Source organism: Anser anser, assembly GCF_964211835.1.
Source record: "Anser anser genome assembly, chromosome: Z".
In the NCBI taxonomy this organism is placed as follows: domain Eukaryota; kingdom Metazoa; phylum Chordata; class Aves; order Anseriformes; family Anatidae; genus Anser; species Anser anser.
Window position 1 is genome coordinate 76,886,468 of NC_139723.1, and position 1,112,233 is coordinate 77,998,700.

A 1,112,233-nucleotide genomic window follows, 5' to 3' on the forward strand; every position below is an offset into this window, starting at 1 on the left:
ATGAGTTAAATGAAAGCGTATGTAAGCTGCTCTAATATTTTTAATTAAAAAGATAGTACAGTGTGCTATACAATACTATGTGGGTGGCAGGCATTAAAGCAAAAGCAGAGAACAGAGTTAAGCAATTCAGGTAGTGAATCAGATCTGCTTTGAATGACAAAAGTTTTGGAGGAACTCTTTGAAAATACGCCTATCACAGGCCTATATAGTGAGCCTTTTAAAATCAGACTTCTTCCAAAGTCATGACACTTGGGCCAGGACTGGAAATCATCCAAAGTGTTTCGGTACTGTGCTCCTGTATGATTCAATTTTGTAAAGAATTAGAGGTTTTTGGAGGGACTGTAACCACTTCTGGAATGTGGTAAATTAAATCCTTTGTTATGTATAGCCAGAAATTACAGGGGTTACAGAAGTGCAAGTCTCTCTCCATTTCAGACCTTGCCACTGGATACTTTCCACTTGGGGAGGGAGGGTAAAGAACATGACGGGGAGACAGGTGTCTGCTGGGCACTTGAATCCAAGCACCCGGGTCCTGCTTTTGCTCCTGTTATCTCAGAATTGGACAGATTCTGGGAGAGATTCTGGGAGATCTGCATGAGAGACAGAGCACTTAGTCCTGTGCGAAACACCCGCAACTCTTGCAGGCTTCAAGACAGCAAATCCTGTCTTTGCTTACTCATTATTTGTATAAAGGAAAAGAAGGAAGGAACTATGAAAGAATAAACATTTAAAACATCATATCAACAGCAACAACAAAACCGGGGGTGGGGGGAAATCTGGCATACAGAGCTCCCTTGCTTAACTGAGCACAGACTTAGAAAGAATATTCAGTGGCACTTAGAGCAGAGAAATGGCTTGTATTTGGCAGTTCACAGTGCATACAGCAGACCACAATGACAGCAGATGTTCCACAAGTCCAGGAAAATTTCTGAGAAACCCCAGAGTTTTCCCAATAAGAGTCCATTGATTTATTGTTGTCTTCTGAGTACTGGACAATGTACCAAAGGGATTAACAGCTTAACTGTAGCCAAATAATTGGTGGGGATCTGCATTATTATTACTATTATTAACAGTAGTAATAAACTATTTCAGTCTTCTTGTTACAGACAGGGGAAACTGAGGCATGGAGGGGATGAAGTGACTTGTTCAATTACTCCCCACGACCCAACCAAAAATAGAAGGCAAGTGGCTCAAGTCCTCTTACACCCCAGTATTCTGTGATGGTTTAGTACAGAAATTACAGTTTGTTACTTGCATACCCCTGGCTATTCTGGCTCATAATAATAATATTAATAAGTGAGTACATTCTAGCTGTAAGATGAGGCTGTTCATGCTACAGGTGAAAGTGATAGTAAGGCTGACTTGCAAACCTTATCTCCCCAAAGCCTTTAGTATTTGTAGGTAGTTATGTGATGATCAAAGCCAATGCGTTGGCCAAAGACTTTGCAAAGGCATCACCGCTTTGCAGGTTTTCTCCCCTGGTTCCTGGCGATTTAACCATTAAAGCAGGATATGATACAACAGGCCAGGGGTGGCGTGCTATTTTATCCAAGTCTATCGCTGCTCTTCTCCTTTTCATGAATGGCAGGGAAGCGGCAGCCGTACACAGGGACAAACAGCCGTCGCAGCAGCGATGCTTTGGACCCCTCCGTTCCCTCGGGAGACAGATTTCAGATAAAGCCCAGTCTGGAAAGTACCAGTGCCAGTGCACCGAGCGCTGCCACCCCCGGGACCGGGACCTTCCCCTTCCCATCACTTTCCCTCCCTGTATTTTGTCCCCCCGCCGCCCCACACCTTCCCCCGCGCTCCCCGCACCCGCGGGGCCGGGAAGGGCAGGGGGTTTGTCCGACTCCCCCCACCGCGGCGCATCTGCCGCGGCCCGGCCCCGCCTCGGGGCCGCATCTGGCGGCACATCTGGGCGGGCGCGGCCCCTCCCCGCGGGCACATCTGGCGGCGGCGGGGGGCGGCCCGACGCCGGGGCGGGAGGAGCGGCGGTCGGCGCAGCCCCGCCGCCGGCCGGGGCGGGCAGAGCCGGCGAGGCGCGGAGGGGAGAGAGAGGCGGCCCGATGGGGCGGCCGGCCCGCAGCCTGGCCCCGCTGCGGCTGCTGCTGCTGCTGGCGCTGGGGCACGCCTGGACTTACCGGGAGGAGCCGCAGGACGGCGACAGGTGGGTGAAGTCCCCTCGATGCGGAGCGCCGCGCTCCTCTGCTCGTCTCCCTTCCGTCCGCCGCCTCATCTTATTAGTAGCTTTTTTCTTCTTTCTTCTTGCAGGGAGGTTTGCTCCGAGAATAAAATCGCCACCACCCGCTACCCCTGCCTGAAGCCCACGGGCGAGCTCACCACCTGCTTCAGGTGAGCGTGGAGCCGCGGGGGGCACGCGCGGGAGCTCCCCCCGGGGCTGAGCGTGGGCGACACACGCGTGGCGGTGGCGAGCTGCTCGCCTCTCTCCTGCCCCAGCCCGGCGTGCCCACCGCTGGGGAAACGGTGCCGTGGTCGTGTCCCTTTCGCGTGTGGCATCCCCGAGGGGAAGGGGTTAGGAGCGCGCTGCAAATGTCACGGCAACGGCACCGCTGGAGGGGGTGCGAGGGGGTCTGGGTGCCCTGTGCTGCCTGACAGTGGCTGATTCAGTCCCTGAGAGGGGCTTCCTTCACTTGGATGGGTAGGTACATCCAGGAGGGCGGTTGAGCTGCATCAGTTATGGGGTAATCGGTGAAATCAGCTGGGCTCGTCCCAGCCGGAGGGACGTTTACGTTAGGTATAGATGAATCAGCCCTTCAGAATGAGCCAGTGCTTCAGCAACCAGCTCTGGGGGAGACTTCGTTAGAGGCCTCTCAAATTAAGTAAGTTGAATCCAGCCGTGTGTTTTCTATCTTTCCTTTCCTTTTTTTTTTTTTTTTTAAACTGTGTATTTGAGAAACATCATCTGTTTTCAGAAGAATTTTAAAACCATTTTAATGATGATAAATGTCCCAGAACACTTGACAGTATAGATGTGCTTGTGGAGAAATATACACAAAACATGAGCACACACGTATCCCTTTACTGATGTCCTCTGATTAGTCCCATTCACACAGATGAGATGTTTCGTCTACGAAAGCTGCTTCTTCCAAGAGGTTGCATTGTGGAGTTGACTGTGCACTGCTTGTGTGTGTGTGCATGTGTGCGCCAGGGAGCCAAAAATGCGATAAGGCACACTGGTGCTCGTGAGAAGTGTTGCAGAGATCTTTTATTTATTCCCATAGTATTTTATCTTTGGCGTAAGTACCTGAGAGCTTTAATTTCATGGTGCAGCAGCATTGTGCCTTGCCCATGCACCCACCTGGGAAAGCGTTACAGCACTGCCTGTTGTTCAGCACCATTTATATCCTTACAGCCCATCTTTCCCTGCTTCCCTTTTCTGCTTTCTCCCCGTCCTGTGAAGGTGAGGTAGAAGCCACTTGTAAGCAGCTCTCCAGCACGCGGCACTTTTTGGAGAGAGGCAGCGTGTAGGTCTTGCAGGGAAGGAAAGTGCCTGGTTGAACCTCCAGCGTTTCTCTGATTCGGGAGCATAACACTGGGGTGGGGACGAGGCTGTGCTGAGAGAGGGGGGAGCTGCTGAAGGAGAAAGCTGGCACAGGAGCTGCATAAGTACAGTGCATTCATGGGCATCCTGCTGTCACATCCTCGCTGCTGCGTGTCCCCAAACCCATCCCTGCAAAGCAGATCTGCTTTGTGCGGAACTGAGGAGGACCTCACAGGCTCCCCCAGCTGCTGTGGGTCACCATGCGGAGAAAGCACAATTCTGTCCTGCTGCCAGGTCCCGCTTGTAATGCCATTCATCCTTGCTGAGGTACTGCTGACCTTTGGGCTCTGCTTGTGCCGAGCCTTTCCCGGCTCCCTCCCTGTGTGTTCCCAAGCAGCATTCGCCATCCCAAATCAGCACAGACAGTGAACAAGAGTTTGCAAAACCCTGTATTGCACTCTAGGTTGTTGTGGTTCGTGTTTTAATAGTTTATCAATGTCTATGAGTACTAGGACTTGCCTTTAAAATTTTTTTTGATTTCCACACAGTGACACATTTCCAGGGTCCAGCCTTTAGGATCGGGTGAGGAAGGCTCCGTCCCCATCACTGTGAGCTCCTTCATGATGTCTGTTTGCACAGGAGCAGGGCAGCATCTCCCAAACGAAAGCAGCAGAGCAGCTTTGCACAGAGGCTATTTTAATTTTATATTAATTGATATTGGGAGGTTGGAGCTGATAGTGAGATGAAAGGAAATATGCAAGTGTTGACCAAGCCTGTGCTGTCCCAAGGTGGGTTTCATTTCACAGGACGTTCAGGTGCCTTAGGATTCAGTTTTGGCATCTGGGCATGACAGTGGACAGTTAAAAAACTTTAGCTGGGACAGAAACTCAGCTTTGGCTTTAGGAAACTTTCACGTCAGATTTCTGAGGAACTTGATTTTGGTGGTCCAGTATTTATTCTTACCAAATCTCATTTTTTGTTTTCCTACTCTGTTTTTTACCATCTCACAGCAACTATAGTTATACATCATATAGTAATTAAATTGTTAGAGAAAGTTTAAAGAGATACTTAATGTCAGCTATTTACAAATGACATGCACATCTAATTTCTTTCTAGGTCAAAGTGTTTTTTCTGTGTAGAGATTAAACAGAATGACACAAACTTCTGTTCACGTCATAACACACCAGGCACAAGGCAGCATGCACTGCTACTGATGATCTGCTGTACAAGTAGTTAAGTAAAAAAGGAACACATTTTAAGTCAGATGTCAAAATTCCTGAACAAATGTAGTTTTTGAAAGCATGAGTTCTTGACTCAACACAATTTTATCTTTTTTCTTGCTCCTGTTGGAATTTTTCAAGAAAATCAGCATGTTTGCACAGCACTTCAATTAAAAAAAAAAAAAAAAACTTACTTCATCATAAAAAAAATATTTCTTGAAAATTTCTTTGACGAGATTTACTCGTGAATACAAATGATCCAAATGCAGGGCCAAGCCAAAAGCAGGGCCAAGCACTGAGAATACGTTGGCATTTTTCCCTGTGGTCATAGCAACCTTGTACATAATTAGATGTATTTTTCCTTTTTGAATGTGTGCAGTCTGGCCCTTGGCTTGGGTTTATTTGTATTTTTTTAGATGTTCTCTGTATTTATTTTCATAAGAGTACAGAGGAACAGATGCAAAAGGCAGTTGGAGCAGATAGACTACTGAACAACTCTGCTGGCATGCTAAATGAGATGAATGGTGCTGCAGCTTTCTTCAGTGCTTCCACGTGCTGTCACGTGCGTGTGACAATTCATTTTGTGCATCCTAACTGTAGTCCTTCTCGCGACACACAATTCCAAGTTCAGGAGGCCCATCAGTTTATTAATTAGAGGTGCCTCCTCCTTAAGAACCAGCAAAGCCTGATCACTTTGTTAACTGTCTTATAGCAGGAAAGTTAAATATTACATTTGGAGAGAGCAGTGAGTGTGTTTTGGAATGACAATATCGAGACTTAGCAGAAACATTTGCTGGTAGGAAGCTATTTGTCAGTCACCACTGGTAGGAAAATTGAAGCATGAAACAGATGGGACAATGAGAATATCTGTGTCACCAGACTATGTAAATTCCTTTGTATGCCAGACACTTAAATATTGCTGTAAATTTATTTGAAATAAATAGCTTTGCTCTTTTTCAGAAATTGTGGATAAAAATAAAGGCCCAAATTAACAAAAGCAGTATGCAGATTGTGATAGTGCCCTGTACGCTTGGCTGGCCTTTGCCCTGAATCAGGCAGGTGGAAATTTGAACCTGGATCTGCATATCTTGGAGGAACACTTCAGCTACTGCCTTCTTGGGCCAACAGAGGTGCTTTTTCTTTTATTAAGCTTAAACTGTTCATTTAATTCCTGCTCAATTTGCATATCAAATTGACTAAACTGATTTCTTTTTTTAAACAGACAATTGAGCTGGTGAGAAAAATTATCCATTTTGCTCTGAGGTCATGGTGAGCTCTCTCTATTCTGTGCATCTTTTGCTAAAAGTGAAGGGCGCAGGTTCCTCAAGGAGCTGAGTATAATCCTGTTCTGCACATAGTGACTGAGGCCATCCTTCTGCAGGACCAGCAGAGAGTAAGAGGTTGTCAGAGATTTAGAGTTGTTTTTTTTTAAACAGGACGAACATGTTTCTGTGGAGGCTGTCAGCTTCTTCACCTGATAATTAGCAGCTGAGAGTATTTTACAGAGGCCCTCCCTAAGTGTGAGATTTTAGATTTTGCAATGAAAGGTAGTTCTATGCTTCGTAACAAAACAAAACAAAAAAAAGTCAATCATACTGCAGAAGAGAATACATGTATACTTATGCCCTGCTTAATTCTGATGCTAACCAGAGATCGCGTGCCTTGAAAAGCATTTCTTTTTACTCTCTTGAATGCTGATATTGCTGATGGAGCCTACTATTTTTATAGACTGTATCATTTTGCACATTCTTATAAGATAAAAGTAATTGCAAGTAAGTTGAGTGTAGCTGTTTCACAAAGAGCAGCACTTTCACTAATATGCCCTTGGGGACTGTATGCAATTCCTTGTTCCCAGATACTCAGTGAGCGTGCTCCAGAGCTTCCCAACAGGAAAAATAGAAATGTGGTATATGATTTTGAAGCTTTCAGCTGTAGTAAACAAGGATAACATTTTGTCATCTTATCTCCTTGTTTTTCTTTTTAGGCATTTCTTATTGCTGCTGTTGTTTGCTCTCTGAAGTTTTGCTGATCATTTTAGTTTTAATAGATTTGCAAGAGCCCTGATTAACATTACAGTATAACATTGTAAACAATAAATTTGTCCGATTAGAGCACAGTACTGCTTAGTCTCCAGTTATCTTCCAGGGTAATGCACTCCATGGCAGAATTTTGCTGAAAATTTAAGAGTGGATAAGATTTTGAATTTTGTTTTTGTTTTAAGAAAAGCAAACATACACAACAGCTGTAATTCCACAGCTGCCAAAAGAGTTTCCTTATGTTTCCATAAACTAAGAATTCTTCTTTTGCACGTAGTTCAGTGGTGAAGTGCCATGAGCTGCTAAGTCTGCACGTCACTCAGGGTAGCATCACAGCATCTGAAATGTGCCAATGCATCCTGCTACTGCTGCTGAGAAGAGCTGCAGTTGTGTCACTTGGGGTTTGGATCGAAAACGAGGAGTGTCAGAATTTATTATGTTAATCTGTTCATCCTATGAAGCAGCCTGTGATGTGCAGGTACAGAGCTTTGAGCTCTGTACCAAACCACCACCACGAAACAAGCTGCTTGGCAGCTCTGCGATGTGGCACAACCCTGCCAGGTGTGCTGTGCTCTGCCTCACCTGTACTTGCTCTGGGCCAGCTGGCTAGCACACTGTTTAGGAAGAGATGCAACAAGCACAAGTGTTCTCTGAGTTCAAAAGTTTTTGTTTTTTTATATATGTAAAACAATCTTACTGTAAGTTGCTGTCACAGGTAGACTTTTGTGCGTAGGAATAAATAAAATTCAGCTTTGGTAAGTTGCTTCCTGGCAAAACAGAATATTCTACTATGATGGTAAGACATCTGTCTCAGCTCCCCCAGAATTTTTTTCTCACTGTTGCACAGAAAGTAGCAGGTTAAGGCATCACAGTTGTGAATGCAGTCAGTCCTTGTTTTGCCTTGATTCCCTTGGCTGCGAGTGCTGAGGAAACGGGCTGCTCTCAGGTACTGAGATACGCTGTGAGTATCTGCTGGATAAGAGTAACACCGCAGGCATACACCTACCTGTGGGCTGTCCTAGGTCCTACAGCTAGAGATCTTTATTCTTCCTGAATTTTGGTGAGATTAGGGATGCTTTGCTCACCTGAGATGTCAGGTATGTGCGTCGTTGGCTGTAGCAAAGCTTCCCGCAGTAAAACACGGTGGTGCTGTGGATTTACGGGGTGGTGTCTCCTTGGTGCAGTCAGTTCACTCCCAAATGAGGCAATAGAATTAATGATCCTCCAGAACACTGCCTAATTACCTAGAGTGGTGCCCTTAGGTAGATAGTGCTACAATTAAAGGATGAGGTCTGGCAGCTAGCTGCTCGTGTAGTCCGGAAGTTTTTCATGTTCACTTCAAAGCACTTTGGAGAGCTTTAAAACTGGCGAGCCGAGAGCTGTGTCTGAAGTGCCCTCCTTGGTGGTTCGATCGATAATGAAATCCAGGTGCATCGCATTATGGTTTGCATCCACAGAATATAGGGTTAAACATGAACTGACTTTCCTGGGCATGGCGTCTAGCACAGAGGCTCCAGACGAACAGAATTGTAGCCCCAGGGCCTCCCGTGGTTGATACAAAATATGTAATAAAAATCAGCCGCCAAAGGGAATATGACTTTTGTAATTATCCTGAGTATTGTATGCACTCCCTAAGGTCAGGCTGCTTTGTCCTTACAGGCGTGATTGCAGTCGCTCTTGCTAGCAGCAGGACGTAATTAATACTGGTATTACTGCTCCCACCGAGGCAGAGACCCCTTGAGCTGGATTGTTCTGCGCTGGTCATGGTCAGAAGAGATGAGGCGGAAGAAGGAGGGATGGGAGGATAAAGATATGGAGCAACAAGGAGGAGAAAGGGGAAAAAACAGGAACAGATAGAAAGAAAAATGGGTAAAGACACAAAAAAATAGAGAAATTCCAGCTTGCTGGTAGCTTGTGCGACAGATACGTGTGTGTGATAGAAGGGAGGTAATCACTTCCCAAAGACGTATAATTTAAACGCTTCCAGACTCCATCTGTTTAAGCAGAACCCAGACAAACAAAGCATCAGCTAAAAACAAACAAAACCACACTCACGCACCCTGGGGAAATGCCTGTTCTCCTGACTGCACTTGGAGCTAAGCTACGGGAGCGGCTGCCTCATCCCTTGGCTGCCTCTCCTCCTCTTTCTTTCCTTGGTTTGGGAAATCTCTGTCCGCTCTTGTGGTGTGCAGGTCTGTGGGACAGCAGGAGGAGCATGATGCAGGCAGGTGTTTAAAGAAGTCAAATGTGAAATATTTAAACTACCCTCGGTGAAATAGGTAAAGCTCGTTAGACATCCCAGATGAGAGGGGACAGCCCATATGCTGCTGGGAAAGCCACTGCCCCGTAGGAGGAGCATTCAGGGGACAGGTTTTTGGGACTTTTAGCGGCGCCTGCCTTTTTTTGTGTCGTTGCATGTTTGGGACAGCAGTTGCTGTGCAACCAGATCACGCAAAGCAGATGTGTGCATTACACCTTACGTGGTGCATACGGCTGATTTAAAGATGTGCAGGGAAACTTTACCTGGGATGTATCTCATTTCAGATTATGGTAGTTTGGGGAATACGTGATATATGTATTCTTAATTTCTTTCTTTCTTTTTGTTGATAATGTGCTGAATTCTCCTATCCTTGAGTTTATTCTTTTATTTTTGTCTCAGCCTCAGTGCCGTGAGTCCTAAGATGACTTTTCTCTTGTGTGAATCATTGCTGAGTGTTTGGTATCACTGCCACGCCAGCTGGAGCTGCTGGGGTCTGAGGGATTGCAGTGGGCTTGCTTTGTCATGGACAGGGAGAAGATCTGTGCTGGTACCTTTGGCTTGCATTGCTTACGTCTCCTACAGACCCCCGTGTGTCACTACAGTGCTTCTGTCTTTAAAATTCACATTTACTAAGAGGCAGACACTTGAGCATCCAAGTAAACAGAGCTGACATTTGATTTAGAGTAAAAAACCTCCCCTCAAATTCTGACTAGATTTTTTTTTCTGTTGCTCAGTTTCAGTTTTCAGACTGTTGTTGGCTTCTTTTGTAAACCAACAGTAGCAAATGTCATTCTGCTGGTATACTTTGCCTTTTCTTCTATGTTCCAATTATATGCACAAACAATGGAGAGCTGAATCCATACGGTGCTGACTCAGTTTCTTTTTGGCTTAGAAAAAAAAAAAGCAATTCGTTTGAATCTCCTTGAGGGTTGCTCTGTTTAACAATTGAAGAGAAAAACAATTTCAGTTGCAGACAGTATTCCCAGAGTTTAATTGCATTTGGAAAATCCTTCTTGCTTAAAGAGTGTTTTCCACCATGCTGTGTTGATTTTGTTGTTGATCCTGGTTCAAACAATGAGGTACGAGTCCATAAAAAATTTAGCTTACATCCAGCTATTGCAAGCATGTACTTCTGTGTGTTTTTGTTGTTGTTGATGATGAACTTAAGATCTAACCACATCCATTTTAATTGATAATCTGCACTGGAATTTAAATAAGGTGAAATGTACAGTGTCTATATTCAGTGTATTGATATAAGCAGCCATTCAGTAGTAAGCACACATCAAACAGTTTTTATTCCTTTCTTTTCAAATGGGCTGGGTGCTAAGGCAGTGCGTACACAATGTTTTAAGTGAGCAAGGGAGAAAAAAATCAAAGCTATACTCTGAATATTTAAAGGGATTGTTCTTGGAGAATGAATAGGCTTATTATAAATCAAGGGTAAGTTAGAATAGAGAGAGTTTGGAGAAGTAGAGGACAATATTCATCTGGGCTAGCAAGTGTATGAAGAACAAAAGTCTTTCTATGGAGAAATTGGTGTTGCATAGCTTCCAATGTAAAACAGCAGTTGTCACATTGGCTTGATAGACTCATTACCCTCCCTCAAGGGGGAAAGTTGACAGCTAATTCTCTGTACCAAAATGCCCAAGTCCAAAAAGTCAGATGGTGAAGCTTGCAAAATGACTGAAGAAGTACACAAACTATTACAATAATATTTTACGAGCGATGGGTAAATGCTGACAACTTAGAAATTTGTGAAAACACACACAAAAAAGTATGCTCAGAATTATTTTTGTAAAAGAGCAAATTGGATGCATTATTTCATTGTAAATAACTTCCTGCCTGGAGCTCTGATGTCTCAGTGGAATGTTAATATCTTTATGATCACATTCAACACATTTAATATGTTGTAAATCTGACATCTTGCCTGTTCAACAAGATGCTATTATCATACACAATTTTCATTGTGTAGTATGTTGTTGTAGCTGCATCAAAAAGCAGTGTTGTTTCCTAAACATTGCTCTCTGGAATTCTGACAAAACCCTTAGCTTAAAGATTATTGCCTTTGAAAGTTGAAATGAGTTATAATTCAAACAAAAATAGACAAGGGGAAAATTATTTAATCTTTATAATAGCATCTGTGGGAAGAGAAAAAACGGGTGAAAATAGGGTTGAGGGTCTTTGGTAGATGTTAGCGGTTCAGAAGTGGAGGCTGAGAGAGGGACTTGAAGGACCAGGGGTCACTGGAGCTACTTTTGGTGAACTCTTGATCCTGCTGGGAATAGGCAAATCCTTTTAACTGAAGCTTCCTAAGGCAAGAGCAAGGAACAGCAGCAGCCTTGCGTGCTTGTAGTCTGGGCTGGTCTCTGCCCACGGCTTGGGAATTGGTAGCACGATGATTCCAGCCGTGGTGAGGCTGGTCGTCTACATGATGGCCCAGACAGTCTACGGGTAAGTGTTGTCTCAGACTGTGACTTCTGTGGTGCCTCAGATGTTGACTTGGTATATTACATAATGTGCTGGTTATATGGAAAATAGTATATTTGCTTAGGCAGATGGAGAAATGTTGTTTTGACGTATAATATATTTGGATAAAAAGCTCATTAGGTTTTGGTTGTTATTTTTCCCTTCCTGAAGAAACTCTCTCCTCCACAGGATGTTTTACTCCATGGAGTCTATAAAATAGAATAAAATAGTTTGGTTGGAGGGAACCTTCAAAGATCATTGAGTCACACTACCCGACCTCTTCAGGGCTAACCAAAAGTTAAAGCAGTTACTTGAGGGATTTGTTCAAAAATCACTTGAACGCTGACAGGCATGGGGCATCTACCACCTCTCTAGGAGGCCTGTTCCAGTGGTCGACCACCCTAACGGTAAAGAAAATTTTCCATATATTTGGTGTTAACCTCCCTTGGTGCAGTTTTCTGCTGTTCCTGAATGTCCTGTCATCGGTTCCCAGGGAGAAGAGACTGGCACCAGCCTCTTCACTTCTTAAAATGCATATCCACAGAATAATTGGTGAAACTCCTTTAAATCTCAAAATTGAGAAATGAAAGGGCTTATAGAAAATAGGTTGTTATTTTATTTTCTGGAATCTTCACAGAAAATTTCTCGCTTTAAGCTTTTCCACTTGTAAAATAACCACGTGCCACCTTGTGCTTCTTTAAAAATGGAGAACGTGGGATAAGTTGTTATTCTACCTTGTCCTGCTTGCCTTCCAGCTTGTGTAATAGTAAAAGAGAAGGTATTAAAATGTTACTCCTGAATGTGTTTCCCCGGTTCCTCTCACCCATCAGTTTCTCCCATTCCTTTCTTCCAGACTAAAGCTATCAAGCCAGGGTTGAGAGAGCTAAGAGAGGACAACCCGACCCTTCCCAGATTTCATACTTTTTCATTCTTTCAGTCTTGTAAGAGTCTGCTTCAGGAGTTCAGGTTCAGCCAGCGTTCGCAGTATACAGTTGGTGGGGAGAGAGGGAGAGAGTTATCCTTTAGACCAAGTTAACATGTCCTCTTTCCTCTTAGTTTTGAAACTTCTTGTAGAGAAGCAAGAGTTTCAGTGATACAGCTTTAGTGAAGAGCTTTTTGCACAAACTTTTTTTTTCCTGTTTATACAGACCTGCAATCCTGGCCACTCTTGCAGGTTCAAAGTAGATTCAATGTGCATTCAAACCCTCTCCTTGCATCTGATCTTAACTCAGCTTCTTTTCCTGCAGAAATGTTTCAAGCTGACCCAGGATCTCATGAAATCTACTTGGCATTCATGAATGTATGTAAAATGTATTTGCAGGGCAGGTCGCTTCTAGATTATTCTTGGAAGCCAAACTTGTGTCAAAGGATCCCTCTTTTGGTCCCCTGAGTGGGTACTAACAGTGCTGTATACAGTATACAGAACAGTATTGCAGGGGTTTGCATATACTTAGCTCTACAGTCTTCACTGGGCTTATGCCAGATAGCATCAGTTTTGGAATTCCTCTTCATAATTCTTGTTAGCATTCCATGAAAAGAGAACACAAAAAGTTGTTAAAGCAAATCAAATGCATCTCACCAGAGAAGCAAGTCTTCTGCTATGACTTTCCAAGCTGAGTTTATTGGACAGGTTCTTGTTTGTGCTGTTTCTTGTCCTCACGCTGACCTGCTGTTGAGTAGCGGTTTTGTTGAGCGTGCCTGGAAGGGGCCTTTTCCACACCCCTCCAGATTTACATCAGTGGAAGGCACTATGACCCTGGGAGGCAAGGTTTTTTAACCTTAGGATGGGCTTGCCAGGATCTGAGCTGTACTCCTGGATCCTGGGCTATGTTTCCATGCTCCTCAATGAGCTGTATCATGCCAAAGTCTGCCTTCAGTTACCCACTAAGCTTTACTCCACGGTTTCAGTGTTGGCTATTTCTCCAGCTATAAAATGAAGGAAAAAAAATAATTTATGCGTTGCAGAAAAAAAAAATGTACTTGGTAATTTACCCCTAAGATGTAGCATTCCTGCTAAAGCAAAGAAGGTCGCTGTAAACTGAATCTTCAAATAACTCACTGGTCTTTGTTTTCTTAGGATGATTTTGTCATTCCAGTTCAACAAAATGCTACTGTTTGAGATAAGAAAAAAAAAAAAAAAAGGTCCCTTTTAAGTGTATTTTTTAATATCCACTGAGAGACAAATTAGATTTTTGTGATGTTTTCTTATGTTGCAAAAATATCCCGAGTATTTCCACAGTGGGAATAAGTTAATGGCACATCACTGGAACATCTCCAGTGAAAATAGCTGTGGCAGAGTGAAAAGAGCAGGAGAAAACAAGTAGTCAGTAGCAGGATGGCTAATGTACACATATATTTATTTACACATCCTAGTTTGCAAATACGGTCTGCTGGATATTTTTGAGTACCGGGGTAAAGAGACTTCAAACATTTCCATTGACCTTAGAGCCATTACAGTTATAAATTGTTCCAATGAAAAGAAAAGTGTTCCAAGAAATTTTCCTAAAGGAATTGACAAAGAGTTAATGCAGGACAAATATATCTTCAGGACAGAAATAGAGAGGAAATTTTCCTGTGTTCAGATCCTCTTAATTGCATCTTAGGACTGAAGACTCTGGCTACATTCCACATTGTCCAGTTGGTGCTTTGCTCTGTAGTACTTCTTTTTTGGAAGAAAGAATCAAAATAAACATAGTAATCCTTTCATTAAATGCCATCTTGACCTTTGTTCTTGGAAATACGATGGCCAAGAAGATGAAAAATTACAGAAAATTGAATCTGTTTCAAAAGATTCAATGTCCTGTCTGTTACAATGGGATGCATGTGGAAAAAAAAAAAAAGCTGCAAAGCAGGGTCAAACAACTGGAAAAGCCTGTGTAGTGTCTCGCTCTGGAGACACAGGATTGGTGTTTGCAGGACGTGCTGGAGAACATGAGCTTCAGGAATGGTCCTAATCAAATGCTTCCATCCCTGAGTTGCTGTGTTAACTAAACAGGGCTGCTGTGGGGAAGACCTGGACCATGAATGCTCTTATATCATTCCAAGCTGCCTGTTAATTACGACAGAGAATCAGAGGTTTCTAATATTTGAGTCTTGAACAACCAGTCAAGTATCAAATGAGCTCTCTGCAGCTGGATCTCAATAACTAAAGGAAAAGCCACTTTAGTGTTTGTTTATGAGGAAGGCTTCTTTAGAGGAGCGTGATAAATACAGAAGTACATGCTATATTCTGTTAGAAATGATTTTGTTGTTGTTTAAAAAATGTCTAAACGGAAGACGTTAAATAATTTCAAGTTCATCCTTATTACTGGAGACAAAATAAAGTTGACTGTCTTTGAGGATGCCTTTGTACCTTTTACCCAATAACTGGAAGACATTCAGATTTCTTATCTCCAAGAAACCTTTTGTGATATCTTTATGAAATGTAACTGTTGGTCTCTTGGAGAGAATCACTTCTTTGGCACCCTTTGTTACTGAAGCGTGAGTCTTAAAATTAAATGCATTTTTTCTAATTTTTAATTATTATTACTATTACTTGGTAGCACCTGTAAAAATAACAAGACACATAGAGGACAGTAGCTTATTTGCCAGGCTAAATCAGACTAAATATATTACCTTTAAAAAACTTTGAGGGACACAGAAAGCTACTTTTTTTTGTTTGTATCTTTTATAGCAAGCCTTTATTTCTTTAGTTTTCAAAATCATTTTTTTAAATGTCTTTCTTAAAAAGTAAATTTTTCACAATGTACTATTCTGTTAAATGCTCTGAGGTAGTTCATTGGCTACAGCTGGATGGTCAGTCACTCCCTTTGTAAGGTGTTTAGAATACTAGCCATAGAACCCTTTGTTTTTCATTTTACAGCATATAGCTGAAGGTCATAACAAAAGAAAATTTTGAATAAGCTTAGAATATCAACTGATAAAGTTAAAAATATCCTAACAATGCCTTATATATCTATAATGGTAAAGCATGGATTTGCTTGGAAGACAGTTGGGTTGAGATATGACAGTACATACACACAAGTGCTAAATAAATCAGTCTTATCCAAGACAGCAAGAATACCTCTTGTTTGTTTTCTACTGCCTGTGAAGAGACAAGTTAGCCAGGATCAAAATCTGTTTTGCAGCACCCATGCAGTTTGGATGTAGCTCCATTGTCTTTGGTTGAACTTCTCCAGATTTATGTTGCTGTAAGAGATGGTGAAAATGGGATTTAGCCTGGTATTCATCTTTTGTGCAGTGGCTCCCAGTTCCCTTCAGGATGAAGTAATATGATTGTGTTTTACAAGGAATTGTCTAACTCAGCAGTTGTTGCATATGAACAATTAGGTTCTGTTTTTTTAGCACTTTTCTGTCTCACCATTGATTTTTGTTTAATTTTTGGTTGTGAGTAACATATTGTTATTATTTTTAACAAAAAACAGCTTGATTCTCATATAACTTGTTTGGATAGTCAGCAGTTCTGGGCTGCTTATAAATAAATAGAAGATGTGCAATTTTATAAAATCTTGGAGATCCACAGCGGGCTGTTGTGTCTTCACTGGAAACTGCAAGCAGCCCTTCATATTTATAGCCCTGTGTCTTCAAGATCTGGAATGGATGTATGGAATATAGGGCCCTATGGAATATAGGGCTGGTAAGGATTGGGTAATTCTTGTGTGTGGTAGCACTTTGTAACTTACATGAGAAAAAAAAAATCACATCTCATTTTAGAATACAGTCAAGACTTTGACAAGCCAGCTAGGCTGATCCTCTGTATTCCCTCACCTTCAGGTCAGCCTCTCTGTTCTTCTGCATCCTCCTGCACTTATCAACATCCTCAAATTGTGGAGACCAGAAAAGATGCTTAAGTTTAGAGTCATGTGTGCTATTTCTAAACACAAAAACAGAGCCTGCCCTCTCTTTTCCCTTATTAGTTATCTAAGCATCTCGTCAGTAGTTTTGACCAAAGGGCTGCATGTTTCCTTCCTAGATGTGTGACTTTAGCTCTCACACAGTTCTGTACAGATCACTGCAAAGTTGCCTTGAAGTTTTTCTTCATTTGCCTGCAAACCTTTTAACTTTGTTAAACAGGGCTGCAAGTAAGCATAGAGGTAGGAAACACTTCAGCCTGATCAGGAGACTGGAGAGCACATCTAAGTCTGTCAAAGCAGGAATTGGATATGTCCAGAGGGGAGAAGCAGCCATCAGCAGCATCCCATGGCAGGCTCACGCTGTCCTCCTCATAGACCTTTGCACCGTGTCATGTGACGTGATGCAATCTGATGAGCCTAGAGAGAAAAGCAGAGAGATGGGTCTGATTGCATATGTAAAGATGCACAGATTTTTTTTGAAATATTCAGCCAGGAAACGTAGCAGCTGGCAAGAGGGCTATGGAAACCCCAGCCTTACAGGATTAGTTTTCACACTGGGACAAGCAGAGTTGGAAATGCAAAGGTGCAGGATGAGTCTTCCTGAAACATCCAATCTGCCAGAGCATGGTGGTGAAGAGGCTACACAGCCTGTTAACTGTAATAAATAAGGGAAAAGCTATGTCATTGAAATCTCTAGATTTTTTTCTAGAATTTAGAAAGAAACCGAGGTGAGCTTTCCCCTGAGGAGTCAAGCACCATAGGGAGGTGCTGAGAAATGCCCCCACCATCATCTGAGAAAAGCCAAAGGGGAGTGCAAAAACTCTCTGCTTTAGAAATGTCACCTCAGTCAGACTTTTTCCAGTATTCCCCGCAGGAATAGATGCAGTCACTGGAATATTTGTGCTTTTCTAACACTCTTGCTTGGTGGATCATTGCCTTTGGTACTTAGATCTTCAGGAATGAGAGAAAATAAACAGTGGTCAAAACTTGGCAGGAATCAGTCCCCGGCAGGGATTATCTAAACTGTTGTTCCGTATATCATTTAAAGAGGTAAGGTAGATCTGTCTGGACCAGTGGGATGACTGGAGCAATTCTCTCTAACAGGAGATGATGCTGGAAGTGAGAGGCTCATAATCTGGCAAAGGTCTCATTATGGGAAAAACAGGAACTGGAAATGAGACAGGCAAGAGTGGTGCTGAAGTGTATCTGGTGAAACACTACTACTACTTTGCAAATTGGTGGTGAGACCTCAGCTGGAATAGCCTGGTCATCCACTTTCAAAAATGAGGAGTGACCTGGGACCAGTGAGGAGGAGGGCTGCCAAGGCTTACAGGACATGGAGAGCCCATCTGATGGGAAGAGGGAAGTGGTTCCTAGGTGGAAAGGAGTGGTGTCCCTTCTGGAAAGGTATGAGTCAGTCCTACTTAGAAGTTGTACAGCTATTTTCATGACGGTTAATCTGAAGTACCGAGCTTTAAGACATTGGTCTTGTTAGATGAATTGTAACACGGAAATATGGCTTCTGGATTTGGAACTGGTTTGCTCTGGGAAGTCTGGGCATGGTCATGGCTTCTTGCAAGCATCTATATGCAAGAACCTACCTTGGAGAAGTTCTCTTCCCTGCTACATAGGTCAGATTCTTTCTAGCTTGCAGAACTGTGTGCAGAGTAATTTTCTTCCTTATGTATGCTGCACATCCAGGTGTCTAGTTGGCTAAGTTGATTCCTAGCTCACGTGGGCAGTACTAGTGCCACCCTCATCTCAAACAAGCCAGCCATCCCCAGGCTGTGGTTGTGCTTATGAGGTACCTGGAAGTATTTGGGGTTGTGACAAGCAGGCTGTCAAAGACACCAGCTCTATGCCTTGCACTAGGGCATGTGATTTTATGACTGAGTTCTGCAGGCTTGAAATCATCAGTCTCACAAATCATGGCCTGGTGCCTCAGTATCGGGTGCTCCTTCCTCTCTGGTGCTCTGGCTGGGCTTTCAGCTTTGTTATTGAAAGCAGTGAACGTGGGAAATCTTATCTCTTGTCTGAATGACTTCCATGGCTGTGCTCAACATCCTGTGATGGTGCCGTCTCTTTTTGATTGTCCCCCTCGTCATTGTTAACGTGGAACAAATATCCCTGGAAACAAACAAAACAAGGAAATATAGAAAATATTTGCTATAAAGCAGAATTGTGTTTAAATTGAAGGTTTTCTCAAGGAACATATTCATACAAGCTTGGAGCAGAGCATGCTTTGTCTAGCCCTCAGTGTTGACTTTTCCTTCTGAATGCTAGTAGGATAATTTTTATTTATTTTTTTAAAAGTTAGAGCCTCTTACATGTACCTAAATCATGATAAGTCTTTTGTACAGCGTGATTTAAAAGCTGAAAGAGAGTTACAGCCTTGGTGTTACCAGTGTGCAGGAATTCTTGGAAAAATAGATTTTAATGGTATTTTATTGCATTCTTTTTTGAGAGTGGACAGAGATGTTCGAGTGTGTTTTTCTCAGTACCTGATCCACAGATCTGAGCATCAATCATAAAGTATCTCCAGGGATACAATTGTGAGGAGTAGCCCATGGCGTTGTTCAAAGAACAGAAAGTTTGCTCTTTATTAAGTTGTTCAAAGTGGCAGTTCTGGGATTAGATGGCTCAAGACACATATAAAAAAAAGAGAAGCTTTTGTCTGCCTGCTCCGATCCAGTCTAGAGGCTGCTGGTTTACAGGTTGGGATACTTTGGATTTATTTTCTTTTATTAGGAGGGTGAAAAGTTGTGTTGTCTTGTTCTGTGAGTTTAGGTGACTTTCACAGATGCTTGTTTCTGAATAGTAACAGGGCAAAGAGCTGACCTGGAGGTTGACTCTCCAGTGACCCTTAAAGCTGGAATAACTGAGAAAACAGCAGTTACACCAATAAAAGGTTCAAATGAGCTGAGGGCTGAGGAAAGGGAGATTGTTGCTTATAGGAAGAACTGAACCGATGCCAGCAGAAAGCTGATACAGGAGTGACATGAGCGATATCATCTCCCGAACAGACGTGACTCTGTTCCAGAGGCTGCAAGGTCAGACCCGGGGTTTGCATAGGAGTGCGTGAAGACAAAATACATCCTTTCTCTACTACTGTAAACACGGATCCTGAAAGGACAATTAGAACTATTACAATGAGGTCTCTTCTTGGTGGAACTTCTCCATGTATTTCTCAGCCAGGAGGAATAAAAGAGTCTTTGAAAAAAAAATAACCTGCAGCAAGTTTGAAATGATTCAATGGCCAGAGAGGGAAGCTATGACTGTACTTTCCACTGTGTGTAGAAATTGCTCAATTGTGATGACTTTTACTCTGAGTAGGACTTTACTATGCAATGAGGATTCACAGGATGAAGTCAAGGCAAACATGTCCCAGCCACTCACTTAACTTCCAGCCCAACTTTTATAGCTGCTTTCTTCTGACCTTCTATATTTAAGGGTCATTATTATAAAATATCAGAAGTTTGGAGTCAGATTCCACCTTCTTTTATTATTTTTTGAAGTTCTTGGGACCTGAGTGAATGACAGCTCAATTGTGAGTCACCGGATTCACAGTGGCAGATCATCCCCAAAGGCATTCTGATCACTTGACAGAGAGAAGTCCAAGCTTGCCAAATATTTGAGTTACTGACACATTTAGTTCTAGATAGGGTCACTAACAGCTCTTTAGAAATAGCCACCCACAAGAGTTGGTGAGTGGTAACTAACTGTGAGGAGGGCTCAGAGGTACTGACAGATAATTTTAGAGTGACGCAGTCACATGGATACTTGGCCATGTGCTGCGTGGGGACTGTTCTGTAATTTTTATACATGTAAACAAATAGAATGAAAAATATACAAGTAAAATGTACCAATGACTTTTTCCAGATCCTCATGGAACTGGTAAGTGAAATGTAATACTCTGCATCAATTTTACAACCTGACAAATGTAGTGTTTGAAAGTAAAATGAGCTAGATCAAACATTTGACACCGTACCAGAAGACATCCTTGTCTCCAGATTGGAAAGATGTGGATTTCATGTATGGACCACTCAGTGGGTAAGGAATTGGCTGGATGGTCGGACTCAAAGAGTAGCAGTCAATGGCTCGATGTCCAAGTGGAAACCGGTGATGAATGGTGTTCCTCAGGGACACTCGGAGCAGGTACTGGGACCAAAGCTGTTTAACATGTTTGTCCGTGACATGGACAGTGGGATCAAGTGCACCCTCAGAGTGTTTGCCAGTGCCACCAAGCTGAGTGGTGCTGTTGGCACACTGAAGGGAAGGGACCATCCAAAGGGACCTGGAGCAGGCTTGAGAGATGGGCCGGTGAGAACCTCGTGAGGTTCAACAAGGCCAAGGGCAAGGTTCTACACTTGGGTCAGGGCAATCCCAAGCACAAACACAGGCTGGTAGGAGAATGCACTGAGAGCAGCACCAAGGAAAAGGACTTGGGGGTATTGGTTGATGAGAAGCTGGACATAAGCTGTCAATGTGCACTTGCAGCCCAGCAAGCCAACCGTGTCCTGGGCTGCACCAACATAGCATGGGCAGCAGGGCGAGGGAGGGGATTGTCCCCCTCTGCTCTGCTCTTGTGAGAGCCCTGCACGCAGCTCTGGGGCCCCCAGCACAAGGAGGACACGGAGCTGTTGGAGCAGATCCAGAGGCCACGAGGATGCTCAGAGGGCTGGAGCACCTCTGCTGTGGGGATGGGCTGAGGGGGCTGGGGGTGTTCAGCCTGGAGGAGAGAAGGCTCCGGGGAGACTCCAGGGAGACCTTACGGCAGCCTGCCAGTGCCTAAAGGGCACTACAGGACAGGTGGGGAGGGACTCTGTTGGGTGCAGGAGTGCTAGGACAAGGGTGAATGGCTTTAAACTATAAGAAGGGGGTTTAGATTAGATATTTGGAAGAAATTCTTTACTGTGAGGGGTGGTGAGGCCCTAGCACAGGCTGCCCAGAGAAGCTGTAGATGCCCCATCCCTGGCAGCGCTCAAGGCCAGGCTGGATGAGGCTTTGAGCAACCTGGTCTGGTGGGAGGTGTCCCTGCCCATGGCAGGGCGTTGGAGCTAGATGGTCTTTAAAGTCCCTTCCAACCCAAACAGTTCTGTGATTCTATGATTTTAGAGGAAGGTAAACTAGTGAACTTTATCTTTTGCAGATTTTTTTGTCTGCATGCTTATTTTTCCAAAAAAATAGGATGCTGACATGATGAAGTTACTTGCTGTGTGTCAGTGTGTTTCCAACTGTGATGCTGGACTAAATCCAATCCCATACCTAAACTCTGTGCTATAAATGCCTGAGCTTCAGTAGGGCTACCTCACAACTTGTGGGAATGCAAGCCAGCAGCAGATGATGTGCTCGGTGCCACCAGGGTGCCTGGCCACCTTTTCAGATGGATCAAGTGGCCCAAAACACTTTCCAAGGTTGCATCCTATCTGACCCTCCAAACACCCCTTCCCCCACCCCCCCCTTTTTTTTCCCCCTTCCATTCTGTTTCCCAATACAAAAGGAAATATTCATATTCCATTTATGAATATGGCACCTACCAAAGAAGGTTAGAAATAAACCAAATCTCTTTGTTAGAATTATTTGTTATGGGTTAAGAGCAGTTATTGTGTCTTCAGGATCTGAAAACATAGTTCCAGTCCTAAAGCCAATAACCATATCTCATGCTGTTATTTTGGCTCAGATCTCCAGAGTGGGGGGTACAATCTAACATAAAATGGGTGGAGATCTCAAGAAACTTTAACTTCCTCAGAAAAGTCTGAACTGACCTATATGATGGGAAAGATTGTAAGAACACAAATTGGCTCAAATCTCTTGAGGGGTATCAGAAGTAGGGTGTTTACAGGCTATATATGATCTCTCATATCTGTCAACTGAAATGAGAAATCCAAATGTAAGATGAATATTGGGAAGCACTTTGTAGAATATGACATTCCTTGATAACTATAATTTATACAGGGGTTACAGGGAAGTGTGAAATGGTATTTTAAGCTGTGACAGCTGTAAGCTTGCTGTCATTTTTAAGAAAAGGAGGAAAAAGTCATAATTTTATTGTGCTTTAGGCTGTTCCACTTGTTTTTAATGTGGTCTCAGTGCACACTGTTAAATGGCATCAACACAGTAAGCTTGTGCTCTAAGTAGATACTAGGTACATTTTAGTAAATTCCCAGTGACTGCAGGATTTGGGGGAAGGGAGAGGAGAGAGATCACTCTATTGCTAATTGGTTTAAAACAAAATAAAAATAAGCTTGTTTGTTCCTTCCATAGATCTAGATGAGTTTTTACCAGCTCATAGGCTAGTCCATATGAAAGACTTCTAGACGCTCCTGTGGCATTCATTCATTTGTTGGGTGGTGGTTGTTTTTTTGTTTGTTTGTTTTGCCCCAAACTCAGCTGATAGTTTTATTTCTTTATTTATTATATTTGAGAGGCCTTTTTCACAACAAATGCCATCCAGCTGTCAGAGGGGTGCTGTTGATGTGGATGGATGGATGTCAGTTCATGTGGAGGGAGTGTGGGCTGTTGCACTGCAGACCCAGCAAACTTTCAGTTTTCTAGCTCAGTACTGACACTGTTTTCTTTAAAATTGTCAGAAAAAAAAAATCCCTATTCTTGACTTATATTTGACTGACTTATTTGGTTAACCTTGACAATATTTATCAACCCAGTAGTAAGATTTATGGATCATTGATTGAAAAGACTGGCATTTTTTTTGGTTGTTACTTTTGTAATAAGCACGTTTTGAAGCCAATGTCCTTGGACTTAGAGTGTATCAAGATAACAAGTTAGGAATGGGCTACTTTCTGCTATGAAACTAAGCTGTAAAACCTGGAATGAACAAACAAGGAAAAAAAACACACCATCAAATCAAGTCTTCACTGTGCTGAAGGAAGGTTTACTATGGGTCACTAAATGAGTAATTAAGATCCTTGTTCCAGGGGCTGTAAGTCCTATAAGAACGACGCTGTGAACACACTAACTTGTAGTTTGGGGACAACTGTCCTGAACCTCCCTAAATATAAGCTCTAGCCCAGGAATAAAGAGCAGCCCCCCCCCCCCCCGCTTCGTCCCCAAAGGCTTTTGCAGCTTCAGAGTGTGTGGGCAGCGATGGGGACTGGATGGGTCTCAATATTTTTCTTTCTTAAGCAACATGCCTAGACCATATCTGTGCTTTAAAAACTACTGTGCCTGGTAACAGGAGCCAGCTCCTACTATAATATCAGTGTCTCTCATCAGCTGGCGTTAAAACTTATTGGGTGGGGAAGAAATGGGTAGGAGGTTATGCTAAGCGCCCGCAAACTTCAACAGTGATTTGTTTTGAGGAACAAAGCGATATTTACTGTGGGATAAAAACCTAAACTGCTTACATATTTACTGACATTTTGCCAGTGGTGTTTTAATGCTCAGACCACACAGGGAAAATGGTTTTCCAGGACATATTGCCTGCTTATAGAGAGACTTTGAGACTATGACTTAATGTTTATAATTGTAAGTTATTGAGAGTCAATCGAAACTACAAAATTCCCAAGTGACTACATTTATCACTTGTGTGATTAGCATGCTTGTGGAGTATAAACAGCTAAACAAAACCAAATGGTTGGTGTAGTTCATCAAGGGAAAGAAAATTTAAAATATGCCAGATATTATTGACACAGTAAGCAATGCATGATTTCTAGCTGTATATAGAGAGGATGATGGAAGATTTTTTTAAAAGAGCTTTTAATCCTCATTTAAATTTGCTTGTCCCCATAAATATCTGGGGAAATACAGTTTACTTTGAAAGTAATAGGAATATTAATAGCATCACTGTATCCAGTGGGATTTTACACATTCATACAGGAAAACTTGCCTTGTGGAGTACTCCAGAGAAAGTATGGTTTTGGCAAAATGCTCGTAAGACAAGTTTTACTTTTAACATATATATGTAAAATATACTACTATACCTATAAATATAATCTTTATAATGTATATAATAAACTCTACGTATGTATATATGAAGATATAAGTATTAAAATACATATATAAAAATAAATTCTCTTATCCTTCCCTAAAGCACCATTTTAGAGCATTGCATTTGTGTGCATGCAGCAACAGTTTCTCTAGGTGAAATTACAGTTTGAAGTCTGCAGCATCTTGAATACTATTTTTTTAATCAGATTTCAATGTATATAGTTGAAATCGTCATACCTTGAATGACAGAAGAACAGATAAGTTTGGAAAATCCTGGGAGACCTGCTTTGTTGTAGATGAAACAGATTTCTGCATGCTAGTTGTATCTTACTTTTACATCTTTGTTGGCTTGAGAGAGAACATTAAATGAATTATTTTTTTGAGCTTCCTTTCAGAAGGATTTATTATTTTTAGGTTTTGGCTAAGGTTAACATTAAGGATTTTTCCCAGCTTACTCCATTTCAGTGCGCCTGAGTCCTGGAGAAAGTATCTGGAAAAGGAGAGGAGAAACTAAAAGTGTAATTACAACTGAAAATTTCAGATATCAAGGAACATGAAAGTTATGTTGACTTTGTAACAAGTTTTGCTTTGTACTGTTTTATCCCCTCTTGATTGCATACCATTTTTAAGGCATGACAACATTTTTTTTTTAATAATGAGGGAAATCGTAATGTGTTCTTCTTTTAAAGATCTCATCTGCAAAACAATACTTATAAAGTTGGCTTATTGGTGGTAACCACTGCCAAAGTTATTATCCCTCCTGCTATAAGATGTGAAAGTTTCATGAGCGGTGTCTCACCTCTATTGCTGCCTTCACTCATTTGTGCATGTAAATCCTGCTGACCCAAAAACTGCAAAGATGTCCACGAGGCCTTAGTTGGAGACTTGGGCTGGAAGGTGCTTATCCAGGGGGCAGCTTCGAGGCAGATTTATGCAGCTTTCTGCTTGCGTGCAGATGGAGCTAGCCGAGAGGTTAGGAACGCTGTTTTTATTGGGTTTGTTCTGTTTTTTCTTTTGGCTGACTTTGCTCGTCTTCGTTCACTCAGCCCCCAGAGTGCACTGTGGTTGGGACCTTGCACTTAATTCACGTCAGGAGTTTCAGTAAACACTTAGTAAATAATAGATTGCACGCTTAAAAAATATATGATTTGGGATGTGTATTTTAACAGCTTTAACACCTGTATTGTTGGCAGTTTTTAGCGATGCTGTGTGTCGGCGACTCGGCTGAAACCCATGCTCTGTCCATATCCGTTCTGGAGACACAAATCCCATGGATGGAGATGTTCCCGGTGTGATCTGGAGCTTGCAGACCTCAGGAGCCTTTTCCATCCGCTCCCTTCAGCAAACACCGGATCTGCCTGTTGGCACCGCTTACATTTCGGATGACTTTTTTCCTAACTCTATGGGTAATCCAGAGTCAAATGCCTTGCCTGCCGATTTGGATGGCCCTGGCCAGCAGTGATTTCGGCTTTCTGCTCAGGCAGCCCCAGCCCTGCTGCTCGTGCCCACCTTCTGTGCCGAGAGCCACCCTGCCTCTCCCAGCCGTGACTCACGTCTTCCCTGCGTGGCTTACGGTTTGTGCTTCAAACCAGCCAGACATTTATTTCTTGTAAATGGTCTGTAGCGCTGTGAGAGCGGCTTGGCTCGTCCGCTGCAGCTTTTGAAATCCTAATGACCATTTAATCAAGTAAATGTGAGATAAACTGTGAGCTAGAGGAGGTTGAATGTCTCTGCTTGCACTTAGTGGCATCATGGTCTTCAAACAATAAGTATCCTAAAGCATTAAAACATCCCACTTGTTGATGGCGTTGAGCCTGTTTTACAGTCTATCTGTATATCCACATTTTGGTGCAAATCGACCTGCAGTTGGGAAAGCCACAAAAATCCATCCACACTCTCCTTCATTCCACAGCTTAATGAGATTTCTGCCTCTTTTTTAGGAAACCTGCATGGCTTGCATACGTGTGATAGTCACTTTATTCTTCTACTTCCACGGTGTCCCCATGCTTCTGAGATCCGTGAAACAAAAACAAGGATCCATGCAAAGATAAGGAGTAGGGTAATGAAGAGTAAAATATTAAAACAAATGCCAGTATTATATCTCCATACTGCTAAAAAGTATCTCAAAGAACAGCGGGAAGGCAGACACTACAATTTTTTTAGCTTGTTTCCATGTGAGCCCCCAGGTAATGCTGTGTAGCTGGTGGTGTAATTTCTGGGCTAATGGCATATGCCCAGCAGGAGATAATTACCTTTCAAGGCTGCCTGACTTCTTTCTAGGGACTTACAGTAACCGGCCAGCAGAGCAGAAATTGTTCCAAAATCGTGTGCTTGGGAAGAGATTTTTTCTAAACTGCGGGCTTTATCAAGAACAAATGAGATATTAAATAAATGTGCAGGAAACTGCTTAAAATCTGACTAAAAGAAACTGCTGCTCCAAACAACACAAAACTACAGAAATGTGTTTCCTCAAAGTCAGAACTCACTGAATTTAAATTTCTCAGAGCTGACTGCTCTACCCTTCTCATAGAGCACATATTTTACCATTTTCAAACCCTCTAGGTCTGGAGCGTACACAGCCATCATTGAGAGAGGGGTTTGATCAGGCGACTATGATCAGGCATGTATAAGATCCCTAAAAGGTTTTGACTAGTTTACAGTTGTCCTGTGAAAAACAGTTGGCTATCAAATTAGATAGAAATAGAGAATCAACGAGGTCACATAAAATTACAAATGACTTTTATCCTCATATTTGCAATGGGGTGTGAATAGTTTCTTCTGCAGTCACTCGACTGCAGCTTGCATTTTACTTACTTTAACAAAGCTCTGTGTGATTGCTTATTATACTGATATAGTATCTGATATTATACTGTGTATTTTGTATCTCCTTCCAGGACAGCTGCAAATACCTTAGTTACAAAACAACAACAAAAAAAACCAAACCATAGAAAGGTAAATGCATTGAACATCAAAATTATAAACTCCTTGAAGATGGTGAAAAAAATGTGCTCAAAACCAGCATCCTTGAACCATTTTGTATTTGCCTCTTCTCAAACACTTTGTCATTTGTGATTGATAAGAAAGCACAGGCTAATTAGTTCTAAAGTTGTGATTTGAAATTATGTTATTTCTATGGATTTTAAAGTGAGAAAATATTTAAAGAAATTTAGTACTTTCAGAGGTTGCTGTGGCCCAGAAACTGGGAAGAAAATGTGTTTCTCTACTTATAATGCACCATGCACAACCACAGTACAGCCCAGGCAGCCAGGCCGGTTTAAAAAATAAAATAAAATAGTTTTGAGCTGGTACAGGTCTAATACACTGTGTGTGTGATAAGTTTTACTATACTCAAGACTTTTCTATGGAATTGTATTATTTTCTTAATGTAGGGATCAGTACATTTGCAGTCTGCATAGTATTTTGAATATAGCTGCGTAAAGGGTGGGTGGTTTGCTTCTTTATTTCTGTCCAAAGCACAGTGGGTGCTTTGTAACACCTGGTTTTGTTTTTGCGGTGATAAATGACTGCCTGGCCGACATTTGTGATAGGAAATATCGCTGTGTCGCAGACAAGCCGGGACATCCTCTCCATGGGGATAACGGAGGGCTGAATTCAGGCAGGAGGCTGGTCTTTCCTGGTAATGCTGAATTAATGCAGAGTTAAGCCCTTGACTAGGAGATTTCTGTATGAGCAAGAACTTTATGGTTTCGAATATAGCCACAGGAAATGAAATAATTGTTAATGAATTTAGAGTCGATGAGTATGCAAGCCGAAAACCAAAGAGGACCCCCTGCACTGAAAATGTTACCCAATGCTGGGTATGAAACTATTTTGTGAGGTCTTGGGGCACACTGGAAGTTGCAACATAAACTTTTGGCTGCTATATTGTTACCCGGAGGGCTTGCTAATACCGCTGCTTTTTACTTTTTTCCTATGCAAATTATGTTAGTCTTCCTATTTTTGGATAAGATTATGTCCTTTACATAATCACTTTTCCTTCTGGAGGGAAATCTTCAGACACTAGTGATCTCTGGGGAGTTATTTCTCATGCAAATTCAGATTACGTATTTAAAGATGTTTGTAGCCTGTAATGTTGCTGGTGTTTGGTAAAATGACACTACAGGGAGGAATACAGACTATCCAGTGCCTACCCTAAGACCGTACGGATGCCTACAAGCCATTTTTACACACTTTGTAGCCTGAGGCCTGTCTTTGGTCTATGAGTTAATAAATCTGGTATGCCTTTCAGACTTATTTGTCTTAAGTTTTGACAGTTTGTTTAGGAAAGTGGTTGCATGTGTAGATCAAGAGTAAAAACCATTCAACGCTTTCAACACACCAGCAGTTAAGCATCAGTACTGTGGCTGGCTTATCAGGAACAACTGGATTTTTTTTTCCTTTAATTGGTCTCAAGGTTTGCATTTGATTACACGTCTCTCAGGGTTTCACAGCTCTAAGAGAGACCTCAGCTATGCCATGGGCTGTGATGGTTTGGTGTATCACTGAAGGTGAAAGAACAAATCTGCACTACCAAACTTAACGGGTTCCTGAAGGCATTTTATGGAGATGAGAGAAGGACACGGTATGAAGACAGCTCATGGTGAGAAGCAGCTTTGGCAGCACAGTATGTTTGACCCCAGCAGAGTTTTTTATTATTTTTGTTTATTTATTTATTTTTCCTATTGATTTACCATAAGGCTGAGTTGTTGCTGGTGTTAGTGTGGAGGTTGCAGCCTACCTCACAAGAGCAGCATCCTTGCAACTGTGGATTTTTTTCCCAACTCCTGTAAACACTGCAGGAAAGCAAAGTGCCTTGCCCAAAGCTCTGGATCTGCTCTGGGGAGAGAAGCCTCAAAATTAAATGCACAGCTCTTGCCTCTCTGGCATCAAACTGCCTTTTTGGAGCTATCCCCAAAGTATAGAAAAGGCAGAAGCATCAGAGCGTGTTCCTAGACACTTGTCTTAAAAGTATTCCCCTTGGTGGTGGTGTAACTTGTAAACTGTCCGGTGGCACGGAGACATTTCCTACTCAATAAAAGGAAAGAGCATCAAAATAGCAATAACTCAGCCATTGATACAAACTAGAGACTTCTCTTTGATTATGGTTTAGTGGTAGTATTTGCACCAAAGGCTTTTATCAGTGTTTGGAGGGAGTGGGGACAGCTATCAGAGTATAATTAAACTCAATTTAGAAGGTTTAATTTGTTCTTTGGTGCTGAGGGAGTCATTCCAAAGCTTAGAATTATAGAGGGGATTTAATCATAAAAGATTAAATAAAGCCTAGCTGTGTTTGACAAGCATTTCACTCTTGACTAAGTCATATGATCCATAATTATTCTCTAAGAGCCCAATTAGCTCTGTTCCTTATTTAAACTGTGTAGCTTCAAAAAGACTCTTCCTGTGTTGCTCGATCTGTGCTGCCTTTTTGATGCACGCTTCCCTTAATCAGGCTTTTCAGCCAGCCTGTTCCTCAGCCCCTGCCTGCCGTGAGGTCCATCTGTCATACACCCAGTTCAGCAACATCTTGTAGACGCCTTATAAACCGTCCTTAGAAAGCCTGTGTGGCAAAGTGCCCCAGGGCAAGCGATAGCACAAGTCAAAGGCCAGCCCGATGTAAAGCAGAGTGATTTAAACCTGTCTGAAGAAAGCTCTAAAGGAGTTTTTGCTGGAGGCTTTCATTCCACCTGTTGCCCTATGACCTCCTCCTCTGGGACAGAGACACGTTTTATTCTCTTCATGGAAACACCACTTATCTTCTAAGTTCTCGCCGTTTTTTTCTTTTTTCTTTTTTACCCCCCCCCCAACAGTGCTTATAGCAAGAGAAACTTGGGGAACATCGTGCCAAGATTGATACCATTCCAGTAGCATACTGGGTGTGTGTCGTTCTGCCAAATGCACATACTTGGCTCAAGAAAAAATAAAATGTTTTACCTAATCAAAAATTCCTCAACAATAGCTCAGCAGGAGTGCATGAACTTTTCCAAATACTTGAAATTATTAATGGAGATTCCTTCTGAAGTGTAATAGCAAGCCTGCACTTTCCTGTAAGTGGATATGCAATCTGTTCACATCTGATAGAGCTAGGGAAAAACATTTGTCAAGGTTCAGTTGGCTACAATTATCCCCCTTTTTCCCTTTAAAACTCAGTTGCAGAATTTCCCAAGTACTTTCTGGCAAACAACAGCAAAGACATAAAGGAGCTCTCACGCATACTAATTGCTTGCATGTTTTGCCCAAAATCTGTAATGGGAGGCTGAGCTGTGCAAATGCTGTTTCCTCTGCATCAGGCACTGGTTTGGAGCTGGAGGTGAGATCTCGGGGTAAAAGCCCACTTTTCAACTACTAAATTTCTTAACTAAATCCAAGGAACTCTTTGTAAAGCCTTTCCATTACGCTTGATTTCACTGATTAATCATGTCCTACTGATTATTTACTTATTTAATCTTCTGTGGTGCTCCAAGTAGATAAAAAATCATGTGGGCATCTAGAAAACCAAGCCAAGTGTTACTGGGGGAAAGTGTGCAAAATGGGGAAGGGCTTGAGGTGTCAGGGACTGGCATTGGATAATTTTTTTCCATTTTGTCTCGTAAGATTGATTATGGGCAGTGCAGTCCATGCTGGTGTTGAGGCAGTCTCTGACCTGACTGCAGCTCTGACCAAACCAGGACCAGGGTAATCGCCATGAGATGGAGATCTGTGTTGTTGGGACTGAAGAAGACAAAGCTTTTTAGCAAAGCCTCATGCAGGAGGAGCCCCCTCAGCAGTGGTTTGGGAATTCAGAGCAGTTGTGTGCGTGGCCAGCTCTCTGTGTTGATTTTTTTTCAGGGTATAATTCCTGATGTTTCTGTCCCAGTCTCCTGGCTTCCAGGTGGCATAATTCCTGCAAGCAAAAATCTCATTCAGCATGCACCAAGTCATTCAACAGTGGAAAGATTTCTTAAAATAGTTCTGCACTCTTGGTCTTTGGCATAGGCAGATTTCCCAGGCGGCCATAGCAGATGTCGGATGTTTTGCTTCTAACATATTCACAGTTTCACCCTTCCTTAAAACACAAGGATGCACCAAGTTATTATTTAAATTGGAATCCATCTGAAGGGTGACCTACTTTGCTACATTTCTGCAGCTAAAATGTTTCTCTGTGAAGGTGTGATAGGAAATCAGTTATAAACTATTTATTAAAAAAATAAAGAAAAAGAACAAGTCCTATAAAGGTGAACTGTCCTAAAAAAAATAAAAAAAAAAAAAAGTCTGAGTTCTGAACCTGAAGCAGTCAATGGCACGCAGAGATGAATTTTTCTTCAGGTTCTCTTTGTTATCCCATCACATGTACTTGGGACTGAACACAATAAAATGCACAGCCAGACCTGCAGATGAGATATATCAGTGAGGAATAAAGAATGTTGGCTAATTTATCTGAAGACAATTTGTTACAGGATTTTCTAACAACAGCTTTAAATGTGCCAGAAATTAAAACACATTTTGATGTTGAGGGAGGGGTGTAAAAATAGTAATAATAAAAAAAAAATCATTCAGGCAATATTTTGTTTATACAAAGCCACGGTAATGCAGAGTGCAACTCTTGCTGTGCCAGGCCTGATGCCTTTGGCAAAGATGAGGAGCCAAACCCGTGGAGGGAACACTCGCCATCCGCTCCGCTGTAGCTGGAGCCACCACGGGATGCTCCTCTCGGTCCCTGCCACTGACTCCATGGACCAGCCCCTTCATTTCCCTCCATCCTCTGCTGTCATTACTCCTCAGCAATGAGAATCCTCTTAGCCAGCCTAAATTAATGCCCTCTGAAAAAAAGAAAAGAAGTGTAAAAAAGAAGCTGAGTATGAAGTATGAGGGGCAGGAGAATTGATGGCAGAGAATGCAAGTTCTCAGCTCAGGAGCAGCGTCCCCACAGAGGCTCTTTGCTCCCTTGTACCTTCGCAGCTGTGGTTTAGCTCCACGAAACTTGAGGTCTTTCCAGGATTTCAGAGCAGCTTTCTTAATACAAAGCCTTTGTTTGACCTTTTCCTGTAATCCCCGAGTGCAGTGCAGTGTTATTTAATCAAAAAATAGTAAAGTCACTATCTTGCTAATAATTACAATGTGATTTCTTTTTCACAATTTTTGAACTAGCACTCATTTACAAGAAAATGGCTAAGATAGTTACATGGTTGAGGCAGCCTTTATAGAGAGGTGAGCCTCTGGATGCCCCAGTTCTCCACGTTTTGTTCCCTTTAACACACCAGTGTGGCAAAAAATGGCTCTGTTGGACTTGTGGAAGCCACCTTCTTGGGATATGTCCCAGCGACTTTCTGCTGGAAGAGGGGAGGAATGCAGGAGCAGAACCACACAAGGCTTGGCCATTTTTAGTGCTCTTTCCCTAAGCTATTGCTGGAGATGGGGCTGGGTTAGATTTTTTTTTTTTTTTGGCCTACCTATGTCAATTTTCTGGTCTTATCAGTGCTGGTTATTTATGTTGTTTCTGTGTCTAATAATTTCCTGAGTAGTCTTGTTTTACAGTATTTTATCTTTCTGGGCATTTGGAGCACACATGTATGTACTTAGCAAGACGATGGTTTATTTCCCCAGTAACTTGAAAATAAAATATACCTCTTAAAAATCACAAAATATTTGAAGAGCCAGAACGCTACACTTAAAAATGGCAAAATACTCTGAAAATTGCTTTAACAGTTTGGATTCACTAACACATTCCTTTTATCCCTTCTAAACTTCTTGGCTTACTTAAAAGATTCCTATCCAGATTGTCTCTAACAAATTCATCCTAGAGACAGATTGCACAATTAAAACCGACCTTATTTTTCTTTTTTAGGCTTTCTGTGTTATTCTCAAATTCTGGATTGATCGTTGTTTTCTAATCTTAATTATCATGTCATTTAAAGAGCACAGAGGGGCTTTAAAAATAATTTGAGCTGGGATCATGCCGAAGCTGCATCTGGATTCCTGGAGGATGAGGGAAGCTTTGAATCAAACAGCTGACAAGTTTGCTGGACAGGGAAAGGCCAGCAAAGCACTCTCAACCTGTGCAGATATCAAGGGGAATTCTTGGCTGCTGTGGTGGTAGAGTTGCTCAACCTTGTGGCTTCATTGGGAAATCTTGTGTCCGAGGCTTTGCTTAACACCTGAGCCGCTGATACCTGACGTCCTGTGAAAAATCTCTGCTGGTGGGTTGGATTTTATTTCATTTATTTAAATTATTTTCAAGTACTTGTTGCTAGAAAAAGAGATGATCGCATTGTGGATGGTGTCATCATGAGCATCCCATCAGAAATGCCGTGTTTCTTACTCTGCTTGAACATCCTGGTGTTTTCAAGCAGTTTCGCCAGGAGTTTCATGAAGCAGAACACTTGGTGACCATAAGTATTTGAAGGATCCCCCCCCCCCTTTTCATGGTGTCTCCCCATCCCTGGCGCTCATCCCTGTGCCACCCTGCCTCAGCTTTGCCTGCACAGTGGCTCCAGGCAGACACTGAGAATGGAATCAGGGATGGATCTAGCTTTTTTTTATTGTTGGTGGCAGCTTTTTTCCTTTACTTTGCTTCATCGCGTTTTTAAGCCAGAGAAGTCCCTAATGTAGCTAATGGGGTGTCACTGGCTACAGAAAGCTTTCTGAACAGTGTGAATTTTCCCCTAAACGATACATGTCTAGTTCCACTCTCCTTATCCCAGTCCTAAAGTGAATGAGACAACTGAATTCATTCCAAATCTTAGCAAAAATGTTACCTTTGGGGTGGCAAAGCAACAAGAATATGTCATTGTAGGAGCTGCCAAGGCTAATAATGTACATTTAGGGAAAGTGTGTGTGTATGTATGTGTATGTTTATATAGCACATTGTATGCTAATGCCAGAAGGCACTCGGGAAGTTGGATGAACTTCCTGCTCTTAATACCAAGAAGTACTCTCCCTCACCCCCAAACAGCAGAAGTGTTGGCATATTTAATTTCAGACTTATGGTTGTCATGCAAAAGTTGAATCTGAAATACTTCCCGAGTTTAAAAAATTGTTGTCATATCTTTTTTTTTTTTAAAAAAAAAAAGAAAAAAAAAAAGAAAAAGAAAAAAGAAAACAATAGCTTGTGCCTGACAGTGCTTATTTATAAAGACTTAAAAAGCAAAAGAAGAAGAAACAATTGAGTTTTTGTGACCTGAGCCTTTGGCACCCATCCAAACCCATTTGCATGCTGAGTCCCTCCATTATACATTTTGTCAAATCTCTTATATAATCCCAGTGTCTCTGGTCTTAATCTTAAAAAAAATAGGCCTTTGTTTTGTGTTTGACTCTGGAGGATAAAGAATAGGAGACTGTCTACAGCGTTGTCAAACATGGGTGGGCATTTCAATGCGCCTTATACATTTTTCTATTGTGTGAGGGCTTTTCCCTCTGCGTGCGTGAGTCCGCTGGGTGTCCATTGTTTGTGTCCTCCCCTGGCGTTATCTTCCAGTTCCTCCTCTTCTCCAAGGGAGCAGATTTCTGCACAACAGCTCTCCTCCCAGGCTCAGAAAAGCCGCCTTCACGGGGCTGCTGGCAAGCTGTGTGGCTCCGGCACTGCTAGGGGGGAGCATCCTGCAGGGCAGAACCTAGATTAAGCTGTTGGAGAAATAGCAAGAAAATTGCAACACCTGGGGAGGGAGGGAGACACGGGGCTGCGTGATCAGGAACCAATTCTCAGCATAGACCAAAATCTGCAGCTTCCATTTCCACTTTGATTTTATCCTATACTTCACGAACTTCACTGTTACCGGTTGTAGAGGAGCGCCTGGGCTGCAGTTGCTGCAGCAGACTGTGTGCAGCTGGTTTTTGCTTCTTGTTGATGCAATTTGTGATGTCAGGTCCCAGTCCGTATCTTTGCATCTCTTGGGAGAGCAAGACACATTCAGCTGTCAAAATACCAGATTTTGGTGGGGAGGGAAGAAAAGGCAGCATTTTGTCTTGGGTTTGTCCAGGCTGTTGTTTGTCACCTATCCCCTCCATTTTAGCTCACAGCTCAAATAGCCTCCCCGCGCTCCCTGTGGTGCAGAAAAAAGATGGAAGACCTTAGATGCTCTGTTATTTTAAGATTAAAACAACATTAAGCTGGCCCACGTTATGCAACTAAGAGCCCTACTTCATAGTTTAGTGAGGTTTTGTACTGTTAACCTCTTTTTAGCTAATCACATTTTTGTTGTGTTTGCCAGATGTTTGTGGCTAAAGGGCTATGCTTGCTGATACCATTTGTCATGTATTGGGGAAATATTCATAATTCTGGTCAGAGTGCTGTGGTGGTGATAAGAGATGGGTTTCTCCATGGCAATGTCTGTCCAGAAAATTAAATGGCATTGTCTGGTTGTCTGCAAGTCTCTTGTCAACTCATTATAGATGTTTCTTTTCTGCATAACATAATTTCTGTTCTTTCCCTCAATAACACTACTGTCATTATGACAGCTGAAATCTTTTATCCCTGCATCTGATCCCTGGGATCAGTCTAGGATCTGTGTTTAACCACCTCCCTGTCATTAAGCCACTTAGGGGCAACATTTTAGTCCTACTTCCAGGCCTTTTCTAGGGATGCCTGGTAGAGGAAAACTTGCTTTTTTGATGCAACGAAACAGAACTGCAATGTGAAATATTGCCAGAAAGTATGTGAATATTGAGACCTGAACAACAAGAAAGCCAAGCAAGCTGTGACCATGGTGGCTTGCTGCACTTCACCCTGATGAACAGTGATGTTGGGTTAGGATGGTTTTACTTGTTTAACTGGAACAGGTTATTTGTCCCTTGAATATGAGGGTGTTTCTCAGGAACGATTGTCCGTGCATGTTAGCCCATGGATCCTCCAGCTCTCCTCAGTAAACATGGATGTGATGTGCACAATGGCAATATTTCTTCACTCTGCACTTCTGGAACCTCCTGCCCACCGAGCTGCAGTGCCTAAAACACCACCTAAAGACACCAGGATCATCGGGCTGGGTGGTGCTGGCACCTCACCTCTCCCAGTAACTCATCTTCACGAGTGGCCAAGGTCACTCTCCTCAATATTCTCCTCCTGCTTTTCCCCAGCTTTCAACCGTTTTCAACTCAGAGACTTGCAGAGCAAGATATAACTTCTGTGTATTTAGTAACTACAATAGATTTCTCTTCTGCGAATTTGTCCAGTTTGCCCTTGAACAGATGAAATCTTTATCATTCCTTGGCATGGACCCCACCGTTCAAATAGTCATTGTTTGCGTAAAATTCATGTTGTACTTGATTCTTACTAGCTTCATTTGATGCTCTCTGCTTCTTGCAAAGGGCATACTATGTGACATTGCATGGTACAGCACAGTTTTGCATTTTTAAGGTTGTCAGCTTGGCAATCTCTGATATATTTTATAGACATTTATTTGGTAAAAGTTATTCCAGCACAAAATTTCCTCCTATAAAGTCTCATTTCTAATCCCTCATGTTGCTTAAATCTGATTTCTGGGATAAACATCTCTTAAAATATATTTTCCATTAAGTAAAAAAAAAAAAAAAATCATTTGTACTTAATTAGGGAGAAATTATTGAGCGATTCACTTCTATTCTGGAGATTGCCTGTGTGTGAAAGCAGGGAGGAATGGTGGCCAGATCCTGCACTGACAGCTCTGCATTTCCAGAACTTGGGGTTTGTTTCTGCCAGCACAGTGATGGATGACCACTGCTGGACTCCCCAAAACCTCCTTAGCTGCCCGGTATGGCACTGATACAGCTTTGAGGTACATTTTCCAGCTTGGAGAGACGGGGCAAGCCTGTGGGTGCTGCAGCCCTCCTGGGGCTTTGCCGCAGGCATTGCCCTAAGGTGACTTATTTAAACAGAATGGGGATCATGGGATTTACTGATAAACTGTGGGAAAGGGAGAGCTGGTGAAATGAAGGCTGCTTATCTCTACGTGATGCAGCATGCAAGCCGGGATATAAATTACAGTTTTCACCAAGTACTAATGGAGAGGCTGTTCCGGAAAAGCAAAGGTAAAGCCTGTGAAGCATGCTAAGCAGCTGCTTTTTAACCAAACTACTGGCAAGTGGCCCTTCAGAAAACTACTTACCTTGAGTCCCTGTAAACTCTGAGTGCCATTCAGGTGGGAAATGTGGGTAGGCTCAAAACAGGGCTGATTTCTGTGCTTTCTGGGATGTCCTTGGGGTGGCTGTGGGAGCAGACACATCCTGGATGCTAATGAGTTCAGCAGCTGCTCCATTAGTCATTTTCCCACTCTCAGCACAGATGCTGAGTTGCCAGGCTGGGTGTTTCTAAGACAATGGATGCCTACTGTCTGTTGCCAATGTTCCTTCAGTCTTCATTGGCTTTTTGTCTTGGTCTATTCTAAAATTTAAACCAGTTCGGCTCTTAAAGAGTGTAAAAGCAGTGTTCTTATGAGTATTTGAAATCATAGGCATAAACTGCCTTTTTTTTCTTTTTTTAACCTCTTGATTTATTTGAAGCATCTCTAAAATTCTGTTAATGCCCTGTATTGACCTTGCTAGTGGATTGTTATCCCAGTCCCAGTTCTCAGGGCACGGTCCCATGGACATGGGCTGCTGCCCCTATGGGGACCTGCACAGCAACTCTCACTGGGCACCCAAAATTAGCAGTCTATCTTTTGTGTGACTATTGTCCTTCAGAATTAAAATGGACAAATATCCCTCAGCAGAGCAGGTTTTCCAAGAAGCTCAGGGACAGGTCTCAGTAGATGCAGCTGAACCAAGCCCTCCCCTAAGCAAGAGTTAGCTTTTATTATTTCTGGAGGTCTAAGCCTACTGCTAGGACACTAATACTGCTGCTTTATCTTTCCTGAGGCAGTTTAATATTTTCTTGGCTACATAACCCATCTTCCCGTGCAGTGAGCAGATGTTTTCACTGGATTCCTTGCATCTCTGAGGTCTCTTTCCTGGATGTTTTGCATTCAATTAGAATTTATGAATGTGTAGAAGCTCCTTCTGGGATGTGCTGCGTTTCTTCCCAGCGAGTTTCCCAGGGCACTGGGATGTCTGTTGCCTTTTTGGGGTCTCTTGTACTTGTGTGAACATAACTCTCCAGAATGCTTTGTCAGCCAAGGGTCTTGCCACCTTCTGCAGCTGATAATTAACAGGCATGAATCTGTTAACAGCTAAGGCAGGTTTCTGTCCTACTATTTCACTTCCTTCACATGGGAAGCTGCCAGCTTTTCCATTCTGAATGTTTTGTTTTCTCTCTTTTTTAACTCTCATGCCGTGAAGTGACATCCTGCAACTACAGCAGATCCTTAATCTCTGCATCACAGTGCATGTGAAATAATGAAGGTTTGCTGCTTTTCGCTGGTCCTTGGTCTTTCAGCCTTGCTGCTCCAGGACCTGTGGTTTCTGGCAGCCATGAGCATAGTTCTGTCCCTCTGGCTCTGTCTTGGGTTGCTTCCCTTCAATTTGAGGTTCAGTTTTTTGACAATGAGTGCCTGTCACCTGCATGGAAAAGGTCTGATGTACCTGCACTGTCCCCGAGCCACTGCAAAGCACTGCAAGCACTTACCAAGCACTGCAAACCCTTGCTTGTTATTATCGGCCTTTCCAGTTAAACATAAGTGAATAATTTGAACTGAAACTTCGGCTTGGCAATAGCTGTGTAATAGCTCTGCACATGGGATGAAACAGTCTGCCATTACGGGATTACCTCATGGGAGAACTCCTTCAATTCTTTCCAGTTTGGCCTCCAAAATACATTCTGGTTTAGCTGGTGAATTTCTAAAAATGAAGTTAGGACAACTTGGGCATGGTTTAGACAAATGATTAATGAGCACTGATCCAGTTATAGCTGTTCTGTGCAGCTTTTTTCATTATTCTATCTACGGAATAAAAAGAGAAAAAACATTCAACTGTTGTTTCACAGCACATGCCCAGAAGTAATTCTTAACCTTCCTGATTTAAAAATAAGTGTTGAGCTCTTGTGCTTGCAATCAAATCTGTCTTTCAAAGGTGAGTTCCCTGCCTGTCTTCTCTGAGCCTTATTTCATCCCCTCTCTTTTTCTGGAGGAGATTGAAATAGATGCTATGGAGACCATTTCTCCACCCTGACACGTAAGCAGACCTGGCCAAGGGAGCTGTGGGCTGCCTGCAGTGCCTGCACACAGAGGTTCTGCCACGTGCTGCCCCGTTCCCCATCGTTTATCTTCCTGGTTGTGCGGTGCAGGCCCCCAGCTACCAGGCCGTGACATTTAAAGCAGCCAGCCTGGGAGCTTTTTAGGATTCGGACTTTGCATTTCATTTTTTGGAACTCCTCAGCACCACTAAATCCCAGTTTGGAATCAGAAAGAGAAGTGCGTGCTCGGTGCTTAGAGGATGGGGTGCATCTGTTCCTGTATTCAGGAAAGCATTACGTGCCCCGTTAAGAAGGGGAAGGCCATTTGGTGCAGCAGTGGGTCCTTCAGACGCATTTGGAGAACTTGGATCTCCCTTGGCTTAGCTACAGCTGCTGGGTGTCATCAGGCTCGTCTCTCTGGGCTAAGCCCAAAGGGATTTTGGTATTGCAGTGGCTGACTTCTAGGCACCCGGCCACCTAATGCGATCCAGATCCCGAAGTCAGACATCCAGACACATCCAGGGAAAACTAAGGGCCTGCAAGAGAGAGCCCCACAGAAGCACAGGATGCAGGGGAACTGTGTAAGGTCAGTGCCTTACAGGCTGGTAGCAGCTCCTCTCCTGGAGCGAGATGCTTAGGGCAATGCCAGCATCTTACTTTACATATATATATATACACACATATATATTTTATTTTTATTTTTATTTTTTTTTAACAGAGAAAAGCACAGAGGCCCTTGGGACGAGCTATGTGTGACAGTGAGTTCCCTTGCTCCAGAGGGACTCAGTGCTGGGGGGTTTGGTGGAGGACGTGCCCCAGCAGAAGACCTGGGGGCACGGGGCACCTGCAGGTGCAAGCCACGGTGTTGCCTATGTCAGAGATGGTGGGAGTTTGTGTTCTCAGCCCCTCCATTTACCTCATCTTTAGTGCTTTGCAAAGGACTGGGCTGGGTGGAAACGAGGTAGATATTCATAAATCAGCAACTAGTTACTTGGGCTGCAAAGGTGTTTTAAAGAAACCGTCTGTAACACGTTACATGCACCACCGTTTCAGAAGGCTAAAATACCTCTCCAAATAAAAAGCAGCAATGCTGGCAAGCAGTCTTCAAAGGTAGCGCAGTAATCCCTAAGGGGAGATCTGCTTTTGTGAGGAATTCCCCCCGCAGACGGCTGGGAGCTCTTAACAAACCGGTCCTTTTAAACTGCCGTGCACTGTGAAGCTTGAGCGAGCACTCATTCATGTGGCACAAAAAGCAACAGCAAAGTGGGGGGGCCAGGGGTGGAAGGGCTTAGTCAAGGTGAACACTACGTTGGGTCTTTACCCGAAGCCATTGTGGGTACAAAGGAATGGCTTCAGTGGAGGTAATAAAAGATATGTTATCCCACGTTTAATAAAAAGCAACAGTGAAAATACAAAGGGCTCGTTTCAGGCTCTGGTTATCTGATGCCCTGTTTATTGTGCACAGCCATAGCTACCAGGATGGAGACCCATGAAACGCATTGCCCTTGGACGTGTAGGCTGTATAGCCACATGGTATCCATCTGCTTTTTTTTCCTTTTGGAATTGCAAAATCTCCTTAGGACAATCCACATCCATACTCCCTGGTGGCAGAGAAGGCTGCAGAGGGCAGATGTGCCCTGGGGACAGGGAGAGCCTGGAGGAGGACATGGGGTGAGCAGAGGCTGGGCTGCAGAGCATGCATGGTTTGCAGTAGGAGAGGGATGCAGGGCAGAATGAGTTTCTGTTTGAATATAAGTACAACCTGGTTGTGATTTTTTGCTTATCCTGCTAGTTCTTTCAATTCGTGTTTGAAGCCATTGTGTTATCTCTAGTGGTTAGATCATGGTATTGAGAAGAAAAAAAAAAAGTTTCTTGACAGTGCATTTCCTGCTAACTAAGATAATAAAATCTGGGGAAGGATCCCCACTAACGTCAACAGGGTTTGACTGGGGCCATAGTCCACTTCCAGACAGTAATAAACACTGCACATTTTTCCTATTAAAAGCAATTATTTTTCAGCTCCATTTCACTGGCTGAGAAGTTTACCTTTGTAATGCCATATAGGAAAAAAACATCAGGGGACTTGGATTACAGTCATGTTTAAATTTCTGTGTATAAAACAGCAAAATACTTTCAAAGCTTATGTTACAAAATATTTTGTTTTTTTTGCTGATGCATTTTGCACCAGCCTTATGTTTGTCAGCAAGCCCAGAAACTTCAAGCAAATGGAATGGATTAAGATAGACTTTTTCAAGGAGTTGTACTGGGACAGTTCTTAAAATAACAGCTTTCCTCAAAAAGTAGATTGGTGTGCTATGATATCATTGCGGAGTCATGACTTTGTGAAACAAACTTATTTATATTAATGAAAAATATTTCAGTTGAAAACACTGTCAAAACAATCTCCAGGAAAGTCATTGTTGTGGACTGGAAAGAATGCTACTTCACATGTGTTTAATTATTGGGGGAAAAAAATGAATCTTGCCTTGCATCACAAAAATCAATCTGCAATAACAGGAAATCCTGAGCCATTTATGTAGAGGTTCCTCTTTCATTGTAACTGGCAATTGGTTCCAGCTTCTAAAACCTGTCTAATTCTCGACAGCTACAATAATACTGCCTGCACCGAACTGTTACACGGCAACGTTCTGATGGTGAGTCTGATTTAGTGCTGTAAATCAAACAACAACAACAAAAAACAATGGAAATGACTCGTTGGTATGCGGTGATGCTCTATTAGTTGTTGGTTATGAACACAGAGGTCAGCAAAAATAGGGAAATGTCCAAATTCATGAGCAAGGAGCTGATTATTCTCCTTCCTTCCTCAACCTGTGAATGTTTGTGCTTACACAAGCTGAGGAGATAAAAAGTGAGATCTGGCCTGCAGCTATTTGTGCTGCCCCAGAGCCCTGCATTCCTGGCCCTGCAGCAGCATGCGGTTGCATTAGTTACCACACAGAGCAGGAGGAACAGCCCTCGTGCTCAAATATTTGTGATTTGGGATGCAGATCAAAGCAAAATGTGTGGATGCAGGATGACAGGGTGGTGCAGGGAAGCCACGCGATGGTGTTAGCAGCATGTCAGCAGCACAATGCTGCCAAGCCTTTGGTGCACGCAGCAGCAAAGGATGCTACTGAGGAGCAGCCACTTCCGCCTGAGTGTTGGACACTATTTTTTTCATGCTGCTTTCTCTTTATGTTCCTTGCTTTTCACTTTCTCTGTGCGTTTTATCCTCCTTCTCTGATCCATTTTTCCACCTGTCACTCAGACACTTACAGAAAGGGCATGTGTTTAAAACAAGCCCACCAAACTAATTTATTGGGATCCTGCAATAGGCTTGCACAGGGAATCAAACCTCTCAACCAGGAGAGCCAGATGCTGTCCAGGCAGTGAAAGGAGGCTGCATTGCAGGGCTCCTTGCCGTGGCACCATCAGCAGGATCAGGTGAGGCTGCCCAAATCCCTGTGCTGCTCAGTTGCTATCATCCTGCTGGCCATGCTCAGCGCATGCCTGATCCATTGCAGGCTGGGGTGGAACTGGATGATCTTCAAGGTCCCTTCCAACCCAAGCCATTCTATGACTCTATGACTTTATGTCTACTTTATCTCTTTTCATTTGTTTAGTATCCAGTTGGTAAGTAGGAGAGAAAGCAAGGGAAGCAGCAGGCTCCTCGTGTTACATCCAACTGTACCTAGGATGGCTCCGAAAGAGGATGATCACTGGCTGCTTTATTTTTCAGATTCATTATGAAACAGTTGCGAATGGCAAGCCATGTCCACATCATTGTGTGCTTTTCCAAAGCCTACAAAGGTCATGCTCTGTATCAGCTGCCACGTAGCTGATCTTGAAAGACCATTCTCCAGGTTGCAGTGTGACCCCCCACAAGATTTCTCCTTCAGCTGAACCAATTCCTCCAGCTCAGTGCTTGCAGTTCATTTCCTCTGATAATATTTGTACCGTGTATTTAGTCAGAGAAGAATATGGCTATCTCCACGTTTCCTACGCGTGAAAGCATTCCCCTTCTGCAGGGATTTTGTGAGGAGCAATCTTGCACTTACAGGGAATGTCTTGTTTTCCTATACTATGCCAAGGAGTGAATAGACTAAACAGAAGCAGACACAGTGCTGAGCACTGATTTACACCTGTCCGTGCTAGTAGATTGTTGGCATTGTGTCCTTGGCATGTTTTTGGCCAAGGCTATGACAATTCCTGGATGTGTTTCAGGGACACTAGGATGGGACTTTTCCTGGGAGGTAGTATGGATACAGCATATCATGTGTTGGAAGACAATAGGTTTTGTCATATAGGTAGGAGGCTGGGTGTGCCAGATAGCTTCAGGGAGACACACTGGTCCCTGGCATGGTAGTATAAGTATGGATGGAGTCACAAGGTGAGATCCTGCCTCTTTTCACTCTTAAATACCTCTTAAGATACATACTTGTTGATAAGAGAGCTACTGATGGAATAAGATACTAGCCATGGGAGCAAAAACCCGATCAAAGGATCTTTCAAGTTGTAAGGGACCGTATGAGGTCTCTAGTCGAGGCTCCTGCTCAAAGCAGTGTCAGCTATGAGGTCCAACCAGGTCATTGAGGGGTTTATCCAGCCTGGTTTTGAAAGCCTCCAGGGCTAGAAATGGTATCATACCCTCAGGTGCTGTAGCAGGATGGCAGCTTGCTGGTGGCTCAAGGTGAATATAGACTCAGTCAAGCACTTAAGGTCAGACTTTCTCACATACATGTCAATGCCTGTTTTTAAATCTTGTTTCCTTTATTTGTTAACTTTGAACATGTGTTTACAGCATAATCTTGGTTGCATTGCTCCTTTTGAAAATAGTAAGTAAAACCTCTGCCATGCACAGTAGAGGCTGTGGTTTATCATTAATAAAAAGGAAACCCTACAGGGACCCTGGCTGTAGGATGCCAAGCCCTTTCCCGCCTCGGGGCAGGCTGGGGACTTGGTACAGAATCTGGGGCACTTGGCACTCTTCGTTTCTCAGAGTGGGCAGGAAGATGACACGCCTTCCAAAACCCAGCTTCTCATGCTGGTAACTGAATAGTTTGGCATTTTCCTGCTCAGAAAAGAGATTGTCTAACATCTGATCAACCCACAGACTGCAGTGGTTTGGAGAGCTAAACTGCTTCTAACTACTGCTCTAAAGAGATCCCAGCAGAGCTTGCCAGATTTCTTTATTCATCATTAAATTACATATCCCCCTTTCTAATATTCCGATTCTGTGCTCGTTTACTCATGGGTTTATCGGTTTATTTGTGCCATGAGTCACTGCTCTCTGTTTGGAGAGCAAATACGCACTGTCCTGCAGCCTTCCCCCAAATGGACATGGTTAACTGTATGGGGATGGTGGGGCAGTTAGGGGCTGAGCTTCACCAACAGCTGGTAGCACTGAGCAGTTTAATGCTTTTTTAATGAAAATATGTTCACAGACCTACTTAATTACAGGTCATAAATTGAATGCACCGTATCTGTCCATATTACCCTAAGCTTTTTTGTAAAAAGCCTGGGGTAACTTCAATTATTTCCATGTGAATTTATTAAAATTAAAATGTCCTTTCATAAGCAACATTGAGAAGCTGGAGACATGTTTTCAGTGCTGTAAATTTATCTAATCGATGTCCTAAGGAGTACCATTCCTTGGTGGTTCCCTGCTGCTCTTCTCTCGTGTTCGAAAACCAAGTCAGAAGCAGGAGCATGAAGACAAATGGGTGATTGCAACGTGTAAATGAAGCACTGACAAGCTAAAAGTAACCCATAGGGGCAGAACACTTATTTACATTGTATGTAAAAGTAAATCATAGCAAACAACTTGCCAGATTGGTGATGGAGAGCACACAGACATTTTATCTGAAATCAGTGTGCGAGCTCACAGCTAAATTACAAGCACTGCACGTAGCAGGAAAATAGATTTTTTTCTAGAAAACAAATGCTTACGTTACTCAGGTTCTTGGAAACAGAATGAAAGATATCCATTATAAATAGAAAAACACGGCATTCAATCACAAGTTCATTTCTTAACCATTGCCATCGATGTTGTCTGAGACACTTGGAAGCGCTACGCACCACGAGCCTGGCTGCACTTGGTAGCGGTGGCACGTTCTTGGTTCTCTGGAGAATAAGGCCATCGTTCATCCTAGTGGGATCAAACCCAGGCTATTTGGGATTGGTTGTGTACTGAAAGTCAGGAGTAGAGGCCAGTCTTACAGAGGGCTTCACAAACCAATGTGCCAAAACAAACAAACAAAAAAGGAAATAACAGCACTTTGGGCATGCTTTCTTCTGGAATGAGGTAGAAATAAGAATTTCAAAATATTTTGTTGCCTGGAATTTTTTTGTATGTATAAGAAAATTCTACATGCTCTTCAAATTTTCTCCAATTCTTTCTATTGAAGGTGTCATCAAAATTGACACAGTCATAGAAGACATTTACATTATGGTTAATCAACATTTTCCAGTGCCAAATGAGTCTGCATGGAGTTTTTGGCCAGGCCCGCTGGAGTTAGAGATAAGCCAGCTAGCAGGGAGCTCATGAGAGGTACTTAAAAAACTGGGATTTTATTTTCAAATTCCATAGCTTATATATGGTGATGTGAAGGCTGAGTTCGTCTGATAAGTTTCTCGCAGTTAATCACTTAACCATTTCAATGAATACATACATGTATTTCTCTATTTATATTGCATGAGGATCCAATTACTCTGAAAATTAGTAGAGCTGAGCTAATTTGTTTCACAAAATAGCATGGCATGAAGCCTCACCACTTTGTGGAATACAGCTACAGCAAATATTGAACCAACTCCATCCTCTTAGTTATTGCACGTGAGCCCTCCCTTGACATGACTGAGCATGCACCAGCCACATAGTGGGGAATTACCATGTCTGGTTCAAGCAACAAATGAAGATGCTGGTGAAGAGAGGCTCTGCGATATGGCATGAGAAGGTAGTTTGGAGCAAAGCAAGCTGGACAACATCATTGTAAAATTCCTGGGGCAGGAGCCAAGCCAGTGCCTGTGAGTTACTCTGCCTACCACATGCAGAGTAGTCTCCGATCTCAGCATCAACAAAGCGCTATTAATAATTTTCCTGGGAGCCTGGAATATGCCATTGTTCTACATAATGAAAGGAAAAGTAAATAAAATAATTCCTATTGTAGCTATTTTAAAATACTCAATCCGTGGAATGCCGCCTTTTAAAAATATTTTGGTTTGGTTTGCTCCCTCCATGTGGACTGACTCTGGTGCTTAGATAGTCAGTGCTGTACAATCAAAAATACAGTACTGATAGAAAAGAGGCAGTAAGGGTAAGCCCTGCCCCGCCGTAATTCCAGTGATAATAGCAGAATTTTGTCACGGATAGCTATGAAATTTAACTTTTCGTTTTAACTGATGCATAGGATGAGGCATTAATCAGTCCTTGAATATTCTGCGGGGTTGTGTGTACTTTGAATAGTGTTCAGGTGCTTCCCCCTCACTTTTTGGTGATAATGCTTGCTCAGAAGTAGTTGCAGTCCTGATGACATTGTCAAGAGTTCTTCAGATGAGATAGAGATACTAAAATTGCACCCTAACATCTTTGAAAACAAAGATGGTGCACAGCATCATTAGTCTCCAAAGAAACAGTGGGTAACTGACAGTTAGAGTAGGATGAGAAAGTAGCATTTTTTGGCAACCTCCGACATGATTGAAAAAGTCTGTGTGTTCACCAGAAGCTCAATCCTTTTTTATTTACTATTTTTACTCTGTTATTTATAAAACATCACAGCAACATAAATATCCTACATGAAAAACTTATTGCATCCTGTTTAAAATAGTTGTTTTATTGCGTACAGGCCATATTTCCTGGACACTTAAAAACGAATTTGCTGGCCAATGTTCCCCAGTGCTCGTAGGAAGATTTATACCAGCGAGTGCAGACAAATGTGCATGCATGTCTGTTAAGTGCCTGTGGTGCTCGAGCCTGGATAGCAAAGTACCTTCGCTGGGAATTTCCACTGGGATGCTGCTCTTTGGGACTCCTGATTGACTCTGCTGGATTTTGCAAAATTGTAGTATTGTGAACGGTGCAGGAAGGCTGCCCCTGAGTGTGTGATATTACATGGGTTTCCAAAGAACCTTTCTGCTCGCCGCAGTGCTCGCTTTGCCTACCTCCTGGAAACAAGCACGGGAACATTTTTTCGTGGGGGGAAAAGAACAGAGTGTTTTCAGAGACGTATCATAATTTGTCCCCTAAGGGTTCATTGAAGAATATTCTTTAGAGTAATTATCTTTCATTGGGATAAGAGAGCCTGTAGGATTTTAGATGTTGTGTGGGTATTGGAAAAATCCCAGCTAGTGAACAAACTTTCTTTTCTCTTTGTGGTAAAAGCTTATTATTCACAGCAAAGAATTCAGCCTGACAAGAAGCTCAGATCTGGCTTCCATTTTAATAGCCCTCCTCCCCTCTCCTCTCCTCCAGCAGACTTTTGTGTTTGTTGCAAAGTTTTTCATTTTACCACAAGTGTAATTCCAAGATGCAATAACATTGTTCCCTTTATTGGGTTGTTTTCAGTTGTTACTTAGCTGGTAATGCAGGCTGGCTCCCTCGGCACATGCTGTGACTCACATCAGAGGAATGCCCTGAGTTTAGCTTTGTCCAGCATGGGCAGCGGCTTTCCAGCCCAGACAGGGCATTGCAAGGTGGTTTTACCCTTTGCCGCAGCATCCCTGGGACTTGGGGTTCACCTGGTATTTGGTGGATAAGGGGCAGATGGATAAAAAGCCTCCAGAGCTGGAGGAACACCTGACTGGATACATCAGAAATGGAAGAATATATATATATTGGAAAGGAGGTGGCTTTCATCTTGTATTTCCACGGTAGTGACCTGAACCGAGTGGGAGGAGGCAGCCCAGCTGTGATGGGAGGGACACGTGTCCCATTGCATGTGGGGCAATCACCCCTAGTTGCTGCTTTTTCAGCCTCCTGTGTTGCACAAAGTCACGTTTTCGTGGCTGTCGCACACCCTTCGGGCAGCGCGGCTGATGGTCGGCACTCGTTAATCGCAGCTGGGGAGGAATGCCGGGGAGTGAGCTGTTGTGCGGCTCCCTCTCTCGTGTCCTTGCTGATATGAGGTCTTCTCGCCTTCTGGTATTAAAAACATGAGTCCCTCTTTATCACTGTCTGCAGACAGGGTACAGCTGTGGCCGGCAGCGCCAGCCCTCCACAGGGGCAAACATTTTCTCCATCGCGGGTGCTGAGGACACCCCATGAGTGATGCCATGGCTTCAGCATCCTCCACCTCAGGTATCCTGGCCCAAGGAACAGGGAGGGGAAGCTGAGGTCACACACACAAACAAATAAATAAATAAATAAATAAAAGGCTCCTCGTGCCTCTGCAGCGTTGGAGCTGGGAGTTTGCCACGATGATGCTGATTTCTGGGGGTTAATGAGAACAAGCAGGGGGGTGAACCCCATGTGGGTGTCCGCACGTTTTCCCCTCCACCTCGCCAAGTGCACGGCTCCCCACAAGATTGGGCCCTGCCGTTAGTAAACACAGACAATAAGACTTTTTTTAATTATTTTTCCCCCCTCTCTAGTGTTTTCACTGCCAAAACTGAACTTTATGCGTAACAGATGGAGTCAGTCTGCAAACTCCGAGAGCCTGCTCATCTCCCAGGCTTGACCTTCACATGCAGAAAATGGCAGGGAATTCATACCAGTTACTTTAGCAATCTCTGGCAGCTTGATTGATTTTTAAGTGCTACAAAACATGTTTTTCATTTAAAACAGAGTTCATTAGAGTCACTGGGTTTGCTTAACATTGTGGCAATATGTTTAAAAAGAAATCTAAAGAGAAAACCAATAGTATAGCTGGCATTGTGGCTCTGCCAGAGATTCCAAAAACTATGAAATTAGATAATATTCTAGCACAGAGGAAACTGCTAGACTTCAAAGCAGGACCTTATTTGAATTTGTAGTAGGGTATTGGTTAGTTTACTGAGCTTTTAAAGCAGAAATGAAAAATATATTCAGCTGTTGCCTTGCAAGACACGTCATTGATGTGAGAAGCTACTTTCCTGACTTACAATCCTCCTATTTCCAATAATGTGACAAAATTAAAAAAGGAGATGAGGAGCAGTGCCTGGCAGTCCCCTGCTACCTGCCTGGGCCCTGGGTTGGCATTTGCTGCGGCAGCGAGCACTCACAGCTGCACCCAGAGTCAGTGGGAACCAGGATCTGAGCAAGCAGAATGGTGTAAAAGCCCTGAAAACTCTGACTTTTGTGGTCACAGATTGCTCTGAAGCAAGTGGAGAGGTTTTGTATCTTGATCTCCCTGTGTTCAGCTCCTTACCTGGCAAAGAAAGGAGGACTCCTCCTTCACAGGCTCGTCTTATTTCTATGTGTATCAGGGGAAGCGTGTACCCAGCTCGCTACAGAAAATTAGCTGTATAAAAAGAAATAGCTAGTCATTAGAAAACAGCTCTTGGACAACTCATTCATCTTTCCAGTCCCACTGATCACATCCTGATTCTGAGTAGTCATGCTTTGCCTTTTGCTCTCAACGTGGTGTTTCTAATCCTGTAATCTTTCCTCTTGGCTTCAGTTTCTGTTCTCTGAGCTGAATCCTATAAAGTGGCTTTTGGAAATGTAGGCGCGTTGCTGGAAATGTATGCATGTTAGTAAATTTTCTTTATCTCTCATAGCAGCAATACTTTCAAAAAACTCTGTGGCACAGATAAGGACGTGCTGCACATGAATCTGTCCTTAGCTGACACGTGGTTTTGAAGTGTTTTCTTAGCCCACTGGTAAGAGCACTTCTCATGTTTCCTTTGCATCTCCTTGCGCTTGGTCAAGAATTTATGGCAAAAAGTTGAAACGTCTTTTCCAAAAATGCAAAAACTCATATCTCCAACTGAATGCTGCAGAGAAGTCTATAAATACAACACAGATTATTTAACTGAAAAAAATGAATGAATTGTTCGATCTCAGTGATTTCCTAATGGATGTAGCTCTGCAGGCTTCTGCATCCTAAGTGCAGAATTTCCTTACTTTTCTGAAGAGCAGCAGCGTGCACTAGCCTCCTGCGAATGCACATGTGAAAGAGTGCAAAGAGACGTGTGTTGTGCACGGGGGTGTGCACAGCTATCATGCTTGCAGAGCACTGGCACCAGGGCTGGGCAGCACTGCGGAGGACCTTCATGATGCAGAATAAATAACAGAAATGCCATTTTCCCAGTGCCACGTTCTCTGCTTGCTTCAGGGGTCCTTTTTTATGTGCTCACTGCCCTGGGCAGGGTTGTGCTTTTGTGGGCTCATCCTATCGCAATCCTGAGGCTGTTTTTGTCACGTAGGTCCAATAGTGAAGCACATGGCAGTGACCAGCAGTGCTCCTGCCTCCTTCCTTCCTCTGGCAAATCAGTCCTCGCTTGTTTGTCCTGCCCCTGTCCAAATTTTGCTTTTGTGTAGCGGAGTAGATAACACAATCTTGCAAAATGTTTTCAGTTCGGGGGAAAAAAAAACAGCAATGCTCCTCTCCCTTTCACATGCAACTTTCCGTGTACAGAGCATTGTGGTGTGGAAATCACTGTGTCTCTTACAAGCTGCTAGAGTATCTAGAGATGCTCTGAGCCCTTGAAAGAAAAGAAATAATAAACACCACCTGGAATTAGAAATGTGGTGGTCATGGCAAGGCTGCTACCTGCGGGGTTAACAATTTTTATCTGTGTTTTTCCATCTGGATGAAGGGCAGCCCCAGCACAGCCCTGTTTTCCTTGGCTGCTGCACTGTTGCGGAGCTGTGCTTCTTGCCAGCGTTCTCCCACGATCCAGCCCCATTGGTCTTGTGGGTCCGGCTGTTTTTTGAAATGGTTCTCCACTGATGATACTTATATGGAGCTATGTGCTCAGAAGAGACTCATGGAGATCTATATCCTGTCATTTAAAGCATGTTTTTGGAAATAATGGCATAATTGACTAAGAAAGCCACTCCCTTTTGCAACAGGACAGCCTGTCATTATGTCTAGCACAGTGACCCACGGACGCTGGCAAAATTTTAGCTCTTGTAAAATGACTGCTGTATGTATGACAGAGGAAAATCACCCTGCGTACCTACATTAAATTAGCAGTGGTTTATTGGAACATAACCACTGCTAAACCTGAAAAGGGTTTCAGCCCAGCTGTTAGTTCCTCTGATGCTTGAATGATTTGCCTTAGAGTGATGCTTTATGGATTCTTCCTTGATGTGGATTTCTGAGTATGATGCTGCTAAAAGCATCCACACTTTTACTGTAATTTACAGCATGTTGCATGCTCAAGCATGATGAAAGCTGGAAATCAGTTGGGAAAACCATCAGTAGCTGGGGGCATTTCAGCTGACCGGGCTCTGGGGTTGAGAAGCACTGTGTGCAGCAGTTTTTCAGACACCTTCACGTGAGCATTTGCCACACAAAGCGCTTGTCAGTGAGGGTGCTTTTGCACCGTCTTCATCACGGTGCTCACTGATCCATGCTGCTTTGCTCCTCCCAGTACCGAGAGGCTGGTGGCTGTGGGTGTTGGGAGGGGATGGCTGTGTCTGAGGGCAAGGGTTTCGTGCACGTGCCTGCTGTTTCACGTCTGGTGAGGGCGGGAGGTCCCTGCTGGAGGGATTTCTTTGCAGGGAGCCCTTTGATCATAACCGCTTTGTGGAGGAGCAAAACCCTGGCATCGTGTTGCATGTCTTGTGTGCAGGAGTTTCCCTCTGTCAGCTGAGTTTTCTCAAGGAGAGACTTGCCTGTTTTCTTATGCGTTTATTTATGCCTGTGATTTCATGGCCTGTGTGGGTACACGCTGCTCCCTACTTGGGGGAGCTGCTGGAAGAGACGTGCAAACCAGGACTTTGGCTTTAGTCTCCCTCCTCTCATGCTCTCTCTTATTCCCTGTTTACTTTACCCAGTGCTAGCAAAGCCAATAACCAATGCTTTTTGCCAGCTGCTGCATTGCCACCACTGGATGATTCTGCGACTTGCTGCCAGCCCTAAAATTCCACGGGTGCCGTGCCTGGAGGTGGGAGGATTTGTTTCCTCCTCTCCAGGGAGGAAGCACAAGCCAAAGGCCAGTCCTTGTGTAGGATGCCCACTGGCAAGGTAAATGCTGCAGCAATCTCCTAAATCCCCCTTTACTTCTCACCTAGAAGTTGAGTTACTGGGTGCAACATTAAGAAGGGAACCCATCGCTTGCGTCGCATGGTGCCTGTTGACAGTGAAACGGCAGAAGCAGGTTGATATCCATCCCTGCTGGAAACATTCACAGCGAGGTTTCATTCCAGAAAAAAAAAAAAAAAGTGTTTGGGCTGTTCTGTAAACGAAAGCTGAGCTGTTCCATAACCTTGGGTTTGGCTATGCCAGGGAAAGGTGCAGCGGTTTGGGGGAGGCCTTTTCCACCCCCCGCGCTGCAGAGTGCTCTGCGGGTCAGGTATGGTCCAGGAATGCAATGGTAATCCTCCTTTGGATAGGGGAGACCATTTAGCTTGCAGGGTGACATCGGAATTATTACTCCTTTCACGGGAGAGAGATTATGGCCATGTGGTTTTCCTTTCAAATTTAGGTTTTGGTTTCCATTTACAAGCGGCTCTTGTAAACAGAGCCTCTCTGCTTCGTTTTTGCTAAGAGGCTTCTTGTCATAACACTTGGAGGGCTGCTTTATCTTCCTCCCCACCAGCCCAGGTAGCTGGGCAGGCTGAGAGCAAGCTGCTCTTGCTCGACAATCCCATCTGCAGCAATGGCTTGGAAGTAAATCAAAGCAGAGCCTGTAGCCGTGGGCCACTGGCGTTCGGCTGATAGCAATTTCTAAGAGGCTGAAACTTAGCACGAGTTTATACGAAATGTTAGCAGGCAGGTGCTGGGTGCTGGCCAGGTGGCGTTCAGCTGAGGATGAGGATGGGGTGCCCAGGCTGTGCCCTGCTCTTTGGGCACCCCCCTCTGTGCTATGGGGCTGCTGGCTCCAAGCAGCTCAGCGCTGGGGGAATCAGGTCGCGGCCGGGAGGGAGCAGCTCCGTGGTGTCACCCCATGAGGGCCGTCCCGCTTTTGCAAGACAGTGCCATCCGTTCTTAGGTCCTTTGGGAATGCTAGGGAAAATAAAGTCAGGCAGAGGCTCGGGAGCCATGTGCGGTCATGCAGGAGGGAGATGCCGAATTTCCGTGCAGAACAAGACCTGCCTTTTCAGCTCTTCCTGCGTGTTCTCCCTTGCTTTCAATTCAACACCAAAATTCAGCGTCGCCTTTGCTTTTACTCCCCCTGTGACCTTTCTTTGGGGATCTCATACCAGACCCTCTCTCCTTGCTGTCCTTTCCCTCTTCTGGCCTGCAGGGACAAATCCGTGCAGGGGGCAGCAGATGGGACCGTCCAGCACATGCTGCTCAGTGCAAATTCGGAGCTCTCCCTCTGTGTCCAATGCACATTGGCTCACCCAGGCTCTGCGGACGGTGGGGTCTGGATGTGTTTCCTCATCTATTTAGGAAGCCCAGCTATCTGAACGCCCTGCCGAATCCAGGGCAGGCGAGTCTCTGGGGCATCGTGCGTGCAGCGCAGTCCAGCACCGCAGAGGTTTGTTTTTCAGCCGCTCTGTTGATCCTTTTGTGTTATATAAGGGTTTTGGCCACCTCTGCGTGTTTTCGTGTGAAATGGTGCCATTCTCTCAGCTTCGCTTTCTGGATTAGATGTGCCTACATCAAAATGTGCTCGCTGAGCGAGAAGCCATTAGCGTTTCCAGAGATGATCCTCAGTGCATTGCTGACTGATGCATTTGTTCTCTCCTCCTGTGCTTCCAAGTAGCAAAGAATGTATAAGTAAATAATGATTTGGGGAGAAATCGGTAATGGAAAAAATAACTTGAACAAGATTTGATAAAAATGCTCTGTTTTGATTCAAACTCACGGGTTACAAGCATTTCCTGCAGGCCAGTGGGAACTGGAAAACTGTCTTTGTGGGACTTTGAAATCTTAGAAATTTCAAAAGTGAGACCATCTCTGTGCCTGTTACAAAACATCCAACAGCAGTCAAGTTATATCTGAGAAAGCAGCTATTTTAGGTAGTGCAAGCAGCAGAACAAAACCCAGCCTCTCTCTTACAGAAGGGCCAGAGCAAGAGTATAATGTTTGTTAACCTGCCATTGCTTTCAGCAGGTTAATAGGTTCTCAGCTTGTGGATTTTAAATCTGTAGGGGGGTTGCTGTGATCTTTTAACAAGCCATGTTAACGAGAGGAGATTAACCCCTGTTGTTAGGAGTTGAGCTAAATCTGGGGTGAAGGCATTAAACTGAAACAAAAATCTGTGCTGCTGGAAAAGTCCACGAGTAACTCCCTAGTTGGCAAAATTGTCCATTGTGCTCAGATCTAAAACAGACCTGCTCTTCTCTGTCTTTTCCGTGAGATGCTTTCCCCTTGCTGGCTGAATGATGGGCCAAACCCAGCAGTGGTGGGATACCCAGCATCCCATGTTTTGGTTTTCATCCGAATCTCTGGTTCTTCCCAGCTGGGGACACTGTGGGCATTGCTGGCACTTTTCAGGGCTCAGAGCCTGAACTGGGAAAAAATAAATAAAAATCAAGGAGTGCAATTTAGGTTTCCCCCAAAACACCTGTGCTTGGGGGTTCGGAATCTCCTTTGTGCCTTCCAGAAGCAGTCACTTCTGATTCAGAAACACTGCTTCTCAACGAGGAACTGAAACGCTTTGACACAGGTTCTTTTCATCTTTTTTTCCTTATAATCAGTCATTTCCTGAAACAGTACTATTGTTAGTTATTCCCCCATACATAGCTAAGTGTTTTTCACAAAAAAAAAAAAAAAAAGAAAAGAAAAAAAGAAATTCCCGAGCTCAAAGCCCGGTTGCCCTCGAGGCCGGAGGAAGAGTCACGAGGTTGACTGCGGCTGGGAGATGCGCTCGCAGATCAGCTGGGTCCAGCCTGGTGCTCCCAGGCTGCTCGGTCGGTCACGCTTAATTGCTAATTAGCTACCTCCAGCCCTTTCCCTGGGAATTATGATAATGAACATAAAGAACTGTTTATTCTAAATGAGACTTCCTGAGGGTAACAGCCTCCTCGGTGGCTGGAGAAATGGAAAGCAAGCCCGAGGAAACACCAGGGCGCTGTGTGGTTTTTGGCAACAGATGATAAACATTTCTTTGTGGATGGAGCAGAGCATGTAATTTACTGCCCAGCTCTAACAAGAGCTGTCTTGACCATTTTGCTCTTCTTTGCCATCGCTGTCAAAACGCGACAGCTAAATCTCCTCAGAAACTGTGCAGTTGGTGTTTTTGTAGGTAGCAGCATAAAACTTACCGGGCTTTATCTGTAGAAAATGCATTCATCATTTTTATAAGATCTCAGCTATTCCCTGAATGGCTTCGTTGCTCGTGGAGGGGCAGGCATCCCCTGCCCATCCTTCTGTAGAGGAGCACGGTGGTGGGATCAGGTAGCACCCCGACAGCCCTGAGGATGTGTTCCAGGGCAGGAGGTTTCTGTCGGACTCCCTGCTAGCTTTGCATTGCACAGGTAAAAGAAGATAGTCTAAAGCCACAGGGCTTGCTCATAAAGCACAATCACCAGTCACTTTTTATCAGTCCCCAGCAGCTTTTACTTCCAAGACCATCGTTGGACAAGAACTGGTCACGGTCACCACTTAACTGCTTTTTGGTGACATCCCACAGGGGATAGAAGTCCTCTTGTCCCTATTTCACCCCCAAAGCCATAGGACATGGAGAATGCATCAACACAGAGCAAGGCCAAGCAGTGCCTGAGCAGAGCTGCAGGCAGTTGTCCCGCTGCCAGGCCCACACCAGAACACCCCACAGTAGCTCAGGTGTCTTTGAATTAGCTGGAAAAAACACAGGGGAAGAACGTCATCCCCGAGAGCTTCAAGGAGCACTGAAAGGAATTAGGTGCGCTGGCAATGGTGATCAATATAAAGCACTGCTGCACACAGCAGTGACCTTATAAACGTGCAAAAGGTTCAGCACTTGCAAATTAAGAAAAGCCGGTGGTAACGCATGCATACATAATTGTCACTGGACTTTTGTGGTTCTCTATTATGATTCAGCCTTTAATTACATGATTGCAGTCTGCATTTTTTTTTCTGGCTTTGCTTCTGGAAAGGTTTCCTGCGTGGTCCAAAAGCAGTGAAGTTTTGACGTTGCAACATCATCCTGGTTTACAAAACACTTTAATCCACAGGGAGGGTCTCAGGAGATACCCAGCTGAGGGGGTGGCTGCCCTTGTCTGCGGCTCTGCAAACAGAGCACCCCTCTACAAGCTCCCCCGAGGCTGACCCTCCTCCCCAGGAGCTCTTGGCTCACCACGCTTGGCTGTCAAACCCCCAGATCACCCCCATCCTGCCATGCTGGGTGATGCAGTTGTGTGTGGGGATGCTCTGGTCGTCTCCCTCAAGGACGGGCCTCGACAGTGTCTCTCCACCGTGTCCCACCCCATTGCAGGAGGAGGGCAGCAGGCTGTGGCTGGAGAACGTGAGCAAGAATGCAGATTTCTGTGGGTCATTGTGGTGCAGATCCTCCCCCTTCCGTGTCCTTCGATTTCCCTCCCTGTGCACAGCAGGGAAGTGGTGACATAGACAAAAAAAAAAAAAAAAATGGGATAACCCTGCTGAACCCACTTGGCAGAAGTGTCTGTCCCTCTCCTTTGAGTACAGAGGTATCTGTGCACAACCAGCCCCTTGCCACGCACACTAGTGTGGTGAATTCAAGATGAATTTCACCTTCTTCACAGAAAATCATGTGTATGTATAGCAAAGGATGAGATGGCATTGATTATCCTGCACTCACAATATGCTGATGTGGGAGACTGTCCTGGTCCATGCATATCTGCCCTCCCGTGCCCTGTCTTAGCTCAGGTTTGAAAATGCATAGGGGTTGGGGGTTGTTGTTTTGGCCAAGGTCTGCATAAAGACTTGGGATTCAGGTCCTTGCCAGGGATGCTTTGTTGTCAGTCTAGTAAAAATATTTTTCTGCTCTGAAAGCTATAAAGTTGTGCTCGTTTGGTAGTAAATCTAAGGACTTATATAAATGAGAAGTCTGGGAAACCTAAGTAAGGGACTGTCAGTTTTCTTGGACATCTCCTGATGTTAAACATAGCTTCTATTTGCAAACCTCATGCTATAGTGGTTAACATCATGGAAGTAAAAACATATTATTACTGCTACCAGTAATAATTAGGAGTGTGGAGAGGTCCAGAAATCCCAGTCAGATTAAAAAACATGTAATACTACACATTTCTAAATGAAGGTGTAGGTTTTATTTCAAGGGAAACCGTGGGGTTTTGTGCCAGAAAACACCATGGGAGTTCTCAGCAGAAGCCACAAATTCAATGTGTAAGCAGGAGAGAGGGGGGTTGTTTCACGTTTACAACCCCCCTGCACATGATGATTGCTGCTGAACGCCAGGGCTGTGGATTTTGCTGGATCCTTCAAAGAATGAATAGAAACGTAAGCTTGGGGTGACCTCCTGCTGTTGCTTTGTATCTCTGGAACTCAGTTTGTTTTGGTGCATCACAAAATAATAACTGAGGGCTGCATGTTTCTCTGCTGTGCATAATGCAATCTGCAAAATTCATCTGTGATGAAGTATTCTGTGTTGTAATATCCTACCTTACCTTTCATCGGATTTTTATTAGTACAATCCAGGAGATTCATCCACAGAAGTGTCTGTGTGGGCAACAATAAAAAGCCCAAGATAAATTTATTCTGAGTTACTATCTGCAGTGATAGATAATAGATAGTAGATTTCTGTTAGTGTTGTGATTCATTTAAATAAAAACCATATGCCTGGAGTCAGAGCCTTGGAGATAAGTCAGACATCTGGCTGAGATTCCATGTTTAGGAATGTAAATGATGCAGATGGTGAGAATGCAATACACACTGTGCCCATCAGGTTGTAACAGTGATGAACAAGCACTTCATTAGGTGGAAAAGGGGGGGAAAACCCAAACGAAGAGGTGCAATTTCTTGAGGAATGTGGTGATATTCATTTCAGTTTGGAGTATGAGGCCCTCCGTGTATATGTCTGGGGGAGTCTGCTTTACACCACAAACCTTTATTCCAAATATATTAGCGTGCCAGATATAATATAACACTTTCAAACAACTTTGCGGAATCAGATTGATATCTCAGGCTGTAAAAATGTTGAGTGCTTTGGGAATAAAATGTCTTCCTTTGAGTGCTTTGGGAATAAAAACCAACTTGTGAACAGGGTAGGAAACAGAACAAATTGTTTCTCTTACTCTTCATAAAACGTTACCTCCATATAAGTGTATTTACTGGTGTGAACTGTGGAGTGGATCAAAGATATCACACAGGTATCAGATGGAGATAAATCGGTGGGAATTTAGCAGCAGTACCAATCGATGCAAATTGTGTGTTCTGAGAGGAAGAGGAGTCTTGCAGTGCTAACACCATCTTTGCTGATACTGTTTTAGCCTCAGATGTATATTTAACATTGTCTCCGAAGGGTAGCACAAACTCAATGCTGATGTGTTCACATGAGGTGTCACTTTTTGGAGACAACGTGTTTTTAGGGAGAGCTATTAACTCAGGGAGAGCCGAAGTGACTGTTGCCAAGGTCACACTGGTCAGGACAAGCCAGACAGAAAAAAGTACACTGCTACTCCCTTATCTTCTAGAATTCCTTAGCAGTCAGTCTACATTACACTTATTAAAGTAAAGCATCAAGCTGAAAATGTCTGAAAGTTTAGTAATGGTGGTCACAGTGTGAAACATGTCAGAAGACCATGAATTAATAGAAATAAATCACCCAAACTTTACCCAGTTGCTTGTTTTAGATGAAGGTGATGACTCTTGTCTATCATCAGGGTTGTGATTCATCCTGGGCAGTCCATAAGTGTAGCATCTGCCACTGCTTGTGAGCAGTGACTCTGCCAAGGCCACAGCCATAGTTTTCTTGCTGCAAAAATCTCTTAGTGCTGTCACTTGTTTCATTTGGAAAAGAGATTTCAAGAGCCTGAGCTATTTGATACTTCCCCCGTAATTAATCTCAGATAAAGAAGTCTTTAATACCATAGTTGACCATAGGTTGTTGCCAATGCAGTTGAGGTGGCCAAGGCAGATGAGACGTGTTGAGGTGTGTGGCAGCCTGGGAAGCTCCTCATGAAATCAGGACGTACCTACAGCATGCATAGCAAGCTGGATGAGTACTCGCCTATCCATGCACCCAGTGGTGCTTGGACCTCCTGAGGAGAGGGGCATGGCTGGAGATGTCCTATAGCCTTTGTGCTAGTAACCTCAAGTTTGTCAGGTTTATTGGCAGACGTCAGGGTAGTGAGACATTCACACCATAACGCCTCAGCTGCACTCACGGTAGTGGTTTTGTCCACGTGCACCACATTTAGCCTACCAAAAAAAAAAAAAAAAAAACAACAACAAAAAAAAAAACTGTCCTTGTGTCAACGTGCTGAAAGCCCAGGGGAGAGCTATGGCGAGTGCTGGGCTCCCACAAGGAGACATGCATAGGGCTGGCAGCAAGCGTGTCTTAAAGCTGACACCCAGCGGTATGCTTACCTTCGTCATGGCTCACAGAAATAAGGCAGACAGAGCCAAAACCAATATCCAGAAGAAAACAAACATTTGTGTGTGAGCTGAAAAGATCCTGCAATGGATGAAACCACTGAGTGCCACAATTGGGTTGTTAAGGAGGTTAACGCACAATGATGGGTTAAATTGGTCAGGAACTCTCATCCTGATCTTGCTCTGGTTGCACATATTTATTTATTTATTTATTTATTTATTTATTCCCTTCTGAGTCCAAATTCTGAGCCTGTATGTACGCTTCAAATGCCAGAGTCCCTCCAGTGATCTCAGCACTTTTTTGCCTGGGACTGGAATTGATCCATCAGCTCCAGCAGATTCAGCCCTGGCTTGCACTTGTTTAAGACAGGGAGGATTAGTACAAATTAGACATGCCTGCAGGCACTATTATCTGAAAACATGACTATATTTCAATGGTGATACCCAATTAGCACAAGTCTAATTACACAATATGGCAAGACAACAACAACAACAAAAGGTTTTTTGTTTTTGCACCAATAAAACCAAAATGACAGCTAGAAGCATTGCTTGCTACTTTGCAAAGGCCTCAACAGAATACTAAGATTATACAAATTGTAGGAGAAAGCCATGCTCTACTTCTTTACATGTAAATACGTATTTCTTAATAGGTGAAGTGAGACTAAAGCTTATCAAGCAATAAAAAAAATGTTTTCCAGGTGAAGCAAATGCGTTTGGTACCAGCTGTACTATGGGCCAAGTTCTTGTGCCTTGTTTTTTCTGACTAAGGGGCTAACCCAGCTAAAGCTGCCTTTTTCTTCCCAGGCTGCACAAGCTTGCCAACATCACAGACCCTGACTGTGCAATTTTCCTTTCACAGGGAAGGTCTGTTTTAGATGAGCAATGGATTTGATATTTTTAAAGATGGGAGGGATGGGGTTTGCTTGTTGTTTTCCAGCATCAAGTGTGAGAAGTTATGCAAGCTTCTTCCCAGAAGTCAGCACACTCGAGACCCCCCCCATGCTTTCATCAGAAGTAATCCCCACCAGCACAAGACATTTTCACTGGCTGGCTGAAGAAAGGCCAGGTTTGGGTTTGTGACCTCCCCTCTTTGTCTCCCAGAGGTGTTTTTTTTTTCAACTTCAGGTCTCTGTTCCAGCAGCAAGGGCTGTCGCACTGCAGCTCCACTCTTCCTTGGGCTCATTCCACCCATTTGCTCTGCATGTTCCATAACTGGCCATAGAAAAGTGCCTCTTGCTCCCATCTCAGGCCATCCAGGCATCACACATGGAAGCAGAGCCCATCCCCATTTTGGGGGCAGTGGATCAGAGAGAAGGCTGCAACTGGAGCATGGTTTCAGCATGGCTGCATAGTTGCAACCTGCTGAGCATGCAAACAGCAAGCAGGCAGAGCGGGTGGCTGCACCCTCAAGCACCAGAGTGCGAATGGATTTGATAGTGTTTCATCACAAAAACCTTGGGTTCAACATCAGTAGGTTATTCGGGGGTAAAATCATCTTCCAGTGTCAGGATGGGGAATGCAAGGGGAGAAGCAGAAGCTGGTGTCAATGCAGTTAAATTAGGCAAGTAGACTCTCCACTGGGCTTGGGCTGCGGTTTGCTTGGTTAGGACGCGGCGCGGTTGCTCATGCAATTAGTATGTGGCTGATGGGCAATTGACACCGTGTTCAGGCTCCATCTGGTTTGCAAGCTGAGCCATGTGTGGGACACTGCGCTGTGAACAAGTTTCTGGAAACTTTGCATTTATTTTTAAAAATGGCCTCATGCCACCCACTTGCCCACGAATTAAAGAAGAGCAGGATGCACTGTCATTTGGAGGGTACAGCAGGCCTGGTGCGCTCCGTGCTTTGGACCCTGCAGCCCCTTTGTTGGCAGGAAGAAGTGCCAGATTGCATTCCTAAGCCTGCCATTTCTAACGGAGGAGCTAACCAAACTGCCACATCAAAAACGCTGCTTCGTGAACTTTCCATCATCCACGGACTGCAGGATCTGAGCTCTCCAGGCGGGGAGACCAGCGCCGACCCCGGCACCGCGTCCCAGCGGCAGCCACAGCAGATACCAAGCGTTCTCGTGACACCATATAAATAACAGCTCGCTCCAGTAATGCTTGTCTGCTTAGCAAATTGTTTCAGGATTTACTCCATCCACGCTCCCCTGCAAAAAATAACCTGCAGATGTGTGCCTCTAAAAATAATTCTTGGCGCTGGGGCCGCGGTGCAGCATCACTGCATAATTCAGCAAACTTTCATGCTGTATCCTTTTAGAAACAAATCTTTTCTGTGTGCTGGAAGCGGTTCATGGAGACAGATTCTGCCCTAACGGAGACTGCTCTGTATACATAGAGTATTTTGCTATCATATCTGTGGACAATAGACATGGATCTGGCTTGTGAACATGTTATGTTAAGAATTATTTCTTTCCTTGTCCAATTCATTAAGTCTGTATACTTAATAAGCAGTTTCAGCTTTTACAGGGTCTTCTCTGGGAACAATAAAAGAGAGGGGAAAAGGAGAGAAACATCTGGATCAGTAAAACGCTCTTGAAATAATATCTTTTTTAGTGTCTTTGTAGAGATTTCCAAAGCCTTACATTAAGAAGTTAATTCCATTGCTGCTATTGATGTTGAAAATATATTAGAAGCACAATTTTGACTTGGTCTTATTGCTTAGATAGCGATCAGAGTTGGCCAGCTCTTTTGTTTGAAATTATTGTCATGACAAATAGCTTTGTATTTCATTCAAGATTTACTGCTTTTTTTTTTTCAGTTTTTCTCCTTTTAAAATTTTATGGTGAAAATGGAGGGAAAGGGGGGAAGAAAACAATGAGAGGAGACCAAAGCTGCAATTGCATTGCAATTTAGCAAATCACTTCCTTCCTTCCTTCCTTCCTTCCTTCCTTCCTTCCTTCCTTCCTTCCTTCCTTCCTTCCTTCCTTCCTTCCTTCCGTCCGTCCTTCCGTCCTTCCGTCCTTCCGTCCTTCCGTCCTTCCGTCCTTCCGTCCTTCCATCCTTCTGTCCTTCTGTCCTTCCTTCCATTTGTTTTCCAATTATCTAATCTGTTTTAAATATATATATTTATTAGCAGATATAATAAATGTCTGCTAGTGATACTCTTTGGTTTGGTTGCCTACAGTTTTGCACGCTTACCAGCAAACAGAGCTCAGATGCTCAGGGGCTGGAGCAGATTGTGCTAGAGAGGAGCCCCTGGGAGCTGCAGAGGCTCCATCTGGAAAAAAGGGAGCTCTGGGGTGAATTTAATTGGCATGTCCAGCTACCTAATGAAGAGCTAATGAAGAGAAGACAAAGCCAGACCTTTATCAGAGGTGCACAGCTAAAGGACGTGAGACAAGCACTGCGGGTGCAGCAAGGGACATTTTAAGTCAATATAAAGGAGGAAAATACACAGTGAGTGGTTAGGCACTGGAAGAGAGTCCCAGAGAAGTGGGACAATCTCCATGTAAGAAGACGTTCAGAGCGCATCTGGATGAGTCTCTGAGCTGCTCGCTCTGCTGCCAGACGCACTTGGATCGGATGATTTCCAAAGGGCCCTTGCAACCAAAATTATGTTGTAAATCTGTTATTCCAAAATTATGTATTGTTTTGTTTGGTTGTTGTTTGTTTGTTGGTTGGTTTTGATTTGTTTTGTTTGTTTGTTTGTTTTCCTATGATTTCTATCTGCTGATTATAGGATGGCTGAAGACTTGACTTGAAAAATCCCCATGGCTGCACTGAAGCAGGGTCATGCCCTGTGACTCCAAGCCAGAACTGGAAGGATAAAAATCCTTTAGTATAAGTGGCTGTTAAGCACTCTTGTGTGATTCATAATACATAAAATTAGATGGCTATGCTTTTTGCACTCTTATAAGGCACATGCTTTAAAGATAGGAGCCATTTAATACCCTTCATCTGTAGATGGGATAGACAATGTCCAGGAAATGCCTTGCAACCTTTTTCTTGCATGGAAATAGCAAGGTGGTGGCTAATTACTGTGATTTCCTTTTAAAAGTGTTTATTGTTGAGGAGGCGAGACAGGCTTTTGGATCGCAGCCATTTGATTCATCAGCTTTTTGGCTTTGATGAAAGCAGAGAAGTGGAATTTTATTGCCCCTTAACTTTCAGGCATTGAGGTTATCAGAGGAAAAGCTCCCAATGCAGTGTGATGGTGATACAGGCTTGAATGTATCTCAGATATCAGACTGGAGAAAATTTGCCCATGAGGTTTTGGACCAGAACAAGTGATGCATGGGAACCAGAGGGGTGGCATCCCGTCTCAGAGCCTCTGCAACGCCATGCCTTTCCCTGCTGGATACAATACTTTTGTTGGGGAATACGTGGAGGAGTTTTTACCTCCCAGTTGTGCTTTTATCTGCTTCTGTTTTTTGCTCATCTGCAGTGCTGCCAGTATCAGTGGGTGGTTTCAGAGCACCATGACCAGCGGTGATGTGCTCTTTGTTCAGTTTTGCTTTCATCACCAGGAGGATGAAAGGGAACGACAACTGAGCATTGGGTGAAATGTTGGGTTTGGTTCTCCTGTGCACCATGAAGAAGCCAATAGTGCGAGTCAGGGACAGGCTTGTGCAATGTCGTCTTGTTCAAATGGCCCTGTCCATTCTGTTGGACAGAAACACAAGACATCTGTCTTGCTGAGGTGACTCTTAGTTTCTTTGTTTTTCCCCGTGATCTGGGACGAGCCCACCTCACCTTCCACTCCTGCATGGTGAGAGCTGTCATTTCTGTATGAGGTATCCACACCAGAGAGGCAGAGATGGCATCCAAACATGGCCATCATCTTCACACCCACACTCTGTTGGCATCATCTCAACATTGTGGGTACCCAGTGTAGAGAACGAGATGTTCGGAGCTGCGTCTTAAATTATTTTCCATGGTATTTGACTTTCCTAAAAGCTGATGGCTTTGTGTCTGGCTCTTCCCAGTTCCAGACTCTTTAAATCACAGGATGAAATTATTTGCTCGCTTTCTTTACAGAGCTGGATTTCAGAAACGATCACAGATCTTCTTTTTATGATTGAAATCAAATTACTGTTTCTAAGATACATATTTTTAATGCTTCATATGAAAAGCCTGGGTTATATCTGTGTTTGTCTGTGGGTATAGGTGGATCTATGGGGGAGCAGACTTCAGTCAAATCCTGGACCCACCAAAATCAGAAAGAGGTTAGCATCTGTCTGCAGCAACAAATGTCATCCAGAATTGGTTAACTTTATACCACGAGTGATTGTCTACAAATGTTCTTCATAAGAGTGATATTATAGCCCACCCTCAGAGCTGAGCACGTGCCTAAGCATTATCCTGAATCTTGGTCGATGAGCCCGTTTCCCACCTGGTTCGTGTTTGTGGCAAAGCTGCCAGGGATTTCTGCAGAATCAGGATCAGGCCCTTCGGCAGCAGCTCACCCCTGAGTGAACGTAGACCTAGTTACTAGCTTGTCTCCAGAGGTTGGTTGGGATTTATGTCCTGTTTGGAGACCTAGCTTTAGAAATCTTCTTCCTTGCATAGTTTCTACGATGAGCTTTTCTGTGTGTGCGTGTGTAGAAGGCGCTTGCCTTCCATTGTTTATCAAAAGGAGTTTATTAGGCATTGCTTATGCAGCGTTTTCATGATCCCGTTGATGAAAGATGCTATATAAACGAGGCTGGGTTGGACTGCACTCAGCCAGGCTGAGCGCCTGCCAGCAATTTATTGCTGTTTGACTCCAGTGACAGAGCAAGAGCCCAGCAGCCAGCCAGCGCAGCTCCTGCGGCACGGCGCTGGCTCTGCCTTCCTTTCTGAAGGAAATTCTCTCTCTCTGTCTATCTCACATGGATATTTGGTCGGGAATTGGAGCCACAGAATGAAGAGCCATGGAAGCTTAAAAATCTGAGGGGCAGGACAGATGTGCTGCGATGCATCCTGTACTCTGGCTCACCTTTGTGCAGATCCATCACTGAGCGTGTGCCGTCAGTGGGACACGCTATTTATGGACCTGGAAGGAAATTTGGCCAACAGTCCTCTGGTTGGAAGTCAGAGGTGATGGAAAAAAAAAAAAAAAGCCTTTGTGCTTGCTTTTTTTTTTTTTTCCTTTATATCTCAAAGCAGTGAGTTACTGTAAAACACAGAGCCAAATTTTAGATTGTTTTAATCAAGGTGTAGAAAACTATGTGTTTTTATAAATTCAAACATATTAATGAGGATGCATTGTACTTTTCCAGTTCACTTGATTATGCAGCAAATGCAAACAGTGCCATCTTTTTATAAAATTCTTTTTTTTTTCTTCCCATCAAATTTCACACCTGTCAAACATCAGTTTGATTCTGTAAAATCCATGCCAACTTCACCTGAGAAACCAAACAAAATCATTTTCTTGGTAGAATGCCAGAAAATAAAAGAAATTTTTAAGAAAAGAGAGCAAGACAAAGCTGACAGCATGTATATAAAGCTGAGTCTAAGCAGATGAGAAACATCAAAAGTCTTTTATTTAATCATTCTGCTATTTTTGACGTGCTGTGTAGCGATAAACCACATGAACATTCCCTTGCATTAGGGGAACAAAAAAAAAAGAAAAAAGAGAGAAAGAAAAATCCAAGACAGAAGAGAACAAATCACTATGTGATTTTGAGGATGATGTTCACATGCATGTAAAATATCCACCAAATGGCTTTTCCAGCAGCTGTAGGGTAATTGCTGGTTGCCAGCAGTGCTGGCTGGTCCATGCTGTGCGTTGTTCAGTGCTTAGGTCAGGGGTTTGTGGCACCAAGGTGCTGGTTCAGCAACACTCGGCAATGTTAGTCCTGTCCCTGGGGCACAGCATTATGACTTCCACCAAAATTTGAAGCCTCAGTCCACTGGTTTGAAGTGGAATCCCCAACGCAACCTTTTTCTTTTGAGACAAATTGGAAGGAAGGTTTGCAGGAGACATCTCCTAAGTCTGTATTCTGCCCAGAAGAGCCCCAAATGCTTGTTGGTTTGTTTTTTTGTTGTTTTGTTTTGGTTTTTTTTTTTTGCTCCTTCCCTCTCTGGTGAGCAGAAGCTCACGAGCAGTGCTCTTCTTGTGGGGCTGCCTGCAGAGTTTTCGTATCCCTACCCTTTCTCCTGCATCCCCAAAGTCCTAAAATAGCCCAAATGCAGTGATCTCTGGGGACTGCTGATCTGCTGACACCATGGAGATGTGTTCAGGGAGGGGGTCTGCCAGCCCAGACTTGGTTTGGACACCTCCTGGCACAAAATTTACTTAACAAAAGCACCAACCCCAGCATAATGCTCTGTGACGGGGGGACAGAGGCCCAGGGACTGCCACAAGAAGGACGTAGGACAGACCGTTTTGGTGGTTAAACTCCCCAAAGCTGTGATGTTTTGCTTTTTGTGCAGTCTCGGGTTTCACGCAGCCTCTCCAAGCCCCACTGATACCCCCCTGGTGGTGCAGGGTTTCTTGCACCTCTTCAAGTCTTTTTTTCTCCTTGATAGAGGAACGTGCTCCACGCGTTCACACATGGCATGCTCTGCAGGGGCTGCAAATCACCCTATCACCATAAAACTCCCCCTGACCATCAAAAAGATGACATGAAACAGGACTTGGAGCAGCTGGGAGAGGAGTCTGTTAACAATACCTTACAACAAGGAGCAGCCGAGGAGCATGTCTGAGAGCATCCGAGAGCATCAGCCAGAGCCTCCTTGGGCAAGGCCTGGCACGGTTCCCCAGAGCAGTTCAGCGTTTGCCAGAGGAGGAGCTGGTCCCTGGCTTCTGCTCACGGCAGAGGAGCTCAGGAATTGTGAATCTGATCAAAGACTTCCCAAAAGCAGTAACTGGAATGAGACTTCATTTCTAGTATCTGTCTTAATAACCAGATCTGAGCAAAAAAATAAAAGCAGATAGCAGGACTGTGGGGTTGTTGTTTTTGTTGTTGTTGTTGTTTTTTAAGAAAAAGAAAACAGTAATATATGAGTAAAGTTATTTGACTGAGGAAGCTGATGAGAAACATGACTTACACTCAGGCAGTTACTGAAAATCTGACCTTCAGAAAAAACAAGTGGCTGCAGTGATTTACTGTCAGAGGTCTGAGCTCCAGCATTGCTGGTGCAAGTGGGTCTCTGTGGCTGTTCGGTCAGATCCTGCTTTATTCAGTCAGTTAAGAGAAAGAAAGCAGTGCACATATATCTACTGTGGTCCTAGGTGCTGCTGCACCTGGTAGGCAATGCAAAACCTTCACCGTACGCTGTGTTATTCACTCACAGCTGGGACGGTGACTGGAAGGGCTAGAGCTGGCCTTGACCCTTGTGTCACACCCAGGGTGAACATAAATCATCTCTTTACAAAACCGTGAAACAGGACTAAGTCTGGAAATCATGGCAAAGTGTATGCTGAGCGAGCGTCTGCAGCGAGGCCATCCTCTCTTACTCAAGATTTCGGTATGCATCCCACGGAAAGGCAAATAAAAATAAAGCGTGTTGCTTCAGTTTTACACCATCTTGCAATAAATCTGCTCTCTGTGTGTAAATTACGACAAAACTGCATGTAACTACTGAGCTACTACTGCCTAAATGCAACTGCACTGCAGATGGGCTTTGTCTGTGCGTGTTTTGGCAGACAGACCTGGCCCACATTTGAATTTTACATAGAATATGAAAAAAATATATATATATATTTTTTTAAGGTACCTTCTTGGCTTGCTTGGACAGCTGACCATTTTTGGAGGTTAATTGCTGTATTTTCTATTTGCATTTTGGCTGCGCTGTGTATTTCTGAAAGTCAGGATGATCAAAGAGGAACACCAGGCAGACACAACAAGAAGCCACTCCAACAAAGTCTGCATTGTGCAATTAAACACGGCCGTGCCGCAGCCTTTGCTGACTCAGGACTTCAAGATATGGCCCCAGTTCTTCTGAGTTCACATTATAACATTGTGTCCGTAAAAGTCACATTATTTTTTTTTCTAGCTTTTCCCAATAGGAAATTGGATTTCTGATTAAATATGTTTGTCAGGAGAAGTGTTGGCTTTTCATCAGTTGGCCTGTCTTTGTAACCGCCAGCACCAAATGGAAATATTGTCAGGCAATAAATGATGTTCTCTGGGTTCTGACAGTTGGATGCTGAATATTTTCTGGATTCACTTTTTTAATGAAATATCAAACCCTATGCTGGCACTTGCTTCTCATGGTGCAGGCTTTCTCACGTTTGGTTTGCTTTTTTGACACAGTTCTGAAACATAAGAGATGAAGATAGGAGAGTTTTTTGCAATGACAGCTTGACTGTATTATCATTATTTTCTCATAAGAGTTAAGCAGCTCTTATGGCCCCTAAGCTGCAACTCTTCTGACATTGGTAGGTCAGAAATATTGTGTCAGACAGAATGGATTTGACCTGCCCGACCACCTACTGAGCTGCTGCATCTTCCAGGGAAGACATCTCACTGCACCTCTGCCCGAATTGCTTTTGTCTGGGTGGAGCCACCCCAAAGGTTCCGTGTCGTAAGGAAAAAGTAAGGATAATATTTTATTGTAGTAATTCACTTTCTGTCTTGGCATAGGGATTTCTGTGTCTGCTTTGCTCCTAGGAGACAAATATTTCCTAGAGCGGACTCTCCTGTTTCTGCTTTTGACATCTGTAGCAAGAGACTCCTTGACTTACTATGTTCATTTGAAGCCAATATAAAACATCGGGTTTTTCCTTCCCTGCCCTTCCCTTCACGTTTCCCCTTCCCATTTTTTCGGTCTTTACATGGCCATCATGTATCTTTTACAACATGATTATTGTGATAAAGCTTAGGAGTTGCCCTTTCTGCTGAAGTTAACAAAAACCTGTATAACGCATTGCAAAGCTCCGTTTGTCACCTGCCAAGTCGCTGCCACGTTACTGCCGGCAGACAAAGGTTAATTCTCACTTTAATTCACTATCCCGCTATTATTTGCATTTCCAAGGCACTCCGGCTGTTGCAGGACCCAGAGACCCCCCTGTCTATCTCCCACAGCCCAACTTTCCCAGCTCAGAGCCACCGGTGTCCTGGCTCAGACCCGGAGCTGGGCTGGGGGTGGCGGCAGCCCTGCGCCAGGTGGGAACAATTATGGGAAGGAGTCCTGGCCCGCGCTGCTGATAGCTCCCAGATAAGCTAACTTAATAAAGTCGTGGCTTAATGAAGCCACATTCTTTGCATCTTGCCTTTCGTCCTGCCTGTCTGGGGCGATGCTATCAAGCGGCTACCCGGGGCTTGGGGGGGGCCGTGCCGGTGCATCGCTGTGTGCTGGGCACGGGGAGGGGACACGCAGAAAGGTCAGCTCCCCTCCCAGCCTGTAAGGCAACAGGCCACAAAAGCCTGCCACAGGGTTTTTTATTGGTATCACATGCTTGACCCTAAATCAAAAGTTGCTGGGCCGCTCTCCTATTTCTAGCAGCTGAAGCACCCTCTTAAAAGCTGTAACAGATACATCGGCCAAAAGCTTCTTCTTTTGGAAACCAGACCCAATGTTAATGAATCGATTTAATTTCCCTGTGGATCCAGATTTTAGAGGTTGAGCTTCTTGCCCAGCTGCCTGTTTTTTGGTGTTTGCTGCATGCTCACACGTACGGCTGTGCAGCAACTGTTGAGCTGAAAGTTATTCAGTAGCTAAAATTATCGGTAGGGACCCCCCCCCCCCTTTCCTCTCATTATGTATAACGAGATCGCTGCTGTGCAACATTGATTAGACATGTCAACCTGCAGCTGGATCTCTGAAAATGAGTATTGCTATTAAAATGCCTTTGCTAATGATCAGCTTGTGTGTCCATCATTTTGACAGATTTCTCCTCGGGAATGTGGAAAGCATGCAAGAGTCCCAGGGTTGCAATGTAATGTTTGGGGAAACCAGTACTGGCATATTGTATTTCCTGTGCGTTAACCCTAAAGTGGCAGTTTCCCTGCCAAAATCATGCTGATGGCTGAAGCTTGCTGGTGAGTGTGGACTGCACTAAAAGAGATCCACAACCGTGAGGTGGGAACCAAGTGTCATAGGGAATTGGTTTCTGGAGTGTGAGTCTGAGGGCAGGGCATCCGTCCTCTGTACCACTTCTTTTGGTGTGATTTAAGGCTTTCATCAAGTGGAGAAATCTTCAGGTAGCTGGAGAAAATATTTCCAGGTCTCCTTACCAGTTAATCATGGAAAAATTGAATAAAATTGAATGGGAGGCTCAAAACAAGGAAATAATTTCTCAAGAACATCTCATTCCCTGTGGAATTCATGCCCACAAGATGCCATTGAGGCTAGTGATTTTGTAAAGAGTTGGACGTTTGCTAGGACAGCATGATTTTTCCAGTTGCCTTGCCTAGAGTGAGCCCCTGTTCAAGTCTGCACTTTGGGAAGCTAATTTCATGGCCACAGCTCAGCATGTGGCAGGCTCCTGGGTGCTGCTGCTTTCCCAAAATCACCTGCTGTCCCTCAGGTGCATGGGGACTGACTGCGCGGGGACTTCCCTCCTGCCATGGGGTACAAGGAGCCACGTGCTTGCTCTTTCAGCACGTGTTGTAGGCAGGCAAGATGTGGCAGGGAGGTTTGAATGGGGCAAGCTGTCTGGCTACCAAAAGAATCCAGGAAGACGTAAAACCTTAATTTAGGCACAAGAAAGCCAACCCAAAAGCTGGGCGATTTAAGAGGAGAGGGGTGGCTCTGCAAGGCACCCAAGGGTGAGCCCTTCCCCAGGAGCAGGCTGCGTGCTCTGAGCTTTGCCTGTGCTGCCCAAGCTGCTTCAGGGCTTTTTAGGGGGCTAAGCCTGGAAATCAGGTGGGAGAAGAAAAGAAATGGTGAAAGCTTCTGTTCCCCTCTTCTTTGTTTGGTTCTGGCTGGCACAGCCCCACAGCCCAGCATCTCACGGTGGGGATGCCCTCCTCTCCTCTCCCATCTCCCCTCTCAGGCTGGGCTGTGTCTGCCCCCAGAGAGCAGCTACGGGCAAGCCGTTATCAGCCTCCCCTCTTCTGCAGACAGAAGGAGATGAATGTGCACTTGGAAAGCCTTCGGCGTGGCTCGCAGCGTATGAGCAGCCTCCCCGATGCACCTTTGAACCCATTCCTCCTGCATTTGTTTGTCTTTCAGATAAAACTTCACAGCAGTGTTTGGAGAAAAGTCTAATGAGGGACCACTGTTTGCATAACAAAGCGAGGCTTCCTCTTCAGATGTTCAACCTTCATTAGGCATAATTTATATTCCAGCTAATCTTTGGAAGTGGATAAAATATGAAGCCAAAGTTTGTTTTTACATAGTTTGGAGTAATGCATTGTTTGTTTTAAGTGGTCAGTTGCAACTGACAGTTGATTTATATTCAACATAATGATGATTTGTGATGGCTGAGGATTGTCGCGGGGAGTGTTGTGTCATTGACTGCCATGGCTTTAGCACTCTTCTACGTCAGTTACTGAATTAAAAGATAAGACTGAATGGGTGGTTTCTCAGTATTGCAGATATTTCAGCACAAATCACACAAAACTGTGAATCTGTAAAACATACTTTTTTCTTTTTCCTCCAAAACTCACGTTAACTTGAGCCTCTGCAGTGGGTAGCTCTCAGGGTGATAGGGGACACTGCAGCCTTGCTGCAGTTTGCTGCCTACAAAGCAAACAGGCTGATACATCTGAACACCTACGGGTCATTACAGGCCATTGTGTAAGAAATGAATTAATTTCTCAGCACTTTGACTTTGTTCGTATGTTGAATCTTCACTACGGTTTTTGAATCTTCACTTATACTTCACCTGTGTAAGATATCCTCTTTCACTCCAAATGAAATACCCAATATATTTCACTTATCACCTTCCAGGTTTATTAAAAGATGAGAAATGACTGATAACATTTATCTTGTGTGAACTCCTAGCTGAGGCTTACCCCTTTCTGCAAGTTTACATTGTAATGACAGATGTTTGAAAACACCCTTCAGCATATCATGAAAATTATGACCTGGCTTGTGTATGAAGACAGGGCCAAGGTATGCTGCATCCTTTCAACACATGAAAACAGGGTTTTCAAATGTCTGTGGTCCTCTCTCTGGTTCCCTGAGCAGAGTCGCAGAGCTATCAGACGGCTCATTGATCAAGTGGTGGCTTCCCACTTTATGTTCTTTTATGCTGGGATACCTCCAGCTGCAAAGCTTGGGATCCTGAGCTGGTTTCATTCATCTCATCCATAACAATAGTCTATCCTTGACTGTTTTTAAAGACAGCACCAGCCTTTAGAGAACACATTTATTTATTCATTTATTTATTTTATTGTTTTTCAGGAAAAAATGCTGTAAGGGTTATAAGTTTGTTCTTGGACAGTGCATCCCTGAAGGTATGTGATTTCGCTGTTCTTACCCTTTGAATCCCCGTGCATTTGTCTTTCCCTGTCTGCCCTGTTCTCTGCACTGCTGGTTTGGAAGAGCATCCTGATAAAACCACAGGCTGGGCTGTACCTCATGTATCAGTGGGGGGACTGCTTCCAAGAAATGGTTGGGAAAATAAAAAGAACCAGCGTCTTCCAAGAGTTTCGCTTAGCATGCCAAGCCTTGATCCTCCCCTGAGTACATGTGGCCGCACAGATCTTGTAACCTGACCTGGTGCAAGCACAGGGCTACATGCTGCTCTTGGCTGTGCATGCAGGGGCCGTCCATGTGTCCAGGAGCACACGCTCCCTGGCTACCCCATGGTCTGGCACAGCTGATTTTTGGCTTGGAAGTGCACAGGGTGACTAGGTGGGTCAGTCCTGCCTTTGGTCACCTGTTTCCTGAAGATACCAGCAAAGGGAGAGCATCGCCATAGGGCATCTCTCTTCCACCTCTTCTCCTGGTCGTGGGCACAGCCTCCGTGTCACCAGGGGCACAGGGAGGCCAGAAATTACTTGGGGTAGTTCATGCCATGGTGAAAAGGAAATGTTTCCCTCCTGACAGACTGCCCAGGGGCTTTGCAACTACAATAGCAGGGTTCCAATGCTCAGAGGCACTGATAACATCTGTCTTTTAGGAAAAAGGCTGAGGTCTGCCTGCCTTAACCATGGTGGAGACCTCTGTTTGGTCTGCCCAGCCAGTGGCTCCACGTGAGTCGTCATTCCTAGCACTTTGCCCAATTTGGATGAAATTGATTCTGAAGTTATGCGGAAGGAGGAACTGTCAGGCAGAACAAATGGTCAGGGACAACAAGCCAATAAACCTTGTTTCCTCCAGAAAGCAGGTTAAGAAAATGGTTTGTGGTAACACATCCTTCTATTTGATGACATATGGAAAACCTCATATTGACTCGAGACTCTTGTCAGTTTGAGACAGTGATGTTTTGGAAAGAAAAGTGACAAATTAACATGCTTGGGAGAGTCAGATGTTTTTTGGGTTGCAATCTCCAGCCAACAGGGATCATAACCCAATCCCCAATCCTGCTGTTTTTTTACTTTGTACTTTTACTTTTGGCTGGAAACACTTGCAGACTGGTTGCAAAAAATAATAATAACAATAATAATAATCTCAAAATAGAAACTGTACATTTGCTGGTTCCATAAAGAAGAGCTCACAGTGCCAACCCAGGCACTGGGGAGCTGGATAGGATTTGGGCATCACTGGTGCTCACAAGGATGTCCTTGGCCCACACTTTTGCAGTGAATTTTGTCTTGGTGTGTGCAATGAGAGATGATGGCTCCAGTATGAGATGGACACGTGGAGGAGATGGTTGTGCTGGGCTGAACGAGGCTGTTCATGCGTAGGAGGCAGAAGCCCTGAATCTTTTCAGGGTGGAAGGAAGCCAGGTCTCTACAGCCTGGCCTACAGCTTTCCTATCGATTGTAACATTTTTATATGCTGGTTCTTCACTAAATATAATGGATACAGCAGGAGAAGTAATAGGAGAAAAAATAAAGTGAGAGCCATGGCAATAAATTACTGTACACTTCTAATTTTCATCTCTTGAGGTTTTAGGTGATTATGAAAGCAGCTTTTACTGTGTACCCACTGACTTCACTTAATCCTGCCTAATAACTGCATCTCAGTAACCCGAGAGTTTCTGCCATTAATTGGATTTCTCTGCTGGCTGTGGCTTCCCTCCCTTTATATCTCTACCCCCCTTTTTCAGCTCAATCTATATTTTGCCTTGAACTTCACAGGCCACAGCAGTTGTAATAACATCTGAGGCAGTCTGGGCCTTCGGTGTAGGGACTAGAAACATGATTCAGTCAAGCACTCGTTTCGTTTACTCTGCTACAATACATCACTTGGCTCTTCACACATTGTTTTGGCATAATCTTGACAGAGGAGCTGTATGAAATGCATATCTCGACACAGGCACATAAATACATTGCAGATGTGAGTTTATTAGAGCACATCTGCACCTTTTAATCCAGTGCTGGCAAGTCCAAGCCTGGAGAAATGATCCCAGCCTTGTCTTCTCTGCCGTTCAGCAGTGGCTGCCAGGAGGAGGATTGGGAGAGAGCTAGGGGAGAGGACCACCAGTCTCCTCCTCAGGCAGCTGTTATTTGAACAGACTCTTTCGCCAAAGGTTATGTCTTTCTCTGTGTCCATCTTTGGTTTCTGTCCTGTTATTTCTTGTCTGCCTTGAAGAGCAGCAGCGACCAGTGCAGTCCAGCGAGCCCAAGTCCGTGTCCCCAGGTCCTGTATTTCATTTGCCCTCAACACACAGCATCTCACTTTGGGTTTCTGTCGCAAGAGCAGGGAGCAACGATCCTCAGGAAGCACAGAGAGTTTGCCTCTTGTTTCTGATTTCTGCTCTGCTTGACCAGCAAAGCAGGTCAGAACAGAGCATCTCACCCTTTTCCTTCCTCTTTGCTTTGGAGACCGACAGCTCCAGCCAGCTCCTGTCTTGCAGCGTCCCCCAGATTAAAGCAGAGCAATAGTCTGAAGCAGCTTCCTTTGGAGTGTAGCCTCCCACCAATGGTTTGTTCATTGAGTGTTTTGGCTGTGGATTAGTTCACAGCAAACTACCCTACGGCAGGCAAACGCTAATCAGATCTGCTCTTTCCCCACTAATGCTATTTCAGACACTTCCTTGGTGCAATCTTCCACGTTGCATTGCCATTCCTGAATACACTGAAGCATACATAGGGACATTTCTTACTCTGCTACAGTTTTTCATGTTATCTTAAAGCCTGAAACTGCCTGATCCTCATCATGTGGCTCTGATTCATCCTCAAACCACATTTCTTAGGCTGGGCTGGCAGAAAAGGGGCTTGGACGTGGGAGGGAGCCTGCACCCTCGGTTCAGCAGACCACGCAGAGGTGCTGCAGCAGAGCTGAGAGCTGCAGCAACTTGTGCCCGATTTTGCCCTAGCAGTGAGAACTGTTCCCAAGGGACTCACACTCCCTGGGACCAAAGCCCTGGGGACACACAGCTCGGTGACCTGGGACCTGCCACAGCCGCTGTGTGGTTCGGGTTAATGTGTGCGAACAAGTGGCAGGGAGTTCTTGGGAGCATTTCCAGCTCCTGTGCCCTTCCCTAGCTTTGTATGAGCATAAATGAAGCAAATGTCTTGATGGAAGTCTGCTGAGGTGGATGCAAAAACCATACTTAAAGAGTATTTACATGGAAAATGGTGAAAGAGAGAAAATTAAAAAGAAATGGTGTTGTTTAGTCTAGAGAAAAGAAGGCTGAGGGAAGATGATAACAGTTTTTAAGTATGTGCTGCAAGGGGGAAAGTAAATGCTTCTTCATGGCCAAGGAGAGAAGGATAAATGGCTTTAAGGGGAATTTGGAACAGACATTGGCAAAAAAAAAACCTTTCTATCAGTGAGGCTATTTCAACTCTGGAATAGACAGCATGGTGGTGGGGTGCCGCCATCCCTGAGGGCTTTCTATGCAGGTTACTTGGATGTCTTAGGACAGGTTTACACGTAGCTAATCCTGCTTTGGGTGGAAGATGGTTCCTTCCAGCTCTGCCTTTTTTTTTCTGATTTTGTTAGTGCACATCTATTCACAGAAACCCAGCAAGGATGGAGTTAATTTTGCCTCTGCTGTGAACAGGCTGAATGGGCCAAATTTTGGCGTGGGCCAAATCTGGCATCTGTGTAAGCAACTGGCTATGAAGCAGGCTTGTTCAGCTCAGTGTGGGCATTGAGCAAACTCTGCTGCACTGAGCCATTCTTTTAAATCAACCTATTTTATGTCAGTGGAAAATTAAAATTGAAACCACACCCAGGTGAAAACACACCATGAATCCTTTATATTTGTGACTACTTACTAGTGCCAAACGAAAGAGGAGTTTGCAGCCCCAGCACTACCAAAAAAGCCCAAACTAGCCCCAAGGTTGGTCATATTTGAAGGCAATGGCCATGTTTTTCTTCCAAGCTTGGGCAAGGCTCTGCACTATTCCACCCTGGCTGCTGGCACTGTGGTCCCACTGCCATCCCCACCGCAGCACCGCAGACGTGGCAGGACTTGAAGCCAGCACGGTTGTGGAGTGCAACAGAAGGAAAGGATGCCTGTTACTCAGAAAGTATCAAGCACCAGGGGGGAAATGCCTGGCACTGGTACAACAGTATTTTTTGGTCAAATGGGCTCTGGTGTGACACAGGGGTCCTGGCACCACAGGTGCCTGTTAAGCCCTGTTTGGCACATTTCTGTGCCCTGGCACGCTGTCACTTTTGCCCCCAGTGCTCCACGTGTGTTCTAGATCCTCCATACGGCAAATGTGGTTTCACTTGCTTTTCCATCTATTAGTTCATTGTAATTGTTTGGAAAAAGTCATCATACCCAGAGAAGTCTGCTAGTCATTAGCATGAGTCAATAATGAATTTGGGCTTTAATTATTTTATATCATGTGTATGGAAACACAGTGCATTGCTGGGAATTCAGTCGTAACACGTAAGTTTGTGTTAGGTCTGGATCAGGGACAGGATCCTTCTGCTGTGGCCTCCCGGTGCCTCATCACCGGAGGGTGATGCTCACCAGCAAACAAGGTGGGTCACTGTGAGTGAGATGACGTTCCTCTGAAATGGTCACATAAACAACCACTGGATTTCACATAAAAACTGACCTTCAGCAAGCTTTCCTGTGCTGGTTCAGAGGCTGGATGCTACCTCAGCCCCTTTCTTCTCCTGGAAAATGTTCCCCGTGGTTGCATGCAGGCTTGGGGCTGTGCCAGCTTAGCACCAGGGGCCGGATCCTGCCCCAGTCAGGACAGGGGTAAGGGTCAGACCCTGTTTTGCTCCATTGTCCATTTCTTGGCCTTCAGCTCTGCTGCCGCATAATGGTGAAATCAGAAACAGACAAACAGAAACAGCCCTCCTTGGGGTTTCAGACTGGGACCTCAGAAAGTCTTTTGGGAATTCACTGAGCAGCCTGGCCAGCAACTTATCATATCGTCATATTGCTGCTATTAAGAGTGATGATGGTTTTGTAACAGTGTTCCTTGCTGGGAGGATTATAGCTGGGTTAGGACAATTACTGTGTGATTTTAATTAACTTTTCCTCATGATATACTTTCTGCCTGGATTTGGCAGTTAGCCTCACAGTGTTTTACAGTACTTTTGCGTAGGAAATGTTGATATCAGCGCTTAAAAATTCGTGAATAAAACAGCAAAAAGCTTTTAGGTAACAATATTTCTGAGAAGAGCTCTTAAATTCTGCCAGCTGGGAAAGTGCCCCTTGCTTCAAATCCGATTTTAAGAAATAGTTCAACTACCGTGAAGCAGTGATGAGCAATTACAGTTTTACTGTAATTCTCTGCTTATGTCTTGTGAGCGTTTCATTTCTAGGTTTCTTCAGTCTTTAAAAACAATGTAGCATGATTTTATTAATTAGCAAAGACAGAGGTGAAATATTTGCTGCCAAGCTATCATCAAGCTGCTGCCACTGGTGTTTCTCCTAACCACGTCTTTCTCTCTCCAGACTACGATGTCTGTGCTGAAGCTCCTTGCGAACAGCAGTGCACAGATAATTTTGGACGGGTCTTATGCACTTGCTATCCTGGGTACCGCTACGACCGGGAGAGGCACAGGAACAGAGAGAAGCCGTATTGCCTGGGTGGGTAGAAGTGCTTATCTCTGGTTAATGATGCATCTCTCCTTCTTCTTCAGGTCTTTTAGGAGCCAGTTTAGATTTGAAGCCTTTCTCTTTTTCTTTACTATTATAGATGAAATGTGGTTTTTAACTATGCTAAGGATCGGTCCCCAGAACTAAGATATCTAAATCCCCTTGAAATTATTGGCAGGTAGTACTTAAAACAAGCCATATGCACCTAAGCACTTCGAAGCATCATGCTGATGTAATTTTCCCTTTATTAATTCCTCCTGTGGGTTTTGAGCAGTATTTGGAGCTTTGGCCTGAGAAGAGGGACATGATTTTAACCAAAAGAGCCTCAAGGCACTATAACCTTGCCTGATTAGGAAAATAAATCCTTGGGGTTTGATTCGGATGGCAAGTATCTGATATAGGACAGTCCATTTACCTGTGCTGCTCGCGTGGCTAGTATCCCCTGATTCAGTAGCCATGCTCTGCACGGTTTGCTGGGCCAGGGAGCCAAGGTCTGCGGGATCGAGCTTTGCTTGTGAGCTATTTCATGCAAAAAAACTGTCACATGGATAAAATGCCAGGTGAGTTAATAACTGTGCTGTTTGCACAGAGCTCCAGCCTGAAGCAGAAGCAGTCCTGCAATTACTCATTTATTTAAACCCCAAATCTCCTGAGAGCTTTAAAGGAAGTCTTTTATTGTACTTGAGGTCTGAAACATCCAGCTTCAGGACATTTTCAGCTCTTGCTCCTCTCCAGATATCGACGAGTGTGCCACCAGCAACGGGACGCTGTGCTCTCAGATCTGCATCAACACCATGGGCAGCTACAGGTGCGAGTGCCATGAAGGCTACACCCGTGGGGAGGACGGCAGGACATGCACCAAGGGAGATAAAGGTATATGCTAACGGGGATTAAAGGTCTTGGGCCAAAGGGCATTTTTCACAAGAGTTTCCATCTGAACATCAGGAAGCATTTCTGTACTGTGTGGGTGGTGGGTCACAGGTTGTCCAGAGAAGCTGTGGGGTCTCCCTCCTTGGAGATCTTCAAAAGCCACCTGGACATGGTCCTGGGAAACCTGGAAAAACCTGGGAACCTGGGAAACCTCCTTTTTCCGTGAGCTGCACACACACAGTAAGGCAGAAGTCACATCTATAAAGAAAAAGTGGAAATACTCTGAAGGCTGTGGAAAGCATCTTGCCCTCAATAGGCAGAGTGGCTAAACAGTGAAAACTGCCTTTACAGCTTTGGTTAGACCATTTCTCCTGCATCACACAACAGCTACAAGCCTTATTTCACTCCCAGATCAATTTGGACTGTCACAGTTCTGGATAGCCCAGAGACACAAGAGGAAAATTTGCCTGGTGCTGGCCCTTCATTAATTTAATCCGATAACTAAATTAATTTCTGTGAGTTTAGTTTGTATTTGCATGCCCACATCTGAGATCAGCAAATGGCCATGGGTTGGGTGGTTGGTGCCTCTGAGCACTCACGCATTCATAAGAGGAGTGCCTGGGAATTCCATGTATTTTTAAGCATTATTTGAACCAATAGCTGAATTGTGTTGAGTAACGCTTGAATTCTGCTGACCTGCAATTAGTTTGTGTCTCTCGTAACTGCGGTCAGATTTTTTTTTTTTCTACTGAAAGTGATTTGCAATGGAAAAGGGGTGAGAGTGAGGGCTTGTTCTTCCTTTCCACTTGGTTTCAGAGTATAAATGTGTTCTGTGTGTAAATGATTTTAAAGTTGTTGACCTCACCCCAGTTATTAAATTACAGCATTTATAGTCCTGCAGATTAAATACTGATAGGGTAATTTAAAAAGGAGGGAGGAAGAGAACAACTTGTGCTCTGGAAAAAAACAAAACAAAAAAATGCGCTTTTGATGAATGGCAACTTACCATAGGTTCATATATTATTGCCTGAGCACATATATCACTGGGTGCTCCAAATCCCACTGGATGGCCAAAGCAATTTATAATTTTGATTTTCCTCTGAAAATGTGTATCTCAAGCCACTCCATTAACATTAGTCGTTTCTTGCTGTTTTCATTTTTTTTTATTATTTTTTTTATCTCTTATAAGTATATGGGGGTCATTAAGGAAATAGGCATAACATAAATAACCGTCTTGCAAATAGTTTTTTTAGCTAACTTTTCTTCTTGCTAGTTCAAATTTCCTGACAGGGTAATGTCCAAAGTATTCCAGATAACCAGCCATTCAGGACATTTTAGAATGTGGAAATCATTCTAGTATTTGAAAAAACAGACATTTTACACTACACGGGCCATAAAAACATCAGTCCCAATAGCTAACCTGGAATAAAATGCCCCCCATCTCTGCAACCATCTCCCAGATTGGCTGTGTGGAGCGGAGAAGGGCACCCTCAGCCACCCTGCTGGGCTCCAACCATAACGATACCAAGGCTGCCAGCATGCTGGTGCAAAAGGATGAGGAGCACAAAGGGACGAGGAGCACGAAGGGACGAGGAGCACGAAGAGGGACGAGAAGCCTGCCCGTCGCCGTTCCGCAGGGCTTGATGCTGGCTTTGTGGCACCGCCTGCTGGCCTGACCACTTCCAAAGCCGCACATCGTTTGCTTCTCGTGGCGGCTGGGACAATTAAATTTTATTTTGTGATTTAGTGCGAGAGACACGCAGGGTCTCTCTCTCTCTCCAGGTTTACGCGTGCTGCTTGTTTCCTGGGGGATTATTACTCACGTGTTTGTCCTGCCTGAAGGCTGCAGTCCAGGCTTTTTTTGACTCTGAGCTACAAGAAGTGGGCTCGAGTGAGTACTTTGGATTTGTTAGCGGACTACTAGAATAGGGAACATTCTTCCCGCATCCGCAGTCATGTTGCATTTGACAGAGACAATACAGCTACCCGCTCAGAAGTAGGCAAATTAAACCGTCTCAGCAGGCTGAGCACAGATAATACAACACAGATGATCCACTAAACAGCCTCCATGCAAAGACTGCCGGCGGCACAGCTCCCCGCAGAGCTCTCCCCCGCCAGCATCTCCTTCTCCTCCGGCACCAGCAAGCCAGAGCCTTTGAGCAGAGGAAAAGAAAGCACACCGCTGCCCTGAGCCTCTCTTATCGATAGGCGCCACGGGGCTTCATATCAGCGCAGGAGCATCACCCGTGATGCTTCGGAAACCCTTCCTAAAATGAGGCTGGTTTCAGCCTTCTCTGAAATAATTTTAGTTTAGGGCAATGAAAACAGGTTATGTAAGTGTCTTGCTCAATGCTGGCCTGGTAGGTGACCTCAGTATCTGCACCGCGCGTGGGAGGCCCTCGTCTAATTGCTTCCTGCCCCCTCTGGCCTGTCCTAGGTGGCTTCTGGCTTTATCTGTGCCTTATCCTGGCTTTATTTGTATTTTGGTCCTGATACAGGATCGGATGGGGGCAGAGCGAGTGTTTGATGGATGACTCCTTCCCTGAGCAAATCAACACTTCTGTCTGGTACGAGTTAGGGGGATTCCACCTCTCTCCTGGGACGCAGCTCACACTTGCTTATGTGATGCCGTTGGACTTCTTCCCCAGATAAATCAGTCCAACTGGGGTTGCAGAAATCTCACTGGAATTATGTTTTCCAAACACTAGCTGAGTCCCCCCCACACACATGTTCACCTCCATGGGTTGTTACAGCCCTGTTTTATCAACAGACCCGTGTATCACATCCTTCTGGAAGGTAAACTGGATTTTGTAATGAAACAAGAGGCCAAATTCACCGCTCCTTAATCTGTATGTTATTCTACTGATTCTAGTGGGATTTCCTAACGTTTAAAGCAGCAGAGGCTCTGGCAGTTTTTCCCTATGACTGCATGTTGCTGTCAGCAACATTTCCTAACACAATGCGTGTGTTTTATGAGGGACCTTGTTTGGTAAGACACCTATTAAAAGAAATTTTGGTTTAAACTAGTACCAAAAACAATCTGGAGGGGAATTTTTTGAAAAGGACATTTTTTAAATGTCTTTCTATATGTGTCACTGTAAACCCTACTCAAGTCCAAAAGTGAACATGTCAAAACACAAATATTTTAAAAGAAAGCTGAAAAGTTGGAGATGGGTGAAGAACTCCATGAGAGAGCCACAGTACTGATTTGTGGTCAAGAGAAGACTTACCTTGTAGAAATATCAAGAAGTGTCTTAATTACGGCATCAAACAGCTCTTCACTAAGGGGGAAAAAAAACAGAAAAAAAAAAACTAAATGCTGTGGACTCTGTTCTATCAGAGATGGTCAAAAAGGCTTTGGAGGAAGTAAAAGTCAAAATAATTAACATTAGAAATACATCAGTGAAGAAATGAGCAGGTGCTGTATGTTCAGATATTGCCATATGAAGTTTGGAGTCCCTCTGGGAGATGCTGTAGCCAAACAAATGATCTTGGAGCCAGCATAGCTTTAATTTGGTGTGATTCTATTAAATTTTATGTAGAAGTCATTGGAAAAGCCCCAGGAGTACCTTTTAACAATAAACTTTGGGCCATCCAAACAAGGTACAGAAAGCTGTTCAGGTATTTAACAAACCATGTGCTATAAAGAAGGGCTGGGAAGCTCAGAAAGCAGCAAACTTACTGTCAGACATGCTAAATAAACTATGGAGGATGGTTGTGGATTACTGTAATGCCATTGGACTGCAGTTTTAGGAGCAGGTAGTTGATTTTTTTTTCCTAAATTTGTGCATTGGTGACCATCTGATGGCTGCAGTGTTCCTTACTGGACCCTGTAGACATTTAAAGTCAAGTACCACATCTTAGGTATTAGAAAATTATGTTTGTATTCAAAATGATGCAGATGAAAACCAATACACACTTAGGGAAAGATGAAGTGTAGACCCAAGAAAGAAATACAACATAATATCTAAGTACATTGTAGTCAATACTTTTTGAAGAGTTTGAAGATTTATTGGCTTTAACCAGAAGGACCTGCAGAGTTTTTCCATTACAGGACACACTCCGAAGGATCCGTGTTCAAATGTGTCCAATAACCCTTACAGGTAACATCATGCGAGGCCAGGCATCACATGCAGAGCCTTGGTATGCTTTATGCTTCTCAACAACTATATGTGAAAGAAAAAAAAAGCTTATCTAGAGTTTGCGGGTACACGCCACCCTGTGTTTTGGAAACCACATTTCTCTTTAAACTGATATCTGTTAAAACAGTGCTTGTTTGTTTATGGTGCAGACGTGATCCCCTGTGCATGGGACTGGAAAAAAGGGCAAAAAAAACCTTTTGCAAGATCTCTTACAATTTGAATCATTTCAAGGATTCTTGAAAAGATCCCATTCTTGTGGACTATCAACTGGTGTGACCTGTTCTCTCATGTGGATTTAAATCCTGATCATTAACCTCACTCCCCATCTCTGGTCAGGCTGCTTACATCACATGGAGGGATAACCAGCAATGATAAAGAACAGTTTGTGCAAAGTGAAATGAAAAGACCACGTTGTGAGGGGGTTTACCGTAATTTATAGGGTATGAAAATTTGCCCTTCAGGGCACTGTAAATCAGTTCAGATCTGTAGGAATAGCCTACCCTAAATGCAAAGATAAAAGAAAGGGTGTTAACTTTTTCAGGTATTAAAAAAAAAATAAAAAAATCTTTAGGAACTATTAACTGGAAACAGCTGCTTTAAAAATGAGCTCAGAGCTGTCCCTGCAAAATTGCTCAGCCTTACACAGCAACTCACAGTCAGAGCATTAATAATGGCAAGACTGCCTCTTCTTTTCACAGTCTGGGGAAATGCAACAACCTTCAAGACTCCAGTTGCTTTTGCAATTACATTATGAACTTTCTTTCCCTTGGATCTTTATATTTGTATTGGAAACTGCTTTCTTTCAGCTGGGCTTCCTGAGAAATCTGAAAGTGTGGCGAAACCAGGGACATGCTGTGCCTCTTGTAAGGAGTTTCATCAAATAAAGCAGACAGTTTTACAGCTGAAGCAAAAGGTATGAACATTGATCAGTCGTGTCGTTATGAGACCTCCGTGTTTTACGACAACTGAGTTTTAGTGTTCGGAGCTGTCACTGCCATGTGGCTCTTCTGCCCATAAAGATGATGGCAGCATGATTCAAAATCGTGTAGGAATGTCATCTCTTCCTTTTGCTTCTGCATTGCTTGTAAGCAGATTGCTAACCAAGCTCACGGTAACAGGGTCTGGCAAACACCCTTCGCAGCCTGAGCCCAGGTTTCTTGGCAAGCTGCGTTGTCCTCAGCTTTTCATTCATTCTGAATGCAGAGGATTTTGGACTCCATCCACCTTTAGTATATGTAAGTGCAAGACGTTCTGCTGATGAGGGAACGTGGGAGAACATGATTTTGCACTACCAGGGTGTTGATACAGGATGTGTGCCAAATAGGAGGTGTGTGGCTAGACAGAAACATCACTAGCAGACACATTAGCTTTGGTTTTTTAGAAAAGAAAAATCCCTCAGCCACAAGGCTTTTTTTTTTTTCATTTGTTTTTATCTGTGTCTGTACAAGCAGAGTATGTAATGCACCTTAAAACTTCCCCTGACCTTGAACTTTATTTGCCCCTGTATGTGACCTCCTTTTGCACTTTGGTAAGATTGAAATAACCCGGAGACCCAGCCCAGGGTTTTGAGAGCCAAGTGCAGAGGTGCAGGTGTAATGCCCTTTCTGGTGACACCTCCTCTGAACACTCAGGTTCTCTGAAATGGAAATGCTCTGCATGAACATTCTAAGCAATTCATGTTGACAGGCTGTAATCATTTCCCCTGGGCTGCTCATTTAATTTAATTGTATAAAAACACGATTTGGCGCCACCTGTTGCATATAATATTGTTCATTAATGTGATTTAAAACCAGGAGAAAGGAATCTGCTTCATATTTTCCTTCTGTATCAGTACGGGGACAAATGTGGACGGAAATTCACGTGTGACAGAAATTCTGCTTTTCGAACAGCCCCTGCTAGTGAACAGCAGACGGGTTAAAGCGGAGCGGTGCTGCTGAGCGGCTGCTTGTCCAGCCGCAGGCAGTGAGGCTGAGCAGGCTCACACCGCTCTGGGATCTGGGACCACACTGTTGGCCAACTAGTTGGCTGCAAGAATTTTTAGAGACTAATGGCCTGGATTAATGGAAAGTTTTATGTGTCTGATTTCCACCGTTAGGTGCCTGTTATCCAGAATGCAGCCGTGGGAGCCTAACGCTGTCGGTACCTGTTGCTGTGTGCACTTGGTGCATGGTGTCTGTGGCCATGCCAAGCAGTTTGCCCTTGCCTCTCAGCTAATTCCCGTCATGGTCCATAGTCTAAATTTTCCCCAGGTATTTTCCTAGTGGGACTTGATCGATTTGGCATCCTCAGAGGAAGCCCACTGGGTTGTGCCTCATGCAGACAGAGCTGGAAGAGACAAATTCCCAGATGCATTCAGCATCTTTTACCCCACAGCAGGGAGAGCTTTTGCCCATGCAGGGAGGAGATCTGGCCTCACCCTGCTCCTCAGCCCAAGGAGACACAAACCCTTGTGTTTCACCAGCCACTCCCTGTGGCCAATTTCTTCTGCGGAGGACACCTCTCAGTATCTGTGGTTGAAGCTTTTCTGTTTCGTACAGAAAAATTCATTACTGTCTGCCAGAGAGACACTTTATGGGAATAAGTCTTTAGTCTTGTGGTTAAGGCTTTGGGATTCTATGAACTTTATGTGAAATTATGTTTAGCGGAAGAGCCTGAGAAGGATCCAATCCAGCAAACCCTACAACTGGAAATCAGGGTGTGCTTCTGGCAGTGGGAGGTGTAGTTTTGGGTCTCCTTAGGAAAGGAGGGGGTTGAACTCAAGTCCCTGCCACCTCTGGAGAGCAGACTATCTATCGTATTAAAGGAAGGAGGGGATGGCAACAATACCATCACGGGGTGATTGCACCATCAATTCCAAATCCAGCGTACGGTATTTCAAGGATCAAGAACAGAAAGTCAACTTGTTTGGTTATCCATGGGACACACTCTCCCCTGGATTTACAGGGGGCTGGGGGCAGCCCTAGACTGACCTCAGACCTTGCAGGAAGGAGGAAAAGCAGAAGCTGGAAAAGTAGGGGAAAGATATCTGGCATGTTGACATGCAGCCAATGATTTTTTAAAAAGTCAAGTAAGCAGTTCAGCTCTTGGAGTTGGAGCATTGCTAGATCCTATTGCACAGATGTGTTTAAACATCTTAATTAGAAATCTGTGGTAAAATTCCACAACTCTCCTATCAAGCTCTGTCAAAGTCATCTAAACCACAGATCTCCTAGAAACCACCCAAAATACCAGATGCAACATCCAACAGCGAACTTATGGGAATCTTGTTTCTAGCACTGTCTTTCTTTAAAATTTAGTCTCACTAATATTTGCACGCACATGGAAAAACATTATTTTTCAAGGGCCATTAAGATTTGGAGCTGTGGACGGAGAAAGCCAAGGTCAGTCTGGATCACGATCCTGGTTCAGTTAAAAGGTGAAATAGAAATTAGGCTAGTGAGTATAGCCAATCCCTGAGAGGATGTGAGTCAACATCAAAAACACATGGTTTGGCCCCACTGTATGTAACAGCCATTTTCTGGCCAGAAAATATCAAAGAGCAGTGAGCTAGACCAGAGCCTGGGTATTTTGGCACTCATAGTGTATGCCTTAAGTCCAGCTGACTCAGTGGGGAAACATGTGTAGATGCTTTCACAGCAGCTATGTGACTTTTTATTTTTTTTTTAACTTACTAAATTATTTGTTGAAACAGCCTTGCTGGCTGGAACAAGTCAGTACCTTATTTACGAAACAGAAAAGAATACACTCCGAAATCATTTTCACAATGAATCCTTGCTACTAAATGCATCTTTTAAATCCAGACTGGCCATTTGCAATATAACCTGAGGAGCTGTTCAGAGCAGGGGCTATACAGTAAGAAAAAGATCCCCCAAGTAGGATCTGGGCCAAAATTTTCATACAAGCTCTGGAGAGGAGATCAATTAATCTGCCACCCCCAAGGAGAAACACTTATTTGTTCTTCAGCTTGAATAAGTGTTCCTGCTGGGGAAAACTGGAAGAGATGAAGTGATTCTTGCCTGTTTGAGTCTCACCGATGACACCAAAAATATTCTCACAAAAAAATATATATTTTCCCCCAAAATATAATGTTCTCAGGATCTCACATTTGTGGTGTGCTGACCAAAGCTGGCCATGGGACCTCCTCATGCTGGTCCCTGGCCAGCGCAGCTGTGATAGCCCCCAGCTGCTGAATTCCGTGCAAGGTGCTGTGACCCACGCAGCGGCCCTTTAGCTGCAGCAGTCCCACGCTTCAGGCTGAGGGGTCATTGGTAAGTGGAGTTTTTTCCCTGGAAAACCCAAGATGACAGCGCAAAGGGCCCACCCCCAAAGCAGTAGATATGCTGGAGCCCAGTTTTCTGTGTGAGCAGAAAGTAAGGAGTTCCACTCCTGTGAGCAAGCACATAAAGCTCACCCAGTGGGGCTTCTGTGAAGTGCTGAGCTCATCCAACCACAGATTTCAGGGGAGGTAGAGTGAATCTACCAAATTCCTGTGAGACTTGCATCACATTGCCTAATTTCTATATAGTGCAGTCATCTTGCCCTTGGAACTGCAATGCTTTCCAAAGCCCAAGTCACAAATGGATGATAAATCCTTCTATTCCTGTCATCACATTTTGTATCCCAGTCTGAAACATCAAGCCAGTGTTTCAGAAGTGCCACCAGGAACTGTCTTAGTGTTTCCAGTGTTCTTTCCTCACTTTCTCTTCCTTCAGAACTGTACTGGTGCATCCAACCCAAAGCTGCAAGCAACACTGGCTGCCCTTTAAAGTGCAGTTCTTCACTAATAAGTTCTTTCCCAAAAGAAATTTGCCCATTTACACTATGTATTGCAAGTGCATGGCTTTGTTATATTTTCAGTGCTTTACAAACGTTAGGCTTGCAATAAGGGCAGGAGGACATATATCAAATAATTACAGAAGCAAGTAGGAGCCTTGAGAACAGTCCAATGAAGGGAATTCCAAATAGCTAATTAAAAGCACTACCAGACAACAGGAGTCATCACGTATTTTAGTTAACGCAGCTCTTCTACGCACATGTTGCAGAATCCACTGAGCCAAGTTTATTCAGGGCAGCAACAAAGCTGACCCAGATCTGTCCTGGTATTGCTGAAATATCCTTTATCTGTTTGGCAGAGGAAAATTCCCAACTGCACATGCAGCCATTCACTATTAATAAACTTCTTTCCTCGCTGTGGACTGGTCTTCTGGCTTGTTGTCTCCCTTCAGCTGTCTCTGCAGAGACTAAGTATTTGCAGAATATTTTAAAATGTGTTTAATTATTAAATACATTCAATCTGGGCAAGCAGGATCTGATATTTAATGGGCAATGACATTTTAAACCACAGTATGCAATTCTCCTTGCATTCTCATTTGCTTGTGCCTTGTGTCTTTATGCAGAGCAGATGCAGACATCCATTGGGTTAAATGGTATGGTTACAGGGCCAGATCCACAAAGCATTTTGGTCTCTTATTGAAACCTATGAAAAGTTAGGGACTTGTGCAAGCAATTGGGAACTTAATATCTGAGAAAATGTTGGCCTGAGGAAGAACAGTAAACGAATAGAGGAAAATTCACATAACAAAAAATAGGTTTTCTGAGAAGATCCAAGCAGTTATTAGCCTTCAGTTTTTGGTAACTTGTTGCTGTATCTCTCCTGAATTTCTCCTGCCCTCCATTTGGGTAGACTTGCAGTATTTCCATGATGACTTGAAAGGTGAACAGCCTCATGGGAAATATCAAGGTTTCTAACATGGTACTAGCTCCGTGTCCCAGGGGAAAGAAAGTACTAGAAGGTATGAATGCCTTAAAATCAAAGGGTGCCATGTTTTTCACATGGTATCTCCCAAGCCTGGGCTACTTCCTAGGTATAAGATGCATGAAGTGTGGATCACTTCTAGGATCCCCCATCCAGGTTTCATGTTGTGTTTTACCTTATGAGGCAATTCATCTGCATGCAGCCACACTCCAGTAGCGTGCCCATACATATGAGCTGGGCTCATACTGGGTTCTTTTACTGTTATGAGGGAAAAATGGTTGTGGTGTTGTGTTGGTTTTTTTTCTCCACACATTGAGTTGTTTGACATAATGTGAAGTCCAATCCTAACAGTGGCTCCAGAACAGTGTTAGTATAAATGCAGATATTGATAAAGACTTTACATTTTCCTGAAGCACTTAAATTTGTCCACATTAAAGTTTAATCAAGAATGCAATTTATCCAGATGAATAATGGAGGCCTTACTGTGATTTTTGGTTTTGGCAGGTTGCTTTGCTACCAAATAATGCTGCTGATCTTAGCAAACACATCACTGGTGAAAAAGTGCTTGCATCTAACGCATATATCCCTGGCCCCCCAGGCCAGCCTGGCCAACAAGGTCCTCCAGGTAAGATACAGACCAGAGGGATGTGAGTGTGAAATAGTGCCATGAGTAAAAATAATAAGCCTCAGTCTTTCAGTAAGATAGGATTTCATGTGTTACATAATTTGATTGCTATGATTATATTTGCATTTGTAATAAATCGAAAAACTCTGCAGTCATTATTCAGTCAGCCTCTGCGAACTGTCTAACATCACTCCATTGTGTTTCTTAGTCTCAATGTATTTCTTGGCGTGCAAGCTGTGTTTGTCCTGTACATGTTAAAGTTCTCCCTCTCCCAGGGATATCTCACCTGCTTCAGATGTCATTTCCCATTTCTTAACTGTGTCTTAAACACTCTCCATTTCATTTCAGAAATACCTATTACTTTAGCTCACTGTCATTAGTAGAGCAGAAAATGTGCTTTCAGTTTGCGAAGGTTTGTGCCAACTGTTTTATTTTCCCTTGTCTTGTTCTGCAAGGATTCATTTCTTGGTTTTATGTTGTGTTCTAGATTCAAAGGAATCTGAAAAGAAAAGTAAAACTCCACTCACACCTTCTGCACTTTGTTAAGGTATAGACTGAAACAATGAGAAAAGCAATGACTTCCTAAGGCTCTAGCTTAAGCCAGACACCCTGCAATCTGCAGCCAGTGATAGTAAAAGTTTTGCTAAATCCATTGATTGCAGATCTGATTTGGGGTTAGTGATAAATGTAATGAATTTTACTATTGTTCTGAGTTTCTGGAATACTCTTACAGAGGACTAGCTGGTATTTCATACCAGGTTTGATTTGCTACCTACTGAACTGCCCTCCATTTATCCCCACTTTTGCAGTCTTGCTTTGTTTTTTGAGTCTTTATCTCATTTTCTTGGAGGATGACTATCTTCAGTCTTCAGTATAACATAAGTGCAAGGACAATGTGGTTAGAGATTCTGCGTCAGACTCTGAAATGTACATTGTGCCATCTTGCAATCTCTCTAACATAGGCCTGACTCTGCATTTCTTCCATCTGGTTTCCCCATGACTGAGCTGTCCAAGGTACTGTAGAATTCTCTGTTCTGCTTGAAAACCATCCCCGCTGACCTCTTCCCCTGCCCCACTGTTTGCAACAGGATGGCCGGGTCTTCAGGAGGAGTCTGAGAGGTTCATCGCTGAACTTGATTTTACTCCTTATGAATACCCTAGCTGTAAATATTCTGTCCTGCTGAACCATTTTTGCCATCCGCCTTTCATTTCCTGTGTCTTTCACGTGCCTTCAGTATGAAGAAAAGTGCTCCCCCCTCTAATTAAAAAGCACTTCAGCCAGTGACGCTTTAATGATCTTTATTTTGTGTAAATTCTGTTTCAGGTGCCTTATTTTGTGTTTTGCTTTTCATAGTGTTTCCCTTGATATAAACCTCTGCTTTGCTGCCTGGTACCTCGTAAAAACTAACATTCTTTGCTGAACCAGCAGAAGCTGAAAAGGGTATAAAGTGAAATGCAAGAACAGAGCCTTTCTTGCCCTAATACGTTGGCTGCTGTCCTGGGAAACAGAGAGGTGCAAAACACTGCTGAAAAGGGTTTGCTTCTGTGCCAGTCATGTAGATGGCTTTGACCCAACATTTCCATGAGTTTTCTGAGGCTTTCTTTTTATGAGATGTTTCTCAGATGTGATTTGTTCTTTCTCCCTTTTTTTCTTTGTGTGAAGATGAGGCTTTTCTGCTTTTCTTTTCACCCCTGGTCTGTGTCCCTAACTGCTTGGCAGTGGAGATCTTGGTTTCTTTGAACACACAATGTTTAATTGTTTCGTGAAGATCTCTTGTACCCACTGTGACAAGGAGTAATGTCTCAAATGACTGCTGTGTTGCTTGTGTTGCTGTGGATTTGTGGATTTGGGTGTGTTAAGGCAACAAGCCCATTGGGTGGTTCAAAAAATAGTCAGTCACCACTGCTTGTGCTGATGAAATGTCCTGAAGGCTTTCCCTGGCAGGTAACCTTTGCTGTCAATTGCAGGGGCTCCAGGACCGAAAGGGAGTCAAGGAGTTCCTGGGTCACCTGGACCTCCCGGACAGCCAGGCCCCCGTGGATCAATGGGACCCATGGGCCCATCTCCAGACATATCCCATATTAAGCAGGGCAGACGGGGCCCTGTGGTCAGTATTCTCACCTCCTGTCATGTGCTGCATGGTTGGCCTCAGCTCCACAACCTGTCATGTCCTTGTGAACGCTTTCTTTTCTGTTACAGGGCCCACCAGGAGCACCGGGGAGAGATGGCAGCAAGGTGAGGAGAGGTACTGTTTTCCACAAGGCAGGCACATCTAGTCAATGCACTTGCAGTCACACCCTTTTACCTCCACATTTCCTTTGCTAAACTGAAAATGTCCCGTTGTCCTATCACCTCTTGCCTTTCTTCTCCAATTTTGTGCTTCCCATTCCTTAAGTCTTGCAAATAATAGCACTGCCAGGCTCTCAAGCAGCTTTCTTTCCTTTGGTGTGTTAGCCCATTTCATTAGACTGCTCTTTTGTGAATTTCTCCTCTTAACTGGTCTGTTTGTTACTGTCTAGGAGAAATATCAGAAGCACCAGACTCTGCTCCCACTAGAGCCAGTGGAAATTTCCTGTGTTCTTCCTGATATATTTGTTCCTACTTCATTTTCTTTTATTTTCTTTTCTTTTTCTGAGCAAGCAAAGTTAGCAAACGCTGATGATTCTAGATCCGTAGCCAGTGAGTCTGCAAAGGTAAACTGCTATTTCGGTTTCCTTTAGTCACAGCAAACTAACTGAGGTGGTATTGATTACAGGGGGAGCGAGGTGCACCAGGACCCAAGGGGATACCTGTAAGTATTGCTCTCAGCAAGCAATTCCACAGCAAAGTGATGTTGGCTACTAACAGGCCAGCTAAAAGAAAGAAAGAAAGAAACAAACAAACAAAAACTTTCCTTTGTCAAAATCACAGTGAATGACACTTTACATGCCCAGAAAAGGTTATTGGAAAGAAAGAAATTACCCTTTTTCATCCAAGCTTCTTTCCCTCACACTTCCTCCCTCGCTGGATGCTACACCAAAGGCAGTAAGTGCCCCTCCACCGTATGGCAGTGGTGGGACACGCTCAGGAGGCAGAAGCATGAGAACCCATGCCGAGTGGTAGTTAGTGCGGTTCAGTCTCCCTACTAATGGGAGTATGATCTCTGAAACCTTTTAAAATCCTACCTCTCTTCTCTCTCTGGGACTTTGAGCAAATCACCAAGAGAAGGATGAGTATTTACAATCTGTTTTTAGGTGAAATCGATTAAAATGTTGTTTCTCATTGGCGGAATGGATTTTAGGAAGGTGTCCAGTGGGTGTTCTCAGTGTTAAATAGTGTACTTTACTGTGTGAAGACAGCTAAAAAGAAATGATGATTTTCTGAAATTAGATAAAACACAGGGTATATTCCCTACATCGTAATTACCAATAAATTTAGTAAGAGATCGACTGCAGTGGGGTTAATGTATTGAAAATTATCTTCCGGACATCAGCATTCCCCAGATAAATGTAATAAATATTAATAATTATAGATTAATTATTTTAAGAACGTCATTTCTATTATTTTAATATGAAGCAACACATGGAACCAAGATTTCTCTCCTCTGTTCCCATGAGGTGTTGAGACACTTTCAGGAGGCAGATATAGCAAAGAATTGTTAAATAACAAAGAGCTGAGAATCTAGTAAATACAGGTTCTGTCTGCATTTGCCTTTTGAAGTGTTTCCTGATCAGGTTGATTTGAAAAGAGGCCTTTAATTTCTGGCAATAGTTATGATGAAGCAGTATTTTACTGAATTAGCCCTGCAAGGGCAGTTATATTGACGTGTTTGAAAACTGTAAGAGTAAAGTGGAATGTGATTAATGACCGTGCCTTGTGGCTGCAGGGCCCACCAGGTTCATTTGACTTCTTACTGCTGATGATGGCAGACATCAGGAATGACATCGCTGAGCTGCAAGAGAGAGTGTTCGGACACAGGACTCATTCATCAACAGAGGAGTTTCCATTACCTCAGGAATTTACAAACTATCATGACACAGTGGATTTTGGATCTGGAGAAGACTACAAACCGCGGACATCACCCAGAGACTCCAGGATACAGAAGGCAGCCCATCCTTAGCTATGCCTACTGACAAATAGACCCCCCTTTAGAGTTCTTCACTATAAAAATGCACTGACAATGTAAAATATATATATATATTATTTCTCAGTTTTCTCTTTGCTTTTCCCCAATCATGCTGCCTGTACTGTAACTTTCCCAGTTCATGGTGGCCTCCTTGCAGTAATTCCATACCGTCAAGCCTGCACCGTGCATTGTATCTAGACTATCAGGAAAACCTTCTCAGTGTATTGGGCTAGCAGGATTAAGGCATACACTAGTTAATGGGGCAGACCACAGCATCTCATCTGCCTACCCTTGGTTCTGTGTCCAAATGACCCAGTACCTAGATTTTGCAGGGGTAGGGGAGTAGCTGAACATCATCCCTGAAAGACATCAGAAATGGAAACCTAGGTACACGGTTACTTTATACATGTAAATGAATTATACCACTGAACTCAAGTCTCCAGGTAGTGTCCCCGGGTTTAGGAGAGTGTGAAAAGTGGATCTCTGTTTCACAGCAGAGGTCAGCTTTATGTGAATTGTCTCCTTCTTTATGCCCCACTTTGGCACAAAACATGATGAAGCAATGATATAAAGATACTGCTTGTTGATCTAGAAATGATTTGAGGGGATCTAGTGACCTTCTAAAAGGCATTCACAGAACTGGAACGCAGGAGTTACAGTGTATTTGGCTGGGTATAGGAGGAGTGGTAGGTGCAGGAGTGCACATGATGAAACATTTCAAGTGGTACGAGCATAGCTAAGTTGAGGTACTGCACATGGGATCCTGTACTTCTGAAGAGGGATAAAAGGGAGTACCCTTGTTTTTTACACTGGAAAATTGGATGCACAAAGTTAGACCATACCTCATGAATGATGTATGTTAACTTCTTTTTTTTTTCTTTTTTTTTCTTTTTTTTTCTTTTTTTTTTTTTCTTGGATTTCCACAGCTGCTGAGGACTTTGCCATGCTTAGAAGATAAAGGAGAATATTAAGCACAAAACTGCAGTGTTGTATCTGTGTAGCTGCTGTTTCTACCATATGTTTAGTACTGGGTTCTATCCATGTTACAAATGCAAAGAAAACCTTATTTTGCCATGTTCTCCATGGCTTGCATGTTCTAGTAAAATAAATACTAGTAAAAATATAAGCAGGCCCTTTTTGGATAATATGGAAAGGTTTGGATCCCTTTCCATATTCTCTGGGCCAAAAGATAGTTGGTGTAATCCCTACCACACCAGAGCAGGTCATGTTGTATAAACAGCTGGCTGTCTAGACCTTTTATATCTTTTGTATATTATCTTAAGGGGATATGTTAATTCTTGTAATTGTTTCCCAACTCCTCACTATCAGTATGCCACAAGCAAGGGCATTAGCTTTAAGAACACTAATGTTCTTTATTCCTCTTCACGTTACACATACATCAGTATTTACAAAGCAATGACTAAGTCACTGGTAAAGCTTAGAAAAAATGATAGTGCTCTCACCCTATGATCTTTGGGCTTCTCCTCTGGAAGGAGCTCACCGAGCAGCTACAGATCCAAGTAATCTTGTGAATGAGGTAAAGGGGAAATCAGTGAGACTTGGGGAAGGAACTTGTGGCCAAAGGAAGGATGGTTTTATACAGAGCAGACCAAAAAGGAAAAAAAAAAAATCTCTAAGGCAGCAATCTGAGGCATGTATGTGTTATTTTCTTAATTTTAAACAGGCAACTATGTATAAACAATATAGTTCATGAATATGCAATAAGTACATTTGTCAAATTATGTATTTGTAATCCTTGCAAATTATGTAACTCTTGGCTGCGTTTACCACCACCACCCATGACCTGCTGAATCAGGTTGATTTCCACAACAGAACTAGCAGCTGCAGTTATCTGGACCATCAGACACTAAATAATAAGTTAAACAACTCGCTTCCTACATACGGACTGCATTTTATTGCCCTGTGCCCACAGGGAAAATGTGTTCTAAAAAAGGCACTTACTTGCGTTCTAAACTCTGCTTTTCCACAAGTACCAAATGAGAAGTTTCTACATTGAAAGCTTGACCATTGAATTCAGGGGAAGGCAACAATATCCTGCTTTGCATAAGTATTTAGGGAACTTCTTAGAGTGGATCAGAAAAGTAGATAAAATACATGCCTCACTCTGAGTGCAGGAAGCTGTCCTACAGACTTGCAAACATAAAATAGGGTGCATTTTTACATGCCTGTTTGAATGATGAGCTCAATAACTTCCCTTTCTGGAGTCTGCAAGTTTTTTCACAGCCCAGAGCTGTTTTTGTTTTTGTTTTCCAGCAGACATGTTTCCTCCATAAAAAGGTGAAGGAAAGAGCTCCTTGAATTTGTCCTTGTGCTTCACACTCCTCTTTCCACAGACTCCTTGCCCCAAAGTGCTGTTGGCTGAGTCCCGGCAGCGGTGAGAGGACAACATGGTAAGGCCAAATCCACCCCACAAGACACAGGAATTCCTCCAGCAGGGAGAGCCCCTCTGAGCACAGCTATCTGGGAATGTTCAGCCTTCTGTCTGCATCCGGCTAAGATCTTTGTGTAGACTTTTATAATTTTATTTCTCATTAATTGTATGATAGCTTTCATAACATATTGTATCAGAAACATTTCACTACAATTTCTAGAGAAATACACACAGACATTCAGATAGAAAAAAATTATGATTTCTTCAGCATACCCAAAGTTTTATAAAGCCAGACCAGAGGAGTCGTTTCCAATTTTGAGCCTGGTTACCAGAGAGAGGGAAGTCATTACCTTGTAAATTATTTATTACTCTGTGGCTCCAAAAATAACTACCCAAGAATCCAAAATAAGAATGTAGAAACATCTACATGTCTAGTCTTTACTAGGCTCATGCACATGACAACTTTTTTTCATATAAATACTATGTATAATTTTATTAGAAAGAAATATTATTTTGATGTTAAGACATCAAGTTATAAGCAGAAGGATAATAAAGAGTTTGTTATTTTATTAATATTGGAAATATATTTAATGGAAACATTTGCAAGAGTGTGTAGTGATGGGAAAATACTGGTTGTTAATAAGTTTAACAGAATCATAAAGCTTGGAAAATGTTCTTTCAACACTGTGCCAGGTACATACAGGATTAGTCTTTCTTGCAAAGCTGAAATACTGACACGCAGAAATTGCTATATGGTCAGGGTAAACCAGGAAAAGGATTGGAAAAGTGATTGTAAATGGAATTACAATAATCCCTGGAGTTATTGTTGGCATCACAGCTTGAGTAACGTTCTTCCGAGAAGTATTTCAGAGTTAATATGTTAAGCCCCAGAGAAGCAACAAAAGATGAGGTGGGGTCCAAGAATTTGTTAATTTCACATTAAAATCCGTATGTTTGTTCCTATTACACATTCCAATAACCATACAGGCCATTTTATTTATATATGAAATACTAAAATATGTATAAAATGATTGTGATTTTATGATGTATTCGTAACAACAAAGCTATTTTTTCTTATGCTGTTGGTAGTTGCTTTTGTTACACATCCTTTCGCTTGCGGACGAAAACGTTGGGTGGAAGAAATGAGTGGGAGGAATTATGAAGCTGCAGTTTAGGATCTGTTTTGGAGCTGGCCTGTAGAGCCGGCCACGATCAGGGATAAGGGGGCATGAGGTACTGCAGGATAGGGTGGGTTTGTGTGTGTGGAAATGGGGAAAAAGCGGGATAAACGTGGGGGCTGTGCACGGTCTCTGCCTCCCAGCTCGGTCCTGTGAGGGCCGCGGGCGCCGCCAAGCGGAGCAGGCAACGCGGCCGCTCCCCTTCCTCCCCTCAGAGCCCACCCCCGCGGGCTGGGACGGGAGGCGGCGCCCCCGTTGCCTCACAGGCGGCGACGGAAAATGGCGGCGGGGGGCGGCGCGGAACTACAACTCCCGGCATGCCTCGCGCGGCCTTCCCCCCCGCCCCCATAGGGACGCCATTACCGCTTTAGGCGCGCACCGCTAACCCGTCACAGGGGCGCGACGGCGAGGCGGGCGGGATGCGGCTGTCGGTGGCGGCGGCGATCTCTCACGGGCGCCTGTACCGGCGCCTGGGGTCGGGCCCCCGGTCCCGCGTCGACCTGCTGCGCAACCTGGTGACGGCGCTGGTGCGGCACGAGCGGCTCGAGGCGCCCTGGGCGCGCGCCGACGAGATGCGGGGCTACGCCGAGCGGGTGAGGGGGCGGGACGGGGCTGGGGGGGCACACACCGGGCGTTACCGGGCGATAACGGGCGCTGCTTCCCCTCAGCTCATCGACTACGCCAAGCGGGGGGACACTGACGAGCGAGCCATGCGCATGGCGAATTTCTGGCTGACGGTAGGCACCCCCCTTCATCCCCTTCCCCCCCGTTCCCCTCATCCTCTTCGTGTCCCCCCCGGTCCCTTCTGTGTCCCCCCCCAGTCCCAGAGCTGAACGTGCCTCCCCGCAGGAGAAGGACCTCATCCACAAGCTGTTCAAGGTGCTGGCGCCCCGCTTCCAGCCTCACCCCGGCAGCTACACCCGCCTGCTGCAGATCCCCAGCCGGGACGGCACGGACCGCGCCAAGATGGCAGTCATCGAGCTGAAGGGGAACCCCTACCCGCCGCTCATCCGCCCGCGCCGCGACAGCGAGAAGACGCTGCTCAACCAGCTGCTGAAGGGGTACAGGGAGGACAGCCGGCGGGAGGCAGCCCCGCGGCTGCCCGAGGGCACGCCGCTGTAGGCAGCCCCCTGTGCCCCAAGGGGCATCCCACAGATTTACGGGGATGGGGTTTGCCATAAGCTGCCCGCGCACCGTGCAGTGGGTTTGCCCTCTGGGAGGAGATGCCTCAGTGCTCTTCTGAAGCACGGGATCAAAAGATGTCCCAAGAGGTCGCAGGGCTTATTCCTAGCCTTAAATTGTCACAACAGCAGCACAAGCTCGAGGTTTACTTGCCCCTTCCTGTGCTTGCATACTCAGCAAGAGAAGGAAATCAAGCTGGGAGCCCTAATGATTGATATTCGCTGTGTAAATAAACTATTTAGAAAGTGAGTTTGCTTTTATTTGAATTATATTCCTCTGCACATGCATTAATCTTCCCCCAAAACTGAGTTTATTACATCTTCTGGTCCTACACACTGGGATAGTGTCTCCGCTGTGATAGAACTGAAGTTCTCTAGAAGCCAGTGTGCAGGCCTTCAGGGCTGCAAATACAGTGAAAAATCAGCCTGGTTGTACTGTTGCAGCAGAGCTGAACACAAATTAGGATGGTACCACTGAAACAAGTTTTAAAAGCAGCAGTACCAATGAGACTTGGGTTATAAGGCTGGCAACATGGACAGGAATAAGTTGATACTCTTGAGCTTGGTAAGACACCTCAGCTACAGAGTTGCAAGAAATCTCTGTATTGTTCTCTTAGAGCAAAAAAGAGATAGTGGCAGAACTTCTTCAGAGAATAACGCAAATGCAGATATGAAACTTAAAGTGCTGGCTTTACCTTTGATTCGTACTTGACAGTTGTAGCTGCAGCTTATGAGTGTAAAAAAAAAATACATTTTTCCAGAGACTGAACAAGACAGGTCATCAACTGTAAGGAGTGCAATTGCACTGCTCGCAGTTGATGACCTACGGTCTTGTTCAAACAGGTACTTTATCCTTAATGGACAATATGAACCAACTGCTGTTGCTGCATAACTTCTACATTATTAGAAGTCCATGTTGAGGCTTCAATACTTAATTCTCGAGAATAATAGCCTAGTGCTGCTGTCAGGTGGTCTTTCCTCTTAGTAAAGAACTTGAGTGCATTACCTGCAATCTGATGCCCCAAAATGATAACTGTAGCCCTGTGCAAATTTCCAGAGTGCTTTCGGAGCAGAGGTGCTGCCTGGGCATTTCAATGCAGTTTTGGTGTGATAAAGGTACTGCATACTTTGAAGGCAAAGGATAGCGTTTCACCTGCATAGTCTCTTTGGATTCAGATTAGAAATGTGAACCCTGGTTGGTAAGCATCAGACTATGTTACCTATTAGTTCATTTCAGTTAGTTCAGTAGATTAACTTTTGCATAGGATTGATGAGAAACAGAAGTAGGATTTTAAGCACTGAACTGTTTTCCCTTGATCTGCTCACCTGTCACTTTCTTAGAGAAAGAAGGGCAATAACTTTCAAACTATTTTGGTTGAAAACTGAAGGGTATGATTAAAAATATGTCAGGGGAGGAAGATTCTGTGGCCCTGTAGCACTAGCAGAAGTACTGTGTTATGCCTGTGTTATTGTTAGCCAAAACACCCTTTCTGATCAAAGGACTTATGAGCCAGAAGTAAGAGAAGGTAAACGTACAAGTGTGAAAATGCTGATTTAGAAAGACAGGTAGATAAAAAAAACATTTAATGAGGGAAGGCAAATCAAGGTTTCTTCTAGTTGTCCTTAAGTTAACCATCAGGAGAAAAAGTACAGGAAAGCTAGAAGCTTCTAAGCTAAATTGGGGGAAAGGCTTAATACAGATTCTTAATACACAAATTCTGAATGTATATACACGTTTTTTTGCCATATCAGCTGACAAAGCATAATTTCACAGGCTTGGTGTGTAGTCCCTCTAAATGCAACTCTCCTACTATCATGTCCTTGACCATGTCCTAAAATTATGTAGCTTTCTATCGAGAGGGATGGTTGTCCTGCCAGTTTGTTCTCAGATGGGTCAGGCTTTCAGACGCCTGTTGAGAAAAATGAAGGGAAAGTACACTGTTAATATATGAGGTCCGTTATTATTCCCTTGCCTCCTGGCTGTCAGCCAGGTCTCCTCTATCAGCCTTATAACCACAGAACTGATGAAAATACCCGTGTCCGTATGATTGTCCATATGACTGTTCTACCCCCACTTCCTCTCCACCTCTGGAAGATAAAGGCCTACCTGACTGCAGCTTTGAGACTCTGATACCAGTCATTAATATCTTGCTGGTCGCCGGACATCAACAACAGTGTCTTGTGTGGGAAGGAAAGCTGAAAGACAAACAGAATTGACTTGTGCCTGGATGCTGATTTCTGCCATTTTTTGTCAGTAGTTAGGGAAGTTTAGCATTGATACTGGAGGAAGCCAGGGTCCAGATGGTACAGAGCAAGTGCCAGATGTCCAGCTACAAATGTCAGCGTGCTTTGACTTAATGAGGTGTTTGGAAGTCAGCAATGCCACTCCGCATATGCTGTCCATCCATTTTTCTGCCTTATTCCAAGCTGCCTCTAGAGGTCCTTCCACTACCACCAATGCAAATTCACAGTTTAACCGAGTTCTTTTCCATGGCTTGCAAGGAATGAGCCAACACAGCCCCCCACGTGCTGCAACCTGGAAAGACCTGAACTTGAAATCCCCACCGATGGCATTAGTCTCAGAGACCCTGCAGCCCCCAGGGAGTCGGATGCACGAGCAATGTCCATTATGATAATACCACCACCTCTGTTTTCTCTGTTCTTTGGGATTTCCTGTAAGCTCATCCCACAATCACTAATGCTGTGTATTGCTCATCATGTGTCTGTAGGGCTATCCCCAAAACATGTTCTGATCACACCCTCCTCACATGACCCATGTGGAACAAGCAGCAGCCCATACACAGTGCTCAGAAGGCCCACACCGAAGGGAAAAGGACAGCCTACATCACCCAAAAAAGAGAAGAGTTGCCCTAACTCGGACTAGCTCTTTCATTTACCATTGTCACCACTTGTCGTCTCAGTCCTGCTGCTGCTGAGACAGCTAGAGACTTGCTTTGCAAGTCTGACCCCCTGATGCTGCTGCCAGGAATACTTACACTGAGGAGCCCTCCCTGGCTCTGTGTGTGGCCAAACACTTTATCCACCACGCACTGGTGAAGTGGGTAGACAGCCGTGCATGCAAATTTGTTCGAGTTTAGCAGGTGGAGTGGGTGGCAGGGTTTTGTTGCAACAAAGATATCAGAAAAAAGGAAGAACATCCTGCGCTTCAGTTCTTCTCCCTTGGAAGGCACCACCAAAAGCCAGCCTTCTCGGATATACCAGCGCCCTAAGCATGGAAGGAAAACAAAGACAGTTGTCAGACAATCATTGGCACAAAAAAAGGATGTAATACTACAAAAAAAGAATACAATGAGTTACCCTGAGGCTACCAGGCTCTATATCCATTCCAGCCACCAGAAGGCGCTAAGCGTCAACTGGAACCTGCTCATCAGCACCCACGACAAGCAGAGATCACCCAAAACTTTTAATATACGAGGAACAGACTCGAGTTCTTATAAAGCTAGTATGTCAATTAAGAGGATACTATTATATGCAGATCTGTTCAAAGAGAAACAAAAAAAACACTCATGTTTTCAAAATGGTATGCATACCTTTAAGTTAACATAAACTGTTGGAAAACATGCCATGAACAGCCTTAAATGGTGTCACCCAATTGCTTGTCATTAACAGCAAAACAGAAGTTAACCTAAACTTTGAACATTTATTATTCTTCCCCAGTTTTGTTTGCTTGCGCATGCTAATTAAAAAAAAATCATTTCAAAGATCATCTAACTATATACAGTTCTGTAGTAAACAAATTACAGAATGGAGATTGCTGTAACGATATACAGCAAAGCAGAGACAAAATGTTATTAAATGAAAGGCTTGAATAGGCAACCTTATTAACCTTCTCTTACAGAATAGGGTCCAGTATCACCTACCCATGAAATGACCTGCAATGAATTAAAAGGTAGAGAAATCAGCAGGAAAATGCTTAAAAAAATAATGAAAAACCTAGATGTAGGTGGTAATAAAAGAAAATGGCATCTACACAAAATGGAGTAATTAAAGCAATGCCTCCAACCCCAAGGATTATTGTACAAATGGCCATCAATTCACGGGAATCACAAAGACACCTGCTAGTAAGAAGATAATCTATAAAAATTCAAAGCCAGAATATGGTATCACCTGGTCTGGGAAACACTTCCCAGAAAACTTCAGCCATTTTTTTGTGCCATAGCATCTAGCTGAGCTAGTAAGTACATTTCACAGAACTGCACAATTTTAAGTATGGATTGTCATATCTGAGTATGCTACAGTTACAAAATATAGAGGCAAGTGAATTGCTGCTTCGCTTACTCCGCAGGAACTATGTCTCTTACCTGAAAAAGAAACTGAGGGAGAGGAAAGTGAGGTGAAGGGATCAGTCCAAATTTAAAAAACAAATGGAAGGAAGGAGTAAGCAGTGTGGGACTGGGAACTGTTTCCTTCAGACTAAGTAAACTGTGATCAAATTTGCTAGCATACAGATTGAGCTAGACTGTCCTGGAAGTCTTGAGATATGGATCCACTTTCAGGATTCCCTGGGACACATAGTTTAGAAAATTCTTGTGAAAGAAGGGCATGGAAGCATCCCCAGGGAAGCTAGGGATGGCAGAACAGTGTGCTATGTTAAAAGGTGATTCTAGTTAAGATAGTTTTTGCCCTACGTATGGAAGGCAGCAAGAAGAGCAGGGTCTCCTTACATTGGGAGCATCAGACCTCAGTGATACCTGACTCCAAAACTCCAAACAAGCATTTTGATTTTTCATCTCTTCCCTCCTAGTAATAGGATGCAATCTTCAAAGTTCTGTAAAAGCTAGTTTGTTTCTGCAAAAGGGAAGTTGTTGAGCTGGCTCAAAACTAGCAATACCCAGTTGCCTCTGACAACTCCTCTCCTCCCCCATTCCCAAACGCACCTATTTTACTCCAGCTAATGGAAAACATAACAATCACAGTTCTCTGTCCTAGATAATGGTAAGTTGTCTATAGACCCTTAGTATTAGTTTTAGTACATCTCTCAGAATATATGGAGACAAAAAAAGTAGATCTTAAGCTTTCTAGCAATGTCCATTTCTGGTCTAGCTATACTGTTTTTTGCATTTGTTTTTCCCTTGGGCTTATCTTATTAATTCTGTTACCCAAGATAATTGATTTACGTTTTTACTTATGTACTATCCGGATGTGTCCAGGCACCCCCACACACGCACGATGCTTAGTATAAGCAGAGCACACCTGTGTTAGCTCTCTTTCTGCTAGCATCACCAAAAGGATTCTAAGCAGAACTAGAAACAGAATTGTAAATCAATTTGTGTATTGACTTAACATCTTGAAGAATGATAATCTGTGATAGCCTTTTTTTCTACTTTCACCCCAAAATCCACATGTAGAAAGTAAAAAGTACAACCAAATTCACAGATACCTGGAGGTGCATCTTAGAAACCTTTACACACCATGACTTCAGTGCTCCAATTGCCGCATTGTTTCTAGATGACCTCTAAAACAGCTGTGTTTATTGAGGGTGTGCAGGCATGGGTGAAGCCTAAAGTGGCCATTTCGTAATTGTCCAGACCAGACATATTTCTCATAATGTTCGTATGTAGCTTGGAGCACCTCCCACCAGCCCAGGTTGCCCAAAGCCCCACCCAGCCTGGCCTCGAGCACTGCCAGGGATGGGGCAGCCACAGCTTCTCTGGGCAGCCTGTGCCAGTGTCTCACTGCCCTCTGAGTAAAGAATTTCCTCCTAACATCTAATCTAGACCTACCGTCTTTTAGTTTAAAGCCATTCCCCCTTGTCCTATCACCCAACCCCCTGACAAAGAGTCCCCCCCCAGCTGTCCTGCACCCCCCTTTAGGCACTGGCAGGCCGCTGTAAGGTTTCCCCGGAGCCTTCTCTCCTCCAGGCTGAACACCCCCAGCTCCCTCAGCGCATCCCCACAGCAGAGGTGCTCCAGCCCTCTGAGCATCCTCGTGGCCTCTGGATCTGCTCCAACAGCTCCGTGTCCTCCTTGTGCTGGGGGCCCCAGAGCTGGGTGCAGGGCTCCAGGTGGGGTCCCACGAGAGCATAGCAGAGGGGGACAATCCCCTCCCTCACCCTGCTGCCCATGCTGCTTTTGGTGCAGCCCAGGACACGGTTGGCTTGCTGGGCTGCAAGTGCACATTGACAGCTTATGTCCAGCTTCTCAACAACCAACACACCCAAGTCCTTTTCCTTGGAGCTGTTCTCAATGCATTCTCCTACCAGACTGTGTTTGTGCTTGGGATTGCCCTGACCCAAGTGCGGGACCGTGCACTTGACCTTGTTAAACTTCACGAGGTTGAGGATGCTCTGGGCTTGGAGAGTACCCAGTCAAATAGGAGATCCTAAAGAAACCTCATTATCTAATCAGATGAACTGACATGCCAATGACTGTGACTTTATATATCTCAACTATCAGCACAAATACTCTGATTTCTGCCACGGCTTAACCCTTTTGGTAAGAGATGTTTCCTTTCATGTATAGGGTGTGAGCAGAAGTCTAGGGAATTCGCAACTCAAAATTAAAACAAAACCAAAAACAACATATTCCTCAGGAACTGAGACGAAGGCAAGCCTACCTCCAGATGAAGGCAAGCCTATCTCCAGTTATTTCAGCTGAGATGAAGGCAAGCCTATCTCCAGTTAACTTAGCTGAGCAGAAGGAAAGCAGAGATGTCTATAAGACCCACCTGGAGTCAACACCTGGGTCTTCCGTCCTTTGAGGAGCTTCTGAACACGAAGTAGCTGCAGTGAGTTCTCTCTCTTACGAACAATGTCCTGGACCCATTGAGACACCTCAGAAGCAGATTTCACAGTCTCTGAAACAACAGCAGGTTATCACAAATGAGCATGCACTACTGCTCATCTAACTCGCCGTGAAAAGATAAGATGAAAATAGGAAGCAAATCTTTTAGAACAAGTATCAATTAACAAGTTTATTCATTAATTTCAGCAAGAGATTGCAATAGATGACCAATCCAATAAGTTTCCGAATCAGTCACTCTACATTGCTATTCCCTCTGTGTTCTCAGGGGTATCTTTTGAGCAAGATGGTGAAGGAAAATAGTAATGCACTAGAAACCCCGATAGATAAAGATTTTTCTTCCTGTAGAAACAGAAAAAATATGCAAATTGAAGTGCCAGCAAGGAAGCTAACACTGATCAAAATGCCAGCATTCACTGGAGAAATTAAAGCAGTAGCATTTACAGACAAAATCATACTTGCAAGTTTCTGGTACTCAGCACTGTCTGGGCTGGTGTTCTCCAGCAGGTCTCTGAGGAAATGCTTGTACCTGAGAGAGAAAGAGCAGTTTCATTTCACAAAGACACACCAGGAACAGCAGCATCTCCTATTAGTGACAAAATGACAAATACTCCATCAGGAAATGCAGTACACACCTTTAAGTGTAACCAAGCAGCTTTTGCTAACATTTCTTTGATCACATTCATTTTATCTTCAGATTTGTCAATTATATTATACCACATATTTTATACATTTGCAAGCCTTTGGCATTTCCTGGGGAGCTGGTAAGAACAACCTCACATATTCCTTAAGTTCATGAGATTCTAGAAGACTTCAACATTCACATAACGTCTTCAATAAAAGACAAATTGAACTCTTTGAACTATTGTGTGGTGTGTTTTTTTTTTTTTTGTCTGAATGGAAGCATTCATACCATATGTTCTCTGCCCACACAAGAAAATAAAGGCATTTCAATAACTACCGGGAGACGCCTTTTTTATTTTTTCCTCTCCAGTCGTTACCAGAAAGGATCAGATCTCTGCAAATGCTTTCTCCCAATAAAGCAAAACTATTTTCAGTCTGAAATGACAGAAGAAATACCACATGGAACAGATGCATAAAATGGCAGAAGTCTTATGACCCGCAGTATACGTAACAGAGTTCTGATGAAACTTGAATATGAAAGAGCTAATTAATGAAAAAAATTAAACCTTCTGTTAAAAAGCCACCATTTTTCCAAACCGTTGGATAGCAACAAATATACTGCTGTTTTATGTATTCAAAGGAATTATCCAAAGAATTACAGTAATAAAGACAGCTTACATTTGTATCTGCCAAGCTGATTAAAAACATTGAATAAAGCTATCTGAAAAACTGCACTATTCTCATCCCCAGTTATTTTCAAAGAAGCAAGGCTCTCAATCTCTTAATGGTGCTTTAGCACGAATAAGGCCATGATTAGAGAACAGTTACTTGACTTACAGCAGCAGCATCCAGGTTCCCAGCAAACTACCCAGGCTCTGTATTACCCTCATACCCTCCCCAAAAAAAGTAGCCACTGAGTGCATGCAGCACTCTCCTCATGCAGTCAGCCTGCCTCTTCAAAGGACGCTTCAAGCAGAATGCAGCAATCCAGACTGGATCTGTCCAGGCTCAGACAGTTGTGACATGCACCAAATATGAGGAAAGCATGCAGTCAGACCCGATAACCATACATGGGGGTAAGTTCCCCTGACTTCATTAATCTTATCTCTCTCTAAAATCAACCATCCACAAGAAGAGTCACAATGCTCCACATCAGCAATGTGCACAAAAGCAAAGCAAGACCTTCTCTAGCTGAAAGCAGCACTTCTGCAGCGCTTCAGACAACCTGCTTTTGTTTAGGTCCCAACTTCAGTCACTTATTGAGATGCCAGACAGCCTTCACTTGAATTCTACCTGAGAATTAGTTGAAGATCTTACGAGCTTAAGAGCCAGAGCTAAACACAGCTACCTCTCCGCATCATTTTCCATCCACATACACTGATTCCATTTTACAAGCACATCTTCAGGACTGTTTCACTGCAATCTATATGCTCCAATTTGGAGATATATGCTATTAACAACATACTATTATCTGCCTTTTTCCCTTCTCATACTAACACCTTGAATTACTTGCTTACTGGTGCAACCTCTGCAGAGGTAAAGGAAGCAAATCCTCTAGCTTCTTTCCTTGAAACTGAGGTCGAGTCTCTTGGAGCTTCTTAAAGCGTCGAAATGACTTATTTCTCCTCAACTGCTCCTGTGTGCAGCAGAAAAGGTATATTGCTTTGAGAGTACAGGAATAAACACGCATTCTAGTTTGCACTAGAGCTTAGAAAACAGAACCTCAGTACTAAGCACAAGCATCAACAAGGTTTTGTGGCCATGGACAAGCCATTTCCTTTTTTCTAACAACCATTTCCCAATGGGTAATTTAAATTATATCCCCTCTTCATATATGCACAGAAGTATAAAACTAGTATACTCAGCATATGGAAAGAAAGAACAAGAAAGGTTTACTCAGGAGAAAAACAAGTCCACTTGTGGCTTTTTGCCATTCATTTCAAGACAAAGCACTACAGTCCCACACTCTTATCACTTAAAGACAAGTATCCAAAATGGCTTCTTTTATCTTGGGATGTGAGTATGTATGCTTACAAGCAGAACAGAACAGAAATATCCTAGTACACCCTGCAGCTGGAAACATGCACTGACAAGAACCTCAAGTCAGGTGGTTTAAACTCCAGATACAGCTTTCAGGACTTTGAAATAAAGATACATCTTTCTGAAATTTCTTGGGAGATAGACTATATGTGGAAAGGTAAGTGGGAGGGAAAACAATTTCATCTGCTGTAGAAAAAAAAATGGGAAGAAAAAAGGAAATCCCACCATTATGATACACTTGGTGGTAGTGGGAAAGACTGGGAGACCTGATAACTCTCCAGAACGAGACCACTGTCCCATAGTGTTACCACTGCAAACTCTCCAGGCTTGCCAGCCAGGGAAGAGTGGGAATTTAAACAGAACTCTTTGAGAAAGCTCTGCTTAGTGTGTGTAAACGCACACTCACACACGAAACATGCTCCAAAAATTTGAAGCTCTATATAAAGAGAGAGGTTCTCACTACTCTATTATGGCTAAAAGACTGAGAGAACAGCAGCAGCCCGGAAAAAGAAAGACAACTGACCACTCCGGACACATAATTAAGTAAAAGGGAAGGATGTAGTTGTTTCAAAGAATTGAGAAACGGAAGAGAAATCAGGAAGAGTAAAGGAGATATTTACCTTCAAGGTTTTATTTGCCTGTTCCAAGTTCTCAGCATAGTGGCCATAAAGCTCCAATTTCTGACAGAAATTTTCCAATCCCAGCCCTAAATTTCCTCTCTCCAGGTGAAGCGACAGAACCCTGTGCACAAGGAAGAAAGATAGGTAGGCATGGGTACATTATTGATACAATTTTCCCAGCTCCCTTTGGTCCACTCCTATGCTGGCCTTCATTTGTCAGTCTCCACCTCACATCCAGTTTGTTCAGAATATCTGCTTAGTGGCCAGAGTGAGCTACAGAAAACAACCTGTAAAAATACCATACAGCAGTCTTACTGCGTTTAAACCACTACCCAGAGAACAATGGGGTATCCAGATAAGTGGATACAGATCAGCAGTTTCCTGTGTATTTCTGCAAGTGCCAGCAAGGCTTGCAGTGTTAGAAGTGAATGCCTGTCTCACAAGATGCTAGCTTTATTCCCTGAAGTCTTACTTTCTCATTCTCTCCATATCATTACAAGAGTAATTGCATCAGACTGTTCACTTACTGGCTGGCCGAATATATGGATTCCAGGGGTCCAAATATGGTTTCAATTACAGCAGGTTTAAGCGTCCCTTTGGCCTTTAAAATTGTCACAAAGAACTACGAAGGAAAGAGAGAATTTCAAACAGCTAAGATTCACAGGTCACTCAAAGGTCATTCTTAGCACACTGCGGAAGAAAGAAGTTGCAGCCTAGCCTCTCGAGCTCCAAAGGATATCAGGTATCATGGGCACCCACCTAAAATTCCTATCACCAGATGTAAGCCATCTTGTTAACTTTGACCATAACTGTAAACACATGGAGCAGCACTACATTGACTGAGTCTATTTCAGTATTCCTAGATGCAGCTGTTTTTAACCACCTGGTTTGTAATCTATCTTTGTCTCCGCTGTGCTCCTATGTTTCATACATCGCAGGCATCTTAAGCCAAGTCCCCTGTACAATCAAAACTTAAAAACGTGTGACTGGGTAAGGACCAAAGCCAAGGGGATGGAAAACACAAGCTATCTGATGTTGCAGAGGAAGTAAAAGACAGAGGGAAAAAAAAAAAACAAACACCACCTTTCAGCCTCAGCAATGTGAAAATGTGAAGAGCTGGGACTTGTCCCTTGCTGTAGAGATGCATCAAAGTCCTGCTCTGTGACCCTTCCCTATGACACCAGAAATACGTATGTGCTGTCTGAAGGTACCCACATATCAGAAAGGCCCAGATACTCACTGTGACCACCAAATCCAGCTGCTCAAGGTATTTGTGCTCAGTTTCCAGCAGCTCCTTGGCTGTCCGGCTGCGTTTTCTCTCCCAGCGAGCCCTCTGCTCTTCCACAGTGTTTGCTCCAGCCATAAGTAGCAGGGGTGAGCCACTCATGGTAGTCTCAGAGCTGATAAACAGAAAGATAACCACTCCTGAGAGCCAAGAGAGATGGACACACAACAAACATGCAACCTAGGCCATAGGGTAGGATTCTGAGCTCTGTGCTTTACTGTGGAAGGAGGGAAGCCAGTTACCAGTAACAGCCATTAACAGTTTCCTTGTACATTTCTATTTGTGCTACAGCAGCCCCCATCAACCAGAGGAACAGTGACAGTCAGACCAGACTGCAAAAGCAAGATAAGTAGTACAATTCCACCCGCTTTCCTCACCCACAAGCCACTGCTTCCTGTGCTTCATCCAACTCTTCATGTGAAATTCTCAATAAACCCACGGAAGTTGGTGGGTGGAAGATGTACTGTGCATAGGAGCAGAAAACAGCCCTAAAATGTTTGTTGGGGGAGGAGGAGAAATGGAGGGAAAGCACAGAAAGGGGGGAGTGTAGAGTGAAAGCACACTCTTGTTCATTTTCCCCTGGAGGATCCCCCAAAAAGTGAGTGGCTTGCATTGTTATTTTCCAACAGCAGTTTGTGGTTTCAGAGATTAGCATCTGCTGTGAATCACACCATCCACAACTGGCTTCGCTGCTGCTCTTCTCTTCTGCAAGAGTATTGCAGCTACATTAAACAGAGAAACAGCTTCTTTTATCACCCTCTCTCAGAGAAAGAAGCATGCACTACCAGAGCATTGCTTAAATCTTCCTCTTTCTTTTGATGAAAAGGCAGAGCAGCCTGTTGCACACTTATCACAGCATGAAGTCTGTGGTTTCTGAGGAAGTTTGCCTCCCTGTATTCAGCTACCTTCACAAGAGTTCAGGCTCACACACATTCAAGCTGCACTAGCACAGAAAGGTAAGTTGTCTGTGAGAAGTGAATCTGTCAAATACAGTCTTCCAGTGACACTTCAGATACCTGAATCAATAAAACAAAAGTTTTGCACAAAAACGGTATGGAGTCTCATTTAATATGTTCGCAAAAGTCCAGATAGCTGAGGGACATGCAATATTTTATAGTAGCAAGAATTTCTCCAGAGGTTTATTCTCACATTTGTTCAGAAAACAACCACAAGCCTATCTGTGGCCAGGTCTTTGTCAAGACCAGACACTGCTAGTAGCCGGAGAGATAGCACTAAGCTACAGCTTAGCATTAGCAGGCCGCTGCAAAGTACTCACAAAAAAAAACAGGCTAAGATGCTACCATTCAAAGAGTATTTTTAGCTAGTGTAAATTGCAGTCCCGACTGTGAAGTGTTTACCTTTTGCAGCCCACTTCCTTAAAAAAAAGAAACAAAAAAGAAACAAATCCACACCACGCTTGACCATCTCTCAACTTTAATATATTAAATTCCGACTCTTTCAAGTCTATTGGGTGAGAGTTGTCTGGAACCTCCGCGTAGACTAGAAAATACTTCACATACAAGTAATCTAAGCACATCAGCTTGCTTCTTTCTTCTCAAACTCAGAATAGAAACTATTGAATAGCTTTTTTATAGAATTAACTACTTCATGATGCTCTGCTAACAATCAGTGACGTTTCTAACTTTACTATTTATAACATCCTCAAAACAAATCTCTCTTTGTTATCTCACACTAGCCACTCTATATTTCTCTGAAGTGTTAGCAGCCTAGTGGGTCAGATGCATGGGCCACAAGGTCCTTGCATCCTGTCTCCAAGGACAGTGACGTTCCCAGGTGCTTGTGCTCCACAAGCACCATTTCCTTACTGCTGCATCTCCACCAGCTAGAAACCTGTGGGTTTTTTTTTTGTTGTTGTTGCTGTTTTGTTTTTTAACCTCTGAAAAAGATTGAGGAGTCCTGGCAGACCATCTTGCAATTAGGACTAATTGCAAGGCCCACGAGCTGCAGAGCAGAGCATTCCTCATGCAGCTCACAGGATCCCTTGATTTGGACTCCATCTGTAGATCACGGTGAGCTCGTGCCTGCATGCAGCCCCTCCTCAGGCTGCTCCGGAACCTCTTACAGAGCCCCTTTGTATCTGGACTCCCTCCCTCCAAGGGCGTGGGAAGCTGCAGGACTGTGCTACCAACCTCTTCCTGGCCCAGCCAGGACACCGCCAGGGTGAGATGCTCGAGCCTTCGCCCTGCCACATGCCCACTACCACTGGGCAGTGTCCATCTCAGACACCTTCAGGGCACCCAAGGGCGCGTTGCTCCACACCCTCAGACACCTTTGTGGCACCCAAGGATTCCTCACCCTTCTCCAGCTCTCTATTTTCACAGGTTTTGACCTGCTCGTGGTCACCTCCTTCCTTCTGCTCCCCAAGAAGGACAACTCCACAAGACTGGAAGAGGCTGCGGGAAGGCACCGTCTTGAAGAAGCCCCGCGCTTCTCCAGCCCCACCACCCCACACCTTCATCACTTTCTGCAGACTAACAGCCCTGGGCATGCCCCCAGCGTGGCAGCACAGGTTACTCTTATCTCCACTCTCCTTCTGCTCTCAGTTTGGAGCTGAAGCCCCCATTTTGACACCAGGACAGGGCGATCTTACAGCCGAGCTGCTGTCAGCCGAGGGCCGACAGAGCCCTCCCCAGCCCCTCAGGCTGGCTGGGGGGGGACACTTTTGTCCCCCCAGCTCGCCCCACAGAACCCCGGGGGCTCACTCCACACACCCTCGGGCTCTCCCCACAGCACCCCCGGGGGCCCTCGGCGCCCCCATCCCCTCAGCGAGACCCCCGCGGCCGCCTGATGCCGGCCCCCGTCCCCCCTCGCCTCACGCGGCGCTGCCAACCGTTACCTACCCGGCCCCACAGCCACCGCCCCGCGTTCAAATGGCGGCCCCGCCTCGCAGGGCGGCCCCGGGGCGGAGCGGTGGCGGCGGCGGGGCGGGACGAGCCGGGCCGGGACGGCTTCGGGAGGGGGGCCGGCATGGTGTCGCCCGGGGAGCGGGAGCCGCCGGCCGGGTCGGCGGGGAACCTGGCGGCGCTGTCGGAGCTGGACGAGGCGTCGCTGCTGCGCGGGCTGCGGGAGCGGTTCCTGAGGCAGCAGGTCTACGTGAGTGCCGCCGGGGCCCGGGGTGGGGTGCCGGGGCGGCGGGACGCTGGGCTCACGGCTCTCCCCTCTCGCCGCCAGACCGACGTGGGGGACATCCTCATCGCCCTGAACCCCTTCCAGCCCCTGCAGCTCTACGGCAGAGAGGTGAGTGGAGCATCCCGGACTGGGAGCCCCTTCCAGGGGTGCCTGGCTCTTCGCTCCTTCCCTCCTCAAGGCCCCTTTTCCCCCCCCGCAGGTCTCCGAGCAGTACCGGTGTCACGATGAGGGCTCGCTGCCTCCACACATCTTTGCCGTGGCCGACCGGGCCTACCACGCCATGCTGGGCCGCCGGGGAGCCCGTCCACAGAGCCAGTGCATCGTCATCAGGTGAGGCGCGGGCACCGGCACGGCCCTCGAGGGCACGAAGGAGCCCGACGCAGGTGGGAGACACAAGCAGGGAGCAGCTCACGGCCGTCATGGAGGCTGGGGTGCTGCCACTGGTCTCCAGCAGCAGTCATCCTGTCTGAGTTTGGTACTAAGCTCATCTTGAAAGCTTTGGGTGAGTCAAAACCTGGCTCCGTTAGCAGCACGTCTTTGTTCGCCATCTCGATGCTTTCCAGGCAGGAAAACAGATTGCAATCAAAGATGTGTGGCAGACGAAGGTAGGTTTTGTGGACCAACTTGGCTGCCGATGCTGGTAACAAAGCTAAATGTGTCGGGTCTGAAGGGGTTGGTTCTGTTGGGCATGTTGGAAAGATTAACCAGCGCTAACAGGTTGCTTTTCTTTGGTGAAACGACTCGCAGTGTAACTTGTGTAATAAAGGTTGTAAATCATGGAGTAGACCTGTTTTCACAAAGTAGTGTTTCCCATAAATAACTAAAGAACAGAGGAAAGAAGAGCAGCTTCTTAGCTGTAAGACCTTTAAGAATCTGGTCAGGGAAAATCATATGGCCGTGGGAAGTTATATGCACTAGAAGGAAAAAAAGTGAGCTCTTGTAACCCCACAGTGTACCCATATAATGAGCATTTCACTCCATGATGTCACTGTTGTTTTTTCTGAAACTGGAGGGCAGCAGACAGCATCAATGCAGAGAAAGCATCAAACAGCATCATCTAGCAGCGAAAGCCTCAAAACACCAGCAACTCTCAGTTCTGGTGATGGTACAGGACAGTTTAAATGTCATCTGAGTTGAAATGTCTATTGCTAGCTATTTGATTTAGTATTTCCTGCTTTATACAGGACTTCAGATCATTTTCATTCAACGTGATATGGAAATAACTTACTGAATCACTGGTGAGCATTGTGGTGGGACTGGGAGCCAGTGTTGAGTTCCAGCCCTGCTCATTTCTTTAGCCTGCAAGCCGTCAATGCCTGTGCTTTATATGTAGCAATCTCAGAAACGCTAGTGGGCATGGTGGCCACGGAGTCAGCAGGTGGAAGAGGTGTGCTGGTAGTGTTCTTACATATGGAGAAAAGTCATAGAATTGTCTAGGGAGATGGAAGACAAAAAGACCTGTAGGCGTTTCCCGGGAAGAGAGTGGTCTCACTTTTTTTCTGACAGCAGTTTGTGGTGCCAGAGATGACAGCCTGAGCTACTGCCATGCATCTTGCAATCCTATTAACCAGTCTGTGCTAGTATAACAGGAAGTTCATGGTTTTACAATCTGCAAGTGGTAAAACAGTCGGTAATGAGATTACCTGTTTTGAGCAAAGTTTGGGTGATGAGGTGGAAGTTCTTCCTGTTAGATCACAGTTTATCAGAACAGCACGGGGATGCACTATGTTCCACTGTTCTTTGTGCTTTGGGTGCCTACTGGTAAGAAATATCCATCTCCAGCCAGGCATGAACCTTTATGCTTTTCTCTGGGAAACAAATATTGCCTTCCTGCTTTTCGTGTTCTCTATTTGGTCTCTGTTGGTTTCCCTAACTTCCTCTGGGAGGTCTGGATGTCAGGTTTCAGAGGCTACAAGTGATGTTGAACACAACAGCTGCCCTCAGGTGATAAAAGCTCATTGCAACCAAGTTGTCCTGTGCTGCAAATTCTACTGGCTTGTCTTTCCTTCCCAGCTAATGTTAGTCACAGCCTCAGTATGCTGTGGTACAACACGTGGGTCTCTGGGAGGTGACTTTGCTTTTTTTCACAGCCTGGGGCAGTTACACACCCACAGCTGGAGAGTGTGTTTGCAGGCCCTGGCAGACCTTTTTTTGGAGTGTGCAAGAGTGAGCTTGGATTGTGGGAGTACTGACGGATAGTGCTTCTGTGGAGGAAGGAAGTCACTGAAAACCAAAACATCATCTTATATATTTGGCAGGGATGCTGTCTGGATTGCTTATTTCTCAACTGGCAAGTGGCTTTGGTTGTCCATATTCAGACCATGATGGCCTGATCTGTGCTTGTGATCAGGTATCTGTCATAGAATTTGAGGTATTTAGCAGCCTATGACAGGTAGCTGATCACAAGCATCGAGCCACTGGGAGCTACAAAGCAGAGAAGCCACACCTGATACTCAAAGGTCTTATGTGTAAATGGAGACCTGCCCTCATAAATACCTGCAGCGTTTCCTGCATTTTTTTTTAACTGCATATGCTGCGTGTGTTTTCTGCCAATATGATGCCATCGGTCAAGGACACGTTGTCCCATTGTCTGTACATTTCCCCCTCCCAGTAGTCGGGAAGCTGTGCTTCCCAAGTGCTACTTGTTTGTCTTGGAGGCGGAGGTGCTGGGCGTATGTGATGCCAGAATGACGTGCAACGCTGCTGCTGTAGGTGTGACGGCAGCTCTGCAGCGGTAAACCAGCATTATCAATGGGCTGCAGCATGTGTGTGTGTGAAGAGCCCGAGATTTGAGATTGCTGCAGTATTGCATGATCAGTACTCAGTTCTGGATATAAGATGGATGGGGTAAATCTCCTTGTAGAAAGAAAAAGCTGTCAACCCCAGCATATGTGGAGGAATCAGAACACTTTTGAAGGAGGTAGTTCTCCAGAGGTTAGATATGTTTTCAGTAAGAAGGAGATCAAATCGACTGTCCTGTGCACTCCATCCAGAAATGACAGCATGGAGTACGTCTGTACTCCCTGGTAGATGGAGAAAAATTCCTCTAGGGGGGTATCAGAACCTTGTGGAACCCACTGTTTGTATTCATACACAGCATAACTGAAAAAGTTGTTAAGCTTTTGGATTGCAGAGCACTCTCCCAAGTGATGGGGCACCGAGACATGAGGGTCAGAGCAACTATACTTTATGGCTGCTGGAGTTTCCTTTATTTTTTCTTGGCAGTGGAGAAAGCGGTGCAGGGAAAACAGAGAGTACGAAGCTACTGTTGCAGCACATAATGAACCTATGCAAAGGCAACTCGCAGCTGGAGCAGCAGATCCTTCAGGTAGGTCATTGCAGGGTGGTGCTTGCAGATGCAGAAGCAACACTGCTGCAGGGCAGCTTGCACGAGGCACCGGGAGCCTCTTGATGAATCACCACTGGAAACAAGGGAGCAAATCATAAGATAAGTTATAAGAAAATAGTGGGTAAGGATGATGAAATAGCTGACCACAAGTTAGCAGAGTTGGTAGGGTCAGTAATTCTGTTTGCTGGGAATGTAGTGGTTTGATTCTTAAATGGCAGAAAACTATTGTGATCGTTTAGCATGTTTGCTGTTACAAGGGATCAGGGGCTTTTTCTCTGAATCATTTCCTGTTTGAGGTAGAATAGGGAGTTTTATTGGAAGAATGAAGTCTTGATTTAATGAAACACAGGGATGGAGAATCCACACAGCCTTCAGTAACCTTTCATTGGCTTGTTACACTTACTGTCAGGCACATACATGCTAACTGTCTGACTTAATCTTTTCTATTTTCATATACTTTTGCTAGCTGATTTTGAAACATATTTGTCTCTTTGGTCTTAAGTATTTCCACTTGACTTGCTCCCCGAGGAGTTTTTATTTTGAGCAAATCATATCCTAGCCTTCCATGTGATAGATTAAGTGGAATAAGTTCTTGGACTGTTTCATTTTAAAGCCTATGTTTCAGGTTTCTTGCAGACTCAAATGAAATGTTCTGTATTATTGCATATTATTTCAGTTTAGTGACATCCATGGTGGATCTGAGGTGAATGCCTGGGTTGTATTCTCTCTTGTTGGAACAGGGCATTTGTATGCCTGCTGGCTCTGCTTAGGGGTGGCACGGGCTGTACTGCTGAGCTGTTTCTGACTTTAGCAGGCTTAGGAAGCAGGATAGCTGTGTTTGCTCAACATTGTGCCTGGCCTAATGAGCCCTGATGGGCTTGATTGGCAATGCTTGTAACCAGCCTGTATTTGCTCTATTAACAACAAAGTTCACATCCATCCAGGTGAAGTGCCCTTGGAGCATCTAGAGGTGACTGTGAAGAGTCATTTTCACTGTAGTAATCTTACTTGGTTCCTGTAGATATATTCAAAGACTAGGTTAGCTCTGTCTGTGTCATGCTGTAAAGCTGTGTTCTGCAGGTTACCCAGCAGGTTACCCAGCAGGTGCCCCAAGTCATCATTGTTCCTGTCAGCAGGCATTCTTTGCTCAATTATGGAAAAATTGTCATTTGAACTTGTTTGCATATGGTTTGCCAGGCTGGTCTTACTGTTCTCTTAGTTTCTTTATAATTCACTGTCCTGATCATTATGCTGTCTACAAATGTCATTAGGTAATTTATCATGATTGCATTTATTAAGTGCCACTTTTACTTTGCTTATTGTTGTAGTTTAGCAGTAAATTATCTAGTGATGTCACATTAGATGTACGGAGAAGTTTGTTATACCAACAGTGTCTTTTAACAAATAAATGGATGGTCTTACTGAGATCAAGTAAGACCATAATTCACTTCAATCGTGCTTATTTTCAGTAATTTCATGCTGCTTAGGCTTTGTCATATTTGGTCTTGCAGTTCTTTTTTCCAAGATATGGGAAAACAGGTGCATATGGGCAGAGTGGTTCTTATTCCATTGGAACAGTAAATAGCAAATGCTGAAGTTAAGCTTTTCCAAACAAGCTGGATTGGGTCACTTAATTTGAAGAGTGCTTGTTCTATCTGTATACCTCTTACAGGTAAATCCGTTGCTTGAAGCTTTTGGCAATGCCCAGACTGTGATGAATGACAACAGTAGCCGCTTTGGAAAATACATACAGCTGCGTTTCCAGAACAATACAGGTAAAGTCAAGGGCAATATTTGAAATTACTGCTTTGGGGGATGGTTAGGCACTGGTGGGAATGGACTGAGTAGCCAGAACTTAAGGAGGGTGAAATTTTGTTACTTGATTCTCCGTGGGAATTGTGTGCAAGTAAGGAAAATAACAACAGCAATCATGGCTTTAAGATAAGGCCTGGGTTTGGATGGTGTGGGAGTATGGGAAGGATATGAGAGTGATGGTGCAGGGGAGGTATCAGTAATGCTCAGTGGTGCCTGAAGTCTTGGTTGCTTTTAAAGGAGGTGAGCAGATACAATATGGGAAGCATCTAGAAGCCCACTTTCAGAGTGATGGGCAGCCTAGAGTGCGTTGTACACAAGACAGTTGTTTTAGACAACTCCGTGCTCCTGTCACTAAAGTAGAGATGTGGGGCAGCTCAGTCAGCTTCATGTCTCCAAGTGCAAAGTTTACCCTGTCGCCTTCTTGTGTGCAGTGCGAGGTGCAAAACTGAGTGAATATCTGTTAGAGAAGTCACGGGTAGTGCAACAAGATACTGGCGAGAGGAATTTTCATATCTTCTACTACATGTTTGCTGGACTGTCTTCAGAGGAAAAGGAGATGTATGGGCTGTTGGATCCTTCACTCTACAGGTACTTCCAGGGCAGACCCTGATTTAGTCTTCATGATGGGGGGTAGAGAGGGAAGCAGCAAAACAGAGCTTATTATTCTGCCAGTGGGGGTAGAGCCTGGTACAGGTAAACAGTTGAATGAAAGCTAGAGTGGGGTCTGAATGGAGCTACACGAAGAGATCTTATGGATCATGATGAAAGCTGGTAGGTCTGTAGTCTCTTCTTTGTTGCATTTCCTTGGAAAAGTTTCCTTGCCTTTCACATCTTCAGTGCTGCTGATCTGCTTCGTTTATTTGGGGTAGGACTGACTTGCTATGCTGATTGCATGATGATTTTGTATGGGGTATGCACTTTCTCAGGTACATAAGTGGACGGTTTGGTACAGAAGACGTAGCTCAGCGCTGGAAGCAGAAATACCAAGAGGTGTGCAATGCCCTTGACATGGTGGGCTTCCAAGAACAGGTCAGTTTGGGGATCGCTGTGTTTCTGAGTTTTCCATGGTGTTTCCAAGCCACCTGAATCTGTCAGACTTTGTTTAGATCCTTTTCGCACAGGCTGCCCGTGTCTTTCCTTCACCTCTTCACCATCTGGCCTCTCCATATGTTGTATGTTATATAGTAGTAGGTTTTCAGTCACCCCTCTTGTGTGTTTTAGGAACAAGTGGACATGCAGGCAATCTTGGCTGGCGTATTGTCTCTGGGCAATGTGACCTTTGAGCCTCCGGAGAGCAATGGGTCTCTAAAAATGAATGAAGCCTCCCGGGGATGGCTGAAGGCTGCAGCGGTGAGTCACAAGAAGAGCTGACAGACACCTCAAAGATATGATGCTGGTCCCCACTGGCAGTGTAACTGCAGGAGCTGCTCCTGCCAGAGATGGCAGAGGATGTTTCTGCCTGTTAGTATGAGGACTCCTGAAGAACAAGTTGTTTTCAAGTATGGCCCCATGCCTGCCTTTGTGTTCACTGCTATGTGATGCCCAAAGAGACAATTTACAGCTTCTCGTTCTTGTTTATCTAGGACCAGTGTTTTGCATCTGGTGATATTACACGTGCCTTGTTGACTTCACATAATGTAAAGTTTTTAAAAATCAAAAGCTGTATGTTACTAAGTGTGATGCATTGGAGAAATTCAGGTGTGCAGTTCCTGAACACTAGCTTTGTGCTTTTACACAAATCCTGGCCACTTTAACTGCTATAATTTTTGTTGATAATCCTGAATTAAACTTTCTACTACTTTGAGTGAAATTGTCATCAGATTTAAAAGTATATATTCCCCAGGACTGTCCCATTTCTATGGTATGGGATGGATACATTATCCCACTTTGTTAACAACTTGGAACAGAAAAATGTAGTATATTTGTGCTTTTTCTCTGTCTTTTGATTTTGTCTCTTTGAAAGCCCAGCAACCTTGGTTTTGTGTTTCACTCTCATCTCCTTGCCTGTATCCCTCCTACACCATACCTGAAACAACCACATACATCTGTTCAGCAGCCAACTTCTTTCTGTCTGTCTTTTTAAAATCTGCTCCTTGGTTTTTTTGCCCACAGGAGGGGAATTCCTGTCAGAGTAATTACTGAGGAGTTCAGTTACATCTGTTTGTTTCCTATTTCTTTTGGGTTCACGTGACTGATGTCTGCTGAAGCTCAGACACCTCAGCACCATGCACAGTCACCTTGGTGTGGTGCTATTCAATAAGTCATTAAACCATTCAGCAGGGACTGGTGTGGCTCCCAAAGAAGGTGACAGGTGGCAGCATTAGGAGATCAAAATGGAAAGTAGAGGGAGTGCAAGAGTGATCTTATTCACTGCATGGGATAACGCACATCTCAGAGCATGCATTTGACAGCGCTGTAAGATGTTAACAGTAACACTTATTTTACAGTTTAGCTCAAAGTCATCTGAAGACGCTGGAAACTGAAGTCATGGCCCCATTACACTGGATGTTCTACAGACATAGATACAATCCCCATATGGGTTCAGTATAGAATATGGGTACAGTATCAACTCCTTACTCATCTATTTCTTCTCTCCCAGGGTCAGTTTGGAGTCCAGGAGGATGAACTGTTGAAATGCCTCATTTGCACAATGTCGGTGACCCGAGGAGAGCAGATTCAGCGTTTTCACACCCAGCAGCAGGCAGAAGGTAAGAAACACAATTAATTACAGATGCGCTGGCTTTAAAGACTGACTCATATTTGATGGAAGAGTGTCCCTACACATGTGCAACGTCTTAGGAACAAGGATGTCTGTCTGTGACGCTTGCTTGTTCCATTTGCACAGAGGCAAGTATATCGAAGCTTATCTGCTTAGTTTCTTACTGACGCCTAGGACCATGAATGCTGCTTTTGTTTGACCTCCAGAAGACTGAAGAGATTAAGTGAGAGATGAAAGAATTATCCTTGCTTTCTCTGTGATTCAGCCTAGAAGAAAACTGTAATGGTCTGTGCAAGAGAGAGGAAGGCTACTGCTGCAGAGTGCTGGCAGTGTGCAGAGCTTTAGGTAGTAGTTGGAGAAATAACTGAGAGAATCAGTGAGATGGCACAGTATCAGGGAAGGAGTTAGATAAAAGGGAAGCGTGTTAAAGTAACCAGTGCAAGGTGTTATTTTCCCTTTCAATAAGAAAAATATAATAATCCAAGATAATCTTCACAAATAGGTTCAGTTAAAATATGTTTTTTTAAAAATAAACATGAAATCCCAGCATTTCTAAATTATTGCTTAAAAAATGGACGAAAAAAGTGAAAATAGAGAATTATCTATTTCTGTTTCCGAAATTCTTCTCTTACATCTATCTAGGCAATAAAATAAACATCTCCTTTCAGTAGGTGCCTGTTGATTTAGTCTCCCTCTTCTTACAATATCAGTAAATTTTTCATCACTTGGATCTTCCTCTTGCCCACTGTGTTTCAACACTTTTGGTAGTAGCTATTGGCTAGGAGAAATTTCAAGTGTTTGCAGCAGAACCATTCAATTTTCTAGGAACAACTTGTATCCTCTAGCTTGTTTAATCTTGACAGTATCCTTACCCACTTGATGGGCAGCAGGGAAAGCAAGTCTCTGGATATTCTAAAAAGTGGAGATGAACATTTTCCATTTTGTATGGTCTCACAAGTGCCCTAGTATGCCATGTCTGATCTTGTAGAAAGGTTGTGAAGATTTCAGAATGGAAGAGCTCTCTGTGAGCTTGCAGAAGGCAGAGATGATCAGGCAGATACCTGTTCTTTAAAACAGCTGTTTTTTAAAATAGCTTCATAAATCACAAGACATTGTTACTAGAGATGAATGTAGTGAGCCAGCTTGTGTGCTATATTCCCTACTCTCCTCAGAACCCTTCAGTGTGTTTCCTCTCTGTGCAGATGCTCGGGACTCCATTGCAAAGGTGGCATATGGACGAGTATTTGGCTGGATTGTTTCCAAGATCAACGAGCTGCTGGCTGAGAACGTGGATCCTGAAGTAGAGCTGAGGGAGATAGGTGAGTTCTGCCTGCCTTGCTCCTTCTGTCCTCAAACATGCATCCCTCAGCCATGACGAAGGAAAAATGCCATGTGAGCTGTCACAGGGATTGCATGTAGGGCTCCAGTTTCAAAGACACGATGCTGGAGGTGCTAGTGAGCAGGATGAAGTCTGCATGGCAACAGCCACTCTAGTGGTTGGTTGGTCTGAAGCAACTGTGAGGCTGTAGTTCTGGGCACTCTGGCTTTGCAGAGGAGCTGGGGGTTGGAGTGGGTCTTCTCCAAACTGGTTGTCCAAGAGGAGTTATGGGAGGGCTGCCACTAGCTACTTGGCCAGGAGTTCGTGTGCCACAAGAGCTGTGTGATGGGAGATCTGGTTGTGTGTTGGGGTCTGCAGGCGCCGTGGTGTGCTCATTTCCCTTCTTTTAGGTATCTTGGATATTTTTGGATTTGAAAACTTTGCAGTGAATCGTTTTGAACAGCTCTGCATCAACCTGGCCAATGAGCAGCTACAGCACTTCTTCAACCATGTAAGTATGCTGTGGGTGATCTCACCTTGCATGGCAGGGCAAGCAGAACACTGATCTACCTAGCATATGAAGGAGAACTTGCTAGAAAACAGGTCTGTTGCCTGGAAGGCAACAGCAGGGTTGAAAGCAGCAGCCTTCTCTGCTGTGGCAGAAGAGCCACTGGTGCAGGGAGAGTAGGAGTAGAAGGCTCAAGGAATAACCAGAGATGGCAGAGCAGGGATGCTTAAGACTCTGAGAAGTGCTTATGCTCTATGCAGCACCACCAGTGACAAACTTACGGATGAGTATGCAGAACAGCGGCTTCATCTTGGGCCTCTGATGCCATGGGTAAGAGAGCCATGCCTCTGTCCTCTGCTCACGGTCAGAAGGAAGATGTTCAGGGTTGTCTAACTAAGTTTGCTGGGGGCTCCAACCTCTGTTTTCTCTGTCTCAGCACATTTTCCAGCTGGAACAGGCTGCCTACAGGGAGGAAGAACTGCCTTGGGAGACTATCACATTCAACAATAATGAGCCTATTCTGGTGAGTGAGAGAGGACTGACAGAAGAGAGTCACTCCATCCAGCCTAGAGAGGAGTGTTGCTCTTTCCATCTCAGAAGGAGGAGAAGCATCTGGGAAGGACCTTTTCAAAGGGTGGTGTAGGTGACAGTGGATACCCTGTACTGCTTTAGATGTATATAATATCTCTCTTTTCCCTACAGAATCTGCTCCTGGCCAAGCCACTTGGGCTGCTATCTCTTTTGGATGAGCAGAGTGCATTCCCTCAGGTATGCATGGGATATGGGACAGAAAAAATGATGTGGGGAATGTAACAATAAGTCTCTAGGATGCAGAGAAAACTATGTGTAGGTGTGTGAAATAGCAAGATGAGTAGAGGGGTCCCTGTGTGTGTCTGATGGAACAGGACAGTCAGATCAGGGACAGTCCAATAATACTGGCGTCACTATGGGAAGTCAGAGAGAGCACAAAACTGCTGCAGAGCCAAGGCCACTTCCAATACTTTGTTTTGCTTCCATGTGCCCTGATCATGTCTCTGTTGCAGCTGTATAATTTGATTATGAAATCTGCTTTCTTGCAGGCAACTGATAAGACATTTGTGGATAAGCTAAACAGCAGTTTTAAAGGGAATTTACACTTCCAGCCGGCCCGAGGACGTGTTTTGGGCTTCAGCATCATTCACTATGCTGGGAAGGTAGGTAATGTTTGTGGGAAGACTGTTGTTGTAATGTAGGAAGGGGGGAAATGAGATGCTTGACAAATAAGGCTTTGAATTCCCTGGGTGCTGCCTTCTAGGATTCCCTGGAAGCTCTTTAGAAGGTATAGGAAGAAAGTGGGACTTCCTCTGGGAAGCACAGGGCATTAGAAGTATCTGTCATGTCATCAATCTATTGGAGCTATGATCTTAAAATAGTCCTTTATAAAGTAAAAGCCCTGCATCCGCAGCCCCGGAGGAGAGTCTGATGGTTTTGCCTTTACCTATTGGGGTCCAGACTACAGCAGTCAGTATTGCAAACACTGAGGAACTCAATGAAAGCAGCCAGGTAATCAATATTTTGATGGAGGCACTTATTAATATACATAGTTGGTAATTAAGCAGCTAGGTTTTTAGGACTATTACATGTAGCCTTACTGCCACAGCTTTGAAAGCATTGGCCCAAATATATCAAATTGATTTGACCTAATTTTTGGAGCAGGGTCAGAGATGAAAATCAGGTCATTCTAATATGTAATTTAGTAATCTAAGCTGTTGACTATGTTATTACTTGTGACATTCATTATTACAAACATTAACACTAGCATAGAAAGGGGAGTGGCAAACTGGAGATGAGAAAGGAAGGGAGCAAGAGAAACATTCCAGGCAGGATGAGAGCCTGTTCAAAAGGAAGAGGGAGTAAGCAAGGAAAAGAATGAAGCATTAACCTAAAGCAAATGAAACTTCAAAATCAAGGAAAATTGAACAAGAAAAGGTAAATGTCTCAGTGTTATTTTACTGTCCTGTGGTTCTAATGCATCTGAAGGGGATGTATGTGCATTTACAGAATTCACCTTTGAGCCACTATACATTCAGATTAACAGTTGCTCCTGGCAAGCTGTGGAGGTGGCTTTTGCAGCAAGTTTGTGAGCATCACTGCCCTTTTCCCTAGGTACAATACACTGCTGGTGGCTTTCTAGAGAAGAACAGAGATACCTTGCCAGCTAATGTCCGTGGGCTCTTCATCAACAGCGTCACCCCCTTGCTCAGTGTGCTGTTCACAGGCAAGTCCCTCTGTTATTATAGGGTGTCCCACATGAATCGGGGTCCTCCTTGGCAAGAGCTAAGCGTGGGGATGAGGCTTGTGTGCTACAAATGTTTTTCAGAGCTGACAGCCTCAGCGAGATTCTGGGAAGGCTGCAGCCTGGAGTAGGGCTGCTGGCATATACTGAGCTGTCTGAGCTGTTCTGTTCCCCTTGGTACATGTGCATGATAGCAGGAATATCTGGAGGTGTTCCTCCTGTGGAATTGAAGGAACATTGCATATGCATAGTTCTGACCAGAGGCCTGACCATCTTTACAAACACTAGTTACAGCAGAGCCTGCTCTTTCCAGGCATCCAGGTTTTGGTTGATTGCTGTCTTTGCTGAAGCAGGATGTTAGTCTTCCTGTCAGCAATACCTCCTGAGATCTTCCTGGTAGATTTTCTAGCCTGCACCATTTGTTTTGACCATGGCTGGAAAGCAAGGAAGGTTGAATCCTCTCACAGAGATATAGCCACTGCTTAGGTGCTCTGTTCTTGTCTAGAAATGAAGCTGGATAAAGCCATAGCTCCTAACTATTCACATGGTAAATAAAGTGGTGTTGAGACAGTGCAAACAACGGGGGTAAAGAAGATCCTTTTAAAAAAAAATTAAGGTACAACTTGTTAAAAAAACATGAGGTTGTGTGCATTATTTCTCTCCTACCACTATACTCCCACTTTTCCAGTTACTAGTAAGTCCTCAGAGTCTCCACAACTTCTGAGAAAGTAAAGGTTTAAAGAAAAGTCAGGTAGATGCTTCATTGTAATTTGGCTGAATACAGTGCTTCTGCTGCAACTTTTTTTTTTTCTTTTTTGATCCTGTTCATAGAATCATGGAATATCCTGAGTTGGAAGGGACCCGTAAGGATCAGTGAGTCCAACTCCTAGCTCCACCCAGGACCACCAAAAATTCAGACCATATGTCTGAGAGCATTGTCCAAATGCTTCTTGAACTCCCGCAGGCTCAGTGCTGTGACCACTGCCCTGGGGAGCCTGTCCCAGTGCCCGACCACCACTTCAGTGAAGAATCTTTTCTGTCCAACCTGAACCTCCTCTGATGCAGAGACCCAACTCTGAAAGTTCATAAGCACCAGAGAAAACCTGTTCTCAGTGGAGATTGCTTGTCTGGTCCTGGGCAACCGGCTCTAGGTGGCGATGCAGAGCAGTGGGGTTGGACCAGATGACCTCTAGCAGTCCCTTCCAACTTCAGTCATTCTATGATTGTATGATTCACATGACGGTATTGCATCAAGGGTGTGCAAGAGTGTCATTAGATCCTTCAGTAAATTCAACTTCCCCGAATTTTTCATCTTGTCACTGAATTAATTTTATGTTATCTGACTATATATGATCTCCCCTCTCGCATGTTGACCATGAGTGGGTGAGCTTTCCATTTGCTATCTGTACTTTTTTCTGCATTGTTAGATGCCTACTATTGATGATCTTTCTTTTGAAGGCCGTTTATGGTTGCTCAATTACTCCATTGCCTTGTCTTCTCAGTGACAGAAACTAATATTGCCTGGATGGTGTGCTTGCTATACTTGCATTTTCTTCTCACCTTCTTTAGCTCTTTCATTATATTTCCAGATAGTGAAATCTAAAGTACTGCCTGTGATTTAGCATGTGTGGGAAAATTTGTGTATGAAGTAAGTTTTGAATGTTTAGGAATGGTTGATTGTGAGCAAAGGTACAAAATTAACTATCGTCTCTGTTCTTCCAGCCACTATCTCCAGGACAGGGACACTGATGCCGCATGTGAAAGCCAAGGTATTGCATTTGAGATCCACATGGAAATTGATAAAAGATGATGTAGCTAACTTATGTTTATTATTGGCTGAAAATAGGAGCAAACAATCTGATGGCAACAATTTCTTCTTTGTTTTGTACAGGGTTTTCTGGTTGCCTCTGTTGCAGTGTTTTATTTACCTTCCTGCCCCTGAAATCCATTCTCTCTTCTTTTAGTCATCTGCTTTCTGGCAGAAATCTTTGGACAGCAATCAAGCACTCCTTCCAGCGGTGACCCTTTTGCTTGTGTCTGATTTCAGATCATACCAGAAGCAGACAACAAGTTCAACAGTACACGAAAGCAGTCTGCTGGAGCTCAGTTCCGGGTAAAGTATTGATGCCCCGCAGTGCCCCTTGCGATGTGTGCTGTAATGTTTTCTTGAGAGCTTCCAGGCTGCTAAGCGTATTTAAAGCATCCAGCTTGTAGACAGAGTTTTTTTTCTGGGTGCCAGGCCCAGCTGTTAGCAGTAACTTGGCTGTTGTCAGAGCCTGGGCTGTTGCTGTTACAAGAGCCTGAATTAGTGGCATGGGAAGGCAGTTCTCAGCTGCAGGGTATAGCACTGGCAGTGCTCTGGCTTGCCAGGCTGTTGATCTTTCTCTGCCCTCACCAGCATTCCCTGATGGTTCTCATGGAGAGGATGTATTCTGCAAACCCACACTTCGTGCGCTGTATAAAGCCCAACAGCCAGAAGGAGCCAGGTGTTGTGGACAACCAGATGTTGCTACAGCAGGTGAGGAAAAGCAGTTTCCTTTGCAGGTACTTCTGCCAAGTCTCAATGGGAAGTGGAGCTAAGGCAGTGAAGGAGTAGATTTAAGGAAGGGAAGGTCAGACACTACTGAAAAGCAAGAGAGATAGCTAGAAGCTTACTGGTCTGACTCTCCCCTTGCAGGAGAAAGAATGGGCTTGCTTTTTGTGTGTGTAAAGATTCTGGGCATTTGGTAGTTTTTGTGACACATTGCTATGTTCAGGTTTTACAGTCTCCTCTCCCCTTTCATTTTCATGATTGCAATGAGATCTGCTTGTCAGGGACTAGGGTTTATCTTTGCATTTTCTGGATGGGGACTGGTACAGAGAGTACCTCTCCAGGGCAGCTCTGAACAGGAGCCAAGATGGGATTGCTCTGATAGGAGCTGATGTGTGCTGATATAACTTTCTTTGGATATTGTGTCAGGTCTGAGATCCAGCCACTTTAAAGAATATTGAAAATGATCTGAAGAGTTCAGAAAGCTCTGTGGCCTCTTTGGTGTATGTTTATGTATGTATATGTATATGATGTGTAAGAAAGGTTGGGATTAAGAGTGAAGTTGATATGTGCCTCAGGGTACTTCTTTGTACAGATTTGGAAGCAGAATACTATCCTCTGAAGGACAGGGGCAAAGTAGTGCCCATGGCTGGAAGGTGAAGTTATTTCAGTTGTTGGTTTTTATGGTTTCTGAGAGTGGTTAATGACGAGAGTTGCAGGATGTGGTAAATTCAGTCTTTAGCCAAGGAAACATTATCAGAAAGAAACCTTTTTATTTTTTGAACTAGAGAGGTTTGGGCTGCAGATGGACATACTGATGCCCTACTGACCTGTTCTGGCCTGTGTCTGTTTCTCTGATCCTGTCTTTGTGGTGCTGCTTTAGCTCCGGTACAACGGACTGCTGGAGACTATCCGGATCCGAAGAGACGGTTTCTCCTGGAGACCTTCATTTGAGGAATTTGCTGAAAGGTATGTTAAAACCTCTGAATTTTCCTTGTTAGATATTGTTAGAGAAGTGACTCTGGTAACCAGATAGGGGCAGGAAGTGAATCTACTTTAAAGGTCGTGCGCCTGAAACCATGGTGTTGTTTGCTGTGGGAGACCTAGTGGGAAAGACTGATTTATCGTTGTTCGCTGTGAGGGTGACATGGATCAGCACAGCACGTCAAGGATGTGGCTTTTATCTTGCTGAATTGGTTTGCTTTTCACAGATACGGAATTCTTCTAGTTAAACCAGATGTTTCCCTCACCAAAGAAAGGTAGGAACCTTTCCTTTGTTGTGTGTAATCCAGTTTGTTCATCAGAGACTTTTGTTGTCAGGCTAGAATAGCAAACTGAGTAGAAAGAACAAAGTGAGGACGCGTTTTTGTGGTGATGGGGAACAGAAATTCCTAGACAAAGACAGCTAGTGTTTAGAAGGCATTTGGTGCAATGATGAATGAAATCTTTCTTGAATTACTGTGTAAGCAATTCAATTCAATTTTAAAACTTTACTACCCTCTGGAATTTGGACTTGCTAATGGACTCAATCTGGGGAGTCATGGTAATGGTTAAGGGTGTCCACAGAACTCAGTATGACAAGACTCGGCACAGCTGCCAGCTGCCTCCCCAGGTTTTTTCCTGATGGTCTCATGAGGTGAAGAAGATAAAGGCAATGCTGACTAAGCAGCCAGCACTGAATGTCTTCCAGGCTAGAAACGATGTTTCTGGTCCAAGAATTTTTTATGTGTACAGGCACAACATACCCATAGCACTTCCAGAATCTGATTGTTCCTTCCAAGTGTAAATGTTCCTCCAGCTCTGCAGTCTCACCCTGTTAGCTGTTTCCTTCCTACATGTAGGGCAGCAACTCTCCACCTCCTTGAAGTTATTGACAATACTGAATTAATAAGAACTGCAAACCTAAATGACGTTCAGAGAGAATCATATGGATGAGATGATGGTAGACAGGCAGCACAGTGTGTTATCACACAAAAATCATAGGATGAGTTTGGGAAAAAAAAGCACCTTGGATGTAGTTCCTGGCACAGCAGAAGTTGGTTGAGATAGAAAGGAAATCATTTCTGTTTTGCTATGCAATTTACTTGTAAAAAGTGCCACTATAGTTTCCCAGCCTTTGCAAGCAGAGATTTGCAAGCAGAGATCTGCAAACAGAGGGAGGAAGCTGTGTAACACAGCTGGAGTACTGCTTTCATTCCAGGCATTGCAGAAACTTTCTAAGCAAACCAAGTTTTATCACCAGAGCTTGCAAAATGAAACTGGAATTGGAAAATAGACTTTCTCCAGGAAATCTTGCCTTGGTGAGCCTGTAACTTCTGTACTTCAAAATTGCATAGAAATGAAATGAGGAAAAAGGCTCTGTGGAATTGCTTCCCAGAAAGCAGAAGGAAGTCTGTATTTGGGAGCCCCTTTGACAATGTTCACAAATGCAGTCCTCTCCTAGCTGTACCTCAAGGAGTGCAATAGATTGACAGCTGGTTGCTGAGTGTCATCAGGTGACAGGACAGAGAATGCAGTGCAAAAATACTGAGGCAGTTTCTCCCTCTTTCGGCACCTAAAAGCACTGGCCACAGAGTGGTCAGTCTGGGTGGAAAAATATTTATTTCACTTTTCTTCCTGTCTTTCAGCTGCTTGGAGATACTACAAAGTACAGACCTGACAGGCTGGATATGTGGGTAGGTGTGGATAACTCTTGCTGGGAGTAAGGTCCTGAACTGCAGAGACTTTATACATGTGAACTGTTACCTGGTTCCCTTCAGAAGAACTTTATGGCTGTAGGAAATGCCTGTCCAAAGGGTGACTGGATACAAATTTAGACAAACAGTATTTCTCAATACTTCCTTTTCTCCCCTACCTCACAGAAAGTCACGGCTTTTCTTTAAATATTGGCACCAGGAACAGCTGGCAAAGTATGTGGAGCGACTGGAGAGAGCAGCAGTTGTCATACAGAAAGGTGAGCACTGGGGCAGGAGGATCCCTCAACTCTGGTCACATACCAGGGCAAGGAGGAACTTTTCTCCAGTCCCTGCTTCGCTATTGCACCTTCTCAGGTGACAGGCAGGCCGTCTCCATGTCAAGGCCTTGTGGAGTCAGAGTGTTTACTGCCTGTGTCCTCAGTGATTACCCTCAATAGGGAAGAGCCATCAAGCAGTCTGAGCCTTGGAAAGGGAAAGTATGTGTGCAGGGGAACTGAGCTGAGCAGGACAAGCATATGATTTGGCTGTGTCCCGAGGACTGGCTAACTGCCCTCTGGAGTGAGGGCTTGTTTGTGAGTTGTGTGAGCTGAGGAGGCAAAAGCAGATGAGCCTGAAGCAGATCTCATTCCTACTTTCAGGGACAGGCAGAAGGGTGTGGGGTTTCTTGGGTTGGTTGGTTGGTTTGGTTTGTTTTCCTTTTCCCTTCCAGGTAGTGTCTGCTCTTGTTTCTTCAGAGCAGAGCACAATGGGCAGTCTGGTGCTTCCCCCTGCACGGGCTCCAGGAGGACTGTGCAGTGAGGAGGAGCTGTCACCCTGCCTGGTCCCTCCCTGTTGTGCTTCTCTTCCGCATGGGTTGCTGCACGGCAGTGGCATCTGAGCAGCTTCCAGCCGTGCACCGCACAGTGACAGACATCAGTCACGTGCTGCTCCTTGTCTTCTGTGGGGAAGATGTGTGGGTAGTGTCCAGAGGGGAATGAGAGGGTGCTGCTTTCAATTCATGTACTTCAGTACTGGTAAAGGAGGCACAATAATGCGATGTCTCTAATCCTGTGGGTGAACCCTGTAATGAGAACTTAAGGGAAAGGTTATCTCATGGACTGATAGCAAGGAAATCCCATCTCCTAAATAGAAGAGCTTTGCTTTTATTAAAGTAGTGTCTGAAGGGTGCTGAGTAGATAGATAGCTAACAGCAGCCCTTCTGTGAGACTGTTTTTTAGGCATCCCGTGCCTTGGCATTAGCGATGAGGGCTTAGGTCTGTAATTTGATGTTTTAAATCTGTGATCTGGCAGCTTAGAGAATAGAAGACAGTTCTCACATGGTTTTGACTGCCTGCTCACAGCAGAGTGTCTGCATCGCGCTTTTGTTAATGTGGTTCAAGTGTTGAGGGTTTTGCACTGGGTGAAGGAATATCATCCAGTGGGCTTCCCCCAGGGAATGAGAGAGGCATGACCAGCATTTTTCTTTCCTAACCACAGCTTTTCTCTGAACAGTTTTCAGGGGATTCCGATGCAGGAAGAGTTACCTGAAGCTGGTGGCTGAGCTGAGAGCTCAGGCACAGCGGCAACAGGAAGAGGCAGAGAGAGAAAGAAGCCGACAGCAGGCAATGGAAGCAGAGGCCCAGAGTGAGTCACTCCCACTCCCACTGTCCCGTGCACAGCCACTTTGTAAGCTCTGGGTGCTGACGGCCTGCCTTAGGCTCTCGTGGGGATGATGGGGCGGGCAGAGAGGTGCTGACATTTCCACCCTTTGAAGGTGAGGATTTCTCTGTGGGGAGCGGAAGCAGCGTGGTGAAGGTCGTTTGCCTGGCTGTGTTGGGAGGAGTGCCAAGCTGTGGCCTTCCCACCTGCTCTGTGCAGGAGAACTTTGATCATAGCTTTGCACCTGTATGTAGCTTTCCTTGTGGCATGCAGAGTGGGAGTTGACAGTGATTGTGAGGCTGTGCTCTTTGCCTCTTTTGCCTCTTCCCAGTCTCAGAAGCCTGGCTGAGGAGAGATGGGAAAGGACTAAGCTCCACAAACATGTTCTTGATGATCCCTCTTCCTGCTGTTGCTATTGTGTGCGCTGGAAAGACAAAATCTTTCCTCTCCTCCAAGGGTGACAGCATGCCTGGGAGGATGGATCCCATGGATCTTAGGTCTTAGATTTCATCTACTTGTTTCCTCTTCTTGCAGAAAGAATCTCCTTTCCAATCCCTGTGCCACGGAAGAGACTCCCTAGGCCTTGTCCCCATCCTCAGACTGCCCCTGATATGCCACCACAGCCACCGGTGCCACGGCCACGCAGCAAACTAACAGAGGTAGCAACCTTGGCTTTGGGGTCACTTATCCAGGTGTGCTGGTTTCCTGCTCCTTACACATGTTCTTCTGCACGTGGTCAGGAGAGCATCATCTTTCTAGTAATCAGAAGAGAGAGTCCTTTCCTAGTGTCATTAGTTAAAAAGTGTGGTCAGGACCTTTGAGGAACTGAAAGCAGCACATGATAGTTTGTGACTGATCTTGGCTTAAGCATTTAGGAAGGGGATCTGCCAAAGCGATTCAAAGGGCCCCTGTCTGACCTTGCTTTCATTCCCACTTTCCCCCTCTCCCCATTTTCAGTTCACTCCTTTTGATAACTTCCTTCATCCTACTGGGCCTCGCCCTGCTCTGGGGACAGAGGAACAGACTGGAGAAGAGGCAAAAATGAGGCAACTCAAGAGAGGAGCAACTCTCCGCTGGTTCAGAGAGACGCAAGCCCAGAAGGTCATGCAGGATGACGGGGCCTTTCCGAGCTGGCTGCATGGAATGATCAGCCGGAGGTGAGTGTGCTGGGCACACGGGCCACAGTTTGGGCTGCGGCAGGCAGGCAGGAGCTGCGGTGTCCTTAGGAAGAATGTGTAAGTTGGATTCCCCTGGATTTGCTTCCTTGAGGAATGGGAGTGACGTGCATCACCTTTCGCTCTTAGGCTGGAAGCTTCAAACCATTAGGGGGAAGCTCGGAGCGCTGTGTCACAGGATGCAACTGCTGAAGCTTTACATAGGTCCAAGGAAAGACTGTGGACTTTTCTAGTTCGTAGCAAATAAATTCCCTGTGGGTTCCTAAATACAGCTCCGGTGCGCAAAAGGGAGGCTGGGGACGTACGTGAGGAAATACATATATGTGCTTGCCATGTTCAGGACCATTTGCATAGATGTGGTATTGAATGAAGTTGGACTTTTTGTCTGACTCATTATGACTATTCTCACATTCTTAGTTTAGGTGAAATTACAGCAGAAGAATAAAGAATTCAGTATTCATTTATTCCTGAAAGTATTAAGAAAGGGTTTAGTGGGTACCCAATGACAAGATTCACCAAAGTCCCCAGGTATGGAAATAGAAGAAGGCTTTTTTGTTGATACTTTTCTTCATCTAAGTGCAGTATAGGTGGAATTTACATCCCTTTAGGCTGGGAGACACATCCACAAAGCCCTACTTTCTTGTAGAGATGACTGAACTCTCGTGCTTTTTTGGAGAAAAAAAGAAAAAAAGCCTTTAAATTAATGTCTCAAATTCTGCTACTGAGTAGACCTCACACTGTACTCTCTTGGCTGAGCCAGGCACTAACTCTTTCCAAGCAGTGTGACAATCAGGGAAATGCTGATTATACCAGTGATCAGATAGGAGCAAGGCAGTGGGGTTAGCCAGGTAGATGTCAGAGTTTCTGGCTACAGTTTTCCCTGGGTTCAGATTAATCTGTAGAGTTGCAAGCTTGCTAACTGCTGGTGTCCCTTACTTAGGGGGACTTGTGTGGGGGCTCTGGTGCCAAATATGCCTTTCATTTGAGCACCCTTGTCACCTTTTTCCAATTTGTAACTTTTTTTTTCTGTTAAAACTGCAAGTCTCCTTTGGTTTTATTAGATTACAAATTGCTAGATTTTGTTGGCTTATCAGGGCGAACATTATTCAGAGGCATTACACAGCATGTTAGCTTAGTAAAGAGCACTACAGTAGCTGACAGCTCTTTGGTAGCTGCATTTTTTTTAAAACATAATTAACAAAGCCCTCACCTGCATTACTGCTTTGTCCACAAATTCAAGAATGCGTGAAAACAGCTAGTGCCTGGGAGACAAAACAACTACTGCCTGGGAGTTCAAATGTAGGCTAGCTATGAGTGCTTCACAGTGAAGGACAAGGCAGGTTCTCTGCCTGCAAATCCTTCCCAAAGACACTGGGGTTTTAAATATTTTTTAAGTGGTGCTCTCTGGTGCTGAATTTAAGTCTCCATGCAGTAGCATAAGCTCAATCTCATTTAACGGAGCAGTCAGAGCAATCCCAAATTGCACTGGTGACTTACAGTCACCTTTAGCCTAGAGCAAGGCACATGGCAAGCACAAAGCACTGCTTTGTCCTTTGGGCAGAGAGGGGGAAGACCTCCTTCCAGCAGGAAGTAGAGAGGCAGTGGGGTAAGCACACTTGGTGTTTTTCCACCTTGTGCTGAGCAGCACTAACCTACACCATACTGAGTTCTGTCAGCCCTGGTGCCTTGGAGAATGTGCATGTGCCCAACCTCCTCATCTCAGCGATGCTTTGTTATGTGATCTGTGCTGGAAAGCAGCTGTTGCAGTCAGCAGACTGCTGGAGTAGGTTTGGAGCAGCGCTGCTTGGAAGGGCTTTGTCTGAGCGTACTGTGCCTCCCGAGTATGCTAATGTATCCCTGCTCCAGCAAGCCTGAGACTGGAAACCTCTAGCTGGGAACACATGGGGCAGATGTTGGCCTCCCAGTGGACTGGGATCAGTGCCATGGGAGCAGATGAGATAGATTGGGAATCTCTGCACAGAGGCAGCTGCTCACTGTCTGCTGAAAAATTCTTTCCTGCTTCCAGGGAAGCTGAAAACCTGCTGATTGATAAGCCTTTGGGTTGCTTCCTTGTTCGGATCAGCCAGAGCCGACCAGGCTACACCCTGACGTACAGGTAATGAACCTCGCAGAGAAGAAAAGTTAAGGTCCTAAACTGAGCTGTGCATGGATGGAGGAGTTAGCCTTCTCCACAGAAGAGTCCATTAAGTATGACATTCAGCCTCCCCTGTTGTGGGTGACTCAGTTTGGAGTGGCAGACAGAACCCTTGCAGTCTGTCCCTTGCCGTGGTCTTTGTACAGCATCAGGCAAGGGGCGGGGCAAAGCTGTAGTGTAGATAACAGGCGTGGGAAGCAGTGTAGTCTGCTGGGGTTTGGATGCAGCTGCCTGTGTTCTCCTGTCACTGACTCTGGGGAAATTGCTGCTCCTCCTGTGACTGTTAGCACACTGTGTGTCGCTTCAGCATGGAGGATCTCCTGCATCTTTGCAATATTTGCTACTTTGGCTTCTGATCACAGCTGGGCTCTTAAGAGCAGAAAGCAATGACTGGATCCTAGAGAGACGTTGTGGCCCCATGCCATGACTGTTTCTGTCTGTCCATTTCCCCAGGGGCGAAGGCCGCTGCAGACACTACATGATCGAGATGCAGCCCAATGCACGGTATGTGATCCTGGGGGAAGACCGCGCTCACACGTCGCTCACCGAACTGGTTCGGTATCACCAGACTGTGGGCATCCAGCCCTTCATGGAGAAACTGACTGTTCCCTGTGGGCAGGTGAGTACTGAGGATTTGCAGCAGGAAAAGGATGTAGGGCAAGGACTGTGCCCTGCACTGAGAGTCACTGCGGCACTCTAGTTTGGGTTCCTGCTGGGGGTATCCTGTGCTAGCCAGGCAGCTTGGCCTCTTCTGCATGCACCAGGGAATGTGAATAGCTGGGCACTGGGGAGTCCTGGGGTGGGGAGAGGCCCTGGCTGATTGGTGTTGCCCGCCTGCCCCATGTTTGCCAGCAGTGATCATAGCTGGGTTTTCTTCGGGGCTGTGCTCTTTGGGGGGCGTGGAGCATCTGCAAGCCATTGCTGAATCCACTCTCCTCTCCCTCAGAATAGCAGCGAGAGTTTGGATTACGAAGACCTGGAGTCCCTCACACTGACCCCCACCGTGGCGGCAGAGGAGAGGCCCCATGAGGAGCAGCCCTGTCCCAGTGGGTCTCTGGCTGGCAGGACCACCCTGAAGGCGGGAGCAGCCGCAGTTCTCAAGTCCATGTGGTTCAGGAGGAGCAAGAATTGCCAAGAGCGACAGAGCCTGGACAAGAGCAAGACAAAGTCAAGCCTGGGCAAGGAGAGAGGCAGCCAGCGGGCCTTCCCTCGCCTTCACTCCTCCATACGCCTGGCAATGAAGGAAATCCAGCAGGTGAGCAGGGGCAGCTCCGGTCTTCCAGTGCCACAGCCATGCCACACACAGTCACCGTGGGGCATGTGGAGCTTATTTCCACAAGTAGTGCTCCTGGGTCACAGGTTTTATTCAGTGGCCTTGGGATCGAGACTGTGTTCATTGAAAGTGCTGGGCTGGGGAGAGCCTGGGGAGAGGCTCACTAAGATGCCTAAAGAGAAATCCACAACATGTGGGGCTGAGAAGTGTCCAGAAACCCATTTGGTGCTACCCTAATGCTGTCTGTCTGCTTCTCACTGCAGTTCTCTTCCATTCCCTTGAATGGCTCCTGTAAGGAGCTCCAGTCCAGCCCTCAGCGTTGAGGATGTACAGCCGAGTGACATGGTAAGAGGAGACCACACGCAGGAGGGTTAGGGTTAGGGTTAGCTTCCCCAGGAAATTGAGGTGCAGTGGGGCTCCTTCCTGTCCTACGTGCTCCACCTGGAGCAAGTCTTGGACATCAACTGCTTAGAAATAGACCAGGAAAAATGGAGGGCAGCTGCCAGCTTCCATTCCAGGGCTGCAAAGAGACCAGTGGCAGAGGGAGGCTGGGAAAAATGGGAACAATCAGCATCAGGTTGGGTTCCTAGCACCTGTGGTACGTGGTGTGCTTGCAGTACAATAACAAGGCTGCTGGAGGGAGCTCACAGTTTGTTAGAGACTGAAGTTCAGGGGCCTGGGGCTGGAAGGAGTACTATCGGAAAGCATATCTGCACACTACAGTAGTCAGCTGCAATGGCTTAATGTTGTGGAGAGAGGCACACATCAGAAGCAGGTGCTGGGCAGAGAGCCCTGGGGGGTAGCAGAGGCAATGAGCCAAAGGCAAGGCTGAGAACATAAGGAAAGGCAGCAACCTATGAGGACCTCTATGAGGACTTTAAGTAAGGCCTTTAAACAAGGTCTCAGCAGCTAGAGACACAGCCGGTTACCGAGGCTGTAATGTACTGGGTGGATTATAGGAGTATATGGAGGGGGCCAGGAAGGGCCTTCTGGCACAGCTGGCTGTGCTCGATGTGTTAGTTGTCTGGAGCATCTAGTGGGTGCACAGCTCCCCTGTGCAGCCAGCGGGCTCAGTCCCTGCCCCGTTCAGTTGCTAAAGCCAGGATGAAGCAGTTGTGGGGCTGTTGTACACCTGTGAAGAAATCTGGGTTTGTAACAGCTGGGAGTGAGAGGGATCGGACAAGTGTGCTGTTGGCTACAGACTCACTGCCTTCATAGGGACAGCAGGGTTTCCTGCATGGCTCAGCTCCATGAATTCGTGTTGGAGCAAAGCTTTTTAACTGGGGCCTGTCTTGTCTTCCTCTTGATGGCTGAGAAAGGCCTCTCCCTGAAGGGCTTGACTCACTTGCTTCATTCCTGCCTGTGGGTATCAATGTACCCAGAGGATGTTTCTTGTGCTTGAGGTTAGGCAGAAGCCAAGTGAAACCTGTGGGATCTGCACAGATGATTGTAAACGTGTTGTGTTGGGACTCCTGAATGGAGCCCTCCTCTCATGTCCTGCACTGAGCTGTGTTTCATGACTTTTTGCAGGTCAGAGTGTCTCAGCCCTATCCTCTTCCGGTGCTGCTGGGCCTTGCGTAACTGGGTGAACATATCCAGACATACAGTAGTCTTCTTTTTTACCATTTTTTGCTGCACCCAGCTGGCCCTGTGCCCTTGGACTGGACTCCTGCAGAAATGAATGTTCTTCAGCACTCGGACGGTCTCAGTGACTGAGACTTTGGCATCTGGATCATCCCGGCAAAGAGGAGAGCACGGGAACAGTCACACTCTGCACAGATCCTCAGTGCCTGATAACCTGCGTGTCAATACCTAAATGTGCCTGGAGACCCCTCACCTCGCGCTGTTAATAGTCACAAGCTGGATATTTCACAACAACGTGTTCACTCACAGCTGCCTCTACTGATTTCCTACCTGTTTCTCCTCAAGTCCACTGTCTTTCTTTTGGTCCTTTGGACCTGCTGCTCTGGGTGCTAAGGAAAGCTGTGCTCAGGCTTGGGAGGTGAGGAATGAAACTTCTGTGTTCTTTTTGTTGAATGCAGGAATACTTGAACAGGAGCTGAGACAAGGGATGAGAAGATCTTCCTGCCCCTGCAGGAATTTCTGCCCTTGCATCAGTGTTGTCCTGGCATGCTGCTTCCCATCCCTCAGCCAGAGCTCAAGTGAGGGCACCAGTGCTGAAACTTCCTGGTTCGTCTGCAAGTCTGGGAGTCACTGCAACTCCAGGCTACAGAACATGCTTCTTTACACTGAGGGGAGAGGGATTGGGAACATACAGGACCATGCTACTTGTTATGTATTTTCTACCTTTAATAAAAAATACGTTTTCAATTAAGTTTTTCCTATAAGAAGTTCAGTGTTTTCTTTGTGCTTATTACTTGCAGTCAGTTTGGCCATGGACTGCAAAGAGAGGAGAGCACCTAACATCTCCTGTGAACAGTAGACACAAGATCTTCTCAGGACACAGGATCTATTCCAAAGTCCAGTAACTGCAGCAGGATTTGACCTCTGAGGAGCTTAAAACCAACCTGTCCATGCCTGCGTAATTGCCAGCACCCGCCCACATGTTGATGGCCTCTGAGATGCGGGGCTGCTTCCAGCTGCTGCCAGCAAGCACCAGGGAGCTTGCCCCTCACGTGTGGCCATCGCAGGGTCCTGCCAAAGGCTCCCATTTGCCTCCTCTGGGGCGTTAGGAGAGGTGACAGCTATGACATGGCCAACTGAGTCCATGCCGGGTGGCACGTGTGCAGCCCCTCAGGCAGTGCTTTGCTCCAGCTTGCCTGCCATGGCCTGGGCATTTCCAGCGCGGGGCTGTCCTGCGCTGATGTACCCTTCAGCGATGCAGCTGCCAGCTCACCAGGGACTGGAGTCACGCACTGTTGGGTTTTATGTTGGGACAAGCAGTGTTAAAAAGCAAGCAGGTTGCTGCCTGGGTTTCCTGAAGGAACCTGGGAAAAACGTACAGCCCCATGGAGCTGAGCCAGGGACAACTATCACAGACCTTTGCTTCCTCCCTTGCGCTGTGCGCTGCAGAGGGCTGTGGTTTCAGGAAGGGGCAGTGTGGTTTAAAGGCTTGGCCACGTTACCACTGCAGATTACTTCTGAACATGCAAAGTGTCGCAGTGGGAGAAGCTAAAGGTGGTGGGCCAGTAATCCTGATGTACAACTGCCACCAGTAGTGCTCTACCCCCCCTGCAAATTCATCTCCCCACATGTGCCCCGGGTGGGAGCACCCTGCACGGAGCCACCTCGGCGCTTCCGCAGGCAGGAGGACACCCCCGTGCAGCCTGCCTGAGGTGTGAGCGCTGCCCCATCCCTGTCGCTCAGGCTCCAGCTGCCACCAGGGAAGCTTGTTAATGTTGTACAGGGTGCTTGTGTCTCTGCCTTTAACCTCGGGGCTATTTCTCTTCCCTTCCAGCAGGTTTGAGCATTAGCACCGAGCTGCACTGGGTCACAAGGGAATGTTGCTGGGAACCAGACAGGGAAATGGTGGTTGTTTCAGCTTGATGTCCTGGCTCTTCCCAGCAATGCCTTGGAGCATTAACACGCCTTTTCTCTTCCTCATGCTGGGTCTTGGCAGCTGCTTTGAGGCTGTTCAGGACAGAACTAGTCCAGGCAGTCCAAGGCTGCTGCTTGCAGAGTCTTCCTGACTAAGCCCAGGGGCGTTTTCTGGGCAGCCTTGGCTCCTGTGCCAGTGTTCTCCTTGGCTTCGTCCACCGCTGGGCAGCTGCAAAGCCTTCCTCCTGGGCAGCACGTAGAGCTGCCTCGTGGCCCAGACATTTCTAAGAACTCTCATGCACAGAAATGAGACATGAGAAATGCATTTCAGGAACTGAGCTGCTGTGTAACTCTTTCCTAGTTACCATGCCACAGAGAGTGGTGTAAACCCAGGGCTAAGATCCAGCTGCAAACCACTCCTGGAGCTCAGCAGGGATAATGCTGATCCAAGGAGGGTGACGAAGAGCTTTCCCACAGCAGCTGCCTCCAGTGCTTCCTAGGAGCTGCTGCAGGCACAGCTCACAAGCGATGCTGGGGGAAACAACAGCAGGGGAGGGCCAGGACTCTTCTCCGCTGCCTGTGTGTGACATCTCCTGGTACACTTCCCAAAAACAGAGCAGATGGATCAGACTCCTTTTTCCCCTGGTTTCACTGGTGGGAAGTAGAATCACAACATGGGCAGCCAGGGACCTAGCATGGACCTGAGCAGCGTGCCTGGCTGGTGGGATGGCCTTCTTCCACCTGTGTTACATCTGCTCTTTCTGTGACGTGGTGGGAGGAAACCAAGGGAAGAGGAAGTTGAGAAGCTGCTAGGCTGAGGAGGTTATGCAGCACTGGAGGCATTGGGGTGATTGCTACGAGGCTCTGGTTTGCAGGAGCAATAGCATGTACTTGATGATGTGCCTACATGCAAGGTCTAGCCAAGCTTGTGGGGAGCTGTCTGACAGGTGCTGGCCTCTCATGGGGAGAAATGTATGCCAGAAATGGGGAAAAGCTGGGAATACAGCAGGTTGCTGAAGCAGTAAATACAAATTTGACATCTCTAGCACTGTCTTTGCCTGCATGCTTCCAGCTTGTGGCCAAAGTCAAGCACTGGAGCTTCAGCTCTGTGTAAGGGGGTGAGTTAGCCTGATGATTTCTTTCATCTACTCCAAGAAGGAGGTCTTCTCCATCAAAGAGGAGCAGCTGAACTAGCAGCCCTATCTCATTTCCTACTGCAGCAGCTTGCCTTGCATCACTTGAGAAGTTATATCTTACAAAAAGCAAAGAGCAAATTGTGTAAGGCAAAGTGGTAAGGCTGTTCACATCACGTCATGTTATAGTTCAGCTGATGTGTGGTGGGCTGCATGGGATGTACTCACATAAAAAGCAAATACCAGGGCTGTGTCAGGCTGTGTGATTAGGAGCAGCCCCCAGATCCCCCAGGCACTGCATTTCATGCCCCACCGGACTTGAGGTGAGCTCAGAGAGGAAGGATTGGAATGGGTGCCCAGGGGTGGGGAGCCTGCAGAGCCTGCACCTGGGGAAGGCAGGGAGAGCAGGGAGAAGATCTGCCGTCCGCAGGAGCGAGAACTAGAAGTGCTGCAGGGACCTGTGGGCTTGGAGAATGGGGAGGAATTTTATCTCATAATCTGAATAAAGGAGAGAAGGTGAATAGAGACAGGCTGGTGGAAGGGGGTTAATGTCCTCAGTCTGAGTTAAATTCAGAAGTTGGCTTGTGCAGGGGCTGCCTCGTACTCTGTGCAGCATTCAGACTCTCAGGTCCTGACCTCAACAAAGGTCCTCACCAAGCTTGGATTTCCATGAGGCTAAACTTCATCTGAACTGGAAAAAGGACCTGAGTTATCCGAGCCGGCAGCTTGGATAATTTGCAGCCCTTGTCAGGACGCAGCACTGCAGAACTAATGGCACAACTGGAGAATGCATGACAGCACCACCTGGTAAATCTTAGGTTGTACTTGCTTCAAAAGGGAAGAAAGAGTGCCTGCTTGCATTAGATACATTTTTTTTCCGTCTTTTCTGCCATATTCGAATCTCATTAAACACCTGGTAACTAAACAGGTGTTTGCTTACGTATTGCAGTTCACCCCTCTTTGCAGTAAGCTATGCACAGCATTTAGTTCTCTTTCACGTCAGAGCCTGCCATTTCCAACCCATAAATCATTCTCAAAGCTCTTCTCCTGCACCTCCTCTGTGCCCTGTCAGACCCCTGCCTGGAGGCAGGACCCCCGCAGCTGTTTTCCTGCACGGAGGCAGATGAGCCTTGGTGCAGCAAGCTCCCCACGGCTGGAGGAGCTGGGGGGTCCCTGTCTGAGCCTTGTTACTGTGCTTCAGTGTGCTCCCTGCGTCCTTTAGAGAGCTCCCCTAACCTGCCCCCCTGATTTTGCAGAAGGGTTTTGTCTCCCGTTTTTATCTCCCCCAGTGCTTTACATCTGGATGGTCTTGGCTGCAAACATTTCAGCTCATCTCCTCTAGGCTAAGATCTGTCTCGGTCTGGCCAAACTGGGGCTCTGGCATCTCTTTGAGTTTTTTTTGGCCAGCAACTCACCATCAGGCTAGCTAAAACAGAGACTTTCCTCTCCTTCCATTCTCAACCCTTCTTGCTCCCTCTTCTCCCAGCTCTGCCTTCTCCTCACCTCTCACTGGCCTGGCCATCGACTTTAAGGTAGCTCTGAGGTTTGGGAACATGAACGTCTGACTCAAGAACCAGCACAGCTTGTAATCTGTTTTCACAAAACCGGCAGCCTTGGTGGTGTTTGCTTTCTTCCTGGAAAACGTTATGGTGTATGTTGACATGTGTCCTTCCTCAGATGTGTTTTAAAGACCCATTTGGCCCTCCGCCCAGAAATGGCTCTCCACAGTGCCCTCAGTCTCATGCTAGGTTATGTCAAGTGCCTGTGGAGTGTTGTAACAGCACCTCTGAGATATGTATGGTCTTCCCCACCTTCTAGTCAACGCTACTGTGCAGACCAGGTGCTTGTGAGGTGTGCCATTGCTTGGCAGCAACATTTAGGTCAGGCTAATTGCTTCTCACGCATCACAAGAGCATAGAAACCGCTGTCTGGGATGTAGGGGTCAAACCTGACATCGATCCGGGCTGCAGCAGTGGCCAATGCGGTACGCCTGGAGCAGATTGGAGGCTATAAAGCAGTGCTTCCTCTGGTATGCTCTTCCAGCAATATCCGCATTAGTCATACTCTGAAAAAAGTACCCCTACCTCTACGCTTACCTCTTACCTCTCCTCTAGGGACCTCCAGGTCCCTTTCTGCGGGGCTGCTCTCCAGCCTCTCGCCCCCCAAGTCTGTACATACAGCCAGGCTTGTCCTGCCCCAGGTACAGAATCAGGCACTTGCTCTTGTTAAACTTCGTATTGCTGGGCACTGCCCAGCTCTCTCATTTGTCAGGATCTCCCTGCAAGGTCTCAGCTCTTCCTAATTTAGTGTCGTCAAATTCCTCAGATTTATGACTTACAGTGAAGGAGTACTTAGATCTGTTTGGTTTTTAAGAGGCTATATAATTATTAAATCATTATGCCCTGGTTTCTGTGCTATATAACACCACAAATGTTTTCAAAACACCTCCCTCACTGCACATGATCTTACACACATCTGTTTCTCTCCTCTGGTTGTCTTCTCTGCACAGCTCCTGGTGGGGCAGCGCTGGTAACTTTCCTCTGTGTTAAGCACTGACCATTTTCCACTTGCTATCTTCTGCCCGTTATAAATGATGAGAAAGAACATGCTGTGGAGAAGAGGGATTAAAAACATTGGGTGGATGACCTTTCTGAAAGTGTTTTGAGCATCCAGGTACAGCACATCCATCTGCCCAGCCACAGCCTTGAACAGGATCCCTGACTCCCCCAAGGAGTGACTTGACTTCTTCCCCAGAGCGGGGTTGTTTCTTCCCCCTTCATCCCACTTCTCCGCATGCCCAGGAGTGCTGTTCCTAATTCCCAGCATGGAACTCAGATTTAGAAGACACAGATCCCTAGACCTACCTGAAGCACTTAAAAAAAAATAAAAAATAAAAGCCCAACCCTGGCATCTCGTTTGCCTGCCGTCACTCCTCTGGTTTCAGGCTGAGTTAAGCAATAGGTTGCATGACCCAGAGCAGCTGAGAGATCTGTTTGGGTTCCTCCAGAGCTCTTGGATAAATGCCATCTATGTCACTCGCTGATTGTGTTATTAATTTGTTTTGAAACATATCTGCCAACGCTTTTGCTTGAAGCAAGTTGTCACATTCGTCCCCATAAGAAGAGGTCTCAGTGTGGGAATTTCCCTCAGCGCTTTGATAGCGTGGATAACTCGCTGTGTGTTTCCGCTGTGCCTCTATCTTCTCTGAATGACTCTTTCATGTCTCTGTTATCTGTTGACTTACTGGCAGCCTTCCAGTGTGAACATTTTTGTGTTGTTTTGAAGTGTGCTTTTTTTAATTATTATTATTATTTTCAGCTTTAGTAACTTATCACTCTAACGGACTCTGTTATGGATTTCCATTTAGTTTGCTGTGGTTAGTCTCCTTCAGAGAATCGCAGGAGGTTTTGAGATATGACAAAGGGCACATTGTCTTCTGAAGTATGTCTCATTTATTCTTTTGCGTACTAATTTGGTTCTTTAGTACTAGCCTGGAGTTTGCTGGAAACCCACGAGGAAATCACGTCCTGTTTGCCACCCTCCAGTCTCTTGCAGACAGCTTTACGTGGCATGGTTACACAACACTTAACATTTCACCTTGAAATGCAGTTTCACCTTGAGCTCCTTTAGAGATGTTTTGGAAGAGGTTGGGACATGAAGCATCCAAAGGAGGTGCAGGATTAACGTTTGCACCATGGCCCAGCACCCAGCAACAAGATTATGGCCAGTCCTCAGCCCTTTCTGCAGTGCTTTCACACCCAAGTGAGGCTCTGGGCATTTACTGACCTCGCTGTCATTGCATTTTGGGATGCAGTGACTACAGACCTGCAGCAGGGACCCTGGAGGAAGCATCATGTTTCTGAGGCTCACAGCTGCTCTGGGCCAGGGCAGGCTGGGCTGGAGGGTTTTCAGCCTGGGTTTTGGTCTGTTCATTGAGCTTACTGTGTCCAGGGCGGGCTCTGAGCATCACAGATCCTGGCAGTGAACAGCCTGGGGAACCCTGGGTGACCATGGATTTTGTCCCCAAAGCTACTTAGCTTCCTGTGAAGCGAAAAACATTTGGCAAATTAGGATTTTGGCAAATCGGGAAGAAAGACCGCTTCACAGTGTCACGAGACTTGAGGGAGAGTTTCCAAGGGTTTCTCCTGCTGCTTTTGTGCCTCAGAGGTGTCTGCCAGCAACAGAGCCCTGGCCTGTGTGGTGGGCATCAGCACAGCTGCTGAACCTCTGCCAAAGGCATCGTCTCACCCAAACATTGTCCGGCTGGAATGACAGCAACCGCACGGCAAGGGCTGGCCGGGCTGAGGGTGCGCCAGCCTCACCCAGCAGCATGACTGTGCTGCAAGGAGGAGGAGGATGAGAGCAGGGGAGATAAAATCCCTAATGCTGAAGTTGCACAGGGCAGGTGTGAGCGTGGGCGCTGCTCCAGCTCCGAGCCGGCTCTGCCTCACCGCTCGCATCGGCTGGGAGCAAGGGGCAGCACGTGGCCTCCGCGCAGGGGGCATCTTGGTGCACAATCCCCCTGCTGATGGGGATTTGAGATGGAATTGCATGGAATTGCTTCAGCTTGCAGGTTTGCTCAAGCAGGTTCTTAACTTACTTATCTTGCTCAAGTAGGCTCTTGTGAAAAAAGCAGCTGGGCTTCTTCTGTCCTGGAAACTGTAAAGATGTTTATGTGCCTTGGGTGTGGGTAGAGTCACCTCTGCATCTCCGCATCCGCCACATGGTTAATCTACAAACCATCCTCAAACAAGGCAGAGCTGAAGGTTTAGAGGGGACTTTGTAATTGAGATCGTTCTTTCAAATGTGACCCTGTGTCGTGGCCATTCGCTAACATGTGCCTTTAGCTTTCAATTTCGTTTTTGTCCAAATTAAGGTGCTTCCGTTCTCGTTCCCAGGAACTAAGCGCAGGACTTCAGGCTCGAGCCCCACTTCTCCGTAACTAAATTTTCCATTCCTCTGTAACCTATTTTGGAGGAAGAATGTAGGAAGCCTCTCTGGGAGCACCAAGGCGGGTGCGATCAGCCCATCTCGCACGCGCATCCTCCAGCTCTGCAGCTCCTGCGACGTGCTGCGAGCGCCGGCCGTCCCTCCGCCGGGGCGGAGGAAAGTTGGCCGCCTCTCAGCCCGGTGGCTAGCGGCTGGGACGGCAGCACTCACACTGCATCATAGGCTTAGTGAATTCCAGAATCATGTGCTCCACGTGACAGCGCTAATGCCCCCTTCAGCGGCTCACTTGGGTTTCTGTTAAAAGCACGGATGTCTGACAAGTTCCCAGAGCTCGTTACCGCTCTTTTGATCCTGCTGTTCCCTCGTGGTTCTGCTGTAGCAAAGAGAGAGGCCGGGTCATCAGCTCTGTGCGGGGCTCAGCAGGACCCCAGCTGTCCCCTGCCATCAGCCGGACAAGGATGCGGTGCCACCAAAGATTCCCCACCAGCAGGCAGCTCCTATGGGACCCAGCAGTCCTGGCTTTGCTGTTCTTTTTCCTCTTTTTTTTTTTTTGGCTGGTCTTTGCTACATTCAGGTATTCTCTGACAGATTTCTATCCTCCGTGGAGGATACATTTTGAGAAGGAAGCTGTTCTGCAGTTTAATAATGAATGGCCCAGGTTTCTCTGCAGTCCTGCTGAAAAACAGCAGTTATGCGGGTTTGGCACACAGCACCTGGTGCATTCTGCCCACATTGGCCAAACTCAGTGTGATAAGTTTTGCAGACCTTTTCTACTTGCTCTTCCCGTACATTTATACATGTACGTGAAATAGTGATGTTGTTCTTCGTTCTTTCTGAGTTTCAGTGATGAACATCTTTGTTCAGGTTTATCTCTTCCCCGTGTTCACGCAGGTTTGTTTTACGCTGTGCTAGAGCAATTCCCACTTGGATGAGTCCCTCCCCTGCCTCTCCCCAGCACAAACCAGTTGAGCTGCTCTTCCTTTGCTCCCGACATTTGAAACGTATCCCTTTCTGCAGGGACTTCTGCCCAAGGAGATGGCTGGTCTAGTTGGATTTGAGTAGGAGAGGAGCGTGTGCTGCTAGCAGAGGGCTTTTCATAGCTAGTTGGGGTCTGCCTTTAGGTTTTGGCTTGCAGCATCCTTCCCCAGAGCCTATCTCTGCCTGCGTGGTAGGAGCTGAAAGGTCTGGAGCTCCCTGCAAGGAACAGTGTCAGGTTGGATCAGTTGGATCAAAAAAAAAGGGTGTCCATTTCTCTTGAGTGCATATAATGTCCAGCACGGGTGGCGGTTGGAAATAGCACCGAGGAGCTCTTCTGCAGGAAGCACTGGATAAATGAGGTTCTATGATTGCCTGACTTAATGACACTTAATTTGTTATTGCAAAGAAAATGGGATCTAAGAAAATGGGATCTGATGTGTCAGACAAATAAAATGCTGGAAAACTGATTGTGGGAGGAGGGAATTACCGGCACCTCGTGTAAGCAAATCCATGTTCTCCGCATTCCTGCCGTAATTACACCTAATAGAGAGGAGTCTCTGTGTAACAAGAAGCTCTACATTGCCAGCAGGAAAGGAGTTATCAGTCCACGGTGTTATCAGCTAGCCCTCAGATGGCCCAGGGGAAGGCTTACATGCAGCCCTCACGACAACGAGCACGGCTTCCTCCGGGGCTGGACTGTGTCCTTGTGGCCAGGCCATGCTTGTTGGCTCTGCTGCTATCTGGTGGCTTGTGGCATCTCAATCTTCTGCCCCTCAGACTCAAGGCCACGAGCAGAGCCCTCTGTGGCAGGCAGATGCTGAAGACTTGCCGCTGCCAAGAGTTTGGAGGCTGGTTTGCTTTCAACATTTAAAATTGTCATTGTAACACAAGTTCTGCAGGGGTTTAACACCAAGGCACTGAGGTCAAGGTGTTCAGCCGTAGGGCTGGGGGCCCTGTGCTCCTGCTGCCATTCTCCATGCAGCACCTTCCAGCTCTTCTGGGCTGTTTTGGCGGTGCCGCAGCCTACGCCAGGTGCCCTGGGACACCTCCTTGCTCAGGGACAGCCTCCTGCCTCGGTGGCTCCGGGCTGTCCTGGCATCACTTGAGCGGCAGTAGGACCTGGCTGCTCCTATGAGCACTGTGCAGAGCATCTGCCCTACTTCTGCTGCCCTGGGCAGCCGTGTGCCTACCACCCACATGCCTCTCCTGCGAGCACGTTGCTACAACACCTGCAGAGATTTCCAGTCTCGATGTTTGCAGCTTTTCCACTTGCCTGGCAGGTCAGGGCAGGTGGACGCTGGTGTCATGCAGAGCCGTGTGCTTTCTCTTGCTGCCCCTGATTCCCTCCATCTCGTCTCCCTGCCCGGGGCAGCAGCGTTGGTTATGTTTGCCACAGTATGCTGCAGCGTGCTCCGAGCCCCAACGCACACCTCGTCCACGTGAGCTGCTGTTGTCCTTGCACACGTGGAGATGCAGTGACAAAGCATCCCAGAGGAGGCTGGTGCCTGCTGTTGGCATTCAAAGCAAGGGATGCCTGGTCTGGAGCACGTCGGCAGATAAACTGATGCTAAAAAAAAAGTCACCAGAGGTTATGAAAGGTTTTAAGTAAGAAAGTTCTGGGAAAACACTGCACTGAGAGCTGCACTGGGTCACGTCCCCTGGTACTACATGAGAGCTCTCCTAGTGCATTCTGCCAGCAGCATCAGCTTCCTTGGGCATCACATGTGCTGGGAGTCAACGTGACTGGAGAGGAGATCCAGGTAGGACTGGGTCAGAGACATGCAAGGGCCAGCTTGCTTCACTGAGACTTTGGTGAGCTTAATAGGGTTGTAGGAGGGTTTGTTAGGGAGTCTCCAGTTCTGCAGGAGGGAGAAATACTGGCTGGTCTCTAGCACCATGTCGGGGTACAGGTAGGTGCCCCAAGACTTTGCTCTGTGGCCCTGTGCCTCCAGTTGAGTCCCAGCTGAGCTCTGCAGCCCTGGGGCACCCCAAGGCCTTGCTCTCAAGGGCTGCTTCCTGCAGCTCAGGGTCAGCGCTGCCAAACAACATCCCTTCTGCCTTGCGCTGCTGCCGGCCAAAAGGCATGGATTAGGGTAGCGAAGGAACCTGGTGCATGTGATGTCAGGGCCCTGCCAAGAAACCTGGGAAACAAAACGATTTTGCCAGAGCACCTTGGCTGGGCAGTGCTTGTATGCCAGCACTAATTGCAGATCTTAAGCCCAGGAAAAAGCAGGAGGAAGGCAGGAAGAGGCAGAACCAGCTCGGGAAAAAAAGCAACTTGCAAACAGGTGCTTGGGTGAACTGAGACATCCTCGCTCCCTTGGGAGGAGCTCCTCTCCCTCCCAGGAGTCATCAGTGCCATCAGTGTTGCTTGGCTGTGAGTAGGAGGGAGACAAGGAGCAACTGGATCCGAGGCTGCCCCGCACCCTGTGTCCTGCTCCTGTTATCATCCAGATCCCGTGCCAGCCCCTCCACCCCTTGCTTTCAGGAAGATGCTCTGCAGACGTTGTGCAAGGGCCTCTCCAGGAACTGCAGCCCTTACTGCTGTCTTTGCTACCAGCAGCACGCTTCTATAAGGCTTTCCTCCCCCAGCTCCTCACCGTCTCAGCTCATGCTGTGCCGCTGATCACGTCCACCCCAGCACCCCGCTGGCATGGTTATCTGTGGGTTTTATCGCCCAACAATGCGTGCAATGTTATTGTGCTAAAAAGAAAACAAAGCCTAATCCATTTTAAATTAAAACAGCGCCCCAGTGTCATGCAACGGATGCAAACACAGTCTGGCTGCTGACTCCTGCGTGTGACCCGAGGGGCTCACCCCAGAGGGGCCCCCTCTGCTCCCGGCGGACAGCAGCCACAGCCTGCAGACAACAGGCGGCTGGTTGGTGCAGGACCCCCCGGTCCAAAGCCTCTGGGCTCTCCGAAAGAGCTGCATCACTTGGGGTGGGAGGCGAAGCATTGCCATGTGCCAGAAATTAGCAGCGGATAGAAAACAGAGAGGATAGAAATGCATGGGATCCTTCTGTTGTGGTATAAGGCTGTCATAGAGCCTTGGCCAACCCTTTATAAAGACTCTAATGGTCTGAAGAGGAGGGGAGCAAAGGGACAACATTTGCAAAGCAGGGTACCTTTGGCCCAAGAGACCATTTTTTTGGTTGTCATGCTTGTGTTGTAAGAAATTTGAGCGATGATGGCCGCTCCAGCAGCATTTGTGCCCCCTGCCAGCCCTTCTCCAGGGCATTTTGGTTCCAGCTGATCTGTGCATGGGCGCTGGCCACAGATGTTGTGTGGAGTAGATCCGTGGTGCCCTCGCTTGGGGATGGGTAACACTTCATGGCCATGATAAGAAGCCCCAAATCCTCTTCTCTTCTGAATGTAGCAAATTGAGAAAAACTTAATCCCACTGTGGAGGGGACCATGCCCTGTCCCAGCCACCTCCCCGTGCTGGGCAGAGCTGCTTGATCTACAGCTCTTTTCTTTCTCTTTGCGCTATTGTGCAGCCATCATGGGTCCGGGCTTCACCCAGCAACAGCCGTGTTGCAGCAAGCCTTGCCGGGGGGGCTTTGCCTGCAAATCCCTCCTGACATCCCTGCCCGTCCACTCTCGCTGCTTGCTGCTGTGTGCAGGAGGGCCTGGCCCCCTTGATCTGCAGATCAAGGCCAGCACGCACTGATGGGACTTGAGACCTGCTACCTTGCTATGTTTTTATAAGCAACTAAGCCAGGTGGCAATGAGTGAAGGCTCTTTAGTTTGAGCGCCGCATCTCTGTGCACCTGCCCAGCGCCCTGTTGCAGCCGCGTGTCTGCAGCTGGCCCCATGGCTGCAGGGTGGGCGCTGGGCGGGCGGCTGGAGCCGTGCACCCCGGGGTGCGAGCGTGGTGCTGTGCTGGCTCGGCACGTGGCAAAGCCTCATGACCTCTGTGCTGCTTGCTGGCTGCACTCTTGGCTTTCCTCTCCTGTGTCAGAACACGACACGCGTCATTTATGAATTTGACTTCCTTTTCCCCAGCCCGTTTTGCCAGCTCATCTCCGAAGATGATGATTAAGAATGGGGATGAAGCAGCACCAAACCTCCCCTGACCCCGCCGTAACACTGCCTGGCTACGTGCTAGAGAAGCCTCCTGTTTTCTGTCTGCTGGCTTCCACACAGGCAGCGGCTGAGCCCGGCTCAACCTGTGCTGACTTTTGGTGATGGGAGGGCTGAACGTTTACCTCCCCTTGTGAAACCTGCTGCCCGGCTGCCGGTCAGGAGCTGCTGCTGGCTCTTCCGCAGAGACCGCTTCTGGCTGGGGGCAATCTCCATTTCGGAGGTTAGTAAACGAGGCCTCTGGCGAACCCCCAGCTGTGCTCGAAAGCTGGCTAAGTGATGATTAACTATGAAGCCTGAGTGACCTGGTTGTCTTTGAAAGCACGGCCGGTGAAAGCCAAGCATGAGGGTATGGGGCAGGCTTAGGGAATGAGGGAGTTTTTCCTGGAAATCCATGTGCTGGAAAATGATTTGGGGTTCTGAAAGCAGAATGGCATTAATTACTACCAGGATGTGCCAGGAGCTGATGTTTTTCCAGACAACGATCCTGCACCAGTAAGTGGCAACAGGGCAGAGATTCTGCCTTGGCGTGCAGTTTTGGTGAGGCTGAGGCTGACGTAAAGGTTCTCTTCTGGTGTCCACATTTGTGAAGTAACTTTACTGGAAAATTGGAGAGAGCACAGGAAAAAAAATTACAGACTGCTCTACGGCCAGGAAAGTGCCCTCTAGAGAGAAATTTAAGGGGCTTCAGGCAATGAATTTATTAAGGTGGCTACTGAGAGGTTCTTTGGTTAGGATATGGGAAAATACACCGGGGCCGTTCAGGATCCTGAACTAACACCAAGGCAGAACAAGAACCAACGGCTCGGTGTTACAATTGGATTAAAGAAAAACAGACCCGAAGCACGTCACTTCAACACCGAGGGAGGCTGCGCATTGGAGGAGATTTCTAAGGAATTCCTAAGTGAACGCCTCCCTGAGATTTTGGAGCTCTGTCATCTGAAGGCTTCTGATGAAACTGGCTATTTCCCGCAGGCCGTGTCTTAGTCACACACCAAACTACTGGGCTCTGTACCAGGGGTGACTGCGTGTGGCGATGCACAGCCAGGCAGAATACTCCAGTGAGTCTCCTTGCAGCTGCAAACCCATAGCTGTAAACTCCCCTGCTTGTTCTGCAACAGGAGAACATCCTGCCCCTCATCCCAGGTGCTTTGTATTGTGTTTAAACTGATTTAGGTCAATAAGACTCTTTCAGAGGAAATCGAAGTTGGTATTTTTAACTTGCTGCCCCACGAATTTCCCTTCTTTTAGATGTCTGGCTTGTGGCCGCATGGTCCGAGGGGAGGTTTTGTTAGTTCATCTCCCTTTTTGGAGAAGAGTTTTAGGAAGAATAATTCATCATGCAGGACAATGCCAGTGATCTGAGTAGCTCTAACCATCACCAATCATCCCCCAAGTAGTGAATCATGTTTGGTTTTTAGGGTACTTTGCAGATCTGGGGAAATGTTTACCAGGAAGCATTTCGCAACTTTCTGTGAATTACAGGCAAGATCCTGAACTCTGCTCATTTCTTATTCATTGAGACATCATTTCTCTTTCCCTAATGCCAGTTCACAGTGGGGCAGCAGAAGTGGGAGAAACACTCCTCTAAGGCACTCCAGAGTTTGCTAGTTGCTTCAAACACAAAAAAAAGCTGCTTGCATCAGGCGCTGCTCGCTCAGTTTAAACATCCAAGACACCAGCCAGAGTTGATGGTCTTTGTTTCTTAGTTGGGCTGTAATGGGAAGTTATTGTATAAAAGGTGCTGACTGAAAATAACCTTATATTGAGTGATAAAAAATAAATAAATAAATAAAGCAGAAGGTTAAAAGTGTTTACAATCACGATTCTTAATTTCAAGGACAGCAGCTAGAGGAAGAAAATATGAAAACTATGTATGAAGCCACCTGGATTGAGATGCGTGAGGAGGACTTGGCACAGAATAAAGACTGGCATGGAGTTTATTTGTTCACTTAGTACAGAAGATGTCTGAAACTTGTATCCTGAAAAATGTGTAAATATTTTAGGGGGTGACTGCAGCCCCCAGTGGCTGTGTAACTACAGTGAATGGCACTGAGAATGAACAAAGGATCAGCTAGCAGTAGTAAAAGCGGTGGATCAGCAAAGGAGGTACTGGCTTGGTGGTGAGGATGTGCATGGAAAACCTGGGAACCGTTCCCAGTCAAGACCCTGCAGAGGAGACTCTAACGCACCACAGAAAGGTCTTTGGTAGTATTTGAAGGGGACTGGGGGGAAACAGAGTGGAGATGGCTACTGTGTAAAGATTAAAAATTAAATGTCAGCTGTGACTCCAGAACAGAAGGTGTTTGCCTCCATGTTGCTAGGCACAGGGACAGAAGGAGAGGTCCCATCAAAAATCAAGTATAAGAGCAGACCAACCCACCCAGAATAAAGCTCAGATGGGTCAAATGGGTGTTCAATTGGGTCAGAGTTCACAACCCGGGAGCTGAAAGAACCAGCAATCAGCTTGCAAGTCTGGTGTCCAGCTGGAAGCTGTGCCACAGGAGGAGAGAATAACAGATGTACCTCACTTTCAGTGGGGAAAAAGGATCAGATCATATCAGATGAGGGGAGGTTACAGAATAAGCAGGAAGAAAGATAAATTGCAATACAGATTTGCTAAAATAATTTTGTACCAAACTAGCATTTTTTTTTCTGGCTGAAGGAAGCTTTCTGGGTTACTTTACCAGGATTTCAACAAGTTATTTGCTATAATTTCAGGTGTGAGCATTAATGAAAGTGAAGAGGATAACCTTTACTGTAAGCATTTCATAAAACAGGAAAACCAGAGGTTATCTCAAGAAAAGAGGCATCCATCAGTGAAAAACATATTACTGAAGTTCCTTTTGGACCCACTTTTATAAATAACATCATTAAGGACCTTCACAAAGTGCAAGAATAAAGCTGGGAAACTCTGCCACTGCAGCTGAAAATCAAACTATTGCAGCAGGGTTGTGAAGGCTGCACAAAACCTCATACTTCTGAGTGCTGATGAGCTGCTAATGAGGACTCCTGGTATAAACTAGTGTAAGAAAAAGAGAAAGAAGAGCAGGCAAACCACTTGTTCACATGCTTATTATGAGCAGTTCCACATTTGGCAGGATAAGCATTATCCATATAAAGTGCATGTGTAATTTGGGATGTGTGTTTTCAGAGAAGGTCAATTAAAACTTGAAGAGGTGCAAAGGGTTAAAGTGATTGGGAGAAGAAGAGGCATCTATTTTCTGATAAGCTAAGCTTGTTTGGACTTCAGTTTAACCTTTCAAAACGGGGTTTGAGGAGGGATAGAATTGCTGTCTATAAATACATCAGAGAATAAATGTTACCAAAAGGGCAGCCCTACATAGGAACAAATAAGTACAGTTTAATGGAAAAATCAAAGAAACACAAACACTGAGGCTATACAATAAACTCAGAGAAGTACAAGGCAGGAGGCGGACCACGTACGCCTGCACCAAGCCGTGGGGGAGGCCACGGAGCTGCTTTTTCACAAAGGGAGATTGGACTCAGCGCCCGGGCAAGTGCTGTCAGTCGTAATTTGCACACAGCTATAGGTAAAATCTTTTTCTGATTGCTGTAATTAAAGAGTTTGGCTTCGTCACTGCTTGAGAGAGATCGCGGTGCAGCTGATTGCTGTTGGAAGCGTTTTCCAGATGGAGTCTCCACGTTTTGATCCTGCTGCAGCTGGTGTTTGCCAGCAGCTGCTGGGGTTGCTGGCCAGCCCGGACACAGGGGGTCAGAGGCTCCTGTGTACACCTTGCCTGAAGCCAGGCTTTCTAGTTGCTGGAAGTTTTGCTATTTTGAAGCTCAGATTTGGGAGAAAATCTCGTAAAATTAAAGCCAAATCCAGTTTCTCATCACTCCAGATTTTTTAGGTTTTACCAATAAGTAATAACAGAGGTATAAATATTATAATTTTATATAGAAACAAAAGCGTATATTTTTAACCAATCCCTAGTAGAGCTGCTGGAATTCATAGCTGCAAAGCAGCTGCCACACCAGAGGGGTGGCCCTGGCCCAGGAAATCCCAGGGCAAGCGGCTCCTCTGGCTACCTGCTTCCTACAGCCTGGTGGCAGTGACCAGCAGAGCACTCCAGGGACTGACTCCAGACGGGGTCCAGCATAATCTGAAGGCGCTGAGGTTACTCTGGAATTAGGAAATTTTATCCTAGAAAATGAGGAGATGTCAGCAAGCTAATTAGCACTCTCGCCTCAAAATGTTTCTCGCCATCCTACCCTCGGCACTGCAGGCTGGTTATTTGTTGGAGATGGAGCAGTGGTGGAGGGTTTGCGGGGTGATCGCGAAGAAAAATGAACGTATAGCGTGACAGAGCATTTCCTATGGGGATGCGCTGGGTTTCCCGTGTAACACATGTCAGGGTGGTCCCACTCTTTTGGTGAACGTCAGCAAGCTGTACACTTTTGCAGCTCGCGCTAACTATCCTGCCTCTGTGATGGAAAACATACCTGCTAGAGCAGTTGTTGATCGCTGGTCCTTGGAAGTATCTCTCCGTGTAGCCTAGCCACTGTCAGACCTTGTTTTAACAACACACACAACAAGAGTGGTCACCAGGCCATTCCTGTTAGGAAGGTGGGTCTGTGTGTTCCCGTTTTCAGCAGGCTGACCCTTGTGCTCACTTTCCCAAAAGGGATTTCGGCATAAAAGCGAGCAGCTTGTGAAGTCTGAGCAAAGTCTTTTGGGCCTGCTTGTCCTTCAGATGCCAACAAAAGGAAAGGTATAGGGATGGAAGTGAAACAATTGGAGGGAAACATTTTGTGCAACTTTTGCGACTGCAAAGCAGAGTTTAATATCACATTGAAAGAAAGGTTGTTTTTACAACTATTTTAACCAAATCTCAGCAACAGAATGCAAACTGCAGGTGCCAGTGTCCAGGATTCACCCCAGTGAGTGGCATAGATCAGCCAGGTTTAATCTGGAAGTCATCCAGTGAACCCCTAAATCGTGAAGAGGCACAATAGCACTGATGAACCGGTGCCTGCTGCCGTTACATTAAAAGTAACAGACAATCAGCCTGCACAAGAGCTCAGGAATTCATTTATATGTCCCGTGGGAAAGGATTACTGCTATAAATTTGAGTCAGGCACAGAGTCACAAAGTTCTCCTAGGGATCCAAGTCTTTCCTTAGCAAGAGTTAATTTTCCTAGGAGTGACGTCTTTTTCCTAAGAATTAATCCTTTTACAAGCATTTAGAGGTTATCCCTCCCCATGGCACTGCAGCTAAAACAAGACCAGGCAGCATTTCCAAAAGCACATCCACTCTAGCACAGCCCCATCCATCTTATGCAGCTGAGGGTCGGAGAAGCTCCCTGGTACATCGTTACTCTGTGCCTCAGACTGGATCCACGCTGAGCAGAGCAGAGGACTGATGCTGTGCATTTCAGGAGACCCCACGGCAAGGAAAGGCACAGAGCTGGGGCCTGAATCCAGCTGGCCAGGTCGCCTCTGACAGAAGTCTGACAGAGTCTGACAGTCCTTTTTTTGAGGACCTTGTGCAGGAGGACAAACACGATGCTCTTCTGCAAGGCTGGTGGGATGGGGCCGTGATCTTCAGCCCCCAGCGCTCCCTGTAGACACATCCAGACAAAGTGCCCAGATCACGGGGTCACCTTTCACGCTAACGGTGTCTCCAGCTGCCGAGTATCATTGTCTCAACAAAAAGCTGACGAAGTGTAAGAGATGATAGGTGGAAAGGAGACACATGCAATTACGGCTTCTGTGATATGATACATGCAGCCTCAAAGAGTAACAAAGAAGGAAGACGGTGAAACTTAAGACAGGGCAGCAGAGGTGACGGATCCATGGCTTTGCCACCTGCACAGAGTGTGAGCAGGGAACGCAGGGTGAGCTGTCTGCGGGAGCGAACATAAGGGCTATGCCCACGTGTGAGGTGGGAATTGCATGGGGCTTGGCCTGAAAAGGGGTAGACTGATCCTCTCCTTGCCTAACCAGACTCCTTCCTCTTCATTCATGCTAACACACATTATGAGGACCATTAATAAGACAGACTACAGGAATGTGAGAAGGAAAGGTGTTGGAATTGCATTTTATGGTTTGTTTCCCCCCTGCAGTCCTGTTTACTTGAGCTTTGACAAATGAATGTCTTCCTATCTGATGGTTCAGCTTATCTGGTGTTGGGAGGAATAAGGTGGATCAGGATAAAATCTGCAGGTTGGGAGTGCATTCATCCCACCTGCAGGTCATCGCCGGTGGCAGGGCTCACCAGAGCCCCCAGGTGCAAGGCAAGGCACCTGGCAAAGGGGAGAGCAGGAGCCCACCATGCCAGGTTGCAAAGGATTGGCACAGCAGCTTGCTTTCCTAGCTGTCAGCTTTTTGAGAGAGCTTTCTCCTGCTCAGCACAAAACCCAGGCCCTGCAAGAGCTCCTCTACCCCATGGCAGGTCTTGTGCCCCATCGCAGTGACAGCAATGTCTGCGCTCAGCAGATGCTGAGCATGTTCATATAGAAAGGTGCCGGGATGATCGAGGATTTGGGCTGGGAAACAGCTGGGCAAACTGGTTTAGCAGAGGTGTGGGGCCCATGGGGACATGGCACAGAGCTGGGACGCTGGCAGCGTGGAGGAGAAATGAACCCATTAACTTGTATCTTCTTGCATGGGCACAACGCTGCCCATACATTTGAGGAAAGGATTTCCCCCATTCTCTTCTGCAGTATGTGTAAAGATATTTTTCTGGTTGGCCTCAAACTTCCTGCTAGTTGATTTGGGTTGATTGTGCCGTAAATCCGCCACCCCAGGAGTAAATACAGGTTCCCCACTCCCTGTTCCTGTACAAGCTGGGGGGACAAAGCCACAGACTTCACCTCTCCAGGCTGGGAAGCCGTGCTTGCTTTGCTCCTTCCTTGTGTGGAAGCCACTCCTGCCTCCAAACAGCCCTGGGGCCCTGTGCGTGCTGTTTCTGCTTCTGTCCCTTTTGTGATGGGAGAAACAAAACCGTGGGTAACAACCGAGAGGAGGTTTCACCAAAGATTTATACAACAGCAGTATGTGTTTTTCTGCTGTTTTGTTCTTTGTTTCCTTCTTGATAATCCCTGATGTTTACTTCGCTTTGTCTTGGCAAGCAGTCAGCTGTCATCTCCACGACTCTCTGATCTCTTTCTGCGAATGGCAACATCTGATTTAAATCCACCCTCGTGCAGTGTGCCCTTGCTTACACCGCCTGTGTGTTCCTTTGCGGATACCAAGGCAGACTGCAACCTGCTGCAGTGCCTGGCACTGCCATGGCCTCCTTGAACTCTTCGGGGCAGCTTCAGTCTTTTCCTGCCCTAAATTAGCATCGCAGCTAATTCTGTCCTGTCACTGCCCGGGCACTTTTCCAGACCATTGATGAAAAACACTGAAAGCCTGAGTTGTAGCACAGTGCCCAGGGAGCCATCGCTGGCACCTCTCTGCACCCTGAGAGCTGGCCTGCCCTGCTGCCCCCCATCACCTGCCTGATCTCCTGCTCCTCATCCATGGAGAGATGGAGACCAGCATGAGGCTGGATGAGGACATTCGGTGCAGGTTAGAGGGCTGGGGCATGGGGCACACTGCAGGCAGGGCCTTGGTCACAGCCCTATGCTTCCCACCTCCACTAAAGATCAGCAGCGGGGCATGGCTTCCTCCAGGAGCAGGGCTGAGTGCTCCCCTGGACGTGATACAGAGAAATACTCTCCTTAACTCTGCCCATCTCCAAAGGCTTACAAACCTGCAGCCCCCCCAGAAGGGCATCCCACCTCATCTCATCCACCTCTTCCACTCCTCAGGTCCCAGGCTGAGTTTAGGCACCTCAATTAGGCTCGTCCTCAGCTCCTGACCTCAGGGAGATGCCACCCCAAACCCCAGCGAGCACTCTGCCACCCCTCTGCTGGGGGATGCCCACCACTGAGGGGCGGCTGTGAAGATGCCTTTGCTGAGGGGTCTCTCACCTCACTGCTGGGGGGGTCTCTCAGCCTGATACTGAGGGGTGGGACACCCAGTGTGGACGCGGTCCCTCAAGCCCCTGCTGAAGGGGGACACCTAGAGCTCAAGAATTCCCTCACCCTATTGCTGAGGGGGTCTCTCACCCCGTAGATTAAGACAACCCTCACTGACAATGGGGGATGAGGGCGTCCCTCAGCCCAGCACTGGGGGAAGACACCCAGCGCTGAGGATGTCCCTCACCCCATTGCTGAGGGGGTCCCTCACCCCATTGCTGATGTCCCTTACACCCTCACTGAGCACGTCCCTCAGCCCATTACTGAGGGGGGGGTCTCTCACTCCCTCGCTGAAGATGTCCCTCGCTGAACACGTCCCTCACCCCATTATTGAGGGAATCCCTCATACCGAAGTTCAAAACGTCCCTCAGCCCCTCACTGAGGGGGTCTCTCACCCTGTCGCCAAGGATGTCCCTCACCCCATTATTGAGGGGGTCTCTCACCCCCTCGCCGAGGGGGGACAGCCATACTGAGCACGTCCCTCACCCCATTATTGAGGGAATCCCTCACCCCGAAGCTAAAAATGTCCCTCGGCCCCTCACTGAAGATATCCCTCACTGACGACATCCCCCACCCCATTACTGAGGGAGTCCCACCCCGTTACTGAGGGAATCCCCCACCCTGTAGCTAAAAATCTCCCGCAGCCCCTCACTGAGGGCTCCCCTCGCGCCCCCACCACAGGGACCCGAGAGGGGCGCACGGGGCCTCCCGCCCCGGCCGCGCAGGGCCCCCCGCAGGTGCCGGCGGCCCCTTGCCGGGAGCTGCCCCCCGCCGCCGGCCTCCCGGGGGCGCCGCGGGTTCGAGTCCCGGTGCGGGGGGCGGCGGCGGCGGCTCACCTGGCCGTGCCGGGCGGCGGCAGACTTTGCCTCCAGCCTCTATAAAAGGTAACGGCGGCGTGAGTCAGGGCCGCCTCTTCCCCCGCCCGCTCTCACGTACGCGCGGCCGCCCGGGCAGCGCACGGAGCCACCGTCCCGTCCCGTCCCGCAGCGCCCCGCAGCGCCCCGCACCGCGCTCCCCGCCGGAGATGAGGCTGCGGGTCTCCCTCCCGGTCCCGATCCCGGTGCTGGTCCTGATCCTGGCCGCCACGGGCCGTGCCGCCGCCGGGCACGGGCACGACGACGACGACGAGTCCCTGCACTCCGAGGAGAGAGGTGAGCCGGGGGTGCGGGGCTGCGAGGTGGGGGTCCCCGGCTGCATGGGGCACCCTCGCACGGGATTTAGGGTCCCCGATAGACGGGGCACCCCTGTGCTGAATTTAGGGTCCCCGACGCACAGGCTCCTCAGGGCGTGGAGCACCCCTCTGCCAGATTTAGGGTCCCCGACAGAGGGGCACCCCTTATACACGGTGTGCCTTTGTGCCGGATTTAGGGTCCCCAATGCACGGGCACCCCGATGCACAGAGCACCCCTGTGCTGGATTTAGGGTCCCCAATGCACGGGCACCCCAATGCACGGAGCACCCCTGTGCCGGATTTAGGGTCCCCAGTGCACGGGCACCCCGATGCACAGAGCACCCCTGTGCTGGATTTAGGGTCCCCGACGCACGTGTGCCCCGATGCACGGAGCACCCCTATGCCGGATTTAGGGTCCCCAGTGTTTGGAGCGGGGGTCCCCAATTGCTGGCTGTAGGGGCTGCCGTGCCTCCCCCGTTAGGGGCCCCCGGTGGGGCCGTGCCCCTCTGGCATCGCGCAGCCCCGCAGCTGCACGTCCCTGCCTTTGTCCCCGCTCCCGCCAACTCCGGTGCGGCCACGACCCCCGGCAGGAGCAGCCCTGTTCCCCCCCAGATCCCGTTCCCACCCGCCTGGGGGGCTCAGGGCTCCCAGCACTGGGTTTCAGCCTCCCGGAGGGGCCGGTGCTATGGGGCAGGTGTGGGGCTGCCCCATAGCCGGGGATGGAGCACGGGGCTGGGCGCTGCTGGGTGCCTCCCCCCGCCCTTAGGGAGCTATGTCCTGGGTGGTAGAGGTTGCTTCCAATTTTTGGGGTCTCTCTTTTAGCGAGGGGAATGCTCGATCCCTTTGGTCTCAGTCCCTTTTCTGACCCGGAGGCTGTGGCGCTGCCAGCGTTCAGCAGGGATTTTGGGGCAGTGCCATGCCTTAGCTCGCCCGGGGCAGAGCACGGCGCGGGGACGTTCCTGTCCCAGCCTGGCCCGTGGGTTTGTGTTTCCCAGGCTCAGCCTCGTAGCGTGTCCTTGGTTTTGCCTCTGGTAAGAGTTGCCCTGACCTGTACGGGGACGGCTGCCATGCGGCACGGATCGGCGATTGTTTGGTGCCAGGAGCTGCTTTTGTTGCTGCGATGAATCACATTTCTCACCACAGCCTCGCCGGGCTGCGCGTGGGGACGGGGACGCGGATGCTCCTCGCCGCAGAGATGAAGTAACTCCGGCTGCAGGGCAGGAGGGTGCCAGGAGCCGACTGCACGGGGATGGAACTGGGAATAGGGGGGCGGGTGGCAAACAGGCACCCCGGCTCCCCTGAAGGTCTGGCTGGAGCCCCGTGGGGGTGTGGGGTTTGGTTGGGACCCAGGAATGCCCCAGCATGGTGCTGGAGCTGTGTGCCGCAGCAAGGCTGGCTCCTTTCCTCCTCCCAGCATGGGCACTGGGTATGGCCGGTGGCACCTGGCACAAGCTGCGGGTTGTCCTCGAGGCTGTCCAGCTCTCTGTCCCCTTCTTGCTCATCCCCGATGCCTCCTTCCTCCGGTGGAGCCCATTTCTTTAGCTTAACCCACTTTCAGTTACCTCATTCCCCGGCCTCAAGCCCCACTCTGCCCCCTGGGATTCCCCATTTTTCTCCCTCCTGCTGGCACGGCCCTTTTTGCCCAGGGCCCTCCAGCTGTTTCCTTTTTCCCCAACACTCACCAAGGCCACTTGGGTTCACAGGGAGCAGGAACAAGCCGTGGTGATTCCTGCCCTGTGCCTCCCCCATACAAATAACTTGTTCCTCTGTGGGATGCTGGCTGCATCTCGGGGCCCCGCAGCCCCCCAGGAGCACAAAGAACAATCCCTGTGGCAACCTGAGCTGCCGGTGGCAGATTAAAGGCTGATCCCCAAGGCTTGCGGTTGGCCAGGGTTTATAAACACAAAAAGGAATTTAACGCAGACGGGCTCGGGCGAGATCAGTGCACGCAGTGGTTGGAAGGGCATGGGTGCTGCGTGGGGCTGTCTGGGGGGGGAAAACTGGGGCTGTGCTTGTGGGGCAGGGCTGGGGGCTTGCTGCTGTCCCGTCCTGTGGGGTGCAGAGGTTCCCTGTGGGATTTGGCAGGAGGATGCTGCCCAGACGCCGTGCCAGCCCCAAACCCCGTGCCAGCTCTGTGCTCACTGCAGATAGGCTCAGGGAGCAGGCCGTGGGTAGCGTGAGCACGGCGGCACAGCCCATGTACCTTGATCGGGTTATTGCTTGCGAGGGGAAAGGTGCCTGGATGTGTCTGCTAGGCTGGGACTTGTCTGCAGGGGCTGGTCGCTGCTTTGAGACTTTCCCTCTGTGCATCTCTGCACGTCCTGGTGCCCCCTGGCTCCCTGAGCACCGCGAACACCCCCCTGTCCTCTGCTCCGTGGTCCCCCAGCCTGGGACTGGTCCTCAGCAAGGTGGTCCTGCCATCACCCCACAGCCTTTGGCCAGGGTTTGGTTCAGGGCTGGGTGTGAGCAGAGGCTGTGGCAGGATCCCAGGGCTGCCTGTGGCTGAGCACAGGGCATCGTGTGCCCGGCCGATAAGGGAGCAGGATGTCCGAAGCTGTAAACTTCTCCTCCTGTCGGAGCTCAAGGCGTGGAGGCACCAGACAGCCCTGCTGCCATCGGATGGCATCGGCACCTGGCTGCCATCCCGCATTTGGGCATCCTCAGGTGCCCTGCAGGCTGTGCGTCCCCTGAATTGCAAACAGCTGAGGGCAGAAGGGGCATCCCCCTGTTTTCCCCCCATTGCCCGGCTCTGCCGAGGGTGCCTCTTGCCCTGCACAATCAGCCATGGGTGCGTGGTCTGTGCCCACGTCCCCGCAGCGTTTCCTGGGAGCAGCCTGCTGCTTCGGTGCCCTTCCCCTGCTGCTAGCAGCAGCCCCTGCTCCTGCTGGCCCCTCACCGTGCCCGAAGCTGCTCCTGCCCTCACCCCCAGGCTGCAGGACATGCGGAGCAGCACGCTGCTAATGGCAGCGCCTGCCCGGGCTCGGCAGGAAAGTGTTGTTGGATGGTGTTGGATGTCAAGGAGCGAGCGCCAGGATCCCGAAGCGGGAGGGAGTGAGCAAAGTACATGTGTGTGCGGGGGGGGGGGGGGGGAGAGCACTGAAATGGGGAAACTGTGCTGATGTTGTGTTCCCCCCAGCTCAGGGAAGGGGGCGGGTTTGGTGCTAGGTGGGAGCAGAAGGGCTCCACGTGGCTGAGCACAAAGGCTTTTAGTGCCTGCAGCAGCCAGCTCCTGCTGGTGCCCCGTGTTTGTTCCCTGCTGGGACCCCACCGAGCAGTCCTCTCCTTGCACGCACTCTCCCAGTGCACTCATCAAAGTGCTGGGCAGCAGCTGTGTTTCTGCTCCCCCCCCCCACACACACACATTTTTGGGAGTGCTTTGCAGCCCCTGTGCATGCTCGGGGTAGGGCAGGGCGTGCAGAGAGCTGCAGCACCTCTGTTGTGGTGCGCGGCAGCGGTTCAGCGGTGAGGGGAGCTGGCCCCGCGCGGTGCTCGGAAGGAGAAGACGTGCTCCGGCGGGGAGCGTGGGAGGGAGGCTGAAATTATGCAAATCAGGGTTTGCGCAGGGCGGTGGGGTAATGTTCGTGACGAAGGGTCTGGAGAGTTGCAGGGCTACGCCAGGGTGGGTGCTGAGGGCTTGATCCCACCGCCGGGCTGGGCTGGCCTCGGTGCTCCCCTACATCGCTCGGGGCGTGCACCAAGGGACCCGTCCCCGGTGCTGCGCCCAGCTCCATGGGTGGGGAAATGCTCTCAGGTGGCCTCGGTGCGTGGGTGGGTGCTCGGGTACCAAGGGACCCCCGGGGGAATCTTGTACCCTGTGTGCAGCTGCAGCCTTCAGGCTGTTTGATCCCCCTCTCCCTATAGGGGCACTGAGTGGTCTGGGGCCGCGAGCCCCTGCGGAGCCCCACCAGCCGCAGGAGCAAGCACGGGGACCTGGGAAGCCGGGGTGGGTGGCACGGTGCTGATGCAGCAGGGCAGGTGCCAGCACCGTGCTGTTGCTCAAACTTCAGGTGTCAAGGCAGAGTTCCTGGAGGTGAGCAGAAAAGCAGGGTGCCGGGGCAGGCTGTGCCGGTTGAGGCATGTGCAGAGCACCCAGGCATCGTGTGCCAGCCCCGGGCTGCCGCCTGTTACCTGCTCCAGGCCCGCCACCCTCGTGCTGCGGGAGGGGAATCCTGCCTGGGAAAGCTGCTGAAGCACCTCTTGGGGGTCCCATCTGTGACCACTGCACCCCCGGCACAAAGTGCACACGCGTTCCTGCCCCGTGCAGGCAGCTGCATCGTGCCCAGCCCTCTGCGTACACCTCCGGGAGCACCCCACGCCTTGGGCGAGTGACTCCCGAGCCTCTGACGAGCTGCAGAGATATCACCACCGTGCTGGAGGCAGCCCCGAGGGCCGTTCCCATATCCACGGCTCCGGTGTCCCCAAGCATCCGCGGCCACCAGGGCTGCGGCCGTGCCTGGCTCCTGGCTGGGAGGAGGGCAGGATCCCGCTGGGCTCGGGGCCCCGCATCAGCTGCCTGGGCCTGGGAAAGCGTGCCTCTTCCTTTCTCACCCGTGAGCTGGAATCCGCTCCTATTAATAGCAAGCGGCTGTCGGTGGCCGTTGTCAGTGGCAGGGCCGGGGACCAGCGCGGCACTTGTTGGCCCCTGCAGCACCCCATCCAGGCTAATGGGCACTTGCCCTAGCGAGGGATGGAGATGTTTGGGGAGCGGCCTGTGCCCTGGGGAGCTGAGGGAGCAGGGTGGGTGCTCGCCCCAACCTCTCCCACCCTCGCGTGCCGGGATGTGCCAGCCGGGGGTAGCAGCACCATGCCACCAGGAGCACCCCGGTGAGAACAAGTCCAAGGAGGTGAATTACCTTTGTCTTGGTGCAGCTGGAAGAGCATGGGCAGAGCTGCTCAGCGTGAAAAGCCCGTATCTGTGATTTATTTTTTCCCATTATAATGATGATAACAAAGTGTCGAGCCCCGGAGTTTCCCCTCGGGGTGATGCACGCAGGCCTCCCTGCTGGGAGAAGGCAGTGCCCTCCGGGAGCATCCCCAGCTGTGGGGCAGGAGGAGGAGGAGGAGGAGTGGGGAAGCGAAGGCTGGGAGGGAGCTGAGGGTGCAGTGGGAGCCCTGGGACCTGCTGCCGGGGCTGTGAGCACTGCCTGTCTGTGTTTGCTGCCAACCTTTCCCTTCCATTCATGCTCTTGTGTTTTGTCTTTTTTTTTTTTTTTTTCCCCTTTCTTTCTCAAGGTCCTGGTGACAGCCACTGGAGCTATGAAGGTAAATACCCTGCAGTTACTCCTGCTTTCCCCCACCACCCAGCGCACGCTGGGCTCGAGCCAGCCGTGGTTAATGATTACAGGGCTCCTGTGCGCACTCAGCGGCTCGCCCTTCCCTCCTGCCTGACCCTGACGGTTCAGCGGTGCCCGAACCCGGGCACGGGTGGGCTGGAGAGCCCGGGGTGCCCCCATTTGGGGGGGGCAGCAGCAGCTCTGCTGGGGGATCCCCCAAACCCTCATGTTGGGGTGCCCTTGGGGCCAGGCTCCCCCCCCCGCCCCAGACGGGTGCTGGCCGCATCCTGTGCCAGGCCGGGCTCCCCAAGGCTGGACTTGCAGCCTGTGCTGGGACTTTGACCTGCCCAGGGATTAGCTTGTGTCCTCACCCCTGTCCTCTGTCCCCTTGAGAGGGGTGGGCTGGGGGACAGCCCAGGCTTGTGCTGACCCGAGAAATGCTAGAAGCAGCCCCCTGCAGTGCGAGGGGAGGTTTTGGGGACATCAGCCGTCCCTTCGTGGGGCTGCAGGGCACAGCTGGGGGCCGGCACCTTGCCGCCTGTGGCTGCGGGCTCGCGTGGTCCTGGTGGCACCATGCTCGAGGGGCTCACGTAGCAGTGGGAGAAGCAACAAGGCTGCGCCCGGCAGCAGCAAGCGTGTGACGAGCTGCAGGCTCCTCCGCCTGCCAAGTCCACTTGTAAATGATCTTCTCGCGCTCTTCCCAAACACCCCTAAAATAGACTTTCCTGGCAGCTCACCGCGCTCGGAGCCCTTTCGTGGCACAGCTGCGCGCCGTCACGCGGCAGCGGGGAGCTGCTCCCGAGCTAGCTTGGTGGAAACCAAACCTGTGAGCGTGGTGCACTGCCCAAACCGCGCCTGCCCCTTCCCTCCCACCCACCCCAATCGCCCCGGGGGTCTCCTCGCCTGGCTGGCCTCACCGCTGCTGCCTCCCTGTTGCAGAACCAGAGCGCTGGGGCGAGCACTACCCGGCCTGCTCGGGCACCATGCAGTCTCCCATCAACATCGAGACGGAGAAGACCATCTTCAGCCCCCAGCTGCGGCCCATCCAGCTCTCCGGCTACAGCCTGCCCGCCAGCAAGAAGCTCAAGCTGAAGAACAACGGGCACACAGGTGGGTGCGGAAGGTACCGGCCTCTCCTGGCAGGGCCAGGCTTCTCTGAAACCCTCCCCGTGGCTCTGGGAGGGCTTCGCTCGTGTCCTCTTTGGGGCTGCGAGGGGAACGTCAGGCTGCCAGGCTGGTACGGACCCAGGGGCTTTCCTGGCTGGAGGGGAGAAACCAGGAGATGGAGAGCTCACAACTCACTGCCTTTGGGTGGTGGCTCCGGGAATTTGTTATAATCCATGTTTCCTCTAAAAACATGCCCCTAATACTTCTGATGTAAGTTTGCAGCCGTTGTTTCCACTTTCAAAGGACTGGTTGGTCCCTGGTGTGACTTAGCCCTTAAGGTACCTACCCATCAGTCTTCTAGGAGACACAGCTTTGGCCAACTTAAAGCCCGTGCTTCGAGATGCTATCTCAGGATCTTAAGGCACTTTAAGAAGTTGTTTATTTCCCTTTTCCAGTTTTAGAAGGGCTTTTTCTCCCAGCATCTGGCATGGTGAGACTGATACTGCGGTAATGTAAATGGATTCTGTCCCAACTTTCTGGGGGGGGACAAAAAACCTCTCCTTCCTGCCCTGCAGCTGGAGATGGCAGCTCCTGGCTGCCACCAGGTCTTTCCAGGAGCGCCTCGCTCATCCTGTGCGCGCCGGTGGCTGCCAGTTCCCAAGAAAAGCTGTTGGGGACAGCAACGTGTCGAAGGTGTGATAAGACAGCCCCGTGACCTGGTAGCTAGATGGAGTTGATGCAGCAAACTCGACCAGTCGGACTCGCTGCGTGCCCAGAGCTTTACTTTACAGCCTCCCGCCCTGGCGTGCCTGCATAGCTGAACGGGTCGAGCTCAGTGGTTGCTATTTTAGACACCCTGGCATCTGGTGTTGCTTGGTGTTCAGAAAGCGCTCGTAACATTTTTGTCGAGAGGGCTGGGGGGGTGAAGAAGTTTCTCATCTGCTTATAAGATGCCTTTTTTTTTTTTTTATTCTGGTGACTGCCAGCCTTCTGTGATCGTTCTGAAACGCCGGGATATTTCTGCTGTCACTCCTCCTTACACAACGCATACGCTACACAAACTTTTGCAAGGGCCTGAAAATGACTCAGATAAATAATAGGAATGCCCTGATCTAGATATACAAAAGAAATGTTAAAGCAGATAAATCCCCAGGGAGGGAGCAGTGTCCCACTTCCTGTATTTGAGTTCTGTATCTCCGAGCCCGGTGGCAGGCGGCACAGGAGAGGACAAATGACTCATCACGGCTGCCTTGTGTTCCTGATCCCAAACCTGTGCCCTGGCTGGTGATCTGACTGACACTTCACCTACAGAGGGATGAGGAAGGAAAAGAGCTGACTTTAAAAATGAGAAGGTGCTGGGAAGGATAGGGCAGCCTTTCCCAGGGTCCGGGGATGCTCCTGGTGGCTTTGGTGCATGTCCCAATAGCTCAGCCCTTAGGTTTGCCACACCACTGCATGAGGGCTGGCTCTGCTAGGTGGGTATTTTGGACTTGGCCTTGGCCAAAAATTCAAATCCTTGAATTTTGTCTATCCTTGAATTTTGAATATCCTGCCTATCCTTGAACTTTGCCCACGGTCTCTTTATAATATCCTCGCCCAGTGCATCAGTTGTTGGACAGCAACCAGCGTGGAGCTGCCCGGGGAGTCTCTGCAGAGGGGCTGCTCACTTTGAGCACTTCCAGCTAAAGGAACAGCCGCTGTGATTTACTTACCGGGGTGTCCTACAACCCGAAGCTGAAAGCCAAACACTGCTGCATTTGCACGGTGCTATCCGTTGCCCCACCTATAGCCTCATTAAAGATCAAAAGCGAGTCTGTTTGCTGTCACCAGCTTCCACCAGCCCAGGGTGACTCTTTCCCTTAAGCCACCTCCTCTGCAAACCTGGGACGGACTGGACGCTGTATTTTACTGACCGACCTCTTCCTCCTGCCCTGCAGTTGTCCTGGAGCTGCCCGAGTCGCTGGCCATCACGGGCGGCTATGCCCAGCAGTACCGAGCCGTGCAGCTGCACCTGCACTGGGGATCCCCGACGACAGCCGGCTCCGAGCACACCGTTAATGGGAAGCGTTTTGCTGCGGAGGTGAGGAGCCCTCGTCCCCCTCGACCATCCTCTCCCAGCGCTGGGCTGATGGAGCAGGAGTTTTCTCTGTACACAGCCTGCCCTGCCAGCTCCCATCTGGTTTTACCCCCTTTTTCTCTAGCTGCTGTCCTCCAGCCCTGCTCTCCAGGGCTGGTTTGCTGCCCATAAGCAAGGCAGCTCCCATGGGCAGCTGTTCACGCTTGCTTCTACCCATTGGCACGTGTTCTCTCCATCCCACCTGCACACTTACCCCTAGCAGGGATGCTCAGCATGGCCGTGTGCCTCTCCCAGCCCTTGCTATGGCCGGGGAGCCTCGTGGGGGTGTGCACCTCTTCGGTGTGCCCATCCTGTGTGTTTCCCTCCAGCTCCACGTGGTCCACTACAACACCAAGTACGACAGCTTCAAGGCGGCGGTGGCCCAGCCGGATGGGCTGGCCGTGCTGGGAGCCTTCCTGGAGGTGAGTCCCAGAGCCCAGCCCTGGGCAAGGAGGGGTGGGAGTGGGGCTGGGGTGGGCGTCAGGGGTAATTCTGGGGAGAGGCAATGGTGCTGGTGCCCCTGGGGAGGAGAGGCAGCCCTGATGGGAAGGAGGGTCCAGCAGGACAGGGTGCCCCTCGCAGGCAGCCAAACCTCCCTTTGCTGCTGTATTGCAGGTTGGGCCGAGGGAGAACCCATTCTACCAGGAAATACTCAAGCATCTCCGCAAAATCCAAGGAGAAGGTGAGGCCCCCAGCAGGGAAACCCCGTGCAGTGGAGAGGAAGGGCGAATCCCCTGCCCTCCCCGACACGCCGGGTGCACGCAGTAGGGTGGTGCGAGGCTGGGCTGGGCAATGCCCCAGGCCAGGTGTGCTCCGTGAGCCCCGTGCTGGTCCCGTTCCCCTCCTTGGGGCTGCCCTCACTCCCGTGCCTTCTCCTCCCAGATGAGGAAGTCCTGGTGCCCGGGTTCAACATCGCGGGCTTGCTGCCCGACAGCCTGCACCTCTATTTCCGCTACAACGGCTCCCTGACCACCCCTCCCTGCTTCCAGTCGGTGACGTGGACGGTCTTCAACCAGACCGTGATGCTCTCCCATGACCAGGTCTGTCGGGGCAGCATCCATGCCGGTCCCCGTGGATGCCGTGCGCCGGGGCTTTTTGGCTCCTGGCAGTGCGCACCCTGCTCTATTCACGCCCTTCTCCTCCCAGATCTCGGTGCTGGTGACAAGCCTGCAGTACGACTACGGCAAACCCCTGCAGAACAATTTTCGGCCGCCCCAGGGCCTGCACAAGCGGTGGGTGCTGGCGAGCTTCGAGCCCACCTTCTCCCGGGAGAGGCAGGTGCCCACGGGTAAGGAGCGGGCGAGCATCCTGGGGCTGCTGGGGTGCAGGGTGAGGAGCGGGGCTCTGCTTCCCTTAGGGGAATGCATTTTTTTTACACGGGTTACCCTGGGTTTTGGAGCAGGGCTGGGGGCTGTCAGGCTGGGTACTCACCACTCTGCTCGAGGACAAACAGAGGCTGGTTCCCTCGGTGCGTCCTCGAAGCCCTTTCTGTCACCGGTGGTTTCCAGCTATGAGCAGAAGTTCCTGTTAGCCCTCAGGTGCGACTATCGCTCTGCATCACCGCGTCCGTGCCCCTTTTCAGTTCTCTGAGCTCACTTGGGGTTTTTTTTTCCCTGTCCAACATCCTGTTCCTTCTCCTTTCCGGTGGCGTTTGTCGCCTCGTGTCAAGGTGACTAATAGAAATAGCGCACAGGATGGGTCCCAGGCCCCGGGGGAATGCCTGGCTAACCGCACAGCGGCACGCCGCCCCCCCTCGCCACCCCACCTGCGGCCAGCTCGCTGAGGGCTGCAGGATTTAATCACCGTGGTCCTCGGCCTCGCTCGCAGCTTCCCGGGCGTCACCACGGCAAATGGTTCACTGAAGCCCGGGGAGATAAAATCTACCGCATTTTCTTTGTCTGGAATATCACTTATCAAAGAAGGATATCGGGTTAGGCTGGCATGCTCTATCTTTGGTAAACCTGTTAGAAACATTATCGTGCTTTCCATTTACCGCCGAGCCTTTTCTTTTACCCCTTTCTGCAGAAGCTATTCCTCAGCAGGCGCTGGCAAGAGGCGAGGGGGCGGAGGTGCAAATAAGCTCACCTCTTTTCTTCCCTTATTTGCTATTTCTATCAAACCACCCCCAAACAAAGCCCTTGGCCCCGGAGTCGTGTGTCTGAATGCCGGGCTGGTGTCCCCGTGCTCCCGGATGAGGTTGCCGGTCCCCAGACCTTGCATGCACCGGGGTGGTGCAGCCTTCCCCGCTCCGCACTGCCCCGTGCACCGGTGGGGCCGGGTCCCGTCCCACCTCGCTTTCAGCTCTACCTCCTTCGCCCACGCTTGTTGATTTTTCCCAAGCTGGGGGCTCAGGGAAGCTGCTCCGTGAGCTGCTGGATGCTGGCACCGATAGTGCCACCCGGCGCGCGATGCTGGAGCCGTGCAGGTGATAATGCTGCTGCGGGAGAGCAGCACTGCTGCGCTGGGTAAATAGTACCTGGCGCAGGATTTAGGGCACGGATAGGTGGTGTTAGGGCTGGCTGTCCCCACTGTACTGGCACTTTTCCTCCCCTCTGGGCCACCCCCTGGCTGTGCCATGTCTCCTGGGGGTGGTGGCAGCAGGTACGGGAAGTGCTGGCCCTGGGGAGGGTGCTGGGGGACACCCAGTGGGGATGGGGGGGTCCTGGCAGCTCGGTTCTGAGCCTGGGGTAGGCAGCTACGGGGGGGCTGTTCTGGACCCACCCTGGGATCCCTGCAGCGGGCTCTCACACTTCTCTTTTTTTTTTTCCTCAGCGGGACAGACCAGCTCCTCCTTTCATGCAGGTAAGTGTGCTCAGCCGAGGCTGTTGGCTTCGTGTCCCCTCCAGCCCCGTGTCCCCCACTGCCCCCTAAACCACCACCACCCACCCCATGACGTGCCTGTGCTGGGCTTGCAGGGGACGTGCTGGCTGTGGTCTTCGGGGTGCTCTTTGCCATCACGGCGCTGGCCTTCGTGTTCTACGTCTACAAGCACCGCAGCCAGAACGCACGGTGAGTGGTGGGCAGAGCAGGGTTGGGGGCACGGCACGGCTGTCCCCCGCCCCGTGCCCCTGCACGCAGCTGTATGGGAAACGAGCATTATGCAGCTGAGTTATTGGGGCCCCCCTGTCTGCCCTAACACCCTGCTCTTCGTCCCACACCAGGCTGGACTCGCCCACCAAATCCAAGGTCATCTACACGGCGGCCACCACCGAGAACACAGCGTGAGCCCCGCGGCTCAGCCCCGTCCCCTCGCTCCCGCCCCGAGCTGGGGGGGCACCAGCCTCCCCCAGCTGCACGGACTGTTCATCTGGGGCAACACCCAGCCCCAGCAGATATTTTTGTTACAAAAAACGATAAAAACTTTAATAAAAAAGGCCAAAAAGCTATAAGAGCTTCCTGCGCTGCCGGCCACCCGTGCCGTTCCAGGACCAAGCGGCGGAGAGACGCCGGACCCTTCCCATCGCAGAGCATCAGCCTCCGTCCGTGCCCCAGGCAGAGCTCCAGAGCAAGCAGTGCGGGGCTCCTCGCGCAGCCTGGCCCTGCCCTTCAGCGCTCTGGGACTTCTTCCTCCTCTTATTTGTGCAAAGTGTTGGAAAAACAGCGCCGGGGGCTGGGTAGGGCCGGAGCGCTGCAGAGGTGAAGGCAGCAGACCCTCTGCTTCCTCGCCGGCCCCCACCCTGCTGCTCTCGAGCTGCTGCCCCTGAAGGCTCTCGTGCAGCCCGAGCCAAGCCCTGGGGAGCATCGGGGCCCTGCTGCAGCCAAGAGCAACGGGCTAGGCAGGGGCGAGGCGAGGAAGCCTCCACCCTGGTGGCAACCGAGGAGCAGACGAAGCACGCCCCCAGGGCTGGCACACACCCCACTCAGATATGGTACTTATTTTTTTTTTTATTGGTATAAAAGCCCACTGTAGACAAAGCCGCCTTCTCAGCACTGAGCCCGTGGGCTGTTTCAATATCCCCATCTTGTAGCACAGCATCAGGGCCGGTGCCTGCCTGAAAATCCCCCTCTGGCCCCTGGAGAGGGCGATGATCCCCGGGAGCAGCCCCCAGCAGCACCCCTCCCCAGGCCGCGCTGGCACCAGCTGCAGGCTCGCTGGCCCACGGCCACCCACCAGGGCTGGTGGGATCCACCTGCCCACATCCCCTCCCACCACCCTCCGTCCCCAGCAGCTGCCCACCCACGCCAGCCCCCCGACAGCACCCCCGGGATGCCAGCTCACTGCAGTCCAGCGCTGGGGCCACGTCTCGCTGTGAGCAGGGAGTGAAGAGGTGGAGAGAATAGCACCACAGCGTTCAGCCCTGGCCCAGACAGCGCCCTGCAAAGCTGCTTCCTCCACCCCGGGTGTCCCCCAGCGGCACAGGGGACAACGGGGCATCTTCTGCGCCGGGGGGAGAAGCGAGGGGGTTCCTTGGGATCAGTCCGAGGAAGGATTCTTCCCAGGCAGGATAACTCGGGGCCAGCAAAGCCAAGTCCTGCAGGCTGAGCTGTCCCCAGAGGAGCAGGCCAGCCCCAGTGCCACTTGTCCGCTGGGTGCTGCGGCTGGGTGGTGGTACCTGCCCCTCCGGGGCTGGCCGGGGTCCCCCCATTCCAGGAGAAAATGTATTGCAGAGGAGGCGAGTGCCGATCTTGCCGCCGAGACGGAGGGGAGGGCAGGGGCAAGTGGGGACGGGAGCGTCCTGCGGGGCCTCAGGATGCCAGCTGGGGGCTGGCTCCGCTCTGTGAACCTGCAGGAACCAAGCCAGGGGGTGGAGATTTTCACCAAATTTCACACCCCAACCACTTCCCCCTAAGAGTCAACCCCAGGGTCTCCTCCTGTCCCGTAGCAGAGGGAGTCACCTCCTTGCCTCATTCCCCAAGAGACCCTTTCCCCACCCCAGGACCCAGCACCCAAAGGGACACACAGGGTCCCCAGGACCCAAAGGGTCCCCTGTCCCAGTTTCTGAGCAGGACTTACAGAGCAGGAAGCGGCGCAGGTTCTGGGCAGAGCCCCCCGAGAGCAGGTAAGCCCAGACGGCAGCAGCGGCCATCAGCAGGTAGGAGGGCACCAGGCTGCCCACGTACAGCGGGTTCCAAAACGTCTTGGGGGGAGAAGCAGAAAAGGGAAACGGTGAGCAGGGTGTCCCACAGCCCAGCTGCTGTACACAGCCATCGTGTCCCCCTTCCTCTTGGTTCCAGCGGTGCGGCAGCTCTGGTGAGGGGCTGGGACAGGATGGGGACGTGTGGCAGTGTCACGGCCCTCCGCCCTGAAGAGTCAGTCCCTGCTTGAGCAGATGACCACCAGCAGTCCCTCCCCACCTCGGCCATTCGGGGATTCAGTGGAGCGGGGCAGGGGGAAACCAGCTCCAGGACCTGGTTCATGAAGGGCGCAGCCCAAGGGGGGACTGGTTGCAATTCCCCAAACACCAACAGTGCTGGTGGTGCCCCAGGCTGCTCCTCCACAGGACGCGGGGACCAGCACACCCCCAGCCATCCCTGGAGGCAGCACAGAGCTCTGCTCCCAGCCACTCACCGACCCCGACACCGCCAGGTGCATGACGACGACGGCCGCGATCTCCCACCAGCGCCGGTTCTCGCAGCCGTGGAAAAAGAGGATGCCCCAGAAGGTGTGCAGGAAGATCAACACCATGGTCATGAAGGCTGCGGGGAGCAAAAGCGGGGGGTCACCAGGGAGCCACTGGCCCCGCAGGCTCGGGGAGGAGGGAGAGGAGCAGGGACAGGGTGCGGGGGCACTGATGGGCTGGAGAGGAGCAGGGAGAGGCACAGTGGACGAGATATGGCAGAGGGGGGCTGCAAGGGGCTACGATGGCTACGGGGAGCAGGAGCCCTCGTGACGCAGCAGGGACGTGGGCGAGGGGCACGATCCCATCCCTCACCTGAGGTCAGGAAGTAGAGCTGCGAGTCCCCGTGGATGCCCACGGTGCCCGGTCCCAGCGCGTCCGCCAGGAGGTTGATCATGGAGAAGGCGCCGCTCATGAGCCCAAAGCCCACGCCAGCCACTGCCGGGACAGAGAGGCTGTGACACCCCAAACCCATGGTCCCCCCACCCCTGGCACCTCCCAAACCCCATCAGACCCCGGGTATCCCCCTCCCCTGGGCCCCGCGTGGCACTCACCGTATGCCATTTGCTGGATGGAGATGGGGGAGCAGCCGTCCTCGCTGAGGGCCACCAGCCCCTCGATGGCCTTCCTGCAGGGAAAAGTGTGGTGGGGCACGGCACGGACCGGACAGGGAGATCCCCACCAGCCCACCCTCCTCAGGGCCACCCCGAAAGGGTGCAGCCGGGTCTCCGGCAGGCACCTGGCTTCTTGCTCAACAATCCTGCCGTTGATTAATGGATCTACGGGCACTTTGCGCACCACTACACCACGGCAGGGAGCGGTTAGGACTCGGCTGACAGCCCCCGGAGCGCTGACCGGGCATGGCAGGAGCACTGCTGCCACCGCTGCAAAAACACACCGCGGGGACCTCCCCGAGCCACCGGCACGGGAGTGAGGCCACATCGGGTACTTGTTCAGCTCTGGGCCCCTCAGCACAAGGACACTGAGGGCCTGGAGTGTCCAGAGAAGGGCCATGAAGCTGGTGAAGGGCCTGGAGCACAAGTCCTGTGAGGAGCGGCTGAGGGAACTGGGGGTGTTAGGTCTGGAGAAGAGGAGGCTCAGGGCAGAGCTTGTGGCTCTCTGCAACTGCCTGAAAGGAAGCTGTGGGGAGCTGGGGGTTGGCCTCTTCTCACACGTAACCAGTGATAGGACCAGAGGGAATGGCCTCAGGTTGAGCCAGGGGAGGGTCAGGTTGGAAATGAGGAGACATTTCTGCTCAGAAGGAGCAGTCAGGCACTGGGACGGGTTGCCCTGGGAGGTGGTGGCGTCACCGTCCCTGGGGGTGTTCAAGGAGAGATTGGACGTGGTGCTTAGGGACAGGGCTTAGCGGGTGACAGTGGGGTAGGGGGGTGGTTGGACCAGATGATCTTGGAGGCCTTTTCCAACCCTAATGGCTCTGTGATTCTAATCCAACCCCACAGACCAGCTGTAGGGGCTGTCGGGATGTCGCAGACCCAGCAGCAGCACCCCCGGCTGCAGAAAACATCCCTAGGGCGTGCACGCAGCTGGGAGAGCGGACCTATTTTTTTTTTAGAAAATGCAAAAAAAACCAACAACAACAACAACAACAATAACAACAAAAAAACATAAAACACAGGGGGTGCAGAGAGCAGCCCAAAAAAGCTAGAAGAACGGGCTGCGGGGGGAGAGGCCGGCATCACCAGGGCTCCGCAGGACGGAAGCAGGGCTGGCGGCTGCGGCGTGGAGCTCTGCCACCCTCTGCCTGCGTGCCGCAGTGCTGCCGCCCTCCTCACGCCGACACCGCGGGCCCGGGACCAGACTTTGCCCCGGCGCGGGGCACCGTGCCGCCCCGACACCCCCGCCCCCTCTCACCTGAGCAGCTTGTAGTAGAGGAAGCGGAAGGCCTCCTGCAGCAGCACCGAGAACATCACCCCGAAGATCAGCAGCCCCCTCTGCAGCGCCTCGTCGCGCGGGTCGCTGGCCTTCACCGCGATGAACCAGATGAGGGAGGACAGCAGCAGCGACACCAGCCAGAAGAACGCCCTGCGGGGCACGGTGAGCCCGTCACGGGGACCGGTACCGGGGCCCGGACACTGATGTGCCCTGGTGGTGCCCCGGCACTGGTGCCACTGCGAGCACTGGTGGTGCCCATAATGGTACTGGTGCCCCGGTACTGGTGCCACTGCAAGCACTGGTGGTGCCCATAATGGTACTGGTGCCACTGCAAGCACTGGTGGTGCCCGTGATGGTACCGGCGCCCTGGTACTGGTGCCACCATGAGCACCAGTGCTGCCCGTAATGGTACTGGTGCCACTGTGAGCACCAGTGGTGCCCGTGATGGTATATCAGTGCCCCGGTACCGGTGCCACCATCAGTACCGGTGGTCGTGTTATGCCCATGACAGCACCGGTGCCCGTACCAGTGCCGGGTACCGGTACCAGTATGGGTGCCGGTGGCCCTGCAGCACTCACAGCAGTGCAGGTACCGGTGGCCGTACCCGTGCCCACACCGGTGCGGGTGCAGTACCCAGCTGTGACCACCCGTACCGGTGCCGCCACCCTTCCCACACCAGTACCGGTACCGGTACCGGTGCCCACCCCAGCACCCACCAGCACCATACCCACACCGGTACCGGCCGCAGCACCGTGCCCCCAGGCTGGGTGCCGCCACCCGCAGCACCACCAATGCCCGTCGCGGTGCCGGTGCCGGTCCCGGTGCCCGTCACCCCCCGCCCCCCGGTGCGGCGGTACCGGCACTGACCCGGCGATGAGGATGATGATGCGCAGCGGGTCGCGGGCGATGGTGAAGAGGAAGAGGCTGAGCGCGGGCCCGAAGGCGATGAAGGTGCACCCGAAGAAGACGGCGAGCGTCATGGCGGCGGTACCGGCGGCGGTACCGGGGGGCAGCGGGGGGGCACCGGGGACACCGGGCACGGCTCGGCACCGGACGGGACCGCGCGGACCCGGCTGCACCCGGCCCGCGCCCCCCGCCCTTCCGGGGCCGCCTGACGTCACCCGCCGCCTGCGCGCGCCGCCGCCGGGGCCGGAAGAGCGGCGCTGGGCGGGGCCCGCACCGGGGAGCGGGGGCGGGGAACCGGGAGGGGCGTGGCCTTGTGGGGGGCGTGGCCTGGGGGCGGGGGCGGGGCATCGCTGCAGGCGGGGCTTGCTAAGGGGCGGGGTGCGCTGAGGGGCGTGGCCTGTACGGAGGGGGCGTGGTTTGCTGTGATTGGGGCGTGGTCTGTTCGGAGGGAGCGTGGTCTGGTCGGAGGGGGCGTGGTCTGAGCGGAGGGGGGCGTGGTCTACACGGAGGGGGGCGTGGTCTGGTCGGAGGGGGGCGTGGTCTGATCGAAGGGGGCGTGGTCTGATCGGAGGGGGCGTGGTCTGGTCGGAGGGGCGTGGTCTTGTCGGAGGGGCGTGGCCCTCCCAGGGCCGCCTGGTCTACCCGGAGCCGACCGTGGCGGTGTCATGGCGGCGGCCTCCTCGCCGTGCCGGGGCTGACCCGCGGGGGTCCCCGGGGGGGCGGCCGGGGGTGGTCTCGGCAAGGCGCTGCAGCTGGGTGTAGTGCCTAAAGGGGGCTGCAGGAGAGCTGGGGAGGGACTCTGTGCCAGGGGGTGGCGATAGGACAAGGGGGAATGGCTTTAAAATAAAAGAGGGGAGATTTAGGTTAGATATTTGGAAGAAATTCTTCACTCAGAGGGTGGTGAGGCCCTGGCACAGGCTGCCCAGAGAAGCTGTGGCTGCCCCATCCCTGGCAGTGCTCAAGGCCAGGCTGGATGGGGCTGTGGGCAGCCTGGGCTGGTGGGAGGTGTCCCTGCCCATGGCAGGGAGCTGGAACTGGGTGGTCTGTAAGGTCCCTCCCAACCCAACCCATTCTGGGACTCCATGGTTTGGAATTGTACAACAATTGGAGTTGGATGATCTTTAAGGCCCCTTCCAACCCAAAACACTCTGTGATTCCATGGCCGTTGGGCTGTCAGGCCCAGGTCAGCACATCCAGAGACGCAGCAGGACAGATACCCAGGGTGACGTGGCCGGGACACAGCCCCCAGCCGACACCTCTCCATCGCCAGCCTCCTGCGGCTCCCTGCTCCCTGTAGAGCAAGGGGCAGCAGAGGGCGGAGGGGAGGCAGCGCGGAGCCGGGCCCTGGGGGGTCGGCTGGTGGCCTTGGTGTTCCCATCGCCGGCAACAACCGCCAGGCCCTCGCAGAAATGAGTTCAGAGGTGAAGGAGGATCTGGCGGAGGGATGTAAATGGTTAAACAGGCCAATGCGATCCAGGAGGCTGGAATGGGGAAAAGTACTGGGTGTGAAAGGGCTCTTTGTCCCGGCAGGAAGGCGAGGGACGCCCAGGAGCTGGGCACTGGGGACGCGCCCTGATAGGGAGGCCGGGCAGGCCTGTTTGCAGGGCAGGGTGCTCTGGTGGCTTTGCCCTCTTGTTCCTTTGACAGCCGGACGAATCCACTCCAGGGGGGGTATTTTGACCAAACACCAGCTCAACACAGTGACGTGCTGAAGGGAAATGACAGACCTGACCAGAAACCCCAACCCTTGCACAGGACAAGCTCAGCCAGGCGGGAGAGCACCGTCCTTCTCCTCCAGCACATCCTGGGATGTGACGACCCGAGGGAGAATGAGCCCTGAGGCACAGAGCGGTGAGGGGAGCCCTTTGCTGCACAACCAAAAGTCTTCAGAGCTCCAAACGTGATTTGGGGGGCCAGGGGGAGGGCAGGAGGCCAGAAGCACCTGGGCAGGAAAAGAGCTGCCATCTCTCCATCCTCTCCCGAGCTGAGGGGCGCAGCAAATAAAGGAAAGCAGTCAGGGAAAGCTCTCCCTGTCACTCGCTGGGGTGATGGCCTGGCCCAGCGAGGGGTCAGCGTGAATTAATGTTTCCTGGCCGCCTGAGGCTGTGCTGCCAGGGGGATATCCGCCGAGTAGTGTGGGACAGCAGGGCTCCCTGCAAGCCGTGGAGGGGCCCGGAGCAGAGGGCAGGGCTAGATCGCAGCTCTGGGCATCCCCAGGGAGCCCACCCCTTCTCGGTGACAGCGGTGAGGCACATCCTGCCACTCTCCTCTTTGTGTTGGAGAAAATACAACAGAGCAGGAGGAAACTTCCTGAGCGCGCTGGGAATTGGTCGCCTGCCATGTTAGTGTCTGCTAGTTTATACAGCTGTCCCTCGGGCAGCCGGTAATAGAGAATGCAACGGGTGCGTGGGGCGAGCAGCTCCGGACCTGGAGAAGACCCTGGTAAGTCACAGCGTGTGCACGTGTGTGGTCACACACTTGTACGTGTGCTCAGGTGGCATCATTAGCATGGGCCGTGGAGCAGAGGCGATGGATAAGCCAAAGGCCGTGTGGCTTCCCCAAGTGCCCAGCAGATGGAAGGGGACACGCTAGTGACATCCCTCTGCCGCTGTGTGCTTGAGGAGGACGCTCATTTTGGGCTGAGCTTGGGACTTTAAGGTTTCCTGTGCATCCTAGGGAATTGCTGTCAGTCCCATCCCAAGGCCCAGGACGTCCTTGTGACTGCTGTACCTGCCCCACAGCAAGGTCCCTGCAGAACAATCCCGCGTCTCCCAGTGCCTGCACCCACCCACAAAGACCAAGCGCACCCGTCCTTCTTGTCAAACTGCTTTAATATTTGGACATGAAGACAGGACAGAGCCGTTCGGGCTGTGCACAGACAAGACGCCCCCCGAGCCACGGTGTAAGGCTGCAGGGCTTCCCTTCTCAACGGATGTGTGGATTTGGCCAAGGCGCAGTTCAGCTGATGACATCCTGAGCGTGCCAGTGGGGTGCACGTGTGGGGTAGGGAAGAGGGGCGGGGGATCCCCAGGCAGCTCAGAGGTTGTTCAGCTCCAGCAAGGTCTGGTCCAGGACCTGGTGGATGCCCACGTTCTCCTCTTTGGCACTGGCCAGACTCTCTGTGAACACAAGGGACACCCAGCCACGCACACAGACACGGCGCAGGCGTACCCAGCCGGACCCACGCACACCACGCCAGGCACAGACACACGCACACGGACACAGCTCAGTATGAGCAGCCCCAGCACCAGCAGGGATGAGCCCAGCCCCTCCACGACCCCCGGGGGGTCAGGCAGCCCCCTCTCTTCAGCTTCTCCATCCTCCCGCTGCACCCCGTAACCCTTGGCCAGCCCCTCCGTGGTGCGGGTACCGCCACCGCGGCCCCATCTCTCCCCGTCCTGCCGTCCCCACCGGCACGTGCACGAACCCTTGAAAGAGGAGAGCCAGCGCCTGCGGCACGAGCCAGGTGCTCCGTGAAGAAGAGGAGTGAGACAGCAGCCCAGGAGGGCAGGCAGAGAGGACAGCAGAGAAGGAGCAGAGATAACGAGGCTGCAGGGGCGAGCTCCGACGGGCAGCCCGCTGCCGGGGCAGCCTCCTCCGGTGCTGGCTTCCAGTTGACATCCCCCTTCCCATTAGAGATGGGGATGGGGGGGCTGTGCCCACCCAGCGCCCTGTGGGGACCCCACTCCAAGGACATCCTCCTTGCGTGGTTTGGGGTGACCGGAGGGAGGGGGAAGCAGCAACACAAGTCTCCACATCCCTCCCCAGCAGGGCCAGGCTGATGCCAGGGGACAGCCACCACCGTGCGGGCATCCCAGGACATGGCAAAACCCCTCATGCCTCTCCCCCCCCCCAAAAAAAACATCAGCTCCCCAGGGGCTCCCTGTCCCCCCCAGCAGGGCGGTTATCCCAGCGGGGAGCGGGCAGGGGCTCCCAGCCCCAAACCAGCCTGGCCAAAACGGGGCAGGGGGGCAGTCGGGGCTGGGGGCGCCCCGTGGGTGGGAGGCTGTGCTGGGGCTGGAGCTGCCTTAGCTCAGTTGTTAAGTTCGGTAAGGATGACCCGCAGCTCGTTAGTGAGAACGCGGTTTTTCTCGGCCTCCTGCCGGGAGCGCTCTAGAGAAAACGGAGAGACGTCAGCGCAGCAAAGGGGGAGAGAGAGAGAAAAGAGAGTTAGTGAAAAGAGACAGTGCTGCCTGCGAGAGCCACTGGTGGGCACTGGGGACCAGTGGGGACGGCGGGAGGAGGCAGCCGGTCCTGGGACCATCAATTCTGAGTTTGGGGAGAGGGCAGGATGCTGAGGGGTGAGGATTGGGGACCCATTTAGGGCCAGGAATTGTTGCTGCACAGTAGGGACAGCCCTGTTGGCGCGAGAGGGAGACGGAGGAGACGTCGGGGCTGTGAGAGGTTGTCGTGGTGTCCGGGAGTGAGGATGGGGAGCGGACAGGACCAGGTCTAACCCTACTAATTCAGGCCGAAGGAGCGATGGAGAACGTCTTGGAAGGTGGCAGAAGATGAGGAAAGCTGTGTCCGAGAGCCGGGGGCGGTGGGGGACGTCCCCGGGCTGAGGCACAAAGGGGCTCAGCTGCGGGGTCCCCGCGGCTACCTCGCGCCCCCGGCTGCCGGCGTGAGAGAGCAGGCGATGAGGGGTGAGCGTGGGGAGCCAGAGCAGCATGAAGAAAACGAGGGAGAAACCAAGGAGAGAAAACGCTTTATTGAGACCAACTCGGTGACCCGGAGGGACAGAACAGAAAAGAAAAAGTCATGAAATGCAAACTGAAGAGCAATGTGCAAAGGAAGGAGGGGAGCGGGGGGGGGGGGAGAGGGGGGAACCGGGGTCTGCCTGCCTGGGGACGGACACCCCTCGTCCCCTTGGGGCTGGAGCACACCTCTCCTCGGAGGTGCTGCTTCTCCTGGACGTGTCCCCCCACCCTGGGCTTGGCAAGCAGCACCAGGGCAGCTTTGCTGGGGGGATGCAGGGTCCCCGGTGCTCACGCTGCCGGTACGTGGGGGCTGCTCCCCTTTCCCCCAAGCACCCCGTAGCGCCTACGCCTTGCTTTCCCCCAAAAGAGGGACACTGCGGGGACCCCCCCGGGCCGGCCCCTGTGACCACCAGCCGCGGGCCGGGAAGGACAGAGAGGGGACAGGGAGGGCAGGGGGAGCGGTGGGGGGGGGCCGGGCAGGCAAGCGGCCGAGCTGGAGGGGGGGATGCAGGCGAGGATGGGGGGGGGGGGGGGGAGTGCGGTGCTGGTGCCGGTCGGAGGGGCTCAGAGGGAGGTGATGTCGTTAAGCGCATTGTCCAGCTCCTCGCTGATGGCTTTGTACTTCATCTTCTGCGCATACACTTCGTCTGCAGGTGGGGGGGAGCGGTGGGGGGGCGGGCGGTGGAGCGGGGAGGGGGGCGAGTGGCAGAGAGAGAGAGAGTGGCGGTGAGCGGGGCACGGGGGCGTGCGGGTACGGCACCGGGCACAGGCGGCGTGGATGCGGCCCTATTCCCCTCCCACAGACCCCAAAACCCCCACGGCATCCCAGCCTCCCCCCTTGCCCACCCCCTGCACGGGGACCCCCACCCCGGCTTGCCCATGGGGTGCTTTGGCCTCAGCCCGGCCAAGCTCCCCCCCCCGCAGGGACACGTCCTGTCCCATTCTCCCCGTGAAAAAGGGGCAGGAGGCGGCGGGGACGTTTTACCTTCCAAGTCATCGATGGTTTTCTCCAGCTTCGCCACAGACCGCTCGGCAAACTCTGCCCGGGTCTCCGCCTGCGGGAGAGGCCGAGTGTGATGGGGACGCCCCTGAACCCGCACCCCGAAACTGCCCCGCACCCCGAAACTGCCCCGTCTGCGTCTCCTGCGCCTGGGCTCCTTGGAGGCGCCGAGCGCCTGGATTAGCCTCCACGCCTGGGGGGTGAGGGGTTATTTTCCTTGCTGCCCGTATGCGTCCCGGGAGCACCCACGGGGACCCGAACCGAGCCTTACCTCCTTCAGTTTTTCCCCTAGGAGCTTGATTTCCTCCTCGTACTTGTCCTCCTTGGTGGAATACTGCGGGGACACAGAGGTACGTCCGTGAGCCCCGTGGGACACCTCCCGTCACCCTTCACCCCCCCACACCCCGAGGGACCCCGTCCCCCCCCCCGAGCCCCAAGCTCTGTGCCCAGCCCCAGCAGCCCCTACCTTGTCGGCCTGGGCCTCCAGGGACTTCAAGTTGTTGGTGACAATTTTCAGCTCCTCCTCTAGGTCACCACATTTACTACATCCCAAGCAGGGGTTGTGGGGGGGGGGGTGGGAAGCGGTGCCGGGAAATGGGGGGGGGTGATGGAGGAGAGGAGTGGGGAGCAGGAAGAGCGGGCGCGGGGAAGGAGGAAAGAAAGAGAGAGAACAAGTTGAGAGAGGAGAAAACTCAGGCAGCGCGGGGGGAGGAGGAGCAGAGCCGCCGGGCACGGGTCCCTTCCTCGTGCCTGCGCGTGTCACCGCGTGCCACCGCTGCCACCGCATCCCTCCGAGGAGGAGGAGGAGAGCGGGCACGGAGGGTGGTGCCCAGCCCACGGCGATGTAGGGGAAGGCGAGGTGAGGGCTTGCGGCCGAGGCAGAGAGGAAGAGAGGTGGCTTGACAGCGACAGAGAGAGGGGGGGCTGCTGCACGTCGCCCTGCGCCCCTGCCCCGGTACCTCTTCCTCTGAGGCAATGAGGGATTTGAGGGTCTGGTCCATGGTCCGCAGCTCCTCCTCCAGCTGTCTCACTCGGCTGGGGTGGAAAAGGGGCGCCCCGGGGAGGGGGGGGCCAGCAGAGAGCAGGGTCACGGATGTGCTGGGGGATGTGATCCCTCTGCCTCCCCCCCACCCCCCCTTCCAGGTGGCTGGGAAGGGACATCCCCGTCCCCACGGGGACACGCGGCCACCCCTGTCCCCCACGGACACGGCGCGGGGGTGGCGTGGGACCCTCGCGCGCTGCCCACCGGGAGCCCCATGCTCACCTCTCCGCAACCTCTGCCCTCTCCTCCGAGCGCTCCAGCTCTCCCTCAAGGACGACCAGCTTGCGGGCGACCTGTTGGTGGCACCGAAAGGAAGGCGTCAGCCCCAGCTCGGGGTATAAGGCCGGGGGGGGGTGGCCCCGGGGGACAGCGGGGGACAGGGCTGGGGAAGGGTGGTGGCACGCACCTCCTCGTATTTGCGGTCGGCCTCTTCTGCTATGTGCTTGGCCTCCTTCAGCTGCATTTCCTGGAGCTCCATCTTCTCCTCGTCCTTCATGGCCCTGTTCTCGATGACCTTCATGCCTCTGAGGGAAGCCAAAGCAAGAAGATTAGGAAGAGTTTCTTCAAGGAGAGAGGGGCCGAGCGTCGGAAGTCCCCATCCCTGGAGGTATTTCAGAGACGCGTGGACGTGGCGCTCAGGGGCATGGTTTGGTGACGGGGCTCAGCGGGTCAGGCTGATGGTTGGACTGGTGAAAACGAAGGTCTTTTCCACCTAAATGGCTATAATTCTAAGATGTTATGGCTGTGGGTCGGGGCGGCACCTGCACCGCCTGCCTGAGCCTGCCATCCTCCAGCTCCAGCGACACGGGGCATTGCCTGGGGACACTGGCACCCACTTGGCCACCCCATGCCAGTGGCACCCCAGGGCTGCTGCTGTGCACAATTAAAGCAGCAGAGATACCCCAGGGCCATTCTGGGACCATGTCCTGGAGCAAAGAGATGTGGCCGCGGTGCCTCTCAACCAGGCAGGTCCCGAACTCATCCCTCATCGCTCAGGTGCTGCTGCTCGAGCTGCTCTTTGCCCAGCTGCACGTTGCGGGAAGCCCCTCAGTGGAGACCAGGGGGCTGCCTGCTATCAAGGGCGACCCGAGGCGACCCCGGCTGTGCCCCCCCGTCACACCTCTCGCTCTCATCCGCCGCCTTCTCGGCCTCCTCCAGCTTCTGCAGGGCGGTGGCCAGGCGCTCCTGGGCCCGGTCCAGCTCCTCCTCCACCAGCTGGATGCGGCGGTTCAGAGAGGCCACCTCAGCTTCGGCCTGCGGAGCGGAAAACCCTCGGTCACTGCCCGTCCCCACGAGTTTTCAGCAGGAAATTTTGCATTTTGCTAGCTGGAGCACCCCTTCGCACCGCGCTCGCCCAGCTGGGACGCACGTCCCATCGCCCCACCATGAGCACAGCGGGGCTCTCCCCATCCCGAGCGCCTCATCTGGTGCCACTCAGCCCTGGCACGTGCAGCCCCGGCACCGCATCCTCGTGCCCCGTAGCCCCGGAGATGGAAGAGGTGTGCTCCATGGGTCGGGGGCCGTGCCAACACGGGGTTTGGGGTTTGCAGAGCCGTGAGTAAAGGAGGAGGAATGCCCTGTGCAGATTCGCTCCCGAAAAGGAGATGGGAGCCACTTGTGGATTTCCTGTTTACGGAGGCGGCGGCGGAGCTAAGCGGCCGGGACGCCCTCCCCAGCCCCACACCACCGAGCCCCACTGGGCTGTGGGGCCGTTTGGGGCCCCCCCACTGCCCCCCCCCCCCACTGATCTACAGCCCGGCGCTGGGGGCAATGGAGCGAGTCGCCCTCGGCGGGCTGGATCCTGGCCAAACCGAAGCCTCCGGGGCCGGTGGGACCGGGTCCCATTTCCCCTCCCCAACCTCCGCCGCCCTCCTCCCCGTTCCCAGGCTCCCCGCGCGCGGGGCCGGGAGCCGAGGCCATCCGGGAGAGGTGGCCCTGGCCCCCCGCCAGCCCCTCGACGCCTGGCCCCGCGCTCTTTCCATTTGCTAAGGCCCCTCCTGCTCCGTCACCGCCGGGAAACGCTGCCTCAGCAGCTCCCGGCCCCGCAGGGGGGGCTGCTGGAAGGAGGGGGGGGTGGGAGGAAAAAAAAAAACAAAACTGGGGTGCAAAGGGATGGGCAGTGGTGAGAGCCCGGGGGATCGTGCCTCCTGCTTATTCATGGGCTGGAGCAGGCCCGGCACCGTGCTCCTGCAGCACCCTGGGGACACGGAGCAGAGGGAGCAAGGAGCCAGGCGGGGATGTCCCCATACCCGCCACCACCGTCCCCTACAGGAGAGGGATGCCAGCACCTCCACTGACGCTCTGCATCGCCCCGGTGGGGGGGGCTTTTTTCCCCGGGGATGACCCCCCCCAAAGTGGGTCAGAGCTGCCCGGATGGGCACTGGGGAACATGAGCTCACCGGCAGCGCCTGGTGACCGGGGAACCCGATCTGCGGCGGCAGGAAGGGGCCGTTTCCTCCGCACGCAGCCCGGGTGACAACAGCCCGGGTACCGCACCCAGCTCTGCCGCCCCTGATAGCGCGGGGATGTTACGGGAGCGGGGAGGGCAGAGGAAAAAAAAAAAAAAAGAAAAAAAAAAAAAACCAACAAACCAGCCCAACAACAACAAGAAAAAAAGCCGCAGCAGGAATGAGCAGCCGCCTGGAAACGCCGTCCCGCCGCCACGGGGTGGGAATTTCAGCCCGCGGCGGTGTGATGGGGTGGCCTCTCCCCAGCAAGGGACACGGTGGGGAGCAGGGGGGCTCTGCTGGGGAGCCGGGCACAGAGCCTGGGTGTGGGATTCTGTGCTGAGCCTCCGAGGGGGGGGGACCCTTTCCCAGGGTCTGCTGTCCCCAGCCGAGCCGAGGCGGTGAGCTGGACGCTCACTGGGGAAGCCGCGGCGAGCCCACAAAGGAGCATCCCTACCAAGGCCCACGGTGCCCCTCTGGCACTGGGGACCCTGCCCGGAGCCCCCCAGCCCGTACCCACACCCAGGGGGCTCCCACACACCGGGATGCACGGCTCGGCCACCCCATGCCCCCCCCCCCCAAGCCCCCTCTCCCCGGCGCAGCGAGGATGCCGGTGCCGGATGCCCCAGGGCGTGCCATGGGGCAGCTGGGGAGCGGCCATCCGTGCCCGTACCGGGGTGGCCAGCACCCACGGGGCCGTGCAGCTCCGCTCCCCAGCGTCCAGCCCCATGGGGCCAGCGGTGCTGCCCCAGCAGCGGGGGGTCCCTGGGGGTCCCCAGCCCCAGGAGCCTTACCCGCTCCCGGGCCTGCCGCTCGGCATCGGCCTCCCGCTGCAGGTGCTCGGCGCGCTCCTCCGCCTCGTCGGCCACCTGCTGCAGGCTCTGGATCTTCTTCTTGACGGCGTCGATGGAGCTGATGCCGGCCATGGCCGTGCGGCCGGCGGGGAGCACAGGGAGGCCGCAGCACCGAGCCCTTTGTGGGATCCGCCTGGCTCGGGCAGGAAGCGCTCAGGCGGCGGCCGCTCCCGCCGCCCGCCCTGCCTCCATCCCTTCCTGCTCCTCCTCCTCCTCCTCCTCCTCCTGCTCCTGCTGCTCCCGCTGCTGCCATGGACAGACCCAGGCCCGCTGCGCTCCCCGGACAGAGCGCGCGGTGTCCCCCAGATGGGGCACGTGGGTCCCCGTCAGGCTGGGTGCCAGCCCCCCCCTGAAGAGGAGATACGTGACCCCCCCCCAGGCATGGCACATGCCCCCCCAGGCTGGGGTGAAGGGTCCCCCCTTGAGGCAAGATGCACGGTGCCTCCAGGGCAAGACATGTTGCCCCCCACCCTGGGCAGGGTGCCCCCCAGCAGGGCATATTGCCCCCTCCCCAGGCAGGGTGCATGGCTCAGCACCCCAGCTAGGGAACGGGGTGCCCCCCGTACAGGGGATGCAGCCCCCTCCTGAAGCAGGGCACGCAGTGCCCCCAGGCAGGGGTGCATGCCCCCGATGAGCTCCAGCAGGCAGGCAGAAAGGAGCTCGGAGTCAATTTTTCGGGGGCAGACAGGGGTCTGGGGAGTCTGGGGGTGCCCTCTGGGACCCCATGGGCAGGGGAGCAGCGTACACACGGGTGGTCCCCAGCCTCCCCATGCCCCTGCTGCAGAGCTGAGGGGGAAGGATTTCTGCCCCACACGCGAGAGGGATGGGACAGGGGGGCAGAGCCCGCTCTTGGGGCATCCCCAGGGTACCTTGGCACGGCGTGCCCCCTGGCATCTCGACCCCTTGGCATCTGCTCCCCAAGCTGGGACCTGGCCGACAGCCCCACGGAGACCCCCGGGGCCAGTGCCCCACGGGAGCGGTCAGTCCCCCAGCTCTGCGTCCCCTAGCTCCGTGTCCCCCAGCTCCGTGTCCCGGTCACAGCAGATGCCCCGGTGCGTCAGGAGGGCACGGTGCCGTGGCACTCAGTCTGCCTAAAGGAGCCCTGACAGCTCCTGGGCAGCCTCGGCTGCTCTTCACACCTGCCTCCAGGGACAGTTCAGAGCCACTCCCGGGCTGATCCCCCTGGCTGCCATGGGGTCTGGGGGTGTCTGGGGGGGGCCAGCACCCGGCCATGCCACTTGGGGGGGGTCCTGCAACCCCATGCCCCTGGCCAGGTGGCATGGGGGCACGTGGCGTCGGGCTTGGCCCCTCTCCCAGCCGGACGCTCGGGCACAGAAGGGCGCACGGGGCACGGGGCACGAACGGGGGTCCCAGTGGCCAAGCGGCAGTGGGGTCCGGCAGCGGAGGGCAGGCTGTGGGGCAGGCTGTGGGGGCAGGCACCCCGTCCCTGCGGTGGCCAGGCTGGGTGCCTCCTGCCCTGGCCCCACCCAGGGATGCAGTCACTTCCCAGCAGCGCCCGTTCCCTCCCACCGGCTCGGGGAATCGCCAAATAAGAGCAAAGTCTCGGCTCGGGAGAGCACCGGGGCGGGAACTTGGGTGAAGCCTCCGGGATCACGGCCTGGGAACGGCGGAGCCTGCCTTTCCCTGCGCCCGGCGGGTGGCTGGGGACGGGCTGGCCACTGGGGATGGAGGGGCTGCGGGGGGCTAAACCCTGCTCCAGGCGCTGTGCCGGGCTGGCGTGCTGTCCCTCGCGGGGGGACGAGGAGGGGATGGGGCCGCGGTGGCCTCGTAAAGCTGCTGGGAAGGATCTGCAGCTCCGTGGAGCTGCCGACCCGGGGCTTGGTCCTGCTGCTCCTCGCTGGAGTGGGAGCACTTAGCGCTGTCAGCACGTCCCCGTCCCCGTCAGGGACACCTGGCGACTTCCAGGTCTCGCACGCGGCACAGCCTGTCCCCGCGCACGGCACAGCCACCGGCCCTTCCCGACACTGCAGCAGGGCTCCTTCATCACAACCCCGCTCCAGACCCTTCCCTCGAGGGGCCAGGGGCTCCCCGTCCCCAAACCTGCTGGAACAGGGCTCTCCTCACCAAAGCCCGCGACCTTTCCCTGCTGCTTTGTACCCCTCTCGGTGCCACCAAGCACCCCTGCGTCCCCTCCGTGTCCTGCTGAGCCCTGCACCAAGCTCCCACACCGATCCCATCAGAGCAGTACAGAGCCCAGCACAGACCCCGGCACGCAGCACAGACCCCCAGGCCAGCCCAAGGTGCCTGCCTCTTGCCAAGACAAACGAGCCCTTCCAGAGGATTTCCAATGTTTTAACAGCTTGGGTTTGTTTCTAACTTTGGGCAGGCCCAAGGGGTGAGCAAAGAGCCCCAGGGCCTTTCTCAGGACAAACTCCTCAAAACTCCTACAAGACGCAGCCTGGCGCTGGGGGACACTGGCACCTCGCTGCCCAGAGCTCGGGGGGGCACACAAGCTGGGGACACCCCCTCCTCGCCCCAGGATCCTCCCCGGGGACAGCCACCCACTCTGTCCCTTTTGGAAGCACCAGGAGTGATGCAAGGCAGGCACTGGTGGGACTGGGGACACCGGGGTGGGCTCTCGGGCTCTGTCTCCTCTTTCCCCCTGCGCCCACTTCTCCGATGCTGCCGCCTCCTGTGCCCATGGAGGCTGGGGGTCCCTGTGGGGTGGCACTGGGGCGGGGGGGGTCCGGTCACTCCTGGGGGCTCTGGGCCACCCTGGGGCCTTTGCTGTCACTGCTTGTCCCTGCCTCCTCTCCCCTGTCCTTGGCGGCCACCTTGGAGATTTGACGCATCTCCCCCGTTTGGCTCCACAAACCAGCTGGGATTGAATTTTTGGTTCTCCATCCCGAAAAGCCTGGCCGTGCCCCTGCTGGCCGCGCTCCCAACGGCTCCCCTTTAGCTTCTACTCCAGTTTCCAGGGTTGGTTTTCATCAGAGAAGGACTGGCCATCAAAAGGAGGATTTATTTATAGGGTGTCAAATACCCGGTGTGGCACCGCGGGTCGTTATACCCCGCTGCCGAGCGGCTCTGAGGCCGCGCACAGCTGTTCCACCCTTCATCCCCGCCGGGCACAAGCCAATTTCAACACCTTCCTAACATCTCCCCGACGGGATCCATTTCCCAGGAGAAACATCAGTCATGGCCCTAAATAAAACTCTTCCTGGCCTTTCCCTTCCTAGGGTACAGGGCGGCACGTTGGAGGTCCCCCCCACGCACCCCAAGCATCCTATGCAACCAGCGCTCGGCATCTGGCCACAGGCGAGAACTTTTCCCATTTCTCCGCTCTTTTCCACTTTTCTAACTCATTTGAGCAACGATGTTCAAGTTTTCCCTACACATATACGGGCGACGCATGCCGGGGCTGCTTGTCCCGGTGCGTTTCGGGGTGCTGGGGCTGAGCGGTGCCCCCACACTTGGCGGTACCCCCGTGGGACGTGCCCAGCACCCGCTGCCGGCTCGGTGCCGGCGTGGCGGGGCCGGATCCTGCCACCCTCCCCACCGATGCTTTGCCATATAAGGCTCCCCTCTTCCTTCGCTCCCCCCGGGGTCCGGCGCCCGCGCAGGGGAGGAGTTGCCTACGTACGTCCGTGGCTTTCTTCTCCGCCTGCTCCAGCTTCTCCTGGGCCTCCTTGACGGACTCGGAGTACTTCTCCACCTCATCCTCCGTGCCCTTCAGCTTCTTCTGCAGGCCCTGCTGTTCCTCCTCCAGCTGTGGAAGGGACGGGTTACGGGGGGTCAGGGGGGGGCTGGCGCAAGGTTGGCAACCCCAGGGGCACCCACCCATCAGGGGACGGTCACCCTCATCCCATTGACGTTGCTCTGTCAATTTTGGGGCCACACGTCCTCGGGGAGCACCAGATACCTGGGGTCAGAGGACCTCTGAGCCCAGAGGGGGGCAATGGGTTCCCAACCTGGGGACACCAGGAAGGTCACCGCCTCTTGCGGTCGAGGTGGGAGCACGCTGTCCCCAGGGTTCTCCTTGGCAGAGGGACAAGGAGGTGGCACTAGGGTGTCCCACCAAGACCCAAGGAGTTTTGGGGGTGCTGAGGCCACGGACAGCAGGCTGGGACACTGCTCCGCAGGGCTGGACACCCAGCGGGATGAGGTCCCCAGGGCTGGGTGTCCCCAGGGTGGGGGTCCCCAAGGTCAGACACCCAGCGGGGCAAAGTCCCAAGGGCCGGGGACCCTTAGGGCTGGGATCCACGAGCTGGACACCCATCGGGGCGAGATCCCCGGGGCCAAACCCCTTTAGGGCTAGGGTCCCCATCAACTTTTATTATTTTTTTTTTGGGGGGGGGGGGCGGGGTGTGAGGGGCTCTCTGTGGGACACCCACCTGCTTGCAGCGGTCCTCCGCCTGCTTCTTGTCAGCCTCCGCCTGCTCGGCTCGGTCGATGGCGTTCTCCTTGTCCAGCTTGAGCATCTGCATCTTCTTCTTGATGGCCTCCATGGTGGCGGTGGCGGTGGCGGTGGCGGTGGCGGGGCTTGGGGTGGCGGCGGGGCACGGAGCACCGGGGGCGGCGGCAGCACCGGCACTGAGCCCCCCGCCCCGCCGCGCCGCCTAAGAGCCGGGGAGGGGCCGCGCCGGGACGGGGCCGCCCCGGTACCTCCCCCGCCGCCCGCCAGCACCTTTTAGGGACAGGCTTCGCCACCGGCCGCCGCACCGAGAGGGACGGGAGAACGGGGGGGGGTACGGGGGGTGACGGGGGGGAGGCACCCGGGAGGCACCGCCACGGCACCCGGCACCGGGAACCCGCGGGGGAACCGGGAGAGGGACGCGGCGGTGGGGATGGGTTTGGGGACAGCCCCCGGGGGACAGCGCTGGGGAGAGCCCGGGGGGACAATGCTGGGGGTAGGCTGGTGGTACTGCGCTGGGGACACCCCTGGGGGACAGCGCTGGGGACACCGCGGGGGGACAGCACTGGGGGTACCCTGGTGGCACTGTGCAGTGGACACCCTGGTGGCACTGCGCTGGGGACACCCCGGGGCTCTGGGGACACTCTGGATGGCACACAGGGACACCCACACACTGTGACACCCCACAGGTGCTCTTTCCTGGGGCCGCAGGGACCCTCCTCGGGCTGTGAATGCACTGGGGACACCCGAGGACTGTCGTGATGCTGCCGTACCCCAGTGTCCCCTGGGCTGTTTGTGGCCCCCGTCCCCCCTGCAGGACCTGCTGCCTCCCCTGCAGCCCCCTGCTGCAGTCCCATGCCCCCCCGAAGCTGGTGGCGCCCCTAAACTCACAGGGTTTTGCTCAGCCCTACGGAGATCCCTGCTGCAATAACGCTCCTGTTTCCCAGCACCAGTCCCATCGCTTGCCCGGGGCTGTCCCCGTCCCCCTGCCACCCCCCAGGACCAGCAACGGGCACAGGGATGCTCTGTGGGGGTGGCCACGGTGGGATCCCCAGCGTCCCCCCCCGCACCGGGCAGGCTCTTCCCAGCACAGCCCTCCCAGGACACCCCTCTGTGCCGCCCCGGCGTCCTCCGCGCGAGGCCTGGCAGAAAAACACAGAGGGAAAATCCTTTGGGAGAGAAGGGAGCCGAGCGCTGACCTCCCCATCCCGCTCCTGCGTCACAGCAGGGCAGGGGCCCCGGTTCCACTGGGGGAGCGCCGATGTCCCAGGTGCCATCGACCCCAGCGTGCGGGGACAGCCGGCACCTACCCGTCCCCTAGGATGGTCTTTTGGGGGGACACACGGGGCCTGCGGGCTGCCCTGCTGCTTCTGCTCTAAATGAACCGTATTCCGCAGGCAAAAAAAATGCAAACCCTTCAGATCCCGGCTCCTCCAAAAATACCCCGTGCTCTAACACCGCTCGTAAATGCTTCTGGCGCATTCCCAGCTGCAGGGTGGGCTCGGGGCCGGGGGGGCTACGGGAGATGAGGGGCTGGGAGGGGGGCAGGGTTACTGGGACGTGTGGGCTCCCCAAGCCCATTGCCCCCAGGCTGCATCCAGCCCGGCACGGGGCTCCCCAAAATGGGGTGCATGAAAGCTGCCCCGGCTTTTCGGCAGAGGGGCGCGGAGAGCTGGAGGGAACAGCTTTCTGGGGGCGACCCTGAGAGCTCAGCCCGGATTTTGGGGGTCATAGGGAGGACGTGAGTGGCGTCTTCCAAGGACCAAGGGGCTGCCAGGGCCATGCAAAGCAGCAGAGCCGCGGCCGGACGCTGGCGAGCGGTATTAGTGCTGACGAATTAGGCACATATTTGGAGAAGGAGAGCCAGGAACCGCCAGCACGCCGCTGCCGGGGGGGAGGATCCATCTCCCGTCGCTCCCAGATGAGGATGGATGGCTTTTGGGGAGATTCTTCAGCTCGGGCCAAAGCTGGTGATGTGCACGATGTGAGCAGCCAGGAAGGGGACGGGGGCTTTTAAATGTGTCCCCCCCACTAGGGACACAGTTCCTTTGCCAGCTGGGGCTATTGGGGTGACCCCATCCATGAGCCGGGCTGGGGCTTCCCAAGCCCGGATGAATTTGGGACGCCGTCACCTTGTGGCTGAGGTGTCCCAGGTCCACGTACCGCTCGGAAAATAACCCCCCCCCCCCCCAGCAGGGGAGATTTACGGGGCCGGGGCTCTGGCCAGGCTGACCCCTGCCCCGTGTCCCTCCCCTGTGGATTTAGTGCTGCCATCTGCGCCCCCTCCCCTCGCCCGGAGGACGTCGCTGGGGGTCCCCGCTGCTGGCAGCCCCCTGCCCAGGGGCAGGAGGGGCAGCGGGGTGGGCTGTGCCCTCTTCCCCTCCTTGCCGCCCGCTCAGAGGGCCCCGTGTCCGGCCGTACCTGGTCGGGAGCCTGGTGCCGGGTCAGGCCAGCGCAGATTGTCAGGGGACAGCTGGGAGGGCTGGGATTCCTGCGGGACGCACAAATCCCCCCCTGGAGCCGGGCCACCGCGGGAGAGCGGCCCCAGTGCGGGGGGACAGCACCTCCGTACCCCGGACACCCCGGGTTCAGCCGGGATGTTGTGGGGGGACCAGGACAGCCCTGAGCCCACAGCACGGCCACCGCCACCCCTGCAAGCTGAGACCTTGCAGACTCATGACACGCAGAGCTCACGGGGCAGCTCGTCCTCCTGGGTGTTCGCTGGTGCCAGCGTTATCTTTTGGGGACAGGGGTGCAAGGGACAGGTCCCAGGGACAGAAGCGTCCCCGCTCCACCCCGCAGCATCCCTAACACCACTCGGGTCCCCCCAGAAACCCATCTGAGTGATGGGGTGGGAGCAGGTGGGGAAGGGGCCGCGCTGGGGCAGCTGCCGCCCGCGCAGGTCGGACCCAAGGGGCTATTTCGGGGCCTGAGCTCAGCGCCGGCAGCCGGGAGGGCTCCGGCTGCATTCCCAGCCCCACGGCACGCCAAGGGCCACAGCCCCAACCGGGGAGGCTCAGGGGGGTGAGCGTAGTGTGGGGCGCCCCACCTGCACCCCCTCCCGCTGCCCTGCCCGGGGATATTTTCGTCCGTCTGCAGGAATGGGGCCAGGAGCGCAGAGCCCCGGGGGCAGGTGCTGCGCTGGAGCCCGGCCGGCCCCCAAATCCCCCAGCAACAAAATCCCCCCCCGGCCCCCGGCAGCACCTGCGAGGGCCGCACATGGCTGGCAGCGGGGGTCCGGCCGGCCGGGTGCCGCTGCTGGACGTGCCTCGAATATTTTCCGTGCTGGATAAGCGCCTGCGCCGCGCTCCCCCCCACCCAGGAGGGCTGGCGGCCCCATGCAGTGGGGTCTGCACCCCTGTCCACCACGTCCCAGCACCCCAGGTCCAACCAGCGGCCCCGAACTTCGAGATGTTGGCACCCCCTAGGGTCGCAACCCCCCCCAAAACCCTTTCCCTGCACATCCCCACGGACACGTGCATGGAGAAAGCAGGAAATCCGTTTTTATTGATGAAGGCGTCTTTCCAAAGAGCCATTCGTATCCCCCTACCTCACCCCGGAGCCTCGGGGGAGCTGGATTCCTTCCATGTGTAACAGGCGATGCTTAAAGTATCAAAATAGTGAGAGAAGCCTCAGCAAGTGCAAGGGGAGGGATGGGGGGGGGTCCCGGAGCCACGGAGGGGTGAGGAGCTGGTCTCTGGGGCCCCTGGGCAGGCGCTGGGCTGCGGGGGGTTAGTGGGGATGACGTGAGCGAGGAGATAAATGAACTCTGAAAAGCAGCGGGCTCGATACTAAAGAAATTTAAAAGTTATAAAAAATACTGAAAATCTCAGAAAACAACGCAGGCACTTGGGAAGGAGGAGGAGGAGGAAGGCAGAGCTGGCTGGGAGGGCGGGGAGGAAGGCACCTGGGGAGAGGCGAAGGGGTGGGGGAGAGCAGCTCTGGGGCGAAGCCATCTCGCGCCCGCCCCGAGCAGAGGCACTGCGGTGGCGAGGATGCTCTGGGGAGGCTCGGTGCCTCCCGGGGACGCTGAGGAGGAAGAGGGGTGGGTGACTCAGCCAGCGGTAAGGCAACAGAGGTGAAAGGCGGCTCAGTGCAAGAGCGTAGCAAAAGGAAGGTGCAGAGATGCTCCTTGCACCCCACCGCACGGGACAGGGCGAGACACCGGCCTCCCCCCGTCCTGCCTGGAGGAAGGAGAAGAAAGGAGCGAGAGGAAGGGCGACAAAGGCACGAGAAAAAATCCTGAAGGGTTTGGAGGGCTGGACCCACCACGGGAGGAAGCCCGCTGGCCCTCTTAAATGGGGCTAGTGGCAGGGTCACCCCGGGCTGGTCCAGGACAGGCTCCCACTCCCGGCAGCCCCCCGGCCGGGTGCGTGGGGAGGCGTGCTGGGCGGCGAAGCGGAGATGCTGGTGCGGCGCCTGCTCGGGGCGGTGCTGCGCGGTGTCTGGGTTAGTCCCGGCGCGCCGGCGGTGCGGGCAGGGCTGTGGTTTACCCGAGGCAGCCCGGCGTTGCTCGAGGTGGGGTGTCTTAAATAGGAGCCGGCGGCAGCAGTCTGTGCAGTGAGTGGCGGCAGGGCTCTGCCCGGGCGCAGAGCGGCGGCGCGCGGGGCTCAGTTCTGCTCCTCGTCCCGCAGCTCGGAGGGCAGGAACTTGTACTGCTGCTGCCGGATCATGGCCAGCTTCTTGCGCGCCTCCTCCAGCTCCCGCTCCTTGCGCAGCATCTCCTCCTGGGCGGCGATGATCTGCCGAGGGAACGAGGTGAGACGGACGCCTCTCGTGCGCCCGCGGCGGGGACGGATGGGGCGCACCCGGCTCTACGCCCTGCCGTCCCCTCCCACCTCGTGGTCCCAGAGCAGGCCCTGCGTCCCACACCACGCTCCCTGGGAGACACGGGAGAGCGCAACGCGCTCCCCCCTGCCCCACCGGAGCTCCCCCTGCCCTGCCGGAGCAGCCCCGCTCCTCACCTGTGCAATTCCCCCCACCATCTTCTCCTTCACCACCACCGTCTCGTCGTGGTCCTGGAAGGCGGCTGCCTTCTGCGCTGCCTTCACCAGGTTGTCCGACGCTCTCTTCACCGCGTTCCCGGCCGCCTGGAGCAGGAAAAGAGGTAAGGGAACAGCATCCTAAGCCTGGGGCGCAACTTCTGCCTTGGTTGGGGAACCCCTGTCCCGGCTGGGCAGGAGAGGCGGCCAGGCGAGCCGGGAGCTGCAGGCAGAGCTCCCCGAGGATGGCTCGCTGCCACCAGCGCTGCTCATGACCATTTCAGGCACTGCTGCTCCCAGTCGGGTGCCTGCGGCGCTTCCCTCGCTCTGCTCCCGTCTGAGCAGCAGGGCAGGGATTTTGGGGCAGCCTGGCTGACCTACCCCAGCCTCTGCCCCGCCAGGATCCTTGCGTTAACCCCCAGCGTGTGGGCATTAACCTCCACGCCACGGCCACGCAGGGTTAATCTCCCGTGTCAAAACATGTCCCCAGACATTAACGCCAGGGATTCGGTGCACACATTTCAGGCATTCCCAAGCCAGAAGACCATCAGCCCTGAATGCCCCCGGGCTCGGCAACCCCAGCCCGGTGGACAGGAGCCCAGGATTACGCACGCAGGCAGCTAACCGAGGTCCAAAATACACGGAGCCTGCGTCCCACTGCAGCACCGAGGGCAGGCCGGCAGGGAGCACAGCCTTGTGGAGATGCCTCCTCCGTGCCACGGCCTCATCCCACGGTCCCACACGCCCCCCCCGCACCCCTCAAACACCCTCCTGGAGGAGGCGGCCGGGGCTCGAGGGCAGCCTGGGACTCACCTGGAGCCTCTTCATGGCCTCCGAGTCGTGGTCAGCCTTCACCTTGCAGGCCACCAGGAGCTGCGCCGTGGAGGCAGCCACCTGCTTGGCGGACGAGATGAGCTTCTCCTCGCTGGCGTGGCCCTGCACCGCCGCGTTGGCGGCTTCGCACAGGTTGTTGGTGGCCGCAGCCACCATGCGTGCCTGCAGCAGGAGAAGGGTGTCAGGGGGACGCGGGAGCCTGCGGCAGAGGGTCCCCAGGAGGACAAGGGGCACGGGATGGGGACAATCCATCGGCTTCCACGCCACACCCCAGCTGGGGGGAGAGGGAGCAAGCAGGGGGCTGCCTCCTCCATGGAGGAGAGCACAAGGGCAGCGCATCCTCCTTTTGGGAGCAGGAAAAAAGGGAGATCCCCTGCCCCACAGGCGCTACATGTCCTTGATACTCACGGCTGAAATGAGTCCCTGGGACCACTGCCCGTCATCCACTGCGTTGGCTGGGATGGCTCCCACCTGCGGGGCAGGAGAGGAGCAGTGAGGGCTGCTGGAGAAGGGAGGGAGCCCAGCACAGCACACCACGCAGCGCTTCAGCACCGACTCTTGTGCTGCTCCTGTCCTTCCCCCTCCCAGCCTTACCTTTCCTTGGGCCACTAACTCTCGCTGGGCTGCTGAGGCTGCCTTCACCAGGGCGCTCGTAGCTGCCGCGATGGATTTGGCAGCTTCCAGGATCTGCTCCTCAAAGTCCAGGCTCTCATCTGCTTGCTGTAGACAAAAAGAGGAGCGTGAGTCCTAGATGGGACTACCAGGAAGGTGGCTGGGGGCCGAAGGGGGCACACGTGAACGATGGCTGCGGGACCCAGGAGGGAAGGGGCTGCCCCAGAGGGGGCTCAGGGGGGGCTCAGCACCCCGTGCTACCTTAGGCTTGGCCCTCGGCTTCAGCTGCTCCAGCTTCTTGGCTGCAGCCTCGATGGCAGCCGCTGCCCCCAGCAGCTCGTTCTCGGCGATGACCGTGGGATCTTCTGGGTCAACCCACTCCGTCCCTAGAGGAGACAGAAACCAAGACAGGTTAAAGCCACGCAGGGCCTCATTTCTGACCCACCCTACCTCCTCCCATCAGCTGCCGAGCCCCAGGCGCTAATCCCAGAGGTGGACGGAGCCGTGGCACTCACCTTTCATGGCCTCGGCTGCCTGGATGAGCTCGGTGACAGAGCTGGCCACCCGCTTGGAGTACCCGGCCAGCTGCTGCTTCAGCTCGTGGGTCGGCTTCTGCAGGATCTGGGGGAAAGGAGCAGGCCTGAGCACATGAGGGAGACCACGAAGCAGGGGGAGAACCCTACCCGGCAGCCCCTTCTGACCACATTTTGGCCCTCGCCCACAGAATTTGGCTGCCTGAGAAGGTGCCACCACAACCCCAGCCACCCTCGTTTCAGGCTGCTGCAAAGCAAGGGGACCCCGAGGGTCCATTAGAGGCAATCCCCCAAGAGAAGGGGAGCAGGAGCCCCCCAGCCCCATGAGCACGTATCGGTCACTGTTTGCCATCCAGTCTCGAGCGATGCTGGCTGGTCTCCTCCTGTGTGGGAACAGGATCATCTTTTCCTTTTCCTTGGCCCTGTTCAGTCCATGGTTTCTGGGACATCTCGCAGCACCGAGGTCCTCATTTAAGTCAGGGTCCTTCCGGCACTCAGCGGCTGCCCCCCAGGATCTCCTTCTCCCCCCCAGGATCTCCTTCTCCCCCCCAGGATCTCCTTCTCCCCACTCAAAGCACTTCAAGCCCCAGAACCCTATCCCCCCCCCCTTGCCATCCCCCTTTCTGAGACTCATCTGCAAACACAAGCTGGGCAGGGCAGGACCCTGGAGCCAGGTCCCTGCGGGGACACACGGCCCCTTCCCAGCGGGTCCCCCCCGGCATGCACACACCACGGCACGCCCGAGGCCACACGTCAGCTCGAGCAGGGTGAGTAGAGGCACAGACGGCGGGGTCCTGCCCCAAAACCACGCAGGAGCAGCAGTGCCACCCCAGCAGCAGGCTGGGCACGCGGGCACGCCGCGAGCAAGGCTCATGCTGAGGTTAGGCACCGGCAGGCACACCGAGTGTCGCCGTACTCACCGGCTGACGGGGAGGACCGAGGGGAGAGAGAAGAAGGCAGTGAACGCCCCGGCAGGCAACAGGGACACGCGCGGGGTGGGGTGAAGGAGGTGAGGAGGAGAGGTGGGGAGGAAGGCTCGGAGGTCCCGGGCCCTGCTGCCATCACCACTTCAAACTTCAGCCCTGCGTGACTCCTGGTGGACAGGCTCCTGAGGCTCGCTTGGCACCTCACTTCTCCCCACCCTGAGCTCTTTGACTGCACTTTTCAGCCTGCATTTCCCTGCTTTTGGTGATGGAGACCTATTGTTACCAAATACCAAGTCCCCATGGAGGTTCGCATTCCTTCCCCTCCCCAGTGAAATATGCTGCTGTCTTACTCTTTTGCTGGGAGACACGTTTTCCACCCCCAGCCAAATAACTCTCTTGAACTCTAACCACTCCTGCTCGCACACTGAGGCGTTGGTTCCCAAAGGGACCGATCCAGCACACACACAGCAACAGCCTCCGCTGCTGCTGGGGGTAAGGCAGCATCCTGTCCACAACCCTCCCTTCCACATCCCTCGGCGTGGGGCCGGGCTCACAAAGCGCTGCTGACTGCCCCCACCAGCACCTCCACATTGCCCTCGTGAGCACGCCTGGACAAAAAGCTGTATTATTAACTCCGTCATCCGCCCTGACAAGATTTTTAAAATTGCCGAATGGTTCTCTTTCTGGAGGCCAGAAGCTTGCTAAGATGCACCTCCAGTGAACAGTTCACGGGATGGACTGCACGTATGGTATTCAGGAGACATCGCACGACGGCTGGAAGGTTACACCCAAAATGCAGTGAATAGCATGCTTCTGCAAGTAGTCTGACCTTGGGCACGGCCACAGTATGTCATTAGCCCAATCATCTGTTAACAACAGGTCAGCCAGAGAATTTCACCTAGCACTTCAGTCTTGGCTGCGATGACTCACGAGTGGCTAAAGCATCTTCCAGAAAGACATTTGATCTAGATGCAGATCACGAAAAACTCACTGCCTCCCTTGGAACCGTCTCCCGAAGTCCTTCAGATAAAACCATCCTTTGATTTCCCCCATGTCTGGCTTCAATATCTAGCCCTCGGGTCCTGCCTGCCTCCCTCTTTGTTCTCAGTCCCTTTTTAACCAACCTAGTGAAATCACACTGCGTAACTGACCCCACATGCTTGCTCTTTTCCCTTGCTCCAGGTCCAGGCTATCGTCAGCTCTGCAGGCACGCGCTCTGTGCATCCTTGCAGCGAGGTCAGCTCTTACCATCTTGCCAAGAATGCAAACCACTGGAAGCACCTCACTGAATCCTCTCTTCCCATCTACTTGGTTAATCCAGCCTTAATTTGCTTCATACGAACCACACTGATCTTGCAGGACAGCTAATTAAAGCAGCCAACTGAAGGGCTCGGGCGGACTGAGCTGGGGGAGGACTGGATCAGAAGGGTGCAGCTGGCCTCTGCAGTCAACACCTCTGCCACTGCAGGCACTGCCTGTCTCGCACACCCTTGTGTGAGCTTAACGAGCTCTGTTTTCACACTGGCTAAGTTTCTCACTCCCACTACTCATAATGGAAGCTGCTTCAGGATTCTGTTCCTGTGTTGTCGAATTTCCAGCCTCCATCTGTTTATGGCCAGTTAATCTCCATCTGTTGTTAGCCAAATACTTTTCTTTAGAGCTTGCCGATCACTCCGACATCTGCTTCCATAAGTAATTGCAGGCAGCCCTCCCATCCCTCCTCACCTTGCCTGCCTAAGCAATCAGGGAGCAAGAGAGGTGCTCCTTTCCTCTCTGGGACTTTCATGGGGACAGAGGTGGGCCACACAATAGGTACAGGGGCAAGGAATGGGAGAGGGACCTGTCACCGGCTTTTTCAAGTTGATTTTGACATCGACTGTCTAGCTCAGGTCAAAGCAACTTTAGCAGCACCAGCCCGGAGCACTGCAGCAATGAGGAGCTGTGCAGTCTCAAGGCAGCCAGCAGGTCTCTCCTTCATGGCAGGACCTGAAGGACAGGCAGTGCGACCTGTGTGCCGGTGGTGACCGCGTGCCACCTCCTCCCCTGCGCTCGGCCCCGTGCAGGGCTCACCTCGGGCGCTCAGGGACAGCACTAAGGGGCGGCGCGCTAAAAGACCTCAGAGGGAAGATCTGCAGAGCCCACGGGAAGATGGAGATCTGGGGAGCACCCCGTTGTTCAAGGGAAGCCTCAGCAAACCACCGAAAGGGTCTGAGGACACTCACCACCAGCACGTGCTCCAGCAGCTCCAGGTAGCCATCGGCACACTCCCTGCCGAAGCGCAGCGCCCGCTGCCGCACGTCGGCGCTCACCTCCGGGTGGTAGGCAGCCTCCTGGAACCCAGGGACAGAGATTCGTATCGGAACGCCTCCCCTGCCACATCGGGGCTCAAACAGGGCACCTGCTTGTCCCCCAGCCCCGTGCCAGCCCCGCGTCCCCTGCCCGCCCCTGCGGCACCTTGCAGGCGCGCAGCATGTCCGCGATGGCACGGCGGCTCAGGTTGGCCGTGGCGATGACGTCCTCCTGCCGACACGAGTTGCCAGCGGCCACAGCTTTGGCCGTGGCCATCGTGATGCCTTTCGTCATTCGGATGAAGTCCTCCGGGGTCGAGACCTGGGCAGGAGGCACCGGGGAGGAGAAGACCTGAGAAGAGAGAGGCCAGGGGTGAGGCGCAGGGCAGCAGGAGGGCAGGGGGAGCCCCGCGGCGCTGCGGCTGCGCTCACCGCCAGCTCCTGGCGGATGTGCTCTATCGTGGCCTCCAGCGCCCGCGTCCCCTTCGTGGCCTCGTCCTCCACAGCCTTCACCGTCTTCAGCAAGGAAGTGACGTTGGTCACCATCACCTGTGGGAGGGAGAACAGAACTGGGAAAAAGCCCCCCGGAAAGCTCTGGGACGCTGCCAGCACCTGTCCCTACCTCGTGGTTTGGTACAGATCTGCCCCTTCTCCATACTCCACTCACACCTCCTCATTTTGATCTCCCACCAATGCCCCCTCTGTGCCCCCTTGCCCTGACTGCCTCCCAGTTGTCCTCCCGTCCCCAGACAGGCACAGAAGCGCCTTCCTGCTCGTTTTCCAGCCCTCCTGCCCCATTCCCTTCTCCCCGTTGTGCCCCAGTGCAGACCTTGGCAGAGTTCTTCAGCTGGTAGACAGCAGGGTCATCCCCAGCTTTGCCAGCAGCTGCTTTGGTGGCACCGATCAGATCCCCAAGTGCCTTGGCCACGTCCTTCACAGCATTGATCAGAACCACCTGGGGAGAGCAAGACCAGGGTCATGGCTTGTCTGTGGTCACACTCAGGCTGTGGGTGGGGTGGTCCAGCAGCAGAAAATTCGGGCACCCCAGAACATGCCATATACACGGAGTTCAAATCAGCCAGCTCTGCTAGCACCAGGCAAAGCTCAGCCAGTGCTCTCCAAGACACGCAGAGTCCAGAGCCCCAGATGACCTCCCACCCTCAGCTCCAACCCCTTCATGAGCAGCCTCCCTTCACCCCAGACACCCCGTCCTACCTGAGTCTCTGGGTCTTCAGAGCCCAGGCTGGCAGCACCCAGCTTCACCACCTCCGCCAGGCGGGTGATGGTGGTCACGGAGGACTGGGCAGCCTGGGCTAGCTTCTCCTGGCTGGCCGTGGCGTTCTGCACCAGCACCTTGGTGTCCTCCACCAGCGCCTTGGCTGTCTTCAAGATGCCCTCCCTGGGGAGAAGGAGGGAGTCAGAGAGGGGTGTTTGGGAACGACAGACACGCATCTCCATGCCTTCCATCTGTACGAGCTGGAGGGGAAAACTGCCAGCACAGCCCGAACTTGCAGGTCTCCTTGGGGCTGGTCCACAGCTTACAGAGATGTGAGATAGCAGGACAGAGCCTGCCCCCTATCCTCAGCTGAGCAGGGGCTGGCCAAGGTGTTGTACCCCCCACCCTGGTACCTGTGGTCAGCGAAGGTCTCCGAGTTCTCCCGATTGAGGGTCCCTGCCGTGGCAAACATGATGGTGGTGTCGAGGTCAGCGATGATGCCAGAGACGGCGCTGGCAGCAGTGATGCAGGCTTGCGTCCCGCGGTTTCCAGCCTGCAGGGCTGCCAGCACGTGGGACACCTGCGTGGTACGAGCAGGGTGACTGAGGGAGGCAGAGCAGGCTCAGGACATCCCCACCACACACCTCTGACACCTCCCCACGACAGACACCCTTCAATCCAAGGAGGGGACTCAGGAACTGTGTGGTCTGAGCACCCCTTCTTAGCTTCCATTTGTTTTTATCTCGTACCTATCATGCTTGGGGTGTGCAGAAGACATTGCACTCTGCTGCTTTCCAAACGAACAAGGCTAGCACCTTATCAGAAGGTTACAGCTCATTCCTTCTGTAAGTGCTAAACTCAATTTCTGTGCTTTGGCAAGTGCTCATAAGATAGTAAGGTTCCTGAAGGAAAGTAAAAGCTTGGAAAGGAAGAACCTGGAGGAGGCCCTGGGCATGCAGACATGTGCCAGGCAGTATGAACCAGTGTTTGTTTTGCCTTTGTAATCTTGCTTGCAAGCACTGCCGCTCTACCCTTATCAGCTGTATTTTTTAAACCATTTTTTTTGTCTGTTATTAAACAGTGTGCTTTTTAAGACTGGCTGATGGGCAGGATGCTTTCCATCATGCTAGCAAAAGGCGCAGGGGATATCGATCACCTAGAATGAGCTGTAGGCTTACTGGAGACGCAGCAAATGCTCCACACACCTCTGCAAGGGCTGATTTAGAGAGCCCTGGGCTGCCAGCATGGTGTGGATCAGTATTCTTTGGCAGGCTGTAACCAGCACTTCAGCAGGCAGCACCTGGCTGTCACAGTTGCCCATCACAGCCCAAGTTGTTGTTACAGTGCCAGCAGGGGAACCCATCCCCAGCCCCACCAGCTGAATTTTGCCAGGGCAAGAGAGCAGACAGAGCCCAGCAAGGTGACGGGAAAACCCAAGGCTCAAAGGGCACGTGGCTCAGTCCAGCATTGCTCCCACCACCTTCCTCCTCTCCTGTTACTTGCTCTGGGACCCTCGGGGCCGCTCACCTTCTCGGAGACCTTGCGCGCGCTCTCTATCAGCTCCTTCTTGGTGTAGGCATCGCTGGGGCTGCACTGCAGGGCTCCAGCCTTGGTCACCAGGGCGGCGCAGCCGTGACCCAGCTCCTGCACCCGCCGCTTGATGTGGGAGCCGATCTGGAGGAAAATACGTGTGTGAGACAGCCTGAAGGGACACCCTGCCCGGATCCTCTCTGACGATGCTCTCACCTCCTCGTTCTCGGCGGTGAGCGCGGCCGGCTTGGCCTCCTGTGCCAGCTGCCCGTACTCGTTGGTCAGCTGGTTGGCCAGTATGCCCAGTTCGTCCGGGTTGGTGGTGGACTTGGTGACCTGCCGGTGGGAGAAGAGCAGGGCTCAGACAGGCTCTGCGGTGGGACAGGGGAGCAAGGAGGGCAGCTGCCCTGCTGGGTGAGGCTGCAGCACCGCTGCTTCTGCACCCACCATCTCCTGCACAGTCACTGCGATAGCCTTGGCCGTCTTCACCATCGTGGTCTGGTAGTCCACAAAGGTCCCCTCTGGCTCGCCCATTGGCCCCTCGTCCAGCTGCAAGAGAACATCAGGAGAGTTTGGCCCTGCCCAGAGACCCCCCCCGGCTACAGCACGGCAGGAGACTCGTGCTGCCCTGCCTGGGGTTTTGCCCACTACGGCCCCGAGCGCTCCCTCCCCAGCCTGGACCCCAGAACTCCAGTGTGGAGAGATCTGAACATCTTCTGCATCTCTCCCTGCCTCTGACTTCTCCTTTCCCGCAGCCCTCTCTGTGTTCCCCTCACCTGGTTGATGGCCTGGGTGATGGAGTCCACCATGCCCCCGACGACACCCGCAGCGCTGGCTGCCTCGTTCAGCGTGGTGGTCAGGTCCTCCACAGCCTCCTTCATCATCTGCACGGCCTCCTCCAGAGCCTCCTGCGTGTGGGCAGCTTGCTGCAAGGAGGAGACAAGAGTGAGGGAAGGAAGCTGCCCGCCCAGCGGGGACACCAGACACCAGCTCTGGGTTTTGGTGCCCAGCACACGTGTAGGACACGTGGCACGTGTCCAAGGCTCACCACGTGCACCTCCTGCTCACCTTGGGGTTCCCACCGGCCTCCTTGGCAGTGTACAACATCTGCAGGGCAGACTCAGCCAGCGTTTTGGTCTGGTCCAGGAGGTTCATCTGCTGCTGGTGGTTGGGTGTCTTGGAGGCAGCACCGATAGCTGCCAAGATGAGCGGCTCAAAGTACTGAGCCATCTGGGACACCTAGGGAAGAGCAGCGTCAGCGCCAGCAGCTCCTAGAGGCTGGTCGGAACCTCTCCTCCTGATGTGGGCTGCTCCACACGTCTGGTGCCTGAACACCCCCTCCCCATCCCTCCCCTCCCGTTACCTTATGTCCCAGCTGCGAGGCCTCAGCCCGCGCGGCGCCGGCCACGGGCTCGATCAGGTTGTTGATCTCCTGCACGGCCGTGATCATCTGGTTGTGCAAAGCCTGTTGAGGAGGGAGCGCACGGCATGAGGCTGCGGCAAGGCTGGCCTTGCTGAGCTCTGCTGGGGAGGAGTTAGCCTGCCCCCGTTAAGCAGGGCTCCAAAGTGATGTTTGATCACTAAACAACAAGCTCTGGCTCTAAGGGCTGTGTGACCAGGAGCAGCACAGCCCTGCTCTGTCCCTCTGAGACAGACACACAGCAGGGACACAAAGCCTGGAACAAGGCTGCTCTATCCAGCACTCGGCTGGGAGGATGCTAAAGACACAAGGAGGGCTCCCAAAGCCCTGTGTGAAAGCAGAGGAAGCCAGCAGAGGCTCCAGAAAAGGACGCTGCCCCCCGCTCACCTCCTGGGAGATGCCTTCTCGAGGGGCCAGCTGCTGGCTGATGGCCGCGAGGGAGGCCTGGTCCACCTCCCGTATGCACCTGTTCAGGACGTCGATGGCCTCGTCGCACTCCCGCTGCCCAGGAGCTTTGTCCCTGCGTGACAGACGGATCAGCACCGTGACAGGCCAGATGAGCCGAAACATCATCGTGGGGTGAGCCCAGCCAGGGGAAACCACCAGCAGGGGCTCCGACCAAGCGCACCAGACAGGCTGAGAGGGTCCCAGCCCGCCCTCACCTCATGTTGGTGATCAGCTTCTTGATGGAGTCCGAGACGGTGCGAGAGTGTCCGGCCAGCACCGACCACTGCGGCGGGTCCTTGGGGTTGACGGCCAGGGAGCGTGCGGTCTGGATGAGGCCGGCAGAGCTCTCCAGCATGGTCTTGGCGGACGAGACGATGGGCTCCATGGCTCTGCGTCCCTGTGCAGGGAGATGGAGGCCCAGTGACATGGACGGAGAGGCAAGTCACCCCTTCTCCTCACCCAGGAGCAGCCCCTTGATGCCCAACGCTCGCTGCTGCCTCCTCATCGCGACCTCCAGACGCCAGCCCTGCTCTGGGTCCCATTTCAAGCTCCTCCCCACCCTGCAGCAGCTCCCACCACAGCCAGGCCACCCCTCCCTGCCCCGGCGGCACCCCACCTCGGGGCTGATCTGGGCAGGAACGGTGGCAAACTCCGGGTTGGAGGCGAAGGCCGTCAGGTTGTCCACGGCCTCTATCAGAGGAGCCGTGGCCGCGCGGCACCGCTCCCGGTTCTCCTCGTTGAAGGCTCCATCCAGGGCCTGGCGTGCAGGAGAGAGCGAGCAGTTAGTTATCCAGCCCTGAGCACGCCCCACCTCCCACCTCTGCGGGGCTGCCTGTGCCACCCCAACGCACCTTGATGGTCTTCACCAGGTTGGCCGTGCTGTTGGCCACCTCCTTGGCCGACTGGACGAACTGCCGCTTGGCGACGGGGTTGGCGGTGCGGGAGGAGGCCAGGCGGCACGTGTTGCACAGGGCCGAGGTGTGCTTGGCCACGATGGTGGCTGCTGACAGCACCTGGGGGGGAGAGCAGAGTGAGGCAGGACCCGCAGCGTCTCCCCGCCCTCCAGCGCTCCCTTTTAGGCAGGAAAACGCCCACGGCGGTGCCCCACCTCACACTCACCTGCGACTGCGTGCAGGCAGGGTCCACCAGGTTCTGGCAGGCCATCTGGATGGCTTGGTTAGCTCTGGCAAACTGAGTGGGGTCTACCAGGCCCTGCTGCCCCGCCTGACTGTTGGGATCAGAAACTCCCACCAGGTAGGCAGCCTGCAAAGACGAGAGAGGCTGTGAGGGAATGCACCGGGGCAGGGGCAGGAGAGGGATCCCAGCACCAGGCACGATGGATGGGGCTGGGACCAAATGCGTCTCACCTGGGCTGCTGCCTCCGTGAGCCCGCAGAGAGCTTTGGAGGCGGCGCTGATGGACTCCCCGAACTCGGGCAGCTTGCTGTTCTTGGCGTTCTGGGAGATGCCGGCCATGGACTCGCCCAGCACCTGCGGGACACACAGCCACCAGCTGGAGACCACCGCCCGCCCGGTGCTGCAGCCTCAGAGCTCACCGTGCTCCGCCAGCCGGGCGTCTGTAACCCGGAGGAAGACGCTCACCTTGGAGTTCTCCATGACGCTGTCCAGGCAGTTGAAGTAGGACATGTCATTGACCGTCTGCGTGGGGTTCTCCAACAGCTCCTTCACTGTCTACAGGGACACGGGTGTCACGTCAAGGGGAAGGGTCTGTGCTCTCCACATCTCCTTGCTCTTGCCGCTCCTTTTTGCTCTCTCCTGCCTCTTGTGGCACGGAGGAGCTGCTCCTCTCCCCACCCCAGACATCCCAGCACCCAGCCAAGCAGAATTCTCCAGTTCTCACCTCCAGCTCCCTCAGGGCATTGTCGCACTCCTTCTGTCCTGGCGCCTGCTGGGTGCACATGGTGATCAGCTGGTTAATGCTGTCCGTCACGGCCCTGCCAGGACACAGGAGAGACACGCCTGGATCAGTGCCAACGTCACCGCCCAGAGCCACCACTATTGCAAACACCTTAACCTGGCCGTGGGGCATGTCCTGGCGTAGGAAACGGGCAGAGGTTCTGGCTGGAGGACATTCCTACCTGCCCAAGGGCCTGTCTCTTTTGATAGACTGCGACAGGGCAGCCAGGTCAGGATGACATTAGATAAACGGTCTCAGGACAGCCCCATAGGAAGCTGAGCCCCATGGAGGCAAACACCAGGACTCCTGAAGCTGCTGGCCCAGCACAAACTTTGGCACTTGCCCACCTCCCTCCACGCAGCCCGAGCAGTTCCTCCTACCGTGCAGCCGCTGCCAGCTGATTCTTGAGGTTGGGGGATGCAGGGTCGGCAGAAAGCGCCTTTGCTGCCAGCAGCAGCTTGCTGGAGGACATGGAGATGCTCTTCAAGTTCGACACCACCTGCGCCTGGTCTTCCTTGTTCTGCAAGGAGCCAAAGCAAGTCACCTACAGCAGGCTCCCGAGCTCCATGCCCACCCCCTGGGTTTCTGCAATGCTTTCCAGGCTGCGCCAGCTCCCTTCACTCAGCTCATCCGCTGGCCATCAGCAGCAAGTGTTTGGTGACAACACTCACTGCACGCAAGCCACTTCCTCCCCTGTTCTTGCTATTTAGCCCACCTCCAGGCTCCATCTCGATGGTGTTAGCCACAGCTGCTCACAGCAGTCCCCGAACCACTGCTCGTGGCTGCATGCCTTCCCCAGCACTCAGCAGCCTCCCACCATAGCCAGGACTGCCAGAAGTGTGTTCGCTCTCACCGGGGACAGGCTGGCCATCTCCACTCCCGCCTGCAGGAACTCGTTGAAGTCCTGTCCAAATTTGCCCGAGGACTTGGCCAGGTCCTGTGGGGTGCCCCGCGATGCCTGCACCAGCTCGTTGGCAGACTGGTTGAGTCCCGCCGCTGCCCGGTTCAGCTGGCTCTGCGCCTCCTGGAAGGTCTTGTTGCTGGGAGGGAACTGGAGGCAGGGAGGGGGTCAGGAGCAGCATGGTGAGCTGCTGGGCGAAGGCCCAGCACCCTCACACGCCTCGGGATGTGCCGGAGACCATCCAGCACGGCCGGTGCCTGCTGCATCACCTCCCCGTCCCCCTCAGCCCCGTGCTGAGCTCACCGAATCCGACAGCAGCCTCTTGCTGGCCTCTCCCACCATGCGGATGGCAGCGTCCACGTCCCGCTGCCCGGGCAGGCAGTTCACGCAGCGGTTCAGCGCCTGCGACACCGCCTTGGCCACCTGCAGAGGACGAGAGCGGCGGCTGTCCCTCGACTACCCCCATCAACCTGCCCCCATCCCGCAGCCTCCCCCAGGCCCCGGTCCCACCTGCACCAGGCGCTGCTGGCTGTCGGGGTCTCCAGGCTTGGCCACCGCCTTCCTGGCCTCCTCGATGAGGTTGTTGGCCTTATCCATGACGTCGCTGGCGCACTCCAGCATGGCGCCCTGCGCCTGCGGGTCCGACGTGTTGGCCGCCACGCCGCGGGCGGCCTGGCTGAGCGAGCGCAGCGCCTGGGCCACCTCCCGGGCTGCGATGCCTGCCGGGGGGGAGAGCGGTCAGTCAGCGAGAGCACGGCCCCTCCACGGGGCACGGCCGGGGCATGACGGCTTGTACCTGTGTAGTTCTCGTTGCCCTGGGCCACCTCGCCCAGGAGGTGGGCGATGGCGGAGGTGACGGCCTTGGTGCTGTTCCCCAGGTCCTGGGCGCACTTCTCCATCTGCAGGGCGAGCAGGGGTTACACCTCGCCCGTACAGACCCCAAAGCCCCGCGTCCAACACCCCGTGTGCCCTCTCACCGTCTCTCCGGGCAGAGGTTTGAGCTTTCCATCCCTGGCGGCCGCCTTGGCCTCCTGCAGGTCCCTCTCCAGGCTCTGCACCAGGCCCAGCGCCGAGTCGATCTCCAGGGGCCCGCAGGCCTCCTGCGCCTGCGGTGGGGAGAAAGACGAGCAGCTTTGCAGGAGCCCGGCCACCACGAGGGCTGTCCCTGCCTGCCCGCCCTCCTCCACCAGCCTCTCACCTTCTGTGCGGCTGTGCGGAGCTCGGCCAGGGCCGCGGCCAGGTTCTTGGCGCACTGGCTGAGCTGCATGGCGGAGGCCTGGTCGGTGATGGTGGGCACGGTGGCCTTGGCCGCGGCTACCATCTTCCCACCAGGCTGCCAAAAGAAGGAGGAGTGAGACGGGGTGGCACGCAGCTAGCCGTCTCCTCGCTGCCTGCGGCCGGCAGCAGGTTTGGGGGTACCTGCAGGAAGTTCTGGCTGGCGGCGATGAGAGCCAGCTGGGCGCTGGGGCTGTCTGGCTGCGACTGGCTTCCCCGCACGCCCTGCACCAGCATGGGGATCTGGTCGGCCACCACCTGGGACCGGAGGAGAGGAAAGTTACTGCGGGGGACACGGAGAGCGCGGGTCCCTCCGGTGGCTCCAGCCAAACCTGCCCTCCCTGCCGCCTGCGGCTCGGCCACCCGCAGATCTGACTGCTGGTGGCTGTGGAGAGGGACTCTGTCAGGGAGTGTAGCAACAGGACAAGGGGGAATGGCTTTAAAGTAAAAGAGGGTAGGTGTAGATTAAGATATAAGGAGGAAATTCTTCACTCAGAGGGTGGTGAGGCCCTGGCACAGGCTGCCCAGAGGAGCTGTGGCTGCCCCATCCCTGGCAGGGCTCAAGGCCAGGCTGGATGGGGCTTTGGGCAGCCTGGGCTGGTGGGCGGTGTCACTGCCTATGGCAGGGGGCTGGAATTAGATGATCTTTAAGGTCCCTCCCAACCCAACCCATTCTGTGCTTCTATGATCCCAGGACCATTGATCAAACAATCAGAGAGAGTCAGACATGAACCTAGCCCCTCAAGAGCCTCCTTGCAGGCATCCCCCCAGAACCCAGTGCTCTACAACAACTCCCAGAGCCACCCCTAACCCATTTACAGATGCCAAACCCTGCTAACATTTTGCTCAAGATGCTGCATGACTCTTAGTCAAGTTTAAAAAACCATCAAAAAACCCTCACGCTGTATTTGCCGAAATCGCTGTTCTCAAAATAAGGCTGCTCGGCTCAAACACAGTAAAAGATGGGCGCGTAACTACAATTCTCACAACATCTTTTCCCACCATTTTGCTCAGAGACCCGCAGGCACCCAGACCTCCCCCGCGCCCCTTACCTTGCAGCTCTGCACCAGCTGCTGCTGCGCGGCGGGGTTCTTGTTGGAGGCGGCGGCGTGCTGCGCGGCGGCGATGGTCTGGGTGGCGGAGGCGGCCGCTTGCTTGGCTGCGTGCTGCAGGGGAAAGGCAGGGGTCAGCCATGGGGACAATGTGGCTTGGAGGCCCCCCACCGTGAATCGGGGTCCTGCTCCCCTCTAAGCTTCTCCTGCCGTGCCTCTGCCTGCCACGGCAGCGCCAGCATCTGTGGTGCTGGAGATGAAGTTCAGCACCGTAAGGCAACGTGGCGTGAACACGGAAAAGGGGGACGCTGCTCAGATATTGTGGTGGCAGCAGGGAGCAGTGAAGTCTCTACAGGATTCAGCGTGAACATATAAACTGTACAAAAGGGATGTCATCCCAGAAAGCATCATGATGCAGGCTCCTGGCCAGGACCAGCTCGTACACCATCCCTCCTCCTGCTCTGCCTCCCCGGCCCGGTGCTCACCTCCAGCTTGTGCACCAGCTTCTTCTTGATGGCGTTCTGCGCCGCGGCGTTGGTGGCCATGCGGAGCCCCTCCGCCGCCTCCCGCAGCCGCTGCTGCTGCTCCTCGCTGTCCGGGTGGGCTGCGGCTCCCTGGGCAAAGCAGGAGAGCCATCACACCTTCACATCCCACACTTTATGGGGAGCAGCCCCTCTGCTCCAGCAGCTCTTCCCGTGCGCCACGAACCTTTGCAGCCTCGACCATCTTGGCGGTGGCGTCGGCCAGGATCTTGGCTGCGCTCAGCAGCTTGCGCGAGTTCTCCAGGTCCGTCTCTCCCTCTGCGTCGGCTTTGATGGCGTTGACGAGGTCGGAGGTGGCCTGGGCCAGAATACGAGCCTGCCGCACCATTTCCCCTGGGACAGAAAGGAAGGGTGGCTGTCAGCGAGTCCCGGGGGCTCCCTGATATCTCCCCGCTCCACCACACCAGCCTCCTGTCCTCGGTGCAAGCCCCAGGCACCAGGCCACGGCAAAGGCACAGCAAACAGGCATGGAAGCACGGCCCCGGAGAGGCTGCTCCATCTACCCGTGCTCCCTCGAGCCCCCCACCCACTCTGCTCCTCCCCAGGTGCCACCAGCCGCTCGCTCTCACCCGCGTCGCCCATGGAGCTGAATATGTTCTCGGTGACGTTGAGGATGGTGTCGGTGGCCTGGTCGTAGCGCCCGATGGGCTGCCCGCCCGTGGCGTGCTGCTTGATGTGCTGCAGCAGGTCATTCAGGGCCTGGGTGACGGCGGTGGCTGCCACCCCCACCTGCTTCAGCAGCTGGTCGTCGCTGGTGGCCGCCTTGGAGGCCTCCACGCAGCCCTCTGCCGACTTGGCCACCAACTTGCCGGCCTCGATCAGCTGCTCCTGGCACACCGGGGAGCTGATGGTGGGAGCCACGACCTGCAGGGGAGGAGGAAGCTCTGCAGCTGCCACCGCGCAGCTCCTGCTCTCCAGGAGCTGTCCCCGACCACTGTCCCCGACCTCCAAGGAGGACAGGAATCAGGACGTGTGGTCCCAAACCCAGTGGGGTGAGCGTGGGTGCCGCTTACCTTGGTGCAGGCCACCAGCTGGGAGGTGGAGAGGGCGCACTGCGTGGCGGCCGCGATCACCTGCGTCTGCAGCGCCGAGTCCTCCGTTTTCTGAGCCACGTTCTTGGCTTTGAGCACCAGGGCGGCGGCGGCGCTGGCCACGGCCTTGGCCAGCTGCATGAGCATGTCCTGCGGGGATGGAGGGGGTCAGCGCTGGAGTCACCGCGGAGCCAGGCACGGCTGCCCGCACGGCTCTCTCGTGAAATATTCAGCAGGGAAACATGAGCTCAGGGGGCCTTTCCGCCACCACGGCCTCGCAACGAACTCCTGGAGCGGCTTGTGTGGCTGGCAACTCCTCGAGCACATCCCTACGGTGTGCCACAGCCGGCACCAGGGCGCTGCCCTGGATAAACACACCTCCAGGAGCAGCTCGGACAACCTCCAGCATCACCCGTGATGCTGCCACAGGAACAACCTGCGCCACACCCTCAGTGGTACCGCAGCGAGAACCACAATGCCAGGACGCCCTGCCAGCAGGCAGCTTCCCTCGCAGGACGCCCGACCCGGCAGCACGCTGCAGCCCTCAGGACTCGCCCTCACGCCGTGCTGCTGGCACCCACCTGCAGCAGTGCCAGGCTGCAAGCCCCGGGGCACTGAGCGTGGGGCAAGGAGCTCGGACGAGGTGCTGTGCCCAGGGCACGGCTCCCCGGCTGCAGCACGGGCACCCTCCCGCTGCAGACGGCAGCTACGCCGCTGCCAAGCCCCAGCCCTCCTTCTGAGGGCGTGCTTGCAGAGCGTGAACGAGGCAAAACCACCACCAGGCTCTTGAGCAAGCCCTGAAGCTGCACCCTGCTACTACAGCAAAGCCTCTGGCCACCAAGCGGAAATATCACACCATCCCCTCACCTCCTGCGAGCAAAGGCTGCTCCTGCTGCCGTCCATCACCCTTCCAGACAGGACAGCAGCCCGAGAGCACATGCACCGAGCTCGGGAGCCACCACTTCCCCAAAGCACCGCAGCTGCCCGAGGCAGAGAAGCAGCCCCCCCGGCAGAGGAGCCCAGAGGAAGGAAGCAGATACACTTGGGTCTGGTGGCGGAGGGGCAGGCTGCCCTGCACGTCGCCCTCCGGTTCCTAAATCCGCCCCTTGGCCCTGCTGCCCTCCGCCGGCTGCGTGAGCTGGGACTGCCAGGTCTGCAGCAGGGGCCCTGCAGGAGGGAGCTCCCTTTCCTGGCTCTCTCTCCAGGGTTTTCTACTCATATCGTGGCCCCAGTGAACAGAAACCTCTCCTTTTGGGAGCCTGTTTTGGTCCACGCTAGGGCTGGCTCCCTCTCCCAGCACCGCCCGCTGCCTCCCTTGTGCTGGGAGCAGCAGTCATGGAAAAACAGTGTGGCTGGAGGTCAGCTCAGCAAAAAAAAACAACCACGAGGCTCCAGCCGCCTCGGTTCCCTGCTCTGGGCAGCCTCACAGACCCGGGCACAGCTCGCCCGGGCAGCGACCCGAGTGCATGGACTTCGGAGAGCTGATTACGAGAAAAGCAGATTTTCCACCAGAGCCCTTCTCCCAAGAGTTCAGCTGATCGTCCCCAGAGGAGCAGCCCTCACATCCGAGAGGGGCAGACACCACCAAGCCATGCCTACAGCTCCCTTTTACCGTCTTTGGGTCAGAGGCAGACAGGATCCAAGCGCGCCGGCTTTCTGGTATCTACATGAGAATCCACAAGACAAGAGGCGTTACGGGACCGCGGCTCCAAGGGCGGGGATGGGAATCGGCCTGTCCCCTCCCTGGGCAAAGTCACCGTGCACGGGCCAAGCTTCAGCACGGACCTCTCCTGCCGGCAGAAGGTCCCCGCGGGGCGCTCCTGTGCAAGGCAGAAGGTTTTTTCGAGCACGCGTCCCTGTGCGCAGCCAGGCCCACCCACCTGGAACCGAGGGTCGGTGTCGCTCTCCCCGATCTGCTGCAGCAGCTCCCCGCTGGTCTGGCCCACGAGGCCGGCAGCCTGCAGGAGGTTCTGGCGGGGCTGCAAGGGAGGAGGAAAAATAAAATAAAAATAAAAACAACCGTGGGTTTTGAGCAAGCCCCAAACCGAGCTGTTCCCCCGGCTCCCACACCCCGTAGCCCCACGTCCCTCCGCCCCCTCGCACCTCGGCGCTGGCAGGCTGCGCCGTTTTCAGCAAGTCGGAGACGGCGCTGGCCAGGTTCTTGGCCGCCTGCAGGAGCTGCCGCCCGTTCCCTCCCTCATCCTCCATCAGCGCGGCCAGCAGCTTCACGCCCTTGGACATCTCGGTCAGGTTAGAAGATATGGTGGTGACGGCACAGCCCACGGCTGTGTAGTCCGTGTCTGCCGGGTCCCCTGCGCGGGAAGGAGAGGAGATGTGGGGACAGAACATGTTCAGTGACGCCCCAAAAGCACCCCCTGCGCCTGGAATTGATGTGATTCTTCCTGGGAGCACTTGGAGAAGCCCCCTGGCTCCCAAGTCCAAAAAATGGTCACATTGTTTGGGAAGGGCGACACGGGAAAGGAAAGCTGGACCACGCTGCGGCCGTGACCGTGGTTTAGGGGAGGACGGGTCAGCCACAGGAGGGGAAGGATGGGGAGCAGCCCGTGCACCCACAGGGATGTTGTGGGGTCGAAAGGCAGGGAGTGCTACTGATTCTCCAGGCACATCGGAAGAGGTCTGGGCTCTGTTAGCTCTGGTTGAGCCAGGCTGCCTCCCTCCAGTCTCCAAGGGAGGGCAGGAACATTGATCTTCATCCAAAAGCTGGAGAAGGGAGACCAAGCCTTCTCCAGAGGTGGAGAATCGCTGTTGTCCAAGCCCTCCACCTACCTGCGGTGAGGTTGACCACCGAGGCTGTGCCGGCAGTGATAGCATCCACCTGGGAGTGGATCTCATGCTTGGACTCATCCATCTTGTTCTTGCGCCACGCTTTGGAAGCCTGAAGTGGGGAGAACGGGGTCAGGAGGTGGAGGTGGTGGTGGGGAGCCCCGGTGAGGTGCAAGAACGAGGAGACGGGGAGAAGGGAAGGAAGCGCAGTTACCACCCAAAACTCAGCTCACCCTAAAGCTGCAAGCCTGTAAGAGCAACCCCCCCAAGCATCCTTTCCACTCCTGTGCCTGGAGCTGGACACAACCCCACCTCTGCAGGGAGCAGACCATCCTGGGAGCTGCTGACACTTCTCCTGGGACAGCAGCCAGCCTCATCCAACCCACCAGCAACCAACGCCCCTCCCAGCTTGGCTCCTTCAGCCCGGACAGCCCAGCACCCCTTTTCCCCAGGCACTCACAGCATCCTGCCCGAGGGGCGGCAAGGTCTCGAAGTCGTCCAGGGTGGCCTGGGCTGCGTTCACAGCCTGCATGCTGGAGTTGATGGTGCCCGTCAGCGCCTGCTGGGCTGAAGTCTGCAAGGCAAGGGCAGGGTGAGGTGCGCTGGGGGAAGCACTCTGGGAAGGCGCAGCCACAAAAGGGGGGCAGGCAGCAAAAAGGGGGGTCTCCACTCCGCGCCCCCCGCTGGGAAATGCCCCATCCTGCTGCAAAGTGGATGCCCAGTGGAGAGCCCAGCCCATAACCATCTCTCTGGGAGCAGGAGCAAAGGCTGGGGGGACATAAAGCTTCTACAGCAAGCCCTGGGGGCAGGCACCGAAGGTAACAGACTCCTTGTGGCCCTGCTCAAATGTTCCCTTGGCTGCAGAGGAGGATGAAGAGGAGGACAGCACCCCCAGCAGCAGCAGGGCTGCGCCACGGACCACAGCACCAGGAACAGCCCCGCAGGTGCCCGTTCCCTGCAGTGGTGGGCACGGGGAGCGCTTACCAGGGGCGGCATGTGCCCTCGGTGCATCTGGCCGCTGGTGATCTGCAGCTGGGCCTGGGGCATGGTCCCCACCTGGAAGTTCTCGGGGCCCCCAGCCCCGGTGCGCATGATGGCCGGCAGGGCCACCGAGCCCAGCTCCGCCTTGCCGACGCGGTTAAACTGCTGCTGCAGCACAGTCGACCTGCAACGGGGGGGGGGAAAAACGGCAGCTAGATCCGGGAACGCTCACCTCAGACAAACCTCCTCCCTGAACCAGCGCCACCGCTGTGTACGAGCCCCCGAGGGTGAAGGACGCCCACGGGATGCCGGGGGCTGCAGCTGTCCCGCGTGCGTGCAGCACGGCACACTTACTTCTTCGGAGACACGGAGTCTTCCAGCATGGTGGACTCCTCATCCCCCTCCAGTCCGAAGTGGTCTTTGCTCTTTTTCTGTGGAGGTGAAGGGAAAACACGTCAGCCTGCGTGCACCTCCCAGCCTCCGCCCCGCTGCCCAGGCTGGGGCACCCCCCAGCCCCATGGCACGTCCCCAGCCCCCCCAGCAGCACCGCGTGCCCGTGGGGCACCTCGCAGCACCCCAAGGAGAGGAGCCAGCTGTAGGCAGGCTCCCCGCACACCCAGGCACTCGCCTTTTTCAGGATGATGTCGATGTAGCCGGCGATCAGCTGGGCGATCTGCTCCCCCTCCGTTGTCTGCACGGAGTAGTAGCCATCCTGGTAATCTCCGAAATCCTGCAACAGCACGGCACGGGGTTGCACCAGGGCAGGGTGCATGCGCCCGTCCTGAGCCCCTCTGGTATGTGCTAAGCACCCGTGGCCAGCTGCTGTGCCAGGAGCAGGGCTCAGCCCCTCCATCCACCCATCGCGGGGCCGGCAGAGGCAGGAGGAGCAGGGCAAGGCAGCCCCACGGAGGGGAACAACCCAAGGGAGGAGCAGAGGGATGAGGGCTGGGGCTGTCCCCTACCAGGGTGAAGCTCTTGGGGGAGGCTGCCCAGCGCTTGATGTTGGTCAGGCTCCACTCCTGAATCACTTCCTTGGTTTTCTCGTCCACGCGCATCACGCACTCCTTGGTGATCCCCAGCAGCCGCGGCACCAGCTTGTTCTTCCCCTTCATCTTCTCCTGCGGGACGGGACAAAGGGGTGAGGGGCTGCCCCAAAGCTCGCTCACGTGGCCAGCAAAAGCCCCCAAGGCCACGCTTCCAGGTGATGACAGCAACAGCGTGGGTCTTGGAAAGGACACGGGGAAAAGCACGAACCAAGGAGTGAGAAGGCAGCACAGAGGGAAAGCCAAAACGAGGAGCAGGCACAGAAGGGACACAAGGAAAGCTGGAGCAGGTTGGGGTGAGGAGCGGATAGGGACAGGAACGATGAAGGGATGCTGGAAAAAGGGAATTTTGGCCAGCTAGCACGAGAGGTGGGGCTGGGGAGCCGCTGCTCTACCTTGACCAGGAAGAAGGAGACGCCGTAGGTCTTGAGGGAACGGGCCAGTTTCACGTAGCGAACTTTGGCCTCGATCTCGCTCATGTTCCCGCAGCTCTTGTGGGCCTGCAGCAACAATGAGAGGACATCAGGACAGCTCCACGGTCCCCTGGCTGTGACGCTGTGTTGTCCCTCCCCATCGCAGCCTTCCCAGGCTCTCCCCGCTCCGCCCTGCACGTACCATGAAGATCTTGCGCTCCCCTTTCTGCTTGATGTACTCCTTGGGCAGGAAGTCCTTGAGCCTGCCAAAAGACAGCAAAATCAGCTGTTATAGCACGGCCCGAAGCCATTCCGCTTCGCCTACGAAGACACCCAGCCTTCGAGAAACCCCTGCCAGCGCGGAGAGTTTTTGGGAACAGGAAGGATGTGGGAGAGGTCGCTGCGCTAACGACAACTCCAGGACCCGCAGGACCTCTCCTCCTCGGAGCCACCCCTCCGCCCTCCGGGACGACGGAGCCCCAGGGGCTGCTGCTCGGCGCTACGGGAGGGTGCTGGCAGAGGCAGCGGCACCCCCGGGACACTCACTCCAGAAATCCTGGCTTGTGCTTCTGCTCGTTGTGCGGCCCGAACTGGATCTGGCACTGGTAGCCGGCGAACTCGCACGCTTTGTCGAAGGAGACGGGGTGGGAACCGTTGAGGATGTCATCCCGAGCCTGCGTGGGAAGAGAAGGCACCGGGATCTGAGCACCCTGAAACACCCCCGCGGCTGCCCCTGGCCCAAAATCTCAACCGTGAGCCCTGATGGGCACGGGGCAGCGGGGCGAGGCACGCCGTACCTGCACGTAGAGCAGGTTGAGCTGCACGGGGTCTCTCGAGTCCACGTTCTGGTCGGAGTAGAAGAACTTGCGCCGCAGCAGCAGCGTCTCGTTGTCGTCGATGCCCTGCTCGCGCAGGGTCCGGCCGTGGTCCAGCCAGTTCACTGCAGGCGAGGGCAGAGCATGAGCAGGGACGGACAGACGGCCGGGCAGGGACAGACAGCCGGGCAGGAGGCCCCGCTCCCATCCCTGCCGCCCCCTGCGTGGGCTGGATCCACCCCAAGCACTCCCCAGCACGTACACTCATCGTCCGTGTGCAGTTTCTGCTTGAGCTTCTCCATCTTCTTCTCATCCCGCAGCAGGGTCTTGTCCTTCTTGAGCGTGCCGGTGACCTCCTCCTTCTTCTCTTCCATGATCTCCCGGACGAGGGAGTACTCGTCGTAGTTGGTGATGCCTGCAGGAGCGCACGGGACTGAGCTGGTGCCGCTCCCCTCCTCCCCTGAGACCCTCCTGTCCCTCACCACCGCCCGTCCTCTCACCGATCCGGGCGCATATTGTCATCAGCATGTCTGTGACGGTTTTGGAGTCATCGACCATGACAGTTTTCACCGTCCCGTCCAGCATGCGGATCTTCAGGGGCCGCTGCTTCTTCTTGTACTCCATGGTGTCCTGCAGGCACAGCGAGCACAGCTCCCAGCGCGGGCACCGGGCACCCGCAGCTCCCACTGACCCTGGGGGGGACGCGGGGCGCACGATGCGGGCTGGGCGCTTACCCCGTTGCGGAGCATGTAGTAGTCCAGAGCCTTCCCAGCCTCCAGCCAGATCCCTTTCTTTGGATCTTCATCCGAGAGGAACAGCCCGAAATCGTTGGCTGGAAAACAGAGAGCCTCTGTCGGCACAGCCCCGGGCTGGATGGGGCCGGGAAAGAGCGCTGCAGCGAGCAGCCACCGCTGCCACGAGCAGGGGGAAAGCCTGAGTGGGCACAAAGCTGGCAAACGAGCGTCGGGGTAGGTGTTTGACATCCACTTATCTACAGGAAAATTCATCTGAAGCACGCCTACGCAATGGTGACAGTCACAGCTGAGGGGAGAGCTTGGAGCTGTGCTTGACAGCTGAAATCTTTGGTGCGAAACATTACGAAGCATGATGGTAAGATGCTGCAAAACCTAACAGACAAAGCACGATGATAAAATGCTGGGCATCGCCAGGAAGGGTGCTGGGAACGCGGCAGAGGGCATCGCCTCCCCGGACTGTAAAACCTCAGCAAACCCAGACCTTGGGCGCTGCTGCCCCTTGAAAATACACCGAGATGGACCAGGAGGAGCAGCCGCTCGGTACGAGGGACTAAGGAAGCTGGCACTCCTTGCCTTGGGGAGGAGCAGGCTGGAGGAGGACGTGCTGGAGGCTTACAAGGTCTCGGACATGGTGAATCAGTGCAGAAGTGATGTTCTGCAAATCCTGCCAGCCTGTGCCAGGGGACTGGGTGGGTCGGCTGCTGCCAGAGCCCAGGGACAGCCCCGGTGCTCTTGTTGCGAGAAGCGCGACGGGCTCCGGCCCGGGAAAAGCCCTTCTCCTCCCCTCCAAAAGCCCTTCTCCTCCCCTCCAAAAGCCCTTCTCCTCCCCTCCAGCAGCTGCTGGGCCGGCCATTGGTTTTGTAAGCGGGCGTTGCTGGCGGGGAAGGGGAAATTCCTGAGCTGCCCTGCGCCTGCCCGGCTCACGCTGTGCTGAGGATCCTGCTAAACGGAACAAGAGAACCAGGGAGGCTGGCCTTTGCTTTTTTTTTTTTTTTTTAAAATAAAAGAAAACAACTATTTTCAAAGCCAATTTTAAGAGGATAATTCTAAAGCTCTGAAAACTGAGCAGCTTGTCTGGATCTTTGGCTCGGGAGGGGAGAGGCGCTTCCCGAAACAGGGCAAGAGCAGAACTGGAAGCTGTGCGCAGAGGGTGCGGGGATGCCACATTACGGCCACAAAACCCAGGCCAAAAGCAGGGGAATTGGGTAACTCCTGGCCCAGCAGCTTGAGACCCCTCTCCTGGTGTAGTGCGAGGAGCAGGGCAGGAAAGCACGCTCAGGATGGGTTTGCTGGGGGACAGGGGCAGGGTGTGCCCAGATTTAAGCAGCAGGACCCTGCTAAAGGTGACAAAAGAAACGAGCAGCTCCAAAAGGGATCCACGAGGGCCACCGGGTAAGGGCAGCAAGGAGAAACAACAGCTGCAAGGATCTCAGAGGGAAAGAAGAGCTCCGAGCAGATAAATGGAAGATCTGTACGCGAGGTTCCCAAAATTGCAACCCAAAGGCTTTTGGAGAGCTGCGGGCACGGCGGTGGGGAAGGGGAGGCAGCGAGGAGCAGCAGTGCTGAGCTCAGCCCTGTCTCCAGCAGGGTCGAGCTCCAGCTGTTCTAGGGAAAAGCCGTGAGCAAGGGGGCAGGAACTCGGGCACGAGCAGCTCCCTTTAAGGTTTTCTCCTCGCCCTTTACGAGCAGCTTGGCTTGGGCCCAGGGGCAGGAAATGCAATGGCTGCGGATCTGTATAAACACCCCGTCCCCCTCCGAAACCGAAAGCTGCGGTCACACAGAGCGAGAAGGCATTTCCTCTGCTCCGCCAGGAATCCGCTGCTCCCAGATGTCGTCGCCTTCCCCTCCTCCTCCTCCTCCTCCTCCTCCTCCTCCCGTGGTCCCCACGCCGCGGCCGCTCCCTGCCCAACGCAGGGCTCGGCGCAGCGCCGCAGGAATCAATCGCCCGGGCACGACTCGCATCGTGAGGTCGTTTGTCATCGGCTTAATTCTGAGCCTGACGGCAGCCGGGAGATATTACAGCTGAAAGAGCTCGGCGAGGTAGCAGCAGACCAGCACGTCACGGCCTCGCGGAGGGCCGCCGGGGAGGGATGTATATTCCCCAAGAAAGGAAAAGTTAACTTATATGGTGCAGGAGCACCCGCTGGGAGCACTGCGGCTGCTCGAGCCCACCTAGCCTTGGCCAGATTAATGAATGCACGCAGGAGAGAGGAGACAAGATACAGGCGGGGAGCTGGCTGGGAGAGCTTGACCACTATTTCACTTCCCATGTGTTCCCCTACTGCCCTGAGCCCCCACCGGGCATAAATAAGGGAGCACAAAGAGCCCCGAGGTCTGGTCCCGTGCCCTGAAAGCACGCTGATGGGGAGCATCGAGGTGCGAGGGGAGCCCTTGTCAGGCTGCAGGAACTATCGGTTATTCTCCTTTATTTACTTATTTTTTAAGCAGGCGACCTTACAAGGCGACGACCCGCGCCCTGAGCAGGCAGGTCAAGTCAGCTCCTCCCGGAGCTTTTTGGGGCCGCCACCCCGCACAGCAGGGACACCGCCTTCATTTTTGGGAGCCTGTGCACCCAGCGAAGGGCCACCAACTGGCGATATCAGGGCAACCTCTCCCAGCGTGCTGGCAGAGCAGGACCTGCAACGCACCCATACCAGCATCGCTGCACCAAGGGGAGGTCTCCAGACCTCCGAAAGCAGCCGCGGTGCTCAACGAACACGAGAGCATCCCCGTGGATGAGGACCGTCTACCACAAAACACCGCTTTGCACAAAAGCTTCTGAGGTTCAGAATCAAGTTTTTTCGCCCCCAGAGGTGCCTAGCAGGGACAGGCTCTCCTCTCCCTTAACCCTTCCTCTCCCCATGCCAAGGGGAGCACCCAACACGCACCCCACTGCTACTCTCTTTTGGGTGCAGAAACCCAGACCTGCGTGGAATGAAACAGGAAAGGGAGGATGTGAAATGTCAAATTTTTAAACATTTTTTTTTAGGGGACTGAACAGCCATATGCTGAGCGGCAACAGGTCGTGGAGATCAGCCTGGACTAAATTTGGCTTTGCCCAAAGCTGCAGCAGTGGGAGAGGGGCTTTGTGTCCTGGCAGTACCAATGCCAAGCCTGTCCCAGGCAGGTGAGAGGCTGTTTAGGGCACCTCCAGGGGCGTGAAAAGAAGAAAAAGGAGATGCAGCTGGGAAAGCAGAGGCCGGGCAGCACGAGGGGACGGGGGACGAGCCCAGGAGCAGGGCAGAGCCTCGTCCCTGCACTGCACGGAGAAGATGGGGTCACCGCGGACTTACGCTGTCCCATCTGTGCCTCGGGCACCCGCTCCCGGATCATGCGGCAGGCGTCGTACACCATGGTGGAGGGCTCGAACTGCATCGTCTTCACCACATTGCCGATGCTGATCTTCAGCGAGAGGGCAACCATGGTGGCGGCTGGACTGTCCCCACTCCTGCGTCACCTGCCGGAGGACACAACCGGGTCAGCTCTCGGTGCCCGGACCCCGCGCGCACCCCGGGGACCTGATGGTGGCCGAGATCTTCTGGGATGGAGACAGGATCACAGAATCATCTAGGTTGGAAGAGACCTCCAAGATCACCGAGTCCAACCTCTGACCTAACACTAACAAGCCCTCCACTAAACCGTATCACCAAGCTCTACATCTAAACGTCTTTTAAAGACCTCCAGGGATGGTGACTCCACCGCCTCCCTGGGCAGCCCATTCCAATGCTTAATAACCCTTTCGGTAAAGTTCTTCCTAACATCCAACCTAAACCTCCCCTGGCGCAACTTTAGCCCGTTCCCCCTTGTCCTGTCCCTAGGCACGTGGGAGAATAGACGCATGTGCTCGCCCCACCAAACCTGCCTGGATGCCGTGGTGGAGGAGCAGAGATCAGGGCTCGGCTCCCCAACCGAGCAAGGGCTGGTGGTGGCAGCTCCCAAGGTCCTTCATGGACACGAGGGCTTCAGATGAAGCTCCTCGCTCGTCACCCCGCTGCACCCAAGGGTGGTTTTGAGCTCTGGCCAGGACGGCGCCTTCCCCATCCTTCACCCTGGCATCACGGGAGCGGATTCTGCAGCCCTCACCCACCAGCGAGGAGGAAACGCGTGCCAGCAGGGCGGCGAGATAAGTTGGGACAGCGTGACGGAGGGGGGTTAATTATAACCGCCATGACACAGAAGCCACAAGAAGGAAAACCCTGCTTTGACCCGAGGCCACCGGTGTCCGGCCCCGCTATCAGGGCCGAGCAGAGGTCCCACGTGGGCACCCCAAGGTGCCGAGCCTGGAAAACCCGTGCGTGCTTCCTGGGGGCGCAGAGCCCTTGGGGAGGAGATAGGGACCCCTGCACCGGGGGGGGGACACGGGCGATGCAAACCTCTGCCCCACCGCCAAGGGGCAACTTGGGTGTCCCCTGCCCTCCGGAGCCTGCCGGACGGAGAGACCTCGCTCCTCCACCGGGGCTGACCCGCTCCAGGCTCCCTGGAGCCACGGACAGCCGGAGGAGGCAGGAATCCCAGCGGATGCACACCGCATCTGCCCGGGGCCGGGCGGGAGGAGCGCGGTGCCGCCTCCGCCAGCGCATGGAGCCGCTCCAGCTGCGCATTCCTGAGCCGTTCGGCAATGCTGCGTGCAGCAGGAGCCCTCGCGGAGGCCCTCGGCCCCCGCCGACGAGGAATGCAAGGCGAGCGGTGCCCCCCCCCCCCCCCAAGCACGCACCCTGCCCCGCAGCCCCCGGGCAGGATGGGTCCCCACGGCGGGTGCGGGTGAGGAGCAGCCGGCGGTGGAAAGGGGTTTTCGAGCGTTTCGCAGGCAGGGCGGGCTGCTGCGGTCAGCGGGCCGTCGCTCGTCATCTTCCCTACATCTAAAAATATTCCGGAGCTGAGCGCAGGGCTGCCTTCCATCCCTGCCCCCTGAGCCGCCCTGGGGAAAGGAGGACGTGCTGCCTCCAGGGCAGGGTCAGGGACCACGAGGAGCACAGCATCAGGTGATAAAATTAACTCCATCCCGGCCCAAACCTGGATCACGCTGCGAAGGGAACGCGGTGCCGGAGAGAAAAGGACGGTGCGAGCGGGCAGGAGCCCTTCCAGCCGCCCTGACCATCCCGGCAGCCCTGCTCTCGAGCTTTTTGACCGAAACGGCGAGTTCAGTTTTTGGAGGAACTGAACGCTTTTTTGGAGGCGTTTCCGTCACCAGAGGGGAAACGCAGCATTTTGCAGCAGGGCAGGGGCCGCTCCGTGCCACGCGCGCGCTCCCCACGACCACCAGCGGCTTGCACGTGGCCAACGCCAGGCTGAAAGCAGGGTGCGAAAAGCAAAGCACGGAGAGCTCGGGGCGGGGGGGGGGGGGCGAAAAGGGCGCTCGTAGTGGGCGTTACAGCTTCACACCCGGCGCAGCGCTGCAGACACTCACGTGCAAGGTGCTTAACGCCCCGAGCGAGCAGCCGACGCGCTCCCAGCGGCCTGTAAAGCAGAAGTGGTCTACTGCTATTTGCAGCAGCGCGCCTCGAAACACCACGGCAATCTGGCGGAGGCTCGTCACGTGAGGCTTGCGAATCGGTGCGGGTGCCTCCCCGCAGGCGCAGCGCCCCGCCGGGGGGGGGGGGGGCACACCGGGGCCGGGAGCGCGCACGGAGCGAAGGGCGACGGTGGGCAACGGGGCGGCCCGAACGGGCGACGCGCGCACGGCGATGGGAGAGCACGGCCAGCCTCGCGCCGTCCCTCGGGACGGGATGGGGGGGGAAGAAAAAAAAGTTAAATAAAAAGGAGAAAAAAAAAAAAAGGGGGGGGGCTACGCGAACGCACACCGAATTTTCTGGCTGGGCTCCAGGGGAGGCAAACAAGCCAGCGGCTGCTCGCTGGCAGGCGAGGGCAGACGGGGCGGCCGGAGGCACTTGTGCGGCGAGCCCCGGTGACGCAGCGGGTGCCTGCCCTCCCCGCACCGGGCTTCGCGTCCCTGGGCAGAGAAAAAAAAATAAAAAAAATAAAAAAAAAAACGAAGTTTCACGTCGGTAACGACAACGATAAAAACCGCAAAAAGTTTTTGGCTCTGCCGTGCGGGAGGCACGGCGGCGGCACGCTCCCAGGAGCCGCGGCCCCGCGCCGAACGGACCCGTTCCCCAATTTTCCCCCGTTTTCCGGGCCCGTTTCCCAATTTTCCCTATTTTTGCCCCACGGCAGCCGCAGGGGGCTGCGGGTGCCCCCGGGAAGGGGCCCGTCCCCGGTGCAGGAAGCTCCCCCAGCCCTTCCGCCCGCGGTCGCAGCCCCGCCGCGGGGGCTCGGTGGCGAGGCAGGATCCGGGGAGCTCCGGGATTTTAATTTATTACTTTTTTTCTTTTTTTCTTTTTTTTGTTGGGGGTGGGGTGGGGTTGCTTTTATTCCTTTTAACCAGCCGCGACGCCCGCCAGCCGCAGCCCAGCCCTCGGGGTTAACTTGTCACCGGAGGGCACGGAAATCCCAGCCGGCGGGGAGGTGCGCGCCGGCCCCGTTTTCGCCCCGATTTTGCCCGGTTTCACCCCGTTTTGCCCGTCTGCGAGCTGTCAGCCGGGGATAAGCCTTCCTCCTCCTCCTCCTCCTCCTCCTCCCCGCCCGCGGGGTCACGGCGCGGCGGCTCCGCTACCGAACGCGGGGGCTGCCGCCGGTGGCCGGTCCCGGGGCACCGGGAGGAGGACGAGGAAGAGGAGGAGGAGGATGGGGGGGGGGGTACACCCACACGGTGCCCCGACCCCCGACCCCCGCAGCCTGCCCCCCCCCCCACCCCACGGTGAGAACCGGGGGGGGATGTCCCGGTGCCCCGGGCCCCCCCCGGTGCCGGGACGCCCCGCGGCGAGCCGTGCCCGCTCCCCCGGCCCCGTGTACCTGGAGCAGCGCGCCGGGCCCGCCGAGCCTGTGCGGCAGCGGGGCGGCACCGCCCGCTTCCCGCCCCCCCGCCCCCCCCCCACCCCGTTCCCCCGCCGCGCATGCGCCGGGACCGGGCGGAGCGGGGCGGAGCAGCACGGAGCGGGGCCGGACCGAGCCCCCCCCGTCCGGTCCCCGGGCATCGCCCCGCGGCGCCTCGGTAGCGATCGTGTCCCCGCCATCCCCGCCCCCCCCCCCGCCCCGGTGCCGCCGCCGCCGCCGCCGCGCGCGCTCCCGCGTCACCGGGAGGGGCGGGGCCGCACCGGGCGGGGCGGGGGGCGCGCGGGGGGTGCCGGGAGCGCGCTGACGTCAGCGGCGGGCGGGGGAGGAGGCGCTGAGGGGGAGGGCGCGATCGGTGCCGGTCCCGTCACGGAGCCGCTCCCCTCACGGTCCCGTTACCGCTCCCCCAAGCCTCGGTGCCCCCCCCCCCACCCCGAGCCGTCCCACAGCCCCCCCCCCGCCCGCCCCGTGCCCGCCGCCCGGTGGCTGAGGCCTGCTCCCGGCGCCGCCCGGTGCCCGCCTCGCCCATGGCGTGCCCGCAGCCCCCGGCGGAGCAGGACCTGCTCGGGTTCCTCCTCGGCGGTGAGGAGCCCGGGGGCGGCCTCCTGCTGGAGGAGTGGGGCCTGCCCGGCGCCGAGGTGAGCTGTACCGGGAGGGGGGGGAGGCTCCTCACGGGGGGCGGGGTCAGGTTTGGCTCCGTGCTCACCGAGGGTTTTTATTTTAAATCATTTTAAATCATTTTAAATCATTTTAAATCATTTTAAATCATTTTAAATCATTTTAAATCATCTTATACCATCTTATACCATCTCTTATACCATCTTATACCATCTCTTATACCATCTTATACCATCTTATACCATTTTTTATTTTATATTATTTTATATTATTTATTTTATATTTTGTTTTATTTTATTATCTTTTTTCTCCGCAGCTGCTGAGCGAGGAGATGGACGACTTCATCAGCCGCCTGCTGAGCCCCTTCGAGGACGAAGCGGGGTTGCTGCAGGGCTGCTCGCCGGCTGACAGCGACAGCGGCATTTCCGAGGACCAGAGCCTGTCCCGCAGCCCCGGCAGTGACCTGGCCGGCAGCCCTCAGAGCTCCGACATCGTGCAGGTTGATCACAACTATTCCCTCCACCAAGGCTGGCCGGCGCTGGAAAGCGTGAGGGCGGACACGGCGGAAGGAGATGTTTCCATCGACCTTGGTAAGCGATGTGGGGGGTCCTTCAGGCCCAGCTGCGGGTGGTGCTGTGCCTGAAAAAAAGAAGAAAAGGGTGCGGAAAAGCACCCTGACACAGAGGTCTGCTGTGGGGGCACGGAGTAGTGATGGAGAGACTTCTATCATGCCTTTCTGCTGCCATAAAATCGCAATTTCACGCTACTCGGATGTGGCTGGTGAGGTTTTTGTGCTGCTTCACTGAGGCCCGCAGCTCGACTCCCCCTTCCTTCCCCAGAGACATGGACGGGTTTGGAAAGCATGGCTGAGGCACTGGAAGCGAGCTCCAGTTTCCCAGTTGCTGTTGACGTGGATGCTGGACCCCAGCTCGTGCCCGGAGCCACCGTGCAGGTACTGACTGCTGTGCCTAAGGAAGCGTGTGTTGGTGGGCCCAGCCTTTGCTGTTCATCACATCTTCCCTTTTCTCCGGGGAAGGGAGAAATTGCTCTGAGGAATGTCTTTGGGGAAAGCTTTGGGAGAGCTTATCCTGGTTCTGCATGCCTTCTCTGCTCTGGGGTGGGCTCCGTCCCTTTACCTGGATTTTCAGTAGGTATATTTCTGCCGTTTTCTAGCCTGACTTCCCAGAGCTGGTGCTGACTGAGGAGGAGAAGCAGCTCCTGGAGAAGGAAGGTGTTTCGTTACCGACCTGTCTGCCACTGACCAAAGTGAGTCCTCACTGCTGCCTGTCACTCACAGACAGACTTTGGTTCCTCAAGCGCTTCAGCGCTGAAAACGCAGGACGGTGCCTCGGTGGGGCCACGTGTGGCAGGGCTCGGGGTCCTGCTCCTCCCCTCAGGGCCCTGGCTCTTGGTCTCCCCCCTTGCGACTGACTGCAGGAGGCAGTAACACCACAAGTGCTTTCGGCCTTCTTCCCGCTTGCCTAGTGGCTCGTGCGCTGCGTGCTTTTCATCTTCCTTGGGTTTATTTTATTGCTCTGGTACACCAGGAAGCTGCCGGTCTTATCAGCAGGCCAGAGTTTGCCTGGCAGCTTGTGCATTCATTCAGTGGCGTGGGAGGAGCAGGGGACAAAAGTACACAGGTTTCTGCTTTCTAGGCTGAGTGCAGCGCAGCATTTGTGGGGGCTGGGCTGCCATCAGCCTGGGGTGGCTGCTGATGAGGAATGGCTCTTGCAGGCTGAGGAGCAGCTCCTGAAGAAAGTGCGCCGGAAGATCCGGAACAGGCAGTCAGCCCAAGACAGCCGTCGCAGGAAGAAGATCTATATGGATGGCCTGGAAAACAGGTATGGGCACGCAGCAGCTGTGCTCTGCTGCTGCTGGGGTCTTGCCTCCACGGGCAGAGAGCGAGCAGACCCCGCGGGGGGCTCAGAAGCTCGGGGCATGGCCTGCCTGCCCTGTTAGGCTTGGGGGAGGCACGGAGCTTGCTCAGTTTGAGCCCGGTGCTGGCCAGACCCCGCAGTGTTTGTGTCTGCCCCAGCCACACAGAGGTTCTGGCTGTCCCCTGAGGAAAAACCCCGGCGAAGTCCCTGCAGCTGACTAACAAACCTCTCTGTTTTTCCCCTGTGGTGTTCGTCTGTCCCGGGCAGGGTGGCAGCCTGCACGGCTCAGAACCACGAGCTGCAGAAGAAGGTGCAGCTCCTGCAGAAGCAGAACATGTGAGTTCTCTTGGTCGGACGTGGCCGGAGATGTGGTGGGGAGGGTTGTTCCCCTGCCTGGGGCTGTGGCCCGTCGCTGGCTGCGAAAAGGGGAGGAGGGACGTGCAGCTCGTGGCCCGACCGCTGCGCCAACGCGTTGTGCCTGCTCTCCTGCAGGTCTCTGCTGGAGCAGCTGCGCAAACTGCAGGCCTTGGTGAGGCAGTCCACCACCAAAACCACCACAGCGAGCACCTGCGTCATGGTGAGTGGCTTCAGCCCGCTTTGGGAAGGGGTCTTGGCCGCCCCTGTAAATCTGGGCGGCAGGCGTTTATTGCAGCCGGTAATGCCTGTTCATGTCCTTTTGCTGAGAGCTCTGCTGATCTCTGTTCCCAGGTCCTGCTTCTGTCCTTCTGCCTCATCCTCTCGCCCAGCCTCTACTCGTTCGGGAGCAGAGGGCCGCAGCCGGAGCTCAGAGGTGAGCGCCCAGGGGGCTGAGCACGGTTCCGGGGAAAACGGGGCAGAGCACTTCCCACAGAGCCCAAATTCCTGGGCACTTCCAACCCGAGAGCCCCTGGGATGAGCGTTGGTTTGCCTTCCCTTTCCCAGCCCGGCTCCAGACCCTTCCCTTTCTCAGCCCAGGGTTAGGGGTGATACCAGAACTGCTCAAATCCGCCGCCGCGGGGAGCACGGGCTGTGCTCGTGCCTGGCGGCTGCGCAGCATCCTCTTTCTCCGCCTCCCCGGGGAGGAGTGTTCTCCTCTCATGGGCTCGGCGGTGGCCTGTGCTCTGTAGGACTGCGAGAGGTTGACGCATCCCGCTCTCGAGGCGGGGATGACGAGGCAGCTCTTCCTCTTTTTGCAGTGCTATCGCGGCAGATTCGCGAGTTCCCGAACCAGGCTTGGCAGGCAGCACGAGGCAGGCAGGAGGAAGCTGCGCTGGAGGGGCTCAGCCCCAAGCCCGAGGACACCTCGCTGCTGGGCAGCCTCAATCGGTCACGGGAAGAGGGGCAGAGTCCGCCCAAGCCCGATCCGAGATCCGCCTTCAGCGGCAACTCGTCCTCTGACCCTCCTGCGACAGCGGGCTCCGAGCTGGGCCCTCCCCAGCCGCAGGAGCAGCGCTCCCGGAGCGACCCCTTGCAGTCGGAGGTGCTGGCGCCGTGGAAAGCCAAGAGCCAGGAGTGGGTGGAGCGCACCGCCAGCGTGGTCATCCAGCAGCACCACGCCGACGAGATGTGACCCTCACCTCCTGCTTGCTGCCTGCCGGGGTGAGGCCGGGCGCCCCGTCGGGGAGGGACAAGCAGAGCCGCGTTAGCGGAGAATCCGTCGGAGCAAACACTTTTTAAATCATCTCCTGGTTGCTGGCATCTCAGAGGGTTTAACAGAGAGGAAGCGTTGTGCCGATGATCTATTCCTACACCCTGCTTTGCGTGTCTCTAACGGGAGCCTGCCCGAGATGGGGTGGGAAGCTCTGGGAGCTTCGTTCCGCTGTGGTGCAGAGGGTGAAGGTGAAGGCTTGGTCCCGCTCTCCGTGCCGCGTCTGGTGGCCACGAGCACTTCTTCTTGTCCCTCCCCAGTGATCCCACAGCGCTGTCTGGTGTTTGGGCACGAGATGGCAAGCGGGGTGCTGACTTCAGTGCCCTGCAGGGAGTGGTCCTGCCCTTGAAACAGCCCTGGGGCTTCCCCTGATTCTGCTAGCCGCTGAGCCACGGGCTCGCTGCTGGCCGGGCTGGAGGAGGTGACGGGGAGTCGTTCCCAAGCTGTGTGAGCCAGTTCCCCTCGCAGGGGCCCAGCCTTTCCTATCCCACACCCCTGAGCTGAGCTTCTGCCCCTCGGGCAGAAGGGATGAGGCTGCCACGGGGGAGCAGAGCCGAGAGCTGCGGGGCCTCTTGCTTGTCCGAGGGCTTTCCTGTCCCCTTGGCCAGGTCCGGAGCGGTGCTGAGCGCCCCGGCTCTGCAGCCAGCTGGCTCTGGCCGCTCTGCGAGCTGGGGCTTGGTGTCCTCCCTGCAGTACAGCCCAGTGGTACCTGCTGAGCACCTCCTTCCACTGCTTCGGATCTCAGCCCGTGAGGACGTTTCCTCGTTAGCGAAGTGTAAATAAGTATTAACGAAGTGTAAATAAAACCTGCTCTCTGTGCAGCTCTGCCCTCCCTGCTCCTTTCCGTCTGGGGCTGGGCTGAGCAGGTGAGGCTGGGCGTGGGGCTGGGAGCGTCGCAGAAGCACCCCGAGTGCAGGAGCCCCTCTCCCAGCCCAGCAGAGGCCGGGGACGTGTGACACCCTCCGAACAGTTCGGGAGGAACGGGTGCTGCCGGCACCCACGTGTGTGACGGCCGTGTGCAAGCAGTGGCGGCAGCAGGGCCTGCAGTGCGGCGATGCACGGCAGAACCGAGCGGCTTCCCCTGGAGGAAGTGCAAGGAGCCGCTGTCTGCCCCCACCTCTGCTTTCGTAAGGAGAAGCTGCACAATCGCAGGAAGTGGAGCAAAGCTGGAGTGGTGCAACAGCCCCGTCCCCTCGGCTGGGGGGCGATGGTTGCTAAACGAGGGCTGTGTGCTGAGCTCTGTCGGGGTCGCTGAGGCGTCAGAGGCTCCTGAGCTCAGGCTGCAGCGCCCAGCACGGGGCTTGGGGTGCAGGAGCCCGGGGAAGCAGGCGTGCTTATGGCAGAGAAGCACTGGAAGAGGCGTTGTGCGGGTGGGCGAGAAGTAAAATTGTTTGCTTTGTCTCCACTTGCGAGAAGAAGAAGCGGAAGAGTGCGGCTCGCCCACGGGCTGTGCCTTGGGACAGGTGGCAGCACACTTCTGCTTCGAGGACGAGGTGACCCCGGGGAGACAGCCGCTGCTCCTTCCCCAGCCGCCTCCTGCGGCGGCAGGTCGGTCTAGGAGCCCAGAATTGCTTTTGTTTCATTTTCTGCAGTTCAAGGGCAGGGTGTGTAACGCCACCGATGCCAGCGGGAGTCCCAGACGCTGGCCCAGGGCTGATCGATATCCGTGTGAGTCACGCAAAACAAAACCTGGCGGTGTAGCCGGCAGTGCCGGGGCTGGACGGGCACTGGCACCGGCGCCTGGCGCTGCGCCCCGCACCTGCCACCCGGCCAAGCGTCAGGAGGGGAGAGCTGGGGTGTCTCAGAGCCCGCATCAGGCCCAGGTACTGCCACAGAGACGTTTTGGGGTCGGTGCCCTGCGCCCTCAGCCTGTGCCACCCCAGTAATGATGTTTTTTCACCGCTTTCTGTGCTCTTGTGCCTGCCCTGCAGCGAGCGGCTATGAGCCAGCAAGGGGAAGGAAGCGTGGCACGGGCCTCGCGCCGCGGGGCGAGGGGCAGCGATGAGAAAAATGCCAGGAACGAGCCCTTCAGACACGTATTGTTCCTGTCAGGCAGAGGAACAGGAGGAGCCTGCTGTTTCTGTGACCCCCCCTGCTCCTCGTCCTCACTGAGGACTGTCCCTGACAGCTCTCCTCGCACGCCGCGGGTGGCGCGGGGCGTGCTGAGGTGCAGGGAGTGCTGCCGGTGCTGCCACAACGCTGTCCCCAGCTCGTGCGGGGCTGAGCAGGGTCCTGCTCCCCTGGAGATGGTGGGGACCTCGGGACAATCGTGGGATGGGGGTCACAGACGGGGGACGGGTGCTGGGAGAGGCACTGGGGTGCCACAGGAGGACGTCCTGGCAGACGGGATGTGAGAAGACGAGACAAAGGACGTTTTGCAGCAAAGCTTTATTGGGAGCAGAGGAAGGGGCAGGAGCTGGGTCTGCAGCCCAGCACCGACACCGGCTTAGGTCCCCGCGGGGCCGCCCTCACTCCCAGCGCTTGTGCAGGCGGGTGAAGACGTTGGTGCCGACCCTGTGGGGACAGAGCAGGAGACGTCAGGCAAGCAGCACGGGGCCACCGCGCCGCTGCCCGGGCCCTGCGCCTCTGCCCCGGGCTCACCTGGTGGCTTTCCAGTCGTCATTGATGCTGTCGACGTGTGACCGCAGGAGCCACATGGTCTTCAGGACCTCCTTGCCGTCCTTGTCCACGAAGCACTGGCCCGTGAAGACGGTGTTGGCGTCTGCGGGGAAGGGCAGGTGAGGGGAGCGTGGCTGGGGCCGTGAGCCCCGAGCTGGACAGTGCCGGAGCCGTGGCTCCTTGGGGACAGCTCGCTCGGGCTGTCCCTGCCCTCTGGGGACGGTGGTGTTGGGGAAGGTGGGCAGGGAGGGACGGGGGCTGCATGGAGATGGGCAGAGAGCAGCGGACTTCAGCCCCAGCCCCTCCTTTGTGTCCTGCGACCAGGAGGTGACCGAGCCCAGTGGCTCTGGGAGCAGGGATGGGGAACCACTGGGGACACAGCAGGGGACGGGGGAAACATCGGGGACACCTACGGCAGGGATCATCGGGGTGCTGCAGGGAAGGGCAGGAAAGCATCAGTGATGGGGTCAGGGGCAGCACAAGGAGGGATGGGAAGCACTGGGGACACTGCAGGGAGGCTGGGCAAGGAGAATAACCTGAAAAGCTCCAGTTGACGGTGAAGCCGAAGGTGGGCTGGCTCTTCTGGTTGGTGCTGTGCTGGTTTCCCTTCAGCGGTGACAACTTGACCTCGTTTGTCGTGGCCGTCACAGCCGTGTGGTAGGTGCCGGTGAACTCGCCCTTGGTGTTCACAGCCCCGATGGTCATGTTGGAGCCCAGGTCGTTGGTCCAGCGCCCGGTCAGCACGCACTGGGGCAGAGGGGGCTCAGCACCGGGCAGGAGGCAGGGGAGCCCCCAGGGGTGCAGCCCCACTGCCCGTCCCCATCCCCAAACCCGTCCCCATCCCCAAACCCGTCCCCAGCCCCTTACCTTTTCCGCAGAGAGGCCGGGGGCCAGCAGAGCCAGGCTGAGCAGCAGCAGGAGGGAGGTCGTCGGCACCATCTCTGCAGCAGGCGGACAGGCGGCCGTGCTCCTCGCAGGGCTCCCTCGCCTTTTTATTGCCGCAGGGGTGCCAGCTCTGCCCAGGGTTTGGTTGTGCAATCGGGGCGGTTCCACTTCAGCAGTTCCCGGCTGCAGGCACGGATTCCCAAAATCCGGTGTTGAAACTGTCCCTCCTTGCTGGCGTTTACAAAGAAGAGCCCCCCGGGGAGGCTGGCAGCACAGGGGCTCAGCCGGGGAAAACCCCTTTCAGGGAGGATGCTCCCTTCTGCTGCCCCTTGGCCACCTCGGGGCTGTGCCGGGGCAGCACATAAGGTGCCCAGCAGCATCAACACCAGCCCCCCCCCGGCGATGACAGCATCACAGCCCCTGCCTGCTCCTCCTCACCCATCTCCATCATGCAAAACAAATTTGGGACCGGAGCTGCTGCAAGGTTTCCAGGTGTGCAGCTCCCTCCCAACTGCAGCCAAGCACCGGGTGCAGCCCCAGGGGCTCGCGCTCTCCCAAACCCCTTTTTAATAAAGTCTTTATTTCTTAATAAAGAAAACCCCCCAGCACTGAAAAAGCCAGCAAGGAGCATGAAACCATCACGTCCTGGGTGCGCCAGCAAACAGGTTTGCTGCTGTGCTGGCAGGTTGGAGGAAAAAGACTGATTCTGAGAAGCAAGCATTCCTCGAATATCTTGGTTGTCGTGTTTTAATGCTGACAAATATTATTTTTACACCGGGGTTTTCAAGTCGCTTAAATCACGTATTTACATACTTCCGCTTTTGTTGCTGGCCGGGGAGGCTGACGTGACTCAGTTCATGCCAGATTTCCTCATATGTTCCTTAAAAACATCCAAGGTGACCTCTTAAAAAAAAAAAAAAAAAAAGAAAGTATTGCTTCCCCAGTCATCACCCACAGGCACAGAGAAAAAAAATAAATCCATTTCTGGTAAGGGAGCAGCTCAGAAATACATCTCCGTTCTCCTTTCCTTTTAGCCTCGCTTCTGAGCCCTGGTTTCCCTCCGGTAGCAGGACTGATCAGCGCCCGTGCTGCTGGACGCCTCGGTGCCACCTCTCTGCAGAAGCCCTGCAGACCCCTTGCTGCTCCCCCAGCATCGCACTTCCCGGCAGGACCACTTTGGGGATTTAGGCTCCCGTGGCTCGCTTCCCGCAGGATTTTCCAGCCCTTGGTCTCTCTGCTGCACACACACATGCCCCGGCTGTGACAGCAGCCGTGCCTTTCTGGGAAAAATTCCTGCTGCTGTGTTGACTTTGCTTTTATCTAGGAATCGGCTGCACCTCAAGGTAGGATTTCCCATTAAGCGCTGGGTTTACTTTGGCTGCCCAGGCACAGCTCATTTACGCACGGGTAGGTTTCGTTTGGCAGAACAGAAGCTCCACCATCAGGATTATTTACCATTCCTTTTCCTATATTTAATAAACCTTAGCCTGGTGGTGCGCGAGAGCTGGTGCGCAGGATCTGTGCGCTGAGCATCCTCCGACATCCCCCGAGCCGGGCAGCACGTGGCGAGCCCTGCGATTGAGTCAGCCTTGGGAAATGTTTCTCCACAAATGGTGGAGAAAATGACTCCTCTCTGGAACCAAAGATCGCCAGGCCAGCCTAGAGAATTGCCCGTGCGGACCTTTCTGAAAGCTGGCCCTCTAAGATGCAATTGTAACTGTTGTGCTAAAAAGAAAATAGTAGAATTATCCATTTATATGGTAACATCGAACTCCCCGGTCTTTGAAAGAAAACCTGTAGGCAGCCCATCCCATAGGGTTAATGAGCAATTCCAGCGGGTCTCAACAATTCAGCCAAGCCTTGAAGAAAACCTGACAGCTTTGGCAGCTGCTTTTGTTCTTTGCCTGCCAGCCCAGGATGTAACCGCACGTGGGGACATCCAACGGGGGTGAGTGGTTTGTTCCTCGGGGGCCGTGCACAGTGCTGAGCTCCTCGTGCTCACCCCTGGGGGGGTGTCCCCACGTCGCCAGCCCCTGGCCCAGCTGACAGCCAAAGCCCTGGCGCAGAGCAAAGGGGGCTTGGCTTCCAGGGGGCGGCAGGGGAGTGCACCTCCCCGAAACTAGCTGGGTGCAGCCGCCGGGCAGGATGTGTGCCAGAACGAGGAAAAGGATGCGAGGAGCCCAGCCCTGGCACCACGAGCTGGTGACAGGTTGGTCACAGGGCCAGCCCTGGCCGCCTCCCACGCAGCCTGGCGGCATTCTGGTACCCGTGCCAGTTTCGGTTCCTTCCTGGGGCAGGGAGCGCGAGGACTTCTCGCTCCCATCACCGGCCCACGGGCAGGATCCCATGGGAGCCAGCCTGTACCCAAGGCATCTCCCCAGGAAGCACAAGAGGGGGGACAGACAGCCGGACAATAGTTTGCTGGGCACTCAAAGTGATTTATCAGCTGAAACCTGCTCCCCCGGCTCGCGGCACGGTGCCAGGCCAGGGCCGTGCCGCCCCGCCGAGCTTCAGCTGCCGTGCCCGCGGGGCTGGGCTGGGCTGGGGATGCTGGCAGTGCCATCCTGCCGACGGGGAGCTCACGGCAAAGCCTGCGGGGTGGCACAGGGACACATCCCGCAGCAGGACACGGGGGGCTGTGGGTACCGGCACGCTCGTTTGGGTACGTGCCGGGAATCGTACCGCCGGCGGACCAGAAAGGTGGGCGAAAGGGAAGGGAAGGGGTAAATGCTCTGCCCGGCCCTCAGTCAGCCCCACGCTGGTGCCGCAGGTTGGAGCCCCTCTCTGTTTTGCTCTGCACAACGCTACTGCGCGCCAGCAGGGCGAGCTTTTCCTGGGCAGGGGAGAGCCCCAGCTGGCAGCAGAAGTATTGCAGCCCTTCCGAGGGGAAACCCCGCGCGAGCACCGGCCGTATGGGTTATCCGCTAGCACCAGCTGCTGGATGTCGGTGGAAACAACTCGCGGAAACCTGGCAGCCCGTTCAAAAGAGGGGCAGCTGTCGACGCAGAGGGAGCCCGCAGGAATAAATCAGATTGCTCTGGCCACGCGACGCGCGTGGTCTGGTTTTGATGGGGTTGCGCAAAGAGCAGCGGACGGGACCCAAAATACGGGCTGTGCAGCGCCCTGGCTGTAACCGGAGCTGTGCTGGGCGGCTGGGGAGAGCGAGGCGAGGTCGGGGTGACCGGGGAACCTGCACGGCCGCGGGGAGAGGCGTGGGAGTTCATCTGCTGAGGGTGATGGAAAGTGTTGCCTGATAAAGCATGGAAACGTTCCGCTGCCTGGCGGGGAACAAGGATGGTTTAAAAAAAAAAAAAAGTACAACCTCGGCTGATATGGATTCATATATGTTTTTTTTAATGTTAGAGGCTGGGTTAGGTTGTGGCATGCAGAACCTGTGGGGTGCAAGCTTTGCCATGGCCAAGGGGCGGAGGGGGTCACCCCGAGAGCCCCTGCTTAGCTGAGTGGGCCGGCTGCAGCCGCAGCACGCCTTCACGGGGTGGGTGAAGCCACATCCTCACAGGACGAGGACAAGCTGTGCAGGATCTTCCCTCCTGGGGCACGTTTGCGCGTGAAGATGTTTCTGCCCACCCTGCAGGGAAGCAGAGAGGTCCTGTGGGACGACTCGCATACGCAGCCCGCTCAGTGCCGTGGGTGATGGGGGTGTCCCCAGATGTTCCCCAGCTTGTCCCACGCAGCTGCCGGCCACCCCGTGCCCATTCCCCACAACCCCCGGCTGCAAACCCCACACTGGGGGGCTCCTGGGGCAGCCCCCACGCCCTGCTCACCCCACCAAGGGATGCTCTGAGGGGTGCTGGGGAGGACCCATCCCCAGTGCCACTGCCCACCACGTCCCCCCGCTACCTGGTGGCTTTCCAGTCCTCCTCCAGGGACCCGACGGCTTCGCGCAGCAGCCACGTGGTGCTCAGCACCTCCCTCCCGCTCGCCTCCACGAAGCACTGCCCAGCGAAGGTGGTGGTGGCATCTGGGGGGAAGCGGTGAGGTGGGAGGGGGGTGGCACCCGATCAGTGCCCCCCTTTGCTGGGGTGCCCCAAAGCCCCCCCTTTTCCCCAGGCAGACTTCCCGGAGGAGAACACGTCCAGCTGGAGCAACTCATGGTGCCGGCCCTGGTGCCCCAGCACTTACTGGAGAACATGTCCCACCGCACGGTGAAGGCAAAGGTGGGTGATGCCACCTCGCTGGGCTGCTGCTGGGCTCCCTTCAGCGGGGAGACACGGGGACAGCTGCCGGCGAGGGTCACCCGGGTGAGGTATTCGCCCTGGAAGCCCCCGTCGTCCGTCAGTGCCGAAATCTCCATCAGTGAGTCCTGCTCGTTCCTCCACAGCCCGCTGAGCTGGCACTGTGGGGACAGGGACACAGGCCATGCACTGTCCCCATGTGCAGACCCCTCGCCCCGTCTCCTAGCCCCCTACCTTCCTCTCCACGGGGCTGATGCACACCACCAGGGCCAGGAACAGGGCCAGGGCGAAGGCACTGCTCCCCATGGCTGCGGGGCTGCCCAGCGCCTGGCACGGTTTCCCCTGGCCCCTTTATAGGGCTGTAACCGGAGTCAGGGCCAGAGCAGGCCAGACGAGGTCGGGGTGACCCGGGCAGGGCTGCGGGGGGGCTGCACTCCCCGTGCCGGGGGCTCGCACCGCCCACCGCCTTCCCCTGCCGCCGCCAGCTGTGTGGCGTCAGCTCCTGCTGCTGGTCCTGAGCCATCTCCGCTGGAGCGTGCGGCTTTGCTGGGAGATGGGGCTGGGAGATGGGGCTGCGGCCACAACCCCAAATTAATCCCTCCGGTACGTGCAGAAGGGATCTTCTGGAAGACACCAAGATATTAAAGTCTGTGCACCCCAGCGGGAAGTGATGCTGGTCACAGTCCTGGGGTATGGCCCCCACCAAGGATGAGTGGTGCTCTGCAGGGCTGGGGACCTGGCTCAAGGACTCCTCCGTCCTCCCAGGATGACAGTCTGCGCTTGGCAAGGTTGCAGAAAGGGCTGAGCCAAGGGGAGCAGCAGAGGAGCAGGACCAAGCAGCCTTCAATTGCCTGGTGAGATGGGAGCTCCCTGGCTTCATCCACTTGGGAGAACTAACACTGGGTGGAGACATTGGGCCCAGAGCCACTGGGTAGTGAGATGTTGGGTGCTGAGATGCTGGGCAGTGAGAAATTGGGTGCTGAGATGCTGAGTGCTGAGCTGTTGGATGCCGAGAATTTGGGTGCTGAGATATTGGATATCCATGTCCTGAGGTGCTGAGATGTCGGGTGCCGAGATGCTGGGCATGGGGATGTTGCATGTTGAGAATTTGGGTGTTGAGATGTTGGGTACTGAGATGTAAGGCACTGAGATGTGTGCTGGGCTGTTGGGCGTTGAGATACTGGGTACTGGGATATTGGATGTTGAGATGTTGGGTGTTGAGGTGTTGGGTATTGAGATATTTAGCGCTGAGACTTTGAGTACTGAGAACCTGGGTGCTCAGACGCTGGGCATCAGGTGTGCCTACAGGGCTAGGAAACAGGCTGGGGAACCAGGAGGTATGTGCTCATTTTGGGTTTCATGTGCGTATTTCACTCAGGAAGGATGTGTAGTTGTGTGCAGTGCGGGTGGTGCCGGTCCAATATGATACCCGTGTGCTGCTCCAGCATGGAGGATGAGGCCAGAAGGTAAGGGAGCATGCCCTTGCTGGCTCACCCATCTGGCACAGCCCACGGGCACGCTGTGGTTGGTGACGTCCTGATGGCATTGAGGACAGCGGCCCCCACGCTGGGGACAAGGCTGACCCTTCCGGAAAGCTTGGTTTTGGTGTGCAGCTGATAGGGAGCCACGGGAAAGGGCCGGCCCTGGGGTGCTGCAGCCACCCACGGAGCCCCGCTGGCATCCGAAGTGGTGGGCGCTGAGAAGTTGGGTGCTGAGGTGTTGGGTGCTGAGAAGTTGGGTGCTGAGGTGTTCAGTGCTGAGGCGTTGGGTGGTGAAGTGCTGGGCGCTGAGGTGCCGGGCGCTAGAAAAGCTGGGTACTGAGACACAGGTGAACAGTTTGGTAGGATCAAGCGAGAGGCACAGCGAAAGCACGCAACCCCGAGACCACACAACCCCAGAGCCAGATGTGCTTCACCCCCCATGACGGCACGGCTCAGCACAGCTCAGCACGGCACGGCACGGCCGGGCAGGCCCCCAGCAGCCCTCACCTTCCCGGCGGCAGCGGGGCGGAGGCCGAGCAGGGCCAGGGCGAGCAGGAGGCAGCAGCGGAGGCTCCCCATGGCCGCGCCTGCCGGTGCCGGGCTCTGCCTGCGCAGCTCCGGCCCCGCTCGGCCCCGTTTATAGCGGCGGGGGCTGCGCGGTGCCTCTGGGCCTCCCGCCAAGGGTCACCCGGTGGTGACGGGCCACCGCCTGTGGTGGCACAGGGGACGCCGTGACGTGGGTGCCACTGCTGGTGCCGCCACGCCACGGGGTGGGCGTCAGGGCCTAGGGACGGGTGATGGGAGAGGCAGTGGGATGCCACGGGGGGGGACATGGGAGCCAGGGCTCACACATAGCCCAAAGGGACAGGAGGTGACAGGAGCCAGAGGTGTTTGCAGGAAAGCTTTATTGTGAGGAGAGGCAGGGGCATCGTCCGTGCCCAGGTATTGTCATACAATCACAGAGTCACAGAGTGTTTTGGGTTGGAAGAGACCTTACAGACCTCCCAGTTGCAGCCCCCTGCCAAGGGCAGGGACACCTCCCACCAGCCCAGGCTGCCCACAGCCCCATCCAGCCTGGCCTTGAGCCCTGCCAGGGATGGGGCAGCCACAGCTGCTCTGGGCAGCCTGTGCCAGGGCCTCACCACCCTCTGAGTAAAGAATTTCTCCCTAAAATCTGATCTACACCTACCCTCTTTTAGCTTTAAGCCATTCCCCCTTGTCCTATCACTCCGCCCCCTGGCACAGAGTCCCTGCCCAGCTGTCCTGTAGGTTGCCTTCAGGTACCACAAGGCCTCTATAAGCCAGTCACCAGCCTTGGGATCCCCGCGGGGCCACCCTCACTCCATCTTGTTTGGCAGGCGGGTGAAGACGTTGGTGCCGACCCTGTGGGGACAGAGCAGGAGACGTCAGGCAGGTAGCACGGGGCCACTGCGCCGCTGCCCAGGCCCTGCGCCTCTGCCCCGGGCTCACCTGGTGGCGTTCCAGTCGTCTTTGATGCTTTTGGCGTCTGACCGCAGGAGCCACATGGTCTTCAGGACCTCCTTGCCGTCCTTGTCCACGAAGCACTGGCCCGTGAAGACGGCGCTGGAATCTGCGGGGAAGGGCAGGTGAGGGGAGCGTGGCCGGGGCCGTGGCTCCTTGGGGACAGCTCGCTCGGGCTGTCCCTGCCCTCTGGGGACGGTGGTGTTGGGGAAGGCGGGCAGGGAGGGATGGGGGGAAAGGGGCTGCATGGAGATGAGCAGACAGCAGTGGGCTTCAGGCTGGACGGGTGGGCCTCTGTGCGCCTCATGAAGTTCAACAAGGCCAAGGGCAAGGCGCTGCAGCTGGGTCGCGCAGTCCCGAGCGCAGATACAGGCTGGGTGGGGAATGCACTGAGAGCAGCCCTGAGGAGAAGGGCCTGGGGGTGGTGGTTGAGGAGAAGCTGGACATCAGCCAGCAATGTGTGCCTGCAGCCCAGCAAGCCAGCCATATCCTGGGCTGCACCAACACAGCGTGGGCAGCATGGGAGGGAGGGGATCATCCCCCTGTACTCTGCTCTCGTGGGACCCCACCTGGAGCCCTGCACCCAGCTCTGGGACCCCCAGCACAAGAAGGACACGGAGCTGTTGGAGCAGATCCAGAGGCCACGAGGATGCTCAGAGGGCTGGAGCACCTCTGCTGTGGGGACGGGCTGAGGGGGCTGGGGAGACCTTACAACAGCCTACCAGTGCCTAATGGGGCCTACAGGACAGCTGGGGAGGGACTCTGTCAGGGGGTGGAGTGATAGGACAAGGGGGAATGGCTTTAAGCTAAGAGAGGAGAGATGTAGATTAGGTGTTAGGAGGAAATTCCTCACTCAGAGGTGGTGAGGCCCTGTCACAGGCTGCCCAGAGCAGCTGTGGCTGCCCCATCCCTGGCAGTGCTCAAGGCCAGGCTGGATGGGGCTTTGGGCAGCCTGGGCTGGTGGGAGGTGTTCCTGCCCGTGTCAGGGGGGTGGAATTAGGCGGTCTTTAGGGTGTTTTTCAACCCAAAGCGTTCCATGTTTCTATAATTCATCTCCAACCCCTCCTCTGCATCGTGGGACCAGGAGGTGACACCAACCAAGCAGCTGTGGGGCAGGCATGGGGGACCAATGGGGACATGGGAGGGGATAGGGGAGCTCTGGGGACATCTAAGGTGGGGAGCCCTAGAGGATGCTGCGTGAAGGGCAGGAGAGCCTCAAGGCTGGCACAGGGCAGGGATGCAGAGCATCAGGACACCACAGGGGAGGGCAGAGCAGAAGAAGAAAGCACAGAGAGTGGATGGGAGCACTGGGGACACCGCAAGGAGAGGAGAAGAACCTGTGAAAGTCCAGTTGACAGTGAAGCCAAAAATGGGCTGGGTGTTGTTGTGCTGGATTCCTGTCAGAGGTGACAGTTTGATCTGTTGTGTTGTGCTTGTCACAGCCGTGTGGTAGGTGCCGGTGAACTCGCCCTTGGAGCTCAGATTCCCAATGGTCATATTGGAGCCCAGGTCGTTGGTCCATTTCCCGGTCAGCTTGCACTGGGGTAGAGGGGGCTCAGCGCTCGGCAGGAGGCAGGGGAGCCCCCAGGGGAGCAGCCCCACTGCCCATCCCCATCCCCATCCCCATCACCTTACCTGATCGACAGAGAGGCCGGGGGCCAGCAGAGCCAGGCTGAGCAGCAGCAGGAGGGAGGTCGTCGGCACCATCTCTGCAGCAGGCGGACAGGCGGCCGTGCCCGGGCTGTGCTCCTTGCAGGGCTCTGCCCGCCGCCTGCTCCCTCGCCTTTTTATTGCCGTGGGGCTGCGGGTGTCAGCTCTGCCCAGGGCTTGGTTGCGCAAGCGGGGTGGTTCCACCATGGATGGGCCATTCCCACCCCTACAAGATGTGGTTGCAGATAGAGATTCCCAAAATCCGATGTTGAAACTGTCCCTCCTTGCTGGTGTTTAACCAGAGCCTTGCGGGGAGGCTGGCAGCACAGAGGCTCAGCCAGGGAAAACTCTTTTTGGGGAGGATGCTCCCGTCCTTCTGCTGCCCCTTGGCTGCCTTGGGGCCATGCCCAGGCTGCACAGGGGGTGCCCGGCAACATCAATACCAGCCCCCCCGGGGACGTCAGCATCAATGCCCCAGCCCGCTCCTCCTTCCCAGCTCCATCATGCAAAGCAAACTTGGGACCAGAGCTGCTGCAAGGGCTTGCAAGCCTGGGGAATAGGTTGGAAACCAGGAGATACATGGTAATCGTGATTTGTTTTCTGATTTCAGTTGGGGCAGGCAGCAGTTGGCAGTGAAAGGGGGTCAGCGCAAGGAAGGGGCTTAGGTAACGTTCTCCACTGCCTTCCCTCCGCTGCTGCAGAGCCAGAGGCATCAGGTTCATTCACCAATGCGACAGGAACCTTGCTTGAGATGTTTTGATTCGTATTGAACACGCTCTATACCAAGACACCTCCTCCTCCTCCACCAGATTGCAATTTGATATTTTCAAGGATGAAGCAGGGGAGGTTGGCCAGCTGAAACCCCACCACCCCTGCCACCCGTACAGCTGCTGGGGACGGGGCAGCTCAGGCTCTTGCAAGACCCTCCTGAGAAGCCAGCGAAGGAGAGCAGGGGAGGCTCACCTGCTGCTCGAAAGCTCCTCTCCCACCTCAGCACTAGGCTGTGGCTGCCTTTATCACATTACCCTGATGGCACTCCAGCTCCGGGAGGCAGGAAGCAACCTGCGGGGAATCTGGCCGGAGTGGTTTCCTCACCTGCCTGCAGCCGAGTGCTGAGATTTTGGGCATTGAGGTGCTGGGCACTGACGGATTCAGTTTTGAGACACTGATTAATACTACTAATTCTTTTGGTTTTTTTTTTCAAGGAATCCTTTCACGAGTTAGCGCATGAAAGGTCATGAAAAGGAAACAACTAGACTGAATGAAAACATCGCCCATTGTCAGTAGATTTCCTTTCTGCTTTGCTGCAAGGATGTAATCTGCTGACTTGAAGGATGTGTGTGGGTGCGTGGGCGGGGGGTGCTGGGCCAACTGCTGTGGGCCAGGGTAGGAGGGAGCGTGTGTGCCTACAGGGCTAGGAAACAGGCTGGGGAACCAGGAGGTACATGCTCATTTTGGGTTTCATGTGCGTATTTCGGTCAGGAAGGATGTGTAGTTGTGTGCAGTGCGGGTGGTGCCGGTCCAGTATGATACCCGTGTGCTGCTCCAGCATGGAGGATGAGGCCAGAAGGTAAGGGAGCCTGCCCTTGCTGGCTCACCCATCTGGCACAGCCCACGGGCACGCTGTGGTTGGTGACGTCCTGATGGCATTGAGGACAGCGGCCCCCACCCTGGGGACAAGGCTGACCCTTCCGAAAAGCTTGGTTTTGGTGTGCAGCTGATAGGGAGCCACGGGAAAGGGCCGGCCCTGGGGTGCTGCAGCCACCCACGGAGCCCCGCTGGCATCCGAAGTGGTGGGCTCTGAGGAGTTGAGTGCTGAGGAGTTGGGTGCTGAGGACTTGGGGTTCTGAGTAGTGGGTTTATGTGGCAAGGTTTTGGTAGCAGGGAGCGATAGGGGTAGCTTCTGTGAGAAGAATGTAGAAGCTGCCCCATGTTAGGTAAGGGCCCCGCTGCTGACCGGAGCCGAGCCAATAAGCGATGGTGTTTGTGCCTCTGTGAGAGCATATTTAAGACAGGGGGAAAAAAAATAAAAAATCTGCACCTCACAGCAGCTGGGAGAGTGAGAGGAGTGAGGAACAGCCTTGCAGGCGCCAAGGTCAGTGATGGAGGAGGGGGAGAGGTGCTCCAGGCGCCGGAGCAGAAGTCCCCTGCGGCCTGTGGTGAGGCCCATGGTGAAGCAGGCTGTCCCCCTGCAGCCCGTGGAGTACCACGGTGGAGCAGGGTTCCTCGCTGCAGCCCGTGGAGGAGACCACGGTGGAGCAGGTGGACCTGCACCAACGGGGGCTGCGGCCTGTGGAAGACCCCTGCCGGAGCAGATTCCGGGTCGGAGCTGCAGCCCGTGGAGAGGAGCCCACGCAGGAGCAGGTGACCCGGCAGGAGCTGCTGCCCGTGGGGGACCCGGGTTGGAGCAGTTTGCAGTGTGCAGTGCGGGTGGCAACTGCCTCGGCCAGCCCGCGGCCCCTTTTCCTAACTCTCGCCTTCCTTTGAAGCAGATCCTTGGACCAAATGCTGCGCATGGATAGGAGTGGAAGGAGCGTGCAGGAGTGAATTTTTCACTTGCAGCAGCCGGCAGTCACTGTAAGCGTGCGTCCCCCACTGCCCACTGACCCAGTTGCTGTCCCCACTGTCCGTCGGGCTGCGGGCGCAGCGCCCTGGCTGCTGGCACCAGGGACCTTGTCCCCACTGGCATTAGGGTGCTCTGAGGCAGACAGCACTCAGTGAAGGGACTGCTCGGGCATGCACGGAGGGCACTTGTCCCATGGCCAGGTGTGCCCTGGGTGCTGCCAGGGGAATAAACGCCTCGATGGCTGTGTCACAGCCTCATCCTGTCCCTGTTAAGGGGATGGACCCCTGCCTGCCTCCTCCACCGAGCTCGGCTGCAGGGAAGTAACAGAGACACACAGGGCAAAGCTCTGCTGAGCACAGGAGGGTTTATTTGGCTCGTGGTGCGGGGTCACTGGGAGGCGCTGGGAAGCGCTGGGAGGCACTGGGAGGGAGCCGGTGGGCAGCAGGACAACGGAGAGCCCCAGGACTGCGGGGCGCAGGCGGCTGGGTCCCAGTCACTTGACACGAGTGAAGACGGAGGTGCCAACCCTGCGGAGAAGCGGTGTCAGTGGGGTGGGAGTGGGCGCTGCCGTGTGGCAGCGAGGGCTGGGCTCACCTGGTGGCCTTCCAGACGTCCCTGCGGGAGGGGACCCCTTCCCGCAGGAGCCAGGCGGTCTCCAGCGTCTCCTTCCCGCGGCGGTCCACAAAGCACTGGCCCACAAAGACGGTGGTGGAGTCTGCGTTGGGTGAAACGGGGGGCGGAGGGGGGCTCAGCGCTGGTGGCTCCGAGCGGGGCAGCCTGGGCCACCTCCCTCCGACAGACAGACGCCCCTGCGAGATGTCCTGGGCAGACAGACGGACCTCCCTGCCATGCGCCCAGGGTGCAAGTCTTCCCCATCACCCGGACAGATTGACAGGCACCAGCCCTGCCCTTTCCTATGGACAGACAGACACCCCTTATCCCTCTCCCGGGCAGACAGATGGACACCGCTACTGCGGCTCCCGGACAGACGGACACCCCTGCCCTTTCCCACAGACAAACGGACGAACACCCTGGCCACCTTCCCCTTTGCCAGGGCAGACAGACAGTCCTATGAAAAGCCCCCAACAGACAGACAGACAGACGGGCAACAGCGCTCGCTGGCTGCCCCGGGACTGTGAGAAACAAAGTTGTGTTTTTGCAGTAGAGAGCTAATTTTCTGTATTCCGAGCTAATTGTGTAGTCATAACAAAGAGAAATGCTAAGTAGATAAGTGGACAGTAGAAGGCCTCACTGTTCCAAAATAAGGTGGAAGCTTGAGAAAAACAGGATGAGCAGTGTGAGAATAGTAAAACAAAGATCACACGTTCTCAATACATAGCAAAGGGGAAATTAAAGGGTTGAAAAAAAGAGAAATCGTACATATATGGTATAGAGGAGTGTTGAGTAGCTTGTGAGCCTGTAGTACTCAGGCATGAGGAAACGGGAGGTGATCAGGTGTTGGGTAATAGGGAATAAAAGGTTATGATTTGTTTACAAAAATGCACTCCTAATTGGCAGGACGCCCGCCATTGCAATCATGAATAAAATAGCCTCACAGAAGATCCTGTCTGAAGAAAATTATTTGAGATTTTTCTCACAGGACCATGCCAGCACTGCCATACCTGCAAACTGCCACTGCACGGTGAAGCCGAAGGTGGGCTGCTGCCCCTTGGTGCCGGGGGGCTGCAGGACTCCTTGCAGAGGGGACACCAGGATCTGCTTGTCGGTGGCTGCCACCGCGGTGTGGTAGGAGCCGGAGAAGGTCCCGTCCATGTCCAGGGCCAAGAGGGTCATGTTGGAGCCCAGCTCGTTCCTCCAGAGGCCCTGCAGGTCGCACTGGGGACCGGGGGACAGCACAGGGCGGTGTGGCACGGCACGGCACGGCACAAGCACGCAACCCAGAAACCACACAACCCCAGAGCCAGATGTGCTTCACCCCCCATGACGGCACGGCTCAGCACAGCTCAGCACGGCACGGCACGGCCGGGCAGGCCCCCAGCAGCCCTCACCTTCCCGGCGGCAGCGGGGCGGAGGCCGAGCAGGGCCAGGGCGAGCAGGAGGCAGCAGCGGAGGCTCCCCATGGCCGCGCCTGCCGGTGCCGGGCTCTGCCTGCGCAGCTCCGGCCCCGCTCGGCCCCGTTTATAGCGGCGGGGGCTGCGCGGTGCCTCTGGGCCTCCCGCCAAGGGTCACCCGGTGGTGACGGGCCACCGCCTGTGGTGGCACAGGGGACGCCGTGACGTGGGTGCCACTGCTGGTGCCGCCACGCCACGGGGCAGGGGTCACGGGATCCAGTGCACCGTCACCAGCCTGGGACCCCGTGGGGGCACCCTCACGCCCAGGGGTGCAGGAAGGTGAAGATTTGGTGCCAACCCTGCAGGGACGGAGGGGGAAACATAATTGTGGCCCTGCGGGGGGGGGGGGGGCACACATGCCTCCGTGTCCCGCTCTGGTGCCAGGGGTGCAGAGCACCGTGCCCAGCGGGTCGCTGCCCAGGCCCCGTGCCCCTGCCCTGCCCCACCTGGTGGCTTTCCAGTCGTCGCTGGTGCCGTCAGTGCGTGACTGCAGGAGCCACATTGTCCCCGGTACCTCAGACCCAGGAGCTGGTGACACGTTGGTCACTGGGCCAGCCCCAGCAGCCTCCCACGCGGCCTGGTGGCATTTCGGTACCTTTTGGTGCATTCTTGTTCACTTCTATTTCCCAACACCAACCTTCAGGGCAAGACCCCCCCCCTCTGCTCCCACCCCAGGCAGCACAAGACAGACAGCTGGACAGTAGTTTATTAAGAACTTAAAATAATCATCCTCTAAAACCTGCTCCCCTGCCCGCCCCAGCTCACGGCACGGTGCCAGACCAGGCCAGGCGCTGTCGGGGCTGGGATTGTCACCGGCCCCCCAGGGATTGTTCCAGCTGGACCCCCCCCAGCTGCAGGGGTCAGCCTGGGGAGCCGCGCATTACAGCATCCATGTGTCTACGTGCGGGTGGTGCATCCTGCACCCGGCCCCGTACCCTACCAGCCACAGCCTGCAGGAGAGGTCACGCTTGCTCCTGGCCACGAGGGGTGCAGGGGGGGGGTCCTGCAGGCTGCCGGAGCACCGGGGAGGGGACAGCACAGGGCACAGCAGCACCTCCCCATCGGCCGCAGGGGTGATGGGATGCAACGCGTGCCTCCGGCCCCCTCGTGTGCAGAAGGAGGGGCCGGGAGCCCCCCCAAGGGGAGAGGCAGGTAGCTTAGGGGCTGAGGAGGTAGGGAAGGAAAGGGCAAGTTGAGCATCCTTAAAGAGAGGGAGGCACAGGACAAGGTCCCTGCCTTCCAGCCGAGGCCACCGGGCCCGGGCTATCCCCAATGCTTTGCTCGGTGCCACCAGGCACAGGGCTGGAGGAGGCCGGGGGGGCACAGGGTGCCCGGCCAACGCGGCTCTCCAGGGCCAGCTGCATGCTCCAGATGCTGAGGGGCCGCATGTAAGCCAGCGAGCGGTAGACTTTCTTCTCACAGTAGGCTTCGGGGGTCTGGAAGGCCATGCCCAGCTGCTCCCACACCGTGCGGTAGCAGCCCTCGGCTGTGTGAAAGCCCTCCTGCACCATCCCCTGGGGGAAAAGGAAGCCATCAGCATCTGCACCGCCTGGAGAGGACACCAGCCACCTCCACCCGCGGCACCTCCCCTCACCTCCTGGATCATGGTGGCGGCCAAGGCGTAGACGACGCCGATCCACACCTCGCTGGACTGCACGCTGGAGGTGTCGGGCACGCCGTCGGGCCTCATGCCGTTCACCGCCCCCATGGTGCCGCCGGCGAAGCCCATGACGTTCTTCTCAAAGATGGTCTGCAGGGCGCTGATAACGTGGCTCTTGGGGAAGACCTGCATGGAGAGAGAGGCTTGGTGGCCAGGGAGCAGCTTCTCCGTAAGAAACGGGATGGAGAACGCCAGCAAAAAGCCTTTTGCTTCCCCCGAGAAAAGCAGCTGCTCAGGGGAGATGCAGAACTTCGTGCCTGCTTCCTGGTGGAGGCAGGGGACACCTCCAGCATGCATGGTCCACAAACCCCCAAAGCCACCGGCCAAAGCTGGTGACAGGCTGGCCACACTCGGACTTGCCCTGTTTGAATTCCCAGTTACGGACATGGAAATTTATATTCAGCTCAGTGGAATAAGAGAAATCAGGGCTCGCTTTTCACTGATTTCAAGAGGACTTCAATCCCTTCAGCTGCGCTATCAGGCAGCGATGCAGGACCATGGCCCCAGCCAAAGGTTGAGACGAGCTGGGACAGCATGGTGCTGAGGTTGGACCGCGACACGTCCCGGGGCTCGCTGGGTCTGGCACGAGAGGCTTGAAACTTTTACCCCTAGTAAAAGTTAAAGGCCTGTGAAAGGTCAGCGGCTCTCGCTAAACAAACAGCCGCTTCTGCAGAACAGGGGAGGAAGTGCAGAACCTGCCCCGCACCCCCACCTGATGGGGGGAAAAACAAGTTATTCAACAAACTGCAGCCAAAAGCTCACGACAGGTCGGAGAGCTGAGTAAGCTCTTGCAAAACCAAACCAAAAGAGAATAACCCGAGCATGAAGAGGCCAGCTGCCCAAACAGCAGAGACAGTTGCATGAGGACAAAGAGCCCCTGCACGCAGCTGAAAGTAAATAATGCTTTTCCACGGTTTGCTGGGGATGAAAACCAAAGAGCGTTGGCGCAGGGGTGGTCACTGCCCCGGAGCAGGCCAACGTGGTGGCTTCTGTGGACTCATCCAGGGAAAGGCAGCGGGTCCCTTTTGTCTATGCTAAAGCCAAGCACCCGATACAGTCATGTTTCTGGCGTGGCTCTGGATCTGAAGATAAGCACAAGCATTGTTTGGGAAGCCTCTTCTCCTGCGGGATGGTTTGGGGCAGAGTTTCTTCAGGGCTGAGGTCACCAATTTTTCTTACTTTGCATTCCATTACTGACCTGTACACACAGCAGGAAGGCGTTACAAGCAGGAGTGCTGCCAGCAGGGCAAGGGATCAAAACACGTGCAAAAAAAAAAAAAAACAAAAAACCAAAAACTGGATGACCGTAGTAAACAGAGAAGTTCACCAGTGCAGCCTTCAGCAAGCTCAAAGCTCACCAGACAGCAGAGAACAACACCTTAAGCAACAAAATCCGACGTCAACAAAAACAAGAGGTGAGATTTTGGACCGTGCCACGTTTTCTGCATCCAAAAGTGCTGCTGGAGCACTGCGGCACAGGGCTGGAGTAACTGCAGGAGGGCAGTTTCCCAAATCCCGCAGCGCTTAGCGCAGGCCGCTCGCAGGGGAGGGCGCTTGGGGCAACCTCTCAGCACCAGCAGAAGCGACCCAGGGCCCTCAGGCACCCGCAGGGCTGCTCTTTGCTTCCATCACCACCGCACAGCTCTGCTCTCCAGCAGCGGGTCCGTCACTTCTCTGCTGCTCGGAAATAACCCGTAGCAGGGCTCTCTGCCGCCCCGCTGCGTCCCCGGCGCTACCTTACCGCCGCTGCTCTCACTGCCCCTTGTTGCACGTGAGCTGTCTTCAGCCAATTCTTCCCTCGCAACCAAACAGCTGCGGCCCATCGGGCCCCAAATCAGCCTTCGTCTCCTCCGACACTCATTTAGGACTTCATACCAGGCAGCGCACAGCATGTGGAAACGCGTGTTTTCTCCGTTTTTTTTTTTTTTTTTTTAAAAACAAATACCATTTTGCTGAGAACAGAGCCCAGCGGGACCTGGCTAGCAGTGTGCCAGGCTTGGAGGAGGCCGCAGGCTCCTGTCACACAGCCTGTTCCTGAGCACTCATTATCGCACTGATTTGCCTCAGACAGCCTCCACCCCAGTGCTGCCCCGTGCACAGGAGGTGCGGGAGCCCCCCCAAACCCACAGCAGGCGCTCACCCTGCTGCAAGCAAAGCCTCCCCCGTCCCCCCTCTCACTTCCAGCTCCCCCTGGTCCAGGCCACAAGCCCCCAGGAACCACTGCCCCGCACACTGGTCCGACATGATGCTGCTGGACGTGTCGCTCCCGCTGCTGTCGTAGTTGTAGTATTTCCCTGGAACAAAGCAGAAAAATGGGTAAATCAGTAGCAGACCCCCAGCACCCCTCCCGGCGTGGTTTCCCACCGGCGAGCGCGCACCGTTCCACAGCATCCTCTCGAAGGCCTCCTTGCCCTTCTGCAGGATGCCGCTGTACTTCTGCTGGGTCTCCTCGTCCCCCAGCACCTCTGCCATCTTGCACATCATCCGGACGGCCGCCAGCCACAGCCCGCCGCAGTAGGCGCTGCCGGAGCGAGAAGGACAGCAGCATTAGCAACGACGCACGGAGCTCCCAGGAGGGATGGGGAGCGCGTCCCCAGCGCCTGCGCTCCCCAGGGCCTGCTCTCCATCACCCGCCCTCCTCCTCACCTGGCTCCGTTCACCACCCACGCGTCGTACGTCTGGTCAGCAAAGCCCCCGTTCTCGATCAGCCCGTCGTTATCCGTGTCAAACCTCAGCTCCGACTCCATCACGGCCTGCGGGAGGCAGGGGAAGGTCGCACAGCCCCTCTCGGGATGTCTCCCATCTCCCGCGGAAAGCCAGGAGGTGCCGTGTCACCCCTACCACTCGAGGGGCAGGGCGTCCCCCCGTACCTGGCAGACCGGCCACATGTCCCGCAGGTACGGCGCGTCGTGCGTCAGGTAGTAGTCGCGATACACCTGCAGCACGAACTTCAGGTTCAGGTCCTTCCAGTTGGCCGTGTCGTGCATCAGGTAGGCGTTGACGTGCTGCCAGGGCTCGTCGTCTGCGCAGGGACGGAGCGGATGCAGCAGGGCAGCGAGCAGCTGCTGGCCCCGCTCAGAGCCAGGTCCCAAAAGAGCCACCGCCAAGCAGCACTGAAGCAAGGTATCGCACCCGCTGCGGCCTTCCTGCTGCCGCTCACCATCCCTACGTCTCCCTTGCACGGGCTCCATGCAGAGCACACGCTGCCATCCCCATCCTGCACCTCCAGGGCCACCCAAGCCTCTTATCACCCAAGCCTCTTATCACCCAAGCCTCTTATCACTTCTATCTCTTACGGAGAAAGGGACGTGCTGCACCCCTCACCTGGGTCCCCGATGTCATGGGGCACCACGTTTTTCAGCTTCACCTGGGCTGTCTGGCCGCTCATCAGGTACTGCCGGGGCTCCACGTCCTCGTTTATCACCGTGACGGCTGGAAAGGGCACGGGGTGTTAGCAAGGTAGCAGACACTGCAGCGAGCCCCGTGGTCCCCGCCCCGTGCGACGAAACCAAGCCTGAGGACCCCATGTGGCTGTAAGCAAGGCAGTGGCATCAGCCAGGGTGGGGAGGGAAACCCAGGGGGCTCAGTCCCCAGCACAGGGCTCAGCTCCCTGCTGGTAGAGAGCAGCCTCCAAGCCCATCTAGAGCATCAGGGTCTGAAACAGCGCCACGCTTCTCCTGGAGGGGCACGAGGAGACCTGTTGGGATCAGGGACTGCCCCAGCACAGCAAGAACACATCCCAGTGCTAGACGGAGATGCCAAGGGGCACCAACAGGGCATGGCACGGGGGGTTTGCAAATCCAAGGGCTCAAGTACAGGGGCTGCAGGGGGATGCTGGCTCTGCAGCACCAGCAGAAGCCATCCCAAACCCTCCGCCTGCTCCTGGGCGACTCACCGATGTCGTACTGCAGGCTGATCTGCAGCTTGGGCCACAGCATGACGAGGGCGAAGGAGGCGTAGAAGTGGACGTCGTAGGTGTTGTACATGCGGTACTCCTGCCCTGCAAGCACCGGAGAGGCAGTGAGGGAGGGGAGACGTGCCACGGAGACGTCAGGAAAGGCAGGCCCCCCCCTCCCCGTGCCACGCAGGGCTTCGTCCCATGGGGGCTGCTAAAACCGCCCAGGGAAAGCGATGGGGAGGGTGCAGTTGGGACCATCCGTCGTGTCCCTAGGAGTTACCTTCTAAATAAGCAAACCTTCCGTACTCCCGCAGGACGGGGAGGAGGTGCGACAGGCTGGCCACCCCCGGCCCCTGCAGCTCCTGGGGGAGGCAGTCGTGGGGCAGCTCCAGCCAGACGGTGCCCCCGTCCGTCATGAAGTACAGCTCGTTGAACAGCGCCGACTTGTACCAGGAGGGCAGCTGGCTGCGGGGGCAGAGAGAGGGGGGAAAAAATAAATAAATAAATAAATCAGCCTCTGTGGCCCCCTGCTGTCCCCTCCGGGGTCACCGTCCCCATCCGTCCCACCTGTTCTCCAGGACTGGCTTCTGCCACGCGTCGATCTTCCTCTCCCACTCCTCGTAGTGCGCCAGGGCGTAGCGCGACAGGGCGGGAGCCGCGTCTCCGTCGCTGCCGAAGAAGCGCGTGTACCGCCTGCTGAGAGCACCTTGGGGTCAGGGCTCAGCCCAGGGGACGCCCCAGGGAGCCCGGCCACCCCAGCAGCTGTCCCCAGGCCACCCACCTGAGGTGCAGCTTCTCCTTCGAGCCAAAGTGGACGCGGGGCATGTCCCACGCCAGGGCCAGCTCCAGCGTCTGGTGGCCCCGTGCGGGCACCGTGCAGGTGGCACACACGGCGGCTGCCGTCACCTCCCCCTTTGCTGTCGCCCTGCTTCTACCTGCCAGGAAAATTAGGTTAAAAAAAAAAAAAGTCCACGAGTGTCTAGGGAAGCCTACAGAGCCCCAGGGGAACAAGGCTTTTGGGGCATGCCCCAGCACCCTGCACCCCGCAGGGTACATCCACTGCGTTCTGGAGATGGCATTAGGCGCACGTGAGTAACTGCTTTTTTGCAACCAGGGCAAAAATACCTGCTGTGGGCGGAGGGGGTTAAAAAAAAAAGTCATGGAAGCAGAGGAAAAAATGAGGCAGGAAAACCAGCAGGCACGCGTGGAATGGCTGGCACACCCCGTCACCGGGACCACGTGGCTGCCAGCCCAGGCACCGGCACTTTGTGGTGACAGCCATCGCCTCCAGCTCTCCGAAGGGTGCTTGAACTGTGCCCTTATTTAAGAAGCACCCTCAGGCGAGCAGGTAATTATATGCTGGTCCTGACATGTGTAGCAGGTAAACTCATTAAGGCAACAATTTTCACAGAAGCACAGATCCTGCCGATGATAACACTGAGCGTACACGAAGGAAGACCGCATCCCGGTAGCTCCGCGTGCCCTTGCAGACGGCAGGTAGCAGACAGCTTTCCAGAAATATTTATGCAAATGATGACATAACTCAAGCTTCACGAAATCCTGCAGAGGCACGGTGCCAGCACTGCAGATCCGTCAGCGTTATCTCGTTTGCAGGCCGGCCTTGGTGGCGGCAGCAGGTTACCAGCACGGGCTGCGAGGTGCTGCCCCGCTCCATCAGCCTGCTGCGGGAGCGAGCAGGCAGCTGAGGATGACGCAGAAGCAACGAGGAAATACCAGAGACCTTCAGGAAACCCTCGCAGCAACAAGAGGGCAGCACACTGTGCCGGCTCCGAGACTCGGGAGCTGCTAAGCGCTCCCTAAGCAAATGGGAACCGGCTCAGCTGGCGGGTCTGGCGGTGTGAACTCGAGGAAGGCGGCCGGGCACACAAACCTCAGGTGGACAGGACATTGGGACGTGCAATTAATGCAGTCCGAGAACAGCCCTGAAACGGTGCAAGCAGCTCGTGGGGAGCCACAAGGTCAGCACGACAGAGAGCAGGGAGTTTGGATATGGACTAAACCCTACTTAAGTTCCTTAATTATGGAGCCGGGAACAAGCCCCAGCATCACGGAGAGCAGGGCTGGAGCCACAGCTCAGTAGCCCCGCGGGGCAGCTGGCAGCCTCAAAGGCACCTCTGTGCTCTTCCCTGCACCCTACAAAGGGACAGGAAGGACCCTTCCACGGGGACTGATTCTCCCTCCACTCCTGGGGGCGCTTCCTGCAGACACCACGCATCCCATGGCCATGACAGGGCCCCAGGAGAAGGGAAACCCACCCTTGCTGAGCTCGGCACGGCTGGCACCCTGTAGCCCCCTGCCCCCAGACCCCCACGACGCAGCACTCACCGGTGGGGGACTCCAGCTTGCCGTCCTGCAGGAGGTCTTGCCACACATCCCTGCCCGACCCCGCGGGATCAAATGCGGTGAGGTGGGTGACGACCGTGCCAGCCTGGGGATGAGCAGAGCATCAGGGAACAGCTCCCACCCCAAAGGAGCAGGCGAAGCGATCGGATCCCCCCCCACCCCCTGAGCTGTACTTTTGGCAGCAACAACCCACCAGCAATCCTACAGCCCTGAACTTGCTCCCCACCTGTGCCACCTCCAAGCCTGCTCTCCTGGAGACCCGTGAGCTTCACCCACAGCTTCTCTTACTGCAAAACCCCGCAGAGCACACCCAGCTCCAGGGCTGTCCCCAACCCAGGGCCGCCACGAGCAGCCCTGCCTGCGGCACAGCCCCGGCCCTGCTGCCAGCCCTCACCTTCTCCCGGGCAGCCACAGCAAGCGTGAAGGGGTTCGTGGGGGTGCAGTGGTGCAGCAGGACGCCGGCCACCCGCTCGCCGCCCTCCTGCAGGGCGAAGGGCTCGTTCCAGTGCCCCCCGCTCTTGTCCTCCTTTGCGCCCATGCCGTTCTGCATGCTGAACATGATGGAGACCTCCACGGGCTCCTCGTTGCCGTTCTCCACCTCCCAGATGAACACGGCCACCGGCAGGCTGGAGTCCTGGGGAGGGGGGGGGACACAATGCCACACATGTAGGGCTCGCAGTGCTCAGGACTGCCGAGCTGAGGGGACGTGGGGAGCATTTGGTGCCCAAATCCAGACAGCAGGCAGCGCGCAGAGCGGTGCTGCAGGCTCAGGCGGGTGCCTCAGCGCGGGCTGGCGCCTGCTGCCAGCCTCCTGTGCCCCGTCGGGGTAAGAGCGAGGTCAGGGCTGTCGGCAGCTTCCCACCCTCGCCTGGGGCTGGGGATGAGCAGTGGAGATGGGAAAAGCATTGGGAAAGCCCAGCTGGGAAACCCCAGCTAATAAGCAGCCCTTCCCTTGGGGACGTCAGGCAGAAGGCAGCTGTCGTGCTCAGGAGCAGCTGAGCGAGCGCACCCAGCCCGGCTGACCCGCACGTGAGGGCTGTGGGTGTCCTCACGCCTTGCTGCGGAGCCTGCGGGCGGCAGGGCCTGCCCCTCGGGGTGGGCAGGAGCTGGGATTGTCACCCAGAAAAAGCCAGGGCAGGGAATAAGCAGGACACGGTGTGAAAGCGCAGAGAAGGGAAAGGAGCAGCCGGAGCTGAAAGGGACAACCAGGGGTTGGCAGCACCGGCCTAGGATGTAACAAACCCTGCCAGCAGCTGGCACCAGGGTCGGGATATTGGGACAGAAAAGTCCAGGCTAGGAAAGAGAATTAACAAGGAGGAAAGCCTGGCTGACTTCAAGCAGTGCCTCGGCAGCATCTCTGCAGCTCTCCGGGAGCACTGGGACTGTCACCACGAAGAAACCACCTCGTCCCCATGCTCCTCCCAGGACAAGGACATAACCACAGCAGCATGCCAGGGCACAGAGCGATGCTCGGGGCCTGCCTCACCTTGTAGTCATGGGGGATGACCGGAGAGACCTGTCGGCATGTGAGCACCACGTTTTGCCCCGGCAGCTCGTAGACCGTCCAGGCGCGGGGGTACAGCGCGTGGTAGAAGGCGTAGTGCCCGCAGTATCCCCAGTTCCAGCCCTGCAGCGTGCTGGGTTTCTCCACGGACAGGACCTGCTGGTAAACCGTCTGCCCCTTGCGACGCAGGCACACCGTGAACTGGGGAGGAAAGGAGCACATGGGGGGCGAGATATGAGCCCCGCTGCGGGGGTCTCGGCGGCACGGGCTGGGCGCAGCGTGCAGCCCCGTGCTGGCTCTGCTCCCCGAGCTCGGCGTTTTGGGGAGCAGGAGCCACGGAGCCCTACCTGGTCGGCGATGACCGTCCCGTAGTGGTATTTCCCGGGGTTCAGCTGCCAGCGGCAGAACTCGCCCCGCCAGCCACGTGTGATGGTGCCGCCGCCGATCCCGCCCAGCGGGCAGCCTGGGGGGGTCAGGGATCAGTGCTCCCCTCTTACCGGCCACCTCACCACCCCCTCGACCTCCTTCATGCCTTGGCTGCCCCACGCAGCCCCCTTCCCACCCAGCAGCACCCACCTCGCTCCCCACACAGGTGCCTGCTCCCCAAATTAACCCTGCCAAGCCCCTGCTGCCCCCCTCCTGTTTCCCCTACAGGCTCAGGGAGGTGCCCGCAGGGTCCCCTCGCCAGCGGGGTGGATGCTGCCGTCGCCTCCCACAGCACCCCGCGCCCAAACCCGAGCTCACCGTAGATCTGCTGTAGAGGGACGGCACACATGAGGTCGATGAAGGCAGATTTCTTCTCTATGCAGGTTTTCTTGTACCACCACCTGAAATACCTGCAAGGAAACCAGGAGGAAGGGTGATGCACGGCTGAGCCAGGCGGTGCCCGCCGGAGATCTCCTTGCTGAGGATCCGGCCCTGGATGACCGGGCTGTGCTCCCACACTGGTGCTTGCTGCTGAGCTGAACGCGCCAGGCCCTGTGCAACCAGACAGGACAGCTACACAGCCACGCAGCACAACGCCCAACAGGGACAGCAAAGGGGAAAGGCTTTCCAGCAAATCTGGGGATGACGGCAGCCTGCTCCCTGGTTTGGGAGGCTAAGGCCAGCTTTGCTGGCGGAGGTCGGAGGCACCAGGAGAACCGGCCCGGCCCGCTGCTGCTATCTGCGGCTGCATCTGCTGCCGCTGCTCCTCTCTCGGCAGCCCCGGTTTGGCAGCACGCTCCCCCGAGGGAACGTGCCTTCACCCAGCTGCTCCATGGGGGGTTTCTGGCTCGGGGAGGGAAGGAGCCCACCCGGAGCTGCTGCTGCTGCCCAGGGGCACCCGGACCCTTAGGAGGGGGGTGACAGGGGAACCCGGGTCCCCCTGCAGCAGATCTCCCAGCAGCACGTAGCGGGGAGGACGGGGATTTTACAAGCAGGAGAAATCCGTCCTGCTCTGCAGCACGACGAGCCACGCCGGGTCCACAGGGCATTGCTTTCCATGCAGGCTGTGGAATTAAAACCCGTCCAGGCAGCGCCCAGCCCGCCCCGGCGCCCTGTGCCGCCAGCACATCCCGGTGCGCGCGGGGGCACCGAGCCCCGCAGGGCTGCGCAGGGGCAGCCTGGGGGCACCAGCTCCCACCCCAGGGGGGTCAGCACCCCACTTCGCATCCTCCAAAGGCCTGGGGTGTCCCCTTACGGTACCCCACGGCCACCCTGGGATGGTGCAGGAGCTTTCCAGGTGCCACGACAGCCTTCGAGGGCACCCCGCAGCGCGGCCCCTCTGTGCAAGAGGCAGGGGTCTCCGTTTATTTGACACCCACACCAGGCGAGGCCGTGCCAACACGCGAGGTTTCAGCAGCTCGAACCCGCAGCCTGAACCCCCAGTCTGTGCAGCAGCACCCAGGATCTAATCGGCCCCATCCTCCCGGCTGGCGGCACGAAGGGACCGGTGGAGGCAGCCTTGGCCGCGTCCTTGGTGCCGGCGGCTGACGCGGAGCTTCGTGCTGCCGAGCGAGCCCTTTGAACCCCAATCCCTTTCCCCCGGATCTGCCCGAGGAGCCGCCGCCGGCGCGTCCCCACCGAGCTGGGGAAGGGGACGGGCGAGCCGAGGGGCGGCCTCCGCCCGGAGCCTCCGGGGGAGGCCGGGAGCAAGGCCGAGCGTGGAAAAACAAGAGACAAACGGTGACGGCGAGGAAAGAAAACACCGAACGGCGCGGAACGGGTACCGGGGCGGGCACGGCACTCGGGGGTGATGGGGTGAGTGGAGGGGGGGGCAGACCAGTGCCTCCCAGTGCTCCCAGCGCCTCCCGGTGCCCCCAGCACGCAGCATCACCCCCCCCCTACCTCCCCCCCAGCACTCCGAGCACCACATCGCGAGGACACCGATGTACCACCCGGCTCCGCGACTCGCACCCCGTCCCCTCCCCGGGTCCGTCCCCCCCCCCCCACACCCCGGGTCTCCCCACCCCCGGTTCCCCCCCCCCCCCCCACCCGCCGCCGCCGTTACCGCAGCGCCATGCCGACGTGCCGCAGGACGTCGCGGAGCGGCACGTCCCCGGCTCCGTAGGGCCGGCGCGGCTGCGGGAAGCGGTGCGCCAGGCAGAGCCGCCAGCCGGCCGCCGCCACGCCGCGGCCCCGCGCCGCCCCCTGGTAGCCCCGCATCAGCGGCCCCGCGTCCGCCATGGCCCCGCCGCCCGCCGCGCTCCCGGCGCGCCCTCTTCACCGGCGCGCCACGCCCCCCCCTTGGCCACGCCCCCCCGGTCCCGTAGCCACGCCCCCTCTCTCTTTGACCACGCCCACCGGCGGAGCCCGAGCGCGCTCCGAGGCGTTGACGGAAGTTGCCGAACGTGGCCGAGCGCCGCCCGAGGGTTGCCGAGCGGCCTCGCCGGGCGCCGCCGGAAGTTGCCGAGCGGCCCCCGGGGCTGCCGTTTGGGGGGGGGGGAGGCCGCGGTGAGTGCGGGCGGCGGGGGCGCTGCGGACGGGGGTGGGGGTGGGGGTGTGTGATTTCCCCCCCCCCCCCCCCCAAATCCCGGGGGGGGTCGTTCCGTGACGGGGGGCGGCCCCTAGGGGTTGGGGGAGGGAGCAGGGCCCGGGTTCTGGCTGTTCCCGGCCTGTGTGGGGGCGCTGGGCCTGGCTCACGGCGTCGGGCCTGGGCCTGGGCCTGTGCGGGGGGGGACCGGGGACATCCCTGTGCCCCCCCCCGGGGGTGTCTGACCCTGTGGGTAGGGCTGCGGGTGTCCCTGTCCCTCCCCCCCCCCTCCCCATGCGTGTCTGTCCTCTGTGAGTAGGGCTGGGGTTGTCCTTGTCCCCCCCCCCCCCCATGGGTGTTTCTCCCCTGTGGGTAAGGCTGGGGCTGTCCCTGTGCCCCCCCATGGGTGTCTGTCTGCTGTGGGTACGGCCAGGGGCATCCCTGTGTCCCCCCCGGGGGTGTCTGTCCCCTGTGGGTAAGGCTGGGGCCAACCCTGTCCCCCCACCATGGGGGTCTGCCTGCTGTGGGTATGGCTAAGGCCACCCCTGACCCCCCACCATGGGTATTTGCCTGCTGTGGATATGGCTGGGGCTGTCCCTGTCCCCGCACCATGGGTGTCTGTATACTGTGGGTATGGCCAGGGACATCCCTGTCCCCCCCCCGGGGGTGTCTGCCTGCTATGGGCACAGCTGGGGCCATCCCTGTCATCCCCCCCCATGGGTGTTTGCCCCATGTGGGTAAGGCTGGGGCCACCCCTGTCCCCCCACCATGGGGGTCTGCCTGTTGTGGGTACGGCCAGGCCCATCCCTGTCCTTCCCCATGGGTGTCTGCCCCCTGTGGGTATGGCTAGGGCCATCACTGTGTCCCCCCCCCCGCCCATGGGTGTTTGCCTGCTGTGGGTACGGTCATGGCCACCCCTGTGTCCCCCCCCAGTGTCCCTGCTCAGCCCTTCTGCTCCACGGCACCATCCCAACTGTTCCTCTCTCTCTCTCCCTCTCCCCATGCCCGCGGTTCCCTTTGGCAGGCGCGCAGCGGGGCTGTCCCAGCCATGATCGAGGTGGTGGCCAAGCTGGGCCGCGGGCCCGTGTTCCTGGCCGGGGAGCTGCTGGAGTGCGTGATCACTTTCACCAACCCTCTGTCGGCGGCCTCCACCTCTGCCAGCAGGTACGGCGGCACCGGGCCCTGCTCCACACACACCCCGACAAAGGCAGCACCAAAAGGGGGCAGGCAGGGGGTGCCCCGGCAGGGCTGTGGGGCTGCGGTGCCAGCTCAGCCACCGGTGACTTCCCCGCCCAAGGTGCTCCCTAATGGCGCTTCGTGCCATCTCCATTTCGGGGCGGAAACTGAGGTAATAATTCTGGTTTTCTGCCCCCGAGGAAGAGACTGGAAAAAAAGTATGCAGGTAGAGGCGCTGGGAGAGGTGCTTTTAAGTGCCCCTCAAGTGGCAGCAGAATTGCTGGCAGAAAATGAAGCCAAACTGGCTATCAGGGCAGGGTATCTAGTTACACCGGAGTGAGTCTCTCAGGGCAACAAGCAACAGCGTCATTATTTCCTACATCGGTGGAGGGAGCTGTGTGTGGCAGCGAGCTGATGTAGCAGTGTCATCCCCGCTTCCAGAGCTGGCAGTAGCCAAAGGGGCGAGCGGTGCCCAGAAGGAAGAAGGGGCCGACTTCCATGCAGCCTTTTCTACGGCCCAGCCTTCGGGCACTCCCCTCTCCTTGACTCAGCCGTGCCCAGAGCAGGCGCTGAGCAAAGGTGACGAGATAAGGAGCTTCCTACCTTTGGCTCACGGGAGTGACTCACCCGAAGCCTCAGTGTCAGCAGTGTGTGGCCTTGTCTGATGTTCCGGGGGTGGAGGTGGTTTTCCTGCCCTGTGTCCTTCCTTCCTTCCCGGGAAGTGTCGGTGTCCCGCCCGGTCAGGTTCAGCACCTTTGCATCACCAGTATGACTTTCAGAGGTGGCTGCTTTGATGGAACCGCTTCCAGCGCTCGCAGTCTCAGCAGAGCAGCCTGTTGCACTACCACCGGAGGACTCTTAAATTGTCTTCCTTAACTTCCCATCGCTTCATCCTTGTTCCTCTTGCCTGCTGAGCTAAACGTTCAAATCCAGCCACGCCATAAGCAGCTAGCTTTCCAGGGCTTTGTCTCGTGGGGAGGCGGTGTTACTCTCCCCAGTTCTGGGAGTGTGGCGTGTCAGGGAGTCGCTCACTCGGGGCTGGCTGTGCTCAGAGGGATGTTGTTCCTATTCTTCTGAAACACGTGGGACTGCACAGGTACGTGGTAGGGCAGTTTCGGAGGTTCTCAGCCCAGTTTTGGAAGGTTTATTTGGGCGCCTTGTCGTGGTGCCTAGAAAACCGCCTCTTGAAAAAAAGGAAAGTTTTCAAAATTAAAAAAAAAAAAAAGCAAGCTACCGAGAGTTGGCTAAATCATAGGAACGGGAACAGCTAATGGCTTGGCGGTTAAAAGCTGAGGCTGTAGGTCGTGTAAGGGCAGCGGCCAGGACGGCGCGGAGCGGCTGTGACACAGCTAGGCCTCTCAGGAAAGAGAAGCTTCCAGCGCCAGCACGTGGGGCTGTGCAGATGCAGGAACTGCAGCGTGTGTTTCAAGCACAGGAGCGGGAGTCAAGGGCAGTAAGTAATGGCAGAGGGTGAGCTGGGTTGCGGGGTGCCAGGTGTTCAAGGAGCGAAGCTGGCCCTGCCCCAAATCGTGCAGTGTGGCTGGCGTGGGCTTCAGAAGAAGCTGTAGGGAGAAGGGAGAGGTGGCCTCGGCCCCGGTGCGGGATCCTCGTGTGCCCTGACAGCTGGGTGAGGCCTGCTGGTAGGAAGGCACACGCAAACGGGGTTTGTCGGTCTGGTTAAAGAATTGAAACAATTCAGCAGCGTATCCTCGGGCCATGCTGGAAATAAATGAAAAATACTCAAAGTGCCGTGCTTGAAGGTGCTGTAATTGTGGTAAGCTGACGCAGAATTGTTAAGCGTCATGTCTCCTGTGAGGGCACTTCCCTGCTTCCACGCAGCAGATAACCTTATGGAAGAAAACCTGAAGGCAGCCCTCATGAAAAGCCACTCTGGTGCTTTCGGAGGCGCAGAGTTGCAACTTTTAGGGCTGGAGGTGTCTGGGCAGAGGATCCAGCGTGTGTTCAGAGGGCGGCCGGTGCACACATGAGATCAAGTAGTGCGTAATTAGCCGCAGTGAGTGCAGCAAGGTCTTTCCCTGGTTCGTCTGCACGTTCAACTGGTCTGGTTACTCACACCGAGGGATTCCCGTGTGCCACAAAAGATCCCCGTAGCGCCTGAAGTTCTGGTGTCAGTGCCTACTAATCGGATTGTGATGTTGGATAACACCAGGGGAGCCGGGCACCGGCTGAATTCACAAGTCTGCCATTGTTCCTGCAAGTCTGTAGGAACAGATACGGGGTCGGGAGCCTGGGAGATGTCTGCAGAGCCGTGGGGGGTGCCCACGGGGTGACCCGCAGAGGGGTCCTGGAGGGAGCTGCAGGTCAGCGCCCAGCTCAGGCTTGCCCTGGAGGCGTGTTTGGAGGGGGGCTTTGGGGATGGCTTCAGCAGCAGTAAAGCAGAGCCCGCTCCGTTCCCAAAAAGCAGTCGCGTGTGGAGAGGGGCAGGAAAAGCTGCTGTTCTCCGGCCCGTGCTCGCTGCCACCCAGGTGGAAGCACAGAGTGAGTTTTGCTTTCCTTTGCCCTCAGCGAGATGCTGGCGTGGGCCAGCGCCCAGATCCACTGCCAGTTTCATGCCAGCGAGAACCGGGTGGCACTGCCCCCCTCCGACGGCAGCAAGCACGACGTGCAGGCAGAGAACGAGACGGTCTTCGTCCCCAACAGAGGTGAGCGCTCCCCGTTACTCGGGCAGGGTAAGCCGAGCGGGAGTCGGGCAGGCTGTAAGGTGTGTGCCCGAGCCCCTGCTGGCTTCCTGCGGTAACTCCCTGCTGCGTGGCCACCGCAGCACCTCATTAATGCTGAGATCACAGCGGTGCTAGCTTGGAGCAAAACGGGAGGGTTGTCGGTCCAGCTGTTCTGGGAATGTCTCATGGTCTGACCAGGACGTGAGATATTTCCTCCTCGGCCCCTTCTCTTCCCCATTCCTCCCCGGGAGGGTGAGGCACGGCTGGCCCCGGGCGCAGCGAGTGCCCCCCTCAGCCCGCGCCCCCGGGGCTGGCCGGGGGCAGCGCTCACGTGTGGTTTGTCTCTTCCAGGAGAGCGGGGTCAGTGTATCCTGTCCACCCCACCAAAGATCCTCTTCTGTGACCTGCGGCTGGATCCCGGGGAGTCAAAGTCCTGTGAGTCCTGTCTGCTGTTCCCCCGCTCGGGGGGTTCACATCCGGGGAGCCCCGCGCCCGGGCAGGCTCTGCACACCTGAGTGCTGCCAGCAGCCAGCCCTGGTGCTCGCAGGAGGCGAGTGCCAAGGAACACAGCCAGAATCTGTTCTCCACGCGCTGCAAGGTGTCCCTCAGCTCTGCCCCAGGCCCGTGTCCTTTGTCCCTGGTGTAGCTGCAAGGCACGAAACGTTCTGAAATACCTGGCTGCAGCTGCAGGAACAGCTGCACGCACCTGCGTTCCCCTGCCTTTATTTCTTCAGATGCACTGGAGCGTGCCTGGAATTTAGGCTGGCACCCTCTGCAGGTGTGTGCTTCCTCCTCAGGCTGGGGATGTCCTGGGGATTGCTGTCGCCTGCCTGCTCTAGTTTCCCCGACCTTTCTGCCAGGAAAGTGAGCACTTCTCACCTTCCCTGGCCCAGAGCTCTCTGTGCCTCCAAAGCTCTCAAACAGTGTTCTTCCAGTGGGCCCCCTTTCAGCTCTCCTCCATCGCTACTTTCCCTTTTGCTCTTTGGAGAGCTTTTTATCCTTTTCAGAGGAAATCTGCACCAACTGATTTCCCCAGTTCCAGGGAATGTTTTGTACTGGGGGCTTCTACCTGATCAGGCAGCTGTGAAAACACAAGCATGCGCTGTCGCCCCTGGGCTGGTGGCTGCTGACCCAGCCTGTCACCTCGTGCCAGATCCCTGCATCGCAGCCTGGCGTCAGGCTCTGCCGGCTGCACGTGGGCGCGTTCCTCGGGATGTCCCAGCAGGGATCCATCCGGAACGGGCGATGGACACCTCTCAAGTCACAGCGTGATGAAGCCTCTGATGGAAGGGGCTCTGCTGGAGCGTTCGGCGGAGCTGTGAGTGAGAGCACGGAGCCGGGGGCTGTGCGACGTGCTGGTTTTGACCAACCCAGGTAGTGGGGACAGATCGAGGGGCTTGCTCACGTGGTGGCACGGCAGGAGGAAGGTTTGTCGCGTGTGGTGCCGCAGCGTGGGACTCCAGAAGCCCCGCTGCACGGCCAGGCTGTGCCAAGCTGCTCGCACCAGTCCCACCGTGTGGTGCTGCTCCCCTCACGCGAGGCTGCAGCTGGCACGCTTGCGGGCCGTTCCTGGGGGCTCCTGCCAGCTCCGTGGAGGCAGAGTTAAGGCCGTGTGGGTGTGTATCTTAATTCTTCGTTTCCTGTTTTTCAGAAGTTTTGAGTTGTGCTGCTCAGTTTGGAAAGGCAGAAAGAAATCAAGAGATTGAATTCTGCTTCGGCAAAGTACCGTGCTATTAAACCGTGGCAGGAGTTGGCACTTAGAGCTGAGGTTGTGTGAGGCTGTTGCTTGATAGAAGGTCTTGTTTTTGGTTGCTTATGAGCTTCTTCCCCACTATCTTCCCCGTGTTATGGTACCTATACGTTGAAGGTGACTCACCTCCCGTCAGCTTGACACGCTGCCCAGACTGAGCTCTTTAAATTTGTCACCATAAAACATTTTTTCAAGCCCTCAAGCCATTTCTGTGGCTGTTTCTGCCTCCCCTCTGGTGTTGCAATACCTCTAAACACTTGGTGGGGAGGGGAGGAAATGGAGGCAGCCTCGACACAAGCCAGAGGGTACGGCGGGAGGGTCGGGAAGCATCTGCAGTGCCAGGAATGCGCTTCCTCCCGGGGCCTGCGGGGAGGCTGGCCTTCCGGAGGCTTCCTGAGACTCTGCATTCCTGTGCCAGGCAGCAGGCGCCACGCGTTGCCCGTCTTCCTCCCCAGATGCCCCAAAATGCAGTGGTCTCTGCTCAGGTTGTCCTTGCTGGGTGTGGTGGAGACCCTGGTGAGCGCTTCTGCAAAACCTGCTGCAGGAGTTGCAGCGGTCTGCAGCAGCACTCCTGAGCCCTCCTGGGAAATTCCTGATTTTCCTCTCTGTCAGGGCAGTTCTCAGCTTTATCAGCACCTCGGTGCAGCGGGACGGCCTTTTGTTTTTAGGTGTGAGAGCCCGTGGGCTCTGGTCACTAGCGTGGGCTTTTTTATCTTTCCATTCCTCTTTTTTTTTTTTTTTAAATCCTGAAGTTATATTTAAAATGTAACCCTAGCATTTGATCTAAGCCTCAACGTTTAGGATGTGCCAGACTTTGGGAAGGATCTGTGGTTTAACAGCAGGATGCTGCCCTTCCTCTGGCAGGGTGTATCTGCGTCACGGTGGGCAAGCCAGAGGTGGAGACTTTCCACGGTCCGCCGCTTGCGTCTCTCTCCTTACGCAGCCTGCAGTTTGGGAAGGCTGCAGAGGTGTTCGCGTTGCACTGGGAAGTGCTGGGGGTTGTGTGCCGAACGTGGGGCTTTGAGAGGGCTGAGTGTGCTGCAGAGCCAGGCCCTGGCATCTAGGGGGGCTCAGGGTCAGAGGTTCTGTGGTCCGAGTCACCAGACTGCAAAGGGGGGATTACTCCGCAGGTTGCTGTGAAGGTCTCTTAATTGTTCCTTAGCCGTTTAGACCCAGAGGAGAACACAGGAAGGAAATAATTTTTGTTGCTGTCTGGGGCTCGCTTGTGTAAAGTGAATGTCAGAAGAGGAATGAGGTATTGATCAGCATCCCTCTGCCTCGAGTATCGTTTGTGCGTTAGTGAGGCAGAGCCCCGAGGAAACCGCGCCACGCGACTGCTGCTTGAAAGTGTCGCGTTCATGCGGTGCGCCAGGGGAGCGTGCAGAGGCAAATTCGGGTCGAACTCGTGATGAGTAAGTTCAGTTCGTATTCCCGGATTTTACGCCTTTCGCATTCTTTCGAGGCACAATTTGTACGTGCTGGAAGCAGTGGGTGACGATGATGCGCGTGAGGTGAGGGGCGCCGGGGTGGGGGAGCTGGGGATGCGCTTGGACCGCTCAGGAAAGAAACCTGTCAGCACAACAAGACGGTGATCAGGAGCCTCCTAGCCAGGCAGTCCTTCCTGTGCTCGTTGCAGACTCGTATTGTGAGACGCTGCCCATAGACGGCCCTCCCTCCTTCCGCGGGCAGTCGGTGAAGTACGTGTACAAGCTGACCATCGGCTGCCAGCGCGTCAACTCCCCGATCAAGCTCCTCCGCGTGCCCTTCCGCGTCCTCGTGCTGCACGGTAAGGCCACGCGCTGCCCTGCCCTCGGGCACGGTCTGCAGCCCGCCCCGCTGACTCTCACCTTCTCCCCAGGCCTCAAGGATTACCAGTGCCCGCAGGACGAGGCCGTCGCGCCCTCAAACCCCTTCCTGGAGGAGGAGGAGGGCTTGAAGAAGGACTCTCGCCTGGCGGACCTGGCGACGGACCTGCTCATGGCAGCCACCTCCCGACGCAGCCTGCGTAGGTCGCTTCCCCTGGGCGAACCCGCTGCCCCCACCCGTGCACGAAGCAGGCAGTGCCTGCAGGCCTGCCCCCTTCCCCGCGCAGCGCTTGCTGCAAAAATTCCCTTGCTGGCACAGCAAGGCTCCGTCTGCGGCTGTGGAGCGGCTCCGTCAGGGCCCGCTCGGATCAGGGTTTCCCACAGGCTCCCCCATGCCAGTGTGGTTTGCTGTTGCTCACTGCTGACCTTTCCCGAAGGAAATGCTGCTTCCAGGGCCTGCCCTTCATTCCCAAGCAGCCAAGTTGTGTCTGATGGGCTCCTCGGGTAACCCAGGCTGCTGTGTGGAGCAGAGCCGCCTCCTCCTGCAGCTCGGCCCCCCTCTCTGCTTTCTCCATAGACCTGTACAATATCAGCAGCAGCCGCGGGAAGGTGGGGACGTTCTGCATCTTCAAGACCGTGTATAAGATTGGAGAGGATGTCATCGGGACCTTTAACTTCTCAGAAGGAGACATCCCGTGTCTGCAGGTCAGCGCTGGCTTTGGGTTCAGCGTGGGGAGAAGCAGGGCTTTTGGGTGGGCAGTGGGAGAAAGGGTTGGGGTGGCACTGAGCTGCTGGGGGGGGGTTTCTGGTGAGGTCTCGGTGGGAGGCAGCTGAGGTCCCCCTGGGCAAGGGCTCTGGTTCTCAGCTCACTTAGACAACGGAGGCCCCAGGACAGCGCGGGTGTGTGAGTGTGAGCTCCCGTCTGTCTGCCCCGCAGTTCTCGGTGAGCCTGCAGACAGAAGAGAGCATCCAGGAGGAGTTCCAGCGCCGGCGGGGGCAGCCCGTCTCCTTCAGCACGCACGCCCGCCATCAGGAGGCCTGCCTGCACACAGCCCAGAGCAGCTTCAGCCTGCCCGTCCCGCTGAGCTCGACCCCGGGATTCACCACCAACATCGGTCAGTGCCCTGCTCGTCCCCGCAGGAGGACAGCCGTGTCCCCAGCCCTGCCTTCGCTGCCCTGCTCCTGCTGGCAAACCCTCCGCGGGGCCGTGTGGCGTGGGAGGGAGCTGGCCCTGTGCGAGTGGGAATTATTTGCTTGTCCCCTTGCCAGCACCGAGGCAGCTGCCGGCCCTGCGGTGTTGGCTGCTGACCCGCCTCTTGCCCGCAGTGTCCCTGAAGTGGAGGCTGCACTTCGAGTTTGTGACCTCCGGGGAGTCAGCGGGGACCTGCCTCGTCCGTGGGAGCCAGCCAGAGGCCGTCACCTGGACCGGGGTGGAGCAGATTGAGGTGGACACTTTCAGCTGGGACTTGCCCATCAAAGTCCTTCCCACCAACCCCATCCTGGCCTCCTACGTGTCGCAGTTCTCCAGCACCAACTCCATCACCATCTGAAGTGGGGAGAGACGGTAGGACCCTGCCGTGCCGGCTGGGAACGGCGGGCAGGGCCACGACCAGCATGCTGGGGGTGCGCACCCCAATATTCCCCCGGGGTTCTCCTGCGATGACAGGGTGGGCAGCGGGGTGAAGGAGCGCTGCGCTCGCTGCCGTGCCCTGTGCCTTCAGCTGGGGGCCAGAACCCTTTGTGCAGGATGAGGGCGCGGGTCGCAGCGCTCACCGAAACGGGATCTGCCTCCCCGGGGGGCGGCCCCGCCTGTGCCTTGCCCCCTGAGGGGCTTCCGGGAGAAAAGGGCCCAGCCCAGGGAGCGAAACCTTGCGTGAAGGTCCTTGCAGGCCAGCCTTGTGCCGCTGGCTCCTGCTGGGCTCCTGGATGTGGCCGAGTGCTCCGTGTGGAGCCAGGCAGCAGCACCGCAGCAATGACACGGAACTGAGAGGTGCTGAGCGCCTGGGCCGTCCTCTCCCTCCGCTCCTGAGCCCGAAGGCATCCTGCCGGTCTCAGGATCCTCGGGGAGCTGGAGTGAATGCATGCTGTGTGTTCAGGAGCTGGGATGGAGGCCTCCCTGCTCAACGGCCGGCCCCGCGTTTCTACCAAACCTTCCAAAGAGTTTTCCTCTTTGCGTGGAAACCTAATAAACACCTGAACGTGCAAAACGGCCTGAGACAGAACATTTTCCTGCGCCCTTCCCCGGTGGTGGAGGCGGCCCGAGGTTACCACAGTCACTGTCTGGAGACCTCTTTGTTTAATACTTTTATTGCAAGAACAGAAACATCTACACAAGGCTCTGCACAGCACAGGCATGGCACCAGCCGGGGCAGGCTGCCGGGCGGCCGGCTCCACCCGGGCACAGGCAGGTTGCTTCAGCTCCCCGAGCACGAGCGGGGCACCCGGCGCCCTGCAGCTGGGACGGGGCAGTGGGCACGGGGAGGCCGGGCTCCTCCTGGGGACATCTTCCACCGGTTGTCCCCACGTGCCCGGCACGCTGCTGCCTGCCCGGGGCTGGCTCTGCTGCAGTGTTGCCCGGGGCTGGCGAGTGGTGCTGGGGCTCCCTTCTTGTCCTGGGAGCTGCAGGAGCAGGGGCACTAGTGGTTCCAGAGGTGGGTTGTGCCCCTCGTGCTCCGGGATAGAGGAGGGATGGGCCAAGGCACGTGGGTCCTGCTCGAAGGGCCGCCGTGCTCCCCAGTGGGCTCCCAGTGGCTGCGTGGCAAGGGGGCGGGGGTTGTGGGGGGAGCTGCTTGGCTCGCAGCTGGGTGCGGGGTGATTTGGTCCTGTGGCTCTTTGTCTGGGGGCTGCGGGTTCCCCGCACCCCTGGGAGGACATCCCCTGGGACCTGCATTCCCAAGGGCAGCTTGGCTCAGGGGCCGTCCTCGCGCTGGGAAGGGGCCCCGGCTCGCTTCGGGGAGCTGAAGGCGGAAGCAAAGCCGTACTGTGGCAGCGCTGGGGTGTAAATGTTAGCTCAGTACAATACCGTGTGGATAGTGGTTTCCCTGGAAGGTGGCTGCAGTGGTGTCTCTACGGGACGGGGCAGGTCTGGAGCATGCAGGAGGTGCGCTCTGGAGGAGGGGGGCTGGCGGCGGGGGCCTCTACCCGCTCAGCCCCGCGCCCAGCACCTTGTTGCTCAGCGGCTCGGGGGTGCCGGCCGAGCCCCACTCGTGCTCCACGCTCTTCACGCACGGCAGGCTGGGGTTGGCCTTCTGCACCACCGAGATCTGGCAGGTCTGCGTGTCGTAGTGGGCCTCGCACCAGTCGGGGAAGTCAATGGGGTGCTGGGTGCTGCGGGAGAGGGCACGGCGCCGTCAGCTCCCCCTGCTGCGTGCCGGGGGGCTGCTGATGCGCTTCCCAGGCCCGCTGGTGTGAATTTGTTGCCCGCTGGTGCGCGTTTGTTGCCCGTGGTCCCCTCCGTGGCACCCCTCGCCCTGCTGCCCCTCGCTGGGCCGAGGCTCCCCGCAGCCCCTGGGGTCTCCGCTGCACAGGCCGCCCCCAGACCCCGCCGCAGCCCGTCCCCAGCGCCCCTCACTCACGTCTCGCAGCATCCCACGCCGATGGGGTGCAGGCAGGTGCACAGCAGGCAGTTGGTGCTCAGCCACGACTCCCCGAGGGAGAACTGCTTCCCCTCGTACTCGCAGGGAGCTGCAAATGGAAAGGCGGCGATGAGCAGCGGGGCGTGCGGGAGCCACCTCGGCGTCCCTCCGCCCCGAAAGGACGCGGGGCCTGTCGGGGCTTCCCTGCGAGGAGGCGGCAGAGGAAAGCCGGGCAGCCCTCTTCCCTGTGCCGCTGGTCCTGCGCGCTCGGCCCCATCCGGGCCCCTGCCAGGAGCTCTTCGTGGCCCAGCGAGCTGTTTCTCAGCCAGAGCCCTGGGGAGCTGTTGCGTGGTTTATAGACAGCTCCTTCCAGTCATCACTGGCCCGCAATCGCGCTCCCCAGCTCGGCACAGCCCGTGTAGTGCCTCGCGGGCAGGCAGGGCACGGCCCCGCCGCCCCGGGGGAAGACGAGGCCTCGTCCTAGCCTCGACGCTGCCCTCCCGGCTCACCTCCCCGCTTACCTTTAGCCTGGAAGTAGCATTTGGCCTGGGAGCCCGGCAGCTGGAGGAGGAGGGAGAGCAGCAGGCAGAGCCTGCCCCAGGCGCACGCCAGCTTCTGCGCTCTCATGGCCATGGCCGTCGTCGAGCTGGGCTTCCCCGCGGTCCTGCCGAGTTGCCTTTCTTCCCTCTCTCTCCTTTGCTCCTTTCCCTTTTCTCTCCCTTTCTCCCTCTCTCTCTCTCTCTCTCTCTCTCTCCCTCTGCCTTTTTAATGCTCTTCCCCTGATCCCAACAAGAGATATTTATAAAGTTCAGCTTTACGACCCTGGCCACCAGCTGTGCCCCACTGGAAAAGTTGTAAAACTCATTTCCTGATTTGAAAGGCATGAAAACAAGAGGTAGGATCAAGATTTTTAACAAGCTGTGAAAAGCTGATTCATGCCCTCCAGAAATGTCTCCAGTTGGAAGCCCCTGTGGGTGCAGGGCTCGGCAGCGAGGGGAGATCCGAGGGACCCCGGCGGGGTTGCCCTCGGCAGGGCGACAGGAATCTCCCGACCAGGAGGAGAGCTCCGGCCACCCCTGTCGCGCTGTCACAGCAAGGTCTCCGAGCATCCCGTCGGGCAGGGACCGGAGCGGCACAAGCGCCACGTTAAGCACCAGTGTGGGACGCAAAACGGCAGTGTCCTTGGTGGGCGCCGAGGTGCCCGCACGCAGCTCACGGGCGGCTCGAGGGGGAGATTTCCCCCATCTCCGAGCCCCAGCCTGGGCTTGTGGCCACGCGTGGGCTGAGGGTAAGGGCTGGTCCCCTCAGCCGAGGGCATGTGGGGCGGTGATTCCCACTGACACGGGGCCCTGGACGAGTCCCCGGCATCCTCGGGGCTCGGCTCGGTGGTTCTGGTGCGAGCGCGGGGCCGCCGGGGCTGAGCAGTCCCTTCCAGCAAAAGCAGGCAGGCGACCAGAGGGATGAAACCCGGAGGCACGGGTGGGTTTGGGCAACAAGTGACCCGAGAGGGGAGCGAGGGGCTCGGCCGGGGGCATGTCCCCAAATGCGCTGACTTTGTACTCCGACCTCCAGGTCGCAGCGCTGCGGCTCTTACCGGTGGCCGAGGACGGAGGTTTGGAAGAGGTGAACAACGTGAGGGCACCAGGAGCCGCACGGCCCTGGGGAGCTGCTGCACTGGTGTGCCCGAGGCGTTTCACGGTGTTTTTCACAAGTCAGGAGAGCAGGGTACGGGCACGGGACAGCCCGCCGGTGGCTGCAGTAGCAGCGGCGTACGTGGGTCATCTGCCCTGCCGTTAGTCTGCCTATTGCTGAGAGTTTGGGATAGGTTTACACCCTGACGCGTGAGCCTCAACATCCCTTCCAGAATTTGTGTTGGCGTCCTCTGTTATAGCTGGATATTTTTGTTATCCGTGCAAATGTCCAATCCCTCTTTGAATCCCGCTAAATTTTGGCCTGAGCGTTTTCCTGTGGCAGCCTAATTAAGCAGAGAGTGAAAAGAATAAATAATAATAATAATAAAAAAAATGCTTCCTTTTATCCGCTTCGGATTCACCACTTTCGGATTTCCAGGCGTGTCCCTTTGTGGCCGGGGTAGCCGGAGACCCGCGGTCACCTCGTGTCCCCGTCCCCAGATGTCACCCAGAGCTTTCTCAGCGGACGCGGGGAGCTGGGAGGGGGCTGCCTCCCTTAAAGCACTGCCCTGGCTGAACAGGAGGCAAAAAAACTTGTGCGTCCAAAGAGAATGGGGAAAAACCACAGGGGAAAAAACACGGGGAGGCAGAGGGCAGCGCGTGTGACCGGCTGGGAAAGGCTGGTGATAAATCAGAGCGGCTCGGGGTACCCGCGAATAACCTACGGGCCGTGGGCTGTGGGCCGGGACGACGAAGCGCATCAGTAACAAATGAAAATCACCCTCTGGAGCGGAGTTGTTACTATATAAGGAGGATAAAAGTCCCCGTCGCCGGGGCGGTGAGTGAATATTCCTATTGTGTGTTTGGAAAAAGGAGTCTGGCACGCTCACAGCCACAATGAACTAATCCATCTTCGTTTCATCGCCGAGCAGAGAAAACGTTAAACAAAAGCGGTGTTTTTAATTTGGAGGCCCCGGTGGTTTGCCCGGGCTTCCAGAGGGATGCCGAAAATCCGGGGAGAGGGCGGCTGTGGGGCGGGCAGGGGCTTGCAGCTCGGAGAGCATCGCCTGCAGAGGGATTCAGGGCGCGAGGGCTGCAGCGCGGGCGCCGGGGATGCTGCGGCCGGAGCATCCCTGGAGCACCGGTGTCCAGGTGTGCCGGTGGGCAGCCACCAGCCCCCAGCACCCCAGGACCCTTCGTCAGGAGGCTGCATCCGTGTCTCAGCATCACCCAAGGGCAGCTGGCTGCGTCCCAAGCAGGGCACGGTGCCTCCGGGCTCCTCGCAGAGCTGCTGCTCGTCCCCCTGCCCGCAGCTCCTGGTGCTGGGGACGGGACCCACGGACGGGCAGGGGGGTGCCAGGATGGGGTGGCGATGCTCCCCCTTCCCCCCGGCCCCGCAGGAGGTGCGTGGGTAATAAGAGCTGATGGACAAGTTGCCATCGGCAGGATCCAGGAGTGTTATAAAACCTGAATCTCCTGAGCCTTCAGCTCAGGCTGCAGCTGCAGAGCAGGAAGCAAACAGGATCCCGGCTGGCATTGTGAAAGCAAACACCATAAATCCAAGGAAGTGCTGCGATTGCTGTTTTAGGCACTGGGGAGCTTGGCTCCTGCTCCCCACAAGCACTTTATTTTCTCTCTAAACAGCAAAAATTAAAAAAATAAAATAAAATAGAAACAACACGACTTATCGCTGGGCCGAGCTGGGTCAGCGTCAGCCCAGTCCCAGTGCGCAGGGCAGGGTGCCGGGGAGATGCCGGCTCTGAGCCGTGCCCGATGACCTGTCCCCGTGCCCCCGGCACCTGAAGGGGACCCCAGGGCATCAGCAGAGCCCGCTTCTGCGCCACCGAGCTGCTGTCACACGGCTCGGAGCCACCCCGCAGGGTGAAGGCAGCTGCGGCTGTGCTCCAGAAAGAGGACAACGCGGAGGGGGCATGATGGAAAACTGGATGTCCTGTTAGCCGTCGGGCTGGGCTCTGCTGCCCGGGACACCCCGCACTGTGCCCAGCCTCCTGGGTGGCGGGGTCCGGGCTCTGTAAACGCTGCTTGGCGGGCTCCCATGCTCCCTGGCACTGCCCCGTGCTCCCTCGGGCTCCACGGCCCTCTTGCACTTTTAGGGCTCACACTTCCTTGCTTGCCCTCATGCTCCGTCTGTCTCCATCATACTCCAATGCTCTCCATCATGCTCCATCCCTCTATATCATGGCCCATCTCTCTCCATCATGGTCCGTTCCTCTCTATCATGCTCTGTTCTTTGCCTTCATGGTCTCTCCATCGTGCTCCATCTCTCTTCAGCATGCTGCATTCCTTGCCCTCATTGTCCATCCCTCTCCAGCATGGTCCTTCCCTTCCCATCACTCTCCATCCTTCTCCACCATGCTCCATCCCTCTCCAACATGCTCCATTCCTCTCTACCGTGCTCCATTCCTTACTTTCATGGTTTATTCCTCTCCAGCATGGTCCATCCCCTTCCATTACTCTCCATCCTTTCCCACTGTGGTCCATTCCTCTCCAACATGCTCCATCACCCTCCATCACGGCCCATCCCTCTCCGTCACGCTCCATTTCTCATCCTGATGGTCCATCCTTTTCCACCATGCTCCATGCTTCCCCATCCATCATGCTCCACCCTTCCCCATCATGCTCCACCCTTTTCCAACACGCTCCTTCTCTCTGACAATGCTCCACCCCTCTCCCTCTCCATCCCCTAGGGTGCTGAGGGAATTGGCACTTGTGATTGCTGGGCCACTCTCCGTCATCTACCAGCAGCCATCGTCAACCAGAGAGGTCCCAGATGAATGGAGACTTGCTAATGTGGCGCCCACCTGTAAGAAGGGTCGTAAGGAGGACCTGGGGAACACCAGGCCCGTCAGCCTGACCTCGGTGCCGGGAAAGGTGACGGAACAGGTCATCTTGAATGCAATCACACAGCATGTGCAAGACAACTGGGGGATCAGGCCCGAGTAGTGGTGAAAGGAGTGAAATTCAGCTGGTGACCGGTCACCAGTGGTGTTCCCAAGGGGTCGGTGTTGGGACCCATCCTCTTTAATATTTCTATAGGTGACTTGGACGAGGGAATTGAGTGCACCCTCAGTAAGCTTGCAGATGACTCCAAGTTGGAGGGAAGTGTTCATCTGCCAGAGGGTAGGAAGGCTCTGCAGAGGGACCTGGGCAGGTCGGATCGATGGGCAGAGGCCAGTGGGAGGAGGCTCAACATGGCTAAGAGTCGCGTCCTGCACTTTGGTCACAACAACCCTGTTGTCCCCCTGCACTCTGGTTCCCAGCTGGATGAGGTGATCGTCCCCCTGTACTCTGCTCTGGTGAGGCCGCACCTCGAGTGCTGTGTTCAGTTTTGGGCCCCTCGCTACAAGAAGGACATCGAGGCCCTGGAGTGTGTCCAGAGAAGGGCTGTGAAGCTGGTGAAGGGCCTGGAGCACAAGTCCTGTGAGGAGCGGCTGAGGGCACTGGGGGTGTTAGGTCTGGAGAAGAGGAGGCTCAGGGCAGAGCTTGTGGCTCTCTGCAACTGCCTGAAAGGAAGCTGTGGGGAGCTGGGGGTCGGCCTCTTCTCACACGTAACCAGTGATAGGACCAGAGGGAATGGCCTCAGGTTGAGCCAGGGGAGGGTCAGGTTGGAAATGAGGAGACATTTCTTCTCAGAAAGAGCAGTCAGGCACTGGGACGGGTTGCCCGGGGAGGTGGTGGCGTCACCGTCCCTGGGGGTGTTCAAGGAGAGGTTGGACGTGGTGCTTAGGGACAGGGCTTAGCGGGTGACAGTGGGGTAGGGGGTTGGTTGGACCAGATGGTCTTGGAGGTCTTTTCCAACCCTAATGGCTCTGTGACCCTCTCCCGTGCCCTCCCCAGCCTGTTTGTCCCACCGGTGGCTGCTCCGTGCCACCTCCCCATGTCACACCACCTGCCTGCCCGCAGAGGGGCCCAGCCCTCCCCCCCGCTGCCCCGCCGTGCCTCCTGCACCCCGGTGCCACCGCTCCTGGCAGGGCTCCAGCACCTCCTGTGGCTCCTGCGGTGCTCCCAGCGGCACCCGCAGGCACCCTGCTCCCTGCCCTGCCTTGGGCCAGGCTTTGGCACCGGGGGTTACTCCAGGTGTCCCCCCCACCCTCGCCGCTGGCACCGCTGCCCTCGGCCTCCTCTCACGGGAAACGTGACGGGAGGGCGCGGGGTGTTTAGGAAAACAGGCCTTGGCACCCGGCGGCCATCCCGGGAAAATAAAAACATCCGGGCGGGCAGCGGTGCCGCGGGCGCGAGAGACCGGCACTCCATAAATCCCCCGGAGCAGGTGCTTTGTAGTCGGCACAAGGAAATGAGCACATTATTCATCTCGGCTTAAACCCCTGAACGCTTCCTGCCCTGTGAGTCAGAAATAACCCTGGGAGATCGGTCCCAGGCCCCGCAGGAGCCGCGCTGTCCAAGAAAGTGCCACGAGCCTGCCAGGCCTGGGGCCAAGGCGAGGGCGGGCGCACGTGGCAGAGAAAGTGGTGCTGGGACGGGGGCAGCACAGCAGGACCTCTGGGGCTGGTGGCACCCATGGAGCTGGTGGCACCAATGGAGCTGGTGGCACCATTTTGTGGTGACACCAATGAGACGGGTGACACCACTTGGGCTGATGGCACCAATGAAGCTGGTGGCACCAACAAGGCTGGTGGTGCCGCCACAGCAGGTGGCACCAACAGGGCTGATGGCATCAATAAGGCTGGTGGCACCAATGAGCCTGGTGGCGCACTGGGACTAGTGGTACCAGTGGAGCTGGTAGCATCACTGAGTCTGGTGACACCAATGGGGTGGGTGGCACCACTTGGGCTGGTGGCACCACTGAGGCTGGTGGCACCAGCAGGGCTGATGGCACCACTGAGGCTGGTGGCACCAATGAAGCTGGTCACCCCACTGAAGCTGGTGGCACTAACACAGCATCAACAAGGCTGGCGGCATCAATGGGGCTGGTGGCACCAATGATGCTGGAAGCACCACTGAGTATGGTGGCACCAGTGGGGTTGGTAGGACCACTGAATCTAGTGACACCACTGAATCTGATGGCACCAATGAGGCTGGTAGCACCACTGGGGCTGGTGGCACCACTAGGGCAGGTGACACCAATGGGGCTGGTAGTACCACCAGGGTTGGTGGCACCAATGAGGCTGATAGCACCATCAAGGCTGGTGGCACCAACAGGGTTGGTGGCACTAGTGAGGTTGATGACACCACAGAGGCTGGTGGCTCCAATGAGGATGGTGGCCTCACAGTTAGTGGCACCACCGCAGCACGTGGCACCACTGGGACTGGTGGCTCTAATGAATCTGGTAGCATCGTCGAGAGTGGTGGCACCACTGGGGCTGATGGCACCAATGGAGCTGGTAGTAACACTGAGTCTGGTGACAGCAGTGAGGCTGGTGGCACCACTGGTTCAGGTGCCACCATGAGGCTGATGGCACCAACAAGGTTGTCGGTGCCACCAGAGGAGGTGGCACCACCGGGGCTGGTGGCACCACCAGTTCAGCAGGGTGCAGGGAAGGGGACACCTGCAGGGGACGCTGGGGCTTTTCAGGTCCTGGGTGACTCCCGCAGACATTTGCTGGCCTTTCTTCAGCAGCAGAACCACAGCCCCACTGCTCCACACGTCCCTTCTCCAGCCACAACCCCCCTCACAACCCCACACCCGTAGGGCCCCTCCTTGGCTCTGGGGCATGGTGGCCCTGAACCTGCCCTGAACCCGAGGAGCAGCAGAGCTGCCGCATTACCCACGTTTTTCCCTTTAAAATATTCGCTTCTGCTCCATTTTTTCCGCTGTTGGCACGCCAAACCCAAACACAAACAACGAGTCCTCCGGGTTACCCTGACAACTGCAGCGCACGAAGCCCATAAACGCAGAGGTCGCCCCGCGTGCCGGCGCCCAGCCCCGCTGACGCCGCGGCCCGTGACCTCCTGGCCAAAGCCACCCCAAACTTCTGGAGATGTTCCTCACCCAGCAGGGACCGGGTGGCCTTTGGAGCTGATGGGGAGCAGATGGGGAACCCAAAGCCGCGTCCCCTCCGCCCTCATCACGCTGTATCTCCAGAGGTCCCCATGCCGCGGCACCGCGTGTCCCCGGCGTGGTGGCTCCCAGTGCAGCTCCTCCACCCAGCCCGGTGGAGCCGGCGGTCCCGGAGGCACCCACTGCCGGTGCCTGGCGTGCCTTTCACAGCCACCTCCCGGGGCTGACAGGTTTCTGGCCCCGCTCTCGGTGCAGAGGTGAAGGCGCTTGGCAGGGCTCTGCAGCCCGCCAGCTCCAGGAGGCGGAAAAAACATTTATTTTATTTTTTTTTTAATATATTTTCTGCGCTCCAGGGGTGGTGGGGGAAGCAGGGTGACAAGGACAAGCCCTCCCCGTTGGGACACCTGGGGCACAGTTTTGGCAGCATGCCCCACGGGAACATTTTGGCACAAACTCTCCGGGTCCGGGATGCGAAGTTCCGAGGGGAAGGCGAGGCACAAACACCCAAAAATCCGCCTGGGCACCGTCCCCACGTGCCCGTGGGGGCTGGCGGGGCACGGAGCCCACGGGTGACCGGCTCCACGCGAGGGTACCCGTCCCCTGCTGCCCCTTTGCGGTGTCACCCGTGGGAGCTCCGTGCGCCCTGGGCGCAGGAGCCGGTCCCCGGGCCCCCTCTGGCGGCCCACAGACGCCAGCACGGGGCGCTCCGGGAAGGTGCCGGGGGGGGGGGGGTGGATTTTTGGCCAGGTTTCGGATGCTCCCGCTCGGATTTCGCCGCCCCGCGGCTATTTATACCCGGCAACCCAATCCCCCGGCTGGCCGAGGACGTGTCACTCATCGCGGGGACACCTGCGGGGTGGCACCGGCGGGACGAGCGGGGGTGCCGCGCCCGCGGCTCCGCGCTTCGTCCCCCCCCCTTTTTACCCCAAATCCTGGAGGGGTCTGGGACCCCGAAGCTCGGCACCGAGTCCCAACCCCTTCTATGTCCCCCCGCGTGGGGCAGGCACGGGTGAGGGGGCTGCGTGTTGGGGGCGGACGGGGCTCCCGCTGCCCGCCCGCCCCACGGGACCGCGAGCGGGCCGGGAATGCGAGGAATGCGGGGCGGGCACGCTGCCCCCTGCGGGGGCCCCGCCGCCCCCCCGGCCGCCCCCTGCCCCGCCTGTCCCTGCCCCGCAGCCACCGCTTGCCCCCCCACCCCCCCAAGAGCCCCGGTGGGATCCTGCACCCCGAATCCACAGGGACCACCCCAAGGGGACACAGAGATCTGGGCACCCCCAGGACCCCCCAAGCTGGGGACCCCACAACCTGGGCACCCACATACTGGAAACCCCCGGAGCCTGGACACCCCTTCCTCAAAATCCCCTCGTGCTGGAGACCCCCGGAGCTGGGGCACTTCTTCCCCAACGCCCCCACTCTGGGGACCCCCAGAACTCGGGCATCCCCTCCCCAGTCCCTTCATGCTGGGGGCCCCCGGAGCCTGGACACTCCTTCCCTCAGCTCCCCAAATCCCCTCGTGCTGGGGACACCCACAACCTGGGCTCCCCTTTCCCAAAATCCCCTCATGCAGGAGAGCCCCAGAGCCTGGACACCCCCTCCCCAATCCCCCCACGTTGGAGAGCCTCAGAGCCTGGACACCCCTTCCCCAAAATCTCTGTGTGCTGGAGACCCCCAGAACACAGGCACCCTGTCCTCAATCCCCCCCATGACGGGGACCCCCAGAACTTGGGCATCCCCTCCCCAGTCCCCTCATGCTGGACACCCCCTCCCCAATCCCCACATGTTGGAGACGCCCGGAGCCTGGACACCCTTTCCCCAAAATCCCCTCACGCTGGAGACCCCCGGAGCCTGGACACCCCTTTGCCAACGCCCCTGCTATGGGGACCCCTGCAACCTGGGCACCTCCACGCTGGAGACCCCCAGAGCCTGGGCACCCCCTCCCCAATCCACCCACATCGGAGACTCCCAGAGCCTGTGGACCCTCTCCCCCAAATCCCCTCACGCTGAAGACCTCCGGAGCCGGGGCACCCCCTCTCCAATCCCCCCACGTTGGAGACTCCCGGAGCCTGTACACCCTCTCCCCCAAATCCCCTCGTGCTTGAGACCCCCGGAGCCTGTACCCCCCTCCCCCCAAATCCCCTCATGCTGAAGACCTCCGGAGCCGGGGCACCCCCTCCCCAACCCCCTCCCACTGTACACCCTCTCCCCCAAATCCCCTCTTGCTGGAGCCCCCCGGAGCCAGCACACCCCTTCCCCAACACCCCCACCCCGCAGCCCCCCCCCCACCCCCGCCCCAACCCGGACACCCCCTCTTTCCTCAGCCCCCCCTGCTCCAGCCCCCTCCCCGACGGCGGGGCCGCCCCCTCCTCCCTCTCCCCTCTCCCCGTGGGGGCGGGCGGTGGCGGCGGCGGCGGCTCCGGGGGCGGGACGGGGCGGTCCGGGGGGGCGCTGCCCGGTCCGGGGCGGCCCCGCCCGGGGGAGGCGCAGGCGGCGGCGGCGGCGGCGGCGGGCGCAGGATCCGCGGGCGGAGGAGCCGGCGGGGCCCATGGCTCCGGGGCTGCCGCTGGTGCTGGCGGCGCTGCTGGCGGCGGCGGGGGGCAGCGGCGGCGGCGGCGGCGGCGGCGGGGGGCGGCGAGCAGCGGCGGCGGCGGCGGCGTCCCCCGACGGGGCGGTCGCCAACCTGACGGTGGCCGTGGTGCTGCCGGAGCGCAACGTGAGCTACGCGTGGGCCTGGCCGCGCGTGGAACCGGCGCTGAGCCTGGCGCTGGAGGCGCTGCAGCGTGGGGAGCCGCCGCTGCTGCCGCGGCCCTTCTCGGTGCGCGTCGAGTTCATGAGCTCGGAGCTGGGGGGCGCGTGCTCCGAGTACGTGGCGCCGCTCAAAGCCGTGGACCTGAAGCTGTACCACGACCCCGACGTGCTCTTCGGGCCGGGGTGCGTCTACCCCGCCGCCTCGGTGGGCCGCTTCGCCTCGCACTGGCGGCTGCCCCTCATCACGGCCGGGGCGGTGGCGGTGGGCTTCAGCGAGAAGCGCGAGCACTACCGCACCACCGTGCGCACCGGGCCCTCGGCCCCCAAGCTGGGCGCCTTCGTCTCCCACCTGCACGCCCACTTCAACTGGAGCTCCCGCGCCGCCCTGCTCTACGTGGACCGCAAGACCGACGACCGGCCCTACTACTTCACCATCGAGGGCGTCTTCCAGGAGCTGCAGGACGGCAGCAACCTCACCGTCCGCCACCACATCTACTCCCCCGACGAGGGCGGCGCCGACACCGCCATCCACTTCATCAAGGCCAGCGGGCGCGGTGCGTGGCGTGGCGGGGCGCGTGGGGTGCGGGGGGAGTAAAAACGTCCCGTGGGGCGCGGAGAGAGGCAGGGGGAGCGGTGGGGTGAGCGTGGGGCATGGGGAGGGGATGGGGGCGCGGCGGGACCCGTGGGGGGGGCACGGTGAGGGGTGGGCACGGTGGGATGTGTGTGGGGCGCAGCGAGGGGATGGTGGCGCAGCGGGACCCATGGGGGGGCACAGCGAGGGGTGGGCACGGTGGGACCTGTGGGGGGCACAGCAAGGGGATGGGGACACAATGGGTCCTGTGGGGTGCACAGCGAGGGGTGGGCACAGTGGGACCAGTATGCGGCACTGCAAGGGCAGGGGGGCGCAGCGGGAGCTCTGTGGGGCACAGCAAGGGGGTGGGGGGGACAGTGGGACCTGTGGGGGGCACGGCAATGTGTGGGCACGGTGGGAACTGTGAGGGGCACAGCAAGGTGGCAGGGACACAGTGTGACCTCTGTGGGGCACAGCGAGGGACCAGGGGAGCAGCGGGACCCTTGTGGGGCACGACAAGGGGACAGGGACGCTGGGACCTCTGTGGGGCACAACAAAGGGGCTGGGGTCACAGTGTCGCCCTTGTGGGGCACAGTGAGGGGTGGGCACAGTGGGACCTCTGTGGGGCACAGCAAAGAGCCAGGGGGGCAGTGGGACCCGCGTGGGGCACAGCAAGGAGATGGGGGTGCAGTGGGACTCCTGTGGGGCGCAGCAAGGGGACAGGGTCACAGTGGGACACATACAGGGCACAGCGAAGGGGTGGGGGCGCAGCGGGACCCATGTGGGGTGCGGTGAGGAGTGGGCACAGTGCAACCCATGTGGGGCATGGCATGGGGCTGGGGGCACAGTGGGACCCGTGTGGGGCACAGCAGGAGGGGGGGCACAGTGGGACCTCTGCGGGGCACGGCGAGGGGCAGGGGACGCAGTGTGACCCCTGTGGGGCACGGTGCAGCGTGGGCAAAGCGCGCCGTGGGTATAGGGCACGGTGAGGGGTGAGCGCACATGGTCACAGCAGGGCTGAGGGGGCAGCAGGACCCCGTGGAAGCCCCCCCCAGCCATGGGACCCCCGCTCGCAGCCCCCCACCCCCCTCACCCCATGCAGGACCCCCGCCCCTCGGTGGGATGGGTGGCACGGGAGCGGGCAGAGGGACACGGGGGCGCCCTGGTGGCGCGCTGTGGCTCGGGCCACGCTGCCCTCTCCGGCGCAAGCCCGGGCGCCAGCGGGGTCGGGGTGTCCCCAGGGGCAGGCTGGACCCGGGCACCGCGGGGAGGCGGAGGGTGACGGTGTGGACGTGGCCGGCTGTCGGGCGGCGCTGGCGGTGGCTCCGGTGCCGGCAAGCCGAGGTGGCCGTGCCGTGCTCGGGGGGGAGGTTGCAGCCCCCTGCCCCGTGCCGGTCCCTGGATATGACCGTGGGGAATGGATGGGGAGGGGGCTGGGGACGGCCCCACCGTGGTGCCGTGGGGGGGGGAGTATAAATCAATTTGTCGCCTCGGGAGAGCGGCTATATCGGGCCGGGAGGAAATGGAGGGGCTTACGGAGGCAGCTGGAGAGCAAGGGCAGCCTGACTCTCGCTCTTCCATTATTGATGAGCGGGGTGTATCGATCCTGGAGGCAGCCGCTCCGCGCGGCTCCTTAATGGATGCTGAGATGCTGTGTCATTAAGGAGGACATCGAGCCGGGACCAGCGGAGCCAGATGGGGCAGCGGGGGACGCGGCCGGGGGAGCTCAGTGCCCTGGGGCTTCGGGGCTGAGGATGGGGGGCTTTGAGTGGGGTTGGGACGAGGCACCACGCGGGGAGAAAGGCTGAATGCGGCCCTAAATCGCCCCGGTGCGCATCGAGGTGGAGGACGCCAGGCGTGGGCGAGGATGGGGGTCCCCTGGGGCTGCCCTGGCGAGGGACCCCACATCCCTAGGACCTCGGTGCCACCGCAGGGTGTCAGCTCCCATCTCCCAAGCGTGGCTTTGGAGAGCCTGGGGACAGCCATGCGCGTCCCGCTGGAGCTCCTCACCCGTGAGGCTCACAGCCCCGAGGAGCGGGGTCCTTCGAGAGCGGGGCCGCCACGCACCTGCCCCGCGCCTGCGTGCGGCCGCCCGGTGCTTGCCATCGTCCCTCTGGCAGGGGCCTGGGCGACGTGCAGGGGCCCACGTCCCTGCCGCTGCTTGCGAGAGCGCTGATATAATTAGAGCCGCGGCGCAGGGAATTACCGGAGCATCTGCCCGCGGAGCGCAGGTCCTCCGCCTGGGGGAACGGGCGGGCAGGAGGAGGGGGCCCGGGCACCTTCCCCTAACGCCGCCAGCCCCGCGTTAGCCCCGCATCCCACACCGGGAGTCACTCGGGTGCCGTGTGCCCCCCTCGCCCCCCTGCCCTTTGACCGGGCGGGCGTCTGTCACCGCCGTGGGGCCGTGCCACCATCTGCCACCAGCTGTCGCGGCCCCCCTGCCACCAGCACCGATCCCAACGCGCTCATCACCTCCGTTTTCCCCCACCCCACCGCGTTCCCCGTGTTTTTTTTCTTCTTTTGTGTGTGTTTTTATTTTTTTTAATTATTATTATTATTATTTTGCCCCCGCTGCCCCCGAGCCCTCCCCTGGTGCCCGCGATGGGGCCGGGGCGGGAGGGCCGTGCGCCGGGGCCAGCGTCTGAGCGTGACATTCCTCCGGCGCCCGCCGCCTCCTCCCCCGTTGCTCAATCCCGGGTTCCCAGCCAGGCTGGCTGGAGCGGGGGCCCTGGTTTTCCGGGGGGAGGGAGGAGGCAGTGGCAGGAGCCTCCGCTCTGGCCCTCCACGAGGGTGAGGAGGGCCCCCGCTCGGGGGGGTTTCGGACACTCTCCGGCGCAGCCCGTGGGTCAGCCAGCCCCACGGACACGATGCCCGCGGCCAGCCCCACGTGTCACCCGCTCGGACATCCCGGCGGGGCCGTCGGAGCCCCTGGCAGCGGGGCTGTGGTCGGAGGGGTGTGAGGACGGGGCCCGGGCACCCCCTTGCCGCCCGGGTCGCGGCAGCAGATGCTCTGTTTCCAATTAATGCCGCGGCCCGCCGAAGGTGCTGGAATCTGGGAACCTGCACATTCCTGCCGCACGACCGACCGCAAACCCAAACATGTTTTTGTCCTTTTCCTCGGCATGGATTCCCCAGCGGCCTCCGGGCAGAGGCTGACGGCCTCCGGGGCACAGCCTCGCCGCCTCTCCCGGACCCGTTTTTCCCCTACCCACAGCCGGTGCAGCCCCCAGAGCCGGGACGGTGGCGTCCCCGGGGTGGGGTGCACAGGGGCAACCGGTAATTGTGGGAGCTCCCCTTTTTCTCCGGGGTGCCCGACGTGGCACAGGCGGGTCAGGGCGGGCAAGGGATGTCCCGTGATGAGGTCAGCGTGGGGCAGGGAGCGGTGCCCCCCTGACGCCCCGTGCCCCCGCAGTGGTGTACCTCTGCGGGCCGCCGGAGATGCTGCGCCGGATCATGCAGCTGGCGCAGCGCGAGAACCTGACCAACGGCGACTACGTCTTCTTCTACGTGGACGTTTTCGGGGAGAGCCTGCGGGGGGACTCTGCCCGCGATGCCTTCAAGCCCTGGCAGCAGGGCCCGGGACAGGATTCGGGGCTGCGCGAGGCTTTCCAGGTGAGCTGCGCCTCCGTATGGGGACGGGGACGTGCCCAGCGTGGCCCCCGTGCGTGACACGGGGCGCTGTGCCGTCCTGCAGACCGTGCTGGTGATCACCTACTACGAGCCCCAGAACCCCGAGTACCAGCACTTCCAAACGCAGCTCATCCTGCGAGCCAAGCAGAAATTCGGGGTGCAGCTCAACTACTCCCTGGTGAGCGCGTCCCGCCGCCTGCCGGGGGCTGGGGTGGGGGCACCGTCCCTATGGGGCTGTGGGGTGGCTGTGGGAGCAGCCATGTGTGGTGCGCTGCCATCCCGGCAGGGTGTGTGCGTGGCCCTGCTGTGGGGTTGTGGATTTTCAGGGGTGTGCATGGCCCTGGTGCACGGTTATGGGATTGAAGGGGTTCGCATGGCCCCGGTGTGGGGTTATGGGGCTGTAGGAGTGTGTGTGGCCCCGGTACACGGTTATGGGTTTAAAGAGATTTGCATGGCCCTGGTGTGGGGTTATGAGGCTATGGAGATGTGCGTGGCCCCACCGTTGGGTTATAGGGCTGTAGGGGTTTGCATGGCCCCAGTGTGGGGTTATAGGGCTGAAGGGGTGTGCGTGGCCCGGGTGTTGCGTTATGGGGCTGCAGGAGTGTGCATGGCCCCAGTTTGGGGTTATGGGGTTGCAGAGGTGGGCATGGCCCTGTGGTTTGGGGTTTTGGGGCTAGGGAGGTTTGCATGGCCCTGGTGCATGGTTATGGGATTGCAGGGGGTTTGCATGACCCCCGTGTGGGGTAGTGGGTATATGGAGGCATGCAGGGCCCCGGTGCAGGGCTGTGGGGTGGCGGGGGGGTGCGTGCTGCGCTGAGGTCCCTCCCGGCAGATGAACCTGGTGGCGGGGTGCTTCTACGACGGGGTGCTGCTGTACGCCATGGTGCTGAACGAGACCCTGCGGGAGGGCGGCTCCAAGAAGAACGCCACCCACCTCATCGAGAAGATGCGGGACCGCAAGTTCCAGGGTAGCTGCTGGAGGGGGGGGGGGGTTTGGCAGTGGGTCTGGGGGCTCGGGTCTCGCGGTCCCCATCCCGCCCACCGGGGTCTCTCTTGTCCCCGCAGGGGTGACGGGGCTGGTGAGCATGGACGGCAACAACGACCGGGACACCGACTTCAACCTGTGGGCCATGAGCGACCCCGAGAGCGGGCAGTACGAGGTGGGGGGCGGCACCGGGGGTCCTGCAGGGGGCTGGGGGGGGGGGGCGGCTGAGGGGGTTTCCATGCTCAGGTCTCTCTGCCCAGGTGGTGGGACACTACTCGGGCGCGGAGAAGCAGATCCGCTGGCTGGGCCGTCCCATCCGCTGGGTGAAGGGGGCCCCCCCCTTGGACAACCCGCCCTGCGTCTTCGACGTGGATGACCCCTCCTGCGATAAAAGTGGGTGCATGCCCCCCCCTGCTGCTGGCATCCTGGGGGTCCCTGGGTGCCCAGCGTCCTTCCCTGGGGGGCTATGGGCTCCCCGAGAGGTGTGCTAACAGTGTGTCCCCCCCCCCATTCCACTGCAGCCCCCCTCTCCACGCTGGCCATCGTGGCTTTGGGCACCGGCCTCACCTTCGTCATGTTCGGCATCTCCAGCTTCCTCATCTTCAGGTGGGTCGGGGCTGGGGGGGCCGTGCCTGGGTGCTGGGGGGCAGGATCCTGACCCCCCCCCCACCCCGTGTGTGTGTGTGTGTGTCCCTTCCAGGAAGCTGATGCTGGAGAAGGAGCTGGCCAGCATGTTGTGGAGGATCCGGTGGGACGAGCTGCACTTCGGGAGCGCCGAGCGGTACCACAAGGGAGCGGGCAGCCGGCTCACCCTGTCCCTGGTGAGAGCCACCAGCCCCCGTGACGCTGGCCCTGTCCTGTCCCTGTCCCCCCCTGCCCCGTCCTGCCCCTGCATGGCGCTCCATCCCCTACAAAACCACAGCCACGTTGCACCCATCATCTGCAGCCATCCGTCCCCTACGCATCCCCTATCCGTGCCCCGTAGCGCACCGTACCTCGTCCTATAGCCCCTGCTACGGAGCGTGCGGACCTGGTGCTGGCCCTACGCACCACAACCTGTCCCCCGCCACCCCTGGCTGTCCCCGCACAGCTCCGTGGGTGCCTGTCACCCCTCCTTGGGGCCCCCGTCCCTAACCCTCCCTCCCCGCAGCGTGGCTCCAGCTACGGCTCCCTGATGACCACCCACGGCAAGTACCAGATCTTCGCCAACACCGGGCACTTCAAGGTCAGTCCGAGCACCAACACCACCCGAGCCCCCCCTTGGTGACACCCCTGGTGTGATGCTGGCACCTCGCTCCCCTCCCCAAATCCTCCCGGCGGGCGCTGAGCTCTCTCTCCCTTGCCCCCAAGGGCAACGTGGTGGCCATCAAGCACGTCAACAAGAAGCGCATCGAGCTGACGCGCCAGGTGCTCTTTGAGCTGAAACACGTAGGTGTGGGGTGGGCACCCCGATGGGGGGGTGCGGGGTCCCCTCCCGGGGGACGGCGGGGCTGGGGGACCGCTGGGGGGCACCCCCAGCTGGGGGATGAAGGGGGGTCCCTGCGGCTTTGTGGCCACGGTGGGTGGTACCCAGGGGAGCGGGGCCGTGTCCGGGGGTGCCCTGCATCCAGACGCTGCCCGTTCCCCCCTCCCCAGATGCGGGACATCCAGTTCAACCACCTGACGCGCTTCATCGGGGCGTGCATCGACCCCCCCAACATCTGCATCGTCACCGAGTACTGCCCGCGGGGCAGCCTGCAGGTAGCGGGGCGAGGGGGGAGGACACGGGGTGGGGGTCGGGTGAGCTGGGGAAGGGGGGGGGGGGGGGCTCCGATTTCGGGGATGGGGTGGCCATGGGGACCCTGTGAGGGTGGTGCCGGTGCCACCGTCCCGGCGCTCGGCGTGTTGCCTCCCCCAGGACATCCTGGAGAACGAGAGCATCAACCTGGACTGGATGTTTCGCTACTCGCTCATCAACGACATCGTCAAGGTACCCGAGCCGGGCGCACGGCTGGGACGAGGGGGATGCCGGGGAGGGAGGAGGGTGCCAACCTCACCGCGTCCGCCTCTCTGTCCCCCCCAGGGAATGGCCTTCCTGCACAACAGCATCATCGGGCACCACGGCAGCCTCAAGTCCTCCAACTGCGTGGTGGACAGCCGCTTCGTGCTGAAGATCACCGACTACGGGCTGGCCAGCTTCCGATCGCCCTGCGACGGCGAGGACACGCACGCCCTCTACGCCAGTGAGCGCCCGCCACAGGGGATGGGGGATGCGGGTGGCGGGGGCACGGCGTGGCCCTGCCTCACCATCCCGTGGCCGTGTCCCACCAGAGAAGCTGTGGACGGCCCCGGAGCTGCTGCAGAAGGGCCGGCTGCCCCCGCAGGGCATGCAGAAAGCTGACGTCTACAGCTTCGGCATCATCGTGCAGGAGATCGCCCTGCGCAATGGCCCCTTCTACATCGAGGGCATGGACCTGAGCCCCAAAGGTTTGGGGGGCCGGGGCGGGTTATGGGGTGGGGTGGGTTTTTGGGGGGATTCGTGCTCATCAGCCCCTGCTCCCCGGGCAGAGATCGTGCAGAAGGTGCGCAACAGCCAGAAGCCCTTCTTCCGCCCCTCCATCGACATCGGGGTGCACAGCGAGGAGCTGGCGGTGCTGATGGAGCGCTGCTGGGCGCAGGAGCCGGCCGAGCGCCCCGACTTCGGACAGATCAAGATCTTCATCCGCAGATTCAACAAGTGGGTGCTGGCAGAGCCTGGGGTCGGGCAGGGGGTCCCACGGGGTGTGCGTGCGTGTCCCCACCGCCGGCCTCCGTGTCCCTGCAGGGAGGGCAGCACCAGCATCCTGGACAACCTGCTGTCGCGCATGGAGCAGTACGCCAACAACCTGGAGAAGCTGGTGGAGGAGCGCACGCAAGCCTACCTGGAGGAGAAGCGCAAGGCGGAGAACCTGCTGTACCAGATCCTGCCCCAGTGAGCGGGGGCGAGATGGGGCCGGGGTGCCCTCCGTGGGGCCGGGGTGCCTGATGCGGGGCTGGAGCGCTCGTCGTGGGGCCGGGGGGTGCCCGCTGGCTCCCCGTGCCGCTGTTGGCAATGGGGAGCAGGGAGGACGGGCTGTGGGATTTTGGGGAGGGGACACCCGTCGTGCTGGCGGCCCCCCGGCACCCACCGTCCCCTCTTCCCCCGGCAGCTCCGTGGCGGAGCAGCTGAAGCGCGGCGAGACGGTGCGAGCCGAGGCTTTCGACAGCGTCACCATCTACTTCAGCGACATCGTGGGCTTCACCGCACTGTCGGCCGAGAGCACCCCCATGCAGGTGGGGAGCAGGGGCGGGGGCGGGCCGGGGGGTTTGTGTGTGTGTGTGTGTGTGTGGTGTGTGTCCCATCACCACCACCAGCGCCATCCCCGGGGCTGGAGCCAAATCCCTGCTCCTTGCAGGTTGTGACGCTGCTGAACGACCTCTACACCTGCTTCGACGCCATCATCGACAACTTCGACGTGTACAAGGTGAGGGGCGCGGGGCCGGGGGGGGGGGGGGGGGGCGCGGCGCGGGCAGCGAGGGTGAGCCGAGCTCACCGTGTCCCCGGTGCCGCGCAGGTGGAGACCATCGGGGACGCCTACATGGTGGTGTCGGGGCTGCCGGTGCGCAACGGCAAGCTGCACGCCCACGAGATCGTCCGCATGGCGCTGGCCCTGCTGGAGGCCGTCAAAACCTTCAAGATCCGCCACCGGCCCAACGACCAGCTGCGCCTGCGCATCGGCATCCACACCGGTGAGCCTGCCGGACGCTGTCCGCGTGCCCCCCCCCCCCCGCCCCATACCGCCCCGTCCCGGCCTGAGCGTGTCCCCTGTCCCCCCCCCTCCCCAGGCCCCGTGTGCGCAGGAGTGGTGGGGCTGAAGATGCCGCGGTACTGCCTCTTCGGGGACACGGTGAACACGGCGTCCCGCATGGAGTCCAACGGGCAGGGTGAGCCGCGGGGACGGCAGTGCCTGGCCTTGGGGGTGAGCACCGTGGGTCCCATCCCGCTGCTACCCTGGCCACGGCCTTATTTCCCCCCCACTCTCGCACCCCCAGCCCTGAAGATCCACGTCTCCTCCACCACCAAAGAAGTCCTGGATGAGTTCGGCTGCTTCGAGCTGGAGCTGCGCGGAGACGTGGAGATGAAGGTGAGGGTGCCGGGTGCCAGCCACCCCTACAACCCCCCCACACACCCCCCCGGGCTGGGGTCCGTGGGGGGGGTCTGACCACTGCCCTCCACCCCCAGGGCAAGGGGAAGATGCGGACCTACTGGCTGCTGGGCGAGAGGAAAGACCCCAAAGTCGTCTGAGCCTGGCGCAGCCCCCAGCCCCCCCGTGCCCCCGGGGCGCACCGGAGCAGGTTTGGGGCGTGCGGGGCGCAGCGGCCACGGCACCGCCTGTCACCCCCCCCATCAGCACCAGCAAAGCCTTCCCGAGCCTCCCGCTGCCCCACGGAGCGGGCGGACCGGCCTCGACCCCCAACACCCCCCTCCCCAAAGCCTCTCGGGGTCCTGATCCCCACCTCCACCCCCCAAAACCCCTCGGCTCGGCGGGCTCTGAGCCGCCCCCTGGGGCCTGGCTGCCCCGCAGGGCACTTTGCCTTCTCTTTTCAGTACTCAGCCCCTCGTTGCGCCCGTGTCACCCCCTTCCCCGGGGGGGGGGGGCAAAGGGAGCAGGGCAGGCTCAGATCCTGCTGCTCCCACCCGTGCCTCCCCCTCTCCCCCTGTACATAGCCCTCCCCCCCCCCCGGGTCCTGTAAATACCCCCTCCCCAGGTGTAAATATAGGCGTCCGCGCAGACTATTTTGTTGAAATACAAACTGCCCCCAGCGCCGCTGTCTGCTTTGGGGGGCTCCGAGCTTGGTGCTGGTTGTGCCCAGATCCCACCCGGGGACGGGGACGGGGACACGCATCACCCACCGCGGGCACGGGGAGAGGACACATCCCTGGGGACGTGGCGCATTTGGGGGTGGTGGTGGCTCCCAGCAGGGGTAGGCTATCGGGGTCCCCTGTCCCACAGCCTGCCCTGAGGACAGCCGTGGCAGGGACACCCTTGGGTGGCAGCGCAGGGACACCGCCTGCTCTTTATTGCTTGCTCGGCCGCACCCCGTAGCGTTCGGCGACGTGGGGCAGGGGCTGCTCCAGGTACTCGGCGATGGGGGTGGAGAAGGCGGCGTTCCTCCGAAAGGGGCTGTCCCCGGTGCGGATGCAGGTGACGCCCTGGAGGGGAGGGACGCGGGGACCCCCGTGAGCAGGGGGTGCTGTCCCCGCGGGCAGGGTGGGTTGCGGGTACTCACGGGCACGCTGCGGGCTTGCTCCAGCCAGAAGCTGCGGGGCTGCTCCGTGTGGTAGTTGTGGGGCTGCGGCGGAAAAGGGGAGCCCCGATGTCAGCCGGGGAGGGGGGGCGGCGTGCTCGGAGACCCCTCGTGGGGTGCGAGGTGTGGGGTGGGTACCTGGGTGGTGGGCAGCGGCGTGGGCTGGAAGCCCCCCGCCTGGAAATCCCGGTGCGTGGTGGAGAGCCTCTCCATGGGCGCACGGGGTGGGCACGTCTCCTCCAGCAGCTCCTGCCTGCGGGACCCCCCCCCCCCGCTGCCCAATTTTGGGGTCCCCGAGCACAGGGACCGCGGTTGGGGTTGGGAGGGGCAGGCTCACCTGTACTTCTGGTAGAGCATCAGCTCCAGCATGGCCTCCCGCTGCCCTGCGGGGAGGCGGCACCCTCAGCACCGCAGCGTGCCCCTCGGCACCTCGCTCCCCCGTAATTATTTTTGGGGTGGGGACCCCCGGCCCCACCTCTTGCCAGCATCGGGATGCTGTGGGGCGGGCGGAAGGCGTGCTTGGAGGTGGTGCTGGGGGGCGGCTGGGCTGGTGGCTGGCGGGCCAGCAGCCCGCGGTGGCCGTGCCGGTGGACGAAGCCCGCGCTGCCCATCTCCGGTGCCAGCACCCGGTCCAGGTCGTTGGTGGCTCTCTGGGGACACGGTGTGGCTCCAGCACCTCCCCTGGTGGGCACCGACCCCTCCCCGAGCCCCCCAGGTGCGTTTAGCCCCACCAGCAGTCCCTAAGCACACGCTGTCCCCTGCCCACACCTATTTGAAGACCGGGGGGCTCAGAGCCCCCCCCCCGGCCGGGTCTGAGGGGTTACCTCCTCCTGCCAGTTGTGGATCAAGCAGCTCCCGCGGGGCACGACCTGCCTTGGCTCCTCCACTGGCATCGGGGCTGGCGCCTCGGGGGGCTCCTTGGCCATGGCCAACACCTTCGGGATCTCCTCGGCCGTGGCCACCAGCTCCTCCTGGTGCTCCTCACCTGTGTCCAGCATCTCCTGGTGCTCCTCGCCCCCATCCACCACCACCCCGGGGGGCTCCTTGGCCGTGTCCCCACGGCACGAGGCCACCACGGGCAGCAGCACATCCCGCCGGATCCTCACCGTGCACGGGGGGGCCACGTCCCCGGTATCCCCCCCATGCCCTGGGGGCACGCGGCCGGTCAGAGCCACCCTGCGCACACGGGGACAGACGGAGACACTGGGGACAGGCAGCGGGGTCGTGTCCCCCGGTGCCCCCCCGGTGACCCCTGCCCCCTTGGTGACCCCAGCCCCAGGTGCCCCCAAGACCCGGGGACCCCTCCCCAGCACCCCCCCGGTGCCCACCCCCGCGGGGTCTCCGTGCCCCGCCGCGCTCCAGGCTCCATGGCCGGGCCCGGGGGCTCCTCTCCCGCGCCCCGCTCCGTCTCCATGGGGACGGCAGACGCCGTCCGCGCCAGCTGATTGGCGGAGCCGAGCGCGGGGGGGCCTCCCATTGGCGGAGAGCCTCGGGGGGGGCGGGGACAGAGTGGGGCGAGGTGGCGGGAGATGGGCAAGGGGGCGTGGCCAGAGGGTAAAGGGGCGCGGTTAGGGGGCGTGGCCAGCGGCGCGCGCGCGCGCTCCGTCCACGTGCGGTGCCGGAGCCCCCAGGGGGCGGCCGGGGGGCGGCGTGCGCCCGCTGCGCGCCTCGGGGCGGGCGGTGGCGGCCCGGGATAGGCAGGGCAGGGCCCGTTCTGCCCCCCCCCCCCCCACGAGCCTGCAGGACGCCAGCCCCGCTCTCCGACCCCCCCGCCAGCCTCGACGGGCGCCGTGCAGAAGAAGGGCCCTTTGACGGCGGCGGCCCCCGGGCTGTTATTGCAGCGCTCTGCGGTGTGCGCCGGCCGGGCCACCGCGCTGCCGGCGCTGGGGCCTCTGTTTATCCTGGCCGGCCTCGCGTCTCACCCCCGCGGCCCAGCGGGGACGGCCCCGCCCCGGGAGCTCGGCTCCGGGCCAAGCCGTCGGGGCGGGGAAGCCGGGGCCGTCCGTGCCGGCAGCCCTGCGGAGGGGCCCGGGGCTGTGGCTGCTGCGAGCCCATCTGCCGAGCAGCTGCGGGGAGAGGAGCGGCGGGGGGGGCACGCACACGTGCCTGGGGTTGGGGGTGAGCAGGGAGGCCCCCGCGCCGTGCCCTTAGCCTCGGTGTCCGCCCCCCCCCCCGCCCCCCGGGGACGTGCCTCTGCTCCGGGCCAGCAGCGGCCCCCTCGCACCCCGCGGGGAGCCCTGTGCTTGGGGCCCGGCAGCGGGAGCTGGAGCACATCTGGGCGCAGCGTGCCGCTGACACATCCACCCCCCTCCTCCCCCCCCCCCCCCCAATTCTCTTTGGGGAACTTGCGTCATTTGCGATAGTCCTTGGCTAGGGAACAAAAACAACCCTGGGCCCCTCGCCCGCCCCGGCACGGGGTGGGGGGAGACACAATGCTAATGTAGCCTGCACACTTTTTAGGGAGCCCCCCCCAGGACAATGCTGGTGACCCCCCTTATTCCCCCTTCCTCCCCCCCCCCCCGTTTTGCACGGTCCAGTGCAGCTTTTGGCCAGTCACTTGGGGGGGGGGGGGAGCCCCCACTAACGGGGTGCTCAGGAGCAGGGGTCTGCAGAGAGCAGGGACCCCCCCACACACACACCCCCCCGTGAGCCCCCCAGCCGGGCCCCAAGAGCAGCCGGCAGCGACACCCGGCCGAACAGACCCCACATTATCCCCGGCGGCTGCGGTCCCTGCGCGCCTGGCGGGGGCCCAGGCGGCCGCGCCGCGGTGCCAGGTGGGCTGCGCGCTGCGCCAGCGCCGGCCCCGCGCTAAATTTAGCAGCGGCCGGAGCAGGAGGCACGGGGCAGGGAGCCGATGGACGCCCGGCCGTGGCCCCGCTGCTGCCCTGCACGTGGCCGTGTGGCCTGGTGCCACCGCGTGGGTACGGCGCTGCGTGCGTGTGTTGCGCATGCAGGGGTTCTGGGGCGTGCGATGTGATGTGTCCGGCACGGTGGTGCATGCACAGGGGGGGTCCCTGAGGCATGCAATGCAACGTGTTGTGCACAGTGGTGCACGCACAGAGGGGTATAGAGTGTGCAACGTGGTGTTTTGCACAGTAGTGCATGCACGGGGGGCTCTACGGTGTGCAACGCGATGTGTTGTGCCTTGCGGTGCACACGCAGGGAGGCCTGCGGTGTGCAGGGCAATGTGTCCTGCACGGTGGTGCATGCACGGAGGGGGCTGGGGTGTGCAACGCAAGAGTTTGCACAGTGGTGCATGTATGGGGGGGACTGGGGTGTCCATCGTGCATTGCGCATGTACAGTGGGGCCTTGGGTGTGCAACACGACATTTTGCACAGTGGTGCTGGCAGAGGGGATCTGGGGTGTGCAATGCAGCATTTTGCACAGTGGTGCACGCACAGCGGGGCCTGGGGTGTGCAGTGCAACTCTTTGCACACTGGTGCGTGCACGGGGGCTTTGCGGTGCGCACGGGGAGGATCTCACAGCGGAGGCCCGCCCGTGTGGAAGCTGAGATAAGAGGCAGCACAGCCTTCACCACCCCCTGAGCGCACCGGGGCCGTGCCCAAAAAACAGAGCCAAGCAAGCCACTGCGGGTACCCGAGCAGCTTTATTGGGGGGGTGACCCGGGGGGGCTTCAGCCGGGGGGCCAGCCCATCTGCCGCCCCCCCAGCACGTGGAGGTGCAGGTGGTAGACGGACTGGGCGCCGTGCTTCCCGTCGTTGATCACTGCTGGGAGAGGGACGGGGGTCAGAGGGGGGGGGGGTGTCACCCGTGGGGTGGCAGCGGGGAGGTGACACAGGGGAGGGACACCCCCCGACTCACCCAGCCGGTATCCGTCCTCCAGCCCCTCCGCCTTCGCCGTGCGCGCCGCCACCACCATCAGGTGCCCCAGGAGCTGCAGGGAGGGGGCAGGAGGCTCAGCCCCGCGTGTCCCTTGTCCCCACGCGTGTCCCCAAACCCCCACTCACCTGGGCGTCCTGGGGTTCCACGCAGCTCAGCCGCGGGATGGGGCGCTTGGGGATCACCAAGAAGTGGACGGGCGCCTGCGGGGCCACGTCGCGGAAGGCCAGGCACTGCGGGGAGGGGGTGCAGCCCCGTGAGACCCCACTCTCCCCCGTGGGGACCGGCCCACGGGGGGGGGGGGCCCGCGTGTCCCCGCTGCCCCCTTACCTTGTCGTCCTCGTAGAGGATGGTGGCCGGCACGGTGCGGGCGATGATCCTGCTGAAGATGGTGGGCTCCGTGCCCGCCCCGGCGGCCGCCCGCTGCGCCTTGCCCACCTCCCCGTCCTGCCCGCTGCGGGGGCGCTGGGGGCACACGGGGGGGGGAGGGGCGTGACAACAGGGCACGCGTGGGGGGGGGGGGGATATGACACGGGGACACCCGAGGGCTTGGACACATGGTGGGGGGGGGGACACAGGGACATGCGGGGGGCAACAGGGGGCGGGCATGGGGGTGGTCGAGGGGGGGAAGCTGGCGAGGTGGGGGACACGCGTGGGTCCCCACGCTGCAGGGGAGGGGGCTGTGTGTGTGTGTGTGTGTGTGTGTGTGTGTGTGTGTGCACGCCCACTCGTGGACTTTGCACGGGTGGGGAAGCGGGCGCAGGACCCTCCCCCCCTCCCCTTACCCCACCCCCGCCCCCCTTTCCTCCCCCTTTGTCCCACGCCCCCCCCTCCCCACGCGTGCCCACCTGCCCCAGGCGCGCCCCCGCCACCCAGGCGCGCGCCCACCCACGCGCGAGCACCGCCGCCGCCATGGCGCGCGCGTCCGCGTCCTCGCCCCTCCCCTCCCCTCCCCCCGGCTTCCGCCACGCCCCCCCCCCGCGCCTTAAAGCGCCCGCGCCCCTTCCCCTGCGCCCACGCGTGTCCGGGGTGGGAGGGGGGGACGCTCACGCGGGGCGCGCTGCGGGCACCCAGCCGGATCCGTGCAGCGCGCATTGCTCCCCTACTCGGCCCCACACCCGCGGGTGGGCGCTGGGGGCGGCCCCCCCACCCCACCCACGGTCACGCGTGGGTGCCCCCCCCCCCCCCAAAAAAAAAAAACAACCACAGATCCAGGGCTGCGCCATTCCGGGTTTATTTATTTATTATCCCGCCCCCTCAGAAGCCCATGCGCGGGCGCTTGCGGCGGGGGGGCTGCGAGGCGGAGGAGAGCTGGCTCTGGGAGGAGGGGATGCAGAGCGGCGCCCTCGGGGTGCTGGGGGGCTCGGGGGGGTCCTGGGGCCCCTCCGCCCACACCGACAGGTAGTCCCGCAGCGTGCGCCGCCGCTCCTTGGGGATCCCCCGGGCGCGCAGCTCCTGCGACGACAGCATGGGCTCCACGGGGGCCGTCGGGGAGGGGGCGGCCGTCAGGGAGCCCCCCGCCACCTCCTGGGGGGTGGCCGGGGGGGGTGAGCGCGGGGGTCCCACGTCGCTGAGCTCGGACAGCTCGGACTGGTAGGTGATGGAGGAGGTGAAGCTGGCCGAGAGGCTGCGGTGAGCCCGCGACGCCTTCTGCCGCCGCCGCCGCTCCCGCAGCGCCTGCCGCCTCTGCGCCAGGCTGCTGCCCGCGCCCCCGGACCCCCACTCGCCCCCCCAGGCCGCCGTCAGCCGGGCGCTCAGGGCGTCGGGTTCGGGGGGTGGTGGCGGCGGGGGACCGGGGGGCTCGGGGGCCGCGTCCCAGGGCTGGATGCGCTCCCCGAGGCGCATGGCCTGGCGCAGCCGCTGCCGCAGCTGGCGGTGCAGGGCGCTGGGCTCCGCCGGCGCCGCCAGCTCCTTGCGGGTGAAGAGGCGCCGCTTGCTGATGGTGGGGGGCCCCGGGGGGCAGGCGTGCCGTGGGGAGCCCCCCCAAACCCGCAGCAGGGCCCGCAGCCAGCGGCGGTACCGCAGGGCAGCGGCCGGGCTGGGCACGGCTGGGGGGGGCTGGGGGCTGGCGCGGGGCTCCGCGGGGTACTCGGCTTCCTCCGTGGCCACCGGCGTGCCCACCGCCTCCTCCTCCTCCTCCTCCTCGTCGTTGATTATCACCTCCAGGTTGGACAGGTAGAAGGTCTGCTCGCCTTCATCCTCCTGCTGCGCCTCCTCCTCGCTGCCAAACAGCGGGGAAGAGCCCGGGGCCGCCGTCGCCTCCTCTTCCTCCCGGCGGGGAGCGGGTGCTGGTGCCGCCTCGCGCCTCAGCGCCTGGTAGAAGACGTCCCCGGCCTCGGAGAGCTGGAAGACCACCAGGGCCTCCTGCCGGCCCTGCTGGTGCTGCACGGCGGCCAGCCCTGCGGGGACAGACACGGCATCGCCACTTGCGGCAACCCGGCGGCCGCATCCCGCCCCTGCCGCCCCAGGACCCATGCGCTCCCCGGGGGATGCTCACCGGCGGCGGGGGCGCCGAGGCGCTGCCGCAGCAGGTAGTGCCGGTGTGGGAGCTGCGCGGGGAGGTGAGGCAGGCAGCCGGCGATGCTGTGCAGCCTCTGCGGTGGCCCCACCAGCTGGCAGGCCGACCGGCCGCCCCCTGCAAAACGAGGCGCCGAAAATCGCCCCCGTGAGGTGGCACGGAGGGCAGGAGGTGGGCGCAGTGCCCGCGGTCAGCCCCGTGCCCGCTCTCTCTCACCCGTGTACTGCAGCAGCAGCAGCTCCTGCGTGCGGGAGGCGCCCAGCAGCACCTTGTGGCTCCTGCCGGGCCCCCCCGGCGCCACGTGGGAGAAAAGAGGGGGGGCCTTCATCATGTGCGCCCACTTCAGCACGGGCACCAGCGGCAGGCGCTCGTCCATCAGGTACACGGCGAACTGGGGGGGGGGGCACGGCTCAGCGGGGCTCCCCCACCTTGACGCCCCTTATCGGCAGCGTTAAAGGGGTGTGGGGGGGTCCAGGGCTGTGCCCCCCAGCCGTGGGGGCACTCACCTGGGTGGCGACGAGGTGCTGGCAGGGGTGAGCCCTGCCCAGGTACATGGGCAGCACCACGCGCTCGCCCTGCTGGCACCCGGCTTCCTCGCCCACCTTGAAGAAGTCGAAGTGGCAGCTGGCGGGGGCCTGCGGCGGCAGAGCGGGGTGTCATCAGCACCCCAGGGTGCTGGACCCCCCCCCCTCACCGACCCCACGCCCCCGCCCTGCGCTCACCCGGGCGTCCAGGCACTGGATGCCGGTGCGGTCGGCGCAGCTCAGCACCCGCGGGTGGGCGGTGAAGTCGCTCCAGCGCCAGGGCGAGTGGTCCCGGAAAAACAGGGTCTGGGGGTCGTGGCGGAGCCGCTGCAGCCTGCGAGGAGAAAGGGGCACCACCGGTGGGCAGAGGGGTCCCCCACGGTGGGGTCACCCCGCCTCCCAGCACCCCAAAACCAGGGGGTCCAGCCCGCAGCGCCCCGCCTCACCCCGTCTCGACGCTCCAGAGGTAGACGGCTCCGCTCTGGGTGCAGACGGACAGCTCCCCGGGGAGGTGTGGGCTGTGGGGCAGGGGGACGGCATCACCGTGGGGACTGGGGGGGGTCTGTGGTGGCAGCAGGGCCCCCCCCAGGAGCTCGGTTTCCCCGGCACCCACCTGACGGTGAGGCAGGAGGCTGGCACGTCGGTGCGGATGACCTGCAGCGGGCTGGGGGCAGCGCCTGCCCTGCCCGGCACCCTCCAAACTCCGCAGTGGTAGTCAGAGCGGACGCCTACAAAATCTAGGGGGGGGGACGGGGACACAGGAGGTGGCAGGTGAGAGAGCAGGGTCCCCACGCTGTCACCCCAGGGTGCGGGTTCTGGGGCTCGCTCACCTTCTCCATCCACCCGTGCGGCACCCACTTGCCGGATGCGCCCGTTGAGCTCAAACTGCGCCGGCGCGCCTCGGGCGCGGGGCTGTTCCTCCAGCACCACGTCCTGGAAATCTGGGGGGGGGCCAGCTAAGGGCGCTGCCACACAACACCCCCCCCCCCCCACTTCCCCAGGGGACACCCCCCCGTTTTCCCCCACGGGTAAGGATACAGAGGTGGTTCATGGCCATCCCGCCGGGGTAGACCAGGCGTCCCGCACGCCCGCTCGCCTCCTGGGGGGGCAGCCAGGCCAGCGCCCCCCCGGTGGAGCTGTCGTCGAAGAGCAGGCCGGCCCACTGCAGCAGCAGCTCCTCGTGCACGCAGTCGGCCAGCAGCCCCAGCGGCACCTCGAAGAGCCAGTCGCGGCACAGGTGGGAGAACCAGCGCAGGCGGGGGACGAAGTGACGCCGCGGGCAGCCGCTGCGGGGACAGCCGGCATCGTGGGGGGGGTCCTGCAGGAGCCCCCCCCCCTCCTTCCCTGTCCCCAGGGAGCACTCACCGCCTGGCCTCCAGCCGGTTGAGGTCCTCCACCAGGGCCGTCATGCGGATGGTGGTGTCCCGAGAGTGTCTCTGCGGGGATGAGAGAGTCAGGACTGCGGCTGGGGGACAGCTGATGGAGCCCCCAACCCCCCTCCCCCCAAAAAAAGAAAGGCACCGACCCTCAGCTTGGAGTCACCCAGGTGGAAGTTCTTGTGCAGCAGCTGCCCCAGGGAGCCGAAGGCGTCCTCCGGGTGATCCACGAAGAAGTGGCCCAGCTGCGCGGGGGGGGAAAGGCAGGGTCAGGACGCGCGGGGACGCCACGGTCCCCGCCAAGGCTCTGCCCCAGCTCCTCGGCGGTACCTGCTTGGTGAACTCCAGCGCGCCTCCAGACCTCCCTGCCTGCAGCTTCCTGCGCAGGACACCGCGGTACAGGATGTCCTGGGGGACCAGAGGCGGCATCCAGCAGCCTGCGGGGCACAGAGCAGGGCACGGCTGGCACCGCGGGGACGGGACGCCGGCAGCGACGGCTGCCCAGGTGCCAGCACGCGGCTCAGTGCCTGGGGCTGGGGGCGCCCCACAGACCCCCCCCCCCCCCAGGTCCTCACTGTCGTTGGGCGGCAGCAGGGGCACGGCGGCGGCTTCGCAGGGCTCCCAGCTCTCGCCCTGCCGGCTGCGGCGGGGCACGAACGGCGGCTGCACCTGTACGGGGACAGAGGCAGGGAGGCGAGGGTGGCACCGGTACCCCCATCCCCGGTCACCCCCCGGTCCCCGGTCCCCTCTCACCTGCCCGGTCCCGGCCTCCAGCACCTGCCCGTGCTCCCCCCAGCCGGCAGCCGGCGCGGGGCCGGCCTCGTCCCTGGGGGGGCCGCAGCTGAAGTAGGTGGGGAAGAGCGCGGCGGGGAACTCCATGGCGGCACCGCAGCGGGGGGGTGTACCGGGTACCGGGGGACGGGGGGGGGCGGACCGGGGGGTGGCCGGTACCGGAAGTTCCCGGTACGGGGAGAAGGCGGTACCGAGGTGGGTGGTCCGGGGGGTGCCCGGTACCGGAGGTGCCCGGTACCGGGGGGGGATTCCCGGTACCGGGGGAGGGCGGTAGAGGGGTGCCCGGTCCTAGAGGTTCCCCGTCCGGGGGGCTCCCGGTGCCGGTCCCGGTCCCGGTCCCAACCCCGACCCTGGTCCCGGTGCCGAACTCGATCCCGGTGCCGGTCCCGATCCCGGTGCCGATCGCGGTCCCTGTCCCGATCCCGACCCCACTCCCGGTTCCCGCCGCCCCGCCCCGCCCCGCACGCGGCCCGAGCGCGCGCGCGCGCGCGCGCCGCCGGGATCTCCCCGCCCCCCCCGCCGCCGCCGCACCAATCAGCGCCCGAGGCTCGGGGGGCGGCGATCGACGCGCGGCCCAGCCAATGGCCGCTCGGGGAGGGGGCGTGGCCGGGGCGTGGCGCGCCGGGTGACGTCATTCTCGCGGGCGCGCGTCGGGTCTGGCGGCGGCGGGGCGGCATGGGGCGGCGGGGCGGCGCGGGGAGGGGGCGCCGGGACCCCCTCGTCCGCCCCCCGCTGCGGCCGCCGCCGCTGCTCCTCCTCCTCCTCTTCCTCCTCCTCCTCGTCGTCCTCCTCCTGCCGCCGCCCGCCGGTGAGCGCCCCGGGGCCGGGGGGGGTCACGGGTCCCCTAAGGGGGGGCACGACCCTATAATGGGGGGCACGACCCTCTAACGGGGGTGCGTCCCCTATAGGGGTGTGCGGCGGTCCTATGGGGGGGTACGGTGTTCCTGTGGGGGGGTACGGTGGCCCTATGGGGGGTGCGAGGTGCGTGGGCAGGGGGCTGCCCCGCGGGGGGAGCGGAGGGGGGGGGCGTGGGGCACGGCGCCCGCCTGCCGTGGGGCGCGCGGGGGGTCTCGGGGGCGCGCACGGGGGCGGGGGGGGCGCTGCGGGGTGTCCGCGCAATGGGGCAGGGCGGGGAATGGGGGGAGAAACCCCCTAGGGGGACGCGTGTAGGGCCGGCACGGAGCGGGGGGGTGCCGCGGGGTGGGACACGCGAGGGGTGGTGGTCGGTAGGGTCGGGGTCCGCGAGGAGCGGGGGGGGCGCGGGGCTGCGTGCGTGCGGTGCGGGGCGGCGGGGATGGAGGGCTCCGGGGGCGCCGGCGGGGCTGCGCGGGGAGGGAGCGCGCTGCGGGGCACGGCGGTGCCTGGCTGTGGGGCGGTGATTTAGGGGAAGGGGGTCCCGAGGTGTGGGGCGGGGGCGCTTTGGGGCCGCGGGCGCTGTCCCCGGTGCTGAGCCCCGGCCGCGGGCGCTGTCCGCGGTGCTGAGCCCCGGGGCTGCGCATCCGGCCTCGGGGCTCCCACAGCACGGGGGCTCCGTCCTGGCCTCCAGTTCCCCCCCCACACTTCGTCCCGGGGGAGTGGGCACGGGGACCCCTCCTGGAGGTCTCCTTCTCCCAGGGGACCCCCCCCGGCGCGGAGCTCCGGTCCCCCGGGGGTGCCGTGGAGAGGCTCGGGGGTTCGTGGTGGAGGATTTGGGGTCGGGTGCCCGCGCACGCAGACGGGCATTTCGTGCCCGGCGAAGGGGAGGGGGAGCTGCCTTTGTTCCAGGAGAGGGAGCAGATGCATGTCGGGGCTCAGCCTGCTGGGGCTGCACACACGCAGCACAAACACACACATGCACGCGAGCACACGTGCGCGCCCCCGGCCAGGCACAGGCTGTACAAAGCAGCCCTTCTTCTCCGCTCTCCCAGTTCCCAGCTGGACGAGCCCTCTGGGCTGCTCGCAGCCAGTCGTCTGCTGGCATCCCCACTGCTGGCAGCTTGCAGCGACGCGCATCCCGTCCTCGGTGCATCCCTGGGGAATAAGGCCTGGGGTCCCCAGGCGGGCGCTGGGAGGGCGTCCCAGCGGCAGGGTGAAGTTACAGCTCCTGTCTGGAGCTCGGATCTCCCTTGTTTCCATCGCACCAGGGGTGTGCCTCCCCTCTGCTGCCAAGGCTCCTGGCAATCCCCGGGGCGCCGGACGCTTGGGCAGGACCGCGGGAAGCGTCTGGCACGGCCGCGGTGCTGTGCGCAGCCACGCGTGGGTGTGCACACCTCCGCCTCGCCGTGCGCGCAGGCAGCACCCCCGTGTGCATATGTGCACGCATATGTGCATCGTTCCTCCCCCGCCGAGCGGGGCAGAGCCGGGGGGCTGTGCGGGGAGCGCGCTGCTCTCCAATACCTCCCTGCTGAACCGGGTACGGAGCACAGCTGCCACCAGCCCCGGGGACAGGTCAGATGGCACAGCCCCGGGCTCCTGCCTCTGGACTGACGCTCTGGGGGCACGTTCGGAGTTTGTGGGGTGGGCCTGGGCTGGGAGGGGTGCTGTGCCCCCCCCCAGCCCCACTGAGAGCCCCTCGGGTCTCCCCCGCAGACGGGCTCTTCGTGACCGACTACTTCACCCGCACGCCGCGCAAGCTCAGCCCCTTCCGCTCCTTTGCCAGCATCGAGCTCTTCCACTTCCACATCCCCGAGGACACGGTCATCGCCGTCTGGAACCTCATCACCTTCAAGGAGCAGGGCGGCACCTTCGGGGACCACTGCCCGGACCGTAGCATCACCGTGTGAGTGCTCAGCACGTCCCTGCTGGCGGGCACCTCCCCGCCGTGTCCCTCGGCGTGTCCCCGTGCCACCACCCCAAACCTGGACCCTGCTAATCGCCGTGCCCCCTGCAGGTATTTCCGCTCGGGGGCTCCCTCCGTCATCAACCCGCTGCGCACGCACTTCCCCAGGGACACGGCCGTCCCCGGCTCCTTCGCGCTGACCCTCACCTGGACGCTGCCCAACCGCACCACGGGGGTGTTCAACGTCACCAGCCCCCTGCCCGGGGACTGGTTTTTGGCTGCCCACCTGCCCAAAGATGAGGGGAAGATCTCCGTCAAGGTGCGGGGCTTTGGGGCGGGATGGGAATTGGGGGGCACGGGGTTGGGCTGGCCTTTGGGGCTGGCGGCACGTGGGGCACGGGGGGGCTGCCACACCGCCTGGCAGGGGTCCTGGGCGTCTCTGGAAGGGGGGTACCGGGGCGGGCAGCACCCCAATTCCCTGCTGGGCCCCCCCCCAGCCCCCGTGCTGACTGCCCGGCTGGCGCAGGGTCTCTACGAGGAGTGCCAGTACCTCTTCCAGCCGCAGCTCATCGTGCAGCGCCTGGTCAACATCGCCGTGCTGTACCCCGGCTATGCCTCCGAGCAGAGCATGGGCCCCCACAACCGCTCCTGCCTCTACAAGTGAGCACCACGGGGGTCTGCCGAGGAGGGGGCAGCCTCTTTGGGGGGCGGTTGGGTTCCCGAGGGCCCCCCATCCCTCTGCCTTGCCTCCCCCAGCCCCTCTCCGCGCGCCGAGGGGCAGGGGCTGAGGCGGGCGCCCCCGCAGGGTGTTCGTGCCCAGCTACACGTCGCGCGTGCTGGTGGAGGTGCTGCGGTGCCGGGGGGCCGAGGGCTGCCCCCTGTGGCTGCGGGTGCGGGCCAAGGCCCCCCCGCTGCACAACTCCACAGCGCTGGACTGCCGGGAGCACGCGCCCTGCCAGCTGGCGCTGGACCTGCCCTTCTGGCAGCACTGGTACTATGTGCTGGTGGAGAGGCACCCCGGGGCGCCGGGCGCCGTCTCCTTCCAGGTCATCGTGCAGCTCACGGGTGAGGGGACCCGGCCCCCCGGCGTTGGGGGGCTGGTGAAGGATGCTTGCGGGGTCTGGGTGCAGGGGGAGAGCCAGCTCTGCTGGATGATTTGGGGCGCTGGGATGTGCTGGGACGGTGAGGTGCTGGGGGGTGCTGAGAGGCGCAGGGATGCGCTGGGACACTGGGGTGCTTTGGGATGCTGTGAGGTGCTGGGACATTGTGATACTGGGAGGTGCTGGGAGGTGCAGAGATGCGTTAGGAGGTGCTGGGATGCTTTAGGACACTGGGATGCTCTGGGACGTTCGGAAGTGCAGGGATGCTTTGGGATGCCAGGAGGCGCTGGGACATGGGAATGCAGGGAGGTGCTGGGATGCTTTGGGACACTGGGATGCTCTGGGATGCTGTGAGGTGCTGGGGCACAGATGCTGGGATGCTCTGGGGGGACTGGGATGCTCTGGGATGCTGGGAAGTGCTGGGAGGTGCTGGGATGCTTTGGGACACTGGGATGCTTTGGGATACTGGGATGCTCTGGGACATTGGGAGGTGCTGCAATATGCTAGGAGGTGCAGAGATATGCTAGGAGGTGCTGGGACACTGGGATGCTCTGGGATACTGGGAGATGCTGGGACACTGGGAGATGCTGGGAGTTGCAGGATAGTGCAGAGATGCTTGGATACTCTGGGAGGTGATGAGATGCTCTGTGATACTGGGATGCTCTGGGATGCTGGGAGGTGCAGGGATGCCTGGGACACTTTGGGAGGTGCTGGCATGCTCTGGGATGCGCTGGGACACCGTCAGGCACCGGGACGCACGCAGGGAGTTGCGGTGGGAGGCAGAGGGGATCTGTGCGGTGCCGGGGCTGACGTCTCTTCCCCCCAGACTGCTCCCGCCCCAGCCTGTCCCGGCCGCCCTTCCTGCCCTCCAGCGCCTCCATGAACATGCCCCACTCCTTCGGCTCTGCGGGCGGGCTGGCGCTGGGGGACAGCCCCCCTCCCGCGAGCCCCAATGGCACCAAGCGCCCGCTGGCCGCCGCCGCCCCCACCGCCGCCTCCGCCGCCGGCGAGCGCTGCTGGCCCGTCCGCCCCACGCTGCGCAACGAGCTGGACACCTTCTCCGTCCACTTCTACATCTTCTTCGGGCCCAACGTGTCGGTGCCGCCCGACCGCCCCGCCGTCTTCGTCATCAACCTGCTGCCGGTGCTGGACAGCGGCGGGGTGCTCAACCTGGAGCTGCGGCTCAACGTGGTGAGGTGCTGGGGCCGGGGACAGGGGGGCAGCGGGGCGAGGGACGGGGTTTGGGGTGCTCCCGGGTCACGGGCGTGGTTTGGGAGCGGTGGGTTAGGGTGCGTGGTGGTGGGCCGGGTGTTGTGGGTGTCGGGGTAGGGTGCTGTCGCAGCAGGGGACGTCCCCAGCTGGCTTAGGGCCGCGTCCCCTCTGCCACCAGAGCTCCCTGCGTGGTGAGAACGCGACAGTGTTCGGCTGCCTGAACCACGAGGTGCCGCTGGCCTCCGGTGACAACGCCTCGGTCACCTGCGAGACGGGTAGGCTGGGCAGCCCCCCTCCCTCCTGCTGCGTGCCACGGGTGGGGGGGTCCGCACCCCGCTGCGCCCCACTCACCCCTCACCGGTGCTGTCCCTGCCGGCAGAGTCCCTGGCAGGCTTCCTGCTCTCCGTCAACGCCACGGCCAGCCTCGGCCGCCTGCGCATCCCCTACCCGCAGACGGGCAGCTGGTACCTCAGCCTGCGCTCCCTCTGCGCCACGGAGCACGGGTAGGAGCCCTCCGCGCGGGTGCCGGGTGGGCGCAGGGGGATGGAGCTGGGTGAGGGTCCCCTTTGCACGGCCTTGGGAAGGGCTCGTGCGCGCCTGGGGGTGCCCGCACCACGCCCCGGCTCTGCTCGGCGCCCCGTGGGACCCCCCCCAGGTCTGCGGCTCTGCTCCCAGCCCCGCCACGCGGGCGTCCCCGTGGGGCTTGGGGGGCGCCGGCGGTGCCGTGGGCGCACCCGGGGTTGGCGTTTGCGCAAGCAAACGGTGCCGCGCGCCTTCCTCGTGCACGCGGCGCATGCCTGGGCTGCGTGGGGGCGTGGAGGCGGCGGAGGGGGGAGCTGCCCCGGGGGCACGGCGGGTGCCTGCTGACCCTGTCCCCCCGCGGGGCAGGTTCGAGCCCTGCACCAACGTGACGGCCGAGGTCTACCTGCGCGCCTACCTCTCGCCCTGCATCAACGACTGCGGCATCTACGGGCAGTGCAAGCTGCTGCGCACCAACAACTACCTGTACGCCGCCTGCGAGTGCAAAGCCGGTGAGATAACCCCGTAGTCCCCCTGCCCGGTTCCCCCAGTGGGCGCTGGATGGGGTTTCCCCGCTGCCCCCGTGGGTGCTGCAGGGTGACGGCCGCTCTCCCGGCCGCAGGCTGGAACGGCTGGGGCTGCACGGACAACGCCGAGGCGTTCTCCTACGGCTTCCAGCTCCTCTCCACGCTGCTGCTCTGCCTCAGCAACGTCATGTTCGTGCCTCCCGTGGCCATCGCCGTGCGCAGCCACTACCTCCTGGAAGCCGCCGTCTACATCTTCACCATGTTCTTCTCCACCGTGAGTCGGGGGGCGAAGAGGGGGGTGGGCGAGGGGCCGGGGCCGTGCGGGGTGGCTCTCACCTCCTTTTATCCCACCCCCCACCTCACTGCCGGCCCCAGTTTTACCACGCCTGCGACCAGCCGGGCATCGTGGTGTTCTGCATCATGGACTACGACGTGCTGCAGTTCTGCGATTTCCTGGGCTCCCTCATGTCCGTCTGGGTCACCGTCATCGCCATGGCACGGCTCCAGCCCGTGGTCAAGCAGGCGAGTGCGGGGATGGGGACGGGTCCCCTGGTGGGTGAGGGACCAGCCTGACGCCCCCCGGCCTCCCCACAGGTGCTGTACCTGCTGGGGGCCATGCTGCTCTCCATGGCCCTGCAGATGGACCGCCACGGGCTCTGGAACCTGCTGGGACCCAGCCTCTTCGCCTTGGGCATCATGGCCATCGCTTGGGTGAGGACCTCGGGGCGCGTCCCCGTCCCCACCGAGGGTCCCTCAGGGGATGGTGGGGACACGGCTGCCACCTCGGGGTGTCGCCAGCCCCCTCAATGCCTTGCTGTCCCCACGCAGACGGCTCGCACCATCCGCCGCCGCCACTGCTACCCGCCCACCTGGAAGCGCTGGGCTTTCTACCTGTGCCCCGGGGCGCTGATCGCGGCGGCCGCCGTGCTGCTCTACGCCTTCGTGGAGACGGAGGAGAACTACTTCTACATCCACAGCATCTGGCACCTGCTCATCGCCGGCAGCGTCGGCTTCCTGCTGCCGCCCCGCGCCAAGCCCGCCGGGCGCCTGGGGCCGCTGCCCCGCCGCAAGGGCTGCGGGTACCAGCTCTGCGTCAACGAGCAGGAGGAGCTGGGGCTCGTCGACCCCGCCGTCGCCTCCATCAACAGCATCTGCACCAGCTGATGCCGCTGGTGGAGCGGACTCGGGCCGGGGGCGGGGGGGGCGGCACCGGGGCGCCAGGACTCCGTGTGGCTGCAGCCTGCCGCCGGTCCCCTTTTCGCCACCCCGGAGCTGCCCCTCCTGGCACCCCGCACGTGGCTGTCCTCAGCCCGGAGCGGTGACATCCCTGCTGGTGCCACCGAGGCACTGGGAGGGGGGCACTGCATGCATTGGGACAACCCCCCACCCCTCCCAGCTGCTTGAGGGGGACGCTTGGGGGTCCCCAAGGGCTGTGTGACGGCCAGGGTGGTGCTGGCAGCGGGGCAGCTCCTGGGGCTGCTGCTCCAGCCCCCCCTTCCCCCCACCACCGTGAGCCGTACCCTGGGGATGGAGCCCGGCGCGCTGGGATTTACGGGGTGCCTAACGGGATTACCAGCTGCGGGCGGGCGGGCAGCTCCCTAATAATAGGATTGGGATCTAATTAAACCTGCTCCCCGGGAGCCAGGCCCCAGCCGGGGGCTGCGCGGGGCGGGGGGGGCATCTGGAGGGGATGATGGGGATAGGATGGCGAGGCTGCAGCCCTGCTGGGGCCAGCGAGCCCTGTCGAGCCACGAGGGCTGCTCAAAGGGCCCCGGGGACTGACGGCAGCCATCCAGGATATCATCCTCCAGCCCTTCCCGCGTTGGCCAGGCTGGTTAAGGATTAATTTTTAATTAAAATCGTTGCTCACTTCACCACGTCCAGCCGCGTCTCCCCGGCAGTGTCAGCGGGCACCGCGATGTCAAGGAGAGGTCGTCGCGTGCTGCTGCCTGGGGGGGGGTTCGTGTAGACCCTACAATAACAGAGGGCAGCCGCTCAGCGCTCCCTCGTTTAATTAATTAATCCTGCGGCTGCACTCTCTGGGCTCAAGGACTGGCCGAGCAGGAGGGCGCGGGGCCGAGCAGGAGGGCGCGGGGCCAAGCAGCAGCCGAGGGGGTCCCAGCCAGCCCTGCGCATCCCCTGGGTACCACCAGCACCCCCGGGGACTCCCCCCGCCCCCTTCCCAGCATCTCCAGCCCCATTCCCATGGGGATGCTCTAGGGGCTGGACTCTGCCTTCCCCCCCATCACGGACTTGGGGTCCCCACGACTGGGACCCCCCCCTCCCCCCCATAGGAGCATCCTTCTGGTGCTCTCCATCCCTGCCTCTGCCCTGTCGCCGTGGTAACGGTGTCCCCATGGCAGCCAGGTGCCTCCGGCATCCCCATGGCAACCGGTACCCGAAATGGCTCAGGGTGGGGGGGGGGGGGGTGGGGGGCTTCGAGACCCCCCGGGGACGGGCACGGGGATGGGCATCGGTGCTGTGCCTGGGGCTGTGCCAGCCTTTGCGTCCCCTGCCACGGGTGTAATAATAATAATGATGATGATAATAACAACAACAACAACAAAACAACAGAGCAACAACAATAAAAATAATAATAATTTCCCTGCTCGGAAATTATCACCCCAAAATCTGGGGCTAATTATGGCTAATTATTAGTTAATTATAACCGATGGAGGCGCCTCATTAATTAAGGGAAGGCAGCGAGGGGTGAGGACGCCCCAGTCCCTCTGTCAGCCCCCGGACAGGGCCCCCTCCGGCCCCCCCCCCCCGCAGTGCCGGCTCCCCCGGCAGACCCAAATCCGGGCTTTTTGACACCAAAACGCCCCCCGCAGCCCCCCCTCCCCCACGCCGCCGCGCGGGGAATCCCCTCCGCTGACGTCAGCGGGGACCCCCTCCGCGCGGCACTCGCCCCGCCCCTCCCGCTGTCTGATTGGCTGCGCCGCCCTGGAGGCGGGACGGGCCTCAGGGAGACCACGCCCCCCAGTCCATACTGATCTCCTATTGGCTGCCGAGCTGTCACTCCGCCCCGGCACGGAGCCGGCTGCCCGCCTGGCTGATGGGTGCTGGGCTGCTGCTCCTGCGGCCCCATTGCGGCCCCATTGAGACCCATTGCAACCCCACTGCGGACCCATTGCAACCCCACTGCGGACCCATTGCAACCCCACTGCAAGCCCATTGCAACCCCATTGTGGCCCCCTTGCAGCCCCATTGCGGCCCTATTGCAACCCTATCAAAACCCCATTGCAACCCCATAGCAACCCCATTGTGGCCCCATTGCGATCCCACTGCAAACCCATTGCAACCCCATTGCAACCCCATTGTGGCCCCATTGAAAGACCGTTGCGGCCCCATTGAAAGTCCATTGCAGCCCTATTGCAACCCTGCTGTGGCCCCATTGCAACCCCATTGCCACCCTACTGAAACCCCATTGCAACCCCATTGCGGCCCCATTGCAACCCCCCTGCAACCCCATTGTGGCCCCATTGCAGTCCTATTGTAGCCCCACTGTGGCCCCACTGCAACCCCACTGCGGCCCCATTGAGGCCCTATTGCAACCCTGTTGAAACCCCACTGTGGTTCCATTGCAGCCCCACTGCAAACCCGCTGCAACCCCATTGCGGCCCCATTGCAACTCCATTGCAACCCCATTGTGGCTCCATTGCAGCCCCATTGAGGCCCAATTGCAACCCCACTGCGGCCCCATTGCTACCCCCACTGTGGCCCCATTGCAACCCCATTGCAGCCCCATTGTGGCCCCATTACTACCCCATTGCAACACCATTGTAGCCCTGCTGTGGCCCCATTGCAACCCCACCGTAACCCCATTGTGGCTCCACTGTGGTCCCATTGCAATGACACTGTGGCCCCATTGCTCCCCTCTGCAGCCCCATTGCCCCCCATTGCCCCCCTGCACCCCTCTGCATCCCCCTGCATGCCCCACCTGCGACCCCCCCCTGCATTCCAAGCCCACCCCCAGCTCACCGTACCCCATGCTGCTGCCTCCCCCTGCCCCCCCCCACCCTCTTACAGCTCCCCACGCTGCCCCCCACCGCCCCCATGGCACCGGGGAGCACCGGGCAGGGTCTTTGTGCCCCCATGGGAGCTGTGCCCCCCCCCGTGGAGCCGGCGTGGGACGAGGCACGGTGCCGGTGCTTTCCCAGACAGAGGCTGGGCTGGGAGCTGGGCCAGCAGGTGCCGGGGAGAGGTGGCCCAATGCCACCCACGGCTGCCCGGTGTCACTCGCCCCACGCGGCCACCGGCTGCAGAGAGCCGAGCGGGGGGCGCGGGGGGCGGCCGGGGAGTTCCTGGGGGGCTGTAAATAGCCCAGTTCCCCTTCCGCTCATTTCGAAAGCGAGAAGGGGAAGGTCCCCCCCCGGGACGTTCAAGCAAAAGAACTGGTTGATTGGCGCTGCTGGTACAAAAGCTATTTTTAATGTTATTAAAATCTGTCTCTTCTATAAACTTCTAAAATATCCTCGGCTGCAGGGGTGCGCGCCCTCACGGCGGGGCGCAGCCGGCGTCGGGGGACACCCGGGGCTCCTCCTTGTCGCAGGGGAGCCCAGGGAGCAGCGGGACCTGGGGGCCGCCCTCGAAAAGGGGGATGTGGGGGGCGTAGTGGCCGTGGGGGGCTTGGGGCCGGAGCAGGAGCTGGTGCAGGGTCTCGCCCACCTGCACCAGGCTGTGGGAGAGGAGGTGGAGGTGGGAGACGGTGTCGCTGGCCAGGCTCTCCAGCAGCGCCTGCTGCTGCCGCGACGTCTGCAGAATCTGCACCAGCAGCTGCTGCACGCTCTGCAGCAAGCCCGCCACGCCGCCACCTGCAGCGACAGCGGGGGTCAGGGGCAGCCCCCCCCTCACCAACATGCCCAAGGCGGGGGGGGGGGGGATCGGGGGGGACCCACCTTGCAGGCTCGTGTCCACTGCCTCTTCGCCCACCGCCTGCTCGCTCGCAGCGGCCGTCCCGGGGGAGCCGGGGGCTGCGGTGGCCGCCGGCAGCGCTCGGTTTCCTCTTCCCATCCCCGGGGACGTCTCACCAGGAAAACCTGCGGCCGGGGGTTGGCACGGAGGGCGCAGCGGGCTCCCGGAGCCCCCTGCTCAGCCCGTCCCCGCTGCCCTGTGCAGGGGAGAGGGCGCAGACTCACCTGCCTTCAGCTCGGCGCTCTCCTCTTTCAGGGCGCCGTGGCAGCCTGCGGGAGAGCAGCGGTCACCGGGGGGTGGCTCCGGCCCCGCGGGGACACGAGCTCCTCGGCGGCCAGGGCACGGTACTCACCCGGGAGGGGATGGGGAGGGATGCAGCAGCTGGTACCTGCAATGAGAAGCGGGTCGGAGCCTGCTCACGGGGCTGAGAGGGGGAAATCAGGACAAGGAAAGCCTTACGTGGGGCGGCCGCGGGGTCGGGCGATGCTCCAGCGACGCGGTCCCCGCGGGCTGCAGGGAGAGAGCAGAGAGGAGACGCGGGGTCTGACGGCACCCGCCGGGGGGACGGCATCAGCCCGGGGTCTGCCTCGCTGCCCCGGCCAGCCCGGCGTGCCCTAGCCACAGTTCCCCAGCGCCCTGCGGGGCCTCAAAGCGCCTCACGAGCTAGGAACAAAAGCAGGAGTCACTCACCCACCACTGCAATGCAGCCACCTCCGGGCTGGAAGGCAGCAGCTGCGTAGCGGCGCGCGGCCAGGCTACGCAACAGATTAGGACTGGAAGTGAAGGAGAATCCCACATCCACTTGAAACTGCAGGGGGAATTTAGGGAGACAACGTAATTACCCGGTGCGGACGCTGGCCGGGACGCCGGGGTTCGCTCCCCAGTGCCAGCGGGGCCGGGGGGGGGGATGAAGCAGCAGCCGGGGCTTCCCCGGCGCCGGGCCCTTCTCTGCTCCTGTTTTTGGGGAGGTGTTTCTCCTGTTCCGCCCTGCGGCCCCGATCCCTGCCGGTGAGCCAGCAGGCTCGGGGAACAGCACCCGCTCCCTTCACCTGCCCGCACAGGCCGGGCCCGGGGACGTATCCTGCATCGCCTCGGCACCGTCCGGGTGCGCTGCAGGACGGGGACGCTCCCGGCTCCGGCCCCTCACACCCAGTCCCAGCTCCTCCGAAGCTCTGCGGCCTGCCGTGCCCCGAGGCCGGCTCCGAGCCACGGACCCCCCCTCCTGCCCCACCCCAGCCGGCCCCAAACCCTCACGCTGCGGGGTTGGTTTGGAGCCAAACTTGGGGGGGGGGGTGGAGAAGTTCCCCAAACCCCATCTGCGAGCATCCCAAGGGGAACACACCACGGTGGGGCCCCCCGACCCCTTCGACCCCCCCATCCCAGCGTGCTGGCACAGGCTTGAGCTGTAGCGGTGGCCGTGCAGCCCGGCGCGGCGGGGCAGGACGGTACTTACGGCTCTCCGGCTCGTCCTTTGGGTGCTGCAGCAGCGGTGCCAGCAGCACAGCGGGGGTCTCTGCAGCAGCTGGGGTGCAGCGGGCAGAGAACAGCGTCAGCAAGGGGGCCCCGCGGGGTGCAGGACACCCCTCACCCAGGACAAGCCCCTCTCTGGCTGCCCCATCCCGCGGGTACCTGGCGGTGCCGGCGAGGTCGGCGAGCGTGCGGCCAGCGACCTGCGCCTCCGGGGGGGCGGCTTCACCAGCTCTGCGAGGGGAGGAAAAAGCTCAAACCGGGGAGCTACGGACCCCGTGAGACGCCGGGGAGCCCGCCCAGCCCTGGCACCCACCGGGCAGCCGCCGCTCTCCGAAAACGGGCCGCCCGGCCGCCTTCCAGATGCTCTTCATGGCGCGGTAGTGCGGGGGCAGGCGCGGCGAGTGCCGCCCGGCACGGCGGCGCGTCTCCCGCTCCGAGTGGAAAGCCTGCTTCAGCGCCTTCCACTTGGAGCGGCACTGGGCCACGCTGCGGCCGTAGCCGGCCGCCGCCAGCCCCCGGGAGATCTCCTGCCACAGCGCCTCGTTGGGCCGCGACGTGGAGGCCATCAGCAGGGCGGCCTCCCCTGAGCCTCCCACCAGCGCCAGGAGGCTGCCGACCTCCGCCTGCGTCCAGGCTCGCCCGCGGGGCATGCTGCGGGGCGGCTGGTGGGGGGGGGGGGTCCGGGAGGGTGAGTGCCGGGCAGGGCTCGGCCCTGGGGGTCGGCTGCGCGCTCCCCAGGGAGCCCCCTGCGCCCGCGATGGGGCTGCACCGGGGACTGCAGCGGGGATGGCCAGGAGCTGCGCCAGGAGCTGCGCCGGGAGCTGCGCCGGGGAGCACCGGGGACCACCGGGGACCACCGGGAGCTGCGCCGGGGAGCACCGGGGACCACCGGGAGCTGCACCAGGGAGCACTGGGGACCACCAGGAGCTGCACCGGGAGCTGCACCGGGGACCACCGGGGACCACCGGGAGCTGCACCGGGAGCTGCACCGGGAGCTGCACCGGGAGCTGCTGGGAACAGCCGCGAGCCGCAAGGAGCATGTGCAGCCGCTGGAGTTGCCGCTGGGAAACGTAGTCCTGGCCGTGCCTGCCCTGCCCGGCGGCGGGATGGGATGAGCATCCCCTGGGGGGGCCTGCAGGATGCTGCCCCCCCCCCAGCCCTGAGGGCACAGCAGGGGTGCCCATCAGGGCGGCCCTCAGGGCGCGGGGAGGCGACGGAGCGCCCCAGCCCCCCGGCTTTCCAGGGCTGCGATGCAGCTGCAGCCCCATGCAAAAGAGCTGGCAGGAACCACCTCTGCGCGCACAGCCCGCCGCCCTGCTGCTCGACAGCATGCGGAGGCTGGGGACATGGGGACGGTCCCCCTGTGCCCCGACAGTGCTGGGGTCCCCTTGATATGGGATCAACCTCGACGCGGCCCCGATACACGCCAGAGACAGCGGCCGGCACCGGGGGGCAAGGGGTGCCCCCGTGCCGGGGGTCCCGCCTGTCTGGGGTTCCCCTTCTCCCCATGTGGCGCCGCTGCTGGGGCCCCCCAGGGCTGTGACCCAGCTGGTGTCCCTGGGGACCCCTCCGGGAAGTGACGCTTTCCATTTCGTGTCACACTCGGCTGCCAGAGGGGGCTGGGAGGGGGTTGCTGCTCCCCCCTACCTGCGGGGTGCGTGGCCAGAGACCGAAGGAAGGATGGAAGAGGGGGTCACGTATGCAGATCTGCGCTTGCCCCCCGTACCAGGTAACAGCACGCTGCACCCCGCTGTCCCCCCCCCATCCCTGCCTGCCCCCCAAAATCCAGCAGCCCCTCTGCAGGGCCGTGCCCCCCAGCCCTGCTCCCTCCTTGCCCATGCAGCTGCTCTCGGAGCAGGGGGGGACACAAGCACTGCACCCCAGCTGCATTGGCACCCCCCCATCATCCCCCCCCCCCAGTGTCACTGCTCCTGCTCACACCACTGCTCTGCTGTCCCTGGGGAGCCTGGGGACCCCCACGCCCCCTGCTTGGGGCTCACAGACCTTTGCTGATTTGGGGGTTCTCCCCCTGACCCCGAGCCCCCAGGACGTGGGGTAATTCCCTCTCTCAGCTCCTCCGCAGCCCGTGAGGCTGCCCTGGCACTGGGCAGCCCTCAGCCTGGGTGTCCTGTCCCTGCTGCTCCTGCTGGTGCAAATCGTCCTCGTCGGCTTGAGCTTCCACTGTGAGTACCCCCTTGTGCGCCCCCATCCATCCAGCCCCCGAGCTGGGGACCCTCCTGCTTGGGGCTGACGGTGCCGCAGCTTTCTGGGCTGTGGGGCAAGTGGGAAAAGTGGTGAGTAAAAATAAAACACCCCTTGCCTGGCCGGCTGGAGCGCCGAAGAGGAAGGAGAGGGGAAAGCGTGGGCTCGAGGACGGCGCCGGGGCACCCCGCTCCATCAGCTGGCCACGGCGTGCAGACAGGACGTGACGCTGGGGCCAAAAGGCAGAAACCTGCCATGTGCTGGGCACAGACCGCGAGGGCTTTGTCCAGCTGGGCTGGCACGGCACCGAGGGAGGGGGATGGCACCCCCTGGGTGCTACCGGCCCCTGGTGGGGGACGCTCCCGTGCCTTTCTTCTGTAGATTTAGCCCAGCAGGCGAGCTGTGCCCAGAGAGAGGAGGAGAGCCTCCGCTATGTGCAGCAGTCTTTGCGAGGTAGGAGAGCTTCCAGGCAGGTTCCTGGGCTCCCTGCCCTGGTGGCACCCCGGCTGCCCCCTGTCACCGTGGTGCCGAGGGCTGGGGACAGCCCCGTCCCGGCCAGCCCTGCAGGATCTTGCTTCTGGTGTGCAGAGAGCTGCCAGTTCTGCCCGGCCGGATGGATCGGGGACGCGGGGCGCTGCTACTACTTCTCCTCTGCCAAGAAGAGCTGGGAGCAGAGCAAAGACGACTGCTGCTCCAGGGGGGCGCAGCTGGTCACCGTCCGAGCCAACAGCACCCTGGTGAGTCCGCCCGCCCGCCCCAGCCACCCTGACCCCCCCCCCCCGCCCCCATGGTCATCGTGTCACGCTGATCACCACCTCAGGGTCCCCGAGTGGTTCCCCAGTCACCACCAGCATCATTTCAGCTCCCCAGCTCCAGCCCCCATGCCCAAAATCCAACCGGGAGCTGGCGATGCTGTGCCCGAACCGCGCAGCCCCCTGCGTGGCTGGGTGTCCCCGGGGAGCTCACCCTTGTTCCCTCCTGCTCTAGGCTTTCCTGGCACGCGTGACCCATCTGGACGTCTTCCACGTGGGGCTGAAGCGGGACAGCTCCAGGTTTGAGTGGAAGTGGCTGGACGGCACCCTGCTGAAGGGGTGAGCCTCGCAGCTTGTCTCCAGCCAGCACGGCTGAAAGCCCAAAACCAGGGCTCCGGGAGGTGACAGGGGGACAGCCAGCCTGCAGGCAGGGACATGATCACCCTCTTGGCCATCCCTCCGCTTCCCAAAGCAGCACGGGGGCATTTTAGGGAAGGGAAGATAACAGGGACACGTCCCCAGTGCCTGCGCCCTGCTTGGGGACGAGCAAGGGCTGGGTGAGGGCCGGGGGGCGGGGTCCCCCAAAACTGAGTTCCCAGCAAGGTGCATCTGGTGCTGAGCCACTTCAGGAGGTTCCTGGGATCCAAAAAGAGGATTTCCAAAGCAGGCAGGGGCTGGGTGCGCAGGGATCACAGCTCATTTCCTCACCAAGAGGAGGCTGCCAGGGGCAATGCTCCACGGGGAGGGCGAGCTCTGCCCCCCAGCACCCCCACGGCCTCTGCTCCCCCTCTGGAGGAGCTGGGGGTGGGCCAGCCCCTCGCACCCCACTGAGCCCCCCCCTCACCCCGCTCTCCCCTGCAGGCGCCTCCCCCTCCAGCGTTCCAGCAGCTCCTACGTGGCCTGCGGCAGGGTGTCCGGCTCGGGGCTCTCGGCCGGCTCGTGCGGAGAAGCCCACGGCTGGGTCTGCGAGAAGAGCGCGGTCACCCTGCAGTGGCTCCGGTCCTCCATCCCCGCCTTCCTCTGGGGGAACACCACCTACACCTGCGTGGGGCCCTAGGACCGAGGGGACAGCCTGGGTGCTCCTACAGCCCTGCCTGACCCAAGCACGGGCACCCTGGTGTGCTGCCTCCTGACCCCTCTGCGTCCCTCCCCCTGGCATCTCTGCGCGTTGCCAATAAACTCTGGCACTCACGCTGTGGCTGGATTTGGGGTGGGGGGGTGGGGGTTAAGGGTTGGGGGGCAGAGCCAGCATCGACCCGAGTGTCCCCATGGCCTGGTGGGCACGTGGAGCAGCTTCTGCATGGGTGCAGTGTGTCTGCTCGGGGCTTCGGGCTGCCCGGGGTTTGTCTTTCTCGGGTGGGAGGTGCCCCATGCTGACAGCTCCACATGGACATCCCCGGGTGTGTCCCCAGCATGGGAGGCAGGTGCAGCCCCCTCCTCATTTCTGCCTGACCACTGAGCGGGTGGTGGGATGGGGAAGGGGACACTGGGGGGAGAATGCTCTGGCTGTGGCCAGGGCTCCGGGTGGCCCAGGGTGGCCCAAACGCGCCCAGTGCTGTGCGTAAATGGTGCTGCATGGGGCAGAGCGCACTGCGTGGGATGGAGCGGAGCTGTTTTCCCCTCCCGGAACAGTCCTGCCCGTGAAATAAAAACCGCATCTTGCAAATGAAGTGATTACTTCTGCTTTCCTACAAATCAAGAAGTTCCTCCACTTGACGTGCCCCGGGCCAGAAGCCGTCACCTGACGGCGGGCAGCAGAGGACCCGAGGTGCCGCGGGTGCCGCATGGCGCACAGCGTGCTCTACGCCGACCTGCGCTTCGCCAAGGGGCCGTGGGGCTGCGGCACGGCCAGCGGGGCGCTGGGGGAAGGTGGGAGCAGTGGGACCCCCGCATTGCCCTGTGCCGGACCCCTGCCCACTGCCCCCTGCCTTCCTTCCACAGCCCCCAACACGGACGAGGCCGACAGCCCCTACGAGAATGTGGCACCGGGGCCGGCGCCCGCGGGGCTGGCTGGGGAAGGGACCCGGCACAGCCCAGGTGAGCGACTGCACGGGGACGGGATGGGGACGGGGGTCTCCGGGGGGCGCCGGGGTCCCCTCCGCGCCTCGGCACCGTGGGTGACACCACGGCCGCTCGTGTCTTGCAGGGCGCTTCTCCCGGCGGCGCTGCATCCCCGCGGGGCTGCTGGCAGCCAGCCTGCTGCTGCTGGTGGCCCTGGTGGCCCTGGGGACCTGCTGTGAGTGGGGACGGGCACGGTGGGGGCGGGGGGCTCCGGGCAGGGACTGGGGGCCAGGGGGATCCTGGGGCTGGGGGCCGGGGGTGGCGCTGTCCCTTGCTGGGAACCCCGCGCTGTGCCTGGCTGGGGCGCTTCCCAGTGCCTCCATCTGCTTTCCAGTGCCTTCCCAGTGCCTTCCTGGTGTCTTCCCAGTGCCTCTCATCCCTTCCCACTGATTTCCTTCCCTTCCATCACTTCCCATCACTTCCCAGTGCCTCCCATTTGCTCCCCGTTGCTTCCCATCTCTTCTCACTGTTCCCCATTTTTTCCCATTGCCTTCCCACCGCCCCTCATGGCCTCCCCATGGCCTCCCACTGATTCCCGTTGCCTCCCAATTGAAGTCCCACTCCCTCCCATTGCCGCCCCTTCATTCCTGCCACCTCCCATTGCCTCCCAGTTGTACACCCACAGCCTCCCTATTGCCTCCCATTGGCTCTCCACCACCTCCCACTGCCTTCCAAGTGATTTCCCACTTCCTCCCATTGTCTCCCATTGTCTCCCATCACCTCCCATCACTCCCCATCACCTCCCATCACCTCCCAGTGCCTTCCCATTGTCTCCCCACTGCCTCCCTTCCCCTCCACTGCCTTGGGGGTGCCCTGACACCCCCACACCCGGCCCTGCCCCGCGTCCCACCTCTCCCTGAATCGTCCCCAGACTGGCAGGCGACCCGTGAGCTGCGGGACACGTCCCTGGAGCAGGCGGCCGAGCGCGGCCGCTTCTCGCAGGAGGCGCGGGCGTGGGAGCAGAGCCTGGAGCAGGCGCGCCGGGAGCTGGCGCAGGTGCGCGCGGAGCTGCAGCGAGCGTGGCAAGAGGGCAACAGCAGCCTGCTGGAGCTGGACAGGCAGGAGGCCGAGCTGGCGCGTGTCTCGGGGGCCCTGGCCGGCACCGAGAGGGAGCTGCAGGACGTGCAGGGGCGGCTCGAGGCCGGCAAGCGTGCGGCCAGCAGCCTGCGTGCCTGCCTGGACGCAGGTAGGGCCGCGGGGCGGCGGGCACGGGGCGGCGCGGCCGGGGGCTGGCGAGCGCCTGAGTGGTGCCCCCGTCCCCAGACTGCTGCCCCCTGGGCTGGCTGCTCTACCACGGCAAGTGCCTCTTCGTCTCGTCGGAGAAGAAGAGCTGGTGGCAAAGCCGGAGCGACTGCGAGGCGAGATCCTCCCAGCTGCTGGTGCACGGCGAGCGGCAGGCTTGGGCGCTGCCGGTACGGGGGGGCTGCGCTGGGGAGGGGGTGTCCCCGCTGCCTGCCGCCCCCAGCCCCGTGCCCGTCCTGCTGCAGCACGGCCCCGGCTCTGCCGGGCGTGGGGCAGGCCCTGACGGCCTCTCTCCCGCAGCCTTTCCTGCTCGAAGGCAGCACCAAGTACTATGTCGAGCCGAGGACGAAAAATCCTGCGTGGGTGGAGGAGCAGCTTGGGAAGTGAGTCGGCCAAGCTGCCCCATTGCACCTCACCCTGATGGACCAGCCTGGGGACTGATGCTCGGGCAGGGGCTGCCCTGGCCTGCCTGGGGCTGGCAGCGGGCTGGGGACACGGTGGCACGTGCCACCCTGTCCCCTCTCACGTGCTCCTTCCCTTCTAGGTACAAGTGGTCTTTTGAATGCGCACTGGTGGGCTCTGGGAAAGTAGAGCGCACATCCTGCTACTGGGCTCAGCACTGGATCTGCGAGCAGCCCCCGAAGCTGAGCAACCTGTCCGAGATCTTCTCTCCTCTCCTGGCTGGGGGGTGACCCTGACACCCCCTCTCTCTGGGGACGTTGGTTGGGAACGAAGGTGTTGGGCATGTAAAGGATGACTTGTGGAGAAGAGCCTGGCTTTCTGAGTCTCACTCCTGCTGGTTGATGCTCACAACCCCCCTCCCCTCCTTTCCTGGCTCTCAATGAGCACGTGGCAAGCCCTGCTCTCACCTGCTGCATGGCAGGCACCTCTCGCACCTTCTGAACCTGGCTGTGATGGTGCCATTGGTATCCCCAACCTGATCCCCCTTGGGGAGTCCCTTCGCTTTATCGCCTGCTCCGTGGCTGGCTGTCGATGACTTGGGATTTGCCAAGGAGAGGTGGCACCTGCCCAGCCTGCCTGCCTGCCACCATGGGGAGCACTGGGCTGGGGACACGGGGACAGCAACGGGGGCCTTTCACCGTGACCCTTCAGGGCTGGGGCACCGAGAAATTGGCTGGTGGGAACAGGAGAGCAGGCGGCCGTGCTGGATGGGCCCAGGGGACCCACAAGCAGGGGGCTGTGCAGGACTCCTTGCGGTGGCAGATCCCAAGGGCACTGTGGTGCTGTGGTGGCTGGAGCTCGGGGGAAGCCCCTGGGCTGCCCAGGACCAGCCGGACACGCACAGACACAGCAAGTCCTCATTTCCCACGGAGCTGAGCTCGAGGGGCACCTCACAGCTCATCTCTTCCAGCCTCACCAGGCTGTGGCCCGGCTCCACCAGCATCCTTCCACGCCTCTCCTCTCTCAGGAGCTGCCTAGGTCCAGGTCCAAAGTGGTCCTCACCTCCACCACCTCTCTGGAGCTGCCTTTTCCCAAAACCGCGGAGCGAGCAGGGAGGGTCAGCGCTGTCTCCCGGCTCCCACATTGTCCCCCAGACTGTCCCCCCTCGCTGGTCCCACCACGGTCTTTGAGATCTTCCCCCCCAAGTGTCAGAGCTCTCCCCTTTCTTCCCTCATGTTCCCAATCCTCCCCCATCCCTCCCAGGATCCTCACTGCACCCCCGTTTCCTCCCATGGCCTCAGGGCTCCCCCATTTTCCCCTCATGGCCTCAGGGCCCCCCTCTGCACCCCCATTTCCCCCGACATCTCGGGGCTTCCCGGCTGTTTCTCAGGATGACGCTGCACCTTCCCCAGGGACTGTGACGGGAGGCTGGCCAGGGCACATGGGGACACAAGCGTGGGTCTGAGGGGCTGGAGCAGGGTGGTACGAGTGCGTGCATGCGTGAGAGAGAGGGGAATAAGGTCTATATTCCATAAGCCTTGCTTTAAAATACAGACAGCTCTCCCAGCCCGTCTTCCCAGCGCTTTGCCATGCGGCGGGGGCAATGTGTGCACGGTGGGGGGAGTGTTTCTGGGGGCACCCCCGGCTCCTGTCCCCGCGTCCTGTGACGGAGAGGGGGGTGGCAGCACGGTCACTCCTCGTCCAGGAGAGATGCGAGGGCCTTGGACATGCTGCTCAGCCTCGGGGGCTGCTCGCAGATCCACTGGTGGAGCCTCCTGCACGCCAGCCTCTCGATGCCCTTGGCCGCTGACAGCGAGCACTTGTCAGTGTAAGCGTGCCTAGGAGGGAAGGCGCGGTTCAGAGGGGCAGGGGCAGTGTCCCCACCAAAACCATCTCTTCCCATGGCTGCTGGAATTGGCAAAACCCCTCCGGGAGCCAAGCAGAGGAGGTTTTGCCAGGCTCTGGGCACTTGGTGCTTCGTGTGCCCCCGGGATGCGCATCCCCACTTGGGGAATAGGCACGGCAAACCACAAACGTGCTGTGCCTGAGGTGCTTTGGGGCATCCTTCCAAGGAGGCTCTTGTGGCGGGGAGCAGCACCTCCTGGGCATGGTTAACAGGGAAACCTGAGGGCCTGGTGCCCGTGCCAGGGATGGCTGTATTTACGTGTCATACAGCACGCTGTCCTGCCGCACGACCAACCCGGTAGCGCTGGAAACCTCCTCCTCCACCCAGTACTTGGTGCCGCCTGCGTGCAGGAAAGGCTGCGGGAGAGAGGCCGTCAGGGCCTGCCCCGCGCCCGGCAGAGCCGGGGCCGTGCTGCAGCAGGACGGGCACGGGGCTGGGGGCGGCAGGCAGCGGGGACACCCCCTCCCCAGCGCAGCCCCCCCGTACCGGCAGCGCCCAAGCCTGCCGCTCGCCGTGCACCAGCAGCTGGGAGGATCTCGCCTCGCAGTCGCTCCAACTTTGCCACCAGCTCTTCTTCTCTGACGAGACGAAGAGGCACTTGCCGTGGTAGAGCAGCCAGCCCGGGGGGCAGCAGTCTGGGGACGGGGGCACCGCTCAGGCGCTCGCCAGCCCCCGGCCGCGTCGCCCCGTGCCCGCCGCCCCGCGGCCCTACCTGCGTCCAGGCAGGCGCGCAGGCTGCTGGCCGCACGCTCGCCGGCCTCGAGCCGCCCCTGCACGTCCTGCAGCTCCCTCTCGGTGCCGGCCAGGGCCCCCGAGACACGCGCCAGCTCGGCCTCCTGCCTGCCCAGCTCCAGCAGGCTGCTGTTGCCCTCTCGCCACGCTCGCTGCAGCTCCGCGCGTGCCTGCGCCAGCTCCCGGCGCGCCTGCTCCAGGCTCTGCTCCCACGCCCGCGCCTCCTGCGAGAAGCGGCCGCGCTCGGCCGCCTGCTCCAGGGACGTGTCCCGCAGCTCACGGGTCGCCTGCCAGTCTGGGGACGATTCAGGGAGAGGTGGGACGCGGGGCAGGGCCGGGTGTGCGGGTGTCAGGGCACCCCCAAGGCAGTGGAGGGGAAGGGAGGCAGTGGGGAGACAATGGGAAGGCACTGGGAGGTGATGGGAGGTGATGGGGAGTGATGGGAGGTGATGGGAGACAATGGGAGACAATGGGAGACAATGGGAGGAAGTGGGAAATCACTTGGAAGGCAGTGGGAGGCGGTGGAGAGCCAATGGGAGGAAATAGGGAGGCGATGGGAGGCATTGGGAAGGCAGTGAGAGGTGTTGGGAAGTAAACTCAAAGTCAATGAGAGGCAATAGGAAGGCAAGGGGGGCGAGTGGGAATGCGATTGGGGGGCAATGGGAGGTGCTATGAATGAAGGGGCGGCAATGGAAGGGAGTGGGACTTCAATTGGGAGGCAATGGGAATCGGTGGGAGGCAATGGGGAGGCAATGGGGAGGCAATGGGGAACAGTGGGAAGAGATGGGAAGAAATGGGGAGCAAATGGGAGGCACTGGGAAGCGGTGATGGAAGGGAACGGAATTAGTGGGAAGGGATGGGAGGTAACGGGAGGGAGATGGGAAAGCACTGGGAAGGCACTGGGAAGGTACTGGAAAACAGATGGAGGTACTGGGAATACACTGAGAAGGTGTTGGGAAGGCGTTGGGAGGGCACTGGGAAGCAGATGGAGGCACTGGGAAGCCGTTCCAGCCAGGCACACCGCAGGGCACCCAGAGAGGGGCAGCGCCGCCCCCAGCCCCCAGCCCCGGGATCCCCCCAGACCCCAGCCCCTGCCCGGAGCCCCCCGCCCCCACCGTGCCCGTCCCCACTCACAGCAGGTCCCCAGGGCCACCAGGGCCACCAGCAGCAGCAGGCTGGCTGCCAGCAGCCCCGCGGGGAGGCAGCGCCGCCGGGAGCAGCGCCCTGCAAGACACGAGCGGCCGTGGTGTCACCCACGGTGCCGAGGTGCGGAGGGGACCCCGGCGCCCCCCGGAGACCCCCGTCCCCATCCCGTCCCCGTGCGGGCGCTCACCTGAGCTGTGCCGGGTCCCTTCCCCAGCTGTCCCCATGGGCGCCGGCCCCGGTGCCACATTCTCGTAGGGGCTGTCGGCCTCATCCATGCCGGGGGCTGCAGGAGGAAGGCAGGGGGCAGTGGGCAGGGGTCCGGCATGGGGCAATGCGGGGGTCCCGCGGCTCCCACCTTCCCCCAGCGCCCCGCTGGCCGTGCCGCGGCCCCACGGCCCCTTGGCGAAGCGCAGGTCGGCGTAGAGCACGCTGTGCGCCATGCGGCACCCGCGGCACCTCGGGTCCTCTGCTGCCACAAAGGAGAAGTGAGGCCGGCGCTCGCAGAAGCAGAAGTTGGCTGCGAGATGTGGCAGATGGGACCAGCGAGGCACGGCCGCAGGGACCAGCCCCCTGCCGTGGCCCTGGCACCGCCAGCACGTCCCCTCCCACGCCCCGAGAGCCGTCATGGTCCCCTGGGTGCACGGCAGCTCTCGGGCAGTGGTTTTTGGGGGCACGGGCAGAGCAGAGGTGGGCCCAAATTCCTGGTGCTTGGGGAGAGCCTCCTCTTACTCCTTCTCTGTCCTGACATCCACCTCTCCATACTTCAGAGGCCTCTCCTCCAGGGAATGAGGAGAGTCACAGCCAGCTTCAGAGGGGCCAAGGAGGAGTCTGCAGAGCCAAAGCTGCAGCAGCTTCCCCCCAGCCTCCAGCAAGGAGATGGAGCACGTCCTGCGGGGCACGTGGTGACCGGGGGGGACACAACGCTGGCCGAGTGGGATTTGCCAAGGAGCACTGGGAAGAAGTGCCCCCAGGGGCTGGGGACATGGGGACAGCAACGGGTGCCTTGTACCGTGACCCTTCAGGGCTGGGACATGGAGAAATTGGCTGGTGGGAACAGGAGAGCAAGTGGCCGTGCTGGAGGGACCTGGGACAAATGTCCTGGCACAAATGCCCATCACAAATGCCCTGGGGGTGGCTGGAGGGACACTGGGGTCCCAGCCCTCCCCAGGAGCCCCTGGGGTGTGATGAGGTGCAGGAGCTCAAGGTGCCACCCGGAGCCCCCTTCAGGTGCCATCAGGGCGAATGCTTCCACCCCTGCGATGCTCAGACCCCCTGCCTGGGGGTGCCCTTGCCTCACCCGGTCCCGCTCAGGGTATTTGGGTCTCCCTCAGCCCGCCGAGCCCCAGGGCTCAGCCCCACACCGCCGTGCACCCAGGGGACCGTGACGGCTCTCGGGGTGTGGGAGGGGACGTGCTGGCGGTGCTGGGGCCGCGGGGAGGGGGCCGGTCCCCGCGGCCGTGCCTCGCTGGTCCCATCTGCCACAGCTCGCAGCCAACTTCTGCTTCTGCGAGCGCCGGCCTCACTTCTCCTTTGCACCCCGAGACGGGCGACCGCCAGGCAGCGGGGCCACCCCACAGAGCCGGGTGGGAGCCAGCAGGGATCGGGACTTGCCCAGCACCTTCCCGCATGGCACAGAGCGTGCTCTACGCCGACCTGCGCTTTGCCAAGGGGCCGGGGGGCCGCGGCACGGCCAGCCAGGCGCTGGAGGCAGGTGAGAGCTGTGGGACCCCCGCATTGCCCTGTGCTGTGCCCAGCTCCGTCGTCTCCATGCCCCCTGCCTTCCTCCCGCAGCCCTTGGCATGGACGAGGCCGAGAGCCCCTACGAGAACATGGCATCGGGGCCGGCGCCCACAGGGCCGGCTGCAGAAGGGACCCTGGAAAGCCCAGGTGAGAGCCCAAACGGGGACAGGGCACCCAGGGAGGCCCTGCTGTGGGCAGTGGGTGGTGCTTCAGGGTGCTCTCCATCTCCCCTCGGAGAGATGAGGCGCCCACGCCGTGCCGCCTGTGCCACCCTGCTGCCACCGCGGGGCTGGCCCGGGGAGGCGGGCGGTGGCGGTGGGTGATGCTCGCGGCTCCTCGTGTCTTGCAGGGCCCTGCTCCCGGCGGTGCTGCGTCTCTGCGGGGCTGCTGGTCACCTGCCTGCTGCTGCTGGTGGCTGCCGTGGTCCTGGGGGCCTGTTGTGAGTGGGGATGGGGTCGTACTGAGGCATGGGGACAGGGGAGATGGGACGGGTTGGGTGCCCCAGGCAGATATCAGACCGTGTATGTGTCTGTGGGCCCCCCCACCCTGTCTGCCCCAAGCTGGCCAATGTCCCTCTCGCATCCTGGGCATCTCCCTCAACAATTTTCTTGTTCTCCTTTCCCTCTCCTGCCCCTGCCCTCCCCTGCCAGCTCCACGCTTCCCTGCCTCCCCCATCCCTTCCCACCCAGCGGGGACACCTCCCTGCCCTGACACCCCCACACCCATGCTGTCCCATCCCCGCGTCCCACCTCTCCCTGAATCGTCCCCAGACTGGCAGGCGACCCGTGAGCTGCGGGACACGTCCCTGGAGCAGGCGGCCGAGCGCGGCCGCTTCTCGCAGGAGACGCGGGCGTGGGAGCAGAGCCTGGAGCAGGCGCGCCGGGAGCTGGCGCAGGCACGCGCGGAGCTGCAGCGAGCGTGGCGAGAGGGCAACAGCAGCCTGCTGGAGCTGGACAGGCAGGAGGCCGAGCTGGCGCGCGTCTCGGGGGCCCTGGCTGGTGCCGAGAGGGAGCTGCAGGACGTGCAGGGGCGGCTCAACACCAGCGAGAGCACCGTGACCCTCCTGCGCTCCTGCACGGCTATAGGTACGGTCATGGAACAGCCCCAGCACCTCTGGGTGGCCTCAGCATCGAGGCACGGATGCTGGGTTTTGGGGGATGTGGTGCCCCCCACCCCCCGAGCATCTGCAGCCTGGCAGGCGCCTGAGCGGAGCCCCCCGTCCCCAGACTGCTGCCCCTCGGGCTGGCTGCTCTACCGCGGCAAGTGCCTCTTCGTCTCGTCGGAGAAGAAGACATGGGAGGACAGCAGAACAGAGTGTGAGAATAAATACTCTCAGCTCCTGATCACCAAGTCCTGGAGTCGCTGGACCGTGCCGGTACGGAGCGGGGGCCAAGGGCTGGGGCACTCCAGGGGCATCGGACGGCACGGGGTCGGAGCGGGGCACCAGGGCTGGTCAGCTTTGGCGGGGAGATGAAGGACTCGCAGCCTCCAAACACCACGGAAAAGGCACAAAAAGACCCCTTTGCTCCTTCCCCAGAGCTTCCTGAAGAACGCGGACACCGTGTACTGGATCGGGCTGCAGAAGACCAGCTTCCCCTGGTACGACTACGGCTGGCTGGAGGAAGGGGAGCCAGACAGCGACGGGATCACGGACGCCTGGTTCTGGGTGGACGGCTCGCTTTACGACAGGTACCCACGGCACGGCCGGGCTAACACCCCCTGCCCGGACCCCTACTCCTGCAGCGAGGCCTTGGGAAACAGGCTAATTCACACCGGTACCCAGCTGTGTGCTGAGATGCTGGGACCCCGTGCAGAGCGAAAGCCAAGCCCTGGTGGGGGGGGAGGGGGGGGGAGGTCTCATGCAAGCAGGAGGCAGCGAGAGGGGACAAAAGGAACCGCAGGCTTTATTTGGGATCGAGACAAAGCATTTGAGCACCACCCGTATCTCCCACATGCCTCCTCGGTCATCCTCGAGGGGAAATCAAGAGCTTCCCGCCTGCGGGGGTCCGGGGCTCCTCCCCGCCACGTGCGTCTCACCACCGCTTCCTCCTGCGGTGTCTGAAACCGGTGGGGAGGAACGGCTCCGTCTGGCCGGGTGCCCGGCCCTTGCCCGTTGCATCCTCAGGGAGCACCGGGCTTTCCCCGCCGCCCCAAAATGCTGCTGTTGCTGGCCATCGGCAGGCTCAGCGGGGGCCGGATGGGGCCACGGTAGCCCCGACGTGGTGTTTGTCCATCCAGGCCGTGGCAGTCGAAGCTGAACGGGTCCTGTGCCGTAATCAGCCGCGGGAACATCAAGCCGGCGCCGTGCGAGGCTCCGGATGACCTGCACCTCTGGATCTGCGAGAAGGCGGCGGGGCCGAGCTCCCCTTTTGTGTGATGGGTGGTGGCTGCTGGCCACGGTGAGCTCAGCCCCACTGGGGTTTGTGAGGAGGGGAGGCAAAGGGGGAAAAAACGGGGGGAAACCCCGTCCCTGGGAGCCAGCCACTGAGCACATCCCCCTCTGCCTTCCCTCGCAGAACCCGCACCCCTCTGCTTCAGCCCTGCTGCACCCCGCGACGGAGCCTGCCCCACGCGCATCAGCCCCCTCCCGTGCTGCAGAGCCCTGCACTGACCCCAAAAGAGGTGCTAGAGCTGGGCAGCGCGTCCCCAAACGCCAGCCCCATGCCCCCACGAGCGAGCCCCCGTGGCCAGCGCCGCCGCCGTGCAGTAGCCCCAGCCCTGAGGCTGGAGCAGGGGATAGCACGGCGGCACCTGCCTCCGCCACGGTGCCCACCCCACTTTTAGGCTTTTAGGATGGCCGCAGCTTTCAGGCAGCCCATGGCAAGCCACGGAGCCCAAGGATGGAGCCACCACCAGCACTGGCATTTAGGATTTTTCCTGCTAATTAGGGAGTAGAGCAGTGACCTTTGGGATCGCACCGTTTTGATAGCAAAAGCAGTGCCAGCGCTCGCAGTGGATGGACACGAGACAAGTCACCGGGGATTTAAATAGCTGCTACACGTGCAACATGGCCCTGATTTACGTTCAGCCTGGCAAGAGCAGAGGAAGTCATGTTCAACCAGGCAAAGATGCTCTCAGTTTATTATCGGGCCGTGCGTGCCATTTATAGCCAATTAATTGGTATGTAAATCACTCTGTTTGAAGAGCACAGGGCTGTTACAGGCAGGCGTTTTGGAGGTGCACGTGTCACTCCTCTGTCTTGTCCACTGGCTGAGCCCACTTTGTAGCAAATAAAGAGCTTGTCTGCCGATTGCCTCTGCCTTTACCACCCCGAAACAGACTCCGGGGCACCAACCCAACGATCCCAAACCAGAAACCGAAATTTCACCAAAGCTGCCCCAACTGAGGCGGCCACTTTGGGGACACTCAGCCAGGGCTGACTCGTCCTGCCAGCCCCCAGGGGACATGGCCAGACCACGTCCCTGTCACCCTCGGGGTCCGGGCTCCCCACCCCGCTCAGCGCACCCCAGAGACACAAGCGGCAGCCCGGCTCGCTGGGACATTCAGTTTTTATTGAACACTTTAAATAAGCTGGGTATATATTACTAGCAATTATTATTATTAATAATAATAATAATAATAAAAAAAAAACCACAAGAGTTCTGCATTCACCAGTGCATTGTGCGGGAGGGAGGAAAGCCGGCCCTCCCCCCCGTGTCCTCCCGGCCACCCGGGAGGTGCTGGGGGGCGCAGGCTGCCCTCCGCTGGGGGGACGTGACACGAATGTGTCCCCCCCCGACACTGGTGTGGTGGCGGGGCAGGAGGGGGCCCCGTGTGCCAGGGGGCTCAGCGCCAAGCGCTGGCACCCCCCACCCGCACACTGCACCCCTCTGGCATCGCCCCTCTGCACACCACGGTGCCTCTGCTGTGTGGGGGACCACGAATGCTCCCCACCCTTGTGGGGAAGCAGCAGGAACACCCCCAAAAATCCCCAGAGTCCCTCCTACACACACATACACACGCGACCGCTCTGTCCCCTCCCAACCCCCCCCCCCCCCCCCCAAAATCTGCTCACCCCCCATCCCAGGGGGCTGCGGGAGCCCACCAAGGGGCGAGCCCGTGGGGACAGGGGGTTCCCGCAGCCACGGCTTGAGCCCTGCGGGGAACCAGCCCTGCTGCCAGGAGCAGCGGTGTTATTGCACTTCAGCCCAGCCCCACCAGGACCCCCGCAAGGACCCAGCCCACCTCGGGGCTCCCCACAGCTCCCCGAGGCCGATCCCAGCGGGACAGGCACCTCGGCAGCGCCGTCGCGGCCACCAGGCACCGGGCGAGCGCGAGGACAGACTCGGGGAGGGGGACACAACACCCCAGGCTCCCAGAGCCACCCCATGTGCTGGGGGGGTTGGGGGGGGTCCCAGGGGCCCCTGGCCGCGGCCACGGTCCCCAGCACTAGGACTGCGCCTCCGGCAGCTTCAGGCTGGGCTCTGCCAGCATCGGCCCCGGGGCTTTCTGGAGGCGGCCGCGGTCGTGGCAGAGGAGGCTCTTGGCCTCGCAGTTGAGGTTCTGGTAGCGGGGAGGGCTGGGCGCGGGCCGGTGGCAAACGGAGGCGAAGCTGAAGCTGAAAGGCCCCAAGCAGCAGCCGGGGCAGGGCAGCACCTCGTCCTGCTCCAGCACGGCGCCGGGGCCGTGCCCGGGCAGCATGGCCGCGCGCTCCGTCCGCTCCAGCGCCGCGGCGGCGCAGGGGATGCTGAGCTCGGAGAAGCCTCGCTCCAGCCCGCTGCCCCAGGCCAGCGGCTTGCTGACCACCACGTGGTTGTTGTTGAAGAGCAGCCCGTTGGGCGCCCTCGGCTCCGGGTGCCAGGGCCGGGCGCCCGAGGCCGCCGTGCGGATGAAGTTGCTGGTGGCGGGTGCCGGAGCGGGGACCCGCGGCGGCTCGGGGCTGTCGGGGCCGCAGTCCATCCGCTCCTCCGCTGCGGGGCTGGGGGGGGAGGCACGGACCCCATTTCCCGGCTCCTCAGCATCCTCCTGGCCCCGCTTCGGGCTGGGGGGCCGTGCTGGGGATCCCACACCCAGCTCCAGACCCCCACGGCGGGGCAGCTCGGGGGAGGCGGGCAGCGAGTGGCACTTGCGTGGGGCCGCGGCGGGCGCCGAGAAGTCACACTGCACCTCCACGGCCGGCTCGGGCGTCACGGGGGTGCCGAGCTGCAGCGGGGCCGGGGGGGGCAGGTCGAAGGTGAGCGAGATGACCGACTTGCTGGGCGTGTCGAAGAGCTTGATCTTGCCCCCCTTCAGGTCCTCGCGCTGGGAGAAGGGGTTGACGCGCGGCGGCGTCTCCTTGGTCCTGGCCCCGACGCAGGGCTCGGGCAGCCGCGGCGGGGTGGGCGATTTGGGGGGGAACACGTCGGACTGGCTGCGGGACAGGCGCTGGTCCGGCTGCAGGAGCTGCGTCCCCAGCTCGCGCAGGGGCGACTGCTCGGCACGGCTGGATGCCCTCCCGGCCACCCCTGGGCAGGGGTGCAGGACAGGGGGGTCACCGGCGCCCTGGGTGCCCCCTGGCACCGTAGGGCAAAACGGGGAGCAGCCCAGGTGGTGAGGAGCGGGGCTGCATCCTGCAGACCTCCTCTTACCCCAGCCTGCTCCCCAGTAGCTGGTGGGGTGGTAAAGGGGCACCCCCCACCCCTTGGGACACCCACGTACCGTTGAGCGCGGGCGCCGTGCTGGGCGCGGGCAGGCTGTCCCTGATGCTGAAGAGGGTGGCCCCAGCGCCCTCCACGCCCAGCTGGTGCTGCAGGACGCCTTCCAGGCACTGTGTGATTTCCAGGAACGAGGGGCGGGAGGTCGGCTCCATCTGCAGGCAGGATGGGTCCCTGGTGAGGTCTGTGTCGTCCCCCCCCATACCCGTGGGGTGCACCGCCTGGAAGCGGCTCCAGAGGGCAGGCAAGGGGATCCCCGATGGGACGCGGGGATTTGGGCATCCCCGCGGCAGGGACTCACGCTGCAGCAGTGGAAAGCCAGCTGGAGGAAGGCGGCCGGGCAGTCGATTCCCACCATGGTGCGGAAAGCGGTGACGTCCAGGCCAAAATCCTGCGTGGGGGAGATGGGGAAGAGTGAGGCCAGGTGCTATGGGGCAACGCGCCCTGGCTGCGTAAAAGAAGGGGGGACCCTGGGGTCACCCAAGCCAGGGGAAGGCTGCAGGGTGCTGGGACACAAATCCCTCCTGCTCCCTATCCGAAGGCACCCACCCTCCTGCCTGGGCTGACCCTGTGCTCCGAGGACAGGCCACGGGCAGAGAGCATCCCTCTTGCTGCCAGGAGATATTGGGGATGCGGTACCCCCACCCCGAGATGTGGGGCGGCTCCCCATAGCCCCTGCCAGGGGCAGGGGGCTCTGCTCTGCGCATGTTGGTCCCCCCTCGTTTGGTGACGTGTCCCCAGCCCCAGTCCCAGCACGTGTCACCCTCGCTCCCCATCCCAGCGAGTCACCTCGGTGCGGGGCAGGTAGTCGGGGTCCGCGGGGACGCGAGCGATGGTCTCGCACAGGATGATGCCGTAGGCGAACACATCAGCCTGTAGAGAGAGGGGAGTCATGGGGGGGTCCCGCAGCCCGAGGCGATGTGTCCCTGCTCCCGTGAGCCCTTCCTGCAGAGCAGCACCAGGTCCCCGCCACCTCGGCACCCCAGGGATGCCCGTTCCCATCCCTCCGTGCCCCTCCGCGTGCCCAGCTGACCCCAGGGCTGCAAACCCCGAAGCCGGCCCCGCGCGGCATCACCTTCTCATTGTAGATCTCCCCTCGCAGCACCTCGGGCGCCATCCAGTACGGGGAGCCCACCACGGCCAGCGGCTCCTTCTCGCTGCCCTCGCTGGGGGACACAGCAGGACGTCAGGGGCCCTGTCCCCCTGCCCGTCCCCCCAAACCTCCCTCTCCCTTCCTGCACCAGCCCTCCTCCACGCACCCCCTGACTCATCCCGCCACCAGGCAGCCCACACTTCACCATCACACCCTTCTCCATCCCCAGATCCTGCCCCATGGGTCCCCAGCACCGGGGGGGGGGGGTCACCCCACTGCCCCCATCCCTGCCCTTCCAGCTGGACCCCAAAATCCATCCCTCCCCATCTCCTGCTGCCAGCGAGCTGGATCCCCTTGCTCCGACGATGGGGACAGACGGACGTCGTCCGCGCACCTGTAGGTGGGGATCTTCTCCGCCAAGCCGAAGTCGCCCACCACAGCCGTGTAGCCGCTGGCCTCGCAGCGCACCAGGCAGTTCTGGGGGGACAGGGGGACCCCGTCACACCACCGGCCCTCACCTCGCCAGCCCCCGTGGCCGGGGTGCCCCAGGCACCACCTCGCTGGGAACGGGGAGGCAAGGGCAGCGGGACGGCCCGTACCTTGGAGGTGAGGTCGCGGTGGAAGATGCCCTTGGAGTGCAGGTAGCGCAGCCCGCGGGCGATGTCGAGGGCCAGCTGGATGCGCGTGGACCAGGAGAGGGGCACGGGGCTGTCCAGCAGCTGCTCCAGGTTGCCGCCGTTGATGTACTGGTGGGACAGACGCCGCCTCGCTGCACCCCCCTCTCCATCCCGTACACGCGGGTCCCACCTCTCCTCCCACCCCACGGCACAGCCACCTCCCCAGGACACGTGCCATGTGCCAAGGAAGTGTCCCCATGGACGCTTTCACCCCCTCCCCACGGAATCCCCCCCAGACTCGCAGCCACCGTCCCGCTCTCACCTCTGTCAGCGCGTGCAGCTGCCCCTGGTGCACGCACACCCCCATGAACCTGCAGGACAAAGAAGGGCTGAGGGTGGCACCGGGGGGACAGACGGACGGGACGCCAGCCCCAGGAGCTCGCCCAGCCCCAGCGGCAGCCCCAACCCTCCCCCCCCCAGGCTCCGGGGAGCGGGACCCACCTGAGGATGTTGGGGTGCGAGAGGCGGTTCATCAGCTGCACCTCCCGCAGCATGTTGCCCCGGTTGCTCGTCAGCTTGTTCATCTTCAGCACCATGATCTGCCCGGACTGGCGGTGCCGCACCTGCAGGGGGGCACGAGAGGGGGGCTCAGCACCAAAGGCTGGGGCTCAGCACCCCATACGCGGAGCACCCCAGGGACCGGTAGCGTTATGGGGGTGCTCTCCTAGCCCAGCAGCACCCCAAAGCCCGTGATACACAACCCCACCCTCCCTGGGACACCCCACTGGTTGAGATCCCCCCAACACATGGCCAGACCCCCGGAGATACGATGGCAGCTCCTGCGAGCCACAAGCCCAGCCCCAGGGGTGCAGGATTGGGGCACAGTCTGGGGGGGCAGCACAGGCTGGCCCTTTCAGCTCAGCACCGCAAGCCCAGCCAGACCCCAATCCGCTGGTGGTTGGGGGTGGGGCGTGAGGGCAGAGGGGATGCATCCTGCCCAAATCAGCCCTGCGGGGCACGGCGCTTGGCCGAGGCCGTATATTTAGCCGTCCCCAGCCCGATGCTGTCACACGAGCCGGGGGCTGGCCCCCCGCCAGGAACAGCAGCTGGGAAGGCGGCCAAGCACGGACACCCCCAGGCCCCCCACCCTGCGTGGTGGGGAGAGGAAACGGGCACGGGGTCCCCAGCCCTGGGCAGAGGGCAGCACCGGGCGGGGAGGATGGTGGGGACAGGAGTCAAGACAGGACCCCGGTAGCAGCTGCTGGGAGGGGGGAGCACTCTGTTGGTCCCAGCTGCCCCCCCCCCGGCACGCGGGGAGCCGCGCACGGCGGCGCAGGCATTCCTCGGCGCTGCCGTCAGCTCGCCGCTCTTCTCCTTTTTAGTCGATGCTGGTTGCAGCCGCTGTGCCGGTGCCAGCCCCTGGCCTTCCCCACGTGCCCCCCCGCCCCCCCCCCCGGCCATGGCAAAACACAGGCAGCGACTGCAAAACAACAGGGGCTTCCCAGGCACGTGCTGCACAGACGGGGACGGGAGCCCCACAAGATCCCCGGTGCTGGGCACCGGTGCCCGGCACATCCCGGCGGCAGCGCTGCCCTCCCACGTGGCACGGGGCTGGGGGGACCGGCTGGGTTGCTACGGCTTGGCACCAGTGCCGGCACCCTGCTCGGCCCCACGGGGCTCCAAGGCACGGGGGTGCCACACGGCTGCGATGGGGATGCCTGGTGGCACGCTCCGTGGCGCTCCTCGGTGGCCGTGCGCCGTGGGAAGGGCCGGGTGCAGGCCAGCAGCAGCGGGGAGCATCCCCTGGGGGGTGCTGGCTCGCTCCACGTGGCCGGGTTGTGCCCACGGCCCCCAGCTCCTTGCTAATAAACCTCCTGCCACTGCAACAACCGAGGTCAGGCCCGGGGGGTGTCTAATGTAATCCTGGAGGATCCTGCGGGAGGGAAGCTCTGGGGACCCCCCTCTGCCGTGGGACCTCTCCCAGGGAGTCCACCAGCCCTGGTGCTCTGCACCCAGGGGCAGGAGGGTCCCGGCACAGCCCCATCCGTGAGGCCACGGGGCCACCCAGCACCCTAAGCACACTCACAAGCTGTCCTGACGTCTGTCCTGCCCGCTGCACGGCCGGAGGACACCCCTGGTCACACAGGGGAAGGGGTGACGGTCCCCTGGTGAGGCAGGTGGCTTCCCACATGCACTGGCCCCTTCACCCATCGCCACCAGGGGCTGGCACCATCCCAGCACCTCGGATGCCCTCCGGAAGCAGTGGCAGCCCCTAGACGCAGCAAGCCACGACCCCAGGCGACGCAGGCCCACGCTGAGGGGTTTTCCATCCCCTTCCCGACCCTCCCGAATGCCAGCATCAAAGGGAGTGGGCAGCAGAGCCCCCCCCGGGCAGCACGGGTCCCCCCTCGCCTCTCCACGCCCTGGCCTTGCGCCCAGGAATCCCAGCACATTCCCCGGAGCTGAGCTCAACCGGGCGCCGGGGGAGGCAGCAGCTCTCTGTCCCCCACTCGGGAGCCAACCCTCGCCCCCTGTTAAAGCCTCCCAGCACCTTGCAGAGCCCCCACATCGTGCGCCCGACGGGGGTCACCCCACCCGACCCGCATCCCCATCCCCATCCCATCTGCTGCCGTGGCTGGGGGGAAGGGACGGGGCTGGCTGCGGCCCCAGCCTGGGCACAAGGGATCCGGGCTCTTTTAACAGCGGAAATTAGAGTCTTATTTAAAGAGCATGCTAATCAGAGCGAGCAGACGGCCTGGGCCCTCCCCGCAGCTGGCGCTGCTGTCTAGACGCAGGGCGAAGCCCCTGGGGGGGCTCGGTACCCACCGCCCCCAGCTCAGTGCTCCTCCCCGCGTCCCAGCCGAGCACAGTCCCACAGGGGCACTATCCTGCACCCCTGCTCCCCAGGGAGCTGTGTGGGATGGTGCCGAGGGCAGAAGGAGCGCACACACACGATGCTGCGGGCAACCCCAGGGCGGCTGTGCCTGAGTTCGCAGGGATCCCAGCAGCGCAACAGGTCTTTCACCGGGCGGGACTGGAAAAGCTGCTCATCACGCGGGAAAGGAGGATCGTTCAAGGAAAAACAAACGGCTGCTCCTGGGCTGGCCTTTGTGAATTTGCTTCCTCCCCGCCTGCCCCGGTTTCCCCATCAGTGCCGCCTGTGCCATGCCGCTCCACCCTGCTTTGTGAAACAAGGCAAGGTCCGCCGACGAAGGGCACCAGATAAGAGCGAGCGTGTCATTAGCTGCGCCGGTGGTTCGGGAGTAAACAGCAAATCTCAAAGGTTGGCTGGGAACGCCGGCGGAGACGGGCAGGCGGGCGCCGTGCCGCAGCCCTCGTGCGAGGTCGAGGCACGGCACAGGGCTGCGTCCCGCAGCCAGCGCCTGGCGATGTCCAGGCACAGCCCTGGGGGGGTGAAGCCCGGATGCTGCCCGCAGCCCCCACGCCTGCTGTGGACGGCACGTGGAGAAGCGAGCACGGGATCCGGGGATGAGATGCAACGGTGGTTTAAGGGCTGGAGAAAATGTCTGGCACAAACACGCCGGGCTCAGTCTGCTCCGTCTATCGGAGAGGTGGAGAGGCGGCTCGCTGCAACGTCCGCGCACCCGAGAGAACGGGTGGGCCTGGTGCCTCCGAAATCACACGGGGAAGGCGAAGGGAACCGGCACATGGGGAGAGAAAACAGGCACAGCTTCGGCCTGTCAGGGAGCAGCCCCTGGGGACAAGGGCAGCTTTCCATCACCGGTGCTCCCACCTGCCCTGTGCGGCCTCTCCGAGAGATGTGCTCGGGCCCTGGCTGCACCGGGGGTGATCCCGGGAACGCCGTTAGACAGCCGTGCCTGCGCCCGCTGCCAGCAGTGTGCCAGGGCACGGGGACTGAGGTTCAGGTCCCCTCCTCGTCCCCCCTCACTCACCCACCCACCCACCACAGCTGGAATGAGGCAGGACGCCGTGGCCGCTCAGAGGAAGGAGCCTCGAGCACCCACGGCCATGGAAAGCGCTGCGGGAACAAGGGAGGTGGGAGGAAAAGGGGCCCCGCGCTGCCCTGCCAAGCTGCATCCTCCTCGCGAGCCTTGCCAGCCCCAAACCCCAAGCTCGGAGGCCGGGCCTGCCCCACCGTCCTGCTGAGATCTTGGCCCCAACCCACCGCGCAGCACAAAGCTCCATCTGGCCTCCTCTTGCCCCTGCCCGCTCCGGCCCCCAGCCCCTCGGTGGGCACGGCACCAGCAGGGCAAGCGGTGCTGGAGCACGAGGAGCACACCGCAGCTCCCGGGGGGGGACAAGGGGAGCGGGGACGGCAAGCAAGGAGACACCGTGGCCTGGCAGAGACAGGGCAGCATCCATTATTAAAGAGCCGTATCCACGCCTGGCATTATTAAATGCCTCCCCCCCCCTGCTCCCAGGTGCCGCCACGCGCTGCCAGCCAGGGATCGATAGCAGGAGCCCGGCCAGCAGGGAGGCCACGGCCTCGTGGAAGGAAGGGTCCTCCCTGTGCCCCGACCCTGCATCCCCTCTCCCCGGGGGCTGTTTCTCCCCCAGGCGGGATCTCAGCGACGGCAGCGGGGTCCCGGCCGGGCAGAGCAGCTCTCGAAGCCGCTGGAAGCGTGAGGGCGGCACTCGCCCTGCATTCTGCAGCGACGCCGAAGACAAAAACAACACGTGCACGCACCGCCCCTCGGCAGGGTGGTGACAGCGGGAGGGTGACGCCGCCGGGACCCCAACCCCGGGCACGGCCACACGCAGAGCATCCCCGCTCCGGCAGCCCTCGCCCACCCACCCCGAGCATCGGAGGGCACGGAGGGAGCCGCGGGGTGACACCGGGGGGGGGAGCTCTGCAGCACCACCCCGCTCTCCCCACCCCGCTCACCCTCTGTGGGCTCCCCGTAAACCCCACCAGGGTCACCCCGGAGCGGCTGCACCTCCTGCCACCGGCACGCCCGGACCCCACAGCGGGCTCCGGGGGCTGTCACCCCCCCGGGGGCTGTGTGCTCCCCCCCCCCCCCCGGTAACCCCGTTGGGGATCAGATCCGCCGCTCCCCTTCTCCCTCCGACGGAGCAACAACAGCACCGGCGGCCGCGGGGCTCCCCGAGCATCCCCACGGACCCCCCCCAGACCCCCACCGCGGTGGTACCGAGGACCCCCGGAGCCCTTCCCGCAGATCCCCATGGGGGGGAGGGGGGGGGCGGGGGGCGGCTGCGCCCACCTTGAAGACCTCGGAGAAGAATCCGGCCCCGATCTTCTCGCAGTAGAAATCGTCGATGCGCGCCAGGGTGGAGACGGCGCTGCGCAGCGCCCGGTACGAGGAGGGCCGCAGCCTCCCGCAGCCCGGCCACGGCCCCGCCGCCTCCCCCTCGCCTTCCTCGGCTCGTTCCCCCCTCGGTGCCAGCCCGGGCCTCCGCGGCAGCTTCTCCCACTCCATTTCGGCCCCGCCGAGCACCCCCAGCGCCATTCACGTCCCCCCGGGGCACGGCGCTGGGGGGGCTCCGCCGCCTCCTCCACCGCCTCTTCTTCCTCCTCCTCCTCCGCCGCCGCCCGGCCCGGCTCGGCCCGGCCCGGTTCGGCCCGGCACGGCTCGGCCCGGCGCTGAAAGCGGCGGGGGCGAGGTGCCGGCGGGGTGCGCGGTGCTCATGGCCCGGCGGCGGAGCCCCGACCCCCGCCGCGGCCCGGCGCTGCGCCTCCGCCGCCCCGAGCGCAGGCACCGGCGGGGCGGAGACGGGGCGGGTTCAGCCCCTTAACTCCTTGCCGGCCGCCGCCAGGGGCCCCGCTGCCTTCTGGCAGCCCGATGGGCTCGGGGGGAGGCGCTGGGTGCCGGGGTCTCGGCTCTCCCTGCGCGCACAGCCCTGCCCGGCAACGGGGAGCGCAGCCGAAACGCCCCGTGCCCCCCCGCATCCCGCTGCTTTTCTCCCTTTCCTGGGCTCCCCGATGTCTCCCCGTTTTCCTCCTCCTTGCTGCTCCTTTTTTCCCTGCTCCGTGGGTGCTTTGCACGGTCCTTCATGCAGCCGGGCTGCCCGTGCTCTGTTCCACGCACCCTGCACCCGGCTGCCTGCCCCAGCCCCTCCTGGGCTCTGCTCCGCTGCTGCCGTCCCTGCTGGGAGCGCGGCCCCATGGGGTGTCCCCCAGCATGGTGTTTTTGGCCGGTGCTTGGCTCCAGGTACAGCAAACGCAAGGTTTCATTCCTTATCCCAGGAGAGGAGGACAACCTAGGGCAGGGGAGCCGAGCTTCTGATTTCTTTGCATTGGGAGCAGCTCCTCGGTGGAGGAGGGAGCTGCTCGGAGGAGCAAAGCCAGCCAGGCCTCCCCATCCCTGCCCTTCCCTCCAGCACATGTGAGCAGCAGCCCCAGCAGGGCCAAGGCAGAGATGGGGAGGCCTGGAGAGGCATCTTACAGAGAGAAGCTCACAGGACCGCAGCCTGTTCCGGGCTCCTGCTGCTTACAAGTGGCTGAGTTCACATCCAATTAAGCTGTAACGAATAAATGAAAGCCCCGGAGACAGCCCTGACTGTGGAAATTGTTGCTGCAGGATTTATGGTCCCTTCTCTCATCAGTGCTGGTAACTCTGCTGTGCCATTTCCACCCCGATCTGTTCCTGCCTGGCACAGCGGTGGTGAGCCCGCATCCCCAGGGCCACCAGCCCTCCCGTGGTGCCATCAGGTGCCCTCCAGTGCAAAGCCTGGCTGGGCTGAGCCTGCTGCAAAGCCCAAATTAAGCCCCTCAAGCCCCGGCTAGAAGAGCAGGAGAGGCTCACTGGCTGTGCTTTAGCTCCCCTGTGGAGCTGCAGGGGAGAGGAGCGGGGCTGGGGGACTGTGTCCTCTTTGCCCTTCTCAGGGAGAAGGCTCAGGGCTCAGCAAACGCCTCCCCCCTGCCCTGCGTGCTGGGGCTGCTGTGGGGAGAGATCCTGGGAGGCTGTGGCAGCACAGGAGGCTTTTCCAGCCTGGAGGTGCAGACCCAGGGTGCGCAGGACAGGGGAGCATCGCCCGATTCAAACAGCTCCCTGGGTGCTTCCTCCCAGCCGGTGAGCACAACCTCGCGGTCCCAGGTGTCCTCTCCTCCTCCTGTGCCCTCTGCCCACACTCTGCACATCGCCCAGCAGATCTCCCAACCTGCTGCTTCCCCTCCTATTCCCCAGCTCCCTGCTTTCGAGGGGGCCAGCCCCTGACAAATACCATCCCCGTAGGAAACAGGATAGGGGAGCACATCAGGGTCTGTCACAACCCTGCTGGGTGCAAGGGTCCTGAAGGATGTGGGAGATGCCCCAGCCCCGGTGGCCCACATGCAGCCGTGCCGTGCCCAGCAGCACCCAGGGCAGGTGACGCAGCAGGACTACATTTCCCAGAGCTCTTATGTGTCCCCGTGCTCGGCACCCAGCGCCGGGGCTGCGAGCTGCAGCAGCCCGCCTCCGGCTGCGAGCAGGGGCTGCCGCGGTCCCCGCTGTGCAGGCGCGGTGCTGCCCCGCTCCCCGGCGCTCCAGCTGCAAGGCCAAAGGCCAAATATTTGTTGCATCGGTAGTTTTCTGCGAGCGGAGTCAGCACAGCACTCAGCAGCGTTGGCTCACCCCCTCCTCTTATTTCCTGCTGATGCTGCTCACACCTGGGTGCCGGTACCATGGCGTTTGTGGAGGCAGCGTCTGCATCCCAGCCCCAAATCTTATCTGTGGGCAGTGATTTCGGGTTGCTCACACGAACCCCCCCCATTCTGGGCCCTGGCAGGATGCACAACGGGGTGCCAGGGGGCTGAGCAACTTTGAGTCTGGCTGGGTGGGTACACAGTGGGAGCCCTGAGGGCTGTGTGTTTGCAAACACTGGGAATGCTGGGGAAAAAAAATAAAAAAATCCAGCCCAATCCTCTGAAAAGAAAGGACAGGCAGCTCTGTGACCTCGGTGAGGTGACATGCAGCCACGTAAGCACAACCGCGTCCTTGCAGTGATCCAGCACTGCAGAGAAGCTTCACTGGTCGCCAGGAGCTGGCCACCTTGTGCCAGCCAGGTAGGGCCACACTACCACCTCCAGCATCTCCCCCTCCTGAAAGGCTTATCTCCCCGTATGTGCCACGCTCCCATCCTCCAAGGCTGCCCAGCGTGCAACAGAGCTGCTCCTTCCCCTCTTGACCCTGGCCCTCTCCTGCCCCTTGCCAGGCTATTAGCAATAACCCCAGCGCAGCATCCCCGAAGTGCTTGTGGTTCTTCAGACATGAGCCAGGAGCAGAGACGCCGAGAGGCTGGCGATGCTGGGCGGCGTGGGACCACATCAGAGCTGCCCGGCCCTGGCCCCGGCTGACCTGCGCTGCCAGCTGCAGGGGAGCAGGGCAGGGAGCAGGGCTGGGAGGCTCCGTGGGGCTTGGCCCGCGGTTCGTCGCCGCCCTTTGATCTGCTGGGCTTGGCGTCGCTGCGGGGAGCAGGGAAAGGCCGGGGAGAGCGTGCGTAGCTCAGCACAGAGCCTGCCAGCGGCCCTGCAGGACAAACGCACCAGCCTGGAGACCTGGCAGTAACAAGCCAGCCTCCTCAGCCGTGCCCCGGTTTCATCACCCATCAGATCTGAGAAAAAAATGAAATAAAATAAAATGGAAGGAAGCAATCCGTCAGGCTGGAGATACATCTCCACCACAGGGGGGGGGACATCCCTGCCACAGGGGGAGGGAGCAGGGCTGTCTGCATGCAGTATCCCCTGGTGGCTCCAAAATCAGGAGGCTCCCGCTGCTCGGCAGACATGAGGGTGCTCCCAGGCCAGCGGCGAGGAGCTGGGGCAGGTGGGGACGGTGCCACCTTGAACCGGTGGCCCCGGCACAGCGCGGAGCTGAGCTGAGCTGTTCCCACGCCACCCCAACCCATTAATCACTTTGATTACGGTGTCCTACTTTCCGTCCAGCCGTGTGACGGGTGGCCAGTCACCCCACCCCTCTGAGCCCTGGTTGTGCGGTGGCTGGTTGCGCCAGCGCTGGGCGAACTGGTCTCCTGGGGTGACGGCAGCCAGGAGGGAGCTGGTGCCGCAGGCTGTGGGTGAGCCGTGTGTCACCGCCAGTCCTGACATGGGCTGTAAGTCACGCTGCGACGCACGGCGAGTCCCTGTTTGTGGGGACGTTCCCTGTGGGGTGCCCTGGAGCCTGGGCTCTCATGAAGGACCATCACAGGCAACATCCCGCTGAGCTGCCAGGGGATGACTGATACCCTCCTCTTAATTTCTCCAGAGACTTGACACCTCCCCTGTGTCCAGCACCAGCCTTGCCTCCCCAGTCTCCCACCAGGGATCCTGTGTCCCATCCAGCACACCTCACGGCCCTGGGCTTTGTGGCATTTCAGGGGGGAACCAGCCGGGCTAAGCGGGGATTCCCCACAGGAGGCTGTTGCGTGAAGGGGGATCTTCCTTTTGCCCCAGAGTCATCTGTGGCCCTGCTGTAGATCTGCTCAGGATCTTCCCCTTGGCTGGATCCCGGGCTGGAAGCACACGTGGCTTTGTGCACGTATTTATACAACAAAGGGCAGCTGCTCCCTGGGCACCGTGCCATGCTCACCACTTGCACCGACCTACCGGGACACGGTGCCCTTCTCTCCACTTCTCCTTTGTGGGGAACAAGCTCACACCGTGGCCAGACGTCAAGACCTGTCCTGAAGGCAGGGGGAAGCTAGCAGGCTCCCCGGCTGTTTGCATGGAAGAAGGGGGCGACAGGGGGGCCCAGACAACCCCGTGATGATGGCAACCCCACGGCCAGGACACAGCTGGGTCAGGCAGGGCTCTGCCAGCTCAGGGTGCTGCCGGTGGCAAGGTGACCACCACCTCCAAGGCTCCATCGGTGCAGGGCCAGGCAGGACGAAGGGTTCTGCACCCCGCAGAAGCCCAGCTTGCACCAGTAGCTGTGCCACCTTCCCCCTCCGCCAGGCCACTGGCTCCAGTTCATGGGGAAACAGCTGCTTGGCTTTTTCTCCCCCTATTCATCCGTCTCCTTCCGGGCTCGGGATATTTTGGGCACTTCTCTGTTCCCACCTACCCTGGGTGGCACAGGCGGTTCCTCGGGACTGGCTTTCCTCTGGAAGCTGTGCAGGCTGAGAACTGAAAAGGGGAAATGCCAAGCCCTTTATTTAAGACCCGTGTATGGAAGGAGAGACTCGCGACTCCACCAAACACATGCACTCCATCAGCTGCCGAGGAAGGCGAGCTGTGATGTGTGGGGCGATGGGTGGAGCACTTGGGGGCAGCAGCACAGAGGCTTGAGGAACGAAGGAGGCGCAGAGGGCAGGATCTGCAGAGGAGACAGAGAGCTGCTCTGCTCCAGTGGCAAGAGAGACCATCTCACATTTCCCACCTCTAGGGCTTATCCGTGTTGCCTGTCCAAGAACCAGGGTGGGACGAGCTGTGGGTGGCCCCAGGGAGGGGAGCAGGAAGGGCTGGGCCAGACGTGGAGCTGCTCAGAGCTCAGAGCTGGAAACCCCATTTCTGAGCACATCTCCGTCAAAGCAGAGCGCAGCATCCCACACCCCTCCAGCTTTACCCCACCCTGCTCCCAGCTGCAAACTGCTTACGTCCAATTTTGGGGCTAAAAATATCTTTCAGGGTGGTCAGCAAGTGCACAGCCAGATGGGAGTGGGTTGCAGGGTGAAGGGAAGGGGAGTGGGGGGGATTTTGGGGTGGCATGGGTTGCAACACAGGGCCAGGCAGGTGCGGGCAGGCACTGCAGGGGGACACGTGCCAAGGTGGCAGTGACAGGGAAGAATCTTTCTCAGCTTGGGTCCGTGCTCCTGGAGAGGGGGGCATGGCAGGGGGGTCATGCAGAGATGGACTGAGAAAGGTGCAGAGATGGCAGAAGGTCCAGCTTCCTCCCCTGGACAGAGGGTGCTGGAGGGATGGGCAGCCAGCCCCCAGGGGCGCAGCTCTGCCTGGCATCCAGCAGTGCCCTGCTGGGGCCACGCACCTCCTGGACAAGGCCAGGCCACATGCAGAGCTGGTGGCTCCAGAAGCCACCTCGGGAGCGGAGATGACAGCCTTGGGTAGCCAGTGCCACAAGAGGGAGTCCCTGCCCAGGCTGCTGCCGGGTGGGTGACAGCAAGGATGGCCTCCTGCAGACTGTGATAGCCCGCGGTGACCACGCTGTCACCCTGGAGGGATCCCGCTGCACCCCAGCACTTGTGGGGATCCTCCACCCTCCTTCCAACAAAGTCCGGAGGTGTAAAAAGGAAATGCGCAGGCAGTAGAAGCAGGGACAATGGGATGCAGTGTCCCTGCATATCCAGACACCACTGGGATGCTGTTATATGCAAGGAAAGGATATATTCGGATATGTCAGGAAAGCCAAGGCACAGGATGGAACTGAGCTTGGCAAGGGATGCAAAGAACAACAAGAAGGGATTCTGTAGGTACACTGGTCAGAAAAGGAAGGCCAAGGAGAGCGTGCCCCCTCTGATGGACGAGAAGGGAGAGCTGGTAACAACAGACATGGAGAAGGCTGAGGTACTCAGCAAATTCTTTGCCTCAGCCTTCACTGCCAGTCAGGCTTCCCACGTCTCTTCAGTCCCTGATCTGTAGGTGAGGGCTGGGGGAGCAAAGTCCCTCCCGCTGGAAGCGAAGATGAAGTTCGAGACCACCTGATGGAACTGAACAGGTACAAGTTTATGGGGCCTGATGGCATGGAGCCCAGTGCCCTGAGGGAACTGGCTGATGGACTTGCCAAGCCTCTCTCCCTCATATTTGAAAAGTCCTGCTGGTCAATGGCTCTATGTCCAGGTGGAGACCGGTGATGCACCTTAGGGGCCTGTCTTGGGACCGATGCTGTTTATAATGTCTTTATCAGTGACATAGACAATGGGATTGAGTGCACCCTCAGCAAGCTTGCAGATGACACCAAGCCGAGTGGTGCAGTTGACACAACAGAAGGAAGGGATGCCATCCAAAGGGACCTGGACAAGCTTGAGAATTGGGCCCATGTGAACCTAATGAGGTTCAACAAGTCCAAGTGCAGGGTGCTGCACCTGGGTCAGGGCAATCCCAGACATGAGCACAGACTGGGAGAAGAACCCACTGAGAGCAACCCTGCAGAGAAGGACTTGGGGGCTCTGGTGAACAAAAAGCTCGACACGAGCCAGCAGTGTGTGCCTGCAGCCCCGAAGGCCACAGGAGGAGGGAGGAGATTGTCCTTCTCTACTCCACCCTTGTGAGGCCCCACCTGCAGTGCTGTGTTCAGGTCTGGAGCCCCCAGCACAAAAAGGATGTGGGGCTGTTGGAGCGGGTCCAGAGGATGCCACGAGGATGAGCATGACACGGGAAACAGAGTTTACTGTAGGAGAATGTGGTGGATGTCTTAGCAGTGCTTTCCACAAAGCCGGATCTCCAAAAGCCACAGCTACTTCTCTTTTCTTTGTGGTTCCGTGGATGATTTTGAGACCTAAATGCTCTTCCCTGTCAGAAGTAAAACTGGTTGTAAATTGCAGGTGGTCTGGGTTTTTCCTCTTTTCAATCCGAAGGTCTGAGTGCTGTTAGTTCATTGATAATTGAACCGAACCTTCCGGAAACGGCCCATAAATCATGTTTATGATGGTCAAATAAAAACTCCTGAGGCCTCACCCCAATGGAAGGGAAGTTATGTGGCTGGGTGGCTCTACTATTGGCAAAAATATACACATCCTCTGAATGTTACAGCAGGAAATCTGTAATAGAAAGCATCTGAGAGGTATTGAGATGACTCAGTGAGATTTGCTCCCATTGCAAGGGCTAGGGCAGTGCATGTGGAGGACTAGCAGCCCAGACATCACAGGCCCAGAGGGTGGTCTCATGGATATGGAGCTCATCATCTCCCATAAATCATGCACTTGTGAACTGCTGGGTGACTCAACAGTCCCTTGGAAACCATCTCCTGTTTGAACCCCGTAGGGATCCCAGCGAAATAAGGCATCATCAGTCGGTTTAGCAGCTCTAACATTACACTGTGTAGGGGCCAGACATGTGGCTGAGTGCTGTGGCTTTCAGCACGTCTTCAGCATTTTTCTACTGCCTGTTGTGCACTGAGAGAAAAAACTAAAAAATAATAATTAAAAAAGGTGAGTTTCTAAGGAGAAGGAGGACCAGTGCAGACTGCATCTCAGGGCAGGGAAAAGGAAAAGAAATACATCAGTGGGGCGGTGAAGAGCTCTGCAGGGCTGGGAAGGGGCTGCTCAGGAGAGCTGCAGCATCAGGGGAAGCCTGGCAGCAGCGAGTGGTCTGGAAGGGGGCTCAGGGAAGAGCTTGGTGATGTCTTCAGGGACAGGAGGCCTGGGGAGTCTGGGTTATCCAGCTTTGGGGTTATGGGCCAAGATTAGGAGCACTCAGGGAATTTCCTAACATGCCCAAAGGCCCTGCCTGAACTAGCCAAGGACAATCTTCTCCATCTGGCTCCAGGAAGACCCTCTTTCCCCCAGTACTACACACCCTTCGTGTGCTGCCCTGGGGCAGCGGAGTGGCTCCGGGGAGGCTTTGGAGGTGCCATGGGAGCGGATGGACCGAGGTACCCTTGAGACACCAGTGCGTGCGGGCGAGGAGCGGGTCTGCGGGTGCTGGCTGCCCAAAGGGGAAGCTCCTCATGCCAGGCACGATTTCCCTTGGTGTCTGTTTCGTTTCTCTGTCTGCATCTCTCCCTCCAGCGCTCGGTCACGCAGACACCTTTCCCCATCAGTGGGGCTCTGGCTGTGGTCCTGCCCCGTGCTGGGCAGCATTATGGCCCTGCCAGGGCTGGCTCTGGTGTTTCTGTTGGTCCTTACCCCTCTGCTGGGGACACAGGAACAGAGAGATCCTGCTGCCCAAGCCCGACAAGGAGCCAGGGATGCAGGTAAGGGCTGGCTGCTCCTCTCTCTTCAAGAGAAGCTTTTGCTGCTCTTCTCCCTGCAAGTTGTCTTTGTGGCTCTCCCTGGCTCGGCCCATGGTGGCTGTGTTGGAGAGGACTAAATCCAGCATCTGCACTGGTCCTGAGGCACTCGGGCATCAGTCAGGCTGTGGTGGGGCGAAGCTGTGCTTTGGGGATGTAGGGCAGCAATCCTCGGTGTGCTGGGAATGCCTCGACACTACAGCCCCTGTGTTCGTGCCTCCGTGGGGTGGGCAGCGCGCCTGGGAGCAGGAGGTGGCTGGTTCTCACTGCGTGGCGGGCAGGGGAAGCCTGAGCACTTGGCTTTCCTGGGGCAATCAGAGCAAAAAATCACCCATTGCTGTGGACCTGGGTGCTGGTGCCCAGCAAAGACCTGGGGAGATGCGAGACCCAGCCCTGTGCCGGCTGGGACACTCGTTCTCTCTCTAGTCCCTGTGGCTGGCCGAGCTGTCGTTTGGTGGGATTGTCCTTCAACTGTATTTTTCTATTCTTTCTCCACGGCAGGAGGGCTAGGGGCATCCCTTGGGACTCTGCTGGGCTCTCGTGTGGAGACTACGCCATGCCCTGCGCTGTACCCCGGGGCTGGGGGTACCTGCCGAGCTCCCCCTGTGGCACGGCAGGGACAGATGCTCTTTGCAGCAGGGGCTGGGGAGCCTGGGGCGTGAGTCATTATCTCTGCAGGGAAATGGGAGCAGAAGTGGCCTGACAAGTTATCCTATGGGGCGTGAATCATGTTAACCATCTCTGGGGGCTGGAGTGATGCTGCTCTTGCAGCGATGGACAAGGTTGAGGCAGATGGACGAGTCAAAGGTTTAAGGTCTGTCACGGTTTTCGGCTGTCAGGGTGAAGTCTGGTGTGAGGGCACTGGGATCCAGCTGAGGGGGATGAAGTTTCCCACCTGGACAACACATACAAAGGAGCAGGGTGCAGGGTGTGAGAATCCGCTACAAGGGAAGGGAAACTGGGTGAGGCAGGACAAGACAGGCTCGTTTTGGGTGAAACATATGGAAAAGGGTGGGTGCGCTGAGTGGGCCGTGAGGCCTGAGGATGTGAGTGGGGCCTAGGGGCCTCATCCTGGGAGGTGCTCAGCTCTGAATAAGGAGGACCAGCAGCCCTCTGGATGGGACCTGCTCACACAAGAGGGCACTGTCATCACTTTGTGATCCTCAGGGCTCTCCCTCATTCAGGAGGATGCAAAGCTCCCTCTGACTGTGACCCCAGGCTGCAGTTTACCCCTAGCCAGACCAGCTATGCCTTGGGCAAGCTGATACAGCTGAGCTGCACTGGGGACTACGGGCCACCGGTCCCCCAGATCAGATGCATTCCCAGGGGCACCCAGAGCTTGTGGAATGAGAAGGCCACCTGCAGGGGTAAGCACAGTCCTGCAGCACCCTGATCCCACTGTCCTGGGCTGGCGGCTCCGTGACACGGCTGTCCCTCTGCCCTGCCTGTGTGACAGAGCAGGGAAGGAGGACCTGGATGCTTTTGTCCCCATGGACAGCGTCTGCTGGCAGGCAGAGGAGCTGGATGGGTTCAGCTTGAGGCTTTGTGGTCAGTTGTGCCTTGTCAGCAGAAGGCCAGGCTTCTGTCTTTTGTCCTGGCTGAGGTGTTACATCGTGACAGCTGCAAGACGTTCCCCTCTCTGTTTGGGACCCAAAAGACATCTCTAGTGATTCCTCAGCCTCTGCTGCACCTCGTCACCTCCCACACCAACTAAACCCACTTTTCCCTCTGCCAGAAACATGTCAAAGGCCCTTGTGGGACCCCAGACTCCGTCTGACACCAGACCAGGAGGAATACAGCAAGAACGAAGAAGTGACACTGAGCTGCCCCAAGGTTTTCCAGCCACCCTTCACCCACGTCAGATGTGCAGGGGAAGTGCAGCCCAACATTCACGGGAAACCTGTGTACATCGAGGGGTGGCTGGGAAAGGGCACGGGAGGTGCCTGGACCCGCATTCGCTCCAAGGTGGAGTGCGTGGGTAAGGGAGGCACCAGGAGCTCTTCTGGGTGCCAGGAAAGTGTGGGGACGAGGTGGGAGGGGAAGGGGATACTTCTCTTCTGCCACTCTGCAGTCAGCCAGCAGGCACCGGGGGCAGCTCCATGCATGGCCCAAGCTTTCCAGGCGTCCTGATGCATGTCCCTTGAGTGCTTTGCCTTGCTGCCTCTGTGGGGCAGGTTCCCAAGGCATGAAATAGCCTCGGCCTCTTAAAGGATTCCACAGGACCCTGGGATCAAATGCTGATCCATCAGTCCCTGTGCTAGCTTTGTGCATCTTAAGAGCCCCTTTTGTGTGTCCAGAAACACACACACACACACACACAAATCTACAATGAGGGTAGCAAGACACTGGAAACTGGCAAGATAGCCCAGAGAAGTTGTGGATGCCTTATCAATGGATGTGTTTGAAGGTGGGTTGGATGGGGCTTTGAGCTAGTGAAAGATGTCCCTGCCAGTGGCAGCGGGGTGGACTAGAGGGCCTAAAACTGTCCCTTCCAACCCAAATCTTCTCCAGACACAGCAGCACGTGGAGCGTGCCAAGGAGTGGTCCAGAGCCAGAGGAAACTGTAGGCAGTGCTCGAATGTTGTATGGGAGAAGGCAGGATGGGCTTGGACACTAGGTGTGGGGGGACATGGCAGTGAGAGAAGGGTGGGGGTGAGGGAGGTCTGCAGAGGGCTGGGAAGGGAAGGCAAGGCAGTGACCTTCTTGCAATGCTTCCTTCGCAGAGGCCTTCCAGGTTGTGCCTGGGACCTTGGAGGTTTCCACCACCAGCATCAAACTGAACTGGACCTGCAGTCTGCCTGATGCCTGCCAGCGCATGCAGGCAACGTGCAGGCTGGCAGGGCCTTCCTCCTCTTCCTGTGAGGCTGAGGAGGTCATGGCAAAGGAGATCCTGCACAGCCAAAATGGAACATTTACCTGTCCCCCTCTGCAGCCCTTCACTGTCTACAGTGTCACCATCTCAGTGCCCCCCAGCACAATCCTGTTCACACGGCTCCTGAGGACAAAGGCAACAGGTAAGTGTCCCCTGCCTGTAATGCCAAGGTACCCTTTGCTTTCCTCCCAAAAAACTCAGCCCCTGGTGGGTGTCCCCGTGTGTGACCCCGTCTCGCTGTGCTTCCAGTGCCCGAGAAGCCGGAGCGGCTGTGGCTGGATGCCAGCACGGGGACGCTGCGGTGGCAGGCGCTGCCCTCCTGCAAAGGGGAGATCCTTGGATACCAGGTACCAGGGGAGCGGGGGCTGCCCGTGGGCCCCGCGCCTCGCCGGGTGCCTCGGGCTGGGCACAGGCAGCAGGGAAAGGGGTGAGCCCTCCTCTGCCCGGGCCCAGCAGCTCCAGGTGGCCGCGGGGTGTTTGTGGTGAGGGCAGGACCCTGCTGTCCCCGGGCAGCAGCAGCGGCCGCTCGGGGCTGGACAGGAGCCGGGTGCTTGTCCCCAGCAGCTCCTGTCCTTCCTGCAGCTGAACGTCACGGCCAGGAGTGCGCAGGACGGCAGCTTCCTTGAATTCCAGCAGGTGACAGTGAACAGCTCTGTCACCCAGTACACGCCACCTCGTCAGATGCCGGGGAGCAAATACACGGTGACAGTCCAGGGCCTGACGGCCGCTGGTGCCGGGGATGCATCCCACCTGGAATTTCAAGCCTATGTCTCAGGTAAAGGTTTCTGTATCAAGGGCCTGTTAGGCTGGTGTGTGTCTGTGCACCCTGTGCCATACAAGATAGTGTCCTGGCCTCAGAGGATGCCCCTGTGGCATTGGTTCAGCCCCTGCTCAGGTCTGCACGAGCAGAGCTGGCCCCTCTCTGCCACCTAATTCAGGCAATAGCAGGGAGCATATAAGGAGTCTGCAGGAATCACAGGCTGCTTTAGGAAGACAGGTCAGAAAATGAATATCTGTTCTTTTTATCTGTGAGCTGTGGCACCAGAGCCAGCAAGGCATGCATGTAGGGCTTGGTTATCATGCTATTCTGTAGCTTCTGCAGGAGGCAGAGGGTTTTCTTACTTTCCCTGAACAAAGTAATTGCAGTATAGTATCTATCCTTCTGTGAGTGTACACTTGGATCTTATGCCTGGGCAACACTAACACTGCCCACCTTTTCATCGTGCAGGGTGTGATTGCCTTGCATAGGCACCTGGACAAGGAAAAACAGTTTAGGTACCTGAATTTGCAATTAAGGGCCCCATAAAATGCATCAGTAAGTGGGGCGACAGGAGGTGCCTCGCCTGGAGCCCCGTGGCTCAGCGGCTCCTCTGGTGCCATGGCACGGCGAGGTGAAGGGCAGCCTGAGCTGGGCTTGGGGTCAGGTCCAAAGAGCGGCTGGAGGGGTCTCCTGCTGCAGGGGGGATTGTCCTGGGAAGCTGCCGGCCGTGGGATGTGGTGGGGGGCAAAGAGTGAGCATGGAAAGGAGGGTGGAGAAGAGATTTCATGGGCAAGTGACAAGGGGAGCCCCCTCCCTCCCAACAAGGCTTGCTGGGGGGCATGTCATGGCAGCTGGACGGCTCACCTTCCATCTCCCTTTGGTGGCTGGAGGGATTGCTGGTGGTTGCCGACAGCTGGCGGTACCCTGCCACATCGTGTCACCAACACCCCAACTAAACCCTCTTTGGCCTTGGCCAGGCACATGCCAGAAGCCCTGGTGGGACACAAGACTCCGTCTGGCACCAGACCAGGAAGAGTATAACAGGAACGAAGAAGTGATGCTGAGCTGCCCTGAGGGTTTCCAGCCGCCCTTCACCCACGTCAGATGTGCTGGGGAAGTCCAGCCCAACATTCACGGGAAACCTGTGTACATCGAGGAGTGGCTGGGAAAGGACCCGGGAGGTGCCTGGATCCACATTCGCTCCAAGGTGGAGTGCATGGGTAAGGGAGGTACCAGGAGCTCTTCTGGGGCCCCTACATGGTGGGGGAAGTTGGGGGAGCTGCCGTAGGCAGTGGGAGGCAGCTCCTGTGCATGTCTGGGGCTCACCCATACCGTGTCCTGGAGCTCCATTCCTCACCAGAGTGGGACAAGGCCAGGATCCCCTGCCCCATGTCCTGCCCTGCCCCCTGTTATGCTCTGTGGGTCCAGCCTATGTCCTGATAATGCTTTCCCATCTCGTTGGTGCAGTGAAATGCCAGAAGCCCCAGTGGGACACCAGGATTCTCTTTGCCCCAGACCGGGGTTCCTACGACCTCAACGAGACGCTGACGTTGACGTGCCCTGAAGGGTACTGGTCATCCAGTCCTGAGGTTGCCTGCATGAAACTCAACCCAAGGCAACGCTTCCTGATGCCTCATATCGGCTGGTTTGTGAAGAACAGCATGGGACACTGGAAGCCTGTAGAGGGGAATATGACCTGTGTGGGTGAGTGAGTGAAGCAGCCACTCTGTTCTCCCCAGGCAGGGAAAGTGGTGCCAGATACGGCCTACAGCCGTAGGGCACCAAGGCCCTGTGCTGGGGTGTTCCAGGAATGGCGTGGGTGTTCGCTGTGGAGAAAAGAGCTGCTAATGCAGCAGGGTTTGTGTCTGTCCCTGTCAGAGTGAAAGGAAGTAGTCACCAGATCAGTTGCTAGGCCCGTGGTGGTGACTTAGAGGGACCACAAGCACTTGGCCTTGCCCTCTGCCAGCACAGCTCGGAGCGCCAGAGGCCCAGAGGAAAGCGCAGGCAGTGCCCGAATGTCGTGTGGGAGAAGGCAGGATGGGCTCGGCCTCTTGTAGCTGTGGACATGGCAGTGAGGGAGGTCTGCTGCAGGACAGGGAAGGAAGGCAAGGCAGTGACCCTCTTCAATGCTTCCTTCGCAGAGGCCTTCCAGGTTGTGCCTGGGACCTTGGAGGTTTCCACCACCAGCATCAAACTGAACTGGACCTGCAGTCTGCCTGATGCCTGCCAGCGCATGCAGGCCACGTGCAGGCTGGCAGGGCCTTCCTCCCCTCCCTGTGAGGCTGAGGAGGTCACAGCACAGGAGATGCTGCACGGCCATAAAGGAACATTTACCTGTCCTCCTCTGCAGCCCTTCACTGTCTACAGTGTCACCATCTCAGTGCCCCCCAGCACGATCCTGTTCACACGGCTCCTGAGGACAAAGGCAACAGGTAAGTGTCCCCTGCCTGTAATGTCAAGGTACCCTTTGCTTTTCTCCCAAAAATTTCAGCCCCTGGTGGGTGTCCCCGTGTGTGACCCCGTCTCGCTGTGCTTCCAGTGCCCGAGAAGCCGGAGCGGCTGTGGCTGGATGCCAGCACGGGGACGCTGCGGTGGCAGGCGCTGCCCTCCTGCAAAGGGGAGATCCTTGGATACCAGGTACCAGGGGAGCGGGGGCTGCCCGTGGGCCCCGTGCCTCGCCGGGTGCCTCGGGCTGGGCACAGGCAGCAGGGAGAGGGGTGAGCCCTCCTCTGCCCAGCCCAGCAGCTCCAGGTGGCCGCGGGGTGTTTGTGGTGAGGGCAGGACCCTGCTGTCCCCGGGCAGCAGCAGCGGCCGCTCGGGGCTGGACAGGAGCCGGGTGCTTGTCCCCAGCAGCTCCTGTCCTTCCTGCAGCTGAACGTCACGGCCAGGAGCGCGCAGGACGGCAGCTTCCTTGAATTCCAGCAGGTGACAGTGAACAGCTCTGTCACCCAGTACACGCCACCTCGTCAGATGCCGGGGAGCAAATACACGGTGACAGTCCAGGGCCTGACGGCCGCTGGTGCCGGGGATGCATCCCACCTGGAATTTCAAGCCTATGTCTCAGGTAAAGGTTTCTGTATCAAGGGTCTGTTAGGCTGGTGTGTGTCTGTGCACCCTGTGCCATACAAGATAGTGGCTTGGCCCCAGAATTGTGGCATTGCTTCAGCCCCTGCTCAGGTCTGCACGAGCAGAGCTGGCCCCTGTCTGCCACTACAGAAGATGGATCCTTAGGCAGGGCTGCACATCACTTGGGGCACACAGCCACAGAGCACTAAGACCCTGGGACTGCATGCCCTCAGTCTATGCAGACTGCGTTGGATGGGCTTCTGGTCCCTGTGGGTGTTTGCTGGAGATGGGACACTTCCCTGTGCTCCAGAGCCTCCCTGCCTGTCAGACCTGAAGGCAGGACACGGCTGTGCCTCACTGCCTGTCCCTGCATGTAGCCAGGACTGCAGAGCCTGGACACACGCATACACACATTCACACACCCCAAGGCAATGTTTGGACAGCCACCCCAGGCTGTGACACCCACTGCTGGCTGTGTGCTTAGTTTCAGGGCAGCCTCCAGGCCCCTGGCCGTGGACTGCGGTCACTGTGGTGGCTGTGCTGTCAGCGATGGTCATGCTGTCTGCTGGGATCCTGTGGTTTGCACTGTCTAGGTAAGTAGGCAGGGAACTGGGAGTCGCTGCTCTGCCTCAGGCCATGCTGGGCTAATGGGGTGGCTGGTGACAGAGGGGGCTTTCTGCACTGCTCTCACCCTTTTCTGGGTGCTATGGGGGCGGCAGGTGACAGAAGGGGCTTTCTGCACTGCTCTCACCCTTTTCTGGGTGCCATGGGGGCGGCAGCTGGTCCTACCGTGGCTTGGCTGGTGGGCTCCTGGCTGGGTCTCCAGGCCAGCAGGGCCCTGGGCCACATCAGCCTCTCCCCAGCCTCAGGGCACCCCTTTGCCTTCCCAGGAGGAGGAAGGCCTTGCCCAGGAAAGCCGAGGAGGACCATTACACAGGTAGGGCCACGGCAGTGGGACCGGGGGGTAAGGAGAGCAGGTCATTGCCAGGAGAGCCCTGTGGCCCCCTGTGCCGCTGCCTGCCTGGGTCTGCGCTGCTCCTTCTCCTGCAGACCTGGGTCCCTCAGGCTGTGTCTGTCCCCTGCAGAGCTCCAGCCCTACGAGAACTCGGACCATTACTGTGTGATCAAGGAGAGATTTCTGGCTGAAGAAGACGCAGGTAGGAGATGGCTCCCCCACGTGCCGGGGAGCGGGTCGAGAGCGACCCGAGGAAAGGGCCGTGGCGGTGTCAGGCAGTGCCCAGTGCTCCGGCCTGTCTGAGCCCCTCGCGTGTGCAGGCGGCTGTGGCAGCGTGAGCTCCCCGCGCTGCTGAGGGCTCGCAGCAGCCTCTGCCCTGCGTGCTGTTGTTTTCCACAGGTAGAGGTGGCTGGGCTGGAGAGCGACCGTCCCTGTCCCTGCCGCTGCCCCTGCCCGTCCTGGAGTCCTCGGGAACCAGACAAAGCAGTGAGGGAGACGAGAAGATGGGGTGAATGTCCCCGGATCAGTGCTGATGGCACTTTCATTGCCTCTTGGTCCTCCACAGCTGGAAGTAGGGCCTCACAGCTCATGCTGTGTTATTGCTCCCCATCCAACTTCCTCCCTCACTAAGCTCCTGCACGCTTTGTAACAGACCAGGAGCAGCCCAAGGCCTGGGATGAAACGCTTGTGCCCACAAAGTTGTGTCCTCGAGTATTTTGGCTCAGCAATTCTGTCTTGACCTGGGGCCTGCAACTGTCCTTTGAGACCAAAGCAGCCCACTGGGTTCTCAGCCCCTCTTTGCTTTGCAGCCCCATCCCCATCTAGCTCCAGGACTCTGCCTGAGTTTTGCCCAAGCATACTGCCCTCTCAACTGTGCTGTTGTATCCAAACAACCAATAAAGTGGTCTGGTCTGCAGGGGGCTGCCTGCCCCACTACGGCATCCACCTGGTCATGAGTCCTCCCTTTTGTGTGTATGAAAGCTCTGTCTGTGTGAATCTTCACAGAGAAGCTTGGCCTAGGCTTTTGCAGGGATGATCGCCACCGTCTTCTCCAGCTCTGTGGGTAGGCTGAGATGTCTGTATCTCCTCCTCCTGTCCTTGGGGACATGGTCTGTCGTGAATGGGCTGTGACAAACTGTGGGATGTGCTTTGTGTACCCCGGAATGCAGCCATTGTGGGAGGGAGGGACATGCAGGAGGAGCACCTCCTGCCCTCCTTCTGCACTGCCCCTTGGTCAATGGCCTTAGTGGGATTGTTTCTCTCCCGTGTTCTCACTCTTCTCTCCCAGCTCCTGTTGTGCAGCAGTTTTTCCCTTTGCTGCGAAGAAGCCTCTTGAGACAGATGCCATGGTTTCATCCCAATGCTTGTGTCTCTTTGCAGGCAGTTGCCCAGGTGTGCATGCTGAGTGGTGGTGAGTGGTGCTGAGACTCGAGTCCTGCCCTGGCAGCTAATGCAGCACAGCCCTGTGATTGTAGGGCTGAGGCTGTCCTTGCACCTCTGCTGGTTGCGCAAGGAGAGAAAGCTGCCAGCTGTCTTGGTGACTGGATCTGGGTTGTGATCTTTTCTCCTTGGGAATGCCACAAGTCTCCTGGATTGATGTGGCACCTCCCAGGCCTGCAAGATGTGCCTGTCTGCATTTGCCGTCCCAAATGGTAGGATGCGTCTCTTGCATGCCTTCCAACTCATAGAGCACTCCCCTTCCTGACAGCCAAAATGAACAGCCAAGTGCCAGGTTGCTGTGCTGTACTTTTATTGAAGTCATCCCCTGGGAAGTCCCTCACCTGGGGGTTTTGTCCTGTTAGCATCTACCACCATCTGCTGACTCAGATCTGCACAAGTAAGTGACTCTTGTGGTCTCTTGGTCTGACTTGTTCTCTAGTTGCAGAGGTATGTCTGAGAATAAAGTGGCACAAGTTATGGTGGGAGGGTTCAGTATTTGTTGTGCCAGTATTGGGGAATGCTGACATTTGAGAGAGACTTGGAGCGATGGGAAAATCCCTGCTTGGAGTAGGACTGGCAGGCAACAGGGTGGCTTCAGGCACTGCAAGCAGGAAACCCTTCAGATATCATCAGCACATCATCCTCGCCTAACAATTCTGCACAAGAGCCTTACCTACCGCTTGCAACATGCTGCAGGCTACAGAAGCAACCTGACAGCCACGCAGCTCATCCCAAAAGTTAGCCAAGGACCTGAGGCATGGGGAGGCTGGTCATTCCCAGGGCATGTGGCGCTGGCACCTCTTCCCAGAAGGGACAGGTCATGGGAGCCAAGGGATGAGTTTAAAAAAAATTGAGGTCTCAGGGACATTTTTTCAGCTTCCAGCAATTTGCAGGTCAAGCACTTCCTTAGTCAGAGGGGCTGTCTTTGCAAGCAATGGCTCTCGATGGTGTGTTTTTCCATGAGCTTGTCTAATCTCTTCTGGAAAATACAACTACCTTAGGATGCACTGTGTACACTGGCAGGGCGTTATCCAGTTTAGCCTGACACTGCGTAAAGATCACCTTTCCTTTCTTTATTTCTAAACTGCCACCTTTTGAATGCTCCTCCCTCCCACTATTACGGAGAAAATCAAATGGCAGCCATTCCCTTTCCCTCTTCTCTGAGTCCCTCATTTTATCCAGCTGCCATATCCTGCCTCCATTTTACTTTTTCCTGCAGGAAGAGCTGTGGCTGACTGGTTGCTCCCCATCTGGAAGGCATTCCTGGTGTCTTCTCAGTCGCCTTTCTCTGAACATCCCTATTTTCCCACAGCCTTTTGGAAATGGGGGTGCAGGGTTGCACATGGTGTTCAAGAAGCAGGTGAACTAAAAAGAGGTGAACCGCGGATTTATCTTGTATTGTATTCTCATTTGTCCCGGTATGCATACATGTTGTAATAGGCAGCGGGTCCCGAGCTGCCTCTGACAGACTTTCTAGTACTTGAGATCTTGTGCTCTCATGGCTCTGAGGAGAACATCTTGCTGTGAAAATGCAATTGTTTCATGTTTATCTAAGCTGCATTTTATCTGCGGTTCTGTTTGCCAGTCATTGGAGTCTGCTGTCATTCTGCAGCATTTTGTCACAGCTGGCTTCTGTTTTTAACACCAGGCTTCGTCAACAAGCGTGACTCCTTGCCCCCTCTGAGTCTGAGACTCTGCTCCCTGAGAAGAGCAGGCCTGTTTCATTTTGGAACCAGTTGCTTCCTCAGGTGAGAACTATCCTCTTGTCCCACCCCAGAGATGTGCTCGGTGACCAGAGGAGGGTAAGAGCTGTCACCCCGGGCGGGATGGTGGCCCCACTACCCCACTGTCCGGTGTTCACCAGTGGCAACAGGAGATGTGCTTAAGAAAGCACATATGAGCCTGGCCACCCTCCATGATCCAGCCCCCATGCCCAGGGTGGTAGGAGTTGGGATGTTAGAGGGGTACGCTGCTTATCCCTTTTTGGACCTGTTCTCCACGAATTTCTCGAGTCCCTCTTTGAACCAGCTGAACCTGGCAGCTTCTGCTGTGGCAGGGAGATGCACAGCTTCATCTCCTCTGAGTAAAGACTTCTCTTCTGTAGCTGTGAGCTGGTCTCCCACCCGTATGGGGGAGACTCTCCTGCTTCTGGTGTAGCAGGTTTGGGGGAACAGCGCTTCCACATCCATCTTCACCCCAGCCTTCAGGATATTGTAACCTCCCATCACAGACCCCCCTCCCAGCTCGGAGACGAGTACCTGATTCTGAACAGTGAATCTGGAGGCCAGTTCCTTCCCTCCATCATTGCCATGACTCTTGCCCTCCTCTGCCTGCCCTCCTGGAGCTGCGGGCCCCAGAACAGCACATGGCAATCATGGTGTAGTTGCATCCAGGCTTTATGGCTTTGGGATAATGACGTCTTTTTCTTTCTTTTTCTCAGTATTCTCCAATGACACAAAGGAGTTTTTTGTGTTATCAGCTGTGCAGCACTCAGAGCACTCAGGATCTGTTATCTCTTACGCTCTGCAGGACTCCATGCAGTTCCCCTCTCCCTCATAGCCCTGACTCTTGGCAGCTCTCCTAATACTGTCTGGGAAGACATCAAAATGCTGTGATTACTGAGGGGAAGTGCAGTGACCCGTGACATCTCCAGAAGCCACGTGTGCAAGAAGAGGCTTTGGGAAGTGTGTGGCAGAAGTCTTAGAAATGTGAGTGGTGTCTGGTGAACGCACTCTGGTAGCAAGGAGCTCTGTGGGATGAAGCTCTGTGATCCTGGTGCCAGGGGCTCTGGGGAGTGCCAGTGCCAGGATGTCCCTGGGGAAAGAAACCAGCAAAAGGCAGCAGTGCTGACACTGATGGGAGGTTCCCTCCTCAAAGAGGAAGGCTCTTGTGTTCAAAGTGATTTCCCGTCGAGATGTTTCCTTCTTCTTCTTGGTTCTCTTGCAACCATCAGATACAGTTCCAGTGCTTGGAGGCAGCAAGTGGGGCTGAGGTCCGAGTTGTGCCCGGGGACTGGATGCTAGCATGGCCCTGCAGTTGCTGGCTCTGAACTTTCTCCTGGTCCTCGTCCCTCTTCTGGGAGCACAGGCACAAGAAGATACTGGTCCCAAGACCCAAGGAGTACCCCGGGAAACAGGTAAGAAGTGCCCGCTCCTCTCTCTGCAAGAGAAGCTTTTTCTGCTCTTTCACCTGCAAGTCCGATGTGCATCTTTACCACAGGCAGCACACGGCAGCTGTATCGCAGGGGGCTGGAGGTGATGTCTGTAGCAGGGTGGGGTGAAGCTGGGTTTGGGGATGGAGGGCAGCAAGGCTCAGTGTGCTAGGAAAGCCTCTGTGAGCACCGGGGCTGTCGTGCTCCATGGAGGGGGCAGTGTCCCTGGGAGCTGGGGGTGGCTGGTTCTCACTGCACAATGTGCAGACAAAGCCTGAGCACGTGGCCTTCCTGGGGCGATAAGGGCAACGTCCCCACCGCTGGGGAGTTGGGTGCTGGTGCTTAGCGGAGCCGTGGGCTGGAGCCCAGGGGGACACCTGAGGAGCTTTGCCAGCTGGGACACCTGCTGCCTCCTGGAGACCCTGGGGGCAGGAGCTGCGGTGCGGTGTGGAAGCTGTGGGAAAGATTGGGCATGAAGGAACGGGTCGTGCTCTGCGTCCCCAGCCGGTTTACTGTTTTTTTCCTCAAGGGTGCAGGAGTGAGTCAAGACGGGAAAAGGTCTTCAGGGGGCAGGGCTGTGACTTTTCTGCGCGAATCTGGGCCTCGGGGAGGCCAGGCAAGTACCAGAAGGCTGTTGAACGAGACTGAACTTTGCAGCTGGGCCAACCCTTGCCTTCTCTAACTGAATATATATAATTTTTTTTTTTTTGAGAGCAAAATCTTTCTCTGCCATATTTACATCCGTTCTTTTCTGTTCAGAAGATGATGTGAAACTCATGAGACGTGATCATTCTCCCACGTCATGTTAGGGAAGTTCATTGCATAAATTCTCTAGTATCTGAAGGTGTTGACATAGGCTCGAATGTGGAAGTGCTCCTTTGCTACAAGCCAGAAGTGTAGGCTGGTGACTGCAGGAATCACAGACATTTCCAGCTACATTCCTATTCTGGGGCTGTCCCCGTTCAGCAGGGCTCCCGCGTGCCAAATCCTCCGGGCCAGCCTCACCCGTGCCCCAGCTCTGAGCACCGCTACCTGAAAAGCTGCAGGCAAGGCGATGCGCCTGGGAGCGAAGGAGTGGGGGTGGCGGGCAGGGTTCTGGGGACGCGCTGAGGAAACAAGATGACAAATCGATGACAAATCTGCGTCCCAGCACTGGGGAGGAGGCAGCGCTGCGTGCGCGGTGCCAACGCTGCCGGCAGAGGATGTGGTCGGGGCGTGTGGCACAGGCTGCATTGTCCCTTTGTCCTATTGTCCCCTGGCCGTCTTTCTGCACGGCTCTCTCAGAGCTTTCCTCAACACCTGGACAAAAGCCTCGTGCCCTTACAGTCCCGTTGCGCCCAGGAAGGAGGCGGAGAAGCTTGCAGGGGATGTTTTCCTGCAGGGCTGGCTCTGTTTGGCAGGCTGGCCCTGGCCCCTTCCCATCACCCCAGCCTGCCACTGCACTGTGATTTATTAGCAGACGCCCAGGAGCCGTAGCAGAAATGCCCAGCACTAGGTAAAATGAGGCTCTGTTCAAACAAAAGGTGTTGTGTTAATGGAAATGAGCTGCCAGCACGGGCTCGAGGAAATCCTGGGGGCAGCGAAAGCCCAAGGGAGGCTGCGGAGGAAAGCCAAAGGAGGCTCTGGGGCCGCACACCCCGGCTGTGAGCTGCATGCTGCCCTGTGCTGCCACTTCCCGCTCCACAGCACAGCTTCCCAAAACATGAATCTCACCTCCTGCTGTTCAAAGCCTGCGAGCTGCCCTTCTGCACCGTGTTGGCCTCGCTGAAGCTTCACCCGACCCCTTTCCTGTGTTTGGGGCCTGTGGGCGGCCGGCTGCACAGCCCCAGTGTAAAGAGCAACGTGCGCTGAGTGTCTCCCTGCTCGCGGGATGCCGCGAATCCCTACAGGGCTGGAAGCCCCGTGCTCCTTTCCCTGCTCTCTCTGAGCGCTCCCGGAGCTCCAGACTGGTGGAAGGAGCCAGCCCCACGTGCTGTGCAGCGTTACCCCTGCCTCTGCCGGGATGTGCCCTGCGAGGTGAGGCAGAAACCCCTGGAGAGGTCCATCAGCGGCTGCAGCAGCAGCATGCGCCGCAGCGCACGGAGGCACTGGGAGTCCTGCCCATGTTTGGCTCTTCCCATCCCACTGACGCGCTCTCCGTCTTCTCTGTGCAGGATGCCCCAAGCCCCAGTGGGACCCAAGCCTCCGCTTTGTCCCAGAGAGGATGATTTATGGGGACAAGGAGGAGCTGACACTGAGCTGCCTCACTGGGGAAGATCCTCCTCTTGCTGTGATCAGATGTGCTGCATGGACAGGCTGGGAATATGTTTGGGAGGTGAAGGACATGCAGGGAATGTGGCATCGCATGGAAATGCGCCTGACCTGCACAGGGGGGTCGGGGGGCAGCAGCTCTCCCCTGCTGCGGGCTCGTCTCCATCAGCAGGGCTTCTCACGGGGATGTCTTGGCCTCGGCTCTGGGATGGCCCCGGCCGGGAGCCGCCTCCGAGCTGGGCCAGGACAGAAGCCCCCAGCGGGCCCCGGCCTTGCCTCTGTCCTGCCTCTGCGGCCTGTCTGCCTGAGCCACGGGGACGCTGGCGGCGGCCAGATCCTGCCCTCAGCCCTGCTCGCTCTGAGCACCTCACAGCCCCGCTGGGCTCCTGTCCCGCACCCAGGGGCTGCAGCGTCTCCTTGCCGTGCCGATGGCCGACCCCACCAACCCCGCAGTCCGTCATGGCCCAGCCTCGTCCCCCTCCTGCCCGAGCACTCCCGTCCCCAAGGAGGACTGTCACGCATTCTCCCCAACAGGAACATGCCAGAAACCCCTGTGGGACAAAAGGGTCACGCTTGTCCCAAGGAAAGGCAACTACACACTGAACGAGGAACTGAGGCTGTCTTGCCCTGGAGCTGTCAAGCCCTCCTTCACCAAGGCCAAATGCGCGAGGGAATTCCTAGGAGTAACTTCTGGAAAACCTGTCTTTGGGGTCGGCTGGTGGGGGAGGAACGGCACAGGCACCTGGACCCGCATTGAGGAGCCCGTAGCGTGCGTGGGTAAGCGGGGCAGCCCTCCCTGTCGCCTCTCTGCCCTCACGCTCCCGAACCAGCCACGACACTGCCTGTCCCAGCCCTTGCTTGGCGCTGCGGTGACCTGCCAGATGCTGAGGGGCTGTGGGGACAGGAGAGCAGCACGCCGCGGGCAGGGCGCGAGCCCGCGTATGTCCACAGTGCACAGGGCTCGTGGGGAGGGCGCAGGGCACGAGGCAGTAGCCCGGAGGCCAAATTCTGCCCTGTCCTCCCCCCTCGGAGCGCCCTCCCCCGCCACTGTGCCCAGGCAGACGCTGCTGTCCTGTGCTCAGCACCCCTCGAGTTTCCTCACGGCCTTGGTTCTGGCCTCCTTGTCTCCTGCTCTCACACAAATTTGCCTTTGACAGTGAAATGCTCAAGGCCCCAGTGGGACCCTGACCTTCGTCTGATACCAGAGCAGGACGTCTATGAGGAGGAAGAAGAAGTGAAGCTGAGCTGTCCTGAGGGTTCCCAGCTCCCCTTCCAGCAGGCTAAATGTGTATGGAGAGCTCAGGCTGTGGCTACAGGGGAACACAAGGGTACCTGGATACAGAGAAACAACTTGGGACGCTGGGTCCGCATTGCGCGCCCCATAAAGTGCATCAGTAAGTGTGGCGACAGGAGGTGCCTCGCCTGGAGCCCCGTGGCTCGGCGGCTCCTCTGGTGCCATGGCACGGCGAGGTGAAGGGCAGCCTGAGCTGGGCTTGGGGTCAGGTCCAAAGAGCGGCTGGAGGGGTCTCCTGCTGCAGGGGGGATTGTCCTGGGAAGCTGCCGGCCGTGGGATGTGGTGGGGGGCAAAGAGTGAGCATGGAAAGGAGGGTGGAGAAGAGATTTCATGGGCAAGTGACAAGGGGAGCCCTCTCCCTCCCAACAAGGCTTCCTGGGGGGCACGTCATGGCAGCTGGACGGCTCGCCTTCCATCTCCCTTGGGTGGCTGGAGGGATTGCTGGTGGTTGCCAACAGCTGGCGGTACCCTGCCCCACCTCATCACCCACACCCCAACTAAACCCTGCCTCACCTCATCACCCACACCCCAACTAAACCCACTTTTGCCTTGGACAGAAACATGCCAAAGGCCCTTGTGGGACTCAGCACTCCGTCTAGCACCATACCAGGAGGTGTACAAGGAGAACGAAGAAGTGATGCTGAGCTGCCCTGAGGGTTTCAAGCCATCCTTCACCCACGTCAGATGTGCAGGGGGAGTGCAGGCATTAGGATATTCTGGATTTGCAGACAGAACTACATGGCTGGGGAAGAACAGCACAGGTGCCTGGATCCACATTGAGGAGCCTGTGCTGTGCCTTGGTACGTGGGGTGGCAGGAATTACCTTCTCTGCAGCCCTGTCCTCCAGTCCTACCCCTCCATGCCTCTCTGCATTTCCCACATCCCCACTGTGTCCTGGCCCATGCTCCCCATGCCTGAGCGCATCCCTCGGTCTCCCTGGGTTTGATGCCTGAGACCACTGCCCAAGCAAACGGTGGCCCAGCCTCACCCACCCCTCCCTGGGCAGCCCCAGCCCCAGCTGCTGCTCACCTGCTTTTACCTCTGCCAGAAATGTGCCAAAAGCCCTCGTGGGACACAAGGCTCCGTCTGGCACCAGACCAGGAGGTGTACAGGAGGAACGAAGAAGTGATGCTGAGCTGCCCCGAGGGTTTCGAGCCATCTTTCACCCACATCAAATGTTCAAGAGAAGTCCAGTCCATCAGCACTGGGAAACCTGTGTACAGAGAAGTTTGGATGGGAAAGGGCACAGGAGGTGCCTGGACCCGCATTCATTCCATGGTGGAGTGCGTGGGTAAGGGAGGGGCCAGGAGCTCTCCTGGGGCCCCTGTGTGCCAGAGGATTTAGGGGGTGATGCCAAAGGCAGTGGGAGGCAGCTCCTGCACCTGCCCAGGGCTCGCCCGGGGTCCCCAGGGGTGCCTGGGCAGGGAGGGGTCTGGTGGCAGCCTCTGTGCCCGAGGGTCCCGGCAGGAGGGGGCTGCGGCAGCCGGCCGGGGACAGCGGCTGGAGCTGCCCCCAGGGGCCAGGTTGGAGCGCCCGGCATGTGGGACGAGGGCGCCCAGAGCCCCTGGAGCTCCTGCTCCTCCTGGGCCTTCTCGGGAGGGCTGGGGAAGCAGCGTGGGGCCCTTCCTGCTCCCATCCCCTTCCTGGGGCCATGGTGCAGGAAGGTGCTCCACATCGTGTCCCACAGCTCCATCCCTCACCGTAGTGTGCCAGGACAGGGATCTCCTGCCACGTCCCCTGCCTTGCCCTGCATGGCCAGCCTCTGCCCTGCTAGCACCTTCCCTTCTTGTTGGTGCAGGAAAATGCCAGAAGCCCCAGTGGGACCCCAGATTAATCTTTGACCCAGAACGGGCATCCTACATCCTCAATGACATGGTGACGGTGAGGTGCCCTGAAGGGTACTGGCCTCCTCCCACGAAGATCACCTGTGTACAACCTACCCCAAGCCAAGGCTCCCCAACTCCTCAGAGGTTCTGGTTTGTGAGGAGCAGCACTGGCCGCTGGGAGCCTCTGGATCAGTGGCAGACCCTGACGTGTGTGTTTGAGGGAGAGACTTGAGAGGGAAGGGTGGGCCCAATGGCGGTGTCCTGCCTTCGCGCTGGCCCTGTTCCAGAGGCACGCACGGATGTTCCCGGCCGGGTGCAGGTGCGCTCTGTGGCGAGAGGGCCAGCGCCTGCGGGAGCATTTCCCTCCCGAGGGGCTGCGCCCGCTGCCAGGGAGCAAGGGGAGGGAGCCAGGGGTCTGCTCCCAATAGAAGTTGCCTCAAGCAGTGAGAAGTGATGCAAAGCTCACGTCCAGCTTCCGAGCACACCGTGATCCAGACACCTCCAGCTCTGCAGCTGGAGACCTGGCGTGGGCAGTGTCACCTCCGGCTTCCTCTCCCTGCAGCTGGGGGGGAGCATGGCTGTCAGACCGCAGCACCCTTGCAAGGGTGCCAGGGGAGGGAAGGCAAGGCAGTGACTCTTGTGCAATGCTTCCTTCGCAGAGGCCTTCCAGGTTGTGCCTGGGACCTTGGAGGTTTCCACCACCAGCATCAAACTGAACTGGACCTGCAGTCCGCCTGATGCCTGCCAGCGCATGCAGGCCACGTGCAGGCTGGCAGGGCCTTCCTCCCCTCCCTGTGAGGCTGAGGAGGTCACAGGAGAGGAGATGCTGCACAGCCAAAATGGAACATTTACCTGCAACCACCTGCAGCCCTTCACTGACTACAGTGTCACCATCTCAGTGCCCCCCAGCACAATCCTGTTCACACGGCTCCTGAGGACAAAGGCAACAGGTAAGTGTCCCCTGCCTGTAATGTCAAGGTACCCTTTGCTTTTCTCCCAAAAATTTCAGACCCTGCTGGGTGTCCCCGTGTATGACCCCGTCTTGCTGTGCTTCCAGTGCCCGAGAAGCCGGAGCGGCTGTGGCTGGATGCCAGCACGGGGACGCTGCGGTGGCAGGCGCTGCCCTCCTGCAAAGGGGAGATCCTTGGATACCAGGTACCAGGGGAGCGGGGGCTGCCCGTGGGCCCCGTGCCTCGCCGGGTGCCTCGGGCTGGGCACAGGCAGCAGGGAGAGGGGTGAGCCCTCCTCTGCCCAGCCCAGCAGCTCCAGGTGGCCGCGGGGTGTTTGTGGTGAGGGCAGGACCCTGCTGTCCCCGGGCAGCAGCAGCGGCCGCTCGGGGCTGGGTGGGAGCCGGGTGCTTGTCCCCAGCAGCTCCTGTCCTTCCTGCAGCTGAACGTCACGGCCAGGAGCGCGCAGGACGGCAGCTTCCTTGAATTCCAGCAGGTGACAGTGAACAGCTCTGTCACCCAGTACACGCCACCTCGTCAGATGCCGGGGAGCAAATACACGGTGACAGTCCAGGGCCTGACGGCCGCTGGTGCCGGGGATGCATCCCACCTGGAATTTCAAGCCTATGTCTCAGGTAAAGGTTTCTGTATCAAGGGTCTGTTAGGCTGGTGTGTGTCTGTGCACCCTGTGCCATACAAGATAGTGGCTTGGCCCCAGAATTGTGGCATTGCTTCAGCCCCTGCTCAGGTCTGCACGAGCAGAGCTGGCCCCTGTCTGCCACTACAGAAGATGGATCCTTAGGCAGGGCTGCACATCACTTGGGGCACACAGCCACAGAGCACTAAGACCCTGGGACTGCATGCCCTCAGTCTATGCAGACTGCGTTGGATGGGCTTCTGGTCCCTGTGGGTGTTTGCTGGAGATGGGACACTTCCCTGTGCTCCAGAGCCTCCCTGCCTGTCAGACCTGAAGGCAGGACACGGCTGTGCCTCACTGCCTGTCCCTGCATGTAGCCAGGACTGCAGAGCCTGGACACACGCATACACACATTCACACACCCCAAGGCAATGTTTGGACAGCCACCCCAGGCTGTGACACCCACTGCTGGCTGTGTGCTTAGTTTCAGGGCAGCCTCCAGGCCCCTGGCCGTGGACTGCGGTCACTGTGGTGGCTGTGCTGTCAGCGATGGTCATGCTGTCTGCTGGGATCCTGTGGTTTGCACTGTCTAGGTAAGTAGGCAGGGAACTGGGAGTCGCTGCTCTGCCTCAGGCCATGCTGGGCTAATGGGGTGGCTGGTGACAGAGGGGGCTTTCTGCACTGCTCTCACCCTTTTCTGGGTGCTATGGGGGCGGCAGGTGACAGAAGGGGCTTTCTGCACTGCTCTCACCCTTTTCTGGGTGCCATGGGGGCGGCAGCTGGTCCTACCGTGGCTTGGCTGGTGGGCTCCTGGCCGGGTCTCCAGGCCAGCAGGGCCCTGGGCCACATCAGCCTCTCCCCAGCCTCAGGGCACCCCTTTGCCTTCCCAGGAGGAGGAAGGCCTTGCCCAGGAAAGCCGAGGAGGACCATTACACAGGTAGGGCCACGGCAGTGGGACCGGGGGGTAAGGAGAGCAGGTCATTGCCAGGAGAGCCCTGTGGCCCCCTGTGCCGCTGCCTGCCTGGGTCTGCGCTGCTCCTTCTCCTGCAGACCTGGGTCCCTCAGGCTGTGTCTGTCCCCTGCAGAGCTCCAGCCCTACGAGAACTCGGACCATTACTGTGTGATCAAGGAGAGATTTCTGGCTGAAGAAGACGCAGGTAGGAGATGGCTCCCACACGTGCCGGGGAGCGGGTCGAGAGCGACCCGAGGAAAGGGCCGTGGCGGTGTCAGGCAGTGCCCAGTGCTCCGGCCTGTCTGAGCCCCTCACGTGTGCAGGCGGCTGTGGCAGCGTGAGCTCCCCGCGCTGCTGAGGGCTCGCAGCAGCCTCTGCCCTGCGTGCTGTTGTTTTCCACAGGTAGAGGTGGCTGGGCTGGAGAGCGACCGTCCCTGTCCCTGCCGCTGCCCCTGCCCGTCCTGGAGTCCTCGGGAACCAGACCTTGAGAGACCACTGTGGGTGTAAGAGAGCAGAGATCGCGGGGAGGACGACCCCAGCTTAGTACTGATGGCTACCAGGACCCCGTCTCTCATGTGACTGTGACCAGCACTGGGGGTCTCGTCCAGGCAACAAAAACATGAGGACTGCAGCTGTTTCTTTCAGGGCACAAAGCCACTGTCCTCTTCAGCCCTCCTGGCCTTGCAGGCAGAGACAGTGGTGAGAGGCTTCCCAGTCTGACTGTGGGAAGAGGCACTGGGTGCCCCTGGGCCTTCTACCCTATGGGGCCTGGTGTCTTTGGAGGCCTCCTCATGGCCCTTTCTCGAGTTTTGGTGCTCCACAGCTGTAAGCAGGACCTCTTACAGCTTGTGCTGGGTTATTGTTTCCCCTCCCATCTCTCATCTGTCACCAGCACCCTCTGCTACAGAGCAGGAGCTGCCCAATGCCTGGTCCGACCTGCCTGTGCCAGCGAAGCCACATTTTGGCTGTCCAGTGCTCTGGATAAGCCATCTGCCCCTCATCCTAGGGCCTGTGTTCGGCCTCTGGGACCAAACAGGAGCACACCTGTTGGTGTGACCTGCTTGCTCTGATGGAGCTGCTCCCAGTGGATATCGGGCAGAGAGGGAAAGGGTGGGCTCAAGCCAGTGACGGCTGAGAAAGGGGAATAAGGGGGTTTGTGAGATGGGGAAACTGAGGGTCGGTTTGTGCTCCTTCCACCTCCTGGGTTCCTACCTTCTTTCCACTCCCCTGCCTTCACCACTCTGCCTGCTCTGTTCGGACAACCAATAAAGGCCTGTGGTTTGGAGAAGGCTGCCACTCTGTTACATCTCCGACCTGGTCCCCTCCTTGCCCTTATGGGCTCACGTGCCCTGTGGGTGCTGAGCTAACTGGGCCAAGTGGAAGACCAGGAATGTTCTTTGCTCCTCCACAGCCCCCATGACTGATCACCCAGCCCTATTCCTGCTCCCTGCACTCTTACTCACCAGTCTGTGCTGCTGGCTCTGCACAGAGATGCCCTTTTGCATGGCTGTCCCCCAAGCCTGGTCTGTCTGGCAGACCAGCAAGGGGTCCTTGCACCTTGCAGCCTTCTCTATGTGTCCTGCTGCTGGTGCAAGCAAGGAGCCTGCAAGGATGGAAGTGAGATGGATCGTGCAGGTAGCAGCTGGAAGGGCCCAGCAGCAGGTTGTGGCTGGGCTGGTGAGCTGGAAGGGAATAAGCAGCGTTTGTCCAGCTGGAGGGTCTGTGTGAGTGGGCAGTCCCGGGCTGTCTGCCTGCGTGGTGATGGAGGCCCAACTCGTTTCCCCTTTGGGTCTAGTCATCTCCATCAGGACACGGGAAATGAGCTCAGAGCTGTCCTTCATGGTCTCCAGCTCCTCTGAGACCCCTCAACAGCATGCCTGAGGATCTTCAGTGCTCCGGCTGTGTTATGAGGTGCTACTTTCTGTCCTCCCTGTTCTCTCCCTGGACACCAGTGCCTGGTGCATCCCACATATTGAAGGTCAGCCCAAAGGCTCTCCTAGTTGAGCAGCACACTGCTGGAAGGTGGGACACCATTGTCTTCTTCAGGTCTGTGAGCAGCCTGAGATGTCTGTATCTCCTCCTGTCCTCGGGGACACGAGCTGTCCTGAGCTCCTTGCAAAGGGCTATGACAAGCTGATGGAGGGATGTGCTTTTTGCACCCTGTCACTGTGAACATTGTGCCTTCTCCCTCCTTTGGTGAACCTTTTTAGTTTTAGACCTGCAGAGCCTGTTGAACAGTTTTTCCACACCTACCCTTCCATCTTGAGGTATCCGTAGCTCTCCATCGTGCCTCCCACTCCCAGGCTCGGGAGGGGTACCCACTCCTCTCCCTCTCTCTTTCCACACAGTATCCTTCTGGACAAAACGTCCAGCTGTGAGACAAACAGGTTCACACCACACTGGGTGATGAGCGGGCTGAACAGCAGGGCTCAAAGTTTCGTGGTGAATGGGGCGACATCTGGCTGGCATGTTCTGCTCAAGGTGTCTCCAGTGCCGGTCCTTTGAAGTCACTGGCTCAAAGACTGCTTTGCTGAGAGGAAAGGGCCAATTCTGAGGAATTAGATACTTAGATACTTGACTGGCATTTACCTGCTGAAGCTGCCAGCCACTCCGTTCTGTGGGGCCTTTCTGCAGGCCCCCTGCAGTGCACAGGCCGTTTGAAGAACCAGCAGAGCTGACTATCTTCCACAGACAACATCCAAGTGATCCCCAGGACTTGACTGTGGGCCCTTGTCTGTTTCTGGAGGAAGAGAAAAGCAGTAGCTGCTTAGGAGTGGGAGGGATGATTCAGCAGCTCTGAGGGTTTCCTGAGGCATTCAGCTGGCACTGGAGGGCAGGGTGGTTGCTTCGTTGAGGACAGACCTGCTCCCTGCTGAGGGGGAGGAGGAGGCGGAAGCTGGGAACAGAGCTGAGGGGAAGGACAACATGCGGTGTTTGTTGACCATGTCTTTTTGAAGGGCCTTGGTATGAGAGTTTTGAGGGACTCCTTGCAGTTCCCCTCTCTTTCCTACCCCTGGCTCTCGCCAGCTCTCCTAATACTGTCTTGGAAGACGTCAAACTGTTGTGATTACTGAGGGGAAGTGCAGTGACCCGTGACATCTCCAGAAGACACGTGTGCAAGAAGAGGCTTTGGGAAGTGTGTGGCAGAAGTCTTAGAAACGTGAGCGGTGTTTGGTGAACGCGCTCTGGTAGCAAGGAGCTCTGTGGGGTGAAGCTCTGTGATCCTGGTGCCAGGGGCTCTGGGGAGTGCCAGTGCCAGGATGTCCCTGGGGAAAGAAACCAGCAAAAGGCAGCAGTGCTGACACTGATGGGAGGTTCCCTCCTCAAAGAGGAAGGCTCTTTCACCACATACGACTTGCTCATGAGGCTGCTTCCTTCCTCTGGTTGCAATTCTTGCAAACACGGATGCCAGTGCTTGGAGGCAGCAAGTGGGGCTGAGGTCTGAGTTGTGCCCGGGGACTGGATGCTAGCATGGCCCTGCAGTTGCTGGCTCTGAACTTTCTCCTGGTCCTCGTCCCTCTGCTGGGAGCACAGGCACAAGAAGATACTGGTCCCAAGACCCAAGGAGTACCCCGGGAAACAGGTAAGAAGTGCCCGCTCCTCTCTCTGCAAGAGAAGCTTTTTCTGCTCTTTCACCTGCAAGTCCGATGTGCATCTTTACCACAGGCAGCACACGGCAGCTGTATCGCAGGGGGCTGGAGGCGATGTCTGTAGCAGGGTGGGGTGAAGCTGGGTTTGGGGATGGAGGGCAGCAAGGCTCAGTGTGCTGGGAAACCCTCTGTGAGCACCGGGGCTGTCGTGCTCCATGGAGGGGGCAGTGTCCCTGGGAGCTGGGGGTGGCTCACCTGCTTTTGCCTCTGCCAGAAATGTGCCAAAAGCCCTCGTGGGACACAAGGCTCCGTCTGGCACCAGACCAGGAGGAGTACAGCAGGAACGAGGAAGTGATGCTGAGCTGCCCTGAGGGTTTACATCCATCTTTCATCAACATCAAATGTTCAAGAGAAGTTCAGTCCATCAGCACTGGGAAACCTGTGTACAGAGAAGTTTGGATGGGAAAGGGCACAGGAGGTGCCTGGACTCGCATTCGCTCCATGGTGGAGTGCGTGGGTAAGGGAGGTTCCAGGAGCTCTCCTGGGGCCCCTGCGTGCCGGGGGATGTAGGGGGTGATGCCAAAAGCAGTGGGAGGCAGCCCCTGCACCTGCCCAGGGCTCGCCCGGGGTCCCCAGGGGTGCCTGGGCAGGGAGGGGTCTGGTGGCAGCCTCTGTGCCCAAGGGTCCCGGCAGGAGGGGGCTGCGGCAGCCGGCTGGGGGCGGCAGCTGGAGCTGACCCTTCCTGCCCTCATCCCCTTCCTGGGGCCGTGGTGCAGGAAGGTGCTCCAGATCGTGTCCTGCAGCTCCATCCCTCACCTTAGTGTGCCAGGGAACCTTTCTCCTGAGGCCTGGGCACAGCCAGGAAGGGCTGGGTCTAGGAGCGGAGTCTGTTTGAACACAGCGTTGCTGGGAGGCACTGACACCACTGGGTTATGACACAATGGGGAAAATTGCCTTGAGCAATGGTAGCCCACACACTCAACCGCATTTGTTCCTGTTCGAACACCTCCAGCTCTGCAGCTGGAGACCTGGTGTGGGCAGTGTCACCTCCGGCTTCCTCTCCCTGCAGCTGGGGGGGAGCAGGGCTGTCAGACCGCAGCACCCTTGCAAGGGTGCCAGGAGGAGGGAAAGCAAGGCAGTGACTCTTGTGCAATGCTTCCTTCACAGAAGCCTTCCAGGTTGTGCCTGGGACCTTGGATGCTTCCACCACCAGCATCAGACTGAACTGGACCTGCAGTCTGCCTGATGCCTGCCAGCGCATGCAGGCCACGTGCAGGCTGGCAGGGCCTTCCTCCCCTCCCTGTGAGGCTGAGGAGGTCACAGGACAGGAGATGCTGCACGGCCAAAATGGAATATTTACCTGCAACCACCTGCAGCCCTTCACTGACTACAGTGTCACCATCTCAGTGCCCCCCAGCACAATCCTGTTCACATGGGTGATCAGGACAGAAGAAACAGGTAGGTATCCACAGGGGAGTACAAGAGAGAAGGGACATTTCTGGACTGTTTCACAGGTGGAGGAGGCAGATAAATGTCCTCTTCACCCAGCAGCTGATCCTGAGCACCCTCTCCCCACTGGCACCAGGAGCCGTAGGCACCCAGCTGTAGGCTCAGCCCCTGGTGGGTGTCCCCGTGCGTGACCCCGTCTCGCTGTGCTTCCAGTGCCCGAGAAGCCGGAGCGGCTGTGGCTGGATGCCAGCACGGGGACGCTGCGGTGGCAGGCGCTGCCCTCCTGCAAAGGGGAGATCCTTGGATACCAGGTACCAGGGGAGCGGGGGCTGCCCGTGGGCCCCGCGCCTCGCCGGGTGCCTCGGGCTGGGTGCTGGGCACAGGCAGGTGGGCAGACCGTGGGAAATCCTTGAGGACCTTGAGATCCACCCTCCTGGCTGATTTTCTAGCTGCTGTGATACGTTTGAGCATTTCTGCCTCCCTCTCATGTTTCCCCTGCTGCTGTGCTGCCTGCAGGGGTTGCGGGTGCTCTGTGCCTGGGGGTTTCCTCCCCAGCACTGCACAGCCTGTGGTTTGGCACATGTTGGGGCTCTGTGCGCAGCACTTTGTGACGTGTTTGGTGGCACAGCCTCACGGGCTTTCCTGTGCTTCCTGGGGCCTTATTTCTGGTTTCTGGAACAGGAAAGGCTGTGGTTTGCAGTGCTGGGGGCAGGAGTAAGGGCGCCAGTGCAGCACCCAACTTGTAGCCCTGTGGAGATTAGATGTGACTCATGCCTCACTGAGGATGCCTTGGAAATCCAACCAGCCTGGAGAACAGAAGTGTGCTCTGAGCAGCTCCATCTGCTGCTGCTGCTGCGGTGGTATCTTTGGTGCAGCAGATTGCTCTTGTTTTGAGTGCTGGCTCCAAATTCCCTCCTCTCCTCCTCTGGTGTGCGTTGAGGTCCATGCGTGGGGCCCAGGCTCCTGCTGGCGTCCCTCCGGGAGTTTCCCAGCACTGCGATGGGTGCAGACGTGGGGAGCACCGCAGCGCTGCTGGGCTCTGGCTGGCTGTGCGGTGGGCACGTTCCCCTCCAGCTCCGTGTCCTGTCCCCAGCTGAACGTCACCACCAGGGGCCCGCAGGACGGCGGCTTCCTCCAGGTCGAGCGGCTGATGCTGAGCAGCTCCGTCACGGAGCACCCGCTGCCTGCGCACGGCCCTGGCACCAGCTACACGGTGGCCGTGCGGGGCCTGACGGCTGCCGGGGCCGGGGCAGCACTGCTGGAGGAGTTTCAGACCAACAGCTCGGGTAAGGGTCTGTGTGCGCTGCCCCTGCTCCTGCCCTGCCTCGCCGTGCCTCCTGCTGATGCTCGTCCCCTGGGTCTTCCTCCACAGAGACCCCGGACCCCCCTGATATCAGCTCCCGCCTTGTGCGCGACATCTCCCCATCCCAAGGCACGGCCGTGCTTCCCCTCCGCCCCATCACCTGGGTCCCCGAGGCGGGCAGGTGAGTGCAGCCCCGGCTGCTCTGCTCTGCACAGCCCCGAGCAGCGCTGTCACCTGCAGCTGCCTCCGTCCAGCTCTTCCCTTCCCCATCCCCGTCCCCATTCCCGTCCCCGTCCCCATCCCCATCCCGTCCCCATCCCATCCCCATCCCATCCCCGTCCCCGTCTCACAGCCCTGCCTTGCAGCGAGCACCAGCTCCTCGTGGCTGCGACGCACAACGGCACGGCGCTGGAAGGCGCCTGCTCGGGGGAGCTGCAGCCCTTCAATGTCAGCCGCCCGCCCGACGCCTACGTGGCCGCCGTGCTCAACCTCACCGCCCCCACGGCCTTCGTGCTGGGCGACGGGACCCACGGGCACGGCTTCCACAACGCTCCCCTGCGCCCGGGCTGGGACTACACCGCCCTCCTCCGCCTCGTGCGGCGCTCCCAGCAGGTAGCCGTGGTGGGAGGCTGCAGCTCCCTGGGGACGCTGCCGGCCAGGGACGGGGCAGGGCAGCGTCCCCCGCCTCCTCGGTCACGGCCGGGGTGTTTGGTGGCCTGGGTGGCCGCCCAACAGGAACCAACAGGTTCTCCCAACAGGAGGAGACGTTCACCTGCGTGTGCTACAGCTTCTCTGTGGGTAAGTGGGCTCCTCTGCTGAGGGGCTGGCTCACCCTGCGCCTTGTGCCCGAAGCTCTCTCCCACGTCCTCCCTTTTCCCAGCCTGGCAACTTGCTGTGGACAGGAGCTGGCGAGTGCAGGAACTCCTTGTGGGGGCACCTCTATACAATTGCACAGATTCGTTGCCATGGTTGGGACCACTGCAGACGCGTGGCCTGGGCTGTGGCACCCACTGCTGGCTGTGTGTTAGTTGCAGGGCAGCCCCCTGGCTCCTGGACCGGGATTGTGACCGGTGTGGTTGTGCTGTTATTGCTGCTTCTCCTGTTTGCAGGCATTGTGTGGTTCGTGCTGTCCAGGTGAGTAGCCTGGGGACTTTGGTTTAGTAGGACCCTGGGTGACACCAGCCTGTCACTCAGGACTGCCCTTTGTCTTTGCAGGAGAAGGAAGGCTGTACCCATCAAAGCTAAGGAGAACAATTAAAAAGGTAGAAAAATGCCGTTCCCTGGGCTGTCATCACATCGTCACAAAGCAGAGCTCTCCTGGGGGGGCTGACCTTCAGGAGGAACACCTGCTCATCCCGTTCTCTGACACCTACCCCATTTGCCCCAGCCCCACCGTGGCCAGGCTGGAGAGCCGTCGTCCCAGCCCCTGCCTGTCCCAGAGTACTCGGCGATGGTCACGAAGATGGGGTGGTCGTCCCTGGATCAGTGCTCTCAGCAGCTGGGCACCCGGCTCTCCTGTGACCATCACCAGCACCGGGGGTCCCATCCGGTTCAGCAAAGCAGGAGGAAAGCAGGAAGCCAAGGAGGGTCACCAGCTTTTTCTTCCCTGACCCCCTCCACTCCCCAGCTTTTGCTTACTGTTGAAAGGCCCGGCACTCTTTAATGAGGCTTTCCGTAGTTCCTTTTTCTAGGCTTTGATTTTGCTTTCCTGGAAGCAGGAACTGGACACGTTCTTTGACTCAGAGAGAAACTCTGGCTGAGCTCCTGCCATGTCCTGGGTTCCCCACCCCTCTCCGCCTCCGTATGCTGAAATCCAGCCAAACCCAGGGCTCTGCTCGAGCTTGGTGTGACTGCACTGCCTTTGCCACTCTGCCTGCTCTGTCCAGACAACCAATAAATGTGGTTTGGAGGGGACTGCCTGCCCCACTACAGCTCCTGCCTTGTTGTCTCCTTGCCCTTAGAGTCATGCTCCCTGTAGGGTGCTGAACTAACTGCGCCTCGTTGAGAAGCCCCCTACCACACAGGCATGGTCCTGTGCCCATGCCTTGGCCAGAGCTGGGGGACCCATGTGCTCTTAGCTCCTTTGCAGCCCCCATGTCAGATCGAACCTGGAAGAAAAGTGAAGATCAGAGCTCATCACCACCATGGCCAGCACAGAGCCTTTATTGGTGAGACACGGAATAGAGTATGGAGTCAACCTTGGCTCTTGAGCATCAAAGGGAGAGGCAGTCTCTGTTGTGCAGCAGCCTCTCCTGGGCAGTAACCTGCAGGAACAACGTCCAGGGATCTGGGTTGGTGCTGCAATCTGGGACTGCCACGGTGGAGCCAGACAGGCTGGTGAGGGAGCCTCTCTGGAGCTGGTAGGGCTGTGGCACCTGGATCAACGTCAGGAAGACTGAGCTTCAGAAAGGGGGCTGTGGGGGGGTGTAAAGGACAAGGATAGCCTTCTGGGGTGGTGGATTGTCGCTCTCCTGGCTCTTCATAGCCTTGGGCATCATGCTTCTCCCAAAGCAGGACAGGTGGCCTGTGCTCCTCAGCCCTGTGGATCTCACAGTGTTTTGGGGCTCACCTGGCTGAACACGGTTGGGGTGTTGGTGGAGCTACCCTGAAGGGATAGGGGAGCCTGGGTGGGGCCGCTGGTTCTCTTCATCCCTAGCGTGGACGTGTCAAGTACTGGTGCCTTTCCTCTGACCTGCCTGCTTGGGCTGTGGTGCTAGGTAAATTCCTGCCCAAACTCTGGTTCCTGCTTCAAAGTCTGACCACAATTTGGAGATGGTCCAGCCTGTGCTGTGCAGCTGCAGAGAACACTTGGAGTGGCTCATCGGAAGAGTAAAGCATCTTGGGGCTGTGCACACCGTCCTCGTCTCCTCTGGTTTCCACTGTTTCCTCAAGAAAGCTGAAGTCCTGGCCAGAGATGGGCTGTGACCATGACTCTACTTGAAATTGCCGTAGGTTTCAAATGAGTTCAAGTAACTGAGGGCTAGTTCATAGCAGAGCCTGTACTGCTCCTGTGGACAGAAGGATGCGCATGAGTATGTGGTGCCCAAATGCCTGTCATGGAAGGCCAGCCTAGCTGCCAACAGCCCCCCGAGCAAGCCAGGCAGAGGTACAGCCCCCTCTCCTCCTCCCAGTCACAGCCCACCTTCCCCCAGTGAGGAATCACAAATGTAGGCTTCTGTGGATGAGGACTGGGCTGTAGCCAGCTGATCTTAGAAGAACCAGCACCACCAGGTGTCTGCTGCTCACTCCCATCCAGGGTGTGTATACCGTGATGGCCTCGAGGACCTCAATGGTCCATGTAGACCATGATGGTCCTTGAGGACCTGGATGGTGTGGTGGGTGCAGGACAGGCACCTAGGCACAGACCAGTTCTTGCTCTGGTGTTGCCGTCCCCATCTGAGTTTGGTCAGCACCTACCACGTCTTTAATCAGCTGTCTGCGGTGCCTCTTCAGCATCCTCACAGCCTGGGATACATCAACCAGCCCCTCGCTTTGGATCTGCTCACACAGGAAACTGGCAGCACAGAAGATCCCGCTCCGGCTGGCACCATCCCTGCAGGGGAGAGCAAGGGAAGTCACTTACCCTAGATTTCCTGCTGTCCCACTAGCCATGCAGGCCTGAGGCTCTCGGGATGGTCCTGCACCAAGGAGGCCTCCATGGGGAAGCCTTCCTTCCTGAACACAGCTGAACTCATGTCCACATGTCCACCCTTCACCTGAGCTGAGAAAGATGTGACTTGCTTTGAAGGATACAGCCTGCACTCTGTGCCATGACTGCTGCTCCAAAAGACATTGCTCACCAGCAAGTGACGAGGATGTGCCCATCCTGGCTCTGCCGCTGGTGCGTCTCCACCTTCCCCAGCAGGCTGATGATGGTGGCAGGGTGCGGGGGAAGACGCTGCTTCATGGGCCAGTCCTCCAGTTGCCAGAACCGGACTTCCACCGCAGCTTTCTTGGGCTAGTAGGGAAAAAAGACAGTGGGTCGGGCAGAGAAGAAGCCCACTGGCTTCACTGAGGAGAGGCAGGACAGCGTGGGCCTTGTTCAGCCTTGAACACAGGGCCGTCTCTGCGCAAAGAGCCTACCTGCTGCCTGTTGGTGAGGGCGAGTGTCCAGACTGTGAAACCAGCTCCAGGCTCCTCTGACAGCAGCTGGACGTGGAAACGGCCGTAGATGGCTTCGCCCTGGGTGGGCCAGACCTCCACGTACGTCTTGGGGGAGATATATGCATGGTCACACAATGCCCCAGCCGACCCACACACGGAGTTCAGCAGCTCGTGTGGGTGCACTTGGGCAAGCCCCTTGCCTACGCGTGGGTGCTCTGCCTGCTTTGTGCTTGGGACAAATCTGTGAGGTTGCAGCCAGAAAAATAACACCCCTGCAGAGATGATACCTCGTCAGGGGAAGCAAAACCAAAGGGCTGCCCCTGTTACTTCTTCCTGTGCCCATGGGGACGCCCCACCACTGTTATACCAGTTATACCACTGGGCTGGGACCGTTCTCAGGGCGCAGCCACGTGGAGCCCACAGGCTTGCAGCTGGTCCCCATGGCAAGCAGGACCCCGGCAAGGAGAGCTGCATGGGGGGGGCGATGGCAGAAAGCGTGCTGCTGGGAGAGGGGAGGGCAGCTGACCTTGTCCAGCTCCTGGAGCTGGTTCAGCACAACCACCGCTGTGCAGGTGTAATCCCAGACCAGAGCCCAGAAATCCACCAGCGTGCTGGAGAAGGGCAGCTGGGTGATGATCAGTCTGTCCTCCTTGGTGTACGTCTGCAAAACACACCGGTTGGGGTGTGCGTGTGGATTTAGAGGTCATGCAATCCACAGACACAGCAGTGCCTGCAATAACCACATTAGGCAGCCTCTATGATGCCGAGGGCTGGGCTGGGAGGCTCTGCAGACCCAGGGGCAGAGCCCGAGGAGATGCAGAGCACCCAGCAGGTGAAAGGCAGTGGATTTTTAGGCTGATCGTGGGAGCCATCTCCTGGCAGCAGGGCCCCAGCCGCTGCGAGACAGCCACTGTGAAGAAGTGGTGCCCGTGGAGCCTCTGCTGCCCCCAGCAGCTCCAAGCCCTGCTGAAGCTGGAGCCTTACATTGGCAAACACCGCGTTGATGTAGCCCGGCGAGCCGTCAGCATTCAGCGAGGACATCAGGATGGGCCGGCAGGAATCCGCTGCGGAGGCAAGGGGCAGAGAGAGAAGAGATGAGCCATCCTCTGCCCGCACAGAGGGGGATCTAGGTGGGGAAAGTCCTGAAGCAGCAGTAAATCCACCCTCCCGACTCAGTAGGCCACGGTGATGGTTGGACTTGATGACCCTGAAGGTCTTTTGCAGCCTAGATGATTCGATGGTACTAAGTATCGCCAACAAAAAGTGATGCTTGGTACCCTGGGCAGAACGCTCCATCCCCTGGTGGTAGCATGGTGCTGGGGAGGCAAGCAGCATCATCCCCCTTGCTGCTCTCAGGAGCTGGGTCTTGGAGAGAGGGGCTGCCCAGCCCTGCAGTACCTGGCAGGATCCCTGGTTTGCGGTTCTTGGGCTGGTTGCTGGGTTTCTCTGCTTCTCTGCATGGCAGGAGCTGGAACAACTCGGAGAAGTTCTGCACTGCCTGTAAGGGAAGATTCAGCTTAGCAAGTCCGGCCTCTCATCTCCCTTTCCACCCTCAGCCACCCCAGAGAAGTACTACCAACATCTCCAGACCGCAGCTGGGTGAGGGCTGTGGCAGCAGGCCCCAGACCCAGCGCGCCAGGTCTTGGTGGTACCTTGAACTCCTTCTCAAGGACGTTGCTCTGGCTCTGGGTCTCAGCTCCTTGGAGGCAGCGGATGTGGCTGGCGACGCTCTCCACTGGGACCCCAGTGCTGCCGCAGAGCAGGCCTTCGAGCAGCACCTCGTACAGGAAGGCATACTGCTCCTGCGTGGGGACACGGGTCAGTGCACCGTCTGGAGCAGCTCCACGGACAGCCCTGGGACTCCAGAACACAGGCACTGAGACTGCTCTGCACTGACATCGACCTGCACCTGGAATGTGCCAGCTCCATCCTTCGCCTCCCTGCTGGACACCTCTCAGTGCATGCAGCCCTGCTCTAAGGAGCAACCAGCAAATGCAAAAACCCAGACAGGAGCATCTTTCTGTGGTTTAATGCTTTCTCTCAGACACCAGACTCCTGCTCAGAGGAAGAAAGCTCAGAAAACTATTGCACTAGTCCTCCTGCAAGTAGCTGGATGGTCCTGCCCAACCTACAGGTTCCTCCATAAGGTCACAGCACTGAACAGATCGTGAGGACATAGTCCCTTGCCCAAGACATTGCTGCCCAGAAGATGCCAGGCAAACATCCCAAAAGCCTGAAGGACACATCCTGAAAGCCACAGATGCATGCTCCTTGCCTATAAGACAGCCCTTCCATGGCAGACTACTGGTGCATGTGAATGCTGCTGCTGCTGCCACTTCGGAGAGTCTCAGAGGAATGTGGCTCCTGCCTAGGTTTGGACACCGTGCTGAATACAAGAACACACAGTGTCCATCACCTGGCAGCTCCAGTGCCTGTGGCTGAACCATGCAGAGCGTGTCCACTGTGGCTTGGTTCACCACATCCCTGGGAAGGGTGGGAAGCACGTCTGCAGCCTGGCAGCGTGCAGGGAGCAGGCGACTCTCCTCACCTTGGTCTGCACCATGCTGACCCGCTGCTCCCGCAGCTTCTGCACACAGTGAAACACATCCACCTTCCCCTCGGCCTTCGCCATCTTCAGGAGGAAGTCCATGGCGATGAAGGTACCTGTCCGCCCGATCCCTGCGCTGAGGACACAGAAAAAGAGAGGTTGGTGCTGCCCTGGCCAGCTTTGCTCCAACACCCAAGCATTCCAGTCCCAGTACCTGCAGTGCACCAGCACAGGGCCAGCAGGGGCTTCTGACTCCCTGTTGTTCACTTTCTCCACTAGGTAGAGGAGCTGGGCAGGGTTTCTGGGCACCCCGTGGTCTGGCCACTGCTGGTAGTGAAATTGTTCCACCACTCGTGGGAGAGGACAGCCTGCCTGAAAAGAGGGAGACATGGCTGGGAGCAGGAGCCAGCCTGGAAAGTTGTGTGAAGCAACTGCATGTTGACAAACAGAGAGAAGGCACGGCAGGGTTGCACCAACACCCAGCCTCCCCCCAGCACCCCACCACAATGACTGCTTCACCAGAGCTCATCAGACAGCAAAGGGTATGCTGAAGACTTTGAGCAAATTCACCAAGCCACAAGATTTGCTTTATTCTCTGCTTCCCCCTGCTGAGAGCAGTGAACTCAGAGGAGTAAATGCAGTGTGTGTCCCAGAGAAAAAAAAAATTACAATGTGGAGTCTTTCCAGAGTCATTGAAAAGCCCCTGCTTCCCCAGATCAGACACTTCCTAAGGCTGATACTGCACTGATATGAATATAGTCACATTTGTACCAGCCCATCCTGATTTTTTTTTCCTGAGCATCACATTCACTTGGCCAGAGCTAATAAACTGTTATGTCCCCCATCAGGTGCTCTTGGAGCTTTAGCTTTCAGCTGGACTTTGTTCCAGGTAAGGCAAGAATATGTCCAGCTGCAACATCTCTATTTTGTATGTTTTCCCCTCCTTGCATCTTCTTTTCTTCCTGTTTATTATCTGAGGTATAACTTCAGCAGAAATACCCGTCTTGAGAAGTGTTCTCATGTAAGTTACCTTAAACCATAATCTCTCTGTTCAGGTTTAGGAGCTGCAAGGCACCATGGTGCTTCAATGGGGACTGTCTGCAGACTGCCCCAGGTGACAGGTACCTGTCTCATCATCCCAAAAAGCCTGGGGCTGGTGCCCTGGGACAGAGACCAGTGACAGCAAAGCTGACCTGCTACTGCTGGAGACCAGGCAGGGCTGACCACCAGCTGCTGAACCCCAGAAGCACCCTGCATCTCCATCACAGCTACATGCCAGTCTTACCTTCTGCAGGCAGAAGATGCGTGTGACAAGGCCCGTGGTGGTCCTAGTGTTGTTGAGCGTCACGGTGAAGTCCCCGTAGACTTGCTCCTGCTCTGGCCAGTACTGCTCACACTTGGTCTGTCAACAGCAGCGAGACTGCTGAGCACCAGGAAGCTCATTCGGGGAGCGTTACAAGCCAGCACTGGTGCGGAGCTGCTCCCTGCCCTCATCGAGGGCTGCACTGAGAGCAAAGCAAAGCAGGCAAGGAAACCTGGGCACTGGGGAGACCTGAGCTGTGCAGAGGTGGAGATGGTTTCTGTACCTTGTTCTGCTCCACTAAGCCCGTCAGCATCACAATGACCGAGGTCTTCTCCTGCCAGACCATCTGCCAGAAATCCACCACCGTCCCGGGCAAGGGGCCTAGAAGAGAAAGAGGAGAGCCTGGTGTCAGAGCCCAAGCCGTGGAGATGCTCCCAGGCTCCTGGGCTAGGGGTAGACTCGTGTTTCCCTCTGCTCAGGACTGACGCTGTGCAGCCTGGGCATTACAGGGTACTGGGCACCCCAGCTTCAGCTCCTCTGTTAGAAAGCGGGACAGGAAAGAGGGAGGGCAAGCAAGCCTGGGGTATGCCAGGGATTCACAGCTGCTGCAGGAGTTTCCCTACCCAGATCCCGAAGATGACCAAGAGTTCCTCCCACGTTTAGGGTCCTATTTCCTGAAGAGCATTTCAGCAGCTTTGCAAGGAGCCTGAGACCCCCTCACTGCATGCTGCATGGAGCAGACCGACCCGCTGCAGCTCTGTGCCGTTGGAAGGAGCCTGACGCTGAGGACAGCACTGTCAGACATTTGCAGGTTTGTCCCTGCCACGCCAGCCTCCAAAGGGGAACAAACCAGGCTTGTGGGGCCCGTGTCCTTAGCTTGGGCAGTGCAGGACCTGGCTCACAGCCTCCTCCTGTGGTCAGACTAAGACCACGCATGCCCTGCAGCAGCTGTGACCATCATAGACAACAAAAGCACAAGAGATAGAGGGCCCTGGACGGAGTCCTTAGCAGCTCCTGGGCAGCTGTCCCAGCTCCCCACACCCCAGGGGGTTCAGAGCACGGACTGCCATCTCCTGGGCATGAGCAGGGCCCTGTGCCAGCTCTGGGGAGTTTCCAGGGCTGGAAGCACTCACCTTGAGCTGCAATGAAGAAGCGTGGACTCCGGTAGCTCTGTGAGGGAGAGGTTCAAACAGATCCAATCACCCAGGTTAAACATTTAACAAGAAATACAAGAAACACAAGGTCCATCCCCACAGGTACCAGAGCCCTCAGCACAATATATCCCACAGCACCAGTCCTGGCCAGCATGGAGAGCAGGTGCCCAGGGGCTGCCTCTCCATCCCTGTCCCTTTCCCACTGTGAGCAGGTCACTTTTTATTGGGGATGGGGATGGTGCACAAACCCAGAGTGCTGCAGGCAGCTCAGAGGGGACCAGGGAGAGCAACATCCCCAGATCCGCCAGCATGTGAGGACAGCAAGTGCCAGTCCTTGGGGACACCCGTGTAAGCAGGGCTGCCCTCTAGAAAGCTGGCACCTCTCCTACCCTGCCCAGGGCAGCGATTCCTCGCTACCTACATCCACGTAGCTGGCGTTGATGTAGTCGTTCCCCGTGTCTGCAGAGGGTTGCAACACCACACGGCAGTGGTCATCTGGAAGAGAAGGGAGGTGGGAGTCAGTGGGCTGTCGCTTTGGGGCAGCAGTGAAATGACTGTTTCAGGAAGAAGGTGTAATTCAGGAAGACCCAGGGCTCCCTGCTCCTTTCTCAGCAGATTTCCAGGCCTCAGGACCTGCACTGCCCAGCCACCCCCAAATGCCTGTGCCAGCCCCCAGAGAGCTTACAGGGAATGATGCACTTGTAGCGGTTCTTGCCCTGGTTACATGGCTCCTTCCCAGCATCGCAGGGATGCAACAACGTGGAGGTCAGTTGCTGCGGAGGAGGAAGACGAGCTCCGGATTAGCCCAAGTTCTGGGGCTGGCTGAGGCTGCCTGCATCGCGTGCCCCACGGGGAGCCGGGACTGCACAGGCAGTGCAGCCAGATGGGAAAGCAAAGCTAAACCAGACCTGATACTCTGCCATCCGCCCGGCACCGTGACTGCTGGCTGATTCATCCTCTGTTCGCTCTGCCTCTATTTCTGCCCTCTTAAGCTTCTTCAGAGCCTCCAGCAGTTCCTCCACTGGGATCTGTGTGGTCAGCTTGTTCACACCTACGGGGACCACCAGGAGAGAAGGTGACCTGACAGCTGGGAGTGGGACCCCACCAAAGCCCAGGCTGTCCCTCCCCATCCAGGTCCCCCTATTTGGGGATGTGTTCCTTTCCCCATACCAGCCAATTCTGACCTCCCTTGGCCCTGTAAGGACCTCACAGTGACTGGAAGCACCCTGCCTGCACTTTTAATAGGCAGCCTGTGCAGATGGGGCCTCTGCTGATACTGCACCTCCTCGACATTTTCTCAGGGGGATAGTGCTGTTGCCTTCAGACGCTTTTGAACCATTGTGCTTTCGCCTGCAAAACACCAAGAGAGGCCCTTGGACACGCAGAAGATGGAGAGGAGAGGAGGTTGCCAGTGTGGCAGCCCTGCTTTATATCAGGGTTCACCCTGGCTTGCCCGAGGCCCTGAATGTCCCATGGCAGCACAGAGAGCAGAAGAGAAGAGGCACATACTAACCTGAAGAGCAGGAAGAGCAGCAGAATCCCCAGTGCCAGAACTACCATTGTCACCACAAGTGCCGTCAGCACAGACGTCTTCAGCAGAGGCGCCGGCTCCTGCCCTGCAAACAGCACAGCTCAGGATCAGGCCTCTGCAGAGACCAGACCCAGAGACCTCACAGGGTTGTGGGGAGAAAAGCAGCTTCCCTCATCACCCACCGCAGGCTCTGTGCTGTGGAAAAGTTAGGGTTGTGCGGGAGTGGGTGTTTGCTTGGTGTGAAGCCCTTCAGGATGGGCTCATAGCGTGTCAGCGTGCCTCTATGACTGTCCCCAGGCATGGCCAGAGCCAGGTGAATGGTTTGAGTTTTTTGGGGTTTGCACTTGTACTAGGGCAGCATTAGGACTGAGATGCAATATGAGATGATGACATGGAAGCTGTGCAGGCTCCAGCTGTGCCACGAGTGCCCAAGTGGCCTCAAGATCCAGGGAACATCCAAGAGGATGAAGGTAGCATCTGGCTATAGCATTACCCCAGGGTATGGGAAATGAGAGGTTTGCTGTGCCCCCACAGGGAGCTCCTGCACTCGCCAGCTCCTGTCCACAGCAAGTTGCCAGGCTGGGAAAAGGGAGAACGTGGGAGAGAGCTTCGGGCACAGGGCGCGGGGTGAGCCAGCCCCTCAGCAGAGGAGCCCACTTACCCACAGAGAAGCTGTAGCACACGCAGATGAACGTCTCCTCCTGTTGGGAGAAACAGGAAGGAGAGTTCAGATGGTGGCCACCCAGGCCACCAAACACCCCGGCCGTGACCGAGGACGCGGGGGACGCTGCCCTGCCCCGTCCCTGGCCGGCAGCGTCCCCAGGGAGCTGCAGCCTCCCGCCACGGCTACCTGCTGGGAGCGCCGCACGAGGCGGAGGAGGGCGGTGTAGTCCCAGCCCGGGCGCAGGGGAGCGTTGTGGAAGCCGTGCCCGTGGGTCCCGTCGCCCAGCACGAAGGCCGTGGGGGCGGTGAGGTTGAGCACGGCGGCCACGTAGGCGTCGGGCGGGCGGCTGGCATTGAAGGGCTGCAGCTCCCCCGAGCAGGCGCCTTCCAGCGCCGTGCCGTTGTGCGTCGCAGCCACGAGGAGCTGGTGCTTGCTGCAAGGCAGGGCTGTGAGACGGGGACGGGGACGGGGACGGGAATGGGGACGGGGATGGGGAAGGGAAGAGCTGGACGGAGGCAGCTGCAGGTGACAGCGCTGCTCGGGGCTGTGCAGAGCAGAGCAGCCGGGGCTGCACTCACCTGCCCGCCTCGGGGACCCAGGTGATGGGGCGGAGGGGAAGCACGGCCGTGCCTTGGGATGGGGAGATGTCGCGCACAAGGCGGGAGCTGACATCAGGGGGGTCCGGGGTCTCTGTGGAGGAAGACCCAGGGGACGAGCATCAGCAGGAGGCACGGCGAGGCAGGGCAGGAGCAGGGGCAGCGCACACAGACCCTTACCCGAGCTGTTGGTCTGAAACTCCTCCAGCAGTGCTGCCCCGGCCCCGGCAGCCGTCAGGCCCCGCACGGCCACCGTGTAGCTGGTGCCAGGGCCGTGCGCAGGCAGCGGCTGCTCCGTGACGGAGCTGCTCAGCATCAGCCGCTCGACCTGGAGGAAGCCGCCGTCCTGCGGGCCCCTGGTGGTGACGTTCAGCTGGGGACAGGACACGGAGCTGGAGGGGAACGTGCCCACCGCACAGCCAGCCAGAGCCCAGCAGCGCTGCGGTGCTCCCCACGTCTGCACCCATCGCAGTGCTGGGAAACTCCCGGAGGGACGCCAGCGGGAGCCTGGGCCCCACGCGTGGACCTCAACGCACACCAGAGGAGGAGAGGAGGGAATTTGGAGCCAGCACTCAAAACAAGAGCAATCTGCTGCACCAAAGATACCACCGCAGCAGCAGCAGCAGATGGAGCTGCTCAGAGCACACTTCTGCTCTCCAGGCTGGTTGGATTTCCAAGGTATCCTCAGTGAGGCATGAGTCACATCTAATCTCCACAGGGCTACAAGTTGGGTGCTGCACTGGCCCCCTTACTCCTGCCCCCAGCACTGCAAACCACAGCCTTTCCTGTTCCAGAAACCAGAAATAAGGCCCCAGGAAGCACAGGAAAGCCCGTGAGGCTGTGCTGCCAAACACGTCACAAAGTGCTGCGCACAGAGCCCCAGCATGTGCCAAACCACAGGCTGTGCAGTGCTGGGGAGGAAACCCCCAGGCACAGAGCACCCGCAACCCCTGCAGGCAGCAGGAGTGTACTGGGTTTATGTGGAAAGGTTTTGGTTGTGGAGGGCTGCAGGGGTGGCCTCTGTGAGAAGAATCCAGAAGCTGCCCCATGTCAGATAAGGGACAGTTTCAGCCAGCTCAAAAGGGACCTGCTGCTTCCCAGAGTTGAGCATGAGTGATTTTCTTGTGCCTCTAAGAGAGCAGAGAAAGGGAAAAAAACCTGCTGCACCACAGCAGCTGGGAAAGTGAGGAGTGAGAACCAGCTCTGCAGCCCCCCAGGTGAGTGCAGCAGGAGGCAGGAGGTGCTCCAGGCAGGCAGCAGCAGTTCCCCTGCAGCCTGTGGAGAGGCCCCTGGTGGAGCAGGCTGTCCCCCTGCAGCCCACGGGTCCCACACGGAGCAGATCTCCACGCTGCAGCCCGTGGAGGAGCCCCGGTGGAGCAGGTGGATGTGGCCTGGAGGAGGCTGCGGCCCATGGAGAGCCCCCGCAGGAGCAGGCCCCGGGCCGGAGCTGCAGCCCGTGGAGAGGAGCCCACGCAGGAGCAGGGGGTCTGGGGGGAGCTGCCGCCCGTGGGGGACCCGTGCTGGAGCAGTTTGCTCCTGGGGGATGGATGGACCCTGTGGTACGGAGCCGTGTGGGAGCAGATCTTGAAGAGCTGCTGCCTGTGGGCAGCCCCCGCAGGCTCAGTTCAGGAAGGACGGCATCCCGTGGGAGGGACCCCACGGGGAGCAGGGGCACAGAGGGACTGGGAAGGAGCGGCGGAGACGGAGACGAAGCCTCAGGGACTGACTGCAGCCCCCATTGCTGCTCCCCGCTCCCCTGGTACCTGGTATCCAAGGATCTCCCCTTTGCAGGAGGGCAGCGCCTGCCACCGCAGCGTCCCCGTGCTGGCATCCAGCCACAGCCGCTCCGGCTTCTCGGGCACTGGAAGCACAGCGAGATGGGGTAACGCATGGGGACACCCACCAGGGGCTGAGTTTTCTGGGAGGAAAGCAAAGGGTACCTTGACATTACAGGCAGGGGACACTTACCTGTTGCCTTTGTCTTCAGGAGCCGTGTGAACAGGATTGTGCCGGGGTCCACTGAGATGGTGACACTGTAGTCAGTGAAGGGCTGCAGGTGGTTGCAGGTAAACGTTCCATTTTGGGCATGCAGCATCTCCTCTCCTGTGACCTTCTCAGCCTTACAGGGAGGGGAGGAAGGCCCTGCCAGCCTGCACGTGGCCTGCATGCGCTGGCAGGCATCAGGCAGACTGCAGGTCCAGTTCAGTTTGATGCTGGTGGTGGAAACCTCCAAGGTCCCAGGCACAACCTGGAAGGCCTCTGTGAAGGAAGCATTGCACAAGAGTCACTGCCTTACCTTCCCTCCTCCTGGCACCCTTGCAAGGGTGCAGCGGTCTGACAGCCCTGCTCCCCCCCAGCTGCAGGGAGAGGAAGCCGGAGGTGACACTGCCCACACCAGGTCTCCAGCTGCAGAGCTGGAGGTGTCTGGATCACGGTGTGCTCGGAAGCTGGACGTGAGCTTTGCATCACTTCTCACTGCTTGAGGCAACTTCTATTGGGAGCAGACCCCTGGCTCCCTCCCCTTGCTCCCTGGCAGCGGGCGCAGCCCCTCGGGAGGGAAATGCTCCCGCAGGCGCTGGCCCTCTCGCCACAGAGCACACCTGCACCCGGCCGGGAACATCCGTGCGTGCCTCTGGAACAGGGCCAGCGCGACGGCAGGACACCGCCATCGGGCCCACCCTTCCCTCTCAAGTCCCTCACTCACCCACACACGTCAGGGTCTGCCACTGATCCAGAGGCTCCCAGTGGCCAGTGCTGCTCCTCACAAACCAGAACCTCTGAGGAGTTGGGGAGCCTTGGCTTGGGGTAGGTTGTACACAGGTGATCTTCGTGGGAGGAGGCCAGTACCCTTCAGGGCACCTCACCGTCACCACTTCACTGAGGATGTAGGATGCCCGTTCTGGGTCAAAGATTAATCTGGGGTCCCACTGGGGCTTCTGGCATTTTCCTGCACCAACAAGAAGGGAAGGTGCTAGCAGGGCAGAGGCTGGCCATGCAGGGCAAGGCAGGGGACGTGGCAGGAGATCCCTGTCCTGGCACACTACGGTGAGGGATGGAGCTGTGGGACACGATGTGGAGCACCTTCCTGCACCATGGCCCCAGGAAGGGGATGGGAGCAGGAAGGGCCCCACGCTGCTTCCCCAGCCCTCCCGAGAAGGCCCAGGAGGAGCAGGAGCTCCAGGGGCTCTGGGCGCCCTCGTCCCACATGCCGGGCGCTCCAACCTGGCCCCTGGGGGCAGCTCCAGCCGCTGTCCCCGGCCGGCTGCCGCAGCCCCTCCCTGCCGGGACCCTCGGGCACAGAGGCTGCCACCAGACCCCTCCCTGCCCAGGCACCCCTGGGGACCCCGGGCGAGCCCTGGGCAGGTGCAGGGGCTGCCTCCCACTGCTTTTGGGATCACCCCCTACATCCCCCGGCACACAGGGGCCCCAGGAGAGCTCCTGGCACCTCCCTTACCCACGCACTCCACCTTGGAGTGAATGTGGGTCCAGGCACCTCCTGTGCCCTTTCCCATCCAAACTTCTCTGTACACAGGTTTCCCAGTGCTGATGGACTGGACTTCTCTTGAACATTTGATGTGGGTGAAAGATGGCTCGAAACCCTTGGGGCAGCTCAGCATCACTTCTTCGTTCCTGCTGTACTCCTCCTGGTCTGGTGCCAGACGGAGCCTTGTGTCCCACGAGGGCTTTTGGCACATTTCTGGCAGAGGCAAAAGCAGGTGAGCAGCAGCTGGGGCTGGGGCTGCCCAGGGAGGGGTGGGTGAGGCTGGGCCACCGTTTGCTTGGGCAGTGGTCTCAGGCATCAAACCCAGGGAGACCGAGGGATGCGCTCAGGCATGGGGAGCATGGGCCAGGACACAGTGGGGATGTGGGAAATGCAGAGAGGCATGGAGGGGTAGGACTGGAGGACAGGGCTGCAGAGAAGGTAATTCCTGCCACCCCACGTACCAAGGCACAGCACAGGCTCCTCAATGTGGATCCAGGCACCTGTGCTGTTCTTCCCCAGCCATGTAGTTCTGTCTGCAAATCCAGAATATCCTAATGCCTGCACTCCCCCTGCACATCTGACGTGGGTGAAGGATGGCTTGAAACCCTCAGGGCAGCTCAGCATCACTTCTTCGTTCTCCATGTACACCTCCTGGTGTGGTGCTAGACGGAGTGCTGAGTCCCACAAGGGCCTTTGGCATGTTTCTGTCCAAGGCAAAAGTGCGTTTACTTGGGGTGTGGGTGATGAGGTGAGGCAGGGTTTAGTTGGGGTGTGGGTGATGAGGTGGGGCAGGGTACCGCCAGCTGTTGGCAACCACCAGCAATCCCTCCAGCCACCCAAGTGAGATGGAAGGCGAGCCGTCCAGCTGCCATGACGTGCCCCCCAGGAAGCCTTGTTGGGAGGGAGGGGGCTCCCCTTGTCACTTGCCCATGAAATCCCTTCTCCACCCTCCTTTCCATGCTCACTCTTTGCCCCCCACCACATCCCACGGCCGGCAGCTTCCCAGGACAATCCCCCCTGCAGCAGGAGACCCCTCCAGCCGCTCTTTGGACCTGACCCCAAGCCCAGCTCAGGCTGCCCTTCACCTCGCCGTGCCATGGCACCAGAGGAGCCGCCGAGCCACGGGGCTCCAGGCGAGGCACCTCCTGTCGCCACACTTACTGATGCACTTTATGGGGCGCGCAATGCGGACCCAGCGTCCCAAGTTGTTTCTCTGTGTCCAGGTACCCTTGTGTTCCCCTGTAGCCACAGCCTGAGCTCTCCATACACATTTAGCCTGCTGGAAGGGGAGCTGGGAACCCTCAGGACAGCTCAGCTTCACTTCTTCTTCCTCCTCATAGACGTCCTGCTCTGGTATCAGACGAAGGTCAGGGTCCCACTGGGGCCTCGAGCATTTCACTGTCAAAGGCAAATTTGTGTGAGAGCGGGGGACAAGGAGGCCAGAACCAAGGCCGTGAGGAAACTCGAGGGGTGCTGAGCACAGGACAGCAGCGTCTGCCTGGGCACAGTGGCGGGGGAGGGCGCTCCGAGGGGGGAGGACAGGGCAGAATTTGGCCTCCAGGCTACTGCCTCGTGCCCTGCGCCCTCCCCACGAGCCCTGAGCACTGCGGACATACGCGGGCTCGCGCCCTGCCCGCGGCGTGCTGCTCTCCTGGCCCCGCAGCCCCTCAGCATCTGGCAGGTCACCGCAGCGCCAAGCAAGGGCTGGGGCAGGCAGTGTCGTGGCTGGTTCGGGAGCGTGAGGGCAGAGAGGGGACGGGGAGAGCTGCCCCGCTTACCCACGCACGCTACGGGCTCCTCAATGCGGGTCCAGGTGCCTGTGCCGTTCCTCCCCCACCAGCCGACCCCAAAGACAGGTTTTCCAGAAGTTACTCCTAGGAATTCCCTCGCGCATTTGGCCTTGGTGAAGGAGGGCTTGACAGCTCCAGGGCAAGACAGCCTCAGTTCCTCATTCAGTGTGTAGTTGCCTTTCCTTGGGACAAGCGTGACCCTTTTGTCCCACAGGGGTTTCTGGCATGTTCCTGTTGGGGAGAATGCGTGACAGTCCTCCTTGGGGACGGGAGTGCTCGGGCAGGAGGGGGCCAAGGCTGGGCCGTGACGGACTGCGGGGTTGGTGGGGTCGGCCGTCAGCACGGCGAGGAGACGCTGCGGCCCCTGGGTGCGGGACAGGAGCCCAGCGGGGCTGTGAGGTGCTCAGAGCGAGCAGGGCTGAGGGCAGGATCTGGCCGCCGCCAGCGTCCCCGTGGCTCAGGCAGACAGGCCGCAGAGGCAGGACAGAGGCAAGGCCGGGGCCCGCTGGGGGCTTCTGTCCTGGCCCAGCTCGGAGGCTGCTCCCGGCCGGGGCCATCCCAGAGCCGAGGCCAAGACATCCCCGTGAGAAGCTCTGCTGATGGAGACGAGCCCGCAGCAGGGGAGAGCTGCTGCCCCCCGACTTACCTGTGCAGGTCAGGTGCATTTCCATGCGATGCCACGTTCCCTGCATGTCCTTCACCTCCCAAGCATATTGATAGGCTGTCAATGCACATCTGATCACAGCAAGAGGAGGATCTTCCGCAGTGAGGCAGCTCAGTGTCAGCTCCTCCTTGTCCCCATAAAACATCTTCTCTGGGACAAAGCGGAGGCTTGGGTCCCACCAGGGCTTGGGGCATCCTGCACAGAGAAGACGGAGAGCGCGTCAGTGGGATGGGAAGAGCCAAACGTGGGCAGGACTCCCAGTGCCTCCGTGCGCTGCGGCGCATGCTGCTGCTGCGGCCGCTGATGGACATCTCCAGGGGTTTCTGCCTCACCTCGCAGGGCACATCCCGGCAGAGGCAGGGGTAACGCTGCACAGCACGTGGGGCTGGCTCCTTCCACCAGTCTGGAGCTCCGGGAGCGCTCAGAGAGAGCAGGGAAAGGAGCACGGGGCTTCCGGCCCTGTAGGGATTCACGGCATCCCGTGAGCAGGGAGACACTCAGCGCACGTTGCTCTTCACACTGGGGCTGTGCAGACGGCCGCCCACAGGCCCCAAACACAGGAAAGGGGTCGGGTGAAGCTTCAGCGAGGCCAACACCGTGCAGAAGGGCAGCTGGCAGGCTTTGAACAGCAGGAGGTGAGATTCATGTTTTGGGAAGCTGTGCTGTGGAGCGGGAAGTGGCAGCACAGGGCAGCATGCAGCTCACAGCCGGGGTGTGCGGCCCAAGGGCCTTCCTTGGCTTTCCTCCGCAGCCTCCCTTGGGCTTTCGCTGCCCCCAGGATTTCCTCGAGCACGTGCTGGCAGCTCATTTCCATTAACACAACACCTTTTGTTTGAACAGAGCCTCATGCACAGCCGGGGTGTGCAGCCACAGGGAGCTCCTCCGCAGCCTCCATTGGGCTTTCGCTGCCCTCAGGATTTCACAGAATCACAGAATCATCTAGGTTGGAAGAGACCTCCAAGATCACCTAGTCCGACCTCTGACCTAACACTAACAAGTCCTCCACTAAACCATATCACTAAGGGCTACATCTAAACCTCTTTTAAAGACCTCCAGGGATGGTGACTCAACCACTTCCCCGGGCAGCCCATTCCAATGCCTAACAACTCTTTCAGTAAAGAAGTTCTTCCTAACATCCAACCTAAACCTCCCCTGGCACAAGTTTAGCCCATTCCCCTCGTCCTGTCACCAGGCACGTAGGAGAACAGACCAACCCCCACCTCTCTACAGCCTCCTTTAAGGTAACTGTAGAGAGCGATGAGGTCTCCCCTGAGCCTCCTCTTCTCCAGGCTGAACAAGCCCAGCTCCCTCAGCCGCTCCTCGTAAGACTTGTTCTCCAGACCCCTCACCAGCTTCGTTGCCCTTCTCTGGACTCTCTCGAGCACCTCCATGTCCTTCTTGTAGAGAGGGGCCCAAAACTGGACACAGTACTCGAGGTGCGGCCTCACCAGAGCCGAGTACAGGGGCACAATCACTTCCCTAGCCCTGCTGGCCACACTGCTTCTTATACAGGCCAGGATGCTGTTGGCCTTCTTGGCCACCTGAGCACACTGCTGGCTCATATTCAGCCGACTATCAACCAATACTCCCAGGTCCTTCTCGGCCAGGCAGCTTTCCAGCCACTCGTCTCCCAGCCTGTAGCGCTGCTTGGGGTTGTTGTGCCCCAGGTGCAGGACCCGGCACTTGGCCTTGCTGAACTTCATACAGTTGGCCTCAGCCCATCGCTCCAGCCTATCCAGATCCTCCTGCAGAGCCTTCCTGCCCTCGAGCAGATCGATACACGCACCTAACTTGGTGTCGTCTGCAAACTTACTGAGGGTGCACTCGATCCCCTCGTCCAGATCATCGGTAAAGATATTAAAGAGAACTGGCCCTAGTACTGAGCCCTGGGGGACTCCACTAGTGACCGGCCTCCAACTGGATTTAACTCCTTTCACCACGACTCTTCGGGCCTGGCTACCCCGGCAGTTTCTAACCCAACAAAGCGTACGCTAGTCCAAGCCAAGAGCAGCCAGTTTCTTGAGGAGAATGCTGTGGGAAACGGTGTCAAAAGCCTTACTGAAGTCAAGGTAGACCACATCCACAGCCTTTTCCTCATCCACTAAGCGCGTCACTTTGTCATAGAAGGAGATCAGGTTCGTCAAGCAGGACCTGTCTTTCATAAACCCATGCTGACTGGGCCTGATCGCCTGCTTGCCCTGCAAGTGCCGCGTGATGGCGCTCAAAATAATCTGCTGCATGAGCTTCCCTGGCACTGAGGTCAAACTAACAGGCCTATAGTTTCCCAGGTCTACCCTCCAGCCCTTCTTGTAGATGGGTGTCATGTTTGCTAGCCGCCAGTTGACTGGGACCTCCCCTGATAGCCAGGGCTGCTGATAAATGATGCAAAGCGGCTTGGCCAGCTCTTGAGCCAGTTCTCTCAGTACCCTCGGGTGGATCCCATCTGGCCCCATTGACTTGCATACATCTAAGTGCTGTAGCAGGTCGCCAACCATTTCCTCGTGGGTTGTGAGGGCCACGTTCTGCTCCCCGTCCCCTTCCTCCAGCTCAGGGTACCGGCTATCTAGAGAACAACTGGTCTTGCCGCTAAAGGCTGAGGCAAAGAAGGCATTAAACACCTCAGCCTTTTCCTCATCTCTCGCCACTAAATTTCCCCCCACATGCAGTAAGGGATGGAGATTCTCCTTAGTCCTCCTTTTTGTGTTAATGTACTTCTAAAAACATTTTCTGTTATCTTTAACAGCAGTAGCCAGATTGAGCTCCGGATGAGCTTTGGCCTTTCTAATTTTGCCCCTGCACATCCTTACAACATCCTTATAATCCTTCTGAGTGGCCCACCCTCTTTTCCAAAGATCATAAACCCTCTTTTTTTCCTTAAGCTCTAGCCACACCTCTCTGTTCAGCCAGGCTGGTCTTCTTCCATGCCGGCTCGTCTTCGGGCACGTGGGGACAGACTGCTCCTGAGCCATTAAGATTTCCTTCCTGAGGAGTGCCCAGCCTTCCTGGACTCCTCTGCCCTTCAGAACTGCCTCCCAAGGGACTCTGCCAACCAGTGTCCTGAACGGCTCAAAGGCTGCCCTCCAGAAGTCCAAGACAGCAGTTTTACTGGTCCCCCTCCTGACTGCGCCAAGAATAGAGAACTGTACCGTTTCGTGGTCAATCTGCCCAAGACAGCTCCCAACCACCACATCTCCCACCTGTCTTTCTCTGTTTGTGAGCAGAAGGTCTAGTGGGGCACCTCCCCTGGTAGGCTCTCTAACCAGCTGCATCAGGGAACTATCTTCCACACTCTCCAGAAACCTCCTAGACTGCTTCCTCTGAGCTGTATTGCATTTCCAGGATATGTCTGGGAAGTTGGAGTCCCCCACGAGGACAAGAGCTGCTGGCAGTTCAATTCCACTAACACAAGGACTTTCAGTTTGAACAGAGCCTCATTTTACCTAGTGCTGGGCATTTCTGCTACGGCTCCTGGGCGTCTGCTAATAAATCACAGTGCAGTGGCAGGCTGGGGTGACGGGAAGGGGCCAGGGCCAGCCTGCCAAACAGAGCCAGCCCTGCAGGAAAACATCCCCTGCAAGCTTCTCCGCCTCCTTCCTGGGCGCAACGGGACTGTAAGGGCACGAGGCTTTTGTCCAGGTGTTGAGGAAAGCTCTGAGAGAGCCGTGCAGAAAGACGGCCAGGGGACAATAGGACAAAGGGACAATGCAGCCTGCTCAGCGCACAGAGCAGCGCTGCGCCACACGCCCCGACCACATCCTCTGCCGGCAGCGTTGGCACCGCGCACGCAGCGCTGCCTCCTCCCCAGTGCTGGGACGCAGATTTGTCATCTTGTTTCCTCAGCGCGTCCCCAGAACCCTGCCCGCCACCCCCACTCCTTCGCTCCCAGGCGCATTGCCTTGCCTGCAGCTTTTCAGGTAGCGGTGCTCAGAGCTGGGGCACGGGTGAGGCTGGCCCGGAGGATTTGGCACGCGGGAGCCCTGCTGAACGGGGACAGCCCCATGCTGCCTGTGCCATGGCTTGAGGGGACTTTTTTTGGCATTCAGACAGGCACAGCAGTGTGCCGCAGCTCATCCACTCTCCCCTGGCATGTTCCCCTCTCCCTGATTGTACCCTGCATGTGCCCACATGCTGGCAGGCCTGCCCATGCCTCTGGGTGTGGCCAACAAGTGTTTGTGTTTCGATTCCTCTTTTTCACAAACACCAAGGTGCAAACTCAGCAATACCGTCTCCGCTGCAGGCAACCCCGGAGTTCTCCTAGGATGGACAGGTGACCGAGACGTGCAGAGTATACAGAGGGCTTGCCAGCCACTGTGTGCTCGCTGTATCCTGCAGCTGAGTCCTGGCCTTCATCTGCTCTTGTGCATCGTGCAAACAAGCTGGAGAGCCACGGCTGCACGCACTGGCCCAGCCGGACAGCTTTGGTGGAGGATCTGGGAAAGGGGCAGGGGGATGTCTTCTGCTGCAGGCTTTGCCCTTGGTTTTCCAGTGACGGCGTGCTGTGCTCACACTCCCTGTACCTACAGGGGCACAGTTCCCCTGGCCTATGCCATGCAGCACAGACCCTGCCATCCCCCAACTGGCTTGAGTTCAAATCAGCACCTGAAAAACCCAGTCCCATTTTTGGGCCCTGGTGACAGCCAGGGTCCTCGACTCGCGGGCTCCTCCAGCCTGTGCCAGCCCAGGGACATACATACAGCAGGTCCGTACAACGTGAGCACGTGCTAATTGAACGTTTGTTGCCACCCAGATGCAGCAAGGTTAGTTTAGAGACTCCAGGTCAGATGGATGCAGAACAAGGCAGGGTGATGGTCCCCAGACCTGGACTCAGGCCCCAGGCGGTGCTGCCCTGGATGGGTTCACCATCTCCTGGAAGCTCAGATAGCATCTGGCCCTCCAGACATGCAATTAAACGGCTCTGCTGAGATTAAAATGTCAGTCCCACTTCTCAGTTTTGCTGACGGATGCTGGAAATAGCAAAACAACCTCGATCCGCTCTTAGAAAGCAAGCCTTGCTGCGAGGTACCCCTGTGGGCTTCGCACTCCGTCGTTTCACCCCGTCCTGGGCTGCAGACCCTGCTGCTGTACAGGGGGAGCTGGGGGTTGCCTGGTGCTGGGGGGCCTCACCCCACCACTCCCCGATCGATGCCCTCATGTCTCGGTCCCTGGCACGGACATCGCCTCCAGCCTCTGACAGAGCTGCTGTGTGCTGCCGGCAGTGAAGGTACACGGCGAACGTGCAGCAAGGGAGCAGCAACACTTTCACTTGCAGGGAGAAGAGCGACCACCTCTTACCTGTCTCTTGGAGATTTTCTTTGTCACCGGTCACATCCTTTTCCATCTCTTCTGCTGCCAGCAGAGGCATGAGGGCCAGGAGAAGGCTCCATCTCAGGGCCATGCTCCCTTCTCTCCCCTGGCAGGACCAAGGGCTCGTCCCGCTGGCCGCCGCTCAGAGCGCCCGCCCGACTGCGAGATGTGCAAGCACCGAAAGGAAGCAGGCAGGCAGAGCAGCTGCATGCGGTACGAGAGGCTTCCTCATTGGAGAGGGAACCTCTGCGGGTGTCAGCACTGCTTTCGTTCTTCGGAGCACCGGGGCAGCTTCACACCCGTTTCACAACCTCGCAGCTCTCTGAGTTCTGGTCTGGGAGGCCGTTTTTGGGCTCTTCGATGGGAGCAGCCACTCGACACAATGCCTGAGCCGCCCCTCGGGATGGGCAGCAGCGTTCCCAGAAGGATGTGTGAGCAGCCTGGCTCTCCGGGACCGCGTTTCTGCAGGAAGATGGAGCTTCCACACTCAGTAAAGTCATGCAGAGACTACGTCAGCACAGCTCTCTCCCCCGTTAATGTCTGATAGAAAGAATTGTGGAAAAAGGCCACCAGAAGGGCATAAATGGTCTTTGAGACCTGGTGGTGCACGCTTGGGCAGGAAAGCCAAGGTGCTAGCTGGGTGCTTGAGCATAGGCTGAGAGCAGATGCTGGGTGACACGCTGGTGACAACCACGGGGACCCGCAGCGTGGGTGCCATGGCAGTGATCCCAGGCCCTGAGAGCCTGTCCGGTGGTAGGAGCCTTGAGGTGTTTTGTTTTCTCTAATGGAGACTTCGGAGTCTTCCAGTGTAGAGGCTCAAAAAATATTTATGGAGCTGCGAAAGCAAACCACATCAGTAGGAATTAAGTTCCCCTTTTGGGGGAATCTTTGGAAAATAACTAGGAAAATTCCGTATGTCAAAAAAAAAAAAAAAATCCCCTAAAAAAAACCCCACATCTCCGGGGCCTCCGTTGCAGTGCTCCCAGTGCTAACAGCCTGACCTCTCCAAGAGTCCTACATTACCCCATATAAAAACCTCAAGTGCCCAAAGGGGAAGCGTGGCCCCCGTGCTGCCAGGAAGCCCTGTGTACTTGCTCATTCTCTCGCTCTTCACACTTCCCCTTGCTCCGCGTCGGAAAAATCCGGACTTGAGCACAACTGGGCTCCGCGCAGAGGACAAGGGGGTGTCGCAAGCCGCCGCTGCCTCCCGCTGCCTCCCACCAGGCGTGCTCCGGTTACGCAAGGCCAAGCCAAAACTGCAGAGGCAGCATCTGGCCTCGTTTCAGCGCCTAGGACACCACAGGTGACCCTGGGCTTGTCGGGTTGGCAAGTGTCACGGCCACCCCGCTGTCACCGCGTGGCATCCGTGGCACAGCTGGGAGGGTGAGCAGCGTGCGTCTCGTCACCTTCCCGCGGTGAGGACCACATCCTGCCGCGGGGCCACCCTCAGAGGTGACAGTAAGCAGCTCAGCACTCGCGGCCTGGCACCAGAGCTCTGCCAGGTGAGGCGAACCCAAACACCCCCCTAGCTTTTTGAGAAGGATCTGTCTCCTCTCAGTTCTTCATGCTCCGACCTACCAACACCACAGATTTTCGGGGGCAGATGTGCAGTTCATGAAGTGTTTTTGCAAAAAAAAAAAAGAGGACTGATGTCTGCTTCTACAGGCTCTTTGCTCTTTATTTTTATCTTACTGATAAAATCTTTACATCTCACCTGCCTGATGCTGTTTTGTGTCATCTTGCCATGACTTCAGCTCTTTGAAGAGCACCTCTCTGTTCCAAATAACCTCTGGCCCTAGTATTTAGCCCTGCTGATTCCCCGCTGCCTTTTGATACCAGGAGCTCTGAAAGGCTGCCTTAAATCCTGTCACAGGCTACTGGACAGTGCTGCTTCCTTTGGGTACATCTTACTCAAGTTTCCGCTTTTCATGCATTTCCCCTTTCTGAAGCTGAGCAAGATGCCACTGGACTTTCCAAGCTTTTTTTCTGGTGGTTATTTAGGGTCATGGAAAGAAAACCATGGTGGGCAGCTCTTGGCTGACACCAGGCTCAGCCCAGCCCTGCACAGAGCTCAGTTTCCCCTGGATCTGGATCTTCCTCCCTGGATCCTGTGCCGGGCTGCAGGCTCCTGCTTCAGCACCCCGGGGTGCTCCCACCAGCGGGGTCACACCAGCAGGGGCCCAGGGACTGGATCCTGTGAGCCTGGGCTGGGCCAGCCACTGTGTGGGTCTCAGCGTGTCCCCAGGCCTTGTGCTTAACACTGGGGCTGCCTGTCCTGCCCTGTGAGCATCCCTTCCCACCTCTCCGTGCCTGTCCCCAGGGCAGGTTCCTGGTGCTCAGGTGGCTCCTCCCTTCCCAGCCTCCTGCAGCCATCACGGAGAGGTGTCTGCGCTGCTCCAGCCCTGCCAGGCAGCCGAGGATCCGGCCGAGGACCCATCCACGGCCACAGCCTCTGCCCTACAGATGAGCCAGGTCCTGACTCCTCCAGACCCCAGCTCCATCCCTGGGTAAGCACCAGCTGCAGGGGACCAGTCTCCAGGAGCAGCAGTGTCCTTGTGCACTGCTCCCTGTGCAGGCTGTGCCCCTTTTCTCCCCCCCTCCAGGCTCCCCCAGCCCCACCGGGCACTGCTGCTGGTCCCCAGCTCCCTGGGCACTTCCAGTCCCTGCCCCACCACCCAGGGTGTTTTTTTCCCCCCGTGTTGGGGAGGGAGGGAGCCAACAGCTCTCAGGACGCTGTGTACAGGGCATCCATAGCAACCCTGTATGGCCACGGCCGTGCCAGGGAGGCAGCAGCAGCCTGGAGCAAGGTGGCACAGCCACGGGACCCCCCCCAGTCCCGAGCACTGAGGGACCCCAAACAGCCTGAGGGAGGCAGGCTCTGGGGCTGGGGAGCCAGCGTGCATGTTTCTGTTAGCAGCCAAGGCAGGCATGGCGGTGCCACAGGGCTGGGACATGCTGGTGTCCCACGCTTTGCTCTTGCAGCTACGCCGGTCACCGTGCACACTGCAGGTTGAGCGGGAGGAAACCGTACGTGGAGCTGAAGTCCCCACCCCTGCACAGCCCCAAGGTCCAAAGCTCCCACCGGACGGTGCTGCAGCCGACCCACGGGTCCTGCTGGGGAGCTGCGCCCCCGCGGCTGGGAGCTTGCAGGGGGGCAGGCGCTCAGCCCCCGAGCTGCGTGGCCATCCCTGGGTATACAGGTAGGAGGAGGCCATCCCGCCTGGCGTGGTGACCTGCCTGTGCCAGCACCCAGTGCTGCTGCCCCCTCCCTGCTCTTAGCCCTTACAAAGCATCTCTGCTCCCACTGCACCTCCCATTCCCCCACCCCCCCATGCCTTTACCTCTCCTAAAGCTGGGCCTCAGAGCCCCATCACTGCTTCAGAGCAGAACCGTGCCGTGAAGCTGGGCTCCCCCTTGCTTCCCACCTGGTGGATGCTCTGCTCCCAGGGTTCATCCCCAGAGCCCAGCACTTCTTTGCCAAGACTTACTCCGAGATCTGCAAGGAGGCCAGGAGCAGCTTTGCCCAGCAGCGGCTGGGATCTGCCCACGAGGAGCAGGAGCGGAGGACGTGGCTGCTGTGCCAGGACCCCGCGCAGGACCGTGACGTGAGATGGGCAGGACCCAGTGTGCATCGCGTTGTGGGACCAGGGCTGTCCCCGGTGGGCAGGGGGACATGGGGCACCCCCACCATGGAGGGCAGGGGGACATGGGGCTGGCTGTTGTGGGGAGTCAGTCACCAGGAGGTTGAGAAGGACTTTGGTGGCAAGGGTCCTGCACTCTTTGCTACAGTGGAGGCTTACTGGGTTTGGGCTCGGGAAGGCATCCATGTATGTGACATTACTGTCTTTGCTCCTGTCTTCTCTGGAGGTGCTCACAAGGCTGTGGGCCAGCAGCCAGCACCCACCCCTCCCTCCATCACCACCAGCACCCCACCGCTTCCACCTTTCTGCCACCACGTCCCCTGTGCTGAGGGCTGGCTGAGTCTCCCTCCCCAGACAGGGACCAGCTCCAGGGCACAGCAGCACCAGAGGCTCCTCTCCCTGCTCAGCCTGCCCCCGGCAGTACTCACACCTCAAATATCCTCACCAGGACCCTCCTGAGCCAGGTAACCACCAGGGCCACCCAGCCACAGGAGCAGCAGCAGCCGCCACTGCCCCGTGTGCATTGCCGTGTGCATTCTGGGCACAAGGATCCCCCTACTCCATGGAGGATGATGATCCCCGAAAATATTTCATCTCAGGTGAGGATGCAAGGAGGGGGATAGGGCTGGGATGAGAGGGGACAAGCATGGTCCCTAAGCACTCCATTAATAGCCACATCTTGCAGAGCTCCACTGGGGTCTGCCTGTATCCCCAAACAAGGATCTTCCTGGCAGCTTCAGCAACATTTAGGGTCATCCTTCAAGGGCAAGGATAGACCCACACACGCACACATTTGCCCCTTGCCCTGTTTGGGGGCACTGTCCTGATGGTCTCTCTGCACTCCCTTTGAGGCAGGAGGTTTGGAGGGGGTGGTGGGCATGGGGTGTCCCCTGGGTGAGTTGGGGGGTGCCAGGACTACTACGGGCTGCTTGCAGCCCTTGTTACAGACAGCTCTGACCCACGCAGGCTTCACGGGCTTTGTGCCCCGTGCCCGGTTCCTGATCGGGACAGGCTACCCGATCACCACCAACCGGGCCCTGCTCGAGTTCAGCCAAATGACCCTGAGGAAAGGCGGCAGGAGTGGGACCGAGAAGGGCGGCGCGGTTCTCTCATCCCTGGGAAAGACCTACCCTGCGGACGGGGGTCTGCTGCCTCGTTACACGGGCTACGTCCCAGGTGAGCACCCCAACACACACCTCCCTCGTGCACGAGTCAGTGTGCTCCACTAAACCTAGTTTTGGGGTGCAAAAAGGTGCTGCAAAGGTGCTCCAGGCATAGCTTTTCCCTTCTCCCAGGAGCTGCCAAGGTGTAAGGGGAAGGGATGGGCTCTGGGGGCTTGCTTCCGCAGGGTTTGGGTCCAATGCTCATGCCAGCCTAAGTGCCAGTGCCCCAGAGCCGTTCCCTGTGAGGTGACCCACAGCCACTGAGCCTTGCGGACAGGTTGTGCCAGGCCCTGGGTCCCAGCCCCACAACCCATCCCTCACCGCCTCCTCCCTGCGCTGCTCAGGACCTCTTCCCGCTGCCCGCAGGTTACAAGTTCCAGTTTGGCCGTACCTACGGACACCTGACTCACAACGCCCTGGGCCTGAGCACCCTGGAGAAGAAGATCCCAGACTGAACTGGTGTGAACTGCTGTCCGAAACCTGCTTGGTCCCTGCAAGCATGCACGGGGAATAAAGACGGGGCACTCTGGCACTGCCAGAGCTGGGAAGGGACGAAAGAACATGGGCTCACCCAGGACAGCGGGGAAAGGAAACACCAGGCAGGGGCAGCCACATCCAGCCTGGGTCTGGGGATTCTCTGGAGGGGTGCAGAAAGGACCTCTGGGTGATACAGGGACTGGATCTAGCACTCTTGGCCAGGTGGCAACCATCTCTTCCTTCTCCCATGGTCTGCCATGAGCCAAGGACAGCAGGGGACAACCTATCTTGCTCTGAAGGTCTGCTGCTGGAGGCAGGAAAAAGCCCAGGTATCTCCCAGGCCCTTCTAAGGGACAGGCTGAAATCAAAAGGCTGCAGAGCAAGGGACCTCAATCAGCACCTTTTTTATTAATATGCATCATAAATAAAGAAATAAATAAAGGCGAGACACCTCGTTCTAATGGGGAAATACAAATTAAATACGGTGCGACGTCCGCTAAGCGATGTACAAGCAGGAGGTAACCTTGCAAGACCAGGGCCCCTCGCCACGGGGAAGCCAGCTCAGGCACAACGCCGTGAGCAGCACCCACCCGGCCAAGGCACCAAATACTGGCACGGCCTTTCATTAACACTGTCCCCCACCCGCTGGGCAGGCAAGGACGCCCACCCCACCCCAAGAACATGGCAAGGCAGGGCTGGGCTGGCATTGCCTCTGCCGGGGAGCCCAGGACCCCCAGCAGCCCCTTGTGCATGACACTTGCCCCTGACCGCACGCCATGGGGAGCATCCCCTCCCAGCCCAACCCTCCATCCCCATCTCCCTGCTCCCTCTGGGAGCATCCCCTGCTCTCCCTGCCAGGAGCACGGCCCCCGTTTCCAAACAGCATCCCACCCCCAGCCCTGTCGGGGACCCTGCCCTCACCCCTTCCCCTCCCGCCCCCCTCCACCGAGCATCCCAGGGCATCCGAGGCACTGGCTCCCTGCTCAGCGTGGAGGGTGCGGGGGCACCCCGCGGCACCCGGCTCCGCACAGGGTGGCACTACCCAACCTGGACCTACATCACACCGAACATCCACGCGCCTTCCTCACGACCCAAACACCCTCGCTCTGCACACACACGCACCTCATTTCCCCTCCCGTGGCCGCGGCCGGGCAGCGTGGCAGTGCACGGTGCTCCCACCCCGTGGCGATGACACCGGGGGTGCTGGAGGCCGTACTGCCAGCATCCCGCACCCTCCAGAGTGAAACTGAGCCAGCGCCGCGCTGGCAGGGACTGCTCGGATCCCTGCTACGTACAAGCCCACCACCTGCGGGTGCTGGAGGTGGCGTGGGGTGGAGGGGGCTCAGACGGTGACCGGTGTGGCTGCATGCACGGCGATGCCTGGCAATACGAGGTGCAGCTCGCGGAAGGCCCCGTGGCCGGTTTGGCCTTTGGCAGCTGCACGAGGAGGAGCAAGAAGGAACCACCTACGGTTACTGTATTCTGTAATGGCAAGAAAGGTAAGAAACTAGCAAGAAGCTGTGTCTGTTCCTCTGGCAGGGTGGGCATCCCCAGAGGAGCCTCAGCAGCCCACGGTACTGTGCTTGGCCTCCCAGCCACGTCAGTAATCCTCGTCCTCCGGGTGGGTGACGTACATGATGGGCACCAGTCCCTTCTCGGAGCCGAGGCTGCACTGCAGCCAGTCACCATCCACCTTGGAGATGACCTGCAGGATGTCCCCTTTGTTGAAGCTCAGCTGTCCTGCCTCGGTGGCGATGTGATGGCAAAGAGCTTTCACCTCGCTGCGGGCAGAAAGAGGGGAGAAAGGGTTAGATCACCGCAGGATGCTCACGCCGCTGAAGCCCAGGGACCAACAGGGGGGCAGAACTCCCTCCTGCTGCTACATCCAGACCCATGTGAACTCCATCCCACCGTGTCCCCAGCCCCTGTGGGACAGCCACATGCCACTGCTCACCAGGGAGGGTTGGGACACAGCCCCCGGGCTGGCCGTGGCACGGGTGACACTTCAGGTGGCTCTGTCCGGGGGGGCTCTGGCTCAGGGGCTGCTTCTCGCCACATGCTTGCCCCAACCGTCTGGGCCACCAGCTGGAACACGGACTTGTCCAGGCTCAGCCAGCCGGAGGGCAACCTGCAAGAAGGAGACAGAAGTAGGTCGTGGTGGGGAAGGCAACCTCTCATGGCAAGGTCATGCCTTAGAGGTCTGGATCATGCACAACATGCACTGCAGCCCCCAGACTGTTTCCTTCCCAAGAGACCCAGCATGCCCCAGACACACCAGGTGTGGAAGACCTTCCTATTCACCTCTGATGTACCACCACAGTGTAGCCCAGAGCCCAGCTTAACCAGCCCCTCCAGCCCTAAGCCACCCATGTCCCTACCTGTTAGGTTGCCTGGGCTCTTTTTGCACCTTCCTGGACCCAAACAAGTGTCCCCACTTGATGGGCTGGCTGCTCTCTGACGCACTGCTGCTGCTCTCCTCTTGGGGGGCTGCTGCTGCTCCCAAACTTTGCTGAGTCCCAGTCTCCTTCTCCTTGCTGCGCTTCAGCTCTGTAACCACTGAGTCTGGGGGGCTGCCCATCCAGAAGGGCCAGCTCCGCTCCTTGACCTCTTCACCGGCTGGTACCTGCTGGGGCTTTTCCAGGGGCTCTTCCACAGCTCCAGGACTTGGCCTGCTGGTGGCCTTGGGCTTCTCCTCCAAGATTCCTTCAGCGATGGGGCAGGCTTCTGCACCCTCCACCACGCCTTCACGTGGAGGTGGTGCCCTGTGGTTCTCAGCTGGCCTGGGGACACCACTCGATGCCTTCTTCTTCTTTTCATAACGGATGAGCTTCGAGCCTTCAGTCGAGCCCTCGATGTAAATCTGAGAGCTCTGCATGAGCTGGTACCACCAGCCCGCCTGCTTGTCTTTCTTCCCTTCCCACGTGCTCTCTTGCACCTTCCTCTGCTCTTCCTCCCTGTCCCCATCTCCAGAGGAGGCCCCCACTCCTTTGACCCTCTCACTTGCAGCTTGTTCAGGGCTGTGGCCTGGTGACACACCACCGTCTCTGCCACCCACTTTGCATGCTTCAGGGGCAGTGCTGCAGCCATCGGGATCCTCGCTGCTGCCCCGCGTCCGCATCAGCTGCAGAGTGGAGTGTGCGGAAAGCAGCAGGTCCTGCTTCACACGCAGCAGCTCCTTCTGCTGCTGCTGCTCTTTGCCCATCTGCATCAGGTGGTGCTCAAAAAGGAGGTCTAGGTTGAAGGGCAGCAGGGAGAGAGGCTGGAGAAGGAGCAGGAGCTCCTCGAACAGAGGCTGACACACGCTATGAGACAGGCACAAGAAGCCCACCGGCTGGTAGTGTGCCAGGATGATATCTGTAGGGCAAGAGGCAGTGGTTAGATGAGAGGCTCCTGCCACCTTCGCCAAGCCACCAAGAAGCTACTGGGGAAAGGAACTGAGCACTGGTTTCTGGTCACAGCTGTGGCTGCAGTGTGAGGCTCAACACTGGGGCAGGGAGCACTGGGCAAACTGGCGCAGATCCTGCTTCCTGCAGCCACCACCTGCCTGTCAGATTACCCACTGGAGCAAGCAACCTCTGTCACAAATGCCAGAGGAGCAGGGTGCAAACAAAAAGCATCAGAGATGGTTGTCACACATTAAGATTCTCTTTTCCAGCACCCTGGATATAAACAAGGATCTGCAGATCTGGGCCAGTACCAGTGCCCTACAGGGAGAGGTGTCAGGGACAGCTGAACGCAGCCTTTCCAGGGATCTGGCTGGGCTGGACCACGGATCCTAACAGAAAATAAAACAGTATTTCTACCTGCAGCATTCATCCTACACTTCATTTTGACACTTCTGCACTGCCCCACCACTAGCTTTGCTGTCAGGTGTCACTAACAGGACAGAGTTTGGCATAGGCTTTGTGCCTGTTTGCAGTGAGTTAACCAACTTACACCACAGAGAGGATTTGCACTTTATCTGCAAACCCTATGCCTAGCCTTCAGCCACTTGGCAGCCCCACCTCAGACTTTCAGTTCTTAATGATGGCTTGAAACAGAAGATTCGCAACGGTTGTCTTCTGCTCCAGAAAAACAGGGTGCTTCCTCTCGTTACACCGGTCACTACAAAGGCAATCTGCTCCAAAGTGCTGACAGAACATACGGACCAAAGCAATGTCTGCTGTCAGCCCCCAAACCTGCCAGAAGATACCGGGCTGGACTTCTTGCAGTGCACGGGGCCCTGGGCTGAGCATGCACTGAGCCAGCAGCACTCTCAGGGAACCCAGTAGGTCGAGGGTGTCTGCCTCACGGTGCACTTAGCACTTAGTCATGCTGCTTCCAGGCATCAGGCAGCTTGGTTGTTGCTGCTAGGTTATCTACACACTCCAGAAACACTTCTGGCTGAAAAGAAAAACAACAGATACATCCAGGAAAATCTGCTGTTTGTTTGCCTTAAGGCTTTCCTTTCTATTTCACATGCCTCAAGGATTTCATGTAAGTGTTCACACTTCCAGTCCTACAAAGTTCTCAGGCACTGGGCAGGGGACACAGACATTTGGAGAGGGTTAGATCTGGTCTCCTGAGGGTAGACTGAGGTATTTGTACTGTAGGATATAGCCTTGGCTACCAGCTGCAGCTGGGAAGGACACAGGTGGTCAGGCCCTCTACAGGTCAGGTGGAGGGAGCGGCATGGAGCTTTGATTTCCACCTCCCTTCCTTTAGCTGAGCAGCCATCCAGCAACATTTACACCAGGAATGCAATAAAGTCTAGCAGAGAGGAGCAGCAGTGAGAGACCGCCAAGAGACAAACAGGGCCCAGAGCTTAGACCTGTGCTGCACAATGTGCAGAATTTGGTCCTCTTTGCAGCCCACAGCCTCTTACCTTCATGGTTGTAGAGGTGGTTGAACCAGAACTCCAAGGAACGGATACTATAGGAAGGGATTACGGGCAGGGAAGAAGAGAAAAAGCAAAAATCAATTTATCCCCTTCATCACTCCCATCAGCACGCACTGAGCACAGCCACCCAGCCTGTGAAGGAGCAAACCTGTTTGCTTTGCAATGTGGCATTGTGCAACTGTAACCCCCAACAGCCATGCTCCCAGCAAGTTTCCACACCACTTAGCTCCTATATAAAGAGCTTAGCTTTGCTGAGAAGTGCTTACATGGAAGTGGCAAATCAACTACAAACATGAAATCACTGCATCAAACTTGGCCCAAAATATGCTGGCATCCTGTGCCAGCAGAAGAGCGCTGGGCCAGCCTGGGTCGGGAGAGCAGGGCATAGCTTGCTCCTAGGGGTCCCACAATATTTGGAGGTCTTGGGGACTCCATTGCATTTACTGCAGTCATAGGAAGCAGCGTCACAGGGATTTTCAGGAGTAATATATGCATATGTTATGTCAATCCCTATATGAGTCCTGACAGACAGACTCTTCCCACCTAGCATTTTGGGGCCAGAATAAGCTGACAAAGTTCTTCAGTGGGCTACAGCCAGCCCTTCTCAGTCCTGGCCTGGTAGGGGTAGGTGTTGATCCCTCTGGTGTTCCCTGAAACTCACAGCTTCTTCCTTCCCTCACCTACAGCTGGGAAGCTGCTTCCCAGCTTTCTTAAGTCTTTTCATTGGCCACTATGCCTGCTTCTGTTCAAGGAGCAGCACCTTCTGCCAGCCCCGGACAATGGCATGCAGTCAGCCCAGGGAGCCTGCTTACTTGAGGAGGCCGAAGATGAATGCGTTGAACCTCATGTTGTGGTTGGTGAGCTCCGTGTACTGGCTGATCTTGCTATAGAGGCTGTGCAGCAGCTTGGTAGAGGGGCCTGTCGAGAGAATCAAAATGCTGGGATTAGTTGTAGTCAGCAAAGTCAAAACAGCACCGCAGGAAGCAGCCTTCAGGCATAGCCAGAAGGTGTCTGAGCTCCCATGCCTACAATGTGCCCAGCTCCCATGCCTACATGACCCTCCACTGGTCACCAAGATGAGTTCACTCCATTCCAACAGTGAGATTCCACAGAGGAGATGGGTTGCAGTCTTTCTCAGGCTGTCAGTCCAAAACTTTGGGAGAGTTTCAATGCATGAAGGTGCCCCAGGGACCTGCTTCCCCCAGTTCAGAGACAGTCATGGCCCTCGGCTCAGAATCACCAGGCAAAAATAACGTTGCAGTTGTTGGTTATAATTTGATGTGTTTGTAATCACAGAGAGAACCCCAGAGCTGGAGATGTGCCACAAACAGGCTAGAAGGCTTCCCAGCCCTGGCTGTAAGCTCTTCATGATGCAGAAATCAGTGTGGGCCTGCCATCTGTAACCTCAGAAAGGAGTTCTGCTGGATGGTAGCCACTGCCACGACCCGGGGTGCAGGTGACATGGCCATACTTGAAAGCAGCAAGCTTTGTGTGCAAATTTTCTTATAGATCAGGCTGGAGCACAGCTCTGCCTTACACTGCAGCTGTGCAAGGCTAAAGATGAAGGTTTAGAGACAACCCAGAAACTCGGGGTGGCAGGGGAAGAGATTTTTTTTTTTTTTGTCTGGGCTTTTTTTCATTGCTAGGGCCTGTTATAGCAGAATTTGGACCTTCCCCAGCACCTCCCAGCCACAGCACAGCAGTACCACAGAGTGCCAGGCATCACCACACATCCTCCATACCTAGTTGGGTGGATGCCTCCACCACGCTCCAGGGGATGTTTCTCCTCTGGCCAATGATCATGTCTAGGACGTAGGCCTTGAGCCCATCACTCAGGATGTCCCGGACAGCTGGGCACAGGTATTTCAGGATGAGATGTCCCACATTGGGGCTCACGGAGCTGTTCCCAAGTTTGGCCTAAGGGAGAAGAGGGAACAGGGAGAGGGTTGGTAATTGCTCTACATGGTACAAACACACGCAAACATCCCAGGCCCACTTGCCTACTACAGTCACCTAGCTGGCAATACTCAGGCTATGATGAAGCTCAGCAGCTCCTGGAACAGGCAGGCTCTTCCTCTTCACCCCTGCTGCCTCACAAAACAATTCTGGGTTGCTTTGTGCAAGGTTTGGCCCAGGCTGAGATAAGGCAACGGCTTGTGAAGAGAATATCCCAGCTTGGAAAGAGGATATTCCAGTTAGAAGGCATACCCAGTTCTCCTCACGGGTATACCAAGGCTGTCTTGCTGGAGGAAGAAAAGAGATGGGACTTCCTCTGCTGCCATAGAAGATTTTCATGTTGCTATTTTAGAAGCAGGAAGCAGCAAATGACCTAGGAACTTCCAGCACAGAGGGGTTAAAGAACACTTAACTCAGTGACGAGCTGAGCTATAATTCCTGGGGATTACTATAAATAAACAGGATGAGGGGAAAATGGCTGGACAGAGCCCAGGCTGAAGTGAGGAGGCATGTAAGAGCCCAGCATCAAGCAGGGAGGGACACATCCTGCTGCATGCAGCCCTTGAGATGCCAAGGGTCAATCCAGAGGGGTCAGCCCTGGACCTTACACATCATGTTGGTAGTCCAAGGCAGCTGCATTTGGGGCACAGATTTTACCAGCTGAGCTGGAATTACACTGGCCAGTTGGCACGGGTCCACAAAGTCCTGAACTCAGACTGAACTTCTGGGTCAGGAATAATCCTGCCAGATCCATCAAGCGTGGGAGCATCATGTACAGGTGCTGCCTTTTGACAGGTGAATGCTCAGCCCTTGGCACTCTGACACATAAAGAAACACCAGATCAAAACCATAGCATTGTCTGGCAAGTAAAGTAATGGGCGAATGTTGCAATTATTCCCCAAACCAAGACAACAAGCACAGGAAATTCACAGTGAACTTTTCAAAAAGCTGTGGAAATCCAAACAGCTCAAGTTACACTGCACAGCAATCTCTGCCTCAGCAACAATTGTAATTAGTGGCAAATTACTCTGGGCTGTGAGGTAAGACTGAATTGGCTTGGAATCTGTCCTAGTCAAGTTTCTCCTTAGGGATGGCACTCCAGGGGAAGTTGTCATCTTCAAACAGTGTTACAGTGCTGCCACAGAGTCTCTGCAGCTGAAGGATGCTGTTCTGGTTTGAGAGGAGGCACCACAAGCATGCTGAGCATCACAGGACTGAAAACACTGTCTGGGTTAAACAAGCAAGCTTGTTCTGCTTGTGTTAGTCCAGAAATGAGCAATGAGGGGAACACAAGCCAAACACGGCCACTGGCAATCAAGATGCACTCTGAAGCCTGTGGGTACATGGTAAGGGCCACAGGGAAAGACCACCCGCCCAAGATGGGCAATGACTAACACATTTTTTTATCATTATGGAGTCCTGTCATACATCAAGGAACTGCACTGTGCTCTGCCACCAGTGCCAGAAGACAATCATGAGACAGATGGAGAAAGGAGACATAACTCTCCACTATATGAGAAAAAAGAGCCATTGTACCACATCAGACCAGAGGTCCAGCTGGCCTGGTATTCTCTACCTGGTAGAGTATATCATGAAAGTACATAAGAAACAGTCAAACCGGAGCAAAAACATATAATACTTCAATTTAACAATGCTGTCCCAGAGTACAACTAGGACTACCTAAGGTGGACACTATTCCTTTGTGTGTAGTAGACATCAATGAATTTCCCTTCCCTGTATTTTTCCAATCTTCCCTTAAACCCATGTAACCTTTTGGCATCCCCAATATCATGCAGCAAGAACTGTCACACATTTACTGTCTGCTGCATGAGGAACAATCATGTCTCTTTGTTTTGCTCTTGGTACTACTAGCTTCACTTGATGCCTCTTAGTTTTTGAACTGGAAATAATGGAAAGGCAATATTTCTCCATCCTCTCTATGTTTCTCATGATGTTGAGCAGCCATACTGAACTGAAAGCAAGACTTACCTTCACCCCTGGATCCCTGCTGGTTCCAAAGTGAGCCACAATCAGGTCGACAGCAGTGTTGATTGCCTTCACCAGAGCTAGAGGGAAAGAGAATCAGAGCTGCCCGAGGGGCTTCTAGGACAAACCCAGACCAAATGCTTCATGAAGAAATCAGGCAGGGGTATTTCCAGGCCGTGTCAGCACACGTAGTCTCTCTGGGGACATGATCAGCTCATGCCTCATCTCTGCCACAAGCATGTAAAGTCTGTCCTAACTCCTCAGCAAATCTATCCCTGCTGGTTCCAGCACTCACACATCAGCCTGGCAGTAAGACAAGCTCTAGAAGTGGCTGAAGACATAAGTGGCTGATTAGACATCCTGTCAAATATTCCCAAGGGACATGGAATATCACCTCCATTGCACCATCCCCTGTGGGAGCAGAAATGGGGCCTGAGGCAATGACAGGGCAGAAACCATGCATTTGGCAGGGGCTAACAGTCCAGTGGTGGGTAATCTGACATCTGCTCCAGCACAATGCAAGAACACAAGTGGAACAGAGGGGAAGGCTGCCCTCTGGGAATCACCATCACACAACTGGTAAGGGCATGGGGACCTTTCTGCACATCACTCGCTTCCGACATGACACAGAGGCAGCTGCCACAACCCTGTCCCCAAGTCTGCATCCAGTATGGATCCAATCACTTTCTCTAACCCTTTGATATAAAGGGTGAGGGAATCCTTTCTCCCACCCTTTGATATAAAGGCTTCACCACACAGGACCCAACAGACCTTTTAACTACATCACACACTCAAGCTAACACCTGCAGCACCACACAGATTCCGAGGTCTACCCTTTATATTGAGACGGGGTGGCTGCATGCCCTGTCTTAGGGTCATGCTCCCACGCCTGCCTGCTCTCTTCGCACATTCTTGTGGACTTAAGGCATTTTCTCATCACACTTCCTGGGACAAGCAGCTCATATATACTCTGTAGCATGTGGTAAGGTGCAGAGAACACATGAACATGTCGTGGAAACAGCTGGCAGTCCAGAGGGGACATCTAGTTATGATGTTACAGCAGAGAAGAGCAGGCAAAGAAACCATTATGTCTACAGAGATGAGGTGAGAGAGAGAAGCACCGTTTGCCTTATGCTGTGCTATGCCACATTCTCCTCCACTGCCACAAGAGACACATGGACTCACCCTTCTTCTGCAGCAAGTCGATAGAGATGGACTCCGTGTTGCCATCCGGGGAGAGGCAGAATTCAGCTGGGGGCTTCTCAGCTAGTGAGAAGTAGTCAGGGAAGAAGTCAGTGTAGGTAAGCTGGAGTTGCCTCATGGACTGTCCTGCAGGGTCAAGACAGGAGAGAGATGGGTCAGCCCCAAAGCCTTTCCCACATTGTTTTTCCCAGAAGCAGGCTGCACCAGCAGGATTCTTCCCATCTCTCTGTCCAAGACTGGGACAGCAAGGCTAAAGGCTTGCTACCCTCCCAGAAATGTTTTGCAACATGTTCTACCCTGCAGCTCACCCAACACCCAGCTCCAGCTTGGCTGGGTACCCACGGGCACTGGAAGATGCTGTGGGAGGCTCACCTGCATGGGCTGGTGCTAAAGAAAAACTCACTGCAGCGGATTCTCAGGGCTGCTGTGCAGGTAGCCCCAGCAGGGATGCAAGTGGGTCAGAAGAAGAGCAGACTGAGAATCCCTATTTGTCACTCACAGGCATGGACAGGCAATAAGCAACATGCCTTCTGCCTGGCCCCTGGGATGGGCTCTGTTTCCAAGGGGAGACCTCTGCAGGAGTCCTGAGCTACAGCCCAACATCTAGCATGGGAGAGATGCTGGGGCAGATGGGCAGCCACTGGGACACAGACGTGAGATCTCCAAGGGGTACAACCCCTGTACAAGACATGAACTACAAACTGGACACAGGCCTGGAGCACTTGCTGAGGTCTGAGCTGGCCTTTCAATCTGGCCCAGAGCCAGACCTGACTGTTCTCAGCTCATGGGGAAGCAAAGAGGCTCCACATGTTGTACCGACCAGTAAGGCAACTTTCACCTTCCTCTTGCACCCCTCAGCCCCACTGTGAGCAGATGCCTCAACCCTCCTGCTCAGAGCTGGCAGAGCAGTGATGAGGCCAGGCATAGCTGGGACATTGTACCTGAGCCCCGAGGCCACCCCCAGACCCCCGGCAGAAGGGCGGTGCGCACCGTTCAGCTTGCAGTGGAAATTGTTGGTGTTGAGGGTGCCGGGGAACTCAAAGATGGGGTTCCCCCGGTTCAGCCGGGGCTCCTGCTGCCTCCTGTCGAGGCTGCTGGCTAAGCCGGGCAGCCCCGAAACGCGGTCCAGGCCCAGGGGGTTCCTCCGCCTGTACTCTCGCCACTTCAGCGCTTGAGGGGAGAGGTGGTTCGCTGCAACGCCGCAGGCAGCGTGCACCCGATGAGAGGACGCGAGCAGACAGGAGGACGTGGAGGGCAGACGGGGAGAGAAGGATGAGAAGGGGGAAGAACAGAGAAAGAGAGACAGCAAGTTAGTTGAAGTCCGGCAGCATTTCAGGCCGTTAGCACATATACACAGGGGGAGGTGGAGGCCACAGCATGGCACAGCAGGGCAGGAGCCCAATGGCCTGGTGGCTGCAGGCACAGGGGGAGCGGGTTCAGGGTGCCAGCACCCAGCATGGGGAGCTGTAGGATCAGCATCCCTCCCAGAAGACACTGTGTAGGAGCCAGGACTGAAGGGACATGCTCTTAGCGCACGACTTTCTTTTGCAGGCAGTGATCACAAGAGCTGCTGGATGCTGCAGCACCCAGATGCCATTTTGGCTCAGGTTGCTGCTGTGGGAAGGGAGGTGCTATAGAGGGCAGCCACAGCCAGGGAGCTGGAGATGTTCCCCACCAGCACGTCCTGGTGGATGGGTACCTACCATTGAGGGGCCGCACTCCCATGCTGCTCAGGGGACCAGAGCTGCTGGTCTCACTGCCACTCCTCCAGTGGGGATCTGCACGGGCTCCACCTCGGCTCACGGGCACACCGCCCAGGGAAAGGGGCAGGAGGGACCCACTGTGGAGTCGGTACTCAGAGAGCGGTGGGCTTGGCTCCAGCGGTGCCTCCTTCTTGGGAACGAGCCTGGGGTTCTCCTTTTGCCTCAGGGCATCGGCTTTGGTGACTTGGGAGGGTTGCATGGCACTGACAGCAGGGGAAGACCTGGTAGGAAGCAGGTTGGCAGAGATGGGGCAGGACCTGCTCCTGGGAGGCTGGCTCTCTCCAGCTCTCTCCGCGGTGGGTGAGGAAGAGGAGTCCACGCTCTGAAAGAAAGGCACGTTGCATCGCACGGGAGAATAACTGCCCAGGGGGGACGGCCGGGTTGTCTCCGGGGCTGGCTTCTTGATGCAGCCGTCGTTGAGGGAGGCAGCTCCATCCGCTGAGCGCTGGGTCAGCAGCGTGCTGTGGGCTTGGCTCCCCGCTGCCTGCTCCGCCAAGGTGGCAGAGGCCTGGAAATTGGAGGAGATCTGCTGGCTGGCAGGCCGGTTGCTGGACAAGCTGTAGAGTTGAGAAAGGCTGGAGGCAAAGTGGCTGTGCAGAGCACGGGCCTTGGGCGGCTTGCTGAAGTGGTGCTGGAAAACAAAGGGCTGGATGGGCAGAGTCGTGGGACGCTGGTCCTTGCTGTAGCGCACCACAGGCTTGCTGTCTGTGCTGCCACCTTCGGGGAGAGAAAGGGGGACAGCACGTGAGGATGGGCAAAGGGACAATCATCGTGAGCTCGGTGGGTCACAGGCAAAAGGGAACATGCTCTCAGCTGTGGGAGGAAGAGGATGAGCTAGACACCAGTGACAAAAGCAGAGTGGTTCAAGTCTGAACCAGTTACACACATGAGCTGGCAGGGTAAGGACATGTAACTCCTGTACCTGTTCTCCCCCAAGGACACAGCTCCCTTCCTCCCTCTCCCTGTACCAGCCCCTACCGTTCTCAGTGAAATCAGGCCCACAGCAGAGTTAGAAGCTTCCAACCCTGGGAAAAGTTAGTCTGCCCCAGCAAATGATGGACAAGGATTTCCTAAGGGTGTGCACCAGGCTGATCTCCTATGCATGAATGGCTGCTGTTCCTGATGGGGCCACATCCCAAGGACACAAATTAAAGGTGATCCACTGTGTGCACAGCGCACAACACGCCTGGCCAGGCTGACCAGGTTCCTTGATCGCCATCCACACCGCACCCCAGCATGGCTGGGCAGGTCCTGGCTTAGATCCCTGCCACTCCTCCAGCCCACAGCAAATCCTGGGACAAAGATGCTGAGGGCCTGTAGGACCTCTCACAAGCAGACCCTCAATGTTACCTGCTCCCCAAGGGGTATGCCAGCCCTCTTTCCCTATAGCTTGCCTTTAGCAGGGATTGCTTTCCCTCTGGTCTCTTATCAGACCCTCTAGGCGTGCATGTTGCTCTCGGTTGGAGACATGCAATGCCAATGTCAGTGTGGAAAGCAATTCAGGTGCTACAGGCTTTCCCACCGAGGCAGCTGGTACAATTACCCTGGTAATGGCCATGTGCTCCTCCAGAGGGGCCTCTGCTGCAGGCCTATGCACTGTAGAAGAAATGGCCAGGATGCTACAGCAAACACACAGGGCTCCTCTAACCTCTGTAGGGCTCATAGTGTAAGTGCTGGCAGAGACAGATCTCCGTGAGCCCTGCATCAAGAGGGGACTGTTGGCTATGCCGCTTCCCTCCCTGCCTCTGCCCCATATGGATCCAAAACAGAAAGGCTAAGAACTGCCCAGCAGTTCCCTTCCCTTTGTCTGCTGGGAACATGGCTCTATGGAGCATCTGTAAATCTGTCTTGGGAGCTAAGGGCAGGTCATGGGCTGGGGGAGTACAGCACCCTGAAAGGGAGTCAGAATGAGACAGTCCTCCAAGCTGCATAGACCCTGAGTGCTTATCCTCCCTTACACGATATGGGAGGTTTGCACAAAACCTCAGTTCTCTAAAGAAATAGAAGGACAAGCCACTTGCACTGATCTGGGTCTGCAATAAGCACAGCAGGGCTTTGTCCCAGAGACCAGTAGACCAGGGAACTGTACAGGCTGCGGTCTCATTGCCATGCACATTCCTCTGCTGCTCCCCTCTAATCCCAAAAAGCTTTTCTTGTTACTTCTCCGCTCTGCCTAGTTTGGCTCCTTACCGTCTGCTCGGGCTCTAACATCTCTTTGTCCGTGGCCACTGGCAGAGCTACCTGAGAAGTTGGCATCTGCCTCCGTCAGCAGGGAGAGAGAGGCTTGCTCACCTGCCCCGTGCCCACTGGGGACGGTCTCAGTGGAGCCCGAGTCTTTGGTGGAGCACAAAGCCTGTCTGTCCCCAAAAGGGTGATTCAAACAGAAGCCCTCGCAGCTCCGGTTCAGGCCGTGGACGAAGGGCATGGGTGGAAGACTCTGGCTGCGGCGAGCTCTTTCTTCAAGAAAGGTTGGGCAATCCCGCTGTGTCTCAGGGATAGGGGAGAACTCCAAGGAGGAATCGCCACTGGACCGGAGCGGTGGGGAGGTGCCGTTCTTTTTCCTGCCTTTAGCAAGTTCGGCAAAAGATGTCACTCGCTTCGGGGGAGAACTCTGGATGGGTATCGCTGGGCTTTCACTCAGCTTGACCGGACAGCTCACCATGCGCTCCAGAGAGCCCAGCCTGCTGCTAGGGCTCCTGTCGAGGTTCTGATCATAGCTCCTGGAGCGCTGCCGGCTTGTGTTGAGGTTAGGTGGCGACACGTTCACATAGACCTGGCCCTCAATCATGTTCTGCGTGGTTTCTCCCTTTGTCTCCTCTTCACTGCACTCCACGTTGCTTTCTTCTTGTCTCAGGTCAGGCCTTCTAAAAAGATAGTATTCAGTGGGCTGGGCTGGGCTACCTTTGGTGTGGTCTTCCGAGCAGCTAGTTATGGACGATCCTGCCGGGCTGGGGGATGATTGGGAAGACAAGTCACACGTGACTAACTTATAATAATTCTGAGTAGCCACAACAAGCCGTGCTTGGCTCTGGAAGCAGGCAGTGAGGTCTGAGCTCTCTGAAGTGCAAGGCTCACAGTGGAGGTGGTAGGAGTTGCAGTTAGCATCAAGGACAGGTGAGGAGGAGTGGTGACACTCACACGCCTTCCCTGAACTCTCTGGGTGATGCGACTCACATGACATCTTGGAGTCTGTGGGTGATGAATGCAAATCCAGGTAAAAAGCTCCCGTGTCTGAGTGGCTGCAGAAAGAAGAGTCACAGGACAGGTTGGCTGAATTCAGGTTAGATCGAGAATGGCCGTTCATTTTGTTGTAGAGAGCACTGAAGTTCACCAGCACCCCATCGGAGCTGTTGCAGGAAGAGTCGCTGATGTAGCCCATCTGCTGGTCAATCACTTCAGACTGACTTGACGAACTGTAGCAGCGACAGCGATGGAGCTCGGAGCTGGAACAGCTGCACGTCCGGCTGTGCAGGGCATCCTGATTCCTCAGTGATTCGCCCGTGTTTTGGTTCCACTCCTGGTCGCCACCATCAAAGGAGAAGCTGGAGGAGCTGCCGCGATGGCAGCTGCATTCATCCAGATCCATGCGTTCGGTGGCCTGGTGGCAGCGGTTCGCATTGTTCCTCTTCTGGATGTCGTCACTGCTGATTTTGTCCTCCTGCCCATCTACCACACCGGACCGGCTGGCCATGTTCCAGGATTTCACAATTTGGTTGGAGTCGTGGAGGTGGAAAGGAGGCAAAGCTAGCTCATGCAGGTGAAAAGGAGGTTTGCCAGCCACAAGGGAGTTGTGAAGGTGGAAAGATTTCTGACCCAAGTCATCCCCAAAGATGCTGAGGTCTTCTCCCTCGTTCAGTAAGAAAGGGTTGTGTCGCTTGCTGGCACTAGGGACAATCAAGTCCCTCGCTTTGCCTTCTCTGTTTTCTGAGGCCTCTGCTGAGCTTTCGGAGGCCTGGAGAAAGCTGCTGTACACCAAGGAGTCGGTCTGTGAGAGGTCTCTCTCTGGAAGGGCAGAGGTCCGTGTAACGCTCAGATCTGGCTGACAGAAGGGGTTGGTCCTTTTGTTCACGGAGCAGCACTGTCTATCTGGGACCTGGCAATGCACCAGGGGAATGTGATGGACAATCAGCGTCTCGCCAGTCAGCTTTGGTGGACTATCCATGGTGAGGAATGCTCTTCAGGACATCAGTTAAGTTGGTGCTACCCATGGGCAGGTAGGGCTGTGCATGGGAGGCTGGTAGGACACTTCTCATGGGGGAATTCAGATACCTAGAGAGAGACAAAAACACAAAGAAAGTCACTTCTCAGGAAAGGCAGTGCATATTTAAAGCATCGTTGGTTTGACTGAAGACTTCATGACCTAAACAGAGTGGTCCTTGTCAGCACGAGTACCTGAGCAATCTTCTTCAGGGAAAGCATTACAACGGAAGACAAACATGTCCCTCTCTCTCTGGACTCCAGGGACAATGCTTGTGCTTCTAGATGACCCCTCTCAAACTTACCTGGGGTAACTGATTTCACTCAAGTGATCAAAGGAGATCACAGGCTTTGTGTCAAATGAAAACCTCACTGCTGACAGCATTGCAGACTCACAGGAAAGCAGGCAGAGAGCACAGGGTCTGAAATGAGGAGCTGCACTCTGATGAGGGCAATCCATCTTCTCACATTGGATTCAATGTCTTTACCTGCCTTTAGGTATCCTCAACTTTCCTTTACAAGCAAGACCCCTCGCTGCACTGCAGCACTACAGAGACAGAGGTCAGGGCACAAACTGGAAAGCAGGAACAGACTGGAACGGGAAAGCAGCAACAACCATTCTTCTCCAAAACCCAGGAGGCCCCATGAGGTCCTGAACTCTTTTAATGGTGCCCAGGGAGAGAGCCAAAGTATGCAAGTACTTAAGCACACGAGGGCCTCTCCTGTGAAAAGGAGTAGATGATTCTGTCAGAGAGGCCATGGGGAGCAGCTGCTGATGGTTAAATAGGTGCCATGCAGCACGCTGCCTTCTGCAAACCTTTTGCTGATGGCTAAGCCTCACCTCAGGCTGGTTCCTCTTATGGTCCTGGGTGCTTGGTTCACAGTCCCCTACTGCTCTGTCACTCTATGTGTGACACTTACCTGCTTATCTGAGTATTTACTGTATTTTACAACAGTACTGCTTCAACAGCCCTTTGGCATTTCCTTCTGCATTTCAGGGAAACCAATGCAGAGAAGCTGGGGGGGTGGGGGGGGGAGCAGCTGGGGCACCAAGGAGGTGGAGAAACCAGAAAAAAAGTTGAGCCAGGGTGATGCTGAGGGGAATTAGGGCTCTCAAATATCAGCCCCAAGTTCTGAAATCCCCAGCCCAAACACTGTCGGTCAGCAATCCACATCCCACATCCCATCCAAGCATCCCCAGTGCTCACAGCACCCTGTCACCACATACTGTGATCTCTGGACACCAGGACCCTGGGTCTGCTGCCACCAGTGATCTTCAGACACTAAAAAAGTGACTTTTACAGTATCTAAGTCTTTATCTACATCAACCCAGTGTGTGTGACTATGAGCTGATAATGGATTTGGACTAGAGCCTCAAAGGCACATGGGAGCCCAGAAAAGAAATTGAGAAATGTAGGATAAGTGAAGTCAGAGCAACAGTGTAAGCAATGAGACAGCTTTACAGGAAGATCAGGAGCTTCAGTTCTTCCAGCTGCACAGCATAAGAATAGCAATTAAAAAATGCTAAAATAAAGCTGATCAAAAGAAGTACTTTCCTCCCACGCATAGTACAGATTCTTACAGAGACAGGAAGTGTTGGCAGAAAAAAAAATAGAAAGATGGAAACAGACCTGGTGTTTACAGTAAAAACCCAATGATGTAAAAGCTAACACTAACACTAGTGTTAGCAAGCTGACAAGCCTTGTGGATCAGGCTAGACTCTACCAGAGACCCACACGAGGGACACACACCCTCACACCTGCTTCTGCTGGTATGTTTCAGCCAGGATTAGGTTCTGAAGTAGAGAGGTCACCTGGACCACATTCAGTGGCTTGTCGTGAGACCCTAAATTCCCCGCACCTATAGTCTCCTCGTGCTTATACCACCCTTCACTGCCCTTTCAGCCACTCCTCTGGCTCCTTTCCCACGGCCCTGCAGTAGCTGAAAGGCATGAGTCCCTTCTCAGTCCGGTTCCTGGGAGGAGATCGTGTACCTCGCGGATTCCCACGACCACATTGTTCAAGAACCACCATCAGCCACAGCAGCTCCTGGCTCTGTGCCTGGCACACACACGCTGAAAGTGGTGTTCAACAGCTTGGGCAGTGTTCGCGCCCTGTTTTGATCCTTGTGCACTGTTGATGGTACTTGTAGCAGCAGGAGTCCCTGTTTGTCCTGTCTTTCCCCCAGCACTGTGGCAAAAAGCCAGCCCTGCTCTCCCAGTGCCCTCTTGCTCATTCAGACCTCCCCTTCCCTCATTAACTACCCTTGTAGCTGGTTTTAACACTTAGATGGCATCTCTCCGTAAGGCTTTGCTGTATTTTGGGTGTTGCCACTATGTGACAGCTTGAAAGGCATCGTTTTGAGGATCCAGACCGTGACAACCAAACTGCCTCACTGCCGAAGCACGGGACCTCTGCTGCTTCTGGGAGATGGCTGCCTGGAGCACCGGCACCCATCCGCTGACAAGCCCTGCCAAGCAGCACGCGCTTCACCTCGGTGCAGATGCTGCTGTGGGAGGACAGGGATTGCAGAGGCACACTTTGACATTTCACAGCAAAATGTCAAGGGAGCTCGCGCACTCCCGGCTGTCCCTCTGCAGCTCTGGCTGCAGCACGCAGCGCTGCCCGGCTATTTGGTGTCGGCGGCAGCTGTGATCCGCTGTCACAGATGCTGCAGCATCTCTGCCTGCACCTACAGCCTGCTCCCAGCACGAGGCTCTGAGGTCCAGTATCAAAGGGGGCATGCTGCCAGCTCCTGCCAGGAGCCATTCTTCTGACACCTTCCCTAGGGATACGCGTGATTTTTGTCTGTGCATCCTCCTGTCCCAGGGATGCAGGGAGGTTAGGCAGTGGCACTGCCAGCTCAAGGATTGCTCATTTCCCAACCCATTCTCCCTGGCTGTACCATCTCTTGGCTCTTCCTCCCTGATTCTGGAAGACTGCAGAAGGATCCTCCCTCTTCTGTTTAGGGTATGGTAGGTTGAGATCTACACTAGGGTGTAAAATCCAGCAAGAAGAGCAATTCCAGATTCTGCTGGCTTTGACCAGCTCTCTGTAAAGCCATCACACCCCTTTGCAAGGAGAGATTTCCAGAAGTAGGGATAGGCAGTCTGTACCCAGACACTTTTAGCCAAATAGGTTAGTTCTTCTTATTTATCACTTGCAATAGCACAAGCCCACAGAGTGATGAAGCTTTCTCAGTCCTATACACACAACAGCAAACACAGCATCACCCAGCAATGGAAAATGGAAAAGTGTGTCACAGCAGCACAAGTCTGGGAGGCAAGCAAGGAGCACCGTAACTCTAGACGCATCAGCGCAACAGCCATTTTGATTGCAAACATCAAAATTCTTTACCTGCTCCACACTGACACCATCTGCTGCTAAAGGGGGAAAGATGGGTTGGTTTATACAGTCAGCTCTCTCTTGAGGTGCTTACTGGTTACCTGGGGAAGGCGAGGGCCAGACACCTCATTACCTGGGGATGCTTTGGGCCAGTCAAGGTCTGAGCACTACACAGAGGCCTCCACCTCTCTCCTCTCCTCCACCCTCAAAGGCTGAGGATGCTGCGCTAATTTGAGGGTTGTCAGTGCAGCTCCTTGGCCTCTGAAGCACAGCTTCACTGTATCACTGCTGGGAAGGTGCAGGAGCCATCCGGGCCTTGCCTCCAAGTGCTGACGGTGAGGTGTGGTGGTCACAGACCTCCAGGCTTATCCTGCTATCTGTTACCACTTGTCTACCCAACACTTCTGGGGTTCCACCACTGATTGCTTGATAGCCTGCTCTGCTCAACGCTGGCAGCTGCACGCAAAGCGTGGCTGGGTCCAGAAGACAGTGACCCAGCTTTTCTCACAAAATATAAAGCAATAGCAAGGGAGGCATGCAGAGATTTAAGAAATAAATGTGATTTAAATGCAAAAAGACTGTGCACAGAGAATGGAGGAAGATGAGGCAGGAGCAAGATCATCAGACCTGTCAGCTGGAGGAGGTGCTGGCTTTTTGGAGGCTGGCTTTTCTGAACAGATTACTGTTTCTACAAATCTCAGCCACTTCATCTACGAAATCAAATGCCCTATATAAACCTTTTACCTGTGATAGTTCTTGGTGCCTCTTTCTGAGGCTGATGGTTTCAGTCATCATCATCTTCCTCACATGAACCAAGATCAAGCAAGTGACTCAAGGGTGAAAGATGGAAAAACGGGGTTAAAAGCTGGACATATAGTTCCACAGATGAACTGGCAAAAATCCTTTTGTATTGGAGCTGCTTGTTATTTAGGCATCGTTCCATGTGAATCCCTGACTCCTGCAGAACATTTGCACTAACACAGCTGAAGAAGCCATACTGTTCTACACGACAAGCATGAGCAGAAATGCTGCGAAAAGCAGCACTTTGTGTGAGCTTGCAGCCACGGGCACAATACAGACATCTTCTCGTTGCTCCATGCAGAAAGAGGGCTCCAGTTCACTCCCTGTAGGTTTACCTCTAGGTGAAAGGGCTGGGAGAAGAGCTCAAACCAAAAGTCACCCTCCAGCCACTCCGCAGGACAGGCACCGTGGAGGTTCTCAGGGCTTGGGGCAGTGGCTCACTGGCTGTGCCACCAGTTTCCAGGATCCCAGTAACGCTGCTCACCCCTGTCCCAGCTTTGTCAAGCCAAAAGCTGCCAGAAAGCACTGTTTGAAAGCACTGAATGGTTAAAAAACAAAACAAAACAACTCAATAGGAAAATTCCAGCGAGCTGGAGGGCATTCAGAGAACAGCATGATGAAGATGGAGCAAGGGGCACAGGGTGAATGGCCTGGGGACAGAACTGAACTATCCAAGTGAGTAAAAAGAGAAGGGATTTGAGGACTCGGGAAGCCCGTAAGCTGTAGTAGGGTGGGACTAGCTAATGGTATGTGTTTGGACATCTGCTCATTTATTGCCAGTTAATACTACAAACTCACGCTTCATTAAATGATTTAATAAATCATCCAGCATGTTTAATGAAAGAAAAGGTGCAAGAGGAAATAGCAGTTGTTCGACTCATCCTAAGCTTTCTGCTGCCCTTCCCTCCCTCAGGGAACAGGGAGCACAGTGAGGGTGGTCTGCCTGGTTCCAGGGTGAATATTCCAGCACCCAGTGTTTACAGGGGACTGCCGCAAGATCGAAGGACTAGATGTTTCTTAAATTTCTGCCTCAGGTCAGGCTGGTTCCTCTTGTGGTCTTGAGCAAGTTCCTGAAAAGACCACTTTCTTTTCCACAGCAAGGTGCTGCCTGGGCCAGAGATTTTTGCAGAGGTTTCCAGGACAGCCTGACTAAGTCCATTATTAATGTATCATTACATCCCAGCGCTACATAGGATTATGATGTGTTCAAAATGGAAACTGCAGCATGTGACGGTCAATCACAGCCTTGTGCACGTGACAGCAAGGAGCTGCTCAGGTCAGGGAAGAGAAGCTTGCCAGCAGAGATGACAGGGCGAGTGAGATGAAAGTAATAATAGGTAGTGCGTGCGTGCCTAACGATGACACAACTAGGATGAGCAGGTACTGCCTCCTAGTCAGAGGAAAAGAAGTCCCAGCTGTTTGGGGCATTTTGAGTTACAGAAGGCGTTAACAATAGCTCAAGCAGCACCTCCATACCAGCCACCACTGGACAGTGACAGAACCAGTTTCTCCCGTGTCTGTGCTCCCTTGCTCCCTGACTCACCAGCTGGCATGTGGCACTCAGCAGGAGCCGCTTGCAGGCCGTGACTCAGGGACATGGCCTGGGTGATCTGGGCTGGAATCTGCTCCTCCTCCTCCTCCAGCCGTCCTCTGACCCAGCCCCCACCACATATGCTCCTAATTACCATATGCAAATCTGCAGAGGAGAAAGAGACTCTGATGTTAATATCTCTCTGAAATTGCTGCTGAATTAAACTCCAAGCACAGTAAATCCTTTCTTATCGCAGACACTGTAGTGGCAGCAGCAGGAGGAGGGACCACATTTCCATAGCATCTTTCAGCCTGAGCACTCTGAAAGCACATCTAAGATTGTGCAAGAGCAGAAATTACACAGTTCCTTCCTGAACCATGGATCCAGCTGGGTTCTGGTGCCTGGCTGCTACGAGATTCCCAAAGTCCTCGAGAACCCATGCTGAAAAGAAAAAGAATCCTACAAGCAAATGAAATTACTGGGCAGACTCAGTAGCTCAGATGTCAGGCTGAACTCCTCCTTGGCTGCAGTTTCTCCAGGGCTTAGCCACGAAGCAGGGCAGTGACTATCAGGTGGCTACTTCATGAATATGCTCTTTCTACAGACATGACCAACTGAGGACCATGTCTGTGGCTTCACGGATCAAAGCTGGTTCCCTGACTTGTGCCTGGAGGCACACAAGACGGCAAGGCTGTTCCCAGCCTCTCTGTTATATGGCTACATGCAACTGTGAGCAAGCAGCCGTCCTTGCTCAGGTGTGTGTTGCAGGGGTGAAGGCTGCTGAGATCACAGCAAGAGGCAGAGAGGGCACAGATGCTTCATATGGGTGGGAATGTTCTCAGCATTGGAAATTTCAGGGGTTGCTGGGGATGTGAAGCATCCCTAGAATTAATAGGTCACAAATCTCTCCCACTGGGCCCTCAGGACTTTCCTAACATTTCCTGGAAGATGGCTTCAGACAGCTCGGCTTTGCTCAGACTGTGACAAAAGAGAGGTCCTGCTTATCCAAAGGTTATGGGAGGATAATTTCAGAAGTTTCGTCTGCACAAAGAAAGCATATGAGTACAGTTCCATCTCAGGATGGATCTCTAGATCCCCTGTCACCTTCGTGACGTGGGGAAAAGAGATGAGCTAAGCCCAAAAAGGGACAAAGAAGGCCTGTCTTCACAGGAAATAAGATCTTACTGCAGCGCAGGTCGGCACATACATGCTCACAAGCCACTCCATGGCTGCATGACTTCATTATTACTTGCTCTCTATCCAGATTGAGATGGCAACGTTTTTCTATCAAGACCATGCCTGGCAGGAATCACAGCTGCAAAGCAAGCCCGAACCCTTACTGCAAGGCAAAAGTATCAGCGACCACAGATGAAAATGCGAGAAATAAGGAGCTCAGTCGTAAGACAGCTCAGGTAAAGAGGCTGTGAAATTATGTTCACTGTCTGCTTAGCCCAGAGCTCCACGTATATACAAAGCACTCAGTATCAAGTGAAAAACAACCATTTCTGGGACAGCAGATTATAGGTGTACAACCTAGATGTATAACATTAAGTTATAGATCTAACAACATAGCAAAAGCAGAATGGGGAGCAAACGTGGATATGGTATTCAGTTGAAATTGAAGAAAAAAAAAATGAGGAAAAAGTTCTTGAAACAACTACATTATTACCCACCCCCCAATCCACCACAAATAAAACTGCTAGAGGTGTCAAAAAGCCCTTACAGGATAATTTTCAGACTTGAACACAGTGGTGGTATAATGGTTTGTTACAGCAGCTGTGTGAATAGAAGCAATGCAGGTATGGCGTTACCTCGCAGTGATGGGCATCAGTTCTGCCAGCTATCCAGAATACCTACATTTGCAGAGCTTTATTATTTTTAAATTATGCAATTGTACAAGGAATTTAGTACATACTGTGTGCAACTGGATCAGAAGCCCCAAAAGCAAACACAAACAGAAAAACATCCCAGCAGCAGGCTGGTTTTATTAGATGGTCCTCCACGCACTGCAAATCTAAATGGTTTTTCAAACAGCAGCTATGTCCAACAGCTGACTCCTGCCAAGACTGCGGAAAACTTTAACCCTTCCCAGCTCTCAGCACATATTGAGACCGTGCAAGATTAGAAACTGCTCTTTGCCCTACACAGCAGGTCTTGATGTGACCTCCCTGCCCAAAACAAGTCTATCAAGAACGCTGTTTTTTTCCAAGAATTAAAAAATCTAGGGCGACTGTTGCCACTAGCTCAGAAACAGAGGGAGGAGAAAGAAGCCATGGACAGATGAACATATTTAGCCTTCATGGATCAACAGCCTCAGGGAATTTTTAATTTCAGCATGGGAGCACAGAAGTCTGTGGACTGAATCAGATGGCCAGTACAGCCCAGTCCTTCGCCTTTGGCAGCGGAGTTCAGAGGCTCAGCATGAGGTGTAATAACCCCAAAGTGTACAAACAAGCGACTGGCTATTCCATTTTCCCCCTCTCAACACAGGCAGCCTCTACTTGAGAATGCTTTATGCCAGAAGCAGGTTTCATAACCCCTCCATAAACAGCTAGGTGCCCTTAAAATCATAGTGCTACATATTCTTGACATCCCTGGTAGTGCCCAGGTTTTTTTCTGATTCTTTGGACCCTGTAACATCCTGAATCATTGAGCTCCATAGGTAATTACATGCCACAGTAGTAGCTGTCAGTCAGTCCTTTTGAATGTACCAACATTTACCTTCATTACTTGTCCTTGTGTTAGGGCAGGGAGAGCATTTTATCTCCTACTGCGTTTACCACCCCTCTGAGCAGTCCCAAGGTTTTCATCCTGCTCACATACAAGAGCTGTCCCCATCCCGACACCCGTCTCTCTCCACTTGTGTATGTGTTTGCACAGCGGCGAGGCAGAGCTCAGAGGATCTGGATGAAACTGCAGCATTAATTTACATTACAGAATATTTTCCATGCAACAGAACTAACAAAAGGCAAGCCAGAACCTTAATAAAATACTTATGAAGCAGACCAGGCTCTACTAATGATTACAAATACTTTTCTTCTGAGAGGAGAAACTTATCCCTCAGCAGGGGCTGGCGACTCAAACCAAACTCGGCTTGTAAAGCTCCGGCTGGGACAGTGATCAGCTGCCCTGAGTGAGACATTTATTTTAGGATAATGCTCCAGAAGACAGCTCATGTGCTAATTAGGCTCGGAATGACTGGGCTCAACAGAGCATTAAGGGTCTAACTAACTAAATCTGATAACCCTGGATTAACCAAGGTCTTCTGCTAAGGAAAGTCTTGCTGGGCTGCAGAGGATGCACAGACCTATAGTACTGGAGAAAAAGGGAGAGCAAACAGAGATGATCCTTGGCTCTGTACTGGATGAGCAGGTCAACGTTCCTGGGGATGCACCAGAGGGATGACCACTCTGCTTTAACTCACTTCAAGCACGTTCAAGAGGGTAGAGGAGACCCCTCAAGACAGGAGGCTCCCAGGCCTTCCATTATAGGACATGCCCACATTTGGAAATCTTCTTTCTTGAAGCTGCTGTGTCTTCTCTGTACCAGAAGTCTCAAAGAAGACTACATCACGTATCTACATTACGTGGTGAGGAAGAATTTGTCCCTCCTAAGCCCTTACACTGAGATAGGGCTCAGCTCAACCAGGAGGTTTCAAAACTCTACAACTTCTGTTCTGAACATGTGCTATAAATACACTGGGTAGTCTTTGTTATTCACACAAATGCCAAGCTGTTTGGGAATATTGCTGGGCTTTGAGTTTAACAGCAAGATTCATGGACTAATTAATCACAGTATGTGAAAACTATTCCTATTATTAGTTTCAAATAATCCTCCTTAATTCTCTGGAATACTTTGACATTACAAGCTGGGCAGCACATCAATCACTATCTTCTTTCTCTAAACCATTCATTATTTCATATTATGAACCCTACAGTTTCCCATCTCACACAAATAGTTCTAGTTTCTTCAGTCTCTCCACTTCTGAAAGTTTTCCAGGACTTTGTTCAGATTCAGGACTTTTTCTCAGTTCCCACCAAGTCTGTAGTCATCCTTCTGAGCTGGGGTGACTAATTCATTGCACACACTTTCCCAATCAGTGGTGGGATGCCCTCTGCTTTATGTATCAACATTAAAAGACGATAATTTTCCATTCCTTTTCTTATGTACCTTAACATTTAAATATAGATGTTCATTAGTAAAGTTCCTCATGGCCAGCATGACATCAAAAGCATGGCTTTTGGTAGTTCAAAGCCAGATAATTTGGAACCTTGCAAAGTATACTGTTGTAGATTTCCTTGTTAAACTCTTCTACCATTTACTTAAGTCAGCATCACGCTCAGAAACTCCATGCTTACAAAAAGACTAGCATAGAAGAAACCAAGGGATTTTTTTTTTACAAATACACATTCTCTGAGGAAAGGAGTTTGTTTTCACTGCCTCTGGAGTGTGATTTGTGGGGGTTTTGCACCTTCAACTTCCACAAATACTTAGGGTAGGTATGTGGGGAGTTTTACCTGTTTTCATGCAAATTCTCTTTCTGGGCCCTCAAGAGATAACAGGGTCCTCAATGGCTGACTAAGGTCTGGACTGAAAGAAATTTTGTCTGGTGAAATTTGCTTATTTAATCAGTGAGGTCTGGTGGCCTGCCTCCATGAAAGAAGATTCTCCTTTTGCTTTTATCAGCAGGCCAAGAGGTTTTTGTGGTTTTTGTCTTTTAACCTCAACTTGTGCCAAGGGGAAAGCAGGCAACAAGATAGGAGACCAAAATACTGCCTGTGGAACATCCTCTGTTAAAGAGAGGAATCACCCCTCTGCACCTCCAGGACAAATACAAACAAGTTGCTTCAGTTAAAAGTATTTCTACACCCTGCAAAACCAAACCATGTCAGCAGCACAAAGCCTGGGAGGGGTCAGTTACAGAGATGGAGGCTTTTCTGGGGGTCTGTAAAGCTTGTGCAGTCACCAGCAGAAGCACAGGGAATAGAATAGATCAATGACTGCTATCGGTGTCTCAGCAAGATATGGTCAAAAGTATGTTGAACGACCTGCGATAGGAGCGTTGCCACATTTGTGTGATAACCACCATCATGCCCACTGCTTGTCAGTGCTGGGACATACCTGTTTCTGACAGTTTCTTCTCTCCTCCCTTTTGATTGTGCCATGAACAGACCAACCCTACTGACCTGGGGGATAGAGACCTCTAGGAATGTCTGAGGTCTCTCTGTGCTCGCTGCAGCCTCAACTTCCCTCTCCCAAGTTCCCCCTGAAAGGCAGGGAAAAGAGGAAACAGAGAAGGAAAGCAAGTGGGAACAAGAAGGCTGTCAGGCTTACAGACATGAGGAGTAGTCACCACCTTCAGAGTGCGTTATACATCCAATAATTATAAATAGCAAGTGTCTGCAGAAATGAAAATGAGGCATATGACATGGAGCTGAGGCAGGACATCTGAGTAAGGAAGATGCTCCCCTCAATGGCCATTTCAAGCACTATGACCTGCGGTTGGAGGATAACTCTTAGCAGTAGATTAAGTAAGATGCCACTGAATATGGATTAAAGAGAACATTTTGTTGGCAATAGAAAATGACTAAGTGCAGATGCCTGCTGAAATCCGCTTGCTGTTCTTCTGAAGGGTCGAGCCACAATCACTGCTCATGATAAGCCATATTCAGGCAAGAAATCCCTTAAGAGTGACTACAACGGTTCACGTGCTAACAAGTGGAGATGGAGAGGGCAGCCACAGCAAGCCAGACCTCAGGGCAGATGTGTCGCTCCTGCCATGGATCACAAGGAACGAGGCAAAGCCAGGGAAGATACTCAGTGTGGGCCAGCAATATCTTGGGACCAGAAATACGGATTATTTACACCTCCACTGGATCTTCCCGTACGTGGGTTTATGACTTTATCAGCTGAGTTACTGGGAAAGGTCTGAATGTTGGTCCACAGGGGGAAAAATACAGTGCAAGCAGGCACTGGAAATAGCCTCACTACAAAGAATAACAAATTTCCCTAGCACAATGGTCCAGATGGGTCATTTTCCCTGCCGAGAAGGACATCTGTGAGGACAGCTATGCTATCTGAGCTACAGAGAACACACGAGGCAAGACAGCACAATGCCTGTGTTCCTGCTCTTTGCCATGGGAGCCTTAGAGTGGGACCAAAAGAAGGTGCCTTAATAAGCAATTTAAGTGAATTGGAAGTACCAGGTAAAAGGAGGCTAAGTAGGCATGTGGTTGCTCCTTCACCAATGTGTACAGAGCAGGATGGAGAAAAACCTGCCCACTGAAAGCATTTAGGTCACACTTCTCCAGAAGTAATTGCAGTTGGTGCCAGCTCACCCCTAATCAGGTGTGGCTCTGGAATTAAAACAAACCAGTGAGATTAGCCTAACGATGTAGGGAGCATGGACTCCCTGCTCCCTTCAAGGGCAGCACCTGAAGAGCCCATTCCCTGGGGGCCAGAAGGAGCTGAGCGATGATCTAATTGGTGTCACATCAAGTCTGTGTTAGGCAACGCTCAGGAGCACAAGATTTTCCCAGAGTTGACTGTATCATGGTTAAGCAACTCCTTGGTTCAAACATCACACAGATAACTTGAGTTCTCACACCCCCAAAATAAAAATCCTGAAAAAAGTATGCTTTTTAATTTCCTTGCACTAGGATGCAGGAATGTTCCTGAGCAAAGAGAGCCACAGATGCACAGGTGAGTCTCTTGTGCATCTGGGAACCAGCGGGAAGGCAGACTTTCCCAGTCCAGTACCCATCCCTTGTCCACATGTCCCACCCCTTCCCAAGAACACAGCATACTCTAGTCTGGGTCTCCTACCCACACTGCAGCTCAGAGAAGCTTTTGTCCAAGAGTTAACAACTGCAGTTCTTTTTTCTTTTCCTATCTAGATGACCACCTGAACTCATAATCTTCATCTCTGTGTTTCTTTAAGCTCCCCCCACCTGGCAGCTCTACCTATTGGTCTGTTTATCAATTTAAAGAGCTTTTGGGAACAAAGGCTCTTTCTTACGCTGCTCTCTGTGTGACACCTGGAGCACTGAGCCCTGACCTCCACACTGCAAATTCTTGATGGGGATACATCGTGAACAAAACTGCCCATGGCACGAATGCCACTGCCACCAAACCACCAGCAGCCTTGCCCAGTGAGAAATACTTGCATGTGCCTGATGGATAGAGAAAAAACATTATCTGCACATTCCTGAGGTTACAACACAACTGTGGTGGGGAGAGGGAGAGTTCGTGGACAAGCCTGCTCTTGCTCTCATCTTAACAGGTATGTCCCTGCTTTGACCCACTTCTTTCAGAAAATGAATGCTAAAATAATTTTCGTCAAGAGAGAAAACTGGAGCAGAATCAGGGACTAGAGCCATTTTGACAGCCCATTACTTTCTCTTTGGAGACTAACCAACTTCCAGATGAATGCTGCGGCATGCAGGGAGCCTGCTCAGCAGATAACACAACAAATCCCTGCTAAGGCTGGTTACCGACACAGCTGTCATTGATCATTGCTATGGATTCCACCCCCTGCCAGCCAAGCTCCCTCAGCTCCTCCAAGCCTTATCCTGCAGCCTTTTGCATGGTTCTGGGACCAGGTAGCCTTCTGGCTCTTTTGGACCTACAAACCAGACTGCCAGAAGCACTTTATCCACATCAGGATTCTTTGCACAAAGCAGCAAAGGTAGCAGACAAGTGAGCTTTCCCACCTCCGATGGGATTTTAATAGCTACCACAAATACGGGGACAATTTTTTCTCGTTCAAATGTGATTCCACAGCTGACAGAGAGGCATCTCCATCTCAGATCCTCAGTGTCTTACCCACACGCACAGATCTCCACCTCTCTCACTTCTTCTTTGCATTTCTTGTGTTTAATCAGTACCCAGGTGCATGAGGACCTTGCCTATCGAGATGAGTTATTGCCCAGAGTCTATGATATAGAAATGACTTTGGACTGAGTATCTCAAGCTGATCCAGTTTACATTAAACAGAACAGTAAAAAGCAAGCAGCTCTATAATGAAAGCTTTTTAGTTTTTAAAGAGCAGATCTTTGGCATACCAGGCAAAACAGTTATAAAGCCAACAAGAACAAAGAGCTCAGGGAATAACTTCAGAAAAGACTTTGAATGTACATCATATGCAAAAAAACATCTGGAATCACTGAGCAAGGTGAGGAAATTAGAAGAACAGGGCTCCTGACCAAACTGAATGAATAACCACACCGAGAAGGATATTACAGTCAAGCAGAGACTTCATCTTTGATACAGTTTTGGCATGAAGAAGAACATGGAAGCTGCGTCAATGACAGGTTAGACAATACAGGGAAAAGAGGGTGCAGAGAAGGAAATGAGCATTTGAAGTGGAAACAAATCCAAGGAGATTAATGCACTCCAGTCAGAAAGGACAAGATATTTTTGATCCCAGAACAATGAAAAAACCATTGCATGATCACAGCTAACAACAGAGCTTTCAATAAAAACACCCATGAGGAAAAAGAAAGAGAGAAAGGAGCTGAAGCCAGGTGGCTGGCAAATAATAAAGGCAAAGCCTGTACCTGCTCTGAAACAGGAAGGGAAGTGACCCACGTTAGATCTATCAACCTGGCCTTAACACTACATAAGGCTTTCAGAAAACATTGGCAAAGAATAATGAGACTGAGAAATAAATGAAAAATGGGGCAAAACGCAACATGGGGTTGCTAAAGGTGGGTTACTGTCTGGCTACCAGGAATAACACCAGGGTGAGACCTTGTCTCACCAGGAGCATCAGACTGCAAGAAAATTAACACCTCTGGGACAGAGAAATTGTTCCTTGCTTGCTATCAGAGCATCAGACACCCTGACAGGCAGCAATGGAGCCATGGGCAGGCCATTTCTGAGTGCACTGCATACTCTCCTAGGCATCTGCACTCTGTGCAATGCAGGTGCAGGCCCTTGGACCCTGGGAGCCAGCTGCACTTCATCCCTCCATTTTTCATCAAGGCAGTGAAGAAGACACACAGCTGTGATTTTATCTCCCTGCTATGAATCAGTTCAGCCAGCTCCAGTCATCAGAAGCTCTTGTCCATCTTTTAGGCTCAAGCATCTCAGGGCAGAGATTATCTGTGCACTCTCACGGCTTAACAGATGTTCCTGTAAGAGTGGCACCTACCAGCTAGGCACTGCCTGCACGTCCTGAGGAGTGTTCCCTCCCATGCAGCAAAGCAGGCTGCACCACCTTCTTTTTATTCTGTTACGCAAATGTGGTAAACAGACCGTACACAAATTTTCTTTCACAGCACGATGCGTGTGTGTACCCTGCAGTGATCTATCCTCTGACCCACGATGCACCTACGGATGCACATGTGCTGTTCTCGCCCCCAGCACCCTCCTGCAAGAGGCTGCTCTGCAGCACCACCTCTCCTTAGCACAAACACGGTTCAGGAGCACGTCTCCCTCTTCTCACAGCACCAGGAGCACATCCCATTACCCACTCCCATCAGGCTGAAGGGGATGGAGGCCTGGGGACAAAGAGAGGGGGACGGAGGGGGACGGAGAGGGAGCGACTGTCTGAGAATCCGCAGCAGCGAAATGGTTCCTTCAGACAACTGCTGCAGAAAAGGCTGTGCCTATATAGACAAACCAGGTGGGGATGCACACAGGGAACACAGTGAGAGAGGCTGGAGAATGATACTACAAGCAACATATTTACATTCCCTGACCGTGAACCCATATTTCCTCCCCTGTGCCCTGTGTGTCTCTGACCCACAACTTTCTGTTCCTCTAGCTCTGCAATGCTCCTCACACCTGCCTTTTCTGCTTCACCGTTCCTCTATAGCTCTGCCAAACACTCACCACTTTATCTATATGATCCCTACCATCCCGCGGCTCTTGACAGGCCTAAAGATGCTTTATCTGAACTATTCTCGGGTCATTTCAATGCTAAGCTGCTCCAAGCACTCTGCCAAGCTGGCACACTACAGAAGGGTTTTGTGAAGAGGTTAGACCTGCCAAGCTCCCTCATTAGCAGGACTGATTAGGTAGACAAGGCTCTAGGTGTTTGGAGGTTAAAAAAAAATAAATGCAGAAGATCTCTATACTCCCCCATACTCCACACACCCTTACAACACCCCTCAATCCAGTCTCTGTTTCATCTGTTTCTCAATAGCCAATGTTAATGTAACTTCCATTAACATCACATTCCTCCCAAACACCTACAATTGCAACCCCACGTGTTCAGCATTTTCTATAACCCCAAAAGATTGCATCTTCTGTTTGCTTATTTACTGACATTACTACATTCCCGTGTATACATTCCCCTACAGCCATGTCACTGCATCACAGATACCAAATCATTCCTCCGTACCTTTGCCTTATTGTTCTCACTAACTGTCATCCTGATCAATCCATATCCCTTTCCCACATAGATCCTTCTCTTTGTTCAAGCTCTTCTCCTTTTGAATGTGTAGCAGCAATTTGATGGAAGGATTTGTGCAGGGGGTGGGGGAGGGAAAAGAAGGAGGAAGGCAGGGAGGAGGGTAAAGATGGATTTGGTTATAAAAGGTCCATGTAATTAAGCTCTAGTAACTGGTACCCAGCCCAGACCACTCATCTCAGTAATTAAAAATAGCAATTCCTCCATTCTGAGATAACCTTTCTCATCTGATCGGCGAAAAGAGGCAGGGAGAAAGCATTCATTTACACAGCCGGCACAGACACACCCTGGGCAACACAAAGGATTCCAGCCTGCACAGATCCCAGTGTATCATTTTTTAGAAGAGCAAGGTTTAACCTGCCACACTATTTTATCCTAATACCCCTTGAGCAATTGATTTACCAGTTGAAAAAAAGAAAGAAAGAAAGAATTTTTTTTTTAAAGCCAAAAGCCATAATGACAGCAGCCCTTCCTGTGCTCGCGTCCTTTGTTTCTGTCTTTTCATGGAAGTGCTGTCTGTCAAAACAGCTTTTGAGCTGCACAGCAGCATCACCGCCGGGGATGCACAGACAGCGTGACAGCTCGTGGGACCACAACAATCCGTGTGGGCTCGGCTGTCATGGCAGACACAATGGAGAGCTGTGCGACTGCACCAAGAGCGCACTGTTGGGGAGAAATGCGGATCGCCTCTGCACAACCAGCCCCGGACGTGACAACCGCTATTTCATAGCCACAATGGACAAACACACATTCTGCACAGCAATACCAGCCTCTTCACTCCCTTGCATAATTATAATCACGACAGCTCCAAAGCAACACAGCCTCCGAACAGACAAAGCGATCCTAAAATCTTTAAGCTTCATTGGGTAGCTGGCAATCTCTGCAGAAACAAGCAAGCCAGCCGCTTCACAGGACAATGAACGGTCTGAAAACCATCAGTAAGGCAAACTCCCACCCCGCTCATTTCTCCATCTCACCTTTCCACAGATCCTCTGCTTCCCGTCTCCTCTCCCTGCACACGCTCCGCTCTGGCAGTGCTGAGCACTCTGATTCCAGTGGGCTCCGTGCTCTCTCACCAGGATGCTGTGGGAAACACAGAGTCAATTATTTTTTTTTGTTACAGCTGCATCCCTGGCAATGCAGAGGGTCTGCGCAATCACATCTCCAATGCTCCTGCTGCTGCTGCTGTGACGTTGCTGCGTGTGAAGGAGCAAGCATGCCCACAGCACTGCCACTCCGGCTTGCAATTAGTCCCTGTGGGACCTCAGACAAGGGAGGGCATGGGAGGGAGCACAGAAAGAGAGGAAGGGAGAGAACAAATCAGGCTGGAAGATGGAGGATTGATTCTTACAGGAACTGGGAAATAAAGAAGGTAGCATGAGGAGAAGAATAAAATCAAAGCCTATGCCATAGGACAGAGCTGAAGCATCTTATTAGGTGATGAGCTTGGGTTTCAGATGCTGCGTGACTGTAAGCTGTCTTATCTCCTCTGGCTTTGTAAATGAAAGCAAAAGGAACCAGACTGCTGTGTTTCTACAATTGATAATGGCAGCCAGAGCCCTTGGCGATAAAATGCTCGTCTGCAAAGTAACGCACAGGAGGAGGAAGATGGGAGGACTTAAAACTGAAGGATCAGAAAAACTACAAGAAGCTTCTTGAAGCTTCTTTTACATTTCTGTAGTGCATTGTCTTAGAGAGCTTCATCAACAGCACCTACACAGTGTCCCTGAAACGCAGTCACCCCCAGAGTGAGATGCAGCCACAAGCACCTTGACCAGTGTCAAATACCTCGCAGTGACAGGATCTCTGAAGTCCAAGCTGTCACAAGGAATATCAAGCCAAGATCCCAGCAACTATTAAGCAGAGCTTGTGATTACAGTGCTGCCCACAACCTGGGCTAAATCCTGGCATGTACACAAAGCAATCCACGTAAGACCCTCCTTCCTGAAACAAAGCATTTCCACCAGCAAGAGGCTAGGCTCTCCTGTTATCACAGGACTACATGAAAGGATTTTTTCACCCCCTTCCTTTCACCAAAGGCAGCCACAACCTGCTCCATATTCAAGTCAGTGCAGCTCCTTATGAGGCACAGGAGGGACACACATGGCTCCTTTAGGGTTTCTCTTTTGGATAGAACCTGAAGCCCTCTCCTTCCTCCCCAGTGCAGTATTTTTATTTTTTTTTTGGTCTCCTCCCCAGTGCAGTATTTTTATTTTTTTTTTGGTCTCATCTGCGCATAACCACAAACCCAGATGTGCTCTAGGCTGTTTCAGGGGAGGTAATCCCAGCACTGGAGCAGCTCCCCTGAGGGAGCCATCCTGGAGGGACATCACCACCACCATCGCCGCTCCCAGAGCCGCTGCCCTGTGCTCCGCAGAGCTCGCAAAGCTGAGCATCTGTGGAGGAAGCTCCACGTCCACAAGCCAAAACCCACCTCCAAAACAGAGGGGACAGACAAGTCAGAGAACAGGTAAAAATGTCACACAGATGCACAGGACAAAGAAAGGAAGAACCGTCACGGGCCTGAGTACTTTTCGCTCTATGCCATGATGCACTCAAAATGACAACCAAATAAAACAAGGCAACACAGTACTTCGCAGAAGCTTCTGCCCCTGGAGAGGTGTATGTAAAAAGCTACGCCAGAAAGACCCATTGAGACCCGTCCTGCTGTGCTGTCAGCGCCAACCAAGGCAGGCTCCAGCAGGCGCCGCGGGCCCGCTCGGCTGGGACAGGGAGGAAGGAGGTGGCCAGGCCCAGCCGCGAGCTCGAAGCAAAACAAGGCACGTTTGTTACCCAGGAGACTCGTTCCCACAGCAGAGAGGAGAATGGAAACTATGTTGGTGCCCTCCCCAGTCCTCCGCGGGCCTTGCCAGCACTGAGGGAGGCAGAAGAAATGCTGGCAGGCTGAGCACTTGCCCGCCTCCCTGTCCCCACCACGGACACCAGCATTGACCGACTGACCAGCGTGAATGCCTCCCTTGAGGGGCAGATCTGCACGCCAAGGCTAATGGAGTTTGGGGCCGTTTTGTTAAAAAAACAGAGGCAGTAATGCAGCAAGCAAGGGGCTCCCTCGGAAAAATAACTTTTCAACTGTTCCCCAACGTAAACAAGTGTGCCTTCCTCCCCATCACGGTTATTCAGTTCAGCACTTTCCCCATGCTCGTGTGGCCTCAGATAGGCCTCTGGCTTATCAAGAAACATTAGTCTTATTACCTATACACACCCCAGGTGTGGGGCAGTGGTTTTGCCATCTCACCTCATTCCCCCTTGCTCCAAAGGGATGAGAAGTGAATGCACGACGCCTCCTCCCACCCACAAACTCCAAATGAGGAGACACATTCCCTTCCCAGTGCTGTGCTGCGGCAGAGCGCCTTTCAAGGGGAGCCCCGTGTGCTGCACTCATGCTAGGTATGACCCACATGTACCTGCAGCACTTTGTGCTCCTGACAGCAACCAGGAAATGAACAGAGCGCTATGGGAAAAATAAAGCCCAACTAAATTCTGCCTTGGCAGGAGTACCTTCTTCTGCCTTCAAGTACCACGCAGCAATCAGCCACTAAGGTCGGCACACCCCCATGTACTAACAGGAAGAAGCATTCCCACTTTCATTGCAATTTCACAGCAAAAGCTGCAAGAACATGCCCAGGTCACAGCTTTTGGCTCATCGTGACCTCATGTGTAGCACAGCCACAGGAGGGAAGGACATTACTGCTCTTTCCCAGGTGCTGGACCATCCATGAGCATCCATGAGCAGCTCACTGCCTTTCCACCTTGCTCAACGTTTGTGGCAGAAATTTGAATCCCTGAGACAATGCAACCCCATCCACCACCATCCCAGACGTTTCAGGAATGCCAGAGAGAGGGATGCTGGTCACAGCTGAACCAACAGTATGGTCCTTCTCACCTGGAGCAAGGAGCAACAGAGCACACAGGCCATCAGGAAAGCAGGGGGTGCTGCAAACTTCATAAAAATCCTCAAAAAGAAAAAAAAAATCATTCCCCATTCCTCACCCTTGCAATCCCTCCTCTTTGAGGTCAAAGAACATTTCTCTCTCAAACACAGAGATCAATACAGGCTAATTGTTACCAATGTGCACTTGACAATTTTTCTGTTCGTTGTGAAGTGGGAACAAATATGGGAGTTCTTGAACGACAGGTCAAAAATCCAACCAGACTGAGGAAAGCACACGGTAGTATCATGCCAATGCCTGACCTCTCAGTCCCCACTCCCCAGAGGGTCGCCTATAGATCCGTGCTGAGCCTGCCTTCATAGAATCACAGAATCATAGAATCATAGAATCATTAAGATTGGAAAAGACCTCCAAGACATCTGGTCCAACCATCCCCCTACCACCAATGTCACCCACTAAACCATGCCCCTAAGCACCACGTCCAACCTTTCCTTGAACACCCCCAGGGATGGTGACACCACCACCTCCACAGGCAACCCGTTTCAGTGCCTGGCCGCTCTTTCTGAGAAGAAAGGTCTCCTCATTTCCAACCTGAACCTCCTCTGGCGCAACTTGAGGCCTTTCCCTCTAGTCCTATCACTGGTTATCTGAGAGAAGAGGCCGACCCCCAGCTCTCCACAACCTCCTCTCAGGTCGTTGTAGAGAGCAATGGGGTATCCCTTTCGGAACAGGTCTCAGGACAGAGGCACAGGAGCTTGTGGGGCTGTGCAGGTTGCAGTCACATCTGTAACAGCAGTATTCACCAGGCACCCACCCCATGGTGGTCTTGCCCCAGCAAGACCTGCCTATGGCCCAGAATAGCAGTAGTGATTTCTTCAGGGCTAGCAACCCCAGGCAGAGTCACACCTCCAAATAAAAAATTGGCTTGAAATGAAAAGATTGTTGCTGCTTTTTACCTCCCTCCATCCCCCTCCCCCCCAGATGAACATTTCTTGTTGTTTGCTAACCATTGTCTAACAGAATTAATTCCCAAATTCATTCCTCTGATGTTTAAGAACCTTCTCTAAATTTCTGGCTTATCTTTACGCATGTGTCGCTCACCCCTATTCACTCCTGTTCCAAAAATGATCTTTAATGTCAGCATTTATCCAGACTGTGTTTAAAGTTACATCATCCCATTTTTTTAATCACTTTGCATTAGATAGGCTCTCCATGCTTTGATCACAAGTAACCCTTCTCTGGACATGACCTAGTTTAAATACAGCCTTCAGAGTGTGATGGGAAATGCTGACAATCTTCCAAGCCAGATCTCACCATGCCTTAAAATACAAAAATGTCCCTGTTCTCTGGTACAAATAATTTTCTAATATGTCACAGTGGATGACATTTATCTTTTCATGGCTGCTCACAGTTATCCTGAAGGTCACTGATAGACCCTGGGTTTTTCTCCATCTCTCTCACTTTCCCCATGAGCTCCTAGCTGGAGCTGAACTTTTTGCTCATTTCTCATGCACACAACAATGCAATTTTGAACTATCCAGTTCCCATTTGTATTATTCCTTAAGGACAACCCAGCTCTTCCTGCTGAATAACCATGAACTGCCTCTGAATTGATGAGGTTTCTTGACTCTGTGTTTAGGAAACATAATCAGCAATATTACTTTTCACTGCTCAGAGCATTAACTCACACATTAAATAGCTTTCATTTCAAGGCTATTCTGTATCAACAACTTCCCTTCAGACCAGTAGTTCCTCTTTCAACATTCTGGTTACTCTTCCTTTAGCCTGTTTGCTGCTTGTTACCTCTCAGCAAAGGGCATTATGGACTAAAAAAGTCAGAAGTCCACATGGGTTCAATGGGAATCAGGACAAGCACTTGAGAGATCCATTTCAGGTTACTAAACAAATAAAATACAACAGACTTGGCAAATCCCTGAAAAAAAAATATTGAGATACCGTTATCTGCTTGCCTTGCTCTCACTCATCCCTAGCTGACCACCTGCAACCTCTTTTGGGAAATAAATACTGGGCTAGGTGGATTCTTCATCCGAATCACTATAGTGATTTCCTTCTTCCTTGTACTAAGGTCAAATTCTTCTTAATGTTAGTGGCTGCTGCCTTACTGCCCAGGAACGGAGACAGTTACAAGCTCCATAAAAAGTCACAACTAACAGATAGGACTAGCTCTGGCATGGCTCCCACTGGGCTGGGCTGAGTTCCACATATCTCAACAATACTGAGATGGCTACGGGATATCCAAATCCAGCCCACAACCAGCTTGTCTGTCTCCAGTCCCTTGCAGCCCAGGATCCCAGTATGCTCGTCCAGGAAAAAGATACTATCAACATTTTACGTGCGGGAGACTGGGGCAAGAAGGAGATATGAATCCTTGGAAAGCTGTGGGAAAGGAAGAATTGATCCAAGAATGCCAGTGCCCATCTTTCAGCCCTAATACTCAGCTCTCCCCATGCAGAAGCACAAAGAAATAGCTGAACATTTTTAGACAGAGGGAAATCAGGACAGAAACAGCAGAACAATTCCTGAATTGCTGTCTGTAGTCTCAGCTTCAATCTGATAAACAAAGCTCAAAAAGCTGTACAGTATACTTTAAATTAAAGCAAAACCTGGATGTAACTGATGCAGCCTGAGATTTCAAAGTGCCTGAAGCAGGAGCTGAGCTGTAACAGCAACCCTGTTTCTTCAAGCACTCACTCAAATATTGATGATACACTGACTGGGAATAAAAACTCTTTCACCAATCAAAACATTGGCAAAAGAAAAATAGAAGGGGTATTGTTACCAAAAAAAGATGCACCTAATCTGGCAATCAACCACTTGATCTGAGCAGCCCATGTTAACAACAGATATGAAGGTGTTACTGGTTTCACTTCTGTTAAAATCAATTTTCAAAAATGGGAACAATCCTGTCCCTACAGCACAGTTTACCTAAAGCATTTAAACTAATACATTTTCACCATAAACTATGAGTTCCCCACTGCCATGAAGAAAAGTCCTAATTTCCCATGTTATATGTTGAAGCTGGTTGGCAGCCACAGTTCTGCTGTATTCATTGCTTCATATTCTGACCGCAAATAAAAACTGTGTACTTCCAGCTAAGCAGCTGAGAAACTGCAGGGCTGAGCTGAATCTGTGCAGCCCTGAGATGGTTCACTGTCTGCACACTAAGCACAACCAGAGACCGCTGGGTACGCAGCAAGCGTTGCTCAAGAAAGGTGGCTGCTTCTGGTTCCCATGGTGTACACCGAAGTGACATTTCCTTCCCTCTGCAGGGGAATCACCCGGCTGACTCCAAGTGAGGGTGGCTGTGCTGCAAACAAGCCTCTGCTCAGAGGCTGTAAATGGGTGGGACATAGCACAGCAAACAGGAAAGGGTCAAACAGGAAAGGAGAAAAACGTCACTCTTGGACACAAGAGAGGCCACATCCAAGAATGGAAAAAGCCTCCTGTTTTAGTACTGAGTCATAAATATTCCAGTTTTCCAAGGCAACAGCAAGTATGAAGATTGCTCTGGATTTCACGCAGAAAACCCACACTCGCCTCCCTCTGCGCATGCCTGCGCACTTCTCTGCCATCGCTGCTCAGAACAACAACAAAAGCCAAGCACAGAGAGCTGTCAGCTCACCACGAAGTGTTCCAGCAGACCTCCCCGCTCTCAAACACTCCCACCTTCACCATGAAACCCAGGCAGCACACAGCTACCAGCTGATTTATTAGAGATGCATGCTATTAATTTTGTTTATACTGCTTTTTTTCCCAAGGTTGTACATTTATCACCCAAACTGAACATGCTCTGAAGTGATACTTGCCCCAGCTTGCTACGTTTTAGTGCCAAGTAAAGCAATCCTTAGATAACTGGTACTTCTGCAAAGCGCTCTGATTAGAAGAGACCATTGAAGGTACACTCAAAAACCATCCCTCAGCAGCAACACAGCAGCACATGAGTGGCAGATAATAAGACACCAGTGCCACACAGAAGACTGCATGTGTTCATGGACATCCGCATCCCAGTAGGCGCTTAGAAAAGCTGCAAAGAGGAGAGGAAACAAAACGGTTAAGGAACAGCCATTGAAAACGTCTGCTAAAAAGCCCATGTGTTGCAGGCTTGTATCTAAATCCTGGAGACTCAGTCCACCTCTTGGGCATTTAACCTGCTGGCTCTGAAATGGAGTGGTCGTCTCTTAATCTTCATCTGTACCATCTGTTAGCTGAAGGGAAAAGGTCTGTACATAAACAGCAAATGGACATAAATTATAATCATTACTATGACACCTCACATTGCACAGACTGCACATCCTCACCCATGATCATCATGCATGACCTGCTCATTCAGAAGGGATTTGTGGTTACCATAGATCACAGGCTAAACTTGAGTAATAGTGGCATTTTTCTTTGAAGCAGACAAACAATAAGTCCGGCTGTGTGAACAGGCATGCCATACGCAAGACATGGAGTAATTCTTCCTCTCTACCCAACATTGGTACGTGCCCCAGCTTTCCACCAGCCTGGCAAAAATATAGACAAACTGGTGACAGTTCAAAGACAGCAACAAAAAACAGAAAGGAATAAATTACAAAGCAATTGGGTTAGCTGTCTGTAGAAAACCAGGGGGTACATTAAAGCAGTTCTGAAATGCATAAAAGGCTGCTGCCAAAAACAAGTTAATAAGCCATTCTCCACATCCCAGGGCAACAGGAATAGGCTGCCTGACAGGCAGCAAGGGAAGTTTAGGTTAAGCATCAGGTATGACACATAAAACATTCATTATTCCACCAAAAAAACACAGCACTCAGGAGATAAGACTGGTTTTCTTCATACTATGCATGGTTCTGTCTGTCTCAGAAGATCTTTGCTTTACTTATTTAGAGGTAGGCATTCATGTTGGTTTTCAGAAGCCCTTAGTGTGAGAAATTGCAAAGGGTTTTTTTTGGTCTGGGTTTGCTGACAAAGAAATGCCCAGCTCAGGATCCTGGCCAACTTTGTGTGCCACAGCATCAGGGGAAACTGAAGAAGGGAAGGGGCTGGACTGTAAAGACATGGGATGCAGCAATGATGTCCCAGTCCCTGGGAGTTTCTCGAGAGAGATGAAATGAAGAAACATGAGGAATGGCATAGTCTGAGTAAACTATGCCTGGGTTAGAAAGATGTAATTGCATGACTTCTGGAGGTCTTATTCTCATATGATTTCTGTTTGACTCAGAGGACCAGGCAGCCTCTAATGCAGGATTAAAAGCCTAGAGCGGTTTATTCAGGTAGAATACTTGGAGAAAGAGAAATATGCTTCAGGAAAGATACAGCAAGCCTACAGGTGAAGACTGAGAGTGGAGAAGCATCCCATGCCAGCTGATCCAATATCTATTAAAAACATACTCGAGTTTGTTTTTTCTAAATGGAATATGTTCAATAACAGCTTTCAGCCAGTGGATTCATCCTTGTTTCACCCACCACAGTGAAGAGACATTGCTCATAAATTTGGTCTTGTTGAAGGTGACCCTTGGCCACAGCTGATAACCCTCCTAACTTTCTCTTTGGTGATTATGACTTCTTCCCATCTAATAGGGCAGGCTGTACCGGACTGTCACTCAGCTGCACTGTAGGTCTCCGTGTCAGGTCAGACCATGATTAAACAACCCTTTGGCTTTAAGTGATTACAGGTGTATGCTTAATCAGGACAAAGTCTAATCTGCAGCATCTAGCTGCAGTGTGGCCAGTTGTGCAAGGTCTGCCTCCTCTGCAGGCACGCTCCACCCAGCAGGCAGCCATCCTTGTGCAGACAGGCACACGAGCGCACAGAGCCAGACCTGGGAAGTATGTGTCCATGCACTGTGCGCAGCAGTTTTGCTCAGGATGGAAAAAGACCCACGGCGAAGGAAATGCTATAGAGATAAAGGGGATTCATGCGTGGGAGGAAATCCTGACGTGCTCTTTAAAATAGAAAGCAAAAGCTGGTAGGGGCAAAGCCTGGGCTCACACAGTGCCCGTAACCTGGTGCCAGTGACAAAGCAGGTCACAGGAGACTCCTGACAAACTCATCGAGTTTAGACTGCAGTGGACGGACTGAAATAGGGCTCTACCCTCAGGTGAGGTAGACTAAAGAGACGGCGCATGATGCTCTGTGATGCTCCCTGCGGAGATATCTAAGCACTTCAGGAACTGCTGGAAACTGTGGTGTGGTGCTCTGGCACCTCACAGAAACACATCAGCAAACAGGCAGCAAAGAGGTGCTTCAAGATGGCAAACAAGGTCTTGTGTCCCCAGACACATTCCAGCCATGGGAACAAGAGCATACCAGGGTGGAAAGAGCGCTGAAAGTGCCCTCAGGAGTTCCATAATGATAATACACGGTGCCTTGGCTCAGACCTAATAATAAACAGCAATGATGATGACTCAGAGACCTCATATGTTGGCTGGACAAGGGAGAGGAGCAGGAAGGAGCAGAGGAATAGAAGAGAAGGATGCCCCTGATTGAAGGTTTGCAGATTGAAGGTGAGCAGGTTATTCTGCCTCACAATACCTGGAAAAAAAAAAAAAAAAGAAAGAAAAAAAAGAGGCAGATGCTTTTCATCTCTGTAACATTTTTCCACCTCTGGACAATTCTGAAGTCTGTACTTTCAGTGCACTCCATTGAATGCAACACTTAAGAAAGCATTCCAACCAGTGCACAACTTCATCAAGAGCCTTTCAACACATAGCAAGGAAAAGAGAAGCCCAGCTAAATGGCCAGAAGGGGAGGAGAGCAGGTGAGAGCTGGGCACAGTAGATAAGACAGCCAAAGCCAAACCACAAGCAGCTGCTGTGCTCTCACTAATTCTCAGTGCAACGGCTGGAGAAAACTCCTGGCCACCATGTTCTGGCAGGACCCTTCCTCCATCCCTGGGGACGCCTGCCAGGATTAGTATTCCCACATCAGAAGAGGTGAAGCATGGAGTGACAAGCAGCAGTTGCGACCTTTTCAGCAGTTTTTGCACGCCCGCTGCTTTCACAGCAATTTTCCGTATTGGCTTAAAATAAATCCAGTCCTTCAGAAAGTAATGTATTTAGAGATTGCAGAAGTATCTGGCTCTTCCTCTTCAAAGCCAAAACTAGCACAGATGTATCTGGAGATACAAATATGGAGGCCAAAGAGCTATCGGGAGGGATTAATGCCATAGTTCTGTTTCAGACACCGAAACAGAAGTGTGGTCTCCCTGCCCATGACACCACTGCCTTCAAATCAGAGCAGATAGGTGAGACCAAGCACTGCCCCGGGCCTGCAGCCAGGCGATGTTTCAGCTCTTTTCCTCTTCTTCCATGCAGAAGGCTCCACATATTAAGCCACATCACATCATTATTATTAGACCAGCAGAGCTACAACACCTGTCTACAAGACTGAGCATCTCTGTCTTCTGATGGGGCTCCCTGGAGCACGAGCCCTCCAAGATGCATTTCTATGAGCTCCAGACTCCATACACAAGGATGCAGTGGGGTCTGCTGCTCTGGCCCACGTGGCCTGAAAACAAGAAAGGAACTGATGCTCCAGCAGCCTGAGAGTGGGAGAATTACATACCTAGCACAGGATTTGAGCATCAACAGGCAAAACCCAGCCCGAGGGTAACAAACTGCAGCTCTCATCTCCCCAGTGGGACAAGGCAGCCTGCACAGGTTACACAGCCCCAGGAGCACAGCTCCCCAGCATCCCTGCAGTCTCTGCAGGGGGGTCTGGTTTCCAGTTACAGGCACCAACCAGCCCATCAAAAGGGCAAAATTTTGCAATTATTTTTTGTGGTTATATGGATAACAAGGATGTCCAGAGCTATAGATGTTAATTCAACACACAGACATAATTCAATGTAATTTAATATGCCTTCCACAACTATACCAATCTCCAGCTCAGGATAAACCTAACGTAGGTCCAGAACGTCTACATATGCCATTGCTGTGGCACAAGACATTGGAGGAGCAGCTAGATCTGGCCAGTGGCAGGGAGCTGGCAGCAGGTTAAAGCCCAGGTTAACCCCTCCTGGCATTTCCTGGCATTGTGCCTCCCGTTAGACCCAGAGATAATGCACAGGACATGCAGGGAAAGCCCAGTAGCAAATAGCCTAATTAGAAGTGCAAGTCTCACATCCTCTTGGGGAACAGCAGATCTGCTGAAGGTCAGCATCCTCTCTGGTCAGTGGGGCAGCGAGGACAGGGAAGCAGCAACACCCGCTCTGCTGCACCCACCCAGGAGCCAGGGCTCTCTATGAAGAGCCCCAAAACACCATCCCTGAACCGACGCCAGTGTTTGGGCAGGGCTTAGCGTTATTTTTAACACTTGTGCACATACCTCTTTGGATGAATCCTGGGAAAAGCTTGTCACCAAAATAGTATGCTGTGGGCACTATTTATACACCCACTGGCAGCACAGCAGGGTGCGCTAAGGAGGGAAGGCTGGAAGACCCCCCCCCCACACACACTTTCCTCCTCAATGCTTAGGAACTGGGGATGCATGGGGCCCTAAAACAAGTTTTGTTACTTGGGTCAGTCCTCAGAAGGGAAGCATCACCTGCAGAAGGCCCCCAGGGACAACAGCAGCCTCAGGCCTTTCTATAGCAAAGCATGTCACCCTTGGGGACTGAAGGAAAAAGAAGATACCCTTTTAAGACTATTCAGAGAAAGGAGTCTCTTCCCTTGTCTAATTTGATGGGGTTATTCTAGAAGAATAACTTCTCTCATGCCATTTCCATGCCTACTGAAATTCCTTGTTTTTTGCCTTCCGTGAGTCTCTTCTCCCTCTGCCCTTCTGCCAGGACACATCCAGACTGCTCCCTGCTTCCAAAGAGACCCTACTGTCACCCGGAGAAGCAGGTGACACAACTTGTAGAAAATGCACAGGGTGCTGCACATGAACAGGGAAGAGAGACAGGCTCTGGGGTATCAGAGCACTATGATGGAGCAGAAAGGGAGACAGGGTTTGATTTTCCAGTGTATAGGTAAAAACAAGATGGATGTATGCATTTTGTTCCCGTGAAGCAGCATACTGCCTGGTCATCGGAGCCACAGCAGAATGCAGCATCAAACCAGATACGCACTACTCCTTGAAGCACTCTCTCCAGGTGGGACAGGACTGATCACACCCCTTTTAGCAGAACAACTGGAAGGGATCAGCTCCTACCTTGCCAGATACAATCTCCCCAGATGGCGGGCTCAGCTTGCTGTGGCTGGGAGTCGGGCACAGCAGCAACTGCATGAGAGCAGCAGGAGGAACACAGCCCACAGAGCCAGCGATCATCCAAAGCGAACCCAGCTTGTCCCCGCGCTGTCTTGGGGATCAGTGAGCCTGGCTGGGGGGAAACTCCGCAGGCAGCCCCCCCTGTTGCTGCAGGATGGCGGGGAAAGATGACAGGGCGCTTCTTCCAGAGGGGAGCAGGCTCAGGGATTCCTCCAGCCCCCAGTCACCTGCCTCTCCTAGGGGACAGCGGTGCCAGGGTGCTCGTCTCGCTCCCTGAGCGTGTGGGCAGGAGAGACGAGCGAGGGCTGCGGGCTGCTGGCCATGCAAGAGCCGGATTGCTAATGAAAGCCCCAGTGTAAATACAGATGCCCTCTGGAGAGGACTATGGCTGCAATGCGGCTCGTGTTACAGAGAGCCATTTAGAGCAAGCTCAGAAAGAAGGCAGTGTGATGGGACTGTGCCGCCGACTCCACCGCCTGCCTGCTCCTGCAGCGGGGTGGGAGGGCAGCTGCTGGACGTGGGGACGCCCAGCTCCATGCTCCTACAAATCCAGGCACAGCAACCACTAGCAGTAATGCAGACCCGTGCAGTTTTCCACCCTACACCCAACAGGAGATACTCCAGCCCCACACCTCCTCTGGCACACGCTGCTCCTGCGTCTCATCACAGCTGGGAAGAAAAACATTGCTCCATCCGTGTGTGTGTGAGACCAGCTCGTGGGGCAGCAGTCCGCCCTCACCGTCCATCTCCCCATGCACAGGGATTTACCATCAGGTCACCGGGATTTACCATCTCTCCCCAGTTCACTGCCTCCGGCACCTCCTGTTAGGATTCTTCTTTTCTCTCCCATTTCAGGGTAATTTATCAACTGGATTGCAGCTTGGACCAGATAAGAAAGATGGGGAGGACAGGGACCAGCTCAGCAAAGAAGCAGTGTGTCAAGGGGTTTGGGGGCTTTGCTTTTTGCCCCCACAGCTGGAACCAGCAGTAGAGAGGTTTAGCAGGTTTCAGCTACCACCCACTAAAAGACCTCCGCAAGAGGCTGAGAAGGAACTGTTTCAGGGTGCATACCACAGCGGGCACAGCCTATTTTCACTATGCCTGATGCCAGACAGGCATACAGCTCCCATCAGCGACCTCTGGGAGCCACCAGTGACAAAGAACAGGGAGCCCATAGAGTTTGGTAGCAACTGATGTGTATACTGTAGAGGCTGGGGAGATCTCCTCTGAAAAAATGCCATCTAGCCTCAAAAGAGAAAGATTGAAAACAGCTGACTTAGGTCAATCACATCGGTGAATACTGTTAACCTAGCTTTAAGGAGGGCACAGGGACCCCAGTGTAACAGGTCTATGTCCTGGTGATGCCTACAAGCATGGCGCAGCTAGCCAGGCATTAAGCCAGCCCGAAATGCTCCCTATTGATGAGAGCAGCGTGGCTGCATCACCTGTTGTCTCCTGTCCCCAGAAAACAAGGGAAGGCCAGTTGTTGGGGTTAAAACTCCTTGCTCTGCACCTGCTGATATCCCTTCCCCAGGCTACAGTGAGCAAGGTGCTTTGTGCTTTTCCCCTCCATGGTGCAGTCTCCACCACGGCACAGCCCAGCTATGCTTGGGATGGGATGCTCTCCTAGCTCTGGGATGCTCTTGCACAAAAATAAAGGGAAAACTTCACAGTGTAACAACAGTAAATCTGGTGCCAGGTGCCAATCCCCAAGTCTGTCTGAAACAAAATGAAGACAGGACCGCGTTTCCAAGGACCTGTTCATCAACAGGGGCTCCACAGAGAGGCTGCCTCTCCAAACATGATGAGCCTTCATGATTTATTCCTGCACAGTGACAGACTGGTTCACTGCTAAACAAGACAACACTGAAGCCATGTCTTCAACCAAGCAGCATCTGCAGCCAAATTGGTCTCAGCCAGGGAATGGCTAACCTCTGGATAGTCCCAAATAGTTTTAAAACCATTCACAACAACCCAAGCTCAAATAAAGCAGCTGAGAGTGTTTAGATCAAAGCTGGAATAAGGCTTACGGCATCGGCAGCAACTACAGTCCTGCTGAGGCACAAGTGAGAGCCCTGCAGCATCCACAGCCTGCCACGAGCACTGACCTTGGCTGGGGAATGCTGGCAGCAAGCTCTCCCCTTTGCCTTCAGGGAAGTGATACCCACGGAAGATGTGGTTTAGGCATCTGCACAGCCTGGCCTCATCTTGCTTTAGAAGCTGCTCCTCCCTACGAGCACTGCTCCACCTCGGTCTGACCCGCTGCCCACAGTCGCTGGAGGAATCCAGACAGTACTGGAGAGGACAGGCACGGTCAGCATCGCTTCGTGGGAGTTTACTTTCCCAGCTCCAGCTGCGTAAGACCTCAAGCAGACCACTACCCTGTCCCATACCTCAGTTTCCCCACCTGTGAAACAAGCACCATAACACTTACCAAGCTTCTGCAGCTGTTGTGAAGTTAAGTTCATTACGGGACGCTTGCAGCCTGGAAATAGTTACAAGCATTCTGCAAAGCTCATTTTCCACCCCTAAAGCAGGCTCCTCGTGGCTGTCCCAGGCACGCACACCACTGCTCTCAGCTTCCTTCGCCCTCACCAAGGCATGTAGGCAGCAAAGATCCCCATCGGCCCCGAAAGCAGGAGCTGGGGTGCCTCTCCCAGCTGTGCCCAGGCCATCTGCCAGGCAGGAATGCAGCGCATCAGCTGAGGGCTGGAGGAGAGCTGTCAAGGCAGCGGAAGGGCTGGGGCTGCACCATGCTGGAATTCCAGCAACGCACAAACACCCGCCCGTCCGCCCCAGGAACGACTCCTCCCTGCCCCAGACCAGGCTGAATCACTGGAAATACCAAAACAATGATGAGGTCACGTTCCCCGAGCAAGGAACGAGAGCCAGATATAGAGGCAGGGAGAAGCATGCTAAAAAGGGACTCGATGTACAGGCTGGAGGCTCTGGCAGACAGGCACCTCAGGCATTTGTCTCGTTTAAAAACAGCTTGAGGCTGCCAAGAGGCTTTTTTTTTTTTTTTTTTCTCTCTCTGCAGGGAGCAGGGAGCTGGGCAACGCTACAGGGACTTTAAACTCTTTATCTGGCCCACTGAAAGAGGCACAAATGTTGGAGTGCACAGATTTGCATTCAGCTCTTTACAAGAATAAGGCAGAAGTAAAATTATGACTCAGTTCCACGTCCAGCATTCCCCAAATCTCCGTCTTGCTGTGATGCCAGACTCAGGCCCCAGCAGTTAAGAATCCACCTGCAACAAGCTGAATGGCAGACAAAAATTGCATGACCATTACTGTCTGGTTGCTTTTGTTACAGCCTCAGCCAGCTTCCACAGAAACAAAACACTGGTTTGGTAAAATTTCAGTGGGGTGAGCAGCAAGTAACAGCAGCTCCTGCTACTGCTCCTAAAAGGAGCATCTCAGGCACTCTGCCATCAGCAAGGCAGTGCATTTCCAGCCCTTCCCAGTTCTCAGTGGAGGGAGACTGGAGATATTTACTACTGAGATTGTGGAGGAAATTACAACGCGGAACTTGGAAAAGATGGAGGAATTCACAAGACTGCTCTTTGCCCTTTCTGTAGAGCTAGACATTTGGATGGTTAGAACAAACACCCAGCACTATATGAAGAAGCTCGAAGAATCCAGATTTTGTTCCATCAGGACATAAATCGGATCCTAACCAGAAGCCCAGAGGAGCAGAGATAGGAGCCCACACCTCGCTCCTCTCCTGGCTGGGCAGCAGTGGCTGGCTGAGCTGGTGTGCTCTCTGCAACAGCCACTGCCATGCCTGGCACACTGCTGTGCCTGCACCAGTCTCTTCCACCTGCAAGTGCTTTCAGATTTGCTATCAAAAAAAAAAAAGTTAGAAAATTTGCAGTGTGAGGTCCCTCCTCCAGGAGGAGGGAAGGAACCAAGGCTGGGACTCAGCAGGCACAGTGCAATGGTGGAATATCAAACCCCCTGCTTGGACATAACTCATTGTGGCATCCTCTGGGAGAAGCATCGCTCCGGGGACATCAGCTCGGCTTGGCTGAGACGCAAGCATTACCACATCCATCCCAGCCCCTTCCGTAGCAAAAGCACTGCTGTGCTGCAGGGCGAACTGAGACCTATGTGGCCCCCCCACGCAAAAGGCTGCGGGTGTTGCTGCCATCACTCCCTCCAGCCAAAGGCACCAGGACTCCCACCACCCCAGCCAGAAATTGCTCCTCCGCCTCTGCCTTCCCTGCAGAGCAGTGACGGAGGAAAGGAGTGACAGGAAAAGGCACAGACAGGCCTTGCCCTTCCTCTGATAAACTGGAGACCATGGTGGAGTGGGGCAGACTGGCTCCCAGCCTGACAGAGGGAGACAGCAGAGGACTGCAGCAGGTGGCACGTCACCAGGAAGGCGTTTCTAACAGCCTGTGCTGCCCCATCTCAGTGGGATCCCCCACTGTGGCCTGATGCGGGGAGCTGTGGAGCTTTGCATGGGACAGCCCTGATGGTAACTGCTGGTTGATGCTCTGCTCCGGCCCTCCCAGTCCCTCACCCCATCGCAGACACCTGACGGACACACCACAGGCTTTGCCAGGCAGAGTCTCAAAGCCGTGGGTGTGGGAGCACAACCGTGACAGCAGCAGGATGGTCACACTCCGCATCACAGACCTACGCTCAGGAAACACCCTTGCACGTATCCTTCGGTGAAGAACTGGGAATTAAGTGTTCAGCAGAAGGCAGGTTGCGTGAGGCCAAGCAGAGCTGGGGGAAGCAGCCTCCCTGAACATCTGGCAGGGACAGAGCAAGCAGAAAAACTCCTCCCAGACAAGCTTCCCCTGAAGTGCTCCAAGTCGAGCTGGCAAACCCACAGGATCTGATGCCTGGCCTGGCTTCAGCAGAGCTAACCACAGGAAACAACATCAGGCAGCTACATCTACACATGATAACTTAATTTCATTAATTCCACAGAGATACCCTTGCCACAGCAGCTTGACGGAGTGGGGAAAGGCTGGAGGAAGCACCTCATCTACCCCCCATCCCTGCAAAATTTTGTCTGCAGTCCCAGCAGAGAGACAGAAAGGAGGTTTTAGCAAACCATAAGCCCTGTGAGCGGGCTGGGTTATGACACTGTGCAGCTCACTTGAAAAGAGAGCAGACGTACTGCTCGCTGCACACCTGCTCTGCCAGCCCACTCGATCTGCAGCACAACCCAGCCACTGCAGAGCAAAAAAATACAAGGAGCCAGGCACCCTGCGCAGCCAAAGGTGTCAGACAGCATCTGCTGCCCCAGCAAAAACTGAACCAGAAGCAGAACTGCAGGCGCTGGCAGCAACAAACCAGGCTCACACCTTCTGAATATTAAATGTTCCCTTAACCACAGCCTGCAGGTTGTTGAGGGCTCATTAGCCAGCAGGTAACGAAGCCTCTAGGTGCTGCCAAGCCCCAAGGATGCAAAACCACCACTCAGTGAAAGGCCAGCAGGCAGGGACCTGGCCCAGCAGCCTCTCTGAAGCACATCAACCAGGAGACTGTCAGACTCTGTTTCTTAAACACAAGAGTACAAATTAGTTTTCTAAATACAGACCTGCACTGTGCATGGAATGAATGGCCTGACGGGGGGTAGCACTCTGCTCAAGCTGACACAAAGACTTCAGTTTAAGATTCAGGGCAGCTACTGTCTCCCTGAGTCACCTTGCTCTGCACGCTCCTGGTCCCAGCGCTTGCGGAACAAGACGGCGCTGATCCTCCCCGCCTCGCAGGAGAGACGTAAGGCTCAAAGATCCCAGGATCTCTGTCATAAATCCCAAAGCTAAGGGAGGCAAATAGGGGTTTGTGCAAGAAGCCAGGCTTCTTTTATTAAGTACCTAATACGATGTGGAAGCAGGATGCAGCCAGCAGCAGTACCATTGGTCTTCCCTCGGGACACAGCACTGGGATCAGACAGACATCTGCGGTGCCGTGCGTGGGGTGGCCAGGGGTGACAGCACCTCCAGGTCTGCCCCAGCGTGGCATGCAGGTCGGGGACCACCTGCCCTCATAGTGCAGACCTCCAGCTCTGCAGCAGTGCCTTCCTGGGGGCACAGATAGCTGCCCCCGAAGCCAAAACTGACAGAGGTCCTGCCATGAGGCAGCGGTAGGAAGGTTTGTTTTCCTAATTCAGAGGAATCCTGGCCTCGCTCCGATTTCCCGCAGCATCTCGTGCTGCTGGGAGGGCGTGGAAGAGGCCAGGTCCATTTATAGCCCTGGGGTCTGGCAGAGGGCTTGGCTCTGCGCAGAAAGGCTCGGCGCAGCAGCTCCATCCAGCACGAGCAGGGAGACGGGGGGGACGAGACCCACTCCCCTTCACGCTGGGAGCCACAGGAGAGAGGATGCTCCTTCACAGCACCAGCAGGAGAGAAAAAAAAATCTACTTCTGGGTGAATTATAAAAAGTAGGACAGCAGCAGGCTAGTTTTGGGAAAACCAAACTGCAGCTGAGCTGCAGCTATGGCCAACGGTGTTCTTGGATCAAGCCTGGTCAGAACGGCTCCGTGCACTTCTTCTGAGCCTGGTAGCATAGCCACTTCAGGAACCCAGTCCAGAGCAACGAAACCTGCTCCTGGTTAGGGGGCTGAGGCTAGAAACTCGCCTTCGCTGGGAGAAATGACAGCTCCCTCACCCCAGCACGTTCACAGTGGCCGAAATATCAGCAGGTGCAGATAAAGCCCTTACCAGGCTCATGGAGAAGCCCCTGAGGGCATCAGTTTAAAGCATGCACAGACTTATGCTATGATGACTGCAGCTCTTTCCCACATCATCAGACATGAGGCAGCAAGAGACAAGAAGTATTTATTTACCTAATACCTCGACTTCATCCAGGCACACAGGAACTCTGGGTGCTGGGTACCCTAGATGGATGGATGCACAGGAACGTGGCCTGACCGGGGGCCTCTGTCCAAAGCACCCAGTCCTGAGACTGTCTGAAATGGGCAACCCTCTGCCACTAAATTCCGGGTTAAGTCTCCCCAAAGAGGCACCAGCATGGACTGGCGCCAGCGTTCTTCCCATTGCAATAAACAACATGCTTACAAAGTCAGAACAAGAAGATTTATATCTACTCAAAAAGTATGTGTTGAAGGAAAGGTGCATTTTCAAGCTTCATTCTCCCCATGTCCTGTGGTATTAGTTTGCCTGAGTGAGAGCTTTGCTGCAAGTACAGAGCTGGACAACTGTGCGTATTGACAGCAAAGCTCAGAATAATAACCACGAACTGCCCGGGGGATTGCAGAGATGATGTGGACATAAGAAAAGCAAATGCAGGCTAGACAAGGCAGCAAACCATCAGCACAATTGTACAGGCACTGGTGACAGGAGCACCATACAAAACAAATCTGGTCATCTGCATTTAAAAATGATAAACTCAAATGAACAGGTGCATAAAGGGCCTCAGGGAAACAGAAAACCTATCAAACAAGAAGAAACTTAAGAGCCTGGCTTGTTTAGCCTAGCCAAATGTAGGCAGAGAGCGTATAGGATTGCTCTCTAAATATATCACAGGAGACAAACAAAACTGCTGAAGCAAAAGGATAATGCTGGCACAACGAGAGAGTGAATGTGCTGTGAACACATTTAGGCTGAAAATGAGAGGGGAAAAAAAATCAAGCATCTGAAGAGGAAGCCTTCCAGCTTCCAACTGGCACAGCTGGTTTTAGGATGAGTTTTGTCAGTGCTCTGAAGGGGTTACAGCACACAGCACCTCTGCCCAAAGGTACCCACAAGGTCCATTACGTGCCCACCCTTGGTCCCAGCTGGGAATTAGCAGGGGTCACTATTCAGAGGGCTCCCTTCTTGCGACAGTCCTTGCTGAGAATCACACCCCCTAGAGATCTTGGGGCCAGCACGTGGCACTCCCTCACCCTCCCGTGCCATAGGAGCTGCTTATGATTAGTGACTTCCAGGCTACAGGTCAGTGCAAGAGCCTTGTGTGGATGCACACGGACGAGGTGAGAGCTGCCAGGAGCCCAGCAGGAGCTACCTAGAGAACCCTCTAGGTATTTCACCGATATTTCACTGTGATATTCCACTGTCACATTCTGGGGAGCAGAGGGGGGAGGAGATGCTCTGCTGTGCCCTCCCCCTCTCTGCTGCTGTATACAAGAAGTAACCGTATCACTCACTGGTCAGCATTAAAGCATTGTCTTTCCTGACCCCAAAACCGTGGGGCAGTGAGAATGTAGGTGCTACAGCAGAAGCTGTGCACAAACCTCTGTGTTACAGAATAATGCATAGAAAAAATAAACAAACAAACAAATAAATAAATAAATGAAACGGGGATTTTTTTTTTTTTGGGGGGGGGGGGAGGATCTCTCTCTCAAACAGAAGACCTCCAAAAAAGACCAAACGGCCGTCCTCAAGCTCTCCTTTAACCATTACACAACAGCTCGCATCCCCTGCGAGCATCCCCAGCCCCCCGGGGCCCCCCCACGACCTCCCCCCCGGCCCCAGCCCCGCTCACCCAGCCGGTGCCGCTCCGCTGTTTGCAGCCGGGCGCCGAGGCGGGGCCTCGCTGCTGTCCGCCCCCCTCGGCCCCCCCAGCCGTGACCGCCCCCGGGGCAGCTCCGGGGGGAGGCTCCGTCCCGGGGATCCTTGCCCGAAAGGTTGGGGCTGCCGCAGGGTGAAGCAAGCGGCAGAAAGAGACCCCCCCCCCCCCTCCCCTGCGATCGCGTTCAGCTGCTTTGGTTATTTGTAAGAGTGCAAAATTGCGAGAGCGTCCTGCTCGGAGAAAATCCGGCTGCAGAAGGAGATCGAATCTGGCCTGTGCAGCCACAGTGGCAGCAGAAGCTCAGAAAAACATCTACGATAAGACCTCTGATAAGAGCACCCTTGCAGGATAGCAGAGAAGTTCGGGAAGAGCAGCTCCAGCACGACCACCGCCCGCAGGGCTTTTCCTAGCGTCTTGCTGCTCTTAGTAGTCCCCTGCAGCTTCCTTGCTTTCCCGATTGTTCCCCGAGTCAGGACACCACATTAAAAGCACTGTTATCTCAGATCCGTCCTCCCAGAGCCCATCCCACCACTTAGCAGACCCAGGAACAACCTAACTGGATGGTTATAAACACTTCTGATCAATTAGCAGGCTGGCAACAAATCAATCATCCCAATATTCTCTTTTTATTAAAAAAAAATATTTTACAAAATCAGGAGTGATGTAGGACAAACATCACTGCCAGCTGATATGTCTCAAATGTCGATCTGGTCAAAGCCACTGAAATAGTTGTAGCTGGAACAAGTTCCCCAACAGATCCATCAGCCCCTGCACGTCCTCTGCAGCCTTTGCAAATCCCCTTTAGCCAGAAGGTGCTTTGTATGTAAACCTTGTGACAAGAGTGACACAGTCTCAGAGTTTCCTCGCTCTCAACAAAAGCTCTGCCTCTGCTGATCAGCATTAAAAGCTGCTGCATGACATGCTGGGAACAGCTTTGATAGGGCTCTCAGTCCACACGCCAGGCTGGGTGTTGCAGGGATGTCTGCTTACCTGCACACACTCTCCTCACTCTCCTTTTTCCTCTCACACTGGAGATGCTGACTGTGAAAGACATCATCCTAACCAGAAAGCCATGATTGCTTCTGCAAAGGGAAAGGTGAAGCAGCAACTATCACAGCAGTTTCCTCAGGCTCTCACTTTATTTAGATATCCCCTTGCAGGGGAGATAACTGGATTAGAATTTGCTCCTTCCCTCGCAAGCAGCTCCTGCCTGATGAAGTCTGGATCCAGTCCCAGCTCTAGTTTGCACTGCCTATGCTGAAATTTAATACCGCAGTTTGCAAGGAGCCTCCCAGAGCAGCAGGTGCAACAGACTGTTTTTTTTATCTGTGCTGAGTTAAACACAGGGAGATGAAACCTTCTATTAGCGCTTAAACAATTTCATACTGTTGTACTGTAACTGCTGAAACTGGGACCACAGGCAGCAAGGTGTTGTATGCAGACCTGATGAAGTGGGGACATTACTGGCCTCTTGCCATCATAGATTGCCTCCACTGATAGCTCAGAGACTCAAGGCAGAGTACTCCCACTAAATACCAGATGGTTAGTGTGCAAAAATTCTAATTCCATACTAGGGAAGAGTCTAAATTTGTATAAAGGAGATGAGAAAATGTAACAGCCAAAGCTGCTTAGTCCTCTGCACAAAAAAAAAATCCCCATTTAGACAGCTCAGCAGCACTGAGGGACGGATCCTCATGCTCCCACACTGGCCTTCCACCCAGTAACCCTGCTGGTTATGGTACTGGTGTTACAAACCCATGAGAAAATCCCAGCATCTAGAGATCACCACCAATTCACCAGGTCCCTCTGCTGGCAGTCAGATTGATAGGATTTGGTGGAGCCTTCTGCTCTCTAGAACTTGTGATTGACGGATGAACCTTTCCCAAACAAAATACCAGCCAGCACAGAGAAACTCAGCAGAGGCCCCTGAGCCCTCACTAAGATCCTCTGAAACTTGACCACACCAGGCAGCAGGGTGGGTGAGAGGACAACCAGGTCACGCTTCATCTGTTACTCACAGCACCAGCAGAATAAAGGGCAGGACAACCCATGCCAGCAGTGAAATAGCATCTTAGCCTCTGATATTTCTTGCATGATTTCCATCCAGTCAAACACTGCATGTGCCTCAGTCTGTTATGGTGGGAAGTTCACCTGGTGCTGGAGGCTCACATGAGCCCTAGCCATGATACGGGCTTCTCCGTGCTGGATTTTATGGCTTGATCTATGTGGGTGCCTGAACTTCTTTTGCCCTTCTATTTTAAGTCTAAATGAAATGGCTAGTGCCCAGCTACAAAACCTGAGATGGCTGTGAGGACAAAGGTCTTTTGCAACAAGAGCGGATTTGCATTGCAGACAAGACAGGGCAAACTGATGAATGCCGAGTCCTTGTCCCTCAACCAACTAGGAATGTCTCTGAGCTTGCACTCTTGGCTGCATATGCAGGAAGAGGATGGTTTGGGGCACTGGCCTCCTTTTGAGAAACAGAATTAACTGTTGGATTGGAAGGAGGTTACTTCAAACTCATCCCTTCCAAAGTGCTTCTGTACAAAATAGTTAAAAGGCTACAGAATTGCACGTATTACAGAGACTGTTGATTTGGGGGTTGTGTGGCTGGACCTAAGGCACACCTGGGGTCAATGCTGTCACCCCAGTAATAAGGCCCACAGTGGATTCATGATAGACCCAAAGGCACATGATTGAGAAGGACATTGCCAATTCAGCCTTTTCCGCAGCCTGGACTTCACTTTGCTCTGAGGTATGTAAGGGGAGAAAAAAGTAGCGTTACAAACAAACTCAGGGAGCCTCCCACAGCATAATCTCACACCAGGGAGGCCCTCTGAGATACCACACGGTGTCTTTGCTTCCCCCTGCCCCTCCTTCCCCAGGAGCAGGACACGTCTTTGGAAGAGGAGCTGAGTCCAGAGAGTGCATGTGGGAGAAAGGAAAGGCCCAAGCCCTTGCTTTGGTAGCCCAGAGGACAGAGCTCTGGGCAGCCACGGGCTCGGTGCTTTGCAGGGAGCACAGCCTCCTCTCCCAACAGCCCTTTTTGGTTCGGTTTGGTTGGTTTGGGTTCTTACAGTCCCTTGTGTTTATGTTTGTCACTATTGGGTGAAAATGTTCCCGTTGTAGCAAAAGGTGATTTTGGCCGCATGTTTCTCCCCGACATAATGAGCGCCCCGAAGCCGTGCTGGTGAGAGAAGGCATAGCCGGAGCGGCGCGTGCTGGTCCGACGCAGGCGTCTCTTGGGTGAGGGTGGAGGCGGCCTCTTTTTGGCTTCTTTGATCTTGAGTAGGACCTGAAATCAGAAAATAAGATGGAACAAATGCATCATTGTTCAGAAGCACAGCAAAAGAGGAGCAAAGAAAGGGGGAAAAATGCAGGGGTTCAAAGCCAAAAAATGATTGACAAAGCAGGAGGATGGCAGGATGGGTTGCAGAGCAGAAACCGAACTTGCAGCACAGGGTGGCAGCCTGGTAAAAGGAAAAACAAATCTTATTCTGAAAAGCGTTGCTGGGAGTGTCATCTGTAAGACACGGGTGGAGATGATTTCAGCATATTGTTCCTTACAGCCCTGTGAGGCCTCAGCTGGGGTTTTGCTGCAGCTCTTTTAAACGCTTCAGTCGAGTAATCCAAAATGTGAAAGTCATCACAATGATAGCCAAAAGTCCAGAAAACATGATTTATAAGAAAATGTCAAAACATTGGCTTACTTAATCCAGAAAATAGACTACTACAGGGGAACTCTAATAAATAAAATCTTTTTATGATGAGAATGATGATCGATGGACTCTCTTATCCCTTGGCAGAAGGGAGAAATATGATGCACTTTATTTGCAGGTAGAAGGCTCTCTGTTCCCACATGGCCACCAAGATCTTCTGCTGACAGGCATCTATTCAGAACTGGGCTGTCAGAGGCAGAAGGACAACACTAAGTGCCAGTGGCTCAGGATAATCCCCAGCTGCCCAGCCTCTGTCCATCGTGCCTGGGACAATGCTGTAGGCACTTGGCTCTCTAATTGTCAAGCCTCTATTTAAGTTCCTCTTATGCTGCCAGCTGGGGATCTCTATACAGTAGGAAACCCAAACAACCCTCTCTTGTGACAGTTCATTTCCTGGAGGAAAAAAAAAAATAAAAGTGATTTTGCACTAGAGGTGCTCACCCAATGCATGAAAGATGGCAATCTGGGCCATAGCTATGTCAAGCTTCTACTCAGCTGAAGAGTAAATTCAGCCCATTTTTGCACATCTGAACTTCCTCTGTGCCCTGAGGACTTTCCTACCTAGCGATCTTCTCTAGCAACCCCCTACCCTTCTGCAAGGGCCAAACATTCCCCTTCACTCCTTCTCCAAGAGCCCTGGAGCACCTGGGGAGTTGTGCAGACATCCCAGGGATGACCAAGGCGACCTCTGAGGAGCACGCCTTTGAGGCTCTGCTCAGAGACACTCATGCCTCGCAGCTAAGTGCAGGAAGAGGAAGGAAGCACGAGGTGGCAGCAGCATTTAGGAGATGCTCGTGTTTGAGGGGAAGCCTGGGGAGCTGTGGTGATGCTGGTCTCGTGCAGGGGGTCATTCGCTGTAGTGAGCGGCGCTCTCTGCCCTGTCCATCTCTCCCAGCCTCTCCTTGCCCTATTGGCCTCACCGTTAAATTCTGGGGCATGGGAGAGCAGCTGGATTCAGAGGGGGCAAATAACCACTGGCTACAAATGAAGTAAATTCTGAAGTCAAAAAATAAAAATAAAAATAAACAGCAAACATGAATGCCTGGGTGGAGGGCAAAGGCTGCGGTCTGCCAGGCTAAAAATTGTGTGGCAGGACTGAAATACACTGCTCCTTTGCCACCAAGCCCCACCACTTAAACCCTGCACCTAAAAATAGTGCTGCTTCCTTGCTCCAGTGCAACCCAATCCACATCTAAATAATCTCTGCTTCAGTCCCAGCTGCAGATGGTTTGAGCTGTGCCAAAACCCAAATTCAGTCCTCCTTCTCAAGGGACTAGAAGCCAGACGGACGGCAGCACTTGCACCTGCAGGAACATACACTCTGAGCAATGCCAGGCCCCTGCAGTATGGCTCCGCAGTAAGCCTAGCTGGTAGTAAGAGGGCTTCTGGTTTACTGAAACATCTCCTTACTTTGTCACTGGCAGTTGGCTTTAGCTGAGCTTTCAGGAATCGAAAGCCAACCACAGGCAGCACACAGAGGGCGATGCTGAGGAAGATTGCTAGCCACACGTTGGGTTGGCTGAGGGTGTTTCGAGCTGTACCTGAAAAACAAACACACGATTAAAAACGTAGGAGTAGTGCCTCTCACCATCATTCTTTTTAACATCATAATTCAATCACTATGACTCCAAAGTACTTGGCAAACGGACCAAAATATAAAGTAGACACCTTCTCCAACAGTGACATCAACTTGCTGCAGAGAGGACAGCAATACCATTGTCACTGTCTGAGACAGGAATGCAATGTTCAGACTCAACTGCGGCAGCTACTCAGAGAGACAAGATGTCACAATGTGTGCTTTATCGCTTTACAAAGAGTCGAATCACTGCAAAAGTCCTATGTAAATGTTCAAGAGACCTTCAGCAGCAGTCCAGCCCTCTCACCTTTTGCTAGGATGCCAGTGCCAAAGGAAGAATACTCTTTTTTAATTTCCAGCAGCATTTCCTAAAGCCCATGGACTCTGCCCAGTAGCTGATGGGGTCACAGCCCTTTATGAGAGCAGTGTGCATTGCTCTGGGTGTGCACAGGCAGCGTGGCCTAAAGGCTCTGGGTGCAGAGCATCTGCCATGTGGTGGCGTGATACTGCCATGTTCTTTGAAACCAGAGTACTGGCTTCTGGCTTCTCCAAAAACTGAAGGAACGTAGGATAGAGCAAACAGTCTGCAAAACCCTCATTACCGGGTTTAATGATGCTGTTGGCAGTAAAGTTGCTGAGTGTTTTCTTTTCACTTGGCCAAACTCTGCTGTATTACAACTCCACTGAAATTGAAGTAAACAAGTTGACTGAGTCTAGACTAGAAACAGTTTCCTTAGACATGGCTTCAGACTGAGACCTTATTAAGCAGCACTCAGCATTATGGCTAATTTGACCTCGGTAATGCCAACAGAGCAGCAGGTAGAGATATCCCTAGCAAGTGAGTTACCAGCTGTCTTTGGAAACTGAACAGCCACTCTGCCTTCTCTCACTCAGCACTTTTGATACTAAAAGCCATCTTACAGTAGATATGACCATCTGCTTGGAAAATACATTGCAACAACTGATGCAACATTGCAACCTCAGATATTTCTAAAATGGACAAGCACCTTGATATTGCAGTAAGGATGGGCAGAACAGGTTATGGCTTACAATTCATCCAGAAATAAAAGTATTGATTACTATACCAATCCAAGATTCTTTTATGGTATCTTTCACTTTTTGCACACGTTTAGAAACCTCATACGCAGTACTCCAAAGGGCTGGTCATCCCTCTTATTTCCTTTTTCTTGGACATTTGTCATTCAACTTGGATGAAGGCTAACTATAGCCACATGTATTTTTCTCATGTTTAAATGAATGTTGTATTTCTATGCCCTCCTGTACTATACCAACATGTCAACTTATTTACAGAAGAACACACATCCTTCTGCAAACAAAATGCTTCCAGATATCCATAAGAATTGGACATCTGGAAACACTGTAAAAGTGTAGCAGAAAATACTCCAGCCAGCTCAGCAAATTTATTTAAAGTATCAGGCCTCTGGCTATGTGTGAATGTGCATTCTTATGCGAGGAAGTGAACATGGCACATGTTCACATGGATGGATGGGATTCAAAATAAGCATTCCCATCAGCCTTTGGAAATAGCCTGGCATTTCTTGTAGGAAAGGAAATCGATATATTCTGTAGCATGTTATTGCCTTCAGAGAGGCAGTAAAACATACTAGAAATACTTGACAGAGTTAAGCCGAGTGCAATCCAGTTTTGTCCAAGAGCTTACCAACAAAAGGAAACGAGGCTGTGAAGATCAGGTACATGCCGTCACTATACATAGTGAAGGTGATAGCAAAGTAAACAGAAAGGCTGCCCCAGATGAAGAACTGGTTCACAACTGTCCAGTACGAGGTGTCCAAGCCAATCTGAAAAAGAGAGCAATACAGAAGTTTTCAGTGCCTTAATTATTTAGCAGATTTATTTTGAACACCACCAGAGATCTTGTCCTTCACTTTGTACCGCTGCCCCCAAGAGTGTTATTCATTCAAGACTCAAGAAATACCAAACCACAGATCATAGGATGCTGGAAGAGCATTCCAGGCAAGAATTACTACATTTGCCCTGTTCTTGCCCTCTTCTCAAGGATTCACTGGTGACCAGTACTGGAGACAGGGTATGGAGCCATGCTTATGATATGGACATCAATGGAGCCATGCTTATGTTCCCACCCCAAGCTGTGGTCTTGCATTGAAAGTTGGCAGAAGGAGCCTACATGACCTCAGACAGCAGAAACTATTAGCTAGGGAAGTGTGATAAATCTGCTTTTGTTTTGAGAAATTTCACTCATCCTGTCAGTACAATCTGAAATTTGTACCTCCTTCCAAGTCTTAGCTATTTCTTCCAGCAAGTGTAGTTCTAGCATCTGCCCCATGCATGGGGTCTCACCATGATGAAGGCCCTATAAGTAGCTGCCTGATAGCAGACAGACATATACTTCCTATACTTCAAACCGATCCCAAAAAATGGAATAAGTCCTTTTCTACTCCTAGCCTTAACTGTTTTGTCTGCTGTGACGTGAAGCTTCCCAAGGCAAGGACTGTCTTCCTGTGACAGTGATCTTTCATAACAGACAAAGCTGCTGTTCTGTTGAACCAAGAATAATCACGTGTCAAGACTTATTTTTGCAGAAATTCAAGATGCAGCAGCAAGCACAATGCTGTCAGAATCCCAAGTGTCGCTCCAGATGCTGCCTTCATAAAACAGTAACTGATTCCTAAAAACTTCACCAAGGATGCCTTACCTGTACAGACACCACGATCAGTAAGCAGGTCTGGGCCATCAGTGCAAAGGACTGGTAGTCAGCAATGGCTTTCCCATCACTTCTCATTGTATTGTACATGGCCCCATAGGGGATAAAGAACAGAATGAGGGAACTGTAGATCCCTTGCAACATGCACTTGACAAACACTATTTTGTTAAAATAGAGGTTCTGCTGGCCAGGCACATATAGCTGAGGAAACAGCAAACTCCAACGATCATCCACATCCTGAAAGTAGAGAGGAGACGATCAGATTTGCTGGCACCCACCCGACAGACCACACAAGACCACTTAAGGCTGTCATGTCCTTGTGATGTGCATTTCCATGAGAAAAGGCTTTGCACACAATTCATTCAGTTGTGCTGACTAGCATGCTGCATCCCAAGGTCACCTGGACATATTTTCCATACTGAATTTCACCTTTCTTGTGCTGAGAAATTTGACTAGTGTAAGCATTTGAAAAATTGAAGGTACGTTTCACCTTAATCATACTGCATGGCCTGTTCTCCTAAGAGTTTCCTGGAAGCTAAGGGCTAGAAAATTCCTTTATTGCTGTATTTCTATTGAGGTAAAAATATGTATGTGAAATTACTGCAGGAAGACCTCCACTAGAAAGGCTGAGCCTGGAACACCTGGCTGAGGAGATCTACAGAGTTTTGCATCATTTGTTATTCTGTGTGGTGATTAAAAAGCCACTTGTCTGGCTTCAGGAAAAGACCTGGTAAGATATGACTACTCCAGGGGAGTGTTGCAATGCCAGCTTTTATTGTAGTCAACAGCCTAACCCAAAAATGTCACCATGCACTGAAACCCTCGGGCCAGATCAGGATAATATACAGTCTCCTCCCTTATGTATCCTTTTATGTGCTCTCAGTTCTCACTGGCAAGAAACTATTTGAGGGGCTATCACAATAACTAGCCAAAAAGTCAGCTGCTTTTGCTTCATGGAACCAACTCAAAGTACCCAGAGACAAGCAGTGATTAAAACAGTACCTGATCGAAGAGGCTCATTCCTAGCACCGGGAGGGAGGTGTAAACCAAATTGTAAAGCGTAATGAACCACTCGTCATAGACAGTCTAAAGAGAAGATACAGAGCGTGGGGTTAGCAGAAGGCTGCCTTTTCCTTCTCTTCAAAAGAATACACAATTATAAAAGGAATCTCCCTCCTATGAGATCTTCAAAAACTGCCTGGACATGGTCCTGGACAACCTGCTGTAGGTTGTCCTGCTTGACCAGGGGGATCGGACCAGATGCCCTCCAGAGGTCCTGCCAAGCTCAGCCATTCTGGAACATCTTGACTGAAGATACTATCAAGACCCAAAGTATAAAATGACTTCAGCTCAGCAGCCCTAAACTGCTCATTACCAGAAGATGGGGGAATACACACAGGACAAATAACTTTATGCTAGTCCTGTTTGCTAAGTATCCACTACTGGCCACAGACAGGATACTGGGCCAAAGTGCCCCTTGACCTGGCCCAGTAAGGCTCTTCTTGTGTGCTCATGGAAAGGCATTCCTGCATGCCTGCATTTGCAGAAGTCACTGCTCACTTTAAAAAAGCAGCTAAAATGCCTGCACAGCAGCATCCACCTGGTGGAGCAGTGTTGGGCTGTGGGCTGCAGGCAGGCAGCAGCAGGGCATCCCTGCTGGTATACACTCAGCCCCAAGACTGGTATTTTCATGTCTGTGCTTCCTCGGTACTTCTTTGTGTTGGAAATAGGTTTGTCTTGAACTGACACAAGATTTTTCTCTGCATGAGATTTGCTTTTCTTATAAGCTACTGAAGCATGCAGGTGATCTGGGGTTAAACTGATTACTTTAAATGTGATAATAAGGCAATCATGGGTCTTACACAGATCTGCACCAAACTGGTCAGGCTCTGAGTAATCTGCATCATTGTTTGATGTCTGTGGTCAGTTTGAACACATCCAAAAAGTTTTATTTCCATTTAAAGTATTTTCAGATACTTTGCTTAAAAATGCTAGACATAACCATAAGAAAACAGAAGCTAACCTACCTGTGCTGAGAAGCCAGAGAAGAATCCATACCAGAAATGCACTAACGTGAAGGCAAAATTCTTATAGAAGAAGTATTTGAGGAACTTGCACATGCGGATGTAGGACCAGCGGCCGTGGACTAAGAGCAGGCGCTGCAGGTAGCGGAACTGTGCGAACGAGAAGTCACTGGACAAGACCGCCTGCATCCCCTCCTGGCCACTGATACCAACCCCAATGTGGGCAGCTGCAACAAGAAGGTTATTGGTCATGTCAGTACAGTGAAGGTTTGGGTAATCCCACTACTTAAAAGAATTCCCCTCATTGAGACACTGTGTTAATTCCCTCCCAGCCTGCATAAAAGAAAAAAATCATATGTAAAGATATTCAAGAAAAAAAATAATTGGGGGGCACTAATTTTTTCAGCAGCATTATGATTTTATCTGTGTTGATACATTTTCCGTAACTGGCTTGTAGTATCTGAATGGAATGACACGCTCAATGGCAATTCATGTTTTCCAACAGCACGAATCATTGCTGCTGTTAGAAGTTAAGAGTGTTTTTTCATATTGTCATATGAATTGTATTTACATGCAAGCATATCCTTCCAACAACCTTAAAACATCATTCCAGACAAGCAAAACCTTTAAGTTGTCAAACCCCTTATAGATTTCTCAGACACAGTGCAACAAGGCAGACTGTAGCCTTTTTACATTTCTTGGGCTTTATTAGTTCAATCAAATAATTAGATAGAAAAGTCATGTCTCTTTTAATAGCAACTTGGGTTTATTAAACACGGACATAAGTTTAATGTGACAGCTAATTATACAGCTTTAACTAATGAGGACAATCTTGATGGCTGAAGGTTGGTGAGATTCAGAGGTTTCCATGGAACAGTAAGTTGATAAAATCCCAAAGTCCCAACCCTCTTGTAGTGGTAGGGTTAGTTTCTAATTATCCCGTACATTTTAACTTGCTTTTCTTATCCTTTCTTCACTGTCTGCCTGACTTATCTCCCTTGAAGCTCCCTACTTAGCCTTTTCTTTCTTAATTAAATGGCTCCAGTTAATCAATTCTTGCAAATTAACACAAGGAAGATTAGCAATAGGCCCTTCTGAATAATCTTAATTTAATTATACATAGTTAGGGGATCTCTTTCATAAAATCACTGAGGTAATGCAGCATCAAATGATGCTCAGACGTGAAGGGGCCTAGGGGCCTGTGTTTTACAGCACAAGGGAGATAACTGACAAAGGGCCTCACCACATGGAAATGTTAAAAAAATCCTGGATCATTATACCGACTATTTACAAGTATGATGATTTTCTTTCCTTGCCACATGGAAATGTTAAAAAAATCCTGGATCTTTATACAGACCATTTACAGGCATGACAATTTTCTTTCTGCCTGGCAGTTAGGCCCCGTCTAAAACAAGCTTGTTCGTTCTTTTTATTACCATTGTGATGGTGGCCATACAGACCTATGGGTGGCCTTGTTGCACCCCAGTGGGCTTTTGTCTATTCTGAAGGCAAAAAACAAAAAACCTGGGACATGACCTCTTGATGCCACGACAGGATCATACAGAGGCCCCTCAGAGATGCACTGCTGGTGCCAAGCCAGTTAGCAAATACGACATTGAGTCAGTTTGCTGGGGCATGCTATCGGTCAGACATTACTCACTTTTGATCATGCTAACGTCATTGGCACCATCTCCGATGGCCAGGGTCACCGCTTTCTTGTACTTCTTCACCAGCTCCACCACCTGGGCCTTCTGCAGCGGAGTCACCCGGCAGCAGATCACCACTTTGCACATGCAGGCGGTTCGCACCAGTTCCAGCTCCAGGTTCCCTTCCAGCGCGTAGGCCTGAGAAGAAAGGACAAAGACGGTGCCTAGCAGGTTGTGACACACTGGCAGCAGCCTGTGGCTTGTCAAAGAGGATGCAGTGGGAGGAAAATGAGAGCTGAAGTTGGTTTTGCTTTCAGCACAAGGAAGGTATGAGACACCTGAAAGTTCTTCCAGGTCAGGCTGATGCAGTAGGTGTTTTTCTCATCAAAATGCCCATTGCATCTCACTGCTGTAACTAATCCTGATACACCTATGAGCGTGGACCTTGGAACCATCACACAACAGCACAACAGCCATTCTGGCTGAAATCCTGGCAGTACAGCAGAAGAGGGAGCACTTTATTCATGCGGCTGCTACAGGGCCTGAGCTAGCCCTGCCCATCTCCATGCCTTTGCTCATCCTTCTTGGTTTATTTTTTAAGCTCTGCCACATCTGTTATATAAATGGAACAGATTTCAATTTGGGATTACTTAAAGGAAAGAAAAACGCACACAGAGCAGCTTTAGCTCAGGTGAGCATAAGAAAGCAAAACAAAATACCAGAGCAAATGCAACTTTGCTCTGAGTGCTGACCTTTTAAATCAGTCAGCCACGTTATATCTATTCAGGAAACATACAGCTAATTGGATGTCTGGTCACCCCTCCGGCTCTTCATGAGAAGGAGCAGTCTTATTTTTTTGTAGTTCTTTCAAATTGTGGCTTTTGGCTCCATTCTTTGTTTATGTCTCTTCTCAGTAGACATTCATGGAAGGAATCTACACAACTTTCTCTTCCTCAGAGCCATCACAGCAGGCCCACTGCCCTTTCAGTGTAAGGCAGACCATCTTTTGGCCTGATGTCTTTTTTTCTTAAAGCCAAAAGCTATGAGTCACCAGTGCCTCTGCTTCCCTCCCATTAGTGGTGGGCAGGGAACAAGAGACCTTTCTCAACTTGGTTTTAGGGCACATGCCAGTCACTGCAGCTAGGGACACAGCATCCTGACTGCACGGCACCAGCAAAATATCACCACATAGAAACCGTATTAATGATATGGCATGCAGATCAACTAGCTGTACGATGATGCCATTGCAGACGCTGCTGTGCTCTGCTCTTTCTCTCTGTTTCAGCAAGACCACGTGTACACAGTTCCAGTATTCTCTAGGCTCAGAAACTTAATGCTCTGTTTTCCCCCATGTTTTCCAGATCATACATGATCTTACAGGTTTTTTTGTACTCTCTCTAGTTGGCCTACATTTTTCTCAAAATAAAGGGCCCGAGTAATTTGAATTATTTCAGCTAAGATATTACTGATGCCAAATGGAGCAGGAGGATTTCTTCACAAGTCTTACAAGTCTTAGGATCATACATACATACATTTCTCTGTGTTCAGTTGGTTATGTTAAATTGGAGGACAATGCATTTGTTCTCTCTGGAACTACATTTTCCATTTTTTCAAAGTATTTCTCCAATATTTCATAATTGTTTTCAAATCTAATTTTAAACTCTTTCTCACCCCTGCAGTTCCTCCCAGCCTGGTGTTATCTACAGATTTAAGAAGCTTGCTGTCTTTGTAGGCAGTTAATTAAAACACTAAATATTGAATAGATGTGAGATTGCCCCCTGTAGACACCACTTAGCTGTTGTTTCAGATCCACAGTAGACCCTTATGAGCCATACTGCCAAACAGTCTTGCATTTGTCACATAAAAATTTCATCTGGGCCATATTACTTCAGTTTGCTTGGAACAACATCATGGGACAGAGCATCAAACAATTTATTAGTCAAGTTATATGATGTACACTCTATCTGTTATCAGATATATTTAGTAGAATATGTTCTTGGCATACTCAAAATCCATGTTTGATGTTATCTTCTTGGGGCATTCACAGAGTGTCTGATTATTCTTCCAGTACATTTCTGGAAAGGATAATCTTTATTGCTTCTGTTCACTGAACATCAGGACTAGCTTTTCCCTGTTCCAGTCTTCTGAAACCTTGCCCATCATCTTTGATGTCTCAGATAACAACTAGAGCTAACCTTCAAGTGGAGTGTGGGTGGGAGGGAGGGGGGAGCAGCCCTCTCTGGCTAAATTTTTAAAGCATTTTCAGACTTCCAACATATTCTAACGTATTAAGTTTCTAAGAAAACTCAGTCCCATCATGACTCTGAACCTTCCTTACCAGGCTGTGACCGTTGATGACCAGACCATACACCCCATTTGCTTGCTCATCAGGTAGGAGCTTTGTTTTTTTGGAAGATTTTTCAAACTGAATGTTGATTTCATCGCTGTCCAGAAAGGAGTCTGGCTTCATCTTTTTCCTTGCATTCCTAAAAAAATAATAAAAGCATCCAGATAATAATTAAAATCTTGTAAAAATGTATGCTTTACTAAATCAACTTTATAAAAATAGAAATTTTTTGCATCCCTTTGTTAAATTAGTTCCATTTTCCCTGTATCCCCCACAACATGAATGGTTTAGCTGCAGCTGTTTGTGCATATCAGCCACATGCTTCTGAAACTCTAACAAGTGTTTGCTAAACTTGTGCTGCCACAGGTCAAACAACTCATCAGAATGTCACAAAGGACAGTATCCCAAAGGGATCCCAATTTTCCGTGCATGTTGTCAGACAACCACCTCCTTCAACAGAAAAGGACTGAAAAACTTCCCATTTTTCCACCTATACCTAAGAACTTGTGTCTTCTGAGGAGGCTATGGAAGAAATCAGGTTCCCAGATAATGCTAGAAAAGGAACATATCCAAGCAAAGAATTGTAACGTGGATGAACAGTAGAGCAACAGCATAGGTCAAGCCTGGATCCAAAGGTTTTGTGGATCAAGATCATTTGTCCATTGCCAATTGACATTGCCTGCCTGAGTCTGCTGTCTTATTCATTTATATAGATTTGGCCTCTTGGAACAAGAAGTTTCGGAGTTTATCTTCACAGGAGATTTCTACACTATGTTTAGCTGCTAGGTCTTTGACCAAGTCGGTCAGCCCTTATCTAGAGTCCCTGAAATGAGCTATACAACGTAAACATACAATCAATAAATAAATAAATAAATAAAATAAAATAAAATAATTTAAAATAACACAACATACTGCCCCATTCCACTGTAAGTGCAGAGTAATGAAGCTGTATATTTCAGCCATTTACCTGAGTTCATTAAGTACATCATCAGATGTGCTGCCTTCAATAACAAAAACATCTGCCATGTCGTCATTCAGCAAGTTGCAGGAGTAACCAATATTCATTGCCGTCTCTGAGAAAGATAAACCAGGAAGATGACACATCTTAGTACCCCAAATCCACCAACAGTCTCTGCGGACTTTTTACACCCATGACAAGAGCTCACATTCTCACTCAAAAGGGCTTGCAGTCTTTCAGAGCCAACATTTTAAGACAGCCAGACAAGTCACCCTGATGGACGTAGCAGCAAATCTCCCCTAATCAGGCTTCACAAGGCCACAGAAAAAAATAATTCTACTAAAATAAAAAAGCTCAAAAGACCCTTCAGTCTGCATACTTGGAGCTACCAAGATGTTTCATGTTGATTCCAAAAAAAAAATGTCAGGATACTTAGCTTTCCTTCCCCTCCCCTCACCAAAAAAATCCTCAAACCATAGCTCTGAAGAAGAATATCAAGACATTTTGTTTAGAATATTCTGGGGGGGGGGGGGAAGAGGGGGGAAGTATTTTGGTATTTTATAAGCAAAACTATTTCATTCTGAACATGAAATAATGAGACACTTCATTTTTCTCAAAAGTTGTCTGCTTGTTTTTTGGATGAAATGATTTACAATTACTTTTGGTCTCCTGGAAGCACCATTGTTTCAGGAAGGTTGCTATTTCTGAAAGAAAAAAAACTATCACTGGATTCTATTCACAGTTCTTACCAACTTAATGCCTTTTCCAGAAGCTTATGTTTTCTCCATTTCCATTCTGGAATATGAATGCCAGGACCACATTGAAACAGATATAAGATCAACATTAGCATTAAAGTTCCTGGAAATTGGGGCCAAATTTTTTCAAGCCTTCTTCACCAGGACGGTTGACTGTACTAAAGTGACATCTTTTCACAGCATAAGACAGAGACTACAGGATCCTCATTGTCACCTCTCCAATGGCAAAGGATGCTATTGTCATACTGCTTCCAGCCTCAGGACAGGAATTAGGAACAGGCACCAGCTACAGTTATCTGGTCTAATTCCAGTTAGCTGCAGTTTTGTCTAGCTGGCAATGAAGCAAAGCCCTGTAAGTTTATCATCTGTGCAGTTTTTCAAAGGAGAGACAATGAGAACACAGGTCCTAGCAGAATCATCCCACCAGTGAAAGAGAAGGGAAACATCCAGAACCGTAGCCCCTTTACCTTGCTTGTCTCCAGTGAGAACCCATATCTTAATGTGGGCTTTGGCAAGAGTCTCGATTGTCTGCGGGACCCCATCTTGTAACTTGTCCTCAATTGCTGTGGCACCTAGCAGCTTAACAGAAAACAACAAGGAACTGCTAAGTATTTCCATTGTGAGTAAAGGAGAATGAATTAGACCTCTAAGTAGTTACTCAAGCAAGCACAAATGAAATCCAGGAATAAGGTTGCATTGACTTTCATTATTCCTCAGGAAATTTGCTGTACGGAGTAGAGCCCTGATCCTGCAAATGTTTTATTTTGTAATCCCCCACACTCAGCTGGATCATGAACATGCCTGAAATTAATTGCCACATGTTTGCACACCTACAAGTCCATGTTCTTCCACATGTCACCTTCACAGCAGATAGAGATTTAACACAGGGATGAAGACAGATGGGGATTCCTGTCCCCAAACCTCCATATGCATCCTCTAACATGGAGCTTGCTCCCAGCCATATACTGCAACTGGCTGCATTTTCTCCAGCCCACAACACACCCATCCCCACCCCTACTCCACACCACCACACAACACTAAACCACAGGCTGCTCAGGACACAAACCTTTGTAATTTCAAAGTTACTGCTTTCTCTGCATTTTGGAGATACTTGGTGGCTTTAACCTGTTGTCAAAGACACATGAAGGTTTCACTGCTAGGTCAGGTTTAGGCAGCATCTGCTACTACATACCTCCTGCTGTTGGGAGACTAAATTCAAGGGCTGGCTTTAAGAACAAGATCCATTTTGGTTTCCTGGAATGTTCATCATCCTCAGCTATGAGTGTTATTAATGCACAAAACAACTCTAAGTAAATTTTCCATAGGCTTTTGAAAACTGTACAATCCATGTTTTGCAGCAGTAGTCCTTGGTCCTCCTAGTGAGAGCTTAAATGCTTGTAAGTATACTAGGCCACCTTCTGGAGTACCTGCTCATCCTTGGCAGCCCGAGTCTGACTTAGAAGCCCAGAGATGAACACTGATGTCAGATGTACCCAGGAACACAGACTAAGAGCTTGCATTCCCACAACTATTGTCCTTAATTTTTAGGTTGATCAACGCTAAATAGTATTTTTACTACTATTCCCTGAATATAACCATGTTCCCTCCCTATTCCCCCTTGCTGTCCTTATATCCTTACTCACTCTAAGGACCCCAGCAGGGGTATCCTACACACAGGGACTTCTGCTCTTGGCATCAACCAGACTGTGATCCTTGGCAGCCTTCTATGCCTACACAAGACTCCTGTGCTGACTCTGGCCCTTGCATCCATTCTCTGTCACAAGCCAGGGACTCCTACCCCCACTCTCTGTCCTTCCCTGCAGCACCTTCTGGAAGTAAAATCATTCCCATACAGGGTGCAGAGAAGGGTCTGGTGTAAACTGTGTTTCCTTCCAAACCATGCTTCTTCCTCCTGTAAGCCAGTGACCTCGTCTCCACTCAGGCCATGAGCTTCATAACCCTTACGTGCAAAGCAGCTGTCTCCGTGACCTCCATGTCTTTCCTGCTTTGGACATGACCCACACAGCGTTTGCACGATGTAATCTCTGGACTGCAGGACTAGCATTTCCCACTGTTGAGACCGGGAGGGCAGCTCCACGGACTATGCAACTTCCAGAGGTCAGCTGCTTCTAGGCTCACACATAGTTCTTCCCAGGCCCTGCTGGCATCCTGAGCATACAGCTAATGGAAGGAGCAACAGTGCAGCTCCCAAGCTTTCCAAGATCTCAGGAAAGCATTGCTGTGAGTGCAAAAGCTGAATTGCTTCCTCTCAGATCCCACACATCCTTTTCATTCATTATTCATGGCTGTAAAACACAGGCAAACCCCAGGGCTGTAACACTCATGGAGAAAAGAATGACTTGCAGATCACAAGTTTAGCTCTATTTCAGAGTGACACAAACATCTTCATGGACATCATCCCCCCATCCTGCCCAGGGCTGCAAGAACAAAAACGATGCTCTCTGAAATGGAGGGGGACCTGGGGATTATTCACTGCCTGCCATTTCAAAGGGAGGAAAATAAATAGATCAGCCATTTGCACACACAAAGGATGGCTATGAAATATTTGTGTCCCTGTCATCTCCCTTAAGCTCTGCTATGTCACTTCATCATGAGAAAGCTACTCTGACACCCACGTGAGTTAAAATAACACCATTCCCAGGCGCTGGTGGCTGACACCCCAGTTACTGGCTCCTCACGGGGGTGCCAGCGAAAGCCCAGCACTGCCATATTTCAAACCACTCCCGTCACACAACCCACCAAGCTGTTTGCAGCACAGTGTTTACTGAAGTCACACTGAGCTGTTTGTTCACAAAGCACTATCCTGGCTGCCTCCCTCAGAGCTTGGCCCAGATTCTGTGAAATACCAACCATTAGATCTTTTTCGATCTCTTCATATATCTCAGACAATTTATCTTCCCGTCCTTCCAAGGCAGTGCTCGCTTCATGGTGACGCCCGATCCAGTCCTGAAAGTATTCTTCGTCCAAGTTTTTATAGGCCACGACCAGTGTCCTCAAACCTTCCCCAGCAAATTCCTGCGAGACAGTGGTGAGGCAGAATAAGTCAAAGGAGAACAGACTCCTTGCTCTGGTTTTCAAAAGACTCTCTGAAAGCAGACAGCTATTTGTGAAAACTTGTTACCTAATGCCTGCAGAGGAAAGGTGAAAAAAAACACACCTTAGACCACAAACCTCAGGGCACTTTTAAAATACTAGTTCCAGGTCACTTTTACTTCCTTACAAAGAACAAATTCAAAAGGCCTCTCTTACATTCTGGGTCTAAAACTTTACATCAGTCAGTCAGTTGTTTGCCAGGTTCACATTTCTCAACATGAGGTTCAGAATAGTAAGACCTAAATAAAACACACCGAACTCTGCCTTGAGTTTCAGAGCTGCACTCAACTTGCTGAGGGGCTGACCTCAATGCTCAGGATGAGCACAATCACTCATGACATCTCTCCAAGTCCTTGTAAGTGTGCTTTCTGTAGATGTGCAACTGACAGTACATTTCTCAGTGTTTGACAGTACAATTCTGTGTTTGGCGGAATAACTGAGACTGCTCTCTGCAAACTGAGGCTTCCCCCCATAATAGGACATCCACTTTCTTTCTCCTTTGGGATTCCAAAAGAACAGATCTGAAGTAAAGGTGCATCAGGGACAGGCCACATCCACAGCTCATCTCCCTATGCTCTGACCTCTTCTTCACTCAAAATGTTCTCCAGCTCCCCCAGGCAGTGAGCAGGGATGTTTGTACTATTGCTCAACCTCCCTGGCAAATCTTTCTGTTATCTCATGCTCTGCTCCGTACCAGCAGGAGCTGGCAACAAAAGAGGGAGTAAATGTTGGCCAGGACATCCACCTCTCACCACATTTTACTCTACACCAACAATATAGACAGCCACGAGGTTTGAGTGCATTTTCCATGCTGCCCAGGCAATAAGCCCGTATATGATCTAGAGGAAGGGAAGGGAAGTGAGACTCTCATAGAATCACAGAATGGTTTGCGTTGGAAAGGGCTTTAAAGACCATCCAGTTCCAACCCTCTGCCATGGGCAGGGACACCTCCTACCAGGTCAGGTTGTTCAAAGTCCCATCCAACCTGGCCTTGAACACTTCCAGGGATGGGGATTCCACAACTATGCCCCAGCCTTGCTCAGTCTCTTCTGACTGAGGCCTCTCAGACCACAGTCACTGCAGATTTGGATTGTATCAAGGAGGTAAAAGGCTCTGGGGCCCTTTTACTGATAACTTGAATTATTCCAATCAAGGCATGCCTGAATATGCTGGGCACTTGCTTTGTACAATAACAGCAGAATTGGATGGAATTTAGCTGCCAAAACACATATATAGTGCTGTTTCAGGTGTTTTCCCTGTCCTGCTTGGCTTCCACTTCCTACTCCATAGTAATGCAGCTCTTCTGAATGTCCTGCATTGTATTTGACATTCACATCCAGATGTTCTGGGTAACCTAGTGCAGTTCAAATGGTACTGGTGATAGCTGATTTGATACCTAAAGCTTTTGAAATTAATTTCCCTCTTAATCCCCCATGAAATATACATATACATATACATAAATGTATATTTGATGTTTGGGTGCAGCTTCTGAAATCTGTTTTTTGTCTCAATTATGTTTCCACGCCTGGAGAAAAGGCAGATTTGCAGTGGAGAAGAAAACACTTACATTCAGATGTTCAGTGGTCTCCTCCTTGAGAGAATCACAGGATGGATGAAGCAGTTCATAAAGAATGGTGTCAGCCCCCTTGCAGTATAAAGTCAAGTCCCCTTCTGGACTCCGCACTATAAGGAAGAAGAGAGAAATTCTACAGATACCAGAATGAAGAACTCAGGATTGCATCAAAACAAAGGTTTTCAGACATATCCAAACTCTAACAAGTAACGGCAGACTCCCAGGAATCAAGATGAGCTTTGCTTAGAACAGAAGGTAGTGCAACTCCCGTCAGCCTTAGTGGTAGCACCACAGGCAACTACACCCAGATTGCATTGGTCTGAGAAGATGCTCTGTTAGACTCTGTGGTTCCTACAAGCAGATCTTCAGGCAGGACATCTGTATTCAAAAAGTCAAGAACAATTTGTTCTTAGGGTACTGGTCCTGCTGCCAGTAAAGGCGCTTAAAAGCCTGAAAAGCCATGAAGAAGGGAGGAAAAGGAACATACCGATAACTGACATTCGCTTGCGGACATTGTTGAAATCGAGAATAGCCAGCAGTTTGTAGATTTTCGTTTCTCCCATTTCCACAACAGTGATGGTCTCTGGTGTGCGAGCCCGGAACACAAATCCGAAGTTTCTGGCAGCAGTGACAAGAGCTCCCTCATCAGGAGACTGGGCCTGATACACCAAGTTACCTGACGTGCAAGAAAAAGAAGTTATGTGGCTTCTACTTTGTTTCTGAGATTAACAAATATAAAATCAAATATTTTTGGTAGTAGTTATCCATGTGTGGAATAGAGAAGGAGCTGGACAAGCCGTCTGCCACCACAGGAAATCTGTGGCACTTGCAGTTTCTGCACATGAGCTGCAGTGGTGGCAGTAATGTCATCTCCACCACAGAAACACATGGGGAGTAGAGGCTCTGATCCTTTCTGCTCCCATGTGGCAACTCCAAAAACGCTAATTTACGTGTTGCCATACTACAGAAAATCACCAGGGAACCGAAAGGACCAGTAACAGCTTCTGCGAAGAGCAGACACACTGTGGTGGTGCAAGGTGAACAGAACCACTCAGTCTGGTACCTTTAACAGTCCTCACCTTCTTTCTTCTCTTCTGGCATCACTGTGTGACAAAGTGAGAGCAGTCGGAAGAACCTGTGGGTTGGGACATCACTCAGCTTCACAGCTTCGACCAGGCTGTGGTCATAGAAGGCGAACTTTGGGTCAGCTAACGGGTTGTATGAGAAATCAACCTTCTCTGTGTTCTGCAAAAACATGGCTTTGTGTTATTTGTAGAGCTCTCACTGATGCCTGCCCACGACAGCCCCCCTCTCTTCCTTACGTTTGCAGAGGTCCCTCTCCCACAGGGCTGTTCATGACAGAGACTGATCAATCTGAGTAAGTGGGAAGTCTCAAAAGCTACTGAGTCAAAGCAGAGGGCAGGCACCTAAGGCACCTTTCAGAGCAGCACTCAGGCTGATAGTCTGATTATCCAAAAAGATGCCTCACTGCACCAAAGCAAATGTTCCTACAGGATCCCTATGAAAGAAATGCCTGCCTTCAAAACACGGCTGCTTGGGGGCATCATCCTCCTGATTTCAATGGTTGTCCGGGACAGGGGTGTGTGGAGGCCGAATTCAAAAGGCTGTGTTCCCCACCCTATTCTCCCAAAGCAAGAAAAAGCCCTGATATGGAAAAAGATGACAGACAAGTGATGTAAAGGTTCAGCTCCACAGGCACCGCCCTTATTGTCCGAAAACAAGGAGTCCCAAGCAGAGGGGAACATAGCGGAGAAACAGCCAGAAGCTCAAAGCATGAAGTGTCACAGAAGAATGCACTGCAGAGCCTGCCCGGGATGATCCCGACTCCCGCCCCATCCCAGTGAGCTCAGAGTTTCCAGGATGGGAGTAATCCATCCTTCTGACCTGCTCCAGCTGACATTCAGCACTTGCCACAAGAGCACAGCCCCCCCACCTACACTGATTTGCGCAACAAGGCCTGGACACTCCAACTCCTTGAATATGTGGGCAGCATCCTTTTAACCTGCAGGACTCTGCTCTATCTTGTATCAGGGGCAGGAGGAGCTGCTGGGTGGTGAATTGGCAGGAGACCAGCATCTCTCCCCCAGCAAGCCAGCCCTTTGCATTTTGCTGCTTGCGCAAGGGCAGCCTGGTGGGACAGTGCTCAGTACAAGCAGCCAGTTTCAGTGCGTAGCTTTAAAGTGCCTCGAAGAGAATCACTGTAATGGGGAGTGGGATTTTCGTCATCATTTTGCCATTTGTTACTTGGATCACTGCTTGCAGTTTTCAGACATTTTAAGCAGTGAAATCCAAGATGTGGGTTTGTGCCAACAAGCAGAGGCTGGATAGAAATGGAGAAGTCACTCATTTTCACACTTTCCAGTGTCCAGACATAGAGGAATTTGACAGTGACCTTGTTATGCATATGAACTGAACTCACTGATTCCCAGCCAGAACTTTAATTCACTGCCAAGGATAATAAAATTCATCAGTGTCCAAGTTTCCAACCAATATCAATGGCCAAGTGTTCAGAGGAATTGTGCATGCAGTAGGATGTCATGTGAAGCTGAAGGAGCAGTAGATACTCAGGCTGCCCACCCTGCAAATTCAAAGCAGCCTTACTGGAAGGGAATGCAACTCTGACAAGCCTCTGATGCCCACAAGAGAACACCTCCCTGCTGTCAGGATCAAGAGGAACATGAACGTGAGTATGTCTGGGTGGGATTTGTCTACTGGCACCTATGCAGGCAGGTTCACAGAAAGCAGAGATTCTGCTAGCACTTGAGCACTTACCTCAGTTATTTCTATCCTTTGCCCAGACATGTCATACACATCACCTGCAAGCAAGAAAGACTGAAGTTATAGCCATAAGCTTCAGATAAGAGTTCTCTGAGCTTCTCTACCAAAAAAAAAAAACCGAATGAATGAATGAATGGATGAAGAAATAAAGTGTTTTGAAGCTAGTATTAAATTAAAAAGTGTGAGTAATACAAACATCTTGACATGGGGACTGGGAACTGATGATTCATATCAATCAGATCCTATGCCAATCCATGATAAAATCCAAGGACTGACAGATGCTGAAAACAAAAGGCAGTTGCCATAAAGATGACTGGCATTTGGGTAAAGAATTGGCTTCTGCCCAGAAGGGACATAGTGCTAGGAGAGTGTTTTCAGGGTATGACTTCTCTTGCGCCTTTCTTTCAGAATGGGAGACAAAATCCAGCTCCAGGATTATATTGAGTTTGTAGCAGTTCCTGGACAACCAAAGAGAAGCTGTCGAAGCACCTTCTTCCCATGCTTAGGTAGCAAGGCTGCTGCATTCATTTTCCCTGAACTGATAATCTAGTCACAGAAATGAATGACATCTCGTCCCTAGTGAATGGAGTTTCACTACTGAAGCCTGGACAAAAATTTCACTAGGAAGCCCTTGACTGTGCCCAGGCCAGCCAGAATCAATACTTCACTGAAATAAGATTGAAATACTGCAAGTTACATGAATGACCAATCCATACCTGTACCAGCAACCTCAACTGTGACGAGTACAGTCAAGTCTAATTACTAGTATTCCCTCATAAAAGCCCTGAAGTTGTAGAAAGAAACTCAGAAGCAATCTTTCCTGAGAACTGCACATCAGTCGATCCCGCTGGGAACTGTAACCAAATGGCTATTAGACACCTCCTCAAGTCGGTGCCTAAGCCTCCACAGCCTCCTTCCTGGCAGCAGAACCAATTCATTCTTTCTTCTGGCATGACTTTCAAAAATGCCTCGAGTGTAAAATCCAAAGTGTTCTGGAGTATCAGCTAAGCATTTAGAAAAAAAATAGGTAGTAGACTGTCTGCATTCTTTCCACTTATTTCCCGTTCCATTCTTGAACACACATCCAATGTCTATGTTAACATTGGTGACATCCACTTTAGAAAAATAAACTAGAGGATATATGAATAAACAGACTGAAATTTTTCAAACGGTTTAGCAGCACCAGCTCTGGTCAGCATAAAAGTAATGTTACACACGCTGTGTTGCCCAAATACAGACAAAGCAAGATTTATAGGAAGAAGTAACTCCTTTAATTGGACCAAAAGGCTGCACTGAGAAAAAAAGACAAGCTTTCTGGCACATCAGTCCATCAGCAGGTCTGATACAGGCAAAACAACATCCATCTCCAAATAGGATGTGACTAATTTCTCTGGGGGAATGTAATGATGTTAATCAATTAGTCAGTTTGTGAATGGTTAGCACCTCTTGAGGAGGGTGAAGAAAATTGCCTGGGGCTGTACAATGAAGGAGGCTGTTACATCAATGACTATTAGGATCTAACAAAGCTACCAACTTCTGCTTAACACTTTTTCCAACTCCCTACAAACTTTTCTTTCTTCTAGTAGGTCAAGTAAGCTAGGACTGCAGATGAATGACCGCACCACTGACTAGACACTGACTGAAGGTTAAGCAGCCTGGAAAGTGTGGAAAGCCACTGCTCATGATGGGAGAAATGACTGAATGCAAGAGGTAGCAGTGTAAGTAGCTGACAAAAGTTACAGACAGCACTGTGAGGAGTGGCTGATTTCACAAGCAGATAAGAGGGAATTGTGAGAAACACCTGAACCCTGCATATAGCTGGAAGGGAGGACTGGGGATGTTTGGGGGAGTAGAGTTTTGCAGGGTTAGTAATAGCTGGGTAACCCTATCAATAATAATATGAAAGACTGAAATCACCTAGGTAGTGATATCAGAAAAAATAACATATTTGGGTACAGATGTAGTAAAACTGGGATCAATGAGGGAAAAAGTAATAAGGTGCAGGTTCTTTAGTTGGGTGGATACTGGGGCAGGAAAAGGGAGATAAAGGGGTAGCAAAAAGGGGAAGCAAAGGACAGGAAAACAATACTAAGATATTTAAATAACATAATATCTGAGCTGTCCAGGTATATTTGACAGATAGCCCTGTATCTGATGCCGCGGCTTCTTATAAAACACTCTCTTCTGTATATCATATTAGTTTTCTCTTGACTGAGAGGTGTAAAACCCAGAGAATAAGACAAATGGATAAAATACCGTAGGATTTGCCGTTGATGGAGCACTTGTTGAAACACATGATGTTCTGAGTGAGGGTTCCTGTTTTGTCCGAGAAGATGTACTTGATCTGCCCCAGCTCTTCATTGAGTGTAGTGGTACGGGCCTGGGCTGGCGTGTCGTTCAGTGGGTAATACATTTTGCGGTCCCAGTCAATGTAGAAACTGTTACCCAAGCGTATAATCTCTACGCTGGTAAACCCAAAAGAGAAGGCAATGGAATATTTATTAGTTTAAAGGACAAGATCTTTATCTTCTGCTACCATTAGCAACTGCAGCTAGAAGACAACTTTGAAGGCAATGACAGGGCATACTCATCAGGTTGTCCTTAAGTGGCCTGTTGTAAGCAAAGCTGAAGCAAGCCTCACTGAAATGATCTGATAGTAAATTCATATTAGTAATATAGTAATATTAGTATATAATACTATAATAATATTAGTATATAATATATACATGTTAGTAATTTAGTAAATTCATCTCCTTTATTTATGGAACAACTTCTCATAAATATATTTGAGAATTTTCAACAGTACACAGGAAATTTCACAAATCTGATGCTTTCTTTCAGCCTGCACTTGCTTCATTTGAGGCTATCTTTTTGTGACAGAAGTTCTTAGGCTGGGCAATGAATTAAGAACACCACCAATACATCACTTTCACCCAGACTACCCGAGTGCGACATTAACCCTGCTGTGAACAAGTGACAGTCATTCACGCAGGTCAGACAAACATTACTGGACTGAGAATTGAGGCGGCAGCAGCAGGGTGTTTCATTTTGTGCAGTTTAGGGAATGTTTTCAATGAGATTCGGGGCTGATCTGCTCTGTGGTGCCTGGGGGTGAGTGCAAGCAACCCAGACCATCAGAACAAGTGAGTCACTGTGTAACTCAATACAATCATGGAGCAGTATCAGCTCACAGACAGCATGAATTTCCACTTTGCTGCTGGTTTGACACACTGGGGAGGAACGGGATGAGTTCCTCGTATTTACCAACACAAAAGAGTCTTAGAATGTAACTTCCGACCCTGCAGCTCTGAGTGTAATTCCTCACCCTCCCAGCAGCTCCAGGAAAAGGGCAGCAGCAGCAGCTAAGGGCTGTCCTTTGCGGTTTGACATCGCAAACTTTTCACAAATGTTCTCTGTGAATCACACAGCAAGGGTTTGCTCTGCAGGCAGTAGCAATTCTCCCTGAAGATCTGGGTTCAGTGATAAATTACACCAACCTAGTCAGTCTACACTGCAACCTCAAGGTTTTGTAGGCAATTCGTCCATGATTCCTACCCTTTAACCCTGCTTGACTATCTGCAACAACCAACATAGCACTGTGTTCTCTGGGAAGTGATGGAGCTGACTGTGTTCATGAAGCAACAAGTACGAGAGATCCTCAGCCTGATTACACCTACTTACCTGGCAATCCACACCTCACCTGAGCCTTGAAGCCACCTCGAAGAATGGGCTATTCGCTTTGTTTGGTGGGCAGTGCAAATGTGAGAGAGCAAGAAGCTTACCGATAGCAGGCTTCCAGTCTCACTCCCAAAGCATCCTGCCCTTACACCTCTCCTTCAAATGTAAAGTCATCCTCTCCTGCTCCAGGGCTCACTGCTGTCTCAGCTCCAGCCCTGACAAAGACCTCTGAAGCCAGCAGAAAGCAGAAAAGCAAAGCACCACTGTGTTTTAGAGTTACACTTCAAATGTTTTTAGGCCTTGTCAAATAATGTATGGTCATGGGGTGGAGAAGAAAGGGTCTCACTGAAAAAGACATGTTTTTACCCCCCTGTCCTTTTAAAATGACACGGGTCTTGTTAAGACCCACAAAAAAAAAAAACGGTGGCTATGAGGTGTCTTCACTAGATGTCAACAGCATAGAGCTGGCCTTGGCTGTGTGGGATCATCCACAATGGGGTTGCATTCACATCCAGGAAAAATTCTGCTCCCAGATAAAGCAAAAGCTAAAACTCTCCTAGGTGAAACATGAAAGGAGGTTCTAGCACGTACCTGACGTAGAGTGAAATTGGCACCACTGTGTTTAGAATGATCACATATGACCAGAACATGAGGAAGCCGGAGTAGGAGGCAGAGTTGACACCCTCTGCCCAGGGCAGATAGACTTGGAAGTTGTAGCCCTTATCAGACTCCCAGATGCCATTGCCAATGGCTAGGATAAGACACATCAGTGCTAAAAATCCAAAGATCTGGAAAAAAAAAAAAAAGAAAAGAAAAAAAAAGAAAAAAAAAAGAAACTGCATATTAGAAACTGAAATTGTTATTTACAGGTTAATTGGATGACCCTAACCAAAAGGGGTTGAACAGCTTGAATCACTGAGGAAGGCTCCTAGGAGTGAAGGAGGAAAACAGGCAAAAATATGACACTTTGTCTCAAAGATGCCACTACACTGTGCAGTCTTTAGTGATTTGGGGCTTTAAGTAGAGAGTAGACTAATTTTAAGTAGAGATCTAAAATCGGGTGCTCATGGGCAGCTGGCTGCAGAACATCAGATCTCATTAGAGGTGAGTTGAGCTGCTGCTCTTCAAATATCTGGCTGTATGTTTGGGAATAGAAACTCCGTGGAGGACTTCTTCTGACTGTTAGCCTGATGTGCCATAGTTTCCTCACCATTTCCGAAAAATTAGTAAAGATAATTTGTAATGCAGGAAATCCAGCACTGTGCAGGTTGGAATTCAGCACTGGATACCCTTCTGATGGTTAAAGGAGAGTTAATCACTGACTTAGAACTAATGGTTGCCTTGGTACCTACCATCACAATCTGATTACATTTCATTTGAGCAAACAGAAAGCAACAGAAACCAGTGAGGTGTATCCTTGGACTTTAGGGAGGCCTATTTCACGAAGCCTAAAGCAACCAGGGGAACAGCAACTGGGAAGAAAATTCCAAAGCAGAACACCTTAATGAAAATAGGGACTTGCTCAGGAACACAATTTCATAGACACAAAAGCATTACATAGGTCATAAAAGTTTTTTTTTGTTGTTGTTATTGTTGTTAAACAAGATAATAACAGCAATACAAGTACTTGGGAAAGGATAAAAAGAGAAGGGGAAGAAGGAAAGCTAGTAGAAATTAATATGAACCGCAATGAATTACAGACCTTGTGACTATCTAATGGTGATGCAAATACCAAGAAAACAGTAAACTCACTAATAGAGTTGTGGAAAACGCAGACATTCGACAGACGTTCCTCCATGAATGATGGAGGAATGAAGCAGAAGGATGTATCTATCCCATATGATGTAGCAGGTGGAAAAGACAGTACACCTACTGTGACAAGGAACAATATGTGTCTCTGTCTGCTAATAATAAGCATTTTCAAAACAGTGGGTCCAGGTAATTTAAAGCTGAAAGCTTTAAGGGACTGAGAAATTTTCTTAACAAATCAAGTTAATTTTTAACAATGCTTTAAAACTGTGAAGCTCCACCATACTGAAAATCTGTTAACATAATTGCAATATTTCAAAGGTTGAAATGGTGACTGTGGGAAAGATAAACAGAAGCTAGCATGACATCATTCCTGGACAAATGATAATAAAAAAAAATTCTGTTGATATCAACTTCTCCAAATATTTGCCTTAAAAATCTACCATCCTAATAGAAATGTGAAGATATGTAATCAACAGGCTGCGCAACAGCACAATTAAAAATCTCTTTCAACTATGGTCATTAGTTCATTATTAGAAATTATAATAATTAGTCATTAGAGGAAATATCAATGCACTGGGCCATTATGTATAAGGCCACTCAGCAATAACCACAATACAACAGTAACCAACTATTTTTGAAAAAACAAGTGTGGTACAAATGTAGAAACATTGCTGGTATAGCAGATGTTTGCATTGCTGAAGTAACCTATGAGGGGGAGAGTGATACTTTATGGTATGATTTGAATCACTTGGTTAAAAGTTCATGTCCAACCAACTTGAGTTTTAACACCTAGAAGATGGTAAATGGGGACTTCCGTAAATAGACGTATTGGGCTGAGTTTCAGGAGGCACGTTTATTTCCCACAACCATAGTAGTTTTTCTGAGCAATTGTGGGAAGCCCAATAAATTACCCCACTGGTGAAATGCAGACAATATTGCTTGCTAGTAAGGAATGTGGTGTGGTGTTTATAAACCTCTGTGGCCAGCACTAAAAACAGACTTCATTTTGAGCTGTTGTAATCAGGATGATCTAAGGATATGTGAGAGGCATGACCCAGGAACAGGTTATGTCCTTTATTAAACCAATAGATGGAGAAAACAGATGAGCCCATCCATTTTTAGAGGTATTTTAGTTGGTCAAGAAAAAGATTTGACTTCTCTCTGCAGACCTTGTCTGTTATAAAAGAAATTAATTAGAAAAGGCACCTGGCTCTTTTATCCTATCACTGTACCCTAAATGATTCCTCATTGCCTCAGAGGTTAAAATTTGTCAGTTTGTCAACATAAATCTGTCTAGGAAATTCAGTGTACGATTTAGCAACAACCATACATGTGGGGCAAGACAGCTGAACTCTAATACTGCAGCTTGTGTCTACTTACTACTGCATACGCTTTATGGCTTTATTTTGCTTTATGTCCATTTTGCATGACAATGCTCTTGTCCCTACCAGCTCGATTGGCGTGCAGTCCTCACACTTACACAAAGACCACTAACGTGCTCTTTACTTTCAGACAAATGTGAAAGACTGAGCCGTTAACAGTGGCCCCGGAGATTAATTTCTCTACAGAGAAACAACTGCGTGCAGGATGTTGTAATCATTGCCGCAGCTCTGCAAGAGAAGGATGTGAATAAACCTGATCACAGACCGGTGACACTTCCCACCATCAGCAGCCTCCCTCTCAGGGACCTGCCTGTGCAGAGATGGATCCTCTGCAGGACTGAGTCAGACTTTTGGAAGGAGGAGCTGACTTCAGATAGACATTTCCTTTCAGATTGACAATTAAAACAGTCTCGGTTTCTTTGCTGGCACTTTGAGTTCTGTTCCAGGATTTTAAGCAATAAGGCATTTAGTGATGAAGGAGACAGCTATATTATCTGAAAATGCGCCCCCCTCAAACCTGCAAAAAAAGTAGGTATTGGAGGAAAAAACATTCCTGGCTCTAGCAGTAGTGGCCCTGGCTGAGGAATATTCACTTTTTTCCCCAAGAAAAGCTGTGTTCCTCTCCTGCTGTTTTCTGCCCTGTGCTGCCAAAGGGCCTTGCAGAGAGAAATGCTCCCTAACATGAACAAACAGTGATGGTTTCCATCTGGAAAGGTTTATTCCCAGTTAACCCCTGTAGGGACAGACCAGGATCAATGCTGAACCAGGTCTCCCTTGGCATGCCCTGCCAAAAACTGATTTGTTCCTGAAGTTTTATGGGCAATTAAACACAAAATAGCTTTGCCAGTGTTAACATTGAACAAGTTTCATTAAGCTAAAATAAGCTATTTATAGCAAGCTGTGGCTGCTTGTATTTCCAAACTCAAGAGAGCAATATAGTGCCTCCTTTCATTACTGCGCTTCGCAACCATTGACCACCCAAATTGTTGGAAGGACCCGATGCCACATCCCCTTCGGTGTGCCAAGAGCCTGTTGCTTGCGTTAGGGCAGAGCTGTACTTAGACACCAAAATGTTAGGTGCCTTAAAAATGCATAAAGGAGAAAAACACATGTTTGGCTCCAACAGTGCCCAAGAACCCAGGCAGAGGCTGATGCAATCCACTGCAACTTTCTCTCTTTTTTTTTTTTTTTTAAATGGAGCCAAGAAGTAAATCCATCTTGCTCGCATTGATGAAGAGAGGCCAAACAGACTGAAAGCTCTGGGTGGGACCCTTGACTTGTGAAAGAACTTTTGGCAAACCTTCACTGAAAGCTAAATTCTGAGTTCGCTGCACAGTTTTTCTCTGCTCCATATCTTTGCTCTTTGGATCCCCTACACCTCTGTTCCCTGCTGCTTTCCAGATGTAGCAGAGCACCTTTAAAAACATGAAGTTTTTCAGAAACCTGCAAAATTCTGAATGTTAGATGCCCAAATCTTGCTTGGTGTTGCTGTCCCCTTAAGTTCAAGGGAAGAAAACAAGCTGATGATAACAGGCAAGAATTTCACTTGGCAGAGATTGGTGTTACTAAAGGGAGTATCCTCACTGTACACTGAGCAAGGACTCCAGAGGGCCTGAAGACGACCCTGGAGTGGCTGTCTGTGCTGTGGCATTGCTTTACAGCAAATATGCACGTGCACATGTGCAGGACACTACTTCACAGCTCTGGCAGTCTAACCACCATTCCTCTGGTGCAATTTCAGTCTCATAGGCACAACCTGCTCTGCCGAACAACATCTCCCATCCCGGTACCCAACTAAAGAGCTTTTGGGATTCTGAGAGAAAAACAAAAGGACAGGTCTGGGACAAATTGGCCAGGATGGAGATTAGAGATGTCTGTGCTATGAGACATACAGTCACAGAGGGCAGGGAGAGCTCAGAACAGCCCTGCACAGGCTTTGCCCTGGGCTGTGGTAGGCAGGATGCTGTTGGACACCTCAAGCTCTGTCTTCCCCAGGGCATGCTGCAGTACCACGGGATGGATCTGGCCCCCAGCCTGGCTGACAGGGTGGGATGGAGAGCAAGGGCAGGAGAGAAGAAGAGGAAACAGATGGCACTGATGTGTTTTGTGACCACAGGAACAGACAGACCTTCCCAGTGTCACAAACTGAAGGCAGTGCAGCGTGCATGAAAAAGCTTGACATGATTGAATCTGAAGGAAAATATAACCTTGAAACTAAATAGCTTTTCTTCAAACAGCATTGAGTAAAGCACCATCAGAATGCATGTCTCTGAAGAACAGCAGTAACAACCAGAACGGTCCCTTCCCTGAGCAGCTTTGAACTCAAGAGGTAAAATCTGCGGGGAGTCTGCAAAAGAATCACTACCTCTGCCTGGAAGTGTTTGCCATTTGTTACAACCACTGGCTAGTGTAAACCTCAGCTTAGGTCTACTTTATCATCTGTGGAGAGTGCCTGCAATATAAGATTAGTGTTCTCAAATCTGCCAGCTGCTAAAAACATCACTTTCTGGGTATTAACAGGACCATGTCTAACTTTTTACCCTAATGTGACAAGACAAAAGTTCGCATCATGTAAATTAACAAACTCAATTACCAAGTCCTATGCAGATATCGAAGCTGCCAAGAAATCAGGAAGAAGAGGGAGAACTGCTAATGTTTATATAAATAGAAAATGACAAGATTACTAGGGAAAAAGGCATTTGTGGGCTTCAAAGTGATTCTCACAAAAAAAAAAAAAAAGTAAAGCAAGCAAGAGCACAGCAAATGAAAAGCTCATAAGAAAGGTACTTAACATTGTCAATGTAATGTCCTTGCTTTGCAAGATGGGTTCGCAGAGGCACTACAGGACTCAGTCTGCTAATACATTTCTACAGAATTTTTCTTTTTATCATGAGTCACTTCTGATACTCCCTCATTTGTGTGGACAAAGAGGTGGAGCATCTGGAAACGATGAACACAGCTGAAGAAATTAAGCTAAACTAATCAGACTTACCATCAACACAAGGACGTTCATGAGCCGATCAATGCTTGTCCTCTTAAAAGTTGTTTTTCCACTGTTCTGCATGAGTTTGGTGTCTGGCCCTGGGGATGAAACAAGTTCATGAATTTTAGAAATAAAGTTTATCAGTTCTAAAACCAGTTCCCTCTGAAGCCTCACTGTGCTATACTGCATAAATACCCATCACAGCTTTCTTGAAGGTAGGTACATACAGTATACAGTGCTAGTAGGAAATTTAGGCAGAAAAAGGTTAAGTCTCTTCCCTTAGATTATATGGAAAGGGTCACATAAAGCCATTAATTCTGTATTTTGATCCATTCTCTTTTTTCAGCAGTCAATCCTCCCTTTCAGGTTGAATTACTTTTCACAGAATACCTGATACTGCTCTGTTATTAGTGACATGTTATACATTGTCTCATATGTCTACAGCACTATAGAAACAATAGAAGGTCTATGCTTGTAAAAAGCAATATAGTAATAGTCTACAATAATATCATTGATGACCCTGATATTCCAATATGGATTGAAGTCATATAGAAATGCTGTGGAATTTTTAACTGGATATACTTAAGAGTGGGAAATTTTGAACAAGTCTGGGGAGAGAGACTCCTATTGACCCAACATGGATCACTGATGGCAGATTTAATTCAGATTTAATTCTTAAGTGCTTTCATATTGAGTGACCAAGACTTTTCTCATATACTTTGCTGCATGTTTTTCAGAAATAAGAGCCTACTTCTGCTAACAAAAACATTTAAGTAAGATCGAATGGGATGTTATAATATATCATTTGCAACCCAGTTTTCTCTTATAGACTAATGTTAAAAATTTCAGGTTAAAATCCCCTACAGTATGCAAAATTCCTAGCCTAGATTTAAACTAAGGGATTGCATGCATTGTTTTGCCTTTTTTTTTTTTTTTTTTTTTTTGGTTTTAGCAGTTAGAAACATATTTTCCAAAGAGGAAAATATTTGGTTCATTTGCCCTTACTAGTGTGATGTGCTCCTGTGCTAAAGCTTTTGTGCTCTGCAATTCACGTCAGTTTTTCTACCCACCAGCATAAATAACGAGACCAAAGCACCACTCTGTGTTCCTAATAGTACAGCCCCTCAGCAACATCTTCTCATTGTCCAGGGCATACTTCTCTCCTCGAAGAGTAAGAGTTCCTGTGAACTTATCCAGCTTGTTATTTGGTGCCTCACATCTGACTTCACCTGTTTAAGAAAAAGAAAAAAAAAAAAAAGCTGTTAAAAATCTTTGTAACCTAGAAATATGTCGATTAATACTGCATTCTCATGTTATCCCCAGACAGGGAATACTATATAGTAATAATACATTGTAACTGCAGTTCCCTGCTGACCCTGTCATGCCCATCCTTTATCCTACATTTACTGATGTTTTGAGATATTGCTCTTACCCCATATCTTGTCATAATCCAATGGGCCACAACAAATTTGGATTTATCTTAGATTTTTGGAAATGGCAATTTTTTACTAGTAGAGTCCAAAATAAAGTTTCCACTCCTTTTATGTGCATGAGAAGAAATACTGAACAAGCAACATACTTTTAATCCTTTTACAGCAAGTTCGTCATGGTAGGATGTCACTGGATAATTTTGGATAACAGTGCTGACCTCACATAATTCCTATTCCATTTGCTTTAAAACTGCATGAACCCAAGTGAGAAAATCATTGCCTGAAGGCTGCAAGAGAGTAATTAATTGGAGTGTCTTTGTTCACTGTTTTTAATTTCATCTACATTATACCTTAAAGTCCCACTGGCACTTGAAAAAAGATGCTACTGCCTTTGTCCATGTAGCTGACACTCTAAGTGATTGGAGAACCTGTTTCCATTTCCACACTTATTTATTTCTTATAACAAAACACGTTCATATAAAACTGTAAATACAGATACTTCAGTATAAAAATTATTTAAGTCAACATTTGCACCCAACATCTGAAGATTCAAAGCAGAGTCCTGTGGGTGTATTGGAAAGAATTGGAAAATACAAATACACCTTACTGAAAGGGATTCCAAGATTTCAGTCTGTTCAGTTAATCAGTAGGAACATTAAAGTTATTTTGATCACAATCTGCAAATATCTACATAAGGACCAACATTTGCAGAGAATACAACTCTCCCAGCTGTTCTCAGACACAAACACACTCAGCTCAAGAGGTTGGAAGCAAAATCCAGAGAAGTGCAGAAAAAAAGTACAGCTTTAAGTATCATGGTAATCTCCACCACTGAAAATTTAAATTCAGGAATGGATGTTCTTTTCAGAGAAAAGTAGCTCTACTGTAGTGCAGATAAATCATCAAATTTGAAAGATGAAGCAATTAGGAAATTCAATGATACATGTGACATCATAGCTGATGATGCTGTTCTTGTGTTTTATCATCTAGTTGATCCAAGAACAATCAGACCTGTCCTCCTTAATTTGTAAAAGGCTACAGTAACCACACCTGTCTCATGACAGCCCTTGCAACCCCCAAAAAGCATAATGAAAAGAGAGGCTTTGCAGTGTAAGCTGAAACACAGCACAGTGAGACTGGTGAACCAAAACCAGGGCACACGATCTATCACTAGGAAGACTGCCTCTCACGCTACCGTTGGGACATGCCTTGAGTACCTCGTGCGTTAGCATCTGAATCTGCTTTCTAGTAGGTGGGTGGGTCTGAGATTTTGACATCAGAACGTATCCACTCAAATTAGTCTGACCACAAAAAAGTGAGAAGCTTGAGAAATTCACCCAGTGCACCTGCCCCAATGACTCTGAAAGAAGCTGTGCCTACTGTCTCCTTCTTCCGTTAACAGCAGGTTAATCTGAATGCATTTCACCTGAAAGAGTTAAATACTGCAAAGCCTACATGTGATAAGTAGTACGTAAGAGAAAAATATTGTTTCCTTACTTGTCTCCCAGTCCCTCACATCAAATCAAGTTCATCATTTTGCAAGCATCTTCCTTATCTGAACCATCGCAACAACAACAAACATCATAACTCACTGTAAGCATTCCACTGAGTGCCTGTATTAGCTGCTCAACCCTTCCCTCTCTTCCTCTCCTAAGAAATAATTAGATAAAGAATTACATAAATATTTAAATACTTTCACAGAGATAAGCTAGGGAAATGCAAGGTTGGGTCTGATTCCAGGCACTCTTCCCAGTATTCTTCCAAATATAAATCGTCCTGGGAAACATTTTATTTAGTATTGCAAGGAGGCCACTTTTATTTGCAGTATAACCAAAATAGAGATATAAAGGACAAATAAATATTTGATAGAGAAAATTTAATTTCCAAATGATTTTGAAACATTGTGTTTTTGATTATGCAGTATCAAGAATGCAGTATCTTTAAATAAGCATTATACAGAAAATGCTTGAAATATGTTTTAAGATTAAGGTTTTGCTTACAAATTGATACACACTGCAGCCTCCTCAGGAAGACAGTTAAGACATGCAACCTTGACTATTAACTTAGAACATCTAGCTGCAGCCGCAAAAGCATATTTCTCAAGACCTAAAGCACTCAGAACCACAGCCTTCACTTTGGAGAAGTCCCAACGTACTGAGCCACTGCTGAGCTGAGACCACACACAATATTTCACAAAACCTCAACGTTGAAAGCAAAAGAAAAGCCATGCCCTTGGATGGTACCACCAGAGACTGTTTAAGCTACGCTAACTCTCTGCCACATCACCACCATTTTTCCTGGAATCATTATTTCAAAGAGTGTTTTATTCTTCTTCTTCTTATTATTATTATTCCTCTTTATTTAAAAGCACTTCCTGAGAGCCTGCAGTCCTTGAGAAGTTCCAAGGACAGCAGCACTCACTCCACCCCCTTCCATACTGACTCTTCCCACAACCCTGCCCTCCTGTCGAAGCCAACAGGGCTCTGTGAAGCTTGACAGACACCCCTTGGTCTGTTCCCCCATCCTCTCTCTGCAGAGGGATGACGTGTGAGCATGGGGTATTCTGTTTGCAGTAGGTCTGGCTCCTTTTTCCTATATATGTGCTGTTACATATTTGAGATGCAAGACAGTGTGAAGAAAGGACGCCTTGACTGTTAACCACATCTGAGCTGCTGGTCCATAAATATCTTAAAATGCAGTCTTTTGGGGGCACTAATAGAGGAGAGAAATTGATATAAGTGAATTTTCTATGTAGACTCACCATTGAAATCTGTCAGTTTCTGAAGGTCTTCTCCAAGCTCAGCAGTGACTGTCAGTGCCTGCTTCACCTTGAGGTTTGTTTCACTGTAATAAATTTTATAAGGCATAAAAAACTGAGTCCAGCACTCCCTGAAAACCTTCCTTCTATTCTTGAGAACTGTATTCTTCCCTAGACACCTGATGGACCGTGCTATCATGGGCCTTTTCTACCTCGCCAAAGGAATGTAGTTGTCTTTTTCAGCTGCAAAGACATGCAGTCCAGAGGAATTCAGGACATGGGACCAAAGAGGGCAAGGTGGCTCTGCCACTGTCACCACAAAGTGTAGGACCAAGCATCCCATCTCCCTGAACAGCTTGCTGTCTATCCTGCTACTCATACCACAGAATCCCCAGGTACTTGAGCATATAGGAGAGCTTTGGATCTTCTCCCATAGTATTCCAGTCCTGAAGTGCACTGAAGTCCTGGGACTAGCTAGCTGGGGAGGTGAGTTGAAATGCAACATCAAAGAAGCATTTCATTTGTCCTAGGCCTCCTAAAAGTTTTCCCTGGCACTTGCATGTACCAGAACTGTGGGCTCATTTTCAGGAGGAAGCAAAAGGAGAAAATCCAAAGGACTGCATGTAGGGTCTGAGCAGACCAGGTCACCTAACCTCTCTGGTCTTACTTGGTCACCAAAACAACACCGAAGTCCACAGCTGACGCTAACTCTGGGCAATGTAGCAATGCAAATTGGGTCATAACGATGAGACCAGCTCCAGTTTACGCTAACTAATACAAATAAGCTGTAACCCTCTGACTTGTGGCTAGTTGTGCCCTGGAGTAAGCAACATTTGGACCGAATAGACCATTGCGGCATCCAGGGCCACCCTACAAGATTTGGCCTTGCTCTGGCAGCAGTGACTGTCCCCCAGGAGCAGGATGGCTTGCTTACCCGTCCAGTTCGGCCGTTTCGATGTAGGTCAGGCTGTGCGGCTCGCTGCTCGACAGTAACAGCAGATCGGCCTGAACACAAACAAACAGAGTGGGCATGAGTTATGGTCAGTGGCACCGCTATGCTGCATGTGGTTTCTGAGCACTGCAGCTCTCTGGGGTTGTTGTCACCCCTGCTGACTAGTCTGCTTGTGAGTGACAGGCAATAAGAGCAATTACGGAGAATAACTGGGAGCAGAATGGAGAGAAACTGTACTCACCGTCACAAAGTTGTTGTTTTCTAGTTTTATTATATCCCCAACTTGGACATTCATCCATTTTTCATCCTTCAACCTGCAAGAGAACCCCCAGTAAGTAGGCACATAGAGCAAACACCACTTATGAACGTAGGGTACTCTGCTCTACTCCAGGCTGTATGTCTCATCAGGACTTGGGCTGATGGTAAAACGGAGCAGCGGCTGCCACTGTGTGGCCTGGTCTGTGGTAGGCTAAGGGACAACACAAAAAGCACTGTCCTGTCCAGGTTCTTCCTTCCTTCTCCTAAACAGCCACGGTGTCTCAGAAAGAAACTCTCCCCATCTGCAATGGCCTTCACAGCACGATTCTATTGTACAGTACGGTAATTCTAGATGTACAGGCACCCAGCTAAACTGCAAGCACCAGCATAAGTCGTGATAGGTGTGCATGAAAATCCTAGAGGGTAAAACTATCATGATATATCAAAACAGGACTGCATATTCAAGCTGGAGTTCACCTCAGCCATCGACATCAGTCAGAGTTGGGGCAGGACCTGTGTTTTCCTTTTTTTTTTTTTATTTAATGCAGAACGTTAACACATTTCTATTTTAATACGTGTTTACTAGACACAGTAACTAATAGACAGTAAACTAAGAAACTGGTTTACTTAGGAGAAAGCACAAAAAGTATGTTCCTATTCTTCAGTTTCCAGTTATATTTTTAACTGTTCAATCATCTGCTGGAGTTTACACAATATACTACTATCTATAGTACAGAAACAAAAAAAAATCACCAGAAACTTCACAGCTGTCTACAGCTGTGTCCTAAGGCTGCTGGACTCCATGGAGCTGCAAGCAAACAGCACATCTGTCTGCTACAACAGCCAAAGCCCCTGCTATTACTTCTGAAGACAAAGAACAGTGCTAAGCAGTACAATATCCAAGACACATTTGAAATGTTTTGAGCACATTTAAGTCTGAGGCATTATGCACATAAGTAAACACACTCGAAGTATTACAACATGGATGAGGAAGCTAGCTGTACTTCTTGATTTAAAATCACTTGTTGCTAATGTCTAGTGTTGCCTAATGTAGAAATACATGTTACAAGTATAGACAGGGAGATATCCTTGACTGTCGTTTCCAGGCTAAGGAGTAAAATATTATAATACTCCCAAAGTAGCACTTATTTAAACATATGTATATATCCATCCAGGAAAAGAAATAGTTTACTTTCTGCCTGTGCAGGGTCACAGCCATAATGTCTGCACTGATTGTATATTGGGTTCTTTAAGCAGCCACATAATCCAGAACCACACAGTGATTTAACATGTTGAAAGACAATTCCATTTTAAATTGTTTAGTGATCTTTGGGAATCACAAAGGGGAAAAAACTAAATGCTCTTCCCAGTGGTTCAGTATGTTCAGTCAAAATTACAGCAAAAGAAAAAGGACTTACATGCCATTGATCAGGACCTGGACTGGGCGGTTGTTGACGTGTTTGTCGCTTTTGTGTCGATTCTGAAAATTTGATCATCACATTAAAGGGCATTTCCAGGAAACCAAGCATACAATAGCTGTAGGCAGTTCATTAACATTTTAGGTTTTCACCCAGCTGGCTGAATGGGTATGGCAGATTAGACTCACAACTGAGTCATAGTTGAGCTCATGTTCAGCTAGTAAGACAGGACTGCAGAGAGCAGCAGGCAACACAGGGCTTGCTCTCAGAGGGAAAAGAGAGGGCAGGGCCTTATGTGCTCTTAGCACAGTCCTGATTCAAGTGCCATTGGTCCTGCCCATTGCAGTTTCATAAACTAGGCACCCAGAGAAACCCAACCTTCTGCTCTGGTATGGGAACTGGCCAGAGATGTTCTAGATGAACAGAGATGCTGCCTGGGGAAGCACCTCACCATCTCTGGCCTGTCCACATGCAAAGCTGCACTGTGTCTCCACTGAGCTCCAGACTTATTTTACTGAAGGAAGAAAATCAGATGTTAAACTCAGCTCTGGCCTAGTCTCTCTCCGTGAAGTTGATGGAGCTTTGGCTATTAGCTCTGATGGGAGCAGATTTGGGGCAAAGTTGGGCAAGCATGAAAAATAACACACAGGTTGTATGCTTACTTTCCTAGGAGACCCTCCTACGTTGGGGCTATATGTCAGAGGATGAGTTGTCTGAAGCGAAAGCCTAAAATCAGAACTCTGTGCATGCATCCAGGCATATCCATTGGTTACCACATTTTCCAACATGCTGAACAGTTCCAGATAAAGTCGATGGAGCTGCTGAGCTGTTCAGCAATTAGGAAATCCTGTCTCCCTTTTAGATAATGAGCTATAAATTTGGGGATCTAATCTCAGACCTCATCTTGGCCCGAGATCAGTTCTCCAACTGCCCTCCGCTGACTGTATTTATTTGAAACGGTTTGCTTTAGTCACTGTGCTGAAGAATGATAAGCAAACTCCAAAGTACACAACAGCAATTCAGATCTTACAAAATCGTCGATGGCATCCTTGACTCCTGATACGGCCAGCACCAGCACGAGGGGCACCACTGTTGTAAACCAGGCCAGTGAGGAAATTTGAGGAATCAGCTGTAGGAAGAAGAGATCTCAGATGAGATTTTTTTTTTGTCTTTTCATCAGCTGGAAACAAAACACTGTTTTCTGTGGAAGCTGCAGACAACATTTTTCTACAATATCTGAATACAGAATAAAGACAGAAATGCAGCTCTGTCACTTACATGTGACCACACAAATATGGGAGAGCCAGGGAAGCCAAGCTTTGCTCACAAACCAAGCTGTAATTTAGGATATAAACTGGTGTTATCAGGAAATGCAACGGGTTGCTCTTTATTTGTAACTTTGGGATCGCAAAGTCCCCAGTGGATTTTTCTGGAGGCACTGACATAGGCAAGCCTGATGTGAGGGACCCAGAGTTATCTGATCAAGGCCTGCTGTGCAGAGCCTTCGAAGTTTCAAATGCTTCAAAAGAATCATAGGATCATTTAGGTTGGAAAAGACCTCTAAGATCACCAAGTCCAACCATTAACCTAGCAACGCAAAGTCTACCACTGAACCACATCCCTCTCACTGCATCCATCAGAGTGGATCTGGGCAGTGTTAACTCCACGGGCATGGTTAAATTGACATTTATGCCACCAAACCGGTGCTTATGGAGAGGTGCTCTTTGGGATTGCTCCTTCCACTGCACTGTCACAACCCAGATCCTACATGCATCACCAAATCCAGCCAGAAGGAATGATGTTTAGGGACCAGCAGAGCCCCGCACATCTGTGGAGGCTGCAGAGCCACGTTAACTGTTTCCTTCTCACCTAACTGGGAAGATGCACTGGGCTGTGCCCATGGCACGGGGAGGCAGAGTCCCCACAGCCTGCCCATCACAGCCTCTCCTTCTAGTGCTACAGGGATGGAGTGAGCCAGCAGAAGAGGCAAAAAAAAAAAAAAAAATGGGGGCATAGGGAAATATAAAAGACTAATCATTGCCTTCTTTAGCCTAATTGGATGAAAGCAGCAGAAAAAGCACTATGCTTTTATAAACAGTCACTCCTAGGTGGCTCAGCAAAAGACACAGCTGAATAATTTAAGGCAAATAGCTTGAAATACTGTAAATATGATAGACAAACAGCTAGAGTGCAGTACAACAACACAGGAACAGTGCTGTCAGCTTAGCTGAAAAGGCACTTTTACTATAAGCTAGTTTCTTGGAAAATATATGTGAACTGAAATTTCCCAAATTCATTCCCTGTAAATAAGCACAGAAGATTATATATAATTTGGTACAGGCTGAGCAAAATTATGCCTAGGAAGTCTTGAGTTGAGAGACTGTAAAAGATCATTTGAAAAAGGCAATTTTGAAAACTCGTGTGCACTGAAATGATTAGATTTAAAATATAATTACTGGCACAATCAAAATTGTACCAGTTGTTTTTGTATTTATTAATTTATTTATTTTGGATAATACGTATTCCAGTATGACTCAGTAATGACAGACTACACAGCTTTTTTTCCATATTCTAGCAAAGGGCAAAGGGGCAGAACTCCTGATAACCAATTTCTCTGGCGTGTCCAGCTTTCAGATATGGTAACAGCATCATCATCGGCTATGAGCAAAGTGCAGCTTGATGCCACTAGGAGCCACAGGGTTCGGTGGTGTTGCCACTGTCTGGCATGATCCATGTTAGGCTCCTTCCTCACCCTGCTGGGCAGGGAGCAGCAATATTCAGCTTTATGCAAACGAGCTACAACCCTCAGCCTTCCTGATGTTAACTCCTTCTTTCCCAGGGAAACTGTACTGTTTACAAATTTGTCCTTTTTCATGCTGTTTCCTTTGAGGCAGTCAACGCAGTATAAAAATTTGCCTTTAAACCTTTTATACTACCAAAGGAATAAGCAATGTAAATCCAAGGACAGGCAGGAGCACTCAGATTTAGACACAAAGGAGTAAGAGGGCAGGGCATGAAAAATTTATACAATTTGCTGAAAAGTTCAATTAATATTTTTCTTCATTTATTTCAAACCCTCACCCAAAGGTAAGAGAGGAAATTGCTTTTTTTCTCCTCTACTTTCTATCTACTTTAAGGTTTTACTAAGACGATAATTCGTAACAGGGAAATAGCTTGCACTTTATTACAACTATCAACACATAGCCAGGCTTTGATAACAGACAACGCAATCTGTTAGAAAGAGCACAGCACAGTGAGTTCATACCTGCAAAATCAGCAAGAAAAGAAAGTAAGCGTTGGCTATTCGCTGGAACTGTTCAAACAGGTTGAGAGGCAGGAAAGTGAAGAAGTTGTATTTCGATGTTTTAATTGAATTGTTCTGTAGGGAAAAAAAAAAGGCAAATAAATAGGATTGGTAAAACAGGAAACGAAATTACAGCACAACCCATTTCAACTGTGTTTTTACTTGCTTATATTTAGCAATAGCATTGTTTTCAGCAGCAGCTCAAAAATCATTTCCTTTTCCCCATACAGTCATGTCGAGTCTGGGTAAACAGAGAATTCCTCACGGAATTGATGAAAACATGATGCTCAGCTTATGCCAGTGCAGTCGCAGGTGGATGCAGGTAGGTGTAGTCACTCAGAGACACATTGTCCTTTTATTATTCTTTCCACTTACAAGATGCACAAACAGAATTGAAAAAAAAAAAAAAACTGGAGCACAAGCCAGACATTTTGTTGGTAGAATCTACAAAATAGTTAGTAAACACATGCAACGCCACTTATCTATAACTTGACCTGAGACTTCACAGCAGCAGTTGCTGGAGCTATAGGTCTGCCCAGGGGGAGAGCCTGGCATTATGGCCTGTAGCTGATTCAGCAGCCTGGAGAGGTGACTGGTTTCTATTCCATAGGGATCACTTGAATGTGGCTTTGTGCAAACAGCCACTAATGCAGGAAATCACCATTTCACTAAGCAAGCTGCAGCTTTGTTCCCTATTTCCAGTTTCTTTTTCTAATTACAGACAGCCCCTCCAGCCACAAGCAATGGCTGGTCCCCCATCTGTCTTCTTCAAAACAGAGAAAGACACCAGCCCAGTATTACAGCATGGGGTATTTTCTTCCCTGAAGATCAGAGCTCTCCTCTCTGGTCTCTTTCTTGCCACCATGGCTCAATCCATCGTATTGAGCTCACCAGCTAGGGCTGTCCCAAATTCCTAGAGCTTTTAGCTCAGGTCTGCCTGTGCTTTATAGTGCTCTTTGGAGCTGCCCAACACACCAGCTTCCAGAGCAACACCTTTCCATGCCTCTCAGCTATTTACACAACCCTATCCTGATGGAGTGCACAGTATGCGGTGCTCAGGGCTGTGGTAGCAATGTGAGATCCTGGGCTGAGTGCCCAGCATCAACCCAGAGGTTTACTCTTTTCAAGCCTAACGCTCTGTTGGAGTATCAACAGGCCAAATGCAAGCTCCCGAGGGCACAACAGAGTACAAAGGGTCACACTGAGCATAGAAGGAGGCACAGCATGAGCCCAGGGTCTCAACACCAAGGACAGAAAGAGCTATGCACATCTGGGCAGGTAAGTGTGACCCACAGGTTTGTTCTTTGGCTTGACAAGAATTTTGACAACTATTTTTCCCAGCACTGTAGGGAAATGGCAGACACTTTCCTCCCCTTGGTATTGAGGTGTGCTGTGCTTTCCTTTTATATGAAATTTATTACTCATTCATCCAAGGTTAGTCCTGGAAGCATGTATGCCATCTGTTGCCAGCATATCTAAAATTTCTCTCAGAGAAGCTCTCTAGAAAAAAGCCTATTAACCCCTCCAAGGAAACCTAGTGTGACAGCACACAAGGAGGTTTATATTGCACAGTGCATGTTCATCCAAGAGTAGATTTGCTGGTTCAGTTGAAGAGCAAATGGCAACCATACTGGCAGCTATAATGGTGACATTAATACGTACATTAATCTAGGACCTCTACTTCTAAACTGACTCACATCAGCATGTTTCCACTGCTAAACCAGCTATTTATCATCAGCAGCATCAAGTGTGTAAGGGGGAAGCAATTCGATTTTACGCAGTTATTAGATTTCTGGCTACATCAAGACACAAAGTACAGCAACACTCTTTGGTGCCAACTTCATGTTTTAATCCTTTTGTACAAGCCAATGAATAATTCTCTAAAAGACCAGAGGTGGAAACGCCCTTCATGGAAGAGCTAGCCAAATCCTCCAGTTGGTGGCAAGAAGAGATGATTATCAGTGATCATCATATGAAAAAATATTGCCTGTCTCCTGGCACCGTGTAGCCATCGCTGGGTGTGGCTAACTTTGCCTGTGATCTAAATATCATGACACCTTGTTAAATTCATTTAATTTCAGAATTCCTCAGCATAGGATATGTACTGAGCATGCAGGCTCTATGGACGCTGCTAAAACAGAAGCAACAGAATAGCAGCATCCTCTGCAAACACAAAATTCAGAGAATTAAATGACTCTGTTGACAAGTCTGCGTCCAACAGAGTCTGGCAGATTATATTTACCAAAATCTGGATCTAAAGATGTCCAACAACCCTATAAAAAATATAAAAATCACTGCTACTTACTTAAAAAAGAGAAGACAGTAGCTACAGGAAAAAGTACGGACAGAGGACTTGACCTTCATGCGTCACCAGATTTCAGAGGGTCGTATACATGGGAAAAACTAATCTGTAAACACAAAGTTTAAAGGACTTTGCCTGCAAAAATCGCAGAGGTGGGTAGGAAAAGAATGGGAGTGGTTTATTTCAATTCCTGCCTTCTATTTCTGTCCATTAATTACGTCAAGAAAACCACCAAATGAACCAGAGACATTCAGTTTGTTTCCTATTGCCATTAGGCATGTTAAAATCCCCGAACATAACAGCTTCCACATGCTTAACTACACGGATCTGAACATCCAGTGTTTTCTTCACAGCAGTTGAAGATAGGGATAATGTTTGTTGTGTGCTGTTTTGGGGACTTTGGGACACTGCAGACCTCAGGATGAGGACAGGTAATATCGCAGTGGAGTTGCTCACTACTTCAAAATCTATAAATAAAACCCAAGGCTGGAAGAATTCTCCATAATCATTATAAAGATTTCTAATTTAACAATTAACTTGTTCATGGCCTTCGGGGGCTAAGGGAATGTAACTATTAAATGGTAGAAACAAACTAGGAGAAACGTCAGCCTTTCCAGCTGAAGGCTCTGCATTCCCATCCAAGGATAGAGCTGAAGTTCCGTGTGAGAGATCGTTCACGTTTTCATACAGTACTCCAGGGCTGTGTGCTTTGACAGCTTGGGGTCTCTGTTACAGGGAAGCCTTGGCTGGGCTCGACTCCACATCTTATCCTGTTCCATGATGCATAATACCACTCACTCACAGCTCTTCCTGACTCTGGGATGGGAGCTACAGGCACCAGGGACACCACACTGAGTTAAACAGTCCATACACTGCCATCATTTTAAGAGAAATGCCACTAGCACATCATCCTCCGTACCCCCCCCATGCTTTGCCCTCAGTGGGGGAGACTCCCATGTGGGACAAGCGATGGAGAGGGAAAACCTCTGAAGCGACAATTAAGTGTGAAGAGGCCTTTCAGGAACTCCTCGTTCCACAGCAGAATCACAAAATTTGAACATCCAAGACAAGCAGCTCCATGGGCCCAGCACAAAGTCCCCCATTCTGCCCTAGACTTCGTGGTTTACCTCCGACAGCCATGGACCTCTGTCCCCAAGGACCAGCACGCCCCTGGTTACCCAGCCCCAGGCTCTCAGGATGTGAAGCTTGACATGACAGCAGCATTGACCTGTGGGTGAGGGATTAGTCTCATCTGCTCTTTTCAGGGGCTACATTTGCACCTCCTGGAGGTGCAACTCCACAGCAACGTTTTCCCTAAGAATAGCGCTCACAGCATCACGGTTACATGAGTCCAGATCTGGCGGATGAGCTGTTACTTCGGGGGTGTTTTCAGAAGCCTGCCTCTGACGTCAGGCCACGGGCAAACGCTTGGCAGATGGCTCCTACCTGTGTTCGCAGAGCAAACACAAAGTCGTCTCCCTGAAATATGAGACACTGCGGATTTGTGGTCGTATTGCAGCCGCTAAAGGGGGATGCCCAGAAAACACAGGGTATGACAGGGCATTGTCCATCTGAATTTGTACCCCTAACTCAGTCCTACATGAGTTTCTAGCAGCTGGACAACATGGCCCAAGGCAAATCTTACAGAAAACTTGGCTGTCCATCAGGAATGTGTGCCACAACACCTGGTAATTCGCTGGCACCCGTGTAGCACAGGGTACAGACTGGCAAAGCAGCTGAGAAACACAAACAGCCTTCCCAGGTGCTCTGATAAAGCCTTGCAAGGAGGTGGCAGGGGGGCAATTCAGCGGCATTTTGTCCACCTGCAGTAATACCTGCAGAAACCTGCAGTTTGGAAGCTTCCAAACCTGCAGTTTGGAAGCATGCAACTGTCATATGCAGAGACATGCCCATAGTACTGCGAATGTGCTCAAGGACTTGTTTAATAAACCCGTGGAAGAGGGCACGTGGTGCCACTGAGGCTTTGTTTTCACAGGCAGTACAGGATAGCCATATGAGATCTGTTTTAAGCCTAGAAAGTTCACTGCCTCATTCCCAAAAGTGGGCAGCAGCCACAGCTCAACATGACTGAGAAAGGCCCACTGGAAGGTGATGGGGTTTACGTGGTGCCTGAAAAGATCTCATCTTGACTCTCAGAAGAAAAACATTGGCCTAACATCAGAAATGGAAAGATCCATATCCAACCCACACCCCTTCTACTCCTCCTTTTTTTTTTTTTTTTAATTATTATTCTTTTTAACAGCTTTGGAAATTTCTTACATATGCAACCCCTTGACCCCCTTTGCCCCTTGCAGCTAATAATAGAGTTCCAGTATCCAATCACGCATTCAGTATTCCAGGAAAATCTCTAGGAAAATGCACTCACTGGGCTGTGTTTTCCTTCCTTCTGCCTGCAGCCACCCCATTACAGAGCTGTTAGTCAGTCGCATGGCTGCGGTGAGTATGCATGGGGGCAGATGGAGGTGGCATGGCTTGCCAAACCTATTGATCCCTGCCTCCCGGATGGACCTTGGACTTATGGTGGGGTCTTGTTGTCAACCCTGTCTCTGTATCGTCTCCCACTGCTCATGACTGGGCTTCCTAAAACGGACCTGGATCATTACTTCACCTTGATTGGGACTGCATTATGGACCTCACTAGCAGGTGCTGCAGGTCTGTGCCCTGGTCAGGGAGGACACTGCCTGCACTGGGGTCACCCCAGCTCCCAGCTCGTCCCCTCTTATGGGGCTGCTCTAGGACAGTGCCTCAGAGGCTCTTTGGATGGATCCAGCCAATGCCTTCCTAAATGCAAAAAGAGCTGGTTACTGCTGCTCCTTCAGGAGCTGCTGAGACCGCTTTGCACATGATCAGAAAACACTCCCTTCGACCTCAGGCATGACGAAGGTGGGAAACATTCGCAGGTTCGGGATGGGATCAGAGGCAGACGTTGCTGCCTTCCTGACCACATACCAGGTCCCTGCAGATAACCTTCTGGGCATCCTTCTCAGACTGAAGCATGCAAGTGCAGGAGTTGGAGCAGTCTGAGCCCACTGCCCCAGCTCCTTCCTCTCCCATGAAATTTCAAAGAAATAACCCAGCTGCCACTCCAGCCCAGGGTAATGTGTATTGGCCATAGGAAGTTATATACATCCCCCCTATTTCACTGGAGAATTCATTAGGTGACCAGGGAAAACAAAAAGAGTGCAAGGCTCCCCCTCGCTGCTGGCCCTGCAGAAAGGATGCTGGTTTGACCCTAGATCGTGAACCAAGATGAAACTTGTCATTGACTCATGGGCCTCGCATTTCCTCTCCTATTGTCTGCAAGCCAATTTCAAAGTTGTTTTCGCAGCCCTTCATGACGTCCCAGTGCAGCTGTGCTGAATTCCAATGTGAAAGCGAAGAAATAAAAGGGAGTTGGAATCAAAGCAAACATTAAAATCCTTCAGAAGAGATTTTGCTCTCCAGAGTTTCCATGGACAGAGAGGTGCAGGGCTGGCCCACTGTGGTGGGTCTACGCTGATGCGTTCCCCACAGTGGTGATGCTGGGGACAGTGCAGCCAGGCTGAATCACCTCAGACAGGAATCGTGATAAATCCACTTAAACCTCACTGGAACACACCTGGCACCCTGCTTTTCACTTCATTTTGGTCATTACACAGGCAAATCTCCTACAGAAGCCAGGAAGGATCTGTCTGTCTAAGGTGTGAATAAACACAGGATTAAGACTTGACTTTTCGATTTTGCAGACCCATATTGAGTCCATTTCTGTGCCGCACTAAGTGCCTTTGCATGTCACTTGTTCACGCTTCGTTTCTGACTCATTCCAAACTAATTTTGTGAACTGGTGGGCAGTACGTACCTTCACACTCAGCCCTTCCAGTTAACTGCACCGCACTTTGTTCTAAAGTTTGGTTTATTTTTTTAAGCGACTGTGTTCTTGCTGTGCAGGATAAGGCCAAGGATGGGGCTGCGTCAGTCTGAGAGCTCGAGTTTCAGCTTCAGGTCTTCACACTAAGTGCAAATAAATCCTGAACTACCCAAGTACTACCAGAGCCACTGCTAGAAGCTGCTGCCCTTAATCACAGCAAAACTCATCAGAAGGCACATAAGAGGCATCACCAGATAAGAGACACTTCCCTCACCCCTCTCTCAGTCTCCATTCACACAGATCAATGAGACTCCACCAGTCTTCCATCCCACTGTAGAACATGCTTCATAGCACTCTGCAGGGACAGGCCTTCATGTCCTCCTCTGAAACTGTCCCTCTGCCTCTGTGTTAATGGGATCTCTACCACATGTAGCTCCTATCCTCTTCTTTAACCATCAGCTTCCCGCACTGCCCAACCCCTCATGTTGTTTTCTGATGAGCTGAGGGAGCGAAGCTTGCCCTCTGGATCCTCCTGCAGGTCCATGTGTGATCTGGACATGCCCTTGCATGAATTGGCAAGCGCTGCTTTCTGCAGTGCAGCATCGCATTCCTGCAGAGCTGGTTTGAGAGCATTCAGGAGTCTTGCTTCACATCAGGAGGCCCAGCCTCCAGAGCTGATGTCACCCTCCATACACAGTAGATTATTTTTTTTCCTATTTTTTTTTCTACCCATTTCTTCCTTCACAGATATCCCATAGACTTTGCACCGTGCAGGTAAGATAACCGCAACCGACTCGGGGCCAGCACACCACCTCCAGCTGCACATGACCACTTCCCTGTTCTCACCAAGGAGACAAAGCAGCTCTGTAGCTTTGATCCATGCCTACACAAAAGAAACTCTCTTTTTAGTGAAAGGCCCAAACCTGTGTGCCAGCTGTGACATACAGCCTGGCTGCAGCAGCACGGCAATACACTACACCTCTGTTTGCATTTCCCTTTCTTCTCCTCACTGACCTTTCTCAGCAGCTGCCTCACCCTGAAGAAACATTTACTGCCTCACCTAGCTTTGTTACAAGAACCTGTTCTATAGCTTTTATGGCTTACATGGCTTTATGTTACCAAGTAAAATAAACCCCATCCCTGTGGCTTTCGCTGTATAAAACACTTTCTAAACCTTGTTGTATTTCTGTTTCCTTCTAGTTTCTGCCCAATATCCCTTATATTCAAGTGCAATAACTCAGCACAGCCTTCCTTCTGTCTTGAGAGAAGACAAGGCTCCTGGGCACAAGGACAAGGGTCCTCACTGTGGGACTGAGAGCGGGCAGGCTGCTCTTCCCCTCCTGGCCTCTCTGATCATCCTGCCCATGTGTGCGGATTCTCCTGGCCTAAAGAGCTGAGCACCACCACGAAACAAGGAGAGCGCAAACACTTCCGTGGTTCGTGTGTACACAGGTCAGACTAAACACATACAAGTGCGAACACATCTTGAGGAGGGAGGACCTGAGCTGCAGGAGATGGAAGTTACTCCATCCACAAAATGCCAGAACGCTGAGAGCCAATTGAGACTAACATCTGCTGGACCTGAGCACCCCAGTGCAGGGTCTGGAGTCCAGATGATCTTGGTCCTTCCTGCTGGACCACAACCTAGTGCTCAGCAGTGCGACCCCACTGCAGTCTGAATCTGGAAGGAGCCCGGATTTGACCCTTCCGATGGACTACAGCACTGGTAGAGCACCATGCATATGCCAAAGCAAGGGGAGCTTCTCTCTCTTTTTGGCATTTCCAGATGTAACCAGCAATTTTCAGCATGGGACCTAAAGGAACTTCTGAGCATGGTTAGTAACTGTCATGCACCGTGGCAATGTGACTTTAATAAATGGAACTTTTGTCAAGACTTATTGGAAATAAGCAGCCCAGGACATGATGTTCAGCCTTGTGCAGTATCGGCAGCGCTTGCATCATCACAAAGCTTCATCACCTCACCACCCACCCACCTACCTACTCAGGATTTGGCTCTTTCTGGACAGTTTTCTAAAATTTCTAAGCTTCAGTCTACACTGGACTCCAGAAATCATGAGCCATAGCTGACTAAAATGAGGGGTAGGATTACTGAAATTTACAGCCAAGGTTTAACAGATTATATTGAGCTGGCTTTTTGGCTGCCTGTGCTTTCACACCTAATTAATAGACTCTTATGGAAACTCTCCAGAGCTTTCACAGTCCTCACCTTGATTTTGGTTATTTGCAAATCCTTGGGCATGTAAGCAATCAGCTGGGAAGCAGTGACATGCAGTTAGCATTATGAATGGCCTTTCACAAAAATTGACTCAGCACCAGAAGAGTTGCTTGCTCTCTCTGCCCTGACACCATTGTTCATCTCCCTCTCACCTCCCTGCCCCACTGCTGCCCATAATCCACGTTGCAATCATCCCATGAAAGATCCGAAATCCACACATTGAGGCAATGCCCACCACCCCAGCACTGTAACAGCAGGTTCTGTGCAAATCAAATGCACCTTCCCAGTCCTAAATCACCAGGCTTCTTAAAGCATTTCTGCTTTACATAAACTAACTACAACACATTTCATATTCAGGACACATGCAGCAGCTCTGTGCCCTGGAAGTCTCTAACCTGTGTAGTTCATGGATGAGAGGTGATGAAGACCATCCAGTTCTTGTTGCAACAGATCAGCTACATTAGAGATCTTAAGTCAAACCTGTGGCAAGTCAAAATTTCTATCTCACAAGGAATCACACTATTCTGAAATGCTGAGTTTTTCCAGTTACGAAATTACCAAGCAAATATCCAAAATGTTCCTAAAATAAAACACGATTCAAAGGAGCTCCTGAGTAAAACTGAAGGATGAATTTCACCTCTGGAATTCAGATACGCAGAGGACAAAAATTCACAAAACTCATTTCAGTATCAGTTGGCAGCTGCAAATGTGTTGATTGCCCAAAGAACGAGGTGACCCTGCAGCCAGGCAGTACAGATCTACTGGCTGGGCCAGCCCTCCTCTGCACAAAGGGACAGCAAATGGCCCCCATCTCTGGAAATCAAGCTGAGAAAACCAGAGCCTGTCAGACCTGGGTGACAGCCAGCCCATGCCATGGTGCTCCTTGGAGGCACAGATTTCATGGCACAATGTTAGCCCAACAAAACTGCTAAGGAGCTGGAAATAAAAGCTGGCAGGAAGCCACGAAGGCCAGACTCAAAACCTTCCTGACAGAGAGGATTTCGCTGTGAGAGCTGAGGAACTGACACATTTCCTTTCATGTTTTACTTTAAATGAAGCCACATTTCCAACAGAAATCTCCCCCCAGGTTCCGTTATTGATAGACCTTGGAGCCTGATCCTGCAAACACTTGGCTCACAAATAACTTTCTGGAAGTGTAAAAAGCCACTGCATTGTGCTCCTCCAGTATTAGACCTCCTTTGATTGCCCATTCTCAGGGCTGACTCCAAAGACAGATCTGCCTGTGGGTGACTCAGCAACGAACCATCTTTCTGACGTGCTCCCTGGCACATCTGTCCCCCCATCTAACCACAAGGCACAGCAAAAATCATTGCCCAAGTCTTTCTGGAAAGCCGAGGGAGTTAATCCTCTTCCCTAAGTGTAGGCTCAAACCCATTGCTTGCAGAGTCACAGCCAGAATTCGCTCATGTCATGCCCTTGAAACATCAAAATGAACACAAAGGGAGAGCGCCTTGTAGTGTGAAGACATGAAACAAATGCAGCAGCATCTGTCGCTGCATCTGCACGGAGCAACATATGCTGGTTACTTACAGCATATTCAAACTGCAGGTTAAAATCCCGTTTGTTTGCTTGAAGGTGTCTCTCTTCCTCTGCAAAGAAGAAGAAACACATCAGACATGTCTGAAGGTAGGCAGAATCAATACAGGCATGAAGGAAGCAACAGAAAAAGCAAGCAGAGCTGCTGAAAGGTAATGTCACTGGGAATCTGTTCTCTGTGATGAATGTCCCATGTCAGGGAATTGAAGATGCTGGTGGCACTGATAAAGCAGTGGTTTAACAGGTTGTTCACCTTCTCTTGGGCAGGAATCACCATTCAACTAGTGCTGATCAATATCCCTGCCCTGCTTCATCTCCTCCCCTTGAAGCCTCTGGAGCTGTTGCCATGAACCTACCATTAGCACCCTTCCCCCAGTACAAATGTACATCCTAGCATCATCCCACCACAGCTATCCTGAAATAAAAAAATACTGGAAGGGGTTTCAAGAGGTCACCAATTCTACCCTCTACCTCAAGAGATGGTCATGGCTGTCACTTTTAATAGGTGCACTGAAACGCTGAAGTGATGGCTGTTGTTTTGACTGCCTCTTCCAGGACTGCAGTGTCCTTCCCAGGGGGGAAAGTTTTTTCCCACTAACGTAAAACTCATTATTTCAATTTAAACAAATTGTATCTTGTCCTGGGATGATCAAAGGTGCTCTTTCTGCTTCCCGTCATTTCCTTGTGCTACTTGCCAAGGACACAGAGCCCAGATGACTTCATTACGTAGTGCAGGCTGCTAAGCCTTGCTGTAGTTTACTTTTGGGAAGAAAAGGCAACTCATTTCTTTAGTCACTTCTTAACATGTTGATCTCTCAGAAGTGGCTTCATTCTTGATGCTGTCCGATGGGCTTCCCAGCTCGTTCACCTCATTGTGGAAGCACAGCACCCAAAAAGAGCCTTAGTTTGCAGCTGGGGCTTACCAAAGCTGACAGGAGTACAAGGAACAATCCAGCTATCTTAGTGACAACAAATATTTAAATGGAAAATCTCCTAGAAGTAATTTAAAATAATATCCTTTTGCACCACCAGCACTTGGATGACAGTGTGCCAGAATAAAATCCATTTTGGCAGATCCTTTCTGGCAGAGCTGATGCATCATCAGGCAATACAAATCTTTCATTTGTCCTTATTGAACTGCATCCAATTTTTTTCAGACTATGTCTCCAGCTAGTCAATTCTAATCCTATCTTTTGGTGTGCTTGTAGCTCCTGCCAGGGTGGTGCCATATGCAGATTTACTAAGTGTGTGCTTTATTCTGCCAGACAAGATGGAAAATACAACACTGAATACGAGATCCAGGATACATCCATGATGACTCTCTCGAGTTTGATTACCAGTCATTGATAACTACTCTCAGTGTATTTCGTTCTGAAAAAAAAAAAAAGTTTGGCACTCACCCTACAGTGATTTTATCTTGAGCATTTCTCTCCAGTTTACTTGTAAAAGCACTAAAGTGACAGCCAGGACACATAACAGCTATCTAAGGCTTTTTCACTAGCCCTCGGGCTACCACTAACACAGAATTAATTTGGGCTTGATGTAGTTTTTCTGGACTGCTGGCTGTTAATTATCTCTTCCCCCACACACTTCTAGTTACTTTGAAGTGGTTTGTTTGACTCTTTCAACCTTTACCCAACAAGTGAAGCCTATATATCTATAAATCACACAGCTTTTCTTCTTCCCTTGTTTCAAGGTAGGTGCTATGCTTGCTCTTTTCCCAGTCTTATGAACTTTGCCCGTCTGTGCTCCAGAAACTCCCAAAGTCAGCATTGCTCCAGACCAGTTTCTACCTTACTCCACTGACCCATTCCTTCTCTATTCCAGCCCCAAACCTCTCCCTTTCTCCTCTGTTGATGGCAACTAATGTGTGAGATGCCTGATAAAAGAATATATATATACATATATATCAGATTTCTTAGTGTGATTTGCTGAACTTTTTTACTGTATAGCAGACATAAACCTTCTTTAATCTTCCACCTACTAGAAGGGTTACTGAAACACAGAGAAACCAATCTTTACAGAACAAATTGTATTGTCCTTTACATCCTTGCTAGCTCTTTCTCACTTTGAGCCTTTGCCACAGAGTTTGTGCTGGATAAAACAACCTGTTGTGCTCCTTCTAGAGGCATCCTGCTTCTGTCCGAGGTGATTGAAGAGCTTGTGATTCCACTTCATTCACCCTTCCGAGCCTCTCTGAAACATGATAGCTTACACTCCTGACCTTAATATCAAATATTTAAGGAAATGACAGTTCTGTTTAATTTTCCCCCATCCCAGATTTCCTTCCCATGAGATATGAGTTACTAGTTCTTCATATTTACCAACGACTCCATTCCTGAAGATCATTTAAATAAGTTGCTCTTGTCACTTTTTCCCAAGCATCACGCTATCATTTTAGCATCATTCCCTTTTACGCTGTCTTCTGCTCTTACATGCCCAGCCAGCTCCTCACTGTTGAAAAGAATCAGTTCTGGAACAACCTTCTCTCTACCTCCAAAAAGTTTTCCACCTCTGCACCAAAATATCATGCCAGCTCACTCCCAGAGCAAGCCAAATATGTTGTGTTTGGCTTGCTCCTTCCTCTGCTCCTTCCCAGCTCTGAGTCTGCATAATTGTAATTCCTCATTTACCACATTGCCCTATCTTTCAGGAAGTTAGATTAACTTCTCACAAGGACTGCCCTTCTTGGTGTGCTACGTCTGTGTTCCTTACCCGTGCATATCATTACTCAGATATCTGCGATTTGCTCATCTCTTTCTCCACACTGTATCTCAGAGCACATGAACATACATGGAAAACATCTCTTCCCCTGCCACCTCTGTTACCCTTCCAGAATAAGCTTTATTCTTTTCTATTAATATTCCAGCCTCATGAGTTCCAGCACGTGTCTATTATACCTATTAAATGATGTATTAAGACATCTAGTTCTTCCTGTTTATTCAGTCTTGCATTAACAAGTGCCTAAGCTATTCAGGGCATTGAACTGCTGCTATCCTTCCTCCTTTCCCTCCAGTAACCCTATAAATAACACTGTTTCCCTAATTTTTAAGCCCTTTTACAGATCACCAGTGTTTGTCTCTGCCTGTGGGCTGTTTTCATCAAGCCCTCTGATTACTAATTTAAGGCCTCTTTACTACTTTAGCAGGTAAATGTGCTTTGCATTTTCTTCAGGAGCATCTAGCTATGTAAAACATTTTCAAAACATTTCCCATTTGCCCTGACTGTGTGATTCAGATCAACACAGAGGCTTCATTTGAGATCCTGAAAATGCTTAATCTTCAACTGCTTTCCTCGGACCCATTCCTCTGCTTTTACAACAGGAAAAACAATGTGCAGAGAGATCAGAGTAACTTGTCCAGAGTTCCAGAGGAAAGCAGAAGTAGTACTCCAGTGGTCCATGCTGGCATGGCTTCACTTATTACGTCCCCTTTCAGGAATTTTCTTCAGAGTAACTGCTGTTATCAACATAGATGACAGATAAAGGTCCTTGTTAAAACCAGGTCTGCCCAGCTGCTGCCCCAGACAGATCTGCAGAAACCCATGATGGACAGAGGCACAAAGACATCCAGAACTGCTCCTCTGTGCTGGAGCCCTGTGGGTATTTACTCCCATCCCAGAACAAAAGTGATGGCATGTGGCAGAGCCTTGGGGTCCCCCAGAAGGTTCTGAGGGGCTCTTCTGTTCCCAATGACCATCTCTTTTTCGTAGGCAGGGCAGTCCCCTCCGTACAGCCAGGGAAGAGGCACTTGATGGATTTGGGGCACTCCCAGAAAGAAGCCTGGCTTCTCACCAAGGTGATTGATGCCCTCCCCAAGAGGAATGGCTTCTATGCCAGACAGACAGCTGCCAACAGCTTAGGGATGGCACAGAAATGCACAGCAGTGGGACTGGGAAACATAGCAGCACATGAAACTTGCTCAGGGCACTGCTCTCCTGGTAGGACACTGCCTCAGGGCAGGTTTTCTGGGACCAACCCATTTCCGAAGGCCTCAGATAGCCATAAGCCTAGTTCAAGTGACTGGAAAGCCTCTGGCTGGCTATAGCACATCCACCTTGAATACCAGGACCCCTCACTTTCTGGAGACCATGGCTCTCAGCAGCCACCAGCCCTCTCAGAGGCAGTGTCCCCAAAGGCTAAGATAGAAGGCCAGCTTCTAGCAGCAAGATGTTTATCTTCGTTTCTGGATAACAGCCAACACTTTTGCTAAAGCAAGAAGTTGCAAAGGGTGCCTCGTCCAACAACACCAGAAGCAGAACTTTCTCCCCTGTATCTGCCCTGAAGGAGAGCCACCACTGACCACAGGCACAGGACAACGCTGCCTCTGTGGTTTTATTTTGTGCCAACAGAGGGGCCCTGCTGCTATCTCCTAAACCACCCATTTATCTTATTTTTCTGAAACTGTCTGGGCAGAAATGAAGTCTCTTGGATGATCATTGTAAATAAAAAGGTAGAGAAACTCTATAATTGCCCCAGCTATTCCTGGAAACTGCAGCTCAGAGTATTTTGGCTTTAGATGCAAGCATGCATGTCTTATCATGTGCTGTTAATTCAAGAAGCATTGAGGAAAAAGGGAGGGGAAAACTGAAAAGCTATCGGAAGAAAAGTTTTTCATTTCTTGAAACTTTTTTTTTTTAAATCTTATCTCTAACCAACTTGTATTAAACTTTCTGCTTCTGCAAAATGCAGTCACAAATCACTGGAAAGAAGGAATGGGATTTGTGCTCCAAGTTATCATTTCACTGCCACTGAAAACTATTTTAAATTATTCATCAGTGGAAACTCAGTATACATAAGTATGGCTTCGTGCCCAGTTCTTGGTCTAACCACTGAGCCCAAGTCACTGGGAAAGTGGCTGTTTTCTCAGGCAGACAGATTTAGGATCTAAACCACAGAATAACATCTGGATTTAATAACATTAAACCCATGCCAAAAATCATCTATAAATGTAACTGGCCAGCCCACCAGCCTCCTCCATTTCAGCCTGTTGCACGGAAAAGTCCTGCAAAAGGTTAGATTCAAGATCTGGTCAGAGAGCCTGGAAATTTTCTGCTGGTTTATGCTAAGGAGCATGTGCCAAAAGCAATGCTTTAAACAGGCCATTGGAAAAGGTTTGTAGAGATCAGGTCTTGTGGCTCCGAGGAGCAGGAGGTTAAGATCTGCCTGGTTTTGCCAAGTCATATACAAACTAGGGCCTGATATCTCATGCATGAAAAAAACACAGCCCAGCTAGGGGAGTGCCAGGGTAACTGAGCCTGACAACAGAGCTGAAACAACACAAACTCTGTAAAAAATAAATAAATAAAAAATCTCTGCTCCACCCTTTAAACAAGTGGCTTCAAAAGCATGAATACTGTGCTGGATCAGCTGCATAGACTGGCATCCTGGAGCTGGGCTCTTGCCCTCGGCTTGCCTTGCAGAGGGCTTTTAGCAAAGCAGTTAACCTTACCAGTGCCAAGCTATAAAAGCTTTAGCACTGTTATGCTGTGCCCTAAGGCACACATCTGACCTTCCTGAGATGGTCCTTCAGGCAGCAGTAATTCAGGCCTCCCCACAACAGGGTGTAAGCAGTCTCGGAATACCTCCACCAGCTGCAGCACATTTTTTATTTCAGGTCTCATGACGGCCTTTCTTCCACCATATCTCCTCTCCCCTACACTGTTGTGGGCTCTATTGTGCGGCACCTCTTTTTTCCTGGTGTGATCCAGCTTTCAGTGTCACCTCTCAGCGATGGCACAAGTGCCACCTGGCATGCAGCACCCAGGAGATGACCTGTCTCTTACAGGCAGAGCATCCCTAGCCCTTATTTCTGGTCTTTGCCGGACTGTTACTCCACGTGCACAATTAACTGAAACCTGCCATGTTGTGTTGACACCTCTGTCCTCCCCCTCAAAAAAAAAAAAAGAAAAGTACTGTGGCCATTAAAAAACAACTCCATGGGAGAGGGCAAATCATTACATTAGTATTAAGCAACTCAAATTGCTGCTTCTGGAGAGGTTACTAGGCAAGCTATTAGCCAAATACTCCTTTCACCTTGAAGCAATAATTGCTCCTTTTTGAGAAAGGATGCACACAGGAAGGTTCCTAATTTGCAGGCGCTGTACCAGGGCAGAGTCCCCACAGCTGGGTTAAAGACAGCAGGCTTATTTTGCACAGTATGCATAATAAAATTTCAAATTCATAACACAGACGTGCCTCGCTGGGATCAGAGCTGCACCGAGTGAGCTCTACACGAGAACAAAGCCAGCAATCTTTACTCAGCAAGCCCAGTGCTTTAATAGTGATCAGAGAGGACATGGGTGAAGGGAAGAGCGAGGTGATGGGTCTGAGCCTCACAGCCTACAATGTCTAACTCATTCAGCTGGCCTGGGACACAGGGAAAAACTGAACCCTCATTACCTGAAAGTCAGCCTGATGCTCTGAGCTACCTGGTGGCACAAAACCAAAGCCCATCCCTGGCTGGAAATGCAGCCAGAGTCAGCCACGGCACAGCCAGCATGCGTGTGGCTGGAGGAGAGGTGAGAACCAGGTGGGACGGAAGTGGGAAAGGTGAGGATTACAGCCTAGCCCTGCCCAGAGCAGGCACAAGCCCAGCTGCACAGCAAACAAAGGTATTTTTTATTATTGACTCAAAGGAGGGGCTCTCAAGGACTCCGTGTTGTAAAAATGCATGTTTTTGAAGTGCAGATGTCCCTTCCCCTGCGGAGCCCCTGTGGCTGGAGATGGTATATGCTGGCAATCCCATGCATTTTCGTCTCTGAAATGGACTAGCTTGTACTGAATGTGAGGGATTTAATTTAAAAATCCTGCGGCAAGACCATTCAGATATACCACCATAAACGGATTTAGCCTATTCCCTCCTGCCTGCTCCTCCATTATTAAATGAAGATCTTCTTTATCGTATCTTTTTTGCCTCAGAAGAACTAGAATCCTCCTTCCTCCTGAGGAAATTAAATGCAAGAAACACATTTTTGTGTTCATGGACTCTGTTTTTGTGCCTGGTCTGAACTGAGTTCAGCCTGCTGCCAGCACTAAGCAAACACTATACAGTTTTGCCAGCACAGGTAAAATATTTCATATGCTCCTGGACCAGGTATTAATGCAAGATGAAATTTTTACTGGCTTTGCTAACATAGGGCCCACTTAAGAGCTGTGCTGAGATATCTCTATTTTCATATGGCAGATGCAAGGTCTGAAAGTAAAAATTTTGATGGTGAACTGGAATTATTTCCGCCTCAAGTCCAGTAAATGTTTAACATGATGCTAAAGTTCAATATTAGATCCTGGCCTTTTTTAGAAACAGTATTTGATATTATCACCATAAGGAGAGAGAAAACAAGAAGAAAGGACTCCAAAAAGATGCCTCGGTTTGCCCAGCATGTACCACACTTGTGGCCAAACAGGACTTGTGGGACACAGGCCTGGAAGAGGTGCTGGATAACCTTACACCAGAAAGTTCTCCTTCTTGGGTTTTTCTGGGATGGGACAGAGGCTGCCTCGCCTCTCCCTTCCTCCATCTCCCATGAGAATACCAGCTCTGTTTCATCCTTCCCTTCCTCCTCCCCGCAATGTCTCACCCACTTGCCTTGGCTCTGGGCAAGGGCTGGGGCTCACCAGCTCTCGGGAATACCTTGCAACAGGTTATTTCTCAAGAAGCATCTGCATCATTTCACATTTGTTTTCAGCCTACTTCAGAAGGATAAATAACCATTTTAAAATATTTCTGCAGTGGGAATTCTGTCTTCTTCATTTTGAAAAGCTTTAATTTTGTATATATATATATTTCTTAATTTGGTTTAGATTTTTTTTTGTAATACTAGTTCAAAATAATTTGACCAATATCAGCATACCAAATAAAGCAGATGAATTAGTCATTTATTTTTATTTTGAAAAAGTAGTCTACCAGTGACTGGCTGGCACATATTATATCCTTTACTAGAAAACAGTATCTCCTAGACGTGCTGGTAACACCACAGCTTGATACAATTGCACATGCTGTTAATAACAGCGACACACAGTTGATAGGAAGTGATGTAAATTCATAAAAATAAATACAGATCTGAAACGAACTTTGGGAAGTTTTACAATTCACAGTTATTTTCCTAATGGGAAATTAAGTCAAAATAAATATATTTTCCATACTCAGCGCCTTCTGCGGTGAGGTGTTTCCTACTGGAGCTGAATGGGAGTCCCAAAGGCCAGCCAAGCTTCAGGTCCATGGAGCCAGTCTTGGGCTGCCTTCTCTGTAGGGAGCTTCTTGCCCCTGCTGAGCTCTGCCCAGAGCCTGGTGCTCAAAACCTGGTGAACCCGTGCTGAAGAGCAGGCTGTCCCCAGCAGCAAGAAGGAAAGCCCAGTGCAGCTTTCCAAAAGCCCTGTCTTGATTTATGCCCTTCCTCTTCCTCTCACTGTGCCCCTAGGCTGGGCTTATGGAGGCAAAGCTGCAGAAATGACTGCTCTTGCCTTCAAATTGAGAAGCACTGCTTGGTGTGCACCACGAAAGGAATTTAGACCGTGTAACTTGCCTAGTTAAACTGGACTTCTCCTGAAAACACTCTCCTAATTTTGTTTGTACATGGAAACAGCCATGTCTTGCCAAGGAGAAGCAGCAGGATATCAGTGCTTCCCATGGGAGGAACCCCGAATTTCAGCAGGTGACGCCTGAGGTAATCCATTCCGTCCTGTGAGAGTCACCGGAGACCTGCGCTAGGGGTGTAAGGTTGGTTGTCACCTGGCGTTAGTTTGGGGATGGAAAATAGGCCTCTCCGTGAGCAAATCTGTCCTGAGAGCCTCACCTGCTTTCAGGCAGCATGGTCCTAAGGACTCCTCCAAATGCAAAGTCTCCGAATACTAAACGGTTGCATTAAAATAGCACTTCAACTCTGGCATTAACTACAATGACATGTTCTCAAAAAGTAATCATAGCCCCTTCATTTTTGAGGCTGCAAGGCAAAAGAATTAAAAAATACAAGGGAGGAAAGAGTTTTAGTTCCCTGTTATGGAAGCTCCTCGTTTCCTGATCTCCCCAGTCTCCCTTATCCTCCTCTGAACTTCTTCCAGTCTGACTTCATTGGTTTTGAACTGGTGATCTAAAGCACATAAAATGTGAGTGTAAATGATCTTTCCCTATAAAGTATGTTCCTTTATATCTAGGAAGAAATAAGTCTCTTAGACACTTGGTTGAAGATGGACCAAACACTGCTCTGCTAAAACCCAGACACAAGGCCAAGAAAATCACAGATTTTTCCTGATACAGCAACATAATCTTTTTGATAATCAGAATTACCCCCCCACAACTGCAGATGCCCTGGGTGGACAGAGGCTAACAGACAAGCCTGTGCTACCTCATCTCCAAAGCCAAGAAGGAGAAAGACCTCAAGTCTGGCAGAGACCAGGCAGAGAGCCCTCCCTGGGAGTAGTCACCACCTCCTCTTATAGGACTATCAGAGCAGCAAGTGGCTGGCCCTATCTTAACCCCAGGGCTCACAGACAGCCCTATGCCAGGAAGGGGGAACAGCAGCACAGCTGCAAAAATAAACCCCTGGGAAAATGCTATTGAGTCTCCTGAGCTCAGAGAGGCTGGGGAAAAAAATATTTTTCATGTCAAAATATGAGTATGGCACTAATCTCTGCATTCATCTGGTAGAAGGAGGAATGCCCTGGAAAGGCAAGATAAAAAGTTTCCCTCTTCACAGCATCTGCTGACATGGGTCCCTGACCAGAGATCACATCCTCATCCCAGGGATGGAGTGATAAATCACAAGGTTTGATTCAGTTACCCCTGCTGCAAAGCCCTGGTGCTGATGGATATGCATATTTAGGGGCTGCAGGGACCTGGCCCACTGCAGGGATGCATGAGTAGCCCTCCTTTGGGCCTTCTTCCTAGCACACATCTCTAGACAGTTTTCTGCTGGAAAGCTTGGTGAGGACTGTGCTGTGCAGGGCAGCTGCTCCCTGTCTCCACACCCCTTTGGTTCAGGGTCTGTCTTGGAGTCGCCAAGTGGAGCTCAGAGGGAGGGAGTTGCACAGGCTCTGGTTTCTATTCCAGGGTTGGTGTTCCCCCTGTGGCTCCTGGGCTGCTCTCAGCCTGCATCTCTGTGCTTTGCCCTTCTTCCTACCCCTCATTAAAGGGAATACCTGGGCCATTGCAATTAACACATTTCATCACCAAAAGACTGCATCAGACCACCACATAACTTTCTTCTAGCTTATTTTATAAACTGCTTGGGATGCATTTTATAAACTGCTTGCTATGCATTGTTCCTCCGCACTCCCTGTTGGAGATCCACCTAGAAAGGACACGAAAAGCCAGACCATCAGAGCATACAAAATTTTCAGCTTGTTCTGTTTCAGATGTCCTCCTGTTCACTGGCACAAGGTCTGCAGCACTTCCCCAAGGCAGTATGAAATGCAGGAAAAGCAAACAAAGTGTGTCTTCCTCTGCCTGCTCTGTAGGTGTAGGACACGCTCCCAAGCATGCTCACAAGGGCTTGCGCATGTTTTGAATTTACATTCCTTATGTTTCCACCAGTGCCAATGGTATTACCAGACCTCACTTACCTTTCAATTTCTTCTTTCCAAATTTTAATCCAAATAGAGACATCCCCAAGCTTTATTTTAGTCCAACTCCATGGAATTTCTGAAAGACAAAAGAGAAGGCGGTTCACAATGTGGATTTCTAGCCCTGCAGCACAACACAATGCAACTCATACATGTAACTCTGGTGTGTTTTGAATCATAAACCATCTCAGGTCTGCAAGTTGCACTGAATCAGTGTGCTACCTTACCTTGGGCATTTTGATCTGTTCATCTCCTGTCATGGCACAGAGAAAGGGCCAGGGATGGAGAGTCTAAAAGGAACATTCCTGCTACTTCGGCCCCATATGAAAAGGAGAAATACCCACACTGGGCTTGCACCTTCGGTACAGAGGAACTGGGTGGCTACCCAGCAAGACCAGCCTCCCTGAGGAGGAGGAAGCAGTGGGAAGCACTGGTTTCCTGTACATCTGCTGGTGCTCAACGTGTGCTGGCTCACGCTGCTGTCCGTGGCTGGTCACCCTCGTGTTTGGGGTGGACCGGGCTGTATGGCTCTGAACAAAACTTCTCCCCTGCTCGCTGCAAGCTTCCTGGCCCCCAAAACAGGCACCAGGAATGCTTTTAAGGCACATGCAGAGGAATTGAGCCTTCAAAAAGTGACATCAAAGTCTGTTGGTAATGAAACTGTTGGTGTTCCAAGTATCAGACTGTTTGAAGGAGTTTAATGGTTATGTTGGTGTTAACAACATAAAAGACCCATGAGCATGGGAAAAGCCAGCACTGCTCAGCATGCCTGAATCAACATGAACGCTGTTTCATTGCTCAACAGCACAGTGGGGCCACAGTGAGACATCTGAGGGAATCATGATTTATCTGAAGCAAGTTTTCTAGGTGACAGAATGATTTTTTTCCACTTTGACACTGCTCATGTTTCATGAAGAAAAAATTAAAGTTCTGGATAAAGAACACCGAAAAAAAAAAAGAGTTCCCAAGGACTTGCAAACACGTCACGCCAACAGAGACAAAACACGCTAACTACTCCTGTCTAATTTTAAACCAGCACTTATTTAAAATCCTATCCTATCTGTGCCAGAGCAAGGAGACAAGTATAACAGATAACATGCCATATTTTGGAAACACACAGTTGTGAACGCAGCCCATGCCACTGCCTAAATGCACTCCTGATACATCATTGGACTGTGATAGAAAGGATGTTAAGGAAAACCCTACAGTCATTGCACCTGCCGCTCTGAGCAGATATTCCAGCCTTTGATTTCTGTGTGGATAAAACCATTCAATGATTCTGTGGAGGGGGCTTTGGGCAACCTGATCTAGTGGGAGGTGTCCCTGCCCTGGTCAGGGAGGGGTGCAACTGGGTGATCTTGAAGTTCCCTTGCTACCCCACAAACCGGGGCTTCCTAGAGCACCGTGAGCTGCAGAGCTGATAGTCAATGGCCTCCTCATGAGGCTGCAAAGGGTTGTCTGGCTGTGAGTATTTCACAGAATCACAGAATCATCTAGGTTGGAAGAGACCTCCAAGATCACCTAGGCCAACCTCTGACCTAACACTAACAAGTCCTCCACTAAAGCATATCACCAAGGGCTACATCTAAACGTCTTTTAAAGACCTCCAGGGACGGTGACTCAACCACTTCCCTGGGCAGCCCATTCCAATGCCTAACAACCCTTTCGGTAAAGAAGTTCTTCCTAACATCCAACCTAAACCTCCCCTGGCGCAACTTTAGCCCATTCCCCCTCGTCCTGTCACCAGGCACATGGGAGAATAGGCCAACCCCCACCTCTACAGGTACACTGCTGAACTCTGACTTCACTGTATCTGTCATGCCAAGCATGACAGAAGGACTATCCGCAAGTACCCCACCTGTGTGCTCAATTGACAAGGGATATAATTTCAGCAGAGGAAAAAAAAAAAAAAAAAAAGAAGGATGTTTATATACATGGGGAGCAGAGAAGAGAAAGAGGCTATCAGTCCTCTTGCAGCAGAAATAGCATGAAACAACTAATGGAGTTCAGATCTGCATCTCATAAACAAACACCTGAAGCTTCCTTCAGCTCTGACACATGGGTTTTGTTAATTACTGTGATTTTTAAGTCACCAGTTTCAGGCATGACCTCAGTGTGACAACAAGACTGCAACAATACATTAATTTGTCACAGAGGGCATCTTTAATTCCTTCAGTTTCTCGGTGCATTTGATTACGATTGCATTCATAGAACATCTTTGCTCAGCAGGAAATTTAAGTTACCATCATGGACAGATTGATACAGCACAAATATCCCTACAGGCTCACCATTCCCATGAAATTTCATCTTTTAGGGCCAACACAGTGGTAATTTTGCTCTATCCATCTGTACCAATTACGTTTCCCTTGTGTTGTTTCCATCACACAGATTTATTACAACTGCTTGTTTAGCTAAAGCCCAGGAGTTATGAACTCAAGCTGACCTGATCCTCTGGGCAAAACTCAGTTCCTGGCTTGCCCTAACCACAATGCCACTTGAGAATGTGTCAGTATACAATGGGCACACACGCAATGCCACTGAGGGCACGACACACCCCTATTGTGCGAAGGTGCACCCTTTATTTTCATTCTATTACAAATAATCTTACTTTGCTTCTTTGTTACTGACTCACACATCTAATCCCCATGCTCCTTCAGGTAGCAAACCACACACTGGCTGTAGCGTGCCTGTCTGCTAACAGCCTGCTTTGTGCCGGCACTCCTCAACACTTGCAGGTGCCTGTTGGCAGTCCCAGAGGTCACTGGACTTCTGCTGCAAGCGTGAAAACAAACCTAAGCAAATGCCCGTGGTGTTATCCCTTGTGGTAGTGCTCCAGGTCCTGCTCCTGGTGGTGTTAGTTAGCACTACTTGTGCAGCAAGATGGATTATCTCGCCTGACCCTAGCTCTGCGTATCTTTTAGTCCCAGGTCTTTTTCTTGGGGCTCCCAATCCAACCTTCAAGCTCCAATAACTTCCCACCTGTATCTATCAACAATCTCCCCCAGGCTATAAATATATATATATATTTTAAATATATATATATATTTTTGCCAAGTTCTAATTGTAATCGTAATTCACATCCCTGTTCACTTTTCTTTATGTTTCTTTTTTTTTTTTTCCAAATTTGACATTCAGTTTCCCTTTCAAAATTGTAACAATGGCTCTTCAGACTCTTACCGCTCATGTGAATTGCTTTGTTTTAATTTCTCTTCTTGCTTTCTGGAAAAATGATGTCTCTCTTATGTTTCATTTTTATGTGGCGCGAAGTACTTCTCAAATTTTGGTGAGGCACTTTCACAGCCTCCTATTCCTGAGTTAACCAAAAACCCATAAAGCATATGAAAACCTTCTTTAGTCAGAAGAAAGACAATTTTCTGCTTGCCTTCATTTTGCCTGGCACCAGCTGTTTTCAGATGCAAAGTGAAATAGTCCTTAAATCTCCTCAAGTTTTCTTCCACTGGCTGTGTCGGCTCTGGCTGGCTTTTTTGCTGCTCCATTTTCTATTTGATTATTTTCTTTCACTTCTGTTTACTCCAGGTACCCCATGCTCAGTGATGAACTGCGGCCCACATTATTTGAGAGAGATCTTTATTAATCATGCAGTTCCAGCTCCTCTGCCTAGCAGGACACGTGTTACTTCCCTGTGTTTATAGCAAACTATAAAAAGCCTAGAACTTCTAACAGAAATAGAAATAGGCTTTATTATAGAAAGCCTAGAACCTCTAACCTTATAGCAAAAAAAAATAAAAAATAAAAAAATAAGTAAAAGGACATTTAAAACTCCGATTCCCACTTCCTGATTTATAGAGATTCATAAGCTACAAGTAAATTACCCCTTCTCACTACAGAAGGCTTTTGTACCTGCAGTGCTCTGCAAACCAACTAGCTATGGCTTACACTTCTGCAAAGACAATCCACCTGCTTTTTGGCTGCTGACAGCTCAGCTGCAGGGCTCTGAACACTTTAACATCCACGGTGAGAGAAGCTACTTGGATGGGGCTTGAGCAGGGAGGGGACGCTCTCTCGCAAACCAAGCTCAGCCTATTTTACGCCTGGGATACGAGAGCCAGAATCCAGACTTGGCTCACAAATGCAGCTGTGGTGCTCCTCCTGCATAAGAGGCAGGTGGACATGTGGGATTTGCAGGGACCACAACCTTATCGTAAACCATGGATCTCTGAAGGGGATTTAACAGCAGAGCAAAGGCAGTGCATGCAGTCTGGGAGTGGAAGGAGGCACCTCCTGCATCCACAGCAAGGAGTGGAAAAATAAGGAAAGACATGGCACAACTGTGATGAATGGAGAACAGATGTTCCAGATGGAAAATATGGCTGGTTTATTGGCTCCATTTCTCCGGGTGTGGCTACACAATACATCAGATTCAATGATAAATATGAACTATGAAATACATGGTGCTTGTGTTCCCAGCACCTTGCTTCCAGGGTCTGTGAAATGATCCACGCTAAATACAATCATTTTTGGAAGGGTTATTTTAATCCAGATCAGGGGGTGTGGTTGAGTACGGGCTGAAATTCCTGCCCAAGCAGTGGCTTTAGCAGATCTGAGGGGGCAATAAATTGTGCACTAGTACTAGAATGTACCCAGAGTCCAGGGAAGGTAGGCAGGAGAGCAAGATTTTTCCAATCAGTTTTGCCACTATGCATTGTGTGGTATGTATACAATCTAAATAACTGAAATAGCCCCATCCAGGTAAAAATTTAGAATGCATGCCATGCCTTCACTCACCAATTTTCCATGTCAGGTCAGGTTTTGCACTTGGGCATGGTTTGTAAGTTTTTGTTTTTGTTGTTTTTATCTGTATTTAGCTGATCTAACAACCACAAATATCCACAGTTCTTAGTTTTTTTTTTTTCCTTATGCTAAAGTATTGACTATCACACAAAAAATCCAATAGCTCAGTATATGAGAGGGTACATCCCAAGCACAGGGCTTTGTGACAGGCAGGGTTCAAGACCACCCATGCTGCGAAGTGCTCTTGGTGGAGCAGTGCTGTTAAATGCCACAAGATGAACCAAATCCAAGTCGCCAGGTTTTGAATACACATCACTGTAAACCGGATTTGGAGGCACAACTGGGAAAATACAAAAGGTTTAAAATACATTAGGTCCCCAAACCCCCTGTATTTTTTTTTTCCATGCCCGAGTTGTGCACCTGCTAAGGGGATGCACAGCATCAGGCAGTAAACCAGGAGGTCACCTTCGCTGCCGGGTATCACAGAGAGGGACACAGGGTTGGTGCAACGCTTGCTAATGCTCTGGCAAGAGCAACGCAGAGGCCTGGCACGCTTGGCATGGACCGGCCTCGTAATGTGCCACGTAAAGCCATGTTTGTAAAGGGCCTCCTTTAAAGGCTTGCTGTGTTAACCCTTTCAGCCAAATTGCTCAAATTTTGGTTCCAAAGAGTTCCAAAGAGCGTTCGCTTTCCCGTTTCTAAAGGGAACATTAAATTTCAGCTTTTAGAAATCATCAGCACTAATCCTCTTTAACATCAATGCACGTTAGCATTTATATTTCTATACCTCTCCTTACATCCCCTCGTGTTTGACCATCACAAAAACAAAACAGGGAGCACCCTGTCTCATACTGCTCCTGGCTCTGCCGGTGGGAAATGCCGAGGGCGAGTTGGAGAGCAGGCAACTGAAATGTTTGTTTTTAATCCCAGAATAGCGCTCTTTCAGGGCTGAAATGGGACTGGCCTGAATTCAACCATGAATAAGTTTAAGAAACTAAAAATGGTCACTCTTGCCCTCAGGGTTGACAACAGAAACAGTGGCTAGGGTTTAAATCTACTCACTTACTGCAAGGACTTTGAAAGGACCCCTGAAAACTCATCGGCTCATTAAACACCTGAAGGGGAGTCTGGGATGAGGTGAGCTGGCTATATTTGGGTTCTGTTCCCAGCCACACATACAGAAACCCACAAAACGGTGCACAGACCAGAGTGCTGCTACCCCCTCTGCTCAAATGCGCCAACGCAATTAGCTGTAATTGCCAGGAAGCAGGCTCGGTCTGTTATCTGCCACGTTTTAAAGCGACGATCCAATATCCTCCATCTGTCTTCATTAAAACACTCCTTACACTGACACCCGAGCAGCCAAAACCTGCTTTCTGGTCCTCCGGGTGCTGCGCTCGGGTTACGGTGGGCAGCCGAGCGGAGGGCTGGGGGCAGAGGCAGCCCTTCTCCCCCCGCAGCCGCCCGAACAAAGCAGCTTCCCCGCACAGCCGCTGCCGCACGGCTCCGCTCGCTCCACCCAGAAGTTGATCATCTGGGTGAAAAACCTCAGCCCAAAGCACTCCGATTAAGCTTTGCGAAGCTCCCCGGGTGGCAAAAACGCAAGCTTTCTGCCCTGAAAGCTGACAGGGGGAACGGGCGAGATGAAGGGAAGCGCTCGACCTTACCCTTGAAGGCTTGCAAAAGTCACACCAACAAAGTTGCTGCCTTCCATAGCACTCGCACACGCTCCTCTGGTCTCATTCACACGCAGCTCTGTCCCCTCCCGGGATCAGCAGCTCGGCTCATAGTCGCGGTGAGGACGTTCATCTAAGCAAGCAAAAGCGTCCTGACGCTGCCAGGCATTGCTGGCTCGCCTCCTGCCCCACGCAACCTGGAGCAGACCCGCTCTGCCATGCAAAGTCCCGGTAACTAAAACTTACTCCAAGTTCCCTACTTCTTACTTCAGTCACTGGGCTTGGCGCCTTGCCAAATCCTTCCTTTTTTTTTTTTTTTTTTTTTTTTTTAAATTCTGTTTCCTGTAGATAGGCAGAGTGTAGCGGCTCCCTTTAAAATAAAATGCCCAGCACAACGTGCTGTGAAAGACCACAGCAGAAGTGCGGAGCACAGAGGGATGGGGCTCCCTGTGTGACACCAGAGATGACCGCTGATCTCCTCACCTACCTCCTGTCAGCGCAGAAACCTTCAAACCACGGGGGTAAAAGGGTCCAGCGTATCAAATTGCCTTAAAAAAGGATGAGGTTGGTAAGGGATCCATCTCCCAGCAGCAGCCCCTCTCTGTAACACCGAAGCCAGTCAGGGTTCCTTACACCCAGAGAAACCGTCCTACAAGCCGATCCCAAGGCTCCACCTCGTCCACTTTCCAACAGCTGTGAGCAGCAAAAACTCTGCAGGGAGAAAACCTCATAAAGCACGATTGCATAACTCAACCACAGGGCTTCCTCCAGCCCGTCGGAGGATCGCCTTGGCGCCGAAACATCAGGGTTTGCTCATCCCTGGCAGTGTGACCTCCCCGTGGCTGCTGGGACACGTGCATGGCCTCATCACTGTCTGGGGACCCTCCTTGCCCTCAGCAGCCTCCCGACCTTCCTGCTTGTTCCCCTCTCACCATGAAAAACCTCAGTGTTTTTCCCCCAGTTATAGGGCCGCTCACAAGAGAGTGCCCCCCTAGATGCCAGTACCAACCAGGTTCACTGCAAAGACCAAAACCAGGCCAACAGCAACGTTAATCCGTCTTCATGCTTCTCTACAACTGTGGACTGTAATTATTCTGCGATCACCCTAAGATATGTCAACAGTAGTGTCTGCCAGAAACATGCCAGTTTACTGCAGACAGCAAGAGAAAGTTTAACTTAAAAGATTTCTACATGTCTCTCTCTCTCAATTTCTTCCTTCATCTAATGTGTTTTCCCACTGGATTTATGTAAATACTGCTAGAATTAATTTCAAGCCTACCCACAAATACTTGAATACATTGATCAGCCAATTAATTATAATAACATGATAGTCAAAGGTTTGACAAACAGTATTTTCTGGAAGGTGAAATTTTCTGAAGTCCTGCCATGAAGAAAAGCATTGGAAGGCCCGGGATGCTGCACCAGCAGTACTCCAGTGGTCACAGAATGATAAGCGCAGAGTGGCAATGAACAGAATTAGCAATTTCTGAAGGAAAAGCAAGAGCCTGTACCCCTCTGCACTGGGGGGTTATCCCATCTCCTCCGGCATTGACTCCAGGGTTATTCTTCCAAGTTACACCTATTTCAGACAATGTTCATTTAATGAAATTCCTAATTCCAACAAAAAGGATCTACACAAAGAGCCAGTGTGGGATGTGGTGTACAGGACTGATCTCCTCTAGACTCAGGACATTTTCAGATGATTTTGAATTGAAAATCATCTAACTCAAAGAGGAATTTCCCTTACACTAGCCATTTCTCATGTTCTCACCACCCACAACCCATTTCAACAGCAACAGACACAAGTATCACGTTTTTTCCTGCAATGAAAAGAACAAGGATCTAGATTAATTTGGCTTTCCTATATATTTGGAGAACCCCTTGTTCTTGCTTCATTCTGTAGTTTTCTTCCTGCCTAGATTCAGAACTTATTTCTTTGCTGCTCTCTTTATAGGATCTTGTTACCACATTGACCTTGGACACAGTCGTTGCATCCTTTCTAGAGATAGGTTCATCTCCTTCCTTTAACATGAGGGTGGACTCAACCATAAAACCAGCTGGCCTTCAGGCTTGTTGTTTAGACTTTAGAATAGCTAAAAAATTAGGTAGGATGTTTTGTTCTTCATGATTTTTCTTGGCACTGAAATCCACTCCATTCACATCGGCAATGACTTTTTCCCCTCTGCTATATGCTCCCCATGCGTTTCAATGGGCCTACTCATGTAAGGCAAGTTCAGCACATGCAGAAGCACTCAGAAAAACAGGAGTCACTCTGTACTGACCCATCTCTGAGATACCTTGTCCTTGCCCTACACTTTGGTCCCTGGGAAACATCTTCCCAACAACCACATCACTTCCTCCTTTGCCAATTTCTGAAATCATCACAGAGGGATGCAGCCTGCAAAGTAAGTTGTCTGGATTTCAATGCCTATGTACACGTACTCCAGGTGTTTGAGCTCCCATTGCAGTCAGTGTGGTTTGGGAAGAAGTTCAGCTGGCCAGCTGCAGCAAGGCAGCAGCAAGTTTGCTGTGAGCCACTGACGTGGGAAGGAGGAGCTCACTCTGCTGCCTTTCCAGGAAAGGAGAGCAAGTGGCTCCAAACCATGGTTCTTCATCTTTGAGTCCTCCACTTTCCAAGCTGGCCACTAGTCACAGATGGCTGGCGTAGAGCAGGATGGATTTACATTCATGCCATGAAGAACTTATTTCGGCACCACAGCAGGGAGAAAGATTTCCAGTCACTCATCCTGTTCTGGATTTCAGCTACAATCAAGGGGCAAAGCTCAGGACTTAGTGACATTGGCATTTAAGGCATGCCTCCTTCTTGGCCAGATCCTATGTTCCACCAAAAAGCAAAGCTGAGAGAGCAGTTGACCTTACCTGGAAAACACTGGACTCAGACATGCCTGTTGAGTTGGAAAGGTTTTGAATGGCTATATATGCCCCTGAGCAACCAGAGAGGATAACTGGAGGAGAGAGAACCAGGAGGGAAACACACCCTGGAACACCTTACAGAGCAGACAAACTAAATGCTAGGCCCTGGGAGAAGCCCTCCCTATGCAATGCAATATTTAAGACTACTTTCAACCTATCTACATTTCCGACCATCCAATATAGTTCAAAAGGGGCACTGATGAGCTTTTTTTTCTGTTACTGTCTTGTAACTCCAGTCTTGCCCAAACTGCAAGGTGTGAAGCTTGACCTGCTCTACCATGGTTGGTATCTCTTGCCGCAGAGCCAAGCTGGGCTCCCCCCACACCCCAAACCACGGAAATGTCCAGGGACCATTTCCACCCAGCCCTATCATCTCCAGCTCCCAAAACAACACAAGCTTTGCCCATACTAAGTGTGGGAGTCACAACTCCAGAAAAGCCTTTCTACGTGGTGCCAAAGGGTTTCCTCACAAACCCCCAAGGGTCAGCCCTAGATGACTGACTGTCCTCCCACAGCTTGTGCTTTCCTTCCCATTCCTGACCAATCCTGGCCAACAAGGAGGTCCTTGTGTAGTGGAGGAATAAGGAGTAAACCTCACTTTGGGGCCCACTGACCTATTTGTTGTTGTCATGAGCACCTACAAAGGCTGCAAGCGTTAAGATGGGCATCTTGTCCCAGACAGCCTCACTGAAAGACTTACCATCTTGTTCCTATTGAAAGTTGGGTGTAGGATACATAAGAAACATAGTACTGATAGGAACATTTTGGGACATTAATGTCCACCCCTTGAATTAAAAATACAGTGTAGGAAGAACCTGTAACATGCAATTTGCAAATTGCTAGAGGACAGAAAACACCAAGGCAATGATAAAGTGAAGAATGAAAGACCAAAGCACCCAAAATATGTTGTCACAGGTAAGGAAAGGTGTAGTGTAGTGACAATGTCCTTGGTCCCTACAGAGGAAGTAGCAGGTTAAAACTGTCCAGATTGGACAGCATAAAATCCTAAATGTTCCTGCTTTCATGGCCAGACTGTGGGAGGAAAATGAAATGGGCTCAGGAAGGCAATCTCACAAAGTGACCAGTTACTGCACAACTCTCCTTGCCTGTTGGGACCTACCCAACCACATTCATTTAACTGCTCTGCCAATGAACTGATGAAAGTTCTGATAAACTGGCAGAAATTCAGCATAACTCTGTTTGAAGGGATCCTCTGGATTCCTATGCACACACACAGTCCTTGGGTGGGATCTGAAATCTGGGGCGCAGCCTCAGTACAGCAGGTTCACGCAGCAATATTCCCATACCTCACTGATTATTCCAGCACTTGGGTGTTGTAAGGTACATGCCCAATGGAAATGGTCAAAAAATAGTTTCAGTGGGTGTGTGCAGGATAACATGACTCGTACTGGTCAGGATGCAGTGGAGGGCCACTTATCTGCAGCAGGTAGAAATTCCCCTTCTCCATCAGACCCCTGTCCCAGTACTCTTCGCCTTTAACAAACAACGATCCTCTGGGGAAATTCATGAGAAATCCACAAAGGTGGAGCCTCTTGCGTATGAAGGGAAAGCAGCAGCTTGCTCTGATGACTATTGATCTCATCTTCCTGGCACTAACACCAGCTAACATGATACCTTCTTGATATTTTAAAACTGAAATTAAAATAGTTTCTGTCTTTCTTCCCTTTCACAGCCCAAAAGAGACAGAGCAGAGGTGAAAAACTTCTAGCCAAAGAGTGTTTATATGGGTTCAGCTGTTCATATTGCATTGAAGAGGAGATAAAATTTGCATTCAGGGAATGAGGCCCAAGATCAACCTGTCCCTGAGGTCCAGTTCCTACCAGATTTGGTATCTTGCACTTACAAACTCCTCCTGGCCAACAGTTTCATTGCCCTGGTTGGGAAGGGGCTGTTGCAAGAGTGGAAGTCTTGCAGGGACCTGAAACACCTGCAGTGATCCTGTTAAGGGATTCGAAGCACACTGAAATCAGTAGGAGCTGACGGAGATACACCTGGCACAGGATTGTATTCTTGGGCTATAAATCTGCGTCTCTTTATTTGCTGGTGACACAGCACATGCCCAATTGCATGGGGAGAGCACGGGGATTAATTAGCAGCGGCCCCAGATGTGTCCACGCTGCTTTTAGCACATATTTCCTAATCACCTTCAGTGAACTAAGTGGAATCCCGGAGGAAGGGGGAGGACGGGGGAGATTGGGAGGTCTTGTTAAAAGCTAATCATGCCTACATGAATAGAAAAATCAATAGCTGAGGGCAAAGCAACAGCCCAGCCTGTTAGAGCCTCAGATTAAAGTGCCCTTTGTAACATGGGTATTACACGAGACCTCCCGCTGTTATTTGCAAGGCAGTAGATGCCACAAACACACATCCTGTATCTGGTGGCACTTCAAAGACTGTCACATGCACGCTCCTCAGACACATCAAAAAAAAACACAGCTCATACCACTGAGGAATTAGGATACCCCCCGATGGGACTCTGTGCTTGATCACACAGAGGGAATCCAACTCATGCAGGGTGAGCAAAAAGCCTGGGTATTTTGGAGTCTTCCCAAGAGCTGTGCTTAGGGGAAAAATGGGTTGCACTCTGGGGAGAAGCAGCACTTTTGGTACGGTGTGACATGACCCCAAGGGCTACATAACGGCTGTGAAACATTTAATCTCCTCTGGTCTCCCAGAGATGCTCTAGCCCTCGTTGAACTCATACCAGGTACTGTCTATAACCTCTGCTGCAGTGGGACAGTGAGCACTGGTGCCTAAAATGTGCTAAGAGGGATCGGCAAGAGGGAGGCAAGGGCTGCAGTGGCTCTGCACTTCGGTTTTCCAGCCAGTAATCACAGGGGACACATCCACTGCTCTGCTCAGGCTGTTCCGTGCTGCAGGGCAGCTCCATCCCCCACTGCCACCTCGCTGGGTTTCTGTACTAAGTGTGCGTGAAGGGGATGGGAGGTTCCTGGATCTTCAGGGGACAGATAGCTTCTGTATGCCCTACAGCATCACCCAGGGACCTGGGAGTTATTTGCTTAACCCCTCATGGTTATTTTTGTGTATTGCTCTGACAATCAATCATCCTTCACATGGAAAACTCAGGTGGCACTGCGGGAGGATTCCTTTAAATATCATGTTGCATTCATTATGTTCATAAGCACTATCAATAGTTCCCAATTAAATGTACCATGTGTATGTACATCTGCACTCTCTCTTTTCCAGGTTACAATCACATACATCTTGCCAAGAAAAACACCGAGGCAACCTGCTGCCTTGCATGAAATTCTCCCTAGCATCAACGATCTTTTATATATTTTATATTATCATTTTCAACATTACATCTTTGTTATGCTAGCACTGAAAACTGAGACTGGGTGACTTCTTGTCCTATCCTACCTCAAATTCTGTGAGCTCTGAGAAGAACAAGGAAACCCCTGCCTTGTGGTCAGGACCATGTCAGAAAAAAAATAAAAATCTTATTAAACAAGAATTGGCGCCCCTCTGAAACATCAAATTTTAGCTAATTATCCAAAGATCTAAAATGGCTGCTCTCATATATTATGCTAGCATAAATTAAATAAATGAATAAATAAACCACCACATTGATTTCCCTGGAGATTTCCCCAAGGAAACTGTACGGTATTTTTATCAACAGCTTGATAAAATGCAACACCACCTTTGCAGTAAATAAGCAGCACACAACCATGGCTCTGCCAGCATGGCCACTGCACAGGCATGCCAGGGCCTGGCACAGGCAGCCTTTGCTTTTATTCAGTGCAGCTTTTTTCATGTTATATTGTTCCCTCCTGTGCTCTCCAGGTGTTTAATAGAAACACGTGTTCCTCGGCACTCAGACGGCTGAGAACAAAGGCCTGCATTATTCTCACCTCCGTGTTTAAGCAGTGAATTCCCGCTAACTTGAATGGAAGTTATGCATGTAAATCCCTCTGCAGCCATATGAAAGAAAGAGAGGAATAATCTGATGGGTGCGCAGGGCCTTCAGGGCGTGATTGCAGAGTTAATTATTCTCCCAAAAACTCTACAGCAATTTACAAAACCCTGGATGGGGACAACACAGCAAAACAATTCAGGGACTGGGGTGCACACCCATGGGTGCTGGGGTACAGCTCTTGCTTAAGGTTAATTGTGTCCATTGCTCCTGTTGGGGTGTGATGCAGCATCACAGAAGACCGTTATATTAAAGGGGATATATGGAAAAGGAGGTATTTAAGAGAGGTATTTATTATTAAGAGAGGCAGGTATTTAAATTAACCCCCTTATTGCCAGGGTTATGATTTTTCACACCATGTTTTTTTTTCACATGCTGCTCACAGAATAAAACTAGTTGTGGACCCCATAAGAAGAGGGGCATTTGCTGCTTCTGATAGTGATCAAGGCTGTACCAGTATGTCTCCAGAAGGCAAACAATGTGCAGCCTGAAGCTAGGAATGTGCTAATGAAGGCATACAGCAGAAAACTTAATCAAAGACTCGGAGAGACGAAAGGGAATTAAATAAGGTATCAGCAGTACGGTGCAGAAATGAATGTCTAGTCAGGGGAAATAAAAGGAGTTTTCTTAACACAGAAATAAACAGCAACAACAAAAAACAAACCCAAAACAAAACAAAACAAAACAACAAAAACAACAACAACAAAAAACAAGAAGAACAGAAAAAAACACAGTCCTCTGGCTTGGTGTGACACAGAAAGAAAAGCTCAGCCTTTGCTCTGTGCCTCCTCTCCCCAGGGAGGGGGATAATCTTCGGATTACCCTGACAGGACATCCCAACTTAAAATAATAGGGGTGGAAGCTGTGTTTAGGTCAGTGCAGCTGATGAGAAGCAGTACTCCTATGCACAATCTTCAGGGTGTGTTTTGTTATTTTAGCCTCTTTTTGTGCCATGCTCCAACATTTCCAATTCAGGTTTTTTTTTGTTTTGTTTTTTAACTTCCTCACAACCTTGACTTCTGGCAAGCGACAAAGCACTCCTCATCCATGCGGGACGTGGCAGATCCCAAGAGCTGAGCACTGCGGTGCCCTGCCCATCGCCCAGCTCCGGATAAGGGTACTGGTACCCTCAGCATACTGCTTAGGCTGGTTCGACATCTGCTATTGCAAGGCTTGTGTGAAGAAGCATCTTCTAAGGACTGGTAATATCTGGACACATTCCCTGGCATGAAGCAAAGTGCTAGAAAACACATGTAATCCCTAAAGACCTTTGTAACAATGGTGTAATCAGAACAGAATTAATGCCCTGTGTGGGTAAGCGCGGGTTGTAATTTCTCTTAGAAATAGCAAGATTGGATTAGCTTTGGGGGAGAGAGTGGTACAGAGATGCAAATAGCTCAGACAAAGGTCTGAGTGTTTCTTTGGATGTCATCTGCTGATCAGGGAGTGTCTGCCCAGAAAGGCACTGACATTAATTTTCTCCTACAGTCAGTCTGCTATTTTGGCCATGGGAGGAAATGTAGCATAAAACACAAAGAGGCCAGACAAAAGCAGTTTCCCAAACAAATTTTTGGATCATATCTGGGAAAAGAGTTACACTACTCCAGGAAAAAAAAAGAAACTCTGTAAAGCAAAAAAAAAAAAAAAAAAAAGCAGCACATATTAGCCTGCCCAGCCCTCTTGTAGCACAGCTTTACAGCTAGGGCTAACCAGAAAGGTTCCAGAGAATGACGATCTCTGGCAAACAGACAGAGTCAGAAGTAGTGTCTGGCCGCCAGCTGTACCTGGGAAACCTCTCTGTTATGTGGCAAAGTAGTGGGTAGGTTGTCTATATGTTGAGACTGCCAAAAATGTGTGTGATGTGAGGCAACCGTGCCAGGGAGGCATGAAATTTAAATACACCAAGGTGTATATTGCTTCATTAATCAACATCTGGAATGGCACTCTAGCGTTGATCCCAATTATATTTTAAATATTATTTCAAAAGTTTTATAAGTCTGAAATATTTACACAATGCATCTGTTGCTCAGAACAGCTCCACAACAGACCCCAGTGTTCAAAGGCTAGAAAGCAGGCACAGAAGAAAGATATTCTGCGTTGGATCTATGTGGTGTCTACTGACCCCTTTATAGTTGTGGTTGCTGCTGCTGCATTTCAAAATCCACAGGCTGCCTCCAGCATTTACCATTCATTAGTGGTGGAAAGATTTGAATGAGCAGTTTTTTGGAGGCTGGCTTCAGTCTGCAGCTCATCTTATAAGTGTCCTACAACTATGATCAGGTCTGTCCATTTTTGGTACATGTTTCTAGTCTTCTGTTTGTTACTGAAACAAGAAGGGGCCTCCCTAGAGCCTCTTACAAGCATCCGAAGGAAAAATACAAATACAAATACAAATACAAATAAAAATAAAAATAAAAATAAAATTAAGGAAGGCACTTAGGGAGAGTAGGGTAGAGTAGAGTAGAGTAGCGTAGAGTAGAGTAGAGTAGAGTAGAGTAGAGTAGAGTAGAGTAGAGTAGAGTAGAAGAAAAGAGAAGAGAAGAGAAGAGAAGAGAAGAGAAGAGAACAGAACAGAACAGAACAGAACAGAACAGAACAGAACAGAATAGTTCCATTGGAAGGGACCTAAAAAGGCCAAGTCCAACTGCCCAACCACTTCAGGGCTAACCAAAGGGAGCAGTGAAGGCAAGCTAGCAAAAGTAAGAGGATACAACTTAAGAGGGTGTTAATCAGGGTAGCCATGGCTTACAGACTTGCAAATAAACATGAATCATCAATTTCTGTTTGGATGACAGCTCCTAGAAGTTACAACTACTCAGGAGGAGATGCACGCCTGTCTGGATGACTTGGTTATGGGAGAGCAGCCTTCAGGAGATGTGGGAAGTAGGAAGCACATCAGCCATCCCACCCCGGTGCGGAGCTGGAGCCTTTGGGAAGAAACACTCAGAGACAGAGAGTGCCTCCACGTCTACAAGGGCACTGCACCACTGACAGAAGGGTCTAGAAGATAATAGCAGGGAGAGCAATCCTAATCAGGCTACAACACAGCAGTCTGTTGAAACAAACCATAAGTTAAGCAAAATAATTGTTCTCACTCCCCTCATGGCTGTATCCATATCTTTTGTACTGTTATAAAGCCACCAGTACAGATTTAAGATGGAAAAGTAAACTGAATCTTATTTGTCCAAGAAGTGAAATGGCCAGTGGAGAAAGTGTTGGCAACATTCCTTACAACAACAGCAGTATAAATTGCACAAAACAACAACTCTTATCAAAGGGCAGGGAAAAGAAAGTGACGGTCTCGATGTTTAACTAGTGGGTAATCCAGGTGGTCACTGAAACCACAACCTGTAGTAGCTGCAAGTCCCAGTAAACTCAGGATAATGAACAATGGAGCAGGTAGGAAGCAATGGATGAAAGCATGAATTACCTACGGATGGGGGCAGGGCACAGAGGCCCCTGGGTTGTATCAGGGAAAGTGAAAAGGAGCCTTGTTCATCTACAGGCTGCAGTAATTGGCTTTGTCCATAGGGCATGTGCCCGGTCTTGACCTTGGATTCACTGTTGTGTTTCCCAGCCTTGGTGGAAGACTCTCACACTGCTGTTCTCCATACAAGGAAAAGCAAAGACCGTGATCTCCTTGCATTTCCTCCTAACAATGGTCCTGCTTGGGATACAGCTTTGGAAGCACTGGCAAACTACACAATTCAACTTTTGAGATGGAAAAATCATTTTCATATCTAAAAATATCACCATCATATCACCCTACACACATAGAATAATCTAGTCCTGCTCCTCCTGGAGCCAACGCTGAGCACATGCAAACATTAAGGGGTCCTAGGCTGGACCCACAAGTGTAAAGGATCAGACAGATCTCCAGATTAAGCACTGTTACACCAAGTGCATGGCAAGTGTGCCTCCAACAAGCACACAGCAGTCTCTCCAATGCAGTGATGGACCTTCCAATGATGCTGGAAGCAGATTTCCAGCCTGACTTGAAGAGAGTTACTCTCTCAGCAAAAATGCTCTACTTTGATATCAGCAAATTAGCGTGCTCCTTTCCTTTCAGTAACTTTTTTGCTTAAGCCTGGAATAGTGACTTTCAGTAACGCTAAAACATAGTAGGTTGTGAATATCCTAAGAATTAGAACCAAAGCTAAAGTGCAGCAAGTCACACATTTGACTAAAGAGAGAGCCGCAGAGAGCTTTTATCACTAAGAAAAACAAGGCATTCACTCAAAAGGAAGTAAACAGCTTCTCCTGTAACGTGAACCACAGGATATTTTGCTCTGATGGTTTGCAGCTGAGTAACAAAGATATAAAGAGTACCTCTATCTCTGATAGTATGGCCTTAACCTTTCCTTTTAATACTATTTTTGAAATAAATTATAATTTGCAGAGATATACATAAAGGTTAGTGCAGAAAGTTAATTTTAGCATATAAAAAGTCCTCTCCCTTGTGAACTCATTTAGCAAATCTCATGCAGGCTTCTGTTGGACTTTTGCTTGTGTCAGGATACCCAAATTGTCATGTGTAGAGTGTCTTACTGCTGGGCTAAAAGTCAAACTAGTATTAAATACGAGGGAAAGGCAGAAGATATCCTATGTCAGATAAGACAGGATTCTGGGGGAGAAGTGGCCATTTTTCTCTGTAGTGCAGAAGAAACTTTGGATGTGTTTCATCTAACCAGTTCTTCACATTCATAGTCTTTGGGTGTCCACCAGTTGGCCTTCTAGGTTTACACCCTCCAGTTTTAAAGTCAGGAGACCATTTATCACTTACTGTACAACAGGCCAGCAAACAACACTCATTAATTGACTCATCTCCCACTCTGAGCTAGAGCACGTCTTCTCTGGAGCCAGTTACAATGCAAAACCTCTCCTGATGGAGGTAAGATGTTCCCATTTTTCATGTCTTCGCTGTTAAACTAGAATGCAGTTGCCATCAGCAACCACAACACTGAGAACATTTTAGGTGTAGGCACACAGAGGAGAAGAGGTCTGGATCTCCCTTCAGGGAGGCAGAAGAGGGGCCTAGATCTAAAGCCAGCAAAATGAACATGTGCTTTCCCACCGCCATTGGAAAACTTTGTTAAAGCCTCGCTTCTGTGGTCCAAACTCCCTCTACTTCTGTTTGTCACTCACACAGTAAAGCTGGCACTGCATAAAGAAAACTTAGACACACGACCTGTTCTTCTCCAGACCCAGCATTTACAGGTGCAGAAAAATCCAGTATGCAAAAGAAGAAAAAAACAAACACACAGCAAAAATACCTGAAATCCAGACACCTATTCAAGGCTTTACTTCTCTTCCAGAAGAAGAAATTGGCCTACCTGGCTGTTCTCTGTCGTCTTTTCTATCTGAAGCTGTTTGCCAAGACAAGCAGAAGGATTGTTTTCAGCACCACACAAAAAGCTGCGGCTTCTTTTAAAAACCCTAGAGGATTATTCAGCAGAGCATGCCAGGCTTCTCCCCAGCGGAGCTGCGAAGCTCGCTAGGGAGCACCACGCTTTCCAGGATCTGGAGGTAAACCCGCGCAGGGACAGGCTGAATGTGATCCAGGAGCTGCAGGATGTCTCGGTGTGCTTCGTGTACTCAGGAATGGCTGCAAGAGAAAAGGCAAAGTTCCCGAAGCCGTGGGTGGAACATGGCACTGCGTTGCACTGAGTAAATAAAAAGCAATTGATCCTTGGACTTGGGTATGACATCAGGTATTAAAAAAGGTTTATACCATAGGCAGGACTCTATATTTCATCTGAGAGTAATGCGACCTTAAAACCCTGCTTGTGCTCATTGCTGCAGCCAAAGCAGTAGCCAGAGACGCAAACAAGACATTGTGCTCAACTTTGTGCAGCCAGCAGACCTATTTTCTTTTCACAGGTTGAGTATTTCAAACATAAAACATGTTTTTTCTCAAAGACTAGACATTTCACTACCTCCCATACAGACTTACAAAATGTATGCAACTTCAGTGGCATAATCAAGTATTTGAGGGGTTTATAGCCCTGAGTATGACAGGATCCTGATGCAGGCTTCTGGCTGCCATGCTTATGCTAACAAAGCACAGAGGTTCAACTTCTGACACACAATTATTTACTTCAGTGCCCTATTTATTCTTTAAAAAAAAAAAAAAAAGCAACAAAAATAATTCTGAAGTAGAGAAGAGACAGAGCTAGTCTAAAAAAATCACTTAAGCACAAATGGGGTAGTATGTAATATGAACACTTAAGATTTAAAAAAAAAAAATCTAAGTGACATTTATCAAACCATACCAGCATTGCAGATTTTCCTGCAATTTCCTGCAATACAAACCCCCATTGCTAACTCACAAGCTTTGATTTGCTCCTGTGGGCTGTTTTTCCACCTACTTTTAGGGCTGATGACATCTTCTGTCTGAAAAATTCAGAATTAGTGTCAGGTTTAAATACATTAAAAAATACATATATATTTAATGTTGACGTACCTTGCAACATGCTAAATTATTAACATAGAAGGCTTTTTAAAAGGTACTTCACATCTCCTTAACCATCTTGTCTGTTTGGTTGGGATTTTTTTGTATGTGGTTTGTTCCCAGCTAATGAAGAGACTTGTCCGTACCACTACTCTTTGTAGCTTTTTTCAAATTAAATTCTTTGGTTTTCAGTGCAGCAGATAGGATTACAAACATGGCAGTGAAAGCTTACTGCTTTATTTAACGTTCTCCCAGCAGATAATGGGCCGTGGTTATGACTAATAGGTTCATGCAAGCATTGAAAGAAGGAAGGACAGCAAACTGAGCAAACAGTGAAATGAGGCTCAAATCCATCCTCGCACCTGTGACAGATTCTGGGCAAGTCACTTGTTACTGCTTTAACTTCTGTTTTCTTATTCATAAAAGGGAATAATAATTCTTTACTTCCTCAAGAGATCAAGTAGGAGGCATCGAGGACTACGAGGCATTTAGAAACACATTGATGACATCTCAGTGCGTGAGAAGTGTTAATCCTCTCAGAGGTAAAAAGAGCATAAGTTATCTCAAAGTCCTGGTAAGAACAGTTTTAAAAAAGGGACTCTTCACCCTCTCTGGGAGGTAGAAGTGAATAAGCTTTTCTCTGCTCACTTTCAGGTTCTAGCACTGGTACATCACACTATTTTTAAAACAGAAAAATGGTTTCTAAAGGGAATAAAAAAAGAGAGAGAGAGAGAGAGATGCCACAATACAGCAGGATTCAGTTAATATCAATACTAACATGCCATCCTCTCCTGCTAGCATTTTGCCACCAAGCAGAGTGCCTCTGAGTCTGCATGCTGGTAGGAAGACTTTTACACAGCGTTCACAGTCAGTCTTGGAGGATACGCAAAATTACAATTCTTTCCTGTCTGTGCTGTTTTGGTCACTAAAGTAAAAATAACTTCAAATTAACAATGGCTAATAATTTAGAACTAAAAGTACAGCTTGAGATTAAAGCTTTCACTGCATGAGAACTCCTTTTGTTTGGAGTTAAAGAGCTACTGTTTAAGAATGATGCAATATTTCAGGGGGAAAGAAAGACGTGCTGCTGCCTAATGGAAAATCATTTTGCAAGAAGCACATACACAATTTGCTCCTCCCTTAACCTCCCTCACTCTTCCCCAAAGCTTTCTTGCAGAGAAATGCTTCCAAAAGTTGTTTTTTCCCTTCACAAAATACAACATAGCGGGGAGCGTTCCCCATCTTCTGCCTGTCTCCTTCCAGGTTCTAAACCATAGGTGAGATTGCTAACCTATCTCCCTTGTCCTTTGTGAATACAGTCTGTTTGTAGAGACCTACTGAAAGTATTTCTCCATGCTGAAGTTCTGCTTTAGAAACCTCCTGCTGTGTTGTGGCTTCCTCCTATGGCTGTAGTGTGCTGGGAAAGGGATGTGGCAAAGGACAGACCTCTAGTGATTTCTCACGGCGGTTCCAGCAGTGGGGGCACCAACCTTCCCGGAATGAGAAAGTTCAGCATAGCACTGGTAGATGAAGCAGAAGAAAACGAGGTTTGGTGCTCCTGCAGATCCAAGCAAGAAGGACAAAACCACTCTAACTGATGACTGTCCTAAAACACAGATGCATCCATCAGCCGTGTGATTTCACCCAACATTTTGGACAAGGGCCAGACCTTCATTCTCTAGGGCCTGCCATGCAGGCCGCAAAGACGGTGCAGTTTGTCAGTAATATATAACTGAATGCCTAAGAACATGTACCGGTTGAGTGTGAAGAGAAATGGGCACTTTGAGTTAAGGACGCCTTAGTTCAGAGCTGTTGGGTACAAATCTCCCTGCTAACAATGTGGTTATGCCACAAACCACTAGCGCAGTTTCATGAGACGTTGCCTTTGACACGAAAACCACCTCCAGAAGCTCCCGTTTGTCCACATCCTCAGACTGGGAGCTGATTTAGAGGAAAAAAAAAAAAAAAAAAGGAAAAAAAAGTACGTTTGCATTTTCAGTCGGGTTGTTTGCCTTATCTGCCTCCCTGCCGCAGGCATTAAGACAATGTCAGCACAATACAAACAGTGACAACAGAGCTTTTCAGCAGCTGAGTTCAAAACTTGGTCGCACAAAGACTTGTGTTGGCACAACCCACGGGATAGTGAATGCAAGGGTCTAGGTGAGGTCAACTTCTTAGTTAGCCACTTTTATGGCTGCAGCCTGTGTCTCTTGGAAGCATGTAGAGGCCATGTTTGAAGCCATATGGCAATAATATCAGCTAAAAAGTCACCCATGAGTGCCTAAAATATGGGCCAGAGGGTGGAAGTTACAGAAATGAGGGAAGATGGGAACTTTTGCTGTTGAATATTCAGCTTGACTGTTTACTGGAAACCCAATTTTGTGAAGTGTAGTTGCAACAAGGCAGCTTTAACTTGTCTTCAAAGACATGATCCAAGTCTCTGGAGGGAACTCCCATGTATATTCAAGACAGCTACCCAAACTCACTCGCAGAATTTGAAAGTCTCCTACAAAGAAATGTGCCAGCAGATGCTTCCTGACATTTAATGCTAAACACTCTCTAATGAGGCTATAAACAGCCCTTCACTCCAAAACATATGAAGGAGTAGCACAAGACCCCAGGGAGGGAGAGCTCTGTAGAAATGCAGCTATTGTTCCTGATTAGGATTCAGGGAGGCCTCTCCGGCATTGTTAATTCCGGCTTGATTTGTTCTAAGGCATGTGTCAGATGTTTGTTGCACAAACAGACTCCCTGGTGCTTGCACCACGATCAAAAATAAGAATAAGACACGCAATTAAAGAAAGTGTCACAATCTGAGTCTAAAAGAAGCACATGTCCATGTAATCGTTACAGCCCACTGCTGTCATGAGAGCTTCTGACCATAGCTTCCATTTTCACTTTTGCAATAGTGTGGTTGTCACCTTCCAGTGAATTTCAGGAAGATTTATGCGCCTACTTCCCTTTGGCTGTTGCGAAAAATCTCAGTTTCCCAGCAATTTGTTAGAATACCAATGACAAGACCTTCAAAGTGATAATTCCTGAGCCTTCTGGAGAAATGGGAAGTTTCGATCATGGCTAAGTACCCACAGAGAAACCTTACAGTGCTCTGAACTATCCTGTTAGCAGTAAAAAGTAGAGAACATTACAAGAAAAGAACATTAAAAGGCAAGAGAGACATATTTATAAAATATCAGCTAAGGAATAGTAACAGAAAAAAGCCCTGTTCTCAATAGGGGTGAAGCTCAGGTCATATCATTAGAGGTGTGCCAAGGCTTGTGCAAGCTTTATGATCAGGTTCACCTTCACTTTTCCTGTGACTGAAATTGCCATCATTAACACGATCGATACTTAAAATCACTAACGTTACAGGACTTTGAACTTACAACAGGATAATAAATTGGACTTTCACCCCAAGCACCTAGCTTTGTGGAAGCAAGTAAAAGATCACAAAATGTGCATTAAACTTAAATACACAGGCACTCCTACAACTAGAAACATTTAAAACATTACTATAAGTGATCGCTGACTTCTGTCTAGCATTGTCCATCCTGAATTAGAGCTTTAAAATGTTAAAAAATACTCTAATGTCACATCAATTACAATAGGGTTAATTAAAAGCAACGTAGTGCATAAGCGATGAAAATTCTTATCCCCCAAAATGTACAGCTCTGGTGTAATTCTGGGGATGGCAGGAATGTGAGAGCATGGAGGCTGCTCAGGAAGGGTAAGGGGTGCACAGATCTGACTCCCTCGCTCTCAAGGGGTCAGCTCCACCTTGAAGGGGTTTTGCTGATGAGAACAGGCTCACACACAGTGACATCCATGCTAGCAGAGGAGGAATCTTGGCAAAGGACTTCCAGAAACCTTCTGGTTGCTGGTTGTTTCATAAAGGTTTAGGCTCTTGGTTACTGCCAGTGATACCACAGGGGCCTTTGTACTGAGGCTGCCGAGATTCTGAAAGAGGTTTTGAGAGGGCAAATTAAGCAGGAATTATGTTTTTTTGGGATTTTTCGCACATTCCCTTGTTTTTCTGAGCAGCTGAATAGTTTCCCCTCTTCTCTGGGGACACTATGAGTTAAGCCAATGTCACAGACATACCTGAAAGCCTCTGTTCTCCTCAGCAACAATATTTAGGTTTTTGAAAAGAGGCATCTGACAAATAAGAAAAGGAGGAATAATTTTAACAATGACACACCCAAGGACAGTTTAAATACACAGTAGAGTGAGTTAAAAAAATTTAAAAGAATATTTTGTTAGCATTGTTTCCTCATTTCCCTACAGGTTTTTGGTGTTCCTGAGTATGTTCCTTGCACGCCGGGGACGCTGTTGAAAGATGCAAATTCAAAACCAATGTGACGACTCCTGTGATATCCCCTAGCTACCAAAATAAACCTTTGGTTTAGTTTTGCAAAATCAAGCTTCCTGCTCTCTCCCATCTCCTCTCAATAAAAGAAAAAGGCTCGACTTAATAGGTGCCCTACTTACCTAAGGCTTTGATCTCTTGCAACTCTCCGCTAACAGAAGTTGGAAATGATTTCTGAAAGAGCCTCAGCATGTGTGAATTCACAACCCAGAGAGTTACTTCGCTTTCCAAGAGGGCTGGCTTTAGCACTGCGTCACTTCAAAGGAAAGAGGGGAGCCGTTTTCCCTGTACCGCTCCATTTTCCCCCTCCGCTGCCTCTGGATGCCGTCAGCTGTGGCACCTGCGATGTTTCTCAGGACAGGCCCCACACTGAACTTCTCTGAACCATATCCAGGGAGGGAAATACACTCAGAAAAGGCTTTGGTTTTCTTTGCAGCGCCAAAGACAAGCCAGGGCAGCAGCCTCCTCCTGTCCCAGCCCCACCTGCAGCACCCCCCGCAGCAGGAGCAGGCTGGTGTGACGCAGGGGATGGTTTGTGCCCACCGTGCCCTAACGGAGGGACTTTGCTTGCTGTCACCAGCCCTTGGCCATACACAATATTTTGAGGGTTTGTACTTCCCCCCCACACACCATCCACATGTAACTGCCGTGTCCAATTCACAAGGTGACAGACACCAAAACTGGGCACTTGGGAGCGTTTCCAAATCTCCAGCATAAACCACGGCTGCGCTCCAATCCCTGCCCTGCTGGGTCTTGCCTAATACATAATCTCTCCCCACCAGGTGTCATGCCGTGACTCCTACTGGGAGGAAACTTGACTAAACGCTGTTTCTCCGTGGGGATGCTCCAGGTGTCCACTTAGACCAAGGCACGGTCTGGGCAACAGGAGGATGACGAAGCCCTTCGTGGGTGCCACCACGCACCCAGGACAGCCGGACTGCCACATGGACAGAGCTGTGCTTCCAGTTATGCCTTCAGTCCGAGTGGTTGATTTAATGCCTAAGAATCAACACAGGGATACGTGCTGTGCCTGCACAGCCCACACCACCGCTGCTTTCCTGAAGAGGCAGGAAAGTCAGCTTGCCCCATAGCATGAAAATTAACCAGTCTGGGTTGCTTTCCAATGCTAATACTGTTTTAACAATAACCTGCTATATGCGGTAAGGCTCCACCATCCTGTTTAAGACATTTTCTATTAAAATCTTCTCTGTAAAATACATTTAGTTTGGAACTTAACAGGAAACAGCATTCAGCATGGATAATACCTGACTGGTACAGCTCTGTGGCTCACCTGCCAGTTGTCCTCGAGCTGAAAAGGGACCGGAGGCTTTTTTCCCAGATGATCATTTCTCCTGATTTTTGTCATGTCTCACGAGCCTTTGTTCCAAGGCCTCTATAAAGAATTCTTTATGCTGTATTTGAGCAGTAGCTGTGCCAGACCCAGCTCCTAACAAAAATAATACGATTAACCTGGCACAGAGAGCCCTGCGGTTGGCTGGGGTGGCTCTGGGCCAGCAGAGCTACGCTTGCAGAATCTCATCCTTGTATTTCTGCACGGCAGCCAATTGCACAGCATCACTCTGCCCAAAGTAGGGCCCGTAACAGAGGTAAGCACTTACACAAGTGGCAAAGAACGCATTTCTCCTGGCTAAGGTCCCACACGCAGACCAGAACCCAGGCGTGTTGGTATAGCAAGCAAGTGGGAAATCTGCTCATGCTGCTGCGTTGTAGATAAAAGGAGGATTGCTCGCACGCTGTTTGACAAGAAAATTTTGTCCTCACTAAATACTTTATGTCAGAATTTTACAACATTCAGTTCTGCTAAACAGTCCATTACAGAGTTGCTTCACTCCTGCTTCACTCATGTGAAAAGCACGAGGGGGCTGCAGAACCAGACCCTGTATTCTGGCTAAGCAAGCTCACCAAAAATGCTACACAAGTCCTCCAGCATTGTTTCTGCTGCAGAGGTAAACTTGTTTTTTTTTTTTTTTTTTAATGTTCTGGAACTAGATAATGCATTTTCTTCATTATTTACTACGTTAGTAACAGGGAAAGAAATCCCTGAAGATTCAGAGGTACTATGTTTAGTAGGGGGAAATATATTTATAGGATTCATATTCTACTGTGCTATACTCCAATTAGATGATATGAGAAACTAGCTGGGTATGAAAGAGAAGGTGGTAAGGTCCCTTACCTTTAAGAGATGAAAATATCTCTGTCTTCAGAGGGATGGCCCATTACTTACCACAAACAGGTAACAGGATTGATTGAGACTCCAACAGGCAAGGCTGTTTCAGCAAAAAGAATAATCTTGTGTATTTGAGAAAGCTGTAGCAAACAGACATTTAAAAGGGAAACTTTGTGCTACCCACAGCCCATGGAGGGTGGACTATTAATTGTTAATCCATCTCTGGTTCTTCACAGGAAAGGTGGGAGAAGGAAAGAGATACATTTTGGTTTAGCTTATCTCTAAGCAGCTGTTCAGTGGGATGGAGAGGGGAGAACTCTGCCTGGTCCTTCCAGGAGAGTCCTGAAACAAGGAAGCACAGGAATTGGTGGTGGTTTGTGAATCTGGCATTTCTTCCTTCTTTGGTTTTGGACCCAATTCCAAGATGACTGTCTGGGTCCGTGTGGGTTCATTGCAGCAACTAATATTTTTCTGGTAAATCTAGAGCTAGACAACCCAGTCAAATCTCTCAGCTTCTGCTGTGACCACTGTACCTCCTGTCATTAGTCTGCATTTAAGTAAGAACCAGGGGCTGGAAGCCTCAAACCCACCAAGCTGACATCAGAAAGCTGAAAATGTCCAAACTGTTAACCAATAGAGCAAAAAAAAAAAAAGGTTGCTCTCCTTTTTTTTAGTGTTTTACCAGAAAGAAAGGGCATATTTCTCTGGGGGAGGCAACAGACATCTCCAATGCTATTGAACCCAAAGCAGAGTTTACTGGGTGATGCACTATGGCCTGTGCAATGCAGTAGGTGAGACCAAGTGACCAACCTACTGGCTCTTCCCTGGCTCTAACGCTACAGATGTTAAGCATATTGCAGTCATTATTGCTTTGGTGAAGTACAGGAAAATCTGTAACAGTCTGTAGCAAATAGGGCAGATGGTGGGCTTGTAAACTATGAATCCTCTGCCACTGAAGTAGATGGCATTTCATTGCTTTGAAAGAATTGCTTTTTAAACAGATGCTCGTGGTGTTTTCCGCTGAATCATGTTCTTCTGTCAATCTTTTGAAACCAAATTGCGTGACTCAGATGAAACCTGCAGTATGTACAAAATTGGCTACAGCATTGGCACTTAGTTTACATCATATTGGGAGAATGGTGTTTTCCAGAACAGATGAGAGCTACACTGGTTTGGGCATGGCCCCAGACAGGCACTAGAGACTGAACACGAGAACTGTCAAGAAGCAAAACACGTTTCTTTCTCTCCCATCTCACCAGCCCACATCACTCAGAGAAAATTTCAAGTGGGATATTCTCAAGCCACATTCCTCTCATCCCCCTACTCTTTTTCTCCGACTGCTACAGCTACTCCAGGTAGCACAGGCAAAGCCTAAAGACTTTCTCAAAAGCAGAAATGAAAGATTCAACATGAACAGAGGCGCAACTCGCCTTGACTGCCCAGACAAGGAGTGGTAAGTTATGAAATGCAAGAGAAAAACAGTAAATGACTTTTCAAGGACAGAGAAGAAGAAAGATTCCTCCCACCCAAAGTTCCTCAGCCTTCATCTTGTTTGATGCTATTTTTAGTGAAAAAGGGCATTTGCTGGCATCACTACAACTAAGGATTTTAAGGGTGGTTTATTGGCTATTGAGGTGTCTTTTTTATTGTGGAAAGGCTGGAAATGGATTAAGAGGAAGGGGTGGTCACTGAGTGCCACAATGACAGTTATCAGGAGACTTTTGGGAAGCATGCCTTACGAGCATGGAGATCTGTGTTTCTGCTGATGTGACATCACAGAAACATTGAAAAGGTGTTTAACACTTGAGCTTATAAGTGAAAGAGGTTTGCTAGATCATCCCGGGGGTGTGAAAGATTTTTTACATTTCTCATTTTTCAGGACTGCTCCCAGATAAGAAAAGAAAAAGAAAAAAAAAAAAAACAGGAAGGGAAGGGAAGGGAAGGGAAAGGAAGCAAGGGAAGGCAAGGCAAGGCAAGGCAAGGCAAGGCAAGGAAAGGAATGTCACTGTCAAAGTCAATGTCCTACAGATCTGTAAAGCAAAACTTCCCCCAACAGAGCTTTTACTTTCTTTTCCTACTAAACTTGTCATTTTTGGAGAATTAATTTCATAGGTTGCAGCACTAACCAGGTGACTGAAGCCTTTGTACTCGGTTCATTCAGGGAGTAATGGCAAGGGTTTTGTTAGTCTGGACTCCAGCTAAATGAACTAGACATTCTCCAGCTGTTTTTCCTCATTCCAGTTTCTAGACTGAACTACAAGCTCCCCCTGCAGAAAAACACAGAGGGATTGCTCATGCAGTGTTATGGTCAGCTCAAAAAGAAAAAAAGAAGAAGAAGAAGAAAAAAAAAGTAGTTTGGAGGAAGCACATGGAGTGGCTTCTACAGCTGTTGTACAATAGTTTCACATCCAGCACCAACTGTGGTCTCAGGCTTCTGCAGATGAAGGTTTTGCTTCTTCCAATGGGGGTGAAAAGGGGTAAGAAAAAAAATGCTCATGTGAGGGAGGTGGTGTGAGGGCATCTATGTGTGAGGGTGTGGTGTTTTTTTGTTTTTGTTTTTTTGTTTGTTTTTAAATTGTTTTAGGTTAAAAAAATAAGTTTAAAACTGTTTTAGGTTTAAAAACCTAATGTTCCTGAAACAGTTTCTTTCTTCAATCTTGCTCCCCCACGCCACAAGGGAATATGCTGCTGTTGCTGCCAAGCTTTGAAAAAACCTCGGTCACCATTGTGCGTGTTTATTGCATCCATGATGGTCATCCTCTGAAACTTCCTCCTCTAATGAAACAGATGACCTGACCTAGGCTTGACTCCAGGCAGGAACATGAAAATAATTCCAAATAAGGCTCTGCAGCCTGACAAAATGCCGTGCTTGAGAGCAGGATAAACTGACCATGTTTAGCAGCAACTTAAATTAAAGGCAGCTTTCTGACTTCATCACCTCTTGCAGCTACCACTGTGATACGCCTCTGCGAGTCTCTAGCAGTGACTAGGAGGGAGGTAAATCTTAGCAAACAAATTTCTTCTGCTTCTGAAGATGCAGACAGAAAAGGCTTACTTTGGTAGGCTTGATAAACACCACAGTATAACAAAATGGGTCTTAGGCAAGAGCATCTCAGGAAAAAGAAGGATGCACAGTGGCCACTGCGACTGCTGCTTTGTTTACAAAATTTATTCAAATGTACATCCCCTTAGGTTGGTGCACAGGGTTGATATTCTCACTTATCTGAATTACAGCCAATAGATGGAAATCTTTTTGGCTGACAGTTGTCATTACAGGAGACCAGCAGCTCAGCGACTGATGAACAGCTGCTATTAATAATGACATTACCAGATGCAACAACTGAGAGATTTTTGTCACCACAAAATCACGATGATGATAAAAGGAGGTGTTATTCTGGGTTTGCTTCCAATAAGCAGTGAAAACGCTAAAAAGAGCAAATCAAGGAAGCACTATAAGCCCACAGAATAGTTATTTAAACCATAAATGCAGGGAAAAATAATGGTTTGTAAGGGTTTAAATTTATGGAAAAAAAAAAAGAAAAAAGAAAAAAAAACACTACACAGGTATTTAAAATCGAGTAGATTATCAATAAGAACTGGTTAAATTCCATCTGAACTAATCTTGCCAAGGGAGCAGAGAAACTATAAAGGTTCTTTGAGGCACGGAGATTGAGATAACAGAGGAAGGAAGAGGTGCTATGTACTTTTTCATGGCAGAAATTGAAGCTGGAGCTTTGGTCTCAAAGGGAAATCATTACTGGGCTGGAAGAAGTCTTTGACAGTTTGTACGGAGCGCTGCAGGGCTGCCATCACCCCGAGTGCTCGAGGGTGAGATGAGCATCTCCAGATAAAAGCTTGGGTCTCTGAGTATTCTGAATCTTATCTGATAGCCCTTGAAATGTCAATATGTTTACATTAATTATCACATTGTGTTGTATTGTACTAAAATAAATAATGCTATGCTTCCAGACTTCTGCTTGTCATCTATAGGCTGCCAGAAACAATCATTCTTCCTTCTGGATGCAAAAGTACTCTGGTTTTTCCTTTTCATTCAGTGTATTCTGCAATGCACAAAGGGTGCTAAGGAGTCATCTCCAGTGTCTCACGACCTTGCCTTTGCTCAGTGACAGGCAGGATGGATGGCATGGACTTCCCCAGGTCAGACTGATACCACGGCCTGGGATTAGGCACTGCTCATATCTGACTTGGACACATTTAGGAGTGAGGAACTTGCTAAGGTGGTTGTGGTGCTGTGGCTCTGTCTTGCTCTCTCCTTGTAGCTTCACTTTGGTTCCTTGAGATTTTGAGGTTGATGGAGGATTCCTGTGTTGTTCTGGTCCAAGGGGGAGCAGCGTGGATGTTCCTGTTCCTCTTCTGAGTCTAAAGGCCTGTTTCGTGGTCTTGGTTGACTGAGGGACAGGCTGCAAATGAACCCTGTAGTCCCTTCTGTCACATGCTCTTTTTCAGGAAGGGGAAGGTCAAGAACAGTCAGATGAAAAAAAATCCCACAAAAGAAGAACTTGGCCCCAGAGGGACTGCCCATCAGAAAGAAACTGCCTGAAACAGAGCAAGGAAATAGAAAATACTGCGTTATGGTAGTCAAAAGCTCAAGAGGGTTTAAGCACCTCCAGTTCTTCTGGATGCATCATTTCCAGGAGATTCTTCTGAGAACACCGAAATGTGGAACTGGAGGTCTGACAGCCTCCAGGGTCTTTTCATCAGTGAAGGTGGAGGTTCTGTGCAGGAGAATAACACGTAAAGTGTATAGTGCATCTTAGTGGGGAAACAGTTCAAGCGACTTCCAGCTTCTTAAGTTGATCTGAACAAATGCACAGTGCTTTAGGAAAAGTCTTGAAGGAAAGAATAAAAAAGGCAATACGGGAAGTGAGACAAAAGGCAACGTGGGTTTGACAAAAGTAGAACACGCAGGTCTGACTTGACCTTTTCTCTGATATATGATTTCCTAGCTCTAACCTGCCAAAGGTGTGCATTTCTGTAAGCTGGCTTCATTGATTCTGAAATGTCTTGGGACCTGCTTGCAGGTCTTACTCCAGAGAGGTTGGAGTTAGTGAAAGAACTCATATGTGACATAAAGGAAACAGGCTGAGCAATATGAGAAGCCCATGAAGGCAGGGAGGGATAATGAGTTGTTTTTAAAGCTAGGGAAAAAAAGTGATGCTTAGAAAGGCTGTATATTACAGCAGATGCAAACAAATTATGCACAGATGACTGCAAAATGGAGAGCACTTCTTATGAGCAGAAACTTTGCCATCTCTGCTAAGCTAGACAAAAGCTATGTTATCAAAGCATCGGGAGCTAGGAAAGAAACTTACACTAAACCACGCTGTGGTGCAAGAACAAGTATTTCTGGATCGCCCCTAAATCACTAAGACAGCAACTGTGAAGATTTCCAGATATCAGAGAACTGAGGTTCTGAAGGATCCTCCAGACATAGCTGAATCCTTGTCCCCATTCCTGGTTTGAAAAAGGATTTTGTGGGGTTATGCCACAACCACCGGGGAAGGGCTCAGGCCCTTAGTGTATGTTCAACCAAATACTAGGGACTACCACCAGCCTCATTAGCTGTACTGAACACGTTCACAGGTGTTACTTGTATGGAACCAGAGTCTTAACTTCCTCCAGTGCCACTATGTTGCCTCTTCCCTCCCTGCTGCTACCCAGAACTGGAAAACCGAATGCTGTCCCTGAAATGCCCACAGTGTGCTTGGTATGTCCTAGTCTCTCTCCAGAGCCTCCCATTCTCCTCCCACCTCCTTGCCTTCATCCATCAACTTGCTAATCTCTTCCAGGAAGACTGATAAAATGCCTTCCCCACCTCTGCCCGTAGGTCTCCACTCTCACATCACTCACCCAGAAACACAATGTCCTTTCCTGTAAGGCCATTCTATCCCCATCATGTGTCACAAGCATGCACCAATCCCTTTGAGTCCTACTACGTTACACCTCCAACTATTTTTATGACTGCGTGTCACAGTCCTGAATTGGTCACAGCTTTACAAGGCACTTCCCTGAAGATCAAAAAGTCTGTTAAATCCAAAAGCCAGGCTTGCTTTCTTTCTATTCATGGAAAATGATCTCATCTTTTCAAATAATGGCTGGGAATAAAAACATTTTTAATAGTTCTCTGCCATCCACTGAAACTCTGCAGGGTGGCTCCTTTCTCTCAGGTTTGTTCTAGCTCTGACTTACCGAGCTGCAGCAACCTCTTGAACTTTCCATTCAGGTTCCTATGAAATGTGTCCCTGTCACCTGGGATGTCTGGCTGTGTCTGCTCCCTGCTCCTCCCAGCAGCCTGCCAGGATCCTCTGCTGGCAGCCTGGAGGCTTTTTTGGACTACTGACTTTATAGCGCTTAAGATTAGGAGCAAACTGCTACCTTCAAAATGCTTCCTTCTGGATCACCTGGTCTGCATTTTGAATGCTGGATGCTGTTCTGGTCCTCATGTTCCTGAGCCTCACAGCTCAGAAATGGCCCATGTAAACAGAAAAAGATTCAAAGAAGGGCAGCAAGGATTATCAGAGGTTTGGGATAGCTGAATAAACTGGGACACTGCAGCCTCCAAAAGCAATGACTAGGGGGGTGGGGTGTGATACACATCCACAGTAAGGTTACCCCAGTATAGGTGGGTAGGACCAACACTGAAGCATCTTTTTGGACAAAAGAATAGCGGGCATCAGATTAAATTAGTTGGAACCATTTCAAAACAAAAGGTAGGTCTTCACAAAACAACTTGTAAATCCATGGAACTCCTTTTCAGGACTTAAAAGATGGGAACAGGAAAAGGATAGCTTAGGACTTACTAAAGAGGAGTCACAGACTCAGAAACATCACAAGCTAAACGCTGCCAGCACCTTAAAGTGCATAATTGGTTTCCCTTGTTCTTACTCTTCTCTGGCTAGCTGCTTGTAACCCCTCTTGGAGGCACAATTTGCACGAGATGGACTTGGTCTGAAATCAAACTGCTGTTTCTATAGATTCAGCAGAAAGCCCGAGGGAAAGCACAGTCAGACCAGCAGCAGAATTCACCCACGTGCCCTCAGCATCCAGCTCATCTCTCACCTCTCTCCTGTGCCTTTTGAAGTTAGTATTGCGACACTCCAGGGACTCCTGCTGCAATCTGTGGCAAGTTACCACTACTCGTGCTTATCATCTTTGTCACGATGTTTCCAACCCAGGTACACCCGCAATTTTTTTTTTATATAAACACATTGTTTAATTTATATGCACATTTACATAATGTTATATGAATATTATGTAAATATAATTATCCTGTATATTTATATACATTACATGTATCCATTTAATATTTTTATTATATGTAATTTTTTTACACACAATGTATAGTCTACATCCAACTGTCATTTTGGGGAGAATTCAGACAGAGTCAAGAGAGTCATGTTCACAACACCCTATTATTGCCACGAGTACAAGAGAAAAGCCTGAGTGGTTGCAGCTCAAATCTGCATGATTTTTCAGGCAGGAAACAAAGTCTGAAAGTGTCAGGAATGAACGTAGATCCAAGAAACAATCCAAGATGGGCAGTCTCAGACAAACATGTTACAAAAGCAAGACTTACGGAACCTGACTCTGCGATTAAGAAGTTCACAAACTTGGTTTGCAGGACAAGTGCCGGACTGGTGGATAAGCGATATATTCAGGAGCCTTGATTCCCAGCTCTGCTAAAACCAGCCAAACCTCTTGCCCTGCTCAGGCCTCTTCCCCCTGGATACAGGTAGCGCTTTTCCTTTGAATAACTCTATTGATTTCTCTCCACGGCAGTGCTCCCTGAAGCAGTGACTGGTGAACATACCAATGAGTTGGAAATTTGTGTCCATCTAACTGTATTGAAGTAGGGCTTTGAAGCTGTGCTTTAAACAGCATGTCACGTGCTATACCATCAAACTCAATAACTTCCCCCCATGATGAAGCTAGAAACAGAAATACAGCTACATGCTGGACCATTAGGTAGCTGAGTTACATGTAGTCACATTGCTAAGCGTGTTACCCAAGGAAAATACCTCAGAACACAAAAATTGAGGCCTGCATCATCATGAAATATGAATCTCCGAGTTATCTGAGCTTGTCTGCTTGAAATAGGCAGCATCCCCAAAAAATGAGAGGGAGTAATTTACTTGACAACAAGAAGGTTTATTCTTTCATCTCATCAACATCATCTACACAGTATTAATGCTCATATCAGACTGAAAGCTACGAAGCAAATTCGGTATACATTGTTTTTCTTCACGTGTTATCTGTAAAATACCGTACTGCCTGCCTGAGTCTTTCCGTTTAGCACCGTCAGGAGGCTACCTGAGTACAAAGGAAACTTGACTTAAAGGCAAGAAAGGAAAACAAAAGGAAGTAAGTTATTCTCTATGCTTTCCTGCGATTTCTCAGTGCTCTATCAGAAGCCAAGAACTTGAGGAAAAGATGTCAAAGACAGAGGCACTCCACCATGGAGAAAGAGGGAATTGTCTGACTCATACCCCATGCTGGGCATCTGCAGTACTAAAGAAAAAACTACACACTAAATGAGAGTAATTTGCAAAGATGCAGTAGCGATTCTAACCTACATGATTTAGCAAATCCAATTACATTTACACTTCAATAGACAACTCCAAATGCTGCTAAAAGAGTTTATTAAAGACTGTACTAACAGTTCTTGTAACAATGGCACGTACAGCGATTCAAAATCATGACAAATAGCGTGAAGTTTTGAAGAGCATTATTATAAATACACCATGGACAAGAACAAAGCAGATGTGCAGTCTCTGAACTCTATGAGCAGGCCCATGAAATACAGTAGTCATATCATACAGCTGTACAAGTGTCAGAGAAAATAGAAAATAAAATACAAAAAAAGTCATTCAATACGCAGTCCTTGAATTTATTGACAGTTTACAGTACTTTACGGGCAAGGACTGGCTCATTCCAGCTGCACTTTCCAGAGAACAAGGGCAGCTGGAAATAGCAAAAAGCCCCATAACAAGGAAAAAAATAATAAAAAACATACTTCAGTTACAATCACTACTCTGAACCTTCCTGTTTATGAAATTTTGGTCAGAAATTCTGACATCCCCATAATCAGAAGTGTTTCATTTTTCAAGAAAACAAAACCAGGATGCTTCTTCAAGATAGTGCAAAAATATTTTCAATGGTATCATTAGGTCACAGATTAATGACAATCAGTGTGGATCAACCGTGGCATGGCCAACAGCAGCTTCAAGATCAGAACCAAATGGACCTGCTGCCCCTTCACCAGCACTCGAGAGTGAGTGCTTGCAGAGGGAGAATGTATTATTCTCTCCCAAACAAGCCATCATGTCTGGTTTCATAGTGAGGAATGGTCTCAGCTACTTAAGGTAACAAAATGCTACAGGAAAATTGCAAGTATTAAATTATTAAAAAAAAACCACACACACACAACTAACAAAAGAATATTGAAGTGGAAAAAGAATACAGCAGCCATATTATTTGTCATGGCTCTGGTGTTGTTCCCTTCCTTACCACGTCGGTCACAGTAGTCAAAGTGTGACTTGTGGAGTTCAGCAGCTTACAGCACCCCCATGGTGATGCAGGATTCCCAGCAGCACACAGGGATTTATATTCTCCGAGACACACCATCTAGATTCAATGGCAGGGCAGCTGCAGTCTGCTCCTCGTGTGTTGTCTTAGCAGCTTTTTGCTGTAAGATCTTAAGCCTCTCTGCACTTGTTTCACTGGTGATGCCTGTGCTCACAGCAGCACATCTGTGGTCATACATTTATTTGGGGTACATCTTCAGAGCAATTTGCTGCTGCTGTTTTAAGCAGACACTGAGGTGTCACATTGAGACACTGGTGTAATCTCTGTACAAGAACATCTTTTGGCAGCTCCACAGTGCATAAATTCAATGCTTTGCCAAAACCCCAAATCATTCTTCTTCTCCCAATTTCCATACAGTTGGTTTGTTTCATAGTGTGATTATGTAGAGCCTTTTTAACATCTGCCAGCTTCAGAGGATAAAATCACAGTGCTGCATATCAACAAAACCCAGCATACCCAGCCTGCAATATAAAATAATTTATATACACAAAGCAAAACTTGCATCTTAAATAAGAAGAGATTGTCTCATTCTCTATGGTGTTTTACCCAGCTACTAAAAAATAAATAATTCACATCAGATTGATGGATTGTTTCCTGTACAGCACACGTGCGCTATCAGAGCTGACAAAGACAACATGAAAAAACCTTTTGTAATTAGTAAAAGAGAATTGTTGAACACTTGCACATATTGGCACAAGGCAGAAGAGAAAAGGGAACATTACACAGCTGAGCTCAGGTGCCTTCCTCTGTGGAACGGGACTCAGATTTCAACTTCACAAATTCCCTGGCAACCTCATCATTGGTTCTTTGAGAGAGAATCCTCAGGACAGTAAGTCCAGTCTCATCCATGTGAATCCTGCGCCCAAGAGGGCACCAGCAAGCACAGCTTCCTTTGTCCACTATGTCTCTGAGCTGCATCACTGCTATCCCCAGTACCCGATCCTCTCGAGCAAAGCAGTAGTCCTTCACACAAACTTGGAGCTCGTAAGCGTCAGGGCCATCTTCATTCCCCAGTATGCTGAAAAACATACATGAGTTTACTTATAGCTTCTCAGAATATATCAATACCTTTAAAACAAACAAACAAACAAGAAGTGTCAGCAGCTGAGTAGAGTGTTAGATGAGTTCTACAAAACTCCAGACGGAGAAGTAAAACATACGGTGTATGCACATTTTTGCTGTTTCACAGTTGATAAAGACAAGCTGGCTATTTAAAAAGAGAAAAGAAACGACCCTTTCCAACTTGCCTTTGCATGCGTGTGTGTGCTAAACTGTGAAATGAACAGAGCAGAGAACATTAAAGCCATGCTAATAGATTTTCAACTATGACAACTTTAAACATTTCTGCTTCTGCTAAGTATTGCTTCATTTCAGTAATTAATATTTTAATTATATGAAGTCTTTGTTAAAGATTCAAAACCTTCCATTAAAGCAACAGCTAATGAAAATACATCCCCAACCTTTTTGATGTTTCTAAAGCTAAAAGACAAAGAAAAAAGGCACAAAGATCTCTTCATTTAGAGGAAGTCTGCCTTTTTCCACATCAGAGAAAAATGATGTGGCCGGTCCCCCTCCCCTGAGAAATTTAGTCTTTTTGCTGGTCACCTCTTCTCTTACTCAGAGACTCACAGAATGGTTGAGGGTTGAAGGGACCTCTGGAGATCAGCTGGTCCAATTCCCCTGCTCAAGCAGGGCCCCCTAGACTTACTCACTTTTACTGTACAGCTGGGTGAAGACTAGTTTGTAGCTCCTTTTGTTGAGCCTTCCAAGAAGGAAGATGTCTTTGTAATAATGAAAGCCAAATAAGAAGAGATCAATACTCAGTATTGAGAAAGACTGCAACTGCTACCAGATCCAAGGGCTGTAACCTTGGAAACAAAGATGCACAAGTTCACAGAGCATGTCCCACAAGTCAAGTTGGGATAAGAAACACACACAGAGGAAAAAAAAACCAAATGCATAATGAACTTTTAGCTTAACTCTTATCAACAACAGATACAAAGCTCATTAAAATAATGTAGCATGGTAAAATATGCTGACAGCACACAACGCTTTTCTGAAAGTGGCCAGAAGACTGCTTGTAAAGAACAAATATCAGCATCCCACCCACAGCAAAAACTCCCATAATCTATCTTTTCCTGCCAAGACACCAAACACTGGGCCAAGCTGCTGGTTCAAATACTCCTTTGGGTCCTGAGCAGACTGTTTGTGGACACTGGAAAAAAATAACCGTCCTCTGCATCTAAACTTGCCAGATCAGATCCTCAGGCTATTTTTCACACTTACAAGTGAAATGTTTCATTGTATTTGGGAGCCCAGTTGTTGCTCTTTGACTTTGTTGTGAACTTCCTCTTCTTGTCACTTTGATGGGGCCCAATCATGGTGATTTCCACGAACGGACGGAACATGCCAGATGTTTGCCACTTCAGTTCGTTGGCTGCCACAACTGGAAAAGAGAGTTACAACCTGCTTTACAATACAAGCTCATTTGTTCCCATTGCTCTGGACACCTTTCCGCTCTGATGTCCTTTCAGTTCTTTGTTTCAGAGGACCAAGTCCAACCCAAAACACGCAAGCCTCCCAACACATTATGGGCGGGATTATTTTGTAGTACAAACATGAGTTTTTTTGTTGTTGTTTTTTTTTTTTCTGTTATTTTTCTCGTTTGTTTTTTGCTCCTGTTTAAGTTCTGTAAAGGGAATCTAATGCTTAGGACATCACTTTGCTCTTGCCATATGCAGAGTCTAGAAAAACAGTATTCATGCAGCTCTGCCAGTTTAGTGCTTAATTCTAGATCAGCTGCGAAGTGAGAAAAAAAAAGGCATTTTGGATGCTGATTTTGAAGTCTGTTGAAAAGAAAAATGAGACTGCAGGTAAGACAAACAAAGCATATGAGCTGTGGGTGGTTTCAGAAACCACAATTATTAGCTCTTTAATTCTCATCCTCTCTCAGGTCATTGCAGGAAAACAGACTGAAGCATAGAAAATAGCTGTAAAAGTCAGCTTTTGCATTGCAGTATAGATTTATCCATGAGAAGAGAGGCCTGAAGAGCTGTTTATATATATCTTTAGAGGAAATTAAAGTAGTTAAATATGCTGTATTCAAGCAAAGGAGACAAAGGAGGAAGAGGAAGCCTGGGATGAATCATTGCTTTGGTTATTTTCAGAGCAGCTCTTTGGGGATCAATTTGGCCTTCAGGATGGAGGAGAGGAGACACTGAACTCTTCCTGGCTCTGAGATTTCTTGGTTTACACTGAGCAATTTTGCAACATCACTCTGTCATGCTGCTGTGTTCTCTGCAGCACAAGCTAAACTGTGGGGTCTGGTGAGAGCCATCATCTGATTTTTGTTTACTTCATATATTGTTGCCAATAAACAACAGGACTGTACATTGCCATGTCATTCACTGGCCTGGACAAGCTCATTTACTGTTCCTCTACATGTTCCTGATGTGAAACAGAAAAACAATTTTGGATTCACATCCCGCAAATTCGCACAGAAATATAATGACTTCCAACTGGAAATTTGCCTTGGTCCAATCACAAAGCCTGAGCACTACACATGCTTTGTCCTACCTTTCACTGTGACCTTGTGTTCACCAGTTCCTGGATGGGTGTACAAGTCAATCTGTATGGACACTTCTCCCACAGGATCATCTACACCAGAGCCTGTTGAAAGAAAATTGACACCCCCCCGTGCACACACAGATTATTGCTTATTGGCATCCATCTTTGCCATATGGCCTCAGCAGACAATAGCATTTTCACAGGACACCTTCCATAGCTGGCTTTTCAGTCAGCACTGATAATATAACATTAATGCAATTAACAACAGGCTTGCATGCCCAACAAGCATAAACACTTTTTTTTTTTGCACTCCACCGTGAGAATGACATCCTATTGAGAATACCAGTAAGAATTTTAAAAGAATTTAAGCTACCTAAAACTCGACAATGGACCCTCAGAGAAAAAGGATTTTTCCAGAGGTTCCTTCCAAGCAATTATAAATGCATGCAGGCATTCCAGTGGTGTGCATCAGCATTCCCACCAGCTCATGGAAGTAAGGTCACAAATTAAAAAATATAAACTACAACAACAACAACAAAAAAAAAACCAACACAGAAGTAGTTTAGGGAAAAAAAAAAAAAGAGATGTTAGTGATTTGCACTGAGCCATAGTGCAGTCTCACCATCCAATAATGTCTCCATGCTGTACATCATATCAAAGCTGTCACCCTGACTGCCCCCACCTGTTTCCCTTCAGAATATAATGAGAATCCCTTAACTGTTGTACTCCAAAGAGGATAAGAAAGAAGCAGTCAACTTGCATACTCATTTCTCTTCATCAGATAGGCAGCGAGAAAACAAAATGTAGTTTTCACAGAGGAAAATGTAACATTGTAACAGCAGGAGAACATCACATGAACCTTACAATTCTTGTATGATGATGTTTTCAACATTTTCACTTTTAATCATAATTATCATGCAATGTGGGGAAATGACATTTATCTGGGTAGCAAAATCAAGATGTCATGTAAATTACAGAAGAAGACTGCTTTGCAAAATGAAAATTAAGTTCTTTGATAAGATAGTGAGATTGATTTTACTTTCTCTTTGATAACTGTCTGATCTGAGGTTGACAATTAGCAATGCGGTTGTAATTGGGATACCTACAGGGTAATTGGATACCTAAGAAGAGCAGTGTTATTTTGTTAATTTTGAGGCTAAGATGCATTATAAAGTGAAAGAATGGGTGTGTTGATTGAAATTCAAGATAAGGAGCTTGAAGGATATCATTAAACAAACATTTTGATTAGATAGATCTAACATGTCAACTTTTACAAGAACAGTCTGCAGGCAGCAAAAACATTCATTTAAGAAAACAGGAGGTTGAGAGCTAATCTGTGCAATTCTCTGAGGAGAATTACTTGGCACAGAAGAACTGTAGGCAGTGAAAGTCACATTAAAATAGGAGTAAAAGTATCTGTGCAAACATAACAATCTCAATTCATCATCTTAGGGGTAGGTTTTCATTCCTGACCTGAGCACAATAGACAGCCTGTAGGCTGCAACATTTGTACATCATCTTGAATGTACTGTTTTATCCTCACTCAGTAGGGATGTGTTCCCTCTTTTCTGTACGTAAGTATAGAGCTTTAAAATCGGTAGGTTTAATTATTGACCTGACCCATCTGATGGTGCAGGCCTATCACTCCTGCTGTCAGCATCTTCTGTGGGAACAGACAAGGTTACCGATAGTATATATATGCATAACAACTTTATCAGGTTGAACAATCTAATAAACATCAGCTGCCAAACACATAGGTTTTCATTTTACTGATCTTTAGTGGAATGAATAGGTTATGAATGAGACTGATGCTTCAGAGGAGTCTCAGCAGAACCATCCCATTACCCTTGAGGGAGACAAAATTTAGATTGTTTTTTTTTTCTTCTACCTTCACTCTCATTTTTTTACACCACGAACTTGTTCTATTAACTGATATGTTTACAGAGACAAAAAAGCTACTTAATAAATATCTGTAAACAGCCAGTGAAAATATTCTGATCACGTACAACTGTATACATACACATGCTTGCACATTTAGTGGCAAGCAGATTTAAATCTAGACGTGAAAGCTTCGTTGGTGTTGTGATACTGGAAGGTGAAACTGCAGAACTGAGCTCGTGCAATGTCTTACAAACATATTTCACCTAAGACAACAAAAAGACTTCAGACAGCAGAAAATAAATTGAGAGATGAAACGCAACAAGACTTAATTTAGGGTTCTTCTAAACACCCAGACTTTTGGCTACTCTTCAAGACAGATGGTTCAAGCTCGGCCCCAGGTTTGAATGCATATCGTATATTACCATGTATTACAGTAGCCCAGCTCTGCAGACTATAAGCATGCAAGTCTAAGACTTGAAATAGCAATTCACAGCAATAAAGGGTAGGGAAACAAGTCCATAGCATCTCTCAAAATACAATCCATTTTCAAGACAGCTTTCACATCCCATAAATAAATCTCAAGCTTCAGGACAGGCTCTCAGGCAGGGTACAGACTCCCACACCGTGCAACCCATGGCTCTGTCTGTGGGATGCAAGCATTCTGTGAAAGTTCACTTCTACAGGGAGATACAGGGAATGGGTCTCTGGAAAAGGTTTCTGAGCACGGGCAAGATGACTTCAAAAGCAAGGCAGTTGGCTAATGTTGTTATGGTAACAACATTAGTCTCGAACATACCCTTATCAGGAAGAACGTCCTCATTAGCGGTAAACCTAATACCTTTCCCATCATGCACTAAGACATGAATTCAAAAGGCAAGAAGCAAGCAGGACAGAGAGAGAAGAGTGTGAATTACAATGCAATTAGTGGCGTCACTTAAACAAATGCAAGACAAATATTCTAGCTCTTAACAGACAAAATATCCTCTTAGATCTGCTGTACCAGCCCCAAGTCTGCAAGTACAGGATTGTCTGGGATAAAACAATAACAGAATCTGTGCTGGAGTAACTCAACTGCAAGCTCTGATCCAACTTTGCAGAACAAATGTTTAACAGCATTGTGCCACAGATGCCTGCTCAGTAAGAAAATGAGGGCAATAGATAACTCACAAACTGGAAGGTGCGACTATTGAGCGATGAAGTAGGAGAAGCAAACATTCAGCATTTAAACAGCTTTGCATGCAGCTATTTCCTCCCGTAGGCTTGCGGGAAGCTTGACTTAGGCAAAGGGAAAACATCAGTCAGAAAGAGCTCTATAAAGCAAATGTCAGCTGAAAATACTCGTGCTGTCTATTCCGTCCCTCCAATGCATATGCAGATCTCCAAACTGTTCTACCAACCGTGGTTACTCAGAAGTGTATGCAAGCAACATCCTTTTCTAGCCCCAATCTCAGGAGCAAATCACGTTTTTCTCAGAGATACCCCATCACTGATATTACAGATATTAGGTGGTATAGCTCCAGTCTTTTGTTCCCCAAACAGGGCCCCAAACTCTCAAGCATAGTAATGTACATGATGCTGATTTGGACCAGCTCACTGGCTCACCATGCCCACTACCTGTCCCTCAAAATAGATCAGACAAGCCACAAACGTCATCAGTCAGCTGTGTGACATAACTGGTAGCTTTGTAATGCATGCATCGTATATACCAAAACAAGAGTTTATTCTTTCTAAGATTCTTTAAAAAAATAAAACAAATACATACTCTTCTGTAGCAACTCTGTACACTCCTACTGCTCTCAGATTACACTCATTTCTCTTCGTATAGCTGCTAAACACTTGCCCTTACTGCAGTTTTACCGTCAAGTCATGTACTACATGAAACTGCTTCCTCATACTAGTTTTAAATTTGCCACTTTCTGACTTCAACAGAGCATCTTCTTCCTCTAACTTTAAACACCCATAACTCTAGCATGGAGCATAGAACAGCAGTGATGCACATATCCTTACATCCCATCTCATCATGACAACGTAATATGACCTAGTTAAAAAACTAGCTTCAATTCGTGGTCTGGGCATATTATGGGAAGTGTTTGACGTATAATAGAAAAGATTGAAAATGTGTTGTGTACACAAGCTCCCAGTTAAGAAGTATTTTGTATTGGCCAAAGCACACCTTGAGTTGAAGCTGGCTGTGTCTGTGAGAGAAAATAAAAAGGGCTTTTTCAGATATGTGAATGGAAAAAGGAGAACTAAAGAATACATAGGGCCGCTCCTTGATAGGGAAGGTCTCCTCACAGACAATGACATAGGCAAAGCAGAGACGCTTAACGCCTTCTTCGCCTCTGTCTTCAATGCTGATGATGGGCTTCGGGACCCAGGGTGCCCTGAGCTAGAGGACTGGGACGGTGGGGATGACAAACTCCCAACCGACCCTGAACGTGTGCGGGATTTGCTACTCCACCTGGATCCCTACAAGTCCATGGGTCCGGATGGGTTTCATCCCTGGGTGCTGAAAGAGCTGGCGGACGTCATCGCGGAACCTCTCTCAATTATTTTTCAACGATCCTGGGAATTTGGAGAGGTCCCGGTAGACTGGAAGCTGGCAAATGTTGTGCCGATTTACAAGAAGGGTCAGAAAGAAGACCCTAGCAATTACAGGCCTGTCAGTCTCACGTCAGTGCCTGGTAAAATCATGGAGAAGATGGTTCTCGAACTTATTGAGGCTCACCTGGGGGACAAAGCAGTCATTGGTCCCAGCCAGCATGGGTTTGTGAAGGGCAGGTCCTGCCTAACTAACCTGATTTCCTTTTATGATAAGATCACCCGTATGATGGACCAAGGGAAACCAGCTGATGTGATTTTTTTGGACTTCAGCAAGGCTTTTGACACGGTTTCCCATAGGATCCTACTGGACAAAATGTCCACCATACAGCTAAATAAAAACATCATACGATGGGTGAGCAATTGGCTAACGGGCAGGGCCCAAAGGGTTATGGTAAATGGGGCTGCGTCAGGCTGGCGGGCGGTCACCAGTGGGGTCCCTCAAGGCTCCATTTTAGGGCCGGTACTTTTCAATATTTTTATAAACGATCTGGATGTAGGAATAGAAGGTATTTTGAGCAAGTTTGCTGATGACACCAAACTTGGAGGAGTTGTTGACTCGATTGAGGGTGGAAAGGCCTTGCAGAGGGATCTGGATAGGTTAGAGAGCTGGGCGATCACCAACCGCATGAAGTTCAATAAGAGCAAGTGCCGGGTCCTGCACCTGGGACGGGGAAACCCTGGCTGCACGTACAGACTGGGCGATGTGACGCTAGAGAGCGGCCTAGAAGAGAGGGATCTGGGGGTCGTGGTTGACAGCAAGTTGAATATGAGCCAGCAGTGTGCCCTGGCGGCCAGGAGGGCCAACCGTGTCCCGGGGTGCATCAAGCACGGCATCGCTAGTAGGTCAAGGGAGGTGATTGTCCCGCTCTACTCTGCGCTGGTGCGGCCTCACCTCGAGTACTGTGTGCAGTTCTGGGCACCACAGTATAAAAAGGACATGAAACTGTTGGAGAGTGTCCAGAGGAGGGCTACAAAGATGGTGAAAGGCCTGGAGGGGAAGACGTACGAGGAACGGCTGAGGTCACTGGGCCTGTTTAGCCTGGAGAAGAGGAGGCTGAGGGGAGACCTCATCACAGTCTACAACTTCCTCGTAAGGGGGTGTCGAGAGGCAGGAGACCTTTTCTCCATTAACACCAGTGACAGGACCCGCGGGAACGGGGTTAAGCTGAGGCAGGGGAAATTTAGGCTCGACATCAGGAGGGGGTTCTTCACAGAGAGGGTGGTTGCACACTGGAACAGGCTCCCCAGGGAAGTGGTCACTGCACCGAGCCTGTCTGAATTTAAGAAGAGATTGGACTGTGCACTTAGTCACATGGTCTGAACTTTTGGGTAGACCTGTGCGGTATCAAGAGTTGGACTTGATGATCCTTAAGGGTCCCTTCCAACTCAGGATATTCTATGATTCTATGATTCTATTTTGTATAACTCTAACAGCAACAGGAAGATCCTGGAGTCCCTTGTTGGTGTAGTAAGTAGTCTTTGACCTATTTGGCCACTGGATGTCATCATTGCTCTGCTGGGACGCGGTTATAGGACATTTCTTTCAAATGCAATACTGACTTGTAAGTTAACTTCGGCAGTTTAATGCAGTATGCTTCAACCTAAGCAAATATATATTTGTGCTGATGAAGGCAAGGATGACTCAGTTCCCGAAGACTACACTCAACAACTTTTCACTTTAAAACAAGCCTTGTTGTATCTAAGAATTCACAGTACTTTCTCCACTGGTTGAGGAATAGCAATACCAAGCAGTCTCATTCACGCACCAGGGAAGCATGTGTTGGCTAGGGAGTGCTTTCCCCTTGATTTCAGGGCTTAGTGCATCAGTACCCTGGCAGAGTTCATATGGTCTGCAGGGTCATCAGCTCGCATAGGCTTGGGAGGATTGAAGGAAACACTATCCCCCAAGCAAAAAGATTACAGAAAGACACCCTCCATGGAGTTTTATTTTTGTTGCTGAGATGTAATAGCCCAACGCTTCTATCTAAACAGCCTGAAAACTTAGAACATCAGTTTCAGTTTTGACCTAACCTATATTAGTATCTGTCCCCTTCTCCCCGAAATTAACAAGATTCACAGTCAGCCAGTGAAGGACCCTGACTATAGGTTAAATTATTCTATACAATGGTCTGGAGACACTTCTGTGAAAGCAATGGAAGATGGAGGCAATTAACTATTTACCACTTCTCAATCAATGAAATAGCACCATTATTGTGACTTCTCAGAGAAAAACAAAGAACTCCAGTGACCCATCCCAGCAGCTTACTAAAATGTTGTGGTGACTTGCAATCAACCAGCTAGTATACATCCTGTACTGTCTGCAAACAAAAAGCCAGTGCTGTCCTTACTTCTGTAAGAGACTTTTCCCTTTACAGGCAGCATGTAGCTCTGACTCATCACATTGCTGTCAATCAGCATTAGTCAAAACCACATGTGCCACTGGCAACTGGCTTGTGACATAGGCACCAAATAGTTTCTGCAGTGATGTCTTGCTGAGATGGTCTCTCACACCACCGCCTAAGTCTCAGTACAGTAACTTCACATTTCACTTTGTCTAAGCCACCCACCCACATTAATTCACAAAACGTGACTGTTAACATGAGAACTGCAGAAAAAAAGACCACAAACCCCCTCAGGACTTGTTTCACATATTTCTGTTCTCTCAAAATGTAGATGTTGAGGAGGAAATAACCCATTTACCCTCCTTACCAGTTTCAAAAGCTCTGAGCTGTCACATTTCCAGAAATCTTACTGCCAAAAGCACTCTACAAACTGGCAGCACAAGACAGAGCACAGGCAAACAGAGCAGATAGCTCCATTTAACTTTGTCAACAACACAGAAGTCTCACCCTGAGCTGTCTGAGTCTGGACAAAGGTTTTGATTAGAGTGTCTGTGGTCTGAGTGTAGAGAGAGAGAGCATAACGAAGTGATTGCAGGTCCGGACTCTTCTCCAAGAAAGTTTTCTTCAGACCATTCCCACCAGCATGGAAATATTGCTAAAAGTAAAAGAAACAGGAAAAATAACGAGGAAGAATCGTAATGAGCAACCAGTATTTACAATCTACTGTATGCATGCACTGGGAAGGGTAAAATTCACACTGGAAGCCCAGCTAATCCCAACTGCTCGTGGCTTTTCTATTCCAAAACTCTTAAGTTTAAGTATGCTGACTACCAGCACATGGCAGTTGCCCAAGCTTATTCAGATTCACAGGAATGTAGAAGTAGCACTCAGTGTCTTACTAGCTGTAACAACAGCAGCAGACTCCTGCTATCTCCTCAACTGGGACAGGCACTATCCTCCCAAATAGCACTGGGGATGGAGCAAGGGAATGACAGAGAAAGAAGTGGGATCACTTACTTTGATAGTATCCAGTGCTAGATCCAAAACTGCACACTGCTTTGGAGTGAGACTCCTAGTTTCTTCTCTCACCATATGATCCTGCAAACAATCATTATAATCGGTATTAATATTCCATCAGACACTAAAGGAAAAGGAGTTCCCAGTATCACCTCTTTCTCTGGATTCATGCTGTGGCTACTTAATGGAGTCTCAGAATCATTCATTACAGCTTAACTTGAAAATAAACACACTTCCTCTGTTTCTTGTAGGCAGAGAAAAATAAGGAAAGGAATGGATAAAGATAAGAGATGATTTAAAATTCAGTTTGTCTCCAAGAAAATCCAAACAGCAGTCTGCTTGCTACCCCTGCCGTTTTACAGCACCCACAATAAAACTCTCAAAACACCACCCGAATTAAGTAATTTTGAGAACTGGATATTAGGCAAAGTTGTTAGATGCTTTCTGTGGATTTTATTTCTTCCATCTACAAAGGTCACTACCTTATCATATCACTAGTGTAAAGGAAGAAAAACAAACAAGCAATATGTTCTAGAAAATACCTTTGCTAAAAGAAAAAGTTGTCTCTTTGGGAAGGAATTCCATTCCCTGCAGTAGTATATCCCTGTTAGGTTCCTACCTGGCTGTCATAGTTTGGTATTTCACTAAGATCTTCTTTGACACTTAGCCTGAGAGAAATCCTGCACATTTTAGGAAATGAAAGCTTTGCACAAGCCCAAATTCTAACTATTTGACCTGCTGGAGGATCAGATCAGCTGGCTGCAGCCTGGATGCTGAGGCATTCTTGAAAAATGCACAGGCAAATCAGGCAAAGGCTTCTTATCCCTGCTTTGATATGAGATACTTCCCAGGAGATATGTCCACTGAATAGTCTTTGAGCACAGCAAGCCCAGTGTGAGGTATCATGTGTTTCACACTGATAAGCCTGCTGGCCATCTTGCAGCCTAGTGATTCCTCACATCGCATGGTGGTGTTCCCATTCATTTCCACCATGCTCTGTCCCCTGTAGCCTGACGGAGATGGGGCTTACTGCAGTCTAGGAGCAGTGATAGGCATGCGCAGTGCTTTTAAGATATCAATCTAGCACTTTTGCACAGGGCTGCATTAAACTAAACAGAAGATGCTGCTCAAGTCAGCAGTACTTCAGACAAGTTTGCTTTCTTGAGAAGCAGAGATGCCTCAACACGCCTCTTTCTCCCTCTCAGGCTGATCCTGGCCTGGGAAGCTACATGCAGCAGCAGCACATTCAGTAAGCTACAAAGCATCTTCTGTTGCAACAAGCCGTCCTTCGGGGAGCAATAGCTCTCCTCCCTCTTCATCATGAACTGGGAGTAATTCAATTGGAGATGACGTGGCTTCACACTTCAGTACACAGAGGGTAAACCATTCTTTGTCTGTCTGACAGTCAGATTAAGCACATAATCAGCCAGCGCCCAAGGCCACTTCATGGGAGAGGCCTATTTTGTCAGGGTAGCTGTGCCCCCAAGGCAGAGAGACTTTCATGTCTGTTGAAATAAGTTTCTAGGTCTGCATGCCAGATTACCCATTCTGCAACAGAAACCAGGTGGTCAGCACATTTCTCTTAAAAATCTAAAGAGCTCACTCACTCCTGCTCTGAGTGGTCACTCAGACTGTGTCCATGCTGTTGCTGCACAGCAAGATACCATTGCTTTCCAGAGAGTTTCCCAGTGCCATTTACTTCAACACATTATGTAAAAATACCCCCGAGATTGGACTGGTAATACTTGCACCTACACATAGAGGAGCCCACGACTGTCATTCCCCTGTGTACGTGCCCTCTGCTCATCCCACACTGTTCCTATAAAGGACTGTACAGTGTGCTACCCTGCACTTTCCAGATTGCAAGCCTCAAATATTTACATCAAATCATTACGTAACTGTAAGTGGAAGTCGTCAAAATCTTTTCCTGGTCTCTCACATCCATCTTTGTATTCTACACAGGTACTCTCAGAAAAACCTGCACAGTTGGAGCTCGGCTGGTTACCCTCGGGGCAGCGCAAAGGAGAAGAGGCTGCTGCTCCCTGCTCCAGCTTCTGGCTCTGCAGGGCAGGCAGCAGGAGCAGACTGTTTGCACTAAAGCAAACCAAGCAGAAGGAGCTTGATAATAAATGGGAGGCAGATATCTGGCACCAAGGTGCTAGTTTTATGGTTGGTTTTCCAAGCGTTTTAAAATGCACTGGGAAATTGATTTGTCATCAGGACAAGAGCCTGTGCTCATCAGGTCTGTCAGGTTCAGTTTTCAGCTGAGTTATCTGATTCACTAGTGCTCTTTTCCTACCGTTCTATTTAAGACAAATAAAGGCTTCAAATCCATGTTGTAATTTTCCCAGGCTTTTATTGAAATGCACAGGAGAGGGGCTCTGAAGAGCTACTTATTCATGCTTTCCCCATTAGCTCGTACATGCCTGTAAAAACAAAAGGACCAAAAAAACCCACTCTTGATGCTTACACAAACCCAAACAATTTACACTCTTGTAACACCCTTACTCTCCTGGAAATTTTTGGACAGTGTCAGTTCACACCATCTGTTTGAACTAACGGTCCCCAGAATTCAGGTAGTAGAGTACTTTCACACTTGGATAGAGCTTTGTTGCCACATATAAAATCTTGTGCACCTGTGCTGCTTTAGTCCTATATGTGGATATGCAAATAAAGTTTGAAAATACACCAAGGCTTGCCTGATTTCCATGTGTACATGCACTTCTAAAAATGCAGTCCAGAGTTAGCAAGGTTAAGCTTTACAGTAACTGAACTGAAGACAAGCTGCTGCTGGGGTTGGCCTTGATCTGACCACTGCAAATGGAAAAAGGCAAAGCTTCCAACTCATTTCTGGCAAAAGGCCAGGAATTGTATATTTTAAGAAATTCCAGTAAAGAGAGAATAAGGAGGAAGTAAAAGATAACAGTGAATGTCACTGAGTAAGTCCGAGAACACAAGAAATTCACAGGAACTCTTAGTTGTCTGCATAAACTTGACCTCATGACCTGGGAGGGGTAACAGGGAAAATTCAGAGCTCATCCTTTGAATACAGATGTGCACAAAGAGGGCAGGGATGGCTTCTCCTCCAAATGTCAGGTACCCTCTGCTGTTTTTCCAAGGGAAGGGGACACTCACAGAAAGAGGGAGTCATAGTTGGAGTCTGTGGTCCAGCTCCCACTCTTCCAGTCTGGTTACAAAGCTCCTCTCTCCCCTTTTCTACCATGGAAGTGACAAGAAGCATTGTAAGCACAGGAAACAGAGGAAGTGGTGCAATCCTCAAGAGTCACCATGTCACCAGGGAGGACAACCTGGCTGTGGGAGTGCACAGGGCCATCACCAGCACTGGTGACAGATGACAGCTATTCCCCTTGGGAGCCCCACTTGAACGGTTTACGTTATGCCACTGTTAACTGTTGTGTTGCAGCCTCAAAATGTAGCTGGAAAAAAGCACGTGCATCTAACGAGACATGTCCAGATCCCTACAAGGACTTCTAATAAGCACTACCTTAAATGAATTGTGTACTGCCCTGAATCATAACTGTGTGTGTAAAACATGTCTGCTGGGCAAGGGAAATAGATAGCTATGTAAGGACAACTGCAATAAATGCACAAGACAGAAAATATCATGGGAAGAGATGAACGTCTTCTGAAATTGCACTGATCACTTAGAAGAACACCATTGGACATGAGAAGTTTTCCCTGATCATCCTCCAAGACAGAGTTCACATCTGTCGCCATCTTCCTTGCTGCACAATTTGTGCACTGTGACGCTTCAGATTTAGACCTCTTCTTGCACAACATCTCCTTCACAGCACAAGTCAAACCACAGTTTGCAATTTGAATGTTGTAAAGCATCACTATTTTCATACCATTCCTGTCGTGACCAGTGAATTAATGCTTGATTGACTTATGATGAGGTGGCGTGCACTTAGTAATGCTCGTGTCATGCACTGTCACGTCATGCAGTGTCAAAACACATCAACATAGCCTTCATGCTAAATGCCAGCTTGCCTGTAAAGAGAGCCCACGCAGAAGGAATTTACAGACACAGGCTCTGTTCCATAAGGAACAGTTATTTTTGTAACAGTTCTTATAATTCATCAATAGCTAGCACAAGCATCTTTGCTACCGATATCTCGTTACCAGGATCACATAAGGGACTCCCTTTTATAAAAGGGGATACAGAGGAACTGGCCAGATATCAGTATCTCTACTTTTTTCATTTTTAATAGATATACCAAACTGATCACTTTATCTATGGAAGAAATAAACTACTTTGATGATTAAACCCACAATAAAATTTAGCACTTCATTTCAACACAATACTAACATTAGCAGGATGCATTTAAAAGCACATTTAATGCATTTAAAAGCTATTCTTTATAATTGCATTCAGCCACAGACCACAGGAAGCACAAGCCATGCTATGCACTACTACACTTCTACGGTTAAACACAAGGACACAAACACAAGCCATGCACAACAATACCTTCAACTTTGACAAGTGTCCCAGTTCCTTAGCAGCACTGAAAATCAACTGTGTGCCCTATGATTGTAAAAAGTTAGAGAAGAATGGAGGGAAAAAACATTATACACAACCTTTGCATATTTTTCCTTTCAGCAAGTCAAGTCAGTTCACAGACAGAACTTTACATAACCACTGCAAGGCCAGTCACAACAACTTGTCTCCTCGCCAAATTATTACCTAGTGTAAAACATGACATTTCTGTATATGCCAAATCCAGAGCTATTTCAGAGCACAATATCCTGCTAGCTTTCTTAATCTTGCTTGCAGTGGCCACCTATCCTCCAGAGGGGATGCACCCTCAAACAGCTTGCACAGGCTGGGGGTGAAGGCAGCGTACTGGCTTCATCGCCAGGTGCTCCTCTAGATTTCAAGTCTAAATACACATGAATAAATACTGGGTAAGACTGTCCAACGCAAAGAACACACAACTGATGACAATCTCTCTGAGGAAGTAAAGAACAATCAATAGGGTAGGGGTAAGCACAACCCAGGTCATAAACAATTGGATCTGAGCAGTTTTCAGGTGAGACAATGGCAAATGAAATCCAGTATATATTACAGCATCTCTTTTACACATCAAGAGCTTGGCCATGGCTCTTCTTCCCCCACTGTGGCTTATTGATGCTGTATGACCAATGAAGAAACAAAAAGGGACGATAAATCCCAATGACAGAAAATTTTGCTTCAAGCCACTTACACACTAGAATAAGGGATTCTTCTTACTACAACATATTTTTAAAAATAATTTCCCTGCAATGGTTACAGCAAAAATATTTTTCCTTTTTCCCAGCACAGCATTTCTCTCTCGTGTAATACTCCTTTTGCCTGGGGACTTAAGCCCAAAATTAAGTGAGAAGAAAAAAGCAACCAATCTAATTCTGTTGCCTCTCCTCCCAGAGACATTTTATGGGGCGCACTGGAATTTATTTTCCTCCACTTTGCTCTCTTTCATTGATCTACACTTGACTTTTTCTTCAAAAAGTCACAACTGCCTATTACTCCACTCGGAATAAAACCCCAGCCTACTGTAATTCTGGCTACGAATCGTTCATCCATCATATCATGAAACTTTGCTCTCTGCTTCAGCCCTCTATACAAAAAGCTATGGGCTCTTCCCTACTTAAATGTCACTTCCATTATCTGTCTCAGGAAAGCTTTAGGTATGTCAGGAGAGATGTTCTCTCAAAGATGATCTTTGGCTCTCCTCACTTGCAACCAGTCATTAGGGGCTAGCAGTAGAAGTAGGTGTAAATGTCACCACAGGTATCACTTACAAAAGGCCTGGGGGATGTCCCAGCTGAACGCCTGAAAAAAGATTTCAGGGACAATCAGACACACTGGTGGGTGGCACTTTCCACCCAGCAGGGTCTTTCTGCTCAGGAAAACACCTGGGAGAAGATACAGATCGTCATCTTTAGGGACTGCTTGCTGGCTCCATAAGGACCACATTTCCCCAAAGGTCTCCAATAAATGCAGTTTCTACAGTCTTCCTTCGCTTTCCTCTACTATCCTTCCTTATCTCAATACTCTTTCATCCTCCTACTTAACCACAACTGCCTATCAACATTGCTCATCCCCAAATCCCTGAAATGGTAACATGGTAAGATGCAAGACCAGAATTATTATATTGTCTTTTGCCCCTGCCTATGCCACTTAGCTTGTTTTCTTTGCTGCATTCTTCAATATTTACTCATTTGTTGCCTTTTAACTCAGCACTCTGTGGAGAAGGAACAATGTATTTGCAGAGAGAAGCCCGTGAACTAGGTTCTACTGCAGAAATCATTGTTAAGAGTATTTTTATATTTTTTTGTTGGATTAAAAGTTAAGATCAGCCCCACTGATGCACTTCCCCAAGCAGAAAAGCATCTTTATACCTGTCACTAGAAGTTGCATCTATCATTGTACAGAAGAAAAGCAAAGACAGTTTACAGCTTGTTAGAGTAACATTGGGAAGACTGAGCTGCCCTAGGGACACTGGACACCCTCTTCCCATTACAACAGCAATCCAGAAGTGAATTCCTAGATGAGATACTTTAGCTTCTGAAATTGCTCAAACTGAAAGACTCTGTGACCTGAAATCAGACAACATCTTGATTTGCTCTATCTATAACCATTACCTAGCCCTCATTGTTCCTCAACCTTCTGTGTCTGAATAGAAATCAATACAGAATGAACATTATTGACTTCATAGATAAGCAAAAGCTCTTGATAACTGATTAAATTCACAACTCTTAATGAAAAAAAATGCAGGTAAGGATAATGCACCCAAAAACAGGAGCTTTTAAAATTAGACTGGGAGCTTCACTTGCTGCCAGTACCTAGTGGACAATATAAAATAGTACAACTCCCTAAAAACTGAAAGTGTATAAAATCTTCTGTATTTCCAGCAAGCAAGGTAGGACAATGATTGCATTCTAGGAGCAATGAAGAGAGATTTCACTGTGGGCCACACCAAATAATCCAAGGGACATGGATTCAGCCAATGTTTTGGTACCCAACAGTGAATGCTGTCAGATGCGCCTGCTGTTCTGTGCGATTGATCATACAGCTTGTTCAACTTACAGGTCTTAAAACATGGTTTTCAAGCCTGTTGACCAAGCAGAAAAAAAATACCTTTTTTTTTTCTTTCTTTCTTTTTTTTTTTTTTTTTTTTTTTTTTTACAAACTGGACTTTGAAAAAATCAAGTGAGCATCCTCAAAACACAGTAACATTAACATTTCTTGATCCAGGATCTTCAGCCTTCATTGGACTTTTTTTTTTCCCTATATATACATACACACATTTGAACAACATTAACTAGCCTATGCACGTAGTCTCCCTGCTGCAGGCTTCAAAGGAGGGCAGGTCAGTAACACTGAGCAATACCCAGTGATGTGATACGCTTCAAGGAACAAAGCTGATAACTGCTCTTCAGTTCTTCTTGCCCATTTTTCTAATCCTCATCAATCAGTGCCAATCTCTGTCACTGTGTCTGCAAGGAGAAGTTCTTTTACTGTTATATGGAGTTTGTCATCGATGTTGGTAACGCCTAATGAAAATCTGGACAGCTCCTTTCTCTGCCAAGCAGCATCCTTGTAAACAAGATTCTCAAAAAGTTATTTATTCATGGAAAACATTACAAAGATTTACAGACAGCATTTATTCCAGGGCAGCTCTGGGGAATTAAAACAACTACACTCACTTATTGTGTCATTTTGAGAAAAACTGCCCAGAACAGAATTAAAATTTCAAGGATTGAAGATGAAGGAAAACTAAGACCTTCCTATGAACTGTTTCTACCAAGGTCTGTGGCAAACACAGCTGAAAAGGGGACAGACATTGGACAGTGCTGGTTTGCCTGGTTCTTTCCATGACTTTAACTACACCTTCCTAAACTTTCTGGAAACCTGGAAAACATCTGTAGTCTGCAATATGGAGATTTTAAATTCTGTATTAAGGGTATGAATTTGTTTTTCCCCAGCAAAAGCATTTGGAGAAGGACCATCGGCTGACTCAAGTATAATTGCTAGAAGCCAGAAATGTACTGACTGATATTCCAAGAGACTCAAACTCTTACAGTTTAACTGTTCTACGGCTTAGTTGACAAAGTTAAGAAACAAAAGCCTACTGCAGATCTTTTGAATTCCAGTCCTATTTTGGAAAACGTATTATTACTCAGACTTATTTTCTGAGACATAAAAGTGCAAGGAAGTTTTATGTGGTATTGTTCATTCCTTTCTCAAATCTTTTGAATTCATACATTCAACAACAATGAAATCTGATCCTTTATTAGCAGCATTTACGTTAATTTTAAAAAACGTCATCATCATTTGCTACTATCCATTAAAAATCAGACTTTTTAACGTGTCATGGTATATTAAACACTGAGAAAATAGGTTTAAAAGTGGGAATGAAAAAGGGACAATAATTTCCTCTAGGTACAGAGATCTGGGCATATGTACAGTTCACAAACCATTGTTTCAGTGAAGACTAAGAAAACTCTCCTCATCACAGAGTTAGTCTTGGACTTCTTTTTGCCCCCAGCTAGCAAAAGGGAGAGATTTAAACTAACACAAGTTAAGAAAGGTTTCAGAAAACCTCTCACAGATACACTCTCCACTGGAGTATTGCTCCGGATTAGCGTTGCTCGGAGAAAAGCCTAATGAACAGCCAGTTTGGAAGTCACGTGTAAAATCTGTCTGCAGCTTAAACCAAATTTGTTCTTATTCTGGACCATGTTCTCATTTAGTGAAGAAAAGTCTGATGAGGAGAAAAAAGCACAGCAGGAGCTAGCACAAATGGAGCCTCACATGAATGGCTGCAGTGTGCCGTGTGAAGTAAATAAAGGAGAGGCTGTGGAAGAACCAGCTGTGTGAGAATTAATCAACTCTTCACTGACCTGAGCAGCCACTGATGAAATGTTATAGTCCCATGTTAAGCAGGGAGGGAGAAAGAAATATATATCTAACCCATTAATAACCCCGAGTGCTGTGCACTGAACCCCAAAATATGGATTCTCAGACAGCTATGTTTGCATATCCACTCATCCAAGGCAGAGTGTGTTCAATTAAATGTTGATCTTTACTTAAAACAAGTGAAGCATGAACTGCTCTGTGAATTACTGGAGATCATGTTGCTACTAATCTCACAACACACAGCCAGTCAATACTCAGACAGGTAGCAGCCAGTCATCTGAAAGTTATTAAGGCACCTGTGTCTCATGTCATCAGTGTCAGGCCATAAAACTGCCCAAACCCTAATGCATCGTTCACTGGAAGTACCTAACTGCTGTCTCATCTGAGCCCCACCCTACACAAAATCTTCCAGAAGCAGCAGAGAACGGAAGGGGAAAGCTCAGGTTTTTCTTCCTTGTGTAATGCTGGCTGAACTAATTCATGTGGAATTGACTGTACTGGAGAAAATCTGACATTAAAGCACTGTGCAATGACTGAGTCAAGCAAAGTTAGACTTAGTGCAGTGTGTAGAGAGCATTCTACAAAGGCGATGATGGCTACGAAGCTGGTGAAGGGCCTGGAACACAAGTCCTATGAGGAGCGACTGAGAGAACTGGGGTTGTTTAGTCTGAAGAAGAGAAGGCTCAGGGGAGACCTTATTGCTCTCTGCAACTGCCTGAAAGGAAGGTGTGGGGAGCTGGGGGTTGGCCTCTTCTCGCAGGTAACTAGCGATAGGACCAGAGGGAATGGCCTCAAGTTGCACCAGGGGAGGGTCAGGTTGGAAATGTGGAGACATTTCTGCTCAGAAAGAGCAGTCAGGCACTGGGACGGGTTGCCCTGGGCAGTGGTAGAGTTACTGTCCCTGGGGCTGTTCAAGAAAAGGGTGGATGTGGTGCTTAGGGACAGGGCTTAGTGGGTGGTATTGGGGGTAGGGGGATGGTTGGGCCAGATGATCTTGGAAGTCTTTTCCAACCCTACTGATTCTATCATTCTATGATTCTACCAGAGTACGCATTCCATGAACACCATCAGAAACACTTCCACATCTCCAGCAAGTTTACACAAAGGAGAGAAATTAAACATTCCAGAAAAGAGACTCTTTTCTACCATCAATATCCCCTGCATCTTAAAGACTGCAGAGAATTTTTAAGAGGGACACTGTCCCACTGTGGTCCATTGAACACTCAGAGGTAGCACTGGCTTTCTCTTGCTGAGAACAGGGAGGAAAGCCTTCTCACTATGATATAATTGATCATACAGCTAAAAATCTGGCCATGAACATTTTATATTATCTCAGAAAACTGAGGGTGCGCATCATTACATAAAAAGAGCTTCTCAATTTGAAGCTGAAGTGCTGGCAACAAGAAACTATTTGTTAAAAAAAAAAAAAGTTGCTTATAGCAACATCCTACAGGTTGGAAGAATTGCCTGATCACAGTTATTGCCTTCTTCATGACACAAACACTGAATCACACTCTGCCTTTAAAACTCAAAACTAGCCAGAATAATGCTCAAGCAGCTCCCCCCTGGTTCTCTGAGGCCCTTGATCTAAATGCTTCTGTTTCTGAAGGGTCATAATAATGCTGCTCTTACATGATGCATTTTAGCACCTGACCCCATCAAAAATTACTTTTTACAGCAGTTCAACAAAGGGAAATCAATTCAATTTTTTTCCTCCCTTCTGAATTAAAAGGGGAAATAGAAATGATCACTGAAAATCTGAGCTCAGAGCAAGCAGTCTTTAGCAAATTTAAACCTCATGCTAATTTGGTGCTTACGAGGCATGACTGCACACTGTCTCAGTGGTTCTGTTTAGTTTGTCATAATCAAGGCCAGAGGCAAAGGCCTTCCCTCTCTCAGAGCAAGAAATACCTAGTGCAAATTGCAGGTTAGCATCACTTCTCTATATGCTGCAACCCAAGAAGTCCACTCAAATTACGTAGGCAAGTGCTGAATAGTGAAAACTACTATTGTCCTACCCACAACTGGGATGAAATAAATCAGCATAAATTAACCACGGACCACAGGTTCACTCCAACATAGATGAAAAGAAGTTCTGGATCATCTCCAAATAATGAGGTTGTAGTCCAAACTTCACGCTGCCTACAACTGAGTGTCATCCCCCAGAGCAGCTGGGCGTGCATGACTGACATTTAATCAGTTTCTGTGGTTTCTCAAAAGTAGGAAAGAGGTTAATCTTTCATTGTTAAAAATGTCACTACATTCATGACACACATTCATCCAGCACATCCACACAGCTGAACAATTATATAAAAGACTGCCTTTGAAGGCAAACTATCTGGACATGCTTCCAACTCCCCAACACCAGACACACAGAAAGCATGCCAACCCATATTGATGTTAAAACCTCATGGAAGATGTCATTAAAAAGAAGCCCAAATTAACCACATCTATACAGAGGAACACCTGACCAACACATGACAATAATTAGGCAAAAGTATTTACAGGCATTGATCTAATGCCAAGAAGCCATCACTAACTACCAAATAAGCCCTTAAATACAGCTTTCTCTAAGGGACTGCAAATCCCTAATCAATGTGATTTGATATACCTGATGACAGCTCCTTTTAGATCATGGATTTTCGTTCTCTTTTTTTTTTTTTTTCTCTTTTTTTCTTTTTTCTAAAAAGAGCGTGCTTTGTGTCTTGCAACCCCACTATAAATAGAGCTGCTGTCTTACTTTACTGGATATATTTTTCCATCCTAGAGCAGGCTACATGCAGACAAATTTACCTGGACAGATGACTCATTAGGCCAAAGAGCTGAGTTACACAGGGAATGGCAACACTTTCTGCTATGAGTCAGGAAGGAGAAAATGCTTTACCGTATGGTCTGTTAGAGGAGGCAGCACAATCAGCTTCTCCATGGTATTCATTACCACCCTCCAGAGCTCTTTCAGCACCCGTTTCAACACTGTCTTTTCACACACAGTCGCAAACAGTGTCAGGCTGTAGGGAGAGAGGAATAAGAACTGAGCAAATTCAAAGAATGCAATTTGCAAGGAAAAAGGAGATGTGTATGGCAGAATCAATGCCCCACCCAAAGCAGTTTCTCATAATGATTGCTTTAAGGGTAAAAAGAAATCTTCCTTTTTCATATAGTACAGTCTCCCTACCTCCTTGGAGTTCTAGTGCTGAAGACCTTTGGATTATTGACATTTCTGATCTCAGTTAGTTCTATCGACCTGGGGATTACGGAAGATATCACTAGGTTATGGTGGTTGGGAATATTTCAGATAAGAACAGATACCACTCAGCTGGTTCCATTTAAGATACTTCCCACTGTACGGGGCTTACACAATATATAGGAAAAATTACAAATACAGAATAATGGTTTCATACCTTTAAGGGTTCATTATAATAACCTTTGTTGAATACCTAAATGAATACTTCCCAGACTATTATGCAGAAGTTCCTGCAAATGCACAGCCTCCAATAGCTGCAGAAGTCCCTACATGCTCCACCTACAGAACCACCTCAAAGCATTTCTTGGACTCACCTATATCTTGTTGCAATGGCATTCACCACCCATCACGTGCCACATGTTTATTCCCTTTTACATAAAGCAAAATACTTTATCTCCCTATTTGTTCCTCCTTTATTATTGTGCAGGCTACCAAAAAGGCCAAGAAACATAAGATTCTTCTTCAAATCCCAACAAGTGTTTCCAATGGCATTTACTAACCACACTGGGAGAGCTATAAAACAGGAACTCGGCAGCCAGTAGCAGTGCACAGATGATAGCCAGCTTTTCTACGCTGTGTAACATCTTCTCCTAGATTTCCTACAGTTAGTAAATGAGCAAAATTCAACAGGGGCAAGACTGATATGGCTAGGATGCAGGAGGCAACAAAAATGAATTTCCTTCTGTAGAGGAGGAAAGAAAATACCCCAGGCTTGGATTATTATCAAAATGACTTGCTCCATGGTTGTATGAAAAGCCTGTAGTGTCCCAGGTTCCTACTGATACAAAGGAAGGTGGCTTCTGAGGATTAGTGAAGGCATGCATGGAAAATGCTCAAATGAGAGGGCTCCTAGATGTAATGATTGCTGCAAAGAGTCACTTACTACATAGTGACTGAAGAAAAAGATGGGATGATCAATAAAAAACAACAGAAGAAATTTATTTTTAAGCTTTTAAGCCTTCACATCTCTCACAGCATTTTTTTATTAAGAAAATCTTTGGCCACACCTTTCAAAATAAAGAACTGCTGTCCATCAATGAGAATTTTAACTCCTACAGAGATTAAAAACTATTTCTCTTAGCAGGCCAAGGCTTAGCTGAAAAGAATTATGTGCAATTAGCAACAGAAAGTCCCTGAACAGCTGAATCATGTGTTAATGGCAACAGTTAATTAAAGCAATGGATCTGCAGTTCACCTAAGCCATGCTCGACTTGCAGAAAACTCATGTACATCACCTAATTCAGATGTTCGTTTTCTAGTCAGAATAACACTAGGTATGGCTAGAACACACACTCTTGATATGACTGTGATACTGAGCACTGTATGTATCAAGTTTGCAAGTATGTTTTGCAGTATGTTTGCTAACTGGCTACAGTACAATATGTATAGGAGAAAACCACAAATTGAATATTTAGAGTTTACCGTATGCCTCAGCCTTTTCCACGACCTGATCAGCAGTGTGTTTGCTGATTGCTATAGCTGCCAGAGGGAGAAAGGGAACGGAGTGAGTTCTGGCACTGCATGAAGAGATACATGCCTTGAGAAAAATGCAGATATTGGAAGAAAAGCCATGAGAATTCACAGGCTGGACATCTCAAGAACTACCCAAGAACATAGAGCTATTTTTCCTTTCCCACCATTCCCAATCTGACGTGCTGTATGTGTAATGTGTATCTGAGTACTTGCTTACTTTCCATCCAGGAAATCCATCAACGGCCTCAGGACATTATCTGCATCTTGTGCAACTGTGTTTCTGGCATTAGCGGCAACATTTCCTGTCCCTTTCACTTGGCAGAGGATATCAGACATCTGCTTGACACATTCATCAATACGAGTCTGAAAGCTGGGCAGGTAAGAGAAGCAAAAACAAGATTATCAGTGGCAGAGCTATCAGCTCTCTTACATAAGGTAAGAATACTGCAAGTCCATAAACTATGCACTCAATTACACACTCTTCCTCCCTGAAGTTTTCTGCTTACTTACCGTATTTGCTACCAAGAGGCATGCTGTCCGGTTCCTTATGCACATCATTCACAGACAGCCTACCACCTCTGAACAAAAGATACATCACACTTGAGAGTAATTTGTTCGTTCAGCTTGCAAAAAGAAATGATCCTTTCCAGATTTTGAGAAATTCCATTATTCTTAGCTGAAGCCACTCTGATGTGGTTTTGCTTTCCGTATAGGGTGTTACACCACAAAGATTGGGATATAGTATGGAGTGATGGCCCAGCACACACACAACTCTGAGCACCTAAGAGTCAATCGGCAACAATCTGGTTATGACCCATCATAAGCCAAGTCTTGAAGATCACAGAAACGGTGTGAAAGCAGGAACTGACTGAAACCAGTCCACTGCCGTACACTCCATGCTATACTGAAATGTCAAATACGGATGTGGGGCTCAGCTATGCAATGAGCACACTGTGCTCATTGACATGCAAGTGGCATGCAAGCCATTAACGCACAGTTACCTTTCCATCTTTTACTGCTAAGAAGAGGTTCAAAATGAAATAATACAATGGTTAAATATGATGAATAGCACAGCGGAATTGTCAACATATCAAATTCAGCGAATAAATGGAAATGCTTTGACATTTAAAAGAACAATTACTAAAAATAGGCTTTACAAGTGACATTTAGCTATCCACTAACAGCACATAAGTTTGAAACCAGGAAGAGAAACCAGTGCTAGTAGCTCAGGTAAAGATTTAAGAGCAGGGACACAGGTTTGGAAACCAGCTTTGTATCTGTGTAACAGGCATAGACTTTTGCTTGAGTCACTAGGACATCCACGTACTGGGTCCCAGCACACAGCTCCTCCTCTCCTATGGCTCCCACCTTCCTTTCCCACCCCATCACATCTTCCCTTTCCTGCAGTGCCACCTCTAGCCTCATAGTCTCTCTGGTTCACTTCTAACCTGCATCTCACCAGAGCAATTCCAGACAGACAATGGAGGGTTCTCTGCATGCAGCCTCCGTTTCCACTTTCCCCATTTCTAGCAGAGAGGAGTTTGCAACAATCAGTTGTGGCTACAACAACAGCAGCTTAACCAAAGACATAAGCCACAAGGAAAATAGTACCAGCAATCTCCTGTACTGCTGACAGTCCCTATTCTGCTACAGGCTAATCTCACCCCACAGTTCTTCCAAATACTGCATCAGTTTTGGGACCCTGCTTCAAGACGCTGTAAACACCCAGCCAGGGGATAAAAGATAATATTATCTTCAAAGGTTAAAATTAATGCAAGATAAAATTGTCACCAATTATGAAAAATGGTAAATCAGTTACTGTGGCAACAGGTTCACCTAAAAGCGAGGCTAATGTAGACGTACAGCTTGACAGGTGCTCTTGGCAGCAGCAAGTTAAAAGACAGCCTCGCTTATGCTGACGAACAGGGCACCTTGCTCCACAACTCCTGCAGGAAATTCCTTCCTTCACTCCTACAGCCTCCAAGAACAAAACACCAGCTAGCCTTGCATGAAGCATAAAGCCATTCAAGTTTCCCTGTCTCTGCTGAAATCCTTTAAAGAAGAAAATGCTTCTGTGTCCAAACACAAGCCTCTCAGCACAAAGGTTGTAAGGCTCTCCAGATACGCGCTGTTTTTTCCCAGCTGATGCAATTATCTCACAGATGAAACAGAGTAAGATCTGCAGTGTCAGGTGTGCACAGTGTTGTAGGAGCACTGTTTACAGACTCTGTACGGAATATTGTGGATATCTGTCTTACCTCCCACATTTACATCCTTCAGAAGATCATATATACAGCTTATACAGTAAACTGCAGCTCTGCTTTCCATCCCCTATTACTGTTAAGGAATAAGCAAAGCATCTGAGCTGTCTGACTGGTTAGATCTCTCACTGGCGCATTTCTCTGAAATGCTCCCTGGTATGTATGCCAATACTGAATAATCTCTTTAAATCATACTTGCAAATGTCAAGATTGTATCCTAATTGTCTTGTAGCAGTGACACCACGGAGACAGGTTTCAGATAAAACTCACTCCCTAATTATGATTTCTCACTTATTCCCCATCTAATTATGAATTTTATCAATTCAGCTCAGTTACAGTTGGAATTTCTCCATTTCTTGCTATACCATCCACTGGCAATGGGAACTCCCCACTAGCTCTGTGTGCTGAAATCCAGATAAATGATGACAAATCCCACCAGGATTTTTGGTCTTAAGTACTGCAAATCTGTGCACTGTAAGAGGCCAAGTTGGTACAATTTGCTTTATTCTCCTCACCCATGCTTCAACTACATGCCTGCATTAATCTTGTTATAAAGCACAACATGAAATGAATGGGGTTTATCATGAGAAGTGGTTGGTTTTGGAGATCAGTTTGGAACCCTGTATTTGTAGATTTTGTTTAATTAACATCTTTTATAATAATTTTGTAGTGAACCATAAAGTCAAGCACATTTTTATACTCAGGTAAATTTTATCATGATTGAAAATAAAATTTAATTGCCATCTGTGACTGGCAATTGTTTAAAGAGCTCCTCCCTCACAACACTAGAAAACGCGATCCACTGCAACATCAGAACAAGTCAATCTCAAATTCTAAACCCATTTCCTTTGTATTCCAATACTCATTTAACAATCAGAAATCAGTCAACTGTTTCATACATTTAGAGTAGAACATTTAAACACAAACGTTACTTCATAAACGCTAAGCTGGAAACTGCTTTCCAAGCAATAAAGGAGCAGGCAATTCTGTTACTGACAAGCGCTACTTACAGGAAAAAAAATAATTCCATGTAATTCAAATACATTTTACAGTTGAGGGATCTCCCTGTTACATTTCTAAGCAGAGCAATACAGAAAAGAGAGACTTCTAAAAACATTCCTCACTTCTTTATATGGTCTCAGTATTTGAAAGACCATGAATTTAGGACAAAAAGAAAAATGCAATGCAGTTGTTACAAGTTTCTTTTCTCTTTTTGATCTGACTGAATGAGACTAGACAAAAGAAAGGAATGCTTCAAAAACAGGGACCTCATTATACTCACCTGTTACCAAACACTGCGCTCAGCTCATCCAAAACATTGTTCAACTTCACCTGCAGCTCTTTGAGATGGTCACTTGCTTCTGCATCCAACTGTGGATGAAAGAAGAGCACTTAGCTTGAACCCAGAGGGCAGTCTGGTCTCCTTCACACTGCTCTTGTTCACTGTTGAGGCCACTCTTAAAAAGAGCAGGTGAACCATCAACAATGGACTTTGTCAGCTGGGATCCTCTCCACCACTGTCTCCTGCTGTTACAGAAGCTGTGAAATCATCAAAAGACATTTGCCCAAACAGCACCAAGGGGTTGCCCCAGGCTCCAATACCCTCACAGTCCTCTTACTGATATTTGCAGAGTTAAGAAGGAAAGTGAATGTGAACTCCCCATGGCCAACAGCATAAGCAGGCTGAGAAATTAGCAAATACTGTGTGTTACCTTGGGCTCATGGGTCATTTCATTGCTAAGTCTAGACGGAGATATGACTGACTTTTTAGACTGGATGTTATTTACTTTTGCACTTCTCTGTGCATGGTCTTGAAAGATGCTATTTCACCTTTTACCCTGCTGTCAGTATTCAAAAGTATGATTGACCCAGCCACTGCTCTCAGAAGACTGGACCCCAGCTATTCTGAAAACGTGTACACAATATAACAGCAAGAACTGTTGTGCACTGATCACTTTTGGAAAGCATCGTCTCAGCTTTGAGTATTGAGCACAAACAGCTCTATTCTCACACTGATCTGCACAGCTTTTTCAATGCACCTATTCAGAGAAGACTTGACAAGAAAAAATTAAAAAGTGCCCCAAGCACTAAATGGATGCAGCTGACATGTTGGTATATGCTGTAAGAAAAGTGCTTGCTCCAGTATTAGCAGCCCAAAGCCATCTGTTTTTGCATTCAGCAGTGCCCTTCGTTCCCATTGTAGCCATCATTCCAGCCTCAAAGGAGTCAATTGTGAGGAACCCACCTCTGTGTACACATAACACCACATGTTGAATGCTTAGGGATCGTTTTCTTTGAAAAAGTAACTTGGAAGACATGTTTCTTTGTAGGCAAGCTTCTTGTAAAACAAAAACCTTCCAGAAATGTTTGCATTTGGCATTCAGAATTTCAGCCTTACCTCTAAGGCAGAGTACCTATTTACCAATGTAATGGGCTAGATGGTTAACAAACAGTTCAGATTTTTACATTTTGTCTACACATACACCTATACAGGATTTGACCATGACAGGAGCACCCGCTACTGTACTCAGCGCTGAAGACCTCTTTACATTCCTCACCATCTGTTAGAGAAAGCTGAGACTTAAAGGGATTTGGAATTTGATCCGTTCACTTTCCTTTGGAAGCTAGTGTGGAAAACTGACTTGCTATTAGGCACATGAAACTGTGCTAATGAAACTCCTGGATCATTTAAAGAATAGGGGGAAAATAAGCAAACAATTATTAGTTAAGCCTTATAACTTTGGGCATTGCTAGCTGCAGCTATTTTTCCTTTATTAAAGTGAATTCATATTCCTATTACCTTTAGAACTCACTACAAAAACAGAGTAAAGCTAACATAATGCCAATCAGCAGTCTTTCTAGCCAAACTTGTAGGTAACAAAAAACAAAAACAGCATCTGTTGGTGGTGGTTTGTCTTGCCCTTACATTTTCCTTCCCTTCTCGTACTATGTGAAAGTATGAGTCAGAAGTTGCCTGGTTCGCTATCTGTAATTAAAAGTGTTGAACAGTCTTCTGGTTTTGGTCATTTCTGGTAGGTTTGAGACAGAACCAGTTCAGGATCCATCCAAACATTTCAAGGAACTGCTTTTCCAGTTGAAGAGAAAACAGAACAAAATGGAACAAAACAACAACAACAAAAAGAAACTGGCATGAGACACCTATTCCTCTCTGTTTGCTTCTTTATAAGCTACCAGAGGCATGGGTAACAAGGTTTGGATGTCTGAGGTCAGAAGCAACAGCTGATCGCTCTGGTTCATGAACCATGCAATTAATGACTTGTTCTACCACGAGGTGATGTGGACAGCTCATCAACCATAGCTTCTCCTTGCTATTATACTTGTTGATTGCAATCTCATCTTCTTGGGAACAGAAGAAAGGCTGATTGCCAGGGCTGGGACTGCAAGAAGGGACAGCTGGAGCAATGCTTTGCCAAGAGGATGAGCCCCATCATCTGTGGCTAGGAGCTGTCCCTCCTCCAGCACATCAACCCATAGCTCTCTGAGTGCAACTGGCAAGACAGTCGCACAGGTTTAACTTCAACGTGCCCAGCCTTACCCTCATGAAGCAAAGTCCTGCTGGTAAACATTCTGGTTCAGTAATCACCAAGTTCTCTGCCATTCTAGAATGGTTGTTTTCTTCCGAGCAACTGCTACCACAAAAGGAGAAAGGAACTGCAAAGTATGCTCCTGATTGCTAATGCTTAGGTATTAACATGCTTTGACATGAAAGCAAACCGCAGAGAATTAACTGAGCATGATTTAAGTCCACTACGAAGGGGCAAGTAGGTGTGTATCACTATCTCACATACATAAATTACAGAGTCCCTGTAACACCCTGTATGACTTCAAGCTGTTCTTTGCCAATATGGTGAAGCACTGATAACAGCGCTTAAATGAAACAGTGTCTATTTTGCTGCTTAGCCAATGAATTCCTAGTCTATCAGCTACCACTGATAGCAGGAAATGCTACTTGGACTGCATGATAAAGCTGACAGGTAGCATAAAGCAGTATTATGCAGCTGGGTCACTGACATGCGTCATGGCCAGACCATTCTCATTGGGTGCTAGAGCTCAGCAGGCTTATGATCTCCGTTCCGTGGGTGTATTGGAGATGATTCAGAGGAAGAAAGCTAATGAAAAGTTCCCTGTGCGAAGCACGGGACAACACCGACAGTGAGGTGGCTTCTGATATTTGAGTAAATGTTCCAATTCCAGTGGAAATAAAGGCTGACACTTACATAATTCTGTGTTTGAGACTAAATGTATGGTACAGAAGACAGGGCCTTTTGGTTTCCTGTGACAATTTGGGACTTGGTACTTCACAGAAACTGGGCCTCAAAGTCTCATCCAAGCACATTCAAAGCTGGAACATCATGTTCTCTGCTAGTTTGAAATGCGGCATTTACACTGTTATGAACTTCATTTTAGGCTGATCCTCATCTCATGGATGAAATGGAACCCATGAGCCTCAGAATTTGCTGTGATGGGTTTCCAGGTTCTCCAAGAGACGTCATTTGTTCTTTCTTGGTTTCTACACAGTGATGAAACATGAGCAACCTGAATTGGAAGGCTCTTAAGTAGCTGGAGAAACACATCTCTCTCATTCCAGAAGGTTCAAGAAGTTAATTAATTCACAGCTTAAAGTCAGAGAACCTGTGAATCATCAGGTTGCTGATATCAACAACCAGAGAACCTTGCCCCATGCTCTTGTAAAAAACAGAGAAGCTTTATGCAAGTTATTGGGTTCATCTGGCTTCTGTTTGAGGTTGCTGTTTCTTGTTCTGCCTCTCTAACCAGCAAGTGGGAGCTCCTTTCTGCAGAGGTAACTGTAGGGCAGTGAGCTCAGACTATACTAAGGGGACTTGCTGCACCAAATTTTCATGTATCTTTCCACCTTCCTGCAGTGCTCAAGAGTAAGAAACCCGGAGAGCTGAATCCAGGCAAGCTTTTCAAACACTAGAGTGGCCTTAGCTATGGCATATGTGAGGCTAATGAGGAGCAATCAGCAGATGCCACAAATCCTTTGAGAACATTCTTATCAAGTCTTGGCTGTTTTTAAGTTCTCCTGTAATTTATTATTCAGTTAGCTAACTTTGGATTTAAAATGTGGGCTAACCCTGGCTAAGCATTAAGAAGAGAGTTTCCCAAAGCATTAATTGTACAGCTTAGCTTGTAACTGAAGGCACGAAAATTGTATGATGACAATCTGCCACTACTCAGTAGCTAATTCTCTGGGTTCCCTAGGCAGCGCTTCTCTCCAATATTCACCCTGTACCCTTGACTTCAAGGCAAAAAAGTGCAGAAATGTTTTTAAACTAGGCTTCCACCGCACAACTGCTTTTAATTTCACTGTTATGAGTTCATAACTCTCAAAAAAACTGAGCAAAATAATGGGCTACAGCAAGCAGTTTCTCACAAGCAAAATGAGAAAGGCTTATTCTGGTGTCAGGGACAGCACACAGAGCATACAAGTCCGCAGGAAAACTGCAAAGGTGGGTAGAAAATGCAGGCGACATTAGATTTCAGTAAGTAATATATGAATAAATAAATGGGACCACGGTCAAGCAAATAATAGCGATTAATCTATATAGCCCATTTTAGCAAAAACCAACCCAGATTCTGTCCAGCACTCATCCCCGACTCCGCTGCCCGTTATGCTTTTAAAGCCAATTATCGCTCCATAGATTCTGCCTTTCCAAAACCAGCTTCAGGAACATATGAGAATGCTTCTGAGCCACACTGAAGCTGTTTTGATCCTGTGAGATCAACATATGTCAGATAGGAAATGAAAGTATTAATTATAAATCCTAAAAGTCATCTGTTTCTTCCTATGAACTAAAAATAAAGGTATATACTCTTTGGGATCTCAAGTACAGAGCCAAGAGAATCACTCTGCAGAGCGCTAGGGCCCTGATGTCCTGACCTTTCTGACTAGTAATGTTCATGGACCACAAGACGTCACACATTAAACCCAGATATACTGTATAATTTTTTTTTATTTTTTTTTTTTTTTTACCTTGTGCATACTACAGCTTAAAAAAGAATGAGGGGAGTGGGGCAGAAGTAACGCTCCTCATTTGGGGCGCAGAAGGAAGGCACTATGTCACTATATCTAGGAGCCAAACTACCTGAAAATAGTATTGGGCAAGCACTTCTGTTTCGTGTTACAACATTACACTGCAGGGTGACTGTGGGTGAGCCCTCGCTGTAGAAGCAAGAAAATGAGAGTATTTTGGATTCACTGGCCAAAAGCCCCTAGGTAGCAGAGGTATTTAAAAGCTTTCCAAAGGTGTGCAGTGCTAGTGTCCTGTAGAAGATGTATCTGTGAATCAGAAGCAGATGAAGCCACAAGCAGCAATAACTGACAGCAATCCCCAAGTTTTGGCTTCCCACACTACATCTCACATACCCGTTTGTAGGAACAACAGAGTATTTGGTACCTACTTCTCAACAACACCTCTGAGAACACAAAAAGGTGAACAATTCAAGACAACCAGGGCATAACATTACGCTATTTTCTTAATCCCCCAAGGAAGCAGTTCCTTTTTGGTTCGAGCAGTCAAGAGGACAATGTTTATATTTGCACAAGCTGTGTGATATATAGATAAATATCAAATCTGTCACAGAAAGTAAACTGCCCCTCTTGAAGGAAAAGATATAACTCAGATGCATTTCCAGCAGTGCATTTTTTAAGCATTCCATTTTCGAAGCAGTTGTCTCACCAGTTGACACTCACTAGGACAGGATCAATCTGCATCAGCAAAAGGACTACTCAAACTAGGGAGACCTTGTTTACTCTAGCAAAACAAAGGATCTGGCAGATTTTAAGTCAAGAAGCAAAGTACTACTTAGTCTCCAAGAGTAAAACCCCTGGGAAGAGCAAACAATTCAGGCATCTAACACAACACAATTTATTTCTGGTGATCAGTGGCAGCCTAATGAAGTGGACAAGCAGCATTTGAAAAGAAAAATTCTTTCCAAAAAACAGCTTCCTAGCACATTTGCCAAGTTTCTTCCTACGTGTTTTACTGCTCACAGTCTGTATTCCTCTCCCCCCTACACACCTTTTTTTTTTTCCGCTCTGATTCCTCTGTTTCACCTTACCTACCTCACGAGGAAGTTTTTAAACGGCAGAATGCAGAGAAGAGGTTTAGGCTAGGAACAGAAGCCAACAGTCTCATTAAATACTACCCTCTCCCCCACACAGATACTATTTGACAGAGTATCGGGTGGTATTTTCAATCTGAATTAGAAGGAAACCCTACTTAATAGCCAGCACTATAGAAAAAAGTAGCAAATTGATTTCTTAAGGGAAATTAAGTGCACTTTATAAACCACTTCATAAACATGAAATCACAAATTTATTTTTTCCTGGGACAAAGAAAAAAGCCTTTATCTACCACTGCTATTACAGTTGGGAGCATAACATTTTATTTCTTGATGTAATGCTAAGAAATTAGGATTGTTGAGAACCTTGCAGTTTCCTTTGCATCATGGGGTAGATCTTTATTTTGCCACTTCATAGAATTCTGCCACTAAGCACAAGAAAGATTTGTAACAGCTGTACAAACAAAAACTAAACTGCCCATCAAAGTGGATTTTTCTCTTGGCATACAGATCATAGCACAGGTTCTACCACAACACAACAAAAGAAAATGCACTTAGTCTTAGAAAACTAATTTTTCCTAACATCAGTATCAGCAGCCTTTTCTCCATCTTCCTGAGTCTTGAAAAGCAATGAAAAAGAAAAAAAAAATACACAGATTATATCAAAACAGAAACAGTGACTTGGGGGAGAAAATCCTTATTTCTGTAAAAATGGCTATCTCAGAACAAAGAACAAAAACTAAGAACTGTATCTGTATTCATGGACACATCCAAGTATCCAGCAAAGCGTGAGTAGAGCTCATATATTTGCATGTCTGCAATATATTAGATATTGGACATTTAATGCAAAAGGCACTGTCCCACTTTTATATGCCATGTAAAAGGTCTTAATGTCAACAGTTCTCAGACCTGTGCGTCTTCCTTCAGAATTGAGAAACCACCAGCCGTGCCTACATCCAGCCCACATGAGCACAGTACATATCCTTTTTTTTTCCCTCCTCTATACTATTCCTTACTTCGAAACACATGCTCCTGCATCTTGTGATAAATTTAGTTGAAAAGTCTTCAGACATGGCTGCCCCCTCACGCCTGTGTAAGTGCCAAGTGTCACAGGGCTCTCCCTGTGACTACAGCCTGCAAGTACGGGTATGACGCAAATTAGCTACTAACAGTGCAGTAGGAATGAGTAATGCTCGGTCTCTTAGCGCTCTTACCTCTTTACCACCCATAGCTTCAAACATCTTCTCTAGCTGCACTCTCAGTTGCTGGATGTTATTCATCAGGATGCAGGGCTGACGGGACAAAAGCAGGTGCCTGTTACTGCTCAGGATGGCAACACATTTTCATGGGTGGTACAGTCTGTGTCTCAACACCCTCCCTCAAGTACCACCAGATCTCACAGATTCTCAGAGTCAAACAGGAGGTAGGGCAAGCAAAAATTTCAGCACTCAAACCTAAAAAAAATTAAGCCCTCCTTTTTCCAGCTTGAAATCAGATGGCCAGTTCCAGAAAAAAAAAAAAACAAAAAGAAACAAAAAAAACCACCAGATCAGGGAGCTCTTCACAATTGTACCCTTCTCCACAGTTTTACCACAAACTTTCTTTCATAGAATCATAGAATATCCCAAGTTGGAAGGGACCCATAAGGATCATTGAGTCCAACTCCTGGTACCACACAGGTTTACCCAAAAATTCAGACCATTTTAAAATTTAATATCCTGAATTTTACTTATTTTAGGATTAAACAGTAAGATAATTTCATGGATACATCAGTAAACCAAGAGTGCTGCTGTGTAACAGACCTAGAGGGCAACCCGTGTCCTTGTGCCTTTTTCTCCCCCCCCTTTTCTTCCTAAATCACCTCTGTGATGTATGACCCAGACAGACAGACAAGAAGTTAATTTCATTTGGACCTGACAGCCTCCAAGCCCTGCAAATCACCTTCACAACCTAGTTTTATTTTATGGCCAAGCCAGAACTCAATCCACAAATGCCTAGAAATGATGATAAAAATCAATACTGAAAATATTTACACTGTAAACACAGTCAGGTACGATGCAAGAAAAGTAACCTTTTTTTCTTTTATTTTTTTAATTGTGATAATTATGTGAATCCCCAGAATGAAAGTGAAATTCAGCTTGACTCACCAGTTTCTCCTTGGAACAGTAGGACTGGAAGCTCTTGGACAGGATGTCAGCATACTGCATCAGCACTTTCCCAATAGTCTGCAAAGACAACATGTGAGTACTGTTACTTGTCCTCTAGCAAAACAGAAAATCTCCAGGAAATAACACCAAAGCCAAAGACCACAGTTCTTCTAAACATCATACTGTTTTGCATTCCACTACATGCAGACAAACAGCTGGATGATGAGGGTATTACCTTGGCAAACCTCCTGTTATAATGAGCAACAATGACAGGATCTGGGCACTCCAGCTTCTTAATGATCTCAAAGCTCTGATTGAGTTGGGTGAAGACATCCACCACTGAGCAAGAGAACAGAGCGTGCTCGGATGTTTGCTGGAACTAAAACAGAAGTACAGAGTCATTCTCAAATGGGAAGATCTGAAATGCACACCTTTCATGCAGGTCTCAGTCATCTTTAGAGCTGGAGACGGGACAACTATACCAAAACCCACTCCTTCCTCAGAATTAGGCAAAAGCTCTCCGAAGGAACTAAATAGCCAACTCTGTTGCGGCTACAGTTCACCATCCTTCACCAACTACAACATGACAAGCATTAAGGAAATGTAGCATGATGCTGGAAACATTATTGAGATACCTGGCTTGCCTGTCAGTTAACAAGGAAAGGGGAGTGAAGAACTTTTTAAGACTGTCTTAAAATTGAGACATTAAAGAGAATGCTTATATTATTAACATCACAGTCTACAGTGCCAACAGTCACTAAAACTGGAAGGCTCTTACTTTCCATTGGGAACACTCAGCAAACTAAGAATAAGATTACACTATCTAAGGATTAAGGTCACATTCTCACTGCATGGCTAAGTACATGCAAAGTGCCTTACATTTCCATTGCATATCTCACAAACACATGGAGAAGAGAGAACACCAAGCCAATGGTTGACAAATTAACAGCAGCAGAACAGAACAGACATACATAAATGATATGCACCTTACACAACAACACTCTAACCCATAGAGGAACGTCCTAAAATAAACAAGTGTTCCCAAATGTTCAGCATGCAAAAAGGGCTGTGTCATCCATTTGTGTGACAGCTGAATTTACTGTGTTGCTATTTGGTTCTGGGCACTGAAGCACGCAGCACGAAGTCCTCCACTCAGAGACACCTACATACCCCATCTTTTTTATCTCTCTCCAGAGCACCATGCAGGAATTCTAAAGAAACATCTTCATTTTCATCCAGCCACTGCATCACAAACTGCTCAAACCACCTGTATGAGGAACAGGAAAGACAGAAAGTTACAGCAAGAAACACAGCTTTCCAAACAGACCTCACCCCAGCGACAGGCCCATCCCTGCAGCACCCAGCAGATGTTTAGGTAAACTAAATGCCCTCAGAATAACATTTGCCCTTCCTCATCCTCCAATGTTACTGTCACACAGCAGTGCTGTTTCAGCAACCCTTGTGAAAGCTTGCTGCTGCTAGTTGTCTGAATACTGTTATCTATGTGTACAGCCAAAGTTCCCCCACAGATCTGCACACAAACTACCCATGAGCAGGGCCTGTACCATCACTTGGGCTGGACCAGCAGAAAGATAACCCAGCCTCTGCAGAATACTTGTCCTGTGCTGTTTTTGCCTTTCTCCCCTTCCTTCTTTCTTGCTACCTTCCCTTCATCTTCCCCCTTAGTTCCTCCTTTAACATTTCATCACCTCATAGTACTTCTATTGTATTTTTTCCCTTTCACCCAGGTGCCAGACAGGACAAGGGAGATCTCTATGCCCCCTGTCTGTGTGTGCCAAAAGAGACAGCACACTGTCCTGCTGCCCATTCAGGTCTGCCATCTTTCACAGGAGATATGTGAAGGACTATAAAGAGAGGAAAAGAGTCTGTCTTCCAGGGCCCTTCAGCTATTTTATCCCTAGATACAGACATACTTCTGGGCTGCCACAAGGGAGAAGTTTTCTCCACCTTAGTGCTGCTCTCCCCCTCCCCACTCCTTCTCTAGAGCACCCTCCCATTTCCTTGGCCTGCTGACTGCACTGTGAGAATGTTTAAGATTATCTTCAGGTGATAGCACATCACATCCTCCAGGTCTTTTGCAGGAAGCCAGCCAGCCCTGTAAGCAGCTTTTTGCTGTTTTTATTTTAAAGAAGTACAAACTTAGTTCATGCTAAAAGTGCTAGACCAACAGCCTTGGAGCAGAGTAGTCCTCAAAGCATGCAAGTTCTGGAAGTAGGACAGCAAAGTTTGTCTCTCCTCCCTCTCCTTACTTGGGAGGATAAGCTAAATGGTAGACCACATTTCAAGAAACAGCCACTGCTGTGTCTTAGGGAGATGCCTTAAATGAAATGGCATCTGGAAGTACAATGTACACTGAACAAAAGGCTTCTATGCAATTCCACCTTGGCTAAAATAAACAGGCAAGGTGAGAAGTAGCTTCAGCAATGGGATCTTAGAGCTGGTCATGCCTCTGTTCTCTGCTCTGTGGGACATAACCACGTAGCACAAGTGAGATGTTATTTTCCTGTCCATGTTTAAGCAACAACATAACACCTATGACTTTATTTAAATGTCTGTCTAGGATTCGATGTGTGCAACTACAGCTGAAGCAAATCTTAATTTCAAATATTACTAAACAGCATTCACAAATAAGGGAAAAAATGCCCATGCGTGATTTCAGTCCACACAAACGGTTTTTATATGAGCTTCACAGAAAATAACCTCCTCTTAACAAGCAGCTGTGTTCATGCAGATTGTGATAATTATGGGCTGAGTTTCCAAAGAACATGAAAGCATGTGCCAGACATGAGAGGGAGATCAAGAGCAAATTCACAGACAGAGCATACTAGATAGCCTTAAATGCTCTCTACACTTTGAAATATAAAGCACATCAATGCTAATATTGGAAACTGTAACAGACAGTGTTAAATGCCAACAGCAACCTGTCCGTGCAGACTTATTTATTGTAGACAGTGAAAGTGGAACACTGTCATTGACATATGCACTTCCCATGTTCTTGAAAACTTCCATTTAAATGGAAGTTCAAGCTTCTAAAAATCAGTATATTTGGAATTTTGCTGCAATTTTCTTGCACTTTCTACATTTCACTTTTAATTACAACAGTATATTTTGAAACTACAGATTAATCCTTAAAAAAGAACTCGGGCAGTTTACAAGGAAGCAACAACCCATCTTCCACCTCTTTCAGAGCTCTGAGACTGCAAGTCGCTGCTTCACACATCATCGATCAACGTACAGAAAATTACTTGTTTGTGCCAGAAGCCACAATTTTGGCTCTGAGAAGCAGAACTACTTCCTATCATTCATCCTTGGTTATTGCACCAAATCTATAAGAAATGGCCATTCAGTGTTGAAAACAGTCATTGCACATTTTTATGGCTACCATATGTTGATATATAATTGCATGAATTGCATAGGTATTTTACTGTCTCACCAAATTGTCTAGACAAAGATGGTAAGGAAAAAGGTACTGTTCATTGGGGTGGTTTTTTACACTTAAAAAAAAAAATCATTAACTCCAGAAAGAGGTTTAATATGAATGTTAAACTGCAAAGTGAATCACTCAGCTCAGGTTAGGAAATCTGTAACTAGCCAGCCTCAACTTTGTCATTTGTTGGCTAGCAGTAAAGCACAAAAAGATATACATCAACTAATAAATACTTCTAGTCTCTGGGCACATTCAGGACAAAAATGTGCTCTGAGCTGTAACACAAACCTAGAGTTATCTTAGGTCAAACATCCCTTACAGTGTTTTACTATTAAAAACTATTTACTGTTCTTAGGCTGTTAAGCAAGTGAGGGACTTTGGGGACTATGAGGGCAACATATCCAAAATGATATTCAAAATAATCTACCACAGAAACTAATAAAAGTAATTTGATTTCATGCAGAAATAGCTTCAAAATGTTGTCACACGGCACATATCTTCCTCTTGTCTGCTTCAATTATTGATCTAGAAGCAAACGTTGTAATGAGTCACACACCAGCACACAAGGCAGAGGCTTGTGGTGCTGTTTCAGAGACATTCTGTGCTTGCAGGGGTCAGCACAGCATGGCTTGCGTTGGCACAGCCAACATCTCCAAACGATGTTAGCACAGAAAACCCCTCACTGCTGCCTGCAGGGAAAGGCAGAGGTGCTTTGCGACTAAATGAAAGTTTGCCTGTAGGTTGCACGATAGAAACATAATACAAAAGGCTCCAATTTCAGCTTGGCCTTGAGCCTGGCTCCTGTGGTATTAGGCTTCACAGGTGAATTAATCTTGTTCATTTGTTGTGCTAATGTATGTGGGTACCCAATGAAAATTCAGTGGGCTTTGGCAAGCACAGAGGCAAGAAGGTAGGCAGGCATGCAGAGTTGGAGAAGAAAATACTGTTTAATAAAGTGAGCCAGAAGAGTAAAACAGAATTTCAAAGGCAAGAATGCTTTCCCCACTTCTTTACATACCTAAAAGGCTAGTGATTTTATTTTTAATTTTTACAGAAACTGACGCTTTACAGCTTTTATCTGGCAGCTAAAAACAGGAAGTTTTGAAGATCCACTCTCAGCTGTGTTGCTACTTCATTTTCAGAAACTGCTGCTGAATTTCAGAAAATAAAGGGAACATAAAAGCTTCAATACTTTGGAGCCTTCACCTTATTCAATCGTATCCCAAGACTATGAGAAATATGGTTTTGCGTAGTTCCAACAAGAAATGCAAGTTTGTGGATAGCCTCTTGCCTGTTTATAAGATAAACATCTCTCCTATTTTCTGGACAGAGGCAATTTATTTTCATCTGAGTTTACTGATGGGCAAACTTGATGCACGGACTCCTTTGTTTAAGGAAGTTTCAAGACTGTTTAAGTAAGCTTAAGGAAGCCCTTTTTTGTTGCGCAGGTGATGGAGCACTGGCACATTTTGCCCAGAGAGGCTGTGGAGTCTCCTTCCTTGGTGATCTTCAAAAGCCACCTGGACTGGTCCTGGGCAACCTGCTCTGGGTGTCCCTGCTTGAGCAGGGGTTGGACCAGATGGACCCAGAGGTCCCTTCCCACCTCAGCCATTCTGTGAGTCTGTGAAGACCAAAAATATTTGGACGAAGCAAATTAAAGTGTTGCTGTAATTGATATGAAGGGCGTATGTAGAAATAGGTGAAGGCCATGGTTGAAATAAACATCATTTGTGCCTGATAACATGTCTATTTTACTAAGATGTAGTGAGATGTACTAAGATGTAAGTGTGAAGTAACAAGGAAAGCCAGTGGCTGTACATGAGCTCCAGTGCTCATACACACAAAAGCCAGCAGAGCAGAACAGTTTGCAAAAGACAGCAAAATGAAACTGAACATCATTATTCTGATTACACAGGAGCAAAAAGGGATTAAGAGTATGTAATGGTTTGCCTAACACTGCACTGATTCAGAGGCACAAAGAGAACCAGGCTTCTGAGATTGTCGCTCCTGCACCCTATTCACTGAATGAATGCCTCTCACTGACCTGATTTGTTAAGCAAGGCCCATGGTTCAAGCTGAGCAATTACACCAACTGTCTCAATTCTTATTAGCATGCAGATAACACAAGGCTTGTGCGCAGTGGAGGACGGGAAGAGTATTCAAAATGTCAGACTGGAAACACAGTCCAAGCAAGATATTTTTCCAAGAGGGGCAAATGCAAAGTGCTGTATTTGGACAGCAATAAACAGACATATGCTAGATGGCAAGAACAGGTAGGTAGGACACTGTCAAGGGTGCCTGGGGGCTGGCTTGTGACCCACTGGAAACATCACTGGTTGACAATATCACTGAAGAAAGAAAGAAGCTGCTATCATCCCAGTGTGCTAGAGCAGAGCACTGTCTGCAAGGCAAGGCCTAGATGAAATATCAATGTCTAAGTCTAGGTGTTTTATGTCCAGACACAGACCAGCTGGAGAGATGTGAGTAAACCTTACTTAGAAGGAAAGGTAGGAACAAATGGGAACAGGCAACAGACTGGGAAGGGACATGAGAAGAACAGAAGCCTCTTGTAAAACAGGAACAATTTCTTCTCCGTGCCCAGGCTAGTAGGACAGGATATAATAAGCTCCAACTGAAGCAAGGAAGATATAGAAGGGAAGAAGGTCGAGTGTGTTAAACCCCCAAATCCCGGTGGAGGCGTAACAGTGATGTGGAGCGACCAAGCTTCTGAAAACCAGTTAGACAAACACCGGTCAGAAACAACCTATCTGCTTCTGCCTTAGGCCAGGGAAGGACTTTGTATTCTCACCAGGACAGTATTCTCACCAGGTTGATCAGACAACTTTTCAGGCTCAAATTTTCTTTAGGTCTGAAACCTACTGTTTTTGGTTTTTTTTTGCAAATTTGCAAACAATTGCTTAGAGCTTAAGAGCAAGAGCTTATTTGACATTTCTAACTAACTCACCTGGTCCTGTCAGAAACCAAAAACATTATCTTTACTTACAAACTCTGGTGTGTGTGTGCACGCACGACATGTTCATACACAGATACATAGACATTCATACAGATACAGTTATATTTACTAACACAAGAACATAAGCACCCATCTAGAATTCTGCTGTTCAAGAATCTACCAAAGCCCACACTGCAAGCACAAAAAACACATGGTTTAAAAGACTGCCTATGCCACTGCTAAATTTTGAGATCTTTGGATGACACTGTACAATAAGGGATTGAATTGTGTCAGGTACAGGGGCACAGAACACCACAGGGAACAAAGATGCACATAAACGTAGAGAATAAGCAGCAAAGAAATGTTGTATTTATATAAAGGCAGCCACAGGAGAACCAACTGAATACCCTCAAAACAACCCAAAGGAGATGGATAGTGAGGATTTACTACAGGAGACACAACACACTCACGCTGGATATTCAGGCACTTTTCCCTTGAAGGCAGGCAGATCACGAACATATTCGTTGTACAGCCACTTCACTTTGAAGTGTAAATTCATATAGTCTGCACTTTTACACAGTCTGTGTTTCTCATGCTCTGCAAGGAAGGAAAAAATCAGTTAGGTCTGAATTTACCAACCACCAATGCATCAGGCAGAGGAAAGCCTTATAAAGCACGTCAGCAGCATTAACACGGGATTTTGGCAGTAAGCAGAGGTTCTCAGTGGTTGACAGGTGGGGCTCTGGAGTCCATTTTTGTGGTTCCAAATCTTACTTCCAATTGTTGAATACTTTTTGGTTGTCAAGGAAATAAAAAGAGCAGTCTTTTACAGCCCTTCCATTTAACATATGACAGTCCAGATTTCATCTACTGCAGTGAATAAATCCAGAAAAGTGAAACCGTTCATTCTTGGATATAAACAAAGGCAATACAAATATATTACACCACATTCCCTAAGAGACAATAGTAGAAAAAATCAAGTTCTTTATAGTTTGAACATGTCAATCACAAGCAAGTTTAGACCAGTTGTGAAGTTTTACACAAGTCCTCTCTCCAAGTATTTTCACTAAAGCACTGAAACACCCACCCTGCCCAACTTTAACCTGCAATGTGAAGACTGAGAAACAGTAGATTTGACATCAGTGGTCACTGGAACAACTTCAATATCAGCTTTACCTATAACCAAATTCTCAATGATGCAAGTAGAGTTGTAGGAATAGCCTTTTCCTTTCCTGTGCCACAAAAAAGGAAACACGTAGCCAGATATATTCCATTTCACATCCCAAATAGGGCAACAAATTGTTCTCTGGTATCATAAAAAGCTCCCAGTATGGCCATAGCTTGTTATTTCATTTCCATACATCCCACTGAGAGCTTGTACAGACAGCTTCTCACCACCAGCTTGGTCTCAAGTAGTTACCATAATTTTACCTTACACTTCACATACAGGTTACCTTCCCGCAACAAACGCATTTGAATCCTGTCTACATGACCCAGAAGACTTTATTTACTCTTAAGCAGCACATGGACTGCCTGCACGTGCACATTACTGTGCATGAAAAGCATCATCACTATGTGTATGGCGGGTTAGCAAGTCATCTGCTAAGGCCTTTAGCACACGAGAAACTACACAAGCTGGAGCCTTCTCTGACCCCAGTTTGGAGAAATTACATCAGTTCCCTTCTGAAAGAGAAGTGCCTTGCTAATACTTACTGTCTTCCTGTATGCAGTCCACTGAAGCAACCCATATATACCTAGGTGAGCTGAGCCTCTTCCTCTCGCCAGTTCATGCTGTCTTTGTACCCAGGTTATGTCTGGACAATGCAGTTCTTCACTGGGTAATGCACATACCTCCACAAAGCAACCCTTTTTGCTCATACCTTCACTGCTAAAGCACTTGCCATATTCAGACCTACATTTTGCAGAAATCATCTGCTTGGACTACCACTCTCCTTTCTCTTTCACAGGAAAGGAACATATGCTCCGCATCTTTGCTCTCAAGGACCTTCACAGCCTATATCCACACTACCATCTTTCAGCTGTTGACTCCCACCCCTGATCAGCCCACAATTCCCATTTTTAACCTACTTGTTAAGTTTCCCAAAAGCACCCCCAGGCTTCCTCCATGTCATCCCTCATGTACTTACAGGCAGCTTTTTGTGTGGGTACCCAATAAAACTCTTCAAGGACATCACTGCTAATATGTGCAAACAGGATCTAACTATGTTAAAAAGTGTAAGTCTCTCAGCTTCTAATGGCTTTAATCTAGTACCTTGGTGCAAGTATCCAGTAAGTGGGTAAGAATATGTGAACAATACATGCTAAAGACATTTATCATCAGAACACATGCTTTAATGATATATCATGGTCACAGCTTCCTAAACAGCTACCTGACAGACAAACTTATCTTACAATATTTTCATGTAAATGTGAATTCTTGCAGCTATTTCAAAACATTAAAAAAAACTTTCACATTTCTTTTGAAGCTTCAGTAATATGCACAAGAAGAAAGGCCAAATAAATTATGAATTATCCAACTGAAAATACAAAAAAAAAATGAACTTCTCATGCATAATTACTCTATGAGCCTTGTCAACTCCCGAAGCAATGGAACACTCCAGTGAGTCGACTGCAAACCCCTTTAACAGCATAACACAGATTTCTTTCTAATTCTTCTGATTCACTTTTAGCAGATCCATACAGATAAAATCTCCAAGAAAAAGGGAAAAAATAAATCTACCCTTTGTTCAAAAGAAATTAAAACATGCAATATCTGAGATGCATAAACCCCAGGGAAGATGATTCAATTGACAAAGTGTTTTACATGTGCTACTACTTCACACATACTGTGATCTATTACTCTCCACAGTGAATTTGCTTTTATTGGAAGCTGAGGAAAGTACATTCATGTTTCTCCTCAAAAAATCTAACATTCTTTTTGAGCACTAAGGAAGTATGCCCCTAATTTGGTGTCTGAACTGCTGATCTCCCTGTAGAGCAACTGCAATAGAAAATGCTAAGTCCTCTCTGCAGATGTAAAACTGGAAACAAGCAAAGCAATAACCATACCCACGCTTAACTCCCTCTGCAAGGGTGAGGAAATCAATGCACAATTAAAACTTCATTAACTTTGATATGTGCAAGGTCTGTTCCTGCATGGGGGAAGAACTGCTCCTGCAGAAGGAAGGTCTGACGCAGAGGCTGGCTGCACACCATGACGAAGGCGTGGCTTCATCCAAAAGTCAGTCTCCCCCAAAAACAAGGGAACTACCACCTTCCTACGTGCCACTTACGCTGAAGCCAGCAGCTCCTGTGATTGAAGTACAAATTACATCACCACTGCATGAAAAGGTGGATACATACCTTTAACCACTCAAGCCAAAATAATAGATTCACTGTGATGTGCACTTAGGTCAGAATCTCGTAGGGAGTCTTTGAGCCCTGTTTTCTTTTTTTTTTTTTTTTAACATCATGCACACAACAAGTGAAGTTGGCCATCAGTAATTCTTTTCTGAAATTCTCCTAGCCATGATGTTAGCTGTCAAAACATGACCATGCGTATGTAACAGTGGTGGATGTAACAGCAGCAAAGTATAAAGGTTGTAGGTAAAAAAGAAGTTAAAAAGAAGTTAAAACTCACAGTTATTTCAACAAAATTAAGCAGTGCACTAGAAACAATTCAAACTTTTTTCTGAGGTAGGACATTCAAAACACTACTAAGGTGCAGAGAAGGAAGATGCAAAGCAACCACAGAAGCAAAAGCCCATGAACTGCTGCTACCTAGCCACCTATGCAGTAACGGAGAGGCTTGACACCAAGGGGCCAAAACTACAGAAAAAAAGTAAAAGAAAAGGGAGCTCTTACCACCATAAAAGAGAACTTTACGTATGCGAAAGAAAGGTGGGGCTTGTGACAGAAAAGACAAAAGTGAACTATAACATCTCAAACATGCTGGAGCACAAAGAAAGCTGACAAATCCCAAAACCCACTCAACCCCAACAGCTTACAATATATGTCTTCCCCTCTTCTATGGACCCTGTATGGTTTTGATCACCTCTCTCTCTGTTAAGGGAAAGTTTAAGAGCACTTGAAGACAACATGGAAACATGTCAGCCAGAGATATACTTTGTAAAATTACACTTACACCTTTCACCCAGTGCAACCTGCGTTTCAGATGCTCAGATTGAAACACATTTTAGAAAAAAATAAAGTGAGGAGCATAGGAGCCATCACTCTTAACACATTTCTGCTGACTTTTAAAGAGCTAAGTGGCAACAACAGTGAAAGAGTGCACAGATATTTTGCAGGACCTGCTGGTGTTTTACCCTCTAAAGACCACAGAGTTCTATAATTCTCTCACATTTCCTCAGCAGATTTCATCTCCAAACACTCTTCTCTGGAGAAGGGCTTTTAGGGTCACTGAGGCCATATTATTAAGGTATTAATAGGGAACTGCTTCCTAGCAGCATGCTTTTCAGTGTCATGGCCAGTTCTATTTTTGAATCAGAGAACAGGACTTCCACCACATCCTTAACCCACAGGCCAGCAGACTGCCCTCTGTGGATTTTTCTTCCTGATCATCAACCTACTTTCCCTGTGATAATTTCTAGCAAATAATGATGAATTCCTGCAAAGAAACTCTAATAGGTACTGAGTCTGTTGAAGTGTTAATACTTTTAGACAGCTGGCATCTGTGTGTGCGTTTAATCCCCCTCCCCTCATTATAAGTGAGATTGTGGCAGCATGATTTATTTCAATCCTGCCTGCCAAGGCTACTCAGTCTCTCTTCCTATCAGAGATGCTTTCAATTTACAACCTTATTAACACCAATGTGTTCAAAATAAGATGAAATGGTGTTGGTAGGGATGATATCAATTTTCTATTACTGTCATTTAATGGCTTCCTCATAGAGGAAGAGCAGAATCCCTCTTTGCTTGGGAAATTGGTGCTTTCTGGGTCACAGAGGCTTCACAGAGGATGGTGAGAAAACTAGTTAACTCCAGTTTAGTTTCATCTGCCAGCCCGAAGTGGGTTCACATGGAGGCTATCCAGCTGTTGAGCACAAGTCAGCATCCCAGATGTGGAGCTAACTGCAAGGCTTGGAAAAAACATACTCTACCCTACTACAGCCAAATCTGGGCCACACAACATCTCTGTCTGATCTGTTTTACCCTTGGGCTGATGGGGAACAAGGGATACTCATGAATGCCTCCCTCTGTACTGCCTTCTCCAGTGAGGATGGAAGGGCCAGGTCTGCTGTTCACAGTGCCCTGAGCTGTCACTACTTTTGGGGAGAGGAAAAACAAAACAAACCTGGTAGATGTTAGAGCTGCTGTGTCTCAGCATGTGAGTCTCCTTAGGGGAGATGAAGGCAAAAGATAGGTCTGCAGTGCACTTGCCTTCCAATAGTCAAACATTGCTGTCACGACCAGTGCTACTGATTCCAGAATATATTTTAAATAGAAAATAGGTATTTCGTTGTTGTGACTTATGACATTTTACACATTAGTAATGTGTAGCAAATGTGGAATCTATCGATGGAAAAATGGAATGTATATAATGTGTAGTAATATGGAAGCAAATTTACTGACACTGCAGAATAAAAGGGCCACAGATCCTCAGTGTCACCCCAGCCAGGAGGGACAGAATAATGCCACACAGGAACTTGGGGTTCTGACCTTGGCAGTTAGTCTCTTGGATGTTATCTGCAGCTTAATGCCTGGGACCCAACAAAGGGGCTCTCACCCAGAGCTGCTCAGCATATTGGGTACCATCAAAAAACAATTAGATTGACTAGTCAGAACAGGAGTCTCCTAAGCAGCACATACCCTCCATTTCTGCAGCAGTAGTACAGTCTTCTGAGTCTTCTTTGCTGACCTGCTCATCACTGGCATAAAACTACAGGACACTAACGCTAACGTTAGCAACTACATCCAAAATACTAAAACTACAGGTGCTGAAAGTCTTTGCCTACTCAAAACTATATACTCTACTAAAAAGCACAAACTTACCACTTGGTGAGGTGAATGAGCTCATGTTATCCAGAACTTAGGAACAGAACACAAGGGAAAACACCATGAATAAAGTTAGGAGCAGGTATTATACTCTGGGTTCATGTGCATGTATCTCCACAAAACAGATCAGTTTTTGTTGCAGAAAGCACCTGATGCATGCAGATGTCAGAACACACCAGAAGTGTGCCCAGGGACTACTCCACAAACTGGCAAAGACAGGAATTTAAAACTCTTGACGCAGTTAAACTGGTAGAGAAATTAGTGACTCAGACTGAAAAATGACAGAGACAAGAGTTGATGACAGCAAATCTAATCATCATCCTTCACATTACTTAATCTGTTTCCTTTAATCCCTTTTTCTCCTTTTTTTTAAAAAAAAAAAGCAGTGAGCTAATCCAATCATGTATTTAAAATACATGTGGTAAGGTCCATAACTGAATTATTGTAGAGCTTGTTCTAAAGGTTATGTTCATAAGTTTCTGGAGAGCAAAGCAGTGAGAAAATACGCTCAACTCAAATGGAATTCTGCACCCTGAGGATTTTCTTGAATATATATCTGGAAGAGACGCACACCTCAGCAGACTCTATCATTGTTCAATTCTCCTGCAGGACTTGCACTGCTACAGTAGAAACATACACATGCACCCCACACAGTTTCTCAGCTTTTGTTCAAAATGGAAACCCTTTCCCATCCAATCAGATGTCTTTGTGTCCACCCTTTTCACCAAAAATACTCTGAAGAGGGACGCTCTTTTAACAACTATTTGCTATGCACCAATGAACTCACAGGTGGAAACATTATGTCAATCCTTGGCTTAAGAAGTTCACAACTGACCAGAAGATATCAGAAAAAGATAAAATAAGCCCAGATGTACAAGGGAGGACAAAATCACTGGGAAGGTCAAAAGGGCATAAGGTGCAAGATGTGAGCAGAGAAAACCTGGGAGGCAGAGTTAACCTTGGCACTGGCAATCAAATAAAGCCATTCAAAAGGGGAAAAAATCTGTCAGGTTCACACAACCAGTATTCTTTTGCAGATGCATTTTAGATGCAATGGGGTAAGGGAGTCTTAGGCAAAGAAGCCAGCAACTAGATCTGGAGAACTGGAGTTCTTGTGGCTGGTAGGAAAGGAGTTAAGTAGGGCACTTTCAACATGTAGAAGTGCAAAATGAATTCCTGCGGGTGAGTGTACAGGGCTAAATAAGAACAAAATGGAAAGGGGAGCCTAAAGGGCTTGCAGGAACAAACGGTTTCTAGAGAAAGTAAACATGAAGTAAGCACAGTTGCCTTCTCTTTAACACGAGCCAGCAGTGCCAGACACTACAAAAGAGACACTTTAATGCAGTAGGTCTTGGCCCCTTTCTTTCTAATGTCTTGTTCTTACGTCAACATGATCTCACAAAAGGAAGACACTGTGGGGGTACAAGCATATATCAGAAGTTCCTAACACCGAAAAGAGTACTTTTCATCTAGATCTGCTAAATTCAAGCCTAGAGCTTGCAAAGGGTGTCATCACAGCACAGCATCTACCCCGCTGCGTTGACAGAGACTAAGAAATAGATGGAGTCAATCTCCTTTACCTACAGAGAAACTCCACAGACTGTTCCTGAAGAACAAAAATCTCTTAGCTGGCAGAGGTTTTTTGTTGTTGTTTGTGGGTTTTTTTAGCAGTCTGAAATAAGAGTCTAACTTGACCAGGTTTTGGAATACGAACTACAGCTAGCATGCTGTAAGCATCACCAAGCACTTTTGTTTTCTTAGACTGTCACCTTACAGATGATTATAAACAGTCGGTCAAAATATTGAGAAAACAACTGCTACCACAGTTGCAGAGAGAGTGGGAGCTGGATACTTTCTGAACCTTCTAAGAAGCAGTCTGCACTCTGCAAATAAATTTATAGGTCAAAAAACAAATTCAGAAGTTGTAATAAACTATTAGAAGAGTGGCAGAATTTCCTTCTGGGAGTTTGTTGGGCTCTACACATGCCTAACCCGTGTTCAGAAACAGTAAAATTCCTCTTTTACTGTGAGTCTGGTGGAATTATGCCAGGACTCACTTAAAATGAAAATGTCTGCAGCAGGATTTGTTCTAGCACCACATTTCCACTAACAGCATAAACAGTTTACACTGTATCATCCAGAGACATAAGAGTCCACCTGCTTCTCTAGGCTTTTCCACCATTGTACACTGCAGAACGAAGATGCTGCTGATCTTAGCCATCATAGCCTCAGACCAAAGTGAAATTCTGATTTCAAAGCAGCTGGGACAACAATAAATAGCTTGCAACGCAGCCTGACAAAAGGTCTAGAGACCATGTCATGCAGTTTTCAGTCTCAATTCTCACCCACAAAGCATCTGTCCACGAACAAAACATTAGAAATCCCTGCTCCAAACAGTGGTTCTACTGATGTGCTTAAGCCTCAGCTACCCCGAATGGATCGAGACCTAGAGGTCAGCAGCAAGTCAGCTGGCAGCAGCAAGAAATTCTCTTACCTTCCATGGCATATTTCATATCCTGGGCAAAAAGACTCCACATCACCTCTGCGCTGATCTTACCAACAGCAAGCTCCTGAGGAAACCTGAGGGGACATTTGGGAGAGGCTTTGGCATGTATCCAAGCAAAGGGTCCCTCTATACCCAGTACTCAGCTAAACTACAAGCTGAAAATCTCAACATTACAGATACTTCCTTCACACAGAGAAATGACCAGCTAGATTTTGGAGATCATGGCCTCAAATGTGTGGCAAAGATTAAGCAGCCTGAAAACAGCATTGCTGTTGAGATTCATTTTAACTCAAGTCCACCCTGGATATCTCCCATAGTACAGGCATATACAGTAGTTTTAGGAATGTGATCTCAATGCACCTTGTATCTTTTTCACTTTGTTATTCTATTTCAGCTTTTTTTTTTTCTCTGCAATTACTAGGCTGCTGGGTGAACAGTAATCAGGTGTTAATGTCATGTTAGATCAATGATCTCTAGGGCATAATCTAACCCTTTGGGTATAAATACCTTCACAGCTACCTCCCTCTCTCCTGCCCTGTTGGATTGTTGGAAGAGTGTTGGAAGTTAAACAGCCCAGTTTCAGCTTTCTTTGCAGTGTTGAGCCAACCCCACCCAATGCAATTTCCCAGTGCAGCACAGAACACCATGTTCCTAAATAACAAAGTAAGGTACTATCACCATGGCACCATTGTGTGCATTACTGTGCATCCAAAAAAAAAAATAACAGAAGAACTCTCACCCCATTTTCAGGTGCCTCCCTGAGTTCAGGATTGTAATAATCAGGGTGTTTGTGCTCGAACGCCATCGTAACTGAACCTTTTGAAACTCTTCCATCCCAATCAAAAAGAGTTATTTATATAGACAGAGACAAATAAGACAAAGACAGACAGACAAGATAAGTACTTCTATAAATACACAAATGACAGAAGAGATAGAAAGCAGTTTAACAAATAAAGCAGAGGCACACAGAGAGACAAGCATTAGCCATAAAGGACATGGAAGACTCTTACTGATTCAGTACTGGGGAATAAGAATTCTTGTCCTCTTCTATGATGGAAACTATTAAAGTGATGAGTTTGGGCCAAAAATCCAAGTTTCTGATACTGGGACCCTGTTCCTCAGGAGGAAGATCCTGATTTTTGTTCTGTGAAAGAAGCCATTGGAAAACCAGTGTAAATTTAAAGGGCAAAGAAGAAGCCGACAAACGGAGATCATGATGCTCCTTACAAACTCCAAACAGTAATTACCTGAGAGCACTTTCTTCTGAAGCATTTATATTATGTCTGCTGGCAACTTGCTTCATCTAATATGAACCATGGTAACATGCCAAACCATGCTGTTTACTGGTGGCTAATCCCCCTTTATTGGCAGTTACCATGCCAATAGAAGGTCAGGCTTCAGGAGACCTGCTGAGACATCATTTGCTCTAAGCTTGTTCCAAATACTTGCACTTTAGGCACTTGAGTTGATGACTATATCCATGTTGACACATTCTGTATGCATTACCACAGAGTGGGAGCTCTCATGGATTTGAAAACAGTTTGTGTCTGAAGATAGATCCTCAGCCCAGTGCAGTATACCAGGTGCCAGAACTGAAGACAAAAACTCACTGCTTGAGGTTTATCAAAGCTAAAGATAGTCTCCTTGATCAGCCTACTTAGTTTTTGCTTGCTCAAAGTTGCATCAAAGTTTCCATTCAGAAATATCTGCTCAGGAAATAAAGCAGCTGAGACTGGGAAAACAAACTGTAGTGTGATTACTGTAAAACAATTATCATCTCCTACTTACTCATTAGTGCTCATTAATTGATTACAAGTTTTGTGTGTTCAGAAGAGAACAAGTCAAAATTTTATTTATGTTGGCTTTTTACGTCAATTAGTATTCGCGTGATTATCTTAGGAAAATCATAAACTTTCATTTTTGCCTACTTATTAGCTACTCACGGGATCTGTCTGGTACTCGCGACTGTACAGCTCATGACAGTTGTTGAAAATGTACTCATAGGTGGAGTTGAGGCAAGCTTTTACACAGTCCTTCACTACCTGGCTGGCTCGAGGTGGACTCTGCAGCTCTTGAACCTGCACAGAGACAGGAAGAATTGTTAAAGTACTGTTCATAAACCAAACCAGGAAAGAACAAGTCACCTGTCTGGAACCACCCAGGAACAAGCAAATCTGTTTTCAGCAACTTGTGCTGTCTGTGAGCCAAAAACATGAACATCTCCGCTCAGTCTCTGTGGCTTGCCTCTCCAGGTATAAAACAGGAGTGACAACACTTATGCCCCTGCAGGATCACTTAGAACATAAGAGAGATCTTGACATGCCAAGGAAGATTCTTCCAAATAAATAATTCACACAGATTAATGTGCATAATCTGAGCCAAGCCCATGCAATTTCTGCTAAATTTATAGGACTTTGCTATAAAGCCACTGAATAATCTTTTTAACCACTGGAAGAACACGCAACAGGCTATCAGAGGATATTATATCTAATCTGCAGTCTTGCTGAAGACCAGACACTTGTGTGCTTTTAAATACAGGAAGTTTAAGGACATCTTTCTTCACCAGCATTACTGAATATAAATCACATCAGAATTCATAGCAACATGCCAGTTGATACGCCTTCCCCTCTTGTAAAAACAGTTCTTTTAATTATTTCATTGTTACATTGGTTTAGAAAAATACCACAGGTTACCACAACAGATAACCAGGCATCACTCCATGAAACCATACTCTGAGACAATTTTGATATTATCACTACTCTAGAATTTTCAGAGTATTTCTATAAACCAAACTTTTAATGCAGGCATACCGTCTGAATGAAGACTGTATTTTGAATGTTCTAAAACATTATTTACTAAAGGGCTTACGATTGGAATTTTAAGCTCTTCCTCAAATAGCTTTAATGAAAATCTTTCTTTGTTTTTGGTAAGATTAAAAATTGCTAAGTGACGTGCTAACCTACAACACTAGTTAAAACAAAGGGTTAAAAATCAAGCATTAAAAATAATCTCGTTACATGTTGCCAGAACAATAAATGTAATGATAGAACTGGCATAACAACAGGCAGAACAACTCTCCTGGATCTCTACTTATAGATAATATCCAATTTCTGTATCTTACCCTGCAAGAAAGACATTTTAAAATATTTACTAGGTAAAAGATGGTGAAGAGATGGTCATGACTGATAAATGCTGTAGACAGTTTTATAGGAAAAACTTCCTCCTGCCCCCTTCCAATTTTTGTGTGCGTGCGCATGCATGCCGTATTTATGACTGAAGAACCCCAGGGGAAAAACTGCTTTCGTATTCATGAAGCAAAATACAGTGAAGTATCATGTATGGTCAGGAGACAACCTTCATTTTCCTTACATATCTAAAGCACGCTGGCATAAAGTAGTTTAAAAATTGGAAAAAAAAAATCCTGGAGCAGGAACTGAAGATGTCCCATTGCCATCCCCATCCATTACACTACCTTCATCCTGAAAAAAGTAATGCTGGTCAGCAAATCCACTGTAGACTTCAGGTCCTGCAGCCGTTCACGACTGCTGGCTGGGAAGTTATTCTGTTGACAAAAAATGGAAATCCTGTTGGAAAGCACAGTCAGATCCATGCAAAGCTTCAAGCACGTTCTAAATAAGGAAAGTGTCTTGGAAACATTTCCTGCTCGAGAAGCTTATACCAGTCAAAACAATGCTCAGTAAATATGGCCTTTTTGCTGAAGGAGCTCATATGTTTGCTTAATTAAATAGTTTCTCATATGAACATGAAGTCTGTGGATGCCAGGACACGGACAACCCCCAGCAGCAGGAGATCTCTCCTTGGCTGTAGAAGGAGCTGGCAATGAGCAATAGCCTCACCATCGTCAGCCCTGAACTGCTGCCTGAGGTTGTGTGCACAGGTCCTTCCCTTTCTGCACTCACTGCTTGTTTTTTGTCTTTTCTGAGACACCAAAAGGTGTGCTGTACTTGAAACCTCTGCAGAGAAACAAACTGCGTTGAGAAGAGAAAATGAACACTTTTTCACTGTCAGAATTCATCATAATCACTCAGTCCCCTCTCAGATTCAATCCACCAAGATAAGCATTTATCCTCCAGTGCCTCTTTCACTCTAATGCACTTATTTTACATACCATCCCCAGCACTTTGCTGTCTGTAACCATTGTTTCCCCTTCCACTCTCTGGGTTCCACTGAAATTAAAGTCTGATTGTTCTTTCCAGATGCTGATACAAAAGTGTGAGCAAGTGAGTGAGTGAGTGTCTTTGCCTCTGTCTCCTTCTGGCACTGAGGGTATTTACCAAAAATCAAGATTTAAACACAAAATGTTAGATGAATGTTGGGGAATGAATGCATGTTCTTGATAAGGACAATAATCAAGATTATTATCTTTATATAACCCTGATGATAATAATCATAATACTGAATAATCCCGATAATAATCAGGAAAATATAATATTATCTATATTGAATACCTATAATATTATCTATCTATGTTTATGTCAGCCAGCAATGAACCAACAGAAAAGAACTACTGACGTGCATACAGAATAACTTCACTTGTTCACAAAACACTTTTCAAAATAATTATGCAGAGTGTGACTTCAAGCTACTCTTGAGATGTTTCTACGCCTTCTCCCCAAGGCCCATCACCCTGCCCTGGGAAGAAAACACTGGTTCAACACTATCTTTTTTACAAATATGGTGTGGATTTTCATTGTTTATTCATTGTTTTCTTTTAAGTGCTTCCAAATAGCTTGAATCAACACAGGGGTGAGGGACTTAATCTGGATAATTTAAACTGCAAATTGTCATATCCTCTCTTGAAAGTTGGAAACTGAAATACCTTTTCCTTCCAGAACTTAACCTGTCCTCCCAGGGTCTTAAAATAATCACTAAGAGGACTCAGACCGCTCCAGACAGTTGCTGTCTAACTACACTGTCAATTAGAAAATATCAAAATTATTGAAAGTGTACAAATCTTTCCTGGTCTTCTACCAAAGATCTTACTTGTTTGTCCAAGGCTTACTTGCATTAGCCACCTGAAAGCAGCTTTTATTGAAGACCAAACAAATAAAAGGCATCACCAGTACAGCTTCCTGTTGCCATGCCCTGATAATTTTCCCTCTGCTACTCAGTGCTCTCTTTGCACCTTCTCTTTTAGGATCACTCATTACACAACATTCCTTTTATCTTCTTCTGCACCTTGCACTTTATGTCCTTTTGCTTGTCTTCCTAATGCACTTCTCTTATTAGTCTACTCACATTCCTCTTTTCTGTATGCTTTACTGTCTTTCAGATAAATGTACCACCCAGGATAGGATCTACTTTTTAATATATAAATAAAAATCAAAGCTCACATTTTGCCACCATATTTCAATTTTTCAATGAATTAGTCACTACTTAAAATGAAGGAACTGAAAAAAAAAAAAAGCCCAGTAACAGACTTGTTATTAAGATTGAGTACTGTGTTCAGTTTTGGGCCCCTCGCTGCAGGAAGGACATGGACGTGCTCGAGCGAGTCCAGAGAAGGGCGACCAAGCTGGTGAGGGGTCTGGAGAACAAGTCTTACGAGGAGCGGCTGAGGGAGCTGGGCTTGTTCAGCCTGGAGAAGAGGAGGCTCAGGGGCGACCTTATCGCTCTCTACAGGTACCTTAAAGGAGGCTGTAAAGAGGTGGGGGTTGGTCTGTTCTCCTACGTGCCTGGCGACAGGACGAGGGGGAATGGGCGAAAGTTGCGCCAGGGGAGTTTTAGGTTGGATGTTAGGAAGTACTTCTTTACCAAAAGGGTTATTAAGCATTGGAACGGGCTGCCCAGGGAGGTGGTGGAGTCACCATCCCTGGAGGTCTTTAAAAGACGTTTAGATGTAGAGCTTAGCGATATGGTTTAGTGGAGTACTTAGTGTTAGGTCGGAGGTTGGACTCGATGATCTTGAGGTCTCTTCCAACCTAGAAATCTGTGATACTGTGATACTGTGATATTATGTTGACTCTGGAGTAGCAAAGAAAGGAACTAGAGGGCCTAAGAAGCCTGGAGGACTAATGCCAACATCTGAAACCTATCCCTTCCCCAATGTGGTGAAGTGTGTGTGTGTATGTGTGTGTGTGTGTCTGTGTGTGCCTGGGGCGGGGGGGGGGGGGGGGGGGGGGGGGGGGGGGGGCGGAGGGAGGGGTCTTCAACCTGAAAGCACATCCTACAGATACAAAGTCAGGAACAGGGATTCGAGTCTGTCAGACCTAAAATAAATGACAACATGGCTGGGGGTCCTCTCAAAGATTTCTCTCACAGAGAAGAACAAGTCTGTTTCCCCTTTGTAGATGATACCTGAAGTAGTAGATAATAATTCAAATAAATTAATCCAATCAGCTTGCATTCCTGTGAGAATATCTGAGATAAGCATAGTTCACAATCCTCAGATTATTTTAGAAGCCTTGAGGAAGTTATATTGGAAGAAAGAACAGGGTTTAAATTCCACCCATGATGAAAACCAAAATATAGTTCCATAAGAGACAAACTAACCAAAAGCTCAGAGACATAAGAAAAATCCAACCAGTGTTTCCCCTCTGCCTATCACAATGCCTGAAAAGATTTTGTTTATTCCCACTCACCCTGTACATTGAGAGATCAATCCGAAGTGAATTATGAAGCTGGTCCAGAAGCTTCACAAATCGTTCTTTCTATTGAGCAAAAAACATACCACATATCATCACTGTCCCATCCGTGTTCACAGTAAGATGCAGAATATCAGAGAACTAGTGACAGATCTCAGGAGAGTGGGAGGAAGCAATACTGATGCATTGTTTTGTGTATTTATTCTTATACTGTAATTACTTCTGAAGTTTGTGTAACATTAGAAGTAGAAGAAAAACATTCCTTTATCACTTTGAAGTAGAGGTAGAACAAAACCCCTCTGATTTCTGCTAACAGTTTGTACCAGCCGTATGTTTAAGAGAAAATATTTATTCAGAAATGAGTAAGGGAACAGTCAGAAAAGAGTCGAATTTGGAGCAATGATACAGCTCAAAGATCTTATGTATCAATTCAATAACAAGCATTGCAGGGTTCTTGTTGCCATTTTCTTGAGGTCAGGTCTCAGCTAGATTCTGGCTTGGCTTTGTGAAAAGACTCCTCCCTCAATGTACGTATTTCTCAGTCTAGCAAAGGAGCTTGAGCTATTCTAGATACTTTTGCAGAATGCTCAACTCCAACACGTTTTATGGAAAACAATTGAACCATTTGTGGGACAGACTTTTTATTTCCCTTTAAGCAGTTGCTGTTTTTAAAAACAAAGTTCTGAAACCATCAGATTACACGGTATATTTTATCAACAGCATCACCATGCAGAATGTAATACAATTCGCTCATTTCCATACCATCTGTGCTCCAGTGCAATTTGAACATGAAGACTAAACATCACAATGCATCACACTGATTAATATCTAAAATGTGTGATGATGACAATAAACCATGCTCTGCTTTGTCTAGTCTAAAAGGGCTTGACGGCTTCCAACTTCTCATGGATATAATGTTCCTTAAACAGAGCAACTTATTTATTCACAGGCAGAAATACCATAGGCAAAATAGAGAAATCCAGTTGTATCACCAAACATACCCCAAAATTGGAGGCTGCAAAGCGGTCTGAAGCAGACACATTTGTGGAGGCAGTTGTGTGCGCATAGTAAGCATTGATATTAGCAAGTAAGGTGCTCATCACAGCTGGCACACCTGGGCACATGTATTTGGAGGAGAGACATGCGAAATGCCTGCAAAAGGACAGTACAGTAAGTCATTTTGGACTCTTCCATGTAGTGTTTCCTGACATGCCTATGGTTTCCACAACACAACGCAGCCAAGTTTCCTACCCCTTTAATAGCCATCCTGCTCTAGGTAGCACCCTCAACAGGTGCAAGTTTTGTCTTCTCCCTTTTAGTAAATCTCCAGCATTTTGCTTCCAGCTTTTCACAAAAGATGACATCTAAACAATACATATGATAGGGAAAAAAAAAAAAAAAGAAAGAAAAAACCTTTTTCTACATTTCTTTCCACGGCATAAAAGAGCTTGTCAACCCAACAATCTGTTGCCAATAGCTTGTGACTTAGGTAATACTCCGGGTCCTGATGCCAATTCCAAGAGCCAAGCCTGGCACACAGAAATCTATATAATTTACTGCTACTTGAGGCAGCCACAGGTTCTGAGGTGACATAAGGCAGCAGGGATTGCAAAGCATTCAAGCACAGCGAGATCACACACTATTATTTCTGTGCTGCACTGATAAGTGACTCCTTAGGGCTAACCCTTCCAGCCTGCAGGAAGCATGCATGCTCATTTGCTTTTTCCCATTTAACTGCTCTCATTAAAGTGCAAGAAACCATCCTGCAGGAAATCTCAAAATTATGCCAGAAGCATTCAGACTTGTGAAATGATTAAACAATCAAAGAAAATCTGTTAGACATAAGGGGAAAAAATAATCAGAGCTTGAGAGGTCTGATATTACAAGACCTGGCAAGTCAAGTTCATTCCAACAGAGAGGAGAATTTGGCAATTTTTAAGCAGTTCTTTCATGCAAGAACCCTCACTGAACTCCCAAACTAAACTTGGGAACTATCTTCTAAATGTAGTTTTCTCCCCAAGGGACTCATCAGACATTAGCTTCTGTGTTCATTAACCTACAAATAATCATAACCAAAAAAGCCACAGTGAGACAATTTCAGAGAAACACACAAATCAGTATTTCAGATAAACATGATAACTATGCCACAATGTTAACTTGCTGGCTACATGATACCAATTGCTCTTTTAGGCACTCACTGTAAATGACAGACACATAAAATGGGTTTGTCTATCTTGAAGAAGAGAAAGTGTAAGGTGTGAGGATCTAATCAATGTCTGTACTACTTAAATGGGGGGGGGGGGGGGGGGGGGTCAGCAAGAGGATTGAGCCAGGCAAAAATCCTTTCAGAGGGATGAAAAAAAGAAGCAACAATATGTAGCAGTTACGGTATAGGAAATTCCACACAAGATTTTCTAACTTGGTTTTCAACTTGGAATTTCTCCTCCAAAATAATACAAGCCAAGAGGAGGAGCCCAGAGTAATGGTGGATCTCCCTCCTCAGAGAATTTCAAGGAACTGAAAGAGGCTCTTAGCAGTCTCGTCCAACTTCCAAATTAGCCTTGCTGTGAGCCAGGACTATACCTCCAGAAGTACTTTCCAATTGCTTTCCATCTCGGCTTAAATTAGCAGGCAGAAAAAAGTGTTTGCAAGATGCCATAATTACACATCATAACTCATCCGAGGACCCAAACACCCAAAGCTTTCAGGTTCAGTAGTGAACTTTTTCATGTTAGTTTGCTGTATTTAATACTGTGTTTAAAATAAGAAATGAGCTAAGCACAGCATTACTAGTCCTTAAGCAGAATGGCTAATCCCAAATCCAACTAAAAGTACAGTGACAAGAAAAATGCTCTTGACGATCAAGAAATGCATGAGCCTAGATCCAAACAGGACAAATTAGTGCTCCGTTACTCAAGCTTCCTGTAAATCCCTCCAGCAGTACCTGGGAAAACAGTGATTTCTCAGGACTGTATCAATTGCCACAACAAACCTGTAGGACAAACAGTTTCACAAAATCTCTTCCCTTCTCACGTCATCAAAAAACTTCAGTGGGATCCTTTTTAATAACAGATTTTTCAAATAGAGATTTTAGACTCTTAAAACAAGAATAAGCTATCAACAATAAAGTACGGTCATTTACACTCACAAAGTTGGTGTAATTCTTTAGAATTAGTTTTAAAGGTAAAGGCAAACTGCCCAGATGGAGCCTAAAGTCCGGCACTTTGTCAGACAATAACTTCTTGACTTTGAGGAATCTGTGACTGAGACATGCAGTCACTTTCTGCTCACAGTAAGCCCCTTAAGGAGTAGCTGTTCATGTCAATAGTATTCCATTACCAAGACATTTCATCTTAACAGTCACATCAATTAGATGCAATGAATATCTGCACTAAAGACAACACCAAATGCATCTTACGTCATGGCCTGGTATATTGATTCAATGCCGTAACGCATTGCAAATTCATCCACAATCTCTTGAGCTGTCTCATCAAAATACACCTTCCAGGCATCATCTCCTTTGGCATCAGGGATCTTCACCACTCCACTCCCTTGCACATCTGTGAGATGGTGAAAGAGGTTCTGAAATACAAAACAGGAAAGAAATTATATGCAAAGCTGCTGAAGCTGCCAAGTGAGTTTCATGACCAGCTTGGAATTGCCAAGGAGGCGGCACTAACACACATTTCTTTGCTCTCCTCCCTCTTGCCTTCTCCCTACCCAGTATGTATTTTTGTGCTTTGACTTGCTTTTCTTCTCGCATGCTCCCAGCTGAATTTTTCCACACACATACCTACAATTTTAACCACCCAACATTGTGAATGATGCAGAGGAGTGCTTCAATGCAGTGAAGTCAGACTAATTAGTTTCCTGAAACCTACACACTTCTGTCCTCAAAGGATTGACTTAACATGGACAAGCTATTTAAGCCAGCTGAGGTAACAGCCCTGTATCAGCTTTGTAATTATTATTATACAGTGGAACAGTCCAAATCTTTTTTTTTTTTTTTTAAAGGACATCCTTAAAATCACCATTAACAACTGGACACTTGCATTATTGTTCATCATAACCTTTTGCTTTATCTAACACTGGAAAGCCTTTCAAGCTATTATTGCTGTGCAGAAATTGCAATTCAGTTCAGTGGGTTTCTCAGTAGTCCTCAAATTTATGTCACTTACAGATTTCATCAGCTTTTCAGACAGCTGGCTCCTGGTAGTAAGGGATGCAAAAGTCTAATGATCTAATTAGGAGCTAGGAGACACTGCTTTACACTACTATTTTTCCTCATTAAATTATTCTAGCTGTAAATCATCTTCATTTTATGATGTACCAATGAAAGAAGGTGATACTTTATAAGAGACATACTTGCAAAAATGAGGGGAAGCAAGTGATCACGCATCGGAAGGATAAAAATGAAATGGATTACCAAGCAGAAGCAGTCACTGAATTGAAAAACAGCAAAAACTGTATATTGAAGAACACAACACAGCCTACTAAAAGAAACTGATCACTTAAGCTTAGTCTGTCTCTTTCCTGGTAAGGCCAAAAGACACTGCAGGGATCATCAAACCCATTGTCTGGAAAAAAATGTTGTTCCTGTAGCTGAACATTCGTCCCTGTGACACATCTGTCCTTTTCTAATCTGAATTTGCTTAAACTTCACTGGACCTTGTGATATTCTTATTTATAAGGTGAAAGAGGCTATTGCTACTCTTCCTTATTCAGGCACTTAGAGACTAATCCTGTCACATGCCTTCTGCTTGATAAAATAGACTGGGCACCACGAATCACTCAGACATTTTCATAAGTCTTCTCTGAATTTCTCCCAACTTCTACAGCTCTGCCTGCCCATCTTAGTCCATCTTGAGATAGATCAGTACCCAGCAACCACAGCTTATCTTCCGTTCCCTAATAATTGTTCATAGTTACACACCAGTGGTACTAGGAATTTATACCAACAATATCTGCACTGCTCAAAGGCCAGATTCAAAACCCTATCCCAAACAGAATTTACTCAAAAAGCAGCTAAGGTAGAAAATGTAACTTTTCATATTATAGCCCGCCATGCATCACAGACCAACTGTCCAGGTGGAAACTGCAATGATATAACTGCCTCTTCCTGCAAGCAATACACAAGCAGTTCTGTTCACAATGTTCAAAGACAAGTAGCAGGAAAAAATACAGCATCTCCCGTGGAAATGCTGCATATCTGGGATCCCAAAAGGAATGTGCAATGTTTAATTCTGAACCAGATCTGGGCTGGAGTTTGACATTTAAAAGGCTTTCCCTAAAGAAAGACACAGGTATAGTACATACTGAACACATCAGCTAAGGAAATTCCGAAGTTTCTTCATGTTATACTAGTGGGGGCTATGAGTTGGACCACTGTCTGATCACTGCCTGACAGCAGCACAGCTGTGGCAGTGGGACAGACTGAGCCAGCCAGCATTCAGCATAGCGGGGTGCCTAAAGCCTTCCTGGCCTTCTGTACAAACGCAGGTCTGATGATTCAGTGACTTTCCAGGCCTGTGAAGCAGGGAAAAGAAGGCTCACCTAGGGCAAGAAGGAACATTCTAAGGAAACAGAGGTCAGAAAATTGCTGCTTTGACAGAAATGAGGAACATCACAATGAATGAGCTGAACTGCTCCTTACCTCATGAAGGCAAGTGTACTGAATGTGATATGGAGCCACTTTCTCCTCGCCTTTGATCTCCACATTAATTTGTAGACGGATAGCCCCAGACACCGCAGACTTATCTGTTCTTTTCTCTAGAAGGAAAAACCATCAACAATTACATGCATTTTTCACATTCAGAGCACAGTCATCTTTGGTGTGGCAACTCTATAACAGAAACTGCTGGAAGCTCAGGCTGAATTTATGGTTAATATTACTGTGGAGAAAACTTTCTAACTTTTTTCTTTCAAAACATTAAAAACTAAGTAGATATCAGCAAATCACTGACATACACTCTAGATATGACACATCTAGCTAGAACTACATACACTTCTTTACAAATAAGCCAGCCCTTCTGAGAGCACATGCTACAGGGTCCCTGAGCTTCGATCCAGTCAGCTGAACTAGAACCACCAAGGAATGTACTGCAAACCTCTCTAGACAAAGACTCAAATGACAGCAAGCAAGGGAGTTCAGTATATCACACGCACAGCCAAGACAAGGTTTTACCAAGGCCACTTAGGAAATGCCAGTATGTCAGGAAGATGTTGCTCAGATCCGTTTTCTAACGATACAGCTGACTGATGTGAAATTTGTTCCTTACTTCCAGCCCTGCTCCAAGCATTTACCCATTCTACTTTCCAGTGCCTAACAACAGAAAAAAACATCACTGTTCTGACAGGCTATACTACTGAACTTCATTTTAACTGGGACAAAAGCCTTGCAGCTGCTCTGCAGCATCATCATGCCCCTTAAAATCACCTAGTCAAGCAGGCTTTTTTTTTGTCCTTTCTTGCAAACTGCCCAGATAGTTCTCACATGTTCCCAAACTAATACATGACATGTTTTCAGTCCCAAAGCACCACTCACCAAGGTTGTACCACACATCCATTTCACCACTCAGCGTACGGACTTCAATGATTGTCTGTCCCAGGAAATCATCCGACTCACGCTTCAGCCTCTGTTTGACACGAGACTTGATGTCGTCGTCTTCATCCCACACTCGCACCTTGATCCGGTCAGAGGAATTATGGCACTCACTGAGAACAAGACAAATATAATACTGAAGAGCTCATAATGTAGCTGACATTTCTACACTAAACGCTTTACATTCCCTTTGACCTGCCTGCCTAACAACAGAGCAATGCATAAACAAGATATAAACAAACAATTATTTTATTTAAAAGCATAGAATCTGATAGGAACCATACAACATTTTTTTGGTGAACTCTAAATGCTCCTGTGACGTGTTAGATACTGCACTTCAGATGCACACTGAAGGAGAGCGCGCTGACCGCAGCCGCCAACTTCAGACTTGCTACGTGGCTGTGACTCCTCTGCTCTTCCTCACTCTCAGGAGCAACTCCCCGAACTGGGGGATTTTTTTCACTGTTGCTGTTTTTCCTGTGAAGCTTGCAAAAGCTGGATGATAGCTAGGCTGGTAAACTCAGCCTGCACACCCCCAAAGAAACACTGATAAGCATCACATTGTTTTCTGATAGCCCTCCCCATACATGATCTCACATTGGGCTGTATGTGTTGAAGGCTACTTCTGTTTACACACGTGCAGTATCTAGGACAGCATGGTCAACACCGATGACAAACACTTTTCATGCTCTTTTTTAATAAAAAAGATAAATAGCCCAGGTGAAGGTAGTTCTCTTACTTCAGAACAGTCACAAAGCAGTAGTGTGTTAATGTACACTACACTATATTCAGATGATACAAACATTACCTGTGCGTGGGATGAAAGGGTGGGATACATGAGTTGCAAAGTTGGTATTTAATTACTGGAATTGATTTTGCCTATTATTCACAGCTGAGACTGATACTTTCCCCGTGTCTTAGGCAGATCAGTAAAGACATTTCCATTAAAAAAAGCATTTTACAGTTTGCTGAACCTGCACCATTCAGCCTAATGCACAGGCAGAATTTGCAGCCCCCTCTCTTTGTAGGTGCTCATACACCTTTTGTAGACACAAACAGGCTCCTGGACGTCAGAAGTGGGTAAAAAGACCTTATAATAAAAACTCTGCTCATTTACAGGGCATGCAATACAATAAAGCAATTTGAATGCTCACATGAGACCATGACAAGGGTGATTTACTCACCATAACCACTACAAATGTCTGCCCTCAAGGAAATAAAACCTATGAAAACAGGCAACTTCTGCTGAAGGCCTGTTTTCCAGCCTTTTAAACATTAACATGCTGCATCTGTTGCTAAGCAACAGGGAGAAGGAAGAAATGGGTCAGAAGAGATCTGTTAAGCCCGGTCAATAGGATATGGCAGTGACTGGTATTTGCATGCTCCTTACCAAGAAATCATTTGAGGTCTTATTGCCACTATTGTGATCCAGGACTGCCTAACAGACAACCCTGCAGCTTCTAGTGATTTTTCTAGCGAAGAGGGATATCTGGGAATTACTATTGTGAAAGTTAGGAGTAATTTTGATCAGTTTTGATCAATTTTGGCAGTTTTGATCACTGGCAGAAAGCATCCTTGTTTCCTTCCTTCTCTGTGCAATCAAAGCTGTATTTAGAGATCAGAAGAAAGAAGGTTCAATGTTTCTCCCTTTCTTCCTCCTCAACTTCAAGGATGTTCTCCTTTGAAAAAAAAAAAAAAATGCAGCAACTGTTCACAAGCAGGGAATGCTTGGATTTCTGCTTTCTGTAGCTCTCTAGTTTATCTGAGTGCATACCGGCAACACAGCATAAGCACATGAAAGAAATCCTCTGTTCCTGACACAGTACACTAATGTACATCCTGGCAGTACCATAGAGGTTCAGAAGGACACATGTGCCTAAAAACACAGATCAGTACACAGTGGCATTTACAAAGCACCAACAAGTTAACCCCTGACTTCTTCAGACCTCACCTTCTGGCACTGCAGTTTTTTGTTAAGACAGCTTTGATCTTACTTTTCTTTGCTACCAATGTTCAAAAACTTGCTCTTTCCTTTAGGAAAACATTTACTGTTTAGACCTAAATCTACTTTAGGTTCCACATGCATTGTCCCACACTCCCCAAGTGGCTATCATCCTTCACTTGGGCTGCAGCAGCATAACTCACTGCTAAGTGCCACAGAAAACTTTGCAGTAGCATTTGCTTAGCTACTGGAACTTCTACTTTACCACACTTCTCTCTGTTGTTTTTAAGAGACCAGTCAATTCGTATTCCTCATGCTGCTCCCATGCCAGAGAGAGCGCCTTATCACTCGCTTACAGCAACTGAAAGACTTGGGCTGGTGGCTTACCTATAAAACATCTCCATCTAAGTCTGTGGGAACCACAGTCCTTGCTTTCAGTGAAAGAAGACAGTTGAGTCAACAACAGTTCACCTTCTAGAGCACACCTCAAAACAGAACCACAAATATTGGCCTACTTGAGCTTAACTGCTAACAGGCTTTCTAGCTAATAAAAATAGCATCTGATTAGTGACAGCATCCTGGCTCCATAAGACTGTGGCTACACATTCTGCTGCTAGAAACTTTCCCCTTCATTACTATAGGAGCTGGCAAGTTTCTAAAGATGCCTGCCCTACTTCTTGCTACATTTTTGTGAAGAGTGGTTTCCTAACAATGTGTGCATACATGTGTCTGCCCAGTCTGCCACACAGCTGAGCTCCACAGCTTTCCCAAGAGGACGCAAAGAAGAAACTCTTTGAGACCTTGTCATAGGGAAGAAACTATCAAACGTGTTCATGCCCATTTCATAGTGTGAGGAGCTGGAAACCAGGTTCTCTTTGTTGCATGACTCAGAAAATGACTTTTTCTTTTGTATCTACGTTCTTCTGATGTTTGCAGTCGTGCCATTTTACGTTAAAAAAAGTTACTTTGATACTTCATGGTGTCAAAGAAACATTTTCAGGAAACAGCACACTAAATCTGCAAGAAAAAATTAAAATTGTGAATTTATTTCCATTAAGTTTTCCTACCTAAAGCCAGTGGTTGCAGGAGCAGTGGAACCAGCAGAGTCTGGTTCTACTGACTTGCTCCCTATCCCACACTCTATCTCCAGCTCTTCTACCACATTCCCCCTTGGCCTTCCCCAGCCTCAAACATATCCCCCCTGTGCTGTCAGTGCTCTGACATCTTCCCATGCCCAGCTATCAACTGGGCTGAGGGGAAACAACACAAAGTTGCTGTTACTTCTGATGCCTGTGCACAGTGCCATGCTGATACATGCACACTAATCAGTATATTGGTGGCTAAACATAAAAGGCAACTCCAGAATGTACATTATAGTCTACCACAATGAAGTTAATAATTTGTATCCCTCTAATCTAGCTGAAACTTCTAACAATCACTTTCTATGTTTTTTAATAGCTTTGAGACCTCTGCCTGTCTATGAATGTTGGCCCAAACTCGCTAAGAAGCTGTCAGAGGTCTGGGACAGAGTAAGGCATGTGCATCCTGTCCTCCAAAAAAGCAGGCAGAAAGTAAAAGAAACATCTAAAAATGATCCTAATATTTTCAAGTCAGTGATTTGTACTCTGATGTGGAGAAAAAAAAGACATTTGTGCTGAATTGGTTAATCAGTTGTTGCAGGATTCTTACTTAACCTCCCACTGCTGGAATGCTAGAGGGACATGGCAACCCTCATGAGGGTACAGCAACCTCGAAGGTTTGCAAGGTTCTATCAGAAGACATACAAAGTTTACACCCATAAAACTCTGTCCAGCAGTTTACAAAACAAACAAACAAAAAATAAAAAAATAAGGATAATAAGTTTAGAGCACAGTGAGTGCCAAAATAAAAAGCTGTATCCTTCTGACACCACTAGTTCGTATTGGAGAATCTACAGTCATGAAGAGAGAGAGTCTGGTAAATACCCATAAGGGTTTTTTAATGCCCATTTGTGTCACATCATAGTGGATTTATGTGGCAAGGGTTTGGTAGCAGGGGGCTGCAGAGGTGGCTTCTGTGAGAAGAATCCAGATGATTCTTCTTATCCATGTCAGATAAGGGCCTGTTTCAGCAGGCTCCAGAGACCTGGCCGCTGCCCAGAGCCAAGCCAATAAGCAATGTTTTTTTGTGCCTCTGGGTGAGCAGATTTAAGAAAGAGAAAAAAAAAACCTGCTGTGCAACAGCAGCTGGGAAAGTGAGGAGCGAGAACCAGCTCTGCAGCCCCCCAGGTGAGTGCAGCAGGAGGCAGGAGGTGCTCCAGGCAGGCAGCAGCAGTTCCCCTGCGGCCTGTGGAGAGGCCCCTGGTGGAGCAGGCTGTCCCCCTGCAGCCCACGGGTCCCACACGGAGCAGATCTCCACGCTGCAGCCCGTGGAGGAGCCCCCGGTGGAGCAGGTGGATGTGGCCTGGAGGAGGCTGCGGCCCACGGAGAGCCCCCGCAGGAGCAGGCCCCGGGCCGGAGCTGCAGCCCGTGGAGAGGAGCCCACGCAGGAGCAGGGGGTCTGGGGGGAGCTGCCGCCCGTGGGGGACCCGTGCTGGAGCAGTTTGCTCCTGGGGGATGGACCCCGTGGTACGGAGCCGTGTGGGAGCAGTTCTTGAAGAGCTGCTGCCTGTGGGCAGCCCCCGCAGGCTCAGTTCGGGAAGGACGGCATCCCGTGGGAGGGACCCCGCGTGGAGCAGGGGCAGAGAGGGACCGGGAAGGAGCGGCGGAGACCGCAGCCCCCATTGCCCCCTGCATTGCTTGGGGGGAGGAGGTGGAAGAGGGTGGAAGGGGGGAAGGTGTTTTTAGTTTCTTTTGTTTCTCACTTCTCTAGCTTGTTAGTAACAGACAATAAATTTTACTAATCTCCTTACACTGAGTCTGTTTTGCCCATCAGGATAATTGGTGAGTGATCTCCCTGCCCTTATCTCAACCCCTGAGCCCTTTCCATCATATTTTCTTCCCCCTTTTCCTGTGAGGAGGGGGAGTGAGAGAGCCGTTGTGGTGGAGCTTGGCTGCCCATCTCAGTAAAACCACCACACACATCCGCATGGATATTTCTTTCCAATCAACTTCTCATCTCAAGAAAGGTGTTATCAGCACGTTAACCCTGCAGGATACACCCAGACCTCAGTTTCACTCCGTTAATACTACCTTCAGACTTAGATTGTCCATCTCTAAAATGCACTGCATAGATTAGAGAGGTAAGAAGCCAACACAACCCTATCATCCAACACACCCATTTCACATGAAGATGTTTTCTTAAACTATGTTGTTTTCTCATATCTTCTGCCTGAAGAACAGGAGAGCCCAGAGGCCCCAGTGCAATCATGACTCTACTGTGTGCTTGGCAACTTACAGAGAGGAAGACAGCCCCTGCTTTGTAGAGCTGACAGGTTAATAAAGACAAAAAGCAAGAAGCAGACATAGCAAGAACAAACGACTTAAGTGAGGGAGCAGAGGTATCAACAACATTTTGCAGATTTAAAAGTAGGTCAAGTCAAGCCCAGATTTAAGTAGTTTCGTTGTGCTTTGATATTAAAAAAATATTTATGGTTCAAAGAGTCTAGTGAATATTTATATAGCCATGTTCTATGAGCAGTTTCCCTTCTGCACAATTGCAGATGCAGCCCTCAAGAAGGGCCTGTAAAGTTTCACAGTCTTGTGCAGAGAATATTTTATGCAGTGGTAGAGGACAGACAAAAAGGGCAGAGCAGCTTGCAGAAGTAGGGGATGAGAGTGCAGGAGGTGGGAAAATGCACAGGACAGAAGAACAGATCAGCAGGACTTCAGGACCTGAGAACATTTTAGCTTCTGAGGAGCAAAGTGCCAAAAAAAAAAAAAAATGGTTTTCTGGAAAATCAGAAAGAGTAGTTACAGTAACGAGTATGAGAAGCCCAACAAAGAGTTGTAACTATATACACTTCAGGAAATACACTTCAGGAAATGGTCTGGCTGAAAAAGCAGGAAGATTTGGGTGTGGTTCAAATGAAAGTGTCTAGAAATGGCAGCATCCAACTGGGAGGTCTGCTGTGGCCAGCCTCAATGGGAATAGATGACAAAACTTTGCAGGACAGATGAATTTTTAAACGATACCAAGGCTCTTCAGTTAGGGAATAAAAAAAAAAAGACAGCAAAAAAATACACTGAAAGCAAAGTCAGAGTGGTAAGAGAACAAGGCTAAAATCCTTAGCAGTTTATAAGTTAAGTGCAACAGCACAAGAATATGCCTTGAGATCCAGCTGTTGCTGTCTAAGAACAAAGAAATGAATTTTCTGTTCTTAGTTGCATGAAGCTCGTTTCTTAGGGGAACAAGTACAATCATTTTGCCGTTACCCAATGCTACAACACTGACTGCACAAATTAATCATGCGGCTCTCCTAACTACAAAGAGCAGATAAAGTGATTCTGAGCGTTACATCCTTAGCTGTATTAACTCAGCTTCCCAAAAGATGCTTGCCACGAGGCATCAACTTTAATTCAAATATAAATTTCACATTGGTCACTGAGCAGGGAAACAAGCAGGATTTCATCAGAGTGCCATTTTGAGCATCTGCAGTACCTAGAGAATAAAGAAAGCAAGACAAGCAAATGGTCCCTGCCATACAATGAACAGAGGAGGCTGAGGTTTCAGAGTTCCAGTAACATTTATAAACATGGTGGTCTCCAAAGGTAAAGACTAAAAAACAACACTGAAACAATCTCATATAACCACAGAGATTACTGAAAGATGCTGAGCTTGATAACAAGCTCAGCAGGTGAAAGGAAAATTGAGCAACCAAATGGAACCTTTTGGGTGACAACGCAGTGGTTAGCTATGCAATTGCACCATTCCCAATGGATTAACAGGAATGTATATCATCTGTGGCTCTGCACGTCCTAGTAAAATATTGGTTATCTGCTAGCAGGAGGCACCGCATTACTTTAACTGAGTTAGTCTTCTGTAGTAAGAGAACAAACGTGCCTCTTGCAAACTGCCCACTGACAGTGCAATCTGTTCCAGGCAATGATTTCACACCCACCATTAATGTGCACAGATATATTCAGACAATACAACTTTAAGGGGATTTTACTTTAAAATGAGGGAGTCATTTTGTGCCTAAGCCAAGAAACCTAGCAAAACCCTGTTTGCATCCAGTAGCTTCTAGTGCTCGTCATTTAAGACTGCAGTCCTTCCTAAAAAAAAAGCTGGTATGGACAACAAATCTCTAGCCGAGCCCACAATTCTTCTATTAAAATGGAACTCTTAAAACCTGTCTACCATTGTAACTTGTTCAAATGGATGCTCAGCTTCAGCCTTTACAAAAAAAGAGAGATTACTAGAAAGCCACTATTTTCTACCTATCGTCTAAATTATGTCTAAATGGAGAATTAAAACCTTGTCTTAATTGCACTGAAGATTGCAAAAATATCTTCCCTCTCACATTACTGGGCTGTTTCCTAGGGAAATGAGTGCATAGGAAATTTCTTTTCAAAGGTTCTGCATTTCAACGCACTTTGTGAAAAATTACCAGCTAGATGGAGAAGAGATCTCCAAACTAGCTACCATCCTTAGAAAGTCGGCAGCCACCTGTCTCTTATGTACCCATTGACCCAGACAACGCAGAACCAATTGAATATAGGACACACATTGCTTTCTGTCCAGAGCTGAGGGCAAGAGAGGCTGAGGGCACAGAAGATAAGTCTACAGGGCAAATGAAGAAGGATACCTATTAGCCTGCTCAATATAGCTATAAGGAAAGGGATCTGGGATTATAACAAAACAGGAATGGAATGTAAAGCCAAGGGAAGCACAATTCATTAGTGCTTGCTGACACATTTATTTTTATTTTTATTTTTTATTTCAGCAATGTCTGGAGTCCCCTATCAAGCTTCATCCTGCCAGGCACCATATATGGGGAGTCTTTGCATCAAGCCTGCAACACTTCGAACTGAGCAGAAAGATCAGCTCCTTGTATTTTCATAGGTCTTCAAACTTCAACGAAAGACAAATTCTCTGTAACATATTTCCTAAAGGTACGGATGAAAATATACAAAAAGATGATTTTCAGAAAGAAACAAGACACCTGCTTGGTGATGAACATGCTCCAAGAACTGGTCATTAATCTAAGCAGAAGCCCAAGGGACATAGCCTACTAATGACCTAAATAGTGCTTATAATGAAAACCCAAAGTCTTTTCAACCTTGTCTTTTCTAAAATACAGTTCTAAATTTAGACTTCCAAATGGGGTCAAAACTACCACAACATCTCCTTAAATATGGCTTTAAGTTAATGTACTTTTCCTTCCACCACTGTAAATAAGCACAAAGAAGCTATTTCAAATAGTTATTGCAGCCTTAAAATTTTTAAAACTTGTTTAAGCTGCTTTTAATAAACTTTACTGAGTCTGTGGAAATTATTGTATTGCTCAGCTGTATGCAATCTGCCTCAGCTTATGTCATGGATTACAATAGCACTACGACAACTGATACACACAGGTTTTTGATTCCATAACCAACTTTTGAAAAGATGGTGGAATTGTGATCCCATAAAAGACACTGGGGACCTAATGAACACCAGCTGCAAACAAATCTGTCCAACAAGACAAGCAGTAGAGGAACAGCAATTAATAACCTATACATTACTGACCTGACCTCTCTCTACTTGTGTATCTTACACCCACTGAAATATTTTAGTGTTCTGAACATCAGATTTTTCATGTGTCTGCTGTTAGGTAGGCTTTTAATAACTACCAGCACATCTTTCTCCCACTGTAACAAGTTAACTTTAAATAATAAACACATGCACCCTCAACCCTCAAAACTGAGCACCTCAGTTGTCCTGGCAATCTCTTGTAAAAAAGCTTGGTAAGTAATGGGTATTGCTGTCACGCATATGTGGATTTAACTTTCCATTGGATTATGGAGGGTAGAAGATTTCAGCAATTTTAAGAGTAGTAAGCTCTAAGAAAATGACCCATACACGGGGAGAAAAAACAAAAAAAAGGCACGTAAAAAGACTGGCACTGCACACACTTCTAAATGACTCTCCTCATCCAGCATATGTTGAGCTTTGACATCAACCAATAAAACAACACATGGATGCCAGTACTGAGTGATCTCCCGCATTTGATCTGGATACAGTCCTCATTTCATTTACCTCTTCCTGCTATTCCAAGGCAATTAAAGCAACCACCTAGACACAGATAAGATTCAAAGTAGCATCAACTCGAATGCCCAGCAGCATATTATCTGCTGAATCATAGACACAGATAAAATCTAAACAGCAGCGCTGTTAAAACTGTGACATTTATCACGTTGTGCTATCTATCTTTAAACATAGTATTTGTTGAAGCTCCTAAAATTAGAAGGGAACACACTGCAAATACCATGGTAACTACTTGGCATGGTAAATCAAGGTCCTTAAGGCTCCCACAGACTTGCTGCTATTGTGACTAGAGTTAACCAAATGGCATCTAACCATACTTACTACTTACCAAGAAGTTCCATTACTTTGGATTAAAGTAAGAATAAACTTAATAAATAAATAAAAGCCCAAGAGCTTACTCTCTCAAAATAGCACTGAGATATTTCTGATGTTAATGAGGATCTCAAAACTACTTTAAAATAATTTTGTTTGGACTGTGCATTTTAAAGACAAAGTTAGATTGATATAAGCTTGATTTTAATATATAATTTCAGCTTGCAGAGAGCTCACTTCAAGCAGTTTAGGGAAAAACAAGGAGGGGGAAAAAAAGAGAAGAAATAAAGATGTCTGGGGTTGAAAGAGATCATCCAGAATCTTCAGAAACTACTTACCCAGTAGATTTCACATCTCCCTTTTCTGTTGTATTGTGTTCAATGATAAACTGAGGATAGTGTTTACTTATTCAATAAAAGCAGGATGGAATAATACATTCTTCAGTCTTTTGAGCATATTTGATACTTTAAAAAAAAATGTGCCTCCAGCCTTTCTTTTCAATTCAGACATGGATACATCGCTCATCTTGAAAGCAGATAATCCCTCAAGTTATTGTTACACTGATTTTCCTGAACTAAAGGGAGAGATGGTAGTGTTGCAGACAAGTGACAAACAAATAGCTACCTTTAACCTTTGTTGGTCAAACACCAATAGTAAGTCACAGCAGCAGGTCACAGAAAGTTTGCTCAGCCTTTTATACAAACTTCACTCTTTTATATTCCAAAGAATTTTGAAACTACTTCTATTATACAGGAAAAAAAGTCACCAAATTAAAGATGTTCCTTTCTTTATCTTTCTCTAGAAACATTAATGTAAGAATGCTCACAGAGCAGACAATTTATCTATACAAAAGCAAGAAAGATGAAGCGGACAAGTGTGCACTATGTACATTATTACAGACATCAACCCTCCAGAACACAACGCCAAGCAGAAATGAAACCTTCATACATTACAGGCAGTGTGGGAATGCATAGTGACAAAGACGGCATAACTGTCAAAGTAAAGATCATATAAACAGGCAAAACAGGGGTTAGAGTCCTTGTAAGAGTACTTACAAATAAAACTTCTCTTCCCAAACAGGGTTAAGATTCCCAAAAATTGTTTTTGTCCTCTTCTTTGTTTTACCAACTTGAACAGTTACATATGGATCGCTGGAACCAGTCTTGTCTTTGGCTTGCAGACCCTGAGCACACATCACTGGAAACAAAAAAGAAGGGTTATCACCATTTGCCAATAATACTGTGTCCACACACCACATGAAGCAGCAAATCAGCCTGGCAAATCAGCCTGGCCAAAGAAAGAGGAATATCACTCAGAGTTTTTCTGATGAGCCTCATCTCACGGTACATTACAACACCTGGGGCAGGAGCATCTCCACTTGCTACCTGTACTCCAAGAAGAGAAGGGGAAGTCTGCTCTTTCTAGCTTCACACCAACTCTTCCTTACCTTATGGCCCCAAGCAAGAATGATGGAACCTGTGCCTCCCTTCACTCACCTGTGATCGTGATCTTTGCTGACCATTTTGAGGTGCCATCAAGAACGCTCTGCTTCACCGTCTTCATCTGCTGGGCATGTGTCAATTTGCTCTCACAGAACACATCTCTAATCAAGTCAAAGATCTCTGGCTTGTTTCGCTCACGGATTTTCATACGATCTTTCATGGCCATGATGAAATTCTGGGTTCTGTCTTCAGCTCCATGCTTTGAGCTCTTCTCTGCTGCTCCTGTGCATCAGGAAGTAAACAACGCTCATCAGAAACAGGCAAACACACCAAGTCATGCTTCACTGAATAGATGGCAGGATCAAAGCCATGAGTTACCCTCCACATGATGCCTCTTACTATCGACGTTTACAGTCAGACCCTCCATTTCAACATACATGAAAGAAAACTTGGACCACATACAGCTGGGAGGAGATAATGGAAGGGGAATGTCCATATTCTTCTACAATCTAGGATGAGATCGCTCTCCTGAAAACAGGCTCAAGTCAAACACCATTGCAGTTGAGAAAGATCCAGAAATGAAGTTCACTGTAACAGCAGACATCAGCATGCCCCCTCTTCTCATCATTTTGCTTTAACAGAGGCCTCTGATCACTTGCATACCTCTTACAAATTTTAAAAGTTGATTACGAGATAAGAATGCTCCCACAATCAACTATTCCCTATTCAATTCTGACAGCCGTGTTTGCTGTCAGAACTCAACCACAGACTGTTGTGTCAGATGTGAGGAATGAGTTAATAAAACCACTGATGTGAGCTAACAGGGCAGAAATGAAAGGGTGTGAAATGAAATACAGGACTCAGACTACACACCATCTTTCTACACGCAGTCTGCATTTAAGGGATTTCAAGTTATGACCTTAAATCAGATACGGTTAAACCAAGACAAAAGTCCTGTGAACACATTCAGACATTATTTCAGTTTAGTTTAATATGCTTTTGCATGCTTGTTTTTTCTCAGATACCTTATATTAAGCCTTGTCCTAGAAAAATGACCTTCACCAGCTGTTCACCAAATACTGAATGAATTACCTTAAAAATGTGTTAAAGCAGGAGCAAGTCTGTGTAAAGGCAGCCATCAGTCACAAAGACACCCAAAAATTGTTTTCCTCTAGAATAAGTGCACAAATATGATATTTGGAGCACCTTAACACAAGTCTTTACTATTTTGCACACAAAGAGAGTTTCAGCAGTTAGTGACCAAACAGGGACAAACTTCTGTGAATGCACCCTCATAAAGGACCCCCAGCAGTACATCATAACAGGGAACCTCATTAGCAGGCTCAACAGCGTGCCCAGTGACTAACATTGCCTAAAGACATCTATTTCTAGGACCTTCAATCTAATACTTTTCACCGTTACTAAATTCACTTCAATAAAGAAACAAAACTCAATTATAACTTCCACCATCCAAACTGAAAAGAATAAAAACACAGTTTGGAACAGACTGTGACCACTGAAGTTTCAGAATTTCATTAAGAACACTGCATACGAAGGTAAGCTATTAAAGACCTGGGTATAAAGCAAGCCATAACTTTGCATTACCTGATAATTATTTTTTTTATTCTATTTGCTAGAGGCTTGATGTTCAGTATTCCATTTAGTACAATAAAATTTATCTGAGAAAAGGCCCCAGAGTTTCCTATTGTTGGCTTAAGATGAAATGAAATCAAAATACTGGAATTAATTATATAGTCCCTGCTGTCTTCACTCACCGTTGATGAAGAACTACCACTACCCAAAGTGATGCTTGTATCAGACAATCATCCAGCTGTAGACCCAACACTTATTAAAGGAATATGAAATTGAAATGATACCAGGGGCTATACTTTGAACTTCAGATAAGAAATGCTATTCAGCGTTAACAGAACTAGGTCTTTCAGGGATGGAGGTGGACTCTGTACAGTATACACAGAGCTACAGAAACTGTAAGAGGCCAAGTTGAAAAAGTAGCTTTTCCTATGAGGAATTCTGAAATCTGTAACAATACCAAGAAAGGGCAGGACAGGGTTTGTTTCTGACCCGACCTTACGGTAATGAAGAACCAAACTCAAACATTAAGGGCTAGTGTCATAAATGAGTGAGTACTCTTATTTCAGAAACATTTTCTAAAGAAATTATTAGCCAGGCAGCTTGCAAACATAAATGTTTCACTGCTGGTCACACAGATGGGACCAGAGGTAACACAATTTTGGAGCGTTGTGGTCTGCATCATTGCCTTAATGGCAAGCACTCCAGAAGCATCAAATAGGCTTTTGACAGCAAACATAGATAAATGGAATAATTGTTTATAATCTAAAAACATATTTCACATCTCCACTACCTCCAGAGACCTTGCATAGTGGAGCCATTCACCATGACTTGCTTCAGGTCTAGCAGTTGCCCGTGGCATCCTGAATTACAAGAGATGCAAGCCATGCCGCACAGACCTCTAGACATCCCTCTTTCATCACCTCTAAGGCTTGGCTCTGTTTCATGACTTTCAGAGGTAACTGCCCATCTCCATCCATGCTGCTCCCCCACTCTGCCCAGATGATTTATCAGGAAAAAAGGTTCCACTACTCCTTCACAGGAGAGATATTTGTCTCCCTGCAGGAGTTACACATGAACTGCAGTGCAAAAACCAGGATCAGACACTGTGTTTAACTACACAGACTACCAGAGTAAAGAACAGACAAACCCTCTGTCACAACAACATACCTGTTCTTAATTTTGACATCTGCTTGTTGGTACAAAACCACCATGGTTTCCACAATAACTATCAGAGGATTAATTACACAAAACATATGTCATATAAACCCAATGTATGTCACTGCACTGGAAGGTCACAGTTGCTTCTCCTGCAGCTGAACTTGGATCATATTCATTCAGCTGCAAAAAAAGTGCAGGCCAGTGGTGCAGCTTTTCAAGTAGTTCTGTAAATGGCAATAAAAAGGCAAGGGACTATACAAGTACTGTGTATAGACATGTATAGTACTGTATAAATGGTACTGGGCTTTCCTTATCTCTTCCTCCCTAGGAATGAATCACGAGTCAATTTATAACTGGAAACAGAAAGCAAGTACGACTATAATGGGAATGGTATTGATACAGCTATTAGTAAACTGCCAGTGCTGTTATCTCATGCTTTAAGAGGAAAAAGTCAAGAAAGCAACACTAGCAGGATAGAAGACAGCTGTTCAGTAGGCGGATAATGCTTAGAAATTATATATTCATGAAACTTAAAATAGATATTCGGGTTTCAAATAAAGGTATCCTTCTTCCTTCTGTGCAAATATTTTCCTGCACAGGATTCTGGAAGCAAACAAGCATTCATCACCATGGTGCCTAATCATCATTCAACGCCGAAGCCAAGATGATTATCACAAGAGTGACTTATTGGTCTCCCTAACAGTCCACTCACAGAGCCAGTCTCTGGAATGCAATCTGTTCAGAGTGCAATACAGAGCTTTCTCATCCAAAACCCAACAAACATGCCAGACTTCCAGTTCTGAGTAAAAAAGTGCTGAACAGTTCCAGCGGTGAACCAAAGCCCCAGGAGACAAAACAGTACCAAGCGGGGCATTCAGCACCGCAGTCCTCATAGCTCATGGAAGGTTCACCAGGTTTGTTGCTCCAGTACACCATAAACCAGCACTAATATAACTAATCATACAACACAGATCTCATGTTCAACAGAAGTTTGAAGCTTGAGATCTCAATTCCTCATTTTTCAGATCTCCAGAGAACCGGATTTTGATATCCCAGGGTAAGTTCTTTCCTTAGGTTTAACTGTAGTCTATTGAGGACTTAGATTAGCATCACTGCTGGGAAACAAGACATATACTTGCAGAAGCAGAATACTAAGGCTTTCCAAATGCTAGTCCAGAACTGTCCAACTCCCTTTTGTCAGTATCTCACTAGTGTAATGTCCTTCCCTTCCATCCTCTTCCTTATTCTGCCTACTTATCTGCATCCTACACATCCATCCTCAGCCATCATAAGGCTTCCTTTGATATCAACAATTCCCAACTGTCTGTATTTCAGTTAGTACTACACTGGTGCCCAGGGCAAGAGACAAAGCCCCCGTTTTTCAAAAGCTTTATATGCTATGAGGATAGATAAAAACCAACCAACCAAAGAAACCTCTCCATCCATTTCCAGCCAAGCAAGAAAGGAATTGTACCCAAACAGCGGAGACCTCCAGTAACTCCAAGAACAGGTGAAAGATAAAGAGAGAGCATCTTCCCTAGAGCAAGTATTTACGATCTTATAAAGAAAAGGTAAAGTTCTCGATCATCAGAATAGTATCCTGAAAGTACCTAGAATACAGAAACTTAGTATTTTAATGCTCTCAGAATAACAGCTTGGTGCCAACAGAGCCATTAACCAGATGGCTGCAGTACACATGCCACAGATAATTCTATCCTTACTGCATTTCAAACACTGCCAATCCATGGAACAGCCTTGTTGAACTGATCTGCAAGGCATGTCCCATCACACAATACTTGAAACAAAACAAAACAAAAATGCTGAACCCTAAGAGCTGGGAGGCTGAAAGTTGCAGCTTTTGCTTTTTTGTTCTTAAAGAAAATTCAGATAAAAGATTGATACCTTTCATCTCTGTTGGGTGTCATTCCTTGGATGCAATGTTTCCTGGAAATACATTCTAAACACATTCTCATTTGCCTCCCAGACAAAGGTATTGAGGCATTTCCATAGACATGATGAGCAAATTAGCTTCAATAGAGAAGCAGCACCCAATTTTACACAAGTGGATTTTGTTTCAAACTCCAACAAAGCACTGCTGAATTTGAGTATCTTATCACTACAGTCTCACACATTTGTTCACTGTATCAGATACTCAGTTTCTTAAAATAGAGACGGTAAGTAAAAAGCCCTTAGAAGAAGTAACCAAACTGAATTCTCATAGACTTGGGGAGAGAGAGCCATTTATTTCCCACAGAAAAGCACTGAAGCATAGCAGATGGATAAACATCACATCCTGATTCTAAGGTCCCAAAGCATCTACACCAAAATTCAAAATATAGACAACAGAATTTGTGAGCAGCCTGAAAATTCAATTTACTCCAATGCAACATTTTCAGGAAGACTTGCACAGACTTGAATGAAGATACATCCTGAGGCATTAAGACCCAATCAATAGAACTGTACTTGTTACCAGCCTGAAAACTCATTTTACTCTTCCAATGCAACGTTTCCTGGAAGCCTTTATTAGATGCTCAGGTGATGATACATTTTGAAAACATGGATTTTTTTTATTGAAAAAAAAAAAAAGAAAAAAAAATCCCCACCAGCAATAGTAAAACTTCTTTTAGGAAGAAACCCCTCAAGTTCACTATATGAGAAACTTCAGATTCAGACTTATTGGATCTCTACACTATTGCTTGGGCTCCAGAAGCACCCATTTCTCATTCCTCAAGCACAGTCTATGCTCTGTCAAGCATATAAAAAAAATAATTCATTTTTTTCCCATCTTCTTCTGGCCTTGTGGGTTCCAGTTAGAAGAATTTTAGCATGAACATGCCAAAAGAAAGAACACAGTTTCCTGAAAAAGCCTTATACTAGATTTCTAGTATCAATAACATTTGTTTTCCCAGCCCAGCAGCACATCCACATATTGGCTGTAGTATTATCTTAATTTCCCAGCACCGTCTTTCCTCTGTCTTCTCTGCTTTTTAATTATACAATTGACGTCTTCAATTTCCCTTCTGTCTCCACCCCAGACAATGATACCTATTACTCTCACATTGGTAGCTTCATAGCTCCAGCTCATGGTCTCTGCAACTCCCCTGTTCTGATGCTGGGCAGTTTTCAAATAACGGAGTCTGTGAAGTTTCGTGGGGCTGCATTCGTTTGGTTTGTTATTGTTTTTACCTTTCTATGTGTTCTTCACCTGTTTTGAGCCCAGCACACTCTCATTTTCTTCCCCTGTTTTTTTTTTGTTTGTTTGTTTTTTTTAACTCTCCATGCTGGAGTATCTTGTCTTTACAATTTGAAAGAAAATGTGAAAAGCAAACATCTGCAATCCAGTGAATAAAATAACAAGATATTATCTGATACTTCACTGTATCTGAAAAGCAGAGTTGGTTCCAGTTGCTACCTCTGTTCTACACAGAAGTGCAGTCTTTTGCCATCATCACATCCCACAGCCCATTGCACAAACTTATTTAACTCCAACCAGAGATTAGATAAGCTGCCCCCACTGTTATTTTTCAGAGGCTGTTCCACAGACTCCCTGTTCTCATCACTGAAGTTGTCTTGGAGCTTCCACCTTTAATTTTCTTGAAGCGAATTTATTCCATGTTTAATTTTGTAAATGGTAAGCTTAAACAGACCATTTTCCTCACTGCTGTACATCTCCCTCTTCCCCACCATACTCCAGGTATAAAAAGGTTCAAAGAAGGATTAGACAAATTTACAAAGCCCTCACTGTCTGCTATTAAACATAGCATCACAGCAGCTCTTCACTGCATGTCTTACACCTCTGCCTTGTGCTCCATCACATCCCTTTAGAAAGATGATATCGGGACAGTCCCAGTTTGGCTATTCTTAGGTTCCTGAAACAGCATCATTCCTGTCCTCGTGTTCCACACTGCCAAGCCTCGCTTTTGAAAGATGAACAAGCAAACTCATATCTCACACAATTTCTCCATTACAATTGACCTCTGCCCAGTACCCATCCCAGTCTGAAGTCCTCCTTCTTGCACATGTATTGCCACAGCTGCCCTCTGCAGGAATACTTTTTTCCTCTTTGTCATTAGTTAAACTTAGTTTTCCTTCTATTGTTTTTGACTTCATTGCTTCTCCTCCATACAGCTTTGTGCCTGTTTCATCACTGCTGCTCATGCAAAACTAATTTTCCTCTGCTGTCAATAGCATTTTCCCATACTGAGATATCATGACTCCATCATGACACTGCAACATCTTGGGTGTGCATCTGAATTAAGCCCGGATACACATATCAACAGCTTTTCATCTCAAATACTGAAAATCACAAGTTAGCATATGGTTCTGGTGAGCTCTACAAACTTATCATAGATCATCAGTCCTAACTATGACTTATTTAAAACTCTGCACACATCAAAAATACAAGCAGCAACAATGTCTATGTAAGGTGTCACGATAAGCTTTAAGAAAAACGAGTGACCTATGATTCTTTAGTATCCCTTGCTGGATCATCCATTCTGGATTTTCCAAATAACTAGAGTCTGAGATAGGTACGGGATTTGACTCCCTATACTCCTATAATTGCTGACAGGGATTTTCAATAAGCTGTTTTTTACATCGCAAACTTCTGATTCTTTCTGACTTCAAGCTGGAACACCAAAAAAATCAAGAGTGAACAGAAGCAGCCCCACCTTCCTACTCAAGATTTAACACTTACACAGTGGAAACTTCTATTCCATTTAGGCTAAGATATTTTGCTCTCAAGCAGGAATATAAATTTGAGACCAAATCAAGAAACTGTTTTAGGAGCAAATAAAAATAATCTGACTAAACCAGATGCCTAAAATCATACTTTTTCTCTCTTTTTTAGAAAAAAAAAAAAAAAGAGAAAAATCAAATCCTTTTAAACTTCTCCATTGTATGTGCAAGGTCTCTTTTACTATGCAAATTATTAGCTCTTTGCTTTCTTTGAAGAGAGGGCTCAGGTTTTGAACGCTGCAGAAAAACAAAATAAACGTGCAGAAAAACAAAATAAACAGAACTACTAGTAGTAAGATGAGATACTGCCCATACGCTTAAATAATACCTTCCTATCTGACCCATCATCCGTACTCATTCAGATTCAGGTCTCTATAGCAACTCGACCACAGGGCTCTCCTATTCAAATGGCAACATGCCTTGACAATCCACACTTGGCATAGAGAATCCTGGCTAAGTCCATGGGCAGTATCCGTTAAGCAGGAACCCACTGCTTAAAATCCAGTAACACAGACTGAACATTTAAATAAAACTTGACTAGGATACCAGGGCGCGATGGACAGAACAAAAGTCAGAATATCCAGCTTAGTAGCCTATTCACCAGACCTCCTGCCTCTCTTCTGTGCAGGAAATGCTAGCAAACACACCACCTGAGCTGACACAGAGAGAGATTAAACACATTACACAGGATAAAACAAAAAAATATATATATGTGAAAGAGTCAATAACTAAGCCTTCCTTTAAAGCACACAAAGTACAACATTGCAAAGAAGTTCTCCTGCATCACTGGAGCTGCATCCATAGAGTGATGGGCGCAGGTTTAGACTAATGGTACCTTTTCTGAAAAAACAGTCATTTTAACAAATACATCTTCACTAATCACTCAGGTATCACCTTTATATTTAGGAAAGCTCTTGTAACACTTCTTGAACAGCCACGCTCCGCTGTACCTCTTGGGACAGAAAGCAGCAAAACTGCTACTCACTCTGTAAGCAGTCAGCGTTGAGCAAGTCTTGGCACTTCTCATGGCATTTGACTCCACATTCAGCGCAGCGCATTCCCTGCCGTGCAATACCCCATAACAGCCCCTCACATTCATAGCAGTAGGTAGGAGTTGTGGCTGTCCACACCTCAAAGTTGTGTGGGGTTGTACAAGAGATAGGGTAAATTAAGGCTTGCAAGGTCTTCTTATAGACATGAGATTTCTGAAATACAAGAACACACATAAACCAACATCCAGGAAGGTGACTGAACCTGTTTTTGCTAGTTAACACATGGCTTTTAGGGAAAAGGCATGAACAGTGCAGTTTATCTACACATTTGAAGCAGCCAAATTTATCCAAATTCTACTAGTGACAGTAGAGAACATACTTTCAAAAATGTTTTTCCAGACATTTAAAAGAAAGTGGAAGAGATGGAAGAAATTAAAGTTTGTGGATGAGGAATACTTTACATAAAGCAAGTTTTGCACACTGTCTCCCATAGTAGATAACACAGAAGGAAGTAAGTTTGTATTTTTTAGGTTCATACCTAACATATAAAATGTTACTTTTTACATGTTTAGTTTCTGTAAACAAATGATACAAGCAGCTTTGCATCTATATTTCTAGACATCTGTGAAGCTGGCTCTGCATTCCAGAGAGCCAAACTCCCCTAATTTGCTTACTGAAAGTTAACATGAGCCAAGCAACCCTCCCACTTACCAGCTCTTCATCTTTGAGAGATGTTCTAGTGGCCATTGCTGAGGTAATTCCAGCTTTCCGGGACTGAACCAGTGACTAAAAGGAAGAAAATTTGTTATTCACTACCAACGTTCAGAAATGCACTGGTACTACATCCCCAAAGATGTGAGCAAAGGCACTCTGTCATGCCAGATACCAAGCCTACTACACTGAAGTTACTTTCTTAAATGATAGCTCACATCTCAAAAGAGTTGAATGCATACTCTGGGAGGTCTCCAACTAGTTTTCATCTGCCCACAGGCAGTCTCAAATTTTTATTTGTTTCTCTGGTAATAATGATAACTGGGTTCACTTCTGTGTTCTGGTAGCAATGGTAACACTGGTATTGCCTAAGATAATTACGTGGGACTCAATCTTCTATATTTAACTTTATTCATAAACAAAAGGAGATTATTTTGTCAGTTTAAAAACATACACAACACTCCCAAATGCAACAGTGAAAGGATACAAACAGGACAAAGGGTGGGTTGGGAGCAGGTTTGAATGTGCTGGTAAGTCACATTCATTGGCCATCACTGAATGCAATGAACAGCATATTTCCCTGAAAACTGACCCTTTCACATCACACCCACGCCGTTCTGCACCATTGCGCAGCACAGGACCTGCCTTTGCATCACCTAACACTGCTATACAAAGATGAAGGCTGAGAAAGAAATTAAAGCCAGCAATATCTATTTTGAAATCATCAAATCCCATCAGAGACTCAGTTATGCTGATTTATGCTATTTGAAGACAGACCAAAACGTTCATTCCATCAGTGATGTACCAGGACAGAGTGTTGAATATGCATGCACTGCAATACTGCAGGTTCAAAATAAAAAGCATAAGAGCAGAGGGAAAATAAGGTATAACAATTTTTGGTTTTGGTAAAGGCTTGTTAGATTGTCTTTAGCACCACTTACCATGGCCTGTGGAGAGAGAGAATGAAAGCATACAAAGGAAGCAACACAAGTTAATGCCATCATTGCACAGGTTTAGAAGACACAAGCAGATAAGACACATTAGGCCTCCCATGCATAAGCTGGCAGAGAGAATTGTATGCATCTTTTCACAGGAATTGCAGGATACAGAAACTTTGGTCTTTCAGATGTTACAGCATCTCTCCCAACTATGAGTGTGCTACGTGTACTGATCACACAGACAACAGAAAACCATTTGTCCCAGAGAAGACTTATTTCACCATATCACACAACCATAAGAAACTTGTCTTCGTTACTTTCTTGGTTCTTTTGCTTCCCCAGCACAGGAGCCCACTGGCAATATTTCAAATTACTTTAAAAAAATCCAAGCACATATGTTCGTTTATCTATCCTCTCAAATTCCAACCTTCTGTAAAGTTGCCAAATCTCACATGGACATCATAACTTTCCACAAAGTATGTGATTTTTAGGAAAATATTTAAAAATAATGCAGGCCCAAAAATAATCAAATATTCTGTGTAGAAAAAGAAGGAAGATGAACATGAAAAATATCTTAATTCTGCCAAATGAATGCAACACTGTATGAAACCATACCTTGTTCTCAGTGATTTTTCCAAGCACAGCTCCTTAAACCTTTTTTGTAAGAATTAATTTAACTAAGTAGGAAACTTACAACTCTTTGAAGTGACAATGAACATTATCATATGTCAAAAAATAAAGCCACTTGCACCAGTGACTGTGTAGCAGAAGAAAAATCTCTTACCAGATCACTGACAAGTGGAATTGGCTTTTTTTTGCGGAGATCAGGCATGCTATCAATACCATAGAGACCACCTGCTGGCCTGGAAAATCAAGAGGAAAAAGGATTAAAAAATCTCACCAGCAATGACAGAAAGTAAACAGGAACAGAAAGCCTCCTTAGAACACCATTCTCTTTGCTGTTATCACATTCAGTAAGAACACGAAGAATCAGTACACTGCAAACGCAACTTAATGATAAACCAAACTTGTTTAACCACTTTAAAAAAAAGGCATTTTCCCCATCTCAAGGCTGAGCATCTGAGCTACCTCAGAGCAGACTGTGCACATGCCTGCAGAGCATCCAGTCACTGCCACTGGCAAGTGAAGGTGGGCTTATCCCCACAGCTTCCTTGTGGCATGGATTTGGCAAAAATCCTCACCTAAGAGTAGAACCAGAGATCTGCAGCAGTTTCCGTAAAGGTAAGAGGGTAGGCACTGGTAACCTGGATATTTTGCTGATTTGGTATACATATACATATATATATATGTATAATGCATATATATAATATATATATACATATATATACATATATATAATATGTATATATATATGGACAGACAAAATGATTTAAGACACTACAGCTACTAGAATAGGTAGCATGGGACAAACCACTCTTACTAATATTCTACATATAAAAGATGCACATGGAGCTACACTTTTAAATGATCTAGAGAACCAAATTCACACATGCCATGGAAATTGGTAGGCTGGTAAGCGACTACAGGCAGCCTGCTTTCCTTGGCAAGCAGGGCCTACTCAAATTTACACTTAATATAGCCAAAAGTCAAAAAAAAAAAATGAGTAACTCTAGGAAAAAAACAAATCATGACCAACCACCTGCACTACAGCAGACCACGCTAGGATGGAGAAAGATGTCACTGCACAACCTAGCACAAGGCTGTGTCAAAAAAGGGCAGGTGTCTATTATATATATAAACATGCCATAGTGCTGCAATGGTAAAATTGACTTTTTTGACTGGGCATAGGAGGGTGACACATCCAATCCGTGCCTGAATTGACAGATGCTGCTGGCTGAACAAGTCTGGTGGGAAGGTGAGCAGCCAAGTGTGACCACATGAACTACCCTTGCCTCCACATGCAGCATTAGGCATATTTGCATTACAGAGCTGTGCACAGTTCTTTGTGCTCCTACATAATGAACAAACCCCATTCACAGTCTGCTACACTGCTCTGCCAGCAAAAAGTGAGCACTAGATCCTGCAGCTGGGAACAGGAGACCAACTCAGGCATGAAAAAGTTGCAGGTTTACAGCAGTTCAGTTAGTTTAAACTGCTGGAGTCTCTGGCAAAGAATAAGTGTTCTCTAGTACAGGAAATCCTTACAGCAAGGCTACGTGGTATTTCTACTAAAGGCTATCCTCATTTCCAACACAGCTCCAGAAAATATTTTTGCCCGAGTTACACTGCAATAATCCCTTCTTGCTTGTAACAGAAAGATCTGGCCCAAATCAGCAAATAATAAATATAAGCATAAGAACTCAGCACAGTCTTGCTGGGATCAAACAGGATTTTTTTCTGCTGTCCTAAAGCTACAAAATGCTGCCTGATATTAGCAATACTATTTTGGAGTAAAATAGGTTTCACAGAATACTATTTAGATGATGTCAAGAATTCCAGTATTATTTAAATCACAATAGAGTTTAATTTATTGCTAAGTTTTGGGTCAAAAATTTGGGTCAAATCATTATGAAAGCATATGCAAAATATAAAGGGAGCATCTATAAGAAGAAAAGATTCAATAAAATAGTCACAAGTAAAAATCTAGAGTCAATGCCCCTGTTAAAGTTAACAGCACAGCTGGGAAATAACACTTCTTTTCTACAGAATTTTCAAAGTGTTTTTTTTTTTTTTCTCTAATTCATCTGAAAGGAAACTGTGACACTGATGTTTCCAAGGGAAAAAAAAAACAACACAACATACTAGAATTGTACGTTTTATAATTCAAGACAAGCCTAAACAAGATATTGTACTTGAGAAACATGTCTAGTTACAGCCTGGTTTCTTGCAAAATATTTATGTTAGACTAAGGTTTTTGCACCTGTAAAATAAGAGAACTGCTTCTAAGCCAGACTGACAGAGAATAGCAATATTTGAAAGGTGCTTGCATTTTCCTCTAAGAGAGGCGTCTTAATACTTACATAGCTATATACTCAGATAACCTGCTATTAGCTTATTAATAATAAAAGTGATTCTTAATTTTCAAAATTATTTAGCCTGTGCTTTCAGCTACCTCAATCTCTATTCTAGCACAATCTCTGCTTTGCTTTACACAGAGTTTGTACAGACAGAAGTACTAACGCTGCTTCAAATATGTACACCATGACTTCATATACAATAGGGTAACTCTCCTCTGCAATGCCTGCAATATTTATAGCATTATTATGGAGTGCTATATTGGGAAGTGAATAGCATCTCTGTGTGAGAATATGATTTGCACTAATAAATAAAATACACAGATATGAGATATTACACCCAGAAACTGATCCGTAATAACAATTTTTTTTTTTTCTATGCTAGCTTTCCAAAACCTGTGGTTACGGACAGGAAGATACTGTGGCATTATGCTAAAAGTGCAAATAGCTTGAAGCTATTCAATTCGTGTTTTAATATGACATTTATCACAAAGAATCTTACATTAAATCTTGAAAGTTTAAGGAAGCAAAGATCGTTTGTGATGACAGAAGATGATTAGTGCCCTCAAAGGACACCACTTCTCTAATCTTCACATGAAAGAACTCCAAACCTAAGTGCTTTAATATATGTTGTGGCTAATTAAGCCACAATGTGGCTAATAGTGGAATTAAAGGTTCACAATCCACCACCACTTTTTCTGGAAATCTCTTGCATCCAGGGATATAGTAAATAAGTCAAACTTTCATCAAAACTGCATTACTTAATTTGTTTTATCTCCCATATAAGAGGAAGAACTTACAGACTAGAGCAAACATGGCCTTGAATGGACAAAATAAATTTTAACTATTTCAGGACTGCAGTTGTATTCATCTTTCAGGCTAGGAAATCATTTCGTGAGTCTGCACCAGTAAACTCAGTGCATCGACTCCTTGTTAAAGCAGGAGAAGGTGCTCTTTATAGTTCGAATAAATCACTGTCTTCTGCTCCTGCTAATTGCCACTTTTCCAGAAAAGTCTTGGACTCCTTAAGAAAGCACGGGGTTGCTAGGCAGCTCCAGGCATCTGCAGGTGTGGAGGAAGCTTTGTGGGAATACCAACATTACAGAACAATGACTCCCAAAGCAGAAAATCGTATAATGAAGCCTCTGATTTAACTTTGCATTTTATTAGGAAAGCTTACTTCAGTACTATGAGAATTAACTTGTACGTGCAGCAAGCCAACCTCTTGCTGAGATACCAGGACAAATCTGCTGCTACATCAGCTCCTAATGAGTGCACCACTACCAAACCGTATCGCTCTAATCACGAATGAGGCACATAACCTAGCAGCTTGGAAAATGCGTCGTTTCTTTTTTTCCATAGAGGATTCTAGGGAAGCTACCATGCTGGCACCTATTATGCTGAGTAGCATGCTGAAATTACACACAATCAGAACTTGTCTGCTTCATTTGCTGAAACTAGTGTGTTACGGAAAGAACAGTCTGTCATTCTCACCTGCGTAAAAGAGGTATGATGACCACTGTTTGAGTGAAAAACTGCAATGATTTCCAGAGCTACTCCAGGTTTGCCTTCTACATTAACCACAGGCATCATTACAAAGACAGAAGGCTTCCCCAAAGCTACCTTTATTTCTAAGAGGTATTATATTAGAGATTATACATTGCAACTAAACCCTTGTCCTTAACCACAGATCTCCAGAAGAGCTGCACAGCCCACCTCTAGCTGTTTAAAAGGAGACCATAAAATGTAGCAGCAGCCTGGCTCTAAGCGAGGCATGGCTACCTGATTATTCCCCAAACCAGACACTAAGAGCATCAGTAGTGCCACTTCTACTTAAGTTGAACTGGAGACCTCAAACTATATTCTAACTATAAACACAGCAAAATGAGGTCTCAGGATAGTACTTACCCTCCTTTGAGCCAGGGTGGTTTTGATGGATCAGCCTCATCTTGACCCTTAAATGGGGGAAGGCAAAAGAAGAATATGAAATTAGCTTCTGAAAACACCAGAAAAAAATATTTAGCTTATATGCTGAGTAAAGGATAACAGACCACACTGCATGCAGGCAAATGCATACAGACAGTCACTCAAGCACCTCCAAAGGCCAACATATGAGGACAGGTCTTATGGACACACAGGCTATGTGATGTCACTGAACACCTAGAACCGGGACCAGAAGAGCCTGTTCAGTGCACCTCCTCTTTCAAAAGGAAGTCTTAAAGATCACTCTATGACCTCTTCCTTCTTGTTTTTTGTTTTTTGTTTTTTTTCAGCCCAACAAAAGCATGAGGTATGGTAGCACTCCTGTTACTACAGGTCACCACTGACATGAACATGGTCACTACGAGGACACTATAAATTAAAAGCACCTGTGTGAAATGCACAAATGATTGATCACCATGGTACTTTGTACAAGCACTTATGAACTTTGTTCACTCTCAAATGTAAAGACTCTCCAGCCCCCAAAGCTGGACAGTCCCAGTGCAGCTCCATCCATTCAAATGCAACTATTTAACTTCCGAGAGGTAAGGGCCATCACTTGCAAGAAGGATGGAAGCCACCACAGGCAGCAATATGAGGATTCGTTTTCATGAATTCAAACCATGTTCTGATGTTCTCATAGGAGTGTATTTATGGAGAGATTTTGTTTCTTTGAAAATCTTCAGTAGATCAATTAGAGATGAGGAGTGTTCCAACATTTACAACCGGAGGAAAGAGAGTTTACTGCATAAGGGGAAAATGGTCTATCTGTAACTGGAAGCATCTTTGTTCCAGTTTACAGCTCATATATTCTCCTGCACACCTTGACAGAAAAGCTGGTTTCCAGCAGTAAAATATGATTAAGGAAGACACATGGCTAATATCTAATATTCCAACCTCAGATAATCACATCTGCCAAGAGGCTGTAACTTGCACACAGTGGAAAACTAAGTAGTTCCAGCCATGGGACATACAACCCGAGAATCATCACAATGTAAAGGAATATCAGGAATTAAGCTCAATTTATATGCAGGATAAGAGCAGACAGCCCCAAAATGTTTATTTTTTTGGTCCTGTGCTTTGGATGAGCTGTGCAACCTCAGGTTGTTCACATGTGTCAGACAAGGTCTCCCAAGAAAAGCAGAAAAAAACAAGAACAAGTTTCTGTTTGAGGTCTCAAAATCAAAAGCCCAAACTTCCTATTCATTATTTCTAGAACTCCATAGCCAGACAGATCTGAAAACTACATTATTTTTATTTATTTTAAATAGGTGTGAGAAACATGACCTATCCATAACTGAATGTGCTCCCCAGGTTTTCTATGGGACCTCAAAGGCCTGCAGACCAGGTAGCTGCAGCCTGGACCCACGGTCCAGCACTTGTGCACGTTTGCTGTGTACCCAGAGCAGCACGCCAGGTTCCAAGCTCTTTTACCTAGATGATCGATGTACACACACCTTCATTCCAAGCTGCACTCCCCAAACCCCTCAGCCTGAAACCTGAATTTCCTCCAGAGGGACTTGGCTCAACTGCAGGTCAACAGAGCAGATTTTGTGAAGCAAATGCAACCAGATCCTTCAGAGCACAGAAGGGAGGACATCCCTAACTTTGCCTTTGAACACTTGGAAGAGCTGCAACAAGAAAGCGATCATCAAATGGAGCGACGCTTTACACTGGCCTGAGCTCGACAGATCACAAATAGCAAGGGCAATACTGCAGCTCTGAGCTCACTAGATTATCAAGAACTATTTTCGAGGAAAAAAGATTGAGCTCTGTTATTTGAGCAATAACCATCTCCTAAGGCAACTGAGAGTCAACAGAGAATGGTAGAGAACACTGATGTGGGGAAGGTGCGATTGGGAAATGAACTTCCATCACTCAGATTTTGACAAATGCAAAGTTAAAATGCTGGGAGTCCAGATAAACTGCACTTCTGCTCATTTATCTTCATTACTTTTGCCAGGCATTTCAGACATGTAAATAAAAAGGAAACAAGAGAAGAGGAAGAACTTCTGTAGTGACGAGATTAAAAATCATCAAGGTAAAACAGCAAAAAAAACAACAGAAAGAGCTTTCCGTAAGTGACAATATTGATGTGGGGCCAAAGCAGGTGATGGCTGTGTGGAAACAGGAGTTATGACCAGACGAACAAAAGTAAAAGAGGTTAATTTGCTCCAGGCAGCCTTCTCCCTGGGGAAACGCTGAGGGAACCAGTGCCTGACATCCATCAAACAAGGGCTGATGCCTTAAGACTGGGGAATAGCCGATGCAGTACCCACAGCTAAGGCACTGGGAGAGGAGGAAGGAAATGTGATCCAGCCTGGCACAGGCCCTTTATTGGCTTCAACAGCTTGAAATACTTCATAGCAAACACAAAGGAAAGAATTAACATGGAGGTAAGGAAAATAGGAAATAAGGAAAATAGAAAAAAAAATTACCATATATGGAACACGAGTTTTTGAACGCATCAATTTGGGTTTGACAAAGCAACCGTTTTCCTTTAGAGCATAATAAGACTTATCAACTGAATTTTCATTTCAACAAAAAAAGCTTTGATGAAATGCCATGTGACATTAATCAGGCTGGATAAGCTAAGAAGGAGTAGGGGAGCTTTATGGCAGGTAAACAAATTACTAGCTGAGCCATGGACAACGCAATAAGGAAGCTAGTGGGAGTAAGGACCTGCTGATAAAATCTGCTGATGACAAATATGGGAGAATCATCAATACAGAACAGAACTCAGACCTTGATGGAAAAAACTGATGACACTGAAGATTGCAACAACAGATTAAATATAGTAGAAATAGAAAGGTCAGAACACCAAAACCTGACGTGAGTTCTGCTGCACACAAGGGGTTCCTCGGTGGAAGAACAGCAGGTGAAAGCAGATGAGTTCTAGTCATCGCACTGTGGCCATGAGCCACTATGATACAGTCATGTAAGGAGAGAATATCATCTATAGAGGATATCCGCTGAAGCATCTTCATAGAAATAAAAGCATAAGTAACACTGTACAGTGCTGGCAAGACTCCTTCATAAAGGCATGTACAATCTTATTCTACGTCAAAGTAAAAAGAATTTACACAAAAATGGCAAAACCAGTGTGAGGATACAAAGACAATACTGTAAGAAGAGAATGAGACAAACCACTTACAAAATCAACCTTTTTCTGTGTTTATTCAGTGGAGGAGAGAACATACAGCATAGAAAAAATTAGGCTAAATAAAAATGGGGGATGAAAATTAGGTGTCTAACCATGACAGTCATGCAGTAACCTTTCAAAAGGAAACACAGACACCAAATCTAACCAGTTTCGAAGAAGGAAGACGGGCAGTTTGTATAGGAGATAATGACGATATGACACATTGCCAAAGGGCTACCGGGCACCAAGAAGCCCTCTGTAGTCCCTTGTGGCACTGATGCATACAGTTACAGAACCAGAGGCCATGTTACCTACAAGTGTTGCCAGAGATTAACAGGGCACTTCCAGGAGTGCCAGTTAAACAAATCAATCCATAGTTTACATCCCTGTTATATGCAGGAACACTGTAGACATTCCTCTTTGCTTGAAGGCAAATGGCAATGGCAATGTTTTAGGTGGAATTGCTGTAGCTGGGGAGTTTCCCACATCTGAAGACAGCAGTTGCTGCAGGACACAGGAGGGCTCCAGGAGCTGCTCTGGGTCTTGTCACCAGCCACAGATCTGCCCAAGTCTAGCCCAAGACAACAGCCAGGCTCACTTTGAGCCTGGGCAAGCAGAGAAAATGTTGGGAAAGATGCAAAGAACATTTGGATGCAAAGAAGATCTGGAACATCTATGAGTTTGTTGATTTGCTTTTTTAACACTGTTCTTCCCAAAACAAATGGAATGGCAATGTTGACACATTTAACACCTAGACATGCACATGCTACAGAGAAAGTAATTTTATGTCTGGCTTCTACTTCACTTCTTTCTCTGAACTGTTGTGTCACTGGATCTCTCTTTGTAAGCAGCCAGACCAGTCTGAATCAGGATTTTTTTTTCCCCTGATCTCCAGTAAGCACTAAAGAGATGGAGCAGCAAACATAAACAAAACTGACCATCACCTCTCTATTCAGTTTTTGTATTTCTGATGTTGATGGATGACAGTTTGACACCCACTTCCAACAAATGTCTTCGGCCAGGGAAGTGCCTGTCACCCCTAGTAATGCAGCACGTTAACTCGCAGGAAAGGATGCTGAAAAGTTGTCTCCAAGTAATTACAGTTCCTTACCAACCAAGAGCTGCTTAGCCAAATCATGTCAGTGACAGCAGCATAAATTGAAATGGATTAAAAAGAGCATCTAAGGCACAGTATTCAGTCATAGGGAAGACAATGTTTACTGAAGCCTAAGAAGGCATCTAGTAGGAGTTTTGCTTATTCAGGAAAAGCAGCAGCCAAGATTACAAGTAATTTGAGAAGTTATTTAAAGCTCCAATTTGCAAATTTTGCAATTTATCTCATACACAGGAAGATGTTTCAATTGAGAGAATAAACAAATATTTATGTAGAAAAGAAAGTCCATAAAACAGAGGCGCAGCCAAAAAATAATCACCAAGTCTTTCTTTTGGAAGAACATCCCCAGATCTGTTAGCCAACTTCAGGACCGCATAAAAGTCTAAACACCTAACTTTCCATCACATTTAAGTATTGTGTCTAGCATGTTGTCCTCTTCCAGAAAAAGAGATGGAAAGCATGGAAATCTGCATTATTTCAACAGATAAGGAAAACAAATCAGTGACTTTTTATTTGTTTTGAAAATCACTGTAACTTGTTTTCAAATACCATGCTTGGTTATTAAACCTCTGATACCTAAATTAGCTATAGATGAATCTGAATCAGGCAAAAGCAACTGTTTCACCACCTAAATTAAACTTCTAGTCACGCCTAATTAGATCCTTTCTTCGAGGGTATTAGCAGAATCAGACTAAGCTAAATCATCCCAATTAAACTAGTTGGTCTTGTGGTTCAATATCTTCATTGATTCAAGCTTGATGCATTTTACATGGATCCAAAGCTGCAACAAGCAGAAGGATTATTTCAACAACAGTGCGTTCAGCAACAGCATCAATTTAAAAAACAACTGAAAAGCTACACAGGAAGCTCCTTCCACCTGATGAATCTTCCAGTACTAGTTTTCCACCTGACAGATGAGTTGCCTCAGGGGACTGCAGTGTTTCTGCACCAAAGCCAGAAGAGGACAGAATTTGTCACCAGTCCCAGATATGTCTGCACTTCCAATAAAGTGCTAATGGATGGACATTTGCCAGTAAGAATGATACAAACCTCTTGATACACAGACCAATAAAGCTTAGAAATGAGAAATCATCAAACTCAATGGATAGGATCTACATGGAAGCCAAAAAGCCACACAGTGTTCAGTCTGCTCCAGGAAGGTAATTTAGTCGGATCCATACAGCTAAGGGAGAGACAGACGCGCAGCGGGCACCTAATCCATGCAGCATAAGTTCAAGAAAATAAAAAAAGTAAACTCAGAATTTAACAGCCAGAACTTTCTCTACATGAGACACAGTCACAAACACAAATTAAGATGTTACACAGCAGCCAACAAAAAAATTATGTGGATCCTCTTAGAAGGAAAGAGTTATATGTTGCCCTCAGGCTGCCCACACAACTGAGCACCACAAGCAGTGAGGCAACAGGTCCAATACTGGAGAGGCAATTAATACCTACAGCTGATAATTAGCTAGTTAGCTAAGTATCTATTAGCTAGTTAGCTAATTATCTGATATTAGCTGATAATACAGCTAATACCTACCTTCCAGCACTGCCCTGCTCAAAGCAAAGTGCAGCCCGGAGCTAGAATGGCATGGCAGCTGCAGCAGACACCTCCCAGCACCCGTAGTCTCACTTAATCTCAGTATTACAGCACATAATGGTACTTTTGACTTTGATTACTGTAAGCATACAGAACAATTAGTGATGGAATGAAATAACGCAACTTAGGAATAATGCAAAACGAGGAAATGCTTGGTTTAGGCAAGATTCATAAAGAGGAAGACTGGAAAAGACAAAACAAACCATTTGTACTCTGCACATGGTGCCTCTGCACACTATGTGCACGCCACAGAGCATTGAAGAGCGGAGACCACCCAAAGCATTCATGTTTTCTCTTTGTACGAGGTACTACGCACTGAACAGACTCTTAACTCATACAGTGTTAACATTTCCTCTGACAACCATAACATGCTAAACTGAATCTCAGTGCCGCAGCTGGAGCAATTGGTTACATGAAGACAAGGCATGCACACACAGCAGTTTCAGAAAGAGATGCTGGTTAGAAGGGACAACATGTACAACCTGGAGCTCTCCTCTACCTCCTTCTGTGAAGAAAAAAGAGAGAAGAAGGAGAGGAACAAAAGTTAATAGACCGGATTTCTGCCATGAGCTCTGTAAAGTGATTTCAGAAAGTGGGGTAAACATTTGCTGCGAGTTGATAAAACATTTGTGCAGCACCAAGTTCTCCATGTGCTTCCTGGGACATACACCAGTTAATCTCTATGAATTAATCTCAAGTTAAACTCTGATCAAATTTCACCCATAACTGCACATGCATTAGAACATATGGTTTTGAAAGCTGATTTTTACAGAGGTTTTTTTTTTTTTATTTACTCAAGAATTTTAAGTAATCTTAATACAGCATTAGAGGAGGATTTATCACGCTTGAGAGAGAACCTGTATTTAATACAAAGAGGAACAGATTTGTTCCCCCTTTCCCCCCAGAGTACATCTACTATTTCCATTTGAAGCATCCCCCTTCCTTCCCTCCTCGCCCCCCGTACATTTTGCCCGTGACGAGGAAACTGGTAGCTCCCACGGAACACATTTTGCTTTTGCAAGTACCATAATGCAAGGAGATATTTTCTGGCTTTATAAATCTAGGCAATTCTCCTCTGAGAAAAAATCCAGAAGCCTCCTACACTAAATCTCATGTTTATGGATAGGCAATTTCAAGGCTAGTAAAGTTATATGGGAGTCATACTAAAACTTCCGGTAGAGACGTGGTATCTTGTAAGACTTCCAATCAGATAATTCTGTATTCGCACAGAAGAGTCATATTACTCATTTGCTAATGAAAGATGGAGCAGAAGGAATGTCTTCATGGCAACGGGGGCCACTCAGACGGGTTTAAAAGCTAAAATAAGTTTTCAAAGTTGCTCCCTGTACGGGTGTAATTACACACATGCAATCACTAAGACAGGAAAACAGAGAAGCTATTTTAACTCAATCACTAAGGAGAAGTCAAATTACATCAGCAAATGAAGTGGGGGATTGTAGCTAAAATAAAAGTCCTACTTTCCACCTTAAGACATGCCTGCATGGATCCTCAGCAGGAGCACCACCTCTCAGTGGTGCCCGGTGACAGAACAAGAGGCCATGGGCACAAACCGGAGCACAGGAGGTTTCCCTCTGAGCATCAGGAAGCACTTCTGTGCTGTGTGGGTAACAACGCACTGGCAGAGGTGGCCCAGAGAGGCTGTGGGGCCTCCCTCCTTGGAGATCTTCAAAAGCCACCTGGACTGGGCCTGGGCAACCTGCTCTGGGTGTCCCTGCTTGGGCAGGGGTTGGACCAGATGGACCGAGAGCTCCTGCTAACCTCAGCTATTCTGTGATTCTATGAAAGCCCCTGGACCACCCTGCTGGCCTCTTGTTTGTGAGCCAATGGAGGTGAAAACACAAGCAGCAGCACGCTGCTGTCTTCTGTGTAACAGCCACGTTTTGCCAGTCAGCTCCACGCAAACCTGCAGGCCTGGAGAAGCTGAGGAAACTTGGGGTCCATCCCAGACTCAGCCAGGAACGTGCGTTTTTGGACACAGACATCTCTGAGTGTTCCCCTCTAAAATAACTTTCTACACCATCCTCTTGCCTGTGTCTTTCTATTAAGCAAAACCTTCTCAGCTAGGCAGCCTCTCTTCAACAATCCCAAGGCCATCCTCTCCTGACTTGGTCCCTTTGGTTGTCTCCATGTATCCCAGGCAGATCCAGGCTTCCCTCATCCTTGGGTTTCATCTCCTTTTGAACCAGATTCCTTCCCGGTACCTCCTGAGCCTGTGAAGTCTCTGAGTGCAGAGGATGGAGAAGACCTGGACTCACTGCCACTCTCAGGTCTGCCATGGCTCCGTCGTGCTGAGCAGGGAAAACCCAATTTTAGTCCCTGGCTGGAAAACACTGGGGACAGATGGAGTGCAACAGCTTAACTGCAGCAAGTTACCAGCAAGCATACGCAAACTACGCATTTTTCAAAGGCTTATTCACTTCATTTATTTGGGGATGGTCTTCCACAAATAAACCCTTGACAAAGATCTACCACTGCCAAATTTTAAGGTCAGAGGGCACTAGAGCTTCTTAAATACAGTCAAGCTAATTTTGATACAAGCAGAGCAATGAAACTTGCATTAGACTCGTTTTGGGAAATACTGGATTAGCATGGCTTAAATTCCCTATATATCTTTGACTTCTGAGCCCCTTCGGTTTAAAGCTAATAGGAATGGTTTCATGCTAAATAACATTTGGCAAAGCTCAGAGCCTCTTCAGGCAAAGATTGAAAATCTTCCAATAACACTCCCTTACAGGAGGTGTGCTCACAGCATCATCAACAGTGACTAACCTGGTTAACCCCCAATAATAGAATTCTTTCACCATTCCACTTCTGAACATTTAATTTACATCTACAAAAAATCTGTCATTTCAGGATGGTGGGTTTTGTTGTTGATGTGTTTTGTTTTTTTTTTAAGAACACAGATAATCAAACCATCTTTACCTAATTTGTTTTTTTTCCCCTTCCAATTTAAAACTTTAAAAGCTTGCTCATATTTTCAGGGGATATTTTAGTTTCTTTTTTGAGTTCAAATTAAATACAACTATTTACATACATCTGCTAACTTCTAAATTGTTCTGGTAATTTGCATCTGTGTACAACTATAAATAATTTAAACCTTTATGCCAGTGCATCATCTCTGATTCACCAAAACACACAGACTTACTAACACCTTCAAAGTTATCATCTATTCCTTTGCCACAGCCTGCTGCCAAGCACATTTAATAAAATACCCTGAACTTGAACTTTCAATCAGGCATAAATAAGACAGTGGTTCAGGCTCAGAACCAAAAAGCCCGCAGGCAGAATTTTTTCAGAGTTTTCAGTGGACCTGACCCCAGGACTTAAAAGCACATTAAGAACAAATTAATATCTTTAAAGTAGGACATATGCAGGCATCTGCAGCTGGGAAAAACTATACTTCCACCACCCTTTTGTTGCACTCACAGTTTGATGCTTTTTCCAAAGGAAGAAAACAAGAGCTTGGCCCAAACTTATTTTAGGTTGGGCACAACTCAAACAAAATTGTTGCTTTACTTTCTTAGAAAATGTATGCCAAAACAACCCTATTTCAAACTGAATGATTGTATGATTAATTTTGTCCTGCTCTACAGCCCTTGGCAAGGCTGCCATCCCCTCCTCTTGTTCTAGCTACTGCCAAGAGGTTACTTACCCACTGCCTTTCTCTGCCTGCTTGCTCCATCCTCTGTTAGCACTGCTGTTTTGGTGATGTCCCTGTACCTTCTGCTCCAGACAGGGCTGCTCTTCCTTCCCAGCTTCCCTGCCTTGCCCCGATGGTCTGGCTGCTTTGCTACCTAACCTCTCTTCCATTTTTTTTTTCCCCCAAGCTCTCCCTCTTTTTTCATCCCTCAGTCATTTTTTTCCAATACCTTTGACTCTTTTGGACTCCCCCAGTCTCTCAAAGCACATTTCCTACACCATGATTTCATCCTATACTTATTGGTGTAACCTCAGTTGTCACATCAATCATATAGATATGCCTTTACATGAGAATCACACAAACATCAGCTCTTCACATAGGAAAACTGAACAAGGAAGGCTCAGGATGCCAATCCACACCGGAACCATATTTAAGACACCCAAGTCCAGCTGTAATCATTATCTTCCTCACTGTTTTGGCTACTTCTTGCCCTGTGAACATGCCTGTACTGCTCAAAATCCACTGACACAAGCAGCCTCCTCTCACAGTTGGTGAAGCCTCAGAAATAAGGTATTTCGATATTTTGTTGCTCTGTGGCAAAAGCCACTGCCTCCTCCCTAGGTCCTAAAATTAGGGCAGGACATGACTAAGATTTCTGAACGAAAAAATAAGTCAGTTTGATCTTTACTATCCATAACTGAGTGATTTGAACATTCCCTTGAAAAATAAAAATAGGTATATACCTGTGCCAAGCCTGAAAGATATCCTAATGCTTGACTCATTAAAAACCTATTGTTCCAATTAACTCTGCAATAAGGACCGCACATAAAATGAGAAAGTGAAGAGATGATGACACGCTTTATGATCTGCATAACTGAGGTCACTAGTACAGAAGTCAAATATGGATTGTTTCCTCAGTAAAAGCACAGTCACTAGAAAAAACACTCAGAGCAAGACAACTTTTACAATAGGAAAAAGAGCACTGGTTATTCTAACTTTCATAATTGCAATGAGAAAAGTGAACAAAAGATTTGATGCAAATATTTGAGGCTTGAAATAAGGAAATGAAGATTGCAAACTGTAGTTCCAGCTTCCACCGCTCCTGAAACCATCAAGCCTCTTCCCTTAACTCTGTAGTGATTTGGACAGAGATGCCACTGAGAGTCCTCTTACTGCCTGGAGAGGGAGCAGGCAGATGGACCTAGATTTCAATGCTAGATTTGGTTTTACCAAATCAAGGCCTACCAAAACACTGCCCCTCAAAGCAGGTTGGTCATTTTCATCTTCCACGTCCTCAGGAAGGGGTTAATCAGCACTGCTCCACCGCTGCATCAGCTCTCATCTGTTGTGGTCAAACACCTCTTTATCTGTACTGGTAATGAGGAATGTAGCTCCACAGAAATGGAATATTATCTCATGGACAAGTTACAGAAATAATATGAAAACACAGGTCTCAACTTTTTTTTTATATAATTATTTTTTATTTTTGTTTTTAAGGTCTCTACTAGGATAACATCTAGCAGCGATTAACACCAAGAACTCCCACTTCGTGATGGAGCCACTTGAAGTCTGGAACCACTCAACTCCTAAAACTGCAAATCCAGCTACTTATAGCTCAAATGCACACTTAGTTATCACATCTTAACTATTATATTTAACAAGGAACCAAGTCACGAATTATGATGAAAAACCCTAACACCTGCTATTTTGAAGATGCATTGCAAATCTCCCTCCCTCCCCCTCTCTCTCAAAAAGTGAAACTTACTAATTTGCATTCCAGTGTGTTGGACAACAAATTTTAGGGCTTTTTTTTGGTCAGTACTGTTGTACGGTGCATGCAATTGCTCTCATAATCATCTCTGAATTTCTAAGATAGTTCTAATAAACTGTTCACCCACAGAATGAGATGTTGGCTACTGGCTGCACAAAATACCTGATTTTGATATCTCTTTAAAAACATTTATTTTTGTTTACCTGAATTTGTCTCCTCAGCAGAAATCCAGTTTCCTTCCTGTGCTAATTCTTTTAAGAGTCTCCTACGCATTTGTCTCTTTTCTCTTAGCACATTTTTGAAATTGTTGATGCATTTGTTCAGGTAGATGGTCTCAGCGCACACCTTTTCAAGGCTCATGGGTCTGCACTCCTTTCCTTGCTCAGGCAGAGAGCTCGCATCTACTCCAATCTCATCAGGAGGTGAGTGCTGCCCAGCAGGAATTTCACAGTCCGATGACGGCATCAAACATGAAACAGGAGACTCACATGGAACTGAGGAAAGACTGGAAGGAATGAACTGCATTTGAGCAGATGCGTCACTATTTGCAGTTGTGTTGGCCTGGCTCTCAGAGGACTGACTAGGAGGGGTTTCTGCAAAGTTGTCGGAGCTGCCACACATACCTGAACTGGTCAGCATGAGTGTGTTGTCATCATCCATCTGTAAGCCACTGTCATTTTCCAAAAGCATTTCAGAATCGCTTGTCTCCAGTTTGTTGAACACCACTTGCAGAGCAGACCTGAAGTGATGAATGGCTTTCCCAAGCTTATTAGTGTAAAACTTCATGTCTACAAGATCAATGTTATCCCGGGAATGGTCAAGGAAATACTGGGAATTTTCCAGGACATCCCTAAAGACCTGATCAGTTGGATCTTGATCATTCAGGTCCATTTGGATCATATCTTTCAAGCTGTCGCTACTATCAGCCATTTCATCTGTTGTGTGATCATAGCTAATGGTTGTCACCCCACTAGAAACATCTTCCCTTTGATTATCAGCTTTCTCCACATTGGTGAATTTGCATGGGGTATCACAGTCTCTTTCAATTCCTTCTGCAGTTATCCTCTCATCTTTATCTAGAAGAGAAGAGCCATTCTCAGTGCCACTCTCAGTACCATGCCTGTGTTCACTTTCAGTGCCTGAAACACACATCTGGCTTGCACGACTCAAAGACTCTGATGAATGGCAATCATTTTCATCACTTGGTTTGGCCAAACCAGTCACCTGTGGATTTTGTGGAGGCTCACAAAGTGCCTTGTGAAAGTCACTCTCACGTGAAGGCTGCCCACTACAACTTACTGTTTGTGCTTCCTTCCCAGTTTCAGGCACCAAGTTGCTTTTCTTAGTCAAGGTTGACTTCTGCACAGAATCACATCTCTCCTCTGTGCTCTGTGTTTTTCTGCTCGTGCTTTTATACTTAACCTGGCACGAGTCAGTTCGAAGGTGCCCAGCTCCATCAGTTCTCTGAGATGCATCAAGATTCAACGAGTTGCGATAATTTTTCTTCAAGCCAGACTGAGAAGAGACGGACTCTGATTTGCGGGCCCTCTGGCCATTTTGCCGCTTTTGCTCGTCGCTGGTAGCAATCCGGACCCCTGAGCTTTGCAGAAGAACAGATTTCTGTAAAATAAAGTCTCTCTGTTCACAATTGACGAGTTTCACAACCGCCGGTCTTGGTGTTAAAGGCTTGCCTGTACCAATATCTGACCTATAAGCATCTTTTATATACTTACTGCATTGGATACCATTGAAACAGTGATATTCAGACAAGAAGCTGCAGATAAGCTCTACTGTGTTTTCACCATCTTTTTCTGGAATGCCATAAAAATATAATACTGGTTCTTCCTTGCGTACCTCCCTATTTGGCTCCTGAGTGTGTGCACTCGAGGTTTTGGCAGTGGAACCACTTTGCAGGCCTTCTATCTCACTCAAGACCGTATCCACACAGCTAGAGACTTCATCCACAGAGCCTTTTATCAAGGTGAGGTGCTGCCGGAGCTCTGCAATCTCTGTCTGGATGCGACTTATCCCCTGAAGCTCTTTAACAATGTAATCAACCACATCAGCTGAGCGATCTCTTGATTGCCGTCTACGACTCTTGTATGCAGCAGGCTTTTCCTGAGGCAAGCACCCTTGCCTTTCAGCTATCTCCCTCCAGCTCATTGTGATGCTGAGGGAAGAAAGGTCCTGCCCCTCAGATACTCTACCCTTTCGTTCAGAAGAGGTCTGCATTGTACCATCAGAAGCATTTCCTTCCGAGTCCTTCTTGCTCTGTTGAACCGAGCATGGTATTTTCACATAGCCATCCCAGTTCAGTTCCACCTCACCAACACAAACTTCACTCGTGCCCTTGGAATCATGTTCACCATCCTGATGGAAGTCCCCTCCAGCAGTGGAAAATTCAGTGCTGGCGGAGCTCCTTTTAATCCCGCAAACAAACATGTCCGTTTCGATCTCTACTGGGGAGAGCTGGCAGTGATGAGCGTGGTTCGGATTCTCATCTACCTGGCCTTGAAGAAGCCTCTTCATTTTGTCCCGCAGGAACAGATGGAGTCTTTGCTTCCGGAATTGCTTCCTGGCCCACAATTTTACAACAGGTTTTCTGTGCAGAAGCGCAATTTCATTTTCTTGCTTTTTCAATCTACTTCTAGCAAACATCATCAGCAGCTGCACCTGAGTTTTTCATAGTGCTACAAGCTGCACAAGCACACATCAATCACTTCCCAATGCACTACTCACATGCAGTTTTTATTCTGTCACGAAGCAGCTACCAAAAGAGGGGAAGAAAGATTACAGTTTGGTTCAGATAGAAATAGCCAAAGTAACTTAAGCAGATTTTTTTTTTTTTTAAAAAAAAGCATCCACATCAAAGCAGGCAGAAAGAGGATGTACTATTTAAAGCGTACAGCCATCACCTTGGTTTTGGCCACCTCCCCAGATCAGACCCTTCTTTGCAGAAAGAACTGTTTCTCACTCCTCCTCCTTCCCAGGAAATTTAAAGAGAACAAAGAGCAATTCTGTGGCCATTCCCTTACAGAACCATGTTTGCAAGTTCCTCTAAACTGAGATCCCCATGATGGTGTGCTTTGTGATGGAATTACCCCCCGAATACAGGATTCTGACAATTATTAAGGGTTTTTATCCCTGCACATTTCCTTTCAGTCCATCCACAGTCTTCATCCTTTCTTGATTCAAACCAAAGCAGAAATCAAATTTTACTTGGCTCAGTACCAGGTATCCCACAAGAACTGTACAAAGCCATGCAAAGTGGCAGGAAGACTGGATGACAGATTTTGAGTGTAAAACCTTTTTGCTATTTTAATATTTTAATCTTAATATTTTGCTATTAAACACTAAAAAAATAAAAATAAAATCTCAAAGCTTACTGGCTCCCAAGCTAACCTGCAGTTAAATATGCCACACTCAGCATATGTACGAACAGGCTGAGCTGACAGCATGAAGATTCTGCATGTCACTTCTACTCCAACCCTCGAGATTTTGCAGTGGATCATTTTCCCAATTTAAATCGCCTCTGCAAAGAGCAAAGAAAAAAAATACTATGCTACCTAATTAAAACTTTTTGTGTGTCTTCACTGCTGTACATACTAAGAAACACACAAACATCTTTTTTGTCCCAAATGTCAGGCAGAGACCCAGACACACATCCTCCTTGAGTCAAGGTGACTGGAGGACGCCAGTGCCTTTGACATGCCAGTTTGGACTCGCTGCCGAAGCACACATTCTTTCTCATGTTCTTGTTTCATGGAAGATCTACAGTAGATGTGTTTAATTTTTCATTTTTGTAATTATCCAGTTCTTAAAAATGACTTTCTTTTAAATTCACAATTACAAACAACATCACACACAATGTTCAGCCTAAGTTAAATTTCGCTGAGTGCAGCTTTATGAAGGAAGGCTTACTGCCACGTTGAAAGGAACAGAAACAGGGTTTCTAGTCTTAAAACAGCTAGACCAAGAATAAGGTTCATGTCGACATGCTTTCCTCCTGCTCCATTCTCACCCTCCTTTGAGGCCTGGTAACTTTGGTTTCCACAGCGTGGTCTTTGCAACCCCAAAATCTTCTGCAGAGATGGTCCTGTGTTGTCCCAGCAGCACCCTCTGGCAAGGGCTGGACCAGGTGCTGAGCCCAAGTGTTTCACATTCTCATGCTAAGCAGAGGACTGAACACCACCAAAAGTCTGTCTGCACTGAATTATGCCTTTGCCTAAAGACCAACAAGCTCCCTCCGAGCCTTTTCACTGCCCAAGGACCAGCTCCAGAGTTCACAGAAGCATTCACCAGGTGCCTCTTTCAAAGGTGAAACAGCAATCTCCATTTCAGAAAATTAATTCAAAGCTTGTACACCTGCACTGACCGCAAGCTGCTGAAGAACAGAAGCCCTTTCTCTAATACTTCCAGTTCTGCCTGACAGCCATTTGCAGTATCACCAGCATTTTGCTGCTAGTGAGCATTTTCATCCCAGTGAAAATTTTGTTTTCAAAGTTGTTGTTTCTCTTTGAGGGCTGGGAAGAAGAGAAAGGTTTTTGATCTGGAGGAGACAGGACTTGCAAATACCAATCTCTATAATCAGAGCTAATTAACACGCTATAACAGAGGCTGCATCTGTGCTTCAGGCTTAAGCCCCGTAATCCAGCATCTCAAATGAACTTCCATACCTGTCCTTATGTAAGTTAAACAAATTCCCCATTAAATTTGTAAGCTTCTTAAATAAATCAAGTTTTGATTTTATACAAATTTTTAGGTCATTAGACTGTAAAGATCCAGGATTTTTTTTGTTGCTTTGGTTTGGTTTTGCTTCATTTTTAGTATCTCCTATCTAACTAATCCCCCACAGAACAGGGTTGACCTAAGAAATATTTGCTCAGGCTATCTTCTTCCACTACTTAAACAATTTACTTTTCCACTTGATAGGCTAACTGGTAATTAATGCCAGAAAAACAGTTCTGTGTCAATATTAAGAAGTGAGCCCTCAGAGAGCAAGCACCTGAATTCAGTGGCACCCTGGAAGAAGAGATCTACAGCGGTGGCTCCCTGCATGTGTTGCTTGAGGGTAGCTAGCAGAGATGCTCATTGCAAACATTTTCCAGCATATAAAACCCTCAGTGCGAGGAGAAAAGCCTACACATGCTTGTGCAAGGACTCCCTTGGAAAGCTCAGCGTTTGTCACGCTTCCTTCTGCATGCAGCTTTCAATGCACCAGAGGGGCTTAGTGATTATTTTAGTTCAAAAAAAGAAACAAAGCTAAAGTTCACTCTCGGTTCTTTTGTCTGCTCAAATGCTTGATAGCAGCAGTTTGTTACAGAGGATGTTTTTTCCTGTTGAACACACTCAGGACTGCAGCCTTTGCAAAGCAGGCAGCTCAATGCAAACACTACAAAGCTTTCATTTGTGCACAAACACACATATACACATATGCACACACACCTATTTCACTAGAGACTTCCAAAAAACAACAACTTTGATTACAAATACCAGCAATACCTTTCCAGCTTGTCCCAAGAGGGACAGAAACTGCTCCCCTCAAGTCTGGGAACAAGACCAGAACAGAGCATGAGGACGCTGGCAAGGCCTCTCCACCTCTGCGTACACTGGGTGGAAGTGAACAGAAATCTCTCTGCTTCCATCAAAGAGCAAAACTCTGCCACTTATAAGAAACAAGCCAACAAGCAGGTAACAGAATCGCCTGCTTCCCTCTTCCTCCCCGCCTTGGGTGCCTTTCCCTGTTCCCTTCCTGCTGACCCAAAGCAGGCATTGTGCAGTTACCTGTTTCCTATAAATGTTCCTTATTTCTTTAATGTTGGTTGTGTTAGGGTCATGCTCCCTTGTAGCACAGACAGTAAAGTGACACTGAAACCTTAATAAAGGTTCAGCCAAAAAAATATCTAATTTTGATGCAAATCCTCACTGAAGTCTTTTTCTCTTCCACAATCACTTCAGAAGTCATACTAACATATAACAAGAAATCACATGTTTAAATAAAGAATATTTGCATCCTGATATCCTGCCAGATACTGGAAACCCTCACACAAACTTTGTTCTGATTGCATTTTTAGCAGCCATTTCTCTCCAGAACTTACAGCTTCGCCCAGTTGTCTCTGGGTGTGCAGACTGAAGAGCAGCATGCACAGGTTCCACCATTTCTCCAGCCTACAACTACCCAAATGGAAGCCAAGCCCAAGCTAAGTAGGAGTAAGATATCACTGGCTTTCTTTGGGGATGTTTGTGTTGTCTTGTAATTTCCACAAGGACAAAATTGGCATCTTAAGATTTTAAAATCTGCGGGGAGGAACGATGAACCAAACGCTGCACAACTTATGACCTGGCCACAGGTGGCATTTCTGGAGTATCTTTGTAACACAGGAACAATAATTACATCTCCTCCTGATATATTGGTTTGTGATCACAACAGGAGCAAAAGCATGGCACGTCATCATCAGTGAGTGAGAAACAAGAACATGAGAAATCCCATGAAGGAACAAACTGCAGCTAGGAGATCTCTGCTCGACAACTGGGGATCAGTCACACTTCACACTTACAGCACTCTCCAGAAGGTCAGTCTCCACCAGAAGCTGCAAGCCACTCTGAACAGCACACTTGCTTCCATAACACACTGGGAAAACGTGGTTCAAAGCAAAGGCAGCTTTGCAGTGCCTGTAGCACTGCCCCAAGCAGCAAAAAGCTGGCAGGTAAGTGGAAGAACAGGGTGTGAGATCACAGCTTCTTTGTGTCCACCGAAGCTCTGCTAAAATCTCTCTATCAGCTCTCTGGTCTTCATCACAGTAAGGGAAATAGTGAGACACCTTTACCCCAGACTATCATGTTAGAAAGCGCTGGTACAAAAGGGTAGATACGATGTTCAGACTCAAAGAGGTATAAAAACAATTAACCATGACCAAAAAGTATTTCACAGCACCTTCTGTGGCCATCAACTCACACCACCACAGCACTGAGTGAAGTCTTTTGGACTAGATTATATTTAGAGTATCTTCCACACACAGTGGTATTGTGTTACCTGTGCAAGCAATTACTATAGAAAAAGCAATAAAGTGACTGATAAATGGTCTTGTTACTTTATAAAGAACCATTTAAACATGTAGAATAACAGGAACCAAAATGCAGGACGTTCTGGGAAAAGAGGTTTTGGCATCAGCAAGAAAAAATTCATGGCTAAGGCTGCCATAGCAACATCGCCCCAGCACTCCGCATGCTGAAACATCAACTCTTCCTGGGAATATTACAGCATTTTTAAACACTTTAATTGCTGAAAGAATCCTAACAGCAAGGCTTGACAGAGACACGAACGGTTACAGCCAACTTCGCTGACATTATGACTTCTGGAGGTGAGCATGCAATTTCCTAATTAACACGATTTAATTTTGGGATAGATCATAGCTAAACATGAAATTCATTGCTTGCTTCTGAGAAAGCATCTCTTTTCAAACCTTTTGATAATTAAAAGAAACTAACTTTTGAGTCCTGGCATTGATTATTGGAATAAGAAGTTACAGGGCTGAGCAATCCTGTGCAAGGAACAGCAGGATTGGAGAACAAAATGTACTCCGAAAAATGTGCTCACCTCAGGGCATTTCAGGTAAATGGAAGGTGCACAAGGCACACATGGCACTTCACAGTGGACTATGGAGGAAATATATCCATACTATTGAAAAGATTGTAGTTATAAAAGGGTGATTTTTTTTTTAAACAAAACAATGTGAGCAAAAAACTACTTCACACTCCCTTAGCAATCCTTTCACAGTCCCTTCAGAGCCCCATTGCCTGCCAAATCTCAGTCTGCGTTCTTGTTCAGATGCTACAGCACAAGCTGCAGAACTGCCTAACTGCATCCCAGTCCTGCCCGTAGGACTTTCTGAAACGTTCAAGCACTTCCACTGACGTGTTCCAGGTTTCATCTGTACCTCCAAACAGATTTGTTTCAATAAAACTGGGCAAAAATTGTGTCAAAACACTTCAATGCAGACATCCATGAGAGCCAGCCTTCCTGTCTATCACGTTTTAGAAAAACACACTTGAATCATTTCCAGAACAGCTTGATAGATGAGAAGAGGGAAGAGGACAAAAGGTCAGATTTGGCAAGTCAGTAACCCTCATGGTGGAAAAAATGATCTAGGGAACACAGCATATTGGCTGAATGAATTACACAGGTCTGCACCTCTCCCATCAGTTATTCCTTACTTTTTATGCAAAGCCATTAAACTGTGGCAAAAACACCTCTGAGTAATATTTTGCTGTACCAGCATGTTATTGATGTAGCTACAAAGTGAAGGAACTGTACAAATCACTAAGTATGAGGGTAAAAACTCACTAAAGTGTTGCGAGCGTGTTCACCAGCATAAAAAATTTTGTTGAGAAACAGCATGAAATTAAATTCATGTAATTAAAGAGTGTCGCTGTGTAGGGGAGTAAATAGATTGCACGCCCTGCCTTAACTCCTTAATAACCACGACAAACACAGGAGACACCAAAAAAAAACAGTTAAGGGCCTCAGCTTTCTGTAAAATGGGGCTAATGTTGCTCTCCCTCCACTGGCATCACTTCTGTGAGCGCGGATGGAGAGGGATTGAGATGTTCAAGCCTTTTAAGTGAAGCTGCCTTTGGAGCCCCCCGGAGAGCTCCTAGGCACCAGGCAGTCCTGCCTTTCCTCGAGACGTGCTCATTCCCTGTGCAGCCACATCCTTTTAGCACAGCTTTTTCTGCAAGCTAACAGTGGCAGTTGCAGTAACAAAAGGGGTCTATCATTACTTGGTGGCCAAGAAAGGAAGGCATCCAGAGACAGAGTCAAAGAAAGAGGGGTTGTCTCCAAGTGCTGAGAGAGGCACAGGCTGGAGGCTGCCGACCACAGGAACTCACATCTCACGCACAGCCAGCAGAAAGCTACGTCTAAGGCACCTACCCAATGTCCTGAAACCATCCTGTGCTGAGAAAAAGGCAAAAAGGATAACGCACAGCTAAAAAAGAATAATAATAGAGAGAGAGAAGAAATCACAGCTTCTTCTGTTGTTATTAAGTAAAGTTATTTTGCTGCCTGGGAGCAAATATAAAAGCTAAGCAGCCAGCTATCAGCAGCAGTTTAAGAGCAAACCGAGAAGGAATTAAGTTCAGTAGCCTCGGTTTCCAGAGCACTGCTCAGGTTATAAGGGGGGGGGTTTTGTACACAGCTGAATCAATCAGGTATCTCCAGTAAATGATTTACCCATGACAACCTAAAGCAGTGTGATATAACCAGCTCTGACAGCTGTTCCTTAAAACAGATTTCTTCCAAGTCAGGATCCTAAGGACCAAGTACTATATTGAACAGATGAGCCACGAGCAAGAAGCAACTTTTTGTTTAAAGGAAACAGCACTGCGAACAAACACAAGTACTGCAGCGTGCGGACAAGTTGGCTGGCCTTGGGATCAGGACTGTACAAGCGTCTGCTAGGTTTTGGAGCAAAGTTGCTGAATGTTCAAGCTACCCCTACGAGAACAGAGAGAGACAGAGCACTGTCAGTCCAAACCCAGTACTTCTGCTTTAAATGAGTTTTGTGTGCACCATTATGAAAGCACTGAAGGATGCTAAGAGCTCTGCCTAGACCAGCAGAAACAGAACATGCTGTACCTTTCCTCTACTTATAATCCAATTTACAACCCAGTGCTGAAGCAATAGTTTGAACTCCCCAAGTGCTGCCATTTCTGACAAGAGCAACCGGGAAACACTTGTCCCTTGGATTTTTCTCAAAACTCTGGTTACTCACTGCAGAGGTCTGGAGCTGGTTTTCCAGGGAATGGTGCCTCAGTCAACAGGGCCAGCCAGGTAGGGGAGTGACAGGCAGCACTCACCAACCCAAGGTGATGAATTAAGAGATGCAACTTCTCTTGTTAGGGCAGAGCTAACATAGCTGTAGTACAGACTGGTGCTATGTGATCTTGCTCACTGTTTCTGACCTTTCCTGCACTTCTTTAGAGCAGACACTCGGCAGCTTCCAGACAGGCTGGGAAGAGGTAACATAGGCAGCTGATAGAACAATTAGGCTTTTCCAGCTCATGCTGCTAAACTGCAGTGCTCTTCAACTAAAATTCTCCTGGGCTAAAACTGAAGCTTTACTTCTACAAGCTTTCTCCTTTTCATCTTGAGGGCAGAAGACCTTAGCATTCTGTATTAGGTCTTGATGTTTATCCCCCAAAGGCTCTCTCCATTAGCAAAAGAAAGCTGCCTGCATAAAAGGAATGAAAACTGAAAAGATATCTGAAACAGCCACGCCATCTGCTCTGATTCATGAGCTTGTACAGCATCCTCATTGCTCCTTCATGCCAGTCATTTCGTCTCATCAGCTCGCAACCTTCTCAGCACAGGAAATCAAGCCAATGACAAATACTCTGGGTTAAAAACAAGCCTGTTTTAAGTGACATTTAAGGCAGAATCAAACCAGTAATTTAATTACTCTGAAGCTATTTGCTCTCCAAGTGATCATACTTATATTATCCCAAAATTCCCTTCCCTTTAACTCCTCTTCACACAGTGATTTTGATGTCAAATTCCAGCTGAGATACAAACCCTCCTAACAGAGAAGTGTGAGAAGTAAACAGACAACCTCAATTGTACCAGCAATAGGACATCTACAATTACTGTCTAATGGGTGAATACAAAAACTAAGAAATAGAGCACACAAATGAACTTACTAAGAGTTGATTGTCTTTTCAAGGCATGTGTTTAAATCCAGTAAGCTTCAAATGGAGCTATTGTATTACCAAAGTAAACACACGCACACAGCCCACTCAAAATAAAGAACAATTCTGCTTGTTTGCTGCCTACTTGCAGTTTATACCCAGCCACTTCATTTGTTCCAGTCATCCACTTACCTTTCTGCTTCAAAATAAAAGGTTTAAATGTAAAGGAAATATATAGAATAGAAACTACAGAATACAATAGGTTGGTCTCATAGAAAAGACAAGTCCCGAAGGATTCCTAATCTTGTTAAAGGTTCACCCGATAATGAACTTTCACTGTGGAGATTATCAACACATTGTTTGTGTCCCATCTCAGGTATCGGGGAAAGCAACGTAAAAAGGCACCGAGAGTATCCTGTTCCACAGAAGCACTACGATGAGAAACCATGCAAAGTAGAAGGCATGTTTCGAAGAAAAAAAAAAAAGAAAAAAAGCAAACAGTTTCTAAAAATCCAAAAAGCAAAAACCAGTAGAAGCCAGTGAATATAAAAGCCAAAAATGCAGAAATCCTGTCAGCTTCAAGGAGTATCCCTCAACAGAAATTCTTTAATTCACCAACACAATGCATCTTTTCCCTTTCCCAGGCAGTACCAAGTACAGTAAAAACTTCATCTCTGTCTTCAGTTGTGACTCAACAGAAAATATTGTACTTCAGAGGCAGAGAGAAAGCTGTGCAGCTATTGCTACTTTACTCCTCCTCGTCAGCTGCTTACTGCCTAGCTCCTCACACGCAGCCTCCCCGCTTCGCTCACACACCAACACTCCTCGCCTTGAAATGATTCTCCACTTTATTATCCATTCAGAAGGAAACACGAACTGATAGAGCCAATCTGACTAAAGACAAAGCGCGCTCCTTTGGCATTACGAGAGCAGGCAACAGAGCACAGCGAGGCGATCTGTGCTGGAAAAGCGCTCTGTCTGAATCCTGGCATCCTGCAGGACTGCGGAGCAGGGGGCTGGCAGAAAAGCCCAGGACAACATAATTAACCAGTTCCAAGAAGATTCTTTGCCCGATGCAGATATGTATGTCTATATTTGTATCTCCTGTTCATCCCAGACTAACCCACAAGGTTCAGCAATGCCCTCACTCAGACGGATCCTATCTCGTTTCCAAGGAAGACTAGTGCCAGCTCTGCCACCAGCGTGGGGGATTGAACACCCGGTGATCTTGCATTTCCCAAAAATGTAAGTCACATTGTTACATAAAGAATGACTGCCGAAATGCTGTGCACAGAATCGGATCCACTCACGTTGTACTGACACTTCTTCCCTAGGAAGTGAGCAGTAGCAGGCAGTGATCCCATAAGAAGTGCTTAATTAAGAAGTGCTTCTTATTTGCCCCACAAGCTGTCCCAAAGGCATCCAACACACCGCTGCTAAAAAAATCTTTTTGGCCAGTTGGTCCACACTCACATCACATCCCCCTTTCCACAAATGCTCCCTGCATCCTGTCGGTAGGTCCCCCTTCGTGTACCCAACACAAGCACCTCCTTCCCAAATGCTGTTTCTCTCCTGTGCCTTTCACACCGAAGGCACTATAAGGGAGCTGCGTGTGTTTCCTGCTTTGCTCAAGGACAAATCACTGCATCTTTCAAAACAAAGTCTTTTTGCAGTGTGGGGTAGGATTCTGAAGAGGCCTCTATGACTTAGCTGTGGAAATGCCACTATCCTCCCATCTGCTCAAATACCTCCCACCTCCTTGTGAGCCAGCCGTGCTTAAAATGAGATTTGTTCCCCTCCATCATGCATCAAATCTCTTACCTATGCCAATACCAACTTTCATTCACCATTTCCTCTTACAAGCATCGCTGTGTTCCTAGGCTTGCCCTCACTGCATGGGATATTCCCGTGGCATCTGGAAGCATCAGCTGACAACAGCCAGGCTGGTGTCTCCATCTGCTTATTTATCTGATGGACACAAGCACAAGTTTTGCACACAGGCAGACTAATGCCACGGTGCACAATACTTGGTCTGAACAGCAACAGCAGTGAACGCAGGTGCAGACACAGCACTGCCCCTTGCACAGACACCAAGCCACCGACCTCGTTCCAGACCCTGTGTGAGGCTGGAGTTCAGTGATACCCTCCATCCCCCAGAGAACCCTCCTTTTTTTTGCTCTTTCCCTTGCTGCAAGGCCAGGGACCATAGGTTGGACTTTCAGAGGTGCTTTAGCTTTAAATGCCTTTAGGAGCCTGACCCCGAGGTTCTCATTATATGTTTGCACCTCGCTAGGAGAAGGCTCATACCCAACCAAGGGCACCGAGTTCCACTGCAAAAGAAATGATTGCTACTAAACACACCGATTACAGCACTTCAGCTCAGAGCTGAAGCCTCATATCAAATGCATCCACATAATGATGAAGACTGCCCAAGTGAGAAAATAAAAATGCAATCCAAACCGCTGCATATAAGACAAAAAAAGACTTTGTCGGGGTATCATTTGCAGTAATAGTTTAAAAAAGAAAAAGCACCAGCCAGACAATACTCATTTAACGTTAGTGTTAACTGTCTTTAGCACTTGGATTACCCATTGCACAGCACTGTAGGCTTTTGTTTGCCCTACTTTTTCCAATGATCTGAGTACAAGCAGAGCCATTGTCATATTGCCGTCGCTCTTCACATCTCTTCTTTCCATGGTCTTTGCCTGTCCCCGCAGTCATCAATGCACTAGCACATCCAAGTCAAAAATGCACTGGGGACAAACACAAACCTCCACCCATGGCTTGAGACCCTGACAGCCTGTGCAGATTTCCAAGCACTACCACATAAAACCCCAATACTCCCATGAATGCCTTGTAAGAACAGGAACAGAAAAGTAACATGAAAAGAGTGAGCAAGATTCAGTAGACAGAGACAGGAAACATCATTAATAGAGGTCAAGAGCAAAGAAGTGCTGGAAAGCGTCATGGTCCTCTCCATGGCTCACGAGGAGCTAGAGAGGAGGAAAATATGGTTATGAACAGAGAAAATACAGGTGAGCTCTCAGCAGCTAGGCAGATTGCACCTTTCAAACACTTAAAATCTCTTAGCTAACACAAAGGAGATTGACACAGGCGCTGTTTTTCAGGAATGCTTCATTTATGGAAATAGTGAAGATAATCTGGAATTAGGACACAATTCACATCTAATGAAAAGCCTATGAGAAAGTGTGCTTTACCTTAAGGCTCAGAGCACTGAGTTATTTGCCTTCTACGAGAGAAATAAACTTCCACTTAAAAATTTAAATACTTTGTACTGTAATTTTTTTTTAATTTGCCAACAGATTTTAATTTTAGGTTGAGCCAGCAGGGAGTTATTAAAACTGATAAAACCAGGCTCAGCTATATAGGCCAAACGCTTTGATGTCTGCGAGGTATACATTACCCTTTCTTCTTTTTTAATCCTCATTATCTTCCTATTTGATTCTAACTTCCTGTAAAGTACTGAATTACCGATAAAATTGTGTAAGTAAGCAATTCCTCCACGAACACGAGTGGATTAACCAAAGAAAAAAGAGGACACTTCAAGCACAGGTCCTGCTCCTCCCTCTCCTACACACTCACACTCCTTTCTCCCTGTAGGAAAACAAGCAAGAACACTTGGAGTGCCCTGGCTCCTAAGGAAATACAAAACTGGGGGGAAAAAGTAAATTAACCGATATTACATAAAGAGAAGAAACAGAGAAGAATGAAAAATCAATGGAGACAACCTGAATGGAACAGCGGGGATAAATTCTGCCCAACTCATACTCAGGTTTAATTCATCTCACAAATGGACTCAGACATCTCTGACCCAAGAGCTCTCTAAAATAAATTATTTTCCTCCCATTGAAGCAAACAAAAAGAACCATCTGTCCCAAATGAAACTGCCTCTTGCATCTCCCTGAAGACAGAGTTTTCAGTAAGGTAGTTTGGGTTCAGAGCTGCACTGGCCCTTAGAAGTTCAAATACACAGTGTAATATCTATCATCAATTGATTCTGCAGTGAAAACATGCTATTTATTATCTTCTTCAAAGCCACACAAAGATCAAAATCAATCTACAGTCTAAAGACTGAAGTGCTAATGAAAAAGCAGTGACTTTCTGCTGTTTGACAGCCATCCCCAGTGAATACCGTGCTTTGAGGAGCTGTGCATCACCACAACATAAGCAGTGCTGCTCAGACAGTAAGCTGGAGATGGTATATTCCAAGGCATTTAAAGCTATCGTGTCAATGCCATTTCTCTCATTACAGCCACCCAACGGCTCTAGACCACATTCATCAAACACTACATTTAGGACGTTGCCTTCAGACAAAAGAACAAGTTTCTTCAAGTAAGGTGTCACACAAAGCACAGATTCTTTCTTTTCCCCTTAGGATAGGTGGGAGGCAAGGTGCAAAAGCAATCTTCAAGCTTGGGAGGAAACAAAGGCACAGGTCCCTCCTATAGCACCCAGAACACCCCAGAAACTGTTACTGGCCAGAGATTAGCCTTCAAACACCTGAAGAAAAAGGAAGGGCATGTAATCTTCCTCAAAGCCCCCAGAATCCCCCTTCTTTAAAAAGGGTTTTTCTTTACATAAGAAACGTTGAATTATTTGGTTTACAGAAAGACAAAACAATTAGCACTGGTACATTAAAAAACTGCTGAAGATCAGATGTACCGGGACTGTCTACCTTCCAAGGACAGGCAACGCAAGTCCATCTGCTGTAAACAGGTGAGCCCAAACCACCAACTGACTTGTTATCTTTGTACTAGAGAAGATAACACTCCATGCGTTAACATTTATTTGAATGTAAGGATGTCTGCTGAACCCTGGGAATGAAGGATATTTCCAAGGCTAAGCACAGAGCAAGATTCAAGGAGTGAGATTTCTGTTAGGTAAATGAAAAACCTGGAGTTAAAATAGCACTAATGCTTTTGCAGGGTGATGAATCCTCATGCTTCTCTAGGCCAATCTTTACCAGGCAGGGATTGAGGGGAGACCTCAGAGCTGTCTGCAAGGAGTCCTCCCACCTCCTTCCTCTGAGGCTGCTGCTGCCACACCAAAAACTCCTCTGAGAGTTTACACACACTTGGCTTTTGGGAGACAAAGCCAAAAGCTATCAGCTCTGAAACCCAGTGCTTCACAAAAAAAAAAAAAAAAAAAAAGGCTGCTTTATTCTCATCCAGTAGGTTCCAGTCACCCCAGGACACAAGCCAGCCTTATTTCCCAGACACCACGCTCCTTGCAGAAGCTGCTGCTCAGACACTAGCACCCCACTCATCACAGCCCACACCAGCCTTCAGAGTCACATTATAAAAGCAGAGCTGATTCAGGTGGCAGGCTCAGGTTAACATCCTGTCTCCTCGTGCCCCAGCTATGACAGATACCAAAACCTTTCTTAAATGTTCTCCTGAAAACAAGCAAATGCCTCCAGGGCTCTTGTTCCGGGTTTTGGCTGCCCACCCATAAGTGATGAAGCTTTTCTCGAGCTGAATTGTCACTCTCCATTTTTAATCAAAATGTAGAAGCAGAAGATGGATTTTCAGCAAATCTTCCACATTGCCCTCTACAACTCAGCTAACTCAAAAATTTCACCAACTGGCTGCTCCCATTCCAGAAGCAGCTATTAAACTGGCTTTTAAATCAGAGTCAGCCTGAGTATCTCAGGTCAACAGGCAGTGAGGAAGCATTTATAGCAGAGAAAACTCTCCCTCTGCTGCTTCCTCCTTCAAATTACATCTCTCTCCCTCCTAATGGCATCCATAACATAAGGACTTGATATTCATGAAATTGGAAAATTACAATCAATGCCTTAATTGCACACCTAATTAAATAATCAACATCACTAAAACGCACAGGCATCTGAGCACAGACATGCTGGAGGTGGAAAAACCTGGAATTATACTCTGAGCTGTAATTGCTTTTTTGATCAACAAACCTGGGAAGCAAAAGTTGCAGATGATTTGAAATACAGACCTCAGGTAAACGTAACAGCCTTCAGACATGAACCAGCTGGGGCACACACAAGAGACGTAAACCAGTCAACATTTATATCGTAAATGCAGATAAAGACATAACAGGTTTAACGTGCAACAGCGGAAAGCTAGGTTAGACATCTGGAAAAGCTTTTAATCATAAGCAAGCAGAGGTCGTCTAGGGAAGCTACAAAATCTCCAACCCAGAAGTTTTTAATAAGCAGGAGCACATGCACTTTTCAAGGATGCTTTGGCGGAAAATGGATGGTCTAATTAATCTCCTCACGTACTGACCAGGTCTGATGTTTATTGCTCCTTACTTATATCATTCCACAACTTGTCTCAGGTAGAAAATTACATGGTAATACACATACCAGCTAACAGGCACCTGCGTCCTAACTTTGCGTGTCACCTTGGCAGGCTATTTAAAGACTCCGGTGTCAGCTGAGCACTGTCACCCTTTTGGGACCATTGCACTAGTGACAGAACACAAAGCTGTGTTATTCCCCACAGATGGTCTGTGTTACAGCCCAGCTGTCCACCGCATTGCAGCTCAGTTCAAACACTGAAGAGCCCTGCAAAACCCTACCTGAGCTTGACAGTGAGAATAGGGAAATGGCCTCTGATAAAACCGCTTGTGCATTCTGCAAAATGTAGGTCCAAAACATAAGGATTTGGCTACTGGAATTCTGATCCTAATTCTGCAGCAAACATTGAAGACATCTCCAGCACCCATTTCTGTTTCAGGATCCAGCCATCCTCTTTTCGTCCAGCCTAAATCAGCACTGTCAGGACAGGATACTCTGCTCATCTCCTCCTGCATGCCTTCAGCACAAAGTAGCTGTGTATCCCTCAGATTTCTCAGGGCTGATTTTCTTGCTCTGGATAAAGGTTCCATTGTTAAAAAGGGCTGAAAAAAGCACTTTTTTTTTCTTCCCACATTATTTCAGGATCCAGATTTTTATTATTATTTTATTTTGCTATACACAACTTTACCCTACAGGGTAGCACTTTCTGTGAATTTAGTTTATTCCTTCTCCGGTTGGAGGTAAACCCCTTTCTCAGCAAGAAGAGAGGGAGTCCTACTGCTCTCTGAGCAGGAACCTCTTTGTTTCCTTTGCATTGCTCAGTGCATGACCATATGTATTATTTGTTGCATTGTAGCCATACCCTACAATAAGAATCACTGTTATATGCAGTGGGTTAAGGAGTGTTCACTGCACATATCACCATATTATTCAAGTAATTTAAACATCTGGTGTTTTCATATAATTTCTGTAAAGTTTACAAGTCCCCATTGCAGTGAAGAATGAGGGCATAATCAGGTCAAGACCTGTGCCATTTGGACAGCCATCTCAAGATAACCAAAGCCAGATTTTTCAGATTACTTAAATGTGGAGCACCTCAAATACTATGAAGCCTGGCTTACAGCTACTTCAGTTATTGCTGTGATGGCTCATTTCCAGCATCTTAAGTCAAATAATCAGAAATCAAGCAGTGGGTCACTGGGAGAAGCAATGGGAAAACACTCCTCCAAGGCCACCATAACATGGCTTGTTCAGCATCACATAACAACAGTGTGGAAGACGAATAATAACTAGTAACAACGTGGAGAAATAACCAGCTACCTCTGCTGACACAGATTGCTTTCTCTACCTGCACTTTCTCCCTCATTTGCTACAGATGTACCAACTTTCAGTGAGCATGGAAAAAAGCTTTGCACTACACCACCTTCGCCTTAATGACTGCTGGCTAAAATAATATTCCTTTCTCTGTAGGTAGGAATAATTTTGTACATTTATATTCCCCGCAGAAGACAGCACTTGATTAATGAACCAAAATGTTCCATAAATACTTGTTATGAACCACATATATGCCTCAGTCAGTCTCTAAGGACACTGTTAGCGTGTGCAGTGAACAAGAAAAAGGGACACTGTCACACTAGCTCTGACAAAGCTGACCCCAGCAATCACATTGGTATTAATAAGCCCTGACACAGCTTTCACACCTCCAGTAAAGGCATTTGACAGGTTCTACAAAACGGGCCTGAATGTTGGTCTAGGAACCCAGTCATGAGAAAGGGGAGGAAATTCAATTCAAAAAAGTGAAAATAACTGGATTTAGCAAGCCTCTGCAAGGGGATAAAAACTGCAGCACAAGCCAGGCTCAGCTCAGCTATGTAAAGCAAAGTTAAACAACTGAGTGACCAATTAACCCCTTTGTCAAGCCTGTGATGGGAGGGACAACCACATTTTGACCAAAACACGCCCAAATCCTGAGCAGAGGGGTCAGGGGGAGCATTCCTGTAGCTGATTCTGCTCTGTCTCAGATCACCGAAGCCACACCACCTCCACTGGAGCTGAAGAGGAGCAGATTCAAATACAGGATGAGAAAAGGATGATTCCAGCAGCTGCACATAGTTGTACGTTAACTAGCTATTACTACTGTCAGCTAAAAATAGAGAGACTTGATTAGAATGAGTAACATGTATCCATGTCACACAAATATAAAGACGCTGTACTTGCTTTAAATTAAGTTTCCTAAAACAAGGCGTAACAAAATTCAGAGTGAATACACCAGACAATCTATAGATGTGTGTAGACAAAACTGGATCCTTCAAGTACCCTGTTTTTGAGATATCATGAAAACACATGCATGCATTTCAACCTGCTGTACTAACACGATATGCTGAATAAAAATAGAAAAAATTTAAATAATTTGCAGCAAAATTTAGCATTCTCAGTTTCTCAACAACAGTTTCTCAAAAATGTGTGTGCTATCTTAAAAGACAAGGTGAATATTGACTCATTAACAAAAATAAAAAAAACAGATGGAAACATGGCTAAAATAAAACTGATCTTTTACATAAAGTAATCTCTATTTTGGTTACACACAAGAATAAGTGAATTATACTTAGAGCAACAGCCAAGGTGGGGCTAAATCACAAATCAGTTCAAGGTTAAATCTAAATTTCCTTCTAGCTGGATAGCTCTATTATTTCCTTTTTAGTACATATCACAGATTTAATGTTCCTTTAATATTCTCTGCTGCTTTTCAGGCTCTCCTAAAAAGATAATTTCCTAGTGCTAGCTTTCAGAAACTTTTAATGAGTATGTGTTCAATTGCAATTTACCCTCTAAATAAGCAACAGAAATCTCATGGGAAATTTTTAAAATCTCTTTAAGAACAAAACTGTTTATATCCTACACCATATTTTCTGAAACTGTTACAACTTGATCATTTGTCAGAAAACAAAATTATAGCTCTGACAGGTTCATTACCAAGCATGAATCACTGATACACACCGTTCTTCAAGAAACCCCTCAGACTGTCTTGGATCCTTAATATTTTCTGCACAAGTGTATCGAGAAGTCATCATCCAAGAGGGACTGCGATATGATTTTGACAATTTTATTTCAGTATCTACGTGGCAAATACCTCTCCCACACACCTCTGGTTGTGCTCTGAAGCCCACAGGGTCCTGCAAAACAGCAGTAAAGGCAGGCAGGTGGGCAGTGTGAACATGGGGAGGTTACGCTACAAAAAACAGTTAAGGAGGCTGTGGTTCCACGGACATTTCTCACAGCCTACTTAGAGGCTTCCTAGATGATGAAGTCCCATTCTTTGCTCCCACAGGCGACTGTCATATAATAGCTTTCATAAACAGACCCAATTTTAGATTAATTAGAAACAGAAAGGGCAAAGAAACCCATTTGGAAGCTGTTCACTAACAATTAGAAATATCACTTTCTGATTTCTAGCCTGGGTTTGTTCATAACCAGCTTATACCCTTCTGTTCTTGCACTAACATTAACCTTTAGCTTAAATAGCTGCAAAACTTGCCAATATTTACTCCCCTGCTCTATTAGTACATGGCAGCAACATCTGCTCTAAGCTTCCAGTCTGCTCAGCTAACTGAGCCATACTTGCCTGGCCTCAGCTCACACCTTCAGCATCTCCCCTCCCAGGACTGCCCCAGTGTCCCCTCTCTCACAGCTTATCCAAATCATTTGCTGGTTTCCTGTGTGGCATCATCTTAGAAATAGCATGGAAATAGAATCACAGAATGGTTTGGGTTGGAAGGGACCAAAAAGACCACTTAATTCCAACCCCCTGCCATGGGCATGGACACCTCCCACCAGACCAGGTTGCCCAAAACCCATCCAGCCTGGCCTTGAGCACTGCCAGGGATGTGGAAGTCCCATCCTCCACAGTGTCATAATTTGTTCAGACTCTGAACAATAAGCAGACAGTAGACACTTTGCTGGTGGCCGTGACACAGCCTAAAAATCCTTTTTGTATGCTAAGAGTCCTGGACACAAAGAAAGTTCTCGTATCATCTGGAGAACTACTTTCCAATGGACCACAATCATTTACTTCCTTTTTCTATGGAGTTATGATACTATTCAAAACATTTGCTAATATTGCACTGATATTGTTTCACTTATGATGTGCTCAGCCAGTGCTGTTCAGCTCATCCCCTCCCCAAGCCCTGTGCTTTGTAAGCCAAAGCACACTGCTATTTCTCCAGAGCAGCATTTCTTGTACAGATTGTCTCAGTAATACGCAACACAGGGAAATATCCCCTCTGCCCACGCAGAGCCTTAAAAATAAGAGTGTGAAGTCTGGCTCTCCCAACAGCCAATGCTATTTTTAAGAGCTGCGTATGTGGCAGGTAGGAGTCTCCCCACCCACCTCTCCCATTGCACCCCTATTCTGAGCAGGAGGAACTGACTTACTCCAGTGCTAGATCAATCTCAATTTCCACTTAGCACCACGTGCAAGTGCACATGGAGGTGGCCAGGACACAGTAGGTTTCTGTGCCACACTCCACATCAGATACAAACCTTTGTCAACAGCATGCTGGTTCAATTCCTTCTGCCATTACGTGTTCAAACCAAAGCACAAAGGGGGATTTTGCATAAAATGGCAATGGCTGCCTCAGCTCTAACACTTCTAGTACTCTTCTATTGATGATGATACTCTTCTATTGATGATGATATACTGTTAATAGGACTTGGTCTGTTCTCCAAACAGATTGGGGTTCCATTTATTCTTAACACCTTCAAACAACTTCTTCAGCAAGTCCTGGGAAAGTATATGGACAAAGTATTTGAAGAAGTATTGATACAAGCATGAACGAAAGCTGGACAGCAGCAGGGAGGGGAAAAACATTTACTGTACTTCATCCCAGTTCTGAGGTGCTTTGTGCATATTGGATAGTTTCTTCAGTCTACAACGCACAAGCCACTTCTGCAGACAAACACAGAAATTGCTGTGACCAGATTGAGAGAAACGATAAAGACAAAAAGGCAGCATTTCTGCGCACAGTGTTAATTGGGAACCTAGGAACAGTGTGAGACATAAGGTCATATACCCACATTGCCATCTCACTGCTGCCACCCACATCTCGCTCTCTGATCAGCAGCAGCGCAATTCCAGTGGGAAGGAAGGTGAATAAGGAATCTTTTCCTTCAGAAAACACCAGCTTGTCAGAATCCAGCCCTGTTTCACAGGATCGTGATGAATGTCAAAGGGCATATCTCTCAGGTCTGAGATATCTAAACAGGGAAGGGATTGCAGGGAAGAGGCATTACCTAGACAAGAGCTGCAGCTTAGCAGTCAGTGCACTTTGTAAAATGGAGAAAATCTATGTTAAAGTCTCTATACTGCCCAGTTTAGGCTAGCAACCAGTTGTTCCCCCCATCCCTTTATTCCAGATATATTCTAACTTAAGCTGATGGCTCCTCTGCAGAGGGGTTTCCCTTCCCAGATCACATCCCAGTCAATCTCAAAAAAGCCAGAATCAAAAAATCTAGCTCCTAAAAATGAAAAAACAAAACAAACAAACAAAAAAAAACAACACAGAACTATACCATACAAAAGACCCAGCCACTTCCCTCCAGCTTCACTCCAGAAGTCAGTCACTCATGAAGTATTTCAAATCAAAAAATGAGATCTAACAGCAAACTATTCATATACATCCCAGTACTGGCATGTGTCAGTGTGACCTTACAAGTCACAGAACAGGACCACACAGTTCAACCACACCTGGTTACTCAAGCTCAACGTGCAGTGCTGGAACAAAGCAGGATGTGCCTGGCTGTGGAACATCCTGTGCTTGTAATCTATATCCTAGATGCTGCACAGACAGCCTTCCCTTTCTTGTTAAGGAAATCAATGGAATAAACATTGGAAAGGAAGTAAAATGCACTTCGATTCTCATTTAAAGGCTTCATAATTATTTTGAGCTGTAGATGTGTAGAGTTTACAATATAAAACTAGAAAAGTGAAGCTGTAGTCCTGAATAGTACTACAGATTAGGAAAAGAAATAATGTCTGAATTTTTTGGTTTTTGTTTGTTTGTTTTTTGTCCTTCTCATGGAGGCTATCCCCAGGTCTCACAAGCCCACAGGAGCCTTGCAACGGAAAAAGTAAAATAGTGCCAGGAAAAGTTAACTGTGTACTCCTATCCACTCTGCAAACGTCTGTTATAGCTTTAAGAAAGCTTCCCAAGTCTTCCCAAGTTTGTGGTTTTTTTCTCCCTCTAGTCAGCAAATGGGAACTTGGTTTTCACCAAAGGGGAAAGATATCCTGTGTGCCAGGGAATTCAGGCCTTCAACACTGAAATTGTTTTTTTAGCAGAAGTGAATGGAATTGGAGTATTACTGCACCGATATGCTTAAAGAAACTCACAGAAAATCTGGTTAGCCATCAAATAGGCTTCTAGCTGCTCTGGTCATCATGAAAAGCATTTCTGACCAGCATGCTGCTGCACAAGACATGCATTCCTCTTAGTTTTAGCGTAGGTACTGTAAAAAGGGGAAAGCCTTCTGATTTTTCCCACTGGAGATAAGGTTATTGAAAATCTGCTGAAAATCACAACAGCTGCATTAACGATGGTACAAGACTATTTCCTTGTGTGTGTACACAAATAATTACGTTTGCTATAACGTAACATTTGATGTAAAGCATGTAAAAATGCTAGTAGGTTTCAGAGAATCTTGGTAATGATAAACAAACATTTTATTCCAAACAGATGGATATGCAGATATCTTATTTGAGATGCTTGGAGATGAAAGAACGCTTCCCTCCTCCGAGCAGAGCATGTCAGCCAAACCTTCCCTCAAAGAGATGCAGCAAGAGACAGCAGACACAGGTTGTTCAAGTACCAGGGAATTGCCTCACACTAAAACCTGCCTCAGAAACGCCAATGGGGGGCTTTGGCGAATCCCACAAGACTTGCCAATCCGCAAAGTCAGAAGCCACGCAGGGAAGTAAAATCATGACAAGGGAAGATGCTAGGAGGTCTCCACTACTTTTGTATTTAACTGCTTTATAAATAATTATTGTTGCACGTTCCCTAAGAAGCACGAAAGCCACATATGCATTTTATAGATGAAGTACGCAGAAAGCATTTGTCACTGCAAGCACTGCCACCCAACATCAGCCTGCACTACAGCTGGCAGCGACCCTTGCACTCATGCCTTACCACCTACTCTCTGGAGCAGGAACAGAGATTTCCTAAGCACGAGGGTGCTCTCCAGACCCCCACCAGCTCTGATCCCTGAGATATTTGATCAGCAACGTTGATATAGCTGAAAGCTAAAGATAACCTTTATAAATACCACAGGTAAAAAAGGAAGACGTCTAAGTGGAGATGTCATTTCTCTGCATAAAGAGAAGTTTCTGGTAACTTTCTGAAAGAGTACATAGTGCTTCGGTTTGCTTCTTTGTCACTGTGTGGGAGGCTTTCAAAATGCAGAGCTTACTCATCTTCACGGGACTGATGAAAAGACACCTTGGCAACAAAGCTTAAGGGAAGTGAAATGTCGAAAGTAAACTATTGCATGGACTGCACCGTTCCTGAGAGGCACAAAGGGTTTCTGGCTCAAGGCAAGTACATCCTCCATTAGCCACCACGCAGTACCAGTTGTACTGCTTAGAGGGCTCGCATTCATATGTAGGCAGTGTAGTCTAGAAGGGACTCTTCAAGGCACCTCACATAAGAGGACAGTAGTTTGCAACAAAACTTTTCTTTGTCAAAATAAAAATAGCGCTTCACACTCCAAAATCAGCGATACAACATCCCCCCTGGACCAGGGCTTTTAAAAGTGAGAGCCTGATGGTTGTTAACGTATTTACAGGTGCTTGCTCAGAAGTGCTGACTGTATAACTGTAGGGCATGGGAAAATAAGACTGGGGATAAGACTGGGTACCTGTAAGACTAAAGAACAGTTATTTAATCCCCTGCTCTGGGTGGTTATCATATTCCAGAACGATGTCATGAACTACATCTGCCAACTCGGTACGTGATCTAGTTACACAGCCATCATCAAGAACAGACTATTGACAACATCTGAGATTAAAATCAAAATAATTGGTATAAAACGGCATCTATAAGAAGAAAAGCCGAAGAGTGAACACTGCTACAATGACATTGGTTTTGAAACAACAAAAAACAGTATATTGATGTATTTAATCTTCTGACATAAAAGAGAAAAGTGATACAGAAGACTTTTTCCCCCAATACATAGAATCTGTTTAAATGCATAAAATTCCAGGCCCCACACACTCTTGTAATACCTTTAAATGCTGAAAGATTTTCTTAAGATGCAATATGATAATTTCTCTGAATTTCTCCTCTTCTACAGTGAGCCAATTCTTCAGTATTATACAAAACTCAGAGTCAAATTTGTTTAAAAGTCACACAGCCACATCCCTAGCTGAGGGCTATTTCAGTTAAGGAGAGCTGCAAATTGAAAATGCAATAGCCATGTGTTTGTTGTTCTTCTGGAAAAAAAGCTCCCACAGAAGGACTGCAGCAGACGAGCTATCAATTAATCCCTCTTTGTAGACAAAGTTCTAAGTATGAAGGTGAGAATTATTGAGTCATTCCTCTCAGGGCTGAATATTCTAGGTTGATTTTGGCATAATTAATTTTCCTCTTCACAAACACAGAAAGAGCAGCAGAAAATAAGAAAAAGAAACTATGCATGCTACCACAAAGCTTTTTTAATAAGCATAGTTACAAATTTCTGAGCCACTTTGTAGCTGTCAAGTCTTAATTAAAATACTACATTTCTCTGACTCATGGTGCTGTGGGATGTATGCATATTATTCACATGAATATTAATCTCTTCTCAGGTAGGAGGCTCAATTGCTCAGGAGATTTATAATCACATCACATATGGAAACTTATTGGGTGTCTTTTTTTCAAATTTCAGCCAGATAATTAACAATTAAGAGCATTAAGAACCGTTTCAGTAGCCTGTGCTAGAGGAATCCAACAGCTCAGATCAGTGACCTGGAGCTCCACAAGTACTAATATGAAATAATATCACAGACTGAGGAAAGAGAACATGGAAAAGAGCTGGTATGCATATTATTCACATGAATATTAATCTCTTCTCAGGTAGGAGGCTCAATTGCTCAGGAGATTTATAATCACATCACATATGGAAACTTATTGGGTGTCTTTTTTTCAAATTTCAGCCAGATAATTAACAATTAAGAGCATTAAGAACCGTTTCAGTAGCCTGTGCTAGAGGAATCCAACAGCTCAGATCAGTGACCTGGAGCTCCACAAGTACTAATATGAAATAATATCACAGACTGAGGAAAGAGAACATGGAAAAGAGCTGGAGGCACTGCTTTGAGCATGAAGGACTTAAGCAGCAGCTGTAAGGGCTGAAACAAAAGAGGAAGATAGTCCTCTTGAAAGCTTCTAGGTAATGACAAAAGATTGAAAAATGTTAATATGGTGCTCAGATAAATGAGGCAAGACCTTTCCAAACAACCAACAGAATCACCTGCGACATTAGACTACTATCTCAGGGACCTTTAAAATCCTGATACCCATCTGGATAGTCTGTATTGGTAACACTGACTTTCAAACAAGGTATAGAAATAAGCTGATGATGCAGAAAGTGCAGAAAGCAACTAGCAGAGAAGCTCTTCTAGGTTTGAGAGAAATGACAGAGAAAGGAGTTGAGGATGCAAATGTATCTGAGAAAACTGTGACAGTTTTCCTGATGCTGTGGAAAGAAAGGAGTGAGGCACACTAGATAACCACTATGTAGCTCAAAACCACGAACTAAAAAAATTCAGAAAATCAGTAGCTAGAACTCATGAGAAACAGGCTTGAAGGGCAATGAGATCAAGAAGCTGTTTTAGCAGTTAAAACAGCGTTAACAGGCATAAATCACCAGCCGTCTCAAGTGAAGAAGCAGAAAAGGAGGTGCATTGAGAAACCAGTTCAAACACATCGCAAGCTCTTCAGGCGGCTTGGACCTTGAACTACAGATATCTTCCTGATGGAGTTTTTAAGGATGAGCATGAATACAGAGGGAAGAAATCAGAAGCCCAAAGCACAAAATTAAAAACCTAGCAGTGAACACACAGTATGACCAAAAAAACAATGCCTACTACTCACAGGAAAGGAGAGCTATCATCAGGTGGCATTAAGATGCCTGGAACATTTGATGCCTTAATTGCTTCTGGTTTTCACTGACAGGGACAACTGCAGTCAGGTAGCTAACAAAATTAAATGTTGTTGGCTTTTGTTTGTGTTTTTAAAATAAGTTTAGTTAGTTTAGCAAGTTAGGAAAGATGCTGCTGTAAAGAAAAACAAATGCAGGTAATTATTTCTGAGTCAGCTGGCCCTGATAAATCTTCATCCTCAGATACTAAGGTGCAACACTGCCAATCCATACAGCACTAAGAACTTGAAAAACAGGCAGTGCACCTAAAGATGGGAAAAGGGCACACCAAGCATTTATGCTTAAGAAATAGGAAGAGGGTGACCTACGTAATTATGAAGAAATTATAATTACATAACTTCTTCTTTTCCTCCTGGGAATTAAAGACTGGAACAAATAATCAAATTATCTGCAAATCATCTATAACATAAAAAGGAGAGAAATAACAGGGAGCATGGTTTCATCAAAAGTAGAACTGTGTCAAATGCATTTAACTTCCTTCTACAACAAGGTAAATTAGTCTTTGGGGTATGAGAACAGAAGAGAAAGTTTTACACCCTGAGGTCTTAATGAAACTGCTAAAATAGATTGAAACACACTGGAAAAATTATATTCAGGGTAGGCAAACTCAAAGAATGCATCAAGTAGGGACCCTCCGGCAGTTCTAGTAGCGCACAGCCTGGCAGCTTGAGTACTACATAACTTCTCACATATGACTTGAAGGATTTGTAGGCATAACAGATTACAAAGAGACAGACAGAAATGTGTTTAATGAGTGAAAAAAAACAATTCTGTAAGAACAAGTGCAAATCCATATACAGATCTAATCCAACACAAATATAGGCCAGGGAATGATTGACAAAACCCTTCATCAGAAGGGATCTCAGCTCTGGAAAGAATAAAAGGATAACCATGCATCAGGATTGCTAGCCTGAGACAAAAAGGTATCACCACAGCAAGACACCTGATATCTTGGGATATCAGGATCACAGCCTCGGAGAACAAAGTCGTGTGTGCTCTGTAGTGCACATGAGCAGGCTCTCGGCTGGGTTTCCACATTCAGCTTTGGACACTGTACTTCAGAAAGAAAAAAAGAATGAAAAAAGACAAGGGCTGATTAAAGAGTGCCTATAAAAATTGACAAAGAAAAGGCTAAAAGGGTCCATTCGCAAATATGAGAAGAGTGAGCGGGGCTTGGTTCTCTCTTAGCAGCAGCCCTCCAGTGGAGGAAGGGAATCAGTTCTGCACCTTTACTGCTTGTCCTACACAAGAGAAATGGATTTATATGGAGCAAGAGAGATCTACAGCAAAGGTTAGGAAAAGCACGTTAAAGACAGCTAAAGCCTTAACAGCCTGCTGGAATACTCCAACACTTAAGATTTTTGTTTTAAGGAAAGTTTGAATCAAAAGCTAGCAGTGGTTAACACAAAGTGAATTGTGACATTTTGCTGTCACAAAACCACCAGTTTAGAAACACTAAAGGGGTGTTTCTGCTAACAATCATTTCAAAGCATGTCTTACTTTAAAAATTCAGCAGAAATACTAAATCAGAATACATTAATCAGAAGTTTTGATTAACACTGAATCACCACATGGACCTTGTACTCTCTTAGACAGAAAGATATCTAGGGAGAGGCATCAGTGAACCTCTTGTCCTTTCTAGTATGCTTGTGCACACGTTTTCCGTATGCACAGAACTAAACTCTTTTGCTTGCACATGCTACAAAACAACAATGGAAGTTCCCTATCTTATTGGATGCTAATGGTAGCCTTCAATTTCCATGTCACACTGATAGTTTTGACCTAAATTCATTCTGCTCAAAAGTGAAGTAACACAGTATTTGTTAGCTGGGAAATAATTTACAATCCAGATAAGCCAAGGGAAAAGCCATTTCTGCTATGGCACTTCGGATGCCTTCCCAGACAAAAGCCTTGTCTTCACAAATATTTGCAACAGATCCAGCAGAGAAAGAAAAGTTCTGCTGATGATCAATAGATACTGTAAAATTATTTCTTATTAAAAAAAAAAAGCTATATAAGAAAGTACTTACTTCTAAATGAAATATATTAACTCTGCACTTTGTACCTATATTGGTAATAGGCAATATTTTATCATCTATAGAACATGAACACAACATATGGTTTCTTTCTGTGGGCCTACAGACACATAAAAGCAAAAGATTTGTAATTAAAAAAAAACCTTTGGGGGGGATTAATTGCTGTTTTCTAAAAACAACACTGTTTATACTGTTGAAGAAAATGTCGCAACCTTTTCCTTTTGACTTCCCAAATCAAGATTATTTATTTTTAAATCTTACTTTCATGAGCTGGAAATACCAAGAGACTTATTATACACCCACTTTCAATTAGTATATATAAAAATATTTGATGTAAAACTTCCCAAGGAACATTTTCACACGACAAATAATACAGATAACTCCTACTAAGCTAACAAGCTATCCTCAAGTTGCCTTGAGGTCTTCATTCTCTTGAAGTCTTCATTTTTAACAGTTCAACACAAACCATTTAGTACCAAACCTTTTTTGATTACCATATACAAATTTTTAGCTAAGTTCCTGCTTCTGCATCTTTTCTCATAATTCATCTCTAGTTCCAAAAAACAGTGTCCAAAATGTTTGGTAGAATTAGATAGCTCTAAGACCATCAAAACATGCTGCAGTCCTACACAGTATTTTAGATGGTTTTTTGTCTGCAAAACATCAAAACTGTAACAGGAAAAAGAAATTAAACCTTCAGCCACAGATCTAAAACTCAGGAAACACAGAGAAGGAGGGAAGCAATTCTCCATCCTACCTCTTGAAGCTGCAGTCGAACTTTGCTAATGGCTCGAATCCAATGGGCTCTTGCTGGAGAAAATGGTGGTGGTTCGTTGTCACCGTGGTAGCTTAAGAACAAGAAACAGAAAATCCCTATATGGCAAATGTTCATATGTAACATAAAGATTCAGCATTACATAGTGCAATCACAGCTTCAGCTCTGGAAGCTGAAGCAACCAACAAACTCCTCGCAAACATAGCCGTGCACACATTATGTTAAGTGAGAAACTGAAGTAGAGATTTTCTCATGTACAAGAACTATCTTGGAAACTGATGAGCTGAAAAATATAAACTAGGGTACAATCCTAGTCTTTTGGTGGAAAATCCACATAGATAAAAGCTTAGTTCAAAATATTTTCATTATTAAAAATAGCTCCAGGAGAAAGAAGTCATCAGTCAGATCATCAGAAACGCTGTCCAAGATTCCTGATCAAGCCAATTCAGCACAGTGGTATCATAATTGCATACAAAGAAGCAGACAGAAGACTTTCCATCCTCATACCTGTTGCAGGTCTCTTCTAACCACTGCCTCTTTCCACTCCTACTGCTAAGAATTTACAGCCTCTTTTCAGTGGAAAGGCTGGCAACAGGGCTCAGGTATGTTTTTCCTAATCCCTGCACCTGTCTCACTCTACTTTTTCCTACAGCTTTTCAAGAGGGCACAAGTATTTGGCAGCAAAGCTTCACCTCTGCACCCCACAACACATTTTATACTCCATCCTCATGATACATTGGGCCTTTGATTGTATCCCTTCCTTTGTATGCTGTTGAGGTGTCAATCACCCTGAGATGCAGAAGGCACAGTATTTAAAATAGCTGATAGCAACAAGCATCCATGCTACACATCTAGCTCAGGTGCAAATCCAGAGACCAAAGTTCAGAGCTAAGTTCCCTGTGTATTCTATGGAGACTGGCAAGTGTTACCACAGTGGAGAGAATGGGAGCCAGTGATGCAGTAATAAACTAGATGCCTAAATTAGCTTGGAATAGACTACGTGAATAACCCTCCATGTAAGCAAATATAGGCCAGCCATTCTGGGACAAGACTCTGTAATGAGAAGAGGAAAGTGAGTCAGAGTTTAAGAACAGATTAACACTCTTGCTAGTCTTGTTTTCCTTTTTTATATCTTTAGTGTAAGAGTTGCCTACACATGAACTGCTGTCGTTAATTCTTTCACATAAGCACAATGACACCAGTGTAACTGTACAATCCATACTGTAACCCCCAAAGACTACAGACAGGCAGACATCTTTCCATGAATCTAACTGATCCATCCATCTTAACCAGAAGAAAATAATCCCTCATGCCTATGAAAATATAACCGTGTCCACACTAAGGGCTGCAATGATTTAACTACCTCAGGAAAAGATAGATACTCTCAAACCTAAGTGGTGGAATTTGAAATTCCTGTAAAACCTATACATAATCCAGAGCATTACTCCTCCAAACTTTGCTTGCAAACTTTTGAGGACTGTCTTCAATACTGTCAACAGCTTGTAAAGCCCAAGTGCAAGGATAAGAAAAGCTGCCATCATGAGTTAGAGCAACACATCAATTCACATGGTAAGTCTACAACCTGCAACTACATAAACAGTAACTCTAGCTGTGGTAGCTTACTATACAAGAAAAGAACGAATGCAGCTCCAACCATCACTAGATGGCTGCTCATGCATAAGCCTGATCACACATGAGCAATAAAAGCAGCTATCTTTGGACTAAACTACATTTATCAAACAAGAAACAGAAAATGCAGAAGTTAAATTTTAAGGGATTAACAGGTATATAGAAAATACAGTTTAAGTTTAGTCAATGTCTCATAAATAATTGTTTCTACACATAAAAATGTTTCACAGATCAGCAACACCAAGCTTATTGTAAAAGACAACTGCAAGAACAATATACATAAATTTGCACCAGAAAACAACAGGGACAAATCCTCTTCGAATGAGTTGAAAAGATCTCAGGAATAGGGCACTTCACCTACCTCACTTGGGCTCTTGCATCAACATCCTTGGGCTTGTCAAGTGCCAGGGGTAACTTAGCTGCAGAGTGATCTGTATGCTTCTCCTCTGTCTCGCAGACCTTCTCCTCCCCTCCTTTGCTGCGAGGCTCCTCTTGCTCCCTGAGCCATGTCTGGCCATCCTTCTGGTAGCTGCCCGAACTGCGGTAGGAATGATTTGACTCCCTTTCCTGGTGATCGTCATCTTGCTCAGAGCCATGGGCACTTTCATGGGAATGGTCCAGCTCACTCAGGTGAGAGCTTCCCTGGCTGACATTACAAGAGGAGCCATATCTACTACTGCCAGCAGGACTATGAGAGAATAAGAAAGTCCGTCAGATAAAGCAATCACTTTGAAAAATGAAAAGCAATTTACACATCTAAAACCCTGCATGGGACACTAAATATACTAAAAAGATATGTTATGAAGTCATACCTAGCAATTATGCCTCCTGAACTAGGTCTAGACTTCTGAACTTCAAAACTTGGGTAGGCAATAGAAATACACAGCCTACCACTACATAGATTAGGTTTGATACGGAGTTACAAAAATCTGCCGGGCACCAATTGTTCACTTCCCCACCCTACATCATCTAGACACTGCCAGTGAAGATATTCTAATAGCCAGAGAAGAATAAAAATGGAAACATGGGAATTCAGAGTGGAAGTGTTTGACTTCTACAGTTTCACTGCAGCTTAACCATGACCATTTAGGCTGTTAATAAGAAGTTAAGTTTGTTTATATTTATATAATATGATTATAATAAAATATCCTGAAATCAAGATCAAGGTTAAGACCACCGAACTTAAAACCTGTTACAAAAGCAGAGCAATTGTTCACAAAGCGATGCTGCATATCTCACTCCAATAAAGCCCTCTCAACAATTTCATTTATGCAAAAAACAAAACAAAACAAAAAAACACACCACCACTCCAAGGGCGTGATCTCTATGATTCAAGACACCACTTCCAGAACTGAATCCCCAGAATCCTCACACAAATTACAGTGAATGGAAATTTCTAAATTTCTCATGCAGTCAGGAAAACTGTGGCTCAGCCACGGTAAATATTTCAATCCAAGAATTAAGCAGCACTAATGTTTCTCTCACTTGTACAGTAAGGAGAATTTGAAGCCAGACAGGAAGTTTGGGGAGTGCAGTGCAGCAACTGTCAGATCAGAGACAGAACCGCTTCCACTTACTAAATGCATATCTGTGGGTGATTCAAGTCTCCAGTTCAAATTTTGATGGCAATTTTAACTTGACACATGCACAGGTCTGAATACAGCCTCATGAAATACTGATACTTTCCTTTAGTAGCTTCCCTAACTGCATGAAATACCTTTTGCAGAGATTTTAGGAAGAGCAAGCCTTAGAATACCTTCACTGATATCTCTGAAAATGTTTTACAAGCATCAGTAACGTGAAATGAACCTATTTAGTTCTACAATATGTTAGCAGTAAGTAAAGTTTTTCTCTAAAATTAAGTTTTTACTTTGCAGTTTGAAAACAACATGGTTATTCCTTTCAGTACCTTATCTACTGTTGATTTTTCTTAACACACACAACATAATTATCACTAAACAAGAAAGCAAAGTGAATTGTATGCAGCAGAATTAACACACAAAGAACTAAATTTCTGAAAGGCTAATGAAATTAGCACTAAAAGCATTTCATTCAGCAGGACACAGTGCAAGAGCATGGGAAATCCAATCAACACTTACAGAAAAAAGAGCGGAGAAAGTGGAGAAAATAGTATAAGGGTTTGTGCATTACTAGTGATCGCGGTTTACCACATCCCCTGTGACAGCTATCAGTGATATCAAAAACACTTAACAAATACAGAGGGGACTGAGCTACTAACATCAGACACCAAGGCTAACATCTACTGCTGCAGTATTGCATTATAAATGGTCAATCAGTTGAAACCATTTATTATGCCTGATTTGTAACTAGCCTTTTCTCCTTCAGTTGTTCCACGCTATTCAGATCTGCAGGCTGCGTGCTAGGAAGAAGCACGGCTCCATTAGGAGCTGAATCAAGCTCGGTTTCTTTCAGTTCAGGCTGCTCTGGTGCATACTCATCTGCCTGATCTTTCTGCAATTCACTGGAAATCACGTTCTGCTGATCTTCGGGCTCTTTATCAAACTTCTCTCCCAGCTCTTTGTTGGATGCATCATCAACAGTGCTTGCACCAGATGGTTCTTCAGAAAGTTCATTGTCTACAATGTCAGGCTGCTTTGAAGACAAGTTTACTTCTATATTTGCATCAGTCAGTTGATCTGAGACTGCAGATTTTGAGTTTTCATCTGAACTGACTGTTCTTAACACCTTGTCATCTGGTTTTGACAAAGCCTGCGGTGGTACATGTGGTTCCCTTTTGGCAAAGGTCTCCTTGTTATCTTTTTGCCAGGGAAAGGAGAAATCTAGCTTTTTCCCAAACACTGCTCCTTGGGCACTCTCTGGTTTACTCACCTTTTCTTCACTGCCTCCTTCAAAGAGACTCGAAGAAAGTTTCTTAAAGCTGGACATGAGGCCCTGATCTGCCCCTGCTTTATTAACAGAAGGCGGCTGCTGAGAGAAGAAAGACCCAAATGGCCTTCCAGTATCAGCAGATGACATAAAGCTGAATTTTGGCAAACTGGGCATGCTTGGTATTTCGAAGACCATTTTACTGCTGTTTGCATCTGTAGGAGCGTTATTAGGCTTACCCTGTTTCTTCAACTCACATTCAGAAGAAATCCCTTCCTCAGGTATCTCATTAATTGACAGATTCTTTTCTTGTCCAGCAATTTGCAGTTCTACCTCACCTTTTTCTTGTTCATCCATCTGAAGGTGTTGAACACTGGGCTCATCAACAGGAGCCATGGGTTCTCTGCCATCACTACTGATCATGTCTGGCCGGTCAATGCTAGCATTAGCCTGATCCCCTGGAACAGCAGGCTCTGATTCAAGTGCAGCACTCTTATTTGATTGGGAAAGGTCTGTGCCTGTCCCATTAACTGGGGCTTCAATTTCCAGTTCAAGCCCACCACTGGAGCCAGTCTGAAGGGAGTCAACAGCTGCTTTGTCTGTCGAAGCATCTTGTTCCTCTGTTACATGTGAAGACATGTCTAGCTGGCATGGACTTACCTCGGTCTGGTCAGTGGCCTCAGCCTGCTCTGTACTGACTGCACTACTGAAATCAGACTGGCATGGTTTAACATCTATCGTCTCAGAGGGCTGTGCATCACTAACCAGCTGCAGAGCCTCCGGGACTTGACTTTCACCAGAGATCACTGCTTCTGGAGTGATCTTCAGAGGTTCCTCTTTACAGGTTTCTGAGTTCCTGTTTTCATCATTTTCTGTTTTCATGGGAGATTCTTTTGTGAAGTTCTCTTCTACTGAGACAGGCAATATGTCCTGCTTCAGAGAGCTTGACATATCTATTTCAGACTCCCTGGTTGCAACACTATCTTCTGTCTTCCTAGAGTCTTTTGCTGGAACAGACCCAATGACATCTTTCATTTTGCTGCTTTGAGGTTTAGGGGTGGATTGTGGAGGCATCTCTTTTGGAGATTCTTTTGGACCTTTGAAGATGCCAAAGAGATCGTTTGTGAAAGCTGGTGCTGGGCCACTTGGGAGGGATGAGAAACCAAAGAAAGAGGAGCTTTTCTTCTGTGCAGTAGGAGGTGCAGGAGCTTGCGGTTGAGAAAAGAAACCAGACAACGTTTTAGGAGGTTTCATTTTTGTCATGAAGCTTGAAAACATTTCAACTGAAGAATCCAGTACCGATTTATCACCCTCAGATTCTTTAGGTTTGTTTTGCAAATTAGATGGCTCGGGCGTTTTAGAAATAAAGTGTAACTCTTGTGCCTGTTGTAACCTGTCACCAGGAGTTTGTTTGGGTAATTTATGTTCCGGCAACTCATGTTGTGCACATACTTCTTCAGAGGCTACTTCATTTTTTATGTCACTTGCAATATTTGAGTCATTTGTAATCACTGAATCCATTTTACCATCTAAGTCTGTACTATAATCTTTATTTTCAGAAGCTTGTTCTTTTGAAGAATATGGCTCTTCTTTATCAATAGGAAATTCACTGTCCGTCTTCCCTGTGCTACCCAGAGCATCATCTTCTGCCCCTAAGGAAACAGTCTGCTCATCCTGAAAATGCTCCTGCACATTGGGAGTCTGAGGGCAAGGACCAGAAGCATCCAAACTGATTCCAGCGGTATCATCAGTCTGAGGAGGCTTTTTTAAGTCACTCTCTTCAACTACCTCGGCAACACTTTCTGCATTTTTCACTGCCAGCATTTCTGACTTGTTTTCTCTCATGGTGACTTTATTAAACGTTTGTTTGCCAGTCACTACTGCAATAATATCATCAATTTCTTTTTTATTGTCTGCATCTTGCTGGCTGGCACAACTGGAAACTTTGATACCAGAATCATTGGAAATACTTTGGGTCATATATGGCTTAGAGTTCACTGGTTTAGCTGGTTTTGTATTAACCTCCTGTCCTGGAGCAGTTTGTGGCTTTTCATCCAAAAAGGATGTCAAATTGAAGAAGCTAAAGCTAGTACTTTTTTGAGGTACGTTCTTGTCAGCAGTTGGACCGCTGGAAAAGAAGGAGGGCAGATGAAACAGCCCCTCTGTTTCTTGCTGCTTTGCGCTAGCAGGAGCAGGAGCGGGTGCTGAAGGCTTTGGTTCGTCTGATCCAGTGAAGAAGGAGAATATGCTCCTACCGGCTGGCTGTGGCTTTGGAGCAGTGATATCAGAAAAGCTGAATGGGAAACTGAAACCTGATTCTTTAGGGATTTGATCTGGCCTTGGTTTTGTCTGATTAGTTGTGCCACCTGAACGATTTCCTCCTTGTTGCTTTGGTCTGTCTGTGGGTACACTGCTCTGCTGCACAGCTGACTGATTCGACTGGCTTATACTGGGACCTACAAGCAGTGGCTTCTGTGAAGCAATTCCAGAAGGCACTTTCTTACCCTCAGAAGACTCCTCCTCAGCTTTTCTGCTCAGATGTTCCTTTTGCACCCCAGGGCTAGGAGAGATCTGCCTGTCTGTGCCTTCCGTTCTCACCCCTTCCTTAGGAGTGGAGGACAGACATGGCATACTAACACTCTGAGGACCACCAGACTTTCCAGTTTTTTGTCTTGATTCAGCCACAGTTCTACTAATGGTTTTTGGCAGAGTTGCAGCGCTTGGTGTTGGCTGAGAAGACACAGCTTCCACTTTGAAGAGATCTCCAATGGATCCAAACAAGGATGAGATGCTGGAGGCTTCCTTCTGTTCTGGATGTATCACCTTTTCTGGTTTATCATTTTGACATTTTTCCAGATCTGGTGATGGCTGTGGTGCTTTACTTACTTGTGTTTTGAAGAAGTCAAAAAATCCAGAAGTTTGGGTTTTGTTAGCATTTGAACTTCCAGAAGAATCTTCCCCGAGGCTGAACAGTTTCAGAGCACTTTTAAATAACGTTTCCTCGGGCTCAGGGGCTGGGTGGCTCTGATTTGGCTGTGGCTGACTGGGTTCATTAATACTCACATGTCGTTCGAGATGCCTGGAAGCTGGCATTGCTTTAGCAGGTCCCTCTGCTCTTACGGGCCTGCCATCTGGAGCAGTTTGGCTCAGTTGAGGAGGAGATTTTGTTAATCTTGCTTTTTTAACACGGATGTTTTCATTCTGGTTTAATTCCAGCTTTTCATTTCTAGCAGCCTCCAAACTAAGATCTGACGAAGTATTTCTTCTCAGTTGTGATGTAACAGGAAACTTTTGCCCTGCCTGTGCCTCATCTAATTTTTTATTTGGTACAAGTGATAAAACATCAGTTTTATCTTCCGATGATTTTGACCACTTGTCTGCTCTCTTCAAGGAAGAATCTTCTGATGTCTCCGAGTCAGGACCTGAAGACTTTCCAATCAATCCACCCAACGCAGAAAATAGAGAGGTAACTTTGTTCACTGGCATTTTCTTATCTTCTTCAGTCTTTTTTACTTCTGTTACTCGTTCAGTAGTTGCCACAGTTTCTTCAGCTTTAGGAGTAGATTGAAACAGATGGAAACCAAAGAATCCTGATGATCCGCCCCCAGCAGTTGTCACAGGGACAGCCTTATCCAGTTCCTTGGTGTGGGCTTCCTTACTCAGCGATTTATCATGAGCCCCTCTGGAATGTATTCTAAGATCAAGGGTTACCGAAGATTCCTCGGAATAGTTCTGGGTTTCCTTTTCAGGTCTAAAATCGACTTTGAGTTTTTGAAGTTTATAACCCGAGAAGTCTAGTGGCTGCTCTCTCTGATAATAAATGGACTCTTCAAACATCTGTGAAAATGTCTCCAAATTCATGTTCATTAACTGATCACTCCTCTGCAAAGCTACTGACAAATCCAGAGGTTTATTTGTTGAATAATCATCTAAACACTCCTCTTCAGCAAACCAAAATAGCTCATCTTCATTGCCAAGAGGGACCTTAAAACCACAAACAGCAATTGTGTTGTCTTCCAGCACAGCTCTTGGAATGGAACCCATCTGAACATTATAATCCCAGCACTCTGGGTAGGAATAAGTCTCCGGAGCACACACATAAACGTACTGCCCAGTGGGATCAGTGAGCAGTGAATACACATACTGGCTGTCACTGTACATGTAGTATCCACAATCTCCATCTTCTGATGGCCACCATACACCCTGCTCAAGCAGCATCAGCCACTCCTGATAGTCCTGGCTATAAGATGAGTACATAAAGTTCTCATCCATACTTAAAGTCTCTTGGTCAATTAGGGTCCACATAGTTCCATCACAGCCAGAGGAGTAGCTTAAATCCATTGGCAGCTCTTCTAACGAGTAACTGCCATCTCTCTCAAAAGGCGGAAAGTTACTGTAACTTTCATTGAGAGAATTAGCAGTCCACGCGTCATTTTCTTCTGAACAAAAATCTTGAAACGTTAATTGGTCAAATGACTCATATGACATCACACTTAAATCCAAACTTTCTCCATCAAAATTGGCATTAGTCTGCCAATCCATCACATTTGCATTTCCATCCTTTTTACAGAGATTCACTACCATGTCATTTTCAGGCCAGTCCATTAACTGAGGCGGCAGAACAGAGTTCTGGTTTAATACGTAGTAAACTGGCAGGGCTATTTCTCGAGCGTCAACAAGTTCCCCCACTTCATATTCCCATTCAAAGCTAGAATGACTTCTTGTTTCCTGATAAGCTGAGTATTGCTCTGTAAGGTTATGGTTTTTATTAGTCAAATTAAGAAATTCATTTGACTCTTTCTTTAAAAAGGTTGGAAAACTTCTAGATTCTGCATCCTGATAAGCAACTTGCCTACTCTTTACAGACTTTCCAGATAAGTCGTGTACCTTGGCTTGAGGATTTAGAGCATCAGGGGGCACAGAATGCTCAGCTGGCTTATTTACTCTTGTGCTGGGCGGGTGGTCAGTAGTTTTGGAAGATTCCACCATTTTCACATTATCCAGTTTCTCCTTTGGTTTGGGCAGCAGATTTTTAAAGAAGCTGGAAGTTTCCTGCTTCTCTGCAGTGCTGCTTTGGGTATCAGAAGTCATTCCTGAGTCACTGGATTTTCTCTCCAAGTTAGAATCCTCACTTCTATCAAAAAGCTTCATGAAGCCAAGAGAGTTTGATTTCACTTTCTCCTGCTTACATTCAGCAACATTTTCATTTGAAGCAAATTTAAATAAACCAGAAAATAAACCAGAAGAACTGCTTTTCTGGCTATCACTCTCATTTTTAACAGTCAACTCACGGTTATTGGCAGTGTTTTCGTTGGAAGAAATGTGAAGAAATCCAGAAAGAAAACCTGGCATGTGCTTCTTCTGCATATCATCTGCACTTGCAGCTTCTGGCCCTCTGTCTGAAGGGATGGATTCAACTACACTGTCGTTTAAGTTTGCATTTAGTCCTTTTGGTAATCGTCCTTTTAAATTTGTAGGTTCTTCCTGAGCATTCTTAGTTCTCTGCTGCTCTCCTGCAACCATAAAGGTAATAGAGGTGCTCTCCTGGTGTTTGTTTCTGCTTTCCTGGGCAGTAGATAACTTTTCTTTATTCATGTTTTTGGTTTGTTTAAGTTCTTCCTTGTGGTCTGATAAATCTGGAACAGAGCTAGATTTTAATGAAATGGCATTTTCTAAATTCCTGCTTCTGTTTTCAGGCAAAGAAATGTCACTAGAACTCTGATGACTTGTTTGGTCCTTAGAATTTGCTAGATTTTCTGCAGAGGAAAATTTAAATAATGAAGGAATAAAGCCACCTTTCTCCTTTGTATTTTCTTCCTTGTCTGAAAAACCCAACGCACTGAAAAAAGGAAGTTTCCTGGTAAAAGGAAATGAGTGTTCTTCACTTGATGAACTGTTTTGTCTTACATCTTCCTCAGACTTATGGCCTTTAAAAAGCCCAGGCATATTTTCTTTCTGCCCTGGTTCAGCAGAAGGAAGTAACAACTGACTGAAAGACTTTTTGAGTGGACTGAAAAAGCTTTCAGGTGCTGTACCCTGATCCTGAGGCTCTGAATGAAATTCCCCATTAGCTCTATTTTGCTTCTTTCCCAGTCCATGACCTGCAGTATGCTGATCCCGTAAGTGACTTGCAGGAGGCTGCTCCCTGGCAGCATGTGTGCCCTCTTTTATGGTGGCATCTGGCTGATCTGTAACATGATGCAAATCTGACTGCTTCTGTGGCACATCCTGCTGCTTTGGAGCCAAGAGACCATCTAAATTGGCTTTCAGACTGAAGGAACTGACAGAGTTTGTGAGCCTGCCAAAGATTGAAGACACAGAAGTGCTATTTGTGTTTACCTCTGCCTCACTTTTAGTCTCACTCAGCTGTGCCTCGGGAACCATACCGCTGATCTTGTCTGCCGTCTGTCCAGACGATCTCTCACTTCTGTTTGCCTCATCGGCTTTCACAGCATGGCTCTTCTCCTCAGTGTGCTCCTCTTTTACGACTTCTTGTTTTGGCACTTCCTTCTCAGAGAAGATCTTTAAAGGATTAAACATGCCTAGAACAGAATTCATAACTGAATGCTGGTTCTGCTGGCTGCTGGTGGTGGTTTCCTGTGATTGCTGGAGATGATGCGGTGTGGAAGACTTACTGTCCACCTGAGTGGTTTCTTGCTTGCTGGAGTTTACATTCGGGGCTCTTTTATCACCACTCACCTGGGATGGTAGCAAAGAGTGAATGGAGAACTTTGTGTCAGCTTTACTATCTGCCGCCATTCCAGAAGATGAACTCTCGCTTTTGGGCTTGCTAGGAAGTACATTTGAGACTCCACCTTCTGATGAGGTTCTGGTTTCTGTCTTCTCTGGAGTGGAAGAAACAAGCTTTTCAACAGAGGCTGTGAGCTGCTTTGTGCTTGACCCCACCTTTTCAGTCAAAGAGCTGAACAGGGAATTCACAGTATTCTTCACACCTGACAAGTCTGGAAGAGATTCAGATTTGCCCTTGGTACTCTCCTCCGCAGCAGGATGTTTGGTCTGTGCAGACTTCCTGGCTTCTACTGAATTATCAGCATTATCCTGCTTCAGTAACATGCGCTCAGCATTTTTTCTTGTCTCTGGCAATGTAGCAAATTTGCTGATTTCTTCCTCCTTTTCAGCCAAGTATTCTGAAACTGTTTCTACCAGACACTGAAGTTCATCCATCGTGTCTACATACTCCTCGCTGGGTTCTTCAACAGGAGACAGTGTCAAGTCTTGCATAGGATGACCATGCTTGCTCCCTTTAGTCCTGTGTTTTTTATTACAGCTAGCCTTTAACTGGGACCCTGAATTTGCAGGGTAATTAACAGTGAAGTCTCTCAAATGGCTGATGTCAGAATCACACCATGTTTGTGAAAGCATTGCGAGTTCCTCCATTTCCTCATCTGAAACGGGCGAGTACTGAAACTCATCAGAAGCACTGCTGTCAAATTCCTCTAGGATATCCAGGGGCACAAAAGTATTATCTGGCAGCCCTATGTGTTTCATTTCTTCACCATTACTGAGGTGAAGTGAACCCTCATGGTTCACTGTCTGTTTGTTGGGCAACTTACCACTTTTAACCATTAAGCCATTTTTGTATGGACGCAGGATGGGATAAGCAGACAAACCTTCCTTATCTTCAGATCTGCTGGTATATTTTCCAGTCCTACCATATACTGGGAAATCATCATTAGGTTCAGAAATAGTTGCCACACCACTGAAATAATTTTTTTTCTCCCTTGGAAAGTGCAGACCTCCGTTACTTTGCAGGCTCATTTGTTCACTCTCTTCAAGACTGCTGTATCGCAGTTTCTTTTTCCTTCTCCTATCTATTGTATCATACTCCTGAGGATACCTAGGGACATCTACAGATCCTGACTCCACACACACATTTTGGCAGCATCTTGACCTTTCACAGTGATTGAAATTTTCCCTTTTTGAGAGAGTTTGCACATTTTTTATGTTTGCTTCCTGCCAACTTCTATTCTTATGGCTCTTTTCTAAGAACTCCTCTATTAGCAGTTTTCCTAGCTCTTCATAGTTACTCTCTTGTTCTTCTTCTCCATCTTCAGAATTAAATGGAATAATCCTGACTCTGTCATTCCTAGCTAGAGATCCTTGTCTAAGATGAAAAATAAAAGGGGTGGGAGGGAAAAGACAAGAGACAGAAAAAAAAAGGAAAGGGGAAAACAACAGTTTTTTTAAAAAAAGCTTTAGAAAGGACAGAAAAAAAACAGTAATGAAAAACATGCATTAAATAAAAGAAAATTAAAATGAGAAACATCCAGACATTACAAAACTGAAAACCTGTCAATCTACCACCATTAAACTTCAATCAAACCATCAAAAAAAAGCAGTATGGGTTATGATATTCCACCGGTTACAGTTGCACAGAATTTGGAAATGCCTGTATGAGAGAGAACAGCTTTTTGTGATCAAGTGAGGGCACGCGGCCTTAGCTGTACCAATACTCTGCTGCTACTTTTTTAGGCATGCTTTAAAAAAGTCAGTTATAACAGTAACAGGACTACTTTAAGATACTGCACCCACGCACACCATTCCACTATGCTATGCATGCATTTCGGTTACTCTAGGCAGCAGACTTCAATTTAGCAGTATTAGCAGTATTCATAAAGCCCACAGGACACTCTGTTTCTCCCAAGGGTGGCTAAAGGGCAGTGAATGTGTGCAGGGACTCAGCAATGACTGGACTCCAAGGAAGAAGAGACAGAACAAAATACGAACTGTACACACCATCAACATGAGGAGCTCAAGTTATGCCACTGCTCCTGTTTGCTGTGAGTGCTCTCACCGCAGGTAACGCACTCCCTCTGCAGATGCCCTGCAGCGTGGGCAGACGCAGCACCAGACCCCTGACCTCAGCTAGGGACAACTGAGCTCACGGCTGTAGTTACTCTGGTTGTGATGCCATGAGGTCTGGTGGAGAAGTGGACGGAAGTCTGTGCAGAGCAAGGATGGACCATTTCTTTGGGTATCTGAGCCCTGAAACCTGGGACAAGTAGAAGACAGGCTGATTATCTTCTGTCCTCCACCAAGGAAACTTACCCTCAAGCCTGCTGCCTACATGTGCACTGACAGCAATCTTCTCCCCTCAACGGGCTCCTCCGAAAGCAAAATGAAGATCTCTGGGGATGCCACTGAGTCAGAAGGCAAAATAACCCATCGGTGATCGATACTAGCCCACTGCCAGCCTGAGAAGCTTTTCAGGATCTGTACTGCCCCATCTGCAATGCATCTGAACAGATCCAGCAACCCACTTTGTTCATTGTGAGAGAACAGATTTAAGGATCTAGTTTTGCTGTCAAACTAGCTGAAGCTTCCCAGAAACCCAAATACATGATCTTTGGGATTTCAGGATTAATTCCTAGCCCAGGATCAAAAGGATTAAATATCAGTTGATCACCAACCCAAAACCTAGTAGCAAGAAAGCTTCATGTTTGTCTAAATCTTCCTAGAGTTCCTGTACAAAAAAATCAAAATGCTCATCTAAAAGGTGCACAGCAACTTTGTCTCATGTCATTAGTTGTCAGGAACTAGGCAGCATGGAGGTGCACCCAACCTGATACTCTAAGAGCAGATCAAGAGAAGAGAAAGGGCAAAGGGTACATGGGCTTTGTATGGATACTGCTAATACACCAAGTCTTCACCTTCACAGGCTGAGCTGCCTGGGCACCCCAATGTAGGATGCTGGTGGGATAGCACTGAAAGAAAAACAGGTCATTGCATTTTCACTATTGCTGGTTTACTGCTTCATTTCCATCAGTATTAGCTAACTTGCACTAATTGGAAAGATACTCATTACCTCAAATGAGTCCTGTTGCACACGGTTTAGAACACTTCCTACACTTCTTGCTTGCAATTTTAAGTTCACAATGGGAATGACTATCTTAAAAAAACTAATGAAATTGAAAAGACTCACAGGGCCACCACAGTTACTGGATCAAGCCCTTCCAAGTCTGAGCTGAAAGCAACGGAAGCTACGTGAATGCATGAAGAGCCATTACCTGTAAACGCTGAACCAACAATTGACTAATTTAGGCAAGAAATGATTTTTGTTTCTAAATGAGCTCCTTCCCCCAGGAGAGGTTCCTCTACTACTCTACAAAACATTTGTTTTATTAGAAAGAGAGCAATGACAAGAAGTCCAACACCCAGGAGAGGAAAAAGATGTCAAGATCAGCCCGGCACTAGACCACCACAGATCTGAAACACAGCCAAGGCAAACAGCAAAAATCAGCTGAACTGTGCCACAAGACGACTTCACAGCAGCAAGAGCAAGGAGACAAGCACACAGGCTGCACAGAGGTTAACCCACCTATCAGACAGATCTAGAGAGTGCCTGCTCTCTAGCGAGCACTGGCGGCTTGTCATTTGACTAGACTCAGATGTGGACTCTAGGTCAGTTCGGCCACTCACAGTGGAATCTATGCTATCATATCGCCTTGGGAGTAAACAGGGCGAGAGCAGGGAGACATGGAGGACACATGGTTACACAAAATGAACATTGCAAGGAAAAATTAGTGCTTGAATTAAAAAATAAATAAATCTCTGCAGAAGAAAACTGCTATTTTGAAGTCAGACTGGCTGTTGGGAGCAAAACACTCTCCCAGAGCAAAGAAGAATAGTATTTGTTATCCTTTGGAGAGAGGGGAATGAAACACATCCTTCTATTAAGGGAATGCAATTATGCTTAACAGCCGATAAAGAGGATCAAAATTCTTCCAGCCAAACCCAAATGTTGTTAGGAAAAAAAAAAAAACAGATGATAGTACAGCCAGTTCCAGTTGAAGCATTTTGGCATTTCACCTAATTCAAGACAGGTTCTAGCTGAACTTTGTCTGGTTCCTCTGGGTCTGCCCTATACAGCCTCCTACAAGCTGTCATTTCCTCAGCTATCATGAACTGCAGTCTGCCAGGAACTTCAAGCATCTGCCTGGTCCATGGCACACAAAGTTGCTAAGAGCAAAAGATAAACACATTTTGGTTTTGCAATACTCTATACAACTGAGTTTTGAAATATTTAAGATTGCCCAATGTGTGTGTTTTTTTTTCCAGCCAGTTCTACTTAGAAATACCTCTCTGATAAGAAAAGAGAATCCCATGTAGCTTCTTTGGAAAGCTTATTTGCATTTCCTATTTTTAAGATTAAATATGTAGTGAAGTCTTGCTAGTCATGTAGGAAATGCACAGGGAAACAGGAATCCTCAAAGGGAGCAGGCTACAAAGCCCTTAGTTTTTAAGTAAACTTTATCAGTCTAGATTCTTTCATATCCATACGTTAAAGAAATAAAAATTAAAAAATCATACTCCATCTTAGTATTCTTCAACAGTTCAAACCAGAAGTCTTTTCCGTGGAATGTCATGTTACAAACACATTTATTCACTAGATATGGCTAGAAGTTCACAACCCACTGTTCCGCTTGGCTCTTCCACAAAAAATAGCTTCAATTCATCTTCACAGACTGTCAGCAAGATCTTCAACAATTTTATTACTATAAACTAATGGGATACAATAGCATGGAAAAGGGACTACCTTGCTTACATTAGGTATTTAACAGACTAGGAAAAAAGCACCAAGAATGAGGTCATACTGCAGTAAATGCATTTTGTTGGCTCACTTGCATGAAATCCCAGTAACAGTGACAACTTTAAGTGTTACCATTAAACTTCAGCTTTTACCATTAAAGAAAAAAAAATTCTAAATTTAGCCATATTCAGGCAACTGAATTCAGGTTCAGGCTTGAGGAAACAAGAACATTCTTACCAAGAGTGATGAGTTAGAACGAATCAGTTACAATGCATATAAAGCCCTACACCTCCAGCTCTGGCAGTATTTAAGAAGCTGCCTTTCTTCCACACCTGAGGCAGAGGCAGCAACATGCCCTGTTCCATAACCCCACTCTTATCGAGTTTACTAGCACTATCCAAGTTCTTCTGCTTTCCCCTTACGTTTAACTCATCTTTTCTTTGAAACAGTGTTTTTGTTACATTTTTATAGCTCCCAGCTTTAGTTCACAACCATTGATCCTAGTAAGTTAACTCTGTTACGCTTAATACTTTGGAACAATTGTGAAACTACTGATTTAGGGTCAAAAAGCTAATTTAGAGCCAGTAAACTTATCTTTCAGGCAGCCCAAAGGAAAACACGCTATTCAACAGTGTTGCATGATAACGGAAAATAATCTGTTGAAGACTTTCTCCTTAAATATGCTGCTTTGGCAGAGCTAATAGAAGAGGGGGAGCTAATCTGAAACAGAAAACGCATCTGCCCCAAGAAAGAGGGGCATATCCTAATAGGATAAACTCTGCCAGACAGGGCTTTGTGAGCACACTCAAGCGCTGGCACCAGAACAACCTATTAGTAAGTGTCCTGGCCTTCAAAAGTTAAGGAATCTTAAGGAGTCTTACAGGTTTTTGCTGGTTAACATTAAGTCCCAGTGTTAGCAAAACATATCATACCTTCCCAGCAAAAGCCTTTCAGAGCCATTCTGCTGCCCTCCTCTGCTAGCACAGCACCTTCAGGTTCTGCTGTGGAAGAGTAATGGGAAAAGAAAAGCTGCCCAGAAGGCCTCACTCACCTGATGGCCACATGCTCACGATAATCCAGGTCATAATTTTGTAGGGAGTCAGCACAGGATTCCCGCAAGACTCCTTGTTGCTGCAGGCGTGATGGTACAGTGAACTGGTGCACAGAGGCATTGGGCTGCGCAGTGGTGTGGTACGGAGGAGGAATGCTGTTACTGGTCTCGCTGCGATAGTCACTGTCTCGATCATCCACAGCACTGTCAGCATCTTCAAAGGCTAAGAAACAGAAGTAGTTAAGGGCACGGCTCTTTAAAGTTGCTTCGCTGGGACAGTGAAGCTGATTTAGTTTTTAAAAACCTACAACAAAAGGCTATGTCTGCAAAGGATGGTCATCCACCTGGTAGCTGGTTATAAACTCTGGTTCCCTCAGTATGCACCAAGGAACTCCAGCAATTGCCTCCTCACCTTCCTTTCACTCTTCCTATCATAGGATTTTTCTCTTTAGTCTTTGCTAACAGGCAGATTAAAACATTTTTTATAAAAAACAGAGCAGAACAAAATAAACAAATCAAAAACAACTCAACATCAAAACTTACAGGTTCTTTGCTACTGCCAAAATGAACTTTTAGATGCTGGGGAAAAATATTTCCTTATGGAAAGGAGCTCTTTCTTGGAAACTTTTATTCCTTTTAGCTGTAATGCTTCCTCTCCTCTCAGCAGCCTTAACCACTGTTCTAGAACTTTGGATTTTTCATTTAAAACATGTTTTTTTGGTAAAGGTCATAGCTTAAGTTAAGAGAAACTAATGAAAAACTAAGAAATTCAAGGCAGTCAGCATGGAAATCAGGACTGGGAGAGCAGCCCTGCCTATATACAATTACTAGCTCTTACAGGGGAAAAATGCTGCATTTAACACACCCAGGTACATTAGCCTGTTAAATTTAGTAGCGAACACTAATGATAACCTTCACAAAGGAAAAAGCTCCCTTCCCATGGGTCCCTCTCTCTGGAGAGGCACTTTGCTTGCTAACCCTTCAGAAAAAGAGAACAGAGGAAAGGTTTCAAAAATGCGACACTGGTCTACAGCTGTGTTTGGCTGTGCAGAATGCAAGGTTATCTTTGCAAGCTCAAAATTAAATTCGCACACACATCCCTGTACATCAGTGGAGTGCACCATTAACATGCTTGAAACAAAGGAAAACAAAAAATAGCCATTATTCACTCTATCCGCCACCACCAGCCTGTTTAAAAAGGACAATCAAATTCATGCCCCCCTGTGGTAAGTTATTCAACGGTCTGTGGCCTACACAGCCATTCACCCTGAGGCTAAGCAATGGAGTGAGAGTGCTGTTTTCATGCCAGATCCTCTAAAAAAGTTTACACTGCTGCAAATAGGATGCACAGTCAGGGAATGCCTTTTTTCTTCCAGCGGTGATTTCCACCCCGCTAATTCAATTCCCATTTTGTTTCATCTGAGGTAAAGTGCATTCTTAGCTAAATTTTCTGTTCCTTCCCACCCACAGGTTACTTCAATGTCCTAAAGTGGATGGAAAAGTAGAAAACAACCCCAATAGAAAACATGCCTGCAATCTATGAGCTGCTTGAATAAGCCTGGCTGTACCCTCTTAACTACAGTCAATTCAATTTGATTGTCCACACTAAAAACAGAGATAAGCCTCCTGCTTTTTAGTAGCCTAAATTCTGCGTAGTTCTTGTCAGTCTCTAGTCAATTGAATAAAAATGAAGAGCAATCATATACTGCTTTATTCAGCTTTATTAAAAGTGCAACGTCCATCAATTTTAATACAGTTCAGTGTTTAGAAAAAATGTTGAAGAAATGGCGCGCAAAAAGGATTTGAAATGCCAGACCCCTTTGAAAAGCATAACATGTCCACTTTGTGGAGCAAGAAGTGATGTACTGGTAGACCACAAGGCACACACCACCCTCTGAAGGATAATGAGCTATTACTTAGATGAGCAGTCTCGTTGTTGAACACTTGAGCCATCACTGTCTAATGTACAATAATTACTTTTGTAAAGTAATTACAAATTATACAAAAAATAATTATTCTTGTAGCAAATACAAATCCACAGTACTATTATCTGCATCAAAACAGTAGTAAATCCAGAAATTCACTACTACTGGGCCAAACTTACTACCAAGATGTGGTAAGACTTGCATGATCACGGTCGTCATGCAGACCAGCAGGAAGCAAAGCACAGCTTCTCTGGATGAGTAACTCAGACCAGCTGTTGGCTCAAGGATTTCCAAATTCCCCGACCAGACAGTAGCAGAAGCACTATCTGGACTTATTATCCAGTCATCACATCCCACCTCCGTACTACTGGGCCCCATTAACCAATTGTCTCACCAGTTTTCTCCACGGAGCTTGGAAACAGTCAGTAGAAGCCCACAGCTCCAATAAATGCAGCCAGCTGCTGCAGGAGGCAATCCCCTAACCCTAACCCATGGCCTCACGTTCCTGCCTGTTTTGTGCTGGCTCTAGCATCTTGTCCCTAAGCAGTAAGCAGCACCATACGCCAAAACCCTTCTGGATTGTGGAAGGGGTTTTTTTTCCAGCCTAAGATAGGTTCTTGACCCAGTTCTCACAGGGACAGCACAAGGAAAGTGGCAGGGTATCCCACCGGATGACCATTTGGCAGCTGGATGACCACTTTCTGCAGGAGCCAATGCTTACATCACTTCGAAGTGACTGTAAGGCCACAGTTTCAGTCCTGCTTAATGCACTTCAGTGGCTGCCAACAACCAGCTGAGCACCAGCTAACCTTCTACTACCCACCTAAACACGACAAGAACGTCATGGCAGGTAAAATTCTCCACTCCACTGGGACACTGTCTCTGGCTGATCTTCTTTCTGCTCTTTTTTATAGGAAAGGTAATATACATCGTGTCTCAGAAGATTTCCCTATCAACTACAGTATCTCTAAGCAACATCTAAAAATAGATGTCGAATGTTAATCAAACATTTGCAGCATGTATAATTATTAAAGTTGGCACCAGAATTTCTTACTGGTGTATAGCACAAGGAAGTCTCATTCAGGTCATCACACAAAATGTCTCCCTGAAGACAAGTTTAAAGGATGAAAGGCTCCAGCTACCATACCATCAATGAGGCAGGAACACATGGTTTCTCCTATGTACGTCCCATGCACCTGCAGTATCTATAGCTGTTAGTACCAGGCAGAAATCCTCAGCAGGAACTGATTCATAAATAAGGGCCAACACCAGAAACTTAGTCACACTGAACTGCACCTACCTTATGAGCAATCTCACTTTATTTAACGGAAATGTTCACAAATGAAGGCATTGCTTAGCCTGATTAAGAGCACCAAAACCTGGCCCATATGTGGCGTACAACACACATTATCCCTGCAAGAAAGTGTGTTGCAAAGTGTCTGTATACGGTGCCAATCCCATTCATTAACATACTTGACACTTCAATTTTATTAAACAAGAGCCTGACAAGAACTTGCAGAAGCAGCTTTGTGTATACCATATCCCTTCAAAAGGAGGAGGCAAGGGAAGGAAAATTGGGCCTTAAAACCCACACTTCAGCAAAATATCCATCACAACACACATGGTGTGATACTGTCTTCTTCACATAGATGGTACACCAAGCCAAAAGGACAGTTGTAACTTGACCTCAGTCTCTGAAGATCAGTTAATTCATAACAAGACACATAACAACAAACACCACAAAGTTAGTAATTGTTTTGTCCCACTTCGAGAAATTTCACACATACGGAAAAGCTTCCAAGGGATGAAAACAGATTCTTCATCACTGGACCCACTGTCTAGAGAGTGGGGAGTAAGGCTGAATGGCAGGGCAAGGAGCATGCTGTTTATGTTAAGTAACTGAATATTCATGCATATAGGCAGCATAAGAAAACCTATTGCACAGTCACATCACAAAGTAGGATTTTACAAAGATTGGGGAAAACACGGAAAGGAGATGTGTTCAGGAAATCCTCTTCTCCAACACAAGCTGCTTCCTGGAAACCTTCTTATTCCTCTCCTGCCTCCAGAAGTTATTATTCCACTGCTGCAGGGCGGAATACGTATAGCTTTAATATATTGATATCAAAACCACTTTGAGCAGTCGTGTCATGCCAGGTCTACTAGTCACATTTAACCTCACAACTTTCTTTACATCAAGCTTCAAGACAGGAAAGAAAGTTAACAGTAAAATTATCACAGGTGGCTGGAGGGATGCACTTTCACAGTTTCTTAAGGTCCCAATGTGCAGCCCAAGTTCCTCTCAAAAGGCTGCATTCAGCTGAAATTTCTAGCAATTATGTGTCAACAGCCACTGAGAGCGGGGGTCCAATTCCCAAACTTAGAAATGCTTCACAAGCTTGAGTAAAAGCAGTAAATGCACCACGCTCAGGTACTCAGGAAGAAGGATGTTCATGCCAGGTTCTGTATCCCAAAACCCCACTTTTTCTCCAAAATAAGCCACTAAGCTTCTCCCAACTTTTGTGTATTTTTATAAGAACAAGGTAAAAGACAGCATACTAACTGAATACATGACTTGTTCCAAGTCCAGAACAGATCTGTCAGCTCCACACCAGGGCATTTGCAACTCACCTTCCCCACTCTGCATCCATTTAAATTGGTTTTATAAAAGCTTCTTACAACTTCTTTCCTTAATCAAGTCTCAGAACCTGATATTCCATTGTCTACTGAACCATCAGTCACTTCTGACAACCGTGCAGCCTTTCTGAAATCTTATAATTAAAATGCATGGAAGGTTAAAGAGGACTGCTGAAGTAAATAGGGAGAGTGAGGGGGTTGTAACAAAAGGACACTAAGGCATTTTTCTGAGACTCGTCTATAGCTCTCCATACTGAAAACACAAACAGATTTTCAGTAATGATTTCAGTGCAACTTTACAGGTTATTAGTTCATCCTATTGCCTTCAACACTTAAAATAAATTTCAAATCTAGATAATTTTAAGACAGCTAGTTTGCTATATTCAGACTTCACACTGAGGGCTTTCATAACCTTGTTTTTCCCACTTAAAAACAGTTTCTGCTGCTGAAACAGTCAATAGTCAAGAACTGGACTGACAGTTTGAAGTGCAAAGCATGTCTTGAATATTTACCCTACTTCTTTATGTCTATGCTTTTCTTAAAATTAAACCAGGTCAGCAGCACAAGACGTCCCTTTGCCAAAATGCCCTCTGTCCAACCAGCATGGCTCTGGACTGCAGCACTTTTCTTGCAAGAAGTTCCTCATAGGAGAAAGTCTTCCTGGTACCATCATGCTGTTTCTGCCAGTTCCTTTCCAGTTGCTGTTGCAAATTGACAGCTGTATTTTTCATGACAGTGCCAAGCTAATGGATTTGGCTTGGAAGCATCATCAATGCTCACCCAAGCCTCCCTAAAAGGATGCTAACATGATTTCAAGGAGGACAGCACAGCAAGGATGAGGGGGAAGAAGGAACAGAGATGGAAGAAGTACAAGGCTCTTCAAAAGAAAAAATATAATAATAAAACACACACCAGCACCCCAGAGAAACAGGTGACATACTCTGTACACAACTCCCCTAAATCTCTGAAAGACCAGCATCTAAGCATCCTCATTTCCCCCAAGCACAAAATTGGTGACAGAAGTTTAGCTAATGCTCACTTATCACACTTCTGAGAATAACCCCACACAACTGAGACATCCAACACTGACAGTATTAGGAAGTTAATCAACATTGTTGATGCCTAAAGAATTTCTGGTTTGATCACAGACAAGAGAACAAGGGGGACAAGACGTGTGGGAGAGGAAAGAGCAAAGTCACTGGTGGAAGGAAGACTTTAAAATTCAGAACAGATCCATGATTTTACCTTATTTAGCTGTTTACAGGTTAAAGCGAAAAAAATATAATCAGTGAAATACACTGTAACATTAGCTGGACGCCTTATTTAAATTATTTGCCTGTATTAGATTGCCCTTTCCAAATTCCATTATGTCTAAAGCAGAAAAGCATCAGGCAGAATCACCTCCCTGCTGGCAGCAGCTGCAGTCATCGCTCTTTGCATGCTCCCCTCAGCAACAGACTCACTCTTTGTTTTGACACCGGGAGCAGACACCTTCATTTTAAGATTGAAATACCAATCCTTGCAGGTCCTACAGGCAGCAGAAGCCATGCACTGTAGCTTAAGCAGAAGCTTTGCCTGTTGCAACCTGTGGGAATTCCAGAAAGTAAACATGCTTCATACATGTTTTCTGGGCAAATTAACAAAAACCTTGGGTTGTGGGGCCTCTGCAAAACTTCTGCACCTGAAGACTCACTGGTGTGATGAATCAGTTTTACAGATCACTGACAGCTGCGGTATCTAAGTTTTACCTTTCCAAGGCTGGTGAGCACTTGTTAAAGAAAAGCCATACCACTTTTGCCATGACATTGTCTCACTGAGCTCGAACATGCTACAGTGCGTGCTGCCCTCCTGCCTCACTAGTGCCTGCCAGCCGTTTCCACTTTCAGATTTGCTCCTATCTGCAGTCTTTGGAATTTCTGTGATCACTTCCAACGTTTCTTCACATTTTACTAAAACAGTCACTTCTGATTCCCTTGTGTTTTTCAGTTACTTCAAACATGGACTTAGGCTCCACGAGTATGAAGACCAACACAAGAATGTGTACAAGCAGAAACCAGAATCATTTTCACAGGAAAAGGGGAATATTCCAATTCTGCTGTCTTCTCCTCAAATCCCAGTAAAAGCACAAGCAGTTCAGCCAAAACAAAACTAAACAGTGGGGGGAAAAAAAAGAATGGACAGCCATCCACACAAACATGATGATTCAGTGAAAGAAAATACAACGGAATAGATTTTCTATATGCATGAATATTCCCAGTTTCCTCATACTGGAGCATGCTGCATCATTATAGGATCAGGAAACTTGCAATAAGTTAAACCGTTACGTACTCAGCTGCTCTCCCCATCCGAAATAACTCCAGTTGCCTGCATGTAACACAAATGGCAGCAAAGAATAGGAATGGAAAAAGAAAGCTTAGAAAAGCAAACCACAAGCATACTTTTCAAGTATTTAAAATGCTTTATAGATTGTGAGCTTGAAACCAATATTTTTTTATTTATAAATACAACATGAAGTTCATTCTGGGATTTACTGTTCACTGTCCAGTGTGTTTAAGACTAAAAATTGAGTAAAAAGTAAGTAAAAATTAAGACCACTGTAAACCGTATGGATTACTAAGAAAACATGCATTTAGTAACACAAATAGACAAAACATTTATCAACACACTATTCAGCATAAGCAGTTAAACACTGTCTTTCCTAGTACACAAATTATCATGATTACAGACAGAACGTCCCAGAAAGCAGAGTCCAGGTAAGAGCCATACCTGAATTCTAGTTTTAACAGTGCAAGTCAAGTGGCAAAAGTTGTTTCATGTTTCAGCTTGTGTCCCTTTTCCAGAACAAAGGTAACTCAGCACTGAAAGCACCACACCAGTAATACTAGCATGAACGACCTTGCAGAACTTACAGCCCTCACAGCACCTTATGGATGCAAAAAATCACACAAATTTTACAACAGTCAGCAGATCTCTCCACGTTAAAATCAAAGGTGACAACAAATTCACACTAAAGCTTAACATAAGTTGGTAAGACAACCAAGTTATGGCTTTTCAATATCCATGTGGTCATCGCAGGGTGACACCTCAGAACGAGGGTGGTAATCCAACAAACTATTATGTATACTGACCCCTCAAAGCAATTTGGCAGTATGCATGCAACTTGCAACTCCAAAGAAAAGTCTCAGAACAAACATTTCTGGAAGATAGAGTGTAAAAAGGAATGTTTGCAGGAGTGTTGATATGTAAGTACAGTAATAAATAAATACAAATCCTTCACATGCAGGCAGCACAAAGTTCGAGTGGGCTATTTCTTGCTTTTTGCTGAAATTGCTCTCTAAATGAAGCTCTCTAAACAAGGGAGAAAAAACAAAGTCTATAGAGCAGAGCACTAGCAGACTATAATCTGAGACATCACAAATGCTGCTGTGGACCAGAGAAGCAACAAGTGCAACAAGCCACCACTCGGACAACTCTTCTGAGCCTGTCACACGCTGACAACATGGAGATGTACCCAGACACACCAAAAGCCTGCCAGGATCCACCAGACAGTGTTTACATGACCCTGACCACACAGCTATCATCTCAGACTGGTTTTTACAGCAACAGAAATCCACAGATTGCCTAATGATCAGTTTTGACAGAGGCCTGAGTCTTTTCCAGGGGAAAAATAAGAGGAGAAAGAACACACAGCCAAGCTGGCAAAGAAAAGAAGTAAAGAGATATAATTTAGTAGCTTAGTGGGTAGTATTGGTGATAGGAGGACTGTTGGCCTAGATGATCTTGTAGGTCCTTTCCAACCTTGTGTTTCTGTGATTCTAAAGCACATGAAGCAAGAAGAGATGGGATGGGGAGGCAACCAGAAGAAAGGGTACAGAAGCAAGAGGCAGCAAGGGCAGAAGCATCAGAGAAGGCATGGGGAGAGGGCTGATGAGAAAGAACAAGTAGTAGATAGAGCTCTGCACTGAGCTTTAATTTGCTGTCACAAATAGTTCATGTAAAGGACGATGACTTCGTATTAATATGTAAGTCAGATAATGGTGTATCTCTTTCTCATTCCTGAACAGCTAGCTGAAGCCACTAGCACACAGGAGAACAACCTCAGCATCTTCTGCCATCAGAAAGTTCCTATCTCAGGTAAACAGCAGGAGTCAAAGGAAGCCAGTGTTCAAACATTTGCAGCCTAGATTACTTTAAAAGATCCAGCAAAACTCTGCAGAAGCACAACATTATTGCACTCAGACTACACGCTACCAAAAACCATTTCATAATGCACAAATAAATGCACATGAAACATCCCAAAGCAACTGGAGGAAAAAAAAAAAAAAGAAGATACTAAACATTTCCAAAACCAGTTATGCAGACTGGAATACTACAGCAGAAGTGGAGCTTACCTGTCCTGCAGCTTTTCCCAAAGATAAAAATCCTAGACTGACAGCCTCACTCCCTCAGGACAAAATACTAACCTGCACAGAATGAACAAGTTTCTGGTAACACAAATACTGATTCCTGAAACCAGCTCCGACCATTCCTTGTCCTTGTTTCATTAACAGCTACTGTCTAGGTGGCTGGCACAACACTATTCACAGTTTCAAAATGCAGCAAGGAGAAAACCACTAAGAACTGAAAACATGCCCCAGAGATGAGGTCTGTCCTTGGAGGAGAAATATTACCATCTGCCATAGAAGAAAGTCCTCAAACTGACAGTGACGTCCCTGAGTCAGCTACTTACCTCTCTACCTTACCAAGTTCCTCCCGTACAATACAAACATCCCCCAGACAAAAGCAGATTAGAGACTATTATTTCAATGTGTAAGACATAGCAGCTGATGGCAAGTGGGGTAGCAGAGAGAGAGGAGCAGCTTCGTTTAGAAACCAGCTCCTTACCTCCCAAGTGTTCTCATGTTGAGAAGCTGGGTCATGCTACAGCTAGAAACTACCTAGAAAGACAACGCTGCAGGAGCAAGGAAAAAGAGATGCACCAAGAGAGGCTAGGGGATTTTCCCAGCCAGAATCTCAAAACTCCACTTTTGTTTGTTTTTACTAACACCCACTTCACTTCAGCATCTAACATTTTGGATAAAAGATGAGTTTATTAAAGATTCAACACATATGCCGCTTCATTTAAGATTCAGGAGCTAACAGTATATATCTCAGTCCCTCAGTATAATCACAGAAGACCTGGGTTGACAGTCTTGATATTTTGAAGGTTAATGAAAACAGAATTTCTTTTTAGCCTTTTCAAGTTGTTTTCATGCTTCGTAGAAAAAATATATGAATAACCTCATTTTGTGAAGAAAAAAGGACCTTCCAGATCACCTTTGGGAACAAATTTAAGCCTGTCCAAATCTGAATTGAAAACACCAAGAAGTCTAGACAGATAGAAAATGGAAAGCTGCAATTCTAAAAACATACAGCAACGAAATATATTAACACTGGTATACACAATACAGACAAAACAGACTAGTTACTTTGTGTGCTCTTAAACACCAACACTGCATGTCTCAGTTATCACATTATTTTGTATTCACAAGCTTCAGTATTCAAAAATGAGGTTTCATATAAACCTCCAATTAAGGACTAAGCGATGCCAGCAGCCTGGTGCCTTGGATGCTACAACATTCCTGTCATTAACACATTTTATAAAATACATTTAAGTTCCCACAGTTAGCTGAACATAACATATGCTCACTCTGTGCCTCAATTATGCAACTATTCAAGGAGGAACTCCTCCTCCCTACTTCACACTGTCAAGCCTGGATCAGCAGGGACACTGTAGAAAAGCAGAATATTCCAAGTTTTTAATGCAGTCTAATTTGATTTCCTGCATGCCATTTTGTTTCACTGCTGTTTACAAGTCTCCAAGAGTGGCTGGGCTGTACTACACCCATCAGAACATTATTGTTTACTGCTGTCCACTTCTTACATGCTGATAAATTACTTAATTCTCCTCTTTTATTCCATGCTGAGTGAAGAAAAGAGAGCATCTAAACATGTTCATAAAAGCAAAATGAGCTCAGGAAATTACAATATCCTTGGTGCTGATAAAACACTGTTTATAGAATACAAACAGAGCTGGGCAGGTACTGGGCAGATCTTTCTTCTAGATTTAATATATCCCCTTCCCCTTCACTAAGGCCCTCCACACAATATACGCAGATTTCAGAGTCTATAGAAATGTACTTAATTCCAGTATTTGATATACATCCCAAGTTACACACATACCATTTTAATGAATAAGGGTCTAAAATAGAAAGTAACCATTAAACAGCATGTTAGAGCCAGGTCAGGTTTTCAGTAAGCAGAATAACTGAGAGGGTTTCATACCAATCATCACCTTTTCCAGTTCAGTTTTGGAACACCACAAATGAGGGAGAAGACCTTTGCACAACAGGAGATGAAAAAGCACAGGAGGAAGATGAGCTAGCAGTTGACAGGGACAAGGACAAGCACTACAGTACTACAGCTTCTCCTCCCTGCTCAGTACTCCATGCTTTCGACCACACTTTACTGCAGTTCAGCACTCAAGTTTATGCTGAAATTTTGGAGTACTTTAATTTCACTAAATTAAATGGCCCTTATGGCCAGCTTTACCATAGCTAAACAAAATCAGACAGAGATGAGAATTTAAGCAGGGCTTAGATAACGATCGCATCATCAAGGGTATCCACGAAGTTATTACAAGCTTGTGCAACTCATTAAGAAATACAGACAGAAGAATCACACGGAGTGACCGTCAATTTCAGCTACAGTGGAAAACCTGTAACATTTCTACCACTGCACAAATACCTAACAGACCTGCCATGTCTTTCAAGTTTCTGGGCTACCGAGTCACACAGGTTATTTGGCTGAGATGTAGTAAGCAAAAGAACCAACAAAGGGTTTGTATCCTCCTTGAGATACAAGTTTAGACTACAGTTGATTATCTAGCAATACCTACGTACATAAAGCAAAGACTAATAGAATGTTACACAGCAGCAGAGATAGAAGATTTGGTGCCTTTTTCCTTATGATTTTCAATCTCAAGACTCATTGCTCAAGGACACATTCAAGGACACATTTATGGCTTCCGTATAAAGCAGAGCAATAATTTTGTATCAGTTTAGTATCATTAAATTTAGAAAACAAGTGGTTATAAATTTCAGATTAATTTTCTGTTATTGCTATGACACTAAAGGATGACTAACGACATTTCAGAATCCATTAAAAAATCCCAGCAGGAAAAAAAAGAAGCATCCATGAAAAGCACTAAACAAATTATGAAACCTATGTGATTAACTGAGCATTTACTTTTTTGATCACTGCTTATAAAGAAACATGTCACTGTTAGTGTTCATCATTTCAGGAAGAGGTTTGAGGCTTATTTAAATGTTCCAGCATTTCAGGAAGAGTTGGGGCTTATTTAAAAGTCAAAGCTTCATTTCCTTGTCAAAACCTTTCAGAACACAGCACGTACTCTAGGAAAACAACTACCTAAGTATATCTGCAGGATCAGCAGCAAAGCCACAGAGCTGCTCTCCTCCAGAGTTCAGAAGTAGGTCAAACTTTGTTACTGTACAGTCTTCTAATACAGCCAGTATTTTTAACCTTCATTTGCTGAATACTTTTCCTTAGACACATTCAATCCTGAAGTAGCAGCTTTAGCCTAAATATGCAGGCAGACATTTTAGAGCAAGACCTCGAATCTGCTTTCCTTCGAGCACACCTATCACCCTTCCGCAGCCAGAACAGGCACTGAGAACTGCAAAGCCACAAGAAGATTAGTCTCCCAGATGGGATTTATCCTAAACAATGAGAAACAGGAGTTGTCAGTCACCCAGAAGCAGAGAGCCCAAGGAATGCTGTTTTCCCAGCCCATCAGCTAAATCATCACACCACAGCTCATACAATGGTTTCACTTGTACAGACAAGAGAAGTTTTTCTTTGCCTAGCTTAATTTGAAAAGTCATTGATGTGTCCTGTTTTGAATTTTACTGACCATTTTTTGAGGATTGTTATAAGGCTTACTGTTTGCACTGCAGCCAGTGGTTTTACTAGCTATCCATAACACCTTTTCAATGACTGCAGCAGGATCTTCAGTGTCACCCGCCCTTGAGAAGACTAAAATGGTCACTGACCTCTTCAGTACTCTTCCCAAACGAGCCTTGTCTAGAGACGCCATGGGTAGCTGCAGACCTCTGTTGTTTCTAAATGCAGAAGCAGGCTAGTAACTTCAGAAAAAAAAAAAAACAACCTTGCAAAAATATAGATGTGCAGCATATATATCTACAACAAGGAGAGCAGTATTTCCCAGCAACTGCAGCACACTATGCTGCCTGCCACTATAACACTACAGATCATGCACCTCTGTGAACAACTTAAATGGTTAAGGCATGCCTTATTTAAAAGCATTTTGATACTGCCTAGCCTTGATAGCCTGGTATAGATATTTTTTTTTTAAATTATATTGTTACTTGTTAGGAAAAAATCTCTTACCAGAACGTCAATTCATCACATTCACTGCCACAGGGTCAGTTTGACCAGTTGAACACTGGTGGATAGCAGCCAATGTATGCTCTGATTAGAATAAACCATAGCATTCAATGCCAGCTCAAGACGATATGCTTGAATGAGTGCACATGTAAGCTTGGATGGCTATTGATTTCACTCTGTGAAAACAAGCTGCAACGCATATCCTGCCAACACAGCTCTTTAAGCAAGAGCTCTACCCAGCTGTCTTGGATCCACAGCCTGCCCCAGTCTGTGAACTCAGTGCCACCACCTCTGCCATAACTGTATCACCAGTGCTGCTGAAATCCTAGCTGTAGGTTTTGATAGCTCTAACTCAATGGCACTTTAATTGCTACTGATGGCAAAAGATGTTAGCAACCACAGTACAGCACCCTAAACACAAGGTAAAAAATCAGTGCAGGTGTATCAGGCTGGCTGAGGAGCAGGGGCAAGGCAGAGAGAAGAGAGAAGAGTTTGTTTGTTTGTTTGTATTAAAACATTTTTTAGCAGACAAGAGATCCTCATCAGTGCTATGGAAAGCACTGTAATCTCAGCATTGGAGCCGGTTCACGCGGAGGAATATATAAGCCTTCCTGATGCATCAGTGGAATCTGAGCTCCTAAAAAGAGAACTAGTGGACATCAGCTACAAAAACTCTCAAAGTGAACCTTCAGTGCCTTTAAAACAGAATTAATTATGAAGACACTAACAGAAATTTGCCTCACACATTTTGCAGTAGACTTCTTTTAAAATTAGTGGGAAAGAAGAGTCAACAGCACATTGATTTGGTCTCAAACGACACCCTATACTGTGTATAAAACATTTTGTCAGCTATTTAGTCGTTAAAAAGCTGCTTATGCATCAACAACAAAGCTGTAGGATTTTTTTTTTCCCTGCATGCACACACTCATTCCAGATTGTATTTAGGGTTCCTTTTTATTCTCCTGGACTAGATGCTGTGTTGTTCCTTTCTCTCTGATCTGCTGGCAGATCAAGGACAGGCTAGGTCTGGTTGTTTTTGCTGACATGACTGTGAATCAGAGCAGTTACTTCTTTCCGTGTTGCATCAACTCACAATCCAGAGACAGAGAACAAATTTACCTCTTCTGAAAAAAAAAAAAGAGAAAATAAAAACCACAGCCATGGTAGATGGGCATTTTACAGAGCAAAAGACACACAAGACAGAACTACAATGTGCTATGGTCTATCAGGGCCTAACTGTGAAAAGAGCAACAGCACAGGCTCCAGGAAACAGAAGAAAAGTATACGCTTTATCCTCCCTTCTCTGCATTCTCAGAAAGATTATCAGACGAAGATAACAGGACAGGCATAACTGGTTCATTCAGGAGCAGTTAGATTATCTTCTCTCAGAATCATACTGAACAAACCAGCTCTCCACCGGACTTCTAAACTCCCCCCAAAAAAGGTAAAGGGCAGTATTTCCAATAACTGATATTAACCAAGACAGTCAGATATTCTCCCCAATATTATTGAGTACCTTTCTCATCCTCATTTGCACTGCCGTCTGCTCCAAATCAGAGATGCACTTAAAATACTGACAGAGTAACTCACTTATGAATTATAATGGCCTTTTACATTGCCAGAAATGATCTTGAGCATTCAAGGAAAATAGATCTATACCTACAACAGTAAATAACTTGAGTCAATAAGCTCTAAGTAATCAAATAACATTTTTTTCAATGCTTTATTTACAGTGAAACTCCAGACAGTAAAAATTTGCTTTCTTTTTAATTCACTTTCAATTTCAGCTTGTGGGTAAAATCCAATATGAGGATGCTGCAGTTATCCAACAAGGAGGTATCAGGAAATTAAGAATTATGGTTCTGGAATTACAAAATCCACTGGCACTATAGTGCCTTGCTTATTGCTTGAGAGCACTAAATTTAAATCAATTGGTTGCATGTGATCTTGCTGGGTCAGAATAAATATATAGAGGAGCACAGAAGTTGAGAAGTAAAAAGAAAATGGCCAAGTATAATGAAGAAAGAGGCAGGAAGTGCCTGGACCAGTTAGAGAGACGTGTACAACAACAGAGCTGCCTGCTTCTTTTAAGAATAGGTAATGCAGGATTGGGCTTCTTACAACAGTAATGATGAGTTTGACTTTTCCAGGGACAAAGCAGCATTCAAGAATGAAACTGGCAGCTCCATTATCTCTGGAAAAATTAGAGCACTTAATCTGGACTGAGATTTCCTATGGCACGACGCCAAGGCAGCAGCCCATGAATGAGCAGAAGTGAGAACCCATCGCCACAGATCAGTAGTTGGGTTTTAGACATGGCCTCCCTATCTTCTCTCTCTGCCCCGTCCGTCTCCCCCTCTGTACTGCCGATGCAACACAAGATGTTGTGCCAAGGCAGAAGATAAGGAAATAACCATGAGAGAAGGTGGTTTGAGAAGTGGACAGATATGTATGGAGAGCACAGGCACAGAACAGGGCAGAACTGTAATCTAATACCTAACATGTAGGGGCAAGTATTTCCACATCTAATGAACCTGATAACCCTTCCTGCTAGAGTAGGATTTTCTCTAGCCAGAACAAAGAAGCCAGAAGAGCCTTCTGACAACTACAGGAAGGCAAATAACACCTGTGGCACATGCAGGTGCTCTCCCTGAACAATAATGCAGTTCCACCAAGGAATACAGGTTAACTGGGATAGAGAAGAGCATTCTAGGTCCCATTTCCAACAGGTCAGGCCAAGACTGACCCACACTTCTGCCAAATTAGACCAGATATAAAGTTACCTCTTGAAATGCAAGCTATGCTATCGCTCTCTGGTGCATAAGTGGGGTTGTGGTCGTGGTTTTTGTTGTGTTGGTTTTTTGTTTGGTTGTTTTGTTTATTTGTTTCAGTATTTGGAAAGATGAGGCAAAGTCTCACACGGCAAAAATTACTCATACTCAGCTTTTTGCACCTTCTAGATACCTAGTTCTGTTGTCCAGATGATCGTGTCCTGTTCCCAGCAGCAATCTGATCTCAGCTAGCACCTCATGATGGAAAATCAGATGAGTCTTACAAATGTTCCTGAGCATATTTTTATTATATCTAAAAATATATCTATCAATTATTTACCCACATGTTAAGAAAGAACATTCTGTGCTCAATGTGTTTTAGGTTCAGGAAGGACACCCACTCTGTTCCTATGTAAAAGGGGGTTGAGCGCCTGCGTCATATGCAAAGGTCGGGTCAGTTTTCAATACAGAGGCATAGTCAATGAATCTTCTTGGTTGAATTCTTGAGTTCCAAAGGACTGTGCAACATTCAGGCAAGCTTACAGTTCTTATGCAGAGAATAATTAATGGAAAGTTCATTTTCCCAAAGTACCTCTACATCAAGATGACTATTTCATATTTGGCCATGTAAACAATTAGATATTCAGAGATGCCGGATTCACAGAGGCAGTAGATAAGCAGAAGTACATGCAGTGCCACAGGCTTTATTGAATTACTAGAAAATTCTTTAATACATTAGCCACATGCTGCTATTAAATATTTAATATTGGAATTCTAATGACTGTTTTAATCCCATGAATGATTAAATTAATTCTTATGTGAAATTCATTGTTCTAATCAATTAATTGTTGTAAAAGGTCATTTTTTAGCAAGACACAGGCTGTTAACAGGCAACACAGAAAGGTCATCTGTAGTTCTTCACTATTATGTCTGTTTGCAAGAGGAGAGCTGGTCCTCCAGGGAAGACACCAGCTTCGAGAGCTTAAGGATGTAAAAGCACCATGCTGTGGGAATAGGTGCAGCTACTTTCCCTACACGGAAGCATTCCTCCCAATTTACCTAGGCTTCACAATATTTATTACACAATACAACAGTCAATCAGACCAGCCTCTCTCAAACAAAAACAAAGTCCAAGGCACACAGCCAGGAAAGTCATTTCAGCAAATAATACATTCATTACTTGGACACTTCATATCAGACTGTTTTTCTTTGACCTTCTGACACTTAAGAGTTCTGTATACTATGCTAATATGATTTTGTCAAGTATTACACTTTCTCCAATATTTCTTATTTGTAGGCCTTACAAAACAATTGTACCCTCCCACATATGAATTTATCTAACAAGTGTTTTATTCTGTATTTACGCTCTTTAAAAAAAAATACATTTGGTGTTACCTAGGCTATCAACGCTGGAATACTTTCGTATAGCCTTGTACATTTTCCAGCTACAGAACACCTTCAGATTTCCTAGGCAATTGATAACATCCATGTTTTCTTCAAGATATTTTTTAGGTAACATAATAAAAGCACACAGATAAATTAGTTTTACTCATGAAAAAAAAAGTAATTAACATTTCCTAATGTTAACAGCTTCGTAGATATCCTAACATCAGCCTAATGGACAAATAGCCTGCAAAGTATAATATGCAAGTCTTATAAGATTTTAAGTAGAGGATAAAAGATTTGTTTAAATTATGAACCTTGAGTTTTATTAATGTTGCTATCAAAAGTAGATAAGACATTCATAAGAGACATCACTGAGCTTTCATCTACTATATGTTAAAAGCAGTGCTTCAGAAATCTAATTTTGCGGACCATCAGATACAGTTTGTACTATGCTATTTTCCCATCCATGTTTTCAGAAGCATAAAAAATGCAAGATGAGATAAGCAGAAATTAGTAAAATATTTATCATTCATCATCACTGCATTTAAAAGTAATATCAAGTACACAAACCTCAGATGCATTTTAACAGGCTACTGGCAGGGCTTCCAACTCCATCTATTCTTCTCCTCTTAAGACTTCAAAGTCAAAAATAATTTTCAACACATGATGTTTAAACAGAACACAACCTGACTCGGCTATATAAAGGAAATTCAGCAATCAATTTTCTTATTTGCATTGGTATTGAAGGAGTCTGACAATCTAGGTGACTTTGAACACGTTGTGTTCCTAACACATGAGGACATACAAACATATTAGTGACTCAATGCCTGTTTTCACTTTCTAGCATCAGAAGCTTTACACCAACAATTTTTGGGGGCAGATCTTTTCATAGCCAACAAAATTTATTTGCTACAGAGACATTTAAGCATTTCAAACAAGAAATTATTGTTCAGATGTACCATCATTTTATAACTAAACAGAGAAGGAAATTGAGCACTCAGAATGAGGGAAAAAAATAAAGCCTAACTTACAACACTGGGAGGCAGCACTGGGCAATGGTTTCTTCTGGACTTCCTCCTGAAAGGAATACTGAAGAAAAAAAAAAAAGAAGAAACCCCATTAAGGAAGCAAATGGTAACTTCATGAAACAGATTTTGGAGTATGACATGCCACACTTCAGAGAAAACAGCTGTGGTGGCATCAAAGTGCTAAGTATTTACCTTAATATCCATATTCAAATATACTCCCAGATGCCTTCTCCCTTTTCATGCCAAAACCAGGTGTTAAAAACTGCACATCTGGTTAAGGTAATGTTTGCTTTACTGCAAGCACTGGGCCTATTCTGAGTTCGGAGAGCTCAAATTAGACATATAAAAGATTTGATTCTCATAATGTTACTATTATGAGGAGCTCAAAACCAAGCACGAGTCCATTATGTTTTATACACTCTAGTACGATTTCAACAGTTCAAAAACAAAGTGTGGGCTCACAGCAACATTACACCAGGAGACTGAAGTGGCTGGATAATTAGTGTGCCCAGCAGGGCAGTAACACAATGTTTTCCTATCCAACGCATACAGTGGATCACTGAAGAGTTCGTATGTCCAAAGCGAAGAATTTTAACGTCTCATTTAATTCTAAATTAGAAACAGTAACATATTTCAGTTAACCAACTCTGACTTTTTACAAAGCTGTTTGGTACAGCATCAAAGTGTTCCCTAAGGGAATGCCAGTGGTCATATTTTGTTATTTTCCTCTGTGTTGCATTATACAGAGATACAAGGAAAATTAGGACAATTGGGCAAAACAATAACATATATTTATTTATACTTTATACATATTTATACTTTGTTAAGTATAAAGGGTCTAAAGACAAAGGAAGTGGCAACCTCAGTGACCTGGTGCTGCAATCTGAGCAAAACAGAACTGCCAGACAGCCTCTCCATGGATTTGATAGGGATTAATGACCAGTCCATTACATGGAGGGCAGCAACCTGCAGATTTTTGCTGTGGTTATCTTCAAATCTGTGTTATTTAAAATGCACAAGTGATCCCGAGAGGCAGTTAGTCCTATCATCAATAAACTGCCACCTCAATGAGTTATCCAGGATTGTGAAAACAAGAACTACTGGATCTCGTAGCGCTGACTGTTTGACAAAATGATGAAAGGAAGTCTGACAATGAGCAATTTCAGTGGCACAGGACAGCAACGGTCCTAAATGATCGTACTTGGATCCAAAAATAGCAGTAGTTTGTCCTTTCTAAGGCATTAACCCAATGGCTATCGGCAGGCCCAAAATGGAAACTGAACATTAAGTGTTTGCAGGAGTAGCAACCAGAAAGCACTTCATAACACCAAATGCAAACTACAAATGAACCTGCATCTCAAATATTTTTGTGTGACTTTAGTCTGCTCATCCATTGTCTCAAGCAAAGATAGCTAACCTTAATGCACAGAAAAGATAAAGACACATTCCTGCATGAAATACCACTGTAGAACTGGGACTCTGCAGCCCAAAAGCCATGCAGAAGGAGAGGTTTGTGGAGCTGAGTGGCACAGGGTGAATGAATGAGGATCAGTCATTCAGCTTCTCCAAAAAAAACCTGCTCCCACCTGGTTTCACAACAAAGGGTTTATTTGCTCAGAGCAAACAAGGTATTTCTTCAGGCTATGCACAATTAAGTTACTGAATTCCTTGCTGTGTAACTGACCTCGGTGAGTTCAAATAGCAACTGGCATCTACAGAAAAAAAATCGATCAAGCATTTTTAAACACAACGATACTGCCTCTGGCCTTGGAAGTTCCAGAGCTACAAGTCACTGCAAATTAGGGGAATCCACAAGGAAGGTATCCCAGTTCTGGGTCACCTTCAGACATGGGAGAAGCGTTCTTACATTTTTCACGTTCTCACTGGTGAAAGGAAACATTCATAATAAATTTGTGATTGTTATGTCACAAATACAGAGGCATGATTTTGTTACTAATATGTGGTGAAAGCATGCACTTCACATGCAGATGGGCAGCACTCCAAGGGAAGGAGAGTCTCACAAAGCTCGGGACATCGTTCAGCAAATTCAGGTTCAGTGAAACACTAGAGGGCATCTATGCTTCACTGAAGTACCTGGCACAGACTTCTGCTTACAGTCCACAGGAGCAGGGAGGCACCACAGCAGTATCACTGACACACAAAATCATACATTTAGTTTCTCATCAGCTCCAAGAGGTTCTCAAACTTCTAGGAAGGCAGGAGAGGTTGCCTTCAAGCAATTATGTTTTTATTGACCCAAATACTGGTCTGTTCTCAGTCAAAAAGAAAACCCACCTTGTTTTTCTCCATCTACACAGTAAACCCAATGACTCAAATATGGAGTGGAGAAGAGGAGATGAAAAATCCCAGAACAAAAATTTCCTAAAGTCACTGACAGAACATTTTGCAAGATATCTTGCTAAGGAATGAGACTTACTAAGAGTTTAAGCAAGCCCCACACTTCTACTCACTGGTGTTGGCATCAACACATGAGAGGTAAGAAACGCTAAACTTCTGGTACAGACATAATTATGTCAAGTCCTGCTTTGCAGACAGTACCATAGTATGAAGTGTAAATAAAGGTTTTATTAATATAAACGTTCCAGGTTCTCTAATAAAAATCACAACTTTTCATTTTGTAGTGGCTTAGCCAAGTACATACTAAGAAAACCCAGAAAATCAAAATCATAGCTAGCAGGTATTACAGTCCAAGATTCATAAACTGAGCCACAAACAACTGGATTTGGACAAAAGTTTTCCCTCCAGCACTCTCTGATCCAAGAAAGATTCAGTATCTTGTTTTGTCTTCTTCCCAGAAGAAGCTAACTGCAATAAAAAATCCTTTTTGATTTGATTTCACAAATGAAGAGAACCTATCATAGCCTGTCAAAAATGTTTCACTCACTTGTGAGTTAAAGCATGATGTTAACTTTCTTTTGAGTGTATGTGCAACAACTGAGCAGTTCTCACTATGTGAGCATTTCCCCAATGCAGGGAAAAACATTTCTCTGCTTAACAATAACAGTACACTTGGGAAAACCATTCTGCAAGTAGTCCACAGAAAACTTGTAAACAATGAACACTTAGTAGTTACCTTAGCAATCACAGAGATCTAATACAAAGACTGAAAGTAAGATATAAGGGATTCAGGACTACCTTCATCTTTTAATTCAGATATTTACCTCATCATCTCCCAGAGAATTTATTTGTTCTAATTTTCTGGTCCAGTATCTGGCTTCTTCCTCTGGGATATCTGTAACAGAAGAACAAGCCACACCATCTTATTAGCCAGTCAAGTCTGCATTTACCACCAGAAGCAATAAAACAGGGAGGGTATTCCAAGAGCATACCACAAGAGAAAAAAAAACATACCACACAATTTTGAAGCAACAAGATTGGCCTGTACTAGCACTCAGAAAATAAATGTTCTAAATACACAGTTCAGCACTTACATTACTTTCTTGTTTAAAGCCAATTAACCAAATGTACACTGCACAAAGGTCAGAAAGAATAAGACTGGTTCATATGATATTTAATTCAAGTATTAGTTGTATGAAGAGCCACTTCATAATAATGCACTTGCTAGATACTTAATAATACATAGCAAGATCAAGAGCCTCTTCTGGAGGCTTTTATAACCTCAAAAGAACAAGAAGTCATTTTGGATAGCACATCTTACACAAAAACTTGGTATGACACAAATGTAGCAAAAAAAAAAAAAGGAAACAATCTCTTGTTTTTCTTTGCAGGTAGTAAGCCAGATCTTGTGAGGAAATGAACAGTGCTACAGACAGTTATATTCATATGGAAGCACACTCCTGTTTCTACAGCACAATGCAACTTCATTGGGAAATGAACCGCAACAACCCTTTTACCTTCCAGGAGGTTTACCAAGTTAATGACTGACAGAACGTAGCAGGCATTACCACCTTTGTTTTGGGAACTATTTTTTATTTCACACTTTGAAGTAATGCAGCGTCCTAACGGTTTGAAGAGAACACAAAATTCTGCCACTCAAGACTTCATCTCTCAGAGGGCACCCCTGGAGATGCAGATGAAGTGCTGAGGAGAGCTTAACCCAAGGCAAGTCAGGTACAAACTGTGACTAAGGAATAGAGCAAGAAGGGCACTGCACCAAGGGAAATAACCCACTGAAAGAAAAGCATCAGTCAGGCTCCCCATCCAGGAGAATTAGATAAATTATTTAGGGATAGGGGAAGAAGGGTGTAAAATCACTGGAAAAAGAGAAGGAAAGAAACCAAAACTTTTTTTAAACCACGCTCAGCATCACCCCGCATGTAGAGTGGTCAGTTGACCATACCTCCATGAGAGTACAATGATTTCTGAAATGTGGTTATTCAGGACAATACTGCACAAATGTAGAAAACTTCAGAGCTCATATGGGATGGTCGTGGCAGAGGTAGGGATGGCTCCAGCTAGACACCACCAACTGTATAAGCCTCACCATCCCAAACACTGACAAGTGAAGAGGAGCATAATACCATTTAGGCTAGTTTTCCAGTCTCTTGTAACCTTCACACTTTCTTGTACCTAGTTAGGTGTAAACATCTTAGCTGCAAAACAAGTTCACTTTCCTGAAACAAACTGTACCCCATGAATATGGCCTCAACAATATGCATAGACAAGAACCCATAGAGAGGTAGGCTGGGAGGGTCTCCTGATAAAAAGGTAGTTCTGGGAGTTACATCCACTCTTGCTCCTCAGAGAAACAAGAAAAAGTTTTATTGGCAGATGAACATTTCACTGGGATGGGAAATTAAAAAGAAAAAAGGCAACAAAAACAATGATTTCAGAAAGGACCAGGTATCTATTGCTTCTTAGACTCAAAGGGTTAGATGTGTCCCCTCCACCACACAAACTACCCTCTTATAAAGAGGATGACCCCAAAATATCTGGAGAAAATAGCAGCCACTGTACTGAAACATAAACATCTTTCAACAAGAAAAAAGAACATTTCCAGATTTCACAGAATTTAAAGTTTCAGAAGTAGGTATTTCCTTGGACTATGAACAAACGCCTACACTTTAAAAAAAAAAACACAACTGTTTTTATGAAATGAGTCTCACCCAGGCAAGAAGAATAAAAAGAGTCCCCACCTGAGAAAGTTTTAGGGCACTAGAAACCCAGTACCTGAGTCAAGAAAACCTGCATTAAGCAGAAAAGAGAAAATTTGTTTCTCTTTTCTTGCAGGGAGATCAAAGTAATTTATTTTAATTATAATACACAGAGTCAGTTGCTCTTTCTGATGCGTACTACATTGCTTTGTTGTTATATGCTCTTAGAAAAAGTAGGAGAAACATGAGAGGGTCTTCAATAATTATGGGAATTATAGAAAAACATAGATGCTTTTGATCCTCAGAGCTGTGGATCACAGTTGCACAAAAACCTTGAGCTCCACGCAAATTAGGGATGACATTCAAAGGTTATCTGAACAGAATACATCTAGAATGAGGACATCAATTAACTGCACTGAGCATTGGACCCAAAGAGATTTAGGAAGACAAGAAACTCCAACAAGGACTTGAAGCAATCCAAATGTTACAAAAAAATATGGAGTTTTGTACTCAAAAGTCATCACATCTGTAAAAGATGAAGAAAAACCTCAAACTGAGGACTAAAGATTACAGCCAAAACAATTAAAATAAAATCTAGAAATCCAGAAACGTGAAATCTAGACCAAGGAGACATAGGAGGAACGAAGCAATGGATTAATATCAACACAGCAGAAACTGCATTGGTCTCAGGGTAGGCTTCTATGCTTTCTTATAGACATCAGTTTAGCTGCACACCCAGGCAACAAGGAGCACCGTATGCCTCTTGTATTTGTTGTTCCTATCTTGTATCCAAGATGCCTGTTTTACAAACAGAGCTAACAGATTTTTAGCACAGGTTTGCTGCTGTTCTAGCAAAACAGCTTCTTACACAAGTCAGCAATAACGTCTGCCATGGTCTAGCTAATGGCTGTTTTAAGGATGTCTTTTTGACCTTAGGGACCCTCTTGTCATTAATACTAATGGCCATACAGCTACTTCACAGCAAATTTTAAACATGAAACAATAAATTTCAGTCAAGTTACCTGCTCAGAAGAATAAACACTCAATGAGACAGAATTACTGATTTTTTTAAATAAAAAAAAGTTGAGAAGTAAGTTTATTGCTATTTTTAGTTTCCCCATCCATTTGTGTCTGGCCTTAATCACCTGTTTTGTTGAAGCTGGTTCTTTGGAATGCAGAGAATGGAGATCCCTAATGCAGAGCTCACAGACGATGATGCTTACAAGCCTACATCCACTAGCCAGCTCCTACATCACTACCCAGCTTCGACTACAAGCCCAAGTTACTCTGCTACATTAACTTTAGCTTACAAGATAAGAAGCTGAACTAGTCCAAAAAGAGGCCATCTGATGCCAGCCAAGCACTCCACTGACAACGTGCTCAGTAAACAGGAGGAGCAAGGCCATACGGCAGAGAAACAAAACTGCTGAACAAGAACAAAGAGGGGATGGGAAGACCTGTACCCTAGCGTCCTGAGGCCTCTTACTGTGACATCAACACAGAAAGGTCGCAAGCTTTATTGCCCTTGCTCCTACTGCCATCATTTGCTGAAAGCTGAAATCCCTGTCTCTCTGGGCTCCTGGTGTCAGGGAGCACCAAGGGCTGGATGCTCCCTACGGGAGGGGAGGCGAGGGGGATCCCACGGCCAGCAGGGCAGGGACTTGCCAGCCAGGGCCCTGTCCTACAGCTCCCAAGCAATGTGAGCCAGGCAGGTCCGGAGACCATGGCCAGGTTCAAGCGAGAATTCATTCACCAGGCACATACATGGTGCTGACGAGGTGTATCTGAGGTCAAGCCAGGAAGATTCCTGCTTAGAGATCTCTAACTTGCAATAACCAGGAGTTTCAGCACAAAAGCTTCTTTCTACTCTGGGAGGCCTTGGTCCAGAGCTCCTTGCTCTGCTGCTTGAACATCACCTTGTGCCAACTGAGCTCTTCCTCAAGTAGCAAGCCCAGGGCTGGGGCATGTGCCAGGAGAATAAGTGCTGTAAGTAAAATAAACGCATCTCCCCCCCGACACATTTCATACAAGCCTTCGCCTGGCTTCCTCTCTTCCCAGCCCCAGTTCCTCGCCTTTCCGGAGGAATGAGAGTCTTCACAAGCTCTCACTAAAAAGCCTTTGTAGACCTAAGCATTTCTCTTTCTGTACAGTTCCCAATAAAGCAACAAAGAATATCTACTCCACCTGATGGGTAGATGCAGATCAGCATGCTCCCTTGCTGGGAGTGATGTGAATACTAAAAGCATTTTTACTCCAATTATCTTACTAGAAACAGCCTGGCACAGACCCAAACTGCTATAGTTCAGGAGCCAAATGCATTTTAAGTACTCTATCCTGTGCAACTCACACATAGCCACTGAGCTTCTAAATAGGGGAACAGGGTAAAATTGCCTCTAAACAGCACAATTTCACACTTGAAAAGCAGCATCTCGAAAAGTCTGTGGCAGCACACACTCACTACATCTGAGGAGACTTCTCCACACCAGCAAAGTTTCTAAAAAAAAAAAAAAGCTGCCTCCTTACCTTGATATGTCTATCTCATTCCTGAGAAGGATCAGATTTGATCAGTGGAGAAAGCTGCTCCAACCTGTCTTAGTGTACAACTGTTTCCTCCCATCAAGAAGGCAGTTTGTTATTTTTAAAAGAGCACAAAAATGCTTTGTACTATAGGGATTAACGTGAATCATTACTGAGTTGGTATTTCAAATGCTCACACTTTGGTGCGTTCTTACAGAAGATGACTTTCAGTCATCCTGTTTCTCCAAGATCAAACATTTCAGAACATAAGGCTGGCAGGGGACATTTAGTTGACAGTCCAGTGCCCGGCACCGCAGCCCACCACACACAGATGCTCACTGCAGACAGGGCTTCAGGTCTGCTCCTTCCCCCATACACCACAAGCTAGCACCATAATAACACTACCAAACATACGGCAAGAGCTGCATCTGGAACCTGCAATGGGTTATGTGGAAGTTCTAACAAGTTATATTGTTGTTCCACAACAGAACTGGGCATTAACAAAGTTTAATTTCTGGATGACCCAAAGAAAGGTCATTTTATATCACCAGGAGCAACAGAGACTACAACAAGTCTCACCAGCCCTTTTTAGGAGATGATTGCTTCCCAACCCCAAGCCTGGTAAACACTTAAAAATATGTTCACTTGAAAAAGGGAAAAAAAATCTCTTGGCTGTCTGCATCAGGTACTACCACTAGCAGCATCAGCACACTCTTGCACTCCTTTCTGCTTTTAGCTGTCACCCATCTCCAGAGTACCAGGAGAAAATACACCAGGGAAGAATCCCAAACACTTGCCGAGGCGACCGGCTCCGGGGCAGACGCGTGCTGCAGCGGAGCGCGGGATCGGGACAGGCAGGGCTATTTTTCGGGCATCGAGCCTACGTGAGGGAGCCGCCAGGCACCGGCAGCCCTCGTGAGGGAGGCTGACGAGGCGTAGGCGGGGCCAGCAGCGTCAGCGTCAGCGACAGCGTCAGCTCCTCCCCCCGGCCGTTCAAAGGCAGCCCTTAGGGAGCGCGAGCGACCAGGAGCGCGGCGACCAGGGCCGGCAAACAGGGAGTGACGCGGTGGGAGTGACGCGGCAGTTAGCGAGGCAGTTGGCGCAGGCAGGGCGGGCAGGCAGGGCGGAGCGCTCACACCCGCCCATAGGGACAACTCCTCTAACGGCACTCTCCCGTCAGCTGGGCTGCGATGGTCTCCACCAGGCACGGTGCTTTCTCTAGGAAGTCAGTGCACACCCAGACCGACTGCCCGTCCAAACATGCGGCAGTTCAGGTCTCCGGATGCGGGGAGTGTCTGAGCCTCTTGCTGCCATCGGCGGGGGGCAGAGAGACTGCTTGCGTGAGGTGCGAGCAGGTGGACGACCTGGTCCGCATGGTGGCAGAGCTCAAGGAGGAGGTGCAGAGGCTGAGGGATATCAGGGAGTGCGAGCGGGAGATAGACTGGTGGAGCGACTCCCTGCAGGACCGGAGGGAGAGGGACCAGGGTGAGACGCCCCAAAGGGGGGTGGACCCCCTGCCCTGTTGCCATCGGGCAGAGGGAGGGGACCTGCGAGTTGAGGAGGAATGGAGGCAGGTCCCTGCTCGACCTCGCAGGAGATGCCCTCCCCTTCCGGCGCCGCCTTCCCAGGTGCCCTTGAACAATAGGTTTGAGGCCCTGGAGCTGGAGAGACCGGTGGGTGAGGATGAGGTAGGAAGCCTACCCGGGAGGATGCCTGAGGTGAGGAAGTTGACTCCACGCCTCAGGACTGCCTCCACCAAGAAAGAAAGAAGGGTGATTGTTGTGGGCGACTCCCTCCTCAGGGGAACGGAGGGCCCTATTTGTCGGCCTGACCCCACACATAGGGAAGTCTGCTGCCTCCCTGGGGCCAGGGTCAGAGACGTTACCAGGAAGCTTCCAAACCTGGTTCGCCCCTCTGACTATTACCCGCTTTTGATAGTCCAGGCTGGCAGCGATGATGTTGAAAAGAGAAGCCTCAGGGCCATCAAACAGGACTATAGGGGGCTGGGACGATTGGTGGAGGGAGCGGGAGTGCAGGTGGTGTTCTCGTCCATCCCTACGGGGGAAGGGAGAGGCACGGAGAGGACATGGAAAGCTCATGTGGTTAATAGGTGGCTCAGAGGCTGGTGCCAGCATAGAAATTTTGGGTTTTTTCACCATGGGGAGCTTTACTCGGCACCCGGCCTGATGGCCCCAGATGGGTCTCTATCTCCAAGGGGAAAACGGATCCTAGGCCAGGAGCTGGCGGGGCTCATAGAGAGAGCTTTAAACTAGGTAAGAAGGGGGACGGGGCTCAAACAAGGCTTGTCGGAGCTGTGCCGGGGGAAACAATGGCTAGGCCGGGGAAGAAGGCGATGGCCCAGCTGAAGTGCATCTACACTAATGCACGCAGCATGGGTAACAAACAGGAGGAGCTGGAAGCCATTGTGCAGCAGGCAGGCTACGACTTGGTTGCCATCACGGAGACGTGGTGGGACCGCTCCCACGACTGGAGTGCTGCAATGCCTGGCTATCGGCTCTTCAGGAGGGACAGGCAGCACAGAAGGGGAGGTGGCGTGGCTCTCTACATTAGAGAATCTTTCGATGTTGTAGAACTCCAGGCTGGGAATGATAAGGTTGAATCCCTGTGGGTTAGGATCCGCGGGAAGGCCGGCAAGGCTAGCATCCTGGTGGGGGTCTGTTATAGACCGCCAAACCAGGATGAGGAGACGGATGAGGAGTTTTATAGGCAACTGACAGAAGTTGCAAAATCGTCGGCGCTTGTCCTCGTGGGGGACTTCAACTTCCCGGACATATCCTGGAAACACAACACGGCACAGAGAAAGCAGTCTAGGAGGTTTCTGGAGAGCGTGGGAGATAGCTTCCTGACGCAGCTGGTCAGTGAACCTACCAGGGGTGGTGCCCCGCTAGACCTTCTCTTCACAAACAGAGAAGGACTGGTGGGAGATGTGGTGGTCGGAAGCTGTCTGGGGCAGAGTGACCACGAAATGGTAGAGTTCTCTATTCTTGGCGAGGCCAGGAAGGGGACCAGTAAAACTGCTGTCTTGGACTTCCGGAGGGCTGACTTTGAGCTGCTCAGGATGCTGGTTGGCCGAGTCCCTTGGGAGGCGGTTCTGAAGGGCAGAGGAGTCCAGGAAGGCTGGGCGCTCCTCAAGAAGGAAATCGTGATGGCACAGGAGCGGTCCGTCCCCACGTGCCCAAAGATGAGCCGGCGTGGAAGAAGACCGGCCTGGCTCAACAGAGAGTTGCGGCTGGAGCTTAGCAGAAAAAAGAGGGTTTATAATCTTTGGAAAAAAGGGCGGGCCACTGAGGAGGACTACAAGGATGTAGCGAGGCTGTGCAGGGAGAAAATTAGAAAGGCCAAAGCTCATCTGGAGCTCAACCTGGCTACTGCCGTTAAAGACAACAAAAAATCCTTTTACAAATACATCAACGCGAAACGGAGGACTAGGGAGAATCTCCATCCTTTACTGGATGCGAGGGGAAACCTAGTTACTAAGGATGAGGAAAAGGCTGAGGTGCTTAATGCCGCCTTTGCCTCAGTCTTTAGCGGCAATACCGGTTGTTCTCCGGACACCCAGTGCCCTGAGCTGGTGGAAGGGGATGGGGAGCTGGATGTGGCCTTCGCTATCCATGAGGAAATGGTTGGCGACCTGCTACGGAGCTTGGATGTGCGCAAGTCGATGGGGCCGGATGGGATCCACCCGAGGGTACTGAGAGAACTGGCGGAGGAGCTGGCCGAGCCGCTTTCCATCATTTATCGGCAGTCCTGGCTATCGGGGGAGGTCCCGGTTGACTGGCGGCTAGCCAATGTGACGCCCATCTATAAGAAGGGCCGCAGGGCAGACCCGGGGAACTATAGGCCTGTCAGTTTGACCTCAGTGCCGGGGAAGCTCATGGAGCAGATTATCTTGAGGGTCATCACGCGGCACTTGCAGGGCAAGCAGGCGATCAGGCCCAGTCAGCATGGGTTTATGAAAGGCAGGTCCTGCTTGACGAACCTGATCTCCTTCTATGACCAAGTGACGCGCTTGGTGGATGAGGGAAAGGCTGTGGACGTGGTCTACCTTGACCTCAGTAAGGCTTTTGACACCGTTCCCCACAACATTCTCCTCAAGAAACTGGCTGCTCGGGGCTTGGACTGGCGTACGCTTCGCTGGGTTAGAAACTGGCTGGATGGCCGGGCCCAGAGAGTTGTGGTGAATGGAGTCAAATCTGGCTGGAGGCCGGTCACTAGTGGAGTCCCCCAGGGCTCGGTACTGGGGCCGGTCCTCTTTAATATCTTTATTGATGATCTGGATGAGGGCGTCCAGTGCACCCTCAGTAAGTTTGCAGATGACACCAAGCTAAGTGCGTGTGTCGATCTGCTCGAGGGCAGGAAGGCTCTGCAGGAGGATCTGCATAGGCTGGAGCGATGGGCTGAGGTCAACTGCATGAAGTTCAACAAGGCCAAGTGCCGGGTCCTGCACCTGGGCTGCAACAACCCCAAGCAGAGCTACAGGCTGGGAGATGAGTGGCTGGAAAGCTGCCTGGCCGAGAAGGACCTGGGAGTATTGGTGGATAGTCGGCTGAATATGAGCCAGCAGTGTGCCCAGGTGGCCAAGAAGGCCAACGGCATCCTGGCCTGTATAAGAAGCAGTGTGGCCAGCAGGTCGAGGGAAGTGATTGTGCCCCTGTACTCGGCTCTGGTGAGGCCGCACCTCGAGTACTGTGTTCAGTTTTGGGCCCCTCGCTACAGGAAGGACATGGACGTGCTCGAGCGAGTCCAGAGAAGGGCGACCAAGCTGGTGAGGGGTCTGGAGAACAAGTCTTACGAGGAGCGGCTGAGGGAGCTGGGCTTGTTCAGCCTGGAGAAGAGGAGGCTCAGGGGCGACCTCATCGCTCTCTACAGTTACCTGAAAGGAGGCTGTAGAGAGGTGGGGGTTGGTCTATTCTCCCACGTGCCTGGTGACAGGACGAGGGGGAATGGGCTAAAGTTGCGACAGGGGAGTTTTAGGTTGGATGTTAGGAAGTACTTCTTTACCGAAAGGGTTATTAAGCATTGGAACGGGCTGCCCAGGGAGGTGGTGGAGTCACCATCCCTGGAGGTCTTTAAAAGACGTTTAGATGTAGAGCTTGGGGATATGGTTTAGTGGAGTACTTAGTGTTAGGTCGGAGGTTGGACTCGATGATCTTGAGGTCTCTTCCAACCTAGAAAAATCTGTGAATCTGTGAATACCAGGTGGAACCAAAAAGAGAAATTTAATCCAGGAAACAGAAAGACTGGCTTTTTTGTACTAACCTCACTGTATATGCAATCATGTTTTACACCAAGGACTTTACCTTTTTGGTGTTTTGTATTTGTTCTTTTTCTTTTTCCCCTCTTATAATCCCTCGCAAACTTTTCAAGCTCCAGCTAAACATATTGAAACACTTTAAATAAGTAGATATGAGTAGCCTGGGGTACGTTATTTCTGTGCATCACCTAACCTAAATGAAACAGAGCAGCCAGAAGTGACGGAAAAAGTACAAAAGCACAGCCAAAGGGAAGAACACTGTTTTGTTACAGATGCATTTTAGCAGGCCTGGAAAGCAGCACAAGCTGCACGTGTGCACACACGTTGCTCAGGTTCTCCTGCATCTATAACAGCCAGGAGGACTTCACCCGGGAAACAAAATGTGATACACAATGTTCCCAAGTGTCACTGCAAACACACTTATTAAAACATTACGTCTACAGTGACAGAGCTGCTGACTTAAGAACTTTCACGGCAGATCAACGATCTATTTAGTTCCCCGTGTGGACTTAAAGCAGCAGTTTCCAGCTGATAAAAACAAGACAGTATAAACATGCAGGCATGAAGAGTCCCCCCTGCTAGCCCCCCAGCTACAGGAGGGCTCCTCAGCAAATCCACCAGGAGCAATGCAGAGGCTGTGAGCTGAGCTACCTCCCTTCACGATTCCAAGTCTCAGAGGGCAGGAAAAAAGAGCCTAAACCACCTCATAGTTCTTCTTTCTCTACCCCACAGGCAATGGCAGCAGACGTGCAGTCAGCGTGAGAAGGGAAGCACTGCTGGAGGAGATGATACGGGCAGACGCTGTCTTCCCAAGAGGAAGATCCCACACGCTCAGTACCTCCAGCTGTTCAACCAGCCTCTGCCCTTGTCTCGAAGGACAAACTGAAAACGAAGTTCTAAGAAAGGCAGCGGCATTCTTCCAGGGAAGAGCAGCAGAAGCCTTCACACAGCTAGCTGATGCTCCCATCCTTTGCTGGACATTACAAAACACGGCACAAGCTGACAACTTTTCACACTCCATAATAAAAGCCTTTCAATATAGCTGTGTCAAGTTCCTGTTATTTCAGCATTTGGCGTAGAAAGCAAGGGAACAAATAATAGATGCATTACAAATGATCACTTGTCTTATATCAGAAAGAGAAAAGTCACTAAATTCTTGTTACTTACTTAACATTCTTAATTTTCTTCATGAAATCCTACTTTTCAGAATTAGATTTTTTGGTTCTGTAGAACATAATTTTAAAATACTGTTTAAAAACAAAAACAAAACAGCAAAAACAAGAGTCCTGTGTTGAGTGGATTAGCAGGGAGAAAACACTCTATTACATTTAATATTCATCATTTGTTAAATCCAGGTTCTGTACCACGTAACAGTTTACAGGAAGTCTGTTTTTCCTATACTTGAAAAAAATCACAAAATGTAACACATTCCAAAACACGAATTGCAGAGTAAAGTTCACTTTTTGATACCGTCTGAACATAAAAAGCCATCAGAAATTCACATTCTTTTAAAACAGAGATCATTTACAAGTACCATCAGAATGAACTTAGATGAGAAGGTAGCAGCTGCCAGCCTTGCCTTTAGCTACCCTTGCTGTGTTCTCTCCCTGTCAGAAGGCTAAACATTTGCCCCAAAGAACCAATATTTCACCCCACATCAAAATGGTCAATTGCTCCTCTCCTCACATTAAAAAATAAAAATAAAATAAAATAAATCATGGTATCACAGAATCTTTTAGGTTGGAAAAGACCTCTAAGATCGTCTAGTCCAACCTTTAACCTAGCACTGCCAAGTCCACCATTAAACCATGTCCCCAGACACCACATCTACACGTTTTCTGAAGACCTCCAGGGATGGTGACTCAACTACAGTTGAGCAGGCAGCCTGTTCCAATGCTTCACAACCCTTTCAGTGAAGAATTTTTTCCTAATAGCCAACCTAAACCTCCCACAGCACAAGTTAATGCCATTGTTCCTCTTGTCATAACACAGGAAAATTATGAAAGTTTAAATTTAACCTCACATTCCTGTTATTTTTCAGCTGTGCTCCCCTATTCTTAGGTATATAATGGATACAGAGATTAGAGTTAGATAGATAAAGCAAAGTGGGATGGTGAATAAAATAAGGGTTGAGGAGGAAGCAGACCTGGCATTACCTTCTTGATGAGCCAGTACTTTTGCAAATACAGCTGGAGAAGCCAAGACCCCTAAATTTGAGCATCACAGCCAATCCCAAGCAATCCACTATGAGGACTAGCTACAGCAGCTATCCACAAAAGTACCTCTGCAGTTGGAAATCAGTTTGCCATTATTTTGCATTAAAGTCATAGCCTGTGGCCCACAATTGACCATGTTTACAATGAGAGACGCTTCCTAGTATAGGAGGGTCACTGAACTACAGTAACACTCAGCTCTGAGAAAGTTCCTGATACTACCACGTCACCTCCTGAGAAAGGGAATGTGCAGTCAGGAGATGCTAAAATCTTTCCAGCTCCTTCTTTTGCATTCTGCCCCTTCCCTTTTTAAATAAGAATCAAATTGAAGAAGAATTCAAAAAGCATGAGTGAAATCCATAGAAATTTTACACACAATCATACACACGCCCACCTTTTAAGCACATTTTTCCAGCACTTGTAAGAGATCACCATTGCCTATTGTTTTCAGAGAATGGATTTTATATGTCATTAAATCCCCAACTGAATGAAAAAACAAGCAAACAACAAAAAAGAACTTAGTCTCTGATTTACAGCATCTCAAAAAATAAATCCCAGATGTGGACATGGTGGGACAGCAGCAACTGTTGTACCTTGTTGTACCATGTAAAGCACAACAGTGACAATGCCTACATCTGTCAAAACTTTACAAATGGAAATCTCACGGAGAGAGTAGTTCTTCAACCTGCGTAGGGTTATGCAAATATCCACAGGAGTTTAATGCGTAGGACAGAGCAGTGGGCGTCAGCATAAGCAATGAATCAGGGTTAGCTGGGGACACTGTGAAATTGTGCTGAATGCAACAGTTTTGAGCTATATCCATAAGCTCTGCGTAGAAAACCTACCCAGGATCTACCCAGCACTGCAGCTAAAAGTGGCAGAGTGACAGACGGTGCTTCATTCAGTGTCACCTGGCCACACTCATAATAAAGCTTACATGCTGCTGAAGTAAATTGGGGAAAAAAGCTCCATAATTCTGATATTTTTAGAAAAAAAAAGTTAATTTTGCCTCTTTAAAAACAAAAAAATGAAAACAAAAAACACCAAAATCCAAACAAACCACCAACAAAGAAAACCACAGCACAGTTCCTGACTGCAAGGTCCAGTATGGATCACTAGAAAGCACTAATCCATGGGGATCCACGGCAACATCCTCAGGTACCATTTTAGAGCTGACCTCAGCAGAAATGAAACTTTCCTGTTTGAGGATATCAAGACTTACTGCATCTTGAATAGTTAGCAACAAAAAGTTAAAGTGTGCTGTCAAAGAGAACATGCTGACAACATATCAGAGTTCTTCCCTAGGGAATTTTTCCTTATACGTAATTTTATGTTTGTTCAGCCCAGTAAAAAAAACTTATCTGTACAAGCCTGCACTTGTCCTTCTCCAAGTTAATGCATTAAGGGATTGTTCCGAAAGAAGGTCCAATCCCCCTAGTCAATGAACTTCCTACTGACAGTGTGACAGCAGTGAATCACCAGCAGAGTTTTTATGAGGAATAGGGATGTCTCCACACCAGCATCAGACAGCTTAGGATGTCAGACACCTTCTCCCCTTTACATACTGGGCTGTAAAGAGCAGTGCCTGCTACCTTTACGGTACACTACACTCACCTTAATTGCACCATCCAGCCAGTTGTGCACTTGCAACAGTACACTCAGCGTAGCTCTCAGAGCACAAGATGCAATTTATATCGATTTTAGTGCCACAGGACCAAAGCCCACATCCTCCCTTGCACCAGGAAGGGAGGTTTATGAGACTAGTAGATGACCTAACTTCTTTCCACAACAGATGGCCGATCCTGGCAGTTGCTGGCCAAATGCCAAGGGGTGTACAAATGCTCCACCAGTCCTTAGAGCAAATCAAATTGTTCAACTCTGCCAAGGGCTTAGTTAAAAAAAAAAAAAAAAAAAGAGATGAGGCCAGCAATGACAGGCATTTAAAAAACACTAAAGGGCCTAAAGCAGGAAAGGAAAGGGAAAAACAAATAAAACGCACACACACAAGCCCCCAGAACATCATCTCTGTTCTAATGGTCTGGTAAGAGCTGGGAAGAGCTCTATAAATGCCTTGGATGCAGTCTAGGCTAAGCCCTTCCTTTCGGTTCTCCCACCTCCTCATTCAGAAAAAATAAAATAAAAAACAAACAACAAAAAAACCCACACACCTTTACTTAAGATGGGTTTGCTCCAGTTAGCTGTTTTTCCACATTCTGTACTTTTCAACCACAAGTAACTTCCCAAAAGGCAGTTATTCTTATGACACCAAGTTATTTACATACCCTGTTAATGATAACGTTCAGGGGCTCTAAACATTAATGTTCCACTAACTAAACTGCATGCTTTTAGCAGGGTATAAGTGCAGCTAGCACATACAGCTCATTCTAAACAGCTCTAACAACAAACTTGACCTCTTCCAGAGCCACATGTGTCTAGATTCAAAGAAGCGAATGTTCCCCACTCAGGAACAAAATGTCTGACTGCACAATCCTGAAATATTACTAGTGGTTTCTTAAACTGCTGCTAGTCTAAACATTCCAGCACTCTGAGACCTTCAAATCTTCCCTCTTGATTCTTATCTTGTAAGTTAGAAAGTAGCCAAACATGAAATGAACAGCAGCAATTTGATCTGTACTGAACTATTTTGACAGAACTGCAAATACATACAACTTGATTTTATGACTCAGGTTGCTCCCAGACACTTTATCTCCGCTGTCAGTGCCCTAGGTAAGTTACTGAAATGCACTCACCAAAAGGTAATTCAAATCTCGTGTCCAGCAAAATTCTGTGAGGAGTTGGATTTTTGGTTCCACAGATTTCATCATGTTTCATTACAACTTCTGCCTCTAGCGTAGACCACTCCCCAGGACCTTCCTGTGAATCACAAGCCACAGATGAAGTTTAAAGTCTGACAGGTCCTTTTGGAGCAACCTGTCACACATTTGTTAAGATAAAAAACTCCAGGAAGAGCCTCCGCACAGTATTATCAAGACATAGTACCTGCTTTTAACACCTAATGACATCCATACAGCATGTGCTGGCAGTTTTGGCTTCCAAGTCCTAAAGGCCTTTATAAAGATGAGAAGCAAACACCTCACAACAGACCTACTAATGTTTTAAGTAGAACTGCAAAGGTAAGAAGTACTCAAAGGCAGTCAGCAGGGAGTACCTGGGCAGCCAGAGGAATCGAGCATCAGCTATGCCTTTTGGCCACACTAGTGGGCATCCACACCCTTTTCTTTTTATGGACAATATAAACTCCCTCTCCCTGCTCAAATTCAGTAATTTTTTAATTAAATGACCTGAAATTTGAGGTTTAAAAAAAAACTATCCCACTTAGCTGCAAGAAACACAGAACTACCAATTTTGGTAGATAGAGGAGTTATAGATATCAGTGCATCTTATTTCCTACTTTTTTTTCAGTACGTATCAGCACCACTAGAAAACATCTTAACACTGCACCCTTAATTTAAAAAAAAAAAAAGGACAACGTTCTGGGCCTGCCTTGAGAGTCAGCTTGTCTGTTATCATAATAATTATAACACCCCCTTCAGCAGGAACTTACAGAAATTTGAGCATCAGACTAAAGGGTCCTCAAAACCTCAGACACATGTCAAATATACATGTTCCTTAACAGATTAAGCCCTATTTTCTGAGTTAACATATAAGACCAGAGACAACTACTTAAGTTCAGTTTTGATCTCACTGTTGGGAACCTCGTCCAAAAAAAAAAAAAAAAAACACACCCCACACACAGTCATGCTCACACAGCCCTCTTCCCTCAGACAACCTTCTTGACTTTGCAAGTGGAAGTTCTGCTGAGAAGCACAGTCCTGAGCTGCACCAGACTAGATTTGTAACACTAACTATCAACATTGGAGTTGTAAAAATAAAGTTTGTGTCAGCTTAACCTCATCAGATTGACGAATGGCTTTCAAAGCAATCCACACGGTCCCAACCAGGGTGTCCCAGATAAGTCCTTTGTTCCATACTTCAACAATTAGGCCCAGGTCCAGCCGACTGATCTCACTGCAAGAAAGGAAAAGGCAGCACAGGTGAGGAAAAAGAAGAACACAAAACCATTCCGCTTTACATTCTGCACTACCAACATGATTATCCCAGTGAACTCTTTCCACACAGCTATGTCAAGCTGCAGACAGCTTCCAGAAGTGTGTGGCCAAGGCAGCTTGTGCTCATAGGAAATTCCTAATGAGCATTTTCTTATAATTTAACACCAACTACAAAAAGACTATAAAATAAAACCGTGAACTATCTCATGCATGGACTGCCTGTTGGAAAATTATCTCAATGGCTATGTGCACAGGAAGATGAAATATATCTTGGGCTGAAATATAGGGGTGAGCAATTCTTTGTCATCAGCTACCCCATTTCTAACAAAGCAGGTGTATCCTCACCCTCAGCAACACAAGCATATTCTGTCAGGTCCAAACATGCTAATACGTATTCCAGAGCTGCCACATGCCAAGAGTAAGTCCCAAACACAGCTATGCTGCAGTAGCAGCACTACCTATTGCACAGGGCCACACTTCGCTGCTTCTGTTCCAGTGCTGGCTTGTTCCTCTGCAGGGCACTGCAAGGCCTTGAGCCACGCAAGTCTCTGGCAGCACGACCGCTCTGGCCACATGACCACTGAGTGCAAAATTCTTGGACATAATAATTGTTTTCCCTCTCAGTGAGCGAAAAATACATCACAAATTCAGCATAAGAACAGCATAAACAGGTGCACAGCCTGAATGTTGGTAAAAGCAATGGAGTACAGAAGAATCCTGATCTGTCCATTGATACAACATTGTCCCATCTATAGGCAAAGGCTGTAGCTCCCACTTTTTTGAGCTCAGGACTTTTCCTTGTGCAACTGCTAATCCCCAAAAGTATCTTGGGCACAGAGTGCTGCTGTTTGCTGTCCTTCTGTGCAGTCAAATGCATCCATGCTAAGTTTAAAAAAGAAATTAGCTAATCACTAATTTCTGTAGAATGTCATCTTGGCCAAAAAAGAACCACTGCAAATCCCAGCATATATTTAAGCTTTGTCCCAGAGATTCCTTACAACTTCATAAGAGAATGTTTTGTCTATAAGGCTCAAAACAAATCCTACAGCCAGAGCAAAGCACACTGACATCAAATTTTTTAGGCTGGATAAGAGGAGGCTGAGGGGAGACCTCATCACTCTACAACTACCTGAAAGGAGGCTGCAGCAAGGAGGTCCCTTTTCTCAGGTGACAAGTAATAGGAGGTGAGAAAATGGCCTCAAGTTGCTTCAGGGGGGTTTAGATTGGATATCAGGCAGAATTTCTTCACAGAGAAAACGGTCAAGCATTGGAATGGGCTGCCCATGGAACTGCTGGAGTCCCTGTCCCTGGAGATACTTAGGAGATGTGTGGACATGGCACTAAGGGATGTGGTTTAGTGGTGGGACTCAGTAGGTCAGCCTGATGGTTGGACTTGATGATCTTGAAGGTTTTTTCCAACCTAAATGATTCTGTGACTCTATTTTTGGATGTTGCTACTCCATACAGCCAAGCTAAGAACTGTCCACCTGTGCTGTCACTGCTCTGCCTTCCCACTGCTTGCCTCTTGAGAGCCTGACTTTTATCTGATTGAACAGACAAACCTGAAATAACAAAAATGTCTGATTTTCTGTTGGCTGGACAAGTGGGAGGCCACAAATGGAATAGAAGGAAAGATATACTGTAAAACTACATTCTTTGATTCAATATACACTGACATAATAAGACCTTAAGACATCTGACAGGTTCCTGTACAGAATTCCACAGGACAGGTCACCAGATTTAAAAAAATAAAAGGATTTTCAGTGCAACGGCTTTGTTTGCCTTTGACTGTCTCCATTTCTCCACCTTCTGGTTAGACGCAGAATAGCTTCAAAGAACAAAAGAGATTTTAACTTGGTGTCCCTCCCTTCTCACACGCACATAGAATTTAAAGGAAAGACATTTCTAACAACTTTAACACTCATTAAATCATCATGTTCTAACATCACAGTTTGCACTTTCACTTCAGAGGTGCTTGTTGCAAGTATGCAGCCTGTTTAAAGCTGCTTCAAAATTAGAAGATGTCCCCAAAGACAACACTGAAGTGCTTTGCTGATCTGGTAAAAAGCAAATCTCAAACATTCCCAGAGTGTCAAACACTGAACTGTTACTTCTCACAAAGAGCATTTCTCACAAAGAGGAAGCAAAAACTACATACAGGGATAGAAAGTCTTTCCTCGGATACACTGTGTTCTACTACACCTTATAAAATGGTAAACAGACAGTAAAAGCACCCTTCCTTCAGGGAAAAACTCCTGTGTTTGGAGAAAAAAAATGGTTTTGTTATAAAGAAGCCTCCCAACTGCACTGTTGCCTGGCTAAAGCAGAGGAGATAATGTTGAGGTGGTTCAGCTAATATTCTGCTTTCCTATCCCCTAGCAACTAATTACGGAGTAGCACAGTGACCTGACAGCATGCTAGCCGAACTCCTATCTGCAATCAGAGAGCAGTTCCAAGAGCTGTCAGAGGGAGAAGGAGGAGCAGCCTAGAGCAGTCACCCAACACAAACAAGTGCCATGCTTAAATCACTGCTGACTAGCCTCCTCGGTACCAGGCCATGTTTAAAGCTATTTTCTGCCCATGGTTCAGGCACAAATCACAGAAGAATGAGTTAGTGACTCCGGTACTGGTATAGGACTTGGCAGACAGGTGCAATTCCCTGCCCCGACCTTTCCCCAGTCCTGCATGCTTTATGTTAGCGGCAGTCACAGCCTCTGTGCAAAAAGAAACTGCAAAGCTGAGCAGATGGAGTTCAGGAGCATGTGTTTCACCAGACACTGAAGGACAGGCTCCAAACTCTCCCTCCTGAAGCACACACCTCAGGTGCTGTTCCAAAAACAAACAACGGCCATAAAAGAAGAGAGACGGGAGCACTGCTCTGATGTTAACGCTGTACTGACCCAGGTGAACTCCTTGCTCAGAGGCAAAAGTTTCCCACTTCTGGCAGAGGTGAACCAACTGCTGCTGGATTGGATAACATGCTCACTAGGCCCCATGTGCATCTCTTGCTACAGACACTGTATGAACACCTTAGTTCCACTCAAAAACAGCAGCACCAGCTTTGCATTCCACAAGACCAACATGATTCCCCCACCTAATAGCAGTGTCCAAGTCAAGTTCAGATAAAAGAACTTGGGTGTCGAGGATTTAGTAAACTTCGTTCACTTTGCCTTACAAAGCTACAGAAACAAAACCAGATGCACTATCAATGAGCCATTCATTCACTCGAGTCAAACAAAAAAAAAAAAGCCACCATTCTAAAAGATAATGGGAAATCTCTGGCTGTGTGTCAGGACTATGAGAACCAGAGCAAATCACAGGTGCCAGCTGCACCTGAAGTCCTGGGAGAGCTGGAACTAGTTCTGCTGCTCGTGGCAGGGACTGACAGCCCCCTCAGCTGCAGTAGGGGAGCTGGAAAACACATTCATGGGCACCAGGCCAATGGCAGAAAACATGCAAGCCTTGGAAAGTCTGAAGTCTGATCAAGAATAGCTCCTGCACACAGGTAACCAGGATCACAGCATTGAAGCCCTGAGTGCACTAACAGGTCTTAATTACCCTGACCAGCCTCATCGGGGGCCTCCACCCATACCTTCTTCCCATGGCCCAGGATCTCCAGTTAAGCCCAGCTACAGCCCTTCAGTCCTCACCTCAGCTGTCTTGCAGATGTGCTCATCTCCAGCTGAGCCACAGCTGCACCCGCATCTGCCCATGGACCCCAGACCCAACCCTCAGACTTTCCAGCTCCACCTCAGCCTTGCCACTAAGGACCTGACTGGCAATTGCAGGGCTACCTCGACCATTACTAGACATAATCCTGAGCCTGGCCAGCTAAATTCAACTCCCTGCTTGACCTCGGAGCTGTGTCATTACTACGGGCTTGTCTGATGACCAGTCTCTCAGCAACTTCATGTAAATGGCAGTGCAAATCCCACAAGCACCTCACCACTGCACAGCACCACACTTACAACATGAAGTCCTGTTCCCAGCATGGTTGGTCGCCTCGCACTGCTACCGTCGTGCTCTTCACGTTTTGCACTTTCAGGGTCACATATGTATTGAATTTATCTGGGGAATAAGAGACAAAAAGTTTTCTTCTTCAGTATACCATTTCATCACATAAGCACAACATTTCAAGGTTTTCAGTCTGTACACTGCATCCCAGGGGGACCAAAACCAAAAGCCCAGGTGGAAGGACATCAGTGGGTTAAAGACCCAAAAGTTCAAGATGCCTTTCATCTTCTAACAAAGTTTCAACCACTTTTTTAAAAATAATAATAATAATAAAAATAGATAGCTAAGCTCTTGCAGTAAGTCAGGGACAAAGGAAAAAGTATAAAATCCTGAAGAACATTGCCGCTTTGAGTGACTGCTTCCTGAAATGCAGATGAAAGTAAGAGACACTCCAAAGGAACAGGGCCCATCACATGGACTGTGCACAGCTAAAAATAAAACTTGCAAAAGACAAAAGCCAGAAGCTGTTGGGCTGATCATACTATCTCTTCCCTTCTGACCTAACTACTTTTCTAGTTCCCATCTGATTTTCTATCTATGAGTCCACAAAAAAGAAAAAAAAAAAAACACTTTACTCAGGCAGAAAGAAAAAAGTGATTTATGCTGAGTGTGCTAAAACTGATCTGTATTGGTTAAACCAGCTGACCTAGACAAATTGTGTTATGCTCACATTTTGACAAGACAGGGTTTGTTCAGATGTTTTGCTTTTCCTCTTAAATCTGAAGAAAAAGCCCAGAACAACTTTTTTTCCTAGTTGCTACTAACTCTTTGCTAATAAAACCAAAAGCAGTCAAGCATAGACACACATGAAGTCTGAATATCAGCATCTAAGAACAAAAACTCCCTTTTAAGATGAGTTACCAACTCAGACCTATCAGTTTCATCAAACCCAGAACAAGACATCTACTAAGTAGCTAGAAAGCAGTGTGCAAATTTTAATACTTTGATGTTCTGCTGCACCTATTCTCAGTTTACGTCAGATCACAGTCCATTTTAATACTGCCAAAATTCACATTGCTGTGAGCTACTTTAGCATGTCCCAGCATCCAGCTTCAAGTATCCTAAATGGACATGTAGGAAAGGGGAACTTCATGATCCAGAAACTCAAGTAGGAGTGACATCTCCCACTTTACATCTCACTCACTTATTTTAAAGCAGTTTCTGTCTTATGATTTTTCTTTGCCTGTTCTTAAGTGTTTCTAAAATCATGGCTACAAGTCTATTTTTGACAATACGCCTCAAGGGATAATTATTTTTGTGGAAATGTTTTCTCTTTTTATTTACCACCTTTTACCATCACAAGTTTCTTTTTCTACAGGAAAAAAATCCCTTCCTATCCACTTTCATTTGTCTTTTATTTTGTATATATTTTCCCTGTTTCCTTGTATTTTTCTTTTCTGTGAATTAATATGTTCTAGCCTTTCCATTCTCTCCATAGACTAGGATTTTATGGAGACTGTAATTATTCTTGTCACCTCCACATGCAGTTGCTCTATTCACAAAACAAATGAAATGAAATGAGCACAGTTTGACGGAAGACCTATGGCACTGCCATGTATGTAATGGCATCAAAATGTTTTCTGCAGTGTAAAGTTGGATTCCCTCATGTATAGCTACATTGATTTGCGTTGTCCTGGAATCCTGGGCTTGCTGGTGAAGCCACACACTTCAGTTGAGCTATATCTAGACTACAGGACAAATGCAGCCCAGAGAAGGGTTCTTACATGGAAAAAGGATGAAGTACACACTGCCCCCTTCTAGTCTGTGCATTCAGTTTTCTTACCCTGGAAAAAAAGCAAGGTTGGTGCACGTACAGCTCCTGACCTCGAGTGGAGTATGGAAAAGATGACGGCAAAAAATGCACAAACAAGAGACCTGGGAAGCTTTCAGCTATATAACCCGAGGACCACCATACAAAGAGAACAGAGCTGAACAAATACATCATGAATAAAGCTGTGCTGTTGTTTTGGATCTAAACACCTTACTAGGTGTTGTCCCAGAGGCCACGCTTCATTCTTTCCTTAAAAAGTTCCAGTAACAATATTTCAAACAAGTATTTTATTTACAGACCTCCTGAAACCGAGCTCCAAGGAGGGGGGGAAAAAAAAAAAGCAGACTGCTTATTCTTTTTGTAAAATAAACAAATAAATAGAATTTCATTCAATAAGCATATTCACCAGCTGCGGGATTCCTTGTCTAGCACAGTAAAATATTTGCTTAGACTGTAAGCCCTTGGTGCCACCAGCTGTTTTTCTTTTATTACGTGAATACAAAACCTTGCAGATGGGATTTCATTCTCAATCACAGCCATTGCAGACTGCCACCTAAGTGAATGAACCAATTCTGTGGTACCATCCAGCAGTCCCGATCGGGATCGAAGAGGCACTGATCCAAGCAGGCACACGGCAGTTCTGCCTGGTGGACATCTTCAGATCTTGTTTTGAAGAGGAATGATGGAAGGATGAGAGGGAAGGGCAGGGTGGGATGGGAAGTGGTGACAGTAGAGGAAGTATTTCCTCAGCCATCACCTGTGCAGATGAGGTGAACAGGTAGACATTTCTCAGTACCACGACACCAGGTCACACCCTCAGGCTGCCTGGACTCTTGGGGTGGCTTTTGTCCCTCATAAAGACAACATGAAGGAGCAGAGAGGAGTATAGGAAACCTAGAGGGAGCCTTCAAAAGTCTCCATCACTACAAACAGGACTGACTAGAACAACCAGCAGAGCACCGCTTACCTGGTGGTCCTTGGAGTTTAGCTTTTTTTACTGTAAAGAGAAGAAAAAAAAGAGGCTGTTAGTGATTTTGTCCTGCTAAAGTTTCATTCAAGTGACAGTGTCACAGGACGTCATATTAATTGGAGAACATCCCCCAGTAGAAGCCTGGAAGCTGGAAATTTGTACTTATTTTCACAGTTTAACAGTTCTGGTGACAGAGGCTCTTCTATACCCCATTTCACCTCTCTGAAATGATGCAATTAAAAGGGAATTGCAGGATTACAGTTTGGAAAGCAATATGATATGACTAATGCAAAGCAATTGCAAAATCAGTCCTCTGCAAACCAGGTTATTTCTGGTCTTAGCAAGATGTCGTTTCATACCCCCCTCACTTACATGGTTACAGACACCCAGAAGAAATTGAGATTTCTTTATAAGCCAAGGATCTCTCCTCAGCAGCGCTGAGCAGACTCTCAACCACAACTCAAAAACAACCAAGCCTGAATAGTAGCCCTGGTATGACATCTGTAAACCAAATTAACCCAGTACGCCAAACAAAGAGTAGTCTGCATTCAAATGTCACTTTTCAGAGCTCTCCTCTGTTAATTCAATTCCAGGACAGTATTTATCGAAAACAACGGTTAGAACATAAAACAGCACTGGCTCTTATCTCACTGGATGGAGAAGGGCTCTGTCCACCTAGGGGAGATTTTGTTTACAGTTCTCTTTTGCAAGCTCACATCCTCACTGGTATTGCTAAGTGTAAGCACTAAGATGAGACATCTCCAGGCTCCAGGTAGTTTTCCCAGCAGAAAACAAACGCTCAGAAGAAAACATATTTAACAAGCGAGGAAGCAAGATACACCTGAGAGCAAAAGGCTTAAGAACCAATGTAGTAAATTTCCTTTCAATAAACAAAGCACCCGATACTTACTAAATGCTTGCAGGGTCTAACTTCCAAGATAAAAATTCTAGATAGTAACAGTAGAAAGAAAAAGAAAAAGGCCCTTACGTGGTTACATGCACAGAGCTGCAGTGGGGTCTGATGCTGGAGAACACCCTTGCTATTTGATAAATTCTGCTTTGCAAACATCTGCCGTTCGGGTAGGTGCTTGCATGAAGGGAATGCTGTACCAGTTACAGTACAAGACAGATATTTTACATAAAAGTTTAAAGAGCTGTAGCTTCTTGCTAGACTGCCATGGCCTGCAAGCCCTAGGTCCAAAATAAGGAGGCTCACTCTCTTCCAGTTTCAGAGCCTGAAGCATTCCTTACGCTAAACCTAATGGTGCAAGAAAAAGACACAATGGTTGGGGCTGACTGAAGACACAGATTCCTTTTTAATCTCCAAATAAACCTGTTTAACCGCTGAGCAATGGGGAGGACAATTTACCCACTTTCTAGGTGCCTCTGGATACCACAAAAACAGACATTTAATGAGCAAACGCTGCCCTGAAGGGGGCATACACCAGCTCACCTCAGGTCCTCCCCTCTCCTTCCCCTTTACAAAATGAAGGGGACACAGAAACAAGTGCATCTGCTCAAGGGAAAGGAAAAGGGAGAAAGAGAGGGCAGGGGATGTGCATTAATCTTCAGCTGGTCTCTACCTGGCTGCAACAAGCTCCAGTGCTGTTCACAGAGAAGCGGAGGCACTCCTAGCACAGAAATCCCATATTATTTGTCAAAAAAAAAAAAAAAACAAACAGCCAGAGTGGGTAAATCTCCCTAGACACAGAGATGGACACAGCCTCTGCAGCAAGCAATACACAAGCTGAGAGGCAGATGCTGTGTGCACACAACGGCCTCAGCTCTTAATATTTAAGAGGTTCCCTTGGTGAAACACAGCAAAGCCCTGCGCTGCCTCAGGGCTCACGGCAGCAGGGATGTCCCAAGGCAAGGGCAAACGAAGACCACAAGTCTGCTGCAACCTGCACATAACGCGCTGCACCTTCAGCTCAGCAGCAGGGCTTATAAAGAAGAGCTGGATCACACGCCTGGCAGTCTCATCTGCATAGGTAACTTTTGCTTTCTGCCAGTTTACATAGCACATCCAAAAGGTTCTCAGGAAGAGCGATTTGGACACGTTTTTATTTTGTTAGCCCTATTGAAAGCACTTCCTACAGGTGTGCAAAAGCCACGGCAAAGGTGCAGCTCCCAAAATACAATAGGGTCACTTCCCTGAGGGCACATTGTGTACCCTCACCTGCTAATTCTGTCTTACAGCTCTTATTGAGCTCCTATATGCCAAGTGCCCAAGAAACGACGCAGAGCAGCAATGAAGATGTGAAGAAACCCAAAGCACTAAAACTTATTTACTCAGTGTTGCAACAAAGACCAAAAAATTGCTGCTGGTGGCTCACAGTAGGAGGAGGGCAGACTGAAATCAAGCTATGTGAAATACTGCCTTGTATAAAAGAAAACATAAAAAAGAAAACCATCCTCCAGAGCACTAGCAACGCCAAGTTTTACAGATACAGTTGTTTCTGTACTGCCACAACGTAAAAAGCTGAAGACAAGAAGCAAAGATCCAGATGAGAGGTTTCCTGACTTACACCCACTTATCCCATGGGCACTTCTGAGCTCCGGGGAAGCTGCATTTCTAAGCAAACTGGAAACATTAAATCCTGTTTGGTTTCAATGGCTGCTCTCAGCAAAGAGGGCAGTGCAGAAAGCCCAGGCATCCAGAGGCCAACATAAAATTGGGCTGAGCCATAATCCTCCAACACCGCTGCAACGCTGTAGAGGAAGGATGGCAGAGGAGGAAAGAAAATGTTAGAAAATCAGAGAGGAAGGAGGCCTATAGCTTTGCACTGCCATGTGCGAGCACTGCTTTACACAGACGCAGAGGTGCACCTGCTCCCGCTGTGCAAGCAAAGAACGATTTAATTGCAAGGGGAAAAGAAAAAGACTGGCATATCAGAGAGACACGTACTGCACTTCAATTCAAGGACCGCTGGTAACAGCTATTATAAAGCAGACAGACTGCACTGAAATAACTGGATGCAAACTAGACAGATAGAAAAAAAAAAGTGATGAAAATTGATGCAAGCACTCAATTCATCCAGACAATTTTCCTTGGGGAACCCTTAACATTATAAATACACAAGAAAACGTTTAGGTTGAAGTCCTGCCTGTGATGCTGTATTAAAACTAAAAAAATAAATAAATAAGTAAACAAACTAGCTTTTCAGAGGCTCTATGGTTATCAGTTACAAAGGTCTGCAGAATGAAACAGACCCTTAAAGACTAGGAAAGATAAAATACAAGCCAGACGTCACAACGGAAGTCTACAATCATTGTGGGAAGGTGGAAAACCAACAGCAGGACAAATGTCAGAGATAATCTCAATTTTACACAAATATTCTCACTTTTCCATCCGATGGACATTTTTCTGACTAGGTGCACCATACACCAGCCAGTGGATTAAAATCAAGCATGCCAAATTATTAGGAGGTTTAGACGACAACCTGATCAGGAACAGACTTGTACTCAGTTAAAGGGAGCACGGCTGCTCTGAGCACCCGTAGATTCAATCTCACCTTTAACATTTGCTTGCACTTCAGGGGGATGTGGACATGGGGAGTGCCTGAGCAGATGGCCAAAAGATTACATCCTCACTAAACCCAGCACATGACTTCCGAGCTGGTCACTCACCACACTACGACAAAATCTACATCCTTCCAGAGGCCAGTCAAGCACTGTGGATGGGCTGTGGGAGAAGAGGGAAGGAGGAGAGGATGAAGCTTGATTAGTGCTCTTAAAAAGAAAATCAATGCAGAAAGCAGAGCATTCAAAGTGCGTTTTCGTGATCAGCAAATTGACAAATAGTTTCCTCTTCCCTGTGAAACATGAATGCAGCCTTAATGTGTTTCTGAGCGCAGGCCACGTAATCTAACTTCTACAGTCAGACAGCAGAATCAATTCCTATTTCCACTTCGCTCTGCGCTTTCCTCCCCTCCCGCAGGTGCTCAGGCCTCAGCGCACAGATACACAGCACGAGGTGCAAAGGTTGCTCAAGCAGCAGAGAGAGCCCACAGCAAAAGGCTCTAGTCAAAGAGCAAAAGGTACTAGCCAAGACTAAGGCAGTGCACCAAACTTGCTGCCCGTGCACCCTTGCAGCACGCACACGGAACGGAGGGGACCCCTTTGGGAAGGGAGAGGCTGGCGTGCGGTGCTCTAGCCCTTCAGGTCTGTTACATCTTCCACAAGCTACTGAGTCTTCAGTAGCTGCTTCGCTGTCTGAACCCTGGAGCAACTGCTCTAGCACACGTACTCATCACAGAGGCAGAAAGTCAGCACCTCCTACTCACTTCTTGAAAGCTACTTATAAAATCCACGAGACTGGCAAGTGGTGCAAGACTGGAGCATCCACCAAGGGCTCCCACAAGTACCTTTCCCACCCCAAAGAACATCTTGCACGCACAGCCTGTCCAGATCCTCACCTCACATTTGCGGGCAAGAAATCCTTGCCTTTCCCACTACCTGAATCCAAAAAGGGTGCTCCAAGCCAGAGGAAGCAGAGGCTGTGCAGGGACCCTGACCCCAGTCCTGTTTCATACAGTCCCTATAAAAGCCTAGCAGCATCAGAGCTATGCTATTAAATGGAACTGCACATGCAACAGCAGAACAGCGACACCGACTGTGCCATGAAAATCTTCTCATCCCTCTGTAACTCTAAGAAAGGAAGAAAGGAAGGTCTTGGTGAAACAGCAGCTTAATGGTTTCCCAAGCCCGTTATGGCAATTCGGCATCGTGCAGCCACCTGGGCATTTCCAGCCCAAGACAGGTTTAAAAAGAAATGCTCCACTGCATTCTCACCCATTCAGATCTATGCTAGGTACAGTCGGAAAGGACTCTCCTGAACGAGCACAGAACAAGAATAATTGTGCAGGAGGCCCCCCTGCAACCTAATGGGGCTCAGCAGCACCGTGACAGCCCCTGCAGGAGCCGAGCACGGCACCTGCTTGGACTCCGACCCTGGCAGCAGCACACAGCTGAGTTAAGGCAGTTATTGCAGCGAGACATTCCTTCAGCCTCAGGGCCAGGTAAGAGACTTAAGCCACATCTCTTACACTATGCTTTGTCTTTCTGCCAGGGAAAACAAACCGCGGGTTTGCACACAGCCATTGTTCCGCTGAACCGGTGAGGAGAGCTTTGTGTGCTCCCTGCAGGAATGACGTGTTGGAAACACAGTGGGTACCTTCACGGACCAACAGACGTAAAAGCTGAGACTGTGTTGGCAATAAACAGAGGATAATGTTTTGTTATGGCCTGGTGTGAACGGAGGGCTGGGCTGACCAGCAAACTGCTCTGGCAGCAGCAGAAAGAAGAGCAGGAACCCAACACAGACTTCCATCAGTCCCAGAAGAAATAAGGTTGCTCCTAAAGGCAGAATTTTTATGACTTAATACCTGAAATAGTCCTCCAAAAATCCATCACCTGTTGGACTGCGACAGCTGTGGAGGAATCTGGACGGCCTCAGCAGCAAGGCACCCGTACCATGATGTTTACCTCAACTGAACTGAGAGATCTAGCTGCTTCAGTAAGTAGTCCAGGATAAATGGAACTGACACAATAGTGGTTTATTAATTTTTAATAGTTAATCAAGGAAGAAACACTTTCACACTGCATTTCGTGTTCATGTAGCAGAGAGCTTTCCTCAATCTGACCACTCTAAATGCCCACAGGACAACTTGTCTCACCTTTCTCAAGGCCTTGGGAACCAAAGCAATGCCAAATAAAAGCAAGGTGTGCTCATTTCAGCAACCAACCACATATAAAAATCATCTACTACCACTCTCAGATTCTCCTGGGGAAAAAAGAAAAAAAGAGCTTCTATTCTGTTGCCTGCAGTAGCAAATTGATCTACCCAAGGGATTTCCCTTTTGCCAGATGTCTTGAGAATGAATTACAATCCCTCTTAATTCATGTGAATTAGCATCTTCCTGCTCAGACGATCTGCAAATTCATTACCCTGTCCAGAGACACACAATGCTACTAAATTTATTTGATTTACAACACAATTTTCAACGAAGCTTCCTCAAAGTCACTCCACCCCTTCTGCCCACAGCACTGTGACTTACCGCAGCTGGGAAACATTTGACTCCTTGGAAGGGTTTTCCAGATTCCTGTGCACAGACAATATTAACCCCATTTAACTTCAGGACCACCGTAGGCAGCAAATCCAAAGTGCACATCCCAGTAAACCTGGCAGCAGCCAAACTTCACTAGTAATTCCTTTGTTTTATTGGTAAATCCTCTGGCAGTGTAGTATTTAGAGCTTGCGTGCAAACAAATGTCCCAACCCACAGGTAGAAAGCACCCTGGTTGCCTCCCTCCACAGCTCAGACACCCCCATACACAGGACCCGAGGGACATTTCCAGTCCTGAAGGGACACTGCAGCTGCCTCCTCTTGCCTGGTTTTGCTCGCTAAACCTCACCCCAGCATTTGCTTCTTGCCAGAAGTTTCACAGCCTCGGGCTCGGCATCCCATCGCCTGTACAGGCTGAACTTTGGCGAGCCAGGTACTGGAATCTATCCAGGAAAAGGCAAGCTTTTTATATATATAGAAGCTATATGTCACCGTCTTGCCTAAATCTCCTCTATTACTGCCATAGCCCACAGGCATCAGAGCGACAGCACAGCGGCAGGCTGTCTGGAGCGTTCCCTGCTCTGTCTCATTCACACGAACGTGGAGAGCTGGCAGGGCATCGTGACGGCCAGCCTACACAGGAACAAAAAAGCTGGCAGGACAGCATGATGGCATGATGATCAGAACAAAGATGCACCTATTCTGTCCAACACACAGTCTGATCGCTTTGGTGAACCAGGTAATTTCACACCTCCTACAGATTCTGACACTTTTTATCTCAGCTTCTGCACAAAGCTTGCAAAGTACACACAGCACAGCTCTACCTGCACCGGAGTTTTACAGTGCTCCACTTCTTCCATCCTTACACAAAAGTTACCTAGAAACTTAAACAGAACAAATTTAAAACTTGCTAGAAAACCCTGAGAGTTGCAAACATGCCAGACAAAACCCCATTATCAAGGTATACCTGAAACAAAGGTCCAGCTTTGCAGACACTTTCAACACAGGGTGCTTTACAATTTTTCCTTTTTTTCTTGTGTGGTTTTTTTTGTTTGGTTGTTTTTTGTTTTTTTTTTTTTTAAATAAAACTCAACCCTCATTAGCAAAAGAAGCCTTCATTTAAAAGGTCCTACATCTCTAAAACATGTCACGCAATAGAAGGGGTGGCAATTCAATTTACTTTCTACAATAGTTTAAATGCAGAAGACAGTTAATGTATGTAGGCCTCTAAACACTTTCAATGACAAAATTGATTCAGACAGTTGGAGAGACACCTGGATCTCATTTACAGGTTAATCTGTTACCAGATTTGATTTGACACACTGACTTAGCCTCACACAGGTTTGCATGCTCCTGAACTGAAGAGTGTCATAGGCATTCGTGCTTGTTGCTTAGCTCAAGAACTCACCCGCCTGAAACATTCCTTGAACTACTTCAACAGCAGAAATTCACAGGTCAAGGAAACGCTATCAGGTAGTTAGCACACCCGTGCAGAAACATTGAAGGCAGGTCTAGAAACTTCTCAAAGAGCAGCAATTAAACGGAAAATTATAAATAGTGCTACAGAATATGTGCTGAGGGAATTGGGGATGAAGAGTTTTTTAGAACAAAAATCAAACCTGTGTCTCACAAAAAAAAAAAATAAATCAAAATCATCTTACTAGAAGGATAAGGGACAGGAAGAATAAAAGAAACTAGGTATGCAGCTTGGAGAAAGCAACTGTGACAGGGAACAAAACAAAACAGGAAAAGTAAAAGGTTTGCAACTGGTTCTTTCCCTGAAGGGATAGCAAACATCAGACTTCCAGGATCCTGACACCAGCACCTCTCAGCATATCTGTATTGAGCAGCAAGGTCTTGCTGTTATTTGTTGTTTTGAAAACAAAATTTTAAATAGAGCAGTTAGTACTGGATAGGTTCACAGAGAGGAAGGGAGGAGACTCATAAAACTGCAGATCCCAAGACCCAGAACTCCCCTCATCTCTGAACTTGCAGAGGGATATGGTGATTTTAGTAAATGGTGATTTTACTAAAAAGCTGGCACAGAACAGGATCCACAATGGCAAAACACGACCAGTATACCAACATGACCACTAAGGACAAAGGTTGTATTGTGAAAAGAATCACATTTTAATAATGTGCTCGCCATTTTACCCCAAAACCTTCAGGATCTTATCAATAAAATGCTTAAAATATTGACAAGCTATTTTGTAAGCCACAGCTCACATCATTTATACACTGAGCATTAGCACTTGAAGCTTCCTTACTGCAAAGCAGGAGCTTTATTAAGTTCACTTACAGCTGATCCCAGAAAGAGCTTCCTGAAAGTCAGTAGGAAGCATTCAACTGATTTCAGATAAGCAGCAGCTGAAATAAGCTTGACAACATTGTTCCTTCTGTCCGGGTAAAAAGAGAATATTCATGAACCATGCAGCCAGAAAAGCTGGAAACAGATGCTGGGAAGTGGTAAAGAAAGTAGGAACATGCAATCCTTGAACTTTACAACACCCTGTAACAGATTAGCACTGCTAGCAAATCCAAAGCACCAACAGCCCATAAAGTATTTTCCAGTTTTTACATAAAACACAGTTGGAAACAAAAAAAAAGTGCAGAAGCCTCCAATCCTAGGCAGCTTGTGTGGCTAAATGGCGTGCAGGAGAAAGAAGGAGGTGGAAGCTTAATGGGAGGAGTGGTCACATTGTGTTGGAGTTCCCAAAGCCAGGTGAGATGCAGCACTGCAGAAGCTCTTCCCAGGCATAGGGTTATCTATCCCTCTTTCTCCTGTGGTCCCACAGTCCAGCTGGCAGACCGTCGGTCTCAGGAGACTTCCCCAGCCATCACAAAGCAGATCAACCACCTGAGCCTCACGTCACCTTTCAGGTAAGGAGCAGAAATCATAAGCCATCTTCTGCCAGCTTTGGGACGTGCTGCAATGACAGCTTCCCAGCGCCCAGACAAAAATCTTCCCTCTAGCAAGGCATCTAATTACCCGTCCTTAAAGGCTGTGCAGAAACTATTAGCTCCAACCCTCAGGAGCCCCACAGCCTGTGACAGACACGGTGCCTCAAAGACACGCCAAGTCAAAACGCTCCAGAGAGCCCTTTACCTCATTACTCACCTCTTCAACTTCTCTGACAATAATCATGATCTCAATGCAAGCTGACAAGTTAATTCTGGCAAGACAGGAGCCAGCATACTGAGATGCTTATTTAGAATTGTGCTTTACTACCGCTAACAGCCCCACAAAATCTCAGGAGTGAAGTCCCTTATTACTACCACCACGGTTTCTCTGGGGTAGATGCAGACACAAGCCATCTAATCCCTCCTAGCTTCGGCCAGACCCAGCACAGGCAGGCGAGCATCACCTCAGACCATTCGGACCCACCTCAGACCATTTGGATCATTTTAATTTTTCTTGAGAGGTGGGAAAACACACGCTGAAATTCTGTTATGCTGTGATTAACAAACCGAGAGGTGATGCCTCTGTCCAAAGTTTACTAGGGGAAGAGGAGGGGGAAGCAGAGGATGGTGATGGAGAAACGTATTTGATCCTATTTGTGTAACAAAACTCCTTTTAAACAAGAAGGAAAACTCCTTCTAAACAAGAAGGCAATGGAGGATGTAGCCAACCTCCCTGATTCTGGAGGAGAGCTCCACCTATACACACTTAACATACAAACACAGAAACCAGCTGATAAATAGCACAGCTTGGAGAAATCCTCTAACATCTATTTCTTCCTTTCTTGGCTGACCAACACAGATATGTTGCTAAAGATTCCCTGAAGTTTTTGCTCAGCAGCTGCTTTGTACTGAGCAGTGAGGACAGGAACAAAATCTCTTATTCAAATCACGGAGATTACGGAGAGGTTAATCCTCCTGACGCTGGCAACACAGACAGCTCTGTCAGGTGACCTGGTTCCCCAACCAGGAGGTGAACTAAACAGCAATCCAAGCTGCCTCTTCTCTCCAATATTCCTTCACTTTGTAGCCTTCACTTTATTGGTATATATATTAAAAAAAAAAAACAAAAACAGCTTGGATATAAAATACTGGAGTGAGTTACTGTGTGTGTGTCTGTCTCTCAGATTTATTGTTACATCGTGCGTCAGTCCCTTTTCTTAAAGGAGTTCCCTGCAGGTTACAGGTTTCTCTTAACTTTTCACAGTTTAGTGATCAAAAGAGACAGCATCCCTACTCCTGAATCTGTGCCTGATTAGGAGAAAAAAAATATAAAATCTTTCAGAATTTGCAGATACAGAAGATAAATACTACTGGGCAGAGAAGAAAGGAGGCTTCTAATTTCAGTGACACAAATTACCCTTCTTTCAAGCTCTGTGAGGATGAGAAATGCATTACTTTAAGTAAGTGGAAATGCCTTAATTGATACCGTGAACAAAACCTGCACCATTTAATTTCACAGAAGACAGACTTAAATTCATATATGCTCATAGCTGTCAATGACTAAGGAAGTATGTATAATGTAAGCTGTACCCTAACACCAGAAGGCAGGAAGACAGACAACATATTGTCTGCTGGAAGACACTCTGAGCTGGTGAACTGACTTGGCTGACAAACCGATAGTTCAACTAGTTTACAAGAAAAGCTTGCATGTAAAAAAAGCCAAAGAGAAGAGAAAAACTTACACCTAATTCAGAAGTGAGTTCCCTCAGCATTTTTATTTTATTTGAAAATGAAATCCACCTCTTCACAATTAATTTCTTACAGCACACGAAGCACATGCAGCAGCTGCTCAGGCATAGTAAGCTGTCTCTGGTACCAAACAAGGAATAAAAAGCAGGAATTACAGATAGAAATAAAACAACTTTAATGTATTTCTCTCTTTAGTCAACAAAAGCACTGAACTCATCAGTCTAGTCCCTTGAATGACTAAGGCTTCTATGCTCCCAAGACAGATTTAGGTTCAACATGAAGCGCCCTGGAGCAAAAGCTGCTGGCTAACCACACCAGAAGTGATTGCCATCTAATCACAGCCTCGGTATCTTCAGGTAGTTTCACTGAAGTTATACGATGGCAAGCAAGCAGCCAACTGAATGAACATGGCCACTCGTCAAGCTCAACTGAGCACAAGTTTGCCCTGAGAGGGATTGAGCTAAACAAATCTCATTGTTCAACTTCAGAAGGTTAACGTACTGGCCAAAAGAGAAACTCAAAAATAAAGCAACAGCGTATTTGTGGTGGATTCAGGAATATTTAAATATATATATATCCCACCATACTACAGCAAGAGAGAAGCTCCCAGGAAAGACAGCACCTGCATTTTCCTGCACCAAATAATGAAGCAGAATTGGTCTAAATTTCAAAAATAGTTTTAGTGAAAATGTTAACATTATGTTACTTAAATATTTAATTGCTTTGGTTCACAAACCAGAGGCAAGCATAACATCTAGGAGACAGAACTAAGCTGACTGCAAGCACTAAGGAACAGTAAAAGAAATACTCGGTATATCAGCTATGGTATAACTGAATGAGATTCCCACACAAGAACTGGGAATCTAACAGAATATTGCTTGCAAATGAATTCTTTGGAAGCCTGACTTTACCCTTGGCATTCACAAACTGCTCAGACAACACCGGTTCCTGGAGGACAAAGACAAATTCTAGAAGTAGGGCAGTGAGACTGGCAGTAACTTTCAGGATTTCTTTTGTTTTGCTTAAGGTCTTTGGACGCTGATCACTTACGATATTCCCTAGAATGAAGCTGAAAAGGATCTTCTAAGTTAAGGTTGTAAAGACAGAATGTGTTTTCCAAAACCCAGCTACAGACTGATACCCAAGCATCATTTAGGAACAGCAGCTGACTGCTTCCCATGGCAGTACTGGTATCTGAAGGAGCTGTGTCTCCTGAACACATTAGCACTCACCTGCCAATATTTTTGTTTTGACACAGCAGATACACAGAACTGAATCACAACCAGGTGTTACTATTGACAAAGATTACACCCAAGACAGTTCTCCTGTAACCCATGTGTTTGCTTGTATTTCAGCCTCCATAAAAATTACACTGAAATTCCATCAGGGTAAATACCATTAGTATCAAAATTGTTAACTAAAATAAACAGCCTTCCGTAACAATTTAGTATAAGCAAATTTCCCCACTTGCAGTTTGGTTTCTTCTTATTAAGATGTATAACTAAGCAAAACGCTACATCAAAACTTTACCTTAATATATATTGTTTATAACAAACAGGTGTCAGAGTAGGAATTCAGACCCTGATGAAGTTAGTGCTGTGAGATCTGTCTGCTGTGAGTGCTAGTGCATCACAAGACTGGAAGGGCTCTTTGTGGTCACCACCTCTAGCTTCCATTCTCACAAAGTCCTGTACCCTAATTTCCAGACCAGACTTTAACACATGATACACTTATATCTACTATATCTTATGCCAAGGTTATCCTCCAACTTAAGTGGCTTTTTCCATCCTGTGTTTAATTTCCTGAAGTTATTTCTGGACAGAAGGCATAGATCCCATCAACACCTGTTTATCGGGTGGAAGAAGCCACAGCCTCCTGGTCTTCTCACTTGACGGACTGAAAAGAAGGGAGAGACAGACAGATTTACTTCCACCCTCTCTATTAAGTCCTACCTGAGCCTGTCCACCCCAAACAGGCTCATCCTGTGCAGGCTGCTGCATTCATGGACAAGTTACCCATGCCTTTGTCCTTCCCCCTGTGCCAGGAATACTCTCCCCAGCACACACTGCTACACCTTTTCCTCTTTCCACAATTTCCCATACTGTTTGACAACACGGTGCAGAGTCACAAGGGCTCCTCTTCTTTCATGAAGCTCCTTGTTTTTCAGAAATTCCTGTAATTTGCCTTTACACGTGTAACTCTTCCACTTAATACCAGCTCATTTTCCTTACGGATGCTCTCAGGGTCACTTAATTCTTCATGCATTACATTTCTCTACTTCCAAATCGATTATGCCATTAGGACTTGGCTTAAAAACAAGTCTGACACACACATTCCTACTTTTCTCGCCATACCACAAGCGGAAGACATCTACCTGCTTTTCCCACCAGTTTTTCAATGTTAGTAGCCTCTGCTACAGCCAGTTCCTTACCCACCTTACGTTTCTTCTGCCTGTTCCAACTTCCTTCAAAGAGAAACATCTGCTGGGGCGATTGGCAAGATGCATGTTGTCATACAGAGCCAAGAGGTTAGCCCGGCACAGTCTGCCTGTCGCAAGCCTACACCACCTTCATACACAGTTACCTTCCACACAGCTTCCATCTGTCTATAAAGCTTTTATTACTCTCACTTTAAACCTCAAGCTATCACAGTCTCCCCTGTTTTTGAGGTCAAGATGCACATATTGCCCACATATCTCCCTTATCTCCGTATCTTTCTGCCACCCCACAGAAACCACCAATCTCCTTCTCCAATTAGGTGATGCCACTGCTGGCTTACAGCAGTTACCAGACTTCAAATTTCAAGTGTTGTACATGTTAGCACTCTGGGCTAGAGTTTACCTGACTTCTGTTCATTAAGGTGTAGAAGATTTGCTCCAACCCCTTACATCTGTGTATCATTTTCAGCCTTCAAAAGAAGCAACAACTGCAGCTCAGGGATCACACCCAGCTCATCTTTACTCTACACAATGTCCCTACGCACTGTGGCCCAATTCCTTCCTCTGTGAGATGGGTTGTTTCTCCTTTTCGTGTGACCAAAGCACCTGCCGTTATCTGTTTTAACACCCTTTGCAAGAGCTCACCTCTTCTGCTGCGTTGGAAACCCCTGCCTTATCCCTGCACTTCCCGATCCTCAAGACACACCTTCCTTTCAAACAGATTTTTCTGCCCGCACCTCACAGAGATTCTGTGTTTGCTCACCGTTATCCTGACACAGTGTTCAGGTCAATCATCAGCTCTGGGGTTATTCCCTAGGAGGAGCCTTTCCTTGTTATGTGAGATGTTAATATTTGCCCCTGTAGCTTCACAGACTTCCATGTCTCCCTCCATACTCAAGCTCCTGACTTCACCAAAAAACTTCTATATACTTTTTGCAGGTGCTGGTCTACTGGTTTAGCTCTTCAATTTCCCCTAGGTTAAGTTGTGGTCACTCAAACCAAGTTCACTTCCACGTCCAGCATCTCTTCCGCATCCTCTGTGCTGCTTAAAGCCACAACTACAGTTATCTGCATTGTTCTTAGGGTTGCAGGCGCCATGTGATGATGAAACTGCCAGGTAACACAGCTCTGTACCCAGCCGTGACCAACAGCACTCCTCTGCTGCGGGGAGTTAGCCTGCCACACTGACAATGCCCAGAAACACTTCTCTCTAACCACATTACAAGATTTCTACCCACATTTAAATCCTGGACTACGCAGATCTCTTAGTGTTACCACAGCAGAAGCTCTTATCAGCTCTTCCCAAAGTAATTTCAGCCCAGCTGGTTCTCTTTTATCCACCCTAATGCCGCTTTACAATTCTGTATCCCTAACACAGCAGAATATTGCCTGTCACCTTTGTTGCTCTCTTGCCAGAGCAGGGCATCTCCTTCAACACCTCCATTCCCATCATAACCCCTGCCATAGCTGCTTCGAGTCCTACACCAACAGCCCCAGCACCACCACTTCGGTCACAAGCTTCCCACCGTGCTGTTTAGGAAGTGGACTCAGAAAAACTACTAATAAAATGCATTTCACTTTTTACTCTTTTTACGTCCTATAACTTTACACATCACTTGTTATTTTTAGAGTCATGCAATCCCTAATTCATCTCCAACACCAGCTCTTTCCTGCTGCAGAGAAAAACTGGAATGCAAGCCCCAGCAAGCATGCACAGGGTTAACTCCGGTGTATTCACACTCCAGTCACGTGCAGCGCTGCTCCAATAGAGCCTGAACACATTTCTAGATCTTTGACTGAAGTGTCCAACACTTACAGAACGGTAACTACAAACTCAAATTCACAACAGGTTTGTTGCTAGCCTACTGCTAAACCATGCTCTTTCCACCTAGCCAAAGAGTAACAAAACACTGATTTAACATGCCAGCCTGGCAGGTTGCGGCATGTCTTGATCTCCTTTCAACCACCAAAAAAATATATGTAAGTGTTTCTCATTACAGTCAGATCATCCATAAAACATCCAAGAACCTCCACTTAAGTAACAGGCATTACCAAATTCCCTTTTTCCCCAGTCCTTAAGCACTGGAAGGGCGGCGGATCAGAATTTACTAACAGTTTCTCCAACCTAAGTAAAGGCACACCTGCTGCTGTGACGCTAAGCTGCACAACCAGTTCAGATTGAAAAGCATAAATTTGTCGTGTATGATGATAATCAACTTTGCTGGCTAGAACTGCCGCAAATCCTTCATCAATTTTAATTCAGAACCTGATCTTTTTCTAAAAAAGATCTTATACTAAAAAAATACTTGTTATACTAAAATACTTGTTATACTAAAAAAAATACAGTGTCCTACAGAGGGTCATATTAGATTACTACAACAATCCATTTTGGCCTTATAACTATACAGTTTCTAAGCAGTTAATCTCCTCAAAAAATCTGCTATTAAAATGGAGCATACGCAGACTCCACTTACTGAATTTGATATGTGAAAATCTAATAAAATTTTGCACACGCAGCAAGTTATACCAGGCAGGAAAGGCTGAAACAAAATTACTGTCTCACATCCACTTCCGCCTCCCCAACAACTCCTATTCATGTTACGTGCCACGTCCAAGTTTCCATACTGCAAGTCTCAGCTCAAATCAGGATTTCAAGTCTGGGGCGTGTGTGAGCTAAAAAAATAGAAAGAATTTATTTCATAAATAACAAGAACTTATTAGTCTACGAAACATCGTTATAATTTTGGTGCTGTTTGAACTCCCACCTCCGAAAATGAAGGCAGCCTGAGCTTTTTAGTAATTTATGGCCCTCCGGCTCTTAAGAAAAGTCACATGAAATGCACCTTTCAAAGAGGCCAAGCAACCTCCTCAAGAACGCCACCCACTTGCTTATAAAGAAAGCATGATGAAGAAGAACCCAAAAGACTGGGAGGCTGAACAGAATCAGAATGACACACAATTTTCTAAAATGTGCGTAGCTCTTAATGCAGCAGTCAAATTCCCTCCTCACCCAAAGCTGATAAGCTACCTTGGCATCACCTCAATTAGTGCACGGTACTGCTGGCATGATGGAAAAAAACAGTTATTAAAGGTTTCCAGCATAACACCTTGCAGATCCCCAGTGCACCTGCAGTCGTAACACCCCACAGGGACTCCAGTTGCAAAGGACCGTGGCTGTTGCTGCAGAAGACCATGTGATGGCTAAATGTGAATTATCACAAGCACTGGAAGTCAGAAGGCCCTGGGTATTTCCTGAAAACAAGTTCTGGGGTTTGTGAAATCCCTCAGGAAAAGCAGGTGTTCATAAAGGATTTCCTTCCAGAAATGTAAACGACTCCATATTCATTTACATTTTATTTTAATTCCTTGGAAACTGGAAGTTGGCCAAGCAGAAAATTTCAGTCTATATTATGGCTTAAATGAAATTTGTCCCACAGTTTTTTCAGATATAGCCTTTCCATCACTACCTGACCATACAGAACTGTTCTGAAATATCTTTCAAAAAATATTTTTCAGCAATTAAAAAAAAAAATCATCTGAAAGAGATGAGTTTGCATAGCAGTCTTTGAATAATTTGGTCAAGCATTTGCTGAAAAAAATTGCCTTAAAGAAACCTTCTTGGAACACTCAAGATGCCAACATTCAGTGCAGAGCAGAATAAAGCACGCAGCTCTCCATCGCTGAAGTTTACAATGCTGTCTGGCCTCAATCAGCTACCCAGTGGTACAAAAAGATACGAAAAATACCCACAGTGAAAAGCTACCATTGTGCTGGCACAAAGCTTTAAAGGAATGAAGGGTTTAATGGGTTTAGCTCCACACCCAAACTCCCTTCCTCAGCAGAAGCCAAGAAAGATGGCACCAGGCTGGCTGTATGTTGCAGACTTCGTATGGACAGAGGAGTGACCCAATACAGCCTTTACTGTAAAACTCCTCCTTTTAATTATTTTTTTTTAATTATGCACCTTAAGCTGAATATTATTACACTGACCTTGGCTGAGAAAATAAGCACGGAGTGAGCCAATGCTCAGAAGAGTAATTCCGCAATTATTTTGTATCAATAAATTACATCTCCATGGTGGAAATGCTGGAGTTTCCTTAGAAGAGCATTTGGCTGTAAAGAATTAAGAGGGTTAAGTCACAGGAGCTTTAAGTAATAAGGTTAAAACCAGTATTCCTTAAAGGGACACAGCCAGGGCTGGAAGCCAAACTTCTTTTAAAACTCAGAAACAGTTTTAGGCTAGAGATTATCTCAAAGAAGACACCTTCTCTTATCCCGCATCAGACATTCCCTTCTAGTTCAATTCACTTTCCATTCATAAGTGATGTTTGGGTGCAAGGAAAAAGATGAGGGGCCTGAAGCCTGCATAAAGCTGTTTGAAGATCATGCCACGTTTCTGTTTCTAAATGACCCTTTTCCTAGATTACAGGCAGGCAAAAAGGGAACAAAATCAGGGGTGGTTTTTTAATGCTTAACACAGCTTTTAACCCATGGAACCACGCCCAGAAATGATAAAACCTCTACAAATTTTAAGTCTGGACATTGAAAGTATATCCTGCAAACAAAGTGGGGGGGAGTAGTATCTACCTGACAACATCCCAGTTTAATATAGAATCATAAAATCATAAAGATTGGAAAAGACCTCCAATATCATCTGGTCCAACCACCACCCTACTACTAAAGTCATCCACTAAACCCTGTCTCTAAGGAAAGGTTGGACCTGGTACTTAAACACCCTCAGTATAGAATTTCACTAAGCTGAAGGTCTTTGAACGTAGGCTTCCCATTGAATGCAGGTACCCAACTCCCTCACGGTTCTTTCCAAATCTTCCTCCAACTCACCTGAGAAAAGGATGAACCTACGAACACTCAAGAGCAGCATGCTAGAGAGAACTTGAGCTGAGTCACAACCGTCAGCTGGTAGCATTTATTTTCATTTTTAAGATACCCTCACCTACTTGTGAAAGATACAGCAAACCTGCCAGCACCATCCTCCATTTCCTCATCACCTTCCACAACAGCAGGGTATGATTTCATGTAGTAACGTGGTGCTTACGGAGTTCAACCAACACCAGTCAAAAGAATTCTTCAGCTGAGGACTTCTCTTCCTCTAACCTGACCCCATATCCATTGCAGGTCTCTTGCACTCCACACTGCTTAAGAAGGGAAAGATCACTAACATCAACAGGTACTCACTGTATTACGTGAAAGTGTGATAATTCAATTGAAGCTCAAAGCTAATAATTGGAAAAATAACTTAAGGAGTCTATATTGAAAGCCTGGTGAAGGAGGTGGGCATCTCAGCTTTTTGTGATACACTCTGTAAACCTCACTTCATCTTTTCATTGAACAACCAATCATAGTTTGGGGGGTGTTTAAACTTTTTTTTTTTTATTCTGGATTAAAATTGAAGCTTTCTTTCTGTCTCAACTAGAAACACAGACACTCAGGAAAACATGTTACAAGCAAGGTGCTTGGTATGGTAGTAGTTAACTGAAATGTGAACTCACAGAAGACAGTATTAGTCAAATAAAGCTGGTCAAGTTGAGAAATACTGGGGAGTCCTTAGGCCTACTGGCAATTCCACAGTTCTTTTAAAACTTGTAGATAGCATTCCACTAACAGCACTAAGCAGGAGAACCACTTTGGATCCCTATCACAATTTACTTTTGCAGAACAATGATTTCAAAATTGCCTAGAGTAGTTGTGATCAAATCAAATACCTAGCAATACACAAGAGACAGTTCAGAAATTCACAAAGCTGAGGATAGTTATTAGTTATTTCATTGAGAAAAATAAAATTGAACAGAAACTGTGATATCAGATGCAGAAACCATTTATGAAGAGTTTTCTAGGGAACCAAAAAGCCACTACTCCTCGAGCAAGTACCGTTTTAGTCCACCCCACTCCAAAAGCAGCAAAGAGATACAAGCCACTACACAACATACAAGAAATAAACAGTTATCAATACATGTTAATTGGCCCTAGGTGTAGGGGGAGATGAAATAAACACAACAAAAAAAATCTTTATCAACCTAGAGGATAAAAAGAAACACTAACAAGTACATTGCCATCCTAACTCAGTCACTGATTAATTTGCCAATGGCAAAGAAATGACAAGCACACAATAAACATTTGCTCCATGCCCGGGGAGAGGCAAGGCACCTGTGTGACCAGGTACTTTGCAGTCTACCAGTAAGAGAAGACAAAATCCAAGATGCAAATAATAAAAATCAGAAAGCCTAGACATCTGAAGAAGCCTGGAGCCCAGTGACATTTGCTTTAAATACATGCTGAAAGATTAGAAGAGTCCCTAAGGAGACCAGAGTGCCACACTCCAGGCGACACTCAGCATGCTCACAGGAGGACAGGAGCCTACAGATCACTGAGCACACCAGGCAAATGTCTGTAAAAACTAATACAGCAATCAGTGTTTAAGGAGGTAAAGTTCTGAAGAAATGATGACTGATAAAGCAGTGAAAGCAAGTTGCTTCCACGCACTTTAATACAAAGAAAATGCCAGAGGTACTAGCAGGTTTTAATACCAAAGAGAGACTGAGGGAAGTCCAACCACATCCTCACAGCAGCTCCTGATCTGTTTGCAAGACCACACAATGAAATCCCTGTATGAAAAGAGAAGTGTTGTTAGACATAGCACTCCGGTTCTGCTCTCTAGGAAGAGCAGTAAGAACAGCTTTCACTGCGTGACTAAAGTAGTTTCCAAAATACTGTGTAAAAATTGTTAGCAAGGTAGAGGGAAAAAAACAAGGGAGGAAAGTTTCAAGGCAAAGTAATAAAAGGATCATTTGCCACCAGACGTATGCATTTCACAAGCGTCCAAGCCAAATATTTAAGGGAAGGTCCAGGATTTAAAAAAAAAAAAAAAAAAAAAAAAAGCAGTTATATTACTTGGACTTTATATGACACTATGTAAATTGTAACTAGCCCTCAGACTGTTACAGTTCAAAACGAGGAACTTACAGCACTTGGATTAAATCCATCAGTATGTTCCATATTAAAACATTACGTTAAAAACAACTTTAACACATTTGACCTGGCAGATCCCAAACTGAAGGAGTCAGCTGAGAGGACACCAACTGAGCAAAAAAAAAAAAAAGCAGATGCTGCTCGAATTCAGGAAGCACCTCTGTACATTTCCTTTACCCCACTGAAAACCAGAGAGGATTTTCCAGCAGTTCTTAGTGACCGATCTCTTAAAACAAGGAATCCACACTGTTGAAACGCTGCAGTACTAGTGTCCAAAGCTGAAGGAGGGTTTGAAACAGAAAAGTGAACGAACATCTGTGCATCACAAGACAAATGCAGTCTGTAGGTTTTAAGCATTCGTACTACTTAACGACAGAAGCTTGAAAGCTTTACAGTTCCCTCTCTGATTAAGCCACCAATTAAACGTCAACCTTCCAAACCCCAATCTTAAAACTCAATGCAATGAGGCTCCTTTAAAAGCTAAGACACTTTATCTTAGCATTACTACCCAAAATTGTAACCCATTTTATTTTGTTCCAACGCTACATACACTGGTAGTTTCTTGATTAATTGCAGCTAGAGAAAAGGAGTCTGTTATAGTATACAGCAACTTCTTCATGAATCAATGTATTTGTCTTAATACCTGCACTTCTGCTACTGTCTTCAGAATCTAATTCTGCTCTTTTCCATTTTAATCTACACAAAAGCAGGTAGGGTTTTGTTGCCGTCTTGTTTTTTTCAATTCTGCAACCATTTCAGAAAGCAGTCGCAACACAGAAGTACAATCACCCTATTGCTAAGAGTACTATTTACAAGAGAGAGTCCTTCACCACTGAGAAGCAAGAGCTGGAGGCACTGCATTCAGCCTCACAAGGAACACAGAGGTGAGCTGAGGCTATTGTATTGAGGAAAAAAAAACCCTTAAACACAAAGAAAAAGCCCTTGTGATTGATTACTAGCCTTCTAGTTATGGATATTTCTAAACATTCAACAAGGTGGACATGGTTTTATTTCTAGTGTTAGTAACACCCATTTCCATTTTCCCCACTTGCTTCTTTCTCTTGAATGACAGAGTTTAACCAGGTGGGCAGGAACCCCAGTTTTGCTGCCAACACAACAAAGCGCTGTTAAGTTCCCTGAGCTCCACTCCACCTATTCTGACAAACCAAAAAAAAGTCACCAGATAAGCAAGCTTTGCAGCTTTTCAAAGCAGCAGCAACATAAGCAGCATGCAATGAAAAGAAAGTCCCTAGCCTCTAGGTGTTATCATTTCCCACAGCAGTCAAAAACTTAAAATTTCAGAGAGCAAAACCAGAACAAATTTCCTAACTCCATGTCCCACATACCTCAGGCAGCTAAGTCTCACAAAGACGCTGCAGACCAGACCCAAAGACAAAAAGCACCATGCCCTCACGGGACTAAGCCACACACCACATGCAGGGATGACACAAGATGCCCACTGCCAATATCCCTGGAACGGCAAAGTAAAGCATTTCAGATACTGATACAGTGAACGGGACAGGTGATGTATGAGACAAAGCAACACAATTTTTATTACTATTATCAGATGGAGAAGGTAGGTCCAGAAGCTAGGGAGACAAAGGAACTGAAGACACAGCATAAGCTGTTATAAAGAAGGAAGACTAGAATAGAGCCATCACTGGGTCTGGCAAGTAGCTATGCCATCATCTTGAGATACCAAGAGCTGGTGGCAAAGTAAAATGTAATAAATGTGAGCAAGTGAAAGGGTCTGAAGTGCATCTTTGGACAACAATGCAAACAGAGCAAAGGAACCGATGACAACACACTGGTGACCAGGTGATCCAACCTCGGGGTGGTCCTCGCTTGGTATGACCCTTGCAAGCTGCTCTGAGACAGCAGCTACTTCTGCCTGTAAGCTGGTAGACAGGAAAGATCGGAAGAAATTTAATGAAGTTAAGATCCAAGGTAAAAATCAAGACTTCCAAAAGAAAAAAAAAAAAAAAAAGAAAGTTTACAATGCAAGACTGATGTGAAAAACTAGACTGCTTCCCTGGGACTACTTTTATTTAATACATGCTATTTTCACAAACACAACCCTAAATGCAAACTAATAAAGCGAACTGTGCCAAGAGAAGATTATGAGACATAATCCAGACACAGCTGCTCTGAACTGGAGTATATGCAATCTCTTTAGCACTTAAGCGGTAGAATCAAAATATGAAGAAGTCTCTTCTAAAGGCCTTGGTTGTGTAAAATTCAGAATTTGTTTTCTCCTTCTCTTACACCCTCTGCATCTTTCAAGACTCCTCCTCCCCAAGAGTCCCTTAGATCACTCCTACAACCACTTCCCACATCCTCCAAACACTTGCAGGTGAGGCCAGACTCAGACTTCTGCTGAGTTTAGATTTCCTGCCAGGTACTTCTACAACAGACATGGCACAAAGCTTCTGAAAAAAATACCTGATTTGATCTCTGAGAAGAAAAAGAAATGTACCACTAAAAAATGAGATCAAGCCACAAATGTCAGCTGCCCTTTGGGGAACAAAGGCAGAGCTCGGATCTGTTTTGTGTGCACTGTTTTAGATTATCCATTCATTAAAATATCATTAATGCACATAATTCAAGTGGAAAAAAAATTGTGAATTACAACACTTTCTGGCTGCTAGGTCTCATGTTACTCTGCCACTTAGATTTTTTTTTCCATGTTTCGCTTTTATCTGTTAAACTGCAATTCAGAGGCGATTAACAGCGTCCTAACCACCTATTTCTCTTTCACAGGTTTTTGGTTGTCTTTCTGTTTTTAATCTCAGGTCTACAGCATCCAACCCCAAGTCACTGTGCAAATTTACATGTGTATCATTTTTAATGAAAAAAGCAGCTTGTTATAAATAAATACATAAGCCAACAGAACTTACTCCTGCTTGCCCCAAAAGTGATTGTTTTACCTCACCTTCTGGTACCTATTTTGTTTTTTAGACTGCTCTACACCAGTATAACACCATTTTATGTTTAATGGTTCATACTTGTGAGTTCTCATGAGCTCACTCTTTCAGTCATGACCATTTTAAAAAACACATTTAGTAAATTGACTATATTCTGCATTCTTATAATAAAGGTGCTCTGTATCATCTAAATCACTGCCAGTGTTATCTACCATCGTAGCACAGCAGGTGGATACGAAAGATATTTTTCACAGCTGTTTTCCACCACACAGTCACCAACCACTTCAAGTTTCTTCTTTAGATCTTTGCACCCAGACAAAATAAGACAAACACAAAAGTGCATCATTCTGGACCACTGAAATGCTTTTGTCCCAAAGGCTCAATGGATCATGAAGGAACACCCTAGCAAAGCAAGACTGTCCCCGTAACTGCAACATCCAGTTCATGGTCTTTCACTACTCCTAGTAGAAGGGGTATAAATACACCTTTAACACAAGTGGCCAAGTGCCATGTGGCATCAAAAGCAGATTTTTTTTCATAAGACAGCCTGAGAGCATTTTGAAGATCAAGCACTAAAAAGAATGGGGGGAAAAAACGTAACATGTAAGCATCCCTGAGCTAATAAGAATCAGTTTCAGTTAAGACATTTTGGCAAAACTTTCCAAATTTATAAGTCCACCAGAGATGCTCAGTGTGCTTTAGAGATTACAGAGAACATTTTTATGATAAGCTCCACACTTACAAAACTCTCCTACCTCTTAAAACAGGATTTTTTTTTTTTTTTTTAATAAAAGGGTTGAAACTTAATTAAGAAGCCCTCTCATAGAGGGATAGTGCCCTCCCCAAAACACTGCACACTCAATACACTTTGGTATTATTCTGCTGGCATCGTTTTACTAACACTATCATCAAAACATTGATTTTGATTCAAAAAGGTGATGAACAGCTGGGTGAAGAGCTGTTACCAAACCAAGAGAGACGAGCAAAAGAAAAGCTGAACTGGCAGCAGCACACCAGTGTCAGTTTTTTATCATATCTGGCAAAGGAGCTGAGAACATTAAAACAATACTTCTAAGCCGAAGGGCACAGCTGTGGGGACACCCTGCGACCAGCGTTCAGCGCAGAACACTGACAGGAGACACGTCCCAGAAGCACGAGTCCTGGCAGATGGTTCCCTTCAGGGATTTAATTATTTTATTTTTTTTTTCTGGCACAAGAGAGCAAGAAATTGAGAACTGGAGATAAAGAGCAAGCGACTAGCACTGCAACCCATCCTGCATGAGAAAGCACAACTTTTCAGTAACCTGTTCAGCAAGTGAACCAGGCTCGATAGCAGGAGGAGAAGATAATTGGTAATGTATCTGAAATAATGTTGCAGGTTAGAAGCACAGACACTGAGAATAACAACGTTAAAGCTAGTGACAGCAGCCTGCTCTCTGCCAGCAGCGCAGTTTCATTCAGCGGCAGCGTCTTGACTCGTGTACAAATGAGCTACGAAACTCAAACACGGCTCCTCCCCGCTCCGAGGTTTTGGCACCAGGCTGGACTGCCGCTCTTTGGCATCACACCTGCTGCTTCCTTGCCTTCCTCGGGGCCTCTCCTCGCCCCAAAAGTTGTCCTTGCCCTCGGCCAGACCTGGGGGGACTCGGCCACCTGCCGAAGGCTCCACCTGAAGGTGCGAGGCTAGGCGCCACCTTCACGGCTTCTCGACCCAACATGGGCTCAACTGAGAGGCAACTGGGATGCCAAGAGGGATGGAGACCGTCAATTAAAAATAAAACGAGAAAAGCCCCACACAGACTTGAAACCTTCCAGCTGCGCTCCCACCGTGAGCGGCGTCTCAGAGTGGAAACCAACTTTGGAGGCAGGTGCTGGCGGACTTACCTGTCCCTTTGGGGATCCCTTTGGGGATCCCTTTGGGGATCCCCGCGGCTTCGCCCCACTCCTCTCCCCCCAGTTGAGGCAGGACACCCCGAGGGGTGTGCGGGGTGGCCACCACCTACGGGTAGCACCCACCGGGAGCCCGGCTCCGCCACCGCGGGCACCCGCCCGCCGCTGCCCCACTCACCTCGCACGCACAGCAGCGACATGGCGGCGGCCCCCCTCCGCCGCCGCGCCTCAGCTGCGGCCCCACCAGCCGCCCCCGGCTCTCCTCATGCCGCCCCGCAGCCGCAGGTCGGCCGGGCGACGAGGAGGAGGAGGACGAGGAGGAGGAGAAACGGGGGAGGAGCGCAGGAGGAGCCGGGCCGCCGAGCTCCGCCGAGGGGAGGCAGCGGCCGGGGCGGGGAGGGCAGGGCGGGAGCTCCCCGAAGCCATCCCGACATGGCCGACAGGGGGCGCCGCCTCGGGAAACACCTCAGGGCAGGGAGGGCCGGGCCTCCAACCCACGGTGCTTTGCTCGTCTTTTTTCTTTTTTTTCTGACCGTTTCACTCCTGCGCTCCTTTGAGCCTGGTCCTCGTAGTTTTATCTGGTGGCCTCTAATTCTTTTAGCGTTGCTTCATCCCAGAACCCTCACACTTCTTCATCCCAAGCTGTTAATAAGCCTCACACTGCAGTGTGCTTTTGGTTACAGATGATCCAACGAGTAACAAATAATTTCTGAAGTTGATACTTGAAAGCGAAGTGTCATATAATGTGATTTCTATGCCATTAATGCTTAGAATATCCCAAAAGCCTGCAACGGGCACGGGGCAAGTCTCTTGGCTGGGTCTTTCAAAGAAGCCTTCCCAAAATTCAGACCTAGACAGGAGACAATGAGTTCTGTCCTGCGCAGCACTGTGTTCTACTGCCTTTGCGTTTGCTGCACAGAAGTGTATCAGTCGTGGAGATGTGGCGAAAACATGTACAGCTTCTCTGAAATAGCAAGGGGGGTCCCTTGAATTTTGTTCTTGCAGACAAGCGGGAAGACTGTGAGCTGCTGCCAGAGACGGTCTCAGAGGACTGGGAACACTTTCCTCCCCCAGCAGTGCAAGCAGCCATCATCAGCAAGGAAGCTCTAAGGACCAGCACCAAGGCAGGTGGCGAAGGGATCTCCTCCTGCTGCCCCAAACTGACTTCAGTGCTGCTGAGATGCTCCACAGAAGCTCTGGTTTGCTTATTTACATGTTATTTAAGTCTGGTAGTACCGGCATCTGTGTTTTGGCTGCGTATCCTCAAAGCCTGCCTAGCTGCAAGCGGAGCACAACACTGGCTTCCCAGTTAACTCCAGGGGACGTCTGAGTTCCTGCATGCCTGAGGGTAGGATGCCAGATCCTCAGCCTTTCCATATCTCCAGTACTCCTCAGCTTTCAGTGGAGTCTCAGAACTTTTTGGCAGTGAAAGATCAGCTTGGGGGTCTCCAAGCTGTTCGCACACCTCTCCTTGTCCTTCTTCCTTTGCAGCCTTGTTGCAAAAGAAAACCCTTTAGCTGCACAGGAGCTAATCTGTGCGCTAGCCATGTGAGAATTTCTTCACAGATAGGGTGGTCAAGCATTGGAACGGGCTGCCCAGGGAAGTGCTGGAGTCCCCCTCCCTGGAGGTATTTAAGGTATGTGGGTATGGCACCAAGGGATGTGTTTTAGTCGTGGTACTCGGTGGGTCAGGCTGATGGCTGGACTTGATGATCTTGAAGTTCTTTTTCAACCTAGATTGCTCTGTGATTCTATCATTCTAAATCCATCATGACTGTTCTCCTTTTGCTGCTCCCCATTCCTCTGCCTGTCCTAATTTAAAGACTGAAATCTTTGGAGTATGATTGTCACCTACAGCATCACACAGAACCTGGTACAGCAAATCCCCATCTTCCTTACAGCTTGCAAATGCTACCATAATACAGAAATTACCTCATCGAAAGCAGATGATGTCACACTTTTTAAAATCATAGTAACGTTATTAGTAAGCACGGCAATCAAGTAAGCATCTTGTAGCTAGGAGCTTTGCTGGGAGAGATGTCATTACCAGCAAGGACTATGAACACTGGCATTATCTCAGGTGTTATGAATTCCCTGCAGTTCTGATGGAAGTGTTTTAACGATCTTTGTCAGATCCAAATAGATTGCTTGTGTAAGTACTTCAGCCAGATCCTAACTCCCAAATACAGTGGTTCCTTTTGTGCCTGTCCATCCCCTCCCTCCTTTCCACTTCAGATAGGCTGGAAGAGGGACCGTGCTACTGCAGAGAAACTTTTGCAAGGTAAAATTACCTCCCTCTAAATTAAAGTTGTTCTATGAAATCAAATTCTCTGTGTTTTACCAGATGAAGTGATAGTCTCCAAATGCATCTTTTTCTGTTATTTTTTCTAGCTCTTCCTCTGGACGTTGTTGTCATTAGTACAGAAATAGTTTAGTATTACAATTCACTTGCAATATAAGGAGGGAAGAAAAAAAAAAACAACAAAACTTCCTGTACTGTCCTCAGCCTCTTAGACATGGAAGATCTTTCCAGGTCTGTTTCTATAAATCCACAAAAGGGAATAAAAAGTTCACAAATAATTATAAGCAAAGCCCTAAATCCTATTGCAGACTACATCTAAATTCTGCAGCTCACAGTGTGCTCGACTAGCACAGGCAGTACACTTTGTCAGCACTGCGATTTTATTTTAATGGAGAATTTTACTGATATAAAGAGGGGAAATACGGTGCAGCAAGCACACTGACACCCTGAAACTATTCATCTTTCTGAACTAAGACTGAGGTACTCTGCAAATTCAGAAACGAGTCAGAAAATTCAGGCAACTGTACCCCAGGATGCCTAATTTTCATTCTCTGCAGAACAAGAGTTAATTTTCTCTGGCTACTCAAGCTCCAGTCATTGGTTCAGGATCACCTGCTGTTCGATAGGAAGGTTATAAATGGGTGGTCCCTGACTTACTGCAGCTTGCCAGCTGTTTTATACGTGCCAATTTGTTATAGTTTCTCTGTTGAAAGAGCAATCCCATAGATATATTTGCACGCTAAGTAAACTGTGTTTTCCTCTGCTTTTCTTGCTCTTATGCCTATTTTGAATTTTGTATTTCTACTGCTTTAGAATGGATCAAACTGAAACCTGGTGTGTAGCAAACCCACAGGGGCTTTATTTTAAATCAAAAGCTTTAGATCTGTTAAACGATTTTTCTGTTATGCAACTGACAAAAAAAAAATCATCTCAGACCAGGTTTTTGGGGCTAAGCTCTAAAGATAAGGAAATAAAAATGCTTTTAATTTACCCCATGACGTTTGGCAGGAACTGAGTGCTGAATATAGACTAAGCAGTGGATTGATATTCCAGTATTGGGGAGCACCACTCAGATTTCGCTGTAAAAGCAACAAGCTACTAAGCTGGCTTTCACTGGTATTTCTGTTCCGTTTATTCACTAATAAAATGTAACATTTGCAGAACACCTAAGTGATTGCAGGATCTTTTTCACAACACTCCATGGCATCCTACCTGTGGGGGGGAAACATTTCAATAGTATCTTGGAGTGCAGCTTTCCATAGAGTGGATCACAGCAGACAGTCAGTGCAGTAGCAGTAGAACAACGCATACTTGCACTGGAAGTAGCCTGTAATTACCTCCATTATATTTAAACCAAGATGTTGCCTTTAACATTCTGAAATGCTCAACCTGGAAGATAACTGTGAAATTTTAAAGGCCTGGAAGTGGATAGGACTTCTGCCTCATGTTCTACCCAAAGGAGTGCACCTTCATGTCATGCTGCAGGGCAGAGAGGTGAACAGGGCAGTGAGAGACAGCAATCCCCATCAAACAACCAGCCAAGCTTTGGGCTGCATCTTCACGTATCTTCTTTCCTTTGTCCCCAGCTTGGCTTTTCCTAAAGATGACTTGATAAATCTGGAAGTGACAGTGATCTGTCAATTTAAGGCATTAACCACTGGCTTAATTTTAACCAGAGGCTCCCCCCGCACTGTTCAACCTGTCACCATGCCTGAGTCTTTCCTTTTGGCATGCTCCCTAATGTCCCACTTTGGCCCTTCAAAACACTCTCTGCAGCCATTTCCCCACATAGCATGGGCACTTGGGTAGGGTTTAGTCTTTGTGCCTCAATCTTCCATCCACAGAATGGAGATTGTGACAATTATTAACGGAGGAGGTATTAAAGATAAGGGGTTTCCTGAAGATAAATACATTAGCAAAGATGGGAAGCTCAGACACTCTCACCACATAACCATATCAGACAGATAGCACAAAGAGATCTGCCAGCTTTTAGATTACAAATCCCTGTTCAAAAGGCTGGAGAAGCAAGAAGCATCCTTTTATCTCAGGGAAAAAACCCTCTGTGTAACAGGGCAGCTTCCATGGGAACTGACCTCTCAATTACAGCTGCTCACAGAAAAGTCTTTCAAACACTCATGCAGGAGTCAACAGAAATGAACTCATTTCTCAGGCAACGATCCCAAGCATCCCAAAGACAACATTTCTTGTTCATATTGGGGCTCTTCGTCCTTGAGCACACATGGGCTGTCATGCGCAGCGTGATGTCTCTATCTGACCAAGCAGCGAGCAGCTAAGCCAGCAACACAGGGTTTCTGTAAAATAAAAACCCTGACAGGGGATATTTTCCCAATATCTGGTCATCTTAGGTCTTGATACGTGCTAGGATTGGTGCTCTCTGACAGTGAACCTTCATTTGGCCAACACGGACACTGCCACTATTGCTGTTCCTCCAAAAACAGGTGCCTTAACGTATCCATGAGCTGAAGGATGTTCAGGTGCTCTGAAAGCCTTGCCTTAAACTCAGATGATCTTTCTGACCAGCAGAAATACTCCCACTTAAGCCATATTTATTCTTGGCTAAGTTTTATCCTTGAGTAGCTCCCCTTGGCACAGATCTGCCATCTGTGGTGGGGAGCTGGGAACCTCTGGAGTCCGAAGCACTGTCCCTGTGGCCACAGAGCAACCTTTTCACAAACTCTTTGGTGATCTGCTCCAGTGATATACAGGAATGAGTCAGCAGCTACCATCTCCAGCCTATACGTATTCATGCTCTTCTTTATCCTCCTTCCAACTTCACCTTTCAACTTAAGCAGGGTTTCTCCCTTCCTAGTATTTACCTACTAGGTGTTTTTGTAGGCAACTAGCCCATCTCCTCTCCCCATTTTCCTTTGCCAGACAAAAAAAGACATCTTTTCCACTGGCTCTGACTGTATGATCTCTGCTTTGTAGCTCTTTCTTTCTAAGTTAACTCTTTTCAAATACGGATGGCATGTGTTGTACACAGCAGGCCACATGGATATCAGACCAGTATTTCCTGAGGTTGGTGTCTCACATTCAATGTGTGGTTTGTGAGATGGTCACCTTTTGATTTAATAGGAACATGCAACACCCTTTGTGCTATTTCACACTCCTCTTTGATCTGATTCACATTTAAATGGAGCTGTGGCTTCCCTGTTATAAAGGAAGAAAGAGAAAGAGAGAAAGGGAGAGAGAACAACTATTTCACTTTAAAGAAATCACACATTTTGCTTTTCCAAGAGGAGGTGCTTTTATCTTGGAAAGGTGCACAAGCCCTCACCCCAGACAGGCTTGTTTCCTGCCTTACAGCTGTGCCTTCAGTTTTTGTTCTGTTCATGTTAACAGGAGAAGTTTGAGGAATACAGAAGATTATTCTTCAATAGAAAAGCCTAGAGGGAAAGCTTTCCTCTTGCTTTTGTAGTTTTTATTCATTGAAGAGGAATATTTGCAGAGAGAAAAGATGAGCTATTTGTCAAAGCTAAAGGAAAAATTGTTGGCAAATACAGCCCAAGCGATGGGCTCTGAGGAAGAAGCACCACGAGACTGCAGAGGATTCCTCTGTCTGCTTGCCCTGCTTCACCATCCCAAGAGCAGAGTGAAAAGCTGTGGAGTTGCTCACCTTCTAGCACAGAGTGTCACAGGTGTAAAGGAGACCATGCTACCCCTTGGGGTTACTGGGTCCCTCTTGCTTTGCTGGGGTCAACCAGCTGGAATTTCTTCCCTTTGGTGTGATTTCATACCACAGCATATATGTTGTCTGAGAGCAGCAGGGAGAGAAAGGGGCTTCCATACTAAAACAAAAGATGCCTCTGTAAGACACATGGGACTGCATTTATGAACAATATGGGTTTTGTCAGAGGATTTTTATGGTGCTCTTGTAAAATTATTTCCTAGAACAATAAAGTACATAGCAAGGAAGGGCCAAGCTCCCACAGCTTAACAGAACCAGCAGCCTTCTAGAAGTAGCTGGCTGACTGACATTTCTTCTGCTAACAGGCTAGTGAACCCTCCACGCAGGTGTCCATAGGTGCTGCAGTCCAAGCGGCGTGCACGTGTGCCGCCAGCTACACGAAGAACAGGGGAAAGCAGTCATGCAGGCAGCCATGCAGGCAGGCTCACCCTCCTCCTTCCTGCACACACACATCCAGCTTTCAGAGCTGCGATAGCAGAATAAAAATAAATAAATGAATAAATAAATAAATAATAATAATAAAAAAGCCCCTTTGTGAACACCTTCTGCCACCAGTCTCCTTGCAGGGGTGTGCAGAGAGCAAGCATTTTGCAATGCTGTCCTCCCAGGTTTGCCCATGAGTCTCACTACTATCACATTTTGACTCCTCCTTTTGTCCCTTTTTCCAAAGGATTTGAAATTAAAAAAAAAAAAAATCCAAATAAAGTAAAACGCGAAGATAAGAGAAGCCCTTCTGCTTCATTAAACGCCCATGCACCACCTAGCACTCTGCTGCTGACTGTTGCAGGTTAACACAAGATTTAACATATCTGTGTCCACAATGCTGCCTGGCTGGCAACTGTGGGGCACTTTCCTTCATAACAGAGCCAGCTGCAGGTGAAGATAAGTCACAGAAGATGTAGTACGACAGCCTGAAAGCTGCTGTTTTTGTGGATCGTAACACTTTATTACAGAGGTTGCTGGACTTCACTGTGTATCCCTGGTGGTAGGTGCAAGAGGATGGGTTTTGAAAGAATAATAAAAATAGAAAATCTTCTCAAAATCTTCCCCAGGAGCTACTTGAATAACATCTGTTTGAACAAGATGAGTTTCCCTTAGGGACTATTTCTCTATACTGTTGGCTGCATCTTTGAATGAAATATAGTGATAAACAGCAAATGCAAAAGCAGAATTCAAACTGTAACTAACAACCTGAAATTTTCTCTGTTTCTTGGTCTGGGTATTATCATTATATGATAATTATATGATATATTACATCATATTATATTATATTATATCATAGAATAATAGAATATCCTGAGCTGGAAGGGACCCGTAAGGATCATCGAGTGCAACTCCTGGCACCACACAAGTCTACCCAAAAATTCAGACCATGTGATACATCACATATGCATATGATATATTGCAACCAGAACAGCCACCTTTCAAGAGCTCTTTAAGTCTTCCAATAGTTGAGGATTAAAAAAAAAATTAAAAATAAATAAAAATTAAAAGTGGAAAATACTGCTCTTTCAACTTAATTTTCTATTATAAAATGACTAAAAAGACCTTGCTCCATGCTAATGGAAGTCCAACCCAGCTGGTTACATAAAATTGTTTATGGAAATCAGCAAAAGGTGGAGAGAAATAACCTGGCACAGATATGGTTGTTTAAACATTAGAGCTGAGATAAGGGGTCTGCAAGGATCCTGCCACCGTCAAGGTTTGCCTTGGCAGCAAGCTGTGGAAGCGGAGGAGTCCCTGGGTGCTGGGTTGTAGCTGCCAGCCCCACAGAGATTCTTTCTGTGGGGTACTGCATAGGGCAGCCCCAAACCTCACCATAATGCCTCGAGCCCTTTGCGATATACCATGATTTGAAGCCATCCCACAGCTCCCCTGGGAGACTTGTCCAAAACTACACAAAGGGAAGGAGCAGAGGCCACCAATATCTCCAGCCCCCGCACCTCCACCCTGAACAGTGTCCACATTACCCAGGGGCTATCATTCCCCCCTCGCTTCCCTTCCTTCTCATCTCAGAGAATCCCAGAATCCCGAAGTGGCTGAGGTTGGAAGGGACCTCTGGGCCCATCTGATCCAAACCCTGCTCAAGCAGGGACACCCAGAGCCTGTTGCCCATCTGCCTGAGGGGTGCTCAGCTGAAGCATCTCCCAGAGCCTACCAGACCACTGAGGAAATTCTCACTGAGGCAATGGCCACAAAAGAAAAATAATCCCAGAGAAAAAGGCAGCAGCAGGGTAACACCACTGGGATCAGGTCAAGAGGAGCAGCAGAAAGCAGGGTGATGTAGGAGCGGATGGAGAGCACCTCAGGTCTAGTCTTCCTTCACCTACAGGGAAGTATCTTTCCCAGTATGCTGAGATGACTGTCCTCATTTGTGTAGTTTCTCACACCTGAGCAGAGAAACCACACAGCGTGGAGTGACATCCACCAGTACAAGCTGAAAGGGTCATGACAGAGATGCTCAGCAGAAGGTGAAGCCATGGTCCACCCATCTGGACCAAACCCTGCCCTTGCCAAATTAACAGCTGGGGGTCTAAGGCTTGCCAGGAGGCAGAGGTGTGTCTCCAATGTGTATAAATAAGAAGCCACCAGGAAACAACCTACATGAAACGACATTTGCTTAGCCCAAAGCATTTTTGTACAGTACCAGCTTTGCTTTCCAGCCCTTTATACTTCCTGCTAAGCGATAAAGTCAAGATCCCAAGTGCATGCACTCAACAGAGACCCTACAAGCTTTTTCTTAGGGTCCCAGTATCCTGGCCAAATTCCAGTTCGGTAATTAGATCATGATTAGGTAATTGTTTGCATATGCCATTCCTCTTCCCTGGGGAGCCTGGCTCTAAATTATTTGATGCTTTCAGGACTTCTAGTCATTAGCAAAGCTGTTTCCCTTGCCCATGGGAGACCAAATGCTGGTGGAGCTTGGGGAATGGCTCCACTGAGCATGGGCTGCCATGGGTAGGATGGGTATTGCCCGTGGTAATCAGTGATCCTCCTGACATTTGGGCAAGGATGCTCATTTTGCAAGCCTGCTCATAAAGCTGAGGTGTGAGCAGTAGGACCCCAAAGTGGGAAGATGAACCCAATGTCATTGCTATGCTTAGTGGGTGGGGAAGAAACAGATTGGCAGAGCCACTTAGACATGCTGGGGATCATTTTGTGGTTTACAGATTGAAATTCTTAACGACACTCATTACAACTTGTTTGTTTCCAGATGCTGTTTGCTTTCATGTTCAGAGTTACATGCATTTACATGGAAAATTCTGCCTGGAAAAATGCTGAGTACTGGCAACTGCACAAGTTTAGAAAAAGTCAGCATCCGAAATGCAGGAAATTTTAGGTAGATGCCATAATTTTTTTCCTGTGTTTTGATCCTTAATTGCTGGCTGTTTATACTCCAAGCAATATTTGCGTACACACAAACAAAGCTGCTGATTGCTTGCAAAGATACCCAGTGTTTTCCTTCCATCCCAGGATGTTTCATTCATCATCTGCCTGTCGCCCTACCCAGCAATTCCTCTCTGGCCAGCAGCTCTCTTTCAGCTATCACCTCCTGTTCCCAACTGGTGGCACCGGTGCCGTCTTCCACATTCAGAAGCCACTTGAAAAACGAGCCTTGGCTGACACATCCACAGGCTGGTTACAGCCTGCAGCATCCACAGCAAGCCTGACTGGCAACAAAAAGCCAGATTTTCTGGCACCATGGCCCCATGTGTAAAGCAGAAACAACACAGAAGAAACCATCCCTATCTGAATCCACCTTCCTTTAAGGCAGCCAAGTTTCTGTAGAAGTCTCCCATGATACTACCAAGCAGCCTAAGTGCTGCTTCTGTGTGCAAGCATCTGCTCCATCAGCATCCAGCAGCAATAAAGCACATCCTTTCCCTGCAGGATGTGCGTTGGTGTTGAAAGCCCCAGAGCCAAAGCTCTAACCTAATGTGTTTCTTGGGGGTTGCTTGCAATCTGAGGGTTTATCACAAGGCTGCCCAGTTTGGGTGCTATTTAGGGAGAGTTTCTCCCTGTGGCCTCATCAGTTTAATGCTGACAGGGTGAATTTGTGGTTCAAAGTCTCTAACTGCTCCTTAGGTAGTAAGTTTTAATGCTAATTATGTCTGCATGTAGGGATGGAGGAGCCAGGATCTCTACCCTACCTCAGCTTCCAAGAAGAAAGAGCAGAGATTTTCTGGTGCTTATGTCAATGGTTTTGACTTTCCCAATAGCAGGAAAATTGGGTTGTGATGCACACTGGAGTCTCTGGCCAAAAGCAGAGCAGAGAGCACAGCTGGGAGCAGGCAGCAGTCTCGCAGAAGCAAACTGAGCCAAAGAAACTTTCTCTTTGCACTCAGGGTTTGCTCAAAACTCATCCGTGCACCTTCTTCCTTGCCATCAGTGCTGAATGCTCTCAGCCTCATCCCTTCTACATTTTTGTATGCTCATATGGCCACCTAGCTGTTTGCAGAGGTGGGATGTACCAGTGCCTTGACCGTGAAGTGAATCAGGAGGCGCTTTTTCTTGACATTGCATTTGTGTAAACCTGTACAACTGCCCCACTTTCCTGTGAAGCTCCTGAGGACATTTTCTATCCCCTTCTTGGTCCTCTTGCTGTCCCAATGCACAGTTAGAGGGCGAGCAGGTATTTTTTTCTCCCTCACTTGTCACCACAGGGACAATGACCATGTTTTCCTTCAGTTCTGTGTCCTCCCAGTTTGTTCCCTCGGTGTCCTTCACAGCAGGCACCCCCTCAGCTTTCTGTGAGATCCCCTCTGGGTCAGGATTCAGCAGGGCAAATGCAGGTGTCGGCAGCATGGGTGTCTGTCTCTGGGCTCTTTCTAATCTTCTTCTACAAAATCAGTGCAAACACCTCTCAGGAACAGTTGCCTTCACCATCCAAAACGTTTTCAAACTAAGTTAGGTGCCCAGAAAGTACCTACTTCTCTCCACTGACTGTAAAGGGAGCCTGGGGTCCTTACAAAGGCCCTTTTCCCAGCTGAATGCCTGAACCAGGCTGACACGGTCCTAATGAAAAAGCACACAAAGCTGCTGCATTTGTCTTCCAGCTCTCCCTGCTCTTCATCCTCTGCTTCTCTTTATCTCCACAGCCTCCACCATCCCTCCACGCCCATCTTGCAATGATCCCCAAATCTGAGCTGCCTCCTTAGCTCAGCCAGCACACTGAGATCCTCATGGTGCTGGATGACTTCTTTTCATTTTCCCCCGGCATTTCATCTCCCTTGGCATTGTCTCTACCTGCTGCCAGGCCTCAGGCTGCTGGATTTGCCTTTTTGCTGTGAGCCTGCACGGCAGCCGCTGGAGCACAGCCTCTGGGGAGCGTGGAGCTGCTGCAGTAACTCAGTCCGCAATGGCTGAAATACGCTCTTTGCCTGATTAAATCTGAACAGGGATTAGTAGTGGAGGAGGAAAGGGCTGCAACTTTAATTCATGAATGTTATCCTCTTTCCTTCCCTCACCCACTTAGCAGCAGAGTAGATGCCTGGCTGCGGAGCAGCACGTATATTAGAGGTACAGGGACCCCCGTGCTCCCTGTGTGCTTATTCCAGCTGCTGCCTCTTCTCACAGAGGCCTCCCCTGCAAACCCCCTGTACCAAAACCTTGCCACAATACACTGGTGGAGGTGAAGTGGTGGCTCCTGAGCCAGCCATGTTGAGCTAGATGCCAGCTGCTGGAAGTAGCTCAGTCCTATGGAGCATGTTTAGGCTGCACAGCCTGGGGACAGGTACCCTAAAAGCAGCCTAGTGCCTCCCACCGCTGTGCAGCCACTGGCACCCAGGACGAGATTGTCATGGTCTCTGCTTGACCCGGCCCTTGGGCTTTCACATCCCTGAGCTTTGCTGATTAAACCTACCCTGGCTGTGCCAACAACAGTGCCCTTTTGCCTCCACAGCATGGGTATGGTGGCCAAGGGACTCAACAGCATAAGCTGCATCATCAGGTGATGTTTATCAGCACTAGGTCATTTGGCGAATATGCGTTTTTTCCTCTCTGAAATGAAATCAAGCCAGCTCTGCTCACAGGGCTTTGTCATGCAGATCTAAACGTGAAACGCAGCCCTCAAAGCCAGAAATTGCTCTGGGGAGCCCCAGACCACTTTCCAGGCATTGCTGCAGCATCTTCCACCGGTGCCATGCAAAGCCCGCAGGCGAGGGGCCTGCCTCCCCCATGGCACTGCTCTCCTTTGCTGGTGCTCCAAAGCTGGTGAGACTCAACCAGGAGCCCTGTACGGGCAGCTGGTGGGGATTTTTGTGATGTTTAAGTCTCAGTCCTCCTGAGAGCCCAATGAGGGACTGGGTGTGTTCACTGAAATGAAGGGCTGGCAGGAGAGGGGCAGAGCCAGGCACCGGGAGCCGAAGGGGTTCAGCAAGAGTGGTTTCTTCTTGGGCATCCCCACACATCTGGGTGTGTTTGCACATCTGGGCACTTTCAAGTTGTGATGTTCAGCAAGACCTGAACCCATTAGTGGCAGCAGTTAGCACATCCCCTCCTTCAAATCTGCTCCTCTGCTCCATGGGCTCCTCCCGACCTTGTTTGCTCTGTAGATGCAGATGTGCTTAAGATGCAGAGAGGATAAGATGAACTGTTCGGTGAGGCTTTTCTCCAAAAACTGGGAGCAGTCCCTACCCCAAAGATTTGGTTTTAAGACAAAGGTACAGTGCCTGAAATACAGGGTCCTGCCATGATGGGAAGGGTTAGGGTTGCCCAATGCCTGGATTTAGGATGTCAAAACTCGTATTACTGTACTGCAGAATGAGGGGTAAGCATGCTCAGCGTGAGATCTGCTTTTAAATCCAAAGGAAATGGTGGTTGGTGCAGGCCACTATTAAGGACTAACACATCAGCAGCATTCTCACGTGTCCCTGCTAGAGATGAGCAAACGGAAGAAGGGGAAGGGAGCGCATCAGGATGGCATCAATCCAGCAGCAAGGGCACAGGCAGCAGCTTTGGTTGCCCCATGGACATGGGTAAATCGCAGGCTGGGCCAAGCACCACCAGGAAGATCCAGTGAATTATTCCACATGGGAATACGGTGAGCCCCGAGAGGTGAGACCTGATACCAAAGGAGAACCCCCACCGCATCGTGACTTTGTAAAAACGCTGTCACAGCCCCCTGCGTGTCCCTGCTCCCCGTGGAGGGCAGGGAAGAGCCCGTCGCTCCCCGTGGCCGTCTGTGCTGGCTCCTTTCCCCCTTTCGGCACTGCTCCTCCTTGCTCCGAGCTTCTCCTCCCACGGCTCCGGGCAGCTCCCTGCTGAAAATAAGCTGGGCTGGACTGCCACCTGGTGCCAACAGGCAGCATCCTCTGACCCAGCACGGCGAGGGAAGGCATTTCCAGCGACCCCAAAGGGTCGGGAGGAACCCCAGGGTCCCCCCAGCTTCCAGATGGACCCACGGAGCTCGACCCCTGCCCGGCAGCCCCCTTTGGGACCCCGCTCACCCACCACAGGGGAACATCCCTCCTAGCCACCAGCCGCCACCGAGCCCTGTGGATGGGGCTCAGCCAAAATCTGAGCCAACAGGCACCCCCTGGCCCCAGTGGGAGCATTTCTGCATGGCCTCCACCACTGCCACCCTGCCAAGATGACGTTGAGGGGATGTTTGCCGAGTGCTATCGTGGCTAACACGGCCCCGACGTCACCGCGTGGCGCCGGGCAGCCCTGGCACGCACCGGCACCGGCACAGCCGGCGGCTTGCAACAGATGCTATCTGGGTTGGTAAACTGAGTTTATCAGCTCCTCCCTTGTTTTTTTTTTTTTTTTTTTTTTTAAAGCCAGGTAGGAAGGAAAGAACACGTCTCTGCACGGACACAGCGGTGGGAGATGCTGGGGCATGGGAGAACAAGCCTTCCTGCATCTGACATGGGCATGGTGCTGCTCTGCCACAGATGCCTGCACCACTTGCACCCTGTCCAGAGCCATCCCTGGTGCCATCCTTAACCCAAAGCACCAAATTCCCACCTCCAGGCTGGGCCTGGCTGATGCTAGGAGCTGCTCCCCCATGTCTTCAGGCTCAGCGATGTCCAAGGATGGAGCGAGGATTTTGTGTGCCCCAAAGGAGAGAGGTGCACAGGGGTCATTTCCCCAGTGAGCTGGCATGTATGTGCTGGGACTGGGTAGGTCGAGTTGGACTTAATGATCTTGAAGGTCTTTTCCAAGCTAAATGATTCAATTTTGACCCCAGGTGCTGTTCCAGCATTGGGTATGAGGTTGCAGCTGGGCACCCCTGAGCACCACTGCCAAGGGACAGGCAGGGACAGCCCCAGCCCAACCTTCTGCTCAGAGCAGGACATAACCAGCCCAGCCTGGCCCTAACACCACTGCTCATTAAAGCGGCATCAGATCCACCTTTGTGGTAGTGCTGTCAGACCCCCCCTTTCCTGCACGACTCTGAGTCCCAGCAGGCACCCCCAATTCGGGGCAAGGCAGCTCCCAAGCTCGCTTGGGGTGACTTCAGCTGGGTTGCACCCCGATCCCTGCTCCAAGCCACACAGGGAGGACTTCCCGCAGGTGCCGCAAGGCAACGCCACTCCTGCCCCCTCTGAGAGAGGAGGAGGGCCGCTTGGGGATGATGCTCTTCGTGCCTGAGTCACCTGCAGCCTTACAGACGTTTCGGTTGAACAGGTAAATGAGCTCGGTGCTGGAGGCTGGGAGGGAGAAGTCCTGCACAGCCGGCTCCTGTGGGGATGACCAGGGGCTCTGGTGCAGCACCACGGGGTGTTGGGTCCAGCATCGCCTCCAAGCACCGTGATGGCTGGTCCTACCAGCTCATCCAAAATCTACTGTGATCCCTTCCTGGCTGAGCCCCAGGTCCATCTGAGCCCATCCCTCGCCCCGTTCCTGTATCTCTTTACCTACACGCAGCCGGCCTGGCTGCCGGCATGGGGCGAGGCGCTGGCTCCAACGCGGCACTTTCTGGATTATGAAACCCACCCACACCAACGAAACGCGCGTGTGCACGGGGAGGTCACCTTTCCGTGATGCCAACTAAAACCTCGGCAGGAGCCTGGCTGGTGTCAGCCTGCTAGCTCCCGGCAGCCTGGCAAACCGGCCGGGCTGCTTGGCAGGGCACTCACCCAGTGATGAACTCACCCTGCCGGCACCTCGCCAGCGTTACCCTTCAAAGGGAAGCCCTGCGGGCAGCGGGGCTCCTGACGGAAGGACGTCGTGGCGCCGCACGCTGCCCGGGACACCTCATCTTCCTGGGGAAACACCCCGCTGCCGGCCCTTACAGCGGGAGGGACTCCGAGAGACCGTCAATGATGGCATGGAGCCGTGTGCCAGGGATGGACATCACTCCCTGTGCACAGGGGTGGGATGGGTCATGCGGGACCCTTCCCCTCTCCCCATCTCCTCTGAGCCTCTGGAGGTTTTCCGGCCGTTCCCCAAAGCCCCGCAGTCCTGTTCCTGTGCCCGTCCATCACCAAATGGCCCCGATGGAGGTTGTGGGCAGGGAAGCAGAGCAGAGAGGATGAAAAATCAGAATGTGCCTGTCCGGAGAGCGACCCAGAAAGGGTTAGGCAATGCTCTCGCCCCACCAAGCCTGTTAGCATGATCTCTGGCGTCCTGCTCCTTAATCCTGCTTTTGGAGCTGAAGTCGTGCTTTAAAAACCAGAGGAGGTTGCTAAGGGACAGCGTGCTCGGCAGGGACATCGCTCGCAAACCCTAAGCGCTCCGAAGCGGGAGGTAAATAACTTGGGGCATTATTAATCCTCCGCTGCCCACACAATGCACAGAGATGTATTATTCCTGTCGAGGACAAAGGAACCCACATCTCCCCACAGCCAAGGAGCTGAACCAGCAGATCGTTTGGATGGGGCTCGGCGGTGACTGAAGCTGTTCCAGTTCAGTTCCTGCTCAGGCCGATAATGGCTCATTAACCATTTGCTAATGCCGAGCTCGTTTCGGCCGCTTCCAGCTGCGAACACAGCCCGTGCCGTGCCCACCGAGTGGCTCCAGCCCATGGGGCGCTTCCACAGCCTCTGAAACGTCCCCCACGGGACAGAAGGGGACAATTTTGCCACGTAGGCAGCCCCTGCTGTGACCGAGTGGGGGAACCCAGACGGGCTCTTCCTCCCCGAAACCAGCACCTGCACGTGGCAAGCGTGAAACGCCCCGTGCTGGCCCCAAACCTGCTGGTTTTAGGGCAGCACCACGGCCGGCTGAGCAGCAGGGACAGCTGTGGGCTGATTCACGCTGCATTTCCTCCACACCTCCCTCAAACCCCTGCGATTTCTGCATGGAGCTGCCCAGGCCGGCAGCGGGCTCGTCCCACTCAGGTCTGGTGTCACGAGGGGGTTTGGGGCGCTTTGGTGGGGCTGTGTCTGTGGGGACGGGGACACCCACGGGGCTGCGCCTGGGGGAGGTCACATCGGTGGGGCTGGGGGGTGGTGTGTGTGGGGTGGGAGGTCTGTGGGCCAGGAGGCTAAGCCTATAGGGCCAGGACATGCCATGTCCATGGGGTGGGTGTCTGTGGGGTGGGTGTCTGTGGGGCTGGGGGTCTGTAGGGCAGGAGGCCAAGGCTGTGAGGCCAGGACATACCATGTCCATGGGGTAGATGTCTGTAGGGTGGGTGTCTGTAGGGTGGGTGTCCATGGGGGTGGGTGTCCATGGGGTGAGTGTCTGTGGGGCCAGAGGCCTGTTGGACAGGAGGCCAAGCCTGTGGGGCCAGGACACACTGCGTCCTTGGGGTGGGTGTCTGTGGGGCCAGAGGTCTGTAGGACAGGAGGCCAAGCCTGTGGTTTTGGGACATGCCGTGTCTATGGGGTGCATGTCCATGGGGTGGGTGTCTGTGGTGGTGCCATGGATCTGTGGGACAGGAGGCCAGGTCTGTGGGGTCAGGACAGGTGGGTGTCCATGGGGTGGGTGTCCACGGGATGGGTGTCCGTGGGGGGGGAGTTATCTGTGGGGTGGGTGTTTGTGGGGTTGGGGCTCTGTAGGGCAAGAGGCTAAGTCTGTGGGGCTGGGACACCCTGTGTCTGTGGGGTGGGTGTCTGTAGGGTGGGTGTCCATGGAGCTGGGGCTCTGAGGGGCAGGAGGCCAAGCCTGTGGGGCCGGGACATGCCACGACCATGGGGCGGGTGTCCGTGGGGCAGATGTCCATGTGGTGGGTGCCTGTGGGGTGAGTGTCCGTGGGGTGAGTGTCAGTGGGGCGGGTGTCTGTGGGGCGTGTGTACGTGGTGCCAGAGCCCTGTGGGGCAGCAGGCCAGCCCTGTGGGGCCAGTACATGCGGTGTTCACGGGGTGGTGCCCGTGGGGTGCGTTTCTGTGGGGCCTGGGCCCTGTGGGGCCGCCTCAGGGGTTTTGGGGTCACTGCGACAGCAGCGCCCCCCCCCCTCCTTCCCCCCCTTCTCCCCCCTCCCCCCCTGCCCCGAGCCAGGCCCCGCCCCTTCCCCCGCCAGCCAATGAGAACCCTCCCCGCGAGGGGCCGCCCCTTCCCCGCTGTCATCACACACCCGCACGTGGAGGGGGCGGGCCCCGCGCCCCTCGCGTCACCACCGCCGCGCCCTCCCATTGGCCTCCCCCACCCTCCTCTCCCCTCTCCCCCAAGCCACCTGACCAATCAGCGGCGCGGAGGCGGCCGGGGGGGCGTGGCCCCGCGGCGGACCCGGAAGGAACGCCCGGAGTCGGGGCCGCGGTGGCGGCGGCGGCGGCGCTGCTGGGTCCGGGCCGGCACCGAAGGGGTTAACGCTCCCCCCCCTCCCCCCGCACCCCCCAGCCGGTTCCGGTTCCAGAAGGTTCGGGGGGCTCCGGGCCCGGGGGGAGGGGGGCGGAGGGGGGGGTGGGGGGAGGCGGGGCGTGAGGTGAGCGGGGGGGTGGGGACGGGGGGGGCAAGGACGGGGGGTTTGGGGTTGAAGGGGTTTGGGGATGGGGGGTATAGGGAGAAGCTCTTCCTGGGGGGTTTGGGGAGAAAGGGGTGTGAGGGACGGGGGGTGTAGGGACGGGGGGTGTAGGGACGGGGGGTGTAGGGACGGGGGGGGTAGGGACGGGGGGGGTAGGGAGAAGCCCTTCCTGAGGGTTTCAGGGACAAGGGGTTCGGGGACAAGGGGTTAGGGACGAGGGATATAGGGAGAAGCCCTTCCCAAGAGTTCTGGGGACAAGGGGTTCGGGGACAAGGGGTATAGGGAGGAGGGGTTTAGGGGACAGGGAGTTTGGAGACAGGGAGTTTAGGGACAGGGGGGTTTGGGGACAAAGGGGTTAGGGATAAGGGATATAGGGAAAAGCCCTTCCCAAGGGTTTTAGGGACAAGAAGCTTGGGGACAAGGGATATAGGGAGAAGCCCTTCCTGAGGGTTTCAGGGACAAGGGGTTCGGGGACAAGGGGTTAGGGACGAGGGATATAGGGAGAAGCCCTTCCCAAGGGTTTTGGGGTCAAGGGGTTCGGGGAGAAGGGATTCAGGGACAAGAAGTATAGGAAGAAGCCTCTCCCGGGGGTTTCGGGGAGAAGAGGTTCAGGGACAAGGGGTTTGGAGACAGGGAGTTTAGAGACAAGGGGTATAGGGAGAAGCCCTTCCTGAGGCTTTTAGGGACAGGGGGTTCAGGGACAAGGGGTTCAGAGACAAGGGGTTTAGGGACAAGGGGTATAAGGGGAAGCCCCTCCCAAGGGTTTTGGGAAGAAGGGGGTTTGGGGGTCAGGGGGGTTGGAGACAGGGAGTTTAGGGACAAGGCATTTGGGGACAGGGAGTTTTGGGACGAGGGGTTCAGGGACAAGGGGGTTAGGAACAAGGGGTATAGGGAGAAGCCCTTCCTGAGGGTTTTAGGGACAAGAGGCTTGGGGAAAAGGGATACAGGGAGGAGCTCTTCCCAAGGGGTTCAGGGACAAGGGGTTAGGGACAAGAGGGAGAAGCCCTTCCTGAGGTTTTTAGGAACAAGGGGCTTGGGGGCAAGAGATGTAGGGAGAAGCCCTTCCTGAGGGTTTTAGGGGGAAGGGGTTTGGGGACAAGGGTTTTGAGGAGAAGCCTCTCCTGAGGGTTTTAGGGACCAGGGGCTTGGGGACCAGGCTTCTGGGGACAAGGCTATCGGGGAGAAGCCCTCCCCGAGTGTTTCAGGGCAAAGCGTTGCCCGGCCAAGCCCCGCCGCCGTCCTCGTCTCGCCCCGGCAGGCAGAGCGGCGCTGGCGTGAGCGAGGCGCAGGGGCCGCCGCGGGACTACGGCTCCCGGCATGCAGCCCGGTGGCCATCGCCCCTGCGGGGTCGGTGCCGTTCGGGTGCCGGGTTTTTGGGGGGGCCTGCTGGCGGAGGCACGGCTCGCCGGGGGGGCTCGGCCACAGGGAGCGAGGCGGCGCTTTGGTTTCGCTGCTAGGGTTCGTCCTGGCAGCTGCCTCGCGGCTGAGCGAAGCGCCCAGGCCGTGTGCGCTGCTGCCGGTACGTGCCGAGCTTTCCCCGTCCCTGCGTCCCCCCCGGTCCCTCGGCGTTTTCAGGTCTTGCTCCCTCCTGGGCTTGAGGAGAGGGGAGGAAGCTCCCTCCCCGGGTTCGGCTGGCCTCCGAGGGCGGGGAGGCACATCTGCACTGCTGTCTTCTTCCTTTTTGTCCAGCACCAGCGTCTAGTCCTGGCATGTCCCTGCATAGCAAAGGGCAGAGACACCCAGGCTTGATTTTTTTTATTTTTTTTCCAGGTTTTTCTCCTGATCCTGAGGATGGTTTCAGGGGTTGGGCATTGATCTGGCTCCTGAAAGTTGGTTTTCCTAGACTCCTGACGCTTCCCCAGCCCGGTACCTGCCCTTACTGCTCCGTGCCTGCCCGTGCTTGTCCCCTTTCAGTGCTAGGTCTGGTGGCATCGTCACGCACAGTGTGGAAACGCACAGTGCCTGGGGGGCAGGATGCTTTCCGGGTACAGAGCGAGGAAACGTGTCGTCTCTATGCATGTGGCAGCGGATGTAAAGGGAAGATACAAAGCTGTACGGGTTAGGAAAATGGTGTTCTGGTGTTCTGAGAAGACTGTCAGCATAGCTGCGATCGAGTTATCGGAGACTTCCCTGGCTGGAGGAATTAATGAGTCGGGTTTGAAGCAGGACAGGTGTGAAGGGCAACGCGGGCGAAATCCCAGAGGGAGTCATTTGTACGCTAGCAGATGGCTCGTGGAGGATGTCGTGGGTGATTCTGCAGCGAAAATCTTCTCCTGGAGGTTTTGCCTGGTCCCTTGCCATCTCACAGCACAGCCGGGACCCCCTCCCTCCAGCGGGTCGCGTGGGTCCCTGCCCCCGGGTAACAGCTGCGTGTTTCTGGTCTGCTCTCCTGTTTGCAGCACCTGGCAGCTCTGCTTCCTGGGGCAGTCTTCTCTGAGCAGCTCTTCGTTTGTTTTTCCATTTCTCTTGTGCTCACAGGTAAGCGAGCCAGGTTGCTGTAACCTCCAGAGAACCTGACCTCACAGCGTTTGAGGTTTGCTCTAGAAACTATTTTATTTAACTGGGAAGCTGCCTTGCACACATCTTTGTCCTCTCTTTGCTCCTCTCCTTCGTGGTCTCCTTTTCTTGGCCTCTCCAGTGCTTAGCAGACGATTAATTTTCCCCGTTTCTGTCACTGTCCCCAGCTGATTGTGAACCCTGTGATAACAGCAGCCGAGCTCGCGTGCTCTGCATCTCAGAGCTGCAGGACAGGCCGGTGGTCTGCAGCCAGAGCCGCCTGCCTGGTGGCCTGGACCACCCCCAGCCGAGCAGTGCGGTGGCAGAACAGCACTTGGATGGAAGCCTGCGGAGAAGTCCTGTGTGCTGCAAGAAGTACAGTCAGCGATTCAGCTGGAAGTGCTTTTAGTAATGAACCCATGTCCCGGGCCCGGGCTGATGCCAACACTGTGATTGTTGGAAGTTAACAGAGACGCAAAGCCCTTTGTGCAGGAGCTGAAGTGATAATCCACATCTCCTGGCCTCAGCCCACGGGGGGTGATCGCTGCCTTCCTGGGAAGGGTTTTTGCCAGTCCCTATCGGATGGATCGCCCGCGCTTCCTGTGCCACGGCAGCATGTGGGTGGCAGCTCTTCAGCCATGTCTGAGGCAATTCTTGTCCCTGGCACACTCATGCTCACAGCCTTCCGGTGTGGAACAGCAGGGAATCAGTGGAGGCTTTTAAATGTGTATACAAACGTATATATCTTATATATATTTATATGCACACGCACAAGTTGCTCTTACAAGGGCTTGTTCTGCTTGTAAGCTCTCCGAAACCATATCCCTGGTGACTTGGTGACCAGCAGCACAGCATCCCAGTGGCATCTCTCCTGGGACACTGGCACAGGTTGACCTCCCAGCTGGGTAGGTGCAGGTAACATCAAGCAGCAGCTTTCTGGGTGCCTTCACGGTCGTTTTATGGACCAGTGCAGCAGGAAGCTGGTGTGTGGGTGCCTCTGTATGTCACGGTGCAAAGGCTGAGCCCGTACCGCTGCAGAGCAGAGCATGGCTGCAGGGGAGCAGGGACTGCCCCCAGCCAGCTTTTGCTGATCATCCGAGTGACCAGGGGAGTGTGAGGCCTGGTCTGGGGGAGGCTGGTGCTGTCCTGGTTTTCAAGGACATCGCTTCTGCACAGTGCTGTCTCCGGTAGCCTGTAATTGCAATGCTGGGAGCCCAGGGAAGAGTCTTAAACAACGCCTTTGTGACAGTTTTGGCTGGCCTCGTGGAGTTTTCTATAAAGCAGTTGTCGCTTCCCCCCCTTTGCTGTAGCCTGGGAAACGCTGCAGCGTCGGGTTTGGCTGGGTCTCTTTGGGTTGCTGAGAGCGCTGAGTCCCCCCGCAGCGGTGTTTGGCCCTTCCTGCCTTGGCTGTGCCGTGAGGTTTGGTGGGCAGCCTGGGGAGAGCAGTGCAGAGGCTGAGCTTGTCCCTAAACCCTATCCCGGTGTGCCCGTGGATGTACAGGCAGCGCCCGTGTGGTGGGGCAAAGCCAAGGCTTCCCCCTGAGTTTGGGGAAGGGAAACGGCGGCAGCGACCTCAGCAGCTGTCTCTTGGATCCATCTCTGGCTCCCTGAGGGAACCAACAGCACATCTGCCTGGAGCAGTGTTGTACACGGGGTGATAACTGGGACCATGGGGGAAGGTTGTAGCCGGAGGGGTGGCTTTAGCCCGGGTGGGAGATATGGTGGGGTCTTCACGATGCTGGTGGTGCTCAGGGTCCCTCGGAGCTATGCGCAGGCCATAAAACTGCTTGGCTTGGGATGTGAGCCATCGCTGGCCAGCCAGCACTGGGGAGGTCGTCTTGGGGGTGTGGGCAGGTTATTTCTCAGATGAATTTAACGTGTACCTTTAATGTGTATCACTTGTCTTTCCAGGTGACCCAATGGAGCCAGAACCAGGAGCCCCAAGACCACGCTGCGGGTGCTGAGAGCTGCCTTTCCTGTCTGCTTCAGCCCTGTGCCCAGGTTAGCACTCATTCAATCGTTACCGGCGTCTCTTCCTTCTCCAGGACAGTTTGAGGAACGCTGTGGTTTCCTCCTGCCTCCCCTCAGTACCCCGGGGACAGCTCAGTACAGCGGGTGTCACGGAGCTGCTCACACCCCCGGGCTGTCAGGGTGGCCGAGGGAGCCTGGGTGGGTGTCACCTGCACTGCTAACACTGCTGAACACTGCACAGTCACCAGTCGGAAGCTCAAGGGCAGTGTATTTTAAACCCTTGGGAACTTGCTGTCTGTGGTGCTCGCTGAGCTTGTGCTCCTGTCCACCAGCAGCATGGAGCAGGAGGATTTCCCAGCTGCTGCTCTGCTGCTTGCTGTCCTTCAGCTGAAAAAAGAGGGCTAAGGCTTCACCCAGAGCTCACTACAGGCACGATCCTGCTTTCTGTCAGAACCAGCTGAGCTCTGCCTGCATTTTCCCAAGGCTTTGTACTTCTAGGAGGGAGACTGGCTCTCGGCCATGGTGTATCAGTGAAGAGTTTCTGGAGGACTGGTAGCCTTTGTGTTGCCACTGACCAGAGATGTGAAGGCCTCTGGGAAGGGAGCCTTCACCTGCGCTTTGGTTTTGGAGAACCGCAGCGAGGCTCTCTCTTGGCCCAGAGCTCAGGTGCAGTTTGGCCAGGAGAGGTTTCGTGGGGAAGTCGCCGTTCAGCGCACGTGACTGCCCGGGCTGCGCGGCTCTTCCTCTCGGCGTCTGCCAAGGAAGGTTGGGGCCAGGCCAGAGACAAGTGGAGGCTGGGCCTCGGGCCATCTTTTCCTTCCCGTTTCCTTCAGCCTGATGCCGAGGTGGAACCCGCAGGCAGTGAGGCAGGGGTGTAGATTCACCTGGGAGGTTAAAAGGAGGGAAGGAAGACGTCCTTCATTCCAACTCCCCGTGACATGGGGTGGTGGCAGCAGAGCTGCCCCTTCGTCCAGCTGAGGTGTGTCTGGCACTAACACCTGCTCCTTGCTGGGATCCTACATCTTCCTTGGTGATGGAAAAGAGATGTATTATGTGGCTTCGACCAGAGAAGAGGTGTATTTTGCTGGAGCTGCTTGCAGATCCCCATCCGCCAAGCTCTCAATACTCTCTCAGGGCTCACCTTCCTTGTGACAAGAGGCATTTTAACACAAGGATCACCATCTTGGATCCACTTTTTTTTTTTTTATTTAAACTTTTGACCAAATAGTTTGACACCTCCCAAGACAGCAAACCTCTGTGTATGTGTAATGCAACAGCTTCTCCCAATACCTGGCCATAGCATGAGCCTCTTCCCTCTGCCTTGGATATCACCTACCCCAGGTGATATCAGTGAGTTTATATTTGGGCTGAATTAAGTTTGTTAGCTCAGATGAGTGCAGCTGGCAGTAGTCTGGTACAGCTGGCAGACCCTTGGATAGATTTGCAGTGCCTCCATCAGGAAGGGGATGCGATGCCCTGCTGTCAAACTCAGAGCTAATAAAGCCGGGGTTAGATGTTCAGCAGAAAGTGGTCAGCCTAGCATCAGCCAGCCTGCTCTTAGCACGTTTGGGCTGCCATTGCCCCTTGGTCGTACCGGTAGGTCCTCTTTCCACTGGAAACCTCAAGGAAATGCTGCTCCCCCTCCAGGGTTGGGGCCTGGGTTCCTCGCATGTATTGGCACTGGAGTTATGCAAGGAATCCCCTCTTTGCCCTACTATCTCTGCTGCAAGGAGGGCGGGCATTCAAAGATCCTGTTCTTGGGAGTGTTGGGACAGCTGGATCCTTGTTCAGTTCTCACTGCTCCCAAGAATGGAGCAGAGGATCATCTGCTGGGGCTAATTTTAGGCCTCCAAATATTGCCGATGTCCCTCTGAGCTCCTATTTGTGTGCAGTCCTGCTATGCAAGAGTCCTGTGTACTAGGGTGTAAAGGTTTTGCAGGGGCACAGTGTGCTGGGGATTAGGAAGAACTTTGAATTCCTCACTTACCTAAAGTGTCTGAGCCAAATCCTTTCCATATCGGGTGTAGGTGTGACCCTCCTTTTTTTCAGCCTCATGCCAAGCACCCTTTGGACCTTGCTTAGTGGGTGCCCACGCATTGCGTGCCTGCAAACCATCAGCTTTCCAGCCTTTGCCTGCCAAAAACTTAGCATCCCTCTTGTTCACAGCAGTCAGTTCCTGTCACCTTGGATGGATGCATCCAGCACCAAACGCAGTTTTCCGTGAAGGCTTTGGGTGTGGAAATGCTCCGAGGCCCATGAGAGCAGGGCTCTGACCTCCTCTGCGTGGCTGCACAGCATCTGCTGCTGACATCCTCCCACCTAGCGTGGCGCAGGGTGAGGCCTCCGGGCCTCTCCCTTATCTGCACACATGCAAGGCTTCTCAGCCCCTCTGAACTTTCTGGTTTCCACCTGCTCAGGCGATTGCTGTCACGTCTTTCAGCCAAGCTGAGGTTAGCACCGAGCTCTGCCGAGTTCTGTGTCGAGACAAGATGTGGCTCTGTCGTTCTGGCCCATCTTTATTTTTAGCCTGTGTAAGACTCGTTTGATGGTATCAGAAGGAAGTTGCACGTTCTCCTGAGCTCCATTACTCATCCTGGATGAGGACCGAGGCTTTGCTAGCTTCTGCTATAACCCTCAAGTGATGTAACCCGTTGTGGTGGGCCCTGCGCGATCTGGGGAAGGGCAGGGGAGGGAGGAGCAGCGGCAGAGAGGGAAGCAGAGCTTTTAAAAGTGTTTTATCCATCTTGTTAAGTCAGTAAATGAATTCTTCTAAAGATACTGGCGGGTATCACACCTGAATGTGGCTCGGCAGGGTCCTCTGTCTTTCCTTGCATCTCGTGCCTGTGTCGGAGAGGAGAAAGGGAGAGGAGCTGTGCTCGCAGGCTGGGCTGAGTAACTGTTTAACAGCACATAGCAACAGTAGACAACAGTTTTTAGGACAGGAAGCGAATCAGGATCTTGTCTCCTGTTCAAGCCACAGCGAGGTTAAGTGCAGCAGAACAGAACTGCCTAAAGTGGAAATGGGCTGGGACCGGAGAGCGGAGACTTGCCGCCCTAGAGACCTCCACTGGGCTGCGGTGAGAGGAGCGTGGGACCTCTGTTTCCATCAAACCTGGTGCTGCCGCAAGGTAGAAGGAGCTGCAGGGGGCTTTCTGACGTGCAGAAAGCCGCACGTTGTGCTGCTGGTGACAGCGGGAGGTGGGCAGGGGCTGCGTGTCACCGCGGGGACGCTGTCACCCAGATGGGGCGATGCGCCTGGGTCCGGCGCGGGCACCGTGCCCACCTGGTGGGCCGGGATGGGGGCTTATGGGGTCCGCCTGCCCCCTCTGCCCCTTCTTTTTCCTTGGGGTTTTTTGGGAGCACGTCAAGGAGGTTTGGCGTGTGGGATGGCAGGGAGGGGACAGCAAGGCTTGGGGGAGCAGAGACAAAGGAGGGAGGCAGCGGGGCGTGCTGGGGGGATTGCCATGGCAACTCGAGCTTTCGGCAGCCTGTGCCGCGGTGCTCGAACAGCCACCGGGCCGGCCATGCATCCTGCTGCAGCCCTGGAGGCAGCCCTGGACCCCTCCTTTTGTGGGCTCGGTGCCCCCCCAGCACCCACAGCCGTCCTCCCCGGGGAGCAGCCTCGGGGCGAGCGGCCGCGGCACTTTGTCCGGCTCAGGCAGCTCCTGTTTGCTGGGGTTGAAGCCTTGAGTTGCAGAGCAGGCCCAGCCGGAGGGAAACTGGTCTCCTAAGCCCTCTCACTGAATCACGGAGGGCAGCGTGGCGTCCTGCTGCCCTTGCTCATCCTCGGTTAATCGATGTAAGTGGGTCCTGCCGTGCCTGCATCTTCCAGAGGTGCCGGGCCCCGTACCGCGCCGTCCACCTCGCGCAGCCGGTTTGCCTTGCTCCGGGGTAGCTGTACGCTGATGGGGAGCGAGCAGACACTGATGAGCCCTGTGATATGGTCTGAGACCATCCTCTGCGCAGGTAAGGGAGGCGTTGAGCAATTCTGAAGCTGCTTTCGGGCAGACCCCTTGCCAGAGGCTGGCAGAGGGCCAGCTCCTGGTACTGAAGGAAGCAGGGAACATCATTGCCACTTGCTGCATGGAGAGTAGGGGTCAGGAAGCCAGGCTCCAGCCTGGCCATAATGCGAGTGTGACTGAGACCTGACCTGTCATCTGTCAAGTGCCTAAAGCCTTGGGTGTGAGCCAGGGGAACGGGACTGGCTGGTCGCAAGCACAGCTTGCCCATCTCGACACGGATCACTGCGTGAGCTGTAAACCTCTCTCGTTACACCTTCCAAAGGTCAGTGCTCGCTGTGAATTACAGTGCTCTGCCCCCAGCCCAGCACGAGGGAGGAAGGAGCCTGCCCTGCCTTCAGAGGATGCTCTGAACTGATGCTGGTCAGACGTGGGGTTGTTACAGGACATGCATGCTGCCGTGGTGCCTGCGGTCAGGATTCATCTGGGACCAGGATGTTCAGGCAGAGCTGGAGGGGAAAGGATGCCCAAACAGCCCTACGTCTTCTGCACTGGCAGCTGGAGCTTCCTTCCCATGGGGGGAGCTGAGGCGCCGATACCTGATGTTGAGGGCAATTTCAGATCATCAGTCCGAGCACCGCTCTTAACGCACGCGACCTTCAGCACTTGGCGTAAGAGTTGGCATTGCAATATGTTACAGGCGTGGACGGTGGCAGAGTGATCAAAATCCATTGAGCCAAGCAGTAGTTCCCTCTGACCTCATTTGCACAGCCCGTTTCTTCTGATCTTTCCTCCAGACTGAGGCCCCAGGAAGTGCTATGAAATATCGTGGAGCGGTGGCAGGGCTGAGTGGATAAAGCTGTGCGGGGTGTGTGTGTGTGTTGGGGCGTGGATTGCCAGTTTCTAGGGCAGAGAGTGTTTTTTTCCATTTATACAGCACCTTGCATGCCGAGATCCTTGTCTAAGACTCGAGCTCCTGGGCGCTGTGACCCAATGAGTTATAACCGTGTCATCTTTGAAGTGCTGCTCCCTGTTTTTCTGCCTCGCCTCCTCGCCCTGCGCATTTTTAAGCGCAGCACGAAGGATCAGAAAAGCCCCAAGGCAGCGGGGTCACATCGGCTCCCGATTCGGGGAGGAGTTAGGTGCTCAGTGCTGGAATAAGCATTTAGGGAGAGGCGGCCAAGAGAGATTTCCTCCTGGCTGAGCTGCGGCGCTGAGGTTCGGAAAGTACTGTGTGTTACGTGCTGCGCTCTGCTGCCATCGCCTCGGCGGCTTTGGGACACGCATGCCTGCATGGAGCCAGATGGGGACACTTTGTTGAGGAGCATCACTCTGATAAAATGGACGGTGACCTTTTGGACATCAGGAGCAACAAGCGTGGTGCTGCTGCTGAAAAACCGCTGGGGATTTCAGTAGGGACATGAGGAATCATTGTGTCCGGAAGAAAACTTTGCCTCGGTGGGCACTGCTACCTGCATTCCCTAAATTGTGAAAGATAGGCAAGCCCAGTGGTGCTGTACAGATTGCCCTGTCTGGAAGATGCATAAAGGAGATTCTGCAAGAGCCAACTTTTTGTTCAACTGAAACCTGGGGGAAGCACGTCTGGACCCACTGCGCTGGGGTTTTCTTGCTGCCAGCCAGCAATGCTGTGGCTGTGCGGTGAGGGCATAGCACAAACAGTTAGCAGGCACTTGTGTCCCTTCTGTACCGTGCTTCCCTTGCTGATGGGATTAGACTGGGCCAGCGGTGTGCAAAGGGTAATTCCTCAGGTCCTCTCTGCCGCAGCTGCCAGCAAAGGAAAGCACTTGTGGCATCAAGTGGCAGGTCTGAGCTTTCAATTCATCTTCTAGGAGCCTGCAAGAGCCAAAAATATTATCAGGCTTTGAGGAACTGGAATGTTCTCAGACTTTTTGTCTCGGGCCCGTCGGCCTGCCTCTCCCTGCGGCTGCTGGTCTGGGTTCTAAAGGTATTTGCAGCAATTTGTCCTGGCCGGGTGATAAAACTTGATGGAGAGAGCCAGAAGTCCTGGCACCAAGCTGCCAGCCTGAAAGTGCTCCTCTGGCTGCTGTGCCTGTTTCCTGCAGCCGAAGGGCTGCTTCGTGGCTTGGATGTGTGGAGGAAGCAGGCTGCAGATTGGAAATAGCCTCTCCCTTTCTCCTCTGCAGCTCTCTTCCTGGCAGCTCAGTAAGAGTGATTTATTACCGATAACAGCTCTCTCTCATTCTGTTTCCCTGCACTATCTTACTGATAGAGTAACCGAACAAAACGCAGCGATGCTTCCTGTAGGAAGCTGCTGTCAGAGGCCTGTCGTGTAGCAGAGGCTGGAAGCAAGGAGGAGCAGTTTACGAGGAAATGCCTGTGTTCGTTTCTCGGGAAGGAAAAGGCATCTCACCCCTGAAAGCGTCCTCACAGCCTAACCCCAAATGTCGCTGGTGGAGCTGCATCAGCGTGAGCAGTGCTGAGAATGCTGCCCTCCACAGCCTGGGAAAGGTGTGACCAAGGTGGTGGTACAAGGAGAAAAGTCGAATTCTGTTCTGTAAGTGAACCTCCAAGAGGAGTACCAAAAAGAAAAGGTATTGCTTTTATACATCCTTGTAAGGAAAGAGCAGGGAATTTCCTTCAGAGTGAGCTTGTCTGAAACTTGATATGTCTCAGATGTGTGTTAAGAGAGAAATGAAAAGATTGCGCTATAAAGCGATAGGGGATAATGAATTTAATCTAATATGTTGTGCCCTGGGAAGCAGAGCTGGGGCAAGGATATTGGCAGTAACATTATGCTTTGTGTGGCAACAAAAGCAAATGCCACCTGAATGCATGTCCCTAGGAGGGTGAAGGGGTTTGCTCTGTAGGGTCCCCGGGAGGGTGGAGCAGGACCAGGGGACAGGAACCTGGGCGAAGATGCTGGGAGATCTGTAGATGAGAAGTGCCCGATAGCTGTGTATCTTCCTGCAGTGTGAGCTTTGTGTTCCCATTTGGCAGCTCTGGTGAACCGGACAGCAACGCTGGGCTCTTAACTTCACTGTGGTCATGATAAATGCAGCAGAGAAAGAATAACTTGAATAACATTAGTGAAATGTCTGAACTGGAGTCTAAATGATCGAATCTTTATCGTTAGTCTGTGTCTTTACAGAGTAGATGGATGGTGATCCAGCCCCCTACCAGCCTTCTGGGAGCCAGGGCACTCTTCTGTTTTATAATGCAGTCTCTGAGAGTCTAATTTTTTTGGTTTCTATGTGATATTATCTTTTCTTGGCTGAGTTACGTGCACCTGCTGTATGCTGGGGTTGTCAGAGGGCAGGATCCCCTAATGCTAAGTGAACGACTTTTTTCTTGAGGTTTGTTTGGCAGAAAGCTGCTGTTTTCCCCCCATTTACTGACGGGCACCGCTGCGATTTCTTGCCCCTCCTGCAGGAGCAGCAGGGCCGCTTCGGGCCAGGCTGAGTGGTGCAGAGACCAGGAGCTTTCCGTGCCACAAAGATGCTGCTGTGCCTATGCCCTCCTGCTTGACACCCTGCACCTCCCACCCCGTCCTGCAGGGGTGCACTGCACTGCCCCTACAGCAAAGACATCCCTCACCAGGGGCTGGCCAGTGACGGGATGACAGCCTAATGTGGGCCACACCATCCTCACCCTGCTCCCCAGTGCTGGGTGCTGCCCATCTGCTCCTTTTCCCCGGGGCAGGGACCGCACGCCGTGCCTCGGTTTCCCTGTGAGGCAGGGAGGGACAGAACCAGACTGGTAAGGGGTGGAGGGGAAGTTGCAGCAGCCGGTAGGAAATGGCATTTTGGGGTGCTGCAAGGTGGCCCTGCCCCATCCTGTCTGTAGAGGAGGTGTTTTTGGGGTGCTGTGGCGCGAGCTTGCCCTGCCTGCTGTGAGGGTGGCGTTTTGGGGTGCCGCAAAGCAGCTCTGCTCCGACCCAGCCGCAGAGCTGGCATCTCTGGGTGCTGCAGAGCAGCCTTGCCCCACGCTGCCTGCTGCCATGCCGGGGATCCTGCCAGGCTGGGGATTGCTGGCTGCATCTCCCATCTCCTCTGCTCACCCATGTGCAAGGTGTTAAGATCACGGGTGGTCCCGTGGCCCTGCTTCCACCAGTATCTGACTCACGGGTTGCTGCTGGGGCACGGGTCAGAGCTTACCTGCTCAGGAGGAGTCAGGAGTGCTCTCTCCTACGTGCAGGCTGCAGCGGGAGCTCCGTGGCATCCCTCGCTGTCCGTGCTTTGCAGCTTGGGGCAGAAGCAGAGGGGTCCTTGCAGGAGTGATGAGAGGAGCACACGGTCCTGCTGCTTCCTTCCTCACCCCTGTTCCTGTTTTGCGGCCCCAAATCCGCCTGCTTGTGGCACGGATTGTAATTAACCTACTAAACTGGGGACAGGCACTGTACAGAGCTGCAAACCCTTCCCACCCCAGTGTCGCTGCAGCAGCGTGGGGCAGAGTCCCCACAGGCACTGCTTGGCGGTGTATGATATTGAGGATGCGGGTGAGGATGGTCGAAGGGGTCTTGTTCCGCATCCTGCAAGCCTCCAGCAGATTGTCAGCACAGCTCTTCCGTAGGTCCCGTGGCTGTTGGAACCTGCCGTGCCTCTGTGAAGCACTTTGTATGTGAGGCAGTGCCCCAAGGGTTAAGCCACGGTCGTGGGGCAGGGTTTGTAGCAGGAACAAAGAGGGCTTTTAAAGTTGGGATAGGAATAGAGGGAAGGGATTGAGCCTTTCCCAGTGTGTTGAATTACAAAGGTCATGGAGACCCCTTTGCTGGGAGCCAGCAGCAGTTGAGGTCCCTGTTGGAAGTGGGGCAGAGAGAGAGGAGGTTGTGGAAAACGGTGACAGCGAGTTCTTGGGGAGCTTTAAGACCAGAGTGAAAACTCAATTGTATCCCGAGACAAATGAGCACTGAACACAAGGCTGGGAGCCGGGGGGCCGGGATTGTCTGCTCAGTTCAAACCTTCCGTCCTGACGTTTTGGGGTGGCTCTGTTTTGTTTTTTCCCCTGTATCTCACTCCTTGATGTGAAAGTGTTTAAGCTGTGCTATTCCCACCCCTGCTTTTGAGGCTGTTAGTGAACGTGTCAAGCATCCTTTCTGCAGTGGGGAATTGTTTTGCTGACTGGGGAGGCTGAGAGGGAAGGACCCAGCAGCACATCGGGGTGTCTGGGTACCCCGATCAGGGTGGGAACACACAGCTGAAATGATCAGGGCAAAGATAGCAGGAGCTTCTGTCTGAAGGAGTGGGGGTTAAATGCAGGGGGACAGTCCTGCTGGGAAGGATCCTGGTGTAAAGTTAATTGGAACAAAGGAGGAAGAAGGAGCCCTTGTCTGCTGGAAGGAGACCAGCTTTCGATCCATGGGGAAGTGGTGAGGCTGTCTGGGCTGAACAGACCACACTGGGGCACACACGTATCTTGTAAGTGCTATCCAAAAGTGTGGGGCAAGGGGGCACTTGCAGCTGCCCCGCACATAGCAGCTGGATTTGTGGCATCACCCGTGCAGCCAGTGCTGGGGCTGCTCCCTCCTGCTCTGCGCCAGTGAGTGCTGCAGGGTGAGCAGAGGGTGCAAGGCAATGCCTGCGAGGGAGGCCCTCTCCAAAATGCAGAAGGGAGCCTGCAGGCACGTTTTGCTTTGTCAGAAGGCTTTTATATGCCTGCCCAGGCTAAAAGTGGATTTTTGCACGTGTAGTTCAGCAGGAAAGCCTAAGCCTGGTTGCTTTCCTATCCTGGCCTCCCTGCTTAGCGTCATCTGCGCTGGGTGCCCTGTGGGGCACAGCAGCAGAGGGACCAGCAGAAGAAGCAAGGGAAGGGATGGATGGCAGAAACCTCCACTTCCCTTCCCACAGCAAGGTGGGAAGAGAGCACAGCTTGTTTCCATCCCGAGCCTCGGCCGGTGCGAGCCAGCCCACCCAGGATGTGTACGGAGGGCTGCAGGATGTGCTGAGTCAACAAGAGCATCCCTTTGCACAGGGAGGTTTGGTCGGGGCTGCCAAGACAATAGGGGTTTGCAGCTTGCAGGAAGGGTGAGCGCCAGCTGCAAGCCACACGGTGGGCTTTCCAATTTTAGCAAACTCAGATTTGTGTTACTGACCAGAAAAGGAAGCTTTGTCCTTAAAACTTGCAGGCTGGGTTAGCAGGCGCTTGGCCATTCAACTCCATCCCTCGCCACGGGTACGCTCCCTAATCTAAGCTTTTATTTAAAGAAATTCCACGTCTGGTCCTTACATTGGATCGGATGACCTTGGATGTGATTTTTGGAACAAAGGGCTGATGCTTCACTGGGCTCTGTCTAGGAGATGGAAAGTGGTCCCAGGGAATGCTCCATGAGTGCTGGGTGCCAGCTCCAGCTATTTCATCTCCCTGAGTCCTGGCAAGAGGAGATGCTGGGAGGGGAACCGGCTCTGTTACAGCCTCTGTCCTCGTGCTGGCTACTCTGGCTGGGTCGCTGCAGCCACCAGCTAAGTTAGCAGCCTTGTGGCTGCTCTGTTTTTTTCAGTCACTGTGAAGGGAGATGTGGGGAGTACAGAGCCACTGTGGGAAGGGGAACCCAGAAATGAAAGGCTTGGTTTGGGGCTCCTGGAGATGGTAAATGTCCTCTGTTGACCTTGGTAGATGGCTCATTGTCAGACTAGCAATCCGTGTGCCTGCCCTTGTTAACAGGAACCGTTTCAGCAGAAGCATCAACTTCACGTACTTCTCGCTGCTTAGCATCTGCATTCAGAAAGCCTGAACTTCTCCCTCTGTCGTTGCCCCAAATCCTCACTTCTCACGCTGCCCTGACGTCACCTGAGCAGCAGAACCATGCCACTGACTTAAAGGTGGGTGAATAAATCTCTCTGCTGACAGTTCCCAGCTTGCTGCCCTGATGTGCACTGTTTCAAGGCAGTAAGGTCACTGTCACTGTACTTTGAAGGGATGCTCTGTCACTCTTTAGCCACGTGGGCTGCATAAGGGGGGGCACAAGAGAGTTAAAAGGGATCCCTTGGCGTGGGAGGGATGTCAGAACTGAGAGCAGCGTGGCTGCTTCCCCTCTGATCCTCTCCCCAGCCTGGCTGAAGGGTGCTATGGTGTTACACCTCTGTTACTCACAAATGGGGCACCATCAGGACACTGTTACCATCAGTCTCAGATCGAAGCAGTGCCCCTGCATGTAGGGCACGTTCTTGTTTAAAAGCTCGTGTAGGTTTTCTGTGCTCTCCTAGCCTCCCCAGGGCTTATCAGGAAGCCCTTCTTTTCAGAGCCTGCTTTCAGCACATGCATTTATATTGCTGGGCCTGTCCTGCTGGTGGCTGCTGGTTTGTTCAGGTGCTTACCCGGTGCTGTGACCTTGGTGGCACCGTGACCGCGGTGTTGGCTGTGCCTTTGGCCGTGCTGATAGCACACGGTGAGCACTGCGCATCTCCCACACTGCTGCCCCTGGGGGCACCCTGGGGAGCAAAGCATCCTGATGGGAGCCTGCAGGAGAAGCCGTGGGGCTTGTCTTGGTTCTCTTTGCCCTGAGAAGGCAGATTTTCTCAGTGGGAGATGGATCCATGCGGCTGCAGCAGGGAGAGGCACGGCTCCGCAGCCCAGGCGTGTGCATGGATCCGTGTCTTCCCTGCGTGCCTGCTCTCTCTCGCACGCTCCTTGATGGATGTGCTCTGCTCTGCAGAGCTGCTCCCCAGCAGGAGCAGTGATGGGCGATCTGCCTTTTGTCACCTCTGGCTGCTTCGGTCCCTTCCAGAGCCTGAGGTCAGCCAAGGAAGCTCTCCACCCCGCAGAGCCAAACTGGGAAGAGGTGCAGCACGGGAGCACACACATCGGGCTGTGCCCAAGGCAGGTCCGCCGGGTGTCCCTCCAGCAGCCAGAGGTGGGGTCAGGCTGCCAGAGGGCTGATAAAACCACCGGGTTTTCCTGGAAGGCAGCCTCGGAGCCCGGAGGAAACCCACCCCCAGCCTCCTCGCTCCTTATCTCGGCCGTGCTCGCGCATGGCAGCGCTCCCACTCCTGGCTGGCCCCGCCGCCCCAACGTGGCCTCGAGCCAGCGCTGCGGGAGGAGGGGGGTTTGGCACCGCTTCCCCTGCCCTGTTTGCTGCCTCACCGAGCTTGTGGCATTGCCCTGACGCCCGCAGCTGGCTGTGGTAAAATGGGTGAGTCAGGCAGGAGGAGGGGGTGAGTCAGAGGGGGGTGAGTCAGCGGGAAGCAGAAGGCAGGTGCTGTCCCAGGGCTGTCGGGGAGCCCAAAGGTCTGGCAGCCCGTGCCAGGTACCCCCAGGAGCTGGGGGAGCCTCAGGGCTCTGGAAGCAGAGCGGTGGAGGCGGGGGAGGATTCAGCTCGGCCGTGTGCTGCACTGGGCCTGGGTGAGCACTGCACCGGGTCCCTGCTCATGTCTCACTGCCGGTACGTGTCCGTGTCCTTGGAGGCACTGCCAGAAGGACCGGAGACGAGCACTGCAGGGGAGCAAAGCGATGTCAGGGCAGCCCAGCCTCTGGTGAGCAGGGTGAATCCTTGTCCCAGGACTCAGTGGGGCGTGCAGCTGCCTTGGGCAACCTGAGCAGGTCTCTGTCCTGGCCGGATCCTGCCCAGTAACCTTCCCCTCCACACTAAGAGAACGGGAGAGGCAGGATGGAAAAAGGAACGGTCCCTGCTGGGGCAGAGAGGGCTAAGAGGTAGGTCTGTGCTAAGCCAGGGGGAAGAGCTGGGCTGGGGAGGATGCTGTGCAGATCTGGGCCACAGCTGCAGAAATCCCCTGTGGGATCTGTGCCCCTCTGGCACTGCTGCAGACCCTGGGGGGTGTCCTCGGGGGGTCGTGGATGGCTGCTCACCTTCTCCAGCTCTGGGCTGTTTAATTTCTATCTAGCCCAGCTGGTCTCTGCTGAGTTTGACTCCTGGTGGTCCTGCTCATCACGGCTGAGGGCAGGTCCCCCATGGGAACGGTGGAAGTAGGGCCAGCAGTGAAAGCAAATCACTGTGTATTTAGGGCTAAGCTTCCTGAAGCAGGCATTTGGGATTCCCACCTAGGTATTTTGCAGCAGGTGCTGAAATAGGTAGTCGGTATCTCTGACAACCAGAGACATGGATCAAATATTTGAAGGGAAAATACCCCCCGCTGGTCTGTGTTTGGGGGAGCCTCTTGTTTCAACATCCCTAAGGTCTTATAGGCTTGCAGCCAGCTCCAGGTACCTCCTGTCCTGCCTGGTTTTACCCTTGGCTGGGAGGGATGGAGATCAACAGGCGCCAGCATCCTCCAGAGACACCCAGGAGCCCTGGCCCTGTGTCGTGTCCATCACCTGCTGAGCCTGCTGGAGGTGAGGAGGGGAAGGGAAGGGCAGGCAGGCTGCTGAGTTGTGCCTGCTTGCAGGAGGCTCCATCTGGGGCAGGAGGTGGTGGTGTGCCTCCCTGCCACGGGTGACAGCTCCCTCCTGCTGGCCAGCTTCTCAGCCCCTTGAGCTCAGTCTCTGCAGATTAACCTTTTGCCCCATTCCTCCTGCGGGGCTTCCTCCTGCCTGGGAGGTTTTGGGCTCCAGGCATGTTGGGGTGAGCGAAGATGAGGCCGTGGAGGTGATGAGGGGCTGGAGGACAGGAGAGGAGCAGTCAGAGCAGCAGGTCTGTGCAGCCTGGGAGAGGGAAAGGGGTATCACCGCTGTCGGCAGCTGCCTGGTGTGGCTTTGGAGAGAAGCCGGAGCCTGGCTCTCCTGGGAAGTGCCCAGGAACAGGATAAGAGGCAGCGGCACAAGATGCATCAAGGGAAATTCCAATTAGATATTAGGAAAAATATTTCCCCACAAGGGCAGTTGAACTCTGGAGCAGGGCCCAGAGAAGGGGGAGCAATCTCCAAATTCGGAGAGCCTCAGCCCTCGGCAGGGACAGCCCCCGAGTGACTTGCTCGAGGTTGGCCCTGCTCCAAGCAGGATTGGACCGTGAGGTCCCTTCCTACCTGCATCGCTGCCTGGTCCTGCAGCCCTCGGGGCACCTAGCAGTGTAACAGCTCACGGTCTGTTGGGCTGACGTGGTTGTAGGTGCACAGAGGGCTCGGAGGTTTGTTTGTCCATCCCCTGGCCGTGGCACAGCAAACACCAGCCCTTCTCCTGGCTTGGTTCACTTCAGCCATGCAGTACCTGCAGTGCTGGGAACAGAGGTGCTGCAGCATCACCCAGCTCATTGCTTTACCCCTACCTATCCCAGCTGGAGCACCCTTTTCCCCAGAACACCATGCTATTCCCTCCCTGCTCAAGCATTAAAGGCCAGTCTCTGATACCACAGCGGTAAAGCACAGGGCGATAAACCACCTACTCTTTTCCTCTGGGAGCATGGAGCTGTGGTCTGCAGGGGGATGCTCGTGCTTTCGGGGCCTGGAGTGGATGCCAGCCTCCGGCTCCACAGCTGGAGGGGCTCCAGGGTTATCTTCCCCGTGGTGCCTGACCCAGGCCCAGAGACGGTGACAACTGGAGGGGGAAGTCACCAGTAGTCTTTTTAAAGTAGTCTTTTTAAAGGCTCCAGCTGCCTGACCATCCCAAGCAGATAGGGAGCAGATGGAGGCTGAGATGAGCCCAAAGGACTGTCTGGAAAGAATTACTTGCTCCCAGTATTTTCTGTTTCTTTGCCAGCCTTTTATTCTCATGGCTGCTCTTTTTCTGATCCTGTCCTTCTGCGAGGCTGGCTGCTGGCAGCTTCATCAGCCTTGTCTCCAGAAACAGCTTCGCTCTGCGATTTATTGAGTCTCCTAGCTTTGACCCTGCTGTCTGATGCTCCAGAAGCCTGAGTCCCGCGTGCAAGTGCCAAAAGGGTTTTTAGTGCTTTCCCTGTCCTGTCTGCAAGAGTAACAGAGCAAAGGGGGCTGCGTGTAGCCTGGGCAGAGCTGACCTGCAGCAACAGCTACATGTGCCTCCCCATCTGGCAGAGGATGCCCCTGGCATTTAGGCTCTCCAGACACTTTCATGTGGGTTTTCAAGGTCTAGGACATTCCCATGAGCCCGCGTTTGTCCCCAGCGCCCTTCTTAAGTTGCTCATCTCAGCCTTTCCCTTGGGCTCATTGCTGCTGGGCTGCGACTCGGTGCAAGCGCTGCGCGCTCCCTTCCCCTGACCGCCTCTCTGTGCCATCTGCTTGTTGCTCAACCCTGCTCTGGGTCCTGTTGCGTTACTTGGATGTCCCTGCTACAACACTCACGCATCGGGAGCAGCGGGGTCCACTGATCTGAGCCAACAGGCCCCTGAAATCTCTTCCCAGCTGTGTGGGTAAGTTACTGCGTGGCCGGGGACTCGCTGGTGCCTGGTGGTCCGTGAAGAGCTCTCGGTTCCTTCGCGGTCTCCCGATGAACATCATATATGGGGGGATGTCTGTGTCCCCTGTGACATAGCTGCCACCAGGGCTGGTGTTTTGGACCTGCTGGTGATGGTTAAGCTGCTTTCTGAGATCTCTGAGCTGTAGCAGCGCAGCAAGCCACAGACTGCTTAGGGGGGGGTCTTCGTGTTGTAAGGACAGATGTGGGAACTCGTGTCTTGTGCAGGGGGCTTGTCTGACATGGCTGTGTCTTGAACCCAGCCCTGTTTGCTGTCACCCCAGTGATGATGCAGGATGCTGATATGCAGGCGCCCCAGTGCTGTGCGGTCCCTGCAGGCTGCACCTGCCGGTGTGCTGGTGCTAGCCCCTGGGCAGGTCCTCTGCCACCAAAACATGGGCCTTGGTGCCCTCAATGCTGCCATCTCCATCCAACACCTCCGTCCCGAGGCCGTCCCCACTGCATGCAGCTGCAGGATGCACTGGAGGTTTGGGGCTGTGGACCAAGGGGTTCGGGGGTTCCATGGGGTGAAGCAGGAGGTGGTGCTGCCCCACTGGCTTGAGTATGCCTGGAAGCAGGCATCCCAGGCCCTCTTGTTGTGCTTCAAAGAGGCTTGTGAACTCGTGTATTTGCTTGGGCAACAGTGGGGAGTGTTCAGATGACAACTGTGGCACCCTTTTCCTAATGCCAGCAGAGAGTTTCTCTCTTATCTTCAGTCCTCACTGGAAGGAGAGATTTTTGCCTTTCCCTGACAAGACACGGGACGTTGAATTCATGGTGGAAATGCCCCTTCCTCGCAGCAGCCCTCCTGGACACATCCAGTTCTTTACAGTCAAACACCTCCAAAGCCTCACCCTGAATTTATTCCCAGCTTGTGTCACTGCGCTGGCCTTCACAGCCTTGAGACTTCCTAAATCGCAGCTGGAAAGGGATGAGTTAGGTGGGGGTGCAGGTGGTATCTACTCCTCCTGTGCCACATAGACGTCTAGCACGGGGAGTGGAAGACATGCTGGATGTCCCTGCAGCTGCTGCCGCCTTATCTGCAGGCTGCAGCTTCGTGACGCCGAGCCGGGTGCCGGTGCCCAAGCACCTCCCTTGGAGGGCTCTTACGGTAAAAGGAAGTGTATCGCAAGAGGGGTTGCGGCGAGCAAGGACGCTTCCCACGGGGTCAGCGCTGCGTGCACAATCCTTTCTGCCCTCCTCACCGCAGGCGCTTCACCTGCTCCATCTTCCAATCTGTAGCTTTGACACCTGCGCCCAGAGTTGCTCCGGGTAATGCAGCATCTCCGTGACTTTCTGCGACGTGGTGAGCAGCAGGGCAGGTAGGGGAAGGTGACACTGCTGGGGCTCTGCCAACTGGGGACTTGTCACTGGGTCTGGTGGGGTGTGTGTGAGGAGGCTCAGGCTGGTGGGGCTGTAGGAGGGCGGCAGTAGGGGATGTGGGGAGATTGGTGTGGGCTATGGTGAGAGCTGCAGAGATCAGGAGGGAACACGGCTCATGTAAGGAGCTGAGGATACGGGGGACACGCCGGGGGTGCACCTAAACAGGGTCTGATGGCTGCGGAGGACAGGGATGTGGGGTGAGAGTGAAAATCAGCATGCAGCAGGGGATGCAGAGCCAGGCTGCCGGGCAGAGGATGTGGGGAAGGTGAGGATGCGGGATCAGGCAGTGTGGGTGGCTGCAGGGAGTCGGGGCACGGTGAGGAGGAAGGTGGACGGCTGTGGTTGTGTGCGGAGGTGGCCGGGGGTGGGTGTTGACTGAGGGAGAAAAGAGGGGGCAGCTGAGGTGTGAGCAAAGAGGTTTCCATCACCCACTGATTGCCGTGCTGACATCCCTCAGCTTGCAAAGCCTCAGCCCCCAGCCCCAGAGCACCCTGCCAGGGGCTTACGCAGCACCGAGGAGCCCGCTCAGGTCATGCTGCCCTGCGAAAGGGAGCGGACAGGATGGGAGTTAACAGTAAGTGATTTGCCTTTCCTTTAGGGTCAAGTTAAGCAGGTCAGGATAGAGTTCCCCAGGGCTTCTAATGCAAGAATAACCAACCCCAGGGTGTTTTTCCTCCTCTTGGCACATCAGATAGTCAGGCCGAGAGGACTGTTAATCCTCATGTTTGTGCTTCACTTAGCGTGGTGACGACCTAGTCCTGCTTGGAGCTGGCGGATGCCTCCCTTGGACAAGTGTCCTGCTGAACACGTGGCAGCACGTAGGTGCCCCGGTCATGGCCATTGTGCTTCAGCAGACGTGGTCCCTGCCCTTTGCCAGGACCCATGTGGCTTCCTGCAGCCATCCTGCGAGCTTTGTAAGCACAAACAGTGGGAAATTTCCCATCGGTTCCAGTTGGCACTGGGGTCTGGGACAGAGCCACCAGTCTGTGCGGTCACACAACGGCCGCAGTCCCCGCTCCCTGGGCTGCCACCCACGGGACCAGCGAGGGGACAGGGAGGGCACCTGCCCTCGTGTCCCTGTGTGGGGTGGCACTTCTTTTGTCACCCCGGGGTAACCACCACCGCAAGGTCAACTCCGGAGTGTGCACGGTGCTGAACTCCACAAATTCTCCTCGCCATAAAACTTGCACGCATGGTGCTGGCTGCACTTTCCCCTCGGGAGCGGCGGCACACAGCGGTGGTTACCCCGAGGTGGAAAGACACGGCGTTTGACGAAGCGAAGCCAGCCCGGAGGAATTTTCCCCTTGTGGCCAGCTGTTGTCCTGGGCCTGGCTTGCGTCCTGCAGCACTTCCCACCCCACACGTCCTCGGGGAGGGGACCGGGGCCGGCCCACCCTCCGTCCTCCCTCCGCCGGGCGAGCGGGTGCCACGGTGGGCTCGCGGGGGTGAGTAGCTGCGGTGCAGCCCGTCAGCATCCTGCTGCCTCCGCAGGGATCCTCTTGGGCAGCGGAGAGTTTTCCCCACCCCCAGCTCTGCTGCCGCTGCCTCTTTGTTTTCTGGCAGAAGCCTCCGTGCCTTTTCATCGCCGTTGAGGCGCTGAGCAGGAGCTTGCATGTGCCGTGAGCGCGTCTCGCCGGGGACGTGACGTGGGCTGCCAAGCTTGCTGGGCTGCGCATCGCCCCGCGGGGGCTGGCGGGCGGCTCCGGGGGTCTCCTTCCCATGGGCTGCCCCTCTGGCCGAGCAAGGCTTCGAGGCCGCCGCTTTCCTCCGATAAACCTCCTGTCTCGTTGGCAGCGCTTCTGCACCTTGCCACAAGTGGAGTAAGTTGGATGGGGAGGGGACGGTCCCCAGCTGGGCTCCACGCGGGGCTCGCCGTCGCGGTCCTCCCCGTGCCATCACTCCTGCTGGGCAGACACCTGAGAGGAGAGCGGCGCGGGGGGCTGCGGATCCGGTGGCGGCGGCTGAGGATTGCGTGTGCTGCGCCTGCCTCTCCGCGTATTTGATCTCCCGACTTCCAGCGGGGACTGAATTCCTGTGCTGGATTCTGGGCTCGGCTCTTGTGAAAGGATCCAATTATTTCAGAGCTTTGAGCATCTCCATTTGCTGCCCATATTTGCAGCGCCCGGGTCTGCGCTGGCTGGAATTCCAAGTGATTAACGTGAGTGTGACATCCCTCCTAGGGGTGTTATCTTTGCTCGCTGTCCCCCACCGCCCCCCTTTTCCTCCTCCAGCAGCCAGCGTGCGAGACAGGCAGGCAGAGACAAAGGTCTGTCCTCAACCTGGGCTGTCCTCCCGGTGAGCCGAGCGGCTGCTGCTGCGTGGGATTTCCCCGCTCTGCGTGCTGCGGGTTTCGTGGGCTCCCGGTTTGACGCCGTAGGCTGCATCGCGGAGGTTTGAGCCTGCTGGGCTGGGTGGGCAGGGGGTGCTGCCGGCTTTGGAGAGCAGCCCGATGGTCCTGCCGGGTGCTGAGCTGCCTTTCATTCTCTGACTCTTGCTTTCCTGGGGGAGAGGGGCAGCCGTGCATGGAGGGAAGGCTGCTGGGGACGGGGTTTGGGCAGGGGGGAAAGTCACACACAGGTGGCTGCCGTCGCCTGTAGTATCTGCCTGCAGACCCTGCCAGCCCCCTTCCCAGCCGCAGGCTATTGTCAGCATCGCTGATGCCGAGGCAAGGTGTTGGAAGAGATCTGGGTGCGGGGCGTCAGGTGGTGCGGGGGTAAAGCCTGCGGGCTTCCCGAGCTCCCGGGGGAGCTCTCATTGTGTTATCCCGGCTCGGCTGAGCGGGAGGGCTCGGACCCCACGTAGCCTCCCACGGCACCTGCCTGTGGGGATGGGGATGGGGAAGGCACCGTGGGGCAGACCCCAGCCCGTGACGGGGACGGGGGGCATCTGGGCACCTGGGAGCTCTGTCCCGGGGGGGTGCTGTCACCCTGCAGCGATGCGCTGGGAGGGTGTCCCCTCCTGCGGGCTGGGAGGGAGGGAGGGACAGTGCAATCGGGCAGAGGGAGGTGTGGGGTCTGTCCCTGGTGCTGTCCCTGGCGGTTTCCAGGAGCTCGCACTCCTGATGTGGGCACTGCCTCTTCCCGTCTGGGCTGGGGCTTCCTCCCTGCCATCAGCACAGGGGCCAGCACTAAGCGAGGCTCTGCAGCTGCGTAAATCTGGCACAGCAGCGGGCCTCCTTCAGAGCCCCCGAGAGCAGGGCTTGCCCTTGCAGCGGGGCAGGGATGCTCCCTCCCTCCGCACCCTCTCTCCTCCCCTCTCCCTCCTTTCCACCAAGCGTGAGCTCCTTCCTCCCCAGCCTGAAGCCCATTCATCTTTCCCTTCAGGCACCATTTGCTCCGGCAGCACCTCTCTAACTGCCTTCTCTCCAGGATTGCCGCCTCGCCCAGGGATGGTGCTGGAAGTGGTCCCCAGCCTCGCCTGTCCATATCCCTGCTGACAGCCGTGCACCTGATCTTGCAGGCCACAGAGAAACCATCCTCTGACGGCAGCATTGCTGCTGGTGCTGCCGTCCTTCAGGCGTGTGATGGGAACTTTCTGCCTGCCGGCGCTTCTCAGGCTCCGCTCTCAGCGTGTGCCAAGGACCTTGTGGCTTTACACGTCCAGTGGTTACGTTTTCTTCCTTTTTCTGGGTTCAGATAGGACTGGCAGAGCCCTGACTTATCCTCTAGGCAGTCACTTTCCAGCAGTTTCCGTTGCTTCTTCTCTTGCCTCGTGCTCTGCACGTACCACGGGTGATTCTCTGCCCTCCTGTAATGCCAGCCCCTCTCCTGCCTGAACCCAGGGAGGCTGCAAGGGTTTCCTCGGCTCTTCCCAGGACAGGGAGCAGAAGGCAGTATAAACACCAGCTTGGCATTGTTTTTGTTGTCCAAAAGGTGCAAGAAGGTCTCTCATCCGTGCCAGCCCACGGTCTTGGTGCTCTGCCCCAGGCAGCGGTGCTCAGACCTGGCCATGTGTCCCCTTGTCTCGCTGGCCTTGGGAAGCCGCGTGGGTCCCTGCTGGGGACCTACTGGGTCCCTTTGGGCACAGCTCTTGCTCTCCTCTCCCTGGTGTGAGGTACCCCTGTCCCAATGCTCTGCCCGTCCTGCCCCCAAATCACCCCCGAAGCTGCCCTTCCCCAGGTCTAGCCAGGCTGGGGGAAGAAGGGGAAGCTCTGGATCCTGGTGCGGGGAGACTCTGGCCAAACCACAGCAGGGCTGTGACCCTGGTGGCACCGCAGCACCGTAGAAGGGAATTTATTCTCCTTCAAAATGTGGTTGGTACAGGGGGAGCTCTGCCACACAGCAGCCATCCTGCTTGTCTGGATGCTGGGCTGGGGCAGATGACTGCCCTGCTGGCCCCATTGCTGTTGGAGTGGCCTGGGAGCTTGGTGTGAGCAGGGCAGAGAGCAGGAGGAGCTCTTGCCAGGCTTCCCCCTGCAGGCAAAGCCCATTCAGTCCATCTTAGAGCACTGGCATGAGCCAAAACACCAGCAAAATCACAGCTGCTTGGGCTTAGGAGGGACCAAACCTTTGGTGTGGGCACAGGGAGCCCCGGGTGGCACCTGTACAGCTCTGCGGGGCTGGGGAGGACCCAGACCTGCTCCTGTCCCATCCGGGCTGCCAGAAGCAGGGCTTCGGAGATGCCTGGCTCTGGGGGAAGAAGAAGGGAGAGATGTCCAGGTGATGTCTCCCTGTCCCTGCTGTAGGTGCGGTAGTTTGGGGTCCCTGTGTTGCTCTGTAGAGGGGCTGTAGGCTCCAGCTGGGTGCTGTAAGGGGCCCGTCCCTCCCAATGTGTTCAGGAAAGGAGCAGTGCTGTGCTCCTGCTGCTCCCTGTCCCAGCTGCGGGGCATGTGAGGGGGTCCCAGGTGTGCTTGAAGGTGCTTTTGGGGGTAGGCTGGGGAATCCTGGTGTTTCCCTGCACGGTTCATTTGGCAGCAGCATCTGGGTTGGCAAAACATGGTGCAGCCACTCAGGCTGGGGGTACACACTGCTGCCCGGTGACTGGCGTGGAGATCTCGGCTGGGGCAGGTTTGTGGTGTCAGCATCTCCTGATAGACTCCTTTCCTCCTGCAAGGGAGCTGCCTCTGGGGAGCAAAGGGCTCAGCCTGCCTGCCTGAGGACTTGGGAAGGGCTGTGGCTGCAGAGGGGCGTGGGTCAGAGAAAGAAAGGCGCAGGCTGAATCTGCACTTTTGTCCTGCGTGGACACGCACAGGAAGGATGTGGCTTTCTCCCGCCGCCCCATGCTGACTCTTGCCGCTGGTTTTTTGTTTCCCAGTGGCCAGGCGTGCCATGGAAGTCATGGTGCAGATCTGCCCCAGGATGGAGGAGGGAAGCAGCTACCTGTGGTGAGAGCTCTCCCCATCCCAGGCAGGCAGAGCACAGTGTGCCAACGCTGTGATGTCCTCCTGTGGCTGCAGGCACCCACATGCTCCTCTGCCGGCCTTCCTGCAGGGTGCCAGGAGGAGCTGAGCTTTACAAAGAGCTTTTGTCGAGGCTTGAGACCAGGGGGGTGGTTGTGCTGCAGCGTTGACTTGTCCTGCTGTGAGTGATCTGTGGGAGCTGGCGTGTTGCATCTCTGTTCTGGCTGCACGCTGGTGGTGCTCTTCCCCTGGCTCTGATGGAGGTGGCTTTTGGGCTGGTCTGCTCTCGGAGACTGGGACTAATTGCAAATCTTACTGGAAATGTAACGAGGGAACAGCAAGTTTTCTGTGGCAGTCAGGGTCAGGCCACATGTTCATTGTACCAATGCAGAATTTGCTGCACCAGGGTGCCAGAAGGAGGTGCAATGGGGTGTTTGGTGCCTCTGAGCATCCCTACAGGGATTTTGTTCATGTGCCTGGCCCTGCTGTTTCCAGCTTTCAGAGCACTGCTCGTGGTCAGATTGTTCAACAGGGCACAGACAGTGGCTGCCTGGAGGGAAGCTCCATGGCTGAGGCTTCATGGGGAGGGAGGTGCACGGTCCCCAGCGGTGGGCAGCACTTCCTCCTTCACCCAAAGCTTCCTAGGACTGCAAAGCTCCTGAGCAGCCCCATAACAGAGGGACTGAGGATGGAGGTGCCCAAAGGCTCCTGCCTGCTGTGTTGCACCATGAGCTGCTGCCTGGGTTAATTCTCCTCTTTGCCCTCTTCCAGGCATCAAAGCAGCAGTGCTGGTGGATCGTGACCACAACAGAGCTGTGTTGCATCTACAAATCTACTTCACACATCAAGGGTGCCTCTGAGCAGGTGAGTGCTGTGCACGTGGAAGGATTGCTGTCTTTGCTCTGGGGGAGGCTGATGGGAGGGCATCGTGCTCAGGGTAGTGAGGCTGCTGTTTTCCGCCATCCCTGCCATGAATCTCTTACCAGAGGAAAGCAATTTCAAGCCCTTTTCCTTGTCTGTATGGCCAGAAAGCGTCCTGTGCTGTGGGCAGATGGGGTGTACGGGCATGAGCCCGGTGGCTAGCTGGAAGCCCAGAGGCTGCCGGTGATCTGCAGCGTCTTGGAAGGCAGGCCATGGAATGATCACCAAAAAGAAGTAGAGATCTGTTCCTATACGCAGGTTTTCATGCAGGAAGGCAAGCAAAAGGGGTGTAAAGGACAAGCAAGATATGAGAGTTTACAGCTTAGCTTAAAGTATTTGTGGCTTAAATGGAAAGTAAAGTGAAAATACTGCCTGAGGTGACCTATAGATTCATGTGACCTTTGGATCTGGGAGAGGCTGAACTTCAGTACTGCCTTCTCTGCCTGTTTGACCCTGTGGGCAGGCAGCACCAGGCTTTGGGCAACCTGGGCTGGTGGGAGGTGTCCCTGCCCATGGCACGGGGCTTGGAACGGGGTGATCTTTAAGGTCCCTTCCAACCCAAACCATTCCGTGATTCCAGCCTCCTGCCCTGCTCTTGGTGAGCCTCTGAATCTCACCAGCCCTCCATCTCCCCCTTTCTTTGCCCTCAGAGCTGCTGTGGAGACTGAAGAGCTGGAGAGGACGGCGCAGAGGTTCGGAGGCACACCGTGATGGTGGGAGCCATTCCACGGCAGCCACGCCGCTTCTGGGGGGTGCCTGGCTGGCAGGTGTCTTCAGCGAGCTGTGCCAACGACAGCCCACGGCGGGACGGGGAGGTTGATCCGGAGCACGGTGGGGTTCTGCTGCAGAGGGGTGAGTGTGGGGGCAGCCAGGACGGGCTGCAGCATGGGGGTTACGCAGCCCCAGAGAGGGGATGAGGTTGGAAGGGACCTCTGGGTCCATCTGGTCCAACCCCTGCCCAAGCAGGGACACCCAGAGCAGGGTGCCCAGGACCACGTCCAGGTGGCTTAGCCTTCTCCCCTCCAGGTTGAGCAGTCCCAGCTCTCAGCCTTTTTTCATAGGAGAGATGCTCCAGTCCCTTAATCATCTTAGTGGCCCTTTGCTGGACCCTCTCAGGTGTGGCCTCACCAGTGCTGAGCAGCGGGGACCTGCTGACCTCCATCGACCTGCTGGCACTGTTCCACATAATGCAGCCCAGGATAGCATTAGCCTCTTTGTGGCAAGGGCACACCACTCCCTTGTGGTCAAATTGGTGCCCACCACGACTCTCAGGGCCTTTTCAGCAAAGCTGCTGTTTAGGCATTTGGCCTCCAGCACCTACTGGTGCGTGGGGACACCTTTTGTTGCTTCTCTTGAAGCCCCTGGCCTCAACTACCCTAGCCTGGCACCTTCTCATCCCCATCACAGCGGGGATCAAAATACCAATGGTGGCCTCAGTCTCCAGATGGCCTTGACCTGCTTGGAGAACTGCTTCCCCTGTTGCACGCCTGCCCCCGAGCCTTTGTTCCACAGGAGCGGAGAGAGCTGCCGGGACAGGCAAATGGCTGTTTGTCAGGCTCTGAAGCTCCGTGGTGGGCCAGTGAATTTTCAGTAGACATCCCATCTCCTCTCCTCTTGCAGACATTTTAGGGTTTATTGTGCCAGACAGCTCACGGCCAGGATTCTCAAAACCCTGAAACTGGGCTGAAAATGGAAATAGAAGCCTTGTGCTGCATGAAGGAGGCTGAGTCCTCGAAGCAGGCGGGGATGGGTGGTATGGATGGTGTGGATGGATGGTGCAGGTACCCGTGGTGGGCTCTGCAGCCCCTGGTGCCACCCAGCTGTTTCAGGACTCTGGTCCAAGCTGGCAGAGCTAACTGTGACAATAATTCAGGTTCCCCCATGTTGCACAGAGGAGTTCTTGTCCCCACTGTGGGGCTGGCAGCCTCGAAGCCAACCCTGCCTCCTTTAGCGCATGCGGCTGGGGCTGGTTTCTTTGGCAAGCGCGCCGAGGTCTGTTTGCTGTTGCCCAGAGGGGTGATTACAGTCCAGAGCCCCGGGACTGGTCTGACCTGCCTGACTCCTGTGCTCCAGAGCAGCACGAGCACGTCAGGTCCCTGACAGAGGGCAGGCCCCTTTCTCCTCACTTGTACAGACTTGTCCCTTGTAGCCTCCAGCCCAGCTGGAGACTCCTCTCTGTGCCCAGGCCGGGAGGGAAGTGCTGATCCTGGAGGTGGGTGATGCTGTGGGGTTCCTTGCAGAAGCCACACCGGGCTGGTTCCTCTTCCCGTCCCCGGGGAGGGAGGTCTGAGCAGGGCTGCCCACCTCCCACAGCTCCAGAAGGCAGGACGAGGACCCTGATCCCGGCTGACCTCTCTCCTCTCTCTTTCCAGATGCTGCGCTGCAGCACATCCCGTAACGGGGGGCTCACTTGGACGTCCTGAGGGAGAGGGTCCAGCTCCTGCCCCTGCCCTCTCACCGTCACCTGTGGCACTTTACAGTCCCCCTCCTGCTGCTGCATGGGCTGTCCTGGCTCCAGCTCCTCGTGGGGCCCAGCCAAGTGAGGCTCCATGCGGCACATCCACGCGGAGACGTCCCTGCCCCCGGAACCCAGCGCGGACTCCGGCCTGCCCCGACCCAGCGGAGAGGCGGCCTTGGAGCCTTCCTCGCAGCGCTGCACCCACCACGGCATCCTCATGGGCTACAACGAGACGGAGATCAAACGCCAGAAGGTTTACCAGGTCTCCATCTTCTCCCATCTCTCCAGCTCCTCCGAGAGCACGGAGCAGCGGGCAGGCAGCCGGCCGGCTGTCAAGAGGGGCTACCCCGAGCAGCGAACTCCGGAGGGGGTGCGGGATCCCAAACGAACTCACTGGGGTGGCGGGGGGGTGGACGGCAAGTGCGACAGGGGCCCCGGGCAGGCTGCCCTGGAGGATGACGATACCTTCGAGGACGGTCTGCTGGTGGAGGAGCTCTCCCTGTGCGGCTCTGCCCAGCACTTCTCCCATAGCGGGCTGCGGGTGGTGGAGCACCGGTGCGAGGGCAGCCCCAGCCGCAGCCCCAAGGCCAGCAGAGAGGACAAGCCGCAGGATGCCTCCTCCTCCTCCAGGCCTCAGCACATCGCTTGCAGTACTTTGCACACGAGAGATGGTTGTCCCGTCCCGCCGGGGGATCAGCCCGCGGACTGCGGGGAGAACGGGGAGCGGGCGAGTGGCCACAACCTACTTGACCTTGATTTGCACAATATTGCACAAACGTCCCAGCTGGACTCTGGTGGGAGGAGAGAAAAGCCAGGGAGCAGCCCTGCTCAGAGCAGCAGGGCTAGCGGAGGAGAGGAATGGCCAGTGGCGGCCAACGGGTGCAAGGAGCCCCCGGCTCCGCAGGCAGTGCTCAGCCCCGAGCCTGGCAGCCTGAGCTCCCTGGAGAAGACGCCTTGCGGGAGCAGCCGGGTCAGCGGCAGCAGCTGCCCGGCCAAAAGGAAGCTGCTGCCCGCTGGTGAGGTTGTGGCCGACTCCTGCTCCGAGGATGAGAGCCTGTCCTCACCGGTGAGGAAGAAGAGGGCCCTGCCGTGCCACCCGGTGCCCACAGCCTGCCGCAGCACCGACGCCAAGGGGGCCCCTTTCTGGAACCACCTGCTCCCTGCCGCCAAGGTGAGCGTCGCTGAGGGGTGGGAGGAGGCAGGGAACAGCCTGGAGACACCCAGAGCTGTCCCTCTTGGGCACATGGCCCACGGTGGCACGGCGCCTTGTCCTGTCCCAGTGCCACAGCGCAGTGGATAGTCACGAGCCCTGGGACATGTCTGTTGCCTGCCGCCGATACGACAAAAGCGGAGGCACCCTGGCTTGTTGCTGCTCAGAGCCAGGATGTGCTGTGCATGGGACACAGCTCCATCCCGGTCCACGTGGCCTTTTGGTGACTGTCCCCCAGCCTGGCTGCCCCCAGCACTGCCCTTACAGAGTGAGGTCCTCCAGCAGCTTCCCTCAGTTTTCCAGCCCAGTCATGCCAGCTAGCTCCATCACCCCTTTGTGTTGTGCTGCCCTTTGTGTGGCTTCCAGAAAGGAAAACCCCTGAAAAGGGGGGCACTTTTAAAAGGAAGCAGCAGTGAGGCCCTGGTTTTAATCCCCCACCCTACAGCTGTAGGAGCCTGGCTGTGGGCAGCCCGACCATTTGCCCAGACTTTGCATGAATCGCCTTGGGATAGGACTTCTCCCAGACTGGCCAGGGAGCTTTGTTGTATGTGTTACTGTTCCTTAAATGTGGTTTATGGGGTGGGAGGCTGCGTGCTGCACCCTTGTCTAGGGTTTTGTCACCACTTTCCTCAGCAGAGTCACTTTGGGAGGGGAAAGACCTGCCCTGGCAGCCAGGTCTGGGTTTGGGCAGCTCTGCATCCTCTCCATGCTTCACGCTGCCCCACATGCCATCCCAGCAGGGATGTGAGGCAGGGCAAGAGCTGGTGCACAGTCCCCATTTGGTGCCCTAACACATTCCTTGGTTTCATGTCCCTTCCAGAGCTCTGCAGATTGCACTGCGGTCGGGAGGAGGCTGAAGAGCGGGCTGCGCCTCAAATCGTGAGTGTCCCAGCGGCTCCTGCCTCGCAGCAGGTCCGGGGTGCGCAGTGATCCCAGCACCCTACAGCCTGCTGTGGGGCAGATGGGTTGGGTTGGGTTCCTGGGCATCTCCCCTCCACAAGACTCCGGGCTGTGGGGTGGAGGGAGGCTGCTCCTGGGGTTAGGAAAATGGTTCAACTTCTACCAGGGAAAGGGGTGGAGGGAGGGACATGTCTCCATCTCCAACAGGGGAGAGGGATCTGCACCCCCAGGGAGATGTGCTCTCTGGTCCCACACTGATTCTTGCTCTCCTCTCCCAAGGCGACATCTCCGGAGCAGCCTCCGGAGGGGAACCCGCCCCTCTGCAGCACCCTGGGCCACCACCACCGTCAGCCACGCTCTGCTGGGCAACTTTGAGGTAACAGCACCCACGCGGTGATGGCCTGCTGGGGAGGGAGGTGGGTCGCAAGGGCTCGGGCTGGGTTGGCATCGGGCTGGGAGAAGCTGAGCCCAACGGGAGCCGGCTGCTTTCTGTGGCAGTTGGTATGGGGCTGGGTTGCTTGTCACCAAGGGCCTCGTGCACGTTGGCTGTGTGACGTGGCAGCTGCTCACCGCCAGGACAGCTCAAACAGCAGGTTCTTCTCCGTGACAGAAGGCTGGTTTGAGGCCACCTATGGCTGGATGGGATCTGTCTCTGAAAAAGCAGCGAGGGTCCCTTTTGGGCAGCCTCCAGTCCCTAACGCTTCCCTCCTCTTTCAGGAGTCCATCCTGAAGGGGCGCTTTGCACCGTCAGGACGCATCGAGGGGTTCACAGCAGAGATTGGTGCCAGCGGCTCCTACTGCCCCCAGCATGCCACTCTGCCTGTGGACGTCACCTACTTTGACATCTCTGAACACAGCGCGCCCTCACCTTTCCTGGTACGTGCACATGAGCTGGGCTCGTGGGGGAGATGAGTGAGGGGCTGTGTCCAGACACTGCATGTCCTCCGGGGCTGCTCTTCTCTGGAGAGCTCGGCTCAAGCAGCCACACGTCTGAGGAAACCACCAGCTATGCCAGGAGCAACAGTTAACCTGCAAAGCAAAGAGAAAGTGGGGTCTTGGCCCCATGCTGCATCCCAGCTGGGCTTTCCGTGGGCTTTTTCTCTCTCTCTCTCACACATGCTGTTTATTTTGCCCCAGGGAGTGATTGACTTGGAGGCCTTGGGAAAGAAGGGTTACAGTGTCCCCAAAGCTGGAACCATCCAAGTGGTGAGTGGTAGCTGGGCTCCTGTTGCTCCCTGGGGTGGAGTTATCCATTATCACAGAATCTTAGAACGGCTTGGGTTGGAAGTAACTTCTAATTCCACCCCGCTGCCATGGGCAGGGACACCTCCCAGCAGCCCAGGTTGCTCAAAGCCCCATCCAGCCTGGCCTTGAGCGCTGCCAAGGATGGGACAGCCACAGCTTCTCTGGTATTGTGCTGCTTAGCTGGGGCAGCAGCCAGAAATCTTTGTGCAGAGGAGTAGCATGGCCACCAAGAAAGCACAGTGAAGGGAGCACAGGACCCCTAGGGTGCTGGCAGGAAGACAAGGGGGCAGGAGATGTGGGGAAGGATGAGGCTGGTGGGGTGTGTATGTGCAGTGGGGATGGGATGGGAACATGGGAGTAGAGGTGGGAGGAGAGGATGTAGCTGTGGGCCAGCTCTGAGTGACCTGTGCTGGTTGTTCTGTGAGGGACACGGACTGGACAAGAGCCGAGCCTCAGGCAAAGCCCCTTGGGGCTGGTGTGCGGCAAGGACAACTCTTCTGGTCCCTTGTGTCCTCTGTTGTTGCCCCCAGACACCCCAGCCCTGTCCTATGGATCTGTTCCTGGGCCCTTGCCACTCTGACCCCCCACCCACCCATCCTCTACCCCCAGACCTTATTTAACCCCAACAAGACTGTGGTGAAGATGTTCTTGGTGACGTACGACTTCCAGGACATGCCGGCCAACCACATGACCTTCCTGCGCCACCGCATCTTCCTGGTGCCTGTGGGGGAGGAAGAAGGGGCCACCGTGGCCCCCAGCGAGCCACCGGGCACCAGCCCGCCCCGCAGGGTCCTCTGCTACCTGATGCACCTGAGGTAGGGCATATGGGGTGGGATGGAGACCTGTCCTGGGCTCCCAGACCCCCTTCACCTATGTCCCTGCTTCCCCCAAACTTGCAGCCCCCTCTGGGGTGGCAGCCTGACCCCATAGCCTTGGGGAGGAGTAGGAACCAGCTGCTATTTGCACTGGAAGGGCTGCAGGGAGCTGTTGTCCTGCCTGATGACAGCCACCTCTGTCCCTCTGAAGGTAAACAGAGCGTGGCCACTTTGACCAGGGGCCACAGGAGGGGAAGGAGTTGTGTCCCCAGCTCCTGATGAGGCTGTGTTGCCCATGCTTGCAAGTCTGAGGCTCTTCCACAGAATCACAGAGTCATTAGGGTTGGAAAAGCCCTCCAAGATCATCTGGTCCAACCACCCCCCTACCCCCAATATCACCCACTAAGCCCTGTCCCTAAGCACTACGTCCACCCTTTCCTTGAACACCCCCAGGGATGGTGATACCACCACCTCCCTGGGCACCCCTTCCAATGCCTGACCGCTCTTTCTGAGAAGAAATTTCTAATTTCTAACCTGAACCTCCCTGGTGCTACTCAGGGCCATTCCCTCTAGTCCTATCACTAGTCTCCTCCCAGGTTTCACAGCTCCAAGTCGGGGAAGATCTACCTTCACGACGACATCCGGCTGCTTTTCTCCCGCAAGTCGATCGAGGTCGACTCGGGGATCCCCTATGAACTGAAATCTTTCACGGAGATGCCAAGGAACCCCTGCTACTCGCCCTGGGCCTGACCTTCTCCCTCGCCCCGGGGCTGCCGGGGAGCTCCCAGCCCCATGCTTCGGGGAGAGATGAGTAAAGGAGAGATGAAGCGCTGCCACCTCCTCACCCACCCTGATGTCATGGCTGTGCCCCCCGCCATCACCGAAGGGGCTTCAGGAGGAGGGACAGCCCCAGCACCCCAGGGACATGCCCAGGGCTTTTGCCAGTGCTGCTCCGAGCTGGGAGGCATGGCTGGAGGCGAGGGGGGAGGCTGCTTGTGCCCATCCCCGGGGCACGAGCGGAAAGCGTGGAAAGTTTGGAAAGTTTGTATTTATTAGTATTTATTGTCACTGGGGGGGTGGAGGATCGGGGGCGCTGCTCTTCCCCTACAGGTGCGGGATGAGGCCCCAAACAGCGGGGGCTGCACCCCCAGCCCCATGGGGCTGCCAGGGGCCAGCAAGGGTGGCCGTGTCCCCCTGTGGAGGGAGCGGGCGGCCGAGTTGTCAGCGGGGGGGGGCTCTGTTAAAAGCCAGTGGCGAGGCTGAGACTCGCTGGGCGCCATCTCGGTGGTGGCTGAAACATCGTGGGGGGGGCGTGCTGGTGAATCCCCTCACCCCTGCGGCTGGGGAATGACAGAGGAAGGGGGCCAGACCCGGGCCAGCCTGGAGCAAGGGAGCCCCGCGGGTCGCCGTGTGTGTGGGGGGGAGATAAATTTGGGGTGGGGGGAGAGACGGGGGGGGGGGGGGGCGGGCCGCCTCAGCAGCGAGCTGCCCCCCTGCCGGAGCGCCGCACCGGTACTTCTGTGTTGGGTTTTATTTAATAAACGTTTGGAGACCGAGCCCGGCCTCACCGCTTCCCTGAGGGAATGAGGAGCGGGGCGGGGGAGGGACACGAAGGGGAACCAAGGCGAGGGGCCGCTGAGGCGGGCCGGGAGGCGGCGGGAGGGCTCCGGAAGAGGCGGCGCTGCCCGGGGAGGTTCCGGGGCGGCGGGCGGGGAGCGGCGGCGCTGAGGGAGCGATGCTGGGCCGGGCAGGGCCCGGGCTGCTGCGGGTGCGGCCGGGGCCGGGCACCGCTGAGGGGTCGGGGGGCGGCGGGTGGGGGAGAACCGCGGGGTAACGGAGCTGGGGGGCCGGGAGGGTCTCGGGGATGGGGGGGGCGGAGGGTTGTGGCCCCCTACGAATAAAGCGGGGTGTGAGGGAAGGGGCTGGGGGGGAGCTCCGGAGCCGGGGGGAGCCCCGTGAACAGCCGTGGTGCACAGACCCAGTCCCCTTTGGACAGTACGCGTGCCCTGAGGGTGCTGGCTGCGAGCCTGGAGGGGGAGCAGGGGGAGGAAGAGGAGGAGGGTGAGGAGGGCGGTGGTGGCTGGCGGGGGGCTGCCCGCCCGCCGCTGGGCTCCATCCCTTGCCTTCGGTCCCGCAGCGCGCCCAGCAGCTGAAGCGTTCGGCGTGGCTGGCCCCGGCACCGCAGCGGCTGAACTCCGGCCTGCCCGTCAACATCGGGGTGCTCTTCGTGCCGCAGCAGGAGGCTTGGGTGGTGGAGAGGATGGGCAAGTTCCACCGGATCCTCGAGCCCGTAAGGAGCTGATTTTCTGCCCTTCTGGGCCTGGCAGGTTGTTGTCGCTGCGGCGAGGCGCGTGCTTCGCACGAGGAATCGGGATGGTTGGAGCACCCGTGCTTATTCTGTCAGGCTGCGATCCTTTTAGGTGCCCGCAGTCTAATTTCCTTTAAAATTGTGTGTTAAAAGCAGTGAGAAACCTAAACTCACCACGTTTGTTCTGCCCGAAGCATCTGCAGCATGTCGCGTACTTGGGCTTTGTTTGTTCCTCTCTCTCTAGGTTGTCTGAGCTCTTTGGGTGGGAAAACTTCTGCCTGGCTTCAGGGCTCAGCTGCCTGGTCTCACCTTTTTCGCAGGGTTTGAATTTCCTCATCCCTTTGCTGGATCGGATTCGTTACGTTCAGAGTCTCAAAGAAATTGTCATTAATGTCCCAGAGCAGTCAGCTGTCACCCTAGGTAAGGAAAAGGTTCTGTCTCCTGCCCTTTCCCTTTCCCTGCATCTGTGGTGAACAACGGACAGCTCAAGGATGAGAGGAAATGTCCCAGACTCCTAGAATCGTAGAATCATTAAGGTTGGAAAAGACCTTCAAGATCATCTGGTCCAACTATCTCCTTACTACCAACGTCAACCACTAAACCATGTCCCTAAGCACCACGTCCAACCTTTCCTTGAACACCCCCAGGGGCGGTGACACCACCACCTCCCTGGGCAACCTGTTCCAATGCCTGACTGCTCTTTCTGAGAAGAAATGTCTGTGGACTCAGACTTGCCCATACCCATGACACTATGACCAGCAGAACCCCTGGACGTCCCGTGTGCCCCTCTGCGCTGCTCCACTTCTTGCCATGATGAATACGGCAGGCAATAATCAATTTTTTAGATTTCAAAAGTTTTCATGTGTTGAACCAGGAAAAATCTTCCCTGTGATTTTGTAAATGACATACAAAAATTTTGTATCTGGTTGGTGGACTTGTCTGTTATAACTCTAGTGTTAAGTTTCTTTTTTTTCCTCTTCCTAAATCTTTTACCTGTTAAGATAGCTACAGCATTAAATGTTTTGATCTTGACACCTGGAGGTTTCTGGTGTATTTAAAAGTCAGAGTGAGACATTTTGTAGAGAATGTAGGGATCCTTCTTACAAAGCATTTTAAACAAGGAGATCTATTTCAGCTAATCCCTCTCTCTGTGCCACACTGTTGACAACAGGAAGGAGAGGAATGACTGCCCAGCTCTGCTAATTCTGTCAGGGGAGAGGGGGGCTGCCATGCCTTTTCTTTTCTGCTTTGGTAAACAGGATGTGTCATTCTTTTCCTGGCAGATAACGTCACGCTGCAGATTGATGGAGTGCTCTATCTGCGGGTCATGGACCCCTACAAGGTACCATCCCTGCTGTACTGGGGCCCAGCTTGACCCTGGAGGCACGAGGCAGCTTGCAGCCTCCAGCACCCGTGGCGGTGCCCTGCAGGCTCTGCATGTGCAGCCTCACACAGCCGGCCACCATGGCCAGCCTCTCCTGGCCTTCTTCTCTCTGAGATGCATGCTCCAGCCTCTGTCGGGCTTGCTGTGCTCCACAAGCGGGTGGGTTGCGTTCCCTGGGACTGCTCTCATGGAGGAGGAGGTTGATGGGGGTGTCTGTGGCCAGTTTTTCATGTTAGCACAACCTTTCCTCACCTTGCCTCTTTCGAGATCCCTTTCAGCAACACCACAGGCTCTCTTGTTTTTGCTTTTGCTCCCCAGGCCAGTTACGGGGTGGAGGATCCTGAATATGCCGTGACCCAGCTGGCCCAGACCACCATGAGATCTGAACTTGGCAAACTCTCCCTCGACAGAGTATTCCGGGTGAGCAGGGAAGGTGGATACCAGCGCTGCCAACATCTGGCAGCATCTCGAAACCCTGCAGGGCCTGTACGGCCAGGCTGATACGTATAACACTAACATGCCCTTTGCTTTGATGGCGTCTGGCCTCTGTTTCAATCAACCTGTTTGTGAATCCTTGGAGATGGGTCTTGCCTTGGATCTTTTTGGCCAATGTCCACACCCAGCTGGCGTGACTGTGTTTCTCTCAAGTCAGCTACACTTTGCTTAGGCCCAGTGATGAGTGTCCTGGCTGACCTGGTTCAGGGGGGCTGTAACCCTTGTGCTGCATTTACTGGACAGAAGCAGGAGCGTTTGTGTTCCTGGGACATCTCTGTATCCAGGTGTAGACCAGATGCTTGTATCAGCAATTTCGATTTGGGGCACTGCCCTTTCTAGGAGAGGGTGACCCCTCCGAGAGATGTGGAAAGCGTCTTGCCCTGCCCTACACTTCCAGAGTTGGGGATTTTCTGGACGAGATGAGGTGTCTGTTTCATTTCCGACCCCTGTCTCATGCTAAGCACCTCTCCTTTGTTCTCTGCTGTTTCTTTTGTACCTGCCAGGAGCGTGAGTCCCTCAATGCCAACATAGTGGATGCAATCAACCAAGCCTCAGACTGCTGGGGCATCCGGTGTCTGCGCTACGAGATTAAGGACATCCACGTGCCCCCCCGGGTGAAGGAGTCCATGCAGATGCAGGTTCGGCTCTCTGGGTGGGCGATCTGGAATGAGAGGGAAGTTTCCTCTTCCATGAAGCATGTCTGTTCTCCATCCAGAGCTGGCAGCACTCTGGGCCGTCCTGCAGGGAGGGATGCCTGTTGGCACTTTGTCTGTGAACACACAGCTATTGAGTAAATAATTCCCATTCTTATTTCTGCAGTGGTGGCCCCTTCCTGGTACATGCAAGCTCTGCCAGCTCTCTTTAAAATCCCCGGGGCCTGCTGGGCTCTGCAGGAAGCAGATCCCAGAGCTGGAGGTCTCCCCTTGAGAAAAACGGAGTGCCAGAGCCCAGGGCAGGCTTGGAAGGGGAGGAGGGGAAGCGAGCTGGCCTGTTAGATGTGGACCAGACTGAGGAGGGTTGTGTGGGCTGGTGGGTGCTCTTGGGAGCAGTTTCTGTGAGCTGGTGGTGCCCAGCGGCGTTACAGCAAGTGCCCCACATGGAGTCAGTGTGGTATATTGTGAGCAGCATGCCCGGGACCAGGGCAGTGTGGCGTGTTGTGGTTTGTGCTCACTGCTGCAGCAAACTGCATCTGGGAAGCAGAACCAGCCCTCGCTGGGGATCACTCAGAGTTTTGTAGCTGTCTTCTTACCCTTTGCTAAGTTGCACTTGCACAGTAGGGACGTAGAAGTGTGTCTTTCCTGCGCTTGCCCCATGGGTGGGATTCCCCCAGAGTGGCTGTGGCAGGCAGGCATCTGACCTGTGTTTGCAGGTGGAGGCAGAGCGACGGAAGCGTGCGACAGTGCTGGAGTCAGAGGGGACGCGGGAATCTGCTATCAATGTGGCTGAGGGGCAGAAGCAGGCCCAGATCCTGGCGTCGGAAGCCGAGAAGGCTGAGCAAATCAACAAAGCTGCTGGTAGCACCTTTGGCTAGAACGTGCCTTGAACACCAGGGGATCTGCGCCCCTCTGTATCGAGGGGTGATGCTCCCTGGGAGCGGATTGCACTGCTGTGAGCCCGGCTGCCTCAGCTGCTCTCATTCCTCCCTGCTGGGACCCTCGGGCTGTGCTGCAGCTGGTGTTGCTTCCCCACAGCCTGGGGCAGCCGGAGAGGTGTTGCAGAACAATTGTAGTGCTATTGTTAGGGAAAAGGAGGCGTTGCATGCACCACATTTTCTTGATGCACTTCTTGCAAACATGTTGCCGCTGTTCTGATGTGCGTTCCGTGCTTCGTTGCAGGAGAAGCCAATGCCATGCTGGTCAGGGCCAAGGCCAAGGCCGAGGCCATTCAGCTCCTGGCGGCTGCCTTGGCCCAGCAGGTGAGTGAGGGCTCCTTGGGGCAGCCAAAGCTTTGGTGCCAGCACGGGGAGGTGATCCCAAAGCTGGGGTGGCACCTGGCTTTCTCGCAGATGCCCCCTGGCATCTTAGTGAAGAGTTCTGCTGACATCTGGGGCAGGCTGGGGATGCGGGCACGGCTGAGCTCTCGGTGGTGCGTGACTCAGCCTCCTTCCTGATGAGCCTTGGCTGTCTCTCTGCAGCATGGCAGCGCGGCTGCCTCCCTCTCTGTGGCCGAGCAGTACGTGAGCGCCTTCTCCAAGCTTGCCAAAGACTCCAACACGGTCCTGCTGCCAGCCAACACCGGCGACATCACCCACATGGTCGCACAGGTCAGTGTCAAAGGAGGGACCCTGCCTCTCGTCAGAGGCTGAGGGAGGTGAAGGTCACAGCCCCTGTGGGGAAGGTGATGGTGCTGGGAGAGAAGAGACGTGGACATGAGGAGGAATTTGGCCCAGTGGGTGGGTGTGAAATAGAAGGTGTGGGCTAGGGAAGCTGCTTTGCAGCATCCTGTGGGAACAGGAGGGTCTCTGTTGTGGCAGCCCCTGGCTGTGGGACTGGCCTGAGCCAGCTTGCAGCTGTAGGAGACAGCACCCTTCTTATCATGCCAAAATAAGCTGGCAAAAATACGAGATGAGTGATGACTTTCTGTCTCTTTGAGGTGGAAGTTTGCCTCTTCCCTCTCCGTCCCTGTGACCAAAGAGGGCTGAACAGGGATTTGGGTCAGCTTCTGAAGGCACCGCTGTGCACTGGCAGGAGTCCCCCATGGGGCTGTCTGATACTGTGGTGTAGCACGGCAACGTCAGGACCTTGAACAAAGCCCCTTTAGAGTCCTCTGTGGCCCTGCCTACCTTGTGAGACCTGCCCTGTCCCAGCCCTGTGTGTGTCCTGTCAAGAGTTGCCACAGCCCCGCAGCATGGACATTTCCCGCTGCCCCACAGGGCCTTCCCAGTCCCTGTAAGCGTGCGTTGTCTCTCCTCCCTGATGTCTCTTTCATTCCCTGCAGGCCCTGGGCATATACACCACGCTGACCAAGACGCAAGCTGTGAAGACTCAGGATGAAATAGCTCCAGCCCACGGGGACCCCCAGCCCCCCAGCACGGAGGTGCTGAAGGCAGAGCAGGCGACCTCCAGCTAGCGGGGCCTGGAGGACACTGGACACGCCGACAGCGCAGCACCCGCGAGAGAGGGGACACTAGCTCAGGGCCTGCCGGGCTGTGGAGAGCCCTGTTCTGCTGCCCTCCCCAGTGGGACTCTCTTCTTCTTCCCTTGGCCCTAATTTTGTATTTGGATTAAATCATGTAATAAATAGTACTGGTGCTGCAGCACATCCTCGTGGTGCTCAGGGCTGTGTATCAACACGGAAGGACGCCGCACGAGGTGATGTTCATCCCGAGCAACTCGGGGGCCGGGATAATCTGCAAGAGGATTGCTCTGTGGGGCCGTGGGCTGCCTGTCCCTGTGGCTGGATTTGCGTGCAGCCTCGCACCAGGCTGGGTTTCACCTCACACGTGGTGGCTCGAGCTGTCGCTGCCATCCTAAGGGGACAGGGACCGGGGTGCACTGGGTACTGGGGCAATGGGTGTCAGCGCCCAGCGAGGGCTCGCGGCCCTTTCGGAGGGGAAGGGGAGCAGCACAGGAGTGCGTCGGGGACCCGAGCCGTGCGGAGGACAAACCTCCCAGGAGCCCTGCGACCCCAAGGGACTGCTTCGGGGCTGAGGCAGGGGTCGGGCGGCGGGGATTTTCCCCTAGCCCCGCCGGTGGCGCTGAGTTTAACTAACGAAGCCCCCGCTCTGGCTGAGCTTGGGGGAGCGTCTCGGCTCCCTAAAAAAAAAAAAAAAAGGCATTTTGGAGGACTCCGCTCTGGGGAACGGCTCCCGGCCGCCGGGGGCCGCTGTCGCCTCCGCCTCGCCTCGCCTCGCCGCCGCTGGGCGCTTCCGAGGGCGGCGGAGGCCGGGCCGCGGAGGCCGCAGGTGAGCGAGGCCGGGGGGCGCCGGGGGGGGGGGGGGGGAAGGCTCCGGAGCGGTGAGGAGGGTGGGGAAGGGACCGGAGCGGTGGGGGAGGGACGTGGGGGGATTCTGGGGAGAGGTTGGGGGGCGGCGGGGTGGTTTGCAGGGGGAGTGGGGGCACGGGGAAGGGGCGCTGGGGGGCGAGAGGTGTCAGGGGGGCGGTGGGGGGAGCGGTGGTTGGTGGTAGGGGTTTGGGGGTGTCAGGGGGGTTTGGGGGTGTCAGGGGGGTTTGGGGGTGCGGAGAGGGTTTGGGGGAGCAGGGGAGGGGGCAGGGGGTAGGCAGCAGGCTGGGAGAGTCAGGGGGTGGCGGAGGGGAGGTGGGGTGCCGGGGGGTGGCTGCACAAGGCGCATTGCCACAGGTTCGTGCAGGGGGAGGTTTGTAGGGGCAGTAGGGTGCAAGGGGTGGGTGCTGGCGGGGTGGCCGTCACCTGGCCCCGGCAGAGCCGCAGGGGACTGAGTTTACCCGTTCTTCCCCGCAGGATGCAGCGGTGGCCGGTGCTGCTCTTCCTGGCCTGGGTCTGCTTTCTCTTTTTTGCTGGTATCGGGCTCTTCATGAGCGGTTTCCTGCTCACCCGGATCGAGCTCGCCAACAGCAGTTCCTGCTCAGACCCACTCGTGCCACCGCCGTGGGACGAGCAGAGCCTCCCGCCAGGCTCCTGCTGGGTGCCGCGGCGCTTTCCCAAGGCCGTGCTGGTCATCATCGATGCCCTCCGTTTCGAGTTCGCCAGGTTTAACCCAGCCAAGGTCAGCCCGCTGCCCTACGAGAACAAGCTGAGTTTCCTGCACCACCTGGCCAGCTCCCAGCCCCGCCATGCCCGCCTCTACCGCTTCCGAGCTGATCCCCCCACCGCCACCATGCAGCGCATCAAGGGGCTCACCACCGGGTCGCTGCCCACGTTCATCGATGTGGGCAGCAACTTTGCCACCTACGCGATCCAGGAGGACAACCTGCTGGCACAGCTGGGGCAGAACGGTACGTGTGGTGTCCAGCCCGGAGGGGGAACATGGAAAACGATGGTCAGGACCTTTATTGCTCTCTCTCCTTGGCGAGGGAGCTGTTTACCACACCTCTGCCCATCAGCTAATTTTTTCACCCTTGCCCAGATGTCAGTTGTCTCGGCCAGAGCCGTCACGTAGGCTGGATTTCTCTGCCATGAACTGAGAGTAGGAAACAAATGGGAACATGGCTGGGATTTGTACAAAGATGGTGAGAAAGCAGGTGAAAGTGGCTGTACAGGCGGTGACTGTCACAAGGTCACCACCAGGAGTGGCTGTGAGAAGCCAAGGGCATTGCCAGAGGGTTGTGTTTGCAGTCGGGTGATAGGCCTGATAGGGGCAGAGCTGGGGCCAGGTATGTCGTGGGGTGTCACACAGGGTGCCTGCGGCTGTCACCGCGTTTTCTTTGTAGTTTGGTGCTGTCTGGGTGTGCTGTAAAGAGCTTGTTAGGGTGGGATGATGGAGTGGAGAGAGAGAACTGGGCCTGGTTAGCCTGGAAAAGAGAAGACTGAGGAGAGACCTCATCAGTGTGTATAAATATCTGAGGGGAGGGCGTTGAGAGGATGGAGCCTGTCTCTTTTCAGTTGTGCCCAGCGACAGCATGAGGGGCAATGGGCACAAATTGAAGCACAGGAGGTTCCGTTCGAATATGAGAGGGCATTTCTTTACTGTGAGGGTGACAGAGCACTTGAACAGGTTGCCCAGAGAGGTTGTGGAGTCTCCTTCTCTGGAAATATTCTAAAAAACGTGCCTGGATGCCATCCTGTGCAATGTGCTCTGGGTGATCCTGCTGGGCAGGGGGTTGGACTGAGTGATCTTCAGAGGTTCCTTCCAACCTCAGCCATTCTGTGATTGTGTCACCCAGAGATTTCCTTCTAGGGCTCAGTGCAGCACAGATGTTAGTCATGCCTGTGCCTGGGGTGAGGCGGCAGGGCTGGGCTGTCAGCTTCCCTGTGCATGAGAAAGGTGGGCACGTGCAGTAAATCATCAGAGGCCAAAAATGCCAGTAGACCCTGTGCAGGGTTACGGTTCCTGCTCCCATGCTGGAGAGGCTGTGTGAAAACATCAAGGGGTGGCTGGTGGCAGACAGGACGGGGATGGGCAGAGTGAGGGCGATGGAAAGTTGCCGTGCTTTTGCCTCCTCTTTTCTGCATATGAAGTCCCATCACTCAAGTTTCAGGTCTGAGCCCAGAATTTTAATTTTAGGTCACTTGTGAGTGTGGGTTGGAGAGGAGCCAGTGCTCCAGAGCCTGACCTGGATCTGCCCGGGCTCTTTTCACTAACGTGGGTAATGACGTGACTCAGGTGTGCTCCCTGCTCCCATTAATTCCTTTCTTTCTGCCTCAGGAAGAAGAGTGGTCTTCATGGGTGATGACACTTGGGAAGGACTCTTCCCAAAGAAGTTTTTCCGCTCGTATTTCTTCCCTTCTTTCAACGTGAAGGATCTTCACACTGTGGACAATGGGATCCTGCAGCATCTCTATCCAACTGGTAAGCAGCTCTTCCCCCACAGCTTGGCTAACCCTTTACCTTATGCAGGGGTCCTGCTGCAAGTTTGGGGTAGGACTGTGGAGTTTTATTCTATTCCAGAGTGGCGCTGGGCAGTCTCACCCATTATTGTCTACTACCTAGGGATTACAGTGCTCTTGCTGGATTTCCACAGATAAACCAGTTTTCAGGGCCTGTAACTGCTTCTCTAAATACTTTTCCAGGAAAGAGCAGAGATTGGTAGGACTGGGTTACAGTTTAAAGCTATCCTAGAAGTACACTGGCAGGACAGAGCAGGAGGACCAGCTCTCTTCTCACATTTAATTTTGGTACATGGCTACCTGAGCAGTGCCCTAGGACATACCCAGTAGTGCAGCTATGCAGTGGGAGGCTGGGGCACAGCGCTGCGCACAGCAGAATTTCAGTGTTGATATCCCAGTCTTGGGGAGAAGGTGAAGTGTGAGACTGATCAGTGAATTTTGTGAGATTTCAGACTCCTCTCTGAGCACGTGGGACTAGGGGAAATATTCCTTGCTCTATGTGTGCATATATCTAGGTACATCAAAGTTGCAGCGTTCTTTTACGGGGAAGGTGGGGAATTTGCCCCGGCAGTGGGTGCTGCCTTGTAGGAGAGATGCAGTTAGTCACTGAGCTGCAAGCTTGTTGGTTTTCATGGGTGAAGACCCCAGAGCAGAGGAGAGGGGCTGGGGTGACTTTCTACCTAGGGACAGCAGTGGTGTGGCAGGCCCATGTCCCAGGTGGGACGCAGCAGGGCATGTTGATGAGTCTGACCTGAAATATCTCCAGGGAAGGACTGTATTTCTGCATTCTCCTTTTCCTGAGCCTCCCCTTGGTTTAGCTCAGTTTATGTCAGTTTGAGTTAAGGGTATTTCAGGGTGACTTGGGTGACATTGGGCCATTCCTCTCCTGAGGGGTGTTGAATGAAAAATAAGGATATTGGGGCACTTGCCAGGCGTTGGGCTCCCCACAGCATGGCATCAAGGTGCAGAGGTCAAGAGTGTGCCTCTGTTAAAACTTTAACCAATCTGCGTGAAAGATGGGAGTGAAGATGGCAGCAGGGGAAGAATCAACAGTTTTCAGAGGTAGCCAGACAGCCCTGGCAAAGGGATCCGGGAGGAGAACACATTCCCAAATCCTCGGCTATTATTTGACAAGGCTTCTCTTTTTCTGCAGTGGACAGCGGTGAGTGGGACTTGCTGATTGCTCACTTCCTCGGCGTGGACCACTGCGGGCACAAACACGGACCTGACCATCCTGAAATGGCTAAGAAGCTCACCCAGATGAATGAGATGCTCAGGTGATTACTGCAGTGGTGGGGATTGCCAGCAGGCTCCTGCTTTCAGCCACTTTGGTGGGATCTTCCCAAGGCATTTATGGATGGAGAGGCCAAGAGGGAACATTTACTGTGCTTGTTACCACAGAAAATGTCTGTGATCGCCAGCAGCAGCTAAAACCCCAGCTGTGGGACAGTCTCAGTTGTGTAGACATACGTTTGTGAGGGAATGGCAAAGAACAAGGTTTGGTTTTGAAGCCGAGGTTGTCTTCAGATCTTGGAGCCTTGGTTCTCAACCAAACCATCAGGTGGTGGTGCACGTGGAGTACAGCTGAACCTCAGTTCCTGCATCTCTAAAATAGAGATTGTCATACTGAAGCTTGGCTAATATTTGAAAAGCGTTTGGAGAACCCTGGCTAGGGAATGCTGCATTTACTGTGCAGGCTCGTGAGTTGTGCCTTTGCGTCAGAGGGCAGAATGGGATCCAGAAGTTCTGATCACACAGCGCAAAATGCTGTGGTTTTTGATTTCATTTTTGCTGCTGGAAGGAGGGAGTAACCTGCTTTTCTGCGTGTGAGAATGCAGCATACATCATGTCATACTTCTTGCATCCTTCAGGGACAAATCCCCTCTTTCTTCCTTAGAAGTAGGAGATTGCTCACGCAATGTGACAACAATAGACAAGTCCCAAATAGGATCAGCCTGAAATTTGTTCCTATTGGGAACGTTCCTTCTGAATCGTACTTTTTCAGAGGTCCCTTAAGGCCTTAAGGAACCAGGCACTGTGGGGTTTTAGGCAACATTGGCCCGCCCTGTCTCAGGGCTCTGAATTTTCAGTTCATTTTTGAAGCATCCATTACCCTCGTCCCTGGTTTAGTTGTTAGAGCTTTGTGTCAGCACTTAGTTTGGCTCAGATCCTTTTGTGGGCTTCACCTCTGTTGTGCAGGCAGGCTCTGTGGGGACATGTTGTCTCCCACCTGTGCTTCTAAAGGTTGACCTTCCTTATCGTGGTGCCAGGTCCTTGATGGAACATCTGGGGAATGACACCCTTCTTCTGGTGGCTGGGGACCATGGCATGACAGAGACTGGAGACCACGGTGGTGACAGCGAGAAGGAAGTGAATGCAGCACTGTTTGTGTACAGCAAAACACCCCTGTTTGGCACTGACCCTCCTGAGGTGAGAAGCAGCTGATCCTTAGCTGCCACTGCCTGAGGTGGCATCCAGGGGGAAAACTGCATCGTGGGGTACAGAGGGTAATAGTACAGAGGGTTACAGCTCGATCAGGGTGGTTTGGATTGAGAGGGCTGGCGAGTCTGTCACCTTCCTGAGAAAGTGGAAATGTGGAGCCAGTGTTTGGGACCCAGTCACAGACCCTCAGAGGGATTCAGGCCCCTCCAGCTGTGAGGAGCATTTGAGTGAGGCCTGATGAGCTGTCAGATAGACAGAACCAGACCATAGGACCTGCAGGCGTCCTCCCTCATCTATTCTCAGGAGGGCTGAGCTTCCCATGCTTTAACCCCTCCTGTCTTCCACAGCCTCTTCTCTCGGCAGGGATGCCTTCCCCTCTCCCAGGGATGCATCCCCTCTCCCAGGTGAAGGTCCACGTTCCTGTGTCCTTGCCAAAAGTCTCATTCCTCCCCTGTCTCTCCAGGAGCCCGAGGCCGTTCCCCAGGTGAACCTGGTGCCCACTGTGGCCCTGCTACTGGGGGTGCCCATCCCCTACAGTAACATCGGGGAGGTGATGGCTGAGCTGTTCTCCGGGGACGGCGATGCTGCGTCTGCAGCCTTGCAGCAGCTCTCCGTCTACCACGTCAACGCCAAGCAGGTACAGGCACAGCTTTCTGAGCTGTTCCTCTCTTGCATGGTAACAGCAGGGAGAGACTTGCTGATAGCCCTGGGGTCGTAACGGGGGTTAGTTGTGCAGTCCCGGCTCCTGGACACGTGGGGAATTTGCTGCACACAGCTTCTTGTGTGGGAGCTGCTCTCAGCCTGCTGGAGAAGATGTGATTGCTGATGGGAAGGCAGAAGTGTTCTGTGTCTGCAGTGTGTTTGTAGAGGAGCAGGGTACTTTGTCATTTAAAGATGATAATGTAATTTACTGTCCATTAGTCACTGAGAATATTCATCATTGTCTGCGAGGAGTTAGCCTCATCCAGGACTGCCTATTTAAATATTTGCACTTAGTTGTCTGAGGAGGTTTCTGGCTTGATCACATTGGTTTTTAAGAAGCGTTGGCTTACCAGGGAGGTCGTGCAAGCCGGGGGGAGAGCTAGTGCGAACGTTTGCCATTTATGGGCAGGGGCAGGCTGATTCTGCCTGCACTCGGAGACAACTGGAAGCAATGTGAATGTGTTTTTGGGATTGAGCTGATCTACACTGCTGAGCAGCTTGATGTTTACACAGGTGCCCTGCCCTGCTAATGCCCTCTTAATGCTTTTCTTAAAACTTTGGGATTACAGCTGGCCTTGTTCCTGTGGTCTTGAAGTAAGAGGCAGAAGGAGCTGTCCTTAGCCCGTGGTATAATGCATTAATGTACCTGTACTCAGAAAGAGAGAACAGTTTGTTCTGATCCACTACAAGCTATTTAATTTGATGTTTATCCTCAGGAGAAAAAAAAAAAAAAAGGAAGGTGAAAGTGTGAAAGTCGACATTGGGCTCAGAATAATTCCATTCTGAAGGGGTTGTGTGAGGAAGGTGATGGTGAATCACTTTCCCAGTGCTGCTTTCTGACCCGGTGTGCTCTCTCCTGCTACAGGTGGATCGCTTCCTGCGCTCCTACTCGCTGGTGGCTCAGGACCTGCCAGCAGAGCAGCTCCAGCGCCTGCAGGAGCTCTTCTCCAGCGCCGTGGAGGAGCACACTCAGCTCTTGGCCCAGGTGCAGGGGGCGACGCTGACACCTCCAGAGATGGAGTCCAGGCTCAGAAGCCTTGTCAGTCGCTTCCAGCTCTATCTGCGGGAGGCACGGGCTGTGTGCACCCAGTCCTGGGCCCGCTTCCATCCCCTGCGTATGGTGGGGGGCTGTGCCCTCATTGCTGCTGCCTGCTTGCTCTGCTACGTGGCCTCAGAGCTGGCCTCAGTGTCAGACTCTTTCTATCGCAGCTGCCTCCTTTACCCACTGCTTTGGGGCCTGGTGGTGGCTGTTCTGCTTGGTCTCGCCTGCACGTTCACCCAGGAGGGGCTGGATCTCCTCCTGCTGTCGTCTTGTGCAGCCGCAGCTTCTCAGCTGGGCTTTTTCTGGCACTGGTGGGGCCGGCATCCCAAACGAGCCCGTTTGGTGGGCAGCCAGCCACCCTTGGCCAGCATTGGCCCGAGGCAGAGGCTGCGAGCGTGGCTGGTACTGGCCTTCCCCATGGGCATTCTCCTTTTCCGCTGTGGAGCTATGTTTTCCGATAGCTTTGTGGTGGCTGAGGCCCGGGTGGCCCCATTCCTGCTGGCCTCACTGGTGACGTTGCTGGTGGGGAAGCTCCACTGGGACGGTCGCCTGACTGTGCCAGAAGGCCCCAAGCAGCAGCTCCTTGGCTTTTCCTCTTACCGGAAAGAGAGCTGGTACCTGCTGTGCCTCGTGGCCATGCTTCTGGTCTGCGTGCGCCTCTCCGGTTTCTTCCACCAGTGCCGTGAAGAAATCCCTCAGTGCCGGCCCTCTGTTTTCCTTGCGCCTCTTGCCAGCCTGAGAAACACACGGGCCAAGAACCTCTTCTACCTCCTGTGCGTGGCCTTGCTGGCCGGGATGGTGTATGCAGTGCGGAGCTGGCTGCGACACTACGGCAACCTGAACAGCTCGGACCCCCTCGTGCTCTTTGTGCGCTGGGGTTTCCCGCTGGTGGTCCTCTGCATTGCCTGCTACTGGGCCGTTGCCTCCAGTGCCGAGGACTCTCTCGGCAAGCTGCAGGAGCTGGTGCAGGTGGCAGTCGTCGCCTTTCCCTGGGCCGTCTACGGGTTGACGTCCGTGGGGTTGCTGCTCCTGCTGTGCCATCCCATGACGGTGTTCGCAAAGGACACGCGGGAGTCGGCAGGATCCATCGTCACTCCCTACCAGGGGGTTCCCGGCTCCGAAGTCGACTTCCTCCACGTCATACCTCAGATCTACAGGAGGATGCAGGAGTCTCAGAAGAATCGCCTGGAGCGGGGCAGCTGCAGGGCCACGGTCGCAGCGTATGGGCTGGGCAGCGTGTACTCGGCGGCCCTAGTCATAGCACTCACCCTGCTGGGCTTCCTCTTGATGCTTCTGCACAGCGAGCGGCTGAGTCTCGCCTTCCTGCTCCTCTTCCTGGAGGCCTTTGTGCTGCTGCACATCCACACGCGTGCCAGAAGCCTCGCAGGAGACACTGGTGAGTTGGGGCTCGGTGGAGTGTCCTTTGGATGTGCACCCTGAGCCTCAGCTGCAGCAGCCTTGTCCTAGTTCCAGTGGGAGAGGTGGGGCCCTGTCTCCACTCCTGGGGAATGGCAGTGCACTGATCCTCCTTGGAGGATCCTCCTGGTTTCTTTTAGACTGCTTAAATCCTGTATTAGAAGAGAAATGGGAGGCAATGTGGGAGAAGGAGGCAATCCTACCCCCATCCCTTCTCACTGGAGTGTGAACAGCCACCGAGCCCATTGGCACTGACAGAGTCCAGGAGCAGGGTGGGCAGCAGAGGGAATGCCTGGCCACTCACCGTGTCCTGTGCTAGCAGTCTGACTAGTTTCTGTGTCTCAGAAGAGTGTGTGGGAAGGGAACCTGGAAGAAAACCCAGTAGGCTTCTTTGGATTGTCTTGTTCCTTGATGCTGATCTCTCTCCCCTTCGTCTCCCCACCTCTCTTCTCCTCTCTCTCTCAGAGTCTTTTTCAGTGCCCTGGTTTGCAGTCATCTCCTGGCTCCTTGCTGCTTCCCAGTTCTTCTATTCCACGGGCCACCAGCCCATCTTCCCGGCCATCCACTGGAATGCAGCCTTCGTGGGCTTCCACCTCGACCACAGCACGAACCTCCTTCCTGCTGTCCTGGTGGGCGCCAACACGTTTGCCTCCCATATCCTCTTCGCAGGTAAATCAATTTCTTCCTGGGCCATTGAGCCTGAGCAGGCATGGCTCACTGCTTTGCCTTGTCTGGAGGCCTGCAGGCTGAGCGCGAGGTGATGAAGGCTCCGGCACCAGCTGAACAGCAGCATCCTCACTGTCCCTTTCTGGGGCCACAGAGCTGCCCGTGGCCTGCAGCCTCCATGCAGTTGTGCCTGACCAGCAAGCTGGAGCTGGGGTATATGCGTCCTGCACGTCCAGGGCGTGACGGCAGAGCCTAGACTGCTCCTCATCTCCTGGGCTCCCGGTAACTTCATGTGCCTTTGTCCTTGAGGTAGTTGGCTGCCCTCTGCTCCTGCTTTGGCCCTTTGTGTGTGAGATGCCCAGCTCACAGAAGAAGAAACCCAAGAAGGAGCCCCAGGAGGAGCTGCAAGAGGTGGAGGAGCACATGATGGAGATGAGGCTGAGGGAGTCCCCGGAGAAGTTCTCTGCTGCTTTGCTGCAGCTGGGGCTGAAGTACCTCTTTGTCCTCGGGGCACAGGTATGGGCTGAGGCGGGGTGGCTGTCCGAGAGGAAAACAGTGTGCTGTGAGAACCATGGGGTACCCTGACATGAGAAGGGGCTCAGCCAGGGCAGAGGCAGACCCAGGGGTGATACACCTGGTTGCAGGTGGAAGAGCAGATGCACAGTTCCTCTTCTTAACCATGCCATTTGCCTTTTGCTTTGGGAAGGGCTCCAACATGGAAGCAGAAGTGTGGATTAGGCTGCTTTTCATTTCCATCTGCCCAGAGTGGGAACATCTGTTCACAAACTGCAGGGTTGTAGTCCTGCTCCCCCTCATCCTGATCATGCATCTCTGTTTGCACCAGCTCTGGTTTTCATCTGTTTTCATGTTGTGATGTAGGGAGCTCAGCATCAGAAATCTAATCCGAGGAAAGAAGTGAGTGGCTTTCTGGGGTTCAGCCTTTCAAATTGCCCTCCTGTGTGGTCAGACCAGGGACAGTGCAAGGGAAAAGGCAGGCCCTTGCAGCAGGACAGCAGGAATGTCCCTCTCACCTCCCTGGTGCTGTCCCAGACCAGCCCTTTCCTCAGAGGGCCTGTGTGCACCACAAGCTTTTTGTGTTTCCTGGCTTGAGGACACAAAGGAAGGGAATCCTTTGGGTTGCTTATTTCTGATGTGTGCCATACCAGCCCATCAGGTGCTGTCCATCAGGTCTAGTACCACCTTCAGATGTGAATGTACTGCCCAGGAGGTCTCTCCAGAGTCACCTGTAACTTGTTTTTCCTGGTCTCCCCCACAGCTTCTGGCCTGTGTTTGTGCAGCTATGATCCTCAGGAGGCACCTCATGGTCTGGAAAGTCTTTGCCCCAAAGTAAGTCCCAGGAGTTGCTCCGATGCTGGGTGAGGGCTCATATCTCTGACATCTTGGCTAGAGTTCACAGCCAGTAATGCTGGAAGTGACGATATGATTAATCTTTCATGACATTTTATCTAGTAGGGGCTGTAGGAGTGTCCCTGACTATTTCTTGTTTCAAGTTCAGAAGGTGGATTCAAGCTAGAGCATTAAAGTTTCTCCTTATGTTGATTTCCAAGGCCACTCAGAGCCCACCTGGAAGCTAAGAATATTCATGTCAGGGAGGCAAAGGCAGAGGTACCAGAGCACAAATGAGATGCAGACCTTTGGGATAGCAGGCATTTGGTGTGTCCTTGGCCTCATAGGATTTCCATATCCCACTTGGGTGTCTTCCTGAACAGCCTGTAAACCAGTCAGGAGCCAGAGGCATGCTTTACTTCTAGGTTGCAGGCAGCATGCACTGCTGGGGAGTGAGTGTAATTCAGGTTTTAGGATCTGTGATGCTAGCAGCTTCTCACTGTCAGGGAAAACTGTTCACTGGGAGTGAGCAGAGCATGCTGGCTGTGATATCCTTACTGTGTCTGTTGTGCCTGCAGGTTCCTCTTTGAGTCGCTGGGCTTCGTAGTGAGCAGCATCTGCCTGCTGCTGGGGATCTCCCTGGTGATGCGTGTGGACTGTGCCGTCAGCACCTGGTTCAGCCAGCTTCAGCTCAGGTAGCGGTGGAGATGTGGGGATCCTGACCTGCTCGTCGGCCGAGGCTGTGGTCACCTCCCTGCTTCCCTGGGGCCCGGAGGGATACACCAGCCGCCAGCAACGAGTGCCTGCCGACAGCAGTCGGGGATTATTGTCTCCAGCTCCCTGCCTAAGCGATGCACAAAAGGACCGGTGCCAGCTGTTCCCCGCTCGCCGCGATGCTCTGCGGGGAGCGTGTTTCTCAGCGGTTGAGGCTGGAGCTCTTGCTGGGAGCTTGTTAGCAGCAGGAGGAAGCAGAGAAGCAAGAGTCCTGAAGTGCTCCTCTGGGAAAACACCGACAGGAGGTCTTGCTGCTACTTCCCTGACAATTGTCCCCACTGTGCAGCTGGTAGGCTGCAGGGGCCAGCAAGGTGCCTGGAAACGTCACCTTACCTGAGCAGAGACATTGACTTACTGGAAGGGGATTGCTGAGGAGGGGAGGGAAGGGAAAGGGAGGAGAGGGAAGGCTACAACCCTGCCCTCTTGCTGGGTCCTGCAGCCACCGCTTCTCTCCATATGCTCAGTTTTCACGCTGGGATCAAAGTGCACATGATTACACATGCAGATGGTTCCTGGGGTCTCGGTGGCAGCTGCTCCACTGTCAAGCCAGTTTGTTGGTCTGTAGTGAGGCTCGTCCCGCCCTGTACTCCTATTTTCCTAGTCTTCCTCGACACTACTAAGGGCAGTGGGGAGCAGGCTTGGCTGTCTTGTACAGCCAGCAGCAGGCTTAGCTTGTTGGGAAGGTGGTAGCAGGGAGAACTGTGTCCACGACTGAGGCTCCACTGGTGATCTTGGCCTGGCAGTGTCCACACAGACTGGGCTGTAGCAGCCAGGGCTCCCCATCTCCTCCTGAGCACATGCCACAGGATGCCAGCAGTTTATTGGGAATGGTTGAGTTGCATCCGGATGTAGAGACAGAGCATTTGACTCACCTGTATATTGGGCCTTGTCAGGAGTAAGGGGGAATCTGGAGAAGCTGTCCTAACTGCAGGAGCAGCCTTGGTGCGTGCTGGGAACAGCTGCTTGAAAGCCCTGAGCGTGTGACAACTCCTCTGCAAGGTGGCCTAACCCGCTGGTGTGTGCATACATGCTGGGGGATGTTTATGTCACCTTGATGGGATCCCACGCACTGCAGAGGATGGCGCCTGTGATCCAATACTTGGTGCTTATCTTCCTCTTAACCTTGCTTTTCTGCATGGGGCTTTGTGCTGTGAGCGAGCTATCTCCTACCTGCTCTTGACTGCTTGCAATCAGAAGACGTATTTCTGTGTGGGCAGGGGTGGGAGATAGTGACCATGGTGCCTGGCTGCATTCCAGCTAAATTCCCCCTGCACTGCTGATCTGAGCTGGGATTTCTTACTGCCCTGAACCACTGTGTGGCGTTACTTGGTGCTATGAAACCTGTCGTCTCTTTCTCCTCTGGAAAGAGCTGGGGACTGCTTGCCTGGGTTTCAAGCTTTGATTTTTGTTATGGTCCCCGTTGGGTTTTTAACTCATGCATTGTAACTGCCCCTGCTTGAGTTCCTCGCTGCAGACTGCCTGTGTAACTCCCGGGCTCTTCTCCTCTGCCCTGGAGAGTCTTGGGGAAAGTGTCTTGCCGCTTCACTGATCATTTGAGTTCTTGCTAACAGCCCCAAGTGCCCAGCAGCTGTAGAAAATATCCCTTGAGGACAGGTTTAGTTATATTTTGCCTGAGCAGGGTGGTTGATGCTTGCTCATGTGTTAGGGTGCAATTCCAGAGAGGCTTATACTGCTCTGATTTTGGCTTCTGTAGCCTGGCCACCTCCTCACCTGCCTGTGCTCTTCCACCTCAGCCTTGCATCTCCCCTGCCCTGTGGGCCTGTCCTGCTTAATTTCACCTGACAAAACGAGGGACTGTGTTGTAGCTGGCACAACTGCCCTGGCTGGCTCACTGCAACCTGGTAGCATGCACAGTGGTGCTGGTACAAGTACAGGAGCAGCAGCATGCAGCTGGGAACTGTGGGGATAGGAAGGGGGCAACCCACAATTAGATGGGCTTAAGCAGTTTCATCCTTGAAATAGTTTTTTAGCTGTGTGCTGTGACTCCTTAGTGGCCAAAGGGTTCTCAGGTACCACAGGGGTCATGCTGAGGGTTGAGTGTGCATTTGTGTGGAGAGAAGGGAAGGGATGGAGGTAGCAGCTCCCCAGTGAATTTTCACTTAATGTGAGGTTAAGGTGTTGCTAACCCCCAAGGCTGGGGTCCCCATAGGTCTTCTCATAACCTCATAAACTGGTCAGGAGCTTGCTGCCCAAATGTCTGTGTGCTGGCAGAAGTCCTTATGGTCACTAAGGCTGTAACACTGGCCTGTGACACCCCTGCTGCTGCCACCCAAGCCCCTGGCATTTGTTCTCTCCAGCCTTTGGGACTAGGTCCTCTTTCAACAGCTGCCATCATGCCGCCAAGCCTTTCTGTGCCTGTTGTTCATGGTCAGAGCGCTAAGCGTCCTCTCCTCAGTCCCCCATCTCCCAAAGATGTGGCCTCTGTGCGGTCCTGCTGGGGCTGGAGGCTCACAGCCCAAGGAGGCCGCGGCATGGCAGAGGGAACTGAGCTGCAGCTCCCTAAAAACACGCACATGTGTCTCACCAGAGACCTACCAGACGGTGTTGAGTCCACACTGCGGAATATAAGTTCTGACTTTTAAAGACAAAATTAGGGCTTTTTTAGCCGCTTCCCGTTTTAACAGATTTGAGCCTGTGACAAAAGCTGAAGCTCTGTCGGGGCGCTTCAGACAAATCATTCTGCCTATTCATGCCACAGTCTCCTCTCCAGAAATACCATAACCTCATTCCTCGCGTCCTCTCAAAGAGGTCTAAGGATGCACTTTGGCTCACTTCGGCTGGGTTTGCTACTTGTGGTAGTGAAACTGCAAGTACATTGTTGTCACTGTGGTGATGCTGAGGGCAGAGGACTGGCCACTCGTGCTGGCTGTTCTGCCAAGGGAGACTGGCTACTACACCAAAGAATTTAGAGTCAAGAAAAGTTTTCCAAGGGCTGGAGATCCTCTTTCTTTCCCTGACATGTTTAGTCTTTACAAGCCTTCCCCAGTGGCCCTCAAGCTGATTGTTTGGCTGCTGTTCTTCTGAGTACGTTCAGGATGACAGAGTTAACGTTTGTCCAAGGCTTGATGACCTCGGAATGACAACATGCTGCTGGTGGTGGAACAGACGTGGCTGTGCTTGCTTATTTAAAACCCCAAAAAGTGTACGGTCAAAGGTACCTGCCAAAGTCCAAGCCAGGGAAACCTGGTGGGCTGGGGGAGAAGGCTCTGCCCTGTGTCCTCCCCTTCAGGTTTTCACCAGAGCTGGCTGGTTCTCCCCTGGAGCTGAAACACACTGATGGGAGCTGCGCAGTCCTGCCCTTTCCCTTCCTCCTGGCCACCACCTCCCCAGTTTGGAGCACTCTGTGTGGGATGTCCTGTGGGGATGGATGTCCTTGGGGTAGGTGGAGAAGAGGGCAGCATTAGAGCAGGCCAGGACTCCATCACGGCACCTGGTCTCCTCTTGGTGGCACAACTTGGAGGCAAACCAATGCTGGCTGGATGCTCCTGAGCTCTGCTTTTTGGGGTGGAAGTGTACAAAGCTATGTGGGGCAGCCCTGGGAGCAGTTATTCCATGTTTTATTTCTGGTCTGCTTGTCCCTTGGCGAAGTGTGCCATCCTTATGGGAGAAGTTTCCACCCTACGCCCCTCGAAGCCACTCATTTTGCTCTGCGGTGTGCCCTGCTTGGCAGTGGCTCCCTGTCTGTCTGTGCAGGAGGGGAGCTCTGCCACCATACTTCCTCATCGCTCTTTGGTGGGCCAGACCCAACAGGCAGCGGGGAGAATTTTTGTGTCCAGCTTGTGCTGAGTGGAAAACCAGCGGCTGAAGCCCTCCACCACGGTGGGGAAAGTGGCTGTGGGGGGGCTCCCCATGCCCTCATGCTTGCAGCATGGGGGCTGTGCTTTGGGGACATCGTGGCTTGGGACGTCTCCCTTCCCTGCAGTCAGTTCCCGTGCCCCTTTCCCCACCTCATCCCCGTCTCTGTCCCTCAGCGCCCGGGACTTTTGCGCCACAGAAGGCACCACAGCGCATAGAGCCAGGAAGGCGAAGCTCGCCAGCTGCGAGTTTCGGACCTTCCCAGCCACCATCCCCCCTTCTCCGCGAACTGCCATTCGTTGCCGTGGCAACGGCGGCTTCCCGCCTGCCCCGCCGACCAATGGGACGGCTGGGCGGGAGGGCGGTGGCCAATCAGAGGAGGGCGAGAAGGAGGACGCCATGATGCGGAGGCCGTGAGGCGGCGGCGGCGGCCATGAAGCGGCGGCGGGGGGCGGCCCCGGAGCCCGGCTGCCTCCGCGTCTGGGCGGCCGAGAGCGAGGCCCTGGCAGGGCGATGGCGGGTGCGGAGCCTCCCTCCCCGCTCCCCCGGGGCTGTTCCCGGGCCGGCTGCGGCGCGAGGGCAGCGGCTGAGTGCGTCCCTTGCAGGCAGCGCGGTGCGCCGGGCCCCGAGGTGCTGAGGCGGCGGCGAGGCAGCAGCGAGGAGCCTTCGGGGAGCTGCTGCTGCGGATGAGGGGTGAGTGGAGGCCCGGCCCCCGGCTTCTTGTTGGCTGCGGGCACGAATTGTGTGGGGTGGAAGCGCCGGTCCTTAGGGCTGCAAAAGCACAGTCATTAAGGTTGGAAAAGGCCTCCAAGATCATCTGGTCCAGCCATCCCCCTACCACCACTGTCACCCGCTAAGCCCTGTCCCTAAGCACCAAGTCCAACCTCTCCTTGAACACCCCCAGGGACGGTGACGCCACCACCTCCCAGGGCAACCCGTCCCAGTGCCTGACTGCTCTTTCTGAGAAGAAATGGCTCCTCATTTTCAACCAGAACCTCCCCTGGCGCTACTCGGGGCCATTCCCTCTGGTCCTATCGCTATTTAGTTGTGAGAAGAGGCCAACCCCAGCTCCCCACATCTTCCTTTCAGGTTGCTGTAGAGAGCTATAAGCTCTGCCCTGAGCCTCCTCTTCTCCAGACTAATCACCCCCAGTGCCCTCAGTCACTCATAGGACTTGTGCTCCAGACTTCACCAGCTTCATAGCCCTCCTCTAGACATGCTCCAGGGCCTCGATGCCCTGGGTGACGCAGCTGAGCTTTGGGGTGCCTGGAAAAGGTGAGCAAGCCTTTCTCTGTGAAGCTGCAGGACTGGGCTGCTTGGCACCACATTGCGCTGAGGAGCTGTGATTGGGCCAGGGAGGAATCCTGAACAGAGAGAGAGATGCTCTAAGGAACAGTTACAGAGCATCGCAGGGGCTGGGTTGTCCTGTGGTGATGCCTGGGAAGGCACAGCACAGGAAACCTTTGCAAGGGGATAGATCTGTGCTGGAAGAGGGTAGGCTGCTGGTGTTCTCTTGGAAGTGCCTGGAGGACTGCAACACTTGGCTAGCAGAGAAGTGGATGGCTGTATCAGTATCGGTACCTGGAGAGGGGGGTGACATCTGCTGTCAGTACAGGTAGTGCAGTCCCCAAGCTGTAAAATCTCATGACAATAACATCAACAAAAAAATCTTGACAGGAAACTTCTGTTGTCACAGAGCAGGATGATAATACATCAGCATGGATGGCTGTAGGGTTTCTTCAAGCCACATCCAAGCAACTCAATTTCTTGTCGGACTGGCTTTGATTACAGGGCTGCCAGCTGCCCTCCCAGCCTTGCCTCTGGAGCTCACCGTCGTGTACAACTCCCTGCTCTTTGTTATGGGGACATCTGACCGTGTTGTCGAAGGAGAAGCGGAAGGAATACGCCAGGGACTCCTCAGGGGTAAGGAGAACAATCTCTGTGCTTTGGTGATGTCCCGCAACTGGCCAGAGGAGGGGGAACTGTGAGCGAGGAAGGCTGTGTCTGCCAGGAGTGGAGGAGATAGAGCTGCTTGTGGCCATGGGTGATGCACAGCTGCGTGGCCGTCAGCCTGCTGCGGAAGGGCAGAAAGCTTTAAGGGAAATGAGAGTTTTCAAGGCATAAGGTGCCAAGTCTCTAGCAAAGTTGTAGTGTCAGTAGAAAATAAGTGGCTTTGTTAATTATGCTCTGCTGGGTTCAAAGAAAACTTGCTGAAAAAGGCTGCAAGTGGGAGAGGGATCTGCAGTGTTGGCACATGCTTGCTCCTGGGTAAATGTCCTCAGGAGGACTTAACAAAACACAGGTGTCTCCTGTGTGTGCAGTCATTAACTCCACTGTCCGAGAGCTTGGTTCCTGCACTGCTTCTGTAGCCTGGGCAAACCTGTAACCCCCTCCCATCTCTTATTGCGAGGAGTCTTTGCTTGCTTCATCCTTTCTCTCCCTCTTGGGACAACGTCTGCTACAGGGCGCTGACCTGTTGCCTTATGGCTGTTTTGTTTCTTGTTGTTTTTCTGTGTTTGGCTTGCTTTTGATTTTCGGCTTCTCTCTCTTCCAGTTCTGGAGGCTTGTGGAAGCTCCGGGCAGGACCTCAGCACAGAGGAGCTGTGGCAGAAGGTGCTGCAGGAGGTAACCGATGAGGAACTGCGGGCCCCCTTGCACCGACTGGCAGCCCTGCAGGCAGCGTGGTGGCTGGCCACCAGCCGCCTGCGGAGCGTCACCGGCCTCTTCCAGCTCCTGAGCAGCGCTGAGGTAACCATGCGTGTGTGGGTGCTGTTCCAGCGTATCACCCCTGCAGCTCTGCAGTGTGCATTAGTCATCTTCTCTTAGCCTCGGGGGATCCTTAAGCTGGCTGCCCCCCATTATCCTGCTGGTGCTTTGTGCCTGTGGGTGAGCATGAGCCAGCTCCCTGTGCCTCAGAGGGATGGTGCCCGACTTGTTTCCTGCTGCCAGCAGCCCCGTTTAGCCTGGTGGATGAGTAGAGCTTGTATTTAGCCTTCTTGCTGTCATTGTGAGTTTCCACCTAATCACAGCGTGTGCCCTACCTATATCTGTGCAGACCCAAATAAATACCCGTCAGTTTGCTAAAGAATGCGGAGCTGATATAAATATTGTGTTTGTCATAAATCCCACTCTGCAAAATGTTTCCATAGTGTTTGGAGATCTGAGCGCTTCCCAGTCAGCGTGAGTAATCCTCTGCCGGGCATCCACACAGCCCCACTGCGTTCGTGGGTCCTGGAATAGCTCCCACGTGCTGCGGCCCTAGGCCTTGGGGTGCCGAGCTGGGTGGCTGGGGCAGGCTGGAAGGGGGCTGCAGGTGGACGTGCAGCCTCTGCAGGGAGCAAACTGTGGATGGTGGGACAGAGAGGAACCTTTTCTGCTGATTGGGGCGGGGGCAGGTTATGTGAGGGGTCCCTGTCTTTTCAAATGCCCTCAGGCAGCACCCAGATCTGCCTTGCTGGACGTCCCTCAAGCTGCACCTCGCTCTGAGGTGGTGGGGTGCTGACTGGGGTCAGGAGTCACACTGAGGAGGTGGTAGGACCTTGCTCCCCAGCACAGAGAGCGCTGTGAAGGGTTTGGTGGGAGTTCTGTTCCCCTGTGCCCTGGGATCGTTATCTCCCACTCCCCCTCAGCGTTGCCTGCTCTCTCTCTCTGTGTGCTCACAGGACTCAGGCAGAGCTCCCTGCAGCAGAGGGGAGAATGAGCTCCTCGCTCTCATCAAGGCATGGAGAGTGCCGGCCAAGGGGGCCTCCATGTCCCTTGTACAGAGCGCTGAGAATTTGAAGGAGACCCTGTGCACTGCAGCAGCCTTCCTGCAAGGTTTGTGGGGACATTCCCGTCCCTGCCACTCCTTCCCCTGGTCTCTTGTCCTAGGGCCCCTTCTCCCTGCTGTTGTCCCCGTTGGTTTTCCCAAGCTAACCAGCCCTTGGGCGTTTCAGGGCTCTTCTGTAGGAAAAGGGCCTGGGCTGAGCCTTCGGGTCTCAGTCTTGCCATTTGGTGTCCAAAGAGCTGCTCTGCTTTCTTCCCAGCTAAGTCTCTGTGCTGTCACTGGGTGTTCTCTGCACGTCTGTGGCTTTATGTTGGTATCCGGGCCCTGCAGTGATCTTGTAGAAAGCGGAAGCCTGGCAGAAGGCTTCTGAGGATTGTCCTTTTTTGTCTGTCTCCTGGTGCCTGCCTGTTTGCAAACACATTGTTCCTGCTGGATTACAGTGCTGTGGGAGCCACGCAAAGCTGTTGTGCAGCCCTGTAGCCCGGTATTGCAGCAAGTGATTGATCTCATCTGACTGCTGTGTTCTGTCCTGGCGGAGCTTTTTGCTCACTTGCTGTCCTGCCAACAGCTGCAGGGCCGCCAGCGCTGCCTTGCTGTGTTCGGTCTGACACAAGGCCTTCGTGCACGTAGGGAGAGCAGGAGGTGCTGCCCACAGAGCTCTCAAAAGTCTCTAGGGAGGTGGTAGTGCTTCCAGCAGGGAGGTGACAGATCTGAAGGTGTCATAGGCAGGCATCTTGGTATCTGGGCTTGGAAACTGCTATTATTTCTACTGGATGCTTCCACAGAGCGTGTTGTTTTTCTGTCACACAAAAGATCCCTGCGGCAGCAGGAGGGAAAGGGCACATTGGGGTGCAGTGTGGCCTGAGCCATGGGCCTGGTCCCTTTGTGGGGGGGCTGTGGGATCCCCACAGAAAGGGGAAAAGGTGAGGGGGATCTACACGTGCTTGTTCAGGGGCAAGGCTGGGTGGGAAGGGGAGCTGCAGAGCTGAGGTGTCGGTCTGTCCTAGGGCTACAGGAGCTGGAGGCCGGGAACCTCCCTGCTGCCCTCTCCCTTCTCCAGAAGGCTGCAGGAGGATTCTGCTCCAAGAGGGTCCTGGCCCAGATCTACACCTGCCTCGGCTGCTGCGCTCAGCAAATGGTAATGGCCAAACTTGTGCCCTGCTGGCAGGAGAGGGGAAACAGCAGAGAGCTGCGCGGGGAGGCTCAGGCTGTCTGCACTGCCTCGGTGTGGTTCTAGGCTGCTGCAAGAAGATGAGATGTGGAGCAGAAGTTACCCTCGTGGCCCCATTCTCCTTGGGCAGCTGCGAAACCCAGGCAGGGTTTTTGTCTGAGCATAAAGGATTGATGTAAAGAGAGAAGCTCAAAAATCAGTTCCAGGGAGGGAGGGAGGCTAAAGTGCTGCAGCCTAGTGATACGACTGTGCTGCTTTGTAGCAGTGGGGTGAGTTCTGCGTGGCAGCCTGGCAGTGCAGAGGGGCTGGGAGTTGCTGGGATATCCTGTACGAGCCTGCTGCCCTCGCTTAGGGGGATCGCTGGAGTAGCAGAGCGGAATGGTGAAGGTGTCAGCAAGATGTCCCTGAAACTTGCATCTCTTCCCATCTACCCAGGGCAAGCCTCAGACAGCCCTTCAGCACCTGAAGCGGGCCCTCCAGGTGGATTTCCAGTGCCTTCCTGCCCTGTCCCACGTGGCAGCAGTGTACCAGGAGCTGGGGGAGACAGATGCGGAGCTGCAGGCCCTGGGTCTGCTCTACGAGGTTTGTCTGCTTCCCGTTCTGCTGCTGCAGGCTAGTTTATCACCCAGCAGAGCCTGCACAGAGCTTCAAGTAGGTTTCTGCCTTCTAGGGGGCTGGTTTGCTCTGCTGTTTTTTCAGCAGTGGGCCCGAAGGAGCCCACTTGGTCAGGAATCCCTGCTTGGCACCTGGCTGTTGGATGTAGCAAGACCTCTGGGTCCCAGTTCATGTTCTCAGCGGCCTGGGAGAAGAGGCTGTGCTCTAGTGTCAGAGAGCATCAGTCTTTTAATAAAGGAGCTAGTAAAGAGGCCTTCACAAGGCAGATTGTGACTGTGAGGGAGTGTTCATTAGCCCTAGCAGCCTTGCTCTGTCTGGGAGGAGCAGGTCACAGCAGGAAACACTGAGTTGGCTCTTCAGACGTTTGAAATGCGTAACAGACAAACACAGCTGCAGAGAGCGAGCTCTCATTACCGATGGCCCAATATCTGGTCTAACCAGGTCTGTGGCTGTGATGGGAGGTGCTGTTCCAGGCAGCTCAGAGTACCTTTAGCCCAAAATCTGAGGCGCAGCATCCTCTGGGTGGTCTTGCACATCTCCTGATGCTGTGTCTTTGTGATTCTGATTTGCTCTTCCTTTTTACTGGAAATGGCTGTGCTGTAGTGAGTAAGAGCAGTGTGGTTGTGCTTATGGGGCCCTTCTGCTTGTCTGGGTGCATCTGCAGATGCCAAAAACAAGTGATTGCAGCTGCTTAGGACTTGAGCGGGGTTGTGCTAACCATATTTTCTGTTCCTGTTTCACAGGCTTTGGAAAAAAACCCTCCGTCAGCTGCTTCCTTTAGTCCATATTTTCTAATCCGAACAGAGCTGCTCGTCCACACGCCAATCCTCACTTCTCTCCTTCGCCGTCGCCAGCCCTCTGAAGTGAAGTACCTGCTGGCACAGCGGTGTCTTCAGGAGGGGAGGTAACAGCTGCCTCTGGACTGCTTGCAACACGCTGCTTGTTTGGGATCTGCGGTCTTTCTCCGTGCTTCTGGAAATGGCCCAGTTCAGTGCTGCTGTTATAGGCCTGCTGAAGTCGTGGGGCTTGTAACCAGAGCGAGTACAGTGCGGGGAGCGCCTGCAGGCTGGTGATTCAGGTTCAGCCTGGCTGTTGGCACTTCTTGGGCTCACCCTGCTCCTTCCACCACGTGTCCTGTTCCTGTTGCAGGGTGGCTGATGCGGTGGAACATTACCTGGATTTTCTGGCCGTGCTTCAGGAGGGGCTGCAGCAACAGGCAGGTATCTCGGTGAAGAGTTCCCTTGGGAACTTGGTAGATGAGGTTCAGATCCCCATCCTAAGGCCTGGGCCTGGACTTCGTACTCAGACTCCAGGCTTCAGTGTCTAGTTTGAGATGTGAAGGAGATGAGCAGGGGGTGTGCACCTGTGGCATGTCTGCCTTTGGATTCACACCAGTGACCACTTGCCACTGCTGTCTGGAGAAACAGCTTCCCTTTAAACCGTGGGGAGCAGCTGTTGGCCTGGTTTTGGATGGCCTTCCACTTAGGAGCAGGGATTTGCCTTCTTGGATGTTGCTGCTTCACAGCTTCTGCCTCCCCCACAGGCTCCAATATCTGTGGGAGTGGGTCTGAGCTTTGCTGGGCAGCAGCTCCGGGTTCCCAGTAAGCGCAGGGTCTTTCTGCTCAGTAGGATGCTCTGCAGCTCTGTCTGAGCGCTGCCATCTTTTCTCCCCAGGTTCCCCTGGATGGTGGCTCAGCTCTGCCCAGGATCCCTGAGGCGTTCCTGGAAGCAGCATCCGCCTTGGAGCAGGACGGGAGGCACCGGGATGCCATAACGTTGTGCGAGGAGGTCATCAGCAGGACAACTGACCTGATCCCACGGGCGTTGTTACTAGTTGAGGAGGGGCTGGAGCAGCCAGAGAGCCCCTCACCAGGCATGGGGCTGGCCGGGGGACTCCTGTCCCAGAAGAGGGAGAGTCTGCACTGCCTCACATGGAGAGCAGCTGCCTACCTGCACCAGGGCTGGGCGTGGGTCAAGCTGGGCGAGAACAAGGAGGCCATAACGCAGTTCAGCAGGTGATGAAGTCCCCCTGGAACCCAGCAGGCAGCAATGGCTGGCGTGGGCAGAGCGTGGATTGGTGTGGGGGCTGATGTGACAGCTTGCAGCTGAATTCCCAGCCCGGGCATGGCACTGAAGTTCATCTGTCCTCCCACCTGCAGGTGCCTCAGCGAGCTCTTGCGGTTCCCCCTTTGTGGGCCTGGCGCCGAACCGACAGGTGAGGCTGTCCGCAGCTGTGTGCTTGGCAGTGGTGGGTAAAGGAGCGGGGCTGTGGTCCCACTGCCACCTCTGGCAGGAGGCACTTGGCCCGGTGTGGTGAGCTCCGCGCCATACTGGGCCTCTGAAGGGACGGGCTGGCTGGGTTGGGGTAGGGTTTGCCCTCAGCTCTGCCTCCTTCCCTGTTAGGTGACATTGTTTGTCACCTGGAAAGCTTCTCGATATGGGATTCAAGGGGATAGATTTGCACCAGTTTTTGCGAATAAGCAGCCAAAGGCCAGGCTGCTGCCTGCCGAGGTTGCTGTTGAGCTGTAGGCATGTAATGTACTGAGCTCTCAGTGTTTTTTGCTCATTCCTTCTGCTGCCTCCTTGCCTCTCCCAGCCTGGCAGCCTGAAGCTGAGCTATGCCATGGGATATTCTTGGAGCTGGCAGACAAACAGGCCCAAGTAGACATGTGGCCTGTTTTACCACTACCCTGGGACGTGGGGGCAGTGTCTGGAGGGTGCTGTCTGCAGGTGTGTGCATTCTTCTTTCCGTGACAGGGAATCTCCTGGCAGAAGTGGAGGTTCTCCAGAAGATCAGGTTGCTTTCCCTCATTGGGCGAGGTACGCAGTTCCTGGAGCTGGGGAAGCACAAGGAGGCCTTGCTGGATTTCCAGTACGGCTTGCAGGTCTCGCCAGGTGAGAGGCTTTTTTTGGGGAGGCATAGCATGTGCTGCTTGCAGGGGTGACCCATGGGCACCCGGACCAGCCCCTTCTGCTCAGTGCTCCAGCGGTGCTGAAAAACCGTAGGGATGTGAGCTTCAGCGGCGTCTGCCACATCTGCTGCTCCCAGCCCTGACCGAGGTTCCCTCCCGGAGCCTTGCACTGGGGCTGCAGACCTGCTTGCAGAGAGAACCCCAGCCCAAGCAGAGGAGTGGCAGGCTGTACTGCAGGGCTGACATCATCTGCCTTGGCTTCTGTCCTGGCTGCCAGCCCAGGGGCTGATTAGAGCCTGTGATGCATCTGGGAAAGTCCTCCCCCATTACACCACCTCTCCTCCTCTGACGTGTCTTGCAGGTGACCCAGCTGCTGCCTCTTATCTGGTGCAAGCCCTGTGGAAGCTGAACCGAAAGCAGGAGGCTGCTGCTCACTGGCAGAAGCACTTGGAGAGGCCCACGGGGGAAGACGGGCAGCAGGAAGGGCAGGGAAGGTGTGTTGTGGGGCGTTTGGGATGTCAAACAGCTGCAGATGAGAGCTCCAGCAGTGCAGCCTGTGCTTTAAACTGGGGGTGGTTTATCTCAGCGCCTGCTGGCCTTCAGCTGCAGCTTGAATGTGTCAGGGGAGCTCCCCCCTTGTCTTCCTCAGGAGGGGTGAATTTCCTAGTAGGAACAGGGGAATACCACAGACCTTGTTGCTGCAACACCCTTCTTTTTCAGGCCCTTCCCCTTGTACCTGGTTTCATGTGTGAAGCAGGCAGCCTTCCCGCAGAGGGAATCTCTTGCTAGAAGCATCCAGGATTACCTCAGGACCATGAGCCAGGATCCCTTTAGCTAACCCAGCCAGTGTCCTCATCACATGCCCTGGAGCCTCCCTGCACCAGGGTGACATTGGGACTCTTTCAGGACTCAAAACTGCTCTTGGGTGAAGCTGGATTTCCCAAAAGACAGAAACAGAACAGATTCCCTTTTCTAATAAAAGCCTCAGATCTATTCAATTTATGTAAGTCTTTTTTTCTTTTTCCTGTGCCCTCTTTCCTCCGGCAATTCAGAGTGAACATTTGCAATGAAGATCATGGGCTTGCTGCTGCCGTGGGCTATGCCCCGGGAGATCGGGGTGGAGATACCCTTGTTCCTTTGAAGCTGGCATCAGCTCATCACCATCACTCCCCGCTCCAGGGACATTTTGGGCTCGGGAAGGTCCCCTACCCGTGCTGTCCCAGCGTTGGGTGAGCCTTGTCTTCCACAAGCCTAAAGAAAGGGTTGAAAACAACTCTTTGGTGTCCAACACGACGAGGCCCTGACTGTATCACCTCACTAACTAGGTCGGTGCTGATGAGGCAAGAATTTGGCCTTGACCCAAATAGGCCGCAGGGTGAAACTGCGCTCCTGGAAGAGGTTAAATTCAGTGGGGTCCCACTCCTCCGCGCTCAGAGCGGGGAGTCCGGTGGCGGACAGGCCCCGTGGTTGCTCTGATTCACTCCCCCCTTACTTCAGCCCTAAAAACAAAGGAGGGCAGGGCAGAATTAAGCACAAGAGCACAGGTAATTAATTTATTAATTTATTCATAAGCACCCACAGGAAAACAAGGGAGTGGCTGGCCGGGAGCAAGCGTCAGCAGTGCCTGGTGTTCTCTGAGGTAACTGGAGGGAGTTCACCATCCACAGAGCCCCCCAAAAAAGAAAAAACCTTAAAACAGGGGAAACCTCCCAAAACTTGCCCTGGGGCCACGCGGAGGGCTGCGGCCGTGCTGAGCCCGGGTGCGCTCAGCGCACCAGTGCCTCTGCCCGAGCTGTCAGTCACCCGCCTCCCGCGCCTCCTATTGGTCGCTGGCGCGGCGGGCCTTCCCCCGCCATTTTCCTATTTTTGCCATTGGCTGCCCGGCTCGCGTTGCCAGGTAGATCAGCCATGACAGTGGAGGCACTACGATTGGCTGTCGGCCGTCGCGCTTGGCTCGCGCCGATTGGGAGGGGAAAAAGGAGAGGGGCGGGGCAGAGAAGGAGAGCTCCCTTTTTTTTTCCCCTTTCCTTTTTCCCATTGGCTGAGCCTCCGCCGGTCGGAATTTCCGATTGGCCAGCGCGCGCTGTTGCTAGGCAGGCGAGGCGGCGCGGGGCGGAGCTCCCCCTTCCGATGAGTCGGCTCTGAGGCCGAGGCAGCGCCGAGCACCCCGAGAGCCGCCGCCTGCCGCCGCCCGCCCGCCCGCCGCCCGCCCCGGCAGCCTCCTTCCTCCGCCGCCCCGCTCCGAGGAGCCCCTCGGCCCTTCCCCCTCAGCGCCATGGCCTCGGGATCCGAGTAAGTGCGGGCCGCGGCCTAGCCCTGAGGCGCGAGGCCCGGCCTCCGCCTTCCTCCCCCCCCCCCCCCCCCTTCCTCCTCCTCCTTCCCCTCAGAGGCTCGGCGATGGCGCCGTGCCCGGCCGGAGGGGCCCGGCGGCGGGGCCCCCGCTGCCCGATCCCGCTGTGTCATGCAGGCCCCGGGGAGGCGGGGCTGGGCGGGTGGGGAGGGGCCGCTCCCCGAGCGCGCTCCCGGCCGTGCGCGCTCCCGGCCAGGGCGCGTGCCCGCAGGGGGCCCCCGTGCGCGCCTCCCAACCCCTCTCCCCCCCCAGCGTCGAGTCACTGACGGCGGGTGAGGGCAGGCGAGGCCGGGGCCTCCCTCACGATGCCTCCCCCCAGCCCCGAGGCCTCCCCGCCTCGACCCGGCCCGGCCCCGGCCCGGTTTTTGCCCCCCCACCCCGGCCCGGCGCTGTGGAGGCGGACATGTTGTGGTCGGGCCCCCCCCCCGTGCTGTGGCGGTTCCTGCCCCCTCGGCCTGGCCTCGCTTCCAGGCCCCGGATCGGCTTTCAGGCTCCTCAGCACGGAGCCGAGCGGCGGTGTTCAGCCCGCTGCCGTCCCACGTGCGTTGGGCGCCGAGGGGTGTTAAAAATAGCACTGAAGAGAATTTCCCAAATCCAGGAACGCCTCGGTGACCTGCTCGCCCTCCCGGAGGCCCTCCTCGTCCCCTTAGTGCCCGGTGTTTACGTTGTCCTTTTCCTTTGCAACTCCCGGAATTCAGACCCGCTTGGTCCTACCAAGGTGTGCCGGGAATCCGGTGACCGTAGCAGAGCTAGAAGCAATAGGCCAAAAACCCCATTTTGCAGCTGGCTGAGGTGAACGCTGCCTTTAAAAGAAACGTCCACTTTCACAAAGTTATCACCACCACGTAGGAATCAGCAGAAGTTACTCTGCAACAAGAGTTGCATCTTGGCTGCAATTTTGGGCTCAGTGCTGTTGGCAACCATCTTGCTGAGCTGAGCCTCAGCACCGCAAGAGCCACCAGAGCGTGGTTTCTGAAGAGGTTCTCGTTTTCATGTGCCTACCAGCCTGGCACAGCATTTGAGAACTTGGCATCTCAGGCACGGGGATGAACTCACTGGTTGGTTGCCCTGTATGTGGCTGCAGTCACCAGGAGCATCAATCGTTTGCTTTAATGGATAAAATGCGTTATGGATTTATAATGCCGACCTGGGGAAGGCAGTTCAGTCCATAACATGAATGTTGAGGGTCAGGATCGTAAGAAACTACTTCCAGGTTTGTCTCAAAAGAGGGTTCATGAGGACATTGATTTAAAAGGCCCACCAGCCTCCAGAAGGCGTGATTGTTTTCACTTTCATTGCTGAAGCTGGAATCGTTTTGAGTCAGGGACTTTTCCACTATATATTTACCGCAGACTTGCAGGAACATCTTAGTTCCCTAGTTCATGGGGATTTTTGGAGATTAGTGCTTGTTTTCAGAAAAATTGCTTGTCAGTAATTATCTTCTGCTCTCTCTTCTTATAGTCTGCCCTAACGCTTAGCCTTTGGGCGTTACTGTGTGCTGAACAAGGGGTGCTCTGACAAAGAAAAACATAGAAGTGTTAAAAGTTGTTAGAGTGGCTCCCTCCCCTTCCCAGTGTAAAATGGGTCTGTTGGGCTGCTTCGCTGAAAGAAAGGGCGGCTAAGGATGAGACTTGGGAACCCATTTTTGGGGGCTTCAGGGCTAGTACGTGTTTGCTTCAATTTTACTGATGTCTCCTGCTTTATGTACAAGTTTGCCCATTAGCTGTGCAGGGGATTATGTCCTCACTCCTGCCCTCTGTCTAGGGGCAAGCTTTTAATAATTTCCTTTTAATCCCCAAGCAGCTCTAAAGCTATGTTTTGTGTTCAGTTTGTCTCTTTGTTGAGTCAGTGAAAGAAGTGAGGGAGGAGGAAAGTGTGTGAGGGAGCTGATACAAGGGATGAGTTGGGCAGATGATCTGAAGAAGCTGCAATTTCTGACAGAAAACTCATTGGGGAGCTTTAAAAATTACTTAGGTTAGCCGTCTGCCTTGGCCCCTCAATGAACTTTACCAGCATGCGTAGGAAAGTTGGCAGAAGAGGATCGCAACCCGTGCTTTAGGCTTTCCAGCTTAGTATTTTTGGTTCAGGCTCTCCTTCCATGCTGCGTAGATGTTGTCTGAGTGTGGTTGAGGGGCACAGGCATATTTTGCTGTCATTTCAGTTACTGCATGAGGAATCGCCAGGAGAGGTGCAACGAGGGCAAATGGTGATGGTAATGTTCCCAGCTGTTCCGGGACAAGTCCTTACACTTGTCTGCAGGAGAAACAACATCACTTGCCTGTGTAGCTGTCATGTGATTTCTTAACACTTTTGGCCCTTTGTCGGCACGACTCTTAGGTCAGAGAACTGAAGCTGAGCCCAAGCATTTAGGTATCTGTGTGCTGTTTCCTGGATACCTTTATTCCTTTCTTAATGCCCCCAAGTTTTTCGATTGCTTTAAGTGCAGTAATGTACCGATAGCATTGATCCAGCCCTCACTTCTTACTTAGGGAACTGCAGATTCAGTTCTTCAGTACTAAAACTTCGTTTTCAGATTCAGCAGAACTAAATGTAACTCTTGCTGTGTACTGGAAGATTGCTGAACTTTGTTTTTTCCCCTCCAATTCTTGTACAGCTTTTACTTTATTGGAAGCTTTGGTCAAAAAGCTTTCTCGTGTTGCTCAATTCCTCTTCCATTTGTTTTTCTCTGGAGTCCCAGTCCATGTTTTAGGCTGCATTACAATCTCTGTGTCCTGAGGGAGAGCTACTTAGTTTCAGTGCCAGTTTATGCAGCCAAACTCCGGCAATGGTTTCTTATCAGAAGCTCTTTGGATCCACATCTCATGTGTGGAGGGGTATGAATTACATTCAGCCTCTGAACTAAATAGAAGTATTGTTGCTTTCTGGTGTCCCCTAGTTCAACTTTTTAAATGCACCTGCTAAATTAATTTCCAGTGTCCAGGAGCTGATGCAAGGTCCTTACAAGTAGTTTGTTATTTCTGCCCTCTGTTTTAACTACAAGATGCTATCAGACCTGACAGTTTATTTGTTTCAGTTGTCTTAGTGCTCTGTTAGTTTTTCATGGAAATCCCAGCCCTTTTAAGACTCTCCTAGTACCATGTTTTAGCTTGAAGGTGAAATTTGTGAGCTTCTTCCTGGATGTGTCCAGCAGACTTCCTTGTCTCTCTTTGGGTTTCGAGAGTGGATGTGTAACACTTCACATGCTCATTGACGATGTTAATTTCTTACCTATTGCACTCTTAATGAAGAAAGGGAAAAAGGCAACTTGGCCAGTGCTGGCAGTCCTGGAAGGACATGTTTTACAACTCCTTGTTTTGTTTGCTTAAAATAATGTCCTAATTTGCAACATGTTTCCTATGCTACTAGAGCTTATGCAAAGCTTGAAAACCGTTTGGAAACAAGCTGGCTGCTCTCATAGGCTTGTATTGTTCCCCTCTTCTTTCGAAGCCTCGGAGAGAGGAGCCAATACTGCACAGCCTGTCTTGGAAACGCTTCTGTCTCGAGGGTGTGAGGGGTACCTCAGGTAACATTGCTGGAGGTTTGTCACAGCTCTCTGATGTACCTCTGAAAGATGCAGTGAACATGCTAAGCGAAGCTCTGCTGCAGCGTGCTGCGTTCATGCTGTGCAGCTGCTTGCTCTGCCACTTCCACTCAGGGTTTGATTTCTTCTGGTTATTTTGTCCCTAAAAGAGCTAAACAGAGCCGGAGGGTGCAGCCAGCACGGCTGTCCTCAGAGCTTCCTGCTCTCTGCTGCTGCTTGCTACTTGCTTAGGACAAAGACAGGTATTCTTTGTTTGTTTGTTTTGTCTCGTTAGAATCAAGCCAAAGTCTGCATCATTTTCTGTTATGTCCTTAGATGTTGGCACTTGTGGACTACTTTCAGAAAGTAGTCAGACGCCCATCAAGGGAAGTTCCAAACATCTCTTAATGTTTTGATTGGCTAATGTACAACTTCCAAGATCTTCTTTGTTCAAATTCATTTTTTTTTAAAGGAAATGAATAATTTGCTGTATTAGATTTTGAAGGAAATGATTTAATCTGCCTTTCTTCCCTTTCCTTGCTGTTTGTTTTGCTTCGTTTTTGTCACGACAAATGAATAATCTGTCACATTTCTTGTGGTGTAGTGGGCTAGAGCTGCTGTGACTCCTATGAAGATGTTGCAGGAAGGTGCTTATATCCTTAAAAAAACATATATATCATATTTTTAATGAACACTTGGATATTTCTACTGGCTTGCTGGGTTTAACTAATAGCCCTTGACAGGCTAAACTCTTACAGCTCTCCCTGTCAGGGGAGCTGCAACATTGTGCTTTAATTCCCCTATTTATCTGGGATTTGTCACCAAATAGACTTAAACTTTCGTTTCGGTTGCAGTGGTTACGTGTGATTGCAGATGGGTCTGACTAATTCTTTTAGGCGAAACATCTTACAGTCAGCAACATCTCACTGACCACTTCTTTTCACAGATAGCTTCACAGCTATTTCCATTTGAGGCTGGTAAGGTAGTCAATATTTGCTCACAGAAAGCATTCTGGTTTGAACACCTGATGCGGGTGCCTGGGAAGAATGTCTCCTTTGTCTTACAAACAAGTATGGTTTTTAAAAGATGTGACAGCAAAACCTATAGAAAATAGAGACCAAAGCAGGGGGGTGGCTGGGGAGGGAGGAGTGGAATCGCTTAGACTCAGAACTTGTGTTTTCTTCCCCAGTTCTAAAGCGGATGACTTATCGACTGCAATTCTGAAGCAGAAGAACAGGCCCAATCGGTTAATTGTTGATGAAGCCATCAATGAAGACAACAGTGTTGTGTCACTGTCCCAGGTGCGTCATTGGGGAAAATCAAAGCATTTCATCTGGGTAATCCGCAAGCTGCTGCTGTATGTTGAAAAAACATGAAATTTAACTTTGCAAGATGAATCTAGCTATTTGTATAAGAAGCTGCAGCTGTTACAAGCAAGGGAGGTGGGTTGTCTTGTTTTCGAGCACTCTTCCATGCTAAAATATATTTTGATGCTGAACTTTTAAGATTCTGTTGAGTTTAAGCCCTTAGTCTGGCTTCAGGATTAGCTCATAGTGGGATCCTGTGTCTTTGTGGATTTAATTCATGTCTTCCGACATATAATTCTCCAAAGTCAAGTAACTCCTTCAAACACTCGAATTCTTGTTTTGTCAGGAGCTTGCTCTAATGTTGTTGTTGTTTATAGGCAAAAATGGATGAATTGCAACTGTTCAGAGGCGATACTGTTCTGCTAAAAGGAAAGAAGAGGAGAGAAGCAGTCTGCATTGTACTGTCAGATGATACCTGCTCAGATGAGAAGATTCGCATGAACAGGGTTGTTCGCAATAACCTGAGAGTGCGCCTGGGTGATGTGATCAGGTGGGGACTGCTTCACTGACTGTTGCATCTCCCTGGGTTATCTAAATAACTTCTGCACTGGCCCTGAATTCATTCATTCAGTAGCAGAGACAGGATCTGCAGGAAGTATTCTTATGTCTTCCAGAGGAGACCCCAGAAACATTTTCAAGTGCATGGCTTACATCAGGGATCTCAGTTAGCTTTTGGGTGTGTTTCTGGCTCTGTGCATATTGGGGTTAATACTAAAAAGCAATGCTAAAGGTTCTTGAAGTCTCTTCAGCACTTCCATGAGCCCAGGTCCTGTCATTAAATTGAATAGTTTAAATATTCCACTGCTGTCAGTTTTCTTCCCAACTTTACATTGTCAGATGGACTTGCAATTTTTTTGTGTCTGAATTTCTAATCTCTATGCCATTAACAGTGGAAGGCATTAAGCAATATCGTAATTGATCTCACAGTATCTAGCTCAAGCATGAAGCTGCCCTGTGGCATACAGAAGTTGAAACTTGATAGGAATGAATGACAGAAACATGAATCAGTTGAATACCAAGATTAAAAATCCCCAAAGGAACTTTATAGTCATGTTATCTATATTTCAATTCTTCTTATAAAAGTAAATTTAGAATTAGGAACGTTTTAAACGTGTTGCAGGAATTTTGTTGTGCAACACTTGAAGAAAGTAGTGAGAAAACATTGAAGTTACAGAAAACAGTTTCCATTCTGTGATAGGAGTAGGGCGAAACTGCCTGAACGCTTCTGAAATACAAAAATGCTAATTTGCAGGCTTAAATATGGGAAGGCTGACAGCTCCTCCCCCTGAGCATCTTCCTGATGTGGAATATCCTATATGTTCTAGGGAAATTGGAACCTGGTTTCTGGTACTTCTCTTCCTGGATTGATACCTGGATAAATCTTTAAATGTAAAATATGTTTTATACAAGCTTCATAGAGGAGAGGGGTGAGGCTGTACCTCACTTGTACCTCACTGTACTTGAAAATGCAAGTTTTAAACACAGCCGGGGTTGAAACAGAACAGTGCTTTGACCCAGTGCCTGTGAAGTAAAGGTGAATTCTTACCTTAAAATGATATGAGGCTGCTGTTGGAGTCTTTTCTAGTGTAACAATTGAGCCTCTGCCCTCCCCTCTTCTTCTGGGACTGTGCCTATAGAGGTTCTTTTCCCTCCAGATGCATTACATTACATTAGCTTTGTTGCAAGGGTCAGAGAACTTTCACACCTCTCGCCCTCATAACTTTTTCTTGCTGATCTTTAATTACCTATTGTCTTACCTTCCGTGTCCTGGTCTCTGCCAAAATACAGATTCATGCATTAATCACTTCCTGCTTGTGGTCTGTAAACTGTTTTCCTTCTGGGACAGTTGGTCTTTTCCTTTACCCTTTTGCTGTATCCTCTCTGTAAAGCATGCAGTAAATGAATCTGTTAAGAGTCTCTGACAGAGCGGCCTATGAAAAGTGGTACGCTCAGCTGCAGTTCAGTGTAGGCTTTTCGTAGCAGGTGAAGCACATTTGAGCTTTCTGCCTCTCAGCTGCAGCTCGATACTCAGCTATCGCTACGGTAGGCTGTTTGCCTACCCTGTAAAATCACGGCTGTGGTGTTTATTTAAAAAGCGGAAAAGGGCCTTAGGACTTTAACCTAAATGTCAGCCTCCACGAAGTGGGATTGACAGATGCCTGGCTGCAAGCCAATTACCACTGATTGGTACTTTGAGAGCCTTTGCTCTGAATCAGGGTTATCGGCAGCAGAGGCTCTATTCCTTGTAGTAAGTTAGAGAGAATAAGGAAAAAAGTTACCCCCGTCTCCCCTTCTCTTATTTTTGGTTTAGCAGTAGCTCCTTGTTAAAACAAAAATTAGCTTCTGACTCTCTCAGGTCTTTTGGCTGCACTAGTAATTTCTGAATTTGCCTTGGGGATGGCAAGGGGCATCCTGGCAGAAGAGCAGAGGTAGGAAGAAAGTCTGAAACTCCCCGGCAGCCTGGATAGGGCTGAGAGGAATGAAGAAAGGCACATGTTGTGAAGACTAGCTCTCTGCTGGGCATGGTATCTACCTTGTCAGCACTGAAATGTTCTTAGGCAGGTGGAAAGTCTCTGCGCAGATTTGGAGAGTCCTTTCTGGTGGTTGTGCTGGCCTGGGAAGGGACATCACTGCTGTTTCCAGACTCAGGTGTAAGTCGAGGATGATGTGACTAATTGGAGTTCTCTTCTGTTGCAGCATCCAGCCCTGCCCAGATGTGAAATATGGCAAACGTATCCACGTGCTGCCAATTGATGACACAGTAGAAGGGATCACGGGGAATCTGTTTGAAGTCTATCTCAAGCCATACTTCCTGGAAGCATACAGACCCATCAGGAAAGGTAACAGCACGTGTTATTGCAGTCCTGATGCTGCTGATTGTGGTCCAGTCCTGAGACTGGGTAAAGAGAACTTCTGGGGACTTGCACAGATCTCAACAAAGCATCAGACTGGCATCTGCAGAGTGAGATTTTGCTTGTTCTGATTCAATTTTCCCTAATCTTCAGAAGAAAGGGTAATGTCTATTACTGGCTGGCACAACAGCATGAGTATTCTGCTTTTTTTTTCTTGCTACATTGGATGGGAGTGTGTTAGAAAAATCTTAGGTAGAACTTAATTTAATAAGATTCTCTCCTATCTTGCTACTACCACTCAAAAGGATTGTGTGTTTGCCTGTGTGTTCATCAGTTGGTTGGATAGAGCAGCTGGCACTCTGACTAAATTCACTTCTTCAGAGTAATTCAATTAATAAGTGTGAGAGCGCTTAGAAAATGAAATGCACTTTTACAGCTGAGCTAGTAGCACTTCTGCTGGAAGAAGTAGGTCCTAATACATTATAAACACTAGTTGAATGAAGTTTTCCAGCTTCTGTAGCCCAGTTTAGCCAGGAGTCGTAGTCAATATTATGTATTATTCTCCTTCTGGAGACAAGCAGTTACTGTAACTAATAGCAACTTATTATAACCACTTCCAAATAAGTTTTTATTTTGTTAGGGCTTTTTGCCTCTTCCCTGGTTGCTTCTAGTGCTTCTGGCTAGGGTTTTCCCTCTTCGAGGCAGTAGGCAGAAGTAGGACATTCAAGGCTGCACTTCGCGTGTCTATGTGCAGATTGGAACAGCCACTCTGAAAGTCACTTCTTTGGAGCAATAGTAGCAAAACCAATATGCAGATGGTGTCTGGAGAGAATTTCTCTAATGAAACAGTCAGCTGCTGCTGTGCTTTAGTGCAAGGCACTACGAGTCAAAGTGGGACAGTTTGAGAGTTGGCTGAAGAAACCTGTTTTTGGGATCGAGTCTCGTGTTGCTCTGCAAACTTCTTGAAAGCTTTTTGTATCTCAGAGTGGTTTGACATTTCAGTCTGGCTTTGGTTTCTCCTGTCTCATGACTTTTCAGTTTTGGTGGTTGCACCGTTTACTGTCTCTGGGCCGTACGCTGAGGCAGGCACCTCTTTTGTAAAGTGATAGCTAGTTTCTAAAGGAGACAGGAAAAACTTGAGCGTCTTACTCTTGGTCCCTATTCTTAGCCAGTTTCAAAAGATCAGGGATGCTTGACCTCAGTTTGTGCCTAGGTAGCTGATCAAACACAAATTGTAAACCAGTTTGAACATTTTTTTCCTAAACTACACATTAATTATTTTTAGGAAGTTTTTTAATAAAAAATGTTCCAGAACAGTTGAATTAGAACTGAATGGGAAATAAATGTGATTCATTGCCTTTGTTTGGTATTTAGGCAGAGTATTCTTTTCTCTTGTTTGCTGTTTGTTTCTGGATGAAATTTGAAAAGTTTAACTGCTGCAGATCTAAACAGTGCTCTGGCAGTCACACAGTACGTGCAGCTCTTGACTCTAAAATGTAGAGCAGTGTTAAAAATGCCAGTGGCATATGCATGTGTAACCTACTTCCTTATCCTCTATGGCTGCTGGTAGTACAAGGGTTGACATTTTGCAGACATCAGCTGCAGCAGGCTACTAAAAGGTGGGATTTTACAGGTGACATCTTCTTGGTGCGTGGAGGAATGCGTGCAGTGGAATTCAAAGTGGTGGAGACAGATCCAAGTCCCTACTGCATAGTGGCTCCGGACACAGTGATCCATTGTGAAGGAGAGCCCATCAAACGAGAGGTGAGCTCAATCCTGCCACGCAGTTATTGTCCTGAATCTGCTCTGTCCACTGAAATCCGTTTCTGTGGCTGCCCTGGAGAGCGGCAGAGTTGCAGTTCCTGGTTTGCCATTTTGTATATTGAATGTAATGGTTAGGAACTCTGGTTTCAGGAGATGAACTGCTGCTGAAGGTAATGGGAGAAATGTGCTTCCAATATCCTTCCTCAGACACCAAGATAAGACTAATGCTTAGGTTTGCTGAGAAAATGGTACAATTTGAAAGCAGCTAGTTTTGCATCTGCTTCTGGATAACTCATGCTGGACTTAGATGTATCTTTTTAAATCCTGAGTTCTGTTAATCCATAGCAGGGAGGACTTAATGTGTTGCTAAATTTCGTGCCATGTGAAGAGAAAGCGATTAATGCTTTTTGAATGAGAAACTTGAAACCTCTAAACAGTTTTATTTATTTTAATTCAATCCCTTAAGGTGTCTAGCCTTCAGTATCCCAAGTTTAAGGCAGCTTGAGTTACTTGTCTGTCAGGAGTTGGCCACCTTACTTTTGTAGAGTAGGAAATCTCAGGGCTATGAGCTAAGGTGGCTGTATACCTCATAAAGTTAGCTGCCTTGTGAAAAAATCATCTCTGTTTTTGAGGCACTGGATGAGTCCTGCTTGGGCTCTTCAGGACACAGTAGAGGCGGTTAGGAGCAAGTTCAGCCAAGGCCAGCAAAATGATGAATAGCTGGAGGTCAAAATAAATGAAGAGAGGCTGTGAGAATGGCCTTACGCTAGAGAAGGGAAGGTGAAGGGGCAGGCTTTCTGGCAACTGCCTGATGGAAAGGTGTAGGTGACCGCGTCCTTCTGAGGGTTGTGCCTGGGGACGGGACTAGAGACAACTGCAGAAGCTGGGTCAAAGGAAATTCCTAGTAGATTTTAGGAAAAAGGTTCTCTCTAGAGAGAGAAGGAATCTCCAGCTCTGGAGACCTTCAGTGCTTGACAGGGTCAGGCTCTGAGCAGCCTGCTTCACAGCTTTCCTGGCTCTGTGGGGCTCTGGCTCAATCCCTTCTGAGATTCCAGGCTGTGTTATTTTATGATTTTATTGTGGCCTTAGGTTACGGATAACTAAGGCCAGTAGAGATTTCAACACCCATGAGCAGAATGATTGCTGTAGGGCTGTACTGGAAGAATTAGCTACAGCTGGTCTTATCTGCATATCTGAATTTCAGCGTTCTCAGTTAGTTTGAGCCAGTCCCAAAAGAAAACACTGCATCTGAGAACTGTATGGTAGCTAGGGTATTTCAAGTACTGAGAAATGTCGTTTGCAGTTTAAAGAATATTTTATACTGGGCTTCGTTGTCTGCTTTAATCAGTTAGACACACGAGAAGATCACACAGCTTGTTTTGTGCTTGAGTCTGTAGCAGCAGAGGCTGTCATTCAAGAGGCTGGGTTTCATTGAGGTCTTGGTACATGCAGGTAATTCCCATTGTATATCTGGGAAGTCAGAGCTACAAAACAATTGTAGAAGAAACCATGAAGTCTTTGAAGTAAGCATCTCAAAACAGCAAAGAAGGAACAATGAGCAATAGCCCAGATTCCTGGTTCTGTAAACCGGAAGGGATTGTTGAACCCTTGTCTTCACTCAAATATTTAATAATTTTCCTTCCCGGTAGGATGAAGAAGAGTCACTGAATGAAGTGGGCTACGATGACATAGGTGGCTGCCGGAAGCAGCTGGCTCAGATCAAAGAGATGGTGGAACTTCCCCTCCGACACCCTGCGCTCTTCAAGGCCATAGGGGTGAAGGTAAGTAAGCACCTGCGTGCTGCAGGTTGCCTTTGCTGTTCGCTTTGATGTAGGAGGTTTATGACTTATTGGAGGGGAATAAGTAACTTTTTTTTTTTAATGCTGGTATTAGGACACTATTTCCTTACATTTTAGACACAGATTAAAATACTGGCACTTGTAAAGCAGAGAGATGCTTTGAATCATCACTGTCAGTTACTGGCAAGGTTTTTGTTTGTGTGTCATGCAGAGTAGTCAGGGTGTTGATGGTTGGATGGCAGTTGTTGCATGAGCCAGCATCACAGTTTCGGACTGGCTTTATCCAGTGCTCAGAATACACTGTGAAGCTACTCAGGCGTTCAGATACTGGCTTTCCAGCTAAATCCCTTGCCTCTGTCCCCAGCCTCCACGTGGCATCCTGCTGTATGGTCCTCCTGGCACTGGTAAAACGCTGATTGCCCGGGCGGTGGCCAACGAAACTGGGGCCTTCTTCTTCCTGATCAATGGTAAGCTTTGTGTCTGCTTTGGACCCAGACCTGCTGTGTGGTCATTCTTCCAGCTAATGGTAATGAATGGTTTAGATAAGGCCACCTTATAGCCACCTTTCTGTCCTTGATATCCTTTCTTACCTCTTTCAAGTGCCCCACTGAGGACACTTAGAGGCCACTTACGTGGAAGCATCAGTGGTAGTGGCACTGTCCTTAAAATTGATTGCTTTGTAGCAGCGGTTGAAAGACAGTTTTGTGATGTGGGAATTTGGAGTCTGTTTAGCTGAGTGTTCATTTATGTTGGTAAGGGCAGAGCTAGGAGTGAAGCAGTGAGATTATTCTTTGTATATGGGCGTAGAACACTCATTTCTGTTGCTGCCAGCATGTTTTATTCAGAAAAGAAGCTGGTCTGCACTGCAGTTCTTTTTCCTTAAGTGAAGCACAAGACCACTTTTGTTTCACATAACATTAAATTGGGAGGAGCATTCCTGAAAGCTATAACGAGTACTTTGGAACTTAGCTAGAAGTGACAGGACCTCGTATTGTTCGCTCTCACCTGTAGCAGTTGAGGTAGATGCTGGTCCATGGCCGTTGAAGACCAGATTCTGAATTTTCCTCGCTGCTTTTCTGTCCCATTCTGCAATCAGTGCTGGAATAACCGAATGCTTGTACTTGAGGAGCGCTGCTCTTCTTCCCTGATTTCTATCAGATCCATGAAGGTGAAAGCAGTGGATTGTACAGCACATCATAGCAGAGACCAGCAGTAGGGAACTGCCTCGCTTTTTATCTCAAGATGTCAGAAGTAAATGGGCTGTTCCTAACCGTATGTCACCCTTGTCATCTACTTCCTAAGTCTGTGGAAGGTGTCACTGTGTGCTAATAAGCCAGCCTTTTCTTTAGAGACATGTACTTCTGGTGCATAATAAAAGTAACATTCATTGTCAGAATTAGTGATGCGTTCTCTGTGTGCTTGGCCCAAGCCTGCAGCTGCAGGCAGCGCTGTAGGCAGAACTGGTATGAATCGGTGAGTTACTTGAAGTGAAACAGTGTGGTACCTGCCCACACCCGTGGCTCTGCAGCTGGTTCACTTCAGTCAGCTGTTGCAGCAGCTTTGCATCCGGAGGGTCAGGTTTCTTTTCCTCAGATCTTTCAGAAGAGGCTTGCTTTCTCTTTGTGACCACTCCCATCATCGTGATGGAAAAATATAAACAGAATAGATAGATCCCTAAACATTAGGGTCAGCAATTGTAGGAAGTCTCAGGGGATTGTTGTTGTTCCTTCTGCGGTTGATGTGTTTTTACTCTTTTTTTTTTTTTTTTTACTCTTTGAGGGGAGGTTATGATATTTTTTTTGGCAGGCTGTTTTTTAGTTTGTTTGTTTTTGCTTGTTTTATTTTAGTTTTGGAACTCATTTATAGGATCTTATAGAGGTAAATGTGTGCCCATGTAATGCAAGCTAAAGTCAGCTTCAGTATCTTACAGCTTTTTCCTTCCCTATCCTGATAATTTATCACCATATAATTTGATTGCTTCTCTTGCAAGCTAGGACTGGCATTAACAGTGTGTGGTGGCACATTACAGAGAAGCTCACCAAGTGTGAAATAGGGTAAGAAAAGAGGCAGCTAAAGGTAGCTCACTGACTAGCACTGCATTCTGTTAGAGTAAACTGAACACACCAGAATAATGATAGAAAGTAATTCCGCATTCTGTTGCCTGTTCAGCTGCAAATTTAGTGAACTTGGTTGATAGTGTTTGCTTTGGCTTGAACTATAGATACTCCCATATGAATGTTGTACTTAAAAAAAAATCATCTACATGCCTCAGGGCTAGCTGTGTCTCTTCAGGGTGCCACAGTGCTGCTATTTTTCAGGTCCTGAGATCATGAGCAAGCTGGCTGGTGAGTCTGAGAGCAACCTGAGGAAAGCATTTGAAGAAGCAGAAAAGAACGCTCCTGCCATCATCTTCATTGATGAACTGGATGCCATTGCTCCTAAGAGAGAGAAGGTAAAGATAGCCTGTAGGAGGTAAAGAAGTGTACGTACACCCTTTCTGTTAGCAGCTGGCATGAATCTCTGTCTGAGTTTAGGGTAAAGCAGCAGTTAATGCTTGAACTCAGTCAGGTGTGAGAAGAATCATACGCAGTTCACAATGTTTGTTAGCAGCTCGTGGCTCTCGTGTCCAGCTCCTGTGCTGTAGAGCTTCTAGTCTAATAATTGTTTTTTAGTCTAATAATTGCTTTGTCTCTCTGTAGACGCATGGAGAGGTGGAACGTCGCATAGTGTCTCAGCTGTTGACTCTTATGGATGGACTGAAACAGAGAGCACATGTGATTGTTATGGCAGCTACCAACAGACCTAACAGCATTGACCCAGCACTCAGGCGATTTGGTAACCAGGATTGTCAACTGTTTTCTGTATCACTGTGGTGGTTTTACCCTGATATGCAGCCGAGCTCCTCCACAGCTGCTCTCTCACTCCCCCTCAAAGGAAAAGGGAGAGAAAATACCATGGAAAGGGCTCAAGGGTTGAGATAAGGACAGGGAGATCACTCACCAATTATCTTTATGGGCAAAACAGGCTCAGCATAGGGAGATTAGTAATTAGTGCCTATCACTAGCAGATTAGCACTGTGGAAAACTAAAAAGTGGAAGAGCAAACTAAAAACACCTTCCCTCCCATATCCACCCTCTTCTATGTCCTCCCCCAAGCATTTTTTTTCCCGTTTCTTAAATCTGCTCTCCCAGAGGCACAAACAACATCGCTTATTGGCTCAGGTCCCTTTCAGAGGATCTGGAGCTGGTTCCTCTATGCCATGGGGCAGCTGCTGGGCTCTGCTCACAGAAGCCACCCCTGCAGCCCTGCTGCTACCAAGCCCATGCCACATAAACCCAATACAATCAGATGCTTTGTTACAGACTATGTTTCAGGGGCCTTGGAAAGTTTGAGCAGAAATTAATACTAAATGTCTTCTGTGTGTTTCATAGACTATTGACTTGTGTCTAGCTGCTGCTTTGTAATTAATTTCTAGGCTTCTGGCCTTTGATACAATTTCCTGTTTTATTAGGTTAGAACTTGCAGAAGTAATGAAATGCTTCAAAATCATGTGGTAGTCTCTATTAGGTGAGGCTAGCTCAGGACACACTGAAGGAGTAAAAGACTGCTTGAGGAGCTGTGTGCGCCTCAGGTTGCAGAAGCATTGTCTGACTTCGCTTCTATTAATGAGGACTCTGGTAGTTTCCAAGCTCCATGTTTTCAAAGCTCTACAGTGTGAATGAATGTCTGGTGTATGAGCAGTTGGTAAAGTGTGTAACAGCAAACCTGTCAAGCTTGCAGGAGAAAATGGCATCTTCAGTGTGTAGAGGCATTACTAGAGGCAAATGATAGGTGTATGTACCTAAGTTAATACTGCAGTAATATATAGGTTACCTGCCTCCCCAGATAATGGGGCAATTTTTTTCTTTCACAACCTGGGTTTTGCTGTGATGATTACTGTAGGAAGTTCTAAAAAACTAAATATGTCTCTCAGAATTTGTATACTCTTATGCTGAGGACACAAAGGTGGAAGCAAACAAAAATGTCTCGTGGTATGTTGGTTAGAGGAAGTATCCTTGCCTACAAATGAAGCTTGGAAAATGTTGCTAAACCAGTAGTACTCCGCTTTTTGTAGTCTTGAAGTCTAGTTAATACATTAGTTCCACTTTTCCTAAATAGCTAAGGCCTTTCTTCCTTTCTGACTCTGCAACTATGCTGATACATGCTGTGCAGAAACCCAAAGCTCTGGCATTTTCTGAAATTGTCCGTGTGGCTTGTCATTATGTCGTTCAGTCCGAGGAAGACAGCAACTGCAGCTTCTGTGGTTTGCAGAATCAGCAGCTCAACATATGTTTTGTACTCCCCAGGTCGTTTTGACAGAGAGGTAGATATCGGTATCCCAGATGCAACTGGGCGCCTGGAGATCCTGCAGATCCACACAAAAAATATGAAACTGGCTGATGATGTGGATCTGGAACAGGTGAGCAGAATGCCGTTGGGAAAGCTCGTCTGTGCAGGCTAACGTTAACTGATGCTGTGTTTTGTGGCAGAGTTGTTATGGCTTTGATCGTATAAACGTAGTTGCTCATTTAGGACGATGTGAAACTGGGTGAACGTGTGATCTCTGGGCTTCCTTCCAACTAGTTTACCAGTGACCCAAAATCCTCTCTCACTAGTTAAAAGTGGCATAGCTAAGAGAAACAACTGTGTATCAGTACAGTCTGCATGTGCCTTGCTACTGTCCTTCTGGGTTTGTTTGCTGTGGTTGTCTACTAGTAACCCTAAAACAGCTCTCAGGGAGGTGAGTGAGTGTTGTGGTGACATGGGATACCGCATATAAACTCAGTTGGTTCCTGTTATTTCTGTCTTGAATGAAGAACTCCATTCTTGGGGTTATCTTTCTGTGTTCTGCCATCTGAATTCCAGTTGCAGCTTTGATCTCAAGTGGGAGGTGGAACAGCAGTGTCTCTGCCTGTTAAATATGAGGTGGCACTTGTCTCCTGAACCCACAGTGGAACACTGATGTTTCTGTCCTCCAGAGTTTCGTTGCACCTCCGAGTGAGTCACCAGAGCATGCAGAGTGCTTGCTTGCGTCCCTGTGAGTCATAGTCAGTGCTTTGCTTTCAGGTGGCAAACGAGACCCATGGACATGTTGGTGCTGACTTGGCTGCTCTTTGCTCAGAAGCTGCTCTTCAGGCTATCAGAAAGAAGATGGATCTCATAGACCTAGAAGATGAAACCATCGATGCTGAAGTGATGAACTCGCTGGCTGTGACCATGGATGACTTCAGGGTAATGCAAGAGTGCCCCTTTCTTCTGTCTAATTGTTTGTCTGAAGCATGTGAACACGACATGATAGCATTATTTAATGCTTATTTAATGCTGTTTCTTCTAACGATAGTGGGCTCTGAGCCAGAGCAACCCTTCTGCTCTTCGGGAGACTGTGGTAGAGGTGCCACAAGTTACCTGGGAAGATATTGGTGGTCTAGAAGATGTAAAGAGAGAACTCCAGGAGCTTGTACAGGTAAGAGTTTACAGCCGATTTTTTGCCTAGTCAGTTAAGTAATAATTATTCTGGTAAAATCCAGAGCCTCTTCGTATACCTGTTTGGACTGTGAACAGGGTAAATGCAGTTTTTATGATAACCACTTGTAATGGACTGAAAATACCACGGTGTTCCATCTTAGTGAGCTTAGGGAGAGGAAGGTGATGGAAAGCAGCGTCAGACTTTCCTTAGTTGAGCGTACGGTGACATCTTTCATGGGTATTGTGCTTAACCTCTCATAGGTGGAAGCCAGCAATGGGGCCATTGCTGAGAATCCTGTTACATGGTGGCTTTAACTGCCAGAAGGTAAACAAAGATTCTCATGCAGTGAGCTTCCAAAGGGCTTTTTACTGGTGTTACCATTGAGACAGGTGAAAAATAATTGTGAAGCCTTCTGTGAAGGGAGACAAAAAGTCATGAATGTCTGTGGAAACTTCTGGTGTCTGCATCAGGATGGTTTCTTTCTGATACATCCCTGCTCTCAGTCCTCACTGTAGAGGCAACCTGTCTGTGAGTTAATAATAAATAAATAGAAATCTAATTTCCGGTCTGATTTTCTGGTGTTAAACAATCACCTAGCTCTGACCTTGCTTCTGAGGATAAATGCTCACATCAGGCACCTTGCATGTCTCTGGAGGGCAGAGCTGACTAGATTGGATAATGAGCTGTTCCCTTTTGCTTCTGCAGGACAGAAAAATGCTGTGGTTAAGTGTACTGGAAAACTACCCAAACTGGTGAATAGTTCTTAGGGATAAATAGGCATTTTAGGGCAGCTTTACAATTGAGCTGTGGTGCTTTTTGAACCAGTTCTCATCTAAAATCTGTAGAGGCCCTGAGCAGGCAGAAACTTGTGTTTAACTGACTAGAAATCTCAGATGGTGTTTCTGTTAGGAGCAAGGTACAGGCCTATTCTAGCTCATCACGAGAATTTTTTGTTGTCGTTTCCTCCTGTAGTATCCTGTGGAGCACCCAGACAAGTTCCTCAAATTTGGCATGACTCCATCGAAAGGGGTTCTGTTCTATGGGCCACCTGGTTGTGGTAAGACACTTCTGGCCAAAGCCATTGCCAACGAATGCCAGGCAAACTTCATTTCCATCAAGGGCCCAGAATTGCTCACCATGTGGTTTGGAGAGTCTGAAGCCAATGTGCGCGAGATCTTTGACAAGGTAAAGTGTTTCTTCTGCTCCCTGTGCTACGTTTGGGCTGAGATACTCCCAGAACATCGTCTCCACTGTGCCTGTCTTACTGGCCCAGTTCTTATTTGTGTATTTTTTTGTGTGTGCGTGTTTTCCCCACTTGCACTGTGAGCAGGGGCTGCTTTCCTGATGTTAGGGAATTAATCCTGTTTGGGAACATAGCTAATTAAATGTTCTTTCTCCCACTACAATTTGCATCTTTTGTTACAGAACAATAAATGTGCTAGAGCCTTAGCCATGAGGCTGGCATTAGAGTGACATAAATATCCTCAATATACCTTGAAAACCTATTTTGACACCTCGTTAGCTATTTACTTATACAGATTTTCAAAACATCTTGCAGGGTCTTGTCCTGCAATATGCATGGTGCAGAAAGGAGTTCCTCTCCTGCCGTCCAGTTCCCTATAGATAGTGTCGCCTCCTGTCCTACGTAGGGATTACCTTGGGAATCCTCACTGTTGTGGTCAGGGGAGCTGCTGGAAGAGCAAAGCAGGAAGGAGAATGAGAGGGGAAAATGTAGGTTGGAAGGGAACCTCAGAGGCCATCTGCTCCAGCTGTTTGTCCAGAGCAGGAAGATAACTTGGAAATCTGGTTTGTGTATGTGAGGTTCTCGTGTGTGTTAGTTGATGAGTACATTAGCATATTAGCACCAACCAAGGATGGAGAATCGCTGACCTCTGGGCCTGTGTGCTGATGTTAGAACTCTCTGATTATAAAGAATTTTTTCCTTATTTCTAACTGGAATTTTCTTTGCAGCAGTTTGCACCCATTTTCACTGCGTACCTCAAAGAAGGATCTGACTCCTTTTTCCTGTAATTACCCGTTAGGTAGCTGAAGATGGACTGGATTTGCCCCTTCTATTTGATACGTTGTGACTATGGATACCCCAGTGCCTAAATAACCAACTGACACCCCCAGATCTTGCTGGGAGAGTTTGGTCCTGGCAGATCGGTTCCAGCTTTCCCTCTTGGCGTTAGAGTTACCACGCTTCTGCTTGCTCTACGATGCTCTTAGTTTTGAGGAAATTCACCTTGTTACTCAGAGTTTAATTGGGGGTTTCTAGAGCAGCTCCTCCAAGCTCTCCTTGAGGCAGTAGTGCCCTGGTACTCCTCTGAGCTGCTGTAATTTTAGGGTGTGCTTAGAGTGAAATCAGTGTGCTCCTCGCCTGGTGTTATTTAGCAGGGACTAATTGTTTCTCTTTGCCTTTTGCAGGCCCGCCAAGCAGCCCCTTGTGTGCTCTTCTTTGATGAGCTGGACTCCATCGCAAAGGCTCGAGGTGGGAATATCGGAGACGGCGGCGGTGCTGCAGACCGTGTCATCAACCAGATCCTGACAGAGATGGACGGCATGTCCACCAAGAAGAACGTCTTCATCATCGGTGCCACCAACAGGCCGGACATCATTGACCCAGCCATCTTGCGCCCTGGCCGCCTGGATCAACTCATCTACATCCCCCTGCCTGACGAGAAGTCCCGGGTTGCTATTCTTAAGGCCAACCTGAGGAAATCACCAGTTGCTAAGGTAGGATCCGTGCCATGACTGTACCTGAGTTGGTTTTGCAGTGTGCTGCACGTGCTCCTCATGAGCTGGGGACAGAGAGGAGGGCTGGGGACTGCTCCACGCACTGCAGAGCTGTGAAACCTTCCATCCCTGAAGAGTGGAAATAGATGGCAGAGATAGGGGGAGGCTCGAGTTCTAAAACGAGGTACCAACGCAGCTAGATATCAGTGTGTCAGCACAGCAGGTCTTTGTCACATAGTAGAGTTCTGCCTACAGTGCAGGAACAGGAACGCCTGTTATGGCAAGATGGAGGAGATTCTTGTACTCTGAAAGAAAAATAAATGTAGAAAACGGGGGTGGGAAATGGAAATTGAAGAGGAACCATCGCAGTTAATTGTTGCTGAGCTCTTTCATAGATACAAGTTCTATCCCTTGCCTGGGAAGCAGGCAATAATGAAGCTCACAGGGTTAATCAGAGGAAAGCAGGTGTCAAGCGCGCAAACTTTTTTAGGCCATTCTTATTTTTTTAAGTACTGCTGGGAAGGAAAGCTTTAAAGAAGGTTGCAGTGCTACTCTGTCAGTTGACAGGAAGGAGTAGAGGAGGCTGTTTGTCCTCCCCGTCTCCACTTCCAGTCATCTCATTTGACTCCGAATGCTGAGACCTGAGGAAATCATGTCTGAAAGTCAGCCTGCCTCTTCCTGAAGGTGAACAGTGCAGAGGCATTTGTAGCTGTGTAGCAGGCTCTTTCTGTGAGCGGGGAGAGTGTGGCCTGCCTTTGTGTGTAGTTAATTTTTACCAGAAACAAGAGTCTTAACAGCTCATCTTCCTAAAATTGGCCAAAGTTAAGGCAGCACCTTGGTACTGTGGGATCTAAAAGCACTTCTTTGTCACCTGTGAGTGCAAGGTGTAAAGGAGAGGCCTCTCTTGTTTTTCCCTAGGATGTTGACCTGGATTTCCTAGCTAAGATGACCAACGGCTTTTCGGGGGCTGACCTGACAGAAATTTGCCAGCGTGCCTGCAAACTGGCCATCCGCGAGTCCATCGAGAGTGAGATCAGGCGAGAGCGTGAGAGGCAGACCAACCCTTCTGCCATGGTGAGCGGGGCACTCAGCTTTCCCTGCTCATGAGAGAGGCAGCCCACCTCTGCCCGTGGGTGAGGGATGATGTGTTCCTCTCTGTAATCCTCAGTAGAGGACGAGTAGGCTCGGCACAGAGTGCTGAGCTGGAGCACTTTGTTCTCTTCTTGTGGGAGGGTGAGGGCCTCCTGTTGTGCCTCATCGCTGGCATTGCTCAGAAGGCCCCTGCTGCAGCTGTGACTCAGTCTGCTGTAGCATCCCTCTCTAGCCCCTGCCTTGGCGAGTATTGTTGCATCCTGACCCAGAAGGGGGCTGTGGGCGGGTGTCGGGCTGCCCACAGCTCACCTGGGCCCTCTGTCCCGCTGCAGGAGGTGGAGGAGGAGGACCCGGTTCCTGAGATACGCAGGGATCACTTTGAGGAGGCCATGCGCTTTGCTCGCCGCTCTGTCAGTGACAATGACATCAGGAAATACGAGATGTTTGCACAGACTCTACAGCAGAGCCGTGGCTTTGGCAGCTTCAGGTAACTGTGAGGGAGGCGGGGAAGGCAAAGTGGCTCAGCTAGCCCTAGGAGCAGAGCACTGAGGGCAGCTTTGCTGTCGTCTGGGTAACAATCCCCTCTTCCACCGCGTTTTCTGGTTCCCTGCAGTGTGTACAGCAGCCAGCTGAGCACACAGTGGTACAGGCTGTGCTGCAGGTCAGCTGTAGCTGCTCTGTTAGTGCTCCTGAAGCCCATCAGCTCTTTTTCCTTTAATGAGAGCAACGTCTGGCAGCACTGTAAGCCTTTGCATGACCTGCCATAAGGCTTCACCACATTTCTCCCCTTTCGTACTTGGCACCCGGGAGCTGTTGTGGAGGGAGGGGATTGTGCTGAGCTGTGAAGAAGCTTCTGAAGAGCTTCTCTCCCCTTTTTCACTGCTGCCTGCAGGTTCCCATCAGGAAACCAGGGAGGTGCTGGTCCAAGCCAAGGCACGGGAGGTGGCAGCGGGGGCAACGTGTACAGTGAAGACAATGACGACGATCTCTACGGTTAACTCGCTGTCCTCATTGGACCAAACTCCAAATCAGGCCACGTTGTACAGGGAAAATCCAATGTTCAGTGGACTCTCGGCTTCTTCATTCCTCAGTCAGAACAGTGTAGCTGCACGTCAGACTTTGTACAGGGAATGTTTTCTGCAAACACACAAATACAGACCGATGTTCAGTTGGGAGGCAGACAGTGAATTAACAAGGAGGGGAACCGACTTAATTTCTGAGAAATTTCTGTTCTAGTTTACGTGGCAGAATCAGCAGCTTTAGCAAAGGGTACAACGCTAGCCTGTATTAAAAAAAAAACAAAACACAAAAAATAATTAAAAAAAAAATAAAAATCCCACAAAACTCTAGCCAGGCCCCTGGCAATTCCTTTTTGTGGTACTGCTGCAGCATCAGCAGCGCTGTCTCTGTAAACCCCATTTCTCACTTGCTGTCTGAGCACTCCTCAGCTGCCCCTCTTGTCTGTTTTGTGCATTTCCCTGGAGCGTCTGAGGTTGCTCTCTGCTTGTACGTCTCTTAGCTCGTGTTAACACAAGAAACTGGTTGGACAATCTCTCTCCTGTGCCATAACTTGGCAGTAAGCACCGTGTAAGAGAGCCCTGCTGCCAGTGGCAGATATCTGGTGTTGCTTCTCTGATGCTGCCCATGAGCTGTTGGGTGTCCCGCTGCTTTCACTCCTGTGCAGCACAGGGCTTCTCCAGAAATCCCCCTTTCATCCACCCTGCCTGAAGGCAGGCACGAGGGAGTTCTTTGGCTGTCTCTGGAGTCTGGTGCAGCGTGACCTGAGTGTGGTTTGGGAACAGGAGCTTCCTCTGATGCTGTAGCAGCAGTGTTTGTCATGTTCTGCAGAGAGATTTCCCCCTTCTGCAGAAACGATTTGTGTGTCCCTGTGGGCTTCTGATGAAAGGTTTGGTTCTTTGCTGTCAGCTTGGCCTTTACTGTGCCTTTCACTCAGCAGTCAGGTTTTGATCATATTCTTGTGCTTTTCCTTCAATTTCTTCCAGCTTCCTGGCCCACTCCTTGGTTTATTTTCCCTTCTCCGAACTGAAAAATGTGCTACTGCTGTACTTAGCGTTTCATGCAAAGAGAAGCCCTGGGTCTGGCAGCTGGCACCTGCCCTGTCCTGGTGCGTGTGCTCATTTACCTGTAGCTGGAGCCAGGGCTGCGCCTGCTGAAGCAGGTAAATGGCCCAAAGAGCAGAGCTGCTCTTAGGAAGGTGCGTGGCCAGCTGCAGGGCAGTGCTGCAGCAGGAAGAGCAGCTGTGAGCCTGTACCTGTGAGCCTAGACCTGTGCTGCGTGGTGTTCGGGCTCACCCCTGAATTCCATGGAAAGACAGGGAGCCTCCTGTTCTGTACGGTTACTTTTCACTTCCATTTTGTTCTGCGTGGGGTCTGGCTTTAAAACAGGGAAAAGGGGAGGCCCTGGGTGCTTGCACGTTCCCAAGCTGCAGAGTGGCACGCAAGGACCAGCTCTGAGTGTGGTGAGCACAGCTTCAGCTCAGCGCCTTGGTGCTCGCCTTTGACCCCAAAGCCTGGGAGCTGAGTACTCCTTTTGCCCTGAGCAGTCGCAGCAAATGCAGCTGGCTGAATTTGATTCTCCTTTCCCTGCCTGACTTGAACGTGCAGCTTTGGCTGCCAGCAGGTAGGTGGGGCACCCTTCGCCATCTGCCTGGATCATCCAGCTTGGGGCTGGATTTAGCGGTGGTGGGGAAGTACAGCTGGACGAGGGAAGATGTGTTTAAACACAGGAGCAATGCTGCTGGCCGCATGTGGCCCAGCCCTGAACCAGAGGACAACAGGTCTTGGCACAGAGCATGGATGTGTGCTGTCGGCTTCTAGAGGGTTGCAGGAACTGAGGATTTCAGCAAAGATGATGAACTGTGGATGAAACAGGCAGAAGGGATCCCCCAGGGCTTTTGGGGTGACTTCTCCCGCAGCAGGAGCTGTGGGGGCCCCAAGCAATGGGAGTTTGGGCCCTAAAGCCTCTCAGTTGTAGATGAGCTCCATCAGCCTACCAAGGCTTAAAGGGAGGATAGAAAGGGGCGAGGGGAGTCTCACCATGGCCAAAGGATGGGGCTTTCCAGGAGAAAGGGGGCTTGTGGGGAGAAATGCACTAAAATTGGGAGCGCTGCTTAAATAGCACAGCCACCTGCTGCAGGCTGTGCTAGGAGGCCACGGGAGCCTCCGGGGAGGCTGGGCGGCCTCTGCTCGGGTGGTCTGTCCTAGTTCAGAGCCGGCTGCCAGCACCGTGCCTCTCCTGTCCTCGCACCACCTTGCTTCAGCACTACGGGGAAGATGCTGCCAGCTCATGGGGCCGTGCTCCTGCTCTGCAATGTGTTTGCTGTCAGCCACCTGGGGAGGAGAAAAGGGCTGTTCCGCAGCAGGAGCACAGGACTCACAAAAGCCTTGCCAAGCTCTGTCAGGGGGTGGGTTTGGGAATGTCACCCCCAGTCCCTGCGCTTTGTCCCTGCTGGTGGCAGATCTCTGTGGGCTGTGCGGGCTGGGGCAGGAGGCAGAGGGGTGGTGGTGCGTGTGTCCCAGCTCCTGGGAGCATAAGGTTTCCCTGCCTCCTCTCCCAATTGCAATTTAATTAGCACAATTAAATCCAGCAGGAGGGCTGGAACCCCTCCTCTTCTCTGTCTCCTCTGGGATGTGGCTCCTGATGGGGACAGCCCTCGGGGGAGCTCCCGGAGCATCTGCTTCTGCCCTGGAGCAGCATATGGAGGCTGGGGTAGCCCGTGAGAGGGAGCTTGCTTGGGCCCCTTCACTGCTGCCGTGGGTGGCAGCTCCTTGTCCTGCCCCTGTGGCCCTAGAACCATGCCCGTGGTGCCCCAGCCCTACAGCTCAGCCCCACCAGAGCCCACACAACGCCCTCAGGGCCCCAGCCCAGCCCGGTGTGTGCAGCGTGGGGGCAAGGCGCTGGGCCTGGCCCCAAAGCAGGACCAGAGGGAATGGCCTCAGGTTGAGCCAGGGGAGGTTCAGGTTGGAAATGAGGAGACATTTCTGCTCAGAAAGAGCAGTCAGGCACTGGGACGGGTTGCCCTGGGCGGTGGTGGCGTCACTGTCCCTGGGGGTGTTCAAGGAGAGGTTGGACATGGTGCTTAGGGACAGGGCTTAGCGGGTGACATTGGCGGTAGGGGGGTGGTTGGGCCAGATGATCGTGAAGGTCTCTTCCAACGTTAATGATTCTGTGATTCTAGTGGGGCCCCCTCCTGCCGCACCCCAAACGTCTCCCTCAGCCGCTCTCCCCTGCCACCAGAGGGCAGGCCGTGGCCGTGCTCTTGTGGCCCCGGTCCCCACAGCCCCACCACGGCCCTGGGCCGGCCGCAGCTGCCCCGTGGCCACCCCAGCCCCATGGCAGCCCTGTCAGCATCGTCAGCCCCCCGATGGAGGGTTTCTGCCCACCATCCGGGGCTGAAGGCCTCCGAGGATCTCTGAGAAGAGCTGGGTCCCCGGGCAGCCCCCACCAGCAAGAAGCCCCCTTCATCGCCACGGCCACAGCTCCCCACTGCCCGCAGCCCCTCCTCGCCCACCCTGGCCTCCATCCCCTTGGTATCTTGGCTGGACTCGCATCCCCCCGCCCATGTTGGTTGTGTTTTGGGAACCCTGAAAGGATGCAGAGCCCTAAAATGGGGTCCCCCCAGCACTAATGGGGAGGGGGGGCTGAGCCCCTTCTCCAGCCCCACCACCTGCACCAGGGCAACCACAGACCTTGTGTCTCCCATCGCAGTGCACACCAAGGAGTTAATGTTTTTTAAAATACTTTATTTTTCTCTCAATACTGACATTACAAAAAAAAAAAAATACAAAAAAAAAAAAAAAGAGAGAACCACTATAAAACATTCAGGTCTCATTGAAACTGAGAAAAACAAAGCAGCTTGCATCTGCGTGCTGACCTGTCTTCTCACTCCATCAGTGTCCACCAGGTTTCCGTACATCGAACTCCACAGGGAGCGGCGGAGGGAAAAGGCATCATGCCCTAACCTGAATTCAAACTGGTCACAAAATTAAGCAGTGCTTTAATTTAATTTAAGAGGTCTCCTCTCCCCATGCCCTGGCCGTGGCACAGGCCGCCCTCCCGCCGTGTATGATGCACTGTACAGCTATACACCCCACACCAGCTCGGCAGGTGCCTCGCTGTGAGCTGAACCCCCCCAGGACCCCTATTTCAAGTCATTGATTTTTCTTTATAAAAAGGATGCCTGGGGGGGGGGGGGGTGTTTTGGCTTTCTCGGTGCTGGTCGGGCTGGAGATGCGGAGCTGAGGTGGTGGAGGAGCCATACAGAGCCAGGTCGGCTGGTCTGCAGGACCCCTCCTGGGAAAAACTGGCAAGAGGCAGAGTTGACCGAGAAAGGTAAGAAATATAAAAATTCTCCTGATGGAAATCCAAAGTTTTTAAAAAAATACAGCATTTAAAAACAAAACCACCAAGCAGATTGCCTCATGCTCCTTCCAGCTCCACCATAACACCCAGAAATACCTCCTGAATTAAACGTTCCTGTAGAAAAATATATACACGTGCCTTTCTCTTCCTAATAAAATCCCTAAGGTTGAACTCAAACGCTTGTCAAAACCACAGTTCTGCTGACGCTTGGCTCTGCTTTTGCACCCAGACTTGTGCTACACACATACTATGTTCTCACAGGCATGATGTTGGTATGGCTGAGCTGCTCCCCAAAAGTAGGGGTGAATCACTCCAGGAAACCCAAAACGGGCAGAGCAAACCCTTACGGAGTTTACCTAACAAGCTAAATATATGTATAAAAAAAAAGCAGCAATGCAAACTCAACACATCTGAACAAGAAAGCTCCCACCCTGGGCTCCCCCGTCCCCCCGGCCGGCAGCAGGCGCGGGGGACAGCGGGGGTAGGAGGCTGGAAGGGACCATCCCCAAGTGCTTTGAGCTCTGTTGATTGGCACAGGTGATGCTCGGTGGTGGTCTTGGCACAGGAGAGTGGACCGCAGTAGGACTAGGTACCGTGGTCCCCGGTTAGAAACGGTCCGGCTACAGTGGCCACCGCGCGCAGGAGCGGTCCCTTGGCCGTACGCGCTCAGGAGTTTCCTTGGCACCTCGGTATGGCCGGGACCCCAAACAGCAGCAAGTATCAAAGAGGGGAGGAGAAAACTAACACGGTGGGATGTGAGATCCTGTGAAGTCCTATTTACATTGCGCTTAATCCCCTATGAGCCCATCCTCTAGTCAGAGGGTTGGCTTGAAAAGCAGGTGACACAAAAAACACAAAGTGATGCACCTCCCCGGGCAAACAGCCCGTGCCGCTCGCTTGTGCAAGGCAGCAAAGCTGGACCTCTAGAAAAACAAAACAAAACGAAAAAAAGGCTGGCAGCGAGGAGAGTTGCAAGGGCAGGAGCCTGCGCTCACCATTCCCCCGCTGCTGGAGTTGAAAACAGGCTGAGAGGGGAAGGGGTGGGAGGGATGGATGGGAATTTTAGGGAAGGAAAGTGTTTTTTTTGCATTTGAAAGTGCTCTGGCACCTCTGCTCCGTGTGGGCCAGATGCTGTGGCACGTGCATTTGGAGTATTGCTGCTTGGCGAAGAGTCCCCGGGGCTCTAGGAGCACGGGAGGTGCTGCTTGAGGATCTGTCTCGTCTGGGGAGCTATTCTGTCTGGGAAGCGGATTTTGAACTCCACGATCAAGTCTCCTCGCTGGTTGGGGGCCTTGGGGAAGGGCAGCCCTTCCCCGCGCAGTCTCTTCACTGTGCCTGGCTTGATGATGTCGTTGCAGGGCAGCGGGATCACCCTCCCGTCGATGGTGGGAATGTTCACGGTGCAGCCGCACAGGGCCTGCGGGGAGAAGGAGGGAGACGCTGTCAGCTGGGCTGCCAGCCCCACAGCACCCAGGGGTGCACCCAGAGAGACCCCCGCCCCGCTCCCCATCCCCAGCGCCGTGGGACAGAAGCCCCACGGGAGGCAGGATCCCCGCTCCCCATCCCCTGCTCCTCCCAGCGGACACTGCCAGCGAGCGCCCGGCGGCTCGCAGCAACAGGGCAGCCCAAATTTAGCCCCTCGCTACCCAATCTGGGAGCCCGACAGGGTAAGGGGGGGGGGCAGCCAAAAACCCAGCTGAGCTCATCGGATGCCTCTGCGGTTCATCAGCTGTCACCCTTCGGAGCCCGGGGGTTATCTATAGCACAGCCTGTGCCCCCCTGCCCCGGCCAAAGCCTCCCGAAGGTTATGCCGGCACGGGGCACGGCACCGCGCTTTCCTGGAAGCTGGGGCCCCGTGGGGCTGCTCCCCACCGCCAGGCCCTGCTCAGGCGAAGGGTTGGGTTACTGCACTGCGCCAATGCCCCGCGGCTATTTTTATACCTTGGTGGCCCAAGAAGGAAGCAAGAACGAGACGGTTCCCCGAAACCACAGGCTTGGGGAGAGTGGGTCCAGCATGCCCTGCATCCCCGCTGCAGGGACCTCCATGCAGCCACGTCCCCCCCCACTGCAAAGCCAGGAGCTGGTTTTCCAGGCTGCCATCCCCATCCCCATCCCCATCCCGGGGCCGGGAGCTGCCTCCTGCAGAAGCCGGCAGCAGCCGCAAGCCGCCCTGCGTTAGCGAGCCACGTGACGCGGGAATGCAGCAAGAAAATCCTCGTGTCCTTAAATAACTCAGACAGCTCTGCCGTACACGTGGGCAGCAGCATCTCCAGGCTTTCAGCAAGGAGAGAGGCTGCCGCTGACGGAGGACTGCGGAGCGATACTTCTGGAAGGGGCTGGTCCTGTCCTGCATGCAAAGCACTTGTCCCCTCGGGATGGGGCATGGAGGTCCCGGCCCGCCTGTCCCCAAAAGACACCCTGCAAGGGAAGCGGGGGAGGATGTTCTGCAGCCTCCTCCCCAGGAAAAGCCTCCAGTGCCACAGCAACAGGAGGCAGCAGCAGTAGCAGCCCTTCTTCCCCGCTGACCCCCTGGCTTGAGGCTGATGGCTGCTGCTTCTGCTGCGGTGCCAGGGCTTGGCACCGAAGCCAACGCAGAGCCACCCATGCTGGGCTTGGCTCTAGGGCTCAGGTGAGCTGAGAAGAGGAAAGACGGAACCTGCTGTCTCCTTGCACAGCCCATCTGTGCTGGGTCTCCTCCCAGACGAGCTTTTTCTGGCTGCAGGAGGAGGTTCATCGCTGGCTCTGTGCGAGCAGGGGGTGCATGGCTGTGGCTCCGACAGGTTGGAGGGAAGAGAAGGATGGAGGGAACAGATCATCCCAGGGAAGCTGGAGCCCTTCTGCTGCCTGGCACCCACCAGCATGTGACATGGTGTGCTGCACGGGTCCACATGTGCCAGAGAAGCATCTCTGGCCACGCAATGGGAAGCAGAAAGGGAACAGGCACAGTGGATAGACCTCAGGTTTCCAGCCAACAGGACCAGCCAACTGTCCTTTTGCCTGTAGCAGAAAAGCCAAGAGAAGACTGATGTGCTGCCTTTGCTCTGGAGGAGGTTTTGCTGCAACCCAGTGCACCTGGGGAGTGCAGGGGGTGACCACTCACATGCTGTCCCCTGCTCCGTCCTCACCACAACGGGGCCAGAGGGAAGCCAGGCAACTATTTCAGCTTCCAGAATGAGCTTTTGAGACTAAAGTAGGGCAGCAGAAGCGTGGCTGGGATGCTTGCACCCAGCCCAAGGGACAGGACTGGGAACACCAAGCAGAGAGCCCCTGCCAGGCTCGCGGCGTGGGCGCTGCTCCTCAGCGCCGTGCTTGCCCTGCAAAAGCAGAGGGACGCGAGCAGAGGCAGGCGGTGAGAGCGCAGACAGGATCTCAGTGTTTCCTTCCCTGAGCCAAGACGCAAGAATTAGAGGCGATCGCTCCTTCGCCGTATGTTCCTGTTTTTAAGCCTTCTCGCCCAACTTGGTTGGCATTTGAGAAACCGGTTGTTGAAGCAACACCAGTGCTCGTGAGCGAGAGCCTGTAGCAGGGCGACGCGCGCTGAGCGCAGCCCCGGAGCTGCCCTGCATCCTGGAAGGAGGCTCGGTTTATCCCCACGTATGAAACCAGCGTGGGTTTGATGGCTGAGCCGCGAGCGCTGAGCTTTATCTGGGTCAGCAGTGGGTCCCGCTCTACTGGCAGCAGCGGGGGGGGCTGTCGGATGCTGCCGCCTGGATGCTTCGAGGAAGGTGACGCCAGGTAAAGGATGCCGCAAGGCGCCGCTGCCATCTCCATGAAGCCCGCCAGCGCTGCCTGAAGATCTGCCTTCCAGGAGCGCAGCTGCCGTAGCAGTGTCACTCCTCCCTCCCTCGGCCTCCCACTGCGGTGTGCGCCTGTAATTTTAGGCACGGACACGTCCCTGCAGCCCACGAGTCTCTTGGGGAAGCCCTCTCACACCTCCTGCGGCGGCAGCAGCCGTCCCAGACGAGGGACACGGTGCCCAGCGGGATGAGGACGCGAGCACCAGAGGTGCTGGGACGTGGGGATGGGAAGTGGCAGCCTGGCCACCAAGGTGGCATCACCCATCACCACCAGAGACAATATGGGTTAGAGGTTTGTGGGTGCTGGGTGCTACAGGTTCCTACGGAAGAGCAGTCTGTAGAGCAGGCTCAGGTTCAAGAAGGCGCTGTAAGGAAGCAGATGCTGCGTTCCCAAGCCCTCCTGTCACACTCTCCTGCCCTGGTGCCCCAAATGCTCCCTGCAGGGCCACGGCCAGGAGCATTGCCCCCCTTGGCTGTAAGATGCTGGCCAGGGGTCTCCAGCGTGACCACGAGTGGGATCACAGCTCCGAATGCCTGCTGGCACCCCGCTGTGCAGCTAAGGAGACCAAGGCTCAAGCTAAAAAAGGCAGACTCGCAAGGATGAACAGTGCAAGGAAAGCACTCGGGGCTACGGCTGTAGGCTTAGGTGATGAAGAGGTTGTGCTGTGATTCACTCCGCCACGTACCGAGATGCTGGCATATGGTGTCGGGGAGCTCCTGGCATCTGCTCCTGCTTCAGAGCACTTAAGCTACTTCTCCTCATGTAAGATAAAAGCAGCAAAGCGCTGCTCGCCCTGCCCTGGCAAGCGGAAGGCTGGGGCTGGCAGCCAGGCCAGCAGCTCTCCGAGCATCCCCAGCACATTTGGTCTGCGGTGAGGGAGCGCAGAGAGCAGGCAGCCCGGCTCAAAGAGCAGAGGAATTTGCCTGGACCAGCAATTTCCACCGGTCTCTCTCTGTGACTGCCGTGATGTGAAGCAAATGCCCTGTTTACCGCAGCTGGATGGAGATCACAGGGGTCCTGTGGGCAGGAGGCAGCCAGCACTTCCCCTGGCCCAGCACCAGTGCACGGGGCCGGGCGGGCTGCTCAGCGTGCTGCTCACGGGGCAGCTCCGCACGTGGCGAGCATCAACCTGGACCAACGTGGGCCAGACATCAGGACAGCCGTCCCGGGGGTAATTTTAACAGATACGGGAATGCACAGAAGGAAACATCTGAGATATGGCATGCAGGACTCCATAAATAATGCAGCCTCTCCCAAGTATTTCTGGAGGGGCCAGCAGGGCCAGCCACCACAGGAATAAACCTCTTTACTCAAATCCCCTTTGCAACACAAAGGAAATTCAACTCCCAAGCTCACAGGTTAACTTGAGATGACTGTTTCAGGAGTGCCCAGCTCTGCCTGCCCCACAGGGCTGCCCTTGCCCCCACTGTAGCTGGTCACAGCCCCGGCGGGGATGCAGAGCTGTTGCAAAGCTCTTCTGACTTGCTGGCACACTCAGGAGCTCACGTTTCCCTACCTCAGGTCTGGCCCATTGAGCTTATTTCTATTAAATGTATTTGAGAACACAAATCTGTCTTCAAAAAAAAAAAAAATCAGCTCATTAAGAAGACAGACAGCGTCTACAGTCTGAAAGGAACAGCAAATGGCAGCTGCCAAAAACGTCAATGTTAAATGCAGCTGCCAGCTGGGATTTATTAAAAGGTAGTTAGACAGCAGCAGCAGCAGCAAACGGCACATCTTGTTCTGGGGTAAGATCCCCTTCCTCTCCCACCTTCGCACAGTTTGCTGCTCTGGTACAGCGAGTGTCACCGTGACCTCCACGGCTGTCAGCCTGGATGCGCTGGGTTTTGCTCACAGCACATTTTTTGAGATTTTGCCCTTTGTCCAGGGAAGCCAGAAGCAAAGAAAGCAGCTGTTCGGGGCTAAAGCAGCGCTCAGCAGGGTCAAGGTGTTGCCTTTCTCTGCGTGACCCTGCTCTCTTATGGGGTGGTGCCTGGCACCAACCAGGACAGAAACATGAACAAGCAGGGACCAGACCTGTGTCAGCAAACTTGGGGTTTCCCTTGCTCCTACAGAGCACCTGGGCTTTCCTCCATATGTGAATACCCTACGCTAAAATAGAAGGGCAAGACATATGGGGAAGGGAGAAAATGGGTAAATACCACCTGCATTCGCTCAGGCAGCCCGGTGTGCTCAGTCAGGACTGCAGTACCCACGTCCTACCTGCAGCATGGAGGCTGAGCGGCTCTCCAAAACTTGAGCACGAGCTGGTCTCCTCCCTGCAGAGGACTTTGCTCATGTCTCTCACACCCTACCTGGTCCTTCCTCTTCAGCACAGGACGAGGACTGAGCCCTGTCCTGGCCACAGCCCAGCGCCACCTCTCACCCAGGGCATTTCCACTGATACCCACCTCTTTAAGACTGATGTTTGCGGTGTAGACCACGTTCGTCCCGTCCCTCTTGAAGTGTGAGTGAGGCTTGTCCTTGAGGATGAAGACGATGTCAGCAGGGATGTTGTCCGGCGTGGCGTCCCCTTCTTTGGGGAATGTGATTTTGGTTCCCTCCTTCCATCCCCGTTTGATGACAATGTTTAGGATCTTATCCTCAGTCCGCATGGTCCGGCCATCAGCGTTGAGCCTTCTGCGGGTGATCTTCATTCTCTTGGTGGAGCCGTGGTAGATCTCTTCCAGGGACACCTTCAGCTCGTGGATGACGGGTGGGTCTTGGACCTTCCTCCGCGTGTGCAGGGACTCCTGGTGCCGCCGGTGAACCCCGTTAATGCCGTTGAAGCCAAACCGGCCGAAGGCACTGAAAGGATCATCATCGTCATCGATATCCATGTCTTCCTGGTCAAAGCCATTGAACACCCGGGAGCGGCTGCTAGCGAAGAAGATATCGAAGGGGTTGGAGCCTCCGAAGAAAGACGCGAAGGTGGCGTGGGGGTCTCCGTGGAAGGTGTAGTGGAAAGTGTTCCCTGAGCCACCTGAAGAGCCACCTCCAGTCTTGAGACCTGGAAGAGAAGGGGGAAGATGAGACGTTAAACACTCCCTGCCAGAAGAAAGCTGCTGGCTCTGCACAGCCACTCCAAGCTGCGTGTGCAGCTGATCTGCCACCGTCAACGCTTCGGGTCCGTGGCACCCAGTTGTGCTGCACAAAACCCATTTTGGGTGAGTTATCTGTTACCCAAGGTGTACTGCGCTGACAGCCGCAGCCCTGGAGCATTGTGTCCAGCACGTTAGAAAATGCTTTGAACTCAGTGAGCAACTGCGCAGCCGTCAGGACTTTTGCTGGCAGAGCACAGGGAGGTCAGCAGACCTCCCAGCCACCCCCCAGCACAGCAGGGAAGCAACTCGCTGCACCTTTGGCCAAAGGGGTTGACCTGAGGATCAGCCTCCACCACGGGGGTGGGAATCCTCCCCTTGTGGTTCTAGCACCCCAATTCACAAACCGACAGAAGAGTTTGAGGCTTGCACCTTCCAGCAGCCATTCCCAGGCAGAACTGCCCTGGAGATACAGGGGGATTAAACAGAGCAGACAAATCTGGGGGGTCTGTTCTGATGCTCTCAGCCTTCTCATGTAGTTGGTGGCTCTCGTTCCTTGACCCCTGCCCTGCTGCACGAATGTCTGTGCTGTTGCAGAGCCCGTAACATGCATGGGGACTGGGCTGTAGGGCAGGAGAAGCAAACCCCATGAGACCACCCCACTTTATGGGACGCCAAAGACCCTCAAAACACTGACTCTCCACCCCCAGGCCATGTACTCCAGAAAAACAAGCACTTTCTGGAAAATGAAAGGTTTCCCATTGCGGGAGTGCTGGACTGGTGTGGAAGTCACTGCTTGGGGTGGGCTTATGGGGTTTGCCCCTCTACCATGAAGCCTTTCCATGTCTTTCATCTCATTTCTCAGTGCCCCGAATTTCTGCATGGGCTCTCTGGGCACTGCTGCTGTGTCCGCCTGCTCACACAGCTGGAATTACGGAGAAACCCAGGCAGGGGAAGGTGGCCTCCCCCAGCCTGAGGGATGAGGCACCCTCTGTGCAAAAGGATGGATTACGAAAGGAAGAGGCTAGGTGCGTGACTATGGGCCAGCAGGGAAAGAGCTACTTACTGGGGAGCTCCAGGATAACTCGAGTGGCTGCAAGTCACAAGGAAATCCAGGCCGTGCCCTTGCTTGGGAGCCAAAAGCCCAGTGACTCCCAAAATCATGGAGTGGGATGGGAGAGGACCGAGGCTGAGGCAACCAGCACAGCTCACCAAAAGCATCGAAGAGGTTTGGTGTTGCTGGTGCTTGAGCCCCATGGGGCAAATGCTGCAATTTCTCCAGAGAACCCCACGCCCCTCAAGAAGAACCAAACCTGCTGTTTTTCCTGTTTTGGGCAATTCAACCCAAGCTCTGGCCCTGCCTGTGGCCCCAGAACCAGGGACAAAGAGGTCCCACTTCAAGCCCAGCCTCCCCGTCCCGTTGCAACGAGGGGGCTGCTCCCCTAAAGTTATTTTTTCCTTACTACTTAACTCGCTCTTATTTTAGCCGTCGTCATCCCTGGAGAGCCCCCGTCCCCAGCAGGCTGCAGCCAGGAGGTTTCACCTTTACGCAGTTGCCTTAATCCCATGACGCCAGTCAGAGGCCCCTGCAGAGGCAGGGTCCGGTTTCGGCAGTGCCTCCAAGGAAATGCTAGTTTCTCGCTTGAGATAGCCGCTTCTAATTTTAAACAGCAGCAAATCACCGCGGCTCGGTGTGTCCCTCGTGGCGGTGACATAAATAACGGGTTAAGCAACTCGTATAGGCAGAGCGTGTGCTGCCAGGCAAAAATTTTCCAAAGCTTTGCCCAGCTCTGTAGTTTTGCTCAGATAAACCATGAGGGAGTTCCCCCGGGTCTGTCTGAGCTTTCACACCCAGCAGCCTGACTGCTGACAGCACCTGGCACCTCTGACCGCTTCTTCCAGGAGCTCCTTCAGTTTTTCCTATAAGTTTCTGACATTTCTTGTTCCCCAGCATCTTTCAGGAGCGAGTATAACTTCATCAGGCCAGGGCAAGACTCTGTACCCCCTAAGACATGTTCAGCTCTGAATGGCAGAGAGCCCTCCCCGTGCCTGCTGGGAGCAGGACAGAGCTGATAAAGGGATCTCTGACCGCTGTGTGTTCCTGCCGGTGTCCCCAAAGAGGATGCACCCGCTTGCTGGGCACACAGGAGGGGCTGCGACTTCCTCCGAGCAGCCTGTCCATAGCAGACCTGCTGCTCTTTTAAGCACCCAAGTCCCTGGCTGATTAATGCAGATGCTATTCAGTGCTCTCCTCACCCTCAGCAAATGGGGTTGCAGTCTTCCATATTCGACTAATAAGGCTGTGTGTGGTGGAGCCGCTCTCCTCCTCCATGCCAACCGGGAGACAACAGCAGCCACTTAGTTTCAAAACAAAAACCTATTACTTAAATTGGGAAAAGCTTTGATTCATGTAGGTCAGCCTGTACCGGGGAGAAAAGTGGGACTAGCGCTCCAACCAGCACGCTACCGGGGATCCTGCGGGGGGACATCCAGGAAAAAAGGGACATTACTGGGCTGGGAAATTTAGGCCGAGTGAAGGGTCGCTAAAGCATTATCGCAGCGCGCAGGCACGGCCCAGGAGGCGAGCTCCTTTTCACTTCCATCAGCTCAGCGCTCGCCCTTTGGAGGCAGCACTGCGGAGCTCTCAAGTGCCATCTCCCCAGCTGGGAACAGAAACAAAAGTGGCTCTGCGGCGGCACAGAAATGGGTCGGGACATTATTTCTGGCAGCAAGGCAAAGCAGGGTCGGTGGAGTGTTTGCTCTCCCCACTTCCGCTCCTAGTAACCTTGATTTGGAGGCAGGCGTGAGCCCTGGGGGTGCAAAAACACCCCCGAGCCCCATACGAACCTCCTTGGACCCAAACAGACAGCCACTGGGATGTCTCCGTGCCCTGGCCAGCCCTGCTTTGGAGCAGGAGAACAGGTCCCCCCCCTTACCTTCCTCCCCGTACTGGTCGTACACGGCTCGCTTCTTGGGGTCGCTCAGGACGTCGTAAGCCTCTGCGATCTCCTTGAACTTCTCCTCGGCGTTGGGGTCTTTATTCTTATCAGGGTGGTACTTCAGGGCCATTTTCCGGTAGGCTTTCTTGATCTCGTCCTCGTTGGCTCCGGACTGGATGCCCAGAATCTTGTAATAGTCCTTCCCCATGACGGCGACGCTGCCTGGTGCCGAGTACTTATTCCTGAAAGCAGAAAGACAGCTGGCTGCAAGGCGAGCGCGGCGCTCGGGCGGACGGAGACGGGAGCGGCACACACTTATCGCCGAGCCGCCTCTCCCCGCATCGCACCGGCCAGCAGCACCACAGCCGCCTCAAGTCCACGTTTTCCCCCGAGGGGCCCGAGACAAGCGCGAGGACGCGGAGCAGCGGCAGGGGGACACGCTAGTGCGGCAGGACCCGCATGTCCCTGGGCTCTGCCTTTGCCTTGCCGAGCTCCGGAGTGCGGAGAGTCATCCTGGACGGGGAGCACCGAGGCGTTGCGCTGGGTTATTATAGGGGCAAGGCCGACCTTGGAGGCGTGACGGTCTAAATTCAGCCGTCCCGTCCCTCTCCTCTCCCCGGCCTCCTGCTGGCAGCCTCCCGGGGCTTCGCCAGCCCAGGGCAAGGAGAGGAGCGACTCGAGGGGCTGGGGGGGCGGCGGTGCAGTCGGGGAGCCAGCAGGGACTGCGCCGCCGCGCTCACCTCAAAGGAACTTCAAACATTTTGTTCCTGAAAGCAATTGGCATTCAGCTGGAGATAAGTGCTTCCAGCATGTCAGAGCTGTAATTTGTATTTAGCGGAGAGAGAATGAAGCCGTTAGACAGAAACATCTTGTGATGGTGGGAGGTTTTTCTTTCTTTCTTTTTTTTTCTGGAAAAAAAAGCACTTTCTAGCCTGACTTGCACTCCCTTAGAGTCTTCAGCTAAATGTTGCAGTAAGCCAGAAATATTAAGAGGTGGTAAAATGTCATCACAGCCTGACACGACACAGTGAGGTCAGCATGGGCAACCAGCTCCCTGCGTTCACTTTCTCCATCATGTGGGAGGCTTAGGACAGAGCCATGCCTATACTAAGGCATTGAAAACCCAGTGGCCGAAACCCAAAGGGAAACGGGTGGGCAATTAATTCACTCCACAGGCACGCTGCTGGAGCAGCAAACCCAGCAGAGTCATGGAAATTCGGAGAGCAGCTCGAGGAGGCACGAGACCAACGGCTCGGGACAAAAGATGAGCAAGACTTAGGCTCCTCAAAGCACACTTCCCAGTGCTCCTTACCCTTCGGTTTTCTCACTGTGAGCTCCTGTCCCTGCCAAGCCCAACCTGCTCTGCCCCACCTGGCCGAGCACAGCTTGGTGCTTGCTCCTTGCCGTGCTCTTCTCCAGACCTTGCCCCCAGCTGATCCTCCGACCTTCAGTGCTCTCTGCTAAGCCTTTGTACTCACGTCCTACTCCCCTCTCCAGCCCTGTTGTTTTTTTTTTTTTTCCTGGGCTTGCTCCAGACCCACCCTTGCTCCAAAAAACCCTGAACAGACCAACGTGGGCAGCTCCAGCCCTCTGAGCCCCTCCAGCAGATGGGTTTCTGCATCAGGCCCTTTCCTGCATGGTCATACCAGGTGTTCCCCCTGTCCGTACTCCGTCCATAACCAGCTGCTCCCGGTGGAGGTCTTGGAGGGACCCCCTGCTCCCAACCACCAGCTTTGCCCTTTCTGCCCCATCCCCTGAACCTGGAGGTCTGAAGGAAGGGGCAAGACACCAGGAGCTGCCCAAACCACCCGCCCCACAGGCGTCAGGGGCAGAAGCGAGAGGCAGCGCTGCCGCGCTATTGTTAGAGGCACAGGAAGGCCTCTGGGGGCGTAAAGAGCATCCTACAGCATCTCCAGCTCCCGGCTTCTAAATGCCAGCACGTTTCTCTACCAGCACAGCCTCCAGCAGGAGCCCTCCAGCTTCTGTGCACAGAGCAGCCGTCGTTGCCGAGCCCACACAGCCATTACGAGATGCTCTACCCCGTGCCCACCACCGTCTGCATCTGCTCCGATGACTCCCAGCAGGAGCCCGTGACAGGGGGAGGGGGGGGACGCAGCAGGTCCCCAGCCGGCACCGGAGGTGGCCCGAAATGTCTTTTTTTCACCATGCTGTAAAAATAAGCCATTGGCACAGCCTCCCGTGGGAAGGCGAGGCGAGGGAACCAGCAGCGCGGCCAAGGTCAGCCGCGCCGTGAGTGCTGACAGGTGGCAACCTGCTGGGCACCGGGGCACGGACCGGACCAGGACCTGGCCTCCGGAGCGACAACAGACCCTTTTCTGCCCGATCCCGGGGAAAAAAAAAAAAAGCCTCCTCCAGCAAGGTCAAACAAGGCAGCGCCGAATTCCACCCCTTTTCGCACCCCGACCACACAGACCAAAGCACGGAGGTCGCAAACCACGGATTTCACCCCACAATGGTACCACCAGAGACACCCCCCCCCCGAATCCCTGCAGCAATTCCTATAAAAGTCCCCAAACCGTCACTCCCCGCCCCCACACACACACCCCACACCCACCCAAGGTCTTTACCCTCGAGAGGTCTTTGTGGGGGGGGTGCGGGGGATGCCTGCAGGGGATGCTCGCGCCGTGGCACCGCGGGCTGGACCGGCTGCGTCCCGTTCCTGCCCCGGGACCCCAAATCTCACGGTCCCGCGTCTCCCGGCCCCGTCACCTGGCGCCGCCGTCCCCACGCCCCGCGTCGGGTGACCCGCCGGGTTAAGCCACGCTCCGGAGGCGACGCTCACATGTGCGGTGGTAAAACACGACTCTGTCCCCGCGCAGCCTCCCTCCCACCTTCCCCGGGATCAGCTGCGCCTCGCCACAGCTCCCCTCTCCCCCCCTGCCGCTCAATCATCCTGCTCTGCCTTCCCATTTAACCCTCTCGGGAGCAGGGGAAAGGAGCTGCTGAGCAGGGGGGGTGGGCTTCAAGGCGGGTCAGGCACCTGCACTCCCTTCCCTGCACACCTTAGGAAAAAGGGGCTGCATTCGGAAAAAACGCAGGCGCCGGCACCTCCCAGCTGGCGGCTGCGCTGGCGAGCGCCCGGCCCCCGTTCTCCCCTTAAAAAATAATAAATAAATAATTTTATTTAAAAAAAAAAAAAAAAGAGAGAAGAAGCTTTGTTCCAGCCCCGCACATGACATCAGACCATGCAACCTCTGGATCGGCGAGCCGGCTGAATAGCAATCACTTGACATAATCCCTCCGCTCTGCAGTCACGTAAGGGAACGAGCCCACGCGCCCAGCGGCCCCGCCGAGGTTTTCCGCCCCGCACCGTACGGTGGCGGCAGGGTGACGAGCTGGGCACCGCGGGGCATTTAATTATTCCTCGGCCGCGAGCACACAGGCACAAGACGCGGGGGGAGACCCGCTTACCGAAACTTCACCAAGACATTCAGAGTCCAAGCGGTTGCCTTTAAAGGCTCGACCTTTATTTTAGACGTCGCGCCGGCTCCTCAGCCCGGCGGGGACGCGGCTGCGACCTCAGCCCCAGAGGAGGGGAAGCGGGGACAGGGGTGCCAGCGAGCCGTCCTTTGGGGGCTTGGGAGCCTGCGGAGCCCGTCCACGAGGTCGCTCGACGGGCAGCGATTTTCCGCTCGGTGGCTTCTCGCCGCTTCCCTGAGCCGAGAGGCGCCGGGTGGGCACGGGCTCCCGAATTAAAGCATTTCTTTCTGCTGCCGGCTCAGGCATTCTCCCCGCTCCCCAGCCCGCTGCTGCATGGGGTGCCCACCCCCAGCCCCCCGTTACCTGAACGGCCCCGGCGCAGCTGCCCCCCAGCCCCTCAAAAGCGGTGGTAACGAGGAGCCCGGTGTCCCCGGCAATTAATGGCTCGCTCCCGGTGCCGGTCACGGCGGGGCCACACGGGGAGGGAGGAAAGTAGGACAGCGCTGATGCACCACGAGGTGGAAAAAAGTAACGCGGACTGCTTCATGCCGGCCCGCCGGGGGGTCCCCGTGCGTGTCCCCCCCCCTTCCCCGGGTGCCGACACCGCTCCCCGTGCCGGAGCAGGAGGGACCCAGCAGCCGCGGTCCCACCACTGCGACCCCGACCTCCCCTCCTGCGGCGCAAAACCTCCTCCTGGAGAAGTCACCTTCACGCCTCCCGCCGTGGGGGGCACGGCGGGGCACGCCGAGGGAACTCAAACCCGCCGCGTGTCCCCCAACCCTGGCCCCCCCCTCCCCAGCCCAGCGGAGAAACTTGGTGGCCGAGCATCGAAGGGGACCCCTCGGGGAGAAACCCTCACCCGCCTAAAGGGCACGCGGGGTCTGCGGGCGGCGGTCGGGGGGGTCCGAGGGGTCGGTCGGCGGGGTGCCGAGCCGGGGGTGCGCCGTACCTCTCCGCGCGGCTCCAGAAGAGCAGGATGGCCGGCATAGCAGCGCCGGGGCCGGGCGAAGCCCCAAGTTTTGCTCAGGCAGCTCGAGGGGAACGCGTCGCGTCGGGGCAAGGCAGTGCCACCCGTGCCGGCTGGCAGCCGCAGGGAAGCAGCCAGCGATGTCATGAGTACACGCAATGAATCATCCCATCCCCGGGCCCCCGCGCACCGCCCGCCTCCCCCTTCCCCACCGCCTGCCCCCCCCCCCCACACCCAACCCCTCCCCACTCGGGTGCCGGCACCTGCGTGGGGACGGGGTTAACCCGCCCCCGGCTGCCGAGCCCCCGCAGGAACCCCACAACCAACCCCACCGCCGGGGGCTGCGTGGGGAGGGGGTTAGGCTCCTGTACCCCCCCCCCCCCCCAAGGAGTAGGGTCCCCCGCTTTTGGCCCCATTGGGGTGCGTGGGGATGGGGCTAAGCCCCCTCGTTGCCTCCCCATATAGGGTCCCCCGTTTCCAGCCCCACTGGGGTGTCTTGTACTCGCGTGGGAATGGGGTTAAGCCCCTTTTCTGCCCCCCCCCCCCATATAGGGTCCCCCCTTTCCAGCCCCACTGGGGCACCACCACCTGCATGGGAAGGGGGTTAAGCCCCTTTTATGTCCCCCCCCAAATAGGGTCCCCCATTTCCAGCCCCACTGGGGCACCACCACCTGCGTGGGGACGGGGTTAAGCTCCCCCCCAGGCAGCGTCCCCCACTTCCAGCCCCACTGGGGTGTCTGTAACTTTTTGTGGGGACGAGGCTGAGCCCCCTCACTGCCTCCCCACCGGGGCACCGTCCCCTGTGTGGAAATGGGGTTAACCCCCCAGTCTCCCCCCCCCCAAGTCTCCCCAGTTCCTAGCCCCACAGGGGTGCGTGCACTTGCATGGGGACGGGGTTAAGCCCCTTTGCTGCTTCCTCGCGTGGGGTCCCCCACCTCCAGCCCCTCTGGGGTGCTGTGAGCCATGTGGGAACAGTGTCCCCCAAACCCTCTATGGGATGCTGTGACCTGCGTGGGGACCGTGTCCCCAAATCCTCTATGGGGTTCTGTGACCCTCGTAGGGACCATGTCCCCAAACCACTTATAGGGTGCTGTCACCCATATGGGGACCATGACCCCAAACCCCCTATGGGGTGATGTGACCCTCATAGGGACCATGTCCCCAAACCACTTATGGGGTGCTGTCACCCATATGGGGACCATGACCCCAAACCCCCTATGGGGTGATGTGACCCTCTGATGTGACCCTCAGACCCTCATAGGGACCATGTCCCCAAACCACTTATGGGGTGCAGTCACCCATATGGGGACCATGTCCCCCAAACCCCTTACGGGGTGCTGTCACCCATATGGGGACCATGACCCCAAACCCCCTATGGGGTGATGTGACCCTCAGACCCTCATAGGGACCATGTCCCCAAACCCCTTATGGGGTGCTGTCACCCATATGGGGACCATGACCCCAAACCCCTTATGGGGTGATGTGACCCTCTGATGTGACCCTCAGACCCTCATACGGACCATGACCCCAAACCCCTTATGGGGTGATGTGACCCTCAGACCCTCATAGGGACCATGTTCCCCAAACCCCTTACGGGGTGCTGTCACCCATATGGGGACCATGCCACCCCAGACCCCTATGGGGTGCTGTGACCCCTGTGGGGACCATGTCCCCAAACCCCCTGTGGGGTTCTCTGACCCACTTGGGGACCGTGTCACCCCAAGCCCCTTTCGGGGTTCCGTGCCCCTTGTAGGGACCATGTCCCCAAAACCTCTGCGGGGGTGCTGTGACCCACATGGACCAGGTGACGGGGGGGGGGCGTTTAACCCCTTCCTGCCCAGATGACACAGGTGGTTGTATTTAACCCCTTCCTGCCCAGCCGGCTGTCACCCCCATTGGGGACAGCAGTTAACCCTTTCGTCGCCGACCCCGTATGACCGGGGGGGGCGGGGGGGCGGGGGGGGTTGTTGTTAACCCTTTCCTGTCCGGCCCCACTTGGGGGGTGTGTGTCACACAGGGTCTTATTAACCCCTTCCTCGCCGTGCAGCTCAACGCTCCCTATTAACCCTTTCCTCGCCGCCCCCTCCACCCACCGGGGGGGGGAGGAGAGGGGGAGGGCTGTTAACCCTTTCCCTCCCGCCAACCTGCCTGCGATGCGATACCAAATGGGTGTCTGTGTGTGTGTGTGTGTGGGGGGGGGGTGCCATTAACGCCTTCCCCGCCCCCCACCGGGGCACACCGGGGGCTGTCACCTCCCCCCCCCCCGGCACTCACCGCTCCCGCCGGCGCCGCGCACGCACTGCCCCCCCCCCCCCGTGACGTCAGGGGAGTCCCGCCCGCGCGCCCCCGGCGGAGAGGGGAGGGGGCGGTGCGCAGGGGGAACGGAGGGGGGGGGGGAGCGCTCTCCCCGCCGCGCCCCCCCGTTGGGCAGGGCAGGTGTCCGTCCAAGCGAGACGCCGCGCCCATTGGTTGTCCCCCGGGGAGGAGGCGGGGCGTGGAGGGAGAGGGGAGGCGGGGCGCCCCGCCTTCCATCCGCTGTCGCTGATTGGGTGGTTCAAGCCGGCACCGCCCTGTCGGAGCGTTGCCATTGGTGGAGGGCTCGGGGCGAGGCCCCGCCCCTCGCCGCCGAGGGCCGGTGGCTTTTTATAGCGGCCGGGCGCGGCGGGATCCCCTCGGGAAGCTTCTGGAAGGCGTGACGTCAGCGGGGCGCTGCGCGGCGCCCCCCTCCCCTCAGCGGGCGGCGGCCATGTTGGGGCAGGGGTACCTCAGTGCCCCCCCCTTGTCAGCAGCTCAGCGCCCGTCTGTGGGGACCGAGAGCTGGCTGCTGCTCCTGTCATAGAATCATTAGGGTTGGAAAAGACCTCCAAAATCACCTGCTTCAACCATCACCATTACCAGTGTCACCCACTAAACCGTGTCCCTAAGCACCATGTCCAGTCTTTCCTTGAACACGCCCTGTGGGGCTCATGGCGTCATCACCCAGCCGTTCTTGAGTCCTCCTCCATCCAAGGAAAGCCACACATCTGGTTTTGGGAAGCCAGCGTGGCCGTGGCTTGCTCCCGTTTGGCCCAAGAGCAGTGCTCGGTTCATCACTGGAGGCAGAGCACTGCCCGCCTGCAAGGTCAATGAACCAGTTTTGACAGGACGAGGGGGAATGGGCTAAAGTTGCGCCAGGGGAGGTTTAGGTTGGATGTTAGGAAGAACTTCTTTACCGAAAGGGTTGTTAGGCATTGGAATGGGCTGCCCAAGGATGTGGTTGAGTCGCCATCCCTGGAGGTCTTTAAAAGACGTTTAGATGTAGCCCTTAGTGATACGGTTTAGTGGAGGGCTTGTTAGTGTTAGGTCAGAGGTTGGACTCGGTGATCTTGGAGGTCTCTTTCCAACCCTAAATGATTCTGTGATTCTGTGACCTACAAAGCCTCAGATGTTGAAGTTGAGAGCTGATGTGAGACATTGGGGCTGTTAGCATGGCATCTGTCACGCTTAAAGTGCTGTGCTTTTGTACCTTAACTGATGAAGTCTTTAAATGGACATTCCGGAGTAATTTTGGGGTGACAACCAGCCCTTCCCCTGGGGATTCGTCACAGCATTGGTCCCCCCGTTCCTGTCCTGGGGCTGGGGTCTCCATCATGCTCTGCTGTCTCCTGGCAGGATGCCGGTGACTGCCCAGGCTCCTTTCCTCCCATGAGGTGTTTGTGGAGCATCTCTGAACTGGAAGAGTCAGTGTTTTCATTGTGCTCTCTGCACAGCGTCTGAGTCATCACGATATTAAACCAGCACTTACTGTTATCTGTCTATCTTGCTGTCTATTTGTTCTGCTATCTGTGTACCCAGAGGGATTGCTGCTCCTGCTACAAAGGGCTCGTGCAGCTCATCCAGGGCAACGTCAATGTCCTGGGCTTGCAAGCTCTTTTCTGTTCCGTTTCCCAGCCTTTCGTCAGCAAAGGCATTGGAGGCCCTGGGGCAGAGCTGGCACTGACCACATCTGTGTCCGCAAATGACTGGCTTGGCGTGCAGCTGCGTGGGCTGAAAAAAGGGCTGCGAGAGCAAGTGCTTTGGCTCAGGAGCCTGCAGTGTGGGGACTGGATGCAGACTGTAGGCCACCGAAAGAAAGCTGGGCAGAGGAAGGGTCAGCAGAGCCCCTGCTTCCCTCCCTGGGTGCTGCGCCCGACAGTGGCTGTCTTAAGCAAAACTGCTCTTCCTCCACAGCCTGTCTGCCAGCACATCCGGCACCCTTTTAAAGAAACGCTAGAAAAGTGGAGGGAAGGGTGACAGGAATAATTAAAGGTATGAAGCAGTTTCCATACAAGGAACAATTACATAAACTAGCTCTCTTCCGTCTGGGGGAAGAGATGACTGAGGGAGGGATGACGGAGAATAATAAAATCATGTGTGGCTGGGGGAAGGTGAGCAGGGAATGGCTGCTTAAGCTTTCTTCCCTTAAAGGGCTTGCGGGCATCACGTGCTGAAATAGGCAGTGGCACCTCAGGGCATGAGCTTGCTTCTTGGTGCAGTTTGGGATTAACATTTTGGAGCTGCTGGCCTTGGGGGGGTGGATGCTGCGAAGGTGTGAAAAGCTTGTCTGGGATCAAAAAGCGATTAAGCAAATTCCTGAAGAGAAAATCCACTGCAGGCTGGTAAGCACAGTGATGATGCTTCTGGCTCAGGAAATCCCCAGGCTATGGGCAGCCGGAGTGGGGGGGCACGTTGCAGGGATGTTGTGCTCACCTCAATCTTCAGCTCTTCCCAAGGCGTTGGCTGTTGGTCTCCATGACAGGGAGGCAGGGGACCGTGTGGGGCTGCTTTTCTGTTAAAACACATATTACATCATTTCTAGGTGTTTGGAGGTCAGAGCAGTGGATGAGGCCACCAAGCTCTGCCAACTCCTGACCCGCATTGTGGCTGCCAAGTCCCCAGCTGCTGTCTTACTGCTGTGAAGGAGACCTCTCCCCTGGCCCCACCACAGCCCCCTCGAGCTGGAGGTGTTTGTGGGGCACGGCTCGGCCTGCCCAGGGCACAGGGACCCCAGCACGGCTCAGCAGGTGGGCAGGAGGGAGGTTTTCACTGCTGCCATGCCCCTGGTCCTGCTCAGGCTCCCCCGCTCCACATGGCGCGGGGAAGTCTCTGCCTGGGTGAGCTCCAGAGATGCATCTGAGGACACCGGGCTTGGCGGCAGCAGCAGGGTTTGTACTCTGTTCTCCGCAGCGAGAGCAGCGCCCACGTATTCGGTGCTGTCTCTTCTTCCTGCCTGCTCCCATCCTCGGAGATGCCGCCCTCCTTTTCCAGCACCCTGTGCTGCAGGATGAGGAAAGGGCTGCAAGAAAAATCCATACCCGTTTTTTTTTTTTTCTTTCCCAATTATCATTATTATTGTTATTATTGGATTACTGCCCCCTTACTCACTTTCTGGTGTCCTTGCTGTGGTCTGAGGGTGTTGCATCTCTAAGGTGGTGTTGGTGGGGTTCTGCCTTCCAGATTGGGCTTGGGGGCAGCTCCTACCTGCAAGCTGACCACGGTCCTGAGGGCATGGGGACCTTGTTCCTCTGGGCTCAGCCACCCCCTGGCCTGTCCCTGGAGGAAGCCACCCAGCAGGGGTGGCTCTGCCAGCCCCTGTAACCCCAGCTGTGTTGTGAGCCCCAACATGAGGCAGGTTTGTGCCTGCCCGGCTCTGAGCACTGGGACAATTCAGGTGGGAAGGGTCCCCAGGAGGTCTCTAGCCCAGAGCCCTGCTCAAAGCCTTGGGATCAGAGAGGATTGCTCAGGGCTTTATCCAGCCTGGTCTTGAAAACCTCTGAGGATGGCGACAGCGCTAGAAGATCCTGTTCCAGCAGCCTCTCCCACGTCCTTGTGGCGCTGCATCTCATCAGAGCCTTCCCGGTCTCCCGAGGGCACGCAGGAGGAAGGGGCTGGAAGCCACTATTAGCGCTAATGATGATGTTTAATCCGTCCTCGCCCATCGGTGCCGAGGATGCCGGCCGCTGCCTCCCCCTGCCAGCACTGCCGGCGGCGGAGCCGGCCGCTCCGCGCTGTGCACCCGCGGGGGTGGCATAATGAGCCGTGTCCTCGGCTCAACCTGCCGCTTCCTCTCCCGGCAGTGTCTGTGCTGCCAGCTGGGTTATTTAATTTTATTTTTTTCCCCTTTCCTGCCTCTATTCTCGAGCGGTTCCCAGCCGGTGCTGGCACCCAGCCCCTGCTGGACCTCTCTTCCCAGGCTGACTGCGGCAAGCCCCCCGTGGTGAGCCCCTCGGGCTCCTGTGTCGGACACACGGAGGAGATGCGAGTGGCTCTGTGTGGGAGGACCTTGTCCCCTCTGGTGCCCACACCTGTGCCCAGACTCTGGTGGAGCAGCCAAAACCAGAGGGCAGAACATGTGGGAGTGGGACGGGAGGGCAACAAGGGTAATGCTGCGGTGTTTTTGGGGGGACCCCCAGCAGGGAGGCCAGCCTTGCTGAGGAGCCCGAAGGGCATCGGTCAGCCCTGGGGACCCATCTGCACATGGGAAGCATGTGCTGACGTTTGGCTTGGCTCCATTTCAGCTTCCAGCTCTTGATTTGGTGCTTGCTCTGATTTCCTCAGCAGAAGAGTGCTGTGGCACCTGCGGACTGTTCCAAGTTAGTTTTTAACCACGGATGCTCCCAGCAGGGATGGGTTATGGCTGGAGGTGGATAGTGTCAGAGCTAGACAAACCCTCTGCGTCTATTGGGAGTGTGTCCATCTCATGCTCATCCTCTTGCGTATCTGCGGATCTAATCAGTAATTTCCAAATTGAGCTGATGGCGCCAAGATCTATTAGTTCATCAGGGCTCAAAGTGGTGCCCAGTTGACTGCTGTAGGAAGCTTAATGCCTCCGTGGCGTTACCAAAGTGTGACCTCTTAAAAAAAATGACCTGGGGGTTGGCTGCCAACTGCAGTTTTCTGAAAGAACAGAATTTATTTTATTCTTGTCTTCATTATCTTCATTGCCTCCCAAACCCTGTGACTGCCCGAGCCCGACGGCAGGTGGCTGCTCAGAGATCGTTGTGGGATGCAGGTGATGTGCTGGGGACAGAGACTCAGCAGTCCTTGGAGTTTCCAGGGTGTCTTTGGAGCTTTCTGCTTAAGCTGGTCTCCCTGAGTGACCACCACCGTGGTATCTGGGCATGTTCACCCTGTCCTGCCTGGCAGAGATGCCCCTAGCTCTAGCGGGTGCTTGCTGCAGGTGCTTTAGCTGGATGCGTTGCCCTGCTCCTCAGGGAAAAGGGCTTGGATCTTGCCCAGGCTGCCTCGAAGGCATCCAACAACCTGCTGCCCTGCTCCTCCTGTGGCTGCCCAGCATGGAATCAGGCTCCTGCTCGTCTGATGGCAGGGCTCAGCCCCCCGCTTGCCACAGCCCCCTCTGTAACGCTGCCTCGAGGACACTCCAAAAGCCAAGAGAGCCCCGAGCTCTCCTCTGAGTCGCAGGATTGCTCATCAGGGTTAGGATGCTCTGGGGATGCAAGGGTGTGGAGGCCCTACAGATCCAGGCAGCTGTGGGGCCACATCTGGAGCGGGGGGGGGTTAATTCCCAAAGCCACATCCCGTTGCTCAAGGTGGTGGAGGCAGCTCAAGGCACCCCAGTAAAGCTGGCCGTGGCTGTTTCTGGCTGGACATTCGCTGCCTGGCTGTGGGGATCTTGAGTGCAGTGCCCATGCTGGGCTGGGGACAAGGCAAAGCCCGGCAGCCTGCAGTGGGCTAAGGTTAAAGGGAGCCTTGGCAAGCACCGCTCTCCAATTTGTTGAAAGAGAGCAAGCAAAGAAGCCAAAGTTACAGCATGGTGTGGTTGGGGAGTGTGAGAAACTAAGCTGTGTTTTTGCAGTAGGGAACTAATTTTCTGTGTTCCAAGGTAGCTGTGTAGTCATAACAAAGAGAAATGCTAAGTAGATAAGCGGACAGTAGAAGGCCTCACTGTTCCAAAATAAGGTGGAAGCTTGAGAAAAACAGGATGAGCAGTGTCAGAACAGTAAAACAAAGACCACACGTTCTCAAAATATAAGAAAGGAGAAAAAAAAAAAAAAAGGAAAAAGGAGGAAATTAAAGGGCTGAAGAAAAAAAAAGTACATATATGGTATAGAGGAGCGTCGAGTAGCTTGTGAGCCTATAGTACTCAGCCATGAGGAAACAGGGGAGGTGATCAGGCATCGGGTAATAGGGAATAAAAGGTTATGATTTGTTTACAAAAATGCGCTCCTGATTGGCAGGACGCCCGCCATTGCAATCGCGAATAAAGTAGCTTCACAGAAGATCCTGTCTGAAGAAAATTATCTGAGATTTTTCTCACAGGGAGCAAACAAACAGTGGCATCTCTGCCCAGCAAAGGGCTGGGAAAATTAATGCTGGAGCAAAACCAGCCTCAAAGCTAATTCCCCCTGTGCCTCAGCCTTCAATAAGGGCAGCGGCACTGAATGTGCAGCCCGAAGCAGAGGGGAAGAGTGGGAGGGAGGCGGGGAGGAGAAATTGTCGCTGCTGAAGGGGAACAAGAACTCATTCAATGTGCCCAAAGCAGGTTGGCTGCGCTGCCCGTGGCCCCGGGGAGCTGCTGCACGCTGGGACGATTGCAGGTCTGCTCCTCGGCAAAGTGCAGTCCTTCAAACGGCACTCAACCCCCGGCGCTGCTGCATGGCCAGGGAACAGCATGTGCACAGCCCGCGCTGGCGTAGGGGGAAGGCGATATGGATGAATGCAAGTCCTCGGGGCTGGTCTCAAATTCTGGATAAGCTCAAAAAGGAAAAAAAAAAAAAAAAAAACAAAAAAAGGCGTTAAATTGGAAGGAAATGCACCCGGGGGGGACAGGGTGCAGGCTCCGGGTGCTTTTGCTCCCTCCGGGTGCGCCCCTCGGTGCCTGCATTGCCGCATGCTGTTCTGGAGCTGCACCGCGGTGCCGGGTGCTGCTGGGAGCCTGCCGGTGAGGGGGCGGGTGGTGGAGATGGGATGTTTTCTCGGGCACTTCCCCGGGCTTAAGGAAAAAAAAGATTTTTTTTTTTTTTTTAAAAAAAGGAAGTTATTCTAGGAAAAGAAATGAGCTGAACGCGCTCCCTCTCCCCGCGCAGTGCGGTGGCTTGCCCCACTCCCAGCTGGAGTTACGTAAGGACGCAGGGAGAGTGGGGTCATGCAGGGGGGCAGGCAGGGTGCAGGCAGGGAGCAGGCATCTCTCTGCCCCAAATGTGTGCCCTGGGCACGCTGAACCCCCAGTGCAGAGCCATGCGCCACGTGTGCACATGTGTGCATGCGTTGCACGTGCCCTCGGTTGCGTGAAAGAGCGTGCCGTGATCCACCACATCCCAAAGCGGTGTGCTTGCGGAGGCGATAACCCCAGGCCAGAACCTTCCAGCTTAGAAATGGAGATTTCAGGTTTTAGGCCATGGTCCCCTGCGAGGGTGTCCTGGAGGGACAGGGTCTGGGCATGCTCTGCTCTGGACCCCTCCAGGAGGAAAAGCACATGCTTGTGCCACGCGTGTGCATGCATATATGCATCACATGCCCCGTGGCATTCACACGTTGCACGTCACGCAGATACATGTGCCATGCGTGTGCTACACGCCATGCATGTGCCCTGCCAACGTGCCACGTGTGCTGCATGTGCCTGGTCACATTTACATGCCATGCCATGCTTGCACACATCACACACGTGTCACAACGTGAGACCCCAGGAGCCCTGGGATACCTGTCTGCAGTGGTGACAGGAGGGACAGCCTCTTTTTGGGGTGGCAATGGTGAGTGTCACCCCATTGCAGGGGGTGACCCTGGGGGAGTCCAATGGAGTGAGGAAGAGGACGGTGTCGCGGTGGCAGGAGATGGGGTTCAGCTTTGCTGGGGACACGCTCGTGTGCCTGTGCTTGGAGGGTCCCCTCTGGCCACAGGGAGGGGGTTTGCTCACCGTGCATGCTAAGGGGACATCTCCCTGCTGCGGGCATTTGGGACCAAAGCACGACAGGAGCCCTCCATCCCTTGGGAAGCGCAGGTGTGAGCATTCAGCCACGCCACGAAGGGGCGGCAGGTGAAATTTGCCCCATCCCCAAATCCCCCTGCCCTGGGAAGGGTCTGCATGCGAGCACAGGCGCGCGCGTGTGCGAACCCCGCTGCGTTCGGGAGCCGGGTGCCGCAGGCGGCGGCTGCGGGGGGGTTTCCTGGGGGGCGAGCGCGTCTGGCGCAGATGCCTGCCTGCGCCCGTGCTGCCTGCACCCGCTCGGCTTCCGGGGAGGCCGCATGAATGAGGCAAGTCGCTATTTCAGCGCTGCCACCGGCGAGGCTTCTCCTTTAGAGGCAGGCGTGCGTGGGCGCCTGCCTGCGTATGCGCGTGGGCTCGTGCCTGCGTGCACGGGTGGGTGGCGAGGGGGCTTCGGGAGAGGTTTTGCCACGTCAGGGAATTCACGCCGGGGGCTGGCGCACCCCCGCCGGCCCCGCTGCCTCTCCTGCCTGGCACGGCGTTGTGTAACTGTGCTGCTCCCCGTGCCGGGTCTCCGGCCACGTGGAGGGGATGCTCTGGCTGCAGACCCTGCCTGCAGCCCAGTGACGTCCTCCTGGTGTCTCCCCTGCCGTGGTGGATGGAGGGGTTTGCTGCCGGAAAAAGCCCTTGGCAGCCCCAAAATAATGCAGAAAAAAAAAAAAAAAATCTGTCTGCTTTCCTTGTTCTCTCATGTACAATCCTTAAACAAAGTGTGTGCTCGGGGAGGTGTAGGGGAGGAATTTGGGGTTTTCTCTGTGCACTCAGGGGGGACGGAGGGGACCAGCCCTGGCACCACCGAGAGACCTGACTTCTGAAACCTCTTGGGGGTGCTGGAGGAAGGACAGAGCTGGGTGATGGGGGAGCACTATGTGGGGACCATGCTGTGCTGTGCCTCCTTGCACCCCACCAGGTGGGTTTGCAACTCCAGGCTCAATCCTGCCCAGCCGCTAAACAGGGGGTGCGTGCCCCAGAGCCCCCCCGGAGCTGTGTTTCCGGAGCCCCCCCACACTGCCCTCCCCACCCGCTGTCAGCCCCCACAGTCCCCCAGCAGTGTGTGCCTCCACAGCTCCCTGCCGGGATGCCAGCACCTGCCAGACCCGTGCTGAGACCCCACAACTCATCTCATGCAATGCCAGGCGATGGGGAGCAGCTGTCCCCCGTTGGATGTCCCCGGGGACACGGAGCCTCCAGGAAGCAGAAGCCGACCAAGGCGAGGGGGATCCGCTGGCATTTTGTCTCTCCTCCAGCACCCACGTTGCCATGCCGGTACCGCTGTTGCCAGGCTACGCCGAGGCTGTCGGAAGAGGATGTCAAGATGCTCTGAGGATGAGGCGACCGGAGATGAAGCCGAGGTGATGCCGTGGTCTCAGAGTCCCCCCTTGCTGCCAGCCTGGGGACCTGCCAGGCACGGCACGTCACCCGTGTTGGGCCAGAGGGGACCTGGTGGTTACAGAGGTGTCGCTGCCCCTGGGAGCTGGGATGATGCCCGGCAGTCCCCAGGCTGGCTCCCGGCCAGCTGCTGGCCTTGTGGCACTTCCCCAGCATTGATCAATTCATCCCCATAACGCGGTTAGGGTGCTGAAGAGATGGATGGCCTGACAGCAGCCTGGTACCTCTGCAGCAGTGTTTTATTAACCGGATTTATGAAGTCATCAGATAAAGAAACCAGGATTATTTGACATTGTTGTTGAACACACAGGCATGAAATCATGCTGGCAGGCACTGAGTTATATCCCTTTACTTAATTTCCTCTCCTGGACCACAGTCCTGTTCTTGTAGCCTGTAGATGGTCAACTAATGGAGCCCATACGCAACCTCATCTGCCCTCCCTGACCATCTTGTGCTCATTTCAACTCTGCCATTCATCTGCTCCATTAAAGGGAGCCAAAGATCTTGTTACCCCCTTGAGGCACTCCTGGCTGCAAATCACTGGGGTTTTGGGGTTAGAAATGATTCACCCCTTGCGAGCATCTTCCTGGGCTGAAGGGCATGCGTGTGCCTCGGCTCTGCTCCCCATGTACAGGAGAGATGCCACACAGTGGGGTCATTTTTCCTCCTTCCTCTCCCCGCTGATAAAAATTCACCTCGTGTGTGCCGGGGTCGATTCTTGCAGGGCCAGCTCCCAGCTGTCCCCCAGCAGCCGTCCCCACCGCTGGCCCGCGACAGCGCGGTGTGACCTGCGAGCAGAAATAGCTCCTGCAAACATCCTGCACGCCTCGGCCGGGCAGGGACGGGGCTGTGCACGCCTGCTGCTGCCCTGTGCAGGCAGCTGTGGGGCGTTTCACCACACACAAGTCCCTCTGGCAGGGAATTTGCTGGCTCTGCGGCACGGCAGGTCTCCGCGCCAGCATGTGGGAGGTGGTGGCTGCGGGTCTGGGGAAGGGCAGGACCCCCCTTCTTGGCTGGAGGGATTTTCTCCCCGAATGTGGGAAGCTTGCAGGATGCCATCCCCCAAATCTTGCGTTGCTTCTCCCCGGCCTGGTACTCGGACCAGGGAGGGGGCTGCTGCCAAAGCATCCCACCAGCCTCCTCCCTCCGCCCAGCTCCTTCCAGCCCCCCTGCACTCCACCCCCACACTCCAGCCTAAATAATTCCTCCTCTGCCTGGCGGTTTGCAGTCTGCTCTCGTGTCCCTCCCTTAGTCATCACTCAGCCAAGCGAGACAGATATAGTCGGGTGCGGCTCCTCGCGGATCGCTCGCTCCAGCCCCCGGATCGTTTTGCTGCTGGTCCCTGGCTGTCTGCTGGGTATCGGGGTGCCCCATGCCGAACAGGAGGTGCCCCCCCACTTTTCTGCTCTTGTCGTCGCTCTGCTGGCAGAGAGGGGCTGTGGCAGCCCCATATAGGTCCGTGGGGGGCCGGGGCAGGCTGGGGGCTACTCTGCTGCCCTGCCTCCTGCGTGGGGTGCGTGTCACCCAAACCAGGCTCTATGTGATTCCCAACCTGTCTGATTCCCAGCCCAGGGCTGGCTTGATGGGGTGACTCTGAGCCAGATCTATGCTTTCCAGGTACCCCGGCTGCCTTCCTCCCTCCCTGGCCACCCGGGTTTCCTTCAGCCCCATAGGGCTCCCAGATAAGTTGTGGGCTGATGTCTTGTCACAAGTGTCCCTGTTGCATTCCTGCTGTGAGCTGCCACAATGTGAGGGCTCAGGGGACAGAGGGGACCACATGTGCTGGCTGTCATGCCCAGGGGCACATCCCAGATGCAGTGTGGATGTTGGGGATCATGTCAGGGGACAGGCATGGCATCATACAGCCGCCTGCCCTTGCTCTCCAGAGGGACCATCAGCATCTGCTCTGACGCCAGCAGCAAGGCTTGGGTCTGCACAGCTGAAATGGGAAAGCAGGACCTGCCTTTTGCTGTTCCCCAAGCCATTTCTCTTCCCTCCGTTCCGGCCGCCGTCCCCTGTGCCACCCCCTGGTCCCCCTGCAGGGCCGGGGCGACGCGGGTGGGAAGGCGCAGTGGGCACGGAGAGAGGCACCCAGCACTTCTGCTGTTCCCATGCTGCTCCCTACGCTGACGCAGGAGAGGACCTGGACACCCTGCCGGGGCTCTGCGTGGGCTGCCGGCATGAGTCACAGCCTCCAGCAGAGCGCAGGATGCTGGCCGAGCCCGCTGCCGCACCGTGATCCCCTTGTCCTTGCACCGTGCGGCCCCTCCTGCGTCCTCGCATATGGCACGGCCGTGGGAGTGAGCGTGCTGGGGACAGAAGGAGGCGGCTGGCAGCCTCCTGCCGTGTCAGAGCCACCTGAGGAGGGCTGACAGGAAAAAAAGCGGCTTTGCTCCCTGTGCAGGGTGGCAGGATTAGCCTTGCATGGGTACAGGATGGGACCTGGGCACGGTGTGTATGGGGAGAGAGAGCACGGGCAGCACCGGGGGACCTGCAGGAGGATGCGATGGAGCAGAGTAGATGGGGTCTGGCTGTTTGGGGCAGGAGGAGAAGGGGGTTGCAAACACCCCTACAAAAAGAGGATGGAGAGAAGCCCCCGCATCCCTCATCTCTGCATGCTCCGACGGCTGTAGCACCAGTGGGGGGGCTCAGGGCTGGACTGTCCCTGCTGTCCCCAAGCCCCAGCCCTGGACAGGGGACAGCAGGGACCTCTCGTCCCCTGCCACCACGCCAGGCCGTGTCCCCGTCCCTGGTGGGACCGCCGGGGATGCGCGCAGGTCCCCGAGTGCCACCGTGCGCCCGCAGCACGGAGCAGGGGCGACACCGTGCGGCCACCTCTCTGCCTGGGGCTGGCGGGGCTTCCTATGGCCCCTCGCAACCCATCCCAGCTCCTTCTGCCCCCCAAGGCCTCATGGAGGCCCCCCTAGAGGGCTCTGGTCCTGAATTGTCCACTCTCGGGGTGCTGCTGGGGGGACAGTGGAGCTGAGACACTTGTCCCTGCTCGGCTCGGTCACTCCTGCTCTGGCCTTGGAGGGATTGATGGTGGGGCTGCCAGGGTAGCAGCGCCTCCAGGAGCTGTCACCACTGCTGTCACTGGTAGATGCTGCCCAGAGACAGCCCGTTTTTCCTCCTGGTCGCCACTGACCATCCCTTTGGCAGTGATGGGATGGGACTTGGACATCTCACTGTCGTGCCTCAGCGATGACCTGGCGCCACCACTCATGGTGACGCTGTCTCATCCTGCTGGGTCACCTCTGTCTGCCCATGTCTGCACAGCTTGCCACATGTCCCCAGTGGGTGGCTGGCTCTGTTGTGGGGCACACTGCGGTCACCTCGCCATCGCTCCAGACCTGATGGCACCTGGGCATGTCCAGGGAAGCCTCGGGGCCATGCTGAGCCCGCAGATGCCCAAGCTTGGATGAGGATGCTCTCCTGCACCCCGGGGTGCAAAACCAAGCACCCGTCTTCCCCACAAGCAGAGATTTCTGGGGTGGCTTTGCCTCCTTGTGCAATAGCTGTGCATCCAGCAGAGGGTGCAACCTCCTGCACCTTTGCAGCGGCGTCCCCTGGGACAGCGGGGACACCCCGGGCTGGGCAATGAAACCTGGGTGCACAGCGCTGCAGGACGTGGGACCTTCTCCTGGGGCTCTGGGGCTGGGAGAACCCCCCATGAGGTGTCTGACGAGAAGCACAGCACCCATGGCACGGCACCCTGTGGTAGTGAGGGACCTGGGGTGATGGACCCATGGACTATTTCAACACCTCCAGTAAAATGAGTTTATCACCCTGGGATTTCCTTCTTGCCAGGGTCTGGGCAAGAGGGAGGAGTGCGAGCAGGGTCCTTGGGGCTGGGCCGTTCCTGCTCCAGCCTTAAATCCCTCCAGAGCATCCCCATCCTTTGATCTGAGGCTATGGGACCTATCATGCTTCACACCAGCATCTGGGAGAGGTTTGCAGCAGCATTTTGGAGGCAGGCTGCCCAGTGTTGAAGCTTTTTTGGGGAGAGGGACATGTTTCCCACCACAACCAGGCTGAGCTCACCAGTCTTGGCTGAGCAGAAGGTGGCAGATGCCACGGCAGCACCCTGTGCGCTGCCCACCCTGTGCCGGCTGGCTGGGGACGTGCTCAGCCCCTGGCTGGGGACCTGCAGCTGCGGCACCGCGTGCACACTGGGTGGTGACAGCAGAGCCCTGCAGGACGTGGGCCAGCCCGGCCACCTGCGTCCCTCATTAGCAAGCTCCCTGGGGACAGCAGCAGGCCACGTGGCCTGGCAGGGATGCCAGGCTGCTGCAGAGGGGTGGCAGGGGGACGATGGGGCTGGGAATGCCTCTGTGCCTTGACCCCAGGCACGGGGAAGGGCTGGGAGCAGAGTGGGGCTGGCTCTGTCATGGCACTGCACAGCTGCAGTGGCAGGGTGGTCTGGGGACAGACCTACCTGTCCTGGGGTGTCCCAGGGACTGGAGAGCAAGGGGGGGTGGGGGGAACAAAAAGGAAAAGAGCCCCCATGCACATTTCACATGTTGTTTCAGAGACCAGACCTGGCCCATGACCTGCTCCCCTGCTTGGATCCTGCAGAGTGTGGATTTGGGGTGCTGGCAGAGGGTGCTGCACCCCGAGGACCCCCAAGACCTGTTCTCTGCCCCAGCTCTCTGCAGCTCCAGCAGCAGTTACCAGCATCTCCCCAGGAGAGTGCAGCATCGCCCGCCTGCCGCATCCTGGCTTCAGGCGCCCAAACCACCCACCAGCTCCTTCCTCCTTCCACCATCCTCTTCCTTCAGGCAATGGATTTTCTCTGTGGGGTCGACTGGAGAGCACCACCATGGTCTGGACCCAGCGGCAGCTCGTCCGACAGGAATTGCAGCCATGGGGACAGGCTGCAGGAAAGCCACCTGGGCAGGCGAGCCTCCTTTGCTGGCAGCCTGGTTCCTGCAGACCAAGTGCCACCAGCAGCTTTCCCTGGGTGCTCCAGGGATGTGGCTAGCACTGGAAGAGCCTCCAGCCTTTGGCACCATTCTTAAAACACCTCCAGGGTGCACTTTGTGTCTCTCTGGGGTTATTTCAGGTTTCCCAGAGCCGCTGCAAACAGCCTGCTCTCAGCACCAAGCCTTCACTGCTGCTCAGGGCTCTCCCTCTGCCTGCTCACGGCCTCCATCGGGCAGCAGTGGGGTCCCCAAAAAACTCCCGGGTAGAAGGCAGGTGGGCACCACTTGCCATCTGTGTCTGCGGCGCGTGCCTCGTACCATCAGCAGCCAGAGGGTGGTTGGACACAGCTGTTTAATGGACACTTCCCAGTACAGCGTGGAGGCTGCGACGCCCCGTCCCTGGTGGCTTGCTCATTCCAGCCACGGCTCCAGCCCGCCCGCGCCCCACCTCGGACCCAGCCCCCGAAATGCCCCCATGGTGCTGCCGCATCTCCCGGCCTCGCTATATGGCCGGAAACTCCGAGATGGTCTCACAGCTTGCGAGGGAGGGAGTCCCTGCAGCGGGGAGCGGTGCCCTGGCTTGGGCAGGGGGAGGTGGAGATGAGGCCATGGCGCTGCAGTGGGTGTGAGTCGGAGGTCCTGGCCTCCATGCAGGGGGTGTGGAGGGGCGAGGCTTGCAGGGGACCCAGCTCCTCTGCGCCTCCCCCCTGCCTCGTGGCCTCCTGCCTCACCCCTGCCCTGCGAGCCTCCTCCGTGCGGAGGGAGGACGGAGGAACCCATCCATCCCCTTGGGAGCTCCCAAGGCTGCAGGAGATGGGCAGCAGCTCCCGGAGGCTGGCGGCTCCCTGGGGGCCGCAGGCACGTGAGGCGGTGGGGCAGGGCGGGGACGGCCTCCCCCCAGCACGGAGCCTCTGCACCCAGCGCCTCCAGGGACCTCCAGCCTCCTCCGGGGCCTCCAGGGCACCAAGGTCCTACCCTGCCTCCCCCCAGCCAATCAGAGCTCTCCAGGGCTGCACCTGCTCGAGCCTCCCTCACCCAATCGCAGCCCACCACCCATCCCTCCCAGCCAATCCGACGCGGAGGCAGGGGGAGAAGCAGAGCGTCTTCTCCCCCGCCAGCCAATCAGCAGCTGGCTCCCCCCCAGGCAAGCAGCGGGGAGCCGCGCGGGATTGGCGGGCGGGGCGAAGTGAGCAGGGCTTCCCTCAGCCAATGGGATGTTGCGGGGCGGGTTGCCGTGGCAACGGGGCTCTTCCCCCGCCCCGTGGGGGAAGGCGTCGCCGGCCAAGATGGCGCCGGGGCGGGCGGGACGGGACGGGCGGGACGGGCGCTAGGCGGGCGGCTGCAGGTGGACGGCGGCGCTGTTGGGACGGGCGGCCAGGATGTAGGCGACGTTGTCCCGCAGGAAGCCGGGCCAGTCGACGCGCCTGCGGGGCAGACGCCGTCACCCCAAAACAGCCCCCCCCCCTGCGTGGGGAGGCATTGGGGGTGCCCACCCCATCACCCCGCCCGCCGCCGCCCCCCCGGCGCTGCCCCCTCACCGGGCGTCCTCCTGCTCCGCGGCCAGCAGCGTCTTCTCCTGGCTCTTGGCACTGGCGCTGCTGGCGGGGCTGCTCTCCGACATGGGCCCGACGTGGCTGATGCTGCAGGGAGGGAGGCAGGGCGCCGTTCATCCCCGCGGCCCCTTCCCACACCGCGGTTTGCCCCTCCGTGGGTGCCCCCGTACCTGACGTTGCAGGACGGCGTCTCCTTCTGGTGCTTGCGGAACCAGGCGTGCCGCGCCTTGTGGCACTCACTCTCCACGATGAAGCCGTCGTTGTCCTGGTCCAGCGCCAGGAAGGCCGCGCGTGCCCGCTCGCGCTCCTTCGCCGTCAGCAGCCGCAGCAGGGAGTTCTGGGGGGGGCGAAGAACAGAACAGGGAACACCCATGCCCAGGTCTTGGGACCCCCTTCACCGACCGGGGAAGATCTGAGCAAAGCCGCGGGGTCACAAGAGAGTTACAGTGGATACCCCAGCCCCGTCACTGCGGCCATACCTGCGGCCGGAGTTTCTGCAGCAGCTGGATGGACTCGTGGGAGAGGAAGTCCGGCCACTCGACATGCCCCTTCTTGTCGGGGTCCAGGGCGGAGAACTGCAGGGTGGCCCGCTCCTCCTGCGCCTCCCCCATGGGCTGCTCAAACTGCTGCTTGTGCACCAGGTGCTTGTAGTGCAGGAAGTCGTCCAGCGTCAGGCAGGTGTCTGCGGGGGCAGGTTTGGGGCATCCCTTCCACCAGCCTTCCCCCTGGGAGTCCCATGCGTCCCTCCCACCTTCCCCTGCTTCCTCGACCGCTACGGGGGACCCAAGGCTGTTGCCCTTAGCAGAGCTTTTACCTTCTGCTGGCGAGGGCAGCGGTGACACCCTCAGCCCAAGGGCTGCATGAGGGGTGAGGGAGGGCTCATGGGGAGGGTGCGCACCTGGAATGATCTTGCACTGCCGCAAAGTCTCCATCAGGCTGTACATCTCCTCCTCCGTCAACAGGAGATTGAGGTTGTCCTAGAGGGGGAAGACGGGGGGTGGGCGTTAGCATATGGCCGCTGTGGGGAGGTGGGGAGGGGCCAGTGTCATAGAATCACAGAACAGTTTGGGTTGGAAGGGACCTTAAAGACCATCTAGCTCCAACCCTCCTGTCATAGGCAGTGACACCTCCCACCAGCCCAGGCTGCCCACAGCCCCATCCAGCCTGGTCTTGAGCGCTGCCAGGGATGGGGCAGCCACAGCTTCTCTGGGCAGCCTGTGCCAGGGCCTCATCACCCTCAAAATAAAGAATTTCTTCCAAATTTCTAACCTAAATCTCCCCTCTTTTACTTTAAAGCCATTGCCCCTTGTCCTACCACTCCACCCCCTGACAAGGAGTCCTTCCCCAGCTTTCCTGTAGACTTTCCAATCCCCTGGTGGCTCCCTGTCAGGAAAGATGGCAGGAGCTGAGGAGCATCAGGAGCCCCAGCACGCTGGAGCAGGCCACGACATGGGACCCCGCTGGTGTCCGCTACGGGCACTCACGCAGTAGTAGCAGCTCCAGCCGGTCTCGGTGTGCGCGGTCTCCGTCACCTCCACGGCGCTGTCGTTCTGCAGGTAGCCCATGCGGCGCAGGCAGCCGTCATGGTACACCCGGCTGCAGACGCGGCAGGGGAAGAGGCTCTCGGCTGTCCACACCTCGCAGATCTCGCACATCTCATCGTTGAGGATCTGCGGAGCGATGGGCAGCTGCGGCTCAGCACCCTGCTCGGAGAGGCAGCGTGGGTGCTCCCCAACAGGGGGCCACCACATCGCAGGTGGGGACGGGTGTAGGGGTGCCAAGGGGATGGGAGGGAAGGTTTTTGGGGTGGTGGCACAGTCAGCAGGTGGGTGGTGGGGTCATGGCTGGCTTGCTGGCCAGGTAGGGTTAGAGGAGTGGGCATGGATCCATAGGAAGGTGAATGGATATGGCTGCAGGGCCATATGTACGGATGGGCTGTGTCCATGCACAGTCCGTCCGCTGCTGGCTGGACTACAGGGCTGGCGGTGTGGGTGGATGGAAGTTCTGACGTGTGTTTTGGCTGGTTGTAGGCATGGGCAGAGAAGCTGCAAGGTTGTAGGTTGGCTGGGATGCGGGCTTGTAGTTGTGGGTGGTTGGTTGGGTAGCTGTGGGTGGGCTGTAGGATCACAGGTGTGCTTGGATGAGCTATGGGGCTGTAGATCAGCTGGGCTGTAAGGGCTGTAGGTGTGGATGGCCAGGCTGGTCCATAGGGCTTGCATGGACAAACACGCAGAGCCGGGCTCCTGCCTCCGGCCCCTGGTGGCCAACACCTTGCTCCGAGGAGGCTGTCACTGCCTGGTGAGCATTGTGGATGCTTGCAGACCCCCTTCACGTCCCCAGCCCCAGCCTCATCCCTCCCACCCCAGCCCCACGCTCAGCTGCTCGCCTGCTCCCGCTGCTCCAGGCTGATGTCCGGAGGCTCGTCGTCGTGCAGCTCCCGCTGCGGCCGGATGAAGGCGGGCGGCGTGAACCTGTTGGCTCGGTCGAACTCCTCCGGCTCCACACCCCGGCCATCCCGCAGCCGCTCCCACGCGGCCTTGCTGGCGCTGCCCTCCTCCGGCTGCGAGGGCCCCGCGGGCACTTCCTCCTCTCCCTCTTGCACCGTCTGCTCCAGCGTCCCTCGGCGTGTGCCCCCAGCCTCCCCCCTCCGCCGCGCCGCTGGCTGCTCCCGCAGCCCGTCTTTGAAGGCTGACACGGCCAAGCTGACCTTCTGCACCTTCTCCACCGTCTGCCGCCTCGACATCAGCACCCCCATGGCTCTGCAAGGGGAGGGAAGGCGCTGAGGTCTTTAGGTGCAATGCTGCACGCAGCTGCTGCACCATCGAGCCAAGTTGCTGGCCCCAAAACTGTGTTCCGATGGCTGTGTGACAGCCACGCGGGGAGCAGTGCTGCAGTGGTGGCCGTGGGGAGATGGACCTAAACCCATGTGGGGGCCTGGCCACAGAGGGTCTGAGTGTTGGGGGCATGCTGCCTCACCCATCCCAGCTCTTCAGGCTCCAGCTTAACCAGAAATGCTTCCAGGCCCTTCCCACACCAGACCAGTGGATCCCAGAAGGCTGGGACCAGCTGTGACCCTGCCCCTTGCTTGCAACCACACGAGAGAACCTCTTAGGCCAGCCAACGGTGAGATGTGTCCTCCCAGCAGATCTGCTCAGGGCTGGGTGCTGGTTCTGCAGAGCTGGTGGTGGTTCTCCCACCTTCCCTGAATTTCTCTTCACCCGGCACTTGGTGACAGCGATGAGGGGGGCACATCAGTGCAGCCATCTCCCAGCCCCTCCAGCCTCTGTGGCGTGCCAGGAGGCAGGGAAGTCCCCGGGGGAGCGGGATTAATTAGCACCACACGTGCACACAGGGATTTCGCAGCTGCAGGAGGCCCCAGTGCTGCAGCAGGGAGCCTTGGTGCAGTAATTACAGCTGCCCTACATCGGAGCAGGGTGTGCGGGCCGACAGCAGCTCTGGGTCATGTCTGTGCCAGAGCAGCCACACAGCATACGCACAGCCCCACTCTCACACCCAGCCAGCCCCTGCTATGCCAGCCCTGTTCAAGTGCACGCACACGGGTGTGCAAACCCAAACACCACTGTGTACACTCGCACGCATGCGGCTTCCCGGCCCCGCCACCCGCGGGACCATCTGCACACACATGCCCACGCGCGGCGCCGGGTGTGCAACACGTGGGCCCCGTCCCGCCTGCGGGGGCACACGCGTGTGCCCCACCGGGAGCCATGCTGCGGGCTTGGCACGCCTCTTGGCAGTGTGCGGGCGTGGGCAGGGGTATTTGCACCCCGGGTCCTTGCACACAACTTGGGGCTGGCACCCGGCGCAGCAAAGGTGGGAGCGGGGGTGAGCTGGAGGCACGTGTCCAAGCCATCGCAGCAGCATCGCTGCGGCTGTGCCGGTGGGGGGGAAGACACCTGGGTGTCCCTGCCTCCTCGCAGCACGGTCACCCCCCGCCTGGGAGGCTCAGGAGCCCAATGGGCGTGGGTAGGTTCAGCATTTTTCTGGGCAGCGTTATTTCACTCTGCCTGTAGGCTGCTGAGCTGGGGGGCACAGCAGGTAGAACCCCCCCAGCATCACGACCTGCCTTCGTAGGTCCCTGTGTCACCGAGGGTCCCCAGATCCTGGCCTCACCCTGCCCAAGGAAGCGGGGAGGAGAGGCTGCAGAGGGGTTGGGCACGTGGAGAAGAGCCAAAAGAGAGGAGAGCCTCAGCTCGCTGTGCAACAGTCTCCCCAGCAGCTGCACTGGTGTTCCTGATCCCCAGCACGGCAGTAGACCTGGAGGGTCCCAGCCCACCTCCCTGCCTCCAGCCCTTAGTGACAGCCCTCTACCAAGGCCACCTTACGTGTCCCCTGTCACCAGCTGCTGTGCGGCCACCACTAAGTCTAGAGGCTGTCACACTCCTGTCATGGCTTGTGTCTGTTCTCAGCCCTGCTGGCCTCCCTGCATGGCTGGGCCCTTTGCAACCCACCTTTGCCCCTCTGCAGGGTTTTTGCCCCTCTCCCTCATCCTGGCACAGGATGCCTGCACATCTAGGGGCTGAACGGCTTCACCCCTTCCTCCACCACCCATCCAGACCCAGGCCCAAAGCTCCCCAGATACCTCAGTGCTGCATTGCTCTCCCCAGAAACCCCCCAGGATGTGCCGGGGGGGGGAGGGGGGGGGGGAACACGCACATCACCCCCACACAGAGCCTCGCCCCAGCCTGGGGCTTCTGGTCTGGCCGTGAGGCTCTGGGTGTCCCCTCCTCTCCTGGTGGCCTCTGGATGCAGGGGGACCGGGGGCACCCCTGCCCATAGCAGCCCAGCTCCCTGCTGCCCCCACCACGGCCGCATCCTGCTCGCCACCTCCTGTGTCCCCACGTGTCCCCGAGGGACTCCGGCTCCATTCGCTATTAGCAGCTGCCCTCCAGGGCACCCAGTGGTCCGGGATCTGGTGTCACCACCCTGCTCACCTTGGCACAAACACAGGGCCTAATTTTAGGTTTCCCCCATCAACGAGATAAAGCTGGGACGGTGCTGGCTGCAAACGCCCGGCCCCACCAAGCCCTGCCAGGGGCTATCACAGTGGTCGTGGGCATCTTCCCCTCTTCCCTTCCCTTGCCCTGCTCATCTACGTCCTGCCTCATTCCCCTGGGCTGCCCCACTTCCCTGCGCTCTTCTGAAGAGAAATGCTTCTTGCTGCTTCATCTCTGGAGCAAAACACAGCCAGGAAGCACTTCATCCTCCTGGCACCGATGGCTCATCCTTCCCAGCCCCACGGGGCTCTCTGCGTGGGGAAACTGAGGCACGGTTGGGATGGGGCTGCTGGCCAGCACGGAGGCACTGCTGGGGGTGCCAGCATCGGCTGCACGCAGGGGCGAGGGTGGCAGTGGGTGGGTGCGGCACGGCGTGGTGTGGGTGTTGTGGTGGCTGGGAGCACGGGATGGATGCTTCGGGGAACGGCTGCGGGTGGATGTGTTACGGCACGGCTGGGAGCGTGGGGCGGGTGTTACGGCCTGGCGGGGGGGTTGGAGGTGGCTGTGGGTGCTGGGGGGCTGCTGCAGGGGCGGTGGGTGCAGGCTTTGGGTGTGGGGTGGGATGCTGCAGCAGCTCCCTGGGCAAAACGACGGCCAGCGTGCGCTTGGTCTGGCGCAGCCACGAGCAGGGTCCTTGGTACACCTTGTACCCATCCTCAAGGGGATGCAGCAGGGGTGTGAAGGAGCAGGACCCCCCCCCCCCCGCCCCCCCAGCTCCTGGCTGTTGAGGAAAGATGCACCTGGCCCCCCTGCCCCGTGCTGGCTCCCATGGGCCAGGCCAGCTCCCTGCCCTCACGAGGCTCTTTGTGGTTTTACCCCCAGCACCGTGCCCACGAGAGTCCTGGGGCCGCTGCCCTGTGCGGGGCAGAATTAGGGATGGAGTGCCAATGGGGTGCTGACACCCTGGGGACCCCAGGACCCACGGCAGCTTGGTCTGAAGGGCGCCGAGCAGAGCTGGGAGGAGTCAACGCAGCTCTGGCACAGCCCTGCCCGCCGCTGCCTGCCAGGGCACCCTGCATCCCACCCCCCTGAGCTGACTGGGGCAGCCGGGGGGGTCCCCAGAGGGTTCCAGCAGCACCCCCTTGTCCCCTCTCCTTGTCGGATGGCACGTGCTGGGACCAGGGCACTGCTGGGGCTGCTGCTGGGAGGTGACCCCGTTGCAGCAGGACAGAGGGGTCGGTGGCATCCGATGCTGGTGGTACCCTCCCCACCCTCTGCAGGGGCGCAGGAGCATGGTGGGGAGGTCTGGGGGAGGTGAGCAAAGCCCCAGCTGTGCTGTGCCCCCCTCCTGGGGACACCCAGCCAGCGGCTGCTCTCCCTGCGGGATCCGGCTGCCCGTCCTGCCGCACCACGGCTGATTTTATAGGTGTGTCGCACGTTTCCATCTCCCAGAGGGGGCTGAAAATGCCGTGACAGCAGAGTCCCTTCCCCTGCAGCAGACACAGCTCCCGCCCAGCTCCCCACTTCTCCTCCTCGTCTCCCTCCCCAGCACCCACATCAGGACCCCGACACCAGCGCAGGACCCTCCACCATCCACACCCCCACTCCATCCCAGGCACCCCATCCCGGCACCAGGACCCCAGGGTGACCCACCCAAGGGGTCCAGCCCACGCCACGCACCGGGTGAAGCACCAGCGGCAGCAAAAAAATAAAAATAAAAAAATAAAAAAAAATCCACCTACCAGGGTCAGGGTCCTGCTTGGGAGCACGAGCCCTAGAAAGCTTCCCACGCGATGCCCATGGCAGCTGCTCCCGGCCACCACCTCCTCTGGTCCTGCGGGTGCTCACCGCATCCCGCGCCCCACGCGCAAATCCCCGCCGGGGGAGACAGCGGCGAGGCTGGGACGCGGGGAGCCAGAGCCGCGTGCTCGCTGCTGGAGGATGCAGGAGACGGCGAGATGCTGGGAGCGGATGCCTGTGTCTAGCGCACACACACACACACACGCACGCTCACTCACACACACACACACACACGGAGGAAGCAGGGAGCTTGTGACTGGGGCTGAGCAGATGCAGCCTGGTTTGCTGTCCCTGTACCAATTGCTGCCTGAGCCGTGTTAAACAGCTCTCTGAGAGATGAAGCAATTTTTTTTTTAACTGGGCTGACGTTGGCTGGGAGATACCAATAAAAGCTTTCCCTGCATCTGCTCTGGCCCCGAGGCCGAGCTGCTTTTCTTAGAGACAACCTCAAGGACTACGGAGCTCGGGTTGCATGGGTGTGGAGGATCAGAGAGCTCCCCTGCCCAAAGTCAGGGTCTTCCCTGCACCGAGTGCCAGCAACGATCTGCCTGTGGCCACTTTAACCCATTGCCTGCTGCTCACCCTGTGGAGCAGGGATGTGCTGGCTCCCTGCTCCATCCAGCCCAGTGCAATGCAGCGCGCGGGGTTTTGGCTCTCCTGGTCCCCAGGACTGGGTGGGGGCATGCTGCAGGGCTGCAGCAGGGCTGGGGGCTCATGGAGGTGGTGGGGAAGGAGGGAGGGTGGTGTGCTGGTAAGGAAGGCGCAGCCCCAAAGCGCCACTTCTGAGGGTGGGATATTTGCTCCGTGTGCATCCCCCCACAGTCTCTCAGCCCTCAGTGCCCCCCTGGGATGGGTGTTGCTGGCTGGGGGTCTGCTGTCCTGTTCTGGAGGTGCCCGCTGTACCTGGGGGTGATTTAGGGTGCTTGGGTCTCGGAGCCCTCCGGGCAGCAGCTTCCAGCAGTGCTCTGCGTGTCCCTGCTTGAGCTGGGGTTGGACCAGCTGACCTCCAGGGGGGTCTCTTGCCACCTCAACCATTCTATGAGTTTGTGCATTAGTGTGTGTGTGGGGGGGCTCTGGAGAACCCCCCCCACACTCCTTCCATTCTGGTCTCTGACCACCGTCTGGGCTGGGCTGACTCCAGGCAGCCCTGGAGCTGGTGGCCCTGCGGCTCCTCGCCGCGTGCCAGCCCCGTGGGAGCTGAAAGTGGTCCCACTTCTGCTGCACCAGCTGCAGCTTTCCACAGCGCCTCCGTAAAGACCTTTCGCATCCTCCCACACCCGACCAGGAGCGAGCTGAGGCAGGCTGCAGCTCGTGGCATCCATGGCAGCACCCGGCTGCTGCACCGGCACCCGAGCTGCGCCGTGGCTGCCTTCCGTGGTGGCTGCAGATGCACAAAGCCGTGCTCCAGACGGGATTCATCCTGCCTGCTGCTTGTGCTGTCAGGTCCTGTTGTGCCTCGCTCCGTCAGCTGCAGAGCTTCGTGGAGAGTCCCGTGGCCCTGCCCTGTCCGTGTGTGCCTCCCTTTGATGAAACCCTCCTGAGGATGCTTGCCTTTAGGGCGAATCTTGCATTACTCGGTGAGCAGAGTGGAAGGGTGCTGGGATGCACGTGGTGCAGAGAGGGATGGAGAAAGGGGAGGTGAGCCGTAAATGGGGCCAGAGGAAAACATCTCTGCAGCCAAGCCCTGGCCCCAGAGGACTGGGGAAGGGGGAGGCGGTGGAGGACTGTGCTGGGAGTTTGCAAGAGCATTAAGTGCCTCTGTGGGGAGAGCCCTGCCCTGTCAGGCCCGTGGATGAGAGCTATGATTCCCAGAAAAGCAAAGGCGAGGAGGAGCCCTGCTCAAGCTGCCAGGGGGTGCTGCCACCCTCTGCCTCAGTGCCAGCATGGCCTGGTGGATTTGGTCCCTTGGGTAGCACGGCCAGGTGCCCACTCCTAGCAAGGTTCAGAGCCTGCCTGGGGCACCCAGCAGGCTCCACCGTGCGCGGGATGCAGGATGTGGGATGAAGGATGCGGGATGCAGGATGCGGGATGCAGGATGCAGGATGCTCTTGCATCCCCAGGGTCTCCTGCCCCTCTCTGCAAACCCCCAGTGCATCAGAGCAGGCACGATGGCAACAGGCTGAGAAAGCTCTTGGCATTGCAGGCAGCGCCGGGCTGCTGGAGGAGGGCTGCAGGGGTGGAGGTGAGAGCTGAGCTGCCGCGGGAATGTGCATTTTCGTCAGCTCCCCCCCCCCCTTACCCCTCCCCAAATCTCGCATGACGCCCGCCTGTAGGTCACTGGCTCCCGCAGCGACGCGGCATGTGGGCTCACCATCTGCGGCTGCTTCTGGAGCCCACAGCCCGGGGATGTCGCAGCCTCCACTCCTCCCGGCGTCCTTCCTGCAGCCAGCAGCACCCAGCGGGGTCGTGGGGTGAAGGCTTCGCCTGTGGAAGAGGGGGAGATGAGCTTTTGGAGGACGAGCCTGCTGCAGAGCGGGCGGCTGCATGAGCTGGCTGTTCCTGCCAGTCGGCAGGAGGTGATGGAAAAGGGAACTTGTCAAAATAGCGAGAGATCTTTTTTCAGGAGATTACAAGTTTGGCTGATGGAGATAATAGTGTTGAGGCGCCACATGGAGGGTTCGCTTCAGCACTGGTGCGGGAGGCGAGGGTGATGCCAAAATCAGCATGAAATGGGATAAAAAGCAAGTGCCTGATGGGCTGCTGTGCAAGGCTGCAGCAGGGAAGGGCAGAGCATCGCCCATCACCGCATACAGGCGGAGCAGAAACGAGCTGGGGAGGGAGGCAGAGCATCCCTGCGTGGTGTCTGGCTCCCTCCTTGTGCGTGGGCTCCTCACAGGGGACAGGGCCCTGGATCCCACCCAGCTGCAGACACAATCGCCCCCGTGGACACAGTTCCCCTTCAGACCTGACCCCATCCTCCACCGGCACCCAGATGTGACATCTCCTGACACCTCCCAAGGCCGCCTGCTGATGGCCACCCTTCACGTCCACCGAGAGCTGTCCGTCAGGGCTGCAGCTCTCTGTCCATCACATCCACCTGCCCATCCTCTGCTGACGGCTGTCCGTCACACCCCCAGCCACCTTGCTCTCGCATCGTGCTGATGGTTGTCCGTCGTGTTCCCACCACGGAGGCTGCCTCATTGACACCACCAGCCGCGCCTGTAGCCATAGGTGCAGCTGTCTGCTGGCGTTCCCACACCCTGACCACCCTCCCCACCAGTGGCTGCCTACTAGGTGTGTGGGGGGGGTTGCAGAGCTGACACCCCCCCCAGGGCTATCATTACAAATTGTTCTGCTGCTCCTGCTCCCCACATGCACCCTGTTGTGGTCCTGGAGGTGGGGACAAGGATGGGCTCAGCAGGTGCTGGCTCTCCCTCTGCCCTCAGTGGCCAGGGAGCACCAAGCAGAAGCTGCCAGATGGTGCCCGGTGAGGACATGTCCCCTCCTTTGTCCCCTGTAAGCAGCCAGGCGGTGATGAACCTGAACTAGGTTAAGAAGCCGCGGGTGCTGGCTGCATGCCTCATGGCTGTGGCTCACTGTTTATTTGCTCCAAGCCACCTTCATGGCTGTGATAAAGGGGAAAACTGATGGGAACCAGTGCCAGGACCTGGGGAGGGGGTGCAATGAAAGGACACGGTCTGACTGTGTAGATGGATGCTGAAACTCCCCATGGGGAGCCAGGGGAAGGTGCTGGGGTGAGGGAAGCTGGGTGACGAGGCAGGAGGAGGAAGCCCACAGCCCACCCTGCGACGGGCAGGGGTCTGCTGGGCCTGCAGGGAGGTGTTCCCCACGTCCCCACAGAGCAGCCGGCTGCGGGGCCATGGGTGTCTCCCGACCTGCTGCAGCTGGCAGCTCGCCAGGCCTGGCCCTGATGAGACGAGGATGCTCCCTCCGGACAGATAACTGCCGAGCACTTCAGAGCTCTCTCCTCGAGGAGCACTCTGGCAGGCATTATCTAAATGACCCTCTCCACAAGGCCACTCCAGCTGGCTCCCTGCGGGCAGCCTTCGCCCCAGCCTGCACTCTCCTCGCCACCTGCGAGCCACAGAAAGGGGTCGAGGCCAGACTCCGTGGCCATGGCTCTCTGGGGAGTGTTACTCCCTTGCCTGAAATGGGAACATGAGAATAAACAAGTAGCTGAGCCCTTGTAGGGGACACACTGGTCCCCACAGGGACACCAGCCCTGCCTGCTGCTGCCTGTCCCTGCAGTGTCACCCGTCCCTGTGCCACCTCCGCCACAGGGCACTCGAGAATCCTCACAGAGGAGCTTTTCAAGTGGAACGGAAATGTCTAATGAAGGCCGACTTCATTAAACGGGGCTGTCACGGGGATGATTGCTGCCTTCCTGAGCCGCTTTGTGAGCAATAAAGATGTGTGAGTGGCAAGGAGCGGAGCAGCTGGGGGGTGGGGGGAGCACAGGCAGCCTCCCAAGCCTCTGCCCTGCTGGTGAGGGCACTGCTGGGGCTGTTTTGGAGGCTGGGGGTGAGCAAGCAGCCCCCAGGGCTGGGGGCAAGCGCAGAGCCCAGCTGGCTCCATGGCAGCGTGTCCCAGCAGAGCTGAAAGCCGGCACTGCTGCATCCCACCGTTGCATCCCAGCTGGGTCCAGCCTTGCAGTCGGGATGTGGCATGGCTTGCACCCAAGCTAGGAGCTCAAAAACGCTCCTGGGTGCTGTGATTTAAACATGTCTGTGGTGCTTACAAGCGAGACCAGCACCTTTGGCATCTCCATTGCTCCCTGGGCAGGCAGAGCTGCGCGGCACTTTGCACCAGCCCCGTTCCCATGCTGCAGCATCCTGCAGGGAGGCTTTGTGCAAAGACTTGGCCTCTCCAAGCCTGGAAACCTTGGTCCTGTACCCACCCGAGGGGCTGTGCATGCTACCTTGGCTGCATCTCAGCCCCTGGAAGGACCTAACACCCCTGACCCCACTTGGGGACCCCCAGGGGCAGAGGACAGGCACCCCTGAAGGTGGCACAGGGACAGCCCTGCAGAGCAGCATTGCCCTGCTCCTGTGTTTTCCTCTTAATCAGCTAATTGTGTGTTTGGGGTTTCAGGCAAGGGCCCCAGCCTGGTGTCACCATAACAACCGCAGCAGCATCACTTTCAAACACTTACAAAGCAGGCTGGAAATGCAGAGGGGGAGCAAAACAACAAAAACATAAAAAAAGGAGCCGAGGCCAAACAGGGGGTTGATGGGAGGGGAGAGTAAAAGGGCTGTCTGTGCCTCTTTCATTACACCACGAGGAGTCCCGCAGGGCAGAAAGTGCTGATTAAAATAGCTCTTGCTGGGATTCAGAGGCTTTTTGGGGAAAAAGAAAATGCCCCTGCCTGCTGGAGTCCGTCTGAAGCACTGCTGGTGGTAGCATCGTCTGGGTTTCTTCAGCACAGGTCGGGCGGGGGGGGGAGGGGGAAGGGGGGGTGCTGTGAGACAAGGTCACCATGCGGCAGGGTGGGAGCTGGCCCAGGGACCCTTTGTGAGCTGGATCAGGCCTCTCCAGCACCTCCTGCCCGGCTGGACAGGCTCTGGGCTGCCTGTCCTTCCCTGCACCAGCATGGCATGAGCCCTCCCTCACCACTGTCCCCCTCCATCTCAGGCAGTGCCCGGTGCGGTGCAGGTGACAGAGCAGCCCCAGTGGGGGGGCTGTGGGGGTGCTCCCCCTCCCGCTCCCCCAGCTTCCCCTGCAAACCCATTTAATGGATTAAATTTTTATATTCTGAGCTGTGCTGGTGCCCAGAGCACAAGGCTGTGCAGATTTTAGTGAAAAGAGAGCCACGTCATGGGCAGGAGGCATTGGCTGCTGCAGGGACGCAGGGGAGATGGGGAGAGGGGAAGGCAGGTTGGAGGAGGGGTGAGGTAAAAGGAAACCCAGATTCTGAGGGTGGCACGTGGCCCTTTTGATATCCTGCCCCGTGGGATGGCCCTCACTGTGGCATCTGAGTGCCTCGGCTTCTCTCCATCCGTGCACCCGCAGCCCTCAGCCAGGCTCTGACACCCATCCGAGCCACGTGTGAGCCTGGTGGCACCGTGCCATCGGCCCTTCTGCCTGCTCGTCGCCGAGGCTCATACTCCAGCCGTCATTTCTGCAGTTAGTGTGGTGCCAGGCCCTGGCTTATCAGCCTCACCCAGCGTCGTGGAGCAGTCCAGATGGCTTTCTGCTGGCATGGCGCAGCCCCGGCAGCTCACATCTGGTGTGCAGGCAGACCCCTGACACAGTGCAAGGAAGGCAAATTCTCACCTCCTGGGCTGCGTGTGTGCTCCCAGCTGCTGCCAGCCCCACTCTGATGGAGGAAAGCATGCAGCTCCCAGCGGGATGCCCCGTGCCAGGCGGTGTGCCTGGTGGGAGCACCCTGAGGTGTCCCTGCTGGATCCTGCACCCTGGGGCTGCCCAACCAACCACCAAGCATCAGGCAGGAGCTGGGATGGGTAGGGGCATCCTGCCACAGCCCCCAGGACAGGCTGTGCTCTCCTGCCCCACAGGAGCTGCTGCCTGCTTTGCCTTGCCCTGCCATGAACATCAGGATTTGGTCCTCTCCAGGTGTCCTTTTGATGGGGAGAAACCTCCAAGTTGTTATCCCTGAGATGTTTTTCCCCTGCAGTTTAAGATGGTCAATGTGACATCTATGCAGGCATTGGCAAGAGGGGACGTGGTATCCCAGGACCTTGAACTCACCCAGGAGGACCCAGGCACCTCCTGCAGCCTTTCTGGGCCACCAAGGGTTGGGCACAAGGCTCCTTTCTGGGCAGCTCTGGCCGTGAGTTTTATGGCTGCCTGGAACATCTCCAAAGGATTGATTTACTGTAATTCCTCTGGAAAGCAACTTTTGTGATTGCTAGCCTGGAGATCTCAAGCTGGACTTAAACAACAGGATCCTAAAGAGGCCATGAATAATTGAGCCTAATAAATATTAATAACTCGCCTGCATGGTGGCAGGGCATGTAATTGCGAGGAGCGTTCTGGAAGCACGGCTCTGCAGGCAAACGTGCACTCACGGCGGGGCCGGGGCAGAGCCCAGTTAACACTGATGCTGCCGGATGCTGCCAGGCTGCGTGGAGCTATGCGAGGCTGCTGTGAGCTCTGCAGACCTCTCCTGGGTTAGCGGTCAAGGGCAGGGGTTGGTGGCCACCATGTGATCATTTGGGTGTCCTTGGTGGGCTTCTTACCATGAGCACATCTCCTAGGGAGCCTGAGTATGTGGACAGCACCCACAGCATCTTTTGGCAAGGATGTTCTCCGCTCCCAAGGCCAAGTGATAAGAAGGAGGCACAGTCTAAGATTTGGTGACTCAACAAATCGTCTGAAGTTTGGGTGCAGTTGGGTGAGTCAAGATGTGAATGGATGGGATACGAATTTCTCCCATGTGAGAAAACAGTGATGGGGAACGCACGTGGCCACCTCTGTAGGCTGAGGGATGTCTTGTAGGGAAAAGGCTGATCTGGTCGCTCAAGTCTTTGCTGAGCAGCACCAACCTATTGATCAGACCTTGTACGAGTGTAGGATCCCACTTAAATTCACTGATTTTTTTTTGGACTGGAAATATAACCACAAAGCTCAAACCAAAATCCAGCCATTTTCCTTCTGGGGTGCTCTAGGCCCTCAGTGGATTGCCTGCCTGAAATAATGCTCTGCTTGCCACTTTTTTGCCTGAGCACACCCAGCATCTCCCTCACCTCTGCTTTTCAAAGCAGATGAGGAAGAGAAGCCTGGAAGGGACCACACTCGCATGGAAGGGCACAGTGGGCTGCAAAGTCTCAGCAGTGCTGTGAGCAGGGTAGAAACATGTACATGTGGGGTTTGCCAGAGCTTTCTGGATGTTGCAGTTCAGGACAGGGAGCTTGGAGACCTGCCCTTTCACAAGGGCTTTGCTGCCTGACGCTGGTGGTGTGAAGGAGCCTACACAGCTATATAGAGGAAGGGGACAGAGAAACCTGTATTTGGGTATTGGATGTTGCCCAAAGCCTTTCCAGAGCTTTCTGCCTGAAAACTGCGGTGCCTGGGCAGCTGAGAAGATGACCTGTGAAAGCTTGGTGGGGTACTGTGAGGCTGTATCTCCTGCAGGAGCCTCCCCCACACTGAGCAAATGTTTCTTTTCCCCAAACTGCCTGGCTGTTGAGATTGCATCTTGCAAATGCGGTTTCAGACAATAACAGCTTGCAATTATGCAGCGCTTTCAAAACCAAGACATCCTGAATTTCGTTAACGTCTTTGTATAAAACTAGCTGAGGCTGCTGCTGGGATGCAAAGCTCCAGCCTGTGCAGAAATCTCACAGCTGGGATCACCCACAGCTTTCCTCTGTGCTGTGCTGGAGATGGTTCATCCTGAGGGCCAGAGTAAAGGGGGCACAGAGCACGTGGAGTGACGGACATCTCACGTAGTCTCCAACCCCTTCATGCTGTGTTTTCCTATGCTACAGGTTTGCAAGTGACACTGGGGATTTTCCATCCAGGAACCAAAGGACACCCCCAGGAAAGAAGGGGCCCTGCGCTCTCCAGGGGAAGGGTGACATGACTGGGCACGGATCGTTAAAAGGAGCAGTAATTGCTCAAAGACTCGTTATGGAACAGAACCTCTTGGAAGCCATTTCTGAGAATGTAAAGGGCAAGGAGGTAAAACGGCAGGGGTTTCCCAAGGGCAAACCACACTGGATGCTGAGGGTAGCCACCAGTTCTGCGTCAGCAGCCAGAAGGACAGCAATGAGTGAAGCACCCAGGGGCTGGTGCAGGGCTCGCCACCCACAAATAGGGCAGTGACACAGGAGGAATCTTCAGCAAAGCTGCAGGTGCCACTAGATGAGGGTGTGATACCAGCACAGCCTCAGTCCGGAGGGATGAGATGAAGGTGAGCACCGACCCCATGAAATCCAGCAGCGCTGAGGTGCAATAACCCTGGCTGGGGGCCGAGTGGCTGAGCTGCTGGGAAGGACCCGGGTGTTATCATGGGCACTAGGCTGAATATGAGCCAACAGAGCACTCTGGTTGCTAAAAAGGCAAACCACATCCTGGGCTACATTAGGAGGAGTGTGGCCAGCAGATAGAGGGAAGTTATTATCCCCTCTCCTTGGCGCTGCTGAGGATGCACAGATCGCAGGAGCATTTCTCAAATAGCTCCTAACAGCAGCACTCCCACAGCTTCCTCTGCTGTTAAAGAGATGTGAAAATACAGGCAATGATACAGAGGTTGATGGAGGAGCAATGAAAGGGAACCGTAGTATTATCCAAAGGCACTTGCAGCACTTGCTTGGGAGATAGATGTCATGTCTTGAGAGTCCTATATAGTTCCAATGAGGCATTTGGGGAAGCAAGTAGCTTTATATTTTAGATATTAGCTTCTCTTTTGGATAAAAAAATAATGAAAGGCTGGGCTGAATAGAGCCCGCTTTCCTCTGTGGTCACAGATATCCCCAAATATGAGAACATCTAAATGCTTCCAGTCGCTCTTCCAGCGGCTGCTGCACAGCTGCTTCCTAGCTGAAAGAGAATAATAATTGTGTGCTGGACTATTTTCAGGCTAGCGATGGAACTCTTTTGGAAGTATTTGAAAATGTGGAGATGTGAGTGGTCTGTAGAGCTCGGCAGCTCATCGCTCCATGCACCTGATGGTGCTGGGGCTACCTCTGGGAGAGGTTGCAAGGGAGCAGGCAACAAAAAGGAGCATTTGCCTGGGGCTGCCTGACCAACCTGCTCAGATTTTTTTTTTTTTTTCTGTTCTTTTTTCTTCCCAGCTTTGCCTAATTCAGAGTTTCAGGTGAGACCTTCGCTGGCTGAAGCAATTACCACACAGTCATCACTTCAGACGAGGTGAGGTGGGCAGGAGGCATGTGCTGGGGAGCTGGTGGCACAGCCTGGGGGCAATGCATACCCTGAGGTGCCTTAAAAGCCAGCACCCACCATTTCGGATGATTGCAGTGCATCGATCCTCAAATCATCTCCGCTTCTCAAAGCTTTTAGGCTCCCTGGGCTCCGCTGCACTCAAAAGCAGCAGCATGAAAGAACATTTTCCTTTTGTAAACAGGCTGTCAGATGCGGCGACCTGCTTAGCATTGATCCTGTGAGGCTGAGCTTCAAATTCTATTTGTTTCCATCATACTTGTGAAGAGTTTGGTAAATTGATTTTAAGAATGAAAATGTAGTGAGAGTGATTACAGCTGAGAATACCATTTAAAATAATAAGATGAAGCTTCTGATCACTGAATTGTTGGCCTGAGCAGGGCAAAAATGTACAGTAAAGAGAACAGTATTTCTGTAAAGCAACACTTAAAGTGTTAGCTTTTATTTTTCATGAGATTACTCCAATTTTCATGCATTTTTCAGGGCAGGAAGCCCTGGGAAAGTCATGGAGTGAGGCCGACAATCTCTAAACCTGCAATCTATGTGACTGTTGTAATCTCCACACAACTGTAACTGATGAATATGTATCATATCGTTTCTATGCATGGCAGAAAGTAACCTACTTCTAGCCCTGAGCAGGCTGCGGTAGGTCTGTCTGCCTCTTCCTGCCACTCTGTGCCAGCAAGTGGCTGTGGGATTTGGGGTAAACTGGGGATGCTGCAGGAAAACCCTGTGTCCTGACTTGGTCTGTGGGTTAAAACCAGCTCTACCCATCAATCCCAAGGGTGTTGGTCGAGCTGCTCTGGGCTTGCCTCCCCTGAAGACCCATTTAGTGAGGGGTTTGAGGGACATTGAGGCAGCACACTACTGGAGGGAGGTCTGACAGCCACCCCAGAGGCAGCCCCAAATTAACACGGTGAAGCAGTAGCGGCAGAGATGTGACAGAAGCAGAAGGATGGCCAAGTGACAATCTAATGAGTGTTAATGGGAGTCGGGAATTAAATCCTGCCGGCTCATTAGCATGGGATGAGGTGCCATCTGCCATGGCTGGCAGGTTCCCTGACACTGCTTTTTTTTTTTTTTTTTTTTTTTTTTTTGGGGGGGGGAGAAAAATCTCAGATAATTTTCTTGGAGCCTTACCACCACGAAGTCCCTGTGTCCGCTTCATCAAGCACAAGCCCCTCCTCCATCCGGACCAGGTCAAGCAGAGGAGGCTTGGGGCATCCATTGCCTGCCCAGCGGCCTCGAGGACACCACGCTCCCGCCCCGTGCCTGTCTTTTTCCACAGCCCTGAGGCCATGTTTATGCCTGAGGAGCAGCGTGAGGCCCTGGAGCTGCACATTCGTGCCAAGAAGCTGCAGATCCTTGAGAGACGTCTGGGCACGAAGCGTCCATCCCAGTCAGCTGTGCCCCAGGAGGAGGGTGGCAGGGCAGCCCTAAGGACCAGCGCCCTGCCCAGCATGCCCTGCAAAGTTGCAAAGACATCGAGCACCTCGTGGAACCAGGGATCCCACCAGGCAGACTCTGCTGAGGCGGTGCACAAGAGCAAGTGGCAGAACCTGCGGGCACTCTACTCTGCCCTGCAGGGCAAGGCCCACGGTCACAAGTAGCAATTGTGGAAAGGTGTGACAGAGGACCAGGGGCCAGGCAGCTCACTCCTCCGGTCCAAATAAATCCTCTTCCTAGCCCCATGGTGGGAATCGTGTCTTGTTTGTGAAGCGCCGGCAGACTCACGGTGGGCTGTGCCTGCAGGCTGGAGGGGGGTGGCAGGGAAGGGGTGTCCCAGGGCAGGGGGCTTGCCCATTAGTCCAGTGTGAATTCACCCATTCCTCTCTTAATTCAGGGGTATTCTAACTGACACCTTCTCAAACTCCTAACTTGCAATTCCCAACTGGTAGCTCACAACTCATGACTTGTTTCGTGCATCCATCGAGAAAATAGTTGTCTACCTGAGGGTGAGAGAGCTACATACGCAGAGGCTGATGAATACTCAGGAGATACCCGGCTCGATCGCGGTTCTCCTGATCCTCCTGACAGTGATGATTTAGATGATTTGGGCAAAGGCAATGCCATGGAGCTGGCTGCTCCTGTGAAAGGCATTGAGCAAACCCAGATGCACCCCCTCAGACTCCCGCGAGAGGCTTGGCCTCCTTGGAGTTAACTCATCTCCAGCTATAACTGACGGACCGTGTGTGGGAAAAAGGGGCACATCAGGATACCCTTGTGAGAAGCAATCTGTAGAAAGTAACACGGGCTCAGGTGAGGATCTCAGTGAACTAGCTTTTTATTCATGATTGCAGTGCCGGGTGTCCTGCAAGCAGGAGCGCGAAGCAGACGTGTATCATAACCTTATATCCCCTATTACCCGATTCTTGATTCCTCCCCTGTTTCCTCACTGGCTGAGTAGTACAGGTTCAGAACCTACTCGACGCTTGTTGCTATACCATATATGTCCAATTTTATTTGACCAACCTTTAATTTCTCCTTTTCCCTCCTTTTTTCTTCTCTTGTGACTGGAGGGGCTCGTGACTTTTTGTTTTTGCTGTATCCGCAACTGCTTGTGTTGTATTTCTTAGCCATCCTCCTTGTTTTGTGAGAGTGGGACCTTCCAATGTCCCTTTATCTGCTTAGCATACTCCCCACTGTTATGCCACTGTTACGCCTGCACGATCGCTTTTAAATATGCAAAGGCCCCAAACCTGCAGCTCACACAGCAGGGCAGGAGTTGGGGCCTCAGTGCATCTGGAGCTGCAAGGGAGCCAGAATGCTGCCCAAGGCAGGGGCACTGCCTGCAGGTGCAGATGGCAACTGAACCTGCCCAGACTGAGGTTCAGGACCACAAGGCAGGAAACGGAGCTGAAATGATGTGCACAGGGGGCTGCTCCTCCAGCCAGCCGCCAGCGCTGGGCAGCATGGTGCATGAGAGCCACCAGATGGGGTATGTCCCACCATCCAGCCAGCAGCAACAGGGATGATCCTTCATGAGAGTCTTCTTGACCAGACAAGGGGTGATGTCGGTGGAAGGACCTGTCCCAGCAGACTCTTGGATTGTCCACGGCCCTCCCTGTGCTTCCCAGCCCAGCCAACACAGTACTGCAAAAAGACCGGGGCTGCAGAACTGACTTTGTCATCATCCTGGCCCCTGCCACAAGGTACATGTGCTCATGGCACTTGCACCAAGCCTGTGGCACCCAGGGTACTGGAGCGGTACCGACCATCAACAGCACCCGCTCCATCTGGGGAGTGGAGGGGAAGGTGCTGATCTCTGCTCTTTTGGGAGAGCAACGGGACCTGAGGGAACAGCACGGAGCTGTGACAGGGGAGGGTCAGGCTGGGTGTTAGGAAAAGGTTCTTCACCAAAGAGGATGGTTGGGCACTGGAACAGGGTCCCCACGGATGTGGTCACAGCAGTGAGCCTGTCAGAGTCCATGCAGTGTTTAGACAATGCTCTCAGACATCGCGTTTGGTTTTTTGGTCCTTTGTGGAGCCAGGAGTTGGACTCGATGATCGAGGTGGGTCCCTTCTAACTTGGGATATTCTATGATTCTATGGAAGAGTGAGGCCCTTGTTGGCATAGTATCCACCAAGAGCCCTTCTCTCCCAACTTGGTATTGTGAGAAAAATCTCAAATAATTTTCTTCAGACAGGATCTTCTGTGAGGCTATTTTATTCATGATTGCAATGGCGGGCGTCCTGCCAATTAGGAGTGCATTTTTGTAAACAAATCATAACCTTTTATTCCCTATTACCCAACACCTGATCACCTCCCCTGTTTCCTCATTGGCTGAGTACTACAGGCTCACAAGCTACTCGATGCTCCTCTATACCATATATGCACAATTTTTCTTTCTTTCTTTCTTTCTTTCTTTTTTAACCCTTTAATTTCTCCTTTTTCCCTTTTTTCCCTTTGCTATGTATTGAGAACGTGTGATCTTTGTTTTACTGTTCTCACACTGCTCATCCCGTTTTTCTCAAGCTTCCACCTTATTTTGGAACAGTGAGGCCTTCTACTGTCCACTTATCTACTTAGCATTTCTCTTTGTTATGACTACACAATTAGCTCGGAATACAGAAAACTAGCTCTCTACTGCAAAAACGCAACTTAGTTTCTCACAGGGGGAGTGGCCTCTTCTGTGGGGGTGGCAGGAGAAGGGATGGGTGCCCAGAAGGGCCAGTGCTTCCCCGTAGCAGCTGTAGGCCCTGCCCCTGTCTGACAAGGGGCTGAAATCAGCTTTCTGAGGCTGTGCAGTTTGGCCATGCATAGCTCCAGTTTTGCTTTAACACACGTTTCAAGACAACGTGACTTTCGAGGGGCTCCTCCTCCAGTCCCTGTCAGGATTCCCTCCACGGACGGCTAGCTGGCGGTGTGTCACGCATCATGGAGATGGGAGTCCACGGGGCTGACAGCAAGCAGCAGGTGAGATGTGTGTGTCCAGAGCTGCAAGGGAGCTGGCGAGGGACAACACAGGGCATGGGTGCTGCTTTATGGAAGGTGCTGGAAAACCTGACAGAGGCCGGAGGGGCTGAAGGAAGTGCCCGCCACCCAGAACCAAAAGGCAAGGGTGACAGCGGCAGCTCAGCAAACAAAGGACTGCAGGAGGGTTGCTGATGGAGTTGCAGGCAGAGACAGAGCATTGGGTATGGTGTGGGGTGTGGGAGGAGCTGGGAGCTGGGATGTGACCCTGGCCCTACGCAGGGAGCCCAGGGGGAGCCATCCTGGCCCCCCACCCTGTCCACGGCATGCAGCAGAGGGGTAGCTGGGAAGAGCCAGCAGCCCTGGGCAGCGTCCCCATGATGGCAGAATGCTCAAAGCCACAGGACCCTTGCCCAGGGCGACAGGGATCTGGGGTCGTGGTAGACAGCAAGTTGAATATGAGCCAGCAGTGTGCCCTGGCGGCCAGGAGGGCCAACCGTGTCCTGGGGTGCATCAAGCACGGCATCGCTAGTAGGTCAAGGGAGGTGATTGTCCCGCTCTACTCTGCGCTGGTGCGGCCTCACCTCGAGTACTGTGTGCAGTTCTGGGCACCACAGTATAAAAAGGACATGAAACTGTTGGAGAGTGTACAGAGGAGGGCTACGAAGATGGTGAAAGGCCTGGAGGGGAAGACGTACGAGGAACGGCTGAGGTCACTGGGCCTGTTCAGCCTGGAGAAGAGGAGGCTGAGGGGAGACCTCATCACAGTCTACAACTTCCTCGTAAGGGGGTGTCGAGAGGCAGGAGACCTTTTCTCCATTAACACCAGTGACAGGACCCGCGGGAACGGGGTTAAGCTGAGGCAGGGGAAATTTAGGCTCGACATCAGGAGGGGGTTCTTCACAGAGAGGGTGGTTGCACACTGGAACAGGCTCCCCAGGGAAGTGGTCACTGCACCGAGCCTGTCTGAATTTAAGAAGAGATTGGACTGTGCACTTAGTCACATGGTCTGAACTTTTGGGTAGACCTGTGCGGTATCAAGAGTTGGACTTGATGATCCTTAAGGGTCCCTTCCAACTCAGGATATTCTATGATTCTATGATTCTATGATTCTATGATTCTATGACAGCAGAGCCCGGCCGGTACCCATGTGTCAAAGCCTAAATTATTACCTGGCCTGCAGGTATTTCAAGATTGGAACAGTGGCTTTGGGAATTCTGTTATACACAAGAACAAGAAGGCGTACTTTTCTTGAGACTTCCCCAACACATCCTACCTTGCTGCCAGGGGGAGACCCCACAGAGCTCTCTCATGGACAAGTCAATATTTTTCTGTAGGAAACTGGAGTTTTTTGAAACCTGGAAGCCCCATGCCCTGCCTCTCCTGCAGGCTGGGTGGCAGCTGCGCTCAGATGTAGAGCTCTGCAGCAGTGATGTCTTCTGTTGCCCCTGGGAAATCTTATCCCGGATGGAGTGGACGCTGCTGCCGGTCGGTACCGCTAAAGTACCTTTGGTGCCACAGGCTTGGCACAAGTGACAGGAGCATGTGTACCTGGTGACAGGGGCACTGTGGTGCTGTGAGGATGAGCTGGAGTGGCTGCAGGGCTTTTGGGGTCTTGTGGAGGCTGTTAAGCTGGGAGGTGTCATGGCCGACCAGTGTGGCCTTCCTGCTGGGAAGCTGCCATGTGGAGTGCTCCTGGGGGTGCTCTCGGAGCGTGAGCCCAAGCCTGGGGAGTTCTCAGCACTGCTGGGGCATTTTCTACTCCAGGGCCACCACTTGTGCCCTTTGGGGCCTGCCTCAGTACCAGCTCTGTTTGGTGGTGTTGTCCCCTCCGTGCTGGTGGTCCCCTCCTCCTGGGGCAGTGCTTGCTGTGACGCATGCTCTGTGCTAAGGTGGTCCCCACTGTGCTGCAGCCTCTTGCTGTGGATGTGCAGCTCCAGGGCCTCGTGCTGCTCCTCAGACATGAACCTGGTCTCGGTGCTGTGAAAGTAGATGGGAACTGGGAGGGAGCGTGGTGTCCTGGAGGCCACTGGACAGGTGATGGATGCCCCAAGCTCCTTCTGTTTGACCTGGTCCGGACGGAGGAGGGATTTGGGCTTGAGGAAGCGGACACAGGGACTTGGTGCTGGTAGGGGGGCAGAGCCAGCACAGGGATTTTTGGACATTTCGGACATTTTTGGACAAAAAAGGACTCTTTCCTTTTTTGTAATCCTGAATTTCCATCATGGATGGCTTGGGCACTCTCACACCCTGCGGGCACTGGTTCTGTGTGGAGAGTCCTATTGGTTTCCCCATGCTTTTATCCGTGCCAATGGAAGACTGTAACTTGTGGTTTCTCACAGACATGCCATGATCAGCGTTTCTTCGGATTGTAGATGGCTCTTGTGTTGGTCCTGCAGCCACTTTGGCCATGCCAGGAACAGCTGAAGAGGCCATGGACAATCCGTGAGGTCGCAGGAATTCCTTTTCTCTGCGTGCCTGCCCCTTCATCCTTCCGAAAGAAGCTGTGGTGGTTGGTCTTCTCAGGGCTGAAAAGGGCTGTTTCTGTCTCATCCAGTACAGGAGGCCGCTGTTTAAACCCAGGACGAGGGGTAACAGACACAAACGGAAGCACAGCAGGTCCTGGCTGAATATGAGAGGGCATTTCTTTACTGTGAGGGTGACAGAGCACTTGAACAGGTTGCCCAGAGAGGTTGTGGAGTCTCCTTCTCTGGAGATATTCTAAAAAACGCGCCTGGATGCCATCCTGCGCAATGTGGTCTGGGTGACCCTGCTGGGCAGGGGGTTTTGAATTGGATGATCTTCAGGGGTCCCTTCCAACCTCAGCCATTCTGTGATTCTGTGACCACCGTCTCAGTGAAGAACTGGTCCCAGCCACCCAGCCTCACCCTCCCCTGTCCCAGCTCCGTGCCCTTCCCTCGGTCCTGTTGCTGTCCTCTGGCAGCTCAGCGCCTGCCCCTCTGCTCCCCTTTGTGAGGAAGCTGCAGGCCGCCATGAGGCCTGCTCTCAGCCTCCTCTCAGCTGGGAAGGAGCTCTTTATTACTTTTGGTCCCACTTGATGGCAGAATTGTCAGCACAACCGCTTGACTTTTGCTAAAATGAGCAGTTAGCGAAGGGCTTTATTAAGGGCCGGTGTCATGGGGCAGTAATGCCATATCCGCAGGCCTGGCGGGACCGACCCACGCACTCAGGCAGCCCCTTCTTGCTGCTTCCTTTCCAAAGCCTGCACTTCAGGCAAGACTGCAGATTTTCCTCACTCTGCAGCCTGGCTTTGTACACTAAAGAGTTGCTCTTCTCCTTTTTAAAGTTCTCTTTCACTCTGCTCTTTCTCTCTTGGCATTTTTCATCAGCTTTACCTCTTGCTGAGTGATGGCTTGCTACCATTTGCCTAGCTAAGGTGGCCTGTCTTCTTGAAAGCCAGTAAAATAACCTAAAGTGCCCCTTGCCCTGTTTCGTGCCCATGAGTTCAGGTTGGTGGGGATTGCTGCCCAGCGATCACATCTTCCTGCCACTTGTAGGACCATGGAAACAAGAGCAGAAATCTGCTTGATTTCCTTCTGTTGCACCTGCCTGTATCTGTCGAAGAGCTGAGTTACTTTACCAGTTTTCTGCTCTTGTTTGCTCTGGGTATGTAGAAACAAGTACGCTTCTAGTTCCTGGAAATGGAAGCTCCATATTTTGGCAAAACAGATTCTGTTTTATTATGAACCACAGGAATGTCTTGAAAGAATTTTTGTATTTCTAGCTCTCTAGCCAGTGTAGCAGGAGCAATGGCAGGACTATGTTTAAAATCCTGCGGCAAGTGAGTAAATGCATATTGTAGTCCCTGCCAGGTACAAGCAGATCCCTCTCTATCTGTCTCCAGTATTGGAATCGTAAAAAACACATCCTACGTGTCTACTGTGTCCATCCGTGGAAACGCCTGTTCATTAGAAAAATAGACTTTATCAGTTCAACTGGGAATAGACCAAGTAGCCAGTGCAGTGGCGGCATTCAGGGCTGTGTAATCTGTGGGTCGCCACGTGGCCTTTTGTGGGAATGAGAGTTGTGGTTTTGCAGGGGAAAATGCCACTAACCTTGCATATTCAAAAGTGATTGTGCAGGCATAATGGTGGTATAACAGTGCCAAGTATGTTAAGAAGATAGGGGGACAGTGGAGGTTCCCACTGTCTAGTCAAGGCAGAAGAAGTCCCTCTAGTCACAAGAGAAGAAGGGAAAAAAACAAAAACGAAAACAACAACTAAAGGAGACATTAAAAGTCGGTCAAATAAAATTGTACATGTATGGTATAGTAATAAGCGTCAAGTAGGTTGTAAACCTGTAGTGCTCAGCCAGTGAGGAAATGGGAGGAATCAAACGTTGGGTAATAGGGGATGTAAGGTTATGATACACCTCTGCTGCGCGCTCCTGCTTGTAGGGTGCCCACCACTGCAATCACCAATAAAAATGCTAGTTCAGTGAGATTCTCGCCTGAGCCTGTGTTATTGGCTGCAGGTTGTTTCTCACTCTTTGGAGCCTCTATGGTCAACGCAAGGGAACTGTAGTCTTTAACAGACCATTGTGTCTCTCAACCTTTCCGGAGGCTTCTGGATGATATGGGCGGTGACACACCCATTCAATGCAGTGTTTCTTGGTCCAGGAGCTCAGAAGAGTATTTTGGGAATGATTCCCATTCTCCGACTGAGTACAAATACCAGGTTAGTCTCATGACCAGCAATTTCATCATATCATAAGACAGTGTTACACCGCATAGTAACATACCTATGACGACGTTGCCATCACTGAAACGTGGTGGGACCACTCCCATGACTGGAGTGCTGCAATGACTGGCTATAGGATCTTCAGAAGGGACAGGCAGCGCAGAAGGGGTGGTGGTGTGGCTCTCTATATTAGAGAGTGTTTTGACGTTGTGGAACTTGAGACTGGGAATGATAAGGCTGAGTCCCTGTGGGTTAGGGTCGGCGGGAAGGCCAACAAGGCAAGCATCCTGGTGGGGGTCTGTTACAGACCGCCAAACCAGGATGAGGAGACGGATGAGGAATTCTACAGGCAGCTGGCAAAAGTTGCGAAATCATCAGCTCTTGTCCTCGTAGGGGACTTCAGCTTCCCAGACATATCCTGGAAATGCGATACAGCTCAGAGGAAGCAGTCTAGGAGGTTTCTGGAGAGCGTGGAAGATAGTTCCGTGATGCAGCTGGTTAGTGAGCCTACCAGGGGAGGTGCCCCACTAGACCTTCTGCTCACAAACTGTACTGGGTCGGGCTGGGATGTTAACTTTCCCTGCAGCAGCCCATACAGTGCTGTGCTCTGCACTCGTAGCTAGAACAGCGATGGTATCACACCAGTGTTGTGTCTGCTGCTGAGCAGTGCTGGCACAGCATCAGGACTCTCTCTAACTCCACTAGGGGTGGGCAAAGATGTGAGAAAAGAAACGTCACCAGGGCAGCTGACCTAAACCAACCAAAGGGATGTTCCATACCATACGATGTCACACTCAGCAATAAAAGGTGGAAAAAGGAGGAAGAGGGGAGCGGTGGGCTCTCGTTGTGAAAACGTCTGTCCTCCTCCCGAACACCGGCTACGTGCGTTGAGGCCCTGCTTCAAGGACGTGGTCAAGCATCGCTCATTTGTGGGAAGCAGAGAGTAATTTCTTTCCTCTGCACTTCCACATAGCCTTTACTTGTTTTGTTTCGTTTTCCCTTTCCCCCTCCCTTTTCCCCTTTCCTTTTTCCCCTTTAGTTAAATTGTTAATTGTTTAGTTAAATTGTTTAGTTAAATTGTTTAATTAATAATAATCTTTCCTTAATAATTATTTTTTTTCCTTTAATTAAATCATCCTTATCTCAACCCGTGAGTTGTTCTTTCCTTTACTTCTTCCCCTCCTCATCTAAGGAGGGGGAGTGAGAGGGCGGTTGTGGTGTTCAGCTGCCTAGCACAGTAAAACCACCACACAAACAGAGAAGGAGTGGTGGGAGATGTGGTGGTTGGGAGCTGTCTTGGGCAGATTGACCACGAAACGGTACAGTTCTCTATTCTTGGCGCAGTCAGGAGGGGGACCAGTAAAACTGCCGTCTTGGACTTCTGGAGGGCAGCCTTTGAGCCGTTCAGGACACTGGTTGGCAGAGTCCCTTGGGAGGCAGTTCTGAAGGGCAGAGGAGTCCCGGAAGGCTGGGCACTCCTCAGGAAGGAAATCTTAATGGCTCAGGAGCAGTCTGTCCCCACGTGCCCGAAGACGAGCCGGCATGGAAGAAGACCAGCCTGGCTGAACAGAGAGGTGTGGCTAGAGCTTAAGGAAAAAAAGAGGGTTTATGATCTTTGGAAAAGAGGGTGGGCCACTCAGAAGGATTATAAGGATGTTGTAAGGATGTGCAGGGGCAAAATTAGAAAGGCCAAAGCTCATCCGGAGCTCAATCTGGCTACTGCTGTTAAAGATAACAGAAAATGTTTTTAGAAGTACATTAACACAAAAAGGAGGACTAAGGAGAATCTCCATCCTTTACTGCATGCGGGGGGAAACTTAGTGGCGAGAGATGAGGAAAAGGCTGAGGTGTTTAATGCCTTCTTTACCTCAGCCTTTAGCGGCAAGACCAGTTGTTCTCTAGATAGCCGGTACCCTGAGCTGGAGGAAGGGGACGGGGAGCAGAACGTGGCCCTCACAACCCACGAGGAAATGGTTGGCGACCTGCTACAGCACTTAGATGTATGCAAGTCAATGGGGCCAGATGGGATCCACCCGAGGGTACTGAGAGAACTGGCTCAAGAGCTGGCCAAGCCGCTTTGCATCATTTATCAGCAGCCCTGGCTATCAGGGGAGGTCCCAGTCAACTGGCGGCTAGCAAACATGACACCCATCTACAAGAAGGGCTGGAGGGTAGACCTGGGAAACTATAGGCCTGTTAGTTTGACCTCAGTGCCAGGGAAGCTCATGCAGCAGATTATTTTGAGCGCCATCACGCGGCACTTGCAGGGCAAGCAGGCGATCAGGCCCAGTCAGCATGGGTTTATGAAAGACAGGTCCTGCTTGACGAACCTGATCTCCTTCTATGACAAAGTGACGCGCTTAGTGGATGAGGAAAAGGCTGTGGATGTGGTCTACCTTGACTTCAGTAAGGCTTTTGACACCGTTTCCCACAGCATTCTCCTCAAGAAACTGGCTGCTCTTGGCTTGGACTGGCGTACGCTTTGTTGGGTTAGAAACTGCCGGGGTAGCCGGGCCCGAAGAGTCGTGGTGAAAGGAGTTAAATCCAGTTGGAGGCCGGTCACTAGTGGAGTCCCCCAGGGCTCAGTACTGGGGCCAGTTCTCTTTAATATCTTTACCGATGATCTGGACGAGGGGATCGAGTGCACCCTCAGTAAGTTTGCAGACGACACCAAGTTAGGTGCGTGTATCGATCTGCTCGAGGGTAGGAAGGCTCTGCAGGAGGATCTGGATAGGCTGGAGCGATGGGCTGAGGCCAACTGTATGAAGTTCAGCAAGGCCAAGTGCCGGGTCCTGCACCTGGGGCACAACAACCCCAAGCAGCGCTACAGGCTGGGAGACGAGTGGTTAGAAAGATGCCTGGCTGAGAAGGACCTGGGAGTATTGGTTGATTCCCGAGGAGCAATGGCAGTGTTCAAGGCTGGATAATCTCCCGAGAGTCGCCACTTGCCATTTGGAGTCTTTACTGAAGCTAGAGGAGAACTGCAGGGGCGATGAGACTTGACAGTGCTTCCCCATTCCTCTAGCTCTTTTACCAGTTTGCTAAAAGGAGGGGTTGTGGTTTAACCCAGCAGACAGCTAAGCACCACACAGCCGTTTGCTCACTCCTCAACAGTGGGACTGGGGAGAGAACCACAAAAAAGGTAAAAGTCATGGGTTGAGATAATGACAATTTAATAGCGAAAGAAAAGGAAGGGATGATAATAGTAGTAAAAATGGAATACACAAAGTAACTGATGCACAACGCAATTGCTTACCACCTGCTGACCAATGCCCAGTTTGTCCCCAGACAGTGGCGGCACACCCTGGCCAACTCCCCCAAGTTTTATTGTTCAGCATGACGCGATATGGTATGAGACATCCCTTTGGCCAGCTGGGGTCAGCTGTCCTGGTTCTGTCCCCTCCCAGCTCCTTGTGCACCCCCGGCCTCCTCGATGGCAGGGCAGCGTGAGGAGCTGAAACGTCCTTGGCTCCATGTAAGCACTGCTACGCAATAATTAAAATATTGGTCTGTGATCAGCATTATTCTCTTCCTACACCCAGAAACAGTACCATACCAGCTACTAGGAAGAAAACCCGATCTCAGCTGAAGCCAGGAAAGGATGGATGGCATCAGAAGGGAACCTGTAGTGTGGCATATTAACCAGCTTGGGGTCAGGGACAGGAGCAGCTGTCCGACACGGCTGGAGCTGGGCAGTGGGCTCAGACCCTGGCCCCAAGCGAGGAGCCCGGGGAAGCCGTCCTGGTCCCCCACCTCCCCACAGGATGCAGCACAGGGGCACCGGCCTGCTTCAACGTGGGCTGGGGGCTGTGACCTCACAGAGGCGTTGCCGTGTACTGTCTGTGACCTCACGGCCGTGACCCTATAAAGCACCGGCCACCACCCCCCATCTGCCAGTGCGGTCGTACCTGGCTGTGAGCGATGGCTGACGACAGCAGCTTTTTCCTCATCCCCGGCCTCATGCTTTTGCTGGCCGGGATCTCCCTGCTCTCCAGGGGTCGAGACCGACAGGTACGGGGGCTGGAGGGTGGGGGAATTCGGGGCTGGGAGACTCGGGGCTTTGGGACTGGGGGGCCAGGAGGTGTTGGAAGGGGTCCCGTGGGTCCCTCCCCAGGTTGGTCACAGTGCCGTGCTTCTGTGCCCACAGGGTGACGGCCGACTCCGGCGAAGTTGTGGACGGCGGCAGCGGCAACCACCGGTACCAAAGCCAGGTGAGTCCCCCGTGGGTGAGCCTCAGCACCGAGCAGCCCATCCCTATGGGGCTGCGGTGGCCCTGGTGCCTCTCTCCCACTGCAGCTCAGACTCCCTCCCTGTTTTGCAGGCGGCAAGAGGCGTTACCGGTCAGTTACTGTGGACCACATCGTACGTGAGTCCATCATTCGCCCAGACGGGGGGCTGCCTCACAGAGGGGTGCAGCTCACTCGCCCTCTCAAATTGCCCATGGCCCCCCCAGCTGTTCCTGATATGGTTAAAGTGGCTGCAGGACAAGCAGCAGGACGAGCTGCAATGCCAAGGAAAGATGATTGTGGCATCTCTGGAAGAGAAGACAAATTGCTCTCTTCTATCAACACCAGCGGAAGTGTGGAAAAAGCAAGTGATTCCTCCAGAAGGAACAAGCAACCGCATGGCCTGACAGCCCTCAAACGTTCAATAACCGAGACTCAGGATCGTAGGGCAGGAGACAGGGACAAAGAGTTGCACTCTGAGGTGAGCTCCTCCAGCCAGCCACCACAAATGGACTGCATTGTGCGTGAGAGCATTCTCCACCCGGATGGAGGGCTGCCTTACATGAGTGGATTGTTACTGCGGCCTCCTGCACAGCCCAGGGCAGAAACAGCCATACTGAGCCCTGAGAACACCATCCGCAAGAGCTTCTTTCATAAGGATGAGGAGCAGACAAGAAGAGAAAAGGAATTCCTGCGGCCTCACAGATTGTCCATGGCTTCTTCAGCTGTTCCTGGCATGGCCAAAGTGGCTGCAGGACCAACAGCAAGACCACCTACAATCCAGAGAAATGCTGGTCATGGCATGACTGTGAAAAAACACAAATTAGAGTCTTCCACTGACACCGACAGAAGCATGGGGAAACCAAGTGGGCTCTCCACAGAGAACCAATGCCCAAAGGGCTTGAGGGCACGCAAAATACCTAAGATGGAGATTCAGGATTACATGGAAGGAAAGAGGAAGCAAGGGCCACACTCAGGGATCAGCTCCTCCAGCCAGCCACCACAAATGGACTGCATTGTCCGGGAGAGCATTCTCCACCCTGATGGAGGGCTGCCTCAGAGGAAGAGGGAGTTCCTGAAGCCTTTTGGGTTGCCCATGCTCTCTTCAGCATTTCCCAGCTGGGCCAAGAGGGAAAAAGGACTACCTTTGCCCCAGACAAATAGAAGAGATGACAGGTCTGCACCTGGCAGGCACACAGACTGTGCTCTTAGTCCCAAGGAATGTGCAGGGAAACTGGGCGCGCTCCCCATAAAACAGCAGCAACCCAGGACTGACATTCGGGGCTCCACGCAATGCAATAACAGTGAGCCATCTGCAAGGTGGATGATTGTTCACGAGAGGTTACTTGACCCACAAGAGGGACGATGTCAGTGGAAGGAGGTGTCCAAGGGGCGACTTCCACAGGACGACCTGTCCCAGCCACCTTTTGAACTGTCCACGGCCCTTCCAGTGCTTCCCAGCCCGGCCAACGGAATTATGCATAAAGACCAGGGCTGCCAAACTGACTATGTTATCATCCTGGATCCGTTTGTGACGGATGTCAGGAATGGGAAAGAGCCCGACACTGCAGCGCCTCTCAGGATCAAGAAGCTGCAGCTGAAGGAAGAGCACCGCAGCAAGCTCAGTGAGCACATAACAAAGAAGTGCCGGGAAGTACAGCTGCAACGCTTCCCTGGGCCAGTGCAGAGGTCCACTGAAAAGATGCATCGAGCACTGCCCAAAAATGCCTGTGCTGGGGCCGGAGCCTTACCACCACGAAGTCCCTGTGTCCGCTTCATCAAGCACAAGCCCCTCCTCCATCCAGACCAGGTCAAGCAGAGGAGGCTTGGGGCATCCATTGCCTGCCCAGCGGCCTCGAGGACACCACGCTCCCGCCCCGTGCCTGTCTTTTTCCACAGCCCTGAGGCCACGTTTATGCCTGAGGAGCAGCGTGAGGCCCTGGAGCTGCACATTCGTGCCAAGAAGCTGCAGATCCTTGAGAGACGTCTGGGCACGAGGCGTCCATCCCAGTCAGCTGTGCCCCAGGAGGAGGGTGGCAGGGCAGCCCTAAGGACCAGCGCCCTGCCCAGCATGCCCTGCAAAGTTGCAAAGACATCGAGCACCTCGTGGAACCAGGGATCCCACCAGGCAGACTCTGCTGAGGCGGTGCACAAGAGCAAGTGGCAGAACCTGCGGGCACTCTACTCTGCCCTGCAGGGCAAGGCCCACGGTCACAAGTAGCAATTGTGGAAAGGTGTGACAGAGGACCAGGGGCCAGGCAGCTCACTCCTCCGGTCCAAATAAATCCTCTTCCTAGCCCCATGGTGGGAATCGTGTCTTGTTTGTGAAGCGCCGGCAGACTCACGGTGGGCTGTGCCTGCAGGCTGGAGGGGGGTGGCAGGGAAGGGGTGTCCCAGGGCAGGGGGCTTGCCCATTAGTCCAGTGTGAATTCACCCATTCCTCTCTTAATTCAGGGGTATTCTAACTGACACCTTCTCAAACTCCTGACTTGCAATTCCCAACTGGTAGCTCACAACTCATGACTTGTTTCGTGCATCCATCGAGAAAATAGTTGCCTACCTGAGGGTGAGAGAGCTACATACGCAGAGGCTGATGAATACTCAGGAGATACCCGGCTCGATCGCGGTTCTCCTGATCCTCCTGACAGTGATGATTTAGATGATTTGGGCAAAGGCAATGCCATGGAGCTGGCTGCTCCTGTGAAAGGGATTGAGCAACCCCAGATGCACCCCCTCAGACTCCTGCGAGAGGCTTGGCCTCCTTGGAGTTAACTCATCTCCAGCTATAACTGACGGACCGTGTGTGGGAAAAAGGGGCACATCAGGATACCCTTGTGAGAAGCAATCTGTAGAAAGTAACACGGGCTCAGGTGAGGATCTCAGTGAACTAGCTTTTTATTCATGATTGCAGTGCCGGGTGTCCTGCAAGCAGGAGCGCGAAGCAGACGTGTATCATAACCTTATATCCCCTATTACCCGATTCTTGATTCCTCCCCTGTTTCCTCACTGGCTGAGTAGTACAGGTTCAGAACCTACTCGACGCTTGTTGCTATACCATGTATGTCCAATTTTATTTGACCAACCTTTAATTTCTCCTTTTCCCTCCTTTTTTCTTCTCTTGTGACTGGAGGGGCTCGTGACTTTTTGTTTTTGCTGTATCCGCAACTGCTTGTGTTGTTTTTCTTAGCCATCCTCCTTGTTTTGGGAGAGTGGGACCTTCCAATGTCCCTTTATCTGCTTAGCATACTCCCCACTGTTATGCCACTGTTATGCCTGCACGATCGCTTTTAAATATGCAAAGGCCCCAAACCTGCAGCTCACACAGCAGGGCAGGAGTTGGGGCCTCAGTGCATCTGGAGCTGCAAGGGAGCCAGAATGCTGCCCAAGGCAGGGGCACTGCCTGCAGGTGCAGATGGCAACTGAGCCTGCCCAGACTGAGGTTCAGGATCACAAGGCAGGAAACGGAGCTGAAATGATGTGCACAGGGGGCTGCTCCTCCAGCCAGCTGCCAGCGCTGGGCAGCATGGTGCATGAGAGCCACCAGATGGGGTATGTCCCACCATCCAGCCAGCAGCAACAGGGATGATCCTTCATGAGAGTCTTCTTGACCAGACAAGGGGCGATGTCGGTGGAAGGACCTGTCCCAGCAGACTCTTGGATTGTCCACGGTCCTCCCTGTGCTTCCCAGCCCAGCCAACACAGTACTGCAAAAAGACCGGGGCTGCAGAACTGACTTTGTCATCATCCTGGCCCCTGCCACAAGGTACATGTGCTCATGGCACTTGCACCAAGCCTGTGGCACCCAGGGTACTGGAGCGGTACCGACCATCAACAGCACCCGCTCCCTCTGGGGAGTGGAGGGGAAGGTGCTGATCTCTGCTCTTTTGGGAGAGCAACGGGACCTGAGGGAACAGCACGGAGCTGTGACAGGGGAGGGTCAGGCTGGGTGTTAGGAAAAGGTTCTTCACCAAAGAGGATGGTTGGGCACTGGAACAGGGTCCCCAGGGATGTGGTCACAGCAGTGAGCCTGTCAGAGTCCATGCAGTGTTTAGACAATGCTCTCAGACATCGCGTTTGGTTTTTTGGTCCTTTGTGGAGCCAGGAGTTGGACTCGATGATCGAGGTGGGTCCCTTCTAACTTGGGATATTCTATGATTCTATGGAAGAGTGAGGCCCTTGTTGGCATAGTATCCACCAAGAGCCCTTCTCTCCCAACTTGGTATTGTGAGAAAAATCTCAAATAATTTTCTTCAGACAGGATCTTCTGTGAGGCTATTTTATTCATGATTGCAATGGCGGGCGTCCTGCCAATTACGAGTGCATTTTTGTAAGCAAATCATAACCTTTTATTCCCTATTACCCAACACCTGATCACCTCCCCTGTTTCCTCATTGGCTGAGTACTACAGGCTCACAAGCTACTCGATGCTCCTCTATACCATATATGTACAATTTTTCTTTTCTTTTCTTTTCTTTTCTTTTCTTTTCTTTTCTTTTCTTTTCTTTTCTTTTCTTTTCTTTTCTTTTCTTTTCTTTTCTTTTCTTTTCTTTTCTTTTCTTTTCTTTTCTTTTCTTTTCTTTTCTTTTCTTTTCTTTTCTTTTCTTTTCTTTTCTTTTCTTTTCTTTTCTTTTCTTTTCTTTTCTTTTCTTTTCTTAACCCTTTAATTTCTCCTTTTTCCCTTTTTTCCCTTTGCTATGTATTGAGAACGTGTGATCTTTGTTTTACTATTCTCACACTGCTCATCCCGTTTTTCTCAAGCTTCCACCTTATTTTGGAACAGTGAGGCCTTCTACTGTCCACTTATCTACTTAGCATTTCTCTTTGTTATGACTACACAATTAGCTCGGAATACAGAAAATTAGCTCTCTGCTGCAAAAACGCAACTTAGTTTCTCACAGGGGGAGTGGCCTCTTCTGTGGGGGTGGCAGGAGAAGGGATGGGTGCCCAGAAGGGCCAGTGCTTCCCTCGTAGCAGCTGTAGGCGCTGCCCCTGTCTGACAAGGGGCTGAAATCAGCTTTCTGAGGCTGTGCAGTTTGGCCATGCATAGCTCCAGTTTTGCTTTAACACACGTTTCAAGACAACGTGACTTTCGAGGGGCTCCTCCTCCAGTCCCTGTCAGGATTCCCTCCACGGACGGCTAGCTGGCGGTGTGTCACGCATCATGGAGATGGGAGTCCACGGGGCTGACAGCAAGCAGCAGGTGAGATGTGTGTGTCCAGAGCTGCAAGGGAGCTGGCGAGGGACAACACAGGGCATGGGTGCTGCTTTATGGAAGGTGCTGGAAAACCTGACAGAGGCCGGAGGGGCTGAAGGAAGTGCCCGCCACCCAGAACCAAAAGGCAAGGGTGACAGCGGCAGCTCAGCAAACAGAGGACTGCAGGAGGGTTGCTGATGGAGTTGCAGGCAGAGACAGAGCATTGGGTATGGTGTGGGGTGTGGGAGGAGCTGGGAGCTGGGATGTGACCCTGGCCCTACGCAGGGAGCCCAGGGGGAGCCATCCTGGCCCCCCACCCTGTCCACGGCATGCAGCAGAGGGGTAGCTGGGAAGAGCCAGCAGCCCTGGGCAGCGTCCCCATGATGGCAGAATGCTCAAAGCCACAGGACCCTTGCCCAGGGCGACAGGGATCTGGGGTCGTGGTAGACAGCAAGTTGAATATGAGCCAGCAGTGTGCCCTGGCGGCCAGGAGGGCCAACCGTGTCCTGGGGTGCATCAAGCACGGCATCGCTAGTAGGTCAAGGGAGGTGATTGTCCCGCTCTACTCTGCGCTGGTGCGGCCTCACCTCGAGTACTGTGTGCAGTTCTGGGCACCACAGTATAAAAAGGACATGAAACTGTTGGAGAATGTACAGAGGAGGGCTACGAAGATGGTGAAAGGCCTGGAGGGGAAGACATACGAGGAACGGCTGAGGTCACTGGGCCTGTTCAGCCTGGAGAAGAGGAGGCTGAGGGGAGACCTCATCACAGTCTACAACTTCCTCGTAAGGGGGTGTCGAGAGGCAGGAGACCTTTTCTCCATTAACACCAGTGACAGGACCCGCGGGAACGGGGTTAAGCTGAGGCAGGGGAAATTTAGGCTCGACATCAGGAGGGGGTTCTTCACAGAGAGGGTGGTTGCACACTGGAACAGGCTCCCCAGGGAAGTGGTCACTGCACCGAGCCTGTCTGAATTTAAGAAGAGATTGGATCTGAACTTTTGGGTAGACCTGTGCGGTATCAAGAGTTGGACTTGATGATCCTTAAGGGTCCCTTCCAACTCAGGATATTCTATGATTCTATGATTCTATGATTCTATGACAGCACAGCCCGGCCGGTACCCATGTGTCACAGCCTAAATTATTACCTGGCCTGCAGGTATTTCAAGATTGGAACAGTGGCTTTGGGAATTCTGTTATACACAAGAACAAGAAGGCGTACTTTTCTTGAGACTTCCCCAACACATCCTACCTTGCTGCCAGGGGGAGACCCCACAGAGCTCTCTCATGGACAAGTCAATATTTTTCTGTAGGAAACTGGAGTTTTTTGAAACCTGGAAGCCCCATGCCCTGCCTCTCCTGCAGGCTGGGTGGCAGCTGCGCTCAGATGTAGAGCTCTGCAGCAGTGATGTCTTCTGTTGCCCCTGGGAAATCTTATCCCGGATGGAGTGGACGCTGCTGCCGGTCGGTACCGCTAAAGTACCTTTGGTGCCACAGGCTTGGCACAAGTGACAGGAGCATGTGTACCTGGTGACAGGGGCACTGTGGTGCTGTGAGGATGAGCTGGAGTGGCTGCAGGGCTTTTGGGGTCTTGTGGAGGCTGTTAAGCTGGGAGGTGTCATGGCCGACCAGCGTGGCCTTCCTGCTGGGAAGCTGCCATGTGGAGTGCTCCTGGGGGTGCTCTCGGAGCGTGAGCCCAAGCCTGGGGAGTTCTCAGCACTGCTGGGGCATTTTCTACTCCAGGGCCACCACTTGTGCCCTTTGGGGCCTGCCTCAGTACCAGCTCTGTTTGGTGGTGTTGTCCCCTCCGTGCTGGTGGTCCCCTCCTCCTGGGGCAGTGCTTGCTGTGACGCATGCTCTGTGCTAAGGTGGTCCCCACTGTGCTGCAGCCTCTTGCTGTGGATGTGCAGCTCCAGAGCCTCGTGCTGCTCCTCAGACATGAACCTGGTCTCGGTGCTGTGAAAGTAGATGGGAACTGGGAGGGAGCGTGGTGTCCTGGAGGCCACTGGACAGGTGATGGATGCCCCAAGCTCCTTCTGTTTGACCTGGTCCGGACGGAGGAGGGATTTGGGCTTGAGGAAGCGGACACAGGGACTTGGTGCTGGTAGGGGGGCAGAGCCAGCACAGGGATTTTTGGACATTTCGGACATTTTTGGACAAAAAAGGACTCTTTCCTTTTTTGTAATCCTGAATTTCCATCATGGATGGCTTGGGCACTCTCACACCCTGCAGGCGCTGGTTCTGTGTGGAGAGTCCTATTGGTTTCCCCATGCTTTTATCCGTGCCAATGGAAGACTGTAACTTGTGGTTTCTCACAGACATGCCATGATCAGCGTTTCTTCGGATTGTAGATGGCTCTTGTGTTGGTCCTGCTGCCACTTTGGCCATGCCAGGAACAGCTGAAGAGGCCATGGACAATCCGTGAGGTCGCAGGAATTCCTTTTCTCTGCGTGCCTGCCCCTTCATCCTTCCGAAAGAAGCTGTGGTGGTTGGTCTTCTCAGGGCTGAAAAGGGCTGTTTCTGTCTCATCCAGTACAGGAGGCCGCTGTTTAAACCCAGGACGAGGGGTAACGGACACAAACGGAAGCACAGCAGGTCCTGGCTGAATATGAGAGGGCATTTCTTTACTGTGAGGGTGACAGAGCACTTGAACAGGTTGCCCAGAGAGGTTGTGGAGTCTCCTTCTCTGGAGATATTCTAAAAAACGCGCCTGGATGCCATCCTGCGCAATGTGGTCTGGGTGACCCTGCTGGGCAGGGGGTTTTGAATTGGATGATCTTCAGGGGTCCCTTCCAACCTCAGCCATTCGGTGATTCTGTGACCACCGTCTCAGTGAAGAACTGGTCCCAACCACCCAGCCTCACCCTCCCCTGTCCCAGCTCCGTGCCCTTCCCTCGGTCCTGTTGCTGTCCTCTGGCAGCTCAGCGCCTGCCCCTCTGCTCCCCTTGTGAGGAAGCTGCAGGCCGCCATGAGGCCTGCTCTCAGCCTCCTCTCAGCTGGGAAGGAGCTCTTTATTACTTTTGGTCCCACTTGATGGCAGAATTGTCAGCACAACCGCTTGACTTTTGCTAAAATGAGCAGTTAGCGAAGGGCTTTATTAAGGGCCGGTGTCATGGGGCAGTAATGCCATATCCGCAGGCCTGGCGGGACCGACCCACGCACTCAGGCAGCCCCTTCTTGCTGCTTCCTTTCCAAAGCCTGCACTTCAGGCAAGACTGCAGATTTTCCTCACTCTGCAGCCTGGCTTTGTACACTAAAGAGTTGCTCTTCTCCTTTTTAAAGTTCTCTTTCACTCTGCTCTTTCTCTCTTGGCATTTTTCATCAGCTTTACCTCTTGCTGAGTGATGGCTTGCTACCATTTGCCTAGCTAAGGTGGCCTGTCTTCTTGAAAGCCAGTAAAATAACCTAAAGTGCCCCTTGCCCTGTTTCGTGCCCATGAGTTCAGGTTGGTGGGGATTGCTGCCCAGCGATCACATCTTCCTGCCACTTGTAGGACCATGGAAACAAGAGCAGAAATCTGCTTGATTTCCTTCTGTTGCACCTGCCTGTATCTGTCGAAGAGCTGAGTTACTTTACCAGTTTTCTGCTCTTGTTTGCTCTGGGTATGTAGAAACAAGTACGCTTCTAGTTCCTGGAAATGGAAGCTCCATATTTTGGCAAAACAGATTCTGTTTTATTATGAACCACAGGAATGTCTTGAAAGAATTTTTGTATTTCTAGCTCTCTAGCCAGTGTAGCAGGAGCAATGGCAGGACTATGTTTAAAATCCTGCGGCAAGTGAGTAAATGCATATTGTAGTCCCTGCCAGGTACAAGCAGATCCCTCTCTATCTGTCTCCAGTATTGGAATCGTAAAAAACACATCCTACGTGTCTACTGTGTCCATCCGTGGAAACGCCTGTTCATTAGAAAAATAGACTTTATCAGTTCAACTGGGAATAGACCAAGTAGCCAGTGCAGTGGCGGCATTCAGGGCTGTGTAATCTGTGGGTCGCCACGTGGCCTTTTGTGGGAATGAGAGTTGTGGTTTTGCAGGGGAAAATGCCACTAACCTTGCATATTCAAAAGTGATTGTGCAGGCATAATGGTGGTATAACAGTGCCAAGTATGTTAAGAAGATAGGGGGACAGTGGAGGTTCCCACTGTCTAGTCAAGGCAGAAGAAGTCCCTCTAGTCACAAGAGAAGAAGGGAAAAAAACAAAAACGAAAACAACAACTAAAGGAGACATTAAAAGTCGGTCAAATAAAATTGTACATGTATGGTATAGTAATAAGCGTCAAGTAGGTTGTAAACCTGTAGTGCTCAGCCAGTGAGGAAATGGGAGGAATCAAACGTTGGGTAAAAGGGGATGTAAGGTTATGATACACCTCTGCTGCACGCTCCTGCTTGTAGGGTGCCCACCACTGCAATCACCAATAAAAATGCTAGTTCAGTGAGATTCTCGCCTGAGCCTGTGTTATTGGCTGCAGGTTGTTTCTCACTCTTTGGAGCCTCTATGGTCAACGCAAGGGAACTGTAGTCTTTAACAGACCATTGTGTCTCTCAACCTTTCCGGAGGCTTCTGGATGATATGGGCGGTGACACACCCATTCAATGCAGTGTTTCTTGGTCCAGGAGCTCAGAAGAGTATTTTGGGAATGATTCCCATTCTCCGACTGAGTACAAATACCAGGTTAGTCTCATGACCAGCAATTTCATCATATCATAAGACAGTGTTACACCGCATAGTAACATACCTATGACGACGTTGCCATCACTGAAACGTGGTGGGACCACTCCCATGACTGGAGTGCTGCAATGACTGGCTATAGGATCTTCAGAAGGGACAGGCAGCGCAGAAGGGGTGGTGGTGTGGCTCTCTATATTAGAGAGTGTTTTGACGTTGTGGAACTTGAGACTGGGAATGATAAGGCTGAGTCCCTGTGGGTTAGGGTCGGCGGGAAGGCCAACAAGGCAAGCATCCTGGTGGGGGTCTGTTACAGACCGCCAAACCAGGATGAGGAGACGGATGAGGAATTCTACAGGCAGCTGGCAAAAGTTGCGAAATCATCAGCTCTTGTCCTCGTAGGGGACTTCAGCTTCCCAGACATATCCTGGAAATGCGATACAGCTCAGAGGAAGCAGTCTAGGAGGTTTCTGGAGAGCGTGGAAGATAGTTCCGTGATGCAGCTGGTTAGTGAGCCTACCAGGGGAGGTGCCCCACTAGACCTTCTGCTCACAAACTGTACTGGGTCGGGCTGGGATGTTAACTTTCCCTGCAGCAGCCCATACAGTGCTGTGCTCTGCACTCGTAGCTAGAACAGCGATGGTATCACACCAGTGTTGTGTCTGCTGCTGAGCAGTGCTGGCACAGCATCAGGACTCTCTCTAACTCCACTAGGGGTGGGCAAAGATGTGAGAAAAGAAACGTCACCAGGGCAGCTGACCTAAACCAACCAAAGGGATATTCCATACCATACGATGTCACACTCAGCAATAAAAGGTGGAAAAAGGAGGAAGAGGGGAGCGGTGGGCTCTCGTTGTGAAAACGTCTGTCCTCCTCCCGAACACCGGCTACGTGCGTTGAGGCCCTGCTTCAAGGACGTGGTCAAGCATCGCTCATTTGTGGGAAGCAGAGAGTAATTTCTTTCCTCTGCACTTCCACATAGCCTTTACTTGTTTTGTTTCGTTTTCCCTTTCCCCCTCCCTTTTCCCCTTTCCTTTTTCCCCTTTAGTTAAATTGTTAATTGTTTAGTTAAATTGTTTAGTTAAATTGTTTAATTAATAATAATCTTTCCTTAATAATTATTTTTTTTCCTTTAATTAAATCATCCTTATCTCAACCCGTGAGTTGTTCTTTCCTTTACTTCTTCCCCTCCTCATCTAAGGAGGGGGAGTGAGAGGGCGGTTGTGGTGTTCAGCTGCCTAGCACAGTAAAACCACCACACAAACAGAGAAGGAGTGGTGGGAGATGTGGTGGTTGGGAGCTGTCTTGGGCAGATTGACCACGAAACGGTACAGTTCTCTATTCTTGGCGCAGTCAGGAGGGGGACCAGTAAAACTGCCGTCTTGGACTTCTGGAGGGCAGCCTTTGAGCCGTTCAGGACACTGGTTGGCAGAGTCCCTTGGGAGGCAGTTCTGAAGGGCAGAGGAGTCCCGGAAGGCTGGGCACTCCTCAGGAAGGAAATCTTAATGGCTCAGGAGCAGTCTGTCCCCACGTGCCCGAAGACGAGCCGGCATGGAAGAAGACCAGCCTGGCTGAACAGAGAGGTGTGGCTAGAGCTTAAGGAAAAAAAGAGGGTTTATGATCTTTGGAAAAGAGGGTGGGCCACTCAGAAGGATTATAAGGATGTTGTAAGGATGTGCAGGGGCAAAATTAGAAAGGCCAAAGCTCATCCGGAGCTCAATCTGGCTACTGCTGTTAAAGATAACAGAAAATGTTTTTAGAAGTACATTAACACAAAAAGGAGGACTAAGGAGAATCTCCATCCTTTACTGCATGCGGGGGGAAACTTAGTGGCGAGAGATGAGGAAAAGGCTGAGGTGTTTAATGCCTTCTTTACCTCAGCCTTTAGCGGCAAGACCAGTTGTTCTCTAGATAGCCGGTACCCTGAGCTGGAGGAAGGGGACGGGGAGCAGAACGTGGCCCTCACAACCCACGAGGAAATGGTTGGCGACCTGCTACAGCACTTAGATGTATGCAAGTCAATGGGGCCAGATGGGATCCACCCGAGGGTACTGAGAGAACTGGCTCAAGAGCTGGCCAAGCCGCTTTGCATCATTTATCAGCAGCCCTGGCTATCAGGGGAGGTCCCAGTCAACTGGCGGCTAGCAAACATGACACCCATCTACAAGAAGGGCTGGAGGGTAGACCTGGGAAACTATAGGCCTGTTAGTTTGACCTCAGTGCCAGGGAAGCTCATGCAGCAGATTATTTTGAGCGCCATCACGCGGCACTTGCAGGGCAAGCAGGCGATCAGGCCCAGTCAGCATGGGTTTATGAAAGACAGGTCCTGCTTGACGAACCTGATCTCCTTCTATGACAAAGTGACGCGCTTAGTGGATGAGGAAAAGGCTGTGGATGTGGTCTACCTTGACTTCAGTAAGGCTTTTGACACCGTTTCCCACAGCATTCTCCTCAAGAAACTGGCTGCTCTTGGCTTGGACTGGCGTACGCTTTGTTGGGTTAGAAACTGCCGGGGTAGCCGGGCCCGAAGAGTCGTGGTGAAAGGAGTTAAATCCAGTTGGAGGCCGGTCACTAGTGGAGTCTCCCAGGGCTCAGTACTAGGGCCAGTTCTCTTTAATATCTTTACCGATGATCTGGACGAGGGGATCGAGTGCACCCTCAGTAAGTTTGCAGACGACACCAAGTTAGGTGCGTGTATCGATCTGCTCGAGGGTAGGAAGGCTCTGCAGGAGGATCTGGATAGGCTGGAGCGATGGGCTGAGGCCAACTGTATGAAGTTCAGCAAGGCCAAGTGCCGGGTCCTGCACCTGGGGCACAACAACCCCAAGCAGCGCTACAGGCTGGGAGACGAGTGGTTAGAAAGATGCCTGGCTGAGAAGGACCTGGGAGTATTGGTTGATTCCCGAGGAGCAATGGCAGTGTTCAAGGCTGGATAATCTCCCGAGAGTCGCCACTTGCCATTTGGAGTCTTTACTGAAGCTAGAGGAGAACTGCAGGGGCGATGAGACTTGACAGTGCTTCCCCATTCCTCTAGCTCTTTTACCAGTTTGCTAAAAGGAGGGGTTGTGGTTTAACCCAGCAGACAGCTAAGCACCACACAGCCGTTTGCTCACTCCTCAACAGTGGGACTGGGGAGAGAACCACAAAAAAGGTAAAAGTCATGGGTTGAGATAATGACAATTTAATAGCGAAAGAAAAGGAAGGGATGATAATAGTAGTAAAAATGGAATACACAAAGTAACTGATGCACAACGCAATTGCTTACCACCTGCTGACCAATGCCCAGTTTGTCCCCAGACAGTGGCGGCACACCCTGGCCAACTCCCCCAAGTTTTATTGTTCAGCATGACGCGATATGGTATGAGACATCCCTTTGGCCAGCTGGGGTCAGCTGTCCTGGTTCTGTCCCCTCCCAGCTCCTTGTGCACCCCCGGCCTCCTCGATGGCAGGGCAGCGTGAGGAGCTGAAACGTCCTTGGCTCCATGTAAGCACTGCTACGCAATAATTAAAATATTGGTCTGTGATCAGCATTATTCTCTTCCTACACCCAGAAACAGTACCATACCAGCTACTAGGAAGAAAACCCGATCTCAGCTGAAGCCAGGAAAGGATGGATGGCATCAGAAGGGAACCTGTAGTGTGGCATATTAACCAGCTTGGGGTCAGGGACAGGAGCAGCTGTCCGACACGGCTGGAGCTGGGCAGTGGGCTCAGACCCTGGCCCCAAGCGAGGAGCCCGGGGAAGCCGTCCTGGTCCCCCACCTCCCCACAGGATGCAGCACAGGGGCACCGGCCTGCTTCAACGTGGGCTGGGGGCTGTGACCTCACAGAGGCGTTGCCGTGTGCTGTCTGTGACCTCACGGCCGTGACCCTATAAAGCACCGGCCACCACCCCCCATCTGCCAGTGCGGTCGTACCTGGCTGTGAGCGATGGCTGACGACAGCAGCTTTTTCCTCATCCCCGGCCTCATGCTTTTGCTGGCCGGGATCTCCCTGCTCTCCAGGGGTCGAGACCGACAGGTACGGGGGCTGGAGGGTGGGGGAATTCGGGGCTGGGAGACTCGGGGCTTTGGGACTGGGGGGCCAGGAGGTGTTGGAAGGGGTCCCGTGGGTCCCTCCCCAGGTTGGTCACAGTGCCGTGCTTCTGTGCCCACAGGGTGACGGCCGACTCCGGCGAAGTTGTGGACGGCGGCAGCGGCAACCACCGGTACCAAAGCCAGGTGAGTCCCCCGTGGGTGAGCCTCAGCACCGAGCAGCCCATCCCTATGGGGCTGCGGTGGCCCTGGTGCCTCTCTCCCACTGCAGCTCAGACTCCCTCCCTGTTTTGCAGGCGGCAAGAGGCGTTACCGGTCAGTTACTGTGGACCACATCGTACGTGAGTCCATCATTCGCCCAGACGGGGGGCTGCCTCACAGAGGGGTGCAGCTCACTCGCCCTCTCAAATTGCCCATGGCCCCCCCAGCTGTTCCTGATATGGTTAAAGTGGCTGCAGGACAAGCAGCAGGACGAGCTGCAATGCCAAGGAAAGATGATTGTGGCATCTCTGGAAGAGAAGACAAATTGCTCTCTTCTATCAACACCAGCGGAAGTGTGGAAAAAGCAAGTGATTCCTCCAGAAGGAACAAGCAACCGCATGGCCTGACAGCCCTCAAACGTTCAATAACCGAGACTCAGGATCGTAGGGCAGGAGACAGGGACAAAGAGTTGCACTCTGAGGTGAGCTCCTCCAGCCAGCCACCACAAATGGACTGCATTGTGCGTGAGAGCATTCTCCACCCGGATGGAGGGCTGCCTTACATGAGTGGATTGTTACTGCGGCCTCCTGCACAGCCCAGGGCAGAACCAGCCGTACTGAGCCCTGAGAACACCATCCGCAAGAGCTTCTTTCATAAGGATGAGGAGCAGACAAGAAGAGAAAAGGAATTCCTGCGGCCTCACAGATTGTCCATGGCTTCTTCAGCTGTTCCTGGCATGGCCAAAGTGGCTGCAGGACCAACAGCAAGACCACCTACAATCCAGAGAAATGCTGGTCATGGCATGACTGTGAAAAAACACAAATTAGAGTCTTCCACTGACACCGACAGAAGCATGGGGAAACCAAGTGGGCTCTCCACAGAGAACCAATGCCCAAAGGGCTTGAGGGCACGCAAAATACCTAAGATGGAGATTCAGGATTACATGGAAGGAAAGAGGAAGCAAGGGCCACACTCAGGGATCAGCTCCTCCAGCCAGCCACCACAAATGGACTGCATTGTCCGGGAGAGCATTCTCCACCCTGATGGAGGGCTGCCTCAGAGGAAGAGGGAGTTCCTGAAGCCTTTTGGGTTGCCCATGCTCTCTTCAGCATTTCCCAGCTGGGCCAAGAGGGAAAAAGGACTACCTTTGCCCCAGACAGATAGAAGAGATGACAGGTCTGCACCTGGCAGGCACACAGACTGTGCTCTTAGTCCCAAGGAATGTGCAGGGAAACTGGGCGCGCTCCCCATAAAACAGCAGCAACCCAGGACTGACATTCGGGGCTCCACGCAATGCAATAACAGTGAGCCATCTGCAAGGTGGATGATTGTTCACGAGAGGTTACTTGACCCACAAGAGGGACGATGTCAGTGGAAGGAGGTGTCCAAGGGGCGACTTCCACAGGACGACCTGTCCCAGCCACCTTTTGAACTGTCCACGGCCCTTCCAGTGCTTCCCAGCCCGGCCAACGGAATTATGCATAAAGACCAGGGCTGCCAAACTGACTATGTTATCATCCTGGATCCGTTTGTGACGGATGTCAGGAATGGGAAAGAGCCCGACACTGCAGCGCCTCTCAGGATCAAGAAGCTGCAGCTGAAGGAAGAGCACCGCAGCAAGCTCAATGAGCACATAACAAAGAAGTGCCGGGAAGTACAGCTGCAACGCTTCCCTGGGCCAGTGCAGAGGTCCACTGAAAAGATGCATCGAGCACTGCCCAAAAATGCCTGTGCTGGGGCCGGAGCCTTACCACCACGAAGTCCCTGTGTCCGCTTCATCAAGCACAAGCCCCTCCTCCATCCAGACCAGGTCAAGCAGAGGAGGCTTGGGGCATCCATTGCCTGCCCAGCGGCCTCGAGGACACCACGCTCCCGCCCCGTGCCTGTCTTTTTCCACAGCCCTGAGGCCACGTTTATGCCTGAGGAGCAGCGTGAGGCCCTGGAGCTGCACATTCGTGCCAAGAAGCTGCAGATCCTTGAGAGACGTCTGGGCACGAAGCATCCATCCCAGTCAGCTGTGCCCCAGGAGGAGGGTGGCAGGGCAGCCCTAAGGACCAGCGCCCTGCCCAGCATGCCCTGCAAAGCTACAAAGACATCGAGCACCTCGTGGAACCAGGGATCCCACCAGGCAGACTCTGCTGAGGCGGTGCACAAGAGCAAGTGGCAGAACCTGCGGGCACTCTACTCTGCCCTGTAGGGCAAGGCCCACGGTCACAAGTAGCAATTGTGGAAAGGTGTGACAGAGGACCAGGGGCCAGGCAGCTCACTCCTCCGGTCCAAATAAATCCTCTTCCTAGCCCCATGGTGGGAATCGTGTCTTGTTTGTGAAGCGCCGGCAGACTCACGGTGGGCTGTGCCTGCAGGCTGGAGGGGGGTGGCAGGGAAGGGGTGTCCCAGGGCAGGGGGCTTGCCCATTAGTCCAGTGTGAATTCACCCATTCCTCTCTTAATTCAGGGGTATTCTAACTGACACCTTCTCAAACTCCTGACTTGCAATTCCCAACTGGTAGCTCACAACTCATGACTTGTTTCGTGCATCCATCGAGAAAATAGTTGCCTACCTGAGGGTGAGAGAGCTACATACGCAGAGGCTGATGAATACTCAGGAGATACCCGGCTCGATCGCGGTTCTCCTGATCCTCCTGACAGTGATGATTTAGATGATTTGGGCAAAGGCAATGCCATGGAGCTGGCTGCTCCTGTGAAAGGGATTGAGCAACCCCAGATGCACCCCCTCAGACTCCTGCGAGAGGCTTGGCCTCCTTGGAGTTAACTCATCTCCAGCTATAACTGACGGACCGTGTGTGGGAAAAAGGGGCACATCAGGATACCCTTGTGAGAAGCAATCTGTAGAAAGTAACACGGGCTCAGGTGAGGATCTCAGTGAACTAGCTTTTTATTCATGATTGCAGTGCCGGGTGTCCTGCAAGCAGGAGTGCGAAGCAGACGTGTATCATAACCTTATATCCCCTATTACCCGATTCTTGATTCCTCCCCTGTTTCCTCACTGGCTGAGTAGCACAGGTTCAGAACCTACTCGACGCTTGTTGCTATACCATGTATGTCCAATTTTATTTGACCAACCTTTAATTTCTCCTTTTCCCTCTTTTTTCTTCTCTTGTGACTGGAGGGGCTCGTGACTTTTTGTTTTTGCTGTATCCGCAACTGCTTGTGTTGTATTTCTTAGCCATCCTCCTTGTTTTGGGAGAGTGGGACCTTCCAATGTCCCTTTATCTGCTTAGCATACTCCCCACTGTTATGCCACTGTTATGCCTGCACGATCGCTTTTAAATATGCAAAGGCCCCAAACCTGCAGCTCACACAGCAGGGCAGGAGTTGGGGCCTCAGTGCATCTGGAGCTGCAAGGGAGCCAGAATGCTGCCCAAGGCAGGGGCACTGCCTGCAGGTGCAGATGGCAACTGAGCCTGCCCAGACTGAGGTTCAGGATCACAAGGCAGGAAACGGAGCTGAAATGATGTGCACAGGGGGCTGCTCCTCCAGCCAGCTGCCAGCGCTGGGCAGCATGGTGCATGAGAGCCACCAGATGGGGTATGTCCCACCATCCAGCCAGCAGCAACAGGGATGATCCTTCATGAGAGTCTTCTTGACCAGACAAGGGGCGATGTCGGTGGAAGGACCTGTCCCAGCAGACTCTTGGATTGTCCACGGTCCTCCCTGTGCTTCCCAGCCCAGCCAACACAGTACTGCAAAAAGACCGGGGCTGCAGAACTGACTTTGTCATCATCCTGGCCCCTGCCACAAGGTACATGTGCTCATGGCACTTGCACCAAGCCTGTGGCACCCAGGGTACTGGAGCGGTACCGACCATCAACAGCACCCGCTCCCTCTGGGGAGTGGAGGGGAAGGTGCTGATCTCTGCTCTTTTGGGAGAGCAACGGGACCTGAGGGAACAGCACGGAGCTGTGACAGGGGAGGGTCAGGCTGGGTGTTAGGAAAAGGTTCTTCACCAAAGAGGATGGTTGGGCACTGGAACAGGGTCCCCAGGGATGTGGTCACAGCAGTGAGCCTGTCAGAGTTCATGCAGTGTTTAGACAATGCTCTCAGACATCGCGTTTGGTTTTTTGGTCCTTTGTGGAGCCAGGAGTTGGACTCGATGATCGAGGTGGGTCCCTTCTAACTTGGGATATTCTATGATTCTATGGAAGAGTGAGGCCCTTGTTGGCATAGTATCCACCAAGAGCCCTTCTCTCCCAACTTGGTATTGTGAGAAAAATCTCAAATAATTTTCTTCAGACAGGATCTTCTGTGAGGCTATTTTATTCATGATTGCAATGGCGGGCGTCCTGCCAATTAGGAGTGCATTTTTGTAAGCAAATCATAACCTTTTATTCCCTATTACCCAACACCTGATCACCTCCCCTGTTTCCTCATTGGCTGAGTACTACAGGCTCACAAGCTACTCGATGCTCCTCTATACCATATATGCACAATTTTTCTTTTCTTTTCTTTTCTTTTCTTTTCTTTTCTTTTCTTTTCTTTTCTTTTCTTTTCTTTTCTTTTCTTTTCTTTTCTTTTCTTTTCTTTTCTTTTCTTTTCTTTTCTTTTCTTTTCTTTTCTTTTCTTTTCTTTTCTTTTCTTTTCTTTTCTTAACCCTTTAATTTCTCCTTTTTCCCTTTTTTCCCTTTGCTATGTATTGAGAACGTGTGATCTTTGTTTTACTGTTCTCACACTGCTCATCCCGTTTTTCTCAAGCTTCCACCTTATTTTGGAACAGTGAGGCCTTCTACTGTCCACTTATCTACTTAGCATTTCTCTTTGTTATGACTACACAATTAGCTCGGAATACAGAAAATTAGCTCTCTGCTGCAAAAACGCAACTTAGTTTCTCACAGGGGGAGTGGCCTCTTCTGTGGGGGTGGCAGGAGAAGGGATGGGTGCCCAGAAGGGCCAGTGCTTCCCTCGTAGCAGCTGTAGGCGCTGCCCCTGTCTGACAAGGGGCTGAAATCAGCTTTCTGAGGCTGTGCAGTTTGGCCATGCATAGCTCCAGTTTTGCTTTAACACACGTTTCAAGACAACGTGACTTTCGAGGGGCTCCTCCTCCAGTCCCTGTCAGGATTCCCTCCACGGACGGCTAGCTGGCGGTGTGTCACGCATCACGGAGATGGGAGTCCACGGGGCTGACAGCAAGCAGCAGGTGAGATGTGTGTGTCCAGAGCTGCAAGGGAGCTGGCGAGGGACAACACAGGGCATGGGTGCTGCTTTATGGAAGGTGCTGGAAAACCTGACAGAGGCCGGAGGGGCTGAAGGAAGTGCCCGCCACCCAGAACCAAAAGGCAAGGGTGACAGCGGCAGCTCAGCAAACAGAGGACTGCAGGAGGGTTGCTGATGGAGTTGCAGGCAGAGACAGAGCATTGGGTATGGTGTGGGGTGTGGGAGGAGCTGGGAGCTGGGATGTGACCCTGGCCCTACGCAGGGAGCCCAGGGGGAGCCATCCTGGCCCCCCACCCTGTCCACGGCATGCAGCAGAGGGGTAGCTGGGAAGAGCCAGCAGCCCTGGGCAGCGTCCCCATGATGGCAGAATGCTCAAAGCCACAGGACCCTTGCCCAGGGCGACAGGGATCTGGGGTCGTGGTAGACAGCAAGTTGAATATGAGCCAGCAGTGTGCCCTGGCGGTCAGGAGGGCCAACCGTGTCCTGGGGTGCATCAAGCACGGCATCGCTAGTAGGTCAAGGGAGGTGATTGTCCCGCTCTACTCTGCGCTGGTGCGGCCTCACCTCGAGTACTGTGTGCAGTTCTGGGCACCACAGTATAAAAAGGACATGAAACTGTTGGAGAATGTACAGAGGAGGGCTACGAAGATGGTGAAAGGCCTGGAGGGGAAGACATACGAGGAACGGCTGAGGTCACTGGGCCTGTTCAGCCTGGAGAAGAGGAGGCTGAGGGGAGACCTCATCACAGTCTACAACTTCCTCGTAAGGGGGTGTCGAGAGGCAGGAGACCTTTTCTCCATTAACACCAGTGACAGGACCCGCGGGAACGGGGTTAAGCTGAGGCAGGGGAAATTTAGGCTCGACATCAGGAGGGGGTTCTTCACAGAGAGGGTGGTTGCACACTGGAACAGGCTCCCCAGGGAAGTGGTCACTGCACCGAGCCTGTCTGAATTTAAGAAGAGATTGGATCTGAACTTTTGGGTAGACCTGTGCGGTATCAAGAGTTGGACTTGATGATCCTTAAGGGTCCCTTCCAACTCAGGATATTCTATGATTCTATGATTCTATGATTCTATGACAGCACAGCCCGGCCGGTACCCATGTGTCACAGCCTAAATTATTACCTGGCCTGCAGGTATTTCAAGATTGGAACAGTGGCTTTGGGAATTCTGTTATACACAAGAACAAGAAGGCGTACTTTTCTTGAGACTTCCCCAACACATCCTACCTTGCTGCCAGGGGGAGACCCCACAGAGCTCTCTCATGGACAAGTCAATATTTTTCTGTAGGAAACTGGAGTTTTTTGAAACCTGGAAGCCCCATGCCCTGCCTCTCCTGCAGGCTGGGTGGCAGCTGCGCTCAGATGTAGAGCTCTGCAGCAGTGATGTCTTCTGTTGCCCCTGGGAAATCTTATCCCGGATGGAGTGGACGCTGCTGCCGGTCGGTACCGCTAAAGTACCTTTGGTGCCACAGGCTTGGCACAAGTGACAGGAGCATGTGTACCTGGTGACAGGGGCACTGTGGTGCTGTGAGGATGAGCTGGAGTGGCTGCAGGGCTTTTGGGGTCTTGTGGAGGCTGTTAAGCTGGGAGGTGTCATGGCCGACCAGCGTGGCCTTCCTGCTGGGAAGCTGCCATGTGGAGTGCTCCTGGGGGTGCTCTCGGAGCGTGAGCCCAAGCCTGGGGAGTTCTCAGCACTGCTGGGGCATTTTCTACTCCAGGGCCACCACTTGTGCCCTTTGGGGCCTGCCTCAGTACCAGCTCTGTTTGGTGGTGTTGTCCCCTCCGTGCTGGTGGTCCCCTCCTCCTGGGGCAGTGCTTGCTGTGACGCATGCTCTGTGCTAAGGTGGTCCCCACTGTGCTGCAGCCTCTTGCTGTGGATGTGCAGCTCCAGAGCCTCGTGCTGCTCCTCAGACATGAACCTGGTCTCGGTGCTGTGAAAGTAGATGGGAACTGGGAGGGAGCGTGGTGTCCTGGAGGCCACTGGACAGGTGATGGATGCCCCAAGCTCCTTCTGTTTGACCTGGTCCGGACGGAGGAGGGATTTGGGCTTGAGGAAGCGGACACAGGGACTTGGTGCTGGTAGGGGGGCAGAGCCAGCACAGGGATTTTTGGACATTTCGGACATTTTTGGACAAAAAAGGACTCTTTCCTTTTTTGTAATCCTGAATTTCCATCATGGATGGCTTGGGCACTCTCACACCCTGCAGGCGCTGGTTCTGTGTGGAGAGTCCTATTGGTTTCCCCATGCTTTTATCCGTGCCAATGGAAGACTGTAACTTGTGGTTTCTCACAGACATGCCATGATCAGCGTTTCTTCGGATTGTAGATGGCTCTTGTGTTGGTCCTGCTGCCACTTTGGCCATGCCAGGAACAGCTGAAGAGGCCATGGACAATCCGTGAGGTCGCAGGAATTCCTTTTCTCTGCGTGCCTGCCCCTTCATCCTTCCGAAAGAAGCTGTGGTGGTTGGTCTTCTCAGGGCTGAAAAGGGCTGTTTCTGTCTCATCCAGTACAGGAGGCCGCTGTTTAAACCCAGGACGAGGGGTAACGGACACAAACGGAAGCACAGCAGGTCCTGGCTGAATATGAGAGGGCATTTCTTTACTGTGAGGGTGACAGAGCACTTGAACAGGTTGCCCAGAGAGGTTGTGGAGTCTCCTTCTCTGGAGATATTCTAAAAAACGCGCCTGGATGCCATCCTGCGCAATGTGCTCTGGGTGACCCTGCTGGGCAGGGGGTTTTGAATTGGATGATCTTCAGGGGTGCCTTCCAACCTCAGCCATTCGGTGATTCTGTGACCACCGTCTCAGTGAAGAACTGGTCCCAACCACCCAGCCTCACCCTCCCCTGTCCCAGCTCCGTGCCCTTCCCTCGGTCCTGTTGCTGTCCTCTGGCAGCTCAGCGCCTGCCCCTCTGCTCCCCTTGTGAGGAAGCTGCAGGCCGCCATGAGGCCTGCTCTCAGCCTCCTCTCAGCTGGGAAGGAGCTCTTTATTACTTTTGGTCCCACTTGATGGCAGAATTGTCAGCACAACCGCTTGACTTTTGCTAAAATGAGCAGTTAGCGAAGGGCTTTATTAAGGGCCGGTGTCATGGGGCAGTAATGCCATATCCGCAGGCCTGGCGGGACCGACCCACGCACTCAGGCAGCCCCTTCTTGCTGCTTCCTTTCCAAAGCCTGCACTTCAGGCAAGACTGCAGATTTTCCTCACTCTGCAGCCTGGCTTTGTACACTAAAGAGTTGCTCTTCTCCTTTTTAAAGTTCTCTTTCACTCTGCTCTTTCTCTCTTGGCATTTTTCATCAGCTTTACCTCTTGCTGAGTGATGGCTTGCTACCATTTGCCTAGCTAAGGTGGCCTGTCTTCTTGAAAGCCAGTAAAATAACCTAAAGTGCCCCTTGCCCTGTTTCGTGCCCATGAGTTCAGGTTGGTGGGGATTGCTGCCCAGCGATCACATCTTCCTGCCACTTGTAGGACCATGGAAACAAGAGCAGAAATCTGCTTGATTTCCTTCTGTTGCACCTGCCTGTATCTGTCGAAGAGCTGAGTTACTTTACCAGTTTTCTGCTCTTGTTTGCTCTGGGTATGTAGAAACAAGTACGCTTCTAGTTCCTGGAAATGGAAGCTCCATATTTTGGCAAAACAGATTCTGTTTTATTATGAACCACAGGAATGTCTTGAAAGAATTTTTGTATTTCTAGCTCTCTAGCCAGTGTAGCAGGAGCAATGGCAGGACTATGTTTAAAATCCTGCGGCAAGTGAGTAAATGCATATTGTAGTCCCTGCCAGGTACAAGCAGATCCCTCTCTATCTGTCTCCAGTATTGGAATCGTAAAAAACACATCCTACGTGTCTACTGTGTCCATCCGTGGAAACGCCTGTTCATTAGAAAAATAGACTTTATCAGTTCAACTGGGAATAGACCAAGTAGCCAGTGCAGTGGCGGCATTCAGGGCTGTGTAATCTGTGGGTCGCCACGTGGCCTTTTGTGGGAATGAGAGTTGTGGTTTTGCAGGGGAAAATGCCACTAACCTTGCATATTCAAAAGTGATTGTGCAGGCATAATGGTGGTATAACAGTGCCAAGTATGTTAAGAAGATAGGGGGACAGTGGAGGTTCCCACTGTCTAGTCAAGGCAGAAGAAGTCCCTCTAGTCACAAGAGAAGAAGGGAAAAAAACAAAAACGAAAACAACAACTAAAGGAGACATTAAAAGTCGGTCAAATAAAATTGTACATGTATGGTATAGTAATAAGCGTCAAGTAGGTTGTAAACCTGTAGTGCTCAGCCAGTGAGGAAATGGGAGGAATCAAACGTTGGGTAATAGGGGATGTAAGGTTATGATACACCTCTGCTGCACGCTCCTGCTTGTAGGGTGCCCACCACTGCAATCACCAATAAAAATGCTAGTTCAGTGAGATTCTCGCCTGAGCCTGTGTTATTGGCTGCAGGTTGTTTCTCACTCTTTGGAGCCTCTATGGTCAACGCAAGGGAACTGTAGTCTTTAACAGACCATTGTGTCTCTCAACCTTTCCGGAGGCTTCTGGATGATATGGGCGGTGACACACCCATTCAATGCAGTGTTTCTTGGTCCAGGAGCTCAGAAGAGTATTTTGGGAATGATTCCCATTCTCCGACTGAGTACAAATACCAGGTTAGTCTCATGACCAGCAATTTCATCATATCATAAGACAGTGTTACACCGCATAGTAACATACCTATGACGACGTTGCCATCACTGAAACGTGGTGGGACCACTCCCATGACTGGAGTGCTGCAATGACTGGCTATAGGATCTTCAGAAGGGACAGGCAGCGCAGAAGGGGTGGTGGTGTGGCTCTCTATATTAGAGAGTGTTTTGACGTTGTGGAACTTGAGACTGGGAATGATAAGGCTGAGTCCCTGTGGGTTAGGGTCGGCGGGAAGGCCAACAAGGCAAGCATCCTGGTGGGGGTCTGTTACAGACCGCCAAACCAGGATGAGGAGACGGATGAGGAATTCTACAGGCAGCTGGCAAAAGTTGCGAAATCATCAGCTCTTGTCCTCGTAGGGGACTTCAGCTTCCCAGACATATCCTGGAAATGCGATACAGCTCAGAGGAAGCAGTCTAGGAGGTTTCTGGAGAGCGTGGAAGATAGTTCCGTGATGCAGCTGGTTAGTGAGCCTACCAGGGGAGGTGCCCCACTAGACCTTCTGCTCACAAACTGTACTGGGTCGGGCTGGGATGTTAACTTTCCCTGCAGCAGCCCATACAGTGCTGTGCTCTGCACTCGTAGCTAGAACAGCGATGGTATCACACCAGTGTTGTGTCTGCTGCTGAGCAGTGCTGGCACAGCATCAGGACTCTCTCTAACTCCACTAGGGGTGGGCAAAGATGTGAGAAAAGAAACGTCACCAGGGCAGCTGACCTAAACCAACCAAAGGGATATTCCATACCATACGATGTCACACTCAGCAATAAAAGGTGGAAAAAGGAGGAAGAGGGGAGCGGTGGGCTCTCGTTGTGAAAACGTCTGTCCTCCTCCCGAACACCGGCTACGTGCGTTGAGGCCCTGCTTCAAGGACGTGGTCAAGCATCGCTCATTTGTGGGAAGCAGAGAGTAATTTCTTTCCTCTGCACTTCCACATAGCCTTTACTTGTTTTGTTTCGTTTTCCCTTTCCCCCTCCCTTTTCCCCTTTCCTTTTTCCCCTTTAGTTAAATTGTTAATTGTTTAGTTAAATTGTTTAGTTAAATTGTTTAATTAATAATAATCTTTCCTTAATAATTATTTTTTTTCCTTTAATTAAATCATCCTTATCTCAACCCGTGAGTTGTTCTTTCCTTTACTTCTTCCCCTCCTCATCTAAGGAGGGGGAGTGAGAGGGCGGTTGTGGTGTTCAGCTGCCTAGCACAGTAAAACCACCACACAAACAGAGAAGGAGTGGTGGGAGATGTGGTGGTTGGGAGCTGTCTTGGGCAGATTGACCACGAAACGGTACAGTTCTCTATTCTTGGCGCAGTCAGGAGGGGGACCAGTAAAACTGCCGTCTTGGACTTCTGGAGGGCAGCCTTTGAGCCGTTCAGGACACTGGTTGGCAGAGTCCCTTGGGAGGCAGTTCTGAAGGGCAGAGGAGTCCCGGAAGGCTGGGCACTCCTCAGGAAGGAAATCTTAATGGCTCAGGAGCAGTCTGTCCCCACGTGCCCGAAGACGAGCCGGCATGGAAGAAGACCAGCCTGGCTGAACAGAGAGGTGTGGCTAGAGCTTAAGGAAAAAAAGAGGGTTTATGATCTTTGGAAAAGAGGGTGGGCCACTCAGAAGGATTATAAGGATGTTGTAAGGATGTGCAGGGGCAAAATTAGAAAGGCCAAAGCTCATCCGGAGCTCAATCTGGCTACTGCTGTTAAAGATAACAGAAAATGTTTTTAGAAGTACATTAACACAAAAAGGAGGACTAAGGAGAATCTCCATCCTTTACTGCATGCGGGGGGAAACTTAGTGGCGAGAGATGAGGAAAAGGCTGAGGTGTTTAATGCCTTCTTTACCTCAGCCTTTAGCGGCAAGACCAGTTGTTCTCTAGATAGCCGGTACCCTGAGCTGGAGGAAGGGGACGGGGAGCAGAACGTGGCCCTCACAACCCACGAGGAAATGGTTGGCGACCTGCTACAGCACTTAGATGTATGCAAGTCAATGGGGCCAGATGGGATCCACCCGAGGGTACTGAGAGAACTGGCTCAAGAGCTGGCCAAGCCGCTTTGCATCATTTATCAGCAGCCCTGGCTATCAGGGGAGGTCCCAGTCAACTGGCGGCTAGCAAACATGACACCCATCTACAAGAAGGGCTGGAGGGTAGACCTGGGAAACTATAGGCCTGTTAGTTTGACCTCAGTGCCAGGGAAGCTCATGCAGCAGATTATTTTGAGCGCCATCACGCGGCACTTGCAGGGCAAGCAGGCGATCAGGCCCAGTCAGCATGGGTTTATGAAAGACAGGTCCTGCTTGACGAACCTGATCTCCTTCTATGACAAAGTGACGCGCTTAGTGGATGAGGAAAAGGCTGTGGATGTGGTCTACCTTGACTTCAGTAAGGCTTTTGACACCGTTTCCCACAGCATTCTCCTCAAGAAACTGGCTGCTCTTGGCTTGGACTGGCGTACGCTTTGTTGGGTTAGAAACTGCCGGGGTAGCCGGGCCCGAAGAGTCGTGGTGAAAGGAGTTAAATCCAGTTGGAGGCCGGTCACTAGTGGAGTCTCCCAGGGCTCAGTACTAGGGCCAGTTCTCTTTAATATCTTTACCGATGATCTGGACGAGGGGATCGAGTGCACCCTCAGTAAGTTTGCAGACGACACCAAGTTAGGTGCGTGTATCGATCTGCTCGAGGGTAGGAAGGCTCTGCAGGAGGATCTGGATAGGCTGGAGCGATGGGCTGAGGCCAACTGTATGAAGTTCAGCAAGGCCAAGTGCCGGGTCCTGCACCTGGGGCACAACAACCCCAAGCAGCGCTACAGGCTGGGAGACGAGTGGTTAGAAAGATGCCTGGCTGAGAAGGACCTGGGAGTATTGGTTGATTCCCGAGGAGCAATGGCAGTGTTCAAGGCTGGATAATCTCCCGAGAGTCGCCACTTGCCATTTGGAGTCTTTACTGAAGCTAGAGGAGAACTGCAGGGGCGATGAGACTTGACAGTGCTTCCCCATTCCTCTAGCTCTTTTACCAGTTTGCTAAAAGGAGGGGTTGTGGTTTAACCCAGCAGACAGCTAAGCACCACACAGCCGTTTGCTCACTCCTCAACAGTGGGACTGGGGAGAGAACCACAAAAAAGGTAAAAGTCATGGGTTGAGATAATGACAATTTAATAGCGAAAGAAAAGGAAGGGATGATAATAGTAGTAAAAATGGAATACACAAAGTAACTGATGCACAACGCAATTGCTTACCACCTGCTGACCAATGCCCAGTTTGTCCCCAGACAGTGGCGGCACACCCTGGCCAACTCCCCCAAGTTTTATTGTTCAGCATGACGCGATATGGTATGAGACATCCCTTTGGCCAGCTGGGGTCAGCTGTCCTGGTTCTGTCCCCTCCCAGCTCCTTGTGCACCCCCGGCCTCCTCGATGGCAGGGCAGCGTGAGGAGCTGAAACGTCCTTGGCTCCATGTAAGCACTGCTACGCAATAATTAAAATATTGGTCTGTGATCAGCATTATTCTCTTCCTACACCCAGAAACAGTACCATACCAGCTACTAGGAAGAAAACCCGATCTCAGCTGAAGCCAGGAAAGGATGGATGGCATCAGAAGGGAACCTGTAGTGTGGCATATTAACCAGCTTGGGGTCAGGGACAGGAGCAGCTGTCCGACACGGCTGGAGCTGGGCAGTGGGCTCAGACCCTGGCCCCAAGCGAGGAGCCCGGGGAAGCCGTCCTGGTCCCCCACCTCCCCACAGGATGCAGCACAGGGGCACCGGCCTGCTTCAACGTGGGCTGGGGGCTGTGACCTCACAGAGGCGTTGCCGTGTGCTGTCTGTGACCTCACGGCCGTGACCCTATAAAGCACCGGCCACCACCCCCCATCTGCCAGTGCGGTCGTACCTGGCTGTGAGCGATGGCTGACGACAGCAGCTTTTTCCTCATCCCCGGCCTCATGCTTTTGCTGGCCGGGATCTCCCTGCTCTCCAGGGGTCGAGACCGACAGGTACGGGGGCTGGAGGGTGGGGGAATTCGGGGCTGGGAGACTCGGGGCTTTGGGACTGGGGGGCCAGGAGGTGTTGGAAGGGGTCCCGTGGGTCCCTCCCCAGGTTGGTCACAGTGCCGTGCTTCTGTGCCCACAGGGTGACGGCCGACTCCGGCGAAGTTGTGGACGGCGGCAGCGGCAACCACCGGTACCAAAGCCAGGTGAGTCCCCCGTGGGTGAGCCTCAGCACCGAGCAGCCCATCCCTATGGGGCTGCGGTGGCCCTGGTGCCTCTCTCCCACTGCAGCTCAGACTCCCTCCCTGTTTTGCAGGCGGCAAGAGGCGTTACCGGTCAGTTACTGTGGACCACATCGTACGTGAGTCCATCATTCGCCCAGACGGGGGGCTGCCTCACAGAGGGGTGCAGCTCACTCGCCCTCTCAAATTGCCCATGGCCCCCCCAGCTGTTCCTGATATGGTTAAAGTGGCTGCAGGACAAGCAGCAGGACGAGCTGCAATGCCAAGGAAAGATGATTGTGGCATCTCTGGAAGAGAAGACAAATTGCTCTCTTCTATCAACACCAGCGGAAGTGTGGAAAAAGCAAGTGATTCCTCCAGAAGGAACAAGCAACCGCATGGCCTGACAGCCCTCAAACGTTCAATAACCGAGACTCAGGATCGTAGGGCAGGAGACAGGGACAAAGAGTTGCACTCTGAGGTGAGCTCCTCCAGCCAGCCACCACAAATGGACTGCATTGTGCGTGAGAGCATTCTCCACCCGGATGGAGGGCTGCCTTACATGAGTGGATTGTTACTGCGGCCTCCTGCACAGCCCAGGGCAGAACCAGCCGTACTGAGCCCTGAGAACACCATCCGCAAGAGCTTCTTTCATAAGGATGAGGAGCAGACAAGAAGAGAAAAGGAATTCCTGCGGCCTCACAGATTGTCCATGGCTTCTTCAGCTGTTCCTGGCATGGCCAAAGTGGCTGCAGGACCAACAGCAAGACCACCTACAATCCAGAGAAATGCTGGTCATGGCATGACTGTGAAAAAACACAAATTAGAGTCTTCCACTGACACCGACAGAAGCATGGGGAAACCAAGTGGGCTCTCCACAGAGAACCAATGCCCAAAGGGCTTGAGGGCACGCAAAATACCTAAGATGGAGATTCAGGATTACATGGAAGGAAAGAGGAAGCAAGGGCCACACTCAGGGATCAGCTCCTCCAGCCAGCCACCACAAATGGACTGCATTGTCCGGGAGAGCATTCTCCACCCTGATGGAGGGCTGCCTCAGAGGAAGAGGGAGTTCCTGAAGCCTTTTGGGTTGCCCATGCTCTCTTCAGCATTTCCCAGCTGGGCCAAGAGGGAAAAAGGACTACCTTTGCCCCAGACAAATAGAAGAGATGACAGGTCTGCACCTGGCAGGCACACAGACTGTGCTCTTAGTCCCAAGGAATGTGCAGGGAAACTGGGCGCGCTCCCCATAAAACAGCAGCAACCCAGGACTGACATTCGGGGCTCCACGCAATGCAATAACAGTGAGCCATCTGCAAGGTGGATGATTGTTCACGAGAGGTTACTTGACCCACAAGAGGGACGATGTCAGTGGAAGGAGGTGTCCAAGGGGCGACTTCCACAGGACGACCTGTCCCAGCCACCTTTTGAACTGTCCACGGCCCTTCCAGTGCTTCCCAGCCCGGCCAACGGAATTATGCATAAAGACCAGGGCTGCCAAACTGACTATGTTATCATCCTGGATCCGTTTGTGACGGATGTCAGGAATGGGAAAGAGCCCGACACTGCAGCGCCTCTCAGGATCAAGAAGCTGCAGCTGAAGGAAGAGCACCGCAGCAAGCTCAATGAGCACATAACAAAGAAGTGCCGGGAAGTACAGCTGCAACGCTTCCCTGGGCCAGTGCAGAGGTCCACTGAAAAGATGCATCGAGCACTGCCCAAAAATGCCTGTGCTGGGGCCGGAGCCTTACCACCACGAAGTCCCTGTGTCCGCTTCATCAAGCACAAGCCCCTCCTCCATCCAGACCAGGTCAAGCAGAGGAGGCTTGGGGCATCCATTGCCTGCCCAGCGGCCTCGAGGACACCACGCTCCCGCCCCGTGCCTGTCTTTTTCCACAGCCCTGAGGCCACGTTTATGCCTGAGGAGCAGCGTGAGGCCCTGGAGCTGCACATTCGTGCCAAGAAGCTGCAGATCCTTGAGAGACGTCTGGGCACGAAGCATCCATCCCAGTCAGCTGTGCCCCAGGAGGAGGGTGGCAGGGCAGCCCTAAGGACCAGCGCCCTGCCCAGCATGCCCTGCAAAGCTACAAAGACATCGAGCACCTCGTGGAACCAGGGATCCCACCAGGCAGACTCTGCTGAGGCGGTGCACAAGAGCAAGTGGCAGAACCTGCGGGCACTCTACTCTGCCCTGTAGGGCAAGGCCCACGGTCACAAGTAGCAATTGTGGAAAGGTGTGACAGAGGACCAGGGGCCAGGCAGCTCACTCCTCCGGTCCAAATAAATCCTCTTCCTAGCCCCATGGTGGGAATCGTGTCTTGTTTGTGAAGCGCCGGCAGACTCACGGTGGGCTGTGCCTGCAGGCTGGAGGGGGGTGGCAGGGAAGGGGTGTCCCAGGGCAGGGGGCTTGCCCATTAGTCCAGTGTGAATTCACCCATTCCTCTCTTAATTCAGGGGTATTCTAACTGACACCTTCTCAAACTCCTGACTTGCAATTCCCAACTGGTAGCTCACAACTCATGACTTGTTTCGTGCATCCATCGAGAAAATAGTTGCCTACCTGAGGGTGAGAGAGCTACATACGCAGAGGCTGATGAATACTCAGGAGATACCCGGCTCGATCGCGGTTCTCCTGATCCTCCTGACAGTGATGATTTAGATGATTTGGGCAAAGGCAATGCCATGGAGCTGGCTGCTCCTGTGAAAGGGATTGAGCAACCCCAGATGCACCCCCTCAGACTCCTGCGAGAGGCTTGGCCTCCTTGGAGTTAACTCATCTCCAGCTATAACTGACGGACCGTGTGTGGGAAAAAGGGGCACATCAGGATACCCTTGTGAGAAGCAATCTGTAGAAAGTAACACGGGCTCAGGTGAGGATCTCAGTGAACTAGCTTTTTATTCATGATTGCAGTGCCGGGTGTCCTGCAAGCAGGAGTGCGAAGCAGACGTGTATCATAACCTTATATCCCCTATTACCCGATTCTTGATTCCTCCCCTGTTTCCTCACTGGCTGAGTAGTACAGGTTCAGAACCTACTCGACGCTTGTTGCTATACCATGTATGTCCAATTTTATTTGACCAACCTTTAATTTCTCCTTTTCCCTCTTTTTTCTTCTCTTGTGACTGGAGGGGCTCGTGACTTTTTGTTTTTGCTGTATCCGCAACTGCTTGTGTTGTATTTCTTAGCCATCCTCCTTGTTTTGTGAGAGTGGGACCTTCCAATGTCCCTTTATCTGCTTAGCATACTCCCCACTGTTATGCCACTGTTATGCCTGCACGATCGCTTTTAAATATGCAAAGGCCCCAAACCTGCAGCTCACACAGCAGGGCAGGAGTTGGGGCCTCAGTGCATCTGGAGCTGCAAGGGAGCCAGAATGCTGCCCAAGGCAGGGGCACTGCCTGCAGGTGCAGATGGCAACTGAGCCTGCCCAGACTGAGGTTCAGGATCACAAGGCAGGAAACGGAGCTGAAATGATGTGCACAGGGGGCTGCTCCTCCAGCCAGCTGCCAGCGCTGGGCAGCATGGTGCATGAGAGCCACCAGATGGGGTATGTCCCACCATCCAGCCAGCAGCAACAGGGATGATCCTTCATGAGAGTCTTCTTGACCAGACAAGGGGCGATGTCGGTGGAAGGACCTGTCCCAGCAGACTCTTGGATTGTCCACGGTCCTCCCTGTGCTTCCCAGCCCAGCCAACACAGTACTGCAAAAAGACCGGGGCTGCAGAACTGACTTTGTCATCATCCTGGCCCCTGCCACAAGGTACATGTGCTCATGGCACTTGCACCAAGCCTGTGGCACCCAGGGTACTGGAGCGGTACCGACCATCAACAGCACCCGCTCCCTCTGGGGAGTGGAGGGGAAGGTGCTGATCTCTGCTCTTTTGGGAGAGCAACGGGACCTGAGGGAACAGCACGGAGCTGTGACAGGGGAGGGTCAGGCTGGGTGTTAGGAAAAGGTTCTTCACCAAAGAGGATGGTTGGGCACTGGAACAGGGTCCCCAGGGATGTGGTCACAGCAGTGAGCCTGTCAGAGTTCATGCAGTGTTTAGACAATGCTCTCAGACATCGCGTTTGGTTTTTTGGTCCTTTGTGGAGCCAGGAGTTGGACTCGATGATCGAGGTGGGTCCCTTCTAACTTGGGATATTCTATGATTCTATGGAAGAGTGAGGCCCTTGTTGGCATAGTATCCACCAAGAGCCCTTCTCTCCCAACTTGGTATTGTGAGAAAAATCTCAAATAATTTTCTTCAGACAGGATCTTCTGTGAGGCTATTTTATTCATGATTGCAATGGCGGGCGTCCTGCCAATTACGAGTGCATTTTTGTAAGCAAATCATAACCTTTTATTCCCTATTACCCAACACCTGATCACCTCCCCTGTTTCCTCATTGGCTGAGTACTACAGGCTCACAAGCTACTCGATGCTCCTCTATACCATATATGCACAATTTTTCTTTTCTTTTCTTTTCTTTTCTTTTCTTTTCTTTTCTTTTCTTTTCTTTTCTTTTCTTTTCTTTTCTTTTCTTTTCTTTTCTTTTCTTTTCTTTTCTTTTCTTTTCTTTTCTTTTCTTTTCTTTTCTTTTCTTTTCTTTTCTTTTCTTTTCTTTTCTTTTCTTTTCTTTTCTTTTCTTTTCTTTTCTTTTCTTAACCCTTTAATTTCTCCTTTTTCCCTTTTTTCCCTTTGCTATGTATTGAGAACGTGTGATCTTTGTTTTACTGTTCTCACACTGCTCATCCCGTTTTTCTCAAGCTTCCACCTTATTTTGGAACAGTGAGGCCTTCTACTGTCCACTTATCTACTTAGCATTTCTCTTTGTTATGACTACACAATTAGCTCGGAATACAGAAAATTAGCTCTCTGCTGCAAAAACGCAACTTAGTTTCTCACAGGGGGAGTGGCCTCTTCTGTGGGGGTGGCAGGAGAAGGGATGGGTGCCCAGAAGGGCCAGTGCTTCCCTCGTAGCAGCTGTAGGCGCTGCCCCTGTCTGACAAGGGGCTGAAATCAGCTTTCTGAGGCTGTGCAGTTTGGCCATGCATAGCTCCAGTTTTGCTTTAACACACGTTTCAAGACAACGTGACTTTCGAGGGGCTCCTCCTCCAGTCCCTGTCAGGATTCCCTCCACGGACGGCTAGCTGGCGGTGTGTCACGCATCACGGAGATGGGAGTCCACGGGGCTGACAGCAAGCAGCAGGTGAGATGTGTGTGTCCAGAGCTGCAAGGGAGCTGGCGAGGGACAACACAGGGCATGGGTGCTGCTTTATGGAAGGTGCTGGAAAACCTGACAGAGGCCGGAGGGGCTGAAGGAAGTGCCCGCCACCCAGAACCAAAAGGCAAGGGTGACAGCGGCAGCTCAGCAAACAGAGGACTGCAGGAGGGTTGCTGATGGAGTTGCAGGCAGAGACAGAGCATTGGGTATGGTGTGGGGTGTGGGAGGAGCTGGGAGCTGGGATGTGACCCTGGCCCTACGCAGGGAGCCCAGGGGGAGCCATCCTGGCCCCCCACCCTGTCCACGGCATGCAGCAGAGGGGTAGCTGGGAAGAGCCAGCAGCCCTGGGCAGCGTCCCCATGATGGCAGAATGCTCAAAGCCACAGGACCCTTGCCCAGGGCGACAGGGATCTGGGGTCGTGGTAGACAGCAAGTTGAATATGAGCCAGCAGTGTGCCCTGGCGGCCAGGAGGGCCAACCGTGTCCTGGGGTGCATCAAGCACGGCATCGCTAGTAGGTCAAGGGAGGTGATTGTCCCGCTCTACTCTGCGCTGGTGCGGCCTCACCTCGAGTACTGTGTGCAGTTCTGGGCACCACAGTATAAAAAGGACATGAAACTGTTGGAGAATGTACAGAGGAGGGCTACGAAGATGGTGAAAGGCCTGGAGGGGAAGACATACGAGGAACGGCTGAGGTCACTGGGCCTGTTCAGCCTGGAGAAGAGGAGGCTGAGGGGAGACCTCATCACAGTCTACAACTTCCTCGTAAGGGGGTGTCGAGAGGCAGGAGACCTTTTCTCCATTAACACCAGTGACAGGACCCGCGGGAACGGGGTTAAGCTGAGGCAGGGGAAATTTAGGCTCGACATCAGGAGGGGGTTCTTCACAGAGAGGGTGGTTGCACACTGGAACAGGCTCCCCAGGGAAGTGGTCACTGCACCGAGCCTGTCTGAATTTAAGAAGAGATTGGATCTGAACTTTTGGGTAGACCTGTGCGGTATCAAGAGTTGGACTTGATGATCCTTAAGGGTCCCTTCCAACTCAGGATATTCTATGATTCTATGATTCTATGATTCTATGACAGCACAGCCCGGCCGGTACCCATGTGTCACAGCCTAAATTATTACCTGGCCTGCAGGTATTTCAAGATTGGAACAGTGGCTTTGGGAATTCTGTTATACACAAGAACAAGAAGGCGTACTTTTCTTGAGACTTCCCCAACACATCCTACCTTGCTGCCAGGGGGAGACCCCACAGAGCTCTCTCATGGACAAGTCAATATTTTTCTGTAGGAAACTGGAGTTTTTTGAAACCTGGAAGCCCCATGCCCTGCCTCTCCTGCAGGCTGGGTGGCAGCTGCGCTCAGATGTAGAGCTCTGCAGCAGTGATGTCTTCTGTTGCCCCTGGGAAATCTTATCCCGGATGGAGTGGACGCTGCTGCCGGTCGGTACCGCTAAAGTACCTTTGGTGCCACAGGCTTGGCACAAGTGACAGGAGCATGTGTACCTGGTGACAGGGGCACTGTGGTGCTGTGAGGATGAGCTGGAGTGGCTGCAGGGCTTTTGGGGTCTTGTGGAGGCTGTTAAGCTGGGAGGTGTCATGGCCGACCAGCGTGGCCTTCCTGCTGGGAAGCTGCCATGTGGAGTGCTCCTGGGGGTGCTCTCGGAGCGTGAGCCCAAGCCTGGGGAGTTCTCAGCACTGCTGGGGCATTTTCTACTCCAGGGCCACCACTTGTGCCCTTTGGGGCCTGCCTCAGTACCAGCTCTGTTTGGTGGTGTTGTCCCCTCCGTGCTGGTGGTCCCCTCCTCCTGGGGCAGTGCTTGCTGTGACGCATGCTCTGTGCTAAGGTGGTCCCCACTGTGCTGCAGCCTCTTGCTGTGGATGTGCAGCTCCAGAGCCTCGTGCTGCTCCTCAGACATGAACCTGGTCTCGGTGCTGTGAAAGTAGATGGGAACTGGGAGGGAGCGTGGTGTCCTGGAGGCCACTGGACAGGTGATGGATGCCCCAAGCTCCTTCTGTTTGACCTGGTCCGGACGGAGGAGGGATTTGGGCTTGAGGAAGCGGACACAGGGACTTGGTGCTGGTAGGGGGGCAGAGCCAGCACAGGGATTTTTGGACATTTCGGACATTTTTGGACAAAAAAGGACTCTTTCCTTTTTTGTAATCCTGAATTTCCATCATGGATGGCTTGGGCACTCTCACACCCTGCAGGCGCTGGTTCTGTGTGGAGAGTCCTATTGGTTTCCCCATGCTTTTATCCGTGCCAATGGAAGACTGTAACTTGTGGTTTCTCACAGACATGCCATGATCAGCGTTTCTTCGGATTGTAGATGGCTCTTGTGTTGGTCCTGCTGCCACTTTGGCCATGCCAGGAACAGCTGAAGAGGCCATGGACAATCCGTGAGGTCGCAGGAATTCCTTTTCTCTGCGTGCCTGCCCCTTCATCCTTCCGAAAGAAGCTGTGGTGGTTGGTCTTCTCAGGGCTGAAAAGGGCTGTTTCTGTCTCATCCAGTACAGGAGGCCGCTGTTTAAACCCAGGACGAGGGGTAACGGACACAAACGGAAGCACAGCAGGTCCTGGCTGAATATGAGAGGGCATTTCTTTACTGTGAGGGTGACAGAGCACTTGAACAGGTTGCCCAGAGAGGTTGTGGAGTCTCCTTCTCTGGAGATATTCTAAAAAACGCGCCTGGATGCCATCCTGCGCAATGTGCTCTGGGTGATCCTGCTGGGCAGGGGGTTTTGAATTGGATGATCTTCAGGGGTCCCTTCCAACCTCAGCCATTTGGTGATTCTGTGACCACCGTCTCAGTGAAGAACTGGTCCCAACCACCCAGCCTCACCCTCCCCTGTCACAGCTCCGTGCCCTTCCCTCGGTCCTGTTGCTGTCCTCTGGCAGCTCAGCGCCTGCCCCTCTGCTCCCCTTGTGAGGAAGCTGCCGGCCGCCATGAGGCCTGCTCTCAGCCTCCTCTCAGCTGGGAAGGAGCTCTTTATTACTTTTGGTCCCACTTGATGGCAGAATTGTCAGCACAACCGCTTGACTTTTGCTAAAATGAGCAGTTAACGAAGGGCTTTATTAAGGGCCGGTGTCATGGGGCAGTAATGCCATATCCGCAGGCCTGGCGGGACCGACCCACGCACTCAGGCAGCCCCTTCTTGCTGCTTCCTTTCCAAAGCCTGCACTTCAGGCAAGACTGCAGATTTTCCTCACTCTGCAGTCTGGCTTTGTACACTAAAGAGTTGCTCTTCTCCTTTTTAAAGTTCTCTTTCACTCTGCTCTTTCTCTCTTGGCATTTTTCATCAGCTTTACCTCTTGCTGAGTGATGGCTTGCTACCATTTTATGCACATAATCATAGCACCAACAGTGATTAGTTGAACAGACGTGCAGGTTACAGCTACAGTCATCAGTCTTCTCATACGTATTTGAGCAATACATTGAGAACATTTTCAAAGCATGTACTGGTGCCTGGTCCCCCCCGCCAAGAGTAAGAACGTGTTTCCCTTGAGGTTGCTTCTTTTTTTTTTTTTTTACATCTGCTTTTTACTTTTGTCTTGGTCTACATAATGGCAACCACTGCTTTTCACAAGATCACCAAGAGCTCCTTTGGCACCTGACACGTGGTCTAATACCAGTGTGTGTTGTATTGCTATTTGAAATCTCGACGTGACCTCTGTTTGTGAATTTTTTCTGCACTCTACTGGAGTGTTTGTGATACTTTCTATTTCCCTGCATAGGTTTGCCGTTGTCTTTTCTCATGCCATTATTCCTAACCGTGGCAAGAGTGTTCTGGTGAATCTGTGCAAGTTTACTGGGAGTTTACCGGCCTGCTTCAACGTGGGCAGGGGGCTGTGACCTCACAGAGGCGTTGCCGTGTGCTGTCTGTGACCTCAGGGCCGTGTCCCTATAAAGCACCGGCCACCACGCCCCGTCTGCCAGTGCGGTCGTACCTGGCTGTGAGCAACGGTCGACAGCAGCTTTTTCCTCATCCCCGGCCTCATGCTTTTGCTGGCCGGGATCTCCCTGCTCTCCAGGGGTCGAGACCAAGAGGTACAGGGGGCGGGTGGGTGGGGGAATTCGGGGCTGGGGGACTGGGGGCCAGGAGGTGTTGGAAGGGGTCCCGTGGGTCCCTCCCCAGGTTGGTCACAGTGCCGTGCTTCTGTGCCCACAGGGTGACGGCCGACTCCGGCGAAGTTGTGGACGGCGGCAGCGGCAACCACCGGTACCAAAGCCAGGTGAGTCCCCCGTGGGTGAGCCTCAGCACCGAGCAGCCCATCCCTATGGGGCTGCGGTGGCCCTGGTGCCTCTCTCCCACTGCAGCTCAGACTCCCTCCCTGTTTTGCTAGGCGGCAAGAGGTATAACCGCTCAATTAGCCTGGACCACATTGTACATGAGACCGTTATTCACCCAGATGGGGGGCTGCCTCACAGACGGGTGCAGCTCACTCGCCCTCACAATTTGCCGATTGCCCCCCCAGCTGTTCCTGATATGGCTAAAGCGGCTGCAGGACAAGCAGCAGGACAAGAAGCAATGCCAAGGAAGGATGATCGTGGCATCTCTGGAAGAGAAGACAAATTGCTCTCTCCTATCAACACCAGCGGAAGTGTGGAAAAAACATGTGGGCTCTCTAGAAAGAATGAGCAACCACATGGCCTGACGGCCTTCAAACTTTCAATAACCGAGATTCAGTATTACAGGGCAGGAAACAGGGATGAAGAGCTGCGCTCTGAGGTCAGCTCCTACAGACAGCAACCACAAACGGGCTGCATTGTCCGTGAGAGCATTCTCCGCCCTGACGGAGGGCTGCCTGACAGGAGCGGATTGTTACTGTGGCCTCCTGTAGAACCCAGGGCAGAACCAGCTCTATTCAGCCAGGAGAACAACATCCGCAAGAGCTTCTTCCAGAAAGATGCGGGGCAGGCAAGCAGAGAAGAGGAATTCCTGCGGCCCCATGGATTGTCCATGGCCTCTTCAGCTGTTCCTGGCATGGCCAAAGTGGCTGCAGGACCAACAGCAGGACCAACGAGCATCCCAAGAAAGGCTAATCATGGCATGTCTCAGACAAACCAGAGATTAGAGTCTTCAGTTGACACCGAGAGAAGCATGGGGAAACCAAGTGGGCTCTCCATAGAGAACCACTGCCCGCAGAGCCTGAGGGTGCCCAAGCCATCCATGATGGAAATTCAGAATTACAGGACAGGAAACCACACTGAAGGGTCACAATCTGGGGTCAGCTCCTCCAGCCAGCCACCACAAAAGGACTGCGTTGTCCGGGAGAGCATTCTCCGCCCTGACGGAGGGCTGCCTGACAGGAGCGGATTGTTACTGCGGCCTCCTGTACAGCCCAGGGCAGAACCAGCTCTATTTAGCCCTGAGAACACCATCCGCAAGAGTTTCTATCAGAACGATGAGGAGAAGACAAGAAGAGAAAAGGAATTCCTGCGGCCTCATGGATTATCCATGGCCTCTTCAGCTGTTCCTGGCATGGCCAAAGTGGCAGCAGGACCAGCAGCAGGACCACCTACCATCCCAAGAAAGGCTGATCATGGTATGACTGTGACAAACCAAAAATCACGCTCTTCCATTGGCACCAGCAGAAGCATGGGGAAAGCAAGTGGGCTCGCCATACAGAATCAGTGCCTGCATGGCCTGAGGGCACCCAAAACATCCAAGCTGGAGATTCAGGATTACATGGAGGGAAAGAGGAAGCAAGGGCCACACTCTGGGATCAGCTCCTCCAGCCAGCCACCACAAATGGACTGCATTGTCCGGGAGAGCATTCTCCGCCCTGATGGAGGGCTGCCTCAGAGGAAGGAGGAGTTCCTGAAGCCTTTTGGGTTGCCCATGCTCTCTTCAGCATTTCCCAGCTGGGCCAAGAGGGAAAAAGGACTACCTTTGCCCCAGACAAATAGAAGAGATGGCAGGTCTGCACCTGGCAGGCACACAGACTGTGCTCTTAGTCCCAAGGAATGCACAGGGAAACTGGGCGGGCTCCCCATGAAACAGCAGCAACCCAGGACTGATATTTGGGGCTCTACACGAGGCAAAAATATTGTTCCATCATCAAGTGGGGTGATTGTTCATGAGAGGTTGCTTGAACCACAAGAGGGACGACGTCACTGGGAGGACATGTCCAAGGGGCGATGTCCACAGGTTGACCTGTCCCAGCCACCTCCTGGCCTATCCAGGGCCCCTCCAGTGCTTCCCAGCCCAGCCAACACAATTATGCGCAAAGACCAGGGCTGCCAAACTGACTATGTTATCATCCTGGATCCGCTTGTGACTGATGTCAGGAACGGGAAACACAGCCACACTGCAGCGCCTCTCAGGATCAAGAAGCTGCAGCTGAAGGAAGAGCACCGCAGCAAGCTCAATGAGCACATAACAAAGAAGTGCCGGGAAGTACAGCAGCAACGCTTCCCTGGGCCAGTGCAGAGGTCCACTGAAAAGAAGCATCGAGCACTGCCCAAAAATACCTGTGCTGGGGCTGGCACCTTATCACCACGAAGTCCCTGTGTCCGCTTCATCAAGCCCAAGCCCCTCCTCCATCCGGACCAGGTCAAGCAGAGGAAGCTTAGGGGGCACGTCGCCTGCCCAGCAGCCTCCAGGACACCACGCTCCCGCCCCGTGCCTGTCTACTTCCACAGCCCTGAGGCCACGTTTATGCCTGAGGAGCAGCGTGAGGCCCTGGAGCTGCACATTCGTGCCAAGAAGCTGCAGATCCTTGAGAGACGTCTGGGCACGAAGCATCCATCCCAGTCAGCTGTGCCCCAGGAGGAGGGTGGCAGGGCAGCCCTAAGGACCAGCGCCCTGCCCAGCATGCCCTGCAAAGCTACAAAGACATCGAGCACCTCCCGGATCCAGGGATCCCACCAGGCAGACTCCGCTGAGGCGGTGCGCAGGAGCAAGAGGCAGAACCTGCGGGCACCGGACACTGCCCTGCAGGGCAAGGCCCACAGTCGCAGGTTGCAAGTGCGGAAAGGTGTGACAGAGGACCAGGGTCCAGGCAGCTCACTCCTCCGGTCCAAATAAATCCTCTTCCTAGCCCCATGGTGGGAATCGTGTCTTGTTTGTGAAGCGCCGGCAGACTCACGGTGGGCTGTGCCTGCAGGCTGGAGGGGGGTGGCAGGGAAGGGGTGTCCCAGGGCAGGGGGCTTGCCCATTAGTCCAGTGTGAATTCACCCATTCCTCTCTTAATTCAGGGGTATTCTAACTGACACCTTCTCAAACTCCTGACTTGCAATTCCCAACTGGTAGCTCACAACTCATGACTTGTTTCGTGCATCCATGGACAAAATAGTTATCTATCCAAGGCTGAGAGAGCACTTCCTTCCTCCTCTGTCACACTGCACTGGGCACCCCTTCTGTAAGGGGTATGAGAGGCCATATATGCCCATATGAGAGGGCATTTCTTTACTGTGAGGGTGACAGAGCACTTGAACAGGTTGTCCAGAGAGGTTGTGGAGTCTCCTTCTCTGGAGATACTCTAAAAAACGCGCCTGGATGCCATCCTGCGCAATGTGGTCTGGGTGACCCTGCTGGGCAGGGGGTTTTGAATTGGATGATCTTCAGGGGTCCCTTCCAACCTCAGCCATTCGGTGATTCTGTGACCACCGTCTCAGTGAAGAACTGGTCCCAGCCACCCAGCCTCACCCTCCCCTGTCACAGCTCCGTGCCCTTCCCTCGGTCCTGTTGCTGTCCTCTGGCAGCTCAGCGCCTGCCCCTCTGCTCCCCTTGTGAGGAAGCTGCCGGCCGCCATGAGGCCTGCTCTCAGCCTCCTCTCAGCTGGGAAGGAGCTCTTTATTACTTTTGGTCCCACTTGATGGCAGAATTGTCAGCACAACCGCTTGACTTTTGCTAAAATGAGCAGTTAACGAAGGGCTTTATTAAGGGCCGGTGTCATGGGGCAGTAATGCCATATCCGCAGGCCTGGCGGGACCGACCCACGCACTCAGGCAGCCCCTTCTTGCTGCTTCCTTTCCAAAGCCTGCACTTCAGGCAAGACTGCAGATTTTCCTCACTCTGCAGTCTGGCTTTGTACACTAAAGAGTTGCTCTTCTCCTTTTTAAAGTTCTCTTTCACTCTGCTCTTTCTCTCTTGGCATTTTTCATCAGCTTTACCTCTTGCTGAGTGATGGCTTGCTACCATTTTATGCACATAATTATAGCACCAACAGTGATTAGTTGAGCAGACGTGCAGGTTACAGCTACAGTCATCAGTCCTCTCATACGTATTTGAGCAATACATTGAGAACATTTTCAAAGCATGTACCGGTGCCTGGTCCCCCCCGCCAAGAGTAAGAACGTGTTTCCCTTGAGGTTGCTTCTTTTTTTTTTTTTTTTACATCTGCTTTTTACTTTTGTCTTGGTCTACATAATGGCAACCACTGCTTTTCACAAGATCACCAAGAGCTCCTTTGGCACCTGACACGTGGTCTAATACCAGTGTGTGTTGTATTGCTATTTGAAATCTCGACGTGACCTCTGTTTGTGAATTTTTTCTGCACTCTACTGGAGTGTTTGTGATACTTTCTATTTCCCTGCATAGGTTTGCCGTTGTCTTTTCTCATGCCATTATTCCTAACCGTGGCAAGAGTGTTCTGGTGAATCCGTGCAAGTTTACTGGGAGGTTGACCAGAGGGTCACTGCAGTTTGCATTTGTGTTTGTGCTTCTGTTCTTCACCCAGATGGGTGTTGGCCTTTGAATTTGCCTAGCTAAGGTGGCCTGTCTTCTTGAAAGCCAGTAAAATAACCTAAAGCGCCCCTTGCCCTGTTTCGTGCCCATGAGTTCAGGTTGGTGGGGATTGCTGCCCAACGATCACATCTTCCTGCCACTTGTAGGACCATGGAAACAAGAGCAGAAATCTGCTTGATTTCCTTCTGTTGCACCTGCCTGTATCTGTCGAAGAGCTGAGTTACTTTACCAGCTTTCTGCTCTTGTTTGCTCTGGGTATGTAGAAACAAGTATGCTTCTAGTTCCTGGAAATGGAAGCTCCATATTTTGGCAAAACAGATTCTGTTTTATTATGAACCACAGGAATGTCTTGAAAGAATTTTCGTATTTCTAGCTCTCTAGCCAGTGTAGCAGGAGCAATGGCAGGACTATGCGTAAAATCCTGCGGCAAGTGAGTAAATGCATATTGTAGTCCCTGCCAGGTACAAGCAGATCCCTCCCTATCTGTCTCCAGTATTGGAATCGTAAAAAACACATCCTACGTGTCTACTGTGTCCATCCGTGGAAAGGCCTGTTCATTAGAAAAATAGACTTTATCAGTTCAACTGGGAATAGACAAAGTAACCAGTGCAGTGGCAGCATTCAGGGCTGTGTAATCTGTGGGTCGCCACGTGGCCTTTTGTGGGAATGAAAGTTGTGGTTTTGCAGGGGAAAATGCCACTAACCTTGCATATTCAAAAGTGATTGTGCAGGCATAATGGTGGTATAACAGTGCCAAGTATGTTAAGAAGATAGGGGGACAGTGGAGGTTCCCACTGTCTAGTCAAGGCAGAAGAAGTCCCTCTAGTCACAAGAGAAGAAGGGAAAAAAACAAAAACGAAAACAACAACTAAAGGAGACATTAAAAGTCGGTCAAATAAAATTGTACATGTATGGTATAGTAATAAGCGTCAAGTAGGTTGTAAACCTGTAGTGCTCAGCCAGTAAGGAAATGGGAGGAATCAAACGTTGGGTAATAGGGGATGTAAGGTTATGATACACCTCTGCTGCGCGCTCCTGCTTGTAGGGTGCCCACCACTGCAATCACCAATGAAAATGCTAGTTCAGTGAGATCCTCGCCTGAGCCTGTGTTATTGGCTGCAGGTTGTTTCTCACTCTTTGGAGTCTCTATGGTCAACGCAAGGGAACTGTAGTCTTTAACAGACCATTGTGTCTCTCAACCTTTCCGGAGGCTTCTGGATGATATGGGCGGTGACACACCCATTCAATGCAGTGTTTCTTGGTCCAGGAGCTCAGAAGAGTATTTTGGGAATGATTCCCATTCTCCGACTGAGTACAAATACCAGGTTAGTCTCATGACCAGCAATTTCATCATATCATAAGACAGTGTTACACCGCATAGTAACATACCTATGACGACGTTGCCATCACTGAAACGTGGTGGGACCACTCCCATGACTGGAGTGCTGCAATGACTGGCTATAGGATCTTCAGAAGGGACAGGCAGCGCAGAAGGGGTGGTGGTGTGGCTCTCTATATTAGAGAGTGTTTTGACGTTGTGGAACTTGAGACTGGGAATGATAAGGCTGAGTCCCTGTGGGTTAGGGTCGGCGGGAAGGCCAACAAGGCAAGCATCCTGGTGGGGGTCTGTTACAGACCGCCAAACCAGGATGAGGAGACGGATGAGGAATTCTACAGGCAGCTGGCAAAAGTTGCGAAATCATCAGCTCTTGTCCTCGTAGGGGACTTCAGCTTCCCAGACATATCCTGGAAATGCGATACAGCTCAGAGGAAGCAGTCTAGGAGGTTTCTGGAGAGCGTGGAAGATAGTTCCCTGATGCAGCTGGTTAGTGAGCCTACCAGGGGAGGTGCTCCACTAGACCTTCTGCTCACAAACTGTACTGGCTCGGGCTGGGATGTTAACTTTCCCTGCAGCAGCCCATACAGTGCTGTGCTCTGCACTCGTAGCTAGAACAGCGATGGTATCACACCAGTGTTGTGTCTGCTGCTGAGCAGTGCTGGCACAGCATCAGGACTCTCTCTAACTCCACTAGGGGTGGGCAAAGATGTGAGAAAAGAAACGTCACCAGGGCAGCTGACCTAAACCAACCAAAGGGATATTCCATACCATACGATGTCACACTCAGCAATAAAAGGTGGAAAAAGGAGGAAGAGGGGAGCGGTGGGCTCTCGTTGTGAAAACGTCTGTCCTCCTCCCGAACACCGGCTACGTGCGTTGAGGCCCTGCTTCAAGGACGTGGTCAAGCATCGCTCATTTGTGGGAAGCAGAGAGTAATTTCTTTCCTCTGCACTTCCACATAGCCTTTACTTGTTTTGTTTCGTTTTCCCTTTCCCCCTCCCTTTTCCCCTTTCCTTTTTCCCCTTTAGTTAAATTGTTAATTGTTTAGTTAAATTGTTTAGTTAAATTGTTTAATTAATAATAATCTTTCCTTAATAATTATTTTTTTTCCTTTAATTAAATCATCCTTATCTCAACCCGTGAGTTGTTCTTTCCTTTACTTCTTCCCCTCCTCATCTAAGGAGGGGGAGTGAGAGGGCGGTTGTGGTGTTCAGCTGCCTAGCACGGTAAAACAACCACACAAATAGAGAAGGAGTGGTGGGAGATGTGGTGGTTGGGAGCTGTCTTGGGCAGATTGACCACGAAACGGTACAGTTCTCTATTCTTGGCGCAGTCAGGAGGGGGACCAGTAAAACTGCTGTCTTGGACTTCTGGAGGGCAGCCTTTGAGCCGTTCAGGACACTGGTTGGCAGAGTCCCTTGGGAGGCAGTTCTGAAGGGCAGAGGAGTCCCGGAAGGCTGGGCACTCCTCAGGAAGGAAATCTTAATGGCTCAGGAGCAGTCTGTCCCCACGTGCCCAAAGACGAGCCGGCATGGAAGAAGACCAGCCTGTCTGAACAGAGAGGTGTGGCTAGAGCTTAAGGAAAAAAAGAGGGTTTATGATCTTTGGAAAAGAGGGTGGGCCACTCAGAAGGATTATAAGGATGTTGTAAGGATGTGCAGGGGCAAAATTAGAAAGGCCAAAGCTCATCCGGAGCTCAATCTGGCTACTGCTGTTAAAGATAACAGAAAATGTTTTTAGAAGTACATTAACACAAAAAGGAGGACTAAGGAGAATCTCCATCCTTTACTGCATGCGGGGGGAAACTTAGTGGCGAGAGATGAGGAAAAGGCTGAGGTGTTTAATGCCTTCTTTGCCTCAGCCTTTAGCGGCAAGACCAGTTGTTCTCTAGATAGCCGGTACCCTGAGCTGGAGGAAGGGGACGGGGAGCAGAACGTGGCCCTCACAACCCACGAGGAAATGGTTGGCGACCTGCTACAGCACTTAGATGTATGCAAGTCAATGGGGCCAGATGGGATCCACCCGAGGGTACTGAGAGAACTGGCTCAAGAGCTGGCCAAGCCGCTTTGCATCATTTATCAGCAGCCCTGGCTATCAGGGGAGGTCCCAGTCAACTGGCGGCTAGCAAACATGACACCCATCTACAAGAAGGGCTGGAGGGTAGACCTGGGAAACTATAGGCCTGTTAGTTTGACCTCAGTGCCAGGGAAGCTCATGCAGCAGATTATTTTGAGCGCCATCACGCGGCACTTGCAGGGCAAGCAGGCGATCAGGCCCAGTCAGCATGGGTTTATGAAAGACAGGTCCTGCTTGACGAACCTGATCTCCTTCTATGACAAAGTGACGCGCTTAGTGGATGAGGAAAAGGCTGTGGATGTGGTCTACCTTGACTTCAGTAAGGCTTTTGACACCGTTTCCCACAGCATTCTCCTCAAGAAACTGGCTGCTCTTGGCTTGGACTGGCGTACGCTTTGTTGGGTTAGAAACTGCCGGGGTAGCCGGGCCCGAAGAGTCGTGGTGAAAGGAGTTAAATCCAGTTGGAGGCCGGTCACTAGTGGAGTCCCCCAGGGCTGAGTACTAGGGCCAGTTCTCTTTAATATCTTTACCGATGATCTGGACGAGGGGATCGAGTGCACCCTCAGTAAGTTTGCAGACGACACCAAGTTAGGTGCGTGTATCGATCTGCTCGAGGGTAGGAAGGCTCTGCAGGAGGATCTGGATAGGCTGGAGCGATGGGCTGAGGCCAACTGTATGAAGTTCAGCAAGGCCAAGTGCCGGGTCCTGCACCTGGGGCACAACAACCCCAAGCAGCGCTACAGGCTGGGAGACGAGTGGTTAGAAAGCTGCCTGGCTGAGAAGGACCTGGGAGTATTGGTTGATTCCTGAGGAGCAATGGCAGTGTTCAAGGCTGGATAATCTCCCGAGAGTCGCCACTTGCCATTTGGAGTCTTTACTGAAGCTAGAGGAGAACTGCAGGGGCGATGAGACTTGACAGTGCTTCCCCATTCCTCTAGCTCTTTTACCAGTTTGCTAAAAGGAGGGGTTGTGGTTTAACCCAGCAGACAGCTAAGCACCACACAGCCGTTTGCTCACTCCTCAACAGTGGGACTGGGGAGAGAACCACAAAAAAGGTAAAAGTCATGGGTTGAGATAATGACAATTTAATAGCGAAAGAAAAGGAAGGGATGATAATAGTAGTAAAAATGGAATACACAAAGTAACTGACGCACAACGCAATTGCTTACCACCTGCTGACCAATGCCCAGTTTGTCCCCAGACAGTGGCGGCACACCCTGGCCAACTCCCCCAAGTTTTATTGTTCAGCATGACGCGATATGGTATGAGACATCCCTTTGGCCAGCTGGGGTCAGCTGTCCTGGTTCTGTCCCCTCCCAGCTCCTTGTGCACCCCCGGCCTCCTCGATGGCAGGGCAGCGTGAGGAGCTGAAACGTCCTTGGCTCCATGTAAGCACTGCTACGCAATAATTAAAATATTGGTCTGTGATCAGCATTATTCTCTTCCTACACCCAGAAACAGTACCATACCAGCTACTAGGAAGAAAACCCGATCTCAGCTGAAGCCAGGAAAGGATGGATGGCATCAGAAGGGAACCTGTAGTGTGGCATATTAACCAGCTTGGGGTCAGGGACAGGAGCAGCTGTCCGACACGGCTGGAGCTGGGCAGTGGGCTCAGACCCTGGCCCCAAGCGAGGAGCCCGGGGAAGCCGTCCTGGTCCCCCACCTCCCCACAGGATGCAGCACAGGGGCACCGGCCTGCTTCAACGTGGGCAGGGGGCTGTGACCTCACAGAGGCGTTGCCGTGTGCTGTCTGTGACCTCACGGCCGTGACCCTATAAAGCACCGGCCACCACCCCCCGTCTGCCAGTGCGGTCGTACCTGGCTGTGAGCAACGGTCGACAGCAGCTTTTTCCTCATCCCCGGCCTCATGCTTTTGCTGGCCGGGATCTCCCTGCTCTCCAGGGGTCGAGACCAAGAGGTACAGGGGGCGGGTGGGTGGGGGAATTCGGGGCTGGGGGACTGGGGGCCAGGAGGTGTTGGAAGGGGTCCCGTGGGTCCCTCCCCAGGTTGGTCACAGTGCCGTGCTTCTGTGCCCACAGGGTGACGGCCGACTCCGGCGAAGTTGTGGACGGCGGCAGCGGCAACCACCGGTACCAAAGCCAGGTGAGTCCCCCGTGGGTGAGCCTCAGCACCGAGCAGCCCATCCCTATGGGGCTGCGGTGGCCCTGGTGCCTCTCTCCCACTGCAGCTCAGACTCCCTCCCTGTTTTGCTAGGCGGCAAGAGGTATAACCGCTCAATTAGCCTGGACCACATTGTACGTGAGACCGTTATTCACCCAGATGGGGGGCTGCCTCACAGACGGGTGCAGCTCACTCGCCCTCACAATTTGCCGATTGCCCCCCCAGCTGTTCCTGATATGGCTAAAGCGGCTGCAGGACAAGCAGCAGGACAAGAAGCAATGCCAAGGAAGGATGATCGTGGCATCTCTGGAAGAGAAGACAAATTGCTCTCTCCTATCAACACCAGCGGAAGTGTGGAAAAAACATGTGGGCTCTCTAGAAAGAATGAGCAACCACATGGCCTGACGGCCTTCAAACTTTCAATAACCGAGATTCAGTATTACAGGGCAGGAAACAGGGATGAAGAGCTGCGCTCTGAGGTCAGCTCCTACAGACAGCAACCACAAACGGGCTGCATTGTCCGTGAGAGCATTCTCCGCCCTGATGGAGGGCTGCCTGACAGGAGCGGATTGTTACTGTGGCCTCCTGTAGAACCCAGGGCAGAACCAGCTCTATTCAGCCAGGAGAACAACATCCGCAAGAGCTTCTTCCAGAAAGATGCGGGGCAGGCAAGCAGAGAAGAGGAATTCCTGCGGCCCCATGGATTGTCCATGGCCTCTTCAGCTGTTCCTGGCATGGCCAAAGTGGCTGCAGGACCAACAGCAGGACCAACGAGCATCCCAAGAAAGGCTAATCATGGCATGTCTCAGACAAACCAGAGATTAGAGTCTTCAGTTGACACCGAGAGAAGCATGGGGAAACCAAGTGGGCTCTCCATAGAGAACCACTGCCCGCAGAGCCTGAGGGTGCCCAAGCCATCCATGATGGAAATTCAGAATTACAGGACAGGAAACCACACTGAAGGGTCACAATCTGGGGTCAGCTCCTCCAGCCAGCCACCACAAAAGGACTGCGTTGTCCGGGAGAGCATTCTCCGCCCTGACGGAGGGCTGCCTGACAGGAGCGGATTGTTACTGCGGCCTCCTGTACAGCCCAGGGCAGAACCAGCTCTATTTAGCCCTGAGAACACCATCCGCAAGAGTTTCTATCAGAACGATGAGGAGAAGACAAGAAGAGAAAAGGAATTCCTGCGGCCTCATGGATTATCCATGGCCTCTTCAGCTGTTCCTGGCATGGCCAAAGTGGCAGCAGGACCAGCAGCAGGACCACCTACCATCCCAAGAAAGGCTGATCATGGTATGACTGTGACAAACCAAAAATCACGCTCTTCCATTGGCACCAGCAGAAGCATGGGGAAAGCAAGTGGGCTCGCCATACAGAATCAGTGCCTGCATGGCCTGAGGGCACCCAAAACATCCAAGCTGGAGATTCAGGATTACATGGAGGGAAAGAGGAAGCAAGGGCCACACTCTGGGATCAGCTCCTCCAGCCAGCCACCACAAATGGACTGCATTGTCCGGGAGAGCATTCTCCGCCCTGATGGAGGGCTGCCTCAGAGGAAGGAGGAGTTCCTGAAGCCTTTTGGGTTGCCCATGCTCTCTTCAGCATTTCCCAGCTGGGCCAAGAGGGAAAAAGGACTACCTTTGCCCCAGACAAATAGAAGAGATGGCAGGTCTGCACCTGGCAGGCACACAGACTGTGCTCTTAGTCCCAAGGAATGCACAGGGAAACTGGGCGGGCTCCCCATGAAACAGCAGCAACCCAGGACTGATATTTGGGGCTCTACACGAGGCAAAAATATTGTTCCATCATCAAGTGGGGTGATTGTTCATGAGAGGTTGCTTGAACCACAAGAGGGACGACGTCACTGGGAGGACATGTCCAAGGGGCGATGTCCACAGGTTGACCTGTCCCAGCCACCTCCTGGCCTATCCAGGGCCCCTCCAGTGCTTCCCAGCCCGGCCAACACAATTATGCGCAAAGACCAGGGCTGCCAAACTGACTATGTTATCATCTTGGATCCGCTTGTGACTGATGTCAGGAACGGGAAACACAGCCACACTGCAGCGCCTCTCAGGATCAAGAAGCTGCAGCTGAAGGAAGAGCACCGCAGCAAGCTCAATGAGCACATAACAAAGAAGTGCCGGGAAGTACAGCAGCAACGCTTCCCTGGGCCAGTGCAGAGGTCCACTGAAAAGAAGCATCGAGCACTGCCCAAAAATACCTGTGCTGGGGCTGGCACCTTATCACCACGAAGTCCCTGTGTCCGCTTCATCAAGCCCAAGCCCCTCCTCCATCCGGACCAGGTCAAGCAGAGGAAGCTTAGGGGGCACGTCGCCTGCCCAGCAGCCTCCAGGACACCACGCTCCCGCCCCGTGCCTGTCTACTTCCACAGCCCTGAGGCCACGTTTATGCCTGAGGAGCAGCGTGAGGCCCTGGAGCTGCACATTCGTGCCAAGAAGCTGCAGATCCTTGAGAGACGTCTGGGCACGAAGCGTCCATCCCAGTCAGCTGTGCCCCAGGAGGAGGGTGGCAGGGCAGCCCTAAGGACCAGCGCCCTGCCCAGCATGCCCTGCAAAGCTACAAAGACATCGAGCACCTCCCGGATCCAGGGATCCCACCAGGCAGACTCCGCTGAGGCGGTGCGCAGGAGCAAGAGGCAGAACCTGCGGGCACCGGACACTGCCCTGCAGGGCAAGGCCCACAGTCGCAGGTTGCAAGTGCGGAAAGGTGTGACAGAGGACCAGGGTCCAGGCAGCTCACTCCTCCGGTCCAAATAAATCCTCTTCCTAGCCCCATGGTGGGAATCGTGTCTTGTTTGTGAAGCGCCGGCAGACTCACGGTGGGCTGTGCCTGCAGGCTGGAGGGTGGTGGCAGGGAAGGGGTGTCCCAGGGCAGGGGGCTTGCCCATTAGTCCAGTGTGAATTCACCCATTCCTCTCTTAATTCAGGGGTATTCTAACTGACACCTTCTCAAACTCCTGACTTGCAATTCCCAACTGGTAGCTCACAACTCATGGCTTGTTTCGTGCATCCATGGACAAAATAGTTGTCTACCCAAGGCTGAGAGAGCACTTCCTTCCTCCTCTGTCACACTGCACTGGGCACCCCTTCTGTAAGGGGTATGAGAGGCCATATATGCCCATATGAGAGGGCATTTCTTTACTGTGAGGGTGACAGAGCACTTGAACAGGTTGTCCAGAGAGGTTGTGGAGTCTCCTTCTCTGGAGATACTCTAAAAAACGCGCCTGGATGCCATCCTGCGCAATGTGCTCTGGGTGATCCTGCTGGGCAGGGGGTTTTGAATTGGATGATCTTCAGGGGTCCCTTCCAACCTCAGCCATTCGGTGATTCTGTGACCACCGTCTCAGTGAAGAACTGGTCCCAGCCACCCAGCCTCACCCTCCCCTGTCACAGCTCCGTGCCCTTCCCTCGGTCCTGTTGCTGTCCTCTGGCAGCTCAGCGCCTGCCCCTCTGCTCCCCTTGTGAGGAAGCTGCAGGCCGCCATGAGGCCTGCTCTCAGCCTCCTCTCAGCTGGGAAGGAGCTCTTTATTACTTTTGGTCCCACTTGATGGCAGAATTGTCAGCACAACCGCTTGACTTTTGCTAAAATGAGCAGTTAACGAAGGGCTTTATTAAGGGCCGGTGTCATGGGGCAGTAATGCCATATCCGCAGGCCTGGCGGGACCGACCCACGCACTCAGGCAGCCCCTTCTTGCTGCTTCCTTTCCAAAGCCTGCACTTCAGGCAAGACTGCAGATTTTCCTCACTCTGCAGTCTGGCTTTGTACACTAAAGAGTTGCTCTTCTCCTTTTTAAAGTTCTCTTTCACTCTGCTCTTTCTCTCTTGGCATTTTTCATCAGCTTTACCTCTTGCTGAGTGATGGCTTGCTACCATTTTATGCACATAATCATAGCACCAACAGTGATTAGTTGAGCAGACGTGCAGGTTACAGCTACAGTCATCAGTCCTCTCATACGTATTTGAGCAATACATTGAGAACATTTTCAAAGCATGTACCGGTGCCTGGTCCCCCCCGCCAAGAGTAAGAACGTGTTTCCCTTGAGGTTGCTTCTTTTTTTTTTTTTTTTACATCTGCTTTTTACTTTTGTCTTGGTCTACATAATGGCAACCACTGCTTTTCACAAGATCACCAAGAGCTCCTTTGGCACCTGACACGTGGTCTAATACCAGTGTGTGTTGTATTGCTATTTGAAATCTCGACGTGACCTCTGTTTGTGAATTTTTTCTGCACTCTACTGGAGTGTTTGTGATACTTTCTATTTCCCTGCATAGGTTTGCCGTTGTCTTTTCTCATGCCATTATTCCTAACCGTGGCAAGAATGTTCTGGTGAATCCGTGCAAGTTTACTGGGAGGTTGACCAGAGGGTCACTGCAGTTTGCATTTGTGTTTGTGCTTCTGTTCTTCACCCAGATGGGTGTTGGCCTTTGAATTTGCCTAGCTAAGGTGGCCTGTCTTCTTGAAAGCCAGTAAAATAACCTAAAGCGCCCCTTGCCCTGTTTCGTGCCCATGAGTTCAGGTTGGTGGGGATTGCTGCCCAGCGATCACATCTTCCTGCCACTTGTAGGACCATGGAAACAAGAGCAGAAATCTGCTTGATTTCCTTCTGTTGCACCTGCCTGTATCTGTCGAAGAGCTGAGTTACTTTACCAGCTTTCTGCTCTTGTTTGCTCTGGGTATGTAGAAACAAGTACGCTTCTAGTTCCTGGAAATGGAAGCTCCATATTTTGGCAAAACAGATTCTGTTTTATTATGAACCACAGGAATGTCTTGAAAGAATTTTCGTATTTCTAGCTCTCTAGCCAGTGTAGCAGGAGCAATGGCAGGACTATGCGTAAAATCCTGCGGCAAGTGAGTAAATGCATATTGTAGTCCCTGCCAGGTACAAGCAGATCCCTCCCTATCTGTCTCCAGTATTGGAATCGTAAAAAACACATCCTACGTGTCTACTGTGTCCATCCGTGGAAAGGCCTGTTCATTAGAAAAATAGACTTTATCAGTTCAACTGGGAATAGACAAAGTAACCAGTGCAGTGGCAGCATTCAGGGCTGTGTAATCTGTGGGTCGCCACGTGGCCTTTTGTGGGAATGAAAGTTGTGGTTTTGCAGGGGAAAATGCCACTAACCTTGCATATTCAAAAGTGATTGTGCAGGCATAATGGTGGTATAACAGTGCCAAGTATGTTAAGAAGATAGGGGGACAGTGGAGGTTCCCACTGTCTAGTCAAGGCAGAAGAAGTCCCTCTAGTCACAAGAGAAGAAGGGAAAAAAACAAAAACGAAAACAACAACTAAAGGAGACATTAAAAGTCGGTCAAATAAAATTGTACATGTATGGTATAGTAATAAGCGTCAAGTAGGTTGTAAACCTGTAGTGCTCAGCCAGTAAGGAAATGGGAGGAATCAAACGTTGGGTAATAGGGGATGTAAGGTTATGATACACCTCTGCTGCGCGCTCCTGCTTGTAGGGTGCCCACCACTGCAATCACCAATGAAAATGCTAGTTCAGTGAGATCCTCGCCTGAGCCTGTGTTATTGGCTGCAGGTTGTTTCTCACTCTTTGGAGTCTCTATGGTCAACGCAAGGGAACTGTAGTCTTTAACAGACCATTGTGTCTCTCAACCTTTCCGGAGGCTTCTGGATGATATGGGCGGTGACACACCCATTCAATGCAGTGTTTCTTGGTCCAGGAGCTCAGAAGAGTATTTTGGGAATGATTCCCATTCTCCGACTGAGTACAAATACCAGGTTAGTCTCATGACCAGCAATTTCATCATATCATAAGACAGTGTTACACCGCATAGTAACATACCTATGACGACGTTGCCATCACTGAAACGTGGTGGGACCACTCCCATGACTGGAGTGCTGCAATGACTGGCTATAGGATCTTCAGAAGGGACAGGCAGCGCAGAAGGGGTGGTGGTGTGGCTCTCTATATTAGAGAGTGTTTTGACGTTGTGGAACTTGAGACTGGGAATGATAAGGCTGAGTCCCTGTGGGTTAGGGTCGGCGGGAAGGCCAACAAGGCAAGCATCCTGGTGGGGGTCTGTTACAGACCGCCAAACCAGGATGAGGAGACGGATGAGGAATTCTACAGGCAGCTGGCAAAAGTTGCGAAATCATCAGCTCTTGTCCTCGTAGGGGACTTCAGCTTCCCAGACATATCCTGGAAATGCGATACAGCTCAGAGGAAGCAGTCTAGGAGGTTTCTGGAGAGCGTGGAAGATAGTTCCCTGATGCAGCTGGTTAGTGAGCCTACCAGGGGAGGTGCCCCACTAGACCTTCTGCTCACAAACTGTACTGGGTCGGGCTGGGATGTTAACTTTCCCTGCAGCAGCCCATACAGTGCTGTGCTCTGCACTCGTAGCTAGAACAGCGATGGTATCACACCAGTGTTGTGTCTGCTGCTGAGCAGTGCTGGCACAGCATCAGGACTCTCTCTAACTCCACTAGGGGTGGGCAAAGATGTGAGAAAAGAAACGTCACCAGGGCAGCTGACCTAAACCAACCAAAGGGATATTCCATACCATACGATGTCACACTCAGCAATAAAAGGTGGAAAAAGGAGGAAGAGGGGAGCGGTGGGCTCTCGTTGTGAAAACGTCTGTCCTCCTCCCGAACACCGGCTACGTGCGTTGAGGCCCTGCTTCAAGGACGTGGTCAAGCATCGCTCATTTGTGGGAAGCAGAGAGTAATTTCTTTCCTCTGCACTTCCACATAGCCTTTACTTGTTTTGTTTCGTTTTCCCTTTCCCCCTCCCTTTTCCCCTTTCCTTTTTCCCCTTTAGTTAAATTGTTAATTGTTTAGTTAAATTGTTTAGTTAAATTGTTTAATTAATAATAATCTTTCCTTAATAATTATTTTTTTTCCTTTAATTAAATCATCCTTATCTCAACCCGTGAGTTGTTCTTTCCTTTACTTCTTCCCCTCCTCATCTAAGGAGGGGGAGTGAGAGGGCGGTTGTGGTGTTCAGCTGCCTAGCACAGTAAAACCACCACACAAACAGAGAAGGAGTGGTGGGAGATGTGGTGGTTGGGAGCTGTCTTGGGCAGATTGACCACGAAACGGTACAGTTCTCTATTCTTGGCGCAGTCAGGAGGGGGACCAGTAAAACTGCCATCTTGGACTTCTGGAGGGCAGCCTTTGAGCCGTTCAGGACACTGGTTGGCAGAGTCCCTTGGGAGGCAGTTCTGAAGGGCAGAGGAGTCCCGGAAGGCTGGGCACTCCTCAGGAAGGAAATCTTAATGGCTCAGGAGCAGTCTGTCCCCACGTGCCCGAAGACGAGCCGGCATGGAAGAAGACCAGCCTGGCTGAACAGAGAGGTGTGGCTAGAGCTTAAGGAAAAAAAGAGGGTTTATGATCTTTGGAAAAGAGGGTGGGCCACTCAGAAGGATTATAAGGATGTTGTAAGGATGTGCAGGGGCAAAATTAGAAAGGCCAAAGCTCATCCGGAGCTCAATCTGGCTACTGCTGTTAAAGATAACAGAAAATGTTTTTAGAAGTACATTAACACAAAAAGGAGGACTAAGGAGAATCTCCATCCTTTACTGCATGCGGGGGGAAACTTAGTGGCGAGAGATGAGGAAAAGGCTGAGGTGTTTAATGCCTTCTTTACCTCAGCCTTTAGCGGCAAGACCAGTTGTTCTCTAGATAGCCGGTACCCTGAGCTGGAGGAAGGGGACGGGGAGCAGAACGTGGCCCTCACAACCCACGAGGAAATGGTTGGCGACCTGCTACAGCACTTAGATGTATGCAAGTCAATGGGGCCAGATGGGATCCACCCGAGGGTACTGAGAGAACTGGCTCAAGAGCTGGCCAAGCCGCTTTGCATCATTTATCAGCAGCCCTGGCTATCAGGGGAGGTCCCAGTCAACTGGCGGCTAGCAAACATGACACCCATCTACAAGAAGGGCTGGAGGGTAGACCTGGGAAACTATAGGCCTGTTAGTTTGACCTCAGTGCCAGGGAAGCTCATGCAGCAGATTATTTTGAGCGCCATCACGCGGCACTTGCAGGGCAAGCAGGCGATCAGGCCCAGTCAGCATGGGTTTATGAAAGACAGGTCCTGCTTGACGAACCTGATCTCCTTCTATGACAAAGTGACGCGCTTAGTGGATGAGGAAAAGGCTGTGGATGTGGTCTACCTTGACTTCAGTAAGGCTTTTGACACCGTTTCCCACAGCATTCTCCTCAAGAAACTGGCTGCTCTTGGCTTGGACTGGCGTACGCTTTGTTGGGTTAGAAACTGCCGGGGTAGCCGGGCCCGAAGAGTCGTGGTGAAAGGAGTTAAATCCAGTTGGAGGCCGGTCACTAGTGGAGTCTCCCAGGGCTCAGTACTAGGGCCAGTTCTCTTTAATATCTTTACCGATGATCTGGACGAGGGGATCGAGTGCACCCTCAGTAAGTTTGCAGACGACACCAAGTTAGGTGCGTGTATCGATCTGCTCGAGGGTAGGAAGGCTCTGCAGGAGGATCTGGATAGGCTGGAGCGATGGGCTGAGGCCAACTGTATGAAGTTCAGCAAGGCCAAGTGCCGGGTCCTGCACCTGGGGCACAACAACCCCAAGCAGCGCTACAGGCTGGGAGACGAGTGGTTAGAAAGATGCCTGGCTGAGAAGGACCTGGGAGTATTGGTTGATTCCCGAGGAGCAATGGCAGTGTTCAAGGCTGGATAATCTCCCGAGAGTCGCCACTTGCCATTTGGAGTCTTTACTGAAGCTAGAGGAGAACTGCAGGGGCGATGAGACTTGACAGTGCTTCCCCATTCCTCTAGCTCTTTTACCAGTTTGCTAAAAGGAGGGGTTGTGGTTTAACCCAGCAGACAGCTAAGCACCACACAGCCGTTTGCTCACTCCTCAACAGTGGGACTGGGGAGAGAACCACAAAAAAGGTAAAAGTCATGGGTTGAGATAATGACAATTTAATAGCGAAAGAAAAGGAAGGGATGATAATAGTAGTAAAAATGGAATACACAAAGTAACTGATGCACAACGCAATTGCTTACCACCTGCTGACCAATGCCCAGTTTGTCCCCAGACAGTGGCGGCACACCCTGGCCAACTCCCCCAAGTTTTATTGTTCAGCATGACGCGATATGGTATGAGACATCCCTTTGGCCAGCTGGGGTCAGGTGTCCTGGTTCTGTCCCCTCCCAGCTCCTTGTGCACCCCCGGCCTCCTCGATGGCAGGGCAGCGTGAGGAGCTGAAACGTCCTTGGCTCCATGTAAGCACTGCTACGCAATAATTAAAATATTGGTCTGTGATCAGCATTATTCTCTTCCTACACCCAGAAACAGTACCATACCAGCTACTAGGAAGAAAACCCGATCTCAGCTGAAGCCAGGAAAGGATGGATGGCATCAGAAGGGAACCTGTAGTGTGGCATATTAACCAGCTTGGGGTCAGGGACAGGAGCAGCTGTCCGACACGGCTGGAGCTGGGCAGTGGGCTCAGACCCTGGCCCCAAGCGAGGAGCCCGGGGAAGCCGTCCTGGTCCCCCACCTCCCCACAGGATGCAGCACAGGGGCACCGGCCTGCTTCAACGTGGGCTGGGGGCTGTGACCTCACAGAGGCGTTGCCGTGTACTGTCTGTGACCTCACGGCCGTGACCCTATAAAGCACCGGCCACCACCCCCCGTCTGCCAGTGCGGTCATACCTGGCTGTGAGCGATGGCTGACGACAGCAGCTTTTTCCTCATCCCCGGCCTCATGCTTTTGCTGGCCGGGATCTCCCTGCTCTCCAGGGGTCGAGACCGACAGGTACGGGGGCTGGAGGGTGGGGGAATTCGGGGCTGGGAGACTCGGGGCTTTGGGACTGGGGGGCCAGGAGGTGTTGGAAGGGGTCCCGTGGGTCCCTCCCCAGGTTGGTCACTGTGCCGTGCTTCTGTGCCCACAGGGTGACGGCCGACTCCGGCGAAGTTGTGGACGGCGGCAGCGGCAACCACCGGTACCAAAGCCAGGTGAGTCCCCCGTGGGTGAGCCTCAGCACCGAGCAGCCCATCCCTATGGGGCTGCGGTGGCCCTGGTGCCTCTCTCCCACTGCAGCTCAGACTCCCTCCCTGTTTTGCAGGCGGCAAGAGGCGTTACCGGTCAGTTACTGTGGACCACATCGTACATGAGTCCATCATTCGCCCAGACGGGGGGCTGCCTCACAGAGGGGTGCAGCTCACTCGCCCTCTCAAATTGCCCATGGCCCCCCCAGCTGTTCCTGATATGGTTAAAGTGGCTGCAGGACAAGCAGCAGGACGAGCTGCAATGCCAAGGAAAGATGATCGTGGCATCTCTGGAAGAGAAGACAGATTGCTCTCTTCTATCAACACCAGCGGAAGAGTGGAAAAAGCAAGTGATTCCTCCAGAAGGAACAAGCAACCGCATGGCCTGACAGCCCTCAAACGTTCAATAACCGAGACTCAGGATCGTAGGGCAGGAGACAGGGACAAAGAGTTGCACTCTGAGGTGAGCTCCTCCAGCCAGCCACCACAAATGGACTGCATTGTGCGTGAGAGCATTCTCCGCCCGGATGGAGGGCTGCCTTACATGAGTGGATTGTTACTGCGGCCTCCTGCACAGCCCAGGGCAGAACCAGCCGTACTGAGCCCTGAGAACACCATCCGCAAGAGCTTCTTTCATAAGGATGAGGAGCAGACAAGAAGAGAAAAGGAATTCCTGCGGCCTCACAGATTGTCCATGGCTTCTTCAGCTGTTCCTGGCATGGCCAAAGTGGCTGCAGGACCAACAGCAAGACCACCTACAATCCAGAGAAATGCTGGTCATGGCATGACTGTGAAAAAACACAAATTAGAGTCTTCCACTGACACCGACAGAAGCATGGGGAAACCAAGTGGGCTCTCCACAGAGAACCAGTGCCCAAAGGGCTTGAGGGCATGCAAAATATCTAAGATGGAGATTCAGGATTACATGGAAGGAAAGAGGAAGCAAGGGCCACACTCTGGGATCAGCTCCTCCAGCCAGCCACCACAAATGGACTGCATTGTCCGGGAGAGCATTCTCCGCCCTGATGGAGGGCTGCCTCAGAGGAAGGGGGAGTTCCTGAAGCCTTTTGGGTTGCCCATGCTCTCTTCAGCATTTCCCAGCTGGGCCAAGAGGGAAAAAGGACTACCTTTGCCCCAGGCAAAGAGAAGAGATGGCAGGTCTGCACCTGGCAGGCACACAGACTGTGCTCTTAGTCCCAAGGAATGCACAGGGAAACTGGGCGGGCTCCCCATGAAACAGCAGCAACCCAGGACTGACATTCGGGGCTCCACGCAATGCAGTAACAGTGAGCCATCTGCAAGGTGGATGATTGTTCATGAGAGGTTACTTGACCCACAAGAGGGACGATGTCAGCGGAAGGAGGTGTCCAAGGGGCGACTTCCACAGGACGACCTGTCCCAGCCACCTTTTGAACTGTCCACGGCCCTTCCAGTGCTTCCCAGCCCGGCCAACGGAATTATGCATAAAGACCAGGGCTGCCAAACTGACTATGTTATCATCCTGGATCCGTTTGTGACGGATGTCAGGAATGGGAAAGAGCCCGACACTGCAGCGCCTCTCAGGATCAAGAAGCTGCAGCTGAAGGAAGAGCACCGCAGCAAGCTCAGTGAGCACATAATAAAGAAGTGCCGGGAAGTACAGCTGCAACGCTTCCCTGGGCCAGTGCAGAGGTCCACTGAAAAGATGCATCGAGCACTGCCCAAAAATGCCTGTGCTGGGGCCGGAGCCTTACCACCACGAAGTCCCTGTGTCCGCTTCATCAAGCACAAGCCCCTCCTGCATCCGGACCAGGTCAAGCAGAGGAGGCTTGGGGCATCCATTGCCTGCCCAGCAGCCTCGAGGACACCACGCTCCCGCCCCGTGCCTGTCTTTTTCCACAGCCCTGAGGCCACGTTTATGCCTGAGGAGCAGCGTGAGGCCCTGGAGCTGCACATTCGTGCCAAGAAGCTGCAGATCCTTGAGAGACGTCTGGGCACGAAGCATCCATCCCAGTCAGCTGTGCCCCAGGAGGAGGGTGGCAGGGCAGCCCTAAGGACCAGCGCCCTGCCCAGCATGCCCTGAAAAGTTGCAAAGACATCGAGCACCTCGTGGAACCAGGGATCCCACCAGGCAGACTCTGCTGAGGCGGTGCACAAGAGCAAGTGGCAGAACCTGCGGGCACTCTACTCTGCCCTGCAGGGCAAGGCCCACGGTCACAAGTAGCAATTGTGGAAAGGTGTGACAGAGGACCAGGGGCCAGGCAGCTCACTCCTCCGGTCCAAATAAATCCTCTTCCTAGCCCCATGGTGGGAATCGTGTCTTGTTTGTGAAGCGCCGGCAGACTCACGGTGGGCTGTGCCTGCAGGCTGGAGGGGGGTGGCAGGGAAGGGGTGTCCCAGGGCAGGGGGCTTGCCCATTAGTCCAGTGTGAATTCACCCATTCCTCTCTTAATTCAGGGGTATTCTAACTGACACCTTCTCAAACTCCTAACTTGCAATTCCCAACTGGTAGCTCACAACTCATGACTTGTTTCGTGCATCCATCGAGAAAATAGTTGCCTACCTGAGGGTGAGAGAGCTACATACGCAGAGGCTGATGAATACTTAGGAGATACCCGGCTCGATCGCGGTTCTCCTGATCCTCCTGACAGTGATGATTTAGATGATTTGGGCAAAGGCAATGCCATGGAGCTGGCTGCTCCTGTGAAAGGCATTGAGCAAACCCAGATGCACCCCCTCAGACTCCCGCGAGAGGCTTGGCCTCCTTGGAGTTAACTCATCTCCAGCTATAACTGACGGACCGTGTGTGGGAAAAAGGGGCACATCAGGATACCCTTGTGAGAAGCAATCTGTAGAAAGTAACACGGGCTCAGGTGAGGATCTCAGTGAACTAGCTTTTTATTCATGATTGCAGTGCCGGGTGTCCTGCAAGCAGGAGCGCGAAGCAGACGTGTATCATAACCTTATATCCCCTATTACCCGATGCTTGATTCCTCCCCTGTTTCCTCACTGGCTGAGTAGCACAGGTTCAGAACCTACTCGACGCTTGTTGCTATACCATGTATGTCCAATTTTATTTGACCAACCTTTAATTTCTCCTTTTCCCTCCTTTTTTCTTCTCTTGTGACTGGAGGGGCTCGTGACTTTTTGTTTTTGCTGTATCCGCAACTGCTTGTGTTGTATTTCTTAGCCATCCTCCTTGTTTTGGGAGAGTGGGACCTTCCAATATCCCTTTATCTGCTTAGCATACTCCCCACTGTTATGCCACTGTTATGCCTGCACGATAGCTTTTAAAGATGCAAAGGCCCCAAACCTGCAGCTCACAGAGCAGGGCAGGAGTTGGGGCCTCAGAGCATCTGGAGCTGCAAGGGAGCCAGAATGCTGCCCAAGGCAGGGGCACTGCCTGCAGGTGCAGATGGCAACTGAGCCTGCCCAGACTGAGGTTCAGGATCACAAGGCAGGAAACGGAGCTGAAATGATGTGCACAGGGGGCTGCTCCTCCAGCCAGCCGCCAGCGCTGGGCAGCATGGTGCATGAGAGCCACCAGATGGGGTATGTCCCACCATCCAGCCAGCAGCAACAGGGATGATCCTTCATGAGAGTCTTCTTGACCAGACAAGGGGCGATGTCGGTGGAAGGACCTGTCCCAGCAGACTCTTGGATTGTCCACGGTCCTCCCTGTGCTTCCCAGCCCAGCCAACACAGTACTGCAAAAAGACCGGGGCTGCAGAACTGACTTTGTCATCATCCTGGCCCCTGCCACAAGGTACATGTGCTCATGGCACTTGCACCAAGCCTGTGGCACCCAGGGTACTGGAGCGGTACCGACCATCAACAGCACCCGCTCCCTCTGGGGAGTGGAGGGGAAGGTGCTGATCTCTGCTCTTTTGGGAGAGCAACGGGACCTGAGGGAACAGCACGGAGCTGTGACAGGGGAGGGTCAGGCTGGGTGTTAGGAAAAGGTTCTTCACCAAAGAGGATGGTTGGGCACTGGAACAGGGTCCCCACGGATGTGGTCACAGCAGTGAGCCTGTCAGAGTCCATGCAGTGTTTAGACAATGCTCTCAGACATCGCGTTTGGTTTTTTGGTCCTTTGTGGAGCCAGGAGTTGGATTCGATGATCGAGGTGGGTCCCTTCTAACTTGGGATATTCTATGATTCTATGGAAGAGTGAGGCCCTTGTTGGCATAGTATCCACCAAGAGCCCTTCTCTCCCAACTTGGTATTGTGAGAAAAATCTCAAATAATTTTCTTCAGACAGGATCTTCTGTGAGGCTATTTTATTCATGATTGCAATGGCGGGCGTCCTGCCAATTAGGAGTGCATTTTTGTAAACAAATCATAACCTTTTATTCCCTATTACCCAACACCTGATCACCTCCCCTGTTTCCTCATTGGCTGAGTACTACAGGCTCACAAGCTACTCGATGCTCCTCTATACCATATATGCACAATTTTTCTTTCTTTCTTTCTTTCTTTCTTTCTTTCTTTCTTTTTTAACCCTTTAATTTCTCCTTTTTCCCTTTTTTCCCTTTGCTATGTATTGAGAACGTGTGATCTTTGTTTTACTGTTCTCACACTGCTCATCCCGTTTTTCTCAAGCTTCCACCTTATTTTGGAACAGTGAGGCCTTCTACTGTCCACTTATCTACTTAGCATTTCTCTTTGTTATGACTACACAATTAGCTCGGAATACAGAAAATTAGCTCTCTGCTGCAAAAACGCAACTTAGTTTCTCACAGGGGGAGTGGCCTCTTCTGTGGGGGTGGCAGGAGAAGGGATGGGTGCCCAGAAGGGCCAGTGCTTCCCTCGTAGCAGCTGTAGGCCCTGCCCCTGTCTGACAAGGGGCTGAAATCAGCTTTCTGAGGCTGTGCAGTTTGGCCATGCATAGCTCCAGTTTTGCTTTAACACACGTTTCAAGACAACGTGACTTTCGAGGGGCTCCTCCTCCAGTCCCTGTCAGGATTCCCTCCACGGACGGCTAGCTGGCGGTGTGTCACGCATCACGGAGATGGGAGTCCACGGGGCTGACAGCAAGCAGCAGGTGAGATGTGTGTGTCCAGAGCTGCAAGGGAGCTGGCGAGGGACAACACAGGGCATGGGTGCTGCTTTATGGAAGGTGCTGGAAAACCTGACAGAGGCCGGAGGGGCTGAAGGAAGTGCCCGCCACCCAGAACCAAAAGGCAAGGGTGACAGCGGCAGCTCAGCAAACAAAGGACTGCAGGAGGGTTGCTGATGGAGTTGCAGGCAGAGACAGAGCATTGGGTATGGTGTGGGGTGTGGGAGGAGCTGGGAGCTGGGATGTGACCCTGGCCCTACGCAGGGAGCCCAGGGGGAGCCATCCTGGCCCCCCACCCTGTCCACGGCATGCAGCAGAGGGGTAGCTGGGAAGAGCCAGCAGCCCTGGGCAGCGTCCCCATGATGGCAGAATGCTCAAAGCCACAGGACCCTTGCCCAGGGCGACAGGGATCTGGGGTCGTGGTAGACAGCAAGTTGAATATGAGCCAGCAGTGTGCCCTGGCGGCCAGGAGGGCCAACCGTGTCCTGGGGTGCATCAAGCACGGCATCGCTAGTAGGTCAAGGGAGGTGATTGTCCCGCTCTACTCTGCGCTGGTGCGGCCTCACCTCGAGTACTGTGTGCAGTTCTGGGCACCACAGTATAAAAAGGACATGAAACTGTTGGAGAGTGTACAGAGGAGGGCTACGAAGATGGTGAAAGGCCTGGAGGGGAAGACGTACGAGGAACGGCTGAGGTCACTGGGCCTGTTCAGCCTGGAGAAGAGGAGGCTGAGGGGAGACCTCATCACAGTCTACAACTTCCTCGTAAGGGGGTGTCGAGAGGCAGGAGACCTTTTCTCCATTAACACCAGTGACAGGACCCGCGGGAACGGGGTTAAGCTGAGGCAGGGGAAATTTAGGCTCGACATCAGGAGGGGGTTCTTCACAGAGAGGGTGGTTGCACACTGGAACAGGCTCCCCAGGGAAGTGGTCACTGCACCGAGCCTGTCTGAATTTAAGAAGAGATTGGACTGTGCACTTAGTCACATGGTCTGAACTTTTGGGTAGACCTGTGCGGTATCAAGAGTTGGACTTGATGATCCTTAAGGGTCCCTTCCAACTCAGGATATTCTATGATTCTATGATTCTATGATTCTATGATTCTATGACAGCAGAGCCCGGCCGGTACCCATGTGTCAAAGCCTAAATTATTACCTGGCCTGCAGGTATTTCAAGATTGGAACAGTGGCTTTGGGAATTCTGTTATACACAAGAACAAGAAGGCGTACTTTTCTTGAGACTTCCCCAACACATCCTACCTTGCTGCCAGGGGGAGACCCCACAGAGCTCTCTCATGGACAAGTCAATATTTTTCTGTAGGAAACTGGAGTTTTTTGAAACCTGGAAGCCCCATGCCCTGCCTCTCCTGCAGGCTGGGTGGCAGCTGCGCTCAGATGTAGAGCTCTGCAGCAGTGATGTCTTCTGTTGCCCCTGGGAAATCTTATCCCGGATGGAGTGGACGCTGCTGCCGGTCGGTACCGCTAAAGTACCTTTGGTGCCACAGGCTTGGCACAAGTGACAGGAGCATGTGTACCTGGTGACAGGGGCACTGTGGTGCTGTGAGGATGAGCTGGAGTGGCTGCAGGGCTTTTGGGGTCTTGTGGAGGCTGTTAAGCTGGGAGGTGTCATGGCCGACCAGTGTGGCCTTCCTGCTGGGAAGCTGCCATGTGGAGTGCTCCTGGGGGTGCTCTCGGAGCGTGAGCCCAAGCCTGGGGAGTTCTCAGCACTGCTGGGGCATTTTCTACTCCAGGGCCACCACTTGTGCCCTTTGGGGCCTGCCTCAGTACCAGCTCTGTTTGGTGGTGTTGTCCCCTCCGTGCTGGTGGTCCCCTCCTCCTGGGGCAGTGCTTGCTGTGACGCATGCTCTGTGCTAAGGTGGTCCCCACTGTGCTGCAGCCTCTTGCTGTGGATGTGCAGCTCCAGAGCCTCGTGCTGCTCCTCAGACATGAACCTGGTCTCGGTGCTGTGAAAGTAGATGGGAACTGGGAGGGAGCGTGGTGTCCTGGAGGCCACTGGACAGGTGATGGATGCCCCAAGCTCCTTCTGTTTGACCTGGTCCGGACGGAGGAGGGATTTGGGCTTGAGGAAGCGGACACAGGGACTTGGTGCTGGTAGGGGGGCAGAGCCAGCACAGGGATTTTTGGACATTTCGGACATTTTTGGACAAAAAAGGACTCTTTCCTTTTTTGTAATCCTGAATTTCCATCATGGATGGCTTGGGCACTCTCACACCCTGCAGGCGCTGGTTCTGTGTGGAGAGTCCTATTGGTTTCCCCATGCTTTTATCCGTGCCAATGGAAGACTGTAACTTGTGGTTTCTCACAGACATGCCATGATCAGCGTTTCTTCGGATTGTAGATGGCTCTTGTGTTGGTCCTGCTGCCACTTTGGCCATGCCAGGAACAGCTGAAGAGGCCATGGACAATCCGTGAGGTCGCAGGAATTCCTTTTCTCTGCGTGCCTGCCCCTTCATCCTTCCGAAAGAAGCTGTGGTGGTTGGTCTTCTCAGGGCTGAAAAGGGCTGTTTCTGTCTCATCCAGTACAGGAGGCCGCTGTTTAAACCCAGGACGAGGGGTAACGGACACAAACGGAAGCACAGCAGGTCCTGGCTGAATATGAGAGGGCATTTCTTTACTGTGAGGGTGACAGAGCACTTGAACAGGTTGCCCAGAGAGGTTGTGGAGTCTCCTTCTCTGGAGATATTCTAAAAAACGCGCCTGGATGCCATCCTGCGCAATGTGGTCTGGGTGACCCTGCTGGGCAGGGGGTTTTGAATTGGATGATCTTCAGGGGTCCCTTCCAACCTCAGCCATTTGGTGATTCTGTGACCACCGTCTCAGTGAAGAATGGTCCCAACCACCCAGCCTCACCCTCCCCTGTCACAGCTCCGTGCCCTTCCCTCGGTCCTGTTGCTGTCCTCTGGCAGCTCAGCGCCTGCCCCTCTGCTCCCCTTGTGAGGAAGCTGCAGGCCGCCATGAGGCCTGCTCTCAGCCTCCTCTCAGCTGGGAAGGAGCTCTTTATTACTTTTGGTCCCACTTGATGGCAGAATTGTCAGCACAACCGCTTGACTTTTGCTAAAATGAGCAGTTAGCGAAGGGCTTTATTAAGGGCCGGTGTCATGGGGCAGTAATGCCATATCCGCAGGCCTGGCGGGACCGACCCACGCACTCAGGCAGCCCCTTCTTGCTGCTTCCTTTCCAAAGCCTGCACTTCAGGCAAGACTGCAGATTTTCCTCACTCTGCAGCCTGTCTTTGTACACTAAAGAGTTGCTCTTCTCCTTTTTAAAGTTCTCTTTCACTCTGCTCTTTCTCTCTTGGCATTTTTCATCAGCTTTACCTCTTGCTGAGTGATGGCTTGCTACCATTTGCCTAGCTAAGGTGGCCTGTCTTCTTGAAAGCCAGTAAAATAACCTAAAGTGCCCCTTGCCCTGTTTCGTGCCCATGAGTTCAGGTTGGTGGGGATTGCTGCCCAACGATCACATCTTCCTGCCACTTGTAGGACCATGGAAACAAGAGCAGAAATCTGCTTGATTTCCTTCTGTTGCACCTGCCTGTATCTGTCGAAGAGCTGAGTTACTTTACCAGTTTTCTGCTCTTGTTTGCTCTGGGTATGTAGAAACAAGTACGCTTCTAGTTCCTGGAAATGGAAGCTCCATATTTTGGCAAAACAGATTCTGTTTTATTATGAACCACAGGAATGTCTTGAAAGAATTTTTGTATTTCTAGCTCTCTAGCCAGTGTAGCAGGAGCAATGGCAGGACTATGTTTAAAATCCTGCGGCAAGTGAGTAAATGCATATTGTAGTCCCTGCCAGGTACAAGCAGATCCCTCTCTATCTGTCTCCAGTATTGGAATCGTAAAAAACACATCCTACGTGTCTACTGTGTCCATCCGTGGAAACGCCTGTTCATTAGAAAAATAGACTTTATCAGTTCAACTGGGAATAGACCAAGTAGCCAGTGCAGTGGCGGCATTCAGGGCTGTGTAATCTGTGGGTCGCCACGTGGCCTTTTGTGGGAATGAGAGTTGTGGTTTTGCAGGGGAAAATGCCACTAACCTTGCATATTCAAAAGTGATTGTGCAGGCATAATGGTGGTATAACAGTGCCAAGTATGTTAAGAAGATAGGGGGACAGTGGAGGTTCCCACTGTCTAGTCAAGGCAGAAGAAGTCCCTCTAGTCACAAGAGAAGAAGGGAAAAAAACAAAAACGAAAACAACAACTAAAGGAGACATTAAAAGTCGGTCAAATAAAATTGTACATGTATGGTATAGTAATAAGCGTCAAGTAGGTTGTAAACCTGTAGTGCTCAGCCAGTGAGGAAATGGGAGGAATCAAACGTTGGGTAATAGGGGATGTAAGGTTATGATACACCTCTGCTGCGCGCTCCTGCTTGTAGGGTGCCCACCACTGCAATCACCAATAAAAATGCTAGTTCAGTGAGATTCTCGCCTGAGCCTGTGTTATTGGCTGCAGGTTGTTTCTCACTCTTTGGAGCCTCTATGGTCAACGCAAGGGAACTGTAGTCTTTAACAGACCATTGTGTCTCTCAACCTTTCCGGAGGCTTCTGGATGATATGGGCGGTGACACACCCATTCAATGCAGTGTTTCTTGGTCCAGGAGCTCAGAAGAGTATTTTGGGAATGATTCCCATTCTCTGACTGAGTACAAATACCAGGTTAGTCTCATGACCAGCAATTTCATCATATCATAAGACAGTGTTACACCGCATAGTAACATACCTATGACGACGTTGCCATCACTGAAACGTGGTGGGACCACTCCCATGACTGGAGTGCTGCAATGACTGGCTATAGGATCTTCAGAAGGGACAGGCAGCGCAGAAGGGGTGGTGGTGTGGCTCTCTATATTAGAGAGTGTTTTGACGTTGTGGAACTTGAGACTGGGAATGATAAGGCTGAGTCCCTGTGGGTTAGGGTCGGCGGGAAGGCCAACAAGGCAAGCATCCTGGTGGGGGTCTGTTACAGACCGCCAAACCAGGATGAGGAGACGGATGAGGAATTCTACAGGCAGCTGGCAAAAGTTGCGAAATCATCAGCTCTTGTCCTCGTAGGGGACTTCAGCTTCCCAGACATATCCTGGAAATGCGATACAGCTCAGAGGAAGCAGTCTAGGAGGTTTCTGGAGAGCGTGGAAGATAGTTCCCTGATGCAGCTGGTTAGTGAGCCTACCAGGGGAGGTGCTCCACTAGACCTTCTGCTCACAAACTGTACTGGCTCGGGCTGGGATGTTAACTTTCCCTGCAGCAGCCCATACAGTGCTGTGCTCTGCACTCGTAGCTAGAACAGCGATGGTATCACACCAGTGTTGTGTCTGCTGCTGAGCAGTGCTGGCACAGCATCAGGACTCTCTCTAACTCCACTAGGGGTGGGCAAAGATGTGAGAAAAGAAACGTCACCAGGGCAGCTGACCTAAACCAACCAAAGGGATATTCCATACCATACGATGTCACACTCAGCAATAAAAGGTGGAAAAAGGAGGAAGAGGGGAGCGGTGGGCTCTCGTTGTGAAAACGTCTGTCCTCCTCCCGAACACCGGCTACGTGCGTTGAGGCCCTGCTTCAAGGACGTGGTCAAGCATCGCTCATTTGTGGGAAGCAGAGAGTAATTTCTTTCCTCTGCACTTCCACATAGCCTTTACTTGTTTTGTTTCGTTTTCCCTTTCCCCCTCCCTTTTCCCCTTTCCTTTTTCCCCTTTAGTTAAATTGTTAATTGTTTAGTTAAATTGTTTAGTTAAATTGTTTAATTAATAATAATCTTTCCTTAATAATTATTTTTTTTCCTTTAATTAAATCATCCTTATCTCAACCCGTGAGTTGTTCTTTCCTTTACTTCTTCCCCTCCTCATCTAAGGAGGGGGAGTGAGAGGGCGGTTGTGGTGTTCAGCTGCCTAGCACAGTAAAACCACCACACAAACAGAGAAGGAGTGGTGGGAGATGTGGTGGTTGGGAGCTGTCTTGGGCAGATTGACCACGAAACGGTACAGTTCTCTATTCTTGGCGCAGTCAGGAGGGGGACCAGTAAAACTGCCGTCTTGGACTTCTGGAGGGCAGCCTTTGAGCCGTTCAGGACACTGGTTGGCAGAGTCCCTTGGGAGGCAGTTCTGAAGGGCAGAGGAGTCCCGGAAGGCTGGGCACTCCTCAGGAAGGAAATCTTAATGGCTCAGGAGCAGTCTGTCCCCACGTGCCCGAAGACGAGCCGGCATGGAAGAAGACCAGCCTGGCTGAACAGAGAGGTGTGGCTAGAGCTTAAGGAAAAAAAGAGGGTTTATGATCTTTGGAAAAGAGGGTGGGCCACTCAGAAGGATTATAAGGATGTTGTAAGGATGTGCAGGGGCAAAATTAGAAAGGCCAAAGCTCATCCGGAGCTCAATCTGGCTACTGCTGTTAAAGATAACAGAAAATGTTTTTAGAAGTACATTAACACAAAAAGGAGGACTAAGGAGAATCTCCATCCTTTACTGCATGCGGGGGGAAACTTAGTGGCGAGAGATGAGGAAAAGGCTGAGGTGTTTAATGCCTTCTTTACCTCAGCCTTTAGCGGCAAGACCAGTTGTTCTCTAGATAGCCGGTACCCTGAGCTGGAGGAAGGGGACGGGGAGCAGAACGTGGCCCTCACAACCCACGAGGAAATGGTTGGCGACCTGCTACAGCACTTAGATGTATGCAAGTCAATGGGGCCAGATGGGATCCACCCGAGGGTACTGAGAGAACTGGCTCAAGAGCTGGCCAAGCCGCTTTGCATCATTTATCAGCAGCCCTGGCTATCAGGGGAGGTCCCAGTCAACTGGCGGCTAGCAAACATGACACCCATCTACAAGAAGGGCTGGAGGGTAGACCTGGGAAACTATAGGCCTGTTAGTTTGACCTCAGTGCCAGGGAAGCTCATGCAGCAGATTATTTTGAGCGCCATCACGCGGCACTTGCAGGGCAAGCAGGCGATCAGGCCCAGTCAGCATGGGTTTATGAAAGACAGGTCCTGCTTGACGAACCTGATCTCCTTCTATGACAAAGTGACGCGCTTAGTGGATGAGGAAAAGGCTGTGGATGTGGTCTACCTTGACTTCAGTAAGGCTTTTGACACCGTTTCCCACAGCATTCTCCTCAAGAAACTGGCTGCTCTTGGCTTGGACTGGCGTACGCTTTGTTGGGTTAGAAACTGCCGGGGTAGCCGGGCCCGAAGAGTCGTGGTGAAAGGAGTTAAATCCAGTTGGAGGCCGGTCACTAGTGGAGTCTCCCAGGGCTCAGTACTAGGGCCAGTTCTCTTTAATATCTTTACCGATGATCTGGACGAGGGGATCGAGTGCACCCTCAGTAAGTTTGCAGACGACACCAAGTTAGGTGCGTGTATCGATCTGCTCGAGGGTAGGAAGGCTCTGCAGGAGGATCTGGATAGGCTGGAGCGATGGGCTGAGGCCAACTGTATGAAGTTCAGCAAGGCCAAGTGCCGGGTCCTGCACCTGGGGCACAACAACCCCAAGCAGCGCTACAGGCTGGGAGACGAGTGGTTAGAAAGATGCCTGGCTGAGAAGGACCTGGGAGTATTGGTTGATTCCCGAGGAGCAATGGCAGTGTTCAAGGCTGGATAATCTCCCGAGAGTCGCCACTTGCCATTTGGAGTCTTTACTGAAGCTAGAGGAGAACTGCAGGGGCGATGAGACTTGACAGTGCTTCCCCATTCCTCTAGCTCTTTTACCAGTTTGCTAAAAGGAGGGGTTGTGGTTTAACCCAGCAGACAGCTAAGCACCACACAGCCGTTTGCTCACTCCTCAACAGTGGGACTGGGGAGAGAACCACAAAAAAGGTAAAAGTCATGGGTTGAGATAATGACAATTTAATAGCGAAAGAAAAGGAAGGGATGATAATAGTAGTAAAAATGGAATACACAAAGTAACTGATGCACAACGCAATTGCTTACCACCTGCTGACCAATGCCCAGTTTGTCCCCAGACAGTGGCGGCACACCCTGGCCAACTCCCCCAAGTTTTATTGTTCAGCATGACGCGATATGGTATGAGACATCCCTTTGGCCAGCTGGGGTCAGGTGTCCTGGTTCTGTCCCCTCCCAGCTCCTTGTGCACCCCCGGCCTCCTCGATGGCAGGGCAGCGTGAGGAGCTGAAACGTCCTTGGCTCCATGTAAGCACTGCTACGCAATAATTAAAATATTGGTCTGTGATCAGCATTATTCTCTTCCTACACCCAGAAACAGTACCATACCAGCTACTAGGAAGAAAACCCGATCTCAGCTGAAGCCAGGAAAGGATGGATGGCATCAGAAGGGAACCTGTAGTGTGGCATATTAACCAGCTTGGGGTCAGGGACAGGAGCAGCTGTCCGACACGGCTGGAGCTGGGCAGTGGGCTCAGACCCTGGCCCCAAGCGAGGAGCCCGGGGAAGCCGTCCTGGTCCCCCACCTCCCCACAGGATGCAGCACAGGGGCACCGGCCTGCTTCAACGTGGGCTGGGGGCTGTGACCTCACAGAGGCGTTGCCGTGTACTGTCTGTGACCTCACGGCCGTGACCCTATAAAGCACCGGCCACCACCCCCCATCTGCCAGTGCGGTCGTACCTGGCTGTGAGCGATGGCTGACGACAGCAGCTTTTTCCTCATCCCCGGCCTCATGCTTTTGCTGGCCGGGATCTCCCTGCTCTCCAGGGGTCGAGACCGACAGGTACGGGGGCTGGAGGGTGGGGGAATTCGGGGCTGGGAGACTCGGGGCTTTGGGACTGGGGGGCCAGGAGGTGTTGGAAGGGGTCCCGTGGGTCCCTCCCCAGGTTGGTCACAGTGCCGTGCTTCTGTGCCCACAGGGTGACGGCCGACTCCGGCGAAGTTGTGGACGGCGGCAGCGGCAACCACCGGTACCAAAGCCAGGTGAGTCCCCCGTGGGTGAGCCTCAGCACCGAGCAGCCCATCCCTATGGGGCTGCGGTGGCCCTGGTGCCTCTCTCCCACTGCAGCTCAGACTCCCTCCCTGTTTTGCAGGCGGCAAGAGGCGTTACCGGTCAGTTACTGTGGACCACATCGTACGTGAGTCCATCATTCGCCCAGACGGGGGGCTGCCTCACAGAGGGGTGCAGCTCACTCGCCCTCTCAAATTGCCCATGGCCCCCCCAGCTGTTCCTGATATGGTTAAAGTGGCTGCAGGACAAGCAGCAGGACGAGCTGCAATGCCAAGGAAAGATGATTGTGGCATCTCTGGAAGAGAAGACAAATTGCTCTCTTCTATCAACACCAGCGGAAGTGTGGAAAAAGCAAGTGATTCCTCCAGAAGGAACAAGCAACCGCATGGCCTGACAGCCCTCAAACGTTCAATAACCGAGACTCAGGATCGTAGGGCAGGAGACAGGGACAAAGAGTTGCACTCTGAGGTGAGCTCCTCCAGCCAGCCACCACAAATGGACTGCATTGTGCGTGAGAGCATTCTCCACCCGGATGGAGGGCTGCCTTACATGAGTGGATTGTTACTGCGGCCTCCTGCACAGCCCAGGGCAGAACCAGCCGTACTGAGCCCTGAGAACACCATCCGCAAGAGCTTCTTTCATAAGGATGAGGAGCAGACAAGAAGAGAAAAGGAATTCCTGCGGCCTCACAGATTGTCCATGGCTTCTTCAGCTGTTCCTGGCATGGCCAAAGTGGCTGCAGGACCAACAGCAAGACCACCTACAATCCAGAGAAATGCTGGTCATGGCATGACTGTGAAAAAACACAAATTAGAGTCTTCCACTGACACCGACAGAAGCATGGGGAAACCAAGTGGGCTCTCCACAGAGAACCAATGCCCAAAGGGCTTGAGGGCACGCAAAATATCTAAGATGGAGATTCAGGATTACATGGAAGGAAAGAGGAAGCAAGGGCCACACTCAGGGATCAGCTCCTCCAGCCAGCCACCACAAATGGACTGCATTGTCCGGGAGAGCATTCTCCACCCTGATGGAGGGCTGCCTCAGAGGAAGAGGGAGTTCCTGAAGCCTTTTGGGTTGCCCATGCTCTCTTCAGCATTTCCCAGCTGGGCCAAGAGGGAAAAAGGACTACCTTTGCCCCAGACAAATAGAAGAGATGACAGGTCTGCACCTGGCAGGCACACAGACTGTGCTCTTAGTCCCAAGGAATGTGCAGGGAAACTGGGCGCGCTCCCCATAAAACAGCAGCAACCCAGGACTGACATTCGGGGCTCCACGCAATGCAATAACAGTGAGCCATCTGCAAGGTGGATGATTGTTCACGAGAGGTTACTTGACCCACAAGAGGGACGATGTCAGTGGAAGGAGGTGTCCAAGGGGCGACTTCCACAGGACGACCTGTCCCAGCCACCTTTTGAACTGTCCACGGCCCTTCCAGTGCTTCCCAGCCCGGCCAACGGAATTATGCATAAAGACCAGGGCTGCCAAACTGACTATGTTATCATCCTGGATCCGTTTGTGACGGATGTCAGGAATGGGAAAGAGCCCGACACTGCAGCGCCTCTCAGGATCAAGAAGCTGCAGCTGAAGGAAGAGCACCGCAGCAAGCTCAATGAGCACATAACAAAGAAGTGCCGGGAAGTACAGCTGCAACGCTTCCCTGGGCCAGTGCAGAGGTCCACTGAAAAGATGCATCGAGCACTGCCCAAAAATGCCTGTGCTGGGGCCGGAGCCTTACCACCACGAAGTCCCTGTGTCCGCTTCATCAAGCACAAGCCCCTCCTCCATCCAGACCAGGTCAAGCAGAGGAGGCTTGGGGCATCCATTGCCTGCCCAGCGGCCTCGAGGACACCACGCTCCCGCCCCGTGCCTGTCTTTTTCCACAGCCCTGAGGCCACGTTTATGCCTGAGGAGCAGCGTGAGGCCCTGGAGCTGCACATTCGTGCCAAGAAGCTGCAGATCCTTGAGAGACGTCTGGGCACGAAGCATCCATCCCAGTCAGCTGTGCCCCAGGAGGAGGGTGGCAGGGCAGCCCTAAGGACCAGCGCCCTGCCCAGCATGCCCTGCAAAGCTACAAAGACATCGAGCACCTCGTGGAACCAGGGATCCCACCAGGCAGACTCTGCTGAGGCGGTGCACAAGAGCAAGTGGCAGAACCTGCGGGCACTCTACTCTGCCCTGTAGGGCAAGGCCCACGGTCACAAGTAGCAATTGTGGAAAGGTGTGACAGAGGACCAGGGGCCAGGCAGCTCACTCCTCCGGTCCAAATAAATCCTCTTCCTAGCCCCATGGTGGGAATCGTGTCTTGTTTGTGAAGCGCCGGCAGACTCACGGTGGGCTGTGCCTGCAGGCTGGAGGGGGGTGGCAGGGAAGGGGTGTCCCAGGGCAGGGGGCTTGCCCATTAGTCCAGTGTGAATTCACCCATTCCTCTCTTAATTCAGGGGTATTCTAACTGACACCTTCTCAAACTCCTGACTTGCAATTCCCAACTGGTAGCTCACAACTCATGACTTGTTTCGTGCATCCATCGAGAAAATAGTTGCCTACCTGAGGGTGAGAGAGCTACATACGCAGAGGCTGATGAATACTCAGGAGATACCCGGCTCGATCGCGGTTCTCCTGATCCTCCTGACAGTGATGATTTAGATGATTTGGGCAAAGGCAATGCCATGGAGCTGGCTGCTCCTGTGAAAGGGATTGAGCAACCCCAGATGCACCCCCTCAGACTCCTGCGAGAGGCTTGGCCTCCTTGGAGTTAACTCATCTCCAGCTATAACTGACGGACCGTGTGTGGGAAAAAGGGGCACATCAGGATACCCTTGTGAGAAGCAATCTGTAGAAAGTAACACGGGCTCAGGTGAGGATCTCAGTGAACTAGCTTTTTATTCATGATTGCAGTGCCGGGTGTCCTGCAAGCAGGAGCGCGAAGCAGACGTGTATCATAACCTTATATCCCCTATTACCCGATTCTTGATTCCTCCCCTGTTTCCTCACTGGCTGAGTAGTACAGGTTCAGAACCTACTCGACGCTTGTTGCTATACCATGTATGTCCAATTTTATTTGACCAACCTTTAATTTCTCCTTTTCCCTCTTTTTTCTTCTCTTGTGACTGGAGGGGCTCGTGACTTTTTGTTTTTGCTGTATCCGCAACTGCTTGTGTTGTATTTCTTAGCCATCCTCCTTGTTTTGGGAGAGTGGGACCTTCCAATGTCCCTTTATCTGCTTAGCATACTCCCCACTGTTATGCCACTGTTATGCCTGCACGATCGCTTTTAAATATGCAAAGGCCCCAAACCTGCAGCTCACACAGCAGGGCAGGAGTTGGGGCCTCAGTGCATCTGGAGCTGCAAGGGAGCCAGAATGCTGCCCAAGGCAGGGGCACTGCCTGCAGGTGCAGATGGCAACTGAGCCTGCCCAGACTGAGGTTCAGGATCACAAGGCAGGAAACGGAGCTGAAATGATGTGCACAGGGGGCTGCTCCTCCAGCCAGCTGCCAGCGCTGGGCAGCATGGTGCATGAGAGCCACCAGATGGGGTATGTCCCACCATCCAGCCAGCAGCAACAGGGATGATCCTTCATGAGAGTCTTCTTGACCAGACAAGGGGCGATGTCGGTGGAAGGACCTGTCCCAGCAGACTCTTGGATTGTCCACGGTCCTCCCTGTGCTTCCCAGCCCAGCCAACACAGTACTGCAAAAAGACCGGGGCTGCAGAACTGACTTTGTCATCATCCTGGCCCCTGCCACAAGGTACATGTGCTCATGGCACTTGCACCAAGCCTGTGGCACCCAGGGTACTGGAGCGGTACCGACCATCAACAGCACCCGCTCCCTCTGGGGAGTGGAGGGGAAGGTGCTGATCTCTGCTCTTTTGGGAGAGCAACGGGACCTGAGGGAACAGCACGGAGCTGTGACAGGGGAGGGTCAGGCTGGGTGTTAGGAAAAGGTTCTTCACCAAAGAGGATGGTTGGGCACTGGAACAGGGTCCCCAGGGATGTGGTCACAGCAGTGAGCCTGTCAGAGTTCATGCAGTGTTTAGACAATGCTCTCAGACATCGCGTTTGGTTTTTTGGTCCTTTGTGGAGCCAGGAGTTGGACTCGATGATCGAGGTGGGTCCCTTCTAACTTGGGATATTCTATGATTCTATGGAAGAGTGAGGCCCTTGTTGGCATAGTATCCACCAAGAGCCCTTCTCTCCCAACTTGGTATTGTGAGAAAAATCTCAAATAATTTTCTTCAGACAGGATCTTCTGTGAGGCTATTTTATTCATGATTGCAATGGCGGGCGTCCTGCCAATTACGAGTGCATTTTTGTAAGCAAATCATAACCTTTTATTCCCTATTACCCAACACCTGATCACCTCCCCTGTTTCCTCATTGGCTGAGTACTACAGGCTCACAAGCTACTCGATGCTCCTCTATACCATATATGCACAATTTTTCTTTTTTCTTTTCTTTTCTTTTCTTTTCTTTTCTTTTCTTTTCTTTTCTTTTCTTTTCTTTTCTTTTCTTTTCTTTTCTTTTCTTTTCTTTTCTTTTCTTTTCTTTTCTTTTCTTTTCTTTTCTTTTCTTTTCTTTTCTTTTCTTTTCTTTTCTTTTCTTTTCTTTTCTTTTTCTTTTCTTTTCTTTTCTTTTCTTTTCTTTTCTTTTCTTTTCTTTTCTTTTCTTTTCTTTTCTTTTCTTTTCTTTTCTTTTCTTTTCTTTTCTTTTCTTTTCTTTTCTTTTCTTTTCTTTTCTTTTCTTTTCTTTTCTTTTCTTTTCTTTTCTTTTCTTAACCCTTTAATTTCTCCTTTTTCCCTTTTTTCCCTTTGCTATGTATTGAGAACGTGTGATCTTTGTTTTACTATTCTCACACTGCTCATCCCGTTTTTCTCAAGCTTCCACCTTATTTTGGAACAGTGAGGCCTTCTACTGTCCACTTATCTACTTAGCATTTCTCTTTGTTATGACTACACAATTAGCTCGGAATACAGAAAATTAGCTCTCTGCTGCAAAAACGCAACTTAGTTTCTCACAGGGGGAGTGGCCTCTTCTGTGGGGGTGGCAGGAGAAGGGATGGGTGCCCAGAAGGGCCAGTGCTTCCCTCGTAGCAGCTGTAGGCCCTGCCCCTGTCTGACAAGGGGCTGAAATCAGCTTTCTGAGGCTGTGCAGTTTGGCCATGCATAGCTCCAGTTTTGCTTTAACACACGTTTCAAGACAACGTGACTTTCGAGGGGCTCCTCCTCCAGTCCCTGTCAGGATTCCCTCCACGGACGGCTAGCTGGCGGTGTGTCACGCATCACGGAGTTGGGAGTCCACGGGACTGACAGCAAGCAGCAGGTGAGATGTGTGTGTCCAGAGCTGCAAGGGAGCTGGCGAGGGACAACACAGGGCATGGGTGCTGCTTTATGGAAGGTGCTGGAAAACCTGACAGAGGCCGGAGGGGCTGAAGGAAGTGCCCGCCACCCAGAACCAAAAGGCAAGGGTGACAGCGGCAGCTCAGCAAACAGAGGACTGCAGGAGGGTTGCTGATGGAGTTGCAGGCAGAGACAGAGCATTGGGTATGGTGTGGGGTGTGGGAGGAGCTGGGAGCTGGGATGTGACCCTGGCCCTACGCAGGGAGCCCAGGGGGAGCCATCCTGGCCCCCCACCCTGTCCACGGCATGCAGCAGAGGGGTAGCTGGGAAGAGCCAGCAGCCCTGGGCAGCGTCCCCATGATGGCAGAATGCTCAAAGCCACAGGACCCTTGCCCAGGGCGACAGGGATCTGGGGTTGTGGTAGACAGCAAGTTGAATATGAGCCAGCAGTGTGCCCTGGCGGCCAGGAGGGCCAACCGTGTCCTGGGGTGCATCAAGCACGGCATCGCTAGTAGGTCAAGGGAGGTGATTGTCCCGCTCTACTCTGCGCTGGTGCGGCCTCACCTCGAGTACTGTGTGCAGTTCTGGGCACCACAGTATAAAAAGGACATGAAACTGTTGGAGAATGTACAGAGGAGGGCTACGAAGATGGTGAAAGGCCTGGAGGGGAAGACATACGAGGAACGGCTGAGGTCACTGGGCCTGTTCAGCCTGGAGAAGAGGAGGCTGAGGGGAGACCTCATCACAGTCTACAACTTCCTCGTAAGGGGGTGTCGAGAGGCAGGAGACCTTTTCTCCATTAACACCAGTGACAGGACCCGTGGGAACGGGGTTAAGCTGAGGCAGGGGAAATTTAGGCTCGACATCAGGAGGGGGTTCTTCACAGAGAGGGTGGTTGCACACTGGAACAGGCTCCCCAGGGAAGTGGTCACTGCACCGAGCCTGTCTGAATTTAAGAAGAGATTGGATCTGAACTCTTGGGTAGACCTGTGCGGTATCAAGAGTTGGACTTGATGATCCTTAAGGGTCCCTTCCAACTCAGGATATTCTATGATTCTATGATTCTATGATTCTATGACAGCACAGCCCGGCCGGTACCCATGTGTCACAGCCTAAATTATTACCTGGCCTGCAGGTATTTCAAGATTGGAACAGTGGCTTTGGGAATTCTGTTATACACAAGAACAAGAAGGCGTACTTTTCTTGAGACTTCCCCAACACATCCTACCTTGCTGCCAGGGGGAGACCCCACAGAGCTCTCTCATGGACAAGTCAATATTTTTCTGTAGGAAACTGGAGTTTTTTGAAACCTGGAAGCCCCATGCCCTGCCTCTCCTGCAGGCTGGGTGGCAGCTGCGCTCAGATGTAGAGCTCTGCAGCAGTGATGTCTTCTGTTGCCCCTGGGAAATCTTATCCCGGATGGAGTGGACGCTGCTGCCGGTCGGTACCGCTAAAGTACCTTTGGTGCCACAGGCTTGGCACAAGTGACAGGAGCATGTGTACCTGGTGACAGGGGCACTGTGGTGCTGTGAGGATGAGCTGGAGTGGCTGCAGGGCTTTTGGGGTCTTGTGGAGGCTGTTAAGCTGGGAGGTGTCATGGCCGACCAGTGTGGCCTTCCTGCTGGGAAGCTGCCATGTGGAGTGCTCCTGGGGGTGCTCTCGGAGCGTGAGCCCAAGCCTGGGGAGTTCTCAGCACTGCTGGGGCATTTTCTACTCCAGGGCCACCACTTGTGCCCTTTGGGGCCTGCCTCAGTACCAGCTCTGTTTGGTGGTGTTGTCCCCTCCGTGCTGGTGGTCCCCTCCTCCTGGGGCAGTGCTTGCTGTGACGCATGCTCTGTGCTAAGGTGGTCCCCACTGTGCTGCAGCCTCTTGCTGTGGATGTGCAGCTCCAGAGCCTCGTGCTGCTCCTCAGACATGAACCTGGTCTCGGTGCTGTGAAAGTAGATGGGAACTGGGAGGGAGCGTGGTGTCCTGGAGGCCACTGGACAGGTGATGGATGCCCCAAGCTCCTTCTGTTTGACCTGGTCCGGACGGAGGAGGGATTTGGGCTTGAGGAAGCGGACACAGGGACTTGGTGCTGGTAGGGGGGCAGAGCCAGCACAGGGATTTTTGGACATTTCGGACATTTTTGGACAAAAAAGGACTCTTTCCTTTTTTGTAATCCTGAATTTCCATCATGGATGGCTTGGGCACTCTCACACCCTGCAGGCGCTGGTTCTGTGTGGAGAGTCCTATTGGTTTCCCCATGCTTTTATCCGTGCCAATGGAAGACTGTAACTTGTGGTTTCTCACAGACATGCCATGATCAGCGTTTCTTCGGATTGTAGATGGCTCTTGTGTTGGTCCTGCTGCCACTTTGGCCATGCCAGGAACAGCTGAAGAGGCCATGGACAATCCGTGAGGTCGCAGGAATTCCTTTTCTCTGCGTGCCTGCCCCTTCATCCTTCCGAAAGAAGCTGTGGTGGTTGGTCTTCTCAGGGCTGAAAAGGGCTGTTTCTGTCTCATCCAGTACAGGAGGCCGCTGTTTAAACCCAGGACGAGGGGTAACGGACACAAACGGAAGCACAGCAGGTCCTGGCTGAATATGAGAGGGCATTTCTTTACTGTGAGGGTGACAGAGCACTTGAACAGGTTGCCCAGAGAGGTTGTGGAGTCTCCTTCTCTGGAGATATTCTAAAAAACGCGCCTGGATGCCATCCTGCGCAATGTGCTCTGGGTGATCCTGCTGGGCAGGGGGTTTTGAATTGGATGATCTTCAGGGGTCCCTTCCAACCTCAGCCATTTGGTGATTCTGTGACCACCGTCTCAGTGAAGAACTGGTCCCAACCACCCAGCCTCACCCTCCCCTGTCACAGCTCCGTGCCCTTCCCTCGGTCCTGTTGCTGTCCTCTGGCAGCTCAGCGCCTGCCCCTCTGCTCCCCTTGTGAGGAAGCTGCAGGCCGCCATGAGGCCTGCTCTCAGCCTCCTCTCAGCTGGGAAGGAGCTCTTTATTACTTTTGGTCCCACTTGATGGCAGAATTGTCAGCACAACCGCTTGACTTTTGCTAAAATGAGCAGTTAACGAAGGGCTTTATTAAGGGCCGGTGTCATGGGGCAGTAATGCCATATCCGCAGGCCTGGCGGGACCGACCCACGCACTCAGGCAGCCCCTTCTTGCTGCTTCCTTTCCAAAGCCTGCACTTCAGGCAAGACTGCAGATTTTCCTCACTCTGCAGTCTGGCTTTGTACACTAAAGAGTTGCTCTTCTCCTTTTTAAAGTTCTCTTTCACTCTGCTCTTTCTCTCTTGGCATTTTTCATCAGCTTTACCTCTTGCTGAGTGATGGCTTGCTACCATTTTATGCACATAATCATAGCACCAACAGTGATTAGTTGAACAGACGTGCAGGTTACAGCTACAGTCATCAGTCTTCTCATACGTATTTGAGCAATACATTGAGAACATTTTCAAAGCATGTACCGGTGCCTGGTCCCCCCCGCCAAGAGTAAGAACGTGTTTCCCTTGAGGTTGCTTCTTTTTTTTTTTTTTTTACATCTGCTTTTTACTTTTGTCTTGGTCTACATAATGGCAACCACTGCATTTCACAAGATCACCAAGAGCTCCTTTGGCACCTGACACGTGGTCTAATACCAGTGTGTGTTGTATTGCTATTTGAAATCTCGACGTGACCTCTGTTTGTGAATTTTTTCTGCACTCTACTGGAGTGTTTGTGATACTTTCTATTTCCCTGCATAGGTTTGCCGTTGTCTTTTCTCATGCCATTATTCCTAACCGTGGCAAGAGTGTTCTGGTGAATCTGTGCAAGTTTACTGGGAGTTTACCGGCCTGCTTCAACGTGGGCAGGGGGCTGTGACCTCACAGAGGCGTTGCCGTGTGCTGTCTGTGACCTCACGGCCGTGTCCCTATAAAGCACCGGCCACCACGCCCCGTCTGCCAGTGCGGTCGTACCTGGCTGTGAGCAACGGTCGACAGCAGCTTTTTCCTCATCCCCGGCCTCATGCTTTTGCTGGCCGGGATCTCCCTGCTCTCCAGGGGTCGAGACCAAGAGGTACAGGGGGCGGGTGGGTGGGGGAATTCGGGGCTGGGGGACTGGGGGCCAGGAGGTGTTGGAAGGGGTCCCGTGGGTCCCTCCCCAGGTTGGTCACAGTGCCGTGCTTCTGTGCCCACAGGGTGACGGCCGACTCCGGCGAAGTTGTGGACGGCGGCAGCGGCAACCACCGGTACCAAAGCCAGGTGAGTCCCCCGTGGGTGAGCCTCAGCACCGAGCAGCCCATCCCTATGGGGCTGCGGTGGCCCTGGTGCCTCTCTCCCACTGCAGCTCAGACTCCCTCCCTGTTTTGCTAGGCGGCAAGAGGTATAACCGCTCAATTAGCCTGGACCACATTGTACATGAGACCGTTATTCACCCAGATGGGGGGCTGCCTCACAGACGGGTGCAGCTCACTCGCCCTCACAATTTGCCGATTGCCCCCCCAGCTGTTCCTGATATGGCTAAAGCGGCTGCAGGACAAGCAGCAGGACAAGAAGCAATGCCAAGGAAGGATGATCGTGGCATCTCTGGAAGAGAAGACAAATTCCTCTCTCCTATCAACACCAGCGGAAGTGTGGAAAAAACATGTGGGCTCTCTAGAAAGAATGAGCAACCACATGGCCTGACGGCCTTCAAACTTTCAATAACCGAGATTCAGTATTACAGGGCAGGAAACAGGGATGAAGAGCTGCGCTCTGAGGTCAGCTCCTACAGACAGCAACCACAAACGGGCTGCATTGTCCGTGAGAGCATTCTCCGCCCTGATGGAGGGCTGCCTGACAGGAGCGGATTGTTACTGTGGCCTCCTGTAGAACCCAGGGCAGAACCAGCTCTATTCAGCCAGGAGAACAACATCCGCAAGAGCTTCTTCCAGAAAGATGCGGGGCAGGCAAGCAGAGAAGAGGAATTCCTGCGGCCCCATGGATTGTCCATGGCCTCTTCAGCTGTTCCTGGCATGGCCAAAGTGGCTGCAGGACCAACAGCAGGACCAACGAGCATCCCAAGAAAGGCTAATCATGGCATGTCTCAGACAAACCAGAGATTAGAGTCTTCAGTTGACACCGAGAGAAGCATGGGGAAACCAAGTGGGCTCTCCATAGAGAACCACTGCCCGCAGAGCCTGAGGGTGCCCAAGCCATCCATGATGGAAATTCAGAATTACAGGACAGGAAACCACACTGAAGGGTCACAATCTGGGGTCAGCTCCTCCAGCCAGCCACCACAAAAGGACTGCGTTGTCCGGGAGAGCATTCTCCGCCCTGACGGAGGGCTGCCTGACAGGAGCGGATTGTTACTGCGGCCTCCTGTACAGCCCAGGGCAGAACCAGCTCTATTTAGCCCTGAGAACACCATCCGCAAGAGTTTCTATCAGAACGATGAGGAGAAGACAAGAAGAGAAAAGGAATTCCTGCGGCCTCATGGATTATCCATGGCCTCTTCAGCTGTTCCTGGCATGGCCAAAGTGGCAGCAGGACCAGCAGCAGGACCACCTACCATCCCAAGAAAGGCTGATCATGGTATGACTGTGACAAACCAAAAATCACGCTCTTCCATTGGCACCAGCAGAAGCATGGGGAAAGCAAGTGGGCTCGCCATACAGAATCAGTGCCTGCATGGCCTGAGGGCACCCAAAACATCCAAGCTGGAGATTCAGGATTACATGGAGGGAAAGAGGAAGCAAGGGCCACACTCTGGGATCAGCTCCTCCAGCCAGCCACCACAAATGGACTGCATTGTCCGGGAGAGCATTCTCCGCCCTGATGGAGGGCTGCCTCAGAGGAAGGAGGAGTTCCTGAAGCCTTTTGGGTTGCCCATGCTCTCTTCAGCATTTCCCAGCTGGGCCAAGAGGGAAAAAGGACTACCTTTGCCCCAGACAAATAGAAGAGATGGCAGGTCTGCACCTGGCAGGCACACAGACTGTGCTCTTAGTCCCAAGGAATGCACAGGGAAACTGGGCGGGCTCCCCATGAAACAGCAGCAACCCAGGACTGATATTTGGGGCTCTACACGAGGCAAAAATATTGTTCCATCATCAAGTGGGGTGATTGTTCATGAGAGGTTGCTTGAACCACAAGAGGGACGACGTCACTGGGAGGACATGTCCAAGGGGCGATGTCCACAGGTTGACCTGTCCCAGCCACCTCCTGGCCTATCCAGGGCCCCTCCAGTGCTTCCCAGCCCGGCCAACACAATTATGCGCAAAGACCAGGGCTGCCAAACTGACTATGTTATCATCTTGGATCCGCTTGTGACTGATGTCAGGAACGGGAAACACAGCCACACTGCAGCGCCTCTCAGGATCAAGAAGCTGCAGCTGAAGGAAGAGCACCGCAGCAAGCTCAATGAGCACATAACAAAGAAGTGCCGGGAAGTACAGCAGCAACGCTTCCCTGGGCCAGTGCAGAGGTCCACTGAAAAGAAGCATCGAGCACTGCCCAAAAATACCTGTGCTGGGGCTGGCACCTTATCACCACGAAGTCCCTGTGTCCGCTTCATCAAGCCCAAGCCCCTCCTCCATCCGGACCAGGTCAAGCAGAGGAAGCTTAGGGGGCACGTCGCCTGCCCAGCAGCCTCCAGGACACCACGCTCCCGCCCCGTGCCTGTCTACTTCCACAGCCCTGAGGCCACGTTTATGCCTGAGGAGCAGCGTGAGGCCCTGGAGCTGCACATTCGTGCCAAGAAGCTGCAGATCCTTGAGAGACGTCTGGGCACGAAGCGTCCATCCCAGTCAGCTGTGCCCCAGGAGGAGGGTGGCAGGGCAGCCCTAAGGACCAGCGCCCTGCCCAGCATGCCCTGCAAAGCTACAAAGACATCGAGCACCTCCCGGATCCAGGGATCCCACCAGGCAGACTCCGCTGAGGCGGTGCGCAGGAGCAAGAGGCAGAACCTGCGGGCACCGGACACTGCCCTGCAGGGCAAGGCCCACAGTCGCAGGTTGCAAGTGCGGAAAGGTGTGACAGAGGACCAGGGTCCAGGCAGCTCACTCCTCCGGTCCAAATAAATCCTCTTCCTAGCCCCATGGTGGGAATCGTGTCTTGTTTGTGAAGCGCCGGCAGACTCACGGTGGGCTGTGCCTGCAGGCTGGAGGGTGGTGGCAGGGAAGGGGTGTCCCAGGGCAGGGGGCTTGCCCATTAGTCCAGTGTGAATTCACCCATTCCTCTCTTAATTCAGGGGTATTCTAACTGACACCTTCTCAAACTCCTGACTTGCAATTCCCAACTGGTAGCTCACAACTCATGACTTGTTTCGTGCATCCATGGACAAAATAGTTATCTACCCAAGGCTGAGAGAGCACTTCCTTCCTCCTCTGTCACACTGCACTGGGCACCCCTTCTGTAAGGGGTATGAGAGGCCATATATGCCCATATGAGAGGGCATTTCTTTACTGTGAGGGTGACAGAGCACTTGAACAGGTTGTCCAGAGAGGTTGTGGAGTCTCCTTCTCTGGAGATACTCTAAAAAACGCGCCTGGATGCCATCCTGCGCAATGTGGTCTGGGTGACCCTGCTGGGCAGGGGGTTTTGAATTGGATGATCTTCAGGGGTCCCTTCCAACCTCAGCCATTCGGTGATTCTGTGACCACCGTCTCAGTGAAGAACTGGTCCCAGCCACCCAGCCTCACCCTCCCCTGTCACAGCTCCGTGCCCTTCCCTCGGTCCTGTTGCTGTCCTCTGGCAGCTCAGCGCCTGCCCCTCTGCTCCCCTTGTGAGGAAGCTGCCGGCCGCCATGAGGCCTGCTCTCAGCCTCCTCTCAGCTGGGAAGGAGCTCTTTATTACTTTTGGTCCCACTTGATGGCAGAATTGTCAGCACAACCGCTTGACTTTTGCTAAAATGAGCAGTTAACGAAGGGCTTTATTAAGGGCCGGTGTCATGGGGCAGTAATGCCATATCCGCAGGCCTGGCGGGACCGACCCACGCACTCAGGCAGCCCCTTCTTGCTGCTTCCTTTCCAAAGCCTGCACTTCAGGCAAGACTGCAGATTTTCCTCACTCTGCAGTCTGGCTTTGTACACTAAAGAGTTGCTCTTCTCCTTTTTAAAGTTCTCTTTCACTCTGCTCTTTCTCTCTTGGCATTTTTCATCAGCTTTACCTCTTGCTGAGTGATGGCTTGCTACCATTTTATGCACATAATTATAGCACCAACAGTGATTAGTTGAGCAGACGTGCAGGTTACAGCTACAGTCATCAGTCCTCTCATACGTATTTGAGCAATACATTGAGAACATTTTCAAAGCATGTACCGGTGCCTGGTCCCCCCCGCCAAGAGTAAGAACGTGTTTCCCTTGAGGTTGCTTCTTTTTTTTTTTTTTTTACATCTGCTTTTTACTTTTGTCTTGGTCTACATAATGGCAACCACTGCTTTTCACAAGATCACCAAGAGCTCCTTTGGCACCTGACACGTGGTCTAATACCAGTGTGTGTTGTATTGCTATTTGAAATCTCGACGTGACCTCTGTTTGTGAATTTTTTCTGCACTCTACTGGAGTGTTTGTGATACTTTCTATTTCCCTGCATAGGTTTGCCGTTGTCTTTTCTCATGCCATTATTCCTAACCGTGGCAAGAGTGTTCTGGTGAATCCGTGCAAGTTTACTGGGAGGTTGACCAGAGGGTCACTGCAGTTTGCATTTGTGTTTGTGCTTCTGTTCTTCACCCAGATGGGTGTTGGCCTTTGAATTTGCCTAGCTAAGGTGGCCTGTCTTCTTGAAAGCCAGTAAAATAACCTAAAGCGCCCCTTGCCCTGTTTCGTGCCCATGAGTTCAGGTTGGTGGGGATTGCTGCCCAACGATCACATCTTCCTGCCACTTGTAGGACCATGGAAACAAGAGCAGAAATCTGCTTGATTTCCTTCTGTTGCACCTGCCTGTATCTGTCGAAGAGCTGAGTTACTTTACCAGCTTTCTGCTCTTGTTTGCTCTGGGTATGTAGAAACAAGTATGCTTCTAGTTCCTGGAAATGGAAGCTCCATATTTTGGCAAAACAGATTCTGTTTTATTATGAACCACAGGAATGTCTTGAAAGAATTTTCGTATTTCTAGCTCTCTAGCCAGTGTAGCAGGAGCAATGGCAGGACTATGCGTAAAATCCTGCGGCAAGTGAGTAAATGCATATTGTAGTCCCTGCCAGGTACAAGCAGATCCCTCCCTATCTGTCTCCAGTATTGGAATCGTAAAAAACACATCCTACGTGTCTACTGTGTCCATCCGTGGAAAGGCCTGTTCATTAGAAAAATAGACTTTATCAGTTCAACTGGGAATAGACAAAGTAACCAGTGCAGTGGCAGCATTCAGGGCTGTGTAATCTGTGGGTCGCCACGTGGCCTTTTGTGGGAATGAAAGTTGTGGTTTTGCAGGGGAAAATGCCACTAACCTTGCATATTCAAAAGTGATTGTGCAGGCATAATGGTGGTATAACAGTGCCAAGTATGTTAAGAAGATAGGGGGACAGTGGAGGTTCCCACTGTCTAGTCAAGGCAGAAGAAGTCCCTCTAGTCACAAGAGAAGAAGGGAAAAAAACAAAAACGAAAACAACAACTAAAGGAGACATTAAAAGTCGGTCAAATAAAATTGTACATGTATGGTATAGTAATAAGCGTCAAGTAGGTTGTAAACCTGTAGTGCTCAGCCAGTAAGGAAATGGGAGGAATCAAACGTTGGGTAATAGGGGATGTAAGGTTATGATACACCTCTGCTGCGCGCTCCTGCTTGTAGGGTGCCCACCACTGCAATCACCAATGAAAATGCTAGTTCAGTGAGATCCTCGCCTGAGCCTGTGTTATTGGCTGCAGGTTGTTTCTCATTCTTTGGAGTCTCTATGGTCAACGCAAGGGAACTGTAGTCTTTAACAGACCATTGTGTCTCTCAACCTTTCCGGAGGCTTCTGGATGATATGGGCGGTGACACACCCATTCAATGCAGTGTTTCTTGGTCCAGGAGCTCAGAAGAGTATTTTGGGAATGATTCCCATTCTCTGACTGAGTACAAATACCAGGTTAGTCTCATGACCAGCAATTTCATCATATCATAAGACAGTGTTACACCGCATAGTAACATACCTATGACGACGTTGCCATCACTGAAACGTGGTGGGACCACTCCCATGACTGGAGTGCTGCAATGACTGGCTATAGGATCTTCAGAAGGGACAGGCAGCGCAGAAGGGGTGGTGGTGTGGCTCTCTATATTAGAGAGTGTTTTGACGTTGTGGAACTTGAGACTGGGAATGATAAGGCTGAGTCCCTGTGGGTTAGGGTCGGCGGGAAGGCCAACAAGGCAAGCATCCTGGTGGGGGTCTGTTACAGACCGCCAAACCAGGATGAGGAGACGGATGAGGAATTCTACAGGCAGCTGGCAAAAGTTGCGAAATCATCAGCTCTTGTCCTCGTAGGGGACTTCAGCTTCCCAGACATATCCTGGAAATGCGATACAGCTCAGAGGAAGCAGTCTAGGAGGTTTCTGGAGAGCGTGGAAGATAGTTCCCTGATGCAGCTGGTTAGTGAGCCTACCAGGGGAGGTGCTCCACTAGACCTTCTGCTCACAAACTGTACTGGCTCGGGCTGGGATGTTAACTTTCCCTGCAGCAGCCCATACAGTGCTGTGCTCTGCACTCGTAGCTAGAACAGCGATGGTATCACACCAGTGTTGTGTCTGCTGCTGAGCAGTGCTGGCACAGCATCAGGACTCTCTCTAACTCCACTAGGGGTGGGCAAAGATGTGAGAAAAGAAACGTCACCAGGGCAGCTGACCTAAACCAACCAAAGGGATATTCCATACCATACGATGTCACACTCAGCAATAAAAGGTGGAAAAAGGAGGAAGAGGGGAGCGGTGGGCTCTCGTTGTGAAAACGTCTGTCCTCCTCCCGAACACCGGCTACGTGCGTTGAGGCCCTGCTTCAAGGACGTGGTCAAGCATCGCTCATTTGTGGGAAGCAGAGAGTAATTTCTTTCCTCTGCACTTCCACATAGCCTTTACTTGTTTTGTTTCGTTTTCCCTTTCCCCCTCCCTTTTCCCCTTTCCTTTTTCCCCTTTAGTTAAATTGTTAATTGTTTAGTTAAATTGTTTAGTTAAATTGTTTAATTAATAATAATCTTTCCTTAATAATTATTTTTTTTCCTTTAATTAAATCATCCTTATCTCAACCCGTGAGTTGTTCTTTCCTTTACTTCTTCCCCTCCTCATCTAAGGAGGGGGAGTGAGAGGGCGGTTGTGGTGTTCAGCTGCCTAGCACGGTAAAACAACCACACAAATAGAGAAGGAGTGGTGGGAGATGTGGTGGTTGGGAGCTGTCTTGGGCAGATTGACCACGAAACGGTACAGTTCTCTATTCTTGGCGCAGTCAGGAGGGGGACCAGTAAAACTGCTGTCTTGGACTTCTGGAGGGCAGCCTTTGAGCCGTTCAGGACACTGGTTGGCAGAGTCCCTTGGGAGGCAGTTCTGAAGGGCAGAGGAGTCCCGGAAGGCTGGGCACTCCTCAGGAAGGAAATCTTAATGGCTCAGGAGCAGTCTGTCCCCACGTGCCCAAAGACGAGCCGGCATGGAAGAAGACCAGCCTGTCTGAACAGAGAGGTGTGGCTAGAGCTTAAGGAAAAAAAGAGGGTTTATGATCTTTGGAAAAGAGGGTGGGCCACTCAGAAGGATTATAAGGATGTTGTAAGGATGTGCAGGGGCAAAATTAGAAAGGCCAAAGCTCATCCGGAGCTCAATCTGGCTACTGCTGTTAAAGATAACAGAAAATGTTTTTAGAAGTACATTAACACAAAAAGGAGGACTAAGGAGAATCTCCATCCTTTACTGCATGCGGGGGGAAACTTAGTGGCGAGAGATGAGGAAAAGGCTGAGGTGTTTAATGCCTTCTTTGCCTCAGCCTTTAGCGGCAAGACCAGTTGTTCTCTAGATAGCCGGTACCCTGAGCTGGAGGAAGGGGACGGGGAGCAGAACGTGGCCCTCACAACCCACGAGGAAATGGTTGGCGACCTGCTACAGCACTTAGATGTATGCAAGTCAATGGGGCCAGATGGGATCCACCCGAGGGTACTGAGAGAACTGGCTCAAGAGCTGGCCAAGCCGCTTTGCATCATTTATCAGCAGCCCTGGCTATCAGGGGAGGTCCCAGTCAACTGGCGGCTAGCAAACATGACACCCATCTACAAGAAGGGCTGGAGGGTAGACCTGGGAAACTATAGGCCTGTTAGTTTGACCTCAGTGCCAGGGAAGCTCATGCAGCAGATTATTTTGAGCGCCATCACGCGGCACTTGCAGGGCAAGCAGGCGATCAGGCCCAGTCAGCATGGGTTTATGAAAGACAGGTCCTGCTTGACGAACCTGATCTCCTTCTATGACAAAGTGACGCGCTTAGTGGATGAGGAAAAGGCTGTGGATGTGGTCTACCTTGACTTCAGTAAGGCTTTTGACACCGTTTCCCACAGCATTCTCCTCAAGAAACTGGCTGCTCTTGGCTTGGACTGGCGTACGCTTTGTTGGGTTAGAAACTGCCGGGGTAGCCGGGCCCGAAGAGTCGTGGTGAAAGGAGTTAAATCCAGTTGGAGGCCGGTCACTAGTGGAGTCCCCCAGGGCTCAGTACTAGGGCCAGTTCTCTTTAATATCTTTACCGATGATCTGGACGAGGGGATCGAGTGCACCCTCAGTAAGTTTGCAGACGACACCAAGTTAGGTGCGTGTATCGATCTGCTCGAGGGTAGGAAGGCTCTGCAGGAGGATCTGGATAGGCTGGAGCGATGGGCTGAGGCCAACTGTATGAAGTTCAGCAAGGCCAAGTGCCGGGTCCTGCACCTGGGGCACAACAACCCCAAGCAGCGCTACAGGCTGGGAGACGAGTGGTTAGAAAGCTGCCTGGCTGAGAAGGACCTGGGAGTATTGGTTGATTCCTGAGGAGCAATGGCAGTGTTCAAGGCTGGATAATCTCCCGAGAGTCGCCACTTGCCATTTGGAGTCTTTACTGAAGCTAGAGGAGAACTGCAGGGGCGATGAGACTTGACAGTGCTTCCCCATTCCTCTAGCTCTTTTACCAGTTTGCTAAAAGGAGGGGTTGTGGTTTAACCCAGCAGACAGCTAAGCACCACACAGCCGTTTGCTCACTCCTCAACAGTGGGACTGGGGAGAGAACCACAAAAAAGGTAAAAGTCATGGGTTGAGATAATGACAATTTAATAGCGAAAGAAAAGGAAGGGATGATAATAGTAGTAAAAATGGAATACACAAAGTAACTGACGCACAACGCAATTGCTTACCACCTGCTGACCAATGCCCAGTTTGTCCCCAGACAGTGGCGGCACACCCTGGCCAACTCCCCCAAGTTTTATTGTTCAGCATGACGCGATATGGTATGAGACATCCCTTTGGCCAGCTGGGGTCAGCTGTCCTGGTTCTGTCCCCTCCCAGCTCCTTGTGCACCCCCGGCCTCCTCGATGGCAGGGCAGCGTGAGGAGCTGAAACGTCCTTGGCTCCATGTAAGCACTGCTACGCAATAATTAAAATATTGGTCTGTGATCAGCATTATTCTCTTCCTACACCCAGAAACAGTACCATACCAGCTACTAGGAAGAAAACCCGATCTCAGCTGAAGCCAGGAAAGGATGGATGGCATCAGAAGGGAACCTGTAGTGTGGCATATTAACCAGCTTGGGGTCAGGGACAGGAGCAGCTGTCCGACACGGCTGGAGCTGGGCAGTGGGCTCAGACCCTGGCCCCAAGCGAGGAGCCCGGGGAAGCCGTCCTGGTCCCCCACCTCCCCACAGGATGCAGCACAGGGGCACCGGCCTGCTTCAACGTGGGCAGGGGGCTGTGACCTCACAGAGGCGTTGCCGTGTGCTGTCTGTGACCTCACGGCCGTGACCCTATAAAGCACCGGCCACCACCCCCCGTCTGCCAGTGCGGTCGTACCTGGCTGTGAGCAACGGTCGACAGCAGCTTTTTCCTCATCCCCGGCCTCATGCTTTTGCTGGCCGGGATCTCCCTGCTCTCCAGGGGTCGAGACCAAGAGGTACAGGGGGCGGGTGGGTGGGGGAATTCGGGGCTGGGGGACTGGGGGCCAGGAGGTGTTGGAAGGGGTCCCGTGGGTCCCTCCCCAGGTTGGTCACAGTGCCGTGCTTCTGTGCCCACAGGGTGACGGCCGACTCCGGCGAAGTTGTGGACGGCGGCAGCGGCAACCACCGGTACCAAAGCCAGGTGAGTCCCCCGTGGGTGAGCCTCAGCACCGAGCAGCCCATCCCTATGGGGCTGCGGTGGCCCTGGTGCCTCTCTCCCACTGCAGCTCAGACTCCCTCCCTGTTTTGCTAGGCGGCAAGAGGTATAACCGCTCAATTAGCCTGGACCACATTGTACGTGAGACCGTTATTCACCCAGATGGGGGGCTGCCTCACAGACGGGTGCAGCTCACTCGCCCTCACAATTTGCCGATTGCCCCCCCAGCTGTTCCTGATATGGCTAAAGCGGCTGCAGGACAAGCAGCAGGACAAGAAGCAATGCCAAGGAAGGATGATCGTGGCATCTCTGGAAGAGAAGACAGATTGCTCTCTTCTATCAACACCAGCGGAAGAGTGGAAAAAGCAAGTGATTCCTCCAGAAGGAACAAGCAACCGCATGGCCTGACAGCCCTCAAACGTTCAATAACCGAGATTCAGTATTACAGGGCAGGAAACAGGGATGAAGAGCTGCGCTCTGAGGTCAGCTCCTACAGACAGCAACCACAAACGGGCTGCATTGTCCGTGAGAGCATTCTCCGCCCTGATGGAGGGCTGCCTGACAGGAGCGGATTGTTACTGTGGCCTCCTGTAGAACCCAGGGCAGAACCAGCTCTATTCAGCCAGGAGAACAACATCCGCAAGAGCTTCTTCCAGAAAGATGCGGGGCAGGCAAGCAGAGAAGAGGAATTCCTGCGGCCCCATGGATTGTCCATGGCCTCTTCAGCTGTTCCTGGCATGGCCAAAGTGGCTGCAGGACCAACAGCAGGACCAACGAGCATCCCAAGAAAGGCTAATCATGGCATGTCTCAGACAAACCAGAGATTAGAGTCTTCAGTTGACACCGAGAGAAGCATGGGGAAACCAAGTGGGCTCTCCATAGAGAACCACTGCCCGCAGAGCCTGAGGGTGCCCAAGCCATCCATGATGGAAATTCAGAATTACAGGACAGGAAACCACACTGAAGGGTCACAATCTGGGGTCAGCTCCTCCAGCCAGCCACCACAAAAGGACTGCGTTGTCCGGGAGAGCATTCTCCGCCCTGACGGAGGGCTGCCTGACAGGAGCGGATTGTTACTGCGGCCTCCTGTACAGCCCAGGGCAGAACCAGCTCTATTTAGCCCTGAGAACACCATCCGCAAGAGTTTCTATCAGAACGATGAGGAGAAGACAAGAAGAGAAAAGGAATTCCTGCGGCCTCATGGATTATCCATGGCCTCTTCAGCTGTTCCTGGCATGGCCAAAGTGGCAGCAGGACCAGCAGCAGGACCACCTACCATCCCAAGAAAGGCTGATCATGGTATGACTGTGACAAACCAAAAATCACGCTCTTCCATTGGCACCAGCAGAAGCATGGGGAAAGCAAGTGGGCTCGCCATACAGAATCAGTGCCTGCATGGCCTGAGGGCACCCAAAACATCCAAGCTGGAGATTCAGGATTACATGGAGGGAAAGAGGAAGCAAGGGCCACACTCTGGGATCAGCTCCTCCAGCCAGCCACCACAAATGGACTGCATTGTCCGGGAGAGCATTCTCCGCCCTGATGGAGGGCTGCCTCAGAGGAAGGAGGAGTTCCTGAAGCCTTTTGGGTTGCCCATGCTCTCTTCAGCATTTCCCAGCTGGGCCAAGAGGGAAAAAGGACTACCTTTGCCCCAGACAAATAGAAGAGATGGCAGGTCTGCACCTGGCAGGCACACAGACTGTGCTCTTAGTCCCAAGGAATGCACAGGGAAACTGGGCGGGCTCCCCATGAAACAGCAGCAACCCAGGACTGATATTTGGGGCTCTACACGAGGCAAAAATATTGTTCCATCATCAAGTGGGGTGATTGTTCATGAGAGGTTGCTTGAACCACAAGAGGGACGACGTCACTGGGAGGACATGTCCAAGGGGCGATGTCCACAGGTTGACCTGTCCCAGCCACCTCCTGGCCTATCCAGGGCCCCTCCAGTGCTTCCCAGCCCGGCCAACACAATTATGCGCAAAGACCAGGGCTGCCAAACTGACTATGTTATCATCTTGGATCCGCTTGTGACTGATGTCAGGAACGGGAAACACAGCCACACTGCAGCGCCTCTCAGGATCAAGAAGCTGCAGCTGAAGGAAGAGCACCGCAGCAAGCTCAATGAGCACATAACAAAGAAGTGCCGGGAAGTACAGCAGCAACGCTTCCCTGGGCCAGTGCAGAGGTCCACTGAAAAGAAGCATCGAGCACTGCCCAAAAATACCTGTGCTGGGGCTGGCACCTTATCACCACGAAGTCCCTGTGTCCGCTTCATCAAGCCCAAGCCCCTCCTCCATCCGGACCAGGTCAAGCAGAGGAAGCTTAGGGGGCACGTCGCCTGCCCAGCAGCCTCCAGGACACCACGCTCCCGCCCCGTGCCTGTCTACTTCCACAGCCCTGAGGCCACGTTTATGCCTGAGGAGCAGCGTGAGGCCCTGGAGCTGCACATTCGTGCCAAGAAGCTGCAGATCCTTGAGAGACGTCTGGGCACGAAGCGTCCATCCCAGTCAGCTGTGCCCCAGGAGGAGGGTGGCAGGGCAGCCCTAAGGACCAGCGCCCTGCCCAGCATGCCCTGCAAAGCTACAAAGACATCGAGCACCTCCCGGATCCAGTGATCCCACCAGCCAGACTCCGCTGAGGCGGTGCGCAGGAGCAAGAGGCAGAACCTGCGGGCACCGGACACTGCCCTGCAGGGCAAGGCCCACAGTCGCAGGTTGCAAGTGCGGAAAGGTGTGACAGAGGACCAGGGTCCAGGCAGCTCACTCCTCCGGTCCAAATAAATCCTCTTCCTAGCCCCATGGTGGGAATCGTGTCTTGTTTGTGAAGCGCCGGCAGACTCACGGTGGGCTGTGCCTGCAGGCTGGAGGGTGGTGGCAGGGAAGGGGTGTCCCAGGGCAGGGGGCTTGCCCATTAGTCCAGTGTGAATTCACCCATTCCTCTCTTAATTCAGGGGTATTCTAACTGACACCTTCTCAAACTCCTGACTTGCAATTCCCAACTGGTAGCTCACAACTCATGGCTTGTTTCGTGCATCCATGGACAAAATAGTTGTCTACCCAAGGCTGAGAGAGCACTTCCTTCCTCCTCTGTCACACTGCACTGGGCACCCCTTCTGTAAGGGGTATGAGAGGGCATATATGCCCATATGAGAGGGCATTTCTTTACTGTGAGGGTGACAGAGCACTTGAACAGGTTGTCCAGAGAGGTTGTGGAGTCTCCTTCTCTGGAGATACTCTAAAAAACGCGCCTGGATGCCATCCTGCGCAATGTGCTCTGGGTGATCCTGCTGGGCAGGGGGTTTTGAATTGGATGATCTTCAGGGGTCCCTTCCAACCTCAGCCATTCGGTGATTCTGTGACCACCGTCTCAGTGAAGAACTGGTCCCAGCCACCCAGCCTCACCCTCCCCTGTCCCAGCTCCGTGCCCTTCCCTCGGTCCTGTTGCTGTCCTCTGGCAGCTCAGCGCCTGCCCCTCTGCTCCCCTTGTGAGGAAGCTGCAGGCCGCCATGAGGCCTGCTCTCAGCCTCCTCTCAGCTGGGAAGGAGCTCTTTATTACTTTTGGTCCCACTTGATGGCAGAATTGTCAGCACAACCGCTTGACTTTTGCTAAAATGAGCAGTTAACGAAGGGCTTTATTAAGGGCCGGTGTCATGGGGCAGTAATGCCATATCCGCAGGCCTGGCGGGACCGACCCACGCACTCAGGCAGCCCCTTCTTGCTGCTTCCTTTCCAAAGCCTGCACTTCAGGCAAGACTGCAGATTTTCCTCACTCTGCAGTCTGGCTTTGTACACTAAAGAGTTGCTCTTCTCCTTTTTAAAGTTCTCTTTCACTCTGCTCTTTCTCTCTTGGCATTTTTCATCAGCTTTACCTCTTGCTGAGTGATGGCTTGCTACCATTTTATGCACATAATCATAGCACCAACAGTGATTAGTTGAGCAGACGTGCAGGTTACAGCTACAGTCATCAGTCCTCTCATACGTATTTGAGCAATACATTGAGAACATTTTCAAAGCATGTACCGGTGCCTGGTCCCCCCCGCCAAGAGTAAGAACGTGTTTCCCTTGAGGTTGCTTCTTTTTTTTTTTTTTTTACATCTGCTTTTTACTTTTGTCTTGGTCTACATAATGGCAACCACTGCTTTTCACAAGATCACCAAGAGCTCCTTTGGCACCTGACACGTGGTCTAATACCAGTGTGTGTTGTATTGCTATTTGAAATCTCGACGTGACCTCTGTTTGTGAATTTTTTCTGCACTCTACTGGAGTGTTTGTGATACTTTCTATTTCCCTGCATAGGTTTGCCGTTGTCTTTTCTCATGCCATTATTCCTAACCGTGGCAAGAATGTTCTGGTGAATCCGTGCAAGTTTACTGGGAGGTTGACCAGAGGGTCACTGCAGTTTGCATTTGTGTTTGTGCTTCTGTTCTTCACCCAGATGGGTGTTGGCCTTTGAATTTGCCTAGCTAAGGTGGCCTGTCTTCTTGAAAGCCAGTAAAATAACCTAAAGCGCCCCTTGCCCTGTTTCGTGCCCATGAGTTCAGGTTGGTGGGGATTGCTGCCCAACGATCACATCTTCCTGCCACTTGTAGGACCATGGAAACAAGAGCAGAAATCTGCTTGATTTCCTTCTGTTGCACCTGCCTGTATCTGTCGAAGAGCTGAGTTACTTTACCAGCTTTCTGCTCTTGTTTGCTCTGGGTATGTAGAAACAAGTACGCTTCTAGTTCCTGGAAATGGAAGCTCCATATTTTGGCAAAACAGATTCTGTTTTATTATGAACCACAGGAATGTCTTGAAAGAATTTTCGTATTTCTAGCTCTCTAGCCAGTGTAGCAGGAGCAATGGCAGGAGTATGCGTAAAATCCTGCGGCAAGTGAGTAAATGCATATTGTAGTCCCTGCCAGGTACAAGCAGATCCCTCCCTATCTGTCTCCAGTATTGGAATCGTAAAAAACACATCCTACGTGTCTACTGTGTCCATCCGTGGAAAGGCCTGTTCATTAGAAAAATAGACTTTATCAGTTCAACTGGGAATAGACAAAGTAACCAGTGCAGTGGCAGCATTCAGGGCTGTGTAATCTGTGGGTCGCCACGTGGCCTTTTGTGGGAATGAAAGTTGTGGTTTTGCAGGGGAAAATGCCACTAACCTTGCATATTCAAAAGTGATTGTGCAGGCATAATGGTGGTATAACAGTGCCAAGTATGTTAAGAAGATAGGGGGACAGTGGAGGTTCCCACTGTCTAGTCAAGGCAGAAGAAGTCCCTCTAGTCACAAGAGAAGAAGGGAAAAAAACAAAAACGAAAACAACAACTAAAGGAGACATTAAAAGTCGGTCAAATAAAATTGTACATGTATGGTATAGTAATAAGCGTCAAGTAGGTTGTAAACCTGTAGTGCTCAGCCAGTAAGGAAATGGGAGGAATCAAACGTTGGGTAATAGGGGATGTAAGGTTATGATACACCTCTGCTGCGCGCTCCTGCTTGTAGGGTGCCCACCACTGCAATCACCAATGAAAATGCTAGTTCAGTGAGATCCTCGCCTGAGCCTGTGTTATTGGCTGCAGGTTGTTTCTCACTCTTTGGAGCCTCTATGGTCAACGCAAGGGAACTGTAGTCTTTAACAGACCATTGTGTCTCTCAACCTTTCCGGAGGCTTCTGGATGATATGGGCGGTGACACACCCATTCAATGCAGTGTTTCTTGGTCCAGGAGCTCAGAAGAGTATTTTGGGAATGATTCCCATTCTCCGACTGAGTACAAATACCAGGTTAGTCTCATGACCAGCAATTTCATCATATCATAAGACAGTGTTACACCGCATAGTAACATACCTATGACGACGTTGCCATCACTGAAACGTGGTGGGACCACTCCCATGACTGGAGTGCTGCAATGACTGGCTATAGGATCTTCAGAAGGGACAGGCAGCGCAGAAGGGGTGGTGGTGTGGCTCTCTATATTAGAGAGTGTTTTGATGTTGTGGAACTTGAGACTGGGAATGATAAGGCTGAGTCCCTGTGGGTTAGGGTCGGCGGGAAGGCCAACAAGGCAAGCATCCTGGTGGGGGTCTGTTACAGACCGCCAAACCAGGATGAGGAGACGGATGAGGAATTCTACAGGCAGCTGGCAAAAGTTGCGAAATCATCAGCTCTTGTCCTCGTAGGGGACTTCAGCTTCCCAGACATATCCTGGAAATGCGATACAGCTCAGAGGAAGCAGTCTAGGAGGTTTCTGGAGAGCGTGGAAGATAGTTCCCTGATGCAGCTGGTTAGTGAGCCTACCAGGGGAGGTGCCCCACTAGACCTTCTGCTCACAAACTGTACTGGCTCGGGCTGGGATGTTAACTTTCCCTGCAGCAGCCCATACAGTGCTGTGCTCTGCACTCGTAGCTAGAACAGCGATGGTATCACACCAGTGTTGTGTCTGCTGCTGAGCAGTGCTGGCACAGCATCAGGACTCTCTCTAACTCCACTAGGGGTGGGCAAAGATGTGAGAAAAGAAACGTCACCAGGGCAGCTGACCTAAACCAACCAAAGGGATATTCCATACCATACGATGTCACACTCAGCAATAAAAGGTGGAAAAAGGAGGAAGAGGGGAGGGGTGGGCTCTCGTTGTGAAAACGTCTGTCCTCGTCCCGAACACCGGCTACATGCGTTGAGGCCCTGCTTCAAGGACGTGGTCAAGCATCGCTCATTTGTGGGAAGCAGAGAGTAATTTCTTTCCTCTGCACTTCCACATAGCCTTTACTTGTTTTGTTTCGTTTTCCCTTTCCCCCTCCCTTTTCCCCTTTCCTTTTTCCCCTTTAGTTAAATTGTTAATTGTTTAGTTAAATTGTTTAGTTAAATTGTTTAATTAATAATAATCTTTCCTTAATAATTATTTTTTTTCCTTTAATTAAATCATCCTTATCTCAACCCGTGAGTTGTTCTTTCCTTTACTTCTTCCCCTCCTCATCTAAGGAGGGGGAGTGAGAGGGCGGTTGTGGTGTTCAGCTGCCTAGCACAGTAAAACCACCACACAAACAGAGAAGGAGTGGTGGGAGATGTGGTGGTTGGGAGCTGTCTTGGGCAGATTGACCATGAAACGGTACAGTTCTCTATTCTTGGCGCAGTCAGGAGGGGGACCAGTAAAACTGCCGTCTTGGACTTCTGGAGGGCAGCCTTTGAGCCGTTCAGGACACTGGTTGGCAGAGTCCCTTGGGAGGCAGTTCTGAAGGGCAGAGGAGTCCCGGAAGGCTGGGCACTCCTCAGGAAGGAAATCTTAATGGCTCAGGAGCAGTCTGTCCCCACGTGCCCAAAGACGAGCCGGCATGGAAGAAGACCAGCCTGTCTGAACAGAGAGGTGTGGCTAGAGCTTAAGGAAAAAAAGAGGGTTTATGATCTTTGGAAAAGAGGGTGGGCCACTCAGAAGGATTATAAGGATGTTGTAAGGATGTGCAGGGGCAAAATTAGAAAGGCCAAAGCTCATCCGGAGCTCAATCTGACTACTGCTGTTAAAGATAACAGAAAATGTTTTTAGAAGTACATTAACACAAAAAGGAGGACTAAGGAGAATCTCCATCCTTTACTGCATGCGGGGGGAAACTTAGTGGCGAGAGATGAGGAAAAGGCTGAGGTGTTTAATGCCTTCTTTGCCTCAGCCTTTAGCGGCAAGACCAGTTGTTCTCTAGATAGCCGGTACCCTGAGCTGGAGGAAGGGGACGGGGAGCAGAACGTGGCCCTCACAACCCACGAGGAAATGGTTGGCGACCTGCTACAGCACTTAGATGTATGCAAGTCAATGGGGCCAGATGGGATCCACCCGAGGGTACTGAGAGAACTGGCTCAAGAGCTGGCCAAGCCGCTTTGCATCATTTATCAGCAGCCCTGGCTATCAGGGGAGGTCCCAGTCAACTGGCGGCTAGCAAACATGACACCCATCTACAAGAAGGGCTGGAGGGTAGACCTGGGAAACTATAGGCCTGTTAGTTTGACCTCAGTGCCAGGGAAGCTCATGCAGCAGATTATTTTGAGCGCCATCACGCGGCACTTGCAGGGCAAGCAGGCGATCAGGCCCAGTCAGCATGGGTTTATGAAAGACAGGTCCTGCTTGACGAACCTGATCTCCTTCTATGACAAAGTGACGCGCTTAGTGGATGAGGAAAAGGCTGTGGATGTGGTCTACCTTGACTTCAGTAAGGCTTTTGACACCGTTTCCCACAGCATTCTCCTCAAGAAACTGGCTGCTCTTGGCTTGGACTGGCGTACGCTTTGTTGGGTTAGAAACTGCCGGGGTAGCCGGGCCCGAAGAGTCGTGGTGAAAGGAGTTAAATCCAGTTGGAGGCCGGTCACTAGTGGAGTCCCCCAGGGCTCAGTACTAGGGCCAGTTCTCTTTAATATCTTTACCGATGATCTGGACGAGGGGATCGAGTGCACCCTCAGTAAGTTTGCAGACGACACCAAGTTAGGTGCGTGTATCGATCTGCTCGAGGGTAGGAAGGCTCTGCAGGAGGATCTGGATAGGCTGGAGCGATGGGCTGAGGCCAACTGTATGAAGTTCAGCAAGGCCAAGTGCCGGGTCCTGCACCTGGGGCACAACAACCCCAAGCAGCGCTACAGGCTGGGAGACGAGTGGTTAGAAAGCTGCCTGGCTGAGAAGGACCTGGGAGTATTGGTTGATTCCTGAGGAGCAATGGCAGTGTTCAAGGCTGGATAATCTCCCGAGAGTCGCCACTTGCCATTTGGAGTCTTTACTGAAGCTAGAGGAGAACTGCAGGGGCGATGAGACTTGACAGTGCTTCCCCATTCCTCTAGCTCTTTTACCAGTTTGCTAAAAGGAGGGGTTGTGGTTTAACCCAGCAGACAGCTAAGCACCACACAGCCGTTTGCTCACTCCTCAACAGTGGGACTGGGGAGAGAACCACAAAAAAGGTAAAAGTCATGGGTTGAGATAATGACAATTTAATAGCGAAAGAAAAGGAAGGGATGATAATAGTAGTAAAAATGGAATACACAAAGTAACTGATGCACAACGCAATTGCTTACCACCTGCTGACCAATGCCCAGTTTGTCCCCAGACAGTGGCGGCACACCCTGGCCAACTCCCCCAAGTTTTATTGTTCAGCATGACGCGATATGGTATGAGACATCCCTTTGGCCAGCTGGGGTCAGCTGTCCTGGTTCTGTCCCCTCCCAGCTCCTTGTGCACCCCCGGCCTCCTCGATGGCAGGGCAGCGTGAGGAGCTGAAACGTCCTTGGCTCCATGTAAGCACTGCTACGCAATAATTAAAATATTGGTCTGTGATCAGCATTATTCTCTTCCTACACCCAGAAACAGTACCATACCAGCTACTAGGAAGAAAACCCGATCTCAGCTGAAGCCAGGAAAGGATGGATGGCATCAGAAGGGAACCTGTAGTGTGGCATATTAACCAGCTTGGGGTCAGGGACAGGAGCAGCTGTCCGACACGGCTGGAGCTGGGCAGTGGGCTCAGACCCTGGCCCCAAGCGAGGAGCCCGGGGAAGCCGTCCTGGTCCCCCACCTCCCCACAGGATGCAGCACAGGGGCACCGGCCTGCTTCAACGTGGGCTGGGGGCTGTGACCTCACAGAGGCGTTGCCGTGTGCTGTCTGTGACCTCACGGCCGTGACCCTATAAAGCACCGGCCACCACCCCCCGTCTGCCAGTGCGGTTGTACCTGGCTGTGAGCGATGGCTGACGACAGCAGCTTTTTCCTCATCCCCGGCCTCATGCTTTTGCTGGCCGGGATCTCCCTGCTCTCCAGGGGTCGAGACCGACAGGTACGGGGGCTGGAGGGTGGGGGAATTCGGGGCTGGGAGACTCGGGGCTTTGGGACTGGGGGGCCAGGAGGTGTTGGAAGGGGTCCCGTGGGTCCCTCCCCAGGTTGGTCACAGTGCCGTGCTTCTGTGCCCACAGGGTGACGGCCGACTCCGGCGAAGTTGTGGACGGCGGCAGCGGCAACCACCGGTACCAAAGCCAGGTGAGTCCCCCGTGGGTGAGCCTCAGCACCGAGCAGCCCATCCCTATGGGGCTGCGGTGGCCCTGGTGCCTCTCTCCCACTGCAGCTCAGACTCCCTCCCTGTTTTGCAGGCGGCAAGAGGTGTTACCGGTCAGTTACTGTGGACCACATCGTACGTGAGTCCATCATTCGCCCAGACGGGGGGCTGCCTCACAGAGGGGTGCAGCTCACTCGCCCTCTCAAATTGCCCATGGCCCCCCCAGCTGTTCCTGATATGGTTAAAGTGGCTGCAGGACAAGCAGCAGGACGAGCTGCAATGCCAAGGAAAGATGATCGTGGCATCTCTGGAAGAGAAGACAGATTGCTCTCTTCTATCAACACCAGCGGAAGAGTGGAAAAAGCAAGTGATTCCTCCAGAAGGAACAAGCAACCACATGGCCTGACAGCCCTCAAACGTTCAATAACCGAGACTCAGGATCGTAGGGCAGGAGACAGGGACAAAGAGTTGCACTCTGAGGTGAGCTCCTCCAGCCAGCCACCACAAATGGACTGCATTGTGCGTGAGAGCATTCTCCGCCCGGATGGAGGGCTGCCTTACATGAGTGGATTGTTACTGCGGCCTCCTGCACAGCCCAGGGCAGAACCAGCCGTACTGAGCCCTGAGAACACCATCCGCAAGAGCTTCTTTCATAAGGATGAGGAGCAGACAAGAAGAGAAAAGGAATTCCTGCGGCCTCACAGATTGTCCATGGCTTCTTCAGCTGTTCCTGGCATGGCCAAAGTGGCTGCAGGACCAACAGCAAGACCACCTACAATCCAGAGAAATGCTGGTCATGGCATGACTGTGAAAAAACACAAATTAGAGTCTTCCACTGACACCGACAGAAGCATGGGGAAACCAAGTGGGCTCTCCACAGAGAACCAGTGCCCAAAGGGCTTGAGGGCACGCAAAATATCTAAGATGGAGATTCAGGATTACATGGAAGGAAAGAGGAAGCAAGGGCCACACTCAGGGATCAGCTCCTCCAGCCAGCCACCACAAATGGACTGCATTGTCCGGGAGAGCATTCTCCACCCTGATGGAGGGCTGCCTCAGAGGAAGGGGGAGTTCCTGAAGCCTTTTGGGTTGCCCGTGCTCTCTTCAGCATTTCCCAGCTTTGCCAAGAGGGAAAAAGGACTACCTTTGCCCCAGGCAAATAGAAGAGATGACAGGTCTGCACCTGGCAGGCACACAGACTGTGCTCTTAGTCCCAAGGAATGCACAGGGAAACTGGGCAGGCTCCCCATGAAACAGCAGCAACCCAGGACTGACATTCGGGGCTCCACGCAATGCAGTAACAGTGAGCCATCTGCAAGGTGGATGATTGTTCATGAGAGGTTACTTGACCCACAAGAGGGACGATGTCAGTGGAAGGAGGTGTCCAAGGGGCGACTTCCACAGGACGACCTGTCCCAGCCACCTTTTGAACTGTCCACGGCCCTTCCAGTGCTTCCCAGCCCGGCCAACGGAATTATGCATAAAGACCAGGGCTGCCAAACTGACTATGTTATCATCCTGGATCCGTTTGTGACGGATGTCAGGAATGGGAAAGAGCCCGACACTGCAGCGCCTCTCAGGATCAAGAAGCTGCAGCTGAAGGAAGAGCACCGCAGCAAGCTCAGTGAGCACATAACAAAGAAGTGCCGGGAAGTACAGCTGCAACGCTTCCCTGGGCCAGTGCAGAGGTCCACTGAAAAGATGCATCGAGCACTGCCCAAAAATGCCTGTGCTGGGGCCGGAGCCTTACCACCACGAAGTCCCTGTGTCCGCTTCATCAAGCACAAGCCCCTCCTCCATCCAGACCAGGTCAAGCAGAGGAGGCTTGGGGCATCCATTGCCTGCCCAGCGGCCTCGAGGACACCACGCTCCCGCCCCGTGCCTGTCTTTTTCCACAGCCCTGAGGCCACGTTTATGCCTGAGGAGCAGCGTGAGGCCCTGGAGCTGCACATTCGTGCCAAGAAGCTGCAGATCCTTGAGAGACGTCTGGGCACGAGGCGTCCATCCCAGTCAGCTGTGCCCCAGGAGGAGGGTGGCAGGGCAGCCCTAAGGACCAGCGCCCTGCCCAGCATGCCCTGCAAAGTTGCAAAGACATCGAGCACCTCGTGGAACCAGGGATCCCACCAGGCAGACTCTGCTGAGGCGGTGCACAAGAGCAAGTGGCAGAACCTGCGGGCACTCTACTCTGCCCTGCAGGGCAAGGCCCACGGTCACAAGTAGCAATTGTGGAAAGGTGTGACAGAGGACCAGGGGCCAGGCAGCTCACTCCTCCGGTCCAAATAAATCCTCTTCCTAGCCCCATGGTGAGAATCGTGTCTTGTTTGTGAAGCGCCGGCAGACTCACGGTGGGCTGTGCCTGCAGGCTGGAGGGGGGTGGCAGGGAAGGGGTGTCCCAGGGCAGGGGGCTTGCCCATTAGTCCAGTGTGAATTCACCCATTCCTCTCTTAATTCAGGGGTATTCTAACTGACACCTTCTCAAACTCCTAACTTGCAATTCCCAACTGGTAGCTCACAACTCATGACTTGTTTCGTGCATCCATCGAGAAAATAGTTGCCTACCTGAGGGTGAGAGAGCTACATACGCAGAGGCTGATGAATACTCAGGAGATACCCGGCTCGATCGCGGTTCTCCTGATCCTCCTGACAGTGATGATTTAGATGATTTGGGCAAAGGCAATGCCATGGAGCTGGCTGCTCCTGTGAAAGGGATTGAGCAACCCCAGATGCACCCCCTCAGACTCCCGCGAGAGGCTTGGCCTCCTTGGAGTTAACTCATCTCCAGCTATAACTGACGGACCGTGTGTGGGAAAAAGGGGCACATCAGGATACCCTTGTGAGAAGCAATCTGTAGAAAGTAACACGGGCTCAGGTGAGGATCTCAGTGAACTAGCTTTTTTATTCGTGATTGCAGTGCCGGGTGTCCTGCAAGCAGGAGCGCGAAGCAGACGTGTATCATAACCTTATATCCCCTATTACCCGATTCTTGATTCCTCCCCTGTTTCCTCACTGGCTGAGTAGTACAGGTTCAGAACCTACTCGACGCTTGTTGCTATACCATGTATGTCCAATTTTATTTGACCAACCTTTAATTTCTCCTTTTCCCTCTTTTTTCTTCTCTTGTGACTGGAGGGGCTCGTGACTTTTTGTTTTTGCTGTATCCGCAACTGCTTGTGTTGTATTTCTTAGCCATCCTCCTTGTTTTGGGAGAGTGGGACCTTCCAATATCCCTTTATCTGCTTAGCATACTCCCCACTGTTATGCCACTGTTATGCCTGCACGATCGCTTTTAAATATGCAAAGGCCCCAAACCTGCAGCTCTCACAGCAGGGCGGGAGTTGGGGCCTCAGTGCATCTGGAGCTGCAAGGGAGCCAGAATGCTGCCCAAGGCAGGGGCACTGCCTGCAGGTGCAGATGGCAACTGAGCCTGCCCAGACTGAGGTTCAGGATCACAAGGCAGGAAACGGAGCTGAAATGATGTGCACAGGGGGCTGCTCCTCCAGCCAGCTGCCAGCGCTGGGCAGCATGGTGCATGAGAGCCACCAGATGGGGTATGTCCCACCATCCAGCCAGCAGCAACAGGGATGATCCTTCATGAGAGTCTTCTTGACCAGACAAGGGGCGATGTCGGTGGAAGGACCTGTCCCAGCAGACTCTTGGATTGTCCACGGCCCTCCCTGTGCTTCCCAGCCCAGCCAACACAGTACTGCAAAAAGACCGGGGCTGCAGAACTGACTTTGTCATCATCCTGGCCCCTGCCACAAGGTACATGTGCTCATGGCACTTGCACCAAGCCTGTGGCACCCAGGGTACTGGAGCGGTACCGACCATCAACAGCACCCGCTCCCTCTGGGGAGTGGAGGGGAAGGTGCTGATCTCTGCTCTTTTGGGAGAGCAACGGGACCTGAGGGAACAGCACGGAGCTGTGACAGGGGAGGGTCAGGCTGGGTGTTAGGAAAAGGTTCTTCACCAAAGAGGATGGTTGGGCACTGGAACAGGGTCCCCAGGGATGTGGTCACAGCAGTGAGCCTGTCAGAGTCCATGCAGTGTTTAGACAATGCTCTCAGACATCGCGTTTGGTTTTTTGGTCCTTTGTGGAGCCAGGAGTTGGGCTCGATGATCGAGGTGGGTCCCTTCTAACTTGGGATATTCTATGATTCTATGGAAGAGTGAGGCCCTTGTTGGCATAGTATCCACCAAGAGCCCTTCTCTCCCAACTTGGTATTGTGAGAAAAATCTCAAATAATTTTCTTCAGACAGGATCTTCTGTGAGGCTATTTTATTCATGATTGCAATGGCGGGCGTCCTGCCAATTAGGAGTGCATTTTTGTAAACAAATCATAACCTTTTATTCCCTATTACCCAACACCTGATCACCTCCCCTGTTTCCTCATTGGCTGAGTACTACAGGCTCACAAGCTACTCGATGCTCCTCTATACCATATATGCACAATTTTTCTTTCTTTCTTTCTTTTTTTTTAACCCTTTAATTTCTCCTTTTTCCCTTTTTTCCCTTTGCTATGTATTGAGAACGTGTGATCTTTGTTTTACTGTTCTCACACTGCTCATCCTGTTTTTCTCAAGCTTCCACCTTATTTTGGAACAGTGAGGCCTTCTACTGTCCACTTACCTTCTTAACATTTCTCTGTACTATGACTACACAGCTGCCTTGGAATACAGAAAATTAGGTCTCTACTGCAAAAACACAACTTAGTTTCTCACTATTCCCCCTTCTTCTTTTCTTACTTCTATTGTTGTTTTTGCACCTGTTCACATACCGCACTCTTGAGTTTTTCCAAGATTAGAGTGCAAAACTCTTCTTCGGATGTCACGGGGGATGGTAGGTGTACAATGCCATTATTATTACAATACCAACACATAGCTGTTTGAGCAAATTCTATTTAGGTAACCATGAAGTTAGTTTCTCCCAAATATTTCTAAATCCCCAGGAATTGTCATCTTGAGCTACTCTATGTAGGATCTTGTTGTGTTTTTTTTCTTTTTTTTTCCAAAATATTTTTTATATCAGTCAAATTTGTCCTATTTGATCTACATATATAGAGCAACTAGTAATAATTACAGTGCATGCTTCTCCTTATGAGGTTATTAATAAATCTAATACCATTTGATTCTAGAGTACTATTTTTGCAGACTTATCAAACTTATTTTCTAGTTTTTCAATTATAGCGGAGATATTTACAATAGCTTTTTCTAATTCACTCACCCCTAACCAAGGTAAAAACCACCTTGCTAAGCTGGGAAATGCTAGAGAATTTTACTAGAGGATTATCTGGAGTCCACTTAATTCTGCGTGTGGTTTCGAGGGACTTCAGCTTTGTGGGTCTTCAATAATAGTTACATTTGGAATTATTGCACTCAGGTTGCAAGCTCTCTTCCATCCTAGGGGCAACATCTTCCTCACTTTATTGCCACATAGCCAGTACCACCCCTTGCCATTTGGGACAGGCCATCCAGTTACAGGATTCTCATGTTGTATCAGGTGTGCATTATGTACATTAGCCTTCCCGTGGCTACCATATTTGGTACAGTATGGATTGTTCCCTACTTCATGGATAATATTTCCACACCCAGGGCCAGTAATATTGCCCCCTGAGTTTCTATCAATGTTGTTCAAAAGGCACCTTTGATAACACGGCATATTGTAGCCAGGATTATGTGCAGGGAGCTCAAATTCAAAATCTATTCCTTCCCGGGACTGAGTATGATCTGTCATTTTTAGAAATCTAGAGAATCCAGACACAGTTACTGCTGGAAATAGCAATCAGGGACAAGGCCTTTACAATCTTTCTAGGCATCTGGGTGCAAATCCAACAATTATTTCGAGATAGAACTCAAGAGATGTTCTGGATTAATTGGAAATGCTGATTTTTCCCTCCATCCTATCACTAATCCATTGAGAATAGGTATTACTAAGATAAACTTAAAATACATCATTTCTATGTGTATATACACCCCTATAATAATTAAGAAATAATAATTAAGGAATACAATAAAAATCACAAACTAATAAGGATTCTTCTGGTGGGGATTAAATACCCCACCCCCCCGCCTTTTTCTCCCACGTCCAGGGAGTGTTCCCTGGAAACACTCCAGTTCTGTGTAATTCAATCCCCTTTTACTCAATAATTCATTAAGAATCCTTCTAAGGAGAAGTTAAATGTTTACAATAGATAGTTTAAACAATTTTAACCTTAAAAGTCTTTCTTAATGCAGTCTCTCAGGTATCAGGGTTATCTGATGTTTTTACCCAGGTGTGAGTCCACTCTTTCTCAGCCGTTCTTTCTGTCGTCTCAGTAGTCAGGAGCACTTGGAACAGTCTGTCCCACTCAGGTTGAAGTTTTAATTCTCTCCATGCTTGCATCAAAACACAATCTCCTGCTCAGAATGGTTGGACCAGGACTTCCAAGGGTGGGGTTTGAGCTAATGATCCAAGGGTCCTGAGAGGTGACAAAGAGGACGACAGCCTGAGTATATAGTTATTAAGAAAAGCATCTCTTGTCTCAATTTGAGGTAATTCATTCCCTTTGTCCATGTACAGCAATCCAAATAATATTTCATATGGTGAAACTCCCACATCTTTTCTTGGGGCAGTTTGAATTCAGAGAAGTGCCAAAGGTAAGCACTTCGTTCAGGGAAGCTGAGTTTCCAGAACTTAGTCAACTGCTTCTTTACTGTCTGATCTGCTCCACCCTTCCAGAAGAGGAAGGATGCCAAGGAGTGTGAAATTTCCACTTAAATCCTAGAGTCCACGTTAGCCCTTGCAACATTTCTGACAGAAAGTGATTTCCTTGTTCAGAGTCAGTATTTCCAACAATTCCATACCTGGGAATTATTTGTTCTAGAATTACTTTAGTTACTATTTAGTAACTATTACTTTAGTTAGGCCATGCGGTTGCTTGTTCGTTCTGGAGGAATCACTTGCTTTTTCCACACTTCCGCTGGTGTTGATAGAAGAGAGCAATTTGTCTTCTCTTCCAGAGATGCCACGATCATCTTTCCTTGGCATTGCAGCTCGTCCTGCTGCTTGTTCTGCAGCCACTTTAACCATATCAGGAACAGCTGGGGGGGCCATGGGCAATTTGAGAGGGCGAGTGAGCTGCACCCCTCTGTGAGGCAGCCCCCCGTCTGGGCGAATGATGGACTCATGTACGATGTGGTCCACAGTAACTGACCGGTAACGCCTCTTGCCGCCTGCAAAACAGGGAGGGAGTCTGAGCTGCAGTGGGAGAGAGGCACCAGGGCCACCGCAGCCCCATAGGGATGGGCTGCTCGGTGCTGAGGCTCACCCACGGGGGACTCACCTGGCTTTGGTACCGGTGGTTGCCGCTGCCGCCGTCCACAACTTCGCCGGAGTCGGCCGTCACCCTGTGGGCACAGAAGCACGGCACAGTGACCAACCTGGGGAGGGACCCACGGGACCCCTTCCAACACCTCCTGGCCCCCCAGTCCCAAAGCCCCGAGTCTCCCAGCCCCGAATTCCCCCACCCTCCAGCCCCCTGTACCTGTCAGTCTCGACCCCTGGAGAGCAGGGAGATCACGGCCAGCAAAAGCATGAGGCCGGGGATGAGGAAAAAGCTGCTGTCGACCGTTGCTCACAGCCAGGTACGACCGCACTGGCAGACGTGGGGTGGTGGCCGGTGCTTTCTAGGGTCACGGCCGTGAGGTCACAGACAGCACACGGCAACGCCTCTGTGAGGTCACAGCCCCCAGCCCACGTTGAAGCAGGCCGGTGCCCCTGTGCTGCATCCTGTGGGGAGGTGGGGGACCAGGATGGCTCCGCCGGGCTCCTCGCTCGGGGCCAGGGTCTGAGCCCACTGCCCAGCTCCAGCCGTGTCGGACAGCTGCTCCTGTCCCTGACCCCAAGCTGGTTAATATGCCACACTACAGGTTCCCTTCTGATGCCATCCATCCTTTCCTGGCTTCAGCTGAGATCGGGTTTTCTTCCTAGTAGCTGGTATGGTACTGTTTCTGGGTGTAGGAAGAGAATAATGCTGATCACAGACCAATATTTTAATTATTGCGTAGCAGTGCTTACATGGAGCCAAGGACGTTTCAGCTCCTCACGCTGCCCTGCCATCGAGGAGGCCGGGGGTGCACAAGGAGCTGGGAGGGGACAGAACCAGGACAGCTGACCCCAGCTGGCCAAAGGGATGTCTCATACCATATCGCGTCATGCTGAACAATAAAACTTGGGGGAGTTGGCCAGGGTGTGCCGCCACTGTCTGGGGACAAACTGGGCATTGGTCAGCAGGTGGTAAGCAATTGCGTTGTGCGTCAGTTACTTTGTGTATTCCATTTTTACTACTGTTATCATCCCTTCCTTTTCTTTTACTATTAAATTGTCATTATCTCAACCCATGAGTTTTACCTTTTTTCTGGTTCTCTCCCCAGTCCCACTGTTGAGGAGTGAGCAAATGGCTGCGTGGTGCTTAGCTGTCTGCTGGGTTAAACCACAACCCCTCCTTTTAGCAAACTGGTAGAAGAGCTAGAAGAATGGGGAAGCACTGTCAAGTCTCATCACCCCTGCAGTTCTCCTCTGGCGCCAGTAAAGACTCCAAATGGCCAGTGGCGACTCTCGGGAGATTATCCAGCCTTGAACACTGCCATTGCTCCTCAGGAATCACAGAATCAAAGAATGGCTGTGGTTGGAAGGGACCTGTGCAGCCTGGTCTGCTGACTCATGGATGGTAGTGGATGCCCTGGGGGTCTGTCTACCGTTGTGGAAGCAAACCAATTGGCAGCACAGATATGAAGCAGTCTGGGTTGCTGCATCGTGGCAAGACGTGCTGCCCAGACAAAAAACGCTGATGTAAAATTACAGCATTTAGATACATGTCCAAGAAGCACACCACTAAAGAACATGGGAGCAACGACCAGGTAAAGCAGCCTGCAAAAATGTGTCTCACGTAGACCTGGACTGGGAATTTAAGGATGAGCTGTTGGCTCGATGGGCCAACGAAACATCCAGACATCTAGGGAGAGATGGCACATACAGGTAGGCTCTGGATCAAGGAGTGGACCTGACCATTGAGGCCATCACACAGATCCCCCCCAACATGTGAAACAAGTGCAGCAATCAAGTGAGCTACACGAGTAGTCTCCCTGGACTAGAGGGCACTGGCTAGGTTTTTGTTAGGGTGAGGCCTGGCAGATTGTCTATATTGGACTGCTACCGTGACCCTCCAAGGAAAGCACTACAGACTCACCATAGTAAAAGCAACTAGCAGGTCGCTTGAAACATACCAAGTAAATCACACCGCTGCCCAAAACACTATCTTGGGCCTTTTAAAGCAAGTTGTACGGCATCGTGACAGCCCTGAGAGAACAGAGTCAGAGAATGGGAATCATTCCCAAAATACTCTTCTGAGCTCCTGGACCAAGAAACTGCACTGAATGGATGTCTCACAGCCCATATCATCCAGAAGCCTCCAGAAAGGTTGAGAAACATAATGGTCTGTTAAAAGCTACTGTTCCCCTGCGTTGACCATTGAGACTCTAAAGAATGAGAAACAACCTGCAGCCAATAACACAGGCTCAGGCGAGGATCTCACTGAACTAGCATTTTTATTGGTGATTGCAGTGGTGGCGCCCTACAAGCAAGAGCGCACAGCAGAGGTGTATCATAACCTTATATCCCCCTATTACCCAATGTTTGATTCCTCCCGTTTCCTCATTGGCTGAGTACTACAGGTTTACAACCTACTTGACGCTTATTACTATACCATATATGTACAATTTTATTTGACCGACTTTTAATGTCTCCTTTTTTTGGTGGTGGTGTTTTTTTGTTCTTCTTTCTTCTTTCCCCTTCTTCTCTTGTGACTAGAGGGACTTCTTCTGTCTTGAGTAGTCAGTGGGACCCTCCACTATCCACCTATCTTCTTAACACTCGGCACTGTTATACCACCGCTTCGCCTGCACAATCACTTTTGAATATGCAAGGTTAGTGGCATTTTCCCCTGCAAAACCACAACTTTCATTCCCACAAAAGGCCACGTGGCGACCCACAGATTACACAGCCCTGAATGCTGCCACTGCACTGGTTACTTTGTCTATTCCCAGTTGAACTGATTTTTCTAATTCATTTTAATGTTCATTTTTCTAATGAACAGGCCTTTCCACGGATGGACACAGTAGACACGTAGGATGTGTTTTTTATGATTCCAACACTGGAGACAGATAGGGAGGGATCTGCTTGTACCTGGCAGGGACTACAATATGCATTTATGTGCTTGCCGCAGGATTTTACGCATACTCCTGCCATTGCTCCTGCTACACTGGCTAGAGAGCTAGAAATACAAAAATTCTTTCAAGACATTCCTGTGGTTCATAATAAAACAGAATCAGTTTTGCCAAAATATGGAGCTTCCATTTCCAGGAACTAGAAGCGTACTTGTTTCTACATACCCAGAGCAAACAAGAGCAGAAAACTGGTAAAGTAACTCAGCTCTTCGACAGATACAGGCAGGTGCAACAGAAGGAAATCAAGCAGATTTCTGCTCTTGTTTCCATGGTCCTACAAGTGGCAGGAAGATGTGATCGTTGGGCAGCAATCCCCACCAACCTGAACTCATGGGCACGAAACAGGGCAAGGGGCACTTTAGGTTATTTTACTGGCTTTCAAGAAGACAGGCCACCTTAGCTAGGCAAATTCAAAGGCCAACACCCATCTGGGTGAAGAACAGAAGCACAAACACAAATGCAAACTGCAGTGACCCTCTGGTCAACCTCCCAGTAAACTTGCACGGATTCACCAGAACATTCTTGCCACAGTTAGGAATAATGGCATGAGAAAAGACAACGGCAAACCTATGCAGGGAAATAGAAAGTATCACAAACACTCCAGTAGAGTGCAGAAAAACTTCACAAACAGAGGTCACGTCGAGATTTCAAATAGCAATACAACACACACTGGTATTAAACCACGTGTCAGGTGCCAAAGGAGCTCTTGTTGACCTTGTAAACAGCAGCGGTTCCCATTATGTACCAAGACAAAAAAAAAAAGCAGATGTAAAAAAAGAGAAGCACCCTCAAGGGAAACACCTTCTTACTGGTGGGGTGGGACCAGGCACTGGTAAAAGCTTTGAAAATGTTCTTAAGGTGTTGCTCAAATACACATGCAGAGGGCTGATGACTGTAGCTGTAACCTGCATGTCTGCTCAACTAATCACTGTCGGTGCTACAATTATGTGCATAAAACGGTAGCAAGCCATCACTCAGCAAGAGGTAAAGCTGATGAAAAATGCCAAGAGAGAAAGAGCAGAGTGAAAGAGAACTTTAAAAAGGAGAAGAGCAACTCTTTAGTGTACAAAGCCAGGCTGCAGAGTGAGGAAAATCTGCAGTCTTGCCTGAAGTGCAGGCTTTGGAAAGGAAGCAGCAAGAAGGGGCTGCCTGAGTGCGTGGGTCGGTCCCGCCAGGCCTGCGGATATGGCATTACTGCCCCATGACACCGGCCCTTAATAAAGCCCTTCGCTAACTGCTCATTTTAGCAAAAGTCAAGCGGTTGTGCTGACAATTCTGCCATCAAGTGGGGCCAAAAGTAATAAAGAGCTCCTTCCCAGCTGAGAGGAGGCTGAGAGCAGGCCTCATGGCGGCCTGCAGCTTCCTCACAAAGGGGAGCAGAGGGGCAGGCGCTGAGCTGCCAGAGGACAGCAACAGGACCGAGGGAAGGGCACGGAGCTGTGACAGGGGAGGGTGAGGCTGGGTGGTTGGGACCAGTTCTTCACTGAGACGGTGGTCACAGAATCACCGAATGGCTGAGGTTGGAAGGGACCCCTGAAGATCATCCAATTCAAAACCCCCTGCCCAGCAGGGTCACCCAGACCACATTGCGCAGGATGGCATCCAGGCGCGTTTTTTAGAGTATCTCCAGAGAAGGAGACTCCACAACCTCTCTGGGCAACCTGTTCAAGTGCTCTGTCACCCTCACAGTAAAGAAATGCCCTCTCATATTCAGCCAGGACCTCCTGTACTTCAGTTTGTGTCTGTTGCCCCTCATCCTGTTGCTGGGCACTACTGAAAAGAGACAGGCTCCATTGTCTCAACACCCTCCCCTCAGAAATTTAAACACATTGATGAGGTCTCTCCTCAGTCTTCTCTTTTCCAGGATTAAGAGTCCCAGTTCTGTTAGCCTGTCCTTGTACAACAGGTGCTCCAGTCCTTTAATCATCTTCGAAGCCGTCCACTGGACTCACTCCAGTATTTCTATGTTCCTGGGGGCACTCGAACAGGGTCCCCAGGGATGTGGTCACAGCACTGAACCTGTCAGAGTCCATGCAGTGTTTAGACAGTGCTCTCAGACATCGGGTTTGGTTTTTTGGTCCTCTCTGCAGCCAGGAGTTGGGCTCGATGATCCAGGTGGTTCCCTTCCAACTTGGGATATTCTATGCTTCTATGGAAGCGGGAGGCCCTCGTTGGCATAGTCCGCACTAAGAGCCCTTCTCTCCCAAGCTGGTATGAGAAGAGTGGGGCTGGGCTGGGTGGATGGGTCCCGGTGCTCCAGACATAATTACACTTTCCTTTAACAGCTCCAGGGCTTCTTCATGTCCTGCAGTCCATTCCCTGGCTGCATTTATCTTTCCTAAGTTATACAGGGATCACGCTGTGACAGCGAATCTGTGTAGTGTGGCAGACTAAGCAGCTTGGGGTGGGGAACAGGAAGTGCTGTCGGACACAGCTGGAGCTGGGCAGTGGGCTGTGACTCTGGCCCAGAGAAAGGAGCCCGGGGAACCATCCTGGTCCCCCACGCTCCCCACAGGCCACTGGACTGGTGATGGATGCCCCAAGCTCCTTCTGCTTGACCTGCTCCGGATGGAGGAGGGGTTTGGGCTTGAGGAAGCAGACACAGGGACTTTGTGGTGGCAGGGGGGCAGAACCAGCACGGGGATTTTTGGACATTGTTTATTGCAGCTGTTCCACAGACAGCTGCACTGGCCCAGGGAAGTATTGCAGCTGTACTTCTAGGCACTTTCTTGCTGTGTGAATGCAGAGCTTGCTGCGTGCATGCAGAGCTTGCTGCGCTCAGCTGCATGCCTCAGCTGCATGCTGACAGGCGCTGCAATGTGGGGTTGGCTCCTGTCCTTCCTGTCAGCCACACACAATCCTGGGGTGGGGGTGAAGTCAGTTTGGCAGCCCTGGTCTTTTTGCAATGCCATGTTGGCTGGGCTGAGAAAAGCTGGGAGGGCCATGCACAAGCCAAGAGGCTGCCAGGACACCTCCTCCCACCAATGGCGTCCCTCATCTGGGCAAAGGAGACTCTTGTGCACGATCAGCCCTATTGCTGGTGGCTGGATGCTGGAGCACACACCAGCCGCTCCCTGCTTCGTGGGCGCTGGGCGGCATGGATGCACTGGCTCTGTGGGGGCTCCTCTCTGCCAGCCCAGGGAGATGTTGCTCCAGCTCCCAGGAAAGCTCTTGCTCCTGGGGTAGCTGTAGCCACAGCAGGACAGGCTGCCCTGCTCCACCAGCTCCTCCAGGTCCTTTCATGCTGCTTGCCAGAAGTCAGGCCTCAGCGCAGCAGCCTCACACCTGGGCAGTGCTGACAGCACCAGCTGCTGCAGCTCCTGGATGGCCTCGATGCACTCAACACAACCAGGACGGCATTGCCCTGACCCCCACAGACGCTTGGAGTGTGGGGCACCAGGATGGCTCCCCCAGGCTCCTCGCATGGGGCCGGGATCAGTCCCCCACGCTCCCCACAAATGCAGCACAGGGGCACCGGCCTGCTTCAACGTGGGCTGGGGGCTGTGACCTCACAGAGGCGTTGCCGTGTGCTGTCTGTGACCTCACGGCCGTGTCCCTATAAAGCACCGGCCAGCACCCCCCGTCTGCCAGTGCGGTCGTACCTGGCTGTGAGCGATGGTCGACAGCAGGTTTCTCCTCATCCCCAGCCTCCTGCTTCTGGTGGCCGGGATCTCCCTGCTCTCCAGGGGTCGAGACCGACAGGTACAGGGGGCTGGAGGGTGGAAGATCTCGGGGCTGGGAGATTTGGGGCTTTGGCACTGTGGGGCCAGGAGGTGTTGGAAGGGGTCCCGTGGGTCCCTCCCCAGGTTGGTCACTGTGCCGTGCTTCTGTGCCCACAGGGTGATGGCTGGTGCCAGCAAAGGTGGGGACGGAGGCAGGTAACCCTGACAGCCCCCAGGCACTGCAGGCCTCAGAAGCACATCTCCAAGGCAGGCAGCAGAGCTAAACAGGTATTGGCTAAGGTCTCCTCCTCCATCCATTCACCAGAAACGGGGAACATTGTGCACAAGAGTCTCTGCCAAGATGAGGTAATACAGTGGTGTGAGGAGCAGTTCCAATGGACTCAGAGCTTGTCCTCTGTCTGTGACAGCGTCATTCACCCAGACAAAGAACTACCTCACAGATTGGAGAAGAAGTTCTGGCAACCTCCCAATACGTCCTCTGAAGAAAACAGGGAGGCCTGTAGCTTGTGTAGTCTTTCTATAGCTTGTGTAGTGTTTTAGCTGAGAAAATAAGGAAAGGGAGAGACAGGTAGCCTTCAGCTAACAGAAGCAAGGAAGGTAAGGGATAAATAGTAAAAAAGAAGAAGGAGAAAACCAGCTCCAGACTGACCTCTAGTAACTTTTTGCTCATTAAGGGCCATTAGCATGTTAAAAATAACACCCATCAAAATGCTAATGCATGCCAATGTGGGACTTGGTGTCCCATCCTCCCCCCCTCTTAAGTTAGGTGAGCTGTAACAGCCAATCAAAAATAGCCAAAGAGATCGTTTTCACAAGTTTGCTGTGTGTAAATGATGGTGATTCGAGTCAGAGGCGTGCTTGCTTTGCGAAAGATCGCCAAGCGCCTGACTCTGCGGAGTTACATAATTAATTATTGAATTAAAAGACCTTCATGTGGATTCTGACTCCATGTACTTATTGGTGCAGCACACTGAGCACGAACCTACAGACCACACTGCCGTCCTCTTTGTCATCTCTCAGGACGTGTGGATTGTTAGCTCTAAGCCCACCCTTGGAAGCCCCGATCCATCTATTCCAAGCAGGAGATCGGGTTCTGATGCGAACATGGAGAGAATCGAAGTTACAACCTGAGTGGGACAGACCGTTCCAAGTGCTCCTGATTACTGAAAGGGCAGTAAGAATGGCTGAAAAAGGGGGGACTCATTATACCCGGTAAACGCATCATCTAACCCTGATATGTGAGAGACTGTCTTAACAGAGACTTCTAAGGTTAAAACAGTTAAAACTAACTCTTGTAAACCTTTAACTTCTCCTTTGAAGAATTCGTAATGAATTAATGAGTAAAAGGAATTGAATTACACAGAATTAGAGTGTTACCAGGGAACACTCCCTGGAAGTGGGAGTAAAAGAAGGGTGAGGGGTGGGGTACTGGCTATGTGGCCAGAAAGCCATGAAGGTGTTGCCCCTAGGATAGAAGGGAGTTTGCATCCTGGGGGCAATAATTCCAAACTTAACTATTATTGAAGACCCACAAAGCCCCCTTGAGAACCCATGCAGAATTAAGAGGTCCCCTGATAGTCCTCTAGTAAAAAGAAACAGGGCATTTCACAGCTTTGCAAGGTGGTTTTCACCTTGGTTAGGGGTGAGTGAATTAGAAAAAGCTATTGTAACTAACTCAGCTATAACTGAAGAACTAGAAAGGAACACTCTGGATGCAGTCCAGGCACTACAAGAGCAGGTAACAAGTTTGTCACAAAATTGTACTCCAGATTCAAATGAGAGTACATTTATTACTAACCTCACCAGGAGGAGCGTGCACTCTGACTTATGCTAGTTGCTGTGTGTATATAGATTAAATGGGATGAATTTGATCTCAAAAATATTGGGGAAAAAACCAAGACCTTCATAAAATGGCCTAAGATGACACTTCCTAATTGTCTGGCCTAAAAAGCCAATAACTGAAACATCAGTATTTTGGCCAGAACACAGGCCCGATGAAAATTCAGGCTTTAAATTTATATGTAAACAATACAACTATAAATAAATTTATATATATAAATAAATGTATATGTAAACAATACAACAAGACTCCTTTTTTTGGAGGAGGAATCAAGTTATGCTCCCTCTAATCCTAATATTGCACCAGAGGCAGCAGCAGATGCTCAAGGAAGGGAGACAGGGACTGCAATTGACACTAACCACGCAGAAGGAGCTCACTCTAGGCTCTGGAAGGATTAGAACAATGTAGAAGAGATACTGAGAATTTTGGCTTCCCTGATACTAACAATACTAACACCAAATGTGTATCCTCTTCGGGAGGTATGAGTGTGACAAGGACAAACTGGTTATGTGAACTACTTCTTTGGTAGCTTTCTTCACTGCGACTTGAGGAGTGCTTCGGCGTCCAGCTTTTGGTGTTTCCTTCAGTGCCTTTCCTCTCAGGACATTTCATCATGCAGATTTTGTGGTTCTCCACAGCACGTTTCAGCTGAGGATTGCTTCCTCATTGAGCTTTTCATGTTATCTTCAGTGTGGCTCTTGAAGAGTGCTGCTCAGTGGAGCTTTTTGTGCTTTCTTCACCTTGTGGCCCCTGAGGATTGCTTCATCGTGCAGCTTTTGGTGTTTTCTTCATTACGGACCTGTGGAGTTCTTCATCGTGCAGCTTTTGTTGTTTTCTTCTGTGCGGCCCTGAAGATTCCTTCATCGTGCAGCTTTTGGTGTTTCTTCACTGCAGCCTCTGAGAAGTGCTTTGTTGAGCAGCTTTTCGTGTCTTCATCGCTTTGCGACCATTGAGTTCTGCATCATGCAGCTTTTGGGGTTCCCCATACCACATGTCCCCTGAGGAGTTCTTCATCGTGCAGCTTTTGGTGTTTTTTTCACTGTGACCTGTGAGGAGTTCTGCATCGTCCAGCTTCTGGGGTTCTGTTCAGCACTTTTCCCCTGAGGAGAGCTTCATCGTGCAGCTATTTGTGTTTTCTTCACTACCACCCAGAGGAGAAGTTCATCATGCAGGTTTTCAGGTTGTGTTCACCAAGTTTTCCCTGAGGAGTTCTTCATCGTGCAGCTTTTGGGGTTTCTTCTCTGCAGCCTCTGAGGAGTGCTTTGATGAGCAGCTTTGGTAGCTTTCTTCAGTGCGACTTGAGGAGTGCTTCTGCATCCAGCTTTTGGTGTTTCCTTCAGTGCCTTTCCTCTGAGGACATTTTCATCGTGCAGCTTTTGTGGTTCTCCACACCACGTTTCAGCTGAGGATTGCTTCCTCATTGAGCTTTTCATGTTATCTTCAGTGTGGCTCTTGAAGAGTGCTGCTCAGTGGAGCTTTTTGTGTTTTCTTCACCGTGTGGCCCCTGAGGATTGCTTCAGTGTTCAGCGTTTAGTATTTTCTTCACTGCGGATCTGAGGAGTTCTTCATTGTGCAGCTTTTGGTGTTTTCTTCATTACGGCCCTGAGGCGTTCTTCATTGTGCAGCGTTTGGTGTTTTCTTCACTGCGGCCCTAAGGATTTCTTCAGTGTGCACCTTTTGTTGTTGTCTTCCTTATGGTTCTGAGGAGTTCTGCATTGCACAGCTCTTGGGGTTACCATACTATATGTCCCCTGAGGAGTTCTTCATCGTGCAGCTATTTGTGTTTTCTTCACTACCACCCAGAGGAGAAGTTCATCATGCAGGTTTTCGGGTTGTGTTCACCAAGTTTTCCCTGATGATTGCTTCATCGTGCAGGTTTTGTGGTTCTCCACACCACGTTTCAGCTGAGGATTGCTTCCTCATCGAGCTTTTCATGTTATCTTCAGTGTGGCTCTTGAAGAGTGCTGCTCAGTGGAGCTTTTGGTGTTTTCTTCGCCTTGTGGCCCCTGAGGATTGCTTCATCGTGCAGCTTTTGGTGTTTTCTTCACTGTGGCCCTGAGGATTGCTTCATTGTGCAGCTTTGGTGTTTTCTTCATTACGGCCCGGAGGAGTTTTTCATTGTGCAGCGTTTGGTGTTTTCTTCATTACGGCCCTGAGGAGTTTTTCATTGTGCAGCGTTTGGTGTTTTCTTCACTGCGGATCTGAGGATTGCTTCACTGTGCAGCTTTTGCTGTTGTCTTCCTTACGGCTCTGAGGAGTTCTGCATTGTGCAGCTCTTGGGGATCTCCTCACCACGTTTTCCCTGAGAGAGCTTCATTGTGCATTTTTTGGTATTGTTTTCAGATTGTTGCCCGTGAAAAGTGCTTCATCCTCCAACATATGTTGTGTTTTTTTCTTGTTTCAGGCCCGTGAGGATTGCGTCATTGTCCAGGTTTAGGTGTTTTCTTCACTGCAGCCCTGAAGATTGCTTCATCGTGCAGCTTTTGGTGTTTTCTTCATTACGGACCTGTGGAGTTCTTCATCGTGCAGCTTTTGTTTTTTTCTTCTCTGCGGCCCTGAAGATTCCTTCATCGTGCAGCTTTTGGTGTTTCTTCACTGCAGCCACTGAGGAGTGCTTTTTTGAGCAGCTTTTAGTGTCTTCTTCGCTTTGCGACCATTGAGTTCTGCATCATGCAGCTTTTGGGGTTCCCCATACCACATGTCCCCTGAGGAGTTCTTCATTGTGCAGCTTTTGGTGTTTTCTTCACTGCGGCCCTGACGATTGCTTCACCGTGCAGCTTTTGGTGTTTTCTTCATTACGGCCCTGAGGAGTTTTTCATTGTGCACCGTTTGGTGTTTTCTTCATTGCGGATCTGAGGAGTTCTTCATTGTGCAGCTTTTGGTGTTTTCTTCATTACGGCCCTGACGATTGCTTCACCGTGCAGCTTTTGGTGTTTTCTTCATTACGGTCCTGAGGAGTTCTTCATTGTGCAGCGTTTGGTGTTTTCTTCACTGCGGATCTGAGGATTGCTTCACCGTGCAGCTTTTGGTGTTGTCTTCCTTACGGCTCTGAGGAGTTCTGCATTGTGCAGCTCTTGGGGTTCTCCTCAACTTGTTTTCCCTGGTGAGATATTCATCATGCAACTTCTGGTATTGCCCTTGAGATGTGCTTCGTCTTCCAAAATTTGGTGTTGTATTTTGTTTTGTATTTTTATTGTTTTTCATTGTTCTAAACCCTGAGGATTACTTCATCGTGCAGCTTTTGGTGTTTTATTCTCTGTGGCCCTTAAGATTGCTTCATCGTGCAGCTTCTGGTGTTTTCTTCATTATGGCCCTAAGGAGTTCTTCATTGTGCAGCTTTTGTTGTTTCTTCACTGCCGTCTCTGAGGAGTGCTTTGTTGAGCAGCTTTTAGTGTCTTCTTCACTTTGCGACCACTGAGTTCTGCATCATACAGCTTTTGGGGTTCCCCATACCACATGTCCCCTGAGGAGTTCTTCATCGTGCAGCGTTTGGCATTTTCTTCTCTGCGGCCCTGAGGAGTTCTTCATTGTGCAGCTTTTGCTGTTTCTTCACTGCCGTCTCTGAGGAGTGCTTTGTTGCGCAGCTTTTAGTGAATTCTTCACGTTCCAACGATTGAGTTCTGCATTACGCAGATTTTGCGGATCCTCATACTACATGTCCCCTGAGGAGTTCTTCATCGTGCAGCTTTTGGTGTTTTCTTCACTGCGGCCCTGAAGATTCCTTCATCGTGCAGCTTTTGGTGTTTTCTTCTCTGCGGACCTGTGGAGTACTTCATCGTGCAGCTTTTGGGGTTTCTTCACTGCAGCCTCTGAGGAGTGCTTTGCTGAGCAGCTTTGGTTGCTTTCTTCAGTGCGACTTGAGGAGTGCTTCTGCATCCAGCTTTTGGTGTTTCCTTCAGTGCCTCTCCTCGGAGGACATTTTCATCGTGCAGCTTTTGTGGTTCTCCACACCACGTTTCAGCTAAGGATTGTTTCCTCATTGAGCTTTTCATGTTATCTTCAATGTGGCTCTTGAAGAGTGCTGCTCAGTGGAGCTTTTGGTGTTTCCTTCGCCTTGTGGCCCCTGAGGATTGCTTCAGCGTGCAGCTTTTGGTGTTTTCTTCACCAAGTTTTCCCTGAGGATTGCTTCATCGTGCAGCTTTTGGTGTTTTCTTCCTTACGGCCCTGAGGAGTTCTTCATTGTGCAGCTTTTCTTGATTCTTCACTGCGGGCCTGAGGAGTGCTTTGTTGAGCAGTTTTATTTTCTTCACTTTGCGAACATTGAGTTCTACATCATGCAGTTTTTCGTGTTCCCCATACCACATGTCCCCTGAGGAGTTCTTCATCATGCAGCTTTTGGTGTTTTCTTCACTGCGGCCCTGAGGACTGCTTCATCGCGCAGCTTTTGCTGTTGTCTTCCTTACGGCCCTGAGGAGTTCTTCATCGCGCAGCTTTTGCTGTTGTCTTCCTTACGGCTCTGAGGAGTACTGCATTGTGCAGCTCTTGGTGCTCTCCTCACCACGTTTTCCTTGAGAGAGCTTCATTGTGCATTTTTTTGTATTGTTTTCAGCTTGTTGCCCGTGAGAAGTGCTTCATCCTCCAACAGGTGGTGTGTTTTTTTCTTGTTTCAGGCCCCTGAGGATTGTGTCATTGTCCAACTTCAGGTGCTTTCTTCGCTGCGTCCCTGAAGATTGCTTCATCGTGCAGCTTTTGGTGTTTTCTTCTCTGCGGCCCTGAAGATTCCTTCATCGTGCAGCGTTTGGCTTTTTCTTCTCTGTGGCCCTGAGGAGTTCTTCATTGTGCAGCTTTTGTTGTTTCTTCACTGCAGCCTCTGAGGAGTGCTTTGTTGAGCAGCTTTTAGTGCCTTCTTCACGTTGCGACCTTTGAGTTCTGCATCATGCAGCTTTTGGGTTTCCCCATACCACATGTCCCCTGAGGAGTTCTTCATCGTGCAGCTTTTGGTGTTTTCTTCAGTGTGACCTCTGAGGAGTTCTGATTCGTCCAGCTTCTGGGGTTCTGTTCAGCACTTTTCCCCTGAGGAGAGCTTCATCGTGCAGCTATTTGTGTTTTCTTCACTACCAGCCAGAGGAGAAGTTCATCATGCAGGTTTTCGGGTTGTGTTCACCAAGCTTTCCCTGAGGATAGCTTGATCATGCAGCTTCTGGGGTTTCTTCACTGCAGCCTCTGAGGAGTGCTTTGCTGAGCAGCTTTGGTTGCTTTCTTCAGTGCGACTTGAGGAGTGCTTCTGCATCCAGCTTTTGGTGTTTCCTTCAGTGCCTTTCCTCAGAGGACATATTCATCGTTCAGCTTTTGTGGTTCTCCACACCACGATTCAGCTAAGGATTCCTTCCTCATTGAGCTTTTCATGTTATCTTCAGTGTGGCTCTTGAAGAGTGCTGCTCAGTGGAGCTTTTGGTGTTTCCTTCGCCTTGTGGCCCCTGAGGATTGCTTCAGCATGCTGCTTTTGGTGTTTTCTTCACTGCGGCCCTGAGGAGTTCTTCATCGCGCAGCTTTTGGTGTTGTCTTCCTTAAGGCTCTGAGGAGTTCTGCATTGTGCAGCTCTTGGGGTTCTCCTCACCACGTTTTCCCTGAGAGAGCTTCATTGTGCATTTTTTGGTATTGTTTTCAGCGTGTTACCCGTGAGAAGTGCTTCATCCTCCAACAGGTGGTGTTTTTTTTTCTTGTTTCAGGCCCCTGAGGATTGTATCATTGTCCAACTTTAGGTTTTTTCTTCACTGTGGCCCTGAAGATTGCTTCATCGTGCAGCTTTTGGTGTTGTCTTCCTTACGGCTCTGAGGAGTTCTGCATTGTGCAGCTCTTGGGGTTCTCCTCAACTTGTTTTCCCTGGTGAGATATTCATCATGCAACTTCTGGTATTGCCCCTGAGATGTGCTTCGTCTTCCAAAATTTGGTGTTTTATTTTATTTTGTATTTATATTTTTTCCTTCTTCCAGACCCTGAGGATTACTTCCTCGTGCAGCTTTTGGTGTTTTATTCTCTGTGGCCCTGAAGATTGCTTCATCGTGTAGCTTCTGGTGTTTTCTTCTCTGCGGACCTGTGGAGTACTTCATCGTGCAGCTTTTGGGGTTTCTTCACTGCAGCCTCTGAGGAGTGCTTTGCTGAGCAGCTTTGGTTGCTTTCTTCAGTGCGACTTGAGGAGTGCTTCTGCATCCAGCTTTTGGTGTTTTCTTCAGTGCCTTTCCTCTGAGGACATTTTCATCGTGCAGCTTATGTTGTTCTCCACAGCACGTTTCAGCTGAGGATTGTTTCCTCATTGAGCTTTTCATGTTATCTTCAATGCGGCTCTTGAAGAGTGCTGTTCAGTGGATCTTTTAGTGTTTTCTTCACCATGTGGCCCCTGAGGATTGCTTCATCGTGCAGCTTTTGGTGTTTTCTTCACTGCGGCCCTGAGGATTGCTTCATCGTGCAGCTTCTGGTGTTTTCTTCATTACGGCCCTGAGGAGTTTTTCATTGTGCAGCGTTTGGTGTTTTCTTCACTGCGGATCTGAGGAGTTCTTCATTGTGCAGCTTTTGGTGTTTTCTTCATTACGGCCCTGAGGAGTTCTTCATTGTGCAGCGTTTGGTGTTTTCTTCACTGCGGATCTGAGGATTGCTTCACCGTGCATCTTTTGCTGTTGTCTTCCTTACAGCTCTGAGGAGTTCTGCATTGTGCAGCTCTTGGGGTTCTCCTCATCACGTTTTCCCTGAGAGAGATTCATTGTGCATTTTTTGGTATTGTTTTCAGATTGTTGCCCGTGAGAAGTGCTTCATCCTCCAACATATGTTGTGTTTTTTTCTTGTTGCAGGCCCCTGAGGATTGCGTCATTGTCCAGGTTTAGGTGTTTTCTTCACTGCAGCCCTGAAGATTGCTTCATCGTGCAGCTTTTGGTGTTTTCTTCATTATGGACCTGTGGAGCTCTTCATCGTGCAGCTTTTGGTGTTTTCTTCATTACGGACCTGTGGAGTTCTTCATCGTGCAGCTTTTGGTGTTTTCTTTTCTGCGGCCCTGAAGATTCCTTCATCGTTCAGCTTTCGGTGTTTCTTCACTGCAGCCTCTGAGAAGTGCTTTGTTGAGCAGCTTTTAGTGTCTTATTCACTTAGAGACCACTGAGTTCTGCATCATGCAGCTTTTGGGGTTCCCCATACCACATGTCCCCTGAGGAGTTCTTCATCGTGCAGCTTTTGGTGTTTTCTTCAGTGTGACCTGTGAGGAGTTCTGCATCGTCCAGCTCCTGGGGTTCTGTTCAGCATTTTTCCCCTGAGGAGAGCTTCATCGTGCAGCTATTTGTGTTTTCTTCACTACGAACCTGAGGAGAAGTTCATCATGCAGGTTTTCGGGTTGTGTTCACCAAGTTTTCCCTGAGGAGTTCTTCATCGTGCAGCTTTTGGTGTTTCTTCACTGCAGCCTCTGAGGAGTGCTTTGTTGAGCAGCTTTTAGTGTCTTCTTCACTTAGCGACCACTGAGTTCTGCATCATGCAGCTTTTGGGGTTCCCCATACCACATGTCCCCTGAGGAGTTCTTCATTGTGCAGCTTTTCGTGTTTTCTTCACTGCGGATCTGAGGATTGCTTCATCGCGCAGCTTTTGGTGTTGTCTTCCTTACGGCTCTGAGGAGTTCTGCATTGTGCAGCTCTTGGGGTTCTCCTCACCACGTTTTCCCTGAGCGATCTTCATTGTGCATTTTTTGGTATTGTTTTCAGCTTGTTGCCCGTGAGAAGTGCTTCATCCTCCAACATATGTTGTGTTTTTTTCTTCCTTCAGGCCCCTGAGGATTCCATCATTGTGCAGGTTTAGGTGTTTTCTTCACTGCAGCTTTGAAGATTGCTTCATCGTGCAGCTTTTTTTGTTTTCTTCACTGCAGCCCTGGAGATTGCTTCATTGTGCAGCTTTTGGTGTTTTCTTCACTACGACCCTGAGGAGAACTTCATCATACATGTTTTCGGGTTTTGCTCACGAAGATTTCCCTGAAGATTGCTTCATCGTGCAGCTTTTGGTGTTTCTTCACTGCAGCCTCTGAGGAGTGCTTTGTTGAGCAGCTTTTAGTGTCTTCATCACTTAGCGACCATTGAGTTCTGCATCATGCAGCTTTTGGGGTTCCCCATACCACATGTCCCCTGAGGAGTTCTTCGTCGTGCAGCTTTTGGTGTTTTTTTCACTGTGACCTGTGAGGAGTTCTACTTCGTCCAGCTTCTGGGGTTCTGTTCAGCACTTTTCCCCTGAGGAGAGCTTCATCGTGCAGCTATTTGTGTTTTCTTCACTACGACCAGGGAGAGAAGTTCATCATGAAGGTTTTCACGTTGTGTTCACCAAGTTTTCCCTGAGGATTGCTTCATCGTGCAGCTTTTGGGATTTCTTCACTGCAGCCTCTGAGGAGTGCTTTGTTGAGCAGCTTTTAGTGCCTCCTTCACGTTGCGACCATTGAGTTCTGCATCATGCAGCTTTTGGGGTTCCCCATACCACATGTCCCCTGAGGAGTTCTTCATCGTGCAGCTTTTGGTGTTTTCTTCACTGTGGCCCTGAAGATTGCTTCATCGTGCTGCTTTCGGTGTTTTCTTCATTACGGACCTGTGGAGCTCTTCATTGTGCAGCTTTTGTTGTTTTCTTCTCTGCAGCCCTGAGGAGTTCTTGATGACGCACCTTTTGTTCTTTTTTTCACTGCTGCCTCTGAGGAGTGCTTTGCTGAGCAGCTTTTAGTGTGTACTTCACTTTGCGACCTTTGAGTTCTGCATCATGCAGCTTTTGGGGTTCCCCATACCACATGTCCCCTGAGGATTGCTTCATTCGTCAGCTTTTGGTGTTTTCTTCATTACGGACCTGTGGAGTTCTTCATTGTTCAGCTTTTGGTGTTTTCTTCTCTGCGGCCCTGAAGATTCCTTCATCGTGCAGCTTTTGGGGTTTCTTCACTGCAGCCTCTGAGGAGTGCTTTGCTGAGCAGCTTTGGTTGCTTTCTTCAGTGCGACTTGAGGAGTGCTTCTGCATCCAGCTTTTGGTGTCTCCTTCAGTGCCTTTCCTCTGAGGACATTTTCATCGTGCAGCTTTTGTGGTTCTCCACACGACGTTTCAGCTGAGGATTGCTTCCTCACTGAGCTTTTCATGTTATCTTCAGTGTGGCTCTTGAAGAATGCTTCTCAGTGGAGCTTTTGGTGTTTTCTTCACCTTGTGGCCCCTGAGGATTGCTTCAGCGTACAGCTTTTGATGTTTTCTTCACTGCGGCCCTGAAGATTGCTTCATTTTGCATCTTTTGGTGTTTTCTTCCTTACGGCCCTCAGGAGTTCTTCATTGTGCAGCTTTTGCTGTTTTCTTAATTACGGCTCTGAGGAGTCCTTCATCGTGCAGCTCTTGTGGTTCTCCTCACGATGTTTTCCCTGGTGAGATGTTCATCATGCAACTTCTGGTATTGCCCCTGAGATGTGCTTCGTCTTCCAAAATTTGGTGTTTTATTTTGTTTTGTATTTATATTTTTTCCTTGTTCCAGGCCCTGAGGATTGCTTCGTCGTGCAGCGTTTGGTGTTTTCTTCATTACGGCCCTGAGGAGTTCTGCATTGTGCAGCTTTTGTTGTTTCTTCACTGCCGTCTCTGAGGAGTGCTTTGTTGAGCAGCTTTTAGTGCCTTCTTCACGTTGCGAACATTGAGTTTGCATCATGCAGCTTTTGGGGTTCCCCATACCACATGTCCCCTGAGGAGTTCTTCATCGCGCAGCTTTTGGTGTTGTCTTCCTTACGGCTCTGAGGAGTTCTGCATCGTGCAGCTCTTGGGGTTCTCCTCACCATGTTTTCCCTGGTGAGATGTTCATCATGCAACTTCTGGTATTGCCCCTGAGAAGTCCTTCGTCTTCCAAAATTTGGTGTTTTATTTTGTTTTCTATTTATATTTTTTCCTTGTTCCAGGCCCTGAGGATTGCTTCATCATGCAGCTTTTGGTGTTTTATTCTCTGTGGCCCTGAGGATTGCTTCATCGTGCAGCTTTTGGTGTTTTCTTCATTACGGCCCTGAGGAGTTCTTCATTGTGCAGCTTTTGTTGTTTCTTTACTGCCGTCTCTGAGGTGTGCTTTGTTGAGCAGTTTTAGTTTCTTCAGTTTGCGAGCATTGAGTTCTGCATCATGCAGTTTTGGGGTTCCCCATACCACATGTCCCCTGAAGACTCCTTCATCGTGCAGCTTTTGGTATTTTCTTCTCTGCGGCCCTGTGGAGTTCTTCATTGTGCAGCTTTTGTTGTTTCTTCACTGCAGCCTCTGAGGAGTGCTTTGTTGAGCAGCTTTCAGTGCCTTCTTCACTTTGCGACCATTTTGTTCTGCATCATGCAGCTTTTGGAGTTCCCCATACCACATATCCCCTGAAGAGTTCTTCATCGTGCAGCTATTTGTGTTTTCTTCACTACGAGCCTGAGGGGAAGTTCATCATGCAGGTTTTCGGGTTGTGTTCACCAAATTTTCCGTGAGGATCGCTTCATCGTGCAGCTTTTGGGGTTTCTTCACTGCAGCCTCTGAGGAGTGCTTTGCTGAGCAGCTTTGGTTGCTTTCTTCAGTGCGACTTGAGGAGTGCTTCTGCATCCAGCTTTTGGTGTTTCCTTCAGTGCCTTTCCTCTGAGGACATTTTCATCGTGCAGCTTTTGTGATTCTCCACACCACGATTCAGCTGAGGATTGCTTCCTCATTGAGCTTTTCATGTTATCTTCAGTGTGGCTTTCGAAGTGTGCTGCTCAGTGGAGCTTTTGGTGTTTTCTTCGCCTTGTGGCCCCTGAGGATTGCTTCATCGTTCAGCGTTTGGTGTTTTCTTCATTACGGCCCTGAGGAGTTCTTCATTGTGCAGCTTTTGTTGTTTCTTCACTGCCGTCTCAGAGGAGTGCTTTGTTGAGCAGCTTTTAGTGTCTTCTTCACTTAGTGACCTTTGAGTTCTGCATCATGCAGCTTTTGGGGTTCCCCATACCACATGTCCCCTGAGGAGTTCTTCATCGTGCAGCTTTTGGTGTTTTCTTCAGTGTGACCTGGGAGGAGTTCTGCACCGTCCAGCTTCTGGGGTTCTGTTCAGCACTTTTCCCCTGAGGAGAGCTTCATCGTGCAGCTATTTGTGTTTTCTTCACTACGAGCCTGAGGAGAAGTTCATCATGCAGGTTTTCGGGTTGTGTTCACCAAGATTTCCCTGAGGATTGCTTCATCGTGCAGCTTTTGGTGTTTCTTCACTGCAGCCTCTGAGGAGTGCTTTGCTGAGCAGCTTTGGTTGCTTTCTTCAGAGCGACTTGAGGAGTGCTTCTGCATCCAGCTTTTGGTGTTTCCTTCAGTGCCTTTCCTCTGAGGACATTTTCATCGTGCAGCTTTTGTGATTCTCCACACCACGTTTCAGCTGAGGATTGCTTCCTCATTGAGCTTTCATGTTATCTTCAGTGTGGCTCTTGAAGAGTGCTGCTCAGTGGAGCTTTTTGTGTTTTCTTTGCCTTGTGGCCCCTGAGGATTGCTTCAGCGTGCAGCTTTTGGTGTTTTCTTCACTGCGGCCCTGAAGATTGCTTCATTTTGCATCTTTTGGTGTTTTCTTCCTTACGGCCCTCAGGAGTTCTTCATTGTGCAGCGTTTGGTGTTTTCTTCACTGCGGCCCTGAGGATTGCTTCATCGCGCAGCTTTTGCTGTTGTCTTCCTTACGGCTCTGAGGAGTACTGCATTGTGCAGCTCTTGGGGTTCTCCTCACCACGTTTTCCTTCAGAGAGGTTCATTGTGCATTTTTTGGTATTGTTTTCAGCTTGTTGCCCGTGAGAAGTGCTTCATCCTCCAACAGGTGGTGTGCTTTTTTCTTGTTTCAGACCCCTGAGGATTGCGTCATTGTCCAACTTTAGGTGCTTTCTTCGCTGCGTCCCTGAAGATTGCTTCATCGTGCAGCTTTTGGTGTTTTCTTCTTTACGGCTCTGAGGAGTTCTGCATCGTGCAGCTCTTGGGGTGCTCCTCACCATGTTTTCCCTAGTGAGATGTTCATCATGCAACTTATGGTATTGCCCCTGAGAAGTGCTTCGTCTTCCAAAATTTGGTATTTTATTTTGTTTTGTATTTATATTTTTTCCTTGTTCCAGGCCCTGAGGATTGCTTCATCGTGCAGCTTTTGGTGTTTTCTTCATTACGGCCCTGAGGAGTTCTGCATTGTGCAGCTTTTGTTGTTTCTTCACTGCCGTCTCTGAGGAGTGCTTTGTTGAGCAGTTTTAGTTTCTTCACTTTGCGAGCATTGAGTTCTGCATCATGCAGCTTTTGGGGTTCCCCATACCACATGTCCCCTGAGGAGTTCTTCATCGTGCAGCTTTTGGTGTTTTCTTCAGTGTGACCTGTGAGGAGTTCTGCATCGTCCAGCTTCTGGGGTTCTGTTCAGCACTTTTCCCCTGAGGAGAGCTTCATCGTGCAGCTATTTGTGTTTTCTTCACTACGAACCTGAGGAGAAGTTCATCATGCAGGTTTTCGGGTTGTGTTCACCAAGTTTTCCCTGAGGATTGCTTCATCGTGCAGCTTTTGGTGTTCTCCACACCACGTTTCAGCTGAGGATTGTTTCCTCATTGAGCTTTTCATGTTATCTTCAGTGTGGCTCTTGAAGAGTGCTGCTCAGTGGAGCTTTTGGAGTTTTCTTCGCCTTGTGGCCCCTGAGGATTGCTTCATCGTGCAGCTTTTGGTGTTTTCTTCTCTGCGTCCCTGAGGATTGCTTCATCGTGCAGCTTTTGGTGTTTTCTTCTCTGCGGCCCTGAGGATTGCTTCATCGTGCAGCGTTTGGCGTTTTCTTCTCTGTGGCCCTGAGGAGTTCTTCATTGTGCAGCTTTTGCTGTTTCTTCACTGCAGCCTCTGAGGAGTGCTTTGCTGAGCAGCTTTTAGTGCCTTCTTCACGTTGCGACCTTTGAGTTCTGCATCATGCAGCTTTTGGGGTTCCCCATACCACATGTCCCCTGAGGAGTTCTTCATCGTGCAGCTTTTGGTGTTTTTTTCTCTGCGGCCCTGAAGATTCCTTCATCGTGCAGCTTTTGGTGTTTTATTCTCTGCAGCCCTGAGGAGTTCTTCATCGTGCAGCTTTTGGTGTTTTCTTCACTGCGGCCCTGAAGATTCCTTCATCGTGCAGCTTTTGGTGTTTTCTTCAGTGTGACCTGTGAGGAGTTCTGCATCGTCCAGCTTCTGGGGTTCTATTCAGCACTTTTCCCCTGAGGAGAGCTTCATCGTGCAGCTATTTGTGTTTTCTTCACTATGAGCCTGAGGAGAAGTTCATCATGCAGGTTTTCGGGTTGTGTTCACCAAGTTTTCCCTGAGGAGTTCTTCATCGTGCAGCTTTTGGGGTTTCTTCACTGCAGCCTCTGAGGAGTGCTTTGCTGAGCAGCTTTGGTTGCTTTCTTCAGTGCGACTTGAGGAGTGCTTCTGCATCCAGCTTTTGGTGTTTTCTTCAGTGCCTTTCCTCTGAGGACATTTTCATCGTGCAGCTTATGTTGTTCTCCACAGGACGTTTCAGCTGAGGATTGTTTCCTCATTGAGCTTTTCATGTTATCTTCAGTGTGGCTCTTGAAGAGTGCTGTTCAGTGGAGCTTTTTGTGTTTTCTTCACCTTTTGGCCCCTGAGGATTGCTTCAACGTGCAGCTTTTGGTGTTTTCTTCACTGCGGCCCTGAGGATTGCTTCAGCGTGCAGCTTTGGTGTTTTCTTCATTACGGCCCTGAGGACTTTTTCATTGTGCAGCGTTTGGTGTTTTCTTCATTGCGGATCTGAGGAGTTCTTCATTGTGCAGCTTTTGGTGTTTTCTTCATTACGGCCCTGAGGAGTTCTTCATTGTGCAGCGTTTGGTGTTTTCTTCACTGCGGATCTGAGGATTGCTTCACCGTGCATCTTTTGGTGTTGTCTTCCTTACGGCTCTGAGGAGTTCTGCATTGTGCAGCTCTTGGGGTTCTCCTCACCACGTTTTCCCTGAGAGAGCTTCATTGTGCATTTTTTGGTATTGTTTTCAGATTGTTGCCCGTGAGAAGTGCTTCATCCTTCAACATATGGTGTGTTTTTTTCTTGTTGCAGGCCCCTGAAGATTGCTTCATCGTGCAGCTTTTGGTGTTTTCTTCATTATGGACCTGTGGAGCTCTTCATCGTGCAGCTTTTGGTGTTTTCTTTTCTGCGGCCCTGAAGATTCCTTCATCGTTCAGCTTTCGGTGTTTCTTCACTGCAGCCTCTGAGGAGTGCTTTGTTGAGCAGCTTTTAGTGTCTTCTTCACTTAGTGACGTTTGAGTTCTGCATCATGCAGCTTTTGGGGTTCCCCATAGCACATGTCCCCTGAGGAGTTCTTCATCATGCAGCTTTTGGTGTTTTCTTCACTACGACCCTGAGGAGAAGTTCGTCATGCAGGTTTTCGGGTTGTGTTCACCAAGTTTTCCCTGAGGAGTTCTTCATCGTGCAGCTTTTGGGGTTTCTTCACTGCAGCCTCTGAGGAGTGCTTTGCTGAGCAGCTTTGGTTGCTTTCTTCAGTGCGACTTGAGGAGTGCTTCTGCATCCAGCTTTTGGTGTTTTCTTCAGTGCCTTTCCTCTGAGGACATTTTCATCGTGCAGCTTTTGTGGTTCTCCACACGACGTTTCAGCTGAGGATTGCTTCCTCACTGAGCTTTTCATGTTATCTTCAGTGTGGCTCTTGAAGAATGCTTCTCAGTGGAGCTTTTGGTGTTTTCTTCTCCTTGTGGCCCCTGAGGTTTGCTTCAGCGTACAGCTTTTGGTGTTTTCTTCACTGCGGCCCTGAAGATTGCTTCATTTTGCATCTTTTGGTGTTTTCTTCCTTACGGCCCTCAGGAGTTCTTCATTGTGCAGCTTTTGGTGTTTTCTTCAGTGTGACCTGTGAGGAGTTCTGCATCGTCCAGCTTCTGGGGTTCTGTTCAGCACTTTTCCCCTGAGGAGAGCTTCATCGTGCAGCTATTTGTGTTTTCTTCACTACCACCCAGAGGAGAAGTTCATCATGCAGGTTTTCGGGTTGTGTTCACCAAGTTTTCCCTGAGGATCGCTTCATCGTGCAGCTTTTGGGGTTTCTTCACTGCAGCCTCTGAGGAGTGCTTTGCTGAGCAGCTTTGGTTGCTTTCTTCAGTGCGACTTGAGGAGTGCTTCTGTGTACAGCTTTTGGTGTTTCCTTCAGTGCTTTTCCTCTGAGGACATTTTCATCGTGCAGCTTTTGGGGTTCTCCACAGCACGTTTCAGCTGAGGATTGTTTCCTCATTGAGCTTTTCATGTTATCTTCAATGTGGCTCTTGAAGAGTGCTGCTCAGTGGAGCTTTTGCTGTTTTCTTCTCTGTGGCCCTGAGGATTGCTTCAACGTGCAGCTTTTGGTGTTTTCTTCATTACGGCCCTGAGGAGTTTTTCATTGTGCAGCGTATGGTGTTTTCTTAACTGCGGATCCGAGGAGTTCTTCATTGTGCAGCTTTTGGTGTTTTCTTCACTGCGGATCTGAGGATTGCTTCACCGTGCATCTTTTGCTCTTGTCTTCCTTACGTCTCTGAGGAGTTCTGCATTGTGCAGCTCTTGGGGTTCTCCTCACCACGTTTTCCCTGAGAGAGCGTCATTGTGCATTTTTTGGTATTGTTTTCAGCTTGTTGCCCGTGAGAAGTGCTTCATCCTCCAACATGTGGTGTGTTTTTTTCTTGTTTCAGGCCCCTGAGGATTGCGTCATTGTCCAGGTTTAGGTGTTTTCTTCTTTGCGGCCCTGAAGATTCCTTCATCGTGCAGCTTTTGGTGTTTCTTCACTGCAGCCTCTGAGGAGTGCTTTGTTGTGCAGCTTTTAGTGTCTTCATCACTTTGCGACCATTGAGTTCTGCATTGTGCAGCTTCTGGGGTTCCCCATACCACATGTCCCCTGAGGAGTTCTTCATCGTGCAGCTTTTGGTGTTTTCTTCAGTGTGACCTGTGAGGAGTTCTGATTCGTCCAGCTTCTGGGGTTCTGTTGAGCACTTTTCCCCTAAGGAGAGCTTCATCGTGCAGCTATTTGTGTTTTCTTCACTACGAGCCTGAGGAGAAGTTCATCATGCAGGTTTTCGGGTTGTGTTCTCCAAGTTTTCCCTGAGGATTGCTTCATCGTGCAGGTTTTGTGGTTCTCCACACCACGTTTCAGCTGAGGATTGCTTCCTCATTGAGCTTTTCATGTTATCTTCAGTGTGGCTCTTGAAGAGTGCTGCTCAGTGGAGCTTTTTGTGTTTTCTTCACCGTGTGGCCCCTGAGGATTGCTTCATCGTGCAGCTTTTGGTGTTTTCTTCATTACGGACCTGAGGAGTTTTTCATTGTGCAGCGTATGGTGTTTTTTTAACTGCGGATCCGAGGAGTTCTTCATTGTGCAGCGTTTGGTGTTTTCTTCACTGTGGATCTGAGGATTGCTTCACCGTGCATCTTTTGCTGTTGTCTTCCTTACGGCTCTGAGGAGTTCTGCATTGTGCAGCTCTTGGGGTTCTCCTCACCACGTTTTCCCTGAGAGAGCGTCATTGTGCATTTTTTCGTATTGTTTTCAGCTTGTTGCCCGTGAGAAGTGCTTCATCCTCCAACATATGGTGTGTTTTTTTCTTGTTTCAAGCCCCTCAGGATTGCGTCATTGTCCAGGTTTAGGTGTTTTCTTCTTTGCGGCCCTGAAGATTCCTTCATCGTGCAGCTTTTGGTGTTTCTTCACTGCAGCCTCTGAGGAGTGCTTTGTTGAGCAGCTTTTAGTGTCTTCTTCACTTAGTGACGTTTGAGTTCTGCATCATGCAGCTTTTGGGGTTCCCCATAGCACATGTCCCCTGAGGAGTTCTTCATCATGCAGCTTTTGGTGTTTTCTTCACTACGACCCTGAGGAGAAGTTCGTCATGCAGGTTTTCGGGTTGTGTTCTCCAAGTTTTCCCTGAGGATCGCTTCATCGTGCAGCTTTTGGGGTTTCTTCACTGCAGCCTCTGAGGAGTGCTTTGCTGAGCAGCTTTGGTTGCTTTCTTCAGTGCGACTTGAGGAGTGCTTCTGTGTACAGCTTTTGGTGTTTCCTTCAGTGCTTTTCCTCTGAGGACATTTTCATCGTGCAGCTTATGTTGTTCTCCACAGGACGTTTCAGCTGAGGATTGTTTCCTCATTGAGCTTTTCATGTTATCTTCAATGTGGCTCTTGAAGAGTGCTGCTCAGTGGAGCTTTTTGTGTTTTCTTCACCGTGTGGCCCCTGAGGATTGCTTCATCGTGCAGCTTTTGGTGTTTTCTTCACTGCGGCACTGAGGATTGCTTCACCGTGCATCTTTTGGTGTTGTCTTCCTTACGGCTCTGAGGAGTTCTGCATTGTGCAGCTCTTGGGGTTCTCCTCACCACGTTTTCCCTGAGAGAGCTTCATTGTGCATTTTTTGGTATTGTTTTCAGCTTGTTGCCCGTGAAAAGTGCTTCATCCTCCAACATGTGGTGTGTTTTTTTCTTGTTTCAAGCCCCTCAGGATTGCGTCATTGTCCAGGTTTAGGTGTTTTCTTCACTGCAGCCCTGAAGATTGCTTCATCGTGCAGCTTTCGGTGTTTTCTTCATTACGGACCTGTGGAGTTCTTCATCGTGCAGCTTTTGGTGTTTTCTTCATTACGGACCTGTGGAGTTCTTCATCGTGCAGCTTTTGGTGTTTTCTTTTCTGCGGCCCTGAAGATTCCTTCATCGTGCAGCTTTCGGTGTTTCTTCACTGCAGCCTCTGAGAAGTGCTTTGTTGAGCAGCTTTTAGTGTCTTATTCACTTAGAGACCACTGAGTTCTGCATCATGCAGCTTTTGGGGTTCCCCATACCACATGTCCCCTGAGGAGTTCTTCATCATGCAGCTTTTGGTGTTTTCTTCACTACGATCCTGAGGAATAGTTCATCATGCAGGTGTTCGGGTTGTGTTCACCAAGTTTTCCCTGAGGAGTTCTTCATCGTGCAGCTTTTGGTGTTTTCTTCACTGTGACCTGGGAGGAGTTCTGCATCGTCCAGCTTCTGGGGTTCTGTTCAGCACTTTTCCCCTGAGGAGAGCTTCATCGTGCAGCTATTTGTGTTTTCTTCACTACCACCCAGAGGAGAAGTTCATCATGCAGGTTTTCAGGTTGTGTTCACCAAGTTTTCCCTGAGGAGTTCTTCATCGTGCAGCTTTTGGGGTTTCTTCACTGCAGCCTCTGAGGAGTGCTTTGCTGAGCAGCTTTGGTTGCTTTCTTCAGTGCGACTTGAGGAGTGCTTCTGCATCCAGCTTTTGGTGTTTTCTTCAGTGCCTTTCCTCTGAGGACATTTTCATCGTGCAGGACTTGTGGTTCTCCACACCACGTTTCAGCTGAGGATTGTTTCCTCATTGAGCTTTTCATGTTATCTTCAGTGTGGCTCTTGAAGAGTGCTGCTCAGTGGAGCTTTTTGTGTTTTCTTCACCGTGTGGCCCCTGAGGATTGCTTCATCGTGCAGCTTTTGGTGTTTTCTTCATTACGGACCTGAGGAGTTTTTCATTGTGCAGCGTTTGGTGTTTTTTTAACTGCGGATCCGAGGAGTTCTTCATTGTGCAGCGTTTGGTGTTTTCTTCACTGCGGATCTGAGGATTGCTTCACCGTGCATCTTTTGCTGTTGTCTTCCTTACGGCTCTGAGGAGTTCTGCATTGTGCAGCTCTTGGGGTTCTCCTCACCACGTTTTCCCTGAAAGAGCGTCATTGTGCATTTTTTGGTATTGTTTTCAGCTTGTTGCCCGTGAGAAGTGCTTCATCCTCCAACATATGGTGTGTTTTTTTCTTGTTTCAAGCCCCTCAGGATTGCGTCATTGTCCAGGTTTAGGTGTTTTCTTCTTTGCGGCCCTGAAGATTCCTTCATCGTGCAGCTTTTGGTGTTTCTTCACTGCAGCCTCTGAGGAGTGCTTTGTTGAGCAGCTTTTAGTGTCTTCTTCACTTAGTGACGTTTGAGTTCTGCATCATGCAGCTTTTGGGGTTCCCCATAGCACATGTCCCCTGAGGAGTTCTTCATCATGCAGCTTTTGGTGTTTTCTTCACTACGACCCTGAGGAGAAGTTCGTCATGCAGGTTTTCGGGTTGTGTTCACCAAGTTTTCCCTGAGGAGTTCTTCATCGTGCAGCTTTTGGGGTTTCTTCACTGCAGCCTCTGAGGAGTGCTTTGCTGAGCAGCTTTGGTTGCTTTCTTCAGTGCGACTTGAGGAGTGCTTCTGCATCCAGCTTTTGGTGTTTTCTTCAGTGCCTTTCCTCTGAGGACATTTTCATCGTGCAGCTTTTGTGGTTCTCCACACGACGTTTCAGCTGAGGATTGCTTCCTCACTGAGCTTTTCATGTTATCTTCAGTGTGGCTCTTGAAGAATGCTTCTCAGTGGAGCTTTTGGTGTTTTCTTCTCCTTGTGGCCCCTGAGGTTTGCTTCAGCGTACAGCTTTTGGTGTTTTCTTCACTGCGGCCCTGAAGATTGCTTCATTTTGCATCTTTTGGTGTTTTCTTCCTTACGGCCCTCAGGAGTTCTTCATTGTGCAGCTTTTGGTGTTTTCTTCAGTGTGACCTGTGAGGAGTTCTGCATCGTCCAGCTTCTGGGGTTCTGTTCAGCACTTTTCCCCTGAGGAGAGCTTCATCGTGCAGCTATTTGTGTTTTCTTCACTACCACCCAGAGGAGAAGTTCATCATGCAGGTTTTCGGGTTGTGTTCACCAAGTTTTCCCTGAGGATCGCTTCATCGTGCAGCTTTTGGGGTTTCTTCACTGCAGCCTCTGAGGAGTGCTTTGCTGAGCAGCTTTGGTTGCTTTCTTCAGTGCGACTTGAGGAGTGCTTCTGTGTACAGCTTTTGGTGTTTCCTTCAGTGCTTTTCCTCTGAGGACATTTTCATCGTGCAGCTTTTGGGGTTCTCCACAGCACGTTTCAGCTGAGGATTGTTTCCTCATTGAGCTTTTCATGTTATCTTCAATGTGGCTCTTGAAGAGTGCTGCTCAGTGGAGCTTTTGCTGTTTTCTTCTCTGTGGCCCTGAGGATTGCTTCAACGTGCAGCTTTTGGTGTTTTCTTCATTACGGCCCTGAGGAGTTTTTCATTGTGCAGCGTATGGTGTTTTCTTAACTGCGGATCCGAGGAGTTCTTCATTGTGCAGCTTTTGGTGTTTTCTTCACTGCGGATCTGAGGATTGCTTCACCGTCCATCTTTTGCTCTTGTCTTCCTTACGTCTCTGAGGAGTTCTGCATTGTGCAGCTCTTGGGGTTCTCCTCACCACGTTTTCCCTGAGAGAGCGTCATTGTGCATTTTTTGGTATTGTTTTCAGCTTGTTGCCCGTGAGAAGTGCTTCATCCTCCAACATGTGGTGTGTTTTTTTCTTGTTTCAGGCCCCTGAGGATTGCGTCATTGTCCAGGTTTAGGTGTTTTCTTCTTTGCGGCCCTGAAGATTCCTTCATCGTGCAGCTTTTGGTGTTTCTTCACTGCAGCCTCTGAGGAGTGCTTTGTTGTGCAGCTTTTAGTGTCTTCATCACTTTGCGACCATTGAGTTCTGCATTGTGCAGCTTCTGGGGTTCCCCATACCACATGTCCCCTGAGGAGTTCTTCATCGTGCAGCTTTTGGTGTTTTCTTCAGTGTGACCTGTGAGGAGTTCTGATTCGTCCAGCTTCTGGGGTTCTGTTGAGCACTTTTCCCCTAAGGAGAGCTTCATCGTGCAGCTATTTGTGTTTTCTTCACTACGAGCCTGAGGAGAAGTTCATCATGCAGGTTTTCGGGTTGTGTTCTCCAAGTTTTCCCTGAGGATTGCTTCATCGTGCAGGTTTTGTGGTTCTCCACACCACGTTTCAGCTGAGGATTGCTTCCTCATTGAGCTTTTCATGTTATCTTCAGTGTGGCTCTTGAAGAGTGCTGCTCAGTGGAGCTTTTTGTGTTTTCTTCACCGTGTGGCCCCTGAGGATTGCTTCATCGTGCAGCTTTTGGTGTTTTCTTCATTACGGACCTGAGGAGTTTTTCATTGTGCAGCGTATGGTGTTTTTTTAACTGCGGATCCGAGGAGTTCTTCATTGTGCAGTGTTTGGTGTTTTCTTCACTGCGGATCTGAGGATTGCTTCACCGTGCATCTTTTGCTGTTGTCTTCCTTACGGCTCTGAGGAGTTCTGCATTGTGCAGCTCTTGGGGTTCTCCTCACCACGTTTTCCCTGAGAGAGCGTCATTGTGCATTTTTTCGTATTGTTTTCAGCTTGTTGCCCGTGAGAAGTGCTTCATCCTCCAACATATGGTGTGTTTTTTTCTTGTTTCAAGCCCCTCAGGATTGCGTCATTGTCCAGGTTTAGGTGTTTTCTTCTTTGCGGCCCTGAAGATTCCTTCATCGTGCAGCTTTTGGTGTTTCTTCACTGCAGCCTCTGAGGAGTGCTTTGTTGAGCAGCTTTTAGTGTCTTCTTCACTTAGTGACGTTTGAGTTCTGCATCATGCAGCTTTTGGGGTTCCCCATAGCACATGTCCCCTGAGGAGTTCTTCATCATGCAGCTTTTGGTGTTTTCTTCACTACGACCCTGAGGAGAAGTTCGTCATGCAGGTTTTCGGGTTGTGTTCACCAAGTTTTCCCTGAGGAGTTCTTCATCGTGCAGCTTTTGGGGTTTCTTCACTGCAGCCTCTGAGGAGTGCTTTGCTGAGCAGCTTTGGTTGCTTTCTTCAGTGCGACTTGAGGAGTGCTTCTGCATCCAGCTTTTGGTGTTTTCTTCAGTGCCTTTCCTCTGAGGACATTTTCATCGTGCAGCTTATGTTGTTCTCCACAGCACGTTTCAGCTGAGGATTGTTTCCTCATTGAGCTTTTCATGTTATCTTCAATGTGGCTCTTGAAGAGTGCTGCTCAGTGGATCTTTTAGTGTTTTCTTCACCGTGTGGCCCCTGAGGATTGCTTCATCGTGCAGCGTTTGGTGTTTTCTTCACTGCGGCCCTGAGGATTGCTTCAACGTGCAGCTTTGGTGTTTTCTTCATTACGGCCCTGAGGAGTTTTTCATTGTGCAGCGTTTGGTGTTCTCTTCATTGCGGATCTGAGGAGTTCTTCATTGTGCAGCTTTTGGTGTTTTCTTCATTACGGCCCTGAGGAGTTCTTCATTGTGCAGCTTTTGGTGTTTTCTTCACTGCGGATCTGAGGATTGCTTCACCGTGCATCTTTTGCTGTTCTCTTCCTTACAGCTCTGAGGAGTTCTGCATTGTGCAGCTCTTGGGGTTCTCCTCATCACGTTTTCCCTGAGAGAGCTTCATTGTGCATTTTTTGGTATTGTTTTCAGATTGTTGCCCGTGAAAAGTGCTTCATCCTCCAACATATGTTGTGTTTTTTTCTTGTTGCAGGCCCCTGAGGATTGCGTCATTGTCCAGGTTTATGTGTTTTCTTCACTGCAGCGCTGAAGATTGCTTCATCGTGCAGCTTTTGGTGTTTTCTTCATTACGGACCTGTGGAGTTCTTCATCGTGCAGCTTTTGGTGTTTTCTTTTCTGCGGCCCTGAAGATTCCTTCATCGTTCAGCTTTCGGTGTTTCTTCACTGCAGCCTCTGAGAAGTGCTTTGTTGAGCAGCTTTTAGTGTCTTATTCACTTTGAGAGCACTGAGTTCTGCATCATGCAGCTTTTGGGGTTCCCCATACCACATGTCCCCTGAGGAGTTCTTCATCGTGCAGCTTTAGGTGTTTTCTTCACTACGATCCTGAGGAATGGCTCATCATGCAGGTGTTCGGGTTGTGTTCACCAAGTTTTCCCTGAGGAGTTCTTCATTGTGCAGCTTTTGGGGTTACTTCTCTATAGCCTCTGAGAAGTGCTTTGTTGAGCAGCTTTTAGTGTCTTCATCACTTTGCGAGCATTGAGTTCTGCATCGTGCATCTTTTGGGGTTCCCCATAACACATGTCCCCTGAGGAGTTCTTCATCGTGCAGCTTTTGGTGTTTTCTTCAGTGTGACCTGTGAGGAGTTCTGCATCGTCCAGCTTCTGGGGTTCTGTTCAGCACTTTTGCCCTGAGGAGAGCTTCATCGTGCAGCTATTTGTGTTTTCTTCACTACCAGCCAGAGGAGAAGTTCATCATGCAGGTTTTCGGGTTGTGTTCACCAAGTTTTCCCTGAGGAGTTCTTCATCGTGCAGCTTTTGGGGTTTCTTCACTGCAGCCTCTGAGGAGTGCTTTGCTGAGCAGCTTTGGTTGCTTTCTTCAGTGCGACTTGAGGAGTGCTTCTGTGTACAGCTTTTGGTGTTTCCTTCAGTGCTTTTCCTCTGAGGACATTTTCATCGTGCAGCTTATGTTGTTCTCCACAGGACGTTTCAGCTGAGGATTGTTTCCTCATTGAGCTTTTCATGTTATCTTCAATGTGGCTCTTGAAGAGTGCTGCTCAGTGGAGCTTTTTGTGTTTTCTTCACCGTGTGGCCCCTGAGGATTGCTTCATCGTGCAGCTTTTGGTGTTTTCTTCACTGCGGCACTGAGGATTGCTTCACCGTGCATCTTTTGGTGTTGTCTTCCTTACGGCTCTGAGGAGTTCTGCACTGTGCAGCTCTTGGGGTTCTCCTCACCACGTTTTCCCTGAGAGAGCTTCATTGTGCATTTTTTGGTATTGTTTTCAGCTTGTTGCCCGTGAAAAGTGCTTCATCCTCCAACATGTGGTGTGTTTTTTTCTTGTTTCAAGCCCCTCAGGATTGCGTCATTGTCCAGGTTTAGGTGTTTTCTTCACTGCAGCCCTGAAGATTGCTTCATCGTGCAGCTTTCGGTGTTTTCTTCATTACGGACCTGTGGAGTTCTTCATCGTGCAGCTTTTGGTGTTTTCTTTTCTGCGGCCCTGAAGATTCCTTCATCGTGCAGCTTTCGGTGTTTCTTCACTGCAGCCTCTGAGAAGTGCTTTGTTGAGCAGCTTTTAGTGTCTTATTCACTTAGAGACCACTGAGTTCTGCATCATGCAGCTTTTGGGGTTCCCCATACCACATGTCCCCTGAGGAGTTCTTCATCATGCAGCTTTTGGTGTTTTCTTCACTACGATCCTGAGGAATAGTTCATCATGCAGGTGTTCGGGTTGTGTTCACCAAGTTTTCCCTGAGGAGTTCTTCATCGTGCAGCTTTTGGTGTTTTCTTCACTGTGACCTGGGAGGAGTTCTGCATCGTCCAGCTTCTGGGGTTCTGTTCAGCACTTTTCCCCTGAGGAGAGCTTCATCGTGCAGCTATTTGTGTTTTCTTCACTACCACCCAGAGGAGAAGTTCATCATGCAGGTTTTCGGGTTGTGTTCACCAAGTTTTCCCTGAGGATCGCTTCATCGTGCAGCTTTTGGGGTTTCTTCACTGCAGCCTCTGAGGAGTGCTTTGCTGAGCAGCTTTGGTTGCTTTCTTCAGTGCGACTTGAGGAGTGCTTCTGTGTACAGCTTTTGGTGTTTCCTTCAGTGCTTTTCCTCTGAGGACATTTTCATCGTGCAGCTTTTGGGGTTCTCCACAGCACGTTTCAGCTGAGGATTGTTTCCTCATTGAGCTTTTCATGTTATCTTCAATGTGGCTCTTGAAGAGTGCTGCTCAGTGGAGCTTTTGCTGTTTTCTTCTCTGTGGCCCTGAGGATTGCTTCAACGTGCAGCTTTTGGTGTTTTCTTCATTACGGCCCTGAGGAGTTTTTCATTGTGCAGCGTATGGTGTTTTCTTAACTGCGGATCCGAGGAGTTCTTCATTGTGCAGCTTTTGGTGTTTTCTTCACTGCGGATCTGAGGATTGCTTCACCGTCCATCTTTTGCTCTTGTCTTCCTTACGTCTCTGAGGAGTTCTGCATTGTGCAGCTCTTGGGGTTCTCCTCACCACGTTTTCCCTGAGAGAGCGTCATTGTGCATTTTTTGGTATTGTTTTCAGCTTGTTGCCCGTGAGAAGTGCTTCATCCTCCAACATGTGGTGTGTTTTTTTCTTGTTTCAGGCCCCTGAGGATTGCGTCATTGTCCAGGTTTAGGTGTTTTCTTCTTTGCGGCCCTGAAGATTCCTTCATCGTGCAGCTTTTGGTGTTTCTTCACTGCAGCCTCTGAGGAGTGCTTTGTTGTGCAGCTTTTAGTGTCTTCATCACTTTGCGACCATTGAGTTCTGCATTGTGCAGCTTCTGGGGTTCCCCATACCACATGTCCCCTGAGGAGTTCTTCATCGTGCAGCTTTTGGTGTTTTCTTCAGTGTGACCTGTGAGGAGTTCTGATTCGTCCAGCTTCTGGGGTTCTGTTGAGCACTTTTCCCCTAAGGAGAGCTTCATCGTGCAGCTATTTGTGTTTTCTTCACTACGAGCCTGAGGAGAAGTTCATCATGCAGGTTTTCGGGTTGTGTTCTCCAAGTTTTCCCTGAGGATTGCTTCATCGTGCAGGTTTTGTGGTTCTCCACACCACGTTTCAGCTGAGGATTGCTTCCTCATTGAGCTTTTCATGTTATCTTCAGTGTGGCTCTTGAAGAGTGCTGCTCAGTGGAGCTTTTTGTGTTTTCTTCACCGTGTGGCCCCTGAGGATTGCTTCATCGTGCAGCTTTTGGTGTTTTCTTCATTACGGACCTGAGGAGTTTTTCATTGTGCAGCGTATGGTGTTTTTTTAACTGCGGATCCGAGGAGTTCTTCATTGTGCAGCGTTTGGTGTTTTCTTCACTGCGGATCTGAGGATTGCTTCACCGTGCATCTTTTGCTGTTGTCTTCCTTACGGCTCTGAGGAGTTCTGCATTGTGCAGCTCTTGGGGTTCTCCTCACCACGTTTTCCCTGAGAGAGCGTCATTGTGCATTTTTTCGTATTGTTTTCAGCTTGTTGCCCGTGAGAAGTGCTTCATCCTCCAACATATGGTGTGTTTTTTTCTTGTTTCAAGCCCCTCAGGATTGCGTCATTGTCCAGGTTTAGGTGTTTTCTTCTTTGCGGCCCTGAAGATTCCTTCATCGTGCAGCTTTTGGTGTTTCTTCACTGCAGCCTCTGAGGAGTGCTTTGTTGAGCAGCTTTTAGTGTCTTCTTCACTTAGTGACGTTTGAGTTCTGCATCATGCAGCTTTTGGGGTTCCCCATAGCACATGTCCCCTGAGGAGTTCTTCATCATGCAGCTTTTGGTGTTTTCTTCACTACGACCCTGAGGAGAAGTTCGTCATGCAGGTTTTCGGGTTGTGTTCACCAAGTTTTCCCTGAGGAGTTCTTCATCGTGCAGCTTTTGGGGTTTCTTCACTGCAGCCTCTGAGGAGTGCTTTGCTGAGCAGCTTTGGTTGCTTTCTTCAGTGCGACTTGAGGAGTGCTTCTGTGTACAGCTTTTGGTGTTTCCTTCAGTGCTTTTCCTCTGAGGACATTTTCATCGTGCAGCTTATGTTGTTCTCCACAGGACGTTTCAGCTGAGGATTGTTTCCTCATTGAGCTTTTCATGTTATCTTCAATGTGGCTCTTGAAGAGTGCTGCTCAGTGGAGCTTTTTGTGTTTTCTTCACCGTGTGGCCCCTGAGGATTGCTTCATCGTGCAGCTTTTGGTGTTTTCTTCACTGCGGCACTGAGGATTGCTTCACCGTGCATCTTTTGGTGTTGTCTTCCTTACGGCTCTGAGGAGTTCTGCATTGTGCAGCTCTTGGGGTTCTCCTCACCACGTTTTCCCTGAGAGAGCTTCATTGTGCATTTTTTGGTATTGTTTTCAGCTTGTTGCCCGTGAAAAGTGCTTCATCCTCCAACATGTGGTGTGTTTTTTTCTTGTTTCAAGCCCCTCAGGATTGCGTCATTGTCCAGGTTTAGGTGTTTTCTTCACTGCAGCCCTGAAGATTGCTTCATCGTGCAGCTTTCGGTGTTTTCTTCATTACGGACCTGTGGAGTTCTTCATCGTGCAGCTTTTGGTGTTTTCTTCATTACGGACCTGTGGAGTTCTTCATCGTGCAGCTTTTGGTGTTTTCTTTTCTGCGGCCCTGAAGATTCCTTCATCGTGCAGCTTTCGGTGTTTCTTCACTGCAGCCTCTGAGAAGTGCTTTGTTGAGCAGCTTTTAGTGTCTTATTCACTTAGAGACCACTGAGTTCTGCATCATGCAGCTTTTGGGGTTCCCCATACCACATGTCCCCTGAGGAGTTCTTCATCATGCAGCTTTTGGTGTTTTCTTCACTACGATCCTGAGGAATAGTTCATCATGCAGGTGTTCGGGTTGTGTTCACCAAGTTTTCCCTGAGGAGTTCTTCATCGTGCAGCTTTTGGTGTTTTCTTCACTGTGACCTGGGAGGAGTTCTGCATCGTCCAGCTTCTGGGGTTCTGTTCAGCACTTTTCCCCTGAGGAGAGCTTCATCGTGCAGCTATTTGTGTTTTCTTCACTACCACCCAGAGGAGAAGTTCATCATGCAGGTTTTCAGGTTGTGTTCACCAAGTTTTCCCTGAGGAGTTCTTCATCGTGCAGCTTTTGGGGTTTCTTCACTGCAGCCTCTGAGGAGTGCTTTGCTGAGCAGCTTTGGTTGCTTTCTTCAGTGCGACTTGAGGAGTCCTTCTGTGTAGAGCTTTTGGTGTTTCCTTCAGTGCTTTTCCTCTGAGGACATTTTTATCGTGCAGGACTTGTGGTTCTCCACACCACGTTTCAGCTGAGGATTGTTTCCTCATTGAGCTTTTCATGTTATCTTCAGTGTGGCTCTTGAAGAGTGCTGCTCAGTGGAGCTTTTTGTGTTTTCTTCACCGTGTGGCCCCTGAGGATTGCTTCATCGTGCAGCTTTTGGTGTTTTCTTCATTACGGACCTGAGGAGTTTTTCATTGTGCAGCGTATGGTGTTTTTTTAACTGCGGATCCGAGGAGTTCTTCATTGTGCAGCGTTTGGTGTTTTCTTCACTGCGGATCTGAGGATTGCTTCACCGTGCATCTTTTGCTGTTGTCTTCCTTACGGCTCTGAGGAGTTCTGCATTGTGCAGCTCTTGGGGTTCTCCTCACCACGTTTTCCCTGAGAGAGCGTCATTGTGCATTTTTTCGTATTGTTTTCAGCTTGTTGCCCGTGAGAAGTGCTTCATCCTCCAACATATGGTGTGTTTTTTTCTTGTTTCAAGCCCCTCAGGATTGCGTCATTGTCCAGGTTTAGGTGTTTTCTTCTTTGCGGCCCTGAAGATTCCTTCATCGTGCAGCTTTTGGTGTTTCTTCACTGCAGCCTCTGAGGAGTGCTTTGTTGAGCAGCTTTTAGTGTCTTCTTCACTTAGTGACGTTTGAGTTCTGCATCATGCAGCTTTTGGGGTTCCCCATAGCACATGTCCCCTGAGGAGTTCTTCATCATGCAGCTTTTGGTGTTTTCTTCACTACGACCCTGAGGAGAAGTTCGTCATGCAGGTTTTCGGGTTGTGTTCACCAAGTTTTCCCTGAGGAGTTCTTCATCGTGCAGCTTTTGGGGTTTCTTCACTGCAGCCTCTGAGGAGTGCTTTGCTGAGCAGCTTTGGTTGCTTTCTTCAGTGCGACTTGAGGAGTGCTTCTGCATCCAGCTTTTGGTGTTTTCTTCAGTGCCTTTCCTCTGAGGACATTTTCATCGTGCAGCTTTTGTGGTTCTCCACACGACGTTTCAGCTGAGGATTGCTTCCTCACTGAGCTTTTCATGTTATCTTCAGTGTGGCTCTTGAAGAATGCTTCTCAGTGGAGCTTTTGGTGTTTTCTTCTCCTTGTGGCCCCTGAGGTTTGCTTCAGCGTACAGCTTTTGGTGTTTTCTTCACTGCGGCCCTGAAGATTGCTTCATTTTGCATCTTTTGGTGTTTTCTTCCTTACGGCCCTCAGGAGTTCTTCATTGTGCAGCTTTTGGTGTTTTCTTCAGTGTGACCTGTGAGGAGTTCTGCATCGTCCAGCTTCTGGGGTTCTGTTCAGCACTTTTCCCCTGAGGAGAGCTTCATCGTGCAGCTATTTGTGTTTTCTTCACTACCACCCAGAGGAGAAGTTCATCATGCAGGTTTTCGGGTTGTGTTCACCAAGTTTTCCCTGAGGATCGCTTCATCGTGCAGCTTTTGGGGTTTCTTCACTGCAGCCTCTGAGGAGTGCTTTGCTGAGCAGCTTTGGTTGCTTTCTTCAGTGCGACTTGAGGAGTGCTTCTGTGTACAGCTTTTGGTGTTTCCTTCAGTGCTTTTCCTCTGAGGACATTTTCATCGTGCAGCTTTTGGGGTTCTCCACAGCACGTTTCAGCTGAGGATTGTTTCCTCATTGAGCTTTTCATGTTATCTTCAATGTGGCTCTTGAAGAGTGCTGCTCAGTGGAGCTTTTGCTGTTTTCTTCTCTGTGGCCCTGAGGATTGCTTCAACGTGCAGCTTTTGGTGTTTTCTTCATTACGGCCCTGAGGAGTTTTTCATTGTGCAGCGTATGGTGTTTTCTTAACTGCGGATCCGAGGAGTTCTTCATTGTGCAGCTTTTGGTGTTTTCTTCACTGCGGATCTGAGGATTGCTTCACCGTCCATCTTTTGCTCTTGTCTTCCTTACGTCTCTGAGGAGTTCTGCATTGTGCAGCTCTTGGGGTTCTCCTCACCACGTTTTCCCTGAGAGAGCGTCATTGTGCATTTTTTGGTATTGTTTTCAGCTTGTTGCCCGTGAGAAGTGCTTCATCCTCCAACATGTGGTGTGTTTTTTTCTTGTTTCAGGCCCCTGAGGATTGCGTCATTGTCCAGGTTTAGGTGTTTTCTTCTTTGCGGCCCTGAAGATTCCTTCATCGTGCAGCTTTTGGTGTTTCTTCACTGCAGCCTCTGAGGAGTGCTTTGTTGTGCAGCTTTTAGTGTCTTCATCACTTTGCGACCATTGAGTTCTGCATTGTGCAGCTTCTGGGGTTCCCCATACCACATGTCCCCTGAGGAGTTCTTCATCGTGCAGCTTTTGGTGTTTTCTTCAGTGTGACCTGTGAGGAGTTCTGATTCGTCCAGCTTCTGGGGTTCTGTTGAGCACTTTTCCCCTAAGGAGAGCTTCATCGTGCAGCTATTTGTGTTTTCTTCACTACGAGCCTGAGGAGAAGTTCATCATGCAGGTTTTCGGGTTGTGTTCTCCAAGTTTTCCCTGAGGATTGCTTCATCGTGCAGGTTTTGTGGTTCTCCACACCACGTTTCAGCTGAGGATTGCTTCCTCATTGAGCTTTTCATGTTATCTTCAGTGTGGCTCTTGAAGAGTGCTGCTCAGTGGAGCTTTTTGTGTTTTCTTCACCGTGTGGCCCCTGAGGATTGCTTCATCGTGCAGCTTTTGGTGTTTTCTTCATTACGGACCTGAGGAGTTTTTCATTGTGCAGCGTATGGTGTTTTTTTAACTGCGGATCCGAGGAGTTCTTCATTGTGCAGTGTTTGGTGTTTTCTTCACTGCGGATCTGAGGATTGCTTCACCGTGCATCTTTTGCTGTTGTCTTCCTTACGGCTCTGAGGAGTTCTGCATTGTGCAGCTCTTGGGGTTCTCCTCACCACGTTTTCCCTGAGAGAGCGTCATTGTGCATTTTTTCGTATTGTTTTCAGCTTGTTGCCCGTGAGAAGTGCTTCATCCTCCAACATATGGTGTGTTTTTTTCTTGTTTCAAGCCCCTCAGGATTGCGTCATTGTCCAGGTTTAGGTGTTTTCTTCTTTGCGGCCCTGAAGATTCCTTCATCGTGCAGCTTTTGGTGTTTCTTCACTGCAGCCTCTGAGGAGTGCTTTGTTGAGCAGCTTTTAGTGTCTTCTTCACTTAGTGACGTTTGAGTTCTGCATCATGCAGCTTTTGGGGTTCCCCATAGCACATGTCCCCTGAGGAGTTCTTCATCATGCAGCTTTTGGTGTTTTCTTCACTACGACCCTGAGGAGAAGTTCGTCATGCAGGTTTTCGGGTTGTGTTCACCAAGTTTTCCCTGAGGAGTTCTTCATCGTGCAGCTTTTGGGGTTTCTTCACTGCAGCCTCTGAGGAGTGCTTTGCTGAGCAGCTTTGGTTGCTTTCTTCAGTGCGACTTGAGGAGTGCTTCTGCATCCAGCTTTTGGTGTTTTCTTCAGTGCCTTTCCTCTGAGGACATTTTCATCGTGCAGCTTATGTTGTTCTCCACAGCACGTTTCAGCTGAGGATTGTTTCCTCATTGAGCTTTTCATGTTATCTTCAACGTGGCTCTTGAAGAGTGCTGCTCAGTGGATCTTTTAGTGTTTTCTTCACCGTGTGGCCCCTGAGGATTGCTTCATCGTGCAGCGTTTGGTGTTTTCTTCACTGCGGCCCTGAGGATTGCTTCAACGTGCAGCTTTGGTGTTTTCTTCATTACGGCCCTGAGGAGTTTTTCATTGTGCAGCGTTTGGTGTTCTCTTCATTGCGGATCTGAGGAGTTCTTCATTGTGCAGCTTTTGGTGTTTTCTTCATTACGGCCCTGAGGAGTTCTTCATTGTGCAGCTTTTGGTGTTTTCTTCACTGCGGATCTGAGGATTGCTTCACCGTGCATCTTTTGCTGTTCTCTTCCTTACAGCTCTGAGGAGTTCTGCATTGTGCAGCTCTTGGGGTTCTCCTCATCACGTTTTCCCTGAGAGAGCTTCATTGTGCATTTTTTGGTATTGTTTTCAGATTGTTGCCCGTGAAAAGTGCTTCATCCTCCAACATATGTTGTGTTTTTTTCTTGTTGCAGGCCCCTGAGGATTGCGTCATTGTCCAGGTTTATGTGTTTTCTTCACTGCAGCGCTGAAGATTGCTTCATCGTGCAGCTTTTGGTGTTTTCTTCATTACGGACCTGTGGAGTTCTTCATCGTGCAGCTTTTGGTGTTTTCTTTTCTGCGGCCCTGAAGATTCCTTCATCGTTCAGCTTTCGGTGTTTCTTCACTGCAGCCTCTGAGAAGTGCTTTGTTGAGCAGCTTTTAGTGTCTTATTCACTTTGAGAGCACTGAGTTCTGCATCATGCAGCTTTTGGGGTTCCCCATACCACATGTCCCCTGAGGAGTTCTTCATCGTGCAGCTTTAGGTGTTTTCTTCACTACGATCCTGAGGAATGGCTCATCATGCAGGTGTTCGGGTTGTGTTCACCAAGTTTTCCCTGAGGAGTTCTTCATTGTGCAGCTTTTGGGGTTACTTCTCTATAGCCTCTGAGAAGTGCTTTGTTGAGCAGCTTTTAGTGTCTTCATCACTTTGCGAGCATTGAGTTCTGCATCGTGCATCTTTTGGGGTTCCCCATAACACATGTCCCCTGAGGAGTTCTTCATCGTGCAGCTTTTGGTGTTTTCTTCAGTGTGACCTGTGAGGAGTTCTGCATCGTCCAGCTTCTGGGGTTCTGTTCAGCACTTTTGCCCTGAGGAGAGCTTCATCGTGCAGCTATTTGTGTTTTCTTCACTACCAGCCAGAGGAGAAGTTCATCATGCAGGTTTTCGGGTTGTGTTCACCAAGTTTTCCCTGAGGAGTTCTTCATCGTGCAGCTTTTGGGGTTTCTTCACTGCAGCCTCTGAGGAGTGCTTTGCTGAGCAGCTTTGGTTGCTTTCTTCAGTGCGACTTGAGGAGTGCTTCTGTGTACAGCTTTTGGTGTTTCCTTCAGTGCTTTTCCTCTGAGGACATTTCATCGTGCAGCTTATGTTGTTCTCCACAGGACGTTTCAGCTGAGGATTGTTTCCTCATTGAGCTTTTCATGTTATCTTCAATGTGGCTCTTGAAGAGTGCTGCTCAGTGGAGCTTTTTGTGTTTTCTTCACCGTGTGGCCCCTGAGGATTGCTTCATCGTGCAGCTTTTGGTGTTTTCTTCACTGCGGCACTGAGGATTGCTTCACCGTGCATCTTTTGGTGTTGTCTTCCTTACGGCTCTGAGGAGTTCTGCACTGTGCAGCTCTTGGGGTTCTCCTCACCACGTTTTCCCTGAGAGAGCTTCATTGTGCATTTTTTGGTATTGTTTTCAGCTTGTTGCCCGTGAAAAGTGCTTCATCCTCCAACATGTGGTGTGTTTTTTTTCTTGTTTCAAGCCCCTCAGGATTGCGTCATTGTCCAGGTTTAGGTGTTTTCTTCACTGCAGCCCTGAAGATTGCTTCATCGTGCAGCTTTCGGTGTTTTCTTCATTACGGACCTGTGGAGTTCTTCATCGTGCAGCTTTTGGTGTTTTCTTTTCTGCGGCCCTGAAGATTCCTTCATCGTGCAGCTTTCGGTGTTTCTTCACTGCAGCCTCTGAGAAGTGCTTTGTTGAGCAGCTTTTAGTGTCTTATTCACTTAGAGACCACTGAGTTCTGCATCATGCAGCTTTTGGGGTTCCCCATACCACATGTCCCCTGAGGAGTTCTTCATCATGCAGCTTTTGGTGTTTTCTTCACTACGATCCTGAGGAATAGTTCATCATGCAGGTGTTCGGGTTGTGTTCACCAAGTTTTCCCTGAGGAGTTCTTCATCGTGCAGCTTTTGGTGTTTTCTTCACTGTGACCTGGGAGGAGTTCTGCATCGTCCAGCTTCTGGGGTTCTGTTCAGCACTTTTCCCCTGAGGAGAGCTTCATCGTGCAGCTATTTGTGTTTTCTTCACTACCACCCAGAGGAGAAGTTCATCATGCAGGTTTTCAGGTTGTGTTCACCAAGTTTTCCCTGAGGAGTTCTTCATCGTGCAGCTTTTGGGGTTTCTTCACTGCAGCCTCTGAGGAGTGCTTTGCTGAGCAGCTTTGGTTGCTTTCTTCAGTGCGACTTGAGGAGTCCTTCTGTGTAGAGCTTTTGGTGTTTCCTTCAGTGCTTTTCCTCTGAGGACATTTTTATCGTGCAGGACTTGTGGTTCTCCACACCACGTTTCAGCTGAGGATTGTTTCCTCATTGAGCTTTTCATGTTATCTTCAGTGTGGCTCTTGAAGAGTGCTGCTCAGTGGAGCTTTTTGTGTTTTCTTCACCGTGTGGCCCCTGAGGATTGCTTCATCGTGCAGCTTTTGGTGTTTTCTTCATTACGGCCCTGAGGAGTTTTTCATTGTGCAGCGTATGGTGTTTTCTTAACTGCGGATCCGAGGAGTTCTTCATTGTGCAGCTTTTGGTGTTTTCTTCACTGCGGATCTGAGGATTGCTTCACCGTGCATCTTTTGCTCTTGTCTTCCTTACGTCTCTGAGGAGTTCTGCATTGTGCAGCTCTTGGGGTTCTCCTCACCACGTTTTCCCTGAGAGAGCGTCATTGTGCATTTTTTGGTATTGTTTTCAGCTTGTTGCCCGTGAGAAGTGCTTCATCCTCCAACATGTGGTGTGTTTTTTTCTTGTTTCAGGCCCCTGAGGATTGCGTCATTGTCCAGGTTTAGGTGTTTTCTTCTTTGCGGCCCTGAAGATTCCTTCATCGTGCAGCTTTTGGTGTTTCTTCACTGCAGCCTCTGAGGAGTGCTTTGTTGTGCAGCTTTTAGTGTCTTCATCACTTTGCGACCATTGAGTTCTGCATTGTGCAGCTTCTGGGGTTCCCCATACCACATGTCCCCTGAGGAGTTCTTCATCGTGCAGCTTTTGGTGTTTTCTTCAGTGTGACCTGTGAGGAGTTCTGATTCGTCCAGCTTCTGGGGTTCTGTTGAGCACTTTTCCCCTAAGGAGAGCTTCATCGTGCAGCTATTTGTGTTTTCTTCACTACGAGCCTGAGGAGAAGTTCATCATGCAGGTTTTCGGGTTGTGTTCTCCAAGTTTTCCCTGAGGATTGCTTCATCGTGCAGGTTTTGTGGTTCTCCACACCACGTTTCAGCTGAGGATTGCTTCCTCATTGAGCTTTTCATGTTATCTTCAGTGTGGCTCTTGAAGAGTGCTGCTCAGTGGAGCTTTTTGTGTTTTCTTCACCGTGTGGCCCCTGAGGATTGCTTCATCGTGCAGCTTTTGGTGTTTTCTTCATTACGGACCTGAGGAGTTTTTCATTGTGCAGCGTATGGTGTTTTTTTAACTGCGGATCCGAGGAGTTCTTCATTGTGCAGCGTTTGGTGTTTTCTTCACTGCGGATCTGAGGATTGCTTCACCGTGCATCTTTTGCTGTTGTCTTCCTTACGGCTCTGAGGAGTTCTGCATTGTGCAGCTCTTGGGGTTCTCCTCACCACGTTTTCCCTGAGAGAGCGTCATTGTGCATTTTTTCGTATTGTTTTCAGCTTGTTGCCCGTGAGAAGTGCTTCATCCTCCAACATATGGTGTGTTTTTTTCTTGTTTCAAGCCCCTCAGGATTGCGTCATTGTCCAGGTTTAGGTGTTTTCTTCTTTGCGGCCCTGAAGATTCCTTCATCGTGCAGCTTTTGGTGTTTCTTCACTGCAGCCTCTGAGGAGTGCTTTGTTGAGCAGCTTTTAGTGTCTTCTTCACTTAGTGACGTTTGAGTTCTGCATCATGCAGCTTTTGGGGTTCCCCATAGCACATGTCCCCTGAGGAGTTCTTCATCATGCAGCTTTTGGTGTTTTCTTCACTACGACCCTGAGGAGAAGTTCGTCATGCAGGTTTTCGGGTTGTGTTCACCAAGTTTTCCCTGAGGAGTTCTTCATCGTGCAGCTTTTGGGGTTTCTTCACTGCAGCCTCTGAGGAGTGCTTTGCTGAGCAGCTTTGGTTGCTTTCTTCAGTGCGACTTGAGGAGTGCTTCTGTGTACAGCTTTTGGTGTTTCCTTCAGTGCTTTTCCTCTGAGGACATTTTCATCGTGCAGCTTATGTTGTTCTCCACAGGACGTTTCAGCTGAGGATTGTTTCCTCATTGAGCTTTTCATGTTATCTTCAATGTGGCTCTTGAAGAGTGCTGCTCAGTGGAGCTTTTTGTGTTTTCTTCACCGTGTGGCCCCTGAGGATTGCTTCATCGTGCAGCTTTTGGTGTTTTCTTCACTGCGGCACTGAGGATTGCTTCACCGTGCATCTTTTGGTGTTGTCTTCCTTACGGCTCTGAGGAGTTCTGCATTGTGCAGCTCTTGGGGTTCTCCTCACCACGTTTTCCCTGAGAGAGCTTCATTGTGCATTTTTTGGTATTGTTTTCAGCTTGTTGCCCGTGAAAAGTGCTTCATCCTCCAACATGTGGTGTGTTTTTTTCTTGTTTCAAGCCCCTCAGGATTGCGTCATTGTCCAGGTTTAGGTGTTTTCTTCACTGCAGCCCTGAAGATTGCTTCATCGTGCAGCTTTCGGTGTTTTCTTCATTACGGACCTGTGGAGTTCTTCATCGTGCAGCTTTTGGTGTTTTCTTCATTACGGACCTGTGGAGTTCTTCATCGTGCAGCTTTTGGTGTTTTCTTTTCTGCGGCCCTGAAGATTCCTTCATCGTGCAGCTTTCGGTGTTTCTTCACTGCAGCCTCTGAGAAGTGCTTTGTTGAGCAGCTTTTAGTGTCTTATTCACTTAGAGACCACTGAGTTCTGCATCATGCAGCTTTTGGGGTTCCCCATACCACATGTCCCCTGAGGAGTTCTTCATCATGCAGCTTTTGGTGTTTTCTTCACTACGATCCTGAGGAATAGTTCATCATGCAGGTGTTCGGGTTGTGTTCACCAAGTTTTCCCTGAGGAGTTCTTCATCGTGCAGCTTTTGGTGTTTTCTTCACTGTGACCTGGGAGGAGTTCTGCATCGTCCAGCTTCTGGGGTTCTGTTCAGCACTTTTCCCCTGAGGAGAGCTTCATCGTGCAGCTATTTGTGTTTTCTTCACTACCACCCAGAGGAGAAGTTCATCATGCAGGTTTTCAGGTTGTGTTCACCAAGTTTTCCCTGAGGAGTTCTTCATCGTGCAGCTTTTGGGGTTTCTTCACTGCAGCCTCTGAGGAGTGCTTTGCTGAGCAGCTTTGGTTGCTTTCTTCAGTGCGACTTGAGGAGTCCTTCTGTGTAGAGCTTTTGGTGTTTCCTTCAGTGCTTTTCCTCTGAGGACATTTTTATCGTGCAGGACTTGTGGTTCTCCACACCACGTTTCAGCTGAGGATTGTTTCCTCATTGAGCTTTTCATGTTATCTTCAGTGTGGCTCTTGAAGAGTGCTGCTCAGTGGAGCTTTTTGTGTTTTCTTCACCGTGTGGCCCCTGAGGATTGCTTCATCGTGCAGCTTTTGGTGTTTTCTTCATTACGGCCCTGAGGAGTTTTTCATTGTGCAGCGTATGGTGTTTTCTTAACTGCGGATCCGAGGAGTTCTTCATTGTGCAGCTTTTGGTGTTTTCTTCACTGCGGATCTGAGGATTGCTTCACCGTGCATCTTTTGCTCTTGTCTTCCTTACGTCTCTGAGGAGTTCTGCATTGTGCAGCTCTTGGGGTTCTCCTCACCACGTTTTCCCTGAGAGAGCGTCATTGTGCATTTTTTGGTATTGTTTTCAGCTTGTTGCCCGTGAGAAGTGCTTCATCCTCCAACATGTGGTGTGTTTTTTTCTTGTTTCAGGCCCCTGAGGATTGCGTCATTGTCCAGGTTTAGGTGTTTTCTTCTTTGCGGCCCTGAAGATTCCTTCATCGTGCAGCTTTTGGTGTTTCTTCACTGCAGCCTCTGAGGAGTGCTTTGTTGTGCAGCTTTTAGTGTCTTCATCACTTTGCGACCATTGAGTTCTGCATTGTGCAGCTTCTGGGGTTCCCCATACCACATGTCCCCTGAGGAGTTCTTCATCGTGCAGCTTTTGGTGTTTTCTTCAGTGTGACCTGTGAGGAGTTCTGATTCGTCCAGCTTCTGGGGTTCTGTTGAGCACTTTTCCCCTAAGGAGAGCTTCATCGTGCAGCTATTTGTGTTTTCTTCACTACGAGCCTGAGGAGAAGTTCATCATGCAGGTTTTCGGGTTGTGTTCTCCAAGTTTTCCCTGAGGATTGCTTCATCGTGCAGGTTTTGTGGTTCTCCACACCACGTTTCAGCTGAGGATTGCTTCCTCATTGAGCTTTTCATGTTATCTTCAGTGTGGCTCTTGAAGAGTGCTGCTCAGTGGAGCTTTTTGTGTTTTCTTCACCGTGTGGCCCCTGAGGATTGCTTCATCGTGCAGCTTTTGGTGTTTTCTTCATTACGGACCTGAGGAGTTTTTCATTGTGCAGCGTATGGTGTTTTTTTAACTGCGGATCCGAGGAGTTCTTCATTGTGCAGCGTTTGGTGTTTTCTTCACTGCGGATCTGAGGATTGCTTCACCGTGCATCTTTTGCTGTTGTCTTCCTTACGGCTCTGAGGAGTTCTGCATTGTGCAGCTCTTGGGGTTCTCCTCACCACGTTTTCCCTGAGAGAGCGTCATTGTGCATTTTTTCGTATTGTTTTCAGCTTGTTGCCCGTGAGAAGTGCTTCATCCTCCAACATATGGTGTGTTTTTTTCTTGTTTCAAGCCCCTCAGGATTGCGTCATTGTCCAGGTTTAGGTGTTTTCTTCTTTGCGGCCCTGAAGATTCCTTCATCGTGCAGCTTTTGGTGTTTCTTCACTGCAGCCTCTGAGGAGTGCTTTGTTGAGCAGCTTTTAGTGTCTTCTTCACTTAGTGACGTTTGAGTTCTGCATCATGCTGCTTTTGGGATTCCCCATAGCACATGTCCCCTGAGGAGTTCTTCATCATGCAGCTTTTGGTGTTTTCTTCACTACGACCCTGAGGAGAAGTTCGTCATGCAGGTTTTCGGGTTGTGTTCACCAAGTTTTCCCTGAGGAGTTCTTCATCGTGCAGCTTTTGGGGTTTCTTCACTGCAGCCTCTGAGGAGTGCTTTGCTGAGCAGCTTTGGTTGCTTTCTTCAGTGCGACTTGAGGAGTGCTTCTGTGTACAGCTTTTGGTGTTTCCTTCAGTGCTTTTCCTCTGAGGACATTTTCATCGTGCAGCTTATGTTGTTCTCCACAGGACGTTTCAGCTGAGGATTGTTTCCTCATTGAGCTTTTCATGTTATCTTCAATGTGGCTCTTGAAGAGTGCTGCTCAGTGGAGCTTTTTGTGTTTTCTTCACCGTGTGGCCCCTGAGGATTGCTTCATCGTGCAGCTTTTGGTGTTTTCTTCACTGCGGCACTGAGGATTGCTTCACCGTGCATCTTTTGGTGTTGTCTTCCTTACGGCTCTGAGGAGTTCTGCATTGTGCAGCTCTTGGGGTTCTCCTCACCACGTTTTCCCTGAGAGAGCGTCATTGTGCATTTTTTGGTATTGTTTTCAGCTTGTTGCCCGTGAAAAGTGCTTCATCCTCCAACATGTGGTGTGTTTTTTTCTTGTTTCAAGCCCCTCAGGATTGCGTCATTGTCCAGGTTTAGGTGTTTTCTTCACTGCAGCCCTGAAGATTGCTTCATCGTGCAGCTTTCGGTGTTTTCTTCATTACGGACCTGTGGAGTTCTTCATCGTGCAGCTTTTGGTGTTTTCTTCATTACGGACCTGTGGAGTTCTTCATCGTGCAGCTTTTGGTGTTTTCTTTTCTGCGGCCCTGAAGATTCCTTCATCGTGCAGCTTTCGGTGTTTCTTCACTGCAGCCTCTGAGAAGTGCTTTGTTGAGCAGCTTTTAGTGTCTTATTCACTTAGAGACCACTGAGTTCTGCATCATGCAGCTTTTGGGGTTCCCCATACCACATGTCCCCTGAGGAGTTCTTCATCATGCAGCTTTTGGTGTTTTCTTCACTACGATCCTGAGGAATAGTTCATCATGCAGGTGTTCAGGTTGTGTTCACCAAGTTTTCCCTGAGGAGTTCTTCATCGTGCAGCTTTTGGTGTTTTCTTCACTGTGACCTGGGAGGAGTTCTGCATCGTCCAGCTTCTGGGGTTCTGTTCAGCACTTTTCCCCTGAGGAGAGCTTCATCGTGCAGCTATTTGTGTTTTCTTCACTACCACCCAGAGGAGAAGTTCATCATGCAGGTTTTCAGGTTGTGTTCACCAAGTTTTCCCTGAGGATCGCTTCATCGTGCAGCTTTTGGGGTTTCTTCACTGCAGCCTCTGAGGAGTGCTTTGCTGAGCAGCTTTGGTTGCTTTCTTCAGTGCGACTTGAGGAGTCCTTCTGTGTAGAGCTTTTGGTGTTTCCTTCAGTGCTTTTCCTCTGAGGACATTTTTATCGTGCAGGACTTGTGGTTCTCCACACCACGTTTCAGCTGAGGATTGTTTCCTCATTGAGCTTTTCATGTTATCTTCAGTGTGGCTCTTGAAGAGTGCTGCTCAGTGGAGCTTTTTGTGTTTTCTTCACCGTGTGGCCCCTGAGGATTGCTTCATCGTGCAGCTTTTGGTGTTTTCTTCATTACGGACCTGAGGAGTTTTTCATTGTGCAGCGTATGGTGTTTTTTTAACTGCGGATCCGAGGAGTTCTTCATTGTGCAGCGTTTGGTGTTTTCTTCACTGCGGATCTGAGGATTGCTTCACCGTGCATCTTTTGCTGTTGTCTTCCTTACGGCTCTGAGGAGTTCTGCATTGTGCAGCTCTTGGGGTTCTCCTCACCACGTTTTCCCTGAGAGAGCGTCATTGTGCATTTTTTGGTATTGTTTTCAGCTTGTTGCCCGTGAGAAGTGCTTCATCCTCCAACATATGGTGTGTTTTTTTCTTGTTTCAAGCCCCTCAGGATTGCGTCATTGTCCAGGTTTAGGTGTTTTCTTCTTTGCGGCCCTGAAGATTCCTTCATCGTGCAGCTTTTGGTGTTTCTTCACTGCAGCCTCTGAGGAGTGCTTTGTTGAGCAGCTTTTAGTGTCTTCTTCACTTAGTGACGTTTGAGTTCTGCATCATGCAGCTTTTGGGGTTCCCCATAGCACATGTCCCCTGAGGAGTTCTTCATCATGCAGCTTTTGGTGTTTTCTTCACTACGACCCTGAGGAGAAGTTCGTCATGCAGGTTTTCGGGTTGTGTTCACCAAGTTTTCCCTGAGGAGTTCTTCATCGTGCAGCTTTTGGGGTTTCTTCACTGCAGCCTCTGAGGAGTGCTTTGCTGAGCAGCTTTGGTTGCTTTCTTCAGTGCGACTTGAGGAGTGCTTCTGCATCCAGCTTTTGGTGTTTTCTTCAGTGCCTTTCCTCTGAGGACATTTTCATCGTGCAGCTTTTGTGGTTCTCCACACGACGTTTCAGCTGAGGATTGCTTCCTCACTGAGCTTTTCATGTTATCTTCAGTGTGGCTCTTGAAGAATGCTTCTCAGTGGAGCTTTTGGTGTTTTCTTCTCCTTGTGGCCCCTGAGGTTTGCTTCAGCGTACAGCTTTTGGTGTTTTCTTCACTGCGGCCCTGAAGATTGCTTCATTTTGCATCTTTTGGTGTTTTCTTCCTTACGGCCCTCAGGAGTTCTTCATTGTGCAGCTTTTGGTGTTTTCTTCAGTGTGACCTGTGAGGAGTTCTGCATCGTCCAGCTTCTGGGGTTCTGTTCAGCACTTTTCCCCTGAGGAGAGCTTCATCGTGCAGCTATTTGTGTTTTCTTCACTACCACCCAGAGGAGAAGTTCATCATGCAGGTTTTCGGGTTGTGTTCACCAAGTTTTCCCTGAGGATCGCTTCATCGTGCAGCTTTTGGGGTTTCTTCACTGCAGCCTCTGAGGAGTGCTTTGCTGAGCAGCTTTGGTTGCTTTCTTCAGTGCGACTTGAGGAGTGCTTCTGTGTACAGCTTTTGGTGTTTCCTTCAGTGCTTTTCCTCTGAGGACATTTTCATCGTGCAGCTTTTGGGGTTCTCCACAGCACGTTTCAGCTGAGGATTGTTTCCTCATTGAGCTTTTCATGTTATCTTCAATGTGGCTCTTGAAGAGTGCTGCTCAGTGGAGCTTTTGCTGTTTTCTTCTCTGTGGCCCTGAGGATTGCTTCAACGTGCAGCTTTTGGTGTTTTCTTCATTACGGCCCTGAGGAGTTTTTCATTGTGCAGCGTATGGTGTTTTCTTAACTGCGGATCCGAGGAGTTCTTCATTGTGCAGCTTTTGGTGTTTTCTTCACTGCGGATCTGAGGATTGCTTCACCGTCCATCTTTTGCTCTTGTCTTCCTTACGTCTCTGAGGAGTTCTGCATTGTGCAGCTCTTGGGGTTCTCCTCACCACGTTTTCCCTGAGAGAGCGTCATTGTGCATTTTTTCGTATTGTTTTCAGCTTGTTGCCCGTGAGAAGTGCTTCATCCTCCAACATGTGGTGTGTTTTTTTCTTGTTTCAGGCCCCTGAGGATTGCGTCATTGTCCAGGTTTAGGTGTTTTCTTCTTTGCGGCCCTGAAGATTCCTTCATCGTGCAGCTTTTGGTGTTTCTTCACTGCAGCCTCTGAGGAGTGCTTTGTTGAGCAGCTTTTAGTGTCTTCATCACTTAGCGACCATTGAGTTCTGCATTGTGCAGCTTCTGGGGTTCCCCATACCACATGTCCCCTGAGGAGTTCTTCATTGTGCAGCTTTTGGTGTTTTCTTCAGTGTGACCTGTGAGGAGTTCTGATTCGTCCAGCTTCTGGGGTTCTGTTGAGCACTTTTCCCCTAAGGAGAGCTTCATCGTGCAGCTATTTGTGTTTTCTTCACTACGAGCCTGAGGAGAAGTTCATCATGCAGGTTTTCGGGTTGTGTTCTCCAAGTTTTCCCTGAGGATTGCTTCATCGTGCAGGTTTTGTGGTTCTCCACACCACGTTTCAGCTGAGGATTGCTTCCTCATTGAGCTTTTCATGTTATCTTCAGTGTGGCTCTTGAAGAGTGCTGCTCAGTGGAGCTTTTTGTGTTTTCTTCACCGTGTGGCCCCTGAGGATTGCTTCATCGTGCAGCTTTTGGTGTTTTCTTCATTACGGACCTGAGGAGTTTTTCATTGTGCAGCGTATGGTGTTTTTTTAACTGCGGATCCGAGGAGTTCTTCATTGTGCAGCGTTTGGTGTTTTCTTCACTGCGGATCTGAGGATTGCTTCACCGTGCATCTTTTGCTGTTGTCTTCCTTACGGCTCTGAGGAGTTCTGCATTGTGCAGCTCTTGGGGTTCTCCTCACCACGTTTTCCCTGAGAGAGCGTCATTGTGCATTTTTTCGTATTGTTTTCAGCTTGTTGCCCGTGAGAAGTGCTTCATCCTCCAACATATGGTGTGTTTTTTTCTTGTTTCAAGCCCCTCAGGATTGCGTCATTGTCCAGGTTTAGGTGTTTTCTTCTTTGCGGCCCTGAAGATTCCTTCATCGTGCAGCTTTTGGTGTTTCTTCACTGCAGCCTCTGAGGAGTGCTTTGTTGAGCAGCTTTTAGTGTCTTCTTCACTTAGTGACGTTTGAGTTCTGCATCATGCAGCTTTTGGGGTTCCCCATAGCACATGTCCCCTGAGGAGTTCTTCATCATGCAGCTTTTGGTGTTTTCTTCACTACGACCCTGAGGAGAAGTTCGTCATGCAGGTTTTCGGGTTGTGTTCACCAAGTTTTCCCTGAGGAGTTCTTCATCGTGCAGCTTTTGGGGTTTCTTCACTGCAGCCTCTGAGGAGTGCTTTGCTGAGCAGCTTTGGTTGCTTTCTTCAGTGCGACTTGAGGAGTGCTTCTGCATCCAGCTTTTGGTGTTTTCTTCAGTGCCTTTCCTCTGAGGACATTTTCATCGTGCAGCTTATGTTGTTCTCCACAGCACGTTTCAGCTGAGGATTGTTTCCTCATTGAGCTTTTCATGTTATCTTCAATGTGGCTCTTGAAGAGTGCTGCTCAGTGGATCTTTTAGTGTTTTCTTCACCGTGTGGCCCCTGAGGATTGCTTCATCGTGCAGCGTTTGGTGTTTTCTTCACTGTGGCCCTGAGGATTGCTTCAACGTGCAGCTTTGGTGTTTTCTTCATTACGGCCCTGAGGAGTTTTTCATTGTGCAGCGTTTGGTGTTCTCTTCATTGCGGATCTGAGGAGTTCTTCATTGTGCAGCTTTTGGTGTTTTCTTCATTACGGCCCTGAGGAGTTCTTCATTGTGCAGCTTTTGGTGTTTTCTTCACTGCGGATCTGAGGATTGCTTCACCGTGCATCTTTTGCTGTTCTCTTCCTTACAGCTCTGAGGAGTTCTGCATTGTGCAGCTCTTGGGGTTCTCCTCATCACGTTTTCCCTGAGAGAGCTTCATTGTGCATTTTTTGGTATTGTTTTCAGATTGTTGCCCGTGAAAAGTGCTTCATCCTCCAACATATGTTGTGTTTTTTTCTTGTTGCAGGCCCCTGAGGATTGCGTCATTGTCCAGGTTTATGTGTTTTCTTCACTGCAGCGCTGAAGATTGCTTCATCGTGCAGCTTTTGGTGTTTTCTTCATTACGGACCTGTGGAGTTCTTCATCGTGCAGCTTTTGGTGTTTTCTTTTCTGCGGCCCTGAAGATTCCTTCATCGTTCAGCTTTCGGTGTTTCTTCACTGCAGCCTCTGAGAAGTGCTTTGTTGAGCAGCTTTTAGTGTCTTATTCACTTTGAGAGCACTGAGTTCTGCATCATGCAGCTTTTGGGGTTCCCCATACCACATGTCCCCTGAGGAGTTCTTCATCGTGCAGCTTTAGGTGTTTTCTTCACTACGATCCTGAGGAATGGCTCATCATGCAGGTGTTCGGGTTGTGTTCACCAAGTTTTCCCTGAGGAGTTCTTCATTGTGCAGCTTTTGGGGTTACTTCTCTATAGCCTCTGAGAAGTGCTTTGTTGAGCAGCTTTTAGTGTCTTCATCACTTTGCGAGCATTGAGTTCTGCATCGTGCATCTTTTGGGGTTCCCCATAACACATGTCCCCTGAGGAGTTCTTCATCGTGCAGCTTTTGGTGTTTTCTTCAGTGTGACCTGTGAGGAGTTCTGCATCGTCCAGCTTCTGGGGTTCTGTTCAGCACTTTTGCCCTGAGGAGAGCTTCATCGTGCAGCTATTTGTGTTTTCTTCACTACCAGCCAGAGGAGAAGTTCATCATGCAGGTTTTCGGGTTGTGTTCACCAAGTTTTCCCTGAGGAGTTCTTCATCGTGCAGCTTTTGGGGTTTCTTCACTGCAGCCTCTGAGGAGTGCTTTGCTGAGCAGCTTTGGTTGCTTTCTTCAGTGCGACTTGAGGAGTGCTTCTGTGTACAGCTTTTGGTGTTTCCTTCAGTGCTTTTCCTCGGAGGACATTTTCATCGTGCAGCTTATGTTGTTCTCCACAGGACGTTTCAGCTGAGGATTGTTTCCTCATTGAGCTTTTCATGTTATCTTCAATGTGGCTCTTGAAGAGTGCTGCTCAGTGGAGCTTTTTGTGTTTTCTTCACCGTGTGGCCCCTGAGGATTGCTTCATCGTGCAGCTTTTGGTGTTTTCTTCACTGCGGCACTGAGGATTGCTTCACCGTGCATCTTTTGGTGTTGTCTTCCTTACGGCTCTGAGGAGTTCTGCATTGTGCAGCTCTTGGGGTTCTCCTCACCACGTTTTCCCTGAGAGAGCTTCATTGTGCATTTTTTGGTATTGTTTTCAGCTTGTTGCCCGTGAAAAGTGCTTCATCCTCCAACATGTGGTGTGTTTTTTTCTTGTTTCAAGCCCCTCAGGATTGCGTCATTGTCCAGGTTTAGGTGTTTTCTTCACTGCAGCCCTGAAGATTGCTTCATCGTGCAGCTTTCGGTGTTTTCTTCATTACGGACCTGTGGAGTTCTTCATCGTGCAGCTTTTGGTGTTTTCTTCATTACGGACCTGTGGAGTTCTTCATCGTGCAGCTTTTGGTGTTTTCTTTTCTGCGGCCCTGAAGATTCCTTCATCGTGCAGCTTTCGGTGTTTCTTCACTGCAGCCTCTGAGAAGTGCTTTGTTGAGCAGCTTTTAGTGTCTTATTCACTTAGAGACCACTGAGTTCTGCATCATGCAGCTTTTGGGGTTCCCCATACCACATGTCCCCTGAGGAGTTCTTCATCATGCAGCTTTTGGTGTTTTCTTCACTACGATCCTGAGGAATAGTTCATCATGCAGGTGTTCGGGTTGTGTTCACCAAGTTTTCCCTGAGGAGTTCTTCATCGTGCAGCTTTTGGTGTTTTCTTCACTGTGACCTGGGAGGAGTTCTGCATCGTCCAGCTTCTGGGGTTCTGTTCAGCACTTTTCCCCTGAGGAGAGCTTCATCGTGCAGCTATTTGTGTTTTCTTCACTACCACCCAGAGGAGAAGTTCATCATGCAGGTTTTCAGGTTGTGTTCACCAAGTTTTCCCTGAGGAGTTCTTCATCGTGCAGCTTTTGGGGTTTCTTCACTGCAGCCTCTGAGGAGTGCTTTGCTGAGCAGCTTTGGTTGCTTTCTTCAGTGCGACTTGAGGAGTCCTTCTGTGTAGAGCTTTTGGTGTTTCCTTCAGTGCTTTTCCTCTGAGGACATTTTTATCGTGCAGGACTTGTGGTTCTCCACACCACGTTTCAGCTGAGGATTGTTTCCTCATTGAGCTTTTCATGTTATCTTCAGTGTGGCTCTTGAAGAGTGCTGCTCAGTGGAGCTTTTTGTGTTTTCTTCACCGTGTGGCCCCTGAGGATTGCTTCATCGTGCAGCTTTTGGTGTTTTCTTCATTACGGACCTGAGGAGTTTTTCATTGTGCAGCATATGGTGTTTTTTTAACTGCGGATCCGAGGAGTTCTTCATTGTGCAGCGTTTGGTGTTTTCTTCACTGCGGATCTGAGGATTGCTTCACCGTGCATCTTTTGCTGTTGTCTTCCTTACGGCTCTGAGGAGTTCTGCATTGTGCAGCTCTTGGGGTTCTCCTCACCACGTTTTCCCTGAGAGAGCGTCATTGTGCATTTTTTCATATTGTTTTCAGCTTGTTGCCCGTGAGAAGTGCTTCATCCTCCAACATATGGTGTGTTTTTTTCTTGTTTCAAGCCCCTCAGGATTGCGTCATTGTCCAGGTTTAGGTGTTTTCTTCTTTGCGGCCCTGAAGATTCCTTCATCGTGCAGCTTTTGGTGTTTCTTCACTGCAGCCTCTGAGGAGTGCTTTGTTGAGCAGCTTTTAGTGTCTTCTTCACTTAGTGACGTTTGAGTTCTGCATCATGCAGCTTTTGGGGTTCCCCATAGCACATGTCCCCTGAGGAGTTCTTCATCATGCAGCTTTTGGTGTTTTCTTCACTACGACCCTGAGGAGAAGTTCGTCATGCAGGTTTTCGGGTTGTGTTCACCAAGTTTTCCCTGAGGAGTTCTTCATCGTGCAGCTTTTGGGGTTTCTTCACTGCAGCCTCTGAGGAGTGCTTTGCTGAGCAGCTTTGGTTGCTTTCTTCAGTGCGACTTGAGGAGTGCTTCTGCATCCAGCTTTTGGTGTTTTCTTCAGTGCCTTTCCTCTGAGGACATTTTCATCGTGCAGCTTATGTTGTTCTCCACAGCACGTTTCAGCTGAGGATTGTTTCCTCATTCAGCTTTTCATGTTATCTTCAATGTGGCTCTTGAAGAGTGCTGCTCAGTGGATCTTTTAGTGTTTTCTTCACCGTGTGGCCCCTGAGGATTGCTTCATCGTGCAGCGTTTGGTGTTTTCTTCACTGTGGCCCTGAGGATTGCTTCAACGTGCAGCTTTGGTGTTTTCTTCATTACGGCCCTGAGGAGTTTTTCATTGTGCAGCGTTTGGTGTTCTCTTCATTGCGGATCTGAGGAGTTCTTCATTGTGCAGCTTTTGGTGTTTTCTTCATTACGGCCCTGAGGAGTTCTTCATTGTGCAGCATTTGGTGTTTTCTTCACTGCGGATCTGAGGATTGCTTCACCGTGCATCTTTTGCTGTTCTCTTCCTTACAGCTCTGAGGAGTTCTGCATTGTGCAGCTCTTGGGGTTCTCCTCATCACGTTTTCCCTGAGAGAGCTTCATTGTGCATTTTTTGGTATTGTTTTCAGATTGTTGCCCGTGAAAAGTGCTTCATCCTCCAACATATGTTGTGTTTTTTTCTTGTTGCAGGCCCCTGAGGATTGCGTCATTGTCCAGGTTTATGTGTTTTCTTCACTGCAGCGCTGAAGATTGCTTCATCGTGCAGCTTTTGGTGTTTTCTTCATTACGGACCTGTGGAGTTCTTCATCGTGCAGCTTTTGGTGTTTTCTTTTCTGCGGCCCTGAAGATTCCTTCATCGTGCAGCTTTCGGTGTTTCTTCACTGCAGCCTCTGAGAAGTGCTTTGTTGAGCAGCTTTTAGTGTCTTATTCACTTAGAGACCACTGAGTTCTGCATCATGCAGCTTTTGGGGTTCCCCATACCACATGTCCCCTGAGGAGTTCTTCATCGTGCAGCTTTTGGTGTTTTCTTCAGTGTGACCTGTGAGGAGTTCTGCATCGTCCAGCTTCTGGGGTTCTGTTCAGCACTTTTCCCCTGAGGAGAGCTTCATCGTGCAGCTATTTGTGTTTTCTTCACTACCACCCAGAGGAGAAGTTCATCATGCAGGCGTTCGGGTTGTGTTCACCAAGTTTTCCCTGAGGAGTTCTTCATCGTGCTGCTTTTGGGATTTCTTCACTGCAGCCTCTGAGGAGTGCTTTGTTGAGCAGCTTTTAGTGTGTACTTCACTTTGCGACCTTTGAGTTCTGCATCATGCAGCTTTTGGGGTTCCCCATACCACATGTCCCCTGAGGATTGCTTCATTCGTCAGCTTTTGGTGTTTTCTTCATTACGGACCTGTGGAGTTCTTCATTGTTCAGCTTTTGGTGTTTTCTTCTCTGCGGCCCTGAAGATTCCTTTATCGTGCAGCTTTTGGTGTTTCTTCACTGCAGCCTCTGAGGAGTGCTTTGCTGAGCAGCTTTGGTTGCTTTCTTCAGTGCGACTTGAGGAGTGCTTCTGCATCCAGCTTTTGGTGTCTCCTTCAGTGCCTTTCCTCTGAGGACATTTTCATCGTGCAGCTTTTGTGGTTCTC

General features: G+C 51.3%; 48 protein-coding genes and 1 long non-coding RNA gene across 122 annotated transcripts; 27 read left to right on the forward strand and 22 right to left on the reverse strand.

Annotated features, from left to right (window-relative positions):
* The first annotated feature begins 1,948 nt into the window (after window positions 1–1,948).
* On the forward strand, window positions 1,949–97,803 carry CCBE1 (collagen and calcium binding EGF domains 1). Of its 2 annotated transcripts, none has more exons than XM_083817819.1 (11): window positions 1,949–2,167; window positions 2,272–2,352; window positions 73,112–73,164; window positions 78,693–78,827; window positions 79,572–79,709; window positions 84,655–84,761; window positions 90,108–90,228; window positions 92,197–92,336; window positions 92,429–92,474; window positions 92,985–93,020; window positions 94,095–97,803. In XM_083817819.1, exons 1-11 carry the CDS (start codon window positions 2,067–2,069, stop codon window positions 94,112–94,114), a joined length of 978 nt encoding a protein of 325 aa, XP_083673945.1. In that variant the 5' UTR covers window positions 1,949–2,066; the 3' UTR covers window positions 94,115–97,803. The 2 variants fall into 2 exon arrangements, with proteins under 2 accessions (XP_083673945.1, XP_083673944.1); XM_083817818.1 differs by having other exon boundaries at window positions 1,950–2,167; window positions 92,429–92,464.
* Window positions 97,804–98,272: 469 nt separating this feature from the next.
* On the forward strand, window positions 98,273–99,335 carry MRPL17 (mitochondrial ribosomal protein L17). The gene is made up of 3 exons (XM_083817824.1): window positions 98,273–98,497; window positions 98,573–98,641; window positions 98,754–99,335. The coding sequence occupies exons 1-3, from the start codon at window positions 98,324–98,326 to the stop codon at window positions 99,024–99,026; spliced, it is 516 nt and encodes a 171-aa protein (XP_083673950.1). The 5' UTR covers window positions 98,273–98,323; the 3' UTR covers window positions 99,027–99,335.
* Window positions 99,336–99,420: 85 nt separating this feature from the next.
* ARHGEF39 (Rho guanine nucleotide exchange factor 39) lies at window positions 99,421–113,368 on the reverse strand (the record flags this gene model as incomplete). 4 transcript variants are annotated; one of them, XM_083817822.1, is made up of 10 exons in its annotated part: window positions 113,277–113,368; window positions 110,371–110,530; window positions 109,658–109,752; window positions 109,131–109,251; window positions 107,988–108,106; window positions 106,305–106,375; window positions 105,773–105,901; window positions 102,082–102,311; window positions 101,193–101,281; window positions 99,421–100,995 (listed from the first exon to the last, which is right to left on the reverse strand). In XM_083817822.1, the coding sequence occupies exons 2-10, from the start codon at window positions 110,515–110,517 to the stop codon at window positions 100,980–100,982; spliced, it is 1,017 nt and encodes a 338-aa protein (XP_083673948.1). In that variant the 5' UTR covers window positions 110,518–110,530; window positions 113,277–113,368. The 4 variants fall into 4 exon arrangements, with proteins under 4 accessions (XP_083673948.1, XP_083673949.1, XP_083673946.1 ...); XM_083817823.1 differs by lacking the exon at window positions 113,277–113,368 and adding an exon at window positions 112,732–113,224; XM_083817820.1 differs by lacking the exon at window positions 113,277–113,368 and adding an exon at window positions 112,566–112,709.
* Window positions 113,359–139,351, forward strand: LOC310889785 (myosin-IIIb-like). The gene is made up of 30 exons (XM_083817817.1): window positions 113,359–113,529; window positions 113,608–113,673; window positions 113,765–113,895; window positions 116,791–116,893; window positions 118,587–118,689; window positions 119,161–119,317; window positions 119,656–119,758; window positions 119,951–120,079; window positions 121,329–121,437; window positions 122,651–122,767; window positions 123,177–123,277; window positions 123,711–123,797; window positions 123,977–124,042; window positions 124,354–124,467; window positions 125,420–125,531; window positions 127,272–127,318; window positions 127,597–127,662; window positions 127,948–128,067; window positions 128,963–129,048; window positions 129,291–129,338; window positions 130,707–130,754; window positions 130,941–131,032; window positions 132,267–132,398; window positions 132,948–133,072; window positions 133,371–133,570; window positions 135,615–135,704; window positions 136,197–136,362; window positions 136,690–136,998; window positions 137,280–137,361; window positions 138,547–139,351. Exons 1-29 carry the CDS (start codon window positions 113,404–113,406, stop codon window positions 137,337–137,339), a joined length of 3,213 nt encoding a protein of 1,070 aa, XP_083673943.1. The 5' UTR covers window positions 113,359–113,403; the 3' UTR covers window positions 137,340–137,361; window positions 138,547–139,351.
* A 21,041-nt stretch (window positions 139,352–160,392) lies between these two features.
* Window positions 160,393–172,705, forward strand: CA9 (carbonic anhydrase 9). The gene is made up of 11 exons (XM_083816723.1): window positions 160,393–160,803; window positions 166,056–166,085; window positions 167,036–167,206; window positions 169,141–169,283; window positions 169,649–169,741; window positions 169,935–170,001; window positions 170,202–170,359; window positions 170,466–170,607; window positions 172,092–172,121; window positions 172,235–172,328; window positions 172,481–172,705. Exons 1-11 carry the CDS (start codon window positions 160,677–160,679, stop codon window positions 172,542–172,544), a joined length of 1,119 nt encoding a protein of 372 aa, XP_083672849.1. The 5' UTR covers window positions 160,393–160,676; the 3' UTR covers window positions 172,545–172,705.
* Window positions 172,706–173,186: 481 nt separating this feature from the next.
* Window positions 173,187–177,916, reverse strand: LOC310889361 (gamma-secretase subunit Aph-1b-like). The gene is made up of 7 exons (XM_083816724.1): window positions 177,638–177,916; window positions 176,750–176,920; window positions 175,432–175,505; window positions 175,193–175,315; window positions 174,829–174,956; window positions 174,274–174,397; window positions 173,187–174,043 (listed from the first exon to the last, which is right to left on the reverse strand). The coding sequence occupies exons 1-7, from the start codon at window positions 177,748–177,750 to the stop codon at window positions 174,006–174,008; spliced, it is 771 nt and encodes a 256-aa protein (XP_083672850.1). The 5' UTR covers window positions 177,751–177,916; the 3' UTR covers window positions 173,187–174,005.
* Window positions 177,917–180,489: 2,573 nt separating this feature from the next.
* TPM2 (tropomyosin 2) lies at window positions 180,490–192,295 on the reverse strand. 6 transcript variants are annotated; one of them, XM_083816751.1, is made up of 9 exons: window positions 192,075–192,295; window positions 191,324–191,449; window positions 185,539–185,672; window positions 184,825–184,942; window positions 184,641–184,711; window positions 184,336–184,411; window positions 183,648–183,710; window positions 183,362–183,431; window positions 180,490–180,795 (listed from the first exon to the last, which is right to left on the reverse strand). In XM_083816751.1, the coding sequence occupies exons 1-9, from the start codon at window positions 192,186–192,188 to the stop codon at window positions 180,713–180,715; spliced, it is 855 nt and encodes a 284-aa protein (XP_083672877.1). In that variant the 5' UTR covers window positions 192,189–192,295; the 3' UTR covers window positions 180,490–180,712. The 6 variants fall into 6 exon arrangements, with proteins under 6 accessions (XP_083672877.1, XP_083672882.1, XP_083672879.1 ...); XM_083816756.1 differs by lacking the exon at window positions 184,336–184,411 and adding an exon at window positions 183,843–183,918 and having other exon boundaries at window positions 192,075–192,294; XM_083816755.1 differs by lacking the exons at window positions 180,490–180,795; window positions 184,336–184,411 and adding exons at window positions 182,367–183,023; window positions 183,843–183,918 and having other exon boundaries at window positions 192,075–192,294.
* Window positions 192,296–195,575: 3,280 nt separating this feature from the next.
* Window positions 195,576–227,348, reverse strand: TLN1 (talin 1). 4 transcript variants are annotated; one of them, XM_083816727.1, is made up of 59 exons: window positions 227,244–227,268; window positions 225,799–225,848; window positions 223,685–223,848; window positions 220,371–220,468; window positions 220,137–220,266; window positions 219,899–220,051; window positions 219,619–219,761; window positions 219,368–219,495; window positions 219,024–219,084; window positions 218,804–218,908; window positions 218,328–218,483; window positions 217,994–218,095; window positions 217,720–217,796; window positions 217,369–217,549; window positions 216,845–216,958; window positions 216,388–216,496; window positions 215,704–215,912; window positions 215,481–215,579; window positions 215,213–215,263; window positions 213,583–213,750; window positions 213,139–213,433; window positions 212,736–212,902; window positions 212,513–212,641; window positions 212,028–212,141; window positions 211,120–211,233; window positions 210,899–211,033; window positions 210,678–210,806; window positions 210,497–210,599; window positions 210,211–210,419; window positions 210,004–210,123; window positions 209,653–209,850; window positions 209,180–209,319; window positions 208,743–208,836; window positions 208,484–208,573; window positions 208,250–208,372; window positions 208,002–208,145; window positions 207,734–207,895; window positions 207,499–207,639; window positions 207,098–207,279; window positions 206,823–206,955; window positions 206,379–206,480; window positions 206,084–206,254; window positions 205,792–205,941; window positions 205,463–205,564; window positions 205,232–205,351; window positions 205,013–205,159; window positions 203,899–204,065; window positions 203,485–203,668; window positions 203,099–203,224; window positions 202,702–202,818; window positions 202,436–202,621; window positions 202,204–202,311; window positions 199,038–199,143; window positions 198,784–198,908; window positions 198,505–198,630; window positions 198,319–198,381; window positions 197,890–198,072; window positions 197,059–197,184; window positions 195,576–196,836 (listed from the first exon to the last, which is right to left on the reverse strand). In XM_083816727.1, the coding sequence occupies exons 3-59, from the start codon at window positions 223,812–223,814 to the stop codon at window positions 196,705–196,707; spliced, it is 7,677 nt and encodes a 2,558-aa protein (XP_083672853.1). In that variant the 5' UTR covers window positions 223,815–223,848; window positions 225,799–225,848; window positions 227,244–227,268; the 3' UTR covers window positions 195,576–196,704. The 4 variants fall into 4 exon arrangements, with proteins under 4 accessions (XP_083672853.1, XP_083672851.1, XP_083672852.1 ...); XM_083816725.1 differs by lacking the exon at window positions 225,799–225,848 and having other exon boundaries at window positions 227,244–227,348; XM_083816726.1 differs by lacking the exon at window positions 227,244–227,268 and having other exon boundaries at window positions 225,799–226,086.
* A 176-nt stretch (window positions 227,349–227,524) lies between these two features.
* CREB3 (cAMP responsive element binding protein 3) lies at window positions 227,525–232,225 on the forward strand. Its single transcript, XM_083816740.1, has 9 exons — window positions 227,525–227,920; window positions 228,217–228,490; window positions 228,740–228,852; window positions 229,074–229,166; window positions 229,635–229,741; window positions 230,045–230,113; window positions 230,270–230,354; window positions 230,486–230,567; window positions 230,953–232,225. Exons 1-9 carry the CDS (start codon window positions 227,810–227,812, stop codon window positions 231,324–231,326), a joined length of 1,308 nt encoding a protein of 435 aa, XP_083672866.1. The 5' UTR covers window positions 227,525–227,809; the 3' UTR covers window positions 231,327–232,225.
* Window positions 232,226–233,773: 1,548 nt separating this feature from the next.
* Window positions 233,774–235,048, reverse strand: LOC310889382 (avidin-like). The gene is made up of 4 exons (XM_083816764.1): window positions 234,891–235,048; window positions 234,560–234,770; window positions 234,006–234,126; window positions 233,774–233,918 (listed from the first exon to the last, which is right to left on the reverse strand). Exons 1-4 carry the CDS (start codon window positions 234,960–234,962, stop codon window positions 233,873–233,875), a joined length of 450 nt encoding a protein of 149 aa, XP_083672890.1. The 5' UTR covers window positions 234,963–235,048; the 3' UTR covers window positions 233,774–233,872.
* Window positions 235,049–238,241: 3,193 nt separating this feature from the next.
* Window positions 238,242–239,480, reverse strand: LOC310889380 (avidin-like). Its single transcript, XM_083816761.1, has 4 exons — window positions 239,339–239,480; window positions 239,052–239,265; window positions 238,770–238,890; window positions 238,242–238,497 (listed from the first exon to the last, which is right to left on the reverse strand). The coding sequence occupies exons 1-4, from the start codon at window positions 239,408–239,410 to the stop codon at window positions 238,398–238,400; spliced, it is 507 nt and encodes a 168-aa protein (XP_083672887.1). The 5' UTR covers window positions 239,411–239,480; the 3' UTR covers window positions 238,242–238,397.
* Window positions 239,481–241,473: 1,993 nt separating this feature from the next.
* On the reverse strand, window positions 241,474–244,899 carry LOC310889379 (avidin-like). Its single transcript, XM_083816760.1, has 4 exons — window positions 243,703–244,899; window positions 243,405–243,606; window positions 242,056–242,176; window positions 241,474–241,968 (listed from the first exon to the last, which is right to left on the reverse strand). The coding sequence occupies exons 1-4, from the start codon at window positions 243,922–243,924 to the stop codon at window positions 241,923–241,925; spliced, it is 591 nt and encodes a 196-aa protein (XP_083672886.1). The 5' UTR covers window positions 243,925–244,899; the 3' UTR covers window positions 241,474–241,922.
* A 1,731-nt stretch (window positions 244,900–246,630) lies between these two features.
* LOC310889383 (avidin-like) lies at window positions 246,631–248,942 on the reverse strand. The gene is made up of 4 exons (XM_083816765.1): window positions 248,293–248,942; window positions 247,906–248,119; window positions 246,878–246,998; window positions 246,631–246,810 (listed from the first exon to the last, which is right to left on the reverse strand). Exons 1-4 carry the CDS (start codon window positions 248,362–248,364, stop codon window positions 246,777–246,779), a joined length of 441 nt encoding a protein of 146 aa, XP_083672891.1. The 5' UTR covers window positions 248,365–248,942; the 3' UTR covers window positions 246,631–246,776.
* Window positions 248,943–249,043: 101 nt separating this feature from the next.
* On the reverse strand, window positions 249,044–260,491 carry GBA2 (glucosylceramidase beta 2). Its single transcript, XM_083816732.1, has 17 exons — window positions 260,273–260,491; window positions 258,526–258,617; window positions 258,129–258,244; window positions 257,764–257,982; window positions 256,672–256,911; window positions 256,260–256,362; window positions 254,695–254,848; window positions 254,481–254,606; window positions 254,194–254,378; window positions 253,911–254,015; window positions 253,340–253,447; window positions 252,886–253,037; window positions 252,662–252,768; window positions 252,394–252,536; window positions 252,194–252,309; window positions 249,950–250,141; window positions 249,044–249,869 (listed from the first exon to the last, which is right to left on the reverse strand). The coding sequence occupies exons 1-17, from the start codon at window positions 260,446–260,448 to the stop codon at window positions 249,558–249,560; spliced, it is 2,646 nt and encodes an 881-aa protein (XP_083672858.1). The 5' UTR covers window positions 260,449–260,491; the 3' UTR covers window positions 249,044–249,557.
* An 82-nt stretch (window positions 260,492–260,573) lies between these two features.
* Window positions 260,574–270,353, forward strand: RGP1 (RGP1 homolog, RAB6A GEF complex partner 1). 2 transcript variants are annotated; one of them, XM_083816744.1, is made up of 9 exons: window positions 260,586–260,715; window positions 261,759–261,898; window positions 264,437–264,573; window positions 264,943–265,026; window positions 267,978–268,127; window positions 268,200–268,346; window positions 268,724–268,851; window positions 269,084–269,261; window positions 269,473–270,353. In XM_083816744.1, the coding sequence occupies exons 2-9, from the start codon at window positions 261,783–261,785 to the stop codon at window positions 269,694–269,696; spliced, it is 1,164 nt and encodes a 387-aa protein (XP_083672870.1). In that variant the 5' UTR covers window positions 260,586–260,715; window positions 261,759–261,782; the 3' UTR covers window positions 269,697–270,353. The 2 variants fall into 2 exon arrangements, with proteins under 2 accessions (XP_083672871.1, XP_083672870.1); XM_083816745.1 differs by having other exon boundaries at window positions 260,574–260,715; window positions 267,978–268,346.
* A 147-nt stretch (window positions 270,354–270,500) lies between these two features.
* MSMP (microseminoprotein, prostate associated) lies at window positions 270,501–276,044 on the reverse strand. Its single transcript, XM_083816766.1, has 3 exons — window positions 272,243–276,044; window positions 271,722–271,830; window positions 270,501–271,473 (listed from the first exon to the last, which is right to left on the reverse strand). Exons 1-3 carry the CDS (start codon window positions 272,352–272,354, stop codon window positions 271,284–271,286), a joined length of 411 nt encoding a protein of 136 aa, XP_083672892.1. The 5' UTR covers window positions 272,355–276,044; the 3' UTR covers window positions 270,501–271,283.
* Window positions 276,045–281,841: 5,797 nt separating this feature from the next.
* Window positions 281,842–292,058, forward strand: NPR2 (natriuretic peptide receptor 2). 2 transcript variants are annotated; one of them, XM_083816729.1, is made up of 22 exons: window positions 281,842–282,631; window positions 286,061–286,260; window positions 286,343–286,456; window positions 287,111–287,246; window positions 287,344–287,438; window positions 287,524–287,656; window positions 287,785–287,869; window positions 287,964–288,084; window positions 288,414–288,488; window positions 288,614–288,691; window positions 288,899–289,003; window positions 289,161–289,232; window positions 289,326–289,485; window positions 289,574–289,729; window positions 289,811–289,979; window positions 290,067–290,213; window positions 290,431–290,554; window positions 290,677–290,745; window positions 290,836–291,010; window positions 291,107–291,205; window positions 291,314–291,405; window positions 291,504–292,058. In XM_083816729.1, exons 1-22 carry the CDS (start codon window positions 281,875–281,877, stop codon window positions 291,564–291,566), a joined length of 3,225 nt encoding a protein of 1,074 aa, XP_083672855.1. In that variant the 5' UTR covers window positions 281,842–281,874; the 3' UTR covers window positions 291,567–292,058. The 2 variants fall into 2 exon arrangements, with proteins under 2 accessions (XP_083672855.1, XP_083672856.1); XM_083816730.1 differs by lacking the exon at window positions 281,842–282,631 and adding an exon at window positions 284,147–285,924.
* A 255-nt stretch (window positions 292,059–292,313) lies between these two features.
* Window positions 292,314–294,111, reverse strand: SPAG8 (sperm associated antigen 8). The gene is made up of 7 exons (XM_083816748.1): window positions 293,899–294,111; window positions 293,395–293,746; window positions 293,046–293,220; window positions 292,908–292,953; window positions 292,709–292,823; window positions 292,553–292,615; window positions 292,314–292,475 (listed from the first exon to the last, which is right to left on the reverse strand). The coding sequence occupies exons 1-7, from the start codon at window positions 294,045–294,047 to the stop codon at window positions 292,341–292,343; spliced, it is 1,035 nt and encodes a 344-aa protein (XP_083672874.1). The 5' UTR covers window positions 294,048–294,111; the 3' UTR covers window positions 292,314–292,340.
* Window positions 294,112–296,159: 2,048 nt separating this feature from the next.
* Window positions 296,160–297,364, reverse strand: HINT2 (histidine triad nucleotide binding protein 2). 2 transcript variants are annotated; one of them, XM_083816763.1, is made up of 5 exons: window positions 297,260–297,364; window positions 296,742–296,876; window positions 296,540–296,644; window positions 296,394–296,466; window positions 296,160–296,297 (listed from the first exon to the last, which is right to left on the reverse strand). In XM_083816763.1, exons 1-5 carry the CDS (start codon window positions 297,323–297,325, stop codon window positions 296,206–296,208), a joined length of 471 nt encoding a protein of 156 aa, XP_083672889.1. In that variant the 5' UTR covers window positions 297,326–297,364; the 3' UTR covers window positions 296,160–296,205. The 2 variants fall into 2 exon arrangements, with proteins under 2 accessions (XP_083672889.1, XP_083672888.1); XM_083816762.1 differs by having other exon boundaries at window positions 296,160–296,300.
* A 265-nt stretch (window positions 297,365–297,629) lies between these two features.
* On the reverse strand, window positions 297,630–302,100 carry TAF1C (TATA-box binding protein associated factor, RNA polymerase I subunit C). Its single transcript, XM_083816731.1, has 14 exons — window positions 301,583–302,100; window positions 301,405–301,498; window positions 301,160–301,266; window positions 300,979–301,074; window positions 300,819–300,889; window positions 300,492–300,739; window positions 300,284–300,394; window positions 300,067–300,190; window positions 299,900–299,971; window positions 299,652–299,787; window positions 299,436–299,564; window positions 299,146–299,320; window positions 298,909–299,046; window positions 297,630–298,810 (listed from the first exon to the last, which is right to left on the reverse strand). The coding sequence occupies exons 1-14, from the start codon at window positions 301,706–301,708 to the stop codon at window positions 297,669–297,671; spliced, it is 2,769 nt and encodes a 922-aa protein (XP_083672857.1). The 5' UTR covers window positions 301,709–302,100; the 3' UTR covers window positions 297,630–297,668.
* Window positions 302,101–302,257: 157 nt separating this feature from the next.
* TMEM8B (transmembrane protein 8B) lies at window positions 302,258–309,620 on the forward strand. Of its 2 annotated transcripts, none has more exons than XM_083816734.1 (13): window positions 302,258–302,429; window positions 304,190–304,379; window positions 304,491–304,698; window positions 304,906–305,039; window positions 305,185–305,444; window positions 306,306–306,670; window positions 306,870–306,966; window positions 307,071–307,194; window positions 307,580–307,722; window positions 307,833–308,011; window positions 308,113–308,259; window positions 308,332–308,448; window positions 308,566–309,620. In XM_083816734.1, the coding sequence occupies exons 1-13, from the start codon at window positions 302,297–302,299 to the stop codon at window positions 308,899–308,901; spliced, it is 2,433 nt and encodes an 810-aa protein (XP_083672860.1). In that variant the 5' UTR covers window positions 302,258–302,296; the 3' UTR covers window positions 308,902–309,620. The 2 variants fall into 2 exon arrangements, with proteins under 2 accessions (XP_083672860.1, XP_083672859.1); XM_083816733.1 differs by having other exon boundaries at window positions 307,889–308,011.
* Window positions 309,621–311,821: 2,201 nt separating this feature from the next.
* LOC310889368 (uncharacterized protein) lies at window positions 311,822–315,455 on the reverse strand (the record flags this gene model as incomplete). Of its 2 annotated transcripts, none has more annotated exons than XM_083816736.1 (8): window positions 311,822–312,554; window positions 312,639–312,779; window positions 312,879–312,923; window positions 313,007–313,042; window positions 313,114–313,197; window positions 314,108–314,176; window positions 314,284–314,355; window positions 314,438–315,455. In XM_083816736.1, the coding sequence occupies 8 exons, from the start codon at window positions 315,453–315,455 to the stop codon at window positions 312,238–312,240; spliced, it is 1,782 nt and encodes a 593-aa protein (XP_083672862.1). In that variant the 3' UTR covers window positions 311,822–312,237. The 2 variants fall into 2 exon arrangements, with proteins under 2 accessions (XP_083672862.1, XP_083672863.1); XM_083816737.1 differs by having other exon boundaries at window positions 311,824–312,554; window positions 313,114–313,164.
* A 269-nt stretch (window positions 315,456–315,724) lies between these two features.
* LOC310889378 (C-type lectin domain family 2 member B-like) lies at window positions 315,725–318,269 on the forward strand. Of its 3 annotated transcripts, XM_083816758.1 has the most exons (7): window positions 315,725–315,853; window positions 316,197–316,307; window positions 316,708–316,779; window positions 316,915–317,063; window positions 317,314–317,417; window positions 317,940–317,977; window positions 318,063–318,269. In XM_083816758.1, the coding sequence occupies exons 1-7, from the start codon at window positions 315,805–315,807 to the stop codon at window positions 318,209–318,211; spliced, it is 672 nt and encodes a 223-aa protein (XP_083672884.1). In that variant the 5' UTR covers window positions 315,725–315,804; the 3' UTR covers window positions 318,212–318,269. The 3 variants fall into 3 exon arrangements, with proteins under 3 accessions (XP_083672884.1, XP_083672883.1, XP_083672885.1); XM_083816757.1 differs by having other exon boundaries at window positions 317,940–318,269; XM_083816759.1 differs by lacking the exon at window positions 316,197–316,307 and having other exon boundaries at window positions 315,760–315,853; window positions 317,940–318,269.
* Window positions 318,270–318,282: 13 nt separating this feature from the next.
* LOC310889374 (B-cell differentiation antigen CD72-like) lies at window positions 318,283–322,019 on the forward strand. Of its 2 annotated transcripts, XM_083816747.1 has the most exons (7): window positions 318,283–318,947; window positions 319,020–319,115; window positions 319,225–319,314; window positions 320,011–320,325; window positions 320,403–320,551; window positions 320,682–320,764; window positions 320,926–322,019. In XM_083816747.1, the coding sequence occupies exons 1-7, from the start codon at window positions 318,863–318,865 to the stop codon at window positions 321,071–321,073; spliced, it is 966 nt and encodes a 321-aa protein (XP_083672873.1). In that variant the 5' UTR covers window positions 318,283–318,862; the 3' UTR covers window positions 321,074–322,019. The 2 variants fall into 2 exon arrangements, with proteins under 2 accessions (XP_083672873.1, XP_083672872.1); XM_083816746.1 differs by having other exon boundaries at window positions 318,283–319,115; window positions 320,926–322,016.
* A 127-nt stretch (window positions 322,020–322,146) lies between these two features.
* On the reverse strand, window positions 322,147–325,708 carry LOC310889372 (B-cell differentiation antigen CD72-like). Of its 3 annotated transcripts, XM_083816742.1 has the most exons (7): window positions 324,923–325,708; window positions 324,755–324,850; window positions 324,556–324,645; window positions 323,402–323,716; window positions 323,176–323,324; window positions 322,948–323,045; window positions 322,148–322,621 (listed from the first exon to the last, which is right to left on the reverse strand). In XM_083816742.1, exons 1-7 carry the CDS (start codon window positions 325,191–325,193, stop codon window positions 322,474–322,476), a joined length of 1,167 nt encoding a protein of 388 aa, XP_083672868.1. In that variant the 5' UTR covers window positions 325,194–325,708; the 3' UTR covers window positions 322,148–322,473. The 3 variants fall into 3 exon arrangements, with proteins under 3 accessions (XP_083672867.1, XP_083672868.1, XP_083672869.1); XM_083816741.1 differs by having other exon boundaries at window positions 322,147–322,621; window positions 324,755–325,708; XM_083816743.1 differs by lacking the exon at window positions 322,948–323,045 and having other exon boundaries at window positions 322,465–322,621; window positions 324,755–325,708.
* Window positions 325,709–326,051: 343 nt separating this feature from the next.
* Window positions 326,052–329,554, forward strand: LOC310889370 (B-cell differentiation antigen CD72-like). Its single transcript, XM_083816739.1, has 8 exons — window positions 326,052–326,278; window positions 326,359–326,454; window positions 326,657–326,746; window positions 327,078–327,392; window positions 327,534–327,682; window positions 327,845–327,996; window positions 328,546–328,706; window positions 328,824–329,554. Exons 1-7 carry the CDS (start codon window positions 326,194–326,196, stop codon window positions 328,682–328,684), a joined length of 1,026 nt encoding a protein of 341 aa, XP_083672865.1. The 5' UTR covers window positions 326,052–326,193; the 3' UTR covers window positions 328,685–328,706; window positions 328,824–329,554.
* Window positions 329,555–329,798: 244 nt separating this feature from the next.
* On the reverse strand, window positions 329,799–339,360 carry TESK1 (testis associated actin remodelling kinase 1). Its single transcript, XM_083816735.1, has 10 exons — window positions 338,855–339,360; window positions 334,152–334,273; window positions 333,973–334,021; window positions 333,633–333,779; window positions 333,428–333,510; window positions 333,016–333,106; window positions 332,730–332,813; window positions 332,242–332,331; window positions 331,945–332,095; window positions 329,799–331,751 (listed from the first exon to the last, which is right to left on the reverse strand). Exons 1-10 carry the CDS (start codon window positions 339,098–339,100, stop codon window positions 330,697–330,699), a joined length of 2,118 nt encoding a protein of 705 aa, XP_083672861.1. The 5' UTR covers window positions 339,101–339,360; the 3' UTR covers window positions 329,799–330,696.
* Window positions 339,361–347,197: 7,837 nt separating this feature from the next.
* LOC310889391 (uncharacterized protein) lies at window positions 347,198–356,064 on the forward strand. Its single transcript, XM_083816783.1, has 14 exons — window positions 347,198–347,434; window positions 349,206–349,448; window positions 350,194–350,484; window positions 350,592–350,689; window positions 350,925–351,117; window positions 352,080–352,322; window positions 352,570–352,806; window positions 353,244–353,534; window positions 353,642–353,739; window positions 353,974–354,166; window positions 354,653–354,761; window positions 355,059–355,105; window positions 355,254–355,325; window positions 355,523–356,064. The coding sequence occupies exons 1-14, from the start codon at window positions 347,323–347,325 to the stop codon at window positions 355,633–355,635; spliced, it is 2,340 nt and encodes a 779-aa protein (XP_083672909.1). The 5' UTR covers window positions 347,198–347,322; the 3' UTR covers window positions 355,636–356,064.
* A 3,135-nt stretch (window positions 356,065–359,199) lies between these two features.
* Window positions 359,200–368,908, forward strand: LOC310889390 (uncharacterized protein). 5 transcript variants are annotated; one of them, XM_083816778.1, is made up of 14 exons: window positions 359,203–359,699; window positions 361,868–362,083; window positions 362,496–362,741; window positions 363,122–363,358; window positions 363,816–364,058; window positions 364,307–364,549; window positions 365,057–365,298; window positions 365,743–366,034; window positions 366,142–366,239; window positions 366,474–366,666; window positions 367,153–367,261; window positions 367,559–367,605; window positions 367,754–367,825; window positions 368,023–368,908. In XM_083816778.1, the coding sequence occupies exons 1-14, from the start codon at window positions 359,588–359,590 to the stop codon at window positions 368,106–368,108; spliced, it is 2,436 nt and encodes an 811-aa protein (XP_083672904.1). In that variant the 5' UTR covers window positions 359,203–359,587; the 3' UTR covers window positions 368,109–368,908. The 5 variants fall into 5 exon arrangements, with proteins under 5 accessions (XP_083672908.1, XP_083672904.1, XP_083672905.1 ...); XM_083816779.1 differs by having other exon boundaries at window positions 361,868–362,079; window positions 362,495–362,741; XM_083816780.1 differs by lacking the exon at window positions 361,868–362,083 and adding an exon at window positions 360,244–360,330 and having other exon boundaries at window positions 359,204–359,699; window positions 362,499–362,741.
* A 1,590-nt stretch (window positions 368,909–370,498) lies between these two features.
* Window positions 370,499–375,893, forward strand: LOC310889392 (uncharacterized protein). Of its 2 annotated transcripts, none has more exons than XM_083816785.1 (11): window positions 370,499–371,203; window positions 371,485–371,727; window positions 372,378–372,668; window positions 372,873–372,970; window positions 373,753–373,945; window positions 374,032–374,143; window positions 374,315–374,574; window positions 374,721–374,760; window positions 374,991–375,096; window positions 375,178–375,224; window positions 375,350–375,893. In XM_083816785.1, the coding sequence occupies exons 1-10, from the start codon at window positions 371,092–371,094 to the stop codon at window positions 375,205–375,207; spliced, it is 1,485 nt and encodes a 494-aa protein (XP_083672911.1). In that variant the 5' UTR covers window positions 370,499–371,091; the 3' UTR covers window positions 375,208–375,224; window positions 375,350–375,893. The 2 variants fall into 2 exon arrangements, with proteins under 2 accessions (XP_083672911.1, XP_083672910.1); XM_083816784.1 differs by having other exon boundaries at window positions 370,512–371,203; window positions 374,328–374,574.
* A 216-nt stretch (window positions 375,894–376,109) lies between these two features.
* On the reverse strand, window positions 376,110–397,326 carry LOC310889387 (receptor-type tyrosine-protein phosphatase kappa-like). Its single transcript, XM_083816772.1, has 31 exons — window positions 397,093–397,326; window positions 391,783–391,995; window positions 391,125–391,367; window positions 390,508–390,744; window positions 389,808–390,050; window positions 389,317–389,559; window positions 388,567–388,809; window positions 387,831–388,121; window positions 387,626–387,723; window positions 386,043–386,235; window positions 385,845–385,956; window positions 385,453–385,699; window positions 385,264–385,303; window positions 384,585–384,687; window positions 384,354–384,421; window positions 383,980–384,122; window positions 383,757–383,844; window positions 383,493–383,566; window positions 383,051–383,087; window positions 382,201–382,298; window positions 381,900–382,016; window positions 380,829–380,986; window positions 380,615–380,750; window positions 379,719–379,868; window positions 379,465–379,564; window positions 379,051–379,130; window positions 378,593–378,727; window positions 378,046–378,171; window positions 377,763–377,920; window positions 377,380–377,515; window positions 376,110–376,970 (listed from the first exon to the last, which is right to left on the reverse strand). The coding sequence occupies exons 1-31, from the start codon at window positions 397,193–397,195 to the stop codon at window positions 376,896–376,898; spliced, it is 4,488 nt and encodes a 1,495-aa protein (XP_083672898.1). The 5' UTR covers window positions 397,196–397,326; the 3' UTR covers window positions 376,110–376,895.
* Window positions 397,327–397,530: 204 nt separating this feature from the next.
* Window positions 397,531–402,623, forward strand: CIMIP2B (ciliary microtubule inner protein 2B). 4 transcript variants are annotated; one of them, XM_083816788.1, is made up of 7 exons: window positions 397,531–399,386; window positions 399,464–399,611; window positions 400,087–400,304; window positions 400,552–400,763; window positions 401,194–401,344; window positions 401,712–401,921; window positions 402,275–402,623. In XM_083816788.1, the coding sequence occupies exons 2-7, from the start codon at window positions 399,568–399,570 to the stop codon at window positions 402,361–402,363; spliced, it is 924 nt and encodes a 307-aa protein (XP_083672914.1). In that variant the 5' UTR covers window positions 397,531–399,386; window positions 399,464–399,567; the 3' UTR covers window positions 402,364–402,623. The 4 variants fall into 4 exon arrangements, with proteins under 4 accessions (XP_083672914.1, XP_083672915.1, XP_083672913.1 ...); XM_083816787.1 differs by lacking the exon at window positions 397,531–399,386 and having other exon boundaries at window positions 399,432–399,611; XM_083816790.1 differs by lacking the exon at window positions 397,531–399,386 and having other exon boundaries at window positions 399,434–399,611; window positions 400,552–400,709.
* A 150-nt stretch (window positions 402,624–402,773) lies between these two features.
* RUSC2 (RUN and SH3 domain containing 2) lies at window positions 402,774–456,171 on the reverse strand. 4 transcript variants are annotated; one of them, XM_083816769.1, is made up of 13 exons: window positions 456,053–456,171; window positions 435,440–435,545; window positions 416,363–418,441; window positions 414,113–414,889; window positions 413,400–413,600; window positions 412,392–412,535; window positions 411,210–411,286; window positions 409,007–409,181; window positions 408,077–408,182; window positions 407,250–407,296; window positions 404,764–405,739; window positions 404,340–404,513; window positions 402,774–404,166 (listed from the first exon to the last, which is right to left on the reverse strand). In XM_083816769.1, the coding sequence occupies exons 3-13, from the start codon at window positions 418,332–418,334 to the stop codon at window positions 403,986–403,988; spliced, it is 4,830 nt and encodes a 1,609-aa protein (XP_083672895.1). In that variant the 5' UTR covers window positions 418,335–418,441; window positions 435,440–435,545; window positions 456,053–456,171; the 3' UTR covers window positions 402,774–403,985. The 4 variants fall into 4 exon arrangements, with proteins under 4 accessions (XP_083672895.1, XP_083672894.1, XP_083672896.1 ...); XM_083816768.1 differs by lacking the exon at window positions 456,053–456,171 and adding an exon at window positions 450,019–450,413; XM_083816770.1 differs by lacking the exon at window positions 456,053–456,171 and adding an exon at window positions 450,019–450,401 and having other exon boundaries at window positions 416,465–418,441.
* A 515-nt stretch (window positions 456,172–456,686) lies between these two features.
* LOC310889389 (phospholipid-transporting ATPase ID-like) lies at window positions 456,687–544,094 on the reverse strand. 4 transcript variants are annotated; one of them, XM_083816776.1, is made up of 29 exons: window positions 543,984–544,094; window positions 538,381–538,652; window positions 519,731–519,809; window positions 509,167–509,225; window positions 499,171–499,284; window positions 496,936–497,034; window positions 495,906–495,967; window positions 494,471–494,543; window positions 494,212–494,282; window positions 493,281–493,363; window positions 490,160–490,318; window positions 489,099–489,187; window positions 483,564–483,760; window positions 481,551–481,759; window positions 479,289–479,332; window positions 477,575–477,740; window positions 476,983–477,171; window positions 476,490–476,605; window positions 474,680–474,844; window positions 472,276–472,387; window positions 471,063–471,168; window positions 470,087–470,234; window positions 467,763–467,946; window positions 466,106–466,329; window positions 465,081–465,164; window positions 464,070–464,315; window positions 463,056–463,194; window positions 461,209–461,339; window positions 456,687–459,374 (listed from the first exon to the last, which is right to left on the reverse strand). In XM_083816776.1, exons 3-29 carry the CDS (start codon window positions 519,771–519,773, stop codon window positions 459,153–459,155), a joined length of 3,534 nt encoding a protein of 1,177 aa, XP_083672902.1. In that variant the 5' UTR covers window positions 519,774–519,809; window positions 538,381–538,652; window positions 543,984–544,094; the 3' UTR covers window positions 456,687–459,152. The 4 variants fall into 4 exon arrangements, with proteins under 4 accessions (XP_083672902.1, XP_083672901.1, XP_083672900.1 ...); XM_083816775.1 differs by lacking the exons at window positions 538,381–538,652; window positions 543,984–544,094 and adding an exon at window positions 526,646–526,880; XM_083816774.1 differs by lacking the exons at window positions 538,381–538,652; window positions 543,984–544,094 and adding an exon at window positions 526,150–526,499.
* A 1,465-nt stretch (window positions 544,095–545,559) lies between these two features.
* On the forward strand, window positions 545,560–555,540 carry LOC310889980. The gene is made up of 2 exons (XR_014576957.1): window positions 545,560–548,526; window positions 553,692–555,540. It is a non-coding gene; the product is annotated as an uncharacterized lncRNA (long non-coding RNA).
* Window positions 554,198–774,091, reverse strand: UNC13B (unc-13 homolog B). Of its 6 annotated transcripts, XM_083818325.1 has the most exons (41): window positions 773,897–774,091; window positions 748,760–748,789; window positions 745,976–746,075; window positions 741,849–741,966; window positions 740,688–740,811; window positions 726,040–726,110; window positions 722,861–722,918; window positions 704,642–704,864; window positions 702,379–702,504; window positions 689,554–689,880; window positions 687,546–687,636; window positions 646,221–646,267; window positions 642,122–642,200; window positions 640,400–640,474; window positions 639,682–639,901; window positions 631,263–631,490; window positions 630,822–630,963; window positions 620,292–620,461; window positions 619,401–619,516; window positions 617,166–617,329; window positions 614,749–614,899; window positions 613,745–613,813; window positions 610,615–610,704; window positions 609,086–609,220; window positions 608,153–608,286; window positions 607,131–607,216; window positions 599,093–599,219; window positions 593,392–593,488; window positions 592,457–592,600; window positions 592,222–592,299; window positions 591,289–591,366; window positions 584,250–584,338; window positions 580,924–581,076; window positions 578,874–578,997; window positions 571,556–571,612; window positions 567,067–567,147; window positions 566,557–566,704; window positions 561,900–561,956; window positions 559,232–559,324; window positions 557,942–558,101; window positions 554,198–556,673 (listed from the first exon to the last, which is right to left on the reverse strand). In XM_083818325.1, exons 1-41 carry the CDS (start codon window positions 773,916–773,918, stop codon window positions 556,388–556,390), a joined length of 4,968 nt encoding a protein of 1,655 aa, XP_083674451.1. In that variant the 5' UTR covers window positions 773,919–774,091; the 3' UTR covers window positions 554,198–556,387. The 6 variants fall into 6 exon arrangements, with proteins under 6 accessions (XP_083674451.1, XP_083674453.1, XP_083674454.1 ...); XM_083818327.1 differs by lacking the exon at window positions 571,556–571,612; XM_083818328.1 differs by lacking the exon at window positions 702,379–702,504 and having other exon boundaries at window positions 773,897–774,089.
* Window positions 774,092–789,995: 15,904 nt separating this feature from the next.
* Window positions 789,996–827,061, forward strand: ATOSB (atos homolog B). Of its 20 annotated transcripts, XM_083816815.1 has the most exons (14): window positions 793,458–794,690; window positions 795,985–796,074; window positions 806,643–806,800; window positions 812,449–812,560; window positions 813,079–813,195; window positions 818,731–818,823; window positions 819,531–819,732; window positions 821,253–822,509; window positions 823,369–823,427; window positions 823,728–823,824; window positions 824,166–824,324; window positions 824,586–824,654; window positions 825,303–825,508; window positions 826,105–827,061. In XM_083816815.1, the coding sequence occupies exons 8-14, from the start codon at window positions 821,430–821,432 to the stop codon at window positions 826,256–826,258; spliced, it is 1,824 nt and encodes a 607-aa protein (XP_083672941.1). In that variant the 5' UTR covers window positions 793,458–794,690; window positions 795,985–796,074; window positions 806,643–806,800; window positions 812,449–812,560; window positions 813,079–813,195; window positions 818,731–818,823; window positions 819,531–819,732; window positions 821,253–821,429; the 3' UTR covers window positions 826,259–827,061. The 20 variants fall into 20 exon arrangements, with proteins under 20 accessions (XP_083672939.1, XP_083672924.1, XP_083672923.1 ...); XM_083816798.1 differs by lacking the exons at window positions 793,458–794,690; window positions 812,449–812,560; window positions 813,079–813,195 and adding an exon at window positions 791,324–791,472; XM_083816810.1 differs by lacking the exons at window positions 806,643–806,800; window positions 812,449–812,560; window positions 813,079–813,195 and adding an exon at window positions 792,589–793,096 and having other exon boundaries at window positions 794,262–794,690.
* Window positions 827,062–827,149: 88 nt separating this feature from the next.
* On the forward strand, window positions 827,150–832,956 carry STOML2 (stomatin like 2). Its single transcript, XM_083816823.1, has 10 exons — window positions 827,150–827,276; window positions 827,646–827,798; window positions 828,137–828,236; window positions 829,100–829,158; window positions 829,519–829,620; window positions 830,199–830,333; window positions 831,065–831,209; window positions 831,531–831,610; window positions 831,830–831,958; window positions 832,633–832,956. The coding sequence occupies exons 1-10, from the start codon at window positions 827,244–827,246 to the stop codon at window positions 832,762–832,764; spliced, it is 1,068 nt and encodes a 355-aa protein (XP_083672949.1). The 5' UTR covers window positions 827,150–827,243; the 3' UTR covers window positions 832,765–832,956.
* Window positions 832,957–833,451: 495 nt separating this feature from the next.
* On the forward strand, window positions 833,452–847,676 carry PIGO (phosphatidylinositol glycan anchor biosynthesis class O). Of its 2 annotated transcripts, XM_083816792.1 has the most exons (11): window positions 833,453–833,599; window positions 834,115–834,608; window positions 835,979–836,122; window positions 837,314–837,437; window positions 838,431–838,590; window positions 839,066–839,239; window positions 840,170–841,742; window positions 842,228–842,431; window positions 842,742–842,944; window positions 843,705–843,775; window positions 844,354–847,676. In XM_083816792.1, exons 2-11 carry the CDS (start codon window positions 834,116–834,118, stop codon window positions 844,472–844,474), a joined length of 3,267 nt encoding a protein of 1,088 aa, XP_083672918.1. In that variant the 5' UTR covers window positions 833,453–833,599; window position 834,115; the 3' UTR covers window positions 844,475–847,676. The 2 variants fall into 2 exon arrangements, with proteins under 2 accessions (XP_083672917.1, XP_083672918.1); XM_083816791.1 differs by lacking the exons at window positions 843,705–843,775; window positions 844,354–847,676 and having other exon boundaries at window positions 833,452–833,599; window positions 842,738–842,924.
* A 146-nt stretch (window positions 847,677–847,822) lies between these two features.
* FANCG (FA complementation group G) lies at window positions 847,823–857,831 on the forward strand. 3 transcript variants are annotated; one of them, XM_083816794.1, is made up of 14 exons: window positions 847,823–848,885; window positions 848,971–849,058; window positions 850,157–850,288; window positions 850,920–851,113; window positions 852,028–852,181; window positions 853,139–853,269; window positions 853,738–853,884; window positions 854,661–854,821; window positions 855,067–855,133; window positions 855,592–855,932; window positions 856,077–856,132; window positions 856,675–856,812; window positions 857,191–857,323; window positions 857,550–857,831. In XM_083816794.1, the coding sequence occupies exons 1-14, from the start codon at window positions 848,799–848,801 to the stop codon at window positions 857,665–857,667; spliced, it is 1,947 nt and encodes a 648-aa protein (XP_083672920.1). In that variant the 5' UTR covers window positions 847,823–848,798; the 3' UTR covers window positions 857,668–857,831. The 3 variants fall into 3 exon arrangements, with proteins under 3 accessions (XP_083672920.1, XP_083672921.1, XP_083672922.1); XM_083816795.1 differs by lacking the exon at window positions 850,157–850,288; XM_083816796.1 differs by lacking the exons at window positions 852,028–852,181; window positions 853,139–853,269.
* A 1,093-nt stretch (window positions 857,832–858,924) lies between these two features.
* Window positions 858,925–881,164, forward strand: VCP (valosin containing protein). The gene is made up of 17 exons (XM_083816793.1): window positions 858,925–859,121; window positions 863,889–864,000; window positions 864,384–864,556; window positions 866,764–866,906; window positions 868,552–868,682; window positions 870,332–870,463; window positions 870,846–870,948; window positions 872,800–872,933; window positions 873,181–873,316; window positions 874,828–874,940; window positions 875,588–875,752; window positions 875,862–875,984; window positions 876,960–877,172; window positions 878,415–878,723; window positions 879,642–879,797; window positions 880,148–880,302; window positions 880,708–881,164. The coding sequence occupies exons 1-17, from the start codon at window positions 859,105–859,107 to the stop codon at window positions 880,811–880,813; spliced, it is 2,421 nt and encodes an 806-aa protein (XP_083672919.1). The 5' UTR covers window positions 858,925–859,104; the 3' UTR covers window positions 880,814–881,164.
* Window positions 881,165–884,599: 3,435 nt separating this feature from the next.
* Window positions 884,600–901,805, reverse strand: DNAJB5 (DnaJ heat shock protein family (Hsp40) member B5). 5 transcript variants are annotated; one of them, XM_083816819.1, is made up of 4 exons: window positions 901,658–901,805; window positions 894,973–895,217; window positions 891,407–892,005; window positions 884,600–886,614 (listed from the first exon to the last, which is right to left on the reverse strand). In XM_083816819.1, exons 2-4 carry the CDS (start codon window positions 895,181–895,183, stop codon window positions 886,381–886,383), a joined length of 1,044 nt encoding a protein of 347 aa, XP_083672945.1. In that variant the 5' UTR covers window positions 895,184–895,217; window positions 901,658–901,805; the 3' UTR covers window positions 884,600–886,380. The 5 variants fall into 5 exon arrangements, with proteins under 5 accessions (XP_083672945.1, XP_083672944.1, XP_083672948.1 ...); XM_083816818.1 differs by lacking the exon at window positions 901,658–901,805 and adding an exon at window positions 899,366–899,571; XM_083816822.1 differs by lacking the exon at window positions 901,658–901,805 and adding an exon at window positions 897,706–897,966.
* A 14,185-nt stretch (window positions 901,806–915,990) lies between these two features.
* PHF24 (PHD finger protein 24) lies at window positions 915,991–924,341 on the reverse strand. Of its 2 annotated transcripts, none has more exons than XM_083816825.1 (8): window positions 923,906–924,341; window positions 919,595–919,967; window positions 918,693–918,878; window positions 918,107–918,185; window positions 917,688–917,890; window positions 917,379–917,545; window positions 917,194–917,295; window positions 915,991–917,013 (listed from the first exon to the last, which is right to left on the reverse strand). In XM_083816825.1, exons 2-8 carry the CDS (start codon window positions 919,961–919,963, stop codon window positions 916,983–916,985), a joined length of 1,137 nt encoding a protein of 378 aa, XP_083672951.1. In that variant the 5' UTR covers window positions 919,964–919,967; window positions 923,906–924,341; the 3' UTR covers window positions 915,991–916,982. The 2 variants fall into 2 exon arrangements, with proteins under 2 accessions (XP_083672951.1, XP_083672950.1); XM_083816824.1 differs by having other exon boundaries at window positions 915,991–917,079.
* A 192-nt stretch (window positions 924,342–924,533) lies between these two features.
* Window positions 924,534–936,380, forward strand: LOC310889404 (uncharacterized protein). Its single transcript, XM_083816830.1, has 3 exons — window positions 924,534–925,540; window positions 933,683–933,758; window positions 935,077–936,380. Exons 1-3 carry the CDS (start codon window positions 925,351–925,353, stop codon window positions 935,396–935,398), a joined length of 588 nt encoding a protein of 195 aa, XP_083672956.1. The 5' UTR covers window positions 924,534–925,350; the 3' UTR covers window positions 935,399–936,380.
* Window positions 936,381–951,805: 15,425 nt separating this feature from the next.
* On the forward strand, window positions 951,806–963,419 carry LOC310889561 (uncharacterized protein; the record flags this gene model as incomplete). The annotated part of the gene is made up of 3 exons (XM_083817146.1): window positions 951,806–952,328; window positions 961,144–961,207; window positions 961,318–963,419. Exons 1-3 carry the CDS (start codon window positions 952,290–952,292, stop codon window positions 963,417–963,419), a joined length of 2,205 nt encoding a protein of 734 aa, XP_083673272.1. The 5' UTR covers window positions 951,806–952,289.
* Window positions 963,420–964,562: 1,143 nt separating this feature from the next.
* LOC310889179 (uncharacterized protein) lies at window positions 964,563–978,063 on the forward strand. 5 transcript variants are annotated; one of them, XM_083816279.1, is made up of 3 exons: window positions 964,563–966,376; window positions 975,192–975,255; window positions 975,366–978,063. In XM_083816279.1, exons 1-3 carry the CDS (start codon window positions 966,344–966,346, stop codon window positions 977,465–977,467), a joined length of 2,199 nt encoding a protein of 732 aa, XP_083672405.1. In that variant the 5' UTR covers window positions 964,563–966,343; the 3' UTR covers window positions 977,468–978,063. The 5 variants fall into 5 exon arrangements, with proteins under 5 accessions (XP_083672405.1, XP_083672407.1, XP_083672404.1 ...); XM_083816278.1 differs by lacking the exon at window positions 964,563–966,376 and adding an exon at window positions 973,585–974,519; XM_083816281.1 differs by having other exon boundaries at window positions 966,355–966,376; window positions 974,587–978,063.
* A 727-nt stretch (window positions 978,064–978,790) lies between these two features.
* On the forward strand, window positions 978,791–1,007,930 carry LOC310889982 (uncharacterized protein). Of its 2 annotated transcripts, XM_083818332.1 has the most exons (4): window positions 1,003,022–1,003,830; window positions 1,004,024–1,004,492; window positions 1,004,629–1,004,692; window positions 1,004,803–1,007,930. In XM_083818332.1, the coding sequence occupies exons 2-4, from the start codon at window positions 1,004,403–1,004,405 to the stop codon at window positions 1,006,785–1,006,787; spliced, it is 2,139 nt and encodes a 712-aa protein (XP_083674458.1). In that variant the 5' UTR covers window positions 1,003,022–1,003,830; window positions 1,004,024–1,004,402; the 3' UTR covers window positions 1,006,788–1,007,930. The 2 variants fall into 2 exon arrangements, with proteins under 2 accessions (XP_083674459.1, XP_083674458.1); XM_083818333.1 differs by lacking the exons at window positions 1,003,022–1,003,830; window positions 1,004,024–1,004,492 and adding an exon at window positions 978,791–980,464.
* An 11,661-nt stretch (window positions 1,007,931–1,019,591) lies between these two features.
* On the forward strand, window positions 1,019,592–1,031,055 carry LOC310889983 (uncharacterized protein). Its single transcript, XM_083818334.1, has 2 exons — window positions 1,019,592–1,020,903; window positions 1,030,999–1,031,055. Exon 1 carries the CDS (start codon window positions 1,019,595–1,019,597, stop codon window positions 1,020,864–1,020,866), a length of 1,272 nt encoding a protein of 423 aa, XP_083674460.1. The 5' UTR covers window positions 1,019,592–1,019,594; the 3' UTR covers window positions 1,020,867–1,020,903; window positions 1,030,999–1,031,055.
* LOC310889981 (uncharacterized protein) lies at window positions 1,028,092–1,031,135 on the forward strand. Its single transcript, XM_083818331.1, has 2 exons — window positions 1,028,092–1,028,250; window positions 1,028,494–1,031,135. The coding sequence occupies exon 2, from the start codon at window positions 1,028,505–1,028,507 to the stop codon at window positions 1,031,046–1,031,048; it is 2,544 nt and encodes an 847-aa protein (XP_083674457.1). The 5' UTR covers window positions 1,028,092–1,028,250; window positions 1,028,494–1,028,504; the 3' UTR covers window positions 1,031,049–1,031,135.
* Window positions 1,031,136–1,112,233: the final 81,098 nt, after the last annotated feature.

Coding starts and splice junctions, on each gene's coding strand:
- LOC310889380 (XM_083816761.1), bottom strand. CDS start 239,410: ATGGGGAGCAGTGCCTTCGCCCTGGCCCTGTTCCTGGCCCTGGTGGTG. Junction 239,266..239,338: donor TCAGCCCCGTGGAGAGGAAG/GTAGGGGGCTAG, acceptor CTGTCCCCACAG/TGCCAGCTCAGCGGGCTGTG. Junction 238,498..238,769: donor GAGGACTGGAAAGCCACCAG/GTAGCGGGGGGA, acceptor GCTTCCCTGCAG/GGTGGGCAGAAACATCTTCA.
- RGP1 (XM_083816745.1), top strand. CDS start 261,783: ATGATCGAGGTGGTGGCCAAGCTGGGCCGCGGGCCCGTGTTCCTGGCC. Junction 264,574..264,942: donor GGTCTTCGTCCCCAACAGAG/GTGAGCGCTCCC, acceptor TGTCTCTTCCAG/GAGAGCGGGGTCAGTGTATC. Junction 268,347..268,723: donor CACCTCCCGACGCAGCCTGC/GTAGGTCGCTTC, acceptor CTTTCTCCATAG/ACCTGTACAATATCAGCAGC.
- TESK1 (XM_083816735.1), bottom strand. CDS start 339,100: ATGGCGCTGGGGGTGCTCGGCGGGGCCGAAATGGAGTGGGAGAAGCTG. Junction 334,274..338,854: donor TCTTCTCCGAGGTCTTCAAG/GTGGGCGCAGCC, acceptor GCCCCCCTGCAG/GTGCGGCACCGCCAGTCCGG. Junction 334,022..334,151: donor TCGCACCCCAACATCCTCAG/GTGGGTCCCGCT, acceptor TTTGTCCTGCAG/GTTCATGGGGGTGTGCGTGC.
- LOC310889383 (XM_083816765.1), bottom strand. CDS start 248,364: ATGGGGAGCCTCCGCTGCTGCCTCCTGCTCGCCCTGGCCCTGCTCGGC. Junction 248,120..248,292: donor GCCCCGCTGCCGCCGGGAAG/GTGAGGGCTGCT, acceptor CCCGGTCCCCAG/TGCGACCTGCAGGGCCTCTG. Junction 246,999..247,905: donor CGTGCAGTGGCAGTTTGCAG/GTATGGCAGTGC, acceptor CACCCAACGCAG/ACTCCACCACCGTCTTTGTG.
- TPM2 (XM_083816751.1), bottom strand. CDS start 192,188: ATGGAGGCCATCAAGAAGAAGATGCAGATGCTCAAGCTGGACAAGGAG. Junction 184,712..184,824: donor CCGACCGCAAATACGAGGAG/GTGCGTGCCACC, acceptor TGCCACCAACAG/GTCGCCCGCAAGCTGGTCGT. Junction 180,796..183,361: donor AACCATCGATGACTTGGAAG/GTAAAACGTCCC, acceptor TTGTGTTCACAG/AGAGTCTGGCCAGTGCCAAA.
- TLN1 (XM_083816725.1), bottom strand. CDS start 223,814: ATGGTTGCCCTCTCGCTGAAGATCAGCATCGGCAATGTGGTGAAGACG. Junction 212,142..212,512: donor AGCTGGTGCACAAGCTGGAG/GTGAGCACCGGG, acceptor TTTCCCCTGCAG/CACGCAGCCAAGCAAGCGGC. Junction 206,255..206,378: donor CCTCGCAGCTGGGACATAAG/GTAACGGGAGGG, acceptor GCTCTTCCCTAG/GTGTCCCAGATGGCTCAGTA.
- CCBE1 (XM_083817818.1), top strand. CDS start 2,067: ATGGGGCGGCCGGCCCGCAGCCTGGCCCCGCTGCGGCTGCTGCTGCTG. Junction 73,165..78,692: donor TGGACAGTGCATCCCTGAAG/GTATGTGATTTC, acceptor TTCTCTCTCCAG/ACTACGATGTCTGTGCTGAA. Junction 79,710..84,654: donor ATGCACCAAGGGAGATAAAG/GTATATGCTAAC, acceptor GCTTTCTTTCAG/CTGGGCTTCCTGAGAAATCT.
- VCP (XM_083816793.1), top strand. Junction 864,557..866,763: donor CGCCTGGGTGATGTGATCAG/GTGGGGACTGCT, acceptor CTTCTGTTGCAG/CATCCAGCCCTGCCCAGATG. Junction 875,753..875,861: donor TGACCATGGATGACTTCAGG/GTAATGCAAGAG, acceptor TTCTAACGATAG/TGGGCTCTGAGCCAGAGCAA.
- LOC310889370 (XM_083816739.1), top strand. CDS start 326,194: ATGGCACAGAGCGTGCTCTACGCCGACCTGCGCTTTGCCAAGGGGCCG. Junction 326,455..326,656: donor AGGGACCCTGGAAAGCCCAG/GTGAGAGCCCAA, acceptor CGTGTCTTGCAG/GGCCCTGCTCCCGGCGGTGC. Junction 327,393..327,533: donor GCGCTCCTGCACGGCTATAG/GTACGGTCATGG, acceptor CCCCGTCCCCAG/ACTGCTGCCCCTCGGGCTGG.
- HINT2 (XM_083816762.1), bottom strand. CDS start 297,325: ATGGCGGCGGCGGTGCTCGCGCGTGGGTGGGCGCGCGCCTGGGTGGCG. Junction 296,877..297,259: donor CGGGGGCGCGCCTGGGGCAG/GTGGGCACGCGT, acceptor GTGTGCCCCCAG/CGCCCCCGCAGCGGGCAGGA. Junction 296,467..296,539: donor TGGAACCCCAGGACGCCCAG/GTGAGTGGGGGT, acceptor CCCTCCCTGCAG/CTCCTGGGGCACCTGATGGT.
- LOC310889382 (XM_083816764.1), bottom strand. CDS start 234,962: ATGGTGCCGACGACCTCCCTCCTGCTGCTGCTCAGCCTGGCTCTGCTG. Junction 234,771..234,890: donor CCGGCCTCTCTGCGGAAAAG/GTAAGGGGCTGG, acceptor CCTCTGCCCCAG/TGCGTGCTGACCGGGCGCTG. Junction 233,919..234,005: donor GACGACTGGAAAGCCACCAG/GTGAGCCCGGGG, acceptor CTGTCCCCACAG/GGTCGGCACCAACGTCTTCA.
- LOC310889390 (XM_083816778.1), top strand. CDS start 359,588: ATGGCCCTGCAGTTGCTGGCTCTGAACTTTCTCCTGGTCCTCGTCCCT. Junction 362,084..362,495: donor AATGCGCCTGACCTGCACAG/GGGGGTCGGGGG, acceptor CATTCTCCCCAA/CAGGAACATGCCAGAAACCC. Junction 366,240..366,473: donor GGGAGATCCTTGGATACCAG/GTACCAGGGGAG, acceptor TCCTTCCTGCAG/CTGAACGTCACGGCCAGGAG.
- LOC310889983 (XM_083818334.1), top strand. CDS start 1,019,595: ATGGAGATTCAGGATTACATGGAAGGAAAGAGGAAGCAAGGGCCACAC.
- DNAJB5 (XM_083816818.1), bottom strand. CDS start 899,403: ATGCCGGCCATCCTGCTCTTCTGGAGCCGCGCGGAGAG. Junction 895,218..899,365: donor TTCTGGAGCCGCGCGGAGAG/GTACGGCGCACC, acceptor TTCTGCTTTCAG/GAATAAGTACTCGGCACCAG. Junction 892,006..894,972: donor CGACCAGTACGGGGAGGAAG/GTAAGGGGGGGG, acceptor CTTCTCTTCCAG/GTCTCAAGACTGGAGGTGGC.
- CA9 (XM_083816723.1), top strand. CDS start 160,677: ATGAGGCTGCGGGTCTCCCTCCCGGTCCCGATCCCGGTGCTGGTCCTG. Junction 160,804..166,055: donor CCTGCACTCCGAGGAGAGAG/GTGAGCCGGGGG, acceptor TTCTTTCTCAAG/GTCCTGGTGACAGCCACTGG. Junction 170,608..172,091: donor GGAGAGGCAGGTGCCCACGG/GTAAGGAGCGGG, acceptor TTTTTTCCTCAG/CGGGACAGACCAGCTCCTCC.
- ATOSB (XM_083816813.1), top strand. CDS start 821,430: ATGCGGCACATCCACGCGGAGACGTCCCTGCCCCCGGAACCCAGCGCG. Junction 823,428..823,727: donor AGCGGGCTGCGCCTCAAATC/GTGAGTGTCCCA, acceptor TCCTCTCCCAAG/GCGACATCTCCGGAGCAGCC. Junction 823,825..824,165: donor CTCTGCTGGGCAACTTTGAG/GTAACAGCACCC, acceptor CTCCTCTTTCAG/GAGTCCATCCTGAAGGGGCG.
- LOC310889391 (XM_083816783.1), top strand. CDS start 347,323: ATGGCCCTGCCAGGGCTGGCTCTGGTGTTTCTGTTGGTCCTTACCCCT. Junction 349,449..350,193: donor CTCCAAGGTGGAGTGCGTGG/GTAAGGGAGGCA, acceptor CTTCCTTCGCAG/AGGCCTTCCAGGTTGTGCCT. Junction 354,167..354,652: donor ATTTCAAGCCTATGTCTCAG/GTAAAGGTTTCT, acceptor CTGTGTGCTTAG/TTTCAGGGCAGCCTCCAGGC.
- PHF24 (XM_083816824.1), bottom strand. CDS start 919,963: ATGGGGGTGCTGATGTCGAGGCGGCAGACGGTGGAGAAGGTGCAGAAG. Junction 917,546..917,687: donor TGCAGAAACTCCGGCCGCAG/GTATGGCCGCAG, acceptor CGCCCCCCCCAG/AACTCCCTGCTGCGGCTGCT. Junction 917,296..917,378: donor ACGCCGTCCTGCAACGTCAG/GTACGGGGGCAC, acceptor CCCTCCCTGCAG/CATCAGCCACGTCGGGCCCA.
- LOC310889785 (XM_083817817.1), top strand. CDS start 113,404: ATGGTGTCGCCCGGGGAGCGGGAGCCGCCGGCCGGGTCGGCGGGGAAC. Junction 113,674..113,764: donor TGCAGCTCTACGGCAGAGAG/GTGAGTGGAGCA, acceptor CCCCCCCCGCAG/GTCTCCGAGCAGTACCGGTG. Junction 130,755..130,940: donor CTGACAGGCTGGATATGTGG/GTAGGTGTGGAT, acceptor CCTACCTCACAG/AAAGTCACGGCTTTTCTTTA.
- MRPL17 (XM_083817824.1), top strand. CDS start 98,324: ATGCGGCTGTCGGTGGCGGCGGCGATCTCTCACGGGCGCCTGTACCGG. Junction 98,498..98,572: donor TGCGGGGCTACGCCGAGCGG/GTGAGGGGGCGG, acceptor GCTTCCCCTCAG/CTCATCGACTACGCCAAGCG. Junction 98,642..98,753: donor TGGCGAATTTCTGGCTGACG/GTAGGCACCCCC, acceptor GCCTCCCCGCAG/GAGAAGGACCTCATCCACAA.
- TAF1C (XM_083816731.1), bottom strand. CDS start 301,708: ATGGAGTTCCCCGCCGCGCTCTTCCCCACCTACTTCAGCTGCGGCCCC. Junction 300,191..300,283: donor CGCACGGGTGGATGGAGAAG/GTGAGCGAGCCC, acceptor CCCCCCCCCTAG/ATTTTGTAGGCGTCCGCTCT. Junction 299,047..299,145: donor GCTGCTGCTGCAGTACACGG/GTGAGAGAGAGC, acceptor CTCGTTTTGCAG/GGGGCGGCCGGTCGGCCTGC.
- GBA2 (XM_083816732.1), bottom strand. CDS start 260,448: ATGGCGGACGCGGGGCCGCTGATGCGGGGCTACCAGGGGGCGGCGCGG. Junction 252,769..252,885: donor ACATGTGGCCGGTCTGCCAG/GTACGGGGGGAC, acceptor TGCCTCCCGCAG/GCCGTGATGGAGTCGGAGCT. Junction 249,870..249,949: donor CCGCCACCATGATCCAGGAG/GTGAGGGGAGGT, acceptor CTTTTCCCCCAG/GGGATGGTGCAGGAGGGCTT.
- TMEM8B (XM_083816733.1), top strand. CDS start 302,297: ATGGGGCGGCGGGGCGGCGCGGGGAGGGGGCGCCGGGACCCCCTCGTC. Junction 302,430..304,189: donor CCTCCTGCCGCCGCCCGCCG/GTGAGCGCCCCG, acceptor TCTCCCCCGCAG/ACGGGCTCTTCGTGACCGAC. Junction 305,445..306,305: donor GGTCATCGTGCAGCTCACGG/GTGAGGGGACCC, acceptor TCTTCCCCCCAG/ACTGCTCCCGCCCCAGCCTG.
- LOC310889404 (XM_083816830.1), top strand. CDS start 925,351: ATGCACAAAGCCGTGCTCCAGACGGGATTCATCCTGCCTGCTGCTTGT. Junction 925,541..933,682: donor GGCGAATCTTGCATTACTCG/GTGAGCAGAGTG, acceptor TTTTCTTCCCAG/CTTTGCCTAATTCAGAGTTT. Junction 933,759..935,076: donor CAGTCATCACTTCAGACGAG/GTGAGGTGGGCA, acceptor CTTTTTCCACAG/CCCTGAGGCCATGTTTATGC.
- PIGO (XM_083816792.1), top strand. CDS start 834,116: ATGCAGCGGTGGCCGGTGCTGCTCTTCCTGGCCTGGGTCTGCTTTCTC. Junction 841,743..842,227: donor AAGCCTCGCAGGAGACACTG/GTGAGTTGGGGC, acceptor TCTCTCTCTCAG/AGTCTTTTTCAGTGCCCTGG. Junction 842,945..843,704: donor TCTTTGTCCTCGGGGCACAG/GTATGGGCTGAG, acceptor TCTCCCCCACAG/CTTCTGGCCTGTGTTTGTGC.
- NPR2 (XM_083816729.1), top strand. CDS start 281,875: ATGGCTCCGGGGCTGCCGCTGGTGCTGGCGGCGCTGCTGGCGGCGGCG. Junction 286,261..286,342: donor GGCTGCGCGAGGCTTTCCAG/GTGAGCTGCGCC, acceptor GCCGTCCTGCAG/ACCGTGCTGGTGATCACCTA. Junction 290,555..290,676: donor CCGAGAGCACCCCCATGCAG/GTGGGGAGCAGG, acceptor TGCTCCTTGCAG/GTTGTGACGCTGCTGAACGA.
- LOC310889981 (XM_083818331.1), top strand. CDS start 1,028,505: ATGGCTAAAGCGGCTGCAGGACAAGCAGCAGGACAAGAAGCAATGCCA.
- UNC13B (XM_083818330.1), bottom strand. CDS start 660,244: ATGATGTTTGCTAGAAGTAGATTGAAAAAGCAAGAAAATGAAATTGCG. Junction 640,475..642,121: donor TTCCACTTGTCAGTGATCTG/GTAAGAGATTTT, acceptor TCTTCCTTTTAG/TCACTGGTTCAGTCCCGGAA. Junction 567,148..571,555: donor GACACTTGTCAAAGTTGAAG/GTATTGTTGTGC, acceptor GATTGTTTGCAG/GATCATATGGTGAGAGAAGA.
- STOML2 (XM_083816823.1), top strand. CDS start 827,244: ATGCTGGGCCGGGCAGGGCCCGGGCTGCTGCGG. Junction 830,334..831,064: donor AGGAGTCCATGCAGATGCAG/GTTCGGCTCTCT, acceptor CTGTGTTTGCAG/GTGGAGGCAGAGCGACGGAA. Junction 831,210..831,530: donor GCAAATCAACAAAGCTGCTG/GTAGCACCTTTG, acceptor GCTTCGTTGCAG/GAGAAGCCAATGCCATGCTG.
- LOC310889392 (XM_083816785.1), top strand. CDS start 371,092: ATGGCCCTGCAGTTGCTGGCTCTGAACTTTCTCCTGGTCCTCGTCCCT. Junction 372,669..372,872: donor GATCAGGACAGAAGAAACAG/GTAGGTATCCAC, acceptor CTGTGCTTCCAG/TGCCCGAGAAGCCGGAGCGG. Junction 373,946..374,031: donor GTTTCAGACCAACAGCTCGG/GTAAGGGTCTGT, acceptor CTTCCTCCACAG/AGACCCCGGACCCCCCTGAT.
- SPAG8 (XM_083816748.1), bottom strand. CDS start 294,047: ATGGGAGGCCCCCCCGCGCTCGGCTCCGCCAATCAGCTGGCGCGGACG. Junction 293,747..293,898: donor GGCACGGAGACCCCGCGGGG/GTGGGCACCGGG, acceptor CCGTGTGCGCAG/GGTGGCTCTGACCGGCCGCG. Junction 292,616..292,708: donor CGCCGCTGCCCACCACCCAG/GTACCCACCCCA, acceptor TTTCCGCCGCAG/CCCCACAACTACCACACGGA.
- LOC310889179 (XM_083816278.1), top strand. CDS start 974,478: ATGGCAGGGCAGCGTGAGGAGCTGAAACGTCCTTGGCTCCAT. Junction 974,520..975,191: donor TGAAACGTCCTTGGCTCCAT/GTAAGCACTGCT, acceptor CTGTGCCCACAG/GGTGACGGCCGACTCCGGCG. Junction 975,256..975,365: donor ACCACCGGTACCAAAGCCAG/GTGAGTCCCCCG, acceptor CCTGTTTTGCAG/GCGGCAAGAGGCGTTACCGG.
- CREB3 (XM_083816740.1), top strand. CDS start 227,810: ATGGCGTGCCCGCAGCCCCCGGCGGAGCAGGACCTGCTCGGGTTCCTC. Junction 228,491..228,739: donor AGATGTTTCCATCGACCTTG/GTAAGCGATGTG, acceptor TTCCTTCCCCAG/AGACATGGACGGGTTTGGAA. Junction 230,355..230,485: donor CAGCGAGCACCTGCGTCATG/GTGAGTGGCTTC, acceptor CTCTGTTCCCAG/GTCCTGCTTCTGTCCTTCTG.
- MSMP (XM_083816766.1), bottom strand. CDS start 272,354: ATGGCCATGAGAGCGCAGAAGCTGGCGTGCGCCTGGGGCAGGCTCTGC. Junction 271,831..272,242: donor ATGCTACTTCCAGGCTAAAG/GTAAGCGGGGAG, acceptor TTCCATTTGCAG/CTCCCTGCGAGTACGAGGGG. Junction 271,474..271,721: donor GGCGTGGGATGCTGCGAGAC/GTGAGTGAGGGG, acceptor CCTCTCCCGCAG/CACCCAGCACCCCATTGACT.
- LOC310889389 (XM_083816776.1), bottom strand. CDS start 519,773: ATGTCTCTATTTGGATTAAAATTTGGAAAGAAGAAATTGAAAG. Junction 509,226..519,730: donor TGGAAAGAAGAAATTGAAAG/GTAAGTGAGGTC, acceptor TCTTCTTTGCAG/AGGAAGAGAGACACCTTCAA. Junction 493,364..494,211: donor GAAACGGCCGAACTGGACGG/GTAAGCAAGCCA, acceptor AATTTATTACAG/TGAAACAAACCTCAAGGTGA.
- FANCG (XM_083816794.1), top strand. CDS start 848,799: ATGAAGCGGCGGCGGGGGGCGGCCCCGGAGCCCGGCTGCCTCCGCGTC. Junction 848,886..848,970: donor CCCTGGCAGGGCGATGGCGG/GTGCGGAGCCTC, acceptor CGTCCCTTGCAG/GCAGCGCGGTGCGCCGGGCC. Junction 856,133..856,674: donor GCCTGGCGCCGAACCGACAG/GTGAGGCTGTCC, acceptor TTTCCGTGACAG/GGAATCTCCTGGCAGAAGTG.
- LOC310889387 (XM_083816772.1), bottom strand. CDS start 397,195: ATGGCCCTGAGATGGAGCCTTCTCCTGGCCCTCATGCCTCTGCTGGCA. Junction 388,122..388,566: donor GCAGACCCTGACGTGTGTGG/GTGAGTGAGGGA, acceptor CTTCCTTCACAG/AGGCCTTCCAGGTTGTGCCT. Junction 382,299..383,050: donor CTTCTTCATTGCAGCTCAAG/GTGAGTGCTTCC, acceptor TTTCTCTTCTAG/GCCCCTTGCCCGGGACGGTG.
- LOC310889372 (XM_083816741.1), bottom strand. CDS start 325,193: ATGACGGCTCTCGGGGCGTGGGAGGGGACGTGCTGGCGGTGCCAGGGC. Junction 323,046..323,175: donor GGCAGGCTTGGGCGCTGCCG/GTACGGGGGGGC, acceptor TCTCTCCCGCAG/CCTTTCCTGCACGCAGGCGG. Junction 322,622..322,947: donor GACAGCGTGCTGTATGACAC/GTAAATACAGCC, acceptor CTTCCCTCCTAG/GCACGCTTACACTGACAAGT.
- CIMIP2B (XM_083816788.1), top strand. CDS start 399,568: ATGAGCCAGGTCCTGACTCCTCCAGACCCCAGCTCCATCCCTGG. Junction 399,612..400,086: donor GACCCCAGCTCCATCCCTGG/GTAAGCACCAGC, acceptor TTGCTCTTGCAG/CTACGCCGGTCACCGTGCAC. Junction 400,764..401,193: donor TGGGACCAGGGCTGTCCCCG/GTGGGCAGGGGG, acceptor TATCCTCACCAG/GACCCTCCTGAGCCAGGTAA.
- LOC310889361 (XM_083816724.1), bottom strand. CDS start 177,750: ATGACGCTCGCCGTCTTCTTCGGGTGCACCTTCATCGCCTTCGGGCCC. Junction 176,921..177,637: donor ATCATCATCCTCATCGCCGG/GTCAGTGCCGGT, acceptor CGTGCCCCGCAG/GGCGTTCTTCTGGCTGGTGT. Junction 175,316..175,431: donor CATCCAGCAAATGGCATACG/GTGAGTGCCACG, acceptor CTGTCCCGGCAG/TGGCTGGCGTGGGCTTTGGG.
- LOC310889982 (XM_083818332.1), top strand. CDS start 1,004,403: ATGGCTGACGACAGCAGCTTTTTCCTCATCCCCGGCCTCATGCTTTTG. Junction 1,004,493..1,004,628: donor CCAGGGGTCGAGACCGACAG/GTACGGGGGCTG, acceptor CTGTGCCCACAG/GGTGACGGCCGACTCCGGCG. Junction 1,004,693..1,004,802: donor ACCACCGGTACCAAAGCCAG/GTGAGTCCCCCG, acceptor CCTGTTTTGCAG/GCGGCAAGAGGCGTTACCGG.
- LOC310889378 (XM_083816757.1), top strand. CDS start 315,805: ATGGAAGAGGGGGTCACGTATGCAGATCTGCGCTTGCCCCCCGTACCA. Junction 316,308..316,707: donor CGTCGGCTTGAGCTTCCACT/GTGAGTACCCCC, acceptor TTTCTTCTGTAG/ATTTAGCCCAGCAGGCGAGC. Junction 317,064..317,313: donor TCCGAGCCAACAGCACCCTG/GTGAGTCCGCCC, acceptor CTCCTGCTCTAG/GCTTTCCTGGCACGCGTGAC.
- LOC310889374 (XM_083816746.1), top strand. CDS start 318,863: ATGGCGCACAGCGTGCTCTACGCCGACCTGCGCTTCGCCAAGGGGCCG. Junction 319,116..319,224: donor AGGGACCCGGCACAGCCCAG/GTGAGCGACTGC, acceptor CGTGTCTTGCAG/GGCGCTTCTCCCGGCGGCGC. Junction 320,326..320,402: donor GCGTGCCTGCCTGGACGCAG/GTAGGGCCGCGG, acceptor CCCCGTCCCCAG/ACTGCTGCCCCCTGGGCTGG.
- LOC310889379 (XM_083816760.1), bottom strand. CDS start 243,924: ATGGTGGAACCACCCCGCTTGCGCAACCAAGCCCTGGGCAGAGCTGAC. Junction 243,607..243,702: donor CCGGCCTCTCTGTCGATCAG/GTAAGGTGATGG, acceptor CCTCTACCCCAG/TGCAAGCTGACCGGGAAATG. Junction 242,177..243,404: donor TGTCAACTGGACTTTCACAG/GTTCTTCTCCTC, acceptor CCTTCCCCGCAG/ATTCCAGCGCCGTCTTCACG.
- RUSC2 (XM_083816769.1), bottom strand. CDS start 418,334: ATGGATAGTCCACCAAAGCTGACTGGCGAGACGCTGATTGTCCATCAC. Junction 408,183..409,006: donor GGAGGCATCCACCCAACTAG/GTATGGAGGATG, acceptor TTCTCTCGACAG/GCCCCTCTACCAAGCTGCTG. Junction 405,740..407,249: donor CCACCTCTACAACCATGAAG/GTAAGAGGCTGT, acceptor CTTGCCCTACAG/ATATCATCCTGGCACACTAC.